The 1,153,433-nt window shown below is 43.0% G+C and overlaps 2 protein-coding genes across 10 annotated transcripts; both read left to right on the top strand.

Moving 5' to 3' along the window:
* Positions 1-224,975: 224,975 nt before the first annotated feature.
* Positions 224,976-965,362, top strand: PTPRT (protein tyrosine phosphatase receptor type T). 9 transcript variants are annotated; one of them, XM_048819787.2, is made up of 34 exons: positions 224,976-225,189; positions 413,887-414,012; positions 502,072-502,343; positions 510,803-510,884; positions 514,985-515,100; positions 517,926-518,100; positions 597,767-598,060; positions 722,197-722,493; positions 730,677-730,786; positions 798,964-799,165; positions 801,860-801,962; positions 822,139-822,412; positions 833,921-833,957; positions 838,054-838,110; positions 855,822-855,957; positions 878,910-878,939; positions 891,658-891,806; positions 900,419-900,496; positions 900,711-900,746; positions 913,146-913,333; positions 923,835-923,922; positions 936,421-936,497; positions 937,196-937,232; positions 938,588-938,685; positions 940,395-940,511; positions 941,992-942,146; positions 945,208-945,343; positions 948,707-948,856; positions 952,178-952,351; positions 956,589-956,720; positions 960,473-960,598; positions 961,976-962,139; positions 962,968-963,103; positions 963,528-965,362. In XM_048819787.2, the coding sequence occupies exons 1-34, from the start codon at positions 225,120-225,122 to the stop codon at positions 963,579-963,581; spliced, it is 4,476 nt and encodes a 1,491-aa protein (XP_048675744.1). In that variant the 5' UTR covers positions 224,976-225,119; the 3' UTR covers positions 963,582-965,362. The 9 variants fall into 9 exon arrangements, with proteins under 9 accessions (XP_048675744.1, XP_074974913.1, XP_074974915.1 ...); XM_075118812.1 differs by having other exon boundaries at positions 878,913-878,939; XM_075118814.1 differs by lacking the exon at positions 900,419-900,496.
* Positions 653,760-688,198, top strand: LOC142068870 (uncharacterized). Its single transcript, XM_075118994.1, has 3 exons — positions 653,760-653,792; positions 686,578-686,986; positions 687,565-688,198. The coding sequence occupies exons 1-3, from the start codon at positions 653,760-653,762 to the stop codon at positions 688,083-688,085; spliced, it is 963 nt and encodes a 320-aa protein (XP_074975095.1). The 3' UTR covers positions 688,086-688,198.
* Positions 965,363-1,153,433: the final 188,071 nt, after the last annotated feature.

Below are 1,153,433 nucleotides of genomic sequence, written 5' to 3' on the forward strand. Positions count from 1 at the left end.
AGTAAGGTTTTCGGATTAAGATCCTAAACTGGCCCAGCAGAGATGCAAACATGCTGTTACAATATAAAACAGCCCTCTGCCTTGTGCTGCCTTTCCCTCCCTCCGCGAATACATGCCATTATCACTCATTAAAGAACAGGATTTTTATATGCTAATTTCTGTTATCATTAAAGTATACTCACTGGTCCTTGATCATCCAGCTTGTTCTTTTGCAAGGTTCAACTTGTCTGACCTAATCATGCACTTTATCCAGCAGCCTCTTGAGGCCAATGAATCAGGGTAGTATGAAGACAAGAAGATAGTCAGTATTAACCAACCACTAGCCACACAGGGTGATAGCATCCATGCCCACAACAAAAGGAATCTTGTTATACAATGATGCAGACTAAGACTTGAAAATGGCTTAAAAGGACAGTGTCAAGCAGCGAAGTTTCTGGCCCTAATTCTGATCTCATTTATGCCACTTTTACTTCAGTGTCTCTCCGCTGACTTCGGTGGAGTGGCACCTGATTTACACCAGCATAGGTGAACTCAGAATCAGGCCCTCTAGGTTTTTTCCTCCATTGTTTGAGATGACCATTCAGAACTTCAGAAGATAATGAGCTAAATTCTGCTCTCAGTGACACAGGTGTAAAGGCAGAATAATTCCATCAATGTTGATGGAGTTAGTCCTGGGATTTAAAAGCATAGTCATGATGGAGTGGTCAAAAATGGGTTTGAGTGCCAGGAAAACTGAGACATATTACTGACTCAGTCACCAACTTATTATGTAATATTTGGCAAGTTATTTACAGACACTGATTTGGAATGCCTGACCTAAAATAGTTTGGACCTGATTTGCAGAAGTGCTGAGTAAGTGCCGCTCTCCAATATTTCAGTTGGCGCTATGGGTGCTCAGCTGGCCACCCAAAACCAGAGGCATCCTCTCCGAGGCGTCACCAATGGCTGTGCAGGGTGCTACACCGAGTTTGACTCAGTTTCTCCCCTTCATGACATCAGTCATTTAGCTGTGTGTGTCTGAATTTCTTGTTATGACTCTGGCCCCCTTGCCAGGCCCTTATTAGTCTCTGCCCTTTGAAACTAGATTGGCAGACAATACCGAAAATGCAAGTTTCAAGTATCTGGATTTCAGAATCCAGGAAAGTGTGGAAATGGAGGACAGAACTATGTGGTTAAGAGAGTCCAACAGATCAGTATTGAAGGAAAAAGACACAAGGTGCATTTACACAGCCAGCGGCCGTGACCCTGTGAGCGTGGGTCAACAGACATGGGCTTGTGCCATGGCGCTAAACCTAGCTAAGTAGATGGTGCTTTTCAGTAGTGGCTCAGGCTGGAACTCAGGCTCTGTAGCCCACCTCCTTCCCTAGGCTTCAGAGCCTGGGCTCCAGCCTGAGCCGCAATGTCCACACAGCTGCACCATAGGATGAGCCCCAGTCTGTCAATCTGGCCTCAGGGACCTACTGCCAGGGGTTGTGTAGATATACCAAGAGAGCGCAACCCAAGAGGAAGTAGTGGAATGTCATGTTAGCATGTGGTGTGATAGAGGACAGGGCATTGAAAAAAACACTTTGGAGGGAGAGGATTTGTAGAGTGGACCCCATTTGATGGGATTAATACAAAGATGAATTAAAACCGGTCGGGAATTTTCCAGTGAAACATTTTTTCCCTCAAACCCAAAACTGTTCACAGGAAAGGGTCAGTTTTGATGAATGTCTCAACTCAAAAAATTCTGGAAAAAAATTCAAAATTGTTGAAACATTTTGTTTCAAAATTTTCCAAGTGAAAATGTCCAGTTTTCCAGTTCAAAATGACTTTTTGTTTAGTAATTGAAACTAATTATAGTAAAAATATAGTAAAAATTTATTTTACAATCAGTAATGGTCAAAATCAAAACCCAATGTCCCAGAATTATTGAAATGAAACATTTTGATTGAATGAAATCTTCACATACTTTTGGATTTTTGGTTCACACAAATTTTCAATCTCAAAAATTTTCACAGCTCAGGAAAATCATTTCCTGCCCAGTTTTATCTCTAGTTTAGTCATATGGCAAGCTCCCAATCATTTCCCCAATTTACCTGTAGGAAGGTCATAAGCTTAAATTATTTTGGGTACTGCTGGTTGCAGCCAGCATTCAGTTAACTGAATCAAAGAATGAGCTCTGACTGTATCATACAGTAGCACAAAAATGATTTATGCATCTTGTTAAATCCATCCATTTTTGGCCAGACGTCTCACTGAGATCAAGTGCAGCGGACATGCAGGTCTACATAGCCACGCTTCTTGGGGGATGACAAAATGCTAGTGGATTAACAGTTAAGCACAGATGCCGCTGTCAGCTCTTTAGGCGCTTACACTTCTCCAAGGTTTGGAGATGTGCATGTCAGACCTGAAGGCAGAATTTGGTCCTCTGACATAAAGACACTTTTACAGAGTCACAAAGATGCACACATAAGCTCACATCATCCCTTCTTCTGGGTGGCGTGGAGATGACGAAAGGATCAGAGATCCCTTTCAAAGGGACAGGAGTCAAGGCAGCAGTATCTTCCTTTCCTCTAAACCCAAGGATGCTCCTCCCTAGGGGCGCTGCACGGTCAGATCTCCAGGGAACGTGGCTGCACCTTACAGCAACATTCCACAGGAGAATTATGAGGAAATTCCTTTGGGAATAACTTCCAGAGAGTCCTGTGATTTTTGCATTCTTTGAAGTGAACAGGATGAGATTAGAGATGGCATTAGGTAGAAGGCTATAGCTTCCTGCTTCCTAAGGGAGCTATGTTGCTAAAGGCTACAGGACATCAGCAGTAGTACAGAAGGGCTGTCCATTTATCTGGATGCATGGTCCATGCTCTGAGATCTACAGGATCTCACCACAATTCTAGATAAATTGGTGGACCAAGTCTCTTACCCCTTTCTCTAGTCCTTCTAGTCCCCTTCCCCTCTAGGGTGAAGATGCCTTAAAGATGGCTTGCATTGCAACTTCCACAATGGCTGGTGTAACCCTACCTCTCCTGCAGGATTTTCTTCTGGGATGGGATGATCTTGCCCAGAATTCCCAGGCGAAATAACATTATTGAGAATGTAGCCCTTAAGGTTCTGTATAAATAATGGCTGCTTAGATTTCTTTCTTTATATCTCCTTTTAGACCCTAAAACAAAAAAAAATTCAAATTCAGAAGTTATTTGTGCAAATGACAGCCATGTCTTAAAGCAAATCAAAATTGAGACCTAAACTGTCTTGCAGAGTGTGTGAGTGAAAGGGAGAATGTTGTACTTGCTTATTTCTCCTAATTCTAAAGATGTTCCATTCATGGCCTCCAGTCACATGTACACACACCATAAAACCACATCCACATCCAATGGAACCAAGATCAATCAATAAAAACAAAGAATCTGGCCCCTCAGGCCCTCCAAGCACCATCTCAGGCAGTGCTGAGAAGATAGGCTTTGCAATGTTCACTGAAGGTCATAAACCCAAGTCTGTCAGACCAAGGGGAGAAGTGAATTCCAGAATCAAGGACTGACCTGCTACCCGCCTTGCAAAGTTTATATCTGAAGACTGTCAAGTGAGAATATGCCATCTGATCTCATCTAGCAGATTGGACCATTGGAAACCATAAGGACAGAGGTTGTCTCTAAGGTATCTATCCCCAACCAGACTGACTCGGGCCAGTCTTGTCACGCTGTGTGTGTATACAGTGCTTAACACAATATGTCCTTGATCCCAGATTGGGGCATTTAGGCACTAGTACAATACAAATAAATAATAACAGGACTTTGTTAGTCAAACTACCTTTAGTTGCCCCTTGAACCTAATTAGAAGTCAGTGTAGTTTTTGAAGCAGAGCTGTAATGTGCTCCATGCATGAAATATCATTAAGCAAATATGTGGCCAATTTCTACTCTAGCTAAAATGTCTGAGTGGTCTTCAAAAGGTAACCCAGTGCAATGACCACTGAGGTAATCCAGTCTGGAAGCGAAAAAGAGCTGGATAATATTAAATGTGCTTTTCTACAATGCACCAGAAAATAGCTATTTTCTCATTTCACAACAATACAGAACACCAAAGATAAAGCCATGGGAAAAGGCACTTTAAACATTCAAGGAGTAATCTTTCTCAATTTACTATTTATATAGTTGATCTTTTTGATTGAAAATTTCTCCTCCAAAAAACCTGCATGCTCCATCAGAACATTGCTTTCACTTACCTTTCAGGTTGTTTGAACACTGTCATCTATTTTAGTAACAACAAGCAATACATCGGGTGGATTGTTTTTTGTCATTTTTCATTTAAAATCAGCATAAATCTTCACTGTTTACCGAAGTTCCTTCCTTCCCTCCCTCTGCTGCATATGCTTACCATGTGGCTGCTAACCAAAACCATTTTTTGGCTACTGTCTACAAATAACACCATTCCAAAAATAAAATACACTGTTCCTCAAAAATAAATAAATATATAAATAAAATAAAATAAATGAGATTCTAATGAAGTGGAAGATTTCCTGTGAAAATGAACATATCTGTCAGATAGCCGTGACTCAACTGAAGAAAAGAGAAATCCATAGAGGAAATATATACTATTGTTGTTACATGATATAGTGTGCAAAGTATGGTAGGCAATAGATTTGAATCAATTATGAATGGAGTGATTTTTAATGACTGCAAAACACCAGGGATCATAACCTCAACTACTACACCAGTACTCAGTACAGCTCAGGAATGAGGTGTAAAGGTCAGTTTCTGATCTTTGTGCTGTTCTGAGTGTTCTTAAGTGTTGAAGGCCGGAATGTCATTGCGTTGGTAATGCTGTACAGGCTGCTCAATGTTTCTGTCCTTGGAGCTCCAGTGTTATCAGTATTAGCAGATAGTGCTGTCTGCTAATTCAGCACATCTCGATGTTACTCATAAAGAAAGACCACAGGCACAATTTGGTGACAAAGGCACTCAGCCAGGTTTATTGCCCTCAAGGCAGTTTTAGTGCCCTGGCTCCGTGATTACAGGTACATTAACACATGAATGCCCCGTGGCAAGGAGTGGCTCAGCCAGCAGCAGGAATTTCTGCTGTCCCCTCGACCATAGAAAGGATCAAGGTGAGGTACCCCAACATTTATAGACTGAGACAAACAACTTACGTACCACCTTACGTGTTTCATGACATCTGTTTGTTACCTCCCCTTGTTCCTGATATCTCGGACAAAACATCCCTATTCATTATTCTGTCAAACCATCTTATCTTGTACTAGATTGGGGTGTATCTGTACAACCTTCTGAAAGGTATTTATGTAAATATTTAGTGTGTTATTTTGCCAAGGCCAGGCCTACTCTCATTTACAGCCTTTGGTTCAGGCCTCAGGTCTTGTAGCAGGCCCAGTGCTCCAGGCACTCTCCACTATACTGAGCTAGTCCCAATTGTTTGCATAATGTAGAGCAGCCTCTTGACTGCTCTGTGTTATGCCAACTACCCCAGGAACTATTCCAGATTAGAGGGCAAGGAGCCTTTAATGACATCCCAGTTTACTAGTCTCATGCCCTTCATTGAGACAGGGGATGCCCTAGTGTGGCCATTTAAGCCAGGTCAACAACTGCTTTGTGCCACCATCATGGTCTTAGATTCCATTTATTTAGGTCAGCCCACAATTTGTGGCTGTGAGCATTATCTAGCAGTTAGAGTATGGGACTTTTTTGGGGGAGGGGACAGGGGGGGTGCGTGTGTAGAGAGATCTGGCCACTGTATATCACCTTTTTGCCACCAGAGCAGCACAAAGAGGGTATAAGAATCTGGACTGACATCGACACAACTGGGCTAGAAACGGAGAAAGAACAAGTCTCCTCTCTTGAGATCTACAATAACATCTTGCTTGAAATTGGACCAGAAACCCTAGAGAAAAGCTTTCTGGTGTTTGGCAAATAGAGAAGGTGACACTCTGCAAGATAAGAAATGTTATTTTCAAGCTTATAACAAGGTATTATAAAGAATTACGAACTAGAGCTATATATTTATGTAGCTTAGTATTATTTTAACTCACTTTGATCAATGCCTGGCTCCTATCTAATGTATTAAAAATTCTATCAAAGATAATGCTTATTCAGTGTGAATCTCACTTAGAAATAGATCCTCAGGTGATACATCCATGATGAGCTCTTTTAAAGAGGGCACAATATATCTCTCAAAGATTTTTTGGGGAAGATGCTTTGAGATGATACCATGCTATATCAATAGCTGAATATCATGAGTTTAATCTCATATTACAGTACAAGTCAAGCATTGTGTTGGTTTTATAAAATGCCAACATTTTAGATGAAATGACAAAAAGATCTCAATGAAATTTGGGATAGGTCCAACCATGGCAGATAAAAATAAGAGAAAAATTCACAGGAAATTGGATTGAAACCTGAACTGAACTTTTCTTGTGTTTCTATAAAATGTTGATCACTTCTCTCCATAACTTTTATTGTTTGTACAGCTCTGTACTTGTAGATTCCAGCTGGAACTGGTAGCAGAAGTATTTACATACAGCAAAAAGTCTATTCTTGTAGTGTCTCCAGAGTCATTTTGCAGACCTAAGAGTTTGGGATAATCCAGAGAAACATCTACCATTTTGAGTGCTTAGTTAAACTGGACCTCCAAACATCTGAGCTATTTGTAACCAAGACAGTAAGACTGAAAGATGCAATTTTTACTCTCTCTTCAAAACCAGCCAAGGCAAAGCACACACACAGGATTGGTCTGTTTTTTTAAAAAAAGGCAGTGCTATTTGTACAATGTCATGCTTCTCTGCGGGTCATCAGCGGTAGGCTCAAACCTGCAGTCACTGGATATTAATGCATGAGCCTCTACCGCATGAGCTAAAAGACCCATCTGTGTTAGCCACACCTGTAGCAAGATCATGAATTTCTATACGATCTAGCAGAGGGGGACAGAGAGCTATACCAAGCTGACGAGGGGCTTACATGCATAGAATACAAGGATATTTTTGATATATGTTATAGATCAGGGGTCGGCAATCTGTGGCACGCGTGCCAAAGGCGGCACGTGAGCTGATTTTTTACTGGCACGCTGCTGCCAGCCAGGGTCCCGGTCGCCAGCCCCGCTCAGCCCGCTACCTGTCTGGGTGAATGGAACCCCAGGCCAGCAGCAGGCTGAGCGGGTCCAGCAGTTGGAACCCCGGCTGGCAGGAGCCGGCGGACAGAACCCCAGACCGGCGGTGGGCTGAGCTGCTCAGCCTGCCGCCGGTCTGGGGTTCCGTCCGCCGGCCCCGCTCAGCCTGCCGCCAGTCTGGAGTTCTGCCCACCGGCCCTGCTCAGTGAACGGAACCCCCGGCCGGCAGCGGGCTGAGCGGGTCCAGCAGCCGGGACCCCAGCTGGCAGGAGCCGGCGGACAGAACCCCAGACCGGCAGCAGGCTGACCCCAGACCGGCGGTGGGCTGAGCTGCTCCGTTCCAGCCACTGGCCCTGCTTAGTGAACGGAACCCCTGGCCTGCAGCGGGCTGAGCGGGTCTGGCGGCTGGGACCCCGGCTGGCAGGAGCTGGCGGAACCCCAGACCAGCAGCGGGCAAGCTGCTGCTGGTCTGGGGTTCTGTCCACCACCCCGCTCAGCCCACTGATGGTCTGGGGTTCCAGCCACCGGGCCCTTGCCAGCCAGGGTCCCAGCTATCAGCCCCGCTCAGCCTGTTGCTGGCCTGGGATACCAGCTGCTGCCCGCTCACCTCGCTGCTAATCTGGGGTTCCAGCTGCCCAGCCCCCTGCCAGCCAGGGTCCTGGCCGCCGGCCCCACTCAGCCGCTGCCAGTCTGGGGTTCTGTTGCGGGGCTCCTGTAAATGTAAAATTTATTACTGGCACATAAAACCTTAAATTAATGAAGACTTGGCATGCCACTTCTCAAAGGTTGCCGACCCCTGTTATAGATAATCACGTAACCAAATGCATATCTGTTGGAAGTGTTTGGAGAAGAAATAATCCAGCATTTGGAGAACGAATGGTTAAAACTCTGCAGTCACTGAATGATAATGAAAGAAGATGCCAAATCTGGGATAGAGCTGTATCTAGAAGCACAGTCTAGGAGTAACTCTGGGTGCCATTGTGCCTGATAGAAAATTCTCAGAGGAACAATCCCTCCTCTGCTCCCTTCTTGTTCTGGGGTAGAATAGCTGAGAGGAAATAAGTTACCTGAAAAGATACAGCTTATTTCTTGTGCCTGGCTAGCTACTCTGGCTAGCAAGCTGGGAGGATCGAACTAAGGCGATCCTTCCTCACCCACTGGTTTACCTAGGTGGTTTCTAGACAGCAAGGGCTGCTTAGGGTTGCCAGTTATGGTACATCTTCCTGGATGTTTCGTCACATAACATAATCTTTAATTAAAGATCACTCTATAATTCCTGGAGACTCCAGGACAATCCCGGAGGGTTGGCAACCCTAGCTTCACACCAGACGTGTATGCAAGATTCAGGTAGGATTTATTCAGCCAAATAGTGGGAGATTTAGCCCCTTGCTCAACCAAGGAAAACAAAGGCACAATCTAGCTCTCTGCATGCAAGACTCTTTGCATACCTGCATCCTACTGTCGTTCTGTTGCCCTCTGTGCCTTTCATTGAAACCCACCACAGAGTGAGGCAAAGAAGTAGTTTTGCAAGAAAAAAACATCTCCCATCCAAAGCATCCTGCATACCACTAAATGTGCACATTGTACACACAGTGGTAATTAACTACAGGACCTGTCAAGCTGGATCGGACCTTTCTAGTTCAATTAGATTGGAACGAAAGAATTATTTTCTCAATACCTTGCATTGTTAAAGTATTTAATGACCAATAGTGGGTAAAAAGAGCAACGGTGTAATTAATAACACATTAATCAGTCCTGCTGGGAATTGTTTTCAAGGAACAAATAGAAAGAAAAATGATTGCTTTTAAAATGTTCAACCACATTTCAGGTATAGGGCACGGACCAAGTGAGGCTGATGATCCCAGGCCAGTCCCTTGTGGACATTCCTCCCCAAACCAGTGTTGCTGTGCAGCTCAGGAGAAACCCAGGATGAGGATGGTGGAGGGGTTCTTTGCGAAACACATCAGAGAAGTGCGGGGGAAGCTCACGCAATGCCAGGCTCTTGTCAGCACTTAAAAACCACTCTCTGGAGCACCAAAATGTACTCCATTTGAAAAAAAAAATGAACAAAAAACAGAGAATAAATAAAAAAAAATTGTTGCCTGAGTTTGCAGTTTGGCATCCCCCTTCGTTGTGACAGCAGCCATCAAAAACAGATTTATGACGGGGTGGGCAGAGCCCCACTCTGGATCTGGCAAGGAACTGGTTAAAACCCTGCCGTTAGCAATCAGTGGCACAAGTCACTGCTCACTTACACCTGGTCCGCCATTATCCTCTCATGCACAGGCGCTGATATTTTGCTTTTGCTGGTGGGTGCTTTTCACTTTCACTGTGCACCATGCACGTGCTCCTGCCACCTACTGGTGGCTCGTGGGTGCTAAGCACCCTCGATTTTTTCTCAGTAGGTGCTTGAACCCCAGAGCACCCATGGAGTCAGTGCCTATGCTCTCATGCTTAATGTTGAAAATTGTTTACATTAAAAATGCCGTCATGAAGAGAGAGAGAGAGAGTCATTCACTTAGGGAAATAATCCTGCTGCACTTCTTCTGCAATAATTGCCTCTGGATAAAAAGAACAGGAGTACTTGTGGCACCTTAAAATTGGTTAGTCTCTAAGGTGCCACAAGTACTCCTGTTCTTTTTGCAGATACAGACTAACACGGCTGCTAGTCTGAAACCTGCCTTGTGGGTGTTTGTCCACCCATGGCACCCTGCATTGGGGCAAGGGCAGGTTGAGAGGTATTAGTGTAAATGACCATGCATGCCAGAGATGCAGTGGAATGAGAAACATTGGGGTGGGGTGGAAAGCTTATAGGGTTATGAATCTCAACATGTCCAAGCTCAAAGAATGACTTTATGCCTTTGATCATAATGTTATGACATGGCCCTGATGCATTGTGATGCAACATAATGATTTTTCACAGACCCCAAAAGAATTTCAGGCCCTTTATAAGATTAGCACCACCCTGGCAAAAAATCTGGGAAAGGGGGCAAGCTAGACTATGACAAGTGAGCCACATCTATGTCCAATTTATGAGGACTCTGCCTGATGGAGACGTTACTGTAATTCTGGGCTGTGGCTGAACAAAATCTTTACACTTGGGAGGTTTGGACTTGAACTGGACAAAATTTTTAGTCAAAACTTTTTCAGCTAAAAATGCAGATTTGGCAACACGGAGACATTTAATGAATTCATCTTAGTTTTGCCAGATTGGTTGTGTAAACAATTCCAAAAGAATCAGAAAAATGTTTAGTTTCAACATTGTTTTGACAATGTTACTATTTTTTATTAGAAATAACTGTTTGTTTTGAAATCTCCTTCAATTTTATTTCTAAAAATTAAAAAATGTAAAAAATTGCTTGAAATTGTAACAAAATATTTCCTCTTGGGTGGAATAAAATGTTTCATTTAACCCCAATTTTTTATTAACCAAAAATATGAAAAAAATAGTTTTTGGGTCAACCCACAATGAATTTTTAAAAATAATCTTCAGAATTGCTAGCAAACCAAAAAGTCAGTTATTCACAGTGCTCTAGTTTGGACTAGAAAGCCTTAAAGGGCCAAGACACATTATACACTGTTTTCATTCAAGTCTTTTTGACCTGAGCCAGGAGTCAATAAAATGTCCTTTAAACTGGCATAGTCCTCTAACAATTAATTATTCTTGCAAGAGGAGATTTTGTTTTCTGAATCTTTTAAACAGACCCATTTGTTCCCTGGGGTCCATGTTGCATATTATTCCAGCTTGCAGATTTATTTTATTGTTGTATTCTGCGATGATAAATTAAAAAGGCTTCATTGTATTTCTATAAATGTCAAGTTTAGCATGCAGCACAGGTACTGAATAGAAAAATCTGTTCCTGCAGTGAGGTTTTCTGATTAGGAAACTCTAATAAGCTATTGAATAATGTTTAGTACAGCAGTCAAGAAACCTTTTGCAATATAATAACTACAACTTTATTGAACATCCAAGCATATCAATATTAGACAACCATGCCATGCATGCCACTAGATGGTGCTATTGTTTTATTTTATCTGTCCACAGACATAGCACAGGTATAGCTTTACAATTCATAAATTCTTTACTTGTGAGAAAGCCTTCCAAAAGGCAGTGATACATATGTATTTTATTACCCATTACAGGTGTCTGCATGCTGGTATCCTAGTAATCCTTGTGAACCTTGTCAGTCCAGTGCATTGTGATATCATCTGGAAGATACTAATGCTCCAAGTCTTTACAGAGTAGACGCATCAACTTTTCCACAGCTGTTATTACATTAATAGAAAGCACCACCTCCTGGCAGTGATACTCTAGGAAACTACAGAGCAGAGCACACACACAAAAAGAGTGTACAACTAAATTACAGCTATAAAACACTGCATTTAGCTCTGTATGAGAGATAGCATTACCCCTAGCCAGGGGTGAAGGTGCCTGCTATCAGAGCATTTGCAATCCCCTTGGATCAGTAGACAAGATGTGTTACAACAGCCTTGCACAATTCTGCTCAAGTCAAACAACTTAATACTTCAACAGGCAGGTAAAATAGCATTCAATTTGATGTTATTATCATCATTGTGATAAATGGCAAGCAGGTAAATTGTGAAACAGAGCGAGCAAATTTCCATGACAATTTTGCAAGGCTGCTGCAAAATGACTGATCAGTCAGCAATCTTTATTCAACGGCTTCTTATACACTTTCACCACTAGATGGCACCTTTGCAATACACACATGCCCATACTTGCCTGCTCTGTCTCTGTCTCTGTCTCTCTTACACACACAGTACAGTAATTTTGTGTCCAGCTAAGTATGGGCATTCCATCTTTGCAGGAGAAGGGATGACTACACTGCTAAGCACTGATGCCTTCATTCATCTACTAATTGGGTCTATCAACATATTTTAGGTTACACCAATTAATTTGTTAGTCTCTAAGGTGCCACAAGTACTCCTTTTCTTTTTGCGAATACAGACTAACACGGCTGCTACTTTGAAACCTGTCAATTACAGTTTGTGGCTTTGGGGCTCAATCTTGAGAGGTGCTAGGAGCCTTCCATTCTGACCTCACAGGAGACCTCAGCACCTTGCAGGATCGAGCTGTGAAACAACTACCATTCCTAAGGGTCAAATGTATAGGTGAACTCTGCTCAAGGGGCCCAATCCAGCTCCCACTGGCTGAGAATTAGATAGGGCCTTACACAATAGCATGTACTGACAAAGGTCCAAGTGAATGAATGATTCTTGTTGAATTAAGAAACAGGCATTTAGAATCCAATTATATTCTGTGATAAAGTCCTGGTTTAATGTGTGTGTATATATATAAAATATATGAGCAAAACTGGTATCGTAATGTGCCTGCCTGCCTGAGCATTAAAAGGAATAAAGAAAGGAAAAAAGAAAAGAAAGAAAGCTTCTTCATTTTCCCCTGCACTAATTGAATTTCTGTCCATAACATTTACAGACTTAAAGAAGTGACTGCATAATTACCATATTTCCTGGATTTTTTTCTTCTCTCTATTTAAAACTCATTGTATTGTGTCATTTTATAGGAGCTGGGAATAAATCTTTTGTCAACTCCATCGCATTAATATGCAAAGTACACAAAAAGCATTGGAATAAAACAATCCAAGAGAAACTGAATGCTGTTTCTTTCAGTGGCTTCCTAGTCTACCTCATTAGAAAGCCTCCAAGTTTGCTAACGTGCACCCTTTTTCAGAGACACTTCCTCATCCTCTACCATTGATCTCAAAGATTCTACTGTAGGATACTAGTGTCTGCTGGCGGGATGTGTATTTCCTTAGAGAAGAGAGAAGAGAGAGTTGATGTCATACCCATTAATTATCATTTTAGAACTGAGCATGAAGGAGTTGCTGAGCACTGTCAAGATTACTTGGCACAAAGAGAGAGGTCAATTTCAAATAAACACTCCTCAGTGTAAGTTGTAATGGTTCCAAGAAAGATAATTTGGTAAAAATACATGTACCGAAATATCTGTACAGAACAAAGCTTTATAGGTATCCAGGAACCATTTAGCTCCTTCAGAAATCTAGGCATTGACATAGGTGGAACTAATTTGATTGGCTCTGAATGAAAGCTGAGGTGTGGAAGGCAGGGCCTGCTCTACACCTAAAACTTAGGTCACCCTAGCTACCGTACTCAGAGGTGTAAAAAACTCACACCCCTGAGAGACATAGTGAAGCCAATCTAAGCCCCAGTATAGACACTGCTAGGTGGAAGGAAGAATTATTCTGATGACCTATCTACTGTTTCGCAAGGGGGTGGATTAACTATGGTGAGGGAAAATCCCCTTTTGTCTCTGTAGCAAATATCTGTAGCTACTGTAGCACTTCCATGAAGATGCTCCTATATTGATGGGACAGCTTCTCCCATTGGCCTAGTTAATCCACCTCTCCAAGAGGCAGTAGCTTTGTCAACCAGAGAAGCTCTCCGGTCAACATAGAACTGTCTACACAGTGGGTTAGGTCAGTATAATTATGTTGCTCAGGGATGTGGATTTTTCACACACCTGAGTGATGTAGTTATACTGATACAGGTCTGTAGTGTAGACCTGGCCTAAGCATAGCTGTGCCACTGTAGTGTAGACAAGCCTTTAAGTATTAACCCTGAGCTAACCCTAACTCATAGTGGTCTGTACTGAAGAAGCAAAACCAAGAATTTTTAAACTGAACGTGAAGACCAAAGTAAGAGCTTATGTAAATACATTAGGATGTGAATTTACTCATAACAGAAGCTTGTTAACATTGTTGGAATAGGGCATCGTGCTGCCAATGCATCAGCGGGATGGAGTTAACCAACTTAATTAGGTTGTGCAAAGCACAAAGAGAGGTTTTCAGAGAGAGTGAGACTGCTTGGCAGACCTTCTGCAAGATGACGTAAGGCAGCTGGTAGAAAAACCAAGCCACTCACTGGAAGATTGATGGAAAGTTCTTTGTTTTTTGTTTGCTTGCTGTCAGGCGCTGCAATGGGCTAGCCAACTTGCAAGAAAGTGCTGGAGCTCAGGTGGACCCACCACCAACACTGTTTTCACTTTCTGGGTTTTGTTCCTTTTGTGAAAAATTTCCCTTTGCGGAAAAAATTCTCAGCTATACTTTAAAAAAGTAAAGCTCAAAAGGCAAGAGATCTGGGGATATGAGGAGAGCTCCAAGGGCCGTGGGGGGGGGGTAGTTCTCTACCTGTGGGTCACTCATGAATGCTATCTCCAAGAGGTCACCAGCATCTGAACAGTCCTGTTCTAGCTCCCATTTTCTATCCCATAGATTTGCAACCTGAGTGATCATAAAAAGGTGCCAGGGAATTGCAACTAACCTGTCCTTCCTATATTGCTAACAGGGAGAGAGATCCTGGTATGGAAGAGGTTGAGAACCATTGCTCTATTCCTCACTGCGCCTGTTTTTAAACAGATTTGCTCAGTCCCTTAAAACCAAGTCCTCTCCAAACACCATTGGCACCCCATAAACCACTGCAGGACTGGTGCTCAACATCTCCTCTGATGCAGCATGGATACAGAATGAAAAGGATTCTCATTGTCTGGGGATCGGTGGTTGGAAGTGGGTTCATTACAGTCTAGGGTGTTTGTTATTAGCTTTATTATTGATGGTGATGGCTGTGCTTCTGTGCCATGTTTTGGTGCTGAAGCACTGTAGGGTATGTAGGGAAGCAAACAGCCAAGAGAATAATATTTTCAGACGGCCAGCAATAGCACCCTGGTTTGGGGCAAGGACAGGTAATGAATAAGATCACAGAAGGGAAAGGGGAAAGGAACTTGGCTCTGTCATATGGGTAAGGAGTAAAATAGGAGAAATGGGAGACAGTCCCTGAGTTTCCATCCCACATACCAATATGGGAACATTGCGTATGATTTTCATGATTATCTGAAAACACATTAAAAACAATATTGGACCCCATCCAACAACCTATCCGTACAGCCAGCGCAAACACACAACAAACAAGACAGTGGCTGCTGATACTGTATGTGCCATGATGGGTTCAGTTCTGGGGGCCTACACAAGGCAGAACTTTCTAATTTTTTAACTAAAACATTTTGTGTATTAAAGTAATTGGGTTCTCAGTGACTCATTAGTACCACAAGCACTGACATGTCTTTTACATCTAGACGGCCCTGAGTCAACCAGCATGAGCTTCAAGGAAGTTCTGACCCCAGTTGGAGCCCATCTCTACACAGACTAGTATGTTTACTAAATCAAAAATCCTGCCACCCCATTGTCTTGGAGGAAGATCAGAGGGATGGACATTCTATTAATATGGACAGGAAGACATTCTTATTCTAGATGATTTTTCAGCCTCTTGCTTCCTTGGGAAAATTTGCACCCATATTTTTGAACCCACACAATGACTTCTGGGCACACATCTGAGTGTTTGCACCTCTAACTATCCAAACTGAACTCCAAAGCAGGGAGTAATAAAGGGCCAGACGGTGAGGGACAGTGCATGCGTGACTCATCCAGGAGGAATCTGTGGAAGTGCTGCACCTGAGACAAGTCTAATGCTTCTGATAGCTCAGGGGAAGCGTTTCTCCTTGGGCAACACAGTACCACTGCTGGTATTAGCCGCGTGGAGTCCTTGCGCTGCACACTCAGACTGCAAGAACTGGGATTATACCCAATCACTGTGCAGCAACACAAAGTGGGAAGGGGTTATGGCACATTTTCCATCCCCTCTCCCTGTGAGCACCATTCTGTGATCCAGATGTATTCTTACCCAATACATGCACACATTGGATAATCATGACTCCATCCACAGAGATGTGGCAGAGCCAAACCATGAGGTGGACTTCACCAAGATGCACTGATGGCGGCTGCTGATACTGGTGTATAGTCCTAGCTGGAGATGTGTGTAGGAAGCAGAGATACTGGTACCATTGTTTCTACGGGGATTTGATAGCTTCTTTCAACTACCTGAAAGGGGGTTCCAAAGAGGATGGCTCTAGACTGTTCTCAGTGGCAGCGGATGACAGAACAAGGAGTAATGGTCTCAAGTTGCAGTGGGGGAGGTTTAGGTTGGATATTAGGAAAAGCTTTTTCACTAGGAGGGTGGTGAAACACTGGAATGCGTTACCTAGGGAGGTGGTAGAATCTCCTTCCTTTGAGGTTTTTAAGGTCAGGCTTGACAAAGCCCTGGCTGGGATGATTTAGTTGGGGATTGGTCCTGCTTTGAGTAGGAGGTTGGACTAGATGACCGCCTGAGGTCCCTTCCAACTCTGATATTCTATGATATGGCTCTGACTCGCCGTACTCGGCTCTGTACTATCTTCTGTTCTTAAACCATGGAACCCTAGTTATACATAGAATCGGTCCCTGCCTGTGTGATGCTGCTTCTTCCATTACTCAAGGAAACTCAGAAGGACCTTGAAACCTGAAGAGTTTGTTGCCTTTTTTCTAAATACTACCTTTGCCGCTTAGCCCAGTCTTTCTAGTTAGACCCCAACTCGGCCGCTCATCCAAAGCCACGCCTCCCCTGCCTTCATTCATACCCTTAATAAATAATACTTTACAACTTCTATAGCACGTTTGGTTCAGGGTCCTCAGATTAGATTAATTAAACACCAAGATTAAGCCTCACATCATTATAATAACACTTGGCACTTCTAGTCTATAAAGCCTTCCATCTGAGGATCTCATACCGACATTGGAGACATTATTTTAGCCTCCCAATGTCCCTGTGAGGTGGGTAATTATTATTTACCCCATGTTACCTGCAGAGAACTGAGGCACAGAGACATTAAGTGACTTGCACAAGGTCACAAGTTATTTGATGCTGAGCTAGGAATAAAGGGACAGATTCTCAGCTGATGTAAATGGAGTCATCAATTTGTACCAGCTGAGGATCTAGCCCAGAGCCCAAGTCTCCCAAGTCCAAGTCCTGGGTTTTAACCACAATATCATATTTCCTACATCCTGTAAAACAGTGGCTTTCAACCTGTGGTCCAGGGACCCCTGGGGGTCTGCAGACTATGTCTAAGATTTCCAAAGGGGTCCACACCTCCATATGAAAATTTTAAGGGGTCTGCAAATGAAAAAAAGTTGAAAACCACTGCTGTAAAACATTAATGAATTACACCTGATTGCCCACTCCTGTGTGTTAGGGGAAAAACACTCCAATGTTTGTTGCTATTTATTATGCTACTGTGATACAGGAGGACCAGAAAGCAGTGGTAGAGTGCTACAGGGGAAATATATAAGCCCAAGGCTAATTAAGGCATGGTTCCCTGTAAACTAGGGAGGGTGGCTACAGGTTAATTGGAGCACCTGCAGTCAATTAAGGCCCTGTCAGGAACCTAATAAAACCCCCTGCTTCAGGCAGTCAGGGAGAAGAGAGGACTGGAGCTTGGAGGTGTGCTGTGAGACTTGAAAAATCAAAGAACTGAAGTAAGGGAGACTCCTTCCCTGCGTGTCTAAGGATTTATGGTTCCCTACCTGAGGGGGAAGAGGGTAAGAACCTGCTGGGGCTCAGAGTGAGGAGCAAACACAGACCCCTCCCCTGCTTCCCTCCTTTACCACCTTCCTGGGCCACCAGTGGGGCCATTGGTGCTGCAGGGGCAAGGGGTGGTATTTTTGCTCCTGCCAAGGAAAGCACAGGACCCACCATACTAACATTGGCTATCTTGTCACAGTTGCCCACTGGTACAGCTGTGGGGGGAGAAGGAGGGTATACAAATCCTGCAAATATTAGGAATGGGTTACTGGGCTGCTCAAGGCTCAGTCAGCCCCACCCTGTGCACCTGAAGTTGGTATCTGACTGTGAGGGGAGAAGCTAAAAAGGGACAGCTCAGTTGGTGCTTGGCTGGGAGGCAGAACAGCTCCCATTGTGGGAGTGCTGGTTGGCTGGGAGCAGCATCTGAGGAAGATTACTGCTGAGCAGAACCTCCCTGAGGCAGGGGAGTTGGCTGAAGACTGAGCCTGGGAGGGGTGAAAGAATTGTTTGTTTTGGACTTTAGGGTGCCTGGAAAGGGTAGAAATCTTGTGATCTTGATGGAGGGCTAAGTCACACTGAGCCAGAAGATATTGGAAGCTGGGTGGATCAGCTGAAGACCAGCAAGGGAAAGAGGCAGAATCTCTGCTACCAAAAGGGAGAGCCTAGGAAAGGTGAGTGGCCACTGAATGGTTGTAAACATCTGTTCAGATTCCAAAGGGCTGTTTGGTTTGACTGTGTTCATACTCCTTTCATTCACTATTTCAAACAGTTTTGTTTGTCACATGAATGGCAGTAGGTGCAGGAGACAAAAGTGTATTTGTTACTGACAGTTGTTTTTGTGGTTTTTCCCCCACTATTATTCTCCTGTTAACACTGTTTCAATCATTTGATCCAGGAGCAGAAATAATACCAAGTTACATCAGTGACAACTTGCACATTCCACACAATGACTAGCGAATAATCAAAATGAACAACTCCTGGACAACCCGTAGGCAGAGAAGTTACTTATCACAACCGTTCAGTGAATAGTACAGCTGGTTGGAAAGAGTTAGTTCAATTCTGTGGAAAATTTCAAGTTCAAAAAGCTTCAAAATCTTGGCTTTCCTTCCCATTTGGAATTAAACTTTTTTCATTGAATGAAAATTTCAAATTTTTTTGTTTGGAACAATTTAAAGGTTTTGTTTTGCAAATATTAAATAATAAAGTCAAAATGAAATAAATTGAAACAGTAAAAGTTGAAATGGAACATTTTTACATGCTCAAAATGAGCAAGTTGAAAGGATTCATTTTCACTTTTTCTCATGGAAAACTGTTGAAATGGACATGTTCCTGTTTGGTTTTTGACAACTGCATTTTCCAACTGAAAACTGTTCCATTAAAAAATTGTTGACCAGATTTAGTGAAGACTTACAAGTTCTGGGCCCAATCCTGATATCAGTTACATCAGTTTTGTACCAGCAGAACCCCATTGATATAACTGGAGTTACTCCTCATCTACACCAGTATGAATTCATAATCAGGCCCAGCATCTTGAAGAAATTCAGGTTTGTTTCCTGAGCAGGAAAGCCATACATTCATTGGATAATTTATTCATCATGAATTATTCAACCTGCTTTTTGTTGTTGTTGCTTTGCCATATGTGTTTGTGTTATACAGTATATTTGGTTTATCATAGAGTCCTTGAAATTAGGTAGGGAAAATACCTAGCTCATCCCCACCATCCAGTGTGAGATTATTTTTGGTGCTATACAGACTATAGAGTGCCAAATTCTCAAATGGTGTAAATCAGCACAACTCCATTGATACTAGTATTGTAATTTAAGGTCTGTATCTTACAAATTTCCCCCTGAAAGCAAGGAGGCAAAGCCTAGGATATTGATGGCCATAACTTTGTTGGTTCTGCATATTTGTGTATTTTTGTATTGAGGATTTTTGCTTTGACAGAAGTTATTTTAAGTGTAGATAAAAAGACTCTTATTTATCTTACAGAATAAGTAAGAAAGGCAGACCAATTTTGGGATCTCTGTGCATCTGAGGTGTGAGATGACACTGCAGAGTTTATTTTTACCTAATAAAAATTAATGGCCAGACCCTTAGCTTGTGTAAGTCAGTTTCAGTGGAACTGTGCTGATGTGTCTAAGTGTTTTCCATAATGAGCTCCTTTGGAGCCCAGGCTTGCTAATGGGGGTGGAAATCACATACCAGTGTATATGAATGCTCACAATCAAATGTGGCTACAAGGAAGGCAACCTTTTGTGTTTAATAAATACAATATTTATTGCAATTAGAGCATGTCTTCCAAGTTGTTGCTAATTAGCTGTGGTGCTTAGTGTGCTGCTGATTGAGGAAGTATCAGTGAAGGCTGCAGAAGGGGAGCAAAGCAGAGGCTTCATTAGCTAAGTTTCTCTCATTCTTACCTGGTAGTAACAGGACAGTGACAGCAGCTAGGAAGGTGAAGGCTATGCTCCAGGGAAAGAGGGGGAAAAAATGTCCCCATCAAAGGGAAATGAAATGAGACTATAGAAACACAGGCCAAATCCTGAAGTCTAGCTTTAGGCCAAACTCCTGTTGACTGAGTAAAGACCAAAGGATTTGTAAATCCCAATAAGTAAATACTTTCCTTTAAACCTGCCTTTTGGACTAAATGAATTGTTTAACATTATGGAAACCCAAGAATGTAGCTTCAGAAATACTGTTTATACAAAACAGGTGGGTTAAGTGAGGCCTAACCTGAACCAAACCCGAGGGTTTTGTTTTTTGTTTTAAATCCTAGTTTAGCTTTTTGCAGCTGCTTCTGCCACTAAAAAGCCATTTTCGTGGTATTCTGGAGTCCACTAGAAGCAGGAAGGATGTTCTCCTAGGATGTTCTATGCATTTCTAGCCTAGTTTGCAGATTCAAGAGCTTGTGTCATGCAGGCTTTTGTGCATAAGTTGAAAAGCATTGAGTTAGCATAAGAAATATATGTAGGATAAGAAGGAAGAGGGGAGGTCTTCCACCACTGCCCAGAATAGGAAGACAATTGCCGCTTTCTCAGCTGTTACAGACTGACAATGTACTATCACTGCTACAAATGATGGTAGTTGTCCATAGATTTGGTTAAGTGCAGCTTCTACACAATGTAGAAACTGTAATGGAAGGTCAGTATCTTTACTAGGTGGCAGGAAGATTCCCTTAGCTAGTGACCTTTCATGAATATACAGCTAAGCACTATGCTGTCAGGTCTTGATAGCTTCTGGGGTTTACACTTCCTCTTGGATTTCATCAGGGGCCTTAAGATTCAGGAGCTATCCAGTAAGCAAAGAAATTCAAGCTGTCACCATCACTCAAAGCCAAACCAGTCTGCTTTATTCACTTGCATCCCATATATGTTTGTTATTTGAATTGCATAAATAATCCTAACATCTTGGTGAATCCTTTCTTCCAGCTCGTTTTTTAAACTAATGAGATTTCTTCATTCCTTCAGTTTCAAAGAGCAAGGAAGATTCACTGAACTCAGGCAGATTCTGGAAATTTACTAATGAAGATCTTTACATAGGGTATTTCAGAGGAGCGGACAGCTGCCAGTTTAAAAACCAGGCCATAGGATGTGAAGGAAACAGCTGCCCTTGATCTCTTTATTCTGGCTTTGTTTAACTTTTGTCTGTAATGAGGGACAGTCTCTTCATAAAACTGATCTAATGGGAACTTTGATCTCCGTTAGGAATTCGTGCTCAGTGAAGATGGAATCGGTATCAATAACACACCATGTTAATTTCACATTAGCGATGTAAAAATGATTTACCATTCGCCTCCACCCCATTTAGGCAGTTTTTCAGCAAACTCACTAGTTCATATGAATTAGTGTCTAGTGCCTGTCACCAATGTTCTCTTAATAAATTGCATGTCTGTTGGTATTTAAGATAAAATACAGAGACTGGCATCTGGTTTCTTGAGTCTTGGTAGCAATCCATTGCAATGTCTTATGTCAGAAGGATGCCAAGAACTACCTGTTCCTCCAGGCAGAAGAGATGGGGACCACCACTAGCATGGTGTCCATGAGCAGTTTACCCTGCAGGATGCCTAAACAGGTGTGGCTCAGGGGGCTTGAGCCGTATCTAGAAATGATTATTCTGAAATTCCAGTTCAGGAGAGGAATGAAGAGGTGTGGGGGAGGGGTAGGAAATGTGGAAAGACTGGAGAAGAGCAAGAAGAGAAAATGCAGACTCCTATGAAGATCACCTGTCATACTTGTAGTGAGCATCTCATCTCTTATCTCATTTGGTGTCATCTCAGTACCTCCCCTTTTTTATTACCAGGATGGGGAAGATGCTGCACTTCCCCCATATTCAGAAAGCTGCTAGCTTCAACTTGCTGGAAATAATTCTCCCACTTGTATGGTCCCCTTCTCATTTGCTTATCTAATAGATATAACTTTTCTTAAAAAAAAAAAAAATTCTATAGACCTTGCAGGACAAGATTTTTTTCATCAGCCTCAAGCTGGATGATACTTTTGTGTTCAAAACTGTCCTCAAAAGTGAGCAGGCACCATTTTGTGAGTGCAAAATCTGCATTTGTCTAGCCAAATGGCAAAGAGGAGAAAATGAACCTTAAATCTTGATCCCCACTAGCTATTAAAACATGCTTGAAACTTCATCACAATGGGCAAGCATTAGAGCATTACCCTATGACTAAATTAAATTGTTCCTGGGCAATAGATCTGCCCCATGTGAGAGATCAGGCACATATTTGCTGATGTTACTGACAAAGTGAAACTTTAACTTTTTTTTTAAATTACCCTTATTCCCAATACAGCTATGGGTGAGTGAGCTGAATTCTATTCTAGTGTTTGCTTCATCCACAGAACTGTCACAACTGAAGTTCTGATCTCAGAGCTTTCATTACTGAGTCAGAAATAATACAGCTTGATTTTCAGCTCCTAGGGTGAGTTTGCAGCCGTGAAAAGTAGAGGAAAAATCCCTATTTTTTGGATGTGCAAACTGAGCAAATGTGATAAGACTGAGCTTCAAGCAATAAACACAGAACCTCCCTCATCCCCCCAATCCATTTTTACAGTCACTTTTCAGAGTAGAACTGCACTTTCAGTGACTTTTATAGTTTTGAATCATTTCATTATTTTTCGTAGCTTCCTGAGTAAATGTATACAAGTAATGTGAGTGTTTAATGTTTGGAAGCTGTTGCCAGGTGTACGCTTTTACAGTCTATTGCAGTGGAAATTGGAAGACTGTTTATTTTTGCCCCTAGGTGAAAAACAACACAGTGAATCTGGCCCAAACTGTAATATACAGGAGGGAGGAAATCCTTTCTTTAAGGAAAGAGGAAAGTAGCACATAAAAACAGGTGTTTCAAAACACAACATTGCAGCGGCAGATCTTATTCTTTGTTGTATTTCCTGCTGATCTGTTGGCCCTGATAAATTATTGAGACAGAAGAGAGATGTTCCCCTCCCACTTGCTCAGGCGAATCATTAAGTGCATCAAAGCCTCTCTATTATATCTGAATCTGAAATCATCTTTAAAAAAAACAAAAGTGGCAGGTCTGCTTTTAACACAGATTTTGTAGGATTTGCATTCTTTCTGGTCCTCTCTTGGGTTTGGGGAATTTTTCCCTTGTTCATAGAGGCTTTTTTGGTTGGTCTTAGTGTGTTGAATTATTGAAAAAACAATCAAATATTTATTATATAATCAATATTACATTTGGGTACATTGCTGCTTATTTTGGATATTGACAGAACTCCAGTCTGCAGTATACTGAGATGAGGCTGATGGTGATGTAATCAGCAGGGAATGGATGGTGAGATGGTCACAGGCTGGACAACAATTATCCTTTCAGGTTTGAGAGTATTCAGCCTGATTGGGAAGGGCTGGCTCCTTTGCTTCTGAGTGAACAGACTTAAAGTAAAGGATGCAGATGTGCTGGCCTCAAGGCATACCTTGCAGCTTAAATGGCCTTTTGCCAGGCTAAACTATGTTACCACGAGAAGAGATGTAAGGAATGTCTTCTGACAAGATGTACTTAGCACTGTTCCCACTAGCTGAGACAGATGAGATTGCATCACAGAAGGTATTTCTTATGTTGTCATCTCACTGCTGCACAAAAATATGCATTCACACAGGTGAACTACATGTGCCCATGCTGACATACTACACAACATGTGACAAGCAGTGGGGTGTATTATTGAAATAGAACCAAATTCCTTTTCTAAATCTGTCTTTAAACAAGAACTGTGGGGGGGGGGGGGGGAGAAGAGGCCTAGAGACTTAGGAAGTAACAGAATTAAAATCAAGTAAGGGACTCCTTGGGAAATTTAAAATGCATACAAAATCAGATAATCCAGATTATATGCATTTTAGGATGTTAAGGGAATTAACATGAGAATTCACTGACTAGACTCATTTCTGAGGGGGGAAAAACCATACATATCTAGGGAGATTCCAGAAGAATGGAAAAGATTGGCACCAGTCTTCAGAAAAACAGAATAAGAATGATCTTGTCAATTACCATCCCATAAATGTAACTTCTAAGATTGAAACCAATATTAAGAGATAAAAATCTCTTTAAACTGCATGGCTTTGTAATCCAATTTTAATAAGTATTGGGGTTTGTCTGGAAGATTCTTTTGTACAAAGTTAGTAGTTGAAGGGAATGTGATGGGTGTAGTCTTTTATTTGCAGTTTAGAAAAGCATTTAATGCAGTATCTCATGAAATCTTCATCTCAAAATGAATTAAATCTGCCTTTTTGATATAAGCACTGTTACATGGACTGAAAATTGGCTCAAGACCCCTAAAAATAATGATACATGGCAACATGTTGAACTGGGGAAAGTGGTGGGACAACATGGGGTGAGTAATTTCAGCCTTGCCATTTTTATTAGTGATGTAGAAGGAGTGAACAGCATGTGAATGACCCAGCATTGGGAGATGCCAGGAACTCCAGTGGTGGGAGAGATTTGGAGACATTAGATTGGGCTGAAAATTACTGAGTGAGATTCAGCTGTGGAAAAACAAGAGCTGACCCAACTGGGGCCTCAGTCAACTCCCACCATGTCAACAATAACTGAGTGGCAATATGCACTGTCAAGTAGTGGATTACATCAAATCAGGAGACTGGGGTCGCCTCCTGGCTGGGCCATGAACTTGCTGTATAACCCACAGGGAAGTCACTTTGCCTGTCCCAAGGAGCTTGTAGTCTATCTAGACAAAGGTGGAAAGGGGAACAGGAGAAGCAGTCTCCCTTACTCTGTATACATGCAGTGCCTAGTACAATGGAGCCCTGAACTCAGAGTAGCACAAGATTGATGAAGGTTGGGCCTGGTGCACCACACAATCTAGCACTCTGAGGCATATGTAATGCAGCCCTCATTTCTGTCAATCATTTTAGGTTCAAATTGAGTGAGTACAACTAGATTTAAGTCAGTGGAGCAACACCTGTTTAAACCAAGATTGAATTTAGCCCTTATATTTTAAGCACACATAGGCATGAAGAAGTATGAACTAGTAATAGTTCATGCATGAGAATATACTTGATGCTTTTTATCAAATTTTTTAGATATGCTCCCTGTTTAGTTGTTACAGTATGTGAGAGTGAGCTTACTTGTGTGACTCACTAATAGATCCTGAGGGGAATGATGTCCCTATTTATGCCTTGGAGTCAGATTGGCACTTACTGGTTTGCCTTTTGGAAAAAACCAAGCTATCCTCCTCTTTTGCAGACTCCAAACCAGATGGGAATAGAATCAACAGTAACTTGCTGCATAAATATAAAGTATGGACCAAAGTGTGAAAAGGTACCAGTGAGTTATATTATAATGCAGTGCTGTTTTGGGATTTGGAGCTTTTTTATAAGCCCACTGCACTAATAAATCTGAGAGCATCGTTTCAGGGTGAGAACAAATATTTCAGGGAGTTCTGGGGAGAACAAATAGTACAGGTCAGTACAAATAAGACAGAGGTGAGCATCAATTATGCTCAAAGGAGACTGACTTGAAAGATGTTCATTATACAGTTCCATCCCTCCCCCACTGGCCAGCAGGTTCATGTATGTTGAAAAGTCTGTCTGCGCATAGGTGCTTATTTGTCCACACAACGTGGCATCTATTGACAAACACTGACCTTTCATGGGCAGCTACTACTGTGAGACCATGATCTGGGTCATATACCAGAAAATGACAGACACTGTCATGCTTGTCAGAGCTTCTCACTGCTCCATTTCCACCAGATGGGAGGAGGAACCAAATTAACAGTGCACTATACAGGGCAAGGCCTCAGCTCATGCCACCCATCCTTCCCTCAGAGTATTGTCAGCTGCCACAGCCTCAAGTCCCACATAACACTGACTGGCGTTGGAACTCCTTGGCACAGTCCTCACAACAAGGCTTTGATAGGGCAGAGAATGCAAGGCTCCAGGCAATGGAAGAGCTGAGGTTTACTTGCTTTCCTTCACATAGAAAATAGCCACATGTTGAAGATCCCTTGGAATTTGTCCGTAGCCCAAAAAAGGTTCATCTCCATGCCAAGAGGAACCATGTGTAGAGGTTGCTGGAATGACTATCCCCAACAAGCAGCACGAGATTCATAGCTTGGCTAGAAGGGGCCACCTAAATGGCATTCCACAATTAGAACCACATCTTAAGCACTAAGGCTATTATTTCTAATATTCCTGGTCTGAGCTCCCCAGAAGACAGGGGGTTGACTGTGGGAAGGGAGAGCTCCATCTCATACTTCACCACATGGAGTACTAGGCCACTTGCCTGGTGCTGAACCTGCTTTGTCTTACTGCCTCATAAACCATGGCTGGACACAGCTGAAGTTTCCTGCTCCAGCAACCTTTATGGAATCTCTCATTTTGATGCCTTGTTCCAAGTTGTAAATGGCTGTGTCTCCCCCACTGCTTGTTAGCAGGCTGAGGAACAGCTTTTATAGACCCATGTATTAAACAAATAAAAGATGTCAAGGAAACTTGAACACATCCAGCAAATTTACAGTGTAAACATTAAACATACTTTTATAAAGTGAAGCTTTATTTTTTTTGGATCCACATTCCTGTGACAGCAGGAAGTAGGGTTATCAAAATATACTGGCTAAATGAGAACACTTAACAGTGTCAGGTTTATTGGCCACATGTCAATGACAATGCAAAGCACACTGGGTATTTTTGAAGACTGTCATGCAGTTTCCAGTTTCTCTCTCTAACAGGGAGTTTATGAAGCAAATAAACATTTTCTTTTGCTTGGCCTGTGAAGACTAGATAGCTTCATTTTGATTTATTACACTCTCTTAGAAAGGGAAGCTGCTAGCTAAAGATTCCAGAGCTGGGAGCAAGGGGTTGTCAAGGTGAAGTGTTTGAACATCATGGAAAGATCCCCTCTGTATTTCACGTCAGAACTTCAAAGCAACTGAAAAAGCTGCATTCTACAGTATCCCATTCCCAATTTTCACAGGACTAAGTATATGGCTCTGGAACTGGTGGAAACTGACCTGACCTCTGTCATGTGATATATCACCAGAAAACCTGACCCTTGTTATACAACAAGGGAATGGAAATAAACAAGTCTTGTATCAGTATTCCTGCATGTCCTGTCTTTGTTACACACAAGACTAAGGACATGTGGGGAGCCAACACTGTAGGAATGTTTACTCAGTTCTTGACCAAACAGGACTGTGAAGGGGCAGAGAGGCCCTACACCAGCAATGAGGGGGTTAAGGAGCCATGCAGGCTTTCACTGGCAATGGAAGGGTGAGAGAGAGCCTGGGGACCCTGTTGGCCCCACCCACTACACCTGCAGCCAATGTCAGGCTTACAGTGGGCCTAGCCCAGTTCAGGGGTAACCAGGAAGGATTTCAGAGCACAGCTTCTCTTGGTTGCAGCCCTGAGATGAGTAGGATTGAAGGGCACTTTGGCCAGAGGGCCAAAGCATGACTAAACTGGACCTTGTTGGAACAGAGACATACCAGCAGAGAGCGGCCACTCTCTGACTTGTTCCCAGAAGGGCCACAAGGGGGCACCACCACAGTAACCCGGGTACATGATTAATTTAGAAAAGCTGCTCATTCTTTAATATAGTGCCGGCTCTACTGCATCACCTACAGGGGGACTTCAAGTATGGACCTCCCTAAACAGCATCTAACAAGGTTTGGTTGCTCACTGTGGGCAGGGCCAGCTTGTGCTAGAACTAGAGCTGTGTGGAAATTTTTCTTCTTTGAAACTTTTTTCAGGCAAAAAATGCACATTTGGGAGCAACTGAAACATTTCACAAATTTGTGTTCATTTGGGTGAATTGTTTTGGTTAAAAAATTCTGAAGAAATCTATGTTTTGATTTTTTTTCAATTCTAAATGACTTCTCGTTTAGAAATTTGTTTTTTTTTTTTTTTTAAAAATGCTTGAAATTACACCAAAATGTGTTTTGTTCATCCCCAAACTATTTTTCCAACTTTTCAATTTGCCCCTATATTTTGTTTTCAGGTGAATCCAAAATGAAAGTTTTTGATTTTTTTGCAGACTTGTCAGGGAATTTAAAATATCCATTATTCTCACCCCACTAGCGAGAACCACCCTGTTTACAAACCCAAGGCTTTTTATGTAGCAGTGAGAACTGCAGTTCAAGCATCCTTCTTTCCCCCCCCCCACCATACCCCACTTTCAGATCTCAGCTTTGACCACACCATGCCTACTCTTTCATCCCTTTCAGCTCAGTTATTGGTCAGTCTATTGATATTGCCAAAAAGGGAGCAAACCTGGTTGGTTGGTTTTATGTTTTGAAGACTTATTTGCTAGCAGAATAAGATTTTTTTTTTTCCTCTCTGTATACAGAGCTGGAAACCTGATTTTCCTGGGGGGAAATGGCTATGCTTTCAGGGTCATGTTTTTCTAATTAGTGTGTAAGCAATTGCCTGGCAGTCCAGGGCACTACCCAGCAATTCAACTTCAAAACTCAGGATCAGATCTGGTAAGGCCTATCACCTCCTTCCTTTGACCCACCCAACTCAGCCCCTAAACCCTCTCTCTCCCCAATCTCCTCCATCTGCCAGGGTCGTCTCCTCGCAAACAGCTTGATCCCACTTCACATCCCCAGCCCTAATTCCCACCTTCCACCCTCCTTGTGGTCCCCCGTGGTCCCCCACCAGCCCACAATTCTAGTCATGCTCCTGCCCCACAAAACAGAGGACCCCAGTGGGCTGCAGCTTTGCTGTTCCAGTTAGCTCACAAGGCTGATACTATTTGGTAAAATTTTGGGAAACTGTTCTATAAATTCTTTAGATTCTCCCTCTTCCCCTGCCACTTGAGATGCCATGTGGCACCCCTGCTGACAGTTACTATGACTGCATAATCAAATTGGGTAATGGCATGTGCAATTGGCCATGAAACGCATAATTGTCCCTATCTTCCCATGCAATCACAACTGCATGTGAAAACTAGGCACAAGTGTGCCTATGCATTAGCAATTGTGCATAACCAGCAGTTTAAAACACCATGACCTAATTTCTTTAAGGGTCTAGCACTGGTCTAGAGGCCATGAATGTATGGAACAGCACCACTAGGTTTGTGGTTATAAAGATAGTGAGTTTTAAATGGAAGAAAATATTTTAGGCAGAAGGACTGCAGGGCTGGAAAAAATCTTGATGACCTGGAACCAGGTACTCATACAATGATGATGAGTTAGGTATAAAGGTCCAGATCGGGAAGAAGATACAGGATGTATCTTTACGTATCAAGACTTCTGAGAAATGGTAAGACCACCTCAGCCATGTAAGCATGCAGGATTCCATGACATTTAATATTTTCTTAGACCAAACAGAAGGCCATACTCCCTGATGCAGAGCCCTTGATTAGTTTCCCCGAACAATGCTTAATGTCTTTTCAATGAGGATTAAATTTGGACAGTGAACACAAACAGGCAAGCCTAGTTATTCAGCCATAACACAGGCCCTGATTCCACAAAGGGTTTAAGCACATGCTTACTTTGCATTCAAGTCAATGCGTTTACTCATGTACATAACTGCTGTGCAAAGCAGGTCCATAGGCAGGAGGGCTACAAGAATGGCAGAAGCAGGGGAAGTTTGCCTTTCTTGAAACTCTAGATGTGGGGTTTCACAAAACTTTAACATTTTACAAGAGGCTTTTCCCCCTCCAACAATTATTTTTCTAAAGTACTTTTTTTTTTTTTTTTTTTTTAAAGGGCCCATCTCTGGCAGGCTTTGTTTTGCAGATATAACCCTTCTTCAGAGACTATATGATCATACCAAACTTTCAAACATCACCTCTACAAAATCTGTGCTTTTGACTGTATGTATCTTGATCTCCTTTTGTCTCTCTAGAGCTGTAAAGAGCTAATACAGCCACTTAAAACGCTGAATAGTTTAACTGCAGAAAACATCAAATATGTCTGCTTCATGCATAAAAAGAATAGGCACCATTTTCTTTGCAAGAAAGAACATGTTATGGCAAACAAAATAAAACCGATAGATGCTCTGGATTCAGTCCATAAAGTGGCAGGTTGTAGCCTTGTGCTATTGAAAATGCATCACCCACATTCACACCAACACTTTGCTGCTAGGGCAAGAAGGAAAGATTTGGCTGCTGGCATTATCTGAGGATGAAGCACTGGGTGGAACTGTGTCTCTGGAAAGCACACCCCCTCTCACACAGGTGCAAAGCCAACTCTGAAGTGTAATATAATCAGAGTGCTCTGCGGTTTCCATTTTTATTTGTTAAAAATAAATAATCAAATCTGGGTGTTTCTCTGTTTATTTTCCAAATATTAAAACCCTGGATGAAATTAGGTTAAAAAAAAAAACAAGGAAAAAATCGAGGAAAACAGAAAAACAAAAAACCTTTCATAATATACACATTTTACTACAGTATACTTGAAAGTACAAAGGTATTTTTTTGTCTCTTTCCGAGCTAGCAGTTTGCGTAGCACTCGCATAATTTTCTTCAAAGTATCCTCACTCATGTTGAGCCTATTGCCATTGTGGAGGTAGTCCAACTTTGGAAATAAGCACTGTGCATAGATCCAGGGGTACACTCAAAGCTCGCTGTGCCACTTTGCTGAACTTGGGAACTGTGTTTTGATGACTGTTCCAAAAAGTCAGCACATTCAGTTTCACATTGTTACAGTTAGGCATGTTCATGTAAGTAATAAATTCCCCTTTCAGATCTGAAATTTCATCTTTAATGGCAATGGTTGAAATACTGTGGTATAGTGGTCACAGTCTGCTGCAAAATTCACCTTGCAGAAGGGGTGCAATGTGTGGGTGACATTCCAAAAAGAATCTTTGGCACCAAATGCTCGGGGTTCAGATTATGGGTCATGGTCATCTCCCATTTCTTGCTGAGTGTTGTGTTGAAGGTTTTAATGCTTTTTTGCTTCCCTCGTGTGGCAGGCTTGGAAGAATTTCCACAAACAACTGTGTTTGCTTGATGTATGTTTCTCCTGCAGCTTTTGTGCTCCATTCAGCTGAGATTTTGGTTGTCGGGATCCGGTAAACATCTGTGTTGGCAGTAGCTGGAGAAAACTCCAGTGTTTTCTGTGTGTCACACAGTGATTCCAAGTTTTCAGCAATGAATGTTACCTTGGTGCACAGAATCTGGCAGTCATTTTGGTTATTTGCCAGTCTCTTCAGAGTTTCTGCTTTAGAACCGACAAACTCAGGATGATCTAGGAGACGCATTAGCATAGTCCACCCATTATTTACATGACAGAAAGTGAAGTACAAGCTCATTCACCGATGTGGCACAACAGGGGTAGGTAATCGACAGTCAGCTCTGCACTCATCTCACACTGTGTAAAACAAAGGCTTCAACTTGTTTGCATGCTTGAAAATGGCCCCAAATCCAATAATGCAAGATTTCACGTCTTTCATTGCTTCTGTAGCAGTAGCTGCTGACAGCGCAACGTTAATCAGATGAGCAAGACAAGTAATACGTAGCAGTTCCAGTTTCTGATTGAGTTTAATCTCCTTGCAAGTTTAGCCATGTAGGAAGCAACATCTGTGTTAGTTGTGGCCACATTTTCCCAAGTTCATTGGTACATCTCAAACATGTCAGTTATTGCTGTGTCAACAAAACGTGTGGCAGTAGAGGAGATGAATATTACATCAGCGCAAAACAATGCAGGTTTACTCCAAAAATGAAAACAAAAGGCCAAGAATCAGACAGTCCAAAGCATCAGGAGACTGGTCAAAAAATCAGAGTAGACACCACATTTCCATAACATCATTCCATCTGTTTAGATCAGGGATTGGCAACCTTTGGCACGCAGCCCGTCAAGGAAATCTGTTGGCAGGCCGGGATGGTTTGTTTACCTGAAGGGTCTGCAGGTTCAGCCGATCGCAGCTCCCACTGGCCACGGTTCACCGTTACAGGCCAATGGGGGCTGCGGGAAGCAGCGGCCAGCAGATCCCTCGGCCCGCGCCACTTCCTGCAGCCCCCATTGGCCTGGAATGCCGAACCTGCGGACGCTGCAGGAAAACAAACCATCCCAGCCTGCCAGCGGATTTCCCTGATGGGCCGCGTGCCAAAGGTTGCCAATCCCTGGCAACTAATGACTTATCATTTTCTCGCAGATACTTACAAGTGAAGTTGTCTGCAGTAGGAAGCATTTTTGTTACTGAACAGTATTGCCGCATAAAGTCACCAGTAGGTCCCTCTGCAATTAACAGTGGTTGCCCGATAAAACAGAGAACGCACAAATTCATTGACACAATTGTGCGGTGTCTGTTTTTTCATTAAAGTCCCAGTGAAAGTTCCTGATAGTGACCATTTATCCCAAAGCTCACTTTTTTCTTTAAGGGCTTGTCTACCCTGGCAATTAACAGTGCTGCGACTTTCTCGCTCAGGGGTGTGAAAAAACATCCCCCCCCCCGAGCGCAGCAAGTTGCAGCACTGTAAAACGCCAGTGTAAACGGTGCCCCAGCGCTGGGAGCCACACCCCTCGTGGAGGTGGGTTTTTTAGCATTGCACCGTGACCACACAAGGCACGTTAAAGCGCTGCTGTGGCTAGCCCTCTGCTTCTTGTGTCGCTTGCTTTCGACATGCTTCTTTGTTCTGTCAACATGAGGACTGACCTCAATGCTGCAGTACTTGTAGCACAATGAATCCTCTTCACTCCTGTCTTTACTTTTCTCGACCATTTCTAAGCACTGATTTCCTTGTTGGTATTCAGGCCTAGATTTTCATTTTTACCCCATGTTACCTTTTTACCTTATCTTTATCTGTGTTGGATTGATTGTTTAAATTCAGCACTGCACTAAATGGAGGCAAAGAAATAGGCGGGCAGCATCTCCTTGTGAGCCAGTCACAGCACAATGTTAACAGTGTTTGATTTTCCAGCCTCCACTGTGTTTGTGTTCTGTGTTTTACACTGCATCAATCTCAGAGCTGCAGGACACAACAATTGCATAAAGAGTTAGTGTTTAACAAAATTAAGTACCCAAAAAATATTGAGTGGCTTGTTAAATGGGTAAACCCCTGGAAATTTATCAGTGAAAATTGGTAAAAACTGAAAACACTCAATGTATGTATCAGACCAGGAAGCAGAGGCACAGACTTCCCCAGTTCCTGGGGTGTGCTCGAGCCCCACTCTGCCCCAGGCCTCGCCCTCACGCCTCCCCCTCCCCCCAGCGCCTCCTGAGTGCAGCTGAACAGCTGAGCGCAGCAGGTGAGACATGCTGGGAGGAAGGGGGAGGAGCTCAGGGGCGGGGCCCGTCGGTGGGCGGGAGGTGCTGGAGGCTAGGGGGACGAGCTGATCAGTGCGGCTGCCAGTGGGTGCTGAGCACCCACTAATTTTTTTCCATGGGTGCCCCAGCCCCAGAGCACCCACAGAGTCGGCGCCTATGCCAGGAAGAAGGGCATGTAGTCCTTCTATCGTTTGTTGCAATCACTCACCTCACATCTACAATTAGAATTTAGCTCTTTGAAGCAATGGCCAGGCCTATGTTATTAGTCTATAAAGTAGCTAGTTTGTGTTCAGTACTGTGTTAATTTCCCTGTGTAAATAAAAAAGAGTCATATAATGAAGAGTTTTATTCACATAAATGTTTGGAAAATGGTTGCTTTTCAAACAGATATACATCTTTGCATGCGAACAAGGGGATTCATGTATGAACAAAAATATTCACTATTCATCATTCATTTTACTCCTGTTTAAAAAAATTGAGTCATCTAGTTAGGAGCAAAAACTAAACCATGTGACACAGCTGAGCAATCACGGACCATCACCAGCAAATAACCAAACAGAACAGCCTGCAAACAGCCTATAAGTGAAAAATTGTTCACGGTATGCAGGTAATACTTACAAATAACAAATGTATTTGCCAGAATTGGGATCAGTTCATGTATGATTCATGAACAAAAACCAAGGCTACATTCATCTGATAATGAATATGCAAACAAGTAGTTCAACTGGCTACAGAAATAAACCCAAATACCAGTAGGTCAGGGCCCTAATGAGCCAAAGTGGCATTGAGAACCAGGTTCCTGCACTTATGCACAATGATAGCTTCATTTTGGTCCATCTCCAGACCCCCTGACTAACAGCTCTGTGCATTCCATGTGCTGGAGACCATCACTCTGGTGAACAAATATAGATTCCTTGTGGTCAGTGATTGATGCATGGATCTTTCCTTACCTTTTCGCTGTCAGTTTCAGGGCCGCAGCTAAACCAGAAGTGGGAGTGCCCATTTAGTGCCATGTGCCTTTGTTTAAGCCACAGGGTAAATTCTTACAGTAGACATAATGCTTTTATCTGTCACACATGCAGTAATTGAATTGCACTGGGTAGACAGGGGTGTCTGAGCCATGCTCACCAAACATACATCTATTGCAATTTGCAAGAGCAGAAAGAGGCTTGGAACACTTCCATGTCAGAAAACCTACAATATGACAGAGATCAAGCAAACTGGCACCCACACGTGCTGCGAATGTGAAAGCATTTTGTTTTCATCACAGAAATGTTGCAATCTTAAGAAAAACAGAATAGAGCTAGGGCCAGCTTGAGGCTTTCAGCTATGGCCTGTGTTTTGGGAGGTGCCAAGTAATTGTGCAGCCTAGAGAGTTGTAGCTTCAATAGTCACATTAGTCCTGCAATAGCTACATACACACTATGCATGTGGTCACTGTAGTGTCACCTCACAAGCTTCTCAAGTAATTCACATCGCTACTTGAATGGTTAATTGATTTTGTACATGGAAAAACACATAGTGCTTGTGACTGGAAGGTGACTGTTGAACTGCACAGTGGTGTTTTTGCTTTGTCCTAAGCCTAGGTCAACCCTAACCTTGTATACAAAGGGGATAAGTAGAGCCCTACATGGGACTATTTTTTAAATCCTGCATCATCAGTATAAGGCAATATAAGAATGGCCATACTGGGTCAGACCAATGATCCATGTACTCACTGTCAACAATGAGCCTCCTGTCAGGGCTTGCCCACCCCAGAGGACTATTATACTTCCTGTGGGATCCTTTCAGGTTGCAAACCTTTTCCAGAGAGAACTGTTCTCTCCCACTTCCTTTTATGCTATTCTAGCGCTCTTTCTAGCTCAGCTGCCCATTACTAATTAGCTCAAGGGAAGCTGCCTGGAGCACCTGATTGCTCCGATGTGTAATTCAGAGGTTCAGCATGGGCCATGATCCTTCTTGAAGCGCAAGTTGCCCCATGACATAACCATAGACTGCAGTCAATCACTTCTGAATATCTGCAGCTTTCTACCTATAGGCTGTGTGGCCATCCCTCCCTGTCAATCTCTGAGGGAGGCCATGCCTCCTCACTGTCACCTGTAAAGTGAGCTCAAAAGCGGGGAATTAGTTGCACCTAGTGCATCAGCCCTCCTGCTGGGCAGAGCAATACATCAGTCTATGAGCCCTGGCAACCTCAGTCAGGGTGGGCAATCAAACAGTTAGTAAGCTCTGGTCCGCAATCAGGGCAGAACAGTTAAGCAATCTGTTAGCCTCGGTCAGGGCAGGGCAGCAAACAATAAGCCTTAGAAAGGGTGAGCACACATACACTCCAAGAGCTCACGTCGGGGTGAGCCCCAGCAGAGTCCAGGGGCTCAGGTAGGATACCACAGGCCTCCTGGCCTAAGATGGGGGGTGCTGCCAGCCCAAGGGTGGGGTGGCAGGGAGTAGGGGGACACGGGCCACCCAACTTCACTGCATCTCAGCCCAGGGCCCTAACAGTGGCGGAGTGGCCCACTACTGCATTAGCAGGGATCTGCCAGCAACATGCTGACCGAGAATCAGGCCAGCTCTTAACCAGACAGTTGTTTATTTAGTCTGGGCTGCTTCCTACATCCCTGGGTTTTGGTACCTCTATAATGTGGGGATCCTGTCTTCTTGGGGAGATCTGACCAGTCCTCAGCATGGTGGGGTTCCTCTGCAAGTTCCAGCAGCCAGTAGGATGCATCTGACTCCCTTGGCGGTTCCAGCCCAACTGAGCTGCAGGGCCCGCCTTTTGTACTTCTGATTCCTGTCCCGCCCTTCCACTTCTGGCTGGGCAGGCATGATTTTCCTGGTTCTACTCACCAAGGAGTGTGTTGTGGTTCCTTCCTGTCAACCTCTGAGGGAGGCCACACCTCCTCGCTACACTGCCCCTTCCTCAGTTCATGCATAAAATATACCTTGGTAGTAACCTTACAATTCTCATTGTTGTTTGCATATGCAAAAACTTGCTCTTCAGCTGATCAAGTAGCAGAAAAAAAGTTGTGTTTGAATAGCTTTTGTTTAACGTATTGTTTGATTAATACTAGTGAAATTTACCAAACAGTATAGTCACTGAGTAGTATTCAATCAGTTGTAGAGCTGGAGACATAAAATATGATTAGCTTTCAAATAATGATTCAACAAAGACCTATGAAATTCAGCTGATAGTGTTCACCAACTGTGACTCCAGCGGTTAGTTGTTCAGCCACTCGTTTAAATTTTGTCCCCCTGCGTCCTCAAGACTCAAAGCTGCCCAATCCCCAGGCTGGAAGATGCATAGTTTGGAGATCCAGGCATAGTTTTGCTCACTGTGTCGCATTAATTTTTTAAATATGTTCTACAAGTATGATGGTCATACCTCAAAGTTCCAAAACTCAATTTACAACTTATATAGTTTTCTATCTCTATGCTCCCCTGTAACCCAATCATAACTCTTAAGCACATCACATTCAGGGACACAGACTCATTTTAGTCCCACAGTTACCTACATGCTACGCAAATTGGATGTCCCTTCACTTAGTGCTGAAAACTATTTACATCAGAAACCATCCTGAAGCTGAGTTTATAGAAAATTCATACTGATTCCACAGCATTACAAGTTTCCTGCATGACTATTTTTGACTCACAAAAGTGACTCTGCCCCCTTGTTCCTCCTCCAAGATTCTCCAGCTCTGCTACAGGAGAGATTGTGGGCAATTGTATTAGGTGCACTGAAAGACTGTACAGGAACCTAGCACCCATAATATATTCGTTCCTCGAATGGATGATTTCACAAGGGAGACAACAAGACTCAAGGGGAAAAGCAGAAAATGTTTGGTTCAGCTCTGCCTGTAGATCAGCCACCTGGACTCTGCGATAAAACCATTACAGGCATCACTGATGGCTGTGGAACAGGGATGTGATCTAATATTGTGCATCCCAACGTTTCCTTGACCTTGACAAAAAAGTCATGGGAGAGCTATTCTACATGCTGCAGGATCTGGGATTTGCCCTGCAGCCAGCACAATAATCCTGAATGTTTTGTCTGTCTCATCTTCCTGGGAGAGAGCCAGAATGAAGCTCAAGTTCTGATCCACTCACTCACTTCTAACGGTCACTGGTATAACTTCCAGATTGCTATGCATATAAAAATACACTTGGCTTTGTGTTACATTTCCACTACACAGTCTATATCCTGCCATATGGGTCCAAACAGAACACTACTGCTTCCTCAGGTGTTCTTTAAGTCCCTATGCTGCAAACTCCTTGATGTGCATTTACTCTGCAGTACATTTTGTTCCTATTTTTTTTGTCCTGTTTCTTTTGCATTTGCATACAGACAACTTTGAAACTTCTCAACTGACCTATTTTCTACTCAGTTTTTTCCGAGCCTTATTTCCTGAGTTATTTCCCTGATCATTTTTTCCCTCCTTAGGCCTTTTGTTCTCAGTTTATTCTTTCCTCTCTGTCCATCCATATGCTTATTTCATGCACTGTTTCCTTCCCCTCTTGTTGCTTCTAGAAAGACTCCCCCCTAATCTGTTTGCTCTTCCTTCCCATCCATTTATTTTTAAACTCTCCCTGTCAGCTCTGTTTGACAGCCACTGCATGGCATGTCTTCTGGCAGGCCCTACCAACAATTCCAAAGAGACATCCTTTGACGAACATACCTTTCCTCATTCCCAGCCCTTATAAAGCAGCATCCTATGATGCTCAGGATATACAGCTAATCCAAATCTATCTATTTGCAAAGCTTGGAAACATACAGACCCTAACTTTCATCAGAGCAGGTGCAAAATGTGAGCTCAAGTATGCATCCAATTTGCTCATGCAATTACAAAAATTGTGCATACAAAATGTGGACTATTTTTTTGTATACCATTAACCCACAGGAAGATGGCCAAGTGTTCAGACAAACATTGTAAGGTGGAGGGCTCAAAATCCCATTACTGCTGAGCAAGACTGAGGCTGCCTCTTACTAAAAGCTGAGTCCTTAAGGAGTGAGGTTTTGTTGCAGCAGATCATCTAGATTGAGGCATTCCACTGTGGTCCACACTATCCACTGGATTAGAGATGAGCCAAATACCAGGTTCATATCAGGGATGAAGAAGCAGAGCTATAAAGCAAAGAAGTGAAGAATGGCACCAGGAATCTTGCCCCTCTATGTACTGACATCACTGTACATGTAAGACTCATAATATATTTTTAGTGATAAGATATTTTTAATGCATTTGGCTTCAATACGCACCTAAATGTCCAGATATTTCTCTGAACCTCTTCAGCCAGAGGGAAGGTTTGTTTTGAGCATGAGGTGATGATCTAGGTCTGGCCTTACAATTTTATCTGATACTGTTTGTCCATCCCCCATTGTCTTCCAAATCCGATGACTAAAGATATACTTGGACATTTACTCTTCACTGAGAATCCAGAGAACAATTAACAGTTATGGACCAGACCACAATGACTATGAATCTCAGGACCTTCAGGAAGGAGTATAAAAGATATCTCACTTATCTTATCTCTCTAATATCCTGGGACCAACACAATGACAAGAACACTGCATAGAATGAGACAGTGGCAGAGATACTGATAAATAAATCTAATGCAATTTGTAAAGCCTAAATAATATGATGATGGGAATCATAGAAGAACACGAAATGATTATGATTATTGTAGTAGCACCCAGGTGTCCCAGTCAATCACAGACCAGGGCCCCACTGTACAAATACATAACAAAAAGCCTGTTCCTCCCTTCCTGGGGAGCCGATCTAATCAAGTGGAAAGAAATGAAGGAACATAAGAATGGCCACACTGGGTCAGACCAAAGGTCCATCCAGCCCAGTATCCTGTCTGCTGACAGTGGCCAATGCCAGGTGCCCCAGAGGGAGTGAACCTAACAGGTAATGATCAAGTGATCTCTCTCCTGACATCCATCTCCACCCTCTGACAAACAGAGGCTAGGGACACCATTCCTTACCCATCCTGGCTAATAGCCATTAATGGACTTAACCTCCATGAATTTATCTAGTTCTCTTTTAAACCCTGTTATAGTCCTAGCCTTCACAAGCTCCTCACGCAAGGAGTTCCACAGGTTGACTCTGTGCTGTGTGAACTTCCTTTTATTTGTTTTAAACCTGCTGCCCATTAATTTCATTTGGTGGCCCCTAGTTCTTATATTATGGGAACAAGTAAATAACTTTTCCTTATTCACTTTCTCCACACCACTCATGATTTTATATACCTCTATCATATCCCCCCCCCTTAGTCTCCTCTTTTCCAAGCTGAAAAGTCCTAGCCTCTTTAATTTCTCCTCACATGGGACCCATTCCAAACCCCTAATCATTTTAGTTGCCCTTCTCTGAACCTTTTCTAATGCCAGTATATCTTTTTTGAGATGAGGAGACCACATCTGTACTCAGTATTCAAGATATGGGCGTACCATGGATTTATATAAGGGCAATAAGATATTCTCTGTCTTATTCTCTATCCCTTTTTTAATGATTCCTAACATCCTGTTTGCTTTTTTGACTGTCGCTGCACACTGCATGGATGTCTTCAGAGAACTATCCACGATGACTCCAAGAGCTCTTTCCTGATTAGTTGTAGCTAAATTAGCCCCCATCATATTGTATGTATAGTTGGGGCTATTTTTTCCAATGTGCATTACTTTACATTTATCTACATTAAATTTCATTTGCCATTTTGTTGCCCAATCACTTAGTTTTGTGAGATCTTTTCGAAGTTCTTCACAGTCTGCTTTGGTTTTAACTATCTTGAGCAGTTTAGTATCATCTGCAAACTTTGCCACCTCACTGTTTACCCCTTTTTCCAGATCATTTATGAAAAAGTTGAATAGGATTGGTCCTAGGACTGATCCTTGGGGAACACCACTACTTACTCATTCTGAAAATTTACCATTTATTCCTACACTTTGTTCCCAGTCTTTTAACCAGTTCTCGATGAAAGGATCTTCCCTCTTATCCCATGACAACTTCATTTACATAAGAGCCTTTGGTGAGGGACCTTGTCAAAGGCTTTCTGGAAATCTAAGTACACTATGTCCACTGGATCCCCCCTGTCCACATGTTTGTTGACCCCTTCAGAGAACTGTAATAGATTAGTAAGACATGATTTCCCTTTACAGAAACCATGTTGAGTTTTGCCCAACAATTTGTTCTTCTATGTGTCTGACAATTTTATTCTTTACTATTGTTTCAGCTAATTTGCCCAGTACTGACGTTAGACTTACTGGTCTGTAATTGCCGGGATCACCTCTAGAGCGCTTTTTAAATATTGGTGTTACATTAGCTGTCTTCCAATCATTGGGTACAGAAGCTGAATTAAAGGACAGGTTACAAACCGCAGTTAATAGTTCCGCAATTTCACATTTGAGTTCTTTCAGAACTCTTGGGTGAATGCCATCTGGTCCTGGTGACTTGTTACTGTTAAGTTTATCAATTAATTCCAAAACCTCCTCTATTGGAGGAAGGAAAGATAGAGGGAAGACATAAGGAAGAGAAGGAGAAAGAAAAAGGTAGTAAAATAGCAAGCAGCATGGCTACAACTCCTAGATTTCATGGGATGTGACATAGAGGCCTATTGGTGGTTCACTGCTCTGTGTCAGCAACTCTTGCCAGGCCTGACATACTCACTACACCTAACACACTGTTGTCATGACATGTACCCCAAAGGTGTCCTGTAATATTGTCATTGGAAAACTAATAACTCACTGATCATTAATATTCTTGTGTGACATATGTACAGGGTGCATGCAAAGGGCTAGAATGTTCTATGCTGATAAAGTATGTTCTTAAAAATGTGTTTGCCAAGCAATCCATAAGCCCAGTCTGCCCTAGACAAAGGAACATGTATTTGCTTGTTTGACCAGCCTGGTCATCAGGCAGAGACAATGAAGGCACATTTACGTGCCAGATAAACAATGCCATCAGGAGAGCTAGTGGGGAAAGATGACCGCCTAACAATTTCGATGGGGGATGGAAACTGCACCCTCAGGAAGGCTTCCTGCCTCTTGAAGCAGGGTCAATGAACTTTGGGAAGACATAAGTGAGAGGAAAAAGCCATTTTGGCATCCATCACTTGAGAAATTCAAAGAGTCAGAACTCTTGATATAACAGAACACTGGTTCCTTCAACCAAGGGGGCTGACGTCTCTGGGAACTGGGTTTAGGTGAGAAACCTGCTTAGGCAAAGATTGTAATTAGAGTAAATTATTTTTTCATTTTAGAAGCATATTTTTACTTTTGTTTGCTTGTAACCCTTTTTATCTTTATTCCTTATTACTTAGTATCACTTAATCCTATGTCCTTTTGTTAAATAAACTTGTTTTACTTTTACTATAAACCATTTCAATGCTGTGATTGAAATAGGAGGTGTTGTCAAACTCCAGTTAAATTATTAAGCTGTGGTGTATTGTCTCTTTAAAGGAGCAACAAACTTCTGTGAGTGTGACATCTCTGGGGAACTCGGGTTCGCTGTTTGATCCCTGCAAGGCAAGGTTTGGATTGGCAGAGTCTTGAGGAGTTTGCTGGCAGGGCAGACAAGCTGGTGTGTCAGGTTTTTGTCACATGGCTTAGCAATAGCAAAACTCTCAATTGCTGTGGCTGAGGGGGTAACACAGTAACACACAATTCTGGGGCCCCCAACAGATTGTCACAGAGGGCCACTAAAAATAAATATAGAAGTGAATAGGCAATGCAGTGGGGGAAGAGATATGAATCCCACATGTGTGTCACATCCGTATCCCTTTAAGAGATGCACTTCTCTGGTGGATGATTACCTCCAGCACAGTTTATTTTTAAACTGAACCACCCTTTTTAATTGCCTTAGTCTTTATTTACTTGGCGCACAAATCTGAATCATTATTGTGCATCAGACATCATTAGGGCATAAACAAGGCCTCGCTAGCTCATGGCTAGTCTGCCCTAGTATGTTGCTCAGAGCTCACCCATGTTGGCTATATTAATGTGCACTAGGGAACTTTCAGTGGTACCAGTAGGGGTCCACACATGCCAGTTAGTGTGCAACATGCTAGTGAGGACTAAAATTTACACCCCTGTGATGCAGATTAAAGTATCATGTAGACAAGCTCTTAGTCTAGGCAAGGCTGCTCTTTGCATGTCCTCTATGCTGTTAAACTCCCTAAGATTTCCCTCTCTGAGTTCCATTTGGAGGGACTTCTTGGATTGGCTCCTTTTGCATGTTCCTTCAACTGCCCAGTGGCACCCCTGCTATAGCAGACAGACATTTTGCCTTCATTTTTAATAGAAATATTTGGGACTTACATCTTCTTTTCTGGATAACTTTGGAGGTAAGGGATTGCTGTTGAATCTTGGCATTTGTTACAGATTGTTTCCACTTAATATCTAATATTTGTCTAAGGAATTTGCTTTCTAAGGCATTTAGATGTTAGTCTGTAAATCTAGTGGACTTCCAGCTTTCACATCAGTATGTCAAGGTGGAAATAATATCCGAGTTGAAGATTTGTAGTTTAGTCTTTGAGTTGGAGACTTTCAGTTACACAGTCGCATTTAAGCTAGTAAATGCAGCTGCTGCCTTGCAAATTCATGACATTATTTCTTGCTAGATATCCCCATTGGCTTGCACGTTACTGCCAAAGTATGTATTTGGCTCACTTCCTGTATTCCTTTGCCTTCCAGAGTTGTGACTTGCTGGGGTTTCCATTAGATTTGTTTTTTCATTACTGATTATTAACCCCATCTTTCTGAATCTTTAACTTTTTTATAGCCTCCTTCACTTCTTTGTTTGTGATGTGAGGTGTTATGATGGTTAGTTCTGGGTGTTTAGTTTCTTTGCCAAAATCAATAGTTCCTTGTGGCGTAGCTCTGTTTAGCACCTCTTGGAAGTGTTCAACCCATCACTCTTTGTTATTTCTGTTAGTCTTTCGTTGTTTATCCTTGACAGACCTCTTGCTGGTATAAATGTGCAAAGACCTTCTTGAGCCGATTAAGTGTTTTACTATCACCACTTTCAGCAGCCACTTAGGCTTCATTGGTGATCTTATCCCATATTTCTTCATCACTTCACATGCTGCTTGTTTACTGTTTTGTTCTTTGTTTTATACAGATTGTTTGCTGCTATTTTGTTTGTTTGTTTCTGAGGAGTTAATGTATGCTTTGTTGTTTGCTGTCTTTCACACAGATCTATATATCCTTTAGATATATAGACTTTAAGTTTGCTTTTCTGGAAACCAGGTACAGTTGTTCTGGTGCCTATGATATTGTCATGCAGCTAATACCATGATGTATCAGTGTTGACTTCTTGTGGTGTATCTAAGTCTTGCAGTACCTGAAATCTGTTCTTCAGTTCCTTTTGAAATTGCCTCTGTAATGTCTTTTGGCAGTTTTGCTTTTCTTGAGTTTAATTTGCCACACAAATTATGGTTGCTTCCAATATCTGCTCCACTTTATGCTCTGACATCCTGAGAAGCTGATATAAATTTCCATCCAAGTGGTCAATCTGGTTCCTGGTGAGTCCATTGGGAGAAGCTGTAACTTCATGAATATCTTCGTGTGGGAATAGTGTTCCACCAATTATGAGCCCTGACACCAGCCACAGTTCTACCAGCCTTTCACTGTTCTGAGCTTGGAAATCAAGGTGGTGCTTACCCGTTGTTTTCTTTATTCCATTCCCAGTCTTGGCACTGAAATTCCTCATCACTCAGCAGGATTTGTGCTTGGGAATAGCCTCAGAGTTTGTAGGCAGCTGTAGAATTTATCTATGATCTCATCATCGTAGTGTCTCTTGGTGTGTAACTTGGTATAATTGTCATTATTGTCGTGTATCATCTTTGAAACCTAGCTCAGAGCTATGGCTGTTAATTGGGTCCTAGTCTGTGAGCTATTTTTCTGAAATATTGAAGAGTTATCATACTAGAATATTGAGGTGATAGCAAATTAATCCATACAACAACAAAACGGATTTCAGACTCAGTACAAACTTTGGGGTAAATATTTGTCCTATGAGTGGAGTCTCTCTGGCAAGGAGAGAGATAAGTGCACCCCCGGAGCAGCAGTATCAGGAGACATCATGCCTTTGTATGTCTCCTGTGCACCAGGGGAGTAACATAAGCAGTAGATCACAAGTACTCCTTTTCTTTTTGCGAATACAGACTAACACGGCTGTTACTCTGAAAGTAGATCTTGTGATACTTGTGAAAAGGCATAGCCAGTGCTGTGACATTGGGGTAGCAGGGCCACTGCCTCCACCTAAACACATCTGAGCTCAAAGCAGAGCTGACATCCTTCCTGATTGTGCTCCCCTGTCCCTGGTGATGCACTGCGGCCAGTCCGAATCTAGCACAATGGTGTAGGCATAATTTGACCCTTCAATGTTTACCCAGCCTTAGCAGTTGAATGATTGATACACAGCCCAGTTTCATAAGCCTGTGAAAGTGTTTGCAATAAAATACTTTGTTATAATTTACAGATTGTTGGTGACCTGTTTACTGCCTAAAATAATCTAGTCCCATCCAATCACAATCAAACACTCTGAATCAAATCCCATTGGCTCAAAGTCTTTGTAGTAAAAAGAAACATGTGCATGGAGAAGCAGTGTGCTAAATTCATTGTAAAACACATTAATAAGAAACTGGGCAGGGTAAATGTATTGGTAACAACATATGAGCCTTTTCAACTTTAAGGATAAAATTCAGCTTGGAGAGAGGGACAGTACAAGGGTTTAAATTGGCCTTGTGCTGGCCCTCCACACTAGGATGAATCTCACTCTACATCACTAGTTCAAATCAAACTCACAGTAGTAGCCAAAGAAAGCAGCTACTCAGCTAACAATTGTTTGTTGGCCTATGTGTAGCAAGTTGTTTGCCTCCATCCAGTTCCAAAGCAGAGATCCTCACTGCATAGCACACTAGTTTGCAGTCTTAGGAGAAGGCCAGATAGCGAACCATCCACTGACCCTTAAAGATAGCTGCTCCAAATTATAAATTGGTACATTTGGTTGGGCAGCAGGGAAAGGATGTGCATAGTAGGTTCCTGTGCTGCACCTATTCTGCTGATAGAGGATTTCCATTTCTAGTATGGTGAATCTAGCACTTTTCCCCATCCCTGAATTATCATTAAAGGAATACACATCAGCTGAAGCTGCTTATGCAGAGTCTGCCCTTACTTGGATATTTCCATCCGCATCACATCCACAAAACCTATTTCTAGTGTACAAGGGATAAATTTTATTCCTGTGCATCAGACAGCACAGTGCAAAGCAGAACAGAACAAGAAGCCATCCTACAAGAAGTGCTGATTTAATTCAATTTTTCTGCACAGAGGAGTGGCCGGGGGGAACCACAGAGATGTACTCCAAGAACACAACGTTGATTTGAACAATGCATATTAACGGTTGTCCAGTGCTGAAGCACTTTGTGGAAGCCACCATGCCATGGTAATGAGCTCCTCTGAATTTAGCCAAGTGTATTTAGTTTTTAGAAGAGTAGCATAAGTCATCTTTATTGAATATAATTTAGTTTTAACATATTGCTCTGTGCTTGAGTTATTATCTTCAGTGTGCTTGGAGAAATAAATTACACGGAAGCCTTTATATTTGACCTGTGACATCAATAACACACCATGAACAGATTCCAAAATCTTATCTTTGGCAGGGCTATTAAATTATAATAGTGAACAAACCTCTTGAGAAATGAAAAATGCTTTTGGAGCTTTGACCTTTACATTTCAATTCACAAAGAGTCCAGTGAAAATGGGAAATGCTGATCAAAATCCAGTTACTTTTAATCTGCCGGGGTGTCCTTTCTGCAAAAGAAAAGAACAAAATGTATCTTCTTGCCTATGAGCCCTTTGAATCTCAACAGGAGGTTTTCCCTGGGACAGTGAGATTTGGGGTTGGAAAGGGTCTGCTGCTTTCTTTAAAGGGAGGCCGTGTGAAATGAGCAAGAATTACAGAATTTGTAAAAAAATCTTGGAAATAAGTGCATAACTTAAAATTGGACAAATCCAAATATCTGTTGTTGTTTTTTGCAAGTGTTCTGTGTTAACAGATATGTAGAGACACATGCACAAGTGTTAAAATGCTGCAGAAAAACATCTATCCCAGCTCTTTCTTCAAAATGAATTGAGGCACTTTCTGTGTGAGTTGGATTTAGCTGAAATTGGCATTTCATACATGTTTAAGCCAGTTCAGCTGCGTGTGATCTGGATTGTTTTCTCACTTCTCCCACCACAGCTTCTGTCTTCACATAATCATTTTTCCTTTTCAAAAAATTGCACATCATCCTCTGTGCAACACGTTGCAATGTTCTGAAGCCTGTGAAGTCACAATGGGAATTAGATGAGGAACAGAGGACAGAGTGTGGAAACTAGATCTCGAGGTTATATATCAGCTGGAGTGGAGGGCATAACGAAAGAGCTATCTAGGAAAATACGCCAGTGTACTGAAAATGGTTTTTGGCACCCAATGATTCTGCATCTATTTTTCTACCCCCCTGCAAACAGGTGTTAAAATGTTTAGCTGCTTGTGCACTAGTAGAAGGGACAAAGCCATTTTCACTCCTTTACAGAAAGCATAACAGACATCACACTCCATGCTGTCTCTATAACACTTTCTGGAATAGGGCTGGAAATGATTTTATCTCATCAACAGTACCAGTTAAGCTTGTTGTCAACATCATTTTCAAACAAAGCAAGACTCTATTGCTGACAATTATGTTCAGCATTAGACAATTTTCCTAGTGTAGATAGACCTAAAAAGCGGAAGTTAAACTTAAGTTCATAAGTGCAACTGGGCGGAGTCACACTCTAACTTCTTCATCCCCTCTTAAGTCTTAGTTATATAGTAACTCCTACAGCAGTTTCCCAAACTTTATACTGTGCCTCCTCTTCCCCTTCAGGGATTCATGTTCCATGCGTGCCCCCTTTTTTTCTAAGAAACAGTATCTCTGCAGATGCCTGGGAGCCCACCCTGGCCATACCCCACTGCTCTCCAGCTCACAAGTGTGCCCTGCCCGGGACATGTTCTGGTTGGGCAGCCCCAGAAGACTTCTCAGTGCCAGGTTGTGCCCCTCTCCTTGGGCTCCTATCCCAGGACTCCCCAGAATCACTCACAGGCTGCAGGCTCCTCAGGTCCTGGCATGATCCCCAGCATGCATCTCCTGGAGCCTGTGCAGGCAGTGAGGTACTACCTCTCCAAAGGGGCACACGCACATCAGCCTCTGGAGAGGCAAGTAAGCTAGACATCTGCACCTCCGGTGGAGGAAGAGGTCACACTCCCTAGTTCTTTGGCTCTCCCTGCTCATTCTTTCAGCCTAGCTACAGTGGCAGGAGCTGGAGCCAGCACCTCAGCTAGTGAGAGGAATTTTTATTTTTTCAACACTATTTTGAAGAAACAAAAAATTCTTAACCAGTCTGGTCATTGCACCTCTTAATAACCTTGTCACTCCTGCCCCCAGGATGAACGCCACCGTTTGAAAACCAATGACCTGGAGAATGCAGAGGAGTTTCTGGGTAGTGTAAGATGCTTTGGGAGAGTAATGGGAGTGGGGGACACTGAACAACAATGTCCTCCTGTAGCCTAACCTAATCCCATGTTACTTTTTAGTCAGAGGAAGTCCTGACATTTAAAGAAAGGAAATACAATTTAGGTGTTTGCCATTAAAAGCCAAGTTTTCAGCAAACTTCCCTCACTGCAGCACAAAAACTTGGGGTCACAAATATTTTGGATGTGCAAGAGCCCCCATATTTGCATGTGCAGAACAAGTAATTGCATGCATTGATGCTTTGACTGGAACTCAGTATGTATAATAGGTAATCATGGGCATACATACTGACGTAAGAGCTTGTGTTTATACATTAATGTGTCCTCATATACCACAGATACAATTGAGGAGGCTTCGTATAAATATTTGCCCATAAAATATGGGCAGCAAATGGTTAACCGGTGTGCAAGCCTTGTCTTTGAGCCAGACAGTCAAAATAAAGCACCCCTGCTGCATGAAAAGTCTAATGTATGTTAATTGAATGCCAATTGATTAAATATATTCATTGAGGTTTCGCAGCTAGGTCATAAGTAATGTATCTATCACATACTTGTTAAACCTCATTAAATAATTGCCAAGTAGTATTTAACATGCAACAAGTATCCCCTGAAATCCAACTAAAATGTATTCTTACATCCATTTTGGACAGTTCATGTTCTTCAGTTGATTCACTTAGCCTAAGAAATAAAAAGTCAATGAAAATATTAAATGTGAATTTTTTAACAGCAGCTGCATGGAACAGAATAATTCTGTTGCACTGAGTACGAGATACTCCACTAAGTCTGCTCACCAATATATATATAATATCTTCACATTTATCCACCTGACACTATGCTGAGAAAAGGGATTAATCATTAAGAAGCCATGCTCAGAAACATGGGGTCAGAGTTCTAGAGGACTGGAGGGGGAAAATTAGTGCTTGGCCAGAGGGAATAACTAGAAGATTTTTAGAAGAGGCAGGTTACTGGAGTCTGAAACTTTCCTTTTATTTTCAGAGGTGCAAAATGTTTGCTAACCATCTGATCTTGTGCCAACAGGTAGAGAACTCCTTCCCTCTGCTTGTCCATTTTGAATAATTAATAATACTTTGCACTCACAGGGTCTTGAGTGAAAAATGGCAAGGCATCCTATCAACATTAAATAAAGGCTGAGAGCACCCCTGGGAGGCAGCTACTTGACGATATTTATATTTTTCCCATATAAGGAGGAGTGAGTAAAACTGAGGCACAAATAGTTTAAGGGTATGGCTACATGGAAAAAACCCATACACACACCCTGTGGTGAGTTTCAGAGCCTGGCTCAACTGATTTCGGAGTAGCAGCCATGTTAGTCCGTATTTGCAAAAAGAAAAGGAGTACTTGTGGCACCTTAGAGACTAACAAATTTATTTGAGCATAAGCTTTCGTGAGCTACATTTCACTTCATCGGATGACTCAGTCTTGCACTATGGGGCTAAAAATAGTAATGTAGACATTCCCAATCAGGTAGGATCCCAGGGTCTGAGACCCCTCCTCCCCGGGTTTCTCTGCTGAGGAGACTGGGGAGTGCTCAGCAGTGAATGAACTATACTAATTGACTTTAAGGACATTGTGGGGCTAGACCTCTCCGCCCCAGCCCAGAGGAACCTGAGGCTACTGCAAAAAGTCCACAAGTGGGCAGTACTGCAGGTGAGCCACTGCAGACTGTTTGGCCTGTAGGGGCCATGCTGCAAACTGAAGGGTCATAGATAGGAAGTAGCCCAGGGCAGTAAACTTAAACTTTCTGCTGGGAGGACCCTTCCACTGCTAATTCCCACAGGGCCCTGGGCTGGGACCTGGTGGAGAGGGAGGGTCTGGGTCTCCCTATCCCCTTTAGATGCAGGTGGAGGCCAGAAGATTCCTGGTCTGATGTAAAGAACCAAGCACCTCTGCCACCCGGTCAGGTGGCTGGAAGTCAGGTGTGCTAACCTCTAGATAGCTGGCTCTCGGAGCACCCTCTCACAGGCTCATTACAACAGCCATTAACTCTCCTTTGTCCTACGACTGTAGAAGTGTTAACTGACCACTCCCCCTTGAATGGTCTTTTACAATATGTGTTAACTCCTTATGCTAAACCATCTGTTCCACCTTGCAGCTAGCTGTGAGACTGAATACCTTTCCCAGATCTGGTCTACACTACAGAGTTAAGTTGATGTAAGGTAGCTTACATTCACCTCCATGAGTGGCATAGAGTCAAGGTCAATATAGTTAGGTCGATGCAGTGTCAGCATAGACACTGCATTGCTTATGTCAACTGTTACTGCCCACACTGACAGTACAATCGATACAAGCACTCCTGGTGAGGACACATTCTGTTGACACAAGGAGCAACGCCTAGGCACGCACAAGCCATGTAATTACTGCGGTGGCTGTATACCAATGTAAGTTAGGTTGACCTAATTTGGTAGTGTAAACATGGCCCCAGACCTGCAGAAGAGCTTTGTGTAAGCTCAAAAGCTTCTCAGAAGTTGGTCGATAAAATATATTACCTTATACACCTGGTCTCTCTAATATCCTGGACCAACTCAGCAAAAAAACACTGCAAGGAATAATTATTGTATGTCTACAATAGTAATTATTATATGTCCACTCTCCATAAAAAAAGCTGCAGTGAATCCTTAATTCACAGACGTTAGGAACCATCAATTCTGGGATAATGTATCTATTCCTCTGTTAATCCAAGTCACATTTTTACCTGCTGCTTTCAGCATTTCTCTTTTGGTAGTCATTTGCCGTATACCACACAGCTGAGTTTGGGCAGCAAATGCCTTTGCTACAAAGACAGGGGGAGCAGCTCTCTTGTTCTCTTCAGACTTGTCCACAGAAGTTATTGCAGTTTCTCTGCCTCATTTAATAAAGCTCGAGAGGGAGGGTGAAAAACAATACAACTTCTTATGAAATAGTAAATAAAACAGGATGGAAATTTGTCTCTGTCACTTTACTGACACAAGAAATCAGAGATAAATGAAGTTACAGGGATGGGAACAGGGAGCATGAGTGAGGGAAGGCAAGAATTTCTCTTCTAGACTGAAGAGTGAGTATGGGACATTTTAAAAAATATGTTAAAATGGTAGCTTCAGTAACACTCCAGAGACGGGCTAAGCAGGTACAGCCTAGGTCAAGCAATTTCAGACACCTGGAGCTTTTTGGTGCTCCCTTGTCTTCCCAAGCATTAAGCACTATGGCTCCTAGCCTGCAAGCTGCAACCCATGGGCAGAACCCTGCAATGACACAGAGCCCCACTGACCTCAGGGTGGAGGTGGTACAAAGGCAAAGGAAGCACCCGTTCTTAGCACTCAAATGATGAGGAGTCTATTTAGAGGAATAATGATTGTTATCAAAATGATCAGCAGTTATCCCTATTGGCAGGCTAAAATGAATGGGTGGCTAGCGCTAGAGCTGGGCAAATATGACAAAAGAAGATTTTACAAACATTCCTTCAGAAGAGGGAGGAGTGGAAATTGTCCGTGAGCTATTCACCATGGCTACCAATAGGCTGAACTATGTTCACCTAAGCCATTACTTAGTGTTGAACAATAGACCCCATTCTCCTCTCACCTCAGAGGGACTCCACTGTAGTCATAGCTCAGAGAGTGGTTAAGTGACAAAACAAAGAGTAGGAAAAAGGTCAATAGTGGGATGCCCACAGGATCGATACTAGAACCAGTGCATTGCTAACCCACTTTTCTAGATTATTAATACATTTTCAAGTGGCCAAGGTAACAATTATTTAGATTGTTACTGGTAGATTAACACAGTGAAGAACTTAAGTAGCTGTAGAAAATGCTTTTGAAAGGGACAGTATAATGACAGAACAAATCCAATGTAGATAAAGTCAAGGTGATGCACAATGAGAGGATCAAACAAATGATTTGAAAAACTCGTACAGATTGTTAGTTTCTAAATTAACTGTAACCACTCAGGAAAAAATCTAGGCATCATCGCCAGCGTGTGTATTCAGTGTGCAGTGGTGGTCAAGAAAAAGAGCAAACAAGATGTTAAGTTTTATTAAGAAGGGGTTAGACGTAATTCAGAAAATATTACATCTTATCATGTACATTGTGTTCAGTTCTGATCACCCCCATTTTAAAAACAGCTATAGCAGAAATTAAATAAAGGTCTAGGGAAGGTCAATGAAAATTATTAGAGGCATGAAAAACTGCTGTATAAAGAGAAATTAAAAAGATTAGAACTAGATATCACTGAACGAGAGGAATAAGAGGTGACAATAGAGAGGTATATAAAATAAGGAACAGTTTAAAGATCATAAATCAACAGCTGCTATTACTAGATCAAGGGACATAACATGAAATTAAAAAGCAACTAGTTTGGAACTGATCTATGGAAATTCTTCTACAACACAACTAACCTGTGGAACTCACTGCACCTCCTTGTCATGAGGTCACCAGCATAGCAGTATTCAACAAAAGACTGTACTTTTAGATAGTTGTTGCTAACTCTCAGGATTTTATCCCAAGCGTGGCAATTTTCGGTGCATTTCTTAAAGCCCAACTCCTGGAATCAAGATATTACATCGCAATCTCAGCCTTCATTTAAAAAAAAAAGTTCATAACCTTCCTGGTTGCAATTAAAACCTTGAAAATGTGAAGCAAATGCAACCTAAAGGCTCGTAGACCAAAAGGCAAATAAAAAAACCCAAAATTATTTTTAAAAAACTTTTTTTGCAAAAAGAAAAGGAGTACTTGTGGCACCTGAGAGACTAACCAATTTATTTGAGCATAAGCTTTCCTGAGCTACAGCTCACTTCATCGGATGCATATAGTGGAAAATACAGTGAGGATGTTTTTATACACACAGACCATGAAAAAAAGTAACCTGTTTCCCCTTGTTTATTTCTTTCCCTGCCGCACTGTTCCTCAGATGTTCTTGTTAAACCCTGGATTTGTGCTGGAAATGGCCCACCTTGATTATCATACACATTGAAAGGAGAGTGATCACTTTAGATAAGCTATTACCAGCAGGAGAGTGGGGTGGGGGGAGAGAAAACCTTTTGTAGTGATAAACACCCATTTTTTCATGGTCTGCGTGTATAAAATCATCCTCACTTTTTTTCATGGTCTGTGTGTATAAAAACATCCTCACTGTATTTTCCACTTTATGCATCCGATGAAGTGAGCTGTAGCTCACGAAAGCTTATGCTCAAATAAATTGGTTAGTCTCTAAGGTGCCATAAGTACTCCTTTTCTTTTTGCGAATACAGACTAACACGGCTGTTACTCTGAAACCTAACATTGTTTTGGAGTCTGCCTCGGGATCTTTGAATACTAGAGGGTGACAATACTGTTTTTATATAAATAACATCCAGAGTTACATTGGGTGTGGTAAAAAAAAATGGAGACAGGATATAAATCCTCAGTGCTTCATGGCCTGAGCCAATCACTAACTGGCCAAGGTTAGGAAGAGACTTCCTATAAGAGCACATGAGTATTAATAGGTTTATTGTCATTTCTTTTGAAGCTGTGGGTACTGGGTACTTTCAGAGACAAGATGACACAAAATGGACTCCAGGTCTGACAAAGTGTTTGTTTCTAAGGTGAGGTTGCATTTTCCTCTTTTTCCTTTTCTTTCTTCCAACCAAAGGACCAGTGTAGGCTGCTGGCTGCCCCCTCAGCCCAGGAAGGAGAGCAGGCTGTGGTGAGTGACATCACATTCCAAGTCTGCTTCATGACCCTTTTTCTCAGAGCTTCAGCTTTTATTTCTTCCAAATAATACAAATTTAGCACACCAGTCATCCTGTCCTCAACGTCCCCTGCAGCTCTTTCCCCAGTCTTCCTACAGGTTATCTTCCTGGGACTCACCCTGCTCCAGAGCCAGTCAGTTTTTTGTAGTTCTGCAGCCCAGCTGAGCTGCTTGATAGCTTTCATAAGGACTTGATCCATCAGTGATCAGTCTCAGCTGAGAAGTAGCTAATCCATCACAGGTGAGGCTGGGTCCACCTCCCCTTAAAGGGCCAGCCACCCTGTGACAACCAGAGCCTTTTCCCAAGAAATGAACAGGAGCAGGATCTGGTTCTATTTTTATTTCAAAATACTAGTATTGGATATAACTGCAGTTCTTGCCCTTCTGAGTTTGACTTAAAAAAAAACCCAGTGCCCGACAGTGGCATTTTCATCTGTGCTTGGCTTGTTGCCCAAATTCCCCTAAGCCATCCATCCATCGTTGCGCACAAAGGAAAGGATCACTGTCTGGAAGTTACAGTACATGGGCCAAATTCAGAGGGAACATAAGCATGGTTTAAGTTATGTATCTGTAAACCTTTTCTATTCAGTTTCTTATATTGTGCCAAGCAGGTGGAAGAGCAAGAGCTGAGGCAGGAAAAAAAATCAAGAGGAGGGTGAAGGATATGATAGGCCGGTCTTCCATCTGTTTAATCCTGTTCTTTGCCTGCACTTTGCCGGTGCAAACATCTGTGATTGACCCCTATCATTTGCATATACATAGAATTGATACATGCAAAGCCAAAGGAGCCAATATACTCTGAGGCTGCAAGTTCTAACTCCTGAATACACTAGGGAGACCAGATGTCCTGATTTTAGAGGGACAGTCCCGATATTTGGGTTTTGTCTTAGATAGGCACCTATTATCACCCAGCTGTCCCCATTTTTCACACTTGCTATCTGGTCACCATAGCATGCACACATGTATAGCAATTTCTACAGCAGACTGCAAAGTTCATGAGACAGCATAGGTCTCTCAAATTGTGAGTGCTCACTTAGGGAGAGCAGGTAGAAATACACAGGTCAGCTTTCTGCTGGATCTTAGTCCTCACCCCACAGTGACTTTTTCTGTTCCACTCAGTCATTTCTTCTTATTATTTAACATGCAAATTAGACTTATTGATGCATAACTTTGGTGCTGATACCACAACCAGTGTGGGATAAACAGAATGATGGTGACCTTATAGAAAGCTAAATATATAGATTACATCTGAGTTTGTCTTCATGTTCCCATTATTCCCAGTATTATAGATGTACAGACCTGTCCCTGTCCCTATATTTATCAAGTAACTTCTATTGCATTGTAGCAGCAACACTCCAGGCTGTGCATTTCCAGGGAATTGTTGTGCTTGGATGGGTAATCACTTGGCCTTTGGCCTCCTGCCTTACAACTCCATTTGACATGTCTTATAATTACTACTTGGAGCACTTTATTACTTAACTATGCTACCAGGGACTGTAATTTAACATGCCAGCAGTCACTCCTGACCACACCCACTCCATACACTCACAACCAAATTCTTCCTTTCAATCAAGTTCTTCAGCAAGTTTACACAGTAAAGCAAAGAACTGCAGAAATTTGTGTTTTGATCAATGTTATAACTGTTGACTGTTTTCAAAAATCATTCCCCTCCCCTCCATCCCATAGTCTTCTCCAATATTCCACTATCAGAGAGTGTAATTTCAGACTTTTCTAAACTACAGAGTCACATTTCCCAGTGCTGGCACAAAGCATCCTGCTCGCCTCATCCTTTTTAATGTGTCACCTAAAAACAATTTAGGAGGCAACCAGACAAGCTGCTGGCTTGTTTGAACATCTGCCTGATACTTCTCGGGCTGCTTACAGAACACTCTGAGCGGCTGAACTGTTTCCTCTGATCGACCAGCCCCCAGCCCTCTTTAACCAATGAACATTTGCTCACCCCTTGGAAAGCAATGGGAACATCCCAAAGCTCTTTAAAGAGCAAGGTTTTACGTCACTTTGTCACACAATCTGGATGAAGAAAACATTACAGTGACATTTGGCAGACTCTGTGCTTGGGGTAGCTCTCAGCTGTCCCCTATTACTTACAGTATGTCTCTTGGTCTAGGCAAAGTGCAAGGTTCAGACTGAGGGCAAAGCACCAGAGGCACAGCCTAACGGGAAGAGGCAGGTTAAAAGAACTTCAAACCATGCTGGTGCACTCAGGATCCTGAGCTACTCCAGGGTCTGTAACTGCCTCTGGTGTAAGTGAGAGCAGCCCCGAGGGTGCACTGATTTATGGCACCTTCCCAAGAGCTCCATAATGCAGAGAAACCCAGAATCTCAGCCATATGAAGCCCCTGTCTACCTCCAACATGGGGCTTGAAAAAATCAACATAAGGCAACTATGCTTCCCCCAATGGAATTGTCCCCTTGGCCCTTTGCAGTATTAGGGACTGAGGCAGGAGACAGAATTAGTTCCCTGATGTTCAGTATTGAGCTCTGTTTGCTGTGTACTCTTTGGGTCTGATTTCCTCCTCAGTTTCATTGGTGTAAATCAGAAGTGACACCACCGACATCAGTGTAAGACTAGCATAAGAGGGAATCAGACCTTCTATCCTTTATCTCAGCAGCTATCTAAAGGTTTCTACAGTGCTGTAAGACCTAGCATCCATATTGAGGATCAGCTCTTTCAAGGGCAGGATTAAAAGTGACCAGACTCTTTGGTCTGCTAACTTTAGCTGCCTCGTCCAACTGTCGCCTTGAATTTCGGCAGGACATCCTGTCTTTGAATTCTGGCCTTTCCCCTTGAACTGTCCAGTAGCAAGTAATCTTTCTCCCCCTGAGTGTCATCTGGTGTTTTAATTAAGTTTTCCTTGTAGACCATTGAAGGGATTTTACTTGTGGGGAGGCGGAAGAGTCCTCTGGAAATTTGGTTATGCAGAGTGTTTCTGAGGAGTGACCGTTTTGCACAGAGCCATGCTGACAAGGACATAAAAGCACGAGATCTGAGTTTTCATGCCCCATTCACCTTGAAATTTTCTTCCCACTGACTTCATTGGCATTGTATATCTGTACTGTAAGGACTGATTTATCCTCAAGATGCTTCCAAGGAACATCAGGGCATCTCTTTTAGTTAGATAGCTCCTTGGGTTCCCCAAAATATCCCTTCATTTCTCCTAAACCCCCTCACTTATGTACTGAACAAATGCTGACTAATGAAAAAAGTAGAAGTGGTCTTTGTGCATTATTTCTCTTCATCAGGGCATCTACACTGAAAGTTTGTTGGTCTGGAGGGATCAAGTTCTATTCTTACAGGGTGGAAGTCCACTCAACTTAATAGAATTAGTGTGAAAAATTTATAAAGGAGAAAGCTTCTGTGCAGTCCCATGGTGATTCTCTGCAGCAATCTGTAGATACTCCTGTGACTGCTGGAAAAAGTAAATGTGTCTAACAAAGGCCATGAGTTGAAAAAGTGCTTTGTAGACAAAGTGGGGATCCTTTAATTACTTCTTGTGAATTTTAGCATCTCCGAGAGGCAAGACTGAATGGTAGCCAGATCCAGGGAGAATGCACGCAGACGGCACACCACTTCTCTTCCCCCATCTGTTCCTAACCCGCACTTCTCTGAGCACTATTCAACAGGATGTGGAAATAGTTTTCAGTGAGACCAGTAGGGGGAGAGAAATCTAATGTCTTTAAAAATCAGCTTCAGGTAATTGTGAAACCAGAAACACAAATATGCATTAACCCTAATTATATGGTTATCCCATTGGTCTCACTATAGCATAGAGTTAAGGCTGTTTGGGTGCTTAACTGTGCATTTCTGTACCTTAATGTGTTTGTGTTTCTTTGAAGTTTTATTTTAACTCTAAATTGCCTAGGGTTGTAATGCTTATTTTGGGAATAATTACATCCCTGTAATGTCTTTTACCTTAAATTACTGATATGTACTCAACCTTAACATTGCATAGACTCCCAGATAACTAAGGAATGCAGTGGAAGACATGTATTTGCATGACAGTATATGAGAGAAATATGCCTACCAGTTAGATTATTTTGAAGTTTTGGCTTATTTCATTTGTTTAAAATAAGATAAGAGACAGCTGTGTTGTGGGATAGAAACACAGCTTGGGTGAAGGCTCACAAATCACAAGACTGACTCAGGGAAGCTGGCAACACATCAGGAATGGTGTACATGAGCTACACAAGATGGTTTTACAACAAAATATTTTAATCATCCTCGCTCTGTCTAGCAAAAGGTTAGCAGTTAAATCAATGCCTATCCAATTATTCCTGGACACATCACCAGCTCTTTTCTATATCACTATAATCAGTTAATGACAAAAACCCCCACAAGAGATTGGCTTCTCTCATATGTGTACCGATGCACTTTGTGTGAGCAGCCCATTATGCACACTGCTTTGTGCATCTTACTTGAAAGCACAGGAATGTGTAGTTCCTGTGTTCCATTTCTTAGGGTAAATAACAAGCATGTTTGGTGGAATTCCAAAGAGCTTCTTCAAATTAGTTATAGTCTCTGCTGAGAAACCAATTACTCCAAGGTTTGGAATGCTCTGTTAGATTCCGACACTTGCTAGATTGGGATCATAGTGCACTGCCTGGACAAAAAGGTGTATGTTTTTATTATGCCGTAGTGGAGCAATAGAGTGTATTCAAACAGAAAAGGAAGGATCAAATGGAACAGAAAGAAATACAAGAAAAGGAGACTTGAAGATGAGGTTTGCTCATCACCACAGGATATAGGATAGAAACAGGAATGGCTTCCACTTTGATTTAATGTATTCCCAAGGTCACAAATGCAATGGTAACAGTCAATACCAATCAGAACAGTGTAATGCAGTGGTGAGCTGGAGCCGGTTCGCGCGAACCGGTTGTTAAGTTTTGAAGCAGTTTTAGAACCGGTTGTTAACCCACTTCCCTGCAGGGGGCGCTGAGGCTTTGATGGGCTCCGGCCGGGAAGTGATGTAATTCCTCCTCCGGCCGCCGGGGGTGCTGCGCTGCGGGAGCCACGTGGGCTGCCGCCTGGCCCTGGGCACGAGCCCTGGTGCTGCTGCTGCTCCCCTGGCCCTGGGGCTCCCGCTGCTGCCTGGTGGGTCCCTGGCTGCTCTGCTGGGCCTGGGCTGCGTCCTGCTGCTCTCCCTGTGAGTACCCACCACCCTGCCCGCAGCCAGCCCCTGCCTCCAGCCACCCCCGTACCCCCTGCCCTGTCTCCAGGCACCCCCTGCCTGCAGCCACCCCCTACCCTGCCCGCACCAGCCCCTGCCGCACGCCCTGCCCGCACCAGCCCCTGCCTCTAGCCATCCCCTGCCTCCAGACACCCCCGCACCCCCTGCCCTGTCTCCAGGCACCCCCTGCCTCCAGCCACCCCCTGCCCTGCCCGCACCAGCCCCTGCCGCACGCCCTGCCCTGCCTCCAGCCAGCCACCCCCTGCCTGCAGCCACCCTCTACCCTGCCCGCACCAGCCCCTGCCGCACACCCTGCCCTGCCTCCAGCCAGCCCCGCACCCCCTGCCCTGTCTCCAGCCACCCCCTGCCCTGCCCGCACCAGCCCCTGCCTCACGCCCTGCCCTGCCCACAGCCAGCCCCTGTCTCCAGCCACCCTCTGCCCTGCCTGAAGCCACCCCCGCACCCCCTGCCTGCAGCCAGCCCCCGTCTCCAGCCACCCCCTGCCCTGTCTCCAGCCACCCCCGCACCCCCTGCCTGCAGCCAGCCCCTGCCCTGTCTCCAGCCACCCCCGCACCCCATGCCCTGTCTCCAGGAACCCCCTGCCTCCAGCCACCCCCTGCCCTGCCCACACCAGCCCCTGCCTCACGCCCTGCCCTGCCCACAGCCAGCCCCTGTCTCCAGCCACCCTCTGCCCTGCCTGAAGCCACCCCCGCACCCCCTGCCTGCAGCCAGCCCCCGTCTCCAGCCACCCCCTGCCCTGTCTCCAGCCACCCCCGCACCCCCTGTCTCCAGCCACCCCCGTGCCCTGTCTCCAGCCACCCCCGTGCCCTGTCTCCAGGCACCCCCTGCCTGCAGCCACCCCCTGCCCTGCCCGCACCAGCCCCTGCCGCACGCCCTGCCCTGCCCACAGCCAGCCCCTGCCTCCAGCCATCCGCTGCCTCCAGCCACCCCCGCACCCCGTGCCCTGTCTCCAGGCACCCCCTGCCTCCAGCCACCCCCTGCCCTGCTCGCACCAGCCCCTGCCGCACGCCCTGCCCTGCCCACAGCCAGCCCCGTCTCCAGCCACCCCCTGCCCTGTCTCCAGCCACCCCCGCACCCCCTGCCTGCAGCCAGCCCCTGCCCTGTCTCCAGCCACCCCCGCACCCGCTGCCTGCCGCCACCCCCTGCCCTGTCTCCAGCCACCCCCACACCCTCTGCCTGCAGCCACCCCTGGACTCCCTGCCTGCAGCCAGCCCCCGTCTCCAGCCACCCCCTGCCCTGCCTGCAGCCACCCATGCACCCCCTGCCCGCAGCCAGCCCCTGCTGCACCCCCTGCCCTGCCCGCAGCCAGCCCCGTCTCCAGCCACCCCCGCACCCCCTGCCCACAGCCAGCCCCTGCCGCACCCCCTTCCCTGCCCGCACCAGCCCCTGCCGCACGCCCTGCCCTGCCCGCAGCCAGCCCCTTTCTCCAGCCAGCCCTGCACCCCCCTGCCCTGCCTGCAGCCAGCCCCTACCTCCAGTCAGCCCCTACCCTGTCTCCAGCCAGCCCCACACCCCCCTTGCCTCCAGCCAACCCCGCATCCTCCTGTCTCCAGCCAGCTCCGCACCCCCTGCCCTGTCTCCAGCCAGCCCCGCACCCCCATGCCTCCAGCCAACCCCACACCCTCCTGTCTCCAGCCAGCTCCGCACCTCCTGCCCTGCCTGCAGCCAGCCCTGCACCCCCTGCCTCCACCTAGCCCTGCCCCACGTCCCTGTCCGCAGCTGGCCCCACGTCCACTGGTGCCCTGCAGTTCCCAGGGCAGTAACCCTGCACACCTGCTTCAATGAGGGGGGCAGGGAGCAGCTGGGACCCACACATGTGCATACCCTAGGGTGACCAGACAGCAAGTGTGAAAAATCAGGACAGGGGGTGGGGGTTAATGAGAGCCTATATAAGAAAAAGACCCCAAAATAAACCCCCCTATAAAATTGGGACATCTGGTCACCCTAGCACACCCCCAGGGAGTGGCAGGGACCCACATGTGAAACGGAGCTCATTTCTCGTTCAGACCCATCTTTTTAAAAAAGAACTTTAGGCAGGGTTAACATACATCCGTATTTTCCCGGACAGGTCAGGCTTTTTGGTTCTTATATCGCCGTCCAGGAGGAATTTTTAAATACGGATGTATGGTAACCCTGTTGGTACAAAAAATACATACAGGGGCACATCCCTTAAATCAGAACTTTTTATAGGGAACCGGTTGTTAAGATTTTGGCAGCTCATCACTGGTGTAATGTATTATTCAGTGGTTATGATGGTGAATTTGTATATCAACTCTGAAGCAGCTGTGATCCTCCTGAAATATTCAAACTGCTACTTGGGGTTGACACGCAGCTGAGGCAGTTGTACAAAAGCTCTAGCTAACACTTCCCATGTCACCTATGTATAATTACATCTTTTTATTCTGTGTACATGGACCCATACTTGAATATAATTTTTCTGCAACTGAATAATCATTCTGGTTGTTTATGCCAAAGCATTTTAAATGGTGATAATAAAAGGTAATGCTTTTTATTTGATGATCCCAAATGCTTTCCAATACTACCTAATTTGGTCTCACTGCAGAATAGCTCATGCCAACGTATAGGTATCACTTTGCCCACTGATGGAAATGGAGCTGTCTGCAGGATGCAACATAGCAGCTGTGTAATGGGTAAAAAAATGCAGAGTTAATATTTTCTTCAATTAACAGCCTTCCCTCTCCTTCAGATAGGGTCCATGACTCCCTTCCATTTCCCCTCACATTTTTTTCATTTTTCAGCGTTATTCAAGAAATTATTGGGTATTCCGTATTTTTTCCCTTGGGATTTTAGGAAATAAATGGAGGGCTGTAGATATTTAAGTATATATGGACAGTCCTTTTAAATAAGCAGTACAATATAGCAGAATGTCTATGGAATAGAAGCCTAGAGATGGGTGCCTGTCAGTAGGGTTGCCAACCTTCGCGGTTTTGCTGGGAGTCTCCTGGAATCGGGCTCGATCTCCTGGAGACTACCGAACCCAAACCGGGAGATTTTAGCCCGCTAGAAGTCCGGCGGTGCAGCGGAGCTAAGGGAGGCTGCCTACCTGCCCTGGCACCATGCCACTCCCGGAAGAGGCCAGCATGTCCTTGCGGCCCCTGGGGGGGACGACACAGGGGTCTCTGCGCGCTGCCCCTGCCCCAAGTGCCATCTCCGCAGCTCCCATGGGCTGGCAACTGTGGCTAATGAGAGCTGCGGGCGTGACGCCTGCAGGCAGGGGGAGTGCGCGGAGCCTCCTGCCCCTCCCCACCTCCGGGGCCTCACGGATGTGTTGCCTGCTTCCAGGAGCGGCGCACAGAGGGGGCAGCGCACGGAGCCCCTGGGCCCGGTTTACATCGGGTGGGTCCCAGTTGGAAGTCCCAGTGGGGCTAAGGCAGGCTCCGCCCCCGCAGCTTCAATTGGCCAAAGTTCCCGGCCAATGGGAGCTGCAGAGTTGGTTCTCAGGGAATGGGCAGTGAGTAGAGATCCCTTGACCGACAGGGGTTGCAGAGAGCAGCATGAAGCCAGGACAGGCAGGCAGCCTGCACCCACACTCGCTCCCAGAGCCCACACCCCTTCCTGCCCCAGCCTGGAGCCCCCTCCCACACCCCAATCCCCTGTCCCAGTCCTGAGCCCTCTCCAGCACCCAAACTCCCTCCCAGAGCTTGAACCCCACACCCCCTCCTTTACCCCTGCCCCAGGCTCAGCCTGGAGCCTCCACCCGCAAGCTGAACACCTCGGCCACAGTCCAGAGCCCACACCCCCTCCTGCACTCCAACCCCCTGCTCCAGCCCGGTGAAAGTGAGTGAGGGTGGGGGAGAGTGAGCAATGGAGGGAGCGGGGATGGTGTGAGCAGGGCCTCGGGGCAGGGCGGGGAAAGGGTGATTTCTGTGATTAGACAGTTGGCAACCCTCCTGCCTGTACAAGGTCTAGCCAACTCCTGAGTGCCCCCTTGTGGCCAGAATTCACTCCATAGTGACCTCCTACCAATTTCCCCCCTTTTCTGGGCTCCTTAAGAACTCACAGTCCACAGGTAAAGATATTTTCCTCATGGGGTCCCACTGATTGAGTCATTATATATTGGCCCTTCAGCCCCAAAGCACAGTTCAGTCATCCTTTCCCATTAGTGATGGAGTCCCCAGTCCTCTTTCCCTGAGGTAGGTCCCAATCCAGAGTTTCTCTGGCTTTACTGGATGGGAACTCAGCCCTCTGGCTTCCAGGCCCCCAAATCCTTTTCCCAGTCAGGGTCTCTAACAGGAGCTGGGCCTGATACTCCCAGGCTTTAGCTGGCTGAAGCTCAGCATTCTTCAGCTCTCTGGTTCTGGCTTCCAAGCCCAAACCCTTCTGTCAGTCAGGGGTACTTGAAGGAACCGCCTGCTCTCTGCCAAGTCTTCTCTATCACAGCTTCCTTGGTCTCAGAGTCTTCCTACTAGGAGCCTTTCAAACCCTCTGCAACCTCCCCTAATTCTTGTACCTCCACCCACTTTCTGGCAGCTTCTTGCGGCTCTTTATAAGGCAATCACCCTAATCTCTCCCAAGTGTAGCTCATTCTGTAATCAGGGTTGGGTAGTCCCAGTCCTCCCATCTTTAAGGGGTGAGCCACCCTGTTACAGTGCCTATCAATATATTTTTTAATGAAATATATACATTGTTAATGGGCAGCTACTGAGTATTCCACATCCAAGCTTCAACCTGTGTGTTTTAGTTTTTATTGGACATATAGGTCACATGATATTGTTTCCATTTCCTGATTGGATGTCTGTGAGCTCAAAATTAACCTTTTATGAATATTGCTGCCAGTAAAATTTGCTAGATTATTCAGAGAAAGTGGACACATGAGGGGTGTGAGGATGGCAAAGCAAATTCAACACATTTTGGTGGACTTTTGTCTTAATTATTTACCCATACTATAGTTTGAGGCCAATGTATAATAGCCTAATCGTAATGCCCTGCAATACCACTTTGGAGGCCTGTATTTAATTATTGATTCTCCAGTTTGTCCGAGGGCTAATGGGACATTAGAATGTTGTAAAAGGAGCAACATGCATTCTGGAGCAGGAGGTAATGCTTTGAATCCCTCAGTGACCTATTCGTGAACATTAAAGACCAGCATTGATCAGCTCTGAAGGGGAGTTCCATCCATCCCTGTTCAGACAAAAGCATGGTGGCTTCAACACAGGGCTTGGGGAAGAGAGGGAATGTGATAAGAGGATCCACAGGGCTCTAAAAAGACACAAAGTACTTGAAGATTCTAAGGTGGAATTTAATGTACAACTGACTAACACGTGACATGTATGAATAGATGAGCTGATCTATACAATCTGATGTGGAAGGGTATTATGGTAATGCACATAGAGTGGATGAGAGTTGGGAGCGGGATTAGTCTTATTAAAAGGAACTTGCTAGGTTATTGGTTTTATTACATTGAAAAGAGCAGACACATCAAATCTTTATAGCTTCTGGTCCGAGTTTTCTCCATAGTAAATCATTTTATACAGTGACTCACAAAACCTTTCTTGAAACTAACTCAGTTTAACTGGCTTGGATATAAGCTGTCTCTTATGGATTGAAAAGTGCCAGAAAGGCCATAAATATTGGATCATAACAGACATCAATGTACCATATCTTGTTAAGGGAAGCTGTCCACAGGGGTGTTTCTGGGCCTTTTCGGGTCCAGTCTTATTTAACAGCATCATTAATGATCTGGAAAAGAAGGTAAACTGCACATTAGTATCATCTGTGAATGTAATTAAATTGGAAAGTGTTGCAAACATCAATGAGGACAAAGAAATAACTGAACTTGAGTGGTTGAGTGGAACTTGAGTGGTTAGAAGTATGGCAAAAATAGCTAAATGAGATTCACCTGGAAAAATATGCATGATGATATATATAAAATCCAGGACAGATACTTAGTGGGAACAGCTGATGCTGAAAGAGCAATCTGATTGATATTGAAAACTCAATCATTTTGCAAGGCAGCATGGCATCAAGCCAATGTGCTTTAGGTTGGAATGTGCAGACAGATTGCCATGGACAGAAGAAGCAAGTCTAGACCAGAAGATACTGGTGGGGTTCTGCCTAGAATACGGCATTCAGCTCTGAGCATCTCAATACCAGGAATATATAGACAAATTGAAGGGAATTCAGAGAGCAGCAACAGAAATTAAGAGCTTTTCTCATAAACACGGCTAGAAACTACATTGGAATAATTTTGCTATGTCGCAAATGAAGTGGGGGAGTGAAAAATATGGTAACTGTCAACTAGTATTTGGACAGTGTAAACATGAAGGCGGGACAGGAATTGTTTGGGGGGAAATCTACAGAATGCTAACTAGCAGTAATGGGAAAACACTGGTTGAACATCAGGATCAGTTTTCCAACAATCAGATCCATTAGTTCTGTGGAATGGGCTCTCAGGAAAAGTGGTGAGTACTTTTAAAAATGCATAGACAAAGAACTGGAGAATATATTACACTGTAGGGAACACTGCAGAGGATAAAATTCCTCTAGCTACACTTGTTTGTAAGGGCAGAGGTTTTCCCCAGGAATTTAAATGGTGGGGGGACATTCAAAAATACAGGGGGGGAGGACCAATGAGGGGTGAGACTGTTAGGGTGAAGGTGGGCTGTGTGGCACCATAGTAAAAACTGAAAAATGTTTCACAACCATTTTATTAGATTTAACTCATGTTTTTAAATCATCATACAAATTAAAGTTGGCTACACAAGCCTACTATGAAGCACTATAGCTATATCCTTCTTGGTTTCTTGTTGTAATTTTGCACAACTCTGTTAATGAGCATTCGTTTTTGGTGGCTTCTCATGTGTCCGGTACTTCCAGTCCTTCATGATATGCTCATGGTCAAGCAGAAGGCGACTTCTTTCAGAACACAAAATTCTATTCAATGAGGAAAAAGAATGCTCAACTGTAGCAGTTGTGACTGGGAGTAGAAAGAGATGAATTCCTACTTCTTTCATCCCAGGAAACGGCACAAAAATTGAATCAAACCACTAGTGATGATAAAGAAGTTGAAGTCAAATCTTCTTTCGTTCATCACATGATATTCCACTCTGTGTTCAAATTCTCTATTCTGTCCTGATCACATGGCAGCCCCATTGCTGGTAGTGCCTCACTCCACTCAATAATCAGTGTTTTATAAGACAGGCATCTGTAAAAGCTACGTAGAGGTGGAGTAGAATCCAAAAGTTGCTGTTGTAGAGATGAAAGAATCAAGTTTGTCTATTTTACTTTTTCAGCTGGCTTAACAAACACTTCTTGTCCTCATCATTTAAGGAGTTAATAAAGTACCCTAATTAGTCAACTTCTGAACTGAAGTGTTTGCTTCTTCCAGTATGTTTTCAATGGATATCTCTCTGATTGATCCAAGTGTAGCTTCCATTGCTGGACAGAAATCTACTGCTGTTGCAGCAGATGCCAGGATAGCATTGTGTAATGACCCAAGTGGTTTCAACAGTAGATTTACAAGAGAGATTGGCGATTGTCTTCTCTGAACTTAGTTGCAAAATTATTCCACCAGCCTCACTACTTTGATCTGTCCCATCTCGGTAGATACTTTCCAGAGCCAATAATAATGCTTGCAGTAATTTTAACACAACAGTCGAGGATCGCTCATGAGAAAGCCAGCGGGTTTTCCCAGGTTGGACTAATTTGAACTTCAGTCCCAGTGTATCTTCTATATTTTTCAAGACGTTCAGTCCTTTTGGACACTTTCTGAAAAAAAGAGTATAATGAAGACATTAAATCTATAGCTTTTTAAATGCTCTCTGAAGATTCTGCAGCTTGTACTAGTGTTAGTTGGAGTAGATAGCCCCTGTAGTGTGTATTGGAGAGATTAGAGTTACACTTTCTCTGAGTGAAGCTTGCACTCCACTATGTCTTCCAGAGTGGTTTGCAGCTCCATCAAATGCACAAGCAGCCATCTCTTTAGGGTTCAGTTTATAAGCATTTAACTCTTCTAAGATGTGGGTTGTTAGAGATGCAGCCGATGTGTCTTTTATAACCTGACCATCTAGAAATTCATCTACTGGCCTACCACCGATATCAAGATAATGTATGCAATGACTTAATACTTGACACCCAGTTGCATCGGTGCATTCATCAGCCACGTATACACATTTTCTGAATGTGGTGAGAGAGGTCTTTACTTTTTCAACTGCTGAGTCTTTCACTGTTGCACTGTATGCTTCTAACCAGTCAGTTGAGTTTCTTGCAGAAAGACAGTGAGCATTTGCTGGTCTTGGTTGGAAAAAAATGTCCAACTTCAGGATCAACAAATGACAGTGCACTTAACATTGGCCTCCAGTCTGTAGTGTATGGTATCTCTTTCTTAAAGAGAAAGTATGATGTGAGAGCCATGTTTATTTGAATCAACTGTGTTGTGTCTCCAGCATTTTTAACAGCCTCATTAAGTACTTCTAAAATTGGCTTTGACAATGATTGGCTTATAAGGCTTTCTGCACGTCAATGCAGTCCAGAGGATTGGTGTTTTGCAGTCTGTTCACATAGTTTGTCAGCATTGGCTTTGCTGATCTGTCTGGCAAACCAAGCTCTTCCACATTTACTATATAAATCCATGGTATGCTCAAATCTTAATTATTGCATGCAATTCTAGTCACTCCATCTCAAAAAAAAGATATATTGGAGTTGGAAAAGGTACAGAGAAGGGCAACTAAAATGATTAGGGGTATGGAACAGCTTCCATATGAGGAGAGATTAAAAAGACTGGGACTTTTCAGCTTGGAAAAGAGACAGCTAAGAGGGGATATGATAGAGCTCTATAAAATCTTGACTGGTGTGGAGAAAATGAATACACTCCTTCACATAAAACAAGGACTAGGGGTCACCCAATGAAATTAATAGGCAGCACGTTTAAAACAAACAAAAGGAAGTACTTCTTCACACAAAACACAGTCAACCTCTGGAGCTTTTTGCCAGGGGATGTTGTGAAGGCCAAAACCAGAACAGGCTTCAAAAAAGAACTACATAAGTTCATGGAGGATATGTCCAACATGGCTATTGGCCAGGATGGGCAGGGATGCAACACTATGCTCTTTGAGCCTCTGTTTGCCAGAATCTGGGAGTAGACGACAGGGGATGGATCACTCAATAATTGCCATGTTTAGTTAATTCCTTTTGAAGCACCTGGCATTGGCCACTGTTGGAAGACAGAGTACTGGGTTAGATGGCCCATTGGTCTGATCCAATATGGCTGTTCTTACGTAAAAATTAATTATAATAAAAATGTTTAGTACAGAAACTCCCAACACCAGCCAAAATTAATCACTTGGGTAACACAGCTCTGTCTGCTAGATACCTAGGCTAAGTTCATGTAAATACAGTCTGGTCCTCACCCTCTGGCTCATTACCAGCTGTAAAGGGAGAGCTCATTCAGACCTTGCTTACAAATCATAATTTGAAACTATTAGGTTGGCCAACATTGCCAAAACAATGTGCCAACATTTTCAGAAAAAACAACACCTGTGTGAAGAAGTTAGTCTTTGTTCATACTTTTTAAACCTATTATACTTTTTCAGGTACAAGTATTTTATCATACACGGTAAATGCTTTTAAACTGTGTATTAATGTTTCCATTTCAATTCAAATTGCCAACCAATGACTAAATTGGCAACACTGCATGTAACTAGTTGATCACTGGGGGATATTGGGGAAATTCAAGGGAGTTGGGGGTGTAGGGAATCCTTATGCAGGGGTGACAGTGAAATTGTCCTGGAATAAAATGCCTTGACTGTGTGATGGAGTGTGCTCCCCACACTCACGTGAAGGGATTAATGTAGGCCAGATGGACCAATTAACCTATTAGGCTGCAAGCTGGGGGATATTTAGGCTGAGAGAAGAGCCCTAGTTAAGGGGAGCTCAGGAACAGGTGGGGCTTCTATAAAATCTGGGAGCTGATAGCAGAAAGGCCACTGCAGTGAGTTTTCTGGGGATAAGGGAGAGAACGGGAGTAAGATCCAAGAGGAGGGGTTTGTCTAGCAGACCTGGGAGATAAGGGTTTAACTGGAAGGGTGGAGAATGTGCATTGGTAGGAAGCACTCCAGGGGAGTGACAGGAAGGTTTGTGCTAGTACATACCTTGACTGCTAGAGATAAGTCTCCTAGATTGTATCCCAGAGTAGAGGATGGGCCTATGTTCCCAGCCAGCCACTGAGTGAGAGCTGCTATCTGAGCAGTGAACTTGGAGGCTGGCCAGGGCTAGGTGTTCTAGTCACTGAGGGAGTGCCCCAGCCAGGGTAGTGGACTAAAGGACTGCCTGGGACAGTGAGGAAGACACTGATAGTACCCCAGAAGGGGAGGACTCTTCTGACTTGGCCAGAGAGCTAAGCCACGAAGATGAGGCAAAGCAATTCCTGTGGAGCAAATGAGGGCTGCAGACAGAGAGTGAAATGATGGGCTGAGGAACTCCATGAAGAAGGTGTCTGTGTGAAAGAGCTAATCCCTAGAGCGTCCAGGAGGAGACCCCCTCTAGCAGTGAGTAGAGGTCCGTGTGATAGACGGTAAGAAAGCTTCACTATATACTGTTTTTTTACTTTGTACAAACCAGGGCAGCATCTAATCTTCTAGCCCTGCTCCCCTTCCCTCCCCATCCCACTTATGCCTCACCCCATTAGAGTGGGATGCAGGGTGTGCATTGTCCCCAGATATCAATCCCTGTTTGCTTGTCCAGAGAGACTGCACTGGTTCCCCTGACTGTAGGCTGGACTTGCAGTTCTATCATACAGAAGTGGGCTGGCAGCAGGTAAAATTGCACACACACAATGATATGGCTTACACAATTCTTGCATTATGCTGGAGGAGCCTAATAAAAAGGTTCATTAATATCATGTACAGGAGCCAGATTCAATCCCTATTGTATCTCCCCATTCACTTTATTAAGTTTACTTTATTCCTGCTCTGTTGCTGTACCTTTGTGCCCTCTGCTGTATGTACCAAATCTTATTGACATTTTAATATTAAATTATTATGACAAGAAGATATTCCATTTGCTAAGTAACTTGTTTTATTTGGAGGAAAACTGGAAGCTGCAGAAAAACCATTATAAAAGATTAAGATAGTGGAGTAATACTGACTGATACAATATAAATTATTATTTTGTCGGCAGCACACCCAGCTCTGCTACTGAAATTTTAAGTGATAAAGCCAACAAGTTAGAAAATTAAATCTTTGCGACCAAAAAGACTATTAACCACAAAAAATAAGACTCAGGCACAGTTAGAATTTGTGGGGAAAACTTGTCCCTGGGAAAACATGTACCAGAGAAACCTGAACAAAGCTCATGTGGGGAATGGCAAAAAATTACAGTGGCCAAATTGTGGTTTCAATTAAACTAGTGTAAGTTCAGAATGATTCCAGTCAAGAGAAGTCATTGGAGTTATTTCTGATTCCCACCTATGTAACTAACAGCTACAGTTGACCTATAGAATCTATAATTTCATGGGCAGAAATTTTGCTGGATTGGTAGTGACCAGCAGTTACTGTCCTATAGTGACCTATGACATTACTATTTAATATTTGCAGTGCTGTAGTGCCGAGGAGCCCTAGTCATAAAATTGTTTTATTGGTTCAACAGAGCAAATGTCCACAGAGCAGCACCACAGGATCACACCAGTGATCCATTTAGTACCAAATCTGGACTAACAGTAGCTAGTACTAGAAGTACTTACCAGGAATGGGTAAGTAACCCTTCAATTAACAGTCTGTAACACTGAACCCAATGGAACAATTTATTCTCCTTAGTCCCCATTAGAAGTTGGCTTATGCCCTGAGATATTGTCTATCAGTGCCACAACTGATATTGACTTGCCCACCTTAGTTATCAGTCTAAGTAGTGAGACCAACAACAGACTAGATCATGCAGACGAACCCACGCTCCCTTTCTCCCCAGTGGTCCCTTAAAAAAAAAAAAGTTCAGCCCCCCTGGCAATGTAGCGTGGAGAAACCGATGCTGTCATTAGAGTGTAAGCTCTTTGGGCAAGGGGCCATCTTTTCGTGCACTGTTTGTACAGCACCTAGCACAATGAGATCCTGGTCCGTGACTGAGGCTGCTAGGTGCTACTGCAATACAAATAATAAATTGCCCATGATGTTCATCAGCACAGACTTCTCATTAGTAGGGATAAACTGGCTATTGCATTTGTTAAGGGATAAAAGCTATCCCTTAGTTATCACACATTCCACTAATTAAAGGGGAATAGAAATGACAGACATGAATAACTCTGCAAATGGCTGGTCATCTATGAATTCAGGGCCAAATTTTGAGGTCCTTACTCAAAATTCCCACTGGCTTGGGCACTTTACCCAGATTAAAGTGTAAAATTTGACTTCATTTCAAGTTTCAATTTTGATCTCTTGCAACTAGTGACTCAAGTAAGGGCAAACATACCTTTTTAACCAAAAAAGACCTGAAATCATATATTTTGCAGGACAGATGTTGCAAAAGATGTTGTATAATGAACAATTCATAACATAAACAGGTTTTATCCAAAAGTTACCCTTCATTATACCAAAATGGAATTGCCTTAGTCTAGTGATACTGTATAGTTAATCACGCTTAAATACAGTTCCTTCCACACACACGCACCCTCAGTTATTTAATCCCCTTCATGCTGATTGGTTCTAAGGATCTGCAGTGTATGCAATTATGAAAATGGGATCCCTCTCCAGTGTACTTCAAGTGATCACTTCAATGTAGAGGTTCTCTACCACCTTATATCTTTTGCAATCACACATAGTTGTAAAACTTCCATTCTGCTTTGAACACCTGTCCGTCTGGTGGTGATTCCAACCACTCTGCATCTGTGTAGAGACAGCTGCCATTTTTGTACTCCATTGCTGCAGCTGGGAAGACTTTCACACACTGTGCACAGTCTGATAAAGACTTGACTTTTGCTCTTGTGTGGGGTTTTTTTCTTACATGTAATCTGAATGATTTGTTTCTGAGGACTCCTAATCTTCAGTAACTTCAAAGGAAGTTTGAGGGAGCTCAGCACTAGAGCTGGTTGGGAATTGGTCTCCCCCCCTCCCCCCCCCAACAGAAAATGTTAGTCATCAAAACCAGAATTTTGAAGAAACGTCTCTTTCCTTGGGAAGGTTGCTCAGGCTCAGGATGGAATTTTGGGAGAGAAGGAGACACCAGAATAGCCAACATGCAGAGATGGGACTTGAATCTTTCTCCCCCACCTGAGCATTCTAACCACTGGGCTATTGGCTATTTTGGGAGAAGATAAACTCTCTGCATTTCGTGGGTGGTTTTTGTTTTTTTTTCCCCCATGCTTTTTTAGAAATCTCTTGTTGTTCATGCCAGTGTGAGGCTTGAAATTTTGTTTTAATTCCAATTTTTAATAGAACAGAATTCTTGTTTTCTGGCTAGCCCTATTCTAAGCAAAACAGCTTTGCTTTTAAGTACACAAATACGAGTTTAGTTGCTTAACTCTTGATAGTCAAGTTTGAATCTTTTACCAAAACAAAAATATGGGCCAATATTTTTAAAGTGTTGATTTGTTTGTAGCCACTACACCCTGCTTATGGGGTGGACATGTAGATGAAGTTTTGAAGTTCCACTCAAACATGTTGAAGGCAGTAAAAAGAATCATTTGTGTATAGTACTTGCATCTGAGGATCCCAAAACATTTCACAAACATACACTAAGTCTCTGTGCCACCCTGTAAGATGGGTGTTATGGTCCCCATTTCACAACTAGGGAAACTAGGTGCAAACCAGAGAAGTGACTTACCCATGCAGTCAGCAAAAGCAGAACCAGGGAAACAACCCAACATCCCTGCCATTGACCCACATTCCCTCCTCCAGCAAAGAAGCATCTGTTAAAGATTATGCTCTAGCAGTAAGTAAAGCTCTTGCTTTTGGTAATGTTTTGCCTGTTTCTAGAGCAAATACAAGCTCATAGCTATTTGAGGAATAAAGAGCTAGTGAACGTGGTTGTTAGAGAATGGATTACTTTACATTAAGCTTATGATCCTGCAGTAACTCTGCCAATACCTGGAGCTACGGTTTCCTTTAAAATATACTAATTTTTGTATAAAGAACAATTAGCAAAATATTTCCTTCTGGCACATTAACCTAAAAAAGCTATAAGAATTGCAATTTAAACACATGTAACTCTTTTGCCACAGTGTCTCTTAAGAGACAGGTTTGCTATTGGCTTTCTGGAGTGATGCAAGCAGCAGAATCACTCTTGATTTCACAGCACATTTGTAAGCTTATCTTAGACACAGAATTCTTTGTTCAAAGGGACTTGAGGGTGCAGAAGAGAAGGGGCTATTTTATACTTCTTTTTTTAAACTGGCAGAGGGGTTGCCTTTACAGAGTTCTGATTGGCATGCAAGGCTGGAAATGGAATACTGGAAGTTTTCCATCTCTATCAATGGTGTGAATCCAGGAGAAATTGGCAGAGGCTGAGGGCCAGGTTCTCAGCTGGTGTAATCATCATGGAAATCAATGCTACAACAGCTGAGGATATGGCTCTGAGGTTAGCCATCATTTGATGATTGTTAGCTGGCTCCAATACAGTGAGTTGGTGGTCTGAGCTCAGCTTCTGTTCCCATTTTCTTTTTTTTTTTTTTTAAAAAGGCACCCTCGTGACGGATACTCTTATTAGCCGTCTCAGTAAAGTGGCCAAGGACTGAATGAGTCATAGAGGCAAACTAACCTTTCATCTCTGAAGGTAGTTCTACATGGCAGAATTGATGAAGGCAAGGCAGCAAGAGGAAAGCTTGCACTCTGCTGCTTGTCTCCTGGGCTAGCTGGCCATCATAAGCATTAAAAATGTGTAAATATAAAAGCAGATGTTAACTCTCCAGTGTTCGTCTCCTACACCTCTTGGCATCAGGAACTGGTGCACTAATTCACATGAACGGGATACCATTCACAGAGCTGCATACAAAAAGCTTTCTGAAGTGCACACGTGAGAATACATTGGCTTTGCTTCTAGATGTATGTAACTGATAATTAAACAGCTTACATCTTGTCCTAGTAAATAACTATTTTAAAGCATGCAACTTAACACTTACATTGCAGTAGCACCTAGACCTGAACCAGGTAAAGGTTTGATAATGCTGGGCATCTACAAACCTATAGTGGATAAGTACCTTAGCTCCACAGAGCCTACAGTCTAGAAGACAAGACATAGTAAGTGGATGAAACAAACAGGTGGGTGGAGGGTAAGGCTATTTTTGTCATAGAGTGTGCACAACTCATAGCTAATCAGTGGCAGTAATCACAACTTGTCACCTGCTTAGCAGTTATCATATGGCAGTTTTATGTATGCATCATGGTAGGAGAACTTTAAGGGAGGACGTGGTGGTAGCTTTGCAGGTCTTGTGGAGGCCTTTGCAGGGCTTGGTAGAGCTTTTCACCACCTGTAGGCTGACATATTTTTCTTCTAGTCCTTTTAATACACACTTGCAGAAGCCACCACCATCTTTCTTCCTGAACATGTGGTATAAAGTATGAGACTATTGCATTGTTGCTGCTTGTACTCTGAGCAGTTTGGTTATATGTGATGTGTTGCTTTGTCAAAACCTTTTTTGCAATGTCTACATTTGAACTGGGAGATGCGATTCCCAGCTCATGTAGATGACTATGTGCTAGCTCTATTCAAGCTAGCATGCTAAAAATAGCAATGTAGCCAGAGTAGCCTGGGTAAGCCAGCCATGTACATATTCAAGGGGTCTGGGCGGCAGCTGCCACCTGTCCTATCCCAGCTACACTCCTATTTTTAGTGCACTAGCTTGCATAGACATACCCATGCTAGCTCTGCTCAAGCTAGTGCACTAAAAATAGGAGTGTAGCCGGGATAGGACAGGTGGCAGCTGCCGCCCAGACCCCTTGAATATGTACATGGCTGGCTTACCCAGGCTACTCTGGCTACATTGCTATTTTTAGCATGCTAGCTTGAATAGAGCTAGCACATAGTCATCTACATGAGCTGGGAATCGCATCTCCCAGTTCAAATGTAGACATACCCTTTGTTGCTTTGTCATGAGATTGTAAAGCCTATGTAGCCAATCCATAATGAAGTGAATGTTTTAGCTGATCTGACCCATGTGAAAGATAGATTGTATACTAGAAATTAGCATGAGCTGCAAAGTTCAGAGTTCATGAACTTTTCTAAAATGAGATGGCGTTCAGGATCTGGAGGCTTGTTAACGATGAGCGCTGTTCTGGATCTGAAAGAATAGGAGTCATTGGGTTGGGCCTAGCTCAGCTAAAACCTTAAAGAAAGTGCTTAAATACAAAGCACAAGCTCCACAAGTACAGGAAACAGACTAGCTCAATAACCTACAATGATGAGATGGGTATATTTCCTACAAGGAGTGAGATCTTGCATGGGCCCCAGGAACCTGGTCTTCATCCCACTGAAATCATTCACAAAGCTTCCATTACTTTAATAAGCACAAGTGGCTAATTATGTGCTTCTTAGTTATCACTTCTGTGTGGCTCTTGATTAGTGACCCTTAATGTATGGCTGTAACAAAACTCATTTCAGAGACTCATGGTGGGTTAGAAATGAATGCTCATCTGTGGCAGTGTGTGTCTGCTAAGGATATTTTGTTCAAGACTTGGGTGGAAATGTTTCCACCCCAGTCAACATGAGTCATGCTTGGCTATCTCCAGAATTTATTCTCTCAGGGCTATGAATGGGGCCAGAATGTCTGAACAGCTGAAGTCAGGTTCCAGGCATATGTTAATGTGCTGAAGAATTTTCCGTTTTCTGATTTGTCAGCAAGTAAAAAGTGGCTTCTGTTAAGAGTAACTAAATGTTTATCTAGGAAATATGAAGTGGTGATAATGACCATTTTGATAGGTTGCCCTTCCTTCCATGGTGCCACTTGATGTACTGGGATACCACTGAGCCACCTGTTTCACCAGCCTGGGTTCCCTTACACTGTCCTGCTGAGCCAGGCCCTCAAGCCTGCTCCAGCACACACACACGTAGGGACACACCCAGCTGCAGAAAGACACAGACGTTGACATCAGCTCTCCATGGGAAGACTCAGCTAGGGAATTGCCTAACACTCAAGTACACATCCCTTCTGGGGTGTAAACCCAAAATTGTATTGTTTTATATTATACAGAAAACTATACATTAAGCTTATGATACTGCTCATGACATTTGCTCCCTCCCTCAATGTGGAGGAAAATATGCACAACTTTTGCTCCCCTGCCCCCAGTTATAAATTCCACAAACTGGGCTTAGAGAAAACAAAAACAACTTAGATTTTAAGTGATTGATTATAAGGGGTAGCAAACAGATCAAAGCAGATTACTCAACGAATAAAACAAACACGCAAACTAAGCTTAATACATGAAAGAAACTGGTAGTAATTTCTCACCCTAAATGTTGTTGTTGGTTGTTTTTAGGCATTTCTTTCACAGGCCAGACAACTTTTCCAGCCTGGCCTCATTCCTTCTCCCGCCCTTTCTCTTTGTTTCTTAGATGTTTCCAGCAGTCATCCTCAGTGGGGATTCAGTGAAGAATGAACCCTGATTAACTCACTTCCCTGCTTTAAATAGGATTTACATAAGGCGGGAATCCCTAGTTTGATCCCCACCTCCTATTAGTGGAAAAATACGAGTAGTCCAAGATGAAGTCCAGTACCAGGTGACATGATCACATGTCCCTGCAATGTCAAAGCAGCCAGGAATCAAAGGTTGTTTGCAGCATCCAAGGAAGCTTCTCAGGAAGGTGGGAGATTAGCATCTTCAAAGTCCTATTGTTCTCCCTAATGGCCCATCCAGGCTGATTGCATTCTGTCTGGTGAGCATTCCCCAGGTGTACACCCATTTGTAATTGTTACATAGTTAATATTCCTGCCTTTAGATACCAAAATGATACATATTCAGTAAATCATAACCTTTCCAATGATACCTCAGATAACTCATCTTATATAAAACACATCTTAGTTATGCCATATTCATATAACACTATTTCTATGAAGAATATGGGGCATGGTGTCACAACCATAAATTCATTTTTTAAGTGGCCTATGGGCAGTGCTTCATGCCACACTTTGAGAGAGCTTAGATTTTGGAGAGAAAAAGGAGCACTGCAGAAGTGATGCACTAGGGCCCAGATCCTCAAAGATATTGAGGAAGTTAGAGCCTAAATACTTTTGAGGATCTGGATCTGTGCTTAGAGCACTTGTCACTCACCAACGGTCCCATCCCTCATGGTCAGACTGAGGACTAGATTCCAGAAGTTATACCCTTAGATGTTAGCTTTTGATCATGGCAGAGGTGCCAGATTCAAACAGATGACCTAGAAAGGCTTTTTTCCCCTTAACAGTAGCCTAAGCCATCATACCCTTTCTACTACACTAGGTTTCCTACTCCTCCCACATCCAATTGCCTAATCAAATGCAACCAAATTACAGTGGAAAAACATAGGGAACATAAACATATGAAAGCTGGGACGAATAAATACTGAAGGATTCTCATTAAAGGGCCAGATTCTGAATGGTCCTTGCACAATCACAAGAATGCTGTACAAGAATCATACCCATCACTTGCCTGGCAGCACAAGAGTCGCCCACAATAGCAGTCCTTTGGCTCAAGTATGCAAGGATGGTTTGCTCCTTTTACACTCAGAGACCAAGGTACCAGAAAGGGGATGGGGTCCTGGCCCCGGACACCTTTGTAGTGGATGGAACAACCAAGTTGGTGGCAGGAGAAGATTGTGCATCCCTGCTTGTACTGTGGGAAGCCCTGTGAGGTATTGTGCCTCAGTCAGGCACAATCTCCACATGCCCTTCTAGGGGTCATGGGGCTGCACCTCATCCCTTACAGAGGGCTGGCACACACCTGTCTGACCCTGACTGAGTCAGCAAGAATGGTGTTCATGTGGAATAAACAAATCCTTACATCTGACAAGTTAATGAGAAGTTACATAGGGTGAAAGGGATTCAACAAGTGACCCAATTTGGCTGGCAGCAGTGGGGCCCAAGTGCTGAGTGATGGACACATTTAATATGATTGTGAGGTTTGGGACATTATGTGCTGTATTGATAGTTGCTTCATTTCTATGGATATCTAAAGCCTCATCCCTGGCAAAAAAATAAGTCTACGGCAGAGTGAACAATATCCTACCAGCCTTATCTTAATTGAACACTAGGGGATGTTCATGCAGCCAGCTCAGGGCTTTGGCTAGTTCAGCATTTTGGATAGTGTAAATCCACACATTATTGTGATTAGCACTATCCTTAGGGTGGATGTTTTATAATTAGCTCTTTATTTCTTTAACTGTATTTCTCTCTCTATAATTGAGACACATCAATGATATTTTCATCTTCTGGACAAACGAGCTAAACTGCCTCAGATTTCTACCTCACCTTCAACAACCACCACCCTGAAACTCTCGTTAGAATACTTCCATACAAGTATCAACTTTATGGGCATCAGTATTAGCAAAGGAACCCTACTGCCAGATATATTAAAAAATGCCTTGGATCCCCACACCTACACAGATCCAGTAACTACCCCAAACACACCAAGAAAGCTGTTATCTACAGCTAGGATCTCATACCACAGAATATGCTGCAAGGAGAAAGTTGGGAACATACACCTTCAATCACTTCAAACTGCCTTCATCAAACAAGAATGCTACATCAGAGAAGTAGATTGCGTCATGGAACAGGTCACCCAAATACCCTAAAAAATAGCACTACTAACATTTTCATAAGCAACCTTCTGTAGCATTACAGTCACACAGTATATTTATACTTTGGTTTGTATGACAGAACCTGCTTCAAGACAGAAATAACACACACCCTACTTTTCACCTACCTCCCCACCCACACAGGAACCCATATACAGTATCCTTAAACAATTGCAACTCACACTGAAAGAAATCTTTTCTGACCTTCCTCTTGTGGCCTTCAAAGAACATCGCCCCCAACCCCGAAACTCATCATCCAAAGCAAGCGCCTCACACACCGGGACCCACCATCTCAAAGTGGCACCAGCCCCTGCCAGGACAATAGTTATAAAACCTGTAGACGTATCTCCACTCCTATGATGTTCAACACACATTTCAAGATCCATGGGTCCCACACATGCCTATCACAGCATATATAGTGTACCTCATCCAGTGAACTAAATGCCCCAGTAACAACTCTGTGGGTGAAACAAGACAATCTCTACACTCTCTTAAATGAACTCACACAGAAAAATGATTAAAGACAACACCACCCTATCACCTGTGAGTGAACACTTTTCACAAAGCGATCACTCTGTATCTGATCTCTCGGTCCTCATCCTCTAGGGAAACCTGTATAACACCTTCAAAAGCTGAGCCTGGGAGCTTAAATTAATACCTGTTAGACACTAAAAATCATGGACTGAACAAAGACCCTGGATTTATGGCTTATTACAACAATCTGTAACACACTTAATTGCACCCCTTCCCCAGCTTTTTTTCTCCTTTCCCCCTATGGCTAGAGAGAGTGTGTAACTGGCCACTTCACTTTAAATGGTGTCTTGAAATATGTGCTAACTACTTATGCTAAACAAGGTGTTTCATCTTATATTTAGCTGTGACACCAAGTACATGTCCCAGACCTGAAGAAGAGTTGTGTGCAGCTCGAAAGCTTTTCTCTGTCACCAGGAGAAGTTGGTCCAATAGAAGATATTGCCTCACTCACTTTCCTTATAAACATACTCTCTCATTTCTTATGTGGGTTCTAAACACTTGAAACTGTCATGGACACTACGTTACAGCGCTATGGACACCCGCACCACATTCTAATACACTCCCACGTTGCTGCCGCGGTGACTTTCTGTCAGCCACTTCTCGATGCCAGTTACTTAGGCGTAGCAGCTTCCTGGTTTATTAATCTTCCCCTTTCCTCTTGCCAGATCCATTCAGACATCAGAAATCCAGTTTGTCATGCCATAGGTGTCTCTATGGCAGTGATTTGTGACTTGAGCTTCACACAGATGTATCGTGACAGCAGCATTACTGGAAAAGTCTTTTCTTTTCGTCCTGCATGTTTGCCCAAGGGCAATTTATAGAGCTGTGTTTTGTCCACTTCCTCCCTCCCACACTTGGTGGAAATAGTCTGTCACCTTAGATTGTGCCATTTATAGGTCCAGACCCAAAGAAAACGAAGGAATCTTGGAAGTTACATTCCCTTCTGGTTCTTTGGGCCATTCTACAGAGGAGCTACACCAAGAATCTTTTCAGGATGTAGGTTGACCAGGATGAAGTTAAAGCCCAATATAATACTCTCCCTGTTGCCATAGATGTTGACTAGCCTCATACTTTTTTAGTGTTTTATCAAAGCACTGGAGGTCATATTTTTCCCAACTTTGTGCTGAAACTGTGCACAATAAATCTTGTATGTTCTTGCACAGGCAACTATATATACAAAATGCATGCGTGCACACAGAACAGGTAGTAACACAATACACAGGGTTGCAGAATTGGACTCTAATTATGCAGATGTGGATTTGACATACACTGTTGCCTGTGTGCATGTGAATGGGCATAAGTTGTAGGCACAACTTAGATTGCAAAGGGGGTATTGTGCTCCCAGGATCTGTGCATGAAGAACACCCGCTGCTGCAAAAGGGGGTCGGCAGGGCCAGCTACCCCTTCCTGTAGACTGCATGGAGGCCTCCGCTAGTCTGCGGAGCAATATAAGTATATGGACTTGTGGGGACTGGGAGTGCACTGACTAGGAAAAGGGAGGGAGCTATGGAGGATGAAAATAGTTTCTCCTGCTATGCCCAGCAAAGGCTATTCATTCTGATGCCTATCATCGTAGATATCTCTGCCTCTACTCCAGGGGTGGGGATTCCTCTTTCAGGGACTTCCAGAGACACCTGGAGCCAGAAGAGGCTTTGGTCTCCTGGCTCCATCCAAGCTGCACTGCACAGAGCCTCTGTGTGGATGGCTCTGGCCTTCCAGGGATCCTCCAGATATGAGAGCAGGCTCATTCATTCTGCATAAGGCAAACTCTACCCCATATCCACTTACCCAATCCACATCCATTACACTCCCGTACTCTTCTTGCATTTCCTTTCCTGTCATTATTGCTAAACACAATAATCTTTCTTTTATCTAATGTCTTTTAAAGCACTTTACATACTATTACACAGAGGAATTGCTGGCAGTTTCCCTCTCCAGCAGTGTAGGAAGTTCTGTCTAAGAACATAGTGAGAAAGCCCTTTTCTTTTTATATCCAGGCAGAGCACGTGAGATTTTTTTTTTAAAAAGTGAAATTTAGCATTGGTGAATTTCATAATGCCAAAAGGTACAAACCCTTTGAAGTAGGTTATAAATAGAGAGAACTGGTATACTGCAGGCAGCAATGCCCCAAGCGTCCTCATACTGTTCCAACCCACCCAGTTCTGAAGAGACCATCTTTAGAGTACAAAGGCTAGCTCATTATCCATGTCCATTTAATCCTTCTTTACCAACTGTGGACGCCAATGCATGCAGAATTTTAACAGTGGGTTGTGTATTCACAAGAGATCATTGCACATTAGTAAGATGTCCTTGCACACACACATCAGACAAGAGTTTATTCTTCACCTTGGGTGAGCACTAAGTACTCCTATATGGCAGAGCTTTATTAGGATGCCCCATGCCATGATTTGTCATTGTATTTTCATTTGGAAAGATGGGGTGGATGAGGGAGGATTGTTTAATTTTTCCTGCATTAAAGCCAGTAAAGGGGGGAAAAAAAGGCAGTGGAAACCTCTGAGAAAATTGCACTACTAATCATATTTTCATAAGCAACCTTCTGTAGCATTACAGTCACACAGTATATTTATAATTTGGTTTATATGAGCAACAGTTTAAGTTGAAGAAAATTGGTTTCCTTTTCAAAATGTCATGTTTCTCATTTCCTCTCAAATCTCAGGCTGTTTCAAGCTCCTATCAGCCTTTAAATCACTGGAAAACATACTCCATAATTAAAATGCTGTAAATCCTCATGAATCAATTTAAGTTTTTTGATTTGTTCTCAGATGCATTTAAATAAAGCTGAATGCTTGCTAAAATATGAGACGATAAACACAAGTGCAGAGCAAGATGGGGAGGTGGTGCAGATACTGCAGATCTGAGAACCAGGAATTCCTCTAAGTGACATTGTTCTATGCACCCCCACATATGAAGGGTTATTTTCCCTTCTGGTTGGGGATCCCCTGAATCTGAAGGCTTCACTATTATCCTACTGCTTTTAGATCCTTCCTTCTGGGAATCATGCGTGGCAGCTTTCTGATTAGAGAAAATTAGATGAGGACTGTTTAGGTATGTCCTCAGAACCAGTTCATGCTTCTCCTCACTTGGCTAAAAGTCATCTGACGACATTATGGCACAGGGGCATGTGGAGTTGTCCATCTACAAGAGGGCTGTGCCTTAGAAAGAGTGTCCATCCTGGAGCTACATGTCCTGGGATGAGGTGGACATAGTGCTCAACCTTCTTGCCTCCCCTCTTGATCCCTTCGGAACAGCTAGGGTTGCAGGGGCTTCCTTCCTGGCATTCAGTGGCGTTCATGTGTTCCTGGTATCTTTCACCCTTCCTCTTCTGCACTCACATGAAGGACAGATACTAACCTCAAGTGTCCAAGGGTCCCAACTGAGGGGAAAGGCCTGTTTTAGAAGATTGTAAAGCTCCTATTCAGAGGCACAATGTTGTAACCATTACACATTTCTACAGCAGAGGGCTAGGACTTTATGCAATAACCAGTGCACTACTGAGAGGTACCATATAATTTCTTCAGTGACAATCTGATCAGGAAGATAATAGGACTAATGAAATTTTTCAGATACTGAACTGGGAGAAATTGCCGACACCACTGAGTCCAGGAAATTACAAAGTTTGAGAGCAGCCGCGTTGCCCAGAAAATACTTGCCAGATCTACAGCATTTTTCATCCATACACCCGAAAATCCTTTAAAAAGGTGGTGGTGCATCATTTTGCCTATTACATTTATGGGATAGCTTCTGTGTATGACAAGAAGTCAGCAGCAGTGCCACAAATACAATTAATTTCTCCTTGACTCCCAGTCTGGCGTCCTATCCACTGGGCCATGCTGCTTCAAAAGAAATCTGTTTAGAAAATCACCCTCTCAAAACTGGGCAGATTGCAGAAAAGTTAGGGCAGGGTGGCAAAAGTTTCCAACGTGCAACATGGCAGCTAAGTGAGTTTCTACAGTGAATGAAGGTAGTGGTGGGTTCTGCAAGGATCCCTGCAGCAAAAGAAAATGGGTCACCACTTTAGAGGGGGAACCGAAAGGGAGAATACTGAGCGCTAGGCTCTAAGGATCTTCTTTCATCAATCCTGAGTGACCTGATTGGAACTTGGCTCTCTGGACCAACCTGTCAAGCACTGATCAGGAGGCTTATTGCAAAGACACGGTTGCAGTAGTCAGTGAGCCTTCTCATGGCCACATGGGGAGCAAGGGGAAGGCATAATGGAGGTACCCCTTTCCCACAGAAATAGGAGGGAGAGATAGGAAAGACTGCCATTTGGAGGGGAGAGAGGGCCCCTATAAAACAAGAATGAGAGAGAATGGATAGATTCACCCTCTTGGTAACCTGGGCAGAATAGGACATGAGGGTGGCCCATGCAGTACACCTCTTCCCCACCCCCGCCCCCTAGGCTGACACATGGCAGCACCTATGAGAAGGCCTTGGGGACAGAGCTGTAGCAAACGTTTGTAAGATTTGGGTAGTGCTAGAGAAACTCATCTGAGGAGACGAGAGATGAGTCAGTGTTAGTCTGAGCACTCAGAGGTTGAGGTAGTGTGACCAGATGTCCCAATTTTATAGGGACAATCCCGATATTCAGGGCTTTGTCTTATATAGGTGCCTATTACCTCCCACCCCTGTCCTGATTTTTCACACTTGCTATCTAGTCACTCTAGGTTGAGGGGTCCTTTAAAATCTGACAGAGCTGGGGTCCCTACTCAATCTTAATCCACCCTTGATGTTTGTGGGAGCTGTTACAGGTCTCTTGACTAAGGAAGGTACATGCTGTACAAGCAAAAGTTTCATGAAACTTTGCTGCTGTAATGGGGTGGAGGATGATCCAGTGGTTGGGGCCATGGATTTAGGAGAGCTGGGTTCAGGTCCAAGCTCTGCTACAGTTTACTGGTGTGACGTTGGGCAAATCACTTAACCTCTCTGTGCCCAGGTTTCCTGACTTTAAAATGGAGGTAAAAGAACTTCTGAACCTCCCTAGGCTGTAGGGAAAATAAATACACTAGGAATTGTGAGGTGCTCAGACCCAGATACTCAAAGGTATTAAGTTAGGACTCTAAATACCTTTGAGGATCTGGGCCCCAGAGACTGTGCTAATGGGTGCCATAAGTACCTAACAATTCTCAGATTAAAAAGCTGTGTATTTATAAACTCTTATCACCCTGAGAGATGGACCCATGGTGTGCAGGTTCTAAACTTCTCCAAAGCTCGGTGGTGTTTGGTCTGGGGTCTGGGTTTGGTCCCATCCGTAAATTATAAGGATAGGATGATGATTTCATAGCTTTTGAAAACCATTGCAGACAAATACTGATACTAAGGAGCTCCTCTATGCTGTATTGGTCTACAATCTACCTCCCTTAATCTACAATATGTAACATGAAACAAAGATGATTTTAGAGGTGTTATAGAAGTCCATCACGCTGCTTATCCAATTATTGGTAATGATATTTAGATTTATTCATCCTGCGTAACTGCTTTCAGACCTACACATGATGGAATAAGCGAAAATAAATTAAAATTAAGCCAAAGAAAAATAAAATCGAAAGCAACTCAGCCCTGATCCCCAGAAAAAGATTTATTCCATATAATCATAGATGTAGAGAGCTGCCTATGAGGCAGGTATAGTAACAGGAAGGATATGAGGGTCATGCAAGATGCAACAAAAATATAAAGATGCTACCCTAGAGAGAAATGAAACAATATTTCAAAAAGGGTCTCTCCATGAAAAGACACAGGGCTTTTCACTTATCCCTAGGTCAGCTCTCTCAAATTTTCTGGGTAGGCAGAACCAGAGCCCAAAATAAAAGCCCATGGAGATTTTAGTCCTTCTTGGAGGTAGATTTCCTAAAAAACCCAAAACAAAACAAAAAGCCCACACCTGTAAAAGGCAAATGCAGGATAATGAGGATAAGGGAATATGAAAGCTAAACTTCATATGAGAGAAATGGAACTTTCCTGGAAAGGAATGGAGACCAGGATCCTTTAATGTTTCTATTAAACTGCAATAAAGTCCTGTCCTCCCAGGTTACAGGAAGTTGACAGACTCTCTGCATATGAATTTCTCTTCTCCTGCCAGCACTAGATTGGATGAAAGCCCAACAGTGCATTCCGTTAAGGAGCTTATTCGTACAATTAGGTTTAATTGTCAGCAGTTTGGATACTTCAAATGAAAACAAAACCCGGCTCCATTTCAGACCCTTAGATACACCTGCAGCCCGGGAAGTTTCGGATGAGTTTTAAAATTAGAATCTTGGTGGTGTTAAAATGCAACAATAGCTTGCAAAGACGCAACTGCTACAGAAGCACTGAGCGCTTTACAACTAGGTCTAGCAGCCACTCTGTATAGCCTGTTGAATCTCTTAGATAGTAGAAGGTTCCCAGATATGAGAGTTCAGGAAATGCACCTAATTCCATCTCCCCAGCTGAGAGTAGCAAGATGGTCCTTTTCCAGCTCACCTGAAAATATGCATCTTTGATACTGCATATTGATTGTAGGCTTCATAAAACTTCCTTGGGATACATACATGTACTATATACATATGGATAAACATTTTAGACTGAAATATATTAAATTTTGCAAAGATCAACAGATTGTTATGTAGATAAGGTGCAATGCAATGCTCATTTCAGTGGTAGTACAGAGAATACTAGAAGTACTGAGCTCCGTAGCAGTTAGCGAAGACAAAACTAAAAGGTATTTAAAGGGAAATATGTACATGTGTATATATTACATACACAGAGGTTTGGACGGATTAGATTTTCATCAGTAAAAGTTGATAAACATCAATTTCACTGTACACACGCAAACCAAGAAACAAACATTTCCAGTGGTGATGATTGGCATTTACAGATAGCCAGAGTAAGAAAAAAGCTGCTTGAGAACTCATTAGAGTATAGAATCCAGCGATTAAGGGTTTTGAATTAGGTTTATTACAAGTGGACTAGTGAATGAACAGAAAAACAAGTAAGATCTGTTGATTTAAGGCTATTTACTTTGTATATTTTGAAATGTGATGTTGACAATTTTTATATATTATATATAACATTATATGTTAATGACTTATAAAGCTTTAGATTTTTTGAATCTCAACCTCTAGAGTCATTAAATAATTGTCTGGTCCCCCTATAATTTCCCTCAGCTGTGAAAATTTAAATTGATACACATTGGAAAAATGCCTTAAATAAACATTGATGTTATCTGTCAAAGCTGTTTTTTAAAAATTGAATTCTGCCACACCTAAATAGACAAGAGAGAGCGTGCCCTGGCTGTGATGTGATATAAAGGTGTTTTTGAAATACATTTGAGATGACTGGATTACTCAAGTGGTTTCTCCATTAGTAATTTAATACACATTTCAGACAATCCTGAGTTTTACTGTTGCTTCCTCTGGCACACATAGTTCTCACACTCAAGTGACTGAACACTTTAGAAGTTCAATCCAACATCCCTCAATTCACCTTAGAAAGGCACCAACACAATTCAATGTTTTCAGTTCTTTTGAAACCATTTTCTCCCCAGGATTTCTAGTGCCTTTGGAAGGTGTTTGACTGACAGCACTGATTACTTAAATCTTTTATCAACAGAGGAGGAACAGCATGGACAATAACAGTGTCAGCTTCCACCACACGCGAACAGCCTTACTTCAAGGTGTCTCAACTCTGATGATAGCATCTCTATAAAAGGAAAGGCAAGTTCATTCTCCACGTTGATCTATTTGTTTAGGGCTAGATTGTGACCCCCTTGCTCAGAATTGGTGAGCGTTTACTCACGATCAGTACCACTCACGTCAGTGAAACTACTCATGTAAGCAAGAACCTCAGAGCCTGAGCCTTACCCTTCTATCCTGGGTGCCAAATCGTGGTTTTATGATGTGGTCACCTGTGGGACTGAGACTGCTAAATTCATTGCATCTAATAGGAAATGTAGTGTTTAAACATGTGCTGTAACAATCACTGAATAGGTTTCAGAGTAGCAGCTGTGTTAGTCTATATCCATAAAAAGAAAAGGAGGACTTGTGGCACCTAAGAGACTAACCAATTTATTTGAGCATGAGCTTTCGTGAGTTACAGCTCACTTCATCTCACGAAAGCTCATGCTCTAATAAATTTGTTAGTCTCTAAGGTGCCACAAGTACTCCTTTTCTAATCACTGAATAGATTCAGCCCCCTTTTAGAAACAAAATTTCAAGAATAAGAAAAAATTTCATCTGAGCTTTACCTGCCCATGACTGTACTGCCAGCTCATCGGTAGAGTAATTACTATCAAGCAGAAGTAATTATAATAATTATGGGACATTTGAGATTCCTCTTCATTTGCCTTCATGAAATATGGGTTACATAAATAAATTCCTTTCGCAAGGAAGAGGGCACAGAGTAGTTAGAAAATAGGAAATTCTAGCCATGTTTCTATGAACAGTAATTTTAGTCTGATCACAGAAGTAGTCAGCATAGGGAAATACTACCATATTTCCGATGCCACTGTGTGATAAGGTTACTGCTGGAAAAAGGTTGTATTCTGATGGCAACCACTCTTAATTGTAGTGGCATGATACCTAGGTATAAATGGATTTTGGTTTCTTGTTTCCTTCCTCACCATATTCTGACAGCTCAGCAACCTTCCTATTCCTCTAAGACTGTCAGTTCTTCCTCCAGAATAGCCTCCCTGTTTCTTTGTGGGTGCCATGTGTTTGTTCTCTGATACATTACAAGCACCACTGAAGCCATGGCAAAGATTCTGGAAAGAAACGTTGTCTAAGCAGATACAAATCCAAACAGCTGTGTGCAGACCACTTACAAATCTGCACTGAGGGCATGATCCTACTCCCACTGAAGTCACTGGGGGTTGCAGAAAGGCTTACATCTAAATATATGGAAAATAACAAGAGGTACTGATGATTCTCTGTACTAGTATACTTCTCTGCTGATAATTATAAGATTGCTTTTTTATCACATGCATTAGAAACATCTAGAAGCTGTCTAGAGGATTTATTAAGCTTAATATGCAAATTTAGTCTTACCCCATACCTGTAGTTGCTTCAGTAGAAAAGATGATAAATGTGCACTACATGGTAGTCTTGGTCACAGACGCTTGCAGTGGAATACTGCTATGAAAGCAGAGGGGGTTATGGGTTGCTTTCAGAAGCTTTGTGAATTAGTGTAAGGGAGGAGTGTGTGTGTGTGTGTGTGTGTGTGTGTGTGTGTGTGCGGGGGTGGGGGGGGAGATGGAGGGGGGAGGAGATTAACAAATCCTGTAAACAGCAATGACAAGAGCAAACAACTTTATTATGTTCATTAGTGAACTCCTCCAGACCAGGAAGATGTCAAACCAGAGGGGATTCAAAGAAAAGCAGTAGAAGTAATTGAGACTGGCGGGACTGATTTATGTGAAAAGTTTTAAAATAAGTAAATTCAATCATGATGAAGGCCCCAAATTCAGCAGATCGCTTAAGCATTTATGTAAATCCCATTGGCTTCAATGGAACCCCGTGTGCTTGAAGTTAAGCATGCATGTAAGCGCTTGCAGGATTGGAGTTTTAGAAAAGAAATACAACTTTCTGTGAATATTTGGAGAAGGTGAGGTGGATCAGGAAAACAGGCCTTTGACTGTGCTTCAAAGACATTGCCAGGAGTTGTAATGGAAAGAAGCAAAAAGTATAATATAAAGGTATAATGGAACAAAGGAAAAGTTTGATCAGGAAGAGCTTCTTGACGTTGAAATCTACTAGATGGTAGAACAATGCTCCAAGAGTTAAAAATGAAAACTTATTCATGTGAGTCAGTACAAACTGGACAGAACCAAGCACTGGAACAATTCTGAGCTGGGTGGATGAGTATAGAGAGGAGAGCTAAGGTTACCCCACAGGTAACCTTTTTCTCTTGATCCATGATTCTGTATCATATATGATATAGTTTGCTGTGACATAAGCCGACCTGAATCTTCCCTTTCTGGCCATCCCCAGTCACTGCTCAGATTGGCCACGCTACTGACAGCTTCAGCTATGACTTGCACCATGTGCCCTTTCCACTGGAAAGAAGCAAGTATTTCATGCTTCTTGGAGTATTGCATCCTCAAAGCAGAAAACGTGGGCACAGAAGTCTAAACAAGTTGCAAGTCAAGTTGAAACATAGAATCCTAGAATATCAGGGTTGGAAGGGACCTCAGGTGGTCATCTAGTCCAACCCCCTGCTCAAAGCAGGATCAAGCTCCAGCTAAATCATCCCAGCCAGGGCTTTGTCAAGCCTGACCTTAAAAACCTCAAAGGAAGGAGATTCCACCACCTCCCTAGGTAACGCATTCCAGTGTTTCACCACCCTCCTAGTGAAAAAGTTTTTCCTAACATCCAACCTAAACCTCCCCCACTGCAACTTGAGACCATTACTCCTTGTTCTGTCATCTGCTACCACTGAGAACAGTCTAGATCCATCCTCTTTGGAACCCCCTTTCAGGTAGTTGAAAGCAGCTATCAAATCCCCCCTCATTCTTCTGTTCTGCAGACTAAACAATCCCAGTTCCCTCAGCCTCTCCTCGTAAGTCATGTGTTCTAGTCCCCTAATCATTTTTGTTGCCCTCTGCTGGACATTTTCCAATTTTTCCACATCCTTCTTGTAGTGTGGGCCCCCAAACTGGACACAGTACTCCAGATGAGGCCTCACCAACGTCGAATAGAGGGGAACGATCACATCCCTCGATCTGCTGGCAATGCCCCTACTTATACATCCCAAAATGCCATTGGCATTCTTGGCAACAGCGGCACACTGTTGACTCGTATCCAGCTTCTCGTTCACTGCAACCCCTAGGTCCTTTTCTGCAGAACTGCTGCCTAGCCATTCGGTCCCTAGTCTGTAGTGGTGCATGGGATTCTTCCGTCCTAAGTGCAGGACTCTGCATTTGTCCTTGTTGAACCTCATCAGATTTCTTTTGGCCCAATCCTCTAATTTGTCTAGGTCCCTCTGTATCCTATCCCTACCCTCCAGCATATCTACCTCTCTCCTCCCAGTTTAGTGTCATCTGCAAACTTGCTGAGGGTGCAATCCACACCATCCTCCAGATCATTAATGAAGATATTGAACGAAACCGGGCCGAGGACCGACCCTTGGGGCACTCCACTTGATACCGGCTGCCAACTAGACATGGAGCCATTGAGCCCAATTCCAAGAGAACAACCTAATAAAGAAAAGTGAATAATACCTACCAAGAGGCCAGGACTTGTGTTAATTCACTGACTTGTTTACTTTGCTCCAAGAGAAGCTCCTGGATCCATTATTATGCAAGGGAGGCTCAGGTGGCCTTTTATTTGTTTATTCCCAATAGCCGCCATTATACTGAGGCCTGGTGGTTTTCTGCATATGTCAGGCTAACAGCGCTGCCATTATTCCCTTGAATGTCGGAGTTTATTGAATCCTCCATGGGATTCAGGCAGTGGAGGAGATAACAAAAAGATCCATCTCCTAAAGGTAGAATAATAAATGCATTAAAAATGAGTCTAGCATCACCACAAAAGTATTAACTCTGGCAGAATTTATCCCTGCACCAAATGGAATGAAAAAGGAATTAGAAAACATCAATGAGAAAGCAAATTAAAGCAACCAGCTACAGTTAATATACAAGCTCAGCTGCCCTATTTTTAATGCTTTTTCTCCTATTCAATTTCAAATGCACATAATTAATTATTGCATTTAATCTGTGTTTTCCCTCCAGTCTGCTGCAAGCAGACCAGCATTTAATGGTGCCAGAACTCATGCCAGGAGAGGGGGAAAAAGTATATGGGTTCCTGTCACACAGAATCTCTAGGTTCATGTGCCATAAGATAGTTAGTAATTAAGATGTAATTGGAAAGAAATTAATTGCTATAAGTATGTAATTAGCACTGCCATTGATTAGGTATAGTCAAAATCACTGTCTATACATGAGATATTGATTGCTACTCTTTTTTTTTGTAAATGTAATTGTAATTATAACTTTTTATTGCCTGTGCATTGCTAGGTCTTTTATTTGCTGTAAATTTCCAGTTGAAGCACGAGATTAAACCCTTGTACAAATTTTAAAACGCCTGAAATAAGGAGAAGTGTGACACCATTGCTTTCATTTGTTGCTGTGAAGGTTTTAAATAGAATACTAAGTAATGTCACACTGTTTCCTTGATCAGATCACAACTGCTGTGCTGTAATCCCCAAATCACAATCATAGGAGTATAGCACTTATTGGACTTGAGGAAAATTTTTCCAAAGGACCTCCAGAAACAAGCGTGTATATTAATACAGTGCAGCCCCAATATTGAGACAGCTGTGCTTCTGCAAAGCAAAAATCCTGCTAGTGAACGATTGTGCCCATTCAAACAAGTGCACATGCAGGTACATTTTTAAAAATCCTTTTGAAAATCTGGCCACGTACGGCTGTAATTTCAGCAGGGGTGCTTGTGGCATCAGAAAGGGTGACTTACTCCATTTAAGGAAATACTAAGAATTATAGTGTGCGTACAACGCGTGCGCGCACACCCACCCACGGGTTGCATCATGCTTAATTAAAACAATTTCCCTGTCTGACTCTTCCTCCCCTCTTTTTCCCCCTCGGCCCTTTCCTATTTAGTGCGCACAGTTTTGGTCCTCCTATTACCTTCCACCCTTTATAACAAACTTAAACACTAAACAATAAGAGCAGTTGGTAATTCGGTGGCTTGGTAATGCGCTATGGAGTCTCACAAGAGGTAACGTGACTTGTCCAAGGTCACATCAAGTCAGTGGTAGGGCTGAGAATAAAATCAAAGGGCCCCATTCTCCAACTGCAGGATAAACCGCAATGGGAGTTACATGGACCCTGCAGTATGAGGAGCAGTCCCTGTGAGTCCTGGGTCCAGTGGTCAGCTGGAGCCGGTTCGCACTGGTTTGCGAGAACCGGTTGTTAAATTTAGAAGCCCTTTTAGAACCGGTTGTCGGGACAACCGGTTCTAAAAGGGCTTCTAAATTTAACAACCGGTCAAAAGTGGTGCCTTCGGCACCGACTCTGCGGGTGCTCTGGGGCTGGAGCACCCATGGGGAAAATTTGATGGGTGCAGAGCACCCACTGGTAGCTCCCCGCCCTGCCCCAAGCCCGGCCCTAGCTCACCTCCGCTCCGCCTCTGCCTCTTCCCCTGAACGCGCCGCCCTGCTCTGCTTCTCCCCCCCACCCACCCGGCTTCCTGCGAATCAGCTGTTCGCGCGGGAAGCCAGGGGGCTGAGAAGCAAGGGGTGGCTTCGTGCTCAGGCCCAGGGAGGTGGAGGTGAGCTGGGGTGGGTGTGCTCAGGCCCAGGGCTGCTCGCACCGCAGCAGATAACCCGGGGGAGGGGGCACGCAGGGGAACTGCTCCCCGCCCCAGCTCACCTCCACTGCCCTGGTCCTGAGCGCGAAGCTGCCGCTTGCTTCACAGCCCTCCCCGGCTTCCTGTGCGAACAGCTGATTTGCGGGAAGCCGGGGGGCAGGGGGAGAAGCAGAGCAGGGCGGTGTGTTCGGGGCAGAGGCGGAGTGGAGGTGAGCTGGAGCTGGGCTTGGGGCAGGGCGGGACCGGGCGGGGAGCTTCCTGCGGGGGCATGGAGAAGCAGAGCAGGGCAGTGCATTCAGGAGTGGAGGTGGAGCGGAGGTGAGGTGAGCTGGGGCTGGGCGTGGGGCGGGGAGCTGCCGGTGGGTGCTCTGCACCCGCCAAATTTTCCCCATGGGTGCTCCAGCCCTGGAGCATCCGCGGAGTCAGCGCCTAAGGCGCCACTTTTGATGTGATCAGTGAGGGGAGCGGCCACTCCCTCTGTTCCTCCACAGCTATGCTCCCCTGCCCCTAGGAGGCAGAGGGACCTGCCAGATGCTTCCTGGGAGCTGCCCCAGGTAAGCACCACTGGGTCTCCCCACCTCGCCCCCCAGCAGGTCCCTCTGACTCTTAGGGGTGGGATGGGCACCCACTACGGTGGTCCACGAGACCCTCCTGCCCAGTTCTGGGGGCAGTCAGGGGACAGGGGAGGGGGGTGGCTGGGACAGGAGTCTGGGGGGGGGGCATCAAGGAATGCGGGGGGTTGGATGGGGCAGGAGTCCCCGGGGGGCGGGGGTGGGCCATGAACCCCTCGTGGTGTGAGGAGGGAACCGGTTGTTAAGATTTTGGCAGCTCATCACTGCCTGGGTCACAGACCCTTGCTCTGAACATTAGCTTGGACTTTCTCTCTTGTCACCAGTTATAGCACGAAGGATGAACTTCAAGAACCCTCTTGTCCCTACAGGCCATCTCTCCAGGTCAGAGATGAAGCATATCAGTGGGGCTAGGTGGGGAAGTTTGCACTGACGCTATGTGTGCTGTATCTATTCTGTGGAAAAACAGATTTCAGTCTCCAGGGCTGCTAATCTACAGCTCAATTCCGTTTTACCAAAAACTGAAACAGAAAGAATGTCAAAACTTATTTTCTAGAAGCATGTTGCAGCTGCCCAGCCATTATAATGGACATCAGTAATTAAACTGGGTAGGTGCTTCTTTCCATCTCCTCCCGCGTAGGACCATGTTTCCATCAACCCAAGCTGGACTGAACTCCAGATACAAATAGGATGGGAGTTAGAGAGATAAGGTGGGTGGCATAATATCTTTTATTGGCCCAGCTTTTGCTGGTGAGAGAGCTAAGCCTTCAAGCTTACACTGAGGCTCCTCTTCAGGTCACCAATGAGCTCCCCTGCAGGCTACAACAACACTGCATAGAACGAATAGGAAGGATGGAGGGTTTCTGGAGCCGTTTCTTCACCCCTCATCAGCAAATTTAGAACAAAGTTTGAACTCCTCGCATTCAGCTCTGTGAGTTGCCATGGTTGCAGCAAAGACATTCTAAATGTGGGCGATTATATAATCAGTCAGAATGACTATTTATACAAAAAGTTTAATTTAAACAAAAAAAAAATCAGCGGTACGGTACTGTACCTGATACTTTGTCACTTTCCATTCCAGCACAGGGAAGCTGCTGTACCACAGCTGGTATTATATCACAGCACCGGCATATCTGCTCTTCAGATCATATTTACAATACATCCAAAGCCTTAACAAAGGTAACTGACCTATGCATGCCCATAAGATAGAGGTGTAATCCTTTTTTAATTGATGACAATTTTATTTTACCTGGGTGAGCAATGTATATGCTAGAACATCGGTATCTCTCTTATGAGCAGCCACGAGACCTTTTCTATACCTTCACCATGCTTTAGACTTTAAAAACTCTACAAAAATGAGTCTCTATCTCTGTACAGATCATCCTATGAATTATATAGAAGGGACTAATTTATCTTCTATACAGTTTAGGAGGAATTAAATTATTTATAGGTGGTGATGCTGTAGTATCTAGTAGACGAGATTATCTATAGGTGATAACTTAATTTTTTCTATAGGATTTCATAGGAGAGTTGAAAAACCCTACAGAAAAGCTCTCATTCTCTGTCTGAGTATAGATCAGAGTCTGTGTTGTGCCTGCAGGAGAACAGCACAGGGCTGGAGTGTAGAAGAAAAGTGGCTTTAAGCCATCTTTGCACCTTCCTGCTTCTGGGCTGCTCGAAGGTGTTCCCAGGACTGTCTATGGCTAGCAATACAAGCCAGAATGTCTCTAGCAGCATGTGCCACAGGCCTGCCTCTCAGGGTATGTCTATCCTGCAGTTAAACACCTGCGGCTGACCTGGGCTAACAGGGTCAGGCTAAGGGGCTGTTTAACTGCAGTGTAGCCATTTGCTGCAGCCCAAGCCCGAGTGGCAACACTTCAATTAAATAGCCCCTTAGCCTGAGTCCTGTGAGCCCCAGTCAGCTAGCAGAGGATAGCCACGGGTGTCCAATTGCAGTGTAGACATACCTTATGACACCCTGTTCTCACTATGGTACTGCCCCAGCCACAACCCCTCCTCCTATGCCAGGTCTTGAAGGTAACATAGGGCTGACAATGGCAGTTTAATACAGTGAATACCTTGGTAGAATTCTCTGCTACCCCTTATACTCATCACAGCAACATCGGGGCTGGTGTGAGAAGCCCTCCCTGTAGGTTTTCCCTAGTAATTTGTACAAAATCCTTTTGCTTTCACCCTTATTCCAAGTTCTATAGGGTTTTCCTCCATAAGGGTTAGCTGTTAACCAGTTCCTTGCCAGGGAGCCATAAAAAGTTTTACCTTTGAGCAGTGCAGAGTGCCTAGGTCTTTGCACAAGTGTAATGGTGCTTGTTTTCCTGTAGCTTGTTCCCTCACATGGCCTTATCAGTAACCATCACAGGCGAGAGAGCCCCAAACAAATTGCTTTCATGCTTCTCCAGTATAGAGCTGGAGTTCCCACATTAACCCCTTAATGCCTATAGTTTGGAGAGCGGGAAGAGTATTCTTCTTGTAAGCATTAGTACGGAATCTTGGGACTTTCTGCCCGGTGGCAACAAGCATTTGGAGCAACTCAACCAAGTTGACATTAATTCTTGGCATCAATCAATGGAATCATTAGTTTGAACAGTGGGGTGTTTTTCTCTCCCCTGCCTTCCAGTTTCTGTAATGATAAACCTTCAGCAGAGCTACCGTTCTGCACTAAGTGACAAAGAGAAATGGGCTGCATAACTGCAGGTAGCAAGGACAGAGGAAAATGTCTATTGCAGGCACAAAAACTATATTAAAAAATGTTAAGGTTGTGCAAGGAAATTCAGTTAGAGGAGAGAGATGTGCAGCACAATACCTCTCTACCCAACAGGCCATGGAGGAGAGAGCGCCTCGTTTCACCCTTTACTGAATTGCCAGTCTTTTATTACCTCATATCACATCCTGACTGCTCGGAGATTGAAGTTAGAGTGTGAATGTTTTTTTCTTTTTGTGGAGTTGGGCTAAAAAGCTGGCATTTGGACTCTGGTTCCAGTATTCAGAGCAAACGGTGCTGAGATTCAGATGAAGCATTAATGGCAGCACACTTCTCATATGTGATTTCTGCTATCTTGTACAGCTTTTGAAATTTATCTGGGGAACAGACCCTGAGGCTCTTGGATGATGGAAGGACGGTCAGATTTGCAATTCCAGTTCAGGCCCATTTCTGTTAGGCCCATTCAGGCCCAAACCCGTAATGTCTAGGTTAGTTTTGTAAGCAGCCAGGACAAAATTCTCTGAAGAGAATTAGTACAGCCAATCCTGGATGCTTAAAAATGGAAATTTTGGGTGTGATCAAGATTCAGGTGCATGTCATGACTTTCTTTAACAAGATTGTGATGGGGTGCATAGGCCCCTTAATTGGTTGGCAGGGAGAGGGTTAATTTTCTCCCAGGGCATGGAAAACATCACAGCTGCCTGGCATTACTGCAGGGATTGCTGGGGACCCCAGCTACGGGGAATTACTGAATCTCAAGGGGAAAGAGGAGTGAGTGTTGGGTGTGGGCTGTTCTAAGGGTTAGGTCCTCCTCATAGACACTGGATACCTGGGGCACAAGGAAACTCCACATAAACAACTCCAAGGACTGTGAAAGCCTGTTGAATTTCATGTTAGAGTTTTGTCCGTGGAATGCTCTGTTCCCTTATTTGCACTTAAATCCTGGATGTTTGTCCCTTAGCTGGGCATAGCTCACCTTATCTGCCGTGTGAATCGAAAGAGGCCTGCAATTTTTTTTTCTTTTTTAAATGAAGTCCATTTTGCCTTTTGTGAACACAAAGGGGAGAAGAGGGTTATATTTAGAATTCTGAAGCCAACTGGGCAGATTCTGTACCAGTTTTCTAAAATAAAAATCCCTTCTGAGCAGAAGCCTTGTTTCTTCCCAACGCAAGTTTCCACAGCTCTGTTATAAATCTCAGAAAATAGGGAAGATGGCCCCACAGCTATAGTTTCATGTAGGCTATTGGCACTATAATGCAAAAGGGTTTTTTTTAAAGGTGATTAATGATATGTTTTCCCATATACAGAGCAGCCACATGCTTACTGTCTGAAACAGTGGTTTTCAAACTAGGGGCGCCGCTTGTTCAGGGAAAGCCCCTGGCGGGCTGAGCCGGTTTGTTTACCTGCCGCGTCGTAGCTCCTACTGGCCGTGGTTCACCACTCCAGGCCAATGGGGGCTGCGGGAAGCAGCGCGGGCCGAGGGATGTGCTGGTCGCCCTTCCCGCAACCCCCATTTGCCTGAAGTGGAGATCCGCGGCCAGTAGGAGCTGCAATGGGCCGAACCTGCGGACGCAGCAGGTAAACAAACCAGCTCGGCCCGCCAGGGGCTTTCCCTGAACAAGCGGCGCCCCTTGTTTGAGAACCACTGGTCTGAAAGGCTTGTTTTAAAGCAAGGGACATGCAATAGCACAAAATGAGAATCTCTCTAGGAGAGCACAATATGTGCATCTCTGATCTCCTCTGTAGCAGGCTGCAAGCAACACAGAGGTCAAAATGGCTGTGGTGTGCAGACAGGCAGAGATGTTGGAAGTTTAAAGGAGCGGTACACAGAAAACAAAATGATCAGTTTCAAACTACGGGGACATGTGACTTTGTTAAATATTTGGCTATTTCTGTTTCCTATTGAGACAAATAGCTTTTAATGCTAGTATCACAGTCCCATCAGCTGTTCCCCAAACAGCCATAACCTTCTTGCTCGACTAAAGACAGGAATCAGTTGTAATTAATATGAAAAGGACTCCTAAGTGAGGTTACTGGACATGGGAAGGCCTTTCTCTGGCAACCTCTCTAGCTTTGAGTCTTCCTAAATCTTGGCCTGGACTAAGTGAAAGAAGGGACTGCTGACTGCATTACACCCTCAAATCCAGGTTTTTATATGGGGATTGTCCTCCCCTACACCAGCAGCCTCTGCTCTCCACATCCAGGAGTTTGTAGCGGGGGTTCCACCCCTGCACCTCTCAAACAACTCCTGTTTCCCTACCATCCTGATTTATGTATTGGGAATGTATTCACTGCACAACAGATGCATTCCTAACTCAGGTTAGCTAACTTGGGTTAAAATAGCAGTGAAGACACAGCAATTTGGCTTTTAACTCAGGTTAGCATCAACCCCTGGCTCCCCATAGGCTTTAACTCAAGCTGCTGACCTGAGTTAAAGGCCAAGTTGCCATGTCTTCCCAGCTATTTTAACCCAAGTTGGCTAACCTGAGTTCATTAAGAACACACTTTGTCTTCCAGTGGAGACATACCCCTAGAGATATTTCTCGTCATTTGCCCTGCCCCAGGCATAGTTTCCATTGCTGCCCCTCTAAGCCATCATCCACTATTTAAAATAGCAGCTGCAGACCTAGGAAGGGGAAAAAACTTTAAAAACCTAGGTTTAAAAAAACAAGGAGGGGAGGGAACTGCCTGCTTTCTAAGAAGCATTACACACATTATCTAACCTTCTCCCAGCTGTACTCCGGCCTCCAGCACAGAGAGGCAGAAAAACTAGTTGCCAGATGACTGACAGGTCCGCTGCAAATGAGAGCTGGTAGCTGGGTCATACCATGATTTTAGTTAACACAATAAGGAACTATGCACTGGTCCTGTACATGTTAAATTAATCTAGTCTAGATCATTCCTTCCCATGCAGAAGCTCTCGTGTATTCACTTCTGTGCCTAGGTGTTAATTACTCTCTGCAAACCATCATAATTTAAGCACATTCCCTTCCTGCGGCTCTGCCTGTTTGAGGTATGATGCTTTGGCTCTTTCACATGGCACTCTAAAGCTTACAGTTGTGCTTGGTGGAGCTGCAGCCACACTCTCCCTCTGTGAACAGCACAGCCAGTGCAAGCTCAGTCCAGGATCAAAGTAAGATTTTTTTTTTTTTTTCCTGACTGACAAGGGCTTGCAAATGTCCCAGCATCTGAAAAATCAAGCTGTGCTTGTTCTGCTTAATACATCATCATTAACCTTCACCAACAATAAAACACGGGCTCCATTTTTGGCTGACATGGTGTCAATTTAGTTGCTGTAATGGATGTGAGCGTCTATGTCCATCCACCAAAAGGTGCCTTCTGTCAACTGAAAAAAAAAAAATGGAATTCGGGGAGCAGAACCCAGCTGACAGCTAAGCCGGTGATGTATGAGAGAGAAGAGAATGCAGCTTGCTCCTGCGCAGCTCTATTGATTCTACAGCTTTGACTAGGCAGGCAGTAAAACCAACCAGAAAGGACTTAGAGGGGCTCAGGGGTGCAGCTGTGATTTAAAGCCACAGTCCATACCTAGGGAGTGCTCTAGGGCAGCTAGTAGCCGAGCTCGTGTAGATCAGTCCTTGAGCTCAGAGGACTGCGATACTCCTACAGTGCCCCTCCACAGCACCAGGGTTCAAGGGGGGGAGGGCTCCTTGCATTTTCTCTCCCATGCATACCCATGTAGGGCCAGGCCTGAGCAAATCCCTAGGGAATCAATAGCTGCAGTTGCTATTGTTATAGCCTCCCTTCACTGGGCATATGAAAGACTTGATCTGGCTCTAGGAACGTGTTGTCCATTATCCTCCCCGGACCGTTTAATTCAGACTTTTCTCTAACTGAGGAATCGGAGGTTTCAGGAATAAAGTTATCTATCAGGAGTGCTCTCCGAAGTACTGGCCCCATGCTCAGGAATATAATATGCATCCTATAGTTGTTTCCTTTTGCTTTACAGTATTTCTACAATGATGTACAATTAAATCAGTATAAAAACAGTCATTTAGAGTGCCAGATTCTCACTGGCACCTGGAGTAGTCAATGCTATCAGTCCTCCAACAAGCACATGACATGCTGCAGCCTGAATCTGTCCAAACTATCGCAGAGACTAAGATACCACATAGTCTAGCCCAATAATGTCCCTTTCATAGTCTATTTCTACGTGGAGCAGGGATGGTTGTCAAGGTGAGTACATAAAGGCCATTGACTGGTCAGGGCAACCCTCTATATCTCTGATATTCAGACTCAGGCTCACGAGCCAAAAGTGGCTCTTTAATGTGTCTCCTGCAGCACTTTACAGCACATATTAAAACACTGTGTTATTTAATTATTAAAAATGTAATTATAATAATAATTAATTTAATTATTAACTAATCAGGATGCTTTACTATGTTATTAACCAATTGTAGTTGATAAAATAACAATAATTGGTTAATCATTTTGCTGTGAGAATAATATATAATATATATAAATAGTAAATGAATCCGTGAATTCACACTACTGTGGCTCTTTTGGGTAATGTTGATCACTAATTTGGCTGCTGAACCACGGAGGTCTGAGTATCACTGTTTTATATAATATTTAGCTTTAGTATAGCATGCTCAGCCAGAGATCTCAGTGTTTTTTAAAATAGGGAAAGGGTCTTTATCCTCCAAGAGTGGGGAAATGAAGGCATGGGACTTACTCAAGATCACATAGCAGACCAAAGCAAGTGTTGGAGACTGCACCTGCATCCTGGTCTGTTGGCCCTATCTGCCAGACCATGTTGCCAAACAGTTTGAAATAGGCTGAAATGTGTTGTTATAGACTAGCTATTGAAAGGTGAAGAAATGCTGTCTGTTTGGGAACAAATTGCAAAGAGAAAAAGTGAGATTAATGTAATAGACGGTTTGCTACAAATTCTACACCACGTTCCAGTATTTAATGTGTTCACACTGCAGTGGTCATTACCGCAATCTTAACTGACTAGAAAGCAAATACTTCCAAGAGTAACATTTCAGACCTGTACCAGCACATTTTGTTTTTCGCAGAATAATGATTCATTTAATAACTGCTTCCACAGCGGTCTTCTCCAGAATGATGTTACAAGAAGATATTGGATTCTTGGGTAGATGAGAAACACTTGATGTATTTTCCGCCCCCCCCCCCACCAAAGACACACATGTTTTGGGGGAAAAGGAAAAAACTAATTAGTGAAAAGATTTTTGTTTCAAATCTGTCTTGTTGTTTGGGGCCAAGTTTTCAGACCTTAACTCTGATTTTGCATGATGTTCTTTGCCAGTGCAATCAGCTACATTTGCAAAAAATGTGGGCATTTGGTTTTGGATATGGTATTCATCAACCGTGGCCAACTATCTGATCTGTGAGAACAGAACAGATGTAGCACCTGCATGTGCCAGTCACAAAGGTGATCCACAAAAAGTGGGGCCTGGCTTTAAATGTGGCCCATGGTATCATGGAAGATTTCTTGACCACATGCATCCCTTTTGTTGCTTTTTGGTCTCAGGCAGAGTGCCTTCCTCTCTTTTGCAGTGGGAACTACGGAGCTAAGGGAAAGAGATGCCTGTATTACATACTTCAGACAGGAAGCTGTTTGCAGTGCATAACAACAACTTTATTGAAGTTACTAACAGACAAAGCTACATATTCTTACATGCCAGTAGATGGCACTCTTATCTATGACAGGTTTCAGAGTAACAGCTGTGTTAGTCTGTATTCGCAAAAAGAAAAGGAGTACTTGTGGCACCTTAGAGACTAACCAATTTATTTGAGCATAAGCTTTCGTGAGCTACAGCTCACTTCATCGGATGCATACTGTGGAAAGTATAGAAGATCTTTTTATACACACAAAGCATGAAAAAATGGGTGTTTACCACTGTAAAAGGTTTTCTCCATCAGGAGAGTGGGGTGGGGGGAGAGAAAACCTTTTGTAGTGGTAAACACCCATTTTTTCATGCTTTGTGTGTATAAAAAGATCTTCTATACTTTCCACAGTATGCATCCGATTAAGTGAGCTGTAGCTCACGAAAGCTTATGCTCAAATACATTGGTTAGTCTCTAAGGTGCCACAAGTACTCCTTTTCTTTTTACCCTTATCTATACAGTAGAATCTCAGAGTTACGAACACCTCAGGAATGGAGGTTGCGCGGAACTCTGAAACGTTTGTAACTGAACAAAACGTTATAGTTGTTCTTTCAAAAGTTTACAATTGAACGTTGACTTAATACAGCTTTCAAACTTTACTATGCAGAAGACAAATGCTGCTTTTAACCATCTTAATCTAAATGAAACAAGCACAGAAACAGTTTCCTTACTTTGACGTTTTTTCAAAACTTTCCTGCTATTTTTTAGTAGTTTACATTTAACATGATACTGTACTGTATTTGCTTTTTGTGTGGATGTCTCTGCTGCTGTCTGATGTGTACTTCCGGTTCTAAATGGGGTGTGTGGTTGACCGGTCAGTTCGTAACTCTGGTGTTCGTAACTCTGAGATTCTACTAATATATATATATATATATAATAATATATAATATAGGTTTCAGAGTAACAGCCGTGTTAGTCTGTATTTGCAAAAAAAAAAGGAGTACCTGTGGCACCTAGTCTCTAAGGTGCCAAAAGTACTCCTTTTCTTTTTATACATATACAGACATCTTTCACAGAGCACTTTTTAACACCCTGAACTGTTTACACAGACGGACTCACATTTTATTTTCTTCACCTTTTCTACTGTTCTTTGGTAGCCAAATTTCCTCTTCCATCCCCCTCAAGTTCTTCCTTCTGGTGCAAAAAGCACTTCTGTTGCATGGTACTCTAGTATCTGACTGCTGTATTTAAAGTCCCAACCTGGCCCGAGTTGCAGGGATTTCACAACATGAAGTAACTGGGGCAAAGATCCTTTTGCAGCCTTGAGGGATTTGGGTGTTTTTTTAAAACCTTTGTTTGTCCACTTTAACATAGATTTCAGGCCGCTTCCTTTAAAAGCCCTCTCAGAAGCTTAAAAGAATTGGATCATATAATAGAAATAATCTTCATTTATTTATAGACCCATTGCTCCTGGGGGAAAAAAAGCTCAAAGAAAGTCCAGTTCGCATGAGTCTCATAGATATTAAGGTCAGAAGGGACTATTATGATCATCTAGTCTGACCTCCTGCACAATGCAGGCCACCGAATCTCACCCACCCACTCCTGCAATAAACCTCTCACCTATGTCTGAGCTATTGAAGTCCTCAAATCATGGTTTAAAGACTTCAAGGTGCAGAGAATCCTCCAGCAAGTGACCCATGCCCCATGCTACAGAGGAAGGCGAAAAACCTCCAGGGCCTCTTCCAATCTGCCCAGCATACACACAAAGCATACACACAAAGCATGAAAAAATGGGTGTTTACCACTACAAAAGGTTTTCTCTCCCCCACCCCACTCTCCTGCTGGTAATAACTTATCTAAAGTGATCACTCTCCTTACAATGTGTATGATAATCAAGTTGGGCCATTTCCAGCACAAATCCAGGTGAAGGTGAGCTGTAGCTCATGAAAGCTTATGCTCAAATAAATTGGTTAGTTTCTAAGGTGCCACAAGTACTCCTTTTCTTTTTGCGAATACAGACTAACATGGCTGCTACTCTGAAACCTGTCAATTATTTATGTGGATCTAGGCAATAAACTACAACCAAGTCAGGAAATTAATCTGATCACCACTGGTTCTCTACAGCCTTTGTGTGGCTTCAGAATGCCATATTTCAAGTACAAGTTCCTAGAGAGACAAGGTGGGTGAGGTATCATCTTTTATTGGACCAACTTCAGTTGGTGAGAGAGACCAGCTTTTGAGCTTGAAGAGAGCTCTTCTTCAGGTCTCGAAAGCTGCAAGTTTAAAAGCTGGTCTCTCTTACCCTCAGAAGCTGGTCCAATAAAAGATATTACCTCACCCACCTTGTCTCTCTAATATCCTGGGACTAGCACGGCTACATCAACACTGCATATCAGGACAAGTACTGACATCCTACTGGAATGTCAGACTCTCAAAGGTGAAGTCCCAGGTTTCTGGGGCAGCCTTTTCCCCCATACGTGCCAGGTACAATGAGCAGCACAGAAGCTGTTCAGTTGTGTTTCTCAAAGACTATAAGCTAATTTCCAATCCAGAATTGCATCCACTTCCCCACTGATTGAATTTGGATCCATATTTATTTTGACTTCCCACCACAGACCCTAGATGAACAAAGAGACAACAAAATCACTCACTCCTTTTGGGCACCACCCCTTGTTCAATAGCTGACCCTGATGTCTATTCACATCTGAAGAACCACCTTTTCTAAGGGTATGTCTCCACTGTCAGAGTTACATCACCAACAGCTACAGCACCGCTCAGAGAGTGCTGAAGGGAAACCGCTGTTGTGTGTTCACACTGTCAGCTGCCTGCGCAATCGCGTGTTCACACTTGCGGCACTTGCAGCGCTACTCGGAGTGGTGCACTCTGGGTAGCTATCCCACCGAGCACCTCTTCCGCCACTAAGAGTTATGGGAAGGCGGTGGGGATCGCGGGGCATCCTGGGTCCTGTCCCAATGCCCCGTGATGCATTTCTTCGCATCCCAGCAATCCCTGTGCTTCCGTCCACATTTGGCGCCATCTTTCAACAGTTTGTGTACTCTGCAGTCCGCCTCTTCGATCTGCAGGAATGCATCCTGCACTGTTGACCAATATGCTGCTTGCTCTGACCAACACGTCATGATTGGCAGTAGAGTTATTCCTTAAACTACAAAGGCAAGAGGAGTTCGACATTGATCTCGCCACGCGTAGTAGCTATGATATGAGATTGTTTGTGGCATTCACAGAGGTGCTGACCACAGTGGAACGCTGCTTTTGGGCTCAGGAAACAAGCACTGAGTGGTGGGATCACATCGTCATGCACATCTGGGATGATGAGCAGTGGCTGCAGAACTTTCGGATGTGGAAAGCCAATTTCATGGGACTGTGTGATGAGCTCGCCCCAGCCCTGCGGCACAAGGACACAAAAATGAAAGCTGCTCTGTCGTTGGAGAAGCGCGGTGTTTGCACTGTGGAAGCTGGCTACTCCAGACTGCTACCAATCGGTCACTAACCAGTTTGGAGTGGGAAAGTCGACCATTGGATGCATGTTGACAGAAGTGTGCAGGGCCATTAATCACATCCTGCTCCGAAAGACTGTGATTCTGGGCAACATGCGTGACATTGTGGATGGCTTTGCACAAATGGGCTTCCCTAACTGCGGAGAGACAATAGATGGCATGCATATTCCAATTCTGGCACCAGACCACCTAGCACATTAATCAGAAGGAGTATTTCTCTATGGTTCTCCAGGCGCTTGTGGATCACCGTGGGCATTTCACGGATATTAACGCAGGCTGGTCCGGAAAGGTGCATGACTCACGCATGTTTTGGAACACTGGTCTGTTCAGGAACTTGCAAGCAGGGACTTCTTCCTGGACCAGACGATCACCGTAAGGGGAAGTCAAAATGCCCATTGTGGTCCTGGGAGACCCTATCTACCCCTTAAGGTCATCACTTCTGAAGCCATACGCGGTGAACCTTGACAGCAGCAAGGAGCGGTTCAACAACAGGCTGAGCAAGTACAGAATGACTGTTGAGTGTGCTTTTGGCCGTTTACAGGCCTGCTGGCGCTGCCTATATGGGAGGCTGGACCTGGCCGATGACAATATTCCTATGCTTATAGCCGCATGCTGTACACTCCATAATAGTTGTGAAGGGAAGGGTGAAAGCTTCACTCAGGGCTGGACCACTGAGGCTCAGCACCTGGAGGCTGAATTTAAACAGCCAAAGACCAGGGGTATTAGAGGGTTGCAGCGTGGGGCCATAAGGATCAGACATGCCTTGAGGCAGCAATTTGCAGCTGAAATCCACTAATATTTGTTGCTATGCTCGGGAGTGCAGTGCTTGTAATGCTAGGAGGTGATTGTGATTGGGGCAGATGATGCACTATGAAGGTTTAAGAAAGTTGCCTGTTGCTTTGCAGGGCTCTGTTTGCTTTCACAATTAATGGAATAAAGATCGCTTTCAAATCAAAACAATTCTTTTATTAAAAAACAACAACTGGAGAAGAGAGACCATCAAAAAAACACATTAGCACTGTGAGGAATGGGGAAAGGGAGGGTCCCTGGAGGAGGTGGGGTCCCGGGACCGTTAATGATTTGTATATGTCCAGGTATCATATTTCAGAGTAGCAGCCGTGTTAGTCTGTATCCGCAAAAAGAACAGGAGTACTTGTGGCACCTGAGAGACTAACAAATTTATTTGAGCATAAGCTTTCGTGGGCTACAGCCCACTTCATTGGATGCATAGAATGGAACATATAGTAAGAAGAGATATCTATCTATCTATATCTATCTATCTATCTATCTTACTCCACCTTTTCATGTTCTCTGTATGTATATACATACACACATACAGAGAACATGAAAAGGTGGAGTAAGAGGCTAATTAATTAAGATGAGCTATTATCAGCAGGAGAAAAAAACTGGAGGAAAAAAAAACTTTTGTAGTGATAATCAAGATAGCCCATTTAGACAGTCGACAAGAAGGTGTGAGGATGCTTAACATCAGGAAATAGATTCAATATGTGTGATGACCCAGCCACTCCCAGTCTCTATTCAAAACTCCCCAAGTTAATGGTATCTGCTTTGCATATTAATTCAAGCTCAGCAGTTTCCCATTGGAGTCTGTTTTTGAAGCTTTTCTGTTGCAAAATTGCCACCTTTAAATCTGTTACTGAGTGACCAGAGAGGTTGAAGTGTTCTCCAACCGGTTTTTAAATGTTATGATTCCTGATGTCCGATTTGTGTCCATTTATTCTTTTGCATAGAGACTGTCCTGTTTGCCCAATGTACATGGCAGAGGGGCATTGCTGGCACATGATGGCACGTTGGTAGATGTGCAGGTGAATGAGCCCCTGATGGTGTGGCTGATGTGATTAGGTCCTATGATGGTGTTGCTTGAATAAATACGTGGACAGAGTTGGCATCGGGCTTTGTTGCAAGGATAGGTTCCTGGGTTAGTGTTTTTGTTGTGTGGTTGCTGGAGAGTATTTGCTTCAGGTTGGGGAGCTGTCTGTAAGCGAGGACTGGTCTGTCTCCCAAGATCTGTGAGAGTGGGGGATCATTTTTCAGGATAGGTTGTAGATCTTTGATGATGTGCTGGAGAGGTTTTAGTTGGGGGCTGAAGGTGACAGATAGTGGCATTCTGTTATTACCTTTTCCTTTGGAGTACAGTGCAGCAGGTACTGTACTTCAGCAGGGCTAAACTGCAGAGGGATGGGTGTTGAATGCAGTGGATACTGGGAGTCCGTAGGGCTGGACTGTGATGGGCAGGAGTGGAATGCAGCGGGTACAGACTGGAGCCGGAGGTTGATAAGAGTGTGTGTTGGCGATGTCTGGGGGGGGGTGCATGGGAAAGAGTTTTGCAACAGTGGCTGCGGAGGAAGGCGGGTGCGGAGCTGCTCGGTTTGCAGTGCTATTAGTGCCTGGAGCGTGTCCACTTGGCGCATCATAACATTTAAGAGCCGCTCAGTGGCTTTGTTCTGGCATGTCACGTTCTCCTTTCGATCCCTCTTCTCACTGTCCCACCACTCCATCAATTCTTGTTTTTCAGCCATGGGGTGCATCATGACATCATGCAGAAAGTTCTCTCTGGTTCTCTGTGGCGGCTTTCTAATTCTGCGCAGCCGTTCAGCTGGCGATAACAAAGAGGGAGGCTGGGCTCCCAAGGTCATATCTGTGATGCCAAAATGCAGCATTTTACAGAAGTAGTATTGTTTGCAACACACAGACCACTGATTCGTGATTTAAAACACAGCCACTATTCACATACCTGTCACTAACTGGCTGACCCCAGGCAAGCACACATGAGCCACAAGACCCCCAAAATGGTGAGTAGCTGCAGGAGAAATCAGTGTTCCATGACCGTACTGTACACTGGGCATGTGGCTCTTGGGGAGAGCCAGCACTGTAGGGGGGGCCTTATAATCATTACTGTCCCCACATTTTCCACAGGCTGTGTTCATTATGGAAGATATCGCGCTGCTGAGAGTGAGCAGGAGATCAAGGGAGGGTCTTCTCCAAGACTGTGGCTTTCACCCTGGCCCTTATGCGGCTCATCTGTTTGCAGCAATGGTCCTCCCGCCAGTGTCGGCCGAGTGGCGCAGGAAAGTTACCCTTAATGGGGAAAGAAACAAAGCAGCTCTGCCAAAGAGCCTGCAGCAGTGGATTGCCCAATATCTCCATGAGAGTTTCATGAAGATCTCTGAGGCAGGTTCCTGTGAAGTGAGGGAGTCAATCAATATCCTGTTCCACTGCTCAGACTAGGCATATGGTGGTACGCGCATCATACAGACACAAGCCTGCTTTCTGCAACCCTTCTGCCCCCAACAACTCACTTCAGCGATTCCCAAAATCAAAGCCACTTACCAGGAGCCTTCTCTCCTGTTTGTGCTTAGCCAGGCTCTGACAGCTGTGATTGGCTAGCCTCCTCCAGGGTAGAGAAGAGCTCCTAGCTGCATGCATCTCTGACCGCCGAGTCATCCTCTGCCTCTGGGTCTCCCTCCCGCTCCACATCCTCATCCAAGATTTCCTCCTCCTGGCTTGGTCCACTCTCGACTGGCACGCAAGCCACCGAAGTATACACAGTGGCCTTCACAATGAAGGTGGGGTCACCACCGAGTATCGCGTCCAGCTCTTTTTAGAACTGGCAGCTCATGGGCGCAGCACCAGAGCGGTGGTTTGCCTCCCACGCCTTGTGGTAGACATTCCACAGCTCCTTCACTTTGACCCTGCACTGCAGTGTGTCCTGGTCTTGGCCCCTTTCTGTCATGCAATGTGAAATCTGTCCATAGGTATCATAATTCCTATGTCTGCAGCGCAGCTGGGTCTGCACAGCCTCCTCTCCCCAAATGCCGATGAGGTCCCGCTGCTCGGCATTGCTCCAATCAGGGAATCGCCTGGTGCATGGAGCAGGTATGGTCACCTGGAAAGATGCACTGAGACCACTGCATGCATCACTGAGCAAACAGGAAGGGGACTTTCAAAATTCCCAAAGAATTTAAGGGGTGGGGCTCACGGTTGGTCACCTGAGGGCAGAGCAGTAGAGTTCAAACCGATGGCCACAGAGGCGAGAACAGGCATTGTGGGACACCTCCCGGAGGCCAATCGCAGCGCTGTAATTTACCAGGGTGTCTACACTGGCACCATGGCGCTGTAGCCCCAGCGCAGAAAGCTGTATGCCTCTCGGGGTGGATTTTTTTACAGCACTGCAACTGTGCAGTTTCTGTGCACTAAGTGGCTTGGCAGTGTGTACACCTTGGGAGTTACACTGCAGAAGGATGCTTTACTGCGCAGAATCTTGCCAGTGTAGACAAGGCCTAAGTGTATAAAGAGGCCCCTGCACTCTGTATTTGTGCACAAGTAGTAGGTGCTGCCATCTCTTGTGATCATGTAACAGGACTTCCAATGTTTCTTAAAGCTCCAACTCTTGGAGTCACTGGATTAGGTGAGAATCTTGACTTTCATTTTAAAAAGTTTCTAGTCTGCAGAGTTGCAGGGAAAGGCTTGTAAATATGACACTTAAAGGCTCAAAAGCCAGGAACAAGGAACCCCCTCCCCCGCCGCAACAATGTAGTCGTTTTAAAAGTTATGATTTTTAGGACAATCTCATTGCTTTTGGAGCCTGACATGATTTTGGAAGCTGGGGGGTTGGCTATACTGCCATGGCACTGTATGTATGCAACCAGGTTATGTTCGCAACTGCGAAATTTTTACTTGCAGATTCCTTGCATCCACACACATTGAACACATGAAAAAGGGCCTCTCAAGTTGTTTACTCTGCACAAAACCCATTGACAGTTTGCAATGGTACATTCTTGGGCTCAGGGTGCTTAAGTTACAGGAGGGAAAGGAAATCAATAGACCAATTCTCAGCCTCTGAGAACTTGCTAACAAAGTTATCACCTGATGACAACAGATGTAATTAGGCCGTATAACTACATGACCCTATTGACCCACCTGCAGGTTGGACTAATTAAATGAAGGGGAAGTGGGGAAAAAAAGGGTAGAAGGCAAGTGATCATTTCAGGCATATGTAGTATCTCGAATGTAATATTTAATACCTGGTGCTTCTATAGCGCCTTTCATTCGAGGGAAACAATGTACTTGCAAACATTGCTGAAAAACGCCTCTCAACACCCTGTGAAGTATTTAAATTGTGACAAAATGTCCCCCTGCTGGCTTAACTATGCATCAGAGGCTCGATGCTGCCAACAGGTAATGCGGCATCTCCTCTAGCTCCAGTAGGACCAGAGGATCCACATTCTGGTCCCACTGGCCCTTTTGAATTCCCACGGCATGCAGCATTAATCTCACATCCATGTGGTCTGAAGTAGCCATGTCATACTTCAAGGGTTAACTGCACCTTTATCCACCCCTCTGTGGTCCGCTCCAAGAATGCCCAGTCAGGTCTTGAGACGCCTGTTGTCACCTGTCTCTGTGTAGGGACCCTTTTCCCATTCTCTTCTGACTGGGGGTTTTATGGCTGCCTAGCTCCCTGCCTTACACTGTGATATCTCCAGCAAGCCAGTCTGCTGTAAGGCGAGCAGCTGTGCTTTTCCTTCTCTCCAAGGGCTTTGAACAGTGTATTGCTAGCAGTTACAAGTTACCACACAGCTCTTTCTAAGCAAGTACATTTATTCTTAAGGTAAAAGCATTCCAGAGGAAACATATAAAAACAATAAACAGATTTAAACACATAGTAAATGTACCAGGAGTCACCCATTAATCTTACAGGTTGCTAGTAGGCCAAAGTCTTTCCAACCCTTCCATAAGAGTAATGCCCCCCCCCCCCCACCACCACCTTGGACAGAAGGTCCTGTTGAGGTGCTGGATCAGAAAGAAGGCCCTGATTCAGTTTAAAACAAGCTTTTTTATACCAAATCTCCTTCCATTATCTGCTTGTCTTTGGAAAATCTGATTTGAACCAATATATGCAAGCTTCTTCAGGGGGTGGTACCTCTCTGGAAGTGTCTACAAACTGTACACCATGTTCTAGTATTTAATGTGTTCACACACACACAGTTTTTGTTTTCTGGAGGAGTTGTGGTAATTCTCCCCTCTAGAGGTGCATACAATCCCTGGTACACAGTGATACATAAACTTAATATAATATGGTCCTCAAAGCTGTTGAATGGGTTTGCAGTAGCTGTTATAAGCCACAGATTCATTGTAATATTACCCCTGGTTTGCTAGTTTGTTAACTAGCAAAAGATATGCTAGTACTTAAAATTTGAACCCCTAATTCTTAGTACTCTAATGTAACTACTGTTCTCTTACTGTGGGCTATTAAATATTTTGAAGTCCTCAGTACTCCATTGGCAAAGGGTTAAGCCAATATCAGCCCTGTTGTGATAACTGAGCCTATAAATTTATCCTAATTTTCAGCTCATTTGTAGAAAGTATACAAAAGTTCATAAAATGTTACTTTCCATTAACATTTGCTGCTATTGGATATTGTAAGTCAAACCGCTTTCAATAATGAATGTTATAAGCAAGTGGAAAAAAAACTAGACAAAGATACTAAATTACTCCAAACAAAGAGACTATGATTATATGTTTCAAGGACTACGTTGAAATCAAGCTTGGTAAAAACAGATATAGAACTGGAAATTAATGAACCAAAATTGATGTGTCGGTGTGTCGTTATCTGATTAAAATATGACCATGTAGATCGTTGTTGGTACCACAGTGATATAATTGCAACAAATCTTGTGCAAAGTATGTGAAGTAAGGTGTCTCTGGAAAGGTTATGATTTGCTGAATATGATTATTCTATTTTTATGCAAGCATCATTTTAGTATTTGAAGTTGTGAGTATTGGCTCTATACTCGTATTTCAAATGTGTTCGCTTCTGGGTAACACCCACAAGGTATTTAGCCTGCACATCTTGAAGAAACTATTCAGGTTGAATGGCCCATCAAGGAACACTTAACTCACAACGGACAATGGAAGACACCCATCCACACCTGATGGACTTTCATGTGAATGTTCTAACTAGGGTATGAGTGATGGCCCCTGCTATGACGCAACTGAGCATGTAAGGGCATGTGACGAGACCATGTGACACTAAACTGCATTTTTTCCACAAGCCGTGTGGAGGGTTTTGTTTTAAACCCTGAATTTCCCTTCACTTGATAGAAGCTATAAAAGGCCCTGGAAACATCTCCATTTTGCCTCTTTCCTGCTCAAACCTCTGGACTATGAACTTATACCAATGGGAGGATTCTAACCAAGGGACTGAGGACCTCTGAATGATTTGGGAGCAACCAGATACTTAACAAGCCAGCAGTTTATTCCATCACGGCTACAAGCCTGATCCAAGAAGCTTGCAATTACTGTATGTATTTGATTCCTTTAACACGTTTTAACTCTCATCTTTCTTTCTTTTTATAAATAAAAATTTAGAGTTTAGATACAAAAGGCCTGGCAACAGCGTGATTAATGGGTAAGATCTGAGTTGCATATTGACCTGGGTATGTGGCTGGTCCTTTGGGATCAGAAGAACCCTTTGGTTGATTAAATTGGTTTTAAATAACCACTTATCATTAAGTTTAGTGTTTTTGGTGGTGATACAAGGACTGGAATACTTAAGGAGGCTGCATTTCTGACTTCTTTTTAGCCAGTGTGGTGAGACAGAAGTTTACTTTTGTTGCTGGATTGGTATATCTTATGGGAGAATAGCCACCAGCTTTGTGGTGTGTCTGCCCTATTTCTCAGCAGTTTGTCCTGAATTTGGTATTCTCAGTTGTGACCCACTGAGGCATGGTGACAGTCAGCTATTAGGTCTGATTGTAGGACAAAATAATGAGCGATGGGCTACTCTACTCATCACTCCCTTTTTGGATCCTTAAAGAAACTTGGTGGTGGGAAATATAGAAAGAACAGATAGAGGCTACTGAAGCAAGCTTCACCATCGTGGCTGCACCCCCACTATTTCTTGGGAGTCCAGACTTTTGTCACCCTGATCCCAAGAGATGTCCTAACCAGATGGGGCCAGAAAGAGGGACCCAAATGGCATCACCATCTCTGCTGGCTCCATCTAAATCCCAAACACCAGCTGGGATGAAATGAGATTGGACTCTAACAGCAGCAGCAAAAGTGACAGCTCCAGCCCATTTCAACCAACTTTTTTCTTTCCCCCCCAAAGAACAGTTTTTACCATTTTTGATACCGTCTAAAAGACTGTCAAACAAAGGGTGCTCCTTCTCAAAGTCTCTCCCTCCCCAGGAAAGGGAACACGAAATGTTGTTAAAATTATAGCCTTACTTAGTACTTTACATTTCAAAAGCTTTGACAGCTTTTCCTTCTGTTCTGTATCTTTAATAAAAGATTTAAAGGATTTTTAATGGTGTGTTTGCCATGGTACTAGGGAGGCTGGGGTCTCCATATACCAAACCCTGGACTTCGTTTAACACTGTTTAATATTGGACAGTGACTAGGTTATGTTAACAAATTTGGCCCATATATTCCATGTAAATTAATATGACAGCCCCCTCCTATGATGCATTGGTTCCATTTTCTTATGCCCCATCTATTACTGAAGCACCAAGTCTGTTACCTTTCTGTTGTCAGCTTCATAAATGACGTATTCCAGAGAAGCACCTTTTTCTTCATCACTGTCAACTTCTGTCCATTCATGTCTCGACGACCGAGTTTCATAATTCTTAACTCCTTTCTCTCATGCCTAGAGTGCTTTCCCTCAAACTTATCTTACGCATTTTGCTGCAGTGTTTTGATTTATTAACATTTCGTGCTTCTAGTGTTTTACCAATTAAAAGCATTTTACAGACACGAGCTAACTGATCCTCACACCACAGTTGTGACTGGCATGACCATCCCCATCTTACAAAGAAGATGCAGTAGTAGTACTAAATTTGTACTAAAATTTGCAGTAGTAGGCTGTAATTTTGGGTGTTTCAATTTCTGGGTTTATAACTTGGAACACCTACAGTCTGATTTTTCAGAGGTGCTAAGTACAGACAACTCTATTCAGATCTAGGGTATTTTGTACCTTCTGGAAAAAAGAGATTTCAAGTTGGGCACCCAGAACTGAGGCACCCAAAATTAATGTATTCTTAAGATTTGACCAAGGCCATAGTTTGTGCCAGAGCCAGAATTTGAACTCAGGTACTCCAAAACACTACCCTCTTTTAATATAACAGTTATTTTGCCATTATAGAATAACTTTATGCAAAAATCTCATTAATTATCACACTTTACTATCTGACTTTCATTTATATTTTCTTCTTACTGTCACGAGTTCTCCATAGAAACTCACTAACACTTCAGCTGGGGTATGCACATGTGCCCTGAAAAGTTAGATTTTGCTTCTTGGTATTGTCTGTATTGGATTATGGGATCCGGTAGTTCAATTTATAACATCTCATATTTTCCTTCACTACTTTTTCCCAAAAACTCTAAGATAAATTCTACTTCTGATTCATTTTATTAGTAGGTTTATTTCAGTGCAAAATAAGGCTCAGTGTCCTCAGTGAAAAAAAATCCTTTGCTTGTAGAGGAACAAGATAGTCCAGATACCTATTAGCCAGGAGACATTAGAAAGGTTGTAAAAGTTTCTTTTTCAGGAGGAAAAATCCTCAAACTTGTTTGTAAAAAAACCCAAACAAAATCTCAGCCATTGTACAGCTCACAATGACACTAGTATTTTGGGCTATTATCGTAGAATGTTATTTTAATGAGGGAATAGTTGCGAGGAGAATCAGGGAGTTCTGGGTGAAGGGGTAGTGAGCAGTAGTGGCTTGAGAATTTGAGGAAAAGGGAAATATTAGTGAAAGCAGAGAAGCAATGGTAATATTGTGGCATTATCTTGTCAGAAAGGAATTCTGTACCAAATGGAGCCTTGCCCTTCACAATGCCCTCTGCCTTAACTTGGGACTGCTTTCCCTATTGATTTCTTCCACTTGCCTTTCAAGTGTCTGGTGTGACTGACCATCTTAGATACAACCTCTGCAGCTGTCTGTATTTTTCCTGAGACAGCTGAGCTCTTTTGCACAACTGCAGAGCATGCTCTTCATGTAGCACATTCTCATTCTTACTTCCTGTTCTCACCATTGAGCCCCGCTAGCTCCTCTTCTGAGTCCTGTGTGTTGTCTCTCCACATCAGCTGTGGTTTGACAACTATATTTTGCTTAAATTCAATGCAGTTCTTTACAAGCCCACATCTTTGTAAAGCATTCATTGAGCAAACCATGGAAGTTCGAAAGCAACGTGCCCAATCGCTCTCTTCATTTGAGTTAAAGTTGTGATGTTATAGAGTAGATCTCCTTTACAGAGAACTGAATGTAACTTTTGTCTCTGCCTTGGCTCCCAAGAGCTCTTAATACAGTGCAATTTCCTTTCATTCAAAAGCTTTCTCCGAGATGGTGCATGCTTTACCCAGAGTGAGCTTCTGTGCATTCTTCTTCCTCAATACCTCATTAATCACATGGGGGTGGTCTGTTGTGGAGAATCCTGATTGAAAGACTCTGCCTGTTTCTATTCTCGTGTTTGATTCAAAATGGGAGTTAATGGCTTAGTACCTTTTTGGGGGTGGGGGGGGATCTACTAAATGTAGTAGAGTTTCAGCTCAGATTGCAATTGTTGACTCTGCAGATTCAGTAGACTAAGAGCTTTAGCTTCTATTTTTCAACTGTTTTATTAATAGTTTTTCATTATCTGCTTCGGGCATCCTTTGCTCTAACTTAAAGAAGTGGCTTAAAGATTTTAAACTTTTGACACTTGAACAGTCACTTATTTTATAAACTTCAGGCCCGGATTTTCAAGGTTACAGGTGAGCAATTGCGCATACACAGGCCCTGATCCTGCTGACAGCTACATATGCTTAACTTTATTCTTGTGAGTAGTTCCACATGAGCAAAATTAAGCATATGCATAACTGTTTGAAGGATTAGGGCCATACTTATAATTAAATGCACAACTGCTGTGATGAGAAAATGGCTAAATAGCTACTTGGAACATCTAATTATCCATATTTTTTAATTGCAGGTACAAATGGTGTACACACAATTGTGTGCATGAGGTTATGTACTTCTGAGGGGGTTTTTTTTGTATTTTTCTGCACTGACAACGATTGACACAAAAATATTAGAAAGCCAACCAAGGGCTCAAATTCAAACCAGATTTGCTTTGTGTGAAACGTAGAGACCATATATAAAGATTTACATCTTTCATTTCCAAGTATCCAAAAGCAAATTACAAGCCAAATACATCACCTATGAGATGTTTACATTTTCATCCTTGCTTTGGTAGTTTCCTTTTCATGCCACTGAAGATGTTACATCCCAAAGTCGGTTGCACTTTACCACATGTAAGATTTGAATGGAGTAGCACTGTAGCATTTAGTTGTCAGAGATATGGGCCTTCTCCCATTGATGGAAGTGTCATATGTCAGGGCAGCGAGAAAGAGAGAATCTGAAGACTCAGGCTGAGGGGAGTTGCATTAAACAGAATAGGGAACAATGTGGAGAGGCAGCCATAGATTAAGAAAGGAATGGGGGCATCAGCTGGAAGAAGGGGACTGGGAGTAAGCCTGAGTGTAGGCCTTGACCCCAAAGCAAGAGATTGTGAACATTCCTACTAGTTAGTCCTGTGCCTACTAGTTATCCCTGTGCCTTCGCCTAATTGATGAGGTAGAGAAATATTAATGCCAACCCCAAGTGTTCAAAAAATCTTGAGTAAGGCCTCAAAAAATAATGAGCTTGATTTAGTCAGGAGACATTTAAAAATACATTTTGTTTTCTTTTTGGTTTTTGAGTTCATAGAGTTCATGTTTTCAAGTTTTTCTCCACAACCTGAGGGCTACAAATTTTACATGAAACCTGAGATTCTCATGTAATCGCATGATTCCAAGAGCTTGGCAATAAAAACCAAACAACCCCTTTCCACCTCCCCCCAACCAAATATTATGACATGGGATCAGATAATAAAAATTGACCAATTCTAGAAAGATGGCCATGGGGTGGGTGCATCACCAATTCTAACGGGGATAACCTACTAGGATTACCATGTTAGTTGGGTACGTTTCCTCCGTTGATCTGTTTTTATAGTGTGTCCATAATATCTGCAGCAGAAGAAGGGCCCTCCCTCCTGAAATCTTATTTACAGATCTGACACCTTTACTTCCAATGAGGTTGAGTGTTTTTCACATTCTCGGAAGAAGATAAGTTTTGGATACACAGATAGAAGATCTCACACTGGGACCTGGCAGAAAGTCTTAAATACTGCAATAGAACATATGTACACTTTCATTCCTGCTGAGAGAGAAAGAAAAACTGGTTTCTGAACCCAGTCCTCAGAACAACTTAATTTTCTAGCAGCATCCAGTGGTCATAAGCAAAACTGGGGCCACACTACACTAGGTCCTGTGCAAATACCTAATAAAACAGTCCCTGTTCTGAACAGGTTACAGTCTAATTTCTTGCAAACAAACAAAAAAGCGCACAACCTACCAAGCAAGAAAGAGCTGTGCACTGGTTGGGGATGCTAACAGAAAGATTGGTTAGTTCTGTACAGATCTTGTACAACATGGAGCAAATCATAATCTGTGTACCAAAGCTCCCCATCTATGACATGGGGATAATATTTTCCCTGCCGCACAGGGCTGTTGGTTAGGGCTGGGTGGGAAACACTGTTCCCACCCTGCGAATGTTTTCAGGAGTTTGGACAGTTTTCCTGTTCTGTAGCTAGAGGAAGCTAGAGGAATTCAGACTGGAAATGAGGTGTACATTTTGAACAGTGAGGGTAATTAACCATTGAAACAATTTACCAAGGGCCATGGTGGATTCTCCATCACTTGAAATTTTTAAATCAAGTTTGAGTGTTTTTCTAAAAGATTTTCTCTAAGAATTGTTTTGGTGAAGTTCTCTGGTCTGTGTTGTACAGGAAGTCAGACTAGATGGTCAGAATGGTCCCCTTCTGGCTTTGGAATCTATGAGGAACTGTGGAGTCCTTTTGAAGTAAATTCAGAGCCCGCACTGTAAAAATAGCCAACTGACTGGTGGTTAGGGCTCTCCTGTAGGATGTAACTGGCTTGGGTTCAAGTCCCTCCTCTGTCTGATTTAATGCCTATAACCTTGACCTATAGAATCAGTCTCTCTAGCTCAATGACCATTTAATTATTTATACAAAGTGAAACCCCTCCAACAGGAGCTCTTTCTTCCCCAATCCTGGACCTAAGAAGTCTTGACAAAACTTGGGGTGAACAAGGAACGTTCCCACACAGTTTCAGGTTTGATGCATCAGCATTTTCTGACAAAAAGTTCATTGAAAAAATTCCCTACTAGCTCTAGTGTTGGGGAGAATTAGTATTTGAGAATGAGTATTTGCTCATATTAAGGAGATAAGGGTCACAGAGGCATATGACCAGTCTCATGTCAATTATAGAATGCTCCCATCCAGTGCTTGCTATTTTATCTTGCCACCTTATAACCACAAGTGACTAAAGCAGTCTCATTTGGAAATTATCTACTTATTTTATAAGGCACTGGCAGCAACAATAAGGTGGAGAACACTGCACCATAAAGGCTTTCCCTCAAATTATAGAGACAAACTATGCAAAGCCACTTAGTATCTGCATCTGTGAAGCAATTGCCAGTGAGCACCCTTCGACTTTGATACATATGGTCACTGTGGTGCCATTGATCCTGATGTAGGGTGGCCAGGTGCCCACTTTTCGACTGGAAAATCCGGTCAAAAACGGGACCTGACAGTGTCTGGTCAGATCTACTGACCGGACACCTAAAGTCTGGTTACTGTGGGCAGGGAAGGCGAGGAGGTTCTGTGTCATCACCCGCACCTGCGCCTACTCAGCCAGGGCCGCCTCCAATTGGGCAGCTGCAGCTCCTAATGCTGGCAAAGCAGCTGAGTCCCTTCTAACTTGGGGAGAGTGGCATGGGGGAGAGGGGAAGAGCAGTGAGTGATGGTGAGATGGAAGGAAGAGAAGTGAACAGTGGATGGAGCCTTGGGGGGAAGAGAGAGGGTGTAGGAGATAATGGCATTCCTGCTGGAGTGTCCAGTTTTTAAAATATTACAAAGTGGTCAACCCTAGCCTGAAGTCTGATTCAACACAACTTACTTGACCTTGGCTGGTGCATAGTTACCTCACTCTTTGAAATGCTCATTGTCAGACCAAAATTTCCAAAACAAAAGTATCTTTGTCTGAAACCCTGTGCTGAGTGGTTTATAAGTGCAACAGTACTCAGCTCGCACCTGCTATTACCAGGGCTGTGCACACACGCCAGTCAAGGATAAGGATGCACAAACAAAGACGTTTTGGAATGATAGGGCATTTGTACACATTGTGACTTGTTTAAGCAAAAAGAACCTTGTCCATTTTGTCTTTGTTCAAAAGGGCAGGGAGAGAACAACTGTTTGCCAAGAGGCAAAAGACAGAATTAGCATAGTGGGAGAAAATATTCTTGCGTCTGAGCGTTAAACACAATAGCAATTTCATCCTTGCTTTCATCAGTGGATACAGAGAGAACAATGAAGTGCCACTGAAACAATTAAAGGGCTGAGAAATTTATGAGGAAAGATTGAAAGAGTCAAATATGTACAGTATAGCTGGTTGAAGTGATAACTAAGGGCCTGATCCAATGCCCTTTCAAGACAATGGAAATCTTCCCTTTGACTGAGGCACAGGGTCAAACCTTAAGGGGGGGAAAATGTGATAGCACTGTCCAAGCTTTTCAAGGGAGTAAATGCCATGGAGAGGAGTTGTTTAGCATAGTACAAGGGGATATATCTAGGAATAGTAATATTACATTAAAATAGGATTTTTCCCTTACATAAGCCATAAGAGGATATCAGACAGATAAGAGGCTGTAGCAGACACAGTATTAGTTATACATGCTACAAATAAAAGAATTGTATTTTGTTAAATAATTTGTAAATGTTGTCAGTGTATTAGCAACAATTCTGTTTACATATATGCTGGGTTTTTTTAAACTAAAGCAGCACAAATTATCTCTGAACTAGAAGAGAAGGGGTTGAAGTATGTAGGGAATTTAAAAAGTGCTGAAGTCAATCGTGTCTGGAAGTTTTCAGCTGCATATCAAATTTCAACACCAGCACGTTTTTCCTATTGGGCTGCAGATTAGCCTCCAGGGAAGCCTCGTCACTTGGAATATTTAAGATTGGACAGGTCAAAGAATTAGATGGTAGTGTGGAGAATAACTGTATACAAGGGTATGGATTATTAGATGACCTAATCGAGTTTTCATTGAGGTTGGGGGATTAACTCAGGACCTGTGACAACTTCTGGCAAAGGGTTCCTTGCAGCAGAAAGCCAGAGATACAGAGACGTTAAGTGATTTGTCCAGTGTCACAGGCCCTCAGCACTAGGGTGAATTTAACCCTCTGCAACAAGGCATATACGCCACATAAACCCAGTGAAGAAGTGGCAGAACTGGAAAATAACCCCTCTCTTCTTACCACAGTCCAGTGCTCTAGCTACGAAAGATCTCTGGGTGGCAGGGTCTGTCTAAATATTTAATATCCTTTTAACTGTTAGCAACATGTAAGTTGAATAGCCTGACAATCAGTTTTGGAAGCAGTTATTTGCAAGATCGGAGATAAACTAGTGCCGCTCCTGTCTACTCAGCAGGAAGTGTTTACGATGTTCCATCCCAGGTCATCAATTTAGTATCCTGCACTTAGCTACCCTGCAGATAAAGAGACATGCAAATTTGATTTAGCTTCTGGGTGTGGGATACATGTAAGTGTCAAACCTTCTAATAAAATTCAAAGGTGGTTTGTTTATTTTTGGTAAATGCATTCAACCTCCAGCCTTTGAGATCATGGAATAAGGAAGACGAAGTGGTAAAGCCAGGGAGATGCATATTGGCAAATGCACGAGAAATTTGAAAACTCCATCAATGTAGGTTACTAGTGTTAAATCAGGTTTGATACATCAAAAGAGATATTAGCAAAACAGAACTGCAGAGCTTATTGATTTTAAACTCTGCACAGAACTATTTACCCCAAACATCTATCTCAACATGCAAGATAGAGACTGAAGCACTGTCACTCTTTCAGCTTTCATTTCTCAATGACACATGTCACTAAATTAGTTAATAAACATAAGCCAAATTCACCCCTGACTCCAATGGCATTATGCTAGAGATTAATTTAACCCATGGCTCATACTAAAGAAATTCTGCTGTGGAGGTAGAATACCCCTCTCACTAGCCTCATCCAAGCAAAGTGTATTACAGGTACAGTTAAAAACACGAGGGATGCAAAAGCAGCATTATTATGACTCTCTGTTTTTAGCCTCCTGCACAGCTCTCTGTATCCCCACTAAGATTATTTTGGCTGAAGGAGGAAGTGTGACTTAGTGCCTGGTTGTGATGTATAATATATTAACCGGCAAGAACTTTCAGACAGTCATACAGATGACAACAAAGGGGAACCACAAGCCCAGTCCTTCATCTCCAGGAACACAGGCCTCTACCACAGAGGGTTAAAGGGAAATTCTTGTGGCTCCCAGTAGATTGTATTTTGTCCGTGCACTCACCATTAGAGGGCAAGATCTTAGCCGTTCATGCACAAGTCAGTAACACCCTTACCAACCTTCCTCCCCCTGCTCCAGTTCTGTCCTGCAATGATCCCCTTACAGAACAGCTTCTTCCATGCATTTGGAGCAGTCAGAATCAAGGATGAACACTTATTTCCTGTGTTCTCTTTTTTTGGCTACAGCTGCTGGAGTGCACACTTGAGCTCTGAATTTACTCTGAGCTTTATTAGTATTTGTGTCGGGATTGCGGTGTTAATTTAGATGGAATAAATGGCCCAAAGGTATGAGCATAAACCAGTCGCTGTCCAACATCGAACAGTGTTATACATGGTTTGAGGTTTGATATACAGGGACCTCCACCTGCTTGGTACACTATGGCAAACACACCTTTAAAAATCCTTTTTATTAAAGATACAGAAAAGAAGGAAAACCAGTTGAAGTATTTGCAGTGTAACATACTTAATAGGGCATTTATTTTAACTTTCCTTGTTCGCTTTCTTTTTAGCTAGGGAATGTTTTAGAAGGAAAAACCCCTTGTGTGACAGGGTCTTAGATGGTATCAAAGACAGTAATAACTGTCCTGTTGTGAGGGTGGAGGGGAAGGAGAAGAAGTGAGTTGAGATGGATAGGAGCTGTTGTTGTTGCTGATGTTGTTAAAGTCTGATCCTGTTTCATGTCAGGTGGTAGTAGGGATTTAGCTGGAGCTGGTTCAGTGGTGATGTCATCTGGATCCTCTCTGGTCTGGTCTGATCATCTCTCAGGATTAGGATGATGAAGGCCCAGGGACCAGGAGGCTAGGGGTAGTAGCCGTAATGGTGAAGCTTGCTCCAGTACTTTCCATCTGTTCTTTGTTCTGTTTTTCTGTCTGTTCTTTAAGAACCCACAAAGGGAATGTGTGTGGAATAGCCCATTCCCTCATTATTTTATCTACCAGTTAAGCCTAATATCTGACACACCAATTTTATTTAATTAATTTCCAGTTTCACATCTTCTGTTTTTACCAAGCATGATTTCAATATAGGCCTTGAATCATATCAACGTGGCCTTTTCTGTTTGCACTAATTTAGTCTCTCTGCCTGGCTCTTTTGCACCTGATTATAACATTCATTCTTGAAAACAACTTGACCTACTTTCCATCAGCAGTTGTTATTCTAGGTTATTGTAGTGTCTTATGAACTTTCATACACTTTGCACAACTGATCTTAAAATTAGGGTAAATTTGTAGGCCCCGTTATCACAACAGTGTACAGACAGTGTGCTCTCACTACAGAAATATCAATATATGTCCAACACAATATATCACAAAAGGACTTTGCCACAGGGAACTTAGCCAGCATGCTAAGAAACTTGTTCAGCACACACATTGTTTACTGTATATAAGATATTACATAGATACACACGTGTTTATTCTACTTTGCAGGGAAGGAGAGCTAATAACTGATGACATCATGAAAGCTGAGATATTTAATGCCTATTTTGCTTCAGTCTTCATTAAAGAGGTTAAGGGTGGCCAGAAGACTTGACCTATGAGGAAAAGTTAAAAAAATAGGCATATTTAGTCTTGAGAAAAGGAGACTGAGGGGGCATCTGATAACTGTCTTCAAATATGTTAAAGGCAATTACAAAGAGGATGGGGTCTACAGGGATTAATTGTTCTCCATGTCCACTGAAGGTATGACCAGAAGTAATGGGCTTCATCTACAGCAAGGGAGAGTTAGGTCAGATATTAGGAAAAACTTTCTAACTATAAGAGTAGTTAAGCTCTGGAACAGGCTTCCAATGGAGGTTATGGAATCCCAATCATTGGAGGTTTTTAAGAACAGGTTGGAGTGACATCTCTCAGGGATGGTCTAGGAGTAACTGGTCCCGTTTGAGTGCTGGGAGCTGGACTAGATGACCTCTTGAGTTCCCTTCCAGCCCTATATTTCTATGACTCTATATAGAGCCTCGAGGTTTCCCTTGTGTTTGGCATGCTGTGGTCAGACCTCAGAGCAGTGGGGAATGGATCTTTGTCTCTGTCTTTTGTAAGAGTTCATTAAAATAAGATGCTTTCCATAAATCAGTCTTTACTTTCTGTAAGCCCAGCACCTTTACCACTGTGTAGGGAGAAAGCAGGCATTTTAGAATTTAGAGCCTGGCTCAGGAAAAAGTAAAATCCATTTTCTGGGGTGTCATTCTACTAATTCCTACCTTTTTAATTCCTCGTGAACTAGGGTAATACCTAAAGGTGTCCTTCAGCAATTCATCTGCCTAGGAATAACTAAAATGGGATTGTGGAGTGCAATAGATCACAGTACCCAACCACAGTTATTAATCAGGCTGCAGCACTGGGGAGCAGTAGCGCCCTGCACTACTGAGCTCTATTCGGGACATGTCTGACAGGCCACCAGCCGAAATCATGCCATGGAACACTCTAGACACTTTTTTGAGTCGGTTGGATATCACTATGACAATGGAAGTGAGGGTCTCCAGAGATGTTAAGTTATTTTCTTCCTTGGGTAGTGATTCCACCATAGAGAGGATATTCCTCTTGTCAACAGTAAGGACCATGTTTATTCCAAGAAACAAAACAAGAATTCTCACCTGCAGAATTTCTGATGACATACAAGAGTTGTTTGTTAAGTCCGGCTATGATCCACGCCTTGACACTTGCAAACAGTCATTTTTGCAGACTATTGAGATAGTTTTCACACTAATCAGAAGCCCACAGCCTGTTAGCTTTAGCTCAGTTCCCTTGCATATATATTAATAACATTACTATGTAACAAGATGCACTATCTGGTGCCTGAAGAAGAAAAGGATCATTTCAGATCCACTTCCTCTTCCTCATATATCAGAGAAGGGCTGTTAAAGCATCTGCTGGAGATAGAGGAGTGGAGAATGACTTTGGGAAGGACAGCCTTCACTGAGGGTCATTGGCCTGGGTAGAATGCCAAGCTGGAAAAATGTGTCTGCTCCTCATGATCATTTTTCATTTTTGTTATGAACACGATTTCTTTAGGAAGGGGCTTTCCTGATGGCAGCTCTTCTCTGCTGACACTTCATCACCTTAGTCCCATATGATCCCGCAGGTGCCTAATTTTTGCGTGCAAATATTATGATTACTGACAGCGGTTGTATGCAAATGAGGTTTGTGCACTTGTAAAGACACTAATTATGCAGTTTTGAAAGTTAGCACATGAACAGAAAAAGGTTTGTATTATCATAGACCGATATACTTGTGTAGTACTGGATATAATTGGGCAGTAGGGCTGAAAGGGCATGCCAAAGGATTCTAAATAAAACTTGGGAAAGGAAAAAGGGAACTTTGTGTGATTGGAAATGCATCCATGGTTTTGAAAACTGGGACCTAGGCATGTAGCAATATGTAACTGTGATGAGCCCATTTAAATGAAAACTAATCATAAATATCACCAATCCACCTTTTTGCAAATGAAATTATTGCACTCCCTGATCCATAGATCTGACATTTATACATATTTATACTATTGCTTAATGAATACCTGATTAAGGAATACAGCTGCCAAGTGAATGCATTTGTTGCTAATCAAATGGTACTATTAAGACAGATAATCAGACCTATTAGAATTTATTCATTCAGCAGATAAACTTTATACCACAGTCTGTTAATACAATGTATAGTACAAATAAAATTAATCTGAAAAAGCCAAGTCCTGAGTTTGTCAGAGCTTTGCCAGGGTAAATACTTTGCCCAGGGGTAGATTTCACCTCTGGGCAAAATCCTACAGTTCTTACTGAAGATCAGTAAACACTGTCCACTACTTAAGCCCTAGCTTAAAGGTGAATTTCACTCTAAAAGAATTCTCAAGACAAGAATGTATAAGGCTTTGCAGTGGAGATTTCACTGGGGTATATAATAATTGCCTATATCATTTGCTAGTGTACTTAATTCAGCTTTATATATTACAATGTTAAGTAGGTTGTGGGGGGGGGGAGGGGTTGTACATTTTATGATGGATTAATTCTAGAACTTCTATTTGGAAGAATTAACAACAGGAATTTACTGTTTATAGGTCACTTTGCCAAAAGAAAATCTAACAGCAAAATTGGTATAATTGGTTTATTAAAGGATTACAGCAGGCTGGAAATGAAAAAGTAGCCTTCTGAGTAACTGCAAAATTGTGGCAGGGTTTTCGAGAGACTGACAAAATATTCACAATAACATTGAAGAGCCTTGAAATGTTATGAGGCTCACTTTGATTTTAATGTTGCAAAAATTTACTTTTTTTCTCTCAAGAACAGGACCATTTGCATGCAAGCCTTAACGTGTAGCATTTTGAAATTCACAGTTGAAATATTGTTCTGATGAAGATTTATTTTCACATAAAGACATGAAGCATTTATGACTTTTGCGTGTCTCAGGCTGCAAACCGTCTTTTATGAAAGTTTTACACAGAGCAAATATGGGGGCCGTTAAATGGTCTATAATGAAATGGGAAGATTTTTTCTCCAAAAGGCCCTGATTCAGTAAAGTCCATAAGCATGTGCGTAACTAATTGCTTCAGTTGGATTATTCCCATGCTTAAATACCTTGCTGAATCAGGGTAATTTGGTGAAAAATTCAGCATTTGCACACAGCCAAGTGTTAAGAGTTTAAAACTCAACATGTATCTCTTTATGCAACAATCCCTGTTCTCTTGCATAAACTATTGAGTAAGGCAGAGGGGCCACTTTGCCTCCTACTCATCTGTACTCTCTTTCACCTGATATGTATTTGCTGATGGGAATAAAGGGAAATATTTTTGCTTCAGAGTGTATTCACTGAACATGTCAGAGTAAAGCAGCCCCCTGCTGGGTTTATTTGCATCTGTCAAGCAGGACGAAAAACAGAAGGAGAGCAAAAAAGAAAAAAAAAGGGGGGGGGGATATCTGCTTTTGAGAGTTTCAAGTTTGTGACTGATCAGTACAAGATCTCAGTTGACAGCGGGGTTTGAGTGGCTCTGCTCTTTGCTTTGCATCCACTTGGCCAGTACTCATTCCACCAACCGAGTGGGTGACTAGTGGGTGGAGAAGGGCTAGAGTGGATGGAGCCTTGACTTCTCTGCCCTCCACCCGCAAGCCTGTGGAGCTCAGCTGGTGAAAGGGAGGGCAGGAAAATTAAGATGCATCCAGTGAATGCTGCAGTGAATTGCTTACCCCCGGTGTAAATAAGGGAAGGAACCATGACTATCAGTTCTTTCCCATGGCTGCTCCAGGCACTCAACAGCAGGGCCCCACCTGTTCCACACAACAGAATATGAAGGCTTACTCAAGCTCAATATGAACTGCATTTTATCATGCACTTTGACCCCCTCACCTGCAGTCTGCCCATTAATCCATCTCTGCTGGATTACTTCTAAGAAACCTTGGAGCAGCTTCACAGACCATTTTTTTAAACAAACCAACCTGCAAGGGAAATTTCTTCTCCCTGTGCCCTCCCCCGGTCGGAATATTTCCCTGAAATTATACTGAGTCTGAAGCGCAGGATGAACGGGTTTTAGACCTAGAACAATGATAGGTTTAATGTCCAACACCACACATCCCAGAAGGGGTGGAAGTGGGAGCTTTATCCCACTAGCAAGTTGAGATTCCAAGGTTCCCAATGGGCCACATTAGTAATTGCCCTGGTATGTCATGATGTATCAGACCTTAAAAATCACAACATGATTCTGTAATGAAAAACTATTTGGGAGGGTTTTTAAAGTGGGATCAAGTTATTTTCCCTCCCCCCAACTGATCTGTACTATTGGACTCTCAGTAACTAAAGGAATCTGGATTTTCAGGTAGAGGGATAGGAAATATACTATAACCCCCAGATGAATATCCAGCCAGCAGAAGGCTCCATAATGCTGAGAGAACAGGAAAAAGGAAGTAATGTCCTGCAGTCATACAGGACCATGCTCAGGAGAGAGCCAGAGGCTGTCTGAGCAACAGGCCAGAAACAGCCACCTGGGAGCTGGTTGCAGAGGGAGGGCTGGAGTGCAGGCAGCCGGGACTGAAAGCCAAATGGGGAAGCAGCCTTTTTCTGGCAGAAAACAAAGCAGTAGGACACAGAATAGCAGACCAAGGAGGCCCCGCAGGATGCTCTTACCCTTATACTTTGTACTGGGCTGTCCTTAGGGCTGGATTGGTTATAAATCCTTGGCTTGCTCTTATCTGTAATTATTGAAGCAACTGTGCCTAGGGCATTTGCACCTTTTATCTCCTGGCCACCCTACTACAGCAATCATGTGTTACTGTAATGTAATGGAATTGTTATCATGAGATTGCCCATCCTGGCCTTCTGTGGGATTGAATCAGAACTGCTCACTTGTGTGTCATAAGTGCTACCGGGGCAAGCTAATATGTGGCGTGGTCCTCTTGCCTCACTTAGCTGACAGCCTCGAAAGGAAGAAAATGCAAGTTGTTGCCTGGAGAATGTTCAGATTACGCTGTGTTGGCTCCAGCTCCAAGTACAGATGCTCATGTGCTCAGCAGGGGGCTGTGCAGACGGTATGCAGTATTGGTGCCTTGCACACAACAGGAGCACTATGGCAGCAACACTGAGGGCAGGTCAGCCATCTCTCCTGCACTCTGGATCTTCTCCGTCCTAGCACCCACCAATGTGAAGCTGCCAAGGAGAGGAGGAGGTGATTGCAGCCAGTGACTTCAGGGCCTTGCCAGCTGAGAGGAGAAACAGAATGGGACTCAATGAGGCAGGAGTACAGGCCGGGGGTAGGCTGGCTGGCCTTGATCTTTTACCCCTCAGCCTTCTCACTCTTGAGTGCACATGTGCTCCATACACACACATATTCACTCTCTGATCCCCCTGGAACTGCTGGGGATATTCAGTGATCACTCCCCTGTTGCAGTTTAGCTCAGTCATTCTATTCCTGGGTAAGCTCTGTGCACAGAAACAAGACACTTTGCAATAAGACAAATGGACAAGATAAGTCTTTAACATTCTAGCTGTTCGTTAATCCCTGTGCCTGTTTCCTGTAGCACACATGAAGGAGGTGCCTACAACAGGTCAGGTCACTCTTCCCCATTAGCAGTAGAAGGCTTATGACATACAAGTGAGCAGTTCGGATTCAATCCTGTAGAAGGCAGGGGTGGGCACTATCATGAGAACAATTCCATTACATAACGGTAACACATTATTGCTTCCCCCTGGTGAAATATTTCATTTTTCAGGTTTCCACTGAAAACCAAAATGTTGTATCCAGTTGCTGAAAACCAGAGTGTCTGTCCTGACAAACTCCCAGAAGTTTAACAAATATGGATTCCTCTGCCCCCACCCCCACATTTCATTTTTTTGTCAAAAAGCCATTTTTCATTTTAAAAAAAATGGACCAGTTCTGTTTGGTTTGAGCACAGTGTGGCCTAGTGGGAAGAAGTTTGGGAACCAATGCTTTAGCTCAAGTGTCAGTTGTGAAGCAGGAGGACCTGCCTTCTGAAGGTGTAGGAGTAGGGAGAGGGGCAGAGGTTTTGTTGTTGTTTTTTTAAGAGAAGCTGGCAGAGGTTGAAAGAGAAAACACACAGGAACCAGGAGTGAAAAACAGCACTAAAGAGGTTACAAACAGTTTTTAAATGTCTGAGCAAGCAAGCTGTACTTATACTGTTAGGTTATGTAACACCAAGATATCATTACCCTCAGCCTCTCTCCTTCCCTTTGGTTATGTCCAGGTGTGCTGTCTTAAACTAAATGCAAGGTCTTTGGGTCAGAGACTGCCTCTTGCCCCAGGTTTGTACAATATGTACTATGATGAGGTTCAGATCCCAAATAGAGTCTCTGGCTGCTACTGTAATACAATTTCAGGCTCCACGTTCCAGTATGCTAGAGTCAATTTTCATATAGATTAGTGTTCTAGTTTTTCACAAGAGTATATGCAATTAGAGAAGGTTAATAGTTTCAGTTCAATTTTCAGTTTCATTTTAGCTCAATCATTTGTTATCAGCAGGTCCCATTGTGCAGGATCATTACAACTGTCAGGTTACTAGATGAGAACAGATTTGTAATAACTCTCACGGGGCTGGTCTGAGCAAATAGGTGCAGTTTTGCCTCCCTGGAGGCTACAGAGTGTATTTCGATTGGCTGTCTCCCATGGAGGAGAAACATGCAAGACAGGACCTACAACACTGCATCAGTGGCAACTTTGTGGAAGTTATGATGATCAGCACAGCTTTAGCAAAGTGACTGAAATGAATGCACCGTCTAAACAGTCCTCTCTGCTCTGCATTGATGCCCCTAATTTGAAGCGAATCTCTCTAGACCTGAAGACTATTTAGAAACAGCTGATGGTGCCTATAATGAGGCTTCCAATCTTAAAAGTCTCCAAACTGAAATTAGAGATATGTTTTGACATGTTGGCATTAATTTGAACTGTTGTAGCTGCTGAAAGGGTTTATTTTTCAAGCATTTTGAATAGACTTTCATGGGAGATGGTTGAGGAGAGCTAAAGAGGGGCTGCTGAGCAGCCATAATTGCAAAGGTTAATTTGAACTTGCTTGTCTTGTCAGAACTTTTCCTGCATTGCATTGCTACTTGCAGACCAGATACTGCAATAGCTGATAGCACACTTAGAGGTCAGGGGCTGGCTAATGCACTAGCTTTTCATTTCTGTTCAGCTCAAAAGCAAAGGAATGTAATGCTTTCATCCTAGTCCCCACGTTACACATTTAGGTTTGTTACAAAAGCCATTGCATAAAGTGCAGTTTCTGCTACAGACATCTTTAAACTCAAGCTAGAATAAAAGTGTTTGGAGTATTAATACAACTGCCCACATTTGTAGTGATTTGTTCTAGCCAGTCCCTGACATAAATGATTGCAAAATTCATCAGTATAAAGTAACTAGAACACAGTGCTGGATGCAGCCGCAAGCTCAATACAGTAGCTGCAAACTAAGTCTCTAGCTTGCTAACAGCACTACGTACTTGGTTCTACAGTGTATGCCAGTGGGGAAGATCCTGGATCCAGGGGAACTGAGTAGTAGTAAATCCTCCCGTGTTATCTGAAATTCCACTTTGTGGAATATTTTCCAACCCAATCTCTGCCAGAGTGTTATGACCAGGGGATGGGCACCCCTTCACAGAGCGGACGCCAGCCTCACAGAGGATCCCTGTTTGGCAGCATGAAGAGGGTGGGTGCAGCTAGGTCACGAGACGGGGTCAGCAGATGCTCTGCTGCATAGGTCCTCTGTATCCTCCTCCTGCAGCAGGGCTGCCAAGGGTTATTTCAATCAGGGGGCTAGAGTAACCTCAGTGAAGTGGCTCCACAGCCACTCCATACTCTGGGGAGTTTGCCTCCGCACCCTCAAAAGATGCCCAGCCCACTGCTTGGGGTGGAAGAACTAACCAGCACTGTTAGTTAAGCAGTTGCTTGAGAAAGATAGGTTTGTCTTATAATCTTTCTTAGGGTTCCTTTAATTTTGATTGCTTAATGAAAGAAACGGGCTCAAGATTTGAAATTAGTTTTATATCAAGCAGCAGAGACCAAAAAAAAAAAAAAAGGCAAATACACTACAGTACTGTGTTAAATGTAAATTACTTTAAAAAAAAAAAGACAGCAGCATTTTTCTTGAGCACAGTGAAGTTTCAAAGATGTTCAAACTTTTGAAAGACCATAACATTTTGTTCAGAGTTACAAGCATTTCAGAGTTATGAACAATCTCCATTCCTGAGATCTTTGACCCTGCTCTTACCCTTGGTCCTGACAGCCTGTTTTGGGATCCTGACACTTGTTGAGTTTTAAAGCTACTTTTCAACCATCTTGATTGGAGCCTGTTCCAAAACAGACACTCACAGTAACTCTGTGACAAACTTTATAGTCCATACACAAGAACGTACACTTCCCAATTAGGTTCTCAGTTTCAGGAAGTGTCAGTGTGAGTTTGCACTCCATATGTTTTATGGAAATACACTTATGAGTGTGAATATGATGTAACTGGAATATGCTTTATGCAAAAGGTCTCTTGTAAGGTATCATAACAAAGGTTATAAACTACTGAATATATTCCTCCTGTTAGTATGCATGTATCATTCTTGTATCTGAAGCTAGAAATATGAAGTATAACTCTGAGGCCCTATTGTAATTATGTAAAGTGTGGGCCATTAATTGTGGTTTAGAATCTTGATGGCTCCCGTTGACTAGGGCAATTGGTTGTAAATGGTTTATTTACCTGCAAGCCTTCCTGTGTACATGTGGGCCAACCCAGGAATAATGGAGACTAGGGGACCTTACAGTGACATGTGACCATGTCACATGATACTGGAATCCATCTTAATCCTTGTACTTTTCCACTGATGAGGTGGGGGTGTGGACAAGCCCAGACAAAAGATTCCCACCTTGTGCAAAAGCTATAAAAGGGGGTCAAGCAGGACAAAAGGCGCGGCCAGTCACGAGAAAATCCCTGCTTACCACCTGAGATATCTGCTGGATCTAACAAAGACTGTACCAGGGGAAGGATTGGGCCCAGAGTAGGAAGGAGTCTAGTCTGTGAAAGAAGTTTATTGGAACATCTTTGAGGGTGAGATATTACCTGTAATCAGTTTCTCAATGTATTAGGCATATACTTGCGTGTTTTGTTTTATTTTGCTTTGTTTCTTACTTCGTCCTGGCTGTTATTACTTGAAACTACTTAAATCCTACTTTTGATGCCTAATAAAATCACTTTTATTTATTAATAAACCCAGAGTAAGTGATTAATACCTAGGGGAGCAAACAGCTGTGCATATCTCTCTATCAGTGATATAGAAGGCAAACAATTTACAAATTTACCCTGTATAAGCTTTATACAGAGTAAAAGGGATTTATTTGGGGTTTGGATCCCACTGGGAGCTGGGTGTCTGGGTGCTGGAGTCAGGTAACCTGCTTTGCTGGTTTTCAATTAAGCCTGCAGCTTTGGGGGCATGGCCCAGACCCTAGGCCTGTGTTGCAGAAGACTAGCATGTCTGGCTCAACAAGGCAGGGTTCTGGAGTCCCAAGCTGGCAGAGAAAACAGTCTCAGAGGTAATTTCAGACATCAGGTGACAGTGCCAAGGGGATCTCTGTGACTGAACCCATCACAGTCAGTTGATTCATTTGGGTCCTCACTGAAGAAAAAGTCTGTATGCCACTTGTCACCAGATGTTTGCTCAGCTATTGTTCACAGCAGGAGCTGATATTGCAAACACAGGTGGAGCCAATGACAGGTATGACTATAGTCTTTTCCTGGTGCATTATTGGGAACCCAACTTGCTGGTAAATAGAAAGAGACAGTTATCTCAGGCAGACACCTTTAAGTTCTTGATGTCACCAGGAGGATTCTCAAGGGGCCAGCCCAGAACCTCAGTCTTCTACCTTCCAGATCTCTTTGGTTTCCAGAAGTGATGTGTTGAGGAAGACAGGCTGCTTCATCCTATTCCTGCTGTGTGGTCCGACTTGGTTCCTCTTCTTGGAGGTGCTGTCGTGGACCAATCAAATGGTGACTCATACCTTTGAAGTATCCAATCAAAATGGATGGTGAGAGAGGCTAACTCTCAGTCATGGAACAAGACGGAATTTTCCAGTCTCTGCAAAACACACCTTGTCACACCAGTTTGTGTAAAACAAGTTAGGCCATAACTGTTGGGATAACCGTCTTAGGACATACCTTGAACACCATCTGGGTTGGTCTAGTTAGTGACTTACCTCTGCAAGGTGCTTTCCATTGGCCCCTTTGTGGCACATACCTTAGCCATCTTTGAAGTGATGCCTGCTTAAGTTGAAGTTTCTCCATCAACACTCAGTCAGTTGCTGAAATTTTCATATAATTTATACAAAGTGTCTCTGTGAGTGAGTAGCCTAAGGTTGACTCACCACTCTGTGCACTTGGCAAGTGTCCCCACATGGGCCAAATTGAGGAGATAATTGCTTAAGGACTGGATGATTAACCAGGTAAAAAGGTGATTCAGCTAGTCAGCTGAGGACAGTTAAAAGAGAAAGGAAGAGGAAAAAGAGGGAGGGGGAAGCCAGAGAAGACCAGGATCTTAGGGAAGCAAGATCTTGCATCTTATGCCTATGGAGAAGGTAAAAGCTTTATATGGTAGGATAGATGAGGTGTTTTCTAGCACACTGTATATAAAGCACTTGGTGTATGTGTGGACTGTTTGCAAAGAGGAATGCAGGATGAGGGAGGCTGCTCTGTGCACCCTCCATATTCTTTGATGCTCTTGAAGCTTATTTTAACAGTCCATTAATAAAATGCAAAGTTGCTTCAAGAACTGTTTTCTCCAGCAGGCCAGAACAGCTGTAAAAATCTTCAGTTTCTGTTCTTGCTTTAACAACAATCGTGCAACCTTGGTGTGTATGGCTGAGTTGAGTCTGTGTGTTAACCAAACACTGATCCTCTTTCCACTCTGTTGTCAAGTGTTCTTAGAAACATGTATTTGGTTTCAGTTCCTTTTATTTACTGCTGCTTTCAGACCAAGTGCATTTTGCTAACTTGATATGATAATAAGCCTGTTTGATTGCAAACATTGACTTTACTACTTCACTTTAGCACTTAAAATAAAAGAAATCAATATGAACAGACCACCTTTCCTTCCTAACAAGATTTCCCATGAGGTCATTAAAGCTGGCGATATTTTGCCCAATGCTGTATCACTGATAGTTTAGTTCCCTTTTATACACATTTTAATTATAATATTGGATTCCATCAATTTATCCATACTACTGAATCTGGAGCATCATATAATACCAATATTTGACATGAAATTAATGATTTTTAATTTGTTTACTTATTCACAGATGGGGTGGGGGGGAGAGAAGTCTCTTTAGGTGAACCAGCAGTACATTCTTGCAAAAGGCTGCAACAGCTGAGTTTCCTCAGACTATTGAAAAAATCTAGTCATTATGGTTTGGGGTTTTTATTCTCTTAGACCTCTGTTTTAGCTCTTCTAAAAGGCCTTGATGACTGGGCAATTCTCAAACACTAACAGTTCATAATTATAGGGCATTAGTTACTACAACTACGTGAATTCCAAATACCATAGTAAAATCTGCAGTTCAGCTTTGCTTCCAGCAATCAAGCATTTGCAGTTAAAACTCACTTTTCATGAGTATTTGTGCCAGTACATGTCAGTGGGAAGCAAAAATGGTTGCATATGTGGCTGAATTAAATATCTGTTTTAAACTCTGAATATTTGTGGAACGTTGGTTCAACTATTCTCATGGGTCTAATAATGTCAGATTATTGGGGTGTCTTTTTTTTTATTAGCAGTGCGTAGCACCAAAGTTAAAGGGACTGAAAAGGAAGAGCACGACCCTAGACCTGCCATCTTACACCCACACGGAGCGCCATTGATTTCAGTCTGAACCTACCCGTGTGCAGGCATCTGTTTATGCAGATCAGATTGCAGATTTGGGGCAAATACTATTTGCCGGGTGAAAACACATGGATTGAAATTTCAGACATGTGGCTCAAAATTCTCCAGCTGGAGTCATGCAGGATGCTGCTCTGACAGCTCTTAACACAATATAAGAATGGATTTATGTGAATGGGATTTGGCCCTTATTTCTGAAGTGTAAATTTCATCATGTGAGGATTTTTGATCATATACAGTTCAGCACATGTTCAATAGCTTAACTATTCAGTTCTTTTGATTTTTATAGGTTAGATCACTAGGCACTCTGCACAGGCTAAGCAATATCCCATGCATCAAGTAAAACCAATCACTTATTTATAGGAGTCCCAATACTCCCACAAAACAAGCACGCCAGGTGAAAATAAAACCTTGTATCAAATCCCCTGTGTCTCCATCCCATCAACCTAGCTGATACACCAGAATTTACACCATAATCTGATAATTCTGAAAAAGAAAAACATTTGTCTTGACCAAAGCATAGATGGATGAGCTTTGATCCGCTCCATAGTTGGATGTGATTCACGCCTATACATAATATTGTAAAACCTAATCCTGATGAACAAGGTTCCCCAAGAAGCCATCTCTCTTCATGAGGGAGGGACAGGTCAAACAGACAGCATTTAAGTAATCTGCTGATGCTCCAAAGGGCCAATTCTGTAGCAAGGTAAGAAGTATGTCAGGAGATCAAAGCCCACATAGCATTTTTCCTTGATGCTTTCACCAGACCCATCCCCATTAAGGCTGCTAGGGTTTTCTGGGAGTACTTGTAGCCAGTAGTCCTATTCCCTTCTGTATAGAGGCAAATGCTTGGGAGGGACTGTTCCTACATAGGCAGGTTGGGTGCTATCTTGTGGGGGAAGGGGTGCCTGGGGCTCCAATCATTCCCTGTAGAATACCCTTGAGAGAAGAGGGTGCCAAGTCTGTATACTTAATACAGAACTCTGGGATGGGGTGCCTGTCCCCCGTTCTGGCAGTAGGGATCCTCCTGTTCTACTCTCCTTTGCCCCATAGCTTCCACATAGCTGTAGCCTCCTCCTCACACCGTTATTGACTTTGCTTACCTCCTCTTAACAGCAATGCTAGTGCAATTTAGCTCTGTTGGTGCACCATGTTCCTTTTGGGATTGAAGGCTTTCAGATGGCAGATCAATGTGGAGTTCTGTAGCTAGGTGCCAGGTCTGATACTAGCTCTGTTGAAGGGAGACTGCCTCAAACCCCTTCCCTTCTAACCGTTGCCTTTCCCTCTCCATCAGCCCCAAGACACCCTGAGAGTTTAACTTCGGGCTAGTAATACAAAGAATGATTCAGATAATATCCTGCATTTCTAGCAGTACTCATTATCCCCAAACACTTTACAAACATCACATACTCCTCTACAGCTATATGCTGGGATCACTTAACCAACTCGTGTACACAGCCACCTCCACATGGAATGGAACAGCTGGTCATTAGTGCACGACAATACTATAAAAGGCCAGAAGGGACCATTATGATCCTCTCATCTGGCCTCCTGCATAACAGGCCGTAGGTTTCACCAAGTGAGAGGATGCCAAGAATGCTCTGTCCAATTATCCCTAAACAGGAATTTGTGGAGAGGGAACGTGATTGGCCAAGAGACAGTTTAGGCAGGATTTCAGGGTTTATGCCTCTGCTTTGGCAGCAAAAATGGTTCCAGCGTCGCTGCTCTTTCATTAAATGCCGCAAGCAACTGAATTGTTTAGCTGTGCTCAGGACAACAGGTCATGCAGCCGCTACCACTTCCTCAGTACTGCTTGGCTCCGGGCTCAGAGCAGCAGCACCTACTGAAACACGTGCACCGCTTGTGAGTTTTATGCCAAGTCTCTCAAACTTTAATGTTTTACTAAGTACCGAGCCTGGTGCTGAGGTTCTGATTCCCCTCAGTTTTCATGAGACCTGCTGGGATGGTCCCGGGCAGCTAGACTGTGAATTGTTCTGCCACACAAGCTGGGTTGTGGCCTTTTCACATGGCATATGTTTCTCTGCCCTTCCCTTTGTTCCCTGCATAACGTTAATACGCTGGGCAGAGGAGAATGCATTACCGCTCGGTGTCCAGCGGTTAGGTCAAACCTGCAACACTAGCAGCAGCGAGGTGGGGGAGAAATAACCACCCTTCTTCTGGTTAGGAAATTGAATAAACATGCCTGGGAAGTGATAGGGGGAGAAATGAAAATAGATGCAACACAAATTGTCATTTTGCAAAATGACTTTTCACCAGGGGACTTCTCTGAATACATCATGACACTGTGCAGATGATTCTTGGCCTGTTAAATAACAGTTTTCTTTATATTTATTGCTCTTGAGTTGAGCATGCCAGTTTTATTGCGTGCAAACTGGCACATTATGAAAAGTAAGTAAATAGGTCTGTGGAATCATGGCCGTTGTCCTCCTACTTAGGGGGAAAACAGCCTTTCGGTTTTGCCACGTGTCTGAAAAGAAAAGACAGTTCTCACTCAGTGTTTTACGGCCCCTCCCCTCTCCTCCTTAAACAGTCTGGGTTTGTTCTGCTTGTACAGTTAGGCAATAGCAGCTGATCAGGTTTGCATCAACTGCATTATATCTTCTAAAAGCTAGCTCAATTGATGGACAAGGGAAGGAACAGACTGTTTATTTGTAGAAGCTGTAAAATATTTTGCCTATGCCATACACACTGAAAAAGGACAGTAGCTTCAGCTTTTTCTTATAATTTTTTGGGAGTAGATATATGGCTAAGGCACTTGAACTCGATTATGATGTCAAGCTTCTGCTAGTTTCTATTGTCCTTGGGACAAAAGCAAACCAAATCCCTTATGGCCGCATGAAAGAATGTATTCCTCCGAAGTAATTGTATGCATTTCTTTTATGTACCCCTCCCGCCCCCGAACCTATACAAATTAGAAGAACAATTGCCAAGGTTTGTACGACCTTTATTTAGACCAAGCCATTTCTTTCTTGACAAATACAGGTAAATGCAATTATGGTCACAGCAGCATTGCAGAGGACCCATGTTATTTACTTCTTATTTACTTTGTTACAAATCCCTCAAGAATAGATAACACTATCTCCTTTTGTGGTTTGTTGTGATTTGGATTTAATGAGTTGGATTTCCCCCCACTTCCTGTTAGTCAGTTAAGAGCAGAAGCGATTTTTTCCCCCTGATATATATTTGCCCTCAATTTTTTCTTTAATCTCCAGCTGTGAACTTCTTACAGCCAGTATTTCTTGGTAGGCCAGTGAGTGCAAACAATATCTCTGTGATGGGAGTAGCCAGTAATGCTGCCAATCCAAAGAAGCGGAATCCCACAAAGCCAATACTTATCCATCATTTTACCAGTGGCTGAGTGGCACAGCTAGTTTGTGGACTAAAAAGCCATTTCTAGTTCTAACGTGCCCTTTCCAACAACATAGTACTTTGAGTCAGTCGTCTGAAAGTCCTATAGAACTAAGATGGAATTACCTGCATGAAATACAGCAGCCAAGAGTATGGGGGACTTGCTAAGTAATAATAACAAGACTGTTTTTCCATCTGTGCTACTAATATTCAACAAATTTAACTGATGAAAATCCTATCCTAGCTTTTAAAGCTAGGTGATAGTCTGTAAGAGGTGAGGGCTTTCTCAGTAGCTATCCAGTTATGCAGATATTTGAACATATCCCCTATTCTACACATCTGTATGTTTAAAAACAATTTCTCCTTTTTTCACAGATCATTGCACATGTATACACAGACCACATAACTAGAACTGGTGGGCAGAATGAAGCATGTCTTTGAAAGCAAGCTTCTGTGGGCCAGGTAGCACCATGGGTCGTCATTCTTCTTGTTTTATCTCTGGAGTCCTAGGTTCAAATGCTGCTCCGGTTTCAATTAAAAATGAGTTTGTGGATCTTATCCTCTTCTCTAGTTAGATACATCCTCATGTCTCTAAATAAGCTGGTACAACTGGCAAGCCCTGCAGACCTCTTCCAAGTACAGCCTAACTGGCAGGTGTGTGTCTCAGATCACTGACAAAGTGCACTAGGCGAGAGAGAAATGCAGGAAGGCTACATTTCTACAGGTTACATTACCAGCTACACACTGCCCAGTTTGAATGGGGCTCTTGGTCTCATTTTTGTAGATACCAGATCTATTGTGACACTACAGCAAGTATTTGTCTTGTGTGTCAGAAGAGGAAAAACCAACCCAAATAGGAAAAACCAAGCAGTCAGCTCAGGGGTCTCTTTCCAGTAGCTTGTGAAAAGGCCATGTTGCCACACTTGTAAATATGAGTGAGAATATTATTTATTTGTATTATGGAAGCCCCTGTCCCGGACCTGGATCCCATTGTTCTAGGTGCTGTACAAACACAGAACAAAAAGACAGTCCCTGCTGCAAATAGCCTATGATCTAAGTATAAAAGACGGGAGGCGACAGATGGATACGGAGAGTGCAATGAGACAGTTGTGATAAAATGAAAGGGGGGGGGGTATCTCCCTTTTATGGACACCCAGCCAGCCAATACCATAAAATCCCTCTTAGTAGTTGCTCTCTAATTGCTCTACCTGTAAAGGATTAAAAAGTCTCACTGCCATGCATAAGTAAAAGGAAGTGAGTAGGCACCTGGGCAAAAGAGCCAATGGGAAGGCTAGAACTTTTTAAAATTGAAAGACTCCCTTTTTGTTTGCCTGTTTGTTGCTCTCCCGGGGAGAGGCGGACAGGGCAGCAGCTATACTGTAAGAATCTTGGGCCAGGTATGAAAAAATCACCCGTATCATACCTAGAAACTACTCATTTAAACCCCCAGATATATAAGTAGATCAGGGAATGTCTACGAAGGTGCAGTTAGCTTTATCCCTTTTATTTCGTTATGGCTTGTGGATTCCTCTGTGCTAACCCCAGGTGCTTTTGTTTTGCTTGTAACCTTTAAGCTGCATCTCAAGAAAGCTATTCATGGTGCTTACTCCTTGTAGTTGCTCTTTTAAAATCTAGCAATAGCCTGAGTTCCCAGATGTATTTCTTTTTTTTGATCAATATTTACCTTTTTTAAGAACAGTATTGGATTTTTTGTGTCTTAAGAGGCTTGCGCACATATGGTTTAATTAGCAGGTGGCAACAGCTGATTTTTTTTCCTCTCCGCTCTTTCCTGAAAGGTGGGTAGGTGGGTGGAGGGGGAGAGATGAAAGGGTTTAATGGTAACCCACAGGAAGGAATTCCCAAGTGCCCCTTCCTGGGCTCTCCAAGACGTTCTGCTCTTGGGTGCTGGCAGCATCTACCCATCCAAGGTCAGAGAAAAGCTGTAACCTTGGGAGTTTAATACAAGCCTGGAGTGGCCAGTATTTAATTTTTAGAATCCTTGCGGGCCCCCACCTTCTACACTCGAAGTCCCAGAGTGGGGAATTAGCCTTGATGACAGTATTGATCAGTAATGGTCTCAGCACACCAGCAGCCCAACCAGGGTCAAATTTTCTGTAGACATCATGGGAGAGGAGAGTTTTAAGGAGGACAATGAGTTAGTTTTGAGGCAAGGGGCAGTATATGGTGCTCACCAGCCTGTATCAAAGTTTTGGTGCCTCTCAGTTTGCTGTCTTTCAATAACATTTTAGTTTATTTTCAGTCAAGAAGGAAAGGGAGCTCATTTTCCTTCTCTCCTGACACATTACTTTCAATTATTTAAAACACTGGGCTTGCTTAAAGGATGATGCTGTAGCCAAAGGTATTACCGGTACTTGAATAAGGATTTCTTCCTTTGTCTCACTGCATTAGTTGATTTTAAGGAGTACAGGAAATTTCACCTTGATCTTTGCAGGGGCTAATGCAGGCTCATTTTGTTGCTTTTATGCTATGACTTTTCTAACCTCTATTGCTATTTCTTGGCTTTTAAAAAAATTACAGTATTACCAACCCCAAACACTCAAAAGTCAAGAAACGCCCCCCCCCCCCCAAATAATGAGATTGATGGGATATTTTAGGAAATTTTTTTTGGCTTTTATATGCCTCCTGGCTTGAGCCTTTGAATGCACTTGGGATACATTTCCAAGTGCTCCTCAACAATCATGAGGGTTAGAATCTTTTAAAATGAAAGCTAAGATTCTCATGCAGCCTGTCTCCAGGAACTGGGGATTTAAATCAAATACCCATTATCATGGGGCTCAATAAAATCGAGATGGTTGGTACCACAAAATTATTTCCAGCTAGGGGTGAGATTCAGAATAGGTTTACACCAGTGTGGGGCTCCATGAAGAATAGACCATCCATAAAGGGGAGAAGTAAAGCAATTGCAATTCCTTTCTGATGGTGGGGAGATTTTAAGAGTCCAGGGATGCCCAAAGAGTAGGGGTCCTAACCAGTAAGGGCAAGGCCATGCCAGTTGGGGATGTGCCAATTCAGGACATCCTTTCATCAGCCTCTGCTGTGGGCTTCTATGGAGCGGCAGGTGAAAACTAAAGTTTGTACCACATCTGGCAGTAATAGCTTACTGTGACTCTACTCTAGGTCATTATGGACCTTGCTGCTGCGGAGAGGTGCAATTTACATCTCCCTGAGCGATGACTAGAGAATCTGTTCCCAGATCTGAAGCTGTGTGGTATCAAAATTAGTTAGTCTGTTCCCTTTTATTGTTATCTGTGCAAGCACTTATTGGGGAAAGCACTTCTGTCCCCAGAGAACGAATCGTCCTGCTCTGCATAGGTAAGGCTGGGCAGGAGCAATTTAGAATTTCAGTCACATTGATGGAATCACAAGAGATCAAATCCAACAGCTTGCTGAGGGGATGCATGGAAAATGCAAAAGCAACAGAAGAAGGCCTGCTTCAGAATCCTAATCTATTTTCAGACCTACTAGACAGGAAACATTCCAGGATAGAATTCTTCTCCCCTACATACTAGAGCTGCCATGGATTCATGGAGAGAAATTGCAGGTGTGAGAAGAAGCCCAAAGAACAGAGCCCTAAAAACCCATCATACTTTCCTGCTGCTAGCTAGTGAATATGTTCTACAGTCTTCTAGATGCTAGCTATCCCTGTTTCAGCATGAGACTCCTTTTTCAGATCTTTTTCAGCCACCTGTGTTGCTGGATCTTTTTTGTTGTTGATTCAGTGCAATAGTAAGGCTGATATTCTATAAATATTACTTATGGGTAGAGTTGGACCCTGAGCATTCTGACATTTATTTGGAATATTTTACAAAAAAGAAAAGCTGATTAAAGCTGTTGGGTGGGAATTTTGCAGGCCTGTACCTCCACAAAGAGTTAATCTGAAGGGCAGGAAAAGGGAGTGTTGCAATTATACCCTTTGTCCTCCTTACCCATTGCACATCCTGGTTTTGATACAAATGCCTCACAGTGTTGCCAACTTACAACTTTCAAAAAAGACACCACGTTATTGTGAGACTTGCCATAAAGAGCCAATCCCCAGAGTTTTGTGACAGTGAGAATTTCAGCTTGTATTTGAAGAAATAAGTTTGTATCCTCTTAGTAATGGAGGAAAAACGGGAAAACATGACTTATGTACCTCCTAAAGTTTCAAAAACCTGAAGGTAAATAAACTCAGTGTTAATTTTGTGTGTGTGAGTGGTTTTTTTTTTTTTTTTTTTAAAGTTCTCACGATTTTTGTGAAATCTGACTCCTGATTTTTTTAATGCTTGCAGTTGGCAGAACAGTTGATCTAACGTACGCCAGTAAAAACAAATAACACAATTTGTCTCAATTTTATCATTACACTTATTCCAAAACAAGTGTGTAACCCACATGTTTGTATTGCAGCAATTGTCTTGAGGTTTTTAGTCTAACAAGGGGAGAGAAACAGTGGGGAGGAGATGTAGATTTTTGTTGAATCCTGTGCCTCTCCAGGTGTGCAGAGAGTGGGGCAGGACACTTAAAAAGGTCCTGAGACATAGAATGGAGTGGCGGGAAGGAGGAGGGTGATAACTACTGGGCATGCTCAGTTGCTGTTTCTGAAACTGTGTGCAGAGGGTTTCCAGTAAGGGTAAGCAGTCTAGCAGGGATATAAATATAGGAGAAGTTGGAGATCGACCTGTGGATTCAGCAGCTGAACAACTCAAGATGAACGTGTGTCTGCGGCGAGAGCTGTGTCCCAGAGCCTGTGCTAATTTGGATACAGATTACACGCTCCTTATTTTACAGGATGCTGAGGAGATGGCCAAGTATTGACTCTGGGACCAGCACTGATGCTGTCTGTAAGGATCTTCAAACTGCTTTTGCTGAGGAGGTTTTAAGGAGTTTGGAGGGGAAACTGCTAAACTGCCATTCTCTTCTGCATCTGAGCAGTCCAGCTGACACACACGCACTTTTGATGCCATGCGGCAGAGACTGAAGTCCTATCTGTGAAGATCAGAGAGGGGTGTGAATGTATGGGTGCTAAGATGTACCTTGCATTGAAACCTACGTAACAGCAACCAATTGAGAAAAGCTGTATGGGAAAACGCACAGTGTTACCACATGAGAGTTTACAAGAGCTTTTCCCAAGTATTCCAACTTCTGGCTGCAGATGTTTGTGTAATTATAAGATGTTGTTCCATAAAAAATTACATGGTACCTCTCTTGGTGGCTTAACTTTGCATAATACTATTTTTCAAGTCTGGAAAGGAATGAGCCCTGGGCTTCTCCAATTCAAGCCTGTGCTTCAACAGAGAGTAGGCTGAGGTGCATTAAAAAGGGGAGTGTATTAGTTGTACATCATTTACATTACTTTTTCACCCTGCAAACTCATTGTGTGCCAGCTCAGACTTGCGTCAAATTATAATGACAGCCAATTTAGTTACTTGTCTACATGGAAACTGGAAGCAAAGGCCATACTGAAGTGAGAAGTATATTGCTGAGATGTGTAGTATTGGAGCCTATAGCAGTTCTACACCAGCATAACTAAACTAATGTTACTGCTGACTTATGCCAGTGTAAAAGGAAGGAGAATCAGGCTTCCAGTTTACCCAGTAGGATCTGGACAATAAGTTTTCTGTCTGAGCATTGAGTATAGGAATTTATATCCTGACCCTACGAGGAGATGGACTTAGTGATGCAGTAGATGTTCTCCATGTCTGCTATAATTTTATATTCCAAGCTAAGAGCCAAATGCTCCTCCCATGTAGGTAATTGGTATTCCTCCTAAGACCATGATGTTGCTGTAATTGCATGATTTCAGTACTGCATATAGTGGAGTCTAGAGTGAAAGCTTGGAGAATCACCAGCTAATAGCTATTGCAGATCTGCTATAGATACTGACTTACACCTGCCTGAGAGTGGATTTGTCTTCTGCAGGGCAGTAGATCTGTGGTAAGAATACTGAACCTAAAGGAGGTAAAATTCTCTTGGAACTCACTTTCTGCAAGCAGAGTGTTTCTTCATGGCCAGCTCTGTGATCCAGGAAAGAGGGAAGATATCTCCACAACCCCTATCCCTTGCAATAGCCTATGGGATATCTGTGCCCTAGGGAGCACAGTAAAACACAGACCTAGTTGTGCCCTACTGTTATGCAGCAGGAAAAGGGAGTCTCCTTACACATGCTCTCTTATGCACCTGTGAAGCAGCCTGATACTATCAAATCTTAAATGAAGAGTTTCAGAATGGACAGTGCAGTGCCATTTCCAACTATAAAGGTGGCTAGAGGGAAATGTGTGGCAGCTTGTCATTGTGGGCAACTGTTTGAGAGATTTTAACTTTAACAACTATTAAGACTGCAACAACAACTCAGCCAGTCAGTGGCAGGTGCTCAGCACTTCTGAAAATCAGGCCATTTAAAGCTCTTGAAGCTCAGAGGACCTGATCCAAAGCTCACTGAAGTCTGAGTGTTTCCACTGATTTCAATGACCTTTGGCTCAGACCCAGAATCTGTAGCAAGAAAGGTACAGAACTTTACAGAAAAGAAGCGCCAATCAGATAACTGTGAGCAAATAAAGATGCAAAGGAAAAAGGTAAACAAAAACCCAATAGACTTGAGGATGCAGCAAATGCCCAGGAGTGTCCAAAACAGACTAAGAAGCTTTTGACGGGTTTTGGATGTGCTTGCTAGTGAGAGACCTAAAAACAAGTCATGTTATTGCTACAGTGTGGGTGAGGTGGTAAGTGACATTGAGGATTCATTGACCAACCAAATTCTGGCAGACGTGGTCCCTCTGAGAAAGTCCTTAGTGTTTTGGCTGACCACTTCTCTCTCAAAAGCAATATATGGAATTTGGATCATTTATCTTCATGCAAGCAAGACAGGCCCCAGATGAGAGACTAAATGATTTTTATGCCAAATTAGGCCAAGTAGCGCTTGTGCGCAATTTTTCTGACTTGGAGCTTGAAAGCAAAACACAAATTGTGCAGTATTAATCAAATTAGCTCTGCAGAAGAGCTTTTAACAAGCCACATTGGGCAGACTTTTCAGTATTAGGTGGGCGTTGGAGTCTCTGGTTTGCTACGGCCATGCTACACCAGTGGCAGAAGTTAGAGCAGCAGAAGGCCTATTTTGACATCCAATGGGGAGGGGCTGCCAAAGATCACCAAGCCACAGCCAGCTCCTTGCAGCCATCATGAGCCACTATGTCTGAGTGAAGAAGCATGTCCTGAAAGTGACAGAGCCACAGGCCCGACGAGTGGAGAGCCGCATACAGTCTGTGTACTCTAATTGGCACACAAACTTCCAGTCAGAGGCAATTTTAGGAGAGAGTCAAGTGTTCTGAGGAAAACCACAACATGGCACAATGCCTAATCTAGAGGACAGAATTCAAACCAAGACAGGAAAACTAACATCCATTCATCAGGAATTAACCAGATGCACAGACAAGGTGCTTGAACTCCAGGTTGGTTAACTGTAATAGATGGTGATACTCACTCTGAGGAAGCTTTTTGCACCTACAGATTTGGAGGAGCTAGCCTGCAATCAGAACAGTACAGGCAGCAGAAGAGACTTCTATTTCTCTAAGATTACCAGCAGCATTTTAAAAAAATGGTCATGTCAAAGAATGAATGAGTAGGGCTGGCTGGGAAACAAGATTTCTGTCCTAGATTTTTTTTTGAAACAGATCTTTTGGAAGGTGTGTGTGTGTGTGTTTTTTTTTTTTTTTTTTAAGAGAGTGAATTCCTCCCCCCCCCCCCCCCAAAAAAAATTCCAATAACCCAAGGATTATGGCACTCTGTTGGGAAGTGGGAGACCCAGGTTCAAGTTCTTTACCCTAAATCAAGCAGAATAGGGAGTTGGACCTGGATTTCCCACATCAAATGAGTGCTCTCTTCAAAAACAGATACATTTCTGCTAAAAGCTTTGATTTTGATGGATCAACATTTTCTGACAATTTTGTCCAAAAAATTCACAGGCTGTCTAGTAGTAAGAAACTGCTGGGGTTGAGGAGAAAGCATACGCAAGACTTCAAGCAGCTGCAAAGAACTGAAAAAATATAAAGATGCACAAAAGAGCAGAGTAAGAAGATGTTAAAATGTTCACGTATGCAGTGTTGTTTGTAGCCATGTCAGTCCCAGGATATTAGACAGTGAATTTCCCAGGGTTAACGAAGAGCTCTGTGTAAGCTCAAAAGCTTGCCTCTCTCGCCAACAGAAATTGGCCCAATAGAAGACCTTGTGGCAAACAAAAATGAATCATCTGCAGGAAGAACTCCGGATGTGCATTATCAAGCACAGCAGAGAAGAAAGAGGACCAGAAAGATAATATCCAGTCACAAACATTCAAGGACAGAGGTAAACAAAACCAAGTTTTTTTTAATAAGAAAAGGTTGCGTACAATGACTGAAAGCCCTGCACATCTGCTGATGTTAGAGCATAGCAAATGATAGCAGTCCACAGGAAACCTTTTTAAGCGATCTTCTTCATAAGCTGATGAGAAGAATGGCTAGTCCTATGGAGACTACACCAAATATGAGCCCCAGTAGGATACAGGATGGGTTGAAGAGGATTACAAGGGAGAATGGGAATGGAAAGAACTTGCAGCCAGAGGGAACAGGGGATAGACTGGAGAATCACACCGTCACCAGGAAAAAGCAGGTCTATGTGATCGAGGACTCCTTACTGAGAAGAATGGACAGGCCTGTAACCAGAGCTGATCCAGAGAATAGAAGGGTGTGCTGTCTTCCAGATGCTAAGATACGGGATGTGGACCTGAGGTTGAAGAGGATCCTAAAGGGAGCGGGAAAGAATCCACTGATTGCCCTTCATGTGGGAACAAATGATACCGGTAGAGTCTCGCTGGAACGTATCAAGGGAGACTATGCCAGGCTGGGGAAGACGCTTAAGGAAATCAAGGCTGAGGTGATCTTCAGTGGGATTCTGCCTGTTCCTAGAGAAGGGCAACAAAGGTGTGACAAGATTATGACTATCAACAGATGGCTAAGGCAGTGGTGCTATAAGGAGGTCTTCGGGATGTATGGCCACTGGGAGGCATTCATGGACCGAGGACAGTTCTCTCGGGATGGACTTCATCTGAGTAGGGAAGGAAATAGACTTCTAGGATGGAGGCTGGCACAACTGATTAAGAGAGCTTTAAACTAGGAATTTGGGGGAGATGGTTGGGAGATGTCCAGGTAATCTCCATGCCGAATTTTAACATTGAGAGGGAAGAAAACAAAGTAAGAAAGGATACAGCCATGGGTAGGAGAATGGACATAAGGAGGAAGGGCAGTGTGGATACCAGCCTAATAGGTCATACTGACTGTAGAATGTCCATGCCTAATTGGGTAAAGAATGTGAGGGAGGCCAAACAGCAAAAATTAAGATGTTAGTATACCAATGCGAGGAGCCTAGGTAACAAAATGGAGGAACTAGAGCTACTGGTGCAGGAAGTGAAACCAGATATTATAGGGATAACAGAAACCTGGTGGAATAGTAGTCATGACTGGACTAAAGGTATTGAAGGGTATGTGCTGTTTAGGAAAGACCGAAGTAAAGGTAAAGGTGGTGGAGTAGCATTGTATATCAATGATGAGGTAGAATGTAAAGAAATAAGAAGCGATGGAATGGATAAGACAGGGTGCGTCTGGGCAGAAATCACATTGGGGAAGAAAACTACTAGAGCCTCCTCTGTGATAGTGCTTGGGGTGTGCTATAGACCGTCGGGTTCTACTTTGAATATGGATAGACCCCTCTTTAATGTTTTTAATGAAGTAAATACTAATGGAAACTGCGTGATCATGGGAGACTTTAACTTTCCAGATATAGACTGGAGGACAAGTGCTAGTAATAATAAAAGGGCTTAGATTTTCCTAGATGCGATAGCTGATGGATTCCTTCATCAAGTAGTTGCTGAATTGACAAGAGGGGATGCCATTTTAGGTTTGGCTTTGGTGAGTAGTGAGGACCTCCCTAGAAGAAATGGTTGTAGGGGATAACCTTGTTTCAAGTGATCATGAGCTAATTCAGTTCAAACTGAACGGAAGGATAAACAAAAATAAATCTGCGACTAGGATTTTTGACTTCAAAAGGGCTGGCTTTCAAAAATTAAGGAAATTTAGTTAGGGAAGTGGATTGGACTGAAGAATTTATGGATCTAAAGGCGGAGGAGGCTTGGGATTACTTCAAGTCAAAGCTCCCGAATCTATCGGAAGCCTGCATCACAAGAAAGGGGAAACAATTCATAGGCAGGAGTTGTAGACCAAGCTGGATGAGCAAGCATCTCAGAGAGTTGATTAAGAAAAAGCAGAAAGCATACAGGGAGTGGAAGATGGGAGGGATCAGCAAGGAAAGCTACTGTATTGAGGTCAGAACATGTAGGGATAAAGTGAGACAGGCTAAAAGTCAAGTAGAGTTGGACCTTGCAAAGGGAATTAAAACCAATAGTAAAAGGTTCTATAGCCATATAAATAAGAAGAAAACCAAGAAAGAAGTGGGACCGCTAAACACTGAGGATGGAGTGGAGGTCAAGGGTAATCTAGGCATGGCCCAATATCTAAACAAATACTTTGCCTCAGTTTTTAATGAGGCTAATGAGGATCTTAGGGATAATGGTAGCATGAGATGAGAATGAGGATATGGAGGCAGATATCATATCTGAGATAGAAGCAAAACTCGAACAGCTTAATGGGACTAAATCGGGGGGGCCCAGATAATCTTCATCCAAGAATATTAAAGGAATTGGCAAATGAAATTGCAAGCCCATTAGCAAGAATTTTTAATGAATCTGTAAACTCAGGGGTTGTACCATATGACTGGAGAATTGCTAACATAGTTCCTATTTTTAAGAAAGGAAGGAAAGGGGAAAAAACGTGATCTGGGTAACTACAGGCCTGTTAGTTTGACATCTGTAGTATGCAAGATCTTGGGAGAAAGTAGTTAAGGACATTGAGGTCAATGGTAAATGGGACAAAATACAACATGGTTTTACAAAAGGTAGATCATGCCAAACCAACCTGATCTCCTTCTTTGAGAAAGTAACAGATTTTTTTTTAGACAAAGGAAACACAGTGGATCTAATTTACCTAGATTTCAGTAAGGCGTTTGATACGGTGCCACATGGGGAATTATTAGTTAAATTGAAAAAGATGGGGATCAATATGATAATTGAAAGGTGGATAAGGAATTGGTTAAAGGGGAGCCTACAGCGGGTCATACTGAAAGGTGAACTGTCAGGCTGGAGGGAGGTTACCGGTGGAGTTCCTCAGGGATCGGTTTTGGGACCAACCTTATTTAATCCTTTTATTACTGACCTCAGCACAAAAAGTGGGAGTGTGCTAATAAAGTTTGCGGATGATACAAAGCTGGGAGGTATTGCCAATTTAGAGAAGGACCGGGATATCATACAGGAGAATCTGGATGACCTTGTAAACTGGAGTAATAGTAATAGGATGAAATTTAATAGTGAGAAGTGTAAGATCATGCATTTAGGGATTAATAACAAGAATTTTAGTTATAAGGTGGGGACGCATCAATTAGAAGTAACGGAGGAGGAGAAGGACCTTGGAGTATTGGTTGACCACAGGATGACTATGAGCCACCAATGTGATATGGACGTGAAAAAAGCTAATGTGGTCTTGGGGTGCATCAGGCGAGGTATTTTCAGTAGAGATAAGGAGGTGTTAGTACCTTTTTTCAAGGCACTGGTGAGACCTCCTCTGGAATACTGAGTGCAGTTCTGGTCTCCCATGTTTAAGAAGGATGAATTCAAACTGGAACAGGTACAGAGAAGGGTTACTAGGATGATCCGAGGAATGGAAAACCCGTCTTATGAAAGGAGACTCAAGGAGCTTGGCTTGTTTAGCCTAACCAAAAGAAGGTTGAGGGGAGATATGATTGCTCTCTATAAATGTATCAGAGGGATAAATACCAGAGAGGGAGAGGAATTATTTAAGCTCAGTACCAATGTGAACACAAGAACAAATGGATATAAACTGGCCATCGGGAAGTTTAGACTTGAAATTAGACGAAGGTTTCTAACCATCAGAGGAGTGAAGTTCTGGAACAGCCTTCCAAGGGAAGCAGTAGGGGCAAAAGACTTATCTGGCTTCAAGATTAAACTCAATAAGTTTATGGAGGAGATGGTATGATGGGATAACATGATTTTGGCAATTAATTGATCTTTAACTATTCATGGTAAATAGGCCCAATGGCCTGTGATGGGATGTTAGATGGGGTGGGATCTGAGTTACTACAGAGAATTCTTTCCTGGGTATCTGGCTGGTGAATCTTGCCCACATGCTCAGGGTTCAGCTGATCGCCATATTTGGGGTTGGGAAGGAATTTTCCTCCAGGGCAGATTGGCAGAGGCTCTGGGGGTTTTTCGCCTTCCTCTGCAGCATGGGGCACGGGTCACATGCTGGAGGATTCTCTGCACCTTGAAGTCTTTAAACCATGATTTTGAGGACTTCAATAGCTCAGACGTAGGTGAGAGGTTTATTGCAGGAGTGGGTGGGTGAGATTTGGTGACCTGCGTTGTGCAGGAGGTCAGACTAGATGATCATAACGGTCCCTTCTCACCTTAATATCTATGAAAATAATGTGCCAAAAAAAAAGCTCATTATACTTTTTCAATTTTCAAAAAAACCCTAGTGCCTCCCTCTGCTTTATGGGCAAAGTTTTGGGCCAGTTCCTAGTGGGATTTGAACCTGAATGTATCTGAGATTAGAGTTTAGCACATAAGGAGGAAAATTGTTAGAAAGAAATTTAGAGGGGACTCATTGAGTCCAATTCAATCAAGCTGTACTGGAATAATTGAGAGGAAAAAATAGCCTAAGGAGTAAAACAAGGACCAATAGGCCTAAAGTGAAGATATGTTATCTTCCATAAAAATAGCACCATATTGCTGACCTGATTTGCTTCCTAAATTCAAATCTCCTCCCATTCTGTGATGTAAGCAACTCCTGTTGATCTGAGTAAATATTATTTGCAGCCTGTCTAGCTGTGAGGGTAAGGAAGAGAGAATTGGGCACCTGGTATGCTCTCCAGATGACACCTACTCACTACAGTGACAAAACTAAGCTGTTCCTCAGTAAAGCTAATACAGTTAGCATGTGGGAACCTTTCAAATAATGGATGCTTATTACCTCACTCTGTTTACTTTTGCAGTATTAGGCATAGATTAATAAAACCCACGAATACAGAGACAAATGCAACTATTAAAAGTGGTAAACGGCTGTTCATTCAAGTCCTCCAAATAGGGTGGCCTTAACAAATAAATGGAGACATTCAGTCAGAGATCATGAAATGTATAGAAACTTCCCTACTTTCTACAGAGTTGATGCTCTGACTCATGAGGCCACTTCCAAGACCAGCTCAACAAATAATTTTCAGTGCATTTCATTCTCCCCTTCTCCCTCCCCACAAGTTGTCTCTCAGAATGCAAGTTATTTATTATTATGGTCTCACAGTAGCAAGATCATAAATTGTTAGAATTTTCTGTTTTTACAGAGTCGGTGCCTTTTTTTTCAGAACCCTGTTTTGTAAACGTGATGAATTTGAATGAAATTTCAGCTACTAATTATTGCATGGAGAGAGAACCCCAGTGTGGTTTTATGTGAAGAAATTTAGGAAAATTAAAATGCTGGAAAAGCCCAATATTTTTTTCCCCAGTGCAATGCACATTTACTGCTACCTGAGCAGTCGCATAGGAACATCCCAGACAATCATCCACTCCCTCCAGCTCATTTGCATATTTGAGGAAAGTCCCTATTGCCTGGTTGTCATGGCGCTGCCTGCTTTTGATAACCGATTTCCCTCAGACTACCATAACATTAAAACAAAGATTGGGTCATGGGAGGCAATGCAATGAAAACAGACAGAGTTTGGATAAGCTCCTGCTGTACTCCTTTGGGTTTGTCCTGTGGTAAATTACACTGTTTTCCCCCCAAAGGATAATTGTTTTACTTTCCTCAAAACAAGATTACATTAAATTAAGATACAAAATTCCAGCTCCTTTTCATGTATAGTTTATATGCTATGGACGGATCAAGGATTATGGCTTTCTGAATATTTACCTTTATAATAATTTTAATTTCCTGCTTATATATTAAGTCCCTACTCAGTTTTCTGTTTCAAAATTTTTAAAAAAGTCATTTAGAACTTGCAGTAAAAGTGAAGTTATATTTTGAAATGTTTTTGTTTTGAATACAGTTTACTTTAGTACTTGCAATACATTGTTCAACATGACACAGAGTGGTGAAATATGGAGATTCTGCTTCACAAAGATGATAATGGCACTAAAATGTACTTTGAAAATAACAATAGCACATATATAAAATTTTTTGTATTAAAAAATCCAAAGGAAATTCACAATAAACTTGGTTTAATGTTAGCTAAGTTTGCTCTCATCTATAAACTAAACAATAAGAAACTAGGAAATACAAAATTAGGGATTAAAATGTTGCAAAATCAAGCACTCTCAAGTTAGAAAATGCCAGGATGAACTGAAACCATTCCATCTGAAGCATCTGGCACTGGCGAGTCAGGAGACAGGATATAGGGCTAGATGTACCATTGGTCTGACCTAATATGGCCATTCTTATGTTAAATTTAAGTCAGACCCCTTCTGTATTATGATACAGTCTTTAATTATATGATCCCATATTCTTTTTTTACTGCAAGACCCTTACCTCATTCAGTGCACAGGGCTGATCTGCTCTTGGGATGAATCAGAGTTGTATACTGAAGGAATTGGTTTGTATGCCTCGTTTATTGCACAAGTTGGATGGCTTGTAGTGGACGAGGCAGGGGATAGTAGGAAGAGAAAGGATGGGTCTTGTAGTCAGGGCATTTGAATGCTGCCCTGGAGCCTTGGATTCAGTCCCTCCCTCTATTATCAAGTTGCTGCTGGGCAAATCATTTTCACCAAACTTTTCACAGGTAGTCCCTCCATCATAATACATGCACACAAGGGGGCTGAATTAGGTCTGTGAATGGGCAACATTTATTCTGGTATTTCCTAACTTGCGAGTGCTTGGTTGGTTTGTTTTTGTTTTGTTTTTTTTTTGCAACTTTTTAATTCTTCAGAATCACTAAATTTGTATTTTCTAATTTATATATAAAAGGTTTCAAGTAGTGTTTTTAGTAGAGCTGTGAGTTATCAGACACGTGGTGGTAGGTAGCTTATTTATTCTTGTGGATTGGGAGTGCTGCTTTTTTGGGGCTCGTTTATTGAAGTAGTTTAAATGTAACAATAAATCAGCTGTTTGGCAGGGTTATCAAATTATTCATTTCTTGATCTGATATTTGCTAAATATTGATCTTTGTTGATGTGATGGTGGCAGTAGTTTACATTATCTGCTATGGAAACAGAAACAATATCAGGTAATTTTATATAATAGAATACAACAATATGAATAGTGACTTTTAAAATCCAATTCACTTTTTGGTGAATAGCTCAGTAGACTTATGTCTTCTCTCATTCATGCATACTGAAAGTAATCAAAGTTGCCTTTGCACTCACTTTCTTTTTATGTTGAAGTTTAAAAGAGTTTTGGAATGTAATTTACAGCACAGCTCCTATGCTCTATTCCAGTCTGACATAATTAAGAGATTATTATGGTCAATATGACTGTACTATGATTGAATGCATTTCACTGGCCAGTTGCATTAGTGATTCTTTAAGGATTAGAAGCCTAATGAAATACATAGATCAGGGCTATGATTTAATCTTTTTCTTATAAAAAAAACTTAACAAGGTAATAAACCTCAGAAACAAAATCATTTTGACAATCCTGTCTAGCTCTCCATATTGTGTGTAGTTTGAGACAATTATCTATGGGCCACTGCTGTGATACTGGGGATAGTTGAAACAGCACCTTTATAGCTGAGAATTTAAGGCTTGGAACTGAGAGAGAAACTTTCCCTCTTTGAGTGCATCACATATGTACTAATTTCATTAAATCTAGTGACATCATCAGAGGACCCAACCACATCAGCCACACCATCAGGGCTCATCCACCTGCACTAATGTTATATATGTCATCCATGTGCCAGCAATGCCCCTCTGCCATGTACATTGGCCAGACTGGACAGTACCTACGTAAAAGAATAAATGGACACAAATCGGACATCAGGAATGGTAACATGCAAAAGCCAGGAGGAGAACACTTCAATCTTCCTGGACATTCTATAACAGATTTAAAAGTAGCTATACTTGAACAAAAAAACTTCAGAAACAGACTTCAAAGAGAAACCGCAGAATTAAAATTCATTTGCAAATTTAACACCATTAATTTGGGCTTGAATAGAGACTGGAGTGGCTGGCTCATTACAAAAGCAGCTTTGCCTCTCCCGAAATTGACACCTCCTCATCAATTATTGGGAGTGGATTACATCCACCCTGATCAAATTGGCCCTGTCAACACTAGTTCTCCACTTGTCAGGAAACACCCTTCTCTTCATGTGTCAGTGTATATATAATGCCTGAATCTGTAATTTTTACTCCATGCATCTGAAGAAGTGGTTTTTTTACCCACGGAAGCTTATGCCCAAATAAATCTGTTAGTCTTTAAGGTGCCACTGGGCTTCTTGTTGTTTTAGTAAATCTATTTGTTAACAAGTCAATTGAATCATCTGAGAACCTCTTTTATGGAGTCAAGGTACATCTGTCTCAGCCACTGTGCCAAAATGGATTACGTTTGTGACTGTCTTCCAGCTCTCACAATGGAATTACAGTATGCATTGGCACTCTTTTTCAAAAGAAACCAAAAAGTGGTATTAGCAATAAAACTGAATTTGGGGTGAGGTGTGGGCAGTAGAATCTTATGTCAGTGACTGAGAAAGATCTTTGAAGCCAGTCGTTAACTAGGTCAGAAAAAAAATAGCCTTATCATTTCCAGGTCTCCGTCTTGAATCTGTCCAAGACTGGTAGCAATTGAAAGTTCTTATCTGATTAGCTTTTTCAGTGGCCTGTGTGAATAAGTTGATGGTGTCAGTCCAATTCCTAATGGATAGGTAGCAGCTACCTACTGATAAAGTCTTATGACCTCCCCTGGTGGCTTGGGAGATAATCAACTCCTAACAGTTATCCTTCTAGCTCAGGAGTTAGGGGGTCTGAGCCATGGTGCTGCAAGTTCAGGTTATCTACCTTGATAATGAGCCATTAAAGCAGTCATTAAATCAGTGTTACAATCCTGCTGTAATGTTTGTTACTAATTCACACTCTTATTGGTAGCCTCTTCTGAGGCTAAGGTAAGGAAATGAAACTGACTTTTCCTACCCAAGAGGATTCTTCTGAGGTATGATGAGGACGCTGGCAATGAGTGGTAGGGAACCTCTTGTAACTCTGCTTATGGTGTCTGCCCACTGGATACTGGGGTTCATTTTCAAGAGCTGTCTTGCAACTTTCATCAGTATTTAACTCGCCAACACTATTAGTCAGGGGAAACTTGCTACCAAAAGAAAAAGGAAGCAGTATCTGTCCCAAAGAACTGAATTTCTAAAAACTCCAAGACCACTTTCTCATGATGGCTTTGATGGTTTGTCTGGGGCTGGAGCCAGACTTACACTTAGTTAAGGAAACTCCTGCCCTCTTGGGAATTTCAGATGTGTCTGTGGGGAAACCCTCCCTGAATGGCTGCCTTCCTCACTGCCCTGGCTTCTGGGGAAGAGAGCCCATATATCAGAGCTGCTGCAGGAAACAGGAAGAGATCTCTCCCCATTCCTCACCCCTCAGGAACAGATACCATTGTCACAGGAGGACAGGAAGTAGCAGAAGGAGGCCTGGCAAGGGGCAGAGAGTGGTGAAGAGGCCCTGGAGATGCGCCCCCCCCCCCGCCCCAACCGTATCACCAGCTGAAAGGGGAAGAAGGTAACCCTCCTGTAGCCCTCTCCTCCTGCTTACTAGGTCTGGGAGAGGAGGGTGAAGAAACATAGGAGAAACGGAGTGAATCTAGGGGCACAAAATTGATGTGCAGTCAGAATTAATTGCTGAGCAGGGGGACAGTCAGCTGTGGGAATGAGAGTGTCTGCAGCAAGGGCCAAAATCACTTTAATACATTTGGGAGCACTGGAAAAATGAATTGTCCCACATACTGGGGGTGGGCCAAAAATCAAGACAAACCAAATATACAATTTTTAAAATCATGATCGGTATGGGGGGCAATCATGATTTTTGAGGTCCATTTCCTGATATTTGAACCTTTGAGATTGGCAATGCTGCAGACATGTCATTGTACTTATCCATATTGCTAAAGATAGAGTAGGGTTTCACTGAGGAGCTACCTCAAGCCTTGAATATGGAATAGTGCATGGCGGGCCTGCCCCAGAGCAAAGCAAGGGCATTGTGTCTCAGTCACCATTTGTTCCCTGGTTCCCCTCTTGCTCGAAAGAAAAAAATAATCTTCACATGCCCTTTACCTGGCACAGTTTACTTTTCCTTTGTGTTGGTAGTCACAGCTCTGCCCACTCCATATCTTTGCTCCTCCACCTGTGTATGTGTGGTGAGTGAGCATAGCAGCCTCACAGGCCTGCCTCTTTCCCAGGTTGTAATCCATGCTATGGGCACATACAGTAAGCCATGATCTTACCTCATAATAAGGAACACTTATGGAAAAGAAAATAGACATTAGACCCTAATCCAGGGATCGGCAACCTTTGGCATGCAGCCCATCAGGGAAATCCACTGGCAGGCTAGGATGGTTTGTTTACCTGCAGCGTTCGCAGGTTCAACCGATTGCACCTCCCACTGGCCGCAGTTTGCCGTTCCAGGTCAATGGGGGCTGTAGGAAGTAGCGCAGGCCAAGGGATGTGCTGGCCACCACTTCCTGCAGCCCCCATTGGCCTAGAACGGTGAACTGTGGCCAGTGGGAGCTGCGATCGGCTGAACCTGCGAACGCTGCAGGTAAACAAACCATCCCAGCCTGCCAGTGGATTTCCCTGATGGGCTGCGTGCCAAAGTCTGGGGAAAAAATTGTTTGAGGCTGAATGAACCATTCCATTCAGCCTGAAACAAAATGTTACTTTCAGAATTCATTTCTAACAAAAAAGCAATTTTTTTTTCCAAAATATCACTACAAAGCTTATTTAAAAAAAAAACAAAAACCATGGGGTGGATGTGGGGTGGCTTTTTTTTTTTTTTTTTTTTTTTCTTTTCTTATCTGGAACTAGTCAACAAAAGGCACACATTCCTGACATGTTCTGGTGTAAGCCAAATCAGCATTTATTTATTTATTTATTTATTTATTTGCCAAAAGGTATTCTATGAAAACTTTTTGCCCAGCTCTAGCCAGAATTCATGAATAAAAAATTGTCCAGTCTGCAGAACCTCTATTGAGCCAAAACACAATCAAACATTTAAAACACACACTCACACCAGAGAGAACACACCAAACAATTGCTGGATGGTATGATATATCCATGCAGGAAAGCAAATATTGCACTGTGCACAACATAGTGCAACATTAGGAGCTTGCAAGTCTTCTATTTCCAAGAAGCAGAGATACAGTTAAATTTTACAAACAGATGTAAAAGAAAAATAAGAGGTGGAATTAGTTTCTCATCAAATCTTCTTCTGAGCCATGCACAGCATTCTTCTTTCGTCTCTGCCTTTGACTCTCTCCTATTGGCACCAATCCATTGCTTTGAATGGTTGTAAAAAGAGAAGACAGAAGATCTAATCTTGCCAAAGATAATATGGACACACAATTTAAGGGGAACATAATTAGTTTTTACAGTTAAGTCTCTTCCTCCGGGTTTTTGTAGCTCTAGAAATATCGGGAAAGATCGGTAGCAGGAGTGTAGGGGAAGGGAGGGAACCTACTCTTTCACTACCTCATTTTCTCATAGTGGCTACTTTTAAAGGGATCTGGACTCTTAGGAGGTAGGTGAGAAGATTGAATACATCTTCAAGGCAGCTGAAATTTATTTCCTAATGGCAGTAATAAGACTTTTCAGACTTTCCTATGGTGAGACCTGGAAGCTGGTAGCTGTTCTCACGTTTCTGTCTTCACCTTTTATCACTTCACATTTTAAGACTGTGGAGCTACCAAACATAGTCTGTAACATTTGAGTGTCCCTGGGGAATTTCAAATGGTCTTATTCACTATGCATGTCAGAAGTGTGCTTTAAATAAGGCATACAAGGAGCATATGAATCAATTTTTACCACCAGCATCTGGATGGCTTGTAGAACAGACCCCAGTTAGATATCAGTGTCCTCAGGGAGCTCTGAAGTTGACTACCCCTTCCAGGGAACTGTGGGAGTATTTGACTATGCCACCATATTATGAACTTGCTGTTGCTACTTTGGCTCTACAGGAGGCTGCTAATGCAGTCTCATTGTATGTTTCTCCTAAGGGTTCAGGCTAATGTGGATATTATGGTAATGAAGTCCATTGAAGTACCTGGACCAGTAGATGACGGGATCAGCTTCTAACAGCTGGCTTTCATAGAGGTACTCCTTTGGAAAGAATAGCACCAGGTGTCAGACATCCGCCTCAGCAACTCAGAGCTTTATTAATAAATGAAGACAAATCCATTTGTTAAGAAAGCACATAGAAGGGGCAACACACAAGAGTGGTAAGCAAACACCAGGTGAGTTGATATAGATAGAGAGATTTAAATAGCATCAACCTAAGCAAAAGGAAAAAGAAGCTTGTTTACACAGAGTGGGAGCCTAGCAGTAAAATCAAACAAAGGCCAGCTTCCACTAAGCACTGAGGGGCAGATCCTTGGCTCCTCATAAGTCCCCTCTGTGCCATTGCAGTGGTGCAAAGGGGATTTGAAACTGCTTTACAACAGATTCCCCAAGCAGGGCACAGGGCTGATGTTAACTGCACTCGGGCTGCCCTGACTAGCCGCCCTTCTCCCTGATGTAGGGGCATTCCTGTGTGGACTGGAGGGTGGGGGAAATTGTGTTGAGGTGAGAGGGTGCATGGCCAGAGTGCAAGGGTGGGTAGCAGGGCAGCTCGTCCAAGTCAGGCCAGTATTCCAGCTAAGCTGCTTGATGCACTGATCCCAGAAAAAATACTTCCAGGGAAGTAATTCCTATTTCGTTGCCATCCACTGTGGCACCACCTGCTGGTCTGAAATGCAGATCTGGTAGTAAGTCACATCATAACTGTGGAAAGTGGAGATGTCATAGGGTGGCCCCACCTAGAGCATCCTCCTACAGCAGACTGCAGCATGACCGCTACATCTGCCTCAGTTTCCCCTTGAAGAGTCCCCAATAATTCTACCACACGCTTTCTTCCCTCTATAATACCCCTCGTTGGGGTTCATTTATTACCAAAACATAATGTAAAGAGCTCAAAACATCATCCCCACCGTAAAGTCTATTTATCACCCCTCTGCATATAGTTCTTTAAAATCCCAAGATATCAAGTTACTCCGTGCCCCATGCTCCATTGTCTTCCACTAGCCCTGGCTTTTCACTGGTCCTCTGCCAGGACAGCCTCCCTAGTGTTACCAGCTGGATTACAATCCTGGCGGGAAACCCCTGGTCTCTCTGTTGAGAGATCATTCTCACCAAGGGAGCATCCACCCCTCTACGTGCCCTCTAACTGTTCCCCTGGGTCCAGCTCTCTAGGGTGGAGATGACAGCAGATAAATCCCTCTGCTGTTCCTCTGCCTTCAGCCCTTTCCAGTCCTTGGCTATACCTCAGAAGTCAGACAACCCCCTTTGCTGCTCTCCTGCCTTCCCCAGGAACTTCCTACAGCTTTCTTCAGGAAATTCTGCAGTCTCCTGGCCTCTGGCAGCTCTGACCTGCCAATCTCCTGACTTTCTACCCTGCCTCTCCTGACTGACCAGACAGCTCTCACCTCCCTTTTTCCTGACCGATGCTGGCAACCCAGAACTGGGTCTCCCTTCCCTCTTGAGCCCAGCCGGAGTGAGCAACTGGCCCTGCTCCCTCTTAAAGGACCAGTGTCACTTTGTGACAGGAGGGTTATCTTTGCCAGCTGTTTTGAGTCTGTTGTAAGTGTGGTGCATAGTGGCTTCAGTGCACAGTTCAGAGAGGAAAATTGAAGGCATGTGCTGGTGGTATTTTTTTTCCCTTCTCCAGTGATTGAAAAAGTTTTCTGCATTGATTTATGTCTTTTCTGAAATATTGACTGGATGTGTTTAAAACAGTCAAATAAAATGAAGTAGCATTGGGTTTGGTGAGAATTGAAAAAATAGTCTCTGTGATCGGATCACACTGCATTTTCTTTACTGTTTTGGTTCGACCTGGCATTAAAAACCCCTTAAATTTCTTGGCTAAAAGGCCAGAGCAAATAGGCCAGTTGTGTTCCTGAAAGTCTTTAAACAAACTGTCACACATGGCAGGAAATAGGCACCACAGATACCCTTCCATGATTAGAGGTGAAGCTGTCAGTGGAGAAAGGGATGCTACTTCAAGAAAGTTGGGATCAAATGTTCCTGGAGAATAAAAATGACCATTTCCTGAGAAATGTTTCCTGTTTACAGAGCTCTTAATCTTTACTTTCACACACACTCCTGAAATAATTTGTATAACTTAAAGAAGGTGCCATTCCTAACGAAAGGGTCCTGGGGAGTTGGGAAAACAATAGTAACACTCCACCATATACTAATACCAGGGCTGTGATGTAAAAGCATTTTATAAATATGAGAGAAGTAGGCTTCATAACACCCCTGAGAGAGGTATTATTCTTGCTCTACAGATGGGCAAATGGAAGCATAAGAAGGTTAAAAGACTTGTCCAAGCTGGACTGCTAATGAACAGGTGCCTCATAAATCGTGTTACCACCTTTGAAATGCAACCTGCCTCCAAAAAAACCCAACACCCCATCCCTGCACAAGGCAAGCCCACTGTAATCCAACCACAAAGCAACTCCACAACTGCCCCACCCCACCCCTTCAACAGCCATTTATAGCATGTGGAGAGAGAACTCCTATAGATAAGATTGATAACAAATGGGCATTTGTTTTATCAGCACATTTTGCAGCAAGTCTTTGTAGCCTGTTTCATTTAGCCTGTTGTCATCGAATGTGCAGTTTCTGAGTTGAGGTTTTTTAGGGGGTTTTCCATAGTGTAGTAGGGCACTTGCACCATCGCCCTGGTTTTCCATTATTTAGTATGCCTCACACATCTCTTCACTCTTGAATGACTCAAACCCTCTCTCACACACACGTGATGCACTTGCATGTTGGTGGGCAGACAGCTGCTGTATTTTCAACAGTTTTGATCTGTTATTGGTTAAAGTGCAGAAGTGGGAACACTGCAGCCTCTTTAGTGGTACACAGAAACTTTTAATATTAGATATCACAAAAAGTGTATTGTGATAATAATGCAAATCTTTTGACCCACATAAAAAAAACCCTGTCAGATTAAATTATTTGTCTGGCAACTGGCAAATCCATAAAAAAACCCAGCCAGGTGGTAACCCTACTCAAAGTCCTGGCCCATGAAGGCAAGGAATTTCTGGGAGATGTGGTCCGCAGGTGGGACCGGATGTGGTTTAGATTACATGACCAGGAAGGAACCATGTGACTGGAGTTCAGGACTACATTTATGGCTAGTAAGAATTATCTAGGAATTGGAGGTGAAGCCTAAGGAAGAGAAGTACTGCAGGAAAGGCTTGGATGGAGGAGAGAGGTTGTAGAATGACCCAAGAGAGGAGTGAAGCAGGAAAAAGAACCTGGGGCAATACCCCCCGGGTGTAGATTGGAGGTGTACTGTTTGTTTAGTGGCTTCAAGATGGGGCTTGCAGCAAGGTATCCTCCCTTTAGTCCCCATATCAACAAGACTGGGGCAGACCCATATGCTGGTGGGCACCAAAGGACTATCAGATGACCCTGCTTGGCCCATTGAAAAAGCTCTCTAGCTTAGGGAGAGCAAATTGTTTCCCCAGTTGACATGGGGCTGCTCAAACTGTTGCGCTGGGGTGCTGCTGAGAGAGGTAGTGTGTGGACACCTCTGCTTCAAGAGGTTCAGAGATACTTCTGAAATCCAAAGAGAGGAAAGACTGTTAAGCTTCAGACCTCACTGGCTGGCTTTGTTTTTTGTCAAAGGTTTGGATCTGTGCTTGCATTCTGTTGTCCTTGAAAGGGAAGGACACTTACTGAGGTTTGGCTGCAGGGCTAAACCCCAATCACCAAGTCATTGAAAGATACTTCAGACCACTAACCAAAGAAGGGGAAAGTGAGGCAGCAATGCCCGAAAGGTAAGAATCTGATGCAGTCAATCACTGGTATAGAACAATGGAGAACTGATTCCCACTTCATGGCTGTTAATATTTAACCAATGGAAACCTTCTGTGCTAGTGAGGCACTAGATACAGAAATAAGGATCATATAGCAAATTGTCCTCAAGGGACCCTACTTTCTTGATTCAGCTGCTGTTACTTAGTGGGTTGGAACGCATGTTTTTCTTTCTTTTATTCTGGCACACCAGACCACACCCTCTGTAGAAGGCTCACCCTCAGAAGCCCATGTTGATACCCTTTGGTCCTGTGCTAGAAAGAAACAGAAATAAAAATGTGCTTCTTTTTTTTTTTTTTTTTAAATCATGGCGCCTGAACTCTCTGCTTCAATAGCCTCTCTAGTTTAATCAGGCTTGAAACATATAGGCACGGTGGAAAGGCAGGAGCCTGCACTGCTCCTATTCCTCTGCTGTAGCTCAGAGGACTTCTCCAGGGCTGCCAGTCTGGCACCGTCTACCATTATTACTAACTCCACTCTGAAAACTCAATGAAATATTTTTGACAAACATTTCATGTGAACACCAACAGTTGCTAACAGTTACGAATTTTGATAAGGGAGGAATCCAGGGCAGAGGAGTGGGGTGCAGGAATCTGTCTATGCATACATGTAACAAACGGAAAGGTAAAAACTTGTTGATGGAGCACTGCAAATCATGATTCATGCCCAGTGTTTTTTATACTAGATGGGATAGGTACTAGACAGCTAGATGGCTGGACTGCTGACCTCCATACCCCTCATTTGAGAAATGAGCACAATAGCAGAAATGGTCCAAGGACGCTGAGCTTCTCCTGCTGCATAAATGCTGAGGCAAAGCCATGATTTACTTACAAAAAGAGTAACTGATCCTGTGCCAGTGCAAAATGATTGTATTGTGTACAGATTTAACTATAGTGGGGAATTGCAGGTAGGTGAAAAATACGTCAGCTGATCATGGTTAACACTACTACTCTTGCAAATAGTCCCCTGGAATCTCTTATGGCCAGTGACATGATCTCTCATTTGAAAGACCACCAGTGGCACATTGCCTCTTCATGGAATGCTTGTTGACCTGAATTTGATGGGTTAGTTGTTATGGCTCGCCACTGATTGCATCCGACCAGAAGATTTATAGGTTCTTATCCAATTCAGACTACAGAGCTCAAGAACTCAGAGTTCTATATCAGGAGAGGACTCTCGGGGTGCTTGGCAAGAACAGGTACACTGAGGACAATACCAAACAGATAAAAACTTTGAAATTAACATAAGAATAATAAATGCTATGAAATGTATAATTGCAAAACATTAGAAGAATTCCAAAACTTCTGGTGGTAACATTCCTATTATAAGTGCCTTAACCTAACATACTCACACCCTTCCTTGAGGACCCGATAATAGGAGGTGAAGGACAAGCCTGACTCCTGGCATGCCCGACAACACAATGGTGCTGGCTTCCCCAATAGTTAGGAATGTTGAGTAGTTATCAGCTCAGCTTGTGCAGTATAGTATAGCGTGATAGAAGATAGTCTCTAGAATATAGGAAAACTGGAAAAAGCACTCCAAGAAACCAAAGCTTCAGGAGCTAGCAGAGCCTCCTGACTCTTTCTTACAAGGTATTTTATAGAATCTTGAGACTATGTAATTCAGGCCCAACTTACTATACCCAAATCTTATTTCCATACCCTAAGAAATTTATGGGTACCCTTCTCCTATAGGTTAGTGGATTATGACACTTATTTTCTAAATATATTAATAAGGATTATCTCACTCCAAAACGGCCAACCTAGACTCTCTTGGTGACCTCCAGGTTGTGGTGTACCCTGCGGTTACCAACTGGTTGTAGATGCTGGATAAACCTGTTGAGTGATGTGGATAGTTCCTCCCTTTGGTTTCCCAAAGTTCAGGGACCATTCTTATCTGTGCCAAAGGTTGCCAGTTTTTATGCTGACATATTCTTAACTGATTATACTTTTTGCTATATAGCAGATCTTACCGGATCTTACAGACCAGTAGGTTTCTTCCATTTCAGCAAAACCTATTGTTAGGAAACACATGCCTCAACACATCCTAAATTCCAAGGAAGTAATACTGATAAAATATAAGAATGAAATAGGTTAATTTCAGGAAAAGAAACATGTTGTTTGATTCAGCTGGCTGGATTAGTAGGATATAATAGCTAGCAAAATAATCCTATGGGTTACACGCTAGGCTATCACTTCAGTACTGACTCAAAAGGAAGAATATCCAACGCTATGGTAATTCTGAGAGCACCTAGGAGTTCCTTTGAGATCTCATCCTAGCCTTGACCTGCCTACCTGTCATTAACCTGTAAATTGAGGGATCACAACATGTGGTGGCATGGCTGCAATTTATGTTAAAGAACAGAATTACTCTTCTCTAGTTACCTAGCGTGTCCTGTAGCTTGACTAATCTTTCTATGGCAGCCAATTCAGTAAATACAGAATTCCATTCTTCAGTGTGTGAAATAAATGAAGATTTGCCTTTAAGATTAGTTTCTTTGCTACAACAACATGTAACATTTTTCTTTCTAATGGCCAAGATCCTTGGCATGGATCTTCTAGAATAAACAAGGATCTGAAATTAATCAGCTGAAAAAAGTAAGATCTCCTTCAAACCTTTTAAAAGGAGCAGTCCATCAGTCCAGCTTTGGGGTGGATTTGTAAGGACAGCAGAGGTTACTATCTGCAATAAGGACATCCATATGTGCAACAGTCCATTATATTCAAAGATAACTTGAAATATGTCTGATGAATGTTGACACAATAGTGACGATTCCTGATGATAGTTGAATCTATCCCATTCCAGAGCATGCACTAGGGTCTAAGCTCTCCTTGAGCCCAACCTAAGGGCTTTGAATAGGACAATGATCTCAGGCTTAACACAGCTGTATTTACAGAATGTTCCTGGAAACCATCAGTGGTCAGAACCTTGATTTTATACCACCTGCTAATTACAGATAAAAAAATAAATGATCAAATACAGCTTCATTTAATCAGCAACTTGGTTGTTCCTAATAGGTAAGTATAGTCAGCAGGCAGCAGTGAGTGCTGTCCCTCTTCTGCGTTGACAGTCGAATGACTGGCTCTACACTGCTTGTTTGCTCTAACATATTGTTACTGTAATAGGATGTTGTCACTAAAAACTCCTTTAACACAAATAGTTTGCCTTCACTGCAGCATTAACTTTTGACAACTTTGCACTTAAATAGTTGCAATTTTTTTATCCAAGGCCCTCAATGCAATTTATAGATACTAAAAATAGTCCTTCAGCATCTGATGGGAGAGTAGTATAAGCATTTGACAGGAGGGTAAACTGAGGCAGGTATTAGCTTCTATTACTTGTCCTGTCTCTGGCTCCCTGTGACTTTAAACAAGTTAAGCATCCTGGCCGACACCTTGACCTCTGTTCACTCCATTTTCCCAGGCTAAATAACAAGGTGGCCCTGTTCTTGACAGTGGGTTGGATTTAATAAAAAAAAACATCCATAGGAATGAGAAGCACCTGAATGGGCTGCGTGCCTTGAAACTTCCCCCAAAGCCCTTGTGACAATGTTTCATGCATATGATCCCTTAAATATGGTGCATTTAATACACCTACATGGAGAAATTAATAAATATGGATGAGGACTAAAGACTCATAGAAAATTTGCAGAAGTGACTGATCCAGGGACAATGGATTTTCTCAATGCAGTACACACAATACTTTTTCAGTGGTAAGACCAAAGTTCACTGTCTCGGAGTTAACCTTAAACAATGCAGCTATCACTCTATTATTAAGGAGCCTATTTTTATTCAGCGGTATTGTGTAAATACTTGAGCTCCCATGGGCAAAGGGGTGGGGTGGGGAAAGCAGCATAATCCAGATCAAGAGCTTTCTTGTTAAGTGCATTCCTTTACTTTTGTCATAATGAGAGGCAAACTGGCACATGCAGGTATCTTGAGTCCTTTCAGTTATTCTTCAGCTTCAAGTTGCCTGGAAAGAGAGAAGTTATTATGGCAGACAGAAATGTTCATCATCAATAACTTTCTGTAGTGTGCAAATCCCCTGTTGGACAATTTGGTTGCGTGGAGTGAAAAGTGTTTAGTTTTCCCCTCAGTCATCTGCATCAAGTCACACAGGGGCATATGGCTCTATGCTCAGATCAGATGGATGTTATTCCTACTTCTACAGAGTTAGGCTTTGTCTACGCAAGAAAGTCAAGATGACCCAGCTCCATCACTCAGGAGTGTGAAAAATCTGATTTACCCATACCAAAACGTTGGAGGGGAGCACCCGCAAACACCAGGGAAAATGAGTTATGGGTCCACAGTATAGAACAGGCTGCTACCTCTGCAATAGGCTAAACTGACGCTTTGATCAACCCCCACCCCAAACATTTGGTGTACTTAGTTCTGGATCTAAGTTTTACAGCTTGGGTTCATTTTAAAAAAAGTCCTTTTTACTTCCTTTGGGGGTTTATGTATGTTCTGTGTGTTGCAATCATTGAGATTGCACATTTGGTAGCAATTCCCGATAGCGGTAGATAGAGCTGTGCAAAATGGTCACAATGACATTTAAAATCAGGTGAAATTGACCCCACTTCCTCCTTACAGTTAGACCAGGGTCCCACTGTTGAAAACAATAAGCACGTGCTTAACTTTATTTACATTAGTGGTTCTGATCTCAGGGGCACTACTTGGCTCACGTATACAGGAACAGGAATTAGGTGATAAACTTGTGTCAGAGACTGGAACATGGGTAGTCATGCCTAGTGGTAGTGGTTGGAGCAGGAGTCAGCCAGAATTAGGAGCCCAGGGTCAGAAATGGAGTCAGACCAGAGGTCAAAGTCAGAAATCTGAGCTAAGAATCAGAAGCAGGTAATCTGGAGTGAGCCAAGGCAGGAGCAGAGCAAGAAACAAGCAAACCTAGAAAGTAATACAACCATGGGCAAATACTTTGAGCAGCCAGCCCCCTGCTGCTGGTCTTAAGAGCAGGTCTGCGGATCTCCCTCAGCCAGTTGGGTGGTCTGACCAATCAGGTGATACTGCGGGAAGCCAGCTGTGATTCAGGTGCAAGTCTTCAGTTGTGCACTAGGGAGGTGGAGGTGGCTGGTCCCAGGCTTAGCTGTAAACCGTAATTCCTGACCCATGGATGTTCTCAATCTTGTGTGCAGTTTAACTTTGTTTACTCTTGATGTAATAATCAATTAGATGATTTAGGTTGAAGCACCCATAGTGTGCTATGCCAGACAGACGTTGTTCCCTGCCTCAAGGAACACACAGAATCTGAATAAGATCCTACAGGATTTGAAAGAACTCCTCTTGTCCTGGTTGTCAGCTAGCAGCACTGTGTCACACCTCAGACAGACTAGATACACATTCTTCATATGTAGTAATAATGATCTTGTAGTAAGGAGCCCTGTGACAAATTGTATTTATCATGCACTGTTGACTGCCTCACTAGTATTCCACTGCCTAATAATCCATTTCCACCCAAGCCATCTGTAACATTCCAGAATATGTAGTTAGGTCTGTATCGTTAGACACCTACAAATTCTGTCAGTGCAAAAATTGCCTATGTCAATTGCTCCCATGAAACGGAGCTTGGTTTCTGAAAATGTAAGCCTGGGAGCATAAAATAAATAATCTGAACACCCCCAAACTTTTTGAGGGTGGGTTGAAATTCACATGTACCGAGAGTCCAGGTCTTCTCATTCTAGGGTTCATCTAGGTGGCACTACAATTACACCACGGGTTTGCATATACTGTAAGTTCCTAAATTTAAAACTAGAGCAATAGTCAGTGCCACGTCTCAGAGATACCCTGTAATTACATTGTGAGTACTTAAGATGGGAATTTTGTTTGCTGGTCGGCAACTTGTCACTCAAAGACTTTTGAAGTTAACGCATAGTTGGGATGAATGGAGGAAAGTTATAGCTGTGGTGGTGCTATTGGTTCAGCCTGTCTACTGCCTTACCTCAGGGCAAAGACTTACAGAGAACTATTCTGTGCATCCAGAAGGGGAAACACTATTTAAAAACCAATTGGTAAACAAAAGTGTTGAATCTTGAGCACGAAGACAGCTGGCTGTTGGAAGCTGAAGCACGTCATTGGGCCATGTTCTCGTGTAATGATCTCCTTGCCTTTATTTCCCTGTGGTTATTCGTTTAATTGCAGAGCCTGATCCTATACTCTATCTTGTGTGTATCTACTACAGCTGGCTGAAACCTGGATTTCTTGTTCACTGGTGATTTCCATATTTCACTGAATTTGGCTTCATTCCAATTGAAACTAAATCAAATGTTTTGAAATTTCCCACAAATCAGAAATTCCTAAAATATTTTGTTTCAGAAACACAGACACAGGGTGTTTCTGAAACAAACTATGCTCCTTGGGGCTCCTAGTAGCTGACCAAAATTGACATGAGTTTTGTCCACTTCATTAGGCAGCTGTGAAATGGACAAGAATCATGTCAATTTCATTCAGCAGCTCCTAAGGGCCTGTGGCTCCAGAGTAGCCCTGCCAGTGGATTATCCTGGAGCTAGGGCTTTCAGGCTCCCGGCTCCATAGCAAGGAGCCTAGACACATTGGCATGGCACAGCTGCCCCAGAACCGTGTACTCTGGAAGCCTTGGGGTTCCAGGCTCCGCAGCAGTCTGCCAGAAAACCAGACAGGTTTCCAAAGGAACCCTGCCTGCGATCTGATAGCAGTTCAAATCTGAGATGTTGCTGGGAAACATTTTGGGTTAGACAAATCTGCATTTTCCAACAAAACAGGGTTTCAGCAGAAAGTCCCTGACCACCTCTAGGATCTACAGCCTTAGTGTGCTCTGCTTACCCTCCCCTCATCTATGGGCCTCCTCTTTTGTACTGAGCTGTTGCTCTTTCTCAGACGTTCCCAAGCTCTAAGTTATGGACTACTGGTGGTCCACGAATGTTTGCTGATGGGATGTGGAGAGTTGGGTGACCATATGATACTGATTTCTTTCTTCCAGGGGTGATCGGTACCATTGGGAGTGAGAGGGAATGTGACCCCATGAATCTCTATGTTAAATGTCCTCCGCTCTATCCAAAGTTTGGGAACCTCAATCGAGCTGTCTTTTGTACAGTAATTGGAACTAAATAACTGAGAGGGTTGTGGGAACTGTGCGTGAGTCTTGTGGGCACTGGGGAATTCTCCAGAATGAAAAATACTTTGACCTGTTGGTGCTTTCTAAAAGGCAAAAAATCTTTTCAGAAGTACATTTATAAGTCAGATACTAATTCTTCTTGGAGGGGAAGTTTCAATTGTACGAAAGAGGGACACATGCTCTAAATTTTGCAGAGATAAATGCATTACAAATGGGACTAAATGGTTGGTAAGATTATTCTCCCATCCCCCTTCAGTCTGAACTCTGTTAAGTACAAGTCTACTTTTTCACACCAGTTTGTTAGTATGCTGCCTCCTTCTGACTGCTCAGAGTGCAAGGGAACCTGCCATGATTTCTAATGATATCTTGCATGATTAGAAAAAAATTACTTAATTGGGGTACATATGTTAAACGGGAAAATAACACATTAGTGTTTCTAAAGATGTGAAATCACCAGGAAAGATCCAGTGATCAGTCTATCCCTCTCAATCTTTTGTATAGTATATTTTTACATAAAGGGCACTGTAAAGAAATATTAGTACCTCAGTCAGGTTTTACACTGGAGCAAGCAATTGGAAACTCTTATACATTCCATTGCCATTTTCAATGAAAGGTAAGTTTCTTTCTGACTACCTCTGTCCATGGGGGAAAAGAGATTTACTATAACAAGATACTAGGAATCTTGTTTAATCTAATTATACTCCCTTAAAAAAAAAACAGCAAGAAAATGTCTTTCAGTAGCATTAAAAAGAATTAAAAATGAAACTAGAACTATAGACCAAATTCAGCGTTGGTGTAATGACATGTCACTTCACTGATGTCAAAGGAATTTCACCAAGGCTAAATTAGTCCCCGTCTTGTATACAGCAGTATCTCCAATTAATTATTGAGGAAGCAGTCGCAATTTCCCTACACTACACGAGGCTGCTAAATGTCTAGATCACCAGGCTACCAAAGCTGAGATGAAAGTAGAGGGATTAGAATTGGATTGTCTGGAGCAGGACTGAGTGCCTCCATTAGTGCTGTATTATAGCAGCATCTAATTCAGGCCCTAATCAGGAGTGGGGTCCTGTAATCCTGGACACTGTACAAGCAAAGACACTCCTTGATAAGCAGATGTATCTCAGTTTGATTTATTTCTGCATAGGTGTATGGTATTTGAATCTATATTGAATGACTTTATACAATGTTATGTCTCTTTCTGCTAAGTCTCATCAGTAGTGTAATAGAATGCTAAACTGTATTATACTGTTCAGCCACTAGGTTATGCTGTGCATAACATACCTTATTTAAGCTAACCTTAGCCTTGCCTGGCAGTACGTTAAAAGATCTTATACTGAACATACATGGTGTATACTTCCCAGGGAATGTAGCTCTGTAATCAGTCCATATCTAGTACAGAAGCCTGACGTGCCAGTAACAGTCCTTCAATTTATCACGTACAAGGTGTACATGGCATGGTGTCAGGAGTAAACTAGTGCCAGAGAAGAACAGAAACTGAAGGAACAAAGCAATAAAGGTTGCAGGGTCTCATCAATATGCCACTCTTCAATGCCCCTATGAAAGTCAGCTTTGACAAACCTTCATAAGCAACAGATTGGAAGCAGTACTTTGCAAGATTTCAAATGGCCACAAAGCTCCATAAGGAAATTGAGATGTTAGATGGGGTGGGATCTGAGTTACTTCAGAGAATTCTTTCCTGCGTATCTGGCTGGTGAATCTTGCCCACATGCTCAGGGTTCAGTTGATTGCCATATTTGGGGTCGGGAAGAATTTTCCTCCAGGGCAGATTGGAAGGAAAACCTGGGGTTTTTTCACCTTCCTCTGCAGCATGGGACACGGGTCACTTGCTGGAGGATTATCTGCACCTTGAAGTCTTTAAACCATGATTTTGAGGACTTCAATAGCTCAGACATAGGTGAGAGGTTTATTGCAGGAGTGGGTGGGTGAGTTTCTGTGACCTGCGTTGTGCAGAAGGTCAGACTAGATGATCATAATGGTCCCTTCAGACCTTAATATCTATAAGTCTATGTATAGGTATGCGCCTTAATTTATGCTATGGGGAACCAGACAGAGCATATCTTTAAATCCTTTGACTTTACTGAAGTCAGTCCCAAAGATGACCATGAAGGGGTTCTGGCTACTTTATATCTCCGAGTAATGTTGTTTTTGAAAATGTGTGTTTTCACCGGAGAATTCCAATGTGAAATATTTCTAAGAGGGAAATGGGAAATATTTCTAAGAGCACTGCATGCATTGCTTAAAACAGATGATTTTTTTTTTGAACTGCAAAGCATGAAGATATTAGAGACAGGTTGGTTATTGGGTAATCAGATAAAAATCTTTGACAGCAGCTACAATTAAAAACCAATTTACTCCTATACCCAGCTATTCAAGTAGCACCGCAGTCTGATCGGGTGAGACAGCAAAACCAGGAGCAACTTGCCAAACTTGAAAAACAAGCAACTAACGTAGAAGCTGTTAACAGACACAGCATGAATGCTACTAGCCATTGCCATAAAACCCCTGAAGCCAGAAGAGAGAACTCCCAGGCTAAAAGGGACAAATTCCAATCAAATACCAAAGTCTTTCAGTCTAAATTCACAAGGTGTGGAAAAGCTCATACTGCAAGACATGTGTGTCCAGTCAAAGGTACAAGGTGTAATAAATGCACAAAATATGCACATTGTTTGCATCTGTTTGCCACACCAAAGCAGTCGTGGAATTGACTCATATTACTGATAATCAAGAGCCATTGATTCTGAGATCATCACGTGTGATGAGACAGAGCCAGCCTGGAGAGAGAAACTGACTATTTATGGAAAGACACATAAACAACTGAGAAAAACAGAAGCTATGTATTTCAGGTGACTGAATCAAAGACCAACAACCTTCTCAGCTGCAGCAGTGCATACAGTGTACAAACATCTCTACCAGACAGAACTTGGATGTGATTAGTTACAGATTTATGCAAACTCAGAAGACATCATTACCTGATCATAATGTACTATTTTTCTAGGAAAATTTTCTAGGAACTTGAAAGACATAACATCTCTGACGAAGTGGGAATATTTTGTAATTTTATTTAGTCCTGGTGGCTCTTGGGGTAGACTAAAAGACAGAGGCGTGGGTGTCACCTAGCTGTCTGGACCTTAATCCCCATGTCAATGGAGCATCTGAGAAGACAATGGCAAAGCGAATTTCCCAGATGTTGACACCTAGAAACCAACAACCCAGAGAGATATGGAATTCACCACCTCTCCTTAGGGAGTCTGAACAGCATTTCCCCAGCTTGAGAACAAAGGACTGGAAAGGTATGGGGTGGGTGAAATAAGAGTTGGCTGCTGCAAGGAGTCGGGGCTCTCACCTGAAGTCAGATGGAGGGATAGACAGAACTTGAACCAAAGGGTTCGCTACAGCTTGGCTGGGCTCTTAAATCAGTGGTTTTCAAACGGAGGTATGTGTACCCCTAGGGGGTATGCAAGAAAAATTCTGTAATGGCGAACACACTTTATTTAGTAAGACTTGGCAATCTAATTATAGCTATATTAGATGGGGGTATGTGGTAGACTACATTATTTGGAAAGGGGTACACAGCCTAAAAAGTTTGAAAACCACTGCTCTATACTACCCTAAGAAATTCCTATGCTGTGTTCCAGTTAACTAATAAACCTACTGTTTTGACAACACTGTCGGAGTGTCACTGCAAATGCTTGGAAAGATACATTAATCCCAGAAGGGTAGACAAGTCTCCATTAGGAGTCTGTCTCAGATGGACTTACTGAACAGAGCTCAAGGTGTGAAGCAGGAGTGCTGCAGGCCTAGAGGTCCAGCCTAAGGAGGCGATGAAGCCCTGGAGGCAGAGTGAGACCCTTAGGGCATCTGGCACACTGATGAGGTTTCTCCTAGGGACTGTTTCAAAGCTAGGGCCATAGCACTGATCCTGTGGATCTGTGTTAACATGCTGCAGTGTTATCAAGAAACTGAAGCTCACTTCGGTATTCCAAAACAACTAGTGTTGGACAATGGACCACAATTCATTGCAGCAGAATTTGGCATTCTGAATGAAAAATGATTTTGATCATATTACTAGCATCCCATGTTACGAACAGGTGAATGGAGAGGGTCATAGAGCTGTGCAGGCAGCTAAGAAAATCTTAAAACAGGAAGATCCATTCCTTTCTCTTCTGAGTTACAGATCAACACCAATAGTAGCTACTGGATATGTCCAGCACAACTCCTGATGGGAAGACCATTAAAAATTACTGTTCTGACTCAGGTTCTTTTCCCATCTCCAAGCGGTCAGACATGAAGAAAGTAGCCAAATTGGCACAAATAAGGCACAAAGAGCTTATGAGCACTTTTACAACAGATGACACTCGGAGAACTGCTGTGTCTAGAACCTGGTAACAGTGTTTGTGTCAAAATGGATTGAGAAAAAGGATGAACAACTCCATCTGTTATAAAGAAGAAGAATTAACCACCCAGATCATATGTGAGCAAGTCATACAGTGGAGAGTTCAACATAAACCATCTACATCTACAGTTTTTTCCTCAGAAAGAACAATCAACAGAGCAAACTCTACAGACGGCAGATGAGGAACAGGAAGAAGACTCAAGGATTCCAGCCACAGCCAGTTGTTGCAACTAATAGTACAATTCAGAGACACTTAAGAGACTGAACTGTACTGAACTTCAAAAATAGCATGATTAGTGTACATTTGTAAATGGTAGGAATGTAGAACTTAAGGGGGGAGATGTAATGAAGTGCTAAATTGTATTATGCTGTTTTGCCATTAGGTGGCACTGTGGGTATCATAACTTATTTAAGCTAACCTCAGCCATACCTGCCAGTACATTAAAGGATCTTATACTGACCACATCGGGTGTGTGTGTATATCTCTCTGAGAAAGAAAGTCTGTATTGAGTCTGTGACTGCTAGTAGCCGTCCTCCACCTACCATGTACAAGGTGCACATGACAGTGTGTGTGGGGAAAATACTTTTAGTATATTGACAGGTTTCAGAGTAACAGCCATGTTAGTCTGTATTCGCAAAAAGAAAAAGAGTACTTGTGGCACCTTAGAGACTAACCAATTTATTTGAGCATAAGCTTTCGTGAGCTACATCCGATGAAGTGAGCTGTAGCTCACGAAAGCTTATGCTCAAATAAATTGGTTAGTCTCTAAGGTGCCACAAGTACTCCTTTTCTTTTTAGTATATTAACACTGTAAAGATTAAAAAAATGATCACTTACCTGGGGCTGACCTAAAGCTCTTTTGAAGTCAATAGGAGACTTTCAGCTGATTTTAATGGGATCAGCATCTAGCCCAATATCACAAACTTGGCTGTGAGCTAAAAACTGAGCGACTACCCACATTGCGTTTCCAATGTTAATACACTAAAATAGTAGGAGGCTCTCCTATTTCCGTGTTTGGTCTCTAGAGGGATAATGCTCATGTGATCATCAACGTTTTAATCATAAATGATAAAGTATCGTGTTTCTCGAGTCACGGAATCAGGCTATAATGCCAGTGGTGGAATACATACTCTGAATTATATGGATTGTATTTCAGCATCTCTTGTTTGTAATTATTAGGGCAGCTCAGTGGTGGAGTACACCAATCCCCTAAGGTATCAGTAGTGTGTCAGCTGTGCCACAATATGGAGACAAGAACTGTAGCTGCTTCAGCAGCTAGGCCTTTTAGGTGCTAATCCTGGTGGGTCCCCTCAGACACATGGCTAAGTGAAAGGGTATTTTATTAGGGCTGGCAGGAAAGGGAAAGATTGGGGTTGGTAAGGAATTTTCCCCCACGTCAGCCTGGCAGAGATCTGGGGCAGGGACGGGTGTTGCCTTTCTCTGCACCATGTGAGTGCGGGTCACTTGCCAGGTTTATCTGCATATATCTCACTTAATCATTTCCCTGCCATAGCAGAGGCCTTAGGTGCTGGTGTACTGCATCCCCTCCTACTCTCTCTTCCTGTGGCACATGACGAGTTTTCTGTGGGCTGTAATACTTCAGTCTAATTTTGGTTGTTGGATTTAGTGTGCAGGTGCTGGGTAGTGTTGGTGGCCTGTGATACAGGAGGACAGACTGGATGATCTGGTGAGTCCTTCTGGCCTTCAACTCTCTGATAAATACCATAAGTACAGAGGTTCAAACTATTACAGTGAGAAATAGCGGTTCTTGGACCCCTGGATCAGTCAAGTCGAGGTTTAGGGCTCTTCAGGCCTTGTGCATGAGGTTCCTTCTCCAGCTCAGTCTCTATTCAAGCTAATAGGAGCGTGTGAGTTTCCAGGCCAGGCTCAGTTTGGCTTTCTGTATTTGACTTCTTAGGCTACATCTACACTTGGAGTGTGGTTCCCAGCTTGCACAGACATACTTACACTAGGTCTCATCGCGCTAGCTCTCTAACTATAGCAGTGTAGCTATGATAGCATGGGCAGTGGCGACATGGGCAAGCTGCCCTGAGTATGTACCCACAAGACCAGGCAGGTTTGTACTCAGGGTGGCTAGCTTGTGTCACCGTTAGCCACTGCTCATGCTACTGTAGCTCACGAAAACTTATGCTCAAATAAATTTGTTAGGCTCTAAAGTGCCACAAGTACTCCTTTTCTTTTTGCGGATACAGACTAACACGGCTGCTACTCTGAAACTACTCTGTTTAGCATTCAAGCTCAATGAGAGCTAGCATGAGTGTGTCTGCTGATGCTCTAAGTGCAGACCTAGCCTTAGTTCCTGGCAAGGTGGAGTGTAAATCTACCCCACACTAGAATCATAGAATATCAGGGTTGGAAGGGACCTCAGGAGATCATCTAGTCCAACCGCCTGCTCAAAGCAGGACCAATCCCCAGATTTTTTCCCCTTATCCCTAAATGGCCCCCTCAGGGATTGAGCTCACAACCATGGGTTTAGCAGGTCACTGCTCAAACCACTGAGCTATCCCTCCCCCCTGCACCAACACACTTTGAAACTGGAATAGATAAAAGTGCACTAGGGAACTTCTAGTGCATGGCAGCAGGGTCCACACAGACATTTAGTGTAAGGCAGGCTACTGTGGAGAAGACTTATACCTCAACTTGCGACAAACTAAGTGTTTGTATAGATAAGTACTTATTGTCTCTCATTGATGCCCCTCTGCACTGGCTCCTGGCCCTGTTGCTGCTGGTACCCCATAAACCACACACAAAGCTGCACCCAGCTGTAACGTCCATCAGTCGCAGCCTGTTCCACATGTGGCCGTGTATGCAGTTTCTTGGGGTTCCTCTCTGCATCTGGCTTCTCTGCAGTTCCTGGCTAGCTATGCGGCTGCTGCTTTTCCAGAAGTGCTCTAGTCATGCCCTGGTTCAGGACCCTTTTTCCTACTTGGCCAGGGGCAAAGGGAAGAGCAGTGGGGCCTGGCTGACAGGAAAGTTAGTCCCTGCTTAGCAGGCCCATCCCACTCTGATGGACACAAAAGCTCACTCATGGGCAGCAGCAAAGGCTCTTCCAATTTTAACTGCTCAGAGTGGTGGACTGTTTGGGGAATCTGACCTCATTAACTGCTCCAGAGCTGTGTCTTTCTCTGTGGCATTGTCTGTCTTTTCAATTAGAATTCAGGCTGATATGCCCAGTGAAGTTTTTGCATGGTTTTCTGCTAGTTAAGATGGTATAGTTACCTACGCTTGAGGATTAAGGTGATGGACATAAGGAAAATGCACTTATGGCTAGACTATTTTCAGAAGGCTTTATTGCTCTTGCCTATTATTTTGATGTGTGTGTTTCTTACTCTTAGAATTCCAAGAGGTGTGACTGGCTCTTAGCTATTTACTTGAGGAGCAATGACATTCTGCTTGGCACCATAGAGTAGACCGATAGTTCTTGTGCTGAAGATTTTAAGGTCAAAGCAGACCCAGAAGATGGAACACCCTGGGGAACTAAAGAGGGAGATGATGGGCACTGTGGCTGATCTGTCTTTGAATTAACAATAGACTTTTTTGTGGGCATTGCAAAAGAGATGAGATTTTAAGGACTTAATCAGAGGTTGCTAGTAGAGCTGGGGTAGTTTAAATAGTCTATTCTCTCAAAAATTGTGTTTCAGCTCAACCAAAACTAGTCACAAATGCTGGTCAAATTCAGCAAAAATATGAACAAATATGATTTTTTTTTTAAATCTACAGGCTTAATTTTGACATTTTCATAACAAAATGTTTTGACTGTTCATCTTGAAATAATGTTTCATTTTGAAACTTGGCTAGGTTTATTTAAAAACACCAAAAAGCTACAAAAACACCTGGAAACTAAACAGACGGTTATGTGTGCGTTCAAGCTGGAGGTGTAATTTCCAACTCTGGTAGATGTCCATGTGTTAGCTTTATTCAAGTTAGTGTGCTAAAAATAGAAGTATAGCTGCCCCAAGTACAATCCCACTTGGGAGTCTAGGAAGTTACTTGGGCAGATAGCCTATCCTGCCATCTGCACTGCTGCAGCTACCATGCAAAGGTAGTGCACATATACCTACCCAAGTTGGAAAGTATACTCGCAGCTTGAATGTAGATGGACCCTAAACCAAAAATTCACTTAGGGTCCAAAATTCTCTCAGGATTAACCAAAACATTTTGTTTGCCCCTAAATGAAAATTTGGGAGGTTTTTGTTTCAGCCACCGAAATGTTGAGTAAACTGTTCACTCAGTTCTAATTGGTAGCTTAATTCATCTGGATGGGGAGTAAATTTTTACTCTTCCATGCTTACAAAGGGGTTTTAATGTTGTTTTAACCTGCTCCTGTCTGTGGCTGAGGCAGGTAGTTAGATGCTCAAGACTTCAGTGTCAGTATGGTGGTGACATGTTGTTCCTTTTATGGAACGTGGGTCACAGATAGAGGAGGGTGGATTCATTTAGACTCTACACATATCAGACAGAAGTGATGCTGATGGATAGGAATAAAAATCTAAAGCAACAAATGAGGGTTGTGTGCTGCCTCTGTTGTGGCATCTTAGCCTTGATCTTCCTTCCTAATTTTGCATTTGTGAATTTGTGTGAGTGTTGGGGGGGTTGCTGATATCCTGGGGCAGCTTGTGTATGGGTGTTAGGTAGGCAGCTGAGTGGTGTGGGGTAGGCAGGTCAGGTGTGCATGTGTTTTTGTGTGACTGAGAAGAAGAGTAAGATATTGAAGACTGAGACAGAAAGAAGGAGAATTTGAGGGAGGAAAGAGAGTTTAAGAGAACATAAGGGAAGAGACAAATGGGCAAATGGAGGTGTGATGCTAAAGGGATTCACCCAGCCCAGTAAGGGGCTGTATCTCCACGTGCTCTGTAATCCTGGGTGCTTCTGTGCTGTGCAGCTTTGGCTCTCTGGTCCACTTCCCATATTTGGTGTTCACACTCTATCTCACTTTTTGGCTTCCTATTTTTGGTGTTCCTGTGCTGCTTTTGCATCTTCCCATTCTTTATCTTTCTGATCACCCTCCAGTCTGGCCAGTTCTAACTTTGAAGTTGCTTTGCTGTTGCCCATTTTAAAATTCCTTCTGTTCAATTTCCTTGTCCGAAATAAACAAATAGAAAATAATCATACTGTGGCCTTTCTTTGACTGTTCTCAGCCTTCTCCCTTAAAAAGCACTTTAAAAGCTAGTATATCAATGGTTGGAGTCCAAACCCTGGTTAACTAAAAGTGGTGTGTAAATCTTGCCGACTATGCTAATGTGAGGCTTTGGAGGTTCATCCAGACCAGTGAGGGGTTCTGTCACTGCCTGTCCTGTAATCCTGAGCGCTTGTGCGCTGTGCGCCATTGGCTCAGAGCCCCGAGACCAGCTGCCTGCTCATAGCACAATGGCCTCACCCTGGCTTTCACCAGCCTGGTTACACCTTGCCGGGTGACAGCAACAGCCCCTCCAGTTCAGTCTCCCAAAACCATCCCCCTTGCAGTGTCCTGTCCTCTCACTGAATACTCACAGAAGTTATTAAATTCACTGCCTGCAAAAAGACAGAGCACACACCAACCTGGTAGCTTAGCTGAGGACTCACCCTTCAGTTTAAAATACAACATTGAGACAGTTTTGTGGTAAAACAAGAATAAGTTGTGTTTACAATAGTATTTAAGACTAGAAGGCATAGATATGGTTACAAGTAAAAAAAAAAGTACACTTTCTAGTGACTAAACTTTTACTTCAGCAGCTTACAGTCCTTATATAAGCCAGTTTCTCTTCTATAGTCAGTTACAGCTATTCTTGGTTTTCAGATCAAGTGGATCCACTTTTCATGAGCTTGTAGGGTGCTGCTCAGTCTTTGTCCTCTAGGTGATGGACCCCAAAATGACTTTGTTTTTGCTTGTATTTCCCAAAGTCAATTGTTTCTGTTTCAAGAGTAAGGAAGGCTTCCTGGGGGAGAGGGGGCAGCCTGCATCTCCCATCGTGATCATTAAGCTGTCTTCCCCCTTGTTCATCTAGCTTGATGGCTTTGCTTGCCTTCTATGTAGATGTACTTTTCATTGTCCTCTGACATGTTACCTGGCTCAATTTACATTGGAAACACAGGTAAACAAGTGAAACAACATTCCTTTGTCTAGGACAGGCTGGCCTTATGCCAAGCAAAAATAATACAATCGTTTTTTTTAGTTTGTTATAGAATTTAATCACACCTGTAATACTTCCATTAGAGAGTTAAGAATATGAGCGGTCCCAATTGGATGCTTTTTCTGAGGGACCCTAAATTCCAACCCTCAGAAATATGCATTCTTCTAAAGATATTGGTTCCAATTCTCTCCTGTGTTAAGGCTGCTGCGTGCCACCCTGTCAGGGTAAATACAGCCCTAAAGCTCGGGAAGCCAGCCACAGTGGAGGGGATCCTTTGATATTGATTGTGGAAAGTCTCCCTCCCTGAAACTAGAGAAGATGGTGTGGCTGTGGCCAGACTGAGCCCAGGCTAAACTTGGCTGTCATGATGGTCGTTTGGATCTTAGGGTCTAATTTAAAAAGGCCTTCAGGCTGTGCTAAATTATGCCAGGGGACTAGATCATTTTGCAGCTGGCCTACGATAAAGGTCGTGCAGTAGTGGAATCCTTACACCTTTTTGCTGAGTTGAGCAGTGTGTGTCTCTGTGATAGCTGAAGATCTGGGCCATTGCTTGGTTGGCTTACTCCCATTACCCCAGCCCTGTTTCCTGTATCCATGGATGTGAGTACTGAATGCTTCTTTAAAGTGACTCCACCAACCTTTGTTGTACGCTGAAGACAGACACCGGGTGTTATCTGAATGGATCTCTATACTTGGTTTGCACTTGGCCTAGCGCTGTTCCTACATCCTGCCAGAGGGCAGTACATGGCCACTGAGATCTTTCTAGTACCCTTGAAACCAGACATGAATGAGATCTCCATTGCTAATATTTATTAGTGTGCTCTATTCCAGAGTACTTTATAGCCTTTCCATCAGATATGTTTCAAATGATTCTGCTTCAGCCAAACAAATTGTCCTGGCTTAATTTCCGAGAAATCATTGTCAAAATTGCTGAACCAGTTTAATTCTAAAGCATATATTTATACTGAGCTGCACAAATCACATCACCAAGTAAGATTACAAATGGGAGGGAGAAAAAATTTAATCAGAAATGAGATTAGATTTGAAAATGTAGTGTTAGTGATTGCTGCTGAGGCTCAGAGAGGCTGTAAAGTCATATATTTTGTTAGCAGGTCTCTGAATAGTTAGCTTGAGGAAGCTCCAAAGAGCACATATGCCCTTGTGCCGAGGGCGGGAGAATGAGGAGGTGGCTGAATACTGAGAAGTTGTTATTTCTAGCAAGATGCTGATAAAATTGTATCGCGGAGTGAAGCAGAGGCAAGAGTAAGGGAATGACTCAAGGTGTGTGCTGGGGACAAGTGGGAACGTAGGATGGGATGGAGGGGGAGGAGTTGATTCATTTTAAGTTATGTGCCTGCGTCTGGTGCTTTGGGGTGAAGATGGACTCTCCCCTCTTTTTACTAGTGAGTAGACTTCTGGTAAACGTGCCTCAAGGGTGACCAGCAGCAGGCCCTGCTTTCTGCACTGATGACTCTCCTCTGAGGGACAGGCGGCCTGCAGTAATAGAAGGAAAAGGGAGGTCTTAGCAAAAGGGTGTTCCACCCTGCCTTTTTCAAGAAGAGCAGGGATACGTTAGTCCTGGCTAAATTCCAATAATAAATCTGATCTAACTACCTAAAAGTCCCCAGGCAGTTTCAGTTGGACAGAGACTTCTCCTTGACTTCCTGCTCTCAGCTGTTAATAACTTACATTGTGACAGCAGCCTCAGTTGTGTTTTGGAACCCTGCGTGGCTGGGTGTTGTACAAATGCATAGGATCCCAAGGTCTCCTGCACGCTGACCAGCCTGTATGGAGGAGGATGGTCGGCCTGATGCAGGAAGTGGGAGGGGACCTGCTCCTACTCTGATGTCAGGTGCTGTGGAGCAGCTAGGAATTAAGGAATTCATGTAAATGTGCTGCCCACTCTCACATCCTCCAAGCTTTATGATGCATCATGGAAAGATACAGAAACAGCTCATAATGGACAACCGAGCAGACTCTTTTCCTATATACTTTAAAGCCAATGTCTAATCGATGTAAGCAGCACCGGGGGAAGCAAGGCAAAGTAGCATGTCCTCTTACTATGGACAATTTGTGTGTGCTTGAAATGCACCCAGCCCCAGATCTGGCAGCCCTCTTTTAGAATTACAGGATGGCTAAAAGCACAATCCAGGTGCAGAGCTGCCATCACCTCAACGTCTAACAGAGGTTTCGCCAGCCATTACCAAACCAGGACTGTAGTCCAGATTGCGATGTGGATCAGGTGGTCAACTCTGAAGCCCTGAGTCTCCTCTTCTTCTACACCAACTTGATTCCACTTAAGCGAATGGAATCACTCCTGCTTTAGCCCTCTCGCATATTCCTGGGTGCCCTAGTGTATTAGCCCTGTTGGGCTTACTTTTTCCTCCTTCTCTTCTATTTTGACGCTCTTTGTTTTTACCTCTCCTCTTGTCCTGAGTCCTTCAAGCTGCTCAGTCATTCTCTCCAATGACTGTTTCCCCCTACAAAATGGACTGTGCAGAGAGAGAGAGGTCTGCACTAAAAAGTCTATGGGCCTAATTTAAGGGGAATCCCGCGGTGGCATAGAGCTGCTACAGAGCCAATGTAGGGAGCATTCTTTGGAGAAAGGTCCCTGGGTAGGGCATCTTTATTGCTTGTTGATCCCTGCCTGCTGCAATGCCTTTGGGGCCTATGAGCAGCTGGGTGCTAGTTAGGAACATGAGAATATGAGTAAGACCTGTGGTCCAACTAGTCAGTATCTTTTTTAAGGTTGTGGCCAGCAGCAGATGACTGGTGGAAAGAGCCAAGACCCTTGTGTAGGTAAGATGTGGGATAATCTGACCCCATGAACTTCTCATCCTAATACTTAATAGTTATTTTGTCTTAAATCCTGAAGCATGAGGCTTTAATCCTCCAAAGAGCAGCCCTGAGATAGCCCACACTGTGGGACTGGACTCGCTCCGGGATCAGGGAAATGCAAAAGCGGAGACACCTTTGCCTTATCTTCTCAGTTGAAGCTTGATGATTTAGCGCAAGCCTAGATTTCAGCTCCCCCAAAATGTAGGGGTTCATCTTGGGCTAATCTCTAGATAGCATAGGGCTTGATTTAAAAAAAAAAAGTGTTAGCCATGCCAAATGTCTGCAATTGTGCACACAACCTGCTGATGCAGTTGCTGTGATTGTGCATTAAAATAGGTAATCTGCCACGCAGATGATCAGAGTGCATACCAAGGTAACTGCATGCTCAAATGAAGCATGCAATGGCATACTTAATATCTCTGAAAAATCAGGGTCACACTGTACATGATATGACTGTGACAATTTGGGGACTCTGTGTACGGCTTATGAATTCTATTTAATCCACTGAGTCTCTGTGTCAGACTCTAAACTCCATTTTGAATGTGGGGCTTGTTTGCCTTGTCTGCCACGGGCCTCAAAGCTCCCTCTTACGGACACATGTCATCAGGCTGCTGTATCTGGGCCAATGTGTCCTTTAAGCTTCTTTGCTCTGAGTAGGCTGAAGCACTGTCTCTTTCCCTGGCTTTTCTGGCACATTTCATGGGAACAAGCTCTCTGTTACCAGTTCACAGAAATGGGTTCTTTGGGTCCAGTGACCTCCTTCACCAATGTTGACTGCTACCCCAGACTTCCCAGTAGCTTAAGCATGCCCTTTCCCAGAACTCCAACCTTGTAAGTGCTCCTCTTCAGGGACATGTGATGATGCAAGCAAACAGACACACAGGCTTTGCAAGGGGTTCAAAAACCAATCATTCATTACTGTAGTTAGCATGAGAAATATACTGATTTGGAGAAAACAATAAAACACCAGCATGCATTTCCCTGCCTCAGTTTCCTCATCGCTCTTAAGTATTCTTTGGGCTTAGGTCAAAGCCCTGTAAGGAGGCCAGGGTTCCCCCATCCTGCTTCTCCTCTCAATCATGGAGTGCCTCTTTCTCTGTCCTCTGCAACCAGCTTCCTTCTTCCTCAGCTGGACCTGCAGTTAAACATGACCCCTCTGCTACAAAAATGTGTCCTCCTTTCCCCCTTTTCTGCCCTCCTGCACATGACCTCTCCTTTGGAAGGTGGAGCCTCACTGGTCTCTTCTCCCTGTCTTTCTACCTAAAATAGCTGGGGAGAGAGAGTTTCCTTTATAACAGGGGTGACCAAACTTACTGACCCTCTGAAGTTTGAGAACTGGGTAATGTCTGCCGAGGCTCAGGCCTTCAAACCTGTGGGAAGTGCCTGCCGGGGCTCAGGGCTTCAGCCCCACTCTTGCTGAAGCCCTGAGACTCCCACTCCCTGCTGGGCAAAAACCCCTACCCCACCACTCCACTGCAAGGCAGAGATCCCAAGACATCCACTCCCCCCAAGTCTGGTACGTGGAGAATGGGTGAGATGCGGGGGCAAGGGGCCTCCGGGAGCCACACTTTAATGGTAAAAGAGCCGCATGTGGCTTGAGTCACAGTTTGGCCCCCCTGCTTTATAATCTCCAGTCCCTTTTGCAGACAACCCTCTGATTAATCTCCTGAGATTATCAGTCCTGCACAAAGTGATCTGTTGCTTAGTTACCACCTTCCCCCACCTACAGAGTTCAGATTTGGAAAAACTGGTTTGGCCTGGCCAGTAGCTAGGGTTGCCAGGTGTCTGGTTTTCGACTGGGATGCCCAGGCAAAAAGGGACCCTGGCAGCTCTGGTCGGCACTGCCGACCAGGCCATTAAAAGTCTAGTCACAGCGTAGCAGGGGCCCAGGGCTAAGACAGGCTCCCTGCCTGCCCTAGCTCCATGCAGCTCCCAGAAGTGGCTCCCAGCTCCCTGTGTCCCCTAGGTGCATGGGTGGCCAGGGAGGCTCCGTGCACTGCCCCCGCCACGAGGGCTGGCTCCACAGCTCCCATTGGCAGGAACCGCGACCAATGGGAGCTGCGAGAGCGGTGCCTGCAGGCGCAAGGGCTGTGCGCGGAGCTGCTGTGGGCACCCATGTGCCTAGGAGACACAGGAACCTGGTGGCGAGCTTCTTGGGAGCCACAGTAAGCACCGCCAAGACCCCGAACCCCAGCCTGGAGTCCCCTCCCACACCCAAACTCCCCCCCCCCCCGGAGCCCACATGCCGCATCCCCCAAAACCCCAACCCCCTGCCCCAGCCCTGAGCCCCCTCCTACACCCCAAACCCCTCATCTCTGGCCCCACTCTAGAGCCCTCACCCCCAGCTGGAGCCCTCAGCCCCCCTGCACCCCAACTCCCTGCCCCAGCTCGGAGCACTCTCCTGCCCTGAACCCCTCATTTTTGGCCCCACCCAGAGCCCACACACCCAGTTGGAGCCCATACCCCCTCCCATGCCTCAGCCCCCTGCCCCAGCCTGTTGAAAGTGAGTGAGGGTCGGGGAGAGTGAGTGAAGGGGGAAGGAGGGGGTGGAACAAGCCGGGGGACAGGGCCTCTGAGAAAAGGTGGGGTCTTGGAAGGGGTGGGCGGTTTGTACGATTAGAAAGTTGGCAACCTTAGCAGTAGCCATCATTAGAATAGACAATCATCAACGTTTAACAACTCTCCTTTGTGAGCACTCTGCCTGGTACAAGAATTTCTCCCATTACCTCCTGTGAGTCTTAGGTCAATATGGAGATGAGACTGCAGAGAAGGCAAACAAGCCCCATATTCAAAGTGGAGTTTGCAGGCTGGCACGGATATGGAGCCCCCAATATCAAACAGAATTCAGCTGTACACAAACAAATTCCCCAGACCGTCACAACAATAAATTCAGTTCTTCCTTTGCATCTAACTAACCTTTGCCCTTTTTAAGAAGGCTTTCCCTCTGCTGTAAGCATTTAGTGGGGTGGTATTCCCATTAAAAATGTTCCCCTATTTGCAAACACTTGTGTCTATGTTTTGGTAGGAGGTAGATAAACCAGCTAGTTTGCTGAGCTGCCGTTAGGAATAAGCATGTTGCAGTGGGTCTTAGAAAATCCAAACAGGTTTTTAAAAATTATATTTACTGACTTTCAATGTAATAAAGTTAAAATCAATCCAAGGATTATATTGTCACTTGTACTTAACATGGAGTTATTTAGGCATTTAAGGACCAATACATCATGCAATAGACTTTGTGTTCGGCCACCAAAAGAGCGATGCACATGAAGGTCTGGGTAGATTGGTTACAAGTAAACAAACCCAACTCTCAGCTGCAAAAATCAACACTAACAATGAACAATAGCTTCCAATTAACGAGGGCTACAGCTCTTTTTTTGAAGCAGAAGGAAACCGGCCAGCAGTAGCAGAGCACAAGCTGTGGGAAGCAAGGAGTATGGTCCAGCAGATAGGAACTTGGAGATGGGGGTAGAGCTACATTCATCCCAAAGAGACCTATTAGGCTATAAACACTATTATACAGATGTCTTGCATTGGAAAAGTTGTGTGAGAGAAAATATGAGGTACTCCTCTCCTTGACAGTGCAACTTTAAAGGCAATTATTGCTAAAGTTTTAAGGTAGGGTGCATAACACTGGTTCTGATGTACAGTATATAATTTCTCTGCAGCCGTAAAGAAGCTGTACTGTCCGCACACACAGAGGAAGAATTAAAATGTTAAGGAAAATCTGAAGAGCTATTGCTTCTTAGTAAAATGATGAGCTGTATGTTGATTGAAAGGGGAGATTTCTTCCACTGCATGAGAATGGAACCTTTCCCAGCTGTTGCCTTTGGCTCCCAAAAATAAGACCACAGAAAGGTAGAACCAAATTCATCCCTATTTTCCATAGAGTTATAGCAGGTAGGAATTTGATTTCTAAGTATGCAATATTGTGATGGGGTGTCGACCCCACACAGGACTGAGCAGGGTTAAGGTGCAAGGTAGGCCAGTTAATGCCACAGGCTGCATCTGGAGCAGGAGCCAGGGAGCAGGAGATTGATTAGGAACAGGTTCACCTGTACAGAAACTGGCAGGGCCTATAAAGCCAGGTAGCAAGCTAGAGACTGGGCTGCTGGTGAGAAAAGGGCAGTCACTCCTTGGGAAGATGGAGGAGCTTTGTGGGGGCTGCTGGGGAAGGCTGAATGAAGGCAGGCAGACAGGCAGCAGTTGCTCCCTGGGAGGAGGGTTTTGGAGCTAGTGTACCCAGAGGGAGAAGGGGAACCAGGTGTGGTAAGGTAGGGTGAGGGCTAAGACAGTAAAGCCCAGAACTGCTGAGCTGAGGGTCCCTAGACTGGAACCTGGAATAGAAGGTAGGTCTGGGTTCCCCCGCTAGCCATTGAGAGAGTGGTACGAAGGGCCAGTGGAAGGAAGATTGCCTAGGACTGCAAGGGTGAGGGACTTTTGCTACTTTGGAAGGAGGAACACTGAGTGACCTGGATGGAGGGCTGAGTCACAAAGAGGACACTGTAGTTCCTGGGATGAGAGAGGAGCTGCAGATGAGTCAGAGTGATGGTGTGCAAACCATGGGTGGAGGTGTTGGCTGCGAGAGCTAATCCCCACAGTGACTCGGAGGAGGTGCCAGACTGGTGGGGAGTGGAGCACCCCATGACAAATACAATTAAAGATCAGGCGGGAGTGAAATACCTGGCCTACTGGCATTGGACATGTATACTAACTGGTCATCCAAGCCATTAAAAACTATGGCTTTGTGTCATGCTGCTAATGACTTAATATGAAGGACATTTATCCAGCTGCCTTCTTCCATTCCTCTGTCCCCAGGAATATAGTGATGAAAAGAGGAGGAGTGAGACCAATCTTGTTAAGATGTGCTGGGGCTCTCGCTTTCCTGGATCCTCTGCCTGTTCTGTCTAAACATTTTACCTTTAACAACTACTTTTACCCCAGATCACTTTTTCAATTACGAACAAACAGCACCACTGAGGTGCATCCACCTCTGGGGTAGAGCATGGTAACCCACCAACCAGTACTCAGCCGGCTCTGCAGAGGGAAAGGAAATTTTGGCCAAGGATACCAAGATAAACCCTTACTTTTACAAAAATAAAACTAATACTTGGACCTCAAAGAGTTCTACCAAGCAGGGTAAGGATAATTATCCCTATATTACAGGTAGTCAAACTAAGGCACAGGGAGATGGAAATGACTTGCCAAAGGTCACACCGAAAATCACTGGTAGTCTGGTCAGGGCTCTTGATTTCCAGATCAGTTCACTGGATCAAGTATCAGGGATCTTCAAAATGCACACAGAACAGATAAGCACTCTTTTAAAACCTCATTAGGCAGATTCCAGCATGTGAAAGTATATGGAGCTCTGCTAATCTACTTTACAAGGAAGAAGTGCTGAATTGACCCTGATGGGAATTGAATTTGTGGTTCCCCAGAGACTAGCTATTTGAAAGCTAGATGGCGAGGCCACGCAGCTAACATGACATAGTCTGTTCTGCAGATGAGTCACCACCAGCATCCTGCAAAGAGATGTGCTCTTGTGGCACAGAGTTCCCACTTGTTTTTGTCAGGCAGCCAGAATGAGATTATTTTAAAGGACCAAGAGACTGGGTTCTGGCTTTTGTCATCAGTATCGCTGTTTCTCTGTTTGGCAGCCAGGCACTAGCACTCAAACGACTCTGTTCCTCAGCTGGTGTTCTTCAGATGAATTAAACAGCAGGTGAGGATAGAAAAAGTAGAAGCAGCAGTATCAGGTAGGTACCCCTACAGAGCCGTATGACAGTGGAAGTAGCTATGACCAGCTCTGTTGAGACACTGTTTCTCTGCCCCTCCTTTCCCCCTACAACACCGCTGCCCATTATGCTTGAGATGGGAACTGGGCTGTGTTCCAGACCTCTAGCCTGTGGCAATGGGCTGAGGAGATAAGAATTCAGTGAAATATAAACACAACAAAGTGTGTAGGAAAAATTGAAATGACAAACTTCTTAAAGTGGAACTTTCATAATTGGAAACACTTCACAGTGCATTGTCTTCTCAGATAAATCCAGTTACTTTCCACGCTCCTTTCCTATCTTCTCTTGGCATGTCTGCACTTATCAAAGATGTTTGTTTGAAAGCAAACGTTTTCTTCCTCTGCAGCTCGTCCTCTCATTTTACTTGATTTTTTTCAGGAAAGTCTTAGAGTCAAACTTACAAACACAGTCCATAAGTATCCAGACTTCTGCATGCTGATGGCACCTGAGTTAGTTACTTAGAGATCCCTTCTAAAATGTTTGCACATCATATAAGCTGTTTCCATTCCTATTGCACCATACATCTGCATGATGTTTTACAGACAAATGCCTTACTGTCCGTATGTATGGTAACTGTATATGCATACATTAAATATGCAATTGTTCTCATTTAACAAATTGTTTGCAGTGTGGTAGCCATGTTGGTCCCAGCCTGTAAGAGAGACAAGGTGGATGAGGTAATCTTTTATTGGACGAACGTCTGCTGGTGAAAAAGACAAGCTTTCAAGCTCCACAGAGGTCCCCAAAGTAGAGCTCTGTTTAAGCTTGACAGTTTGTTTCTTTCATCAACAGAAGTTGGTCGAATAAAAGATACTACCTCACCAATCTTGCATTAAAAATTTGGCATTTAGATACCTCACTTGCACGTGCAATTACTATTTGCGACTGCAGATCTGGGATTTTGCACATGCCAATTATTTTGCATCTACAACAATATGTTTAAGGTTCAATTGGTTGACCTTCGAAAATTTCAGTGCTGAAAATGTGGTGTCACAACTACTAGGCCAACACTTTCAGATCTATGATGAACAGAGAATTGGCTAGGTAAATGGTGAGCTGAGATCTCTGCTTATTTTATAATAACTTGCTTGCTTTGTGTCTCCCTCCTTCCCCATCCCTCCAATTTGTTTTTCTTCCAGCTGTTTTGTCATAACCTAGATTGTGGGCTCTATGGGACAGAGATTGTCTGCTGCATTGTGTGCAGCACCTCGCACAATGAGGCTCTGATTTTTGACGAGTACTTCCAGCCATGTAATAGCAAAAGCAATGGTGACTTCATTGCTAGGTACTGTACTTTGTATTATAGGTATTTCTATGGTGTTCTATAGTGCTCATCAACACAATGAGGTAGGGAAATATTATGCCCATTTTACGGATGGGGAAACTGTGTTAAAGGTAAGACTATACCTGAACATGTGCTTGAAACTAGAACCCCATGTGTTAGAGATTTTAAAAGACTCTTCTCCTTCCAGCTGGGACCAGAACTAGATGAGTTGACACGTCACAAGGCACTAGCCATGGGATAGATCTGGCCAGAACAAAACTGTCTAAAAATCTCACAGGTTCTTCTCCTGAGACTTCCAGCCCAAGTTATATAATTTAAATAAGCTTCAGGTAACACCCCCTACTCTTACAGGCCATGTTGTCCAGTGACTTATGTAGGGGAACTGGAATTCAAGATATGTGTTCTTCTACTGACCCTGACATTCACTTGTCATGTGGCTATGAGCAAGCCACTTAGGACTAGATTCACAAAGAAACTTCAGTATGGTGACACTTGGCCTACCTTTTGGGAGCCTAGGAAATGAGTGTGATACACAAAGCCTGAGTCTGATGTCTAGGCTTCCTATACAATGAATGGGGAGAGAAAGGCGCTGCAGAATGGGAATAACAACCACCAGCACGCTAGGTGGTTCACTGCCTAAGCTAGCCAATGGGAGGTGCCAACTTGCAGAGATAAATGCTAAGTCCCACCCCTCTCGGAGATAGATTCCTAAGTTTGGGCTACATGGAAGGAGATGAGAAGAGCAGATCCCTGTTCAAATCCCTTCTCCCCCTCAGATGGCGGGGAGGACTTGAGCTGGAGGTCTCCCACATCCACTACACTAAAAGTTATGAGGGAGGTAGTCCTCTCCCTCTTGCAACCTTTTATGTAAGATCATCTATAGGGGCCCGAACTGGTAGGCGAGTCTGAACATGCTTACCAGATCCGGTGAGTTAGGCAGAGGAACACCTATCTTTCCCCAATTCATGAATCAATCTGGGGCTTAGAGGTCTGGGCGTAGGGCTGCAGCACACATGTAGAGGCAGAAACATCAACACCTTGGGAACTTTTACTGCAAATATGGAAGTGCAAAGTGAGTTTTGGAACTTACTGCGTTCAGTGGCACCTGAGCAGGGCTTTTGTGAATCCCAGAGGGGCCTGATTCAGGTGCCTAAAGTGGCAGTGAGGCACCCTAAGCTCTTTTGTGAATCTAGCCCTTAACCTCTCCATGCCTCAGATTTGCAATTATCAAATGGGGTGGGTGGGTGATAATTTATCCACCTTTAACTGGTGGTCTGGTCAGGGCTCTTGATTTCCAGATCAGTTCACTGGATCAAGTATCAGGGATCAATTGAATTCCAAATGCTTTGCAGCTTATCTATACCTACTAAATGCCCCTTTTATCCAGGTGGCCTGTACTGGAGAGAGCAAGCTTGTTCATACCGCAGTACCTCTTAAATATATTTTTAAAGTCTGGGAGTAGTTCATGTAGAATCGTAGAATATAAGGGTTGGAAGAGACCTCAGGAGGCCATCTAGTCCGATCCCCTGCTCAAAGCAGGAACAACACGAACTAAATCATCCTAGCCAGGACTTTGTCAAGCTGGGCCTTAAAAAGCTCTAAGGATGGAGATTCCACAACCTCCCTAGGTAACCCATTCCAGTGCTTCACCACCCTCCTAGTGAAATAGTGTTTCCTAATATCCAACCTAGACCTCCCCCACTGCAACTTGAGACCATTACTTCGTGTTCTGTCATCTGCCACTACTGAGAACAGCCTAGCTCCATCCTCTTTGGAACCCCCCTTCATGTAGTTGAAGGCTGCTATCAAATCCCCTCTCACACTTCTCTTCTGCAGAATAAATAACCCCAGTTCCCTCAGCCTTTCCTGGTAAATCATGTGCCCCACCCCCTAATCATTTTTGTTGCCTCTCCAATTTGTCCAAGTCTCTTCTGTAGTGGGGGGACCAAAACTGGATGCAGTACTCCAGGTGTGGCCTCACCAGTGCCGAATAGAGGGGAATAATCACTTCCCTCAATCTGCTAGCAATGCTCCTACTAATACAGCCCAATATGCCGTTGGCCTTCTTGGCAACAAGGGCACACTGCTGACTCCTATCCAGCTTCTCGTCCACTGTAATCCCTAGGTCTTTTTTTGCAGAACTGCTGCTTAGCCAGTCGGTCCCCAGCCTGTAGCGGTGCATTGGATTCTTCCTTCCTAAGTGCAGGAATAATAAATATTCTTTTGTCCCCCTCATATGCTTGTCCTTCAGGACTGGTTCAGGTGAGCATCTCAGAAAACTACAGAACTCCATTAGGGTGGTGGGTGCAGCAGGACACAGATAACGGAGTACTTGCCCTAGTCAAACATTGGAGATCCCTACCCCTTAACTGGGATGTAGTCACACTTCAGTAATCTCATTGTTATTCCCTTGCATACCAGCACATAGTGTTCAGTGGGATCAGAGGTGGCTGAGGTGATTCACTTGTTCAAGAACATGTATAATACACACCAGCCAATGTTCTATTGCTGGTGGGGGTGAGAAGGGAAGAGGTGTGTGTGTGTGTGTGTTTGCTTGATCATGATGATTTGATGGAACACCATCAGCCTGACCGAGTTCTTTATGACAAGTCAATAGCTGGAATAGATTCAGCACATGTTCCAAGCCCCGTTGCTGAGAACGGATTGTATACTCATCTATTGTTAGACTCCTAGGGTTGTAAGTATTGCCAATTGTGTAAAGCAGGTGGCCCTGTGTAGTTCTATAATGTCATTCCATGCTGCTGCAATTTACATATACCAGGTGTAAGTGGTAATATCTGTTAGACATCAAATGCAATTTTTGCTTTTATATCAGAAGAAGAATAAATCTGACATCCATTAAAGGCTCTGTTACATATATACCTTGCCACCGTAGAGCAGGAAGACACCTTATTTAAATTGTACAGAAATCGTACAGCCTAGGTTCAGTAGACATGGCCACATTTTTGTTGGGAGAGAAATGAGAGGGTGAAATAACATTGACATTTTATGAGCAAATAGATGGTAATAAATGTATGTTATAACAAGAGCACACTGATACTCTTCTCCTCTTGCTGACATTCAGTGATGCTTTGAAGACAACAGAAAGCTTTGCTTTGAATCACAAGCATATCAAAATTAGATAATTTTTTTTTAAAAAGCTTCCAAATATACCTTATCCTCAAGCAGTTTTTATTAAGGATGCTAATTGCCCAGACCTTGACTAATTTGGACTGTGCTCTGCTGCTAGCTTATTCTCCTTTGCATCTTCTGAAATCAGGCAAAGCAAAAATTAAAGTGGAAGATGTAAGTACTCCTTTAGCGCTTTATATTCAAATGCCATTGGAAATCTGATATAGCCCCAAGTCACGGCATAGATGGACATTTACATGCAATAGTGTTTGTAACTGTATGCTCATATTTGTACCTATGTATGTTTGAGTCCATAGACACAATACAAATATTTTATATAAAACATAGATGCATACTGTGATGTTGCACTCCATATGATTCTATGAAAATATGCTAATGAGCGTGAATATAATGTAACTGAAATATGCTTCATGCAAAAGGTCTCTTGTAAGGTATCATTACAAAGCTTATAATCTACGGAGTGTGGTCATCCAATTTGTATAAATGTATCATTCTTGGATCTGAAACTAGAAACTTGGAACTGAAATATAACTCTGAGGTCCTATTGTAATTATGTAAAGTGTGGGCCGTTAATGATGGTTTAGAATCTTGATGGCTCCCGTCAACTAGGACAATTGACTGTAAATGGCTCTGTTTACTTGCAAGCCTTCTTGTGAGTCAGGCTGGGAAGAATGAAGGCTTGGGGTCTCACAGGACATGTGACCATGTCACCTGGTACTGGAATCCATCTTAAACCTAGGACTCCTCCATTTAGAAGAAGAGGTGTGGACCCAGAGAGACAAAAGATTCCCACCTTATGCCAAAGCTATATAAGGAGGTGGAACAGAACAAAGGGGGCTGCAGTCATGAGAAATCCCCTAGCTACTGCCTGAGCTGTAACAAGGACTATACCAGGAGAAAGGATTGGGCCCAGACTAGAAAGGAATCTAGTCTGTGAAAGAAGCTTATTGGAACATCTCTGAGGGTGTATTCAGTTTCCTATTGTATTAGGCTTAGACTTGCGTGTTTTATTTTATTTTGCTTGGTAATTTACTTTGTTCTGTCTGTTATTACTTGGAACCACTTAAATCCTACTTTTTATATTTAATAAAATCATGTTTTGCTTATTAATTAACCCAGAACAAGTAATTAATTCCTGGAGGAGCAAACAGCTATGCATATCTCTCTATCAGTGTTATAGAGGGCAGACAATTTGAGTTTACTATGTATAAGCTTTATACAGAGTAAAACTGATTTATTTGGGGTTTGGACCCCATTGGGAACTGAGTATCTCAGTGCTTGAGACAGGAGCATTTCTTAAGCTGTTTTCAGTTAAGCCTGCAGCTTTTGGGGGACGTGGTTCAGACCTTGGTCTGTGTTTGCAGCAGGCTAATGTGTCTGGCTCAACAAGACAGGGCACTGAAGTCCCAAGCTGCCAGGGGAAATGGGCTCTGAGGTAGATTCAGCACATCAGATGGCAGTCCCAAGCGGGTCTCTGTGACCCAACCCATCACATATACAATTTTCTTTTATGCCGTATTGCAGTTTTGTATATCTCTTACATACAGATATCCATTATTCATACGTTTATATAAAGTACATAGTTAACATAGGCATCACTGTACCTATCAGTCTTACTACACTATATACATCTATGTGTATAAGTAAACCAACATAACCATTCTCTGATATATGAATATGCAACATCATCAATATGTACATGATATGTATATACTGACAATTCTAGAGTACAGAAACTGCTTACTTGTGTGTCAAGTATATGTTTGTGAACGTCAGATAAAAGGCACTCTTTGTATATGACTCTTTGCCAGATGTTTTTCTTGCTTTATATCCTTACGGTAGCCTTCAGCCTCTACTTTTAACATCTTTGATTAGTGTCTTGCATTTCTATATCTAATATTTTAATATAGAAGATTCATTTTCAGTTGATATTTCTCAGCCGCAAACCAAACCTAGTCACCATATAACCTTTCATGGAATCCTACATCTTCAATTTTGGATAATTTATTAAATGTTTCTTTGGAGAATAACCCTGACTACCAGACCCTTTTCAATTGCATTAGCCTTTAATGGAGGAGGAAATAGCCTAGAAATCTTCAGCTGAAAACAGTCTCTGATTACCTCATGCAAACAATCCAAACCTGGATTCTGGAAAACCTTACAATCACTGTAATTATAGAGATTATAGGCACTACTAACATATTGTTGTCCATGAGTTTTACCCAGGTTTAGCTCTTCCTTGTTTTTTAAATGCTTATTTAAGTAGATAGTTTTTGGAAGATGACACGATTCCAGAGAATGTACTATATATTTTAAAGTTTTGTAATTTATATTTCAATTTTAATTCTGCTCTAAGCTTTATCAATTTAACTGGTGGCATATCTTGCTACTTTTTTTTTTTAATGGAGAAGAAACTAATTAAAGATACAGCACAAATTCAATTCATTGTCCACTGATCTGCGCTAACTCTGCTGGGCACCCACAGCATCTAATCTGGATTCCACAGGCAATTTTGTCTCCTCACTGCTTGGATCGATGCCAGCCGTGGCACCTTTTATTTTCTGCAATCCTCAAAGGCATGTTTCTCTTCTCTGACACTAAGGTCTCTCACCCAATTTAGGATCCTGGTGGCTTTGGGGAAGGATCTGCAGGGGAGGGAATTCTACTGTGCGATACGTAATGCTGGGTATAACAGAGGGTAGAGCTGATATGAAGGTGAAGATGTGAAAGGTCCTTCATATCCTTCCCTTGCAGGAGGATGGATTTGTAGCCCCCCTTAAGATGAAACTATATATGTCCTCTAATCTAAAAGCTCAGGCATCCACACAAGTTAGGACGCAGGTGAATTATCGAAGAATAATTATCCTTCTCCTCCAATTCAGCAGCATCCAGGAGAGTGTCTTACAAGCTTCAAGACATGAAAGGCTGTTTAAAGGAAATATGAGCTCCTTATATTGCTTACTCAGACATAGTGAGAGCACAATAGGTTGATTTATTTTGAAGGGAGTTTGAGGAAGATAAAAACATTAATGTCATGCTTATTTGTACTGCCTCTGTGCATGTGTGCGGAGTGAGTGACTCATGGGAAAGGAGAGATGTCAATCTGACATACTATATTAAGTCCAATGGGACACATTTTCAGCCCAGCCCTAACAGCTCACCCATTTATGCAGGTGCAAATTTGCTCCTGCAGCTTGTGTCACTTTAGTCCCTGATTTGCTGATAGACATAAATGACTGAGAGGATATAGAGTATAGAGGGGTCTCAAAGCCATGATGCACCCTGCCTCTAGGGTGCCTATAGAAGGAGGCTCTGGCAAGCCAGAATGGTGACGTTTTGGGTGGAGCTTTTGAGTGAGTTCAGGATCACCACCTCTGCTGGGATGGACTTTTGTGTATAGTTGAGCTCAGTTAGGTTCATATCCATAAGAGGCCGGGTTCCTGTGAGGAGACTTCTGCTCTGTATATACTCAGTAATTATACTGTAGTTGGTTCTGTTTGGTATTGCTAGACAATCTCCATGGAGGAATTGTGCTTCAGGACTTTGGTATTTTTGTTTTATGGCTGCAGAAGAACCCTATAGAAATAAACCTTGAATCAAAGCGGCCTCCCTTACTGTTTGTTTCTGCAGCTGTGCATACCCTGGTTCTATCACAGTGACCTAGAGGGTATGAAAATACAGACCGGTCTCATTTTTTAGTCAAATAATTTATTTTTATGCGTGCAAATGGTACAGTGTCACCTAGTTCATCTTCAGCTGGAGAGGCAGGTCGTGGCTTGTAATATGTATGTAACCAAAACCATTTTTTCAAGGAATACCCACCTGCTTTAATTACCAAAACACACTTCTAAAAAATACCAATCTTAGATCAAACTTACTTCTGCTGCTAAAGAACCATGCATGAAAAGGCCCCATCTTGGAAAAGGCCTCACAGTTCTTGAGCTTGAACATGTGTGCACAAGCGACGGCTTTCTCATCTGCAAACACCATTGATTCATGTAAGCTGACCAGCACACAAACGACAAAATCCATATGTGTGAACACCCAATGTCATAGGTGCACAAAGGCCACATTTTTATCAATGCTCGTATTTTATCAGCTTCACAAAAAAGATGAAAAGTGATAATTTATCAGCAGCACTGTCTTTTGATGGCAAAAGATTGAAACAACTGTTTGTGTACAAGCTGAGAACATACCTTGTGTAGTATCACAGCTGAGGGATGAAGGGTGAGAGGAGAAGTTGTAGATCTGAGGCAAAATTCCATTAAGAGCACTTTTTTACCTACTGAAATCTACTCCTGTTATAATGATCCTCTTCCTTGATCCTGCTTGGAAAGGGTAAGTGTTGAGGGAACATGAATGGCCATCTCTGAAATAATCCTTTGAGAAATTAATTAGTCAGTGTTTGTAATTCACTTGAGCCACTCTCAGATGAAAGGTGCCATGGAAGAGTAAAATATTATTTTAGGAAATACCCTGCATGGAAAGTATTGTGCATATAAATGACTGATTTACATTCATTTACATATGATTTGTTCCTTGTTTGTTTAGTTTTAAAGGCTGTTTAAACCAAGATTTAAAAATCACTTTACATAATGTATAAATTAGAACTGACCAAACGATACACTGAGAATAATTTATCCAATTAATTGAGTCCTTCCACCCTCCCCCGTTCATGGGTTATCTGTGAACAGACGTTGACCTTTACAAATTTATCCATTCTTCATAATTAGTTGAACACTTTGGGATAGATCCTCAGTCAGTATAAATGTGTGTGTGATATCAACAGAGCAACACAATTAATACCAGCTCAGGATCGGTCCCTTTGTGCAAATAAATTTCAGCCTCTTGGTTTGAAAACTCTAACCTTCATTTCTTTGCCACTGGTTATTTACAAAGTATGATTAGTTATCTAAGTCACTTGGTATTCTTCTGCCTCATCGAGATTAGCCAATAACTAGAGCTGTTTTCTGGGATGGCTGAGGGTGTCAGATGAGAAGGCCCGTGGAAAGGCCGAGGTCCAGAGTCAGGTACTTCCTGGATTGATCCTCAAGATGGGGAGTGAGCTTTTGAGTTTGGATCCCTGATTACTGCCCTTTTACTTCTGAGAGTCACCCCCCAGTTTACCGAGGATTAGTTATCTACTTGTGGTAGGTTTCAGAATAGCAGCCGTGTTAGTCTGTATCCGCAAAAAGAAAAGGAGGACTTGTGGCACCTTAAAGACTAACAAATTTATTTGAGCATAAGCTTTCGTGAGCTACAGCTCACTTCATCGGATGCATTCAGTGGAAAATACAGTGGGGAGATTTATATACACAGAGAACATGAAACAATGGGTGTTACCATACACACTGTAACGAAAGTGATCAGGTAAGGTGAGCTATTACCAGCAGGAGAGTGGGGCGGGGGGGACCTTTTGTAGTGATAATCAAGGTGGGCCATTTCCAACAGTTGACAAGAACATCTGAGGAACAGCTTGGGGGGGGGGAAATAAAAATGGGGGAAATAGTTTTACTTTGTGTAATGACCCATCCACTCCCAGTCTTTATTCAAGCCTAAGTTAATTGTATCCAGTTTGCAAATGAATTCCAATTCAGCAGTCTCTCCTTGGAGTCTGTTTTTTTGAAGTTTTTTTGTGGAAGAATTGCCACTTTTAAGTCTGTAACTGAGTGACCAAAGACACTGAAGTGTTCTCCGACTGGTTTTTGAATGTTATAATTCTTGACATCTGATTTGTGTCCATTTATTCTTTTACATAGAGACTGTCCAGTTTGGCCAATGTACATGGCAGAGGGGCATTGCTGGCACATGATGGCATATATCACGTTGGTAGATGTGCAGGTAAACGAGCCTCTGATAGCGTGGCTGATGTGATTAGGCCCTATGATGGTGTCCCCTGAATAGATATGTGGACACAGTTGGCAACGGGCTTTGTTGCAAGGATAGGTTCCTAGGTTAGTGGTTCTGTTGTGTGGTGTGTGGTTGCTGGTGAGTATTTGCTTCAGGTTGGGGGGCTGTCTGTAAGCAAGGACTGGCCTATCTCCCAAGATCTGTGAGAGTGATGGATTGTTCTTCAGAATAGGTTGTAAATCCTTGATGATGTGTTGGAGAGGTTTTAGTTGGGGGCTGAAGGTGATGGCTAGTGGCGTTCTGTTATTTTCTTTGTTGGGCCTGTCCTGTAGTAGGTGACTTCTGGGTACTCTTCTGGCTCTGTCAGTCTGTTTCTTCACTTCAGCAGGTGGGTATTGTAGTTGTAAGAACGCTTGATAGAGATCTTGTAGGTGTTTGTCTCTGTCTGAGGGGTTGGAGTAAATGCGGTTGTATCGTAGAGCTTGGCTGTAGACAATGGATCATGTGGTGTGGTCTGGATGAAAGCTGGAGGCATGTAGGTAGGCACAGTGGTCAGCAGGTTTCTGGTATAAGGTGGTGTTTATGTGACCATCGCTTATTAGCACTGTAGTGTCCAGGAAGTGGATCTCTTGTGTGGACTGGTCCAGTCTGAGGTTGATGGTGGGATGGAAATTGTTGAAATCATGGTGGAATTCCTCAAGGGCTTCTTTTCCATGGGTCCAGATGATGAAGATGTCATCAATGTAGCACAAGTAGAGTAGGGGCATTAGGGGACAAGAGCTGAGGAAGCGTTGTTCTAAGTCAGTCATAAAAATGTTGGCGTACCATGGGGCCATGCGGGTACCCATAGCAGTGCTGCTGATTTGAAGGTATACATTGTCCCCAAATGTGAAATAGTTATGGGTGAGGACAAAGTCACAAAGTTCAGGCACCAGGTTTGCTGTGACATTATCAGCGATAGTGTTCCTGACGGCTTGTAGTCCATCTTTGTGTGGAATGTTGGCGTAGAGGGCTTCTACATCCATAGTGGCCAGGATGGTGTTTTCAGGAAGATCACCGATGGACTATAGTTTCCTCAGGAAGTCACTGGTGTCTCGAAGATAGCTGGGAGTGCTGGTAACATAGGGCCTGAGGAAGGAGTCTACATAGCCATTGTAGTCTTGATAGGAAGGTCTCTGTGGGTTAGTATGTTGTTCAGAGGTCTGTTGGAAATATTCCTTGAGTCAGAGACGTTGAAAATAGGATTCTAGGTCACCACAGAACTGTATCATGTTTGTGGGGGTGAAGGGGCAGAAGGATTCTTTTACCCTTTACCCTTTTACCCTTTTACCCTTTTCAAATGTGCAGACCAGACATGGATGCAGTATTCCTGTCTCTGTCTCACCAACGCTGTATACAGAGATGAAATCCTCTCCCTGCTTTACTCACTCCTCCCCGTCTATGTCCAACAATTCCATTAGTTCTTTTTGGCACGGCATTGGTGTGTATTCACATTCAGTTGCTTGTCCACTATGACCCCTAGATCTTTTGCCATAATTGCTTTCCAGGACACAGTCCCCCATTTTGGAGGTATGGCCTGCATTTCTTCTACCTCATTGTATAACTTTGCATTTGACTGCATTTGGTTGCATTTAGTTGGAGTGCGCCCAGCTTACCAAGTGATCCCTCTGATGACTGCCCTGTCCTCATCATGATTTATCACTCCACCAGTCTTTGTGCCACCCATGAATTTTCTCAGCAGTGTATTTAAATTTACTTCCAAATCACTAATGAAAATGTTGAATAGCATTGGACCTAATATCCATCCCTGTAGAACCCCACCATGAAAAAAAAAACCCTTTGATGATGATTCCCAATTAATGATTACTTTTTTATGATCTGTCAGTTAGTCACTTCTTAATCCACTTAATGTCTGATTTACTGATACTGTGTAGTGCCATTTTTTAAATCAATGTTGTGCAATACTAAGTCAAATGCCTTACAAAATTCTAAGTATATTACATCTACCCAATTACCTTTATCAACCAAACTTGTAATCTCCTCAAAGAATGAAATCAGGTTTGTTTGACAAGACCTATTTTTCATAAAGCCACATTAACTGACATTAATTATATTCTTATCCTTTAAATTCTGTTTTCAGTTGAATCCCATACCAGCTTTTCCATTATCTTGCTTAGGATTGACGTCAGTCTGACCAGCCTGTAGTTACCTGGATCATCTTGCTTGCCCTTTTTGAATATTGGCACAACATTAACACTGTTTCAGTCTTCTGGAATTTCCCTGTGTCGTGGCTACAGGGAAACCTGCACCATAGACCCCTTATAATCCCTCTTGAGTGCACCCCTTAGATGATCAGACTGGCTTCCTGCACCTCATTCTGCGTGGAATCATGTAATCTTAGACTGAATCTCTGACCTCATTCTGGGTGGAATCATGTGGTCCAACCACTCTTAGACTGGATCTCCGAGCACCTGCCACACCGTTTCCCAACCATGTTATCACAACAGGTCCAAATTTGTTGCATACCTGCAAGCCCTTTCGCTCCAGGGTTCTGTGACCAAAGTGACTCCAAAAACCAGCATCTTCAAAACAACACATTATTTATTCATTTCCCCAAAGGTGCAAAGCCCATATAGCAAAGGGTAAAAACAATAAAGGCCTAGATGCATAGATCTAACTCTTTCTTGCCAGCTCTTGTAAGTTCCCCTTAGCAGGCCAACCCCCATCTCTGTTTGGGATAAGTAGAGTGTCATGTTCAGAGCATGCTCTGTCTGTCTCTGTGTATCGCTGCATGCCCCATGTTCATAAAAATAAGATAGATATTTCCCAGTTTGTCACATTCTGGTATTATAAGGTTTATTGATTCAGATCAACAGACGAGATATCTCCTCTGCCAACTGATTATCTCTAGTCGATGTTTAGCATTCTGGCAGGGTGGATGAAGTCTGGAAGTCCCCTGCTGGAGGCCTCATGGCCCTGCATCACCCTGCCCCAGAATAGAGTAGAGAGAAGTCCTCCAGGCAGCCTAGAGTGGCTGCAGAGAGGCAGCCAATCAGTGGGGTTGCTGGAACCATCCATAAGGAGCCAGAAGTGCCAAATAAAAGGTAAGCAGCAGAGCAGAGCCTTCAGTCGATGTGTGGAGCTTAAGACGCGAAGACTGGGTGACTGACTGGCTGGAAGAGCAGCAGTACCACATGCAGCTCATTGCAGGCAGGACTGAAGCCCAGGCAAAGCTGCTGAAGACCCACGGAAGGGGAGGCAGAGGCCAAAGGAGGGCCAGAGCCAGCAGTTGGGGGTGGAGAGGCGCTCACAACAGGTGGGGCTGACCCCATTACAAGCATCCTATTCGGGTATTAATGGACTGGAAAGGACTTCATCATCCTCCTGTGATAAGAGTACATCATCCTGCTTCTTTCTAAATACAAAAAACAAATATTCATTGAACACTGCTGCCTCTTTTACATCATCATTAAAAATTTTACCATTTCTATCTCATAATGGGCCTGTACCACTGCTAGGATTTATTTTGTTCCTAATATACTTTTTAAAAAGTCCTTATTCCTGCCAGCCATGTCTTTTTTGCTTCCCTTACCAATTTTTTATACTTAAGCAATATAAAGTAGATGTTATTATCAGTTTTTTTATAATTTTTTTCACTTCTTCCTTTGCTTTTTTAGTTCTAATTTCTGTCTCCTCTGAAGCAAGATGGACTTGTATGCAAAGTTCTCCTCTTTCTTGATTAATTTATGGTATAACCATGTGAAGGAAGCTAATGAAGTCACTCGTATGGGAGGGCAAGCAGGTTATGACCCAGTATCTATAAAGTATCTCGTATGCTTAGGATCTAAATACTGATAGGCACCATTGAAAATTTTACCCAAGAGTAATTTAAGTGACTTAGTATCAGAGGGGTAGCCGTCTTAGTCTGGATCTGTAAAAGCGGCAAAGAGTCCTGTGGCACCTTACAGACGAACAGACGTATTGGAGCATAAGCTTTGGTGGGTGAAGTGGCTTATGCTCCAATACGTCTGTTCGTCTGTAAGGTGCCACAGGACTCTTTGCCCCTTTAAGTGACTTAGGAACTTAAGGCTGGGATTTTGAAAGGAGACTAAGGGAGTTACATGCTCAACTCCCATTGGAATTCTTAACTCCTTTGAAAATCTTGTCCTAAGTCCTATTTCTCAAAAAGCCTTGGCTACTTGAGCCAAAGTCCTATCGTCTTTCAGTGAGACTTTGGCTCATAAGTCACTTTGGTAGTTTTGAAAATTGCATCTCTCTACTTTTGCAAGTAGACATGACATTGCAAGTGTATGACAGGCATGCTGCCCTGAAGTTTAGAGAGAGGGTTGTCTAGTGGTCAGGGTGGACTAGGAGTCAGGAGTTCTGGGTTCTATTTTCAGTTCTGCCGCTGACTCCTAGTGTGATCTGGGACAAGAAACTTAATCTCTGACTGTCTCAGTTGTAGAGGAAGTACAATATACCTGCCCTACAAGGAGGTTGTGCAGCTTATTTCATTAATATTCCTAAAGTGCTTTGAGATCCTTGAATTTGAGATGCTACACAAGTACAAAGTATTGCCCTAGATAACTGGGATTTTTGCCCTCCATAGGAAGCAGCTCTATAAATGGACTAGCAGGAAGGAATCTCTCCCACTGGCTGAGGTAGTGGGAACTGTGTGAAATATTCCTCAGCTGGAAGCCACTCTTTACACCTATTACTGTAAGTTTGCAATGTTCCCAGCTGGGAGAGCCCTGATTATTCAGCTTTTGGATGTTGTGCTTTTACAACTTCACTTGCCGAGCTATCGATTTTTACCACAGAGACATAACAACAAGTTTATTTTTGGCTTTAACTAAAAACAATTACTGCAGCTACCAAAACACTGTGCACTGAATTCAAACATTCTGTTTCAGCATTTGTGGGCCAAATTCATCCCCGGTGTAGCTGAAGTCAGTAGAGTTACACCATGAGTGAGTTTGACTATGTATGATGGATGCCCGGTACCTACGTTTGTGAGAGAAGGGATGGAATCTTCTGCCTCAGGTGTGCACTGTAGCTCATGCTTATTGCTTAGGAAATTCCAGTGACTGCAGGTTTCTCTCATCCAGGGTGTCACAGTTACAGGGCTAGCTGCATCTTTGTCCCCCTCCTGCTCTCTCCGAATGTACCTACTCAGATGCTGGTCTTTGTACCTTTACCTATCCTGAGATGGAATTCTGCCAATCTCCCACTCTTGAACCAGGCCCCGGGTTACAGTACCTTGCGTACCAACCCTGCTTACCCAGCAGGTCCAGCTGAGTTCTGGCACTTGTGGTTCTTCCCTTTGGGAGTCTGTGAGCAGTGGCACACAGTGACAAAGCAGTCTTCCTAACCAGTGTATCGTTTCCTTTAACAGTAGGAACAAAACATTTAGAAAGAGAAGGATTTTAAAACAGTCCCCATGCACGTTTATCTTGCCTAAAGGGTTATCGTCACCTGATGGTCATTTAGGTAGGCCTAACTTCTTCAGAGCCCTCCAGTGGGGTGTGATGTGTATAAGAGTGTTTCCTGAACAACAAGAGAGAGAAACACCTTTTTTACCCCTGATGTAGTGCTTTTGATCTTGCGTTCCCAGGCCTTTTCCTGTCCTTTCTCTGCTCTTAACAACTTATCTCTTTACAGAGAAGTAACTTATCTGGAGCCATTCTCTTTCCTTCCTGCTTGTTTTTCCTTACAGCCCCCTCTTAAACTATCCCAATATATTCATACAGCAAACTATCTCAATAATGAGGTCAATGTCCAGTATTAATAAATGATAACTGAGCAGCTCCAATTCCCAAGGATTCTTAAACATCTTCATAATGTGGGCCACCTCTTCAAAGAGAAATTGAACACTTATGGACACTTCTCCTCCCATTAGCAATCACACGGACAAATTATTCATAGTACTCTATGATTTCTGTAGCAACTACAGCAGTCACTTACATGGAAAACTGTTGCTACATATTTTTATCTGTCTTAATTAAATTTAGCCAGCACCCTGTGACCAGCTGTCCCTCCGTGGAAAGCCAACAAGTGCTGTGGGCCTCAGGTACTAAAATTATCTTCTGTAGGTCTCACACTGCACCTGTCACTATAGCATCTGCATTCTTCTCTGGTGCACTACGGACAGTTTGCTCATGAAGTAAACGCCTGAGAAGATAAGTATACCCAACATGCATTTGTGCCCCTTCCTTTTTCCTTCGGCATCCAGTATGCAAGCATGCACTTGCTCTGCTAGCACTGTGTAGGCAGATCCATGTATTTTCCACAGGGAGTTTTACTTCTCAAATGACCACCCAGGATATTTGTGGTATAAACTTCCTTTAATTGCAGGGTTCCCCATGCGCACACACTTTGTTTAATCCCATCCTTTCTGATCTTAAAGCAGCTGTGGGTGCTGCACTTACCTTGCAGCCTTGAAGGAGGCTATTCCAGATTCATCTAAGCGAGCAGCCTTCTGCACAAGTTATGGTCTCTTCTGGTATCTCTGTTACACTAGCTACTGTCTCCAACTTTCCCAGCCCTCTTGAATCCAAAACGTACGAACTCGGAGGTCTCCCTTATCAAGATGGCATCATGTGAGGCAGACCCTGATTCTTTCTCCCCTCCCCATCTCACTGTTGGTATATCTGAGGTGGGAGTGCTTCTAGAAAATACAGCAAGTAAAAGGCATTACCCCTACTCCCCACCTTCTGTTGCTGCTCTTATGCTTGCCTGGATGTTCACAGGCAATACTTGCATCGTTTTGTAAAGGAGATGAAAATGTGACCTAGGCAGTTCCTGATTTTTTTGATGATGGCACTGGTTTATGGTACCCCATTGGCAATTCTCATGACTTTATTGTGACTCTTTGCACTCTTTGGTATCTTGGTTAAAGCTCCAGCTCCTGGAATCATATCATGACACCCGGATCTGAGCTTGTGTGCTTGCTTTCTATACGCTTCTAGCTCAATCCAGAAGAAATCAAATTGATCTTAAAATCATTTTAATAATAATCTCATGATTTGGAGGCCTGCCATGATTTCTGAAGGCTTGGAATTGGAAATACTGAGGGTATGTGTTTTTTGGCGTGTGTGTGTGTGTGTGTGTGTGTATGTAAATGTCTGATACACTAATAGAAAAGGAGGACTTGTGGCACCTTAGAGACTAACAAATTTATTTGAGCATGAGCTTTTGTGAGCTACAGCTCACTTCATCGGATGCATTCAGTGGAAAATACAGTGGGGAGATTTATATACATAGAGAACATGAAACAATGGATGTTACTATACACACTGTAACCAGAGTGATCACTTAGGTGAGCTATTACCAGCAGGAGAGTGGGGCGGGGGGGGGACCTTTTGTAGTGATAATCAAGGTGGGCCATTTCCAGCAGTTGACAAGAACGTCTGAGGAACAGTGGGGGGGGGGGGAAGGGAACGACACATGTATGGTAACACCCATTGTTTCATGTTCTCTATGTATATAAATCTCCCCACTGTATTTTCCACTGAATGCATCCGATGAAGTGAGCTGTAGTTCACGAAAGCTTATGCTCACATAAATTGGTTAGTCTCTAAGGTGTCACAAGTCCTCCTTTTCTTTTTGCGAATACAGACTGCTGTAACACGGCTGCTACTATGAAACCTGATACACTAATGTGTAGTGTTCTTGCCCACTATGGCAGGAAGCCTGAAAGGATGTATCATTTTTTCTATTTCTGATGGCTACTTCTGGAGTTTCAATGATAGCACCGTCACTTTTTGGATCAAAGTATCAGTGGTCAAATCCAAGGTGGGGACACATTCTGTATCCTGGAGTCCCATTAGGACTCCATTCCATACTCATTGGTATCAATGGCAACACTCCCATTAACTTGTCTAGTGCAGGCTCAAGCCCTTTGTGGTTTGAAGAGCAGAGTAGCCTGAGGCTACACACAGGAATATACATATTGCTAACGTTTATTGGAAGTCTTGAGAATTCATCCAACTTTATTTGCTGACATTTTTAAACAAACTGATTAAAGACTGCAATTGTGGTGTGACTGTTCTAGCTTATTGTTTCGTTAAATATTCTAGGTTGCTGGCAGTTGTCTGAGAAATAGCAAATTTTAAGCAATTGTTTATTTGCAAGAACCAAATTTTGAACTTGGCAGCAAGTATTCATACCTGTTGTGTGATTCAAATTATGTCCATCCGATCCAGGAACAAACACACTCTGTGACCTATATGCAATTAAAACTAACCAACGGAGTTGAACTTCAGATATCCAAGACTCACAACAAGCTGCTCTCAAACAACCTGCAGAACTGTTATTGATAGGAATCACTCACTGAATAATTTAAAAGAACAAAATCCTGAAAATCGTCAGTTGCTTGTGGACAATTCAAACCGAGGCAAAATATTTCAAATTAGCTTGGATCTGCTGGTCTTTATGTCTTTAGAAGAAGGGAGAACTATAAGTGTGGTCAGTGGTTTGTGTGGGATTGGGGAAGAATTAATAGCACTGTAATAACTGCAGTTGTCATGCTTTCATTATAACCACAATCTCATGGAATGGGACACTGAGAGATCTTGGGAATATTTTCAGCTCTGCCACATACTTCATTGGTGACCATGGACAAGTCACTTAACCTCTTTCTCTCTGTTTCCCCATCTTTGAGAAGGAGATAACAGTACTTATAGTCTCCCAGGCAGGGTTATTGTGAGCATAAGGGCATTAATGTATGTCAATGGCTTTAAGTTTAGAGGGAAGGTGCTATATTAGTGCAAAGGACAGGTAGGTGGATATGCAAAGTAGAGTGCTGAAAGAGAATGTGAGTGCTTCGTTTAAAAAGGGGAAAGTATGATGATCACACCATCAAGTGGCTGGAGGCCTGAGAGACTTCCAACTGCTTAATTTCATTTTTTAAAAATGACCCTATGCAAATGATACAGAAATTTCACCAGTAGCTGATGAAGTGAGCTGTAGCTCACGAAAGCTCATGCTCAAATAAATTGGTTAGTCTCTAAGGTGCCACAAGTCCTCCTTTTCTTTTTACCAGTAGCTGTGATTCACATCAAATTCCTGAGGCTAATTACATAGGCTTTTTGCTAAAAGTACTGATTAGGAATCATTCATATGTCCTTAGAGGTCTCAGAAACATTTAGTATTCATGGTAAATATATTAGTGTGCATCATGAAAGAATCATTTTAAAACAAAGCCTGATCAGCTGTTTAATAATTTACTGATAGTGATAGCAAGGAGAATAGCTAATAACAAGTGAGTCTGGCTTTCAAATAGAAAATGAATTCAGGTAAGAGGAGTTTGGGTTTTTTAAATGAATCACAACTAAAATTAGAGAAACATTTGATTATTACGGCAGTTCTGGATTGTTTTACAAGTAATTCCAAAGCCGAAAACCTGTTGTGTGATTATTTAGGAAACTGTATAGCCCAACTCACTTGTTACACAGCTCAGACCTAATATGAGCAATTCTCTATCAATATTTTTATGGAATGAGCCCTAAACCAAGTATGTTTTATAACCATTTCTTGGCCAAGTGAAGTGAGGTCTAACATGAAACTCTGTGGCATTTATCTGTGTGTCTCTAATGAAATAACTTTTGAAAACTGTCTGATCAATTCCAAATTTCAGGGCATGTTCCATGCATTGGTGGGAAGAACCCAATTGATTAGGGTAAAACTCGGGAAAACTGAAGAGGCTGGATTTCCACACAGTTACTATTTGCTGCTGCAGGAACATTGTGATGTCAGAGGTAATTCAGCCAGTCATCACTCCCTCCCTCCGCGTCATTTGCATACTTCAATTCCATTGGTTGAAATGAGTCAGCAAATGAAACTGCAGGTCAGGACTGAGGTGCTTTGACAGAATTGGTGGAGAGACCCGCAGGCGTTCAGTGCTGGAATAGCAGTGGTCGCCTTAGATCAGGCGCTATATTGGCTGAGTGGGGGTGAGAAGGAAGAAGATTTGCTCTGTGGCTCCCTCCTTACTATGTCTGGCTGAGGCAATATCACTTTACCTTTGCCCAGTCAAAACCATCAACTCATCTAAACAGCGCCCCTTTGGCGCTGCAGGTAGAAAGATTCATCTGCAGCACAAATGGATACTATTGGTCTGGGAGATGACCAAGTGTAAGAGGGCGACTGCCCCTTTAAGGGGTGTAGAGGTCTGTCAACCCCGTTCCATGGTGTGTCTCTTTAAGGCTCCCCGGACGTTTAGAGCGGACAAAGGTCTAGGGAAGGTATTTGCCCTTTTGATCCAAGCGGCTAACCAAAAATTCCAATCTAGTAAGTTGTTCCCATTAAGAAGAGAAATTGGTGACAGGCATTTCTTTGTTTTGTTTATTTACAAAGAATATACAAAGTTCTGTGTCTCTGAACACAGAAGTACTCAAATAGTGGGAAACAGCTTCTTTTGCTGACAGGCCCAAGCTGCTTGTCAGCCAGCATCCTTAACTCAAAAACCTCTCCCTGGGTTCTTCCAGGATCATACACTGTGCTTTCAGCTGCTCCTTCAAGCTGTCTGTGTGGCTTTCTTGCTGTGCCCCTGAGTGTCTGTCTGTCTCTCTGTTTCTGTGTGTTTTCCCTACATGCATACCCCTCAGCAAACCCTTCCCCCCACCCACTCGGTCCAAAACTTCTGGGTGGGTTCACAACCCCTTTTGTCTTAGCTGTGGGTCTTAGAATGAACTTATCCTGACAGTTGTTATGGTAACTGAAGGGCGTGTTCGCATCCAGTGTCAGAAGTTTGTGGACCCATGCAGTCACCAGTTCCTCTTGGCATAACACAAGGGTAGAGTCAGGTGTTAGAGTGGCTCAGGAGCGCGAGTATCAACGACTGGGCAGACTGCTACAAACCAGGGCAAAAAACCCAAACTGGTTGTGAGTTCTGTATTGAGACTTCACCAACCAAGTAGCAAGTGTGAACTCCTCAAGCTCTATTACAACCTTTACATGGAGTCACAGACAGTCCTCTTGGGCATTCTGGACTATCTTGCCACCCAGGCTAGCCTGTCTTTGTGATAGATGGTCCCTGACCTCCAAAATCACAATATTCAGGTTACTTCCAGACCTAAAGGGCCAATCACTTACCCAAAGCCAATTGCACCTTAGATCCTATACCAAAGACAATGCTTGTATAATAAATTAACTGAAGATTTATTAACTAAGAAAAAGAAATATGAGTTGTTTACAAGGTTAAGCAGGTAAACACACACTCATCTTTATAACATGAGTTATAATCTTAGGTTCCAAAAGGCAATAGAGGCTGATATATTGAGCTTGTTTATTACATCCTGTAGGGATAAGCCAGTTTAAGCAGCTGGGGATCCCTTGCTTATGCTTAGAAATCCTGCCCTCCTAAAGTCCAAGCAGGACAGAGATACAGTTTCTTCCTGTCCTGGATTTTTATTCCCGTCCTCCAGAGTTCAGGCTGATGGGATGAATCCACATGCACTCCTCTTCATGGGTATGGGGGGAACAATTAACAAACTCTTTGTTCTTTGATGTTTCACAATGGTTCGTTTGGTTTCAGTGGGCCTTCTTGGTGGGCAGGACCTAACCCCTTCTGTAGGAGGCCAGCATTTTACATCAGTTAATACTCCTTTCTTGTTTGTTTGACTTAAACATTTACAGAGGTTTATAATGCAAACACTCAATATAACCTTATATCATGGGTTACAGATGTTATAAGTGAGATTACTACATGCAGCATCCTACATGCATTTCATAAAGTCTGAATATATTCTTATAAACCTAACGTCTATTTTAACAATGCTTACGCACAGGTGAGCCAGGCTGGTTTCCAGCTATGAATTTTTCAGTGTTAGTTGAGGTCTAGGGGCGTTGGCATGAGCTGGCACCTGGTCTGCTAGCATCACACCCACAAAACGGGGAATTTTATTTTTAGTATTCTGGTATGAGAGTAAGCCATTGCAACGAAGTCAGAAGGAACAGAGAGCAAACTGCCTGCAGAGCTACCTCAAGCCACAGGGAAGAAGTCAGAGTTGCTCTGGGACAGCACCCATTGACACTAAGGCAGGCAGAAGGCTTAGGGCTTAAGGTTAGGGTTGTTGGAGGGAGTAAATGATGACTGGCTGAGGGGCTTCTGGTGTCAAAATGCTACTACTCAAGCTCCTCTGTCTGTAGCACCAAGTGAGCACTGTCGAAGGGAAGTTTTTGATAAGAAACTGATAAAACAACAAAGAGAAGAAGAAAAGTGGGTTAGATGACTTGACAGTAATGTAGTAGGAAGAGGGCCTGAAACACAAGCACACAAATCGGAGGCCTGGTATGAGGCCTGGGCTAAACTAGTCAAAAATTTGCTGATATAAAGCAAAGTTAAGTTGTGAGGAAGAGGCAGGCCCTGGTCACAGAATTTGGCAAGCATAGGGCTGATACTGCAAAAACACATATTCCTAAGAGGTGCTAGGCATAAAGCACTCATGCAAGCACATTTCGGAAGGGTGGTACCAGAACACCCCGATAAACACATTCCCCAAAGATAGCAGGAACATTCTGACCCATCTTAAGGATAAGGTCAGGATGACCGCATGATGAATAAAGATGTTTTGATTGAACCTATAGGTACAAGGCAATGGGTGGCGCCCTGATACGTTAGAGGGTGGCACCCTGATACGTCAAGGGTGATACGTAACTTGTTTGTATTGGTGTATAAAGATGTATCTGAGAGGGTGTGTCTTTGTCCAGCTGAGGGGGCAGTGGAGAGGCCCACCACTGACTGAGCTGCATCCATTGTCACGGGCATACATGTGTTAGTGTATCTGTAACCATTGAGCCAGGGCATTAGCACTGTGCTTCGTCAGCAATAAACCTGGCTGGGTGCCTTCACGACTAAACCAAGTCTGGTGGTCTTATTGGGCAGTTTGATCAGAGCCTGCTGTACAGGCTGTCTGACCAGAGCCAGTGCAGCACGCAGAGACAACACACGCCCGCAGCCGACCACCTAACCACAAGTAACAATGCCAGTATCCTGCAAAATTGCTGCAGGTTTTGCTACGGGGGACTGACTTACTGCCCCTCCCACCACCTGCCAACTCTGCCTGCATAAGCAATAAAATGTCTGATTCTCTAGCCTTCATAGGAAAATATGTCCCTGTTGGAATTTAAGAACACTGCTGTATCTTGTGAGCATATCGCTAAATAATTCTTAAAAGGGCTGGGGAAGAGGGTGCATATGGTACTCTACAATTGCAAAGTGCTATATAAGTACCAGGCTCACCTGAGGTCCTGTACTAATATATAATAAGAAAAACAAATATTTCATACCATGATGTCCACTTACAATAGAGTCTATAGAGAAATTTATATCAGCTTCAGGAGTCTTCCATGAAAAATGGATCTCCTGGGATCCGGCAAGTCCCTTACAAGCATTCCCATATGCTCCTGCACTTTCTTGAATGTGTGTATAATGTATGTGATACATTAGTCATAATTAAGTGGCAAACCATCATTCTGGGGTTGGTATTTAGCATGCTGTATAGTGGAGAAGTCTTGAATCTCCTGTGAAGAGTCAACTATGCCTGCCTTATGTAAATCCAAAAAGACAAGTATAAGGGCTGTTTTAGAAATAGGTAAATCACCTAGAATAAAATAAAAGCTGACATGGGCCTTCACAATAAATTTGAACAAGAATGTTTTAGGTTTAAAAGGGTTGTTTTTTTTTCCCATTTCACTAAAGTCCTGGGGCTTGCACTTTCCCACTGCATTTCTTTTTTCCAGGCAAACCTAAAAAGCAGTAGCACAAAAATATTGAGAATCTTGTTTACATGGTATTTTCAGATTGTCTGGAAACTGGAAGAGAGCCTGCTCTTGTGTCCGAAAAATTGATTTCAAAAACTTGCAAGAGGATTGGACACTTTAAGGTACGATTCAGGAGAGCATCCAAAATCTGTCTGGTGCTTCTCTGAAACATTCCAGTAAACCTTGATTTTGTGAATTTGGTAACTTGTGAATGTTAACACAATTTTTTGTGACCTGCAATGTGCAGGTATTACAATTTATCTTGAATACCATCTACTGGTAGTTTTAATTCTTATCAGAACAGGAAATGTGTGAACTATGCCACACAGATGCCTTATCTGGAAGTTAGATATGTGTGCTCACAGAGTGAAAAATAAACCGTTGTTCATAGTTAGCTGAAAACCTCAAGGCTTTTGTCTTTCTTGTCCTTATATGAATGAAAATATCATCTTCAACTACACTAGCTAGGACTAAAATTACCAGGATTCTTAATTCTCTTGCCTCAAAGCATAAAAAGGGGGGTAAGGAGGAAAATCCCCAGTGACATAGAGTTGACAATGAGATTCCCTACAGGGGTCTGGTTGACAATCCCTAGGTCCTTGTGATCCTATATTTCTCCTGCTTCCTAGTAAGCATCTACCATACACAAACATGTTCTGATGTTGTCCTCCTAGTACTTGGCTTGTAGGAATGAGGACTTTGAGGAAACTTTGCTGGTGCAATGGAGTGCAAGTTGTAAGCACTGAACTAATGTGCAGCTGGCACCAGGCAGGAAGGATTCATCCTAGAAAAGGTTGGTGCTCCTGGTTCTACTGTCTTACAGTGTTCTGCCAGATCCTGCAGGTTTGAGCAGCTCTTTCCTATTTTGGATCCTTATTGCCCCCTTCACCATAGTATCTGAGTGCATCACATTGTTTAATGTACTTGTCCTCACAGCCAGTCTTTGTGATAGGGGAGCACCATTCCCATTTTACAGATGGGGAAACCGAGGCAGAGAGATTAATGTGATGCTACACCCCATATTCTCCATAGAAATATTGTTATGATATGAATATGGCATAATTAAGATATATTTTATGCAAGATGGGTCATGTAAGGTATCATTGGAAAGGTTATGATTTGCTGAATGTGATTATCCAATTTGTATACATATATCATTTCTGTATCTGCAGTTGGGAATATTGACTATGTAACAATTACAACTATGTGTGTACTTGCAGGAATGCCCACCAGACAGTAGGCAATCAGCCTAAATGAGCCATTTAAGGAGGACAAGAGAACTTTGAAGATGCTAATCTCCCACCTTCCTGAGAAGCTTCCTGGGTTGTTGCTGTGACAATGTAGGGTCATCTGATGATGTTACCTGTTACGGAGTACCACCTTGGACACTGCTGGTATTTTTCCACTGGAAACAAAGGATTCCTGTTTTATGTAAATCCTACTTAAGGCTGGGAAATGAGTCAATCAGGGCTCTTCTCCATTGCCTCCCTGCCCAAGAATGAAGACTGCTGAAAGCACCTGAAGAGATAAAGGAACTAATCTGGGGAAAGGCAAGGGCTGAGTCCAGGCTGAGACAGAGATCTAGTCTGTAAAGAGAAATAACTGGAACTCTAAACTGCAGAAACTCTGCAACCTGCCTAAAACAACATTTAGGGTGAGAAATTACACGTTGTAACCTGTTTCTTTTGTGAATTAAGTTGAGTGTTTTGTTTTATTGTCTCAAATCTGCTTTGTTCTGTTTGCTATCCTTTATAATCACTTAAAATTTACCTTTTGTAGTTAATAAACATTTCTTATTTATATCAAAACTCAGTTTGTGCAATTCATATGGGGGGCAAAAAGCTGTGTATATCTCTCTCCACATTGAGGGATTGAGGGGCAATTTTTATGAGCTTACACTGTACATATATCTCTGTATTCATTGTGAGACCATATAATTTGGGGTTTACACCCCAAAGGAGGTGTGCACATGAGTGCTGGCTAAAGTCCCAAGATGAATCCTCCCACACAGAATTGATTTCAGTCTGTTTCTGCAGCTGGGTGTGGCCTTACCTCTGTGTGCACTAGAGAAGGCTTGAGGGCCTGGCACAGCAAGGACAGGGTGAGGAAGCCCAGGCTGGTGGAACGGATGGGCTCAGTGGAACCCCAGACCAAATGATGGCACCCCAAAAGGCCAACCCATCACAACTAAGACCCAGATCAGAAAGTTAGGAGCCTAAATATCTTTGAGGATATGGGCCTCAATGACTTGCTAAAGGTCAGTCTGTGGTACAGCAGACAACCTAAACTTGGTCTTTCAAGTCCCTGGTTAGCATCCTAAATGCTGTATCATCCTTATGTGGATGACCTCTGCCTATGGGCATGTCCTTTGGCTGCACACCTGGGGTCACCACAAACCCTGTGTCGAAGGTGGCATAACCCTGTACTAAACCAACCCATTCTGAGTTCCTGATGTTTGCTTGACATTGCTATGGCGTAGATTGATATCAGTTCAGTCTGTGCTCTACATAAAGCATTCAGATCAATAATTTTGGGCAGACAGAATTACTCTGAACTTTTTGGGCTCACAAAATTATTTTGAGCGGCTGCAGTCTAGTACAATTTTGAGAACAGCTATTTCTCCCAATTATTCCACTGCCTGCAGAATGTTGTGATGGTTCATGTCCAGAAATTTCAAGCATGGCTTACAAGGAAATGCATCTTTCTAAGAGTTTGTGACTGATAGAGAAGCTGCTAAAAGCCCATGCTGTCTTGGGATTGTGTCTTGGCTGTACTAAGCCTTTGGCAGCAGTTGATCAGGCTGAAGCATGGAGATGTATTTCTCCTTAGGATTCCTGATGCAACAATTGACTGAGGAGGAACCAGATCCTATCATGTTTGCTGAGCATTCCCCTGAGCAAATAGCATTGTGCTGCCCATCTATCGCCTCACAGGTGCAATGGCAGGAAGACCAGAGAGGGGACAGCATGAATTATTCCTATATGAAGAACACAGGCAGAAAGGAGTGCTTGGGCTGATGAGGAAGATAAAATATTCAAGAGAGAGTCTCATCTACAGATATGAAAACTGTTCTACTCCTAAACAGGTGACTTCGGCGTCCTGAGCTGCCACTGAATGTAAAAGGCCATCACCTGTTTTAGTGAAAGCCATTTGACGATGAGTTGAAACGAAAAAATGAATGGCTGACATATTCAGTACCATATGGTGTGATAAAGCTGGATAATTTTATCACTGCCAATAACATTTGTAGTTACATGAGGTGAGATAAGGATAATCAAATCACGTGTAAGGGCATAAACTGATCACCTGAGAGGCTTGGAGAATTTATTCCCTTTCCCCATCTACAGCATAGCACATTAGGTGTTGTAGGTGCATTATGGAGAGTTTCTACCTTCCTCTAAAGCAATGCTGAGCGGTTGCCAAGGGTAGATACTGAACTAGATGGGACAAATGGTCTGATCCAGTCATGCTAATCCTATTGCCCTAGTATGGGCCTAAGCTTTCTAATAGTAGAGTAAGCCTGGGCCTTAGATGGAACACAGGTGCCAAGACACAAATGTTGAATCTGAACAATAGACTCTTTTAATGATGGAAAAATGAGACTAAAGTATCTCATCCATATACATCTAGAAGTGTGCATTAACCGATATACCTACCAATAGGGACCCGCACAGGAATTCTGCTTTAGCTCCTATGTAGCTAGGTCAGAATTCCCAGGTTTAGGATTGCCATTCATACATGTGATGAAATCCATGTATGAAGGATTAGAAGCATGCCTTATAGTGACAGACTCAAGGAGCTCAATCTAGATAGTTTAACAAAGAGAAGGTTTAGTGACTTGGTTACAGTCTATATGTATCTACATGGGGAAAAAATATTTAATAATGGGCTCTTCAATCTATCAGAGAAAGGTATAACACAATCCAGTGACTGGAAGTTGAAGTTGACAAATTCAGACTGGAAATAAGGCATAAAATTTTAACAGTGAGAATAATTAACCAGGGTGGATTTTCCATCACTGATCATTTTAAAATCAAGAGTGGATGTTCTTCTAAAAGATCTGGTCTAGGAATTATGTTGGAGAAGTTCTATGGCCTGTGTTTACAGGTCAGCCTAGTTGATAACCATTGGTCTTCTGGCCTTGGAACCTATGAATATTTCCTTAGCTACCTGTTCTATTACATTAATATCAATACAGGTAAAGTTATTGTCAAACTTCTCTCTGTGGTCTCAGTGATTCAATTTTGGGGGCAGTAGTGGTGTGAGGCAGACAATGAGCAAACCAGCTGCATTACCTACGGCTCCCCATTCCTTTTGGTTAAGGTCAAAGTTACCAAACATCCCAGTTTAACCCAGATAGTCCCTATTTTACATATGGTGACCCAGAAGCTTCTTTCAGAACATCTGAAATGTCCTGAACTTACATTCTATTAATCTACATTTTTTTATAACTACAAAATATGTTCAGAAACTGCTATATTGAGCAGAACTTGCTCAGCGGTCACCAGAAACCTAGAGTCCAGTGGGATGAAGTTCAGTGATGAACAGTGCTTGGAGTAAAACATCAGACGAGAAGAAGTTGCTGACTTTCTCAACTCTTGCTCGGTGTTTTGTAAGGAATGCAATCTGAACTGTAAGAATGTCTCCATGGCAAATGAAGGTGAGATTGTAGCATGGATAGGCATACCCACATTAGTTTACTCTAGCTAGCATGGGTAACAATAGTAATGAAGAGGTGGTGATATGGATTTTAGTGCAGGCTAGCAACTTGAGTACATACCTGGTATCCCTAGCAGGCTTGAATTGAACCAGCTAGCTCATGCTGTCATGAGTAGTCTTCACAACTATTTTTACCTGCCCAACTAAATTAAATCTAGCGTGGGTGTGCCTACCACACTATGATCTCACCTTTAGATATGTACCCTAAGTTCCTGGGAAAAAATCCTCCATGCAAAGAAATATGCACGCGGTGGTGGTGGTGAGTCAGAAGATGGTAGCAATGATACCAACACGCATTTTTTAGAAGTGTTTTTAAATGAATACTTTATGTCATGGCTTTTAGTTTGAAAATATGCTCTTCTGAGTTAATTTTCTGATCTTAGCTTAAGTGGAACACTTATGGAGTGGTGCATTTTTTCCCTTTGCTTTTGCTAGTGTCACAGAAGCACAAAGCTATGCAAGAGTAGATTGTTTTGTGCATCATCAAAAACATTAACCAAATTCCAGATGCAGAATCTTTATTATTTGTTAAGATGCAGGTACAATAATGAACCTAATCTAACATTCTGATCCCAGGATAAGTTTGTATGTGTCTGTGTATGGGATACCTGAACAATATTTCTCTACTTAGATCAAATTTTATCTGGAAATACTTGAGGGGCAATCATAGAACCCCACAATGCTGTATTCACAGAACCAGTATGCAAGACCCTCTTTAAAGTCTTGAATTCACCACTAGAAGAGAAGTTAGATTCTGACACTTTGATTACAGCCACTGAATATTTTGCAACTAGCTAACTTAATTCTGGCTTGCCATACATTCCTATTTATCTGTCCCTGCATACAGTATTAATCTATTGCTATTTCTGCTACACAGCATTGTCCAAGACTAATTACTAGTTCTGAGATATTTGGCATTCCAGGTAAAGAGGCACTGTGTTACTCTAAAGGTGAACTTGTATTTCTGAATTATTGATGGTTGATTATTAACTCCACCCTCCACAAAAAGAAGGAACTTATTAATGAAAATGATACATAAAAGACCAATGCAATATATCTGACATCTATTAATGATTTCATCTCAGATTAAAAGAGACAGCTGGTATCTGTATTTATGCATATAGCTGCAAATATGCTGACAACTGTGTGGGAGTGGAAGACAGAGAAGCAACGACTAGAAGGGTGGCGGGTGCAGGCAGCTGGTCAGAGGTCTTCTCCCTGTTGATAGTCACACTGTTGGCTTCCTATCAACTGTGTAATAGTTAAGATGCCAAGCAGCTCTGAGCTTTTCCTTTATATGGTGTGCGTATGCATGCATATGAACAGCTTAGCCTTTGTGATGCCTTAGAAAGTCTGAAGCCAATACTACATAGGGACCAGGATTTTCTGAATTTATTTTTAAGTTTTTTTTTAAAAAATGGGAAAATAACTGTAAGGAAAGCAAGTAGGAGTTTGGAATGTTACAACTGATGCAGGGAATATGGTGCCGGGTTTAAACTCCCCAAAGAATCTGCACAGGTAACATGCTAAACATAAGTGTGAACAGAATCAACTTACAATTTATAGAAGGGGCCCATGTCAGAAATTTTAGAGTGCTCTGACCTCTTGTAGTGTGAGGGGAAGTCTGCCTACAACTCCTCCCCCCCCCCACCCCCAAAATCTAGTGATCTAGTTAAAAAAGAGACATTGGATGCAATACAATGCAAAAATGAAAAATAAAAGCTGTATATATCTCTTTCAGTGTAAATAGGATGATACAGAGAATTCGACATCCTGAATCAGACAATGGTTAGAGGTCCAGTACACTGCCTTTGAATGAATGCCAAGTACATCAGTGGAAAATGAAAACCTCTCTTCAAATGCCTAATCCGTTTTGCATTATAAAGGTGGGACAGGATTCCTTTTTGGCATCTGGAGTTTTGCCATGAGATCTGATTATCCTCTTACTAGGCAAAACCCAACCCTGTGATGTACTAGTTAAGGAACAGATAGGGAAGTCTTTCCCCCTTCTCTAAGCTATATAAAGTAATTAGCAGTGTATCTCTCTAATGCTGAACATTTATTAGGAAAAGGAACCATGTCCTGTAGTGGCTGGGCAACAAATGTTCAGTCCCCTCCGCCAGTCAGTTTGCACACATGTTGGTGCTGCACATCTGTTTGTAACAAACAATATTTTGGATGAGATGAATCTAATAACGTTTGAACAGACTTAGATTTTTGCAGACTTTTAAAAAAAATATTAAATGTTTCATGCAAACACGTTTCGGGTAATAGGTTGCTTGCTGTCGTATCTGCCATGGATATTTTCTGTTACTGCCACTGTGTAATAGTCCCTTCAGTCACCTGGCATTGTTTCTGTTCCCTAAGTATGTGCATAGTGTGAGTGAGTAAGTTTTAAAAAGAAGAGTGCCATCACATCACAGGGACATAGCTTCGCATGGAAAAGGCAGGAGCCATTTGTGGACTCAAGGGGGGTTAAGTCAACAGGATCAGGAATATTTTAAGGACTTATTTTTAATCTTTTCCTTTCGGAGCTACTTGAACAATCTCTTGCCTGAGCCGTTGCTGCTAGAAAAGTTAGGCCAATGTAATACATTATGGCATGATAGGGTCAGATTTAAAACTACTATTTTGGGGGTCATAGTCACAAAATAATTGCATTTGGCATGTGTGATCTCAGCTGTGAAGGGTGAAGCCAGAGCATCGCCTGGCTTATTTAATTTTCTGTATGGTAAGTCATGACCCTAACTGCAAAGGATATCCTTGTCTGTCTCAATATTTTAGTCAGCATTAGGGGCAGGACTCTGCCCTGGGGCTTGGTAACGTGACCTTTCACCTTGTGCTTTAGTGGTAAGCACTGAGGTAGATCATCAGGTGGTGTAAACTGCTGCGGCTCCATTAACTCTAATGGAGCTATGCCACTTTGCACTAGCTTTTGATCAGCCCTTATGTTCCATTACATGGTACATGTCGGTATGCAAATACGTTTACTTACCTCCAATTTCCTTTCACATGTTACTGTGGAACATAACTTCCAGAATATTTGCCCCCAAAAAAGAGGGAAGTGATACAACCTACCAGTAGTGTGGCAGTCGGGTAAATTCGATAATGTGAAGCCAAATTTTCTAAAGAGTTCAGGGATGCATTTTCAAATGCTCAGCACTGATAGACACTTGAAGAAGAGCTTCATGTAAGCTTGGAAGCTTTTGTCTCTCACCAACAGAAATCGGTCCAAAAAATGATATTACCTCACCCACCTTGTCCCCTGCACTGACACAGACACCTGAACTAAGAGTCAGTTTTTCCAAAAGCATTGAGCACGCAGCAGCTCCCCGTTTGAGCTCCTCTGAAAATTTGGCCCTACCTGTGCATGCTGAACTCTACTGAAAATTGGCTCTGTAGTCATCTGTAGATAATGGTGGTTATTGACTTCCATCTTGTGCAAACACTATGCCAGTCCTTCCCCAGGGGAAGGAGGCAGGAGCATGACAGAAGCATGGGTGTCGTGATGGGGAAGAAAAGGACTTGAAAGCGGAGGATAACATGGAAGGGCTCCTTGAATTAATATATAAACCCCATAACATGCTCTCTGTGTGGTTTTCCCAGTGCGACAGCTACCCTGAATCAGCGAGAAGGCTACTTCTGCTGCTGTCGGAGTTCATAAATATTAATTTATGGACCTTAATTTGTGTATGAAGACTTGGTCATATAAAATTCAATCATTACCCAGGTGCAGGGCAGATGTCAATCAATTGTACTTTGTATTGCTATAGAACAGATACAAAGGGGCCCTGTGGAGCAGATTGGAGAAAGGATGGGGAATGTGTCCTCACCATTTTAATGTGGGGAGAGGAAATAAAGACATTTCGAGTGATTTCTTCTCATTCATCTCTTTTCAAGTTGCATGGATCAAGACACTCAAAGGAAAAGCGAATGAGAGGAAGAAAGGTCTTCTACCGACCTGGAACTTGTGAAAGTTGAGTTCCAATACTCATTCTCCCCCAAACTTCCTCTGTGACTTGGAACAAACTATTTATGCACCATTCAAGGACTTCAATGGCACTAACCACATGGTTAGTTACACACTTGTTCATGGAATTGGGGCCTTAATTTCTCTCTGGGTCTCAGTGCCCCATCTGGAAAATGGAGATAATGCTTCCTTTGTTTTGTCATGTTAGACTGTAAGATCTCTGGGACAGGAACGGTCTCTTACTGGGCATATCTACAGCACCTATGACAATAGGAACCTGATCTTGGTTTCAGCCTTTGGCTGCTACTACAATACAAACAATTTGGATCTGTCAATAAACTGCCTATTTCTTCAGCCTATCAGCCTTCTTTAACTTTTAAAACAATTCTCTGAAAAGGTGGCATTACTAAAATGTAGTAAACAATGTTTTTAACCATAAAGTCTGGATGTCTTTAATGAAACACTGTCAAGTTTAGCAAAATGAAGGGTTTTTTTTTTCCTTTTCAATTCTAAACCATGAGACCAATAAAAATGTAACCTATTAAAAAATTCCAATGAGCATAATGAACAAATGTTCCCTTGCAGCACTAATGAACCAAACAGTTAAACTGACATCATGGAGTGGTTTCTTCAAAATGAGGAAAATGCAGAAAGTACACAAGCTCATGCTCAAATAAATTGGTTAGTCTCTAAGGTGCCACAAGTACTCCTTTTCTTTTTGCGAATACAGACTAACACGGCTGTTCCTCTGAAACAAGAAAATTGGAGTTTTAAAATTTTCCTACTTAATCTAAAGCTGTATTAGTGCTGGACAAATATGCCTGACAATATCTGACATGGTCTCTGTAAAAACATTTTCTAAATTATGTGGACGTTTTGCATTTATTCAGCTATAACTGTACATAGACATTCACTACAACTATTTCACCATCAACTTTACTTGCTTCATGTAGGGGTTTTGCAGCCTCAGAATAGTGGCATGTAGAATCACAGTGCTTCTTTAGCAGGTCTTTACTAAGGAAAATAGCTGTAGCTATAGGCAAACAGGTTTCCACACAACTTGACTTCCAGCTTTGTCTTCCTTGCTTACGAAGCACCACACTCTGTTTTGAGCTCTATGCAGCTGATAGTGGCCGAATAATATATGGCAAGTAAACAATCATTACAAGGAGGAAGAGTTGGAGGTGAAGTTTGAGCTAGAGGGGGCTGGCTGCATCTCTTATTATGCAAAGAGGTATAGTAATAGGAGACGAGAGGGCCTGGGAGAGGAAGAAAGTTACTGTCTATGTCCCAGGGAACTCCCCATGTCTCTTCCTCATTTAAAGCCAGGCTCTGGGCCAAGAAGCAGTGTTTAAGTGACTGGTTCCTCTTCACCTGATGCTGCTGCTCTGGCTCTTCTTGATGCTTTCCATCCTCCCATTACTGCTCTTAGGGCAGATGCTGCTTCCTCTCAGACTGGGAGGCTTTCCCCATCAGCCTCTTCAGTTTGTGTGGTGCTGAGGTGTCCACTCTATCCTCATCAGGAAGGTGGCTCACCTGCCTCTCACAGTAGTTCTGGCCCCTACCCTTCAGCATCTATCTGTCTGTTAAAGCCATGAGTTTGGAAACTAAATGATGGAGTGTTTTAGTTAGCACATACATATGCATGCACTTCACTTACATAAAGCATGCTAGCAAATCCTTTAGTTCCTTGCTCCTCCTCCTTCCCAAAACCCCACTACTCCTCCCCTTGAATCTAGCCCCCCTCCTGCTCCCAGTACTCTTTGAACTGGCTCCCCGAGGGACCATCCCCCACAACCACCTCCCCTATCTCTGTTCCCCATGTTCTCCGTTCAGATTCTCCCCTTTGCTTTATGTACACCTTTGAGTTCCAAGTCAAGGGCAGCGTACCATTCTCCTGGATCCAGGGAAGGGATAATCATAGCCTGGTGTGCCATGCAGAACTTCATCTCCTTGAGCTATTTGTTGAGGGTCTGAAGGTGGAGGATGGTTCTGAGACTTGTCCTGGCTTTGGTATCTGAAAGTATCAGGAATAAAACGTGCACCAACTAGTGGAGGGGGAATAGGGGAGGATTCTGCCAATGAGTTACATTTGCAAATGTTCCCTGCCTGTCTGCCTGCCATCTTGCTTTGCAGCAGTGGAGGGCTCTCTACTTCACTCCCACTGCGAAGCCTTCTTCAATGAGGGCAGGATTTTCCCCTTCCTGTGCACACAGCTTCCGGTATGAGTCCTCATGTAATTGTGCAGAAGCCGTTTAAACCCCAGAGCCAGTATGTGACTCTCTCAGCCACCTGCCCTGAGTTCCTTACTATACCCTGTGGCAGGTATGTCCTTTGAGTTGTTTAAAAGTTCACTGGTATCAATTTAATTATGCGCTCCCTTTGTTCTCTTTTGGGATGGGACAAAAAAGGACCGATCAGTGCTAGCTGTGCTCACCTGGGAAGATCCTAAAGCTTTTGTGCCCTCTGTGCATTAATGTTTGCTGTTAATCCAGGTCCCTGGCTAAAGGTCTGCAACCCACCCAGAGAGGTGGCATGCAAGTGAATGGGGGTGAGGAGGGAGGCCATATAGAAATGTCACTACTGATGCAATTCTACCCCCTACTGGTTATCCATGGAGTGATACAGCCTCTTGGCTGCTTGCCTGGGTATTTGATGAAAAGAGCTGTGTAAGAATAAAGAGAAAACAGGTTGTTCAGTAGGGGGGAAAAAACGGAGAGGGGGATAAAGGACATGGGGAGGGGGTAAGGCTGAGCAATTAACAGCATTATTAGAATCAGCTTGGAAGCGGAGCTCTATTGAACCTGGAGCGTCTTGACGAAGCGCGCACACACAGGCCCCCGCAAAGCAAAACACTTTGGAGTTTCTTTTGAAAGTTCAGTGACCGTCAAAAAGAATCTCCTGTCGCGTTCGTGATAAAACAGTCACTTCATGCCGGTGGGGGGAGACGGTCACCGCTTTCCTTTGCTTTGCCAATCCGGCATCAGATGGAGGATCTATAGCCCCATGTCTTTACGGCCCCCACTCCCGCCGATGCAGGGTATCGAGAAGGGGGGGACGGGGACCTCCTACTTATTTCATTTAACAAAATGAAAGCAGACGCGGGGGGGGGTGTAATTTGCAGAGTCATGTGGAAGCAGAGTCACCGTTTTAATTGCGTGCGTGTGTGTTTGTGTAAAGCTCGTGCGTGCAGCAGTACGTGGTGTGATTAGGGATTTAGCAGCCAAGTCTACCCCAAGTTAAGTGAATAACGATGAAAATTACTGTTTTCAGCTGAAAATGCCTGTGAGCCATTCATAAGAGCTGATCGAATAATGGACCCCCTGAAACCTGCAGTTTTGCTCACTCTTCTCGTCCTAGCAGGGGGTCTCTTCTTCACTTCCCATCTCAGTGCTGGCTTCACGTGAGCCACAGTCCCAGTTCTTTTGCTCATAGGAGATATTTTGCATTGACGCCCACGCCCCCCGAAACAATGCACGAGCAGGAAATCTAATTTGCTTGCAACATGTTGTCCCCAAGTCCCTGCAAATAGGACACAGCTGAGCAGTAAAATGGATCAAACAGTTGGATTCAAGAAAATACCCTCCGATGTCTCCTGCTCTGTATTTATTTTTGTAAATTCCCAACCCCGGTTTGGTGCAGGAGTTTTGCTGCTTCTTCAGTGCAGAAGGTTCTTAATTACACTGATTCCCCTGTGGGCAACCCTCTGTCAGAACAAAAGCCAGAAGTGCAGAATGGGGGTCGGTAGCCGAGGTCCGTTGAAGTCTGGTTAGTGACGGTGTGGAGCTGTCTGAGAAAAGGGGAGGAAAAGGCAGGCTTTAGGACTCAGGGGAAATCTCTCGTCTCTGTCTCTCTCCCCCTCCCCTTGCTTTCCCTCCCCCTTCTTCAATCAGTTTGTGCTACTCATCAGATCAGGATAGCAGCTCCAGCTCGGAGATACATCTCCAACTCTCTGATGTACCAATGCAGGGGATATTTGCCAGGCACACAGAGAGACACCTGCACTGCTATAGCGGGGAGGGAATGTGAACTCCAATAAAGAATGAATCGGATTGCCACTATTGTCTTTCTGGTGCAGCTGTTGCAAAAAGCAGAGGGGCAGGTCTTCCCAGGTGAGTTCATCCATTCTTCACTTGTTCTATAGGCAGCCCTCGCGAAGGCTTCCAACTTAACCGGGGGCAGAGAGTGAGCCAGCGATAAGGGGGTGGCAATACACCGCAACGTGTCTGTTTGGGGCTGGATTGTGTGGACGTTCTGCGCAGGGTTAAGTTTGCCTTTTTGCAGTGATTTGCTTGCTTTGCTCTTCGCGTGCATCTCTTCGGCGTGGTGGGTTAAATACAAAAGCCAGGAGAGAGATGGATGCAATGTATTGAATTATATGGGATCTGCCCTACTCTTTCTTCTACCCTTTTCTACCTCGAGCTTTTTCTGAAGGATCATGGGCTGGAAAGAATAGATTTGTCTCATCAAAGCCCAGCGGATGGCAAGGAAAAGAGCAATCCTATTAAAAGTCCTTTAGAATGATGTTTGTCTTCAAAGTCATAATAGTGCCTCAACACTAACTCCCTTTTCAATGGGTTTGTTTTGTTTGCTTGCCTTCACAGGAGATATGGGTTTTATATACATACATATTTTCTCTCTCTGAGGAGGGGTATGTCTCTTTAAAAGTTGTGGCTTGTGTGAAATGAAAGCATCCCTTTCATTCTTGGGGTCAAGACAGTTGGGTCCTTTTTATAGTAAACAGTTGTTCTGAATCAAAGGCAGGGGTGAGCCTTGGGGAAAACGTGCCACCGCGCTGCAAGTCACTAGACGGTACCTTTAAACCAAAGTTAGGCAACACTTTTTAGAAGTTCAGTGGCAGCTTTTGCTCCCTACCCTCCGGGGATCCCAGAGTTTGATTAACTTTCTCTGGATGGCTGAGATACTTGGACTTGTCAGGATCTCGGTTATTTTAATCTGTAAGGAGACTGTTTTAGAGCAGAGAGAGACTGTATGTAACCTAATAGTAGCCGTCTCTCTCTCTCCCCCCCCCCCCAAGTTCCTTAAGTATAGCTGGAATTCCTTCAAGATGATAGGTGTCCATTGAGCTAGTTTTCTGCCTCTTTCCCCATTTTTCAGGTGGATCAAAAGTGGGGGAGTGATTTCTGCTTTCCCTGGTGGTGTGGAATCAATTTTCTTGTGCTTCAGTTAGCAAATCTTTAAAACACACACACACTGCCCCCACCCTGTATTTCCCCCTTTCCCAGCTTTCTTTTGCCTGAATGTTTAAGATGAGTAAAGGCGACTTCCCTGCTCCTAACTGCGTTTGTGGACTGGAGATGATAAATCTCACCCACTGAGGCTCGGCTATTTACATTCCATACCTTCAGCGGGGGTGCCCAGCACGCCGGGGTTTAGTGCTCCTGACATGGTGAGAAATGAAGATGCTAAGAGAGATCAAATGACTTTTATCCGGCTTCTTTAAGATATAGATGTTGGGCAGCTCAGCAAATGGGGACCAGGCAATCAGACCCATGTGTAAACCCGAAAGACATTTTTTTTCCCATTGCGAAATCGTTTTAAAGAAAGTTTGGCGTGAGGCTGGCTGAGTCGGTAGAAGAGCTCCCATTCAGCTCTGTGAGGTACAAGCGCAAATCAGTCCAATGCTGTTTAATAACAAATTTATATTTAGATTGCTAGGCAACGGAACATGTTATCAGATTTATTAAAAACCACTGGGAAATGTAACCTTGCTAAATAGTTTTACTCATGAAAGGAGCTATCTATGGAGCTTATGGTATTTTTTTTTAAAAAAATACCCCTTTTTAATGACTGTTCTGAATGTGATTTCAGGATATATAGGACTGGGGTTGACCTAAACTGGGGCTAGACCCTAGGCTCGTGTTCCCCTTTGATGAATCACTTAACTCGCATGCTTAGAAAAAAAATCCATCTTTAAGTAAAATGGAAAACTTTTTCGTGGAAGGGGGACGTAGGTGTGGGAGAGAATAAACGGTACCATAAAAGGCGCAGAGCAAATGCAGGTGCACTGGAAGCAAATGGCTAATCCTTTCCAAACCAGGATGGAAATATTCCATTATCATCCTTAGCTAAGTGGGAAAGCTAGTGTTTGATCTGCCTGATTGTGAATGTCAACTTTCACCTCCCACTAATGCCTGCCTTGTTGTTCAGAATGATGAAATGATCTTATTTATACATATAAATATGACTGCCGAGCCACTTCCACGAATGAGGTTATATGGAAAGTGTTGCCTCTTTTTAGATTACATTTAAAGGCTGAGTTCTTAATGCCCTGTAACCAATTCGCCCAGCTAAGATTCTGACAATAAAAGCAAATGGGCAGAATGTCCACGCACCCTCCCCCTCGGTTGGATTTCAATTAAGGATCAAGTTGTGGGATAGATTCCGTCCGTTGTATCCCATGCACTTTTGCTGTCTTCCATCAGATGGTGCTATCTTCATAACTATTCGGATGCAAATACCTCTTGACTACATGCGGATGGAACGATTTTTTTAATGCTTAATGTGTTTATTCAGCAGCCTTTTGTTAAACATTCTGAAAAGTCATTGTGCAAGAAATGGGTTGCTTTTATTTGTTTGTTCTGTATGGTAACGCATGTAAAAAGGGGGAAGCCAAGAGTTCAGTGTTCAAGGCAGAACAACACTGAATCCCTTCCTGTCATGCCCACTTACTTTCCAGGGCTGCACCATAAAACTCAGTATCAGAAATACTGGTGGAAATGTACAAGGGAAACCAGTATCCATTTGTTACTACTTGTTTAATACCCGGGGACCTTTTAAATCCCTTTGTTGGCCCTTCTCCTTAATACAACTGTTGCCTTGCGCTATTTGTAACATTTTTCCTCCTCTTCTCTCACCAATTACGTTTAGTTGCACACAATTTCGAACACCTCTTTTTATTTATAACACTGCAGATCTGCTCTTGAGGTTTTAAACTCTTCTTGCTGTAGGTTCCAAATCTAATTAATTCTAACTACTTTTCACTAGAATACACAGAAGTAAAATCTCAAGTGCATCTAGCAACGGCTGATCCTCATTTCAGAAGATAAGGGACTTTCCTTATGGGGAAATACTTTCTCTTAAAATACCTGTGTGTGTACGGCAATTTTCTTCTTCCTTTTGACATATGGAGTTATCCCTACAACTGTCTTGTGCTCTTTGATATGCTCTTCTTGTTGCGTGTGGAAATCCTGCAGATTTACAACCTTGAAATAACATTCAGGGGAAAACTGGGACAGTAGGTTGCATGGGGATTGTTCCCCTGAACACAGTGGCCACATTAGTTTGACACTATTGTTTCTCTTGATGGCAGTGTTGATTATATCACAGATGCCCTTCTTTTTACCTTGCTTTGCTATAGTGGAGCTCTTGAGCATTTGGGCATGTATGTTTTCAAAGATTGATGTCTGACCATAAAACCAAAACCACAAATGATGTGTTAGAACATGGTGTATGTGGGAAAGTGAAAAGCGGGGAGGCTGGAGAGAGATTTAGGGGTGATTAATTCATTTACTAGCAGATATGTAAACAGATTAGCAAATTGGCAGCGAAAAATGGATTTTACAGCATAAGCTACTCTATGTGGCAATTGTTAACAATGTAGCCATTTAACTCACTAATCACTTCCCACTCCCTCTGGGGAACTGTTAGCAGCACAGTTCAACTTTATTTTTCTTCCTGGCTGGCTTGATTCCCTTCCTCCCCCCCCCCCAATAAATGAACAATTAATATTAAACAAGGTGCTTTTTCCACAGCCACAATAAAAAGTCTTTGTGTGGTAAAGCCCAGCTAGTTCTCAACCTCCAGGTCAGAACCCATTGTTTCTTTTGCAAAATGCCCAACCTCATGTATGCCCCATTCCAGCCTGTTTCTTTCATTTTAAATTTTAATTGTGGAATCCTGTAGTGTCCTCCCTGTATAGTCCCAAATCCCTACACTTTACAGTAATGTTATGGGAATGGTTTTGGATGATTACTATAGAATACTGTAGTATCTTCTTTAAATAAGGCATCACGATCTGCTACTCTCAAAACAATGGTGGTGCCAGAGATGTAGATATGAGGCTTTGTGGAATTTATAGAATGGGGTTAGGACAAGAATTGTTTCTTACGGGAACAAGTATTCATGTTGTATATAAAACCTGTTAACCAAAGAGAAGAAAATAAAATAAATTGATATGTTCAGTCTACTGAGCCTTGAAGGATTAATCCCTACATCAGTGTCTCTTCATAATTTCCCCTGTATTGTCTTTCAATGCTCATCATTATTATTTATGATAATTATTAGGAGTGTAATGAGCTGATCTGACTGGTATCTGCTTTGCTGCTGTGGTTATTTTATTATCTCATTAACAAAGAGATAATAGAACAATTGGTAAGTGTTGCTTTTGGGCTGAATGGGATGCACCGAATATAGGGAAGAATGTTGTCTTATATGGCTTTGGATACTGATATTTGAACATTTTAAGTCTATGGGCTAAGTAAACACCTTTAACTCCATTTGAAGTCAACATAACTTGGCATTTCTGAATATCGGGCGAGAGGCGTCTAAAATCAAGCACCCAACATTTGAGGTGATTTGAATTAATTATCTCTGGGCTTATTCACTCATCTGAAAGAATAAGAATAATACTTGCCTATGGTACTTGTTCTGAGATCTGATCAATATTTGCAATGCTTTCTGTGATCTGTGGCTAAAAGGAGGTTAGGGAGTGTGTATGCTTATGCAAAGTATTTGTATTATCTATAACAGGAAGCAAGGTGATGTATTTCCTTGTAATTCTTTGGATGCAAGCGGCTCCAAACCTGCTGCCTCCGTTTTCTGTAATCAGGTGGTTTGAAATCTTGCATGTCAGTGTAACTGCAGATGAGGACTTTTTTACTGAAACTCCAAAGAAGAGGTTCTCAGCCCTTGGAAATCAGCACCCAACTGAAGGTTTGATCTGGATTGTCCAATGTGAGATTCCTTTCATACTTTTCATGCTGGCTTGGAAGTTGTGAATTTCACTTCCGTGACGTGTGCAGCTCTTATATTGAATATGTTTGGCATTAGCCAGCCTTCGGTTGTAATTCCGGAGTTGACTGCAGTGTGTCCTAATTTTACTGTACACCATAACATTGATGCTGGGCAGCACAGATTGGCTCATTTCATAGAATATCAGGGTTGGAAGGGACCTCAGGAGGTCATCTAGTCCAACCTTCTGCTCAAAGCAGGACCAATCCCCAAGTAAATCACCCCAGCCAGGGCTTTGTCAAGCCTGATCTTAAAACCTCACAGGAAGGAGATTCCACCAGCTCCCTAGGTAATGCATTCCAGTGCTTCACCACCCTCCTAGTGAAAATTTTTTTCCTAACATCCAACCTAAACCTCCCCCAATGCAACTTGAGACCATTACTCCTTGTTCTGTCATCTGGTACCACTGAGAACAGTCTAGATCCATCTTCTTTGGAACCCCCTTTCAGGTAGTTGAAAGCAGCTATCAAATGCCCCCTCATTCTTCTCTTCTGCAGACTAAACAGTCCCAGTTCCTTCAGCCTCTCCTCATAAGTCATGTGTTCCAGTCCCCTAATCATTTTTGTTGCCCTCTGCTGGACATTTTCCAATTTTTCCACATCCTTCTTGCAGTGTGGGGCCCCAAACTGGACACAGTACTCCAGGTGAGGCCTCACCAGTGTCGAATAGATGGGAACAATCACGTCCCTCAATCTGCTGGCAATGCCCCTACTTATACATCCCAAAATGCCATTGGCCTTCTTGGCAACAAGGGCGCACTGTTGACTCATATCCAGCTTCTCATCCACTGTAACCCCTAGGTCCTTTCCTTCAGAACTGCTGCCTGGCCATTCGGTCCCTAGTCTGTAGTGGTGCATGTCCTTGTTGAACCTCATCAGATTTCTTTTGGCCCAATCCTCTAATTTGTCTAGGTCCCTCTGTATCCTAGCCCTACCCTCCAGCATATCTACCACTCCTCCCAGTTTAATGTCCTCTGCAAACTTGCTGAGGGTGCAGTCCACGTCATCCTCCAGATCATTAATGAAGATATTGAAGAAAACCAGCCCCAGGACCAACCTTTGGGGCATTCCGCTTGATACCGGCTGCCAACTAGACATGGAGCCATTTATCACTACCCATGGAGCCCAATGATTTAGCCAGCTTTCTATCCACCTTATAGTCCATTCACCCAGCCCATACTACTGTAACTTGCTGGCAAGAATGCTGTGGGAGACTGTATCAAAAGCTTTGCTAAAGTCAAGGAATAACACATACACTGCTTTCCCCTCATCCACAGAGCCAGTTATCTCATCATAAAAGGCAATTAGGTTAGTCAGGCATGACTTGCCCTTGATGAATCCATGCTGACTGTTCCTGGTCACTTTCCTCTCCTCTAAGTGCTTCAGAACTGATTCCCTGAGGACCTGCTCCGTGATTTTTCCAGGGACTGAGGTGAGGCTGACTGGCCTGTAGTTCCCTGGATCTTACTCCTTCCCTTTTTAAAAGATGGGCACTACATTAGCCTTTTTCCAGTCTTCCAGGACCTCCCCGATCGCCATGAGTTTTCAAAGATAATGGCCAATGGCTCTGCAATCACATCAGCCAACTCCTTTAGCAGTCTCGGATGCAATGCATCCGGCCCCATGGACTTGTGCTTGTCCAACTTTTCTAAATAGTCCTGAACTACTACTTTCTCCACAGAGGGCTGGTCACCTCCTTCCCATGCTGTGCTGCCCAGTGCAGTAGTCTGGGAGCTGACCTTGTTCGTGAAGACAGAGGCAAAAAAGGCATTGAGTACATTAGCTTTTTCCACATCCTCTGTCCCTAGATTGTGGGCCCCTTACTGAATGAGGGAAGCACTTTCCTTGACTTTCTTCTTGTTGCTAACATACCTGAAGAAACCCTTCTTGTTACTCTTAACATCTCTTGCTAGCTGCAACTCCAAGTGTGATTTGGCCTTCGTGATTTCACTCCTGCATGCCTGCGCAATATTTTTATACTCATCCCTGGTCATTTGTCCAGTCTATCACTTCTTGTAAGCTTCTTTTTTTGTGTTTAAGATCAGCAAGGATTTCACTGTTAAGCCAAGCTGGTCGTCTGCCATATTTACTATTCTTTCTACACATCCGAATGGTTTGTCCCTGTAACCTCAATAAGGATTCTTTAAAATACAGCCATTTAAACTGGAGGACTTGAACCACAGAATTGTTTTTCCCACTGAAGCATTCTTCTCCTCCAGTTCTATAGCTTTTGCTAAACTTTTCCTGTGGTAGCTTCTGACAGCACATCCCATCACCATGTAAATGCTACTTGGGTAGAATTTCACCTGGTTGGCACCTGCTCCTTTCAAGAAGGCATTACTTTTCTGTTTATGCATCCTCGGCCTTTCTGGATATAGGCCTTGCATCGCCATAACTAGCCTCCATTTTCTAAATGCCATTCACGCTCCACCTTCTTGGTCACTCCTTTGAAACATTGTAGAGCCCATACTCTCACTGGTGAAGACTTACCTAAGTGGTGAATGGGTCTGTGCCCATGAGTAAGGGCATCACAATCTGTCCCTGTGTTAGGGTGTAATTATATCATAAGCTGCTGCTGCTCATTATTGCAAAATCTCAAGATTGTTTCTTCATGGTAGTGAGACAATTCCTCTGTCTTAATCAGACCCTACATCTTTTAATCAGCCCCGCTTGTTTTTTAATGTCTGATCAAATGCATGCCGTCTATCATATTGTCATTCTGAAATATTGGATAGACTGCGGTCTGGCTCTCGGGGCATTTATACATTTTAGAAGAGAGATTATGATGAATCAGTTAAGGTATTTAAAGTCCTTTTGAAGATCTGAGGCACTAAATAAGTAAAGTGTTATTTATTATCTAGCATAGCACTGGGGAAACAGAAAAGGGAGGGCAGCATGGACCTTATGCACCTGTGAGGAAGGCTTAGCAAGCAGAGAAGAAGAAAACCCCAATAAGAACGAGCCTGTTCGACACTCAGTCTCCTGCGTTTCTCTTTCTTTTTTAATTAGTCCCTATAAATTAATTCAGGGCCAGCCACTTGATTTCTTGTTTCCTGCTGGGACTGTGGGCTTGGGACTTCAAGCAGAATCCAAATGAATTCCGTCTCACAGTTCAGAGTGGTGCAGCGGTTATAAAATGATTGAGCTTCTGAAGCAGTGCATGGATTTTAAGGAGGTGGAACCTGGCTCTATCCCTTGGTATTTTGAGTTCCATCTTCCCGAAAGGCTGTGGAATTTGATGGCTGATGATGTGTGTGGTATACGCTGTCCAATGAGGCTGCTTGAACAGCCTACAGCTCCTGGCTGAGAAAAGATGTTAGCAGAAGTTACTTTGAGCCTTCTCTTTACGAAAAGTATCCCATGCTTTGTACTTTGCTGTCAGATGAAATTTCTTCAGATCTGACCTCTCAAAGGAAAGAGTGAGTTCACCATGGCTGCTTCTCATTCACAGCCTTGTCATGATCCTGAATTCAAGCCAAGATAGTGACAGTATGTAAAATCTCGGAAGAGCTCCTGGCTGCAAGTGAGTTGGCTACAACCTAGGCTTTTAAAGGTGTACATGGAACAAAGACGAATTGCTAGCCTGTCTGCTCTCCATAACGTTGTAAAGCAACACTTACTGTAGTGTTATCTTGGGCTCTGATCCTTCTCTCTCCTCTCCTTGAAGTCGGTGGCGGGAGAAAAGGTCCATTGATTTCAAGGGGAGCAGGCTTCTGCCTGGTACTTTGGATATCTTTGCTGGGATTTCATGCTTTTGACTCTTGCAATCCCACAGGATTAGGATTTGTTGTTATTTAATTGCCCCATGTCCCAATCCACTAGAATTAAAGCCAGGCACTCTGGTAATGCCGGCAGAAGACCCACAGATGTGCAAACAGGGTGACTATATTTTGCACATTCATGTTCAGGGTTTTCCCTTATTAGTCAAAGCAGTGGGGCTGGGAGTGGCAGTACTAACATTTTTTTTCTTAATTAAAGGGAAAGATGAAAGGGGTGAATTCTCACAGGGAGCGTGTGAATGGTAAGAACCAACTAGGGGAGGCAGGAGGAGAGGGGATGGAAAAACTGACATCCCGTAGACATATGTTAGATTGGAATCACAGCAGCATTCAGTATGTGAGCAAAGAGAACGTTCCCATCAGCCAGATGGGAAACTGTTCTCCATGACACTTCATTTCTTCAGGACACGGATTTTCTGTTAACATTCACCCACTTACATGGTAACAGCATAGAGTTTATTTTGTGTTTCCAATATCATTTGAGGTGAGTTAAATGCTTTGATGGGAGTAATTATTACTTTCAAAGTTGTTTTGGAGGCCCTGTGACAGAGAGTCTTGTACACCTGACACATCTGTGATTTTAAAAAAAAATCACTTCTTACTTTGAATTAAGGTATACAACGATCACTAAAGCCTAAAATATGTTCTGTAGTTAATCCATTCACATACCATCTAATCTAGCAAGTGGAGTTGCTACCCTCCTCTCAACACAGCATTGTACATGCATATCCCCACCCCATCCACAATAAGTTAGTGTCCAAAAGTTTCCTTGCTGTGGGTTTTATTTTGTTCCTTAAGAACAATGGAGCACAAACATTACCTTCAACTGGCTATTTTTAGGTTTTGTATGAAAGACTTCCTGTCTTGTATCCTGTATCCAGTATTCTGTCTTCTGACAGTGGCCGATGCCAGGTGCCCCAGAGAGAATGAACAGAACAGGTCATCATCAAGTGATCCATCCCCTATCGCCCATTCCCAGCTTCTGGCAAACAGAGGCTACACTTCAGAGCAGGGTTTTGCATCCCTGCCCATCTTGGCTAATAGCCATTGATGGACCTATCCTCCATGAACTTATCAAGTTCTTTTTTGAACCCTGCTATAGTCTTGGCCTTCAAGGGGAGTCAACAGACAGAAAATAATGTCCAGGGTTCAAACTGCAAAAAACAAATGGGATACTGTTCCTGGGGTCCAAGGATTTTGAGACCCTATGCCCCAGCTTCTGATTTCTTCCAGCTTATCTGCTATCCAAAATTACTTGAAAAATGACATCTTTGAATAATTTTTTGACCTTTAGGCTGAAAGCCAAGATGTGGTGATAACTTTGAATATACCAGTAACATCGTAGAATTTCTGTTCTCTAACTGGATGAGTTTATCTCCTGGAATCAGGTCTTCACTATAAATATTCATGTTTACAGATTCATAATTCACTTTGCATGAATGGCCTTCATTATTTGCTGAATAGAGGCTGCCAGCGAACTTGTTTTCTAGAATATCCATGACAAGCAAAGAAAAGAGCATCTCAAGCACAACCAGAGTGAATTCGCTTTCTGTTTTTGTTTTGGTGTTTACTCAGCTCTGTTAATATTCCTATATTTACTCTGTAGTTGCGTGATATTTATTTTCCCGTAATGATTAAGCATGAACACGTAAACAGCAAGGAGTTGATTCAGTATTTTCACTCTTTTGAAATTTGGTATTATCCAGTGCCTTTCTGTACCCTAGTAGGTCATTGTAATAGTAGCAGAATTGAAAACCTCAGTGGATCCTTCTGCTCTATTCTCTGAGGTCAATGCCAGGCAGCCCAGGTGTGAGCATATAGCATCAGATGGCAGCCCAATAAAATTAAGCATCTAGAAGGCAATCTGTCTGTCAGCGAGCTGAAGGGGACGGTTTTTTTCCTCCTCCCTAACCCCAGCCCCCACAAAAAAGCAAAATATTAAGTTTGAGAGAGATACTTTTGTTCCCTCCAGGCCTTGGCTAAACAAGGCATAACATTCTGATCAGAAACACCCCTTGGTCAGTGGCTTCTAGTTTTCTGCCCTCTGCCTCTATGTCCTGACTGCTTGTTGCCAGCACTGACTCATTCCCTTTAGGGAAATGGATGTTGCTGAAGCAGTGCTAAGCCCATTGCTTGGGTCCAGCTTGTGAAAGCATGGAAGGTAAACAGGCAGCCATGGTTGTTTTGCTTGCCAGAAATCCAGACATATTGCATATGACACACACAGAGTTATTGCCAGAGATGCTGCCTACTTGGACGCTTCCTAGTTAAAATGGACCCAATGTTAAACTTTTGTGAAAACAAGCTTTTATAAAACCTAAGACGAATAGAAATGTTTCCAGAAATGAAACAGTTTTCTTTTCACTGACATTTTCCCTGCAATGACTAAAATCAAAACATTACAGCACTAAGAATCTGACCCTTATGGAAAACCCCCCTGTAGAATCTAGTAGGAAAACCCCCTTGTAGAATCCTATAGGTTTTATTTTAAGCTAGCCTATAGCGAGTCTTGGAAGAATTTGATTCGTATTTTTTATAATTTTGATGGATAATATCAATGTTTATTGTTAAGTATTTTTTTATTTTTATCTATTTACATTTTCACAGTTGTGGGAAATTATGGGGATCAGATAATTATTTAATGACAGTATATGTTGAGATTAAAAAAGTGAAGCCTTCATACTTGTTAAGACACAAATTGTCAATATCACATGTCAAAGTCTACAAGGTAAATATCCTTAAATCAAACTCTAATAAATTCTCAAGCAGCATTTTTTCTTACTTTGCTTAGCTGTAAATTTTGATGATGATCACAAAAAATATTTTTCTTGAGGTTGTGCGTGAATGGTGAAATCATCATTTACCAACAAAAATCTAATCCTTAGAATTTATTAAGCAATTTCATCCTGCTATGAAACTCTGTGTTGGCTCAAAAACTTACACAAATGACATTTCTCTTCATGTTGTTTCTACAACAGAAACTTATTAATTTTCTATAGAACCTTCTTGGGGTCACCACTTCTAAACTCTGCAGGATTTAGTCCCATAAAAGGAACTTGAAACTGATTATAAATGGTGCCATTACTATTTAACATTTTTATATGCAACTATGTTGAAGCCCTATAGGGCTAGGCACTGTCCTAGAAAATGACAATCCGAGTCTTAGAGTCCAAGCTGAAAGAGATGCTAAGAGTAATCAAAGAGCATAAATGTTGACAATTAGATTGGATCTTAGATTATTTAGAAAATAAGGTCTTTCAAGTAACATAAGCTTTGTGTTTTACAACACCTGATTTTAAGCTGAAAATGTCTCTTTAAAGCAAATGTACCGTTTTATTAATTTTTTTTTTCCTGGTCAGTTCGATTCCTTAACGCAACTCCGTCAGCTCGTTGACAGGATTTTTCCTTGTTACTGGTTCAGGTTTTGAACACTCTGGTTTGGATTCTGTGATTGCTGTGTCTATTAACAACTGTCTCTCCTAAACTCCTTGCAAGGACTCAGATGGCATTTGTATCTGAGGGTCACTGTGCATATTAGCAGAGGTCAGCACATGGTAGAAATCAGCAAAGGGGTGGCAAGCTCACAAATAAGGAAACATGCTGTCCCTACTGGCACAGATTAACCCTAGAGCCTGAGAAAATCAGACATTATGGAGAAGAGAGGGAAATAGACTCTGCATAATTAATTGCCCCTAAATGAACTTACAAAGCAAAAAATATCCCTCCTAGAAGAATGTGTTGGGTTTTTTTTAATATAACATATCTACATATGTTGTTTTATGTGTGAAGTAATATACCTAGTCTGGAATTACATGGACATTTAGTAGAACTACAAGTGTGAACAATGGGTACTGGGCTAGATGGACAATTGGTCTGACCCAGCATGGCCCTGGTTATGTACTTGTTCGTTGATACAGTTCTAGGAAATATACAAAATGTTTAGATGCATGCTTACAAACAATACTATGGGACACAGTATTGATGCTGTTTGGAGGTTTGTCCGCATCTAAACAAGATCTCCCACATTTTTTTGAGGTCTACATAACTCAGAGGCTGTCTGTGCTGATGAGTCACTGAAAGACTAGAGAAAAGCAAACATGGTGCCAATTTTCAAAAATGAAAGAAGATAGCTTTATGGGATGTTAATTCCCAGCATCAAACTTCTATCTCTAGCAGAATAAGTACTGAAGGAAAAAAACATTCAGTGCTTTATTGTGCAAGGTACCAAGTTCTGCTGTGAAACGCTGACTGTATCCTCAGCTCTCACTGACTTCAATATACGTCTGGGGTACCTGACACTTTGCAAGATTGAGCCCCTTGAGAGTATTAGCAATAAGTAGTGTGGGTTTTGAATAAATCTTGCAAGGCAAGCCTGATTGTACAAAAAAAAAAAAGTGGACAAAGGGAGTGCAGTAGGTGTATTTAGATTTTAGTGAAGAATTTGATTCTTTTCCCCATAACAATATTTTCAGTTGAGTGAGGCTGTCTGTTTGGATGCTGCAAGCAATACACATAGATCCCGGTCCTATTTATCATCTTCCTTAATGTTCTGGAGAAGTAAACAGCATATTTCATAAATTTTGCCAGATACCTAATTGGGAGGATTGCAAATACTGATGAGGATGGAGAAATAATAACAAGGTGCCTAGAGAGGTTACAATCATAGGCAGAAAAAACTAAAGTAGCTGCAGCTGGGGAAAATGAAAGCTTCTGTAATATATCCATGGGAAATAAACACACACTTATATTCGGTGGGTGGGTGGGAACCTGAAAGGTGTTAATGCTGGGACTTAGATGTGAGAGTGCACAGCAATTTAGACATGACTATGGAATTAAATCTAGCTGCAAAAAGCAGCCTATACAGTGTTAAGCTGCATACCCAAGAGGGAAAAATAGCCCTTCTCTACATGGTGGTTGTATCACTGCACCTGAAAACATTGCTTTCAGCACTGGGAACTATATTACCATAATTGACAGATTAGAAGCTCAGAGTATGTCAAAATGATCAAGGGGCTAGACTTGTGAGGAAAGATTAAAAGAGCTAACTATGTTTAGCCTGGCTAAGTAATGGCTGAGGGTGGAATGGACGGGGGATGACTTGACAAATATTTGAAAGATCTGAACACTAAAGAGAGAGAGAGGAATTATTTAGTAGGCATGTAGAGTGATGGGATAATGTTAAACAAGTGAAATTTTAGGTGAAGCATCAGGAAAATCTTGACACTGAGGTGGGTAAGGCTGTGGAATAGTCTCCCAGGGATGTGGTGGAAACCCCATTGCTTGGGCCATTTAACTTTAGACTGCTTGAAAGAGTAGAATATGCAATACAGGGAACAATTCTGCACTTACTGGGGAATTGGACTGAAATATCTAATGAGTCTTTGTTTCTAAGCTTATGCCTCTCTAATAATACTAGCAGGCCCCAATGCTAACATGTCTTTTAGTCATATGTTTGCATGATCTATTGATGTTGTTTTGGGGGGCCAGCATTTGAAGAATGACAACCACTCACCCTTCTTATTAAAAAAACAAAATATAAATATAAAGGCACTCCTGCCTTCTTAATAATAACCCTGCAATAACAAACTAGCATGGTTGAATCATGAATAGAGAAGACAAATTTAGCGAAGAACTCTTCAGTGTCATTCTTATGATTAAGGGGGATTAGGAGCAGCAATAAAACAAAATTGTCATATAACAAATATGACGATGAACAACACCTTACTGGTGTCATTTCAACTGTTTTAATTCATCTCAACTGAAGTCCACAGAGGACAGTGGGAGTATTTCCTTTGACATCAGTAGACTTTGCATCAGACCAACAATTTCCTCTGTTTATCCACTCATGCAATATGTATCCTACATAGACAGACTATGTTAAGAGAACATGTACACCCTTAATTCAGCCCCCTTGTGCATATGCATTATTACGATATCCTCTTAATTACATGAGTACATTGTATTTTCCCCCACTAGCTCCCTGCCTCATTCAGTGCATTGGATGGACCTGCTGTAGAGATGAATCAGGGTTGTATATTGGAGGAGGCTATTGTCTGTAAGACCCCCTATTTCATTTGTTGCAAAACTTGGAAGCTGTGTAGTGAATGCAGCAATGATGGCAGGAAGAGAATGGAAAGTTCTTGTGTGTTGACTGGCAAGTCACTTAAACTAAACTTTCTATGGGTGGTCACTAATTGTGTGTTCCTCATTTTCTGGGTGCTTGGTTTGATACCTTTGGAGCTGATTTGCAGAAGTGATGAGCGATCACAGCTGAAACTGAAGTCAATGGGAGCTGGGCTTTGTACACTCAAATGCTGTATATGCAAAGTACTCTGAGGAAACCTAGGTGCCTCAAATTGGGGATCCAAAATTAGTGGACAGTTTTGACTTCCATCTCTTTGTGCCTCAGTTCCCAGTCTGTAAAATGGGGATGGTAATGCCCCTCTCCTCAGAGGAGTGTCATGCAAATATATTAGTTAATGCTTGTGAAGCAAGCACCCAAGATAAACCCAGGAGGAAACTAATTATTCTGTCCTCAGAGCAGGGTTTGAAATGGTTTGCGGTATATAAGGCATAGAACCACATGTTAAATGATGAGGATAAAACAGGATATTGAATAGCTGCTCTTTCAATGAGAACAGTCCATCCTGTATCGTGAATGAGCAGGGCTTCTGTGGAAAAACTAGCAAGTGAGCATGTAATTAAGTACTGTATTAAGCACCTGGTGGGGGTGTGGCTGGTGGTTTAATTAAAATTACATATGTAATCTTAATTCTGGCATTTCCTAATTTTTGAGTGCTCAGCTCTGCAGCCTTAGCTTTCTTTTAACATAGTGTTTTTATTTATTTATACATATAAGTATTTATAATATGATACAGAAAGATCCTGTTTGTTCTTTAACTAAGAATTTTCTACATGACACCTCATGGTGTGACCGTTTTATACCCTTTGCCAACATCTTGCATGCAATTAATGTCATCCTGTGTTTTGTTCACCTTCGCTGCAATTGTAGAAAGCTGTAGGGAGAAACCAAGGCTATTACAATTAAATTGAGTAATTGATTATTCAAATCCCATTTAAAGAACAAAAAAGAGGCAAGAAAACGGATTGTGTTGTTTCATCAACTAATTCAAGGGGACTCAGGTCTTCAGAAAATTAACTTGAATTTCATTCCTTATCTGTTATTGTTTTGAGCATTTAAATTATTGCCACAGTAAGAAGTACAAATAATGAGTTCTTTCCAAACTTGTTCTTTTTTTTTAAATTATTATTTATATCCTCAGGCTTCCAATTTATTTCCTTTGTTCTCTTATTCCCTTTTATGACCAATATGTAATATCCATCCCTTCCTCCCGCGTCCAGTGTGTTTCGTGTAATGCCCGTTGATTGCTACCATGTTATATTCTAGAAATGAGCTGTGTTTATAGCAGCAGTGGGATGTGCCTGGTACTCTTATAAAATGTACCTACTAACTATGCAAATCAGTCCATGTCCTAGGGCCATAAAGGTGGTTGAATTTATTTAGTATCCCTTCAAATTCTCCTATTTGCTGCAACAATAGTATGTGGGGGAGGAGGGCGCATTGGGGGAGGGAAGAGGAGAACGGATCTGAATTCAACATTTAAAGCATTTGTCTGTAACTTTTTTTTTTTCAAGCAAGATCTACTGCTTATAGGAAAGAGAATTTCTAGTGACTCCTTCACTAAAATCGTATTTGTTCAGATGCTGGGCTGTGCTGCACCTCCTTTGTGCCACACTGTCAGTTCAAAGTTGCATTAAAGCTGGCATGACTAGCTCTGGGAGGATCATTCCAGTGTAGGGGGAACCTCTGATGTCGTAGAATTGCTGTAGCAGCTCTTACACTGCTTCACTCCTCCTGGCTGGACCTTAGCTGCCACAGTTGCTTCTTGGGGTTTCGGGAAGTTTTGTTACAAGTTAGAGAACTCTTGTGAAGATGTGGGTCAGTCATTTTGGTAGCTTGTCTCATGATTGCAATAGAGTAGATCACTAACGGTATGTCTACACTGCACTAAAACACCTGCAGTTGGCCTGTGTCAGCTGACTCAGGCTGTGATGCTTTAAAATTGCAGTGTAGATGTTCAGGTGTGGGTAGAAGCCTGGGCTCTGGGACCCTGACAGGCAGTGGTGCAAGTAGATTTTAACTCTTACCTGTATGGTACTGCTCGTGCCCCCCGTGTCCCCCCAACCTCCCTTCACAAAAAAATGTTCCCTGTCCTCTGACGGGGCCGTACAGACTCCAGACACAGGGCTGTACAGACTCCAGACACAGGGCCGGCTCCAGTCACCAGCGAAGGAAGCAGGTGCCTGGGGTGGCCAATGGAAAGGGGCGGCACGTCCAGGTCTTCGGCAGAAATTCAGCGGCGAGGCCTTTATTCCCTCCCTTCCACTTTGGCGGCAGCTCAATCGTTTTTTTTTTCTTTTCTTTTTGCTGCTTGGGGCACCAAAAAAGCTGGAGCCAGCCCTGTCCGGAGATGCAGCTGCGTGGAAGGTCTGGGGGCAGTGCAGCTGTGTCAGAGGAGCTGCCGGCACGGGGCGCTGGTTCCTGGGAGCAGCGGCCCAACGCTCTGCTCCTTTCGCCACTGTGGTTCCCAGGAGAGCCCTGCGGTTCAGTGGATACCGATTTCTTTCCGTGGATATCCGCATCTGCATGTATAAATTTGTATCTGTGCAGGGCTCTACAACTAATTCTTGAAAATGTGTCTTTCCAGTATGGTGTACTGGCAATAAATGTCTTAATTGTGCAGAGTACCTGACAGTACCAGCTTACTTGCACCACTACTGCAGGTGGGAGTGTCCCAGAGCCCAGGCTCCAGCTCGAGTCTGAATGTTTATGCTGCAACTGTATAGCCTTGTCGACTGAGTGCCCATGAGCCTGGGTCAGCTAGCACAGGCCAGCTGCCAGGTGTGTTGTGATGCAGACATCCTAAGGGACTGAAGGAATTGCAGTGGGTTAATGCAGTCTCACCTCTGCAGATCTGGATTCAACCGAGATTTAGGTCACAACAGAAATAAAGGTTGTGGTGTTCTGGAGAACTGTCCACATCAGAAAAATGACAATGCAACAACATCCATTCCTATGTGCTTGATTGTCTTTCCCTTCTGGAGGCTCACGATTGGAACAGAGAATGGTGGTGACTGAGAGGTACTAGTAGTCTGTGCCCTTGAGAGACAAAGGAATGGAATAGCATGGGGAAATGCAAGTTAGGATAGGTGAAATTTGAGGCATTTATATGGTGCTTGACCCTGACCACCCCCCCCCTTTAGTCTCATTATTAATACCTTTACTTTAAATTTTAACAGAGAATAAATATTGAATTGCTTCTGCTGTATTAAAATATTGTGCACCATGAACACATCCCTCTTTTAGACAAATTGCCTTAATTCCAAAGAGATCCTGGGGGAAGAAGGTAGTGTTTACACCAATATTATATATCACAACTAATCAAGTTCAAGCACATTATCTATAATACATGTAATTACATGGGGGACAACAATTTAAGAGTAATACATTCCAGATGAACATGAATCAAGATTTTCCACCCCCCCACCTTGCTTTTCCCAAGTCTCACTTTATCATACTTCACCATTAATTAGTCTTTCAGAATTAAGTCCATTACATCCCTCTCTGTGTTCCCAGTTTACCTAGGAGGATCAAAGGTTTCTCTGATTTATAGTGCTTCGGTTTTGCAATCTCACAGGTGCAAATGAAACCTTGTGTTTTTTAGCTGACCTTTTTAGGTTTTGAAAAAGCAGTCTATTGAACATAGCATATACAAACTGGGTGAGAAGCATGCTTCTTCATAAGACTTCCTGTTTACAAGAATTTACACAGTGTGAAGCAAACTCCAGTTGCATATAGGTAAGCAATGTTTAGATCAGGGCACTGGGAATTGGAAGCCCAGGTTTCTGACAGTCTCATTACCTTCAGCAAGTAAATCTTATGGCGCCTTGGTTTAGCCTTTTGTAAATAGTCTATACATTGCTTTTCTATCTCCCAGCGCTATTGGGAGGCTTAATTAGCTAGCATTGATAAAGCACTTCGAGATCTCCTGATGGAAGGCACTACAGGAGTGTGAAGTATTTTCAGAGTCTGCGACTTGTTTTTATTCTCCAACAGTGGTAAATGCTGGTACTTCAGAAGGAGGGTCTCTGCTGATGTCAGTGGGCACAGATCCAATGAAATCAACGGCGCTGAATCCATTGATACTAGAAAATAATTTGGCTCATGAAGCCCAAGTAATGCACCTAATTGTGCCATATTTTGTGGTGATGTGGATTTTTTCCCCTCATCTCAGGTGGTGATCAGCTTATACGTTGAAGCATGAAGGTCGTGTAATTCTGTGTTGGTACTAGCATGGGCTGGAAGTTGTCTGCCCCAAATATGGTACCTGTAAACCTACAGAGAACTGGGAGGGATGTTTGGGGCTGGTCCTGGAATTTGAGGGTGGTCTGTGTGTTTACAGAGCTTACTTTAGGAACATACCAATAGTGCATGCACACATGGCTCTTCCTTGTCTCTGTGGCCCTCAGAAGGCCAAAGCATCTGAGGTCAGAGAGGCAATAATGTCTGTCAGCTCTTGCCTTTCAGACAAGTGGAACATGGAAGGGAGGAGAACCGCAATAACCACATTGGGAGCCACTGGGGGAGTAGTGGCAACTTCACAAAGACCCTCATGGAGTGGAGCACAGTGGAAACCTGTTAAAGAGGGGGTGAGCACAGGAGGTTCACTGAGGGAACTTTATGGGATGGGGGCATTGAGCACAAGAGTGTTTTGGTTGGGAAAGTGGAGGAGGGGGACTGAAGGAAATGAAGCTCTCCCATCCCCAAGAGGGGATTCTTGCACTTTCTCTAACAATGTTAGACTGAGCGGTCTTATGCGTAGGACCTTGAACTGAATGTGTTGCCTAGATGCATTCCCTCCCTCCCTTGGTGCAGACCTGTAATTCGCTCTGTAGGTCTGGGCTGTGTATGTCAACTGCTGCCTGCAGGAACAGATTGAGTACAGGCTCATGCTGCTTTTGCAACATAGATATATGCCCATGCTGGGGACACAGTTCCAGTGAGCCAGAATGTGTTTGGGTGGGTGCTGGAGCCCACCTCATCCCAAGGATGATGTATAGCAGGCAGCAGATGTGTGTAGGCAGGGCAGATTTTGACTTTCAATAGGTTGGCAAGATGTCCTTTTAAGAAGGACGCTGTGATTGCAAGCACACAAATGCTGGTAAATGGAAGTTTTGAAAGGCTGTTGAGGATGGATTGTGAGGTGAGACCATGCTTTTAATTTGTGCCTAACATACTTCTACACTGCAGCCGAGAAAAAGGTTAATGCATTTCTTCCAGACATTGGGGGCACTTCCAATGGACCAAGGTTATTCTTCTCTATTTTGTCACAAAATAAACAGAAATTTATGTGCTTCACCGTCTACCACTTTATTCAGAGACACTCCCTTCAACTTGATGTATAAATGAAGTGTTAGTCTGACATCTGAGCTGCCTCCTTTCCCCTCCTCCTGCAAATGACTAGGTGGCTCCTGTTATCTCTATATTTCCATCATCTATATTTTATATGGAGCTATAGAGATGCCTGTAATTAAAGTTGGCTAGTACTTTCCACTTTCTATAAGTACAGATAGCTATTTCTCTCATGGTTATTGGTAATAGAATATTTATATTTTATCTACACACACATACACACACAGCACATTTTTTTCCTGTAGATCGACTGATCATGTATATTTAGTCGATATAAAATACAATTTTTTTCTCCTGGATTGTAGTTGGAGACAGTCGATGTGCAGGCCACTAATTCCCAGATGTTTCTTGTCTTGCTAGATTTCAGTGTGTTTTGTCAAATATTTGGCTTTGCTGAGCAAGTTGGCATATTCTATTAGCTCAAGCTGATTTACTGTCTCAGTGCCGTCCGCTTGGCACAGAAAGGTAATATTCAGTGTGTCTGTGGGGATTATGTTAAAATCTTAGGAAAAACATGTTCAGGTTTTTGGTGGTGGTGGAAATAAAGAGGAGGGGAAAAACATTTTATTACTGAAATTTCTAGTCAATGTTAGTTCAGAGACCACAGGACAGATTTTCAAGAGAGCTGGGCACACCCAGTCTGGGTGAGATTTTTCAAAAGAATTGAGTTATGGATCATCAGTTATGGATGTGCAACTCTCTTACCAGTCTAGAGCTTAGTGTCCAGGTGGCTTTTGTTGGTGGAATCACATTGCGGATACGTACGTGGAAATTCTTCAAACAGAAAAATGTAATCAGTGATCTCTGCTGGTTTATGGAATGGTGAATTACTGAGTGCTGGCTGCCGTTCAGCTTCTTCGCCACACTCTTTTATTGCAAGTGCTACTACGAGGCAGGGGAGGTTATTTGCTACATACAAGGGGAAAATTGTAGAGAGAAAGTTTTGCTACAATATTGCTGGGTTTGCCTTTTTATTTTTTATTTTATTTGCTCATGACCTAGAAACAGTGGAGGATCTTTTTAAAGGGGAAGAGGAGCATGTTCTTTCAGTCCCAGATTTAGAATTAATGAGGGGAAAACTTAGAAAGTGTAAATTACTTCATATTACCTATTGGCTGTCAATCCAGAACTATCTCTCCTCATCCCAGATCCAGCTTCCATATAGCTGCATTTGACTGCACCTTTTTCTATACACGCGTGGCTTTGTTTGTACTTTTGGTTCCCAGTACTTTGTTTCTATGACATATTGTCTTTAATAGAAACCAGCTTTATTCTCTGAAACATCTATGGTATCTTCTGTCTCTTGGCTGCTTCCCCTGCTTGATGATACTATTTTATTAAATTGTGATTTGCTAAACTACAATCCTGTGACTGCTTGCGAGCAGTGGTCTGCACAGGACACATTTAGTAATACTTTTGCTATGCACATTGAACAATGGGAAGGGAATCTATTTGAAGACTGGCAGGCATCGGGCTAACTTCGCTGCTGCTACTGTGGCAAGCATTTGGATCTGTACCGGTGATTCTTCTCTTTTGTTGAAGAGTGGGTTTGGGTGCCTCTGTGCAGGTCTGAATTTATAGGAGCTGTCATATAATATCACATCAGTGGTCCATCCAGTCCAGAATCCTTCCTGTGAGAGTGGCTAGTATCAGATGCTTCAGAGCAGTGTTTCTCAACCTTTTTTGATACCCGGGACCGGCTTGCTGCCTTCCTAAACTGTGTCAGGGAAATCTCGGGGACATGGACCAGTCATTGAGAAACACTGCTTTAGAGGAAGGTGCAAGAATACTGGAGTCTACAGAATATTCTAGCTACGGTGCTACTCCTTCACCTCTGTAGCCTACCACACATTTTATGAGTGTTCTTGAGGGTTTGCATTGCCACTTTTTCCTATATGTGATCAAGGACACTGGCTAACCTCCTTCCAGTACTCTGTGTATTTAGCACAATATCACAAGCTTTGTTCCTCACCCAAGTTTGAAGCATTGTCAAACCAGAGCTAAGCAAACTAGTCACTGTCAATAATTTATGCAATGAGCTTTGCCCTTTTTTCTGTTCCCTATTCATCCCCAAGCAGACTTTTAATATTTTTTACAAAATAATTTCTATTTGTAATTGTTCGCCAAAGAGTTTATGCAAACAAATTTCCATCTGTGGGTTGTTTCCAAGCAGTTAACTCTGATCCTTTGGGGTACTGTAGTCACCTTAGCCACATGCTATTTTTTCTGCTCTCTAATAGGATGACTAAGAACTATTAAACAAAGCTCTTACTTGTGGCAAATACCCTTGTTCACCTGTGAATATGGATACTTGTAGAAATAATAGCCATTCTGAAAAAACTTGCTGTAGGCCAGCAAGTGGAAATAGGTCTGGACATGGACAAAACCAACTGCAGTTTGAAATTTGAATGAATGTTTGTGATCACCATGTCACAGCTTGCACCCAGCTCTAGCCCAGACGTTGTATACTATCCATTTGTAATGCTCTCCCCTTTCTACCACTCACAGAAAAGGAAAACCTTATCTGTATTTCCCAAACTTGGGGAGCTCCAGATTAGTCTAGGGAAAGCACAAAGCAGAAGAGAACATTGCATGGCCCTGGGTCTGCCCCTCTTCAGTGCAAGTATATGATCTTGGACCGGGGTAAAGCAGGAGGTGACTCTCTAAACACCATCCACCTGATGTCCCTGATCGCATTGGAGCCCCTAATGAAGCTGGCCACAGAAGTATTTCATGTGTTCAAGGCCGCAGGATGAGGTAGCAACCCTCAGGCCCAAGCTGCTTTAGTTTTCTTTCACTGCTCTCTGCTCACCTGGAAGAGCATTTGTTTGCTTCTCCAGGCAGCCACCAATGGTGAGTGGCTTGCAGCTTCTTCCTGCATCGGCAAAATGGACAGGGCAATCAGAAAACAATGGAATAAATATTAGGAAGAGAGAGGAAATTGAGAAAAGAAGGGCAAAAATGAGCAGAGGTAGAAAAGCACAGGAGAGAGTAAATGGACAGGAAAATAATGATGGCAGCAGCTGAGGTGGGGCATAAGACGGGGAGATACTGACCCACTAGTCCGTCCCAAAGGTTGGAAACCACTGCCTTACACTCTGGGCTGTGTGTTTTCATAAAGGGCCATGTTCCAATCAACAAGGGTTTAGGAAAGGAAGGGACTTTATATCCCTAAGAAATTGGAAGAGGGCTGGGACCAGCATTACTTAACTGTGCTGCTTGGTGACTTGCTGCTCCATAGCTAATTTAAGACCTCCTCTTTCAAAGATTTCAAAGCAGCGCTTGTACAGACTTTAAAGGAAATGCTTTTCCTCAGTTGAAGACTGCTCTGTTGAGCATCTCACTTTTCCCTAAATGAGCTTTGAAAGCTTCCCCGGTTTTGCACCTCTTGTCCGAGCGGCGCGTCTGGGTGGGAGGCAGACCTCTTCCTTGTTGATAAATGGACTGAGACTGAATTTATCTGTCAAGCCACTGCAGCGAATCCTTAAATCTGGTGGTTGGTGGAGAGGGAGGAGGTAGCAGGGAAACAGGAAAGGTTGCAAAAATGAGAGCGAGAGAAGGGAAAGAGCCAGAGGGAAACTAAACGTATCGGATGCCATGGATTGGATAACTGAGAACTGGAGAGCTACTAATTTGCGTTCTTCCCATTTTACTATGTGGTTCTGGTTGTTACTAGGAAGGGACATGAGTTGTGATTACCATTATATTACGAGGAGGATAGTGCATGTCTTGCATCCAATCCAAACATAAATTTGAGGTGTCTCCAGATTTTAAGAAAATAGAGGTAGCGCGTCAGTGCAAAGAATACACCTGGGGTAAAATTTTGACCCCATTGTGGTCAATAGGAGTTTTGGCATAGACTTCAATAGGGACAGGATTTCACCCCAATGGGGGTTGGTTCTCTCTCTGAGTGCTTTATACAGCACCACCTCCAAGGGATATCTTTCCAAAGTGTGGTGGTAGCTAATTCACCAGCTTTTTAAAAGAGAGCTGTACCACAGACTTTTTGTCTTTTCCTCTTTCTGTTAGGTTTATTTCCTGTGGATTTTGCATAAGGTACAGGAAAGTCTGTCTTGTGTTTTATCCACACAAGGTGTTGCAGTCTTAATATGGCAACATTCTTGAAAGCCAAATTCTGTAAGAATTCTGTAGCAGTGTGATACCAGGTGATTATAATGGGCTATAACTTATTTGCTTATAGGTCAGTGTGTCTGAGATTCCAGTTGCAAAGTCCCTTTTAAATTCTTTTTGTCATTTTTTAATAAGAAGCCCAGAGATGCAGAACTTTGTTTAATGACCCCTGATCTTTGGTAATGCCCCTTTCCTGATGTTAATTAGGGGCTCGTGTACGTTCCCTGCAGTTCAGACTATGGGGGTATGAATAGAAATGCGCACCAAAGTACTGTGCTGTAACTCCTCCCTCTGGATGCTGCGGGTGCAAACTAAAAGATTCCTAGTTTGCATTAGCATAGTCCTTTTCTAACAGGGTAGTCCTGTTCAGACAGTAGCCTGAACTCAGGGGCAGTGTAGACATACAGCAACTCCCCACTTAACGTCCTGTCGCTTAACGTTGTTTCGATCTTACGTCCCTGCTTCATTACAGAACATGCTCGTTTAAAGTTGTGCAGTGCTCTCCTATAATGTCATTTGGCTGCCTGCTTTGTCCAAATTTCCCTGGAAACCTAACTCCCCCTATTTACATTAATTCTTATGGGGAAATTGGATTCGCTTAACATCGTTTTGCTTAAAGTCGCATTTTTTAGGCACATAACTACAACATTAAGTGAGGAGTTACTGTACCCTAAATTGATATAAATTGCTGCAACAACCTTGTGTGCACATGATTATTTTAGTTGGAGTGACTTACATCTAGGGCCAGTTGAAGAAATGTTGTCTGAACCATATTCTTTCAACTGCAAAGCTTAGTGAAATCAAATTTGATTTAGCTGGAATTTCATTTTGGAAGAAAACAAGAGGAGGGACGAAGGAGGGGCATTCCAGTGATGTTGAAGCATCTCATTGAAATGTCTTGTTTAAAAAAAAATGAGCTTTTTAACTTTGAAATGGCTTTTGTATTATTTTGTCAAAATGAAATGACTTGATTGACCCAAAACAATTTTTCTTTGCACAGAGTTTTGAAATTTTGGTGTATTGTTCTGATTTGGAACAAAGCCAGATTTTGAAATCTCAAAATCCTTTGCAAAGGGGAACTTATGTCCTCTGCACAGCTCTACTTATCTCAGGTTACCGTAACCTGATAAGGAATTCAAAACAGAATGCCCACAGAAGGGCTTGCACTGATTTAATTATATCAGTGTCTACACCAATTGAGTTAAATTGGTACAATTTTCACATGCAGCTCAGGCATTAGATTTCTAGGGCTAACTTTTCAAAAGGACTGCTTAATTTTGTCCCCGATATTTTCAAGTGCATCTACTGCATGTCCAAAGCCTGAGAATGGGTAACTGGGCATCCAGATCGTAAAGCTGGGTGGTGTCACAGGTAACCGCTTTATGTGTGCGAAATAGCTGTATTTGCGTAAGCAAACAGACATGTTTGTAAGTATGGCAGGTGCAGATAAAAGGACCCTTTGAAAGTGCACCCTTGGAAGGGGGGAGGTACCCCACAATAATAATAACAATAAAGAGCAGCACCTGATTTTGCAGATTCCTTAGTGGGTTTGGGGGCAGGGAGATTGAACTGGACACAAACTGGGCTTTAAAAGCAACCTGGTTGGTAATTTTGGGTTGTTCCCTGAGACCTCTCTCATCCCCCTCATGCATTCTCATCTCTTACCCAAAAAGGGAAAAATTTCAAATTCTGTGTAGAAAATCAAAAGTAGCAACTTTTAGTTTCTTTTCGTTGCTTGAGAATAGTCGTCCACGCTAATGAGCTCCTTCATAAAAATGATCAATCCCCTTGTTCAGAAAACAAGGCCACAATTTAAAAGAAACACCCTGTAGCCAGTTCTGCACTTCATCTCTCTCATTCCCCTCCTTTCCCAAAAGCCAGAAGTGATTTGAACCAAATTTTCATTTTATTTTAATGTAATGAAATTTAAAATGCTTGAGCTGTTCAGGATCCCCAGAATCATCTGTATTTACTTTATTTGGCTTTTTAATTTAAAAAAAATCCCCTTGTCTTTGTTAATTTAGGAAAGAGAAAGCAAAGCTGTGATTTTTGTGTGTACATAGTATAATGCAGAACTGATTGTTGTGTTGAATGGGGGTGAAAGGGAGGGAAGGAGTTGAAGCCCCTGGGAGGCTCTTAAGAGGTCATTTTAGTTCTAATGGAGTTTTTTAATTGATTAAAGACCTCTTAAGTAAGCTCAATGACTGCATTTTGAATTCCTTTATTATTAATTATTAAAGGTAAATTACAGTGCTTAAAAGAGAGGCTGTGGAGAGATGGTAATTTTAATGAAATAGACCAGAGAGTCATTTTGGGCAAGGTAATTATTTAAGGAGGCTGGGATGCTTGGTCGGAGTGTTCATTTAAAGTGGATTAATTAGACTGAACTCTGCCTTGGCCTATCTTGCCCTTTTGGTATTGCTTGAAAACAAAACACAAGTGGAATTTTGGGTAGGGTCAGCTAGTCGCAAGTCGGTGCTGGCCTGTCTCAGTCTGACTCATTTAAAGGTCTTACCTTTTTAGTGGCTGGCATGTTCAAGGGTTTGATCCAAAGCTCCTTTTGACTTGCATGAGCACAATCCATGAGGATGCTACGACACCATTTGCAGCTTTGGTTAACATAGTTGAGTCCTAGCAGATTTTTTTACCAATCACTCTTTCAGGGGCTTCTATCATGAGCCTGATGTCTTTGTTTACAGACAGCAGCTGGAATTGTTATTAACAGCTCAACAGGTAGCCCACCTGCTTCTCAATGTAAAGGTCCCCAGTTCAACTCCCAGCCAAAGATGCCTTGTAGTGTGTTGATTGTGATTCCTCATGCTCTGTCAATATTTGGTTTTTGTTTTTCATTTGTTGGATTATCGGCTTTCTAAAAAAAATAAAGATTTGTTCTTCCGCATGTGTGTTTTGAGAGAGGCTGTGATTGTTTTTTCAACCAAGCACCCTAAATGCATCCAACTGTGCTTTTCAATTCAATTTATGAAACTTTTTGTATATTAAATACCAACTTCTTACTAAGTGTTTTGATTTTGACAAGAGGGTATGGATTAAAGTGTGGGTGTTTCTGCAATGTGTCTGTAATATATACTGATTTAGGCCCTGATTCTGCAAAGATTTAAGCACATGCTTAAGTCTAACCATAAGAGCAGTTTCATGGGTGTCAGTGTGTCTTCTGCTGGTTGTAAAGTTGTGCATGTGCTTAAGTATTTGAAGGCCCTGAGGTTTATTTGGCACCCACGATAGTCCTATTTAGGCTATATTGGTATTCATTGCAAAAATGAAAAACTGTCAATATCTCTTTCTAACTAACTACTATGGCAAAGAACTGATTATCCTGCACTGCTTCCATCTCCACATGTGTGCAACAACAAACACCCACTTAGCTATGACCCTGTTCAACTCAAACCTAGATGAAACAGATGTGTCCTAAAGGCTGCCAGACTTGGACTGTAGTGGGCCTCATGATGACTTTGTTTATTTGGCTCTGTTAAAGTGCCTATCCAAGGCTGTAGGCATTTTACCACATTTAAAATATATGATACACTGCGTGAATTGTTCTGACTGCCCAAACCTTAACATGTTGTTTACTCACTTCATAAATAAGCCCTAAATTGACCACTGTAATAATCCTTAACCCTTTCTCTCCCCAAATTGCTGGGTGTTGGTGGTGATGACAGAGACTGAATTGGCAAAATCACAGACCCCATGGGCTGCTGAGCACATGGACTACTCTATTCTAGTGCCTCCTTGAGTGTAAGTCACCACAAAGCAGTTGTGGACATGGAGAAGAGAGCCAATACTACCAAAGGGATGGCGGTGCATGAACACTCCTCTTGTCTGCCTGGGAGCTCCGTGATGGATTCTTGCCCCTCTGAGGCACAACCCTTCTCATGGCTTCCCTAGGGGTATTCTATTTTTGCTCGGCCCCAAATACAGGCCACTGTCTGTCTCCAAGGCCCAGTCAGGCTCTCGGTGTCTATTAACTGATGAAGTTTTCAATAGAATGATCAGAACATGTCCCCTGTGTCATTTGAATACCCTAGGCCATGCTGTATAGAATATTGCTGTATATTGGCTATTGGGGCTTGTCTTCACTACTGCGCTACATGTAGTGTGTCTGATGAAGACGGGCTATGTCGTCAGGAGACCGCTTTCCCATCAACATAATCGCTCCAGCCTGAACGAGAGGCGAAAGCTATGTCAGCGACAGAGCGCAGTGTAAAGAGCACTTTAAGTCGATGTAACTTGCATCGCTCGGGGGTGGGGGTTTTTTCACAGCCCTGAGCATCGTAAGTTACATCGACCTAGGCGGTAGTGTAGACAAGCTCTTAGGTACACAGATTCAGCAGTTGGTTAGTGTGGGTATGTTTGTGTGGGCGTTTGTATATATCAAATTTAAATAAAGAATTAATGTCGGGTAATAACTTATCTTACCGATTCTGAGGATGCTAGATCTACTTTATGTGGAGCCCATCATCATGTCTCTGGACACTTTACAAATGACAATGATGTCAATTATGCTGGGCCCAAAGGCCCAAAAGGGAGCAGCTGCTCCAGTAACAGAAAGGAAAAGAGAGAATCGAACATGGAAGATTTGTCAGGACAAGCGTAGTGACAATGAACTAACACAGACTGAGAGGCCATATCTTGGCAGCTACAAACAGTCTTCTCCCAATGTTAAGCAGAATTTCCCTGGAATGAATATGAGAAATTGGGGGTTGCTCTGGGGCTTTGGGTCATGTGTGTCCTGAGGAATGCTGGGTGATCTTAATATAAATATCACAAAAGGGAATGGGAACTAAGCAGCCAGGACCCAAGCAGGCACTGTCTCCCTCAACAGGTTGCCCCTTACCTGCAGTTGTCTTCTTTTGGGTTTAGGGGGCAGTGGAGGTATACATAGGTACACTTCATGTTTTGGAAGGGCATGCTGTGTCATAAGTCATTGAGAGTTTGAATCAATTGTGCAGCTGTACAAAATCAGAACTTGAATCAAGTAACTCTTTTTCTCCTATTTGCTAGAGGGTATATTACCAATACTTCTGCTTGCAGATTATCAGTCTTCCCCTTTAGAAAATAGGGCCAAGATTAAAAGAAGCATGCAGTAGCCAGCGGAAAATATCTTTTAGTAGTCAATGGATACAAGTGAGCTCTAGGACTACTTGTTTTTTAAATGGTGCAAGTGCTCAAGATGCTTCTACTATCCCACAGCTATTTTGCCCACAGTGGACTTCTCAGTTTGTACCTTTGGAGTAGCCACTACTGTGTAGTTCTTGAGGATGATGTTCACCAAGTGGAGAGTTGCTTTTCAGTCCAGGACAAGACCATGGCCTGGAGGGACACAATTGTTCTCCAGAATTGGGATGAACAGTTGTGGCTACATAACTTTAGAATGGAGAAAGCATTTCTGTATGTCTGCCTTGGAGTACAGCACAAGAATAGATGTAGTGAAAATTACAGCCCAAACACCGTGGCATAGTGGGAGACACAGCACTGTTGGTACTTTCACTGCTGCTAATCCTAGCGTTTCCATTCTCTAGTGTAAACATAGCTTTAAATCCAGTAGTATGAGGGTACCACACGTCATCCCCTTCTGGGCATCGGTTATTTGCTCCGTGCCTCCGTGGATCGCAACTGAGAATACCAAATTCAGGACAAATTGCTAAGAAATAGGGCAGGCACACCTCACAGCTGGTGGTTATTCTTCCATGAGATATACCAATCCAGCAAAAGTAAACTTCTGTCTCACCACACTGGCCAACAAGAAGTCAGAAATGCAGCCTCCTTAGGTATTCCAGTCCTGGATTCCACACCCAGACACTAGACTTAATGATAAGTGGTTATTTAAAACCAATTTCATCAAACAAAAGGTTCTTCTGATCCCACAGGACCAGCCACATACCCAGGTCAATATATAACTTGGATCTTACGCAATAATCACACTGTTGCCAATCCTTTAGTATCTAAAAGCTAACAGTTTATTTAAAAAAGAAAAAAAGATGAGAGTTAAAATTGGTTAGGGAATCAAATACATACAATAAATGCAAAGTTCTTGGATCAGGCTTGTAGCAGTGATGGAATACACTGCTGGCTTGTTAAGTCTCTGGGTACTTCCAAATCACTGGAAGGTCCTCAGTCCTTTGGTTAGAATGTTTCTGTTAGTATAAATTCATAGTCCAGAGGTTTGAGCAGGAAAGAGGCAAAACGGAGATGTTTCCAGGGTCTTTTATAGTTTTTGCGAAGTGAAGGAAAACCCATTGTTCTCACTGTGGAAAATTACAGGTAACAAGATGGTGTTTGAAGTCACATGTCCATGCATGCTTCGCTTAGTCGTAGTAACGACAGGTTTCAGAGTAACAGCCGTGTTAGTCTGTATTCGCAAAAAGAAAAGGAGTACTTGTGGCACCTTAGAGACTAACCAATTTATTTGAGCATGAGCTTTCGTGAGCTACAGCTCACTTCATCGGATGCATACCGTGGAAACTGCAGAAGACATTATATACACACAGAGACCATGAAACAATACCTCCTCCTTTTTGTTTTTTTTTTTAAACTTTGTTTTGTTTTAAACAAAAAAAACTTCAAATCCAGACTCCAGCGAGAAACTGCTGAATTGGAATTCATTTGCAAATTGGATACTATTAATTTAGGCTTAAATAGAGACTGGGAGTGGCTAAGTCATTATGCAAGGTAGTCTATTTCCCCTTGTTTTTTCCTCCCCCCCGACGTTCTGGTTAAACTCGGAGAGTGGTCAGTTTGGATGGGAGTGGCTAAGTCATTATGCAAGGTAGCCTATTTCCCCTTGTTTTTTCCTACCCCCCCCCCCCCCGACGTTCTGGTTAAACTTGGAGAGTGGTCAATTTGGATGAGCTATTGCCAGCAGGAGAGTGAGTTTGTCTGTGTGTCCCCGGGAGAGAGGGGAAAAAAAAAAAAAGCCTGGATTTGTGCTGGAAATGGCCCACCTTGATTATCATACACATTGTGAAGAGAGTGGTCACTTTGGATGGGCTATTACCAGCAGGAGAGTGAGTTTGTGTGTGGGGGGGCGGAGGGTGAGAATACCTGGATTTGTGCTGGAAATGGCCCAACTTGATGATCACTTTAGATAAGCTATTACCAGCAGGACAGTGGGGTGGGAGGAGGTATTGTTTCATGGTCTCTGTGTGTATATAATGTCTTCTGCAGTTTCCACGGTATGCATCCGATGAAGTGAGCTGTAGCTCACGAAAGCTCATGCTCAAATAAATTGGTTAGTCTCTAAGGTGCCACAAGTACTCCTTTTCTTTAGTCGTAGTAGAAGCCATCCCCCGTACTCTAGGTAGAACATTCACAGGAAAGTCCGTTAAGTGTAGATAGCCGTCTTCCACTGTAAATTAAGTGTCTGTTGATGGGCCATTCAACTTAAATAGTTCCTTTACAATATGCTGGCTAAACACCTTGATGGTGTTACCACGAGAACAAACATTTGAAAGACAGGTACAGGGTTAATATTCATAACTTCAGATATAAAACTGTTGTATGCATACAAATAGCATAATACTATTCAGCAAATCATAACCTCTCCATAAACCGCTTACTTGAAATACTTTGCACAAGAGTTGTTGCACAGTGGTAGCAACAATGATGTACATGGTCATATTTTAATCCGATAACATCACAGCAGTCAAGAACAGGCATGCCCTTGTTTTGTATTTAGCATGTATAGATGTTAAAAGGGAGTGGTGCAGGAGTCTCTGCTGGAATAGGAAAGTGAGGACTTGGAAGCAGAAAAGGCAGCTTCCCAGAGGCAAAGTTGGAGATGTTAAGACAGATGATGGCCTCCAGTTTTACCCATGTGAATTTGGGCTGCTGCTGAGATGGAGGGGTTTTAATTCACTCCCCAATACAGAGAATCCATTACTACAGAAAACAGAATTTGTTTAGAGAACATAGCAAATCTTGTTAGACACATTTTGCTTCAAGTAGCAGATGAGAGAACTTTCTTTTTGTAGTTTTGGATGAAACTTTAGTGCTTCTAAAAGACTGAGAGCTTTCAATAGAGCCAAGGAAAAGGTGAAAAAGGGCAGTACAGTGCTGTTGCCGGCACCCAGTGCCAGAGGCGAACAGCAGGGGTTCGTTATCCGGTGTGCGTCACTCAATAATCACAACGGGGTGGAGAAGCAGAAAAGTTTATTTGCAGCTGCAAACAAGGTACAGGGAGAATAGAATCTCAAATCCTGCACACCAGAGCAGGTCTTTACACACACTTTTATATTCCTTAATGCTACTGCACTACACATCAGCCAATTAAAACTTTGCACAAATACTCTGCCTTCCTTATATGGGTTACAACAATGTTTATTTTCTGCAACCTCTAACAAGCATTCCTAGCAACTTAAACAACCAGCACATTCTGTTTGGCCTTGTAGCTGTCTCTCCTATTATCTTTAACTTGGCGTCAGCAAACCTTACACTATGAGGCATTATCTGCGGCTGCAACATTGTTTTAAGAGCAAAAGAGCTTACTCAAACCAGCCAGGCCTGAATTCTATTAAGGGGGGTTGAGAAGAAGCCCTTAGGCCTTCAGCAGGGTGACTTCCTCAACCCTTATGGCCTTCCATCCCCTCAGCTTAACTAGTGGCCATGCCCTGGGGTCTCTAACAGTGCTCTATTTATTCACCCTAATGCAGCCCTGTGTTTCATGAAGAGCTGGGTTCAAATCTATGTCTCTTGGCCTGCATTAGTTAGTTAATGAATATGTAAAAACTCCACAGGCTAACCTGAGGCTGGTGATCCTCCTCCAAACAATATCACCAGCCTTATTTTAGCATGTGGGGTAGTTTTTACACATCCGTTAGGCAAGTGGTGCAGGGCAAGAGAAGCATTTCACTTAAAAATTAATGTAGATTTTAACCTCAGCTCTCCACAGAAGAAAAAAATAGTGGTTTAACAATCTGACTCCAGTAGGCACATATATCCTTGGCATCCCAGCCGAAATCTAGTTTGTATAACCACATTCTGCCTGCATGCATTCTGGTTCTTGATCAGGTATGGTATTCCTCCTCAATCATGGCCCTACATTGTTGCTGTGTACTGTTAACTGCTGCTTTCCTCCCTAGATGTAGCTGCATTTTAGTAGAGGCTGAAGTGACTCTATTGTGGTATATGTTTTGTAAAATGCTTTGAGAGATTTTGAGATGAAGGGCAATTTTAAAAATAGGTATCACCTTTGCGTTTAATAACATCACTGGGCTATTCAACCGCATAACTGCAGCGCCAAAGCTCCAGAACCTTGGATCAATTTGACACGTTTGTTTCAAGACATGTAGTGAAGGCCCAACATTTTTATTTATATATCCATTTAAGGTTTTGTAAAAACCCCAAACTGATAAAAATGGTTTCCATGATTTTAAAAATACAGTCGATGGTAATATTTCTCCCCATCCCCCAATTTAAGCGTTAGCCCAAACACTGCACCTTTTTTGTGAGCATTTGAAAGATGACTTACTTCAGGTTTGTAGTAAGGGCTTATATTTGACTTAATATCTTGACTTCATGATGATTTGGCTGTTGTGGGATTAGCCTGCTCTTGCTTCCATTGGACTCAATAAGCCTTTTGCCACTGACTTTAATGGGAACTAGGCCAGTGCATAAATACAGAATACCTGTTCCCTGATGAGTATCTAGACTTATGAGAATATCGGTTTCTTAAGGACTGCCTTCCTTTTGCTCCCCACTCTCCTCATTATCATGAACAGAAGGCACAGTAATAACTAAAATTAGCAAGATTTAGTGAAAGGATTTTATCCTTTCATGAAAAGATTTGCAGCCCCCTGGTGATACCCAGCAATCTCACAAAGATCTGTCTTATTAGGGAAAAAGCAAAATGTTCTCTCTGTCCCAGCTGGACTCTTACAAAACAATGAAAGAGGTGAGGATATGCCCCCAACTCTCTCTGCTTCTCAAATCTACTTCTTTTAAAGGTTCACTCTCTCTTGTATTGTACCTTCTGGGGCACTGTAGGTATATTTCACAACTTCGATTGTAAGGTCCTTGGGCTGGGGCAAAGTCTGGCTCTGTGCTTATCTTCAATGTGCCATGCTCGCCAGGGTGCAGAAATATCAGGAAGTATTGTAAGTGTTGATTGCTTTCTTTAAGTTTTCAGAGCAACAGTGTGACGAGTGCTCTTGGTTTGTGATGTGGTTACCTAATTTCATTTCAGTTTGGTAGGAAGTAGTGGCCACCTCCTTTTGTATAAAATGTTACCGTGTTTATTTCTTTATCAGGTGGCCTTTTTAAAAAAGCTTTTAAATTGTACTACTTCCCTGAAGGCCCCATCCTTCAGGGTGCCATGTACCCTCAAATTCTACTGACTTCTACCCTTGGATTGACTTCCATGAGACTTTTGGAAGTACCCAAGATTTCCCAGGGGGTGCTCAGCACCTAATGGAATCAGGCTGCAGTTAAATCCAGTAAAAACATATTGCTTTAAAAGGGAAGATTTTCTCAGGCTGCAGTGTGAAAATTGATAAGGCTGAGAGTACTTGTCACTATTTTTTTTTTAAGTGAGATCTTGATATAGTCAGAGAAGTCAGTCTGTCCTCAAGAACCTTGGTACCTAGAGGTCGGTGTTCCAATCTCACTTGCTGTCTTCCTTCTTGAAGGAGCAGGGCAGCATTTCTGGGTAAAGCTGATCTGTGCAGGGACGAAGATTTCTCATGGGTAGATAGGGGAGGGGTGGTGCTGGCCAGAGGACTGGGGAACAAACTCCCACAGGAACTGAGGAACATCACAAACCTCACTATCTTCTGCGACAAGTGGAAGGCTGGCTTCTTCAATCTACCTTCTCTAATATAAACATCCTTAAAAAAATCCCCCCAAATGAAACCCTACCAAAACAGAGCACTCTGCTGCACGCACAATCCTCTCCCTGGGGAGAAGCTGAGAGAGAACAAATCTTGCAGAAGCCATTAGTCACATCACTTAATGCACTACTGGAGGGTACTCAGACACTACAGTGTTGCAGGCAGGGCATTATAAGAACCTATATAGAATAGAATTGCTCGGGGGGACGGACATACAGTGATTAAATATTTATATTTATAAACCTGTTGAGAGATCTCTTCTAGCCTGTGGGGAATGGCCTTATTTGGGCTCCGAAAGGAGCTTTGCTCAAGTGTCCCGGCTTTGCGAGGTTTGTGGATGAAGATGGTTCGTAAGACATTGGGAGGTGGACAGAGGTTTATGAAAGAAGGGGGGAAGCATCCCTCCTCCCTACATGTGCTGCTTAGGATCCTGGATTTTACAGTCTAACTAGTCTTGCGGGGTATAGGATAGAGCTGAAAGGAAACTATACAAAGTCTGGTGACATCTTTTAACCTCCAGTACGCTGACCAAAAATAAGGCAGGGATGGCTGCGCTAGGAGTGGTTCAGCTATATGCATGTATGTATACAGCTGAGCACAAAAGGGATTTAGATAGGTGAGCTCTGATTGTTCTGACTGTTTATATTGTAGTCTCTTTGTTAAACACTGTAAACTAACATAATCTGCACATCTTTTGCACTGATAGACACTTTATGGCACCACAGACACCTTGGTCAACAGAACAAGAAATGTGAAGAGATCAATAACTGTAGATGATTCTTCTGATCCAGGCAGAGGCAAAGCATTGATTGTTTGTTTAAGAAGAAAAATATGGACACAGCAGTCGAGATATGCTCTGCTTATGCACATTACTTTATTATCTAATGTGAAATGTCCTCAGCCTCAATCAAAGGCAAACAGTAAATCAAAAAACTGTAGCATGAATCCCCTCTGAAAGAGGAGGCTGTGAAGCATACAAATGAATACCGGAGACATGCAAAATAGGCTGTCTGCACAGGACAGAATAAAACCAGTGATCTTAATCAATCAAAAAAAAATGTCCCCTCAATCTCCATTGTGTACTTGGTTTGCAAGAGATCACATAGGAACCAGGAATGCCAGAGTATGACAGTGAGACAGGGAAAAAAAATGTCTCAGCTAGTGCTGGGGCCATCTCAGAAGCATTGGCAGTTGAATGCAGACAAGCACCTTACATTTTGGATGTTTATCAGGGCTATTTGGGCCTCTGATGTCTGCAAAATTCCATAAGAAGAGGCTTTCTCCTGATGTTTGTGGTACATGGTGCTTCTTGTCAGGCTAGAGATACAAGAAAGAGGCTATATTCATAGGCTATCACCCTGCCACTAAGTCTGAGAATTTTGTAGTTGACTTAAGCAGAAGCAAGATCAAGTCCAATATTGTGACATTTCCATTTCCAGCCGGAAGTGGAGCAGGATGGAAGAGGACAGGAAGTTGACAGGGCAAATACAGCTAACTGAAATAGTATGTGCACATCTTAAAAATGTTGGGGGGTGTTGGTTTAGTTTTGCAGTTTGTTCTAGTCCTCTTTTATATCAAAATTAGCTTGCCGGTCGCTGGTCTCAGTTCTCAGAAAGGTGGCAGTGGGTACAGGAGTGGTAACCACACAGAGCACAAATGCTTTGCCCCAGCCAAACCAACATGTCAAAGTCTACTCTCACTGGGGATGTGAAGCAGAGGGACTCTCAAAACAGACAGATATTACAGGATCCAAACACCTGCCTTTAAAAATAAAGCAGGCAAGGACAATATGGATCAAGTTGATACTTATGAAAGAAGTAACACTGAGTAAGAGCAGGTGATGCGAAGGCACCACCTATGCCAGAGCTGCCAGTCCTGTGCTCTCATGCCCGTGCAACTAAATTCTGACCTGCTGCATCCTCTGGGCCTCTACTCAGTTAAACCTGCATGGCACATTTTGTGCTGTGGACTGACATCCAGGAGGGGTTAGAATAAGCCCAACCTACTTATTTCCCTTTTTTGGGAAACAGAATTTGAACCCAGGTCTCTGGGCATCAGTGTTGATCACTGTTGGATCTTGGCCATAACTTTATCCGACTGCACCCATTCTAGTTAGATGTTGATGGTTAACGGTCAAGTTCCATGTATAAATTTGTGACTTTTAATGCTAATATTCTGGTTTAGTTTAATTTGGAGGGCGTTTTGGAGGCGGGGTCTGGTAATCCCATCATGCCTACCTAAATTCCCCCTGCAGCTTGAGTTGAATATGGTATTTTTACTTCCATATCTGTATAGTCATCGGTAGCGTTGCCGGGCACTAAAACTAGCAGGTTTCCACTCCAGAGGCAGCTGTGCTTCTGTGATGGACAAAGTGATTCTTATGTATGTGGCATATTTCTAGAGCTCTTCATTATCCTCTGAAATGAAAAACACTATTCAAATATATTACTGTACTGTTATGTAGGTAAGTTACACAGGCACTGTGTGTGTCTAATAGTATGACGGTATGACCCACCCAACCATGTACTGCAGATTTGGGGGAAAAAAATTCTAATTGCCCATTTGCCCAGAGGCTAATGCGTTATTTTAAATAAATCAAGAAAATCAGTATTTTCACTATCATTAACACCTATGGAAAAGACAGTTGAGTAGATTTTGTTTCTGTGTTGACAATTTTTTTGACATTTTTGCATGGCTGATAGATGGCCCACTCCTGAAATCTTTACTTAACAAAACTTGAATAAGTAGAAGGCTTGTCTGAGTAGAAGTCTGTACAGACTTGAGTATTTGGTCCACAATATATAAGCATGTGCAGTTTTGTGTATTTACAGACATGAATGTGAATACTAGTGTGCAGAAAAAAACAGTTCCCAGATAGGGAAGTTTTAGAGCTATATGATCTCACTCCTCGTCTCACTCACTAGCTGTCAAAATTGATGATGTTGGGACAGGCTGCAGTGTAATAAAAATGTTGTTGAATTAAAACACAAGCAGGATTCAGTATGAGTCATTCTATAAATAACTTATTATGAAAGGTGCAAAGATGTTTCTCTTAGCAAATTTAAAATAATCATTAGAATCCTCCAACAGATTGCTGTTAATTGGATTGAGAATTAAACAGCTTTGTATGAGTGCAAAGTTAATTAATAGCTCATTACTTTTTTAATAAGGCAAATTCATTTGGAAATAAAGGAGATGCCATGGTGTTTATCACAGATTAGATGTTAGATTGGGAATATTACTTGTTTTGTCATGGGGTGAAAGTAGCGTTTAATTAAGTCATAAGGAGTGGTCAGTGTCAAGGGAAACTAAAATAACCCCCTCCCATCCAAATCCTCAAGGACACAGAAATCCTAACTCCCTTCACTGGCCTTGCTTGGTGATGGGGGAGCTCAAGCTCCTTAACGCCATCTTTTGTTGGTGGTGAATTTAGCATTTATGAAAGTGAGACGCTGAAGAAGGCTGTGTGCATCTCAGAAAGCCGGAAGTTTTGTGGCAGGTAAACTCCTGAAAAAACAGATGCTTTCTCAAAACCCTCTCCTGTTTGTTCAGTGCAAGTTCTTCTTTTTCCTTCCTTGACCAGTTGTTGTGCTCCTTCCCTATATTTCAAATACAGAAAATTCATTGTTGTCCCAACTCTCCTACCAAACAGGTCCTCTTATTGCCTACTCCCTCTCCCCATTCCCAGGCAGACACTTTGCACTTAATTCCTCCCTGGACCTAAATTGCTGGTTCCTTTAGCAGTATGTCTTCTGGTAGTTAGAGGTGCTGGGTCTTAAGTCTGGGATTGTCTCTCTGCTGATCTACTTATGGTTGGTTTGCTTGTGTTTGTGAGATGCACCCAAGAATGTATTGCATCCCCAGAACCTGAAGACTGCTCAAAGCTTGCTAGGTCTGAAAACAGTAGGCATCTTAGCACTCATTCTCAAATTTGTTGAGACTCTGAGATGGACATAAGCAAAGGTTGGGGGTGCCTGATGGGAGATTTGGGAAGAGAGAAATGGGGATGTAGTTTGGTTTGAGATTTGGACTAAGCTTCAGATCTTGGTTGGCATTTTTGCTCAGTTGACCCACTCCTAAAGCTTCTGGCATCAGTTGATATCAAGCAGGCTGCAAGGGGAGGCTCTGTGCAAGCGTATCCAATGCAACTTTTTAAATGAACTTCTGTCCTAACCTGTGCAGTTCCTACTAATCCAGTTCTGGATTTCTCTAGAGAGGAATTGATCAAATTGTGAAGTGGGAAGCAGTCTTGTGACATAGAGAGAAGCCACCAATGGCCTAGGTATCCAAAAGTGAATGATTGTTGTGTTAACTGATTGCACTTCCTACCTACTATAGATCAGACTTACGCTCAGTATTGTATGGGCTATGAGTTTTATTCAAGACACACAACCAACCCACACTTCCTAAAAGATGGGCATTTGCTTTTTGATGCAGAGATCTTAGTTTGCATGTAATGTCTATTAACTGGAAATGAGTGTCACGGTTACAGGGAACTTCACGTTTTTCCCCTCTCCATGGTCCACTCCAGAATGGTTCAGTGAGGTCTCCAGCTCTCCCCGTCTCTGGGTAAGGACCATTGTTCCTCTCCCTTCTGACCAGGGTTTAAGGCTGCATGGCTCCGTGCCTTACACTGGGATATCCCCAGCAAGGCCGTCTATTGAAAGGCAAGCGCCTGTCCTTTGCTTTCTCTCCAAGAAAAAGTGTATTGCCAGCAGTTACATGTTACCACACAGCTCTTAGTATCATCAGTGATCCCTCGAGGTTCAGAGTGATCTCTTTCACAGGTTTTATTTTTCATGGGTCCTTTGACTGAGGAGTCCAATCCTTGACACAGGCTGGTTGATCGACATTGCAGGTGGTGTTGGAAGACAGGGTTGGGCCACAATTGCTGCATGACCATTATCTTTCCTGTCTTTTCTGGCATTTTTTTGTGACCAAGGCAAGGTGATTTTCCTCAAAAGTGGATGTTCCCTCTCTGACAAGTCTTTGCCAGTTACCCCTATCCTGGGCTGCTGTCTCCCTGTGTGTGTTGTCAATGCCACATCTCTTAATGTTTATCTTGAGCGTGTCTTTAAAGCGTTTCTTTTGGCCTCCCCGTTTCCCTTCTCCTTTGGTGAGTTGGGCATACAGCAATTGTTTTGGTAAGCATACATCAGGCATGCGCATACAGTGCCTGCCCCACCTCAGCTGGTGCTGGATAATCAGGGCCTCAACACTGAAGATGTTGGGCTCTGTGAGGACACTGATATAGTGCGATGATCCTCCCTCTTTATGTTGAGGCTATTCCGAAGAAAGTGCTGGTGCTGGTGTTTTCTATAGGTCCCCCAAGTCTCACAGGTATAGAGGAGAGTTGGGATTACCACTGCTTTATAAACGAAAAGTCTAGTATGTGTTCTGATGTTGTGATTGTTGAACTCCCGGTGAGACATTCTGCCAAGGGCTCAGCCTTTTCATACCAATAGACTTTTCTTTGTTTGAGCCTTTGGAAAATCCAGTTTGGGAATATTGTATGCAAATACCTGCAGCGGATGGTACCTCTCTAGAATTTAGTCTGTTACCTTAATGTTCCCCTCCATCCTACTCCATCACACTTTGTTTTTAGTTCCTGGAGAAGCTGTAGTAACCCTTCCCCATGGAGTACAAAACAGTTGTACCTAAACCGTTCATAAATGTAGTACAATGGCCCTCAAAGATACTACATGGGGTTACAATATTTTTCAATGACTCCATCCCAGAATCCTGGATCTGACCAACTCCAAACTGTGGGTTGTTTTGCACCATCTAGTTTTTAAGGCAACTAATAATAACTAGTGCATTTTAACTACTTTTTTAATTCTGCCATAGCAGAGATGAGTATATACTATCTAGCCTGGTGCCAAACGTTTTTCCATATGGGCAAAGTATTTGGGGGTGGGGGAGAAGGTTTTAGATATACACCAGATCCAGAAACATTGCACCTGGATATTTCATTTCATGAGTCTCTTTGTTTTCTTCTCTGGTTGTAGTTAGCAAAGCCTTTTTCCAGTCATGTTGAAAGATGAGTAGTGTTTTGTATAATTTATTAATATTGTTTGTTTTTAAAATCTATTTAAATCTCTTTTTTCCCTAGTGAGGTGACCAGATACAATTACCATCTGCTTTCTTCTTCCTATTTTTTGCAGATTCTAAGAAATACAATAAACACAAAACCTGACCAAGTGAAAACTCCATTATGATGGTCATAAAGAAACTTCTATTACCTCATGTCATCCTTGAGAGAAAGGAAATCCCCTTATGTCATCTTAACATAGACTGCCCTACTGTCTCTTACTTCATGGGTTCCATCTACATAGCAGGAGCAACCAGTCAGTTATAAAATTGCTCTTCGCAAATAATAAGTAGAAGTGGGCCAAGAGAGAGTGGCTATGGGTGCCCTGTTGGAGGATAGCACATATTTGGGTTCCAGGTTGATTGGGGTGGGAGAAGGGTTCTTGATTGTTGCATTTTGAGCATTCCTTTTGATGGCCAGTATACAGAATGGCACTGGAATCTGCCTTTGAGAGCACCATCCCCGGCTTTCCAGGATAAAGCAAGGCCACGGGCTATGGTTTTTGGAAGGAGTGAGGAGATTCAGTGGTAGTGAATTAGAAATGTTGGTGAAGGGTTGCAGGGCTAACATCTTTAAAAAGCACTAGGAGTTCAGGTGATGAATAAGAAGCAGTGGCCAAAGAAACAAATATCCTATTTTCATGCAAAAGTCACTAATAAAAACAAGAAAAGACACACACAAACAGAAAGAGATTCAGCTTTGTCCCTGTATCGAATCACGCCTCATTGAAATCTCTAGAAAGACCATGGACCGTTCATTCTTGGAGTCCTATCAGGTGATAAACATGACATGCTATATGTTTAAAATGCTTCTGTCATCTGTACCGCCATGGATTTACTGCCTCACAGAGTGAACAAATTTGTCTCGTGTCTTCATAGCTCCCTAGTGACCAGGAGTTTGAAATTCAAACCTTGGCACTCAAAAACCCCTCAGACAGAACATTTTCAAAGGAAACATACAAATAAGACTTTATTTCCCTCAGTGTTGATAATTTTTAGAGGATCTTTTAAAGAATAGTTTGGCTACTGTTCAAATAGAAATACCACCTGAAATCTGGAGTTTTGTAGGTTAAAAATGCTTAAAACTCCCCAAGACTTTTTCTTATTAAAAAAATGCCTGAAGCAAGGGTCAGCCACATGGAATATAGTTTTAAGTACTTTTCTTTCCCAAGGAGAATGTCCATGCCTTTGGACTTTCCTACACTGATCTGAAGCCTGTAGCACAAACCAGTCACTATTAGAGGTAACCCTGATTGGGACTCTGAGCGTAGCCCTGCGTCAGAAATCTTAGCTGGATTTGCATCCCAGTTTGATCCAGTATCATCACAGGCTACTAACCAACATTGATTTCAATGGCAGAAGGGTCAGGGTTCTAGGGAGGGTGATATGGCTTGAAGATCCAGATCCCTCCAGACTGGTGTTCAATCCCTCATAGTTTAAACCACCCCTGCAAGCACGGATTGTCCTTAACGTCTTTCACTCTCTATGGAACCCTGTGTGACTCATCACCCACCACACAGTGGCCTGAGGAGCTGTGTTCTATCCTGATATGATAATCCACAGGACTAATTTACACTCTAATGTGGCCCCATTTATTTGTTGTTTTACTCCACGGGTAGAGAAATAAAATAGTTCAAAGATTTGAGATGCACCTTCAGGTATGACTGTCCAATTAGAGCAGGAAAGAGCAGAGAGGATTGCAGCTTGGAATTAAAAGTGAATGTATCCCTGATTGGTGCTGGAGGCAATGGCAAAGCAAGCACCAAGAAGCTGGGTAGTGCATTTCTTACCGCTTTGAGAGAGACAGTAAGGGGATCGAGATCATTTGCAGGTTCTCTGAAGATTCAGCTCTGGGCTTCAGTTAAACAATTTGCTTATTTCCATGAGACTTACAAACAAAACAGAATAAATCCTTTTGATTGGATGGTCCCATTCCAAGGTGCAGGGGTGGGATTTAAAGGAGTTTAAGCTGAAAGTATTGGTTTGTGTTAATGATGTGAATGAAATCATTTGGGGGTGGAGTCTTTGGTCTGGGAAAAAGGTGGCCTTAAAATGGCTGGGGATAGCCACTGGAGAATTTGCCTTGTGTGGGGAAACTCTACTGGTAGAAAGCTGGTGAAGGAAGGTCTACCATTTCCTATGCCAGCTGTACTCCCTGCCCTAGTGCCAGGAGTGGGTAGCGATTTGTCAGGTGTTCTGGAGGTGGGCCATACATGGTGGTATGGAGTTCTACTATGCCTGAGCCTCCATTGGCATAAGATCAATGGACTATACACCAGTGATGGAATTAGATTAGGCCTCTGCTGCTGTGATGTCTGCCAGGGCCAGGTGGCTAAGGAAATGCAACAGGAAATTTCTGGTCCATTGGCTCCCAGCTGGCATAGCACTCAAGAGCATGCAGCATCCTCTCAGGGCATGCTCGGCGTGCCACGGGAACCACCCTTTTCCTCCTAGGAAACCACTGGCTGCTTTAAGCAGAAATGAAAGTGATCTTTGTCCTGTTTCACTTTCTGATCTGAGGCCTTGAAGGGAAGAAGGAAGCTAGACTCTGCCTAGGAAAGCCAAAGGGTAAAGTAACTCTCATTGGCAGGAAAGTTGGAAAATACCTATACAGGGGTGAGCAGTCTGCTTCTGTGAAGTCTCCCATTATTGACTCATCATTGGAGAAGCAGCCTGAAATGAAAATCTGAGTTGCAATCCAAGTAGCCTGTCAATTTAGGGTCCAAGAGAGAGATTCCCTCATGGCATCTTAAAGGGCAAGATGATTACCTAAATAAGCAAAATATCATGACATCAACTCTCATGAATGAAATATTTGCAGTAAGAATAGCACATTTTAGTAAGGGTTTTTTTGTTTCTCTTGCATTTTGTAATTAAGAGGTAAAACTGTGTTCTAAGAGCAATATATTGGGTTCAATCATCAATCCCTACATATGCAAAACTCCCATGGGTTTCAAAAGGGCTAGCGACTGAAAAAATTAATGTGTGAAAATGTCATCCTGTAAATGTAAATCACTTTAGTTGCATGCGCTGTTTTTAAATGGGAAAATTGATGTATCCTATTTGAAAGTAGCATCTAGTGTTTCCATTCTATGCCGGCTGTACCCCATGTAAACTGTTGGAAGGGAGCAGATCTAAGCTGGGAGCATGTGTGTGTGTTTTTTGAAAAGCCGCTTTAATTTATTTATTTATTGCACACCAACTATATGATGTGTGTGCAGGCTCATGCTCATAATACACATTTTGTGTTGGTGGAGATATTGCAATATCTATTTCATTCCTTTTTATTTGGGAGAATTTCATTTTCCAAATGTTGTTGCAACTTTTCAAGAGAAATTGGTAAAGAATTTGTAAGGTGTCTCTCTGTGCCCGAAGCAAGCATCTTTTAAGATGATGAATAACTGGGAAGATGAAATTTGCACCCTCTGCAGACGCTTCCGCCCACGTATCTCCAACTGCACATAAATCTAAGCATATCTTCTCCCCCTCCAGCCTTGCTTCAAGACTTGGTCGTTTAGCTGGCATCTTTACCCTTTTTTAGAAATGCTTTAAAGCAATCCTATTTTATATCCATGAAAGTACACAAAACATGGTTTGGTCATTAGGTAAAAGTTTTGCCCTCTCTGTCTCTCTGAATAGTTTTTTCACACACCATCAAGGTTCATTCACAACTCCAGGGATTTATAATCTACCATTGAGAAAGAAAATCGTTCTTTTTTGAGCTGCACAGACCTAAAACTGTTGCTACAGTTGTCACATACACAGACAAAATCTCAGTGAATTTAAACTAGGACACTGTCCTTACTTCAGATCACAGGGAGAGGTACAGGGGATGGGATCAAGTGTCGCTTTAACTTTGATTTCTCTAGTTTGTTATTTTGTGTCACACAGCGAATGCTATTTAAATGTACATTTTATTTATAGCAATTTTCTGTTTTTTTTTAAAAAAGCAATAGTTTACAAAAAAAGTAAATAATAATAATTAGTGACGGATAATAATAGTGATCAGAGTTTCAATTGGATAAGCAACCAAAAGTTCAAAGTTTAGATGCTTTTCTGAAGGTTACCCCAATCTCTCAGGACTGCAAAATAGGTCTGAATCAGTAGGAGTAGGTAACATTGGAAGTTGCCCCATGGCCCTTTTACAGACAGTATTACAAATTCTAGCGAATGGACTATATAGGCCATTAAATGTTGGAAATGTTTATCATCGGTTATGATACTGTTTTAGAAGAGGAATATACTGCCAGTAAAGATGCCCTCTGTCTGAGCTGCCATCTTCTTCAGGTTATCACTGTGCAAGCAACCTAAAATGATACATAGTATCCAAACATTCCAGGGTAGACATGATAGTCAGCAGTATGTCTGCTTGCAGGATTGAGCCATAAGGTGACAATGGAGGGTGAAGGTTGTAGAATGGTACGCAAGCAAAAGTAAACAGTCAATTCCATAATATGTGTTTTAAGATCTATTTTGGTCACACTTGGTTGTGAGGAGGGTGAGGGTTGATAGGCCTCATGGAAGATTAAAACAAGTAGTATTTTCAAAGGGAATTAAAATGGCTTAGAAGAGGGAGAGAGGCACTTTGCCTCAAGTAAATACTTCTTTAGGTTTGGTTAGATATCGGCGTAAACATTTTTAAAAGATAAATGTTTCATCTGCTTAGCATACATACTTTGGTATGTTTCAGATGCACATTTTAGTCTATATATTATTTACCTGATAAGTTGCAACAATTTAATAAGCATTTCAAAACCATGTGCTATGGCTCCTTGTCCTGCACACACGAGACTGTTTATGCTCCTTGAAAACCCTTCTGTTTTTGTCTAATGCATATTTATTAGTTAGGCTCTTTTTTAAAGTGTGGATTTTTTTAAAAAGGGAAAACATTCCATTGGTACCATGCGCATAGTCTGGACAGCGAAGTCTTTGATTGACATTTATGGCCTGGGCACTTCTCGCTGCCTTGCCAATATTTCTCCGACATGAACTGGAGAAACCATTTATATGGCTGAGTGGGGAGTTAAGTCTATCATATCCTTGGCCTCCCTTCTGAGGCCTGCCAGCAAGTGTGGTGGATTTTGTGCTGTGGACCCTTGTCCACTAGAAACTCAATTGAGACCATCAACATTTCTCATATAGGTCACCCATGAGCCCTTGGATGGCAGTAACTAATGACCTGAGTTGGATTTGAGCCTGAGATGAAAGGCTACAAAACCATTGCTAATCTTCAGATCATATCTACCTATTTATGGTACTTACATGGCACCATCCCTGTAGTAGTTGAGCAACTCACAATCTTTTCAGTGTATTTATCCTCACAGCACCCTGTGACATGAGAATTACTATCCCTAACCACAGAGAAACTAAGTGACTTGCCCAAGCTCTCACAGGAAGCCTGATGCAGAGCAGGGACTTGAACCCAGGTCTCTCAAGCCCAAGGCTAATGCCCTAACCACTGGACCATCCTTCCTCAAGCTGTCTAAATCATGCATCTTTGATCTGAGAAACCTCTGTATAAAGACTTCCTTGTTTATGGAGTATTTGCCATTGTCGGGCTTCCACTTTCTGTCCGCATAGAACAGCAGACCTGCATGTGTGAGAGCCCTCACAATTCTTGTGGGGGAAGCAGAGGGGCCTTCTATTTGTACTTTTTGTAAGTCACATTTTACAATGAAATACTCCAGTCATTTTCACTTCTATTTTGCGGGGGAAGGAGGAATATGGCAGTTCAGCTGTTTCTCCTCCTAAACACCTGCAAGCAAATTTCTAGTTTGCGTTTACATTCTTTTAGCTGAAAGGTAAATGTCTCTTTCCACCTCCTAGGTGTATTACCACTTGATCTGTTTCTCAGCTATAACCATCTACTGGAAAGTCAGCTTCGAAATGAGGCTTCTTCCAGGAAGCAGAGTAACAGCCATGTTAGTCTGTATTCGCAAAAAGAAAAGGAGTACTTGTGGCACCTTAGAGACTAACTAATTTATTTGAGCATAAGCTTTCGTGAGCTACAGCTCACTTCATCGGATGCATCCGATGAAAGCTCATGCTCAAATAAATTGGTTAGTCTTTAAGGTGCCACAAGTACTCCTTTTCTTTCTTCCAGGAAGGTTTCCCTGTGCCCAAGGCACAGAATGAATACAGGCACAAATGACACAAAGCGTTTGCACCACCCAAGACTGCAAGCCATGGTGTAAGTAGGACAGTAGTGATGCACAGGTTGGGAGCTGGTCCTTTGCATAGGGTGAATTTCATGCTACTAGAAGAATTGTTCATGATATTATTCATGTTTGGCATTAGCACATCTTCAGTATCAAAAAGGCATTATGGTTTCCATTATGGACAGTGGCAGCTCTTGGTGAAAACTGTAGGTGGACACTGTAACTTTGCAAATGCTCGTTAGCTTGTGCACTTTCAGAAGCGCCCCTTGGTGCTTGCAGTTGCTGTCAGGCCTTTCAATTAAGTGCTGCTACTGTTGCTACTTCAGAGTTGCTTATTGAACGTGAACATTTTACACTGTGCAATGAGGGCCACTGGACTAGCTGCTGTACATGGATGCTTAATAAGGAAGAGCTGTTGTGTTCAGTTCTTATTTTTCTGAATGGGGCAGTGCCCAAGTGATGACAGAGCCTTAATGATAGTGGGCCAAACCCTGGACACAGTGGAATTTAATATAATGGTAAGACAATTGTTTGATACATGTTTTATTTTGCTCCCTTAGTAGGGGGAAAAATGCTTCTCCTCCTTAAGAAAGTCACTCTGGAGGAAAACCGAGCCAAGCTCTTGCATGATAGGGTACAGCAAATTTGCATAACTGAGTTATAAAACTTCTGTAAAATAGGGGGCTTTATTGGAAAAGCTGGCACAAAGTTGGCCATAGCAAAGCAAGTGGTCTTGTCCAGGCATTGAGGGTGCTTTTAAATAATTACTAATCCTTTCACAGGCTTTCCCTTTTCAATTTATTCTCAAAAATGTTTGCCATTTGGTGTATCATGCCCTTATGCCTTCAGTCGTACAACCCTTCTCCTGTGTGATTTTTTTTTTTTTAAATGCATTTGGGCGTTCAAAGCTGAGAACAAAACAGATGCTAATTTATCCCGTCTGGAAGGGGAACTGCCTGCCTCCCTCCCTCTTCTCCCACATTGAATTCCCTACACTGCTGTCTATGCCTGAGTGAATGTGTGCATTTATACCTATTTAGTGCCACTGACAAGATGGCTATCCTGTGTTTGATGAATCTTTGACATTCTTTCTGCCCTCCGCAGGCATCTGTTTCCTTCTGGAGCATCGGATGATTTAGGGATTTGAGCTACCTTGTCTCTGCATCTGGAGTAGCTCCATTGCAATTCAGGGCAGGTGCAGCCAAGGCTCCCTGCATTTTTGCAAATGGGAACTATACAGCTGAGTGGCACAAACAGGCCAATTGATATAAGGCAGCGCACAGCAGGGCCGTGGTGGTGAGGAGTGCTTAATGGTGTCGTCTTATGGAAACACCATTTATTTCTGCACAGAGCAGGTGTGATCACTTCGTTATAGGAGAGCTGATTTATTTATTTATTTTTTCACATGGACTTTCTCAGGGTGGCTGCTGCAAACCTTCTTTCAGCTTTGTGTCTAGTTTCCGAAGGTAATCTCTTGCAGCAACTTGACCACCCGCTGTGATCTTGTTCTGGAAAACACCAGCTCGCTTTATATGTTACTGAACAGTGATGGTATCCTAAGAAAGCTTGCAGCCCTCGCTGTTCCAATAATTGGAGCAGTAAAAGGGAAATGTGTGTGTGCAGAGTCAGGGTTCCTGGGGGAGGTTCGGTTCTATGGAGTGTGTGTCTGAGGCAGGCATACAGGCGCTAAGTGGATCCTGAATCCAGAGCTGCATTTCTGAGAAAACCCAGCTCCCCTCTGACTAGGCCCAGACCCCTTGGTTCTCTCCTGTAACCTTTGAGGAGGCAGGAACTAACTAACTCCAGAAGCAAATGCTGTGCTCAGCAGTGAAACAAAACTTTGATCCGATCAGAGACAAACCTTTCAATCAGTAACCGGGGTGATTCAGGGGGGCCCTATGGGGAGTCACTCCTACCTGCCCCTGGCAATAGTACAATGCATCCAGCGCCAGACATATAAACATATAGGTGAATATTCTCTAAACCAGTCGGAGTCCCAAACAAGGCAGCTTCTGCCCCTTGTACCAGATGCCTGGTGCTTGAGTGTGGTGCAAGCTCAGTGGGGGAAAAAGTTTCTGCTGCATTATTTGGCAACTGTCACTGGGCTCGTGATAGCTCCTCTGCTCCATCAAGGATGCTCCTGTAGCCTGGCTGAGGCTGTGCCCCTGGATTGCTCCACTAACCCCAGATTCCTGCTGCCCTTGGGCCTGCTCCTTCCAGCCATAGCAATATTCAGGCTTTACCATGTGTGTCCTTTGCCTCGCCTTGCCCCAGTCAGTGAGGGCCAGCTTCCATTTCTGCACCATTCCTTCATCAGTCATGGCTCCTGTGGGGTGAGCCGATCCTTCCACACTGTGGCTACTCCACATATGTAAGGAGGATATTTTTTCAGGAAAATGCTAGACCTTTTTAAACAGAAGTCTCATCAAGATGGACTGGTGTGCTTTGGCCATCTTGATCAGCTTGGCTCACGTTTCATTGTGCAGGGGAGGAAGGGATGGTTTTGTAATTCAGGCTCAGGGCAGAGAGACAGAAGGTTTAGATTCTACAACTGGTTCTGACACTGACTTGCCATGTGCCTTTTGGGTAAGTCACGCGTGCCCTAATTTTCAGCTGTGGCCTCTAATGTTAGTGTGTCTCTTCTCAATGCTCAGCTTAAGTCACAGGTAGCCTGATTCAGAGGCTTATCTAGAACTAATGTAAGAAAACAACTGGCTTTTTTTTGTGTTCTATCTGCTGTTAAAATTCAGAGTTTTTTATACATTTTCAGACAGGCTTTAGGGTTTTCTGCTGACTTAACCTGATGCTGTAGGGGCTCAGCACCTCTGAAGCTCAGGCTCTAAGGCCAACATTTTTGGATTTGCTTTTGCTTCTGCATTTGGATGCCCAAGTGGAAACTCCCTGTTTTAATAGGGAAAAGAAGAAACATTCCTGAAGCCAAACGTTACATACTGGGGGGCAGTGACCAAACATGGACAATTTTAGCCCAAAGTATGAATATTTAGGACAGTTCAAGCACATAGAAATGGGTTTCCAACTAAATTCTTTTGCAACCTGAACTATAGCAGATGTTCAGAAGCCTACTCAGTAGATCAACCTGTAGTGTGATGTTTGCTGTAGTAGTAATAAGAAATATTAGTAATGCCATCTTCTACAATTATGGAGTGAATACACATTCTCAATGAGAGAAGCCAATCTGATGAAAAATCTCTATTTAAAAAAGGCCTCAGTAAAGTGCAATTCTCTTCTATATGGATTTATTTCACATAGGCCCCAATCCTGCAAATACTTGTGTACTTTAGTACTGAGAGTGGTCCCATGACATTAACGGGGCTGCTCATGATAGCAAAATTAAGTGTCATAAGTGTTTATAGGACATTGGACATCCCCAGGTCCTAAGACCAATCAACCACAGCTTTTGTCCTTCAGCAGAATTTGTAGAGTAGTAAATAGACTAAAGTCTGGGACGTTAGAGAGACTAATTGAGTCAGTTGCTGGGGATGCTGTGTCTTCTCTCTTGCACGGGAGTGTGTTCCTGCTTTCTTTTGTTTGCCTTTTTTTTTTTTTGGCTTCCAAAATATAAATAAATTAAAGATTATACTTGTTTTAACAATGCTACTTATCTTTCTCCATCTATTGCTGTCTTAGAGTTAACTAAATTTATGAGGTTTATGGCCTTGCAGTTATAAAGCATCAATAATAATTCCTTTGCCAGACAAAAGTAGGGCAGAGCTTACCATGTGTGGGGGTGTATGTGTATGTGTGCGCGCGTGCATGTGCCTCGTGGATAGAGGGAAATGTAATCTTCACATTTTCAAACTGTTCTGTTGTGTTCTTCTGAACTGAGAAAAATCCAAGGGAATATTTATGCCCCTCCAACACCTTATTACTGCAAAATTATATGTATATTTTGTAGCTGAGGAAATAAGTTGTACTTTCTGTGTAATAAACAAAATAGAAATGTGACAACTTATAATGGCTTTTTCATTAAGTACTTTTGGGCTTGCTTCATCTGTATAGTTCTTTGACGTGCTTTCCCCTCTTTTGCCATGTTCCTGACACTGGTACTGCTTAAACATTTCTTTAGGTCAATCTCTTTGTTTTTCTTCAGCGGCAGCATTGTGTAATTTGGATGCACCTGTTCAGTTCCTTTGCGACCTCCTCAGAGCTGTTGCTACAGCTGTGGAAGTGTGTGAAAATAGATAGACCCTTAAAGGAAATATGTGGGTTAAGATAAAAAGAGAGCCAAGTGCACTTTAATTTAATTAACAAATTTGGGGCCTGATTCGACAAAGTACCGATCACCTTCAAATCCCATAGACTTCACTGGGAATTGAAAGTCTCACAATATCCTAGAGTCAAGCCCGTAAACATCCAATGCCTTGCATTCTTTTTTGCCAGGCTTTTCCTTCCTAAATCTCTATATTTTCTCTTTGTGTGTGGGTTTGTGTCTGTCTGTATATGGAAGGATGACCTAATAAGTAGGTTGCTAGCCTTGGACTTACGGGAGCTGGGATCAGTTCCCTGTTCTGTCATAGATTCCTTGTGTGATCTTGAGCAAGTCACTTAATGTTTCTGTGCCTCAATTTGCCCACCTAAAAATCACTTCCCTACCTTAGCAGGAGTGTGGTGAGGATAAGTATAGTAAAGATTATGAAGCACTCCGACACTACAGTAATGTAGGACCATGCAAGTTAGATGCTTTATTCCATGTGCAGGGCACTGGCTAGCACCATGAGGGACAGGACTCGGAGGGACTGAGTATGTTATCTTTCACTTGTGATGTACACCAGAGTAAGTGAGATCAGGACCATGCTCTTTGAGACTGGGATGTTGCCAGCCTAAAAGCTTCAGCTCAGCGTCAGCTCCACAAGTCTGTGCCTGAAATGGGCAACTCTATGCCAGTGGAAAGCTGATAGAGGTGTATAAATACACAGGCTCCCCTCTTCTTATTGGAGTGTTACTGTGTTTTGAAGTTAAGTGTGTTATAAAATGAGAGAGTGCAATGGCAGGGAAAAGCTATTTATTTATTAAGGCAGACCCCAGTGTTTACTTTCCCAGGTTTTATAAAATATTCCTGCACCCAAAGGCACAGTCATGGTTAATTGCATTTTTGTACCTGTGTGGGCGAGAGAAAATAAACACACTCTACACTACAAAGTGAATGCAAGAGCCCTTCCCTTTGTGACAAGCCCTCAGCCATACTGACAGCCAGATCCGAGTGGTGTTCCGCTGGGAAGTGCCTTTTTCCAGGGTCCTGGAAAACTGATACAATAGGGGTCTCTAGCACTTCGGACTATTTCTTCCTTCATTGAGAGAACAGCAAGACACGGAACTGAGGCTGACTGTAAGTTTCACAGGGCCTCATGCAAAATAACAGAAGGTATTTATTCCCCACCTATGACTGGGTTCCCCCAACTTGTGTGAATGCATCACATTGCCGCTTACCAACAACACTCTTACTTGCCTCTGCCTCTACTCAGGCTGTTGTGATTGCCCAGCAATGCCTGTCTGAGGTGAGGGGCACGTGGCAGAACTGAATTATAACTTCCAAATTGGGGAAGTCACTTTCTGCACTGGCCGGCTGGCGCTGGAGTCTAGACACTATACCTGGATATTACAGTGATTGGTACTCTGGAAACATTTGGTAGGTCCTCAGCTGTGGCCCAGATGAGCACCTGAGAGAGTGGGCAAGGTGGTTTTAAATTACCTTTGTGAGCTCTTGATCTAGGGGGCTTGTGAGCCAACTGCCTAGCAACTGGTGTAAAGTAGAGCAGCTCTAAATTATGCCCAACTCTCTATGGCCCTCATGAGTTGCTCTAGCAGTGAGAGATTACCTCCATTTTCCCCCAGGAACACGCACCACCCACTTGCTAAGACTCTTTACAAACCTTATTTTAAGCACCTTTTATCCAAAAGAATCCCGAATCATTTTATAAACTGCTGCATATATTTGTGAAGCTCACTTCTCTGAGCATCACTGAGCCACCTCTGGGTGAAACATAGCTCCTGTTTTGACTGCCTAGAGTAGCACTACCCAACTAACTAGGACAAGCAGATATGAACAAGATAGCATAACTGAAACCACGGGGGAAAGGAGGAGGAGAGAGGCGGGGGGGATTTGAGGCGGTTGCATATAGCGTTGTCACTGTCTGGATTTAACCCGGACAGGCCGACTTTTGGCTTTTGTGTCAGGGTGCTATTTAGGGTGGCCAGGGGCCAAGTTTTCAACTGGAAAGCCCAGTAAAAAAGGGGACCTGGCAACCCTAATGAACCAAAAGTCTAGTTACCTCAGGGCAGGAGGAGGCATCAGGTCATTAACTTGTGCCAACGCCTGCTCAGTCAAGGCCACTTCCTACCTGCAGGCAGGCTCCTTGAGATGATCCAGCGAGTGACAGGGGAGAGAAGAAGAGAAGCGATTAACAGGGGTGGGGCCTTCGGGGCAGGGAAAGGTGAGGCAGGGCCTTGGGGCAAAGATGCAGGGCAAGGGGCGGGGCCTCAAGAGTCTGGTTACTAGCAGTTAGAAAGGTGGCATCCCTAGTTGTATGTAACTATTCAAACTGGGATTCAGCAAGGACTGACGCTGTGGCTAACATCACTACTTTCCTAAAAAGTGAAATAGAAGATCTTTTAATGCCATCAAGTGATTAGGACCCCTGCCTTGCCTCTCATCCGAAGCATGATGGTTTGGTCGTTTTAATTATGTGTTCCCTTCCGATTGCCTTTTGCAATCTGCTTTCAAACTGCCTGCCCCAGCCATTGTATTGGCTAAACATATCCTTCCATATTCCCTTCTGTCCCGGGGCCTTCATTCCCACAGGCTGCATGTCTATGCAGTTGTGTTAGCTGGGTAGCCTACGCTTACTGCGAAGTGTGGGTGAGGGTGGATGCGAGTTCCAGAATTAAGTACTAATTAAGTTCCTGGACACGAATCACTTCACAAACTCCACGTAGAGGATTTGTCTAATTGACTGAGGAAATAGTTTGAAACGGAAGAACATTTCTTTTCATTAGTGTTCAAATGAAGTGCAAATTATAGAACTTTGAAGAGTCCATATTTGCTAATGATAAAAGCTTTTTTTAAAAAAAATTGGGAGCTGAACTTTGTTTTAAATCGGAAACAAATGCATTTTTATGTGAGGAAAAAAGTTTGGGTAATTTTCTGCATGGTTAATTTGAAAGCGGCCAGCAACTGGTTTAGTGAAGCCGGGCTTTCACAATTCAAAGTCTCAGCCTGGGAGTTTTTTTCTTTTTTCTTATTTTCTTTATAGAGATGGGCCTGACTGGGGAATGGGGAAAAGAAATTCCCTGGACTCAGTAGATGTCTTGGGAACTGAGCTGAGATTTGCAGCCCTCGGACTCTGCCAGCTCTGGTCTCCTCTCCGTGGTTGTGGGAGGGCCCCTTTGCAGGGGATCTGTTTTGATACCAGTGTGGTGGTGGGTTTAGTGTGCAGGGCCACTGGTGATGGTCCAGTATAAGAACTAAAGAGAATAGATGATGGGTGTGTACCCTGTGTGTGGCAACATGTCATACATGCTGAAGAGTGGCAGGATATGGGTGGCTGCAGAAAGGATGTTCCTGCCTCCCCATTATCTTTCCCTCTCAGACATTGGAGAAGCATAGAAGACCCTCCAAAAGCTACTCATGTCATGGGGTTAAAGTAGTCTCCTTAGAGTTGCCTTTTAGCCACTCTGCTACCTGGAATATGGGTGGTTTTCCCCCCCCCTTTCATGCGTCTTACGTGTCTTCCCAGTCCCCCATCCTAGTTATGTGGCTTGGGGTACTGGGTTCTGGACTTGAACCCTTATATAAATTCAGGGTTGCCCTGGGCAGCTCTGTTGCATAGTGCTATCTGCCCTGTGCTTTGTGGCAAGTGTGTGCACGCTTTTCCTTCCATGTGGGAAACTTGCCAAGAATCAGAGAACCATATCTAAATTTCATATATGTTCACTTAGAATTCTAGTCAGAGGGAAAGTGTTTATCTGTGTGCTTTTATATTATTCGAGCACCATCAGTGTGCTCTACAAGTATCTTGCCTCATATATCTTGCAATGTACATGTTCCATAATGCAGTGGACATCAGGTAAGAAAAAGACACCACACGCAATGGGTTGTCTTGTTAAGTTGTGTAATGTACTGTCTTGTACACTATTCAAATGGTAATTGACCTTGTGCTAATATATTCAGTACTATACCTGTTAATAATAAAGCACTTTCGATTAAAGGCACTATACAAACAAATGGAACGCGTCATAAAGCACTACAGAACCACCATACTGAGGTTTATAAATGAATCCTATTTGTATGAAACGAATGAGAAACGGGTGCATTTTTAAGCTTCCTACAGTATTTACCTTTTGTCTCACATTTTGGCCATTGGACATTGAAGGATCTCATGAAACTGTTCGACCACAGAAGTATAATCAAGATAAGCTGTGTGCAGGACTGAGCCTTTTTCCATGACGCTGTTTCTTAGCCCCAGGGATGAGATTAACGGTCCTGATCACAGGAGTAAAACCATAAAGCCTTTAAATGAAAACCTGAGACTGAGGAGTGTGGTGAGGGAAGATACAGAGACCTTCTCTTGGAAGAATGAACTTTTGAAGAGGAGTGAGTACCCTAAAAACTATTTATCCTTCTGATGAAAGAGATCCAATAATCTATATAAAGACATTTTGGGTCAAAGTATCAGTCGGTGTAACTCAGCTGATTTTAGTGGAGTGACTTCAGGGCTTAATTTGGCTGTATACCTCTATCTCCCCACCATGTGCACTGTAATAGGGTGGCTTGCCTGTGAGCTGGAGAGGCTGGGGCTAAGCCATCCCTGATCACAGGATGACCCCCACCTGAGTGGGATCAGGTGATGCCCATATGAAAAGAGCAGAAAGTTCCAGTGAAAGGGGGAAGCCCAGGAGAGTACAGCTATTTCTGTAGATACTTCAGGGAGCAAGAAGGCTCCTGAGTCAGCAGGGAAAAGGCTGAAGAAGCAGGGGAGATTGGAAGAAAGCTCCCAAAGCAGGGAGACCTGGGAGAGACTGTAAAGGCTGGCTGGGACAAAGATTGTGTGAGTTTGTGTTTTATGCTTTGGGTTAATCAGGAGAGAGACACTGATCTGGGCTTGAGGCACAGAGTGCCTGAGTGTACCAGAGGATTCAATAAAGTAGACCCCAAGAAGGGATTTGTTTGAACTACCTGTGGAAAATGAGTTCTTAAAGGGTAGGGGGTGGGGGGAGGGAAACTGAGCCAGGGTACCACAGAGTGACCTCTGGCCATGAGGGGGCACTGAGGTGGATGGCCAGCTGTATTACATGCACACACAGATCTAGTACATACCTTAATAACAGGTTTCAGAGTAACAGCCGTGTTAGTCTGTATTTGCAAAAAGAAAAGGAGTACTTGTGGCACCTTAGAGACTAACCAATTTATTTGAGTATAAGCTTTTGTGAGCTACAGCTCACTTCATCGGATGCATACTGTGGAAAGTATAGAAGATCTTTTTATACACACAAACCATGAAAAAATGGGTGTTTACCACTACAAAAGATTTTCTCTCCCCCCACCCCAGCAGCATTTTTTCATGGTTTGTGTGTATAAAAAGATCTTCTGTACTTTCCATGGTATGCATTCGATGAAGTGAGCTGTAGCTCACGAAAGCTTATGCTCAAATAAATTGGTTAGTCTCTAAGGTGCCACAAGTACTCCTTTTCTTTTTGCAAATACCTTAATTTATTTTGAAAATACCATTCTTTGTGGTAACCTCTCTTTCCCCCCGTGCCCTCCCCCTTGTGGTATGCTCACAAAGAGGGAACTCAAACAAGAGAAGTCTGACATATAAGCTTTGATCCATACAACAGGAGATGATCTGTGCTGGTGGGCGGGGGTATATGCTTTCCCTTTCCAACACCTTACTGCACAAGTGACTGAGTGAAGCTTGGAGAGCACTGTGAAAATAACAAGCATTTCGCCTCCTTCTGACTATCCCATTCCTTTTAAGCCAGGCTTGAGATGCCATGTGCAAAGCATCCCAGGTACAAACATTGTTTTTTCACCTAAAGTGGGTACGTTACTTGGAAAAAAAGAACGAGGTGTACTTGTGGCACCTTAGAGACTAACACATTTATTTGGGCATAAGCTTTTGTGGGCTAAAACCCACTTCATCAGATGCATGCAGTGGAAAATATAGTAGGAAGATTTTTTATATATATATATGTGTGTGTGTGGGTTACTCACACTTATTTGTCAGCTGTTTGAAATGGGCCATCCTGATTATCACTATAAGTTTTTTTTCCCTCCTGCTGCTAACAGCTCACCTTAATTGATTAGTCTAATTAGCATTGGTATGGCAACCCCCATTTTTCATGTTCTCTGTGTATGTGTGTGTATATATATATCCCTACTGTATTTTCCACTGCATGCATCTGATGAAGTGGGTTTTAGCCCACGAAAGCATATGCTCAAATACATTTGTTAGTCTCTAAAGTGCTACAAGTACTCCTCATTCTTTTTGTTGATACAGACTAACATTGCTACCTCTCTGAAGTATGCTATTTGTGTAACTATAAAGATAATGATTTTTTGCACTTTTAAATTTCTACAAGGAACAGTATGTTTGTTTGATTAAATCCCCCAGACTCTGGAAAATCTGGATCCAACCTTGGTAAAAGCCAGAATGGTTACGTATTTATGCATCCATTCCACACAAGTTATATTTATGTCCAGTGCCATAGTATGGTGCTGCATATGGAGTAGTTTTGTAACCTACAGCTAAACCTCTTGGGGGGTGGAGGGCACTGTTCCCTCTAAGCTGGTGCGTGTGTGCATGTGCACACAGATCCTAAACCCCGTGCACATGGCAAAACACCATGTGCACAAAAATTTGCACAGAAGTACAATTAGCACAGAAGAAATTCTTTGCACACATGGCCTGTCAAAAATTAGAGGGAACATTGGTGGAGGGGTGGGAGAAGGGGGCAGGGGAGAGGAGGGAATATAAGTCCTGTGGGTTTTTCTCCAGAAATTATCAATTGGCACACTAATTATCTTTAACTTGCTACTTTCAGCAGCTGGAAACCTTAGCTGGTCTGACTTCAGTGAACAATGCCAATATGACAAGCACAGGTGACAGGGGAAGCTTTCTGAGTGTCACTGGTATTTTATGGAGGGAGGATCCCTTTGAAGTAGACTTGAACTTGGGGCTGGGAGGCGAGTCTGGTTATGGGCTTACAGAACCCCCCAGGGCCTCCTAACAAGTAAGTGCAGAAGCTGAAGGTGGAGTATCATACTGCTCTTTCCAGCAACATTTGTTATCCTCTGAAGAGTATAGAGCCCTCCTCCTGACTCTGGGCCCCATAATGTAAAATGTTCGTGGGCACCCAGCATTGCACCAGCTCTCATGTACTGCCTTAAAACAAAGATGACAGGTACATCCCACAGAGAACAGGGTTGCTAATATTTGACTTGGCACAGATAAAAGGGAACACTTTTTGTTCTTTCCCCACACTGTATGGTGCTGCTTTTTCTTGAAGAAATGGTCAAGGAACCTAGCTGTTCAAACAAGATCTTGGTAAAGGAAAAGCAATGGGGACTGGCTCACACTGCGTTTATATTGGTTTCACACCATTGCTACTCCTTTGATTTCAATGGAGTTGCTGCTTCTGATTTACACTAGTAGCAATGGAGATCAGAATTAGGCCAATATGTTGTAAATCTAAAGTACATACTCAGTATGCGTATCGGGATTTATTGTAAATTCAGTTGAGACCAAACATGATTTCAGTACTTTGATTCTAGGACTTCTCTTTTGTGATAATGACTTGCATTTATTTACTGCCTTGTATCCAAGAACTGGGTATGCCCATTCACAACCTGTGGTGAACTTCATTTCTGGTGTCGGCTGGTGCAACTCTTTCGGTTCAGTGGAGTTAATCTGTTTGCATCAGCGCTGATTTAGTGCATGTGTGAGTATAAAAATATACACCATATCTATGCAGGTGATATCCATGTGCTACATTTAACACATGCCTGTGCAATGTGGCACATAGCTTGTGATGAATTGCGCTGCTATGTGACCTACTCCCTGGGACATATTCTAATATTCCAAATCCCTGAGCAGCTCCAGGCAGCTGCCATTTAACAGCAACAAAATTCCTCCTCCTTCAGTCCCCCCGCAGAATGGAATCTCCCTTGAATTACACCTAGCCCAGGACAGGTAAGATTCAATCCTGGGCCAATGACAGCTTTGGTAGAGATAATGTTACCCAGATTTGATATCCACATTTTAGGATGCTGTAGAAGCAGGACAAGGGAGAGTCCTAGCTTCCTAACAGAAGACAGCACTCCATTCTAGCTCTGAAAGGGTCTGAGATACTGGATTTGAAAGTTTGGTCACCACTTCACCCGTCAGTGAAATGAAGTCACCCTGGGATGTAACATGGCAGCTATTCATCGGTGTCTAGTAATACTAGTGCTAGAAGCTTTGTCATATGTTTTACAAGTCCCTTTGAACCCATTCCAAAATGGGAAAGAGGACCTCCAACTTTTCACTTCTAGAGACTTTAGATTATGATCTGGTCTGGGTCGCAAGTGAGGCCTTGGATTAATGTTACCACATTTCTCTAGCTGCATTGCTGGGTTACTCCTCAGACTAGGTGTGACATAGCTGCTATAGGAGATTGTGGGTGCTCTGTAGGGAGAGGCAAAGGAGTAGCCTTTTGGTGTGCACATCTCAAATTGCAAGTAACATGTCTGGTCTGGAACAGGTTGCATATTGCATGTTGAGATGAAGATCTGTGGGCAGTTTTGTGCTTATAACAAGAAAATATGACAGGCTAACAATCTGAAAACCAACAGGGGAAAAAGTCCATAGCTTGGGGATCAGCTTAATGCTATGACCCTGCGCATTGTCCTTCCTCTGTCTCCTATCCAGCTACTCATGTAGTCCTTCCCCATAGCAGCTGAGGACAAAGTTGTGTTGGACTTGACTTAACTCATTCACCAGGAACCAGATAGTGCCCCTGCATCCTGTCCTAGGGGTTTAATTAGGTATAGTGAAATAAAATGGGGAAAAGGAACATTAAGGCTGAATATCAAGGGAAGATCTGTCTGTGTTGAGACCTAGAGATGGTGGACTAGTCTTCCAAGGGAAGTCTTAATTATAGCCTGAGTCATTTAACACTGAAGAAGTCAAAACACTACAATATATTCTGTAGGGGAAACCCTGAGTGTGTACAGAGATTGATTCTCAATCTCCTGCATGTATAATGTCTTGGTTCATCCATCTCTCAAAGTGAAATGGATACCCCAGATCCCAAATATGTTTAAGAGTCTTTGCTTAGTCCCTGCACAAGTACAAAACCCCCTGCTGTTACAGCAGGGCTGTGGAAGAGAAGCCCAAATTATAAACCTGTGAAGAGAGACTGATTGTCTTTTGGAGCTGTAACTTTTTATTTAAACAGTTGATGTTCAGGTTGAATTTTTATTTATTTTTTATGTGAATTTAACTGGCTCCAAACTCTTGTGTTCCTGAGAAGTAACAGATGATATGAAATGCCTGGGTCTTTCAATTCTATCCAATAAATATGCTATGGGTGTCTTAGGGCCTTTTTCCAGCCTTGTGAGAGCAGCTGTTAGTCCTCTCTAGTGCCATGAAAATGTAACATGGTATATGAGTGCTAAGTGTTTGTTTATTTTATTCACAATTGGGCAAAAATTAGTAAGTTTTCATTCTGTGGTGATGCTATTCAGAGAGGGGAAACTACTCTCAGAGGAACTCTTAAAGAAATAACTACTCCATGCATTTTTGTTTCTCCTCTCATCTTGCAGTCTTTAAAATATATGATCATATAACTCCGGGTAATGTGACATTTCACTGAACCACTAACATACTGTAATAAGGGAAAGTAAGTACCATTTTTAAATCCTTGGATGCCTATATGCAATATTGTATACGTATGTTGTGAGACTTTGAATGAAAAATCTTAACAGAGTGTGAATGCAGAGGAGGTACAGAGTGAAGTTGGGGCATCTGGAGAATTTCTTCTTGATCCAAAGTGTATATTTCAGCATTGTGACATTACCCAGGGTACAATCTTGACTGATGAACAGCTGTGTCCCCTCAATTCTCCAACCCAGGGTGCCTCTAACACTGCTTCCTTGTCAGAGCTACCACTCTGGTCTGCTTACACTCAGCCTCCATCAGGCAAGTTACTCCTAGTTATATTCCATGAGTACTATAGCCAGCCACCCTTGAATTACACTGCAGAGCAACACCAACAAAATCTCAGTTCCTGACTTTCCCCCAGAAATATACATCTTGTACTGCACAGCTCTCTCCTAGACAGTACAAGCTCATACAAAGACTGTCATTTTATTAATAGAAAATGATATGCGCAAATCCTGTGATCCCTAATGGAGTTTCCCAAACACTTCAATCCAAACACACTGATATAGATAAAACAATAAAACAAGTTTATTAATGTCAAAAGATAGATTTTAAGTGACTACAAGTAATGAGGCATAAAAGTCAGAACTGGTTACAAGAAAAAAAAAAGTAAAATGCAACTAATACCTAACTTAACAAGATAAGTGAAGTCAAAGCAAAGGTCTCTCTCACCACATGTTTCAGCAATCTTACTGACTGAACTTCTTTCAGTCAGGATCCCTCCCCGCATCCAAAGCTGGGTTTTTTTTTTGTTTTTTTTTTTTGTTTTTTTTTTTGGTGGTTCTGTTGTTGTGGATGCCCTGGGTAGAGAGAAGGGAGGAATAATTTGGGGTATCTCCCCTCTCCTCTTCTCTTGAGAATCCTCTCCAGCTGAGCTTCAGGAGACAAAGTTTTGTGCATGGGAAACCTCAGATGTTTTTGTCAAGATGTAGATTTTCACCCACATCCTCCCTCCTGCCGAAGAATGGCCACCATCACCAGGTGATGGTCCATTTGATTTTGTTGACTGCTGGCTGAGGCAATGGCTAGCCTTTTGTCTCTGGGGAAATAGTTTGTGGCTGCTTCCCCCCACCCCCCAGAGTTGGAACACATCTTAGTAATAACATATACAGAGGAATCTCGTAACTGTACATGCAATTTTGGCGCACACATTTTACCAGGAAATTAATGATCAGCAAATTGAGTTTTCAAATGAAACCTCACAACGCATACTTTGAACAAATTGATCATAGTCCTGTAAGAAGAGATGAATATAGGAGTACAGACTGTCACAAGCATACAAAAGGCCCACAGTGGTGCCAGCTCATGTGACTTTATTGTAGGTTGCATGATATTTTGTAGTTTTTTCTTTGTCATATGACTCCAAGAGCCATGGTTTTATTTGAGAATATCAGCTTTCATAGTGGTGTTTTTTTTAATATGCAAGTTTCTAGACCCCATGGTTGTGGAGAACAAAGCTTGAAAACATTACTCCCAAAGGTTTTCAAAACAGAAGACATATAGATATTTAAAAATAAAATACAGTCTAAAAGATTTTTTTATTTTAAGTTCTTTGGGGGCAGGAATTATTATGCTCTCTGGACAGTGCTCAGCCCCATGGGGCCTGACCAGGTGGAGTCCTCTAGGTTCTACCATGGTATAACTGTTAACAACACATTTTAAAATTTAATGCTTGTTTAAGAGAATCTCATTATTTGGAGTGGGCTGGCTCATGCTGTTTGAACACCTGAGGTTGGGAATATAGGGGTCTGTCTCAGCATAATAGATAATAGGTGCCTTAAATTCAGTGACCTTTGCTGATTCAGTTGTAGGCAATGTGGAAAAATTAGGCCTTTAGACTGATTGTGATAGGAGTTCTGGAATCCTCTAGTGCTCATCTCTCCCTCACTCTCCTTGCATCTAGGGTTGCCAACTGTCTAATTGCACAAACCCAAACACCCTTGCCCTGTCCCCTCTCCTGCTCTGCCCCTTCTTCAAGGCCCTGCCCCTGCTTACTCCAGCCCCCCTCCCTCCATTGCTCACTCTCCCCCACCCTCACTCACTTTCACTGGGCAGGGGGTTCGGGAGCAGGCTCTGGGAGGGAGTTTGTATGTGGGAGGGGGCTCCGGGCTGAGCCTGGGGCAGAGGGTGAGGGGTGCAGGCTCTGGGAGGGAGTTTCGGTCCAGGAGGGGGCTCTGGGATGAGCCTGGGGCAGGGGATTGGGGTGTGGGGGTGTGTGATGGTTACAGGCTCTAGGAGGGAGTTTGGATGCGGGAGGGGGCTCAGGGCTGGGGCAATGGGTTGGGGTGCAGGAGGGGATGCAGGCTCTGCGAGGGAGTTTAGGTGCATGAGGGGGCTCAGGGATGGGGCAGGGAGTTGGGGTGTGGGGTGCAGGCTCTGGGAGGGAGTTTGGGTGCAGGAGGGGGCTGGGGCAAGGGGTTAGGGCGCAGGAGGGGGTTTGGGATGCAGGCTCCAGCTAGGTGGCACTTACCTTGGGTGGCTCCCGGAAGTGGCAGCATGTCTGGCAACAGCTCCTAGACTCGGGGCAGCCAGGTGCCTCTGCAGGGTGGGGGCAGCCAGGTGCCTCTGCAGGGTGGGGGCAGCCAGGTGCCTCTGCAGGGTGGGTGCTGCCCCCGCCTGCAGGCGCTGCCCCCGCAGTTCCCATTGGCCATGGTTCCCCGTTCCCGGCTGTCAAGGTTCCTTCCCCACTCTGAACTCTAGGGTACAGATGTGGGGACCTGCATGAAAACCCCCTAAGCTTATTTTTACCAGCTTAGGTTAAAACTTCCCCAAAGTACAAACTATTTTACCTTTTGCCCTTGGACTTTATTGCTGCCACAAATATATAACAGGGAAAGAGCCCATTTGGAAATGTATTTCACCTCAAAATCCTCCCCAAACCCTACACCACCTTTCCTGGGGAAGGCTTGATAAAAATCCTCACCAATTTGCATAGGTGAATAGAGACCCAAACCCTTGGATTGTCAGAACAATATGAAAGCAATCAGGTTCTTAAAAGAAGAATTTTAATAAAAGAAAAGGTAAAAGAATCACCTCTGTAAAAGCAGGATGGTAAATACCTTGCAGAGTAATCAGATTCAAAACATACAGAATCCCTCTAGGCAAAACCTTAAGTCACAAAAAAGACACACAGACAGGCATAGTCATTATATTCAGCACAGCTTATTTTCTCAGCCATTTAAACAAAACAGAATCTAACGCATATCGAGCTTGATTACTTACTAAGTTCTAAGACTCCATTCCTTTTCTGTTCCCGGCAAAAGCATCACACAGACAGAGAGAGCCTTCGTTTTCCCCCCCCCTCCTGCTTTGAAAGTATCTTGTCTCCTCATTGGTCATTTTGGTCAGGTGCCAGCGAGGTTATCCTAGCTTCTTAACCCTTTACAGGTGAAAGGGTTTTTCCTCTGGCCAGGTGGGATTTTTAAAGGTGTTTACCCTTCCCTTTATATTTATGACACCGGCCAATAGGCGCTATGGGGGCAGTGCGCAGAGACCCCACGTGGTCACGCCTCTGCCTAGGAGCCACTGCCGTGGGAGCAGCTTGTGGGAGCAGCACAGAGCCAGGGAAGGTAGGGAGCCTGCCTTAGCCCTGCTGCACTGCCGGACTTTTAGCATCCTAAAATATCCCAGATTGGCTTCAGTAGTCACCAGGAGATTGAGCCTGATTCTGGGAGACTCCTGGCCAAAACAAGAGGGTTGGCAAACCTACTTGCGTCGGCTTCAATGGGAGTTAATGTATTTTGTAAGTGGGAAGAATTAGGCACCAGAAGTGCAAATAATCATAAAAATTAGATTGTAGGGGTGTGTGTGTGTGTGTGTGTGCACCTATAATTATATAATATTCAAAGACAAAATGCATAAAGATGGAGTTCAGGTTGAATGCATGTATCAGTAACTTAGGGGTAAAAACCCCATAAGGATGTAATTACCCTGACAGCATGTATTATAAACCCAGGAAATTTAGAGATAAGGTTGCACTTGAAAGAAATCCAGAAACGTTAAGGTGAAGAAATGCACAATTGCTGCACTGTAATGTTAAGTCCCTGTTGCAGTGTGTCTCATCAGTACAAGGCGAGATGAGAGGGACACCCATGTTCCTTCACTGAAATGCTCAACAGTTACTCTGTGTTCCAGCTTCTTCCCACTGAATGGCTAGATGGTTGCAAACAAACACTGTTTGTCTCCAAGTCATATTTTAAAGGGTAGTGCTGGAAGCTCTCCTGACTTCTTGTAGCTGTGAGGAAATTGCAGTGAATTGCCTTTACTTCCATTCGGACAGAAGTAGGTTCCATCGGTGGTGCTTCATGCTCTGCCCTGAGGGCTCTGTGTATGCAATTGCAGCAGGGTATGAATGGCCTTTGTTGATGTTAAAATCTGCTTACATGGAGTCTGTCCTGTTAACAAGACATAATTACACACTTTGTTCTTGTATGGCTTTGTGGCAGAAACGCCGTCTTTATTCAACACATGTCCTTTTTGTTTCCTTGGAAGCTCAAATCTTGTTTTTTCTTATTTCTTGTAATACAAAGAATCTCTCCCTTTCTTTGGATCTACAACCAGAATGAAGCAACTATAATGCAAAAACTCTTGTGGGGTTGGAAATGGGTATGTTGATGCAAGGATTGGGTGAATTACAAGGAAAAAAAAATCCTTTAAAAATATTTGTACTTACAGTATGCACGACAGCACTTACATTTTGCAGTAGCATAAAAATGTGACCATAATCATTCCCACAGAGAAGCTGTGATGTTTACTGTACATACAGTCAGAACATACAATGTATGGGGCCGTATACCTACACAGATGCAACCGTTAATCAGCTAACCCACATACGGGAACATAACATGAGACCTTCTGCTTTAGAAACACAGGCCTCTGCAATGTGGACTAAAGGAGACTCTCCATTAGTTGCGAGTAGTTTTAAAGTTTATGATGCTGTCTTTGTATGCCTATAGCCACTGACAATCTCATTGATCAGACCTGATTCAGTGTGTGGAGTTAACACCATAAAGTTTGTGGCCCTCTGTAGGAATTGGAGGACCAATAAGTGTAGCAAGATGCACTTAATTAAAGTTCCAAGTTTAGAGGCTCTTTCTAGAAGTTTGGAGCCTGTCTATTGTTCTCTGCCTCCCAGCATAACATCAGAAGTGCTTCAGATCCCTTTCTGCAACATGTGAGTACAGAAAAAAAATTAAAAAACAAACAAAACCCACTCCACCATACTGTTAAGAGAGGTAAGTTAGTGGGAGTTTTGAAAATAAAGAGAGATTTCACTGATGGTAAAAACAAACAAAATATGAAAGGTGAATCCAAGAAGCTTCCCAGGATTCGGAAGTTTATAGGGGAGTTACAAAATAAGACTGACATCCACAACTCCCTTTGCACTCCTAGCTCCATGATGTATCCTGATACTCTTGATGGGGAAAGTCAAAGAAGAATAGAAGATGAGGGGATTATTTCTGACTGGTATGCAGTAATGATTGTGATACCCAAGCCAGTAGCAAAATCCTCATTGGTATGAACTACACACAACTTAATTTAAAAAAAACATGTGGCGAAAGACACATGCTTCCTGTAGTCGACAAGATGTTAGTTTTACGATTTGGAGGCCAGAATATTCTCAAAGTTAGATGCCAAAGCAGGTTTCCAGCTGACTTCACCCTGAATGAGAGGAAAAAATTTGCAAAGGAACTGATAATAGTTGTAAGGAATAGACTTAGCAACAGCGAATTCAGGCTGATCCAGATGAACTGAAGGGGCTGCTTGCTGTACTTGGGCACCAGGACATTTCCAGTTGAACACCATTCATTTAACAAACTTAAAAGCATTGAGAGATCTTTTAAATGGTCATAATAAGTGCACCCCGTGGAGTCCACAACAGAAAATCTTTAAGAAGAAAGAACTGGTGTCTCCACCTGTTTTGACTCAGCATTCAGTACACTTTCCAACAACAGTGGCAACTGTTGGATCTTCATTTTGGCTTAGGAGCATTGTTTGTTTGTACAGAAGCAACCAGTAGGAAACCAGACGCCTGTTGCTTTTATATCAAGAAGACTTACAGAACAGAGTGTTGTAGCAACCAGGCAAGGTACTAACAAACTTCAACAGAACTTTATTTTTAAAGTGGCAACCTCTTTACCAAGCTGCTGCTGCACCCTCGGTAGCTCTCACTCAGCCTCCTCAACTACCCCCCCTTCCTGTTTCCTGTCCTTTCAGACCCCCAACAGCCAGTGCTCTCAGTTCTAATAATTACAAGCAGCATCTAAACACCACATGCTCTTAAGAAACTCTCCAAATTAAAATAAACAGTGTTGTTCTAACCACAGGAACAAATATGAAACAAGACACTATACTGTTGGCAGAAATATTACACTGAAAACACTGTAGATACTACATAATAGTGTCTAGTCCAGACAGGTGGCCGTCTGGGTCTGACAGGGCGTCTCTCAAGGCCCGGTTCCAGTGCAATGTCTTGTTGTGTTGATACTATGGTGAAGTCATCCAATGCAGCCTGAGTGTTGGCAAAATCTCCTCTTGGTGCATAGGCAGGTGCAAGATAAGAAGCATTCCATATCCGCCCATCAGAAAGTCGATAGGTGTAAGGTCCCTTCTTCTTTATGATTTTAAGAGGAGCTGTGAATTTATGGTCCCTTTTGTGTAAAATTCCAGGTTTTCATATCCTAATGAAGGAACCACAGTCAGATTTTGGTTCCTTAGCACCCCACCTCTTGTCTATGAAAGCCTTATACTTCGCTTGGTTCTGTTCAGCTGTTTTTCTCACATCATCCTTGGTTGGGGCATCAGGTCGTGCCTTTAACAATCCAGCAATGTTCAGTTTAGTATTCATCTGTTACCCATGCAGTAACTCTGCGGGTGATCTTTGCGTTGTGGCATGTCGTGTAGCCTGGTATGCTTGCAAGAAATCAGTAGTGAAGATTATCCACAATCGCCCTTCCAGTTTAGCCATTTGCAAATTCTCTTTCAAACTTCTGTTAAACCGTTCGATTTCCCCATTGGCTTGAGGGTAATATAGGGATGACCTTCTGTGTAAAATGTTCCTCTCTGCTAGAAAAGTTTCAACTCCAGGGAAGTAAACTGACTACCATTATCTGAAACCAGTTCTTTTGGGTTATCTTTCCTGCTAAAAACTGAAGAGAGGAACTTAATTACTGTAGCAGAAGAGATTTGTGATGTAAACGCTACCTCAGGGCATTTACTGAAATAGTCTATTAAAGTGATGGCATAACGGCAGTCACTTGGAGCAGTATCAAAGGGTCCTACAATGTCAATTGCCACTTTTTCCCATGCAGATTCAAGAAGAGAAACAGGCTGTAATGGAGGGGTTCATGTCACTGCTGTCTTATGCATTTGGCAAGTGACACAGGATTTTATGAGTGCTTCAGTTTGAGAGTCCATCCCTGGCCACCAATACAGATCTCGTAGTCGTTGTTTGGTTCTGACAATTCCTTGATGAGTATCGTGTCAGGTGTATGAGTTTGAACTGTAATTCTTCTGGCACAAGTACCCAGTACCTCAGTACAAGTACCCAGTACCAGTACCTCGTAGCACACAGCCATTAAGCAAAGAAAGTTCATCCCAAACTCTAAAATAAGGCAGCAAAACTGGGTCAAGGTTTTTAGGGTTAGTGGCCCATCTCTTTGTCAGAAATTCCCATAGTTTTTGTTGAATTGGACACACTGAACAAGCAGCTTGAAATAGTTCTTTTGTAACTGCAGTAAGAGTGATTGTAATAAGCACAACTACTACATCTTCATCCTCCGGTGGGCCATCTGGTGAAGGCAAAGGCAGGCAAGAAAGGCAATCAGCTACCACATTTTGGTTTCCAGGCTTATATTCCAGTTCATAATCAAAAGAGTAGTCTTGCAGACCATCTAGCAATACGATATCCTGCTCTTCCTAGTCCTTTCGTGGTGAGCAAAATCGTCAAAGGGCTGTGGTCTGTGCGCAACTTGAACATGAGGTCCCACAGGTAAGTTCTCCATTTTTCAGTAGCCCAGACACAAGCAAGTGCTTCTTTTTCAACTGTAGAATATTTTCTCTCAGCATTACTTAGTGTCCTTGAAGCAAATGCAACAGTCCTCTCTTTGTTGTGCTCATAAAGTTGTGTGAGGACAGCCCCAAGTCCATAATCAGGAGCATTAGTAGTTACAATTGTGGGATATGCAGGACTGAATAGTGCAAGTAGTGGACTATGTACAATCAAGCCTTTCACTGTTTCAAAACTAGCTTGTGCATCCGTTGTTCACACTAAGGTTGAACTTCTCCATAGTAATTCTCGTAACGGTTCAATGACAGAAGCGTAATTGGGAATGAATTTTGCATACCAGGAGGTAAGACCCAAGAAGGAACGTAAAGTTTGCAAATCTGTTGGAGGAGCAGCATTTGAAATTGTCAGGTTATGATCTGGATCAGGTTTCAGTCCAGCCTGTGAAATTGTATGCCCCAGAAAGGAGAGTTCAGTTTGTCTAAATTTGCATTTGGACCTATTGAGCTTGAGGCCTGCTTTGCTGATGCAGTTTAGTACAGACCTCAGGTTATTGTCATGCTTCTCAGAAGTATTTCCAAACATGATGATATCATCCAGATAGCACTGAACTCCATGTTGATTCTTCATAATCAATGACATCATTTTTTGAAAGACACTTGGGGCAGATGTGAGATGGTATGGAACATGTTTAAAACGAAACAGTCCCTCATGTAATAAATGCTGTGAGGTCTCTGCTATCTTCATGCAATATAACCTGGTAGCATGCACTCTGCAAATCAAGAGTAGAAAAGATCTTTGCTCCACGGAGTTCTGCAAATACTACTTCTATGTGAGGAAGAGGATGGCTGTCAATCACAATAGCTCTATTTGGCTCCCTTAAATCCACACAAAGGCGAATGCCTCCATCCTTCTTCTGCGTCACTACTATAGGTGAAACCCATTCCGAGGAGTCAGTCTCTTCAATAATGTCCTTTTGAACAAGTTTTCTAAAACAAGCCTCTGAAACAGCTTCCCTGATTGAAAATGGTAAGTGCCATAACTTCTGTCATACATGCATCACATTATTCCACATTTTAACTTTATGCAGAAACCCATAAGCACAGCCAAGTTTCTCCTCAACCTAGTGTTGGTTCCCAGCTGAAACTGGTGTGTGTAGCGCAAGAGTGCTTTGCTGAGGAAGGTCAATTCGTCCATTAACTACCCTGAGATTTAAAGCAGCCAATAAATCTCTGCCAAGGATAGGAGTGCCTTTGTGGACAATGTAGAACTCTGCAGCTACATAGCAGTCACCAAAAGTAACTATTGCTGGCAGGCAGCCATGTACTGGAATATGGTGTTTCAAATAGCACACCAAGTGAAGTTTGGGTTCAGTAAGAGGCACATCTTTAAAGTAATGCAAATAGATGGAATCGGGTAGTATAGCTGCTGCTGAGCCAGTGTCCAACATTAGCTGAATAGAGTGTGATTTGCCTGAGGGTATGGCAGAAATGTTAACAGTGCATTTTATTTGTTCTGGAATATGTGCAGTAGTGATTTTGTCCACGCTCGGCACAGTAACATCTGGTATTGTAACTGCATGCGCCTGTTGATTGAACTGGCTACTGCCACATACTTTAGCAAAATGCCCAATCTTTTTGCAATGATAGCACTGAGCTACTTTTGCCAGACATCCTGTGTAGCTTGCAAGGTGTTGTGGGGATCCACAGCGAAAGCATGCTTTTACTGTATTTTGAATTTGCTGGTTCGGTGGTTTTTCATTAGTTTTCCTCTTGTAATTGTTTGTCTGCAGCGATAGTGAACTTTTCTGCAAAGGAGTCACAGCCTGGACTGTGCCTCCTGTATCCATGCTCATTATTTTGGCTTCAGCTGTAGCTGACTCAACCTGAGTAGCAAAGGTTATTGCTTTTTCTAGTGTAAGTAGTGGTTCTAGAAGTAAGCATTCTCTTACATGAAGCATGGTTGTTTTCTCAATGAGCTGGTCTCTAATCATCTCATCTGCCATATTCCCAAAGTCACAATCAGACTCTTAGGGAAGCAATATTCTGCATTATAGTCTCCCCTGTTTTCTGCTCACGCTGGTGAAATCTGTAGCAATTAGCGACTACATTCACTTTTGGCACAAAAAAGTTCTTTAATGCAGTGAGTGCAGTCTCATATTTATCATCTGCACGGGGAAAAGTGTAAAATATACACTGCCCTTCTGTTCCAAGGCAGTGGATTAGCAGAGCATGCTTTCTTACTTCAGAAACCTCTGTAGCACTGATTGCAAGCAGATAAGTCTCAAACATATGGATCCAGGCAGTAAAAGCAATTGGAGGCTCACCTGGGCTTTGCAGAAAGAGTGCAGGTGGGTTCAGAGGCAGAAGATCCATCCTCGTCGCCAAAATGTTGTAGCAACCAGGCAAGGTACTAAGAAAATTCAACAGGACTTTATTTGTAAAGTGGAAACCTCTTTACCAAGCTGCTGCTGCACTCTCGGTAGCTCTCACTCATCCTCCTCAACTCCCCCCCCCCTCCTGTTTCCTGTCCTTTCAGATTCCCAACAGCCAGTGCTCCCAGTTCTAATAATTGCAAGCAGCATCTAAACACCCCGCAGAGCTATGGCAAAGAAGAAGTTATAGCAATGAGTTGGGCCTGTGAATGGCTAAGGGCTTTTAGTTTAGGCTTCTTTAAAATAGAAACAGATCATAAGCATATAGTGAATGGCCCTCTTGGGTTCATATCCAGCAAATGGTGGCCTTTCCCCCTGCCACTCCCTCCTGAGAGACAAAGGTTCTAATTGTCTGTTGCAATTTTCTTTCAAACACATCCCAGGAAAGGCACTTATAGCAGCAGCAGGCATTGGATACAGAGCCCTGAATAAACTGTTCATTATCCTATCTCTATCTCTATATCGAGAGAGAGAGAGAGTGTGTATCAAGGTTTACAATGACTTTGTGTAGACAGCAATTTCAGTATCAGCCAGACAACTTCAGCAAATTAGAGATGCACAACTAAAGAGCCTTGCCTGAAATCTGCCTGACTCTGCCAAACCGGATAGAGTCAAAAGAAGAAACCTCCAATGTGTCTGCTACGTGGTGACAAGACCACAGTGACCTTCCTATGGCTGATGGCCTGCTTATGAAAGTACAGCAGATTGTTATGCGTATGTTACTTTGGAAAGAGATGCTTTCCAAAACTCTCAGAGGACATGTGGCTAGGACCGAACAGATAAATTCATGCCATAGGAGAAGACTGAGCTTGTATGCAACATGGAAAAAAACAACCACCGGAACCATTGCTCTCTGCAGAGTTACCTGACTGACATTGGTAATGAGTAACAACAGATTTGTTTCTCTGGAATGGAGACACAGGCATTATCATAGAGGACTTTCTTCAGATGTAGTGAGTTAGCAAAGCTTGCAGAGATCTCCTCTGCACAAGTCATACAGAAACTAAAATCCATTTTTGCAAGATATTGCATTCCTGAAGTCCTCAGTTTATACCATCAACATTTCATAGCATTTGCACAGGATTTTTAATTTTGGATATCACCCTAGTAGCCCACTTTAAAAAGGCAGCAAGGGGCTCATACCAAACACACCTTTTTGGAGGTGGAAGGGTGTGCATTTTGATATTTCCTCTGGCAGAATTTCTGCTGAGATGATGAGTTAGGACACCTCTCTTCCTGGTACTGATTCAGCTTTAATCTAAGAGGTCCAATGTGGAGGGACTCCAAAGGAAAAGTGCTGCAATAAAGACTTAGCCGACTTCAGTGTTCACACAGTACAAAATATCACCAGAGCTCAGCTCAGGATGGAAGATATGGCTCAAGATGTAGGAAACACTTCTGAAATCAAAGGCAATTCCCATGTCTCAGAGTAGTGATTTCAAAAGGATTTCTCCTCCATAATCAGATATATTCCCACACAGCAAAGGGGCTCTTGAGCCTTGCAAGTACCATGATAGAAAGTGAGGCCATTGTACAGGAAACTCTCTGCAAGGAAGCTCTTCAGAAGTGAAGGTAACCCACAGATCTGTGTGTGTTCCGTATCCCCCTCTCTGCCTGATCCATAGAGGATGTGAATCTGTTAGAGCTCTTGGCTGTAGTATTTAGTTTTCATATACAGCTGAAATTGCTGTTCAAACCTTTTCCAGGCATATTCAGCATGTCACCTAATTCTTGGGGTGCAGTTGTACAGACTCTGTAGCAGCCATTGCAATATGACCACCCACTGGGTTTTCTTGCATGTTATGCCTTCTGCTCCTGGTACCATATAGTATTCTGGTGGTGATCAGATCAGTGTCATGACAAACACTCCTATTATGAACTGGAACTATGTTCAGAAATATAGTAACAACACTTCCTACTGCTCCATATAGCTGCAGCCTGTGACTGCTTTGTCCTGGGCTTCCTTGTTTTTTTTCCCCCCAGCAGTAAGTGTGTCCCAGGAAACCGAAGATTGCATTTAGAGTGCACAGGAAGTGTCATCTCTACACATCCTAACTTATTCTGTAGAATGGCAACTACAGAGCCTGTCAGTTGAGCTCAAGCTGTAGAGACTTATGCTTCTATCAGTTTGATCACTTTGTCAGCCAAGATACAGCCGTCACAAGAATGCCACATGGAAGACTGGTAATTCCAATTAAAATACTTAATATTTAGAAAAGGGCTATCTATATTCAAGCATCGAAGATATATCAGTTTAAATAGTTTTGAGAGTAAGACTTCACTGAAGCTGAAAATATCCATAAAGCCTTCGATCCTCCACCTGCTAGAGAAATTCAGGAAGCATTGTAATGAGGACTTGAACAAAGTCTAGAGGGGAATGCCGGATTCAGGAGGGTTCTTTCCTAGGAGCTTGGTGCTGAGCCCACCAAGGGAAGGCATAGCAATAGTACACAGACCAGCAGATCTGGGCTGAACTGTATGAGATGAGGGCTTGGATGTGTGCAGTCTCATCTCTCTTACTACTAGGGTGAAGCAGCTTGCCAAGCTGATCCTTGTGACTTTCATAAGACAGGACGTTAACCCTGAGGCCTCACATTATTGTTAACAAAGACAAGGAGCCAATGTAATTGAAATACATTCCCAAGAGCACAGTGTGTTCAAATAAATGGCATCTAATAACGTGTAATGCACTTCAGCATAGCATGACCTTTATCTTCACTCCAAGCAAGCTTGCCTGCCCTAGTGTTGTTCACTGTATTCGTTATTAACCTCTCTTTCAGTCTCTCTTCCTATTGGCTTTCTTTTTGATATCCTGTCTAATTAGCATACAGAATAACATTCTCATTATAGTGCTGTAGCTGTGCATAGCACCTTATACACGGAAGAAGACCTGCTGCTACCCAGAGCAGCTTACAATCCAAGTGACCATTAACAATGAACACTTGGACACATTTTTTTGCACAAGATGACCTACAGAGTATTTGTCATCAGCAGTCAATGGAAAAATGACATTGCTCAGAATAGATTAACGGAGAGAGCACGGTAGGATCAGCCTTTACATGGGGCTAAGTTGAGCAAAAGAGCCCATATAGTATACCTGCATCAGGTTGATTGCGAATTATTGTACTAAAGTAAGTGTGTGTGTGTGTGTGTGTGTGTGTGTCACATACCCACCCATGCAATCAAATCTGCCAAAATGAATCCATTCTTCCAAAGTGATCTCTTGTATTGCCTTGATTAGGGCTGTGAGATTTTGTAGTTGACTGGGAGCTCGTTGGTTTTTTAAAAGGGAACTGAAAAAATATTTTACCCAAGCAGACATGACAGCCAGGCAGTGCGTTATTGAAGCATTTAGACAGCCACAGCAAAAAAGATGTGATCTTCCTGTCTGACACAGAGAAATGGCACGGCATGATTTGAAAGCAACTTGGCAATGTATAAAGACTTAAACCCCTTGGTGTCAATGATCTCAGTTTAGAGAACTAGTGCTGGCATTTCCAGATCTTGGAAATCACTAGTAGAAGCAGTTTTTCAGAAGGCCTCTGTCAGGGGACTATAAAGCAGTAATCTGTTTTAAATAAGCAGTTTTTGGATGGTCTCATAACGACTGCACACCTGGGAAATGTTCTCTTTCTGCATATTGGAAGCTGGTCTGCCAATGCTTTTTACAGCAAATGATTCAACAATGTTAGGAACTATCAGGAAAGGGATAGAAAATAAGAAGTTTAATGCCATTCTCTAAATCCCTGGTGCACCCACATGTTGAATACTGTGTCCAGTTCTGGTTGCCCCTCTCAAAAAGGGTATATTGGCATTGCAAAAGCTTCAGAGAAGGGCAACAAAGATGATCAAGTGTATGGAATGAGGAGAGACTCTACGACGAGAGACTAAAATGACTAGGGCTGATCAGCTTAGAAAAGAGACGACCAAGGGATGGATGAGATAAAGTCTCTATAAAATCGTGAATGGTGTGGAAAAGATGAATAGAGCACTGTTACTTGGCTTTCCCCACAATACAAAAACCAGGGATCTCCCAATGAAATTAATTGGCAGCAGATTTAATACAAACAAGAGCAAGTACTTTTTCCTCACAGTTGCACAATTAACTGGTGTAACTTATTTACATGGGATTTGGTGATGGCCAAAAGTGTAACTAGGTTCAAAAAAGAACTGGATAAATTCATGGAGGATAGGTCCATCAATGGTTATTAGCCAGGATGGTCAGGGATATAACACCGTGCTTGAGGTGATCCTAAATGCCTGGCTACCAGAAGCTGTGTGCGAAGACCAAGGTGGATCACTCCAAGTGCCCTGTTGTGTACCCTCTCCCTGAAGCTCTAGTATTGGCCACTGTAGGAGACAGGTTGCTGGGGTAGATGGACTATTGGTCTGGTTTAGTATGGCAGTTCGTATGCGCTCTCTTTGGAGGTGATTGTGGAAAAGGGGGAAATCTCATTTTAAGAATAGCTTTATGATCTTTTAGTATTCTGGGCCAAGGGGCTGTAGGCCTGGCAAACGGGACTTTAAAGTCTATCAGCTCTAGAACAGTATCTACAGAAATAAAGGTATATTAAGTTTCCTTTCCTATAACTGTGTATGTATCATGGGAAATAATCCTTCGTGGTCAGGTGAATGGATTAAATCACCTAATAATACCTTCCCATCTCTAATAGTTATCATCCCACAATGTTTTATAAACACGTTTTGTTTACAGTGGTTACCATTTTAAAAAAAATCAACAATTAGCACATTATATTGTAAGCTCTTCAGGACAAAGACAGTTTCTTAATATGTTTTTGTACATTGCCTAGCATAATGTGCTCCAATCTTGGTTGGGGTTTTAGATGCTACCGTAATGCAAATAAATAATAATGATAGTCACACACTTCTCTACACTCAAGTGGGTAATAATTAGGGGTATCTCATGAACTTTGTTGCAGAACAATATTTTTTTTAAAAAATAAGACCACTGTACAGCACGTTCTTTAAGATAACTTGCATACTGTAGAAACTTAGCACTGAAGATTATCAGTTAATTTATTTCTTCTTCCTACTTAAATATGCAAAGCTGCTAAAGACTATCTTTGCCTTAAATATCCCTGGGCTTCTTTTGTCCTAATTTATTCCATATTTCCAATTAGGCTGCAGGTTGTCAGAAGAGAAAGTTACATCTCTCTTTCTGCTCTGTTTAGGAGTAAAACAGACTCCTTCCCCAGATCAGATACAATCCCCTATGGTGGCATGGCAAATCCCTTGGAAGCCACACACACTTCTTATAGGTTCTCATCTCACAGCTCTTACTGAGGCAAAACTTCCACTGACTTTAGCAGGATCAGCCTCTCAGTAATGAGATGCATGATGGGGCCCAGAGGGGTTAGCCGCAGATGATTATGGGTATTTGGAATCCTGGGTTGTGTTTAGATTTTTCAAGCAACAGAAAATACAATACCGAATCTGAAGGGGCAAAATGAAAGAAGGAAGAGAAGAATAGAATACTGGGGCTTGATTCCACTTGCTCATGCCAGTAACTCCACTGGAATCGATGCAGTTAAATTGGGATAAGTAAGCACAGAATCAGGCCCTTGCTATTGAGAGATCCCTTCAGCTCCCAGAAAGCCTGCTAAGAAACTCCAGTGCAAGGAAACTGTTTTACATTTTGGGAACTGAAGAAAGGATCAGTTTAAGGCACTAAGCCTGTCTTGGCCTTCAGATGTAACCCTACTGTGCATTATTTCAGGTTAACAACTCATTTGTTATTGCTTAGTCTTCTGTTTGTGTTGTAACTCTGGGAGATGAGGATTCATTCGGATTCTTGAAAAATCCTCATGGCTGATTCACCGTCACCCACACCAGCTATTGATGAATTAATTATAAGCTGAGATAATGGATAAGAACAGTGTGACATGCAGGGATAGAGTCCCTGAGGGGAGGGGGGAAGGGAAGAAATAGGACAGGAAGTAAATGAAGAATGATGTAAGATCTAGTCAGAAGTACAGGCCTATGTTCATTCCTGGATAGATATATTATTTCTTAAATTGAGTAGACCCCTAGTTCCTGATCCTACATGGTGCTAAGTGCTCCCTTCAAGGCGTGGAATGTCCTCAGTTCTCAGTGACTTCCAGGTGATGCTCAGCCCTTAGCTGTTGATAAATGTCCAGTCATATGTCCATTGGAGAGCCAAGAAACTGCCTCTTCATAAGAGGCTGAATTTTTTTTTCACTCTGCAGGCTGACTCTCCTGAGGTCTCTCCTGATCTCTCTGTGCAGTTGCAGATATTCCCTAATTTATATAGGTAAAGCATTCCTTTGAGATGGTAAGCCGCCTGAACTCTCAATGAGATGAGCAGGATTTGAGGGTACTCAGCACTGCACAGAAGTACTCGGCATCTTGCAGAAGCAGGCCTGTAGGGAGCACAGAACAGACACTAAGGCCAACATTTTCCAGCAGGGCCAGCCACTGATTCCAAATGCCTCACTTTTCGGGCACCCAACTTGAGACTTTTTTAGAAAGGCTGAGTGCTTTCTACTCCAGCTGAAGTTGGAGGGAGCATCAGGTCCTTGGAAAATCAGGTATGCAGTCTAAAAACTGGGCACTTGAAATTAGCTGCTGCTTTTTGGAAAATTTGTTCATAAGAGATCTGTGGAGAGGAGAATTTAGCCTTAAATTTAGTAGGCTTAACATTTTTGTGCTTTTTGTGTTCTTTTGTTTTTTGTTTCGTCTTGTTCAAGAGTCACTGTGAATGTCTTTTGTTTATATAGGCAGTGAGTGGGGTTTCAGATCCTGGTGGTTCATGTGTTATAACAAACTACCAAACATCTATATTCAGCCTTTAAAAATTAATTACCGCACATAGTATTTGCCATGTGAAGGAAGGGTACTTGCATGGTAATCACAATATCATTGCAGAGAAATAGATTGGTCTTTGGTGTGCAGTAAATTAATAAACCTGTTGAGCTAGCTGCCTCCTGTACTGAGTTATTGTTGCAGAGACTGATGTATTTAGAGGTGCTAGCAGCAGGATATCCCGTGACTGCAGCTGGAGTTGTGGGCACTCAACACCTCTGAAAATTAGGCCTGCAGTATCTAGAATTTAATACACTGTATATATTTTCCCTCCTCACTGAGGAGGTATTGAATTCAGGAAGTTGGGATTGGAGCAAACTCCCTTTTGCAACCGCCTGCTCCATCAGACGAGGAAAGAAGCAGAGAACACAAATCTCCAGCTTGGGCTTTTGGTGCCAGGTTTTTTGACAGTTTAGTCATGACTCATAAATTCAATCATTCTGATAAATAATTTAACTTTGAGGACTCAGAGTATAGCCTTGGTGCTCTGAAAGGGCGTGCTGGTTGGATTAAATTCTGAACATGTCAGCGGAGGAACAAATAATCTCTCCCCTCTCTTCCTCCCTCCTGCCATCCTATTTTGAATGCTGCAGACATCCATTTTTCCAGATACCAGAGCATGAACCTTTACCATCTCTGTCCAGTCAGTGGTCACACTACATCTTTGTCTGTCAAAGTGCCAGCAAGAGGCAGCTAGTGTGAGACGCTTGCTGATTGCTACTGTTCTTAGATCTTGAGAAGAGGAGGAAAAAACCTTGCTTCTGTCTTTTCAGCAGTTTATATTTCTCTGTGCTGTTGCCTTCACTGACAGGGCCTGCAAGAGGATTGGACAAACTACTATGGTCCACAACCAAGGACCTGTATTTCCTTTATTTTGCAATTTCTTTTTCCCCTCCAACCATTTCCTCCCCCTCCCCTGGTCCCACACTTCTGCTCCTAAATATCGACAGTGGTGCTGTTGAGAATGCCTTTAATGCTTTGCTGGCCAGGCTTGCATAGGACTGTGAAACTTTAATGGTATTAATTAATATCATTAAGATGATATTGCCTCATTACTTTTAATGTTAAGCCTAAGGTAATAGTTAATGGTGCTGCACTGTATTTTCATAAAATTACTTGTAGTAATTAAGGAAGAAATGTGGGGTGTGTGGGGAGTTCAGATGTGGAAAGCTACAAAGAAATCCAAACCTAGCTTGAGTGCAATGACTCTGGTTTTTTTTTTATTATCCTCGGTCATGTGGTTTGATAAGTCTGTGCGTTCGTGTTCTCTAGCTCTTACACCTTAGCCCAAGAGACCAATTCTGCACTTTAAGTACACAGGTGTCGCTCTCATCAACTCTGAGGCAGTAGCATTGATGTAACTGAGCACAGGATGGGGCTGTAGGTGTTAAAGAAGAACAGAATGAGTCTGATTCCCCCTTCTCAAAGGAGAATTAATCTAACTTGTTTGCAGTATTTTGTTGTGGTGGTGAACAACATAAAGATCTGAGGATTGGTTTTCCATTCCCATCCCTCTTTTCCAGGAACTTTATTTGCATACAGATGCTAATACAAGTGTGTGTGTGTGTGTGTGTGGGGGGGGGGGGGATGTCCCTCAGACTTGCCAGAGATATTCCTTTTTGGATCCATAATGAGAATGGAAACTCACATATGAGCTGTGGCATGGGATGGGAAGGAGGGGGCAAATGTTTGGTCTTAAGCATATTTGAAATTATTTATGGAGCTATTTGGTTCCGGTCTTCCTCTCACTATTCCTGTGATTCAAAATTGGGTCATTAGGGTTTCTGCTGACCTTGTAAAGATTGGATCATCCCTTACTCTTTGTCACACTGATCCCCATTCCTTCTAGCAGGCATTTGCTGAGATTTTTGCAGACTCCTAGACTGATCAGAGGGTGAATGGCTTTGTGACACTCTACACATTGGCCAGCAGGCAGCATATTTTCCTTTCCATATCCTTTTCCTTCCAACAAGGCCAAGGCATCCATGTTAGCAGCCATGCACACATCACTGCCTTATCTATCTAGGTCGGATGTTACTATGCCCATGATTTCTTGTGCCACCTGCTCTGCATGGTGAATATTGGCTTCACTTTAGGCAGCATTGTACTAGAAAACCAGAAAGCATTTTTCTGAAGCCCTTGTTTATCCTGGGTCTGATCCTTCTCTTGCTTAAGATGGGGTAAATCAGGAATAACTCAAGTCAGTGGCATTAAACTGGTATACCTGCATATCTGACTCATGTATTTCTCTGCTGTGAAGCCTCTTTTTTTGCACTGGAAAGATCTGTATGAAGTGGAGGAAGATGGGTAGAAAAAAGAAGATTCTCCAGTTTGAATCAGGATAGTTAACACCAAGCAACAAGGTCAGTGGAGATGGAAAGAGTCGTATTCCCCTTCATTTCTGTCCACACCCTAAATATTAATGCAAGTACCACCACCTACTCCTTATCCCAAAGCTGGAGCGCTAACCCTCCTGCTTCATTTCAGTGCTGGTATCTCATTACAGAAGATGCACCTCTCTCCCAAAGTGATCTCTGTTCATTTGTGGGCACGTAAGTTTAGAAAAGGAACATAAGGTCTCCCATGCCAAATCAAACCATTGCTTTCTCCAGTCCAATATCTTGACAGAGTGTGGCTAATCTTTGAGGACATGAAGACAGGGAAACAAACGTTAGTAAAAATTAATCAGTTGTATAATATTGTATGTGCTTGGTATATGTTGTCCTGACTCCTCTTATAATCACCATGCCCTAAATGATGTCTCTGTTAGTATTTAATTGGAGGATATGGCACAGTCTCCATTGGTAGACACCACTCAGAGTTGCTCAGGCGTTTAGCTTAATTTGGGAAGGGTGAGATACTACTGGGTAAGGAAGGGGTAGTTGTGCCTTTGGATCTCTCCTCTTTTTAAAGTAGGATGTCTGCTTCAGAAAAACAAACTCTGAGAGCTAGTAGATAAGGTCCTTGGGAAGAAAAATCTAAGGGAAAAATATTTTCAGGAGAACTTGCAGTTTCTCAAGGACACCATATTAAAGGTGCAACTGCAAACTATTCTGATGCAAAAGAAAGATAAGAATAGTAAGAGGGCAATATGGTTCCATAACGAGGTCTTTAATGACCTGAAAATCAAAAATTAATCCTACAAAAGCATAAATGTGGATGAATTGCTAATCATGAGTACAAACAAATAGTACATGCATGTGTGGGGACAAAATCAGAAAGGCTAAGGCACAAAATGAGTTACGCATAGCAAGGGACATGAAAGGTAATAAGACAAGGGTCTATAAGTATAATAAAAGCTTTTATTAGTTGGCATGTTGGGGGAATGGAGGCTGCCAGTAAGTGAAAAATTCTGGTTAACTAAGAGGGAGGACGTTTGGGTGTGGGAGGGGTGCAGGGTCGGGGCACAGGAGGATATGTGGGGAGCAAGCTCTGGGAGGGAGTTTTGTGGGTGGGAGGGGGCTTGAGGCAGGGGCTTGGGGTGTGGGAGGAGTTTTGGAGTGCCGGATCCAGGGTGCACTCACCTCACGGGGTTCCCCTCAAGTGGTGACCTGTCCCTGCTGCTCCTATGCGGAGGTGCAGCAGGCAGCTCTGCATGCTGCCTCCACCTGCAGGCGCTGCCCCCGCAGCTCCCATTGGACGTGGTTCCCGGCCAATGGGAGCTGTGGAGCCAGGGCTCGGGGTGGGGGCAGCGTGCAGAGTTGCTTGCTGCACGTCCACCTAGGAGCAGCGGGGACAGGTTGCCATTTGTGGAGGAGCTGCCTGAGATGAGTGCCCCCTAGGTCTGGCACCCCGAACCCACTCCTGCACCCAAACTCCCTCCCAGAGACTGTGCCCTGCACCCCCTCCCGTCCCTCAGCTGCCAGCCCCGTGTTTCCTCCTGCCCTCCAAACCCCTAATGGCTGTTCCTCCGCCTAGGAGCAGCAGGGACATGTTGCCACCTAGGGAGCCATGCGGAGCCACGTAGGGAACCTGTCGGCCCCACACCAACCAGACTATAAACTGGACTCCTATGAAGATTAGAAATGCTGGTTTATAGAGCTTTCTGGTTGGTACAGGGCTGGATAACACAGCTTTTACTGTATATTAGGACTAACAGGAAGATGAAGGAAAGTGTAGAGGCTCTTTATTTAGTGAGGAAGAAGAGACCATAACAGATGTCTAGAAGGCTGACATGCGTAATGCCTATTTTGCTTCAGTCTTCACTAAAAAAGATCAATTGTGACCACATACTTACCCCAATTAAGGTTAACAACAAGGAAGAAGGCCAAAGGCAAGCCAAAATAGGGGAAACAGGTAAAAGAATATTTTGATAAGTTAAATGTATTCAAGTTGGCAAGGTCTGATAAAATTCATTGAAAGGTGTGGGCGCAATCTTGAAAGCATTATCAATTATCTTTGAGAATTTATGAAGGATTTGTGAGGTTCCAGAAGACTGGAAAAGGGCCAACATAGTTCCTATCTTTAAAAAAGGGGAAGGAAGAGGACCCGGGGAGTTGTAAACTAGTCTGTTTAACTTCAATTCTGGAAAGATAGCGGAGCAAATGATTAAACAATCAGTTTTTAAGCACCTCAAGGATAATAGAGTGGTAAGTAATGCCAACATGGATTTGTCAAGAGCAAGTCATGTCACATCAACTTAATTTTCTTCTTTGACAGGGTTACTGGCCTAAGGGATTGGCGGAAGCTGTAGAAGTAATATATCTTGATTTTTATAAGGCTAGTGACATTCTCATAAGCAACCATGGGAAATGTGGTCTGGGTGAAATTACTGTAAGGTAGGTGCAAAACTACACTTAAGAAGGAAAAATCAAATGCACAACTACAAAATGGGGAATAACTGGCGAGGCAGTCGTACTGCTGGAAAGGAGTTGAAGGTTAAAGTGGATCACAACTTGAATGTGTCAACAATGTGATGCTGTTATGAAAAAGGCTAATGTTTTATGAGTGTTGTGTGTAAGACATAGGAGGTAATTGTCCCACTCTACTCGGCACTAGTGAGGCCTCAGCTGGAGTATTGTGTCCAATTTGGGGCACCAGACATTAAGAAACATGTGGACAAATTTGAGAGAGTCCAGAGGAGAGTAACAAAAATGATACAAGGTTTGGGAAACCTGACCTATGGGGAAAGGTTAAAAAAACAAAACCCAACACTGGGCAAGTTTACTCATGAGAAAAGATGATTGAAGAGGGACCTGATAATATTAAAATATGCTAAGAGCTGTTATAAAGAGGATGGTAATCAATTGTGCTCCATATCCACTGAAGGTAGGACAAGAAATAATAGGTTTAATCTTTAGCAAAAGAGATTCATATTAGAGATTAGGCAAAAATTGTCTAATTATAAGGATAGTTGAGCACTGGAATAGACTTCCAAGCGATGTTGTGGAATCCATCTCTTTGGAAGTTTTAAGAACAGGTTACACAAACACCTGTCAGGAATGATCTAAATATATTTGGTCCTGCCTCAGTGGAGGGGGCTAGACTAGCTCCCTTACAGCCGTAAATTTTTATGATCCTGTGCCCTGGATTCAATGGGAATTATAAGCCTGCAATGTTGTATATCTCCTGTCCTCATTTTCCTTTCAGCTTCCATTGTTCTCCATAATACATCACTGTGTACAGTAATAACTTTGAAAACTGCAACTGTTAAACAATATATTTTACTCCTGCAAGTTTCTGGGTCAAGAATTTTCAATGCTCTGGAATGAGATTGATTGATCTTTATCCTTCTGTAACAGGAAGGGAAACAGGATGCACCTGCCCAACCTTGAGAGAAACCGCACTTGCTGAATATTCAAACCTTGTCTCTCTGTTTTGGAATCACTTATTGGTATTTACAAATTCATCAGATGTTCTCACTGGCTGCTTCAGCACTGACAGTTTTTTGGAAGAGAGGGCAAAGAAGACAATGAAAGGCTTCATGTTGTCCTGTTTGGTACACATCAACCAAAACTTGAACCAATATAATCACCAGAAAGGACATGGTCATTCAAAAGCAGTTTCCCAAATACAAGTTGTGACTGAATGCTGGGGATAGACCATACTGATAATGCCACACTCAAGGCAGACCACAAGAAATTGAGCAGACAATCCCCAGATCTGGTGTTTTACTCTATAATTAGATTCACCAAACCAGTAACAAAAGAGCCTCTACTGTACCACACTGGGTGAACCACAAGCCAGACACAGTCCCCTTTAGGTGTTCCAGCCGTTGGCTCCCATCCAGGCTACCCAGTCTAATATAGCAAGAGGTTATTGAAAATATATTTAACCATATAGGAGGTTTTTTCTAATCCTAAAGGATTAGACACGTATCCCCAGGTCACTATGAATCTCAGATATTACCCAAATATTACACTGTCAGCCAATCCTTAATAACTGACTAAAGCTTTCTTAATGAAAGAAAAGAAGAGTTATAAATGGTTAATAGATCATATACCTACAAATGATTGTAAAGTCATTGTATCAGGTTTGTGGCAGTGATGGAATAGACTGCTGGCTTGTAAAGTCTCTCTGGTAATGTCCAAAAGATTGGAAGGTCTTCAGTCCATAGTTCAAGATGCTCCTTTTAGCTGTAAATCCACAGTCCAGAGCAGGAAAAGAGGCAAAATGGAGATGTTTCAGGTGTCACTTTACATCCTCTGCCACGTGCATAGAAATTTATGGTCCCAAACAAAGCCCGCAGCCCCTGTCTGTGGAAAGTTACAGGCCAAGAGAGAGTCCAGGGTCACATGAGTATATCACATGCCCCAACATGTTTTGCTGAATCACAGGGGATGGCCATTGGTTCCTTGCTGGCTGAGGCATCTGCAGGAAGACATACTGGGTGGGATGAGTTTCTTCAATTGTCCATTGATAGGCTGTCAGCACATAGCTGTCTAGCCCTAATGTAAATTCTCTCTGGTGGGTGTCACTCAGGGATAAAACACAGGTTTAAGATACAAGTACATAGCTAATATTCATAACTTCAGATACAAAAATGATCCATAGATTTAACCAGGATAATGATATTTGATAGATTGTAACTTTTCCATTGACACCTTATATGATACACTTTGTACAAGATTTACAGTAATTTTATAACAGTGGTGTCATTTTTAATCAAATAGCATCACACAAGTTACTTTACAATTGTTATAATTAGAGCTGGTCAGGGATTTTCTGTTAGAATGTTTTCTGGTGGAAAATGCAGTTTTTTGCTAAATCAAATTGTTGGGGAAAATCTTAATTTTGCTAAAATCTTAAAATTAAATTTAGGTTCGTTAAACTCATATTGGAATATTTCATTGTGTTGAACTGACATGAAACATTTAGTTCTGAATCAGTTAAATAAGACAATTAAATTGTATTTATCTAACAGCTTGCTGCATTATGGGAATTGTAATTCAGGCCTTCATTACATCTTCCATAATGCAATGCATATTTCCCTGTGATCAAGCTCTTCATAGTGCATCATAGAAGTCACACGAGTGTCGGTCATTATGGGAGATGTCCGACCAGAGAGCCTAACCAATAGAGGAGAATGGGGCATCAAGCTCCAAAACTACAAGTCCCATGGGGTCATGTGCCACAATGGGAAAATGCAGTTTTAATGTTGAATTGACGTGAAACAAGGCATTCTGAGTCAGTTTAACAAACCAAAATCAAGCATTTTGATTTTGGGAATGTTGAAATGTTTCCTTTTCAAAATATCAAATGTCAACACATTTTGATTTTTGGAAATTCAGTTTTTCATCCTGGCTTGGGATGAAAACAAAATTTGAAATATTTTAATTTCCCATGGGATGGAAATTTCAAATTTTGATCAGTCCTAGTTATAACCTGGCAGAAAATGCTCTCATCTGTGTCTGTTATAAATAAACCCACATGGTTAGTGAGAAAAGTAAACTAGAGCTGAAAGTGGCCCCTTATCAAATGTTGGTCCCAAATAAATAATTAGGTGACAAACTCCTGCTTTGAATTTTTTTTTTTAAAGAGCCTCTTCCTTTTCAAATAGAAACCAAGTCTGAACATTTATCTGCATTTTTTTCAGCGCTCACTAACTTCCCCTTTGTTATCAGGAGTAATATGAGGAGCACTGTGGTCCAACAGAGAAGGCACCAGATTGAGAGGCACAAGAAGTGGGCTCTGTTACTAGCTCTGCTAGTGTGTGCGGTTTGACCTTGGTCATGCTACTACTTCATTTCCCTCTTCTATGAAATAGGATGATAGTACTTACCTCAGAGGAGTGCTAATTTGTTAATCTTTCTAAAGTGCTTTGAAATCTTGAAAAGGAGATGCCGTTGAAGTAGAAGGGATGCTAGTGCAGTGTATCAGTTTAGAGTGGGATTTTCAAAAAGATTTAGCAGTGGCTTATTTCTGTTTCACTTTAAGAAGACAGAAAAACTCCCATTGACTTTAATGGGACTGAAATTGGATGTATTTTGAGCATTAAAAAAAAAATCCCACCCCTAATGTCTATTAGATACACAATAAAATGTAATCTTTAACAAATAAGACAAGTTGAAGGAAAAAGCATTTTCATCTCAAGTTTCTAAGAGTATTTCACACAGTAGAGGGTAAGGAATAAATGACAGTGTCCCTTTAGTTATTGAGTTGGCATAGACATCAACAACACAGATGGGTCAGACTGGGTCAGGAAAATGCTGTCTAGGCATATTGGGAACGGTTTTAACATTCCTTGCACTGATCGCAAAGTCACATCTCCTGAAATTAACATAAAGGGAGAAAGCTGTCCCAGACAGCCTCTCCTCACAGTCAGTGAGTCAATAGGTGAGTCAATAGCAATGTGTCTGACACACAACCTCTGGCAGGTTTAAGCATGGCGATGGGATCTGTGAAGAGACAGATATGGCTAATAATGCCATACTCCCTGCTCCACATCTTGTCACACCCCCAGTTGCCTGGCATAATAAGGGAATGGCCAAAGCCTTTGCCACAAGGCCAGGAAAAGTTCTGATTATTTCCCCCCCCCCCCACGAAATGAATGATGCAGCTGGCATAGGATGTAAATTAAGAGAACATTGCTATCTTCCTGATTATTGCAGTTGGGAATGAGATATGGAGACTTGTGTCTTTAAATTCAAAGTCTCTGTCTTGAATCTAGACTAGCTTGGTAACATCTGAAAGTCATTACAATCTGACAGCTCTCTGGTGGCCCATGCAAGGATTATTTATCGACTCATTTATTTTGATTTTAAAAAATGCATCTGTTCAATGCTCTGTTCTTCTGGCCTGCATTCTGTTCATAGTGACCTGTGGTGCGTTTAGCCATGTAACTGTGAATTCTTTGCTTGCGTGCACATTGTGTGCTAAGAACTCTGCTGTGTGTGGAAACAGGCAACTGTTTTGAGAGGCAGAGTATCTGCCTCATATTACAGGGGGAAAGAGAAGTACTGGTGCTCTTGTAACCCGCTGGACAATGTGCATTGCAGGTCTCCTGCTGGGCCCATTCAGCAGAGGATGCGAGTCTGTTACAGCCCTAATTAGGGAGCTGTGGTTCTTTAGCTCCCGTTGTAGCAGTCCATGCTCTTAGCTCTGGAGGTCTCCAATTCAAATCCTGGTGTTTCATCCACGCTGGTGACCCTTTTATGGAGAATTTACTTCATTTATTTTTGTTGCTTCTCCTTTCATCTGAAATGTGTTATTTTATATTGAAAGTAAGCTTTGTTCCTTGCGTGTGTTAACCTAACACAGACAAGTGGCCATATCATATCCGCTGGCACTAATTGGCAGTGTCAAGCGAGATGTCATAGACTGAATAGGCCAGGGAGACTGAACGACAATGTACATTTAGCCCTAGCTGCAGGTCACAATTGAGACACATTGGTGAAGCACCCTAGGACAGCTTGTACGGCCTTTACAGTCTGTGCCTTTTCAGAACGTAAGTAGAGGACGTTAGTGTTTAGATTTGCAGTGTCACCACAGCACCTTCCATCAGCACTAATTCACCTTGAGCAAAAATAACCTGATATAGTTTTGTGTGTTTGCCTGTTGGAAACATCATAAGTATGGGTCATGTATAGTGAATAAGTTTGGACAGGCCAGGATGATACTTACGCTAAACTGGCTGGCTTTGCTCATCATGGGTGTTGCCTTGCTGACTTCTCCTTATGTGAACACGCTTAATATCGTTTACAGCTGTTGTGTAGGACCAAGGAGAAGAATTGCTCATGGAATGTAGTGAGTTGAAGGCTATTACATAGATAACTTCCTTTTATCATTACAGTGGGGACACACAAGATATTGCCAAAAAGTCTCTCTGGGGGAAAAACAGGAAAGCCCCTGCATTGAGTAAGGGATGAAAGGCCTGCTCAATCATTATAAACAATTTATGAAAAAGATGGGATGTGCAAATAGAGTGGGCAGCAAAAGTTAAGTAAACTGAAGCATGTGCATGCATACTGTATGGATTAGGGACAACTTAATGCTTAATGTTGATTGGATGGTTATATAATGTGGAAAGTGTGTGTATGTCAGAGTGTAAGGGGATAGTTGGACCCTTGTAGGAGAAATCTGTTGTGACCTGCCTATGCATCAGAAGAAGGTAGCTGATCACTATGTCTGCATATATCATTCATTCATTGCTTTTGTAGTAATATTAACTGCAAGGCCATGTTTTTAGTTCAAATAAAGGTTTAAATTAATAACCTAAATATCTCACCCCCGAGCGTATGGTAAACCTCACTCAACATGCCTGAGTGGCCTGAAGTACACAGTGCTCATTTCATTGGTAGCACATCACAGAATGCCATGATGAATTCCTTAGTACAAAATAAAGATGATGGGCCAAATCCTGGGGTGATTGTATAAGATGGGTTTAAAAGTAATACAATGGTAAGTGGGGGCAAGGGAATCTAAACTGCTGCAATGGACACACTAAGTTGTTAAATGAATGTATCTCAAGGTCATGGTCATGTTAAAAGTTAGCATGGATGTCCATTCCATAGACAGCTAGCTCAAGATTTTCATCTAATACTATAGGAGATCAGTGTCATTCATTTACTCCACGTTTTTGTTTTTGGAAGGAGGGTAGGGGGAGGAGCTCTACAGAACTAGTGAAAAACCGTCTTCCAAGTTCAGGAAAGTCTTCCCCAGAAGCTTTGTAAGGAATTCTATAAATAGATTAAATATGTTTAAAATATTCAAAACAAAAGTAAAAGCTCTTTCTCTTCTCTAAAAGTACTGTATAAATAAACCCAGAGTGTTGCAGAGCTGTGACATTGCTAAGAGATTTTAATGTATTATCTTCGTAACCTTTATGAGCTGTCATCAACTGAGGAGCACATATTCCCAAGACATTATCTGTACAGTTCTTGAGGGCAAAAAAAGAAAAAAAAAATGAGGGGAAAAATACCAAAAAAAAAAAGCAAAGAAAAAAAAAAAGCCTAATCAGAATGAAGAGGAATATGTTTAGATGAGTTATTGAATAACAGTGCTAGAGCTGCCAGAAGTTTACTATTAAGGGGAAAAAACCCAAATGTAATTCATGTTTATTTTTAAGGAACCCTGCAACCTGTTTTCTTCTACAGTGCTGTACATACGCAGCATCTTGCTCTTCATCAAAAGTAGTCCATAACAGAACCTCCTTTTAAAACTTTGACTTTTTTCATATTAATTTCTCATATGGTCCTAAAGTTGAAATTTCCCCTCTGCTGAGGTGTCAGTTTTTCAAATGAATTCAGTGCTCATTAAATGTGGTAGACTGAAGCCCTAGAGACAGAAAGACTGAAGGCTCTGTTTGTCTGCATAACAGGGACAGAAGCAGTGTTCTTCCCCACCAGACCTGTGAGACATCCACCCTCACCTGGGTCACCCAATGCTGACCTGCTGCAATTGTGTTTAGTTGATTGTGCTATCTAGTGATTCGCATGATGGCACAGAACAGGCGAAGTGTTTGTAACCTTCCGAACTGAACGAGGAACATTCTAAGAGCTTCTCTTTTTGTTTGCATGTACACCTTGCAGGCTCAAAGCTAGCATTTGGGTGTGGAAATGGACAGTTGCATGTGCAGTTAGGTAACACCGGAGTATCCAGTTTACTCGAACAAATGCTGCTTGTCATGCACAAATGTCAGTTATTCCCACTGGATAAATGCAGCCATATTTGGTGCTTGCAAAAAATAGAGGCCCTTTAAACTATGTCCATGTATGTTATGCCACTTCACGGATCAACAGGTTACTGTTTTATTTATTTCTCAGTGTCTTGTCAATTGTATCTTAACCCAAGGGTTCCCAAACTGTGGGCCACAGCCCAAAGGTGGGCTGTGACACAGTCCCGGGTGGTCCGCCAGCACAGTCATGGGTGGAGTTTTGGGGGGAAGATAAAGGGGAGATATTGCAAAGCATACAGCAATGGAGTGTCAGCTGGGCAGTGGCTCTGCCCAGGGCTGGAGGAGCCCAGCACCCCTGGCAGGTGCCAGAGGGTGAAGCAGAGCCACTGGGTAGGTGGAGGGTGAGGAGAAGGTGGTGCCTCCCAGGGTGGCTGGAAGGTTCACAACTGTTCCTGCTACAAGCTGCTGTACCCCACAATCCATGGCTGTCGGGCTCTGTGACACCCCCCCCCCACTCCCCCAGGTGCTGCTCTGTTTCCGCCTGGACAATGCCGTGATCAGGACCATCATAGGTAATGGCCGGGCCCAGACCAAGCGCCTGCCTCTGCCCAGCATTGGGTGGCCCCTGAGCCCTTCCCTTATTACTGGCAGTGTGTGCTTGGGTGATTGGGACAGGGCTGCCAGGTGATGAGCTCAAGGCACTCAGTGGGCTGCTGAGGTGGAGAGGGTGAGCAGGGACTGGCTGTAGCACCTGCCTGGTCCCTTCACCCTCTTGCTGTCCCTGATCCCTGCTGAGGTGAGGGGCCATGCATGCCCGAATACACTGACAGATGTTTTGCAGCCTGCAGAGGCCAGGCTGCATGCTTGGTAGCAACTTGCCTGATTTCCCATTTGATCAGCCTGAGGGGACAATAGCTCACCTGCCTGGTGGGCAAGGTGGGAGGGGGCATTATGAAACTGTATATATTTTAGGGGTTTGGCTGCCTCCCAAACAACTCAAGTGATGCCCCCCTTCACCCCCCCCCAGGCAGACCCCTCTCTCTTACCCTCAGTCTCCCCTCCCGGAAAGTAATGGAAAGTGTTAATAGTGGGCTGGAGTGCCTCGTGCAGCTGCACAGGTGGGCCTCAGGGGAAAAAATTTGGGAACCCTTGTATTAACCTCTAAGTTCCAGGAGCCAAGAACAGCAACATCAGTAGCATCTAGCTGTGGGAAAAATAGACCCAAAGCAGAAACATAATATTTGCCACAATGGGTCATAGCATTGCTTTGTCATCTCTTCCATCCGGTTTCCAACAGAGTCCGACACCTGATTCTTCAGAGAAAGATGAAAATACTTCTAATATACTAGAGGTCAGTTGTGCAAAATAAGTCTCCCCTAACCCTTCAGTGATCACTTTCTTCCCAAAATCATGAATACACTTTTCTGAGTATATAGAACTATAAAATTTGATGGCCATAAAATTATCCAACCCAGCCAAGGTATTAGACACAACCAATTATTTCACTTGATGGATTCACTTATTCTCTAGAAGGTACAGCTACTACTTTGATATCTTATAAAAGTACTTAGCACTCACAGCACTTTACATCTTCAAAGCACTGTATAAACGTTAATATGAAAGCCACTAAGGATGGAAAATAAATGAAGTACATACAAACTTTTACTTACAAGGGTAAAAAGCCTTTCATGGGCTGATGGAAAGTTAGGCTTATTTACTCAGTGCATTTTTTATGACAGCACAAGTTTGTCCCATACAGACAATTTGTAAGAAAGTCTTTTTGAATAAGCAGAGATCCATGGATCAAACCTCTTCTCTCCCCCGCCCCCACCCCCGGCAGTATTTACAGGCTCTCTTTTCTGATTGATCATACTATACATGCTAACTCATTGTCCGTACCACCAAAATTTAATCTGAAGGGGCAGGTGCCTATTTTGGAGAGAGCCAGCTGTAACTAACAGAAACCAGAACTCAAGTCTCATCAAAGGCCTTTGTTACTGAAGAAGAAAGGATAAGAATTGTGAGGCTGCTTGCTTTTCTAGTGTTGAATGTCAGAGGAGGAGGCAGATGATATTTCTCAATTACTCACAGATTATCCATCACAGTGGCCTGGCAGAGAGTTACATAATCTCCTTCTGGAGCACTCTGTCATGCATCAGTTACTTCAGAGACCTTTGCCTTGGCATCATCCCAGAAAGTGAAAGAGACTGAGCTAGAGACCTCAGAATAAGTCTGGAACTTCACTTCATTCCAGTGAACTACAAGTGCTGAGCCAGTATCCTCACAAAGGTCCTCCTTGAAGAGGAAAACACCTCACAGAAGTCTTGGACTTTGCAAGCACCTAACAGGTCATAAATGCTGATCCAGTGAAGTCCTGGTGGCCTGTACCTTGACATATGACAAGAAAGTCCTCTCGCAAAGACACATGCCATGACATAAGCCTAGTCAGCAAGCTAGAGGTGCTGATCCAGTGAATTCACAAAGGACTGTCCATTGACATTGGCCAAGCAAGCTAGAGATGCTGATGTCATTCCCTTAAATGACCTCTTAGGTGCATTGCACTAGGTGTGATTTGTGAAGTAAGCAATTTTGAACTGAGAGAAAGCTAAGCTCATATTGGTCTGCCAAAAAGAGGCTACCCTTTGCCACCATTGAGAGATCTGCTTACTGCACATTATCAAGGCTCTTGTTTGAGTCTTGATGAATGTGGCATTTAGCAGGTTGGGTGAACTGTGCATACAGCTGCAGGATCCAAGAAGACATCACTAGCCAGCTAAATCTAGGGGTGGTACTTGTAGCAGTCTCCATGACCAGTAGTCTCCATCAGCTAGTTTATTTGCTTCTCGCCTGTTTGCAGGTCTCCCCATTGTCTTATGGAATGGCAGTTCTATAAATTCTTCACAGCACTAAAGGCTAATCTACCCATCTAGGTGTTTTTTACCTTGCACACCAGATAGATCATAAGTTCTCTGCCTTGACCATGAATCGTACGTGGGCCAGTTTTCTAATTCTTGTGGGTACAGGGTTTAGTTTGGAAGACGGAGGCTAAGTTCATGTGTGGTACTAGGTTCCATTTCTATTGCAGCTTAACCAGCACTATAGGCAGATAGTCCCTGCCCCATCAACCTTCTCTACCTATCTTCCATGGAGTTTTGAGCCATACCAAGTGTGACTTGGTTGCCTTGTGAGGGATACATCTGAGAATGCCAAACTCAGAATAGACTGATAAAGACAGGGCAGATACACCCCAAACCGGTGATTATTTTGACATTAGATTCACCAAAGCAGTAACAAAAGTGAGCTCTTGTGTCACCACACTGGTAAAAAAGCAGTCACAACATAGTCCCCCTTCGGCAATCCAGCCCTTCTGACCACCCGGACACCTGGTCTTTATGATGAGAGGTTACTGAAAATCAGAGTAGTCCTATGTAAAGTTCTTCCAATCCCAAAGGATCAGCCACTTCCCTAAGTCAATGTATAACTCAGATCTTACCCCAAAATCATGCTTGTAACTAAAAACTAAAGTTCTAATTATATATATGTGTGTGTGTGTGTGTGTATATGAATATATAAAAGAAGATAGTTATTAAATGGTTAAGGAATCCTATACATTGCAACTGATTTTTAGTTTTTTCAGGTCAGGAGCATAGCAGTGATGTTAAATCTGCTAGCTTTCAAAAAGTCTCTCTGGAAACTTCCCAAGATTGGAAGGTCCACAGTCCATTGTTCAAAATACTCCGTTAAGTTAGAAATCCACAGTACAGAGAATTGAAGCAGTAATGAGGCAAAGCAGTGATATCGCAGCTTGCAATTTATAGCTCAACTCATGTGTGTGGAAAGTTACTGGCCAAGATGGAATTTTAGGTTGCATGTCATCGTCATATATCCTTACATGTTTTGCTGAATTACAGGGGTAGCCATTGGCTGCATGTTGTCTGAGGCATCTGTAGGAAGAGCTCACTCTGTGTGTGTGTAGGACAGTGTTTGAGGTACAAATACATAGCTAATATTCATAAATTTAGATTCAAAGGTGATATAAAGGCTAATGTAGTGCCAATCTTTAAAAAAGGGAAGAAGGAGGATCCTGGGAACTACAGGCCAGTCAGCCTCACCTCAGTCCCCGGAAAAATCATGGAGCAGGTCCTCAAGGAATCAATCCTGAAACACTTACATGAGAGGAAAGTGATCAGGAACAGTCAGCATGGATTCACCAAGGGAAGGTCATGCCTGACTAATCTAATTGCTTTCTATGATGAGATTACTGGTTCTGTGGATGAAGGGAAAGCAGTGGATGTATTGTTTCTTGACTTTAGCAAAGCTTTTGACACGGTCTCCCACGGTATTCTTGTCAGCAAGTTAAAGAAGTACGGGCTGGATGAATTCACTTTAAGGTGGGTAGAAAGTTGGCTAGATTGTCGAGCTCAACGGGTGGTGATCAATGGCTCCATGTCTAGTTGGCAGCCGGTGTCAAGTGGAGTGCCCCAGGGGTCAGTCCTGGGGCCGGTTTTGTTCAATATCTTCATAAATGATCTGGAGGATGGTGTGGATTGCACTCTCAGCAAATTTGCGCATGATACTAAACTGGGAGGAGTGGTAGATACGCTGGAGGGCAGGGATAGGATACAGAGGGACCTAGACAAATTGGAGGATTGGGCCAAAAGAAATCTGATGAGGTTCAATAAGGATAAGTGCAGGGTCCTGCACTTAGGACGGAAGAACCCAATGCACAGCTACAGACTAGGGACCGAATGGCTAGGCAGCAGTTCTGCGGAAAAGGACCTAGAGGTGACAGTGGACGAGAAGCTGGATATGAGTCAGCAGTGTGCCCTTGTTGCCAAGAAGGCCAATGGCATTTTGGGATGTATAAGTAGGGGCATAGCGAGCAGATCGAGGGACGTGATCGTTCCCCTGTATTCGACATTGGTGAGGCCTCATCTGGAGTACTGTGTCCAGTTTTGGGCCCCACACTACAAGAAGGATGTGGATAAATTGGAGAGAGTCCAGCGAAGGGCAACAAAAATGATTAGGGGTCTGGAACACATGACTTATGAGGAGAGGCTGAGGGAACTGGGATTGTTTAGTCTGCAGAAGAGAAGAATGAGAGGGGATTTGATAGCTGCTTTCAACTACGTGAGAGGGGGTTCCAAAGAGGATGGATCTAGACTGTTCTCAGTGGTACCAGATGACCGAATGAGGAGTAATGGTCTCAAGTTGCAGTGGGGTAGGTTTAGGTTGGATATTAGGAAAAACTTTTTCACTAGGAGGGTGGTGAAGCACTGGAATGCGTTACCTAGGGAGGTGGTAGAATCTCCTTCCTTTGAAGTTTTTAAGGTCAGGCTTGACAAAGCCCTGGCTGGGATGATTTAGTTGGGGATTGGTCCTGCTGTGAGCAGGGGGTTGGACTAGATGACCTCCTGAGTCCCTTCCAACCCTGATATTCTATGATTCTATGATATGCATGTAAACAGGATTATCATACTTAGCAGGGTACAACTTTTCCATTGATATCTTATATGACATACTTTTGTATCTGATTTAGTAAAACTTTGTAACATTGGTGATACATTAATATATATCTGGTTATGATTCCTTCTATACAGGGTCACACCAAGTGCACTGTCAACACTTTAACTAATAGGCCTTATTTAGTAAGAAACATAAGCTTTTCCCTAACAGCAGTCATAAGTTAATCATCGCAGACTAAATGTGGTTGTCCCTTCATCCTTCCACACACGCTCTCGTTCACAGAAATAGCTTCTGGCACTGTCTTGGGAATTCTAGAATGGCCAGAGCTATCCAATGCAGTGCTACGTAAAGAGACAAAGGGGGTAGAGAGGATGTGGAGAGAGACCCAGGCTGTGCAAAGCCCATAAGGTGGGGCTCTGTAAACTCTGTCCATCTCTGGCCACACCACTTTTGTTAACAGCAAGTCACAGAGAATGAAAGTGTTACACCAACTAGATTAATTTAACTTACATCAATGGGATCTCACCACCTGTGCAAACTTTTAGGGGAGGGACCCTGTATTTTTAGCCAATTCCTTATCACATTTTACCTTGTCCATCCAAAGATGTTACCTAATCCAAAGCATTTTGAAAGGAGTTAAAGGAATGCCAACAAATCCTCCTGTGGATGACCCCTGTTCATGAATGTTGTCAGTCATTTTGTTTCACACCAACTGATTTCCTGAGCCATTTTACACTGCTAAAGGTCATGGTGTTCAAAAGTGAATCAAGGAGGTCAAGACATGCAGTTTTGAATCCATGGCCTGTGAACCTGATGGCACCAACACTTCACACTTTTACCACCAATACACCCTGCTTTGCCGCCTTTGACTATGAGGGGCCATTCTTCCTATGCTACTTAAGGTGTTGAGATGCTCTTGGCCCAGAAAGGAATGAAAATGTCTCTCTTCCCTTTCCAAATGCTACATATGCTGAATTCTTCAGAGGTTTGTTAGTTTAAAACAAACAAAATACAAATTAATTTATTAATCTTTCTTTAGTAAATACCGCTGTAAAAGAAACCAATTTCATATTCACACATAGTTTCATTATTATGGTAATGACTTTCAATGTATAACTAATTAATGCTGCTCAGTACCTAACTTACCCTTTATTAGCAGTAGCAAGAGGGGAATTGCTGAGTGTATGATTGGTTGTTGCTGGGCATGGTATTGACAGATGAACTACTTGGCAGCAGCTGCTTTGGTGGTGGGGGAAATGGAGGGTATTGTCACATTTAGGGCTCTTCTAAGCTGTGATGGATATAGCAAGTCTCATGTTGCTGTGATTTGTAGGGATGAATGTGGGTAGCACTAATGTCTGGTAGTAATTAAGAGTAACAATATCTAACAGAGTGATCTGAAATGGAAACGGGGATTGTGGAATGAAGAGGTTGAAAGGAAGGTGGGTGGGAGGGAGGAGAAAATATGATAATACCATGAATAGATGCTCTTTGATCTTGGGTATAATTCAAAGCAGCCTAGTCCCACTGCAGGTGGCATTAGATAAGAGCATTATATTCCCAGGGTGGATTTTACTGGCACTACAAAGTAATTAGCTTTTGCCTGTTTGTAATGTGAACATAAACAGGTACCCATAAATTAATTAATTAAATAAAAGATCCCTGTCTTCCTCCTGGATTAATTAGGGATTCATCTCCCTCCTGGATCAATTATAGACTCATCTGCCACTAGATTAGCTGTGGGGGAGGGGTTCTTTTCTTCTTTTTTCATCATTGAGATGTGCTTGAACTGAAATGTCTGGCATTGGGTGTAGCTCAAAAGGCTTTGAGGCCCACTTTCATTCAAATAAGAATCAGATATTTGGAAGATTATTGTTTAAGGGCCGGATGGTTCCTTTGAGGCACCAGCTGGTGTTGAAGGGCCTTCACGCTGCCCTACGGAGAGATGTAGGAGACATTTGCATCAGGGACATGCAGTCGCTCCCCAGAGAGCAGAAAGTGGACATGCTTTGTCCTCACTTGGAGGGTGAATGCCCATCTCTACTGGCTGGTGTAGAATGGGAATCCAGACTGTAGCCACATTGGCATGGCTTGTGTCTCTGCAAGGCCCCAAGCAGGGATCAGTCAGTGCTCTCAGGAGAGCACAGGGACTGTAATTGTACCTGTGTGCTGGGTGACAGGACAGGAAGACTTCATAAACTCGTTTTTCCACCCTGCACACCTGGACAAAGGTTGGGCAAACTTGGCTCTAAAGGTCCCTGGGCCCCACTAAACTGGGTCAGAAATCTCCCATGAACAGACTTGTTTCTGAGATATTTTTCACTACTTGCTAATCATTTTTCAGCTGGGCAATCAAGGCTGTACATGCTTCTGCAGATATGACTTGTCGAGAAGCATCATGATTTCATTTGATTTGACACACTTTGCTTTATTTACTTGCCAACACCTTCTTGGCTGTCTTCGCTGTAGCCAATTGCTGCACTTCTAACATTCTTTACTGATACATTTTGTTAGAGTTCCTAACTGTGACTGTCCCTGGACAGTTTTGTGGCTGGAAAAACAATTTTAATCTTACACTAGTGGATCGTGTCATCTTGAAGGTTTTCAAATCTCAGTTGTTGTTACTAATTTGGGGAGGTGGCTGGGAGGGGATTTGTCCCAGACAGCGAGGGGGAATAAAAAGATGAGGGAAGAGGAGGCGAGGTGGATTAAATGATCCACTAAAGGCCTTTCTGGATAGAACATAGGTCTTAACCCCCTGTGACTGCTTTTGATAAGTGGAGACAAAGGAGGAAACATTGGGGGCAAAGCAGAGGAGAGAGAGTTAGAAAATGCATCAAATCATTGTTCTGCAGCAAAATGGCTATTTGTGCACATGGTGTGTTGAGAACCATTTGCTGTTGGCCACCTCTTGGGGTAAATGGAAATTCATCTGGGGGAACTGATTGCTGTATTGATGTGCCTTGGCCATTTGTTTGCTGGTGGCTGCTCTTGCTCTGTTATTTCAAAGGCTGTAATAATAGGCTAGAGGCCATTAAAACACACAGTGGACTACATGCTAGCTTTGTAATAATTCACTAGAAGGAGCAAGCATGGCTTGGAGAGAATTGATGGATAGGTGAGGTGCTTAGTGTGATTTCCTGGCATGTACCTTGTTTTGAACTGTCAAAGCCTGACAGTAAGACTACAGAATGGGGCTCCCCTAACGGCTTTCTGAAATGCTTCTCTCTCGCATGCACACTTTCCCAACCAGTCACAAGATGGGGGATTATGGAATTACAGGGAAGTGGTGTGATTAGAGAATCTGGCTGGAAGGACGGCTAGTGAACTGATATAATCCTTGGTGTTTGATGTGGGGGATGCATGGATTAGAGGCCTTTGGAGAAAACAGAAAGAGAATCAGAGTGGATGGCTCATTGGCCCTCTTAATCCCCCCCACTCTTGACCTCAAATGCACAGTCCTTGATTTTTAGTTGCTCCTTCAATCAAAATGATGATGCTTGATAGTGATGTGTGTTACTCTTAAATTTACAGCTTGTGTCGTGTAACACTCATATGAAGTATATGTTGTGCTCCCCTCTAGAGGCTGGTCTACACAGAGAATTACAGCCTATTAATAGATTTACTCTTTTAGCACAAATAGTAGAAGTCTGTGCTGTGATGCTGAAGGTCCTGTATTCATATTAGAGCTGTCAATGAATCGCAGTTAACTTAAGTGATTAACACAAAATGAATTAACTAGATTAAAAAAATAGTCACAATTAATCACAGTTTTAATCCCACTGTTAATAACAGAAAACCAATTTAAATTTATTATAAACATTTTGGGATATTTTTTTCTATGTTTTCAAATATATTGATTTTAATTACAACACAGCATACGAAGTGTACAGTGCTCCCTTTACATTACATGCCATGCGAACACCTGTTCTCACTTTCAAGTGACATTTTAAGTAAGAAGTGGGCAGCATTATCTCCCGCAAATGTAAACAAGCATATTTGTTTGTCTTATCGATTTTGGCTGAAATAGAAGTAGGACTGAGTGGACTTTTTGACTCTAAAGTTTTACATTGTTTTATTTTTGAGTGCAGTTCTGTAAAAGTAAATAAATAAATTCTACATTTGTAAGTTCACTTTCACAATAAAAACATTTCACTACAGTACTTGTATGAGTTGAATTGAAAAATACTATTTCTTTTCTTTTTTAGAGTGCAAATATTTATAATAAAAATAATATAAAGTAAGCACTGTACACTTTGTATTCTGTGTTGTAATTGAAATCAATATATTTGAAAAAACAGAAAAACATCCAAAAATTAATAATGTTTCATCTATTATTGTTTTACAGTTTTAATTGCACTGTTATCCCAACTATTTTTTATTTCACAATTTATTGTGATTATTTTTTTTAATCATCAGACACGCCTAATTCAAATCCTGCTGATGACCTCTAGCGGAGGGAGATTTAAATTTGAACTGAAAAAGGTACATCCATGCAACACTTCCTAAACTCCCATAGTGCTGTCCCAGCAAGCCCCTAGGCTGACGGCAAAACCTGGTGAATCAGAGAAATATGGGACTGGAAGGGACCTTGAGAAGTCAGCAACTCCAGCCCCCTGTGCTGAGGCAGGACCAAATAAACCTAGACTATCCTTGACATGTGTTGGTCCAACCGGTTTTTAAAAAAACAAAAAAACTTCAAGTGACTGGGATTCAGAATCTTCCTTGGAAGCCTATTCCAGAGGTTAACTATCTTTATAACTCAGTTTTTCCTAATATGTAACCTAAATCTATCTTGTTGCAGATTAAGCTCATTACTACTTGTCCTACCTTCAGTGGACATGGAGAACAATCAATCAGCATCCTCTTTTGTAATAGCCCTTATCATAGGCTCATAGAAGTGTAGGACTGGAAGAGACCTCAGTAGGTCATCTAGTCCAGTTCCCTGCACTGAGGCAAGACTAAGTAGTAACTAGACCATTCCTCAGGTGTTTGTCTAATCTGTTATTAAAAACCTCCAATGACTGAGATTCCACAGCCTCCCTAGGCAATTTGTTCCAGAGCTTAACTACGGTGACAGGAAGTTTTTCCTAATGTCCAGCCTAAACCTCCCTTGCTGCAATTTAAGCCCATTGCTTCTCGTCCTATTCTCAGAGGTTAATGAGAACAATTTTTCACCTTCCTCCTTGTAACAACCTTTTATATACTTGAAAACTGTTATCAGGTCCACCCCTTAGTCAATTTTTCTCAAGAATAAATATGCCCGGTTTATAACCTTTCTTCCTAGCTCAGGGTTCTGGCAGCCAGGAAGCCAGAGTTGTAATCTCAGATCTGGCAGGTGACTCTGGACAAGTCTTTTTACCCTCTCTGCCTGAACTTCGAGAGTTTGACTTTGATTTGATTCAAGATGGGGGTGCATCCATCAGATTGCTCCCCCTCTTTCATCTTTGGGTTTGATTTGGGCTTGATAATTTTGGGCTAGATTCACAAAAGATCTGATGCCTGGTGACGCTCAGTATCACTGTGCCTCACTTTTAGGCATCTAGAAAATCACAGTGGTTCACAAAGCCTGAGTTTGGTGCTTAGGCTTCCTATCCAACGAAGGGGGAGAGAGACAGGTGCCCCAGAATGGGAATCCCAAAAGCCAGCATGTGACCCAGCTCTTTGCCTAAGCTAGACAATGGGATGCCAAGATGCAATGTCTGCCCAAGGTGCCTATCCTAAGTAGAGGCTCCAGGGAGGTACCTCCCTTTGCTTGGGATACCCAGCTCTAAATCCTCTCTTGGGGTTAGGCACTATGCTATTCTAGCAGCAGCAGCTCTTGTTCCCTCATAGCTTTTAGCCCAGTTGCTAGAGTGCACACGTGGGATGTAGGAACCCTCTGGTTCAAGTCCTTTCTGCACCTCAGTGGGAGAAGGCATTTAGACAGGGATATGCTCCATGTCAGTTGAATGTCCTAACCACTGGGCTATGGCATATTCTGACCTGGGGTTCCCTTGGCCTCTCCTTTCGAAGCAAATCCACTGAGAAATAAATAATCACAACAACAAGGAGTCCAGTGGCACCTTTAAAGACTAAAAGATTTATTTGGGCCTAAGCTTTCATGGGTAAAAAACCCACTTCTTCAGATGGATTTTTTTACCCATGAAAGCTTATGCCCAAATAAATCTTAGTCTTTAAGGTGTCACCGGACTCCTTGTTGTTTTTGTGGATACAGACTAACACGGCTACCCCGTGATAAATAATGAAAGAATCAATGGGCCGGAGCAAATGAGTTCGAGAATCTCTCTGTAGCCTGGTGGTTGGAGCACTCACCTGGGAAGCGGGAGACCCAGGAGCCAGCCCCCCTCCTCCCATGATTTTTGAAAAATATTTATCCACAGGGCAACAGCTTCAACAGGAGAGACTGCAGAAACCCACATTGGAATAGCCCAGTGGTTAGATCACTCCCCTGAGAGGTGGCAAATCCCTGTTCCAATCCCTTCTCCCCCTCAGGTGGAGGGGGGACAGGAATCAGGCACCTCCCACATCCCAGGGGCATACCCTGTCTTCCTGGCTAAATGCTGAGGGAGCTCCTCTCCCCACCCCCACACAGCCATTTTGTGTTAGTTTGTCTCTAGGGGATTGATCTGATAGGCAAGTTCTGAGCATGCTTAATTGGATCAGATCCCGTGGGTGAGTTAGATGGAGGGACATCTACCTTTCCTGGTTTGTGCAACACTTTGGGGCTTGGGCATCTGGACCCCTGGCCTGGGTCTGCAGTGAGCATGCATGGAGACACAAACATAGGCACCAAGGGAACTCTTTCTGCCAAAATTTAGGCACCAAGTGAGTTTTGGCTCCTACACGTTTTGGTGCCAGCTGAAGCCTAGTGCGGCCTGATTTGGGGATTTAGGCATTTAAAGTGAGAGTGAACATAGCCCATTGTCACTATTTTTCACTTGTTATTGAGGAGGGGGGGGAAGGGGTAATGACTCTAAGCTGCAGGCTGAAAACTTTTCACAGACTGTCCTAAAGGAAGGCCAGATTCCAGGACTACTGACCTTGGATATGGTGTGTCTCTTTAAGGCACTGTGTTTTAACTGAAAGAGGTTTCTTTTTCACACAATAAGATACAGAATTGGATGCCTTGAAGTGGACACAATTAACATGGCTCCCTGGATGAAAGGGCTGCCTCCTGAGCCAATCTGAGAAATCTGTTCTTACTGCAGTGGTAGATCCAACTATCTGCTCCTTTATGCTCTCTTCTGATGGAAAATCACAACGCCTGGACTTGTGCACGTCAGAGATTCTGGAACAAGTTCAGTTGTTGAAATGAAAGTGCTAATTGAGTGAACTTACTGGAAGCCATCTCTGAAGAGTCTGTAATTATACTCGGCAAAGGAATCCTACTTAGAAAGGACACGGCCAAACTTGGGTAGGCCAGAAATTTGACTTATTTTACAGGGAGAGTGGTCCCATTATAATCTTTTTTTTTTTCCTTAACCTTGAAGAGAGTTTCACTAGTTACATCTTAAAAATAGATTTCTGAATGACAGTTGTGTATTAGGATAAATGTCAGTGCAGCTGAAGTGTTCGTGTAGTCTGGGTGCTGGTGTTCTTATCAATGTGTCATTTAACCCAGCTTAGAGGCAGTCTTGACTGTATTGCGATAGAAATGAATGTGTCCTCTCTGTGGGACTGCTACCACTAGTATAACAGCAAGAATGGGAGAATTTTACAAAAGCTGGGTATGAGCCAGGCTCAAGATTGTGGGGCCAGGCACAACCTTGCAGTAAGGAAATGAGAAGTCAGTGAGGTGGCTGCTGCTTCTCTTTTGTTGAGAAACCCCAAATGTTCATTTTTTACTTGTGACCTGCTGTAATGAAGACGTGAACCTAGGTATCCCAAGGTATAATGGCTATTGGGTTTAGGCCACTGTGTCACCCAGTCCTGCTGTGACTGTATCTTGCAACATTTTTATCTTCTTTGTCACAAGGTATGTGAACAGGACCTTCTAGATCCCTGCGCACGTACAAAGTGGTACTGTCCTGGATTGACCTCTGGGAGTTTGAGTTCACATTTGGAGTCATATTTGGAGCCTGGCCAAGTTCTTATCTCCACGAATTAGTCTAACAAATCAGTTTTTGCAGGCTCCTTAGCCATTTGCTGCCTCACAGTGTAATTGTGCATGACTCTCCCTCATTAGACAGCAATATTTACCTCTGGGAAATGGGGCTTTGAAGCACAAGATGAATTAAATTGAAACTTTGGCAAATGTCACTGCGTTTAGCAGCTCTGAAATAAGAGCTCTTTTCTCCGCAACTAGGAGTGCATGTAAGTAATGGGCAACATCTGGGCTTTGTGTCATAGGCTTGATGCTGTGAATTACATCAGGAGGAAATGGCAGATTTGGTTGCAAGGATTCGAGGGAGGAAAGAGTTTGTTTCAATAAGAATTAAATAGCGTTTAATAATTGAGTTGCAGTGTACCATGCAGGAGCTGCATAGCCCTGGCTGAGTGCTTTTGAGATGAAAAGAAGGTACTTTGGTAGAAAGATATAATAATGCCTGTTTGCAGGTCCAGGCAGGCACCTGAGGTTGTGTTTTAGGGTGTACACATCTGTGATTCTGACTCGTACGTGACCAATTTGCTCATCTATGCATGAACCCAGGAAGAAATCTTCAATTTTAAACCTTCAGGACATGGTTATAGTCCTTTTCTCTACCCCAGCATTGGAATAATAAAACCTTAGTATTTGGAGGGGAAGGAAGGGAATTCCCTTTCTAAAGTTTTGGAAAAGTCCTTGCTCTGCTCACCTCATGGCCTATACATTTTTTTTGCTGTCTCTGTATATTTCTCCTGCTCGACATGCTGGGTTCCCATCTCCAGAATCCAAGCCTGACAAGTTAATGAACCGTTTGAGCTCCAGTAACCAACTATCTCCGTTTAAGCTGAATAATGCAGGCCACAGCTGTCTGTGTTCCTATAATCAGCACAGATTGGGTGGGGGACTAGAGAAGTTAAATTTATAGAAATGAACAGGCCTAGCTTGTCAGCAGAAGGCTTGTAAGACTGATAGGTTTATGTACAAGAGTGTGACTGACAGTTCTTATATTACAGTCTCTTAATACCTCTCTTCACCCTGAGCTGTTGCTTGTAACAGTGATGGGGCTGGGGGCACCAGGTGCAGGAGGGAGAATGGGACATGGAAAGAAGAAATTTCTTCTGCAAGTCTAACAGCTGCTCTATGTCAGTGCTTCATATGCAGCTCTTGTGATGTTGGTTTTTATTTTATTTTTCCAACCCTGATATTTTTTTTCTTGTCATCACATTTATCTAGGTGGGGAGAAATAAAAGCAGATGGGCCATGGGTGTGCTCCTTCACAACTTGCAAAAGAACTTACTGCTATAGGGGTGGGTGGATGTGGGGGGAAATACACTTTAAAAAAGCAAGGATACATGGAGAAAGGAGGTTTGAAGTGCAGCCTCCAAATTGGGGAGGTGCGAATATTCCATTTTGACTATCAGCAGTGTGGTGTCTGTTCTCTGCCTCAAAACTGTGTGTTGTGGGACAGGTGCATGGGGATGTCCTGTCTAGTGGAAGCTGAACTTCACTACAAGTTTAATACTGTTTATTAGCAGAGTTAGAGTACCAAATATGGGCATCCAGCATACCATACTGTACTCTCATTGCTGGGAATCTCAACATGGTTGTGGTCATAGAGTGGCACCCCATTACAGAGGACTGGCCTTAAGGACCTATGAATAATGCCTAACTGGTGCAAAAGTCTTCCTGATGGACGATGCATTCATTGATATGCAAGTCTTCTGTCCACTTGGAGTGCTCTTTTTTTTAAGCCACTGGTACTAAATCTTTCAATTTGATCAAGGCAAAGATTTAGCTTCTGATTCCTATGGCTGGATGTTTAATCACATGAATACTTCCCAGTTGGAGAACTGCAACAGGATGTACAGGCCACTGTCTCTGATGACCCTATCCCCAAAGGTGGGGAGGGGGAAAGAAGCCACCAGCAGAGGTTAACTGGACTCAGCTGCTTCCCTCCCTCTGCTCTGATTATGTGAGAAGGGAAGGCAATTGGGCTTGTGGCTTTCTTGAGAAGGAGTATTGGGGAGAGAGACTGAGGAAGAAGACAGGTTTGTGTAGCTAGGTAACTTAATACTGGGGCAAATAATTCTGGTTCCTTGTGTCTTATTCTTTATTTAGAGTAGAGGAAAATTGGGAATAGATTCTGAGCCTTGCTCCAGTATCTGTGGGACCTTGTTTTGTTTGCAAAGTTGAGGTTGCTGTAAAGTATCTAAATAAAACCCAACCATGGAAAGGGATGTTTTACCTCTTATTCATGGTAACATTCATCTCATTGATCCATTCTCCATCTTTACTCTGATCAGAACACTTCTAATTTGGGCAGACAAAGAACTGCAAGCTGCACTAACGAAACTTTCAGCTTTAGGTGCAATAGCTTGTCTGTCGGCCTAGAGATAAGTTATCTCAAGTCTTGTCATCTCACCTTTGCTTTCATGTATAGTACATAAAATTAATCAGGCAAATACTGTATTATGATGACCGCTTTAGTCACTGAACTGCCCTTGTGGGTCAACAGACATCTCCATTTTGTTTTCAGTCTCTCCAAAACTCACTCTGTCGGTATCAGCCACTCTCATTACCCTGCTAAGTTGAAGCCTAAGTGTGGTGCAAGGAGGTACTGTATAGTGGAAGAGGTTGGATTTTGGATGGATATAAAACCAAGGCTCTGACGACAACGTCTACCAATTGACATGGTTTCACTGACTTCAATGAAACCATGTTGGTTTATAACAGCTGGTCTTTAAAGAACAATGACAGTTTTCCTGGTGACTGAGTTGATGGATCCAATGCTTTGGCCAAATTTCAGTGTGGGTAAATAGATTTGATACCGTAGGGTCCTAATCCCTGAAATGCCTGATTCCAAATTGCCCTCAATTCTCACTGAAGTCAATGGGATTCAAAGCACTCACCTTTTTGCAGGGACTGCTCAGCACTTCACAGGATCAAGCTTGAAATCCCCACTGTGGATATGACAGTCTTCTTCACTTCTTATTCTAATTTGCTGCAGACTGTTAACAGATCATTTTATAAAGCACTCTGGGATCCTTTCAGGTTGTCAGGGTTCCCTCGCAACTCTGAACGCTGTGGTACAGATGTGGAGACCCACATGAAAGACCCCCTCAGCTTAGTTCTACCAGCTTAGGTTAAAAACTTCCCCAAGGCACAAATTCTTCCTTGTCCTTGAACAGTATGCTGCAACCACCAAGTGAGTTAGACAAAGATTCAGGAAAAGGACCACTTGGAGTTCCTGTTTCCCCAAAATATCCCCCCAAACCCCTTCACTCCTTTTCCCGGGAAGGCTTGAGAATAATATATCAACCAAATAGATAAACAAGGTGAGCACAGACCAGACCCTTGGGTTTTTAGGACACTAAAAACCAATCAGGTTCTTAAAGGCAGAACTTTATTATAAAGAAAAAAGTAAAAGAAGCACCTCTGCAAAATCAGGATGGAAGGTAATTCTACAGGGTAATAAGATTTAAAGCACAGAGGATTCCCCTCTAGGCAAAACTTTAAGGTTACAAAAACAGGACTAAACCTCTCTCTTAGCATAGGGAAAATTCACAAGCTAATACAAAAGATAATGACAGGTTTCAGAGGAACAGCCGTGTTAGTCTGTATTCGCAAAAAGAAAAGGAGTACTTGTGGCACCTTAGAGACTAACCAATTTATTTGAGCATGAGCTTTCGTGAGCTACAGCTCACTTCATCAGATAATCTAACACATTTCCTTGTTTTACTTACTTTTTTTATAATCTTAGATGCTTATTTCAGGTATGGTTTTAGGAGAGGGTTTTTTCCTGCCTGGTCCCTCTCTCTGTCTCAAGAGAGCACAAACAGAGAGCACAAGCAAAACCTCCCCCCCACAGATTTGAAAGTATCTTCTTCCCTTATTAGTCCTTTTGGTCAGGTGCCAACCAGGTTATTTGAGCTTCTTAATCCCTTACAGGTAAAGGAGGGATTTTATGCTACCCTTAGCTGTATGTTTATGACACAGGTGAAAAGCATTATCAGTGTGTTCCACAATTGTAATGTAATATTTTACTGACGCAAGATGGAAGCATGACTTTAAATTGAGATTTGAAATGAGCCAGTGTCCATGCGGGATCCAGAATGCTTCAGTAAATCAGCTTAAATATCTGAATATACTCGCAAATTTCTGAAGCTCTCACTTTGTTTGTTACACTCATTTTAATGCTCTTCCAGGGCAATGTGTATTATTCTGTTTCTTGCATTTCAGATGCAGAGCATCCTGTTTAAATACAAATTTATTGTATTTAAATACAAACACAATCCTCTTTTACCCTTTTTAAAATTTTTAAAGCCCGGATTTGGAATTTAGGCTCATTAATATTCACAAACACTGCTTAGTTAAGCCTGCTTTAATTTCTCTGTGTGCTTTGTAAACAGGGATTACAGTGATGTTTGAATTTGCATGCCAGATTTTTGAGTATTGTGTAAATTTTGGTCATAAGCATTTTTTAGTTATTTATTTTTCCATGATAAATACCTATCTCACTCCCCCCAGCCTTTGCCCAAGCTCCTAGGCTTGGTTAGGGCATTATGGGAATGTTTAATCCCATTTTAGCAGGTGGGATTTCTGATTTCACTGTGCAGCTATATTTACTGATCTTGGAATCCCAAAGGAGGAGGAGGCCTTTTGGTCTCCAGCTATGCCTCTGGCTGGTTTTAATGATGGAGGAATGAAATCTTTTCAATTTTGAAAGTGAAGCCAGCCTTGGAAAAGTCCTACAGTTGTTGAATCTTCCACTAAACTGTGACACTTCTAGGTGTTCGTCACCAACCTCAGTTACCCTGGCCAAAAGCGTAGCAGCCTTTTTGAATTACATTCTGGTACCAGAAGTAGTCTTTCAGCAAAACACCTTTAGTCACCACCAGTATCTGGATGCAGACTCAGGTAAGCGTTACAGATGGATAATCCGTAGTTCTTTTTCTGTTTAATTTTCAGTGAGTTGAGTGTTCCTGACAACTGGCAGATTAAACAGTCCTGGAGACTGCAGTCCACTATTTATCCTTGGAAAATGAACAGCTTGGGCAGCTGAAACACTAAGTCTGGGAGCTGCCCTGATGATGTGCCTCAGACCAGGCCTGCTAAGCAAGTCACCATGAAATAACTCTTCGGTCTTTGATTTCTCTTATGCTGCCAGCTGTGAAGTTGGGCACTTGCCTGCTAGGAGAGGGACTGAGACTACTGGCTCATTTCAGATAGGCACCACCTCCAGATAGTGACCAAAAGCCATTACTATTGATAAGGTGACCATACATCCCATTTTGGCTGGAAGAGTCCCTTTTTTTTTAAAGCCCTGTCCTGGCCATAATAACTTTTGGCAAAGGTGGGCATTTGTCCTGTTTGCTGTTGCCCACATGATCAGTAGGGAAGCACAAATGGGACAAATGCCCACTTTTATTCAAAAAAAAAAAAGAAAGAAAAAAGAGGGGGTGAGGAGGAACATGTGGGGGATGAGCAGAGATGCCAGCCCTAAACAGGGAGGGAGACAGAGCTTTGGGGTGTGGGGCCTCAGGCCAGCCCCGCACGGTGTGCAGTTTTCCCTTTGGGAAATATGGTCACCCTAACTATTGATCTAGGCTGATTTGAACACCTGATTGAAAGGTGTGAGGCTCTGAATCCATTTTTTACTCCATATAACCATCTGGGCTCCCAAGCCATAGCTTCAAGGAAGAACCATTTGTTTTTGACACTGGCTCACACATTGACCTGCAGAATTTCTCCCAAGTCAGATGTGTGTATGGCTTTAGTAATTCTGGCTTTTAGGCTTATGTTTAGTTTCCCATGCTCTGTCTCCTCTTTGCTAAAGATATGGAGGCCCTAATATTGTGCTTTTATTCTTGGCCGGAAAGACAGTCCATGCCATTGGTAGTTTCTACAGGACTGGTCAGGAGACAGCTCTGTAAGGTTGAGCCACTCAGTAAACAGCCTTGCATCTTCTGGCATAGCCAATATTTGTGATATACTCCCAAGATACAGAAGTCTAGCATCTAGGAGACTCCCATAACCTGGTCAGCTGATAATGTTGAATAAACAGCAGAATTGGAACAGTTAATTTGGCTGGGACCAGTCCAGATTGGTACCTTCTTGAGTCCTTCATCCCTATGCATGTCTTCCAGCATGATGGTTGTTCCATTCAATAGTTCCCCAGCTGCATCGCCACCCATGACCTACAAATAGACTCTCTACCCTCTCTGTGACCTTCTAACAAACTTGTAGCACTCTCTGCTGCTGACTCTTCAGTAGGTACCATCTCTCTCTCGCCTCTTCATGACCTACCTGACTGTAAAAGTCAAATCATGGGGTATATCCAAAGAACATCATAAATGTTAGTCCCTCTCTTGGGTACTACCACTGTAGAATTATCGGCACTGCTTGCCCTTGAAATGAGATCTTCATGGAGAATTTGGGAGGACAGTGACAGGAGAGCCATGGCATCATGAAGAGTGAGCAGCAGGGAACTACTTATACTCCAGCTCGAGAGAGGTTTGGATAAGCCCTTAGGGCCACAACCTGGCATGGCATAAGCTGATGTACCTCCATTAATGTCATTGGAGCTGTGTGGATTTGCAGCAGAGGAGAAATCTGGCTTTGAAATTTCTGGATGCTTATGTAAACCTCTGTGCCCTTTAGAATTCACTTCTATGAGTCGTCAAAAACACTAAGCCAGCTACTGGACAGAATGCTGTACATTAAAAAATAACTTTCAGCCAGTCCTAGGAGAGGATTCTTGGTCCTTCTCACTGGATGTCTCAGAAGTATAAAATTGCACATTCCCCTACAGCTTTGACAAGGCAGCTCCTGTATCCCATAATTTCATCAGGAATCATTTCCTGATTTATCTCTCAGCTGCATTTCAATTTAGCTAGCAGGGGTAAGGAACAAACCTATAAAAGAAGCCTACCATCTTCACTGACAATATTATTATGCCAGCATAATATTAAGCATCCATGTTTATTTTGTAATATGCTGTCAGAAAATAGTTGTCCATAGATATCTATATATAGATATATGTGCACAGGTAATGTGTGATTTTTCTAGCAATCAAGTATGGCAGTTGGTGCATTTAGACAATAGAAAATGATTCATAAGAACATATGAATTTCAGACCAGTAGTTCTAGTGCAGTATCCTGTCACTGAGATTGACCAGTGTCAGATTCATCAGAGGAACATGTCAGAACCCTGAAGTGGGCAGTTATCAAATTAATCTGCCCTTAGGGGAGGTTTCTGCCTGACCCTTGTAAGTTAGAGATTGGTTAATGACTGTACTGAGGCATGAGTGTGTATATATCTTTGAAACTTTTTTTAAAATCCTATCTAATGGAACTATGGATTTTCTCATTATCCATGTAAGTATCTAATCCTGTTTGGAATCAATGGCAGGATTCAGTCTTTGTTCATATTCTGATTTAATAAATCATTGGGAAGGGGAAAAAAGCAATACAAGTTTATTTGAAGTGTATCTGCTCCGCATTAAGGCTTCCACATTTTTGCTCTCTCTGAAGGTTCGTAAACCAAAAATTTGGCCTACTTTGAAAGTGAGGATAACTCGCATGCAGAGCTCTGATCATAACTTCATTGTTTTAAAGCCAAAGAATGAATACAAATAATCGACATGTTTGTAAAATAAGTCATGCACCCATTAAACCCTAAGTGTCATGAAGTTTGTTTCTCCAGTTGCAGGTATCCTGCCATCCAGGAAATGGTTGGGTTTTTTTGCTCAGCCTGTCCACTCTGTTACCCTGAACAAATACATTTACAATGAATCCTGCTCCCTGGGGATTCTTGAAATACTTAAGTTCTTGTAAATTTCAATGCAGTGTCCGTTCATATGAATGAAGAATGTGAGCACAAGTGGTGCACCTTGAGACCAATATTTCTGATTATGTCCCTTAACAGATTTCTTTTTAAAATGATTTGTTTTTTGCTACTGGAAAATAATTGCCAATTCCCTCACTGGAGTCACCACAGATCCTAATCCTGCAAGCCGCTCTGCAGAGGCAGACCTCCTATACTTGCATCAAGACCCACTGACTGCAATGTGGGCTACCCACATGGTGCAGCTTTAGGATGGGGGCCTAAATATGGAAAACAAAATACAACATAGGAAGGTTTCAGAGTAGCAGCCGTGTTAGTCTGTATCCGCAAAAAGAAAAGGAGTACTTGTGGCACCTTAGAGACGAATGCTCAAATAAATTTGTTAGTCTCTAAGGTGCCACAAGTACTCCTTTTCTTTTAACCTAGGAAGGCAAATTTCCCATCTCTGATTATACAAAAACTCCGCCTCTCGAAGCTAGGCCCTGAGGAGTGAGCAGGGCCGGCTCTAGGTTTTTTGCCACCCCAAGCAAAACGTTTTTGGCCACGCCCCCCCCCCCCTTTTTTTGGCTTTTACATATGTTTGCACTTTGCAATTTTTTTTGTGTTTTGGGGGGAGGGGGTGGTTGACTGTTTAAAATTAAAAAAAAAAACAGAGAATATGTAGTTAGTGAAATGAAACAATTTCCTACTAGTGTACTCATTTAATTTTAACAAAATCACAATTACAAACTATTTGTGTTCAACTATATATTGTAATGAAAAACGTTAGTGTCTTCCGGTGCAGCAAAAACAAAAAAGTACAGCTTTGGTCTGTGAATACACTAACCATGATCTATTAAATTGTTCCCCATTTTTCAATTTTTTCTTCATACTGGATGGCATAAATAAACAATTTGACTCATTAAATGGATATTCAAATGTAGGATCTAGTTTTGAAGGACCTTTTTTCACAATAATCATTAGCATTGAATCAGTAATTATTGTTGGCCATGTATTTGGATCCGATCCTATATCAGTCTCTCCACCTTCCAATAATTGTTCTTCAGTTTTAGATTTGGATAACAGTTCTTCGTTTCTGGACTCTTCAGCTGAAGAAGTAAATCTTTGGATGGATTGTGATTGTTCATCTTTATCAGATAGCGAAGATAATCGTTGGTCGGATTGTTGTTCATCTTTATCAGTTGATAAAGATAAACTTTGGTTCAATTGGTCTTCATCAGTTGATTAATAATCACTTTCAATGCATTGCTTAGAGTTTCTCCTTGATTGTCGACTATTTAAAAATACTTATTTGAAGTATGAGAGAGTTTTTTCTAATTCTTTTTGCTGTTTCTCTCTTTTTTGCCAGTAGGCAGCACTGGAAAGTCATTTTTGTTTTTGTCCCGGCATTTTAGGCCTCTAATCACTGGCACCAATGCGACACTGAAATTGGCGCGAATGGCGCCGATAGGGCGGCACAGTACACACAAGTAATCGTGATTCCTGATTTAATCAATAACCGTTAACGTTTACACATTTACACACGTTCACATTGAGTGACCGTGTCATGATGTGACACAATATTTTTCACGTCACGCTCCTATTGCACTACTGGAGATTTTTTTGATCTTCATGGGTTTTTTTTTTTTTTTTGGTACATTGGTGGATTTTTCTGGAAAAAAAAAAAGGATATCCAGAATGCTGCCCCTGGAAATGTGCCGCCCCAAGCACATGCTTGCTTTGCTGGTGCCTAGAGCCAGTCCTGGGGGTGAACCATTGTGTGTTGATCACCCATTACATGAGGTCAAGACCAATGACTCGAGGTGTATAAAGGAAAGACTGAACTATTCATGGTGGTTCTGGTTCTTCATCTTAGTCAGTTATGAACTTATAACCATGGGGAAAACCCAGTAATGGGTTTTGTAGGGTTGACACCTACCAGAGCCTGAGGGTAGAGTTGGGGTGACCTTGGGCCAGCTTTTTAGTATGTGTGCAGGTTCTTTTATTGGTTTTTAATTAGATTTTCCCTATAATGCTTTCACTGAAAGATAAATGTGCTTGCTCATAAAAAGCTATGTGGTAACTTGTAACTGCAGGCCATTATAGGTTTGTAACCTCCGGAGTGAAAGCAAAGGGCAGGTGCAGTCTGGCTTGCTGGCGATATCATAGTGTAGGCAGAGCTGTGCAGCCTGAAAAATCCCTGATCAGGAGGGAGAGATCTGTGGGTCTCTGCCTAAGAAAGGTGATGGCTGGGGAGCCAGGACTGTAGAGTGGCTGTCCTTGTGGGACCACAGAAGGAGAATTCAGGTGCAGTTTCAATGAACTGCAACAGTTACAATCTAAGGTCCCAGTCCTACAAACATGTATGCATATGCTTAACTTTAAACATGTGAGTAACCCCATTGCCTTTGTGATGGGTTGGATCACAAAAACCCCCTTGGGAGCTGCCACGCAATGTGTCAAGACTACTTCTGCCCCTGCTTTCCTGCCCTGGCAGCTTAGGACTTCAGCACCCTGCCTGGTTTGAGCCAGATCTGCTAGTCTGCTGCAAACCCAGACCCAGGTCTGAACCACGTCCCCTAACAGCTGTAGGCTTAACTGAAAGCAGCTTACAGAAGCTTGCCTATCTTTAACACTCAGATGCCCAACTTCCAGTGGGGTCCAAACCCTAAATAAATCCGTTTTACCCTTTATAAAGCTTATACAAGGTAAACTCATAAATTGTTTGCCCTCTATAACACTGATAGAGAGAGATACACAGCTGTTTGCCCCCCCCCCCCATCAAGTATTAATACATACTCTGGGTTAATTAATAAAAATCACTTTTTTTACTTATTAAATACAGAAAGTAGGATTTAAGTGGTTCCAAGTAATAACAGACAGAACAAAGTGAATTACCAAGCAAAATAAAATAAAACAAGCAAGTCTTTGTCTAATCAAACTGAATACAAATAAAAACCTCACCAGTTCCAGTGAGCTCTCTTTTACAGACTAGCCTCCTTCCAATCTGTGTCCAGCAAGCACTCACACCCCCTGTAGTTACTGTCCTTTGTTCCAGTTTCTTTTAGGTATCCATGAGGATGGAGAGGCTATCGCCTTAGTTAGCTGAAGACAAAATGGATGGGTCTCCCACAGGCTTAAATAGACTTTCTCTTGTGGGTGGAGACCTCCCTCCTCTCTCCTATGCAAAGTCCAGCTCCAAGATGGAGTTCTGGAGTCACCTGGGCCAGTCACATGTCCATGCATGACTCACAGTCTTTACAGGCAGCAGCCATTGCCCACGTGGTATCTTGAATGTCTGCAGGAAGACTTCTTGTGTGGATTGGAGCATTCCAAGATGCATTGTTCCTTAAGTGCTTCTTGATTGGGCACTTAACTTTGCGAATTCCTTTCTCTAGGAACTGACCAAATGCTCGACTAAGGTTATTTAGAAATCAAGCCAATACATGGCCAATATTCATAACTTCGAACAGAAAAATGATACATGCATACAGATAGGATTAATAGATTCAGTAGATCATCACCTTTACATAGATATGTTACATGGCATATGTAGCATAGAACATATTCCAGTTGTCATATATATTCATAAGCATATTTCCATAAAGCATTATGGGGGGCACCGTCACAGCCTTCAATAAGCTTACTTACATGCTTAAACTTGAGTGTGAATAAGTGTTTGCATGCCAGGGGTGCACTCCTGCCCCTGCTTGTTGAACTCTTCAGCTTTGAGGTTTTAATGCTGCATTCTCACGTGAGTGATTTCTGACGATATATTAATTGAATATTGTGAAAGAGAAAATAAAGTTCAAGGAAAATGATTCCTATGGTTCTTATGGGATCATTGGCCATTCAGTTGCTCAGATGAGTAGGCTTTAATGCTGAACACAGTTTGCTTTTGAAACAACAATAGATCCTCCATATCCTCCCTCAGCTAAAGAAGATAAGAACTGCTCCATGAAGAAACGCTTTTAACAGCGTTCTGCCAGGGCTTTTCTGGCAAAGTAGGACAGTAATTTCAGAACCAGCCATTTGAAAGAATCCATTTTATTGATGACAAACCCTCCTGTGAGCTTAAGAACCTCTCTTTGCTTTGGACCTACTCGTATGTATGTATGTAAACCTCTTATTCTGAAAGTTTTAGTCCCCAGCCATCCTGATCCAGTCTGCTTGATTCATATCTTGCAGCTTTAAACTAATGATGTCCCTTAAGGTGGTCAGACTTCCTAAATGCTGTCATCGGAGCAGTATTTCTGCTCATGAATTAGCCTTATCGAGGACTATCAAACCCTGACCAGGCCTCATTGGAGATGAGAATGTTGCCTGGATGGAGGGGAAGCTGGGAGGTGGGAGACTGAAGTGATTAATTTTTTAATGAACCAGTCACAGAATCGAAGACTGGAAGGGCCCTTGAGAGGTCATCTAGTCCACGCCCCTGCACTCAGGGCAGGACTAAGTATTATCTAAACCATCCCTGACAGGTGTTTGTCTAACCTGCTCTTAAAAATCTTCAATAATGGAGATTCCACAATCTCCCTAGGCAATTTATTCCAATGCTTAACCACCCTGACAAGAAGTTTTTCCTAATGTCCAACCTTAACTGCCCTGCTGCAATTTAAGCCCATTGCTTCTTATCCTATCCTCAGAAATTAACAAGAATAATTTTCCTCCTTCCTCTTTGTAGCAACCTTTTATGTACTTGAAAACTGTTATGTCCCCTCTCAATCTTCTTGTCTCCAGACTAAACAAACCCCGCTTTTTCAATCTTCCCTTATAGGTCACATTTTCTAGACCTTTAATCATTTTTTTTTATCTCCTCTGGACTTTCTCCATTTTGTCCACATCTTTCCTGAAATGTGGCACCCAGAACTGGACACAATACTCCAACTGCGACCATATGAGTGCAGAGTAAAGTGGAAGAATTACTTCTCGTGTCTTGCTTACAATTGCTTCTCGTGTCTGTGAATACATCCCAGAATGATGTTTTTGTTCTGGGGGTTTTTTGGCAACAGTGTTACACTGTTGACTCATATTTAGCTTGTGATCCATTATGACCCCCAGATCCTTTTCTGCAGTACTCCTTCCTAGGAAGTCATTTCCCATTTTGTAAGTGTGCAACTGATTGTTCCTTCCTAAGTGGAGTATTTTGCATTTGTCCGTATTGAATTTCATCCTATTTACTTCAGACCATTTCTCCAACTTCAACAGAAGTTGGTCCAATAAAAGATATTACCTCACTCACCGTGTCTCTCTAATATCCTGTTACCAACATGTATACAACACGATTAGTAGAGTTATTCCTAGTCAATATTTTCCTAGTTATCAGTGTCATTCTAGTCGGTCAGTTGAGCCCAGTTATTGCTTCATTAACGTTCCCTTTTCAAATGAGTCTTTCTCCTCCCAAGTTTTCTCACTAATACTCAACTCCCAAGGAATCACTTATTTCTTTTTCTTTTCCTCTTCCCTCTACCCTTCTACTTACCCATCATTTCTGTTAGCTATGAACCTTTTTCTCAGGCTTTTAAAACTCCCCCTGCCCTTCTCTCTACCTATCCAAGACTCCAACAAATTTCTTATTTTCTAGGTTTTACCATACTCTGAGTATTTGCACTGGTGGTCATTGAAACAGTCTTTCCAAGTCCCTATGGTTTTCCTAATATTTCTATCAAGATAATGGATTTATGACTTTCCCCCAGCTTTTTGTTTTTAAACCTCAATATTTTGTTTTACGATTTCATGTTGATTCACACAAGGCATTGTGCTCAGCGGATTGTCCTTTTTTTTTTTCTTTTTAATGCACAGAAAGTTCATAAACTGACAAATGGATTTGGGCACCAGAATAGTCACTATGAATTCACAGTTTAAGGCAAGAAGGGATGATTAGATCTATCCAGACCTCCTGCATATCACAGACCTTGGTCCTACTTACATGTACTTCACAGACATCTTGTTTTCACCCAGTTTACCCCTCCGTTGAGCCCAATAACTTGTTTGACTAAAACATAATCTGTGTTTGGCTAAAGCCTATCTTTCAGAAAGGCATCCAGTTTTGATCTGAAGTTATCGAAAAATGGAGAATCTGACGCTTCCCTTGGTAGTTTGTTCCAGTAATCACCCTCACGGTTTAAAAAAAAAAAAATTGTGCTTTATTTCTAATTTGAAATTGTCTTTCATTCCAGTGAGCAGCAGCTGTGGACTTGACAGAATAGTGTTTCATGAGGTTTCCCTGAGGTGTTGTAATAGCATTTAACATCTGTGGACCACTCCAGGTTGCCAAGATCTTACATGCACACAATGAGAGAGTGTGCATGTAACGCATTCGCCATTTTTGTACCAGAGTTGCATGATGATGGGTTTTTTTAATGACATGGAAGTTTTGGTGTCCCAGTAGTCTTAGAAAATAAGAATGAACACTTATTATGTTCCCCCTTCTCTGATCTTTCTTTGCCCAGGCATCCAGTTGTGTATGCGTGTAACCATACTGATGTTGTTTGTTGCACCTTTTGCTACCTTTTCCATTCTGACTGACTGAAGCAGCATCAGGCCACCATTATGTGCTTTGGCCTGGAAAAAGCAACTTGGAGAAGTAGGCACTAGCCTCAGGTAAATGCTATGTGCACCTGTGGGTCCGAGAATGGAGGGACGTAATTGAGCACTGATGGAATGTTAATTTAAAAGCTTGTTACAGAATTATTGACTTAATAAATGCAAAATCTGCAGTCGAGTGGCTTTGGGGGATTCTTTGGATTGTGCATTCATTGTGTTGGAAACTAAAGCTGGTAAAATACTGGAAAAACTTCTGTGATCACAAAGCTGTTCATTTCAAACATGTTTGTGCTACTTTTTAAAGTCATACACAGTTTGTTTTTTCTTGTGCTGTTTGAGGGAAGGGTTGCTATTCCTACAACTGCCAAAATTTGGAGGCAGTCAAGGGGATTTTTTCAAGATTATTCACCTATCCTTTTTCCGTATGGTGGGGCTGGGAAATGCCCAGCAGAGCTACTGAGGAAAGTCTGTTAGTGCTGAAGGAAGGCAGCGAAGTGTTCACAACGCCTGAATTTTTTTTTGTAAGCGGCATCAGAAGTTGCAGGGGACCCAGCAAGCTGGAGAAAAGAGCACCCTGAGCCGAGTCCTGGGGGAGATGAGTCAGCAGGCCAGATGAGTGAAAAATGGTGCAAAAAAAAATTAATCCAAAAATGTTTTTAATTGAAATATTGGGGAAAATATTTCAATTAGTTCAGACAGCAGTGCCGGGGAGAAAGACAGGTCTGAACAGAGTGAGGGGGTGTATGTGTAATTATATGTCACAGAGTGATGTTTTGTTTTTACTTTCACAAAGTACAATAAGCACCTTATTCATGGGTGGCAGAACAGATTGATTCATATCATCATGATTATTGAAGAGCATGTCTACACTGCAGTCAGGAGGTGTGATTGCAGCAGGTATGGCCAGACCCAAGCTAGATTTGATCAGGCTAGCTTGGGTAGTAGGGAAGCTGCAGCATCATGGATATCAGCACAAACTAGCCACCTGAGTAAATTCCCAAGGTCCTGGGTGCGGCTGTACAGCCCGATCTGAGGCCTGTGCTGCCGTGGCTTCAATGCTGTTAGTACTCATGCTTGTTTGTTTAACACTAGCTCAGGTATGCTATCCCATGCTACCCATACATGCCTTTGCAGCGTAGATCTACCCTAAGAGGAAAAGGCAAGTCCTATGCCTACCTGTGTGGTTGAACACTGACTAAGGTATTGGGGCCACAGCCCTGATTGGGGCATTTGCATGCTGCTGCAATACAAATAATATCCAGAGATAGGAGAGGGTAATGTTGCCCAAAACCTTTGACAGCTGAGCCCACACTTCATGAAAGCAAAACTACGGGGTTGTCTTCACAGTGAGTGTTTGCTCGAGTTACCTACGTCCTTCTAGAGAGAGCCTACCTCAAGTGAGAGCGGCCACACTGCACAACAGTATTTGAGCTGCAGAGCATTTGTATTAGTCGCCCAGAGTAGTCGCGCCTCCCCTGCATTACCAGCTTCCGTTTCAGCAGCATTCAAGCTTCACCTTCTACCCCCTGACATGCCAGGAAACTTGAGTTTAAAGCATTACTTAATTTGACTTGTGTGTGAATGGAGGTCAGGTTAGGGGCAACACACGTTCTACCTTGAGCAAACACTGCAGTGAAGACAAACCTGATGGTGCCCCTCCACAATTCTGCCATGTGCTACTAGGGTATACCTACAATGCCTTGTAAACCTGGGTCTGCAGGGCATGGGCTTGTGGACTGTGTTTCCAAGCCGGCCCTTGAGTGTCCACATTGCATTGTAATCCTGGGCTCACAGTTGCGTAACCCAGGTCTCACAGCTGTGTTAACGAGTCCCATACTGCACTACATAGATCTTCTGACTCAGATCTATGGCTTGACGTGCATCTACACTGCAAAATGACAGCACTTTGGTTCAGGATCATAGCGGAATTCAGGCTTTGACCCACTCCCCTAGCAGGGTTGTAGGATCTGGACCCTGAGTGCTTGCTGACTTGAGTCAGACTCATTTGTGTGTGAATGGAAGAGGGGCTTTGGCTCAAACCTGATTTAGAGCCCAGGATTTATGTGCAGTGTAGACATACCCTGAAAGGCTAAACTGAAGTGAGTAGTCTCTCAGATTTCAGAGTGGTAGCCGTGTTAGTCTGAATCAGCAAAAAGAATGAGGAGTATTTGTGGCACCTTAGAGACTAACAAATTTATCTGAGCATAAGCTTTCGTGGGCTAAAACCCACTTCATCAGATGCATGCAGTGGAAAATACAGTAGTAGATCGAATAGAGGTTCACAGAATTTAAGGCCAGAAAGGGCCACTGATTTCAATGAGAGTTAGGCACCTAGGTTCTTTTGAAAATCCCACTAGGTGCCTATCTGTATCTTTAGACAACTAGTTCCCTGTAAAAATCTGACCCTTAAGCCTTTCTGTGCTTCAGTTCCTCATTTGTAAATAGGGATAATGGCACTTCCTTACCTCACAGAGGTGTTGGTAGGATAAATAAATCATGAGATGGTCAGATACTACTGTAATGGGGGGGTGGGACACTTGTTAATGTTGATGGAGAAGTTTACAATTCAGAGCTATTGTTTCAGGCTCTCTGTAGACTTAAGCAGTCATCACTGCATTGGTCATACTTGGGCCATATTTTCAAGATTTTTTTTCTGCAACCATCACAGCTAGAATCTTATTCATTTTTTAAAATGAGAGTTGAGATTCTGGAGAGAAATTGAGAGGTCTGTTTTCACCACTCCTTCTGGGGGGTGGGCATGCCTCCCATTTTGTGAAACACTGATGTAGAGAATGTTTCTGAGGGATGGAGCTGGCATAGGAAAATACCCACAGGGCATAGAACAGTTGGTCTTATTTTGTCTCACGGGAATATATCTGTCACCATACCCTGCCCCACTGAAGTCACTGAGGGTCACAGACCAATCCTGTCCCCAGTAAAGTCATAGACTTTACTGGGGACAGGATTGGAGGAATAGTAAGTAAAATCACCCTGTCCATTGAATAGTTGCACGTCTGTATATACTCCGTATATGTCAACATTGTATTGTGCTAGTATCTGGCTGTATCTGTCATATCCTGAGATGGGCTTCTTACTGTCCCACTAAAATAATAGGGAGCCACAGAGAGATTCCCTCAATATCACAGACAAACTCAGTAATGGTCATTAGTTGCCTCTGTCTGTCATTTTGTTTGTGCAGGAGACAGAATCTCTCTGTATTTTGTGTATGGGTGACTGCTGTATTTCTTATGTTACTGGCCTTCTCAAGAAATATTCTGGTCCATTCCTACTTTATATCCTGCTTGGTATTACCTGCAGCAGAAGTATATTTTTCAGACATTTGAAAGCACTTCTTTTTGTTGGATATCAGCCCATAATGTGTTTAAGCTGAAGTTATGTTGAAGCTATCATCTCTATTTATATTTCACCTGTCAGTCAAATCAACATCCTTAATCTACTTGCCCATAGGAGGCAAAAAAAAGAATCAAATTGCTTGTGCGTAGGTGTTACTGACTTGATTGGCACGTATAATGGAAACAGACAGGTGGTGTTCTTTTTCTGATAAAGAACTTTGCCAGTATGATCCCAGGTAGTTCACAGAACGATGTAATTTCCTCTTTCAGAGGCACACACCTCATCAGATTGTATTTATTTTGTCGTTGTTGTTGTCAGAAACCAGAAGAAGGTTGGCTCTTTTTAAAATACTTCAGGAGCAGATGCTGCTGTTGCTATTTCAGTTGTCAGTCTTCCCAGTACTATCATTGTAATGACACAGTTGACGTCTCTGGGAACTAAAATGATGAGGTCTTTTCCGGAAAAGAAAATGTTTGTGTGGCCTAGTGGTTAGATCATATTACAGATATGAAAGAACGAATGCTTGTTTGTTAGTAATCTTAAGAAACAAAATTAAACTTCTTTTTTAAATCTTTATCTCCCTGTTGACTCAGTTTAAGACTTAAATGTGACAGTGATGCGTGCTATTGAAAACACTAAAATAGAGTGGAAACTAGGAAAAGACAACAGAGTGAAAATTGAAAGTCTGGAGAATATAGTTATGGTATGCCTTTCAACAGCCCTTCTTGCGCACCGAATGGAAACAGTAACCGGGGTAGGATTTTCAAAGCCACCTGACGCTGCTCCTACTGAAATCAGGGTGGGACTCACCCCTGCAGCGCCTCCTGCTCCTCTCTCAAGGAATTAGCTCTTCCAGCCTCTGGAGCATTCCCTGCAGGCCGGTGTCCTGCTTACTGCTGGCCCCGTGTCCCTCTCTGATCCCGGTGCCCCTTTTACCCAGGGTGCTGCCCCCTGGCAGCACCCCCACAGTCTCTGGGTCTCCCCTTCCCGGGGAACCCCCACCCACTATCCCCACCTCGCCTCAGTCTTTGGCTACTTCCCAGTCACCATCTAGCTCCTATTCACTAGGGCGGACTGCAGTGTATAAGCCACTCATCACAGGCAAGGGGGGTTTGGACCTGCTGCCTCTGCCTACCCGTGGGCTGCCCCCTGCAACCCCAGTACCCTTTTTGGCCTTACACTAGGCCTGCAGCCTGGGGGGGGGGTTTCCAGGCCTGAGCTCCGCAGCTCCTCCTGCCTTCCCCCAGCCCTGCTCCACCTTAGGTACCCAGGTACACTCCCCAGCAGCCAGGCCCTTCTCCCTCTAAAGGCAGAGAGAGAGTCTCTGCTCCTGGCCCACTGCCCTCTTATAAGGGCCAGCTGAGCCCTGATTGGGGCATGGCCACAGCTGAGGCTGCTTCCCCCAGTCAGCCTGGGAGCTGCTTGCCCCTAGCCACAGCCCTCTCCTGGGCTGTTTTAAGTCCTTTAAGGCTGGAGTGGGTGACCACCCCGCTACACAGGGATAAAACTCCCATTGATTTACTGAGAGTAGAGTCAGGCCAGTGATGAGCACTTGGAAAATCCCAGCCTAAAGGTCTCTGGGTATGTGGAGAAAGGAGACTTAAGCCCCTCATTTTTATAGTGGTTCACTTTATTTAAAGGCATAGCATCCGTTTCTCAATCCATCATATAGGCAACCAATTCTACAGCGTTCTTCCTCTCTCTGAAATCAATACCTGGCACAGATTCCTTATGCAAAAGGTTCATTCTGAACTTCATTATTCTTATTATTACATTTTTAAAAGGTCACTGTTATTCCTTATGTATCCAATATTATACCATAGGATAGGCACACAAATACATAGAGTTGATCAGAAAACAGAACTTTTTTGAGTAGTGAAATCTAGGCTGCCAGTTCTCAAAGTGTGGTCAATGGAGAGCAGTCTGTTCACATGGCATGATCTCTCTCCTTGTTTTCATCTGCTAAACTACATTAACCAATAGGTGAGTATTCAGTGGATTTTTCACTAACACTGCCTTTCTGGTCCAGTGGTTAAGGTACTAGCATTGGACTGGCTGACTGGGGTTCAGTTCCTGGTTTCCTGTGTAGTCTTGGGGGAGTCAGGCCCAGATTTTGAAAGGTATGTAAGCTTTGCTGCACTCAGTGTTGCAATGCCTAGCAGATTTAGGAGCCTAAATCTAATTTTCAAAAGGGATTTAAGCACTTGAGTCTAAATTCTATCCACAGCTGAAGTGCTGTCTTAGGGGAGTTAGGTGCCTAGGTGCTTCTGAAAATCCCACTAGATGCTTATCTGCATCTTTAGACACCTAAATACCTTTAAAATCTGGCCCTTATTCTCTCTTTGCCCCAGTCCCCCATCTGTAAAATGAGGATAATAGCACTTCCTCTGCCCCTCAAGGGGCGTTGTGACGATAAATATATAGTGTAAGGCACCCAGGTACTAAGGCGATGGGGGCCATATAAATACCTACATATCATCGATCGATTCTGTGTATGCAATTGCTGCAAGCTGCGGGAAGAATGTGACTGGGTCATGAATGAGAAGAGGTGGTCTTCACAATCAGGAATGGGAGGGGAAGTGTCCATGAGACAAGCTGTCATTAGAATATGGTCCATGCGATGGAAAAAATTGACAATCCTCTGCTCTAGGCAATCTTGGGTCTGTCCAGCTTCTGCTGCCTCCACTGTCTTGAGTAGAAAGAGTTAAGGCCCTGATCCTGCACTGAGAACTGCATGTGGCTAGTGTGCTTGTGTGGATCCAATTTGAGGATCTGTTCTTATAGTAACAGAGGTAGAGGTAGATATGACTCCGATCATATCCTTTATGAAGCTGCAGTCCTTTCAGTGATGTCCGGTGGTGTAAGCTGACCTGTTAAGATGCAGTTTCTAACTTTACATTCCCCCCAAAAAAATCCTTTACAAAATTGTTGTTTCTATGATGAAGTTGCAGAATGTTAAAAATATCAGCAACACAATAAACATGAATGTCCTCTTCCACAGGCCTCCAGTCAGTCAATCTCCATAAGTGCTTTGAAAGTAGGAAGAGGTTGACTTATTCATACTGTGAAAATGGAGAACAAGAATTAGGAGACAGAAGCTGGGGAACGAAGATTGTGTAGTTGGGGCCCAATCCAATTCCCATTGAAGTCGGTGGGAATCTTCATGCTGACTTGAGTGGAATTTTTGAATCAAGTCTTCACACAAGCGGTTATTTTCAACAAGATCCTATAAAATTCCAGTTAACATAGGGTCAGATTTACTGTTCAACTTGCTCCGAGCGAGCAGTTCCATGTGCATTCCTGGGGCTACTTGTGTAGGCGAGATGAGCAGAATGAGTCTTCTTCTAATCTTTTGAGCGTATTCCCACTCCTAGGCTGTTTTAATACACTAGGATGATTCCCATAAATGTGAAGCTGGAAAAAAGATATCCGTCTTTGATGTCTTGGGCTGTTTGTGGACCCCACCTAATTATACTTCTCCATCCGCTTATTTTAAGTTTTTAAGGGCTTGGTTTTGTTTCCACAAATTTTACATGAATGTCTTAGAAGGTAAACCACAAAATTGTTTCATAATTTTATGGAATTTTTTACAAGTTAGAGGATGTGTATCAGAAATCAAAGATGACCATGAGCACAATTATTGCAGGGATAATTCCCAAGAGACTATTTAAACGTTGGGTTGAGAGGATTTATATATGTACTTAACGTATATCCGTTCAATCAGATATGACTAACTTCGATAACTGTTTCCTAGCAATGAGTGATTTTTGAATGAAAACTTCCTAATGATTTTCTTCCTTCTCCACATTTGAAACACACCAGTATTTGTTAGCAGTTTATTAGTATGGGTATGTACAGTGCCTAGAACAATAGGGCCATGATCTCAGTTTGGCCATCTAGGTGCTCCGTGATACACAATGTATTTGACAAAAGTGAAAATGTAGTAAAAACTGGAGTAACTAGACTATAATCAGCCCTTTTACAATCTTTCTATGTTGGTAAATTTTTTCTATCAATCCACAATGCCTTTACTATAGTGTGTCCTCTAGTATGTTCTTAATATAAAACCACACTTTAGATTTCTTCCATTATTCCTGCATTTTCATTTTTACAGGCTTCCTGATCATCACAAATCCCTCTTATCCTAGTGAATTGTGAATATAGAAAACTTTTTTTCATGCTTCTGGATCAGTATGAACATAATTGTGTTTATCTATTTCAAGCAAAACCAGCTTTAACACCGCATTAAATAGGAGAAATCAAACATTTAGAAAATGCAATATTAAGGCAGAACAGTTAATCCAAACTCTGCCCTTAGTGATACTCCAGTAGTCACCTACTGCTGACAGTCCCTCCCCCACCCTCCCTTGTTATCTGATCAGCTCAGCCCAAGTGACTTTTCTTTGAACACTGCTACAAGCAGTTCTACTTTATTTCCTTCCCATATTACTGTTCTGACTATGAGTCTGACCCTGTAGTGAACTCTGCATCAGCAGATCCCTGCGCCTGAGTGGGGTCTCATTGCTGTGAATAGGGATTCATTCATTGTGGGATCACGGCCTCTGCTGGGAACTTTCTTTGCTGGGACACTCTCTCATACTCCAGGTTCAAGGAGACTTTGGAAATACAAGCAATCTATCGGCACAGATTGGATTCACCTACCATATCCAATCAGAAATGGAAAAAATTAACCTTACACAACACTTTCCCTTCTTTTTGAATAAACTCTCAGATAAAACCAGACACACCAGCTGCTGCTCAGCAATGAACTTTTCAGTGGATTTTTTTAAGAGAAACTGACTTAAGATGACTGTTGCCATCCCATAAATTTTAATCTAGACCAGCATTTCTCAAACTGGGGTCTGCGAAGGTACTTCAGGGGGTCCATGGGCACTGCTGATCAACTCCTCCTCCCGCTCCCTCCCAGCGTCTGGCACTGGGAGGGAGAGGGAGGAGCGGGGATGGGGTGCGCTCAGGGGAGGGGGCAGAATCATGTCTGGAGCTGCCGGCCTCGCTGATCAACTCTTCCCCCACCCTCCCAGTTCCTCCTGCCTGCCAGAAAATAGTTGTTCAGCGGCATGCAGGAGGTGCTGGGAGGGAGGGGAGGAGGAGGGATGGGGCAAACTTGGGGGAGAGGGTAGGAAGAGGAGGGGTAGGGGTGTGGCGGGGGTGGGAAGAGGTGGAGTGGGGTTGGGGCCTTGGGGGAAGTGGTGGAGTGGGGGTGGGGCCTGGGGTTGAGCGGGGGGCTTTGAGATGTGAAAACATTTAAATCAAAATGGGGCTCCTCAGCTTGCTCAAATTTGAGAATGGCTGATCTAGATCGTTAAGTGGATCATTTTATACTCTGAAAAGCCAAATAGAATCCCAATACTTAACAGGGTTGAAGTGAATATATAGCTCTCATATTGGCTTTAGAAAGTTGGTGAATACCCAAACAGAGTTAAAAAATAATTGCCAAAATAATAGACAGATATTTTGCAGACAGACTCACAAAATCCTAACCAGCCACTGCTGATCCATAAATGCAGGTGTTCTCAAGGGTTGAGTTGAATGTTTGGTACAGCTGTGTATATGTATATAGTCTAAAATATGTGTCAAGGAGCAGAGAGGTCTTACCATATGTTACTGGGAACTTGTGTTCCAGATTTTGGTTATAAAATTTCCTCAGCTATTCTGGGAATGTGAAAAGGGAGACTGCCAGGAAGAAGACTATTGTCCAACCTCAGGGCTGTGCATATGGGTGAGAAACTCTGCATGGTAGAATATTTTGGTGGTGGTGGTGAGTTTGTGTTGCAGTACTGCCCAGGACTCCATTATGCAAGGCGCTGTACAAAGACAAAACAAAAAGAGGGCCCTTGCCCCAAGGAGCTTACAATCTAAGTAGAAGACAACCGGTAGATGCAGACAGATGGATGACACAAGGAAACAATAAGAAATATTGGTCAATATTACATCTTAATGTTTTTTTTCTGTGACTGAGATAACAAGTTCTCCCTATTCCAGAGGATCTTGCAGGAGTCTGTCCTTATCCTTTTTTCTGCTGAACTGCTTAAGCAATTTATAATACATATGTGTGAATGAGTTTAAGATGCAGTGAGTGATGGGAAAAGTGCATGAAATTCTGTAGATGTTCCCTGTGAAATTCCTATTTCATTTATCTGACTTGTGTGTGTGTGTCTCTCTCTCTCTCTCTCTCTCCCATGAATTTTATCTTTCCCGAAAACCATGTGTTTCTGTACAGGTTTCAGGAAAACAATAGACTGTACCTGACCCATAGTGTTTGTCTGGAAAGCTGTTCCTTTAACTGCAGATGCTTGTCTCTTCAGGCTTACAGTCAAGGTTAAGCAGCTACTGAAAATTCCAGGGCTTCCCTGGCCATGAATGAATGTGTCAGTACTTTCTGCATGGGGTATATATTTTCCCTTGCTGTCACAGGCATGTCATTTCCTGCTTGACATATAGCAAAGCTGCGTGTGCTTATAGTGGGAGAAGGAAAGCATAGGGAGGACAGAAAACCAGAAGCAGCTAGAGTGTTCCTATTTCACAGACCCGTTCTTTTCTTTGGGGAGACCAGCTCATTTTAAAATGTGCAATATGATGATCTTCTTCTAACCATGTGAGCAGAATGCCATGCCATTGGGTCAGTTGCCATTTGACTGGTCTCACCCCATCCTCAAAATGGAATTCTATTTTGTTGTCACAATTAACAAGGTATTAGTTAGAGATGGATGAAGTGGCTTTGAGGGGTAAAATAATCCTTTTCCCTCTACATATATAGTCACTCTACCCTGGATCTGCTCTGCATTGTTTAAACAAACCTTTATGAAGTGAATAAGCTGTTTTGGTATCTGCTGTGACCTATTTCCCTCCTGCAATTATTTAAATTTTCTTGGCTCTGCCTTTGCCCACTTCTGTGCCCCAAGGCCAAAATGCTTCAAGGCAAATTCACAAATAATACAAAAATGTGGTGAAGCTGTTTCCTGGACATGGGAGAACCTATTTTATAAAATTACCAGCTAAACTTTTGACTCAATAAATAGGTTTGCCAGATTCAGACACTTAACGAATGGCAGTCCCCTCAGGGATGCTGGACTCAATTGTGTTTATTTCCAGAAGGTCACCTCAGTTTGACATCCTACCCTCTTGTTTTTGTTTCAGTAGCTTTACAAGATGGGGGTACTTCTGTCTTGTGGGTCTTGTGAAGACAAATGCATTAGACATTGTGAGGCATTTAAATACTATGGGAACAGGGCCAGATAAGTACTTCAGATGAAGAGCGACACAAAGGGGTGTCTCCAGCTTGTGGAGCAGTTGTCTCAGCAGAAAATCCTCCTTTCCATATATTACAGGTGATGGACGATTGCTCTTAACAGTGTCTTGGAGCCAAATTCTGCTCTTCAGGTACACTGGGTGCAAGATCCAGAGTTACTCTAGAAAAATGGAGTTATTCTGGAGTTATTCTGCTGTAACAAAGAGCAAGGTTGATCCCTCCCCATGCAACTTCCACGTGTACAAGAAACTTACACATTTTAGACTTATTGTTGAAGTTTTATGATTTTGTTTTAAAGCATCCATTTAACATAAGCCAACCATGAGGAAATGAGAGAGTGGCTGCTGTTTTTTTTTGTTCCTAGGGAAAGAGTCCATTGACATGCAGGGAGAGCACTCAATATCTCACCTAGAGACTTAGGAGCTCTCTAGCGCAGCATGTCTATAAAACCCCGAACGACTATCGCACAGCTATCAAAAACGACTTTCCCTCTTCTGGCTGCATTTTTGTCACTCATACTCTTTGAATCAAAGGCCTAGGGACTGAGAGCTGTCTGTGCTGCTGCGATCTCTATGTTTCGGTTTGATCTGATGCACTTACACGGATTTCACATCTGCTAGGGGCATGTGGGTAAGTGGAATAGAGTTTGCACAATATTGTGTTCTGATTCTTTGTGGTAAAGTTTGGATGTATTAGTGTTTAGAATAATAAATTGTGTATTAAAATAACAATGATAAATGTTAATACAGCAGCTCCCCTTTTAATTTCTTGTGCTTTTCTAGCAACTGTCATGTCAAAGAATGCTCTTCCCCTTCGCCACACTGGTTCTTGACCTGAAGACAATTCCCAATTACATTCTCTGCACCCTGGATGTTAATTGTTTCCCCCTCGGCATTCCACACACACTGACAATGTTTCTTTCCAGTTTTCAACCTCGTTGCATTCTCCCACCTTGGCTAGGGTGTGTACTGATGTACTCCCAGGAGCACGATCCCAGGCTTGCTTTGAGATTCAGCTAGCAAGAGGCTCTAACAAAGTGAATGCCTTCCATTTGCACACTCAGTGTAGATGTCCATAGATCCTATGCAAAGCAGGCTGAATTAAAATATTCCTCTGCAATATGAGAAGAGCCTTCCTTTCTCTAATCCCCTGGCTCATTTATTCTCTTCTGTGGAGGTGTCCTAGTTCTCAGTGAGACTCTCTCTAGAACTCCTGTACGTTGTGCCTCAAGGGTCAGGGACAGCTAGGATTATGTTAGAACTGAAGTTGGCAAGTTCTGTTGCTTTGGAGAGCATGGTCCCTTCCTTTACCTCTTCAGAACTCGTGTCTTCTATAATATGTCCAGAATGTTCTGTTGCTCTGAGGAAGTCTTGAGGAGCAACCAGTCCTGGGATTTTCTTTATTTCATCTCATATAAACAAAAAAGTACAGCAGAAGACCACTGGAGACACAGGTAGCTAATGAAACTGTGACAATTCTCCACCAACATCACTCTGTGTCTCTGGGACTCAAACCCACTGCCAAATGGATCATGTGTGCTGTTCGTGCCTGGAATTCAGGCCACAAATAATTAATAAACAAAAATGGATGACCTTTCTGAAATTTTGGAACTGCCAATTCTTTTTATATTGTAACTCCATAGCTGTGGGCTAGAGTGGAAACTAATGTCGCTGAGGACTAGTTACTTTAAACAGCTGCTCAGCAGATTGTTCAAAACTAACTTTCCTCATGACCGGAATCACTTTTTTTTACATCGGAATGACCAGACATTTACATCCTGTGTCCAGTGTATTATCTCATAATGTCAAACAGCTGGTGAGACAGTAGCTTCGTGCATTTAATTATGTGCCTTTGACATGTGATGGTATCTTTGACACTTTCCAAGCTCTAAGTGTCCCTCAAGTGATGTAACTAGTGTTGCTATTGTCCTTAACCATGTCCTTCCATTTAATTCTGAATGCCCAGAAATACTGGTTTCCTTTTTATTTTCCCTCTACCCATCCTTTTTTCGGGTGTGATATAGGGTCTTGAAAAAATGAGGGCTCGATAATAGCAGACTAGAGCAAAGTATAATACAGGCTGAGGGGCCACATACGCAGATCTGTCAGTACATCTCGGTCACCACCTGCAACACACCAGTTTCTACTCTCATTCTGGGCTTGATTTTCAAAAATGCTAAGCTCTGATTAAAGTCAATAAGAGCTTCAGGAGCTGATTTCCTTAGGAAATGAAGCTACCTGTGGCTGTAGACTGTCCATGGTGCTGAATTGTCTTGGAGTTTTAGACTGCAGACACACACGCATATCCAGCAAAACTGGGAACATCCTACTTGTTCTATCTGTGACTTATCTCAGACCTGTAGGTGAGAGATTAATCCGTTAATAATTTTCTTAGCCTTTTAGCCCTCAGTAAATATGGTTATTTATGCGACTTATGTAAACTGACTGGAGAAATTTTGCTTAAAGAAGATGCAGCAGGCTTTTTGATTTCTGCTATTTTAAATCCTCCTTTGAGATGAAGCAGCTTAATGTATTGTGCCCTGGAACATAGCAAATACTATGAAGTAGCCATTGGGACATATTTGGGTGAAGACTTTCTGGCTTCAGTAACTGTGTAAGGTTTTTTTCTTTTCTATTCTCGTCTATTTCAAGGCTTATTGAGTTTTTTCAGTCAGTTTTGCCTAAAGCAGAAAATCTATTAATTTAAATTACTCAGTTTGGAAATAGAAGCTTGAATAATAATGTTACCATTTAGAATTGCTTTGATTAACTACATCACCATTTTGCAGTCTGGGATATAAAAAAAAAAGTAACTTCTTTTGTGATGAGAATTTTAATTATTTTCTATCTCCTTTGGGGGAAAATGCCATAAGTATTGGAGATTTCCAGTTACATGTACCTGGAAATACCCTGACAAAAGGCATAAGAGGGAATTAAATATGTTTTATGGGGGAACATTTGTTTACACATAACCCATAAACAACTTCTCAACCCTGAAAAAAAATCCAGTTTGAGGTTTCTTTTGGACTGTAGGACAGTAGGGTTTAAATATTTTGTTCTTTAGATTGTTGTATATTTTATATCAAACCATCCTTCCCAAAGTGTCCTACAAAAATGTATTACATATAAAAGTTCTTTCACCCCTTACTGTGCTGCAGGCACCCCTAGTTTGGAAAGCCGTATCTGAACAACAACTAGCAAGTGAGCTAGGGTTAAAGTTGGCCAGGGACACTGGAACAAAGCTGTACTCTTTCAAGATATACAATGCCGACATGCAAGGACAAACTTGAGTCCTTGGCTCAAACTTTTTCATAACCAATATAAAAAGATGGGCATAAAGAAAATCTATGTGCAGTTGAATGCATGTACATCTTTTTATTTGGAAATCAGGTGGTAGGATGCCCGATTCCCTGATGGCTGCACAGATGAAGATATCACATGTAAAAATGGGCACATGGCCATTTCTGCATGCATAGAATCTAATGCAGGCTAAAAACAATATGTTAATATCAATGTAGAACAAGCAGGATGGCTTTTAAGGTCTGAACTGGAAGTCGCCCATGTAGTGAACGTGGGGACTCTCTTTATCTATTTCAGAAGGTTCAGCACTTAAGCTGAATTAGACAAAACTTAAACTTCCAGTTTCTGGAATCTTAGTCATTTCTTATTTGATGCTTAGACTCTAAAGCCATTCCCTCCAGTTTAATGAGATCTTTGATAATTAAAAGTAAAGAACTCATTCACTAAGTGGATTTAATCTTCTTGTATGAATTGGTGGCATTACACTAAGCTAAGACAGAAATTTTGCTATGTGCATCTGATGCCCAGTGTGTTACATTTTGGTCCTCATTTCCATGAGGTCACTTCCTGTCATTTATATGCAGTTTCTGAAGTCGGGGACCAGACTATTCTTTTTTGCCAAGTTTTTTTTCTTTTCAATTTTTCTTTTGCTCCCTGTATTGACATTTACAAACTGATGTCACTATCATGATTTTTTTTTTCAATTTGTCAGTATATGTGACTCTGGTAATAATTCAACAAAGCTGTAAATTTTCAATATCTTTAAACATTTGGAGCAGACTTTTTCTCTGTCTTTCTGTGTTGTCCATTTCCTCTATTTACGTGTGTCAATGTGTTTGATCTTTTTCCTTACCTCTCAGTTCCCCTGTGTTACGCCTTTTTATTTAGGTAACTACATTGGCTACCTGTTTTCATCTGAAGATGATATTTAAACTCTAATCACATGTTGAAATATTCCTTATTCTTCACCTCCCTCTTACCCATGCAGTTTGAGCTCACTCATACCTGACTTTGGATCAGACTCTCTTCAGTCTATGCCTTCTGTGTTCTGTGGTATTTCCAGAAGAGGGCCTTTTTGCATCTGGCACTAAGCTGGTTGAACTGGATCTTCATATACTCTTGTATTTTTAGGGTCAGATCTCTAACTTTTCAGGAATCCATGTTAGGTTGTTGTCGAACAAGCCGAACAGCAAGTCTGTTACATGTATAAGTCCCTGGTCTTGCAAGGACTTGAGCATGTGCATAAATTAACTTCAGTGGGAATATACACATGAATAAAGTCACATAAAAGATGGTGTTTGCAGGATCAGGCCTACTGCCAATGAATAATTTCCATTGGTAATAGTTTTTGTGTATGATGGGTCAGGTTATTTTTATTTGGATTACTGCAGCACCTGTAATGAATGCCCCAACCAAGATCAAGGCCCCAGTGTGCTCCCTCTCAACAAACATATAATGAGAAACAGTCCGTCTCCTGAAGAGCTTCCAGTCTAAGTAGACAAGACAGATAAAGGGTCAGAGGGGAAACAGAGGTGAAACAGAGGTAAAATGCCTTGCCAAAGGACACAGAGAAGGTCTGGGAATAGAACCCAAGTCTCCTTTGACCCAGTTGAGTCCCCTATCCCCTGGACCACGCTGCCTTCTGTGAGAGCTCATTCCCAGGTGAAACTAGAACTGGATTGGTTATGTTTCTCTCAAACAGTTCAGGTAATGGTCCTGGACTCCTGTGGGGACACTGGCAGGAATAACCATTTGTGACATGCCGTTGTTCTGAGGTGACCAACATAATGAAAGGTAGAAAGGATTTCCCCATTTCTGTGGATTGTGGAGCCTGGAGTAAGGCAGCAGGATTGGAGAAGGGGAATCATTTTGGACTAAGTGTTACTTCTGGAGTCTACCTAGCACTTGGAGAAAATCTAAAAGAAATCTTAAGTGGCAGTCATAGCATCTGCCAGAAAATAACACTTTTCATGAGGCACTTGAGGAAATGAAAATATACTCCATGCTGCATTGTGTTGGTGTGGAGTGAAAAGAACGGCAGGAGACTTGTGGCTGTATCTTTCTGTAGAGTGAATAAGGATCTTTGATAAAAGGAAGGGGTGTGTGTGTGTGTGTGTGTGTATAGAAATGTTACAAAATAAAATATCACCTCTGGAAGAGAACTTCTCCATTCTTTTTACAAAGGATTGCAACTTGGGAGATGGATAGCAGCTCAGGCACTGAGGCATGGTTTGGAAGGCTTTAGATACAGCTTTATTTGCCTCCAGCTGTATAACAGCCTGCTGACCAAAGAAGAGTTCAGGGTTACCTTCCACTGAGGGTAGCATACGTGCCGGTTATACAAGTCAGCTGGCTCTTACTATAATAATGAGCATTCTTCTCTTTAGACTCGTAATGATCTCCAGCTTACACAAACCTTGATTTTATCCTACTTTCATTGCCATAACTTATTTATGAGAGAAATGCTGAGACATTAAATTAAATTCTTGGAAAGTGCTATATATTCCAAAGAGAAATTCATCCCACCTTTGTTTTTAGTGTTGAGCACTGTTATTGCTTTTCCTTGTTTTGGGTCATAGGTAGTAAAGAGAGAGTGCCCCTGTTGCTGTGGGTGATCATCTCCATCCTATGGCCAATACAGGATTGCTCTTTATGTATTCTTCAGTGCTTTATCCAGTCTAGTTTTGAACAACTTGAGCAATGGGGCTTCTACTACTTTCCTTTGGCAATCATCTGCAAGGTGCTGAGTCATCTCTTAACTAGAGCCTGATTAAGCCACGTGTGTTGATGAGCCACTCCTGTGCTAGACTCCAGCCAATCCAGAAGCCAGGATCTGGTCTGGTGACTCTGAGAGCAGGTATGTAAGCCTCACAGGAGACTCAGCAGCTCAGTCTGCTCAATGTCACTTTGTGGCTTGGAACTCTCCCCTGCTTGATAGTGGTATCAGATGCCACAAGCCTTAGCCTGCTTCAGCCATGTTCCTAGTCCTTGTTCCAACTCCACTCTGAACTCTTGATTCTGGCTCTAGCAGCTGGCTCCGACCACTACATCTGACCATCCCCATCACGGTTTCTGACACTATTCCACAATCTAACAGAACACTCCTTTCCCTCCATAGGGTTCACACCTTTCCACACTTGTGTTGCAAACCAAAACTGTGCTGCGGGAGAGGATGACAGAAAGAGCAAAGCTCACGTGGCAGATGTCAGTCACATCACTTAAGACACTACTGGGAGGTGCTCACGTACTATGGTGACAAGAACAGTATAAGGACCTGTATAGAACAGAACATACTCTCCTCTGTGGACATCAGTGTGATTCATTGATCTCAGTGGGGTGATTCCTGATTTACACTGATGTAACCAAGTAGAAAATCACACCCATTGTCACATTTAAAGCTTGGCAGGTTGAAAACCCCAATGTGACTATAACAGGGTTCAAAAAAGACCTAGATAGGTTTATGGAGGATAGGTCCATCAATGGCTATTAGCGAGGATGGGCAAGGATAGTGTCCCAAACCTCTGTTTGCCAGAAGCTGAGAATGGGTGACAAGGAATGGATCACTGGATGATGAACTGTTCTGTTCATTCCCTCTGGGGCATCTGGCATAGGCTACTGTCAGAAGACAGGATACTGGGCTAGATGGACCTTTGGTCTGACCCTCTATGGCCGTTCTTATGTCTCACTGTAATCAGCAGCTACAGCACCAAAGGGGAATCCTGAAGCTTCATTGCCACTTCTTTGTCTCCTCCCCCTCCCTTTTGAATGCACAGGAGTCTGTGAGGGGCCCTTTTATCCTCTACTTGAAGCAAGAAAGCACTTTTTTGTTCTGAATTATCTATCTTTGCTGTCTTAGTCTTCTGCTCCGGGCAAAAGTCTGTGTTATGCTCCATTAACGACAAGCAAAATTTCCTTCCTCCCTCCTTTCCCCCTCCCCCCACCCACATTCAGGAGAAATCAGCAAAAAACTTAGATTAGCCTGTTTTGCAAAGCTTTACAAGTGGCGCCCAAACTCCGTTAGGTTCTGTAGAAAATCTCCCCCTTTGGTTGTTGAAGTTTAGCTACGTGACAGGAGGATACAGACTGTACTCTATGGCCTCGCCAGGATAAATTGTCTTCTGCTATAAGCTTGTCTGCCTTGTAAAATGTTACCATATCTGAACATGTCTGTTAGCTGATATGATGCTGACCACAACTTACTGATCAGTGCAGATCAGGACAAATTGTGTTTAGTATCGTCTCGGTCAATAAGGGTTAGACCCAGTTTAAACATGGAAATGTTTTGTAATGTAGACCAGGCCTAAAACATCACAAATGAAAAGGGCTCTCCATGGTTTTTGCATGGGGGGGGGAAGGGAGGGAGAAATAAATTATTTAAAGGACCAGTGGAGGTTGGTGTCCACCCCCATGGATAGCAACAGACTCAAAGTGATCTCATCATGCTCACACTGATAGGGTTGGGCTGGTTGCATCAGACCCTTCTTTAAGGGAAATTTCATGACTCTCAGCCGTCAGAGCTGTGAAGTTCTGCCAGATCTAAAAACCACCACTCGCATGTAATTCAGCTGGGAGGAAAGCAGTCCTGTTTTGGCTGAGTGCTGAGAAGGCTTAATTAGTGCAATTTCTTTGTCAAGGCCGTTACTGCTTTCTGCAGTAATATGCTCTATGCTCTCACAAATCAGATTTGCAACAGCAGCATTTGCAGAGCTGGAATTCTACTTCTGATGTCACATAGCAGAAAATTCTCCCAAGACGGGTTTCTTCTGCCAAACCTGTAAATAACCACAGTACAGGAGGACCAGATTTTCAGGCCCTGCTCCTTCCTTTCACCGAGGTCCAGGAGGCAGTGATGGGCAATCACTAGTCCTTCCCAAGAGTCATCATATGCAGTATCCTGCATGGTTCTTTCTGGGAGGAGAGTAGGGGTAGTAAGCAGAAAATACCAGTAGAACTATGTCTACACCAGGGGAATATACCACTTTAATCATATGGTATAGCTAAAGTGGTATAACTTGTATATTTAGACAAAGCCTAATTATAGCGCTCTGTTCAAGCAAACATGGCTTTAAGAGCCTACCTTTAGGGATCCTAGCCAGGTTTGAAAATGTTTTGCTATGATTTGTGTGCCATATATAGCCCAGTGTCTAGTTCCAGTGATCGTTTCATTTGCGGGCATGTATGTGATGTTTTTGGCACCCTCATACTATGCATCCATCTCAACCTCTAGGCACAGATGCAATTTGAAAACCACAACCAATCCTGAAATATGAACCCTAATTAAAGGCTCCCTCCTCACCTGTCCACACACGTAAGCTTCACAAAAGCAAACCCTCCCTCCTCAGTCCTGCCCACCCAGGAAAAGGTGCAGCAAATGGATAGGCCTTGCAGTCTTGAAGGCAAGCCACTTCAGGGGCAGCTGAACCACAGGTAATGTGAGATTCTCGGGAGAATGCTCGGCCCTGTGCCCCGATGTATGCATCCATGGATTGTCAGTTTGATCACCTAAGGAAAAAGGCACCCCAGGCGAACTTGTATTTTGTCGCCTCTGGTCCCCATGGGTACAGCACCTCCCCCGCCCCATTGCCCCTGGCACTTGTGGGTGCCCCTCATTGCCCCTGGCCCCTGTGAGGTCATAGAATCTCAGGGTTGGAAGGGACCTCAGGAGGTCATCTAGTCCAACCCGCTGCTCAAAGCAGGACCAATCACCAATTTTTGCCCCAGATCCCTAAATGGCCCCCTCAAGGATTGAACTCACAACCCTGGGTTTAGGAGGCCAATGATCAAATCACTGAGCTATCCCTCCCCCGGGTCCCCACCCCTTTTGCCCCAGTTCTGCACTGGGCCCCCTTTGCCCCTAACCCCTGCACCGCCCCTTCTGTACCCTTGTGGGGAAACTGACCTGGATGCATGGAGCAGCTGGCATTGTTGCTTGCTCCCTCCTTGAAAGCTGCTCCTTTGTTCATGCATAGTGGGCTGTGGGATGGGGAGCAAGGAGTGATGTCAGGGCTCCCTACATCTAGGTCACTTTCCCCTCCTGGGCTGCATGAGGGGAGGACAGGAGAGCAGCAGCCCAGGTAGGGAAAGTGACCTGAATGCATGGAGTGCTTCATATAGCTCCTCGCTCTCCCCACTCACAGCCCTCCTTGTAACAACCTTTTATGTACTTTAAAACTGTTATCATGTTCCTCCTCAGTCATCAGTGGGCTTCAAATCAGGCCTCAGTTGCCATGTGTGGTATCAAGTTGAATTTTCGTTGTTTGTTTTTCTGTTTGTTTTACCCCCCTTTAATTCTTAAGAATCACTGGAATGGTGCAGTATACATATGGCTTTGAAAGGTTCAGAAATGACTCGGTTGCCTGGCTTTCTGTGAGCATTGAGAGAGGTTTTCTTTGTCCTAACTGGTGGTGGTGAGGAGTGGAGACTTGTTTTGCTTAGCTGGTTTGTGAGAAGCTCTGGTGTTTCAGCTAGCAGTTATAAACTCCCTGCAGACACAGAAACACTATTTATAAAGGAGGGAAACGGACATAAAATAAGACAATAGTATCATACTCCAGGATTGGGGGAAGCAAGGAATGAAAAATGTATGTAGTTAAGCCAAGTGCCATCATTCACCTGTTCCATGATATCTGCCTTTGCCTGTGAAATACTAATGAGTGACCTTTTCTAATTTATAAACTTTTACTATTTTAATAATAAAAAACCCATAAATGGAGAGCTATCTATCCCATGAGTGTACTGAATTGTTCTGTACTATCTCAGTGGCATGGATCCTGGCAGACAGGCACCCCATCTCTGCCTTACAGAAGAGGAACATGGTATTATTGAGAAATGAAGTGAGTTTTTATTAGTGTGAGGAATTCAGACTACTCCATAAGGATTCTTCAGTAGTGCAGTTGGCCCTTTGTCTTTGCTAGCAGGACACTTTCCTGAAGGTGATGGTTCTAGTCCTGTCCCAAATGTATCCCTGTAAATTAGATGGATACTGTCAGGGCTTTTATTTATAGCTTTAATTTTCAATAAAATCCCTCTCTCCTGACCAATTTAGCCTATTTCCATTTGGATGGTATTAATTTACCCCCCCCCCCTTCCCGCTCTTATTATGTGACTTACGGAGCACAAGAAAATGTGTCTGAGTTGTTTACTTTACCTTTGTGTACCAGCTTCCTCAAGGAGAGAGCCTTACCCAGGAATGAGTGTACCAGTACCCCTCTAGCAGTATTTTTGAGGGATATTTATAATGTATAGAATTGAGAGGATAGCAGCTCTATGATGAGCAGTGTGTGTCTTTTTTGGGCTCCTGTAGTCATGCCCCTTCTCCATTGCGCTGATATAATGAAATAGCATCAAATTAAACAGTGGGACAGAAGGGGCACCAGGGTCCAAGAAAATTGAGAGAAGGTAGAAGGATCCCACTGGAACTTGATTTGCTGATGGGAACTGCACTTAGTAGCTAATGAAAGAGTCCATAGAAAGATGGCAGCCTGTGAGAGGAGAGGGTGCTAGGGAAACTGTTCTCCCTTTCTCCTGAAATTTGGGGTGGCAGGGGAGTTCTCCTTGAGCAGTCTGTGGAAATCAGATCTCAGACATTGTTGTCTGTTTGGCTACTGTTTGGTTTACATTGGGTAGCCAGCACTGGGTTTGAATTCTGATAACTGGGTTTTAGTTTGCTTTGTGGATTTCCTGCACAATAAAAGGGGATTTTCATTTTGGCTCATTGGAACCTCTGCTGACCTGTGGGAGGGAACTGGAACCAGGAACTGGAACCTCCTGCATGTCTTCCCTATAACCTCTTCCTCTATGGCCTTCCTGGCTCTCTCCTCAGTCCCCATCCAGTCTATTCAGATTGCTACCACAAACGATGACATCATCTCCCACTATTCTGACCAGATCAGACCTCTCTTCAAAATCCTTCTTATATATCTCAATTGCCTCCTGCTTCAAACACAAATTGCCAGGCCTATACCCCAGCTGATATCTTTGCATTAATTTCTCTTCCTTTCTTGTTACCTATACTATTCCCAAGCTTCCTGCCAACCCCTTAGTCCTTTTCCTGCTTCTAGCATCACACTTTTTCTGTATTACCCCATTTGCTTACAACTCTCTCCCTAGCCCTGTTAACCAAGCATCGTCCCTTGCCTCATTCATGTCCCTTCTTCAAACTCCTTTCTTCTGTGCACTCTCGTTACTGATTACACATTGATAAACCAATCCAGTATGAAAAAGCAAGGAACTGATCTTCTATTCTTTGTTCTACATATCTGAGTTGGAATACACAATGCAACATTGGAAATGGAATGCACCATCTGTGCACTGTTTAGTTCTTCATGAGCTGCTATTTACCACTACTCACTACAAGAACAAAGAGACAGCCACAAAAATTAGAAGGCAATGCATTTAGCACTGATGAAAGAAACAGAACATACAATTAGCTTGTGCAGTGTCACAAGATATATTTGGGAAAGAGTTTACTAGGACTGAACGGATTCGACATTTATATGAATATACACAGTTAAAATATCTAGGATGAAATTCTATATGGAATATAAACCCTTTGTTCTTTAGGACATCAGCCAATCATTTTCTGCTTGGGGTTAGGAACAGACTTCTTCCCCATGGACCTGTTATTGCATAATATTCATTTGTAAGGTTTCCTACACCCTCCTCTGAAGCTGATTCCTGCTGGAGGCAGGATAGTGGACTAACTGGTTCACTGGTCTGACACCCTCATTTTAGTTTACTTAAGTACATTACATTAATTGGTCATAAAATTACCCTTTCATCACTCGGGAAACATGAGTGATTTATAACCCATTGGAATAATACATCAGATGTACTATGGAATTTGATCTAGTTTCTTGCTTTCTGAATGACTCTCTCTATGGTTACGTCACTTGCATAGCAAAGAGCCCCCAGGGTAGCCTTTGCTATTCAGGGAGCACTATCCAAAGGGAATTTTTTAAACTAATTAGGACATGTTTTCCTCTTTGGTCAGCAGCTGGGCCTCTTCCTGATTTTGATGAGGACACGTGCCATATATATATATATATATATATATATAAACCCATTCTCACCTCACTCTCGCTCATTGTCATGGCAGCAAAGGGAGGCTGCTGCTAAGAAGGGGTGAAGGTTACTAGATCACAGTGCTTATAAATATCAGATGAGACCAGAAGGGTAGGAATTGAAGCCGAGACTAAATAACACAAAGCCCTGCGTGTGCGCTACGTGCACACAAACCCCAAACATCAATCTTCGTACGCTGACAGAATTTAATTTTTTTTCCGCTTTTTACTACAGTATTTCTGTTTCTATAGAAACCAGGGATTATGCAGGCCAATAAACTACTCTGGAGGGAATTGGAGACAGAACGAAGCTGGCACAGACGGCACCATACAACAAATTTGCATATGATTCTCTAGGTCTGCACTCTAAACTAGGATATTAGGCCTCAGTTCTACAGGTTACTCCATGCGGGTGGTTCCCTGCGATTGAGTAGGATGTTTTTAAGGTGTGGTTATTTCACTGTCTGGCTAACAAGTTCCATTGACTGATAACTCTGTGGCTTGGGATCTAAAGTAAGGTAATTGGTGCTTCTGCCTCAGAGTAAGCTGAGTACATGGAGGGGGCCAAGAAGAAATGTCCTGTTAACCCATACAATATTGCACAAATGGTTAGATCATTGGGGGGAAAGAGCGTGGGTGATATCTCCTGAAGCATTAGCTATTACATACTATGGATGCAGACTTCGTCACGATTGTCTGATCACTTATAGTAAATCTTATGTTCTTCAGACTGATCCTTTGATCAAAATCTAACAAATTATGTAAGGGCTTCCGTTCCCTGCTAATGTTGCATATTAACATTGTCCTCAGGCCTTAACAAGAGTAGAAACAGGCTAAACCTAAAAATTTGTGGTCCCCGTTCCACCACTACAGTCAGCAGGATCCATGCCATGGATGTCAGAGCTTCACCCTCCCAGATCAATGGATTCTTGTGTTATCTGTTGAGCTAGGGGAAGGGAAATGGCCACACACTTTTCCTTCTGATGATCACTGTAGACAGCCAATGAGGTGCTTTGCTGCTGATGTTGTTGAGGGGAAAACTTTCCATGGGAATGACTTTCAGCATTCAGACTGGGTATCACAACTGCCCCAGCAGATCTGGGCTGTCAGCATTGAGATATATTGTCAGATTGTTTTACTCTCTCTCTCTCTCTTTTTTTTTTTTTGTTCTTCATTGCATGTCTCCCTAACGGTCTTAGCATTTCTTTCCAGAATCTCATCATCTTCCTGACAGTTCCTTTCAACAAGAGACTGGAAGAAAGGGAGAGGAATTTTAGAATATGAAATCTACAAATTTTACTCTTGGCTCTCAAATATTATCCTGGAAAGAACGTACAGCTCTGCTGTTTGTTTATAGAGTGAAGGAGTGGCTGGGATTTTGCAAGTGGTGTGTTTGTTTACAGATTGTAGTTTCCCCATGCGATTGGACATGGCATCAAATGTGGGCTTTTCTTGTTTGGCTTGTGTTTTTATTGTCTGTGCATTGTGAATGCAGTGCCTGGCAGATTAGTCTGTCTGTAGAAAGGAGATTGTGGTTGTGGTAGAAAATGAAAAACATGTCACGTGGCCAGGCTTTCCTGCTGGGGAAAGGAGGAAAAGAACCCCCTTAGAGAGTGAGATGCAAAGATATGCTCCCAGAAGCAAGATTCAGTACAAGGTCTGAGTAGATGAGCTCACAGCTTCATTAGAACACAGCTGGCTACATAGCAGCACAGTCTCGCCATGCCTCTGTATGTTATGTAGCCCTAATCTTTCATTTTTAGTGATAGGTGAACCTTATAAAGTTTTATTTTTGCTAAGCACCTGAAGCATCAGTGTAGTACCTGAACCTCTTCAAAGCTGGGGTACAAATTTCATGAGATCAGACTTCTTGGCTCTGGTGGAGCTGCAGATATCTTGAGAACCAAATTCAGCAGGTAGAATCAGTTTGTCCATTTCCAGTGCCCGACAGATTTTGAAGGCACAGAAGCCAGTATGAAATGTCTCTAAGTAACACTACCAAATGAATAGAGATGGAGTGGTCGTGGGCAGTGGGGACCAGGGCAAACATCTCCTTACCCAACACTTGTGCAGACTTCATGTGTGAACACTTCTCTGCTACTGTTTCATTGTCCTGGCCCAGACTAGATTTTTGGGTTCCTTCCAAAACCAGCTGGAGCAGTAGCCGCTAGCCTTCTGCCCATTTCTCCCTCGCAGGTGTGGGGGGCGGGGAAACCTTATTAGACTCCATGTTCTGGCCTAGGAACATGTTCTTCTAAGGCTACAGCTGCACTACAAGCTATGGGTAAGATTCCCAGCTTGCGTACGTGTATTATCACTAGCTCCATGAGAACTAGCGCAAGTATAAATAATAGCGTCGCCACGGTAGCACAGGCAGCAAAGGTACGGCTTACCTGTGCTGAGTACAAACCCTCCTGAACACTGGGGGTACACACTCAGCCCTGCTGCTGCCCACGCCGTTGTGGCTGCCCTGCTGTAATACTTGCACTAGCTGTTATTGAGGTAGTGCATATCTGTGCGTGCAAGCAGGGAATCGCACCTTCAGTTTATGCTGCTTCCTTACATAATCTTAGTATAACGTGGTGATTGACTTGAGCAAATGGCGTCAAACTTTGTGGTGAAGAAAAAAATGGGAACCTGATACTTTTCTAATTAGTGCCGGATCAGTTGATCAGATAACCCAGATGTGGGCAAACTACGGCCCGTGGGCCACATCCGGCCCGCGGGACCCTCCTGCCTGGCCCCTGAGCTCCTGGCCTGGGAGGCTAGCCCCCGGCCCCTCCGCCGCTGCCCTTGCCCCCGCAGCCTCAGTTCACTGCACTGCCAGCGCAATGCTCTGGGCGGCGCGGCTGCGAGCTCTTGCCAGGCAGCGCAGCTGCAGAGCTGTGGCGTGACCCAGTGCTCTGAGCTGCACGGTAGGTGGCTGGCTCCAGCCGGGCGACATGGCTGCCTGTCCTGTCCTGGTGCAGCCACGCCGCCAGCCACCAGTGCTCCAGGCAGCACGGTAAGGGGCCAGGGAGCTGGGGAGGCGGGGGAGGGTTGTTGGATAGAAGGCAGGGGAGTTCGGGGTGATGGTCAAGGTGTGCGGGTGTGGATGGGGTCAGGGTAGTCAGAGGGCGGGGAACAGGGGGGTTGAATGGGGGCAGAGGTCCCGGGGGGCAATCAGGAAGGAGGGGGAGGTTGGGGGGCAGCGGGGGGCAGTTAGGGGTGGGGGATCTGGGGCTTGTCAGGGGACAGAGAGCAGGGGGTTTGGATGGGGCAGGGGTCCCAGGGGGAGGCGTCAGGGGGTGAGAAGCGGGGGGTGGGTCAGATAGGGGGCAGGGACCATGCCACGCCTGGCTGTTTGGGGAGGCACAGCCTCCCCTAACCGGCCCTCCGTATCATTTTGGAAACTCGATGCGGCTCTCAGGCCAAAAAATTTGCCCGCCCCTGAAATAACCCCTTTCACTGCCCCCTATGCATGCCAAAGATGCTGTTCAGGCCTTGTGTATGGGTAAAGCTGACTATCATTGCTCTCAAGAGCCAGAGGTCACTGATCCAACAGAAGAGAGACATGCAGAGAAGTTACAGTTAAGTGAGTAAAAGGTGAAACAGTGTCTTAAATATTCACCTACATCTCCACTCTGACTTTACATGACAGTTCTCATGTGCTCTTTGACCCGTACTCAACCAGGAAGCCCCCTTTGCTGCCGGTTGAAAGTGACATGATGTTGAAATGACTAGAATGCCTTTGCAAGCATTAGCTGTCTATGTGAATCATGAACTGCAAGTTTGGGAAAACTTGTCTAATAAAAGGTCTTAAGCTGTGCAGATTTTTTCAAGGTGCGGTATGTACCTTCAATCTCTTGCAAGTTACACGGTGACAGTGACAGGCTAGGAGTGAACCAGATTGTTAAAATAGTGTGCTGAGATGAAATGCTAAATGTCTTCTTTATCACTAGCCTCTCGAAAAGCCTTCTCTTTAAGTTGCTGGGAGATAAGTGCAGGTTGTACCTGGGAAGCTATGATAAACGCTAATTAGGCTTTTTTAAAATTTCCTGCTCTATTTCTAATGAAAGAAGAGGAAAGCAGATTTGTGCTTGTTTTATAGAGGAGACTACTTTGCATGGCAATGGAGCCAGTCAGCAAAATGCAATATTAGTCTGCCTACAAGAGGGGGAGAAGTCTTTCCTTGCTCCTTAAAGGAACCGTCTAAAATGTGCATCTCTCATTAACACAAAAAAGTTCTGTGTAGCCACAGTTAAGGTTGCATCAGGATGCACTTTGCCCACCCACCTTCCATAAGGCATGGAAATAACATGGAAAAGTCTCCGGCATTTTTTGCCACCTCCATGTTGCCTCCAACACTAAATTAACTCACCCTAGGAGGTGCATTCACCTCTGTCTCCAGCACATACCAAAAAGCAGCGACTGACACCAACTTCATCCAATTCACTTCTCTATGCAAATCCTTGGTGACCTCTGTCACAGTTCAGGATGGGCTGTGCCAATGCCCTCTGTCTGGGTCTCTGCATTCCCACAATGGACAAGTACCCAAGCGTTTGACTTCTTTTGGAGCAAAATCCTGTGATTCTCTGACTCTTAGACCAGGCCTTGGATTACAGACCCCTGTGTACCTCAGCCAGCCCAATTTAGGTTCAGTACAGTACAGTGCAGGTTTGCCCTCCGAGAGCTGTGACCGGCGGCATATACAGAGTGACCAAGCATCCTTTTCAAAACAGTATTATTTGCTCATAACAGTAGAAACACTGTATAGCATTAGGGAATAAGGATTTTAAAATAAATCCACATGCAGGCCTATCTACCTAGAGCTTCCAGCCCAGCTTCTTCAGACTCCTCCTGCAGTTTCTCTCTCTCTCTCTGTATTCACCTGTTCTGCTGAATTAACCTTGACAACTGATCCCTCTTTCTCTCCAAAGAGAGACTTTAACTGTTATGTCCTTTGATTTTAGACTCCCAGCCCTGGCAGAATAAGCCTTTCAGTGTTGACATGGCAGGTGGGCCCAACACTACCTGCCATGGGTTGGGCCTAACCCAATTAACAGTGCTGACATCTTGGGCGGTTCTCCTCCCCTTCCTCGCCGTCCCCCCCCGGGGAAGCATCTTATCTCCCGTCATCGTTTCATTTCCTGCTGGTTTTTCTTAACAGTCACTTTTGGCTTAATGCCATAGTCAGGAAATATCCCTTACAGCAATCAATCATATAGGAATCCTAAATTAATACAGAGCAGGCCCATATCCTCCACATCTCCACCCTTCCGGATGTAATTAATCCTTTTTTGTGGTCTAGTGGCTTCAGTGGGGCAAACAGCACCACTGTTTTAATGTTGATTACAATTGTGTCTTCTGAAATCCTGTCTTGCAGCCTTAAGTAGTGTCTGATACATTGTCAAGATAATTCCATCACTACCCTTAGTTTGTATTCAGCAACATTATGTTGACCTAACTCTTAGGCAACATTATACGTTGTGATCAGTAACAATATCAACCTTCTCAGGAACAGTGCAACAATATTATTCAAAACTAACATCTTAAATCTCAAATAACTGTTTTTGCAAGCAGAGTTGCAACTTTTAACAAAAAAATCTTTGCAAGGAGTAGACTGGAAGAATCACATATTTAATTTCATGCCTCAGACTGTCACGATGCTTTATGAAGGGATCCAAAGAAAAAGCATGAGACAATAGAAAAATTCTAGTCAAAAGGCATGTTGAAATAGTCAAAACTGACTCATTTTATCATCACGAACTGCCATAGAAAACCACAGTAGGCATTTGCAGTTGATCCTCTAAATCTAATTCAAAATACCTTTTATGGACCTTTTACACCCCATTAAAATGGAAATCCTGCTCAGCATCAATTATGGCAGTGCTACCACCCACTATCATAAGGGAAGATTTTGTACAAACTGTCCCAGCAAATGGTTTACGTTATTGGAAAGTTTGCCCTTGATGGCAAGAGAACTGGATCAGGGCACAAGCTAACAGAGGAGTATTTGGAAAATCTTCACTGTGTTGTAATTGACAAAATTGAAACTTTGGAATCTCCCTCGCACACACCCCAGCTAAAAATGGGAACAGGAATGACTCATAAGAATTTTATATTGCTGTAGAATTCTAGGATGGTGCACACGTTCTGTTGCTCAGAAAACAAATTGAGATGGTTTTAAAAGCAGCCCCAGGAGCTGACACATAACACCAACTATTGTTAATTATTATTATAGCAGATGCTGAATACTTTTAATTTTTTTTTCACACAAAATTGAGATATGAACATAGTTCTATAGCTTGGTTCCCAAAATCCAAATTACCCACTAATTTCACACTTTTCAATTCTACACACTCAAAATCTCATGCAAAAAGACAAGGAGTCGTCTTCATATAGTATGCTTTTAGAGAACATATTGGTACTCCAACATGCATTTATAAGGTAGTCTATGCACCTCAGGTTAGGCACCGAGAAGCCAGGGATAATATGCGCTCTGAGTCCACCTAGTGAAGGTCAACGGAGAACGACACCAGCTCCTGCGCTCAAATTTGCCTCCATGTGGTGCAATCAGGGTGCATGCAATCAGGCCAGCTAAAGGTGTCAAAGCAGTGACAGCTGCAGTTGTTTAGCCTCCAGGAAGAACTGCCATATCTTTATTAGAGCAGTAGTTGCTCTCCTTAAGCATAAGTGGATATCGGGAGGAGGGAAGCGTGAGCTGGCCCATGATGACTGGGCTCTGGCTGCTCATTGGGAGACAGGTTCATCTAGCTGGCGTCCTGCACGCGGCTGGGCTGCCTGTAGGCACAGAGGAAGCTAATGTTGGAACTTCTGCTGCTCCATAACAAGTGAGCACCCACTCTGGCTTTACTGTTGATCTTCTCACTGTGAGCTCCTCTTGCCAGGTTCTAGCATAACATTTCTGTGCAATTTCACATGTAAACTAGCTTAGATATAGCAAACTGCAACAGGCTCTGTAGCCGGATATTTAGGTGACCTACTGGAGATTAGAGACCGCCTCTATTCCATGCAGCCTTCAGGCCCCATACACTCAGCCACGCAACAATCACCTCATAGAGGTACCTCATGTTGTCTACTTATGGACAAGAGACTGTTAGATTGCTCCCTCCCTACAGTAAATGGTAGTGCTCGGTCTATGCTGGCATTTCCGCCATTGCTACTGCTGATGGAGCATGACTGGTACTGCTGATGGAGCATGAGCTGTGGAGGTTCACCCAGACCGGTAAGGGGTTGTCACCATCTGCCCTGTAACCCTGGGTGCCTCTGTGCTGATCAGCGTTGTCTCAGAGGCCTGACACCAGTTGCACACTTTCACAGCACAACAGCCTCTCCCTGGCTTTCACCAGCCTAGTCACTCCCAGCAGGGTGTCACCAACAGTCTCTTGTAGTGCCTAGTGCCACTCACTGGAACCTCACAGAAGTTATCTAGTTTGCTGCTTCCAAGGAGACAATACACACCAGCCTGCTAGATTAGGTGAGGATTTTACCCTTTAATATACAGCACTGAGCTGGTTTTATAAAAGTAAAACATATTTAATAACCATAGAACCTCAATTTAAGTGATAGGGAGTCTTTTATTCAAAGTAGTTTTCTCAACACAGTCATTACTCCAGCATGGCTGGTCAGGCTTTAGCTAGGATCCAACTCAGAGCCCAGAGTTTGGTTTCTTGTCTCCTCAGGTGAAGGAAGACAAAATTGGCTTTTTCCCCCCCTCCACTTATATTTTCCCAAAGTTCATTGGCCCCATTTCAAGAGGCAGGAAGGCTTTCTGGGGGTGCAGTTTCCACCCTCTCCCCCCGGAGATTAAGTGGTCATCTTCCCCCACTTGCTTGCCTGATGACTTTGTTTACCTTGAATGTAAATGTGCTTGTTATTGTCTTAGATCCACCATACTTAATTTACACTGGAGAGATAGTCAAGCCTGCAAAACAATAGTCCTTTGTCTAGGACAGGCTGTGCTTCGACACTGGCTGCCAAACACATTTGAGGAACATATTTCCAGCACAAAGCTATACTTCTTTATACACCACCTGTACATACCCCACACTGGTCATGAGGAGTATTGCATGTTACCAGTTTGCATGAGAGACACCTTACACAACACCTGTTGGATACAGATTATGATGGCAGCAAGTTGTGGCAAATGAATGTGTTAGGCCTGATGAGAGTTATGGTATGGTGCGCCCTCTGCCCGTTGGCATTCAGGGGCTCCCTGGATCGCAACTAGTAATGTAGGGAATCTTTTACTAGTGACTGCTGGCCTAAAGGTGCTGTAAATTTGTTAGGCTGGAGCTAAGTGCTCTGCTGTCCGTAAGCTACAGCACCCTTTTCATTTCACTTGTGCTCCTTGAGTTTGAGAAACCATCTCCTGCTTCCACAGCTGAGATTGTTGCTTCTTGCAATCCTTTTTAGCTGCGTGGTTGTCCCTCTACACAGGTGCAATGTATCCTAATGTTTTCCAATGTACATCCTCCCTCTCACATTTTTATATGGTTGTGAGTTTGCTTTTAAAACCATTTTTTTCTCTCAAGTTTAACTGCATATTTACATGCTGAGCTTGTTTCAAAATTCAGCTGTTTGGGGGAGGAAGAAAAGGCTTTTAAGAACACCCTCCAATTGGATGGATTTTTGTACAAACTTTCCAACAGAGTTCACCTTTTGCTAGAACACAACTAGTAATAAGTTTAAGTTAAAAAGTGACTGTTTTGAGTGCATGAAACTGTCATTTCAGAACTGAAAATGTTTTGAAATCTTAGTATTTAAAAACCAGTGTGACCTCCAATATACTTGTGTTACTGGTAAAGCACTTCTCTTTAAGGGCCTGATCCAAAATGCACTGAAGGCAATGGCAAATCAATGGAATTTAAATCAGATTCTTGAATAAGATGTCTAACCTCTAATACATCATTGTTTTTTCCCCTTGAATTACATGATCCACAACCCACTGAAATCAGTGGCAGTCCGACAGATGCTGTCTTTCCACTGACATCAACATCAATAGATTTGTTGTTTAGTCCTTAAAACTGATTGAGGAGGGTTTCTGTAGCTCTGCTTTTCCTCTGCTGCATCTGCTGTTCCCTGGTGCTTCTGCTTTTCTGTTCTCCTTTCTTAGCGTGCTGGGCAGCTGCTGCTTTTGTTTTTGGTATATGGCTAAGACAATCTCTTGCATTCGTGCTATGATCTATATCTAGGCTTTGTGCATACAATAGTACCATGGATATGAATAATTTTCTGTAAAAATCTCAACAAATTCAAACAATAAAAATGCAGAGAATATCCGCTTTGTCAGAATGTTATTGTTTGCAAGAGAGTGACCTTGATAGTCTTCGCTCATACAACTCCTGAATGATGCCAGTGATTGGGGAGAGAGAGAGAGACTTTTAAAATTACAAGAAAAGTACTCGATTGACGACCTTGGAATAGGTCTGAGCATATGCTTTGCAACAAAAGGAGTTGGTGAATTTTGACTTTTTCTCTGAGTTGTCTGCAAAGAGATCACAACATTCTCAGTGTTTTTGCTTGAGAATTGGCGTCTTTGTTCAGCTAAAAATGGTTGCCTGGCCTATATTTCACAAAAGAAGTTTGTATTTGCAATCTTAAATTTTCACCAAGTTGATTAGTGACATGGTGGTATTTCCCTGACTGAATGAAAACCAATAATGCCAGTATTGTAAATTGAATTCTTATTTCAACTGAAAATACATTCTGAAAAATCCTTTCAGCAAATATTTGTGAATTAGAACTTAACATTTTCTTTTAATGAACAAAGTGTGCCAGTGATAAAGTATGAGGAAAGTATGCCATCGCATGCATCTGATGAAGTGAGCTGTAGCTCACGAAAGCTTATGCTCAAATAAATTTGTTAGTCTCTAAGGTGCCACAAGTCCTTCTTTTCTTTTTTCAATGATAATAGGGTTAGACAATACCATGCCTAGTATCAGTGAAATTGGAATCAATATTGCTGCCAAGATTTTACATGGTATATGACACTGTTTGCTTACTTGTTATAGTGGAGAACTCGGAAATATTTTATTTATTTTAAATAACATATGCCCCTCATTATATCTGTGGGATATTACCGTGCCTGAATGCACAGAGCTAGACCAAAATGGGTTGTTAAAGGAGCCAGGAAAGGCAAAACTATTGCCTAGATAAGGAAGTCAAACAAGAGCCAGGTTTATAACCATGAAAAGGGATTCCTCAGCCCTGACTCTGGGGACAATGCTATTTGCAAAGGCTGAGACTCTGGAGATCAAAAAGACATTGATCTGTTAAAGGTGCCCCTGGCGGAACAGGAGGGGGGAAGTTGTCAGCTCAGGTGGAAGCTGACAGAGATATGCACAGAGAGTAGGCTTCAGTCTGACCCAGAGACTGAGAAACATGGTCTGCAAGAATCAGTTTACAACTTGGTTCAAGAGAGAACAGGGGCAGACATCAAGGCTAAGCCATGTCTACTTTGCATTTGAGAGGAATGCCAGGCATAGGCAAGACAATATGTGTGTAGGACTGTTACTTTTAACTGGAGTTGGACTGTGGGGCCCTGTGCCAAAGAGAAGTGGGGACACAGGTCTGCCACTTGAAAGGAATACACTTGGGGTTCTGGAAAATGGATGTCAGAAGGGGCAGCCTACCCAGAGACCATGACAGTTACCATGGTGGTAACAGTTTTGCTTTATTAAATTTAAGTTTTAGTCTTAGTCCCTAGAAGTTCTGATGAGCTGCTCTGGGAGGGTGCAGATTTGCCTGGGTTCTCATTTCTCAATCGGGCAAGTCTAAATGTGCTGTTGAAATAATTAGCAGACAAATATAGAACATGCTGGTTTAACAACAAAAATTGTTCAAACAGTCCTCAGAGAATTCCCGGAATGAAGTCCACAACCATAACATAAGCTCATAGTCAGCCCTGGTCCTTCTGCCACACACGGAGCTCTCCTTCTGCCCCCGTCTGTCCATCCAAAGCCACCAGACCCAGCCCTTTCTGGCTGGAGCTCGGAACCGGTCTTTTTTCTCCTATCACTGACAACAGTTTCCTGCAGCTCTTTAAAAGGAATCTCCTGATCCAACACAGGTTCCAGAGTTCGGGGCAGCTTTCCTTACCTTGATTATTCCTTACCTTGGTTATTGGCTCCAAGTCCTGTACTCCTTTCCATCTCCCCAATCCCTGTAGAGATGAATGTAGATGGTTGCAACTGCAGATTCTCATCCTCTCCTAGCAGAGGGGATGTGGAGAGTTGGTTGGTGTATGCTCTCTTTTCACTCCCAAAGATGTAGTATGCATTAAAGTCTTTATTCCCATCCATCCTCATTCCATCAGGAGCTGGCCCATTGGACTGAGTGATAGCATCCGTTTGCAGATAGTAACTCTGCTAGTTTTTGCTACTCAGAACTGATGTCGGGCACCTCTCCGAACACGTTATGGTGGAGCATTCAGAAAGTATATTTTGGAGGGAATAAAGCAAAACTGAGTCATGGTAGCACTGACCAAACCTACCAGTGTCACTAGAAATATTTCAAGGGTTGCCATTAGCAGTGAAACTCATCTCAGTGGCTTTATGCAAACACTTAAAAAAAATGTGTTGATTTAATTTCATTTGGGATGCATCAACCGTAGCAATGCATGTCAATTTTTACCTCAGTGAGGTACCAAGTTGTGATGCTTACTACTAGGATTTGCTCCAGATTTCTGTGGATAATAGTAAAGTGGGACCAAAGATCATTTTGGGTTGCTTATATTTCCTGCACTACTGGAAAGAGATTTCCCCTGTAAGCTACCCACAGACCATGCTCAGCCTTGCCTCTGGTTCTGTTTATGCTTAATGAGCTTGAAGCTTTTGCAAAACAGATGAGAGAAAAGTTGTTTTCAAAACAGATGAGAGAAAAGCTGCTGATGTGTTCAGTTTTTCTTTCTTTTATGGAGACTGGGAAGGTTTCTAGTAGCATTTGGGTATTTGTAAAGAGCCCTCTGCTGCTGTGGAGGATTGCCAGAAATAATGCAATTCAGCTGAAAAACAAATTGGAGAATTTCCCCTTAACTTGTGTTTTTCTTTTGCATACAGGCAGAATACACCTGTGCAAACTGCTAAATCCTGAGCAGCACTTTACGATTCTCACAAAGCCAGAAATGAGTGTACTTGGCGCTTTCAGAGATCCTCAGAGCATTTTTCAAACTCTCATGTATTAAGTCTCAAAGTACCCCTTTTACAGGTGGGAAACAGAGGCAGAGAGGTCTTAAGTGATTTAACTGCAAGATTATCCTTCTTCTCAATAACTTGCAATTTAATCTCTGGTATTAGCAAGTCTATGTGGGTAGTCCTGAAATCTAAAGCCAAACCAAACCATGCTAGAGATGTTGGGTTGCTAGTTGAGGTGGTCTTTAGAATGCACAGACTATTTTAGTGAGAGTCTTCCCATACCAAGTATTGTAGGAATCATCAATTCTCTTTCAAGACTTACTCGTAGTCACTCAGCAATGGACCCAGTCGTGCAAACCTTTGCTGACTTGAGCATTTGCTACTCATGTGCATAAAGATTTGTGGATTGAGAAAACGCAGTCTCCAGCCATACTGCAGCTTGGGACACTTTTTCCGTTGCAACTTTTTGCAAAAAGATTGTGTGAAGAAAAAAAACTTTGGGGCATGCAGTGGTGCTTGTTTTCTATTTGGCAGTAGCTTGTTGACTTGTATTCCTTGCATAACATAGCAGATGAAACCCCACATATTCTACCTTTCACAAACAAATTAGCTTCTCAACCGTACCCTGGGGTAGGTAAGTATCCTATTTTACACATGGATAACCTAACGGCCCAGAAAGGTTAAGTGACTTGATCAGCGTTGTACAGCAAGTCAGTGGCAGAACCACTGTCTCCATTCTGGAGGCAGACCATGGCATGGTATTGTTTGCACATGCAGTGTTGTGACATTTTGTTTTCTGGGGGAGGAGGGGAAGAAATGTGTACTTTTTACTCTTTGCATTAACCCTGCATCGTACTTCCTGTGCCTTGGGCCTGAGAGACATTGGCTGTACAATAATTCTCTGTAACACTCTGGATCAATTTCTTTCAGCTCGCTGGGGAAAACTGATGCTATTTAATTTGGAAGACGGTAGTTTAAGGTCACTTGTTTTCCTTCAGAACAATAAAGTTCCTCCTCAGAGAAATTAATGAATTACAGGATCAACTCCTCGCTTGAGTGCCTCAAGCGTAAGGGAAGATTTCTATAGATGCAAAGGCTTTATGTAGCCCAGGAATATAGGGAGGAGGAGGACTAACTTGTTTCCATATTGTAGCGGGAGTAACTGGGGGGAGATGATATGATATTCCTGAGAACTGCAGCTTTCTTAATTTCATGCTGGGGCTGGGAACGGTGCACCGGGTGTGAATGGATGGTGATTATTTCTCAGCATCTCTCTCTCCCCCCTCTTTTTTTTCCAACTGACGCTAAGAGTTGTAGGTGCCAGTGGCATGAAGTGAGCTCCCCTAGAAACTGCAACAATCCAGATCAATGTTTTATACTCATTCTGTGTCTTCCCATCCCAGTTCCACATGATGGCTGTCTCCAGTGGGGTACTCACTGACAGCAGCTGTTGGTTGAAATTTTTATTGGGCCTTTGGTAATTAAAACTCAAGTATCTTCAGATATTTAAGATCCATTAAAATGAAGTAACAGATGTTTAGGTTGGCGCAAGGCAGGGATAAGGGAGTGTGAGAACTGTAAGTGAGCCAGTTTTGCAATAGGCACAGAGGATGGTTCTGTTTGAGACAGTGGTATGAATTACCTTCATGAGATTCACACTTGCATAGGATCTTCTCATTAGAGCCTCAAATCTGGCCACAGTCAGTCCTCCTCAGATGCACTACAAGAACCCTTTGTGCTGGGTCCCACAGCACTTCCAAAGAGGTGCCAGTGGAATTGGTACAGTGGTATTCTGGGCACTCTTGCAACCAGTTCCTCTGCATATGCCAAGTCATTGGGCAAATCCACTTCAGAAGAACAGAGTTCATTCTCCAGCAGCTATCTTCCAAGGGCGGCTCTACGTTTCAAGTTTTACTGGCATAACTACATGTATTGGGGTGTGAGTTTTTGCCAACAAGTTATGCCCCTAAAAGCTGAATGTAGTCACAGTTAGCAGTATAGCTTATTTCAGTTTCTGAAGTCAATTAAGCTACGCTGGTATAATTGCCTACACAAGAGGATGTTGCTATTTTAACTAAAGTAGCAAAATGTCCAAGTGTTTATAAGACCTAAGTGTTTTTAGTGTATGTAACACGGTGAGGACCAGATTCAGACTGGTGCTTCTGGACTCTTAAGTTACTAAGATAAACTAAGTTACCGTAGAAGCTAGCACTGCATTGTCCTAGCGACCAAGTGTTGGAAACTCCCTTAATACTTTGCTAGCATTTATCTGATGTGCCTAAAGTACTTTACCAATATCTTTAAGCATCATTAGCCCCATTTTATGGGCAGGGATACTAAGGATATGCAGGAAGTCTTAAGCAGAGCTGGAATAGAACCCAAGTCACCTGAGTCTCAGTTCAGTGCCCTGTATCCTCTGTACGGTGCTTGAAGCTGGAACGCTTCCTCTACAACTTCATGTAGAAATAGCTGATATTTCTGATTATTTTGCACCCCTCTAGTAGGAATATCCAAAAGTCTTGCTGTTCAGCACTGAAATACAGTGGGGGAATGGGGGGCAGAAGGGGTGGCATACAGACAGCATGTGTGGTTGAAGGTTAGGATTCATGTCCATTGACTAAGCTGTGTGGTCCAGGACTGGAATAGGGGGTTGGTGCTGCAGTTGAAGCTCTGAGGTGCTTAGACAGCTCTGTGTGGGAAACTCACAACACAGTGTGTGCCTGGCTTTCTACTACTAAACCACACTTTCCCAGGTATTGAAAAATCAAATTGAAACACCCCATCCCTGATTTTAAAGCAATAGCTCACAGAGTAGAAAAAATGCAATTAAACACCAATTTTTAGTAGGGCATGTGCACAACGGGAACATTTGTTCATTTACAGCAGTGACAAAGCCACTGGCCTCAAACTCACTGCAATCTAATTTCTTCCACTATTAACTGTTTCTACAGTTGACTCTTTAGCCAGGGGTGAAAGTAAGTTAGAGGACTTTCTGGTACGCTGGAGTCCTGAGCAGGGGGCGTGGCCTCAACCGGAAGAGGCAGGGCCTTAAATCCCCAGGCCCTTTAAAGGGCAAGGGCTCCAGCTGTGGTAGTGGCGGCTGGGAGCCCGGGGCCCTTTAAATCACCCCCGAGCTACCCGCTGCAGAGGCGGCTGGGAGCCCCGGGGCTCGGGGGCGATTTAAAGGGCCCAGGGCTCAGGCTGCCACTACCGCAGCGGAGCCCTGGGGGCTCCTGGCTGCCACCGCTACCCCGGTGCTCTGGCAGAGCTTTAAAGGGCCTGGGGCTCCGCTGTGGTAGCAGCTGCCGGAGCCACGAGCCCTTTAAATCCCAGCCTGAGCGCTGCTGCCCTAGCCCTGGGGTAGCGGTGCCCGGGCTCCATTGGGATTTAAAGGGCCCCGGGGCTCCAGCCACCACTACCGCCCCAGCCCTTTAAATGCCCGTCGGAGCCCCACCGCCACTACCCCAGGGCTTTGGCAGCAGGGCTCCAGCGGGGATTTAAAGGGCCGGGGCAGTAGAGGTGGCTGGAGCTCTGGGGCTCTTTAAATCCCCGCCAGAGCCCCCCGCCCCCCCACCCCAGGGCTCGGGCAGCAGGGCTCAGATGGGGATTTAAAGGGTTTGGGGATCCAGCCGCTGCTACCGCCCCAGCCCTTTAAATCCCCTCCGGAGCCCCGCCGCTGCTACCCCAGGGCTTCGGCAGCAGAGCTCAGACGGGGATTTAAAGGGCCCCAGGGTTGGGGGGGGGTAGCAGCAGCTGGAGCTCCGGGACCCTTTAAATCCCCGCCACAGCCCCGCTGCCACTACCCCAGGGCTTTAAATTGCCCTCTCTGAAAGCCGGTCCTGGTATGGCGCAGCGGCTCTTACCGGTACACTGTACCGGGGCATCCCAACTTACTTTCACCTCTGTCTTTAGCTGAACTTTTCAGCTCCTTTCAATTAAATTAAATTCATGGTTGTGATTTTGCAGCTGAGAAATGCCTGATGGAAAATTGCAGCACATCCAAATATGGCAGTTCGCTGAAGCCCCACAGCTTGGCTTCTGCACTGCATAGGGGTATTTGAGACAGACCAGATGGCGCGTGGAAAGCCAGGCCTTGGAGAGTGAGGAGTGGTGCACTGCCCCAAGAGCTCCCTGTCAGTGTAGATGTAGCAGGGGAGATAGTGGTTGTATGCTCTTGGGACTAACAAAGAGAATAAAGGATGATGAAATCATTGTCACTTTAAATTTCAGCTGTAAGGGATCCCATCAAAAGTACATTAATTTAACTCAAAGTTCCAACAAGTTATGTTAGTCACCCCTTCAGAAAATCCACCTAAAGAGTAAAAAGTCATCTGGCTGAAACCCTGGGGTTGAGATCTAAACAAACCACTCAGTTATGAATGGGACTGACCACTATAGCTGTCCTTCAGTTCTGTGATCATTGCGTTACCCCTCTTCCTGCCAGATTTAAACAAAAGGAGGAAGACTACTCTTTCCACTTCACTTCCTCTGGCCAGTAGCAAGTGAGAAGCCACCAAAAAACCCCATATTAAAAACCAACCAGTATTTCGTGGTTTCCCATGCGTTAATGGAAAGCTCCCTTGCAGCCTGTGTTGCAGTAGTATGTTCCTGATGCCAGATAATACTATATGAATGTATAAAAAACCCATGCTTATATAAGCTCCTTTCATGTGACCTAAAATGGAGCCTGATAACTGCCAGGGAGATCCTGGGACACTTCTGATTTCAGAGAAAGTTCTTCCAGAAAACCTGACCTGAGTTTAGAATAACCAACCTTCCACTCTGAAACCAGGGAAACTGAAAGGGGGGAAGTAAGAAGTTAATTCTTCAGTGTGCAGTCTGTGGCTGGGTGTTTGTTTCTTTTGAGGTTTTGTATTAAAATACCGTATTCATTTACATGTAAGGATGCAATTAAGTTTGCCTTCAAACATGTCTATGTAACATTACATATGTTCAAACATACTTCTTGGGTTCCCACATTGTGGTAGCTTGCCCCATTCTTCCTGTCTCTACCCCCTTCCTTTGAGGAATTTAACGTAAGACACTAATCAGAGTTTTGTAGGTGCAAGCTCTAAAAGCTTGCTCACCTAGACAGACATTGGACTTTGAAGTGTGTGCATTTGTTTGCATCTGTATAATGCAGGTGCATGTATGTACATCTGAAACTTTGTTTGCGGCCAGGCTGGATGCTGCACATGTACTCCTGTACACATTAGATGTGTGCAAATAGCTGCACATTATGCAGAAGCAAAGTTAGACCCTATATCTCACTCAGGTGAGAATGACAGAAGCAGTAAGACAGCTTTACTATTTTGGCACCTATTGGTGGGGTGCTTTGGAGTAGTCTGAAGAAACCAGTGGTATATTCATAAAAATGCACAGTTGAGCCTCATGAAGACAGAAATTGATACATCTTTCTACAAGACAGGTGATGTTTCCTAAGAAAGAACTGGGAAGCCAACCAATGTTGTATGTATGAACATGGGGTTAGAGTTCCTTTGACAGAAGGTGGATGTTTGCTACTTGGAAGAGGGGAAACAACATCTATGACCTCTGAGGTGTCCCCATTTCCCCCCCCCCCCGCTCCTGCTGGAATGTCTGTTCAGTGCAGCACATTAAACATTTGGGACATAAAGGGAAGGCAGTTTATCCATTAGCTCCTGATTTTTCTTCAATAAAACAAGACCCCCCTATTACTGCTGTTCTAGCTCACGTTTAGTGGCATTATGGACCTTATGGTCAGCCTACTATTCAACAAGCCTTTTTAAAATCAAGTTTGGGTTGTAACAATTATTTGCTTAGTTATTAGGGGGCACAATGTCATTCTGACATCTGGATGCCTATTTTGAAGAGGTATTAAAATTCTTAGAGGCTTAAATGACATGTATTTTACCCAGTACTCTGTTCGGGGGAAAAGAGACGCCAGTCCGAAGGCCCTGTAGCAAAGCTGCCACTCCAGCACGCCCTCTTGTGTCCAGATGTAGTGCTGCAACAACTTTTCCTTCAGTTTTCCCCACTGTCCTTTGGCCTTCTCTGGTCATAGTAGTGACTTGGGCCCTCTGGCTGGGCCACTTCAGAAAGTCCAGCCTCTTTCCAGGGCCATAGAGCCATTCACCAAAGTCTAACAAACATGTATAAAAAAAATCCCCAATCTTCAACCTGGGTAGGCTCAGCTGACAGCCACTTTGTGGCAAGCCTGCCTCCACTGCTCTCGGCTGCCCTCCTGTCTAACCCCAGACTGCCATGCCTCGATCAATCCCACAGTGCAGGACTAGCATACTCCTTGCCTCGCTCAGCGGTCCAGGCAGGCTCCTGTACATCAGGACTCCTGTCTCCGATCAGGCTTCCAACTCACCACTGTGGAGAAGCAGCTCTCCTCTGCTTTGTTCTCCTTCCTCCTTCTCAGCCTTCTTTCAAGCTTCTTCTCGGAGAGAGGGAACTACTCGGCTCCTCTCTTCTGGTGTGCCCTCTCCAGGTGGGTTCGCCCTCCTCTTTATGGAACACCCAGCTCCTCCCCAGCAGGGCTTTGTCTATAATAAGGCCTGGCCCACATTCCAGATGCCATCAGGCAGATTAATTGACCTCTTAACCTCATATTAACCCTTTCATGAAGTGTGTAGGATAAGCACCCCATCTCAGGTCCCTTAGTAGCTTATTTATCTGGGAAGGGTAATACTGCCCTTTAGTGCATCCATGTGCTATGCAATGGACAGAGTGCAAGGAACTGGGGACAGCAGTTAGATCCATGGATTCAAGATTGCTGTGACATTATTGGGTATCTGGGTGTGACACAGCTGATGGACAGTAAGTTAAGAATGGGTGCACACTTGACAGCAATTTTCTATGTATTTAGGAAACTGGCTTGGTTTGCAGCTAATTCTAACTTGGTTGTTCAACATTCTAAAATGATGGAGCTAATGTACCCGTCATGGACTTCACTGTAAAAATGACATTTCATCTTAGATTTTCCTTTAAGTGGATTCCATCAACGTGCTACATAACTTTAATAAGGCAGCCGCAGGGGGCTATTGTTGGGAATGTAGTTGCAGAGCAGCTTTCAGAGTAGCAGCCGTGTTAGTCTGTATTCGCAAAAAGAAAAGGAGGTCTTGTGGCACCTTAGAGACTAACCAATTTATTTGAGCATAAGCTCAGGAAAGCTCATGCTCAAATAAATTGGTTAGTCTCTAAGGTGCCACAAGTCCTCCTTTTCTTTTTGCAGAGCAGAGGCACTCTCGTATTTGTGCATAACCTCTGGCGGGTTATCAGTGGGCTCATGCCCTGTGGTGTACTATTGCTTTACATAGAGCTGGCACAGAAACCTAACACATTGACATGGGTAGATTTGCTTCTCTGTATTTTGGCCTGTATAAGTCATTCAAGTATAGCTTCAAACACTTAGGCATATGAAGCCATTTGATGCACGAAGACAGATATTTTGCCTTTCTTTGCTCCTTTTGAAAGGGGGTTTATTTCCATTTCACAGGGAGTGCCATGAGTAATGTTCCAAAATGTGTGGGGCAAGGGTGGTTGTTCTGAAAAGTTGATAAATCCATAGCAATTCTCATAATTTCTCCTCTCCTTTTTGTCTAGCTGGTCCAAAGACTGTCTATGTGAAATGCTAAGAAAATATGTGCTATAAGGAACAATCCTAGATAAATCCTGATAAACAAGAAGGGGGCTAGATTAGATGATCTTCCAGGGCTAATTTCCAAGGTTCAGATTTTCAAAAGGGCAGAAGGCCAGAGTAATGTATTGAAACTGAAGTTTTTGCACAAGACGTGTCTAGGTGTCTCTCTGGCCATTTGTGCTTATAAATATCCCATTTGCAAATGGTTTCAGTATTTATGCAGGTGCTCCCAGGGAGACCTAGGATAAGATTGCTCTGTTTCCCACAGATGTAGGTGCAAACTTGGGGGAAGGCAAAGGTGGCTTTAAGTAACTTTTGTGTGCTCTCTCTCCTGGATGGGTGCAGATCCAAGGATAATTTACAACTGATACTGATCTGTAGCCCTGAAGGCTTTCCCCATCCCAGTCTCAGCACTCCCCCACACCAGGGCTTGCGAGCATGGGCATCTGGACAGCAAATGTGCAATTCTTCCTCTGCTGACTCCAAGGGCTTGTATAATTTCCATACGCTGCACCTGTTCACCTTTATATAGTGCTCTTTATCTCAGTCAGTCTATAGCTCTCAGCCCTAGCAATAGCTTTTCATTTGTGCAGAGTAGTATGTAGTTGTGTAAATATGGGAGGAATTTGGAGGTACTCCTCTGAAAATCATAAAGTCAGCCTTTGAGGGAGTTCCATGGGGAATTGCCCATCCTAGGGTTCCCTTAAGAAACCAATTATCTTAAGTACACTTCAGAGAACTTTTCATGAGAAGTGAAGCCTGCCTTTGTTTATTTAGGGATAAATTTTACAGCCACACCTTCTCACACACTTAACTTCAGAGGATTCCTTCTGTCTCAGAAGGATGAAGGGCTAAGTCAACATTGTTGGCATGTAAAGGTGTAGGTCCAAGGAGCATAGTCTGGGAGAGAAAAGAGAGTTTTCAGTGCAAAGTGGATTTTATCCTGAAAATTTCTAAACACATTTGGGAAAATACAGAACGTCTTAACCCTTTTGTAAAAAGAGAAATCAATCTTAGATTAGCAACAAAATTCAGTTTAAAGGCTCTTTAAACTGGGATGCAGTCAATCTGCTGACAAGTTACTAAGATGGAAGGAACATAGTCTAATCCTCAGTATAGTCACTAATGCTACACTGGTATCTTTCATTATGAATTTTGCATTTCAAGGAAATGCACGTTTTAAGCACAACAACATAAACTGTTTAAGGAATGCTCCCTATTTTGGGGCTTCCCTTGCAGGTGTCTGTGCTACTCTCAGTTTTTCTGTCTGTTACCATAGCTCTGGGCTTCTCTCAGCCAGAGAGACCTGTCTCCTCTGCTGTCTCTCCACAACTGAGTTCCTTCATTCCACTTATTGTGGCTAAGCTTTGACCCCTTTCACCAGGTGACAGTTAGCTACTCACCTCACAACGTGCAGCGCATGACTAACTAGGTGCATTTGCTACTCTTGCATGTGATAGGGCTTAAGCTTCATTGCAATCAGATATAGGATTTTTGCTAAAGGTTTGTAAATCCTGTTCAGTCTATCATAGATACCTCTGTCCATTTCTACATGGGTTATGTGACTCTAGCTAGTTTCTAGGAAATTCACTAACTATATAATGATTGATTCTAAAAAGGTCCAAGCAAGCTTATTTTCTCTGTGAAGATCTCTGCTTTCAAATAAAGCCATAATTAAATTAAAGGTAGTAGTAGAAATCTTTCAAATTTACTAATGGAAAATCTGTAATAGTTAGAAACAAGATAGGTTACTTATACAGAAATGTAGTCCTGGAATGCCAGAGTATCACAGTTGGGAAGGTGTTATCTGAAGCACCAACAATGTTAAACATTGTGCCTGTCAAAAGAGATTTCCTACAAATTTAAATAGCTTTCCCTTTTTTGAAAACAGCAAGCCCAAGCATGTGAGCCAGCATGATCTTGAGCTTAATGTACATAAACAGGATTGTAAAAATCTCTCAAGATTCAGTGGAGGTAAAGGCAAGCTTGTATTAACCCATCATTAATTAGTTTTATTAGTAACTCATGTCTTCATCATGAGGTTTCATGTCCACAATAAGTTATTTTAAATCTGATCAAGTCAGTAGGAAACTTGCCTAAGGAAAGACTTTAGAGCCAGTCAGGTTATCCTGACTATATTTTTCTCATCCTTTCTTCTCTCTCTGTAAACACCATTTCTGTCTGCAAACACATTGGAGATCAAATCCAGTTTAATGATTGCTTGGTTTAATTAAACAGTCCTGATCTTAAACATTATCAGTGTCATACTGCAGTGATTGGTGCCCTTGTCTGGAAATTAATATCAAAGTGCACTTTCTAGGAGATAGATTTGTTTAAAAAAAAAACCACACACCAGGAAGGGAAAATTGATGCCTATTTCAAATACACCCCCTTTTTAATTACCCTAACCTTGAAGTCCAGGACCAAGAGCTATAGCTGGTTTTCAGAAGAGTCCCTGCTATGTGGCACTGTGTGCTAGATAGGAGGGGATGAGCTCTAGAGCCAAGTTACTGTAGAATTTTTGCATCCACACTATGGAGTAAAGTAGGATTAGTAGTTGGGGCTAAAGAAGGGATTAGAAAGGCTATAGAAGGGATTAGATACAGATGGTTTTAATACATACAGAAGTGAGCCCTGAGGGGAAGGGCCTCTGAGAGAACAATGAATTTAGATGTGTTGTCAAATACATGTAAATTACTGGAAAACAAGTTGAGTGATTAAGGGATAGAAGGCTCGGAATATGTTTTCACCTGGGCCAAAGCCCAAACTCTTAATTTGGCCAACAGATTCCTGATAATCAGCCTCACCTAACATGAGCTGTGTAGAATCCTAGAGTTAGAAGGTACCGCAAGGGTCATCTAGTCTAACCCTCTGCCCACTTTCAGATTCTTATAGCTTTTGGTGTAGAGCTAGGGAATAGTAGGGAGGGGAAGAACTGGAGCAGTGAGGGGAAGTTGCAGCAGGGCAGGAGTTGGCAGAATACTCTGCACCCTATGCCAACCTTTGCCCCTTAGGGCTGTATTCCTGGTGGGGAGGGTCTGGGCAGGGACGACTAGGCTGTGCTGGACAGACTGGGAGAGGATGCAGGGGTAGGGAAGGGACTAACATGCAGCCAGCGCTGCCTCTGGCTGGTTAAATGATTGTCAAGGAGCCAGAGGCGGTGGAAGGAGGTGGGGGAGAGCTGGGCTGTAGAACCTGGGTACTGTGAGAAATTATTTTAAGAGAGGAAATAAACTGCATCAAAACTTCCTCAATGCAGAGTTCAGGTTGCTCAGTGGTGTCTCGTGCCTTTCCAGAATGCAGAGTTCAGCTACACTCAAACCTCTGAAAACCAGGAAATGAAGAATTAAGGTACACACTAGCCCTGCAATGCCACCTTAACATTGTCCTCTTGGAGCAATGGCCCAACTTGGCAATAACATGCCTGCTACCGCTGTGCCCTTACAGATGCTACAAACCAGTCTGGGAACAGATCACATGAGCATGGTAGGACGAAGTCTGTTCTCCTCTTAGCTATGGCTAAACTAAGGTTTAGGTCCAGGTATAGAAAACAGGAGATGCCCTACACCCCAACCCTGAGCGTGCTCCACACAAATCACCTAAGACTTGTAAAATGCTACCACCCCTATTAGCCTTGCCCGGACGCTTCTTCCTGAGACATTGCCTTCTCTACCTCACCGACTCCAGACACGTCGCTGACAATTTCATGACAAGATGATCCCTGTATGCTGCTACTGACACAACTCACTTGCCACTGACACAATCTACTTGCCACTGAAGCGAAGCCTTGATGGTACGAGTGTATCCTTTGTCATATGAGGGTCCCATGTCTGCCAAGCTGCTCCAACTGGTCCCTCCCCCATTCAGTACAGCTACACTAACACAGCAAATGCAGCTGGAGTTCATGCAGATAAATGCTGCAGCTCACATCTGTGGGGCAACACAAACAATGGCATCTTCTCATAGTCCATCGTGTCTTTTATGAAACCAGCAGAACTGGTTTCCCAGTGGCTATTGCCAACTCCAGGGGAAGAGTTGAGCTTGTGTTACTGGGGTGGCATATACCTTTATTTTCATTTTCTAGCGTTCAGAGGTTTCAGTGTAGCAGAAGTAAATAGGCTTCTAACCTCAGAACTAAATGGGCTTTAATGACTTTGTTAACCTAGAAAGGGGACCATTCCAAAAGAATGATTACTGAGATATATTTGGCCTGGTTTTTGTTCTAGAGGTTAGAATAACTAATGTATTCACTAAATCAATGTGCATACTTTTCGTGCATTTGAGTACAGATGAGTTGCTGTCTGCATATATTTTCTTCTTTCTCCTCCCTATCCTGAGAACAACTGAAATGGAAAGGAAAAATGTACCACCGAAGCAAAACCCAGGCTGCACAGCCATCTCCGGGCTAAACATAACAAAGTACAACTCCCTTACAGTTTTCTAGGTCTCTGTGTTTATTCTCTTTACTCCGTACGCTAACAGGATCAGAATTCCCAGTTAAGTATAGCTTTTCCTTAGTCCATATTAGTCTTATTCACAATTCTGAGAAATATGAATTCTTGTCACAGAGGAGTGTTTCCACAGGCAATTAAATTAAAATTGTAACCCAACTGGGACCTGATCTTCAGGTTTCTGTTCAATTATCCTACTTATCTAATCTTGATATAATCCTAAATGACTCTAATATCATCATGTGTACCACACTTATCTCTTTGGTATCAGATAAAAGAATGCTCATGTCTCCCACCCCCCTCAAATGAAATCCTAAAGAGCGTGGGGTTTCCTCACTAACATTAGGCCATTCAGCATTCTTGGATGTGGTATTTCAGTCATTTAGCTTTTAGATTCTTCCCCCATTTCCCTTCAAACCTACCACAGACACTAATGCCTTGCCTACACTAGAGGGCTAAGCAAATGTAAGTTACGCAATTTACATAACTAAAGTCAAAGTAGTTTACATCGACTTAATGCTGTGTCTACACGACGCTATGTCAGCGGGAGATGCTGTCCCGTCAACATAGCTTCTGCCTCTCATTGAGGTGGAGCACTGAAGTCAATGGGAGAGTGTTCTCCCATTGACTTATCGCATCTTCACCAGACCCACTAAATCAGTGCCGCTGTGTTGATCACAGCAGTGCCGATTTAGCCCGTAGTGAAGACAAACCCTGAGGCCCAGCTCCTCAAAGGTATTGAGGCTCCTAACTTCCATGAATTTCAGTTAGGCCTGCAGATTTCAATGAAAGTTAGGAGCCTCAGTACCTTTGAGGAGCTGGACCTAATTCTACCAGTATGGATAATTTACATGCAAAGTTTCAAAGCTGACATTTTAAATTAGGATTAAAAATGGTGATTTGGAAAATGTATTAAAAATTGTAGCATCCTAAAATCTTCCTTCAAAAGTCACTTTATGGACTGAAATTTAGCATTGGAAGTTTGAGGGCCAAAGGAAAAAAATGCCCTAAATTTAGGAAGCATCTAAAACTAGGGAACTTCAAAATGGGAAACTTTTTGCAAGCTCAGCTATAGGTTTCCCTGTCTAGTGTGTGTTGTAATACACATGCAGCATAGACAGAACTATCATGATCAGCTTCTAAGTGAGGTCTGTGCTGAACATGAATTGTAAACAAACAAATATGTTTAAAAATGTGAATGACTTACTGTAAATTAAAAACCTGAGCAAATAGTGTCAAGTTGTGCAAAACACACCCATTGATGGTTGCTTCTTGTCCGCATAAGTGGATGCAGGCAAACAATTTCAAACGTCTTAATGAACTGAATGAACAGCAGGATTACAGCTGTGAAACAGCTGGAATTAGCCTGATGGTCATGGTTGTAGATTACCTGTGATTTGTCACTGGACAGAGTCAGCTGAGGGCATTTCAAATAGATGGATGGAAGGGATAGGGGAACAGAGGAAGCATTATCAAGACTATCTGGGTTTAAGCATGTTTCAGCAAACTGGGCAGAGGTGTAAATTGTTGCATCTTGCTCTGTCCATTGACAATACAAATGTTCCCTCTTCGGGTATTGGATTTTTTTTCTCCCCATTGTAAATTTTGAGGTGTCTCTATAGAGGTAATTGAATTTTTCTTAATGTTATGGTATGCTTTTTTTTCTTTTTTCCTCCCAGCTGCTGCCATGCTTTAATATAAAATTTAGGGGAAAATAGCAGCCGGGTCTCTTCTGAACACGTGCCATGGATCAATCATACATTTTAGTGGGAGCTCCATGGTTGGTTGTACTTAAACACACTCTGTTGCCTATGTGAGCTCACTTGCATACTGCAGCCAGGGAAGTTTGTTCAACAGGAAAGAAGCTCTCTCTATTTTGAAGAGTTCATATCTACTGTTAGACAAGGATCTTTTCGTTTGCTCTTGGCATATACTGTAGTTTTTGCTAGTTTGTTTTGCTACTTTGCCCCGAGAATTTACAAACACTCACAACATACAAGTCTGGAGGCCAAAAGTGAGCAGAGCTTTCTATTATTCCCATGTTCATGCCATGCTGTGGAAGAGACCTGGGCTCTCAGCTCACCCTTCTTCTGCTGGGATTCCCAAAAAGCATTCAGCGTAGTGCCATGCAACTGTATGTTATGGGTGGGGGAGGCACCAATAATGCAAATATGATGGAACAAATGAGGTAAAAAAATCAGACTTCCAAGATAGCAGAACTTGTCTCTGGCTTCTTTTTGGCTCCTCACTGTCTGACCTGCTGTAACCAGGTGGCATTCTAACTCCCGTAAGCTTTGCAACGTTTGCTGCAAAGCCTAGCCCTTGACCTACTGCCAGTCCAAATTAGCCAGTGCATGCCCAGAGTCCCTGAAAACAAAACAGCTGGTAAACCATAATCATTTCAGAGTCAACTTGTTCTTTGCATATTGAATAAGGATCCTAGCTTACTTGAAAACACTTAAAAATGTGTCTTTAAATACCCTTCAGGCTGAACTTAATGTAAATTCAATAGCAAATGTTAGATAAGTACCAGCAATGAGTACAGGAATATTTACAGAGGTTTAACAGCCCTGTAATAAATAAATGTACAAACCTGTAGCTATAACAGTTGTTAAACGTCAATAAATATATTTTATACAGCCACCCACTAGGATTAGCTTGCAATAACCACTATATTAAATTGAACAAGATGCAATAAACATCACAACTCAGTGTGTATTATTAAAAACTAATTGACTAATAAAATCATATTGTTGATATTCAACAATGGATGCTGGTTATATTTTTAAACAGGCTTCAGACATTCGACTGGTACGTAGCTAATATTTGATATTTGCATTACAGCTAAAACTCAGTCTGTTGAGACTCATACAGTGCTGGAGCCCTAATTACACCTGCTCTTCTGAATTCAATTATTTATTTTTTAAACCATCAATATTATTCAGTGGAGTTCAATTTGCGGCATGGAAGTCTTCATCAGGAAGAATTTAAGGCATTAGGATCTCAGGTTAAGTGTGGTCGAGTTGTTGGCTGTGTTGCAAGCTGCCATTCACCCAGAGCAATTCAGTCAAGTTCGAGAGAGACTAGGTGGATTTCAACCTTTCATTGAAAACTACAAGAGAATCCAAACATGAGCTACAGTACAGCAAGTAAATAAACTCAGTCCCGTCTCACTCCATGCTGGGTGGTCCAGCAAGACATACCAGTTGCAGGCAGACAAACCTTTCTTCCTCTTCAGTCTGTCTCCACTCCACCACACAGAGAGTTCTTAACACCCTCTTATATATGCTAGGCTATTCATGCATCCTGTGACATGCATGTACACAGCATGTCCAGACAGACCGAAACAATGGCTCCACCTATTGCCAGAAAATATGAAACACATGCTAAAAAGATAAAGAATGAAAACAAGATGCCTCACCCTGGGGACATAGGAACATCTAAGGCTGTTGGCGTCTATCGGGGCTCTCCAGTAGGAGCCGGTGACAAGGATCATCTACCATCTTACGTTTTTACTTCCCTTCTGCAAACCTCTGGATCTTTTTGTGAGCAAAAGTACAGAATTGTGTCACTAGCATGGGGAACAGCCATGTTAGTATGGATTTAACTATGCTAATACCATTGTTTAATCTTCAGGGAATGCCCAGTCTAAGCTAGAGGTTTCCAAAAACCTGAGCAGACAAAGGTTGAGTGGAAACCTGAAATAAATGGGTGGCTTTTTCTAAAAGCCTCATCGTGTTGGACTCACTCTGCTCATATTGACATTACTGGGAGCAGAGTTAAGCCCACACTGCGCACTGCTGCTACTCTGAAACAGAGCACTGTGCTTCTGTGCTAAGAAACCTAACTAGATCCCTTGTGAAGCTTGCATGTCAAAAGATAAGACCTCAAAAGAGGAGAATTTGTTTCCACCATGTCTACTGGATTTCTGGAAATGCCCCTATTTTAAGCAACCATCTACATACTCTTCTCTGAAGCCCCCATGGTAAAGCACCATTAATACAAGAAAGACTGTTTTCCATGTGGCAGCCCTGGCTGCATTGCAAGAATATTGCTTTTAAAGGTGAGGAGAAAGAAGCTAGAGATGTGACAGGTTTATGCATATGTTTTGGAATCACTGAAAGTGTTCCTTATGGGAGAATTTATTTTATTAATAATCAAGGGTAATATGAATAAATCAACACCAGCGTGGCTTGCTTAAAGTTCAACCAGGTAACTCCTGTTTTGCTCCTAACTTAAAAAAAAGATATTATGTATAGAAACCTCAGAGAGGTACATATAGCTATGGGAAGTTGGTTTAACAGCAACCCAACTCAAGGAAATTAGCAAGATTTGGAGTTGGGATTTAAATGACAGTGCAGAATGGGCAGCTAGTTCATGTAGCATCATTACAAAAAGGAAAAATGAAGAATTACTATAGGAAACATTGGCAAAGATCCCGGATGCTGTCAAAAAGTCCTTCTGCATTTGGTCGAAAACACAAGTGTAATGTGGCAAAATAATCCTTTCTAGAGTATGTTGCACAGTTAAACTCAAGAGTTTCCACATGTTTAGAGAAGAGCAAAGCTTGGATGCAGACCTTGTAGTTACAGTGACTGTGCAGCAAACTGCTTTGCCAATACAGTCAAATATTAATTGGCAACTATATCTAAACATGAATACTATAAACTGGATACTGGAGCACAATAAGCAAGAAAAATATGTAATATTATAACTAAGGAAAGGATACAGAAATGTAAAGAAAGCAAGAACTCTTCTCAGAGTTAGGCCATAAGAATAGTAGTAAGCAACTGGTGTAAAGTTTTTAAAAACCACCATCATTTGACTATCCAGTTAGTAAATGCAGAAGTACCACCTCTTTTAGAGAACAAGTTTGTTAGCTGTAAAATGTTACAGAATCGAATGGAGACTGTTAGGAGACTTCTTGGATGTTTTCCAAGACCCAGGGTGGCTGGATGGAGGCCACCAGATTGGGATAGACAAGCCAGTAACTTTAGTTGTCCATCTACCAACAAAATTCCATTTGCTTTAACAGTTAAAGTGAAAACTGAACTTAATATGAAAACATAGGATTACTGAAAAGGTAGAACCTACACACTGGGTTATATTGAAAAAGCAATGCAATCGTGGATGTGATTTAAATAAAGTAATAAGATGTTACCATTGAACCACTAAGGTAGTGACAGCTAAGCTGTCAGAAGCAAAGACATTCTTAGTATTAGAAGCAGGACGTGCATTCTGGCAAGTGAAGTTAGATGAGTCGTGCTCTAAGTTTGTCACTTGGACATTATACATTTAAACAAATGACATTTAGCATTATGCTCCTGAGGTATTTGAAAGTAATTTGATAGATTCTTGATGGATTACTAGGTACTGAAGTTGTAATGGATGATAATTCAATTTGAACTAGGACTCTCAAAGAATACAATGAAAGACTTAGGGAAGCTTTGCAGAGAAAGAGAGTGAGACCCCCTAACGGTGAATTTAAGAATTAAAAATTGGTCTAACCAGACATAAATGGAGTATAGCTTAATTGCTTGTTCAAATATAACAATAATAGCTATAAAGTGGATCTACATAGGTTTGAGGACAATCAACATTTTGGCAAAATCCATTCCAAATCTGTGGTCAATAAGCTCTCAAGGGAACTGCTGGAATATGACCTTGCCTGGCATTGGGAAGACAAAAACCAGGCATTTGAGCAGGTCAAACATTGTTTGAAAATCCACTAGTTTTAAAATAAGATTTAACTAAGCCAGGCACCATGTCAGTAGATGCATCATTCACTAGGTACATGACTTCTTCAGAATGGCAATTTAGGCAAGGATATACATACAGCTGTGTTGGTGGTTGCATGTTGTGTGTGTGTGTGTGAATGAAGAAGCATGTAGACAAGCTACTTCAAAGCCTATATGGAAATGGATGTATAGTGCAAAAGCTGAAAGACACACATTTCATGTTGAATATGAATCTGAAATGAAAATAATACAGATGTGTATGAAGTTCATCTAATGAATCATGTGCCTATTTCTACTTCATGACTTCCAGAGTTTCATATTGAAATAGATACCATTTTACATAAGCTGAAATGATCAGTTTTGCAAGGATGAGCCAGATAAAAGAGCAAATTTATGTCCCCAGCTGAAGCCATTGTTGTCATTTTCAGTTTAAAAAAAAAAAAGTGAACATTTTGCCCCTAGGAGAGACTGTTCCCCACCTCCCACCCCCTAGTTTTGCTTAAATATAAGCACCTTCTATGGATTTAGGTACTGAAAACAAATGGGAAGCCACAACAACTTGTTCTTGATGGCATAAATTCCTCTAATATGGCAGCTCAGTGGATGGAAAGTCCAAACAGAAGAGTTGATTCAGGGTCATGAAATCCTATAGATAGAGGATGTGTCTCAAACTAGGAGGGATTTGTTTGAATTTGACTAGGGGACATGAATATTAGAAACTTCACCCAAAGCTGAGGCTTTCAAAGGGGCTTAAGGGAGATGGGTGCTTAAGTCCCCTAGTTCCCTTCTGAAAATTTCAGCCTAAATTTATGGATGGCTTCTGTCATAAATATAAAGGGAAGGCTAACCACCTTTAAATCTCTCCTGGCCAGAGGAAAAACCTTTTCTCCTATAAAGGGTTAAGAAGCTAAAGATAACCTTGCTGGCACCTGACCAAAATGACCAATGAGGAGACAAGATACTTTCAAAGCTGGAGGGGGGAGAAACAAAGGGTTCTCTCGGTTTTTGTGTGTCTTTTGCTGGGACCAGAGCAGGAATGCAGGTCCGAACTCCTGTAAAGGGTTAAATAAGCAATCTAGTTAGATATGCGTTAGATTCTGTTTTGTTTAAATGGCTGATAAAATAAGTTGTGCTGAATGGAATGTATATTCCTGTTTTTGTGTCTTTTTGTAACTTAAGGTTTTGCCTAGAGGGATTCTCTCTATGTTTTGAATCTGATTACCCTGTAAGGTATTTACCATCCTGATTTTACAGAGGTGATTCTTTTACTTTTTCTTCAATTAAAATTCTTCTTTTAAGAACCTGATTGCGTTTCATTGTTCTTAAGATCCAAGGGTTTGGGTCTGTGTTCACCTATGCAAATTGGTGAGGATTTTTATCAAGCCTTCCCTAGGAAAGGGGGTGTAGGGCTTGGGGGGATTTTGCGGGGAAAGACGTTTCCAAGTGGGCTCTTTCCCGGTTATATTTGTTAGATGCTTGGTGGTGGCAGCAATAAAGTCCAGGGACAAAAGGTAAAATAGTTTGTACCTTGGGGAAGTTTTAACCTAAGCTGGTAAAAATAAGCTTAGGGGGGTTTTCATGCAGGTCCTCTCATCTGTACCCTAGAGCTCAGAGTGGGGAAGGAACCTTGACAGCTTCCTATTAATAAACCATGCAATAAATGGGTGATTATGACCAATATCAAATTGCTGGGCGTGGAAGACCAGATTTCTGATTGTTGACATTAAACCCTTGTTTGTAAGTGTGGAATGTCATGAATATGCCAATACCTGCGGTATGAGTTTGAGCACATCATTTCCTCATCAAAATAGTCTGAGCAATGTAATGGCCAAAAGAGCTCTTCAGACAGAGAAAAAAAACCCAAACCTATTAAATTAAGCTAACTATGAAAATAAAATACATATCTAGCCTGGTGGTAGTTCTAGAAACACACCAGGAGGACTGCCTTATCACTGACTCTGGACAGTTGAAGAGTTTTATTTCTTACACTCCCTCAGTCACACAAATCTACACTAAATGTTTTGTTTACCTCTCTTTCATTTGTTTTTTTAAGCCAGACAAAGTTTACTAAGGCAGAAAGGCAAACCCTGACCAGACTGACAGCTGGGCAACCAGTCCCCCTGAGAACTGGTGATCACAGCCAGGAGCCAGCAAGAGTCATCACTGCCAAAGAAGAGCCATGATCAGACTTTATCATAAGTGGATGGTCAAAGGTCAAGTAGTGAGGGAGGCAACAGGTATCTGTTTCATTGGGACGATTGCAGACTCCAGGATTGTTGAGATCACCAAGTGCAGAGAGATTGGAGACTCCAGCAATACTTAATTTGTCAAGCTCACATATCCCAGCCAAAGCTTCCGTATAATTAGCCTAAAATGAGCCATGAATGTGGCCAGAAAACCAGCTAGATACCTACAGCACTTAAATAGACTGATCTTGAAACAGAGTTCAAAGTACATCCGAGGATGTAAGAATACATTTCTGATTACTACAAGGGAATTGATTGCTGATATCTATGTTAAGCCTGTGAGCATGCATCTGAACAGACTCTCATCTGAGTGCTTTTTGCAGCCCACCTCCAGCCCATGTGCTTTCTGAATAGTTGTGCCTGGAATTTTCAGAACAGATTAAGAGCGGTTAGGTGCCCGGCTCTCATTACATCTCAATGGGAATTGGATATCTAACTGCTTTAGGTCCCCTTGAAAATCCCAGCCCCTGGTGTCAAGCTGAAGAGGGCTGAATAGAACACATCAGTTCTGTATTTAGAGCACTATTTGAGAATGACAAGCTCTGTTTCCCCCTACCTAGGTGCTCAGTGTATTCACTGTAGTACCATGGTCATCAAGAGCTGAGCCTAAACCTATATGAACTGGTCCAGCAACAACAACAACAAAAACAAGTTAGAACCATTTTGAACCAACCTTTGGAAATTTGCATTGCTTTTGAAATTCTTTTTGCAGAAGTTACTGTATAAAATACATGGTTTCCTGAAGCTGCTTTGATACCATACAAAAACACGAAGTGCTCCTACTTAGGGTATCTTTCTAGTGCCAATTTAAAAACAAAACTGCCATTATTAATGGCCTTAATATTAACCTATTGCTACCTGGATTGTTCTCCCATTTGATATATCTTGAGTTGCATTTCCCTTATAAAACTTTTGATTTTTGGGAAATCACTGCTACTACAAATGGCTGCTGCTTCTCTAGCTTGTCTAGCTACCTTTTATCCTCTCCCGGAAGTTGGCAGACCTTGTCCCTACCTTGTCCCTGCCTCTACTGAAACTATTGATGTCTCAGTAACTTCTCATCTTGATTAGGGTTCCCATTTTAAAATGAAGAGTAGAGACCATGGAACTAGAAAGAAAAGAATAAAATGCAGTCAGATTATTATGACAGGTTTCAGAGGAACAGCCGTGTTAGTCTGTATTCGCAAAAAGAAAAGGAGTACTTGTGGCACCTTAGAGACTAACCAATTTATTGTGGATCTAATTTACTTAGATTTTAGTAAGGCGTTTGATACTGTGCCACATGGGGAATTATTAGTTAAATTGGATAAGATGGGCATCAATAGGAAAATTGAAAGGTGGATAGGAAATTGGTTAAAGGGGAGACTACAACGGGTCCTACTGAAAGGTGAACTGTCAAGTTGGAGGGAGGTTACCAGTGGAGTTCCTCAAGGATCGGTTTTGGGACCAATCTTATTTAATCTTTTTATTACTGACCTGGGCACAAAAAGTGGGAATGTGCTAATAAAGTTTGCAGATGATACAAAGCTGGGAGGTATTGCTAATTTAGAGAAGGACAGGGATACCCTACAGGAGGATCTGGATGACCTTGTAAACTGGAGTAATAGGAATAGGATGAAATTTAATAGTGAGAAGTGTAAGGTCATGCATTTAGGGATTAATAACAAGAATTTTAGTTATAAGCTAGGGACGCATCAACTAGAAGTAACGGAGGAGGAAAAGGACCTTGGAGTATTGGTTGATCATAGGATGACTATGAGCTGCCAATGTGATATGGCTGTGAAAAAAGCTAATGTCATCTTGGGATGCATCAGGAGAGGTATTTCCAGTAGGGATAAGGAGGTTTTAGTACCATTATATAAGGCACTGGTGAGACCTCACCTGGAATACTGTGTGCAGTTCTGGTCTCCCATGTTTAAGAAGGATGAATTCAAACTGGAACAGGTACAGAGAAGGGCTACTAGGATGATCCGAGGAATGGAAAACTTGTCTTATGAAAGGAGACTCAGGGAGCTTGGCTTGTTTAGCCTAACTAAAAGAAGGTTGAGGGGAGATATGTTTGCTCTCTATAAATATATCAGAGGGATAAATACCAGAGAGGGAGAGGAATTATTTAAACTCAGTACCAATGTGGACACAAGAACAAATGGATATAAACTGGCCACTAGGAAATTTAGATTAGAAATTAGACGAAGGTTTCTAACCATCAGAGGAGTGAAGTTTTGGAATAGCCTTCCGAGGGAAGTAGTGGGGACAAAAGATCTATCTTGCTTTAAGATTAAACTCGATAAGTTTATGGAGGAGATGGTATGATGGGATAACATGGTTTTGGTAATTAAATATTCATGGTAAATAGGCCCAATGGCCTGTGATGGGTTTTTAGATGGGGTAAGATCCAAGTTACCCGGGAAGGAATTTTCTGTAGTATCTGGCTGATGAATCTTGCCCATATGCTCAGGGTTTAGCTGATCGCCATATTTGGGGTCGGGAAGGAATTTTCCTCCAGGGCAGATTGGAAGGCCCTGGAGGTTTTTCGCCTTCCTCTGTAGCATGGGGCACGGGTCACTTGCTGGAGGATTCTCTGCTCCTTGAGGTCTTCAAACTACAATTTGGGGACTTCAATAGCACAGATATAGATGTGAGGTCTTTTTTAGGAGTGGTGGGTGAAATTCTGTGGCCTGCATTGTGCAGGAGGTCAGACTAGATGATCATAATGGTCCCTTCTGGCCTAAATATCTATGAATCTATGAATCTATTTGAGCATGAGATGAAGTGAGCTGTGGCTCACGAAAGCTCATGCTCAAATAAATTGGTTAGTCTCTAAGGTGCCACAAGTACTCCTTTTCTTTTTTCAGATTATTATGTTGCTTTGAGAACTGGGACCACTTAAGACCCATCCTCTCATAACTGCTGGCTTCTATAGCTAGTCAAACTTTTACAACCAAAAATATTGTCAAAAATGCTGGTTTGACGAAATTGCAATGTTTTTGCAAAGCAGTTTTGAAGTTGTACTTCGAAATGTTTACACAAAATTGGGAAAAAGTGATACCAGAATTTTTGTTTCTGAGGGAAAATTCCCACATACTCCTCCTTATGCCCTTCAAAATAGGAGGCAAGAGAAAATGTTTCACTAAAACAAAATGTTCCTGTTCCATCTCTACAGAACTCCTCATGCCCTATTCTCAGACAGTTGCTCATTCATTTCTTTAAACTTCTTCCCTTAAAAGCTTTGCTGTTTGTTTTAAGCTAAGACTGATGTTACTTTGAATCCAACTCCCCCACTATTGCCAACTTTCGTTCTCCTTTGAAGACTTCCTTTCGGCATCAGCTCAGTACGTGTTTGGCAATCGGTGCATGAAGATAAACTTACTAACAATACTTTATTTACCTGCCCCAAAAAAGTCCCTCAGCTGTGATAGGTAAACAAGTAGAATTATGCAAGAATGAGTTGCCAGCCTATTTTAAAATCTTAGCACTGTTTGCAGGAACAAAGTCCTCTCTGACTTTGGTCACTGGTCCATCAAATCTCATATTTTGTCCTTGCAGTGGCCATGATGTGATCTTTTAGAATGAGATGAATGCCCCTGCTCCTGCCCTATAACACACTTGAGGCCTGAACCAAACCCTTTTAAATTCAGTGGAAATCTTTCTATTGACTTCAATGGGCTTTGCATCTAGCACTTAGCCTATCAGTCTGACTCTGTACATCAAAGGGAGAAAAAACATTCATCCGCGCCAGCAGTCATAGGTACACTCTGGTTTTCTTTTTCTCCCTGAATGGTAAGAGAGGATAAAAAGGTCAATTTTCCCATCCCTGGTGGAATCCATCCCCCTTTCTGGATATGGTAAGTCATCTGTGCTCTAGAAAGATATTACCAGAAAGAATACTTTGTTTGGGAACTGGAGATGCAAGTCAGATCTACATTCTGAACATGCCCAAACTTTAGGTATGTTTAGATGTAGGTTTCTGGTTCAGGTCCATCTCTTTGTGGAGTGCCCTAGAATGCATATGCAGTATTCATTACTCTTCCTAGGGGAGGATACACTGGGCTCCCCTCCAGGGATTAGTCCTGTATACACTCTAAGTGACTTAGGTCAACACTGCATGCATAGTTCCAAATTCAGCTCTTCAAAGCCTCTTCTTTATTCTACAGCCCTATGGCTGTCTATTTTGCATGAATGATGCTGTATCAAATATAAGTTGTGTAAAGCCTCTGAAGTGAGTCATGGAATAAATTTGTATATATTAAAAACAACAAAAATCTCTTCCAATAGACCTTATTGCTCTAATAGCCCAAGTGCATCTCTTCTGGCTCTGTGATCATGAGTGTGCTGAGAGGAGAAAAGAATTCATGGTCAAAGAGAACAATCCTGTTCTTGTTCTAAGAGTCCCACGGGACATCCCTGCTGCAGGATTCGCCCCTTTCTCTAGCCTCATCCTCTACGCTCTTGCAAAGCTGTGGAGAGCCAAAATCCCATTTTCCTCTAGAGAAAGCTTAACAACTTGTGCTCCTGGTAAATTTTTCCCTTCTAGATCTGCTCTGTGCATTCATATACTCAATATTTTTTTAAAAGGGGGAAAAATAAAGTAAATAAGTGTTTATCCCCAAGAGGAAAGACCTGAAGCAGGAAGAATGAGACTGCTGATGCTCTTTCTTTCTTTCTCTTCTGGGGATGCTACAAGCCCTTGATGAAGAGATGCCTGAGTGCATGTTGTTCCTGTGGGCGTTAAGATACGCTGTAAATCCAATGAGCCTTCCCATCAATTTTTAAAATCTCTTTTATAGGTATTGTTTCTATCTGGTGAGTCCATGACTGACATTGGATGACTTTATAAAACATTCCACTAATTGGATTTGTTAAAATAAATAAATCAAACACTAATTGGAATGTGCCCTGCCATTATTTTTGCTTACTGAATTAGATATAATGGCGTGAAGTCCTTTTTTATCGTATTTGTGCACTTATTTAAACACCCCCCTGGCACACACTTCTGCAAATTCAATTATATATTCAAAGAAAGCATTCAATTTGTGCAAGGCTGGTTTACATTTAATCTGGGGGAGAGACTCAGTAACTGATGATAGGTCTGCTCAAAATTAATTAGCATCACTCAGATGAGCAGTGGCATTGTTACACGCCTGCAGTGTAAAACAAGGGGTTATTTTATCCTTCCTGTATGTGCCATTATTTGCTTCAGTATGACCCCTTTTGAATCAAGGAAGGCTGTTTCATTGCTTGTTTGGGTTTCTATTTATGCTAGCAAGAGGTCACTCATTGCACATGTTGCATCTGGCCAAATTGAAATCATCTCAGTTTCCTTTTCTCCGATCCCACTTTTCAGCCACAACCTCCAGTGTTTCTTTTTAGCTGATTGGAAGAAGGGACAGGTAGAACCAAAAGCTGCTTTTGCTCTTCCTGAAAGCCTCACCTTTTTTAACACTTGACATGAGCTTTCTGGCCGCATGTGGATATTTTCACCTTGCATGAAATTACTTTGTGGGGTTTAGCCCTGTATCATAGTTAAATTCTAACTTGGGTAAGTCTGACTTTCTAAATTCCTCTTTCAGTGTGGTGAATCTAATATTCTTCACTTCTGCTCTTCACTTGTGTGATTAATTTCACTGTGACTGTTAGGGAGATGCTATGTTTCACCTCTGAGCTAATTACACTGCAGTGAAGGGTGAACAGTGTGTCTATAGAGGCATTATGCCTGTATGTGGTCTTATAGACCAATGTATTTAGACATGGCCAGGGCCAGTGGAAGGATATTTTGCGCCCTAGGCGAAACTTCCACCTTGCGCCCTCCTCCCCCCGGAGCATCGCTTATTATAAACTTTCAAAAATGAATACTGCATAATGTGGCATTGTTCATTAGAATTGTGAACTTGAAAATTCGGCTTGAAAATTTATTAATTTCATTATTTAGTCTACATATTTAATGAAACTAAATGGCCTTGGGTCTCCTGCACGTGGCTAGAGTCCCTCCCCACCCTCCCCCCAATGGATCTGGAAAGGGCTGTTTGGGGATCAGAGCACAGAGCTGGGAGTTGGACTCTTGACTTCTATTCTCCACCCTGGCACCAACTCACTAGATGACTTCAGGCAAGTTACTTCCCTGTTCGAGGCTTCAGCTCCCCCCAGTGCTAAGGTGTGAAATGGTTCCTTGCTCCTGGGCTGGAAAGTGCAATGCAGGCGGGAGGGGGTGTCTGAAGGCCTGTCTTCCCACAGGTGTGAGGCGAGGACAGAGTTCTAGCCTCCGTTATGACCGTCCTGGTTGCTTTACTCTGCCCCCCACCAATCGCTGCTGAAGCCCCTTACTCAGAGCGTCTGGCCCAGGGCAGTGTCATTCTGGGCCTGATTTTCAGAGATGCTGAGCACCTGCGTTTCCCCCGATGTCTGTGGGAACTCCAGGGTTCTCGGTACTTCTGAAGCTCAGGGCAATTTATTTCGAATGCTGGGCCAGGACTGAGCCTGCAAAGGCAGGTCCATATACACCCCTCAATCCACAGCAGATCTCCCATCAATAACAATACAAGCAATCAGGAGAATGATGAGGGGTGGTTGGCCCAATTTTGGGAGTGGGGAGGATGTGGCCCTAATGTGGTCACTAAACTTCTACCTAGTAAAGTTACTGGTGCATCTGCTGTCATTCAGTGGGAGAACAAAGATCTCTTGGGTGCTGCAGCCTGCCCAGGGTTCAGTTGCACTTAACCTGAGTTGCTCGCACATTTGCAGTGGTTGTGCACCACGCAACTGGTCACCCATGTTACATGAAAATCTGGCTCTGATGGCGTCATAATTAGACTTAACCGTTACTGCCACATTTCCTAGAGCTGTTGTCCCAGGCTGGCTGCAGACTCAGGCAGACAGAACTGTGTCAGCTAGATGCCCATCACCTTTGGAAGATTTTCCTTGTAGCCATAAGGGCTCGAGACAGCCATGTTTCTTCACTGAAAACTTGCAGTGTGCTGCCCCTGAATCCCAGATTAATACCCTGTGTGGGCAGGTGCAGAGCTCAGGGCTTGAAGGCCTCTGGTCTAATGGTCCAAGCCAGCACAGAACTAGGAGCCTCGATCTCCTGTGTTCAAAGCAGGACTCCGACAATGACTCCCCGGGTGACCTTGGGCAAGTCACGTCCCTGTTCTCTGCCTCAGTTTTCCCCTAATAGGGGCTCTATTTACCTGATCCACAGGACTGCAGGGATGGATGGGGATGAAGCCTTGGAAGGTGGCATGTGCTGAGGACAGTTACACTTTTGCAGCTCTTTAACCCTGTATCCTCTGGCAGGGCCTTGATCCACACCTGCAGGTCTCCTCTTCCTTTTCCCCCCAGGAGGCAGGTTTGTTTGTTGCCAAGTGATTTAACCTGCAGATAGTGGGTTGGCGTATGCTGTGGCAACTCCATGAACCACTCATGTCAGCACCATGTCTGTCATGCTCATCTCCCAGACTTTTAAAAAAATTGTCTTATTCTCAATTATTTTAAATAATGGAAACGTACTGTATAACAGGTTTATTTCCTTTGCTTACACACACATATTCACGACCACTTGCATCTATTGGGGAAGTAAACAAAATCTCACAACATAATAATAAGAATAAAATGCTTTTACATAGCACTTTTCACCAGTAAACTCAAAGTGTTTTAACAATGGAAGTAAGCATCATTATCCCTGTTTTACAGGTGTGTTAATTGAGGCAAAGAAACAGGAAGTGACTCACCCAAGGTCACCCAGCAGGCCAATGGCTAAGCCAGGAATAGATCCCGGTCAACTGTTCTTTCCACTAGGCCACCTGCCTCCACTCTCCCAGTGCATTATTCCAAGCCTCCCTCCTTCCCCACGACCCAAGAGGTCTTTCCCCTTTAGGACAGGTATTTTGAGGGTCTGATTCTATTCTGAGGTTTGACCACATGAAAATTCTTACTCAGAGCTGCTTCCTGCCTGTAATATCCACCACTGTAGTTACAAAAGTTAGTTTACTGATCGTTGGGACTGTAAAGCCAACACCAGTAGGAGAGTGTGAGCTGGACTGTTTTGTCAAATGCAGTGCAGTTACAGAGCTGTCACCGGGGGCATAAATTGAATGCTCGGAGGCTGTATTGGCATAATTGAGGATATCATTCAGCGTGTGGAATTTTTATTTCAAGTGATTGCATGGGAAATGAAAGCCAGTTAGATTCCAATCCCAGGTTGAATGTGCAGGGCTGGCAGTTAGAAAAAGACATTTGTACTTGTAAAGAACATATTGAATCTGGAATTACTGAGCTGCAATAAACATCATACCACTTTCCAGTCATGGTTCAGAGACCTGAGTTGCATGTAGTGCCACATCTCTCTTTCAAAGAAGTGAGCCCAACCTCCTCCCCCACCCCGCCCACCTCTAACTTGCAGATCTAAACTAGGCCGGCTACAACTATTAAATACTGCAGTGTTCTATGGCGACTGGTCATTCTAGCACCCATGTCCTCATTCTCTGGCTGCTGGATTGCTCCCTCACCCTTTCATTCAATGAAGTCTCCTTTCCTCCCTTTGTTTCAGTGGGGGTACCAGAAGGCTCTGTCTTTGCTTTCCTCCTCTTCTCCCTTTACAAGCCATATCTGCGTAGTTTAGTCACAGAAACAGTTCTATCAACTTTGTGCTGATCACTCAAAGCTTCTTTTTTTTACCTGAAATCTGCCTTCCTCCTTCCAAACCAAAACCACAACCTGTTTTTCTGACTTCTCTTGGATGTTTAACTGAAATTTAAACTTAAATGGCCAAAGTGGAACCTTGTGATCTCTTGCCCGACAGCCCTCTACTCTCTCTTCTCTAACATACTGGACACCACCAACCTCCGTTACTCAGATTCATAGTCTTTGCTCTATCTTTGACCTTGCCCTGTTTTGTCCCACACATTCAGGCTGTCTCTGTCTTGCCGTTTCTTCTTGTGGAAGTTCTCCAAGATCCAATCTATCTTCTCTACCCATACTGCCAATCTCTTGTCCAAGCCCTGATCTTGTACATTGATTACCGTAATATCTCCTCTGGCTTCATTGCCTGGAAATTCACCCTGTGAAGTCCATTCAAGATGCTGCTACTGCTAAATTAATCTTCCTAGCTCATTGCTTTAACTATATTATCCCATCTTTTCGAATCCCTGCAGGAGCATCCACCTCTTCAAACACAAATGTCTTATCACCCTTACCTATTCAACAAGCACTTTCAAGCTTCCTCTCACACTGCTGTTTGAGTGGAAAAGTTCCCAGGTAATTTCTGAGAAGTCATCACCTTATCCTCCTTGGAGTTCCTCCTCAAAATTCACCTCTTCCACAGTGCATACAGTCAGATACAACCTGGTCATGACAAGGCAGGTAGGCAAGTTGGAACTATTGCTCCTGTTGAGTAAAACTTGCACGCATCCTGTTTTGCACCTTCTCCCATCCTCCTTCCCTCACCTCTCTCATTTGTCTCATCTCCATGCCGTCTTTTTGGATTTTGGGAGAGCCACTGTCTTCTTTTTTTTGGTATATATTTGTACAGCACCTGATAAAATAGGGTCTATGCTGATTGAGGGATCTAGGCAAAATTGAAATAACAGTCTAGCAACACCACTGCTCTTTTAACATTTCACTCAGCTTGGACAGTGAAATGAGACTGGTAAGTTTCTCCTTGTGCTCTTCTTTCGCTAGCCTGGTGCTGCTGTGTTTGAGGTGTCCTATGTTATAGAAGAATTTTAATTACTCCCCCTCCCCCATAAAAAAAAAGTAATTGGTTCATGTTAGATTTTGTAGATTGTTTTTTTATTTACAAAACATTTTCCCCCTTAAAACACTTTTGTCCTTAAACAGGATAATGAAATAATAAAAAATAATGGATTGATGCTTGTTTTAGTCTGTCGTCAAGATCAACAAAGATGAAAATCAACAAGATGAAATGCAGGAAAGACAAGTGCAAAGTACTATGCTTAGGAAGGAAAAATCAAGGAAGGAAGGAGTCAGGGAACATCTCTATGCAACTAATTCTCCCAGATGAGGTAGGGTACAACTGGCAGGTTGTCTTGCAGAACAAGTGAATATGGTTCTGAATAGCACTGGGTTGCTCTACACATCCTCTGAACTACAGAGGTGTCAGAGGAGCACAGCTGACTGGAAGATCAAAGTTAGCATAGCAACAGAGCTAGCTTGGCTTGCCTGTGTGATAGAGAGAGCCAAACAGTGCAGAGTCAATGTTACCATGGGTAAGGCCTAGAATCCATGGGGCGTTCTAATGGATTCATTGCTGATGCATATTTGGCAGGCCAAGTAGGGCATGGGTTCCGAGAAGGGGATGTATGTGGGGGCAATGTAACTGAGACAAGTTAAGTATCCTCACACCTTCTTGTCAACTGTCTAAGTGGGCCATCTTGATTATCACTACAAAAGTTTTTTTTTTCTCCTGCTGATAATAGCTCATCTTAACTAATTAGCCTCTCACAATTTGTATGGCAACTTCCAACTTATCTGTATGTGTGTGTGTATATATATGAGCATAAGCTTTTGTGGGCTACAGCCCACTTCATCGGATACATAGCATGGAACATATAGTAAGAAGATTTATATATATAAAAATCTTCTTACTGTATGTTCCATTCTGTGCATCCGATGAAGTGGGCTGTAGCCCATGAAAGCTTATGCTCTAATAAATTTGTTAGTCTCTAAGGTGCCACAAGTCCTCCTGTTCTTCTTGAGACAAAATAGTGATTCTCTAATAAAGTGGGAATTCTCCATCAGGACCTCATCAGGGCTGGCCTCTGCTTGACCCTTCTGCAGCTGACAGCTGTCAGGTAGATGCTGCACAACTGTAGCCTTTCCTAAAATTGAAATCTGTTCCTCTTGCATACCTATATGCAGATGGGAAATATGGCTCTGTGTTTACTCATCATTAAATGGTTAATTTTGCAGCTACATCTAAGTTATTTTTTCCATTATTCTTTCTTGTTGAAGGGTTCACATGTTTTCCTATTTTCATGTTATCTTTTCAGTGGAAGAATAGTTGGTTTCTATAATGCCTGCCCACCTCTTCTGGTATATAGAAAGAGAAGAAGTTCAATTGAGGGAGATCTGGGAATTGCTGTAATGAACCAGAACAGATATAGCATTCCCAGAGAGAGAACCTTGATGAGTAGAAAGATAATATTCTGTTGAATGTGGAGTCCTTGTATGAACAAATTGCCTATTTGTTCATAGAAATCTAAGGAATGAATACACTTTTTGCCTAAATAGAATATAATATATATAAAAATAGAATATATGCTTTATTATGAGTCATGATCTGTAGGCCAGCTAGAAGCCTCCTCTTCATAAATTCATTCCCAGCATTTCATTTTGCAATGCTGGCTAGTGCTGGTTAAATACCACACACGTTATTTGTGTTCAGGCATGGCAAGGTCATTCCCTTATTCATGGGGGTCTCTTTATTCACAAGTGTTCAGACAGCTGCCCATTTATTTATGGCAGTTAGCCAATTCCAAGAATTTTATAGATTGCATTATAAATGATCATTCAGCCAAATGTTTGCACTGGATCATCTGCTATTTGCTTTTTGTTTTTATTTACTATTTCCTGTTTGTTGTTCTCTCATTTTTAAAAAGTTTCAGTCCATCAGGAAGCAGAAATACTTGTGACTTAAATGATGAGTAACAATATGCCACAAACAACAGAATGCAAATAATCCAAGTGAACAGTTTGGAACTGTTCAAAGAGGAAGGCTGGACTTGTGTACATGACACCAGACTGAGGTTTTGGAGATCTGGGTTCTGTTCCTGGCACTGCTACCTAGGGGTGAGCATTAAGAGAAGCCAGTTTGCTGGAGCTGTGAGCATGCCATGTGCCAACAGCTTCATAAGTGAATGGAGAGATCAAGGACGGCATAAAGACACAATATGATAAGAAAACTATATTCTCTATAAAAGGTAGAGAAACCGGAAATCTATAACTTACATTATTTTTTATTGACAGGTTTCAGAGTAGCAGCCATGTTAGTCTGTATCCATAAAAAGAAAAGGAGTAATTGTGGCACCTTAGAGACTAACAAATGTATTAGAGCATAAGTTTTCGTGAGCTACAGCTTACTTCATCGGATGCATACAGTGGAAAATATAGTGGGGAGTTTTTATAAACACAGAGAACATGAAACAATGGGTGTTAACATACAGACTGTTACAAGAGTGATCAGGAAAGGTGAGCTATTACCAGCAGGAGAGCGGGGGTGAGGGGGAACCTTTTGTAGTGATAATCAAGGTGGGCCATTTCCAGCACTTTACGAGAACAATAGGAGGGGAAATAAACAAGGGGAAATAGTTTTACTTTGTGTAATGACACATCCACTCCCAGTCTTTATTCAAGCCTACATTAATTGTATCCAGTTTACAAATGAATTCCAATTCAGCAGTCTCTCCTTGGAGTCTGTTTCTGAAGTTTTTTTTGTTGAAGAATTGCCACTTTTAGGTCTGTAATCGAGTGACCAGAGAGATTGAAGTGTTCTCCAACTGGTTTTTGAATGTTATAATTCTTGACGTCTGATTTGTGTCCATTTATTCTTTTACGTAGAGACTGTCCAGTTTGGCCAATGTACATGGCAGAGGGGCATTGCTGGCACACGATGGCATATATCACATTGGTAGATGTGCAGGTGAACGAGCCTCTGATAGTGTGGCTGATGTGATTAGGCCCTATGATGGTGTCCCCTGAATAGATATGTGGACACAGTTGGCATTGGGCTTTGTTGCAAGGATAGGTTCCTGGATTAGTGTTTTTGCTGTGTGGTGTATGGCTGCTGGTGAGTATTTGCTTCAGGTTGGGGGGCTGTCTGTAAGCAAGGACTGGCCTGTCTCCCAAGATCTGTGAGAGTGATGGATTGTTTGGGTTACCCCCAAAGAAAAGTTAATTCATGCTGTGAGGATGGTGACATGGAGTTTTCTGGTGAAGGAAGTTTCATGCTAGTTTATTCCCCTGCTGGTGTTTGTTTAAATGCAAATTGATCTGTTTCCTGTAATCTCTTCCCCTTGCCATGATGCTGAGTAATTATCTCCTCCCCTTATACTCCTATTTACCGTCTCTGTAAATTGCATTCCCATTGTCTCTTAATGTACCTCCAAAATACCTTCCAGAAACCACATTCCTTTGTCTTGGGTGGGGTAACTTTAGCCCTGCGTGGCAGACACACTTTGATAACATAATGTTGAATATGTTTGTAATTTTGAATTTGTCCTCTATACATGATGCAATAATTAAGGCTGCGACTTTGTCACAGAAGTCACAGATTCTGGATTCCTGCGCACAGGCCGCTGCTGGGGCGGTCTTGGGCTCCCGCACAACCACTGCATGACCCCACTGAGCAGCAGAGTTTGGTGTGGGAAGGGGTTGGGGCACGGGATGGGGTGAGGCGGGCTTTGGGCAGCGCTTACCTGGGGGGCTCCCCAGAAGCAGCAACATCTCCCTTGCTCAGCAGCTAGGTAGAGGTTTGGCCAGGCACCTCTGTGTGCTGCCTCAACCCAGAGCACTTGTTTTGCAGCTCCCATTGGCCAGGAACCACGGAGCCTGCAGGCTGAGGCTGGCCATGCCTCCGCCTAGCACCTGAGCGAGGGGGATGTTGCCGCTTCTGAGGAGCGCCCCCCCCCAGGTAAGTGCCACCCAGAGCCCGCCTCACCCCGTCCTGTGCCCTAACCCCCTGCCCCTCCCACACCCAAACTCTGCTGCTGCTGTGGGGGGAGGCGCGGAGCCAGGTAGGGAGCCTGCTGGTCACTGCCCACCCCTCCCCCAGCACCAGCGGGGGTCCTGGGCCGCCCGCCGCTGTCCTCCTCGAGCACCTGAGACGCCCTCCCCCAGCACCCGCAGGGCCCCCGGGCAGCCCCCGCCCCACCCCCAAGTTTTATTCACTGGTATTTTAGTAAAAGTCATGGACAGGTCACAGGCCGTGAATTTTTGTTTACTGCCTGTGACCTGTCCATGACTTTTACTAAAAATATCCATGACTAAAATGTAGCCTTAATAATAATATCAATGATCAGTATGTTGTTCACTTTCTACTGATGTCTTACATGACACCTTCTAGATACAGGTTATGACAGTAGTGAGCTGGGATACATTGAATGGGTCAGACCAGCTGAAACTCACTACCAGATAACAGTGAGTCCCTTGCTCTCTTGCACTGGGATGCTGTTAAGGTCACAGTATGCTGCAACAACTGTCCCCTCTATGCTGCAGCAAGGTATTATACTGTGCCATGGTAAGGGTTGACTTTAATGGGCCCCACTATACGAATTGTCACTTCTTGGTATTGGGTTAAACAGTTGGCTCATCACATCCTTACCTATGGCACTAGAAAGTTAAAAGGTAAGTAAATGTGAGAGATGTGGTCTTGAAATCATCTATTAACCTTGTACTACTGAATGTTTAAAATTGTAAATGAAGGGAGGGCATGACAGTTTGCACAATGAAGCCAAGGTTAACATTTGCCATATGAATTTCTACTCTTCCCTCCTATCTGAACATCTGGTTTTCAAGCTCTGTAGCTAGGAAACAGTTATTGTGGTTCAGACCTGAGTCCTCATGCTCATGCCTGAAATGCCAGACTGCTGTTTAAATTCTTAAGTCATGAGGCTGAATCTAAGGTAACAGGCCTAACTAACAGCAGCACAATCAGAAAGAGAGAGAGAAAATAAGATTTACCACCCCCCCACACCAAAAAAAAAAAAAGAGTGGGTGTTTGATATCCAGAAGTCATTCCTGGATACCCTAAAGCAAATACAGAAATCTAATGTGCCAGACATTCATTTTGTTTTTTGTTTTTCTTTCCAGAGTTTATATAAAAAGCACTGATGTAAATGAAATAACATAATAAGACAGAAGTATTTATTCGGCTCTCTTGCCCTCAGGTGGTTGTTCCTTTGATGAACACTACAGTAACTGTGGTTATAGCGTGGCACTGGGGACCAATGGATTTACCTGGGAGCAGCTCAACACGTGGGAAAAGCCAACTATGGATCCAGCTGTCCCGACTGGTAAGTATGGAGCATTGACTGAAAAGGCCATTGACTGAATGTTTGTATTTGGATGGGATTCCCTGTGAGAATTTTTCTACATGTGAGCTCTGTGCTGACTTGTATGGGTTGGAATTCATCGATTTATATGCATCTGGCTTTTGTGTTAAAAATAACCAAGTAGAGGAATGCATAACAATTAGAAATGGGGAAAAAACTGGGGCAATTTGGCACAACAGAGACATTTGGCATTTTTTTGTCAGACCATAAATAAAGTGTGTTGGATCCATTTTATTTCAACCCTCAGTTGTGGAGAGAGGTGAGTTTCAGAAAAAAATGGTCCAGGGTTTGGTCAGTCTTTGGACCTGATCCGGAGAGAAGCAAAGTGCTTTTTTCCCCAATTGAAGCCAGAGGAGATGAAAGTGCTGAGCATGTCACTGGAGGTGCTCAACACCTTGTAGGATCAGTCTCTTTGGGAAGTTCAGGGATGTCAGACTTTCTAACAGCTCATTACACTTTAACTTCAGTGCTGTGAATTAGCAATCCGTGGTGTTTGGGTATACAGTATAAAGGTGACAAATGCTGGGTCCCTGTGAAGGATGAGAGTATTCTAATGGGATAAACTGGACCTGGACCCACCTGACTAGTCTTGGGTTCCAGGAGACAAATTATGTTCCAGTGTTTGAGAATGTCAGCAGAGATAGAGACTAATAACATAAGTTAATGATTTATCAATGGGTACAGGCATCCAAGTCCTCTGTTTTCGAGGACATCTAAACTGGAAGTTCTTCTCTGGAAAGTGATCTGATGCTTCAGCATCACTCCCAGAAGTACTGCTTCCTCTTGGCAGTTAGAATTTGGTAAGCTGGGCTGTCAAATAAGTTATTTCCCAGGGAATAGTGATTTTTGGGTGTTCAAGTTGACACTTTAAAAGTACCTGATTTTCAGGGAGTGTTCTGCAGCCACCTTCTGAAAATCAGCCATGTTAGATGTGTAACATTTGACACCCAAAATCACTGATCACTTTTGATGATTTTGGTCTCTGATCCATTTCGCCAACACGAGAAGTCATTGTTTCCACTTAGCATTGTATTTGGACAAGGTAAGCATGAGAAAAATGGGAAAACTAATCCAGAATGTTGTCCAATTGAGGGATTTTTATCCCTGCAGTGATTAGAATGAGGGGGACCACAGCTCCCACTCCTCTGCTAGAGGAAGAGTAAGGTCCCCAACAGCTCCTTCTTTGGCTGGTACAGTCATAGCTCCTCATTGTGTTTTAGTCTACTTCAGTCACTGGTGTTGAGGCCAATTCTCATCTCTGTACACAGTTGTTGCCATTAGAAAGTAAAAATGCCACAGCAACCACAATGACTGAGCAACTCCTCCATTGCTTCCAGTTTTCAGTTATGCCCTGGTTGTGCCTTGTTTTCAGTTTAGATTGGAAGCTGTCTTTTAGTGTCTGTACAGCACTCACCACACCTGATCTTGGCATGCTACTGTAGTACAAATAAATTGTGATAACAGATACAGCAGTTTTCCCATTCCAAATGCAAGTAAATATTGCTTTATTTTGGATATAACTGTGCATAATTGTTAGTAAAAGTAGTTAGTAACTTTCTCCTGGTAAGCATGCTATGCAATCATGCAAGACCTATTTTCAATCTCAGACACTTAGGCTTTGGCACCCTAAGTGGGACATCTTGTTCTGTACTCATGCTGGAAAAGTTGGGCCAAGTATCTCTCTACGTATAGACTTACACACACTGGGGACCTGTATCAGTCCATTTATAGATAACATAACCCTGAATGGTGCGTGCATGTCCATGTACACAAACAAACTAACCTGTACTACACCATGGTATTTTGAATAGCAGAAGAAAAATTAGTACTATACCCTTGTATTTTTTGTTACCATGATGGTATTTTGGGCCATGTCCTAGCTTTACAGCAGGAGGTGCCACATTGTGTAATCTTTGGAGGCATCCAGAGTCCATGGAAAGAGTGACTTTTACCAGATGGGTACAAGATTTGTTCATCAATAGCACTTTTTATGTCTGCTCTCATGCGGTGGCAAGGTGTAGCGCCACTCTAGTTGAGCCTGCAGCAACATTGCCGTGATTAATACTGTTTTTATGTACATTCTGTGTCTGGTTTCCCGACCACCAGCAGGCCTCACTGATTTCAGCGGGAGCTGTGAGTGCTCTTCTGAAACAGATGCTTAATCTATTGTGCTTTTTATTTCCATGCTGACACTCTGCTACCAGGGTCTCCATCCAAAGACAACTTTCTGCTCTTTATTCTTTGAATCAAAATGCCCCAAAAGATTCAAATGCTCCATCATCAACGTTAAAGATTTTTGACATTTTATTTTTGATCATTACTAGCAAATAATATTGTTGGCCATGAATTCTGTGATAAATTGCCCAAGACTGGAAACAAAGGGTTAAGTTAATTTGAGAATTAAGACCCCAGATGTTGGTTGTTTTATTAAGTAAATAAATGTTATCTTTTAAAAATCTGACTGAGATAAGTCATGGGCTACCCATCCTCAGATTTAGGTAGGACTTCTAGTCCACCTCCTTGTATTGTAGCAGGAGAGATTATAACAAAATCTTCCTTAACTGATGGATGTCTAATCAAGCCTTAATATCCCCAGTGAGGGGGATTTTGCTGCCTTTTTGCAACTTGTTCCACTGACTATCTGAGTTATAAAATTTTTCCTACTACTTACCCTGAATTTTCAATTTTGTGGCTCCATCACATTATTTGTTGTTCTGTTCTTGTTGACTAGTGCGAACAATCACTTTACAACCTCCCTTTATGTTCTATAGACAGTTAAGCCTCCATTTCTCAGGACTCAATGTGACCCAGTCCTTTTAATCTTTCCTCACACAGTATGTCTTATTTCCCTCCCTACGCCCCCAAGCCTGTTTCCATTGCTCTTGCTTTCCTCTCCGCTCTCTCCAGTGTATGCAATGTCTTTTTGGAATTGTTGCCCAAAACTGAACCTTGTTTACCATGCATTTATTCAATACTCCGTAGGGGAGCACTGGCAGGACAATGGTTTCAACTCTATTCTACATGCACTGGCCACAGAAAACAAGCCTATTCTATTGCTTCTCCTTCTCTTCCAGTGCAGGGTGACATGCAGTCTCTGTCCCCTCCAACCTCCCTCTCCCTCTTGAGTACTAGTATTAGATGGTGCTGGAGGAATACAGTCCTTGAGCTTATGAGATGCATGCGTACACCTCTCTCTGTATGTTTCTTAGAGTCAAACATTTCTGTAAAAAAAAGTGTCCTGCATTATGGTCAGCCAGGCAAAAATAAAAGCCTTTTACCAGACTGCGACACTTGCAGCATTCCCAGCACCTTGGACATGTCTGGCCCAGTAGCTGCTGAATCATAATAATAATGAAAGTATTTAACATTTTGTGGGTTCAAAGCGCTTTACAAGCATTAACTAATTAACTCCAGTGAAAACCTAACCAGGGCTTATTAGAGTGCGGTAATTACTTTAATTGTATTACGTACGATTCCACCAAGAATACAGAATCAATATGGCATGCACTTCTTGCAGCAGTGTCACATTGTTGACACTGATTAAGTGTTAGATTTGCTATTACCCCCGGTTCATTCTGTGGAGCTTTTACGTTCTCCTTTGAGTGATTATGCACATATACATTCCAGTACTGGTGTGTGTGCATCCAATACCCATGAGTCAGAGACTTTTGCCAGTAGTACCACTAGGCGGCAAGTGCCCCATATCTCTTTGTGTGCCCATCTGAGGGCATAAATGGGACAAGTCTGTCACTTTCCCCTCAGTTCCTTCTCACTGCCTGTTACAAAAGCTGGAGTTCCGCATGGTGTTTCCTTCAATTAGCCAGCGTTTCAAAATTTCCCCACCAGGACTAAAAATCAGAGGGATTTATGCCTGAAAGTTCGCCTTCTGAAAGAGGCGTTGCATCCCATGTCAGAACTGAGTCCCGACCATGATGTAGCGGATTCTGAATCCATGACAAGCACCCCTCCAGCTCCCCACAATTCAAAGTGAAGGTTTGATGCTGACAAGCACTTAAAGCCTTGGTTTTCTCCTAAAAGGACTTTCAGTAAGTCCTCTGGTACCTTTTCAAGGCACCAAAGACAGCATTCACCGGGCCCATCTGAGGTTTCACTGTAAACTCATGCTCCTTCGGGGCTATCGAGACCAGTGTCTTCACCTTTACCAGATCCTTCTTCAACATTCCAGTCAATCCAGTCTATTTCAGCAACGCCAGATGAACACTTACCTTTTTTGGTGTTCTCCACTCTGTGGGCTTTCTTGCTTGCAAAAGATCTTTTTTGTCTCCTCCTACCAGACTCTCCATTGCTACAATCAACTCTGGTTAGGGGAACTTCAGTGTCTGCAGCCCCGCCTGCATGAGCAGCACCTTTGGCATCGTCAGCAGACAGCAACATGTCTCTGCACCAGCATGCCAGCAGCGCTCACCTCATTGGCATGCTGACTGCTTCGGCCTTTGCTTTTTTTGTATCCCTGGGTGTCTCCCCTACCCAGATCACCTCAAAACAATAAGGGACCTCTCCTCTCTTTTCTGAAGAAACTTATATTTCTTCTTTGGACTCTGAAATGGAGGAATCTGCATCACCTTCATGATCTTTTAAATCCTCTTATAGATCTTGTACTAAGGTTACAGGTCCTAAGGATGAGGAGTGGTTTTCTAATAAAGACGCACCAGTATGGTGTCCCTCACTATGGGTGTCTCAGACATTGCAGTATCCCCCATGGCCTTATTGGTCTTGGGTTGCTCTGAGGCTATCTAGAACGCCATCACAACCACTGTCTAGGAGGTCTCCCCCTCAGGTTCAGGATTCTGTCATCATTCCTCCACCCACTGAATTGGACCCTGTGGAGGAAGGAGAAATAATGGAGGAACCCTTAGACGTTGCCCCCTGTAATTTCATCATCTTGGCCAAGTGAAGACATCACCTCAGAATTGACATCTGCCCTCCAGGGGACTTCAGTGTCTTTCAGGACCTGATTAGGAGAATGGCCACTTCTCAGCCTGCACAGCTTCTGTGTTGTTGTACAGATCCCTGGCCTGGGAAGGGTTGTCCACCCCATTAATGAAGCTTTGCTAGAGCTGGTGAAAAGTCTTTGACCTACCCCGACCTCTGTACCACCTATGGCCAAGTTATCAAGTCCCTCAGCAGCACTTTGATTTTTAACCAACAGTTTCTGATATCTTGGTGGTTACGGCCGCTAATGAGCAATCTGAACAGTTCTATCCTAAAGCTGCTCCCAAAGACCAGGCTTACAACAGACTGGATTTACATGGCCAAAAGGCGTATTCCACCACTGCTTTTCAAAGAAGAGTGGCCAACATCAAGTAGTCCTGTCGAAATATACCTTTATTAATTTCTTTGCAATTTCTCAACATGCTGAAACATTGCCAGAAGAATGAAGGGAACAATTCCTGGCTCTGGTTTCAGAAGGGCACCTGACAGCCTGAACATCCCTTCAGGCAGCTATTGACACCACTGATATGGCTTTGGATTCAAAGGCCACCACCATCTCCATGAGTTGCTCTTCCTAGCTGCAGGCTTCTAGCATTCTGAAGGAGCTCCAAAAATGATTAAAGATATTTGCCCTTCGCAGAGTCTGAACTATTTTTTTCAAAAAAAGACAATGTATTCACCCTGAAAGATTATGCCATCACTCAAACCTCTCATGATGATACCAACTGCAGCATGTTGGCATTACAGTTTCTCTTCAGATGATCCAAAGTCCCTCCACCTTTTAAGGGAACTGCTAAGTCATCACCTGCAGTGGAATGTATGTGAACACAGTCAGGCAAGGGAGAAAAAATCGTTACTTACTTGTACAGTAACTGTTCTGATTTTTCCACCTTCCCTGCTGCTTTAGACCTAAGCTACACAGCAGTGCGAAGGAATGAAGAGTGGAGAGGCTCATGCTCCGCCTAGTGGTTCTGCTGGCAAAAGTCTCTGACTCGAGTGCATTGGGCACAAACAAACCTGCAGTTGAATGTGTATGTGCACAACACACCTCGAAAAACTAGTGTTACAGTACAAGTAAATAACTCAAACAGATTCCCCCATGGGTGTCAATCAGCATCACTCCATTAAGTCCAGTGGACACTATCTGAGGATCTGCTCCTGTGTTCCTAATTATCCACTTCCTGTAAGTAAGTTGGCCCAGAAGAATGGATCTCCTTTTGTCTCTACATGCATGCTAATTTCCTATAAATATAAATATTTGCCCATTATCACAACTATTGCTGGTTGATCTGCTTTTGGATTTTAAGAAGTAGGAATCCTATTTGTCTAGGAAATAGAAGTCTAGTTTTATTTTCTAAAGAAGTTAGGTGAAATATTTGCACCAAAATTTAAGTGCTCAGAGTTGAAGCATTTTCACGTTTTGTTGCAATGTCAAAATTGGTCTGAGTATTTTTTCACAATAAATAGCCTATTGTCTCTGAAAATGGGACTCATTGTTGAGCAACATTGTCTTCATAGTGAAAATGGGCATTTTGTTTTCTTTCTTTAAGCCCAATTTCTGCTTGTAATTTGACCAAAAAAAACAACACCACATTTTGGAATGTGCAGAAAAGAAGGAAGCAAAATTGCAGGAACCAGTACTGTTCTGCATTTTTCTATAGTTTTTGTTGTTGTTTGGCAAAACCTTAATATTGGGCCGTATTTTAAAAGTTTGGTTTTGGAGCTGCACCTGCAAAAAACGTTTTCATTTCTTTTTGTCACACTGCAAAAATAGTGAGCTGTTTTGTTGTCTGTTGCTTTTCCTCCAAACTGGGCTTCATTCATCACACTAGTGCAGTTTGTGTCCCCCTACAGCAATGGCAGCTGCTTCACCCAAGGGGCAGATTCATCCCCATAGAAAGGCACACAGCGTTTGCTGTACCACCTTCCCCTTTGGATCCTGATGCAAAAGGTAGCTTTAACGTGAGACTAGGTCTCTGCAGAAATACTATTATTGGGAGCTGCCTGGAGGATACTCTGATTCGCTGCAGGGCTAGCTTAAAGCAAGCTAGGGTATGGCTACACTGCGATAAAAAACCTGCCGCACTGAGTCTCAGAGCCCAGGTCAGCTGTCTCAAGTTTATGGAGTTTGGGCAACAGGGCTAAAACTTGCAGTGAAGATGTTGCAAGGTGTCAGAGCCAGGGCTTCAGCCCAAGCCTGAACGTCTACACTGCCATTTTAGAGCCCTGCAGCCTGAGCCCTGAGAGCCAGAGTCAGCTGACTTGGGCCAGCTACAGCCATGCCGCAAGTCTCTTATTGCCGTGTAGATGTATCCCTCGGTACATCCTCACATGAGTCCCCTGTGCCTCACCCCTCATTTGGAGTGGCAGAGGCCTCCCAAACAAGCTGCTATGTGGCACAGCCTGCCACTGCTCCTCTTTGTTCCGATTGGGCCTCTCTTCTTCTGTGAGAGGAAGAGACTGGAGAAAAAGCTTCCTCCCCTCAGGTGTGGCAAAGGTGGGGCAGGGGTACCTCTCTCCTCCCAGAAGGGCAATTCTCCTGTTTGAGTGACAGTACATGACTTTCTGGGCTTCTACAGGGAAAGCACACATCAAGGCAATCGTCCATCAAGGCTGCTCGAGTAATCACCCAGTTGGAACACTCAAATGTGCAGTTCACACATGTGATTACATACCATCACATGCACGATTTAGAGCCAGCAGAGAAAATTTTCCTTTGATTTAAACCCCACTGGCTTCATTAGCATTGAGTGAGGTTTAATTTAGGAGAGCGTTTGGTCCATTAAGTCGTCTTGCCTATCCCCATATAGAGAGTCCATTCCATTGGATTCTAGTGGGATATACCATATCTTTTGAAAGCTCCCACCCAGCCCTTCCTGCTGGGGTTATCACTTCACACTGGTGTCCACTGGCAGATGAGGAGGAGGTTCTTCACTGGATGGGAAACTGGTGCTAGGCAAACTACATACATAGTACATCTAAGCACAGTTCATTCATTTGTTTTTGCCTTTTTTCTTCATGCTGGATTGATTGGATGCCAACAGGAGTTCAACACAACATTTGTACTTTTCAAAAGTAATGCAATATAAATTAACATTTTCTCATGTCTGAGTATTAATTCTTGCTTACAAGGAATTCCACAAACAAACTTGTTAAAAGAAAAAAATTAGAATCCTACTGTGTATATGATGAATCATGATGCAATTTCTCATCTGCGACGGGGAAAGAAATCTGCCTCGGCTGTCTGTATGTGGTGTGGTTTTTATTATTATTTATCTTTTTCAAGGGAAATTACTCAGGATGAATCAATTTTTCCCCTACCAAGTAAATACATTAGTTCACAATTTTGATATTGAAATAAAAATTCTCAGCCTTGAATTCCAAGCTGAATTGGATTTCTCTGGAAGCACACAGCATTCACTAATACAGGGACAAATTCTCTGCTGAAGTAATTTGGCACAGCTCCATCTAAATGGATGGAATTGTGACAATTTACTCCAACAGATAATTTGCATTTTACTCTCTGTTACTAGAGTCCCATCACTCTCCCTGTAAACCTTGTTTGTTTTCTCTTAGTGCCCCACCTCCCTTTACTTCCAGCTGGGAATAAAGACAAGTGGCATTTAATTCACAGACATCTTCATTAGCTAACATTAATGGGCTGACTTAAAATTTCAGAAGAAAAATCCTCTTGTCTCTTCATCCTGTTGTGTTTAAGTATTACAGGCATTCCCAATGAATGCCTGCTGAGCCCTTTGCCTTCCATACTGTGTGCTGCAATCGGTACAAAGGGCCAAATTCACAGCTGGCATTTAAGTCATTGGCAGTGTGCATGTTCTTGCCAGCAGTGAGTTTAGTTCAGTGGGTATCTGAGAGAATGAGCAAACATGATTGTGTGCAGTGTTAAAGGCTTTACTGGCATGGATTTCAGATGACCAAAGGAGTTTCAATAAAAAATTGTGTGCCAGTTTACCATGTATTCTACAGAAAAGATATCTTCTCTGGTGTTTTTAGGTCTCTCCCCCTAAATACTGGTACTTTATGTATTCTTCACCCTCTAAAGCCAGGTTCTTCTAATACATAGAGTTCAGTGGTGCAGATCCTAGAGGAAAGGGGGAAAAAAGTACAATATATTGTAGAAACAATATTGTTTGATTAACCCTCAACCACATTAATGGGATAATATCATACCCAGTGAGCATATATGTTACCATAACTCATGAATGAGTGGCCTTCCAACTATGCTGTTTTAGGACATTGTCACTGAAGCACGTGTACTCAATTCAGAGAAAAAAATTTGCACGAAAGACATTTCTATATCAAAAAAACGTATGTGGGGTACATTTGTACAAATGTGTTGTACTGTTATCTAATATATTTAGTAGTTCTGTATACACATTTGCTTCTAGTGAGAGTATCTTGTACAAGAATTGTGGTAACTATGTCTCCTTCCCTAAGCAAAAGCTGTTTTTTTATGTAAATGTAATTTGCATATGCTAATGTATTTGTGGGGGTAATCCTCAGGAGCATATATGTTACAATAAATCATGGATTAATGGCCATCCAACTCGCTGTCTTAGGACATTGCATATACTAATTGATAATGCATTGCAGTGACAGCGGTTGCTGCATACAGTCACCCTAAGGTACAAGGTACTCCAGAGAGCTTGGTATCTTAAAATCCAGGCTTTTTAGGTCTCCTCAACACAGAGTGGACAAATGCTGCATCTCTTGCCTAATATCCTTGAAGGGATTTTCTATCTAGATATTGTGCTCAAACACTGCAGATGCAGGAGACTCTTGAGGGGATTTGCAGTGTTGCACAATTCAAGATGACGAACAAACAGACACAATATTCTGCTTCTGACCTTATAAAAATGATTTGAAGTTCTGAAAGTGAGTCATGCTGTAATGACAACGTATTGGATGATCGTGACTTTGTGCTAGATCATGTTGAGAGTTGCTCTGAGAAGTAAGACCACGTTTCCATTGATTGTTCATCAAGTTCATCCCCGATAATGAGGAGCTCCATGTTACCAACACAGCAGCTACCTGGAGTAAATCCTGCAGCCTTCATAGAGTAGGGAGGCATGTGTAGGCAGGAAGTGCAGCACTGTGGTATTGGGTGAACCAAGCCAACTTGCCACTGTCCCCAGCATGGACTGTGTTTCCATGAGAGGCAAGAATGGTAGAATGTGGTGTTTGTCTCTGCGAGTGGTTCATTGCAGACCATGCCAGGACATTATCCATGAACAGTCAGGAGCAAGAGGTGATGCTCAAAAAGATACATTGGTAAAAAACATTGGCACTTTTCCTCACAGAAGACATTTTCCACATTGTGATAAGAGATAAATTTAAAGAGGCAGATTGCATATGCTGAGAATGGAATGACAGCAATTCAGACAAAAACAAGGAATGGAAACTGCTCGACCAAACCAAGGTGAAAGCATACTCTGACCTCCTAATTCTGGCTGATGTGTATCAGGGAATCATAAAGGCCTGGAGGGATTATGGAATCCACACTCAGGACGTCACTTTTTTTCTGGGCAACAATGAGCTTGTAGCGATTCAGACTTTCACTTGGCACCTGCAATTTGACAACAAAAACTTGAGAGAAGAATGGAGAGCATCAGACAATCTGGCTACATTTTGTGATGTATAGAGAGTGTCTGTACAGCAATTGTTAAAAGTTTTATTCTCCTGGAGCAGACATAACTGTTGATGAGCACCTGGTGCCAAAAAAGGACATTGATGTCTAAAACACAGTATATTCCAAAATACGGCAAAATATGGTATCAAGATCTGGTGGTGGTGTGATACTGTGACATCGTATCCTCTGAATGGAGAGGTATACCTTGGATCCACAAACCCGGAAATCCTGGATGCCCCATCATCTTGGGCATTGGCACTCTCACTGAAGGACTGTCCGGATATGTGGACTCTCTACTCAGACCCTATGCCACCAGCACTCCCAGCTATCTCCAAGACACCACTGATTTCCTGAGAAAACTACAATGCATTGGTGATCTTCCAGAAAACACCATCCTAGCCACCATGGATGTAGAGGCTCTCTACACAAACATCCCACACACAGATGGAATACAAGCTGTCAGGAACAGTATCCCTGATGATGCCACAGCACAACTGGTCGCTGAGCTCTGTGACTTTATGCTCACGCACAATTATTTCAAATTTGGTGACAATATTTACCTCCAGACCAGTGGCACCGCTATGGGCACCCACATGGCCCCACAATATGCCAACAATGCTTCCTCAGCTCTCGTCCACTCACGCCCCTTCTCTACCTATGCTACATTGATGACATCTTCATCATCTGGACCTATGGGAAGGAAACCCTAGAAGAATTCCACCATGATTTCAATAGCTGCCACCCCACCATCAACCTCCGCCTGGACCAATCTACACGGGAGGTCCGCTTCCTAGACACCACGGTGCAAATAAGTGATGGTCACAACACCACCCTATACCAAAAACCCACCGACTGCTATGCCTACCTTCATGCCTCCAGCTTCCATCCCGGACACGCCACACGATCCATTGTCTACAGCCAAGCGCTGAGGTACAACCGCATTTGTTCCAACCACTCAGACAGAGACCAACACCTACAAGATCTTCACCAAGCATTCTCAAAACTACGATACCCACACAAGGAAATAAGGAAACAGATCAACAGAGCCAGATGTGTACCCAGAAGCCTCCTGCTGCAAGACAAGCCCAAGAAAGAAACCAACAGAACTCCACTGGCCATCACATACAGTCTTCAGCTAAAACCTCTCCAATGCATCATCAGTGATCTACAATCCATCCTGGATAATGATCCCTCACGTTCACAGGCCTTGGGAAGCAGGCCAGTCCTCGCCCATAGACAACCCACCAACCTGAAGCATATTCTTACTAGCAACTACACACCGCACCATAGTAACTCTAACTCAGGAACCAATCCATGCAACAAACCTCGATGCCAACTCTGCCCACATATCTACACCAGCAACACCATCACAGGACCTAACCAGATCAACCACACCATCACCGGTTCATTCACCTGCATGTCCACCAATGTAATCTACGCCATCATGTGCCAGCAATGCCCCTCTGCTATGTACATCGGCCAAACTGGACAGTCCCTACGTAAAAGGATAAATGGACACAAATCAGATATTAGGAACGGCAATATACAAAAACCTCTAGGAGAACACTTCAACCTCCCTGGACACACAATAGCAGATTTAAAGGTAGCCATCCTGCGGCAAAAAAACTTCAGGACCAGACTTCAAAGAGAAACTGCTGAGCTTCAGTTCATTTGCAAATTTGACACCATCAGCTCAGGATTAAATGAAGACTGTGAATGGCTAGCCAACTACAAAGGCAGTGTCTCCTCCCTTGGTGTTCACACCTCAACTGCTAGAAGAGGGCCTCATTCTCCCTGATTGAACTAACCTCCTTATCCCTAGCCTGATTCTTGCTTGCATATTAATACCTGCCTCTGGAAATTTCCACTACATGTATCCGACGAAGTGGGTATTCACCCACGAAAGGTTATGCTCTAAAATGGGGAAGAGATGGCCAGCCCTCTGTGGAGATAGAGGTGGTTAGGGACTATTTAGAAAAGCTGGACGTGCACAAGTCCATGGGGCCGGATGAGTTGCATCTGAGAGTGCTGAAGGAATTGGCGGCTGTGATTGCAGAGCCATTGGCCATTATCTTTGAAAACTCGTGGCGAACGGGGGAAGTCCCGGATGACTGGAAAAAGGCTAATGTAGTGCCAATCTTTAAAAAAGGGAAGAAGGAGGATCCTGGGAACTACAGGCCAGTCAGCCTCACCTCAGTCCCCGGAAAAATCATGGAGCAGGTCCTCAAAGAATCAATCCTGAAGCACTTGCATGAGAGGAAAGTGATCAGGAACAGCCAGCATGGATTCACCAAGGGAAGGTCATGCCTGACTAATCTAATCGCCTTCTATGATGAGATTACTGGTTCTGTGGATGAAGGGAAAGCAGTGGATGTATTGTTTCTTGACTTTAGCAAAGCTTTTGACACGGTCTCCCACAGTATTCTTGTCAGCAAGTTAAGGAAGTATGGGCTGGATGAATGCACTATAAGGTGGGTAGAAAGCTGGCTAGATTGTCGGGCTCAACGGGTAGTGATCAATGGCTCCATGTCTAGTTGGCAGCCGGTATCAAGTGGAGTGCCCCAAGGGTCGGTCCTGGGGCCGGTTTTGTTCAATATCTTCATAAATGATCTGGAGGATGGTGTGGATTGCACTCTCAGCAAATTTGTGGATGATACTAAACTGGGAGGAGTGGTAGATACGCTGGAGGGGAGGGATAGGATACAGAAGGACCTAGACAAATTGGAGGATTGGGCCAAAAGAAATCTGATGAGGTTCAATAAGGATAAGTGCAGGGTCCTGCACTTAGGATGGAAGAATCCAATGCACCGCTACAGACTAGGGACCGAATGGCTAGGCAGCAGTTCTGCGGAAAAGGACCTAGGGGTGACAGTGGACGAGAAGCTGGATATGAGTCAGCAGTGTGCCCTTGTTGCCAAGAAGGCCAATGGCATTTTGGGATGTATAAGTAGGGGCATAGTGAGCAGATCGAGGGATGTGATAGTTCCCCTCTATTCGACATTGGTGAGGCCTCATCTGGAGTACTGTGTCCAGTTTTGGGCCCCACACTTCAAGAAGGATGTGGATAAATTGGAGAGGGTCCAGCGAAGGGCAACAAAAATGATTAGGGGTCTGGAACACATGAGTTATGAGGAGAGGCTGAGGGAGCTGGGATTGTTTAGCCTGCAGAAGAGAAGAATGAGGGGGGATTTGCTCGCTGCTTTCAACTACCTGAAAGGGGGTTCCAAAGAGGATGGCTCTAGACTGTTCTCAATGGTAGCAGATGACAGAACGAGGAGTAATGGTCTCAAGTTGCAGTGGGGGAGGTTTAGATTGGATATTAGGAAAAACTTTTTCACTAAGAGGGTGGTGAAACACTGGAATGCGTTACCTAGGGAGGTGGTAGAATCTCCTTCCTTTGCAGTTTTTAAGGTCAGGCTTGACAAAGCCCTGGCTGGGATGATTTAACTGGGAATTGGTCCTGCTTCGAGCAGGGGGTTGGACTAGATGACCTCCTGAGGTCCCTTCCAACCCTGATATTCTATGATTCTAATACGTCTGTTAGTCTATAAGGTGCCACAGGACTCTTTGCCGTTTGGAAACAACCTACATCACAAAGAGAAATTACCAAGGTGACTGCATTGTGAAGGAGATTGTTTAGCCCTGGTTTAAGACTGGAAGAAACATGGTTTGGGATACCTTCTTCACCGCTATTTAGCTTGCAAAAGATCTACTCAGCAAAAAATGTGATCAATGCTGGAATACTGTGATGAAAGAAGCCAGTGTACTCAGTGAGATGCAGCCACATGGAAGCTGAGAAAAAATGTCATCAGTGTTTGGGTATGGTGGGCCATTCACCTGGTTTCCTATGTTCCAAAGAAGGGGAAGTCAGTGGTAATGCTATTGATGATGCATCATGACAAGATTGTAGAAGGATATAAAAAGAAAACCCACGTAATCCTCCCTATAGTTACACTAAAAGTGGTGTCAATAAATGTACCATCTTGCAAGAATGTACTCCTGCAGGGCAAAATGAGTAGATGCCCAATGGCTCTTTCCTTCAACATATTTAATGTTGCTGGCATTGCAAGTTGTATTGTTTGAGTCAGCAACAATCCTGCTTGGCACCATGTTGACCAAGACAAACAAGGCTCTTGTTCCTTGTCAATCTAGGAGAAAGACTTTTATAGATGCACATAATACGAGAAGAATCCTTGATACCCATCATCTCACCAAGCCATCAAAGCAGCACTCAAATCCTTCGGCTACCATCGAAAACCAGCTACCATGGGACCATGTAGCCAATTTGACAGTGGATATTGCTACATTTGCCCAAGGTCAGCTGACTGGAAGGAGCCACAAGCAATGTGGAGAAAGTAATGAATCAGTATGCACTGACCATTTCACACTGATACTGGTGTACAAAAATTGAATATAGGCTCTCATTGAATTATACTTCTGCTAGTTCTTTCAATTTGCTAGTCAGTGCTTTTTTTTCCATCTAAAAACATGAAATAATTTTTCTTGGTTTCTTAATGAATTTGGGATACAAACTTCCCTCACAACACAGTTAACCTTCATCCAGTGTCAAGAAAAAAATTGCATTAAGGTATTTTATCTCATATATGTGTTAAAAAGCCTTATACCAATGGAAGAGACAATTCCTCATTTTGTTTCTCGAGTGTTAGTTTGAGAAATTAGATCCTATATTTTTTACTGGCCAGGATTGAATATTTTTTCTGGGACTTGGGCCAGTGTAACTTTAGAGTGAAATTCCATAGTTTGGGAAAGGTGAGAAGTAGTAAATAATTCACTGGTAGTTTGCAGCTGCCAGGCACTTTCTTATCTGTATTACCTTCACTCTGCTCAGTGAGCAGTCTCATTAGGACTGTTCCAAAACTCTGTGCAGATCTCAGCAACCTGTTGTTTTTTTTTTAAAATGTCACCTAGCACATGGACATCCCCCTCTACTTATGTGATGTGAGCTGGTCTTTCTGTAGACAGTCCAGTGTCCTCTACCCCACACAAGTGAAGGTCTTTTCTGCTCTAGTCATAACCCTCCCCTTTGATTTTTGTGTATAATTAAAAATGTTTCAGTTTAGTGTTTGTTTTTAACTTTACAGATTCATGAGTGAGTGTAGTGCTACACAGGGAACATGAGAGGTTTTTTAGTGTTATGTCAGGCATTACCAGGTGGCACTCTTACACACACACTTTCAAGCTTTTCTTAATGTGTGAGCAAGTTTTGACTGTTGGGAAGACAAGCTGTGTTAGTTTTGGATTATGCAGTGTTGTGTGTCAAAGCAGCTTTGGGAGAGAGGCTGCTTTGTGAGCCGCAGGAGAGTTTGCTGTCTTCCGTAGGCTCTGATTGCCTCAGCTGACTCGAGTTGCTCATGGGAAACCCAGCTTTAGTGTTAGGCTGATATTCTTTGAAGAATAGATTGTCCTGCATGCTGTTTGAACATCTCTTGTGAGAACTGGTGTATCCATCAATAAAACAAATTACATGCTGAGCATTCCCAGACTCTGTCACTGGTTTCCCTTGAACTAAAAAGCCAACATGCAAATCCCCAAACCTCTACTAGTGCCCTGAAGAGCAACACTGGTGTCAGAACTGAACAATGGTGTTAGAGGAAGGGAAACATCTTCATATGGACCACGCTTAGATTTATATAGGAGCTAACTTTGCCGAGCCGCCTCACTCCCACCGAGTAATACCTTATTCTGCAAATAAGCCAGTTGATATTAAAGGAACTACCCACAGAGTAACATAATACTTGACATGAGTGAGGGTGTTAGACTCAGACCCTTTAGGGTACATCAACACTGAGTCACAGAGCTTGGGTCAGCTGACTCAGGCTCACGGGACTCTGGCTGTGGGGCTAAAAGTTGCAGTGTAGACATTTTGGGCTCGGACTGGCGCCTAGGCTCTGAGACCCTCCTCCCTCAAGGGTCTTACAGCCTGGGCTCCAGCCGAGCCCGAACATCTACACTACAACTTTTAGCCCCATGTGCCCACTCAGCTTTCCCAGGCCAGCCACAGGTCTTCTATTGTAGTGTAGACATATCCTTAGATTTTTTTTGAGAGTGTCTCATAGGAGCTTCCAGTATTAAAGGCAACCATTCCTTACAGAAGATGAGGTATCAGAAGAGCTGACCATTAATATTTCAGTGCATTTAAGATGCACTCTAGTGAAGAAGGGGAACTACATTTGAATTTTCACTAGTTTGCAGTTCTCACACTGATTGTAAAATTAAAATGTCCTCTTACGCTCCCTGAAGAGAGGTCAAGGTCAATACATGTCCTGTGTATACTTCAATGGCACTTTTGTAATTAAGTCACACTTCACCCACAGCACTGTGCAGACTCTCAATCAGTCTGCCCACTGATAATCTCCCAGAATGTGTGGGAGATGTATTGTCAAAGGAGTCTGAAAGAGAGATTTCTGGGGAGGTTTTAATGGCCCAGAATGAATTGCTGTCCTCAGAGGTCCATACAAGCACCATACCCTCGCTGTGCTAAATGGTGCATTTGAACTATTGCCAGTCTGTTTCTTCCCTCTTCCTCTGTGAATGCTATCATTAACCCAGCATCCCTGGCTGTGAACATTAGCACCTTACCTTTATCACTATTAGCCAGACCCTAGCACTCTCAGGGGGCACTGCTGTACTGACATGACAGGGCTGGGAAAGAAGACATGAAAGCCACCCGCCTCCCCCTGTATATTCTTCCTTATGGGCCCAGTCCTGAAAGGTGCCAGTTTCCCTCAGTGTCCATTGTCTCCAGTGGGAGCTGAGGGCTTTCAGCACCTCACAGACTACCCTCTGTACCTCTTTGAAGCAAGCTCCATGAATCTAATAGCAGCTATTTCACTGTCCCAATCCCAATGGTCCTTTGAAACTGCTTGAGTTTGGTGTATATATAGAGCCAAGAAATGGTGTCATTCAGCCATATAGAGATGTGTGAACACTCTGGGTTTCTAATTAAATTCTCCATAAATGATTTGGGGGTAGGATGGGGCTGGAATGGGAGAAGCCAGGAAGCAACGAAGGCCAGGGAGAGGAGATGGTTATAGTAGTTCATGCAAGTAATGACAAAGAGAAGGATAAGGTTTTAGCAATGAGGAACAGGCCGATTCTGGTGATATTGAAGAGGAGGAGTCAACAAGAAGAAAGAGAGAGGGTCAAAGGTAACCAGAGGCTGTAACCTCAGAGAATAGAGAAGAAGTGGATTTGGATAGAGCATACAAGTAGGAGGAGAGAGCAGCTGAATTTTGGAGTAGATGTCAACATTGAAGATACATACCTGACAGAAGGCATGGCTGAAAATAGGGGTCTGAGGGATATCTGTACAGTGGTGGTTGCTAAAAGAAAGGCAGCAGATCAGGTTTTTGATAAAGTAAAGTGAAGAGAGAATCCTGGGGGACACTACCAGATAAAGGGGGAAAGGAGGAGGAGGAGCCGTTAAAGGAGATGCTGAAGAAACAGTCAGCAGGGTGAGAACCCCCAGGAACAGTTGTGGAATGCCAGGGAAGAGAGCATCTGAGGAGGATAGAGTATTGAACAGCATTGAAAGCAGTGGTTGGACAGAAGTGCAAGGTCAGCAAAATGCCCCTTGGCTATAGCTAGGAACCCCATTAATTTCATTAGCTAATGACAACACTTGAAGTATCAGCATTAGCCACTTCATTACTTATCATTTTAGGAGTTAGGCTGTGGAACGGAATGAGTATGGAAACAACAGGGATGAGTTGGGAGTTGCTGTGGGGAATGAAATGTAAAAGGGGGAAAGTGGAGAGAAAAAAATCAACAGGACAGGGAGAGTAACAGGCCAGGAATGACATTTTCAAAAAAAGAGGAGCACATTTTGCCCACTGAGAGATGCTGAACGTGACAATAGGTACGTGCATAGCTACGTTTAGTTACTGCATAAAGACCTTATTCTATCCTGGGCCTCATAAAAGGTTCACATTGACATGTGGGAGATGAGTTTTGGATTACATAATCTTCAGTCAGAATTATTTGCTGTAGACTACATGCAAAAGTGGAATTTAGGCCTCTCAAAAAAGAGTTTGACACCCCCGTACAAGTGTCTGACATTGCGGACCAGAAGACAATGCAAGTATCTGTTTCGTATCATACATGATCTTGAGAAGTTACTAAGTATGCTTTAACACATCATATGAAGCTATAAATGGCACATTACTATAAAGGAAGGTAATGTTTTCATGTAGTCTGTATGAGATCTTCTCTGCTTTGAATCTCCAGTCCATTGGAGAAAAACTTAGCTGCAAGAGAGAGCCCTGTGCTCAGGATATGCTGCGTTTTTTTTTTACTTTTCCACTGATGCCTTGTGGTTGTCGGTAGTCTCTGCAACACAAGCTTCATGATGTGAGGCTTACATGGCATCTTAATGGGGTTTCATGAGAGCTATCCAGGAGCAGGGCTTATAGGAAGGAGCGAGGAAGACCACTGCTTTGCAAATTGCCACCCATGTGACTTTGGGGCCAGTGTGTTGTGGTTTAGATTCATATTTCTCTTGGCAGTGGAGAAAGTGTGCTGCTGCTTGACTGGCCGTGACAGGATTATTGGCTTCCCAAAGACTTCCCAAAGACCCAAAGTTTGTGGGAGGAACTGGGATTCTTTCAGTGTCCACAATACTAAATTCATTGCAGTACCTCAAGTCTGTTTGTATCTGTAATGTTTACAGCATAACTTGCACCGATTAAGTAAATACACCTCACCAGATAAGAGTAAAATCTTCCTAGTATGTAGGGGCAAATTTCAACACCCTTAACAGATAGCGTTTATATTTAGGAAGTCCATGAAAGTCACTGGAAGCTGACAGAAATCCTTTGACTTCAGTGGGAGCTGGATCTGGCCTCCAACACAAACTCTTTCCTGCAGTGGATTGGTTTTGTTAATACTGTAGATCTTTTCCCCTCCGGAGATGAGAGATCATCCTATGACCTGCATCAAAACCACCACTCAATTTGGCAGCATGATGCCAATTAGGACTGGTGTAGCAGCAAGTGCCTTAGGGTACCTAACTGAGATGCAAGCTTTACACAATATTTATCCTGGCACTATAACTTCCTCATTGTAGAATTGATTCAATGACAACTGAAGTCAATGGGAGTCTTCGTTGACTTCAAAATGCATTGGATTGGGGTCTGTAACAAGCACTAGATGCAGTCCAAACTTTTCAAACACTCCATTATTTATATAGAAGGATTCATTTTGGCCTGATTTCAATGGTACTGAGCACTCTCAGCTCTTTGATTCCACCAGGAAACTGCTCAGAACCTCTAAAAAATCAGGTCAGTTGCGAATAGCAAACTAAAATATTTCTTATGCTAGATACTTAGTTTACAAGTCTTCATTGTATTTGTGCATGTTTCTTTTGGGCATATGGAAGATGCATTGTTTTAACAAGACTGTTTTCCAGGAGTTATTGGTATGTGTAGAAAAAAGAGCTGATAGCAACAATGCTCCTATTTCCTCAAGGGAAAAAAATTGTATGAGTTTCCTGAAGTAGGCAACCCACCCACTCCTTAACTGTGCACCCCTTTCATGAGTGTACTGGAACTGTTGTGGCTATAATTCTCGGAGCTGGAGGTTGTAATATAGTAAATTATCACTTATTTTGCAGTCTTGACTCGAAAAATAAATGCAGTTATGTTTATGAATGTTGAAAAATGAAGCCAAGTAAAGCAATTCTGTATATTTGAGGGGAGTTTTCAAAAGAAAAGCTGTATTCAATGAATTCTAATGGACTCTTTCTCTAGCATATGTTTCATTATGTGATCTTTCTGAATTAAGTGAACAGCTGTAGCAAATGGCACTAGCCAAATGAGAGATGGAATTTAAAGGCAAGGCACATTTTCAGGCTGTGAGCATAGTCACAAGCGGAGCTGCTGGCTGTGTTTAATTTTCACTGGTTGAGTGTTCTGGAGTCTTGTAGCAGTTTGTGTAGAATGTGACTCATGCAGAGGGGTGATGTCACAGACCACCGTTATTAATTATTTATTTGTATTAGTGAAGCACCTAGATGCCCTAATTATGGCCTCTGACCCCATTGTGCTAGGCACTGTACAAACACAGAACAAAAAGACTGTCCCTTCCCCAGAGCGGTTACAGTTTAAATCCATGGAAGCAGCATTTTCTCCAGGTCACTTCAACATTACTTGCAGCTTTGGTATAGATCTGGTGTAGTCTCTCATATATTCATTTTGCAAGGGATGCTGTGATTAAATGCTTTACATCCTGCCTGAGTTAGACTAAACAAAACAAACTATTCAACATCTTTTAAAAGCCAACTTTATATTTTTGTGAAGTTTGCTCAGAAAAATTATGAACTTCTACTCCTGAAACAACACCTGGTGACAGTTTATTAGTATTTTCCTTGCCTTTTGCATGCAGGGGATTAAATCATTTTAGCAGAACCAAAATATGAGCCAGGTAAGCAGTGTTTTATCCCTGTCTGAACCATTTGAAACTAGCATAAGTTTAACACTTTATGCAATGTAATCTTAAAACTGTTTGATTCAGTTTCTGTTGACACAGTTTAATCCCCAATGTAGACAATTCAGGATTCTGGGTATTACATGTAAAAGTTTCATATAAAGTTTTGTCTCATATTTCTTATGTGCTATTACTATTTGTTCACTCTATGCATTTTTGTAATCATTATAGAGAATGTTTTTTAATTAATTATATCTGATAGGGCTGCTTTGAAATGTTTGTACATATGCAGTGTGGAGAAAGCTTGGTGTGAAGATGAGAGTTCTGGTAAAAGCTTACTTGCAGCTTTGTATTTTTTATGTTTCCTCGTCCTCTACTTCACAGCTGTGACTGTGGAGAAACTCATCCACCACTCTGCCTGAAATCACCCTTCATCCTCCACAACACGTGGTGTACCTGTTTTGGGAGTCAGTGGTTTCTGCATTCAGAGCTGCTGGAAATACCCCTTCCCCCCACTTCTCCCCCGGGGCCCACAGGAATCCCCACACACTCTTCCTCACTTGTCAAAATGTGCAGGTCACTCTGAGTGTAACTGGTCTGTGCCAGCACAATCAGAAGGTTAGCATGGAGTTACTGGAGTAAATGCCAGCATTGTCCTTAATCTGCAGCATATACCATGAAGAATATACAATGGAGAGAAAGGACCTCCTGGTTCATCCAGGTCTTCTTGCTGTAATGCAGGATTATCCTTGCACTGACAGCCTAACTCTTGGATCACTGAAATTCCCCTTGGATCACTGAAAAGACTCTCATTGACTTCAATTGGTGTAGGTTTGGGCCCTGAGCCCATGTGGTGTTTTATCTAGTCTGCTCTTAAACACCTGTAGTATGGACACAGCAATGAAAAAAACATTCTGGCAGAGCCTATCGAGGGGAACAAAATGAAAGGCAGCTTGAGCAGGTGCCCCTTCTGGAAAGTCTGGATTTAACAGATGTAATTCTTGCACTTCAGTGTATTTTAAGATGTAGCAGAACAAGTGCTTTATACATTGAACATTAGTGTGTTTGGAATTCTTCTACACTGTCCTATATGTGTTCTTTTACCACGTTTCAGAGTGGTAGCTGGGTTAATCTGTATCAGCAAAAACAATGAGGAGTCCTTATGGCACCTTAGCCCTGGTCTACACTAGGACTTTAGGTCGAATTTAGCAGTGTTCAATTGATGTAAACCTGCACCCGTCCACATGATGAAACCCTTTATTTCGACTTAAAGGGCTCTTAAAATCGATTTCCTTACTCCACCCCTGACAAGTGGATTAGCACTTAAATCGGCCTTGCCGGGTCGAATTTGGGGTACTGTGGACACAATTCGAAGGTATTGGCCTCCGGGAGCTATCCCAGAGTGCTCCATTGTGACCGCTCTGGACAGCACTCTCAACTCAGATGCACTTGCCAGGTAGACAGGAAAAGAACTGTGAACTTTTGAATCTCATTTCCTGTTTGGCCAGCGTGGCAAGCTGCAGGTGACCATGCAGAGCTCATCAGCAGAGGTGACCATGATGGAGTCCCAGAATCGCAAAAGAGCTCCAGCATGGACCGAACGGGAGGTACGGGATCTGATCGCTGTATGGGGAGAGGAATCCGTGCTATCAGAACTCCGTTCCAGTTTTCGAAATGCCAAAACCTTTGTGAAAATCTCCCAAGGCATGAAGGACAGAGGCCATAACAGGGACCCGAAGCAGTGCCGTGTGAAACTGAAGGAGCTGAGGCAAGCCTACCAGAAAACCAGAGAGGCGAACGGCCGCTCCAGGTCAGATCCCCAAACATGCCGTTTCTATGATGAGCTGCATGCCATTTTAGGGTGTTCAGCCACCACTACCCCAGCCGTGTTGTTTGACTCCTTCAATGGAGATGGAGGCAACACGGAAGCAGGTTTTGGGGACGAAGAAGATGATGATGATGAGGTTGTAGATAGCTCACAGCAAGCAAGCGGAGAAACGGCTTTGCCCGACAGCCAGGAACTGTTTCTCACCCTGGACCTGGAGCCAGTACCCCCCGAACCCACCCAAGGCTGCCTCCTGGACCCGGCAGGCGGAGAAGGGACCTCCGATGAGTGTACCTTTTAAAATACTATACATGGTTTAAAAGCAAGCATGTGAATGGATTACTTTGCCCTGGCATTCGCGGCTTTCCTGGATGTACTCCCAAAGCCTTTGCAAAAGGTTTCTGGGGAGGGCAGCCTTATTGCGTCCTTCATGGTAGGACACTTTACCACTCCAGGCCAGTAACACGTACTCGGGAATCATTGTACAACAAAGCATTGCAGTGTATGTTTGCTGGCGTTCAAACAACATCCGTTCTTTATCTCTCTGTGTTATCCTCAGGAGAGTGAGATATCATGCATGGTCACCTGGTTGAAATAGGGTGCTTTTCTTCAGGGGACACTCAGAGGAGCCCGTTCCTGCTGGGCTGTTTGCCTGTGGCTGAACAGAAATGTTCCCTGCTGTTAGCCACGGGGAGGGGGGAGGATTGAGGGGGTAGCCACGCGGTGGGGGGAGGCAAAATGTGACCTTGTAACGAAAGCGCATGTGCTATGTATGTAATGTTAACAGCAAGGTTTACCCTGAAAGAGTGTAGCCACTGTTTTATAAAATGTGTCTTTTTAAATACCGCTGTCCCTTTTTTTTTTCTCCACCAGCTGCATGTGTTTCAATGATCACAGGATCTTCTCCTTCCCAGAGGCTAGTGAAGATTAGAAAGAAAAAAAAACGCACTCGTGATGAAATGTTCTCTGAGCTCATGCTGTCCTCCCACACTGACAGAGCACAGACGAATGCATGGAGGCAAATAATGTCGGAGTGCAGGAAAGCACAAAATGACCGGGAGGAGAGGTGGCGGGCTGAAGACAGGGCTGAAGCTCAAATGTGGCAGCAGCATGATGAGAGGAGGCAGGATTCAATGCTGAGGCTGCTGGAGGATCAGACCAGTATGCTCCAGTGTATGGTTGAGCTGCAGCAAAGGCAGATGGAGCACAGACTGCCACTACAGCCCCTGTGTAACCAACCGCCCTCCTCCCCAAGTTCCATAGCCTCCACACCCAGACGCCCAAGAACAAGGTGGGGGGGCCTCCGGCCAACCAGCCACTCCACCACAGAGGATTGCCCAAAAAACAGAAGGCTGGCATTCAATAAATTTTAAAGTTGTAAACTTTTAAAGTGCTGTGTGGCATTTTCCTTCCCTCCTCCACCACCCCTCCTGGGCTACCTTAGTAGTCATCCCCCTATTTGTGTGATGAATGAATAAAGAATGCATGAATGTGAAGCAATAATGACTTTATTGCCTCTGCAAGCGGTGATCGAAGGGAGGAGGGGAGGGTGGTTAGCTTACAGGGAAGTAGAGTGAACCAAGGGGCGGGGGGTTTCATCAAGGAGAAACAAAGAGAACTTTCACACTGTAGCCTGGCCAGTCATGAAACTGGTTTTCAAAGCTTCTCTGATGCGTACCGCGCCCTCCTGTGCTCTTCTAACTGCCCTGGTGTCTGGCTGTGCGTAACCAGCAGCCAGGCAATATGCCTCAACCTCCCACCCCACCATAAATGTCTCCCCCTTACTCTCACAGATATTGTGGAGCACACAGCAAGCAGTAATAACAGTGGGAATTTGGTTTCGCTGAGGTCTAAGCGAGTCAGTAAACTGCGCCAGCGCGCCTTTAAACGTCCAAATGCACATTCTACCACCATTCTGCACTTGCTCAGCCTGTAGTTGAACAGCTCCTGACTACTGTCCAGGCTGCCTGTGTACGGCTTCATGAGCCATGGCATTAAGGGGTAGGCTGGGTCCCCAAGGATAACTACGGGCATTTCAACATCCCCAACAGTTATCTTCTGGTCTGGGAATAAAGTCCCTTCCTGCAGCTTTTGAAACAGACCAGAGTTCCTGAAGATGCAAGCATCATGTACCTTTCCCGGCCATCCCACATTGATGTTGGTGAAACGTCTCTTGTGATCCACCAGTGCTTGCAGCACTATTGAAAAGTACCCCTTGCGGTTTATGTACTTGCAGGCTTGGTGCTCCAGTGCCAAGATAGGGATATGAGTTCTGTCTATGGCCCCCCCACAGTTAGGGAATCCCATTGCAGCAAAGCCATCCACTATGACCTGCACATTTCCCAGGGTCACTACCCTTGATATCAGCAAATCTTTGATTGCGTGGGCTACTTGCATCACAGCAGCCCCCACAGTAGATTTGCCCACTCCAAATTGATTCCCAACTGACCGGTAGCTGTCTGGCGTTGCAAGCTTCTGCAGGGCTATCGCCACTCGCTTCTCAACTGTGAGGGCTGCTCTCATCTCGGTATTCATGCGCTTCAGGGCAGGGGAAAGCAAGTCACAAAGTTCCATGAACATGCCCTTACGCATGCGAAATTTTTGCAGCCAGTGGGAATCGTCCCAGACCTGCAACACTATGCAGTCCCACCAGTCTGTGCTTGTTTCCCTAGCCCAGAATCGGCGTTCCACAGCATGAACCTTTCCCATTAGCACCATGATGCATGCATTGGCAGGGCCCGTGGTTTCAGAGAAATCTGTGTCCATGTCCTGATCACTCACGTGACCGCGCTGATGTCGCCTACTCGCCCGGTATCGCTCTGCCAGGTTCCGGTGCTGCATATACTGCTGGATAATGCGTGTGGTGTTTAATGTGCTCCTAATTGCCAAAGTGAGCTGAGCGGCCTCCGTGCTTGCTTTGGTATGGCGTCCGCACAGAAAAAAGGCGCGGAACAATTGTCTGCCGTTGCTCTGACGGAGGGAGGGGCGACTGACGACACGGCTTACAGGGTTGGCTTCAGGGAGCTAAAATCAACAAAGGGGGTGGCTTTACATCAAGGAGTATTTCAGGCAGGACTTCGCGGAGGTTTCCAATAAGAAATGGTGCACCTAAGTTATTTTTCTTATTGGAACAAGGAGGTTAGCCTGGCCTCTGATTGATACATGGCTAGATTTACCTCACTGCACCTTCTCTGTGAGTGACTGCAGTGTGACCTAGAGGAATGAGTCCCCTAGACAGGCATGGGGGAAAGCAAATGAGTACAAAACAAATTTGGTCTATTTCTTGTTTTGAACCACTCCATCTATCTTTTACATCTTTGGCTGGCAGCAGACGGTGCAGAAGGACTGCATGCCATCCACATTTCATGGCTGCTCGGCAGAAGATGGTACAGTAGGACTGCTTGCAATCCATATCGCCTGCCTGCTCACCATAAGATGGTTCAATAGGACTGACTGCAGGACTAAAGAGAATGACCTGGTCAAGTCACTCCACATTTCGTCCCTGCGCCCATGTCTCCCCAGGCACTCCTGGCCGACGTGGCCAGGAGCACCTTGGACATGATGATGTCGGCTACCAGTCACATTGTACCATCTGCTGCTACAAGGCAGTGGGTTGCTGCTACTGTGTAGCAATGCAGTACCGCGTCTGCCAGCACCCAGGAGACATATGGTGACGGTTACTTGAGCGGGCTCCATGCTTGCCGTGGTATGGCGTCTGCACAGGTAACTCAGGAAAAAAGGCGCGAAACGATTGTCTGCCCTTGCTTTCATGGAGGGAGGGAGGGAGGGAATGGGGGCCTGACGATATGTACCCAGAACCACCCGTGACAATGTTTTAGCCCCATCAGAGTGCTCCAAAGTGACTGCTCTGGACAGCACTCTCAACTCAGATGCACGATTGTTTGCCATTGCTCTGATGCAGGGAGGGGCGACTGACGACACAGCTTACAGGGTTGGCTTCAGGGAGCTAAAATCAACAAAGGGGGTGGGTTTACATCAAGGAGTATTTCAGGCAGGACTTCACGGAGGGTTCCAATAAGAAATGGTGTACCTAAGTTATTGTTCTTATTGGAACAAGGAGGTTAGCCTGGCCTCTGATTGATACATGGCTAGATTTACCTCGCTGCACCTTCTCTGTGAGTGACTGCAGTGTGACCTAGAGGAATGAGTCCCCTAGACAGGGAGAGGGGGAAGCAAATGAGTACAAAACAAATCTGGTCTATTTCTTGTTTTGATCCACTCCATCTATCTTTTACATCTTCGGCTGGCAGCAGACGGTGCAGAAGGACTGCATGCCATCCACATCTCAGGGCTGCTCGGCAGAAGATGGTACAATACGACTGCTAGCCATCCTCATCTCTTGCCTGCCTGGCAGAAGATGGTACAATACGACTGCTAGCAATCCATATCGCCTGCCTGCTCACCATAAGATGGTTCAATAGGACTGACTGCAGGACTAAAGAGAATGACTTGATCAAGTCACTCCAGATTTAATCCCTGCGCCCATGTCTGCCCAGGAGCACCTCGGACATGACGATGACTGCTACCAGTCCTATTGCACCGTCTGCTGCTACAAGGCAATGGGTTGCTGCTACTGTGTAGCAATGCAGTACCGCGTCTGCCAGCACCCAGGAGACATACTGTGACAGTGAGCTGAGTGGGCTCCATGCTTGCCGTGGTATGGCGTCTGCACAGGTAACTCAGGAAAAAAGGCGCGAAACGATTGTCTGCTCTTGCTTTCACGGAGGGAGGGAGGGAACGGGGGCCTGATGATATGTACCCAGAACCACCCGCGACAATGTTTTAGCCCCATCAGGCATTGGGATCTCAACCCAGAATTCCAATGGGCAGTGGAGACTATGGGAACTGTGTGATAGCTACCCTCAGTGCAACGCTCCGGAAGTCGACTCTAGCCTCAGTACTGTGGAAGCACTCCTCCGAGTTAATGCATTTAATGCACTTAGAGCATTTTCTGTGGGGACACACACACTCAAATATATAAAACCGATTTCTAAAAAACCGACTTCTATAAATTTGACCTAATTTTGTAGTGTAGACATACCCTTAGAGACTAACAACTTTATTTGGGCATAAGCTTTCGTGGACTAAAACCCACTTCATCAGATGCATGGAACATACAGTAGGGAGGTATAAATACACAGCATATGAAAAGATGGGAGTTGCCTTACCAAGTGGGGGGGTTAGTGCTAACAAGCCAATTCAATTAAGGTGGAAGTGGGCTATTCTCAACAGTTGACAAGAAGGGGTGGAAATCACTTTTGTAAGGCTAATAAGGCCAATATAAACAAGGTGGCCCATTTCAAACAGTTGACAAGAAGATGTGAGTATCAGCAGGGGGAAATTAGTTTTTGTAGTGACCCATCCACTCCCAGTCTTTATTCAGGCCTAATTTAATGGTGTCCAGTTTGCAAATTAATTCCAGTTCTGCAGTGTCTCATTGGAGTCTTTTTTTGAAGTTTTTTTGTTGAAGAATTGTCACTTTTAAATCTGTTACTGAGTGTCCAGGGAAATTGAAGTGTTCTCCTACTGGTTTTTGAATGTTATAATTCCTGATGTCAGATTTGTGTCCTTTTATTCTTTTACATAGAGACTGTCTGGTTTGGCCAATGTACATGGCAGAGGGGCATTGCTGGCACATGATGGCATATATCACGTTGGTAGATGTGCAGGTGAACAAGCCCCTGATGGTGTGGCTGTTGTGGTTAGGTCCTATGATGGTGTCCCTTGAATAGATATGTGGACAGAGCTGGCACCGGGAATTGTTCCAGGGTTTGGTTCCTGGGTGAATGTTTTTATTGTGTGGAGTGTAGGTGCTGGTAAGTATTTGCTTCAGGTTGAGGGGCTGTCTGTAAGCGAGGACTGGCCTGTCTTCCAAGGTCTGTGAGAGTGAGGGATCATCCTTCAGGATAGGTTGTAGATCCTTGATGATGCGCTGGAGAGGTTTTAGTTGGGGGCTGTAGGTGACGTCTAGTGGCATTCTGTTACTTTCTTTGTTGGGCCTGTCTTGTAGTAGGTGACTTCTGGGTACCCTTCTGTCTCTGTCAATCTGTTTCTTCACTTCACCAGGTGGGTATTGTAGTTTTAAGAATGCTTGATACCACGTTCATCACCATGGTATCTGAGGCCCAGATCCTCAAAGGTAGAGTCACACAACTCTCTGATTTCCATGGGATTTAGGTGCCTAAATACTGTTTAGGGTCTGGGCCTGAGTGCCTTCCAGAGCTGCATTAAGCAAAGTGACTAATATTTCCACTGAGATAGTTGCTAATGGCAAGTTGCCTCCCCTTAAAGTAAACAAGTGTCTCCCATAACCGAAAGGACTTGCACATGTTTGTAGATTCCCTCTTCCGTCACATGTGAAAACTGTGACATTGTTTCTATTTTTCTGTTTCCAATGTCCTGCTCACCCTTTTCTCCTTTCTTTCTAAAGTATATCTTGATATCTTGTGAGCTGTAGCTCACGAAAGCTCATGCTCAAATAAATTGGTTAGTCTCTAAGGTGCCACAAGTACTCCTTTTCTTTTTGCGAATACAGACTAACACGGCTGTTCCTCTGAAACCTTTCATTCTTATGTTTTCCATCCCTCTAGTTTTTGTCTCTTAATCTGTGCCAGTGATCTGTGCCAGTAACCAGGCCTCAGACTATAAGCGTTGAGAGTCTACACCTAAACCTTAAATCAACTTACCTACACTTTTCAGAGGTGTGAAAAATTCACGCACCCCCCCCACTAAGAGGCATAGTTAAGCCAACCTAAGTCCTAGTGTAGACACTGCTGGGTCCACAGAAGAACCCATTCGTTTGCAGTAATAGAGTGTCTATACTACAGCAACGCAGCTGCACCTGTGCCACTATAATGTTTCTAGTGTAGACATAACCTGATAAATGAAACTTGATTGCCCCACTAGCCAGATTGGAGTGTGGGCAGCAGACGTTAGTTTACAATAGTTTTAAAAAGTGACTGTTTCCACTAAATCCCTTTGTGGATTCTAGGATTGTTGGCGACTCAGAATTCAGATCATAGAATCATAGGACTGGAAGGGACCTCAAGAGGTCATCTAGTCCAGTGCCCCGCAGTCATGGCAGGACTAAGTATTATCTATACCATCCCTGACAGGTGTTTGTCTAACCTGCTCTTAAAATTCTTCAATGATGGAGAGTCCACAACCTCCCTGGGCAATTTATCTCAGTGCTTAACCATCCTGACAGTTAGGAAGTTTTTCCTAATGTCCAATCTGAACCGCCCTGGGTGCGATTTAAACCCATTGCTTCTTGTACTATCCTCAGAGGTTAATGACAACGCTTTTTCTCCCTCCTCCTTGTAATAACTTTTTATGTACTTGTAAACTGTTATCATGTCCCCTCTGTCTTTTCTTCTTCAGACTAAACAAACCCAGTTTTTTCAATCTTCCCTCATAGGTCATGTTTTCTAGATCTTTAATCATTTTTGTTGCTCTTTTCTAGACTTTTACTCCAATTTTTCCACATCTGAAATGTGGCACCCAGAACTGGACACAATACTCAAGTTGAGGCCTAAGCAGCGCGGAGTAGAGCAGAAAAATTACTCCTCATGTCTTGCTTACAACATTCCTCCTAATACATCCCACAATTATGTTTGCTTTTTTTGTAACAGTGTCACACTGTTCATTCTTATTTAGCTTGTGATCCACTATAACTCCCAGATCTCTTTCTGCAGTACTCCTTCCCAGGCAGTTATTTCCTATTTCTATGTGTGAAACTGATCGCTCCTTCCTAAAAGTGGAGTACTCTGTATTTGTTCTTATTGAATTTCATCTTATTTTCTTCAGACCATTTCTCCAGTTTGTCCAGATCATTTTGAATTTAATCCTATCCTCCAAAACAGTTGCAACCCCTCCCAGCCTGGTATTATCCACAAACTTTATAAGCATACCCTCTATGCCATTATCTAAATCATTGATGAAGACCATTGAACAGAACTGGACCCAGAACCTATCCCTGTGGGACCCCACTCAATATGCCCTTCCAGCTTGACTCTGAACCACTGATAATTACTCTCTGGGAACAGTTTTCCAACTAGTTATGCACCCACCTTATAGTAGCTCCGACTAGGTTGTATTTCCCTAGTTTGTTTATAAGAAGCTCATGTGAGGCAGTATCAAAAGCCTTACTAAAGACAAGATATACCACATCTACTGCTTCCCCCCATCCACAAAGCTTGTTACCCTGTCAATGATTTGTTCTGGACAAATCCATGCTGATGGTTACTTATAGTCTTGTTATCTTCCAGGTGTTTGCAAACTGATTGTTTAATTATTTGCTCCATTATCTTTCCAGGTACTGAAGTTAAGCTGACTGGTCTGTAATTCCCCATGTTGTCCTTATTTCCTTTTATATAGGCGGGCACTATATTTGCCCTTTTCCAATCCTGTGGAATCTCTCCCGTCTTCCGTGACTTTTTGAAGATAATCGCTAATGGCTCAAATATCTCCTCAGTCTGCTCCTTGAGTATTCTAGGATGTATTTCATCAGGCCCTGGTGACTTGAAGATATTTAACTTGTCTAAGTAATTTTTAACTAGTTAGATGTCTAACTGCAATATTGAAATCCATATCAGACATTCCTGACTTTCCCCACTGCCACGTCTATTTTGTTGGTTTAAATTTGTTCTTGTTTAAATGTATAACCTTATGGGATATTTGAAAAAGGCACCACCATCAGAAAAAATGTTCTATGTAAGCCCTTATGAATCAGAATGCCTCATTTTGGAGAACATATAGTTACCCCAGCAAGGAGACTGATGGGGGACAGATTTTTTTATAAGGGTGTTTAAATTAATCTGTGCTGACTGACTACACAGGCTGGTGAGTGGGGCTTGAGCTCTTACGCCCGCAGTCCTCAGTTTCTAAGGGCATGGCTACACTTGCAGATGTAGAGCGCTTTGAGTTAAACCAGCCTTCGGAGAGCGCAGTAGGGAAAGTGCTGCAATCTGTCCACACTGACAGCTTCAAGCGCACTGGTGTGGCCACATTTGCTGCACTTGCAGTGGCATTGGGAGCAGTGCATTATGGGCAGCTATCCCAGCGTGCAAGTCACTGCAACGTGCTTTTCAGATGGCGGGGGTGGAGTGTGACAGGTAGTGTGTTGTGTGTATGTGGGGGGAGAGAGAGTGGGTTTTTGGGGGGCTGAAATCATGTCAGCGTGCTGTCTTGTAAGTTCACACAACAGCAGACCTCCCCCTCATCCCCACCTCTCTCTCTCTCACACACAGCATTCCACAGTAACGGCTTTCTTTGTCTCGGAGCCGGCTGTCAGAAACGGAGCTTTCAAAGGGCATATCCGCATTCCTAGGCGAGTTCAAAACAATGACAAGAGTGGCCACTTGACTTAAGGGGATTATAGGATGTTTCTGGAGGCAGATCAGAGCACAGTAATGCAACACCTCATTCACACTGATACCTGGGCACTTCAGCCAAGGCTCAACAAGTGTTAATCTTCTCGCCGAGGTGGAGTACCAGGAGCGCTCTACATGCCTTGCCAGTGTGGACGGGGAGTGAGCTAGGGTGCCTGGGGCTGCTTTAATGCGCTGTAACTTTCAAGTGTAGCCAAGCCCTAAGTCACCTTTTAAGTGTCTCGTGCTGCTCTTAGTCCATTTTATGATTTTATATGGCAGCTGCTATCATTGTGGTATCTAAGCCTAGCACCCTTCCCACTCTCCCGTTCATGTCTGTGTGTTCTCCTTCAGTCAGCTTTTCCTTTCCTATTCAGCCCTGTTCGCTCCCTCCTGCCCTTTTCCCTGTGCCCTCTCCTTCTCATTCCACTCTCCTTGTCACCTTTTGCCTCAGCTGCTGCCTCTCATTTACTGTGCACATCTTTTTTCCTACTTCTTCTGTACATCAGGAACGCAGTTTCTTCCCCTAGTCCACAGGAACCAACAGCTAGCAACCAATGGCCAGATTTTCAAGAGCGCTCAGAACCTGTAAGCCCCATCAGCTCCCATTGTGAAGCCCCATCTCTCCTTCCTTCCTCAGACCTCAAGATCCTTTCTGCCTCCATTTCCTCTAACCCCTCACTCCCCTCACCTTCACTAGTTCCATCCCTCATGAATCTCTTTCCCACTCATTTTCAAGTCTTTGCTCCCCAGTCTCAGGAGAGACATTAAGGGGCGGGTAATCATATTTATCTCAAGTTTCCAAGAAATCATAATCATTCCATTATAGTGCAGCTGCATTGGTGCGGAAGGCATCCTTTACATGAATAATAGAACCAGGATTTCAAAAGTCAGATTGCTTGTTTTCATAACACGATCTTAATTCTACAAGGGGGAAGAAAAGATGATTTAATCTAATTTAATTTTGCTCTTTGAGAGAAAAAAAGAGAGATCACTTGGCCAGCTGCTGCTCTGAGCAAACATTGGAACGTGCAGGCTACAAGATAAGCTTTGAACTTTATCAAATCTCTTGGCGGTGTATGCTAATGAGTGCTGCTGGGAGACTTCTGAAACTTTTGCCTCTAATTGTATTAATTAGTGTGTGGCTTCCCAACTAGCAAAGCCATTTGACTGAGCTGTACCTTCAAAATTAAATAGGTATAATTACACAGAGGGCCTCCTGCAACCTCACTGCTATTGTTGTATTATAGAGCAATGTAGACTCCTAGGTTATGAGTCTGGCGTAGCTGAGGTTTTGTGCAAATGGAAGTAGTTCCAAAGTTTTCTAAAAATCTTGTAGCAGTGGGTAATCTCTTCTGTTCAGTCTGCTTTTTTGTAATAGGAGGAGAAAGCTCACACTCCAGTATGTTCTGCCTTTGAAAAGAGGGCTTCTACTCAGTATACTGAAGTCTCTCTCATGAAAGAGAGGTTGTCCAGTCTTGGGGATTCCCTCAGAGCATCAGTCTTCATGAGACTTCCTCTTGTCGCAATTTATTTTTGTTTTACAGAGGTTCTGCCAAAACCTGGCCCAATGCCCCTCTTGGGGAAAAAGAGAGCAGTATGTTGTCATTGAATCCCACTGGATGCCAGAGGCTCTTAAGCCAACCACATCTAGGCAGAGGTAGGTCACTTGGGCACATTCCCAGGCCCAGGTACAGGCCCTCCCTACATCTGACACCCTTTGGGGGCAGTGGAACCCTGCAGTCTGGCCATCTCTACCCTGGTATCAGTGCCTCAGCCCTCCTGAGCCCTCAGTTTTTTAGTCATCAGAATCTACCTGCCTGTGGGAGCTCTGGTTTCTAGTTAACTCCTTCAGGGACAATGGCAGGAAAGCAATGAGCACAGGCTTAGCAAAAGAATTTATTAATAAGGCACACTGAAGTGTCTGATTCAGAGTAGCATTACAAATCTATGGAAAACAACCAACTCTTGAATGCAACCCTCTGAGTCTGATCTCACCCCCTCTGGGAGTCCTGGGTTTGGTCAGCATCCTTAGACTAGGCCCTTCCTGCCTTCTCTCTCCTTAGCCTGGAGTTCTGGCACGTGAAGGTGATCTAGCCCATTTCTCAGACAAGCACCCACCTTTTAAACTAGTGTGTTCCTTTTGTGCCTATTTGCTTCAGCTGGGAATTCCAGACTCTAACCCATACTGACAGGCTTCAAGAGGGTCATTCAGAGTCAATGATCCTATCAGTAGAAAACCCATTGGTCAGCAGGGAAGAGTCATTCTACCTTGATGCCTTCCATTGTTTGCCCTCTTCAAGCTGTCTCATACCGCAGCATGAGCAGGACAGTGTCCAGAATAGATTGGCCTTGTCATGGCCAGCCTAGTTTACACACAAACTCATTGTCTTAATCCAATTTGGAGGTTACAATACATAGTCAAGGTTGCAATGAAAGTTACAACCAAAATGGCATTCACAATTTGGCATGGACATACCCTCAATATGTTACACTTCCCAGACTTACTCTATTCAGTCTTTACAGCCAGTTTCCCAGCTTTCTATTTGATATTTGTTGGGGCAACAGCCCTGCAAGGATCAATACAATCACAAAGGGCATGTGACACACAAGATTTAGACTAAACGTTTTATCTGTTCTACTGCGGTCTTTGGGCTTATGGTATTTTTGTCCAGTTACAATCCAGTTTGGTCTCAGTAATACTACATATTTAAAAAACTGACTTGTAAGTGTTTTATGACAAAGTAAAAGTACATATAGGGCCAAACTAGAATCTCAAATCTGACCTGTCTCATACTGGAACTTGAGATAGGTGAAGTTATGGAGAGAGATCACTTTTTTGGAAGCATATCAGATTTGATTTAAAAAAATATCCAGTTGCTTTGGATTAAAAAGTCAAGCTTGTTGTTATGGGTTAAATGGAAATCAATAGAGAGAGAAGTTTAAACTCTGCTTTTTTTTTTTTTTTTTTTTTTGGCTTTGGGAACTAGAGAGAAAACTACCTACTTTCATGTAACCTGGGAAAACCGAGATCTTGTGTTCTTTGAACAAAATATCAGATTGTTAGGGTTGGTATTTAAAATTCCACTTTTAATCATTTGGAAAAGACCTTCCCAATAAGGTTCCCTAACAGTTGCCTTCTGGACATTGGGAATAGACTCTTTTTTATTCTGATACAGAATTTGAACCAGAGAAAAGGAGAAAAACCTTCCTATCAAGGTGAAAAAATACCATCTTTGTTGGACATTTCATGCAAATTCATTTGTAGATTCCAGGGCTCGAAGGGGCCATTGTGATCATCTAGTCTGACCTCCTGTATAACACAGGCCATAGAACTTTCCCCAAATAACTCCTAGAGCAGATCTTGAATAAAAATCAATCTTGATATAAAACTTGCCAGTGATGGGGAACCACCATGATCCTTGGTAAATTGTTGTAATAATTAATTACTCTCACTGTTAAAAATATACACCTTATTTCCAGTCTGAATTTGTCTAGCTTCTGCTTCTAGCCACTGGATCATGTTATACCATTTTCTATTACATTGAAGAGCCAATTATTAAATATGTGTTCTGCATGTCGGAGATACTTAGACTGTAATCATGTCACCCCTTAAACTTTTCTTAAGCTAAATAGATTGTGTCTATCACTATAAGGAATGGGGTTTTTTTGAATCCTTTAATCATTCTCATGCCTTTTCTCTGAACCCTCTCTAATTTATCAACATCCTTCTTGAATTGTGGACACCAGAACTGGACACGCTAGTCCAGCGGTGGTTGCACCAGTGCCAAATATAGGTAAAATAACCTCTCTACTCCTACTTGAGATTCCCCATTTTATGCATCCAAGGGCATTAGCCCTTTTGGCCATAGCATCACACTGGGAACCTGTGTTCAGCTGATTATTCAACACAACCCCCAAATCTTTTTTCAACATCACAGCTTCACAGGAGAGAGTCCTCCATCATGTAAGTATGCTCTACATTCTTTGTTCCTAGAGGTATACATTTACATTTAGCCATATTAAAATGCATATTGATTGGTTGCACTGAGTTTGAGCGCAATCTAGATTGCTTGGTAATCCGTGACCTGTGCTCTCCCTTATTTACCAATCCCTGGATTTTGTGTCATTTGCAAACTTCAGTGATTATTTTATGATTTCTTCCAAGTCATTAATAAAAGTGTTCTATAGCAAAGGGCCAAGAACCGATCATTGCTGGACCGCACTACAAATACACCCAGTCCGTGATGATTCCTCATTTACAATTGCATTTAAACCTGTCAGTTAGTCATCTTTTAATCCATTTAATGTGTGCCACACTAATTTTATATCTTTCTAGGTTTTTTAATCAAAATGACATGTGGTACTAAGTCAAACGACTTACAGAAGTCTAAGTATATTACATCAATATTATTACCTTGCTCAACCAAACTTGTAATTTCAGCAAAAGAAATACTGTTAATTTGACAGGATCTATTTTGCATAAACTCAGGTTGACTGGCATTAATTATATTACCCTCTTTTTAATTCTTTATTAATCGAGTCCCACATCAGCTGCTGCATTATCTCATCTGAGATTGATGTCAAACTGACAGGCCTATAATTGTCCAAGTCACCCTGCTTGTCCTTTTAAATATTGGCACAACATTAGCTTTCTTCCAATCTTCTGGAACTTCCCCAGGGTTCCAAGACTTCTTGAAAATCAAAAGTAATGGTCCCACAAGTTCCTCTGTCAACTTTTAAAACTCTTGGATGCAAGTTATCTGGACCTGCTGATTTTAAAATGTCTAACTTTGCTGTTTCTTCTACGAGTGTGTGCTCATGTGTATTCCATTCTAGGTGTGTGCACGCTGATGTGCGTGGCCGTCAGAGATTTTTGCCTGAGCAGTATCCGTGGGGTCAGCTGTGGTGCCCTCTTGAGTGCCGCGCTCATGCGACGGTATATTAGGCTCCGCCAGCTTTACACCCTATCAATTCCTTCATACCACCTGTCATAAATATAAAGGGAAGGGTAACCACCTTTCTGTATACAGAACTATAAAATCTCTCCTGGCCAGAGGCAAAACCCTTTCACCTGTAAAGGGTTAAGAAGCTAAGATAACCTCGCTGGCACCTGACCAAAATGACCAATGAGGAGACAAGTTACTTTCAAAGCTGGATAGGGGGGAACAAAGGTTCTGTCTGTGTGTGTGATGCTTTTTCCGGGACCAGAGCAGGAATGCAGGTCAGAACCCCTGTAAAGAGTTAGTAAGCAATCTAGCTAGATATGCGTTAGATTCTTTTTTGTTTAAATGGCTGATAAAATAAGTTGTGCTGAATGGGATGTATATTCCTGTTTTTGTGTCTTTTTGTAACTTAAGGTTTTGCCTAGAGGGATTCTCTATGTTTTGAATCTGATTACCCTGTAAGGTATTTCCCTTCCTGATTTACAGAGGTTTTTCTTTTACTTTTTCTTTAATTAAAATTCTCTTTTAAGAACCTGATTGCTTTTTCATTGTTCTTAAGATCCAAGGGTTTGGGTCTGTGTTCACCTATGCAAATTGGTGAGGATTTTTATCAAGCCTTCCCCAGGAAAGGGGGTGTAGGGGTTGGGGGGATATTTTGGGGGGAAGAAGTCTCCAAGTGGGCTCTTTCCCTGTTCTTTGTTTAACATGCTTGGTGGTAGCAGCATAATGTCCAAGGACAAAAGGTAAAAGTTTGTACCTTAGGGAAGTTTTAACCTAAGCTGGTAAGAATAAGCTTAGGGGGTCTTTCATGCAGGTCCCCACATCTGTACTCTAGAGTTCAGAGTTGGGAAGGAACCTTGACACCACCCATGGTGGTTATTCGGAGTGCTTTTCCCTTGCGTTGTAAGGGATAGCAGCTCTTCTACTTTGGTCTTCGTTTGAGAGCCCTGCTCATGGAGGCTGCTTGCCACCCAGCGTCCAAGCCTTCCCAGCCAGACTCTACCCCAGTACCTCGGTGGTCAGTGCACCCCCGGCACCGGGCTCCACCCGGCACCCTTTGCTGGTGCCTAAGAAGAGGTCAAAGAAGAGTGACTCCCCGGCGCCGAGCAAGAAAGGCAAAGGACCCAGTTTGGGCTGACCGCCCACACCAGAGCCACAGGGGAACGCCCCCACCATGGGGCCCTGTAGCCCCCCAAGGGTCTGCCACCGATTCCAGGAAGTGGTAGGGGTCCCAGACTGGTGGCAGTGCTGATGCCTTCCTAGGCTCTCCTGGTGCCCAGAGAGCAGAGGCCTCTGCTGGCACCATTTGTGTTGCAGGTCATAGCAAAGGTTCCCGGTGAGGGCAAGCCAGCCATGAAGTCATCATTACTGTAGTATGATCCTACTGTACTTCTGTCAGGAACATGGATGAGAATAAAACACCTTTTTCCTTTTAAAAGTTCCAGCTCATTTAATTCATTGAATTAATCTTCAAGGTACTGTCTTGATCCATTTCAGGAATAAGCAATGGGAGAGGAAAAAAATAAAATCTGTAAATTTCATCAGCAGTCACAAGAGATAGTGGCTTACTAATTGCCCTTTGCTGTTTCCTGACAGTTTGCATCACTTATTAGCAACACAATCTGTCTCAAGACACTAACGCTGTTTGTATGTAGAGAGGTTGGAATAAGAATGCAATGACAGCAAATAAATTGTCAATAATAAAGTTGTTTCCTATGACACCTGGAACTTCTGAATATCTTTTTGTCATCAAGCAGACCTTGTGTTCCTGCCTCCCTTCCTCACTACATTTTGGGTTAAAATGTGTACTGAGAAAGGAGATTTTAAGTACTAATCCATTAGAATAAAATGCAATGTGGAAAAAAGTCTGTCGTGCTGCTGGATGGAACAGAATACAATAGTGCCACAGGGTAGCTAGTGCCTGAAGATACACTAGGCCCAGTGCTCCTGGGCCTGAGCAGGTGAGTCCAGTCCAGGCATTTGACAAGGGCTTGGCTACATCTGGACCTACAAAGGTCTGCTGGGGTTAGTTGGAAGGTGGGATTGATTGAGACAGGTCGTGCTTGGGGAAATAAAGCAACAGTGGAGTGGAGGTTACTCATGGGGCGTCTCCCTTGTAGCCAGGTGATAGCCCTGAGGCTGCTACAGAGCTGGCCAGAACTGGGAACCTGGCAGAAGCCCCTGTTGTGGGGTGGAGATGAAACCTGAAAGTAAGGACTGAGTTAAAAGACTGGGGCTCTTTGTTTGTTTTCTGGCTTCTGTCAAGAAAATAAATCTCCTTGAAAGACTGGCTATGGTAGCTTCTATTTTGGAGCTGCAGAGAAGCTAGGCCCGGTGACCAGTAGTGTTGGGTTTTCTTTCTGTCACGTTTCTAGCTCCAGAATATTGTTGTTACATGCACGCAGGCAGGCAGGCAGACGTAAAGGCCAGTCATGCTGTGAGTTTGTAGGCAGCAGCTGCAGGCTCAGTATTTATTTATACAGTTCAAGATATTAGAACTTGTGTGGTTGCCTTTAGTTAGGGTTTCTGCTCCTAGCATAGCCTGTGTAAAGGTTGATTGTAATTGCTGCAGCCCTTGTGCTTGGGGGAGAACAAGGGTTGCTTCTAACTTGCAGCCCATAGGATATATTCACTCCAAACAGGAAGGGAAGAGGGTATGAAACCTGGAAAGATACTGGAACAGATTATTTAATAATCAGTTTGTAAGCATCTAGAGGATAATAAGGTTAAACAGAATAGCTAGCATGGATTTCTCAAAAATAAATCATGCTAAACCAGCGGTTCTCAAACTGTGGGTCAGCGACCCCAAAGTGGGTCGTGACTCTGTTTTAATGGACTCACCAGGGCTGGCGTTAGACTTGCTGGGGCCCAGCATCCAAGCTGAAGCCCAAGTCCCACCGTCCAGGGCCGAAGCTGGTGGTATGATACAATCATGATTCCCTGGTGTTCCAGGGTGGCAAGACTCAGGCGGGGTCAGGCTTCGGTCCCCCCTCTTGGCATCGTGTAATAATTTTTGTGGTCAGAAAAGGGTCGTGGTGCAATGAAATTTGAGAACCCTTTTGCTAAACCAAGCTAATGAGAGGGTTACTGGTTAGTGGGTTGGGGAAAAGAGTGGATATGATAAGAGATTTCAGTAAGACTATTGACAGTCCCACATGACATTCTCATAAGCAAATGAGGGAAATGAGGTCTAGATGAAATTACTGGAAGGTGGGTGCACAACTGGGTGAAAGACGGTATTCAAAGAGTAGTTATCAATGGTTTGCTGTCAAACTAGGAGGCCAAACCTAGTGGGGTGCTGCAGAGGTCAGTCCTGGCACTGGTACTGTTCCATATTTCCATTAATGATTTGGATAATGGAGTGGAGAGTATGCTTATAAAAATTGTGGATGACACCAACCTGGGAGGGGTTGCACGGACTTTGGAGGGTGGGATTAGAATTCCAAACTATCTTGACAAATTGGAAAATTGCTCTGAATTCAACAAGATGAAATTCAATAAAGACAAGTGCAAAATACCACAGTTATGAAGGAAAAATCGAATTCACAACTACAAAATGGGGAATGGCAGGCTAGGTGACAGTATTGCTGAAGATCTTATCAGTTTATTTTCCATTAAAAACCACTGAACGAATTGATTGCAAGCAAGTGCAGAAAGTTCTGCCTGTCCTGGTTGTTAATGGCTGAAAGGTGTTACCATAGGGTTGTTTGACTATGTGTTGGTTGTCATACTCTAATTCCTAGGAGGTAAGTGTTGTCCTCGTATTTTCGCATGTAAGCAGTTGTAACTTGATCCAGAGTTGAGATGTATCTCTGGGATAATGAGGGAGAAACTTTGCCCTACGGCTGACTGTGCTATGATTAAGCAGAGAACTTTAGTCTTCCAGGCTATCAGTTCAGCAGCTTTCACTAGTTCATAAGAGACCACTAAAATATAGATGGCAAAGGGATGCCATTTAGTTTTCCAGGTTTCTTTACCATGATATCCATTTGTTGTTGCCTGTGATTGTCCACTATCAGTTGTTTTTTACAGAAGGATTGGGTTATTCATTTTATTTTTTTACAGGCTAAAAAAGTTTTTAGATCTTCCACTGAAACAGCAAGTAGAAGTGACCTTTTCTTTTCTTTTCTTTTCTTTTCTTTTCTTTTCTTTTCTTTTCTTTTCTTTTCTTTTCAAAACTGGTCGCAGCTGTAAATAACCTTAGCTGCCAACCAACATTCAATAAATGCTGGAGGAGGCGATACCCTACACGGAGACTTTAATCCAATCTAAGCTTTTACAGTCTGTGTGGATGCCTTATTTAAGCGACACTCACTGCCTGAACTTAAGGTCATAAAAGCAAGTTATAAAAATCCAAATCTGCAGAGACCGATTTTATTACGGCTAACCTTGTATTTTTGAAAAGTTCCACCTCTGAGTTTATAAGGTTTTCAAAAGCACCTTTAGCAACCAGAGAAATTCTGAGAGCTCATCTTATAGCAAGATTTTTGACATGTTCACTTTTCTGTATCTTAATACAACCAGGCTGGCCCAGCTACGAAAGGGGACCTGGAACATAACTGACAGTTCCCCACTTCCTTGCACCTCTCTGTATCCACTTGCACTTGTGCAAAGTCAGTGTAAAACACCAACATCGTAGTCCTGTGCATACATTTTGCACAGGGATAAATGACAACACAAAATGCGAGGCAGGGGGGAATTTGGGTCTATATGTACAACACGAGATCCTCCTTTTGGAAATGATCCTGAGCTATTACAGGCAATAGGAGTTTTGTTATCAATTCCATTGAGCATAGGATCAGGCACCTAAAGAGTAGCCATTGTGATTAAGCTGCATGAGGTGTAAGGACATAATGCTCAGATCCTCGAAAGTAGTTAGGTTCTTAACTTTCATTGATTTCAGTGGAAGTTAGGAGCCTATATGCCTATGAGGATTGGGGTCTATAGTCTCTTGCCAGTAAAGTTCTATTCTGTGGCCATTTTAATTTTAACATAGTTTAAATATATATATATATATATATATATATATTTGATGTTTAACCTTTGCAAAGAAACACGTTAAGAATTAGTAATAGTGCTTTGCAATTCTATGTTTCCCATCAAAGGAATAGAAAGGAATTTACATACAAGAATTTTGCAACAGAAGAATTTCATTTTACATAGTCCCCTTCCATCAAAGCACTCAGGTGGCCATGCAAGAAAATGACAGGAAATCCATTATAATAAAATACATCCCTGTTCAGTAGAATTACACAAACCAGGGAGGGCATCGAGTTGTTAAAAAGGTAAAGGAACTGAATAGAAAGAGAAGCTAGTAAACATAGGGTCAGCAATGGCTGAGAAAGGAATAAATGGTGAATAAAGGAGTTTAAAAATAATTAAATGATTTAGATTTTAAGGGGCAGGCGTAGTTCCATGCTTAAAAATCACAAACAAAATACTTATAGTTCCTGTTAGTATGCAAGCTTTTTGGGACAGGGCCAGTCTTTTTGTTCTGTGCTTGTTCAGTGCCTAGCACAATATGGTCCTGATCTGTGACTAGCGCTCCTAGCTGCTACAATAATACAAATAATAAATAACTGGTTTCACATATGCAAGTAATAACAGTATTGTTCCTATTACAGATGAAGAGACTGAGGAAGGGGAGGTTAAATAACTTGCCTAAGACCCTCACATCTCCTAACTCCTATTACTGTGGCTAAACATGAAGACCATCCTTCCTAGCATTTCCTAGCATTTATTTTACTGAAAATAAAAGATTAAGATCTTTCTCATTATTTATTGATGGGAAATTAATAAGGTCATAGAGAGACTGACCATAGCATCAGAGTGCCAATCGGGGAACTCAAATGATACAAAAATTAAAGACAGGAAAAAGCTATGCGGTGAGGATAATTTTACTTAGCACGTGTATTTCGGGTTAAGGATTAGCCGACCGTGTGTGTCTAATTTTCCAGGTTAAGCTGTTGGAGTAACAGCAGGTTTTAGTTTGGGGAAGAACTAAATTTGAGTTTGGAATGAGATGAGCTGAGTAACTAAGGGACAGCTGAGATGTACGAGTGAGTCTCCAACTTCAATGCCCTCTGGCGACTCTAAGTTTCACACGCACATGGAAAACGTGTGGTTGGCCTAGCGACCTGAATGCATTGGCAGCTTTGGATCTGTGATCTGATGGAGTCACTGAGGCAGAGACACCCTGCTAGTGTCAGCAGCAACCCAATTCCAGGGCGCTTGACAGAGCACAACAGGTGCCTCTAGGAAACATCCGTAGATAAACAGAATATATCAAATACAGAATTGAGAACGAGGGGATGGACAGTGTGAGGGAAAAGATCACAAGCTGCACTAGTCGGCCTACTGAGGCTTAAATCATTCCCTCAATCTGACCCCGCTCCGGGCTCTCGGAGACAATACTGCATACTGCAGGACTGGTTATTTCTGCAGTAAAAAACCCATTCTCTCTGTTTGTTCCTTAAAGATTTTTTAAACTAAGATCAATACAAACAGGCAAACAAGCATAGCAGTAACAGCCATTAAATGAGGGAGCATTGGGTAACAGTAAAAAGATCTGTGCAGATGTCAAATCTGTATACCTAGAATAATGGTAATAACACACTACATTTCTATAGTGACTTTCATCTCAAATTATCCCACAATGCTTTGGAAATGGTACAGTAATAAATACTGAGGATTTCTAAACATCAGAGTGTTTTCACAACAATCCTTATAGCAACCTTGTAGCTTACCTAAGTATTTTCATTCCCATTTAGAGAAGGGAAACTGAGGCAGGAGAGGCTAAAGGATTTGCCCAAGGATATAGTGTGAGATGGGTGGTAATATACTTAGATAAGCTTGGTTTCAGAGTAGCAGCCATGTTAGTCTGTATTCGCAAAAAGAAAAGGAGTACTTGTGGCACCTTAGAGACTAACCAATTTATTTGAGCATAAGCTTTCGTGAGGTCACGAAAGCTTATGCTCAAATAAATTGGTTAGTCTCTAAGGTGCCACAAGTACTCCTTTTCTTTTTAGATAAGTTTGACTCCTCCACTTGCTCTTCATGTGCCAGTGATTGCTCCTAGCATTCCAATCTTCTAAATGCAGTGGCTATTAAACTAAGACACCAAACAACCAGCCTCCAAAATAAAGTATATCCACTGAAATTAACACTAATCTGAGCTGTAGGATGCGCAGGACTCAAATGTTAAAATAGGTGGCCATTATCCTGAATTAGTCCCTTCTTTGCTTCTATCCTTTATATTTTCAGAAATGTGTGGCTAGGCACGTAGTCTCATTTAGTTGTATCTGGTACCATGAGTCACATATTTCTTCTACCCGACAGAGGGGGAAAATTAGGTCGTCCTTTTTAGTGTATTTGAGTGACTTGGGGGTCAATGGGATGTATGTATAGAGTGGACATGGTTCGTTTCTGGTCTGTATGTGGGGCATGGAGGGGTCTCTTACCAAGGGTGAATGGGAGTATTCAGCTCATAGTGGGCATGGCCATTGTGCTGCCTTCCGCCACCCCTCCTCCTCTGCCCCCCCGCCCCCCCCGTTCAAACAACAATCCACATTGGCATTTCAACTCAAGTGCACATTGGTTATATACAATACCCCATTGCTTTTCAAACTCTTTTCTGTTTGGATTTTAGTTTCCAGAGCCATAAAACAGAGTGTTTATGTGAGGGGCAGGGAAGTTCTCTGTTAGCCTTTTTAATTCCAAATTGACGGGGCCTAGAGATGGAGTGTGGAGCCTGCGGGCTCTGAAGTTGTCTTCTTTGGAATCTTTGACCCTCCTCCTCCTCCCCACACCTTCAAACAGGAGAGAGAATGCCCCCCCAGTAAATCTGAAGATACTGAGTTTGTTTTATTTTCATGTTTACAGTCAGTGCACCTCAAACTAGAGAAATTGGAGGAAAAAATGGATTATTTTGATGGGAATATAAATTCCAGGAAGCAGAGGATAGGGGTCCTGAATATTAAAATCCAAGGGACTGTATAGCCACCTTCCTCTGTGGGCAAAGGGGAAAGGAATCTAGTGGGATCTGGATTAGGAGATCAGGGAAAGAAGTGAGACCCAGAGCCTCAAAAGTATTTATGCATCTCACTCCCGTTGGGAATTACTTCCTGCCTCTGCAATATCGTTTCCCCACTTACCAGCTCCTTCATGTTGACTCTGTGGGATTTGAAATGCACAGAGAGGGTGGGGAGGAGAATAGTTACACTCTATGACATCTATCAGAGTTTCTCCAGCTTGTGGGACTTTGGTAGGTAAATTAATGATGACGCCTGTAGTATTAACTTACCCATTTCACCACCCATTCCCTGGACTCCCCCTTGGGTGGCTGTCCCAAGGGCAGCATTTCCTAGGGGATCTTTTCTGTAAAGGGGTAAGGCAAGCTAGGAGCTATTGCAGAGGTCTGGGGCCTCTGTACAGATGACTCTGTGCTTTCACAGATACCTAGGGAAAGCTCCTTGCTCTCAGAGCTGATAACCCTATTAATTCTTCATGTGGTCAGATTTGCGGTGCTTCCTGTCCTCTCCGTGTGAATGGCCTGTGCCAGTGCTGGGACACATGGCACACAATTGGGACGCATGCCCTCAATTAATTCAAGCAAATATGAGACCTTATTCTGTAAGGTTCTGAACACCTTCCAGTTCCATTCAAGTCAATAGCAGCAAAGGGCCCTCTACATCCCCGAAGAGAGGTAGTCCCGTATTGAGCACTAGTACTGTGCACTTTAAATGGGAGTTTCTGAGAAATGAGTATAGCAGCAGTGTGAGTGCTCTGGACTATCGAGCTACAGCTGAAGGGGTTATTTTGCCACTGACTTGTTGAGAGAAACCTTGGGAAAGAGCTCTGCAATAACCGTGCTTTGCATTCACTACTAAAAGGGAGACTGGCAAGCAAGGGAAAAGGTATAGATGCTAAAGCATGAAAATTGGCTGCATTCATGGGGTTGTTTCTGCTCCCTTGAAACACGAAGGCAAAACTTTCATTGACTTAAGTGGGTGAAAGTTTAAGCCCATAATCTCTCCAGCTATCACTTCATAGAGATTTTGCTAACTCCGAGGTAGAGCAGATTTTGAAAAAAAAGTGATTTATCAAGGGTATAGAAGACATTAATTCCTTGATCTAGTTCAGATCACTCAATTGTGTCAAAGATTTATGCATTTGAAAAAGGAATTCAAAGGATGAAAGTGGTGTTGCTTCTACTCTTCACCCCGCTTAATTGTGGCTTCAGATTTTTCTTGTCCTGATTGTGATGAGGCAGAGGTCAGGGAGCTATCTGCTCCAGTTCACAGAGAATGAGACTGATCATGAATCCCTTTCAGTTGATCTGGATGCAGTAAAGTCTGTCTAATCCTCTGGCAGTTGTTTAGACTCTGGGTTAGAATTTTTTTCTCCCCAGTCTTGTTCTCCACATAAAACTCAAGGACTTCACAAGAAGTCTGTTTATAATCTGATATCAATTGAGTCTTCATTTTTGAATGGCTGTATTGTAACATTGAATTTGTCAGTAGCTTTGCTTTATCACCTTTGGGGAAGTTTCAAAGGAGGTCAAAATTAGACTTGCCTGTTAAAATTTCCAACAGTGCTTAAGTGATGTGGGCTCTTAAATCCCATTTTCAAAGGTCACTTAGGTCCTTAAGAATGTAAGGCTCTTTTGACTATCAGTCTGCCTTAGGAGCCAAAATCATTTAGGTACTCTTGAAAAATCTTACCCATAAAGTAGAGATTTACAACCCTATGGAATCTGTGTTGAGGGGCTGAGCACATCCAGCGAGGTGTGGGCATTACAGCAAGAGGACACTAAAGGTGTTTACCATGTCACAGGACTAGGCTAACAGACAGCGACCCTGGGACTGAGCTCTGCAAGTTGATTTCAGTAGTTTGATGTAGAAGAGAACAGTAGATACAAAAGCAAAATATTTGTGTGTAACAATAATGAGTAGATATTTTCCCCGTCATTAAGTGGATGAGTAAATCAAGCATAAAGTTTGGCTTTAAATCTAGATGGATTCATTAGGTAACAGAAAATAGAGAAGGAAAATAGCATGATTGAGTAACAGAGTATGTGATGGAACACGAAGACGTTAGCGAGCAACTAAGCTATTGCATAGCGGTGACCACAATCTAACTAGGTGCAGCCTTTTTATTTAAATTGAATTTAGTGATTTTATATTAAACTACAATGGGTTCAGCTCCTGTTGCTACAGTTTCAAGCTCGATAGAGTGAAAATCACATCTATTGCTTTTCTCAAATTTGGAGACTCCAGGAACACAGGAAGACCAAGGATAGAGACCACAGACACAATCTCAAGTACAAAGTCTTATCTGTACTACATATTTTATTGTAAGTAAAATAAGTAAAGTTACAATCACCCATACATATATAAATCCTACAATAAACGATGCAATGACTAATCCTGTAGTCATAGTCACATTCTCAAAGATATTCTAGGATATAGAAGGGTGGTTCCTGCTGGGGTTTCCTGTGGGTCTTCCCTTGGGGCAATGGTCCCCAAGCTTTTCAAGGTTGCATCCTCCCTTACCCTTGGGCTAGGAGTGGGGCCATGGCTGGGGGTGGGTTTGGAGCCAGGAATGGGGCCATGGCCGGGGGTTGAGGTTGGGACCGGGGCTGGGAGTGTAGCTGCAGCCAGGCTGTGGTCAGGGGCCGGGGCTGAGGGCAGGGACAGAGCAGACTTGGGAGTGGAGCAGGGCTAGTTGGTGCTCTCTCCCTGCCCCCTGTGGGAACTGGCCCAGGCCTTGCTGTGCCTCCCACAATGTTCCTCTGTGCCCAGCTAGGGAGGTGCACCCCACAGTTTGGAGATCTCTGCCTTGGGGTCTTCTCACTTTATCCAAACAGGGAACCTCTTTTATATTGTTGTTCTGACCACACCTAATGCCTTGTGCAAATACATGAGGGATTCAACCCTCTTTTCCTTATCTGTACTTCCGTGCCCCATGGGGTGCCCCATTTTTTTCATAAGTTGTTTTCTTAGTTCCCCTTCTCATTAGCATGAGTGCACAACATGTGTCCATGGTAACTTGCGGTCAAAGCAGAACTTTCCATGAGGTTACAATCAGGTGCTTTATGGTCCATTGCAGTCCATTTTTCCATAACATCACCTACTGGCACATTCTTTCCAGTAGTATTCCAACCTTAATGGCATAGAGTTATTCCTAGGTCACCCATTCCTGTCACACATTTTTAAGCCTATGGCCTAACATGGCTAAAAGCTAAAATCTTATAGGCCTCAGACGGTAGGCCTATATTGTATTACATTCTGTGCTTTACTTATATGCCTAATAAACACTCATCAGTCCTACATATTTGTCAGTCTTATGCTGCTATATATAAAATAGCATGTGAGTTGACCATAAAACTAAATAACACAATGATAAATGGATGATAAAATGAACTAATTGGCTACATAGGAGAACCAAGGATACTACCCCCTGAGAACAGAGGTGGTATCTGCATTGCTATGAAGAGCTATTTTAACATCTACATTTATGAAGGGATCCATATGAAGTCTTTAAAATACAGACCTGTAAAACAAATCTGCAGGGTACAGAGATGATTGTTAGGTGAATTAGTAAAGAACTGACTTTAATATCGAAGATAGTGTCTAAATATACATAGAAACAGTTTGGGATGAAAGGAGGTGATTACTGTGGTGCCACAAGGAACATTCTGAGGACTGATTGTCCGATTTTTTGTAAAGCAGTGACTCAGATGAGAAAAAATCTGTAGCTAGATGATGCAAATACAAAATTCAGATTTCAGAGGGGAGGCAGTAAAATCAAAGGAGGAAAAACAAACAAAATAACTTGTGTAGATGAGCAAATGACTTGGACAATTCTAGAGAAAAAAATGTAAGAGAATAAGGCTCTAACAAACAAAAAAGCAAACAAGAGGATACAATCTTAGCTGTACAGTTAAAAAAATTAATGGAAGGGAGTTTATGGAACACAAAGCTGAGGCCTTCAGTGCATTGTTTGGCACTATTAAAACACAATACAAAGCAAACCTTCTGGAATGAATAAGCAGATGTAGTGAAAATAAGCTGAAGGATATTATTCTAGGTCTGTCTACAGGGCTGTTGAGGTCACTGTGCTCACTCAAATGCAGAAGTGGGGACAGAATGGAATCATTTAGGGCCTTGAGGATCTAAGGTTCGAGAACTTCTTCATAGTGGCTTAGGTGGAAGGCTAGAGGACAACCAAAAACATAGGGAAAATATTCTAAAGAGAGAGTAGAAGTGGTAGCATTTGCACTAGAAAACAAGAACTTGCAATGGAAGAATCCCAGTGACCAAGGACTAATTGTGAGCCCCTGCTCCAAGGTGTGAAGATTTGTTTGGGAGACAGGTGAGATTCTCTCTCAGCTCCACCACTTCTGTGCAGGGTAAGAGGGCAACAGGCTCTAAAATCCCCGGATCCAGCAGGGGGAAGGAGGAGGGGGGGAGCATCTTCCCAGCTCAGGCATTAAGGAAGACATGAGGACCCCTTGCAAGCCCTGGTGTGATGGTGCTGCTACCCACAGGTGGGTGGGGAGAGACTGCTGTGATTTACACAGCCCTGAGGGGTTATCCAAGGCTGTGTCTGCACTTTGAGCTGAGATTGCAATTCCCAGATTGAGGAAACATACTCATGGAGTCAGCGCTTGGGGTGGGGGCAACATGCAAAGACCCCCTGGCCGCACCTCCTCCTGGGAGCCGCTGCCGGACATGTTGGTGCTTCCGGGAGCGGCATGGGGCCAGGACAGGTAGGGAGTCTGCCTTTGCCCCACTATGCCGCTGGACTTTTAGTGGCCCAAAATCTTCTGTAGCTTCCGGGAGATAGAGCCTGATTCTGGGAGACTCCCAGCCAAACTGGGAGGGTTGGCAACCCTACTCTGCAGCCAAGGGGGTGGACTTAATCCAGGGTGGGGTATGAACTGGTAGCAACCCCTGTGGTACTGGGAAACTTGGGGAGGGTTGAAGATTCTTGTTTGAGACTCTTGTTTACCCTAGAAGGCCCAGGAGAGACCGTCTTTTAGGGTAACAAAGGCAGTGATTACATCCTGGTTGCGGATCAGTTAAATGTCGGTTAGACCATGCAGACTTATTTCTTGTTATAAGTGATAGGCCAGATCTTCAGCTGGTGTTAATTGGTATAGCTCCACTGACTCTTTTAGATCCATGCCAGCTTACATAAACTGAGGATTCGATCTGTTGTTCTTTAAGGGCATGATTTTGCTGACTGCAACTGTATTTTAAACCCTAGGGAAGCTGTTTCCCCAGCTTTGCACCCCTTTGTCCATCTTGCTTGTTCAGAGGCCATCACTTTTTAAAATACAAGCAAATAACTTAAATAATGATACCACTTCAACATATAGTACATAACAAACAAGTGTTCTAAACATATAAACAACTGTAAACCAACTGTGTGACATGGTCATGCCAAAAAGTAAATAAGGAAAAATAGTTTATTTAAAAAGTGGAGTTAGTGAAATAGTAAGATGAGGAAAGCAAATGCAGTTTAAATATTTGTATCAAGTGATTTGACTGTTTCCATTGCCCAAGAGAAATTAATGACTTTAGTGGTCAGCATATGTCCCAGATTTATTTAGCTTTGTGTAATCTGCTGGTTTGTTATGTTTGTTCATGTTTAATATCCACTTATACTATATGTAACATACAGTGATTGGAACTGATCTTTCTATAATTAATTAAAATGAATTTGGTAGCACTATGTGGGCATTCGGAAGACAACCCATGACTCAGTTGTTTGTGGTCAAAGAACCTTTCTAGACAGAGGGGGAAAGAGAGTTTCCTTTCCTTTACCCAGAATACTTTTACCCTAAACAGAAGGGATTATTCATTAAGCACTCAAACATAAGAGTGAATTACTTGGGGTTAGTTTGTGCAACTTATTCTCTTCAGTGGGGCTATTTTTGTTAGAATGTCTAATCCTTACTCAGTTTGGTAAGCAGTATTTAGCCCTTACGTTGTTGTCATTTATTAAATAAATGAAAAAAAATCTTTACAATTTCTACTTTTATTATGATTTGAGGGGCCAATATTTCAAATTACCTTCCTGAACTGTGTCCTGAGAATTTGACTGCAAAAATCCACATGGCACAAATGCTCCCTGGAATGTGCCACAGAGACCTGGGATTTGTGAGCACAACTGAGGTCTCTTGCACATTTGTCATGGATAGTTTAAGAGGTTGCTATGGACATTTATCCCAGGTGTGAAAAAGTCTCAAAGGAGTACTGGGACTGTGTTTAAGCAACCTGTGGAGATGAAGAAGTATGTTATAGGGTGAGACCACCACATTCCCTTTTTCTTGCAATTCACTGCAGGTGTGTGGAGTTAAATAAGCCTCTGACTTTATATTTTCAATGGAAAATATTTCATTATTTGGAGCTTTTTGTCCTCCAAATCTGTGTTGCACCAGAAAGTGCACAATAATATGTCCAAGATAATGGCTTGGATGTGTGCTGTACTGGATTTGTATATTCAGCTGAATGTACTTTTACTTAACTTGTGACTTTTTATTGCTCCAATCAGAGCAGTATTCACTTGCTTGCAATTCTGCACAAAAGGTAGAAATGTGGTGTGTAGTTCCTCTTAATCATCTCATCCGTTCAGCCTGTTGAAGCAAGCTATCAAAGGCTGAATTCCATTTCCAACAGCAGGAATTAAGTCTCTTTAGGGGTTACGGTTTACCGCACACAAGTATGCTATATTGCTTCATTCAGATTAGATTTACATAGATTTAATTGAACTATGTTTCTCTTGGGGTTTTCCTGTGCTGCTTGGTATCACATGTTATTGGGAACCCAAGCTACAATAAAAAATACCCTCCAAACTTTGAGGGGAAAAACAGTTGCATCAGAAAAACAAAATGTTACTTATGAGATGATACATTCTATGAGTTTTTCCAAAAGAGGGATTGGAATTTACTAATTAACCCTTTAGAGCCAGGCATGGAGGCATTGGTTGTATCTCTACCAATGGAAATAAGGTGGAAACTTAACAGTGATTACAATTTACCATTGGAACAACTTACCAAGGGTTGTGGTGAATTCTCCACCACTGGCGATTTTTAAATCAAGGTTGGATGTTTTTCTAAAACATATTCTCGAGGAATTATTTTTGGGATGTCCTGTGTTATCCAGGAGATCAGACTAGATGATCATAGTAGTCCCTTCTGACCTTGGAATCTCTGATCTATAGCTAAAGTTGAATTCAGTTTTCCACTTAAAATAGACATGAAATCAAAATTATGCCATTGTCTCTAAGGGATTTAGGCCTAGACTGAGCCATGTGGCTTAGAATTGAAGTAGCATGTACAGTACCTGTGCTATCCTAGGAAAGAATTGTCACCAAGAAGTAAAGCCCTGCTGCAGCAGATAGTGTTCAAAGTTAACAGAAAATAATCTCCCCTGCAGCATATCTCCTAAAATGAGCAGGAGAGGAGCTAATGCAGGATCAAAGAGACACTGAACTGTTAATCACCCTAGGCTGGAGAGGAAGAGGGTGAGCAGACAGCCGTGACTGGACACTGTGAATGCTTCAAGGGCTGTCTGTTTTTTCGAGGCCAGGAGCAGGGATGTCTGGGTTGAGCAGAATTTACAAGGACTTGCAAGGAAATAACAAAGTTTAGGTAAGACCTAGGTGAATAGGTCTGTTGTGGGGCGCTGCCCCAAAGCATGTCCTCTTGTGTCCCAGCAGGTGCATTTTGCTCAGCATCCACTCAGGTTCTTTCAATCAATTACCCATACCAGATTAGTTCAAAACACATATGTCCTTTGTTGGGGGCCTGGTTCATGAACTCTTTCCACAGAGTGTAAACTAACCTCTTTAGCTGCTCAAGTTTATGTCCACTGTGGGTCAGTATTAAGACTCTTGGTAGGCTTTCCTTGCACCAGCCCTCCTCCCAGAGCTGAGTTTTACTTCAGAGAATCCCTGTCTCTTAAAACAAGAATCTTCAGTTTTCTTCCTTGGAACTAGAGTTGTAACTTAGGCTAGCTGTAGAGCCTCAGCCAGCTCTTCCTACAGATGTCTCTCTTCCTCAATTAGGGCTTTTACCCTCCATCTAGGAGAATGCAGCAAACAGACCTTCTGCAGCCATTTCTCCCTAGTATGAATGAGGAAGCAACATATATGCTAGTCTCCTTCTCAAAGCTCATTCCAGTTGGCTGGGAGAGAGACGAACATTGTCCCAACCACTCTGTAAGGATCCTGATCATGAGCCTTTAAAGAAACCATACTGGGTTTTCCTTTCAAGCACTACATATTCCTGGGACCGCTTCCGCTCTACCAATGTCTCCTATTTCCTAGGTCCTTCCTTACTCCCAAACGCTTGAAAGGGCCACATTAAGGACAGTAAAGGACTGACCCATGGGCTGCAGTATCCTAAAGGGAACAGACTACACTGTAACTAGGCCTTCTGTTGTTTCATACCTCTACTCTGCTTGTTTTGGGTGAAAAAATAACTTGTGTTTTGAAGAGGCTGTTTGTGAATCACTTTAATCAGCTACTGGTCATAGGCTCCTGGAGGGAAAATTGTTTATGAGTGCCAGGCAGAGTTGGGCCTATCATGTTATTGAGGTTGGTAAATGGGGGGACTGCAGCCCAAAGATCCGGTCAGAGTGGTCGGACCACCTGGTTCCATGCAGAGAGGGGTGAGGTAGCAAAATTGGTCACCAGAGGGGTGTACTTAGAGAGATTAAAAGGAGTCTAAAGCTTTTGAGCTTACACAGAGCTCTTCTACAGGTGACCTGAAGCTTGTCTCTCTCACCGGCAGAAGTTGATCAGAAGAATAAAAGAAATGACCTCACCTACCTTGTCTCTCTAAGTCATGTTAGTGGCAGATAGTACGATTTCAACTATGCTATGGGCCAAACTCTCAAAAGGGACCCAACATGCTCTCCAGTTTTACAGGTACAGTGACTTGCAGGTATGAATGTTAGTTTTCAAAACATTAGCTGCCTGCTTCAATGACTTGCAAATGCACTTGTAGTAGGTCATGTTTTGAATTTAAGCTGTTAAACATAGTTTCAGTGATACCAAGTAACATTTTTATTTACTTCTGCAGGCACCATTGCCATATACTATCAGCTTCCAGGCATTCCAGTGAGTAATATGAACAGGTCTTCTGGCAAGAAGTCCTTAGCAGCTCATTGGCCTCTCAGATACCTCCAAGTGCTATGTAGGGTGCACCAGTGCAAAGAGGACAGTATGGAAAGGTTTAAAGGGGTTCCGCAAAGTAGGTTTGAGACTCAACATGTTAACCTATGTTAAGGTAGTGGGGAATATTCTCCAAATATGACATTTTTAAAAAGCCAGTCAAAGCACCAGTCTGATCCAGAATGTTTAGTTTAAAAAAAAATCCTTAAAGGCAACTTTGTATGTGATGTCCAGGAGATATATTTGATGCACCTTTCTTTTCTGTGCAACAGCCGTTAACTACCTGTACATATTAGTTCTAGAGCAGGGCCAGTATCTATGGTGGTGCAGATATACAGTCCAAGAAAGAAAGAAAGCCGTGTCTACTTCACACATGGATGCATACTCCTAACTCCAGTGAGCATCTGTTGCAGTTATGGTACACATGTATAGAAAGAAAAATATATCTAGAGTGTCCACTGTCCAAATATTTGTGTGGTCACTCTGGTGTCAGTAACCCTGCATTTGACCTGTCTACAGTTTCTGTAATGTTAATCACTTTTCGTGTATATGGGACATCATCAAATTGGGGTGCTCTCAAAGTGTAAATATCAGAACCAGAGATGGGTAGATAGTGGGAATTTATTCACAACCATTTTTCTTGAGTACGAATAGCTTTTTTTTTATTTGGCCCTGATCAAGCAAATAAGGTGCATATCCGTGGATATTTGCAACCCTGAGTTTATCTTTGCCTGAAGGCTGTATAATGGCTTTTTTTTTTTTAAAAGAATGTCTATACTTGTATGTGAATATCAGTATTTGCTATTCATCCTGGAAGTAATGGTCCCTTGCTCATAAAGGTTGCATCATCCAATCAGAGCAGGAACTCTATTTTGTTACTTAGGTAACCAGACTCTCACCACCATGACTAGCAGAAATAAAGAGTTAGCAAGCAACCCCTGGGCTGAAACATGTACACATACAGGATTCAAACTACTACAAACGCCAAATAAATTCACAAACATCAGTCTGTCATAGCGGATAATTCACAAATGGGGAAAGCCTGCATTTGTTGGATAAATGGTTGGCTATGAGGAGCTTGACCAGTTCTAGTCACAACACTGACTCACAATCTTGAATTATTATTTCTTTTTTAAATTTTAAAACAAATGACCTTTTTTGTTTTAATTTAATTGAACAGACAAGTCAGGAATTCAGCTGGCAGTGGCATTTCTCTGCCAGTATTTCACAAGGAATTGAAACATTGACCCCTGCTCTGTTTTGTTCAACAGATGGTGTAACATCAACAACAAAAAAGGAGATAGTTAATGTCACTGTAGCCATTTACATTGGTTCACCAAGATCCTGCCTCCATATGTGCAGATGAAAAGGAATGCAAAGCATTTGCAAACCAATTCATTACAAGAGCCTGTGGAGCAATATGGCATGGAAAGCCAATCTGGCATGGATAACCGGGGGAGACTGCAGACTTTTTAATGCTTTTCTGTGCAAATTGTTTCTCTCAGCAGAGATCAATACAGACTGTTCCGCCCAGGAAAGATACACATAATTTATTCATCTTTCCAGGTGTGGGCGCCTTCTAGCCAAGGACATCAATGCCTCTCTAAAATCTGAAGTGGCTAAGAGCATGTTTGTTCTTTGCACTCATTGTGATAAGCAGAAGGATGGAAGCCTGGAGGAAGAAGAAAAGCAGCTGTCAGCAGAGAGCATAGAACTAGCAGGAGTATTCAGGTGGCTGAAGCATTTCTAAGGCCTTACCACCTGCTTTATGTTACTATATCAGAGTGTTCATCAAGACAGGAGGGCCCAGTTTCTTTTATCTAAGTCCCCTTTGAGCTGCATCTGTGGTGCACACCAGACTTGCATTCTATACCAGCAGAGGGTGCATGAAGGCACAGAGCTGGAGGACAGTGTGTTCAGAAGTCTCTGGGGTATGGCTCCAGGCAGTGTAAATTAGAACAGCCACACACCTGTTCTAATTTACAACAGGGGCCAGTTTGAGCCCAGAATCAAGCATGGTGGAAAAGCAGTTTTTGGAAATGTCTTTACCTCTCCACATTCACCAAGGCTGAACACAGTGCAAGTGAAGATGTAGCCCTATTGGGATCCGGGAAGTGGGTGGGCAAAGCCCATCCACTGCTAAAGGATCCCCCCCCCAGCCTAAGAGGGGGATCCTCAGGACCTGGATACCAAATAAATCCGGGGCACAACTAATGAAATAACAGGGACAGGAGTGTGGTCAAAGGGTCAAACGAAGGGAACCGGATGGGGACACCAAGCAGAGAACCCCGGACAGCGCCCACTGCTCCTCAAAGGCGTCAAGGGAGTCAGTGGATGCCGCCCAGAGGAACTCTGCCCGGATACATGAACGGACCAAGGATCTGAAATAGGCCCCACAGTCACAGGAGACTCCATCGGCCAACCTCCTCACTCTGGTTTTATAGATGGCCACTTTAGCTAGGGCCAGGAAGAGGTTGACCAGGAGATCCCGTGACTTTGTGGGGCCACGGATAGGGAGTGCATAAATAAGAAGGTGAGGGGAGAAGTGCAACCAAAAACATAATAAAATATTGGCGAGGAGCCGGAAAAGGGGCTGCAGCCTGGCACACTCCAGATATACATGTGCCAGGGTTTCCCTCATGCCGCAAAAGGGGCAGGTGTCTGGGATAGAGGTGAACCGTGCCAAGAACACGCCCATGCTCACGGCTCCGTGAAGGAGCCGCCAACTGATATCCCTGGCGGGCCTCGGGACCAAGGTGGAATATAGGCTGGCCCACCGGGGCTCCTCACCCTCCAAAGGTGGCAGGAGGTCCTGCCATTTTGTATCAGGGTGGGATACGAGGGTGAGGGCATGAAGAGTGTGGAGCACGAGCGTGTATAGATGTTTCCTTGGTGCAGTTTGGAAGCAGACCAGCTGCATCTCGTGCAGCCTGCTCACGGTGAAGGGCTGAGGGGGGCAGTTGGGTCCACGGGGCAGGGGCCCAATTAAAAGGTCCGGCGGGCCTGGGGTAGAGGGTGGGCAGGGCGCGCCCTCATGCAGGATTATTCCTGGTCGAGATAAACCCGAGCAGCAGGCGGCAAAGCGGCCTTCACCTCCTGGAGTACGCGTCGGGGAGTACGAGGTCTGGAGAGCCCCATGCGCTGAGCGAGCGTCAGGGGATCCAGCCAGTCTCCCCAGTCGTAGTTCAGGAGGTCTCCGACTCTTGTGACTTCTGCCAGGACCAACCTCTGATGCACCAAGGGGGACTCCGCCACCTGCATGCGAAGCTGGGGGTTGTGTACCGAGGCTCCGTGAGGAGATCTGCCCCCTCGGTGGCCGCCACAGACCTGGTCATTGAAAACAGTTTCCAGGTCCGGAGGAGGTCCTGGTTGAAGACCGGCAGCCCAGAGAGGTCTCGCGGAAGACCCCTCGGATGGAGATAAAGGAGCTGCCAGTCATATCGGAGCCCTCGGAAACGGCGCAGGAAGGCGTGCACCAGTATGCTCCACGTCAGGCTACCTGCACCACAAAGGAGCCTCTGCAGGGCCTGGAGGCAGAAGACATGGACCTGAGTACGCAGACATTTCAGGCCCTGCCCTCCCTCCTCCAGGGGTAGATGGAGAACCCCTGCAGGGACCCCGTGCAGTCCTGACCAAAAGAACTCCAGAATCGATGTCCGGAGGGTGGTCAGGAAACCTGGGGCTGGGACCAGGGTGTTGAGCCGGTACCAGAACATGGACAGGACTAGTTGATTAAGCACCAGCGCTCTCCCTCAAAGGGAGAGGCACCAGAGTAGTCCTGTCCATTTCCGGAGCTGCTCTATCACCCCGCCCTCTAAATTTTGCCAGTTCTCTGGCGGAGAGGGATGCGTGGCAGAAAGGTAAACGCCAAGATAGAGCAACGGACCTGCGCTCCACCGGATGGCCTGAAGCACGGGTGGGAGGGAGCTCGCCTGTGAGCCGTCCCCAACCACCAGGCCAGAGCTCTTGACCCAGTTGACCCGGGCGGAGGAGGCTGCCTAATAGAGGGCCTGGCAAGCCTCCACCTGCGCCAAGTCGCTCGGGTCCTGGACCAGGAGGAGCATGTCATCAGCGTACGCCGACAGGACCAGCCGCAGCTCCGGCTTCCGCAGCACCAATCCTGTCAACCTCCTAAGGAGGAGACAGAGGAAGGGCTCGTACAGCTGGCCCGAGAGGGCTCGTACACCCCTGCCGTACTCCTCGCCCGAAGCTGACCGGTTTGGTCAGGGTCCGGTTGAGCCTGACCAGACACTCTGTGGAGGCATATGGCGCCCGGAGAAAAACCACAAACTGGGGTCCGAAGCCAAACGCCTGCAGAGTGTTCAGGAGATACCCGTGATCCACCCTGTCGAACGCCTTCTCCTGATCCAAGGACAGGAGGGTGAACGACAGACCATCCTTACACCCGAGTTCCAAAAGGTCCCAGACCAGACATAGGTTGTCAAAAATACTGCAGCCCAGGACGGTGTAGGTCTGGTCTGGGTGGACCACGTCTGCCAGCACGGACCCTAGCCGCAGCGAGATTGCTTTTGCCACAATGTTGTAGTCCGTGCTGAGGAGCGAGACGGGACGCCAATTTTGTAAATCGCGGAGGTCCCCCTTCTTCGGCAATAAGGCGAGCACAGCTAGCCTGCATGAAAGAGGGAGGACCCCACTCTGCAGAGACTTGGCTCAGACGGTGACTAGGTCTGGGCCGAGGATGTCCCAGAACACGCGGTAGAACTCCACAGTCAGCCTGTCCATGCCCGGAGATTTATTGGTGGGCCTGCAACGGAGGGCTTCCAAGAACTCAGCCAGAGTGAGAGGCAGCTCTAGCCGGTTCCGGTCGCCTGCGCTGACCATAGGGAGCTCCTCCCAGAGCACTCTGCAAGCATTAGGATCGGTCAGATCCGGGGAGAAAAGGCTTGCGTAGAAGGCTCTTGCCCTCCTGCACATCTCCACCGGATCTGTGAGGGGGGTGCCGTCTTCTGCCAGAGGGCAGGTGACGTGTTTCTTGGCCCCTCTCCTTTTCTCCAGGGCATAGAAGAAGCGGGAGCCGCGATCCATCTCCCGAAGGAGGCAGATGCGGGATCGAACAAAGGCACCCCGGGCCTGATGGTCCTCGAGTGACCGGAGCTTCTCCCGCTTCTCCCGGCACGCTCCACAGAGGGGCGGATTCTCGGAGCTGGCGGCCAGACGCCTCTCCAGCTCTAAGACCTCCAGTTCCAACTGCTCTTTCGCCGCATCCCTCCATTGGCTGGCGCCCCAGGTGTAGTCACAGCAGAAGAGCCGGGCGCGCACCTTCCCTGGGTCCCACCACCGTCGCGCCGAGGGAAAGACACGCTGCTGCTGCCCTCGCCAAGCCAGCCAGAACTCCCGGAAGGACGTCACGAAGCCCACATCCTCCAACAGGCTGTTGTTAAAATGCCAATAGGCCGGCTCCGGCCTCTCCACGCAGAGGGAGTGAAGATGTAGCCCTAGGTATTGGAGAGGGACCACATTAACTTATCACTTTTGTGTGGGGCAAAATGCTGAGGAACAATTTGGTGTATTAAAGTGGTTGGAATCAATGGGCCCAAAGAGCCAAAGGTGTTAACATGACCCTATCACTGTACAGGACTACACAGTTCAACATGGTTGGGATTTTGAGTACAGAGACCTTGACCAGCTTAGCCCCACAATAATTGCCATTAATTTTTTTTAATAAAGATACACCAAAGAAGAAAACCTGTTAGAGCATTTAAAAGGTAAAGTATTAAGTAAGTTTTTTTCTTTTAACAATATTCCTTATTCCCTTTAGCTGTAGAATTATGAGAAGGGGAAATCCTCCGTTTGACCGTCTTTTAGATGGTATTAACTGAAATTTTTGGCAAAAAAAGAATGTAAGTTGAGATGGTCAGGAGCTATTATAGATTTGTCTTCAAGAAAATGGGATTGGACTTTAACAACAAGAAGACAAACACATACAAAGGGACAAAAAGTTAGCAAAGAGAGAAAATGTAGATTCTGTGTTTGGTGCTGACCCTTACTTGTAGCTTGCTGCTGGAGAAACTTTGCGACCTGGCAAACTTGTACCAACATCAGGTTGTTTAGGGTATTGCTTTTAGTAGCCTTTTTGGTCAAGGACTCATAGCAGTGTTGCAAAATATGCAGTCTTGGATGGCTAAGCCAGACCGTTTATTGAACAAGGGAAAAAGAAGAGAGCAGGTGGGGTGGGGGAGGGGGTGACCGCATGAACCCAAGTCTCACATTCTGAGTGCTGTGTGAGACCTAGCCTGAGCCAGTGAAAGTGGTGGTTTCACTGGTTTCCTCTTCTGATCCAGTGTGGTCTGGATGCCTTTCAATATCAGAATGGATGAAGGATGGATGGTGTTATGGTGGATCCTGAAGTATCAGAAGATGGTGGCAGACATGATGGTGAAGCTCACTCCTCCCACTCAACTCATCTCTACCACTTTGACCCTCCCGCCCCCAGCAACTTTTTTAAAGACCCCAGAAGGGGCCTTCCCTTCATTGCTCACTCTAATTTCTGACCCACCAATTTTAATCCTTTAATTTTTGTTTCTGTTCTCCTTTTATTTACTAGACATGATTTTAGTACAGTCCTTGGGATGTATCAATTAACCTTTTAGTTTGGACTAATTCTGGTTTTTTGTCTGTAACTTTTGGTGTATTGATATTACAGTGGCATCCTTGACCAGGATATTCTATTGCTAATCTAAAGCAGCTTTGTTACCACTATTCCTAACAGCCCTGTTCCCCAAATATGTAAAACTCCACATAAACACAGCAGGACCAACACTTCTTCCTACACAAACCTTAACTGCAGCACATACTTGAAAAAAACCCAATACCAATACTTACACTAATTATACCTGTAAATTCAATCCTGGGGTAATATGCTTGGGCAATTCTGTTTCTTGAACACTGGTCCTGCCACACAGTCTCCGTTATTTAGGGCACCAGAAATGTATACTGGGTGTAAATGTACATTTAGGGTGACTGTACACTCCGTCACCTAGCTTACAGTCAGTGAAGTTCCTGTGTAATTGTTGGATGATTTTAGGTGGACAAGACAGTGTTTTGTGGTGAACGCGTTCTCTATTTGCTTGTTGTTTTTAGGGCATGTACTGAGAGGGGAAAGTGTATCCCCCTAAATGATATACCAGCACAATAAACCACCAGGGAAACATCTCTAACTGCATATCAGAGGAAAGGAAATGCTGAAGTTTATGGGGATCCAGGTGGCCTTCAGACTCTCAGCTCATTTAAAACATGTTGCAGCAACAAATTGTCCAGTGCTGCATCTTCAAAAAGGTGGCAAATCTATGCTGAATACTCAGTAACTACTCAGTTTCTCTCTCTTAGGAATACCACTCTCTAATTACACATAAGGGATATAAATCCTCATGTTTCAGATGGTACCATTAACCACCTGGCTTCAGGAAGAAACATCTTCTTAAGAGCAGTTTATTCTATGTTTGTTATGAAGTTTCTTGTACTTTCTTTGGAAGTCTCGGGGATTGGTCATTTCCATTGGTCTAATCTGGTATGCCAATTCCTGTGTTACCGTAGGTAGAATGTGACTTTAGCAGCTTTAAATGGAGTAAAAATAATTTCTCCTAGTCTTAATACTCACCCAGTCTTTCTCTCAGATACATTGCATTTAAACCTTTGCAGCTTACAGAAGAATAAAGTTATCAGGCGACTTCCATGAATGGACACCAATGGTGTGTCCTTCAGCTTTGTAATTTATACATTGTAATCTGTGGGACTTGCACTGCTAAAATGACAAGCTTTGTTCCTAATGCAGAAAATAGGTTTAGCATTTCAGGTAACTAAAAGCTCTGTATCTCAGCTTTCCATGTTGGGAGAAGCCCACATCCCCCCAGATGGAGGTACACACTACTACCACGTTTACGAGGTAAGAGTGGAGATTAGGAAGAGAACAGTAGGCTCTATTTTTTTCTGCATGAAAACCTGAACACAGTTCAGTTTCCCCCTAGAAACAGACAGACGTTTAGTTCACTAGAATGCATTGAATCAGAAATATACATTGCGGAATGCACTCTTTCAGAGTGTCTTTGTGCAATTTATGTCATACATAGTGTCTATCTTTCAACGTCTTTATTACCTTCTTTTTTGAATATTTTGTGGTCCAATTCTGTTTCAGATAGTTAAGTTAAGAAACTGGATATTTTTAGGTGTGTGAGCCCTGTAGCTAGAATTTTATAAATCCTTTTTGATTCCCTCTACATTGTATCCTTACTTGCCTATAGAGCACCAGGAATATCAGTGGTATTAAATATTAATAACAGCACAGTTGGGTGTAGATTTAGGATTTGATTTTGAAAAATGCCCTCTGATTTTCCAAGTGCAAATATGCACTTACAAGTAATTGTGCCATTTTTGCACATAATTTTGAGCACAATTGGTGGGATTTTTGGCCATCTAATTATCTGATTCTGTGTACTAATTGGGCACATGGCTGAACCCTATCCTGCTCTATGTGTCCCCCGATTAGCTGAAGGAGCAGAAATGTGGAGACAACTGACCACAGCCTCTTTTTTTTTGTGCTTCCAAAACGAGAGATGGGTTGAAGACCTCTACATAATTTCAATAGAATAGAAGCCATATTTAAAGATCATTCTTATCCTGCTCTAAATAGCATTTATCAAAGGCTTTAGGTCAATGTTGCTAGTATCACAGGAAGTACACCCCTGCAATCAGTTCTGAGTTCCTTCCCAGCATCAGTGCATATGCATTGTCTGTCTGGCACAGCAGCATCGTTATCCAGGAAAATAACTACCAGGGCTATTATATTGATAGCCTACCTGACTGCCTCAATATTTGTTCTACCTCTTTGTGAAATGTAGTGGAGCTTTCCAATTAGTGGTACCTGTGTTTTTCAGGCTTCTTGAATGTTTGATCTCTAACGTTGATATATTTATGAAGCGGACCTGTCATCTTTTTGGGTTCCTAAAGCAGATAAACAGCAGTTGGGTTGAGGAAATGCATTTTACATGGAACAAACACTAAGTGGAAGTATGTAGGAGAAACTAAATACTCTAATGACCCAGATAATTCAGATAAGATTGAGGATATACCACTTGGTAGAAACCTGGGTCTTGCATAGTAATTTGATGGGCAAACTACTGCATTCTGCAGACAATATATCTGAACTCTGCTGTTCCTCCAAATTAGTCCCCCCTGATATTAGCTGTGAGACTGGAGAATAAAAACAGTTTAAAAGGGGGGAAATTACCTCCGTCTTTGTTCAGTTCCTGTACATTGTGCTGAATGTTCCCAGCTAAAAAGTCTGCGTGGCTGCTTAAAATAAAATTGTTCGAATGCTGGATCTGAAATTCGTAGGAAGAGATTAGAATATCATAGAAAGTCTGGAGAGATCTGGGGAAATCTTTTTTGGTGTTTTATTTAGTGTACAACACTGTAAGACCAAGTCTAATAAGGAAGTCCATGTTGAAAATACAACCCCAGTAAATGTTACCAGCTCTTTTAGTGGAATGGTCTGAGCCTTTGCCATACCAAGAAGAAGTCGCAATATTACAACAAAAAGACTTCAAAAACAGACTCCAACGAGAGACTGCTGAATTGGAATTAATTTGCAAACTGGATGCAATTAACTTAGGCTTGAATAGAGACTGGGAGTGGATGGGTCATTACAGAAAGTAAAACTATTTCCCCATGTGTATTCCCTCCCACCCCCACTGTTCCTCAGACATTCCTGTTAACTGCTGGAAATGGCCCACCTTGATTATCACTATGAAAGGTTTTCTCCCCCTCCCCGTTCTCCTGCTGGTAATAGCTCATCTTAAGTGATCACTCTCCTTACAGTGTGTATGATACCACCCATTTTTTCATGTTCTGTGTGTATATAAATCTCCTCACTGTATTTTCCACTGAATGCATCCGATGAAGTGAGCTGTAGCTCACGAAAGCTTATGCTCAAATAAATTTGTTAGTCTCTAAGGTGCCACGAGTCCTCCTTTTCTTTTTGCAAATACAGACTAACACGGCTGCTACTCTGAAACCCATAACTGGATGTGCTCTAAGCACAAGCCACAAGCAGCGAGTGTTTAAAATGGAACGATACATTTTAAATGGACTGTCTGTAGGTTTGGAAATTGGATTCTTCCTCACAGTAAAAGGAGGCAAATTTACAAAGTAAATTGTGAAAAGAAGCCTGCTCAAATTTCATCCCTCCAGTGGCTTGTATCATGATGCCCCATATGGCAAAAGTAATAAACGAAATGAAGGGAGAAAAGCTTTGGTATTTCAGATGTAAAAATTACATTTATATCTACAACCAACAGTGATCCACCCTGGGTAAATCCCCTACCCAACCACTGATAATGTTGTGTTTTTATAAAGCCATTCAGGGGTTATGTTTTAGAACATTAATATTTCAGTTATACTGGACAAAGCATCTCTCAACATGTTGTGTATAATATTTCTGAGTGTATTCTTAACAGTGTAGCTGATTGCTCACAGGAAGGGAATTGTTCATTCATATACAGAACATCATTGCATGCTTAGCTATGGGCATTATATTTGGTTTATTTTATCCACCTTCCTGTGAAGGTCAAAGGATCAGTGACCTGGTTCAGGGTGCAGGTTTCTTGTTCCTATGTACGGCAGTGCAGCCTCCCACTTCATAAAATAACTTTATTCATTGAAGATAGCATATGTTGTCTTTGTAGGAAGCATTTGAATCATCCCAAACGCTGGATTGTGTCACCACTGAATCTGACAGGCTGATTGTTAAGGTGAATGTGATACAGCATCCTATTATTATTATCCACTGACATTCATTTAGGGACTGTGTGATGGTTGAGGTGGAATAAAGGCATTCTCACAATCAATCTGGAATGATTGCATTCCTCAAGGGCCATAGCCATGAATGAGCTATGCAGGATAGTCCAAACAGTGCCTATAAAGCTTCTAAGGGAATGGCTACACTTGCAGATGTAGAGCGCTTTGAATTAAACCAGCCCTCGGAAAGCACAGTAGGGAAAGTGCTGCAATCTGTCCACACTGACAGCTTCAAGCGCACTGGTGTGGCCACATTTGCGGCACTTGCAGTGGCATTGGGAGCTGTGCATAATGGGCAGCTATCCCAGCATGCAAGTGACTGCAACATGCTTTTCAAATGGTGGGGGTGGAGTGTGACAGGGAGTGTGTTGTGTGTATGTGGGGGGAGAGAGAGTGGGTTTTTGGGGGGCTGAAAGCATGTCAGGGTGCTGTCTTTTAAGTTCAGACAGCAGCAGACCCTCCCTCCTCCCCACCTCTCTCTCTCTCTCACACACACACACACACACACACACACACACACACAGCATTCCACACTAATGGCTTGATTTGTCTCGGAGCAGCTAAGCAGCTGGCTGTCAGAAACAGAGCTTTCAAAGGGCATATCCGCATTCCTGCAGCGACTCAAAAACAATGACAAGAGTGGCCACTTGATTTAAGGGGATTATGGGACGTTTCTGGAGGCTGATCAGAGTGCAGTGATGCAACACCTCGTTCACACTGGCGCTGCGGTGCTCCAGCAGGGGCTCAGCAAACGTTATTCCACTCATCAAGATGGAGTACCAGCAGCGCTGTAGCCGCAGAGTGAGAGCGCTCTACGTGCCTTGCGAGTGTGGACGGGTAGTGAGCTCATGCACCTGGGGCTCCTTTATTGCGCTGTAACTCGCAAGGGTAGCCAAGCCCTAAGAAACAACACTTTTCCATATTCTCAGTGTGCCATAGATGCTGCAAGGAGGTGGGGGGAACAACGAAACAAAACAAAACATCACCTTTAGGAATTGTTTCAGTTTAAGTTTTCTAATTTGCGGTTTATTATGCATTCCTCCACCTGTTAAACCAGGTTCCTTATTCCCCCCAGCGATTCTGGTGCTGACAGCAAGGATCTTGGCCCTAATGTGATGATGTAGCTGGAGCTTTGTTATTAGCAATTAACAAATATGATAAAGTGGCCATCATTTAAAAGGTCAACACCAGTCTTTTTAGAGTCCTCAGTTAGTTCTCTAAATTGTGTGGATAACAGGAAACACTTGGGTGGACAATCTATGGTTATACAATGGCTAACTCTTTACTGGTGACCAATCTATATGTTTCTCTAACCAATTGCTGGTCAATAAAATGATTTGAAATGAATGTATTTAATTGACAGACACTAGCTACATCATGAAATCTAATTGTCTCAAATATGCATTCAATTGTCATCATTTCCTCTGACTTCTTGTCTCCAAGGCTGCCTTGTTGCATGTGATCAGAAAATGAAAGCGGTGCTCAGTCTGGCTTATGATATGGATGTGGGACATTCTGAGCTTCTTTCCCTAGGCAAAGGTGGTTCAGGTTAGGTAACACTAGCATCAGCAGGTTACTGTATCTTCTGTGGAGAGCAGGAAATATTGCTGAACAGAGATATTTGACAAATGCTTTAAAGATTTTGGGTTTTTTTAATCTGAATTTTGCTGGATCGCTTTTGCATGAAGTCTCAAGGCTATAATTACTCTGGGGAAATACCAGCAAATCCATCTGTACGATTTACATTTTTTAATAAAAAAGCTATATTTGTGCTACATTATACTCGCAAGTTGGGTATCTTTTTGTTTAATATTTGGTGTGAAATGGAGAGGACAACTTCGAAATGGTAAAGGAACTAATGTCAGCAATTTATAGAGTCCATCAGCAACAGTAGAGGTAGGATATTAAAGAAACCCAGCCTCCCTTCACATATAGAGAGAATGTGATCTCAGTGTAAATCTGGAGTAACTCCACTGAGGTCCAGTGATTCCAGAACTCTGGCATCTCCAGAACTGGACTGGAAATCTTGTAAACAGAATACCCAATTTTCTTCTTCCACTTCTAGCTGGGACCCAAAATGAAAAGCCAAACAAAATCTTTCCCAACTTGTCAGAGCCCCGATCAGTTGTTTGAATAGTGTTCCAGAAGTGGACACATATTCAAGACTGGGGAGGTGGGACTTAATTGGGACTAATGATAGATCATTTGTTCCCCTGATGTCAAATTTACAATAATATGTTACACGAGGGCCTAACTCCAAAATCTGGGTGAGAATATCTCTGACCATGGGAGCTGTCTACAATGCAGATGTGGATTTCACAGGTAGCTTCTGCTTTTTTTATAACAGGATAACAAAGCCCTAGATTTAAAAACTTTAAGGGGAGTTGAAATCTGAATTCCAGCCTAGACTTTACCAGTAAGGCTTATCTGTAACACACATGTATGCGTAAATGGGAAGATTGCTGCCAGAGATTCAGAAAGTTAGTCATGGTCTACATTAATTATTAATGTTTTCTAATTAATCAGAAACAAAACACCTGTAACAGGAACACTAGTTTATATGAAGAATGTAAAGGATGTGTTTTACTCAAATATAGTTAATCCTGGTGGGGAACACTTGCATTTCTCTCATTTGGTACCGTACTGATCACGCTGGAACTAATGGGAGCTTTATCAGTTGATTTCAATAAGAGCAGGAGCAGGCTTCAAGAAAGCCATTCCCTGTAAGTATTTTAGTTTGAGCTCATTCTACTCAAACTGTTTATGAACTTGTCTCAAATGCAGCATCTCATAAAATAGTAGGGAGAAGTCTGACTAAATGATTGCTTCCCTTGGGAAACCCCCCTGCCCATTCCTTTTTGAATCTATAGTCATTCTGATTCGAAAAACACGACTGAAGTTCTTGAGTTTACCCATTAGACATCTTTCATTCTTATCTTTAATTACCTCAAAACCCCACTCAAGTATTCTGTAGTTTAAATTGTTACTAAACATCATAGTTGGGATTATAATGTTTATGCCTGAGCATACAAGAAATATGCATCATTAAATATTCCTTATCTGATTGTGATTAAAATGTATAACCTTCAAAAGATGTCTAATAACTTTGTTTGTTAAACTACCATGGATTTTAATGCAGATAATGAGCGGATTAAAAATGTGGTAAGGGTCCAGACAGGGCGTTTCTTATCACTGGCTTCAGTGGAAGTGGAATTAGGCCTGTACAATAACTGTGACGAGAGTTCGAGGGGGTCCACACTGAGATTGTTCAATTAGGACAAACTGCAAAGAATGGGGCAGACAATCCCCAGAGCTGGTGGTTATTCTAATCGTTAGATCCACCAAGTTAGTGACAAAATAGCTTCTACAATACCTTACTGGTTACACAGAAGCCAAAACACAGTTCCCTTAAAGCAACCCAGCCTATGGGCTCCCACTCAGACAGCCAAGTCAAATATAATGAGGATTATTGAAAATCTTGTTCATCATATAAAAGATACTACCAACCCCAGAAGATTGGACACATTACCCACCAAGTTAATGAATATTCCAGATTTTACCCAAATACACGCTTTCAGCCAATCCTTTAGTATCTAATATCTAAAGGTTTATTTATAAAAAAGAAAGAGGTGAGAGTTAAAATTCGTTGAAGGAATCAACTACATACAATAATTGCAAAGTTCTTGGATCTGGTTTGAAGCTGTGATGGCATAAATTGCTAACTGGTTACGTGTCTGGTTGCTCCCAATTAGTTGGAAGGTCCTAAGTCACTTGGTTAGAATGCTCCCATTAGTATAAGTCCATAGTACAGAGATCAGAGCAGGAAAGAGACAAAGTAGAGATGTTTCCAGGGCCATTTATAGCTTCTGCCATGTGGAGGAAAACTTATTGTCCCAAACAAAGCCCTTAGCATAGTTTGTGGACAAGTACAGGCACATAAGATGGAGTTTAGTGTCACATGGTCTAATTACATGCCCTTACATGCTTTGAGGAGTCAGGGCAGCCATTACCCATACTCTGTCTAGAACATCATCAGGAAAGTCCATCAGGTGTGGATAGGCTTCTTTCATGTTCCATTGTGAGTTAGGTGTTCTTTGATGGGCCATTCAACTTGAACAGTCCCTTCACAATGTGCTGGCTAGACTAGAAGCAAGGTGCCTTGTGGGTGTGACCGCGAGCAAACACATTTGAAATACAGGTACGTAGCCAATATTCATAACTCCAAATACAAAAATGATACATGCATACAAATAGGGTAATCATATTCAGCAAATCATAACTTTTCCAAAGACACCTTACATGACATACTTTGTACAAGATTTGTTGCAATTATATAACCGTGGTAGCAACAGTGACTTACATGGTCCTATTTTAACTAGGTAATGTGATGGCAATAACAAGGAAATCTACTCTATGATATGAGATTGAGGCCAGGATTAGATGCCTTGTGTGGCTGATCTAGGCAGCACAAGCTTTTTATCCATCTGTGCGCTGGAGAGCCAGAGCTGCATTAGCTGCTTATGTCCTGAAGTGTCATTGAAGGCTGTAGAGAGATCTGCCCCAGAAGAGGGACCTCTTGGGAGAGATTTCATGGCCCATAAAGGGTGACTAATGGGAGTACATTTTGGGGAGAGAGAACTCTATTCTAGCCAAATAAGTGTCATTTGAAATATGGAAATTCAGTCCAAGTGAAGCGGATACAAGGGGATGTAAGGTGAGCTTGAAACTGGGGCTAAGAGGTAATATGAGACCCAAACATTAGGCACTCCTAAGTATATCGGAAACATAAAACCCTCAAGAGAATTGGTGGGTGTGACGATCTGAACCTTGGAGGAACATCCTACACCCCCATGTTCATCTTTGTAAAATGATTGTGTGGTATCCAATGCAAAGTTTGTCATGTTGGGTGTCTTTGGAAGGCTCACAATGCACTGAGCGTTGTTGTTATAGTAATGTTATAGTAATTGTTACAGTAATGTTATAGTAAGGTTATAGGTTATAATTTCGTGTATACAGTTACAAGGCTGAAAATGTATCCTCATGGCTTAAAGCAAGCCCATGCAAAAACTCTCCAAGAACAGAGAGGCAATTCACACCTTGTCAGGACATGGGTGGGACAAGTCCAGCCCAGCCTCACAAGAACAATGGATACTGGCTTAGGCAGTAACAAAAGAATCTGTTAGACCCTTGAGGGAGTCGCCCCCTTCCTTTGGGCAGTTTGGGACTGCAATGAGGTAATGCTCACCTGACTCTGAAGGTAGGGGAGGGCAAAGCCAAGAGGAAAGAAAGGACATGATAAAAGGGAGAGACATTTTGCCATGCTCTCTCTTCCGCCTACATCTACAGACACCACCATCACCAAACAACTGAACCACTGATCAAAGGGGAGAGCCTGGCTGAAGAGCCAGCCTGTGGTGAGAAGCATCTAAGTTTGTAAGGACATTGAAAGTGTTAAGATCAGCTTAGAATGCATTTTGCTTTTATTTCATTTGACCAAATCTGACTTGTTATGCTTTGACTTATAATCACGTAAATCTACCTTTATAATTAATAAATCTGTTTATTCTGCCTGAAGCAGTGCATTTGATTTGCAGTGTGACTCCCCTTGGGAGAACAAACCTGGTACACATAAATTTCTTTGTTAAATTGATGAACTTATATAAGCTTGCAGCATCTAGCGGGCATAACTGAACACTGCAAGATGGAGGTTCCCAGGGTTGTGTCTGGGACCAGAGATATTGGCTAGTGTCATTTGCTTGCAAGTAGCTAGGAACAGCTTACATGCCAGAAGCTGTGCATGATCAGCCCAGGAGTGGGGGTTCTCATAGCAGAGTTGGGGGGAGGGATAGCTCAGTGGTTTGAGCATTGGCCTGCTAAACCCAGGGTTGTGAGTTCAATCCTTGAGGGGTCCATTTAGGGATCTGGGGCAAAAATTGGGATTGGTTCTGCTTTGAGCAGGGGGTTGGACTAGATGAGCTCCTGAGGTCCCTTCCAACCCTCATATTCTATGAAGGCTGGCTCCCAGAGTCAAGGACTGGGGTGACCTAGCAGATCACCGGTCCAGATAACATGAGAGGGGAACGTCACAGTGGGTCAACAGGATCATTAGGGAGTAAGGATCCGTGGGCGAGAATATGGATACTAAAGGAAAGTGAAATGATTTATTTACATGGTTATTCATCCTCGAGAGTGTTAGTCCTATCCTGGACCTACTCTTTTAAGGCTGTCGGGGGAGGCACTGTCAGTCTGAGGTCTCAGGATGTTCTTTAATACAATGGTAAAGAACAACAAGTCACTGGAACCAGATGTTGCATATGCATGAGTTCTGAAAGAACTTTAAAAGAAGTGGCTGAGCTGCTAACTGAGATAAATCATTAATCTGCTGCTAATGAGAAGATTCGTTGGTAGTAAATGTTGGCCCTAAATTAAAAAAAAGAAAAAAAAAGTGTGGTCCTGGGAGTTGTAAATCTTACTTCAGGAGCAGGTAAACTGGGTGAAACACTGTAGTGCCATTCAATGATATGAAAGACTAACCAGCACAGCTTCTGTAAAAGGAAAATCATGCTTCACTAATCTACTAAAATTACTTGTATGTCAGTAACATAGTGGATAGAGAACTGCTAGATTTATTTGGACTTCTAGAAAGGCTTAGAAGTCCTTCGCAAGAAGCTATTAAACAAAGTAGTCATGGGGTGATAGGTAAAATTCTGTTCAGGATGAGAAACTGGTTAAGAGACAGAAAACAGTAAGACGGCAAATAGTCAAATGTTAACCTGGCAAAAGATTAACAGTTCGTGCCAGGAAACACCAGCTCCGTACTAGAGCTGATGTTTTATATGTTAAACAATGATGTGGAAAAGATAATGAGTGGTGAGGTGGCAAATTTTGCAGCTGATGCCAAATTACTTAAGAGTTTCTCTCAAGTTCCTTAAAGACTAACATCTAGTGCAATAAACAGCATCAAGGTGTTGATATTGGAAGGAATATGTTGAGCTGCTCATACACACTGCTAGATTCTAAATTAACTGCAGCCATTCAGGAAAAAAAGATTTATGTGGACAGCTGAGTGAACACCTCTGTTCAATGCCCAGTGATTTTCAAAAAACAAACAAAATATTAGGATTTCTTATAGAGATTGAAAAAAATTGGAGCTACTTAATTTGAAAAAGTCTGAGGGAACATGATAAAAATAGGCAAAATTAACAGTATAGAGAAGGCAAATTGGGTACACCTGTTTAGGTATCATACCAAAACAAGGGGATAGACCATGGATCTGAAAGGCTACAAATTTAAAACTAGCTAAAGAAAATACTTTTTCATGGCACATGAATTTTGGATTTTATTGCTCCCAGTTTTCACTGACTAAATGTAGGTAGCAGGATTCAAGAAAGTAATAGACATGTATGTAGATAGCAATTGGATATATGAATGATGATGGATTCATATGATCACTTACAACTGAATAGATTTTAAAAAATGATTAAAAAATTAAGGGATATAAATCCGTATTTTTAAGGGCTTAAGCCTATTGCTAAATGACTGGTTAACGGGGAAAAAACAAACACGACGGCAACATTGGCTTAGTCTCTTATTTTTAAAAAAGTGATTTTCCTTATCGGGATGAGGAATTGTTAGCACTGATCAGGGCTGGTAAATATGTGAGCAGGTACAATGGAAGCTTATTCTCTCATGATTTTTCAATGCAAGTAGCCATGGCCTGCTTCAGCCTCTGCTTTTGCAACCCTGGGTTGCTCCTCAGAAGAAATTGCTGGTCATGTCATGTTGTGAGGTGGCTTGTTCCGCAGACTACTAAAGGTGATGGATGAGAGCTCTATCTTCCTAGAGCCAAATGCTGTTCTCTGTTATGCTGTTGTAAATCCAGAAAAAACCATTGACTTCAAGGGTGACTGAGATAATGCTTTGGCCCATTTTCACTTTAACGAAGCTCGGCAGAGTTGAGACCCTGGTTCGGACACTTCGACATACAGCCCTCTCTTCATTTTGAATTTTGGGCTTTTGTGCTGTTCTGTTAAATGTGGTAAAATATCAGTGACCCATAGCTGTAAAATCTGAATCAGATTTAAGAGGTAAAACCTGTTTCCTTTTATGAGACTTGGCCTGCTATAGTTTCCTTTTGATATGTTTAATATGCTTTCCTGTCACAAACATAAAAGGTAAGAATCCATTGAGTATTTTGTATAAAGCATATAAAGTGCTCCAGTATAAGACAGATTTGAGCATTTTGCAAGAGTAAGTGGACTCATAAAGGTAACTCCTCAAAATAGCATTGTGCCAACAAGTGTGTAAAAATACCTGAGAAGTGTGCAATTTTATCATTGAATTACTCATTCCATTGTAGTTTGACTTTCTAAAGTCAAGCAAACCAAGGAGGTCCAATATATTGACAAAAACTTGGGAACTGAAAAAATTGCAGTCTGGCTGTTGAGTTTTCCACTGTCACAGGATCTTAAACAAATATAAGGTAAAATTTGCACCACTATCCACCACTGGTAGGCATCCCCCTATTGCTAATGGCTACTTCTGAGGTATTCCTGTACTTCAGAGTACAAATTAGTTCAACCTTTAGGGACAATGTCAGGTTTAATCTAGCTGCACAACTTCAGTTTTGAATTTGTTTTTATTAAATGTAAGGTCAGTAATAAGGCAACCATGTTTTCCTGGAACTTTGGGAGGAGTGAGAAATTCCAAGAAACACAGTTTGCTCAACAGCTAAACATTCCAGTGCACTATTTGACCCAAGCATAATAGAATTCTACCAGTGAACAAGAACCTAAAACTGAATTTGAGTACGAATTGCCTATAAACAGTGAATCTTAATAGCCTTATTTTTATTAAGTTGGGGAAAACGAGAAAGGGAAGCTCAACAAAACAGTGAGCATAGATTTTTAAAATCAACTTTAACATCAAGAGGTATTAAAATAGGTCAAGTAATTTGTTTCTGAAACAAAATTAACAGTGCCTTTAAAGGCCACTTCTTATAAACTAATTTTTTATAGTTAATGACTGGTCATATAAACTGGGTGTTACTATAGCATCTTGTCTTTTATATTGCGCTCACCACAGCACTATTTGAGTATTTTGATCCCAAATGTCCTAAAATTTTCACAATCTGTATTCTGCTGGGTATATACACAAAGCAATCACTTCACCAACCATTGAAATGCTGCCACTTCTGCTGTCAGCTGGTGTTTTACACCATGGCACTACACAACAGGTTAGGGCAGGTAATACAGATAACCAAAGGAAATAAGTCAATCTTTTGAATCATCTTTCCAATTAAACATCAAAAAAATTACACATAATTATTATGTAGCTATGGATTGTCAGAAACTGTGAAAGGAGACTAAGGGCTTGGCTGCACTTGCAAGTTAGAGCGCATTAAAGCAGCCCCGGCACCCTAACTCCCGATGTGTCCACACTGGCAAGGCACGCAGAAACAGCTGTTTTGCGCAGCAAGTGCTGGGAGGGAGCTGGGAGGAGGGGAAATGCGGCGTTCTCAGGGGAGGAGGCGGGGTCGGGGCAGGGATTTGGGGAGGGGTCCAATAGGGGCAGGGAGGGGGCGGAGTTGGGGCGGGGACTTTGGAGGAAGGGGTTGGAATGGGGGTGGGGCCAGGGGGCGCAAGCTCCCACCAGGGCCATGAGAAGTTGGCGCCTATGCTCCATCCACCCCCAATTTGAAAAGCATTTTGCAGCCACTTGCACACTGGAATAGCTACCACAATGCACTGCTCTTTGTGGCGTTGCAACAGCTGCTAATGCGGCCACGCCAGTGCGCTTGCAGCTGACAGTGTAAACACACGGCAGCATTTTCCCTGCTACGGTCTCCGAAGGCTGGTTTAAGTCCCAGCTCTCTACATCTGCAAGTGTAACCATGCCCTGAGTCAATACTTATCCATCTCACTTGTGTCAGCCTTCCCTTTATGGCCCAGGTTCAGCAAAGCACTTTAATGTGCTAAGCATGTGAGTAGCCCATTGACTTTAATGGGACTTGTAATGTCTCTAAAGTTAAGTGTGTGCTTATACATGTAAGTTCTTCCCAGGATGAGGGCCACAGTTCCAATATTTTGTTTGCTTGATGGTTTCATCACCTGAACAATACTTAAATGTAGTTTTTGTTGTGTGAATTAAAATAAAACCCTATTTAGGCAGCATAAAATATTAAAAAAGTGATTGATAGGGCAAATAACTGTTTATCTACTGGAATCAAATAGCAACAGAACTGTTCAGGACTTTCATGGTTCAGTATGCACTTTATCCTTTTTTAAAGCACCAGTAAGCTATAATTAAAGCAACAGAGCCTTTCTGGTCTATTGGGTAGAAATAAACTATGTTGTTTTATACTAAGGATACTTTACCTGATAGATTGAAATAGGTCCTTGGCTAATGAAGTCATTAGTCTATTATGCAAGCCTCTCCTTAGCACTGTATTAATCAGTCTGAAGTAAGGACAGTCAAAGTACAGTTCCTTCGTGACCAGGGTGTCATTAACTGCACTTAGTGAGTGCAGCAGAGCTTTATTTAAAAGTTCTTTGTTGCTGAGATTGGTAGAATTATTGGTCACTACAGCGAGTCATTAGAGCTCTTTCAGTGAAACCCATTCTTATTGCTGTGGTATAGAGGAGAGACCTGCAGTGAAGAGAGAGGGAGAGAGTAAGGTCTAGCTGTATCTGGTGTCGATGGAAACCTTAGCATATGCTGAGTGGTAGCCAGCACTATTAGCTATTTGAATATTGGAAGCTATTCAGAGAATCAGAGAATCGTAGGACTGGAAGGGGCCTCAAGAGGTCTTCTGATTCAGTCCCCTGCACTCAAGGCAGGACTAAAGTATTATTGAGCCCTCTTCTGAGACTTGTTGGGCTGTAAACTTTGTTTTGCAAATCAAGGAATGCGTGTGAGGTGGTGAGTGGGAGGAAGTGGAGGGGGGACTGGCCATTAGTATTGTCCAAACAAATATTATTCTCAGAAATGCTCAGATGCATTAGATCATTTATATGGACATATGTACATGGGCATGCATTCCTATCATTGGACAGGGTGGTATGTGTTGATCAGTGACTCACATTGGGTCTGAACTTGCACTGCTGAAGTCAGGGTGGAATTTTTTCATTGACTTTGAATCAGATATTGCTCAGATTGAAGTCTGGCATTCTTGCAGAAACTGAGTACCTGTCAGAATTTTGTGTGGTGTGAGTGACATTCACCCCTCGAGAGAGGGCCATCACAAGCCATTTTGGGGATTTAAGTGAGTTATGGATAGTTGTGGGCTGGCCCGCTCTTCAGCGGTGAACTAAACCTTATATGAATAGATCATCTGCACAAACCCTAATGGAAGCTACACCTGTACATTGAGATGAGGCCATTGGTGACATCCTAGGGTATTCACTGAATGGTAGCACACATCTGAGGGCAAGCTCTTCCTGTAGTGAACATCCTAGCTACTTTGCTTCTCTCATCCGTAACTGGACACCAGACCTTGCCCTAGTGCTTCCTGTTGATATTTCTGTAGGGGATCTGCCTTTAAACTTCACTTTTATTTTCGTTAGACCTATCCTTCAATGTCATTGATAAAATTATTACTAAGTTAGACCTTGATACTACACATTTGCCTTACACTGCGAATGTCAACCAATAGTGCTGTCTATCCTAGGTAAACACTACTGGAAACACAACCTCTAGCATTGCCTGGATGTTGTAACAACAAAAGATAAATACTTTTCACTTGAGGATTTCAACACAACTTACATTTTATTTTAGTAAGGCTCAGAGCTCTCTCCGTGTGAGGTAGAGCCACACCTCCATTGTATAGATAAGAAAACTAGGCTATAGAAATGCAGGGGCTGATCAGACAGACCCACGTGTGTGCCTGTTTTGCGGGCCCTCACGTTGTCATGTGTTACATCTGTGTGTGTGTGTGTGTGTGTGAGAGAGAGAGAGAGAGAAAGCGAGCAAGCAAGCAGGGAAATGTTTTGGGTCACACATCGCAAAAAATCTGTCAATCAAAAATTGAGCCCAAGTCTCCAGGCTGCAAGTCCTGTGCCACAACCAGACCATTCTGTCATTAAGAATGCCCATGATTTTGCTCTTTTGGAATGGATAATATCTACCTTGTACTGTCAATAACAATGCTTGGCATTCCCTTTGGTCACAGTAAGTCATTCCCATCTGTGGAAAGCCTCTGAGAACAGCCACGTGCTGGATCACAGGAAATCTGTCAAACTGGCTCATCTGAATACACATCCTCTTTTGTGTCCCATTGTACACTTCTAGCCAGTGACTTTAATGCTTGTTCTTTCTGTTTGGTTATTCTTGCCCATGGTGCAGACAGACCCCCTGCACTAGACATTATTTAGTTCAAGACTTAGTGAAGAGAAACTATCAGTTGCGTGGAAACCATTGAAAGATGCTGATAATCTAACAGTATCTGTGGGCCACCATTATCCAAACCTCGGAAACCATTCAAAAAAGGAGTATAGCTTAATAATACCTGTGATTTACCACTGTCTAGTCCGGGATGCCGAAAATTTCTGCAGTCAGCTATTGCACAAGCAGCAGAATCTACTGAAAAAGTCTATGGCTCACAATTAGGAAACTGTGCGGAAATCTTCATTCCCAGTTCTAGGTATTACATCCCATAATTCTTTGGGTTTATATAACGCAAGAGAGCTGCAGACATTTTTTTCCCCCAAAGGGCACTGCCAAGTATACTAACTGGAACTGGTACAAGTAGTTGTTACAAATTTTGTCTTTTTTTATTTTTTGGCTAACAAATTAATGAAATAATCCTTACATTTTTCAAACACTTAATTCAAATATCTGGTATTTGTATCATGGGGTTGGTAACTTAAGTAATATGGTATCAATTCCTGCTTCCTGATAGAATTTCTGGAGCAGGAGAAAAATGAATAACACTCTTCATGGTATAAATTTACACAAGAATAATTGTTTTCTAAAATTATGATACTCCTTAAATTTCTCGTGTGAATACCTGGCACTCATCCAAATGAATGAATATGACCCCATGAATCCAAATGAACTGAAGTTGCTGTTTATATGCATGGAAATGTTAATGACTCTAGCTTTTTTACAATTTGACTAGTTCCATAAAATGCATGCTTGTCAAATAAAACACATTGGCCTGTTTTTGCCCTAACAATTGACAAGGGAATAGTAACTGTAAGAAATGTCTCAAATAACTGATGGGTCATTACACAAAGTAAAACTATTTCCCTATGTTTATTCCCCCTCCCGCCCCCCACTGTTCCTCAGACGTTCTTGTCAACTGCTGGAAATGGCCCACCTTGATTATTACTACAAAAGGTTTCCCCCGCCCCCGCTCTCTTGCTGGTAATAGCTTACCTTACCTGATCACTCTCCTTACAGTGTGTATGGTAACACCCATTGTTTCATGTTCTCTGTGTATATAAATCTCCCCATTGTGTTTTCCACTGAATGCATCCGATGAAGTGAGCTGTAGCTCACGAAAGCTTATGCTCAAATAAATTGGTTAGTCTCTAAGGTGCCACAAGTACTCCTTTTCTTTTTGTGGATACAGACTAACACGGCTGCTGCTCTGAAACCTGTCAAATAACTTTGAATTTCTATATGCACACCTGTCTTCAGTCCCCTCAGCCAGAGGTACGCAAGTTCTAAGCTGCTTTTTTACTACACCGTATGGATTATTTTCATTATCCAATACCATGTGTCATCATGCTCACCATAGACTGTTTCTTAAATGATGATATTGTAACTGTGTGCCCTACTAAGATATGTGCAAACAATATGGCATTTGGGGCATGTACCTAAAAAGGTACGAGTATTTGCCTCAATAACCAGGGCAGGTTAAAATACCTGTTTGGTTTGCTCTACTTTGGTGTAGAAGAAATTTACTGCAGTTCATACTTTCCATCATTAGTGTTGACCTCCAGCTCATGTCACAAGGTCAATTTGTTCTTCCTGTCTTTTGTTAGAGGGAAAGAGTGGCTTGGTTTTGATGGTGGGAGGCACAGGTGAAATTTGAGTCCATACTGTTTATCAGGTGTATTGAGAGAATTTCGGGGCCCTACTCCTCCTATTTCACTTTATTTACACAGATGTGACAGATGTTTTGAGCTCAGGGCCCCAGTACAATTGTTCCCCTTTCTCCTCCCCTCTCGTCGTGGATATTGGCCCAAGTTGTTGCTGTTCAATATTTTTGCATATGCCCACACGTTGGGACTAATGTTTTTTCAAATAACAACCTATAACCCTATTCCCCTTAATCTTACTCTATTTTTCACATTACCCTCAGCCCCTACACTACAAGCCTGCCCCACTTTCTTGTGCAAAATTACCATCAAACTTTAGAACACCCTTTCTCCTATACATATTCACTTGCAAACCTCACATATGCATATTCATTCTCATCTGTTGATTGTGTTGTAATTCCCTATTAGAATATTTAAAATAACGATCTTTCCAAAAATATTTAACTTCCCTATCCAGTTGGACAAACAGAGCTTTCCCACCGTACTTTCTGATCAGATTTGAAATGAGCATAGTTCTTTTTATACCCTACTTGCACATCATTGATGCTAGTGCTGCGGACCTGTTGGCTACTGATGCAGGACAAAACTTTGTACATGTGTAGGATCTATTTCAAGTGTTTTGTCTTTTAATTTCACATTGTGATGTGCTTTTTATTTTCTCTTTGAAATGGTTTGGGGCAAAATTCTGCCCAGGAACGTGTGCATAGAGCTTCTGCTGGTGCTACTGGAAGGTACATTCATGTGTTCAGGATCTGAACTTGGTCTTAAGAAGAACATTACGCATTGGATTAAAACAACTTTAAGGTCAGACTTTGCTGTCAAGCAGTTTGACAGTGTTCTGTTTATTTTGCACTCATATTTTAATGACGGCAATATTTTTCACTTCTAAACGGCGTGATTGTACAAAGCCAGCAGTGAAATGGCATTAATGGAGGTCTTACTCTGGTGATCACGAGGGGCTGTCAGTGGCTCATTTCTTCAGCTGTCATTTGTCGGAACACACTCATGTAATCTTAATGAACAGTGTGCAAAGCCATTAAAAACTCAATTACTGCTTTCTTTTTACTGCAGACGTGAGAAAATGCAATCATAAAGTGCTGATATATAAACACAATAGCCACCATCTGCTACATAGTAGCATTTCAGCTTTGCAAAGAGGATATACGTTGCAGATGCATCGATAATAGGAGTCTTATCAAGGCATCATTATGCACCAAGGGGGGAATTTTTTTAAATTTTATGGCCAGCTAGAGAGCACTTCATTGTTTAATTCACCAATTTTCAGTGGTATAGTTAATAACTATGAAATAGTGTTCAGTGTTTATGTTCACTGTCACTCTAGTGGATTTTTTAAAAATCATTTCATTTACCACCTTCCCTTCCTACTTGTTCCTGACTGATCTGAACATAACAGGTTCATTTTGTGATTTTTCAGGACATTAGCAATAATAAGATATTGTGTAAACTAATCTGTTGATCAAAGCATACTAAATTAAGTTCAAGCTGGTTTAACAAACACTCTTGTGTCCGATAAGTATGAAGACGTTCTTTTACACCACACAGAAAACTTTTTCTTGATCTCTTGGTGTACAGTTCACTACATGTTTTTTTCAGAGTAGCAGCCATGTTAGTCTGTATTCGCAAAAAGAAAAGGAGTACTAGTGGCACTGTAAAGACTAACCAATTTATTTGAGCATAAGCTTTCATGAGCTACAGCTCACTTCATTGGATGCATTCAGTGGAAAATACAGTGAGGAGATTTATATACACTCAGAACATGAAAAAATGGGTGTTATCATACACACTGTAAGGAGAGTGATCACTTAAGATGAGCTATTACCAGCAGGAGAGTGGGGGGGTAGGGGGGGCAGCAAAACTCCTAAACTGTAGAGTGACTTAACTGACTGTGGGTGTGTCAATTTGCCATGGGGATGGTACAGTGGTACTGTGCAAGCTCTTCTATGTTTTCATCAGTTAACAAGCATAAACTGTCTTGCTAGGCTTTAACTTCAGCCAGTTAATCTTAATTTCTACAGTATTCCTTTGTACATCCCTGTGTTTACTGTAGGGCATACCTTGTATATGGCAAATAAGAGATTATCTAGCTGCAAATTGTCCCATAAAACCTGCCTGTTGTCTTCAGTAACTAAATATCTAAGACTGTAACTGTGTAGTTTGGGATGGATAAAAGGTTTTGCTTTTCCACTGATGATATGGCACTCCCTGTACATATACTTGTGAATTAGTTCTAGAATTCTCAGCACAACAGTCCATTGCCATTCTGTTGAATAACAATGTTTTGTGTGTGGTGAAATGGATTTGAACTTTGTTTGAAAAACAACAACCAAGCAAAACAATCAAACCAACCCCCGAAAGGCATTCATGTTCAGCAGAAAACTCTTATTTTAACATGGGAATCTGTAATGTTGAAATAAATCTTAATTAGTATTATAGGAGCACCTAGACATCCCAGTATAGATCACAGCCTCTGGAGCAGGGATCATCTTACCATCTAAGCAGACATGTCAGATAAAGGGTGGGAGGGGCATAGAGAAGTGAAGTGAATTTCTCAAGGTCACAAAAGGTCAGTGGTTGAGCAGAAGTAGAACCCAGGAGTCCAGAGTCCCAACCCAGTGCCCTAACTGCTAGACCACACAGCCTGGCCTTCTACAGAAGCTCTGTTTTGTCTCTATTGAAGTATTTTTATTGGCTGTTTGCTCGATCATACCCAAGTCTGACACCTGGCAAATGAAGTCATTCGGATGTGAACTATCTCCAATTCAACAGGTTAATCATTAATATTTGGAGGATTTTCTTGCCATGCTGTATTTGGAGGAGAACATCACCAGACAGACATTTAAATTGTTTTATTTAACTAAAACAACAATGTTAGTATTCTGGATTTTTTTTCTTCAACAGCAAATATCTAATATTTGAACAAAACAAGTGTATTAATTTTTGAATTTAGTTAAACATTCAAGTTTTTAAAATCAGATTTGTCTTTGTTAAAATTGTTTTTAACTAAAATAGTTAAATGAAATATTAAAAAAATAAATCAACTATGTCAGGCAGGTTAACATGGGAAACTTAAAATATCGGCTTCTGCAGCTGAGTCGTCTTCACCTTCATTTTCCTGTTTGTTCATAATCTGGAAAAGAAAAACAAGCTTTCCTGCTTTTTCAGATCCCAAGCGATTTCTCAATTTGGAATGAATTAATCCAAAGGAAGAAAATATTCTTTCTACACCGGCAGAAGAAGCTACTGCTGTTAAAAGTGAGATAATCACTTCAACAATCTCTGAATCCAAGTGCTTAAGTGACTTCCACCAGTTCACTGGTGTGACTTTCTTTAAAACATCATCAGCAAACATATATTTCTTGAATGGTTCACCCTTAGCTCTGAAGTTTATTATAGTTGGCATTATGGAGGGATGATTGCTGGATGTCCGTGTCATAGCCAACTCCTCTTCTTCAGCAGTTAAGGTTTGACCCTGATACTGAGTATTGAGAATATTTGCAAGAAAATGAGCTGGAGATAGTGCTTGTCCCATTCATTTTTTTTAATGCTTGTAATTTAACTCTGTCATTGCATATTTCTCTATTTAAGATCTCCCTGAGTTCCTTCCAAATTTCAACAGTGTCAGCAATAAAACAGCAATTTCCCTGCATTTTGTTCAAGGCTACGGAAATAGGCTTCAGGGTACTCAGCATTGTTCAATGTTTCTCTTAAGCCCAATGTTGAGAGCTTTGGCTGTGACAGCGCCATCTATTTTTTCATGATTTTATTCACAAACTGTCATCCGATTAGGCCAGTTCTTGATACAGTGCTCAAAACAGTCCACTGCTGAGTTCCATTGCACTTCTTGTGGGACAGTTAGCTTGGTTCCTCCCACTTTTTTCAGAGCAGCTGCTGCAAAGCGGTTGTTATGGAAGTATTTTGCAATTTCAACAATATTAGCCTTTATTTCTGGAACACTGAAGTCTTTGGCTAGGAGGTGCATCAAATGAGCACTGCAACTGTATGTTATTAGCTTGGGACTCTCTGCACTCTCTTCTAAATTTCTTCTCACCTTGGATACATTTGCAGCATTGTCTGTGACCAAGCTGCGTACTAGACATTTGAATTCTTTTTCAGTTTGTTATAGCTTTTACTGCATGCACAGCGGAATACTTACAAGAAGTAGCATTTCCTGATTTATCAATAGTTTCTGTAAGGAAGACATTCCCTTCTTCGGTTGTCAAACAAGCACGTACAACGGGATCATTGTGAATATTGCTCTACCCATCAAGACTCAGGTTAACAATTTTACCCTCTAGATCTTTTGCACACTGTTAAATTTCTCTTTCATACACTTCATCCAGGAATTTGCCTGCGACATCTGCTCTGTTGGGTGGACTGTATCCTGGTCTTAATGACTGAACCATGTTAATGAAGCATGAGTTCTCAATCATACGGAAAGGAAAGTTTGTTGCATAAACAAACCAGACAATTTTTTCATCAATTACCTCTTTTTATAATCTGATGGTTCTTATCACAAACTTATCTATGGTTGTTTCTGAATGATGGAGATTTTTTTTTCTTTTTGCTACTGTGGCTATGTGACATACATGATGTGACTGAAACACTATAATTGGCAGGTAACTCTGAAACTATAGAAAATAATGGTGATCGTGAAGGTGGAAAGTCTTCAGAATCCTGTATGTTGAAGATGGATTCTCCTAAACAAAATAAGTCAATGCAGTTATTTAATTATTATTTCCATACTGTTCATTTAGTATTACTCATTGCATTCACTGACACTCAGTACTACTTTATAGGTGAAATTGTAAAAGGAAGATCTGCCTATTGCAGCTATTTATTTTTTATCACAACTGCATCTAAAATGATAGTACCATAGAGTAACAACTATGTTTTTTGCTCAAATATGAGAATTCAAGAATAGTCCAGAAGGAAGACGGGCAGCCCTTAAGAAAGAAGTATGAAATAAAAAAGTTTACCATCCTGAAGATCCTGCATGTTCAGACATGTTCCTTTGATCATCTTCAACGCAGCTTCCTCCTGAGAAGGAACACTTCTCATGATGTTGTTTCATTTGGGCAACCAGGCCTTGCATTTCTTTGTTGCACTGTTTGCATTTTGCATGCATGCCTCTCTTACCCACAGGTAGAGAAATTTCATTAAAATATTCCCAATATAGGTCTCTTTTACGGCTTCCTGCCATTATAGGTTTTCCCTTCTAGTGAGAGAATGGTATGGTAGATCTCAAATCAATCTTACACGCAGAAAGACCTCAAGACTTCCAGAATGTGCTGCTCAAACAGTTTCACTTTTGTTTCTACTGCCTGTCCTTCCTGTCTCACATTTATCTCCAGACTTCTTTTTCTTGTTAACATCTATTCCATCCCCAACAATCTTCTATTCTTTGAACTTTTTGAAACTTTGCACTTTTAGAGAGAGGTAAGGGATTCACTCTGTGTACACAAATTTGCAGAGGGACAATAGGGTTGAGGTCTGTTATTTCTCACCTCTCTATATTATTTATTTATTTATTTTCTTTTAAAACATTTTTGCTGTTAACAAGCATGTTATCTCTGGAGACACAAATCCACAGTTTGAGAACAGCAAAACTAAGCATCTCTGATGGTATCTTCTAGACCAGTGGTTCCCAAACTAGGGGCGCCGCTTGTTCAGGGAAAGCCCCTGGCGGGCCGGGCTGGTTTGTTTACCTGCTGCATCCACAGGTTCGGCCGATCGCTCCCACTGGCAGCTCCAGGCCAATGGGGGCTGCGGGAAGGGCGGCCAGCATGTCCCTCAGCCCGCGCCGCTTCCTGCAACCTCTATTGGCCTGAGCTACAATGTATCTTAATTAAAACTATCTTTAGCATTTTATCAAAAAAATCTGATTTAAATTAAAAAAATCTGATTTTTTGAAATTTTTTTTTAAAATCATTGATTTCTATCCAGCCTGTTTACTATTATATTTGGTGGGAGCAGAACTGGATCAACAATGAATGCTTTTTAAAATCCCAGCATTTGACCTTGTGCTGTGCTTTGGCATGGTCTTCCTATTACAGAGAGGAATCAGCTGCAAAGTTTGGATTCAGATCTAAGGTTTCTGAAAGTCCAAGGGTACTTGAATTTCAAGTTTCTTGGGTAACATCCATGCCTATTTCTACCACCTTGAGATGTAGGTTAGAATGGCCCAGAAAGGCTCTGCCTGTCACTTTTCTTGTTGCTCAGTGCAATTGTTTTCTCATCTTTACTTACATTGTGGTTGAATTTCATAAAGTCCTAAGAGATGTTTTTTCCCCTTTAGTATAAAAGACTTACTGCCTTCTGCATCCTTGCCTCTCTTGATTCTTTACTGAGAGAGAGAGAGAGAGACACTGAGTATGAACATGGTGGGAGGAAAGGATTTCGTGGGGGAAAGCTGCCGGTGTCCGTTGATATAAATTTATAGCATATGGCTGTTCACTGAACAGACTTGATCAAAATGTTTATCTGGCTCTTCTGGGTGTCTGTCACACTGCTGCAGCGTGGATTAGAAAGGAAAGGGGAACTTCTATAGGTTAGAACTGAAGTGAGCCTTTCCAAACTCAATCTTCTGTGAACTGCAAGAGGCCAGCGGAGAAACACATTTGTGGCATGACTTGGCAGCAGTATCGGAACTGAGAATGTCAAGAGGGTTGCGTTTGATTAAAAATGATCATGCCTGGCTGCTGAAACACAGAGATTTTTTCCCCTCCTCTCAATACTTTTTTTCCCAGTTTTCCTGAATGTGCCCACACCAAAAGCCAATTCTTTGAATAGAATCAAACCAAATAACTCCGTTAACGGCTTTCTCATTGCTAATGTGTTTTGTCACCTTGATGCGTCTGTGAAGAGACAAGTTTAAAACCGTGTCTCAAAATAAAATGCTTGGTGTAGCAAGCTGTGTGTTCCTCAACACCCACTGCTGTGGTTTATATAAGGTAAGCTCCAGGGTAAACAAACTCATGAATCCCTTCTAATCTTATACCACCTCCCACTCCAGCGTTTTCACTCTGAATGCCACTTGTGTCCAGTTCTTCCTACCAGTGGTTTAACTGTCCTTGTTGCATTGTTTCTAGCTGGCATGTCACTGTGACACTCATGCGTTTAATTCTTCTGGACTTTGGCAACTAGGGATGCTGTTAATGCAGGGCAGTGTTCGGAGGTTTACTATGCAGAGATGTTGGGTTGGATCTTGTGCTGATGTAAGCTGGCACAGCTCTGCAATGGTGCTACGCTGACTTATGGCAACTGGGGGCCTCACCCACTGCATCCTTTTCTGTTGGGTATGCCATCGGGGGAGCCAGGTATGCAAGGGTGTACACACATTGTGGAGGGCTGGTTACTACATGAATATGGCATTACCAAATTCATGGTCCATTTCATGTTCATAGGATTTAAAAAATCTTAAATTTCACAGTTTCAAATATTTAAATCTGAAATTTCACAGTTATGTAACAGTGGGGGTCCCGACCCAAAAGGAGGTTGTGGGGGGTTCTCAGGGCTGTTGTAGGAGGGTTGCAGTATTGCTACCCTTACTTCTTCTCTGCTGCTGGTGGTGACCTAGGGGTGACAGTGGGCGAGAAGCTGAATATGAGTCAGCAGTGTGCCCTTGTTGCCAAGAAGGCCAATGGCATTTTGGGATGTATAAGTAGGGCATAGCGAGCAGATCGAGGGACGTGATTGTTCCCCTCTATTCGACATTGGTGAGGCCTCATCTGGAGTACTGTGTCCAGTTTTGGGCCCCACACTAGAAGAAGGATGTGGATAAATTGGAGAGGGTCCAGCGAAGGGCAACAAAAATGATTAGGGGTCTAGAACACATGACTTATGAGGAGAGGCTGAGGGAGCTGGGATTGTTTAGCCTGCAGAAGAGAAGAATGAGGGGGGATTTGATAGCTGCTTTCAACTACCTGAAAGGGGGTTCCAAAGAGGATGGCTGTAGACTGTTCTCAATGGTAGCAGATGACAGAACGAGGAGTAATGGTCTCAAGTTGCAGTGGGGGAGGTTTAGATTGGATATTAGGAAAAACTTTTTCACTAAGAGGGTGGTGAAACACTGGAATGCGTTACCTAGGGAGGTGGTAGAATCTCCTTCCTTAGAGGTTTTTAAGGTCAGGCTTGACAAAGCCCTGGCTGGGATGATTTAACTGGGAATTGGTCCTGCTTTGAGCAGGGGGTTGGACTAGATGACCTTCAGGGGTCCCTTCCAACCCTGATATTCTATGATTCTATGACGCTGCTTTCAGAGCTGGGTGCCCAGCCTGCAGCGGCCACTCTCCAGCTCTGAAGACAGCACAGAAGTAAGGCTGGCAATACCGTGACCTGCCCAGATTTCTTGGGGGAGTCCATATTTCCCCGTCCATGATGAGTTTTTCTTGGCCATGAATTTGGTAAGTCCCTATATATGAAACCTGGACCAAAAAGATGTATGTTAATTTTAAATCAGAAGGAATATTTTCCTGCCCCATTATATAAAATGAGATTGACAGAAGAAAATTCAAAACTAGAACTCTTATAATACTTTGGTGTTAGCAGGCCCAACATCTGCTTGTATCTCTACCTGGTAAGTTTTATATCCATACAATAGGAGGCTTCAGCTCCGTGAAATGAAAATTCTTTGTTTTCTGACTGCTGCAGATCAGGTAGAATCATTTACTTTTCTGATACAATTGCTCTGAAAAAACAAAATCAAACCCCCTCTTCTCTTCCCTTCCCCTTTTCCCTTCTTTCTCTCTAGGTTCCTTCATGATGGTGAATAGCTCTGGACGGGCATCTGGGCAGAAGGCTCACTTGCTGTTGCCCACCTTGAAGGAAAATGACACTCACTGCATCGACTTTCATTACTACCTGTCTAGCAGAGACCGCTCCAGCCCTGGCTCGTTGAATGTCTACGTGAAGGTTAATGGTGGACCACAGGGTAACCCCATCTGGAATGTGTCAGGGATTGTTACTGAAGGTTGGGTGAAGGCTGAGCTTGCCATCAGTACATTCTGGCCACACTTTTATCAGGTATGCGTTTGTAATATTTCCTCCGCCAAAGATTTGCTCTGAGTTTGGGGCTGGGCTATTGTTAGCCAAGGAGGTTATGAATGTTAGCTCTGAAATAACAATACTTACGTTTTTTTTCCCTGTACAATATTGGAGCAATTGTTACAATATGTCATGAGCTCATACCCCATCACAGGCAAGAAAGGGTTAAAGTTCCAGTTAGTCATTCACTTCACCTGGGTGGTAGTAATGAGGTAGTTCCTTGTCAGCCAGGGGAGGTGGGACTAGGGAAGGATCAGGTAATAACAGGCAGCTGGGCCTTACAAATAGGTTGAGAGTCAAGCTGCTGGCTGACTGTCTTGCTCGCTCCCATGAAGGGGTAAGATGCTAGAGGCCTCAGGAAGACTTGAGCTGGGCAGAACAATACTCAGTAGCAGAGCTGGAGAAAGGCAAGGGGATGATCACAGGAGCCAGAGGATAGTTACTGTGTCTTTGGGACTACACCTGGACATTTTGTCACCTTGGAAAGGGAGCTGAAATAACCACATTTCAGCCAGAGAGCTGACTGGCATGTAAAGGCAGATGGCCTAAAGGGGGCACTAGAGGAGAAGAAACTCTGCAACATTGCATGCAGACATGAGGGGAGGGATTGATGGACCTGCTGACAAGAAGCAGTTTATTCTAGCTGTCTGACTGAGCAGCAGGATTCCTGATTTCTGGTCCTGCCTCTGCTCCTTGGTCTCTTTGTGAATCTCTTCGGGGCAACCTCCCTGCCTCAGTTTCCCCATCTGTAAAATGGCGTGAACGCTTACCTACCCAATTAGTGCTGTGAGGCTTCCTTTGCTGATGGCTGACATGCTTTGATATCCTCTTACGAGTGATGTTTATACAAGTAAAGAGTCTTAGTTTTAGAACTGGACTTGTGTATGGTGATTCTGTATGGTGGGAGCCTCCAGGCATCTTGAAGCATGCTGCTTTCTTAAGAACATAAGAATGGTCCTACTGGGTCAGACCAAAGGTCCATCTAGCCCAGTATCCTGTCTGCTGACAGTGGCCAGTGCCAGGTGCTCCAGAGGGAATGAACAGAACAGGTCATCATCAAGTGATCCATTCCCTGTTGCTCATTCCCAGCTTCTGGCAAACAGAGGCTAGAGACACCATCCCTGCCCATCTTAGCTAATAGCTATTGATGGACCTATCCTCCATGAATTTCAACACACTTGCTTCTGGAAGGCTTTCAGCTCCTGGAGGGAGGGCTTTATTGAGCCAGTTATTGGTCAGCACTGATGTGTTCTGAGAATAAGGATGTGTAAATCCTTCCACCTGCATTTACCATGGCTCTGCATAAAATTGGATAAATATATATGCAAATTTAACTAGACATTTAACTATCTGCACATACTTAACCCAGTTTGTGCATGCACCCCAGCTGATTGCATGAGCAAGAGTGCTTGACATTTGTTCACTCACCTTTGCATTTGGGCGGTTGCTGTTTTTGAAAGCTTGGCCCAGATTCTGAATCTGAGTGGGCTCTTTGTCTGTTTCCTTTTTCTCCTGAATCCTCCCTTCCCCTCTTGGAGTTTCTGAGTTGAACTTAACACCAGCAGCCTGGCATCTAATAGGGCATCTTTGGATCAATTTTTGCCATCTTGTAAACTTGCTAAATAAAGTGGAATACGTTTAGAATAAGGGCTGCTTGTGGCACAGTTTTGCCTCTGCTGCCTAGCTGACTCCTTCCCTGAGTCTTAGAGTAACTTCCTCTCTGGTGTCTCAAGCTCTTCTTCCTGTCCCCAAGAGCAGGAGGTAGGTCAGAACTACATCTGCTGGAACTGTGCCAGCTCCCACCAAGATTGATAGTCCTGCTAGTTTAAAAACCCAGGCCCCTTTCAGATTGGAGGGCATGCTGAATGAAAGTTAGCCCATCTGAACTCCAGTGAGTGCCGATGATGGTGATTTCTGTGGTATGGACACAGAACTGTGATATGTCCGCTGGGAACAGGACTAAGAGCAGCAAACCCATTGCATCCTATCCCAGTCCTGGTTTCTGAAAAGAGTAAGAACAGACCCTTCCCAGAAGTCAGCCTCAAATGGGCAGGGAATTAGAGTTAGAGAAGAATAGACAAGTTTCGTAAACCTTAGACTGTGAGGTGCTTTATATACCAATCCTGAACTGAAACTACATGCTTTGACCTTCCAGCATTCCATGCAGATTGTGGACAGTGTGGACATAACAGTGGGCACTCCTAGCACAAGGAGCAAGTGGACAGTCTCATTCTGCTGCTGCGCAAGTTCCTGCATCAATTTCAGTCAAGTAGGAGCACATGACAGTTGTCTAATCTGGGCTATGGCCCTTTCATATAGGGCTGTGCACTCATTCAAAAGCATCCCCACCAGAAGCTACTGTCTTGTTGCCAACACCTGAGTGTATCCAGGGCTACTGGGAGATTTAATGCAGTCCGCCATGATTTTTTGTTTGCTGCCAGCAAGACATCATCAGTTGTTAATCAGGGGTTTTTCAGTGGCATCAGAGAGTTGCCTGGGTGAAAGATGTTAGAAATGCTGATCAAGTCCAGATGTGGCTGGAATTTCATAGTTGCTGTCTCATTATTAGTCTTCCCCAAACAGAGACTGGGCTTCAGTTAGCTAAGCCGGTTTTCACACCAGCAGCTCTATTTGTAAGCAGCAGATAAATTCTGTATACTCAAGTGCAGGTAGCACTCTACTCTTCTGGAATGGTTCCCTAGAGGAAGAAGGGAGGTCGGTGGTTCAGGACTATTTAGCCTAAAGAAACTGTTCGCCCAAAGAAGGGAGGCAGATGTAGAGAGCAGCTGCAGTGCTGTCTGGTGGGGATTTGGGAGTCAGCTGGCTTTGTGAGATCAGGGACTAGCTGTGCTGTGCAAAGGGACCACTGCAATTTTATTTACACAGAAGCACTAATATGCCATTTTATGGGCTAAGTGAAGTGAAACTTTATTAGGAATGTGCAAGCCACGCTTTGGGCTCTTGCTGACTTTTCCAGGAGAAACTCATTATAGTGGAAGGTTTCAATTATATTTTACTACATTAATTTTGCAGCCACCTGTTTACTGCACCATCATGTGGCCTGTTCCAAACTCCTTTCTATGCACGTTCTTGGTCTTAAATCAGCACTTTCTTTTCGTGCAGGATACTTTTACTGTTCTATCAGAGACAAAAAGGAATGGCAAGGAACTGCCCACCTATACATTGTAGGAGAGGTACATAAATTGCTGATCAGAGGTACAAATGGGTAGGAATTACTGTAGATGAGATTATGCAAAAGGCAGATAACATTCCACAGCTGAGTGGACTGACAACAGCAGATGGTACTTTCTTTTCCCCTTGCTTTTAGTAATTGGATGTGATGTTGTTTTTTAAATCTGAGCCATGGTGGCTTCTTCCCTTCCAGCCAGAAAGCACTTTGGTTCTTGTCCTTTTTTTTTTTTTTTTTTTGTGGTTGGTCCTTCCAGTCATTCCCACTCCGCTCAAACTTCCAGTCTTCTCAGGGTGGCTGTTAAACCTCACAGATTCACCAGTCTCTAACTGTACAAACTGTCTCTATCTGATGGCCTATAAACCAATGGTCATCCCAGGTCTTGCTACATTCAACCAAGACAATGGAGAATAGACTGAGGGAAATTTGTTTACTTAAAAGGAGGAAGCGAGAAACTTTGTCCCCATTCACTCTTGTTGGTGACCTCATGCAATACCTGAGGCTATCGGCAGACTGAGCTCAAAGATGGCTGTAATCTGGGTACCTAGCTGCCTGGTGGGTTCCTCATCTCCCAGTTGTCAGGAAGTGGCACATCTTGATCCTGAGCCTTAGAAATATTCCTTGTTTTAAAAGCCTTTCCACCCTACTGTCAGTTTTAATCTAGTAGTGCATGCCCAGAAAATTCAGATTGATTCACTGAGGCTTGAAAGCATGTCCAGTGTTTCACAATGAACTCTTAAGATAGTGTTTCAAAAGCAACGGACAACCAGGAAAATTTGTCTCCACATCAAAACACGGAATTTATGTCAGACAAAATATGGAGGATGCTCTTGATGCACAGATGCGCCTCTGGAGTCATCAGCAGGAACAGTGTTGTGTTAGTAGGCTGGGAATTAGGCATCTAACTCCTCTAGGTGCTTTTCAAAATCCCACCATTAAGAAATAAATTTCCAAAAACATCTGCCTTGTGCCTGACCCTCCCAGGAAGCTTCAGCTACTACTCAAAGCTATAGAGAGTCTGGCTATCTGAATACTGGTAATCAAGCCAATTTCCTGAGGTCACATTTTCAGTGCTGGCAATCCTGCACAAGATTTACACGAGTTATCCAGTTATAAAGGCATTCTGTTGAGACATATATATATGAGGATGGTGGAGATTTATAATGGCTACCCCAGATTTTGTCACACTTGGATTCACAGCCTGAATAGGTGTTTAGCATAGTGAGGAAAAGCCATAAAAGGACTGGGAGAGAGTTTATACGTGTAATCACTGAATTATTGTGTGCCATAAAGATGGGCTAAGCTCCAGAATGCACCGAGTGCAGTACTGGAGTCTGCCAGTAAAAGCTAGTGAGATGTACAGCAAAGAACATTATTGATCTGTGCCTTAAGAAAGCAGTTGTTGTACAACAGATGAACCAGGCTACTTTGCTAACACAGGCACTGTTTGTATAAAGTAGCAGTGACATGTAAGGGTTGTTTATTGGGAAAGAAACACGAAATGGCTTGGATTTTACTATCCTCAAAGGCATTTAAGAAGGTTCCAAAAGTGTAAAGCTTTGCATTTTGTCTGTTTCTATTATTGAGCTTTGAGAGGTTTGTTAAAATACAAAATACTGTTAAGGGCCAAAATCTGCAACTTTTAGAATGAGTAAGGAATCCCATTGGACTAAGAAATAAAAGTGTCACATATAGAATTGGGCCTTTAAATTACCATGCATCTCAGCTTCCTCCAGGCCCCCTGGGCCCCAATTCTCTGCCTCCCATAAAATCTGGTCTGCTGTCATGGTGCTGGGGTCTAGGTTGGTGTAATGCAAAGGGAGAAGGAAGTTCTTTGAGCTTGGATTGATGGAAGAAATTAGAGCATGAAGAGTTCACGATGGCAGGCAGGCAGAGAGTGAGACATCTTCTGAAGCAGGCTTGCCTACTATTGTTCTGCAGATTCAGATCATTGAGAGGGGTGGAAAACATGGGGCTGAGGACAGAATGTGTGGGGCTGATTCTCATCTACTAACTCAGTAAGCAGTGGTTGCCCTGAGCCATCTGTCTCAGTCCAGTGTCAGTCCAGTATGCCATAAAGGACATTACACACTGGCTAGTCAACAGTAGTGAACAGAAGCTTCTGTGGTCTAGCATTTGCTTTTGTCAGCTACTGATAGCGAAGGGCAATGCCTAACCCTTCTCAGAAGAGTTCTCTTGAAGGTGAGCTGTCTGGGCTCTGAAGAAATTTCCTTGTGTGGAAGGTAGGGAAGCTGATAAAATGGTTTAAGGTGCTTTTTGAGCAGACCATTTTCCAAATGAACCTTCCTTCCTCATGTATTCAAAAATTAAAACAATATTAAGGTTACAGTTTGCAACCTAAGTTTGAAAGGAGCTGCAGCAGTAATTTCTCAAGTCATCTTCCTGATCACTGCAATATGTTTCTTCAACAGCGTGCTCATTTTAAAGAGCTTAAGCAAGAGGTCCCATATTGTGGGTTTACATGACACCATAGCACTAGAATGCAAGTAGGTGGCTCATCAAGAACCCTTTCCTTTTTCAAAGCTGCATGTGTAACCCCAACATGTGGTTTTCTCTCTCAGGTATTTGCCTAACTCTTCAATAACTGGTGTTACCAATTTATCCTGTTGCTGCTGTACCTTGGGTAATGTGTTCCTTAACTACTCTCCTATGTATTTAAATTCCATTCCTGACTTTATTCAGTACTTGACCTTTCCTTATCTTAAATCCTTTGCCCCCTTTGTTCTTATATTTCATACAATTTCTAATGCTTTTGCTGAATCTGTCTTTTCAGGACTTTTATTTCAAAAGGTCTAATTTTTGTGTGTTCTTGGTATACTAGGAGTAGTACAATCTTAGTGTTTTCTTCCATAAAAAAAGGGAGATAGGCAAACTTGAGAAGAAATAAAGTTTTGGAAGCCCAGATGCAAAACAAACCAACCCTATTTGATTACAGAAAGCCCATTGACTATTTGCTTTCATTGACTATCTTGGGTGTTGCCAGTGCAAAGAGACCAAGTATTGACCAAATGGGGCAGTTTATCTTTCTATCAATAAAAATGTTCTCTGTGGGTGAAATTTAGCTCTGTGCAGAGAGCCAGCTGAACGGCCACTGATATTCAGCCTGCACTTTCCTTTATCTTTATTCCAGTCATACCATGCTAAATTTCTCCTTACCTTTGTTGTTTACACCATCCAAATATTTGCAAGCAGTTCTGATCTGCCCACCCCCATCCTTTAGCTTTTTATTACACAAATTGCACATATTCAGTTCTTCTTCCTAAAACATTGCATTGGCTTGTTTTTCTTTTCTTGAGCTTTTCTCTGAGCTTCTAGGCTGTCTATCCTTGTCTGATAAGGAGGTGCCCAAAACTGAGAACAATATTGCAGGAGCATTCTCCGGGTTACAGCAAAAGACCATTTTGCTCTGCTGTGTGACTTGATGTCTTTGTGTGTGCAGCCCCAAATGTTTGGGCATGTTCACTGCCATACGGTATGGTACTCTTAAACAGCTCTTCTGAATACATTCTCTCCTCCAGGAGGATAGATTTTTTTAAAAAAAATTAACATACAGCATGTGTAGAGATACTACATATCATATTTTTAGAACAATATTTCATTCTCCATTTCTGTTGGTTTGATTCAGGAAGGGTAGAAACTACCCTGTATAGAAGACTCTTCTTGCAATCCAGCTACTGGAAACCCCAGTTAACATTGCTGTGATTTTACAGCTGTTTTGCTTGCACAGGAATTGTATGTAAGCCAAATCAATTTCTTCCTCCAAAACAATCCATGCAGGGCTTGTGGTTACATGGGGATCTGGCTCCTGAGAAACTCCTGAATTCCCCAGCTATGGGGCATCTGAAAGACAAGGTGTTAACTGTGTCCTGTGTCTTAACTGGGACTCTTACAATTTATGAATTCTGGTTGAAATGGTGATATTATATTTTGGAAAAAAATGCTGTATCATGAATGCCTCTGTGTTGGTGGCTCTACCATTGCAGACGGGTCCCATAGCAGGTAGATATCAGACAGAGACAATGTGGGTGCTTAGGACTCAGTGACCCTTATCAGATGCAAACACCTGGGAACACTGGGTGACCTGAAGCCTTGGAAATCCAGTCCAGTTGATCCCTCAGAAGGGAGCAGGGAAACTTGCCAGGACAAAAGAGGCCCAGTGACCAGGAAGGGTTTAAATAGAGAAACACACAGGACCAGGGAAGCCAGACAGGAAGAGGAAGCATGGGACAGGAGAGAGCAAGGTCCTGCAAGCTGGTGATGGAATCCATGAGGGAGAGAGGCCAGTCAGAATGGAACAGCCTGAATAAGGCATGGGATGCTCTGTCTATCTGCCTTCCTGGACCCAGATGGTCCCCCAAGGGCTTACAAGGGAAGGGTAAGCTAGTGAGGGACCATGTGGTTTAAGAGGCTTGTTGTCGTGTATGATCTGTGCTCTTGTGCTTTACAGGATGAAGTATAAAAGAGCAAATTTGTTAGACTCTGTACAAGGAGTAAGAGTGTTGACTGCTTCACAACTGCTGCATACCCACATAATCCAGAAGTTTCACAGCTTTGGGGTGGAGTTCTGGGAGAGGGTGTGTTTTAAGTATGGGGGAGTCTGAGAGGTCACTTCTGTTTCCAGGTGAGCTAGGCAGCTGGACAACAGGTTCCAGTTCTCAGGGTGGGCTTCTAGACAGCAGATCTGTGCCCTGAGAGAATGTCTAGGGACCCGGAGATTGGGGAAGTGGCTGGACTCTGTTCAGGATCCAGGGGCTTAAAACACCCCTTGGAATCCAGACCACAGAGGGCTGGATTCCCCTCACATCAGTCCTAGTGAGTAGTCACGAGGGGCCACTTGCTAGGATCTATAACAGGTACACCTTCCACGTCTACTGACTTCCCAGAGTGGGCCTCAGATTGGCACAGAATCTCAGCTCAGGTGGGTCTTTATTCCAAATAAAAGACTGGCCAAAGGGTTCTCTGTTCCTGGTAATGAGGTAAATTAGGTTATCACAAATCTCTAGAAATTTCTGTATACCAAATGGAGTTGAAATTCAATGCAAAACCTAGTTGAGAGTACATCTTGATATGCGTGCACACACTGAACAGGTCTTTATTCCCCACCAAGAATGACAGAATCTGAGAATCCTAGATGATTCAGGCACTTGGGTTGGGTGGGAGGAGGCAAAAGTTAAAATGACTATTGCAGTTAGTGTTTATAAGAAAGGCTTTTCTCACTGTGTTTCAGGTGATATTTGAATCCGTGTCTTTGAAGGGACATCCGGGGTACATAGCTGTGGATGAAGTCAGAGTCCTTGCCCATCCATGCAGTAAGCACTCTTTCTTTCTCTAGCCATGTTAATGTGTTCTACCAGGCTTTGCAGCCTGAAGGAGCAATTCACCCAATTCAATCAGCTCTAAAACATCATCTTTTATCCTTCCAAAATGCTCAGAGAGTGAAGGCAATCAGCCTGGAATAAATACATAATTTTGCAAGTTGTGCAACAGGCAGCAAAGCTCTGAATCTACAGCCAGTGCCAAAATGTCTGTTTAAATCTTTCTCTATTATTAAAGCAGTATAAAGCTCTGATTGTTTATTAGCTCATATTTAGACCATTCAAGGAGGAAGAATGAAAGGTTTTTTGATAGTACAGTTAACTTTAAAAAGTGCATTTGCACACATTAGTGCAACATTCCCAAATACCCCAAAGCTATCTTCTTTAATGGAGTGTAAACCCACTCAGCAGTTCCATTAAGGTATTTAAATAATATGTATCATTTTTCAAAGCGTTCAACTTACTGTGGACTGGAAACAAGGTGGGTGAGGTAATATCTTTTATTGGACCAGCTTCTGTTGGTGAGAGAGACCAGCTTACACAGAGAGTTTAATACAAGTCCATTTCGCTGTGCAAGCTGGTTAGTGCTGTATTTGCCCCCCTAATTTTATCTATATGTGATGTGTCCTATTTGGGTTTTTTGACTGGATCTGAACTTTTGCCATGTTTGTTTAGGTCTGGGGTTTTGGTTTGGCCATTTAAGTGAAATGCAATTTTTAAAAATCCCTTTTTTAAACATTGTAAGAGACTTCATGCCCTTTAATGAGTCTAGCCATGCCTCATGTGCTCTTCCTCTTCAAACAACTTAGTTAACTGAGCTGAGACTCATGCTCTCCTGAGCAGTCCTCAACTGCTCCCAGGTCCTTTAGAGTTTCAATAAATGAAGAGTATGGGATTGAATTGCACCATTGGGTGACACCTCAGTTCTGTTAGTCATGATCTAATGTTGCATATACAGCTCCTACAATAGTGTCTTCTATCTGCCTGGTGATACTTGGAAAGGCAGCAAACCATCCGTTCCATTTACTGTGCTTTACATCTCTCCTCTCACCAATTCACAGCTCTAGGTATATTAGTACAGCTGCTACACTTCCTGAAATCACATTGATCATGTATCTATTTACTGTAACCTCAGTGAGCTGCATACAACAGGGATTAATTACAATTTACAAACAGTAGCTTCCTACAGTTAACATTTAATGTGATAGACGTCAGGGGACATGATCCAGTTTAATATAATAGGGCAGTTCTGATAACTGAGGTATGGATAATCGCCATTATTACTTTATTATATGTATATTTATGACATGTTCCCATTGTCTATGCCTTTGGGTGCATTTACCTCATTAAGATATAATTACAATCAATATTAACCACATGCTGCAGCTGATTGGCAGCATCCAAACAAATCCCCCAAATGGTGTGCTTACATGGAGTGACATGTTGGCTGGTACCTTTCAGTAGCAAGGAATGTGCTTACCCAGTCATGAGCCAGCGACTGGGCAAGAAAGTTATTGGCCATAAAAAGGAAAAAAGAGGACACCGGCTCTGGCCCAAATTCAGGAAAGCATTTAAAGTGGTGCCTAATCCCATTTATTGAGTATGTGTGCAAGTCCCAATTCAGTTCAGCACATGCCTAAGTATTTTACTGAATAGGGATGATTTCCTGATTTGACACCATTGTGTATGAAATCTGTGTAGAGAAGCAGCAATGCTGCTAATATCACACTTCACTGATCTGATTCGTGTATTAAGCATCAGATCTTTGAAAACGCACAGCTCCTATTCTCCGTGGAATTGCTGCCTGCTGAGCAGCTTGGAGAATCTGGCCCTAAAAGCGTAATCACTTTCTGAGCCTTCTGTTTCCCTCGTATTCTGGAAGCTTATTTATTGTCCACAACTGACTGCTAAACCATTTTATGGCTTGAGAAATGCCGAAGGAAAAAAAAATTCCTTGTAAATATTCAAAAAGAATTGGACTTGAGCTGCCCCCTTAATTTTAACTTTAAACAGAGCAGTGTAGTTAACAAGCATCACAAGTTGGCCAGTATCGGTTGACAAATCCTGGGTTCTTAGCTGGAGAACTCCCATTCCTTTCAGTGACCGCAGGCTCTGACTGCTAGAATTGTATCGATGGAGTTGAGTTTGTGTGGCAACCCCCTTCTCTGGGTTTCCCTAAACCTCCCACGGCAAAAAGCTGGGACGAGATGATGTGGGGATGGATCACTCGGAATCGCCCTGCTCTGTTCATTTTCACTGAAACATCTTGTACTGTCGAAGGTCAGAAAACAAGGTACTGGACTAGATGGACCATTGGTCTGACCCAGTATGGCTGTCCTTGTGTTTTTAAGTTTTCCACACCTCAAGCTTAAAAAGGAGACTGATAACAGTATAAAGTGGCCCAAACCATGCACATCAGACCCTGTTTTGGGGGGACTTTTTCAACCTGTGTGATATAGTGTTCCATATAAACCATAAATCCCCTGCAGTCTTTCCTAATGCTTCACCCCTCTACTGATCAGGGTCACATGCAGAGGTCCAGGAATGAAAGCCACCTTGGAATATGAGTGACACATTCTGTGAACGTTGATGACTTTTGCCCCTCACATTCATTTTACAATAGTTATTACTCAGAACACTGCTGGGAAACTCGTGCTGAGGAGGAGTTTGACATTATTAGCCCTTATTTTCACCCAATTTTTGCTTTTTTCATAGTTTGTGTGGCAGACACAAGTTTAAACATCAGCAGACATGCAAAGAAGTGGCCCCTACTGATGCACTAAAGGGGAAAACTAGATGTCTCAGTTCTCCAGCCACTTCACCTGTTATAACTTCTGCTGCAGCACATTGTTCACTTGTGCTAAGGCCTCTGTTTCAGGTAACAGGGCTGCATAACCCACTTTCAGCCAAAGGCTGGTCTCTCAATAGACTTTGCTACAACTACTGACCAGCTATAAAGATCATAGTATAGGGATACTTTAGGTCACCTGGTTGGGCTATTTGCAATCCAAGTGAATGGCAAACGCTATACTATATAGTACAGACATGTATATACAATGCATCAACTTTTCAACTGGCCTCTGTTAATGTCTGCCAAACTTGTTTGCACCAGCATATGTGCTTGTAAATAGGTGTCTAGATGCTGTTACCTGGTCTGCATATATAAAGGCTTATAGACGCCCACACCCTTTTCCAGGTACTTAATGGAGGTTGTCTGGGAATATAGTTGGATATAGTCTCTGAAATGACATAGCCCATTGAAGGTCTAGTCGTAATAATGTGCACTGATGTATCAGGTTTTTTTAAATGATCCTAAATCTAGTAATAAACTCAGAATAAAATTCAGAACAGCACAAGGCCTAGGTATAGAAGTAGTATATACACCTTGTGCTGGTGACATGCACAGGTGAATTTCATTTAAAAATGGTCAGCTGGAATATTATAAAATTCATAGCCTTGTATGCTCATCTTGTAATGCTTTATTTTCCTCTCAGTTAATTCTCGGACATGAAACTGCCTGGCTTTGTTGCTTAGTTCTAAAAGTCAATGGTCTGTTGTGGTATGTGTGTGTATGGTTTGTTTTTGGTGAATAAGGGAATGGACATTTAAAATCTAACAGCGAAATGATATAGATCTGAAACTCCAGGGTTTTGCTTCACAATCAGTGAACCTGAAAAAGCCTTAGGAAAACTTGCTTGTGTCTATCGCTCACTGCAAATTCACTATTTGAATGTTTGACCCTTTAAATTGTGACATTTTCCCATTTCACAGAAGAACAAACAGTATATAGCAAACAGTAATGAAACTGGCTGGTTAGAAATAATTGTGAACTTCTATTGTAGAGCTGATACTTAGTGCACTTTCTTATTGTGCCAAAGGGGTACATGAGCCATCTGGCCTTACCGCATAAGATCAGTCTCCCCACGTTAAATAATTAAACAGTAGTGCTAGGCTTTGCTTTTTGAAGACACTGTGCCAATGGGGAAACCCGGCATTCCCCTCTGATCTGCTGAGCCTGGATCTTCCCGTGGCTGCATGACACCGTCAATTACTGTCATGCTCTACTGGGTAATACTTTGAATTTTTTTTGTTAGGAAAAGCGCCTCACTTCTTGCGGCTGCAGAATGTGGAGGTTAACGTGGGACAGAATGCAACATTCCAGTGCATCGCCGGGGGAAAGTGGTCTCAGCACGACAAACTCTGGCTCCAGGTAAAGTGCCATGAAGCTTGGGCTGGTGGTCTTTCCTTCTAACCATCCATAGTCAAAATGAGTAGAGGCGGGGAAGAACTGAGGGGTAGGGGCAAAATTCCAAACTACTTTGTTGAAGAAGCTGTTTAAAGTTGCAATTCAGAGTTCAAGGTAATGCTGTGTGGGGCCACCACAGAAAATGTAACAAATCTGAGTCATGCATAGAAAACCTATAGCCTGATCCTGCAACCTTTATTCGTATAAGTAGTACTTATTCACATTAGTAAAAGATTGCATGACTGAGCCCTAATACTAACCTTATTGCTGCCTCTAGGCATTGCCACAAGGCTAAGAATAAATAATAATCATGCACCTCTGATCATCTCACTCGCCCTTTGCCCCCTAGCAGGCTCCCCTGAGAGTTATCCTACCAGATCAAATGCCCAAGCAGCTTCAAACACCTGCCATTATAATAAATCAATTTTAAAAATCAAGACTGTGTCCACCTTGTGTGGAATCATCTCTTCCCTCCCAATCCCCCAAAGCACATTGATCCCAGGCTCAGGACCAGCAGACAAAGCAGTTGGAAAAATGCCCTAAAGGGGCAGCTAGGGATTTCCCTTAGGTTGAATACCCAGGTGGTACAAAGATGGCTATTCCTTTTGCTCCAACCCCTCCCCCAACCTGGATTGCTCTGTGTTACTTTGGGGTTGAGCCAGCCCACAACTGGCTCCAGGATCAGAGGAGCAAAAGGTCTTATCCCTCCATATGTCCTGTACCATAGCACAGCTTGGCCGCACCAGAAGTTTGGGTACAGTAACAGACTTAAGATCTGAGCTTCACAGTCTTATAGGGTTCGAAATGGAAGCTTTAGCGAACTGGAAAAGGGAGACTCCCAGCTTCTCAGTGGAGGACACTAATTATTTCTAGCTCTCAAAGTGCTCCAGATATTAAAATTACAACTTTTTTGTACATAGAGGCTTTAAATACTATAATTCTTCTCTTTCTCTAAAGTTTGTACTGTTAAACTAGGAAGATCCCAGTGAAGTCAATAAGACTTTCTTTTGCTCTATGTACTTCAAATGCAGACAGGGTCAAAATCTGCTCTTGTACTTACGTTAAGTCTGAGCAAGGCAACGGTACTTAAAAATAAGTTGTACACTGGTGCAACTGAGGTCTGGATTCAGCAAAGCACATGTGTAAGGTCCATCAATGGCTATTAGACAGAATGGGCAGGGATGGTGTCCCTAGCCTCTGTTTGCCAGAAGCTGGGAAAGGATGAGGGGATGGATCACTTGATGATTACCTGTTCTGTTCATTCCCTCTGAAGCATCTGGCATTGTCCACTGTTGGAAGACAGGGTACTGGGCTAGACGGGCCTTTGGTCTGACCCAGTATGTCCGTTTTTGTGTTCTTATGCAAGGCTCATTTAAGACAATTGAACATAAGCTTTCCTGAATTAGGGTTTTAAGAGCAAAATTTAGTCCCTTTTCTTTATTATGATGATGATTATTATAGAGCCTACAGAGAACAATATTTCTAGAACCTTCTGCTTCTGCAGACATATACGCACCATTGCCAGAACTGCTGTGATATTCCTGATTTATTAACAAAGGGGTTTTGGTAGCCTAAGGAATTAAGTTAAAACTTTTAAAACAAATTTAAGTACTAATTTCATTCTAAACATGAGAAAGAGATAGGGGTAGAAATTAGTTTATCTAGTGCTGAAAAGATGAAAATCAGTATGGGAGAAACATTTGAGTCAGTAAGAAATGTAATCTGTTTTATACAAAATAACGTACGTCTCTTTAATTGTGCTGCCGTCACACACCTTCATATCCTAGCAGTTCCATTTTATCTGCATTCCTGTTAAGGTGTAATCTTGCCACCCTCTGAGATGTGTAATTGCTTAAGCGTTAGCTTGCTTGGATTCTTGCTGCCCAATGCATCTGCCATTATGATTAGAGGTGTAGAAAAATGTTTCTAACCTAAAGTAATGTGAAAACATGTCTACTCACCCCAGATTCAGGGGTTTCGGGGGCGGGGGATGCATTTTTGTTGCTAGCAAGAAATTGTTTACCACTCTTCAAACTTGGAGCATTTCATGAAAGTGACATCACCCAGAATGACTGATTGCTGGAAATTGGCAAAATGACACTACATTTTCACAGCCTTACTCACATATCTGCCTAGTTCTTTCCCCTACCTCAGTTCCAGTTGTTGTGGAGAATAGGTAATCCAGATTAGCCAAAATGAATGTGAACCAAAATCCTGGAAGGTCTGAACATCTTCAAAAATTGGGAATGTTCGAAAGCTAAACGTGGATCTCAATCCAAATTTTGCAAATGGTCTGTCTTCAAATTAGTCTGAAACCAATTGCCACATCTGAACATCCACAAAGAAAAAGCGGTACAAAATCTGCTCGGTTGTGGTAGTTGCACATGCTATTTAAGCTTGCACATGCATTGCATATGAACATCTCTGGAAGTCTGAATCATCTTCCTACCTAGACTTTGCTGTATGTATAATGAGTCAAACTTAAATGCAATCCAAAAATACACCCGCAAAACTTGAAAGCATATGCAAACCCCCACATCAGTATGCAAGGGTTCTCGTTCATGTGAGTGCATACAAACAGGTATCCAGTACATTTTGTGGGTGCACATTTGGAGATCTTTTAGAAACTTGCACCCATGTAAATTCTAACATGGTAGATTCAGGTAAATAAAAAAGTGTAACTGAGCTACTATAAAATATAATAGCAAAAATGGGTCAGTAGGTTTAAAAAACCCCATGTGTTACAGCCACATCCTCATCACTTGTTTTATTCTTGGTTTCCCTGGCAGCAGTGGAACGGAAGGGACACCGCGTTAATGGTCACCAGGGTGGTCAACCACAGACGGTTTTCTGCTACAGTCAGCGTAGCAGACACGTCTCAGCGCAGCATCAGCAAATATCGGTGTGTCATTCGCTCGGATGGTGGCTCTGGCGTTTCAAACTATGCAGAATTAATTGTGAAAGGTAGGTGACAAGAACCCAACACACATATATCATGCATATTGTGTGTGTGTGTGTGTGTGTATAACACTTTTTTTCTCCCAAATGGCAGCTGTTCTGTGTGTAATATTTACAGCCCTGAAGATCTGCCTCCTTCATTAATTTATAGCACTTGAAGCAAAATATAGGGTGTAAGCTACAGAAGAGTTTCAGTCCTCTTTTTAAAAACTGAATGAAGAAGGGGAACTTTCTCTTGCTACCACCCCATTTATCATCCCTTTAATTATGTCCATTATACACATTTATAAGCATTTTTAACAATACTTTATTTTTTTCCACGAAACAGTTTGACCACCTCTAGATTTCAGCTTTGTTCCCTCACAGTATTTTATAAGGCACAAATAATCCTGTAAAGATGCCATAGTGTGTCCTACGCTGCTATGTAAATGGTGTCAGGATGGGCTCATCTGCTGCCCTGAAGTGCACAGCGACGATACTAATGGAGGAGGACTGCAGCCATGTCTTTGTTCCAGTGCTATCTAGTATCACTGCTGTGCCCATGTGCCTGAAACTGCCCAAGAATTTTTTTTGCAGCTACCAAAATAATACAGTCAGACGTTGCTCAAAGAGCTAGGAACAGGGCAGGTTCAGAGCGCACAGGATGCACTGGGTGAACTGTCATTTATCATACAGACTTATTTTTTTAACAAAATCCCAAAACATTAATTGTATATTTGATTTTAACGTGCCTCGATGAGGGAAAGGGGGTTTCTACTCGGGCGCAGATCTTGAGCTGCACCTGAGGAGAGATCAGGTGGGGGGAGTTCAAAGGTGTCTTTAAGTCACCTTTATTGTCCCCTGAATCTGGGTTGATTGTACTGTTCTGGCCACAGCTACAATATACTACAGTCTTGGAATCCCTTAAAAGGGCGGTGCTCAAGAATGATTCACAACCACAGTTATTCCTGAAAGAAATTTGGGTAACTGCCAGGAGGCTAGGAGCCAAATGTGAATGTTTTAAGACTACTTGATTTTACATTTTTAATAAAAAGAGGGAATATTTAAATACATTCAATAAAGGTAGCTGTTGTCTGAACAAAAAATATTCTAGTTGCTAGGGTTGGACTTCTTTGAGATGCAGTCCTCTGTGGAAAACTGTCGTGGCTAATATATATCAAAGGGTATTGGGACTGAATTTGCTTACCATGAGACTTGCCCATATGTTGATACACGTCCTTTGTTCCATGGAGTATTTGTGGGGAAGCATCCCAGAGATCGACACGTGTCTTCAGTCTTTGGCAGTGTGATGTGTAGGAATGAGCATAAGGCTGGGAGTCTGGAGAGCCTGAGTTCCAGTCTTGGTTCTGCTGCTGGATTCTCAAACTACAAGTGACGAAGGAACTGATCCCGCAAAGTGCTGAGTTCTTACAGTTCCCCTGAGGTCAATGGGAGTGGGTGCTTGACACATTGCAGGATCAAACTTGTAAAATAAGAAGTCATTCTTGTCTGAAATGGACATAGAAAGCAGTAGGCAGGTGTATCGAGAAGCACACTGTATTCACAAAGCAGTAAGGCAAGCCTCCAGAGGGGAAAAAAAATATTAGGTGCAACCTTAGTTAGGGAGGTGCCTGACAGTCTCCTGATCAAAAACCATTGAAGGCAAGATGATTGGAAAAGCAAGTTGTAAATACCGATGGATGAAGTATCCAGCAGTAGAGCTGTTGATACATCTGTTGCTGGGGTTACACCGGTACCAGACACCTAGATCAAGAGGTGGTAGAAGAACTGAAAAGGAGAGATAATTAAGGGTTGATAAAGTATTATTTTGCCAAGTCTTGCTCCTTTTTTCTAAGCAGGTACATTTTTCCGTGGTTGATTTGAGGTTAGTCCCATGCACCAGTGGTGTCACTTTGGGATTGCATGGATCAGTGCTTCTGAAAGAATCTGACTAATTTTGGTGTGGATAATAACAAATTCTAAATGCATGCACACAGCTGAAATGAAAGCAAATTGGAATCGCTTAATTCTAAAGAGATGTTTATTGAATTGCAATAATGTACTTGGGTCTACATTAAATTAGTCTGTAATTGAAGTTTTGCTCAATTGACCGTCATGTCCCTAAACTCGCTAGATTTGGGCTAATGCTCTGTCTCTCGTTCTTTCTCTTTCACACACAATCATGTGGTGTTGCTTGAACAAAGAGCAAGATTTAAAAGTTGTTTTTTCTTCTGGCAGGACTCAGTTTACCTCCCTATGAATAAGATTTGTTAGAGTGTTTTGGAAAGGAAAAGAAGAACTCACGTTTCTCTGCACCATATTCATGTAGTCTGATAAATACAGAAGGACAGATTCTGTTTTTGAATACATTTACTAATCACATTGATTTAAATGGGAATGGCAGGCTTTCATCTAAGGAAGCAAGTTGGCCAATGACATTAAATAAAACACAGTCTGTGTGATATAAGAACTCCTGCAACCCCAGGTGTCTAACAAAATTAAAGCAACAGTAAAACAGTGGCAATCCTGAGTGATAATCTTATGAAACAAATGTCTGAGTTTAAGATTATGGTAATAATTTTATACACAGATGATACCTTGCTTTTACTCATAAAAAACCCTTTCTGCAATCCCATCACTGATTATGCTAATACTTGTAGAGATATCCTAGGCGTCTGTATCAGTTGTCATAAGTCTTGGGTAATCGATAAAACACATACTTGCTCTCTTCACACACTCCAGAAACAAAACAATTGAAGAAGGCTAACATATATCATTCCATTATACACCTTTTATGGAGTTTTGGCATTTCCATGGGATTAGGGTGCTCTTCTCGTTCTTAACTCTCATTACACATGTAATAAACTGCTAGAGTTTAATTGCCTTGTATATTTACTTTGAATGAAATAGAAGCAAAACTACAGAAAGGAGAATGACTGGTGACACTGTTTCAGAGTAGCAGCTGTGTTAGTCTGTATCCGCAAAAAGAAAAGGAGTACGTGTTGACAGTAGGTGAAATCCTGAAGTCAGTGGGAGTTTTGCTTGAGTGAGGCAAATTTGGTGGTGATGTGATTATTTTTCCTTGAGTCTTGTACATCATGATATGAATAATTTTATAACACACAAAACACACATGACAGAACAGTTAGATACAGATTTATCCTAAAATCTAAGAATCTACAAAATTTTGCATAAACTGGTAGCTATGTTCAAAAGACGCTTAAACTACATTGTTACCACTTACCTTAAATACTGTTTCACAGTGATAGCCGTGTTAGTCTGTATTAGCAAAAACAACGAGGAGTCCTTGTGGCACCTTAGAGACTAACAAATTTATTTGGACATAAGCTTTCATGGGCTAAAACCCACTTCATCAGATGCATGGAGTGAAAAATTCAGTAAGCAGAATATATATTATAGCACATGAAAAGACGGGGTCAATGCTAATGGGCCAATTCAATCAAGGTGGAAGTGACCTATTCTCAACAGTTGACAAGAAGGGGTGAATATCAACAGAGGGAAAATTACTTTTTTTAGTGACTCATCCACTCCCAGTCTTTATTCAGGCCTAATTTGATTGTGTCCAGTTTGCAAATTAATTCCAGTTCTGCAGTTTCTCATTGGAGTCTGCTTTTGAATTTTTTTTGTTTAAGAATTGCCACTTTTAAGTCTGTTATTGAGTGTCCAGGGAGATTGAAGTGTTCTCTTACTGGTTTTTGAATGTTACAATTCTTGATGTCTGATTTGTGTCAATTTATTCTTTTGCGTAGAGACTGTCCGGTTTGGCCAATGTACATGGCAGAGGGGCATTGCTGACATATGATGGAATATATCATGTTGGTAGATGTGCAAGTGAACGAGGCCCTAATGGTGTGGCTGATGTGGTTAGCTCCTATGATGGTGTCCCTTGAATAGATTCATAGGTCAGAAGAGACCATTATGATCATGTAGAGTGACCTCCTGCACAACGCAGGCCACAGAATCTCACCCACCCACTCCTATGAAAAACCTCTCACCATGTTTGAGCTATTGAAGTTCTCAAATTGTGGTTTAAAGACTTCAAGAAGCAGAGAATCCTCCAGCAAGTGACCCGTGCCCCATGCTACAGAGGAAGGCGAAAAACTTCCAGGGCCTCTTCCAATCTGCCCTGGAGGAAAATTCCTTCCCAACCCCAAATATAGCAATCAGCTAAACCCTGAGCATATGGACAAGATTCACCAGCCAGATATGAACACAGAGTTGGCAACAGGGTTTGTTGCAGGGATTGGTTCCTGGGTTAGTGTTTTTGTTGTGTGGTGTGTAGTTGCTGGTGAGTATTTGCTTCAGGGGATGAGAGAACAGCTCTTCCTCAGCTCTTGTCCCCAAGCACGCCTACTCTACTTGCGCTACATTGATGACATCTGTGATGGGTTGCATTACAGAAACCCCCTGGGAGCTGCCACCTGATGTGCCAAGACTACTTTTGCTTTTTTGCTGAGTCAGCTGAGGACTTCAGTGCCCTGCCTGGTCTGAGCCAGACCCGCTAACCTGCTGCAAACCCAGACCCAGGATTGAACCATGTCCCCTAACAGCTGTAGGCTTAACTGAAAGCAGCTTACAGAAGTGTTCCTGTCCTTGACACTAAGATGACCAACTCCCAATTGGGCCCAAACACACTTGTTTTACCCTGTATAAAGTTTATACAGTGTAAAATCATAAATTGTTTGCCCTCTATAACACTGATAGAGAGAGATGCACAGCTGTTTGCCCTGCCCCCCCGCCCCCCCCCCCCACAAGCATTAATACATACTTTGGGTTAATTAATAAGTAAAAAGTGATTTTATTAAATACAGAAAGTAGGATTTCAGTGGTTCCAAGTAGTAACAGACAGAACAAAATGAATTACCAAGCAAAACAAAATAAAACTCGCAAATCTATGCTAATACAATAAGAAGCTGAATACAGATAAAATCTCACCCTTAGAGATGTTTCAATAAGTTTATTTTACAGACTGGATGCCTTCCGAGTCTGGGCACAATCCTTTCTCCTGGTACAGCTCTTGTTCCAGCTTAGGTGGTAGTTAGGGAATTTCTCATGATGGTGGTAGTTAGGGAATTCCTTGTTCTGTTCCACCTTGTTCTGTTCCACCACATTTTCTCCAAACCCTCAGACAGAGACAAACACCTACAGGATCTCTATCAAGCATTTTTAAAACTACAATACCCACCTGGTGAAGTGAAGAAACATGCTGACAGAGCCAGAAGGGTACCCAGAAGTCGTCTACTATAGGACAGGCCCAACAAAGAAAGTAACAGAACGCCACTTGCCATCACCTACAGTCCCCAACTAAAACCTCTCCAGTGCATCATCAAGGAGCTACAATCTATCCTGAAGGATGACCCCTCACTCTCACAGACCTTGGGAGACAGGCCAGTCCTCGCTTACAGACAGCCCCCTAACCTGAAGCAAATACTCACCAGAAACTACACACCACACAACAAAAACACTAACCCAGGAACCAAGCCCTGTCCAGGACCAGGAAGACAACCTTCACTCTTTGAACTTGATCCTGTTTTAAGCACTAAGCAGACGCATGGAGCACTAAGCAGAGGTATCACACATGTTCTTAAAGTTAGGCATGTGCTTAGGTGTTTTGCTGAGCTGGGCACTTTAGTTCCACAGATCTATACTTAAGGAGCTAAAGAAGCAGCTCTTTTGATAAAGGGAGCCTCTGCACGTGAACAAACCAAGACTATTCCATCCAGTAGAGGATGTTAATACATAACATAACGCATTTTATAAACAGCTGTCACCGCTATATGGAAAATACATTGCTTTTTTCTTTGGTTGACTGATTGCTATCTGAATGCTATTGAGTGTGTGCAGTCTAGAAATGACTTGAGAGGTTCAGGATAAGTATCTTGTTGTTTTGGTTTTTCTTCAGATTGGTAACGTTTGTTAGAACAAGGAATGAGAAATCAGCACTTGTGGTTCTATTTTCAGCTCTGTCTGACAAGCGGCGTTGCCTTGTTAACCACCCCATTAATTTTACTTAGCCTCTCTGTGCCTCAGCTTTAGAGCTGTGTGAAAGCTGGAAGTCTTACTTTGCGTGGATTTAGACAAGCATATTTTTCAGGTTTGGTCTACCTGGGTTTGCAGACTTGCTATTAATTGTGTCAGTACCACATTTTAAGGAATTCTGCTGCAAAACCAGAGATCACTATAGGTTTGCTCAAGTCACGATCTACATGGAAGATTATTGTGAAAAAACTTGACAAACCTACAGTCAAACCTCTCCAAAAAGTCAGATTAGGGGTTATTGGTTACTGTATAAAGCACCTTTCAGATCCATTCCAGACTCCTGTATGCAGCTGCAAGTCACTGTACCAAAAGATAGCTTTTACTGCTTTGGTTAGGGTACAGTGTAGAGTAAATAAGAGTCCCTGGGGAGAAATCTCTAAGCTTTGAGGAGAAGTTGATGGAATCGGGCTTATTCTCAGTTCAAAAATCAGTGTTTCTGAGTTGTTACACCCTCCCCTCCTGCACTCCCACAAAGTCCCATGACTACTTCTCTGGCTATGGTTCATCTGCTGATCCCATTTGTGAAACAGCCTGTCTAAGAAGAAGACTGGAATAACTTGGTAAGAGGGGCTCAGAAATCTGATAACGGATAATCAGGAAATATTGCAGTGAATATAGATTAGCTTGCTCTAGCCAATTCTCCTTTCAGTGTTGCTCTCCATAAAGTTCCCTCATTATATTGCCTCTGTTTGATGTTAATTGTCTCAATTCACAGGGCGTTAATTTCTCCTAAGATCTCTATTCCACATCTACTAGAACATGCGTAGAGAGGTTTGACAAAGCCCTTTACATCCATGCGTAGAGAGGTTTGACAAAGCCCTTTACATACATTTCTGATTCTCCTCCTACTTCCTTTAGTTGCTTTTCCAAGGGTTTAGTTATATCCAACACAGATATAAAGTCTGTAATCTCTGATGTGATATTTGGGACAGCTCTACATTTATCATTCAGTTATATTTTGAATTCTTCAGGCACTCAAGGCTGATGTCTTCAGTATAGCAAGAAGCTGAGGTGGTTTCTTTTAAGGAGCTTTGCTTGCTGTTTCCTCTCATGCCCTCGTCAGTGGTGCTGCTTGTTGGAGTCTTTAATTCATCCCATCTTTATTAACTCATCATCAACATGTCAGAGAAGACTGTACTGGTGACCAGAACCAGTAAGTCTTCTCCGTACAGTACGTGCAGGGGAAAAAAAATAGAGGCAGAATCAAGAGCTTCTATTGTGAAAAGCATGGCACTTATTTAAACACTTTAAAAGAAACCTGTTCTTTTATGAAGAGCTGGTTATAGACCTGAAATGCACACACAGGGCCACATGACAAGAGGAAACTGTCACTGGGGAAAAAAGCAAGGGAAAACCCAAAATAGTTAAGAAGCTAGATTTACCAAGAAGTAGCTGTACAAAGTTTGATTACTCCAGGAAATAGAACTAGGGTGTGTCCAGATGGCTCCAATTAACTACTGATCCTTAGCTAAGCCTGCCTGGGGGTGGGAGGGATCTAGGGTGCTGATATAATACAGGCCCAGCTTATTCCAGATGCTGCAGGAGGAGAGGGAACTCCAAAGTAGGGTGCACTCCTGGAGGAAGAGAAACTGCTCCAGAGAACAGACCCAGTTTCAGAATATGGGCAGAGAGGAAAAGCAGGTGCTGAATTTGGGAGAGTTTGGGCATAGGCTGGGGTCTGTCTCCTATAAGTACTTTGATCACACTTGAGGGACATTGAGAACTTTTAGGAAAGTGGGACTTTTACTCATAAAGTAAATCAGTGTAGATGCTGGTCAAATAATGATGCACCTTTTTAAAAGAACTGACCAATCTCTAGGCTTCCTTCCCACCTCCCATTTCTGTGGTGGTCGAGTCATCCTGGCCATCAGGGAGTAACTGGTAACAGGCCAGATCCTCAGGTGTGGTTGAGCTGTATTTGGAACAGGAACTGAATTGGGGTGGTAGTGGGAAATGGCTGTACATCACCTTTGCACTGCCCTGATTCATGGAGCTGTCCAGTTAGAGCATTCTAAGCATCCAGGAGCTTGGAATTGGTGTAGCACAAGGATGCTGTCCATTCTCCATACCTAACCCTGCCCTGCTAAGCCTCTGATACTGGGGCAGAGAGGGTGGTATTCATTTGTCAGCTGTATGCCAGCCAGGGAATTCCTAGGAAGGTGGATTAAGCTGCCTTTTTATGATCCCCTTGCACTGCCACAGCTGTTCAAAGTCACCATACCGGGAGCCATAAGTATGATTTCTTTTTAAAGAATGTCACTCCTCTCTGTTATAGAGATCTTATTTGTCCTATACCTGAACCTACAAATGTATCATATATAATCTTCCTCAAAGATCTTCTTGAGATATGCAGACAAACTCTAAGCACAACATGCAAGGGTATATGGTGTAGAACAATGCACACACATGACAGCAGGGCATGCATGTCCTGGAGGCCAACATGGGTAAATTGTGTAGCACAAAGAAGAAGGCTTAGTGTCCTTGATAAATACAGCAAGTGCCATCATCTAAGATGCCCACAAATTTCCAATCATTTTATATGTAATAAAAGGCTTAGGTGGAGATAATGGAATTGAAAATAACTCTTCCAAGCACCTATGTTTTCATTTCTTTGGTGAAAGGATAGTTCTGTACCCTGGATATTCAGGTTTAAGATATTCATTACAACGGGCTTCCTATCCCCATGTTTGCACAATAGTACAACAGATTAAGAACTGCAAGTGCACCAAGAAAATGAGATTGGAATCCTTGTATCTCAGCGATGACTATGGGAGTGAATTGATGTATTGAAACATTTTATAGCAACGTATTGCACCACTTCTATAGTCCTGAAAACCCAAACCAATCATTATAAACCATTCAGGTGATGAGGTCAGCCCTGCTCAGGAATACATGCATTTTAAGTTTTAATATTATTCCTCAAATATTTTTTTCAATGAGGCATAATAAAGTTCAGTTAAGTAATGGAAATACAAGAAAATTCCTATCTGAGCCACCCAGACTGCAAAAGCTGCTGGATAGATTTGGATTCATCTGCCTGCGTAAAGCATATTAATCAAGATCTTAAAAATTACCACCTTGGGAAAAGGAAAAAGTCTCTTGTGCTAGCACTAGCTGCAGTATCAGTTGAGCTGTGATAATGAGGGTTCCCCCTAGGGTTGGCTGCTATCTCGCTGGGTATATTTTCCTGTATGTGAAATTAGATTCAGTCTTAGAATTTGCATGCTCGGCACCATGAGAAGTGTAGATTTGTTACGGTTTGTAATGAGATTGCTTCATCTAACCTCCTCGCGCAGACACAGGTAACGTGTTTTGTGTGAACGGTCTGTGAAGGTTTTGTTGTGTCAGAAATTACTCTCACAAGTGAGAAGAGCTCTGCTTCTGCTGACTGGCTGAAGAAAGCCACTTCAGCCCATTTATCAGCTTCCTCAACGGATTTGGGGAAATACAGCGCTCACTTCCTTGAGGTCTGGGTCTGACTGCTAATTGCTTAGATTCCTCATTTCCCAGACTGTTTTAATGGCCTAGTTAATGGAGTGCACAATTTTACTCATTAGGTGGGTGTGCGATGGTGTGAAGGGGGAGAAGAGATTTCAGCCTCTCACCAGTCTGCTACACCTGAACTTTCTTACACATGGTTTTTCCTTTTTCATTCCAGCTAATGATTCTACAAACGGGCCTGGGAGGAGAGAATTCACCATTCAAAATACCTTAGCAGTTCGTGTGATGTGAAGGAATGGGGAGAATGATGTAGATTAGTACAAGGAACCCTTTTTTTTTTTTTTTTACTTCCTTCCATTTAGCCCTCCAGATGCTAGGACAAGAAATCATTTTCTTTAAGGTGTGGCTGAGGCATCCTTTACACACACAGCCAAATTGTCACGTGTACATGCAACACTAAGTGGACTTGTGCTCACATATCTGTGTGTGTGCTTATTAGGCATTGTGGGTGTCTGAGTTGTGCATGTGCAAATTTGAACTGCAATATGCAAGATTAGTATATGCGGTTTGCAAAGGGGGCTCATAGCCGGCAGTGTACAGACAGCTTCTCTTTCAATATTGCCCAACCTCTCTTTCTTTTTTTTTTATGCTTTCTTAATGCGACCTCTATCTTCTATGCAGAAGCAGGGAATATTTTCTAGTGACTGGTGCTCAGTTTAGCTGCCTGTGAAATGAGTTTACTACTACTACTTTCTGTAGCACGCGTAGGTGTTGAGTGTTAATCTTTACTGTGAATTCCTCAGTTGAAAAGTGCTACGTAAATGCAAAGTGGTGTTCTCCATTCCTGAGGCAAGCCTGAGTCAAGAAGTTTGGATCTGGATTCAAATGTCATCATCTAAATTCAGGGTGGGATGATTTGGGCTCCTTTTTAAGGTATATATTACTATTGCCTATTACTGTGTCTAAAATATTGGACCAAGTGGGAGGAATAAATGTCAGTTAATTTAATACAATAGGGCAGGAAGATCTGAAACTATGGAGAATGGGGTCACGGAAACTCCAGGAGATCCCCAACAGCTTCTTCGTGCCCAGGTGAAGAGATTCATCCCCTTATCCCCAGGCAACCCCTTGCTAAGCCTGGCTACTCAGGCTTGGGACAAAGCAGGAATCATGGCATTTCTGATCTGATGCGAAGTAGAAATGTCATGAGCCCGTTCTTGGGAGATCTTGTGCCCAACTCCATTGTTCCAAATAGTGCATGTTGCTCAAAGAAAGCTCAGATGAGTGCCTGCAATTCAGGGTGCTTTACCATACAGAACCACAACTTTTTCTATCTACCTTTTACAGCCCTCGTCATCATAGGATGAGCTGCCTTTAAGTATTTAAAATTAACAATCTGTGTCTTCCTTCACAGCCTTTAGTAGAAATAACATGATTACTTAATATGGCTGTTTGTGCATGTGTAATTTGAGGGAAAGCTAAATCAAATGAATTTTGTGTTTAGTTATGAATGCAGCGACGTCTCTGGTCGGTGTCTCTTGCAGGAATGAGTTCCATAGTCTATTTCTAGCTCTTGAGAGCTATTTCCCACACATCTGAGCTATCCCTTATTGGGTGAGTTTTGTTATTTGTGTGGAAATCATGGCAGCTGTTTGGGAAATCATGGTCATGGAGGGAGGGGTGTTTTCATGTAGCTGGGGCCATCCTTGTGCAGGGTTTTGAATATCAGCGTGTCCTTGGTGTGATGTGTTCACAATGTCCTGTGCCACTACGAAAACAAGTGGTGTGTTTTGTACCCACTGGCACTCTTTCAAGGTGTGGCTTCATTCCTAGGTAGGAGTTGCAATAAAGTCTAGAGGTGATGGATTTGTGGGATTATTGTGGCAAGGTCTGTCTAATGGGGTGGGGCTCAATCTTTTGCCAAGTCAGACATGGAAGTGAGATTCTTGGCCACTGTGGCTATTTGGACATCTGATAGCACTGAGTACAAAAGGGCTCCAAAGATACAGACTTAATAAACCTCTTTATGCCTCCAATAGCAGGGGTTGTTATAGAGAGGCAAGTTCTTCCATGCGTTTCCTTTGTCCTATCAGCATCACCTTCATCTTGTCCGTACTGAGCTAGGCAGCTGATTTCGATTAGACATTGAGAAAGCTGGGAGAGGATGCGGGTCATATGATATAAATCCCTAGTTTATGCATTCATGGAAATAGCTGCTAAACTTTGAGCAAAATAAATGGTAAAAAGTCATAAACCTTTTGCTCTGACTAAACTGAGCAAAGATGCCAGTAGGCATGGCAGGACAAGAGAACTTCTGTCAGTCTGGCAAGGCAATTGGTATTTCCAGTCCTCACCCCGGGTTTTTGTTTTTTTGTTTTTTCAATTAAAGCTTTGCATTTTAAGGATAACTTGAGTAGAGCTCAAACAAGATCAGTGGAAACCAGACTCTGTCATGTGGAAGATTTCATATTTCCAGATTTTTTCTGTTACAAAATGTGACTTTATCTGTAGAATGGAACTGTTTGGAAAATACTCTGCTTGGTTTCCATCGAAACTTTGCTCGGACACTGACATATTCCTATGAAAATTTAGATTCTGTTGAATCAGCATTTTTTGCAGAAAATTGTTCCTTTGGAAAAATTTTGATCAACTTTAAAGTAGAGTCTCTCTGACAACTGAAAACCTTCCTGGAGTGTGTTGCTCAGAAATGAATTTCAGCAGTATTGTCATTCTTTAAAATAAGTCAGGCAGCTTGTTTAATTGCACCTTTCTAATTATTTTGCATTATTTCATGTGGTGGCTTGTTTGCTTCTGATACTGGCAGGGGTGTTGAAAAGACACTAATTGTGGTGTTTTTGTCTTTGGGCTTTAACTAAAAGGAAGAAGACACAGCATGAAAATTAAAATTGCATACATTATTAAATCATTTAGTCTCATTCTTGTCTGCCTCACTAGTGCTTTTCTAGTCTTGTGAAAATATACCAAAGTATATGACAGCATCTTCCAGGCAGGTATAGAATAGGTGACAGGTATAGAATAGACCCTGTTCTCAAGATTGCCAGCACAGGGCTGCAGTCCTGTGAAGTTTAGATAATTAGGGACAGATTCTTTGAGTTTTGTCTGTCACTAATATTGGTATCATTGAAAGTTCTGCTCTGATTTATGCCAACTTTGCAACAGTTGTGAGATGTAACTGCTGGGTGATAGCCTAACCCATGTGTACTGTTCCTGTAAAGGAAAGGGTGCCTCAGGTGCTTCAGTGGTGTATTACTGCTATGAAAAACTACAAAATGGCATGTCAGCTGATGTTAGACTCTGAGACTTAAAAGATCCCTGCTCTCTGAATGCTGCATTCTGTAGCTGCCTGCTCGCAAAAACAGATCAAGCAGACAAAGCAGGACAAAAGTGCTAGAGCTGGTGTGTGTGTGTGTGTACATACTCCTAGGGGAAATCACAGCGGACAGCTCAGAATTTTTGGGCAGCCCTCCGTGTTGGTGTTCCTCCCACGTCAGCACAACTTCTTGCTCTTGAATATTTTGGTTCGATCCCTGGTTTATCCTGAATTACAGAGCGGGAGCAGCAGGTTTCTAAAGTGTACATAAGAAAAATCAATAATAAGAGAGACTGGCATAAGAATAAACCAGCTAAGCTAAGAATGAATTGACTGTGTAGTGAGCTCTGCAGATCTCCTCCGTATGGAGAAAACAAATGACATTCCAATCAAATGAATACATCTGTTTTTATGAATACAAATCCCACAGACCTATATGATTATTGCGGCTTTTAAGAATCCTGCCATGCTAGACAAAGTGGGTAAAGAGACAATTACTTATACCTCTCAGAAGTACACAAGCCACTTCAGCTAGTGGACTTTCTCCAAAGGCATGTAATTGATTTCAGGAGAACTGAAGTTAGGAGTTTAAAAATAGCTCCTGAAAGGTGGACAGCCTGTTGACTTGAGGAAGGTGCTAATGAGTTCCCTAGATATCTTAGATCTGACCTAAGTGTTTTGAGCTAAAAGACCTAAGCTTCCCTCTCTGCTGGCAGTGTGTGTGTGTGGAATGGAGCTGATGAATGCACATTTGCAGTTCTTTAGGGGAATAAGCTATTTACCCAACTCTATTTTCCCTTAGGTGCGTAAACCACAATACAGGATGGCCAAGAGCCATGTGCTAGTTCTTGGAAAGCAATGGGTCCATGGGTCATTCAATTGTTGCCTTTTCTAATGCATCTTGGCCCACCTAGGATACTCTGGTAGCCTTCTGTTTAAATGCTGATTTAGGCAACCCACCCTCCTTTGTATGCCCAGCCTTGCATAGTGAATTTTGCATCTATCAAGGCAACTAACTGGATTCGGCTGGATTTGTGCAGATAACTTTGATTTTTTTTAAAGATAACCCTAGGGATGACTACTTCATAGTTGCTGTAATTCCATTGCAATAGGTGTCTATCTGCCAGATATTCAGATAATGTAAAACATATATCAATCCATTGACTTCAGTAGAGCTATGTTGATGCACACAGCTGAGAATATAGCTCATAGAATTGCACCTTTTAAAATGAGCTTAAAAAGACAATGGGAGGGACTGATCCATCTCTGACCCTTTGATAAATCCAGTCCTTGTCAGGAGAAATTCTACAGTGATACAAAGATTTGAAAAGATGTTTTGCTTCCTGGCACCTTTGAAAGAGGTTGTCTTATGTTCTCCTTCTCTTCCTATCCTGCAGCATTGTGGTTTGAAAGATGACATCCGTTTAGTGATGGCTGGAACTCAAGACATTTAGTTTAAAAAATGCTCAGAAGTTTGGATGTTTCTATGTTATCCAACCTATTTTATACTGCAAAACTGAACTGGCAATTGGATGAGAACAGACATCTGTAAGATGTAAGATTTTCTGTTCTTGTTCCAGATGGATTCAAAATATCACAGGGTGAGCCTTTCCCTTGATACTTGAGCCTGTCTTTGGAACAGATTTTTTTATAAAGACTTTGCAGTTTAACAAGAAGCTGTCAAAGACTTTCAGAAATGATGGTTTTCTAGAAATGTGGAGATGCTGCTTACCTGACTCAGAATTAGACCTGGGAAAAGATGGAGTTGTGTGACCATTTCTTGTAATAAAATAAACTGCATTCTATAGTACCTTTCAGCCAACCATCTCAAAGTGCTTTCAGATAGGTAAGCATTACAGAGGTTAAGGCCAACATTTTTTAAAATGGACTCTGACTTTGATGCTTCAATTTCTAAATGCCCAATTTGAGACAACTTTGGCCTGATTTTCTGAGGTACAGAGTACGTACAGCTTTCATTGGCTTAACTGAAGGTAGTGTTCTGAGTGTGAGACACTCACATGAGAGCTAGTTGGAGAAATTTTGGGGGGAAATTCTCTCCTGTTTTTTTTTTTTACGTCAGTTTTTTTAAAACCCCTTTTTGATGCACTGCGACCTAAAATTGGGGGCCGTGCTTGCCAAAGTCATACAAGTAGGGTGACCAGATAGAAAGTGTGAAAGTCGGGACGGGGATGGGGGGTAATAGGTGCCTATATAAGAAAAAAGCCCTGGATATCGGGACTTTCCCTATAAAATTGGGACATCTGGTCACCCTACATACAGTTTAGGTATCTGGAGCAAAAATTGGGGATTGGTCCTGCTTTGAGCAAGGGGGTTGGACTAGATGACCTGCTAAGGTCCCTTCCAACCCTGATATTCTATGATTCTAAGTTAGTGACAGAATTTGGGATTAGCACCCAGATGTCCCCTCTGCTAGGTCCCTTGTTCTAACTTCTAGAAAATGTATATCCCTTCATACCACCTGGGACTCTGTGTGTGTTTAATAGTAATAATATTACTATGGTTAATGTGGCTATAGTTTGTTTTGATGGAAGAGAGTGACTTCCAGTTGTTGAACAGAGTTATTACACTTGAGCAAGTTGTGGTTTTGTGGCTGTTCATTAGTCCTTATGAACTCTGCTACAGTATATTTGGCAACATGTAGTGAGTCTCAAAAGAAACTTAGGTTGCAGCTGCTTGGCATGAGAAATTCCCAGTGTCTTTAATTAACACTTTCTTATGCACTGACTGCAGTAACCTGCCTAAATGCATAGTGAATACTCTGCTGACTCCTTTTTCTTCTGGCATCCTACAATTCAGTTTCCCTGTTGCTTTGTGTTTAAGAGTTTGCACACAGCCCATAAAAGAAGAACTTTCACGACAAGTAGATCTCTCCATAACCTCTACTTAGCTGAATGATGTGCTGTAGACGGCTCAAATAAAATTAGGCACAATTAAACTCCATTGAAAAGAATGGTGGTCGGGCCTGACAGTGACATGTCAGGCCTACTTGCTGTTATGCACTCTGTGAAATGGAGATTTGAAGTGAAACGCAGTGTATGTGAACACTTTCCAAAAGTGCCAGTAGGAGGCACTTGCTTTTTCTTTACTGGTTAGAAGCAACATATGGCCATTTGAAAGTAAATTTTGGCCACCAAAAGATTTAATTTTTGATAGGAATTGGAAACGAGAGTTGTTTGAGTTTTGGGGTGTGTATGAACAGACATCTTACATTGACCCACTGATATATGAGAAGTTATTAAACTGAACTGTTGTTTGGTTACAGGAACTTAAACGCTGAGGCTACACTTCTAAGCTCAAGAGCTGGCAAGCTTTGGTCAAACGATGGTGTAGCTTGTTAACTTCACAAACTAGTCACTGTGCTCAGAACTAAGGAGATGAACACTGGAAGCTCCAGAATCCCATTAGTTTCAAAGTAAGGAATTGAGAAGATCTCTTGGAGCCTGTCACATGTGCCACCTAATAGCTGAACAAGAAACTATTGTTAGATGCAGATCAAAGTCAGAAGACAGGAATTGGAGCTGAGGGTCAGAGATGGATTACATGGCGTGAGGGAAGGAGGGAGCAGGGCTGGGTCCAAGGCTGGACACCAGGTGGGGGCCAGGCTGGGAACAAGCAGGTGCAGGATCTATCGCACTCATGGACAAATGCTTTGAGCAACTGCCAAACTGGTGATGGTGCTGCAGCTGGGCTTAAGAGCTGGTTTGCTGACTCTTCACGCCAGATAGCCAGCCAGGTAGCTTACTACAAGTCAACTGTGCTCATAAGGTTTCCCGGAGACTGGCTCTGTTGCAAGCCCTGACTCCTGGCAGAATTTAATTTTTAAATAATTTCTATGGATATTATCCTGGTTTATTTTTAAGCTTTTGTTCTCTTTATCAATTTACATGTTCATAATTGCAGGAAATTGGTGGTGGTGGTGGTGGGGTATCAGACAATAACTATTTCATGATTCCAAAAAGTTAGAGCTTTTTAACCATTAAAACACAAATTGTCAACTTCGCATGTCAAAATATGCAAAATAAATATCCTTAAATCAATCTCTAAGTTCTCAAGCAATGTTTTTCTTATTTTGCCAAGCTGTAAATTTATATTATTAACAGCAATCTTATTTTTGCTGGTGTGTGTATGTACAATGAATTTGATTTTTACTGATAAAAATCTAGTACTGCCAAGTCTGAGTATAGAATCATACAAATGTTGGGGCTGGAAAGGACGCTGAGAGGTCATCAAGCCCAGACCCCCCATTCTGAGGCAAGACCAAGTAAACCTAGACCATCTGTGATAGGTGTTTGTCCAACCTGCTCTTAACAACCTCCAATGACTGGGGATTCCGCAGCCTCCCTTGGTAACCTATTCCATTGCTTAACTGTACTTATAGTTAGAAAGATTTTCCAAATATCTAAACTAATTCTTCCTTGCTGCAGGTTAAGCCCATTGATCACCATCTTCTTTGAAACAGCTCTTAGCATATTTGAAGACTCTCCCTATGTTCATTTGTTCATTGATTTCCCTCCCTTTATTATGATTCTGTGGTTTTCCACCTGTGGTCCGTGCATACCTGCGGCTCTGCAGATTATGTCTAAGATTTCCAAAGAGGTCTGCACCTCCGTTCGCAATTTTGTAGGGGTCCATAAATGAAAAAAGGTTGAAAACCGCTGTTATGAATAATGACTATAGCAGTAGCACCCGGGGACCCCAATCCTAATCCAGTACCCCACTATGCTAGGCAACAAACACAGCAGTCCCTGCCTCAAGTAGCTGTACCAATCCACCCACTCCTCTTTCTCTCCTCTCCTTTTTACCTTTTCTCAAGACTTCCTCCCACCCAGCTCTTACCTCTCTTTTCTGTTTCCCTGGCACAGCAAGTTCACAGCAGGAACCTTTCCATCAGATGGGATTGTGTATGTGAGGGAGATGCAAATTGCTGCAGGATCTTAGGTACTCTCTTTTTGGATCCCATAACTCGGTGTTAGCATGTGCTTTACCATCCTATTTGCTGGCCTGTAGCTAATATTGAGTCCCATGACAGAACACAATTTGCGAATTGTTTGTTGCTCAGTAAGAAGGTCCACAAGTTCAGCCCACCCTCCATGAAATGGGTTTAAACAGGATCTGAATTTTCACTAGATTTCAGCAGAGATACACTTATAAGCAAGTTAGCACGTTGCTTTACATATGTCTACTCCGATTAAAAGATTTTTTTAAGGCCAGAAATGACAGTTGTGATCAGCTAATGTGACCATCTGCATAATACAGACCACAGAATTTCAACCAGTCTTTCCTGCACTAAGATCAATAACTTGTGAATGCAATGGTGGAGAACCCACTGCACCCTGAGGCAAGTTGTTCCAATGGTTAATTACCCTCAATTAAATATATGTACCTTATTTCCAGTCCAAATGTTTCTAACTTCTACATCCAACCATTGGATCTTGTTATATCTCTGACTGCTAGATTAAACTACCTTCTAGTACTTGATGTCTTCTCCTTGTGTAGGGACTTATATAGACCATGATCTTAATTTTCTCTTTTTTTCTCAGACTGTGAACTCTTTGGGGCAGATGTATAGAGATTGATTGTGGAGTACAAAGAAACAGTGAGACAACATTGCTTATATAAATAGACAGGTGGGTGAAGGGGTAGGATGCATAAGCAGAGCAAACAATGTAATGGCAGGAAATGTCATGTTAGTGCAATAAGGTGGTTTTTTTGTTTGTTTGTTTTTGTTTTTGAGGGGATCTGCTAAATGGAAAGGGAAAGAAAAGGGATGGGGGAGGACAGGGTAGATGAGCCAGGTGTGGAGAGACTGTGCGGGAGAGGGAGGGCTGGAGCAGAGCCAAGCATCACAGGTCTCTTAGCAAACATTCTGCAGTTTTGACTGGAATTGCCAGAGGTCCCTGCTTAGGCTGCTTCTGCTCCAACCTGCCGAAGTCTGGCTGGCTGCTCTCTGCCGTTCTCCCCCAAGAGCACATGGCAGGAGGGAGGGGAGGCACCACCTAGGTGCCCCCAAAATGTAGATAGGGGTTCTGTCCTACACAGTTCTGGGTCTGGGGGTAAGCTGGGGGATGGGTAGACTTGACGGGGCCCCATTTTACCTCCTCCCCCAGTGCAGGAATCCTTGCCTTGGCTATTTCTGATCCTACTGGCTGGTTTGACTAACTAGGGAGCTCCTTTTAAGATTCTGATGTTGAAACACTGTTGCCTGTCCTGTGGAAAGTATCTCAGACTGAACTCTCCAGGGCTCTGTGACACTCTTCTGTCTATGATTGCCAGGTCTGGTTTTGCCATCCAAGTTATAAGGAGGCTGAAGATACTTTGTCAGGTTCTGTTCCTCTTCCTATTAGAAGAAAGGAATTTTGTAGGCAAGCATGGATACATTTTCCAGGTTTCACCTTTCAGCAGTGACTAATGCACAAAGGAAGGAAAGAAAGGGCATGCAGCATATATCCAAAAGAAACAGCTTTGTTGCCAAACAGAACCTTTCTGACTTTTTCGTGCAGCACTAACTCCATCTTACTTTATGGCACTTTTCTGCAGAGAGACTTTCTTTGCCTGTGTGACAGCTTATCTGGAGTCAATACAGTGTCAGCACACATGTCTTAAAAGTTTTTACTGTTCAATAAAAAAGTGTTTAGGCTGCAGGTTGAGGAGCCTTTCTCTGTTAGCTTTCTGGTTTACATTCAGCCACAGCAGTAGTAAGTGAACGTGTATGTCAGATAGCTGTTCGGGGTCCCGTGCAAAATTAGTTGGTCTCTCTAGTCCATAAAAGGAGAACCTCATCACAATTCACATGAGACATCAGGAATTAATTGGCCATGGAGACTGAACCCTCTTTACACTGCTAGAGGGTGGTCCCCCACCAGGTCAGATTGGAAACATCTTTACAATGTGTGGAAGCTTGTGCAACCGCTGCCCCTGCTAAACCTGAGAATAAATGGGAGTCTTCTTCTGGAGCCATCTAACGCCTTTCACCAGCATTAAGCTCTCTAACGAATGTAAATGAAACAACATGAATGGAGTGCTGCAGCTTGGGTTTAGCTAAATTCCCAACAAAGTCAGAACTTCTGCCACTCTCATAGTTGTTCCCTAGAACTGCAGCTTGTAGCTCAGCATCTCATCCGATAGCCTCCGCAGTACCTGTATGCCAGGGAAGAAAATTAGTAGTGGCATACAGGTTTAACTTATTGCTCAGAATGTCTTGAGTTTACATAGGTTTAAAATTAGGCCTGGAGGTGGCAGGGAGGGGGTGTTGCTTCATTTGCAGTTCTCTGTGCTGGGATTTAGCTGCAGCAGTTCAAAATTCCTTGAAATGTTATTCCCTCCAGACCTGCACACATCAAACTCTGCAGAAATACAGGCACTGAGGGGATTTTATTTTATTTTTTAACATTGGCAACAGCTTAGTCACCAGCAACCGGCAGAATTGATAGGTTGGGCTTAATGTAAAGCAAAGAAATACTGTATGCTTTCAGAATAAATATAACCAGGATGTAACTTGGTGCCAGCTCTCCCCACTCCTTTCTTGTTCTTGGCCATAGTGTGTGTGGTAAATTCCCCTTCCCCTCCAAATCTCTAGAATCCCATTTGTGAAATACCAAGACCTATCACTTACCATTACAGCAATCATTACAAACATGCACACCATAAAGGATATTTGCCTTTCGAGCATTTATGACTGCTTCAGTATGCATTCCAAGAGGAAACTCAAAAAAAATTGATCTTTTGCTATAGTGCTTTGGATTCTCTTGTGGCTGGGGCACAGTGTAAATTAAGAAGCATGTTTTAAGGCTTAGTTTTAAACTGAAAATAAGCACTTGTACAACCCAGCCAAGGAGGGAGATGGAGAAAGGGCTTTGTGCTCTGAAACGATCTGCAGCACATTCTGAAATACTGTGTATGTATTTTAAAAAAATCCACCTAGGTTTCAGATACTTTCATAGATTCATAGATATTAAGGCCAGAAGGGACCATTATGATCATCTAGTCTGACCTCCTGCACAATGCAGGCCACAGAATTTCACCCACCACTCCTAAAAAAGACCTCACACCTATATCTGTGCTATTGAAGTCCTCAAATTGTAGTTTGAAGACCTCAAGGAGCAGAGAATCCTCCAGCAAGTGACCTGTGCCCCATGCTACAGAGGAAGGCGAAAAACCTCCAGGGCCTTCCAATCTGCCCTGGAGGAAAATTCCTTCCCGACCCCAAATATGGCGATCAGCTAAACCCTGAGCATATGGGCAAGATTCATCAGCCAGATACTACAGAAAATTCTTTCCCGGGTAACTTGGATCTTACCCCATCTAAAAACCCATCACAGGCCATTGGGCCTATTTACCATGAATATTTAATTACCAAAACCATGTTATCCCATCATACCATCTCCTCCATAAACTTATCGAGTTTAGTCTTAAAGCAAGATAGATCTTTTGCCCCCACTACTTCCCTTGGAAGGCTATTCCAAAACTTCACTCCTCTGATGGTTAGAAACCTTCGTCTAATTTCTAATCTAAATTTCCTAGTGGCCAGTTTATATCCATTTGTTCTTGTGTCCACATTGGTACTGAGTTTAAATAATTCCTCTCCCTCTCTGGTATTTATCCCTCTGATATATTTATAGAGAGCAATCATATCTCCCCTCAACCTTGTTTTAGTTAGGCTAAACAAGCCAAGCTCCCTGAGTCTCCTTTCATAAGACAAGTTTTCCATTCCTCGGATCATCCCAGTAGCCCTTCTCTGTACCTGTTCCAGTTTGAATTCATCCTTCTTAAACATGGGAGACCAGAACTGCACACAGTATTCCAGGTGAGGTCTCACCAGTGCCTTATATAACGGTACTAAAACCTCCTTATCCCTACTGGAAATACCTCTCCTGATGCATCCCAAGATGACATTAGCTTTTTTCACAGCCATATCACATTGGCAGCTCATAGTCATCCTATGATCAACCAATACTCCAAGGTCCTTTTCCTCCTCCGTTACTTCTAGTTGATGCGTCCCTAGCTTATAACTAAAATTCTTGTTATTAATCCCTAAATGCATGACCTTACACTTCTCACTATTAAATTTCATCCTATTCCTATTACTCCAGTTTACAAGGTCATCCAGATCCTCCTGTAGGGTATCCCTGTCCTTCTCTAAATTAGCAATACCTCCCAGCTTTGTATCATCTGCAAACTTTATTAGCACACTCCCACTTTTTGTGCCCAGGTCAGTAATAAAAAGATTAAATAAGATTGGTCCCAAAACTGATCCTTGAGGAACTCCACTGGTAACCTCCCTCCAACTTGACAGTTCACCTTTCAGTAGGACCCGTTGTAGTCTCCCCTTTAACCAATTCCCTATCCACCTTTCAATTTTCCTATTGATGCCCATCTTATCCAATTTAACTAATAATTCCCCATGTGGCACAGTATCAAACGCTTTACTAAAATCTAAGTAAATTAGATCCACTGCGTTTCCTTTATCTAAAAAATCTGTTACTCTCTCAAAGAAGGAGATCAGGTTGGTTTGGCACGATCTACCTTTTGTAAAACCATGTTGTATTTTGTCCCATTTACCATTGACTTCAATGTCCTTAACTACCTTCTCCTTCAAAATTATTTCCAAGACCTTGCATACTACAGATGTCAAACTAACAGGCCTATAATTACTTGGATCACTTTTTTTCCCTTTCTTAAAAATAGGAACTATGTTAGCAATTCTCCAATCATACGGTACAACCCCTGAGTTTACAGATTCATTAAAAATTCTTGCTAATGGGCTTGCAATTTCTTGTGCCAATTCTTTTAATATTCTTGGATGAAGATTATCTGGGCCCCCCGATTTAGTCCCATTAAGCTGTTTGAGTTTCGCTTCTACCTCAGATATGGTGATGTCTACCTCCATATCCTCATTCCCATTTATCATGCTACCATTATCCCTAAGATCCTCTTTAGTCTTATTAAAGACTGAGGCAAAGTATTTGTTTAGATATTGGGCCATGCCTAGATTATCCTTGACCTCCACTCCATCCTCAGTTTTTAGCGGTCCCACTTCTTCTTTCTTTGTTTTCTTCCTATTTATATGACTATAGAACCTTTTACTATTGGTTTTAATTCCCTTTGCAAGGTCCAACTCTACTTGACTTTTAGCCTGTCTCACTTTATCCCTACATATTCTGACCTCAATAAGGTAGCTTTCCTTACTGATCCCTCCCTTCTTCCACTCCCTATATGCTTTCTGCTTTTTCTTAATTACCTCTCTAAGATGCTTGCTCATCCAGCTTGGTCTACAACTCCTGCCTATGAATTTTTTCCCCTTTCTTGGGATGCAGGCTTCCGATAGCTTCTGCAGCTTTAATTTAAAATAATCCCAGGCCTCCTCTACCTTTAAACCCATAAATTCTTCAGTCCAATCCACTTCCCTAACTAATTTCCTTAATTTTTGAAAGTCAGCCCTTTTGAAATCAAAAACCCTAGTTGCAGATTTATTTTTGTTAATCCTTCCATTCAGTTTGAACTGAATTAGCTCATGATCACTTGAGCCAAGATTATCCCCTACGACCATTTCCTCTATGAGGTCCTCATTACTCACCAAGACCAAATCTAAAATGGCATCCCCTCTAGTCGGTTCAGCAACTACTTGCTGAAGGAATCCATCAGCTATCGCATCTAGGAAAATCTGAGCCCTATTATTATTACTAGCACTCGTCCTCCAGTCTATATCTGGGAAGTTAAAGTCTCCCATGATCACACAGTTTCCATTAGTATTTACTTTATTAAAAACATTAAAAAGGGCTCTATCCATATCCAAATTAGATCCCGGCGGTCTATAGCACACCCCAAGCACTATCCCAGGGGAGGCTCTAATAGTTTTCTTCCCCAATTTAATTGTTGCCCAGACAGACTCAGTCATATCCATTTCATCGCTTCTTATTTCTTTACATTCTATCTACTTCAAGTAGGTTAGAAACCCTTTTGGTAACAATTTCACCACGCTGAGCTCATTGTTACATTAGTTTAACTGCTATTTTATCAGCAGGCTGTTGAGTCTAAGAAAATAGCAGTATCTTTTGGGGCATTTTGCAGAGCTGCAACCTGCAGTATGCTCCTCAGCCATCATTTATCAGTGGCAGACTGACAGAAATTAGGAGTTCCGTAGACATCACAGGTTTCAGAGTAGCAGCCATGTTAGTCTGTATCTGCAAAAAGAACAGGAGCATAAGCTTTCGTGGGCTACAGCCCACTTCATCAGGTGCATAGAATGGAACATATGGTTATCACTACAAACATTTTTTTTCTCCTGCTGGTAATAGCTCATCTTAATTAATTAGCCTCTTAGAGTTGGTATGGCAACTTCCACCTTTTCATGTTCTCTGTATGTACATATATCGTCTTACTATCTGTTCCATTCTGTGCATCTGATGAAGTGGACTGTAGCCCACGAAAGCTTATGCTCAAATAAATTTGTTAGTCTCTAAGGTGCCACAAGTACTCCTGTTCTTGTAGACATCACAGAGGACCTTAGTGTCTGCTTCAGTTTATAAAAAGCTGTTTGCTTACAGCCAGGCAAGCTTTAAAAGATATGGTTTACCCAAATTCTACTGCTGTCAGACTCTTACTGCATTCCTTGTCCTACTACTAATCACCAAAGCATCAATGTGTGCTGTTAACTGAAACATTTGGCTTTATGATTAATATGTTTATGATGTTGTTGTCCAGTATTTCATAGAGTCATAGAAATGAAGGACTGGAAAAGGCCTTGAGAGGTCATATAGATCAGTGTTTCTCAACCTTTTTGATGCCTGGGACCGGCTTGCTGCCTTCCTAAACAGTGTCAGGGAAATCTCAGGGACCAGTGCCAGTCCACAGATGGGTCGTTGGGAAACACTGATACAAACCAGCCCCCTGTGCTGAGGCAGGACGAAGGATACTTAGACCATCTGTGATCAGTGCTGTCTAACCTGTTATTTTAAACCTCCCTTGGAAGCTCACTCCAGTACTTAACTATCCTTATAGTTAGAAAGATTTTCCTAATACCTAACCTAAATCTCCCTTCTTGCGGATTAAGCTGATTACTTCTTATCCTACCTTCATTGGACATGAAGAACAGTTGATCACCATCCTCTTTGTAACAGCCCTTAACGTATTTGAAGATTGTTTTCAGGGCCCCTGGCAGAATCAGGTGCTGAGTATTTCTAAACCACTTTAAAGAGGTTAGCAGAATATTTAAGAGACTCCTTACCATCTAAATGGTGGTTATTGGTTGAGGTTTTGGTATCTAATGTTTGTCAGGGCATAGCAGGCATTCTGATTTTAATTTTTGCCTCATGGAAGCAAACTTAAATAGGTTAGCCAACCTTTCAGTTACTTCAACTGTCTCCCCTCCTTCCCCCCCCCCCCCCAACTTTGTTTACAAATTTCAGATAACTCAGATTTGAAAAATTGGCCTGAAATCTTGAGAGAACAGGCTCTCTCACAGGATTTATAGTATTTACTAATGTTAGTTGAGTTAGAAATACTGCCTTTCATAGCGGTTCTCCCCACACACCTCATCCAGAACCTGGAAATGAGAAAGTGCTCAAAACTGAACAAAATGGGGAAAAGCCATTAGCCAGTATTTATCCTCACTTCTGAAACTGGGCTAAAGAATAAAAGGTTTGTTTTGGTGCATACTGTCTGAACTGGTTTGCCTAGCAAATGCCTTGGATTTCCTATGGAAACTACACATGCAAAACACTGTGGTGGAATGGTGTTTTGCATGACCTTTGAAATGTGGACATACAAAGTATTATCCAGAGCATGGTTTCCCACTATATACTACTTGCTCAGATCTACAATGTGCGAAGGACCCTCAGCACCCATTGAGCTCAATCAGAATTCAGTCCTTTGTTTTCTGTAGGATCCTAGTCCTTTATGAGCACTCCCTGGAAGGGAGGAGGGAGGGGCCCTTCTGAGGTATAGTATGTGGGGAATATCAGTGTCACTGAACAAATGTTTTCAGTTCATGAAAATGCATTAACATCTTCAGCACTGGGTCATGGCTTCAAAAGCAGTTTAGCAATAAGATGTGGTTATGATGGCGCGGATGTCTCTAAGGTACCAGCATGACAAATAACAGATATTATTGAGGCAAGTAGCTTAGCAATGGATTAGGCACTTGTATGCATAAGAATAGCTTCTGCAGTAACACTACCAGCAGCTAACAAAAAAAGAGAATGGCTTACAATCCTCCCACTTCTGGGCATAAACTGAATATCACCTGAGACCATGAAAAATATCCCTCTAAGGTATAACATTACACAATTGGTGAGGTACATTATAATTAAATTCTTTTTGGCCTACTTCTAGAGTATCATGTGTAGGCTGCTCTTTACTGGTCTTATTCCTCAACCATGGTCTTAAACAGTATAGAATACACTAGTGTGATGTTGGTTGGATCAATGTTGCCCATTTTAATAAGGGAGGTATGACCATTCTGGGGTACAACCCAGACTAGTGAGGGGTTGGGTCACCACCTGCCCTGAACCTGGGGTGCCTCTCAATGCTTTGCTGCTGTAGCTCTCAACTTGGGCCCCTCACAAACAGCATGCACGTACACCCTGAGTGTCTGTGTATAGCTGCGGTCTGCCAGCACGCTCCAGACACACTCTGGTTTCCACCAGCCTGGGTTACCACTTGCAGGGTGACCCCAACACATTCCAGTCCAAAATTTTCCTCCAAAACATGTGTTTGGCACTGCCCAGTCCTCTCTTGGACAGTTCAGATATTTTAGGCCCATTGCTCCTCTAAAGGGACAAATATTCAGCAGTTTTGTTACTTTAAATGGAATTATCCACACAATTCCATTTAAGCACAACACTGGATAAGTTTTGATTCAAGAATAAAACAAGTTTATTTAAATACAAAGAGAGAAGTTTAAGTGAGTACAAGTATAAGGCATTTAAGTCAGAAATGATTACAAGGGAAATAAAGATAAAACACTTTCTAGTAACTAAAACTTAACAAACTAGACTTGGTTCAAGGTAAAATCCTTTACCATATGTTCCCAGTAACATTGACGACCAAATTCTCAGGCCAGGATCTGTTCCCAAAGGCTGTTTCTTGTGTCTTCTTAGATGAAAGACAGAGAGATTGATAGGGAGGGAGAACTTGGAGTGTTTTTGCCCCTGACTTTTTATAGTCCATTCTCTCTTTAAAATGCATTTTCTTGAGGGTTACTTCTAGGTAAATGTATTCTCGCAGTGAGGATGGTGACAAGGAGTCTTGTGGTAAAAGAAGCTTCATACTGTTTGTCAAAGTTCCTTCCCCACTCTGAACTCTTGGATATAGATGTGGGGACCTGCATGAAAGACCCCCTAAGCTTATTCCACCAGCTTAGGTTAAACGCTGCCATCACCAAAGTGTCTAATAATAACAACAGGGGAAGTGCCCACTTGGAAATGTCCCCCCCTCCAAAATCCCCCCAAATACTACACCCCCTTTCCTGGGGAAGACTTGATAAAAATCCTCACCAATTTGCATAGGTGAACACAGACCCAAACCCTTGGATCTTAAGAACAATGAGAAGCAATCAGGTTCTTAAAAGAAGAATTTTAATTAAAGAAAAAGTAAAAGAATCACCTCTGTAAAATCAGGATGGTAAATACCTTACAGGGTAATCAGATTTAAAACACAGAGAATCCCTCTTGGCAAAACGTTAAGTTACAAAGACACAAAAGACACAAAAACAGGAATATACATTCCATTCAGCACAACTTATTTTATCAGCCATTTAAACAAAACAGAATCTAACGCATATCTAACTAGATTGCTTACTGACTTTTTACAGGAGTTTTGACCTGCATTCCTGCTCTGTTCCCAGCAAAAGCATCACACAGACAGAGAGAACCTTTGTTTCTCCTCCGCTCTACCCCCCCCAGCTTTGAAAGTATCTTGTCTCCTCATTGGTCATTTTGGTCAGGTGCCAGCGAGGTTATCTTAGCTTCTTAACCCTTTACAGGTGAAAGGGTTTTTCCTCTGGCCAGGAGGTATTTAAAGGTGTTTACCCTTCCCTTTATATTTATGACACTGTTGTTTGCTATGATGCAGATCTGTTTGTTCCTGCCCCTCTTTCTTGCCAAAGAATGGCCTCCTGATGGGTGATGGCCCATCAACTTTGATTACACCTACTAGAGGCATCAGCTTGTCCTTTGTCTTTGAGAAACTGGTTTATTCAGACTTGTCTGGTAAACACATTTCAGACCTAGTTTCAGCTTAAGTTTATAACTTTACAAATAATATTGCTACACACATTTTGTCATGATATTAGTGAGTTGTTATTTTTCAGATCATACCTCACAAGGCACATTTTGTACAAAAATTATTACAACAGTATGTGGGGTGTGAATATAGAGGTGCATTTAGGCACAAGTGGACACTGCTTTAGTTGAATCCCTGATACATCTCTGTTGTATAGAAATTTAGGAACTGCTACATGTCTGCTCATTCTCTTCCCCATCAGCTGCTCTTTAGAGCAGCCACTTGATGACAGGCCATAATGTTATCCACTCCTCAGCAGGTCTGTCCACATCTAAGTGTTTTGCCACAGTTAAGGTGATAATTTTCCTTGCTTCTCTTAAGACGTTGTGGCTCTTTGGTTTCTGCAAGGCACACTTGATCTTCTTTCCAGTTTAAACAAACAAAAATGCTGTGCACCTTCCTTGTAGAGCTGGAAAATAACCCTATTTGGATAAAGGAAAGATGGAGAGGCTAGTATCACTCAGAATAGCAGTAGTTTATTTTCAAATATGACCATGCTGATGCTTCCATGGGACTGCATTGCTGACAGCTGTTGCTTTTGGTTTGTGTATGCGTATGTGAACCTTTCAAAGAAGTAAAGCAGGAGAGCCAATTTATTTAAAGGGACTAAAGGAGGCTATAAAACTAAATTCTGCTCTTACACCCTGTGCACTTTTATGGAGGTGCAGTTGCATAGGTATAAGAGAGAAGAATTTGACATAAACTCTGTACCAAATCTATTTCTTTGGTATGATCTACCCTGAAGTTAGGTCAACATAGCTGTAGCACGTACGGATGTGAAATGTCCATGCCTCATGGGTACCGAAGCTATACTGAACTAACCCATAGTGTGAATACAGCTGGGTTGACAGAGGAATGTTTTTGTTCACTTAGTTATCAATGCTCAGGGAGGTGGAGTTTCTAAAGTGACAGGAAAACCCCTTCCGGCATCCACCACTGTGGCACTACAAGGCCGTAGTTGTGCTGCTGCAGTGGCTGTATTGTAAGCACGGTCGTATCTCTTCCTCCTCTGGCCTCCTGTCTGCTGAACATGCGAGTATCCTGGGCAGCTCTTTCTGTTATCAAGTTAGGATGAAAGTTTGACTTGTTACTGTATGTGTGTTGCTGGGGTAGGGGGAAGGCTGGATGTCCATTTGTGCCCAAAGGAGCTTTGCATCAGTGTTACTTTTGAGAAGATACAAAAGAACCCAGGAAGCAATGAGTGAATTAGTCTCTCTGATGTAATAATCACCCATACTGGATGCATTTCTCTCATCCTCTTCCACCTTTATGGACATAAATGAATCAGTGGCCATTCAGCCTGGAAATTGCTCCAGTAAATTTTCTTATCACATGATGTACATGGAGACAGTCTGGTCTTATACAGCTTCTGTCCGAAAGCAGAGTTCAACTTGTCCCCTTTCCTACCATCACCTGTAGCTACTGGGCAGTGGGTACCAGATTTATATATCTTTTGTCCTTGTTTGGAGATGTCTCTGGCCTAACTATTCCTTTTTTTAAAACGGGATCTGTCCATAGTATTTCACATGAGTTAAGTCCAGAGGCAAATTGGAAAGTTATTAAACCTTGTAATGAATACAATTAATTCAACTCAGTTGACGCTGCATGGGGAGATAAGAATTCCAAGTTTGAGTCCACAGAAATCTCACTTCTAATGTATTAAAACTTTCAGCAACTTGTCAAGATGTAGGCATGGTGTCATTAGAACTAACTTCCACTGACCCTATTTTAATGAAAACATGACACAGTTACTATCTGTTTGATTGGTGTCCCATTAGGTCACATCCAGTCACTACTCTGAGCCAAATCTAGCAGTCTTTAATCAGCAGTCAGCCCTTAGTCTTGTAGATCTCCCACAGTAGAGTGACCATGCATCCCATTTATAAGCTCTGTCCCAGCCATCCCAACTCCCTCCCCCGCCACACACACAAAATGGGCATTTGTCCCATTTGCTCTTTCCAACTGATCAGTTGACAAGAACAAACAAACAAATGTTCAGTTTATGAAAAAAGCCGGGTGCACCCCCCCCCCAGGGAGGGCACAGAGGAATGTTGGGGGGCCGGCAGCATGAGGCGCCAGGCAGCAGGGTTCAGGGACAGCCCCAGCCCCAGGTGGCACAGATCTTGGGGGGTGAGCCCCAGCCATGGGGGTGGGGGGTGGATCAGCCCCAGCTTTGGGTGCCATTGAGGTTGGGGTTGGGGGGTCAGCCAGAGGTGGCATGGGGCATGGAGCTCAAGGAGCCACCCCCAGCCGCGGGAGGCACAGGACTCGGGTGGTCAGCTCCAGCTTCAGGCGGCACAGGGTTCAGGTGCTCAGCCCCAGCTGTGGTTGGTGGGGGAGGGGAGTGGTTCTGGTGAGCCCTGCAGGCAGAGGGCAGGGCGCAGCTCTGGCGAGCCCCAGCCATCCTGTTTTTACTTTAGGAAATCATAGAATCATAGAATATCAGGGTTGGAAGGGACCTCAGGAGGTCATCTAGTCCAACCCCCTGCTCAAAAGCAGGACCCATACCCAATTAAATCATCCCAGCCAGGGCTTTGTCAAGCCTGACCTTAAAAACTTCTAAGGAAGGAGATTCCACCACCTCCCTAGGCAACGCATTCCAGTGTTTCACCACCCTCCTAGTGAAAAAGTTTTTCCTAAACCTAAACCTCCCCCACTGCAACTTGAGACCATTACTCCTTGTCCTGTCCTCTTCCACCACTGAGAATAGTCTAGAACCATCCTCTCTGAACTACCTCTCAGGTAGTTGAAAGCAGCTATCAAATCCCCCCTCATTCTTCTCTTCTGCAGACTAAACAATCCCAGTTCCCTCAGTCTCTCCTCATAAGTCATGTGTTCCAGACCCCTAATCATTTTTGTTGCCTTTCGCTGGACTCTCTCCAATTTATCCACATCCTTCTCGTAGTGTGGGGCCCAAAACTGGACACAGTACTCCAGATGAGGCCTCACCAATGTTGAATAGAGGGGGATGATCACGTCCCTCGATCTGCTCGCTATGCCCCTACTTATACATCCCAAAATGCCATTGGCCTTCTTGGCAACAAGGGCACACTGCTGGCTCATATCCAGCTTCTCGTCCACTGTCACCCCTAGGTCCTTTTCCGCAGAACTGCTGCCTAGCCATTCGGTCCCTCGTCTGTAGCTGTGCATTGGGTTCTTCCGTCCTAAGTGCAGGACCCTGCACTTATCCTTATTGAACCTTATCAGATTTCTTTTGGCCCAATCCTCCAATTTGTCTAGGTCCCTCTGTATCCTATCCCTGCCCTCCAGCGTATCTACCACTCCTCCCAGTTTTGGTCACCCTATCCCACAGAAAGGTGGAACTGTCTCTGAAATACTTGAGAAATGTTGAGTTGTGTCTGAGGAAGGACTACAGATGAACTACATAAGGGCTTCAGATCATGGCCTTACATATTTTGAAAAATAAAACTAGCATGGACAAAATCCATTTGATTTATGCTGGTGTTTTAATTACTCAGTCCAAAAATTGAGGCTGTTCTTTGTATTCAGGTCCCAATCTGGATTAGTAATGGTTTGGAATTTTGGATTGGTTCAGCTAGGCGTACTGAAGTTTGCATGCTGATATGAACATCTTGTATTTGCAGATTGGAAATGGGGTGTGTGTGTTGGGAGTGGGAGGGGGAGCGGCGTGGGAGTTCTTATAGTAGTTTGGCAATTCTGCTTCCAATCCTGGCTGGACCAAGGAAATGTAGACATGTAAAAATGAGGAGGGGGCTTAATGACAGTTGGCATTTTCGGCGCACCTTCGAAGTGATTGTTCTTTTGCAACGGTTTCACAGAGCCCTAATGTGACCACACACAAACATTTCCAGCAGGGATTTCTAAAATAGCTGTTGGGTCTGATCCACATCCATATCCAGATGAGATTCAAATTAGACTGTAGAAATGGAAGATTTGTTGTTGTGAAAGAATTTCTTTTTGCCTGACCAAAAAAAGTACCCACGCCTGGTAAATCTAGGAAGAGGCCGGCATGTGAAACTTCCATAGGAGCAGTGTGCCCTTTTGCACACCTTGCTTAGTCTAGTGATAGATGTTCATCTGCTAATGGCTACTTAGGAAGGAGCTCAGTACAGTGCCCAGGCAGCCATGTTATTTTAAGAAATAGACTGAGGTTTTTTTCCCTCTAATCCCTTGAGATTATTTTTTTTAAGGTTCTCCTCATCAAAGGAGAAACGAACTATACATGGGAAATGACGACATTGACTGCAGTAGGCATTTGACAGTCCTGTGTATAAACAGACTGGGGGAAGGAGGGAATTTGGTGGGATTAATCCTGGATTACTTGTAACTATACCAGGCCCTCAATTTTCATACAAAAAATAACCAGTTGATAACGTCTTTTTCAAGAGCCTACACAGCATTACGCTCAGGGGGCTAGAATACTCCACACCCTACCTCCATAGTACTAGTAAATCCTGCCATCCAAGGGTTAAAGCATAGACCATATAATTGCATTTGTATGTATCCCATGTGTAAAACAAAACATTTATTCCGTTATGCCACCCTCTAAGCTGATACTTGTTAATTTTCATGAAAAAGTGAACCCAGGGGCCTTTTATACATTGTCTAATGAAATGATTGTATTTGGGACCCTGAGGCTCATGGTATAAAAGGCTGAGTTGCATTAGGAATGCTCACCTGACATAGATTTCAAACAACTGATATGTAAAATGAATTTTCGTGTATTTAGCTCATTTCTGCAGAAATGAAGCCTGGTTTTCATTATATAAATTATTAGACTCCTGTTTGAAATCATCAGTAAACTAAGCAGCAGCAAAAACCCTGCAGGGTTCAATTTTCAGGAAAATTAACAAATGTAAACTTCATTAGAGTACTAAAATTGGGGAAGGGCTGGGGGAGTTAATATTGCAGGAAATATTCATCCAAGAAGGAAAGCAAAAATATTTTTTAGATAGGGGTCTGATAATATATTGCAAAGTTATGTCAGGTATGTTTTCTGGTCCTTAGACTGCCAGGATGTATTGTAGAGCAGTTACAATCTAGTCTTCCTTGTCTAACTCTTTCCTTTCTTTGTGTGACTCTGACTGCTGATGTAAGTCCCCATATTAATGAACCATACTAATATGAGCTGGGATAGTGCAAACACTTTATTCAGATTTTACCCTTGTGCTGTCCTACCAGTGCACCGCAGTCCATTTGATCTGGGTGTCTGAAGGAGAAGATGCTAATTTTATGAATTAAAGCTGCTTTTGGGTAAGATTTGGACAAATGTCAAAGGACTAAGACAACCTGCCTGACTTTCACATGTGATCTGGGTGAGGATCTGAACCACCACCCTTCAATCTTTAGAGGTGAAAGACAAGCAAATCATTAACACACTGCTACTGAGATCTGTTGTGTGTGCATCACTTTTGACCAATTAGCATTTCATTTCCTGACTGCAGAAGGAGTTGCAGATTCAATTAGTCAACAAATGCCTCTTCTGTTCTTTCAAGGGAGCCTTAGTGGGGAGCTGTTTTCACTTCAGTTAAAATTAGATTAATTTCTTTAATAAGGTCAGCTTGATTGTTGAAGCAAGGTTTATTTTAATGGAAGACATTATTCTGAATGGTTTAAAAAAGGTAACTCATTGAAATTATAGCTTTTCATTGCTAGATTTTGGAGGGGCGGGGGCAGGGAGATTTAAAAGTTACAGTAAACACCATCACCATCTGTTCTCTATTTCGGAAACTTTGGGTTGAGAGTATCTTTAGGAAAACTCAAATACCCATCAAGGGTTTTTTAGTAATTAAAAATCATGAAACGTGTGGAGTTTTTCTCTAATTTTTGGATGATTTGATTGCAGTTAACCAGATGTTTAAAAAACAATGACTCACAACGCCTGTAACAAATTATATTATAATATACAGTTTGACAAAATATCGGGCTAGAGCTGGTGAATATACATGAGCTGGAGGCATGACAGCACAGAAAGACAGATCTTAGCACTTTGAAGACATGCAGACTTTCTATAGTACCTAAAATGAATGAACGTATTCATCAGACAGGTTTTATATTGACATTTCAGGCAATTTGTGCATCCATCCCCTATCTTACTCAATGTATTCATTATGTATGTACACATAGCAACAGCCTTGATCCCACAAGTCCTTGCACACTGTGCACTAGCGTGTTCAGGATTTTTGTGCTCCAGCATGAGTGGGATTGAAGCATAGTCCTCAGTGCTGAATGGAAGTTGCAGATCTAATCACAAATGATTTTACACAGGTGGAAATTGGGTGGTCTCTAAAAGCTTGCTTACATTACCTTAAGGAGGTAACTTGAGCATCAGAGGTATTCTCTGCACTTCTCCTGCACCGCTGTAGGAAACACTGCCTTTTCAGTAATCAAGGCATCCAACTGCAAATACTTACTTGGTTATCTAAAGCAATTGCTATACCGGTAAGGAGCACCACGGTCTGCTGAATGGCACTCCAAGGCATATTAGTGTGGGAATACACCAATAATCATCTGTCATGGAGTCTTTACACCCCATGCTGGTTCAGCAGCCAAAGGGTTAAAGAACCAACTGCCTGTCTGCTCAGCCAGAGCTGATGGGCAGGCCCCACAGCAGCTGTGAGGATAAAAAGGCTACAAGACTGAAGGCAGAGGGACTGCAGAGAGAGGACCTCACCAGCAGACTAGTGAGAAGCTTCTGGACAAACCAAAGTTCCAAAGAGGGAGAAGCAGGATGGGAAAGCCCATAGTGGCAGAGAGATGGGAAGTTGCTCAGGGACTGAATGAGAAGGATGGGATCTGACTTTTCCAAACAAGGGCCTCGAGCTGGACCCCAGTGGTGTGGGCAGCCCTGGTTTTCCTTAGCTACTCTGGTCATGGGCTTTTGGAGAAGAAAGTCTTAAACCTAGGAGACCTAGATCTGATTAGCTCACACTAGAGCCACAGAATGTCTCACTCCACACCATCCTGAAGGGAACAGAGACTACCGAGGACCAGCCAGGAGGGCTCAGGTCATCATAATGCAGAATTGGGTGTGGCAACGTAAGAGGATGGAGCCAGGTTGGTAAAGCTCCCCATCTTGCTAATGGGGTGCTAACAGCCAAAGGGTTCCCATATTACCACATCTTTTATGTATTTTATAGTAGGCTGATGCAGTCATCCACTATGACTCCATAATCTGCCTAGTTCACAGGCAAAGCACATCATCTTTCGTGATTCCATTACAAAATATAAATGGAAAATAATAATAAAATTAAGGTTTTGAAAAAAAAATTAAAATTGTACCTAAGCAGTAGCCTAACTCTTGGGGGGAGGAAATAAAATACATGCTGACAGCTCTTTTCTTAATGATGTGCGTGCTTCTATCAAAACATCACCAGACACCCCATCACTTCCATTGGCATTGGCAAATCTCTCTGAAGCAATGCAAGGACAGGTAGAAAATTTTTTTTTCAAGTCAGCCTCCCTCTAGTTATCCACCGTTCCACTTGAAAAGAGTCAGTTCAGCAATCCCTGCTAGGAGCAGCCAGTGAGTCAGGCCTGGCCTACGTTGAAAACGTAGGTTGGCCTAGCTATGTCATGCAGGGTATGAAAAATTTAAACTGATGAAGGCGTGGTGTAGACACCACTAGGTCAACAGGAGAATTCTTCTATTGACCTAGCTACCACATCTTGGGACATGGGGGTGGGGAGAGGAAGGTGTGAATTTACTACAGTGGCAGAAAACCCCCTTCCATTGCTGTAGCAAATATCTACACTATGGTACTATGGCAGCATATGTGTTTTACCACAGCTATGCCACTGTAGCGTGTAGTGTAGCTGTATCCTTAGTAAGAAGAAAAATATGGGAGCAAGAGGGTATGAAAGGTAACAGATATAAAATGTATAAAAGGAAACATTTAAATGTAGCATAATTAACGTGGAAATCACTGCTGCAGGATATTATCGAAGCACACAGCTATGTAGCAGTAAACATTACATTTTTAAAAACAGAGGCGGACTGGTCCAGGGGACCTGGGATGATACATGCATCTCAGACAATCACATAAATGACTTGCAGTTTTGCTTGCCATTTAGTACTTACTCATTACCAAGCAATGCCCTTCAGCTCCATTGAAGAATAGGTGTCTACTTGGTGTCAGCACAGAGGCAAAGTAGTGGGAAGAGGGTATATGGGACCAGTTTTCATTAAACTGTCTCCTCCTTCCCAGCCTCTGGGCCAGTCCTAGCTCCTCCAATTCTAGCACTCCTTGCAAGCACCACCATCCCCACTTTAGCACGGGCACTGTCTCCTTCCAATACCCATAACCACCATACCCATCTCCCTCAACAGACCAGAAACAGCATCTCCCCTCACTGCTCACATCATGAAACCATTACCACCAGCACATAGCACCATCCAGGGCCAGTGCTTATGATTTATTAACTGTGATTCCACAGCACCCAAAGTGTGCATGACATTTACAAGCAAACGGAAGATTAGGTTCTTGCCCTCAAAGAACTTAGATCTAAATTCCAACCATGTGCAAACAAAGGCATGACCATGAAAGCACCTCAAGGCCAGAGGGCAAGGGGCTTCCCAGTACCTAGCAGTGAGCCTCAGCTGGCCTGACCAGCTGAGCATACCCCAACTCACTGTTGTCGTAATCTGTATCTAAAATATATCATGTGAGGTAATGTATGTGAACTGGTAACATGCTGGCCATTAATATAATTGCATGGTGTCTGTGTGACTGATATATGAAGAAATATAAATATGTGCTGGAAATGTGTCTTTAAAATATATTGGGCAAGTAAGTTTGCCTTAGACCAAAAATGTGGTTCCCCCACCTTGAATGTGTCTCCAGGGTAAACTGAGCAAGGAGGGACAATGAAAGTACATTTACATAAAAGGTCAAGGTAAACAAAGCCATCAGATTAGCAAATGGGGGAGATAGTTGAGGCCACCTCGACGGTGGGAGGAGGCTGCAAAAATTCATATGATGTCAGCTCCCTTGGGGGACGCAGCAAGCTGAGCCCCCAGGAGGCCTTCCTGAGTTTGAAAACAAAGATAAAATTCTGAGGACCCTAAGCACAGAGAGAGAGCCATTTTGTCATCCTTCACCAGAGGAGTCAAAGAAACTAAGCGCTTTGAGCACCATTGGGTCCTGGCTAAAGAACAGACCAGACGAGCTGGAAGAATGACTGTGGTGAGAAAAACTTCTTTGAACAAAAATTCTAGTTTGTTACATTGAGTTTTAGTCTTAGAAGCATATTTTTACTTTTCTTTGCTTGTAACCATTTCTATCCTTATTCCCTCTACTTGGTATCACTTAATGTCCTTTAATAAATTAGACTGCTTTACGTTTACCATAAACCAGCTCAGTGCTTTGACTAAAGCAGAGGGTTTGTCAACACCAGTTAAGTATATAAACTGCAGTATGCTGTCTCTTGAAAGGAGCAGTAAACTTGATACGGTTTTGTGGGTGCAGAGAAAGATATTTTGCGGGGAGAGCTCAGGGCTGGAATGGGTGTTGAGGTCCCCCTGCAAAGAGTAACAGGGCAGTGGAAGCCAGGGTGTGAGAGCTGCAAGTTTGTATGTTGGCTGTTGGTGTTCTGGCTGTGAGCCACAGCAACATAGCATTTAAGGCACCCAGAGTTGCAAGGCAGGTGTTGACCAAACCCCTCACTGGCCTAGGTGAACCCCAAAGCATCACACAAGGAGACTGAGATTGATTAATAAGGTGAGGGCAGTAAGAGAAGTGTCCACCTGCACAGTGGCAAAAGGAGGAGGAGGTTGACTGTCTGCTCTGGGGGAGTAGATGGGGGGCCGGAGGGCTGAGAAAGAAGGTGGTTGGGGATCAGGGACCTGATCTCATACCACTGAAGTCAATGGAAAGGTTGTCATTGACTTAAATAGGTTTGGATTCAGTGTTGCCAGTTCTCATGATTTTATTGTGAGTCTCACAGTATTTGGTTTCAGAGTAACAGCTGTGTTAGTCTGTATTCGCAAAAAGAAAAGGAGTACTTGTGGCACCTTAGAGACTAACCAATTTATCTGAGCATGAGATGCTTTCCTGGAATACACAGGGCTTTGAGGCACCTCACTACCACCTTCCCTTTGCATGAGGAAGCCTGGTCTGTGTCTGCCATGGATCAGCTCCCCAACTTGAAAGCCACAGACAGCACAAGCCATCCCCTGTAGGCCTTGCAGGCCCCGCTGTCACTCTGCAGGTTAGTGATTGGCACACCCCAACTCTTCAGCCCTCCAAGCATTCCCTGGTCCATCCTCTCTGGTTCACTCGTCACTTGCAGCATTCACTCATTTCCTACTTCCAAAGAAACATCCCAGCTTATCAGCTACACCTCAGTTCACCACTCCGCTTAACACAACAGAAATATGTTTATAGTGAAGTCAGATATAAGTGTATTTAACAAAGCAAAGAGATTCAAGTAGTAGCAAATAGAAGGATTGCAAACAAGTGGTTATTTTACATGTATTCTATAGCCTAGACTTTATTAACAAGATACTCTCATGTCTTTTATACAAAGTCTTGCTCACACAAAATCTGTGCAGTACTTTTCAGGCAGGCTGTCTGTGACTCTCCTTTCATGAGAAAAGCACACTGTCTATTTGCCTTTTAGGGGAAGGATTCAGTGTGTCTCTTTGCATTCCCCGGTATGCCAGACTAACCCCCTGTAATTCATAAACAAGACACTCCCCTGACTATTTCTCCTTGTAGATTTCCTCTCTTGTAGATTTTGCAGTCTCTTAATTTGCATCTGACTCAGCATGAAACTAGGCCTGTGTTTTGAGACATTTAGTACACAATGGCCCAAAGAGGGAGGTAGGTGTCAGTTACCTCCTGATGAACTGCCTTGAGAAAATAAGTTTCAGTATAGATATGTAACTCCTTAAATATTATCCATACATACATTTCACAATGATTATGATAACCAGTGGGCTGCTGGCTCTCTTTAGAGACCTCAGATGCCATCCTCTGATTGACTTTTCTGCTGACATCCAGCCCAGGAGATCCCAGTGAACCCCTGTGCCCTCTGTCAGTTGGCACCATAGGATTCCTGGGTTACAGAGTTTTCTTTTTTAAAGTTCCAGCTGCTGGAAACAAGAGATTACATGAGAATCTCAGCTTTCATTTTGTAAAAAGGTAGATTTCTGTCTCTCATGGTTTGAGATTAGTGTTCACTCACTTCACTTTTTCAAGCTTAAGACTCAACCCAGAAGGGTAAAGAAACCCTCAAATGTATTTTAAACCAATTGCCTGTATGTTGGGGAGTCTGACTCATGATTTTTGAACACTTAGGAAGTTGGCAATACTGTGGCTCAGTGCCCTGGAGGGGGATATCTGCAACTGGGAGGAGGCTTGTCTGCTCGGGCATATCCTTGTCAAGTCCTAGCCAGGGCACCACTTTTGAAGCCTTCTCTAGGGCCCACCTCCAATAGGAAAAAACATCCCCTGCAGTTACCAGCATGTTTCATGCAACATTTATTTTAAATGCCCCTCTACTAGGCTTCTATACTTGCTTGGTAGAGGGGTTAACTTGATGGGCTTCATTGTGTATGAATAGCAACAATATCTGCAGTTACAAGAACATGATATCAAATAAAATAAAAAAGACCATCTATCCTCCTGCTGAAGGAGTGAGTTGCTCAAATAGGGTCAGGTAAAATCGCCTCCCCTGCTCACCCCATATCACACTGTGGTCGCACAACTAGGAAGGGGACTATGTTGTCTTCATATGCATCTAGCCACCTGCCAAAGTTGGAGGCAGAATCCCAGAATGGATATGCAGCTGGACAATTCCTATTTTACTATATGCTGAGTATTGGCTGGAAGAAAAGTAGAGTATGTATGAAGAGCAATATGTTTCACTTCATACACACTGTCAGTAGCGAGTTCCGAGGATACTGGTCCTTTTTGTCCATGTCTACTTACAAAGGAGACAGAGATGCAAACAGAGAGAAATAGACATCATCAGAACCTCAGCAATGAAGATAGGAAAGTGATTCCCTGTCCAATTACCCTTTATCCAGACAGTTGTATTTGTTTCCTACCTCTCCACCTGGCAGTGACATGCCGACTGGCAGGGAGATGCAGACAATATAAAAATGAAATTGTCGGTAATGCACATCATTTTCTCTCGTAGTGTCCACTGAACAGTGAAGACCTTTGCTTCTTCCAAAGCCCAGTCAACCTGTTCCCACCTGCTCTTTCCTTCAACAACCACTGACCTGAGCTGGTATTTACTTTTGTAGAGTTTACCTCTCTGCCTGTAACTGTCCCTTCCTAATCTCCTGAAAGAATGCTTCAGCTACCTGAATCTTTTTGAACAGATGCATAGGCAGGAACACATATGAGATTTTTATCCTACACAGAAGGGGAATTCTGATTTTTCTGAATGCCCTCCACTGTTTGTGCTGCCCTCCTACATGTAGTGCCCCTGAAGCTCATTCTTGAGTTTTTTCTCCCTTAAGGCACTCTGGACCTTGCCTTGTGAAATGCTAAGCCCTTACAAAGCTAAGAAGTCAATGGGACTGAAAGGAGCTCAGTTCCTGGGAGGATTGGGCCATGGCTGTAGGAATAGTAATTTCCCTAGCTGCCAGGTATCTAGTCATAAGTTACAGATCACAAGATTAGTACAGATATGCAGAAAATGGTGTTGATATTTAAAGTAGTTTGTGCTTTCATCATATATGACATACGGTATGATATAAGGGGCAGTGACTTTGGTTCATTGTATTATTTTTTTTAAATAAGATCTTAAAAGGGGGCATTTCTGATGCTTCAGCTCTTTGGTCTTTTCTCCCACTTCATTCCTTTAGCCTATTTTCCTGATTGATTGCACAGGAGGTGAGCTCCTGCAGGGAGCTTAGAGGGAGTATTACCTCATGGGAAGTTTGTGGCTGTAATCTGCACTGCCCAGCTCAGACTTGGAAATGCATTGTTATAAAGGTTGTGTGGTTTGCTCTGTGTTCTCCTTCCCCAGAAGCTTTGCTCCCCATTTCACAACTCCACAGGGCAGGAATCATCTCTCCTTCCGTCATTCTACTTGAAGAATTGATACTGTGGGGGGGTTAAAAATTCACAGGTTTGTGAAATGAGCCCTCCAAGTCACCTTGTCTGCTCATAGACAAAAATGTCTAAAACAAATTTTGAATAAAGTCATGGGTGAAAGTAGGCCGGCATGGGCCGGGATGGCATACTGATAAGAAGTGGCTGCCGGGACCGGCCAGGACGCTGACCTCCCAGCCCCACCTCCTTCCGCCCAAGGCCCTGCCGCTTCCAGGGGCCCAGAGCTGAGCGCCCATACAGGTAAGTTTTCTATGTTACTTTCACCCCTGAATAAAGGGGAAACAAAAAGGTTTCTAACCCTCAGAGGATGGAGGTTATGGAACAGCTTCCCAATAGCAGTAGTGGGAGCAAACAACCTAACTGATTTTAAGTTGGAGCTTGATAAATTTGTGAACAGGATTATATGATGGGGTTGCCTGCTATAGCAGGGGACTGGACTCAATGATCCAGAAAGACCCTTCCAGTCCTATATCGGTATATACTTTTACAGAATTTCTCACCACCCCAAAGTATTTCAGACAGTTACCCCACTTAGGCAAAAGCTTAAGGGAATAACAGGACCTCATACCGAGTCTTGAAGGTTAAAGGGCAAGGGCGCCTCAGACTACTCTTCGTATGAATATCTGTATAGTGCATTTCTATAGTGTCCATCGCTATAGAGTCTGGGTCCTTCATATTAAATTGAACAGAGCAGCTATTTCCAGTACCTGTTATTGTTGTTGTCCAATGGCTATATCTAATGGGTGCTTGCATTCACTGCCATTCTGGGAATTCAACTGAAAGCCTTCCTAAACCATGTTTTTTCCACTGTGGTATGAAGATCATAAAACTCTGGATAACCACCACAGGAAGTAACTTTATTGAATAATGACAGGTTTCAGAATAGCAGCCGTGTTAGTCTGTATCCGCAAAAAGAAAAGGAGTACTTGTGGCACCTTCGAGACTAACAAATTTATTTGAGCATAAGCTTTTGTGAGCTACAGCTCACTTCATTGGATGCATCCAATGAAGTGAACTGTAGCTCATGAAAGCTTATGCTGAAATAAATTTGTTCGTCTCTAAGGTGCCACAAGCACTCCTTTTCTTTTTAATGAATAAGGATCTAACAATCCCGCTGTATTGCTGGTCCTAGGAAATACTATCCAAGGCACAGACAGCAGAGTGCCCCAACCAGTCTTAACTTCCACATAAGGACAGAAAGGGAGAAGGACACAGATCATTCAGGATGGCCTTAAATATATCACAGTTGGTAGCATTCTATTCTGAAGTAGAATATGGAGGTATTGTTAATGAGACATTTTCAGTCTGCAGCTCTCTGCTGATCCATGCCTGCCTCTTGAGCCATCATATATGGAAAAAGCAACTATGGACATTTCCCAGGGTCACTACCCTTGATATCAGCAGATCTTTGATTGTGTTAGCTACTTGCATCACAGCAGCCCCCACAGTAGATTTGCCCACTCCAAATTGATTCCCGACTGACCGGTAGCTGTCTGGCATTGCAAGCTTCCGCAGAGCTATTGCCACTCGCTTCTCAGCTGTGAGGGCTGCTCTCATCTTGGTATTCTTGTGCCTCAGGGCAGGGGAAAGCAAGTCACAAAGTTCCATGAAAGTGCCCTTATGCATGAGAAAGTTTTGCAGCCACTGGGAATCGTCCCAGACCTGCAACACTATGCGGTCCCACCAGTCTGTGCTTGTTTCCCGAGCCCAGAATTGGCATTCCACCGCATGAACCTTCCCCATTAGCACCATGATGCCCGCATTGCCAGGGCCCGTGCTTTCAGAGAAGTCTGTGTCCATATCCTCATCACTCTCATCACCGCGCTGTCGTCGCCTACTCGCCCGGTATCGCTTTGCCAGGTTCTGGTGCTGCATATACTGCTGGGTAATGCGCCTGGTGTTTAATGTGCTCCTAATTGCCAAAGTGATCTGAGCAGGCTCCATGCTTGCCGTGGTATGGCATCTGCACAGAAAAAAGGTGCGGAATGATTGTCTGCCATTGCTCTGACGGAGGGAGGGGCGACTGACGACATGGCTTTCAGGGAATTAAAATCAACAAGGGGGGTGGCTTTACATCAAGGAGAAACAAAAACAACTGTCACACAGAATGGCCCCCTCAAAGATTGAACTCAGAACCTTGGGTTTAGCAGGCCAATGCTCAACCCACTAAGTTATCCCTCCCTCTGGTACTTCAGGTAGGACTGAATCTCCATTAAAGTTTTCAAGGCGCCCCTGACAGACCTCACCAAAATGATTGTCAGCCATTGATTTCATGGAGGGAGGGAGGGGGGAGCAAATGAATACAAAACAAATCTGGTCTATTTCTTGTTTTTATCCACTCCATCTATCTTTTACATCTTTGGCTGGCAGCAGACGGTGCAGTAGGACTGCAAGCTATCCACATCTCCTGGCTCTCGGCAGAAGATGGTGCAATAGGACTGCTAGCCATCCTCATCTCCTGCCTGCTCACCATAAGATGGTACAATAGGACTGCCTGCAGGACTAAAGAGAATGACCTGGTCGAGTCACTCCTAATTTAGTTCCTGCGCCCATGTCTGCTCAGGCTCTCCTGACCGACTTTACTGAGGCAGCCAGGAGCACCTTGGACACGATGAGGAAGGTTTTCAGGCCTATTGCACTGTCTGTTGCCACAAGGCAATGGGTTGCTGCTGCTGTGTCGCAATGCAGTACCGCGTCTGCCAGCACCCAGGAGACATACGGTGACAGTGAGCTGAGCGGGCTCCATGCTTGCTGTGGTATGGCGTCTGCACAGGTAACTCAGGAAAAAAGGCACAAAACGATTGCCTGCCGTTGCTTTCGCAGAGGGAGCGAGGGCGGGCCTGATGACATGTACCAAGAACCACCCGCGACAATGTTTTTTGCCCCATCAGGCATTGGGATCTCAACTCAGAATTCCAATGGGCAGCAGAGACTGCAGGAACTGTGGGATAGCTACCCACAGTGCAACACTCCGGAAGTCGACACTAGCCTTGGTACTGTGGAAGCACTCCGCCGAGTTAATGCACTTAATGCACTTAGAGCATTTTGTGTGAGGCACACACAATCGACTATATAAAAGCAATTTCTAAAAAAGCGACTTCTATAAATTTGACCTAATTTCGTAGTGTAGACATACCCATAGGAACGTTCTGAAAGGTAGTTAATGTAACAGAGCGCATAGGGATGTCAGTGGGCAGAGGATCACCAACTGATTTCCACCCTGTACACGGCTACTAAATACCCCAGTTCATATTTTAATCAAAGTAACAGTGCAAATGGAAATCATTCACTATTGCATGCAGGATGCACATACTGTTACTGTCTGTATAAATCACTGGCTAACTGATCAGTCTCAAAATGTAACTGTAAATGGGGGATTGTCATTGAGCCAGTCCTGCATGGATCAATTCTTGTCCTGATGCTGTTTAACATCTTTATCAGAGACCTGGAAGAAAATACTATAATATCACTGAAAAAGTTTGAAGATGATAGAAAGATTGGGGGTGTGATAAATAATGAAGTGGATGGGTCAACTGCATGCAAGCAAATAATGCATTTTAATACAGCTAAGTATACAACTGGAAACAAAGAATGTTGGCCATACTTACTGTATGTGGGACTCTATCCTGGGAAGCAGGGACTCTGAAAAAAGATTTGGGGGTCATGATGGATTATCAACTCAACATGAGCTCCCAGTGTGATGCTGTGGCCAAAAGAGCTCATATGATTCTGGGATCCATAAAAGGGGGATTCTTGAATAGGAGTAGAGAGATTATTTTACCTCTGAATTTGGCACTGGTACAATCACTACAGGAATTCCCTGTCCAGTTCTGGTGCCCACAGTTCAAGAAAAATGTTGATACATTGGAGAAGATTCAGAGAAGAGCCATGGGTATGATTAAAGGATTAGAAAACATGCCTTCTAATGATAGACTCAATCTAGCTCAGGCAGGGCAAACTTTTTGGCCTGAGGGCCACATCTGAGTATGGAAACTGTATGGCGGGCCATGAATGCTCACAAAATTAACAATTCAGAGCTATTCAGAGGGGGGCTTTATAAGGGATGTTACTGAGGTGGGGGGAGAGGGACTCATGGGGTGTGGCGTGTTTAGGGGAGGCTCTACAGCGGCAGTACTAGGGTCTCCTAGGAGTCCTGCCAGCAGTGAGACCAAGGCAGCCATACCAGGCACTGCCATGGGCGGGGGCACCCTAGCTGCGTCAGCTGCGCCCCCTGGGTGGTTTCAAGAGTCTCGAGGGCGGTATCCTGCGATGCTGCTGGCCTTGCTCATTGGCTAGCGTGGGCAGAGGCTGGCATGAGGAAGCTGATGCTTCGGGGATTGGGCGCACTGCTGCGTAGGGGTGGGGTTCCGATCCCAGAAACAGTGTGTTGAAGTCTGGGGAAGCTGTGCCGGTCACGCCTGCGCAGTGTGGCTCTGCCTGTGGGAAGATGGTGCTCATCAAGGAAGTGTGAGTCGGGGGCTAGGGAGCGTCAGACCAGCAAAGCGGGGCAAGCCCCCGACCCTGCTCCCCGGCGGGAGTTTGAGGGCCAAATTAAAAGGTCTGACAGGCTGGATGTTGCCCACAGGCCGTAGTTTTCCCACCACTGATTTAGCTTAAGAAAGAGAAGGTTAATGGGTGACTCAATTATAGTTTGTAAGTACATACATGGGGAATAAATATTCTGTTTGATCTAGCAGATACAGGTATAACATGATCCAATGGTTCAAAGTTGAAGATAGACAAATTGAAATTGGAAGTAAGGCATAATTTTTTTTACGGTGAGAGTAATTAATCATTGAAAAAAATTACCAAGTGTTGTGGTGGATTCTCAATCACTGACCATTTTTAAATCAAGATTGTAAGTTTCCCTAAAAGATCTGCTCTTAGGAATTATTTTGGGGAAGTTCTCTGGCCAGTGCTACACAGGAGGAGAGACTAGGTGATCACAGTGGTCATAAGAACATAAGAATGGCCATACTCGCTCTGACCAAAGGTCCATCCAGCCCAGTATTCTGTCTACCGACAGTGGCCAATGCCAGGTGCCCCAGAGGGAGTGAACCTAACAAGTAATGATCTAGTGATCTCTCTCCTGCCATCCATCTCCACCCTCTGACAAACAGAGGCTAGGGACACCATTCCTTACCCATCCTGGCTAATAGCCATTAATGGACTTAACCTCTATGAATTTATCCAGTTCTCTTTTAAACCCTGTTATAGTCCTAGCCTTCACAACCTCCTCTGGCAAGGAGTTCCACAGGTTGACTGTGCGCTGAGTGAAGAAGAACTTCCTTTTATTTGTTTTAAACCTGCTGCCCATTAATTTCAATTGGTGGCCCCTAGTTCTTATATTATGGGAACAAGTAAATAACTTTTCCTTATTCACTGTCTCCACACCACTCATGATTTTATAATGACTCATGGTCCCTTCTGGCCTTCGAATCTATGAACAACTGAGTCTCAGTTCACAGGCACCTTAAGATGGACTACGAAAGCTGATAAATTTGCTTGGAGATAATGCCTCACTGAGACCACTCTCTCTTAGTCCTGATGAATTTGAAAGCAATATATGCTTCCCAGAGACAAGTGAAACTTGCTCTGAGCAGATAGAGCTGCTGCTGTTTTACCTTAGCCCAATTAAAGGAGTTCTTTTTTTAATAAGGTATTAGGTGTATAGATTTTTATTACTCTATGCCTTTGATGTCCAGTTAATACTTTTCATCTGGATGATGCTGATGCACCAGCTTAGCATCATAGCTCTGTGTGCTATGATTTCAGAGGGAAAGAACTGTTTGCAATTCAGTGATGAATTAATCTAGCCAAGTAATTAACTTTCTCAGATGGAATTTCATAAAACTGATGTTTTCATGAAGCTATTTCCCTTTCATGTGGCTACTGTAGGTCTCTTGAGGTTGTGTTGATTGAAGAGCTAGATGCTGCTGCTGTTAAATGTCTAGAGGTGGCATTGAACTTCACAAATCAAACAGAAATGTATAGGTTCGTAACTTGGAATTCAAGTAAAAACACTTCAAAGACACTTGCAAAGGCCATTTGGGTCAAGTTGGCTAATTATAAATGTTAGCTGATGGAGTGTTTTCTGACCAATGAACAAAGGTATTGACTTGGATATCTGTGGGGGTGTGCCACACCAACCTTCTGCTCTCTTCATTCCATGGTGTATTCTGTCAGCAGTCGGATTGTCTCTTTGTTTCAAGGCTGGCAAAAACCTTTCTGCGGACTAGAGTGGGAAAATGAACTTTGTGTGCCGAGACATGTTAAATTCCATCAGAACACTTGTTGCTTGGATTTCAAGAGGTTGAACTAGGAAACCTAATCGGTCTTTTTGTCCTGATTGTTCAGGCAACCTGGAGCCCAAATTTACGTTTTGTCAAGTTCAGACTTCTTCCATAGAGTGAATTGCAGGCACAAATCCAAGTCCTGACAACTCAAGATTCCTGGTTTGTGCCTCTGATTAAAATAGAGGAAGCTGTAAAATTTGGAGGTACGAATTACACTTGCAAAAACAAGGCTATCCTTCTGAAAAGTGTGGCCTTTGAGTCCAAATCTCAGTGATCCTTTTCCTGTGAGCAAACTGAAAGCAGAGAACTGTGTTTTCTGCTGGAACTAAAGATGAATAGTTACAATTAAATTGACTCCATTGAGACCACTCTTAGACATGCTAGAATTGTATTTTGCCTACCTAATTCCCTGACGTTTCAACGGGCCATATTCTTTGCTTGTCATGTAATACAGTATACTGTTGGGGTATATTCTGTCATTGACCTAGTATGTATATTGCACATATGACTGGGGTATCTAAGCATGCACTAATAGTATTATAATATACAGTAGCCTGAGGACTGTAATCCCCCCCCTTTGCCTACTGGTGTGTCAAAACTGTTCTTCCATTTTCAGAAGGTATTGGGGGAAGGCTAATGTTATAAGAAGGATCTTGCTTCTGGCAGTAAGATCCATGGTTATTCTAATATCTAGTGGAAGGCAGGTCCATAGCTGTGAGCCTGCTGTTCAGAAAATGGAATCTGGGTTCACTTTATAACTCACGTGTCCACAGTGGGTGAATTGAATTGTGTATATTGATCTCCATATTATGCCCTCAGAAGAAAGTGTGCAAAAGTCCAAAGCCATGATGAAGTCTTCAGTTTGGAAACCATTGTGGAAGTTTTGGGGAGGCAAGATTGAAAGTGGTGCATGAATGTGAGAGCATTAAACACATTTCACACAGCTAATACTTTGGCCTGCCTCAACTGCTGTCCCCAGAATATGTTGAAAAATAGCGACACTCTAATTGCTTTACCACCCAGACTGCAACTGAGAGTCTAGGTAGGGCAGAAACCCTCCTTTGTGATGGAATAGTGCCTATTTGCTACTGTTTGTGTGTTCTCTGTGTCATCCATCATGCTGACATTATAAAATACCAGGCATTCTTCCATTGTGAATACACATTTACTTACAAGATAGTGTGAAGAATTAATGCTGTGGTTGCTACATGGTCACCAAATGGCCTTTGTATGTGTTATCTTGGACTGTAAGGACTGTGAACGAAAATGATGAACTGGTGCCACAGGCAGTCATGAGTGATAAGCTAACCTTGCAAATAATAGTATAATGTGTCTTTAGTTAAAATTCTACATGCAGTTTCTTGGAGTTTACATGCACAATAAATTTCAAAGCAGTTAGTACGCACCCCTTAAAAAGAGGGAAAATGTGTGTGCACCTGTTGTTGCTACGTCTGTCCTTTCTAGTCATGTGTATAACCTCTATTTATATTAATAGGGGATATTTTAATGCGCATAAAGAGGTGAGACTCCAGGGTGAATTACAGGCATTTTAGTCAGGACATCAGATTAGATGGACCACTGGTGTGTTCTGGTATTGTAGCTTCTAAGTTCCTATGTACAGTATATGCACCTGTTGCTGATTTGTACCGGATGGAAGGCAACCCATGTCATTTACTCATTTACATGGAAATATAGTGATACTTTGTGTTAAAAATAAAGCAAGAGCATGATAATTCCATGGCAGATCATGTTCCAACTAGTAGTTTATCACAAATGTGTATGTAATGGTTTTAAATCATGTGGGTTCACTGTACTCTGTGTTTTACTCAAACAACTTTCAATAAAAGTTATACAGTGGTCAGAGGCCAAAATCATCAGAGGAGGAAATTCCGATACAGAAACATGACATGTTAAACAGCTGCTGATGCCTCTTGGAAAACTTTGGTTTTCAAATGGAATGAATATATTTCAGTCTGCTGCTTTCTTCCGTGTTATGTATTTCTCTTCACTTGTTAATTATCAAGAACCCTTGTAATCAAGCTGAGTCTTGGCTTCTGAAGAGTTCTGTTATAGTTACAGGGCTAGCTTTCACCTCTATTCCCTTTCTGGTCCCTCTGAGGGTACCCCTTCAGGTGTTGAGTCTCATGACTTTGTCTCGGGGGGGGGGAGGGGGGTGGAGAGGGGACACGGAATCATGCAATTCTTCCACTCTTAGACCAGCCCTAGGCTATAGTATGTTGTGGATCAACCACGCTTACCCAACAAGTCTGGCACCCGCAGTTCAGCCCTTCAGCAGTCTTTGACCAGTGGTGAATAAAGTGACCAGACACCCTTTGTGAAACCAAAGTATTGTTTAATCTTAATGGTAGAAATAAAACAATTAGAGAAAAGAATTTTAAAACAGTCTGCTGGCATGTCTGTCTTGCGTAAAGCCCTATCGTCCTGGGATGGTGATCCAGGCAGGCCTACCTTCTTCAGACATCCCCAGGGGTGCCTGTGTCAATCTGACCAACTCCACAGCAACCCATCCCCTCCTAGAGACAGTGATTTTCTATCCAGCTCTTTGGTGTCTGATCTCAGCCGTTAGACCTGCTTACCCAAACCAGTTTGGTGGGCTCAGCGAGCAGTCATGCCAGATCTCTTTGAGACATGGCTTTCCCATTGTCCTGTCACAACACTCAAGAATTTGCTGAGGGGTATCTTATTTTGAGCCATTATTTTGTCTTCCTGTTTGTTTCTCAGGATTTGCCTGAATATAGTCACATTATTCATAAATGTATTACATAGAAGCTCCATGTCCCTCACCTGTTCATGCCCCACCTGCACTCCTGGTCATTGCGATATTGCCACAGCAACAATTTACAGTAACGCTCATGACTGGGCTGCATGGAATCTGTTCACACTAGAGTCCAGAGAACCATGCTTTCTGTAGAAGTTTAAACATGGCTTTTGCTAGCAGGTTTCTAGCACAACTACCTGGTAGACAGGGAATGATTTTCCTCTTGAGAACACTGATAGCTAAGTTATTCTGTAGCCTAAATTCTTCAAGTTTCTTTTTAATCCTATCTGGTAGACTGGTAGACTGGGGAGCTCTGCTAGGGTCTTACTCAGCAGGAAATGCTTTCAAAGCAAGCATAATTCACTGTCTGTGAATTATTTCCATCTCGAGTTGGTTCCTATCAATTAGTTCATGTGGGATAAGAAGTTATTGCTATTTCAGGTTACTCGAGAATTGAGGAATAGACTCATTTGCCTTACTGTATTATCTTCATTTACTCTGCTGGAATTGACCTGGATTTTGAGCAGTATTTGGTAGAGCAGAAGAAGGCACAGAGTTAACTGTTCTTTGGGTGTTCATGAATAAACAAATCACCAGGGCCACAATGAATCAGTCAGCATTGTCTGAAATGTCGAGATCCATTTGAAATCTGAGTGCTTCAGTAGGAATATATCAAGGTTAGAGGTGAGTTTTGACCTCCATATCTGATACATTATGTGGCAATGAAGCAACTAACTCATTTTTTGCATAAAGTATATGTGACAGTAAAATAGAAAAAAAAAATGTTTTGTGGACTCTGTTTTCAAATCTCTACCAGTCTGTAGCGGTGGGAGTTCCACATATACACAACAGTGGGAAAATAGACCCTTATGTGTTTTAATATCTCCAGAGTATGTGCTAAATGTAAAGCTAATACATGTTGCTTTTGGTATTTGTTTTAGTGGATTCAAAAGGCACAAATGTTCAGGGTTCCAAGCCAGATCTTCAGTTTAGTAACCCAGCCACTGCTGGTTCTGTCACTACTGACCTTCTTCACCCAGAGGCTCCCCAGACACAAGCACAGGAAAATGGAATCTAAGGGAATAGCTGCTACATTGAGTTGGGAAGCTGAATCCTCACACATCGTGATAATCCTTCTTGCAGGGCATGATTCGAAACTTCTATGCAACCTGATTCAGGGAGACAGTTTGTTCATCTTGTCATTTTTGACGTGTCCCTAACCACCAATACGAACAACATGTGCTGGATCTCTGGTAGATGCTCAACATATAACACAAAGGGACCCAAACTACTTAGGGAACTTTCAGTCCATTAAGTCAGCACATTAACTGCAATCTGAACACGCATTAAAAAGCCATGGGCAAGAGTCACACCTCTAGATGGAGTAATAACACGCTCAACGTTAACCTGTAGGGTGGGCAGAGAGGAATGCTTTGGCAGAGAAACTGCAGGTACCAGGTCAAAAGTATGCATGTTGACTGGACGTCTGCACATTCATCTTTCAAAATAAGAGTGTTCAAAGCTGTAGTTCCTTTTCCCCTTCTCAATAGTCTACTTTTCTCTTTCCACTCAGCTCATACCTCTGCATTTCCCTCCCAAACTGGTCTCCCTGTGGGCTGTTTCCATGTGTAAGGGTCAATAGACACGTTCCTTTTAAAGATGAAGGAGAGGAAAAGCTTCCTCTAAGACAAGCTTGTCCACCAGTCAAACTTCCTGTGATTCCTTACCCCACTTCTGTGGTGGAGAAACGATCATATATCAAAACTAGTTTCTCCAAGTTTGGGATGGTGTATTCCCTCTGCACACTTTTTTAAAATTGCACATTTGTTCTTTGCTTTTACAACATTATTGTTTAATCTTAAAATGCTGTTAGTGGATGGGTTCCAGATGCAGGGCTATCACCTCACTGAAAGCTCTACGGGTGTTTATTAAAAGGGATCTGACTTGTATAGGGATGAAGGAGATGACCATCTATCAAGCTCTGGTCTCACAAATAATTCTCCCTCCTGCAGAATCCTCTTCGGAATAAGAAACAGTTCACAAAGCAGTGACATGATTTGGTCTTAACTACTTTGAGCCACTTTCATATTTGATGTAATGCCATGGAATTAGTTATATCAAAGTGCAATCTGGGCCCCTGGTGTTGAATTTGGACCCCAAGTTAGGCTAAGGTTTGGGAACATGTTTGGCAAAGTGTGCCATCCATTGGCTGCTCTGCTAGAAGAGACTAGTCTGCTATTGTTACCAGTTGATGTAATTACTCTTTCAGCTCCAGTGGTAGCTGTCTGTTCTGTGGTACTGAAGATTCTGGGTTCTAATCCTGCAGCTTACTATGCAGGAGGCTTATTACCCATGATAGATATTAGTAAGCATTAACTGACCAAGCCAGTCTATCTCACGCACTATTGTAACCAGTCTGTCTCACACACTATCTTATCTACCCAGTTGCATGATTTCAGTGTGATTGTGTGGAACTGGATGTAGTTCCATGTTTAGACTAAAACATGATGGAAGAAATGGGCTGTTGTTTTTATATGAATGTGCTTAGTGTGAACAGAGAAAAAGGAGTGGGACATTACAGAAAACAGCTGATATATAAGATGAGTTGTTAAAGCAGGCAGACTTTTGCAGCTATCTGGGCAGTGTTAGATGTTTTTAAAGCAATACTTTAGTGTGAGGAAATTCAGGGACTGCAGGCCTATTCAAGGTATGTCTACATAAACCAAAATGGACAGAAAAAGCATTTTTTGAAAAATGCCTCCTGGACCTGGAGCATGGTGAGGGCTAACAGGGCTGATGCTCAGATATTCTCCAAATGGCACTTGGAAGCAGAAGTTGTGGAAAGTTTTTGTTTTTGTCAGGGGGTGGGGGTAAGTTGGGGAATTCATGATCATCAGTGTAAAAATGCAAGTTAAAGAATAGTCTGGTGTCCTGGCACATTATGGAGCATATTCTCCCATTTTTTTCCGTACACAGAGCTCTCATTTACATTATATTGGAAGAGCATGCATGTCATGAGGGGAAACTAGACCCCTGTATATTGGTAAAGTCACCATGTAATTTCAAGTATCAGAGGGGTAGCCAAGTTAGTCTGCATCTGTAAAAGCCAAGTAATTTCAAGACACTCAGCTAGAAAATGTGATTCCATTTGCAGAAGTAACAATCCTAACATTCACTATGCTCTGCTCTTATCAGCTTGCTGATTGTTTACACTGACGTATAAATTATTGGCTAAAGAATAGGCATCTGGAATGATTCAGCTACATTTCTGGCTGTGCCGCTTATTTGCTGTCTGCATAATGGGGAAACATAATTAACTGCTGTAAAACTGCTGCTTTGAGATTCCTGGATGAAAGGCACTCCATAGATGTAAATTATAATGCAAGTAATGTCATTCTGAGAGTGAATGGGGATGTTCTGGTACATAAGGAATATTAAATGCCCTGGATATTGTACTACTCAGAAACTTTCTTGAAAACTGCTAGCATTTGGGTCCATCTCCACATCCAAGCTTGCTGCAAACTTCAGAGGTTTTCCCCAGGCCTCTGTCATTTCCCCCTCCCATAATATCCTACCTCTAAGAGAAGTTCATTAAGAAGGTCCTTCCGTTTCTCAGGGTCTGGAAGTGGTCAGCCTCTCTTATGTATGTCTGCTCCTGGAGCTTCCCACTTGGTGTGCAGTGCCCTTTGGTGACGCGCCAAATAAAACATGATAGGAATAGCCTTCAGTGCTGACCCGATGTTCTAGGTACATCATGCTGTCATGTTGTTACTTCTGTGGGCAACCAGAACATCAAAAGATGTTTGCTATGCATCACTATGGCATTAGCACCAAACACCATTACTACTGCTCTTCTCTGTCCTTCAGTGGCTAAATGTGACAAAAAGGGTCTTCTGCAAAAGGCGTCTCCCTCCTTGCAGGGGAAAAGTCCCATTGGCTGAAACTTGAGTTTCATCCTTTTACAGACTAAAAAATCCCTAAACCTGTAACACCATCCCCATGACCCCCTTTTGGTAAGGTGGCAGTACAGTCTAGTAGGGGAGGCTGGATTCTACTCCCAGCTCTGCCACTGGCCTGGTTGGGTGACCTTGTGCAAGTCACATCACTGCTCTGTGCTTCAGTTTCCCCATCTGTAAAATGGGGATAATGATACCAACCCCCTTTGTAAAGCGTTTTGCAATTTAATTTTGAAAAGTGCCATATAAGAGTTAAGTGGTGGCATTATAATTTATTATTACTTTATTAGTGATGAGAGCAGGGGGCCAGAGTCCTCCTTTGTGACCCTAAGGCCATCCCTTAATTTCTATCTGTTTTCACATCTCTCAGATGGGATTATAATACTTGCCTCACCACGGTGTTGGGAGCATGGGCGGCAGGTATAATAGCACAGAGAAGGCTAAGCCTTCCTGGGCAGAGCCATTGCTGAGGGACACCCAGGTTGTGGGTTTTTGCTTATTATTATGCGCTATGCAGGTTCCGGGGCAGCTGAGGAGGCAGTATCTGCTATTCAGCTTTCTGGGTTCATCAGTCCTCTCCCTGGACTCCAGAGAGATGACTGATGAACCCGGAAAGCTGAGCAGCAGATAATGCTTCCTCAGCCACCCCCGGAACCTGCATGGCGCATATCAAAAGCACAGCGTTCTTCTGCTGGGCATCTGTGGGTCTTGGGAGGTGAGGTGCATTGCCTTTCCCATTCTCTGGCCTGGGGCTAGGACCGGCCTGGGGCTTGGGTCGGCCAGCCCCAGGCTCAGGTTGGTAGACCAGCCAGCCAGAGCTCCGGGGGTGGCTAGGGCTGGCCTGGGGCTGGGGTCAGTTAGCCAGCACAGCTGGGGCCAGCCCAGGGCTCCTCCAGTGGCGGGGTGGGGGCAGCTTGGGGTTCAGCCAACCCGGGACTTCTCCAGCCATGGGAGTGGGGGGGGGGGCCCAGGGCTCCTGCTGTGGGGGGGCGAGGCCTCGTCTGGAAGGGGTGGGGCTGTGGGGCTAGCCTCCCCAAAGGGGGGGTCCTCCCGCCGCCCATGGTTGTGAGGATTAACTAGTCAGTGCACACAGAGTGCATTGAAAACACTGCATGTGTGTATGGTAGTCCTGTGGACTGGTACTGTGATACCAGGGTGATGGGTATGTTAGAAAATACTGAGGTTAGAGGTGAGAGCAGAACCAGCAGTGAAATGGTAGGCCTGACACCGTTGTGTCTGGAATTTCTTCTGCATTGTTGGCCTTTCATTTTCAAACCCCGTTCTAATCGTTATGTCTGTCCCACTGATTTCTCTGCATCTGTTCCCTGTACCTTAGATGGCTGGTTGTGGGGAGGCGGATGGTAGTGGATGTTTAATTCTGCATTTTTCCTTAAATGAAATGAAGAATCTTGCCTTAGGCTCTCACTGCAAACCTAGCAAGTTGCTATGGATTAAGTTACTTAATCAATCCAGACAAACCATTCCACACTGCTCATAGTAGTTGGTACTTCCAGTCGCTTGCCATTTCAGCAGTTTACAGACTAGCAATCCTTTTTTCTGCAGATAGGGATGTGCCACAAAGCAAAAGTTGCTAAATAGCCTCTATAGGCGAAGCTATAAAACCTCGTTGCCTTCATCCTTTCCCAATTCATAAACTGGTAGCATAGCAACTGATGAAGCTGCTTGAACTTGAGTTGACCCAAAATTACATGTTTCACAGCTTCTGCGTTTCCTTTCCTTTCCTTTTTTTTTTTTTACCCCCCTTTTCTTTTTTCCGGTGCTTGTTGAGTTTAAGTCGTCCATCCCTGTGGGAGATTAGCAGCTTGCTCATGCAGAAATCTGAAATGGATTTAATAACACATGATAGATGAGCCCGAGCGGTTCATGGAGTTAAGAACATGAGCCATAACTAAAGCTGGGGCAGACTACTTTTAGGAGGACCTGCCTTTTTGATGGACAGCAAGTGTAGTTGGCATTATAAATGTGCACTATTATGTACCAGGTACAGCCTCACAGAATAACAGGCTTCCCTAGCCTTAGTCTGATGTAAAGTCTTAGTTGGATATTGCAGACTGATATAATAGATCATTAAAGGAGAAAAATGTATAGTGTAGAAGATCATAAACTACAGTAATCTCCAGTATTCTGAAAGGAGAGAACCAATTTAGAATTCCAAGGGACCAGTTCTAAAGCAGGCAACTTAGGGTATGTCTACACTACGAAATTAAGTCGAATTTATAGAAGTCGGTTTTTTAGAAATCGGTTTTATATATTCGAGTGTGTGTGTCCCCACAGAAAATGCTCTAAGTGCATTAAGTGCATTAACTCGGCGGAGCGCTTCCACAGTACCGAGGCAAGCGTCGACTTCCGGAGCGTTGCACTGTGGGTAGCTATCCCACAGTTCCCGCAGTCTCCGCTGCCCATTGGAATTCTGGGTTGAGATCCCAATGCCTGATGGGGCTAAAACATTGTCGCGGGTGGTTCTGGGTACATATCGTCAGCCCCCCGTTCCCTCCCTCCCCCCCCCGTGAAAGCAAGGGCAGACAATCATTTCGCGCCTTTTTTCCTGAGTTACCTGTGCAGACGCCATACCACGGCAAGCATGGAGCCTGCTCAGCTCACTTTGGCAATTAGGAGCACATTAACCACCACACGCATTATTCAGCAGTATATGCAGCACCAGAACATGGCAACGCAATACCGGGCGAGGAGGCGACGTCAGCGCGGTCCCGTGAGTGATCATGACATGGACACAGATTTCTCTGAAAGCATGGGCCCTGACAATGCATGCATCATGGTGCTAATGGGGCAGGTTCATGCTGTGGAACGCCGATTCTGGGCTCGGGAAACAAGCACAGACTGGTGGGACCGCATAGTGTTGCAGGTCTGGGACGATTCCCAGTGGCTGCGACACTTTCGCATGCGTAGGGGCACTTTCATGGAACTTTGTGACTTGCTTTCCCCTGCCCTGAAGCGCATGAATACCAAGATGAGAGCAGCCCTCACAGTTGAGAAGCGAGTGGCGATAGCCCTGTGGAAGCTTGCAACGCCAGACAGCTACCGGTCAGTTGGGAATCAATTTGGAGTGGGCAAATCTACTGTGGGGGCTGCTGTGATGCAAGTAGCCCACGCAATCAAAGATCTGCTGATATCAAGGGTAGTGACCCTGGGAAATGTGCAGGTCATAGTGGATGGCTTTGCTGCAATGGGATTCCCTAACTGTGGTGGGGCTATAGACGGAACTCATATCCCTATATTGGCACCGGAGCACCAAGCCGCCGAGTACATAAACCGCAAGGGGTACTTTTCGATAGTGCTGCAAGCTCTGGTGGATCACAAGGGACGTTTCACCAACATCAACGTGGGATGGCCGGGAAAGGTGCATGATGCTCGCATCTTCAGGAACTCTGGTCTGTTTCAAAAGCTGCAGGAAGGGACTTTATTCCCAGACCAGAAAATAACTGTTGGGGATGTTGAAATGCCTATATGTATCCTTGGGGACCCAGCCTACCCCTTAATGCCAAGGCTCATGAAGCCATACCCAGGCAGCCTGGACAGTGGTCAGGAGCTGTTCAACTACAGGCTGAGCAAGTGCAGAATGGTGGTAGAATGTGCATTTGGACGTTTAAAGGCGCGCTGGCGCAGTTTACTGACTCGCTTAGACCTCAGCGAAACCAATATTCCCACTGTTATTACTGCTTGCTGTGTGCTCCACAATATCTGTGAGAGTAAGGGGGAGACGTTTATGGCGGGGTGGGAGGTTGAGGCAAATCGCCTAGCTGCTGGTTACGCGCAGCCAGACACCAGGGCGGTTAGAAGAGCACAGGAGGGCGCGGTACGCATCAGAGAAGCTTTGAAAACCAGTTTCATGACTGGCCAGGCTACGGTGTGAAAGTTCTGTTTGTTTCTCCTTGATGAACCCCCCCGCCCCTTGGTTCACTCTACTTCCCTGTAAGCTAACCACCCTCCCCTCCTCCCTTTAATCATTGCTTGCAGAGCCAATAAAGTCATTGCTGCTTCACAGTCATGCATTCGTTATTCATTCATCACACAAATAGGGGGATGACTACCAAGGTATCCCAGGAGGGGTGGTGGAGGAGGGAAGGAAAATGCCACACAGCACTTTAAGCACAGCACTTTAAAAGTTTACAACTTTAAAATTTATTGAATGACAGCCTTCTTTTTTTTGGGCAATCCTCTGTGGTGGAGTGGCTGGTTGGCCGGAGGCCCCCCCACCACGTTCTTGGGCGTCTGGGTGTGGAGGCTATGGAACTTGGGGAGGAGGGCGGTTGGTTACAGAGGGGCTGCAGTGGCAGTCTGTGCTCCAGCTGCCTTTGCTGCAGCTCAACCATACACTGGAGCATACTGGTTTGGTCCTGCAGCAGCCTCAGCATTGAATCCTGCCTCCTCTCATCACGCTGCCGCCACCTTTGAGCTTCAGCCCTGTCTTCAGCCCGCCACTTACTCTCTTCAGCCCTCCACCTCTCCTCCCGGTCATTTCGTGCTTTCCTGCACTCTGACATTATTTGCCTCCACGCATTCGTCTGTGCTCTGTCAGTGTGGGAGGACAGCATGAGCTCGGAGAACATTTCATCGCGAGTGCGTTTTTTTTTCTTTCTAAGCTTCACTAGCCTCTGGGAAGGAGAAGATCCTGTGATCATTGAAACACATGCAGCTGGTGGAGAAAAAAAAAGGGACAGAGGTATTTAAAAAGACACATTTTATAAAACAGTCGCTACACTCTTTCAGGGTAAACCTTGCTGTTAACATTACATACATAGCACATGTGCTTTCGTTACAAGGTTGCATTTTGCCTCCTCCCACCGCGTGAACGGATTTTGGTTGAATGCCAGCAAACATACACTGCAATGCTTTGTTCTACAGTGATTCCCGAGTACGTGTTACTGGCCTGGAGTGGTAAAGTGTCCTACCATGAAGGACGAAATAAGGCTGCCCTCCCCAGAAACCTTTTGCAAAGGCAGAACCGCAAATGCCAGGGCAAAGTAATCCTTTCACATGCTTGCTTTTAAACCATGTATAGCATTTTAAAAGATACACTCACCAGAGGTCCCTTCTCCGCCTGCTGAGTCCAGGAGGCAGCCTTGGGTGGGTTCGGGGGGTACTGGCTCCAGGTCTAGGGTGAGAAACAGTTCCTGGCTGTCAGGAAAACCGGTTTCTCCGCTTGCTTGCTGTGAGCTATCTACAACCTCCTCATCATCATCTTCTTCGTCCCCAAAACCTACTTCCGTATTGCCTCCATCTCCATTGAAGGAGTCAAACAACACGGCTGGGGTAGTGGTGGCTGAACCCCCTAAAATGGCATGCAGCTCATCATAGAAGCGGCATGTTTGGGGCTCTGACCCAGAGCGGCTGTTCGCCTCTCTGGTTTTCTGGTAGGCTTGCCTCAGCTCCTTCAGTTTCACGCGGCACTGCTTCGGGTCCCTGTTATGGCCTCTGTCCTTCATGCCCTGGGAGATTTTCAGAAAGGTTTTGGCATTTCGAAAACTGGAACGGAGTTCTGATAGCACGGATTCCTCTCCCCAAACAGCGATCAGATCCCGTACCTCCCGTTCAGTCCATGCTGGAGCTCTTTTGCGATTCTGGGACTCCATCATGGTCACCTGTGCTGATGAGCTCTGCATGGTCACCTGCAGCTTGCCACGCTGGCCAAACAGGAAATGAGATTCAAAAGTTTGCGGTTCTTTTCCTGTCTACCTGGCCAGTGCATCTGAGTTGAGAGTGCTGTCCAGAGCGGTCATAATGGAGCACTCTGGGATAGCTCCCGGAGGCCAATACCATCGAATTGTGTCCACAGTACCCCAAATTCGAGCCGGCAACGTCGATTTAAGCGCTAATCCACTTGTCAGGGGTGGAGTAAGGAAATCGATTTTAAGAGCCCTTTAAGTCGAAATAAAGGGCTTCATTGTGTGGACGGGTGCAGGTTTAAATCGATTTAACGCTGCTAAATTCGACCTAAAGTCCTAGTGTAGACCAGGGCTTAGAGTAAAGGGGAAACTTCTGGTTTGTGTACACTGTTGCAATATTTTCCAGTGAAAAGACAGCATTTGCTCACTGTGGCATATGGGACACTGCCATTATGTGTATGTTCTTAGATGAAGAAAAAACTGGGCTTTCTATGTTTTCTCCCAGTTGGGCTTTTGTAGCAATTATCTCAAGTCTAATAAGGAGTTTAAACTGACAATATGCCTTGTTTGACATATCAGAAAGCATCAGTGTCATCACTAAGGATGAAACACAAAATAATGAAAAATTGAAACACAAAATAATGAAAAATGACCGTCCAGTTCAGGGAAGAAAAGGAAGGAAAAAAAGCATAAGGATTTAGGTTGCCCTGCAGAAGTGCAAATCTTTTGCCAAGTGCAATGGGCCTGGTTGGTTTAGCCAGCTTCGCTGAATGTAGCCCAGTGTTGTGAAATTTTAAGATCCCATAAGGCATGGGGCTCACAAGTAGTTTGGTCAGTGAGACAGTAGATGGCACATTCATTACCCCATTATTTTACGGATGAAAACTTCTTTCCTGCCACTATGCTCCTTTGAAAAGGCCAGGTTCAATTACATTAAGTTAGGCAGCGTGGGCTCTATTCACAAAGGTACTTAGGCAGCTCAGGTCCAAGTTTTAGCCTTCACTGACATCCACAAAGCTCCTACTTAAGTCTGTAGGTGCCCAAACTCATTCTGGGCTTAAACTTTCAGGGTAGAAGTACCCCCAGACTCTATATTTCTGCCTGTAGTCATGTGCATTGCTGCCTCACTCTAGGTATCCAGACACCTCTTTCTCCCTTAGGGCCCCAGACTAATGAACTGGGGAAGATAGGTGGTCGCCCGTTTATTTTGTGCAGGGCCCAATCCAATAGGCAAGCTCAAAGGCCACCTATCGGATTGGGTTGCATTCAAAAACCATGAGGAGATGGCGGTGGTGCCAATCTTAGAACTTTTTACCCAGTGGTTAGAGCACTCACCTGGGACGTGGAAATCCACGTTCAACTCCCCCTTCTGTTGGAGTGGGCGAAGGGACCTCTGTTCAAATCCTACCTTGCAGATGTGTGCTCAGACTACAGAACTATGGGATACTCTGTTGTGGAGCTCTATTTCTCCAGTTGAAGCTATTCTATTGTTGATAAATACTTAGTCATTGGGCCAGAGACAGAATGGCTCTGTAGCCTGGTGCTTAGGGCATCCACATGGGAGGTGGGAGACCCAAAGTTCAATCTCCCTGGTCCCATGACTCTTTAATATTTATATACAGTGGAACAGCTTCAAGAGGAGAGATTGAGGGAGACCCACATCAGAATATCCCATAACCCAGTGGTTATGTCTTGTTCAAGTCTTTTCTCTCCCTACAGCAGAGGAGGAAATTGAATCTGGGTCCATGCATCCCGGCTGAGTTTTCTAACCACTTGGCTAAAAAGTTGTATAAGGTGGACACCATCACCTCTCTCCTCCTTCCCGACTCTCCCCCACGTTTTGTGTGTTGTTAGGTGCCTGCCTAAGTCATTCTTACAAAAAGCATATTAGTTGCCTAAGCAGCCTGACTCCAGAAGAGGGGTTCCTGTCTGTGGATCTCTAAACAGAGGTAGACTGCTCCCTGCTGCCTGGATTTAGGCACCTATCTCCATGAGAGTGGTGGGGATCAGAACACCCACCTCCTGTCAGCATCTCCCATTGACTAGCTTAGGCATCTCCTCCCCTAGTTTGCTGGCTTTTGTGAATTGCATTCTTGGGCATGTATCTCTTCCTGTGTGTTGTACAGGGATCCTTGGGGTCTAACCCGGACTTTGTGACTCAGTGTTGTTCCTGTGCTTTTTGAAGGCACCTAAAAGTTAGGCACTGCAAGACTGAGGCTATGGCTACACAACAGCACTTACAGTGGTGCACCAATGCAGCTGCGCTGCTGTACCACTTCTGGTGAAAATGCTCTTAGCTGACGGGAGAGAGCTCTCCCATTGGCTGAATAACTTCTACATCTGTGAGAAGCTCTCCCGCCGACATAGTGCTGTCCACACCAGCACTTAGGTTGGTATAACTTATGTCACTCTGGGGGTGGATTATTCACACCCTGAGTAACATAAATTATACCAAAGTAATTTGTTGTGTAGACGCAGGCTCAGTGTCACAGCAAATGAGGTTATGTTGCTCCCATTTGCAGTGTGTTGTGCAGTCAAAGGTGTTTGTGCCTGCATTTTTGTGCATATATATTAATGTGTCTGCTTTTACCCAATATGTACATCTGGTTATCATTTGCACTCACGGACTGTACATGCATTGCATAGGCCAGCCCTCCCTCACAGGCAAAGAATGGTCATTGTGCAGTGCGTCCAGGCTCAGAGTCCAAGGAATGAGATTTCTTCAGGATTAGAGGCTCCTGTGTGGTAACATTTCACGCCAACAGTGAGCAATTGGGAGACTCTGCAATTTTCTTCTTTTAAAGTACAAATCAAGACTCAAAGAAGAGCATTCAGTTCTAATCTGTGTGAGCTCTTGTAATAAGCTTCACAATTAGAGCACAGAATCTTCCATCTAATTCACTTAATTTACACTGGGAAATGAGATACAATTCTACTAATCCAATTCTATTTCATTCTTTATTAAAGAATGAAAGCATCCTCTGACGCTCTGGTGGGATTCATACTAAAGCTTCTGAGCACAAATAGTATGAAAAGCTAATGAAATAGAATGCCACGGTAATTCCCTCTTTTGCTGTTTGATGCCCTTAGATTTTAACCTATAAGACAATTAAAGCAAGAGTTGGCAGGAGCTAATGGGTTTGTATTGACTCTTTTTGGTGTCAGGGTGGCTTTGTCAATTTTTGTTTGATAAAATGTTATGAATATAGATGAACTTTCTGCACTTGGTAGTTGTTTCTTCTATATAACATGGGGACTGCATGTGCTTCCAGAACTCGGTCAAGAAGTGTTCTGCTTTGTTGCAGCTTTTGAAAGCATTGCTGTATTGTCTACTTTCAGCATGACCTGACTGGTGCCTAAATGAAACCATGCTCCCTGGTGATTGGGAATAGGCACTCCATCTCAGAGGGGAAATACAGAGTGGAATGAATGTATTGTTCATTTTACTCCAATAGCGGACGTACACAGATTTCTCATCGGGCCATGCTGAGAGTTTGACCTCTGCAGCGTTGACATTCACTAGATTTACAGTTAGGGCTAAAGTTTCAAACTACTCTACATGCTGGAGGTGTAATTCCCAGATTGAGGAGACAAATCCGCACTAGCTCTGATCCAATAGCATGTTTAATAGAGCGTAGCAGCTGTGGTAGAAGCGGAGGGAGGGGCTAGCTGCTCCTAATATGTACCCATCGGAGATGGTAGGCACATGCTTGGGGAGGCTAGCTCCTCCCACCAGTGTTGCCACTGCTCACACCACTGCGGCTGCCTTCTATTTTTAGGGTGCTCACGCGATCAGAGCTCGTGCAGGTGCTTCTCCTCGAGATGTGAATTACTACACCAGCTTGAAGGATAGTCATATTCTCGGGGTAAGGTGGGTCAACACAATTCCTTTGTGCTCTCAATCCCTTGTTTATAAGCACAGAAGGTAACTGCAAGTGAGATCAAGTGGTATGTGTGTATGTACGTGACACACAAGTACAGGATTCTGGAGTGCAAAGGGGATGCCCAGATTCAACATGCACAGTGGACCCTGAATTTTTGAAATTTGAGGCTTTAGACATGAATAGCTGAATAAAGGTTACATGTTATATATAGGGGCCTTGCTCCATCCTTACTGACCTCTGGACTTCCTATGAGAAAGATGATCAGTCTTCCTTGAAATCTTCTCCTTCTTTGCTTTTCACAACTGTCTTCTACTGGCTCTTGTCCTACCTCCCTAATTGTTCCTTATGCATCTATTTGGCTGGGTCATTTTCTCTGTCCCACTTCCTGTGGGAGTTCCACTGGGCTTTCGTTGAACCATTCTTCACCCTCTGTCCCTTTTCTCTAGGTGATCTCATTTGCTAGTGCCACCTCAGCCACCCTTTCTATCCCAATGACTCACAAATCTACCTCTCCTCAGCTGTCTCCCTCCATTCAATTCTGCACCTCGATCTAACAAATCCTCTTTGGAGGTCTTGCAGCAAACTAAAACTGAACATGACCAAAACTCAAACCACTTGTCTTCCCTCTCTCTCCCCCACTTTTCCATCATTAGAGACCCCAACACTCCCTGCCATGCCTGGGGTCATCTTTGACTGTATCCTCTCAAGACCCCTCTCATCCAGCCCATGTTCAGTTACTGATTTTTTTTTACTCCATAACATCTCTAAGTCCAGCCTTTTTTCTGGAAGTACTGCTAAAACTCTCATCTAGATCCTCGTTAGTTCCAATCTTACCTCCTTCAGCTCCTTCATTTGTCACATACCCTAATGCAAGGACCTTCATCCTGGTCAGTCGTTTAGCCTGCTCCCCCTTTTTCCCACTGCATCAAATACAGTCTTCTACTCCTTAAATTTTAAAGGCCTTTCTCAACTTAGCCTACAATCTGCTCTTTTGTCTTATCACCTTTCCCGCTGTCTTCTCCATTCCACCAGTACAAGTTTCCATTGCCTGTACTTTAAACCATTATTGCACAGCTGAATCAATTAAAACTTCTATTTTCAAAACCATTGGGAAGAAAATCCTATCCCTATAAAGCATCAGAACTAGCGATATTATGCAATTTCTTTTTGTTTTGCTTTTAAAATGTTACGGGAGGGTTGGTAAAATTAGACATCTGGCAAGCTTCTAGTAGAGGCAGGTGTAAGCTATGAAGGAAAGATTGAGAAGAAAAAGCAAACAAGACAGGATGGCAGATTTTGAATCTTGTATATCAGCAAGTCACCTGCGCTTCAGAGCACTGTTCTAGTCAGTTTAGTGCGGGTGAAGAATGTCAGACTCAGAATGTTGGAGGGTCACATTGTTCATTCATAGAGCAGGCACAGCGTGGGGGCCTTTAGCACAAGTTTTCTCACACTGCTCATATGTCACAGCTCTGATCTGTGGCAACCATGTCTAAGGGCAGAAAAGGCATTTTAGTCTCCTTGCCCTTTGAATCTTTGGCCCCTCTGCTGAGACTGCTATTGAGGCTCAGCGGGGCAATTCTGGTGGCTTGTGCAGTGGTGATACTTCTCCAGTAAGACCAGCGCATTTCACGTAGGTCACTAAAACCATCCTATGTTACTGGCTTTGCAGCCCTACCTATGAACAGGGCATCTTCCCTATCCATTCTCCAAATGCAGTCCATTCGCTAGGTAAAGTCCAGCCCTTCCTCATTGTCCCTTCCTGGGGGTTGGCTTTAACCAAGAAATCAACAATAAAAAAGCTTAGTTCAAAATTTCGTCCTCAGCACAGCTGTTCCCCAGGTTCCTTCCTTGGGATTGTTCAGCAGACACCCTAGATTTTCTCCCAGAGGCATTCCCCATTACTCGCATGGCCAGATGGGTTGAGGAGACACTTGCAGTAGTGAGTTGGCAGAACCCTCTTAAATTTTTCCCAGAATAATCAACGCTCTCCTTCTGGGTAGGACATTTCAGGCAAATGCTGTCAGATTTACAAATATACTCTTCGGCCAGATTTGAACTCCTGATTTTGAGGCAAAAGATCCTATAGCACTCTATTGCTACCTTAGTGACCCAGCCCTTTACTGGATGTTGTAAAATTCTTATACCATTTTTTGGGAGACTAAAAGAATTGTAGGCTCAGGCAATCATCCACTAACAAACCTCCTCATATTTATAATGCACACTGCAGAATAGTCTTGTAAGCAATGTCAGTACAGTATAAATACTATGATTCAGAATTCAGGCTGCTCTTTGCTGAGGTGTAAAACTGGGAGCAATAACTTATGTGAATACAGTTCAGACAGCAGTGTGAAACATTAACAGCAGGTTATAGTCATAAACAGAATGAATAAAATAGTAAGTGAAATGGTGACAAACTGTTTAAATGGGCGGAAAAATCAGAACACAGGAGCTTTTACATGTTCTCATTCTTCTTTGAAAAGCAGTTGGCTTCTAAAATCCAAATTAAAATACATGTGTTCATTGCAGTTCTTAGTTTGTAATACACCCTGCAGCTATTGGGCAGGAGGCAATGCAAACATGCTTTGTTCTTTATTATTTATAATACCCTCTGAGAAGCCTGAAATTAAGTTTCCTTACCTCCCAACTCCATCCTTATCCATTTGGCAAACACTGATCAGTTCTACGGTCTTAAACTAGATGTCACAAGCAGAGACTTGCGATTCCCATTAGCTGGGGAATGCACACCAGTGGGTGACGTCTTTGGAAACACAGATCTTGTTTTTCATGTAAATACCATTGATTGTAAAGAAAACAGGGAAGATTCCTTCTGACTTTATTGGTGGAAACTATGCTGTATACTGTGTGCATGAGGCAGAGCAGTGTTGGCTGTGTGCCTGTTGTAGGTGTAGAATTTGCTGACTGGCCATGCATGGGGCATGCAGAGCTGATGCTTTTATAAATGTAGAGCCTCGAAGCTAGTTCAGGGATGTGAGCTAGTAACTTAGCTGGGAGCAATCTGGTGTTCTCAAGTGCTAGGTTGCTTTCTTGTCTTGCTGCTGCAAAGAGATGTTGAGAAGCTTCTCTTGCTTGCATGGTTGCACAGCACAGAATGAGGGCGTGATCCCGCTCTTTGGTGGCAGATTTGTATAATCTGGAGTATTTTCCAAAGTTTTCCATTCGGCATCGGTGGCTCTTTATGGGTGGACATCTTCAACTAAAAAATTTCAAGGCAGCAAGAGATCATCTCTTTGTGCATTATCTGAGATGGACCCGTTATGAACTAGTAATGAACATTGAAAAGATTCAGAAGCTTAATTCAAATAAGCACCTGTCATTCAGAATGCTTATCCAGAGATCTTGGGCTAGAAATCTCATGAGTAGCTTTTTCTCCTGGACTCTCTGGCAGGATATTTCCTCCTGATGATCAGGCAAGAAACACACCGAGAACAGATTTTTTTAATATTCCGGGGCTTCTGGTCATAGATGAAAATGCAGAAGCAAAAAAACTCCTGAAAAATGCTGGTGGTGGCAGGATGTGGGGGAAGTTATGTGAACTTCTGGTCTCAGGTGTTGGAGTTCATGTTATTTTTGAAGGTTCAAGTGGATTCTTTTATCTGCACCAGTCCATCCATTTCGAAGGATGGGGCAAGCTGAGAAATTGCCGTGCATATTAGTTGTCCCCAGAAGACTGAACAAGCTTCTCTTTTCTTTTGGAGGGGACATTTTCTCTCCCCACTGATAGTAGAATTTCATTTTTCATATTTTCTGATCTTGTTGCTTTAATCTTTTTTTTTTTTTTTTATAAAAGACAGTCACACAAACCACAGACCAGCTGTTCTCCCCCTGCCTTTTGCCACCCTTGGGGCATTTCATGAAAGCTTAAAAAACAAACAAAAACCCTCTATAAAAACGGTTTGACAGGTATCATTTTTCACCATATTGTGAGAGTGTCAGAAGTATTGAGAGCAGGAAGCTATTGCTGCCAAGACTAATTTTCAAGAGCTGAGTAGTGCACTGACCATTAACGTCACTTCCCTCCATTCCCATGCAGCCGTCTTAACCAGTTAGTGCTCACGAGAGTTTGACAGGTTGAGTGCCAGAATATTGATTACTGAACTGGGACAAAGGCGCTCTTGGATGGTAGCATGGTGCAATACTCTCAGGGCCCTGTACTGAAAGTCAAGAGATCTGGATTATCTTCTCAGCTCTGCCTTCGTGACCTTGGGAAAGTCATTTAACCTATTTACGCCTTAGTTTCTCGATCTATAGAATGATAATGGATCTACTCAACTTTGTATAGCACTTTGAGATCTATCAGTGAGGGGGAAGTTGGAGCGAAGGGCCTGTTCTGATGATTCACCTTCCCAAAGGAAACCAGAGTGCCTCCAGAGACATCTCAAGGACAAACTTGTGTTCTGACAGACCACTCTGACCCATCCACTCTGTGGATGGATTGTCGGACTTCACAATCTTTTTCACAATTGATATGGTGACCTCCCAGTTGTCTCCTTCCACCGCTTTGTCCTCACATGTCACCTTGGTTTACTGATGATGAGCAACAGATGAAGTGAGAGGGGAGATAGCTAGAGTGCCAGGTTTGGGGCTCCAGGTTGCAGATGGTTGACAAAGGTTTCTTTAGATCTGACACCATGGGGCTACCAAAGGTATTTGAAGCAGGTGAGATCAACATACTCCTTTAGTATGTAAGAGAATGAAGCTGGCAGAGTTCTCCATGAGGGCGCCTTAGTTTTGAAATTCAGTGCCCAGCATCTCCTGTTGCTCTGTGTAAATGGGCCAGCCACCTCCTGATCATCCACTTGTGGCCTGGGGTCATTCTGCAGGTACCCTGCCACAGATTCCCTCTTCTTCAGCTCAGGGCCCCTTAAATCAAACTATCAAAACAACTCTGTTTTGGTGCAGCATGCCCCTCCTTTGGGGCTGGATTTGTTAATATTAAAGTCAGTTCCAAACTAAAGTCTCAAAAAGCCCTATCAAGTCCATATTCCCAGTTTCTTTCTCACTTGGGGTCTCTCAGGCCTTCCTTGCATGGAGCCCTGTTCCTTGAAGACTCAGAGTTCACTGCTGGAGCCTATTCACTCCTAGTGGACTTGTCTGTCCCTCCCCCTAAGCATCCACCCTTTCCTGGAGCTTCCTGTTGCTTTTTGTAGAAGAATCGGATCCTCTATCCCATACCCAGCTGGGCTAATTGTATGGGACTGACTGCTCCAGACCACTGACCCTTAATGGTGCAGGTCATCCCATTAGAGTTTGCAATAGTCCATTTTTTGTTTGTTTACTTATACTTTGTCATGCTGCAAACCCCATCTATTTGAAACACACCTTTGGGGAAAATGTAGTGGTGTGGATTTTCAGGAATCTATAATGGGGAAAGTTCCAGTTTTCTGCCTTGATTCTTTTGAGAAGAAAAAATGTTTGCATTTTTAATTTTGTCATATGTGCCCAGTCTCTTGAATTAGGTGTTCTTTCATGTTTCATACTTTGAAATAAATATAAACATCAGAGCAATCACTGTTGCATCTAATTGGACATGTTAGTCTCTGTCGGTGTAGACATGCGATAGCGACTGCAAAAAATGATTTTGTCTAATGCAAAAAATGCATGGGAGAGAGAATGGTGGATCATTGAACACTTTATGGTGAGCATAACAAAAACTGAGGTAAGAACTGTTAACCAGATCTAACATACAATGCTTTCCTGTAGTAACTGATTGCTGCATCTTATCATTGTACAAATATGAAGGGAAACAACTGACATTACTTTCGGTGTCACAGTAGTACTTCAAGACGTCATTGTGACGGGCATTGTTCATAGATAGAGTATCTGCAGCAAAGAGTTTAATGTAAATTGGCAAGACAGAGAGAGGGAAGTATTATCCCCATTCCACAGATGAGGAACCAGGGACACAGAGTGAGTTATCCAAGGTCATATAAGAAGACTATAGTAGAGCTGGGGCTTCAAACCAGATCTGAGTTACAGTCAGTACTTCAACCATAATGCCATCCTTCATCATCCATTGGAAAGAAATGGTCTCTAATGTGCGAACATTATGTACAAATGTTCATTAAAACTGAAGGGCCTTTTCTCACTTGGCTCCCCTTCTGTCCTAGGTTTCCCCAGCCATTTTCAACTTCAGATGAAAGCTGCTAATATAGTGGCTGCTCTTAAAAATTCACTGGCTTGGAAGATTCAACCATTTCTATTAAATTACCTATTTTAAAGATTTGAGATATTTCTGAAACTGATAGTCTTTTAATCCGGTGAAATTTTAAAGTAGGCATGCTCAAAAAGTTAATGTAGGGTCAAATTAATGCAAGTGATATCATCTGAGGCATTTCAGTACCAAGTTAGTTCTTCCAGTGAAAAGAGTTTTGATGTCCTAGTCTCTCAAACAGCTACTGATCTCAAGCAACGGACTCTGTTTGTATAGTCAATAATCTAAGAATAAAAATTCACAGCTAACTTTCCAGTTAAATTAGGGTTGAAATAGATTTGATGTCTACCACCAGGCTGTGTCCATAGCCCATTATATGACTGTAGACGCTAACATGCAAGTATTTTTCACCTTGGTTGATCCTTCACTGTATTACCAGCTGCCTACAGGGAAATTCATCGCAATCCCATGACTCTGTAATTTTTTGAGCAATCATAGTCCATTGTAATCACATTTTAGCGTTCGCAGCACTGACAGGAGCTCCAGATACGGGCAGGTATGTTGGATTAAAGCTGCAAAAACATAAGGTCCCTGTAGAGAATTGGTACCTGCTAGGATGATATTGTTATAGCTATGTATTTCTAGTATGAAACCTATTGCTCATGGGACTAGTATTAGGGAAAATGTACCATATAGATTATCTCAGTTTGGGAAGTAGTTTAGTCTAATCCATTTTCGCAATTTTATAAATGCTTAGGGTTTACTGATCTATTCACAGGATTACCCAGAACTTCTTTAAAAGACAATCGCATTTGCTATTTTCAAGCCTTCCCACACAGTTTTAAAGTGAAATTGTGTGTTTATCAGGAGCTTGGCTATTTGATTTTAAAATTCCTTTGGAACTCTGGTGTGAATACCATCTGGTCGTAGGGACTTAAACTGACTAGTTAAACAGAATAATCCCAAACTATCTCTCTCTCTCTCTCTCTCTCTCTTTTTTTTTTTTGACACCTCAATTTCTGAAAGTGCATCATCCTTTCCTACCCTGAACCTGTTCTCTTCCAGATATCTCCCCAGCAATGTTGTAATGAAGACTGATGCAAAGAAAAAATTTAGCCTCTGCAATGCACTTATCCTCTTCAGAACTTCTTTACTCTGGAGTCAGCAGATCTGCTGATTTCTCACAAGCTTCCTGCTTTTGATATATGTAATATCTTGTTTTGTTTGTCTCTTTGGCTACTTCTCTTCAGAAGCTCTCAATTCCATTCTTCTCTTGGCTTCACTTAGGTGGGATTTCCATTTTCTTAATACATTTTTGGGTCCCTCCTTCACGTTTCTTCCTTCTTTGCCTGCCTTTCTCAATCGATTGGTTAGATTGTGGCTGATTCCCTTACTGGCAGGTTTGATGGCCCTCAGGGGTTTGTCACTGCGCTTCCCCCGTGCTGTATTGCCCCATACATGAATGCTTTTTCAGGCTATGTGGTTTTGTTTGGTTTCTATTTGAAAGTATTTGGTTTTAAAAAATCCTGTATAGAGAGCTGGGTCTGAATCCCTCACTGTGGGAGAGTTGAGATTCTGATACAAATTAGGTTTAATTCTAGAATAGATTTAGATCTAATGGGTCTGGGCCTGATGCCCATTAAAATAGATGGATGGACAAAGGGTTAAAGTACCAGACTGAGAATTAAGAGATCTGGATGGTATTCACAGCTTGGCCATAAGAATCCTCTGATTTTGGATGAGTTAGTTAAATGTTCTGTGCCTCAGTTTCCCCATCGGTGTAAAATGGGCATACTGATATCTGTTTGTATAAAATACTTTGACATCTTTGTCTGAAAAGCTCTCTGGAAGTGCAGCGTTATCTTCAAGCCTGCACTTTTGAATTGTACAACCCTTAGATGCTTTGTGATAGTCTCCCTACACAAAGGTTAAATGTTCCTTTTATTTTCTATGCCCTTTGTTTAGTGTCCTTCCATTTCTCTTTTTAAAGTCTATTAGTCGCTATGGAAACGATGTCACTGGTATAGGTGGGGCCTAAATTGCATTCTCCAGAGCAGTATACAGGCAGTTAACATAATAGCATGAAATTCATACAATGCTGTGTGAGTTAAAGGAGTTGGATGGATTTTTTTTTGATGACCTGGTCAAATTAGCTGTCACATTGCTGGGGGGTAACATCTGTCGCAACTTGACCCAGTCCCCATCTCCAAACAGGTGCCCATCTGTTGTGAATGGACCCAACCTTTGGATCCCACTTGCTTCTAAGTAATCTGGGCCTGGGTGTAACTGGACACTGTTCCTAGCTCTGGGGGGGTCTCATGCACATTCCCAGGTGCAGACCTCATGTCTGACACTCTTCTTGAGCAGAAGGATCTTGCAGTCTGGCTGACTTACACTCTAGAGCCCCAAGCCTTTCTGAACCCCTGGTTGCTTCTGCATGTTCGCTCAGTTCCACCTTTCTGTGAACATGCTGAGCTTCTGATTAACCCATTGAAGGACAACATGGCAGGCAAATAAGGAACACAGGCTTAGCAAAGTAATTTTGTAGACATAGATGCTATGGCCCAGATTTTGAAGGTACAGTAACTCCTCGCTTAACATTGTAGTTATGTTCCTGAAAAATGTGACTCTAAGTGAAACAATGTTAAGCAAATCCAATTTCCCCATAAGAATTAATGGAAATGGGGGGGGTTAGGTTCCAGGGAAATGTTTTTCACCAGACGAAAGAATATATATATATGCACACACACACAGTATAAGTTTTAAACAAACAATTTAATACTGGTGCACAGCAATGATGATTGTGAAGCTTGGTTGAGCTGGTGAAGTCAGAGGGTGGGATATTTTCCAGAGAATGCCTTACTGGTAAATGATGAAGTAGCAATCAGCTGAGCCCTCAAGGATTAACCCATTGTTGTTAATGTAGCCTCGCACACCACAAGGCAGCATGAATGGAGGGAGGGGAGACAGCATGTCAGTCAGAGACAGAGACACATGCCGTGTGTGTGTGTGTGTGAGAGAGAGAGATGTGCATTGCCCCTTTAAGTACGCTGACCCCACTCTAAATACACTGCCTTTTTAAGTGGATCAGCAAGTTGAGACAGAAGCTGCTGCCAGGAAGCTCCCTCCATCCTGAGCCCTGTCGTGTGTCCCCCTGCTCTATGGAAATGGGGTAAGCGGGGTTCAGGAGCAGGGGGGAGGGGGACACCATGACATTAGCCCCTGTCAGGGTTCCTTCCCCACTCTGAACTCTAGGGTACAGATTCGGGCCCCCCCCAAGATTTGAAAGTATCTTCCCCTTTTATTGGTCCTTTGGGTCAGGTGCCAGCCAGGTTAGCTGAGCTTCTTAACCCTTTACAGGTAACAGGATGTTGCCTCTGGCCAGGAGGGATTTTGTAGCACTGTATATAGAAAGGTAGTTACCCTTCCCTTTATATTTATGACAGCCCCCCTCTTCTCTCCACCCCCCTTCTCCCCCCCCTCGAACAGCAAGCAGGAGGCTTCGGGGAGCATCTCTAAGGCAGAGGGCAGGAGCAGAACACGGCAGTGGGGGGAGGGACAGCTGAACTGTCCAGCAATTGAAAGCCTGCTGGGCGGCTGCTGCACAGGGAACTTAGGGGAGCAGGGAGCTGATGGGGGGCTGCCCGTCCACCCTGGCTCCAAGCCCCAACCAACTCGCTCCAACGGGCTGCTCTTCCTGCAAGCAGTGGACAAAGCAGGCAGCTGCCAAAAGATGTTTAAGGGAGCATTGCGCAACTTTAAATGAGCATGTTCTCTAATTGATCAGCACCGTAACAACGAAACAATGTTAACCGTGATGACTTTAAGTGAGGAGTTACTGTATGTAGGCGTTGCGGCACTCAGCATCTCAACACCCAACTTATTTGGGAGCTTAAATCTAATTTTCTACAGAGATTTAGGCACTTAAGTGTCTAAATCCCATTGGCTGCCAATGGACTTTAGATTCCGAAGTCAATAAATTCCTTTTGAACATGAGATTTAGGCTCCCAAATCAGTTAGCATTGAGACGCTGAGCACAGCAACACCTAAATACCTTTAAAAATCTGGGTTCTTATCAAAGCACACTAGATTTTCTTATCTTTGAAAAACAAGTTCATGAATAGCACTCCTCCAGTCGAGTCTGATCTCATGCCTTCTATGAGTCCTGGGTTTGTTCAGTGTCCTAGACAGCCCTTCCTGCCTTCTCTTTCTCCTTACACTGCTCGGTGGTCACCCCTCCTCCTCCTAACTCAGAGAAACACCTCATCCCCTATTGGCTTCTGTGTAGTCCTTCAAAGTCGATGGCCTACCAGAAGAAAACTCATTGTTCTAGCAGGAGAGTCATTCAACATTGATGACCCTTGATTGCTCTGTCACAGCTTCTCAGACATAATCTTTCCACTGGGTGTCAAGCTCCTACTATAAAATGGATGTTCTAATCCACTAAGGAGGTTTGTAATGCAACATGAAGGTCACACACCCAAACCAAGGTTTTATTATACGGCAGGGTCCCTGGAATAAAATAGCGTTCATAAAAACAAAATGGAGTTAACAATTTGACACTGATATATCCTCACTCTGTCACCACTCCATTTAATAAGCATTTAAAATCAACAATAAGATCACATAAACATCAATTAGAATCGCCAGCTCATAACAGCATCAGGCAGGCAATTTGTAATGATTACAAGTGCCGTTTATTTGCATAGGTCACAACAAATATACTGCTCCTGCTGCAGGTACTTGCTGTGATAAACAGTGGCTTAATTCTTTAAGGTGAAATATTTTCAATATTTAGGGGCCAGAATGGGGTTAAGGTCTTGTTCCTAGTCCTATTTAAGTTGATGGAAAAACTCATGTTGCCTTCAGTGGTGCAGGATTGAGGCCAAAATAATTAGTTCAACTAATGTTCATTCAAGTTCCTTGAATCTTTAGAATTGGGTTTGACAGTCTTAGGCAGTTTTCATCATGTGATGTTTCGGCACTTTTGCTCCTAGTCAGAACCTGAAAGGGCAGAAATACACAGAAACAAGAAAACATTGGACAGCCCTTCAGAAAGGTTTGTGTTGAGCCAGGGTTGAGGTGAAAAGCAATGGAAGAGAGCGCTGTGGATTTCTTATTTTGAACTGGTTTGCTAATCCTTAGAGTATCTAAACTTGCTTTGAATGTGTAGAAAAGATGGAGCTCTACTAATTTAACTGTTTGACCAGTAAATCTTTTTTCTAATCCTCAACCAAATACCAAAGTAATTTACATAATGTTGTTATTATACTATGTGATATCCAGGAGTTTGGGACTTAATATTTCATTTGTCTCCTAACTTGGGATGTAACTTAACTTGTAAGATGCCGTCTTCTTTCTTTTTTCTTTCTTTCTTTTTTTTTTTTTTTGGCATGAAAAAATAAATCTGTAAGATCTTCTTTTAATTATGTGCAGAGGGGAAAAATCAATTTTAAGCAGTTTGTAATGCTCATATTTTTAATGAAGTTCTAGTTACCCATGCTTGAATTTTTTGAAAATAGATTTGTTGGGGACATCCCTAATGTAAACCACTAGCTTTTTGACACTAAAAAGTTTCTGCCTGGAGTTTGGAGAAAGGGGCAAAAACTAAGTTTGCAAACATTTGTTTGAATTTTAAACAAACTGTATTTCTCGCACTGTTTTGTTTGCTTATGGGAGATATCTATTACTCCAATTATATTTGTGATGATAAGAGTTGCTCATTCTTCCAGGGAACAAATAGCATAATTTCTGTGGTTGATCCCAATGAAGCAACTCAGCTCAGATTTTGAATAGAAAGCCACCGAGTAAATAACATTCACCATAAATTTTGAGTAACTTTGAATAATAGATTAATCAGAGAAAATTATCTTACACTAATAAACTACAAATAGGGCTGGAATTTACTGAATTACTTATTCATTAGATTATTTGTTCAGCTCTTTATTACTTATTTATGTATCACCATGCTAGTTCTATTTGCTTTACAGACAAGGGCCTGGATGCACAAAAGGAGTTAAATACCTAGAAAATCACTGTGCTTCACAAAGCCAAAGTTAGGTGCCTAGGTTCCTCTACAATGAATGGGGAGAGACAGGTGCCTTAGTCTGCAAATCACAAAAGCCAGTATGCTTCTAGGGGGCTTATTCCTTCACCCGCTTACTTCCCTGGTCCTTCTCGCATGAACAGAAAGCAACAATACCCGAAGTCCAAAGGTGCAAACAATTCAATGTTTATTGGGGTGAACTTCCAGCAACCATGATTCCAGTTTCCTTCTTTAGTGTCCCCCTTCCGAGCTCTGACACCACAGAGACTTACCTGTGTCCCTGTTCCCATTCTCCTTCTTAGCAAAACATGATTCCAATTCCCCACCCCTATTCCCTGTTCCCATTCCCCCCCTCACTTCCTGATTGACTGCAGACTACATAGTAAAACTTGAGTTCTGCTTAGCTATACCTTAACCAATCATTTTACTGAAATGTAACTAACCAATCCTAACATATTGTAACATGATTATGTAACCAATTATATCCCACCACCTTAATTAGTTTACACCCAGCAAAATTAATTATATAGCAGACAGAAACAATCACAGAACCAGACAGAGATTATACAGACAAACAATAGGGAAATGGGGACTACAGTGATAGAACAACAAAAAAATGAGGATTTCACATCCCAGCTATTGATAAGTGAGTTCTTGTCAGACAGGATGCTATCAAACTAAGTTTCCTTTTACATCTTCTAGGCACTTCCCTTTCTCTGGAGGCGTTAGGCATTATCAGAACAGGATTGTATTCCTAACAGCCCAATAGCACCTTATTTCAATGTGTCTAGTTTGGAATGTGAAGATGTGACCATTCGCTTCCCAGCTTATGGCTGCCTCTGCTGCTTAGCCAAAGGCTTTAGCCTTAGAACAGGGCCTCAGACTGTCACAGTAAGAGAAGGCCCTTACACCGGCAGACAGTGATTTTGATTCTTTCTTTTATACCTCTATAATTAGCTAAATGATAAGAATACACCTAAATTAGAGTATAGGCCTTTACAGACAGGCCTGAATATCTATATCCTAACACACGCTAGGCAGGGAGCCTGCCTAGGTTAGCTAACGGGAGCTGCTGACCAGAAGGGAGAATGCTAAGCCTATCTCTGCAATGCTGTTAGCGATTCTCAGCTGTGACTGTTCTCCTGCTGTCAGGTGCCTACACCAGTGGTTTTCAATCTGGGACCACAGACTACGTCTAAGGGGTCTGTGAAAGGTTGTTGTTACCATAGAACAGTTGTTTTCTATCTGTGGTCCACGGACACCTGGGGGGTCCACAGACTATGTCTAAGATTTTCAAAGGGTCTGCCCCTTCATTTGAAATTTTTAGTGGTCCCCAAATGAAAAAAGGTTGAAAACCACTGATCTACACCATTTTAACAAGAAGCCAGGAGGAAGGAGAGGGACCTCCCTCATAACTTTCAGCCCAGTGGTCAGGGTGCCCATATGTGCTAAACGTTTCGAGGGATGTCCTCCTTCTCCCTTCCCTCAGCTGTTTTGTGTGAACTCACCTGAAGGGCCCTACCCGGTAGCCGTGCCCAGAGGGCACCTACAGGATTGGGCCCTGCACATGACTTAGGTGGTCAAATGCCTGTCTTCTACTGGTTTGTGAATCACTTTGTGGCTTAAGTGGGAGATAAGTGTCTGGGTGCCTAGAGGGAGGCAGCAGCATGCATGTCCAGAGGCAGAAACATAGGCGCCGAGGGAACTTATACCCTGAAAAGCTAGGCGTTGAGTGAGTCTAGGTGCCAGCAGAATTCACCAGGAGTTTTGTGCAGTACAGTGGTCCCCAAACTGGGATTTAGGGTATGTCTACACTGCAGTAAAACACCCATGGCTGGCCTGTGTCAGCTCCTTCAGGCTTGCGGGGCTGTAGAAAATTACAGTGTTGATGTTTGGGCTCGGGCTGGAGCCCAGAATCTGGGCCCTTCCTCCTTCATGATGTAGACATACCCTTAGGTGCCTAAAACAGAGACGTAAGCACCTAACTCCTCTTGTGCATCCAGGCCCTGGTGTCTTGCTAGAGGGCTTTTAATCTAAGGCCCTGATGCTCTACAGAATTTAAGCTCAGAGTAAAACCTCCTTGGCTAGGAAGGCTTGTCAATGGAGTTGGGTTTTTTTCTCCATCAAAATTTGCAAGTGGCGAACTGCGGGATCTCCTGTGACTTTGGGTAACCTCCATGCCCCTACAATGAACCGTGTAAGTTATGGAATGGGGGACTAAGGCGCTTCCTAAGGTTCAGTGGGGCATTTCCACACTTTCAGGAATGTTCTGCACATATAAATGCATATCTCTTGAGCTCCTCTGTGGTTTGCAGCCAAGGCATTCATTCCTTTAACTAATCACAGGAGGAAAGCTTATCATTCTATTCAATTCAAAAGGGTTTTTAGAGTAACTCTTGCAGAAATCTATTTCTAAAACTTAAAAGGCTCTGTGTCATTAACTTCTGTAGGACTTCTTTCCTTAAGAAAAAGGGTGTCTGCTGTGTCTGTCTCCTTCGTTTCACAAGCAAAGAGAATTTCTGTGTCCTCTGGGCTGAGGGCAAACCAAATTAGAGGGGTGGAAAACAGACCAGATGTGATTAAAGAAATCGCTCAGAATCTTGCACATTTCAGTTCAGGTTTTCAAAACCACAAGGCATATGGTATTCATGTGGCTTCCAATATGCCAGTGTTATGTGTACAGGGATAATACCAAAAAATGAGGCAGGATGCCAGGCCCCTGTAGACTTTTTGAGGATTTCATCAGAGGGTGCTGGAGAGCCGTCTTGCTGACTTGCTCTCCTTTTTATCACAGAGGTATCTGCACCCGTCTGGTTCCTGCCTCCTGATAATGCTTCTCAGACTTCTTCGAGGCAGTCTTCAAGTCTCACGCAGACTTGGCTGTAGTGCCATCACTCATGAAGTTAAACATATTTTGCTCTTGAACACCATGGAGTCTGTTAATTCACTGTCTTAGTTTCTCTTTTAGCCCCACCATAGCTGTAATGTAGTTACATTGAACTTCATCAGCATTCTGTTTGTGTTACTATTAAACAAGCAAAGACCCTTCAGGCATTTAAATACATTTTCAATTGTATTTTTAGAGACACTGTCAACTAATTTGGTCTAAAAATGTATCCTATTTTAAAACTACAGCCTTTTATTAAAATGGCATTTTGAATTCCCTAAATATAGTGGTCACCGATAAAAACATGGTCTTTGCTCACAGCTATACAGTGCCCTTTGCTACACTGCATTTCCTCCTCTTAGAGTAGGAAGTAACTGTGGGAACAACGTTCACCTTTTCAAGTTACTGTATTTTATTTTAATAATCACTTTATGGTAAATTACTCAGGAGATGGGTGAGGATAAAGTTATCTATTTTGTGATGAGTACGTGGGATGGGCTAAGGTCAGGAGCTTATTTCGTGACGGTATTTCTAAATAGATAAAACTTATTTTTCTTTCATATTATGTGGCTCCTCATTTTCCATAAAGAATCAGACTTTCTACCTCCTGGAGTCTGTTATAGCACCCAGTTAGAAATAAATATATTAAGCCAAATTATCCTCAATTCCATGGAATTCAGTCTCATGTAAGGTACTGTCCGGTACATATCCAGGAGAAGTGCACCTGTGTAACAGAGCAGAGTTTGGACCAGCCTTTCTGCTGAACATGCTGTTGTTACCAATCAAGTTAAGCACTATTAACACATTTCACAAGCATCTTCTAACTTTTTGTTGCTTGCAGAACCTCCGACGCCCATTGCGCCCCCTGAACTGCTGGCTGTCGGCGCCACCTATCTGTGGATCAAACCCAACGCCAATTCTATCATTGGAGATGGGCCTATAATACTGAAGGAGGTGGAGTACCGGACAACCACTGGGAACTGGGCAGAAACACACATCGTAGACTCCCCAAATTACAAACTGTGGCACCTGGACCCCGATGTGGAGTATGAGATCAGAGTGCTCCTCACCCGCCCTGGTGAAGGGGGCACAGGGCCACCTGGGCCTCCACTCACAACAAGAACAAAATGTGCAGGTAGGGGTATATTATGCTTTATAAACAGCACCGGGGTTTTGGTTTAAATGTTTTGTGATTGGAAGCTGAAGAAGGCTGCATTACAGTGCAAGCAGTATCTAGCTCTATTTTTATTTCTATGCACCAATGAGTTACTGACCCAATAACAGCCAGTACTCCCACCCCTCTTTTGATGTAGCTGTATTGTATGGAGCGCTCTTTGAATTCAGGATATGGATTGTGGTATGTTTGTTTTCTTTCATTCATTCTTCTGTTCAGGTGGCATGCTTTTAAAAGGCATAGGCAGCTGTTTAGACATCTACAATGCATTCCCACTCACTACAGAAGTGGGAAACCCAAGAAGATAAGAAGACGACAAGCCAATGATAATCTTTCAGACTAGTTCTCTGATGGTCACATTGACCCTAACACAAGCCCTTTATCAATATTTCCTTCTCTTAAGCGCATAGTAAATACGTACTTTTCCTCTTAGGTAACTTTTGCAGTCAGCCACAAAACAGAAAGCTTTGTACAAACTTCAGAAATATTTTTGCAATATATAATTCTGTGATTCTTTCAAAATGTCTTTGTTTTGTTTTGTTTCAATTTCCTCCCCAGACTCATTTTTTCTTCAAAACAGTGCAAGTATTCACCCACTGATACCCATATGGCTAGTTTTGCTCTGCCTGAAATTTTATGCACAGCTGAATTTATCAACAAGGGCTTTTGACTTACAGAATGAAATCAGACCTTAAATTCATGGGGACTCCATCGTAAAACTTCCTGATGTGCACAGATCTGAATGAACATACAACTAATTTATTTGTTTATAGTTAGCAGCTAGACTTTATATTGCACATTATTGGAAAAATCTGACCTTTCCTCGTATGGAATTGTGCTATCAGAAAATATGGACTGTCCATGTAATTGAAAAGCTTTCTCACCAACTACCCAGCCAACAAGTCAGAATCTTTAGCCAGGTTCTTTGACTATTAACCTGATCCTGAATAAACAGTGTACGATGAAGTATGTTATAATGTTTTGTTGTAACTTTGCCTTAATAAAAAGTTCCAACAAATCAATAGCATGAATGGTAAGTGTTAGAAAGTGTGGGACAGGTATGTTTTTGTCCTCCATTCAAGGAGGCTGAATAACTCTTCTCTTTACCTGCTGCAGCATTTATTGCTCGCTGAATGTTGCAGGATATCTTGTTTTGTTCCTTCATATTTGCATGGAGGAATTTTGAAGAAAGGGGTGGAGAAGACCAGTTCTGCTATCATTTTAACTTTCCTGGTGAAAGATGAACCTGTTCTTGGTGTTCTGACTATGTTGTGTATTTGTCACCTGCCAAGGGAAATCAGGCTTCTTGCCCAACAATGGAGTGGGTTAGGCATCCCACTGTAAGATCCTTCCTTCCATACTGCTTTCTTCTCAAGGTTTAGATCACATTTCATCTGCAGATTTCTAGATGTCACTTGCCATAGTTAAAACAAAGGAAATAAGTTGATTAGAGGATGTATCTCTCTTCCTTTCACTAGGATAATATAGCAAGTAGACTTTAGTGAGTTCGTGCAAAATATCTGATTCCAAATATCCATGTTTATGAATTAAACCAACCAACCTGATGTCTGCAAGGGGGTTTAAAGTATTTTCAGCAGTAACTACGTTTGGCCAAATGTTTTCCTATAGTTGGATTAAGTCTTGATGCATTAGTATTCATCACACACTGCCACAGCATGAGAACCCACATCAACCCTCCTTCCTTCTCCAAATGGGGAAGAGTAGGGAGTTGCGTGCAGCATGAAGAAAAAGGAAGCTTCCTAACTACATTCTGTTCTCTTTGAAATGGGCAAGGAAAGCACTTGGCATGCAGTGTTTTCTTGAGACAAATCAGCAGTGACATTCATACAAACTGTGCAGATTTGGCATACAGGTGTTTGATGTTGCCTGATATCTGTCAGATAGGCAGGAGCTGGCAGATGGTTGGAGGGTTTTCCACATTTGTTGCACACAGAGGGAAAGAACAAGGATACTGATGCCAGCATGCCAACACACTCAGTATTTCAGCAAGTGCCACTGTGCTCATCCTCTTGCCTTCCTGTAACTCTCCGAACACTAGAATCACTGTCAGATTCTCTAGCCTTCAGCACAAATCACTGTCTGATTGATTGTCTTAAGGGGCTAAGATGGGAACTAGTGTTAAACCGGTAATGGTGAAGGTCAAAGTTTGAGATTTGGAGCCTGATTGGGACCTGGTGAACCCAGATTTCTGCATACAGATAACTGTACACTCAGGGCTCAGTTCTTGTTTTCAGTCACAGCCCTGAAAATTACTGTGGAACTGCAATACTCCCAAGGAGGCATAATTCCTCAAGCTCCTGAGCCTCACAGAGGGAGTGCACATACTACACCAGTCCTTACAAGGTACAGCATGAGCCCCTGTGTCCAGCCAACTCCACATGATGGTGGAGAGAGGGAAATGGACAACTCAGTCCTGCTTCCTCACTGCTCCCTTTTGCAGTAGTTTATGCCTTCCAGGGGCTACTGAAGGAAACATTCTCTATAAGTCTCCAATGCAGGAACTGCAATTGTGCCATGGCAGGGCTTGGTTTGCCCTGTAATTTCCTGATTTGTATTTGCAAATAAAAACTTGCACAAATTAGGTGTCTTAAACAACAGGTGCAATCACACTTTTGCAGGAGCAACAAAAACCAGAATCTGCAAACTTGTGCATGTCATCTCTGTAAAGAACACTTGCTTTAAATTAAAGCTTACTTCACTGGAGGAGCAGGAAGGGGCACTAGTGCTGCTCCTAATGATCTCTTGTACTGTGCCCCAGATAACTTGGTTTTCCTTTACTTCATATGGCATTGACTAAAATCATGAATGATGATGTAGGTAATCATTTGGCTAACCAATGTTGCTCTATTTTTTTTTCAGTTGTAATTTACTAATGAAATCTACCGGTGGAGAAGGTCACTGCGTTAATGTTAATTGTCATACAGAGGTTGTTGAGATTGATAGTGATGACATTTATAGTTTGTTGAAAGCACCAGGTTGGAGAGATTCTAATGAACTAAATGTTGCCTCTAAGGAGGGAGGAAAGATGCTTAGCCAATATCTGCAGATTTTATATAATATCCTCATAATGGTAACTTAGATAATAGACTGGAAAATTTAAATCGTTATCCCGATTTTCATACAGGGTGGTGCAGCCTCTTCAAATATCTTATGACGAGGATAATCACATCTGACTTACACAGTAATAATCCTTCAAGACTGTTCTGAACAAAGAAGAAAGTGACGCCATAAATCTGATTTCTTTTTTTAAACTGGCTAATGAAAGATGGTGCATCTTTTTAGTCAATACTGATTTGTGCGAGTGTGTGTTCTGCTCCCCTGTTTGCAAGGCTATTTCAACAACGGAAAAACAGCACGCGTTTACACATGTATGTGGCTTTGTTCCTGTAAATAGCTCTTTTGTGGTCAGGTCCTAAATGACTATACAGCACAAACAGCAAAACTGACGACAGAACTGGTTTCCAAGCGCACCATACAAACCGAAAAACGATCACTAATATATTTGTTGCAGAAACCACAGGTGGTGGTTGTAAGTATAGTCGATTCACAATTTTCAGAAAGGTGACTTGGTTCGATGGTATCCTGTGAAATAATCTCCAGTACCCCTTTGATATATTTCAGAGGAACAGCCGTGTTAGTCTGTATTCGCAAAAAGAAAAGGAGTACTTGTGGCACCTTAGAGACTAACCAATTTATTTGAGCATGAGCTTTCGTGAGCTACAGCTCACTTCATCAGATGTTTACCGTGGAAACTGCAGCAGACTTTATATACACACAGAGAATATGAAACAATACCTCCTCCCACCCCACTGTTCTGCTGGTAATAGCTTATCTAAAGTGATCAACAGGTGGGCCATTTCCAGCACAAATCCAGGTTTTCTCACCCTCCACCCCCCCACACAAATTCACTCTCCTGCTGGTGCTAGCCCATCCAAAGTGACAACACTTTACATAATCAAGTCGGGCTATTTCCTGCATAGATCCAGGTTTTCTCACATCCCCCCCACCCCCATACACACACAAACTCACTCTCCTGCTGGTAATAGCTCATCTAAACTGACCACTCTCCAAGTTTAAATCCAAGTTAAACCAGAACATCGGGGGGGGGGGTAGGAAAAAACAAGAGGAAACAGGCTACCTTGCATAATGACTTAGCCACTCCCAGTCTCTATTTAAGCCTAAATTAATAGTATCCAATTTGCAAATGAATTCCAATTCAGCAGTTTCTCGCTGGAGTCTGGATTTGAAGTTTTTTTGTTTTAAGATAACGACCTTCATGTCTGTGATTGCGTGACCAGAGAGATTGAAGTGTTCTCCGACTGGTTTATGAATGTTAGAATTCTTGACATCTGATTTGTGTCCATTTATTCTTTTACGTAGAGACTGTCCAGTTTGACCAATGTACATGGCAGAGGGGCATTGCTGGCACATGATGGCATATATCACATTGGTGGATGTGCAGGTGAACGAGCCTCTGATAGTGTGGCTGATGTTATTAGGCCCTGTGATGGTGTCCCCTGAATAGATATGTGGGCACAATTGGCAACGTGCAACAAAGCCCGTTGCCAATTGTGCCCACATATCTATTCAGGGGACACCATCACAGGGCCTAATAACATCAGCCACACTATCAGAGGCTCGTTCACCTGCACATCCACCAATGTGATATATGCCATCATGTGCCAGCAATGCCCCTCTGCCATGTACATTGGTCAAACTGGACAGTCTCTACGTAAAAGAATAAATGGACACAAATCAGATGTCAAGAATTCTAACATTCATAAACCAGTCGGTGAACACTTCAATCTCTCTGGTCACGCAATCACAGACATGAAGGTCGCTATCTTAAAACAAAAAAACTTCAAATCCAGACTCCAGCGAGAAACTGCTGAATTGGAATTCATTTGCAAATTGGATACTATTAATTTAGGCTTAAATAGAGACTGGGAGTGGCTAAGTCATTATGCAAGGTAGCCTGTTTCCTCTTGTTTTTTCCTACCCCCCCCCCCAGATGTTCTGGTTTAACTTGGATTTAAACTTGGAGAGTGGTCAGTTTAGATGAGCTATTACCAGCAGGAGAGTGAGTTTGTGTGTGTATGGGGGTGGGGGGGATGTGAGAAAACCTGGATCTATGCAGGAAATAGCCCGACTTGATTATGTAAAGTGTTGTCACTTTGGATGGGCTAGCACCAGCAGGAGAGTGAATTTGTGTGGGGGGGTGGAGGGTGAGAAAACCTGGATTTGTGCTGGAAATGGCCCACCTGTTGATCACTTTAGATAAGCTATTACCAGCAGAACAGTGGGGTGGGAGGAGGTATTGTTTCATATTCTCTGTGTGTATATAAAGTCTGCTGCAGTTTCCACGGTAAACATCTGATGAAGTGAGCTGTAGCTCACGAAAGCTCATGCTCAAATAAATTGGTTAGTCTCTAAGGTGCCACAAGTACTCCTTTTCCCTTTGATATAGGCATTCTTCTACAAAGATAGGGAAACTGAGACACAAGATTTTTCAGAGTTACCCAGAAGTCCTGCCGAAGCCAACAGAAAGTGGCTTCAGGTGCTTATTGCCTCTGGTTTGGGCAATATAGCCTGATTTTCAGTGTCCTGCTCAGAGCCAGCTTTAGAACTCAGGCTCCCAGTCTTGTATCTAGACCACTGAATCACTCTTCCCTCCCTCTTCATGTGCAGCTATGGAAAATAACTTTCAAAGTTACAATTATCTAACTTTCTTTACCGCAGGCCTTGCATCCAACTGAAGCGTGACCGAGACTATCTTAGCACGAGTTTAGAAAGTTACTGCACCATAAAACAATTCTTATCAAAATCATCTATGGTTTGTCACATTATTGATCAGAATGAGGGAAAGCTGTTTTCATGGACTTCAGAAAGGTTTTTGATTAAATAAATCCCCTATCAAAAACTGATTATGAAATGTCCTGCTTTAAATAACCATAAAGGGATTTTATTAAAGTGGATAATATCTTATCTAAACTTTCCCAATCAGTATGTACCCATACCAAAAGGTTTCTTATACCACTGATATGATGGCTGGTTTTCTGCAGGGCACCATTCTTAGGCCTGCAGCTGCATTTGATCAGTCTAAATTATATTCAAAATAAATTAAGTCCCTGTATGGTTTTTTACTGACTCTTTACAGGCTGGAAAAAGCCATATGCCTCAAACTCTTCTATGCTTCTTTTAAATTTTACTGGGGGATGGGGTGGGGGAATGGAAACTTATGCCTGTTTAGTTTTCCAGCCAAGAGAGCTATTACAGATGGAGTGGATTTTAAATTCAGATTAATATGAAGACAACGCTAAATTTATAAGACCAAGTGAGATTCAGATGCTAAAATCAAGAGAGGGAAGAAAAAAAAAGCCCCAAGCCCCAAAATGAGTAGGGCCCTACCAAATTCACGGTCCATTTTGGTCAATTTCACGGTCGTAGGATTTAAAAAATCATAAATTTCATGATTTCAGCTTTTTAAATCTGAAATTTCATGGTGTTGTAATTGTAGGGGTCTTGACCCAAAAAGGAGTCGTGGGGATGGGGAGACTGCAAGATTATTATAGAGGTGGGGTGCGGTACTGCTACCCTTACTTCTGCGCTGCTGCCGGCAACGGTGCTGCCTCCAGAGCTGGGCAGGTAGAGAGCAGTGGCTGCTGGCCGGGATCCCAGCTCCGAAGGCAGAGCGGCTGCCAGCAGCTGTGCAGAAGTAAAGGTAGCATGGTACGGTATTGCCACCCTTACTTTTGTGCTGCTACCTGCAGAGCTGGGCCCTCAGTCAGTAGCCGCCACACTCCAGCTGCCCATCTCTGAAGGCAGACGCACAGAAGTAAGGGTGGCATGGTATGGCATTGCCACTCTTACCTCTGCACTGCTGCTGGCAAGGCACTGCCTTCAGAGCTGGGCACCCGGCCAACAGCTGCCGCCCTCCGGCCACCCAGCTCTGAAGGCAGCACAGAAGTAAGGGTGGCAATACTGCAACCCCTCCTGAAACTGCTTGTGGGGACAGGACCCCCAGTTTGAAAAAATTCTGGTCTCTCCTGTGAAATCTGTATAGTATAGGGTAAAAGTACACAAAAAAACAGATTTCATGTGGGGAGACGAGATTTCACAGTCCGTGATGCATTTTTCATGGCCATGAATGTGGTAGGGCCCTCAAAATGAGACACTCTGCTGTCGTGATCCTTCACAGGGTCAGTCTGTGAAACAGGATATAGGGGCTTTCAATTCTTTTGATAAGATAAATTAATAAAAGAAATGTTAAAGGGGTCACATCCAAATTCCTCTGTATTCAGCAGATACGGAGACTGGGTATATCCAGCTGGAGGATGTGAGGGGTTAGCTCCTGGAGACTGAAACAATGGCATAGATCAAGAGTCTAAGGAAATGGCAGTTAGTCTTGACCTATTATTGTTGAAATAGTATTTCAAAAAAAGTGGTCAAGTTTGGTATGTGTGTGTATTGAATACAGAGGGAAGGGGCAGGGAGATACTTCACCTGTGTGTATGGGCAGGTGGAATTTAGAGGCAAACTATTGCCGTGAAATAGCGATGTTCAAAAGTTAGAAGTAGTGTCAGATACTGCTCATGCCTTTGAATCTCAGAAATTAAAGCCAGAAGGGACCATCACATCACCTAGTCTGATCTCTTGTGTATCCCAGGCCACCAACACCACGCAACGCCTGCAAACTAAACCCAGCAACTTATATTAGACCAACATGTTACAGCCTTCAGGAGACTAAACTATTGTGATTCCACAGGCAGAGAATAAGAGGGACTGAGGTGCACCAGTGCCTGAGGCCACTGTAATGGCAGTGAAGTGATTAAGACCCAGATGATTCTGGAAAGTGACCCTGCACCCCTTGCCCCAGAGAAAGGTGAAACCTGCCCCCCAAGGTCACTGTCAATCTGATATGGGGTAAAATTCCTTCCTGACCCCACATGTGGTGATAAAGTGGAGCCTGAGCATGTGAGCATATACCAGCCAGCCAGCACTGGGAGACAGAATGCTCAGGAACACCTCAGAGCCCTGGCCAGTGTCCCATCCAGTGTCCCATCTCCAGCTATGGACATCTCTGATGCTTCAGAAGGAGGGAGGAAAAAAAACCCACCAGAATACACTGGGGTCCCTTGCTGACTCTTACAGAGTCACTTTGCCAACTTTTGAGAGTTTGGAACTACATTTTCATATTTTATAAAAATATTTTTCTTTTCCATGATTGCTGTCACACACAAGTAAAAATGACTGTAATGAATTCATGGAACTGGCTGTAGAGAGAACTAACAAGTGCACAAAAAAGGAACAAACTGGGAAAACAGAATTATTTTTCTCTAAACTCTGTTACTCATTAGGCATGAATTGTAACAATAATGGGTTTAAAAAGAGCTTCGGATAGGAGAATTATCTTTCAAGTGGATGGTGTATCTTTAAAATTTAATGGAAAAAACATTTGATATGTAGAGTTGGTGCTAAAATATAAGATTTAGGATCCCTATATTGATATAATTAATATTTGATTTTTCACACATGCACATAAAAGCCTGAAGTATTTGCTGTAAATAACCACTAGTCAAAAGAGATTATAAGTATCATATTAAATGATTTTAGATGGAACTCTCTGCAGCTGAGACATAAGTGTATTAGCCTAAAATCTCCTTTTGAACATTATACTGTAATCAGAATTAATGGGGCTACTTACTGCAGTTACCTGTTCCCCATCTTGCTTGCTCGCTCTCTCACTATATACACACCCTTAAGAGTAGATAATTGTAAAATAGGCTCCTATTCAACAGAATCTGATTTTTTTTCAAGCCTCATTTTTTTTAATGCATGCTAGTGAGTGGAACTTATTATCTGGGTTTCTTTTTCTTTCCGATTTGTTGATAAATTTTGGGGTAAGGGAGCGTTATTTCTTTAATTTACATAAGATTAGGGGCCTCCGAACATCTTTTGTTTGTGCTTAGGCTTGCTCTCTTGCTGAAACACTTGAAGTAGAAGACTGCACAGTATAATGACACAAAACTGTTCTTTGCCGGTATTCTTTTGACAGCAAGAGGCCCCCAGAGAGAGCGGGCATAGCAGGTGACCTGTTATGTATGGCAGGATGTTGTCTGAGCATTATCTGATGCCTTGGATTGTGCTAAGCCTGTGGGGATGGCAACCACTCTAGTGACTGTCCATTAACTTCTGCATTTTGTTGGTGCTTGAGACTCTGCTTTTGTTCCAGCCCAGTAGCTTCTGGCAAGTGAACTGGAGAGATAAGGCTAAGTTACAGAAATGCTATGCTCCTCATTTTGGTCTTTTATCCTTGAATTTTGTCTGGGAATTGACAGCTACACTTACCAAAGCAAGGGGCTTCAACCATAACATATCCTTGGGGCTTAGTCCCTTTAAATATCAGAGGATGCTTTTCCCCATCAGTGACAAAATTGACCAAACAGGTAATAAACTTTTCCTGATCCTCATATCTTCTCTTTGCCTTGTTACAAGTGGGAAGCAGCGTGCATTCTATTACCAAACAGGTGACACATCCTCTGGAAGTAAAGTGGCAGCTTTTATGATCAGATATGCTATGTGCCCTGGAGCATGTTCTGATGGAATCTTGAGAATGGTGCATTTGATCTGGTGCTCTCTTCTTCTCTCTTTCCCTCTATCTTTTCACCTCTCTCAGCTCATAAAATTCACATATCCAAACTACTATGAAAAAATACAAGACCCTGCTGCAATTTATGGCCAGTTAAACTTTTCAGTTTAATAGTTCGATTCTGATTTTTAAAAGGACACTGCCAAATATCTGTCCAGTTTCTCTGCAAGGGAACAAGTGGTAGTCAGTTGCCACATCTAGCTGCATTTCAGGGGAAAAGCTACCTCTTTCAGTAACTATTTATTGTGAATTAGATAGTGCTGTAAGTGTTTGCTACAGAAGTCTGCTTGGTGCCAAGTGGAGAAATCTAGCAGAGAGAACAAATGGTGTATTATGTGCAACTGTGAACTCCAAGGAGAATGAAAAGGGAGTGAACAAAGAAGTTAATTTGCCAGTGGGCTGGTTCAGTCACAAGAAGTGGTGATATATGGAACAGAATGAGTTTAGGAGCAGAGAGGGACACAAGTGAAAGATGGAAATGCAAGCTGAAAGTTCTGTGTAGGATCTGTCTGAGACCAGAACATGTTAAAGAGCCATCCAATCCTGCAAATTGTGACTCCCTTCAATTCAAGGGAAGTTGAAAGAGCACAGCACATCTTAGGATCAGTCCCTAATTGTGGTGCCATGGAAAGGCCTTCACTCTTTTGTGTATAGAATAAAACCATAGAATTTGCTATACTGAAGCAGATCATTGCTCCACTGTTTCCAACAGTGGTCAGTACCAGCTAACTCCAGAGTAAGGCATAGCATGACCAGAATGCCTCTAACCAATTGAGCAGTGAGATGCATATGGCAAGAAAATTCCTTTATCCTGACCCCAGCAGGAGATGAGCTCATGCCCTGAAGCATGAGATTTGATCTCTTATCTTAGCCTGCATAAATACAGTTATTTTTAATGTTAGAGTGAGGCTGTCATGATAGCTTTTTGGTCTGCTTGTTTTCTCGAGGAATTTTGTTAACAGTGAATTTAAGTCCTAGGAATTTTTCTACCAGGATAAGCAGTTTCTAGTTTTCCTCACACCCAGGGTTTGATTTTTATTTATTAGCATGAGATCTATTTATTCATTTCCACATCAAGCTGTTTCTATTTATTTTGTTAAAATGTTTAATTATATGGTTTTCTGTAGCATGGTTCGAATTTAGCATTATGTGCTGAGCAGCAAGCTGGTAAGTAATTAGCAGGACACCTTTCATGAAGGCACTGGGGGCTCTCACTGTGGAAATAAACAATGTGTTCCTAACTATTGGTTTTGTGAACTCCTTTGGGAGAGGAGAACCTGCCTAGTCTCTGCTTTTATACTGTCTGGACAGAAGATGATTGTCGTTTTTGATCTTTCTTTACATGCCTTGGCTATTAGCTCCCGAGTGCTGTCTTCAATTTGCATTCCAGAAAGCTGAACATATGGGTGACCTTTTCTGTGCCTATTCAAGGCTGTTAGCCCTGTATTCTTATGGCTTGTCTACACTACCCGCCGGATCAGTGGGCAGCGATAGATCCAGCGGGGGTCAATCTATCGCGTCTAGTATAGAAGCGATAAATTGACCGCTGAGCGCTCTCCCGTCAACTCTGGTACTCCACCAGAGCGAGGAGTGCGAGAGGAGTCGACAGGAGAGCGTCAGCTGTCGACTTACCACAGTGAAGACACCGCGGTAAGTAGATCTAAGTACATCGACTTCAGCTAGGCTGTTCACGTAGCGGAAGTTGCGCATCTTAGATCAACCCTGTGCAGTAGTGTAGACAAGCCCTCAGTGTGAGGAAAACTAGCTGGAATGTAGTATCTGAGGATGTGCGCCTTCCTTCCACACCTCCCCCAACACTCCTTTTTGATATTTCATAAACTAGTAAAAGAAAATCCTGCAGTCTGGCTCTAGTTGCTCAGCTTGTGCAAATTAGCATCGTTCCATTCACTTCCGTGACGTTACGCAGATTTACACCAGCTGAGAATTGGGCCAATGAACTGTAATTCTTAAATTAGGAAGGGGTTTGTACCAAAGCCACAGATACAAATACTGCAAAAAATTTGAATCCATATCTGGATCTAAGGGCTTGTCTACACTGGCACTTTACAGCGCTGCAACTTTCTTGCTCGGGGTGTGAAAAAACACCCCCTGCACGCAGCAAGTTTCAGCGCTGTAACGCGCCAGTGCAGACAGTGCCCCAGCGCTGGGAGCCGTGCTCCTCATGGAGGTGGGTTTTTAGAGCACTGGACGAGCTCTCTCCCAGCACTGTGCCGTGACTACATAAGCCACGTTAAAGTTGCCAGTGGAGACTAGCCCTAAAAAGGGCCTGATTCTCCTCTTCCTTCCACTAGCTGTCATGCCCTTGACTCCAAGGGAGTGTGTTTACTCCTTGTTTACATGGATGCCAGTGATAAGAGAATCAGGCCCAAGTTTCTGCAATGGGCTCAATTCTAACTTGAAACTGTGACTTAATGGGGAAATTTTGCATATGTGGCACTTTAAATTATATAGGTTGTTCCATGTGTAAACAGACAGGAATTCTAATTAGGGATCTGATTTCCCTTTCTCGTTACCTAGTGAAATATGCATCATGATTGTTATCTGGAGTTTCTTGCACACATCCAGGTGGTAATCAGACAAACTCTTTGTGTTTTGTGGCTCTCATGCAAAAACCTTTTTTGGGGGGCGGGGAAGAGGGGGAGAAGGGGGCATTGAACAGGCAATGGCACCAGTTTGAAGGCAGAATTTCTCACTTTGTATATGCAGCACTCTTTTGTAGTTCTCAACCTAGTATATGTTCTCATTAATGTGGCCCTGAAAATAAAATGTATATAGGACCGGATCCTCAGCTGTTGAAAATTGGCACAACTGAAGTCATCAGTTTATGCTGGCTGAAGATATGGCTCATGATTTATAGAATAGTATTTTTATTTATTTATTTTTAAACAGAAGGAGCCCAGATGCTTCTTCTCAATTGTCACGCAGTCCCCTGCTAAAAGCAATTTACTCAAATTGCATGGTGTCTGTTTAGTCTTCAGTTAAGTGGCATCTTTTGTAAAACTTCATCCTTTATTACCATATTATTATTATTGCTTCTGTTATTTTTTTGGGAGTGTCAGATGAGTTGTCAGATGAGATGATCTTCCAAGATGATGTTGCTTTATGCTACCATGAAAAGCTTAACTACCAGTAGGAGACTGGAGAGGATAATGCTAGGTATGTGTTTTGCTAAGCATGAGTTAAGCATTGAACTTTCACCCGGGAGCAACTCAAGGAAGAGTTTCTTTCTCTATTTTCTATAAATTACAAGGCACAAACATACTTATGGACCCAATCCTTTAGGATTTACACAGGAAAAGCTCTCACTGAGCTCAATGGATCTGCATAAACAGGATCTTGTCTCTCCCAGGGCCATCACTTCATTCCCCTGCCCCTAATGCCCTCTCCCTTTGTTCCCTATGTTCTGCCTCCTTCCCCAATGTAATAGAACTACACAGGCTAAGGAAACAGTATCTCTTGTTTGCCGACCAATCATAAATACCTAACTCAGTAGTTCTTAAAATGGGAGTTCTACCTAAGGAGTTGACATGGAAATAATTACTACAGATTATTTGAAAATTACACTTCAGTCCAAGTATGCCTAAAATACTATGCACTTCAGCTTGAAGGATAGAGACAATCAAGTCTTTTCCTCCTTTACTTACAGTGGTCCTGCCCTTATGGAAAAGCCCTATAGAATTTAATATAGCAAAATAGCCTGATGGGCTTTATATTAGGAGGCTCAGGTGTATTTTGAGGCACATGGCTTGGGGGGATTTATTCCACACATCCTTCCAGTACAAGAGGTAGTTTTTACTAAGAGGATAAAAGAAAATGTAGAGAAGTTAATAAAAAAATGGCATATTCTGTGGCTTCTGACCTTGAATGTCCAATGGATCTTTACTAACTATCTAGGTTTTCTGTTGTTTTTTGGTGCTTTTTGGATTAGTTTCTTTCAGGTACTAATTTAAAAGGACTTTGTATTGTAGATGTCTTGGTTTTGTTCATGGGCAAAAATAATTCCAAGTGGTCTGCTCTGCTAGCTGTCTCTATGGTATAACCTGTTTCAAAGAGTAAGTATGAAAGGGCTTTCCTGTGTTTAGTTCTCCTTGGCCCAACCTCAGCTGGTGTAAATCGATGTAGTTCTATTGTCAGAATGAGAACTACACCAGTTTACACCAGCTGAGACTCTCCCCCTGTGTGTGCTCAGCATTAACGATAAATACGTTACTATGAATAAATCGGAAGGATACATAAATTTGAAATGAGACATGTGCCCCTAGGAGTACTTGAGAACCTCTGAACATATGGTGCCCCTGATCCATAAGCATGGGGAGAGAACATCCCTATCATGGCAAGAAAAAGCGGTGTGGCTAACTTAATGTTTGACTTGTGCTTTGAGATCCTTGGATGGAAGGCACAATGCAAAGTATTATTTAGGAAGTGATATTTCAGAAATGACATTTACTTCAGTGACAGGTAAGTTGATTTGCTGCTGATGAAAGACTTTCCTGTATGTCTGTGTTTGGAAGTAATGAGTGATGTATCCAAGTCCTTTGTATCAGTGCAGACGATGGATAGGAGGTTAGGGATTGAAAGGAGAGGGCCACGTAGAAGTTTCTAGCTCTGCTTTTTCATGGATACATTTGTCATTTATAATTAAAGAAAAAATGAGTAAGAAAGTCAACTTTTACTGGTTATCATACTACACGGGAAAGCAAATCCACGAATATTAGACATCACAGTCTCCTTTACACACTGTGCTGACCATGTCTGTCTCATCAGAATTTTCACTTTGGTCACCTTTATTTAAAAACAAAAACGAACAAACCAAGAACCCCAGGACCCAACCCCCCCTCAAAAAAACAAACAAACCAACAAACAAACCCTGTAGGATTGTCCAACAAATGTCAGAATTTTTAAGCAAAATCATTAACTTTTTTTCAAAGTGTCACTCCTGAGTTGATAAAGAATATGCCAGTGCTACCACTGCCTCAAAGTTTCATTAAAGATCAATTGCTCTAATCCAGAGGTGGGCAAACTACGGCCCATGGGCCGCATCCGGCCCACGGAACCGTTCTGCCTGGCTCCTGAGCTCCTGGTCCAGGAGGCTAGCCCCTGGCCCCGCCCCTGCTGTTTCCCCTCCCCCACGGCCTCCACTCACTGCGCCTCCAGCACAGTGCTCCGGGCGGCGGGGCTGTGAGCTCCTGGGGCGGCGCAGCTGCAGAGCCCGACCTGCCCTGGTGCCCTGAGCTGTGCGGTGCATGGCTGCTCCAGCTGGGCGGCATGGCTGCCGTGCCGTGCCGTGCCGCTAGCCACCAGTGCTCCAGGCAGCGCGGTAAGGGGGCAGGGAGCAGGAGAAGGGGGTTGGCTAGAGGGCAGAGGAGTTTGGGGGGTGGTCAGAGGCCAGGGGTGTGGATAGAGGTTGGGGCGGTCAGAGGGTGGGGAACAGGATTGAATGGGGCAGGGGTTCCTGGGGCGGTCAGGGAGAAGGGGTGGTTGGATGGGGCAGGGGTCCCGGGGGGGGCAATCAGGAAGGAGAGGAGGGGTTGGATGGGGCGGCGGGAGGCAGTTAGGGGCGGGGGTTCTGGGATTGGTCAGGGACCGGGGGGGGTGGATGGGGCAGGGGTCCCGGGGGGCAGTTGGGAAGCAGAGGGGGGGTTGGATGGGGCGATGGGGGGCAGTTAGGGGTGGGGGGGCAGTTAGGGGCAGGAGGTCCGGGCGCGGTCAGGGAGAAGGGGTGGTTGGACGGGGCAGGGGTTCCCAGGGGGGCAGTCAGGAAGGAGGGGGGGTTGGATGGGGTGGTGAGGGGCAGTTAGGGGCGGGAGGTCCGGGGGGCGGTCAGGGGACAGAGGGTAGGGGGTGGGGGCTGGGCCACTGGCTGTTTGGGTAGCCTCCAGCCTCCCCTAACCGGCCCTCCATACAATTTCTGAAACCCGATGCAGCCCTCAGGCCAAAAAGTATGCCCGCCCCTGATCTAATCTAACTGGGTAGGCATCATTATAATGTTAAAACCTGAGATACTGTTTGAATTGGTTTGTCATCACTTTCTCAGTAACATTTCCCAGGAATGGAAGTCTGGCGGATAAATAGCAAGAAATACTTCAAGTCCCTGCCTTGTCTGATAGATGAGTTGACCTGGCCATAAGGAGTGTATCTTCAACACAAGGGGATGCGGTCTGACTCGCATGCGGCAGTAGGTTTTCATGTCCTTTTCCTGCATGACAGCTGCAGTGTTGGGCGTAGGTGCTTCTGTCTCTTCTGTTACACTGCCGCTGTAGTGAGGCCATTCCAAATTGAGTTATTGGGGAAGGAGGGGCCATGAAGTATGATGATGATTATTCAAAGTGAGTGGTGTCTGAGTTTGGTCATCGATTATCTGGACTCACTACCCAAGGCAGTTTAACGGTGGATTTGCTGTGGATGAAGGGGAAGAAGTTTTTCATGGCAGCTTTCTCCTGCTGCCCCTCCCCACTCCACACTGTTGCAGGTTTTTATGAACTCAAAGGAATACACAGGATAATTCCTGTTGCCCTGCTCTTCATGTGTCCGTATATTTATGCCTGCATCTGTAATTTTCACTCCAGGCATCTGAAGAAGTCAAGTTTTTTACCCACGAAAGCTTATACCCGAATAAATCTGCTAGTCTTTAAGGTGCCACCGGACTCCTCATTGCTTTTGTAGTTACAGATTAACACGGCAATCCCTCTGATACTTGGCCCCTACTTTAGTCACCTGCCCTCATGTTTTATCTGGCAAAGAACCCAGTGAGCCCTGAGTATCTCTTTACATGGTGTTCTGGAAGGAGTGTTTCTGAACTACTGGCTGTGTTTATACTAGGTGAAGGATGTAACCCTGGTGAACAAATTACCACTTTAGGGGTGAAATTAATCCCAGGGGTGCAGCCGAGGAGCCGTGACTTCAGAGGTGGGGGAGTAGAGAGGGGAGTGATGTGATGTGAAAGAGACATTCTGTAGACATCCTCCCCTCACCCCCACATCCTGAAGAGTTGGAATTGGTGGAGGTGGAGTGTGCCAGGAAAGTCGTGGTGGTAGTGTGATGGGGTCCGTGAACTGTATGGATCGTTGATGCTAATCTCTGCATACAGAAGATACTATGCACTTTGGTTGCCTCTGCTTACAGGCTGTAGTAGAGGAGTGGAATGGCTGCACAGATGATCCGCACTACAGTGTGTTCCAGTTTTCTCAGGCAATGTATGGTGGGCTAGGAATTCAGGTGTAGCCTTTGGGAAGCTTCTGAATTTTTTTAAACTAATTTATCTGCAAGATGGTTCAAAATAAAACCGCCTTTAATGATGAATTTGAGGATGAATTAAAGGGATTCTGTCTGGTCATTTAAAACACAAATTTAAATTTACTTTAACTGATTCCTGTATACTGATTACACTTTGTTTTTTTTCTGTGTGTAAAAATACCTCCTGTTAATAATGAATAAATAAGTTAGAATGAAATAGAAGTTTAATAAAATAAGTTAGAAATTAAAGATTGCTCTTAAAGTCCTACTTCTAGGAATTTTTTCAACTATTTAAAAAAAAAAGGGTGAAGGGGAAAATCACATGATTTTTAAAACGCGGATTTTGTGAATTTGTTTTTCAGGCAACACACTTACCTGGAGGAAAGTGACAAACCCTGCTGTCCAATTTCCTGCTTATGTGTTTGTTTCTTTCATTTTTCCAAAGACAGCTGAAATCTAAAAGCCTCTTTCATTTTCAAATGTATTTTTAATGTGCACAACTCTGCATTAAAAAGCACTCAAATAATAAGAGGCATTTAGGGTTTACACACTTAAAGTGCCCAATTTTAAACATTATAAAGAATAAAGTACACTTTAATTGGCTTTTTGGAAGCTCTAACATGTAATACAGAAGGCAAGGCAAGAGCCAAATTTAAAGGGACATTGTTAAATGCATTTTTTATCGCTTTATGTTTTAACCCTCCAATGTTCGTAAGACATTTAGGACCAATTTCTTCTCTTAAGACTTGCGTTGTTTTACATTTTGTCAAATGAATACTTCCCCCCATCCTCCCTTTAGATACTGAAATGAACATGGCCTTTTGTTTAATGCCTTTCCCCCAAACTCTGAGACACTCACTGCTTGGGGAACACTATGGTGTTGATTTTAAAATGCTGCCACAGAAACAGCAGATGGAGCATGAGAACACAAAACACCAAATACTATTTTTTGTGGTGGCCTTAAATAAATAGTGTCTGTTTCTTTAATTTTACAGCAACAGGGAGAGCTTTTTTCTTTTTTGTAATATCGTCCCTATTTCGTCTCCAGCCAGTTAGCAGTCCACTAGAGTCCATAAGTTCCTGACGCACTTGGATTTTTTGAGTACCATCTTGCAAAGCTCTCCATATACTGTAGTGGCTTTTCTGTGTGCATGGTGTTGCCCTCCAGTGGCTGGGCCACAGAGAAGACTAGAAACCTAGCAGCGCTAGTTCTCCTTTAATGTGAGTGTTGTACTTCTTAGGCCTGGTCAATGCTTAAAATTTAGATCGACCTAGCTACAGCATTTAGGGTGTGAAAAAATTACACCCCTGAGTGCTATAGTTAAGCTCATTTAACCCCCAGTGTAGATGCAGCTAGGTCAGTGGATTACCTACAGGACAGAAAACCCCCTTCTGTTTATATGGGAAGTGTCTATGCTATGATCTACAGCAACATGGCTGCAGAGTTGCAGATTCCCCTCGTCCCTCTTCAATGAGCTAACGAGCTAATAACATCTTGCTCTTCATTATTACAGAAAGAGTTTTGCATCCCTGTGTGTGTTCTGCCTTCTTGTCTGTACAGCTCTTTATTCAAAAAAATCTTATTTGTAGAAAGGAGTTTTTCACAATGGGGTAATTTGAAAATGGAGAAAGTTTTACGAAAGGCAATCTACTAGTTCTTTCTGTATTCCTCAAGCTGGTTGTAAGCATCTCTGTGGCCCACATCTCTGTCATATCCAAAAACTTCATAATATTGATGAATTAAGCCTCATAATCCCTCTTTGAGGAATCCCAACTCCCATTTCATAGATGGAGAAATTGAGGCACAGAGATTAAGGGCTTGAGCTACCACGGTCGATTGGCTTCAATGGGCCTTCAATCAGGCCCCAAGTAGCTCAGAGTGATCACAAAGTTAATGCCAGAGCTGGGAAAATAAACTTGATCACACTCTTTCTTACACTGGTGTAAATCAGTAGTTATCCCACTGAAGTCAATGGAGTTCCATTGATATAAATGAAAGGAGAGTCACACTCCAGGAATCTTTGACTTTCCTTCCCTATGCGCTACTATTGAAGGGATTTGCCTCTGGATGATTTCTCCCTTGCACTCTGCAGTTGTCCCTTCCTGCGTCATTTGAACTCCCAAGCTGGTGTTTGTGGCCTCCCCAGCCTGTTGCCACAGAACGGATTACAATGTCACTGACAAATCATCCTGATGTCCCTGAAGGATCAAGGTGGAAGAAAAGATGAGATCTAGATGACATTCATCTAAATGTAGTTGCCTGAGACAGAGTGTTGGTGGAATAGTTATTTAATAATGTATCTGCAAACAATGTTTCAAACGTGTCTAGAGATGGTCAAAAATGAAATTTATTATTCACAAATTATTATCATTATTCACAAGGAAATATACCTGATTTCGATAGAAGAGCTATTTATGAAGTATTTCCACATCTATTAGGAAGTGTGCTGAGCAGACTTGTTTATAAACAAGGTTTTTAGCATTTTCTGAAATTCATTGTTATTCCAGTGGTAAGATGTATATTTCATTGTTTTATTATCTAATAAAAACAATAATAATTTCTAAAACCTTTTAGTCTAAATTTTAGTTCTTGCCAGAATAACACACAAAAAGCTATGCAATACAAGACTGCATTTTCAGCTCGTTGGATCTGTAGATGTACAGTATTATTTAACGTTCTGAGCAGATGAAGATGCACTTGGCTCATGTGAATAGCTCCACTGACATAAGGTTAGGTACATAGGCAAGTCTTCGCAGAATCAGGGCCTAACTTCTCATAACTATTTTGGTGATGTCCAACAGAAGTTGTAAAAACAACAAATGAAATTTCAAGATAGCTAAATACTCCTCATTTTTAAAAGAAGGAAACAGTGAAAATGACAGTGTGTATTTTTTTTAACGTGTTACAATCTTAAAGTGGAAATCCTAATTAAACCAGCTGTTCTCATTGTGAAATCTCCTGTAACTATTTCTGCATGCTGAGGCATATTTAGGTTTCATTAGTCAGTATATTGTTGGAAAGGGCAGCGCAAGTCATTTATGGTGGACCTTTTCAAGATGGGAGGAGAGTTATGGTCTGCCTTATGGAACTAACATAGTAGTTAACTAGACTCCAGCTCTTATCATATCAAAGTACTTTAAATATTACAGAGCACTGGGGAGAAGTTTACAGTAAGCCCATCCCCCCAAGTTAATGTAAGCCTCTGAAAGTCCTGACTTCCCTGTTTTCTGTCTGTGGTTCCCACAAAGATTTCCCAGGTTTTAATGGAGAACAAGGTGGGGGCAAGAGGGCAGAAGTGTGTCTCAACTATATCCCCATCTAATTAAAAATCAGTGAGCATCATTAAAATGTTCCACTTGTTTGAAAGATTTTATCATTGTCCAAGTGAGTACCTCATTTGAAAAATTAAAAAGTCTGAAATTGGTAGAATTTTCTATTTGGAATTTTTAAAATGCACTCACTCTGATTACCTTTAAAAATGAAGATAGCTTAACTAATTTTATCTTCTTACATAACCAGGGGAAAGATGTCAAATTCAAGAGAAGGAAATACAGCAGAAGTGTCATTTATGGGCTGGAATGTATGTATAAGGTTATATCAGTTTATTTTTAACCAGTTCATCCCACTAGTAATTTAGGAAGATGTTAAACAGTGATTACTAAAGTTAGACATTTTTAAGTCAGTGGGTCCAAATAACTTGCATCCAAGCCTTTAAAAAAGCTGGACAAGGAGCTTTCTAGACTCTTAGTGTTTTGATTTTTAATAACTCTTGGAACATTAGGGAAGTTTGAGAAGACTGGAAGATAGTGAATGTTGTGCTAGTATTTTAAAAGCGTAAACAAGATGATCGGGTTAGTAATAGGCCTGCCAGCCTGACGTTGATTCAGGGCTAAATAATGGAACACACGATAAAGAACTTGATCAATGAAGAATTAAACGAGGGTAATATAATTAATGCCAGTAAATGTGATTTATGAAAAATAGATCCTATCAAACTAACTTGATATCTTTTTTTTAATGAGATTACAAGTTTGGCTGATAAAGGTAATAGTGTTGATGCAATATACTTAGACTTCTGTAAGGCATTTGATATGGTACCACATGACATTTTGATTAAAAAGAACCGGACCAATATAAAGTTCACATGACACACATTAAATGGATTAAAAACTGGCTAACCGACTGGCCTTAAAATGTAATTGTAAATGGAGGATCATCATCGAGATGGTGTTTTTTCTAGTAGGGTTACACCGAGATCCGTTCGTGGTCTGTGCTATTTAACATTTTTATCAACCACCTGGCAGAAAATATAAAATCGTCGCTGATAAATTTTTCAGTTGACACAAAGGTTGGAGGAGTGGAAAATAATGAAGAGGACAAGTCACTGTTACAGAGCGATCAGGGTCTCTGAGTAAACTGGGTGGAAGCAAATAGTATGTGTTTCAGTATAGTCAAATGTAAGGTTATGCATCTAGGAATAAAGAACGCAGGCCATACTTTCAGGATGGGAGCCTCTAGCATGGAATGCAGGGACTCTGGAAAATGATTTGGGTTTCATGTGGGATAATCAGCTGAACATGAGCTTCCAGTTCAATGCTGTGACCAAGAGGGCTAATGTGATCCTGGGGTGTATAAACAGGGAAATCGTGAGGAGGTTCTATTACCTCTGTATTTGGCACTTGTGTGACCAGTACTGGAATACAGTGTCCAATTCTGGTGTCCACAATTGAAGATGTTGATAAATTGGAGAGGATTCAGAGAAGAACCACGAGAATGATTAAAGGACTGGAAAACTTGCCCTTACAATGTCAGACTCAAGGAGCACAATCTGTTTAGTTTAACAAAGAGAAAGTGAAGGGGAAACTTGATCACAGTTTATAAGTATCTACTTGAGTAATGAAAAATTGATAATTGAGGGCTCTTTAATCTACCAGAAAAAGATATACCAAGATCCAGTAGCTGGAAGTTGAAGCTAGACAAATTCAAACTGGAAATAAGGTGCTAATTCTTAACAGGCAGGGTAATTAACCATTGGAACAATTAGTGAGGATTGTGGTGGATTCTCCTTCAGTGGCAATTTTTAAATCAAGATTGGATGTTTTTAGAAAAGATATGCTGTAGTTCAAACAGAAATTATTTCAGGGAAGTCCTATGTGCTGCGTTATACAGGTCAGACTAGGTGATCACAGTGGTCCCTTCTGGTTTTATAATCTATGAAACATTTGGTTCACTTTTCTTCAGACTGATCATTTGTTAACCTAGTACATGCAGTAGGTCTTTCCAGTTCTGTTATGTTGTTCTTACTGGTCTCATTTCTATAGTGCATGTTGATTTTTGCACTTATAACATGCTCTCCTGCAAAAGAATCCACAAGCATGGATTCTTGTTCCTGGGCAAAATCCATCCCATGGCAGCTCATAGAACTCTGCCTGGGAGTAAGAGTCTAGGTTTATGGATTTTTTTTTTTTTTGGGTGGGATTGAAGCCATCGTATGGCAGTTCAGATAATACTGCTGACCCTCTGTCATTAGGGCCCTACCCAATGTGGGATATATTGAAATGCTGGTATATATTTCTGAACATGCTCCAGAGTTGCATGTAGTGATTTACTTTGTGTTGATTGAGAGTTTCACACTTACACACACACACGGCCCTGGCTGAGATTCCATCCATTATTCTAATTCACTCCGCAAACATTCTCTCACATTATGTCTGCATGCAAGACCTTTTCCTTCCTTCATGTTTCCCCCTACCCCTGTACACTCACTCATTTTCTCTCCCCTGCTACTGAACAAACAGTGGTTCCCTTTCTCCACCTCCAAATAAATCAGGAATGGGGGAGTTAAATATGTGAACTTTGCAACACCTGCTTCAAATCACATATGGTAAAAGATGGTTTTGCATCTAGTGTATGCTGTATTCTTATTTCTGTCCTGATGCTGTTTCCAAGTAGGTGTTGGTTCTAATTAGTGCTGTGCATTTGAACCCCTGATATGCACCTTCTGCCAGTCTTCTCAGTTGTTGTCTATGTAAGGCTCATCCAGGCAATTTGTAGCTTTCTCCTGATCCAGCTGGCAATACAGAGCAAATATTTACTTATTGTCACAGAGGAGCAAATTTCTCACTGTAGAAGAGTTGGAATGACATTTTATGCAAACAGGTGTTTCCTATATTATCAGTACTTTAAGCTGTAGTTAGTCAGGGACTCATCCGAACCCTCTATACTCATTACACTCATTAGTCTCAGGTTTACAATTCCAGCATGGCAGCCTGTCCTATGTGACTAGAGATGGTTCTTTAGTATAAACAACTGTCCATCTTTGTTCATCTGTGTGTGTATGTGTCTAAACTCAACAGATATGTTCAATCATATCAAAATAGTCTCCAAATCAGATCATGGAGACCCATGCTGAAAGGAATATCATCTTGGTAAATTACACTTTAGCTTGTGCACATACACCTGCATGCTGAAGACATAATCAATAGCTATTTTTTTCTGCTTTCCTTCCACAGCAAAGATGTCCCCTTGCCACTAAAACACTTCAGAATCTTGCTGTAAATTCTGCTGATAAGAAGGAAATACAGCATTGCCTGTTTAATAAAGCTGACAGTGCATGCTAAAGGCAGAGTCTGACACAAGAATTTAGTCTCAATGGCCCAGATTCACAAAGGTATTTAAGAGCCTAAACACCAGATTTAGGCACTTCAATCCCAGTTTTAGGCTACACTGCAGTTTACAAAACTCCCGCCAAATCCTGTAGGTGCCTAAACATGTTTAGTACCTAAATTTTCAGGATAAAAGTTCCCTCATTGCTTATGTTTCTGCCTCTGGGTATGCGCACTGCTGCCTTACTCTTGGGGTCCAGATGATTAGCTCCAATCTAAGCCCCAGAGCTATTCATGAACCAGAGGAGGATATGTGTTCCTCTGCCTAAGTCACACCAAGACCTGATGTGGTCAGTGTGCTCAGAGGTTGTCTCCCAGATAGGTTCCATTCAAAATCTGGCTGTCAGAGGAGGCCGTCACCTTAAAACCTGGATGGTGCTGCCCAGTCTCTAGCTTTTAGCCCAGTGGTTGGAGCACTTGTGGGATGTGGGTGACTCAAGTTCAATTCTCCCCTCAGGAAGAGCGGGGGAGAGGATTGATCAGGGGTCTCCAACCTCTCAGGAGAGGGCTCTGACCACAGAGCTATAGGATGTTCTGATGTAGGCTTCCCTTTGTCTCTCCTATTGAAGCTGGGCCACTTTGGGTACACAATTTAAGAATGATTGGAGAACAGAGACTGGGCCCTGGATCTCCCAGTTTTCAATTGGCTGCCCTAACCACTTGGCAGAGAGCGGGGGAATGGAACCATGGTCTCATGTATCTCAGTTAAGTGCTGTAACCACTACAAATTATGACATGGGCATCATCACTAACATCTCCTACTCCTATTTTGTGGTGTTAGGAGCTTGCCTAACTCTCTCTCACAAGACCCACCTGATCTCTGGAGGAGGGGTCCTGGTCTTGAATCATTAGCAGAGATAGAATCATAGAAGTGTAGGACTGGATGGGACCTCAAGAAGTCTTCTAGTCTAGTCCCCTGCACTCAAGGCACTAGACCATTCCTTACAAGTGTTTGTCTAACCTGATCTTAAAAATCTCCAATGACAGAGATGCCACAATCTCCCTGGGGCAATTTATTCCAGTGTTAATCACCCTGGCAGTTAGGAAGTTTCCCCTACTTTAAGCCATTGCTTCTTGTCCTATCCTCAGAGTTAACAAGAACAATTTTTCTCCCTCCTCCTTGTAACAACCTGCTATGTACTTGAAAACTGTTATCATGTCCCACCTCAGTCTTCTCTTCTCCAGACTAAACAAACGCAGTTGTTTCAGTCTTTCCTCACAGGTTATGTTTTTTAGACCTTTAATTATTTTTGTTGCTCTCTTCTGGAAATTCTCCAATTTGTCAACAACATCTTTCCTGAAATGTGGCACACAAAACTGGAAACAATACTCCAGTTGAGGCCATATCAGCACGAAGTAGAGCAAAAGAATTACGTCTTGTGTCTTGCATCCCAGAATGATGTTTGTTTTTTTTGCAACAGTGTTACACTATTGACTCATATTTAGGTTGTGATCCACTATGACCCCCAGATCCCTTTCTGCAGTACTCCCCTTTAGGCAGTCATTTCCCATTTTGTATGTGTGCAACTGATTGTTCCTTCCTAAATGGAGTACTTGGCATTTGTCCATATTGAATTTCATTTTGTTTATTTCAGACCATTTCTCCAGTTTGTCCAGATCAGTTTGAATTTTAATCCTGTCCTCCAAAGCAGTTGTAACCTCTCCCAGCTTGGTATCGTCCACAAACTTTATAAGTGTACTCTCTATGCCATTATCTAAATATCTGATGAAGATATTGAACAGAACTGGACCCAGAACCAATACCTGCGGGACCCCACTCAATATGCCCTTCCAGCTTGACTCTGAACCACTGATAACTACTCTCTGGGAATGATTTCCCAACTAGTTATGCACCCTCCTTATAGTAGCTCCATCTAGGTTGTATTTCCTTAGTTTGTTTATGAGACAGTCAGGTGAGACAGTATCAAAAGCCTTGCTAAAGTCAAGATATACCACATCTACTGCTTTCCCCCATCCACAACACTTGTTACCCTGTCAAAAAAAGCTATTAAGTTGGTTTGACATGATTTGCTCCTGAGAAATCCATGCTGACTGTTACTTATCACCTTATTATCTTCTAGGTGTTTGCAGATTATTTGGTCCATTCTTTCCAGGTACTGAAGTTAAGATGACTGGTCTGTAATTCCTCAGGTTGTCTTTTCCCCCCTTTTTATAGATTGATACTATATTTGCCTTTTTCCAGTCCTTTGGAATCTCTCCTGTCTTCCATGAGAGGGGTATGAAGATAACTGCTAATGGCTCAGATATCTCTTCAGATAGGTGCCTATTCCTGTGACAGGGATAGTGTAGTGCAGTGGTTCTCAAACTAGGGGCACCACTTGTTCAGGGAAAGCGGCGCGGGCCAAGGGACGTGCTGGCCGCCCTTCCCGCAGCCCCCATTGGCCTGGAGCAGCGAACCGCGGCCAGTGGGAGCCACGATCGGCCGAACTTGCGGACGCGGCAGGTAAACAAACTGGCCGGGCCCACCAGGGGCTTTCCCTGAACAAGCAGCGCCCCTAGTTTAAGAACCACTGGTGTAGCACATATTTCTCTGGTCTACATCTCCCATTGGCTAGCTTAGGTGGCTCCCTGCCTCGTATGCTAGTTTTTGTGAATCCCATTCTGTGCCTTCCCATTCACTATATAGGGAGCTTAGGCTACTAACTTAGGGTTTGGAATGACTGTGTGTTCCTGTGATTTTTCTAGGTGCCTAAAAGTCAGGCATTGCGATGCTCAGCATCATGACGCCCAAGTATCTTTGTGAATCCAGGCCAATGAACCTACCTTACCCCAAAATTCTCTCAAGGTCTTCTAAATAAAATCCTGTTTTATTTGGGGAATGTTTTTGCCACTCTGAAGTGGTTTGGAGCTGTGTACTTTCTTTGCACGTGAGAAAGCTGTGTTTCCTAAGATAATTTCTTATGCAAAAAGAGTCATTGACTTAAAGCTAAGGCCATTCCAGTACATTTACCTTTTGTAGTCATTTAAAATGAAGGAAAGTCTGATAACATGCTCACTAATATCAGTTCACGTGTTGTAATATTCCTGTGTGCTCAGACTCCACCCCGTCATTTCCAACAGACAGCTATACAGAAAGAGGTTTATAAGTCACAACTCTCTCTCCCTTTGTCTCTGCATATTGCCTAGTCAAATTGGTCCCTGATTTTCATTTCGGACATTTAGGTGCTACCGTAATATAAATAACCAACCACAGAGTTCCTGAGAGTTGCCCTCAAAAACACAGCCTGAATTTTGAGCTTATGCTTTTTTAATCTACAAATAGGCAAACATTTTCAGTGGATGGTGCCTAGAGTTCAGCATCTAAATCCATATTCTGGCATCCATTTCCCTCCTTGATGCTGATCCAGGAAGATACCGGGCACCCCTTTCAGGACACCAAGTGTATCCTCCCACGTGCAGAATGCCCTCAAATCCCTTTGAAATCAGTGGGGGTTGAGTGCACTCCCCACCTGTCTGGATCTGACCTCTACTACTCTCCAAAGGTGATGACGTAATCCATTAACAGAGAAATGATTGGTTTCAGAGAGGTAGCTGTGTTAGTCTGTATCAGCAAGAAGAACGAGGAGTACTTGTGGCACCTTAGAGAAACTATTGTGATGCATGCTGTAAAATGTCGTGTTCATTTCAAAGTTAGCTCTGCACAATATCTGATCTTGTGCACAATAACCAGTTTGCAAGCTCATAAAATAGGTGCACACAGCTGCATGTGCCAGACTGAAAATCTGTCCAGGAGTCTTTTGCATTTAAAAGGAGCAACAGCTAATAGACTGAATAAAGAATAATCTTAATTGTAAATATCATACAGAACTACGTAGCTATTTTCATCATTGAAATCTACTCAAATCTGCAAATATTTTACAAAGTCACTAGTGATTTTGAGCGTGCAAGGTTTTTTCCTGCATGCCATAGTTGAGGCCCCTTGAAGGACCTTGATTGTAAGAAAATATTGAGTACTTGCTCTCTGAAATTTAGGCCTCTTAAAGGTGTCTTAAGCTGGGCAACCCCAGACTGAGTTGCACAAAATCACTAATCAGTTCTGAAAATCTTGTCCATTAGCTAATTCATCCACACAGCACCCCTCTCTGGCAGATTCAGCTCCATTTTACAAAGATGGGGAACCTCTGGCTTGATATTGCTGTCATCCTTGGCAGAGCAGAAATTGGTACCTTGTCCTACACTAAAACGATTTTACTATGCCTGATCTCCAGTAGCACTGTAACTGTGCCTGACTCATTAATTAGAACTATAAGACTGGTTCATTAACTTCTCGTTTGACTTTTGAAAGAGTCCTTTCCTCATCCTTACTTTAAAAGCCCTATTTTACCCAAAGTCCACGGACTCTGCCGTCTAAGTCTGTATCTTCTTTCCTTTAATTGCCACTGTTTGTTGAAAGCAAAAGACACCTCCATCATTAGCTGACTCCAACTCTGACCCAACTGCTTCATTGCCATTCCCAAGCAAGTGCATGTGAAGCCGCAGCCCAAAGCACCAGCATGGGAAGTATCAGGTCCCATGCTCTGAGTTATATGGAAGGAAACTACTACTTACTTGCAGATGTGTTGGTCAAGAACAGCGATGGAGAAGGAAGGACAAAACTTCACATTGTATATGATGCTTAAATAGGAGTAGTCAAATATGATCGCTTCAGACGATGGCTTTGAATGTATTGAAAGGAGAAAGGGATGCTTTTTAAATACCAAATACAAGCAGCTTCTAAGAGTTTATGAAACAAATCTTACTTTGTCAGAGCCGTGTGATACTCTCCCAGGGTAAAGACACAGGTTACTGGTGGCATATCACTGGCTTTATCCCCTTTAAATGTTGTCTTCCTGAAAGGAATCAGAACTGAAATAGCAACATGTTGCCTGCAGCACTCCATCTGTTCCCATCTGAGAGTGTGAGGACAAGTGTGAGATGTGCAGTGTGCCCCTTCCAACACTCCCCTTCGGGTTGCCTAATTAATTGTGTATTCAGAGCACCCAGGCTCTGCCCCTGAAGAATGCATGGGGCAAACCCTGTCCTGCAGGCAGCTGCTACAGTCGCTGCCTGCTGCACAAGCAACACTGTAGCATCTCGTGGGCAAAATAGGTAACTGCAGGTGGCTCAGACAAAACTGCTGAGCTGCTGGTTGTTTTTGCAAGAGATCTCCAAAAAAAATTGCACCACTTCCAGGAAGGTCCTTAATGTGCGCAGCATTGCAAATAGCACAGACTACCTAGAGAGCCTGCCTTTGTAAATGACTGTGTGCGGGGGGGATGGGCATTTGGATAGATTTGTTATCTTAGTTCTGAAACTTTTAGTTTTCCTTCATTAATTTGTCCACAAAACATTCAAGAGTATCTGCATGATCAAAAATCTGTTTCCCCGTGTGCAAACAGACAGTTGCAGACATCTGGGTATTTGCAAACTCACCTACCTGTTAGGTATGCACAAATGCAGATGTTTGGGTACTGCAAATTGATCTTTAGATCAATAGCCATATTTAATGGTTTCCTTTCTATTTTGATCTTTTCCAGCACATAACTTGGTTTCAAAGTTGTGATACCTTAAGATGCATTGAAATGTGGCAAGGGTTTATGTGACATTTTGTGGCATCCCAGAAGCAAAGCCACATGAATCATGCCAGTCAATGTGGTTTGAAAAAGCCATATATTTCACGGTAGCTGACACGGATATGGGTGCCAAGATGTACCATACTAAGGAGACATTTATAAGTGGAGATTTGACATGATGTTTCAGAAAAGCACAGCTCTTTGGCAGCCTTCATGCTATAGTGTATCATCCATCTTGTACGAAGGCATTATGATATTAATATGCAGCACTAAATGTAGGAGTTAAAAAAGAGGAATCTTCTGTAATGCTATTGAACTCATTGTGGATATGGTGAAGCTGGAACGAGTGCTGTTGAGAACATGTGGGTCACACCTTCAAATTGATTGCTCTCATTCCTGTTTTCTTTCATAATGTATATTTTTAAACTTGTATTATTTATTTTTGTTGTCCTATTTTATTTCTTGTTCAAGTGAAAAAGAAACCTTTGAATTCCAGAGCCATGCTGTTACTTAATTCCTGCTGGAATAATGTGTGCTCAGCTCCTGCTCCATCTAAGCACAGTTTCAAATCTCAGCTCCCTTTAAGTTCTGTTCCCGAATTCTGCTATGGAGTGTCAGGTCAGTTTGACTGGTATAAGATGGGTGTTTAAGCCTTAAAATTCTCCCCATCATTCTAGCAGTGTTAGTACCTGTTAGTAAATAGTAATACCTTTAGTTCTTTCTTTCAGTATATTTCATTTTTATATATTAACTATTCTTTAGAATCCTTATCTTCAACAAAGAGTATGTCTGAATTCTAAGGCCTAGAACACTGGTCTTGACCAAGAATAAATTCCTAAATAGGGTTTGTTAATTATGCTGTATTTAATAACTCTAGGGTGTCTACTTGTCTATAAAACTCTAGATATTCTTGGAAACTATCTCCTTATATAAAATGCTGACATAAGCGTATCTAGACTTGGGAAATTAATAAGAGATTATTGTTATAGCAGATATTTTCTGTTGGGGAAATCAACATGGAAGAATGATTGTGGGGTAAGAAAGACACACAGAGATATTAACTTAAAGAATTGTTAGTCCTCTCAGCTGTAAATAATCATGCCTTCTCACATGAGTCAGGTATACTGAGACTGTACAGAAATGATATCACAACATACGTTTCTGGGATAATATTCTTGGCAACTAGGTTTCCTTTGTCTGAAACCCTATATAATGATAGTGATATGAAAACTTAGGTTGGGGGAATGAAAACTATACACGTTCCTTCCAGATGCAGGAAAGACACATATCTAGATCTTAGCCCTGGTCTACATTGGGGGGCGGCGGATCCGTGGTGTCTTACCACTGCGGTGTCTCCACTGCGTGGTGAGTTGACTGCTGCCGCTTTCCCATCGACTCTGCCTGTGCCTATCACGGCGCAGGAGTACAGGAGTCAATGGGAAAGCGCTCGGGGGTCAATTTATCGCATCTAGACTAGACGCAATAAATTGATCCCTGCTGGATTGATCGCTGCCCGCCGATCTGGCGGGTAGTGAAGACATACCCTTAGTCTGACAACAAAGGATGGTAATGTATCTGTTTATTTCTGTATTCTATATAGTGCTGTACTAATCTCTGATTAATAATCTTAGTTTAAATAGTTTCAATTGAGCCTGTTATTTTGACAATCTCAAGTAATTAACTCAGACACGCAACAGCAGGGTGTGTCATCATTAAACGTTATTCAGTGTCCATCATTTGCTAAGATGGGATTGTGGGGCTCCTGGGTTGTAATTACATTTCCTTTTAAAAACCTCTATGATGTGGTGTTTGCAACTGTCTTCAAATATTAATTGAGAAACTTCAGAGGAGGGGGAGAAATGCTACCTGGGATTTAATGCCAAAAGGAAAAAATGTCTGCAAAACTTGAACTTTAAACAAATGTAACATCCTCTTAGTTAAAAGTTTCTGAGCTAAATGTCTGATTAGTGTCACCTGCTTAGAAGCAGGCGGGGAGAAAATCCTCTCCAGCATCTTGACACTCTGATACCACAATAGTGGTTGCAGTATAAAAGCCTAAATTGCAGACAAGTCGTACCTCCAGTTTATCACTTGGAAATCCCCTCCACATGGGGTGGGGATGGGGATAGGGATAGGGTGTGTATACAGTGTAAGCACTTTGGGCCAGGAACAGTCTTTTTATATATATTTATACAGTACCTAGCACAATGGGGAGCTGATTCCTGATTGAGGCCCATAGGCACTATCTGTGATGAAGTGGGAATTTGTTTGTAATTGTGTTATGAATATTTTGTGTGCCTCAGTTTCCCCCTGTACTTTGGACTGCTGCCCTGAGGGGGAAACAGGATTAAGTCTGCTCTCATGGCAGACTGAGAGACATAGGTGTGTTTTTGTCACCTGGCTCTCAGCGGACCGAATGGGTCGTTAAAAGGATTGGCTGAGGTCCACCTATATCAGTGGAAAACCTGAGAAAACAGTGGAAAGCCTGGATCACCAGAACATTGGCAGCTAGCAATCAACAACCCAGAGGTAGGAGCTTTTCCTGCCTTTCAGCAGGGGTTGTGAATTCAGCATGGTACTGCCTAGAGAACAAAGGACTGGGAGGTGATCAGCAGAAAGTAAAGAATTGGTTTCTCGCAGAGGCAAGCCGCTCTCTACTGGGATGAACTAAGGAAGTCAGAAATAGAACCTGAAAATAGAGTTCACTGCAGCTTGGCTGGTGAATTGCTCTGGCTTGACGGGAATGGACAATGTTTTAACCTTTAACCAATGTGTTCCTGTTGACTAATAGATCCTACTCTGGTTTGAAAACACTGTTCGGGCATCACTGCAAATACTTGCTGAGGTGCATTAGTCCCTAAAGAATGTACATGTCTCCACTAGGAGTCTCTCTCAATTGGAGTCACTGGGTAGAGCTCACAGGGTGAAGCAGGAGTGCTGGAGACCAGACACTCAGTCTAGGAGGCAATGAGGCTGTGTGGGTTACCCTAAAGCACAAGTGGGACCCTATAGGGGTCTGCCACACTAGAGGGGTCCTGCAGGAGGCTGTTTAAAAATTGGGGTGTAGCACAGATTCTGTGGATCTGTGACACTATCACAATGCAAATAATAAATCCACAAACACAGGGAAATAAACACCAAGAATTAAGGGCCTGATCATGCCCCTACACAGTAACACCAGCATAGTGGCCAGGACAGTTATTGAGCCTCCCTTCCTGGAGTTTGCTTAAATCCTTTCTTCCATTGGGGTGTGCACACCCAGACCCAAGGAAGAAAGCAAGGGTCTGCCCCCCAAATGTCATGGCTCTCCAAAGCTGCTGGCATCTCTCCATTGCCCACTGCCTATTATCAAGGCAAAAGTAGTCTTATCCACCACAAAGTTAGTATTCACTTACACTAAATGAGAAGGCAGGGTGAGATTTTCAAAGGTCTTGGTGCTGGCTTAACTCTGCTCAGGGCCGGCTCCTGAGCTCCTCAGCGTTCCAAGCAGGTGCTTGGGGCGGCGGTTAGAAAGGGGCGGCAGTGTTTCCGCTCTGGCGGCAATTTGGCAGCAGCTTCTCCCTTTTGCCATCCGCAGCAGCAGGGTTTTTCACTGAAGCCGGTATTATCACTCCAATTCAGCCTAAACATTGGTCCTTTGTAGTATTGTTAAACAAAAATGTTGTTGGAGGTATGATTCTGACTACAGTTGGTGACATTAAATAGTGGGGAAATCTGTTACTGGCATATTGATGATGTTACCCAGGGAGCTGTTGGTGGAATGGTTGAAATAGAAAATAGCTTGTGAAGAACGGAAGTTGCCGTTAAACTCTGTAGAAATGTTGTTTAAATTTGTAGATGCATTATGGGGAAAAAATGAATAAAGACAGTACGGATTGCTTGTGCAGCATGTTTTAGTGGACTGTAATATCGGCAATCAATATTGAGCTGCAAACTTCTATTTGGACTATACTTACCAACTTCTTTGTGATATTGACATGCATATTGCTTTGAATCAAATTAGAGGGGAAAGCTAAAATTAGGCTGAGTGGGGTGAGAACTAATGGTGAATGAAGGATATTGTAGCAGTGAGGAATATGATGGATACGTGACTTTTCATTGCCACACTGCTTGAAGTGTAGTTCAGATTTTGGGGGTTTTTTTTGTTTTTTTTTTAAATTTGGGTTTTGGTTTTTGGGTGCATGTTTTTTTTATATAAGTGGCTGTGAAAAGGTTTAAAACTACTTGTCTCTGGTATTAGCAACATTGACACTGTCTATTTTTTTCCACCTTAGGTTTCCTAGCACAGGATTTTATGTGAGTTAGGTAGCTAGTAGTTTCATTTTAAAAGTAGAAGAACCAATTATTACAGAGCTAATATAAAAAGAAAAGGAGGACTTGTGGCACCTTAGAGACTAACAAATTAGTTAGTCTCTAAGTTGGAATGCATTAGATGCATCCGATGAAGTGAGCTGTAGCTCACGAAAGCTTATGCTCAAATAAATTTGTTAGTCTCTAAAGTGCCACAAGTCCTCCTTTTTGCGGATACAGACTAACACGGCTGCTACTCCAGAGCTAATATATTTAACAGTTGTCCCTTAGCTGAGGCTTCTTGTGCAATTTTATGATGCAGGTAATGTTCGTGTCTGGGTAATATCCTTCTGTCCATTAAGATAACATGGAAATGTGACTGGTGTATTGTCTGTAGTGTTCACACTGTAACGAGTGCTCTGCATTCTGGGTCATTCTAGTCACTGTGGTGGTTCAGATCTATTGCTGTGGGGGCTAAAGCAATGTTGGCAGCAGCAGGCTGCAGTGGCTTGTCCCTAAAGTGGATGAGCTAAGAATGGATAGGTCAGGTTCTTCTGTCTCATTAGGTGGGGACATGGGTTTAGAGCAATGATTAGCAACCTATTTTCATTTGCGGACCCCTAACAAAATTCCAAACAGAGGTGTGGACCTGTTTGGGAATTTTAGATGTAGTCTGCAGCCCCACAGTGGTCTGCATACCACAGGTTAAAAACCACTCTTCTATGGTCACAACAACCTTTTGTTGACTCCTTAGACATAGTCTGCAGACCCCCGGGGGTCCCTGGACCACAGGTTGAAAAGCACTGGTTTAGAGAGATGGTAATGACAGAAAGGGTGGGAAGGGAATCCCTTTCATCTAATCTAATCCACTTCAGCCAGGTAAATCCTTCTCCTGAGATGTATCGATTTTCATAGCACCCCAGTGAGGCAGGTACAATGAGGTCTGGCGTTTACAGATATTTGTTGTGGATTTACACTAGTGTAAATGAGCTCAGAATCTGGCCCCAAAGCTGAAAAACAGAGTCTTCCTGGTTAGAGATCAAATGTAGCCCTGAAAACATTGGTGGTGCTTCTGGGCCAGGCTTGGGCTCAGCAAGGGTGTCTTGAACACTTAGCCAGAGTGAGCAACAGCTTGTTGAAACTGCCCGTAGTACACACAGATAGCAGTAGGTGGCACCAGAGAGTGACCTGCTTGCATCCTTGCCAGATGACTTGTGTGTCTCCTTCCCTAGGCTCCTTTCCTCTTGCCAGCACATGGAGGTCCGCTGACTGTATGTAGCCTAAGATAGAGGCTGAAGCTGCCATCCAGTTCCTGTCACTTGAGCTGAGATGTGAACCCCAGACTCCAGTGTCTGACTAGTAGTAAAAGGGTTTATTATCTTGTAGCACTGAAATGTCAACAGTCATCCTGGAAGGAAGATCCATTTGTACAGAATGTCTGTGCCCCACCTGGAGGAGAATATCATGGAGTGGTGGAAGCTACAGCTCTGCCATACTCCCTGAGGAGGAGGAGGGTGCACATGAAGAGAGACTGAAAGAGGAGGAGGGTTGGGGAGGAGAGAAAGGGAGCAGGAGGCAGTGTGGATGGAAATAGAAAGAGATTGTCTATGATATGGTTGTAGGGGGGAGATGTGTGAAAGAAGAGGAGTGGGGACAGGTTGGAGGGGAAACCCAATTTAACACTCTCGCAAGCCCCTTAATTCCAGAGTCTGTCGCTGGGGTGGATGGATTATCTCTTCCAGATCCTTTGGCCTCTCTAATCCATGCAATGGACCTTACTAGTTGTATAGTACTGAGCTACTGGCCACTGGAATCACTCTGGATTTCAGACGCTTTCCTCCTCTTTTGGACAGAGAAGGAAGTTCTGGGACATGCTGAGCACAGGCACCCAGTGCCAGGGCAGGGTTCAGCCCAGAGAGGACAGGGGAAAGTACCATGCAGCCCCACTCCTTGCTGCTGCCCTACCCAGGGAAGGGGGTTCAGGCGAGTACCGCTGACGACAGCTCACTCAGTGTTGAATGGAGGGAATGCAGAATGGAGGGTTATTAAGTGCACTGTATTTCATTTGTGTTTAAAGCCAGATGCTAATAGAGAAGGTTAAATGAATTGAAGGAACCTCTTTTTTTATTTCCTCCTCGATTGTGCCTATAATTGTATATTGCTTATTAAGTAGCCAAAGGCCTTTGAAAACTCTCTTCATTTGAGAAAGATGTTAGGCAGCGCTCTTCCTGAAATAATTATAGAAAATGAGTGTTGTTGCATGTTTTGACTTTGCTGCAAAAGTAATTCTGTCTCTTTTAGTTGAAGTAATTACATTTGTTTCTAAATAGAGCAAAAGAAACGGTAATTGTAAAAAAATAAAAAAACCCGCATAGATCTGACTTGTACATTTACATAGTGGCAGATAGATGGGAAGCGAAAACTAATTATTATATTAGTATAGTCATTATGGCATGTTGTACATTCATTCAAGGGAAATCAGACTGTTAAACACATTATGAATCATGAAAGATTTGCAGGGTTTACAGAACAGTTTGCCTGCTACATACTTTCTTAAGCATTGTGATGAACGTGGATATTGCAGCATGTCTTGTTTATATTGGGTTTGATGAAGGAGGTTAATGTGTGAATTCACCAGCCTTTTGTTACTTTTACTTTTTTAATTCAGTGTTTATGGAAGGAGACATTTTTACCAGTGGAAACTAACCTCATCTCACTTTTTTTTTCTTTTTTAGTCCTTATTTGAGATGACCAAGAAGGGTAAACCTGTGCTGACAGTAATTTGGTGGTATAGGTACTGGTTGACTGTGAAGAGGACTGAAACCACTATGTCATTTGACCTGGGTTCATTGGGTAGCCTTCACATAGCAATAACTTTCAACCACCACCATCCAGGGCTGAATTTGGGAAGGCAAGCTAGATCTGAAAGACCTCAGAACCCCGTCCACTCAGCCATTAATTTCCCCAAGTGACAATGATTTTATTGAAACAACGAGGAATCTGGTGGCACCTTAAAGACTAACAGATTTATTCGGGCATAAGCTTTCGTGGATAAAAAAACCCACTTCTTCAGATGCATTGAGTGAAAATTAGAGATGCAGGCATTATTATGCCATCAGACTCCTCATTGTTTTGGGGGATACAGACTAACACAGCTACCCCCGATAAATGATTTTATTGATCTGCCTAGGGTTTAGTTGCGCCGTGTCACATATTTGGGCACAATTTGATTCTAGTGGCCACCTTACAAGACAAGGACACTATGTTGTTGACTGTGCTCTGTGTGGGGAAACTTACTATGTGCCTTACTGCTCAAACTTGCTCTTGTCAGTATTATTAGTTCCTCTGTATCATGATATTCACATGGTCATACGAGATGATCTGGAGGTCCCTTCTGGCCTTAAACTTTGGCTGTGAGCATTGGAAATCCACAGATTCACCTGTATTCTAGTCTTTAAAATATGCTGAGACTCCATATGTTCCCTGGGAATGTATGTGAAGCTACAGTGAACTTGCCAGCTATATTCTTCTCCAGCTAGCAGAGTTGCTATCTGTTCACTAAGAGAGAAAAACATGTCTATCAAAATGCAGTGGTCACATAAATTATTTTGTGCAGTCATGCATGCCTGAATTAGTAGATCACAGCACTTTAGGAGATCCATGTGTCCTCCCAATAATCTGCTGGAACTACCTGTAAAGCAATGATGGCTAACGTCATGTGTTCAGCACTGGCTCCCTCATTCCAAAATACTTCTGCCAACCATGGTGTTTAGCAAAGCCTTGATGAGCACAGTGCTGATGGCTCTCTGATGTGCTGGCTACTGAATTTTCCCTTCCTTGCTTCACTGTAGTACCTATTCGTTCTGATTTTACCTAGTATCTTGCAATAATGTAGAGACATAGGACAGAAGTCTGCCCTCTGCTACATTCCGTGCAATTCCAGTGACTTCACTGTGGTTGCATTAGGATGCGAGTGAGGGCAAAATTTGGGCTCTAGCATTTTTGATTCCCCTGTGACTAATTAACAATTATCTGGTCTTGCATTATCTAGGGCCAGTCTCCGGAGAAGAAAAAATATCTTGAACCCTATGTAAGCTTGTGGCAAGTATTGTCCAGCTCAAAGGAGAAGTAAACAAATAAATGGGCAGTTCCCTTGACACTAAAGCAATGATTCTACCATCTTCTGGTTCATCTCTTTTCCTTTTGGAAAGTCTTTGAGGCCTATATTTAATAGTTTTGAAGTCTTTCCCAAAGCATAGGCTTTTAGGGTCAAATTTTTGAAGAGTGGAAAAATGGTTACACTCACAAAAATGTGGATGTACCTGTGAGATCCAAAGCTGGCCCTCAAATAGGGGAAGCAAAAGGTGGGGTGAAGCCATATTTGCCCCATCTTATTGGGTGCTCTGTCAAGTGGTGCTTAAATACAGAAATTGGACCCATGAAATCTGCACATGTAGATTGTTCACCTGCTATTGTGTGTGCAGTTATTGCAAATGTGTGTACAAACTGGGTAACTTTAGGGGTATGTACCTGATTTGTGCACATAACTGTAGTAACTAGGGATGTGCTTCTGCAGGAGGATGTTCCTTTGGAAATGTGGTGGTTATTGTTTAGCTCATCCTCCTGACCTTATAAAATTCGGTGATTCCTGCTAGAGAGCTTTGAGAAACATTCTTGATAGAAACAATCGTGCTGATGCATCATGTTGTCTTGCCTTACTTTCTATTGCCTCTGCTACGTAAATGACAACAGAAGCTTTGTATGATCAAAGTTAATCCTCTTCTGTTCTTTAGTCCCTCCATGAAGTGATCCACTGTTAATGGGTATGTCAACACAGCAAAGAAAAACTCGCGGCTGGCCTGTGCCAACTGATTCGGGCTTGGGGTGCAGGGCTGTTTCATTTCTGTGTAGACTTCTGGGCTCTGGCTGCTGCCCAGGCTCTAGGACCCTAATTTGCTGCATAGACATACCCAGGGACTCCAAACATCAGTCATTTCCATATCAACCAGCTGTGGTGCTACAAATGGAGAGTTAAACTTGGCTGCTGGTGGGAATAAACAATGGGATTAGTTAGTTTCTTTGGGCCAAATTCTACCTTGGGATAAACATATACAGCTCACATCAATACAAGACAGATAGCAGAGTTGCCCTCTAAAACACAGATTTTATGTTCCTGAGAACGTTGTTACAAATGTAGACATTAGAGGGAAAGAAAAATACACAACAGAATATTGTCCTAAATTCATCATGATACAGCTTGGCTTTTTTTCTAATCTTAGCTAACTTTCCAATTTTCTACAAAGGTCACTTAATTTCCTTGTCTTTCTACTGTGTTTTATTCAATCACCAGGAACTGAGGGGTGACAATAGGAAAAACTTCCTAACTGTCAGGGTGGTTAAGCACTGGAACAAATTGCCAAGGGAGTTTGTGGAATCTCCATTATTGGAGATTTTTAAGAGCAGGTTAGACAAACATCTGTCAGGAATGGTCTAGATAATACTTAGTCCTGCCGTGAGTGCAGGGGAGTGGACTAGATGACCTCTCAAGGTCCCTTCCAGTCCTATGATTCTATGATTCTTAACTGGTGTAAACCAATGTGACTCCATTGACTTCAATAGATCTATCCAGTGATGAGCTGCCAAAATCTTAACAACGGGTTCCCTCCTCACCCCACAAGGGGGTCGTTGCCCAACCCGGCCCCCGGGACTCCTGCCCCATCCACCACCCTCCCCTGTCCCCTGACTGCCCCCAGAATGGGGCAGGAGGGTCTCGTGGGCCACCGTAGTGGGTGCCCACACCACCCCTAAGAGCCAGAGGGACCTGCGAGGGGGCGAGGTGGGGAGTCCCAGTGGTGCTTACCTGGGGCAGCTCCCAGGAAGCATCCAGCAGGTCCCTCTGGCTCCTAGGGGCAGGGGAGTGTAGCTAGGGAGGGAGCAGGGGGAGCGGCTGCTCCCCCCACTGATCACATCAAAAGTGGTGCCTTAGGCGCCAACTCCGTGGGTACTCTGCCTCCGCCCGTGAACGCACCGCCCCGCTCTGCTTCTCTGTGCCCCCACCCCCGGCTTCCCGCAAATCAGCTGTTCGGTTGGAAACCTGGGAGGGCTGAGAAGCAGGCAGCAGCTTCCCGCTCAGGCCGAGGGTGGCGGAGGCGAGCTGCGGTGGGAAGTAGTTCTCCTGCGCGCCCACCCCCCCGGGTTACCTGCTGCGGCGCAGGCCGCCCTTCTCGCACCCCCTCCGCCCCAGCTCACCTCTGTCTCCATGGGCCTGAGTGTGAAGCCGCCGCCTGCTTCTCAGCCCGCCCTGGCTTCCCGTGCAAACAGCTGATTCACGGGAAGACTGTGGGGGGCGGAGAAGCAGAGTGGGGCGGCGCGTTCAGGGGAGGAGGCCCAGCGGAGGTGAGCTGGGGCTGGGGGTGGGGCGGGGAGCTGCCGGTCGGTGCTCTGTACCCACCAAATTTTCCCCCTTGGGTGCTCCAGGGCTGGAGCACCCATGGAGTTGGCGCCTAAGTCGCCACTTTTGGCCAATTAAATTTAGAAGCCCTTTTAGAACTGGTGGTCCCTCATGGAACAACCGGTTCTAAAAGGGCTTCTAAATTTAACAACCGGTTCTAGCGAACCAGTGCGAACCAGCTCCAGCTCACCACTGGATCTATCCAGACTTATGGCTGTTGTGCATCTGGGTCTTTCACCCTCTAGTTTCTGACAGAACTGTGATGTTTGGAAGCCACTGCAGCAGCCAGGCCCTCTCAGAGGTCCAGAGAGGCCCAAGCCACTTCCAGCTTTTGAGGCCCCTAGACATAATAAAAATAAAAAAAAACCAACACATGAAAACAAAATAAGGCACCAAAAAAAGAGTGAGACATGATCTGAATATTTTATTATTTAACAAATGCTTTTCTAGCCTTTTTCTGTGCAAATGAACTAATTATTGAGGAAAAATCTAGCTTTCATGCAATGTCACAGTTGATATTAAGTATGGCGAGCCCATTCAAATGCTGTCGTCCCATCGCTGAACGGTGATAGTTCTTTACCTGCTTCAGCACACTGAAGGTGCATTCACCTGAAACCACTGATGCAGGCAAACTGACAAAAATATGCAATGCAATTGTGATATTAGGAAACACCCCAGAGAGTCCAAGTTCGAATATTTCTTGAAGCAGATTCCTTTGGCTTGCAATCCAATTTAAAGTTTGTGGAATATATTCGTTTGAGGAAGATGACCTCATCACTGAGAACTTTTGACATTTCTTTGTTGTCCTGCTGCTGAAATTGTTCAGCTGCAGAAAGTAGATCTTCATTACTCAGTCTGTTGAACTGCCAAAGAAACTCCAAAAGGGTACAAATTAGTTGCGGTGACTCAAATCGACGTGTAAGACCTGATTGAATAGAATCAATGATGACAAGGAAGTCATTGACCCTATAATGCTGCTTGGCCTCAGATTCAGTAGGTAAGTTGCAATTGGTGGAGAACTCAGATGAAATGCCAATATTCTGTGCTACTAATTTGGACTCAGTCAGGATCGCGTCCCATTGTTCACAAATCTGTTGAATGTCATTGATAAGACTTTCAATGTTATCTCTCTCAACATCAAGTGTAGCATTGCATGCTTCAATTACCAGATTAGTTTGGTGGATCATTGTAAGTAGCTTCATCCACAAAGATGACATTAGAATGCATTCAGATTTGGACATATGCTTCTGAATAGACTGAAATTCAGTTCAAGCTTGTGCAGTGAGATTGAGAGATTCAAGCTCATTTAAAGCTTTTCTCACTGAATTCAAAAGCTGTGCAACCAGTTGAACACCATCAATCCATGCAGACCATCTAGTTTTGGGTATCCCATTCAGTGAAACAGGAAGATATTGCTTCAGAATTTCCCACCTTTGTGGACTGCTACTGAAGAGATTGTACATTTGCTGAACAGTTCCAAAGTAAATAATTGCCTCCTTGCATGATTTAGCGCAGTCAACACCTACAAGGTTTAGTGTGTGGTTTCCACAGCTGGAGAAAATATAGTTTGAATTATGCTCAAGCAGAACTGCTTGTACGCCTTTGTGCTTCCCAGCCATATTAGATCCATTTTCGTAGGCTTGGCCAATGCAGACTTGAAAATCTAACCTAAAATCTTCTAGAATTGCTAGTACTCGACAGCAATTTGTTTTACAGTTTTTCTCATCAAGTTATCAAACAAAATAAACCTTTCTTTAATTGAAAATTTCGAGCTGTCTACAATCTTAACATATCGAATAACCATAGTAGTCTGTTCCTTGTGAGAACAATCTGGAGTGGCATCAACAATGATTGAAAAATACTTGGCATTTTGAATCTCATCAAGAATTGTTGTTTGTACAAATGACTCACATAACTCAATAAACGAGTTTTGTATGCATGTGGAGAGATAATGGACTTGCATGCACTTTTGATTCTCTTGCAATTCTCGAAAATGTTTAACATGCTCTGGTAAAAGTGGGTCATATTTGCTGAGGAGCTCAACTATGCCTAGAAAGTTTCCATTTGCATGATCACCAATACATTGACTGGAACCAAGCAAAGCCAATCCCCGCTCAGAAAGAAAAAGGATGACATTCAGGATGCGCTCAAGAAGTTTTTTCTAGTGATCAGTTTCTGTAGAAAGTTCAGTCAAGAGTAAATTCTCAACTGAACTTTCAGCTGATGCTGCCCTACTGGCTGATTTCTATGCAACATAGTTTTCTTTGTGTGACATTGAACTCTCATGCGATGGTATTCGGTCTTTCAACTTCCTGCAACTTCTATTGATGCTCCATCCTGATTGATCAGAGAGAACTGCTGCATTTGCAGCACTTTTATTCAAAATGAAGCAGGGTTCACAGTACAGAGATTGTTTTTCTGTACTCCAGCATAACCAGTCTCTTGTGCAGGTTTCACCATTTGGAAGAGTTTTTTTCAGCAGATGAGTAGGGAAAGCATGATTATCAGCATCTCATGGAATGTTACTTGGAATTTCAAAACAACTAATTTGAAGAAAAGATTGCATTTGGGCAGCATTGCTCTTGTCAATAATTCCAATGGCAGTCACAGTCAAACCTGTAGTACTTATGAATTGCTCTTGCTGCGTAAGATCTACATCTTCCTGTTGCTGTTGAATTTTTTGATCGTACACAGGATCTTTGGCTACATCTGTTACTGTTGGTACATCTCCTTCTTGACTACTGTCATGTTCAGATATTGGCATTGAAATATCACCTGTTGCAGTTGTGGAGTTTTCATTATCTGAAGCATTGTTTGTTGGGTAAGGTGTGTTTTCCAGTGGTTTGAGAAATGAAGTTATTGACTTTGAGCTCTTAGCTGCTGCTTCACTCAGTTGTTTTTGCCGTCTCTTGCTTGCACCACTTTCAAATCTCCTCTACGTAGTGATCTATCTGGTCAATATGTAGCCTATCCACACTTGAAATATTCTGTTGTAAATAAGTAGCTTGTCTACACTTGAAATCTTCTACTGTAAACATGTACACAAATGCTGAATGGTACACAAATGCTGAAAAGACTTAAAACAAAGAAATACTAATTAAGAACACAAAATGAAACAGTCAGACAGGTTATTATCCTTATCGCTGAATCAAAACTCAAGGTACAATATAATGGGCTGAGCTTTGAAGACAAAGGGATGACATATATATAGTAAACACAGACATGGATACAGAGAGAGGGATAATGTCCAAAAATTTCAAACGTGTGTCCTCACAAAACTCACTATACAAGAATGTTCTCACACATTGTCACCTTGAATCTGGGCCTGTAGACTACGAAAGCCTATGATGATGGCCAAGCTACCAAGCTTGGGCTCAACCAACCAACCGGTCACCTCTTTTAGCTACCATATGAAGATGATAATGAGGAATTCTCACACACAAATAATTCCTTAGTCAACTAGATGTAAAACTATAAAGACAGTAAATCGTAACAATTCTCTACCTTTCAACACGCACTTGATTCAGCACCAGCCACTAGTAGTGGTTTGTTTATATAATCAACTGATCTGAGAGCACACGTTCATCACAGTCTAATCTTGTGCCATCAGAACTGATATATTTTTATTAATATTTATGAACATTTTAAACTCTTTAATATGACAAAATCTACATCAGTTAACCAAAAAATTCTGTCTTTTACCAAATCACATCTCTTATTTGCTTAAATTTTCAGCTCAAATCTGAGAGATTGTGTCACATTTTGGTCCGATAGGGATGCGCATAAAAACAAGTTGTGAAACTTATCAAATGCTAAAAAATTAACAAGTGTCTATATTTGAGGCCCCCTTTGAGCTTGAGGCCCAGGCCAAATGGCCCTCCTGGGCCCCCCTCTGATTGGCTCTGACACCAGCCTGTTGTCACAGATCATATAGCCACCAGCGTGGTCATATAAAATTACTCAGATTAGTCCCAGGTTCAATGTTGTGAGGTAGCTTTGTGATTTAATATGCTCTGCAAAGGGCACCGTGTTTGTTTCCTGGCTGTTCTTCACATGAACTGAGCATCCAAGTAGCCAACAAATCTCTCTACTCCAGAATACCTCCTGCCACCCTTGGGTGGGCTTTTAAACAGACATCTTTGTTCATTTCCAGTGGCATTTTATCCCTCTCAAAGGATTGATCTGTTTTATAAGGAGGACACTATGGAGTTTTCCTCCCTTTGTTTTTTGAGAGGTAGAACTATGCTTAAAAAGACACAAGCAACCTTCCTACTGTGGGAGAGAGCAAAAGGACAGAGGGGAATTAGTCATTATGGTTTTGGTTCAGCATCACTTTTTCATGAATTAACCAAACATTGTGCAGATTTGCACACAGATTGTCCCTCAGTGATTCATGAGGATACTCAATTTCCTTTTTCTTCTTGCTTGTGCTGAGGGCTTTAGAAGCCACTTCATGTTGTAGTTGGCTCCAAGTCATGGTGACCCCACTTAGCTAGGGCCTGGCTGAAATCCCAGTGAGAAATGTACTAGTAATGCTTCAATGGGGTGTCATACTGGCTTAGAGCGATAACTTTAGCCCCCTGGAAAAATAGGATGTTTCATCCTCCCTTGTCATTACCGACACTGGGGCATGTCACAGATTCCCCCCACCCCCCACCTTTCTCATTTTAACAATACATCCTGGCTCTGGACAGTTGTCTTCTCCCATAACTCCTTGGGACTGTTACCCTCATTCATCCATGCCAGCTGAGATGGTAGAGGTGAGAAGTTGTTGTGCGAAGAGAAAATTGCAATCTGATTCTAGCCTTTACAGACAATATGGCTCAATCAAATGGCTTGAGGGGGGACCTCAAATATACTCCGCCTAGGGCTATTGGCCCCTTTGCCTCTCCTCCACCCCTGAGCTCCAGACACACCGATCGCTCACTCCCCTGTGGGTGCTAGAAAAGGGAAGGGGCTTTGTGATGCCAATACACTGTTGCAAAGGTGACCATTAAATAGTTTCTCCATGCTGTTCTTCTTTAATATTTCTCCATAAAGCTTTGTGTTGTGCTTTTAACTCTGAGAGAGTGGCGCTTCATCTTAACGCCATAAACTCCATTAAGGCACCTTTATAAATCACCTGAGCCATTGCATGGGTCCTGTAATGCAGAGTTGTTGCCCAAAAGCAGCCGTATGAGCAGGAGTGCAGTGATTTTGCTCAGAGGGTAGTTGCTTACACCAGACTTTTTTTTTTTTAAAAAAAAAAACTCCATTTAGGTGAAAAAGGGATCTTCAAAGCTGGCATTTTTCAAGTAAATAACTCTTTAGCTTTGATATGCCTGTTTCATGTTGCCTTGTCAGGCTTGAGGGAAGACGAATCTTAAATCAAAGTGGACAACTGAGAATAAAAGCACATAAAAGATTACAATAAAAGAAAGGAATCATTGTCATAAAAAACCCAGAAGACATGGTTTTATATCCGTCACAGCAAGCACCCTTAGGAGTGAATTTCTAACGTACAGTCTAGACTCAGACGCTTTTGTGAACTTTTATCATTGTTTATTTAAAACTCTGCAGGGCAACATGAAAAAATCCCCAACCACAGGGTTTCTGTCCCCCTGAGTATCAGGCTTTAGAATGTGGCCATTATGAAAGGAGGAATCTAATTGGTTGCTGATAGTTCTGCCGACTGCATAAACACATGGGACAGGATTTCTTAGCCAAATGCTTTAACCGTGAAATCGATGAGATTAATGTCGAAGCAGCACAATAGGTCATTTGAACTAATTCAGTTCTGGAGGCAGCATGAAGGGGTCGATCATGCAAGGGGCTGGTCAAGTTCAATTTCCAGTGACTTAATTGGGAGTTGAGGGCATTCAGCACCTTGCAGAAGAGGAGCTTAGATCAGCCCCTTAGGCACTTGGCTTCCAGACCACAACTAGAAATAAGTAAAACCAGGACTATCTTTGTAGATCATCTGTTTATCAAAACCCATAGCAAATGTGGTTTGGAGCCTGGTCCCATTTAATATTCAGAGTCGATAGGTGTGTTTGGATAAATGTTTCTAGAATTGGCCCATCTCTAGGATAGTCACTGTCTCAGTGGTGTGTTTGAGGCAATTGTTTTGACCTGTTATATGCAGATGCTGCTGCATTGGGCAGCAATGGTGCGAAACAATGTTTGATCAGCCCCAAAACCATCATTGCTTAGTAGTTGTTCTCTGCTGGAATCTCTGCGTGGGGAGAATCTCAGAGACTTCTCCGAGGCAGCTTTCCGTGCACCCAAGGCAGCAGAGGAGTTGTGTGTTTTGCCTAACATGCCTGGGTATAGTGAGAACAACTGTGTGTCAATTTCATAACTGAAGAATGTGTGTGTGGCAAGGGGGGTGATGGGAGCTAACAGAGCTGGGTGAGCGCAGAGATCTGTAAACTAAATAGAGAAACCTTGGAATGACTTCCCCGTGCACCAGTCTTTCTAGTGCATGTGCTGGAACTACTAGGGTATGCTGTTTCTCCCTCATGAATAGAGCAAGGGGCAGTATATATGTCCCTTCCCATTTTTTTTTTTGGCTTTGTTTCTTTTGCTACTGAGTTATTCTGAAAACGGCAGGTCTGCACCAAACCATAATGCCCATTGCCCGGTGCAGGGCAATTTGCACTCTAGTGCAGTAGTAACTGTGTGTGTATGAGAGAGAGTGTGGGGTTGGAGGGAGAGCTGCTAGCTATTGCAGAGGAAGGATGGTCTGGTCTGGTCTGGTGGTTAGGGACTAACCTAGAACTTGGGAGACCGTGGTTCAATTCCCACCTCCATGACAGAGTTTCTGTGTGACCTTGGCCCCTCTGGGCCTTAGTTCCCTCCCTGTCTGTAATGTGGGGAGAATACCATTGCCCTGCTGTGGAGTGGTATTGCACTAAAGACTGTGAGGTGCCAGATTCTGTAGTGATGGGGGAGAAAGGGCTGTATAAGTACCTGGGCTGAGTAATTAGCTTTTATCCTGTGCTCTTTATCCAGGGGTCTAGAGCAATTTCCAAAGGTGGGCAAGTATCCTCATCTCCATTTTACAGCTAGGGCAACAGTGACGGAGGGAATAAGTGACGCACAGAGATCACACTGAGTCTGTGGCAGACCTGTGGATAGACCCTCAGGGATCTCTGTCAGCTGCTTCCCCAGGCTGGCCCAGGGGCTAGGGATAGACATCGCTGAGGCTTTTTCTTCCTCACTCATCCAAGTCCCTGGGGCTAGGACTGGAGCTCTAGATCGTAACCCTTCACAGCAGACACCGAACAATAATAATGTGGTACACACAATATGCCATAATGTCTCATACCATGTTACCCAGTTCCATGTGCTGATTCTGGCAGTGACCAATACCTTATGCTTCAGAAGAAGTAGAACTCCCATGCTCTACCCTACGCACTTGTGTATGGTTGGTTGTTAGAAGGAGAGGGGAGGAGGAATTCATTACTGACACCTTTTCTGTTACAGGAATCCCTGTTAATCTGATATCCAGGTACAGTGGTAACAGCGGTTAGATATGTCCTCATCAGGAAATAGTGGCAAAATCCCCTGCATTATCTTTTGGGAGCAATTGTTTGTGGTAATGCAGCCTATTGCAAGGTCTCATAGAAATCACATGGGATAACTTGTCACTGACATTGTCTCCAGCATACACTAACAATTGAATCTGGGTTTGCAATGCATGAAATGTTTCTTCTGAGACTTGGGATAATTTTGGTGGCATTTTAGATGTGTAACATGTATTTAAAATATAATTTCCTCAGCCTGTAACAATCTTTAAATTGAAATATATACACTGTCCTGCAGCATACAGTGCACTAAAGATTGCCTGGGCTAGGGAGCCTTTAAACAGTTGGTCAATTTTAGAAGTAACATTAAGAACCAAAACAGACATAAGGGAGAGGTAGACTAACAATACAATAACTTTAAATAAAAAGTTTGCATTTTTTAATGTCTTGGCAATAGCACTTATTAATTCCTGATGCTCAGTTAGTGCTTTTTTACTGGAAGGATCCTGAAATGTTTTACATACTGTAAATACAGTATACGGTTAAACCAGGTATCACCGAAATGCAGCCACCACTGAAGTTGGCACAGCAGCCATATTACACCATTATAAGATATACCAACATCATACAAGAAAAACAAAAAACCAAAAAACCTCCAGCTGAAACTACAGATGAAAATTAGTTTTAGGTAATTTAGTCCTGACTTCAGTACCCTCACTCACGTGAAAGATACTATAGCTTCTTTAATGTCTTCAGGTGGTTAGGAATTTGGTTTTAAGTCTCTTCCAGAAGGCTGATATGTGTATATATCAATTATATATTGAATGTGCAATTGAATTTTATGAATCACAATATATTTTGCCAAAACAGAACTATTCAGAACTTTAGTCAGGTAGCCTGGATGATATATTTTAATCCTGGAAAAACCAGTGGCTCATGTGATGCTGGGGCATCTCACTTGACCTCTTTGTACCATAGCCAGCGTGCCAAAAAACTACATACAATATGCCTCTTCCCCACCCAAACGGTAGCTGCTGTGTTGGAACTGAATTTTCCTGGATAGATAGATTACAAAGGAATATAAATGCTTCACTGCCCAGGGCCCTATGGCATGTGCTCAGAGTAGGAGAGTTTGTCAGCAAACAATGCAGCATATTCCAAGAGAGCAGTAAAAGCAATTATCTTCCTTGGCACCCTCACCTTGAAAAACAGCAGTGTTGTGGGGCAGGGAGCTAATTGCTCCATCTGTTGCTTTGGGTCTCGCTGAGGAAGAAAAGTGCTTTCTGCCACATTGTGTAACACATGATATGCCCAACATGGAGGGATCTATTTAGGCAGGCTTTGGCTTTGAAGCAGGCAAGACTGGATGCAAAGTATAAGGTTGGGGAAAGCTAGCTGGATTCTCTAGGTGCATTTACTATTATTTCATTGGAACTTTAATATTCTTAATGGTTTTTGGAAATTGTGCCTGTAGTCAAAATTGCATCTACAAGTAAAGAGTGTCTGTTACATTGAAGGCAGTGATGGCTAGTGGTACCTCAAGTATATGTCCTTATGAGTGCTCCACCGTAGGAGGTACATGCATGCCTGTGTGTGCTCGGTCAGAGATTTTAACTAGCAGTGTCCACTGGTCTGGGCGTGCACACTATACAACTTTGTGTTTTAGTGTGAGGGTACTTAGAGAGGCGACAACTGACTACCACCCCAGTTCCTTCTCAACTGATCTCAGCTCAAGACCATTCAGAGTAGTGCCTGTTGCTTTTATAGCTCTGTTGTTGTTTTTCTTACTTATTTCTATTTTTTTTTTCATATTCTCTGTTTCATTTGCTTATTTTTTTCTTTGTTAAGCACATTTGCAGTTCTGGGGGGTTTCCCCTATTGAATTTCTCCTTTTTCTGCAGCCAGGGACTCCTGCCCTATACCATTTTCTCTGGAATTTTCCTACTCAGGGTATACAAGGACTCTGGGCTTCAAGGCTTGTCAGACCTGCTGCAGGACTTTCCCCCGCAGTGACAGGCATTCCAGCTGCCTCTGCTTCCTTCAAGAGTCCCACATCCCATCTAAGTGCAAGAGCTGCACCAGGTTTAAAAGCTGATCTTGCAAGCTGAAGAAGGAAAGGCTGAAGCGTCTTCTCATAGGGCACTTTTGGAATCAAAGCTCTCCTAGAGAAAGAGACCTCATACTCTGGAGAAAGAATCCAAGAAGAATGGGAAGTCACCTTCAAGGTGACTTAGGGAGACTTAGGGAGAGCTCGCCTGCCTGGCACAGGTGCTCTTGAGGCTTCTGTGGGCCTTGGTACCGATGCACTGGCTTCCAATTAAGAAAACTCCCAGCTCATGCACTGAAGAGTCATCTAGCAAGCACTGACTGGCTCTGAAGTTGGTACTGGAATATGAGCCCTCCACAGGTAAAAGGACGCTAGAGCTTGGGACTCCTCTAAAATGTCCACATCAACCTCAGTATCACATCAACCTCTTCAGGTTGCAGCTGCGAGGATCACGTTGATCATACACTGGAACTGTCGTCCTCAGCCTGCATCCCCACAGGCCACATGGACTGCACCTCTGTACTGTGCCAAGGCTATGATGGAGCATCCCCCAAAGCTCTCTTGTACCAACTATGTTCTTCTCCCTTGAGGACCTTTTCATCTCTTCTAAGGGACACTGAGAGGAATCCTTCCCTGGTACCATCCCACTGGTCAGAGCTGAAGCCTCCAGCTGTTGTGTTACACCCCAGCACAAAATCTTGTCCATCATCTGCCTCTCCTCAGGCTCCAGGACCATATATGAGTTCCAATACTGATGCCAGGGACGACTCCTCTGGATATGGGGGAGGATACGTCCTTGGATTTGGATATCTCTGTCCAGGACTTTGCCTCTTTGACCCTCCCTACATTCTCTGTATGTATCTGGATGACAAGACCTGTTCTATAACCAGCAAATGTTCTGACTGTCCCTGGCCAGGAACAACTGTGGAGTCCTGTGCCTTTCCCTTGTGCACCACCACAGTGGTCAAGTAGAGTAGGACCTTGCAAAGAGAATTAAAACCAATAGTAAAAGGTTCTATAGCCATATAAATAAGAAGAAAACCAAGAAAGAAGTGGGACCGCTAAACACTGAGGATGGAGTGGAGGTCAAGGATAATCTAGGCATGGCCCAATATCTAAACAAATACTTTGCCTCAGTCTTTAATAAGGTTAAAGAGGATCTTAGGGATAATGGTAGCATGACAAATGTGAATGAGGATATGGAGGTAGATATTACCATATCTGAGGTAGAAGCGAAACTCGAACAGCTTAATGGGACTAAATCGGGGGGCCCAGATAATCTTCATCCAAGAATATTAAAGGAATTGGTACATGAAATTGCAAGCCCATTAGCAAGAATGTTTAATGAATCTGTAAACTCAGGTGTTGTACCGTATGATTGGAGAATGCTAACATAGTTCCTATTTTTAAGAAAGGAAAAAAAAGTGATCCGGATAACTACAGGCTTGTTAGTTTGACATCTGTAGTATGCAAGGTCTTGGAAAAAATTTTGAAGGAGAAAGTAGTTAAGGACATTGAGGTCAATGGTAAATAGGACAAAATACAACATGGTTTTACAAAAGGTAGATCGTGCCAACTCAACCTGATCTCCTTCTTTGAGAAAGTAACAGATTTTTTTTAGACAAAGGAAACACAGTGGATCTAATTTACCTAGATTTCAGTAAGGTGTTTGATACCGTACCACATGGGGAATTATTAGTTAAATTGGAAAAGATGGGGATCAATATGAAAATTGAAAGGTGGATAAGGAATTGGTTAACAGGGAGACTACAGCAGGTCCTACTGAAAGGCAAACTGTCAGGTTGGAGGGAGGTTACCAGTCAAGTTCCTCAGGGATCAGTTTTGGGACCAATCTTATTTAATCTTTTTCTTACTGATCTCGGCACAAAAAGTGGGAGTGTGCTAATAAAGTTTGCAGATGATACAAAGCTGGGAGGTATTGCCAATTTAGAGAAGGACCGGGAAATCATACAGGAAGATTTGGATGACCTTGTAAACTGGAGTAATAGTAATAGGATGACAGGTTTCAGAGTAGCAGCCATGTTAGTCTGTATTCACAAAAAGAAAAGGAGTACTTGTGGCACCTTAGAGACTAACAAATTTATTTGAGCATAAGCTTTCGTGAGCTACAGCTCACTTCATCGGATGCATTCAGTGGAAAATACAGTGGGGAGATTTATATACATAGAGAACATGAAACAATGGGTGTTACCATACACACTGTAACCAGAGTGATCACTTAAGGTGAGCTATTACCAGCAGGACAGTGGGGGGGAAAGGTTACCCTTTTGTAGTGATAATCAAGGTGGGCCATTTCCAGCAGTTGACAAGAACGTCTGAGGAACATGAGGGGTGGGCGGGGGGATAAACATGGGGAAATAGAAACAACTCTGACATCATAATCAAAAAGGCTGACAAAGAAGGTGCTGTCGTCATCATGAATAGGTCGGAATATGAACAAGAGGCTGCTAGGCAGCTCTCCAACACCACTTTCTACAAGCCATTACCCTCTGATCCCACTTGAGGGTTACCAAAAGAAACTACAGCATTTGCTCAAGAAACTCCCTGAAAAAGCACAAGAACAAATCCGCAGAGACACACCCCTGGAACTCCGACCTGGGGTATTCTATCTGCTACCCAAGATCCATAAACCTGGAAATCCTGGACGCCCCATCATCTCGGGCATTGGCACCCTGACAGCAGGATTGTCTGGCTATATAGACTCCCTCCTCAGGCCCTACGCTACCAGCACTCGCAGCTATCTTCGAGACACCACTGACTTCCTGAGGAAACTACAATCCATCAGTGATCTTCCTGAAAACACCATCCTGGCCACTATGGATGTAGAAGCCCTCTACACCAACATTCCACACAAAGATGGACTACAAACCGTCAGGAACAGTATCCCCGATAATGTCACGGCAAACCTGGTGGCTGAACTTTGTGACTTTGTCCTCACCCATAACTATTTCACATTTGGGGACAATGTATACCTTCAAATCAGCGGCACTGCTATAGGTACCCGCATGACCCCACAGTACACCAACATTTTTATGGCTGACTTAGAACAACGCTTTCTCAGCTCTCATCCCCTAATGCCCCTACTCTACTTGTGCTACATTGATGACATCTTCATCATCTGGACCCATGGAAAAGAAGCCCTTAAGGAATTCCACCATGATTTCAACAATCTCCATCCCACCATCAACCTCAGCCTGGACCAGTCCACACAAGAGATCCACTTCCTGGACAGTACGGTGCTAATAAGTGATGGTCACATAAACACCACCCTATACCGGAAACCTGCTGACTGCTATGCCTACCTACATGCCTCCAGCTTTCATCCAGACCACACCACAAGATCCATTGTCTACAGCCAAGCTCTACGACACAACCACATTTGCTCCAACCCCTCAGACAGAGACAAACACCTACAAGATCTCTATCAAGCATTCTTACAACTACAATATCCACCTGCTGAAGTGAAGGAACAGATTGACAGAGCCGGAAGAGTATCCAGAAGTCACCTACTACAGGACAGGCCCAACAAAGAAAATAACAGAACGCCACTAGCCATCACCTTCAGCCCCCAACTAAAACCTCTCCAACGCATCATCAAGAATCTACAACCTATCCTGAAGGATGACCCATCACTCTCACAGATCTTGGGAGACAGGCCAGTCCTTGCTTACAGACAGCCCCCCAACCTTACTCACCAACAACCACACAACAGAACCACTAACCCAGGAACCTATCCTTGCAACAAAGCCCGTTGCCAACTGTGTCCACATATCTATTCAGGGGACACCATCATAGGGCCTAATCACATCAACCACACCATCAGAGGCTCATTCACCTGCACATCTACCAATGTGATATATGCCATCGTGTGCCAGCAATGCCCCTCTGACATGTACATTGGTCAAACTGAACAGTCTCTACATAAAAGAATAAATGAACGCAAATCAAGAATTTTAACATTCAAAAACTAGTTGGAGAACACTTCAATCTCTCTGGTCACTCGATTACAGACCTAAAAGTGGCAATACTTCAACAAAAAAAACTTCAAAAACAGACTCCAACGAGAGACTGCTGAATTGGAATTAATTTGCAAACTGGTTACAATTAACTTAGGCTTGAATAGAGACTGGGAGTGGATGGATCATTACACAAAGTAAAACTATTTCCCCATGTTTATCCCCCTACCCACCCCCCACTGTTCCTCAGACATTCTTGTCAACTGCTGGAAATGGCCCACCTTGATTATCACTACAAAAGGTTCTTTCTCTCCCCCCCCCACCCCCCCGCTCTCCTGCTGGTAATAGCTCACCTTAAGTGATCACTCTGGTTACAGTGTGTATGGTAACACCCATTGTTTCATGTTCTCTATGTATATAAATCTCCCCACTGTATTTTCCACTGAATGCGTCCGATGAAGTGAGCTGTAGCTCATGAAAGCTTATGCTCAAATAAATTTGTTAGTCTCTAAGGTGCCACAGGTACTCCTAGTAATAGGATGAAATTTAATAGTGAGAAGTGTAAGGTTATGCATTTAGGGATTAATAACAAGAATTTTAGTTATAAGCTGGGGACGCATCAATTAGAAGTAACGGAGGAGGAGAAGGACCTCGGAGTATTGGTTGATCATAGGATGACTATGAGCCGCCAATGTGATATGGCCGTGAAAAAAGCTGTTGTGGTCTTGGGATGCATCAGGCGAGGTATTTCCAGTAGAGATAAGGAGGTTTTAGTGCCCTTATACAAGGCACTGATGAGACCTCACCTGGAATACTGTGTGCAGTTCTGGTCTCCTATGTTTAAGAAGCATGAATTCAAACTGGAACAGGTACAGAGAAGGGTTACTAGGATGATCCGAGGAATGGAAAACCTGCCTTATGAAAGGAGACTCAAGGAGCTTGGCTTGTTTAGCCTGACTAAAAGAAGGTTGAGGGGAGATATGATTGATCTCTATAAATATATCAGAGGGATAAATACTGGAGAGGGAGAGGAATGATTTAAGCTCAGTACCAATGGGGATACAAGATCAAATGGATATAAACTGGTCATTGGGAAGTTTAGACTTGAAATTAGACGAAGGTTTCTAACCATCAGAGGAGTGAAGTTTTGGAATAGCCTTCCAAGGAAAGCAGTGGGGGCAAAAGACCTATCTGGCTTTAAGATTAAACTTGGTAAGTTTATGAAGGAGATGGTATGATGGGATAACATGATTTTGGTAATTAATTGATCTTTAACTATTCATGGTAAATAGGCCAGATGGCCTGTGATGGGATGTTAGATGGGATGGGATCTGAGTTACTACAGAAAATTCTTTCCTGGGTATCTGGCTGGTGAATCTTGCCCATATGCTCAGGGTTTAGCTGATCGCCATATTTGGGAGTCGGGAAGGAATTTTCCTCCAGGGCAGATTCAAGTAGGCCTTGGAGGTTTTTCGCCTTCCTCTATAGCATGGGGCACGGGTCACTTGCTGGAGGATCCTCTGCTCCTTGAAGTCTTTAAACTACAGTTTGAGGACTTCAATAGCTCAGACATTGGTGAGAGGCTTTTCGCAGGAGTGGGTGGGTGAGATTCTGTGGCCTGCATTGTGCGGGAGGTCGGACTAGATGATCATAATGGTCCCTTCTGACCTTAGTATCTATGAAAAATCACAGTGGGCTTATTGGAACCCTTGGGCCCTAGAAAATGATTACTACAGACTGCCGCCCACAAAAAACATGTACCAAAAATCACCTCCAGTACTGCAGGAGCTGTCAGTATGTCAATAACTTCTGATACAGCGGGACCCACCACCTCAGGAGGAGACTCCTGGGGACCAAGAGCAGGTCGCTGAGGAGAAGATGCTGCCATCTTCCTCCTCTCCCAAGGAGGCCATCCTATCTCCCCTGACAGCTTATGCCAACAACTTCTGATCCTTTCAAGAACTGATAAAGAGAATTACAGAGTCACCCCAGATTCCCATAAAATAAAACCAGGAAATTCAGCATTCTCTAGCCGACACTTTACACTTTCCCCCGGGTAAAATTGCTCTGTGTATCAGTGAGACACTGCTGTCTCCATACTGTATGGTAGATGCCTGCCTCCATCTTGCCAACCTGCAACAGGGCAGACAAACCTAGTATGTACCAGCTAAGGGCCTAGAGTACTATTTTTCCCTCCCTCATTTCCTTAACTCTTTGGTGGGCGATGCCCTCAATGAAAGATTGTGACAAATCCATGGTAAATTGACCTCTCCCCCGACCAGGGTGAAAGAGCTACTTTTCCATTGCTCTATGGTTTAGGCTTGCTAACTCTCCAGCCCTGACCGCTAAATACGGCTTTATAAATTATGCCAAATTCACATGCTTTATTGTCCCGTCCCCTATTCCCTCTTTGGTAGTGATGCTGACACTTCTCTCTGCAGCCTGGAGGACTCTAGGGCGACTCTGTGATCCCTCAGGATACACATGCCTGCAATGAAAAGGCAGTTTAGTAAATTTTTGATAGCTCCGCGTTCCAGGCCTAGTCAGTGTCATGCTTACACAAGGCCTTCAGAACCCCCTTAAAGAGGACCAGACCTCACAAGAAAGGGCCCTCCTTGGCTGTCACATCGCAGTTAGCAAATTCAAGCAGACAGCAGTTTTGATGGCCTAGTTGAGGGTCAAGAACCAATCCCCTCCCTGCTCAGGAAAGGATGCAGGTCTGGGATGGGTTGTGTACCCCACACCAGCCCTGACAGGCTTAATGTGGGCCTGAGATGCCAGTTAGGTTACCTGGTATCACCTGTGAGAGGGAAGGCCAAGGTTAATTGTGAGTCAAGTCCAGCTGGGCCAGCTCTACAAAGCCAGGAAACTGAGAATTGTGGGGTGCTGCAGGGGAAGGAGACTGCAGTTACCCCCTGAAATGAGGGAGGTCAGCAGGGACTTGGAGCACATCCAGGGGGAAAGTAAGCCCTGAGAACCTTCGAGGAGTAAGGCGCCTGGCAAGGGACTAGGAAGGGTGAAGTAGATATGGGGAGTAGAATAAGTTCAAGTGGTAAATGCAGAAAATAGAGGGGCTGAGTAGAAAGGAGCCCAAGGAACAACAGGGGCTGGGGCTGAGCACACCTGGATTGTTGGTTGTAGGGTCTGTGGGCTGGAGTCTGGTATAATGAGCAGCCACTCTGCCAGCCACTAGTGCTAGTGGTGAGTGGGAACCCTATTGCAAGGTCATATTCCCATTCAGACCCCTTTCCATCAGCTTCCATGTGTGTGTTATTGCAGGCATTAAGTGACTGCTTTAGCTGTCTGTTGTGGAGAATAAACAGTGCCGAGAGTGCATGGGGAATAAGTGTTAAATTGTGAGTTTTGTCATCAATCAAAGAACAATAGAGGAAGTGTTAAACTGATAACCAATTTTCATATGGCATTTATCTTTAGTTATCTTGTGAGATGGGACAACTCAGAAAGATAAATGACATAACAGAGATCTGTCCCAATATACTTTATTTGTCAACAAAAGAATAAGCAAACATCTAATAAAACAAGGCTGCTCTGTATGCCAAAGGAAGGAATGAAATACGTGTTAATTTTATTAGACTTTCTATAAATAACCTTTTTTAGAAAAAAGATGTCATATAACTATCTGAGGTTTGTTCTATGTAAAATCATTTAAAATATTTCAGCTGTGCATATCAATTTTAAAGCTACAGAGCCATCTAGAAATCAGCCCAACTCCCCAGCATCCAAATATCTGTAAAAGTTGGGTAAGTGAAACACTAACGTTACCCATGGCCCTTATCATTGTGCTAGACTGACAAATCAAAGTCTGTATTGGAATATTCGTGGTCTTCACAAAGTTCAGATTTGGACTTAGAGTTTGCATCTCTCACCCTTCTCTAACACCATTAACCTGAAAACATTATATATGGAGTTTATAACCAGAATCTGGAGATAATTTTATCCTCTATCTGTTGGTGTAAACTTGTGCAGCTTCGTTGACTTTAGTGGAGTGGTGCCAATTTACACCAGCAGAAAATTGGGCCCATCATCGTCACATGTTTCATTACTGAAGTTAATTGCAACTCCAGTGAAATTCACCTGGTTTGGATTTCAAGTTTGGATAGAATGCCAAATCCTGGGCCGGTTCTGTGGATTAGCTCATCAAATGTATATATTTGTCAGGAATTCTGGACCAATTTTCAAGTGACCCTTGCTGACTTACCCAGACAAGACTTCACTCAGATTCATATAGAGATTCTGAGGAACCTGAAACTCTGATTAAAACCTAAGTGGGCATCTTCACCCCACCCCAAAAGGTTCCCATGAGCCCCAGGTTCTATTTATGATTATATTTACTTTCTAATATGCTGAAGGGTTGAATATTTCTATTTGAAACATTGCCTGTTTATATTATTTATTCCAACCAAACTTACATTAATATCAAATGGAGCTGAAGTAGGGGGTGGGGGTGGTTTGATTGGGAATCTATGCCCAAACCTTAACCCATCACACTTGCACTAAAGGGACCTTTGTGAGGTTCAAAAAGTTTGTATTAAAGACATTCCCAACATAGTTTCTGTGGCTCTCTTCTGTCTCTCCCATATGATGGGATGTCTGCTCCTGGGTGGAGAATTCATTGGTTTGCTGTTCTCCTCCAGCATCAGGATCTCATCTCACTGGGGACAGTTTGGTCCCTGTGTCAGTCTCTACAGAGAAAAATCCAGATTCTGTAATTACTCATGCAACTACTGCTATTGAAGTCAGTGGGAATGCTTGGCCAAGTAGGGTAACCTCTAATGAAAAATACTATGTGATTGTACTTTCAGGATGAAAGCAACAGGGCTTTACAGAAATTTGTTCTCTTATATTCTGTAGATTTTAAGAACAGAGTTTCCATCGATTGTGTTTTTAACTGTCCTATAAAGTTTAAATGCAAGGATATAGTTTTCTTTTAAATTCTGTAGCACATAATGGAATATACCCTAATGTGTTAACTGTTAACAATTCTTTGTTGATTTGATCTATGAGAATTGCCTGACATGACAAGCTGGTGACATTGTGCATGTCTGTAAACTGAACATGCACATAGAGAGAAATCAAAACCCAATATAGGTAAACTCCAGTTATCTGGAATTCTACATTTTATCCAAGTTTCATATAGAAACTGAAATTTATTTTTATGAAACTTTCTTTATCCCTAGGATGTCCCCTGAGACATTTGGACCACCAGGGTTTATCTGTACTGTCAAATGGACTGCATCCCAAAAGCTTTCAGTAGCATCATTTTAAACAAATTCCTAAAAACAAAAAATCGACTCACAATATTTGCTGTAAAGTCAAACTTGCTGCATGTAATCACTATCTGAATAGATGTAAAATGTACACTTAGAAATTCTAATGCATGTGAATACCCACAGAAGCCTATGTGATTTTTGTGAACCTTTGTCTCCCTATCTTAGATCATTGCTTAGCCATATCTTACATAACCTAACTTACCCAATCTCACAAACTGCCTTAAAGAGTAAAAACAAAAAGAACAACAAGAAAACCCCCATCATAATTACAAACTCCTAGGCTTCCAAGAGAAGGAGAGGGCTACCTCAGATCTGTGCTTCTCAAGTGCATGTTTGTGGAAAATCAAAGATTATATTTTTATTGTATTTGATTGTTGTCTCCTACCTTTTTGTGGGGTGACATAGGTATGTCTGAAGGAATATAATGCCAATACCAGATTGTCAGCCCCATAAACCAATGTCCTTAATTTAGCCACAGAATAAGAACCTCATGAGCAATGGTAGGGCAAGTTCTTCCCCCTCCCTCTTGTTAATGTTCTTTGGCTTTGCTCTGGGAGGCATCTTTGCTTGAGGTTACAGGGGAGTTTGGTCTCCAGGATCTATTCCTCTTTGGACTCCCTGTGATATTGTCAGTAAGAATGCCAAAATAGGCATGGTGGTAGTGTGGGATTTTAATTGTTGTTGTTCTATGTCTGTTTTGTTTTGTTTTTGTTTGTTTCTAGCAGGGCCTAGTGGAAACCACCAAATTCACATTATGTAGGGAAAAACCACTAGATGGTAACAACTTTCAGTCCCTACTGACTTGGACTAGACTTGAAATGGAGACTCCAGGTAAATGGTACTTTATCCAAACCCTTGAGCCATCAAATACCAATATTGACTGGCTTCGAGAGGAGGGACAGCAAAGTATTGCGCAAGAGTTAAATCCACTCCTGATATTGAAAGGCAATTATTTTGTGGATGAGAGAACACCCTGGCATTGAACTCTGTGTGGTTTGGCTGTGCAAAGCAGTGGGTACACTAGATCCACAGTTCTTTTCATCCTGTGGAGGTGGCAAATTGGGACTGGTGGGGAGACCAGGGATGGGGTTATTACATCCTCAGGACTTTTCTGGCTGGGGAAGGGGATTCTTTCCTTCTTGTCGAGTCCCCATGAAAGTACCCAGCATGCAACCAGATATTTGGGCTTTGTATTGGGGAAGAGAATTTGCACCCACAGTTTCACAAAGCTTGAAGGATTAGGCCATTCTTGTACCACTGAGGTCATTGTATGCAAGCCAAGGGGAACACGTTACCATTTTACAGGCAAACCTACGGCACAGTAATATGAATACAGTGCAGTGATGGAGCCGTCAATAACTAGAATGCACAGGGGAACATGACTAGGAAACAGAAAAGTATTTTTCCCTATTACACCTATAAACCTTTAAACTATTGCAGGTTAAGGTTAGAATATAAAACATTCTCAGATGTTGCATTTTGTGGCAGTGATAATGGCAATATAGTGAAACTGTGGGCTGAGTTTTATAGGGGCATATGGGAGTGTGTAAAATACGCTGGTAAAGGTTGAAAATTCTAGGGCTTACCCTCAGACCACCAGTTAATGCTGGGGCTACCTGTTCCCCACCCCACCCCCACCCCCGCCGCAATCCCTCTTACCTTTCCTTTTCCTGTGTACTTGATCTCATGGCAGTCCTCCCTCCAAATCTCCAATGTAGAGAACCAAAGTGTCAGCTGTGGAGAGTTTGTTGCAATGTGGATATATGTTCACTAGGTACTGGATGGTGACCATCACACTTTTCACTAACTGAAGGGCACTACTAATGTGTGATACAGAAACATATTTTGGTAACTACTGATTGTGGGTAATGTTGAACATACTAGTTTGGTGGCAAAAAGCCCATTACCAATCATCTTCAGCCATCCTGTTTCCCAGAAAAGGGAACAAAAAACAATAATTCATTTTTGGTGTTGTTGAAATAGCCAGTATACCAACTGTCCCTACAGGTTAGCATTAGAGGTTTATTTACTTTCCCATCCATTCCTTACAGATCTGCAGTTTTAAGCAAAGGTTGTTGCTTTTTTCCAGTGTTACACAGTAAATTACCAATTACAGTTAGGTTAGAGATTTTTTTCTATAAAGCTTCTCCTAGCAGTCACATTTCAAACTGAATTCTGATGAGAAAAGGCACATCTCTCAATTTCAGAAGAATTACTGACAGGTGGGAAGAGGAAATGAGAATTGGAGAAGGCTGAATTATTCAAAGTGACTAAATTGTCTAATGAATTTAGCCCTTTTTTTCTGTTGGTAAACTGTCTGCCAACAAACCCTGACTCCTGCAAATCCTGTTGTTTATAAATATTCACTGAAAAGTTTGGATGGACTATTTTCAGTTAATGTGTATCTCAATTCCTAAGCAAATATCAAGCCTCTGCTATGTTTGGCGTTTTGATAATCCTATGATAAAGGCACTAGGAAGAAATAGAAATCATGTTTCTTTGAGGGATGGTGCCTGCAGTTCAATCCGTGCAAATTACCACACACTTTTCTTGAGTGGTAGTGATTGTTTTAATCTGTCTTTCACCATGATGGATAACTCATTTTAACCAAATCTTAGTACATCAAAAAGCGCAACACATAAAACAGAAATAGCTGTTCTTAATGCAATAAAAATAAATAACATTCAGTATGCTATACATCAAAATAATGTGAAATGAAAGCATTACTGAAATGCTTGTGAACTCCCATCCTTAGAAACATTTTCTGGTTGGTGTAGGGGACACTCAGCCTCTCATTTGAGTCATTAGATTGTATTCAGTGCACATCAGCTGTGAGTGAATGATTTAACCATGCGATTTCTGTTCAGTTTCCAGCATGACATAAGTTGGTGGTTTCGCTGCTTTTCCTGGTGGATGGGAAGTCACTTCAGAGATAACACTAATTGGGTTCTTTTGATAGCCTCAGCAGACAGGCCCGGAACTGAATGAGCATGGATATATAAAGTGGACACCTGTAAAGGCTGCCCTTCTACTTCAGAGTTGTGGCACACTGGAGAGCTCCTACCTGTACTGTAACTAGTCTGTGGATCTTTGTGGAATAGGCCTATATAATTCAGTAGGGATACAACCAGTAATGCTATACAGGAATTAATGTAAAAATCTGTAGAATTTAAGAAAGATTTATGCCCATCGTAAAGGATTTTTAAGACCATCCAAAAATGTTCTACAGCAGGAATAAAAATTCTCCATTAAATTCTATAGGATAATATAAAAATCCTACAGAAAGCATTTAATTTTCAATAGGACTTTCCCCATAAAGGGATAAGTGGAGAAATTTCTGATTATCTGGACCTTTAATCAATACTAAACTTGGTTTTAGAGAGAATAGCCGTTAACAGATGTTCTGCAGAGAGAAAATGGCAATATACAAAGCATACATCACAGTCCAGGAAGCATTCACAGTTTGAAAGTGTAGAAGAAAATAAATGTGTCAGTAGCAGAAAACTGTAGGGAAAAACACTCACTAAAATTGCGTTTGGGCACAAGAAAAGAACTGTAGACAGGGTACTGAAGTTTTTGACGGAGATGGTGAAGACATCAAGCATTTGGAATGTGAAATGAAGGAAGGCCAGCCTCTATTATTTCTAGCATCAAATAATATGTGACTTCATTTTTTTTCTACATGGCCTCAATAAGTTTTACTGGTGTTCCTTATTCAGCAGCAATACAATGACTAGCATTCCACATGGCTGCACTCAGACAGATCTAGAATGGGGAATAATTCAAAGCATCAGTAACACAATCAGAGACTGCAAAGAGGTAAAGGACAGTTTAAATGCCATCATTGTTCTTTTATGGAAGAGAAAATCTTGTCATTATATTCCAAAGACTGCTGATCACATTCCCTACTTATTAGGGGGTGGGGGGGGGAGGTCTGAGATCTGAGCTATTTTTATCTCTTTCTCCCCCACCGTAAAAGATCTCACCTTAAAAATAAAAACCTGAAACTGCAATATAAGCTATACTCAAATATGAGTCCTATACATGTGTATGTGGTTAGGTGAAAATGTCACTGTTGGGGAAACACCAACCCTGTGTCTAATTATATCCCAGTGATCTCTATATTGTGACAGTACAGTACCTTGCATGCTAAGAATTTAAACAATGATAGCAGATAATTTCAGGTTTCAGAGGAACAGCCGTGTTAGTCTGTATTCGCAAAAAGAAAAGGAGTACTTGTGGCACCTTAGAGACTAACCAATTTATTTGAGCATGAGCTTTTGTGAGCTACAGCTCACTTCATCAGATGTTTACCGTGGAAACTGCAGCAGACTTTATATACACACAGAGAATATGAAACAATACCTCCTCCCACCCCACTGTCCTGCTGGTAATAAATGGCCCACCTGTTGATCATTTTAGATAAGCTATTACCAGCAGGACAGTGGGGTGGGAGGAGGTATTGTTTCATATTCTCTGTGTGTATATAAAGTCTGCTGCAGTTTCCACGGTAAACATCTGATGAAGTGAGCTGTAGCTCACGAAAGCTCATGCTCAAATAAATTGGTTAGTCTCTAAGGTGCCACAAGTACTCCTTTTCTTTTTGCAGATAATTTCAGTTTGTTATATTTTAGTTGTTCAGTGTATGGCATCAGAACATTTCTACCTGTCTGAAAGTTTTACTGATTGTAGCAGTATTCCCCACTAATGTAAAAAAAAAAAATTGTCAAACAATGAAAACTCTTTCAATTGTGCTCAATGAAAATGCAATTAAAAATAGTCAAGATTCCTTCCAGCTTCAAAATGAAGACATCTTCACTTATGACCTGCAACAAGTTTCTCTGATTGATAAAGTGTGATCCTAAAAGGCCCATATGTGGATGGAAGATACATGGGTAAACAGTACTGTATGTGGGTGGAGCTGTGGAAAACTGATGTCTAGATGTCTGAAGACTGGAACAGATGGACCTCCAAAAAATGCACTTATGCCCGTAGCAACATGTCTTTGCATGTCTAAAAGGACATTTATGCCACACAACAGGTAATCGTATGAGCAAGTGGGTACTTTCCACACAATTATCCCTTTGTAGAATAGACATGACATTTTAGCATACTTGAACGTGGGGTTTTGGATGTGCTATGATGTGCATGTACACTATTGCAGATGCCGTGGATGAGCATGTATTTTGGCCTAGAAGTTATCCTTATTTGAAAACTAGGTTCTAAAGTTTGCCTGCTCTTGCTAAAATTCATAACCAGGGATGGATTAACACAGGGGTTCTCAGATTTTTTTTCATAGTGAGGTCCACATCATAATAATATTGTATAGAAACCTCACGTCCCATTCATGATCACATAGACCATTTCTGCCCCCTGCTCCTCTTCTGTATTCACAATCTGACATTCCTGTGGCAACTGCTGTAATTGCTTCCATAGCAATACAACAGGACAGCATTCAATAGCCAAGATTTTCAGAAGGGACAAATGATTTTGTTGGCCCCTCACTTTTAAGCTACCCAGCTTGAGACATCTTCAAATGGGGTCTGATTTTCCTCTCAAGGGCCCAGGGATCTGATTTTCAGCTCAAGTTGGGCACCCAGAATGGCTGAACGCTTTTGAAAATCTTGACTGTATAGTTTTTTAGCTGCTTCTTTCAGTTTGAGCTTAGCAAGGCTGTTTTTGAGCAAAACTCGGACTTTGATTTTAGCTGTAAACCTTTCAATATTTCCTGTAAATATTTCACACAACTGTCGTTAGCCCATCAGATACTCATGCTGTCCATTGCTGCTGTTTAGCAGATAAGCTGAGCTTTATACAGACATGCTAAGGCCATAGCTATCTTCAAACATAGATGGCCAGCAAAGTAGTAAGGAAATACTCCTTATTGTCACACAATGTTTATATCTCTGCATTTGTGCTGCACTGTAGAAGGACTATGCAGGTTGGCTGTTTTCTCAAGCAGAAATCTAATTGAAGTTTCGGATCCAATGCTAGATGGACTGACATTGTAAAAGTTTTTCTTCATCCTAATATAAGTTTAAAAATAAATTAACCAAACAATACTGAAGAAACAGAGGGGGAAAATCTATCTATTTTATAGCTGTAGCCTTTGGCAAGAACAATGTCTGCTTCTATAAATTATGTTTGAAACTGTGGAACCTTTCATGTGGTAGCAGTGTTTTAAATTAAACAGTATTATGCCAGAGAATCCAAGCACAAATATCATGTTCAACATCCCAGAGAAGTGGAGTGCAATGGGAAGGAGATAGGAAGGTAGCCAGAAGATGGGAAAGCAAGCTTCGTACATCCTCCCCACGCCTGCACTCCACTCCCTACTAGCATCCTGGGAGAGATAAATATAGCAGGCTGCCCAGGATTACCATGTAATTTGGACATTTGTGTAGCCTTCATTGTGTTTTTGTCTTCTTTCGTTTTCTTTTTTTTCCTCCAAACTGCAAGGGGAAAACCAGGCAGGAGAAGCTGTGTTTTTAGATATCTTTGAAGAAATAACAATAGACAATGGAACCTGTAGTGGTATAAACATCAGAAAACAAGCCAAGAAAATCAAGAGATTTTTTTGCTAAGCATATCATACAAGTACTGTAGACTCTCACTATAACTTTGATGTTATCCAAACATTAAAGACTCTGCAGTACAAAACTACTGTTTTCCAGTAGAGTTCTATGCCCCAATCCCACAATACAGTCCTGGCAATCCTGGTCATTTTTTTTCTTTTTTTTCTTTTTTTAATCCCCATTTTGTGAGATTTAGTGCTGCAGCCAGCAAACTCTCTGGCTCCAAAGGACTGAAACAAGTTGAGGGAGTCATTGCTGTACCTGAATTGCACAATAGATGTCGTTCCCAAGCAATGAGTCTCTACTGGCAGGTTAACTGGATAGTTCTGTAGGTCTCCCAGGTCAAGCTAGACTGGACAGTGGGGGGCGAAGGGGGAAGTATGAAGATTCAGGCCTTGTCTTCACTTAAGGGAAAAGTTGATCTAAGCTATGCAATTTGAGTTACGTGTCTAGCGTAACTCAAATCGACGTAGCTTAGATCTACTTACCGTGGGGTCCACACTACGCGACTTTGATGGGAGATGTTGTCTCATTGACTCCCCTTACTCTTCTCGATCAGGTGGAGTACAGGAGTCGACGGAAGAGCGATCAGCAGTTGATTTAGTGGGTCTAGTGAAGACCCGCTAAATCGACCGCTGATGCATCGATTGCCACCTTTTTGATTCTCCGGTAAGTGTAGACAAACCTTCAGTGCTGGAATAGCAGCAGCTGCTTCAGATCAGGAGCTGTACTGGTTGAGGAGAAGTCAGGCTGGAGATTTACACTGCAGTTCCCTTCATACTACGACTGGCTCAGGGAAGATAATTTACCTTTGCCCAGTCAAAATAGTTTCAGTTTATCTAAAAAATGCCCATTTAGTGCTGCAGGTAGAGAAGTTCTTCTGTCCATGGCACTAAATTGGCACTTTTAAGAGGAAGTTGTGGTTGATACAAAACAGCAAAGGGAAGAAGGACAGCTTAGAAGATGTAACAATAACATTTAGGTTTAACGTCTACAAGTTCAGTGATGGAGACTATGTTTCTGCCCCTCCTACCACCGCAGACTGCTTAAGCAATGAACGGTGGGAGCAGCTATTTCTAGTTCTTTTATAAATTAGACCTCATTTTTTTCCCCTACACCTCACCCTGAAGTCACTCAATCCACTGAATACCTCTGAAATGGCATTAATGGAGTCAGGAAGGTGTGATAAACAGAAAGCATAAATTTGTTAATTTCCTTTCTATTCTTGCAGTCACCCAGGAATGGCCTGTTACTGTGGTTTCTTTTGTCTAGCAGCAGCCATGTGAGTGCTAGCAGATTTGTTAGGCCCTTGATCTAGCTATGTTTCTCATTGTCTGAACTGGAAAAATCCCATTTCCTCATTCTCCCCAGAAGCTTTTCTCTGTTCCTCGAAAGATTTCATCCCTTCCAGCCAAGGCAGAGAAGTAATAGCCTTTTCCATGGGGTCAAAAGTAGTGGAGAGTATTTAAAAGTGGTTGATTTGGGGAAAGAGAATAGATTGCTCAAGATTGGCTGCCTCTGGCCAGGCAGAATAGTTGGAAATATCTTTCCAAATGAGTGGGCGCAGGCTGTGGGATTACTTCACTGGGCTCCCACTGCACCTTGCGGTGCTTGTGCTGTTTTACAAGTTTTTTGATGCTTTTCCTTGCCTGTCTTAAGAGAGTTAGTGAGGCGTAGCCTCATACCAACAGGTGGTATGGCGGGTATGTCATTTAAGATAGTGCCATCCGCAGATGAGAATGGCCAAGCAAACCAACCTGCACTGAATCTTAATAAGAAGTGCTCATATTACCCATGGAGCAAACTAGGACAGTGGCTCTCAACCTTTCCAGACTGCTGTACTCCTTTCCGGAGTCTGATTTGTCTTGTGTACCCCAAGTTTCACTTCACTTAAAAACAACTTGCTTACAAAACCAGACATAAAAATATAAAAGTTTCACCGCACACCGTTACAGAAAAATGGCTGACTTTCTCATTTGTACCAAATTATTATAAAATAAATCAACTGGAATATAAATATTGTACTTACATTTCAGTGTATAGTCTATAGAACAGTACAAACAAGTCATTACATGAAATTTTAGTTTGTACTGACTTCACTAGTGCTGTTTATGTAGCCTGTTGTAAAACTATGCAAATATCTGGATGAGCTGATGTACCCCCGGAAGAGTGCTGTGTACCAACAGGGGTACATGTACCCTTCATTGAGAACCACTGGATAAGGGCACCAAGGTGTGAGAGGTGTAAAATGTTCTCAAGTACTCTATTCAGTCCTGTGTAGTCTTGTCAGACTGCCTCCAAATCCTTTAGTCTAAGAATCCCCAGTCTCTCTTCATGCTGCCCAGTATCCCCACTCCTGAAGTTCCTTTCAAGCCATCCCAGTGAAGATCTTAAACTCCTCCAATGAACCTCCATGATATTCCTTTCTCCCAGAACTCAATTCACTTTCTATGGTAATAACCCCACATGGGTATATCTTCCCACAGTGCTGAAACTCGCTACAGCTAGCTCTGCTGTAACCTACTCTTGCTCCCCTCTGACCATCTGTGTGTCAAATCAGGGGTGGCCATTTGTAAAGCTGGAGGTGAGGAATAAAACACTTAATGTTTCTAAGTTGAAATGTGAATCTGCCATTGATCAAAGGTGCCATATAAAGAAGCACCTGGCTGAGGAATCACTTTGGCTTTTCAGAGTATGTCAATCATGTCCTTTCCTTGATAAGACCAGTGGGTATATTTAAAAGAAAATAGATATTAAAGGTGTGTGACAAACGTAAGGAACTCCTTGGTGTGATGTGTGACATAGGAGGCAGTTGCCTCATGATCTCAATAAACGTACACTTAGATGCAAGTTTGCCTACCATTCCATTTCCAAAGTCTTTGCAGTCAGTCATTGTTTGCTGATGTCACCCACCTTGCTGAAAACACTCATTCCATCATACTAAAACCTGCGCTGTGGCCCTTTACTAACATGCTGACCTATTATGTAGTTAAAACGATATTTGATTATGATGATTACATTGTGTATAGCAGCATAAACATGCTTGGTGCTAAAAGGTGTGTAGAGAAAAGGGCATGCTCTGAATGCAGGCATGATATGAAGATCATGGTAAAATCTGAGATCATGCAAATCGAAGGCAAATTGCTTTGCTTTTCTTTTTTATGGTATGAGACATGAACTGAAACACCTAATAATTGAATTCAAATCCATCTGTATGCACTCACTGAGAATCTCCAAATTTATAGCTGTATTAGTCTGTAACACACTCTTCTTTCTAAACGTACACACCGATGGCGTGTGTGTGTGTATGTATGTATATAAAGGGAGGAGCAGGCAGGATATATGAATGTTGAACTAAAACCAAATCTTTCCAAACTTATAATTTACACACTATTACTTGGTGAGTTTGGGGGATGTGTATTCATTTTACAAACAAAACAATTTTTGCTGACTGTCATTCATGATATATGCAGTGTTCGTGATATAGTCAGCAATCACCCCTCAGGAGAGAATTCAGTGATGGATAGCAGCGGGGCTGCTTTTGAGATGGAAAAAAGTCACAGGACCCAGAAGAAACTTATTTCTTTTGGAATATTTGTGTGTTTTATCTCTGCCCTGGAGGAGATTCTATTTACTTTTTCTATTGCCAAGTCCCTGTGAGCATTGTTCTTTCAGCAAGCAGCCAGAAAGGACAATTTTGCAAGTTAAATTGTGCTGCACAAAATTAGAAGAGCAAATTCCCACTAACAGTCATGAACATGATGCATCTATTTCAGGCACTTCTTGTTAAAAATATACAGTGCATCCATGAGACCATCTAAGGAGTGCTTTAACGGATGCCTGCTGGGTCATAAACAATGGAGCATGCATCCTAAAGCAATGCAAGAATTACATGTGTAATTGTTGAAAGATCAAACTCTGTGTTGTTCATGTCTAACTGCAATAATTTGAGCCATTCCAAGAATGAAGTTTTCTTTACACTTACTGCAGTTCATTTAATGAAAACCTTTTAAAAAAAGTTTTTAAAAATTCCTTGGCCAAAATCTTATAATACCTTTTCATTGCTTGAGATAAAATTAAAAATATATAAGTTAAAAAGACATTTTAAATTTTTGACTCCTAGGTCTTAATTTACTCCAGTTTGAATACAGTAATTTTCTGCACTCTCTTATGCAGTACATCTAAAGGTGCTTTATAGCCCAGAAAGCAAACCCCTTTGGACCAAACAAGGCAGAGTTGCAAATTCAAGAGTTTCTACAGCTAAAACTCATGAGCCAGAGATCTTGAGCTTGTCTCTGACACTCTGCACGGCTAGTCTTTGGAGACCTGACGGATGTATAAAAATGTCAAGAGGTCACTGAGATTCACAGGGCCAGAATGATGAAGAGCCGTAAATATCAACAATGCCCTTTTGTTAAGAGATGACATATTTATGGGGTGAGTGCAAAAAACTGCAATTCTAGAAAACTCTGAGTAATCCAAGTGTGTAAAAGAATCTTGATGATAGAATGCGCTAAAAATTAGCGTGTTGCATCTCCTGTTGCATGAAACAGTCCGCAGTAATCAATCTTTGCCATTAGTTTGCATTACAGGAAGTTAAAAAATACACAAAATAGCAACTCTACTTAAGGCAGAGATAACATGGGCTAAAGACTACTCCTGTGAAAACTCCCTTCTGGTAGAAGTTGTGGCCTATTCGAATTAAAGTAGCACATTATGTTTATTTTTAGTAGGTAAGGATCTACTTAACAAAAAATAACCCCTGTTTTTTCCCTATATATATTTGATACCGTGTTGTGCAATTGTTATGGGTAAAAGACACAAAGCGACAAACTTCAAACATACTCCACAATTCCACAGCCCAAATACGATCATTCAAGATGAGAGCTGTTGCCTCCAAAATAAAATAACAGCATCCCCATACTGAACACTGCAATTCAATGTATCAAAAGCCTTGAGGGGCAAATAGCTTTGCCTCATGGATAATCAGTTTGGGCTATGGCACACCGGGCATGAGGGGCAGGGGTAGATGAGTTCAGCTGAGGATGTTTCAAGTAGCCTACCCCTCTTAAAGCTGGAAGAATGAAAGGGGAGTTCAGAGCATGTGTTTTTACTAATTGCAACCAACTGCAGCACCATGGCATGGGGAGAGGTTGCCTAGATCCAAACCAGGCAGAGCCTTAATTGGCACCTGTGACGATTTGGGGAACCTGTTTATGTACAGGTTATGAATTCTGTTGGGAATTGTTGGGAGTCCTTTACGTGTATCTGTATCGGATTGCATGGTGTTTTTTTAATATGGGGTTTGGTTGCCTTCACGGTTGTCCCTTTACCTCCAGGTTGGATTGGAATTCCAAGGGGTGGTTGTACAGGGCTAACAAAGGGTCTTTAATGTCAGTGCCCTTCCGTTAAAATGTCAGTGCCCTTCCCACCCTAGACAACTGGCTTGCTCCTATCTAGAAGAACAGGCTTATCAGGGGAGTGGTCAGTTTGGATGAGCTATTACCAGCAGGAGAGTGAGTTTGTGTGTGTATGGGGGTTGGGGGTGTGTGTGAGAAAACCTGGATTTGTGCTGGAAATGGCCCACCTTGATTATCATGCACATTGTAGGGAGAGTGGTCACTTTGGATGAGCTATTACCAGCAGGATAGTGAGTTTGTGTGTGTGGTTTTTGGGAGGGGGGTGAGGGGGTGAGAGAACCTGGATTTGTGCAGGAAATGGCCCAACTTGATTATCATGCACATTGTGTAAAGAGTTGTCACTTTGGATGGGCTATCACCAGCAGGAGAGTGAATTTGTGTGGGGGGGTGGAGGGTGAGAAAACCTGGATTTGTGCTGGAAATGGCCCAACCTGATGATCATTTTAGATAAGCTATTACCAGCAGGACAGTGGGGTGGGAGGAGGTATTGTTTCATATTCTCTGTGTGTATATAAAGTCTGCTGCAGTTTCCACGGTATGCATCCGATGAAGTGAGCTGTAGCTCACGAAAGCTCATGCTCAAATAAATTGGTTAGTCTCTAAGGTGCCACAAGTACTCCTTTTCTTTTTCCCCCCAAAAAAGTGAGCTAGAGCAAAGGGCATTGTTCTCATGGACTGTGTTGTTTCCTAAATGATCTGTGCTCTTGTGTGCTTATTTCCTGAGTAATTGAGTTAAAGCATTTGCTACACCTATGGCTGTTTGCTTTTGCTGCCTGTCCTGGACAGGGATGTGGGCACTCAGGCCTACTGGTCAGAGCTGGAGTCAGAGACTCTAGCAGGGCTGGAGCAAGGCTGGGAACAAGGCAGGCACAGCAGTGATCGCAGTTGCAGCTAAGGATTGAGCAGCTCTTGTCTTGATGATGATGCTGGGTTTAAGAGCATGTCTGCTTATTCCTCCAGACAACTGGATGGTCTGGCCAATTAGGTGATTCTGTTGCAAGCCACTAGTGATTCATCTGTGAGTCCTCTGTAGCTCACCAGGGAGGTGGAACAAGCTGGTCCCAGGTGCAGTTTAACTCTTGTTGCTGCCATGTGCCCCTGAAGAGGTAAATGGTAAAACTAGAAGGCTCACAACTTTGTTGGGATTCTGGGCAATGTGCCAGAGCTTCTAATAAGGCTTAGCGGAAACAGCACGTGTGTCAGGGCCTAGGTCATTGGATTGTTGGACCCCTACTGTCAAGGGGGAGTGTCAGGCATGAGGTGTACACATGGAGTCATGCCTGGAATCCCAAAGCCAAAGATAGTGACTCAACTCTGCCCAGCCCCAGCAAGCTAAGGCCACATGGGATTCAGTGATTGGATCTCTCACAGCAGCCTGAGTGTCTAGTAGGGGGAGCTCTGCCAGATCTGTGGCAGCAACCTTGTTAGGAGTTTCAATAGATAGGTGAAGGATAGAACAGCATGGAGACAGAACTTCCTTCTCTCCCCTAGAGGTTCACATTGGCAAAGACCCATTCACTTCAGTGGGCATTTCAGTGCTCCTCTGACGTGTACATTGGCCCAACTGGACAGTCTCTACGCAAAAGAATAAATGGACACAAATCTGACATCAGGAGTCCTAACATTCAAAAACCAGTAGGAGAACACTTCAACCTCTCTGGCCACTAAGTAAAAGATTTAAGGGTGGCAATTTTGCAACAGAAAAGCTTCAGAAACAGACTCCAACGAGAAACTGCTGAGCTTGAATTAACATGCAAACTAATTACCATTAACTTGGGTTTGAATAGAGACTGGGAGTGGCTGGGTCATTACACATATTGAATCTATTTCCTGAAGTTAAGTATCCTCACACCTTCTTGTCAACTGTCTAAATGGGCCATCTTGATTATCACTGCAAATGTTTTTTTCTCCTGCTGATAATAGTGCATCTTAACTAATTAGCCTCTCACAGTTTGTATGGCAACTTCCAAATATATGTTCCATTCTATGCGTCCGATGAAGTGAGTTGTAGCTGATGAAAGCTTATGCTCAAATAAATTGGTTAGTCTCTAAGGTGCCACAAGTCCTCCTGTTCTTTTTGTGGATACAGACTAACACGGCTGCTACCCTGAAACCTGATCTCAGAATTTGGCATAGTAGAAACAGATGGAAACATAACATGACTTTTTTTTTTCTCCTCTATGAGATCCATGAAGCAAGGTTAACTACAGTACACTGAAGTATAATTTAATAGCATGAAGAACAAAGTAATAAAAAAGACAAAGGATATTATTTAGCTAAATAAACTTTTTTGTAGTAATGCTTAGAGATGTGTGTGTTTATGATTAAACACCTAATTAAATATGAGCATCTCACCTTGATAATTAAGCAATAAGGACACATCAGGCAATGAATTTCTGGGTGATTATAGCCTGCCTTAGGTGTTACTATAAGGCATGGGGCCAAAGATTAAATGGTTTAAACCATGTGAGAAATTCATAATTGCCCTGAAATTTGCTTCCTGGAGGGTTTAAGAAATAGAACTCATATATAAAGAAACAAGAAAAACAGTCAGACCCTGTTAATAGGCATTTTGGTAACATCGCTAGAACAGCACTGGAAGCTCCAGCTTGTGCTCCAATTTGTAAAGGCTTGTATATACAGAAGATTATGCCAAGCTCTGGGCTCCTCATATCATATCACTCGGATGGGGAGACATCCCAAGGGAACTGTGTTGTTTCTCAGGGTGATTAAGGAAGGTGACTGGCTCAGCAGATGGCACAAGATAGAGTAGCGCAAATGGTCTTAGATTGCAAGCTGTGAGGGTCTGGGTTTTTTTTAACCCTTTTCCTATGGATTCACACTCCCTGGATTTCCTTTGGAGATTTTTGGAAACTCAGCTGAAACCAATGAGTTATGTTGGGGTTCCACCAAAAGTATCGCTCTCCTTGTATAGACTATGAAAATGTATGTACAAATTATATATGTATTTATTGCATCCCTGTCTCTAACTCTTCCTATCTCTCTCATCTTCATATATTGTAAGCTTTTGGGCAGGAACCATATCTTCCAATGGGTTTAATCCCTATTGAGGTCTCTGGATGCTACCACAACATAAATATTAAACAACAATAAAATACTGCAGTTGCTGTTAAATAGTGGGAAAAAAATGTGTTTTTAATAGCTCCCTCTGTAATTTTATGCATTTTCATCTCAGAAAATATCTTATGCCTGATTCTCTTCTGTCTCACTCCAATGCACTGGTATGAAACTGGATGCCCATGGAGTTACTTTGGATATATAGCCATACAAGTGACAGGAGAATTTGGGCCATTTAATATAATTTGCTTTTGAGTTTTTCCTTGTGGTCACGTTTCAAGGTGTTTGCTTTCCTGATTCTTTTTCGTATGGAATGAGCTACTTTAGAAGTCTGAATTCTGATTATTCCTCCGTAACACCTTTCTTTTCCTCTCTCAAGTACAGATGCCCATGCACAATCCCACCTCAATGGGGACTTAATGAGAACTGATGTATCAACACAGAAGATAGTTTTGCCTGTCATCTAAGATATGATGCCTGTCATCTGTTTCTTTTTGGTTGGATGAAATATAATTGCTCCTGTAGTTGACATTGATAAATGGTGTTGACTGGAGTGTGCTACTCTGGATTGCTTTGATGAATGACACGCATCCCATGTTGATTTCTGACTGATGTTAAAGAAATTCATTCCTTAGAAGCAAGCAGACGATTAACCTCTAAACAATGGTGTAACAATGCTGGTTCTGGCGGGACCCAACTGAGAGTGCCAATTCAGGACAAATTGCTTAAAGCATGGCAGTTACAGCCCAAGGCTGGGGTTTCTATGCACACCAAGGCAAACCAAACCAGCCAGACAGAGAGGACTTTGGTTTTACCCCACTGGCTAGCCACAAGTCACACAGGCAATTCCCTTAGACACTCCAGTTTCCCAGTATCACCACCAGTGCCACTCGTTATGGGGACAAATGGTTATGAAAACCAATATCCCCATAAAAGAAAAAAGGTTTTCTCGATCCCAAAGGACCAAGCCCCAGACCCAGGTCAATATACAAATCAGATCTTACCCACAAATACGCTGTTGCCAATCCTTTAGAATCTAAAATCTAAAGCTTTATTCATAAAAGGAAAAAGATATAGATGAGAGCTAGAATTGGTTAAATGGAATCAATTACATACAGTAATGACAAAGTTCTTGGTTCAGGCTTATAGCAGTGATAGAATAAACTGCAGGTTCAAATCAAGTCTCTGGAGTACATCCACAGCTGGGATGGATCATCAGTCTTTTGTTCAAAGCTTCAGTGTAGCAAAGTTCCTCCAGAGGTAAGAAGCGGGATTGAAGACAAGATGGAGATGAGACATCAGCCTTTTATAGTCTTTTCCATGTGTAAGAACACCTCTTTGTTCTAACTATGGAAAATTACAGAAAAGCGGAGTTTGGAGTCACAAAGGGGAAGTCCCTCCATACTTTGCTGAGTCACAAGGCGTATCTGCCTTCTCTCAATGGGTCAGTTGTATAGCTGATGGTCCTTCATGGGCCATCAAGCAGGCTAGGCAGTGCTGACACCAACTTGTCTGGGGTGTCACCCAGAAGCATAGCATAAGTTTGAAATACAGACAGTATAGAGCCAATATTCATAACTTTAACTACAAAAATTATACATATAGATAGCATAATCATAATTAGCAAACCATAACCTTGTCTTAGACACCTCATTTGACCCCCTTTATATAAGATTTGATGCCACTACAGGACCTTGGTTGCAACAATGATCTATACAGTCCCAGCTTATGTCAGTAACATCACAAACGTTAATTAGGCTATTGGAAGTGTAGGGGTTCTCTGGAATGTACTTGTGTCCACAGTTCTGATGTCCCTTGGTTTAGCAGGGGTAAAGCTTCATGAATTCTTAGGTTCTTATTAGCTGGGTATGGGCACAATACAGACCCATCACCCTGGATGATACTCACGAAAACTTTATGGGACAAAGAACAGTGGGCAAAGATATTAGACATGAGCCAAAACTAGACTCGTTTATGCAAAACTGGCTGAACTTTGGTGGGTCAGATAAGATGGAACCTGAATCCACGCAGAGTTTTGATTTTGTAAAAACAAAACTTGAACAATGAAGTTTTGCAAAACCAAAGCCGTGCTACCTCAGCCCACATGTACTTCTTAGAATCATAGAAATTTAGGGCTGGGAGGGAACTTAAGGTGTCATCTAGTCCATCATCCTGAGCTATTGCAGGATTAAGTATATGTAGACCATCCCTGGCAGGTATTTGTCTAACCTTCTTGATGTAACTTGTTTTGGTGCTTAACTATCCTTATAGTTAGAAAGTTTTCCCAACTATCTAACCTGAACTTCCTTTCTGCAAATTAGGCTGAATACTCCTTGTCCTACCCTCAGTGGACATGAAGAACAACTGATCACTGATAACTGCCTTTTATATATTTGAAGCCTGCTATTATGTCCTCCATCAGCCTTCTCTTCTGTAGATTAAACATGCCCAATTTTTTCAACCTTTCTGCATAGGGTGTATTTTCTAACTCTTATAATTTTTGTTGCTTTGCTCTGGACTTCGTCCACAACCTTCTCACAGTGTGGTACTCGTACGTCTACACTACAATTAAACAGCCCACAGCTCGAGCCTCACGAGCCTGAGTCAGCAGGCACGGGCCTGCTGCAAGTGTCTAATTGCAGTGTAGACATACCCTAAGTGTCCTTTGTGTCTTTGAAAAAGCTCCCTCTCACGGATGCATCCTCACCCATATGTGCCTACTCCATAGGTGTTCTGGGGCTGGAGCACACAGGGACAAAAAATAGCGGGTGCTCAGCACCCACCAGCAGCCCTGCTATCAGCTCCTTCTACTCGCTGTCCCGCCCACTGGCTGGCCCTTCTAAACAGCTCCTCCCCCTCCCTCCCAGCGCCTCCCACCTGCCGCGATCAGCTGTTCAGCAGTATTCAGGTGGTGCTGGAAGGGGAGGGGGAAGAGCAGGGGGGCGGGAAAGGGTGGGGGTAGGAAGGGGCAGGGTGGGAACTTGGGGGAAGAGGTGGAGTAGGGGCGGGGTCTGGGGCGGAGTCTGGGTTGAGCACCCCCTGGGAACCTGGGAAGAAGCAAGTCTTCTACTGTGAATCCCATTTAAATAGCTTTCCAGTTTTGCTTCAATGGCATTGCTTCATTTGGAATGTTCTCTTTATTAGCATGGAGAGTACCCTGGGGATATTGACATAGCATGTTACTTATGTGTTGGTGCTCAACAAATGATCATTTATTTTTTAGGATTGTATTTGTTGCTCATTTTCACATTACACTCTTGGTATGTTTCTTTCATTTTGAATTTTTCTTCATGTCTGCTCATGAGGCATGCGAGGTACAATTTCTGGCCCTCTCAAAGCCCCGGTGTGAGAGGCTGAGTCTGCAGAAATGTCTAAGATTCTGGTTCAAGGTTGATTCAGGAAGTAGATATATGTTCTCCACCTCACTATGTTGAATCAGTACCTCTCTTTCTTCAAGATACTGACAAACTGGGGGGAATTTGGAGGCAAAAAATAGATTGAGTCTAAATGACCTCACTTCCAGGATGTTTGTCTGCCACGTTTTCTGGGACACTTAAATCTAGATCGTTTGCTACTATGTATTTTTCAGTCTGTCAAAGACAGAAAGGATGGTCTTCATGCCTTAATACTGTAGATTATTTGATATCAAACTTCTAGGAACGTACGGTTAACAGGGCCTTTTTATATCTCAATAAAGGCATATTCTGCAATACTACTTACTTGATGCCCAGCAGTAAATTTTGAAATCAGGTTTTGTGCTTGCAGATGAGGTGGTTGAAAGACCAAATCCTGCAGCTACCAATTTAGTGGCAAAGCTCCTATTGACATCAGTGGTTGCAGGATTGAACCCAGGATGCACTAGCATACTAAGTAAGGAGAACAATCTGAGGAGCATGGTGGTAGGTGACTAAGTTTATTGTCAGGTTTCAGAGTAGCAGCCGTGTTAGTCTGTATTTGCAAAAAGAAAAGGAGTGACTAGTGGTACCTTAGAGACTAACCAATTTATTTGAGCATAAGCTTTCATGAGCTACAGCTCACTTCATCGGATGCATTCGATGAAGTGAGCTGTAGCTCACGAAAGCTTATGCTCAAATAAATTGGTTAGTCTCTAAGGTGCCACTAGTACTCCTTTTCTTTTTAAGTTTATTGTATGGGAGACCCTGCAGGTTCACCAGTACAGTTCTGTGTGGTTGTCGTTGGATTAAAAGGTTAAGGGAAATGGGTGGCCAAAAAGGGAAAGAAAAGCAAGCTTTAAAGAGATGGAAGTTTTACAGCAGACTGAGGTTTGGGGGCTACTGATCATGATGTGTGATTGATTTCATTGGTAACTTCAGTGGCATTCAGAACATTTCTGCTTGAACTATTTGACAGTGCCTGGAAAGACTTTTGAAATTTCCCTTTATCTCTCCTGCCAAGAATTTACCATCTTAATTCTCTGGTACTATCTACTCTGTCATTGATCACTAAGTGAAGGCCAATCACAGGTCAGCAGTTACTAATTTACAAATCCCATTTCTGTCTCTAGATCTGTTCAAATTCTTTTGGATGAATTAGACAATGATCAAAGATCAATGCCTATACTTGGATTAAAATAGGGAGATCACCAGAATGTGTGCACCAGGATCATCTAAATGGACACATCCACATGCTGTAAGGGAAGAGGCTATGTGAGAGATCATGCTTTACATTAACCGCTTTTCTTATATTACAATGGTGAGCTGCTTGTATAGGATGTGTTTTTAAATTTCAGGCCCGTTCAGAGAATAAATAGACTGAATGTCTTATTTCCCAATACATAGTTTTCTGGTATGTCTGTTTAGTCTTACACTCATTTCCAGTGCAAACATCTCCGCACTATCTGTGTAGTATATATCTGGCCGTGGAACTTTTTATACACCTAAAGAGAGAGAGAGCTGTCGCCAACCTATTTCTTGATTTAGACATCATATGATATATTCAAGCATACACTTCATTTGCATTGTTTAGTCTTTAGCATAATATGTCTACAAGTTTCTGTTATTTGAATACAAAATAACTCATGAAAGTAGATGGACATAATTGTATTCAGTTTGTATTCAAATACAAAAAAAAACCTATTCAAAGACAAACTCTGTACCACAAATTTCATACAAACAAACCAAACATATTCTTGCCTGGTTAGGAAGATTTCAGTGTTTGTGTAACTCTGCCTACCATAGCATGGCAATTACACAGCAGCTAACAACCCAGCCTTGAGTTTTTGTTCTGATCCTAAGCATGTAATTGAAAAAGCCACAAGTATACCTAAGAGCCAGCTGTTTCCTCCTGGGCTTATGTAAGGATGTAAATATCTCATCACTAGCAATCATAAGGACACAGGTAAGTGTTTGCTTATTCAAGAATGGTTCATCTCCAAGGTTACCTACCCCAGAAAAAATGTAGCACTAACACTAAAATACAGTTTGAAATATTGTGTAGGCAGACTGGATCCCTCAGAAAATTGATCATGGCAAATGCTCCCATTTCTGCCTCCTGTGCCCCCTTCAGTCCCCTGCACTCACTTGTGTGCATGTGTACTCTCCATCCATCCCCTGACTCCCCCTTTAACCCGCCCCCCCCAAAAAAATCCTTCCTTCTCATCCTCCCTGCTCCCATGCAGTGAATCTTTGTCTCCTGTTTCCATATGGACAGCCATCTTCCCTGCGGGTAGCTTGGTTTCACTCCAGCTGGGAAAAATGGGAGAGGCTGGCCATTGTTGCTAAGGTCATCCTAAACTTCCTCTTGCACAGGCCGAAGGAAAATGACAGCCATCTTAACTGGGGACGGCCAATGTCCTCATTCCTACTGAGAAAAGTGGAAGAGTGCAGACGTTTTGAAAGAAGGCAATTTTCCTGGAGTTTCTCTGAAAAAGCTTTCATAAGAATAAATTTGTTTATGAAGAATGGGGTAAAAATGGCCCTTATTGTCTTTCAGAATGACCCACTGAACCAGAGCTACTCTAGATTATTCACCTCTCTGCCAATTTTTATATAGACAGACAATGCTGTTTTAAAGTTATCAAGTTGACAGAAATCTGCCCCGGACAAACTCCAGCCACAGCCTAATTTCAGATTCTTCCTATTAAAAATTATAAAGAGAAACCATAGAAAAAGTGTGTAGAAAATTCAGAGGCCATAAAAGTGATGTGAAATGTCACACTAAAAGGCCACCTCCATGGCCCCAGGAATTTATGCTCTATTTAAAGCCTGTTTCAGAGTACAGCAGTAACTATGGAGCACCGCCATATTGAGGGAAAATTTGACTAATTAAGAATAAAATACCTTCTCAGCTTTAGAGTTGGTACCTTCCAGGATGTGGTTGAGGCAAAACACTGCCTTTCTCTTTACGGTACATGCCTTTGTGTGAGTAGAGGTGTTCACTTACCTGCTCAGTAATTCAGTCACTTTCCATCAGCCTGATACTCACATAAAAGGAAACCTCTTTTATTCCCATTTGATTAATAATCGAATTCTGCACTTCCAGTTTCAGAAGAAAAGAATATTGCTGATGGATGAGTTTTCATCCCTTCATTTTGGTTGACTGTCAGTGATGATCTCCTTGAGCCCTGGTGCTTTAGTGGTGGACTTTACTTGTTTACTGGACCTCTTCTGCCTCGTGCCCCTAGATGGGCTCCCAGAGTACAGGTTATTTTATAGTAGCTTCTTCCCAGTGCCAGCCACAACTTTCCTGTCATCAGTTTTAATGACCTCTTTCTTTTGCTCATCTTTGTGACCTGAAGCCAGAACCTTCATTGATACAACCGTGAATTACTACTCCATCAGCTGGTAGCTGAGGCAGAATCTTTGCCTGTCATGTGGACCAGCCACTAGAAGGGGGAAATACCCACAACTGGTCACTGTAGTTTATATAGGATTCTGGATGGGCTCTAAGAGAACAGGTCTCTGTGTAGTAGCTGCTTTCCCATACTGGCTAACCTTACTGTCATCCGTACTTCTACTTGGGCCCATGCACTCTAGGTTGTTCTGAGTTGCCATAAGATAATTTTGGTCACAGTGTCATTAACTTGAAACAGATGTCATCAAATTGCAACACTGCTCATGGCTAGGTTGAGTTAGGGGCAGCTTAACTGTGACTAGAATGATTATCATCTCTAGAAGGTATTTGGATTCTCTCAACCCTACATTTATCATACTGAGAGAGTACAACCTGTTCCCATTACTTTTTAAAAATACTTTTTTTTTTTTACTGTTCTTCTCTTGGGTGACATTTTAAACCATTTGTATTATCCTTCTTTGCATTCCATGCTCACACTGTTCTGTTATCTTAGGTCCACTAGTAAATGGTGGGCTTCTGTTATTTGTTATTGTACTTCAATGTATTGCATTTTAAAACTGATTTTAAAAAGATAACTTCTGGGAAAAAGTATCAAATTTCATGCATCAGAGCATCAGACACTGGCCCAATGAGACCTGGCATTTACCTCCCCCATATACGATATCTCACAACTAGCCCAAGATACTGAATTTTTCACCTTTCTTTCAAATATTAAACAAATGCCACTCCCAGAAAGAAGTTATTGGAAAAATCCAATCTAGTGTGTTGGATGTTACATCCTGTTGTTCAGATTCCAAGCCTACGAAATTTGATAGTCCCTTTTATTATAGGTGCTTGATTTTAAGCAGAGTCTTAATGAATTCAAGGCACACACATGTGGGTAGTGTTTTTCAGGGCATAATTATTATTTAACCCCAAATTTCTTCCCTGGGAAACTCTATTTGTCTACTAATGTATTATATAGTATGCATCACTGTAGTACTTAGATCCTGATCGTGCAGCCACTTATACACATGTAAAAGTTTAGTCATCTGAGTAGTTCCATTGAAAGCATGTTCATGGGATCAGGCCCTAAGCGCTAAGCAGGTAAATCAGCTCTGCCTCGGGATTGTCCATAGCTGACTTCCTATAGGATGGGGCTCTTTATCTTTCCCGGGTTCTGGGACAGTGACAAATATACACATACATTTAAAGTAGAACTCTTTCCCAAAGTGTTGTTTCTAAAATGTGAACAGTTGGATGCAAGCCCCCACTTCTCGAATTCCCATCTATCCCCAATTAGCAAACCTGGATTAACCTGCAGGGCTGGCTTTATATCATAACAAAGTATAAGCTTGGAAATGCCAAAAATGTGTTCTATAAAGGCTGGTATTTCAGCTGATGGGCTAAGTAAGACTGACTTGTGGTTATTTCTATGTTGGTATTAATTTCCATTTATAATATAAGCACCAGACGTGTTCTGTCCACTGCTGTCAAATGCAGCTTTATTTCACTTCTCAAAGCCATTTCCTAGGAAGCTGGCTTTGTCACATCTTGGGTAGGAGGATTAGCTTCAGGAGAATATTAACCCTGTAGCTAATGATTTCTCATGCTGCTCTGTTACTAGGATTTTTTCCTTCCCTGTGTACTGAAAAAGTACTGCTTACAATACAATATTCACATTGTTGGACTCTGTCCATATAAGACATGCATACTGTTTCATCCCCTTACTCCTGAAGATCAAAACCTTTTCCCTTTGAGAGAGGAGGGGAAGACTCAGTCCTCTTCATGAGCGTGCCATCAGATTTGCATATTTTGATAATATCTTTGTACTGACAATGTGGCCACTATACAAGAGGAGGGTCTTCCCTGCTTTGTAGTTTTTCCCAGGGATTCTGACAGGAGGCTGTTGCAGTGTAGCAATACTTCCCTTTTATGCCACATTGGTTTTGGTATAAATTAAACGATAACATGAATTGAAATGTTCTACTCAGAGAATGTTATGCAGTCAGAGAAATATTTGTGAATCTCTGGTAGCATAATTACCCCTTATGCCTGTGATGCAGTAGGTTTGACTCTTGGACAAACTTGCTCTGGTACTGGTAACAGACTGGTTTATTTAACATGAAGGAGGAGTTTTCTGCAGACCATACCATTTTTAAGGAGTCCAGCTAGCGAGAATACTCTTCTAAGTAAAGAGGTTATGTTTGCACTGCAGTTTCCATCTGGAAGGAGTACTAGATGGATGGGTTCCCACTGTAATGTGCTATTATTGAGAGTGACTCTTAAGAATGTACTTCTAACAACCATAGCCTTGTTGCAATATTTGACACAAGCTTGAGATGTAAATTTGAAGGAATGTTATATATTGGCTTTGGAAATGTGGACAAAATAGTGCTGTTACGTGATTTTTCTAAATACCGTATCTTTAACAATACTTAACCATTTTGTTGCTTGGATACACTTAGATGAAAGGAATTACAGAAGTATAGAAAGACTTAAGTCTTATCTACATGGTGTGTTTGAACAGGACTACGTTAATGTGCGCCAGCAGGGCGTGTGTTAAGGGAACCTTTAGTGTGCGCCAGCAGGGTCCACTTAATGGGAAACAGGCTAGTGCATGCTAGAATTTACTCCCCTCTAATGTGGACTAGTACACCATGTAGATAAGCCCTAATATATCACATAGGAAATCGTAACTATTGACATTTTTTAAGTGTGTATATACTATGGGCTGTATACTTGCCACAGTCAGATGGTACCTACTTTTTTGGTTTAGAGCATAATATTAGAATGAGAATCCTTTATATTAGACAGTCAAGGTGGTTGAGGTAATATCTTGTGTCTCAAACCAGAAGAAGTTGGTCCAATAAAAGATATTACCTCTCCCACCTTCTCTCTAATGGGACCAACACGGCTGCAACAATACTGCATACAATCCTTTATGTAGCATTCATTAAAATTGGGAATGTTGTGCACCAAGTACTTTTGAGTTTTAGATGTACACTAGACCTCCGTTTGAGGACAATTGCACCAGACTATGCTTCTATAAATTGCAATACATGTTTCCTTTATCTTTATGTATATTTTCTTAAATTCATAGTTTTATAATGGTAATCTGATGGCCAAGATATCACAGTTCCATGCAAATTCATTTCATTTCCCTGGTATTTAATTACGTGAAAACTGAGTCTCTGGTGTGGCAACATAAAGACACTTGGCTTATTTTGAGCAACACTTATTAATCCCATTTCCAGTTACCAGTAGAGCCAATAGTTTAACTTAGGGGTCTGTGTGAATGTTTTCGTAGTTGATCTATGTGGCACTTGTAGCTCCTAAATTTCACTTTGTTTTTAGGGTTTTGCAGCAGAACTACTGAGTTTCCTCTGGTATTGGATAAAAATCATTATTACATAAAATTATGTAGCATTCAAACTTGAAACCACAGTGAGAACAGGTTATCTTGAAATTTGGCTCAGACTCCCACCTCAAAAATCTTATCAAGGCCTTGGTTTGAACTTTGAGTTTGCAACAAAACCCCAAACCAGATGTGTGATGTGGTTTTCATAGCTTTAGTTAACAATCTTGGTGTGATTCCATATGCATAACTCCTCATTTACTACACTGTGTCCTAGTAGTAGTAGTTTCAGTTGCCATTTCCATTAGCACATTAAATGTTTATATTATTTGATGTGTTTGGCATTAAAACTGGATCTGATCATATATATACAATTTGTTTAAAATAAAAGGAGGGGACATCATTTTATCCCATATATCAATCATATAAATCTCCCTAGGATGAATTTTCTGAAATGTATGGACAAGCCATTTTGCTTTTTCATTATGTATATGTGAAAAGAGTAATTTATCTTCCAGAGTGGTTATAAAACCTGTGCAGTGGATCACAAAGAAAACTTTACTAGATACCAGTGTGTGTTTGCCTACACATTTCTGCATGGACTTGGAAGAATATAGTATTCTTTTTGCATGGGAGAATGTAGTTGTATGTGGGGGAATGTGTTGATCAGAACTGGTTCTTCATGTTCAAGAGAAAATGTTTTGGGTCGATATCTCTGGCCACGAGACTGTTTCAGCTCCTTCCTATGTAAACAAGAAAAACATCATTGCTTCACAGAGCTTCAGCCACCAATGGATGATGTTGGTTAGTGGACACAACATGTGACGACCCAGATCACAGCCCTTGGACCAGTTCAAGTTGGGGTGGGAAAGAAATCACAATATATGAATTTGCCCTTTCTGTCTGATCTTATATGTTCACTGTCTGAGGATTTGCGAGTCTGTCTGTTTATATTTTATGAATTCTGTCTGAGATTGTGAACTTTCAGTATGTGTGTTTACCAAGCTGCAAACTCAGTTTTGAATGTGAGGGGTCAGTTATTTTCTCTGTGGTCTCTCTTAGCCTCTACATTGGACTGAAATTCCAACCTGTAGTGATATAGGGCTGACAATAGCCAATTATTAAGGACTATTAGTGCCTGAATAGGCCTCACCTGGGAAGAACAAGAGAGTAAATGCATCCTACTTCTCTCCAATATCCCTCAACAGGAGTCTGGGGACTTGGAGCATGGAAGTTCCCCAAGCAGGACAGAGAGGTGACTAAGCAGGAGGTTATAAAAGGAATCAGAGGAGTCAGACAGAGAGAGAGACATGCAGGAAGTTTGGGAAGGTGATGAACCCAGCCAAGGATCAGAATAGCCAAGCTGGGGGAAGAAGGCATCATGTTTCAGCACATAAGCCATGCACTGCAATAGAAAGATCCCAGAAGGCCCCAGATGACCCTGATTCAGCCCAAACAATGCTCTGGAGTGGTGAGGAAATGGAGGGAGGGAGATATAGGTGGGGTTTATTATTCCATAAGTCTGTGTGTTCCTTGTGTGATTAAGAGCAATGGTGCACATGAGTCCTGTGTAAAGTCTGTGTGTCTTGTGTGCCACATCTTATGTGCCCCTGAGAGAGCTCATTTGTAACCCTTCGGTGGGATTCTGAGAGGGCGTGTTTGAGCTACGGGGGAATCTGAGGGTTCAGCACTCACTGTAGGGGCTAGCAGAGGACTGAACTGAAGGTTTCAGGAGGTGGTGCAACATGGAGGATCTGCTGCCCAAGTGTGCGCCCAGTGGCCCCAAGACAGTGGCAGTCCCTGGACTCTGTTCAGACTCTAGAGGCTTAAAAGACACAGGATCCAGTGATTGGCTCCCCTTGCGGCAGTCTGGTCAGTGGCCGAGAGGGGGCACTTGACTGGACCTGTGACAGGAAGTTGTTAGCGGGTTGGTTACATTTCTTGGTATGGGGAAAAACTTTTCCTTGCCCTGAATGAGGTGGGTGCGGAGGGGGGGGACACACAGAGTGCTAGCTGCATGAATAGTGCATACTCCATATTTGCCTGCCCATAGTACATAGTTAGCTTTCAGATACCCAATACTGGGTTTGTACAATCCAAGGTTTCATAGTTGTGTTTTATTTGTTTCTTTTTGTGGGGGCAGATCAGACACCAGTATTCCCAGTTTCCCCCTCTGTAGGAGAATAAATTGTCTGTAATTGTATCAGCCTATGAAGAAAATGTGGTAATATATAGGCTTATTTCGAAAGTTAAGTTCACTGGAAAGCAGTTTTTTACATTTTTCTGTATCCTCTTTTCAGCTAGTTTCTCTTCACATAATTTCTAAGTAAAATAATTCCCTTTGGGTGATTGACTCTAGGAAGTTGGCTGTCATATCCAAAGCATGACATTTGAAATCACATAAAAATGGACTTTAAATGTGCTGTTGCAAGTTTTAAAGTGGTTTTTTGATGTTGTGGTGGGGCACTAATATTTCTATGAGTAAATTCTATTGTCCCTAGACCCAATATTCTAAAGTTCAAGAATATTCATGACTGAATTTCTATTATAATTACATAGCTAAAAGAAAACCAACATAGTTTATAGGGTTCAGCGTGGTAGCCATGTTCGTCTGTATCAGCAGAAACAACGAGAAGACCTTGTGGCACCTTAGATACTAACAAATTTATTTGGGCATAAGGTTTCGTGGGCTAAAACCCACTTCATCAGATGTGTGGAGTGAAAAATACAGTAAGCAGTATGTATATTACAGCACATGAAAAGATGGGAGTTGCCTTACCAAGTTGGGGGTCAGTGCTAATGAGGCCAATTCAATCAAGGTGGATGTCGTCCATTCCCAACAGTTGACACGAAGGTGTGAGTATCAACAGATGCTCGCCTTAAGATCATGATTTTATGTAAGCCTGTTGCTAATGGGAACAAGTGATACCATGTAAATAGTGCAATTTCAGGAGAAGACTAGCTGCTGTGGGTTTGATTTTTTTCCATACCACCTTAAAGTCCCAGGATTGTTTTTTTGTCAAACCAATAGGTAAATATCCTTCTTCTGTGTCATCCAAAAGGAGTTTCTATTCCTATATACACAAGTTGTTTATTCAGCCCTAAGAGGTGGCATATTGAAACATAAGTAGTGGGTCATGTGGTCTGAACACTTTGTGTTATAACAGGTTACTTTGTCTATATAGATGAGGAAATTCCTATTAATCAAATATGCATACTAGGACAATCATTTATTTGGCTACAGTGACAGATTTCTGGGTGGTCACCCTTAACAGATCTATACCACGATGGTGCCAGTTGGCACTGTGCCCTCGTGTTGAGGCTGTACTCAAACAGAGGTAATCACATTCTACTGATATACATTCCCCCATATCAGAGTTCTAATTGTGTATAGATGACTGAAGTTTTGTGGAGATTTGCTATACCCTGTTAAACAGTTGCTGCATTTCTCCCCACCAGTGGCTGGAGTTCAGTAGTGGACTAAACAATTTTCAGTTTTGTTGATAATCATTTAATACACAATCTGTTACTAAAACTTAAGATCCTTTGGATAGGAAGGCACATGATTACATATAAGGTCCGTTTTGAACTTGGAGAATTTAGCCCTACATATTTTTGTAATTGAATCCATTTTAATTTGCTGACCAAAAAAAAAACACTAAGACAGCTGTCAGTCCTGCAAAGGCAAATACCTATGGAAGCGGAAACTGCATTTAGTCTCACCTTGTGCATTCTTAACAAACTAGATAACTGCATTCTGATTGCAGATGCTGGTGGTCATGATGCATGGAACAGAAAGAAAACAGCTTGATTTTATCTAGTAGGTGGAGCTAGCAGGACTGGCAGTTGGCCAAAAACAAATGTTTGTTTTGACTTGTAAGCAATGTGCAGAAGGCTTTTAGTGGAGACTAAATACTGAACAAGAAAATATAATTTCCATAGTCTCTTTCCTGACCACAACCACACTTTAGCCCTGGTCTACATGAGGAGTTGAGGTCGAATTTAGCAGCGTTAAATCGATTTAACCCTGCACCCGTCCACATGATGAAGCCCTTTTTTTTTACTTAAAGGGCTCTTAAAATCGATTTCCTTACTCCACCCCCGACAAGGGAATTAGCACTGAAATCGGCCTTGCTGGGTCGAATTTGGGGTACTGTGGATGCAATTAGATGGTATTGGCCTCCGGGAGCTATCCCAGAGTACTCCATTGTGACCACTCAGGACAGCGCTCTCAACTCAGATGCACTGGCCAGGTAGACAGGAAAAGGCTTGCAAACTTTTGAATTTCAATTTCCTGTTTGGCCAGCGTGGCAAGCTGCAGGTGACCATGCAGAGTTCATCAGCAGAGGTGACCATGCAGAGCTCATCGGCAGAGGTGACCATGATGGAGTCCCAGAATTGCAAAAGAGCTCCAGCATAGACCGAACGGGAGGTACGGGATCTGATCGCTGTATGGGGAGAGGAATCCATGCTATCAGAACTACATTCCAGTTTTCGAAATGCCAAAACATTTGTCAAAATCTCCCAGGGCGTGAAGGACAGAGGCCATAACAGGGACCCGAAGCAGTGCCGCGTGAAACTTAAGGAACTGAGGCAAGTCTACCAGAAAACCAGAGAGGCGAACGGCCACTCCGGGTCACAGCCCCAAACATGCCGCTTCTATGATGAGCTGCATGCCATTTTAGGGGGTTCAGCCACCACTACCCCAGCTGTGTTGTTTGACTCCTTCAATGGAGATGGAGGCAACACGGAAGCAGGTTTTGGGGACGAGGAAGATGATGATGATGATGAGGTTGTAGATAGTTCACAGCAAGCAAGCGGAGAAACCGGTTTTCCCGACAGCCAGGAACTGTTTCTCACCCTGGACCTGGAGCCAGTACCCCCCGAACCTACCCAAGGCTGCCTCCCGGACCCACCAGGTGGAGAAGGGACCTCCGGTGAGTGTACCTTTTAAAATACTATACATGGTTTAAAAGCAAGCATATTTAATGATTAATTTGCCCTGGCATTCGTGGCTCTCCTGTATATACTCCCAAAGCCTTTGCAAAAGGTTTCTGGGGAGGGCAGCCTTATTCCATCCACCATGGTAGGACACTTTACCACACCAGGCCAGTAACACGTACTCAGGAATCATTGTACAACAAAGCATTGCAGTGTATGTTTGCTGGTGTTCAAACAACATCCGTTCTTTATCTCTCTGTGTTATCCTCAGGAGAGTGATATCATTCGTGGCCACCGGGTTGAAATAGGGTGCTTTTCTTAAGGGGACATTCAGAGGTGCCCATTCCTGCTGGGCTGTTTGCCTGTGGCTGAACAGAAATGTTCCCCGCTGTTAGCTATGGGGAGGGGTAGGGGCTAGCCATGTGCTGGGAGGAGGCAAAATGCGACCTTGGAATGAAAGCACGTGTGCTATGTATGTAATGTTAACAGCAAGGTTTACCCTGAAAGAGTGTATCCATTGTTCTATAAAATGTGTCTTTTTAAATACCACTGTCCCTTTTTTTTTCTCCACCAGCTGCATGTGTCTCAAGGATCACAGGATCTTCTCCTTCCCAGAGGCTAGCGAAGATTAGAAGACGAAAAAAATGCACTCGCGATGAAATGTTCTCTGAGCTCATGCTGTCCTCCCACACTGACAGAGCACAGACGAATGCGTGGAGGCAGACAATGTCAGAGTGCAGGAAAGCACAAAATGACTGGGAGGAGAGGTGGCGGGCTGAAGAGAGTAAGTGGCGGGCTGAAGACAGGGCTGAAGCTGAAAGGTGGCGGCAACATGATGAGAGGAGGCAGGATACAATGCTGAGGCTGCTGGAGGATCAAACTAATATGCTCCAGCGTATGGTTGAGCTGCAGGAAAGGCAGCAGGAGCACAGACAGCCGCTACAGCCCCTGTATTACCAACCGCCCTCCTCCCCAAGTTCCATAGCTTCCTCACTCAGACTCCAAGGAACGCAGTGGGGGGGCCTCTGGCCACCCAGCCACTCCACCCCAGAGGATTGCCCAAAAAACAGAAGGCTGGCATTCAATAAGTTTTAAAGATTTAAACTTTTAAAGTGCTGTGTGGCCTTGTCCTTCCCTCCTCCACCACCCCTCCTGGTGCTTCTCTCCTCCACCATCCCTCCTGGGCTACCTTGGTAGTTATCCCCCTATTTGTGTGATGAATTAATAAAGAATGCATGAATGTAAAGGAACAATGACTTTATAACCTCTGCAAGCGGTGATCGAAGGGAGGAGAGAAGGGTGGTTAGCTTACAGGGAAGTAGAGTGAACCAGGGGGTGGGGGTTTCATCAAGGAGAAACAAACAGAATTTTCACACCGTAGCCTGGCCAGTCATGAAACTGGTTTTCAAAGCTTCTCTGATGCACACTGCACCCTCCTGTGCTCTTCTAACCGCCCTGGTATCTGGCTGTGCGTAACCAGCAGCCAGGCGATTTGCCTCAACCTCCCACCCCACCATAAACGTCTCCCCCTTACTCTCACAGATATTGTGGAGTGCACAGCAAGCAGTAATAACAGTGGGAATATTGGTTTCGCTGAGGTCTAAGCGAGTCAGTAAACTGCGCCAGCGCGCCTTTAAACGTCCAAATGCACATTCTACCACCATTCTGCACTTGCTCAGCCTGTAGTTGAACAGCTCCTGACCACTGTCTAGGCTGCCTGTGTACGGCTTCATGAGCCATGGCATTAAGGGGTAGGCTGGGTCCCCAAGGAAAACTATAGGCATTTCAACATCCCCAATGGTTATTTTCTGGTCTGGGAATAAAGTCCCTTCCTGCAGCTTTTGAAACAGACCAGACTTCCTGAAGATGCGAGCATCATGTACCTTTCCCGGCCATCCCACGTTGATATTGGTGAAACGTCCCTTATGATCCACCAGTGCTTGCAGCACTATTGAAAAGTACCCCTCGCGGTTTTTGTACTCGCCGGCTTGGTGCTCCGGTGCCAAGATAGGGATATGGGTTCCGTCTGTGGCTCCCCCACAGTTAGGGAATCCCATTGTAGCAAAGCCATCCACTATGACCTGCATATTTCCCAGAGTCACTACCCTTGATATCAGCAGATCTTTGATTGCATTGGCTACTTGCATCACAGCAGCCCCCACAGTAGATTTGCCCACTCCAAATTGATTCGCGACTGACCAGTAGCTGTCTGGCGTTGCAAGCTTCCACAGGGCTATTGCCACTCGCTTCTCAACTGTGAGGGCTGCTCTCATCTTGGTATTCTTGCGCCTCAGGGCTGGGGAAAGCAAGTCACAAAGTTCCATGAAAGTGCCCTTACGCATGCGAAAGTTTTGCAGCCACTGGGAGTCGTCCCAGACGTGCAACACTATGTGGTCCCACCAGTCTGTGCTTGTTTCCCGGACTCAGAATCAGGTTTCCACTGCATGAGCCTGCCCCATTAGCACCATGATGCCCACATTGCCAGGGCCCGTGCTTTGAGAGAAGTCTGTGTCCATGTCCTCATCACTCTCGTCACCGCGCTGACATCGCCTACTCGCCTGGTATCACTTTGCCAGGTTCTGGTGCTGCATATACTGCTGGATAATGCATGTGGTGTTTAATGTGCTCCTAATTGCCAAGTGATCTGAGCGGGCTCCATGCTTGCCGTGGTATGGCGTCTGCACAGAAAAAAGGCGCGGAACGATTGTCTGCCGTTGCCCTGATGGAGGGAGGGGCAACTGACGACATGGCTTTCAGGGTTGGCTTACAGGGAATTAAAATCAACAATGGGGGTGGCTTTGCGAGAAACTGAATGGCCCCCTCAAGGATAGAACTCAAAACTGGGTTTAGCAGGCCGTTGATTTCACAGAGGGAGGGAGGGAGGAAAAAATGAATACAAAACAAATCTGGTCTATTTCTTGTTTTGAGCCACTTCATCTATCTTTATACCTAACCCAGACTGTGCAGTACAACTGCTAGCCATCGTCATCTCCTGGGTGCTCAGCAGAAGATGGTGCAGTATGACTACTGGCCATCGTCTTCCGCTAGCTGCAGATTAAAAGACAGTGCAGTGCCGGTAGGACTCAATCGCCATGAGACGAAACAAGGGAAATGACCTGGCTTAGTCACTCTCATGTTTGCCCCGGCGCCTGTTTAAAAGAGCACCCAGGACTACGTCGACGACGGCTACCAGTCATACTGCACTGTCTGCTGCCAAAAGGCAATAAACTGCTGCTGTGTAGCAATGTAGTACCACGTCTGCCAGCACCCAGGAGACATACAGTGACAGTTAGCTGAGCGGGCTCTATGCTTGCCTTGGCATGGCGTCTGCACAGGTAACTCAAGAAAAAAGGCGCAAAACGATTGTTTGCCCTTGCTTTCACGGAGGGAGGGAGGGAACGGGGGCCTGACGACATGTACCCAGAATCACCCGCGACAATGTTTTAGCCCCATCAGGCACTGGGATTTCTACCCAGAATTCAAATGGGCGGCAGAGACTGCAGGAACTGTGGGATAGCCACCCACAGTGCAATGCTCTGGAAGTCGATGGTTGCCTCGGTACTGTGGACACACTCCGACGACTACATGCACTTAGAACATTTGTGTGGGGACACACGCAATCGACTGTATAAGAACACTTTCCACAAAACCAACTTCTATAACTTCAACCTAATTTCGTAGTGTAGACATACCCTTATACCCATACCTAATGGGGCTGTAGGCAAGTACTGTGAACGATACACTATGTAAAATGTTATCAAGTGGTGTATTAATTGACTAATTGAATCAACAATTAGCAAGTGCTCACCTGATTAAAGAGGCTGTGGTCGAGTGGTTCTTGCACATTGTCAATTGCTCAGGAATAAATCTATGCTTTATTGAGAAGATGTTAATTTGAGCAAGAAGATGTTAATCTGAGTAGGAGAGAGGTAGATTAGCAATGTGGCTGATGAAGTTTACCCTCTGCTGTTGCTCTCATGCTGCTCTCTTGAAAATCGGATCTGTAAAGGATATTACGCAGATTTGAAAGAAAAATTGAAACATGCAACTGTTTATCTGCTTGTGATGTCACATTCAGCTACTTTCATCTCAGAGGATAAAAGTAATTGAACAATAATCCTAAAGAGAGTGAAATATACAAATCAATAAACTGCTCTCACAGGAGAATTTTATTTTGATATGACTACTGGTACCTAACTCTTCCCAAAGCTTTTGGGATTTCCTTAGATGCTCTTGTGCTATTTCACATGGCTGGTGACATCTAGGTGAGAGAAAAGGCTATTATACCCTCTGAATGTCTCAAAACAAGAACAGCTCTTTCCCACTTTGATCGACATCCTACATTCTGGTTGGGTACTGAAAGTCAGTCAGTGGTGTGGGTGTGTATAATATATATATAAGTTCCTGTATGTGTGAATGTGACGTATATAAAAATGAAGGGTTAGTACTCCCATTGGAACTAGGGACAATGTAATCCATTATTATGCAAGCTTTGCCATATAGCTTCATTATACCACAGTTCTGACATGCAGTGGCACTTGTGTCTCTTACAATGCTGGGCACGGGGACTGGGGTGAGACGCCGGGGTGGGGAAGAGATAGGACTGGAACAGGGACAGCTTGGAGTGGATGTGGTAGACTTTGGCACCCTTGGGTAGGGAATGGGCAGAAAAGTCTGTGGCCGCTAGAGTACACTACCCTTCACAGCCTAGAATGGACCGTAAGGTTCACGAGTCTCTCTCTTTCTCTGCTGTCAGCAAATGTCTATGAAACCACTGGCAGTATCTGATCTCTCTCTAGTGCTGCTCTGCACAGAGGATGACAACCGACTACCGCTATCTTGTATTCCATTAATTTAAGTGGCAGTCTCCTTCACTATACATATCTTATTCTATCCAAGAGCAGGTCCATCTTGAACATTGTATGAGAAAGAGGACCTGTTGAAACAGTGACATTTGATCACTCTGCCAGCATTTGAAACTTCCAGCTGTAGAGAGTCCCCACATTTCAAAGCTTATTCTACTGCTTGAGAGAAATTGCAGCCATCTATGGAACAAACGCTGAAGCATTTGTGGGATATTGTTATTTTAATCCGCTAAGCCTTTTCTCTGCCCTCCTTCTCCATCACAGTCTGCTCTGAACACAATGAAATCACAAGCAGCTGGAGGACAACCAGCCTTCAAATTGACCCTTTGCTCTTTTTCCAAGTGAATAATTGGGAGGAAAAAGAAGTAACTAGGGCCAGATTATTCTTTGTATTAATTAATTGATATTTGGAATCATAACAAAAAAAGGAAGAAGTATAAGTCTCTCGGCGCAGGCTGCTTGGACTGCAAGTGAAGGAAGTAAGCTGTGGGGGTAGTCGCTGAAGCACTGGGTCATCATATCATTTCTCAGAGACCATAAGCTTTCCTCACACCTGTTGAGCAAAGGGGTTCCTAATCAGAATCTGCTCCTTCCTTCTCTCCCTACAACTTTCAAGACACAGTCATCCATTGATGCATCTGTGTGAAAATGGCCTTCTTGAGAAATGTAAAGGCAATATTTGGATCAGTTCCCTGCACAAGCTTTGCAATATCCCTGGAAATTGTCACAATCTGGACTTGGAGCCCAGAACATCGCTTAAGCCACTAAGGGGAAAACTAATTTCTTATGCTTTCATTGGTAGGCCTGTCTCATTGACTGATCCTAATGAGGTGGAAATGAGCTCAGTTGCCTAATTCTATTAAAAACATTTGCTGTTTTTGTACATGGATGCTCATCTGCTTCCTTGTAGCCTCATTGCTAAAGTCATGGTAGAACAGAAGCAGGCCACAGTTGCCCAAAACAAACCATGCTACTTTTCTCCAGATTTAATTTCCTTTTTATCCAGTAAGAAATGGCCCAGCACCAGAGGCAGTGTTCATCCAGAAAAGCTACACAGACTATAAAGCCCTTGATGTGGAGGAATGGAATCTCCATAGCTTACAACTCAGAAGTAACTGTCTAACTGCTCTCAGGTCGCATGATAATATGCTAGCTACTGCACTCAAATGTAATGGGTCAGGCTCTCTTCTATGGTTAAGATCAATTCAGTGCTGGGTTGTGTGTGTGTGTGTGTGTGTGTGTGCGCGCGCGCACGTAGCAGTTATGGCTCCCTAATTCTCTGCCCAGCTTTGTCCCAATTTCAGCCAGTGGTTCCAAAGAGACCTTCTGCCAGCTGGAGATAGCCAGTGTGTGGTCCATTTAAGCTATGTCCTTCCTGCTTCTCCCTGGCCCCTGGGCAAGGTCGCTGGGTGGTTAGTAGCTTAGGAACTGGCTCTCTGGCTGCTGGGGAATGAATCCCTAGATGGGGAGGTAAGCGCATTCTCCAATTCTTTTGTCCCGCTCGTATAGGTTGCAGGGAGTGGAGCAGGGCTGCAAATCTGCCTCTGTAATGGCATGTGTCTGTGAATAAGGACAGCTCTATTTCCCGATGGCTCAGCTGGTTAAGCATTAGGTTGGAAACCCCAAGAACCATTAGAACCACAGGCTAAAATCCTAGCAGTTAGTTCCAAGGTACATAAAATATCTTGTGATTTTCTCTCTGTCACATTGGCTGCCCCTTTAAGAGCTGTCAGGAGCCAGCCTACCTGTGACAACCTTCCGGTTGGTAGAAGGAGACAACTCAGGCCCACCTAGAAGTAATTAAATCTCTAGGTGACTGGTTGGCAGCCAATTAGCTAATGAGCCTGATAAAGGGCTACCAGACTCAGCTGGAGGCCTTCCTAGAGACAGGAATTTCCAGAGGAGAGGAGTTTCTGGGGGAAGCTGAGCAGGGAACACTTGAGAGCACAGGGCCTGGAAGATGTGCTCCACGGGATGGGAAACTCCCAAACAGTGGCAGGAAGCCCAGCCTGTGAGGAGCTACTGCTGCCCTGGAGAAGAGCTGCAGCTGAGACAGCTCTATAGACCCCTGGCTCCATGGAAAGATTTTTCCCAGTGGTAAGAGGCTTTTGACTCCAGGGAAGGGACCCAAGCCGAGAGAGCACTGCTGAAGGGGAGCGTTGAACCCAGGTGGGAATAAACTGAGACTAACTCTGTCTCCCAGCTACGATGCTAGGGTGAAGGCTTGCTTGTATTTTCATTGGGTCTTTGCTTAATAAACTAGACCCCTCAGAAGGGTCATTGTTCCCTATATAAAGCCTCATTAAACTGATTGATGATATTAGGGGAAACTAAGGCAGGGTGCACCACACTTTGCCAAAAGAGGGTACTATAGTTGAGGTACACAGCCTGTGATGCTCTCTGTAGGACTTTTGTATAAGAACATAAAAACTGAGCTCCAGTCTACTTTATACAGACAATAAACCTCCTATGACTCTTCCCTCATCCTCCTCCCAAAAAAAATCTATAGAGGTTTTCCTTATGGTTGTCTCAATTTTCTTTCTCTGCAACATGCTGACAACTGACTGGTTGCTATACTCCTCCACAAAAGTGGTTGCATTTCAGTTGTGTGCAAGTAAGTGTGTGTGTGTGTACAGGTGTGTAAATGTCTCCCATTTGGTGTCCTTCACTTGTCATCACTGCTTTTGTGGCCACCAGGTAAAATGTTACATGCCTTTAGTAAGTCAGAGGATACTGCTGGTGTCTACTTTGCCAACCAAATGAGCAGCATAACACATCTGGAGGATGGCCACAGGCATGACACAGCAGACAGAGGGTTAAGAAATGATAAACAGTTACAGCTCCCTATTGTAACAGAGAAGCAGTTGAAATCAGGCAAAAGAAAACAGTTTGATGGAATAATCCTGTTTAGATGGAATAATCCTGTTTAAAAACAAACAAAAAAAACCCACCTCTGAGTTTGTGAAGCAGGCAATGCAGAATTCATCTGCTCGCTTGCCTGAGGTGAAATCAACTCGACAGTGAGCCTGGTGGAGACTTCATCAGTTTTTCAGCCTTCCTTTAGGAGCAGCACCTGATGCATTCAGCATGAATCATGCACAAATTTGTGCCTCCTACGATGCTGAATGTTACATTGTGAACGAACCCAGAGCATGCCCTGATAATAGAAACCTTCAATAATACATGTGGTGCCACGTGACACTGGAAAGATTACAGGTATTAAAGGCAATTTAGAATAATTTAGAATCAAGCCATTTTCTGAGCAGGCAATTAATCCTGTTGCATTTTTTTAAAAAAGCTGCTGCATTTGAACAAAATATACTTGGGTTAAAAGAAAGACTTGGAATTAAGTGAGACTTTTAAAAAAATAGAGGATTTTAGCAAGGCTGTTGTAATCCTGCCACTCTTGCCTGCATATTCAGATTATATTATGAATATTATGTGCTGGAAGCTGTGCTTTTTTCCCCACTCAGGGGGCTCAATATACTTGAAGGAAGACAAATTAAAAATCTGTATTCTTTCTCTTACAAAATCACTGTAACTTGTGTTTAGTACCCGATAAGTGAGTATTTTTTAAGGGGGGAGGGTTAATGGGGTAAAAGAAGGATGGTTAGACACAAGGTGCTGTCTGGTGGTACCTGTTACAGCAGGATGACTGGAGTGTCAGAACTCCTGGGTTTATTCCCATTTCTGCTGGTGATTTGTTTTGAAACTTTGGCCAATTCACTTAATCTCCTCGTTCCTCAATTTACCCATTTGTAAAATGAGTAGAAACAAGGCTCACCTATTTCCAAGGGATTTTGTTCATCTTAACTGCTGAACATTCATTGATTTGTTTTAAAGTACTTTGAGACCCTTGGATAAAAGGAGCTGCTTAAGTAGTATGTTTGGACATGAAGTATGGTATATCAGCAAGCTGCTTGCTCAGATATACCAAGAGATAAATCTGTTACAAGTAGCTAAGAATTTATACACCAATGTTAGCCAAGTAGGAGACTTTCAAGTTGGTTGGAATACAATCTTTGGCTCTGATTTTGACAATAGTCTGGCAAAAATTGGCTCTTTCAGAGGTACAAGAACATGTATACAATGCATATCATAGCCACATGTTCCAAAGGCTGTACAGGTATCTGAGCTGTGCACACAGATGCCGTGATTTGGGTAAGTGCAGTGGGTGATTTTTATGCTCACATCTGGGTCTACAGACACACATTGGCTTTGCTTGTATGCAGGGTGAGCTGGCTCAAAAGTATGTATTTAGTTCTTTGCTCAGTTTTCTGCAGACTGCCTATTCAAATAAATGCAGCACTAGGAGCACAGTATGATGTAAATGGTCTCAAAAAAGTGCCAAGTCTGGCATTACAACACTCTCCCAGCATTTTCATTCTCTGTCATTCTTTTACATTTTCTTTCCTTTCCAGTCACTGATCTATTGTTCCCCCTCCCTGATATTAGAGACAGGACTGACTGCTGTGCTCACTGTATTGAGTAACAGTCATGGCACATTCAGCAACAGTTATGGCCTCCCCAATTACTGGCCTAGCTATGAGGTCTTAAGAGTGAGTGAGAGGGAGAGAGTGAGCGTGCGTGCGCACATGCTTGGCCTGGTCTAAGGCACAGTGCCAACTGTCCTGTTCTAAGTTTATACTCTATCAGCTGCACAATCAGATCTGCTATGCTGTCAGAAATTGGATAGTGAAGATACATATTGATGTTGGAGACTGATGATATTTCAAAGCAAGGAGGCAAAGCTGACCGATGAAGGTGCTTACAGCCAATCTACAGTAACGGGGAAATGTCACAATAGCTTCTGACTCAACACTGGCTAAACAGCATCTACAGTAACAGGTTAGCAGGGCTCTTCTGTTGTCCCACCCTGTTAGCAAGTGTTGAAAGGCTTCAGGGGAGATGATGCTGGATTCTTGCTGACTTTCTGTAGCAAATGTGGTTCATTAACCCAGCCAGAGAAAAAGGGGGGTGGCAGTGGCTCTTTAGTCATGGACAGACAGGTCTCTGCGGGGAAACCCGAGGAGCAGCCAAGCTTAGGGAGAAAACTTAATCTGAGGTTTACGTTTTTGTTTGTTACCCACTTCCTGGGACTTTGCTGTATTGGTAAGTAGGGGACTTACTGCACTGTGTGTAGACTCTGTTCAGAGTAGAAACTCCACTTGCCTTATACATATTCTGAGGAGTGTCCATGGCATATTGAAATTCATACTCATTGAAATATATGCACACTCATTAAATAATATATTCCTTTCCAATGAAGTATTATGTTTCAGTGTTCTGTTACACAATAAGCTTTTCTTTAAAATGATGCATTATTTTCTATCACTGCTAACTGAAAATAACTGACAATAACTGACTTCATTTTTTTCCTGTAGAAGTGTTTATATTTGTGATGAAGGAGCCACATAAGTAATTCATGCAAGAATCTTTGTATATTTGTAAAGAGTTGAAATGAAAATCATTTAAAAACAATTCCATATCCTATTACTAATAACACTGCTATGAAAATTGAAATGATGTAATATAAAACCAGAAATTCCAAACAGCATGTGAAAATGTGCATTCTGATTTGCACAACTAATTTATGAACATAATTGTAACCATGTGCAATTGCAGCAATTCTGAATGCAAATGTTCTTTTCTGTGTCCAACTGGTCACTTATGTGCGCATTTATAATTTGTGCAAGTTATTGTGTCTTGACATTAAGAAAAATCTGGGCTATACTTTTGGTTACTGTGTCTGCTTTCTTTATATTCTTTTCATTGCTTTTTGTTTACATGATGAAACGAGATTGGCAGTAACACTTCAAATCTAATCTTACTCATCTCTGTTAACCTGAACTCAAGATAAAATCATTGGTCTTTAGGACTCTGTATGTCCCCCTCGGTAGCAAAACCAAATATAAATTTATCATCCACTCGCCATCCTTCCCAGCTCACTTCTTCAAAGGGTAATAAGATGGAAATGATAAACATTTAAGTAAATTGAATGGTCACACAGTAGAGCTAATTCTCCCTTCACATTACACCAATGTGAATATGGAATAAATCTACCAAACATGGTGACTTAAAACTTGTGTAAGTGAGATCAGAATCCAGTCCAATAAGTGCATGCTGTACTAAGGCGGATTTTAATCTAAACAAAGAAATAGCAGTGGGTTTTTTCCTAGGGATTTGAGGAAAAAATCCTTTATTTTCTAAAATTTGTTCTTATTGAGTTTCAGAGTAACAGCCGTGTTAGTCTGTATTCGCAAAAAGAAAAGGAGTACTTGTGACACCTTAGAGACTAACCAAATGGCCCACCTTGATTATCATACACATTGTGAGGAGAGTGATCACTTTAGATAAGCTATTACCAACAGGAGAGTGGGTTTGTGTTGGGGGGGTGGGGAGAAAACCTGGATTTGTGCTGGAAATGGCCCAACTTGATTATCATACACATTGTAAGGAGTGTGATCACTTTAGATAAGCTATTACCAGCAGGAGAGTGGGGTGGGGGGAGAGAAAACCTTTTGTAGTGGTAAACACCCATTTTTTCATGGTTTGTATGTATAAGAACATCTTCCGTATTTTCCACAGTATGCATCTGATGAAGTGAGCTGTAGCTCACGAAAGCTTATGCTCAAATAAATTGGTTAGTCTCTAAGGTGCCACAAGTACTCCTTTTCTTCTTATTGAGTGTTAGACTTATAGAAGAACGAGTGTTTTCTCCTTGCAGATTTCACAACTTCAAAGAACAAAGCCATAGCAATAACAGAGAGATCCTACCTTTAAAAAAAAGCTTTTCTTTGTTTTTCCAGAGTAATTAACCAGAACAATGATTACGGGGAAGAAATTCCACCACTTACACTGTTTTCACAGCTACCATTTTGATACCTCATTTATTTTTATACATGTAGAATGTCTTTAACAAAATCTGCCGGTTTTTTATGTCTGAATCCAATCTTGTCCACCCAGTCCATTAGAAGGAGATGGACTAACCTGTCCCCAAACAATGATACATCCAGGGAGAGATTGTAAAGATAAAATATGTTGTAAACAAACACATTCTGCCTTTGCTTGCTAGAAATCTACAGGTTTTCCTGCAATGTAGTTCCACTTTCATTAACCTCTTTAATCATGTACTTGTAGTTAATCATCAAAATGCTTAATAAAGTACATTCTGTTCTCAGCCCTGGAATAACACCCAGTTATACGAATCCATGATAGATGATTTTAATAAAATCAGTAATTACCTTTTATTGTTTTAAATTATGATCTTGACATTTGTTGAGTAACAATAGTGTCTTAGGTATAGCAGGACTAAAGCTCTTTTTATCATTACATAATATAACATAAAGTGGATTTAGCAAATGCTAATGCATATGCTTTTTTTTTAAATATAGTGCTTAATTATCTTGAAGCTTGTTTATGAGTTAAGATTCAGCAGCTTGGCTAAAAATATAAGTGAGAGTAGGGATGCTCTTGTGTGCAAGCCCAGGCCTGGCAGTCTGTACACGCTGGATTCTTCTCCTGCCTCACCTGTAGGCTTTGCTTGCTGTGTGAGTTTGGTAGGGCGAGCACTTACATGTGGCTTTTCAGCCAGTGCTTGTGGTAGATGGCGGCAGATGCCCACTGCCTCAGTGGGAGATCTCTGCTGCTGGGAGCTGACTCAAGCACAATGGCTTCAGGAACACTGTCCCTGCTACTCCCTATGAAAGGGGCTGAGGGAGCTCTCCCTGTGCAAGTGCTGTTCTACTTGTTGGTCATGACCCTGCCTTCATCCTCCTCACCTATTAAAGGTTAGCCCAGCTATCAGATCTGGCTTCATCCAGCTTTTGTACTTGGGCAGGGTGAGGGCTGGGGTTGAGACTACCTGGGGAGGGATGCTGAAAGTGGATGTTCATTGCACACCTCCATCCTGCAGAGGAGTCAAAATTCAGGTCCTAATCAGTCTGTCCACCTCCCTGTGATGTATTTTTGTTCACAGGCTTAAACCATTGTAAAGCTTTTGCGATCCCAGGATGGAAGACACCAGAGTATTGATAGCAGGGTACATGTGGGCTCCCTTTCAGTTGAACATTGAAATCCATTTGAGGTGTTAACTAGCATAAAAGGGAAGGAAATGTGTAGAGCTTCTTAAAATGTTTGACAGAGCCTAAATCCACAGAAAGTTCATCTGGTTCCAGGGTTTGTTATAAATTCATTTAATTAAAACACTTGCTGAGGTTCACAAAAGTCTAACAAATCTGGGCCAGGTTTCAAACGAATTTGCATTGATTTTTGGTTTTGCTTCCAGATAGTGCAAGAGTTGGGGTTTAACATGCTTTTGGCAAGGAATCAGGGGATGCTTGATGGCTTCCACAGAGTTTTGGTTTGGGTTGTGTTTTGAATGCAGAAATCAAAGTAAAACTTGAGGAATGGGAATAAACCCAGAGAAACAAAATTTAAGGAATGTGTTTATGAACTGTCAAGTTAACAATCCAAGGAGCTCAATCCCTTGCTGACCCAAATGCACACTTGTTAACTCACATATTTCAGCTGTAGGTATTCATAGTGGAAATCACATGGCAGGATTCTTCCCTAAAAATACCCTAATAAAGGTCCTATTTTAGTTTTGAGACCTATTCAGACATTATCATAATACAGAGGTGGGCAAACTATGGCCTGCAGGCCACCTCTGGCCCGCGGGACCATCTTGCCCGGCCCCTGAGCTCCTGGCCCAGGAGGCTAGCCCCTGGCCCCTCCCCTACTGTCCCCTCTCCCCCGCAGCCACGCCACCATGCAGGCAGCGCTCTGGGCAGTGGGGCTGCATGCTCATGAAGGGTAGTGCGGCAGCATGTTAGGCTGTGGCTGGGTGGCGCGGCAGCCAGACATGCTGCTCTGAGCGCCATGGTAAGGGGGCCCGGGCCGGGCAGTTGGACGGGGCAGAGGTTGAGGGGGGCAGTCAGGGGACGGGAGGTGGGAGGTTAGATAGGGGGTGGAGTCCTGGGGGGCGGTTAGCGGTGGGGGTCCTGGGAGGGGGTGATCAGGGAACAAGGAGCGGGGGGGGCGGTTAGATGGGTGGGAGGTTCTGAGGGGGGCAGTCGGGGGTGGATGGGGGCAGGGGCCAGGCTGTTTTGGGAGGCACAGCCTTCCCGGGCCTCCATACAGTTTTGCATCCCAATGTGGCCCTCGGGCCAAAAAGTTTGCCCACCCACCTCATAATGGCTAACTTCTTTTGTATTTGGTGAGAGGTCTAGCTAAGTATAGAGGGCTCATTCTCAGTAACAAATTGTTTGATCAGTAATCAGTTGCCTATCTTTTGGTCTTCTTTGTAAAATCTGCTTTCCACTCTACTCTCCTTCCTTCAGCCTTTTCCATGATCTAGGTTAAGAGCAGCGACAGCCAAACTGGCTTAAAATACTTTTTAAACACAAAATAGTGCTGTGATATATTGTATCTTGGGGGAGCATCCTGTAACCGCCATATCCTCATCTGTATATAATTGTGATATTGCACATAAAGCATGCCATGTGAGGTATCAGGGAAAAGATTGATTGGCTGAAAATCATTGTTCTATCTAAATATGTATATCTTTAGTGCATATGAAGTTATGAGATGGTGTTGTATGGTCGTCACTAAAACATGCTGTAAGTTGAAGAATCAGCCAGATATTAGCTCCCCAGAGACAACATCAAGGAAAGTAACCAATGCCCGGGTGGGGTGTCAAACAACCCATCAACACCCATTGTCCAGCAAGGAAGCTACAATTTGATGACTCACCTTCATAAGGCCACACCAGGGGAATTGTTCAACCTTGCCTGGGGACTCAGCAATGCCCACCAGACATGTTTGGACTTGTGTTCTCTGAGCACATGGGACTGAGAGTTTAAAATAGAACATAAGGGCCCCATGCTTGGCCTTTCTCCTGCCCCACTTATGCTGCAGGCAACAAGGACACTTAGGACTCCCAACAGAGGAGACTGGCCCAGGTTTCAAGGGTGAAATCTGTGTACTTTGAACTGCAATATCCAGCGGGGTGAGAAAAACTGCTTAATCTAGATGTTGCGCAGTATAATAGTCTAACATTCCTAGGCTGCAGTCTCATAGCGTTGAGAGTTTAGACTGCCAGCTTATATTTTATTTTATTTTGGAAACTAACTCTGACTTTTTTGCCTATCACTTATAATCACTTAAAATCTATCTTTTGTAGTCAATACATCTGTTTAACTGTTTTTCTTTACCAGTGAGTTTGCCAGATGTGTTTGTTAAAGCTGCTTGCTCTGGTTTGCAAAGGCTGGCATATATGCACTTTCTATTAATGAAGTGGTGAAACAATAAATTTGCACTTCTTCTTCAAGTGTTCTCCCTGTGGGTGCTCCACTTTAGGTGTTTGTGCAACCCGGCGCTCGTTGTTGGACACTTTTAGTAGCAGAGCCTGGTTGGGTCACACATGCGTGGTCCCTGCCGCGTGGTCCCTGCCTCGTGCTGCTGCAGGCCATTAACAGATGCTGTGAGACCAACCCCCCCTCCATTCCTTCTCTACAGCCCTTGGCTACGAGTCGGAGCAATCAGCAGTGCCTCTCTACTGTGTAGTTAATTAATTACAGTCAGTTACTTAGTTTTCTTTTTAGCAGCTACTTAGCTTGTTTCCCTTTTCTTTTCTCCTTGGTTTAAAAAACAAAAACAAACAAACAAAAAAACCTGTCACGGCCAGGAATTGCAGAAAAACAGCCATTCTGAGGGTGAAAGCCTCCCCCCCGGCAATGGGAATGTCTGGTTTCCCGGGCTCTCAGCGCCTTGCCTCCAGGCTCGGACTGCCTGTCCCTGACAGCCACGCTCAGTGTGTTTGCTGCCTGTGTGTTACTGCCTCCAACGCAGGCACTAACAAAGTGCTGCATTGCCTCAGGCTCACAGAAAGGCAGGGAGTGGAGAGGTCTCTCGGACCTGCCTCGGGGCATGAGGCTTGGGACCCCCCACACACTTTGCCAGCCACAGCTTCAGACAGGAGTGCTTTCTCCAACCACACATCAGAATGCCCGGCCGGGCATCACTCAAGGAAGCACCTGTGTCCCCACTGCAGGAATAAAACAAAAACAAACCACAGCTGTCCTGCGGATAACAATAGCACCGGCTGTGCTGTCAGTGCCGGGAGCTCAGGTGGCTGAGAGCTCTGGCACCGCTGCAGACAGAGACTTCGGGGAACGGCTCCGGTGAAGGCACTGAGGGGAGATTGGAGCCCTGTGCCTCCACAGCCATTCCGTGGGCAGGCATCCAGTGCCGGCACCACCTGTGCTCTCAGCACCGGGAGCCAAAGTGGTGGAAAACCCCAGTACCGCTAGAGTCAGAGACTCTACAGGAGCAGGCTCTGACGCAGGCACTATGGGGAAATCAAAACCCTGGGCCTCCGCACTGCATTTTATATTCATTCCGCGGGCAGGCATCCAGTACCGGCACCGGCTGTGCTGTCAGCACCGGGAGCCAAAGTAGTGGAAAATCCCGGCACCGCCGGCACCACTAGAGCCAGAGACTCTACCAGAGCCGGCTCTGACCCAGGCAGTAAGGGGAAACCAAAACCCCCATGCCTCCGCACCGCGATCTACAAACGGCGCAGCTACAAAAGGCGACTTCTTCAGAGGTGCACCCAACACGCACAGAGGCGCAGCCAGCAGCGCCACCTTCCCCTCTGCAGCCCTGGCACTGACCAGGAGGTAGCCCCAGGAGCCAATCAAACCAGCATATCAGCAGTTCCTCAGAGAGAGGGTTCTGGTATTCAGCTCTGCACTGATCCCCCTAGTTGTGGTACCGATATGAGAGTGATACCCTCGGCACCAAGTCTCCCTGCGTCCCCAACATCACTCACTGTCTCACTCCTTATTTGAAAGAGGAAGATGAGGAAGAACAGGGAGCTATTCCCCCATCGGCTCCTATCCATCAGGAATCAGTCAACCCAGGAGTCTCTCCTGGGGCATATTATGCTGTCCCCAGGTACTTACAGTGGTATGGGGACTCTTTATGCTGCTCCCATCCCAGTGGGCATACTGGACTCCATGGGTCATATGTCCCACACAAGGGGGCACTGCCCGCCACAGCCAGACCCAGCACACAGTAATTCCCCACAGCTTCAGTACCAGCTCCCTCTGTGGTATCAGGGGAAGAGGAGGAAGAACCTCTGCCCCTGCAGGGGACATCACCTACCCACTTGCCATCATTGTCCACAGGGACACCTTTATACCTCCTCCCCCTAATATAGGGGATGATTTCAAACTATTCCATTGCTTATTTGAGAGGGTGGCCCTTTCTGGACATCTCCCTTGAGGAGGTCCCTGTGATACAGCGTGGGCTAGTGGATTTTATGCATACATCCGCTTCGTTTATAAAAATAAATAAATAAATAAATTTGCCCTTCACGTGAATGAGGCACTGATAGACCCTGAAAGGGTCATTCTGTGGACCCGTGAGACTGCGTCTCCAGCCGGCGGAAGGTCCAACAGGAGGAGTGTACCAACAAAGGGCGTGGACTTCGCATCCAGCGCCTAATTTCTTAGTGATAGATGCAGTCCAGTGACGTGGCATGCAACAATAGCCCTGAAACACGACTCATGATAAGGACTGGAAAAGACTTGATCAGTGTTGGCAATAAGGCTTACTTCTTGGTTACCCCTCACCTCCGCATGGCCAACTATGCAACATTACTAACAAAATACAACTATAGAAACTACACAAAAATGTCCGAATTGATTAATTTTATTGCCAAGGACAAGGGAGAACAATTCACAGCACTTGATTCTGAGGACAGGGCGGCAACATGTGTGTCGATGGTGGTTGTAATGAGAAGGGCCTCATGGCTCTATCTTTCTGGCTTCCCCAAAGAGGTGCAATTCATGGTGGAAGATTTGCCAGCCCAAATTATTTGCCAAAAAGTCAGATGACTCACTCCACTCACTCACGGACTCACGAGCGACTTTCTGATCTTTGGGAACCTATAACCCCAAACCAAAGAGGAAACAGAGGAATTACTTTACATCCCAATGATACCACTGGCCAGTGTATTCACAACAACAGTGGTGACTTGATTCACAGGGTTGCAGACACAGGCCCTGAGGGGACAACAATCTACTTCTCAAGTTGCTGCATCCCAACCATCAACTTCCCCTGAGAAGAACTCTGGTGGATGGAGACCAATGCTCGACCTCTGATAATTCAACAAGTTCGTCAGAAACACAACGATTCAAGATGGTCACACTATACACTATAAGCGACTGCCCGCTAAAAGCGCCAACCCAGCCGACAGCATTGTAAGCCACCGAAGAGGTGCTAACTCTCTTCACGAATCTGGGCTTCCTAATAAATACTGACCAGCCCACTCTCACAACAGTGCAAGAGTTGGACTTCATTGGGGCCCACCTCAACTCTATTGAGGCTATAGCCTCACTACCGAGACAACATTCTTTCACTCTCACCAGCCTCATACCCATTGTGTGAAATAGCCCACAGGTATCTGCCAGGACTTGCCCCCAACTCCTTGACCACATGGCAGCCACAACATTTGCTGTCAGACACACCAGATTAAACATCTGTTGCCTACAAGGAAGGCTATGTATCAACTTTGTTCCACACAGGCACAGCATAAACAAGCACCCCACAATATTGGGCAAAATAAAGGACCCCCTTCTCTGGTGGGCAAAACCGACCATTGTATGCACGGGGGCATCCTTCATTCAGACCACAAATGCCTCATTCCTGGGATGCAGCGCACACCTGCACGCACATTTTATCTAGGGCCGCTGGTCCCCTGCAGAATCTCTTTCACATATAAACCTATTGGGACTTCAAACTGCAATGCTTGCTCCCAATTCCTACCACTCATCAAGGACAAGGCTATTAGAAGCCTTAGCTTGTATGTATTATGTATACAGACAAGAGGGAGCACACTCACAGTACCTCTGTGTGCAAGCCATAAAACCAGGACGATGGTGCATCAGACAGAATATCCACACCACAACAGCAGATACCCTCAGCAGAAAAATTTCTCAGGAACATGAAGGGATCTTGACAACACAGTACTCCTGGATGTATTTCAACAATTGGGGTTCCCCACAGTAGACCTTTTATTAACTGCACCAAATACCAAACACCCTCATTTTTGTTCCGGTGCAGGTTAGGCAATGCATTCCTCCTTGAGTGGATGCCTTCTATATGCCTTCCCTCCTATTCCTCTCTTGAACCGAGTGATCTACAAGATCAGGCCGGGTGGGCCACAGTAATTCTACTATCATGGTCTCGCCAAACCATGGTATCCTTACCCTCTCAGCATGTCCGTGCATCCATGAATCGCACTCCCACTTCTGTCTCACCTGCTGTCCCAGGACTCAGGCCGTGTTCTGCATCCACAGAAACTCAATTTCAGAGCATGGCTCCTCCATGGCTCACAGAACCTGAGCTGACCTGTTCAGAGAAGGTACAAAATATAGTTACACAGTTGAACAGAAATGAACTGTTGCCCATACACCCTGAAGGGGAGACGAGTTAAGGCCTGGTGCCAACTAAAACGGATGACTTCCATCCCAGGGACATTACCCTCTATACTGCATTACCTATTAGAACTCAAATGGTCAGACCTATCCATGAGCTCAATAAAAGTCCACCTACCTACCATCACAACATTCTACCCCAAGGTGGATTGCCATTCCATCTTTACCCATCTACTGACCCAGGGTTTCCTCAGGGGACTCAATAATGCCTACCCTGAACTATGTGAGCGTACTACACCATGGGACCTGAACCTGGTCCTTCGGATGATCACCTCTTCCCCATGTGAACCCAGGATGACATGATCACCGCTACACTGTACTATGAAAGTAACATTTCTTGTGGCAATAACATCTGTCAGACATGTGGGAGCAATGTGGGCTTTCATGGTGTTACCCCCATACATGATCTTCTTTGAGGATAAAGCCTCCCTCAGACCACACCCCTAAACCCCACACAGATAGAACACATTACACGCTTCATAATTTTGATGTTCGGAGGGCATTGGCTTCCTACATAGACAGGACTAAACCATCCTATAAATCACCCAGACTGTTTCTATCCATCACTGAATGCTTCAAAAGGAGCACCATCTCTAAGCAAAGACTTTCCACATAGATCCCACTCGAGCCTTATCAGCCTCCACAGCTTCCCTGCATAATGTACCTATCACGGACATTTGTAGAGTTGCTGCCTGGGCCTCGGCCCATACCTTTAGACAGCACTATGCCTTAGAGCAACAGGCAACATCTGATACCTCCTTCGGATGGTCTCTACTATCAGAGGTCACGACTTCAACTCCGAAGCCCCTCCTCCCATCGGAGGGCACTGCTCTGAAGTCACCTAAAGTGGAGCACCCACAGGGGCAGCACTCGAAGAAGAGAAGATTACTCACCTTGTGCAGTAACTGAGGTTCTTCGAGATGTGTGTCCCTGTGGGTGTTCCACTACTCTCCCTCCTCCCCTCTACTTTGGAGTCTCCTTATTAGTCTCTGCAGTAGAGAAGGAACTGAGTGGGGGTTGGTCACACAGTGTCGGTTAACTGCCTGCAGCAGCGCGAGGCAGGGACCACGCATGTGTGACCCAACCAGGCTCTGCTACTAAAAGTCTCCGACTATGAGCGCAGGGTGCACAAACACCTAAAGTGGAGCACCCACAGGGACACACATCTCGAAGAACCTCAGTTACTGCACAAGGTGAGTAACCTTCTCTTCTCATCTTGAGCAGTGCATACAGTGTATTCCTGAGGTACAGTGCTGGGAGCTGGGCGGCATTCGGCTGGTACCTTTCTCTGTGTGATTCATGAGTGGCTCTGGGAGCATTCGTGCAATTTAGCTGGCTGTGGGGCTCCACATGTGGTTGTGCTGAGTGATAACAGCACCTGGAGAGGTTTGCTGCTTGTCACGAGCAAAGCATTGTCCCACAGTCCCAGGCTGCACCCCGGGGATCCCATCACAAGGGCTAAATCCTATTCCAGTCAAATTCTCTTCCTATGCCTTTGTACTCTCAGAAAAGGACAGAGCCAAGAGACTACAGTACTATTTAAATGTTATCTATCTCCTTCTGTTTAATATCAGTTTTGTCCATCTAATTTATCAAGGCATTTATATTTCACTTTTGCTGTCTAGGCATTAAAATGTGATGGGCAGAGCTCATAGGCATCACATTGTTTCTTGGGTGAGTCAGCAATGGTGCTTTGTCACAGACAGACATACTGAGCTTCAGGGATGAACACAGTTGTCTGTCAGACTGACACGTCCACATTGTTAGAGAGAGAGAGACCGCTGTCAGTTAGAACAAGCTGTCTATGATGATTTGTGTTATTGGCTAAGAGATGAAATGTGGAGTTGAATGAACAACCCCACCAAATTGTACATATAGGCCATGTTACTTAAATGCTCTTGCTCTTTGTTTCTTCAGTAGTTTTCTGCGTAGTGGTTGGGGTCCCTCTTCCATCAGCCCAGGAATGTGCCAAGATGGGTTTTCACTGTCTTAAGGACGTTTGATCTGTTGGAATAGGAATAATTGAAGACAGTGTGGTCTAGTGCATAGGCATGACGTCCCGGAGACCTTTCCTCAGGCACTAGCTCACTGTGACCTTGGGCAAATCACTTTACCTCTGTCAGTTTTCCCATCTGTAAAACAAGAATAATGATACCTTCCTTTGTAAAACATTTTGAGATCTACAAATGAAAAGCTTTTTACAAGTTAACTCTTCCATTGTTCACCTTGAAATGTTGTACTATCTCTATTTGGTAACAGAGATATATATTTCATGCAGTTCTCAAGTGTATGAGGTTTTGCAAAGTGTTCTATGTTTAGGGGTGAATGAGATTGGTCACGGTATAGTGCCACCAAATCAGTGTTTGGCAGGTGGGAAAACAAAACCAGATATCTGTAGTATAGTGGAAGTGGATCTCCTGATTTCCAACTTGAGTTCTTCTCTTACCACTGACTGCTATTTTATGTCTGTGCACCTCCTAGTTCTTATTACTGATCAAGCCCTCATACAGAATCGTAGAAGGCAGTTAATTATTAGTGCCACCAGTCAAGGAGCTGCTTAGCTTATGTATGGGACCACTGCAGTCCCCACTTGCTTTCAGAATCTGAGTGATGCAAACCGCCCAACATTCATTTCTTTTGACCTCTGGTAAGGGGCTATAGAGCCCTACTGATTTCATCCCTTTCACATTTTGTAGGACATCTCTGTAAGGGATATCCACCAAGAAGGTAAAACTACACTGTTCATTAGATTGCTTAATATAAGTTGATGACTCTGAAGTTCAGACTTGCAGTGTGTCTGCAAGTGAAATCCAGGAAACTTAACAGCTAGCACTCAATTTTGTAGTAAGAACTCATTCTTCCTAATACAAAACAGACCCTGAGGTTAACTGACTCACGCAAGGCCACATTTAAGTTTATGTCAGTATCCAAGATACTGGATGTAAAATCAGCTCCGCCATATAGACTGAAGAGTCGAGCTGCTTATGACAGCAAAAATGTTTTCTGATCATCAACCTTGGGGTCACCGCCAGGCTGGGAAGGGTAGACGTTTTCCAATTTGCTAAGTCAGCAACAGTATTTAGACTGGCATCATTCTGATGCTTATCTGAAGCGACTTAAATTTCCAGCCTCTAAAGGTTTGGAGGTGAGGTTTGCTTTGGGTTGGCTGAACACAGTAAAGCCTCCTTGATGCTTGCACAGAGCTCATCTGAACTCTCTTAACTGGACAATGAAAAATATACTGCTCTTGAACACTTGGGGCTCAACAATGCCAATACAGCTTCTCTCTTGCTTTGGTTTCAATCTAGCTGACTAACAAGCTATTTTCCGTGAGCCCTGTGTAACACTACCCATCCACCTCTGGGGAGCTGTATTAAGTTACTGACTACACAGGTGAATTTAGTGGCCTACCTGTAGAATTGTAACAGGGTACTGGTCCTGGGCCCCGTGTTCTTGAGTCATTCCTGCATCCTACTCCCATGCTTGCCCCTTTAAGACTGAGAAACATGAGTGAAGGAGCAAGTTGACAAGCATCCTGTGATTGCAAGCTGCACGTAGTGTCTCATACATGGAAACTGCTTGCTCTAAAGGAAGCTGCCTACCCTTAACAGGAAGAGATCTGGCCTCCAAGGGGCTCTCTATAGTAGCAAGGAAGGGCTACCTAGTGGGGGAAGGAGGTGACCTCTCAATTTCCCAGCTGACAGGAGACAGGCATTTTGTATTATTTTACACCATTTATACCATCTATTATTTATTATAAACTACCCAGAAGACAGGGATATGGAATCTGATTTAAGTGCTTTGATGTTATCTGGGCTTCTTTGGCTTACATGAATCTATCCAGAGCAGAAAGCCAGTGACATGCTGTGGGCACAAGTCAGTGTGCTTGGGCTGTTCAGCCTAGTCTGGAATAACAGGGAATGTGAAAGAAGCAAGGCCATTAATCTCCATCCCTCTCTAACACATGTGCACATAAGTTTTCCTTACTCTTTTTGTTTTTTGGAGAACTTAAACAAAACTCTTGGAAAGCTGCTGCACCTCTCACACTAATTTTTCTTCCCTTTGTTCTCTGTGTCTGTGTAACCTTCCGCTGGGAAACAGAATTTAATCAGTGGACATCAGCACTGTTAATAAACTCTGCTTCACGTCCTTTGTCGGGTCAGGAGACATAGGCAACGGTGCCTCAGAGCAATACGGACACCTTCTGCTTGATGCAGCTTCATTACTGACAGCACCAATTTCTTGCAATTAGGCTCCTGTAGCAGGTAGTTAACCTGAAGGGCAAAAACTGATTGTCTCAATTTAGCTTTGCTGCTCAGCTCTAGCTTCATATTCAGAACATAGTGTTTTATTTTAAGCTTCTCCTCCCCCTCTTCTTCCTGGGGAGGAGATTAAAGCAGACATCTGCTATTAACAACCTACATCAACCTTCCTATTCCTATGGCTCACCTTGAGCCACTGAAGAGTGAAAGAAATCATAATATCTGCACCACTCAAGAAGGAATGACAAACCAGCCACCAAAATGGACCATCTATTCATGGTGGCAGCATGAGATACGTACTGTGAACGTGTCAGATGACACTTACGAGTAGAGAGTAGCTTGCTGCCTCTTCCTGGGACCAAGACCACATCTGAAGATTTGTGGACAAAGCTGTTTTCTTTTCTGGCCACTTGTCCAGCACTAGTTCTTAGAAAAGGTTACTAGTCTGGAAAGCATTCACAGCAGTCTACCAAAGCATAGGTGACACCTAACTTATTAAAATATTTTTTCAATCCTTTGTTATTGAATGAATCATTCATTAGCATTTAATAGTTCCACAGAACGTAAATAAAAGTTAGCATTCATAACTCTGCTGTGGTTCCCCCTCCTAGTGAATCCCAAAGACTGGATTCCTTTGCTTGGGTTTAAGAGCAGTTACAATAGCCCGATTGTACTTGTTTCTTTGGTATTTTCTCCCTTAAATTTCACAAAGCCATTTGAAGTCCATGTGAGCATAAAAGCTTCAGTTCATGGAGGTTGTAGAAATATATTAATAAATTAGGTAACACCCAGATAGTCATATTAGATTATTCTGATTACTATCTTTCTGTATTTGTTTTTTTTTTTCCCCTCTGCTCCAATTCAAACATACGGTTAGCAGCCTCTCTTTCAAACACCAAGTGCTAGGTTAATGCTTTATAGGCTTGACATGCTTCATTTGAAAGCTAAGATTTAGGCTTTTAGATGGCATGAATCGTTTTGCTTTGAGCTGTGGTGGTTTTTGTGATAGCGGCCACTCAAGCAATGTTGAAAAATTAAAGCAAGATATAATCAGTGTGGCATCATTTTAAGGACTGATATCTTGCAAACACTATGCTAGAAACAAGTGCCCTATGCCAATGAAATGCAAAGGTTTCTCAAAGGAATTGAAGAGAAGCAAGGAGAGAAATCTCAGCCTCCCAGTAGTTCAAAGCACATGCACTAGCTCAGGTGGCTTGCGAGATCAGACATTAAAACCGTCTCTAGTCCCTAGGATCAGGAGGGATTTTTAGCACTGGCCCAGAACACAATATATAGCAGGTCTCAGACCTTGAACTGCTGTACTTCTCTCTGCCATGAAAGGGCTCACAAAAGATTTGGCATTCCTTTCAGTAGCAAGACGGAGAAGTACAACAGTATGGAGCCATCTCATTTCAAATTTTGCATTAACATCACTTTGTTCTTCTATGGCCCTTTTCATCTGAGGATTAAGTCACCTCACATACAAACATTAACTAATTAAAACTTGAACATCCCTGTGAGGTAGGTACTTTGTCTTGAAAAGGGCCAGTTTTTTAAAAAGTGACACTGCACCTCATGTTCTTCACAGTGATATTATGATAGGATTATGGCACAATTATGATGCATTTTGCACAAGGTAAGTCATGTGAGATGTTATTGTAAAAGTCATGATTTGCTGAATCTGATTATTCTATCTGTATGCAGGTATAATTTTTGTATCTGAAGTTATGAATATTGACAATGTATCTGTATTTCACATGTAGTTACACCTAGGTAACACCCATTAGACAAGATGCTTTCAGTCTAGATAGCTGGTTGGGAAGGGCCTATTCAGGATAATGGGCCATTAGGAAAAAAATAGTCCTTAGGAGAAACTTATCTCCCAGCTGGTGAGCCTTTCTGAGAACACTACAGACAGCCTGTGAGTGATGGCTGTTATGACTCTTCAAGGACATGTGACCAGGCCACATGATGCTGGACTCCATCTTGGGATGTCAGTATTTTTCCACAAACTGGTCTGGGAACAAGCTTTGAAACAAAGTGTTCCTGCTGTGATACTACGCCTCATAGTCTTCATAGAGATAGTGTTATGATATGAATATGGCATAACTAAGATATGTTTTATGCAAGATGGGTCATGTGAGACATCATTGGAAAGGTTATGCTTTACTGAATGATAAGTGCAGGGTCCTGCACTTAGGACGGAAGAACCCAATGCACAGCTACAGACTAGGGACCGAATGGCTAGGCAGCAGTTCTGCGGAAAAGGACCTAGGGGTGACAGTGGACGAGAAGCTGGATATGAGTCAGCAGTGTGCCCTTGTTGTCAAGAAGGCCAATGGCATTTTGGGATGTATAAGTAGGGGCATAGCGAGCAGATCGAGGGACGTGATCGTCCCCCTCTATTCGACATTGGTGAGGCCTCATCTGGAGTACTGTGTCCAGTTTTGCGCCCCACACTACAAGAAGGATGTGGATAAATTGGAGAGAGTCCTGCGAAGGGCAACAAAAATGATTAGGAGTCTGGAACACATGACTTATGAGGAGAGGCTGAGGGAACTGGGATTGTTTAGTCTGCAGAAGAGAAGAATGAGGGGGGATTTGATAGCTGCTTTCAACTACCTGAGAGGTGGTTCCAGAGAGGATGGTTCTAGACTATTCTCAGTGGTAGAAGAGGACAGGACAAGGAGTAATGGTCTCAAGTTGCAGTGGGGGAGGTTTAGGTTGGATATTAGGAAAAACTTTTTCACTAGGAGGGTGGTGAAACACTGGAATGCGTTACCTAGGGAGGTGGTAGAATCTCCTTCCTTAGAAGTTTTTAAGGTCAGGCTTGACAAAGCCCTGGCTGGGATGATTTAATTGGGGATTGGTCCTGCTTTGAGCAGGGGGTTGGACTAGATGACCTCCTGAGGTCCCTTCCAACCCTGATATTCTATGATTCTATGATTATCCTATTTGTATGCATATATCATTTCTGTATCTGAAGTTAGGAATATTGACTATGTATCAATTGCAAAAGCGTTTGCACCTGGGGAACACCCACCAGCAACACCAACAACCAGTCCAGCTGGTTAGTCAATAAACCACTAGGGAGAAGAATAGGTCTTTGAAGATGCTAATCTCCCACCAACCTGAGAAGCTTCCTGGGGTACTGCTTTGACACTGCAGGGTCATGTGATCATGTCACCTGGTACTGGACACCATCTTGGACTGCTGGTATTTTTCCACTGGTAGGGGGTGGGGATCAAACTGGGAAACAAAGGATTCCCGCTGTATGTAAATCCTATTTAAGGCTGGGGAGTGAGTTAATCAGGTTGGTTCTTCACTGAATCCCTGCCCAAGATGATGGCTAAAAACACCTAAGACTGAACTAGGTAAGAACTGGACCTAGGATAGAAGGTGTCTGGCCTGTGAAAAAAATATCTGGAATTCTAAGCTGCGGGCAAAATAATTTTGTCTCTGCAACCTGCTTAAAACAACATTTAGGTTAAGAAATTACTACTTGTAGCCAGTTTCTTTAGTGTATTAAGTTTAGTTTGCGTGTTTGCTTTATTTGCTCAGTAATCTACCTTGATCTGTTTGCTATCCCTTATAATCACTTAAATATATCCTTTGTAGTTAATAAATTTGTTTTGTTTTCTAAAACGCAGTTTGTGCAATTCATAACTGGGGTGGGGTGGGAGGGCGGGGAGCTGTGCATATCTTCCTCCACATTGAGGGCAATTTTCATGAGCTTAACACTGTACAGATTTCTGTGCAGTGCAAGACAATACAATTTTGGGTTTATGCTCCAGAGGGGGTGTGCACTTGAGCACTGGGCAATCCCCAAATGGAGTCTTCCCACAAAGGGCTGATTTCAGTGTCTGTCTTTTTGTGGAGCTGGGTGTGGCCGTGTGTGTGTGTGTGTGTGTGTGCTGGAGGAGACTTGAGGGCCTGGCTCAGCAGGATAGGGTGAGAGCCCAGGCTGGTGGAACCAGTGGGCTCAGTGGGACCCCAGTATATCCGTTGGCATCCCAGAGTGGGGGGTAACCCATCACATCTGCCATATGCAACAGCTATATAAGGCAAGGAGTGACATCATCTGTGGTTCTTCATTCCCCACACAAGAGGACTCCTGGAAACACCTGAGGAACAAAGCCTGAAGTGGGGGAAGTGCTGGACCCAGGCCCAAGGGATTTCTATCCTGTGTATGAAACACCTAGGGTTCCAAGCTGTAAAGCAAGTGCAGCTTGCTCCTTAAGGATCTGCAGCCTGCTTGTATCATTTCTCAGGGTGAGAATCTAATTCATATCCAATCTATCTAGTATACTAAGCTTAGTTTGCATTTTTGTTTATTTGCTAGGTAATCTGCTTTGATCTGTTTGCTGTCCTTTATAATCACTTAAAATCTATCTTTTGTAGTTAATAAACTTCGTTTTGTTTTTAATCTAAACCAGTGAGCCTTGACTGGAGTGGTTGGGGAAAATCTGCTTGGTTATCCACAAGTGTGCATTGTTCTCTTCACATTGAGGGAGAGGCAGACCAGGTAGTAAACCCATATACTGGCCAGAATTGACCAGGGCAGGACAGTCCTGCTCTGGGATCCCAGGCTGGGAAGCTGGTGGTTAGAGAGCCTTTGTATAACTGCAGCTGGGTGTGTCCCTTCCTGTGTGAATGCTGGTGAAAGTGAAGGCTGGAGGGGTTTGCTGCTTGTCATAGCAGTACAGTGTGAGAGGGAGCCCAGGCCATTACAATGGGTCAGGGTGCTCAGTGGTACCCCATTCCAGGTGGCATACTGGGGGGAATCCATCACCAGTACTTTGTTTTAAAAAGGGTCAGCTTTTTAAAACTGAGCAGAAGCTCAGGGCTGTACACAAAAATGCTTGTGTAGTCAAACGCTTAATTTGTGTGCAATAACCATGCGCTGATCCAGGTTGTGGCCATCTGCCCTTTTGGAAATCAGGACTTAATAGACTCGACTAAGGTCATACAGGAAATTCATAGGTGAGCTTGGAATGAACTCAGATTTCCCAACTTCTTGTCACATGACTTCACTGCCAGACCACTCTTCCGCTATGTTACAAACCACCCCCAGGTCAAGTCGGTGAGGGAAGTCTATGAGTGGTAGCACTGCAAGAGACCTGGTGATGTCCTTCACTCCAAGCCTTCCAGAATTGATGGGCAGGGAACATTTGGGAGGCTACTCACTGTTGCGAAGATGGACAAAGACGAAGCAGGTGCTTGCTGTCAGCTAGTAGGGACCATGTCAACTAAATATGTAGCAGAATTATTGGGTCAGAGCCCAAATCCACCACCTCTGCTTCCTCCCCTCTTCTTTCTTCCTTAAATGCTGGGAGGGTGAACAGCATGAATATGAAGCCACCCAGAACACGCCAATATCGTTGATGGCTTATGGGCAATTGTATCATGCATTATCTAATAGACTGTGGGTCACGGGATGTATTAGGATTTGATATCTCCATTCCAATACTCTAGAAATTAAACTGATTGACTTATCCTCGGAAGTTTACTGGTGGTAAATCGACTACCGATGGATTAGAAACACTATCATTTTTCTCTTTGTTCTCAGCTTGTTCTTGGGTGGGAGGGGGGGAAATAATTCATTACCACATTACAAAAAGTGAATGGAGGTGATGCAATAGATTCCGCTGTGCATGGATACCACTGAACATCTGGTAATAAGACTGCAGAATCGAGAAGTATATTTAAGAAACCGAAACTGCTGAAGGAATAAATAGACAAGAGAGTGGGATCACTGTCCTTTGAGAACAGCTAACCATTCCTGGCTTTAAAATGTGTAAAAAAAATGGTTTGTGCTGCAGAGGAAATGAGATTGGAAACAGAGGAGCATTTTCTAAATTATATGGTTTTGGTTCTCAGAGAAATTGAGATTGAAAGTGAGAGAAGAGGGTGAGAGAGAATATAAAACCTTCAGTGTTTACTTCAATTCACTGACTTAATTCCAGGCAGGTTTCCTGTTCTCCAAACCTAGAGCTTGAATAGTTGTATTTGTTTTCCCTTCCCCAAGAAACTAAAAGGCCATTTGATGGCCATTACCTGCCCCCTAGCCAGGCTGCAGATAAATCTGAAAGCTGCAGCCTATTCCCAAGTTTTCACCGTCACTACAGTATCCTCATTTCCTCTTGCTGGACTCCAAAAGTAGTAGACAGATCAACTGGAGATTGGGTACCCTAAAAATAGTTGTTAGAAGGACACTCTATCATGTAGTGCAGATTGTTAGTAGAGAGAGGTCTTTAAATTTGGGTTACAGATTTAGCCTAAACACTTTATTTTGTGACTCGGACCCATATCTGTAGTTAATAGGCAGATTACCCTCATGAAAGATTAAGGAAAGACCTCAAGGCTGCATCTCAGAGAATCTACAGAAAATTGTTAAGTATCTGTTGGAAACTGGGATGAAGATCTCACAGAAGTGGGTTTCTGACATTTCTGGTCCTGGTAGAACTACAAAGTGCAGAGGTGAGCAAGGAAATTAGGGGAAAGTTAAAGTCAAACTTCAGAATATTTTATTTAACTCAGGTTTGGGGTGAAAGTCTGGATGAGGTTACATTAAAATCAGAACCAGTCCTTACCCATGGCACCGATGCATTGGCCAAATCTGACACCGATATACCAGGCACCCCCAAATTAATTATTCATTCCATAACCTGAATAATGTAAAGACAATAACTATAATTAAATGACCATTTTAAATTTTCTCGTGTTTTTAGTTGCCATCTGCAGCTTCCTGGGTGTCTCCTAGCATGAATGTTTTTGCTTTCGCCTTGCTATGTTCTGAGGCCTCGAGTCTCCTAGTGATTATGTGGGGTTTGACTAAAGGGGGACGCTGAAGGAAGAACCTTCTTTATCTTTTGTTATTTCAATATTCTTTCCCTTTGATGCAGCCTGAAAGACGTGTGCCTGTCTTTGCACTTCAAGAGGCTGATGGTTTTCACAGGTGCATTCTTTTGGTTCCTTTAATTGCCTACAGTGGTGGTCCGCTGTAGAAAAATTCATTGTTCATATTCTGTAAACCCCTGTTGACAAAACATCTGTGATAAAAGTAGGGGTAGGGAGCTATCACTAATGCTGACTAGGAAGGAAGATAGATTTTTTTTTCTCCTTACATCTTTTCTATTCCAGAAATTTCAGATTAATTGTTGTGTCCCAAATACAGTTTGATTGTTTTATATGCTGCATCCATTTCTGCCTGTGGCAATGTATCCCATCTAAAAATCAGTATTACGATGTTGGAAATAAAAAAGTTTGGTTAACATCATACCAATATCAACTAGGAATAGAATTAGTTGGCTCTGTGTTCCCATCTCTAAACACTGGAGCACCCTTCCTCACATCAAAAGGGGAAGGCAATTGCCTGTCCTGATTTTTTTTTTTAACTTCTGTCTTAAATATTCCCAATGTTTCGCCATTACAAAGCCACACAGTAGTGAGATATTCCAGTGATGGAAGTTCTGTATATAGATATCCTAGCCTGTTAGGAGTCCATCATTATCTTCAGAACCCCATAACATTTGAACTATATAGTTATGGCAGGACCATACACACACAGTCCATTCTCCGCTGCCTGCCCCTGTGTCAAAACACTAATATCACTGATGTAAAGGGAAACATTTTCTCATGAACAAAAATAACCCAGAAACTTGAGTGAGGATGCTGTTTTTAGACATAACTCCTAAAATCCTGGCTGCTAGACAATATCCTTCAGTTAATGAGGTAGCATATTCTAAATGATTATGCATGGAATCTGGAGTTGGGAACATTTGATTCTAATCTTGTCACTAACGCTTGCCATATGGCCTTAGGCAGGTCAAGAATATCTACATTTTCCCAAGTTTTCTCTGACTTTTAGGGTGCTTCAGTTTTTTGGTGCTCCACTGGTGTCCCTAACAGCCTGGTTTTTCAGAGGTACTAAAGGAGAAAAGGGGCACATAGAAAGAGATGAATTACTACAGGGTGGCAAGTGGCAAAGACCCGCAGAAGGACTGGTAATAAGGAGGCTAAGCTGTGAAGAGCTGGAACTAGAAATAAGTCTCTCTAAATGTAGAAGCATAGATGCTGGAACTAAAGGTGCTGGGGGTGCTGCTACACCCCCTGGTTTGAAGTGGTTGCCATTATATACAGGATTTACAGTTTGGTTCAATGACTCTCAGCACCCCCACTATACAAATTGTTCCAGCGCCCCTCCATAGAAGCCTTCATTTAAAACTAACTGCAGTGGCAGGGGCAGCAAATGTATTCATTCACTTTTCTTATGCAAATCAGTGATTGGCTACTAGTAGGCACAAAGCGTGAACGTTCAGGTGAGATTTCTCCACACAGTGCTCAGCTAGTATGCCCAAACCCTTCCTGCTCCTTCTGAGAGTAAAAATAGTCTCTCTTCCTGCACATGCTCACTTTTTCTACCTCTCGCCCCCCCCCCCCCGCCCGCCCTTTAAATGTAAAAGAGAGGAGGTATGGTTGTATCCCATGTGGCTCTTCAGAAGTAAAGATGCTCCATTTACCAGAATCATTTAGAGTAATCTCAGCTTTTTAGGGATCCATCTCAGGAGAAATGTGTGGCGTTCTCAGCTCACTACTAATGGCTTTCAAGCTCCTGTGGTTTCATATCCAGTTTAGTAAAGCACTTGGGTGAGTGGTGAGACTTCCATCTCCCATGTCTCAACATCCTCTTCACTTTCCTGACAGGTCTCCATGAACATGAGACTGCTTGGTTACACAGCAGAATTGTCTACCTCCCCATTTCCCAGTCTATCCACCTGGAGAGGCCAGCAGCACTTGTTAACTTAAAAAATAGGAATTGTACCAAATGCCTTGGTAAATAGTAACTAAATAGAATAGAGATCACAGATTGGAGGGAAGGGTGGAGGAGATTTGGTGCAAAGACAGTTCAGGATGAGACCACACTGAACCTAAATCCCATCAGTGTGACAGGTGGTGCTGTGCTGGGAAAGGCATCATCTTTTGAGTGAGAAATTCTGTTGAGGGCCTGGCAATTTGTCATTTTAAAATTTTGTACTCCCTTTTGCGTAGTGGCTTTTAGATCCCAGTGGCCTCACTACATTCCAATCTAGGTAATTGTTTTGCCTGCCTGTATCTCCCATGATAGTTTCAGCTGGGTATAAGATTTTTTCACACACACACCCCATCGCACTCTCTGTTGTGTTGCCATATCCTGGTGACTAGTTACCAGCTTTCAGCTCAGAAATAGCTGTTGTTATTCAACGTAAAGTGTTAAATGTGTATTTCTAGGGAAAGTGTTATCTAATGGCTGGAGCAGGAAACTAGGTGTTAGTTCTAAAGTTCTGCGGTGGGCTGTGTGTTCCTGCACAAGCCACCTCTCTGTGCCTCCATTTATCCCTCTTTAAAATGAGGATAAAGCCTTCGTCACAATGTGGGGATTGAGGCTTCAATGTTTGTAAAGAGCTCTGCAACCAGTCATTGAATATGCTATGGAAGTGCCAAGAATGATTATAAAAAACGGAACACAATAGCAATTACTGTATGAGAGATTTGAAATTCTAAACCATAGTTTTCAGAGCAGCAGCCGTGTTAGTCTGTATCCGCAGAAAGAAAAGGAGTACTTGTGGCGCAAGTACTCCTTTTCTTTAAACCATAGTTGCATGCTTTAAATCACCTCGTTTTACTGTCCTATTTTTAAAGTGCACACGTGTGTTTTAATATATATGAAATGTTCATTTCTGAAGTAGTTATTGCCCCATTGTTAATTGTTACAGATTTTGCAGAGAGACGTGTCTCACCGACCATTAGTGTGTTCTCTGCTCATACATTAGCAGAAGAGGAGATGCTTTGTTTGTTGTTCTTCACTTCATAACAAATTCTAGAGGGCATTTCCCCCCTTTTATTTCTCTCTCTCTTTCTAAAACTATTTTGTTTTCCTTATGACCGTTTTTGTTTGTTTGTTTTTTAAAAGAAGTAGTAGTCTTTCTGTGGTTTGAAAATGAGAGAGGGCAGAATTTGTGGGTAAAACATTTTAAATAATGCTCTAATATTAAGAAGCTGCAGATGAAAATTATATGTATTTCACGAATTTTCTGTCCTGCATTCGTACATGTGCACTCTTGAAGCACTGATTGAGGGATGATTAATTAAAACTTTAAAATACCATACAATTTTGAGAAATACCCGCTCAAAAATGTGTGTGTGTGTGTATACGTAGTATACTTACCACCTAATGCATCTCAATCATTCACTCAATCATCCCTCAATCTTTGTGTAAAATACAACTTTACACTCTTACACTCACTTTTTAAAGAGCAGGTTTAGTGGTCAAAGCTATGCTGTAAACATAAATAGGCAACACCTGGTGAAAATTATTCTTACACCTGCATCTTTACCTCAAGCTGAGTGTGTAAAAAGAATAATGAACTCATTAGGACTTTAGATTACTTCTGTCGTTGTGGTATTCATCTCATAAGTGGTACTTATATGACCACTTCTCCTGCCCTTCAACCAATAATTAACCTCTGCTGCAGCTTCTATTAATGTTTGAGGTACATGGGCCCTTTCAAATAGCCACCATTTAAAAAGAAAAAAATTGCCAGAGGAATGTTTCCTATATTCACGCCAAACTTGCACTGGCCTAAGGTACAGAAATATACAGTTCTATACCCATGACATGTTTAAGGTGTGATAACATGTGACCCATTAGGGTTAGAAATGTGTGAAAGGGAGATTCCTAACTGTCCAGTGTGGATACACAGCAGTTCATTTATTGTATGGTATCTATCATAATTTTATAGCATGTATCCTTAGCATTAGGTGCTAGTTCTGGTTCTGGAAGGTCCTGTTATATTGGACATTAAAATAATGATATTAATGTGTATTTGAAAAAAAAAGTATGAGATTCTAAAACATTACTTTCAATATTTATCCTCTTTCTCTGAGAAATTTCCCAGTAGTGTGGGATTTAGGAATTAAAGTAGCCTGGTTTTACAGATGGATGAACACAAAAAAATTGTCTCACTCAGTCAAGCTGTATTTCTAAAATAGCTGTTCTTATAAACATGTAGTGCATGAAGAATGTGTGGTGGTATGGTGAGATGTTACCCTAATAACTCATTCAAGGCTTTGACAATAGGGCGTAGGAGTAGACTAGACCAAGTGTCTGAGTGCCTCCCAAGCATTTAAAAAGAGAGAACAGTAGCACTGGTGAAGTGCAGTGGTGTTTCCAAACTCATTCTCATAAACCTCCATACTGTACCCTCATGTTCTCATTCCCTGTGCAGGGAGGATGTGCACTGGTTAGGGCATTAGCTTAGGACGTGAGAGAACTGGGTTCAGTTACTGCCCCACCTCAGATCTCTTGGGCAGGACATTTAGTCTCTCTGTGCCTCAGTTCCCCGTCTGCAGAACAGCAAGAATAGCACTTTTTCCTACCTCACGGGGGTGTTGTGAGGACAAATTCATTAAAGATAGCCAGGTGCTCAGCTACTATAGCAAGTTGGGCCACAAGTACTATAGATAATGCACACTGAGAGATCCACAGTTGCCTGCCTCCTTTAAAGCCCTTTCATTTCTTTCATTTGTTGCACAGATCCAGTCCATGGACCGCAGAGTGTGGAAGTTGTTGACATTCGCTCCCGGCAGCTGACCTTGCAATGGGAGCCCTTTGGTTACGCGGTGACCCGTTGCCACAGCTACAACCTAACAGTCCAGTACCAGTATGTGTTTAACCAGCAGAAGTACGAGGCAGAGGAACTCATCCAGACATCCTCACATTATACCTTGCGAGGCCTTCGGCCCTTCATGACCATCCGGTTGAGGCTAGCACTTTCTAATCCAGAGGGCAAAATGGAAAGCGAGGAGCTGGTGGTACAGACTGAAGAGGATGGTAAGAAAAAAAAAATTTCCCCCCATGGTTCAAAGTTCTAAGTAACTGTTCGGGGGTGTGAGGGGGAAATGACTTTGTAAAAATGGCATTGTGGGCTTGGAGGTGGTGTCTCACGAACTCCGTATCGTATTTCCTTGGGCTGCAATTAAAATAGGGATTATATATACTTACCTATTTTTCGCGGCATGGATAATGTCTGTAAAGCACTGTGAAGCCGCAAGTAATATTCATGTCTGTCAGTCAACAGCAAAGGACCCAGTTCTGGGGAGTGTTGGGTGCTAAACTCCCAGTGCTGCACCCCCCCCCCCATTTCCCCTCAACCCCCTGAGACAAACTTCTCCAGTCCCATAGCTTATTTTATTTATTGTAGGGGAAGCTGGTTAATCTAATAGCTCCAATTAGAAATGTGTGCTGCAATGCCAAAGACTCAGTGTTCAAACCCTGCTGATACCTGTTCTTGTTATGAGTTTACGTAACAGAATTTTACTGTCTTCCCTTAAACAAACAAACAAACAAAAAAACACCCTAGGAAATTACATACCAAATGTGATAAAGAACGTTATTTAGGTTGTAGAGTCAGGAACTCAAGGTAGCAAATTTGATATTTATGGTTGCATGTCCAACCTTAATTCTGCCACTTTGTGGATATGCATTATAATGCAGCCGTTAATTAGAGGAGCACATGCTGTCTTTTCGACAGGGGTCTGCCCTCATTCAGTGCACAGCTGGAGGCGTAGGGGACCAGAATGAAGTTTGCATAGGCAACTGCAATTCTGACACTTGCAAACTTTTGGGTGTTTAACTTTCCAACCTAAATAACATTTTAATAAGGATTTTTGTACATAAATTAATTTCCAGAATGAACCTTTTCCCATAATTCTGGACATTCCAGGTCACAGAGTGTCCTAACATATCATGTACACATATTATGCTAAATTAATGAGGCCAGATTCTGCCACTCTTGTTCCATTAGAAGTGCTTTGAGGATGTATTATTATTTATTAATATTTGTATTATTGTGTTGCTTAGGTAGAATGACCAGATGTCCCTATTTTATAGGGACAGTCGAGATATTCGGGACCTTTACTTATATAGGTGCCTATTACCCCTCCCCCCGTCCCGATTTTTCACACTTGCTATCTGGTCACCCTACGCTTAGGTGTCCAGGACCCTAATGTGTGAGGCTCTCTACAAACACAGAACAAAAAAGACAAGAAGCAAGCTACAAGAAAACAATGAGACAGTGTTGGTCGGCATGGGAAGCAGTGTTCTCAGCACACCAGCAACCAGTCATTGTCTATCCTTTTTGTAGGCCTCAGAGCAAAAGAGAATTTGAAAGTGGATAATGTTGTAGTGTTGTGGTTGTTTACAGGGAGCTTCTTCCAAGCATGAGGGGCAGCATGGGAGAAAACACAAAGGTGCTTGTTTTGAACATTTAATGTGGGCAACGGAGACTGACATCATGGGCCAATCAGAGGCAGGAGTAGGGTTGCCAGGTGACCGGTTTTTGACTGGAACACCTGATTGAAAAGGGACCCTCATGACTCCCGTCAGCACCGCTGACCGGGCCATTAAAAGTCCAGTCGATGGCACAGCAGGGCTAAGGCAGTTTTCCTACCTCTCATGGCTCCACGCAGCTCCTGGAAGCAGCAGCATGTCCCCCCTTCTGCTCGTAAACATAGGGGAAGCCAGGGGGCTCTGCATGCTGCCCTCACCCCAAGCGCCAGCTCCGCTGCTCCCAATGGCCAGGAACCACAGCCAATGGGAGTTGCGGGGGTGGCACATGCAGACGGGGAAGTGTGCAGAGCCACTTGGCCATGCCTCCACGTAGAGCCAGAGTGGGGACATGCTGCTGCTTCCAGGAGCTGCTTGAGGTAAGCGCCACCCAGAGCCTGCACTGCTGACCCCCTCCTGTGCCCCAACCCCCTGACACAGCCCTGATCCCCCTCCTACCCTCTAAACCCTTCGATCCCAGTCCAGAGCACCCTCCTACACCCCAAATCCCTCATCCCAGGCCCCACGCCACAGCTCAACCCCATGCCGGGGCACTCACTCCCCTGCACTCTAAGCCCCTGCCCCCAGCCCAGAGCCCCCTCCTGCACCCTGAACCCCTCATTTCTGGCCCCATCCCGGAACCTGTATCCCCAGCCCAGAGCCCATACCCTCTGCCTCAGCCCGGAACCCTCTCCCATACTTCGAACTCCTTGGCTCCACCCCACAGCCCACAGACCCCTCCTGTACCTCAAACCCATCATTTACTCTTAGGTTAAAAGTGTCACAGAGAAAACAATAAAGTAACCTACCCACATGCTAATAAGCTTATCAGGGATCATCCTCAAATCTACTATGGGGTCTGGCAGGTGATTAGTCCTTTCAAACCCTACAGAGGGGTCTCCGTTGTGGTACAACTTCAGAAGAGCCTGAGTTCAGAACTCGCATACTCATGAAAAGTTTAGTCTCTCCTTTGTACAGTGGTAGATGTTCTTTGATCTGGAATTTCCAGGAACAGGTGATCAATAGGCAATGGGTTTTCCGGGCATCTCTTCAAAAGGCCTTCCAAGGACCTCCTAGAAAACCCACTTAACACATTGTCCCAAACAGTTCTTTAAAGTTCCTAGCATTTCCCCAAGCTTTCCATTAATCAGTCTCCTTGAAAAGTTATACACAATTCTACAGTACCATGTAAACAATTGTATTTTTACTACAGTGGATCCCAAAGATATTAAACAATTCAATAAGGTTTAACTTAATTCAGTAAGGTTTGTCCGGGATATTGCAGAAAATTGCTCTCTGTCACAAAGCCACCTTAGCTGAGACTCAAACTAAGAGTCCTTATGGGCTGCAGGCATCCACTCTGTGTAATGGGCTATAAGGAGGCATCTTTCCCTTGCCTGAGCCATTAGGCACCGCTGAGCTAAATTTCTCTCTGATGAAAGTGGCTCTGGCATTACAGTATATCACAAAGGGAAGTCCAGGAGATGGCGGATCTTTCTATTCATTCAGGGAAATGATCAGAGTTTTTATCAGACAGGGCTGGGAGTGCATTTGGTTAGTTATCTTTCACAGCATTAGAGTTTTGCTTGAGTAGGTGGATTTTTTAGTGGCTTTGTAATCGCAATGAAAGATAAATCTTAAATTGTTACTCTGCTGGGGAAATCAGCCTTTCATATTGATAAAGGTGAACAGCCCTGGAGCAGTTCTATGCCAGGGTGCAGTCTAGCTATCTGTGTAGATAGAGTTTTAATGTTGTGTGCGGGAAAAAGGAGGGTACATTGAATTCTCCACTGGATTTTATTATTCGTTGATGTTATAACCAGAATGTTAGAGCACTGGTGCTATTTAACTCGTTCCTCTCCTCCTTTTCCTTGTAGGGTTCTATATAGGGTACATTTCCCTGCACACACTTGTTAATTCACCATATTTGATGGCACAGTGGTAAATGCACAAGACCTACACTAAAGGAAAATATAAACACCCTGTACGGCAGGGTAACCTTAGGGAGAGAATATAGCGGGCCCCTAAAAATGAGGGTCTGGTGTCTCTGCCATTGTTTTCTGCAGTGTCTGTGCTAGCCACTTCACGTAGCACCCTAGGATATTGTTCATTCCATCTCTATTGCTCCTGGACAGAGATTATGGGCTGTGGGGTTGGTCAGTAGGTCTGGGAGATCAGTGGATCTTTGAAAAGGTATTGGGAGAAGGGAAGGTTACATGTTGAAAACAATTTCTGATGAAGACCATGCACGTGTTCTATCTTCTCTAATTCTTCCAGGCCCCCTTCCCCGGGTGAAATAGTTTTTTTTTCCTAAAAGGGAAAACCCTGCTCCCTCCTCTGAATGTGGCACTCATCAAATGCATTGGAACCAGCGTTGTTCTGCTGCACAGGCAGGAAGAGTTATTGAAACCAGACAGGGGTATATACCTCCTGGATGGAGCACAATTCTGTGAGTCTGATCTCTGTCCTGTCCTACAAGGATTTTGAGGTATGGGGCAGAAGCAGGGGAAGCATTGGAGCAGGTGTGATAGATCCATCACTGTGCAACTGCACTAGTCATTGCCTCGTACGATAAAGAGGTATAGCTACTGTGGAAGCTATCACAACCTCAGAGCTTCAGTGGGAACTGTGGAGTGGTTTGGCATAGCTGGTCTATGATACCAAAGAGTGTTTCTTGGGCTGTGCGCTGATCTCCAGGAATTTAACGAAAGTGCACAAATGAAGAATCCAAGGGGCTACGCGTGTGTCTTATTGGTGTCTGAGCCATAATCCTATCTAATACGTGGTAAACTCTGGACGTAGAATCATAGAATCATAGAATATAAGGGTTGGAAGGGACCCCAGAAGGTCATCTAGTCCAACCCCCTGCTCAAAGCAGGACCAATTCCCAGTTAAATCATCCCAGCCAGGGCTTTGTCAAGCCTGACCTTAAAAACCTCTAAGGAAGGAGATTCTACCACCTCCCTAGGTAACGCATTCCAGTGTTTCACCACCCTCTTAGTGAAAAAGTTTTTCCTAATATCCAATCTAAACCTCCCCCACTGCAGCTTGAGACCATTACTCCTCGTTCTGTCATCTGCTACCATTGAGAACAGTCTAGAGCCATCCTCTTTGGAACCCCCTTTCAGGTAGTTGAAAGCAGCGAGCAAATCCCCCCTCATTCTTCTCTTCTGCAGGCTAAACAATCCCAGCTCCCTCAGCCTCTCCTCATAACTCATGTGTTCCAGACCCCTAATCATTTTTGTTGCCCTTCGCTGGACTCTCTCCAATTTATCCACATCCTTCTTGAAGTGTGGGGCCCAAAACTGGACACAGTACTCCAGATGAGGCCTCACCAATGTCGAATAGAGGGGAACGATCACGTCCCTCGATCTGCTCGCTATGCCCCTACTTATACATCCCAAAATGCCATTGGCCTTCTTGGCAACAAGGGCACACTGCTGACTCATATCCAGCTTCTTGTCCACTGTCACCCCTAGGTCCTTTTCCGCAGAACTGCTGCCTAGCCATTCGGTCCCTAGTCTGTAGCTGTATGTATATGTAGTCTCATGCTGCATACTCTCACAGCTGTATGTCAGAACAGAACTTGGCCCTAAATGTCTTCAGTTTACCACCTCATTTCTGGAGACCAATTCTCCTCAATCTCCTGACCATTTGTGCCCACTGAACACTTTGTAATCTTGAGGAGACAATCCTTTCTCCTATAAGTCCTGTATTTTTGCCTATCTACTGTTTATGCAAGATACTAACACTGTTTTGTGTCTGTTAGCCTCAAGCATGCTGAACCAACTTGTCCAGAGATGGCAAACTTATTTCAAAGTTCCTTGTTCGAGGTTTTCAGGAGAACTTGCAATATTCCTTCACACTTTCTTCCATTTAGTAAAATGGAGCTCTTGTGAGGTTCTTTCCATCAGTCAATGTTGACTCAGACAGTACTTTTTAAAAAAATGTTCATGTCCCCTGCTCTCCCTTCACTGAGTGTTAGTAAAACATCTGGTCTAGGGGAGTCTAATCTCTCAAACACATGCCAAACCCCCTCCACCAATCTGCCCACTTAAATGAGCCAAAATGTGATAAAACCAAACTGGAGGTGTCATAGCCTTTCATGTGATACTGCCTAGAGAGAAGTGTGGTGTGAGCAACCTTGTGGCCAGATACAAGAGTGGATTTCCTCAGTTGTCCGTCTCCTACCAGTTGGTTGGACAAACTGTACAGCTTTTCAACCTGAGCAGCTTAATAGAAAGTTACTTCTCACATTTGGATGCTGTTATTGCTACTTCGGTGTGTAATGCAGGAACTCATGTGCTTGCATACCTAGTTGAGTCTCCAGGTTTGGGATTTGGACATACTACTGAAGTGGCCACGGCTGCCATTTGGCCTTACTTTGTTTACCCTCTTTAGCAGGGTCATGATTTAAGTATAAGATGTCATAATCAATAGGTTGCAGCTTTGCAATGTGAGCCGAATGGGAATCTCTCTCCTGGCAAATCTTACTCTTGAATATGGCAAATCTTAATCTTCCTTCTGGGGAATCTTCACCACAGAAGAAAAGAGTGACTCTTGAATGTGTTCTGCATTGCCTGGCTGTCATTGGTAGATGCATTACTTATGCACTGAAGACAGTTTAATTTTTCTGAAGCCAGAGCTGATCCTTAAATACTGACTATAGCAAAAAATAAAACAAAATGAAAACACTTCCTGTTGCTGATACACAAACAAAGATGTCCATCAGTTAAAGAAGAGAAAGATACAGCTGCGCAATACCAGTCCTTCATACTGGGAATTTCCTTCCATCATAGCTTCACTCAGTGATTGGAAAGTGCCTAGTTTAATTATACGTCAATGTCCAAAAGACAAGGAAGATTGTAATAGTTAGCAGTCTGCCTGTAAATACATTTTAAGAATAAAATTATGAAGCGAATAACTTTATTCCTAGAACTCAACCAGAAAGTGCACACAGAGCAAAAGGGGAAGAAAATGAACCCATTAAAGAATTGTTTGTGACAATGATGGAAGATTACCTAAGACGGGAAACAGGAGATAAGATAGGGAATAAAATTATCCAAAAGGCTGGGAAGAAAAGAAAAATATTTGGCTTAGCTCATTTACATACATCTTAAAGGAGGTTTTCATGGATCAATCTCTAGTTATTTTATGTTGGTTTTGCTTGTACACAAAACAGAACTCGTATGCTATTTTAAACTCAGTGTCATACCAAAACAAAGCATGAATCCTGTTATACCTGATGCTTTAAACACAAATCCATTACATTTTTGAGACAAATAACTTAGGCAAATCTTACATAAAAAAATATTTACTGACACTGTCATCTAAGGTTTAAGACAATGTGCTGTTGAAGTAAAGCTTACAAGGTTAGATCAGTATGTGTTGACCCAGCAACAACAGTAGATGTGTTTATTGGTGTGCCTCCTGAATTATGGGTCACCTAGTCCAGTAATTAGAGTACCAGACTGTGTTTTGTTCTCAGTTCCATCACTGATTTTCCATGTGACTCAAAGCAAGTCATTCAGCTTCCAATTCTGCAATGGACCCATGTGAGCAGTATTGAGATCTAAGCATATTCGTTTCTCAGTTACCACTTTTGTGAAGTGGGGATAATACTTTTTAATCACTTCTGTAGAGAGGGGTTTGGTGAAAGTTCTTTGTAAGAGCAAAATATTACTACAATAGAACCTCAGAGTTACAAACACCAGTTACAAACTGACAAGTCAACCACATACCTCATTGGAACCAGAAGTACTACACAATCAGGAAGCAGCAGAGACAAACAAAAAAACAAACACAGCACAGTACTGTGTTAGAAGTAAACTACTACAAAAATAAAGGGAAAGCAGCATTTTTATTCCACATAGTAAAGTTTCAAAGCTATATTAAATCAATGTTCAGTTGTAAACTTTTGAAAGAACCATAACATTTTGTTGAGAGTTATGAACATTTCAGAGTTTCGAACAACCTCTGAGGTATTTGTAACTCCGAGGTTCTATGTATTTTGCTGTATGACACAAGTTGCTATATTTGAGGCTATGTTAAATCATGCACACTTGTTCAATTTCTTTTTATTTAAGGAATGTATTTTTATTATCTTAATATGTAAAAGGAATGTGATAAGTTGGAAAATAAAAAATACACATTTTATAACAAAAGGAAATATCTATAGATACCTGAATATGTGATAAATGGTAAAATTATAAATGCATAATTGCTTGGTAATAGAAGTAGGCAATTTCTTGCATGATCATGTTGGGGATGGGGAAATCTGGGTGTGTGCAGATATACAAACAGAGCACTAGCTGGTAATACATTAAGTAGCTTTTTGTATCTTCTATAATCTCTGATTCTGTAATAAATACTCTCAATAAGTTGCCTTTGTCATGTGGATGGAGCTAGGTATGGTGGATCACTGAAACATTGGAAGATAGCAGCGTCTTTACATGAGTGTGTGTTTGTTGTTAATATTCAGTACTTGAGTTTTCGTGTTTGGACCCCCAGGTCAAGAATGGACCAATAGTAATGGGTACTAATACCTTTTTAAATTTTGCCGTTTGGCCCAGAGTGTATGTTTTCTCAGCTCTAGAGCACCAGCCATTGCTGGAAGACTTCAGCCTCTCTGGCGGTACACATGTGACTGTTGTGGAGAGTTACTGACTTTCCACTCTTTTCCTTTACAGTTCCTGGGCCTGTTCCCCTAGAATCTATCCAAGGAGGACCCTTTGAAGAAAAAATCTATGTTCAGTGGAAGCCTCCAAATGAGACCAATGGTATCATTACACTCTATGAGGTAAGGAGAACAGATTGCTGTGAAAGAGTATCTATCAGACGACCTGTTCCATATGTGTGCAAGTGTAGTGGTCAGCATAGCCATGATGTTTGAGAGATTTCAGTAGGTGTTTAAAGGAGGCCTAAATAAAATAGGTGAGAATCTTCATGGTACCTTGCTGCTGCCACTGAAATCTCGTAAATAGCTCCATTTTAAATCACATCCAAATGTGACCCTTAACTATCTCCATTGCCCCACATCCAGGTCATCACAAATTCTGCCATTTATTGCTCTACACCATTTCCAAGATATACTTTCCTTCCTTTCTGTCCCTAGAGCTATAATGCTTTCAGGCTTTCGTTATCTCCCATCTTGAATACTGCAGCCACTTCCTTTCTCTGCCATATGTTTCCTTCCGGTTTTCACAAAAGGCAGCCAATAAGCACCTTCCTTATTAAGTACTCTCACCCTGTCAGCCCCCTCATGGAATTTGGTTTAATCCATATGTCTAAAAAAATGTGTTATCCAAAGCTTTAGCTTTGTCTTCATAAGACAATCTTCACCCTGATAGCTTCACTTGTGTGGTATACCTCTACCCTTTGTCTTCAGGAGGTAAACCTGTTGGGGGAGGGGATATGCGTCTTTTGTTTGTGCTGTGCCTAGCATAATGGGTGGGAACAAATAATCTGAGGACAGAACCTATTGAAGGATGTATGCCATTAGTCTGAAATATGGTGCCTCATCTGTTAAGTAGTGGGACAACCTATGACAGAAATAACAATATTCTTCAATATCTTGGACAAACCTTACTGAAATCTTACTGAATTGATTTAGACCTTACTGAAATGAGTTTCATGCCTTTGGGACTCATTTTATTAAAAATTCAGTTGTTTATTATGGTGAGATTGTATGTAACTTCTCTAGGAGGAGTAGGTATGCTAATGTAATTCCTCTGGTTATCAGCCTTTTGAAACCACCTCTGGAGAGTTTTGCATATACTAGTTCAAACTGGATTCTCCAAGGACCAACAGACAAAGAGAGGATTTTTTGATAAATAGCCTGGTTTTCAATAGGCTCAGGGCTTTTTTTTTTTCCTGATCCAGCAAATCATCAGGAGGTCCACAGAGGACCCCAATCCTTAAGGAAGGGTTAGAAGGACCTTTACTGACCTTGTGGAGATTGGGTAGCAGGTGGGGATTACTCTCTGGTAAGATTATTAGCATAATTGTAGGTTCCTTTTATTGTTTTAAATATGTTTTTTCCCTGTAGTTTGTTTACCTTAAGAATAAAATATGCTTCCTGAGAGAGAACTGTGCACTAAGTTATAACTGAGGGAAGTTATACTATTATTAGAGTCTTTTGCTGGGAATAACATGATGAAGGCAGGGAACTGTTCAACCTGGAAATATCTCAGTCAGAAGGGGGAGAGACATGATTTTCCACCCAAGAGAGATGATGACGTAGGGTGGGGTGGATCCTGAGAATGGGTGCCCTTGGTGACGTGAAGGGGAAATCTAGGTGCAGTTTACTTGGACAGTGACATCTTTTCTGGAAGTTCTGGGAAAGATGCACTTAGAGTATGGATTTTAAAAGTTAGGCACACAGATGGAGTAAATGTGCAAATGATCAGAATTGTCCATTTGTACATGCAATTGCTCAGTTTGTGCATTCATTCCTATTAATCACATGTGCAAATTAAGGGACAAATTCCTGAATCTTGTTGAGCTTCAGTAGGCCATCTTTCCATTTTACCAGTCCTGGAACCAGCCAGGGACTGTTGCAGCCTTTAGCATTATTTAGAGCTGCATATAAACTGCTCTGTGTTATAAAGGCCGGACTGAACCCTTTGTGACTATACTGCACTGTTGCTATACCACTTCCTATCCAGGAATGCCCTGTTAGAGCAGATCTCTATGACCTTTGCACTGCCTGAGAGAGCAGGCTTTGATCTTCTTTGGTATGAGGTTGTGCACCTAACCTATTTGAAAGGAGGCAACTGTGTAACAGACTCTGAACTGACAATCTCATGACTTAAAAGGCTAACCTGTGAGCAGATGCTGCACTGGAATGTATGAATGTACTGACTGTCACCTTTTGGAGCCCACAAGGCAAGAGACAGAAACAATTTCCAAAATAGTCTCAGTAAATCAATTCAGTACTCAGTAAAAAGGAGGTACTAATAGCATTTGGCTTGTTAAGGCACAATCCAGAGCTGACTTGCAAGCCCTGTGACATCCCCTGCTGCAATCCCAGCTGCTTTTGGGAAACTAGAAATGTAGGGTGGTGTCCTAGCTCTCACTTTAAAAAAGAGCGTAAAGCCTCTTTCCTTGCAAAGGTAGCTTTTGAAGGCCTAAATGGATGTAAAACCATTGGTAGGGTTGCAAAGAACAACGGTGGTCTCCATTTCTGAGGCAGGATGCTGAGTGAGCTAAAGGTTGAGCACATAGTTTATATAAATAAATCTGTTATGTTGGGGTGTATCACAAAGAACTATCCTGCTTATTACTCTAAAATCTTGCTGGCTCTCTTCAGAGTGGAGTGAGATGGAGGGACGGGAACCATTTACAGTTTGGTTTCTTTTTTTGCAGTGGAAGCGCGCACACAGTTATTTTGGGGGCAAGCATGCAGGTGGTAAACTCTGACACAGCCCAACGGAGTCTATGCAGATTTCCCTTCCATAACATTCCCACTTCCCCTCAGTTCTGACCAGCAGACCACCTGCTCTCTCGTCCTAATGGACCCCTTGGGAGGCAGTGCCAGTGATGGCAAACAGGATGTTTTTAGAGTGAACAAATGAAGACTAGTTTGAGACCACCGAACTCTTCTACATTGCAGCCAAAGCAAGTTCTGTAGTCTGCTGTCCAGAGGTTAAATGTGGTTTCATAAACTATTATGTCATCTTGCCTCGCATCTATTAAAAATGTAGGTTGAGTTGATACGGTAAAAAGGCTGCATATGAAAGAAGTTCCTCTTGATAAATGTGTGCCATTTCAGCCAGGTCCACAATATATCAATGCTATAGCAATGCTACCAGATGCCTCTATAATAAAAGCAGATTTCAGACGTCTGGGTGTTACAGTGAGGTTAATGCACTAAGCCTTTCACATCTGGAAACCTGATTTTTAGAAGTAACTTGGGTCAAAAAAATAAATTGAGTTTGGTGGCTTTAGCCTAATCTCTGTCGGGGGGTTGTGTATATTGCCAAACTCCTTCACAATTCTCTATGACTAACAATCTCCATTCAGGGAAAGTTATGGACTAAAATAAGCAATAGGGTTGTAGATCACAACTGAGACACATTGGCCAAACTGTAGGGGCTGGGCAAGATTTCACCTCACCTGTCTAGACTGTAGCTCTATGCACCTCACCTGTGTAGACTCTAGCCAGTACTATTATCCCCTTTTTATGAGCTCCAAATGCACATGTTTTGAAAGGTCTTACATGCACACAGATAACATATTATATAACAGCCCTTGTTTATGCTGCTTAGGAACTGGCCTGGATGGTATAAATTGCAAATTAATTATTTTCTGAGAACACAAATGACCTATAGGAAAGTGAATATAAAAATAAATTGGGGAGTGTAAATGATTTAAAAAAAAAAACTCCTCCTTTTAATTCTTAGAGACTTGCTGCTAAACATTGCCTGTGGGCACAGCTCATTGAAAGGACCTTATTAATCTGGGGTGCTTTTCTGACTGAGCGACTGCGTAGAGAGCAGTGATACATCATAACAGTGACTTTGCCTCTTAAGTCAGATCATTTCTTGAATCTCATTGGAGGTGTGCATACACAAATTTCCCTTCCTGATTATGACTCAGTGCACATTTGATGGCTGCACCAGTAGGGGGGTCAGGGTGAATTCCAACTGTTCCCGTTCCTCTATTCTCTTCAATAAAGAGGAAACTTCAGCACTAAAACATCCAGAGAATTAAAATGGAACACACAAACATCTCTCTCAGCCGAGATGCTTCCTACTGGGTATGGGGGAATTTGCAAACTGACATGGAGGTATTACCTCAGATAGCCTCATCCTACACAGCCCTCCAAGACAAGTAATCTCAGCATGAATGATGCAGTTGGAGCCAGCGTGGTATAGATATTTGTTTAGTGAGGCGGTCAGAGTATTTTCAATGGTAGATTTCAAGTTGTGGAATTCCATAACACAAGAGATCAATCTAAACCCAGGGCTCTCTGTGTTTAGAGTGAAAGTGGAGATGCATCCTTTTGATAATGCCCATTTAAATAAAGCACAGTTCTTTGCACATATGGATATATGCCTCACCTTGCTGCCTGAGGAAATTGGATAGCAATTGAACTCTATGTTCCCTAATTGTTTAGTGCCTTTGTGCAAAGGTACCTCTCACCTATGCATTATCTAAAATGGATAGATCTGCTTAATCTCAAATTCAGCTATATGGGTAGTTATTACCCATCAGTTTTGTCTATGCTGGTATTTATTCTTCAAATTTCACATCATGACTGTAGCACTAGTGTAGTTCCATCAATAGTAGCAACAGATGAAGTTTTATCTTAGGCAGAGTTCAGGCATCTTTACCAAAACATTGTCTTGACCTGTTCTCAGTGGATTCTGCTGACGCCTTGGTTAAAATGTCAGTGGCTGGTCTGTGATGCTACTTCTATTGTTTCCTGTCACCAGTGGCCTGCACTAGCAGTATTGCAGTGGTGGGAGGTTTTAAAGAAATACTGCCAATAAAGAAAACACCCCTAATCTATGAACCAGAGGGGTAGTGTTTTTAAGAACAAGAAGCACCTTTCCTAAAAATTGCATCTTCGGAAGTGATGTTACTGTATCAGCTGATGTGGATTTGAGATTCAATAACGATCTAACCTATTTGCAGCAGTCTAGCAACTTCACATTTGTTACTTCGTTTGTCAATGGGATACAACTACTCCTAAAGCAGAGGCATCTACCAGTTTTGTTAAAAGAAAACTCCTGCAGAGTTAGGGTCCAGGAAATGCATTTTATGAATGAGTCAATGAAGTCAAAGTCAGCTTCACTTCTGGAAATAACGGACCAAATACACAGGTATTGTGTAAGGTATTGTAACTTAGATTCTCTTATGCTTAGTTAGAGCCTGCCTGACACACCATTAAAGTTACTTTTGCCTACTCTGCTTACCCATTATCTGTGGTTTTGGCCTATTGTGTTTACATCTTGCATTAAATTTGCTGTTCCTAGGTGCCCAAAATACCTCTACATAAATAAGCTGGGTAGCCCACTAACATTCCATTTACTTTACCTCCAGGCAGATTTTTCACATTAAGCCTCTCTATTATTCTCACAATTATCTGGCAGACAGGAGTCCACATCTCACAAATTGCCATCGCAATTTGCACATGCAGATTTCACATGAAGAATTGGGTTAAAATTCAGCAGCGAAATCTTCAGTAAGCAATTTGTTAGCAGTCAAAAATCACAAAGTTTGTAATGATTATGTATAACTCGAAAGAGCTTAAAAAGAATGAAAGGACCATAATGAGCCTCTTTGACTATTCAAGTCGCAACTGATTGACATTTATCCTTCATATTGCTCTTGGGGTCTGGCATTGAATGTTAAATAACACACAGCTACAGCCTTGCTTTTAAGACTGACTTTAGAAAAAAATACAATAGGTTTGAGAATTCTTTCACTGGATACAGACACAGCCGGATTTTAAAGAAAGAACCCTACAGATCTACAAATCAGAATGCAACTAGATTCTATTCTCAGGGAGCAGAAAGCTCCTATCCAAGACAGTAGGGATAGCTCAGGATTGAAATTATGATCAACAGGATGTTGAAAATATTAAGACACCAGTTATGTGGAGAGAGAGGCAGAGACATTATAGTATATCTTACACAAGTTAGTGAAGGGTGGTAATGGGTGAATGGGTGAGCGGGTAGGCAGTTAATATAATGAGCATGTGAATAATGGTAGGTGCTGATATATGATAAACCATAGGGGAGATGCACAGATTGATATAAAAGTAAATAACAGAATGGAGATTAAGATCAACAGCTCTATAGCTGGGTTAACAGGTAGCTAGGTATACAGGTGCACATAACAGACAGGCAGATGGATAGGTTTTCAAGCAAGTGTTTAGGCAAACAAGAAGAATCATGGATTCTGCTGGTATATTGGTTAGGTAAGAACAACTTTATAGAGAGGTGTGTGAATGTGACATTAATAAAAGAGGTCGCATTACAGCTGTCTCTCTTAACTTCTTGTGATGGGCAAGATCTAATACAATTGCTTTAAGGACTCCTTCCCTCCCTCCCTCCCTCCCCCTGTTTAAAAGCAGCACAGCTGTTCAGTAATTTTACCAGTCCCATGAAAGCTGCTTTACTATATATTGGAAGCTTAAAATGCATGTTAAGAATCAAACTCATTGTGATTAAGCCAATAATATAATAGTTTCTATACAGCGTGGAAGCATCACTGCAAAGATTGTGTAGGAATTTGTATATAAACATCACTGTTGCCCTAAATAAGTGACACCATCCATCCAGCATGACACAATACAAAGGCTTATGCTGTTGTGGATCACAGAGACATAAGATCTGAATCAAGTTCACTGATCAGTTTTGTGCTAGAGTTTTTTTTTTTTTTTTTCTTTAGGCTATACCTTTATCTCAGCCACTTGTTAGACAGTCCAAGTTGTAATAAATAGTGCACACACACGGACCCAAGTATTTTTTACAGGCTTGAGTCCAATTTCTGAACTTTGGTACCCTAAAATCAAGCACCTATGCATCCAGTTATTCTTTTTAGGCTATCTAAATGCCTATTGAAACTTCCAAGTACAGCAATTTTGGCACCCAACTTTGAAAAGTGTTCCCTTTGTGTATAATGGTCTTCTGGGAATTGTTGATTTTAGAGGTTCACAGTACTTCCTAGGTGGTCAAGGAGGGAAAGAAGAAGAAACACCCAGCAATCCTCTGTGTGAAATACTCCTTGTGTTACTTGACTGAAGATGGAAGGCATTTTTATGAGGCATTTAAATCCTAGAAGCATTTAAACAGTATCTACAGTATATTCATCTGCTCAGCTAAAAAAAAATCAAAAAAATTCTCATATTGGAAAGGTCCATCCACTGAGCCATACCTAGACACATTGTCTAAGTAACAAACTGTCTCTTAAAACACTACAAGGTGTATTCTTTTCATGACATATGTTCTTAATTTATTATCAAGTCCTCTATAGGTAGTGTATCTTAGGGAAAAAATGAATTTGTAGCTTCTAACTATTCAGCTTTCTTAGTCACAGTTTTCAAATGCATCAAATCTTTTGTATTAGAATGCCTGGAATAAAAGTGTAAGGGGCTTTCAGACTATTTGAAACGCTTTAATGGGATGTGTGGAGTCTAGTTTCTCTAATCCCAGTGGATTTGAGTTCAAATTGCACTTCAGAGGTTACAGATCTTTTTGTTTGTCTTGTAAAATTGTGATCTGCCTTCCATCATCTCTTAAATTGTCAATGCTCCATTTCTCCTCAGTCACTTTGCTCAGTTTTTCTCTGCAGGAGAGGTAGTTACATGAAAAAAGCCACTGAATTAGAAGGTCATATATCAGGCCAATGGTTGTGGGATGTATTTCCTGGATTTAAAATAGGGTAGGACTAAATTCCTCCCAAGTTGAGCCCTTGAAACCACAACGCATTATAATACAAAGCATGAGAGCAGTAGAATAAGAACAGTGGAATTTTAAAAAGCAGACTTTACCTACCCATTCTTTGAGTTTGTTAAAGTCCCATAGAAAGAAAATTTAGGGGAAAAGGGAATGCAGGAGGTCTGGCAATTTCTCAAGGAGACAATATTAAAGGCACAACTGGAAACTATCCTGATGTGAAGGAAAGATAGGAAGAATAGTAAGAGGTCAATAGGGCTCTGTCAGGAGCTCTTTAATGACCTGAAAATCAAAAAGGAATCCTACAAAAAGGGGGAAATATGGATGAATTGCTAATGAGGAATACAAAAGAATAACCTAAGCTTGTAGGGACAAAAAGGCTAAGGCACAAAATGAGTTCCACCTTACAAGGTACATAAAAGGCAATAAGAAAGAGGTTCTTTAATTACATTATGAGCAAGAGAAAGATGAAGGAAAGTATAGGTTCTCTACTTAACAGGGAAGGAGAACTAATAACAGACAATATCAAGAAGATTGGGGCAATTAATGCCTATTTTTGAAGGTTAATGGTGTCCAGATACTCAACACAATTAATATTAACAAGGGGGAAAGAACTCAAACTAAAACAAGGAAGCAACAGTTAAAGACTATTTAGATAAGTTAGATGTATTCAAGTTGGCAGGGCCTAATGAAATTCATCCTTAAGAAACTAGCTGAAGCAATCTTGGAACTATTAGCAATTATCTTCAACAGCTCATGGAGGATCGATGAGGTCCCAGAGGATTGGAGAAGGGCAAACATAGTATCTGTCTTTAAAAAGGAGAAGAAAGAGGACCCAGGGTATTATACACAGGTCAGCCTAATTTCAAGACCTGGAAAGATAATGGAACAAATTTATTAAACAATCAGTTTGTAAGCATCTATAGGATACTTGGGCTATAAGAAATAGCCAGCAGGGATTTGTCAAGAACAAATCATACCAAACCAACCTAATTTCCTTTTTTGACAGAGTTATTGGCCTAGTGGATGCGGGGAAGCAGTAGACATATATCTTGATTTTTTGGTAAGGCTTTTGACACAGTCCCATGTGATATTCTCATAAGCAAATGAGGGAAATGTGATCTAGATAAAATTACTATAGGGTCAGTGCACAACTGGTTGAAAGACCATTCTCAAAGATTAGTTATCACACATTGTCAAATTGGGAGAAAGTACTTAGTGAGGTCCAGCAGGGGTCAGTCCTGGGTCCAACACTCTTCAATATTTTCATTAATTACTTGGGTAATGGAGTAGAGAGTATGTTTATAAAATTTGTGGATGACACCAAGCTGGGTGGGGTGGTGCAAGCAGTTTGGAGGACAGGATTCTAATTCAAAATGACCTTGATGAATTGGAGAATTGGTCTGAATTCAACAAGATGAAATTCAATAAAGATAAAGGTAAAATACTTCACTTAGGAAGGAAAAATCAAATGCACAATCTAAATTGGAGAATAACTGGCTAGGTGGTAGTACTGTAGAAAAAGATCTGGGGGTTATAGTGAATCACAAATTGAATAAGAGTCAGCAATGTGATGCAGTTGCAAAATAGGCTAATGTCATCCTGGGGTGTATTAACAGAAGTGTTGTATATAAGATGGGGGAACTAATTTTCCCACTCTACTTGGCACTGGTGAGGCCTCAGTAGGTGTACTGTATCCAGTTCTGGGGGCCACACTTTAGGACACACAGACAAATTGGATTCCAGAGGAGAGCAACAAAAATGATGAGAGGTTTAGAAAACCTGATCTGTGAAGAAAGGTTAAAAAATACTCTGGGTATGTTTAATCTTGAGAAAAGAAGACTGAGGGGGTACCTGATAACAGTCTTCAAATAAGTTGATGTCTGTTAATAAAAGAGGACCGTGGTCAACTGTTCTCCATGTCTACTAAAGGTAGGGCAACAAATCCTGGAACACTTGTTTTTCCCTGGAAAACTTGAGGGGGAAAATAGTTTCATAATTTTTGGTTGAGGAAAGCAATTATTTCTCATTCCCCTCATAAAATAAAATCAAATAATAAATAAAAAATAGCAATCATTTTGTGTGCTGCTCTATAGTTGAAATTGTAGAAAGATTAAAGTTGTCAGAAATAGAACCTCAGTGGGGAAGTGTTTTTGGATGTTCCCATGAAAATCTGCAGCAAGAGAGATTTAGGTTAAATATTAGGAAAAACTTTCTAACTTTAATGGTAGTTAAGCACTTCGGGTTCGAAGATGACCATGACATCACTTGATGTCATGACTAGCACATGAATTGTATTGAAGTGAGGGAAAGTTATGCAGAGTTACCTTCAGTCAGTCGTCCAGGCCTGTCTAAATCCAGTGGCATGACAATGTTGAGATGCCTGGAGACAAGTCTGGATGCAATGGATGGGCCATCAGGTCCTACTGCACCCAAACTGATTTCCTAGGCTATTCACACAGCTCTTACCATCCATCTTCACAGCCGGGGAGATGAGCATATCTGCTTGGTCACCTGGTCTGCCACAGAGGACTTTCCGGTGGGAGCCAGGTGTAGCTATCCACTCTCGTCAAGAATCGCAGGTAGCGTCGTCTACTGTTACTTATGATAGCCTGTCTTGTAAAATTTGGACCGTGCTTCGTCTGGAACCTCACCTCAGACCTTTTCGCCAAAGGTGGTCCTACCAAGAGTACAAGACTCCAGACGACATGGTTCTGAGTGTCAGTGGGACATACAATCCTCTCCACCACAAGGTAAATGGTCCAAGGAGAGGAAGCACTGGAATAGATTGTCAAGGGGGGTTGTGGAATCCCCATCTTTAGAGGTTTTTAAGAACAGGTTGGACAAACACCTGCCAGGGATGGTCTAGGTTTACTTGATCCTGCCTCAGTGCAGGAGGGCTTGACTTGATGACTTCTCAAGGTCCCTTCCAGCCCTACATTTCTGTTATTAGCTGGTGTTTTAGCCACAACCAGGGGATCAAATTCATGATTATGCATGCATTTATGTTTCCTGATTTTCAACCATTCATCACTTTTTGGAACGTCATCATTTTAGGCTGACATTTTTCCAGGCCAAGTTTTGTAAGACGTTTTTTCCCTGGAAAATTTGAGGGGGAAATTAGTTTAATCATTTTTGGTTGAGGAAAGCAATTAATGTTCATTCCCCTCATAAAATAAAATAAAACTTTGCAACTATTTTGTGTGCTGCTCTACAGTCGAAATTATAGAAAGATAAAAATGGTCAGAAATAAAACCTCAGTAGGGAAGTGGTTTTGGATGTTCCCGTGAAAATCTCTTTTAATTTGATCAAGTTATGGTCGCTGTTATATTCTGTGCATGTGAGATACACTTTGTATGAAACTTTCTCACTGAACATACTGAGTGTTCATTGAAGGAAGTTTATGCTGTACGTACCTGGGTGGCTAACTTAGCTTAGCAGCAAGAGAATGAAAGATATATAGTTCAGCATCGGAAATCCACAGGAAATCAGTTAAACATGGTATGTACAACCTTAAATCTAACCACTTGTATTTATGTATTACAATGCAGTCTTCGTATGCCAACATACTATTCTTCTAATACATACAATGTTTTGCTTTGACATTAGATATGTATGTGTCGCATCTTGGACTGTGATATATTATTCTGTTTGAGTCCATCAAATTCAGTTATATGAAGAGTATGTTATACTTAATCTTGCTATGAAGGCCTTAATAATGCAGACTGGCTGTGAATATTTGCAGACGTGTAGTCTACTTACATTTGCAGCTATGTCAGCTCCAAAGATGACTGCTTTATCCTCTGAATTGCACTTAAGATAAGCTTTGTGAATATGTGCACGTAAATTTGCCTTGTAGTTAACTGTTTCACCTGCAGAATTGCATCAAGGAAGGGCTGGGCTGTTGAAAATAAATTATTTACTGTCTGGCTGCTGAATGTAATGGTTAGTGAGCTCTCAGGAATCAGATTGGTTAGACACTGCCAATATCCTGGACCCCTCCTAGTCAGGCTTCAGGCCAGAACTTGGAAAATAGATGGTGCTGGTGGCACTGATGAATGATCTTTTCTTGGCAATCGACAAGGGCAATAAATCCACACAAATTTCTGGACCTCTCTACAGCATGTGTTGCTATTGGCCATAGAATCCTACTGTCCTGTCCCCAAGATATGGCAGGGGTTAATGAGATTGCTTTCTGGGTGCAGCCTGAGAGCAACACTTAGACATGATAAACATCTGCTCTTGCAATTTAATGTCCCTTTCCAGCAGAATCCCACAGGGGTCCCAACTCTCGCCCATTATGTTCATTATGTTATCTCGATGAAGCTCATATAATTCCTAGAAATGCCAGTGCCTAAATGAAAAAGACTCTTTTGTCACACAGTGGGGACCTTGATCAGTTTCTCTGCTGCTGCAAAAAGAAGGCTAATGAGTGTGGGCATGTGTTTTGTTATTTCTTTCCTCTGAAGCAGGGACACAGGGCTCTGAGGCGACACCAAGCAGTCTCTCTCTCAGGTGCTTGGGCTCGCTGGTTCTTGCTCACATCTTGTGGGTCTAACTGATTGCCATATGTGGGATGGGAAAGAACTTTCCCATGGGCAAGATTGGCAATAGGGGGTGGGGGGAAGTTCGCCTTCCTCTGAAACATGGGGTGCAGGTCACCTGCTAGGCTTACCTTAATCATTACCCTGCCATTGCCTGGTTCAGGAAAGCATTTAAGCACATACTTAATGCTGAGGGTGTACTTGCTTTCCTGAGAGGCGGTGTAGACCTTTAGGGACTCAGGGCATGTGTGTAAATCCAACTGACTTCAGTGGGGTTTAGCACATGCTTAAAATTAAGCCAGTGTTTAATGATGCCCTAATTAGGGGGTGGTTTCCTGAATAGGAGCTTTAAAAAACTTCTGAGCAAACTTCACTGCAGTGTATAGAATTCTTAATCACGCTCCCCTCATTGCTACTTGAAGATGTTCATAACTCGGAAGCAGAGAAATGCAGTTATGCTCACCTCATCAATCATTTGTTAATTATGCTCTTTTAAATCTGAAATGCCCAACTGATTGATTTGAAAAACTAACTTAAATCAGTGCAATTGTTTAAAATATGACAACCCGGTAAACTGCACAGACTGGCTATAAATGGCGTGTAGTGTTTAAAAACAAAATTAAAAAGTTTAAAATTATTAAACTTAAAAAAAAAGTTCAACATGAGCCACTGAGCCCAAGCATCTTTCTGAATTTCTCTTGCTATTATTCTGTAGAAGCCAGTGGATTTACAGTGATGTACATTCAGTGTAAGAGCAAAGATTTAGCCCAGGGTCTGCAACGGAAAAGAATATTTTTAGTGAAATGATTTTGGGAGCTTAATTTTATATTGTGCTCATATGTTTCTTTCTGAGCCAAAGAGAATTTTAAGACGATGTTTGAAAGCTCTATATTCTTCATTTATGTGCTAGTGTGCAGTTTTAAAAATATCTTTGGCAGCATCTAATCTATTCATTCATAAACTGATGTACTTCTGCCTGCCAGTGATTTATTCCCTATGGTGGATAGAATATAGTTTTGGTCAGTTCTTGTTCTTCTTTGTGTATCTGTTTCTCTCTTCCTGATTCTTAATCCCATTTCTTCTATCTAATCTTTTTTAAGCACCAGTCTGCTCGTGCAGCTGTGGTAATATTGATAAACCTGCTGAGCAGCTTCATATTTGGGCCTTGCTCTATGACATCATCATCAAAAATAAAGCAGTTGAGTAACTTGAAAATAAGCTACACACACACACACACACACACACATATATATATATATCTCCTTTCCAGATTGTTATTTTCACTCCAAGTAGACTTCAAAGGAAAGCAAAGGAATGATTAAAAAGTGAAAGAAAGGTAGCTACTCCGAGCCAAATATAAAAATGGTAAGCATCTACTTTTGAGGACCATGTTCTACAGCTGTGTCAGGGTCAGTGGAAGTGCAGTCAGAGGGCCCATGTTCTGGAGCGGTGGTTATTAACAAGACATCAAAGGAACAGGGTGGAGTTGGGCTGGAAGGAACTCAGCCAGATGGCCAGAGCAGTGCATAGGGTTTAATGAAGTTCCACTTGTTCAACTCAGCCGGCATTCAGTTTCACTCAGAGGTGTGAGTTCTCTGAATGACAGCAGCTAGCAGAGGGAGCCATAGAACTCTGTGTGAAGCCTCTCCCCCACCAAGCCCTGGATTTTACAGTCACATACCTAGCTCCTCAGTGGACTCAGTGGAAGGAGGAGTTTGAGCTGTTCACGGACCTGTCCATGCAGGAGGAGAAGGAAAATGACAACAAGCGGAAAAGTAAAACTGTTCTTTTACTTGAGAGCTCTATAGTACTCTGAATCTCACCACTGCCTCACACCTCACAGAAGTCCTAGGAGCCCTGGGAACCTATTGCTTCCCAAAGCAAATGGAACTGTGGAGTGACACTGGCTTTTCACTAGAGACCAATCCAAAGGGAAGGGGATTGATCCATATATTACAGCAATGGGCAGTGGGTGAACCATCCCCTCCGGGGAGGCTAGCCCACCGGCCCCGCCCCTTCCACCTGAGGCACTTGCCATCTGCAACCAGAGGAGTCCCAAGATCCTCACTCCCCATGGCTGGAGGAGCCCCAGCCTGCCCACCGCAGCTGCACTGGCTGGTTCCCTCAAGTGCTGGGCTGGCCCCAGCACTGGGCCAAGCCGCTGGCTCCCACTTGTGGCCAGAGTAGCCCCAGCCGGCTTCAGGATAGAGGGAAAGGGAGGGAGAGGCCACCTGGGGGAACGTAGGTGCGACCACGGCCTTGGTCAGGGGAGGCTTAGCCTGCCCTGGCTTTTAGTACTTGCCCTCCATGGGTTTTGCCTTCTACGCACAGGGACTACATGCTGGGGACTACATGCAGCAGAAGCTCAAGAGAGAGGATGAAAGCCTTAGGAAGCACAGCACCCCAGAAGTATGTGCTATGAGACAACAGCAAAGAAGAGCAGGTGGCCCCGGTTCCATACCCACAGTGAGATGGATTTACTGCGAAGATAGCATGAGTGGGTAAGGGAGAGGTGCCCCTCACTAGCAGAGCATTGCAAGGAAAGTGGCAAGGTTCACTATTTTAGAAAAGTGTGCAAAAGCAGAGGAAGTTTCCAGAAAGATTCATCCAGACTTTTACAAGAGGGGGATGACACATCAGACAGCAGCGATGACATCATAACTCTCACCTTGAGCCTGAGAACAATCAGGTTCAGGCTGTTGGAACAGAAAATTAATGAAGGACAATACCAACCTTCAGCCATGCAACAATGTAAATAAGGAAACATCCTCTGCAATTTCAGCTGGATAGTGGGGTCTCCTGCAGTGTGATTCCTGGGGGTGAATTGGGCTTGTGCATACCCATTACAAAAGCAGGCGCACTCTAATAATGTACAATAAGATCATAATGTAGCCCATAGGAAAATGTGACCTCATAGTAATGAACCCAAAAATTAACAAGACAGTACCAGCTAAAGTTGGTGGTGATGGATGGTAGCTCCACAGATCCCGTTTGGGGAATACAGCCATACAAGCCAGGGATCTGTGAAAGATGCAGCATCAGGATGTTATAGCTGCAGTGCAAGAAGCATAAGAGGGAGTTTCATGGACAATGAAGAAAATCTTAAAAGCATATGGGGGTGTTTTCAAAGGCGATGGGTGACTCAAACGAAGTTGTGGCTGCGAGTAGACCCTACCATGGATCCTGTGTGCTTACCAGGAAGGAAAATTCCAGTTGCACTATACAATCAGCACACAAGGAGCCTGAAAGTTTGCAGAACTGGGATATCATAGCACTTGTAGAGCCCAGTACATCCTGGGTAAGTAGCATAGTGGTGGTACAGAAGTCATCCAGCATATTATACATCTGCATAGACCCAAAGCCACAGAACTGGGCATTGATAAGATGTCATCAAATGCAGGCAGTACATAGTGGAACCTTGCCAGAAGTTTTCAGATCAAGAATTGTTACAAGAATTGGGAGGAATGGGTTTTGGCACACAAACTTGGATAAGGAGTCCAGCATACTGACAATTTTTGCAACACCGTTTGGTTGCTACCGATGGCCGCACATGCCAATGGACATAAACCCAGCACCAGATGTGTTCCAGAGAAGACTAAAAGTGCTGCCTGGGATGACAATAACTGTAGATGATATCCTCATTGTAGGGAAAGGGAGCAATGATACAGAAGCTGAAGGAGACCATGAAGCTTTTCTGACAGAAAGCTGCAAGCTTTTCTACAGCAATGCTGGGACCAGTACATAAAGCCGAATCTAGGAAAAATGCAACTCAAACAGCAGTGAAATACATTGGACATCTACTCTCAGTAGAGGGAATGAAAGCAGATCCCAACAGATCAAGGCAGTCAGAGGCATGCTAGCTCCCATGGATTGATAAATTTTCTGTCAACTTCTGTCCACACCTGCCTGCAGTAGTGGAATCCACACATCAGCTCACAAGGCAAGATGTTGAGTGAGACTGGGCAGGTCCCCAACGGCAAACATTTGACATGCTGAAATAAATGATAATGAATGTCCCTGTCCTGAAGTACTACCAGCCAGGAGAACCACTGACACTCCAGTGTGAGGCATCAGAGAAGTATTGGGTGCTGCTTTTCTGCAGGAACAGCTGGTTGCTTATGCCAGCAGAGCCCTGTCAGAGACTGAACAAGGGTATACCCAAATAGAAAAAGAGTTTCTGTCTGTGGTATTTGGAAAGGAGTGACTCCATCAAGTACACCTATGGCCACTCAATAACAGATCAAGCAGCCCACAAACCCCTAGAAACAATCATGGCTACCAGGAAGAGATCAGATATTGTCCAAGATTATTTCTGGTGTTAGCTGACACCATGAGCAAGGCATATAGACCCATCATCACTGAGTTCATGGAAGGGGATCAGTACAAAGTGCAGCATGTTAATAGATTCAATCTCCCAGTTTCAATAGCAAAGCTAATGGAAATCAGAAAGGCTACAAAAAAGGACACTCAACTGCAGGCAGCCAACAGAGCAATACCACTGCAGGGTGGTCAGAAGACAAAACCGGTAGGAGCAGAATGATGTTTTCAAATTAAAGATGAGCTAAGTGTGCAGGATGGAATAACATTTCAAGGACAGAGAGCTGTGGTTCTTGCCTTATTAGGTAAGAATGTCATGCAAAAAATACATGCCTCATTGACAGCTGTCTTAGGCTCAAGAGTGTGTTTACTGGCTGGGAATAAATACACAACTCCACTCCCTGATAGAAGGGTGTGACATCTGCCAGTTGTGTGATAACCACCACCAGCAGGAGACTCAGCTATCAAGCGAACTGCTCACCCAATCATAGGAAAAGGTGGGAATAGACTTATTTACCTTCAAGGAAAAGTAGTACTTGATTACAGTAGACTACTGTTCAAACTTTTGGGAGGTCACTGCCCTGCCTAATACAAGAAGCAAGTCACTGCAAACTCACTTTGTGAGATAAGGCATTCCAGGCACAGTATTTACACACAATGAACCCCAGTTTGTCTTGGAAGAATTCAAAGAATGTGTATGCAAATGGCAGTTTGACCACTACACTTCCTCCCCAGCATACCCACAAAGTAATAGTCAGGTGGAGTCAGCTGTGAAAACAGCCAAGAGAGTGATACACAAGGCTGTTTCTTCTGATTTCAGAACTCTTGTTAACATAGCTCATCACAGGGGTGCCAAAACCTTCCACTATAGGCACTGATGGGACAAAGGACCAAAACTCTACTACCAGTGAGGGGAAGGCCTGTTGCATCCAGGTTTCAGAGTAACAGCCGTGTTAGTCTGTATTCGCAAAAAGAAAAGGAGTGCTTGTGGCACCTTAGAGACTAACCAATTTATTTGAGCATGAGCTTTCGTGAGCTACAGCTCACTTGGGGACACTGGGAAGAGGAGAGAGAGGCAGCAATCAGAAAAAGCAGGCAGGTCCACCAAGGAACTACCAGCTCTGAAGGCAGACATCCCTGTGAGGGTTCAGCCATTAAAGAAACACTAGAAAGAACAGACTAATGGAGTCGCATCATACAACACTACTGCATTAAAAGAACATTATTATGGTTGCAAAGTAAAAACTCAGTTCAGGAACTGCCAGAATTGAGTTTCCTTAATTTTATTGATCCTCTTATATGCGTATATTATGGTACATGCAGTGTATCCATGTCAGTCCCAAGATATTAGACACACGGGGTGGATGAAGTAATATCTTTTATTGGACCAATTTCACTGATATGAGAGAGAAGCTTTCAAGCACACAGAGCTCTTCTTCAGGTCTGTGTGGCTCGAAAGCTTGTCTCTCTCACCAACAGAAGTTCGTCCTATAAAGATATTGCCTCAGCCACCATGTGTCTCCACATTGTGGCACAGTCTTTAATTACATAACATACTATTTTTTCCCATGGGACTCCTGCCTCATTCAGTGCATGAGACTGACATGCTTGAAGTCCCAGTTTCCTCAACCCCCGCCTTCCATTTCCAGTCTCTTTGCCCAGCTGTTCCCAGTCTGCAGCCCCCATCTCCCTTAGGGTATGTCTACACTACGAAATTAGGTCGAATTTATAGAAGTCAGTTTTTTAGAAATCATTTTTATATATTCGAGTGTGTGTGTCCCCACAGAAAATGTTCTAAGTGCAGTAAGTGCATTAACTTGACGGAGCGCTTCCACAGTACCGAGGCAAGCGTTGACTTCCGGAGTGTTGCACTGTGGGTAGCTATCCCACAGTTCCCGCAGTCTCCGCTGCCCATTGGAATTCTGGGTTGAGATCCCAATGCCTAATGGGGCAAAAACATTGTCGCGGGTGGTTCTGGGTACATATCATCAGGCCCCCGTTCCCTCCCTCCCTCCGTGAAAGCAGCAGCAGACAATCGCGTTCCTTTTTTCTTGAGTTACCTGTGCAGACGCCATACCACGGCATGCATGGAGCCCTCTCAGGTAACTGTCACCATATGTCTCCTGGGTGCTGGCAGACGTGGTACTGCATTGCTACACAGCAGCAGCAACCCATTGCCTTGTGGCAGCAGACAGTACAGTGGGACTTGTAGCCATCATCATCACGTCCGAGGTGCTCCTGGCCACGTCGGCCAGGAGCGCCTGGGCAGACATGGGTGCAGGGACTACATTAGAAGTGACTTGACCAGGTCATTCTCTTTAGTCCTTCAGTCAGTCCTATTTAACCATCTTATGGTGAGCAGGCAGGCGATACGGATTGCTAGCAGTCCTATTGTACCATCTTCTGCCGGGCAGGCAAGAGATGAGGATGGCTAGCAGTCCTATTGTACCATCTTCTGACGAGCAGCCACTGCAGTCACTCACAGAGAAGGTGCAGCGAGATAAATCTAGCCATGTATCAATCAGAGGCCAGACCAACCTGCTTGTTCCAATAAGAACAATTACTTAGGTGCACCATTTCTTATTGGAACCCTCCGTGAAGTCCTGCCTGAAATGCTCCTTGATGTAAAGCCACCCCCTTTGTTGATTTCAATTCCCTGTAAGCCATGTCATCAGTCGCCCCTTCCTCCGTCAGAGCAACGGCAGACAATCGTTCCGCGCCTTTTTTCTGTGTGGACGCCATATCAACGCAAGCACGGAGGCCGCTCAGCTCACTTTGGCAATTAGGAGCACATTAAACACCACACGCATTATCCAGCAGTATATGCAGCACCAGAACCTGGCAGAGCGATACCGGGAGAGGAGGCGACGTCAGCGTGGTCACGTGAGTGATCAGAACATGGACACAGATTTCTCTGAAAGCATGGGCCCTGCCAATGCATGCATCATGGTGCTAATGGGGCAGGTTCATGCTGTGGAATGCCGATTCTGGGCTCGGGAAACAAGCACAGACTGGTGGGACCACATAGTGTTGCACGTCTGGGACGACTCCCAGTGACTGCAAAACTTTCGCATGCGTAAGGGCACTTTCATGGAACTTTGTGACTTGCTTTCCCCTGCCCTGAAGGGCATGAATACCAAGATGAGAGCAGCCCTCACAGTTGAGAAGCAAGTGGCGATAGCCCTGTGGAAGCTTGCAATGCCAGACAGCTACCGGTCAGTCGGGAATCATATTTGGAGTGGGCAAATCTACTGTGGGGGCTGCTGTGATGCAAGTAGCCCACACAATCAAAGATCTGCTGATATCAAGGGTAGTGACCCTGGAAAATGTGCAGGTCATAGTGGATGGCTTTGCTGCAATGGGATTCCCTAACTGTGGTGGGGCCATAGACGGAACCCATATCCCTATCTTAGCACCGAAGCACCAAGCCGGCAAGTACATAAACCTCAAGGGGTACTTTTCAATAGTGCTGCAAGCTCTGGTGGATCACAAGGGATGTTTCACCAACATCAACGTGGGATGGCCAGGCAAGGTACATGACTCTCGCATCTTCAGGAACTCTGGTCTGTTTCAAAAGCTGCAGGAAGGGACTTTATTCCCAGACCAGAAAATAACTGTTGGGGATGTTGAAATGCCTATATGTATCCTTGGGGACCCAGCCTACCCCTTAATGCCATGGCTCATGAAGCCATACACAGGCAGCCTAGACAGTGGTCAGGAGCTGTTCAACTACAGGCTGAGCAAGTGCAGAATGGTGGTAGAATGTGCATTTGGACGTTTAAAGGCGCGCTGGCGCAGTTTACTGACTCGCTTAGACCTCAGCGAAACCAATATTCCCACTGTTATTACTGCTTGCTGTGCGCTCCACAATATCTGTGAAAGTAAGGGGGAGGTGTTTATGGTGGGGTGGGAGGTTGAGGCATATCGCCTGGCTGCTGGTTATGCACAGCCAGACACCAGGGCGGTTAGAAGAGCACAGGAGGGCGCGGTACGCATCAGAGAAGCTTTGAAAACCAGTTTCATGACTGGCCAGGCTACGGTGTGAAAGTTCTGTTTGTTTCTCCTTGATGAAACCCCCCGCCCCTTGGTTCACTCTACTTCCCTGTAAGCTAACCACCCTCCCCTCCTCCCTTCGATCACCGCTTGCAGAGGCAATAAAGTCATTATTGCTTCACATTCATGCATTCTTTATTCATTCATCACACAAATAGGGGGATGACTACTAAGGTAGCCCAGGAGGGGTGGTGGAGGAGGGAAGGAAAATGCCACACAGCACTTTAAAAGTTTACAACTTTAAAATTTATTGAATGCCAGCCTTCTGTTTTTTGGGCAATCCTCTGTGGTGGAGTGGCTGGTTGGCTGGAGGTCCCCCCAACCGCGTTCTTGGACATCTGAGTGAGGAGGCTATGGAACTTGGGGAGGAGAGTGGTTGGTTACACAGGGGCTGTAGTGGCAGTCTGTGCTCCATCTGCCTTTGCTGCAGCTCAACCATACACTGGAGCATACTGGTTTGATCCTCCAGCAGCCTCGGCATTGAATCCTGCCTCCTCTCATTACACTGCCGCCACATTTGAGCTTCAGCCCTGTCTTCAGCCCGCCACTTACTCTCTTCAGCCCGCCACCTCTCCTCCCAGTCATTTTGTGCTTTCCTGCACTCTGACATTGTTTGCCTCCAGTCATTCATCTGTGCTCTGTCAGTGTGGGAGGATAGCATGAGCTCAGAGAACATTTCATCACGAGTGTGTTTTTTTTTCTTTCTAATCTTCACTAGCCTCTGGGAAGGAGAAGATCCTGTGATCATTGAAACACATGCAGCTGGTGAAGAAAAAAAAAGGGACAGCGGTATTTAAAAAGACACATTTTATAAAACAATGGCTACACTCTTTCAGGGTAAACCTTGCTGTTAACATTACATACATAGCACATGTGCTTTCGTTCCAAGGTCGCATTTTGCCTCCCCCCTGCACGTGGCTAGCCCCTCCCCCCACCCCCTTTCCCATAGCTAACAGCAGGGAACATTTCTGTTCAGCCACAGGCAAACAGCCCAGCAGGAACAGGCACCTCTGAATGTCCCCTTAAGAAAAGCACCCTATTTCAACCAGATGACCATGAATGATATCACTCTCCTGAGGATAACACAGAGAGATAAAGAACGGACGTTGTTTGAATGCCAGCAAACATACACTGCAATGCTTTGTTTTACAATGATTCCCGAGTATGCGCTACTGGCCTGGTGTGGTAAAGTGTCCTACCATGGTGGATGGAATAAGGCTGCCCTCCCCAGAAACCTTTTGCAAAGGCTTTGGGAGTATATACAGGAGAACCATGAATGCCAGGGCAAATTAATCATGAAATATGCTTGCTTTTAAACCATGTATAGTATTTTAAAAGGTACACGCACCAGAGGTCCCTTCTCCATCTGGCTGGTCTGGGAGGCAGCCTTTGGTGGGTTTGGGGGGTACTGGCTCCAGGTCCAGGGTGAGAAACAGTTCCTGGCTGTCGGGAAAACCGGTTTCTCCGCTTGCTTGCTGTGAACTATCTACAACCTAATCATCATCATCATCTTCCTCATCCCCAAAACCTGCTTCCGTGTTGCCTCCATCTCCATTGAAGGAGTCAAACAACACAGCTGGGGTAGTGGTGGCTGAACCCCCTAAAATGGCATGCAGCTCATCATAGAAGCGACATGTTTGGGGCTGTGACCCGGAGCGGCCATTCGCCTCTCTGGTTTTCTGGTAGGCTTGCCTCAGCTCCTTAAGTTTCACACGGCACAGCTTTGGGTCCCTGTTATTGCTTCTGTCCTTCATGCCCTGGAAGATTTTGACAAATGTTTGGCATTTCGAAAACTGGAATGTAGTTCTGATAGCACGGATTCCTCTCCCCATACAGCGATCAGATCCCGTACCTCCCGTTCAGTCCATGCTGGAGCTCTTTTGCGATTCTGGGGCTCCATCATAGTCACCTCTGCTGATGAGCTGTGCATGGTCACCTGCAGCTTGCCATGCTGGCCAAACAGGAAATTGAAATTCAAAAGTTTGCGAGCCTTTTCCTGTCTACCTGGCCAGTGCATCTGAGTTGAGAGTTGAGAGTGCTGTCCAGAGCGGTCACAATGGAGCACTCTGGGATAGCTCCCGGAGGCCAATACCATCGAATTGTGTCCACAGTACCCCAAATTCGACCCGGCAAGGCCGATTTAAGCGCTAATCCACTTGTCAGGGTAAGGAAATCGATTTTAAGAGCCCTTTAAGTAAAAAAAAAAAGGCTTCATCCTGTGGACAGGTGCAGGTTTACATCGATTTAACGCTGCTAAATTCGACCTAAAGTCCTAGTGTAGACCAGGGCTTAGACTTTTTGTCCAATTCTAATGTCCATGTCCCTCCTGCCTCAACCCCAGGTCTGGCATTTGTTTCCTCTGTATTCAATTTAGGCAGCTTCCTCCACCACACTGCCTGCACCAGCAAGGGGACTCATTGTGAGCACAGGAGAGAGAAGTTCCCTGCTCTTAGTTCTGATGCCCATCCCTGGCACAGTCTGGAGAAGCTGGGAATTGCAGTTTTAGGGAACCTCCTGTTCAGCACCAGGCTTGAGCATACTCCATGTGGAAGGACTCTTCAGGGAATTAAGCTGAGAAGCTCTAGAAAGTCTCTGATCACGTGTGAACTGCATTTTCTTTTTAGGGTTGATAATTTGGCCAAATTTGCATAGATGTTTATACAGACAGCAAAAGGCACATCCCTGACACAAAGCCTAAAAGGCCACCCCTTCCAAAATTTCCTGATCCAAAACTTAGGGGCACTAAAGCTTCTGAAAACAGAGTCGTATAATAGGAAGTGTCAAACTCCCTTAATACATGTGGATGAAACTATACCTATAAATGTGACACATACATATTATATATACTCATAAGCCATATTTCTCCATTTGTTTTGTGGATCATAGCAGAGAGCAGTTTACATTCTTAGGGTACAACTACTCTGCAGCTGGGAGCGTGGTTCCCAGCTCAGGTAGACAGACACTCACTAGCTTTGCTTGAGTTAGCAGTGTAGTCAGAGGTAGCTGAGTACATATTCAGAGGGTCCAGGCAGGTTTGTACTCAGCCAATTAGTCAGAGCTGCACCCCCTTGTTCTCCTGACTACATTGCTATTTTTAACATGCTAGCTTGAACAGTGCTAGTTCATCTGACTACCTGAGATGAGAAGCACTCTCCCAGCTGCAGTGAGTGTAGTCCCTTATGTGGACACAGCTAGTGCCCCTTTGGTTTTGTTTTTTTAATCCTAACAACTATTGCTACTTCCAAGGATGAAATGACAAGGCAGCTACTCTGTATACTGAGGAGTATTCTCAGCATCAAGGACTGACTAGGGTACAGTACTGGAGACTGAGTAACCCACTCAGTGCTTGTGTCTTATCAAAGCAATTTCTATAGTTGTCATTTTATTGCTATTAAACTGAACAATGCTGCTCTCCAATAAAATCATTTGAAATAACAGCTCATTAAAAGCACTCTTTAATATATGGCATGCTATTTAATGTCAATGTAGGTGCAGAGCTTGCTTAGCAGAATTGACTATAATGTTTGGAAAGTAGATAAAATGAAAAAAGAATATTTTATCATTAACAACCTATTAGTAAACCTAATGAAATCCTTAATGGCCTGAATACATTACAGAGGAACTCTCAATTGTTTTACCTGCTTTATTTCCCTTCCCCCGCTTATCTTACATGTTACATTTAGTGTCATGTACAGGAAATGAAAAGAGTAAAATTCCCAGGGAAGCATCAATGGGAAAATTATGACCAAGAATTGAGAAAAAAGAGACTGCTGGTGGTTCTTATTGGTCTAGGGTCCCTATTCCTGAGCATTGGAAATACTGGGCATAGGACCATGTAGTACTTTTAGTCTCTAGGGGTAGCTCTCCACAGCAAAAATAAAACCTATGGCAACAAGTCTCAGAGCATGAGTCAGCTGAACTGAAATTGCTGGGCTTGTGCTGTGGGGCTAAAAATAACTGTGTTAACGTGCAGGCTTGGGCTGGAGCCCAGGCTCTGAGACCCTGCCCACCCCCACCAGTTTCAGAGCCCGGGCTACAGCCCGAGTCCAAATGTCTACACTGCTGTTTCTAACCCTGCAGCATGAGCCAGAGTAGGTTGACCCAGGCTCTGAGATTTGCTGCCACTGGCCACCTCTCCTACCCCCCGTGTTATGTCAGGTATTAAGTGTTAATGAGTTCTGTATTTATTATTCTCAGTAGATAGGTCAGGAAGTGAATGGAGCTCCCTAGTCTTGAAGTGGTTTCAGAAGGTTAATCTTGAGATGCATTTTTGGGGAGGCAGGGGAGAGAGCATGAAGGCAGGTTGCAGTTGCCCATGCTGTACCAGTTCTGTAGCTTAAATAAAGGAATTCATTCTCCAGCGCTGTTAATCTGGCACCTGTTCTTAGCATTAAATATATTTGCAACAAATTCAGTTAAGAAAAAAATATGATGGTGAGAACGCCAGATAAAAATCTCTTGTCTCCCTGCCCTCTGGATATCAGTTATTGGCCGGAGAAAATGTAGGAATAGCCATAACTCTAGCCCAGACTGATCTCCCAGGCCACAAATGCTCTCACTTTTCAGACCATAAAACATTCTTTTTAGCTCTGAACTCAGGTCCAGTGCTGGCGGGAGGGGATTCACTGTCCCGCCATGTCCTGTTCATTAGAAGATAACTCTTTCAAACAACTCTCTTTGTGTAACACTTGGTGCAATTAACTTCTGTCTTGTACCCAAAAATGTCTGAAACTCTCTGATAAGATTGAAAGTTACATCCATCCCAGCTCCACTTTGAATTCACCTATAGTAGCAATTGTTCCTGGGAAACTCAGGCAGCCAGCAAGCCTTAGAAAAAAGATCCCTTGGCTTGCTGTGTAATCATGTTTCAATCAGCTTTATAGAATTGTGAAATTGATTGTCCCCCTGACATTCTGTACACTTTGGAGCAGATACAGTGCTAGACTGGTTAATTCCCTATTTGGCTCCAAGCACACACAATAAAAGAGCTTTCTGCTTTCCCTCCCACTGTCAAGAACCAAGGAGGAAGGGAGCTCAAATCACCTTGAAATCACAATTTGGGAGCCTAGCAGCATCAGCCGGCTGTATGCTGTCTTCCTAATCATCCAGCGAAAGTCAGAATGATTGAGAAGAGGATGTCCAGTCAGCTGGCTGTGCGCTAGGGAGTGTAGATGAATGACAAAACCACTGGAGATGATGACCAGCTAATCAAGGGCCATAGAAAATTGTAAGGTCTGGCAAGAGGGAGAAGCAGCCCAAATGTCTTGGTGATAGTGACCTGTCCTTTGAAACCACCTGTCACGGAGTCCCTGGGCGATGCTCTGGAACTGCTCCCCATGAAGCCAGTCAGGACTCTGGGGCAGTCGCCTTTCTGTGAGCAGCCTGTCTTCAGGACACACAGCTCACACAGCTTCCACCTTCCTGGGTCTGACCTCAGAGCATTCAGCATCCTCTGCCCCTCCGTGCGCTTCCCCCCAGCGAGTCCGCTCAGGCGGGGCTCCTGGGGAAGCCAGAGGGTCCTGCACCCCCACTTCGCAGTCAGACGTGACTCTCACCCAGCCAGTAAAACAAAAGGTTTATTAGACGACAGGAACATGGTCTAACACAGAGCTTGCAGGTGCAGAGAACGGGACCCCTCAGCTGGGTCCATTTTGGGGGGCAGTGAGCCAGACAACCACGTCTGCACTTCACTCCATGTCCCAGCCAGCCCCAAACTGAAAACCCCTCCAGCCCCTCCTCCTCTGGGCTTTGTTCCTTTCCCGGGCCAGGAGGTCACCTGATTCCTTTGTTCTCCAACCCTTCAGCTCTCACCTTGCAGGGGGGGAAGGGCCCAGGCCATCAGTTGCCAGGAAACAGGGTGTCGGCCATTCTCTGTGTCCAGACTCCTGCACACACATGCCCTCTAGGGCACTGCAATGATCATACACCCTTACCCCACCACCTAGATACTTAAGAACTGCCTAGGGGAAACTGAGGCACCCCCACACTATTCAGAGGAAACATTAAGAACAGTCCCACTTCGTCACACCACCTAAGTTTGATTCCCATATTTTTTCTCCTAAGCTGGAAACAGTTGGCAGTTCTGTGGAAACAGTGTATGTAGACAGAGGGATATTACTCAACAAGGATATCTGAAGAGGAGCTTATCTTGTCCGCATGGAACTGCCTAAGTTCCCTGAATTTTCTAAGTAGTTTAGCCTTCCAGCAAACCAAAAACTCCACCCCCATGTGAGATAAACAAAAGTCCAAAATAAATTTGCCAACAGTCATTCCAACAGCTGTTTGTTTTCGCCATCTGCTCAGGTCTTGTATCAAACTCGTCCACCCACTGCATCCAAATGCTTCTGTTCTGGGTCACAGATTAATCTGAAGCCTTTCTTCTTTGCTACAAGTTCCATCCACCTTTCTACTGTTTCTTAGGACCACAGCCTTCTTTCATGGGTTAGTTCTTGTCCTTTTTTCAAAGTCTGACATCAGTGCCCCTCAATGGTCCCCTAAAGTCATTGGTGAGTTCAGTTGTCCCCTCTTTCATGAGTTCTAGCCCAGGGACCCTAAGCATGACAACTGTCTGTTCCAACCACTGATGATCCTTGCTTCACTTCCCCTGGGATATTTCCTGCCTTCTGCCTTCTCTTTGAAAAGGTCCAGGAAGCACTCCTCTCAGCAGCCATTCAGGTATCTCTTTCAGGTTTTGTCAACAGGAAAAATCACCACAGTTCTTGCCATCTGTCTGGTCAACACAGATTAATGGGCTCAAGGTTTGGACAGTTGCCTTTAGAGGTTGTCTATACCCTCAGGTTTTCATGAAGCCCAGATTCTCCTCAGATTAAGGTGTACCACAGAATTAGTTGGATTCTGTAGAACACTTACGATGACCCCCGCCTTATTTTCCTATCATTAATAAGCAGATAAAGCCCTGACCAGAACCACGCATGGTATTCTCCAAGGCATATAGGAATGCACACTTTGGCAGGGTATTAACTCCCCATTTTTTGATTGTGTAGGAGTGTGTGCATTATATCACCTCATATGTTTCAAGCTACCTGCTTTTTTCCTCCCTCCATAGTTCTGGATGGCATCAAGTACAATGAATGCCCATAAAATACGAATGTTCTCTAATTTTCATTACTGCCCAAATGGCATGTTCCTTAGACCTCGGAGAAAAAAATTTCACAAGTGGTGGTCATTTTCCAGCGGGAGGTTATGGTCTGCCAGCCACTGACCAGACAGTCTGAGCAGGGTTAGTGAATTCCCTTCTTCCATAGATATCACACAAGCTGTGAGCCATAAACACCGCTCATTATGGCTCGAATGATACTGGACACAGGCAGCAGAGCATTTTAATATAGTTCTTCCTTTGGGGAAATCCCACAGAATTATGTGGTTCCAGAATGAGTTAGATTTTAGGGGAAGAGAGTGATATGAATACAGCTAATGTTTCGTGCCTTTCTCCCCAATTTTACCTTCTATGCTCAGGTGGTTAATTCTCTACTAGTTTAATTAAAAAGGAAACCTTTCTTTGTCCAGGCAGTTTAACCTAGATGCTACTCTAAATCTGACGTCCATTTTAGGAGACTCCCACTTTTCAAATTGTCACAGTCTCGTACAAAGTCCTTCACATTTCTGAAAATATATGGCTACCATTATTAACCCAATAAACTTTTACAAAAGCCACCATGATGATGTGTAGGTACCGTACAAATTACCCAAGCAGCATTTTGCATCCTAGCCCATCTCATTCATGCTTTGCATGACCTTGCTGAGGCTCACTATGCCCTAACTAAGCAAATAGTGTTGCTTGCTACATCCAAGATGATCATTTTCCTTGATAATGTAATCAACAGATATATGTCTGCTTTTTACCACTTCACTTTGCTCTTTCCCAATCTCCATGGACAGTAAACCGGATTTTCAGCTAAATAAAACTTCTGGCTACTGCACCAGAGCAACAGAGGCAAGAGGCAAGTCCGTCACCCAGCTAATGTGCAATGTTCTATCAGCCTTGGCTTGGTCAGGAATAATAAGACATAGCCCTGGGCTATAAATCACACTGACTTGGGAACTGTGGGAACTCATTCTGCTTCGCCTGAGGCAAAGGTCTGCTCTGCTGTCAGCCAAGTTTCTTAGACTCCTGGCTTCCTCTGTGATGGTAATCAAGCACCAAGAAAGCTGCTTATGAAAGAGTTTTGAGGAAGTCCCTGGTTGCCTGCTACTAGTTTAACTCCTATAATCCCAGCAGCAACATGCTTGCAGCAGCAGGGAAGGTGAATCTATTCTTAGCTGCTTTATTGAGAGATTTATACCAAGAAAGGAAGGCATTATAAACCTTTGCAAAAGCCTGCCTCAACTAGGAGAAATCCCCTACAGGTAGAGTGGGTTGCTAATAGTCTTCAAATGAAGAAGTTGTATTGATGAACTGCAGTCTCTCCTTGTAAATGGATAGCTCAGTGTTTGCTTTGGTTACTCTGCATTCTTTGGTGGAATAGGAGGGATAATGAGATAATGATGTAAAGACATTTGAAACATCTAATAGGGAAAGCATGGTATTGATACTTTCTTAAAATATAAAGTCTGAGATAAAAGGAATCCTCGGAGAAGTCTCTTTCCCTAAGAAGCAGCAGAGAGATATGTAATTGTCGCCACTACTCTTCTATGTCGTTCACATCTGTGTATTAGAAGCTGTGCTCCACACTGAAGGGACCTCTGCAGATCTCCAAGACCAGACTATTTGCTGAGGCTTAATCTGCAATTCTATCAAAATCAAGTATCCGCGAATGCATTCCTTGATAACATACTTGGGGTACCTAGTCCTCTGCCTGTGATCAGCCATCCGCCTGTGTGATAAGGACAAAAGTATTTTTCATTTCAGTGGGTGATTCACACTATATTTTGCACTCTATGCATCCGATGAACTGAGCTGTAGCTCACGAAAGCTTATGCTCTAATAAATTTGTTAGTCTCTAAGGTGCCACAAGTACTCCTTTTCTTTTTATGGATACAGACTAACACGGCTGCTACTCTGAAACCAAACATATATCTGTAGTTGCATGTGTCACAGTCCCTGAAAAACCATTCTTTTCCCCTCACCTCGGGAATTTTGCATTTCAGCCAATGTAATAGATGGCTGCTTTTTCTCCTCTATATTTAACAATGTACCATCCTCTGAATTTACTGCTTATAAATATTTCTGCTTATAAATAGTACTGCTTATAAATATTACTAACAGCTAAACACATTGCAATCTGCTGCAGCCCATTCTGCCTCTGCTGCCCCTCACAGAGCTGTCATTTTGTTGCGGAAGGTAACAGCTGATGTAGCAGAGCTCTTCTCTAAGGTGGCAATTGTTTTCTCCACCCCTTGCCACCAAAGCAGACATGCCCCCAGATTGATGTGTAGATGAAGACATGTTGCCTTCTGTTCAATAGCATTTCCTCTCCACACTCAAGTCCCTGGAGTGCACTGTGCTTTTACTATGTGGGATGGCATTAATATGTAATAACAATCTTCTGCTTTGAAATGGAGCTTAGCATTTCTGCTGAGAAGACTTAACATTAACAAACCATTCTCCTAGTGGAGAGAGAAAGAGAAGACCCGTGAGATGACTAGCTAACCCCAAAAGATTTGGAGGGTCAGTTGGATTCAGATTTTTATGCAAACGTCTTCAATCTCTGTGGATTTTAAATTATGCTCTTTCTGAGATTTCTGGGGCTGTCAGGCTCCATTCAGATTAGATGTACTCTAGGAACACTGTTTGCCGTGGTAGTTTTGTTACATCCTGTTTTTGAGCTAAAGAGAAATATATGGGGCATTGGCAAAAACAGCAGTTTACCCAAATGTTTTCAGTAATGGTGCAGAGGGGAAGGATGGTCTAGTAGTTAGGGTGCTAACCTGGAATTCGGGTTCCATTCCATGCTCTGCTGCAAACGTCCTGTGTGACTCTGAGCAACTCCATTAATCTTTCTGTGCTTCACTTCCCTATCTGTAAAATGGGGCTAAAAGCACTTTTCTACTTCACAGGGATGTTGTGAGGATAAATTCATTAAAGACTGTGAGGCACTCAGATACTATGATAATAGGGCTATGTAAGTACCCAAGAGAGACTTGGTTATAGGTTTTGATTGGCTTTTAATTTAAATGAGAAACCTGTTTTCCTCACTTAACTCCTTCATTACTAATTTCCTACTATGGCCACTGTACAGTATTTATCCCTTTTGAGCATTAACACTCCATTACAGAGACAAGGTGGGCGAGGTGGGCAATATCTTTTATTGGACCAACTTCTGCTGGTGACAGAGCTTATACAGAGCTGCTCTTTAGGTGTAGGAAATGTACTGAGAGAGAGAAAGAGGAGAAAGTCTGGGATATGCACATTAACACACTTAAAACCACCTTCACCACACAAGGACATGTTACCAGCCAAGTAAATCACATCATGGAGTGAGCCACCCAAATACCCCAAGAGGACCTGCTTCAATACAGAAATAAAACCCCCTCTGACTGCACGCCCCTAGTTATCACTATCACCCCATGCTGGAACCCATACTCAATGGGGATCACATACTGAAAAAAATAAACTTTCCTGAACCCCCTCTTCTGGCCTTCAAACAATCCCCCAGCTGTCCAAGCTGTCCATCAGAAACAAAGTCCCCCACAGACCAGGACACACCAACTCAAAGCGACACCAGACCGTGCCAGAACAATATGTGCAAAACCTGTAGACATAACTCTGCTGCTACAAACACCTCACCCGCAACAAAACACCTACACAGGCCTATCACAGCATGTGGTGTACCACACCAGAACATTTTTAAAGAAAATACCCCAATAACAACTATGTGGGTGAAACTCACACAGAAAAATGATAAAAGATGACATCACCTTATCACCTGTGGGTGAACACTTTTCACAAAGTGATCATGCTATATCTGAACTCTCTGTCCTCATCCTCAAGAAAACCTGTACAACACCTTCAAAAGATGAGCCTAGGGGCTTAAATTCATAACTTTCCTTGACAGTAAAATTATAGACAGAATAGAGACATTGGATTTATGGCTTATTACAGCAGTCTATAACACACTAACCCACCCCAGCTTTTTTTATGCTCTTTCCCTCTATGACAGGTGAGGTGTTAACTGGCCACTTCAAGTTGAATGATTCCTTGAAATATGTGTATTCTAAACAATCTATTCCACCTTTCGCTGTCAGAGGGGTAGCCATGTGAGTCTGTATCAGTAAAAATAACGAGGAGTCCTTGTGGCACCTTAGATAAATTTGTTAGTCTCTAAGGTGCCACAAGGGCTCCTCGTTATTTTTACCTTTAGCTGTGACACTCTGAGTGCATGCTCCAGACCTAAAGAAGAGCCCTGTGTACGCTCAAAAGTTTTTTTCTCTCCAACAGAATTTGGCTCAATATAAGATTTTACCTTACCCATTTTGTCTTTCTAGTATCCTGGCACCAGCCTGGCTACAACAACACTGCATATAACATTCCACTGGAACTTTTTAGTGCTGTAGTAAATACAGAAGGCAGCATCTGCCGTTCATCTTATCTCAAGCTCCAAATACAGTCAACAGCTGTCAGGTCATTGATCTGTGTTGATATTTGTAGCACAGTCAGTAAGTGATTGGGAATGGGGAAAAAAGGATAAAAGCAAAACGGAGACAAAGCAAAGCAGGCTAGAGAGACCTAAACTAAGCAGTAGAGATAAGTGATTTTTTTTTTTTTAATGAATAGTAATTTGCCCAAAGATTGCATTTTTCAGGACACCAAAACTATTTGTGAATTCAGGTCAAATTTAATAAACAGTTTTGGCAAAAATAAATAAATAAATAAATTCAGAAATAAATTCAGAAATATCTGAATGGATTGTTTAGAAAATGTTGAAATGAACCAATCTGGCATTTCATTTCAAATCAACTTTTTGTGTCAGAAATGTCATTTTGATGTGACCGCACCAAAGAATCAATTATTCACTCCGCTCTACTAAGCAATTTATTCTTGTAAGAGCACTCTCTCTCCAGACTTCTCTGCTACCCGCCCCGCCCCCCCTTTTTTTTGAGTAGTAATGATTTCATTGCAGATTGTTGTTTTATGCTTTGGCACTCAGATTCCCCTCCTTCAACATACAGAGTACTCTTTGTACCATACTCCTAATAACGAAATGAACATCCTCATAATGGGAACATTTAGCTACATGTTATGTTAGCCTAATTACAGGTACTCAGTCTCTTATTTTGGGAAGCTTGAGGATATGATGACACAGTGAATTAATGTAAAAAATCCTTTACCTTTAAAGCGTTGGGTTAAAATTCTAATGTAGGTCATAATTGTCAATGATTTGGTTTCATTGTAGTTCCATCATGGGCACTTTTCCACATCACACTAACCATCATGTAATCTGGTACACCTGGCTCAGGGCAGGAAATAGCACAGGAATGTAGCCCATCAGGATTCAGGTCCATAGGTAGGGTTGTGAAACAATGTGAATAGCTTCTACCTGCCCAATGTCTGACTTTGTTGAGTGCATTCTTTCTCCTACTTCCAAAAGCATAGGGAAATCTCCAGATTTGGAAAGGAGGAGAAGAAAAAACTTACTCTGATTGTGAGGGCTTGGTACAACTTGGTTTCAAAAAAGAATTAGATACGTTCCTGGAGGAGATATCCATCAACAGTTATTAGCCAAGATGGTCAGTGCCGAAACTCCATATTTTGGGGGTCCCTAAACTTCCAACTGCCAGAAGTTGGGACTGGACAACAGGGGATGGATCGCTTGATAATTGCTATGTTCTGTTCATTCCCTCTGAAGCATCTGGCACCAGCCACTGTTGCAAGAATGGATACTGGTTTAGATGGACTATTTGTCTGACCCAGTATGGCCATTTCTATGTTCTTATATTTTTACTAATGAAAAATGAGAGTGAAGCTTAAAATATCAGGTATCCAAATACTCCTGTGGATATCATCTATCAAGTTTTATGTTCTCATGACTTGAAACCTTGAAAAGCAAGTTAACAAGCTTTTGCTCTATTGGCTGCTCTTCCTTTTGCTTTACACTGCATATACTTCTGTCCTAGATGTGACTATTTGTTCTGCTTCATTCATATCCTACACTAAGGAAAGTTGGACTGATTATGAATATGTGCCATAGCCAGAATGATGATATAGGAAGCTGGGAATAAGATTCCAGTTGTGTGCGATTCCCGGGCAAGTGTTTACACAAGGATTTTATAGCAACCCAAGTGTGTTGCAGTTGAAAGTCATTTCAAAGCAGATTGTGGTTGAGATCAGGAGAATAGAGAATTGACTCCACTTTCTGACTCTAAAAGGCTCTGAATACCTAGTTCTGCAAAGCACTGGGCATAGATGATAGATGGCTTCAGGTAGGCCACACTTGGCAGCATTGTGTGACTAAACCCATGTATAATGAATGGACATGAACTGAAAAGTCTGGTGTGACTCTGGAAAAATGACTGTGTAAAAATAGCACCGTCACAGAGAGCAGATCAACTCCCAAAGTAGAAGTGTCTCATCTACTTCCTATAGATATAAGGAGCAAAAACTTATCTTCTTAGCCCTGCAGAGTCAACAAAAGTAGAATTCAGCTCATTTTCTCCTTGATCTCTTGTGCTTCCTCAACTATTTGCTACATATCAATCACTTCTGTCTGGGAAACGTAATTGAAGGCAATGGTACCTGCACAAGAGCACTTGGGCAGAATTTAGCCTGCAGAACAATTATTGACATATGAGAAGAGAGAGACCCATCTTGGACCCAGGATGAGTTTGTAAGGCTGGCAGTTTGGAGGGAAAAACAAAACACAAGCATTTAGCAGATAATCATCTGGAATAAATGGCATCGCTCCTCTGACTTCCATGGTGCTGTGTCCATTTACATCAACTCAGTGGCTGGCCCATCTTGTATTTATCAGCTGTAAAATGATATTATGGAAATTTCATATGGAAATTCTGAAGCCACTAAATATGGAATCACACAATGCCATTTTTTTTTTTTTACAATTGCTTATTGGAGTAGAATCATGCTCCAATCAGCAGGAGGCAAAAGTGCTTTGAATTTGTTAAAAATAGTAAGAATGAATAGAAAGTTGATGCAGTGATTGAACTGCACAGCAGGTCTGTTTAGCCATGCCACTCCTCATGAGAAATGTCCTCCTGGCTGACATTGCCTTCTGGTTGCTTACATTATTCCCCTAGAGCTTTCAGTTTAAAACGTTACAGCTACAATACAACACAATGTCGGGGCGGGGGGAGCAATATAAATGTTTATTCCAATTCTGGGTTCTTTGTACAGTGAATTGTATCCTTCATCAAGACCAAGGGAATACATTTTCTTCCTGCCATTTGATCCAGGGGATTATCATTTACTAACAAAAATTTTGGATTTTATTCTCTATTCTGGAGCCTGTTGCCCCATATTATTAAATTGACCTCCCCCCACACACATTTCAGTTCTTCATTATATTTTACATCTTCTCTATCCCTATTGATCACAGTTTCCTTGCAAATTGGGAATACAAATTACTACCTAGTTTTATGTAATCTGTTGTACTATTTTGCTATTTGTGAGATTCTTAATCTCTGGCATTTCAGGCTATTTTCCTAATCTTCTCAGAGTAGTTGTATTATAGGTTTATTTAATTAATTATAAATTATATGCAGTCATGCATTCTCATAAGGTATCCATAAAAGGAATTTTTAAAAAAAAAAATACAGCAATTTTTCAAAAAGTGGCCTCACATTTGTGCTTGGTTGCTCTTCTAGCATTAATAGTAGTGCACACAGATGATAGATGATGTATACATGCAAGCCCCTTGAATTGCTTTTTTTTTTTTTTAGTAGGAGACAGAATTTTATGAACCACATGAATGTTCAAAACGTGTGTGGGCAATGAAGTCCAGCTTGAGGCTCCTTTTAAAAGTTTGGCCCATGGAGAGTAATAATTTATTTGGAGATGCTTTTCCCATGTTACATGAGAAGCAATTGGTGTCTGAATGCTAATAGAAGTTCAATCTCAGATGTAATTTTGCTGGATGAGGAGAGCTACAAAAATATCTCATTGCCATTCACTTTATCATTATTACTTAGGTACTCATTCTGTTTGGATCAAATCTTCTGATAAGCCAAAAACCCACATAGATCTCCCGGTGATAAGTAATTGAAGAAATTGTATCAGTCGGAAGGCTAAGGGAATGCCAACCTCTGCAATAGGTTGGTCAGCAAAACAATAGTGCCAGATTTGAATGAATGAGAGTAGGAACAAATTGTGAAGCTCCTCTCTTGGAATGGCTGAATGCCAGAGCAGAATGGAGGCAGTGCTCTTGTTCTCCATACCTAGGGTTGGCTTGCATTACTTGTACAGGAAGTAACTCTTAGTAACTGCAGCCTGATGCCATATTCCAAAGACTACAGCTGTAGTGGACACAGAATGGAAAGGAGGACAGGGAATTTTAGGTTAGAAAACGTTGGCGTCCCAGAATGATGGAGTATATGAGTGCCTTAAAACCTTTCTGAAGGTAATCTGTCTCTGGGGTAGTGAGAATTGTCTAGTTCTATTGCCTGGGTCCATGTGTAGTAGTCAGCAAGAGAACGCCCAGCCTGAAAGACCTATAACAGTCAAGAAAAGGCTCTTATCAATCCATGCATATATCAGTCATTGGTAGTGTTTTATATGGGGAAATACCATTTTAGGGCTCAGATGCATACCAGAACCCTTTCAGTGGTAGCCATGCCACTTCAGTCATTCCATTAACCAGTGCTAAGAATTCTGAGACAAGGACCCACTAACTAGTTCATGGAACTTCCCATTAGGCACGGGGGCAGCTGACCAGGAAAATTCCATGACACAGTGAATCCCCAAACGCACTTGCTTTCATTGCCCAAGAAGTGTGCAATAGCTGAGAAGTAGGGTCAGCTTTTGCCCCTAATTTTAAAATGCTAGAAGAGAATGACACTTCTTGGGTTATGTTTATACTACAAGTGAGCAGCGTGATTCCCGGGCTCGTGGGCGTATCCTCGTGCTAGCTCTCATCAAGCTAGCGTGAGTACAAATAGCAGTGCAGCTGTTGTAGCACGGTGAGTGGCAACGGAGGCACAGCTGAGCTGTGCCAGGTACAAATGAGCTCGCGTTAGTATGTGCATGTGAGCAGGGGAATCACAGCCCAGCTCGTACTGTAGACATAGCCGGAGCGAGTAACAGTTCGGCTGCCTGCAAGTGAGGTCCTGTGACTCTCTTTAGATTATTGTGCCGGTCAGTAATCATATAAAGAAACGACTGCAGGGCAATAACGCTAAATTATTTAAAGTCAATCAACTGGATTGCATCTGACAGCATAAGAGTGTCTGTATATATAAAAAAATATATCAAAGCTTGTTTCTACTGCTATGTCTTTAGGCAATGTCTTTCATGCGACTCATGATTTTTTCAATAAATTACCCTTAATTTGAATCAATAAAATTCTGCCTTTTCCATTACTGTGTGATTACTCTTTTCAGTTCCTCTGTGAATTCATAAATCTGTTTCGCTTTCAAAGCCTCCAAATTATTTTAATAAGAGATAAGGAGAAGATGTACAAATCAAGTTCCCAGCATGACTTTTCAGCACCTGGGCAAGTGATTTATTATTACCATCTGGCCACCCCTGAATGGTTTGCTATGGACCAATAGCAATTTGGCATGTGAAAATCCTGGGGCCATTGTCATGCATGGTCTGAGACCCTGGAAAAGGAAATGTTGCACTGGGTGATAAAGCTTGCTAATGTTCAGAAGGTTATTGTGAATTTGCATGCATGGGATTTCCAAATTGTATTGGGCCCCATGTGCCTGTGATTCACACCCTCCCCAAAAGGGCTCAGAATTTATAAACAAAACAGGGTATTTCTCCATTCTGCTCCAAGGGCTTGTTGACCACTGGGATACAGATTTACAGACATAAATGCAGACTGTTCTGGGAGGGCCTACAATGCTAGGGTCTTTCAGAACTCAGCTTTATTTAATTTAGTGGAAAATGGACTGTTTGCCCAGAAGCACTGTGAACAACAATGGTACGGACATTGCTTTGGTTATCCTGGGACACTCATCTTACTCTCTGCTTTTCTCGCTAAAGAAGCCATTCACAGCTGTTGGACAGAAGGAAGGAATCGTTTAACTACCCTGTAGTGGTTGCAGAGTGACAGTGGAGTGTGTGTGGCCATTCAAAAGGGAGGTGGAACTGTTTGTGAATTAAGTTGGAAGCAGAGGGAAAAAAGTCCTGAACATTATAGCAACATGTTGTGTTCTGCACAATATTTGTGAGAGTTAAGGGATAAAACCTTTGTGATGGGTGGGAGGCTGAGTCATTTGAGCAGGCAGAAAGGAATCCAATACAAAATACAAATAACCAGGGCAAAATTGTTAGAGATGCTTTGTGACACTGGCAGACCAGGTGCCAGCTCATGCCAAGGTCACTGTGCCTCAAAGGAGCCCTGACAAATGCATAGCTGGAATCAGTCTGGCTCACTTGTGCTGGAATTGTTAAAATTGGTATTTGATTATAAGAATTTAAATGGGTTTAGTGTTTAGATGTTGTTAAATGCTTGTGAGTTACTGCATGCATTAATCTCACTTATAATATCTGAGCGGTTGTATTGTAAGCCTCTCTGAGTGTGTAAGTCACCAGATAGAAAAGAGACTTTAACTAGTGTGAAGTTTTGTCTCCAACAAAAGGTGTTACGTCCCGCCCAACAGGAAAAGGTCCATCAATACCAAACGGACTATTGTGGAAATATAAAGAGGACAAAAGATGTTTGTTGTCTACCCCCCACCCCGTGAAGCTAAATCATGCAAATGGATTCTTCCCAACCACTGAGTTTGCAGCTCTGAGCACAAGGGAGGAGGGGGATAAAATCCCCTAACAAGAAGGATCCGTATCCCTGTGCTGCTTAGACTCTGGGAAGCAAGGTTTCCTGGCATAAGCAAGAGGTCCCCAGCCTCGGTTAATCCTAAAGGACATATAAAGCTTGCTTATTAGAGAAGCTTTGATTACCTTTTGACACTTAAGATTGCAACTCGTTTGTGTATCTATGTTTTCTTGCTTTAATCTCATGAATAACTCATTTCCTTTTCCTGTTTAATACATCTTTGTATAGTTTATTATGGTATTAGCTATAAGCATTGCCTTTAGTGTGAGATCTAAGGTGCAATTGGCCTAGGGTAAGTGACTGGTCCTTTGGGACTGGGAGCAACCTGAATATTGCTGTGATTCTTGATGAAAGAGACCATCTATCACAAAGGTATGCTTGCCTGGGTGGCGAGATAGATCGGAGTACCCAAGGGAACGCTCTGCGACTCCATGTTTAGGCTGTTATAGTTAATGAGGAGTTTACATTTGATAATTGGTTGGTGAAATCTAAGTCTAGAACTCAGCCAATTTGAGGGTTTTGCCCTGTTTCCTAACAATCTGCCCGGAGGTTGGTACTCTCACTTTTGAGTCACTGTAGGCAGCTTTACCATGCCAACTCTCTAATTTTGAGTCTCAGGCATGAAATTGTGCAGCTGTACATCCAGCTGCTAGCCTGTGGGTGGGGAGGGGGTGTGGAATTATTTTTGCAGTTGGGTGTTGTTTGTGGGCAGTAGAAGTGGAATGTTATGGCAAGCCCCATGACACTGTGTGTCTTTGCCTGCATGTGTTTGTAAAACCTCATCAATTAGTGCAAACACAATTATTTTCTGTGTAAAGTGCACCTTTGACTCCTCATGAATGATGTTTTAAAAGTTTTTGTTATTAAATAATCTATTGTGTAACAAACAGAAGTGAACGTTCAACTAAAATGAAACAATGGCTTTTAATTATGACACAGTATATTTTAAAAATCAATCTGTTCTCTAATTACAAAGAACTTTTTCATTGAACCAGCAGAGAAGTGCACCAGTGTAGCTCAGGGCACAACACAAGGGGTGGGAGGCTTAAAGTCATAGGTGAGTGTACCTCTGCCTCTTCTGATTTGTGGGTCTTCTGTTGTGGAGTGCCAAAGCTTGAAGTTACCAGAGACAATAGAGGGCTCAAAAGAGTGGGTTTCCAGGGGCTGCAATTCTCTGAGCTGGGGTCTGGGAAGGGTGCAGCCTCTGGGATCAGTACTTCATTTCCTGATGCCCTAGTAGTAATATGCTCTGCAGCAGGGCATTTTGGCTTTGTATTTCCTCCAAAAGTTGCTTCTGCATCACCCTGCCTCTTTGCATATTCTGGCCATGGCAATGCTTTCCCTGGCAACTGCCACACTGTCCTTTGCCACTGAAACGATCCCCCTGGAAAATTCTTTGTCAGCTTCCCTCTAAGTGCTCAGATGCTGCCGCCAGCTCTCTGCATTTTTCAGATAGTTTGGGGGGCACTTTGTGATGATGTCCACCAACATTTCTTCAGGAGTTTTCTAGGTTCGCCCCCTCAGGTTTGTCATCCATTCTGCTGTTGCTAAGAGCCCCATCCTTGAGGGTCTGTCCAGTGCAGGTGCCATAGCTGTTGGGTTATTTTAAAAAAAATTACAAGTGATTATTGTTCATATTCTAGGGAGGCTGTGATAGTTTTTTTTTTAACATACATTTCTGCTTTTACCTCCCCAAGTGTCTTCCCAGTCTTGGGGAACCTGGGAAATGGAAAGTGGTGTTTGCATTTGGATTTTTGTCTAGTGCAACTTTGCCGTGGTGACTTGGAGGTTAGGAGTGGGGATGTGGTTGTGAATTATGTTCTGGGTCTGGCTTTGTAGTTTTTCTGTGGCTTGGAGGTGGTTATGTGGTGTCAGAGGGGTTAGCAGGGTGAATATGGGGAGTGAGCTGGAAGGTAAATCCCCTTTACATCCCTCTTAGTTGTCCTGACTTTGAATGACGTTACATTGAGGTGAGTGATAGGAAGCAGAAAATGGCCTTATTCAAAAAAACAAAGGGCAGATAAGTGAGATACCCTGTGAAGTTATTCACAAAGATGGTGACCCCCTTTCCCTCCCCCCCTCCAAAAAAAAAAGTTTTGCAGGAGTGGAAGGGAGCTGTGAACTGGGTTTATGTGTGTGGCAGAAAAGAATATTTTCCTTATTTGACTGGCACATGAGGGGGTGTGGTACAGGTGGATGTGCCACACTGCTGGCCATCATCTCGTGGTGGCGAGCAATGTTTTGATGGGTAGGGGGAGGCAGTGACAGTGTTCACCAGGCAGGACAGCTGAGGAAAGGGGAAAGGAAAGTAGGTAGATGGGCACATGCTTTCCTTGGTGTGGGCCTAAAAATGGGGTCAGTATTCATGGCTTTAGCATGAGACACAGGCTGATTTCCCAGCCAAAGTAGCTGCCATGTTGGAAAGGTGTACAGGGCAGGAGGGCAAACAGGCAGGGTGGGTGTCACATTCCAGGGTGCAGTCCAGACCAGTGAGGGGTTGTTTCATGCCTGCTCTGTAACCCTGGGTGCCTCACAATGCTTCGGTGTTGTAGCTCACAATCTGGGCTGCTCGCAATGAGCCCACCAACATACGGGCGACACCCTGAGTATCTGTGTGCTAGACAGCCCTGGTTGAGCAGCTCTGACTCCGGCAGACTGTCTGCAGCCCCATTCTGGCTTCCACCAACCTTAGTTACTATTTGTAGGGTGACCCTAACATGCTCCCTGTCCAAAATTCTCCCCAAACTGTGTGCTCTGCAATGTCCAGCCCTCTCCTGGACAATTCCCAGAAATAATATGGGTCATTTGTTCCTCTAAAGATGCAAAAATACATCACAGCTTATTAACTGAACCGTGGGTAAATACACCCTTCCCTTTAAATACAGAACTAAGTTGGTTTATGGTAAAAAAATTAATAAATTTATCAACAAAAGTATATGTAGCATTAAGTGAGTTCAAGTGTAAGGAATGAAGATAAAAAGAATTACAAGTAAAATACAACAGAATACGTTTCTGAAAGTCTAAAACTTAATCTAGCAAGTTTTGGTTCAAGACTTTTGTGCAAGATAGCCTTACTCACCCATTACCTTCTAGCAACATAGTGACTGACCCTTTCCTCAGTCAGGATCTCTCCCTTGGGCCCAAAGGTGGTGGTGCCTTTGTCTTCATAAGTGCAAGAGATCTTTGCCTAAGCAGGCTTCTCACCTGTATTCAGTTCCAGAGACTGCAATCCCCGCACCCCCACCTTTGGTTGAAGGACCCATCTTTCTCAGCTTCCAACATGTCTGGCTTCTTGTCGTCTAGTGATTGATGCCAAAGATAGCTTCTGTTCTTGCTTATATCTCCCAAAGTTCAGTGACCTTGCTTCAGGAGGCAGGAAGCCCTCCTGTGTGCTCACCTTGCTGTGCCCACCAGGAAGCTAAGCTAATGCTGTTCTTCCGTTCCTGTGGACTTCCCATCCCCCTGTATGTAAATTGGACTTCCATTGTTTTGATTCTGCCATGCTTAATTTACATAGGAAACAGGTAAATGGCTGACCCCCTCCTGTCTGAGTGGGAATTATTCCTTCCTTTGTTTGCTCACTCACTTTAAAACACAATATCAACAAGTATTCATAATTCCTCCTATAACATTAATACAGACATTTCACAGTGAAATTAATCACCAGTGTGTCATTTAGCTTTCAGAAACAACCTCATTCTGTACACTTTTATAATACAGTAATATTGTATACAAGCAGTTGATTCAGTTTCTTATCACTTGAGGTTCAGCCTCCCTGTCTGTGTAGACGAGGAAGCCTTTGAAATGCATTCTTCTGAAAAGTAAAACCCAGCCTAAGCCTCTCTCTCCTGCTGGGTGTAGATGTCATGCGGTTTTCTCCCCCAGTTCTTAGAGCGAGGTTTGCCTCCACCCCTTGTTAACTTGATGGGTCTGTTTACTGCTTATATGTAAATTGAGGTAAATACACATTCGTTTGTTTAGGATAGGCCCGTTAAACAAGTCTCCCTGACACACCTGGTTTACAGACCCTTTAGTTACAAGTCCAGCATATATTCACAACGCTTAATACCCACTGTGTACATACGTCACACAAGAATGCTAATGGTCAGTGAGTTATTAGTTTTCAAATGATACCTCTCAAGGCATATTTTGTACAAAGATTATTACAATAGTGTGTAGAGTGTGAATACAGCTTTGCTTAGTGTCACAGTGGGTCAATGGAGGGAGGCAAGGACCCCAGCCTTGGAAAGGCTTCTAGCTTACATCTGCCCACAATGGCTGCAGCCATGGGGCACCCGGAACAATGCATATTAAAGGGTAAACTATTTTTAAAAGTACTTACTGAGGTGCCCTCCTTAGGATAAGCCTCAGATCCAGTCTGGGTTTTTGCTGGAGATTTGGGGTTGGTTGCGGTGGGGCAGGAAATAGGCTTGCCTTCTACCTGTCTGGCTTCAGAATCCTGAGTCCTGAACAGATCCTGGCTTTCTGGGGAGATGTCTTCATCAGTCTTCTTGAACTCATCCCCAGTGAATCTTGCAGGTCATCCTTGGTGAATAGAGGGGAGAAGGCGTCCAGCCAGCTCCACAAGTGTCTTGGACTGGGTTGTATAGTTATGTGCAATCCTGTCGAGCTCCTCAAAAAAAAGGAACAGGTGACATGTGCCCTGCTGGATTTCTTTCCTGTTGTCCCTCCTTTTAATGTAGGTACTCCTGAGCTGTTTGCTCTTTATCCAGCACTGTGCAGCATCCCAGTCATAGCCCTTCACATACATCTGCCTAGATTTGTCTACAAAAAGATCTTTATTAAGGGGGCTGGCCACAAGAGTGTCCTGAACAGATGCTTCTCCTCAGATGATGATGAGAGCTCAGGTCTTGGTGCAGCTCCAAGTGGCTGTTCGAAGTATGTTGTAGGACTTCTGGGACATCATCACAGGTATTTGCTATAAAGTTAATTCGCTTTGAAACAGGACTCCAGAGTTTGCGATAAATGTGGAGTCAGTGTGCTACAATGAATTGTGTTGTGTGTATGCAAGCATTTTCAAAGTGGATTAACTCAAAAGCTGTGGCTTAGTATCCACAACCCAGGATAGACAAGTCCTTAGTAGAATCCAAAAATGTCTACCATTTATTAGCTATTGAATGGTCAATTTGAATGGAGTCATTCATATAACAAAAGCTAACACAAAAGTTGGGGCTAATTGGAAACCTCTGAGCAGGGGGTAACTGGGTCCTGGAAACTGAACTACCTTATTTCCAGTAGAGTTTGGTCTCTTCAGGTTGTGGCTGATGCACGTTGTTGGGGCAGAGTGAGGGAGTGTTTGCAGTACTGCTGCCTTAATTCTATCAGAAATGTGGATAAATATGAGGACTCTACTCTATAGACCTGTGTAATTCAATAGGACAAAAGGCATGACACCATCCCAGAGTAGATTCCAGGTTTGAACACAATCCTAATTTGAACTGTGAGAAATTTTGGTTTCCAGAGGTACCTATCTATCTTATTTATTTAAGGTCAAATGGATTTATATCCCCTGAGTTTCACATTGAATGAAACCAAAAATTTAAAGCAAAACTCAAATGAAACTCCCATTTTTTGATCTAGTTTAGGGTTGAGCCTCCATATGCTTTCAGGTTTAAGATATAATCAAGGCAGGTTCGCTGAAGATTCAGCTTATGCTTGCTGAAAGTTTTCCAAAATCTTAGAGAACTTTGCAGCGAAGCCACTATAGCTCAAGTTCTGGGTCTGAATGTGACATTGAACTTATTTTAGGCCTGATGAGACTGGGTCCTTGACACCGAGGACATAAGAACAACAGTACTGGATCGGACCAATGGTCCATCTAGCCCAATAGCCTGTCTTACCATAGTGGCCAGTGCCAGGTGCTTCGGAGAGAATGAACACGACAGGCAATCACTGAGTGATCAGTCCTCTGTCGTCCACTCCCAGCTTCTGGCAATCAGAAGCTAGGGACCCTGCGCCCCGACCGTCTTGGATAATAGCCATTGTCATAGGACCTTTGTCATTACTCCCAGAAGCACCTTCCATTGGACCATGGCAGCCATTCTGCACCAGCGTGGGGTAGTTTAGAATTGGGATCAAGCTTTTGGAAGACACGCTTTAGTATGGGGGACAAAAAGAACCAGAAACAAATCCTGACCCAACAAGAGAGGGAGAGAACAAATTCCTCAAAGAAAGAGAAACTATTTTTTCCTTTAGGGAAGGAAACACACCAGTGCTTCCTTCTCTTGGCGCTCCTATTTTGCTTTGCCATTGAATCCTAATGAGGTAGAACTTTCAAAGAACTGCCTAAGCCTTTCAAAATGAGTATAATTCTGCAATTCCCAGCACGGAAAGCTTAAGCCTCAGCAATTAACTTTGTTCACCTCTTTGCCACTCGAAGTTCAAAACAGGTTCCTCTGGGTTACTCATCATGGTGGTTCTGCTGCTGCTATGACTCTGCCACCCACTTCAGACTGTGTCCAGGCCTCTGTTGCTGTGAACAGCATCATATAAGTGCCCCTCGGAAGCCAATTTGTTTTCTCCCCCTTTATTTCTTCTCCTCCCTCTTCCCCACTTCCCACCCCCCACCAAAAAAGGTACGGGATATGGTGGAGAAGAGTTAATTTCAGATATCAGTTTAGTGGAACTTCTCTCTGGTGTTAATGGAGGCCGGAAAATATGCTTGACAGCGTGGGTAGCTGCTACATGTTGTGAGACTGAAGCATCAAAGGGCAATTTATTAAGATTTTGCTTTTCGTTTGTAGGGAAGGAGAGAGCTGATTGGGCATTCGATTTTCCTGCCCGTTAAAGAAGGGGCTGAGGGAAAGATTCACAATGGGGAGTTAAAAGCATAAAGCATAAGATTATTTTTAACTTTGTTTACGTTTGTGCATCCCAATCAGTGTGATGTCTTTTTAATACATTTAAACCGACCTGAAGATCCATAGGAGGAGCATATCAGGAGAATTCAGCTAAAAGGAGGAGGGATAAGGGTCCTCCACTGAAGATTCCCTGCAATATTCTGAGTTACGTGGAGAAAGATAAAGCAAGGGAAATCTGCAGTGTGTGTTGGTGCGTATTGAACTCACTGAATGTGAGTTAAGGATCTTGGTTGGTAGGAAGTCTTGCCACTAGAGATGAGATTAAATAAACCAGTAATTAATTAAAAATGAAATAGAAAACTTATCTTTTCCTTTTCTTTCTTTTTGATTTGAAGTACCAATGTTAACAGATAGAATGGGAGTGCAGTAGTTGTACTATACCTGGAATTTAGCAAAACTTTTGAAGTAGTTGGGAAAATTAATTGTAATTGATCTGGTTGTAAGCACTCTTATGTGGGCTAAAAATTGTCTGAAGAATCATAAAGAATCATAAAGATAAAATGTGAATTGAGAGAGGTGTCTTGTGAGGCACTACACAGAATAGTTATAGGTCTGTGCTAGGAAGACAAGATGATACAGCCTCAAAAAGCATACTGTGTAAGATATACAACATATGTTGGGTAGGCGAGAGGCATACAATCAAAATGTCATTTTTAATGTATGTGACATATGCTTTAGATCTTTTCAGTAAAAATAAAATAAAAAAAAATACAAAGACTATACCCAGTTGCTTCTCTCCATGTAGCATCCTTGCTTAATATTTTGATTGAAAGAGAGGGTAAAAAGCAAATGAACTGAATTTTGTAAATGATATTCAGGTCAGATTCCCCCACTGATACTGCTGTTTAATAGTCTCTTGCTCCATGACTAGTCTCAGTGGCTTCAGCGGGGCTATTGCTAAAGTGAAGTACTGCTCAGTATTGGTAAGTGTGACAGAACTCATCCCTCAGCTGGGAGATAGTATAGAATGTAGTGAAGGCAAAGACTGTTAATACAAAGATCAGAAGTGTTCGGAAGTGAAATTAAAGCTTGAGAAATAGACCTGGCTTCCATGGCACACTGCATTGTCTAGTGTGTGTATATGTGTATAGAATGAAGACAACTTGCTCTTCATGTATGGGTGAACAAATCAAGAAAGACTCTATATGCAAAACTCAGGAAATATTGCAGATGAAAGGTATAGATAATCTTTTCTGCATGACTCAATAATGCTTACAACATAATACAGTCATCTCTATTCAAATTACAGACAAACTCTTGTATATTCATACCTTGGGATAGTAAATAGAGCACATTATGGGAAAAATATCCCAGCCTGGCTTCAGAGTTTGTCCACCCATTGTGACACATGCAGCTGCTTGCATGAGCAAAAGTAAGCAAACATCCATTTTGAGTGTTTCGCACTGGGCTGTTGGTCACCCAGCTGCCTGACTTCCCTACCCAAATGTTGGTTGTACACCTGAAAAATGGTGACCTTCCACTGTGGGAGGATACAGGCTGTTGTACTTGAAGAAAACAGTACAGGACCATTGAACCATAGGTGAAAATGACATTGATTGTGTTCCCACCTCCTGCAGGCTCATTAGAACCATGTGTTTGTACAACAGCGAATCCATTGCATGAGGCCCCTCTTGATTCAAAATTGCCATGGTCCTAACTCTGATAACTGAGCAATCTTCCCAGTAGGAAGAAGGATGGTCCAGACTTCCTGTATGACCCTGGGCAAATCACTTCATGTCTCTGTGCCTCAGTTCCCTATCTGTAAAATGGAAATAATAGCACTACCCTGCCTCACAGGCGTGTTGAGGATAAATACATTAAAGGTTGTGAGGTGCTTAGTTACTATGGTGATGGGGTGGCATACAAATACCCAAAATAGATAGAAAGTGGGCAGCTCTCTAAAATATAAAATGTAGGAGACTATCAGGGAATCTAAAACCAAAACAAGGCTACAAGACAGAATCTAAGTATTTCTGCAAGATTTTCCCCTCTACATGAAGTATTTAGCTCTCTGAAGGAATATATCTCATTTTCAGACAATAAATATCTAGACAATTTCTCAGTGCAGGAAATCTTGAAAAAAAGTGTTTGAAACATTGATTTTTTCAGGAAAGAAGGAATTTAAAATTCACTTTATACTCAGTGCATTTTTCAGCCTGGAGTCTGAATGAAAATGAAGTTTGGGGAAGTAATCCAGAAGTTTTTTTTTTTACTGCAGCTAATCAGATTGGGGCAGACCACCTCCGTAATAGTAATAGGATTTTATGTATATATCACCTACTATAGCTATAGAAATATCTTACTATTTACACTAAAACAATTAATGTGCAACAGAGCCTGATCTTCACAGGTGTTGAGCATCTCCAGCTGCCTTTGATGTCAAATGGAGTTTGGGGTTCTCAGCAACTTTGAAAATTAGGCCCAAAATACATTCAAGAGGAAACCAATCACAGTAACTTTCAATCTTCTTCTTTGCCTTCACCTTGTCCTGTTAGTCATGGTCGGTGGCTCTTGTTTTGAGTCTCCAAGAATGCCTGTCAAGTGTGCCTTCGAAGCTGACTCTGACCCTCTTTATGTCTTCCTTCAGCATCTTGAATCACAGTTTTTCTGGGTCTTCCTCATAGTCTTTGTCCCATGACTACTAGGTCTTTTACTCTCTGGCCAACGTATCCCACATCACATCATCTCAAATGATCCAACCATCTCAATTGATACTCCCTCATCTTTTCCATGATGGGGGCTACCTGCATCATGGCTTATACGGTTTCATTGGCTAGCCTATAAACTCTTGTCTTACCCAGCGTTCACCTGAGCATTCTGATTTTGGCAGCATGAAGTATTAGTTGTTCTCTCTTCCTCATTGGCTTGCATTCTAAACTGTATATCATGGCTGACCTAATCATGGTCTTACACACTTTATTCTTTAGTTTACTTGGAATATTCTTATTGCAAAGAATTCCATCAATTCCATCCGTTTGCACCAAGTTTTCTTCATGCAATTCCTAACATCTGCATGCACATTCATGGCCTAGCACCAAACTGAGGTGTTTGAATTGTTGCACAGACTTTAACTCTAACCATCTAGTTTTACTGGCTTCTCATTGTCCTGGTCAATAAAGCATTGCATGTATTCCATTTGTTATTGGCTCATTCATAAACCAATTTCTTCTAATGCAACCTTCTGTCATTCTAGATCCCTTTCCAGTTCGTATTTGTCTTCACAACACAGAATAATATTGTTGGTAGGAAAATGTTCCATGGAGACTCTCCCCTGATTCCCTTTGTCAAAGTATCCATTACAACCACAAATAGGAATGGGTTTACGACTGAAGTAGATCTACCCTCACAGTCAATGGCTCACTGAAGTTGCAGCTGCTTCTTAGTACTGTTGTACTAGCCTCCATGTGTGTCCATGATAGTTGAAACATGTGTCTCTGGCTGATTGCATGACTGAAGACAGCATCATATCAGTTCTCTAGGTATTCTGTCATGAGCCTTCTCTAAGTCCACAAATACTAAATGTAATAACTGATGTTTCTCCCTTTATTTCTGTCATAAATATAAAGGGAAGGGTAAACCCCTTTAAAATCCCTCCTGGCCAGAGGAAAAATCCTCTCACCTGTAAAGGGTTAAGAAGCTAAAGGTAACCTCGCTGGCACCTGACCAAAATGACCAATGAGGAGACAAGATACTTTCAAAAGCTGGGAGGAGGGAGAGAAACAAAGGGTCTGTGTCTGTCAGTATGCTGCTTTTGCCGGGGATAGAACAGGAATGGAGTCTTAGAACTTTTAGTAAGTAATCTAGCTAGGTATGCGTTAGATTATGATTTCTTTAAATGGCTGAGAAAAGAACTGTGCTGAATAGAATTATTATTTCTGTCTGTGTGTCTTTTTTGTAACTTAAGGTTTTGCCTAGAGGGATTCTCTATGTTTTAATTACCCTGTAAGGTATCTACCATCCTGATTTTACAGGGGTGATTCCTTTACTTCTATTTACTTCTATTTCTATTAAAAGTCTTCTTGTAAGAAAACTGAATGCTTTTTTCATTGTTCTCAGATCCAAGGGTTTGGGTCTGTGGTCACCTATGCAAATTGGTGAGGATTTTTACCAAACCTTTCCCAGAAAGTGGGGTGCAAGGGTTGGGAGGATTTTGGGGGGAAAGACGTGTCCAAACTACGTTTCCCAGTAAACCCAGTTAGAGTTTGGTGGTGGCAGTGGATATTCCAAGGACAAAGGATAAAATTAATTTGTACCTTGGGGAAGTTTTAACCTAAGCTGGTAAAAAGTAAGCTTAGGAGGTTTTCATGCAGGTCCCCACATCTGTACCCTAGAGTTCAGAGTGGGGGAGGAACCTTGACAACTTCTTCAATATTCAGGCTGCAAAAGCTGCATGCATTGTTGACCTTCCTGGCATAAAACCAAACTGGTCGTTGCCTACTTGGCACTTAAGTTCCTCAGAAAGTCTTTACTTGATAATTCTTTCCTGCTGTTTCATCATGTGACTCATTAATTTGATGGGTCAGTAATGATTATGTTCTTGCACTTCCCCTTTATCCTGGAAGATCATTCAAGTCAGTCATTTTTCCAATTCAGAGGATTAATTCGAAGAAGTTTGTCATCATCATCAGTCCTTCAGTTGGAACACCATAGGGTTCTACTGCCTTCCCATTTTTCATCATCTCTAATGCTGTCTGAGTCTCCACCATAGGGATAGGTCTTTTGATGTTGTTGCTTGAACATACTACTCTCAGTGGTTTCCCAGGATTTTCTTCATTGAGCAGTTTTTTAAAAGAACACTGGCATCTCTTAATGATTTATCCACCTTCCACAAATACTCTCCATTTTCATTTCTGACCCAAGTCCTCAGTGCTTCTTTGCCTGATCTTGGCTAATCTGTGTATTTCTTTTTTCCTCTTCCTTCATAAATAATTCTGCACATAAGACTTCAAGTGCCTGACACTTGGCTTCCACAACTGTTCTTTTTGCCTTTTTCTTTACCAGCTTGTACTCCTCATAACTTTCCACCATTCTGACTTTCTGCCATTGTTTAAGCATTTCCTCCTCATTCTCTTTTATTGTTGGACCACCACCATGACTTCTTGCCATGGAATTTTCCTCCTTTCATTTCGCCAAAGGCAGCTCTTGTGCTTTCTGTAACATGTTTGGCTATTTTCCCCCAAGCCTCATTGGTGGTGTCATCATGGTTGGTTTTGTCATTGTCCGACCTCCACAGAACCTCACCCTTAAATCTCAGAATAATGTCCCTATCTGCCAACCTCCTTCACTTTATCCTTTGTTCCTCTATTAATCTTTTCACACAAGTCCATTACTAGCAATCTGAGTTGCTCTGCAGTCTGCTCTCCCGGAATCACTTTACTGTCTCTTATGTTTTTTAGATTTCGTCATGTTAGGTAGTAGTCAGTCTGGGACCTGTTGGCACTGCTGTTGTATGTAATTAAATGCTCCCCCTCTTTCCAAAGTATGAACTGTCAACAATCAGGGCACAGGCTCTGTCTAACTCGAAGGTATCCTTACCAGCTTCATTTCTGGTTCCAAAGCTTCATCCTCCATGACAATTGTCAAAGCCCTTACTATGTTATCCAACATGTCTAGTGAGATCTGCTCTGATTATCAGTACTCAGCTTGTGATACTTCACGTATCACTTTGTCTATGGCTATCTGAAATTCCTCTTTCTTCTCTGTCTTACAGACAGCCTCTGGTGTCTATCCACATATAATAGTAAATATTTAGTCTCTGTTCAGTGCTATTCTAACTTTCATCAGCCAGTCACACTTCCTCTTGATAACCACTATCTTATCAAGTAATATTTCTGCTATGATTATTTCTATCTAGTTCATCTTTGCTACTGAGCCATGGCACATCATCTTATAGACCTCCCCAAAGTTCATAGATTTCGACCCCTTCCAATTTGTCTCTTGTATTCAGGCAGCTCTTTCCTTCTCTTCAGCGTCTCAGCTATGCTATTGTTCTTTGTTTCCCATTGTCCCCGCCCTAAAGGAAGCCAGACATAGTTCTTGCACTTGCTGCTTTAGCTGCATGTGCCCAGAATGCAGTAGTCTTTGTCCATTTTCTACAGCTGTGCGGTGGAGCAGTTACACGTTGCTTCTGGGAGATGCCCCAGTATTGTGCTGATACACTCCCTGAAGACAAAGACCCATACAGTGTGTGTGACTGGCGTAACTTTTACAAGCCAGCTGGCCAGGCCTGACGTTCTTGGTCAGTTGTTGGCCTTTCTGTAACAATCATAAATAGTCTATGAGTTGGGATGAAAGCCTTCTGGAGAAAAACACCACTTTTAAAAGAGGGTCTCTGAAATATGATGCACAAAAATCATTTCTTTCTGCTGAAATATTTCTATTATATTAGTGTAGAAGGGGGAAGACTAAGTGGAAAAAGTATGTCCTTGACTGAGGAGAAAACAGCAGTCTCGTAGCAGAGGGTGAGAGGTTGTCCTGGGGTTAGGGTCTGAGGGGAGTAGGGTGAACAGATTTTCAACTGAAAAACCAGACCACACATCTCAGGGCTTGGAGGATGTGAGAGTATGTGGAGAAGGTTTAGACAGAGAGTCAGGGACAGTTTGGGTAGGGTAAAGAGTTGTTGGCACATCCCCTTCCACAGCAGCACAGCTCTGAACCAGGTTTGTGGGGGAAAAGGTTTGTTTAATAAGACGGGGAAGCTGGAATGGCTCTCAGAGTGGGATTCCTGTTTTTCCAGAGTATCTAGTCAACCTGCTAATGGCTGGGGAAATTGGAAGTGTGTTACAGGCCTGCCTAGGGATTGTCCCTGTGGTACACCTACACCCAGTTTACTATGTTTCCTTTGCTCAGTTGATTGGCAGCTCCTGTAGGTATCCACTCTGACAGTTACAAATTGTTTCTTAAACATCCTTAAAAGGGGTGTCACTTCCAGTTTTCCGGGGCACCCCAGCAGGGACTCCTAGCTCCACTGTTGTGGATTTCAGATAATCCACACAGACTATCCTTTTCTCAAGCTTCTAGGAGTTCCCCTTTCCAGTCAGCATAACCAACTGACTGGTTGTGGTGCCATGGGTCCCCTGACCTATGCGTTGGTCTCCAGTTTCTGCTGAGTTCTCCACTAGTTTCTGAGGGAGCACAGACTGCCTGGATGAGCCAGGGCCTATATATTTTCATGACGGTTTTGCATGGCTGATATAAAGTGTTTTTCCCCCCTCCTAGTTTCTCCTACAGTGAAGCTGTTGTACCAAGACGGGGCCAGCAGGAGTATTCTTATTCAAATTAAAACCATGTGAACAGCTAAATAATATTCATGGCTACAGCCTTGTCTCCCTTCATGTAACTACTCAGGAAAATGTGTTCCATCTTGCTATAAATACCAATATGTGAGACAGCTCTTAACCACTAAGTCCCAAAAATTTACATATAAAGATTTATTTTCTTCACTCCACATTATCTAGTTGCCAAGGCTGACCATTTCTCTGCTAGAGTTGAGCAGAAACAAACCTGGCTTGCTTGCTGGGAGAGGCAGGTTGGGAGGATTTATTGCTATTCATAGAACAATAAAATAGGGATTTTTACTGTGGCATGAGAAGGAATTTCTTGTCCTCCTATTTATGACAAGGGTGCATTTGTGGGTTTTGTTTTGTTTTCTTTGTCTTCCCTTCTCTTACTTAAAGCTGAATTTGAATGGATTGGCTTGCAGCAGTTTTCAAACCCTTTGCAACCAGCAAGCCTATATTTCAGGGAATTACCCTTAGATGGGAAGTATGTGGGTATACATTTTTTTAAAATTGAAAAATGGGGTTGGGAAATTACATAGTCTATTTCAATCCTTCACTTGCTCTGAACAGCTTCTTTTCAATCTTTTTTATGGCAAGGAGAACCCAAATATGGAACAGCTTGATGGTATAACTTGAGAGACAGCTGTACAAACAGCAAACAGAGTTATTGTTTTTGAGCAGACAGTGCCAGGAAATGATCACTTTTATGCACTTGACCACTCCATCATCCTGGGACAAACTCAGTCAGCATCAGAACATAATTGTACATGAAGCATGTGTATATGTTCAACCAGTCAGATTACTTGACGATTAGCAAAATATGCCTAATCTTGCATATTTCAGTCATGGATGCTAGAGATGCCAGTGTTTCATTTTCAGCCTGTGCGTCTGGAAAGGGAAATCTCATTGATCTGAAAGAAATTAGAGCAGGACAAAAGGTTAATGTGAAAATGAGGTTTGGGATAACAGACATCAGCATGGCAGGCAGTATATGGTCCAAAGGATGGAGTTCCAGACTGAGTCAGGAAAACTGGGCTCTATTTCTAGCTCTACCATGGACTTGCTGTGTGAATTTTGGATGAAGGTTGGCTTTTTACATCAGTTTCCACACATGCAAAATGGGGATAGTGGTGTTTATCAACCTCAGCAAAGTCCTTTGTCTACGGATGAAAGATGCTATATGGCCCTGATTCAGTCATCTGTCCCTGTTGAGCAAAGTACTTAATCATGAGCTTAAAATCTCTTGGCTTCAATGAGGCTTAAATAGATATGTTTAAATGCTTTTCTGGATAACAATGGACGTATGCTTAAATGCTTTGTTTAGTTGGGGTCTCCTGCAGATTATATTTATTGCTAGCAGGGGGAGTTGTGATACATTTAATCAGATGAGGTATGACCAAACTCCACACAATTTGTGTTCATTAAAGATCTCCATAGCACTTTTTGGGGAAAAATAAGGGATTAACCTGTGACCTGGCCAAATTCTAATGAGGGATAGTTGTGTTCTTCCTTTTGAAAAATCCACTGTAGTTGTAACTTGTATGTGATATACCGCTTCTGAACAAATCTGTTGTGTGGTCTTGCTGTACTGTGCTGGGCTTGATTCTGTGAGGTACTGAGTGGTGATGAAGGTGCTCTGTACCTTGCAGAGTTGTGCTGTTAAACAAATTCCACTTTCTGCCTCATGAGGGGTCTGCATTTCAGTGATGGGTAGAGGAATTCCTATGTCATTTTTAAACCAGTTTGTAAAGTTCACTGGGATCCCTCTAGGAATGAGATTTTTTTTTCTGACTCAACATTTGTCACTCTCGGGGATTGTCTGTTAGAGGCCATGAGTGGGACATGGGGATTGCCTCACTTGACCATTTTGTATGACAGCCTGTTTCAGTACAAGTAAGGGGAACTCTGGCAACATGGGCTGATATTTTAATCCATTTTATAAACTATGCACTATGGACTGGATGGACTGTGGTTTTACCAGCCACTGCTGTATCATGGGACGTCTAGAGGGACACCTGCCTAGGGGCAATAGCTGAAGTGAGGCTGCCTACTGTGATCGGCTCTAAGCAGAATGTGTCCAGGGACTATGGGGGAATGGAGGCAGGAGGCCTCTGCCCACTTTAAAGAGTCACAGTCTATGTGTCAGCCCCCTGCTTTTGCAGGGAAAGGGTGGGGTGTCTCTGCTTCAGCCCTTTTGGAGTGACTAGCGTTTCTCACAGAGCACAAGAGAAGGGGGAAGGGCTCTCTTCCACTTCTTCCCATGCTGTGAACCCATATAAAAGAGGTCAGAATATAACTCTATGAATGGAGGTAAAGGAAATAAGGGCTTGTCTACATGAACATTGAGTGCATGGCAAGCTGGGGTGTGAGTCTACCCTGCACTAGCCTTCCAGGGACTAACTGTCCAAGTTCACCCTGCTGACGCTCGTTATCAGTTTGTTAATGCGCCTTGAGCCAGTCCTTTTTGAAATGGCACTAGATCAGTGGTTCTGAACCCACGGCCCAATCAGCAAACAGCAGCGGCCCATGTGACATCCATGGACTAGATCAAAGACCACAGATAACTGTTGATGCATGTCAGTAGGGTGCACATGAACAGTTAGGGCATGGCAGGCTAGAGTGGGGTAGATTCACACCCCACCTTGCTGTGGACTAATTGTTCATGTAGACAAGCACTCGATATTTGTCTGCCTTAGAAGAAAATAGGGCTGAGCCTTACCCCTACCATTCCAGGAATGATACCTGTGGTGACAGGAACTTGATGTTTGTTAAATCTGATGTGTCGTCCACACCCATACCCTTTTGATAACTTATTGGTTATTTATAATCACCTCCCTCCCTCAGTGGGTACACTTCACTCATTATGATACTAGCCATGAGTGTTAAATGTTAGGAGGTGGTGTTATGGTGAAGAGAGTGATGCTACGGGGAGCACAGGGGCAGAAGTTATATATAGGAAGAGGTGAGAGCCCAACAAAGAAAATGACACTTATAGCAAAGTGGTGTCAAAATACAATATGTATGAAGTGTGTTTGCATGAGTGTGTACTCGATAGAAAGTGAGGAGGAGAGCTATAATTATCTGCTGAAACTATTACTTTGCCAAGACGAGATGTGGAATTTATAGCCAAAAGATGTAAAATTCATACAACAAATCAGTATAATAAAAGTTGTGGATCTGTCTCATTAGTTTGTAATCGTTCTTTACTGTTGAGTTGCAGATGGCAATTACATTACTTTGTATGCCTAAATCTACTTGATTTTCCTCTCTGTATTACTTTAATCTCCTCCAAAGAGTTTAATCGTCTGTGCCCTGGTGTTTCACCAAGAAAGTGAAGTTTGGAGAAAAGCCATGAGTGAGAATCTGTCTAGTAGATGTGGGTGGGTTTTCATTTCTTAATTAAATGTCAGACTGATGAAGGGTGTTGGAAACAGAAGCTTTCTCTTTTAATCTGGAGAATAGGTAGTGCACAGGCATTGCTGGGTAAATTTTCCTCATTCTACTGTGTTAATGTGCTTCGATCCTGGCCTTTAGGGGGGTATCACTAGGGAAGGAAGGGTAAGTCAGACTCCAGGGCCTAGTCCATTCTCCTGAGATCAGCTAGGGACCAGCTAATGTTAATTGTGGTGGTGGTCTTTGGGGTGTGGATACCTGTGGATTTTGATCTAAATCTCCTGGGGTGTGTTCAGTTTTATCTAGCATCTTGTGATAGCACCCCTCCCAAGCCTGCTGCTATCCACTGTGCTGAGGGTCCAGCCTGTAAGAGGAAAGGGAAGGCAGTCCTTTGGGAAATAACTAGTGCTTTTGCCATGAAACCTGAAGTTCATTTTGTTCTTAGGAATGCTTTTCAGTGTTGCAAACTCATCTCAGGTTCTCCAAAAGTGTTGCTAAGGTTCTTGAGGCTTGTGAGGGGACCCAGCCTGGTTCATATGTCAGTGTTAACTCTATGGCAAAACATATGGATTCATCTGGTTTCACTGGGAAACTAGGTGAAGCTCTGAAGTTTTGCCCGCCTCCCACACTTGAGTTTATGGGTTCATTGGAACCTGAAGCTTGGGTTGAGGGGGGATGTTCAGACAAACTGAATTCACAGGAAATTCCCCACAAAAGTGATGCCACAGAGTTTCACTCAGCTGTAGAAGAGTCACTTACATTAGAGCCACACGTTAGAGTCCGCCCAGGAAATGCTGCATTCCCAATGCAGTGACATGTCCAACTTCATGCAAAACAAAGGAACTATATTTTGTCACCTTCAAGTTCAAGGATTTTTCTCTGAGGCTTCCAAAACTCAATTTATTTTTATTAATTTATATTTGGGAGGATGTCACGTAGGGATTGTTTTATAGGATTTATTACAGCATGGAGTGGAATATGTGAAGCAAGATTAAAAATTAGTCGCCTTATTGTTGCCTAAGGTCTTCTCAGTTAAGAAGTTCTGCAGAACTTAGGTGAGTTGGCAAGGTACAGGTTGTCCTATGTAGAGGGCTGGGTTAGTTTTGCAGTTCCAGTGCAACATAGCACATGAGGATCCATGCAGTTTTCCACCACTGATATCCAGCTCCCCAAATCTACATGCCTATGACATATGTACCCTAAAGAGTCTCCTACCTACATGAACCCAGGCTTAGGCTGTGAAAACCTTCCTGCTCACCTGCTTCTAAAACTTTGTGGACTCTGACCCCATTGCATGGAGTGAGAAGCCATGGAGAGGCACTGAGGCATGTAGCGTAGGAAAGGGCTTGGGGAAATTATTGATGGTTGTAGTCTGTGGACACGAGTCAGGTGGGACCACAAGCTTGGAAGTGAGGGGAGTGCTCTGCCTGGCAGAGTATAGGTGTGTTGGTGCTGGGCCCCTGGAGGGCCCTGCACCTTCATAGTTCATATAGCTAAGGTCGCCAGTTATCCTTCTGGCTAGATAGAGTTGATTCCAATAGGGAAAGAATTGCACCTGCAGTTAGAAGCAGCAGCAACATGCAGTTCTCTGGTCAGCAGGGTCTCATACTGAGAGACACCTTTATTTTAAAAAAAAGAGAATGAGAGAGAGAGAAGCTATCACTGATGTGGAGTTCACTTTGGGCTTGTCTACACTGTGGTTTTAAACTGGATCAGAATTTGAAAACACTTGCATACACATGACGCAATCCATCACTGTCTGCCAACTCCATGTTAATTATGAACTCTGGAATCCTCTTCCAAAGTGGACTACATATGCTCGGCATTGAATTAGTTTGATCTATTGTTTATGTGGACACAATTGCTGCACACCCCTTTTTGCATGCTTCCAATTGCTATCCCACAGTCCTTGCAGCTTGACCTGTTGCTGGCCTGTCTGTTTACCTGTGGGCCCTCTCAGCTCTGGTGTTGAGTTCCCAGGATGACCCTTCTGCTTTAAAAGCTGGCACGGAGCCAGATTTTGTCTATTTGCTTCTGGATCCCAGTGTATTGGCATTCTTGAAATACAAGCACAACCCCATAACATGTTTTGCATAGATGCTTGGAGGAGTGCTGAAACCCTGGATCTCATCGCTATATAGAGAGAAGCATTGGTTCAGGAAGCTTCTGTGGCCAGCCACTGAAATAAAGACCTCTTTGTGGACATTGCAAAGCAGATATCTGCAAGGTATCATGACTGGGACGCCGACCAATGCCCAATAAAGAGCAAGCAGCTCAGGGGAAAGTACATTGAAATAAGGGACAAAAGAAGACAATCTGGCTGAGGACGTGTGGCCTGTCTATTTTTTGATAAACTGGACAAGATTCTACACAATTATAGCACTCTCCAGCCGAGACACGAGTCAGAGCCTGCACACAACAAAGCAAAGTATTCTGGGATACCCCCCGAGAATTCTGTGCCCGCAGTTCTCAGCAAACTGCTGCCATGTGTTCACACAATGCAAACTGAAAATAGAGCAGGTGTTCCGTGCACATCCTTTTGGGATAAGTTGTGTACGGCAAGTTACCCAGCACATATCAAAAAGCTTTGGATTACCTGCCCCCCCCTCATGAAGATTGTACTCTTCATATGATGTCATTAGTGATTTCCTTCGTCTCATCTTCATGCTTCCATCAGCTAATGGCAGGCTACATGCAGGTGTGTCATTTTCTATGTGTGTTGGAGGTATCCGATTTCCGGGGGGGGGACGGGGGGGGGGGACGGGACTGTGGAGGTGAGTCCAGTATGTGAATGTGTGAGCTAACAAACTGTTCCATCTGAATTAAAAGGTTGCCTTCTTCCTGTCTGATGCTAGCAGTGTATGAGAGTGAAAGAACTGACACCCATGACAGTCATCAGGGGATCCTTATACCCTATGCCCCTTTTATAGGGAGTCCATCACCACAACTATTCCACCAGTGACTCTGCACATACAATGTTATGAAAAAAACAATGTATAAACTAGTCCTGTTTCTAGTGTCTTGACTCTAGGTACACATGAGAGGAGTGTTTTCAAAAACAGCTACAAGTCAGGAATTGGTTTATTTCCCCCACAACGCAGTAAAGTGAAAGGCAGTCCCTGGAGATTTGAGTTCAGATCCTGTCAAGGTCATGAATAGTAGTCTCCCTAGTCCCAACCCCTCAATGTCCATATCACAAGATAATGTCAGTCTTGGGGCATTAAAAAAAATTTGCTCCTTACTTTCAGCTCAGAGGTGTTCTCAGAAGTCAAGGAGTCTGTTGTTTTAGTGGGGAACAGGATGGTTGGCTGGGCTGTATTTAAAAAAAAGATGCACATAAAACTTTCAGGAGACATGGGGCATAGTCAATGGATTTACATGGTTCAGATGTGCTACAGCTTCTCAGAATTTGTTACACTGGGTGACAGTTAAACAACAGAACGATTTTAAAATTGTACTATGGATCTACAAAGCAATGTTTCATTTAAAGCAATGATATTTAACAGCTCTGCTATCTGGTTTGCATTTCTGTGTTCAGAAACTGCACTTTGGGGGTGGGAGTTTTAGATCCTAATATTTGATATTTAATATGTTTTGAGAGAATATGTGCCTTGTAAAATTCTGTTTTCTGGGTTTGTTTAATGTTGTTTAACAAAGGAGTTGAAATATAGCACTGGTAATTTTTAGTAAAGGATAGGTGAGTAGAATTTGTGACTGGGCAGGTAAATTTTCATGATAGTTTTTGTAGAGCTTGTTTGAAAGAGTTTGCTGTGTTTTGGTTTTTAGGTAAACTACTCTCATTTTTACATACAGGTTAGAAATGCATTTTGTTTAAGTTTACCTTAGCATGTTATGGTCAAATATATTAATCAACACTGTTGATTTGAACCAGATTATTTATTAAATATATTATTGTTATTTATTTATACAGTACAAACAAGCACAAGTCCAAGGCTCTCAAATTATTTTGATTACTAGATTTTAAGGGCAAAAGGCACCACTATGATCATCTAGATATTGCAACAGCCACTTCGTGTATATTGCATGTTGATACCAACCATTATTTCCAATGCAAGTAATTTGTGCCACCCATGATCTGCTGTGATATATCTTGCTGAGTATGTGAAACTCATTTCACAACTACCATTGTGAAAGAGTGAATGTTAACCCCTTGCATGCTATGTCTCAGTTGGTATGTCTGCACTGCAATGTAAGCACAGGGTTAGCAGATCCTTGGTTTCTTAACCTAGGGTTTGAGTATCTACACTCATTTGCAACCCCAGGTTAGGAATTGTTGAACCCTGGGTCCCAACCTGGGGCTCCAGCATCTATGCTGCATGATGTGGGCCCAAGTCCAACCACCCATATTAAAGACTTCCTGGTGCCCTTCCAAAATGTGGCCACTCCATCCCTTTGTTCGTGGTTCAGCGTGGGGGGAAGTTAACTGTTCACCAATCCTGACTGTACAGAGGACAAAGAAAGCTGGCTTGTGAAATTCTTTTGGCATACAACCAGAGCACGAATCTAGTGGGGCTGTGTCTGCGCTTCAGACCAATAGGGCTTGAACCTTGTGTGACGAGTTCTGTCACAGAGACCCCCTTGGGACTGTCACCTGATGTGCTGAAATTATCTCTAAGCCCATTTTCCCTGCCAGCCTGGAATTCAGAACCCTGCCTTGTTGGGCCAGACATGCTAGCCTGCTGCAACACAGACCCAGGTCTGGTCCATGCCCCCAAAGCTGCAGATCTTAACCAAAAACTGCTCAGCAGGTTACCTATCTCCAGCACCCAGACACCCAGTTCCCAGTGGGATCCAAACCCCAAATAAATCCGTTTTACTCTGTATAAATCTTATACAGGGTAAACTCATAAATTTTCCGCCCTCTATAACACTGATAGAGAGATATGCACAACTGTTTGCTCCCCCAGTTATTAATCACTTACTCTGGGTTTACTAATAAACAAAAGTGATTTTATTAAGTATAAAAAGTAGAATTTAAGTGGTTTCATGTAATAACAGACAGAACAAAATAAGTTACCAAGCAAAATAGAATAAAACACGCAAGTCTAAGCCTAATACATTTAAGAAACTGAATATAGGTAAATCTCACCCTCAGAGATGTTCCAAAAAGCTTCTTTCACAGACTAGATTTCTTCCTAGTCTGGGCCCAATCCTTTCCCTGGTACAGTCCTTGTTAGTTCCAGCAGACATCTTAGGTGGAAAGCAGGGGTGTTCTCATGACTGGCAGCCCCTTTGTCTGTTCCACCTCCTTGTATAGCTTTGGCACAAGATGGGAATCTTTTGTCTCTCTGGGTCCCCACCCCTCCTTCTAAATGGAAAAGCATCACGTTTAAGATGGATTCCAGTATCAGGTGACATGTTCACATGTCCTGTGAGACCCCAGCCTCCATTCTTCCAGGGCTGGCCTGCACGTACCCAGGAAGGTTTGCAAGTAAACAGAGCCATTTTACAGGTCACTGATTCTGAAGCACCGTTAATGGCTTCCACTTAATATGTTTACATCAGTAATACAAGTTTGTACCTTATTCTCCTGTCTCCGGCCATAGACATAATGCATGCAAACAAATGGGATGAACGCACTCAGTAGGTCATAAGCTTTGTAATGATACGTTACAAGAGACCTTTTGCATAAAGCATATTCCAGTTACATCATATTCACACTCATTAGCATATTTCCATAAAACATTATGGAGTGCAGTGGCACACCTTGGGTCATGGCTTAACTCTGGCTTGTACCTTCCATCCCTGGGGGTTCCTGGATCTGAGCCCCAGGTTACTAAGATTTGTGTATAGACAGGTGGGGGTTTGAACCCTGGGCTTGCATTGCAGTGTAGACATACACAGTGTGTGTTCTAAGATTGGTATGTGATAAAATGGATTTGTTTGTTTAGATAAATAGAAGTGTACATGTACAGGGAGCTACTTCCTGGTTCAAAGGGATAGCACTAAGGTTCTAAGGCAATGGGGAGATGGATTATAAGGAATAACGCACAATAGTATCGAATTTGATTGTACTATACAGACAAAAACCTTGAACTTTAATTGAAAGCCTACAGATATAAAGAAAGCACACCACTCATGGGGTCACTGATGGTGAAGTCGGATTGCAAGAAAGCATCAAATGTTCCATCATAAGTCAGCATGTTATGTTTTAAAGCTAGGAATAATAATACTAGCTGGTTTTGTAGCACTTAGTGTTAGAAGGATGGTGCAGACTTTAACTAATCTTCACAAAAGTTGTGTGTGCTAAGTGGAATAAAAGTGCAAATGCCTTGTAATGCTAAGACTTTAATAAGCTATTGTCTAAGTGTTGGGTAAGATTCTTACCACACACTTCTTCCAGCAGGATGGCTGACCACCCCTCTGGTTAAAGTCTCTCCCCAAAGACAAAGGCTCGGTTTCTTTGTCATCTTAAGTGGGGTTCTTTGCCCCTCTCTTTATAGTGCAGTGAGCCTTTGAAATAGATTCCTCCAAACATTCCCACCCCGTCCTTCCCCAAATAAAATAAAGTTCATTCAAGTGTGAAGAACGGGACATGGAGTCTGGTGGTGAAGGATGTTCCATGGTGGTTTCTTCCCTGCTGGTGTTTGCTATACTGTAAATTGATCTCTTTCTGTCGTCTCTGATGGGAATGAATGGCCACTTGACATGAGATGGCCAATTGAATGATTACACCTGGCTGGAGGTGTCAACTTACCCACTCCCCAGACTTGTCTGGTAAACACATTTTAGCCCAATATTTCCTTCATATTTGTATGGTCCCTTGGGTGTTTATTAAACATGTGTCCTGCAAGAATATTAATGATCAGTGTGGTGTTATTTTTCCAAGGCTTACCTTACATGACACATATCAAATCTAATTTATCTGAAACTCTCTACCAGATATCATGGAGCCACTTGCCCTCTGGCATTGGGATGTTCTTTGGTCACATACATTGTGCACAGTGTAGCCCTACGCTAAATTCAACAGAGCCTTGACACTCCTCAGCACACACCCAGAATAAATAATTTTTGGCCAGTCAGTTGAGTACCTGATTCAGTATTCCATTCCTCATATTGTGGTGGGAACATGACTGTTACTTATCTGTGTGTCTTCTCTTATTCCATCTTATTCCACCTTCTCATTGATACACTTCTAAACTATTAGGGTTGGTTCAACATATAAACATAATTATTAGCTCAGTGAAAGGGAACCCAAGAATTACTTAGGTTTCCTTTGTACGTTGCCCTTGGCTATACTGTGTTTCAGCTGAATTGATGGGAACTGCGGTTAGAACCACAGCAGTCAGGGCCATGGAATTCTTCACCCAAGACCACAAGTGGCAGCAGAGTCACTCCACAGCCTAGGGCTGCCACCACAACCCCAAATGTTCTCTTGTTGAGGTGAGGAAAGAACTTCTCGAAATCACAGCTTTCGGGTGTGCAGAGGGTGCGGAGCCCCTGCAAAGATTCCCTATGTAGTAGCCTCTCCCCACACGTGCTGTAGGTAGAGTAAGATGACACTTGTTCTGCTGCTTCTGATCCTTTCCTTGTTTGCAGAGGAATGAGAGGAGATGGATTTGACCCCACAGTTATTAGAGATTGGACAGAGCTATCCAGTCCATCCCTGGACCAGCGCAGGGTTGTTACCTATAGTGTGATCTCCAGTCATGTGTCAGTTTGTCTGTAAATGATTCATGGGCGGAGCAACCCCCACTTCCCTTAAGAAACTACTCCATAGTCTAACTCAATGGTGCCCAGACTTTTCCTGTTGCGTTCTTCCCTCTCCCTCCCCCCCATCTCCATTACTGCACAGTTGGTTCAGCAGAGTAGCTTGGGCAGAAGGTAGATCTGGAGGCTGAACTGGGGATGGAGGAGGAGCTGGGGTTAGAGGTGGAGCTGACTTGTGAGTGGAGAGGGAATGAGGGCAGAGCTGGGCTTGGGGTGAAGGAGGGGCTGGATGGGAGCTGTAGCTGGGGCCAGAGCTGGGCTGGGTTGGGCTCCCTCTCCACTCCTCCCCACTCCCTGCCCCCCATGGGGGCTGACCTGGGCCCTGCCATATGCTCTCCCAAACATTCCTCTGCAACCCCCACCCACCACTGGGGGGCATGCTCCACAGTTTAGGGACCACTGATCTAACTGGTCACACTGTTAGGCAGTTTTCTTATTCAGACTACATTTTTCTATTTCTTGATTCCATGTGATTATTCCCAGTTCGGCACTTCCAAATTGCACACAAGTGCTGTCTCTTTTGTCAACCTGATTTGGCATGGTCTAAAATCCAGTAACCCAGCTTCTGGTACATCAGTGGCATTGCAAACAGTCTAGATTCAGCATGGAAATAAACATGTGTTGTTCCCTTCCTACCTGTGAAGGGGAATCCTAAGGAGAAAGGGATGTGAGGAATGTAGTCAGTCACTGCAGGAGCCTTTCACATTATGAAGCTTTGCCCAGAAATGAAGTCATTTTGGTGGTCTGCATTCAGTAATGGGTTCATGTAGATTCTAAGCGGCTTGTACAGTTTGTAAAGAGATTTGGGGTTGTTTGCATGAAACGCTCTATAGAAAAGTAAGATGACATTATAGACTATCTTCTGTTTGCAACATGAACCCATTTGAAGTCACACACTTCGAAGTCTCCGATCAGGAAACACCCATGACTGCAATCGCAGGAAGCTGCATGTCATCAATGAGGTATGCTTCTGAGTTGTATGTGGATAGCCTAGTTCTGGAGTAGAAGGGTAGGCTGCTGGTCAGGAGTGAGGTATGCTGGCAGAGCAGTGTAGACCAGGACTGGAACAGAAACTACAGGCAAGATGGAAGCTGCTTTGGCACAGCAGTGTAGAGAGCTGAGACTCCAGTTGCAGATTTGAGGTGCAGTAGGAGAGCCATGTGGGAAGGTGTTGTGCAGTGCCTTCCAGCATTATGTCGGGCTCTGCCTTAGTGCTAGCATTCTGTCACTTACTTTAAAAGGCAGAAGTCGCATTTCCAAGGAATGAAAACGTTGCTGATCTGCCTGAGCTGGGAGAGGAGTTGTGTCTCATTCAAATCAAACAGAGCCTTGTTTTCAGTGTTACATTTGCCTCACTGCTCACCGTTGAGTTTGCTGATTAAATATCAATATTTAGCCATGAAATAATCCTATTCATTCATCAATCTCAAACATTTTAAAAGGTGTGGATATCATAACTCCCATTTTACAGATGACAAAATTGAGGTCTAGAGAGAAGTGACTTGCTCAGGGTCCCACAATAAGTCTGTGGCAGAACTGTGAGTAGAAACTGGGCCCTCTGGTTCTCAGTTTGGTGCCCTATATGCATTCCTAACCCACTCCCATAGTTCAAGGTTTTTAGTGTAGACAGCAGAAAAGGGTTTAAACCTAAACCAACTGACAATAGGTAGGCAGATGTCGAGCCATATCTACTGATGCTATTATATTTACTTAACATTAAAATAATGCTACCTATAAATTGTGCCCACAGCTCACCTGTGCAGAAACATATATGCATTACTATTACCCTGTACTCCCTCTCTGTCTTCAGTTTGTTGGGCAGGGATTGGTTCTTCTGTATGTTTGTACAGTGCTTTGTACAGTGTGACCTTTATCCTTTAGGTCCTTTGGGTCCTACAGTAATACCAAAAATAATCCCCTTTCCCCACCCCACCCCAGAAAGCCCACACCTCTGGGAAACCTCAGATTCTGATCTGGATCAAAACTTTTGTTTGTAGGGCTTCTCTTTCTAATTTGCCTAAACTGCAACCCTGAATCTGAAACAGGCCCTCCCTCTTGAATGCTGCTTACTCCCTACCAAAACTGTGGTGAATCTTGGATTCAACTCTGAATCAGGTTCCAGGCTTCACAAGTTGAGTTCCTCTGTAGTTTGTGTGCCCCCCATGGAAGTCTTCTGTGCAGACTCTAATGAGCAGAATCTGACTTGTAAAGCTCCATCACTTATGTTTTATTGAAAATATTGCTGGAGTTTCATTTGCCTTAAGTATTTGATTTCTTTTTTGTTTTCTTTGTTTGTTAATTGTAAAAAATGAAGATCGATGGATTATTGATGAGTAGCCACTTCTATTTATCCACAGATGAAGGACAGGTGTAGTGCAAGATTCCTCCACTTCTCCTCTGTGGTCTCCCTGCTAATGTTATCAAAAGTCAATACCATCTGATGGAAATGTGATGGTCTGTGTGAATTGAATTGTTGCACTCAGGCAGTCTGCTAAGACCTGTACTGAGCCCACTAACTGAATTCACAGAGGATGCTGGCCATCATATGGGCATGATTTTCAGTGACCTACAGCTGGAAATTTCCTTATCCTATTCCCAATTTCCTGATCCCCGAACTCCTACTCAGCCCTTGAAGACCATTCTAAAAATGCTGTTTCTACATTTTATTAGTGTAAACACAGCATGCAGGTTCCAAGAGGTTAACAGTCTCTCCTGCTTGTGACTCAAAACTAAACACTGAATTAATACATTTTATTTTTTAAATTTGCCACTTCTGTAGCAGAGCCAGGGCTATGATCTTTTCCTCAGAACCTAACAGTGTTTTACTTAACGAACGTTCTCTTCCTCTCCCTCTTTGAAAATGTTTTGTTAAGGCAGCTGCAATTGTTCCCTCTGCACCACCCCCAAAGGTGAATAAAGTGTTCTGCTTCCAGTGTTTGTTTTCTTTTAAATGACCTTTGTCCTGAGACCTGACTCTGTATAGCCAACTGCTGGTAAGTAGCCAGAAATTAAATGGCAATGTATAGCTCCTTGGGAAAATAGTGAATTTAAATTGAAAATACTGACAAGCTGATTTAATAGAGCTGCTTTTGTGGGTGCCACTCTCCTCAGTTCTTGCTGCTCTGTACCATTATGGACCCTGGTGGAATTCACTCTTCTTCCCTGTAATCCAACCTAGTCTTTGGGTGTCAGCTCTCCCTTTTGTGATCTGCCTCTGTCTAAATAACAGTGTTATTTGCTGCTTCTGCGTGGTGCTGATAAGAATCAGCCTGTCTGCTTTCCAGCCCGTTATGAGATACTCCTTTTTTTAACATTATATATTTGTTTTTTCTTCAGAATACAACATTTTCCTCCTGTCATAGTACAAGGGACTTAGAATTTTCAAAGCCTAATTTCTAATTCTGGCAAAGACAGGAATTAGATTCTCATGAAGGCCTTTATAAAAAATTGAAGACTTGCTATATTAACATACATTGATTTATTCATAGTGTTTCATTACAAATAAGCGAGGATCTTGTAATATCAGGAAAGGTTAGGGGAGCAGTAGAGTACAGTATATTATATTGACAGCTCAGTTGAAACTGAGCCACTGTTGGATTGAATTTGAAACATAAGGAAGGAATCGGCTGGTAAATAAGTCATGAGTTTTACCTCCAATGTCTGTATATCCACAGAGTTGCCACTGGTAGGCATAATGGAACTCAGACAGAATTTCAAAGGTGTGCTTTGGGCTTGTATTTCTCTAAAGATGCGTTATCACTAGCAATATATGTATCCATGAATATCTGTCTGGATCCATACCTTGCTGCCAACACTCTGAAGTGGAAATCAGGGACAGCACTCATACACAAACCATGAAAACCAAGGACAAAGCCAGTAAAAAAAATCAGCCTGAAACAGTCTCAAAAACACAGGCAAGGAGGGGGGGAATTTGTGTAATGCCTTCACGGTATTTCATGTTCTTAAAAGAATGTTCTCTCTGGGTCAGGAATTCTTTCTGTTTTAGAACCGGATCCAAAGCCAACTGAAGTCAATAGAAGGACTCCCATTACCTTTAACTGGCTTTCGATCAGGCCACCAGCTGGCAGGAAAAATACTTGATGGGAAATTTGCCCACACATTATTTCACATCACAGGGGGAAGGGGGAGGGGAGGGAATTACACTAGAAATATTAGTAAAATTCCTGAGGTCGACTAATCTGGCTGAAGAAATTAAGAGATTTCTTTTTAAAAAAATTGTTCTTAAATCAGTTTATGCCGCACTCTGAGCCTCTTGGTAATGGAAGTGAAAAATCAGGCCCTCTATTAAGTGAGTCTTTGATGAAACGTCATGCTTGGATCTCCAGCGTCCAAGTAAAAACCGATTCACGGAAGATAATGAAACTGCGTCTGTTTTTTTGCCTGACAATCCTCATGTCAACACAATCACCATGACTCTATCTGTTCTTTATTTGCAGATTACATACAAGGCTGTTGGGTCCTTGGATCCCAGTGCTGACTTGTCCAGCCAGAGGGGAAAGATCTTCAAACTAAGGAATGAAACTCACCACCTCTTTGTAGGGTTATATCCAGGGACTACCTATTCGTTCACCATCAAAGCCAGCACAGTGAAGGGCTTCGGACCTCCCATCACAACACGGATCGCAACTAAGATTTCAGGTATGGCACTGGGGGAGAAGGGAAGAGGCCTGGCCTTGGTTCGTCCTTTGTAGATCCAAAGTGAGCAAACTAATAAAGCAAGAAAAAATGACTTGGCATAGTATCTCTGTCTGCAGGATAAGATAGGTCCATAAAGGGTTAAGTTAGCTTGGCTGAAGAATATATATGATCTGAAGTCTGTGTAAATACAGGACAGAAATCCTTGAAGAAAAGCCCCAGTGATCAAAGGTGGTTCTAACGAGTTTCAGCAAAGACAGGAATTCGAGAAGCAGTGACTATAGTCACACAGGTTCCGATAGATAAATTATAAAAGGGTGGACTCTTTAAGGGTTCTTTGCTGCTTACTTGCCTATCCAGCTGCACCCAGGCAACATGGCTTTGGGCATTCTAGGGCTCGTCCTGTTGTAAGTGCCTGATCAATGCCTATAACTGCATATTACTGTACGGGTGTGTTGAGTGCTTAGGCATTTTAAAGCAAGTTTGGAGCAACTGTGTAAATACCATTTGTCTTTTGGATTTAATAAGGGAATCTATAATTGTATCCAATATCAATAATGACAATGATAATTTCAACACCATACAAACTCTGTGGGGCAAATTTTAAAAGTGGGCTCCCCCCCAGCATCCACATTTGATGGGGGTGTGAAAATAGTACCTAATAATAAATACCTGATTTGTGGATGCAGATAATGTGTTAGATGACATCATTCATTTTTCCAGCAACTGGCTATGAGTGTACATTTACACTGGGTGCCTAGTTTTAGAGAATCCTTTGAAAATGTGATCTTATATCTTCAAAACACTTCACAGAGAGTGATAATAGAGCTAGTTAAGTAATATCAGAAGGAGAGAGTAATGGAGAGGTATGAACAAGGAGAAAGGTAATTTTTTTTCTAAATGGGACTGGAGAAAAGATGGAGAGTCCGAGGCAGGTGTGCCCAGGAAGGCTGTTAAAGACAGCAGGAGCTTCAGAGGAGAAGGCTCTTGGTAACTATTAAGGGCCCAATTCTGCTCCTGCTGAAGTCAGTGACAAAACTCCTATTGACTTCAATGGTCCCTAAAGTAGTCAACACCAAGCAGTTGTGTAGTAATTATGTTACTATTCAGTGGTGGCCAAAAAAACAACATTTGCTGAGCTATTTCATATTTTACGTGTAAGGGAAAACTGGTATGTCCCATACATATGCATGGTAACTAATGCAAATACTGATCACTGAATTACACTCCCTGTTATTGTTACCCAGTCCTTCCACAGTGTGTGTTTTGTTCACCAATTTTTTATTGTCTTAAAATATGATTGTAAACTCTCTGAGGCCAGCACAGGTTTTTACTATGCCTGTAAAGCATCTGGCACAATAGGCTGTGCATCTCTAGAAAATATTGAAATACAAATAATACTTCATAGTTAAGGCAATTGTTCTATAACAAGCTTTTTATTTAAATGCTTCCTTAATATAGAGTTTCTTATATAAAAATTTCAGAGATTCATTTCCCCCATAAAATCATCATCATTTTATAGATGGGAGAAAGTCAAAGGAGTAGGGAAGTTAGTGACTTGTACAAGGCCTCAAAATAAGTCAGTGGCAGAACTACTAATAGAAACCAGGATCTTGACAGTTTTCAGTTTCTGAGACATCATCACCTTGTAAGCACACTGATTTGACCTGGAGGTCACTGTAGAGAAATATAGGAGGACCTCCCACAATGCAGTTTTACCAAGTCACTTTTCTGAGTTATAGCAGCACTGAGTGGAACTAGGCTATTCATAGAACATATTTTCTGCATTTAATCCCTCCATGTTCTTTTTAGCTAGAGGCACTTGCATGAACCCTGGATCTTTGTGCCTTATGGGATTCCTCTGCTGCTGCTGCTTGTTCCCCACCCGAAAACCTAATGCTGTTTGTGGTATCTACACTTCTTCCACAGCAAAAAATGGTGTTGTCCCAAACAGGGTCTGATTTCAAGTGGGGAAGTAAGAAGGAGAGATAAGTAGCAGAAAAACTAACTCATAAGAAAGCTAATATCTTGTTTTCCTGAAAATGTCCCCAGTGCGAATTAATGGGATAGACTTAATACCACAAATACAGACTATGTAGTTTTGTGTGTGTGTGTGTGACAGTACTATGGAGCTGAGTGTGAGAGAACCTGGCTAATTCCCTCACCTCCCTAAGCATCTTCTCCTGGTCCAAAATTTATCTCACAATTTTACAGCTCACAAAGGCTCATCTTAGCTCAAGCCTAAACAGTGAAAGTTGCATCTCAGGTGTAGGAGGTGTAATCAAGTGATAAATGCTGGAGAATAGGAGTTGGGACTCCTGGTTTCTATCTCAGCTCTGGTGTTGACACACTATGTGACCTTAAGCCAAGTCACTTAACCTCTGTGTGGCTCTCCATGTGAAAATGTATAAAACTATGCCATTTTCACAGGAGTGCTGAGGCTTAACTAATTAGAGAGAGATTTTCAAAGCCATCTAGGAGATTTTGAGTCCAATTCCCATTGTTTTTTTAAAGGGAAGTGGGTGTCCAAATCTTTTAAATAGCTGTGAAAATGCCATCCTTAATGCTTGTAAAGTATTTCAGCATCTCAGATGAAAAATGCTACCCAGGCTCCGAGTGTGATTTGTGTTTTTTGCCATAGCTCCTGAAAACAAAAACTAGTGGATAATTTACACTTTGGTCTCTGTTCCACCACAGCACCATCTATGCCTGAATACGACACGGACTCCCCCTTGAATGAAACTGACACAACCATCACAGTCATGTTGAAGCCTGCTCAGTCCCGTGGAGCACCTGTCAGGTAAAAGGTTCCCTCTTCTCATTTCTCTCTGCTTTTTCTTTCCATGCCCCAAGCCACATGCATAGCTGTCATTCATGTCTGATAATGTGGCTGCTCTGGATGTATGCTCAATAAAAGGCAGCTGTGCTGTAGATTCTACCTCTTAGAACTCTTTACAAATACCCTCACCTATTTGCATTCTGAAGTTAACCTTAGGAAGAGATTGATGATACAGTGGCACTGGTTATTGACCTTACCATATCCCCTCCAGGTGTATTTGCAGAGTTGGAGTAACCATACATAGAATCATGTACTGGGAAGCTGGGTCTTTAGCATTGCCTCGCCAAGGTTAGCAGGGCTTCAGGCCTTCCATAACTAGTAAAAGTGTAGTTGTAGAAAAGGTCTTTCTATATATTATGATTTGTAAATAATGCTAGAAATACCGCAAGGACCCTGTGACAAAGCTCTGTCCTTGCCTCCGTGGGTCCCACGTTTCCTGGTGGATTTTGCTAGCCTCAGAGGCTCACTGTGACCCTCCACATAACCCTTCTCTCTCTAGAGACAAGGGTCACAGTCTACTGAGCCATTTTCATCATAAGCCAGCAAGGGAGATGAGGAGAAGTTATCCTTCTGCACAGTCTCTGTTGTCTCCCAGTCTCAGTAATTAATCAGGGGGCAAAGGTGGGGGGGAAGCCCGGGCCCACCCTCTACTCCAGGCTCCAGCCCAGGGACCCTAATAGTATCAGCTATGGTAGCTGACCTTTTAGAAACATGACATGTACAATTCCCTGGGCTACTTCCCCCACAGCAGCGCTCACTTCCTCAAGCTCCACTTCACCCTTACCTCAGGGCCTCCTTCCTTGTGCCTGATATGGTGTGTATTACTCAGTCTCTCCAACAGCACAACTTCCTCCCACAGCTCCTGAAATTCACACCCACCTGACTAACTGGGAGGCTTTTAACTAGTTTCAGCCAGCTCCTGATTGGCTTCAGGTGTCCCAATCAACCTAGCATTCTCCCTGCCTTCTGGAAAGTTCTTAATTGGCCCCAGGTGTCTTAATTGACCTGGAGCAGCTGCCATTTCACTTATCCTGGTACCAGGGATTTGTTTAGCCTGGAGCTAATATATCTATCTCCCACTACTTTTCTATAGCCATCTGGCCTTGCCCCGTCACAACCCTTAAAACTTGTCTATGTCCTTCTTCAGCATCTGGACCCAACTAGATTCCTCATGCCTTTATGTTATAATCTCAGCCACTGCTCCCAATCCACCAGCTGAGGTGAGCACAGATTCTGACCCCAACAGCAGAGTGAGGTCAGACTGCAGTGAGGCTCGGCTTATACTCCTGGTCTGCTGTTTTAGGCAAACTGGATTCTGCTCACAAAGGTATTTGTAGGCAGGGAACCACACTCATGCCCTTGTACTGGAGCTGTGGCTTTGCAGACTATGTTTCCAGGAGTCCCTGAGAAGGAGGAAACGTGCATTGGTGAGATGGGCATTGTTGGAATGGGGTGTGAGTGTGTGTGCGTGCGTGAGTGCGTGCATGCAGATGGCATATTGCCTTTTAAAAAGTGTGGTCTTTAAATGAATTTCATGCTGATGAAAGGTGTCAGCACAGAAGTCTAAAGTTTTCTATTTAGCCTTTACTGACGGCAGTAAGACAAGCTTCTCTAATTCCCCCACTGCATCATATTCTGGAGAAATTCCATTTAGCTCATTCTCCATGTCTACTTAGTCCTTGCCACGGTTGCCTAAGATGTGAGTTAGTGCTGCGTGTGATGGTGGCTTTTGTGATATTTGTCCACAAAGAACTGAGCTAAACCTACCAAAGCACTTATCTAAGCCACCCTACATCCATTAGCTTCCCCTCTCCTCTTGTAACTGCCTTTGATCTGGAGCTCTCATATGCCTGTCATTATACTACTGAAAATAGACTCTGGGATTAAAATTTCAAAAATGCCAAAGTCCCATTTTCTCAAGTGAAAAAGATTTGAGTTATGACAGCGAGTCCCTCCCAGGGGTGAAAGTAAGTTAAAGGACTTACCAGTATGCTGGAGTCCTGAGCAGGGGCGTGGCCTCAACCGGAAGAGGCAGGGCCTTAAATCCCCGAGTCCTTTAAATCCCCGCCTGAGCCCTGCTGCCCGAGCCCTGGGGTAGCAGCGGCCAGGCTCCGTCGAGAATTTAAAGGGACCCGGGACTCCAGCTGCCGCTACTGCCCCGGCCCTTTAAATCCCCTCCGGAGCCCCGCCACCACTACCCTCGGGCTTTGGCAGCAGGGCTCCGGCGGGGATTTAAAGGGCCGGGGCGGTAGCAGCGGCTGGAGCTCCGGGGCCCTTTAAATCCCCGCCGGAGCCCCACCGCCGCTACCCCAGGGCTTTAAATTCCCGTCTGGGAAAGCCAATCCAGGTACGGTGCACCGGCTCTTGCCGGTACACCGTAACGGGGCATACCGGCTTACTTTCACCTCTGGTCCTTTCTGAGCTGGGAAACAGGCCAGCAGACTACACTACCCCTAGGAGTTGGAGGGTCCTTCCACCTTTATTCTTATTTGAACCTCTGCTGAGTAAAGCTGAGTCAATAACTCTTACTGAATAATCTAGCTTACATATTTAGAATTTCTACTGGTGAATTTTCCAGGAGCAGCCTATGAATATCTGGATTTCATTCTCTCCTTGTAATTATTCTTAGGAACAATTCTACGTCTTTGAAATGTCCAAAAGAAGTTTCTTACGAGAGTTGGATGTTTGAAAGTCAAGCGGGGTTGTTAACTTTTGGCTGGAGGCATAGATCACTTAATGGTATTTCCCTTCCATGACTGGGGAACTTGAAATCCTCTCTCAGGCCATATTCCTCTTTGCCTCCATGCTACTCTGTCTTTTCTTTGATTTTTGGAGGACCATAACTCCCCATCACTACTTTTCTAATACTGTCTCTTTCCAACCATTATTTTCTCTCCTTTTCTCAATCCACTCTCTTCTCTCTATCTCACAGGCTCTTGAGAACAGAGGTCTTCAGGTGCTGGTTGGCAAGTGTTGGTGTTATGATCTTGTTCTGGTAGCTGCTCCCTTTCTCTGTTGTTTTTGTCACTGGCATTCTTTTTCATATACCTGTGTTTCTAACGCACCGTATGTATTTCTGTTTTCATGGAACACTGTTTGCAAGCCTGATCAGCTTGATTCTGGCATGGAGGAAGAATGAAATGAATAAACCACGAGGTATAAAGCTATGAGCTTTACTGGGGTTCTTTTTTTTGTCCCAGTTGGTGGTTTTGGTGCATACAACATGGCAGCTGCACAGCGAACTGTGCTATTCAGCTCACTGCCTTGAGACTTCTTAATGGATTTTTATTGGCTACAGGTGAACTTGTCTGTCCTTTATGTTGATAATGAATTCATTAATTTCATGCAAAAGGTTACAATTTATTGTTCTTAAAATGACAGAGCGCTTGCATGGCATAAACACATTACACCTCTTGTAAATGCTTGAAAATAAATAAGAGAATCAAAGATAATTGACACAGCAAAAAGGATCTGATGTTTAAATCATGCTCCTAGTAGTCGTGATGGCTCAGTTGTGGTACAGCAATAGGCACAGTATAAATGCCTGGTCTTACGGAGTTCTGGTTGGCTTTTTGTAAGTTATTATTTAAACGCAGAGTGTATGCATCACATGACTTGGGGATGGGATGGAGGGGAAACAGTTATCATACTAGATCTATTAGCTTTATATTATCTAATAATGAATAAACATTATCAATTTTGTCTGTATTAATTAACATCTTCCATAATGCACCTTAGGGCATGTATTCTGAACTCACCTGAGCTGGGATTCTCCTACATGATGTTCTGTTTAATTTAGGAAGAGTTTGAGGGTAAACTAACAGGAGGTGTTTTCTGCTAAACACAGGCAAGATTTGTTTGTTTGCTTTTTCTTTAATATTTTTGTGAAGTTGAGCACTGGGGAAAAGTGTCAGCTGCAGAGACTGATGTCATCTTTGTAACACCAGAAAAGATACAGCACAGGCGGAAGCATTGCAAGCTTCCCTGAGCCATCCCATTAATGTGCCTTAAACCTGACGAGTAGAGCTGCAAGCCTTGGTCATATGCTCCTATCTCTGCCATTGTCATAATGGGGCTGTTTTTTAAAATAATACCGGATGATTTTATCACCAGTAATAAGATATGTAATTATCAGAATAATTAAATGCCATGCTTCAGGGCACAAGGCGATCACTGTAAGGGTCAGGAAGAAATATTTAATCCTTTGTGTATATATAGGCTTGGCAGAACTTGATTTTTATTTTATATCAGTTGGATGGATAATACTGATGTTTATTTTTAATCAGTTTAATTATTTTTCTATTCAATTTTTCACAGTTGTGCAAAATTATGGATTGTAACCATTTTTTCTTGAGTCAAACGTTCACAATGGTGGGGAATTTTGGGGGACAGACAATGATTTATTTAATGACAATAGACATGATTCAAAAAGGTAAGGATAGATAATAATGAAAACACAAATTGTCAACATCACATGTCAAAATGTACAAAGTAAATATCCTTAAATCAAATTCTGATAAGTTCACAAGCAGCATTTTTCTTAATTTGCCTATCTGTAAATTGTGATTGTTATCAATAGAAATATTTCTCATTGGCTTGTGTGAGAATAGTGAAATCAACATTTAGCAAATAAATCTAATGATCCCAAGTCTACACGTACAGTATTGCATAATTTAGTAGGTTCATTGTGGGGTGTTTAACTTCCTCGGAAGCATTACATTTTGGCAACAGAAAGGCTGGATACTGGGTGTGATGGATCAAAACTCTGATCTGGTACAACAAATAATTTTTTTCTTACAGCATTTGCATACTCTTCATCTGAGTACATTGTCCCTTAACAAGTCATATAACTGCCTTAGCCTATTTACTAGTCTTCATAAATATAACTGCTTTGACACTGCATGACCTGCTGTACCATACCATCTCTTCCATAGGGAGCTTTGAATGTGGTTAGAAAATCAGAGGGGGAAGTAAAGAATTTTTACATATGTATATGTAGAAAGATAGATAGATATTACAATATTTTAACAATTAAATCAGTGGTTCTCAACCAGGAGTACATGAGGCTATGCGGAAGTCTTCCAGGGGGTACATCAACTCATCTAGATATTTGCCTAGTTTTACAACAGGCTACATAAAAACAACAAATGAAGTCAGTATAAATTAAAATTTCATACAGACAATGCTGTATATACTGCTGTATATACTATACGCTGAAATGTAAGTACAATATTTATATTCCAATTGTAAGCTAGTAGTTTTTGAGTGAGATGTAACTTGGGGGTATGCAGGACAAATCACTCCCAGTATTCTGGGAAGGTTGAGAGCCACTGAATTAAATCACACAGAAGTGATCTTATATGTCAAAATCTGTTTTATTAACTGCACATTGAAGCTTTGTTAGCCTAGGGTTTTGTAGTATCTTTTATAAAGGCTGGAGAATGATATGAGGTGAGTTTTTGGCATAAATCTTTCATGTTGCCCAGGTGAGCTGTCAGGTTAAATTCCAGCAATCAAAAGGTTAATGGAGTCTGAACTTTAAGATGAGAATCACAGATTGGTGGTCATTTTCTCATGTTCAGTTGTCAATTGGTTAAAACAAGGAGGGTATAGTAAAAAGAACTACAACTGCCAATTTGAGAAGCTTCTCTTTAAAAGCAGTTTCTACAGTTGTTTCATGATTCCTAGCTCAAACAAACTCTCCATTATCCCAAACCGGGCTAATTGTGAGCTGCACAACCTGGGTTAAAATTTCACATCAATGACAAGTGAAATAATTGTGATGCTCTCAAGCCTGGAGGCAAAGCTCATTGCAAACAGTGGAAGGATCCCATTGTCTATTGTGGTCCTTTAGCCCTTAACGGATGTTTCCATCTCAGAAATGGTACATAGGTTTGGTGCAGCTGGCAGATTCTGCTTTGGATCAAGAGACAGGGCTACAACTAGGGATGGGGTGTGGGCTTTATTCTGAGCTACCTTGAATTCCTCTGACCCCAGGGAGGTGGAAGTAGACACTGTGATAACAGCAGGTGCCCCCTTGATATTTGTTAATAGCACACAAATGCAAATGAAAGGGAAGATGAGTAAGCTCTGCTCTGCTCTGTTGTAGATTTTAAAATTTCAGGACTTAATTATGCCACAGGTCTATAAATTACAGAAACACGTTAATGCTCCCCTGATTAAAATTATAGAGGGCCTAATTGAAAAAGCATAAACACAATTGAAGAATTCCTAATTCTAGATTGCTTTGAGATGTTAATTTCCTCCACAATGAATGTGTAATTTTTTGGAACCAGAAGAAGGGGGCTGTTCTACCGGAATATGGCTGGAGGTAGAATGAGGGGATTATCATAAACACACTCAAACAATACAAAAGGAAGCCTCGGCAGCCATGACACCATTTCAGATGCCTGTCCTCCCACTGCAGCACATCTTGAGAGCAAAGGGGAGGGTTGGCAGAAAGATGACGAAGGAGAAAGGGCTGATTTAATTAAAAGGAGATATGGTACCAGTGAGAAAGTAAGGAGGGGAGAAGAGAGGGCAATGCGCAGAGGGTGCAAGCACAGAAGGCAATATCATGAGTGCTGACGAAAGAGAACAAAAGGTAATGGATGGTTGGGGAGGGCCACTGGATCAGCCAGGAATGAAGCTGCGTGTGACTTCCCACAGTGTCAGCCAGCACACATTGCTGAGCAGCTGGAAAAGTTGATATTGGTGCAAGAGGCTGTTTCCTTCAAAAGGGTGAATATTATATCCTGAGTCCTCTCCCTTGTTCCAAAATATGCTGGGCATGAAGGAGCCACGATTGAGCACTGGGAGCCTAGTACGGCTTCCTGATTTTGATGTTCCCCTAGCCTTGGTGCATGTTAGACCAGACCACAAATGCCTACGTGCCAGTTAAGAATTGACAGAGTGCAGGCATGCACTCTCCTGCCTCCAGCACTCCTTCTCTGACCCCTGACACACCCACTCCTGCCAGACTGGGGAATAGTTGTTGTGTAGGAGCCAACTACATCAACTGAGAGCTCCCCTACTGCAGGGGAATTCATAGCTGGCCAGCTGGAGCGGGACGGCGTGGTAATTTTGCACTGTCTGGACAGTGCAAAGTGGCTCGATTGGGGTAGGTAATCTATAGCTTGTTGTTCTCAGCACTCCTAGCCCCCGCACATCCTGGGAGAAAGTGACTGGGATCAGGAAGCCTATAGGATATTTTATCATGGCCTGCCAGGGGATTATGCAATTACAGGGCTTTGACGTCATCTGCCCGCTCCTGGTCCAGTTACCAAATGGTGAGAGTCCATATCTCCTTTATACCTTTGTCCTTTTCAGTAACGTGGCTTATGCTGAGCGGTGTCGATAGAGGGGCCTGGAATTCAGTGGACTGTGGAGACAGAACTTCTGCCCCTCCCACAGGTGGTCCCTGCAGCTCAGTTTTGAATCATGTTGATGGGACAGTTGTGGACAGTAGCTTACAATATATCTGGCCATGATGTACCTGTTCTGAGGGTAGAAACCTTCATTGTATTATGTTATCAATCTCATGCTCTTCTCGGGCATTAAGTTAATTAAACTCTTGTAAAATAGTAAATGCTTTTTCATGCAGCTCCAACTCTGTACAGTGAAGAGGGGAAGGAGGAGTGGGAGTTCTTAAATACAGGCCAGACTCTCTGCTGGTATAAACCTGCATAGCTTAACTGAAGCCAACAGAGCTACTCCAGTTTACGCTGGCTGAGGATACGGCCATATGTATCCATACCCCTGCCAATCCCACTGCTTTTATGAAGAGGATTGAAGAGCTTAGGTGGAGCAGTCCCCGAATGGTGTCCCCTCTCTCAGAATACAACCAGAGCCCCTTCTTCTCCTGTGCCTTGCTTAAAGAACAACATGGCTCCTCTTGTCCTTGAAACTTACTTCTTGTCTTGAAAGAAACCACTGAACATGCCAACGAGACCACAGTCAGTGACACCTGCCTAATGCTAAGTGACATTAACAATTTTTCTTTGCTTTTGTTTTTTATTTGTTTTTGCAGATTAAACAGATGGCAGGTGGTTCAGGAGGGAAAACACACCTCTGAAGCCACTAACATTAGCTCCTGTCACAGTGAAAGCCATATCTGTCTGCAGTCATTATCTTTAATCTGCCATCTTAGAACAACATTGAACTGGAGAGAGAGGGACCAAACTATTCCACTGGGGAATATCAGCTATTATATCTAATTTGTGTTGCAAGCCAGGTCAGGCTTATGAATATGGCTAAGACAAGGGAGTGTACAATTTTGAAATGCCCTCTGTTGGTTTTCTTTCCAGGCAGATTAGATACAGATGAGTAAGCAATTTAAATAACAATGCATATATAATCCAAGTAACATAAATATGTTCATAGCTTCCTGCTCAGTCTTCCACCCAGGTTCCTTTCTGGAACCAGCTGATGTTTTCTGGATTTAGATTTTTCTTTGCAGTCCACAGATATTACCCTAGTTACCAGGTCTTCCAAATGCTATTTGCAAATGTTCCAGTTGTAAAGTTCTGGCTATAACTATCCACCCTGGTGAGAGCTCAATCACCAGCTATTGTAAAAATTAGTGATGAGTAAAACACAAGAGATTTGGAGGATTGGTTTAAGAACCCAAATACATGAATGTTTGTTCAGACCCTCAGAGTCTGCCAAACGACACAGGGAATGCCATGAAGAGGGGGATGCTTTCCTTGTGAGGTTTCCCATGCTTTTTGCTTCCATTTGGGATGGGGATGCAGCCTTTCCCACGTTGGGTCACTAGTTCCACTGCCTGTCCTCACTGGAACCTGAGGGTGCCAATTTGTTGTAGCTCTCACAAGAGAAAGAAAAAAGGGAGAATCTGAACTTCCTTAAATCACAAAAAATGTTCAGGGTTTGGGATTTAGCTTTAGCTTCGTATCCCTTTTTTTTTTTTTTTTTTTAATCTGAACTCATCTCTGAAAACAGTGGAACAATAAAATAGCCCTTAAAAGCAACAAACCATGTCAGGAAGTGAAGCTCGATCAAATGCACACACTTCGTGGAACAATTTTGAAGGTCATTGACCCTGCTGCTCATGATGCACATGAGGCATCTATCTGCTACATTTATGTATGATTACTCACATAATGCAGTTAATGGAGTTTGGAGGAAAATACCAGTTGGCTGTTGCTTGTGTAGAGAGACAATTTAAGAAAGAGACCAAGCCCTGGCATGTTTTAACTGTGATATTGGGCAAATTCTGCCATAAGTAGCTACTGCTAGTTATTTTGCCAGGGTTCTAAGGAGGGTTGTCTTCATAGCGGTGTGGTGGATGAGCAACACATAGGAAGATGGTTCCAGGTGGATTTTGTGGAAGTCACCGTTGTGCTCTGGAACGTCTCCAGAACGCTTGTCTCCCCCTACCCGTGAAAGACCATGCAGTCATCATCTGCCCTCCCTTCATCTCCTTGTGGAATATACCATTGGATAATGTCAAGAAGAAGTTGCACAGTCCCACTATATCCCAGCATTTACTTGCTGGTTTTATTGTTAGTGAGTATTGCTCGGTGTACTCAGTATAGAAGACTCTCAGCTGCATTAGATAGGCAGTGTTCTCTGGTAGTTGGTGCCGAGGATACTGGGTTCCTTTTTCAAGTTCCATCAGTGATATACTGTATGATCTTAGGTAAATCACTCATTGTAACTTTCCTGTGCCTGACTTTACCCATCCATAAAATGGGGATAATACCTACTGTGCCTGACAGGGGTGCGAGGATTAATTAATGTGTGTTCTCTTCTATTTGGTTCTCATACTGTACTCATGACCCTGGTATGCGAACACCTTGAGATCACTGATGAAGGGTAAATTATCATTTTTATTGTAAACAAAGAACAGCTAGTTTTTAACAACTTTCTGCATTTTAGAGATACAAGGTGGGTGAGATAATATCTTTTATTGGAGCAACTTGTGTTGGTGAAAGAGACAAGGTTTCAAGCTTACACAGAGCTCTTCTTTAGGTCTGGGAAAGGTACTCTGAGTGTCACCACTAAATACAAGGGTGGAACAGATAAGGAGTTAACACAATGATACTCAGACCTCAGTGGTTCAGGAGCCAAATTAGTGATCAACATTATCCAAAAAAGCCACAGTCATGTGAATTCATTGTTTCATTTACTCTAATCTAACCTAAATTATTCTTACAGCAGAATGACTGACCAAATATTCTGCAATTGGTTAATATACTAAATGCATCCCAACTGGTTAATAATTTAGATTGATTAATAATTAAATCACACAGTGTTTTAATATAATGTGCTGCAAAGAGCTGCAAGAGACACAATGAACAGTTACTTGGGGCTCCGAGTATCACTGAGTTTATATGTTGCAAGAGACCATTCAAGATGAAGTGGACAGTTAACACCTAGTTGTAGGAAAAAGGTGGGTCAGTGGCTTACAAATTGTAGTAATGAGCCATAAATCCAGTGTCTTTATTAAGTCAGTGGTTTTTGATGTCTAGCAAAGTTATGAATTTAAGTTCCCAAGCTTGTCTTTTCAAAGTGTTGTGGAGGTTTCCATTAAGGATGGGGACTGAAAGGTCAGATATCTAAGTCTTCTGCTTGGGCAAAATGTTTCCTTTTACACCCCCTGGCCCTACACCACCCCCTGTAATAACCTGCTGCCACAGTCTGTACTTTGGTGCCAAAGGCAAATTAATGCTGCTGTATTTTTCACATGGAAATATTTTCTGAGGGTAAACTTTACTAGAACACAATATATACTCTATGGCTTTATCCAAAACCCATCATGTAATCTATAGGAGTCTTTCCATTGATTTTAATGGGCTGAAAATCAGGTCTTAAATCACCAAAGATATCATCAGGGCAGGATGCTAGCACCCAGCATCCACCTCCCAGGAGGGTTGTGAAGTTTAATTTATTAATATATGTACATCTATCTGAGATCCTTGCATTAAAGGTACTCTAGAAGGGCAACATATTATGGGTCAAATTTTAAAATATATGAAACTACTACCCTTTAGAAAAAAGAAAAGGAGTACTTGTGGCACCTTAGAGACTAACAAGGTGCCACAAGTACTCCTTTTCTTTTTGCGGATACAGACTAACACGGCTGCTACTCTGAATACTACCCTTTAGAGATATAAATGACACCTCCACAATGTGCAGGCATATTTTGTATCCATAAACTGACTGCAAGTGGAAATCTGAATGCTTGAGCCTCTAGCTATCGGATTATAGATATAGCTAGAGAAGCAAGTACTTGGGAGTTGCACCCACAGTTTCATTGTAGGTTTACATTTTGCAGATGCGATTTATGCTCAGAAAATTGAGTTCTTGCTTCCGGCTTTTTGACTCTTATGCATTTAATTCATGTAGGTTTTTAACTGAAAAATGCTAACCTTTCTATAGGTTTATTAGCCATCCTATAAAATGTATTATTATTCTGTTAAGTTGGATGGGATGGTTAAAAAGCACACTGTAGGATGGATTTAATTTGTTATTGAAATCTGTAGGATTTTAGAATAATTTCTATAAACCCCTGCCACATTCTTACAGAATCCAGTTGGTTTCATCACCATTACATTCCATCAGACTTTCCATACGGGGAAAATTAACACCTATGTATTAAGTTGTTAATGGCTATGCGATGAAATTTCCATTGCCTGGATTCCATTGCATGTCCCTAACCTTTGTTTTAGTACAAGGCTGCCACAAGGTTTGCTTTTTGCGGGCTCAGTTATTTATTTTCCCCCCTCCCCTGTGCCAGAACCCAGGATTTTGGGTGTGCTTTAGAAAACCAAAATAAATATTCAGGGCAGAATTTTCAAATGCTGGGGCCTTAATCTCCTGTCCAAATCAATATTTAATCAGAAAATAGGCATGTATATGTTCAAATGCCAGGCTAAGTATTTACATGCGAGTTTGGACATCACATAAAAGCCACCATATTTTGAAAGTTGGGCCACAGTGTCAGAGTAAAAAAGGCTCAACCAAATTTAATGTCAGGAGTTAAATGGAAAACAAAGCATCAGTAATAAGATTTGTGCAAGCTAATACATAAATAGCTGCTGCCTACACACCTTGATTTCTCTGTCAGACTGCAGCAGGGGCTTTTTTTTTTTGGCTACTGTAGCTACTGCAGAGTTTGGAATCTGAGCTGACATATTTAAGCAGTAGCAGAGCAAAATGATCTGAAGGTACAGTTATCTGGTGGGCAGGCTTGTTATTGATGACCTATGTTCCATGTCTTTCTATGGCCACTTTAACTACACTTTACCATGTGAAACCAACAGTAGATGTTGAATCATTTCACCGTGTTTCCTGTAGATACCTATGAGCAAAGCATAAGTTCTAAGCATACCACAAACAAAATGCCTTTTCAGTTCCCTTAACCTTAAGAAGAAAAGGAGGACTTGTGGCACCTGAGAGACTAACCAATTTATTTGAGCATAAGCTTTCGTGAGCTACAGCTCACTTCATCGGATGCATTCAGTCATCCGATGAAGTGAGCTGTAGCTCACGAAAGCTTATACTCAAATAAATTGGTTAGTCTCTCAGGTGCCACAAGTCCTCCTTTTATAGAATCATAGAATATCAGGGTTGGAAGGGACCTCAGGAGGTCATCTAGTCCAACCCCCTGCTCAAAGCAGGACCAACCCCCAATTAAATCATCCCAGCCAGGGCTTTGTCAAGCCTGACCTTAAAAACTTCTAAGGAAGGAGGTTCTACCACCTCCCTAGGTAACGCATTCCAGTGTTTCACCACCCTCCTAGTGAAAAAGTTTTTCCTAATATCCAACCTAAACCTCCCCCACTGCAACTTGAGACCATTACTCCTTGTCCTGTCCTCTTCTACCACTGAGAATAGTCTAGAACCATCCTCTCTGGAACCACCTCTCAGGTAGTTGAAAGCAGCTATCAAATCCCCCCTCATTCTTCTCTTCTGCAGACTAAACAATCCCAGTTCCCTCAGCCTCTCCTCATAAGTCATGTGTTCCAGACCCCTAATCATTTTTGTTGCCCTTCGCTGGACTCTCTCCAATTTATCCACATCCTTCTTGTAGTGTGGGGCCCAAAACTGGACACAGTACTCCAGATGAGGCCTCACCAATGTCGAATAGAGGGGAACGATCACGTCCCTCGATCTGCTCGCTATGCCCCTACTTATACATCCCAAAATGCCATTGGCCTTCTTGGCAACAAGGGCACACTGCTGACTCATATCCAGCTTCTCGTCCACTGTCACCCTTAGATCCTTTTCCGCAGAATTGCTGCTTAGCCATTCGGTCCCTAGTCTGTAGCTGTGCATTGGGTTCTCCCGTCCTATGTGCAGAACCCTGCACTTATCCTTATTGAACCTCATCAGATTTCTTTTGGCCCAATCCTCCAATTTGTCTAGGTCCCTCTGTATCCTATCCCTGCCCTCCAGCGTATCTACCACTCCTCCCAGTTTAGTATCATCCGCAAATTTGCTGAGAATGCAATCCACACCATCCTCCAGATCATTTATGAAGATATTGAACAAAACCGGCCCCAGGATCGACCGCTGGGGCACTCCACTTGGCACCGGCTGCCAACTAGACATGGAGCCATTGATCACTACCCGTTGAGCCCGACAATCTAGCCAACTTTCTACCCACCTTATAGTGCATTCATCCAGCCCATACTTCTTTAACTTGCTGACAAGAATACTGTGGGAGACCGTGTCAAAAGCTTTGCTAAAGTCAAGAAACAATACATCCACTGCTTTCCCTTCATCCACAGAACCAGTAATCTCATCATAGAAGGCGATTAGATTAGTCAGGCATGACCTTCCCTTGGTGAATCCATGCTGACTGTTCCTGATCACTTTCCTCTCATGTAAGTGCTTCAGGATTGATTCTTTGAGGACCTGCTCCATGATTTTTCCGGGGACTGAGGTGAGGCTGACTGGCCTGTAGTTCCCAGGATCCTCCTTCTTCCCTTTTTTAAAGATTGGCACTACATTAGCCTTTTTCCAGTCATCCGGGACTTCCCCTGTTCGCCACGAGTTTTCAAAGATAATGGCCAATGGCTCTGCAATCACAGCCGCCAATTCCAGGTTTAGGTTGGATATTCCAATTTTTGCAAATAGAGACTAACATGGCTGCTACTCTGAAACTAAACCTTAAGGAAACCTTAAGAGTAAGGTTCACAAAAAGTTTGTATATTTCAAACAAAAGGACAGAGTTTAGTTCCTGGCCCTTTGTGTGCAATCTCATGAATATTTGATGCCTTCCCCACAAAGGCAGCTCTTCTGTGAGTGCTACTGCTGCTTCAGTGCTACCAGCTGGATGAGTCTTTCATTTCTGATAGCATTCCCAGGAGTACCATACTTGTGATGTCCACAGAATGGATACAGCAAGGATGAAGGCAATGCAAGCTTCCCACATGGGCATTTTCAGTTGGCCCTAATGATGCCACTGTCCATTAGTACCTGATGAAATTTGGGGATGGGGAGAAGGAGTGTAGTGATGTGGTGATCTGTCTACTGTGAGATGACTGACACTATCATCCTCTTTCTCCTAGCCCACTAAACAGCTGTTTGGATGGTAATGACTTCTGCATACTGGTAATTTGGACCACAGCTAGAGGTGAAAGTTTCCAGATTCTCTTGCCAATTCTGGGTTCATTCTATCCATCCCAGAATAATAATAATAATAATAATTAATAATAAAAAACCCAAGTGAAGTCAGGACTGCAGAATCGGCTATGTCTACGGCAAGCTTTCTTGTCGTGTCCCCTATGGGGAAAAATGTTGTTAGGGATAAAATAGAATAGAATACCAGGGTTGGAAGGGACCTCAGGAGGTCATCTAGTCCAACCCCCTGCTCAAAGCAGGTAATAAACACATTTGTATTATTTAAGGAAAAGTAGATACTAAAATGTTGCTTGTTCTAAACATTAGTAAGTCAGGCAAGGGCATCAGTGTAGGGTCAGGAAGGAATAACTCTCTGTGATGGGTATACAAACCCTAAGATGGAGAGCAAGGTGTTAAGGAGCAGCCCTGGGCCCAGGTGGCCCCATCCTGTTGCATCTGCAAGGCTTGCTCATGCTGGAGATGGAGTTTAAAAAGAGAAGCAGACATGCTCATAGGAGGCAGTCAGTGGAAGGGAGCAACCTCGGCTCTGAGCTCTGGGGAAGTGCTGCCTAGGAGTTCTCGCTGCCTGAGACCTGATGAAGCCTGCGAAGGAGAGACTGGTGACTGATTGTGAAGGTCAGAAACTTTATTTGTGATTCTTTAATTTATCCCGTGGGAGAAAAGGCGACTTAGGTAGGAAGTGATCCAGAGAAGCAGCTGCTTAGCGCCCTAAGGTGCAGAATTTAGCTGCCCAGCATCAGGCCAGGGATAGGAGCCTGCTGGAGAGGGTGGCCTGGGCTCCCCTATTAGCTCCAAAAGACGTGACAGCAATATGCGGCTTTACCTTGGTGGAGAGTCCAGCTGGGGAAGACTGTGATTGTTAAGGGGCCCAGACCTGAAACTTGCTGCCCCCTGGCGTTGGCCACTTGATGGTTACCAGGTGCATTCTGAGGATTTTTACCTTTCAGGGAAGCAATAAGAGCCAGGATATCGGAGTGGATGGCCGAATGGTCTGATGCAGTATGGCAGGTGTTCTGTGACAGCTATTTCCCTTCACCCGATGCCCATCAAAATCTATCAAAGCCAGACTCAAGCCCATGCAAATGGCTATCTTTCTGGACAGCTGCTTCCCCAGCTCATCTCCCCAGTTGTTCTGCATACAGTGTGAAAGGAAAGCTAGAGCAGGGAAAGAAGCTTGCCAGAGTCCAGAGATCTCACTGTAGTGGGGAAACAAGGCTGTGATTTGGAATGATGATCATCCATTCTCATGCTTGCACATCGACTGGAGAACACATTGTTTAAAAGATTACCTTGTAGATGATGATAAGAGCACATTTTCTCCCTCTGCACACAGTGTTTATATTGTGGCGACCATAATGGCTGGTGCTTTTATCGGTGATTTAGAACAGAGCTGTCAAAAACTTTAAATCGCTTCTATTAAAGTAAAGTAATGTGATTTTATCTGTATAAAACCTGTAAAATTTATCAAGGAATCCAATTTTGCCCCCCCCCCTTTTTTTTAAATGAAAGACCTTGCAGTGACACAGCAGAGCAGTTTCTCCGCTGAAAAAGTCAGACCCTTGACTAATGTGCCATATCTGACAAGCCTCAGAGAGCTCGTTTTGGAGAGCAGAGCTTTTTCGGTATTTGGAAGACCATGTTTTCTCATTGCTTGTTGGGCTCATGAAGCTGCCTGGTGGGTGAGAATTGGTTGCTATATGGACAGTGTTGGTTGATACTGACAGAGAGCAAAAACTATGGTGTGTGTTACTGTCCACCTGGTAACCTGACTAAGAGCCAGTAAATTACCTGGGAGAGATTTCCTTATGGACTCCTCACCTTCCTTCCCTGTAGTCTGCTTTCTAAGAGAAACACTCCTTCCTTCCTTAGCCTGTAGTCTTCATACAGTATGTGAACTTGTGAGATCTGACAAGCTGCAAACGGTTGGCCCTGCTCAGTCCTTGGACGGGGGGACCTCCAAGGAATAATCTGATGCTGCAATGTTTTTTGTGAGTCAGCAGGGGCAGCTCTTTCCATGAGTCAGTTCTGCAATAGTGCCCTAAGTAAAGGGCATGGCTACACGAGAAACTTCAAAGCGCTGTCACAGGAGTGCTCCCATGGCAGCGCTTTGAAGTGCGAGTGTGGTCGCGCACGAGCGCTGGGAGAGAGCTCTCCCAGTGCTCCTGGTCATCCACCTCCATGAGGGGATTAGCTCCGAGCACTGGGAGCCTGGCTCCCTGCGCGTGGAGCCTGTTTACACGAGCTCTTTAAAGCGCTCAGGCTTGCTGCACTCGGGGGGGAGGGGTGATTTTTCACACCCCTGAGCCAGCAAGTTAGAGCGCTATAAAAAGTAAGTGTAGCCAAGCCCTTAGTTCTTGTACAACACTTTCTGTCAGTAGACCTCCAAGCCCTTCACAAAGCAAGTCAGGTTTATCACCTGCATTTTACAGGTGGGTAAACTGAGGCAAGAGAGAAGCAATGTTACTTTCCCAAGGTCACCCAGGAGGCCAGTGGCAGAGCCAGGAATAGAATCCAAGAAATAAGTCTCCCAAGTGCCAGTCCTTTGCTTTCTCGGCTAGGCCACACTACTTGCTGTGGACCAGTGCCTCGCCACAGAGCTGGCAGGGCACTGTGCAGCTTGGAGGTGTCATCTACATCTCCTGAGTGAAGCGAAGTGGCATAATTGTGTGCTTGAATTGTGGTATAAATCTGGATGTGCTGACCAGATTCCAGTGTGGGTGGTTACATAGTCAACCTAAAATTCTTACAGCAGTTTCATTTGGATACAGGATACCTATTTACGCCCTCTCATTCTGTACCAGCAGTGATTGCATTTGAGTGGTAGTTGAAGTGATTTGCAAAGTGCCTTTGAATCATTGGGGATTAAAGGTGCTGCGGTGAACCTACTGGCTCCTTACCTTCCACTCACTCCAAAAGGTAGGGAGAGGACTGAGCCAGTAGATAGAGCTAGCTAGTGCTCTAGAAATAGCTGTGTAGACAGCTCTTTGAAGTGGCAGCTCAGGCCCTGAAGTCTAGGGTGGGGGGTTGGCTTCAGAGCCTGAGCCGCGACTTCAAAACATTTTCTACACAACTATTTTTAGATAGGTAGCACAAGCCCTGCCGGCCTGGGTGTCTCGAGATGGGCTAAGAGGCTTGCTGCCGTGGGCTGTGTAGATGCATTCTCAGAGGCTAGAGGGAATCGAGCTCTGTGGAAAGCCAGAGGCTATGTATGAGCAGGAGCAGCAGGCTGGGAGCTGGCTGTGGAAGGAAGACCAGGCAACACACAGTCTGATAGCGAGGCAAGGCAGGAGCCTGCTTCTGACAGGGGATCAGCAGGCATGAGGCACAGGACAACGGCACGGGGCATAAGGACAACGCAGAGGAGCTCCACCATGGTCTTGGATAAAATAAATAGGGGGTGGCTGGGACAGAAGTTTGGTCTGCAGGCTGGGACATGCTTTGCCTCCAGGATGGGGTGGACTGAAGGGAGTTTAAGACACTAACCCGTGGAGCCCCGTAGCACACAGGTACCTTTATATCCCACTACTGGACTCTGCCACCATGGTCTGGTTAGGAACTATTGAGTCGATCTCTTATTGTAAATGTTCAAACTATTGTGCATCCTTTATGTGTCACCCTTTATTTCTGCTCTTTGTAGGGGAATTATCCTGTATTGCTCATTCAGAATGGGAGTGTGTTGATGGGTTCTTGGAGTATGTCTGGCATGTGGCTCTGAGCAGAGATGACAGCACCTGCCAATACTGGGGGAGGGAGGCAGAGTGAGGGCAGCGGCTTCAGCAGATGTTACTGAGCATGCTCAGTTGTTTGAACATGCTCAGTACAAGTCAAGCAGCAAAGCTGACCCTTTGTGACCCCTTCCCCCCCCACACACACACACGTTGCCTCTGAGTTGTTGTGCACCTGGAGTGCTACTGAACACTGGGTTGGTGTACCACAGCATTCACACTGATAACTGCAGTGCTATATACATGTATCATTCATATTGTCTGTGATCATCTCCTACCAAGTCCATCATTCTGAGCCTTTTCCATAGCTTGTCAGCATTTGTCTGACTGCTTTCTTTCCCGTGGGAGTGTGCTAGATAGCCCCAGAAATTAGCTGGTGATTAATCCAAATGTGCAGGTTAGCTGTTTGGTCTCTCTGGCCTGCTTTAGTTGCCCGCCCATGTGTCCTGTGGAAGTGCTGATGAGATGTTGGTGTGTTAAAAGTTTTTCAGACCAATCTTTCTGCGACAATAAGCCTCTGAAAGCCACTAGAACGATGCACTCCTGGCTGTTTCCAATCTTTGCATCGATCTCTCCTAACTAGACAAAGAACTAGCCTCATGTAGACAGGTGAGGACAGCATATGTGAATACCCTGAAAAAAAGTGAAATGACTGCACTGGTATCTCTTTCTTTGTCAAATGGGTGAGTAGTGTTAAGCAGTCAGGATGCCTGTCACAATTGTAGCAGTGCTGAACTTAAGACTTTGTTAACTGTTTGTGACAGAAAACAAAGCCAAGCGTATCTGGATGCTGTGCAACCCTACTTGGGTTTACAAAATTGTGCTAGAAGCATCAGGAATTGCTACAAGGTATCACTGAGATCAAGAGCTTAATGGGATACAAATTGGGATTAAACTTTTATATAGATAGAAAGAATATCCAGAATTGCTTTAATTTTCAAACAAAGTGTTGGAAGGGACAGAAACCCACGTGCTTCAAAGCGGATGCCAATTTTAGCTATGGGGTGGTTAGGACGAGACTCTCCATGGAGGAATTAATGTGAGAGCCTTTCTCCTATTGTTTCAGTAGTTCTGCTCCAGGAGAGAACCCGAAAGAGCAGAGGTAGCAGCAAGTATATAATACGCACAAGTACATATTATGCCAAACTATGAATCTGTTATTTTATTCAAACTAGTTCATACAGCCTTAGCATAAATTGTTTCAAAAGACATTCATCATCACCACTTTCAACCACCATTTCATTTGGTGCATGGTGGGATGAAAGCCATGGGTACCTCCTTACAGTACAATTCTATCTTGTGAATTCCCTTAATGCATCTCTCTACCTTCATTACTGGAGCCTGTTTCTGTAATTACTGCAATTCATTGTTCATAGTAATTTCGCCATATACATGTAACATTTTGTGAGATAATGTTACACATTTGTGGCACTTCTTGTCCTAAAAGAATCCCAGAGTGCTTTACGAACAGCATACGTAAAACTGAAATCTGTTCTCATTTTCACCAGGCCATATCTGGAGTAAATCCACTAAATTCAGTGGAATTACTGCAGACTAAATGATCAGAATCTGGTCCACAGAGAACCAATGGAATGCAGCCATTAGTGAGGAGAAGGGCCTATATACTGCATAACTGTGAAGGGGGCCCCAGTGAATGGTATTTGTTTTCAGTGCTAAATTTTCCTGTCTCACTATTTCTTTAGCTTTGCCTTTTTTCTTTTCTTGTTGGTGAGCTTCTTGTTATTCTAACCTTGTCTTATCTCTCTCTTTCTCCCTCTCCACCTTCGTCTCCCTCCTAGTGTCTATCAGCTTGTTGTCAAGGAAGAGAGGCTGCAGAAAGCACGGAGGGCTGCAGACATCATTGAGTGCTTCTCTGTTCCAGTGAGCTACAAAAATGCTTCCAGCCTTGACTCACCCCATTACTTTGCGGCCGAGCTGAAGCCCGTCAATCTGCCCGTCACGCAGCCCTTTACGGTGGGCGACAACAAGACCTACAATGGCTATTGGAATGCTCCACTCTCACCACTGAAAAGCTACAGCATCTACTTCCAGGCTCTCAGCAAAGCGAACGGAGTAAGTGCAGTAAGAACTGAGACTGGATTTGTGCACATATGGCCACCTCCATCCCTCCACCTCCTAAAAATGCACACTTTTTTTTCTTAGAAAGCCTGAGGAAAATTAAACAGTTCACTACTAGTCCTCTGCTTTGGCCTCTGGTGCATTGTTCCTTTGAAAACTGCAGGAGAACATTATGTTGTACATGGTGCGTCTGGCGTTACCAGAGATGTGTTTTACTGAAATACCCCGAACAAAGGGGGCTGGTTATATTTTACTGCAATTTGCTCCTTTCCCTGATTCATTCTTTTCCTTTTAGTTGCACTAACTCCAGGGAAGGGGCTTATAGGACAGACCTACTACTTCCAGATAATCTTCACTTCCAAATTTGTCATTACTGGGGGAGAAATTATGAAACAAGAGAAATGCAAAAAGCGATGAAGGAGGATTAGCCTCTAGTCTTGAATCTGGCTATATCCTAGTTCAGCAGTTACAGCTGGGATTTTCAGCTGAAGCGAAATTTAAGAGGTGCCTCTCTCTTTCAATGGGAAATGTGTGTCTTACTCCCCTGCAGCCTTTTGAAAAGCCCATCCTATATGGCTAGAACTATTTATCCTGTGTTGGGGAAAGAGGTTGAGAATGGAGACAACACAGGTACAAAACATTCCTTGCTATTTCCAGCTGCCAAGTACTACCCTTGCCATGCTGAAATATTATTCATATCATAGGAACACGAGATGGAAAAGGCCATCTAGTTTATCTTCCAGCTTATTAGCATTTTTACTGCATTCAGCCATTGTCCAATGTATTCTTAGTACTTTTACCAGTGCTCTCTGTTCAGTCCTCTTTTCCATTAATAAATTCATGCAAGTTTTTCCTCTGAAAGAGCAAGACAATACTGTATCCCAAACCGTATTGCAAAGGTAAACTACCTACTTAGGCTTTAGGCGTCACTTTAAGTATCCATACAGTGTCTGCCCCATGACACGGAAAACACACCCACAGTCACACAAAGTGTTGGGCTTGATTTAATAGACTAGCAAGGCTAATGAGCATTTATAACGTTCCAGTTTTACTGCCAGCATTTATCACCATTCCTGTTGCAAGGTATCTGCAGCATCACTTATGAGCAGCAAAATTCTTTAATGTGATGTTTCCTCACCTTGGCTTTCTCACCAGCTGATATCTTCTCCTTCCAGCATTATTCATGTAATTCAGCATTAGATTTGCCTTTATAAAGAAAAGAGTAAAATATATGTACATGTTTGTCTGTGTCTAGTTAGTTACCCCTTGCATGATAGTTGATTGCTTGTGAATGGGTCCCCAGGGAAGGAAAAGCTTTATTTGCTCAAGTACAAACTAATACGCCATAAATAGATAATATGAATGTAAATGTAGGCTTCACCTGGCGTGCTGGATTAATACAGCAGTGTATGGTTTGTGTTTTTTTCTGAAACGCTGCAGCTGGAAGGCTTCATATGGTCCGTGTACTCTGAGTTTACAAGCTAGTGCAGGGACATGAGGGGTCTGACTTGACTGTACAGTATTAATGCATGTCACTGTGTCACCAGTATTATTCTGCACCTTTTAGTTACAGGCAGAAATATATGGGCTGCAGGTGGTACTTACTCACTTAATGAATCTGGACTTTTAGGTCCAAATATTCAAAAGGTCTTTCTTCAAATACATGTAGGACCATTCTGCATGTGTAAAATACATTTGCATGCACAACAAGTAATTTTGATACAAATTCCCCTTGGAGCATGCAGTTAGTTGCCTCTTGCATGCATACATTTTATTGGCACAGCAGGTGTGTGTGTGTTTTCAGGGTGCAACTTAAGGGCTGAGCGTAGAAAAAAGTGCCCAATAAGTATAAAGTGTAATAGGCTGCCCTCTGCTGTGTGCAGCTCCAAAAGCAGAATTTGGATTTTCAGGTGAATATGCATATTCTTCCTTGTTTCAGGACAAAGTAATTTGGGCCAGTTTTTCAAACATTTGGCCTGTGTTTTGCAGACACCATTTTTCAAACACCAGTAATTACAGGTTCACTGTTGTTCCCTGAACTGTTTGCAGGCATGATTTGTTGTTTACAGTTTTTAGTACCCAAATGCATCCACAAATCAAGCAGTTCTTTGACTAAGATGTTAACAGAGCCTGCAAATAATTGTGGGTGAAAAATTACAGCCTCAGTTATTTAGGCCTGCAAAATTTCAGATGCAATAACAAAAATGTCCCATTTAAGGCAGGGCAAAAATTTGGCCATATGTCACACCTGGATGTATAAACCTCCCAGTGGGGTATTTGCCACTCATGTTAAACCAAGGTGTTCTATAACCCCATTAATCACTCACAATTTTGAAATGACAAAACATCTTTCCGTACCTGGAACCTTGAATGAGAAATCACCTTTGCTTACTGAACCATACCATCTCCCTCTGGAAACTCAGTAGGAGTTTAATTTGAAGAAACTTTCTGAATAGAGTCAAAAAGCAGCTTTAGCACAGGGGGGTGGCAATAGAATGGCATTGTTTCAGCTTCTCACTACGTGGCGAGCTGTGCTCAGTCAAAGTTCTTGTCTGCTCTGTTACTATTAGCCATGATTGTTATGTTGAAAAGAACATAATTAACAGCTGGATACAAAACAAGTGTGGCAAATTGCAGCAAAATCAGATCATGAGTTTTCCTGCCTTCTGTTGTGTAATGCTGTATTTGTTTTTATAGAGTTTGAATAAGATCGCCGTTGTTCATTGAATTCCTTTCTCTGGACTGTCACAGGAGATTTGGTCTATGTGATGCTGCTACCAGACAAGGGTGTCAATAGAACACGTGTGAAACAGAATAGACTTTGGCTTTGTTGTACCAAACACCTGCTTCCAAACTGTGTGAATTTCCCTCTAAGTGATTGTCAAAAGCAAGATGTTGAACTGAAATGTGTTGAAGAGCTTTAAGTTTAAAAAAAAAAAAACAAGCTAGGCTTTTGTGTTTATGGGAGTGTGAGCGCGAGAAGTTCAATTAACGACTGTTTGTTCCACGGAAATGGTAGCATACATGATATGACACAAGGAGCTGTGGGCAATAAAAAGGAAACTCACGTGGTTGGATCAAGCAGAGCGGCTTCTTTAACACATCGTGTAGAGCCTTCCTCTGAAGGATCAGAGTTTTATTTTCACCTCTGGCTTCAGTGTGTCATTCAGGTAGTTAATTGTTACGTACTGCGTAACATTGTGCCACTGGCTTCGAAGCATGTTCCTTTTTCTCTGTGACGCATGAGGGAATTTGCCACATGAAGCCGTTCTTTATCTAGCCAGATCATCTGTTCTCACCCTTGAGAAGACACAGGACCTTTCAGTGTTACCTCTGTCAAAAGGCGAGGCCAGTGCAAGTGGGCAATATTGTGCTATTGTGACTCTGGTCTGTCTCCCCACTAACTCTTTCACAGAAGGGAACTGCTTTGTCGGAGTTGTTGCTGACTGTCTCCAGCATCCAAAGGTAGAGACTTTCCTGGTTGCAATCAATCCTGCCTGACAAGTTTTTATCCAGCATAGAAACTAGGTCTTCTTAGAATGATTTCATGCAGTCGCTGGTTTTACATAGAGTTCAATATTCTGGGCCATTCTTCCTGTGAATAGGAGGCTTCATAACTCAATCACAGATAATACAGGAGACAATGTTGGCTTGTTACTGCAACCTGGTGGTCCAACAAGTGAGTGATGTTTTTAGGTCATGAGTGTGAAAAGTAGCACCTCAGCAATCAATGGGAATATTATTTTTGAAGGAATGATGGACTCCGCAGAGTTTCTTATTGATTTTTTTTTTTTTTGCCTCTAATGATTTGTACTACATGCATGTTCATGCAATTCTTAATGCTGGATTTCCAGCTACTGACAGTTCTGATCACAGTATAACATGTTTTTTACTCCTCTTGGAAGATTTTGGGGGTGCAGGCAGAGCTGCCAGCGCTTAATGTGAGAGTAAATCCATAAAAGGCTAATGAACTACTTAAGTCCGATTTTGAGAACTGAAGTGGTATCTAGGCCTGAAGTGACTCCTCTTCTCAGGGGTTAATTTCAACTTTAAAAAGCTCTACATGCCGTAAATAAATAATTCCGTTGGCAATATTACTGTATAAAAGGCTTTTCACAACTTGGAATAGTTGTGTGAAAAATGACACGACCCTACTCCAACATATGCCTGTGGGATTTTCAGGACATATTTGTGTCTAATCATGTTTGCTGCTTGCAAACGTTGTGCCAACCTTGCCCTGGAATATTAGGGTGAGTGCTGGTCAGCCCTGCAGTACAGAGACTGTTTTGCAGCCTTGGTAGTCCCTTGTTTTCACACATGGATAACGTTCTGAAACATTTGGGGCTGAATCTTTCCTTGGTAGCTTTTTGCCTGAGGATTTTTTTATTTATTTATTTAGGTTGAGCAAGATGCCTTAATCTGTGTTCGAGTTATGGGAGAGTGGGAGAAAATACATTTTTCCAATTGTAAATAACAATAGTAAAATAAAATTCCAAGTACTCTTTTATTTACGTTACACCAAAATAGCTGAAGTTAGAAAGCTGCAATCTGGGGTGGACCTAATCCTCCTTGAGGACTAGAACTTTGCCTGGGTTGGTGAGGGGAATTAAAAATCAATGCTCTGACCTTCCAAAGACTTGTGCACATGGTTAATTTTACACACAAGTGGTTCAGTTGGCTTCAATTACAGGTTAAAGTTAAGCACATGTGTAAATCTTTCCAAGATCAGGGCATAAACTGTAAGGATTTGAAAGTCAATTCTCAACCTGCTCAGTTTGTACCTACTAGTGTTTTAGTAGTCTAAGGAAGCTCCACCCATTTCCCCCTCTACCTTACTTGGCAGGCCCAAGGGCAGCTGCTCTCAGGCTGCTGATAGGGCATTCTACATGAGAGAGATGGTAAATGCCTTATAGATCCAGAGCAAAAACTCATAATATTAAAAGGATGGAAAATATGAGGTTGTCGGGGGGGGGGGGGGGTACCCTAGTCAAAGCTGTTTGAAGAGGTCTCCTTATTTTTTACTGCATCTGTAGTCTGTCAATTCTCAGGTGTTAGTTTTTCCTTTTTAAATAAGTTTTTGTCTCTTACTGTTGCAGATAAAACTGCCAAATTAAATATATATGTTGTGTCCTGGTGCCCTTTTCTGCAGAATTGTCCCCATCCAAACAGGAGCAGCCAATGGAGGCAGAACTTGCCTCTTCATCACCCAGTGCACTTCAGTGAGGCGTGAACTTGAAAACCTAAATGGAATCATTTAAAAGTGCATAGTATTAAGCCAAGCCAATTCTCTTTATCTTTAAAGGGGGGGTGGGGGGAGGAGAGACAGAAAAAGAAAATGATAAAGCCAAGAAGTTCAGAACAATGTAAACTTAATCCAGTTGCACATATGTGCTATAGTATTTTCTTCTTCTTGGTTTTCTGGTTAAAATATGTGTACCTTAATACATCACTGCTTGCATTATAAAATGTCTAAAGTAAAATAAACAGCCAAATTAATCCTGCTGTTGGAACCTCAGTTTTGGCACCTCCTGAGTTTATGACTAATTTTCCAATCATAATCTTTTCACATTTAAAATAATAAAACTGTACTCTACATATAATATATAGGGTCTTGCATGTGGAGATCACTAAGATCTTTACAAGCATTGATTAAGTTTCACAGCACTTCTGTGAGTCTGGAAAGTAGAACTTAACTCCAGTTATCTCAGCAGCTCAAAGAATTGTATCCAGAATCAGAAAACTGAAATTTTAGAAGATGGTTGTCATTTTTCTGAAATGCTTAAATTTTTTCTGATGTTTCTATTTTGTGATTTTGTGTGTGTGTGTATGCCTATGTCCCCTGGGCTTTCTGGATAACTGGGGTTTACCTCTATCTATTCCCATTTTACTGGTGTGTAAACTGAGGGACAGAGTTCTAGAACTATCTGTGGTCACATACATAATTTGGCTGACTAAGTTATAGAGCTGATCAGAATTTCTTTTATTAAACAAGGAAAAAATAACTTTTTGTTGGAAAAAACATTTTGGGGGTTTTGGCAGGAAAGTTTTTGACAAACTCTCAATTCTTGATGGGTAACAGACACTTTTCAGAAAGAAATAGTTTTCTTGAAAATCCAATTTTCTGTCAGAAAGCAACCTGGATGGAAATTTTTTGACCTGTCCTAATCAGGAATACAACCAGACCTTCCACTTCGACCATTAAATCCCTGAGACTGTCTGTGGGTTGTCCTCCCTGGCTGCAGATGCACTTGGTTCCTTGAATGAAGTATTTTGGAGTGTAGTTCCGAAGTCCAGATGTCTTATTTCTGTAGTGATTGCCCTTGCTTTTGGCACTACCAAAGCGTTGTCTTTTAATAAGTGCAATTTGTCTGTATTAAATATAGCAATTAGCAGATGTAAATGCAAACAGAATACACTGTATCCTGTCTTCTTAAATTACGCTGTGCAAGGGATATGCACATGCTCAGATGAAATCAGTTTCGGCATCATTAACAAGTTTTCCTTTTTGGTTTCTCACCTATTCTTTTTCTTAACGTTGATTAATTTTTCCAGCTGGCTGTTGTACTTGATAGCAAACAAGGAGCTACAGAAACATACGAAAACATTTTCCAAGACCAAATTTGGGACTTTGTATATTAAAGTGTCTTGCTAATTGTGGACTGCCACACTGCTACTTTGATATCCATGTCTACCCTCCGTCAATGACTTTTCCAGTCCCATTTGCTCAACTTATAAGTCACAACAAGATTTCATTTTTTATTGTGCCCATTGTTGCAGGCTGAGGCTAGTCTCTGAAAATAAAGCTGTGTTCATTCTACTTCATATTTCATCGCTGACCATAAAGATTCTGGAATTGCTCAGTAGTTTGTCATTCTAGGTGATGATGAATGAGGCATAAATGAATACCAGTCTCCTTTTTGCAGCTCTATTGGTTCTGCAGTGCTGACAGTTGTACTGTTTTTTGTGGGGTCAGTGAACCAAGCAGATATGACTCAGGGATAAACTCGGGCACAAGCTTGCATGGCGGGGTGGAGGTAGGGGTAGGTGCAGTGTGTATCCACAATGGGAGTTTTGGTGAGGGTTATCCCTCAGAAACCACGTTTCCCGCGCAGGTCAACAAGCTGCACCACCCCACAAGGCTGTTTCATGGGGAGGTGCTATGGCTACGAGTGAATCATCACCTTCCTTGCTCTTTGCAGAACACAAGAACTGTGGTTGTCCCTTGTCTTTGTGCAAAGTATGTACAGAGGCAAAGGCACTTTTGCCCCCTTTCCACTCTAAGGCCATGCACCTATGCTAGGGCCAAGGATGGTCTATCCCATGCTTTTCTGTAAGAAAGTTCCATTTGAACAAAGTTACTCTTTGCAAATGTATGTATTGTTGCTGTAGGAAGGAGCAAGATACATACTGGCACTTCCAGAACACACATGGCATACATATTAATGCAGCATTGTTGCATACGATAATTTATGCAATATTCATTACACTTGAGACATGCACAAGATTGTTTAAAGACATAGGTGCTAAGAAAACCCGGCAGCAGATTACTGCCTCACAAAATCACTCTTCTGACCAGAGCAACATGTTAAGATATGAAAGGCAGTCGTGGGTACAAGCATAATCTGCCAGTAATGACTGTAGCGTAGAGTGAGGTATTTGGAATGCTGGTGATGGTCTGTTTTCAGTGGACATGGGTTAAAAAGGTGGCTTGGTTTGGGTTTTAGAAAAAACAAACACAGAACTAGGGTTAGTTCAGATCTGGACTCCCCCTCCCCTATCCCCCCACCAACCAACCTTTAGAATCCAAGAAGAATCAGATAAAAGGTGTGGGTGTTGTCCCAGCTCTGTACTGAGTGACCTTGGATGGTTTAGATTGTGGGTCAACCTGGTTAGTAGAGCTGATCATTTAGGATGCCATTTGTTTCACACACACATCGGATATTTGCATGTGCAACTAGCTAGTTAGGTGTCTCTGTAGCCATGTGTGTATGTAAATGCCCAATTTGCGGGAATTGTAGCAATTATTATTATTACATCTTTTTCATGCCAATGTTGATGCATTAGCACTATCATTTCATTACCTGCTTCTTCCATCTGCTCTGTGGTGTTGAGTTTGGCTGTTCCACCCTCCCTTCCAAAGGTTCTTCAGGTTTTCCTTGGGCTCCCTCATTTCCTCACTCCTGTTGGTTTTCACTTGACAGCTACATGTGAGAGTGAATCTGTGTGTTGGCATCCAGAGCCCATGTCTCATACGTCAAGCACTTCCTTCTGAGTCTAGTGGAAACAAGCTGCTGGTTGGTGTTTTTTCAGATCTCTTTTTTTGGTGATGAAGTCTCTGTCCAATGCCCAGAATCTTTCATAGGCATTTATTTTCAAAGGCATCTAGTTTTCTATCTAATGTTTAAATAACTCTCCAGTTCTTGCGGCCACATGCTACCACTGAGGTTACATTGGAGTTGAAAATTCTCCGTTTTGTTTTGTTACTGTATATCTTTGATTTCCATGAATGAGTTTAGTGAATGCTAGGATGCCTTTCCTATCCTTGAGGTCTCTGTTGACTAATATGGTGCTACCCGGGTAAATGAACAGTTCTACTTTTTTGATATCTTTACCTTCTAGTATCACGCTATCCTTGACGTATAGGTTTCAGGGATGTTTGTTTTGGCATAACTGATTTGGGGCTCTTTTTGGCCAGCTGTTTTTGCCAAGGTGTCTGTTTTGTTTGTAGTTTTTTGCTCAACAGCACGATATCATAGCAAAGACTAGGTCTTCTATGCATTTGCCAGCTACCCATACTGTGCCAGTATTTGTGTTGCTAATACACTTCTTCATTATCCGGTCGATGGCAGTGTCAAACAACTGTAGAGATAGAATGCAGCCTTGATTCATTCCCGTGTTCACACTGAATCACTTCAATGTCTTGTTCACTCTTACAGCTCACATTACATTGCTGTATATAGGCTTGATGATGATGATGAAGACTTCAGCTGGAATTCCATAAGATGGAGTATTCCACAATGTATGCTTATGCAGGCTGTCAAATGGGTTTTGAAAATCCATGAAATGGATAATAAGGGAAGCCTGGCATGCTACACATTCTTCTATGATGATCCTTGTGTGAATATCTGATCTTCGCAGGATCTCTTGGGCCTGAATCCAGCCTGTTTTTCCCTGGGCGTTGCATCCCCTGCCTCTCTCATCCTGTGTAGTATCACACTGCAGGTGACTTTCACTGCAACCAAAAATAGTGTGACACCTCTCCAGTTGCTGCAGTTAGTAAGATCACCCTTTTGGGGTGTTCTGACGTAGGTGTCCAGGGGTTACAATGGGTTCTCTCTTTCCCAGACTTCATTGAACAGCTCTGCCAGTTTCATTAGGATGGTAGTGTCAAGAGCTTTTAGCATTTCTGCTCTGATTTGATCATCTCTTGCCATTTTGTTTTTTTCAGCTTCTTGACTGCAGCCTGTACTTCTGACATCTCTGTTCGAGCGATGTTGATATCAAGTTGGTCAGGTTCGCGTATTTCATCAAACTCTGGTGCTGAGGTAGGGCTGGGTCTGTTGAGGACTTCTTTCAAATGCTCTGCCCATCTGTTGTTCTGTTCTACCTCAGTTGTAAGCATTTTTCCATCTTTACTTTTTATTGACCCATTTCCTGTTTTGAAGTTTCCACATGGGATTTTAGTCACATGGTAAACAGCTCTGTGATTTCCTATCATAGCAGCAGCTTCAGCTGCTGAGTCTTCAACATATCTCTGTATATCTTTCCTTGCTTTTCACGGCTTTGTCTGCTTTCTTGTACTCTTCCTTTGCATTTTTCAAAATTTCATTGGTCTTAGCATTCAGGAGTTTTCCGTTCAACGCTTGTCTTTTCTCAATAAGACACCACATCTCTTGGCTTATCTAATTCTTGCTCTGTTTACGTTAATATCCAACTATGACTGCTGCAGCTTGAATCTCATTGTCTCTGAGCACTGCCCATTTTTCTTCAGGTCCAGTCAGTGTCACACGTTCTTCTGCCTCTGGCAGTACCTCAGCTCTGTCCTTAGTTCAAGGTGGAATTTCTCACGGTACTCTTTTGTTTTCAGCTCTGTGCTGTTGATTTTCTTGGCTGCTTTCTGTTTAAAGTTGATCTGTCTCCCTTTGAATTTCATTTTCGCAATGCAAAGATTCTAGTCGCTGCTGACATCTGCTTCTCGATAAGCCTTTGCCTCTTGGACAGATGACCTGTCTCTTGAGCTGATGCGGATGTGATCAGTCGGTTTTTTGTTTTGCTATCTGGTGAATTCCATGTTTCTTTATGTATGCCTTTATGAGAGAACAGGGCGCTTGCAAGAGCTAGGTCGGACACCAAATACAATTCAATGAGACTCTTGCCATTTTGGTTAATGATCTCTAACGAGGGCTTCCCCACTGCTCTTTCCCTTTTGTGGTTATCGCATTCTACATTAGCATGAAAATCACCTATCACAAGGAGTAAATCCTGTTTTGGTATTCTATCAATCATACTTTGTAGGCAGGTATAGAACCTACCTTTTTCCTCTGTCAGCACATATCACCATATGATTCACATCATTACGACTCTGGTTTGGAATGTGGCACATATAGTGGTTAGCTGATAGGTGTTTTTTCCACAGAATATGTCATGGTGAGCATTACTCCCTTTGAGTGTGTGTTGTCATTGTGACTTGAATAAAATGAGATCTTTCAAGTGCTTCTTATTCTCGTCTGTCAGTCTGCTGTCACTGATCCCCAGGATTTCAAGTCCATAGTTGTCTATCTGCCTCATGACCTGCAAGATCTTTGCTGTTTGAAACATTGTTCTCACATTCCTGTACCAACTTTGAAATGTTTTCTTGCTCCTGACATTAAATTTTTTGGGGTCTTGGCTTCCAGAGACTGATTTTTACTAGGAACCTTCATGTGACATGTGGAGTTGGCAGTACTCTGCTGAGCAGCCATTTTTACCAGAATGGTAGCCTGGTTCCATTTTTATAATGAAAATGAGAGAGGGTTTTTGTGTTTTATAAGGCTACATAGTTAGCCTTGTGCTCCATCCTCCCCACTTTACCTGGCTTGGGACCAGCAGCCACATCAAAGTGCAGCAGGTGGGGTTAATTGTAGCAATGGTGCATGAAAATTAGGTGTATAATTGCATGCTTTTTTGTGTGTGACTGTAGGGCTTCTCTGCCTGTTGTCAAATTAGGTTGTTACACCGGTAAATGCCATTAGTCAATCAACCTGCTATGTTCCCTCACACATGCAGCAGAAGAAAAATTGCAAATGTGTTGTCCCTGTAACTTCCTAACAGTTACTTAGTGGAGCAACTGTCTACAAGTTGATTAGTAAGAAGTGTTTAATAGAAAAGGAAGAAGGTGCAAAATTTTCAGAGGTGACATGTAAGGAAAAAGTGACTTTATTTTATTATTTTATTTTAAAAATTTGTTCTAAATGGACAAATAACAAAACACCCTGACGATCTCCTGTATTTTATTATTTTCAGGAGACCAAAATCAACTGTGTCCGACTGGCGACAAAAGGTATGTGAGACTCTTCCTCCCGGTTGCACGCTTATGCCGATATGGTGAAAGCTACAATGGTGACACCACTTAATTACTGTCATCACTCAAACGGTGGGCCTCATTTTAAACAGGTGTGGATTGCTCAGGCCAAAAGCCAGTTTCCAAACCCACTCTCCTGTCGGATCGAGTTAGCCTCCTCAAGTAGGAGTCTAGCTGCAGTAGCACGGGCAGTGGCTTGGGCTAGCTGCCTGAGTGCGAAGGTCCATTGGTAGGTACTGAGGTGGTTCGCCCCAGCTGCCCCTGTGATGCTGCGACCACACTGCTATTTTTAGTGCGCTAACTTTATCAGAGCTAGCACATGTAGGTCTACCCAAGCTGGGATGTAATCCTCCCGCCTGTTTGTTAGACGTACCCACAGAGTCACTTTGGGGGGGGGTGTTTCTCTGCCAATATCTGGTGTGGTAAACAGCTTGTGTCACCATTGTACACCCAAAGAGGATGAGCCATTTTCCCCTCCTTTGCTTGTGGCTCTGCTGTTGTGTAATGTCCCCTACCCCTTCCTGTTGCTTTCCTCTGTAGAGCTTCCTCATCAAACCATCATCTTAATTCCTATCTCTGGGTTCCAAACATTCTGTGTGTCTCAAAATCTCCCTCCTCCCTACCCCGTCACTTTATCTAAACCTTGAGTTAGACGTCCATTTCAGATCATTCTCTTGGCTTTCTGGTGGTAGAAGGAGGTTCGGATGAGAGAGGGAGATAGGGACAGGTGAAAGAAGTTTGGATAGAACAAGAAACTACACGTATGTTTTGCCCAAAAAGTGACTGGGGTGTCTTCTGAGGTTTAGAAAAGTCTAGATAACTTCATTTTCAAAAGCCATAATTACATTCTTTCATCTCTGTAGTTCCTAGTTCTGGACTGGATGTGGAAGTGCTGAATTACTGTGTTTATGGTCTAGCCAAAAGCAGAGAGTAGCACATACCTGGCAAGGAAGCAAGTATTCCTGTTCTTATAACTTCTCCTGGTTAGGATGGTCTGATTAGGTTTGGATAGTTTGCAGTAGGTTTAAATAAGCATTTTAACATTGAGATAATTTTCCAAATGGATCGTGTTTTATTAACCCTTGGGCTATCAAAAGAACCACCAGCTTATTTATTCTTGAGCATCCATACCCTTTTTGGTCGAGAACTCTCGGATCATCTACATTAGTGATCGATATAATAGGGATGGATAAAGCCTAAGACTCTAAGAGTCATTGTCTCATGGTAATCACTGTCCCCAGCACTGTTCTTGGTTAGCATGAATGGATAAGAGCAGGAATTTATGAAAGTAATGTAAAAGGCAGTTGCTCATTTTCTCACTCGTATGCGCGCATGCTCATTCACTCTCAGTGGGCATTACTTTTGATTTACAGGAAAGTGTCTTGTATCGTCATATCTTGAGGGTTGGGTTTTTTTGGGGGGAGGGTTGGTGTTTTTCTTTTTTTTCTTTTTTGTTACATGTACTTTTCCATATGTGCTTCTTTCTTTCCTTTTTTTTTTCTTTTTCTTTTGGCATGAAATGCAACTGTACATGTTTGAATGTCTGATCATGAGCTAGGGCACTGGAATAAATATACCTAAGGGGTAACTTTATGCCATACTACTTTGGCATATCCAAAGATACAATGTTGACTAGAACACTCAGGGATTATGTTGCAGCATCATTAGTATTCCCAATGATACAACATTTGTTCATGTCAAGAAATGGCACCTCTGCAAATAGCAGGAGAAAAGGGGGATGCTCAATGTGGGGGAGTTGAGCATACAGCAAAATATTCCCTGTCTGTGATTTTGAATCTCTCTTGTTTTAAGGTACCCAAATGTCATGAGGCTGTTTCTCCTCCTGATAGTAACTTTTTACAAGTCAATAGAACCATGCCACTGTACAACCAGGTGTAAAAAAGGAGTCACGCCCCATGTCTGTAAACAGATTGCACATCTCTACTATTAGAGCAATAGCCAGGTGTATTTCCATAAATATAATTACATTGTGATTATGGTCAAAAAATTATGCTCTTAGAATGGCGTCATCTTACCCAACGTATCCCATCTTATCTTGAGCATCATCAGCAAAGCTATCTGCTAATGTGTGACTACAGTGTCTTTATAAGAAGTGCTGTCAGAGGCAGAAAGAGTAAAACTTTCAGATTCCTGCCTGGTCTGGCAGCATTGGCAATTAGAAAGTCCACTTTTGACTTGTGTCATAGAATGACCACACTTTGTTTGGGCCCTGGTGAGAGACAATAAATGTGGGACTCTTTAATGTCCTTTTATAGACTCCCTTTTTAGTTTACGGGCCTGATCTTACTTACATATGTTTTACCCCAGAGTAATCCCATTGGCTTCAGTTCAGTTACTCCTGATTTACACTGGTGAAAGTGAGGTTAGAATCAAGACCATTAACTGTGCTTAAGTCTGGCAGATATTCTCTTAAACTGTCATTAACATGGGCAGTAAACTTGAATGTCAAAATAATTAAGCAATATGACTTGACAGGTAGTGTGTTACTGGGAGATTATAGCATATTATAGCTGTGAGGCACCAGACAAAAAGCTGAGTAACTTTAATTACTTGAGAAGTTCAACAAACCATTCCATTGTCACTGTTCCAGCCGGATGGGAAGGGCATTTGCCTTTAAATTCAATTCTCTCAGAAAATTAGACAACCCCTATTAAATGGCTTTAGTTTAATAAATAAATAAATAAATAAATAGAGGCAGTCAAGATGCTTCACAGCAGACTAGTTTTGCCTAATTCTATTATGGTGTCATTGAAATCTCTTGTTTAGCATAAAGGTGTTCAGATTGGCCCTTCATTTTCATTTCAGCTAAGCTCTGTTCATGGATTCTTTACTCGGAAAGAAGGAATTCTCTAGAGCACTAGCTACTAAAGGGCAAAGGCAGCTTGCAAATGGGGGGGTCCACCCCCTCAACGTCTCACTCACATGCTGTGTTCTGCAGTATGCTCTTCCTGAGTGCTCCTTGTTGGGTGAAATTGACCCCAAACAGAGGTCCAATACAAGGCCTGTGCACCCATAATGTCCCAAATGGCTTAAGTGGGACTTAAGTGGTACAAAGGTTTCATGCAAATGCACTGCATAGGGATCAGTTTCACCAGTTAGTGCAATCAGCAGCACATTCTCCAAGATACAACCAGTGGAATTCTACTGTGGAAGGCACAATTTCTAGAATGCATCTGCCACTATCCCGTCTCTTACTTACAGCACCGTCCGGGGCAAGATTTGGCCCATCAGAATACATAGTGGGACGGGGAGGTTAGACTCTCAATGGACATTACTGTCAGCTTTTGCCATGATATTGATGATCCATCAGAAAGCTTGGTGCATCTGTCTCATCTCCTGTAGCCATTTCATAATTCACTAATATGTTTTAGCTCACTAATTAACACCATTACCCTTATATATGCATTTATTTGCTTTCAGTGGCATTGGCCTCAAATCTCTTACCTCAACCATCCATAAACGTCTCTCCACAGACAGGCTACTCCTCTTTTTTAATTGCTGTGCAAAAAAAAAAAAAGAGAGAGAGAGAGAAAATTATAAAAGTGTTAGTCACCTTGGATGATTATTATTAGCATTTAAAAATAAGCTTGAAATTAAACCCCAATTTACCAGCTCTCTGCCAAACAGTTTTAATTCACAGTTTATTTATTTATTATTTATTGCCAGTTAGTTTCCTTGATGGCATTCATTTTATTTTATTTATTTTAATTTGATCCATTCTTTTGGAATTAACTGATCTCCCTCCTCCCCAGCACCCAGTGCATATTTATATTGGCACTTTCTTTGAGAAAACGGCCACCTCTTCCTGAGAGGAAATGATTACCTCTTTTACTCTCAGAATGCAATAAATACATTTCAACACCTAATTGAAACCAAGGCAAAGGGCTTGTTAATGGCTCCTTATCTCTTGATATTAATTTCTTATTTCTTTTAAATGTGAGTTCTTGCAAATTAAAAAAAATGCAATTTTAATCATTAAGTGGTACATTTTTATTTTTTTTTCCTTTTTTTTTTCTTGTGCATGCTGCCTGGGAACTGTTTTCCTTGTTCTTAGCAGTACTAGGTAGGCAACAGGTGACCACACGAAACCCGCCCAGCCTCTTGAGCACAGGTGATTATCAGTTCAGGACAAGGAAGGTCATTAAAAACTTCAAGGAGTTGAGCAGTTTCTTGATCTGTTGTTTTGTATTTTCCATGCATGGGGAGCCAATTTTGAAGTTACTCTCTCATTTAAAGGAGGGTTTTCTCTTACATGCCACTCTTTTACACAAAGCGTGAAATTCACCACTGTGCAGAGGGCCAGCAGAAGGCCAAAGCAACACTTGTCCTCAAAATAACGCTCAAGTAGCATGTAAGTGGCGCATTGACTTCATGTTGGCCCTCTCCAGCTGGTGAATGTCACCCTGAGTGCACCTGGAGATGTTCTCACGCTGCTGCCTGCAATGCACTCAAAGTGACTGTGGCACTTCCTGGTGCTGGGTTAATGCACTCACTTTTTACTTTGGTGACCTGAGTTCCATTACTAGGTAGTGGGCAAGAAAAAACCAAAGACCAGATCGTACAAGCAGTGTGCCAAACTTCCATTGAAATCAGTGGGAGTTTCAGAGCATAGAGCTTTGCAGAATCAAACCCTCAATCTGGTGGTCTTAAACTAGTTCATGTCACAAAAATCACCACAGACAGCCACAGGTGAAGCTCAGAACTTGTCATGTGTTTGGCAGCCTGATTCTGAATGCATTTTCAGAGCTGCATGTAATAAACTTGTACCCTCATGCCAGTGCTGTGTCCAGTGCTATCAGTGTTTTTTTTTTTTTTTCACCCAGCAACATTTAATTTTATCCAGAAAGTTTAAATGTGTGTGTGTGCGGGGCGGGGGGGAGGGGGGGGAGTTTCCTTCAACTTAACTTAAAAGATGTGGGATGCAATATACTGGGGTGTGACACGAAGTTGTTTGAGTTGAATGAAATCATTGTAGGGATGTGTTCCACTTTCAATGCTGTAAGATCATTCCTAAATTGGCTTCATTCCCTTTCCCAAATTAATATTGATTGCAAGATGGCAGCTCTGAAAAGATTGAACAGGCAGGGTACCAGACTTGGTACCTGAATACCACCCAGGCTCAGAAGCATCAAGTCCAGAGTGAGGCTCTTCAGTCCTTTTCTAGTGTATCATCAAGCAAAAGGTATTTCGTCATTCAACAGAAGGAGCTGCCTGGGAGAGTTGAGTGCATATCAATCGTGAGAGCTCAGAAATGAACCCAAGTCTTAAACGTGACCAATGGAATATTGTGGAAGAAAAATATTTATGTTACAAAAATAATGCCAGTAAAAATGGCAATAGAAAGTCAGGGGAAATAAATCCTTCTACCCACATAATCTTGTTTCATGAGAAAACTGTTCCTCTAATAGGTCTTGTTCCTTCAACTTCATTTCAGAGAGTCCCATTGTTTTCTTAAATATATTCTGGTTTGGTAGACAGATAATGTATTCTTTAAACAAATCTAATCCCAGATCAAGTCTGTTTGTTATTGCATTTTGTCTTCTGATGCACTTGAATGTTATTCTTTTGACAGGTTTATTCCATTCTGTGCTATTTATTTGAAAAAGCTTCATTGCATTTCTTAGGTTAGATACACGAAAATGTTTTTCCTTAACATGTCTCTCCCTTCCAAAAGTTATTTTAAGTACAGGTTCCTGTAGCACCATAATTAAATGTTAATAACAGCAACACTTAAGTCACTCTTTATGAAAAATATTCCCCACTGGGAAAACAAATCAAGCCTTCTAATATTCAGATGTCCATCTGGCTGGTGAGCATTCTTATTTTCCTCAAATTTGGTAGCTTGATATAACTAAATGGATTTAAAATGTGTATTGTGGAGGGTTCCTGACTCAGTGAGATAATGCACCAGCCTTTATTTGTTGGAGAACTCAGTTCAAATGTGGATCAGGCTAGAAATGAAATGAATTAGTGACCTCAGCCCAGTTCTTAGAGGACATCGGTCTGCCCCCTGGCACTCCTACACTGCTTGGTATTATTGTTGGTCTCTAATCAACAAAGGCCCCAAGCTGAAACTGTAGGAACGATGTTGATGGTCAGGACTGAGATGAATTGGTAGAGTTCTGTTAAGGAACCTAACTTCCAGCAACATGACAGAATCCCACTCACAGCCAGTGCTGTGACTCTGTGGCAGACATTTCTTGCACCACTGGCTAAAGGCCACCACTTGGCCCCAAGTATGGGAGTCACTCCACAGAAGAACAGAGAAGGAAGCTGAGAGGCAGTAGGGTATGACTGATTATCATCATGGAAGCTGAAGTCTCCTAAAAGGAAAGTTAGCAGGATGAGTAAGGAAAAAGGTGTGACAGTCAGGCATCAAAGCCAGAGAGGAAGATGCAAGCAGAACCAGGGAAGAGTATGCAGGAGGAAGTGGATGCCAGCTACCTGGAGAAAACCAGATTGCTGGTTTTTCAAAGGTAGGATAGGAAGAAAGGGATTGGAAGAGAGACGAGCAGTCTAATGCCACTCAGCAGCCTCCTGGTTTCGGCAGAGGAGATGTAATGCAAGCCAAAGGCAGAGCAGCTGCAGATGAAGAGCAGCAGGAAGATAATTTGTGAATAGAGGTCATAGCGATGTCCCGTGTTCATAATTTACATATTGTGCCATCAATACATGGGGTTATCAATATTCCTTGGCCTTTTCACTATAGATGAAGATTCTTCAGTGGATGTTCATGAATTACCATTGCTCCTCTACCGTGGATTGCTTAAAAAGGTTATCATGAATATATTATCATTGTCAATGTCCTGAATTAGAGCTTCCAAAGGCATGACAAACCCAAAGCTACTATTAATACATTATGCCTCTGTTTCCTTAAATAGGTTTCTCAACTAGCCCACAGTCAGAAACAGATTATTATTAATGCATTAAGGTTCTCAGTTTCCCTCAGGGACACTGTCTTAAAAAAACCCATAATGGCAGTAGAATGTTTAAGACAGTTACAAGAGAGCCAGATGTGGAGTGGGCCATTGCGTAATACCACAGCACATGTGAATTAAAAGCCTTCAGTTCAGTAGTGTCTGAAAGTGTGACTTGAAAGGCCTGAAATCTTTCACACTATCATGAACCCCATTCTGCCCGAGTAATACAGCCTGTACAGTGTGAGTAGATAGACTCCCTAAAGCAGTTTGTACTGTGGACTATATGTGTCCCCCTCATGTTGCCCATGCTGTAGGGTGGTCTGCATCCTGCCTTCTGATGCTCCTCTTTCAGTGGGTTATGACGAAGAAGAATTCTTATTGGTTCATTGTGTCTCTACTCTCACATGTAACCTGTAAACCCTTTGAATGGTCAGATTGAAAGTTAGCCTTGTTTCACTGTTGTACCAGCCTCTGGCCTTTGCTGAATATTTTGTAGTTTCCTCTGCTAAGCCAGTCAATGGGAGTTTTGACAGTAATTGTGATGAGAGTAAAAGCAAGTGCTTACAAAGGACTAATCTTCATTAAGACATCAATCTTTCAGCTCTGAAACCACAGCTCCTGCACATAGGGTATCAGATCCTGAAAAAGGAAAAAAAGAGAACTGTTGCTGAGTCAAAAGCTCCATTGAGCCTAATATGATGGTTAGTGTACCCCAAAAGCTGTGATTTTAAGGTTAGACTTAAATGTCCAGTGATGCATGCAATGAGTATACTAACAAAAGCCCACATTAGTGCAATATAGCATTTTGCTGCATGCACAAATATGGACTTTTACAGACTTAAGGTATGTATGGACATTTTTATGAGCGCATGCATTGAGTCTCATATATATATCAAATGTGAGTGCTACTCAATAGTGTACATTCCCGGCTCCAGCTATCGTAGCTTTATACTTAAACATACAAAATGTATTTTTTCAGAAAATTCCATGTAGGTCTAGGTTGTGTGTGGTGAAGGCGAGCTGCAGTAACAAATGGGAGAGCCACGGTGAATTTTGTGAATTAGCAAACATGTGCTGGATTCTGATGCCTTACTCATGTTCAGCACCAGCTTAGGGGAAATTGATGGGAATGCTCAAAGCATAAGGCATTGCTGAGTGGCTGAAATTCAACTCTGTGCAGTGGGCCAACACAAGGCCTGTGTTAAGTCCCACTTAAGAACTATTGTGAAGGCTTCATTGGACTTAAACAGTGCATAGGATTGTGCTGCCCTCTCTACAGGGGTGAATTCCATGCAGTATGTATAAGGATATCAAAATCTGTCCCTTACAGGTGAACAAAGAAAGAGCAGAAAGCCAAGTATGAGACATCCCAAATAGGCTGGCTGTTAGACAGTCCTAATTAGCGCTTGAGCAGGTGAGTTTTGGTGGATTGTTCCACTTTAAAAAAGCCTCCCTGAAAAGTGTGCTCCATTTTCTCCAATAATACAGAGAGAGGGGATGGGGAAATAAAAAACATATATCTTACCTTTTACTTTGGTTATATACTCCCGGTTTCTGCCATTACCTTGAACACAGCTGCTCTTCTTCAGTTCTCATTTGCAAAATAAGGATATTATTTACTTGCCTCATGGGTTGTCATGAAGGTTAATTAGTTGCTATTTGTATAACATATGATGTGTTTATTTTATTATGATAAGTGTATAATGTTTTCTCATTCATGCTACAAGTACGAGTGGTTCTCACATCCACACCACTCGAAAGCTTGATGCTCTTTATAATATACAAAAAGGAATATAGAAAAGGTTAGTATAAGTTTCTACATAAGAGCCCTGATCTGGGCTGTGCTATTTTGGATCTATGATATCAAAGGCGTAGATAAAAACCCTTGAGAGAGATGGAGCTCAAGCAAGCCTGGACACTTGAAAATTCACCTCCTTGTATTAACCTGCATGCTCACACAAATTAAGACCTCTTTGTAAATTTGGCCTTGTGACTGTGCGGCCTCCTTCTTATAATTTACAAGTAACCTATTAATCCCTCCACATAAGCAAGGAATTATAATGGGGAAATGTTGTCACCATCTTAACTGCAGCATCGCTTGCACTCATCCCCATAGGACCCTTTAATAATATCACTATTACCTGTGATTCGTCTGTCCAAGTGAACACAATAACCTTTTCGATCCTTGGGCCAAAAGATCTGCTGCTAGCAGAAATTAAATGATTCTGTTTTGATGGAAGGGGTGAGAACAAAGTGAAGAGAAGAAAAGCTTCCCTGGTAGATTTGGCTGGAATCTCAAGAATCATTGATTCTCTTATTGCTTTCTTTCATTATTCTTGCTCAGTTTAGTAACACTAATCATACCTCCTCACTGTGTGTTTATCTCATCCACCCACTGATTCCATATGCATCCCTGATCATTCTTTTTACAGAGGCCCGTCTTTCTCCCCTGCCTCCCCCTCCAGACACTACCACACCTACAATGTGCTGCTACTTTCTCTGCATTTATCGTTTGGCTGAAAGTTGTTGGCTCCTGGCAACTGGTTGCTCTCCTTGTCCCTTTTAAACCTTTTGTTTAGATGAAATTGTACCATTGAGTCCCCATTTATGAGGCATTAGGCCTCTGGTATTTACGTTCTTCAATAACTGTGGACAGAAAAGACACTATATTTTTACCTCAAGGAAAGGGTGGGGTTTTTTTTGTTTGTTTGTTTGTTTTTAATGAGTAGTTCCAGTTCTGGAAATGACCTCTGTGACATCTCTCTTTCTGGTTTTAATATATTGTTTTATTTGGTTTCTACTGTAGATAAATCTCTGCATTAAGCATCTTCACATAACTTTCATATGACTTTGTATTATGCCTCTATTTTCATACAACTTTGTATCAGATCCTTATATTGAAAATTTTGTACTGAGCCTTGGTATAATATTAAAAAAATGTAGTTTTGCTCTGAGCAAAATAACCAATTGCCCTGTTGAATGAATGAAAGGCCTGAATAAGTAAGGTGTGGAAGGCAAGCACCTCCAGACAGCTGCAACAGTTGGAGAGGGGATGGAAGCCACACCCAAGAACAATAAAACTTGTCAAGTGGGCTCACTAAAGAACAGCAGACATACTGACGGCCTTGGGGATTAGAAGCAAGCACCTTCTTTTGGGAACACCCTCTTTGCAGCATTGGGACAACACCCAGAGGGAAACAGCACAAAGGACCAACAGACACAGATTTTGAATCTGGTATAGATTTGCATGAGAGGGAAGCTGCTATAAAAGTGAGGTGTCTTGCAGAGGACCCCGGGTCTCGTCTTGTCAACATCGGAGCATTGATCCGGATTGGCAGAAGCCCAGCTCCACCCCTCCCCAATCTAACTCACCTGGCCAGTGAAGTTAAGGGGAGCAACTAGTTGGTAACAACAAGACGGAGTGTGCTTGTGTGTGTGAGTGCATGAGTGTAATATATATCATATGCATATGATACAGTGTTGGTTGATACATGTGTTACCAGTAAATGTGGTGCTTTGCATTATTCCCCCGATAAGATCCTGTGCAATACTTTACGTACAATACTACTTCGTGGAAGGAAAGATCAGCATTTTATGTGCCTTGCTGAAGTCCTCATACTCTGGTACATTGTTGAGGATTATATTTTTATATTTGCAAACCAGTCTTCTCTAACACAACAAGTAAATTCAAACCTACTAAAACAATGCTTGTGTGTGCTTTCTTATTGATAAACAAATAGGTCTTTGGTCTAACATGGTTGTTGACAGTCTGTTTCAAGGTAGCCAGAGAAGCTATTCTTTGCAGGATCTTACTGTTATCATCTTCATTTATAACTAACTGTAGATACCTTCTGAGTAAATTGCATGGCCAAATTTTCAGAGGTGCTAAGCAGGTGCACCTCCATTAGAGCTTTAAACTTCAGGATATTAATCCATAGGATAACTTTGGAAACTCTCTTCCTAATCCTCAGAGGCCTTACTCACTTGTTGGCCAGTAGCATAACAAACAGTACATAAACTTATTAAGTTAAGGGTAAAATGTTCAAGTGATTCGAGAGCCTATGTCTCTTTTGAAAGTGGGTCTTATGTACTTTTGGAAGTGTCATACTCTGTGTATGGTCTATCCATTACTTGCAGCAAATAAAAATATAGCTTTACTTAACAGACTACAGGCTTGTCTACACTGGCAAGTTTTGTCTCCCAAAAATGCCTTTTGGCAACAAAACAGTGATAGCATACACACTGCAACGGAACTTTCGTCGGAAAAAACACCCAGTTTTGGTGACAAAAAACTTCCACCCCTGCGAGAGACGTTTGTCTTTTCTCCTCCCTTTATTGTTGACAAACAGCCAGGGTAGACACCACACCTTATTTTTTCAATTTTATTGGCCTCCAGAAAGTGTCCCACAATTCCCATGCTGCTGCTCTGGTCAGTGGTTTGAACTCCGCTGCCCTGCAGCCAACTCCCCCCACCCCACAAGCCCCAGGAATTTTAAATTCCATTTCCTGCTTGCTGGCTTCCCAGGTGAGCCTGGAGAGCTATCGCACCAAACGCGCTACTGCTTGGACCACCGCTGAGCTCTTGGATTTGATCAGTATATGGGGAGAGGAGTCTGTTCAGTTGCAGCTGCAATTGACCCTAGGAATCGGGACACATATGGGCAAGTTTCTCAAGGCTTGTGCAAAAAGGGCTATGATCGAGATACGCAGCAGTGCAGAGTGAAGACAAAGGAGCTGAGGCAGGTGTACCATAAGGCGCGGGAGGCAAACCATCACTCCGGTGGTGCACCTAAGACCTGCCACTTCTATAGGGAGCTGAATGCTATCCTCAGTGGTGACCCCACCTCGTCGCCGATGGCCCTGTGGATACTTCAGAGGCAGCAGAAAGAGGGGGTAACCTGGAGGCTGAAATTCTGGATGAAGAAGTGGAGCTGGAAGAGGATGTGGAGCTCTCAGTGGGACAGGCAGCCAGGAACTTTTCTCCACTCAAGAAGTGCTCTATGGGGAGCAGGAGGCAGATGAGATGCCGAGTAAGTTGCTGTGGCTTGTGTAGGGAATTGAAAAGTGGGAGGCAGGTAGTATTTTATGTGAGTGGGACATTGCCCTGTGTAGCTAATCTGCATAGCCAAGCAGGGTGTCGATGGACATCAAGATATGTAGGGAATCCTCCAGAGAGAGGCTCTGGAAACTTTCCAAGAGGTACTTGTTAATCCTCTGCAGCAGATTCCAAGGGATTGCAGCCTTGTTAGTTCCCCCATTGTAGGAAACTGTACCATATCATTTAGCAATCACTGGAGTTGGGACCAGAGCGTCACATAGCTGAGCTGCATATAGACCGGGGTGAAAGCTGCAAGCATTCAGTAGTTGTGCTCTGGTTTCCGTGCTTACCCACAGCAGTGAGATGTCAGCCAGCAGATTGGTTGCCTGTGAAAAAGTGTATGATAATTTTAGAATGAGTTCCCTGCAAATCTGCCCTGCAAGCCATGACCGTTTTGTCCGTATGCACAACCACCTTCTTCCCACTCTCGACACTCACCATGATTGGGGTGCTCGCAGAGCTGCGTGCCTGCCTAGAGTCAGTGAGAAAGTGATTGCTGCTAGTTGCAAAAGGCCTTTGTTACTGAAATATTTCAATCGTTTTCTGGAATGTACCAATCCCTCTTCTGTGCATTGTCCACAGCAGCCTAGTCCTTGAAGAACACGGAGTGATGATGACAGATCCTCCATATGCTATATTCCATGAGGATAAGATTTCTTTATGTGTACTCTGCAAATTCACCCTTAAAGAAGTTTTGGAATTTCACCTTAACCGATGAATTTGCTTACCTGTGTTGTTCCCAAAACCGCACGCTTCTGCAGAGGAACAAAGACTCCACTCGCTCGACGTTCAGCTGTCCATGGCTTTCTACCTACAGAGAACAAAACCAATCAGGAAATCCCTGATCTCTGGCTGCATTCTACTCTGCTCTCAGCTTTCAAACCTCTCCCTGTTCCATGGGGTAAGAGCTTATTCCACCAGAGTGCAAGTAGCAACTATGGCATCACTTCAGGCAGTACCCCTTCAGGACACCTGTAAAGCGGACATGTGGGGCTCCTTTCACACATTTACAAGACACTATGCCCTGGTGCAGTACTCTTCTGCTGATTCCTTCTTTGGAATGGCAGTACTCTGCTCAGTCATACCATCTACATCCTTGCACCCTCCTCCTGCTTAGGTACTGCTTGTCAGTCACCCACAGTGGAATACAATAGGGACCATCACTTGAAGAAGAAAAGGAGGATACTTACCTGTAGCTGGAGGTTCTTTGAGATGTACGGTCCCTATCAATTCCACTACTCACCCTCCTTCCCCTTTGCTTCAGATCTTATCTGATTCACAGTAGAGAAGGAACTGGAGAGACGGTCAGTCTACCCCGACCTTTATCCCCTCTGTCAGAGGCAAGAGACGAGCCAGGGAGCATGCATGAACCAGTGGATGCTGATTTCAAATTCTCCACCTCTGGCTGCATGATTCGCATGCATAACCCACAGTGGAATACAGAAATACTGGAATGGCCCACCTTGATTATCACTACAAAAGGTTTTTCCCCCCCGCTTTCCTGCTGGTAATAGCTCACCTTACCTGATCACTCTTGTTACAGTGTGTATGATAACACCCATTGTTTCATGTTCTCTGTGTATATAAATCTCCCCACTGTATTTTCCACTGAATGCATCCGATGAAGTGAGCTGTAGCTCACGAAAGCTTATGCTCAGATAAATTTGTTAGTCTCTAAGGTGCCACAAGTCCTCCTTTTCTTTTTGAAGAACTTTCAGTTACAGGTAAGTAAACCTCCTTTTCTCTTTTGTCTATGGCTCTTCATATCTTTCCCTCCAATTTTACTTTTTAGTTCAACTTCATAACCAATATTTTAAATATGGAGCATTTAAATGGGGAGCACGGTTTTTGTGACAGGCCCTACAAAGAGCAAACTTGTATTTTAAATTATATCGACACGCCTTTTCAGGTCCATCCCTTCAATCACCTATCTTTTAAGAGTGTTTTTCTTGTCAACCATCACCTCACTTTTTTTTTACTGGCTGGCTTCTCATTCTCAATTTTTATTGCTGCCCTTAAATTTTCCAAGTGAAAATTTTACGTAGTGTTGTCTTGTCATGTGACCAGGATGTGGGTGGTAGTTCTTAGAGATCAGGAGTCAGGCCTAATGGTCCGATCAGGAATCAAACATAGTAGTTGCAACAGGAGTCAGTAGCCAGGAATCTTAGCCCAGTGTCATAGCTAGAGGGGTCAGAGCCCAGGATTAGAAGTGAAGTCAGAGGTCAGAAATGGGAGCAGAGGGTCAGAACCAGGTTACCTGGAGTGGGGCAAGACTGGGTCCAAAACAGTAGCAAGACTGCGAACAAGCAAGATGCTACTTTCAATTCAGGTCTTTCAGCCTCTAGCAAGTTGGTGACCCATCTGCAGTTCCTCTACCTAGCTTACCACTCCTTCCTTTCTGCGAACTGCTCAAGTTTTTACTAGCATTCCTTGAAAGGACTCAGGAAATCTGGAGTTTAGGTCCTCGTGTCAAATAGTTGTGTGGTCCTGGGCAAGTCTCTGAATGCCTGTGAACCCTGTTTTCTGACCTGTAAAATGAGGATAAGAATAATTAACTACCTATCTTGCATGGGTGTTATGATAATTTAATCAATGTATGAACTGTACTTTGAACTGATAAAGTACTAAGTATTAATGATTAGAAGGATTTGGGGTATCTCAGGGGTACCATTTAAGTTCATACTATTCTGATTCAGTAGCATAGATAAAAATCAGTGTTTTAAGACAGCAGTTCAGATTGGAGCCATCTGCATTGTATAACAAGAGGTCCATTAAATCTTTTCTGATGCAACTTCCTGTTCTATGAATCCAAGCAGTCCAATTACTGTTCCTTGTGGACAGAAACCCCTTCAACTCAGAGGCCCAAGAGAAATCTTCTGAAAGATTTGGTTTATTGGAATAAACAATGCAACTCAGATACAGTAAAACTCATTTTGGATTTTAAAGTTCCTTTTCCCAAAGAATGGATTGTTAATTTACCAGTCGCCACAGTGCCAGCTTTGTTCATGTTATGAAGCAGGGGAGGATTGAATTAGAAAGGTCGGATGCTCCAGTGAGCCTTAGGAAAGTAACATTCTGTCACAATTTAGGACCAGTTTTCCAATAGTTGCACATTACAGAAAAGCAGAGTCTGATGGGACATAGCTCTTTATGAATTGCAGTCACAATCAAGGATAGATGGATTAGAACCTGCAGCACCTGTGGGTACATTAATAAAGACAGCACTGATTGATGACTCACAAACCTGACTTTTGTGGGTTGGTCAGGTTCATGGCTTTGGAGAAGAACTCATTCCCCCACTCTGCGTTCTTTACATCTCTGCAGTGTGACGTAAGTTGTATCTTCTCCTGTTAAAGAGCTCCAGGGACCATGCATTTTCTGCACTGCAGATTGTTTCTGCAGATTGCCTATACGCACACCAGTGAGAGGTGGGGTCATCTCATGGGGATAATGCATGAGACTGGGAGTCAGGAGACCTGGTTTCTATTTTTGACTCTGCCACTGATCTATAAGAGCTTGGGAAAGGCCCTTCACTTTGTGCCTCTGTTTCCTCCTCTCCTTTGTCTTGTCTATTTAGAAAATAAACTCAGGGCAGACAACTATCTTACCAATATTTGTACACTGCCCTTCAAGATGTGTACTTGATCTCAGCTGTGGCCTTTCAAGACTATTGTAATATAAAAAATAAAATGGTAACCCCCTTGTGCTCCCCAAACACACACCTTACTATTCCAAGTATCAGGTTTTATTTAAGGGAAATAAATTTCTTCTACCAAACATGGTGGAAATCTCCACTAGGAGTTAGAAGGATAGTAACTACTAAACTCATTCTTTCTTGTGATCACCACGCAATGCAGCTCTCCAGAAGGGAAAATGTGGTCATTAAATAGAGTTGTACAAAGTCTTTCAGCTGTGTTTGGTGATATTTCTGTGAAACATCCCATTTGAACTATTTTACAAGCTTCCAAACCCATTGATCTTGAAAGGAGAGAAACAAAACCTAACTCAGAAAAAGGGTGGAGTAGAATGCTGAAGTCAAGGAGATGCATGCACCCATGGCTGAAAGGCACATGTGACAGCAGCAACAGTTGTCTTATGCGTATACAATATTATTTGCCTTATGGATCCCATGCTGCTAGAATAAAGATGTCGCCAGGCACTAAGAGCTGGTTGAATTCCAGCTGGCAGTACTAGTGATCATGAAGAATGCCGCCAACAGGAAAACACACACGACTTCTGATGCAGTAAGAGAACTCTGATCTGTTTCAAGTGATTGTTCTCTTTCAACGTTATAACAATGTGAGGCTTAGGAATTATTAATACTGTAAAATTATCAATTCCAAGACAGTTAGCTGAGGCAGATTGACTCTCTTAAGATGGCTTGGAGAATTTGCGAAATGCAGCCTCTTCTTCTGAAAACCCAAGTGAAAAACAGCTTTTGCTGTATCTCCTGGGCGCTTGGAGTAAACTCAACCAATCAGGTAACTAAAATAAATAGTATGAGACTCAAACTGTGTAATCTCCATCATGCGACCTGTCTCAGCCAAGTGCTGAAATTTGGTGAGTGAAATTTGTAATACCAGTGTCAGAAACTGTCTCAAAATATTTGAGGACATCGGATGGGGCAAAAACTGTTGTGTCCAATTTCAAACATGTGGCAGATGTTCTAACACCGTTTTCGAACACCACTATGTGTTCATGGATACAGTTTGCACTTAAATGAAAACTGATTAGGAGTACTTTTGAGTTTCCAGTCAAACACTTTGGACAGCTCAAGTATTAACTCGCCACAGCAAGAAAGCTGCACTATTAGCATACATTCTGCTCTGTCAGTGAGTCAGGATTGTCCAGCTGATGGGATGTTCTGTAACTCTTAAACAACCTCACTCAAGTCCTGAAGAGACAAAATGCAAATGGATATTATGTAAATCCTACTATGCATGTTTTATTTTCAATTCCTTGTATTTCTAGGTTACTTTTCATACTGAAGGATCCCAAAATGTTTTTCAACTGCATGTACACAGGAATTATTTCTTACACACTAATCAACTCTGCTGGAAAGCGCTATAGGGTGGTGAGGCCCTTAGATTTAATTGTCATCTGAAATATGGACACTTCTAAGTACAGTATTCCCTGACAATATGCCAGACTGAAAGTGAAGAATGCCATCTCCTGAGTATGCTGCACGGCTTCCTGTAATGGCATAGGTTTTCCTTTAGATAACTGCTGTTAAGCCTGTTAGAGAAGATGTGGTTACAGCCTCAAAGGTGTATTATAGCATATAACTGATTGATTGATTTATACAGATATATAGATGGATCTATGATGACTACAAAGACTGTCAAAAGACTTCAAAGCAGCCTCATAATCTCACCTTGAATCTTCAGCACTTCTCTTGCAGATGGCACTATATTTGGCAATTTGATATGGCAATACATAAGCTATGTTCAAAATATTACTATTGTAAATGGATAGCTATTATAAATGTTTGTTTTCAGACATCAAAGGATTTTGAACTCCTGACATAATATCAGGTGTTTTAAATAAAAAGAAATAGTATGAGACTCCAACTTTGTAACGTCCATCATGCAACCAGTCTCAGCCAAGTGCTGAAATTTGATTAATGAAATTTGAAATACCAGCACCCAAAACTGTCTCATAATATTTGAGGACACCCAAATGAGGCAAAAAGATGAGAAGTAATTCTTCCACTCTACTCCGCACTGGCAAGGCCTCAGCTGAACTATTGTGTCCAGTTCTGGGTGCCACGTTTCAGGAAGGATGTTGACAAACTGGAGAAAGTCCGGAGGAGAACAACAAAAATTATTAAAGATCTGGAAAATATGACTTATGAGGAAAGATTGAAAAAAAATGGGTTTGTTGAGTATGGAGAAGAGAAGACTGAGGGGGGGATATGATGACCGTTTCCAAGTACATAAAAGGTTGTTACAAGAAGGAGGGTGAAAAATTGTTCTCATCAACCTCTGAGGATAGGACAAAAAGCAACGGCCTTAAATTGCAGCAAGGAAGGTTTAGGTTGGACAGTAGGAAAACCTTCCTAACTGTCAGGGTAGTTAAGCATTGGAACAAATTGCCTAGAGAGCTTGTGGACTCTCCACCATTGGAGGTTTTTAAGTACAGGTTAAACAAACACCTGTCAGGAATGCTCTAGTTATTACATAGTCCTGCCTTGAATACAGGGGACTGGACTAGACCAGGTCCCTTCCAGTCCTACGCATCTATCATTCTATGAAAGTCAACATCACCCATTGTAATTAGGAAGAGCCTGCAGGGGAAAAGACACCTGTTTCTATAAGTGATTCACAGAAACATTCTCAACCTCACCTGGTAGGATGTGTGTGATGGGGTGTATCAATGTGACACTACAACTAAAAGGGTTAATTAAGGAGCAACTCTGGGACAAGGTGACTCCACCCAGCTGCACCTGCTTAATAGTGAGCCAGACAGCTCTGAGTGGGCCTGACAAGCCAGGGAGAAGGACCTACCCTGAGAGCTCCAGAGAAAGGGCAATGCAGAAACCTCCTCCTGGAGAGGAAGAACCTGTTGGTTGAGCCCAGTCGGTCTGAAGGTTCAGCTAGTATCTCGTCTCTCACTACTGTGAGACAGACTGCAAGACTTTGACAAGAGAGTGGATGGTAGGAAGGAGCCCAGGGAGGCAACTGTAAGGCACTCCAGTGTACTGGACATTTGGTAACCCTTACAGGGTCCTTCGAGGAGATAAGACTGAGTAATAACCTGACCAGAGAGTCAAGTTAATCCCCAATAAAAGACAGACCTCCACCAGGTGTGAAAGTGTCCCAGTGGAAAGACTAGAGGCATGGCAAACAGAGGTCTAAGCCCCAACCACCAGGCAGTACCACCAGCAAACTCCATCCATCACAATATGTCACTTGTCATGTGGACTGTCTCTAGTGAGTGGCCAGTTCACATTATTAAGGCAGTGTGGGGATGAATTTTAAAGGAGAACTTTCAAACTTAAAAGAAAAAAAAGCCCCTCCAGTCTACCATGGTGTGGAGTAAAGAGAGTTTCACATCAGAACTCTGGTTCTAAGCACCCTTGATCTTTGAGGACCAGTCTGGCTCTCTCTAGCCTCTCATCAAATTTTAGACTATTCGCCCATTAGTGTGGAATTTCCATGTTTGTCTGAAAACAAAATGTCTGGAAATTAGTTTTTTCCTTTATTTACTTGTCATTGGTCCATGTTTGTCCTTCAACAGCTAACGAGAACAAAACACCCTCTTGAAACAGCATCCCCTGTTTGTTTTAGGGACAGATCCTCGTCCCATTGAAGTCCATCAGTTTGGACAGGTTTGGGCAGTAGGAACTTATCTACATCCTGTGTATTCTTTACTTGTTTTGTTTATGCAGATGTATTGTGATTCATATTGGCCAGTACAATCTTTTAAATCACATGACAAAATAATGACAAAAATTAATCAGTGAGACTCCTGACTGTGTCTCAGAAAGTTGACTCAAACACTAACTAGTCTTGGTGAACAGAGAATCCATACAACTTTCCTTAAAGATCAGCACACTTGGGCTTTGTCAGACTAATCAGAGAAGCAAACTTCAGAGCCTTCTAATGAGAACAGTTTGCTTTCCACCCTTGGTCCCCCTTCCCAACCTATAAGTGTTCAACTTTGAGGGCTGCAAGTATGAGGACCCAGCTGACTTCAACAGACAAGGTGGCTCATGCAGTCAGGTTCTGATCTTGGTTGTAAATTCAAGTAATCACAAGGAAGTCAGATATTGTATCAGTAGCTAAATAAATAATAGCAACAATGCAATTGACATCAGCATTTGTCCCATAGTCTCTAAGGCAACCACAATTCAAAATGTGACATTACCCAGGGTACAATCTGGACTGCTGAACAGCAGTGTCCTTAATTCTCTAGCCTGGGGTGTCTTTTATGCTGCTATGCTGTCAGAACACCCACTCCTGGCCTGTTCACACAGCCATCAGCATGCAAATTCACTCCCAGAGCACTCTGACCAGTCACTCATTAATTATGTACAGGGCAATACTTGCAAGCTCTTAGTCCCAACCTTGTTCCCCCGTAATACTGTCCAGCAAACCATTGAACAATGCAAGCTCATAGAAAGTCCGTCATTTCATCAAAGGAAAATGATATATGCACCAGCATTGTTATCCCAAATGGAGTTTCCTTCACACTGATTAATCCAAACACACTGGTTAAGATAAAACAATAAGATATGTTTATTAACTGCAGAAAGATAGATTTTAAATTATTACAAGTGTTGATGCATAAAAGTCAGGATTGGTTACAAAAGAAAATAAAAGAGTAATATGTAAGCTAATACCTAACTTAACAAGCTAAGTGAATGTAAAAGCAAAGGTTTTGTCTCACCATACACTGTTGTAAATTTTGCAGGCTGGATCTCATTTCAGCCTGGGACCACTCTGTCTTAGTTTAGTTCTTTGAGAGTTGATGCCATGAGCAGAGAGATGGGAGTAGGACAGGTGAAGTCAAATGTTTCCTCCCTCTTTATAAGTCAGTCTCATGTGCTAGAAACATCTGTGCTGAGTCATGGTGACGTGCAGTCCATTGTGGATGTGAAGTTTGAATAGTCCCTGTGATGAAGTATAAATTTCTTGTTTACACCTCCCATCAGCTGAAGGATGGCTGCTTAAGTAGGTGATGGCCGTTTAACACGTGTCTGGGATGCTAGCGTATCTTTGTCTCTGAAAAATTGGTTTGTAGGACCCAGAATTACTATGTATTTCAGTTACAATCATACAGTAGAATCTTATACCCTCACATATAGTGTTGCTACACATATTTTAACAGAATAATGATATTCAGCAAATTATGACTTTTCAAATGATACCTCACAAGGCATACTTTGTACAAAATGAATCATAGTCTTGTAAAAGTGGTAACCATAATAGTATAGACTGTCACACAAAACCTTTAGGCTTTCTGAATCAAACTCAACCCATTTAAATTGTATCTGGAAGGAAATCAATGCAGGAGCTAGTGAAGTCTACATGGCATAGGTGTAATAGGCTTCCCATGAGTAGCACCGCTAAATAATTGGGCAGCCACATTCTACAAAGTGATCAACTATTGAAGGGGAAACAGAACCTTGAAGTCAGACCTTGGCAAGTAAGTGAAAGAGGAAATGCTTTTCAAAGAGTAAGTTTATAAATATATTTGATATTTAAATGCACATGGTGTACATTTTCTGTTGAGGTGAAAATTGCGTTGCCTTGCCAAAAACAGAAGAACTCATACGTGGAACAAAGGAAATGATTTGAGGGGCAGGAGGGTTGGTTTGTGTGTTTGGATTAATGTTTGTTGATGTGTAATCAGTGTAGTGGCAAATACATATTTTTTCCTACTGCAGAAGAAAAAATGTTGCTACAAAACTATTATGGGGCTGCTTCACTGTAAACTTTGTGCTGTTTGCTATTTCTGTCCCTAAGATTAGCACCTGCAGCTAAACTTAAATTAAATTTATAACTGCTATTAATTCTCCTGTTTCTGGGTATAAGCTGATTACTATCTGAAGAAGACATTTTCCCCGATAGTATAATATTGTAAAATTAATCAGGTGTATTATATTGGGGCTTTACACCTCCCTCTGAAATATCTGGTACTAGCCACTGCTGAAAGCAGTAGATCAGGCTAGATGGACAATTTGTTTGCTGCAATTTGTTGATATGTGTATCATTAGGTTTTAACTATTCAAATCTGATCACTATGGGATATTTTCTACAGTTTCTAATTTTTATTTCCTTCCTCCCTCCACCTTTTAAGGAGCTTCCACCCAGAATTCCAATGCAGTGGAGCCTGAAAAGCAAGCTGACAACACAGTGAAAATGGCTGGGGTTATAGCTGGCCTTCTGATGTTTGTTATAATCCTCTTAGGAGCAATGCTCACCATCAAAAGGAGGTAAGTCTCTGCTTTGCTTCCATTGTAGAGCTACTGGCTGGGACTCCTTGTATTTTATTGAAGCTGTTACCTCAGTTGAGGTAAAATGTTTCACTTGTGTTCATGTGGTGGAAAGGATTTGGGTGGTGGTGGTGGTGGTGATTTATTTGTATCAACGTAGCACCTACAAGCCAGGGCCCCGTTGTGCTGGGCACTATACAAACCCAGAACAAAAAGACAGTCCATGTCCCAAAAAGCTTACAATCAAAGACAAGGGACAACAGATGGAGACAGACATTTGGAAGAATACAAGGAAACAATGATACATTATTGGCCAGCCTGACGGACAGTGGTTTCAGCCCATCAGCAGCTTAAACATTCTCAAGTGTTTTGGAGGCATCATGGGAAAAGAGTTTTGAGGAGGGTGTTGAAGGAGGATAGTGTGTCAGTTTTGTGGATATTTACTGGGAGCTCCTCCCAAATGAGGGGCAGCATGGGAGAAAGCACAAAGGGCCTTGTTTGAAAAATTAACAACTGGGCAATAGAAGCTGGCATCATGAGGCAGGAATCAAGATCTCCAAAGTGACTGAGAGATGATAGGTGGGGCAGGAGTAGGCCATGAAAGGCCTTGAAAGTGAATACAAGTAGCTTATGTTTGATGTGATAGAAAATGGGAAGCCAGTGGAAGGATATAAAGGATATAAAGAGAGGAGTGACGTGGTCAAAGTGACAAGCTAGGAAAATCTTTGCAGCACCATACTGAATGGATACCAGTGGGGCAAGGTTGCATTTATCAAAGCCACAGAGAAGAATGCTGCAATAATAAAAATGCAAGATGATGAGAGCATGGACAAAGAATTTTAGCTGTGTGTGTGGATAGGAAAGGCCCTATCATAGAGATGTTATGCAGAAAGAATGAGCAAGATGTAGACATAGTCTAGATGTGTGGACCTAGAGAGAGGGCCAAGCTGAAGAAGGCAGGTAGAATGGGGATACTGTCCACAGGGATTGAGAAAGGAGGTAGCAGGGAGGGGCAGCAGGGAGATTAGAAGGAAACAGGTCTGGAGGGGGAGATCTGTGAGTTGTCAAAATGGATGTGGTAGTTGAATTTGCATTTGTGGATGACATTATCCAGAGATAAGGCATGGAGAAAAAAGAGAAGGGGACCAAGGACAAAGTCCTGTGGAATCCCCCACAGAAAACTGGTGGGAGGATGAGGACCCTCCAGAGGACACACTGGAGCGATTATAGAGGTAGGGGAGACGACTGAGTTCTGGAAACCAGTGGAGGACAGGATTTCAAGAAGAGGAGCATGGGCAAGTGTGTTGAAGGTGGCTGACAGGTAAAGGAGTATGGGGACGTAGTATTGATTCTAAGTTTTGGCAAAGAAGATGTCATTAGAAACTGGTGAGAGTGGTTTCAGTGGAGTGCTAGGGGTGGAGGCTGGATGGGAAGGTCTGGGACAGAACTGAAGGTGATTATTGACAGCATGTTCAATGATCTTAGAGATGAAAAGAGAGATGGGGCAAGTGGGGGTCAATGGTGGGTTTTTGTAAGATGGGAGAGAGTAAAGCTTGTTTGTAGTGTGAGCTAGAGAGAGTGAGAAGTTAAAAAGAAGAGTAAGAGCTGAAACGAGAATGGGCCCGGGGCAGTGGGACAAGTAGCGAAGTTAGAGAAGGAGAGTAGAGAAGAAATGTTCTATCTTTGAGATTTTTTCCAGGGGAATTAGAGGACTATGTGACTCAATAGTAAATCTGGTTGAATTGTCTGGTTTTGACTTGTATGTATGAAGAAGGCACTTGTGGTTAGAGCATGGACCTAAAACCTGGAGTGCTGGGTTCTAGACTAGATTCTGCAAGTCACTGCATAACCTTGGGAAAGTCACTTTGCCTGTCTGAAAAAAGGGTAACAATACCTCAAAGATGTGTTGAGAGCTTATTTTGTAAAGCATTTTCAGATCCTCAGATGAATGATGCTATATATGTGCAAAGTAGTGTTATTAAAATGAAATTTGAGCTGTTTTGCAGTTTGGAATTTTACTCTGTTTTGCACATTTCTTAAACTTGTCATTATTTTACAATTATCCTTCATTGTGCCTTTGGAGAGAGAGAAGATGCAATTTTGCAGATGCATGCAGCATTCCCATGTGATTTCTAAATGACTGGCTGTGAAATATGGCAAAGATTTCAGCAGAAAATTGCTTTATTTTATTATTTTTTTAATTTATTTTTTTTTTTTATGTGAGAGGGTGAGGATGCTGGAGTGGCTTATTCTAGGGTGATTATTACCCTGCCAAGCGTGGTGTGTTTGTGCTTGCTTAGAGACAGCCATTTCCTTTGGAATATGAGTTCAGCTGGACAGAGCATTAAAATCTTTCAGTGGGGATAAGTGATTTCTGAGAGTTTGGTTTTGTTCATGTTTGGTTGAAACTGTCTGAAATTGTTGCTGCTCTGGATAGAAGCAAAGTTTTCAAGCAGTTCGTCTTTGTGTGACGGTGTGCTACTCTGAAATCTGTGCTTTCTTTGTGAACCATTAGTTCTCAAACTTTGAAATAGAGCATAACTTGTAGCTGGCTTTTCTGTTATCATTGTAAGAGCTGCTACCATGTAACATACAGATATGATTCAGAAAACAGATAGGACACAGATATGTTTCGTACCAAGGAGGGATTTTCTGTGTGTTGGGGGTTTTTTGTGAGTTACTTTTCTGATGCTCTCTCTACTTTTCAACATGATTGTTGTGGTCAGTTGTTGGCTGCGTATGTGTTTATTCAGTGTGTGCTGTCCCAGCTCTGCGCAGATGGCGGAGATATCAGACCTTAAATAAGCTGCCCAATAAATTTACAGACTTGGTTTTTAGCAAAGGCACCCAGCTAGGTTTATTGTTAATGAAGCATGGTAACAGCACCTGGCAGACTATACGAGGATACGAAGACATGTATGCTCGTGACAATGGACGCAGCTTAGTTAGTACTGGGACTTTCCACTGCTCCCTAGGCTGGCCAAAGATACTCCCTTTGAGATACATTTTTGTACCCCAATACAAACAAGTTAGTACTGCCCCTTTGACATAGTTAGTTACTGCCCCCTGACGTCACTAGTTATTACCCATTATTTTGTACATGTTGGTTTAGTTCAGGGGTCGGCAACCTTTCAGAAGTGGCGTCCCGAGTCTTCATTTATTCACTCTAATTTAAGGTTTTGTGTGCCAATAATACATTTGAAAGTCTTTAGAAGGTCTCTTTCTCTAAGTCTATAATATATAACTCAACTCTTGTTGTATTTAAAGTAAACTAGGTTTTTAAAATGTTTAAGAAGCTTCATTTAAAATTAAATTAAAATGCAGAGTCCCCCGGACCGGTGGCCAGGACCCAGGCAGTGTGAGTGCCACTGAAAATCAGCTCGTGTGCCATAGGTTGCCTACCCTTAGTTTAGTTAAAACATCTTTATTACGTACTGTCATCCTAACCTTATCTTTAAAAGGGGTCAGTGTGTTCCTGTTATCCTTAGGAAATATTTTTGTACCCTCCTTAATATCAAAATGTTCTGGAACCTTAATATTGGGATGTGTTTGCGTAAGCGCTCTGTAACTAGCACTTCTTAGGAATGTGTATTTCTGTAATATCAGCCCTGTTCTTGCCAAATTCTGTAAGCAGGCCCTGTCTCATACCAGGCCTCTAATACAAGGGCTTATGTCTCAGGCTCTCTTCCTACTACATTTCTGATCCTAGATGAAACCTGAGCTGCCTGATCGCACACCGCCTTAGTTAGACAGCTACTACTGTTTACACATGTGAGTAGCCCCATTGACTTTGGTGGGTCTACTAGCATAAGTACGAACTACTCATGTGACTGAGGGGTTGCAGGGTAAGGCACTCGTTCCTAGACAGTATTAAAACTTTCCTTCAGCTTATTTGCCCCTGCTCGTAGTGCACGCTGCTGACATTTCAAAGAAGGGCACACAAGATATGCCCACAAAAATGCATGTTTATTCATTGCGCCCATTGACATATGCAAATAAAATAATACTTGAGGATGTAAATTGTCCGTTAATTACATCGCTACTGAGTGCCTTAAAAACCAATTAGAGAGACAAAGTGGATGAGGTAATATTTTTATTGGACCAACTTCTGTTGGGGAGAGAGACAAGCTTTTGAGCCACACAGAGCTCTTCTTCAGGTCTGGGAAAGATGCTCCCAGCATCACAGCAAAATGCAAGGTGGGGCATATTGCTTAACATAAGTAATTAGCACATATTCAAAGGGACCATTTAAGGTAAAGTGGCCTGTTAACACCTCTGTAGTCATAGGACAAAGAGGGGGTCGGTGGGTTATAGATTATTGTAAGAAGCCATAAATCCAGTGTGTCTGTTCAGTCCATACTTTTTAATGTCCAGCAGAGTAATGAATGTAAGCTCCCAGGCTCATCTTTTGAAAGTGTTGTGCCGGTTTCCTTTGAAGATGAGGACTGATAAGTCAGATATAGCATGATCGCTTTATGAACAGCATTCACCCACCGGTGATAGGGTTGAGGGGGAGAAGGGATTTGAACAGGGATCTGCCACAACTCAAGTGAGTGCCCTAACTACTGGGCTATGGGATATTCTGATGTGAGGCTCCCTCAGTCTCTTCTATTGAAGGTGTTGCGCTTTTGATAAATAATTAGAGTCATTGGAACAGGGTGACTGGATCCCGGGTCTCCCCATCTTGGGTGAGTGCTCTAACCACCAGGCTACAGAGTCATGCTCATGCTTGTGTGCGCACATGTGCTCTCTCTCACCCTGAGTCATTCACCCCACCCCATACCTTCTTGCTAAAACAGGATAAGGCACATAAGTATAAAGAGGATTCCTAGCTCTGAATCACAACAGGACATAGACACCTTGCTGCAGCCCACGCTTAGGTGTCAATATTTGTGAGAGGGGTGGGACTTAGCACACCCCCTCTAGATGGCATCTTCCACTGGTTAGCTTAGACAACTCCCCGCCTAGCACACTAGCTTATGTTAATTGTGGTATAAGGTGCTTATCTCTCCCCATTCGTTGTACAGGAGGTTAGGTGCCTAACTTAGACTTTGTGTATCGCCATGATTTTACCAAACGCATAAAAGTTAGGCAGTATGACATAGTAGCGTCACAATGCCTAATTCTTTTTGTGCATCCCGGCCCTGGTTCCTTTCAGCATTGATAGCCTCTCTCATAATTCTGTTGGCCTGTGGTGTCTTGTTATAAATTATATATATTGCTGTGAAGAAAACAAACAGCACCTTTCTGATGGTGATCAGAAATCCAGTATTAAGGGATACAGTTTTTCTTTAGCTTAGCTTAGTCCAGTCAGAGACTTAAGGATACTCTTATGAAGTAATATACTGTAAATACTTGGGAAAAAATACTCATTTTCTGTAAGTATCTTTTCCTAATTTGGGGTTAAAAGCACAAATGAGCAAAGTTTGCATAAGCAGACATGTTTTGCTTGGACCTGTATAGTAGTTCTGTAAATGTTTCAGTAACAGTATCTGGAGATGATAAAATGCATCGAGTTCGTCTTAGTATGTGGGGTGTTTGTAATAAATTCTGATCAGAAAAGAAGTCTGAGTTCCAAATTTTGCAATAGACCATGTTCTAATTTTCAGGATTTGCAGTACATGGAAGTGAACTCCTGCACAGATTCATAGAAATGTAGGACTGAAAGGGACCTCAATGGTCATTTAGTCCAGTACCTTTAATTAAGGAAGGACTAAGTACCTGAGAGGTGTTAACCTCTTCTTAAACACCTCCAGTGGTGGGGATTCCACAACCTCCCTTGATAATTTGTTCCAGTCCTTAACTACCCTTACAGATAGGAATTTTTTCCTAATGTCTAACCTAAATCTCGGGTGCCTCAGTTTAAGCCCATTACTTTTTGTTCTGTCCTCAGTGGTTAAGGAGAACAATTTATCATCTTCCTTTTTATAACAGCCTTTTACATACTTGAATACTTTTATCATGTCCCCCTTTAGTCTTTTCCAGACTAAACAAACTCAGTTTTTTCAATCTTTCCTTGTAAGTCATATTTTCTAGACTAGACCTTTTGCTGCTCTCCTTAGGACTTTCTCCAATTTGTCCACATCTTTCCCAAAGTGTGGTGCCCAGAACTGGACATGATACTCCAAATGAGGTCTCATCCGTGCTAAGTAGAGTGGAAGAATTAATTCTTGTGTTTTGCTTACCATGTTTGTGCTAATACATCCCAGAATGACATTTGCTTTTTTAGCAACAGTATTCCATTATTAACTCTTATTTAGTTTGTGATTCACTATAAACCCCAGATTCTCTTCTGCAGTATTCCATCCTAGGCAATCATTTCCCATTCTGAATACTTGCAATTGATTATTCCTTCCTAAGAGTAGTACTTTGCATTTGTCCTTATTGAATTTCATCCTATTATTTCAGATCATTTCTCCAGTTTGTCAAGATCATATTGAATTCTAATACTTTCCTTCAAAGTGCTTGCCATCCCCCTCAGCTTGATATTGTCCACAAACTTTATAAGTGTGCTCCCTATGCCATTATCCAAATAATTTATGAAGATATTGAATAGAACTGGACCCAGGTCTGATCCTTCCAGGACCCCATCCAATATGCCCTTCCAGCTTGACTGTGAACCATTGATAACTACTCTCTGAGTATGGTTTTCCAACCAGTTGTGCACCCACCTTGTCATAGGATCATCTAGGCTAGTGGTTCTTAACCTTTACTGCAGCCTGCACCCCTTTGGTTCTCAAAATACAGTATGTTATTGCACCCCTTATCAAAAATCGTTGAAGTAGGTCAGTTCTTTAAACCTAGATATACCATAACTATAGAACAAAGGAGAGAGAATTATATATTTATTTTAATTTCGCAGTAAAATTAAGAATACATGAAAAATTACACACTTTTTTTTAAGTTTACCGCGTCAGTGACTCTTCTGCTGTTGCTTTTGTTCAACGATGTTCAAGAAACGAGGAACTTTTTTTGAAATAGCCACACGTATGTCATCACTCGCATTTAGGCGGTTTCTGGCCTTTGTTTTGATGTGAAAGAGTGATCAAAATCCTCTCTCATACCAGTATTTAGTCACAAATGGCACAAGGATCTCCAGCGCTTTCTTCGCCAGTTGGGGAAACAGTGCTAGTTGAGCACACCAGAAATTCTCAAGCTTCATTGTCTCAAACTCCATTTGTCCAAAGTAGTCGTACTTACGTGCCTGTGCTTAATTTGTTTTTCGATGATTTGCCTTGTAAAAAAATTTGGCGCGTCTCACACCCCCAGAAAGGGCATCTCGCACCCTCAGAGGGCACGTCCACCCCAAGTTAGGCTATATTTCCCTAGTTTACTTATGAGAAGGTCATGCGATCCAATCTCAGAAGCCTTACTAAAGTCAAGATATATCACATCTACTGCTCCCCCCATCCACAAGACTTGTTACCTTGTCAAAGAAGGATATTAGGTTGGTGTGACATGATTTGTTCTTGACAAATCCATGTTGACTGTTCCTTTTATCAGCTTATTATCTTCTAGGTGCTTACAAATTGACTGTTTGATTATTTGTTCCATGTTAGATGGTGTGGGATCTGAGTTACTACAGAGAATTCTTTCCTGGGTATCTGGCTGGTGAATCTTGCCCACACGCTCAGGGTTCAGCTGATCGCCATATTTGGGGTCAGGAAGGAATTTTCCTCCAGGGCAGATTGGAAGAGGCCCTGGGGGTTTTTTGCCTTCCTCTGCAGCATGGGGCATGGGTCACTTGCTGGAGGATTCTCCGCTTGTTGAACCCTCTAAACCACGATTTGAGGACTTCAATAGCTCAGACATAGGTGAGAGGTTTTTCGCAGGAGTGGGTGTGTGAGATTCTGTGGCCTGCGTTGTGCAGGAGGTCAGACTAGATGATCATAATGGTCCCTTCTGACCTTAATATCTATGAATCTTCCCAGGGACTGAAGTTAAGATGACTGGTCTATAATTCCCTGGGTTGTCTTTGTTCCCTTTGTTATAGATAGGTGCTATATCTGACCTTTTCCAGTCCTCTGGGATCTCGTCCATCCTCCACGAGTTCTCAAAGATAATCGTTAATGGCTCAGAGATTTCTTCAGTCTGTTCCTTAAGGATTCTAGGATTTATTTCATCAGGCCTGCATGCATGCTCACAAATAGGTTCCACAGATTAGGATCTCTCCATCATTAACCCTTCAGTCTTTTCCCTGGTTCCTTTCTTGGTCCCAACTTTGTGCCATTTCTTATGCTGTTCCCTGTGATTGGTAGAGACTCACATATCTTTGTTTTCCAACCCCCCCCCCCTTCTGTCAACTTCCTCTATAAAATCCACTCGTTCCATGAAGCTTTCCTGCTTTGGTCCACTCCTTGGTCTGCATATCTTTAAAAATATCTGCTGGATTCTTACTCACTGCTAATCTGGCCCGTCACTGTTTCTCCAGCTCCCAACACAAGAGTTTGAAAATATCATCATAGAGGAGTCTCGGAAGTGGAATTGCAGGGAGGTAATTTTATTTCTTCAAAGATGGTGAGCCAGATCCCTCAGCTGGTGTAAATCAGATTGCGTCCATTGACATCACTGATCGCAGTGGAGCTGTGCTGATCTACGCCATCTGAGGATTTGGTCCATCATCACTGCATAATCCTTACTCTTGCATTGTAAGCTGGAGAGCCAGCAAAAGGCTAGGTGACCAATGAGTAAGAATCCTAAGAAGCAGCGGTAAGTAACTGGTTGTGTCCAAGTTGGATTTTAAGCTTTTTCAAAGCAGAAATTGTCATCAACTTTGTTTGGTAAAGTGCTTATGCGTGGTTATTGCACCATATAGTCATTCTTTAGTGACCAGGAGGAAACTCAGAGGCTACTTTATAGAGTTAACGGGTTGTTTATGTTGTATGTATATACAATCACTAGATTATTGTACTTTTTCACATCCTTTTGGTTGAGGTGGGAAGAGTAGACAATGTTTGGACCCATACCTGTGTGACAGGTTGGACCCTTTGGGAAGCCACCTGAGGCGCTGAAGATACCACTGAGTCTACCTGTTCTGCCAGCATGGGCCCCCTTTACTCTCTTGCTGAGCCAGGCTCTTAAAACCTCCTCAAAAACACACACACACAGACAGGGCCACACCCAGCTGCAGATCAGCTCTGGGAAGATTCAGTTTAAGGGACTTGCTCCAGCACTCAGATGTCCACCTCCCTTGGATTACAGACCCAAAGATATATTATGAAATTTGCTTCTTCCCTCAATGTGGAAGAGAGATGTGCACACTTCTTGCCCCCACCCCCCCAGTTAGAAATTGTATAAACTAGGTTATATTGTAAACCAGCAATAAATTTATTAACTATAATAGGTGTATTTTAAGTGGTTACGGAGGAAGCAGACAGAACAAGGCAGGTTCCTAAGAAAATGAAACAGAGAATGCAAACTAAGCTTAATACACTAAAGAAACTGGTTACATGCAAGTTCTCACCCTAAATTTGGTTCTAATAATCTTCTTCACAGGCCTGATGCCCTTCCAGCCTGGGCCCAGTTCTTTTCCTCAGTTCAGTCTTAGTTGTTTCCAGCAGTCATCTTTGGTGGGGTAGCAAGGGGGAGCTAACAAACAGGATTACCTCACTCTCCACCCTTAAATAGGATTTGCATATGGCAGGAGTCCCTTGTTTCCTAGTTTGACCTCCCCCCATCCGCCTGCCAGCTTCTCCTGGAAAAGTACAGAATTCATGATGGGGTCCAGTATCAGGTGACATGGTTACATGCCTCTGAAGGGCACTTGTAGCCATTCTTCACAGGATGACCCACACGTTCACAGGAAGACTAAGCTCTTTTACAGACCATTGTCCTTGCTGATGGGCCATCCGCCCCACCCTGTCTGGCTTTTCCATTGTTGTACCTGAAGTGTTAGCAGTGGGCGTCACCCAAAGTAGCATGGTTGAAATACAAATAAGTAGTTAATATTCCTAATTTCAGATACAGAAATGGCACAGGCATACAAATAGGATAATCACATTCAGTAAATCATAACCTTTCTAATGATATCTCACATGAGCCATCTTGCATAAAGGATATCTCAGTTATGTCATATTCCTATCATAAGCATATTTTCATAAGGAATATGGAATGACATATCACAACCTGGTCCATACCTAGAGCCCAGTGCAGATACAAAATTTGTATCTGAATCCAATCTGCAAAAATGGTCTGAGGATGCAGATAGCCACGGATATAAAGCGGATAGCCACAGATTTTCAGGGCTCTATCTATACCCTGCTGAGATCCGATTTGGTGATATTTCAGCTATCATGAATGGTGAAATTCTTGCAAGGTGAGCAGTTCTTGTGAGATTTCCACCATTTCATGCTGAAACTTTGCAAGAACCGTGACCATATTCAAATTAGATGCAGAGACAAAAAACTACCCATGATATAGGAACAGACAGGGGATTAGAATCTGGACCTTCTGGAAACTTAAAGGGAGTTGCAATTGAAGTTTCACTTTCGGGTCAGCTCTACTTCCTAGAGCTTGGAAATGAAACTTCTTTCTCTACTCATTCCCCCCCTTTTGTCTGCATGCAAGTGAAATCATTGTGTTCTGTTTTCCTCTGTGTACCTCTTTGGCTGTGCACCATCAACAATGTTGTGAGCCAGCCAGGGTGGGCATAATTCTCTGAGAACAATTGGCTAGTTTATAGATGACTCTTTTCCCCCTTTAGAGGCAAGAAGAGTGTACAAACGTGTTCTGATGCTTGCTTTACCTCAATCTGCTAGAGTACTTTGATCTTCCTTCAGACACACCTATTGTATTAGTTCTGGACTTCTTTTGAATGGACACAGCCAGTCATGTCAAATTGAGGTTGAGGGTGGGAGTTCATGTGGACAAGTGTCCATTAGAGATGGGATTGAGCCTACCAAACAAATTTCACTTGTAAACTAAGGCAGATTGGGACCAGATCTTGTTATGGGAAACACCATCCAGGGCCACAGATTGATATGAATATCCTGTGATGTGTGGCTTAAAAAAACAACAGCAGCATACCACACACGCACCACTGGCTGCATAAATCATTTCGCAAAAAGAAATGGAGGACTTGTGGCGCCTTAGAGACTAACCAATTTATTTGAGCATAAGCTTTTGTGAGCTACAGCTCACTTCATCAGCTCACGAAAGCTTATGCTCAGATAAATTGGTTAGTCTCTAAGGTGCCACAAGTACTCCTTTTCTTTTTGCGAATACAGACTAACACGGCTGCTACTCTGAAATAAATCATTTCGTAACAGATTTGTTCTCTCATTGTACAAACAAAAACACAAGCAGCTTAACCTCTTTGAATTCAAACCTACTTAAAGCAATCATCTCTCAGCCTGCAGAGGCACTTGTGCAAGATAGTCTTGTCTTTCTAGGCAATGATGCAGAAAATATGTTATTTAATTAGACAAACTTGAGGCACTGCCTTCATGTGGAGCTGGAAGATACCACAGTGACATCTGTTCATGGCTTAGGGCATTATAGCTAATCAGTAATAGACACAATCGATTTGATTTTTTCTCAGTGCAGTGTTTTGTTAACCAGCGTACAGAATTGAAGGATGGAGAGAGATTGAGAACCTCGTACTGCCAAAACAAGGACACATGAGTGAAATTAGGAAAGGCTGAATTGTCAAAAGTTACTCCTGGTTCTTATAAACACCCCCAAATTAGGATGCTTCTCTGAACCTTATCTACATAGACTTAGACAAACACCCTGGCCTTCAGTTTGGTTTGGATGTGTTCGAACCCTTTTAGTTCAGCAAATGTGTGAAGCTACCAAACTTGTCTGCATGACTCGGTCAAATACCCGTAACCCTACCAGACCAGCTTGAGTTTTTTTCTATCGGGGAAAAGTGAATGGTGGGCTTACATGGGTCAATTCTGAAGTCACCAGGACCAGCTAACTTGTTTTTAAATAGGTCTTTTTTATCTTACACTAGATACTAAGGGCTTATCTATACAAACATTTAATTTGCAGCAAGTTGGGGTGTGGGGTGCGGGCCGAGGGACGTACTGGCGCTGCTTCCAGCAGCTCCCATTGGCCTGGAGCAGTGAACTGCAGCCACTGGGAGCCGCAATTGGCCGAACCTGCAGATGCGGCAGGTAAACAAACTGGCCCGGTCCGCCAGGGGCTTTCCCTGCACAAACGGTGGAACAAGTTTGGGAACCATTTTCTAGGGCTTTGCGGTTTAAAAATTCCATCCACACTGAGCATACTCCAGTCTGGATGAGCATAACTGGCCTTGCAATTACTGCTGTGAGCTACTGAATGGCTTGCTGGGTCTGGGTTCAGGCACCAGAACTGAAAGCAGAGCTACTATCTCTCCTGAGCTCTAAATGACCCCCCCACTGCACCCCCCTTCCCCCCCACACACACACTTATCTCAGGCAGCATGGAGGAGAAATTTCTGTGATTTGGATGCAGATGGGTCAGGAAATGGACCACTCAGGGTGGGGAGTAGATTGAAACAAGAAGCCTGGGTAGTGGGTTGTGGGGAAGGAGACTGGGAATGCTAGCTGCCACTAGGAGGAAAACGGACTGCGAATTGTGGTGGGGGAGATTGGAAGTGTCTGGCCAAGAAGACTGAGACTAGGAGACAGAGACAGGAGGCACCATTCACTCTATGAATATATATCTCTTTCTCTGTGATACTACTTATATAGAGATGGTAGATATGGCTATATCTAGTCCCAAAGAAACACAGAGAAAGGTATATGCTCAGTTTCAGCTGTCTGACTTTCACTATCAAATGGTTAGGCCAGTCAAACAGCATAACTAGACGTCTGACCTGACTCCTACCACTTCCATCTCTGGAGCCAGATGTTCTGCAGTAGGAAGCAGAGATTTAGTATTGCAAAGAGCCCCGAAACCCCATTCAAGTTAGTCACCATTATTTCAATGACTGGATTTATGTAGTTAACAGATCAGCTATATTGGATGTTTAAAAGGAAATCCTTGACTGCATTAGATTGGGCTTTACAGAAAATTATTCTGGTTACATCCTCGGTAGGTAAGAAGAAGAGACTGAGCAAATTACAAATGGAGAATCTTCTGCACATGAATAAAAATGAAAGGCACCTCCTTGGATTCCAGCGCTTTTTTTTTTTTTTTTGGTAATCTTTGGGAACTTTAAGTTATTCTCCACCTTTCCTAGACCTTGGCTTTTCGAGATTCACTATGGTGATATTAAAAGAAAAGAGAGTTTGGGAGTCCTAGAGCTGTGTGTAACATAGCCAGCCCCAGGCATGCAAAATAATGAATCAGGCCCTCAAAAAATATTAGGTTGACTTAAAACTAATGAGCCTTTTAAAAAAAAAATTTGCCTTCCGGTTCTCCCTGCAACCTTGAGGGATGGAAACTTTTTTTTTTTTAATGAAAGATGAAATTCTCATGAAATCACACAACTTCAGAAGCTGGGACTTCAAGAAAAACATAAAATATGGTGAGAGTCACAATTAAAATCACTAGAGTTAGCAACACTATGAGAATCCAAAGAGGATGGATCTATACTGTTCTCAATGGTAGCAGATGACAGAACAAGGAGTAATGGTCTCAAGTTGCAGTGGGGGAGGTTTAGGTTGGATTTTAGGAAAAACCTTTTCACTAGGAGGGTGGTGAAGCACTGGAACGGGTTACCAAGGGATGTGGTGGAATCTCCTTCCCTAGCGGTTTTTAAGGTCAGGCTTGATAAAGCCCTGGCTGGGATAATTTAGTTGGGGATTGGTCCTGCTTTGAGCAGGGGGTTGTACTTGATGACCTCCTGAGGTCCCTTCCAACACTGATATTCTATGATTCTAATTGTAGTACTTGCACTTCACTTTTTGGAATATTGCTTTTGGCTTTCGTCTACATGGGCTCTCACTTCCCAAATCCCTTCTCATAAGGACATAATGTCCATACTGGGTCAGACTCTAATGATCCATCTTGCCCAGTATCCTGTCTCTGACAGTAGCCCAGAGCTTTAAGGGGAGTTTACAGAACAGGGAAATTATGGAGTGATCCATCCCTGTCTTCCCTCCTGGCTTCTGGCAGTCAGAGGTTTGGAGTTGCCCTGAGCAGGGGTTGCATCCCTGACCAACTTGGTGAACCTATCCTCCATGAACTTAAATAGTTCTTTCTTGAACCCAGTTATACTTTTAGCCATTACAACATCTCATGGCAATGAGTTCCACAGGTTAGTTGTGCATTATGTGAAAAAGTATTTCCTCTTGTTTGTATTAAACCTGTTGCCTATTCATTTCATTGGGTAACACCTGGGTTTTGCAATGTGGTAAAGGGTAAATAAACCTTCTTTATTCACTTTTTCCACATTATTCATGATTTTATAGACTTCTAACATATCACCTTTTGTCATCTCTCTTCTAAACTGAACAACCCTAATCTTTTTACTCCTTTTTTTTAGCCGTTCCATACTCTTGATTATCTTTGTTGCCCTCCTCTGAACTTTTTCCAGTTCACTATATCCTTTCAGAGATGGGTAGGGCCCTACCAAATTAATGGTGCATTTTGGTCAATTTCACAGGCAGAGGGTTTTAAAATTGGCCAATTTCACATTTTCAGCTGTTTACACCTGAAATTTTACAGTGTTCTAACCATGGGGGTCCCAACCCAAAATGTACCTGGAAGTGGGTCTGATCTCACCACCCCCGACCAGCTGCCATCGAAGGACAGGACAAGTCCTGTCCTTTCCCAGCCCAGCAGGGGCCTCCCTAGCTGGGACACTCCCAGGAGCAGGGGGATATCAGACCCACCTCCACAAATCTCCTCCAGCTGCAGAAACCTTGGGGGCTGGAGTTTTCTGCAGCCGGAAGAGGCACTGTGAGGTGGGTCTGATCTCTTGCTAAGAGTGAGAGCGAGGGTGCAGTGGAAGGACAAGTCCTCTCCCTCCCCAGCTCAGCTGGGACTTTCAGCTAGGAGCCCCCTGACTGGGGCACTCCCAGCCCATGGGGGAGATCAGATTTCATAGGGAAGGGCTTATTTCATGGTCTGTGACACATTTTTCACAGCCATGAAATTGGTACGGTCCTAGAGTTGGGGCAACCAGAACAGGACACAGTATTCAAGGTGAGGGCACACCATGGATTAATGTAGTGGTATTGTGATATTTTCAGTCCTATTTTCTTCCCTTTCCTAATAGTTCCTAACATTCTGGTAGCATTTTTGACTTCTGCTTCCCACTGAGCTGAAGTTTTCAGAGAACTATCCACAGTGACTCCAAGAACTCTTTCTTGTGTGGTAACAACTAATTTAGATCCCTTCATTATATATGTGTAGTTGGGATTATTTTTTCCAGTGTGCATTATTTTGCATTTATCAATCTTGAATTTCATCTGACATTTTGTTGTCCAGTCACCTACTTTTGGGAGATCTCCTGTAACTCTCCTTAGTTAGCTTTGGATTTAACTATCTTGAATAATTTTGTATCATCTGCAAAGTTTCCTACTTCACTGTATCTTTTAAACAGGACCTTCCCTGTTATCCCATGTCTTCTTAGTTTCTTCAAGAGCCCTTGCTAAGGGATCTTCTCAAAGGCTTTCTAAAAATCCAAGTACACTATAACACCTAGTCAACAACCTCAAAGAATTCTAATAGCTTGGTGAGGCATGACTTCCCTTTACAATAGCCATGCTGACTTTTCCCCAACAAATCATGTTTGTGTCTCTCAAGTTTCTCTCTGATGTTAGGTTCAAGTAAATTCAGAATCTCATAATGAAACTCAGTGAAAATGGCTACATTTAATTTGATTTATTGTCAAAATCATGTGGAACCCTGAATTTCATGTGATTTCATTATGAAACCATAAATGAGGCCAGATGCGCTTAGCTATGCATTCTAGAGTCACTCAAAAGCTTTGGAAAACTTTGGGATTTTGGCCTGCATTTCAAGTTTTTAACGAGACCTGTTATGAGGCAAAACAGGTAGTTTCAATGTAATCATTTTGCACATCTGTAATCAGCTGTACTTCCCCTGAGGAAATCTCTTTGTAGGCAGCAAATTGTACATGAGTGAGAAAATGAAGCAGGTCATATTTGCAACAAGAAAAGGAATACTGTCAAGGTTCCTCCCCCACTCTGAACACTAGGGTACAGATGTGGGGACCTGCATGAAAACCTCCTAAGCTTATCTTTACCAGCTTAGGTCAAAACTTCCCCAAGGTACAAAATATTCCACCCTTTGTCCTTGGATTGGCCGCTACCACCACCAGACAAATACTGGTTACTGGGGAAGAGCTGTTTGGAAACGTCTTTCCCCCCAAATACTTTCCAAAACCTTGCACCCCACTTCCTGGACAAGGTTTGGTAAAAAGTCTCACCAATTTGCCTAGGTGACTACAGACCCAGACCCTTGGATCTTAAGAACAATGAACAATCTTCCCAACACTTGCACCCCCCCTTTCCTGGGAAATGTTGGATAAAAAGCCTCACCAATTTGCAGAGGTGACCACAGACCCAAACCCTTGGATCTGAGAACAATGAAAAAGCATTCAGTTTTCTTACAAGGAGACTTTTAATAGAAATAGGAGTAAATAGAAATAAAGAAATCCCCTCTGTAAAATCAGGATGGTAGATACCTTACAGGGTAATTAGATTCAAAACATAGAGAATCCCTCTAGGCAAAACCTTAAGTTACAAAAAAGATACACAGACAGAAATAGTTATTCTATTCAGCACAATTCTTTTCTCAGCCTTTTAAAGGGTATGTCTACACTACGGAATAAGGTCGAATTTATAGAAGTCGGTTTTTTAGAAATCGGTTTTATAAATTCGAGTGTGTGTGTCCCCACAGAAAATGCTCTAAGTGCATTAAGTGCATTAACTCGGCGGAGCGCTTCCACAGTACCGAGGCAAGCGTCGACTTCCGGAGCGTTGCACTGTGGGTAGCTATCCCACAGTTCCCGCAGTCTCCGCTGCCCATTGGAATTCTGGGTTGAGATCCCAATGCCTGATGGGGCTAAAACATTGTCGCGGGTGGTTCTGGGTACATATCGTCAGCCTCCCGTTCCCTCCCTCCCCCCGTGAAAGCAAGGGCAGACAATCATTTCGCGCCTTTTTTCCTGAGTTACCTGTGCAGACGCCATACCACAGCAAGCATGGAGCCCGCTCAGGTAACCGTCACCCTATGTCTCCTGGGTGCTGGCAGACGCGGTACGGCTTTGCTGCACAGTAGCAGCAACCCCTTGCCTTCTGGCAGCAGACGGTGCAATACGACTGGTAGTCGTCCTCATCGTGTCCGAGGTGCTCCTGGCCGCGTCGGCTGGGAGCGCCTGGGCAGACATGGGCGCAGGGACTAAATTTGGAGTGACTTGACCAGGTCATTCTCTTTAGTCCTGCAGTCAGTCCTATTGAACCGTCTTATGGTGAGCAGGCAGGCGATACGGACTGCTAGCAGTCGTACTGTACCATCTTCTGCCAGGCAGGCAAGAGATGAGGATTGCTAGCAGTCGTATTGCACCATCTTCTGCCAGGCAGGCAAGAGATGGGGATGGCTAGCAGTCGTACTGTACCATCTTCTGCCGAGCAGCCATGAGATGTGGATGGCATGCAGTCCTTCTGCACCGTCTGCTGCCAGCCAAAGATGTAAAAGATAGATGGAGTGGGTCAAAACAAGAAATAGACCAGATTTGTTTTGTACTCATTTGCCTCCTCCCCTGTCTAGGGGACTCATTCCTCTAGGTCACACTGCAGTCACTCACAGAGAAGGTGCAGCGAGGTAAATCTAGCCATGTATCAATCAGAGGCCAGGCTAACCTCCTTGTTCCAATAACAACGATAACTTAGGTGCACCATTTCTTATTGGAACCCTCCGTGCAGTCCTACCTGAAATACTCCTTGATGTACAGGCACCCCCTTTGTTGATTTTAGCTCCCTGAAGCCAACCCTGTAAGCCGTGTCGTCAGTCGCCCCTCCCTCCGTCAGAGCAACGGCAGACAATCGTTCCGCGCCTTTTTTCTGTGCGGAGGCCATACCAAAGCAAGCACGGAGGCCGCTCAGCTCACTTTGGCAATTAGGAGCACATTAAACACCACACGCATTATCCAGCAGTATATGCAGCACCGGAACCTGGCAGAGCGATACCGGGCGAGGAGGCGACGTCAGCGCGGTCCCGTGAGTGATCAGGACATGGACACAGATTTCTCTGAAAGCATGGGCCCTGACAATGCATGCATCATGGTGCTAATGGGGCAGGTTCATGCTGTGGAACGCCGATTCTGGGCTCGGGAAACAAGCACAGACTGGTGGGACCGCATAGTGTTGCAGGTCTGGGACGATTCCCAGTGGCTACGAAACTTTCGCATGCGTAAGGGCACTTTCATGGAACTTTGTGACTTGCTTTCCCCTGTCCTGAAGCGCATGAATACCAAGATGAGAGCAGCCCTCACAGTTGAGAAGCGAGTGGCGATAGCCCTGTGGAAGCTTGCAACGCCAGACAGCTACCGGTCAGTTGGGAATCAATTTGGAGTGGGCAAATCTACTGTGGGGGCTGCTGTGATGCAAGTAGCCCACGCAATCAAAGATCTGCTGATATCAAGGGTAGTGACCCTGGGAAATGTGCAGGTCATAGTGGATGGCTTTGCTGCAATGGGATTCCCTAACTGTGGTGGGGCTATAGATGAAACCCATATCCCTATCTTGGCACCGGAGCACCAAGCCGCCGAGTACATAAACCGCAAGGGGTACTTTTCGATAGTGCTGCAAGCTCTGGTGGATCACAAGGGACGTTTCACCAACATCAACGTGGGATGGCCGGGAAAGGTGCATGATGCTCGCATCTTCAGGAACTCTGGTCTGTTTCAAAAGCTGCAGGAAGGGACTTTATTCCCAGACCAGAAAATAACTGTTGGGGATGTTGAAATGCCTATATGTATCCTTGGGGACCCAGCCTACCCCTTAATGCCATGGCTCATGAAGCCGTACACAGGCAGCCTGGACAGTGGTCAGGAGCTGTTCAACTACAGGCTGAGCAAGTGCAGAATGGTGGTAGAATGTGCATTTGGACGTTTAAAGGCGCGCTGGCGCAGTTTATTGACTCGCTTAGACCTCAGCGAAACCAATATTCCCACTGTTATTACTGCTTGCTGTGTGCTCCACAATATCTGTGAGAGTAAGGGGGAGACGTTTATGGCGGGGTGGGAGGTTGAGGCAAATCGCCTGGCTGCTGGTTACGCGCAGCCAGACACCAGGGCGGTTAGAAGAGCACAGGAGGGCGCGGTACGCATCAGAGAAGCTTTGAAAAACAGTTTCATGACTGGCCAGGCTACGGTGTGAAAGTTCTGTTTGTTTCTCCTTGATGAAACCCCCCGCCCCTTGGTTCACTCTACTTCCCTGTAAGCTAACCACCCTCCCCTCCTCCCTTTAATCATTGCAGAGCCAATAAAGTCATTGCTGCTTCACAGTCATGCATTCGTTATTCATTCATCACACAAATAGGGGGATGACTACCAAGGTATCCCAGGAGGGGTGGTGGAGGAGGGAAGGAAAATGCCACACAGCACTTTAAGCACAGCACTTTAAAAGTTTACAACTTTAAAATTTATTGAATGACAGCCTTCTTTTTTTTGGGCAATCCTCTGTGGGGGAGTGGCTGGTTGGCCGGAGGCCTCCCCACCGCGTTCTTGGGCGTCTGGGTGTGGAGGCTATGGAACTTGGGGAGGAGGGCGGTTGGTTACAGAGGGGCTGCAGTGGCAGTCTGTGCTCCAGCTGCCTTTGCTGCAGCTCAACCATACACTGGAGCATACTGGTTTGGTCCTGCAGCAGCCTCAGCATTGAATCCTGCCTCCTCTCATCACGCTGCCGCCACCTTTGAGCTTCAGCCCTGTCTTCAGCCCGCCACTTACTCTCTTCAGCCCGCCACTTACTCTCTTCAGCCCTCCACCTCTCCTCCCGGTCATTTTGTGCTTTCCTGCACTCTGACATTATTTGCCTCCACGCATTCGTCTGTGCTCTGTCAGTGTGGGAGGACAGCATGAGCTCGGAGAACATTTCATCGCGAGTGCGTTTTTTTTTCTTTCTAAGCTTCACTAGCCTCTGGGAAGGAGAAGATCCTGTGATCATTGAAACACATGCAGCTGGTGGAGAAAAAAAAAGGGACAGCGGTATTTAAAAAGACACATTTTATAAAACAGTGGCTACACTCTTTCAGGGTAAACCTTGCTGTTAACATTACATACATAGCACATGTGCTTTCGTTACAAGGTCGCATTTTGCCTCCTCCCACCGCGTGATTTTGGTTGAATGCCAGCAAACATACACTGCAATGCTTTGTTCTACAGTGATTCCCCAGTACGTGTTGCTGTTAACATTACATACATAGCACATGTGCTTTCGTTACAAGGTCGCATTTTGCCTCCTCCCACCGCGTGATTTTGGTTGAATGCCAGCAAACATACACTGCAATGCTTTGTTCTACAGTGATTCCCCAGTACGTGTTGCTGGCCTGGAGTGGTAAAGTGTCCTACCATGAAGGACGAAATAAGGCTGCCCTCCCCAGAAACCTTTTGCAAAGGCAGAACCGCAAATGCCAGGGCAAAGTAATCCTTTCACATGCTTGCTTTTAAACCATGTATAGCATTTTAAAAGGTACACTCACCAGAGGTCCCTTCTCCGCCTGCTGAGTCCAGGAGGCAGCCTTGGGTGGGTTCGGGGGGTACTGGCTCCAGGTCTAGGGTGAGAAACAGTTCCTGGCTGTCGGGAAAACCGGTTTCTCCGCTTGCTTGCTGTGAGCTATCTACAACCTCCTCATCATCATCTTCTTCGTCCCCAAAACCTACTTCTGTATTGCCTCCATCTCCATTGAAGGAGTCAAACAACACGGCTGGGGTAGTGGTGGCTGAACCCCCTAAAATGGCATGCAGCTCATCATAGAAGCGGCATGTTTGGGGCTCTGACCCAGAGCGGCTGTTCGCCTCTCTGGTTTTCTGGTAGGCTTGCCTCAGCTCCTTCAGTTTCACGCGGCACTGCTTCGGGTCCCTGTTATGGCCTCTGTCCTTCATGCCCTGGGAGATTTTCAGAAAGGTTTTGGCATTTCGAAAACTGGAACGGAGTTGTGATAGCACGGATTCCTCTCCCCAAACAGCGATCAGATCCCGTACCTCCCGTTCAGTCCATGCTGGAGCTCTTTTGCGATTCTGGGACTCCATCATGGTCACCTCTGCTGATGAGCTCTGCATGGTCACCTGCAGCTTGCCACGCTGGCCAAACAGGAAATGAGATTCAAAAGTTCACGGTTCTTTTCTTGTCTACCTGGCCAGTGCATCTGAGTTGAGAGCGCTGTCCAGAGCGGTCAGAATGGAGCACTCTGGGATAGCTCCCGGAGGCCAATACCATCGAATTGTGTCCACAGTACCCCAAATTCGAGCCGGCAACGTCGATTTAAGCGCTAATCCACTTGTCAGGGGTGGAGTAAGGAAATCGATTTTAAGAGCCCTTTAAGTCGAAATAAAGGGCTTCATTGTGTGGACGGGTGCAGGTTTAAATCGATTTAACGCTGCTAAATTCGACCTAAAGTCCTAGTGTAGACCAGGGCAAAGAAATCATAATCTAACACATACCTAGCTAGATTACTTACTAAAAGTTCTAAGACTCCATTCCTGGTCTATCCCCAACAAAAGCAGCATATAGACAGACCCACAGACCCTTTGTTTCTCTCCCTCCTCCCAGCTTTTGAAAGTATCTTGTCTCCTCATTGGTCATTTTGGTCAGGTGCCAGCGAGGTTACCTTTAGCTTCTTAACCCTTTACAGGTGAGAGGAATTTTCCTCTGGCCAGGAGGGATTTTAAAGGGGTTTACCCTTCCCTTTATATTTATGACAAATACCAGATGCATGTGTGGTGGTATGCACAATCTCTGAGCACCAATTACTGTGACTGCATACACAAAATGGGTAATTGTGTATGCAAATTTGACTAATTAACCATGTATATGCCCAGCTACTAGGTTTCCATGTGAAGTCATGGCAATTGTATGTGCAGATTAAACATACAATTGTACTTTAATGTCACATGTCTACATTTGGAAACCTGTCCCAGTATTTGTAGTGGCCGAAACAGCAAAGGTAAAGTTGTATAGTAAGTTGAAGTTTGTGTTCTTTCATCATTCCTTTTCTGTTGTGACTCAGCTTGTCACCTGTGATGATCAACGTTTTGTGTTTGTCAAGATGCAGTACAGTACTTTGTGTTGCAGCACATTGTGCCATATCTTATGGCGTAACCTATGATAAGAAGCTCTCTGCTTCTTCAGTGGGGAAAACCCCTTGTGCTATGCTATACATGTTTGCCATAACATATTTCCTTGTGATACAATGTATCAAAGTCTTCTGAAGCCTGTCACAGAGAATTCGTAATAGGAAATCCTTAACAATTATCCATGGTTAATTAGTGACATAGAACATGAATGAGCAACCATCTACCCACCATCCTTTTGTGCTACCTGAATCAAACAATTTAGAGTTTCATGAGACTTGATTATTCAGTGCTTTGTTTATTCAGACATGTAGATATTCAAAAGATGCACGATATTTACTCATCATCCCATTCTGTTTCATATAATAATATTTAGCTTTTATAAAATGGCTTTCATCCAAAGATCTAAAAGTACTTTACAGAGAGAGGTAAGTATCTTCATCCACATTTTTCAGATGGGGAAATTGAGTTACAGAAAGGTGAACTGAGTTGTCCAAGGGGACATAGCAAGTCAGGGGCAGAACTGGGAACAGAGTCCAAATCTCCTAACCCCAAATCCAACATGCTATCCAGTGGGCCATGCTGTTTCTCAGGAAAAACTTGGGAAAAGAAGCAAGTAACTCAGTATGAGTGATGGCACTGAAATACTGTGTACATTTCAAATAAAGAAGATCTCATATAAGTCTAATTATGGTTTTTTTCTTCTTCTTCCCCTCTTTTGGACATTTTCTTCATCTGACTGCCCATCAATGTTTAGAAGAAATGCATATTCCTACTCCTATTACTTGTAAGTACCTAGCTGGAGATGACTTTTCTTGAGCATGCTCATTATAGTGGTACTGAGGGGGTGGGGTGTTGTATGTGGTTTTCTCCTTTATCAGTTGCTTTTTTTTTTACCATTTCACTGATCTTTATTCTGCAAACTGCCTGCATTTTTATTTCTTCATTTTCATACTATTTTTTTCATTGTTTCACGCATTGTACCCACACACGTCTCTTCAGAACAAGTAAGTATTCACAGAAGTGTCAGTGTACAATTACAACTCTCCACATGCAGGAGTGCAAGTGGAGAAGATCTACATTGTCTCCTTTTTGATAGTTCAGTCCTCTGTATCCAGATTCTTGGAAATTCACATCTAAGAACTATTGGTTGGATTTGCTTTGTCTTGGGCACAAACTACTTTAAAATATAATCAATTTCCCACCTGGCCTACCCTGGTCTTTGTATACATTTCTGATTTAGGGTACCAGGGCCAGACTTTAACCCAGAAAATATTCCAATCTTAAGCCAGACCTGTAACATGCTGGGTTTCAATCGAGATCATTTGATGTTTACATGGTTCAGAGTTTTAATCCAAACTTGCTGCCCAGCCCCAGCAACTACAGTACACATTGAAGTCAGTTGTTAATGCTAGTGAAAATGGTTCACAGGTACCACACATCCAGGGCATGCCTGTGTGGCAGTTATTGCGTATGCCAAAGGAGTCTCACTTACACAAACTATTTACCTTCTTTGACTTCAGGGAGAGTTAGTCTCTTTGATACATGAGCTGAATTTGACCCCCCAAGGGCTATATTCTACTCTTGGATATTTAGGTGTAAATCCAGAGTAACAACATAGATTTTAGAGCTAATTCAGATGCACACAGGTATAACTGAGAATAGAATTTGATCCAAAGCACTGAGAATTATGGACATAAATTAAAGTGGGATGGAGGCTGCTTTATCTTACAACTTCCAGCTAGTTTTAGTCCTCGCTACAGCCCCTCCTCCTCACCAGGTAAGTTACTCACTTAGCACACCTTTGGAATGTCAGAAAAGCTCAGGTTGCCTTATTTTGCTTATTTTATTTATTTTCACCTATTTATACCAAATTTATGATCAACAGTCTATGAATTTGGCCCATGGTCTTCTATGAAAACTGTACCCTCTTACTCCAGACTACATATGACAGAAATTTGTCCATTTCATAACTTGAGTTTTACATATTCAGAAATCTGTGGGCCTAACTCTGGGCTCTCCTATGACTGTTTTCATGGCTGATCCATAATGTTGGTTTAAACAGCCAATGGAAGATTACTTCACCACAGGAACAGCGTGGGGGTGACAACACAATCCCTTTGCCATCCTTTCATAATCTCTGAAAAAGGGACATGTCAGGGGTGTTTTCAGAAACAGGGGACGTTTCAAGAACAGCTTCTGGAATAGCCCCTTGGGCCCATGGTAGCTGGCACAATTTAGAGCAAGGTTGCCCTAACTTGCAGCAAAGGCAGAAACAGGCATCAGGAAGCTGCAAAGGTGGCTTAGTCCTTGCACCTCCACCCCCAATTTTCAGCTCCACTAAACAGAGCTTGATGACATCTGAGGATTAAACCTCACATATTAATGTATGGTTGACAGTGTGGCACACAGGAAGTGGGGAGAGAAGTTAGGCTTCTCTCATCCACAGCTCAAATCTGAGAACAGTAGGAATGTCTTGAAGCATCATAGACTATCAAGTCAGCATAGACAGCTGTGTATAGCCTCCTTTTGGGGGGCTTCAACTCCCCTGAATTTCACTTTTGGTTCAAAATGAAACTTGGCCAAAACAAGGTCTTGTTGTTGTTAGTCACCATCATTATTTGAACAGTGCAAAGGGCATGGAGGATACTTTATAGAAAAAGGAAAAAGGCGAGTCTTTCTGTGCCTCAAGGCTCATACAGTTAAGTTTTACCTGGTTTCAGATTTCAAGTTAAAGCCACATGAAAGGGTGAGCTTTGCATGGGTACAGAATAGGATCAAAAATCAACCAAGTTTTGCTCAATACTGAGCTCAGCCTCATACAAATCACAACATGTTTTGACAAATTTAGTATGAATTTCGTATCCGGATCCCAAACTGACCCAGTTTCACCTGTTGTGGGGTTTCATTGCCAATATCCTGCACAGCTCTAGTGAGTTGTGCGGGTTCCAAATAATGGTCTTGTTTTGTGAATTTGAAAAAAAGGGTAGCCCCGCTACTGGATAATCCCTAAACTCACTTCCCTGGATATAGAAGCTGTTGTACTGATAGCACTTTCCAGACTCCAGTAAACCAGAGTTAAGCCCTGGGGATCTTCTTTCTTCCAGTAAAATTCTGCAGAATATCTTGGTGCCACAAACATGCACATTTCTCATGGAAATCCATAGCTCCTTTTTAAAGTGAATACAATTGTTACAGTACATTTTAATTTTTCTTTTTGGCAAATTATCCAGAAGCATGAAAGCAAGTCTTCGGAGGAATAGGTATGGGCTCCAGGTGGACAAGGACTGCCTGAAAGGACTGCACTTAATTTGACTGACTATTTTACCTCTTGGACAGCTTACAAAGAAAATAGTTTATTTTCAAGTTTAGAGAAAACAAACAAACAACAGCCATAATTTTTTAAAAATGAAACTGGTTCCTAGTCAAGACCTTGTGTGCCAAGTTTTAAACCTGAAGCAAATGTGAACGGGATGAGTTATCACTCCTGAAAAACAGGTTTTCAAATAAATCTGCTGACAGATCCTTAAACACAACTGCATTGACTGGGCTTCTGAAACATACATTATTTGTGGTTTCCATTTCTCAAATTCACCTCTGTACTTCTTGGAATAATTCTTTTCTTTTTCTTTTAAATCGTTGTTTTAACCCTTCCTCAGCTACTTGCCTGAAGTTTCTTTTCGTTAAGGGCCCAAATCCACAGCTAACCTCATGCTGGGTAGTACTTCCTCACCAGTATAGTCTCATTGAAGTCACTGAATAACTGCAACTTACTGTGAACTTTTGCAGAATTGGGCCATAAGTGTTGCAATAGCTCTTAAAGTCCAGTCTCTGGCCTTGGATTCTAACAGATCTTATTGCAAACAGCTAAAGCACCTGATTCTGCAAGATGGCCAAATACCTTCTCAATTCCCATTGAAGCCAATGATAGTTGCAGGTACTCATTCCTTTGCAGGAGGAGCTTTACATGTCATGGAATAGGGTCGTAGTGAGCTGGGGGGAAAGAGTAACAATAAGGAGAATCATAGAATCATAGAATCATAGAATATAAGGGTTGGAAGGGACCCCAGAAGGTCATCTAGTCCAACCCCCTGCTCAAAGCAGGACCAATTCCCAGTTAAATCATCCCAGCCAGGGCTTTGTCAAGCCTGACCTTAAAAACCTCTAAGGAAGGAGATTCTACCACCTCCCTAGGTAACGCATTCCAGTGTTTCACCACCCTCATAGTGAAAAAGTTTTTCCTAATATCCAATCTAAACCTCCCCCACTGCAGCTTGAGACCATTACTCCTCGTTCTGTCATCTGATACCATTGAGAACAGTCTAGAGCCATCCTCTTTGGAACCCCCTTTCAGGTAGTTGAAAACAGCTATCAAATCCCCCCTCATTCTTCTCTTCTGCAGGCTAAACAATCCCAGCTCCCTCAGCCTCTCCTCATAACTCATGTGTTCCAGACCCCTAATCATTTTTGTTGCCCTTCGCTGGACTCTCTCCAATTTATCCACATCCTTCTTGAAGTGTGGGGCCCAAAACTGGACACAGTACTCCAGATGAGGCCTCACCAATGTCGAATAGAGGGGAACGATCACGTCCCTCGATCTGCTCGCTATGCCCCTACTTATACATCCCAAAATGCCATTGGCCTTCTTGGCAACAAGGGCACACTGCTGACTCATATCCAGCTTCTCGTCCACTGTCACCCCTAGGTCCTTTTCCGCAGACCTGCTGCCTAGCCATTCGGTCCCTAGTCTGTAGCTGTGCATTGGGTTCTTCCGTCCTAAGTGCAGGACCCTGCACTTATCCTTATTGAACCTCATCAGATTTCTTTTGGCCCAATCCTCCAATTTGTCTAGGTCCCTCTGTATCCTATCCCTCCCCTCCAGCGTATCTACCACTCCTCAGAAACGACACATTTTTTAGGTGTCCTCTTTATGCATCTGAACATTATTACTCGTTATCTGTTGAGTGCTGACTCAGTGCTCAAATGGGCACCCTGTGGTAAATTGGGATTTTTGTATGGCAACTCCTCATTGAAAGATCAGACAGAGAAAGTTGAGTCGGATACTGTATTGTTCTGAAGGGGAGCCCACCTGAACTAGTGGTTAAACAGAGGTCTCAAAGCAGGAGACCGAGGTCTGTTCTACATTCTGCTACTCTGGGTGATCTTGGAAGATTCACTTAATTTCTCTGTATCTCAATTTTCCCTTCTGTCAAATAGTTAGTTATTGCAGATGCTTTGAGGTCATTGGACACATTGTGCTCTACGAATGGAAAGTAGTTTTAATATGATAGGGGAAGGGAAAGATAAAGGGTTGTGAACCCCTGCCTCTTGATGATTGAACCACTGAATACATCATTGCTACCCACATGATCCAGGCAGTATTTCAAAGGAGTTACTCTGGATTTATATTCGTATAAATTAGAAGAAGTTGTCTCAAGTTTCTTATAGCATTGCTAGCTCTGTCACACTGCATATATGTAGTATTTTTTCTGGTCTTGTTAAATACATAATGTACTGTTGTGCTGTTTGTTTTTGAATATATACCATAACATACCTGAGGGGTGTCATGTGGCTTAGTTAACATTGCAGTAGAAGCCCTACATTTTTCATTTCTTTACTTTCTACCGTTTTAGCTAAACAGTCTTAATATTGCATTAATGTCAGTTTTGCATTTAATACCAGGCACTTGCTTTAATCATTTATTCATCATTCAGTAGTTTTCATTGCACAAACATTCATAAAGGTTTTATTTATACCCAAACTAGTGAAAAGAATAAAGGTGTTGATTTTGTTGTGTCTCCTTTCCAGTGATTGTATGTAGTGTGTTACCTAGGTAAGAGCTGCAGGGTGAAATTTGATGGGCAGTGATGTCAGACTTGATGGGAAGTATTTCTTGTGACAGATGCATGCATGTGATAATATCACCCAGATAGTGTACTTTGTTGTTTTCTGCAGTTAAAGAGAAACTCAGCAGCAGATAAGTAGCTTTCATTTACTCCTGGTTCAGAAAAAGTCCTGAGCACCTTCTGCTGGGGGCTGAGCCCTTTAAACTCCCATTGTAATTTGATATGTAGGGTAATAGTTGCAGTAATTGAGCTAGGAGTGTGGGGGTTTATTTAAAGTCGTGATTCCACTGAAGGTGTTAGGATAAATTTTTACCAACAATTTTGAAAATAGCAGTGTTTATGTGCTGAATTTATTTCCAACTTCTGTGGGGCATGTGGAAAGAATTAAAACAGCAATTGCATTTTTGCATGTATTTGTCTATAACACATGCTCCCACACGCATGTATCTCCATGGATTCAGGGATCTGCCTGCACAGGCCAAACTGCAGGATCAGAGTCTTCAGAGAGTAAACCGATTTCCCATTAGTTGCAGGAAGACTGGGGTCATGATTATGCCATCCTAATGAGGGTAAATAAAATGTTTTCCCAGTCAACAGGTGCCCTATTTTATTTATTATTTATTTATTGTGGGATGTTGGTTTTACACCAGCATTTTGTTCTTTCCAATGTTGCTCATGCACTTGACTGTTTTATAAAGTGGATGCCATTCTGTTTGTAAATACTTTCAGGGAGCCCAGTGACTAAAGAAGTCACTAGGAAATTTGGGCAAGAATCTGATGCAGCATTTGCAAATGACTAAAGAATATATTTTTTAAAAAGAGCTAAACCCTGAGATTGTTCTGACTTAGGGCTACATTCTGCCGCCCTTCCTCATGTTGAGTAGTTGAGTAACACTTTATTGTAAGAGTAAAGGTGGCAGAATTGGGCCTGCAGTTTTTATGCAGTCTTTACTCAGGAAAATTCCCAGTAGTATTATTTCACATTTATATTGTGGTAGCACCTAAAGCCAGCATTGGGGTTGAGGCCCACTGTGGTAAGCACTATGCTGTGTGGACTCTGTGCAAACACACAATAATGACAGTCCCTTCTCTGGGGAACTTATGAGCAAGTGAGAGTTTTGCCTGAGTAAGGACTAAGTGAGCTTTGAGTAATGTAGGGCCCCCAAAAGTGCATAATAGAAGAATACTGCATATACAAGAACAACTTCTATATATGCTCTAGGGCAAGTATTATCTCTATTCTGTTTGTACAGCACCTTATACAGTAGAGTTCTAGACTCGATTTAGGCCCTGGGTCAATACCGTAATATTATTTTTTGTAAATATTTATAATTTAATAACTGCATTTGTGTAAGTACTGCAATAAATGATGTATGTCCTGCTTATAGTGTAGTGCACACACATATCTATGTTTAATTCACATTATGTGACCTGTTGATGTGTTATCTATTAGACATCGGGACTTTTACATTTCTAATATCCAATGTTTTGCACTTAGGCATTTGGGAGGCAATTTGTTTTTTAGAACGTGTTTTTTTTTCCGGTGGCGAGAGGGTTGAGTGTCCTAGATTTACGTTCACAGATTGAGTAGTTAGATGTCGAGTGCAAATCATGTAAACGAGGCATCTATCTACATGTGAAAGTTCTGTTCTTATATGAAGACTCCACCTTTAAGGTGCATAAATAATCCTCCATGCAAAATTGCAGCAAAAACTTAGAGAAGAGTTTGAGGCTTGTAGTAGGTGGTGACCCCTTGAGACCACCTTTTGGGTTGCTTCCCTTCTCTGATTCTTGCAAAGTCCTACCCCTGCTCAGGGTATATCTGAGTCTCTCCAAACAAAACAAAACAAATTCTTTCGCCTCCTCGAGGTCAGGGAGGATCAAAGGAAAAAGAAGGCACTCAGACTTCTGGGCATTCTCTTGGTCACCCCTTTGGGGCCTGTCTTGTCTGTAGGCCTTTTAGGGTCCTGATCAGGGTTGGAGTCCATCTTTAGACCTCCACCACCCCTATTTTTTAACCTCCATTCTGTGCCTGGTTCGGCAGTCTCTGGGACAGCAGAGTCCATGACTGACTCTCTCTTCATTGATCCCACCTTGCAAACAGTTGTCTTGTGGCAGGCTCTCTTTTTTAAAGCTTCTTTCCTCCAGGCAGAGCAAGCCCTGCAGTTCTGTCTGGTGTGTGTTAGCTGAGCCCAAAAGAGCTCATTAGCTTCCTCCTTAAGAGGGTGAGGGCATGCCTCCTCAAAAAGCTCTGCAAAATTGGGATTTGATCCCACAAACACTGATCACTGGGCATGGTGCTTGACTTCAGTGGGGTTACTCATGGTAATAAGCAGAGCGTACCCCTACTTCCATGATCTGGCTTTTAAGCTGGAAATCCTGTGACAAAAATTTTCCTGAAAAACCTGTGGTATTTCAGCATTTACACTTCTAATCTCCACTAGAAGCTCAAAACGATGGTGAAACCAAACTAACCCCACTTTTCAAATTTCAAAGTTCAGTTTGAGTCTGGATCAAGACTAACAGGGAGGTTCTCGGTTTACTATAACCATGTTATACCGTTATATATAACCATGTTATATATACTATAACCGTTATACCAAATTGGACCATCCCCAGTGTCCATCCATTTTGTTCAGGGCAGATAATTTCATTCTGCCTGGTTGTTCCACCTTTGAGTGTTATTCCTGTCTCACCTCCCCACCATGTAGAGTGCCCACGCACAAGTTTTGTCCCATATTTTTTAAACAAATCCTCTCTCCTGAACCTGAAAGAGCAGCCTGATAAACTGCCTCTGTGGATTTTTGTTTTCTTCTTGGCACATTTTCCTTGCACTTAGAAGTAAAGCAGCCATTAATTCCTCCTTATTGACACTTTGACATTTCAATCACTTCATCACATGTTGATTGTATCAGTCTTTTCCTCCAAGTATCTGTCCAGTTTTTTTTTTTTTTTCCTTTTTCAGCTGCATAATGCATGAGACAAAAAGCTTCTTCTCAATGCCTAGTGACAGACTGTGCAGTTTGATGCTGGTTACACATTCTCGACAGCCCGCGGTCCAACCATGATTGACACGAATGCGCTGATAGAATTTCATCTGGATGTTCCAGCGGTCGTGCGGATGGGAAGCTGGTCAGTGAGGAGAGCAGGCGCTTTGCCACTGATAGGACCTGTCAGTGGTTCAGGGAGATCATTTCAAGAGCTCTGTATTTAGAATCAGAGCATTTTCAGATAAACACTTTTACAGTTGCAAAGACATCTTGACATATTGGCAGATAAATCACTGCCCAGCTGTTAGTTAAGTTACATCCCTCACACTTTAGCGTGTGCTAAAATCATTTGATGTTTTGTAATTCTTGTATTCATTGACTTTGGAGGGTAGAGCTAACACTCAAAAGGAGCTTGAGAAATTGGAGAACTGGGCTATAGACAATAAAATGAAATCCAACAGAGACAAATGTAAGGTGCTACACTTCGGGAAGGCAAACCAAATGAACAAATACAGAATGGGAGATAACTGGCTTGGCGGCAGCACTCCTGAGAAGGATCTTGGAGTTGTGGTGGATCACATCCTCCACATGAGTCAACAATGCGATGCTGTTGCAAAAAAAGCAAATGCAATTTTGGGATGCATTAATAGAGGCATAACGTGTAAGTCACGGGAGGCTCTGGGTAGTCCTCAGCCAGAGAACTGTGTCCAATTTTGGTCACCAACGTATAAAAAGAATGTAGAAAAACTGTAAAGGATCCAGAGGTGAGCGACAAAGATGATCAGAGGGATGCAATGCCAGGTCTATGAGCAAAGGCTGAAGGAACAGGGTATCTTTAATTTGGAAAAGAGGAGATTAATGGGGGACATGACAGTAGTCCTCAAATACTTGAAAGGCTGCCATAAAAAAAGGAGAAAAATTGTTTTCTCTTGCCACAGAGGGCAGGACAAGAGGCAATGGGTTCAAGCTACAGCAGAGCAAATTTAGATTAAATCTCAGGAAAAACTTCCTAACTGTAAGAACAGTAGGACAATGGAACAAATTGCCTCAGGAAGTCATGGAAGCTCTTTCACTGGAGGTTTTCAAAAGGAGGTTGGGTAGGCATCTTGTCTTGGATGCTTTAGACACAACAAATCCTGCATCTTGGCAGAGGGTTAGACTAGGTGACCCTTGTGGGCCCCTCTAACCCTATATGATTCTCTTGTTCTAATTGCAGTGATAGTGAGGACTGACTAGGTCTATTCCCGAGCTGCTATTCTGTCCAGACACACAACTGAGAAAGAAGGGGAGGTGGCAACAAGGAGCTCCAAAATCCTCAAAAGAGAACATCTCTCTCTCCTTCCCCTCTCTTCATTTGTTCTGTGAATTTTGTGCTCTTGATTGGGGGGGGAGGCTATGATCCCCTTGTAAGAGCAATACCCCGCAATATGATGTAATATGCAATGGGCTTCCTACGAGGAGAGGCTGCCATTTCCTTGTTCTGCTTCTGTGACTTAAGCTAGGTTGGGAACACTAAATATATACCATCCTTTTCTTTCAACTGCTCAAGCCATTGTTTTAGGGCTTTCTGTGTCTCCTACATGACAATGTAGAATTGCTTTACATAGGGCTTCCATCAGCATTCCTTGGGGACCCTAGTTTCCTTTCTGCACAGACCATTCAGAAACACTATTGTTCATTCACTGAAAAGGAAAACAAGTTTGCCAGTTCCAACTCTTTGTAGCTTATTGGCCTGTCTCAAAAGACATCTAGCAGTGGGACTTCTAGGCAATTATTGCCAGGAATAATTTAATCTGGAATTAATAAGGAATTCTTGCCCTTGTTGACTCACCATTTTTAAGCTTCAATAATGGGAATCGGTAATGGTTCACCCCAGAAGTCCAGAGTGCTTGTTATTAAAGACTTATGTATTTGGGATTAGTGTTTCCCACTGAGAAATCATAGTTCCTGTTGCCAAACAACTCTCATAGCCACACACTATAATTAGCAAATCCAAAGGATTAACATAACTCCATACTAGGGTTAATAAATCATAAGGTTAATGTTGCTACAGATAAGGTATAGCAGAGTATAGGGTAACATGGTAAATAAAAACAGAGGGTTCACATGCCCACATACTACAATTAGTAAATCCAGCTGTGTGTTAGCATTGACCTATATCACAATAGGCCCAGCTTTTAATTTCATTAATTATCAAGATATGAGCTTCCTCATAACAGAGCACTGTATTACTATTTTTCAAGTTACTGTAGAGTGCTTACTGTAAGTGAGAGACTTTATTGAAAGAGTTTGATAGAGCTGGGAAGATAGGCAACCTGGGTTGTTCTGGTTCTGCCACAGGCTTGTTGAGTGATGTTGGGCAAGTCATGCAACCTCTGTGCCTCAGTTTCTCACGTCTATAAAATGAAGATCTATGCATCACACAGGTGCTGTGAGGCTTTATTGCAGTAAGTGCTTTGCCACTGTGCAGATGACCCAACCAGGCATATCATTAAAGTTTGAACCCAGGACCTCTAAATGTAAAAGGCTGATTCTCTACTGCCTGAGCTAAAGGAGGAAGTATTAGCTTGTAGCCATAGTAGCAAAGTCTTTGATGTGGTCCAACCACTGGAGGAAGACAGACACAGTTTTCCCTTGTGTAATCTAAGAACATACTAAATTGCATTAGTCTATGATTGAGCAAAAGTGAAACAAATGATTATGTGATGTACACATTTAAAGAATGAAAAATATATTTTTTTCTCGCTAAGAGGGAGCGATGCTCTTTGTCTAAAACTAGACCTCAACTGGGGAAAAAAATCTGTAAATAAACCCCCCCACATCTTGATTATTTTATTGTATTGAAAGAGTTACCGGGGTCAGATTGAAGTTTTTCACTACAACCAACTTTGCCAATGGTTTGTTGTTTTGATTGTACACCACGTGAATAATTACAAAAAAAATCCAAGGAGCTGGCATGAATTTCACAATCCAAAATGTATTCAAAAGTTTGCATTGACGTTTTTCACATAAATGAAGCTATCCTGGATTGGGCTGCATAGATGTCTTGAGGGTTATAGTTTCACAGATCTAGGTTTTAGTGTCACTCCCATCCTCTCCCTGCACATGAGTTTATTAACTGGTCAGCACAGCATAGACTCACGTGAGAGTCTTGAGCATTTGTGATCTCTTAGTGCAGTAAATGCCACTCAAACTTTATTCCCTGTGAAATAAACACAGCTAATTGAAACATGTAGCAGAAGATATGGTTCTAGGAGTCAAATGAATGCCCACATCTTGAATACTGTGTGCAGATGTGGTTGCCCCATCTCAAAAAAGATATATTGGAATTGGAAAAGGTTCAGAAAAGGGCAACAAAAATTATTAGGGATATGGAACGGCTTCCATATGAGGGGAGATTAATAAGACCGGGACTTTTCAGCTTGGAAAATAGATGGCTAAGGGGAGATATGATTGAGGTCTATAAAATCATGACTGGTGTGGAGAAAGTAGATAAGGAAGTGTTGTTTACTCCTTCTCATATCACAAGAACTAGGGGTCACCAAATGAAATTAATAAGCAGCAGGTGTAAAAACAAATAAAAGGAAGTATTTCTTCACACAACGCACAGTCAACCTGTGGAACTCCTTGCCAGAGGATGTTGTGAAGGCCAAGATCATAACAGGGTTCAAAAAAGAACTAGATAAATTCATGGAGGATAGGTCCATCAGTGGCTATTAGCCAGGATGGGCAGGAATGGTTTCTGTAGCCTCTGTTTGCCAGAAGCTGGGAATGAGCGACAGGGGATGGATCACTAGATGATTACCTGTTCTGTTCATTGCCTCTGGGGCACCTGGCACTGGCCATTGTCAGAAGACAGTATACTGAGCTAGATGGACCTTTGGTCTGATCCAGTAGGGCCATTCTTATATTCTTATGGGTTTGTCACTGAGTGTTCAGAGCTGGCGCTTGTTCACTTTATGCCAGTAGCTTGGTCATCTCCTTGGTCTTAGAAAAGATACAGACACTATGGTACCATAGACGTCGCTGGAGACAGTGATTTTTAAAATGTCTTCTACCTCTCACAGGTCACATTATTTAATGTCTGTCTTGTCCTGAGCCCATTTCAGGTGGGTACTTAAGTCCAGTTCAGGTTCCTTTCCTCACTATTCTACCTGCACAAAGAAACTCCTCCTCTGCCTTTCGGGCACTAATGTGGACTTCATGTTAAGTCCCACTTTTCAGTGGGGACAGTCAAAGGGAAATTCCAGACTGGATTTAGGTGCCCACCTAATATGGATTCTGGCAACCCCCTGTCCCCATATGGAACTGCACAAACCATTGCCCCATTTTGATGCCTTTTGTTCTTCCTTGAAAGACTGACATCAGTTCCAGAGGTGGTATTAGATTGCCCTTGTAACTATATTGTTGGTTTGAGTAAGATCAGTCTCTCCTTTGCTAATGTTTACTATGGGATGTGTTGTATGTAGTTTCAAAGGCTTAGGTCTCTGCATTTATCACACTCCCTTCAGCTATTTTAAAGCTGAATCTTTCACTTTCTTGCCCTTTGCAATGAGTCCTGTATGTCAGTCCAAGAAGAAAAGTTAAAAAGGATATTTTTTTCTCTTTTGCTTTGATGTTAATGAAAGAAACTGACCATGATTTCTCCCCTCTTCAAAACACCTTAAAGGAAACTAGCGAAGAAGCAGAAGGAGACTCAAAGCAGCACTCAGAGAGAGATGGGTCCCGTTGCTACTTCAGACAAGAACACCACCAAACTCAGTGCAGTTCACAACGAAGAAGCTTTTTCTTCCAGCTGTCAAGATGTTAATGGATTCAGTAAGTTTAACTTGCTTGCAATGGATACCTCCCTTTTTGAGAGCTGTAGATACTTAAAAGGATCTATTTCCATGGGCACAAGATGTAAGTATTAGAAATGAAAAGGGTACAGTTAATGGCAGGAGTGCTTCTAGAAAGAGGTCTGACACTCCAATCTGAGATTTCTTTTGTGACTGCCCCAAGTTAAATGTCAGACAGGTGGAGAGGATTCCCTCCAACTCTAAATCTACTTGGAAGAATTTACAAGAGATGTTTAAATAATTATATCGCATGATGGATAAGGGGAATGGCTGTTTGGTCTAGTGGAATAATTCTTGCTCATGTTGGGATATTGAGATCAAATCCCCAAGTAGACCTCTGAGAGTGAAACAGTTTTTGCTGCACTAAATTGTTATTGGAGAAAGGCTGATCTTGAAGTTAAGAAAAAGAGTTGGGACTAAGGAGGTCTGGGTTTTGCTCTCTTTTCCTCATTCCATTCCTCATAAGTGTGCAGTAAACTTTAGTTAGTTGATGTTAGTAAACCGTGCTGAGCCATTTAGATGGAAAGCTCTATATAGATGCAAAGCATGATAAGCAAACACTTTTCAGAAGCAATGGTTGCAGATGAAACCATAGCATGTCCAAAACCTCTTGTTCTTAAATTCGTTTTCAAGTTTTGTGTTAGGAATGTCATTTAAAATCTTTGACCTTTGGCCTATTAGTTTGAATAGGGTCCAGTTTGGGTACCAACCAGCCACTGAAACTGTCTGATAATTCTTCAGTAACCTTAGTGGAATGTTTTAGTGGTCTCCCTCTAGTTCTTACAGAACAAGTGACCACATTACCAACAACAACAAAAAGTCTATGTTTGACACTCTTTTTTGCAGTCTCAGACTGAACAGGCTGGAGAGACAATTACTCTTTCACCCACAACTGTGGTCTCTCCAGGTCAGGTCATATTTGCCTGCATTACCACTGTCTGCAATATACCTGCAATAAATAGAGGACTTCAGACTCCAAAGCTGGCAATGCAGTGCTTCTCCAATACTAATATTCACTTGAGTGTATGACCTGATTTCTCAAAGAAGATGACTACCTCTATCTTACACTGAAGTCAAAGGGTCCTGATGGAGCTGAGCATCTTCGTAAATCAGGCAAGGAGAGGATATCTTGGTGATAGCCATCTTAGTAAGATGGATAGTAGGGCTGTCAATTGCAGTTAACTCACATGATTAACTCAAAAATTAATCATGATTTAAAAAATTATTTGTAATTAATTGCAGTTTTAATCACTCTGTTAAACAATAGAATACCCATTGAAATTTATTAAATATTACGGATGTTTTTCTACGTTAAATATATATTGTATTCTATGTTGTAGTTGAAATAAAAGTGTATATTTTTATGACAAATATTTGCACTGTAAAAATGATAAACAAAAGAAATAGCATTTTTCAATTCACCTCATACAAGTACCGTAGTGCATTCTCTTTGTTGTGAAAGTGAAACTTACAAATGTAGATTTTTTTTTACATAACTGCACTCTAAAACAAAACAATGTAAAATTTTAGAATCTACAAGTCCACCCAGTCCTAATTCTTGTTCGGCCAATCGCTAAGACAAACAAGTTTATTTACATTTACAGGAGATAATGCTACCCTCTTCTTATTTACAATGTCACCAGAAAGTGAGAACAGGCATTTGCACTTTTGTACACTGGCATTGAAAGGTATTCAAGTGCCAGATATGCTAAACATTTGTATGCCCCTTCATGCTTCAGCCATCATTCCAGAGGACATGTTTCCATGCTGATGACACTCGTGAAAAAATAATGTGTTATTTAAGTTTGTGACTGAACTCCTTGGAGGAGAATTGTATGTCCCCTACTCTGTTTTACCGGCATTCTGCCATACAGTTCATGTTATAGCAGTCTCGGATGATGACCCAGCACATGTTCATTTTAAGAACACATTCACTGTATGTCTGACAAAATGTAAAGAAGGTATCAATGTAAGATTTCTAAACATAGCTACAGCACTTGACCCAAGATTTAAGAATCTGAAGTGCCTCCCAAAATCTGAGAGGGATGAGGGGTGGAGCACGCTTTCAGAAGTCTTAAAAGAGTAACACTCCAATGCGGAAACTACAGAACCCGAACAACCAAAAAAGAAAATCAACTTTGTGCTGGTGGCATCTGACTCAGATGATGAAAATGAACATGCATTGGTCCGCATTTGCTTTGGATTGTTATTGAGCAGAACCCGTAATCAGCATGGACGCATGTCCCCTGGAATGATGGTTGAAGCATGAAGGCTACAACATTGCCATGAGAACGCCTGTTCTCACATTCAGGTGACATTGTAAATAAGAAGCGGGCAGCATTATCTCCTGTAAATGTAAATAAATTTGTTTGTCTGAGTGATTGGCTGAACAAGAAATAGGACTGAGTGGACTTGCAGTCTCTAAATTTTACATTGTTTTATTTTTGAATGCAGTTTTTTTGGTACATAATTCTACATTTGTAAGTTAAACTTTCATGGTAAAGAGATTGCACTACAGGACATGTATTAGGTGAATTGGAAAATACAGTTTCTTTTGTTTTTTTACAGTGCAAAACTTGTAATAAAAATAACTGTAAACTATAAAGTATATTTTGTATTCTGTATTATAATTGAAATCAATATATTTGAAAATATAGAAAACATCCACAAATATTTAAATAAATGGTATTCTGTTATTATTTAACCGTGCGATTAATCATGATCAGTTTTTTAAATAGTGTGATTAATCATGATTAATTTTTTAATTGCTTGACAACCCTAATGGATAGTATACAAATATTGGAAATTTACCAGTTTTTAGTGCTTTCCCCTCAGTTGTGAATCTTAAAACCTATTTCTGGCCAGTAAATGAAATATGGTAAGAATTGAGTCTGTAATATGGTCTCATCACTTTTGGGTATTTTGAAAAAAACAATTAAAACTGCAGAATCATTCATCTGTAGAAGTGGCTATAGAGAATGCACTGTGATTAATTTTGCAAAGAGCGTTCTTAAAGATTTTTATCACTTACAATCACTGAGTCCTCGACTTGTCTGACATCATTGCAAGTTTAGCCAATACCTATTCTTTGGCACAGTTCCATGTAAATATTGAGCTGGATTTTTTCAGAACCATCAGAAATAATTATCAGTAAGGGTTCATAATCTCTCAACACTCTTTTTCGCCAAGTTCAGGATGCTGAGGCATCCTGGCTGGTTGATACAGACGTAATTTGTGTCCTGTGTAGTTGAGTACCCATGCTAAAATAGGTAATTTATGGTTCTGGCTCAGATAACATGGATGAGAAAAAAAATCCTCCTTTCAAAAATTGGCGTAGTAGAAGTTAATACTTAAAGACACCTGTAGAGGCCTGTACTAAATCATGCTATTTTGAAGCAGCACAAATAGGATTACGTTGCCACCTTTCCAATAACTAATAGGTTTCAAAACATTGCATGTCTGAAATTTGAGAGCTTCAGTCTTTTGTACCCACTCTCTCATGCCCCCAAAGACATTTTCCCCCTCTTTTGCCTAACACAAAAAGGAGCGGCTACTAATACTCTATGGTAGGTAGCCACCCAGCTTGTTTGGGTCAGCCCTGCACAACAGTGTATGTTCAAAATGAAAGGTAGGGGACTTGATTTGCCGAAGAGGACACAAAAGCTTCCACCCCATAGACTGTGAAGCCAGGGGGCCCCCCAGGGCCCTGGCCCAACATTTTTTGGCCTGCCACAGCCCAGATGGAGGCAGGTGATCTGGCAGCAACAGGAAGGGGTGGGACAGGGCAAGGCATTGTTGGGGAAGGGCCTCACCTGCACACTGAAGCAACAGCTGACAGGTCAGAGAGAGAAGACAGGCCAGCTCCACAGAACAGGAGCTGCTGCAGGGGGAGTACAGGGCGGGCTTGCTATCCAACCCCCTGTGAGGCAACACCTGACCCCTTCTCGGGGATGGGGCCTCCCAACCCATGGAGACAGCACCCAACCAACCCCGAGGGCAAGAGCTGGCACCCCCCATATCAGAGCCTTGGGGGGCAGGACCCTTTCCCATGTGGCCCTCCCACTTTAAATAGCACTCCCTTGGTTCACCCACCAATATGTTCCTTCACCTTTTGCCTTGGGAGGAAGAACATTTCTATGCACAGTTCCACTAATGGAGCATGTAAATGGGTAGTTAGGTTTGCAATTGTCCCATCTGTGCCTGCAAATGTGGGGTTTTGTAGATTTGGGGAATGGTGGAGACAGCTGGGCGAGCGTTTCTGCTCTTTTCTCCTCCTACCTTTAGCCCCAAGTGTCCACCTGAACTTTGCTTTTGCTTTTGTCAGTTTAAACCTGGTCCTTAATATTCTTTTGATGATCATAGAGAAAAAAAAGTCTTATTAGATTAAATCCATCCCTACCCAACAGCAGGATAGCAACCCACTGGACGTGTCCAATATTAAACTGATCCAACTCTGTAACTTAGCCAGCTGCGCCTCCACTCCAGCATCCGTGCCGCCACACTCTTTTGCCATTACATAGACGTCACAGTGGATTGTCACAACGTATCCTGATGCATTTTCCTTAGCAACCCTGGCATTTCACACAGCAGCAAAGCAGCGACTTGCTTTTTGAATGCAAGTTTGTATTTGAGGGGGTGCCACCTGATTCAGCCGAACATAGCCGTGCTCCTCAGCAAAGGTACATTTGGCGTAACTTCATTTCTTGGGCTCATCTTCCATCATTCTGTAGAAATGCACATCTCCCAACACCAAGTCTCAGTGCTCTAGATACAAGTGTTTTTAAAGCTCCCAGATGATACATAGGAAAGTGGGTTCTACCTTTAAAGTATCAGCTTCATACATGAGCGAGAAAGTGGATTTCCTTAAGTTTATATCTTCTTGGGGTGAAACTTAGCCCTGTGCAAGAGGCCAACATAAGCCCTATGCACTGGTTAGTAGCACATGGTCCCCAAGCGAGGAGACAGGTCAGCTCCACAGGACAGGTGCTAGCCGTCTGGACAGGGCTGAATTTTGCCTTGGACAGGGATGTTTTATGTACCCTTGTTATCAAGAATATTTATGTTTCAGTAAGGGCTGTCTCTGGTGGGCTGGAAGAGACAGTGCAGGATCTGCTGAAAGAGCAGCAGAAGATGGGCTATTATTAGATTGCTTACTCCTTTTATTGTTGTTGTTTAACCATACAGCCCTTATGCGGGTGTAACCCCTGTTGAAATTAATGGGATGTTTAACTAGGTAAGGGCTTAGAGAATTGACCTGTTTACTCAGCCCCATAGGAGAGCATTAATAAACCTTTGTTGAAAGAAAAAACACAACAGGCTGGGCTGACTGTAGTATTATTCCACCTGTTCCAGGTTTATATTGGAATAATACAGAGTTGATTCAGGCCATTCATCTTCTATTTATTGTCCAAATGTGTAAAGGAAAGTTTTATGCTAATCCCAGGGAAAGTAACTGATTGAATCTGTTTATTTTGAGACTGCTCCTTAGTATGAAAGATCATCTTGAAAGTGCCATTTCCCTCTGTGAGACACAGCACAAGGTATCAGCTCAGTGCAGGAGTCCTGCTGAAAAGAAGTGACAAGGAAGAACAGACATGGTGGGAGCTAAAATTATCCCCTAGCATCTGTGAAGTGTCCAAGAAGGTGCACGCTGGGTTATACTGAGGGGGTATCTCATATAGTCTGGCAGTCCCATCAACGTGACAGGGCAGGCAGCACATCATCTGAACAATGAGACACTAATAATATGTCCTTCACAAAGGCACCACTTTTCTGACACCACAATGAAGGAATGTCACAGTAGCATAGATAATGCAGGGCTGGTCCAGAGGTGAGTGCTGCATTACCAGGGCAACCAGCTGGGCCTAGACATAGAAGGATTAGATGACTAAAAAATGAGGTATTTGTGTAAAGGCTAACAGTTTAAGGTTTGTTTAACTATTCAAGCATCTAATTTAGGGAGCAAAGTGGCATTCAGTTGAATATCCAGGTTTTGAAACCTATACATCACCCACAAGGAGCATGTAGAAGTACAAAGTGAGAAGCAAAGAGCAGGATGGGAAGCACAGTGGAACCCTGTCTTGCGTTAATGAGCTCTGGTGCGGTCATAAAATTATCCTGTCTAATAGCAAGAGCAAGGCCGTGAAAGGAGCGTATAGGTAAGTGCCTCAGAGGATGTAAAGGGTTGTCTTTCATCCCATGTCTAGTCAGACATGCTTATTCTCTGCTCACACCTCACTTATGTTTTTCCTTTGTGCACTTATAAGGAAGCACACCCAAGGGGACTTGAGACTTACTGGCACTTGAAGTAGATCTAATTCTTATTTGTGCCCATGTGCAACTTCTACTTCCGGTTGGGTGCATCCTGCTGCACATAACACAATGACTTATAGGATAATGGAAATTATTTAAAATAAATAAATAAAGCTCTGTGTCATCAAAACCATCAAGTAAACAGAGAAGAATATCCAGAATGAAGGGGTGCTGGCAAGTTTGAGTAAGCCACAATATCAGCTGCCTTTGAATTATTCCTAAACATTCTCTGCAAAATTCATGTCATATTTTGGGACAAGATTAACAAAGATCTCTAAAGTGGATGTGAAACTGACCCCTGTCTAATGACCCAGTACAAGGTACATGCACCACGTTAGAGGGCTTAAACAGGATGTAGGTGGTGCATATGCTTTGTGCTGACCCTCTGCATTGGGTTGAAATTCATCTGGATGAGCTTCATGCAATACGTACATATCAGTTGTGCCTGTAAAACCCTGTTTCACTGAACATAAATGAGTAAAAGTATTTGTTAAATTTACTTAAAATATTTATACGGCTTCTATCTGTAGGTATCTAAGTACCTTATGCTGAACTAATGCAAAGGCAGTGTGATCCAGTGATTTCATGTAGGCTCCTGGATCTTAGAAAACTTGCATTCTACGCCCCAGTTTGCTACTGACTTGCTGTGTGGTCTTAAGAAAATCACATAACCTTTCTACACCTCAGTTTCCCTTCTGTAGAAGTGAATGCTTCCCAGTTAACACAACACATGAGGATGAATAGGGGTAGCAAAATACAACAGCCAGACAGCAGGGAAGGAGTCCCAAAAAAGAGGCATGCATTATATCCTAAAGGCGGCTGGTGAAGAACTTCAGGAGACCAATCTGTGAGACAGTTCACTTACTCCCCATTATGTCAGCTGGTATGTTATAAGCTGCAGATGTTGATGAACAACACAGCAACAGAAAAGTGTTATGCTGAGAGAACTGCAGGTGCTTTCACGGGTGATGTAATCTGTTTAGTAGGCAATTCTGCAGACTTCATGAAATTCCACTTGAAATTCTCTAGACTAGTGAATACTTATATTCACCCCATGGAAAAATTTTGATCAGTGTTCATAAATTTGTCAGTAATGTTTACTCTAGAGATGTAGAAATTGCATCTGAAATTTACTTTGATGCATATTGAATTATATCTACTTTTATTGTATTATGGAATAGTTATTTCTGTTTAATCTATTGGCATCTTTTTGATGTACTGAGATTTTGTATTTGTTTGTTTCCCTTCACAGCGAAAATGAGGTCATTATTTGTCACTATAGGAATAAATGACAAAGGATTACAAAAAAATGCCCTTAGAAATGATTTGTTGCCATAAATATTCACATTAAAGATGACCCATTTATAAGCCAGCACCATAAATTGACTATCTAAAAAGTGAGTGCCCCACATGAATGCTGATCCCTGCCCCTTTCCTTGATCAGTTTTGATTAGCCAGGAAATGATTTGTTGATTCTTGCCCAGAGAAACTCGTCCCTTGAGTGGGAGAAGATAGGCGCCCCTTGTCGTATCCAAGGAGCCCATCCTCCAGCTGCAGCTAACACCATTTGTGTGCTATTAAATCTACAGCAGGCATGTGTGATACAGTTACCATGCTTGCTGGGCTTATTAGTCCCAAAAGCACATACTCTGTAAGATGCACACTTAGGATAGCTGCCTCTTTTGTCACCAATCTGAGGTGCCACTTTAGGGATCTGATGCTAAACCAGCAGCCCCTAGCTTTCCTGTCCTGTTCTACTCCTGGAGAGAGTTCATCTCCTTCCAAAATGTCTCATGTAAAAACTACCCATCCCTCCATTCTTCTACAGAAAGATTGCCTTCAAATTGTGTCTTCCTGTCTTAGTTGATAAGTGAATGTATATATCACATTTAGTGAGCAGGCTTATTTTACTACTGGTAGTCCACTCAGCTTTGAGTGGCTTGTATTTCTGGGAGTTGTTTTTAGGAATCCATCTCTTTGAGACAAAAACACAAATTTAGTTCTTGTGTAACAACAAATACAACTCCTATTCAAAAAATAGAATAGTACTCTACAGTGTTCCCAAATATTATGTTACAATAGCAGTACTTCAATGTTTGGGGCCTATAGTAGTATAGTAGTGAAATAAAGTTAATATGCATGCTCAGATAGACAATTTATTTAATTTTGATAAGCCCTGTGTATTCAATATTGCCATGTTCTTTGAGGAACTTTCTCCCTGTTCTCTCTCTCTAAATATATATGTTTCTAAAGTCTTTTCCTTGTGTCTTTCCTACCTAGCATCATCCTCTCCTTGTTCATTTTCTGTCCAAAGCAAAACCCTTCAGAGCAAATCTTTGTTGAATTCCTACTACTCAGGTACTACTGCCAGATTTTTTTTTTTTTTTTTTTTAGTTTTCTTTGTTTTGTTTTGTTTTGTTTTATATTTCCTGATATGACATATAGACTGAGCCTTCTGAATGTTGGATACGGCTAACCTTGTTTTCATTTTTTTAAATTTGTTTTCCTCGTTGATCTTCTGTTGATTTCCATTGATCCGTGTCGTGTGGGTGACCGGAATTCCATCTCAAAGTATCATCAGACACTGTTCCATCGGCTGCACTGCTAGGTAAGAAGACAGGTATAGTGCACTGTATTCCAGTGGAGGGAAAACATTTATTGCATCTGAAAGTGACTCTAAGGGACACAGTCAAATGGTTTAAGCTTCAATATTACAACCTTCCTTTGGATTGACCACCACTTTGTTATTGAGGAAACTGAAGCAGCTCTAAGGTTAAGTGTAGTCCTACAACGAAATCAGAAATGTGACTTCCCCTTAGAGCTGCTGTTTGCTGTTATGCTGGAATAACGTGTTGTGGATTCTTAAATAAAAAGTAGGCCAAAATAATTATGTATTTCAGTTCCATTCAAAATGCACACAAAAATAAAAATTAGTGAAATCTTGGAAAGTGGACAAAATAGATCAGGAAAAAAAATTACACTATCTTCCTTATTAAAAGGAAAATAAGGCAAAATTTGAGAACCTGAGGGGTGTCAGGTTCCTCTTTCATGTGTACTGTGTGACGTGATGGGCCAAATTTCCACCCATTCTCCAATTTTGGAAACCATTTTAACTCATGTAAGTGATTGTGCCTACAAAGCTGACACACACATGCTTTGTATGTGAAGATCAGATCTGAGATCCCCAGCTCATGTGCGTAAATGTGTGTTTGCATATTCAGAATTGGTTGGAGCCTGCTTCTTTGGATGCAATCAGTTATGAGAGCAACAAGTTCCATGCAGAAATCAGAGGCTGAGCTTGGGAAAGGGAGACTTTCATACTGAGTACATTGAGAACTGTAAAAGCAAAGAAAAAAATGTCTCCACTTGTAGTACATAGCCCTACTCTATCTGTCATGCACAAAACTCCCATTGATCAGCACTTGGATACCATGGTGCTAGGTGCTATACATAAACCTGAAGAAGACAGAGATTAATGTCAATGGGAATTTGGTACAGAGTGAGTACTGAATATGCAGTAGAAAGTGCAGATCACAGAGGAGAATTTTGCCTGAGTTAAGAGAGTTTGCACTGAGTTAAAGCCAAGGGAAAATGCATAATGGTAACTTTATTTTATGAAAGGAGACTCTCTAGGCCAACTTTTTCAAAATTGGATGTTAGATATTACCCTTCAAATCCCTGTTTCAGCACCCGAATGAAAGTGACCTTGTAAATGTCAGAGTAGTTGAGTGTGCCATGACTCCCTTTGACTTTAATAGAAATCATCAGTGCTCAGCGCCTGTGAAAATCAAGCCACTTTTATTTGGGTACCTAAATACCAATCTAAGTAGTCTAGCTTCAGGTATCCAACTGTGAAACTTTTATTCTTTAGAGTTTTAAAAAGAATATGCTGCTCCATCAAATTAACAAAGAGACAGCAGAATGGGCAGAAGAAACTTTTAAGCTGGCGAAAGGAGAAAGAGCTATTCAGAAACATATTACAGGTGTACCCTTGAATACAAGAGTAATAATAGCTTACCAGTTTTGGATCTCCCTTGAGGACGCCTGTGCTTACCGTCTGTGGAATTTGAAAAAAGGCAATTCCCCTGCTATGAATCAGAAAACAGATATGGGGAAGATCAGAATCTACCCAGTGGTATTTATCAGACCTGTCATTTTGGATTATCTGCAGTAACTTTTCCCTTCCAGACACAGTAATCTACTTCAGCTGCCTTAAACATTACCCTGAGCAGGTAGCAGCCCAGTAATTAGACCAGGAAAAAACTACATGCAAGTACATGAGTGCACTGTATTACAAAGTAACAGCAAAGGAACAGAGTGAGGCTGGAAGAGACTGTCGCAGAACGTAAATTTATCATGCTATCTGTTGCAATACTGACTTTGGGAAGAGAGGGTTCTTTTTTCAGGGGGAGAATGTGTCCATTTTCCAGTTGGGTTGTATTTCATAGTTTCCCAAAGACAAAATGTTGTCTAAGAGAAATCTAAATGTAGATTCATATCACAGACGTGGTCCCTACACAATGCAATTACTGCGGTATATTGGGCAGGTGCTGTCCACCCTCAGCTCTGCACTTAGTATCTGTCAAAACAGAGGCCCCTATTTTGCTGGAGCTTTTTTCACACCTGTATTCTGGGTAGTGAGCACAGTGGTCTTGTTAGGACAGCTAAATCGCTGTGCAAACTGCACACTTCTTGATCCAAGCTTCCTACAGTGGAAAAAAAAGGCTTTAAAAATCCCAACGTTTAGAGAAAAGCAGTAATAATTATTAAGAATCAAATTGTTCTTGTATTTTACATCTTCAACCCACTTTAACTAGCTAATGTTTACAGCCCACCGACATGGTGGATATGGATTACCATTTCCATTTTACAGATGGGAAACTGAGGCACAAAGGTTAAAGCCATGATTTTCAGAGATGCTGTGGACCCACAGTTCCATCTAAAATTAAGAGCCACAGGTACTTAACCCCTCTGAAAAGAAGGCCTTTAGCAACTTGCTCAAGGCTGCCTGGTGAGTTGCGGACAAAACCAGAATCACAACTCAGGAGTAGTTCTTCAAGTATGTGTCAGTGTGTATGTGCCCCAGCCACATGAGACCAGATATTTTTGAATAGCAGTGTCAGGTCTATGCATGCACCCAGTGCTTCCTCATGCTCCTCTATGAGGGCACAAAGGGTGGGGTGACCATGACCCTCTCACAGTTCCCTTTTACTGCCCATGGCAGCAAGAAGGAAGCTAGTGAGTATCCAGTTTGTTGTATGATTACTTTGGCTAAATTTCCCAAAAGCTTATTCCACTCCTCTGAGATACCTCTGAACTATCTTCATTCATTTATTCTTCCTACCCAGGTCTGTTCTAATGTTTGTCAAACTAAAAACTGCTTGCAAACCGCCCTTATAGCTCCCCCTGTACAGGTTGTTAGAATGGTACACTCAAACCCTACAGACTTTAAGCCTTCGCCATCCTGTGATGAGCTAACTGCACTGAAAGAGAGGCACAGCAGATGCCTATTCGTCTTGGGAGAATCTCACATTCCAAGCAGTTGTTCGATCTGCCTCTTCTTGTCTGCAAGAACCTGCAACTTGAGGGATGCGAGGCTGTACCTACATCTTCTGAAGCAGTGTGTGCAAATGGCATTGGAGCCAGGAGATTTGAGCTCAAAGACACGTCTAACAATCAAGCCCACACGTTGCAGCATTCTATCTAGCAGGCAGGTGACTCCGAAGACATCTGTAGAGAAAGAAGCACAGAAGTCATCATCACCCCCCAATTTGACATCTCACATGTTGGATGCAGTAGACTGAAAAGGGCTACCCAGAGGAGTGGGGGAGGGGCTCGAAAAGGAACTTGGTCTCCTCTCGTAAAGAAAGACTCTGGGAGACAAGCCAAATAAGTCTCACCGCATCAAAGATGAGCAGAAGGGAGCAGACTGCACCACAGAAGACTTCACCGGTGACAGCATCAATGCCAGCATCATCTCTTGGCACTGACATATGCATTAGAAACAACACAGTCCTTGGCACTGATAGCACCTTACCAGACCACACCACCTATGGAAGAGGTGTATTCCTTATACCCATCCCCAGGACACACCTTTTTCCATCCTGAAGGAGAAAACTATTGCCACTGAGGTCTACGAGTTGTGCCACTGAGAGACCAGGGGATCTCTACAAACCTCAACAGCCAGCGCACCAAGTTTGGCTCTGGTTCGGCCAGCAACCCACCAGCCCTACATATGCATACAGAATGCCACCATGCCCCTAGTGATAGGGCTCACTCTCTCAGAGATAATCCCTGCCTTCACAAAAGAGGAGTAGGGGTTCCCCTCTCCTGAGGTTTCTGTAGTTGTCAGAGGCCACAGAGGAACAAGATCCGGACACTGAATGACTCCGCTCACTGCCTAAACACCTCTCATTATCATCACTGCAGGATGAAGCAATAGCCTCGGTAATGATAGTGGCACTGGACAATTTCAAGGCTTTTCAGAAGTTTCTGGTGCAGATCACGGACACGTTGGAGACAGAGATTTTGATCATCTCTGAGAAGCCTCATAAAGTATTTGACATTTTGTTGGCTGCTGGTCGTGCCAGAATTGCCCTCCTTATAAATGAGTCATCCTAGACCCAGCAAGAACCTCTTGAGAAACGCCAGATGCTATTCCAGCAATAGCTAAATGTGCCAGAAACTGGTACCAGGAACCCCCCCAGTTGTGATTACTTTGACTTCCACCCCAACCCTGACACCCTGGTGGTCTCAGCTGCTCAGCAGAAGTCAAGATCTACCAAAAACATGCTGAAGGACAAAGATCCCAAATGCTACAATCCATCTGGAAGAAAGGCCTACTCATCAGCCTTGCTCCAATTGAGAGTGGCCAGCTGTCAGTCATTGCTGGCCAAATATGACTTTTTGACATGGGATAGGGTGACACCCTTCTTGGCCAAACACCTTCACAAAAACAGAGAAGCTGAAACACAATATAAAAGAAGACCAGCTCAGAGCCATCTACAGGAAGTGATGGAGGCCTCTGACACTGAGACCAAGTCTGTGACCACTGTAGTAGCCATTTGTAGAGTGTCATGGTGCCAAGCTTCAGGTATCCCTCATAAGGTAGGAGCCAGGATTAAAAACTTGCCCTTTGAGGGGTCAGAGCAGTTAAATGAATGCACTGGTAGGGCCCTACATGCATGGAAATATTCCAAAGCATCCCAGTGCTTTCTGGGGATCTACATTCCTCCACCCTATCAAAGGGCATACCATCCTCAGACATTGTGTCATCAGAGACCACACACCACAGGGTACCATGGACAAATGGAGGTACATGGCCAGGAAATGCCCTGGGTAAAATAAAGGGCATCAAGCCTCCTCCACCTTCTGGGATGACCTGTCAGCAAATTTGATGGGATAGTGGAAAGCTGTATAGAAACCTTTCCACAGAGCATGACCTTGGGAAGCCGCCTCATGCCATACCACCGGGCATTGTTTGTTATAACATTAGAATGATGGCTTCCCACTGAATGTAATGAAAGGGGTCTCAATCTCTTCCCCAACTATGACACTGGTCACAGACACATCAGGGGCAGGGTGGAGCCGCTTCCAAATGCAAGGTTTGTGATCTCAGGACAATCTATAATTGCATATGAAAATCTCAGTACTGAGAGCCATCAAACTGGCTTGCATGGCATTCCTACCCATCTTTTAAAATGCCACAATGCAGATCCTGATGGTCAACGCATCAGCAAAACACTGTGTAGGCAAGCAGGGAGGCACTCAATCATCTCTCTGCCTGGAGGCAATCAATTTCTGGGAATGGCGCCATCAGCATGGAGTCATTCCAATAACTCTGCACCTACCAGAGGCCAGCAATTACCCGATAGACTTCCTAAGCAGGAATGCGATAACCAGCCACAAGTGGTCACTGTGGAAATCCATTCTAGAACTGATATTCTGCTGGAGGGGAACTCCCACCGTAGATCTGTTCTCCAGATTGGACAATGCCAGTGCAAGGACTTCTGTTCCAGGGAAGGTGTGAATCCCACCTCCCTTCTGGACACCTTTGTGCTTTGTTGGTCTTGAGGACTACTCTGTGCCTTCTAAGCAATCCCCCTGAGCCCCATGATCATATCCAACATTAGACAGGACAAAGCTATAGTCAGTACGATAGCCTCTTAATAGCAGAGGCAATTTTGGCTGTTGGATCTCCTACAGGTATCCCGCCTGTTCTTGATATACCTTCCCACCTGTCCAGGCATGCTCTCACAAAACCAGGGTCAAATATTGCACCAGGACCCTCAGTTGTTGCATCTAACAGCCCGGATATTTACTATGCACAAGCCCAACAGAGATTGATCCCTACAAGTCTATTAGATCGTTCAATAGGATTGGAAACCCTCCACCAGGAAGACTTACTCCTTGAAGTGGAAAAAAAAATCCATATGGGAAATAAAAAATATTGTGAACCCAGTTGAGATCGCAATACCAAAGATACTGGATAACATGCTGCTCCTGAAGCAGGGGGGTTAGCCTTAAGGTCCATCTGGCAGTAATATCTGCATGCCATGCTCCAATGTGGTCACATACGGCCTTTTTACACCTCGCAGTATCAAGATTATTCAAGGGCTTTCTGCGTACTTCCCCTTCAGCCAGAGACCCTACTCCCATATGGGACCTTAATGTCGTTCTCCTGTTGCTTAAGGAGCCTTCATTGAAAGCGTTGGTGGAATGCTTGTGTTATAATCTCACCATCAAGATGGTCTTTCCCATAGCCATCATGAAGAGTCAAGAAAACTACAAGCTCGCATGGTTGGATCATCAGATACATCCTTCCACAGGGACAAAGTGGTGATGAAACCACACGCTAAATTCATCCCTAAAGTGGTCTCAGAATTCCACCTGAACCAGTCTGTCACCTTAGTAGTCTTCTTTCTGAAGGCCCATATGTTACCAAAAGAAACAAAACTTTGTACTATGAATGTTGTCCAGGGCCCTGGTTTATTACATCAACAGGACCAAACCTTTCAGATTTTCTCCCTACCTCTTCATGGCCATTTCTGACATCAAAAGGCCAATCTTTCTCATCCCAGAGAATCTCAGTGGGTTACACAATTCATTTCCGCCTGCTATAAATTGGCTGGCAAACCTCCAAATATTAAGGCACGCTCTAATAGGCTTCAGGAAATGTCTTTGGACTGCTTCGGATTTATACCCATCTCTAAGATTGGTAAGGCAGCCACATGGAGCAATCCACTGAGCTTTGTGAATCTCTGTGCACTTGACATGGATGCCAAGTTTGGAAGAGCAGTACTTCAATCTCCATTTGACTGATATAGCTGAATCTCCTCACTCCCACCTTCTGGGGACGATACTGTTTGGCAGTCACCTAGAGTGGGATCCATACTCAAAGTATGGTTACTTATCCTACAGTAACTTTGGTTCTTTGGGAAGTTATAGTCAGTGAGGATCCCACAACCTGCCCTCCATCCCCACTGTTTGGGCTTTGAGTTTCAAGGGAACTGAAGGAGAGTCATGCCTGTCCTACCCTTCATGCCCTTGTCTGGGAGCTAAAAGAGGACAGGACACATGTGTGGCCCGAATGGACACTGTTACTCAAAAAAAAAAAAAAATGAACAACAACAGTGATGCATGCCTACCTGGAGTGAGATCCACACTGATGACACCATCTCAAAGAACTACACTTATTGTAGGATAAGTAATCGTATTTTCCTGACTTCCCAATCCTATTCTCCAGACACTGGACAAAGCTGCATCTGCAAAATAGTTTGATGGTAAAACTGGTTTATGTAAAAATATGGGAGAAACAGCATCAGCCACCCCAGAAACCAATATCCATCACACGGTGCTACCTGCAGCTTGGCATATTTGTTCCCATCTGTTATGCCTTCTGCTAATAAAAGTGCAGTGTTTGTAATACTAGATGACTCACCAGACTCAGCTGTGACATGATCTGTTGATAGAAAGACACAGGGGATGCTTTTTTTTTTTTTTTTTGGCTTCCATCCCACCCTTTGCTTGATTAATACTTTTGTAATGCATTTCTTTAGCTGCTTAACTTTCTGGTATGAAACATCCCTGGATTCAGACACTATGCTTGCAAGTGTCTGTGCTGGGAAAATTAATACTTAGTTGAAAGCAAGAGAGGTGGGAGAGGTCTGCGTCCTGGCAGTTTCGTTGTGGCCCAGCTTGGACCATGAAGGTGCAGCCCTGATCAAGGCTGGTTTAGAACTGTATTGCTTCAGGGACTATTTTGAGAGGCATTATGCATTGCTGCTATCTTCCAGCCTTCCGCAGTGGATGGAAGTGGAGGGGACTCTTCAAAGGGTGCAGCATGTTGTTCCCGTTGCACCTAGCTAGCTGCCATTCCTACTATGTAGAATGAACATTGGCCATGGCTCCAATTCCCCCCACTCTTGTCCACACTGCACCCACCCAAGAGGGCGCTAGCCCGAAGCAAGCGCAGCCCTCAGGGGAACACAGGAACTTTAACTCTGTCTCAGCCCTGCACAGGAGGAACAAGACAGTGGAAGGTTCCTTGCACCCTTCCTTTCTTCTGTGCACTTATGCAGAAACCACACACAATCTGTCCTGTATTTACACACCTAGAGAAATTTGCCTTAGATTTATCCATTTTTTAGTTGGTGCTGTGCAATTACACACATGCAGTGCATCTGCCCTGGGTTTATCTACAGTATATCTCTGAGCATTTTAAAGGTGAAGATTATGATATTGTTTCATTAGTGAGCTGCATCGTCATTGACTTCTTAATATGAAGCAGTTAGAGGTTTAAAAATTGGTGGCTCACATACTCTTTGTGGCCTCCCAGGGCATGCCAGCCCCAAGGCAATGGTGGGTGCTGCCTCTGCAGCTGCCCAATTTGCTCAATGTCACTTGCCATGGAATAAGCAGCTGTGAAATAACCTGAATTAGGCAGATGAAGGTTGTTGTTTGATGAATCTCTCTAATGACATTCCTGGGAGACTGACTGACTCGATGGCCGCATGCAGTCAATGCAGAAGATTTCCTGCTTCAGTCTTCCATGGCTGATGAGGCATTTCAAGGCGGGGGCAAAGTTGTCCTTGGAAATATCAGACAGTTGGGCATGGGGAGATGCAGGTGTGTATGGTATTCTGAGGTTCTCAGTGCAATCTACTAACTAGCTGAACTAATTAATTAAACTGCTTAACACCCTAAGCTAGGTGTGTTTAGCCTCGTTTTACACATGAGGCACAGAAAGACTGACTTGGTCAGGGCCATGCAGTTAATCAGTGGCAGAGCTGGGGCGTGAACTGAAGAGTCCCAGGTCCAAGTCCACTGTAGCAGTACATTCTCCCTCCTTATTTAAGCATGTATCCCATTTGTTAGTGAAGCTGGGAAAGGAAATACACACAAACTTCTGTCAAGGTTAGTATATGCAGTATTAAATGTTTGCCAGAATGTGGCAGTGGTGTTTTTAAGACTAAGGGGAATTGATTTTCTCCAGCCTTGTTTTTTACCCGTCATGAGCCAGCATGGCTAACACATGAGCTGCTGCTTATTGTCTTTCTCACAAAAGAAAGAAGAATGAAGGATGCACTCTCCACACTGCCTCTAACATGGCTAGGAAATCAAACCATGCTTCCAGTTGGCTTGTCTCTAATTAACGTGCCCAGTTTGGCTAAATCAATATCATCAGTCAAATGATAATTTTTACTTATGTTTGTCATAGCACCATGCATATAGCATATCACCTTTGAGTTGGGTATTTTTCATATAATAAACCCTATGCACATAAAAAAGTGAGCTAATTTTACTAAGTGCCACTGTATCACTAGCATAATGGAGAGAGATATTAGCCATGTCACACCCGTCCTTAAGAGATGTCAAGTAATTGACAACCCTAACTCTAGTAGACAGAGATTGGATATGTGTGTAATTAAATCCATCACAAACACCACTCAAAATATAATTTATTTTGTGCAAAGGAAGTCTTATCGTGTTACACACTTGCCAACATTAAGAGAAAAAATATAAACAGAGATGATTACATTTATGTAGCCTGTCATTTCAGAAGCAGAAAGAGCTGGTGGATATTAAAGGAAAAGATTCTAAACAAACTTCTCTGTGTATTCAGGACACACATCAGTGCAGTAGGGCTGGAGTCATTTGAAGCTTGGTTAGGTTTTCTTGTCTGCAGACACCATCAGTGTGTATGTTCTTCCTGTGTGTGTTATCTCACAGTAACAAAACTAAGTTTGTGAACCAAGATAACATTAAAAAAAAGAGGAATCTGAGGTTTCTATGGTATAAACTGTTCTGGGTGGACAGGGCTTCTGCCTGTAGCCCTACTGGAATACTTGTCCAGGGATTTGCTCATGGTGAGCAGCTTGTAGGACTGGGGAGCTAATTTTTCAGGTGCTTCCTATAACGTACGTGACATTTGCCAAAGAATTTACCAGTTGTCATGAGGATGACAATTATTTATGTATTTTATTTGTTTAGTTATATAGCAACAAAAGTATGCTACAGTAAGTGTTTTAGTAGCAATCAGGCAATTATTTCCTGCCTTTGGGATTACTCATCAGACACTGGAAGATACTTTTATCTTGTGTTTCATTGGTAGAGGGATTTTCATCACATAATATCCTGTTGCAATAACTTTGGTTTGAACCACATGGAGCTGGAACTCACTGATACTCCAGCTCACATAGGGAAGTTATACTATGTTACTCCCAGTGCAATACGTTTTATTTCTGCAACCTGCAGGAAAAGGAAAGCCTGTCTATAGTGCGCTTCAAAGACCCTTTTCGTTGATTGCCCTCGTTAGAGATGAGAGTTTGCTGCTACCTCTCCTCCATTCCAGGGCATATTGAATTGTTCATAAAATTGCTGCAAACAGCGCATCTTGAGAGATGGTGTAGTGCCTTGCTTGAGTGCTTCATTAACTGTGCTTAGGCTCAGATTCAAGGGGTGATGAGACAGAGTGGGAACAATATGTTTCATAAGGCATTATTAGCAGAACATCTGAACATTCGGCTCACCTCATACACAGCAATTCATGTACGTGAAGAAGATTCAAGTTCTTTTTTTTCCCCCTTGGTACAAAACAAAATGTCTGTGGATGTAGCCATGGACCATTCTGAGTTCACACAAATAACCAGGTCGGCTTCTCCTCCCAGTGGTGGACATGGAATCCACTCAAAGTACTGCAGGCACAGAAAATCCAAGTTAGTCCGTCGTTACCTCAGTTAGTTCCCACAGCTTGTTCTGAGTGAGCATGGAAAGCTCATCATTGCCTGATGCTAGGAGTATATTGAAGTGCACTAGGGAACTTTCTGTGTCCAGTAGCAGGATCCCCATGGCTAGTTAGTGCATGGTGCTCTGGTATGCTGTAGATTTACAGCCCTACTTGTTGCCCACTAACTCTCCAGCTAGACAAGCCCTTAGGAAATGCATTTCAGTTGGGACAAACACATAAAAACCTTGTAATGTAGTTGTCCACATCACAGAAACCTCTAGTTTAAGATTTCAGCACATTGGTGGCCCAGTGTGGAGGAGGTGATTTAAAAGAGAAGTGGGTAAAAATTATTAATAGAACTGCACATTAGTTTTAAGACTGCCTCTCAAAGAGGGACATCATAATGTTTTCTAATTGGGGCTGATAAAAATGTAGCATTACTTGTTGGTTCCTCAGAGAAGCCAGTTGTGAAATTGGGTTTGTATTAAACCTCATAATGAAAAATTAAGCATAGTATGTCTGTTGGAAATGGCCTGACATAAAAATAGTCTCCTCTCCATTATGGGAGGTTAATAGGGAATAGGTAAGGAAAGCTGCATTGAGGAAACAAAGCCAACTAGGAGAATTAATAAGCCTTGAAATTCCCTCTGTTCAGAGTTCTCACATTGTAATTAGTAACAGTATTAGAATTATTATACAAATGCTTAGATGTTACTCTTCCTTAAATTCCACATTTATTAATGTTATATGTGTTGGTGGTTTTGCTAAAGCCAAATTCATATTTATTTTTGTGTGTCGCATGCATGTTGCTTTATTGAAGAGCCCGAGGAGATCCCTAACGAAGTGCCAAGACAAAGACTCACTTGAGCAAATGCCTGAATTCAGTTGGCTCATTTGGAAAGATACAAGACCTAGCAACTAAATGTTGCATCTAAGCAGAGCTTCCGTGGTTAAATAGAAGAATTCTGGTTGGTGACCATGTGTTGATAGAAGTGCTTTCTGTTGTATTGTCTATTAGGAGTATTGTGCCATACAGTTAGGGTTCTGCCTGAATATATGAAGCTACAGTCTTCATTCGCCTAGTGCTGGAGATGTTTTCTCAATCCATTTCTTTTGAAAAGGTACATTTTTTCTGATACTTAGTTTTCTGAAATATAAGTGCAAGGTACCCATATTTCTGTGCAGTTTTGTTGTTCCTTCAGATGACATTACATTTCTTAAACTGAAATATATATGTTAGGCCTAAACTTTACATCATAAGTGACTAACAATTTGGGGTTCCCAAATTTCTGGGTGCCCCACTTGAGATGCTGAGTACTCAGTCTCTGAAAATCAGGCCTCTTTAAGCTATCTAAGATTGAGAACCCAAAAATCACTAGTCACTTTTGAAAACCTTGTTCTTTCCTATGTGCAGGGCAGTCATGCTTTGTGAACAGAAGTATATCATTCCAGTGGAGTTGCCATGCAGATTTCATGATTTTGTAAGAGGGATTATTTCTTGAGATATGCCATTTACTTCTGTCACTCTTGTGCCTGTTTGGCTATCCACCTCTGTTCCTGTCTCCTTCTGATTGCCTCACTGACTGATTATACTACAAATATTTGAGTGTGTCTTAGTCTTTCTGGATGGCTTTGGGCATGTGTGGTTTTCCACTTGCTTCTGTTCTTTATTTCACCTGTGCTGATCTATGTGGGGTCGGGGGGAACAAACAGCACAGGAATGAGACCGGAAATAATGACTAGGTAAAAGCTTGTTTTGCCTCCCTGTCTTTAAAACAGAGAGCAGCCATGTGGAGATGACCCAGCCAACTCTGACCATCCAGACCCATCCGTACAGGAGCTGTGAGCCAGTGGAAATGTCCTATCCCAGGGGGCAGTTCCAGCCAGCCATCCGAGTGGCCGACTTGCTACAGCATATCACCCAGATGAAACGAGGACAGGGCTATGGATTTAAAGAGGAGTATGAGGTGAGAGGAACATTTGTTCACATAAGTAAATAGAGAAGTTGCAGCAACTCTCAAGTCAGGATGGAGGCTCAGGAGTAGAGAATTATCATTTTAAGAGGCTTTTTTTGTTAGTTGAATTAACTGTAATCATTTTCCCCTTCTTGTGTTTCTGTGGCTAGGATTATAACCATATTCCTTTACCTTCTGTAGTGGCTCCAAGCCCACTTCTCCTGTAGTGACAGTGATTATTGGGGGCTATCTGCTTCCTAGGTCCATATAACAGGATTATAGCATTGTAAGAAGAGATGGAGACCATTTACAAGACCATTGGGTCCATTCCTTTGCGAGTGTGGATTATAATTTAGAGTCCAAGGCTACCCTTTCCCCAAAAAAGCGTGTATAGCAGAGACTGAACAGGTGAAACAGTGAAAGAATCAGAGCTCCCTTCTCCTGTTACCACTGGTGGAGTATAACTAAAGTAATGCAAGCCAAGACTGCATAAGCAAAGTAAGCTTTTTCTTTTGATTTCTACTCCGTTGCAGTCCCAAATGCTTTGTAGCAATTGATCAAATTAAAGTACAAATTCACGGGCTGCATGTGGAACAGTAAACTCAAAGCAAGAGATATCCTTAAAGAATTACTGGCTTTTCCATTGTGCTAGAACCTCTGGCTCAGAATATGTCATGGCTGATCTACTGTTCCTACTGTATATGAAGTGAGAGGTAAGAAGCTAGTTATTAAAAAAGAGGGCAAAAAACCCCAAGAGGTAGTGAGAATTAGAGAACATCAGAGAAAAGGATGGTAGAAAGAAAGATAACAAGAGACCAAGGAGGATATGAAAGAGAACGATGCAGTACCTATATGGTGAGGGGTAGGAATGAGGAAGAGAAGGAACCAGCACAATCAATCAATGAAATTCAGTTCTGGCAAGCTGTAATGGTAATGAGTGAAATAAACTTTGTGGGGTGGCCATAAGGTGATATGTTACAGCTTCTTTAAAATGATTCATAAATAGCAGCAGCTGTGAGAAATGTGCAACTTAATGAAAGCAGTTTATTTTTAAATACTGAGAGTTAGAGTCCATTGGGCATGTCGCACTTGTGCTGGCTTATATTGTTATAAAAAAGAGTATGGGAATTACCTTTCTGGGCAAGCCAAGTAGCTCTGTTTTGGTCTGACGACATTATAGACTCATAAGGGTGAACAGAACAGGAGGACTTGTGGCACCTTAGAAACTAGCAAATTTATTTGAACATAAACTCCTGTTCTTTTTGCAGATACAGACTAATGCAGCTGCTACTCTGAAACTGGTCATAAGGGTGAATGTTTCTAGTTACTATAGGACAGCAGAGAGAAGATAGGGCCCAATAACTAGCATCTCCACTATCCTGCATGCTAGGTTGACCATTAATTGATGGGCTTTGCTTAATATTGAAACAATGGGGTCCATTTTCTTATAGGTCCAAAGGGGATTTACTCAAGTAACCCCTTGCCCCCAGGAACAGTAATAAACAGTTTCTAGAGTGCACGTGACTCTTCGCACCAGGGTTGGTAATTCTCAAAATAACCTATTAGCATAAAATACATTAATGCAACTCCAGCTCCATGAGATAGGCCTCTCCCCAGAAAGTGCCAGCCCTGTGTATATGTAATGATAACGATATCCTGTAGATTTATATAACCCATTTCACTCCAAGAGATACCACTAGGTTTTCTGCAGGTTCACAAATCACATGCAGAATCCTGCCCTTGATTGAAGGGGCACAACTGCTCTGAAGTCATTTAGATTTGCTTGATCGGATATGAGAGAATAGAACTTGGCTTTCAGTACACAGCACGTAGGAAACGCTTCACCCACTGCCAAAATGCAGCCACAGCCACCACCACCACTACTACAAAGTTAGGGAGGGTGACCATATCCTGTTGAAACTACTAAGGGTAATTTCAGATTGACAGAATATATTGTCCTGAATTGGAATTTGGCTGAACAGAAGACTAACAATTTTATTTTGAAAAAAGCACTACAGGATCTTTCATCACAAATGGGCTAGACCTCTGTTTTATGCCTCTTCCACAATATGTTGTGTTTTTATATATTGTATAGTTTAGTACCTGTGTCACCTACATATACATTTGTCCTTTAAAGAGCTGATTTTTTACCTTACTTTGCCAGCGGGTCTCATAAATTACAATCTATTTAGTGATGTGATATCAAATAATTTTACGCTAATGAAACACCTATTTGAGCCAGGATCATCTCTCATCCATGGCAGTCTCTTATCTCTGCAAATTTTCTCCCCATGCTACTGCTGGGAAATTGAATCACAGATTTATCTCAAAAGTACCTCTCTCCCCCGTAAGTTTATAATAATGGCAAAGTTTTAAGCCAAGTGCGCAAGCTGAAACGTACATGCCTGTTAGGTGTGCAGAACTCTGCATTGGTGTGTACAAAGCAGGATCTGTGTGTGCCTTTGGTGTTGTGTGAGCACTCGGTTTACACTTTGAATGCAGGGATTTGTCAGCAAACAAGGAGCAGGTGCATTTTTTTGCGCATCTGATATACCTATGGCTCAGTGTTTGACCTGGTCCTTCACGAGTGCTGTTGTTATTTAATAAATCTGTATACATATGAATAAAATGTGACACTAACAACAGGGATTGATAACATTGGTAAAAAAAAAGACATAATGTGGGCATGGCTTCTTTAAATGTTACTCTTTCAACCTTCAGTACACTTTAGTTCTGACTTGCAGCACCCCAATTGTAGTCTAGGCTTCCTATGAGCAAAGACTGCCAGTGTGGAAGGTGAGGTAGACAGATGCCCAAATTCATTTTCACTTCTGATTGAGGACAGGATTGGTACAGCTCCCCAGAAATGAATAACTTACTGTATACCCCTGCTGCACTACTGGGGTATTTTATTTATTTTGGACTTTGTGGCTGGTACCTAAGGCATTTCAGGATGGACTTCTTGCTGCCTATTATTGAGTGTGAAGTCTGGCTTTTATCCCATTCATAAAATCATAGAAGATTAGGGTTGGAAGAGACTTCAGGAGGTCATCTAGTCCAAACCCCTGTGCAAAGCAGGACCAACCCCAACTAAATCATCCCAGCCAGGGCTTTGTCAAGCCAGGCCTCAACAACCTCTAAGGATTCCACCACCTCCCTAGGTAACACATTCCAGTGTTTCACCACCCACCTAGTGAAATAGTTTTTCCTAATATCCAACCTAGACCTCCCCCACTGCAACTTGAGACCATTGCTCCTTGTTCTGTCATCTGCAACCACTGAGAACAGCCTAGCTCCATCCTCTTTGGAAGCCTCTCCCATTCAGGAAGATGAAGACTGCTATCAAATCCCCCCTCACTCTTCTCTTCTGCAGACTAAATAAGCCCAGTTCCCTCAGCCTCTCCTCATAAGTCATGTGCCCCAGCCCCCTAATCATTTTCATTGCCCTCTACTGGACTCTCTCCAATTTGTTCACAGCCTTTCTGTAGTGGGGGCCCAAAACTGGACGCAGTACTCCAGATGAGGCCTCACCTGTGCCAAATAGAGGGGAATAATCACTTCCCTCGATCTGCTGGCAATGCTCCTACTAATACAGCCCAATATGCCATTAGCCTTCTTGGCAACCAGGGCACACTGTTGACTCATATCCAGTTTCTCATCCACTGTAATCCCCAGGTCCTTTTCTGCAGAACTGCCGCTTAGCCAGTCGGTCCCCAGCCTGTAGCAGTGCATGGAATTTTTCCGTCCTAAGTGCAGGACTCTTCACTTGTCCTTGTTGAACCTCATCAGATTTCTTTTGGCCCGATCCTCCAATTTGTCTAGGTCACTCTGCACCCTATCCCTACCCTCCAGCATATCTACCACTCCCCCCAGTTTAGTGTCATCCATGAACTTGCTGAGGGTTTAATTAATCCCATCATCCAGATCACTGATAAAGATGTTGAACAAAACCGGCCCCAGGACCGACCCCTGGGGCACTCCACTTGATACCAGATGCCAACTAGACATCGAGCCATTGATCACTACCTGTTGAGCCTGACAATCTAGCCAGCTTTCTATCCACCTTATAGTCCATTCATCCAATCCATACTTTAACTTGCTGGCAAAAATACTGTGGGAGACCTTATCAAAAGCTCTGCTAAAGTCAAGGTATATCACGTCCACCACTTTCCCCATATCCACAGAACCAGTCATCTCATCATAGAAAGCAATCAGATGAATCCATGTTGACTGTTTCTAATCACCTTCCTGTCCTCCAAGTGCTTCAAAATGGATTCCTTTAGGACCTGCTCCATGATTTTTCCAGGGACTGAGGTGATGCTGACTGGTCTGTAGTTCCCCAGATTCTCCTTCTTCCCTTTTTAAAAGATGGGCACTATATTTGCCTTTTTCCAGTAGTCTGGGACCTCCCCCGATCACCACAAGTTTTCAAAGATAATGGCTCTGCAATCACATTAGCCAACTGCCTCAGCACCCTCGGATGCATTGCATCTGGCCTCTTGGACTTGTGTATGTCCAGCTTTTCTAAATAGTCCTTAACCTGTTCTTTCACCGCTGAGAGCTGCTCACCTCCTCCCCATACTGTGCTGCCCAGTGCAGCAGTCTGGGACCTGACCTTCTCTGTGAAGACCGAGGAAAAAAGCATTGAGTACTTCAGCTTTTTCCACATCATCTGTCACTAGGTTCCCTCCCCCATTCAGTGAGGGTCCCACATTTTCCCTGACCTTCTTTTTGTTGCTAACGTACCTGTAGAAACCCTTTTTATTACCCTTCACATGCCTTGCTAGCCACAGCTCCAGTTGTGCTTTGGCCTTCCTGATTACACCCCTGCATGCTCGAGCAATATTTTTATATGCCTCCCTACTCATCTGTCCAAGCTTCCACTTCTTGGAAGCTTCCTTTTTGTGTTTAAGCTCACTGAAGATTTCTCTGTTAAGCCAAGCTGGTCGCCTGCCATATTTGCTATTCTTTTTGCACATCAGGATAGTTTGTTCCTGCTCCTTCAATAAGGCTTCTTTAAAATACAGCCAGCTCTCTTGGACTCCTTTCCCCCCCATATTAGCCTCCCAGTGGATTCTGCCCATCAGTTCCTTGAGGGAGTCAAAGTCTGCTTTTCTGAAGTCCAGGATCCATATTCTGCTGCTCTCCTTTCTTCCTTTTGTCAGGATCCTGAATTCAACCATTTCATGGTCACTGCTGCCCAGGTTGCCATCCCTTACCAATTCTTCCTTGCTTGTGAGCAGCAAGTCGAAAGGAGCATGGCCCCTAGTTGGTTCCTCCAGCACTTGCACCAGGAAGTTGTCCTCAACACTCTCCAAAAACTTCCTGGATTGTCTGTGCACTGCTGTATTGCTGTCCCAGCAGATGTCAGGGTGATTGAAGTCCCCCATTAGAACCAGGGCATGTGATATGGAAACTTCAGTTAGGTGTCCGAAGAATGCCTTGTCTACCTCATCCTCCTGGTCTGGTGATCTATAGCAGACGCCCACTACAACATCACCCTTGTTGCTCTCACCTCTAAACTTAACCCAAAGACACTCAACAGGCTTTTCTACAGTTTCATACTGGAACTCTGAGCAATCATACTGCTCTCTTACATATGGTGTAACTCCTCCACCTTTTCTCCCCCGCCTGTGCTTCCTGAACAGTTTATACCCATCCATGACAGTGCTCCAGTCATGTAAGTTACCCAAACAAGTCTCTGTTATTCCAATCACATCATAGTTCCTTGACTGTGCCAGGACTTCCAATTCTTCCTGCTTGTTTCCCAGGCTTCTTGCATTTGTGTACAGGCACCTAAGATAACTAGCCGATGGCCCTACTTTCTCAGTATAAATCAGGAGGCGTCCCCTGTTGCACCCTTCTCTTTGTGTTTCCTCCTGGTATCCCACTTCCCCACTTACCTCCAGGCTTAGGTCTCCATCCCCTGGAGAACCTAGTTTAAAGCCCTCCTCACTAGGTTAGCAAGCCTGACTGCGAAGATGCTTTTCCCTCTCTTCGTTAGGTGGATCCCATCTCTTCCTAGCAATCCTTCTTCCCGGAGCAGCATCCCATGGTCGAAGAATCCAAAGCCTTCTTTCCAACACCACCTGCGCATCCACGCATTTTCCTCCACAATCTGATGGTCCCTACCTGGGCCTTTTCCTTCAACAGGGAGGATGGATGAGAACATGACTTGCACCTCAAACTCCTTCATCCTTCTTCCCAGAGCCAAGTAGTCTGCAGTGACCCGCTCAAGGTCATTCTTGGCACTCACATGAAGTATCACTGGTGCCCACCTAGAGAAGTAGGAAGGGGTAGCCGTCCAAGGGCTTGATCAGTCTCAGCAGACACTCCATCACATCCTGAATTCTAGCTCCAGGCAAGCAGCACACTTCATGAGTTTCCAGGTCTGGATGGCAGATGGATGACTCTGTGCCCCTTACGAGGGAGTCCCCGACCACCACTACCCATCTGCTCCTCTTGGGAGTGGTGGTCATGGAACCCCCATCCCCAGGACAATGCATCCCATGCCTTCTGGTCGATGGGGTCTCCTTCTTATCCCTTCCCTCAGATGACTCTTCCAAACCATTCTCCACCCTAGTACTTGTGCAGAGAGCCTGATAACTGTTTCTTACCTCTATCTGCATTGGGGTACATGAGTTCTCCTCTTTCTTCTTCTGGAGGTCACATGCCGCAAATTTTCTTCCCCGTTCTGCACTGCCCTCTCTGGTTTTTCAGCATGCTGTGCCTGCAGTACCAAACACTGACTTCTATCCAGAAAGTCTTAATTCTCTCTGATGCAGCGCAGGGTTGATACTTGGGTCTCTAGCCCTTAAACTTCTCTTCCGATATGGAGACCGGCTTGCACTTCATACAGACGAAGTTGCTTCTATCCTCTGGGAGAAAAACAAACATGGCACATCCTGTGCAGCTCACAACAGCTGATCGCTCACTGTTCATATTGTCTTCCTTCTAAGAGCCAAGGCAAACTCTTAGGCAAACTACCTCTGTTGGTGTCCCCTCTGTTTGCCGCTCACTCAGTTTGCATTCCTTACTTCCAGCTACAAATTCCAGGTACATCTGAGGGAATAGAATCCTTTTGTTATCTATAAATTATATAATAAATTACAAATACTGTTTGTCTTCTGGTAGGGATCTTATTTACATTTTACAAAAACTGCTGTATAAAAAGAGCATAGAAAATTAAAGTCCAGATCTTCTGAACACTGAAATTCTACAAATGACTAGAAAAGAGCTTACTAAATAAACAAGTGCAGAATATTCACTGTTGAGCATAAAATGAGAAAAAAGTAAAGAACTAGCAACACATAAATAAAACATCTGATTTAAATTTGAACAATTGTTTTGATTTTTTTTAAAACCATGACTTTTATCCACCCTGCTTTAAATAATAATAAAATTATTTTGATTTTCAAACTAGCAGAATGAAAACTAGTTACAAGTTTTTTATATTGCATCGGTAAGAGAAATCCTGTCCCATCTCAGTTTGGTGCAGAAATGCTTGTTATATAAAGAAAACTTCCAGGGTAGAATTTCAGATGTGGTCTCCCTTTTGTGGATGCAGTTTAATTTGTGCCCAGTGTTTTTCAGCTTCCATTTCAGCTGTCCACACCTCTACCTGCCTTATTGCTGAACACAAATCCGGTGGTTAGTGATGCAGTTACTCCAATTAGTTCATCTTGCTAATGGAAAAGCATTTGCACAAATGGTACCCTCAAACATGGAATCTGTTCCCCAGGAAAGCTGGAAATATACCCCTTCCATTCAAACCGAGATTGATATCTTAGTATAGTGTAAAATGTCTCAGTGTTCAGTGAGAAGAACAATCATTAGCTTCCTCCTGAATCTTCTGAGGTCGTATCAGTCCTGTGGTTTGTTTCAGTAGAAATCCTCATCAATTTCAATGGGAAGTTTCATGCTCAAATCAATGGCAGGATTGGGTTATTTTAACATAAGAACAGTCATGACGGGTCAGACCCATGGTCCATCTAGCCCAGTATCCTATCTTCCGACAGTGGCCACTGTCGGTGCTTCAGTGGGAATGAACAGAACAGGTAATCATCAAGTGATCCATCCCCCGTCACCCATTCCCACCTTCTGGCAAACAGAAGCTAGGGACACTTCAGAGCATGGTTTTGCATCCTTGCCCATCCTGGCCACTGGTGGACCTATCCTCCATGAACTTATCCAATTCTTTTTTGAACCCTGTTATAGTCTTGGCCTTCACAACATCTTCTAGCAAAGAGTTCCACAGGTTGACTATGCATTGTATGAAGAAATACTTCCTTCTGTTTGTTTTAAACCTGCTGCCTATTAATTTCATTTGGTGACCCATAGTCCTTGTGTGATATGAATAAGTAAATAACACTTCCTTATTTACTTTTTTCACACTCGTCATGATTTTATAGACCTCTATCATATCCTCCCTTAGTTGTCTCTTTTCCAAGCTGAAAAGTCCCAATCTTATTAATCTCTCCTTATATGGAAGCTGTTCCATACCCCTAATCATTTGTGTTGCCCTTTTCTGTACCTTTTCCAATTCCAATATATCTTTTTTGAGATGGGGCAACTAGAACTGCACACAGTATTCAAGATGTGGGAGTACCATGAATTCATATAAAATTTTCTTTCTTATTATCAATCCCTTTCCAATGATATGGGATATATTGGATCTGACTGCATCCCCTTTTGTTGGACAAGACAGCATCCCTTGGTATAAATATGATGAGGTGGGATATTTTTTCTTCTCAAAAGCTTATGATTAGATTGCTAATGATTGTTGCCATGCTCTGGTCAATCTACTGTGACTAGATCCTAATGTAAAAATAAGGCACCTTTCCCCCTTCTCTTTGAAGATGAAAATGAGCCTCCCACACCCTCTTAGTTATGCTTATTTTTTTGCCCAGGAAATTAGCTGCTATTATGTAGCAGCTGTCCATAAAAGGAAATAGAAGTGTGATCAAAGCCCTCACCAGTTACTGTTATCACCTCTTGCTCCTGGGCATTCAAACTGGGTCTTGCATTCCCTGTTCTCAACAGCACTCACAGATGTGCCTGACATCATCTGTCCTGGAACTCTGTGAGAGGAAATTCAAGATCTGCCAGGGAGTCGTTCATATCACGGTTTATTGCAATGTTAGGTTTGTCGAGCCTAGTTATTATGTCTCTCTTCCAGCCCAAATCAGACGCAATAATAGACCTGGATGGCTTGTGAAGATGCATGTGAGTTCATTTTCAAATTTGGGCTATTGCAAACCACCTGCTGCTAGTGAAGGCAAAATAAAGTCTCCAAGGATTAAATTAAAAGAACATTATTTCCTAAGAATCCTAAATAATAGTTTGTAACACTGCTATTATTCTCTTGGAACACTGCATTTGCTTACAAGTAGTGCTTGGGAATGGCAAAGTGACAGAAAATCTCAGGGGAAGATACGTAGGAGCTGCCATTTACATTCTCAACACTGAGCACGGCCAGGATGGAGCTACAGTTGAGAATTCATGATTTTGGTTTTCTGTCTCAGCGGCAAGAAGCTATGTGCAAGTGGCACTAACAGAAGGTTAGTGCCATCTGTGGCCCAAAAGAGAACGCTGCTTCTGCTTCTCTGAACTGCCCATGCTGAAGTTTCCCTGGCTATGTCCTGAGTGATCATCCCAATTTACAGACACTTCAAGCCCTGTTGCAAAGGGGGGAAAGTCTGCCTCCCTGGCTATGTCTCATGAGATGTGCCTTTTTCCTGGCTATTTCCATAAGAACCTTCATTTTGGAAAATGGTCCATATGATCATATCTAAAGGGAGTCATGTGACCAAGTCAGAGGGTGGTTGAAATGCTAGCACTGGGATGTGGAACCTCCCGCTCCAAGAAACAAATCCCAGGTTTATAACTGTGGCCATGTCCTTTAGCTGTGTGTCTGTGTGTACATTTTATGCAGCATCTGATGCTCAGTCCCTGTGTAGTACAAAGGCAATGGCTATAATATCGTTCTGTGTGGGTGATGTGGTAAAGCCTTGCAGGAATTCCTTTAAGAAAACCACCAGAAGGTTTGTATGATGTAGTTACTGAAGACTGGTATCACACTGTTATTAATCCAGCAGTAGGAGAAACCACCCTATATACTTTCTATTTAAATATCCTACAAGACTGAGTTCTGCATTTCAACCATCTGGTCTTTCTCAAGGGCATGTGTGTGTGAAATCCTCACTGCAGGGGAACATCGCTTTCCCTATAAATATGCCGCCAGAAGCCAATGCACTTCCCCACCCCTTTTAGGTCCATACTTGCACAAGGAAAATGATTCTTAGCCAGCATAAACCAAAGAGTGCTAATGGTCTCTGCAGAGCTGTGCCTTTTACATAATCCGATCTGCCTTTTCCTCCTTGAGAACAGCTGTTTGGTTGGTTGAGTACTGAATTATGCATCGCCTTTATTTTTGCCCAGCTTTGTCATGTTAAACCACCTGAAGGCATTGGCCACTCTTTTTATAAACACTCTACCACTGTTTATTTTTCAGGCTCTACCCGAGGGGCAGACGGCATCTTGGGATACGGCCAAGGAAGATGAAAACCGCAATAAGAATAGATATGGGAACATCATTTCCTGTAGGTCCAAATTCAAATTAAACTGAGCATACTGTGTGTGTTTGTAAGCATCTGGGTGGATGTTCGAGAGCCTAAATAAAGGAAAATGGCTGAAAATGCCCAGCCTTTGAACAGTTTGATTAGTTAGTTGCAGGCTAAGCTTCTTGTTGTGATATCTCTCCGTTCCCCCCGCCCCAGCGTGTTTCAGATTTTGTACTTAAGGGCAAAATCCTGCTGTCAGATTTTCATGATGGACTATGATGCCAATAGCCTGTTCTATCTCTACATACACAGAGCTTTCAATACCACGAATGGGAGTTCAGTGGGAGACCAGGAATATTAGAGCTGAGATGTGGATTAGAGAACAGAATTTTTCCCTTAGAATAGAGGTTGATAGACTGTAGTCTGTAGAGCACTCACTGGTGGTCTCCAGAGACCTGGTTGCTCACATGAGGTGAGCTCTATTCCTGTTTCCTCCTGAATCACATTGACAGCTAAAATGATGTTAAACACTTCCCGATCTTACCTGCTCAAGTAAGCAATTGGTGTAGTTGCTACAGGGATGTTATGGGATTGTAAATGAGATGGGAGGTGTCTGAGACCCTCTCTCTCTCTCTTAAGATGTGTTCAGCAGCATGGAAGCTATTTTAGAACCCCTGTATTCGATTATTGATATAATAAACCAATCCAGGAACAGAAACGGACACTTTTTGACTGTCCCATTGAAATCAGTTGAGTCATGCTAGCATAAATAAGGGCAAAATTAGGCCCCGTGCATTCATACATTCTGCATTGACCAGGGGAAAAATATCTTTCTTGCAAATATAAATAATGGCCTTATAGTTAAGCCACTTGACTCTGACTCATCAGATTTAGAACTCGTTCTTGATCTGGCACAGATTTCTGGGTGACCTGGGAGAAGTCACTGTCTGTCTGTCTGGCTGCCTTAGATCTCCGTTCATAAAATGGGGCTAATAATACTGCTTATTTCACATCTTTTCTCTGTTTTGACAGTTTAGATTGAGTTCCTACTCTGGAGAATTTACAGTATTTTACTGTGTGTTCATAGGGTGCCTAGCACAATGTGATGTATATAATAATAATAATATTAATTAATTAATTAGTCAGGATGGGCAAACTGTGCTGGATAAAATAAGCTCTTCCTCTGCCCCAGACACTTGGTCAATACCCAAACCAAATATTTTAATTTATTTTTAGTTTCAAAAACTTTGACACATTTTGGTTGGTTTGGTTGGAATTTTTTGCTTTTGTTTTTTTGTTTGGTTTGTCTGTGTTCCAGCTGGACATGGTTTAACCTGCATAATCTGATGCAGCAACAGAATTAAACAATGGGTCTGAGCCAAAATCCTGGAACTAGATAGTTTCCATCTGCCTGTAGGGAAGATCTAGATTTGGATCCTAAGTTTATGGCTCAGGCTCATGTCTCAACAGAATGAAATCACTATAACAAACAGAAGAAATGAAAACAGAAACTGAACTAATACTGTAGCATTAGGAGCCTACCTAATTGTGAACTGAGATTCACTAATACATTTTGAATATACAGTAACTCCTCGGTTAATGTTTTAGTTATGTTCCTGAAAAATGTGATGTTAAATGAATCCAATTTTCCCATAAGAATTAATGTAAATGGGGGAGGAGGGGTTGGTTCCAGGGAAATTTTTTTTCACCAGATAAAAAACTACATTATATATATATATATATATATATACACACACACACACACACAGTATAAGTTTTAAACAAACAATTTAATACTGTACACAGCAATGAAGATTGTGAAGCTCGGTTGAGGTGGTGGAGTCAGAGGGTGGGATATTTCCCAGGGAATGCCTTACTACTAAATAATGAACTAGCATTCGTCTGAGCCCTCAAGGGCTAACACACTGTTGTTAATGTAGCCTCAGATTCTACAAGACAGCATGAATGGAGGGAGGGGAGACAGCATGGCAGACAGAGACACACACCCTGTGTGTGGGAGGGAGAGAGAGAGATTTGCATTGCCCCTTTAAGTACACTGACCCCATTCTAGTGCATTGCCTTTAAAAAAATCAGGAAGGTGAGACAGCAGCTGTGCCCGCAAGCTCTCTCCATCCTGAGCCTTGTCGTGTCCCCCCCCCGCTCTATGGAGAAGGGGTAAGCCGGGTGCAGGAGCAGGGGGAGGGGGACACCTTGACAGCCCCCTCTCCTCCCCCCTTTTCCCCCGCACAGCAAGCAGGAGGCTCACAGGAGCAGCCCCAAGGCAGGGGGCAGGAGCAACACACGGCAGTGGGGGGAGGTACAGCTGAACTGCCACCAATTGGTAGCCTGCTGGGCGGCTGCCGCAGAGGGAACTTAGGGGAGCGGGGAGCTGATGGGGGGCTGCCCGTCGACCCTGGTTCCAAGCCCACCCCCCCCCCGCCAGCTCACTCCAACAGGCTGCTCTTCCTGCAAGCAGTGGACAAAGCAGGCGGCTGCCAAACGACGTTCTAAGGGAGCATTGCGCAACTTGAAACGAGCGTGTTCCCTAATTGATCAGCACCGTAACAATGAAACAACGTTAAGTGGGACGACTTTAAGTGAGGGGTTACTGTAATTTATTTTCCAGCTTCCATATCTGTAGCACCAATGATATAAAAACAACAACTCAAGCCACAGGCTGTTGGGCATGGTGTAGAATGGTTTAGAAACTTTTTGATCTAGAGGAATAATTATGGGATTGAAAGTAAATCAGGAATTCCTTATTTAAAATCCCAGTTTTGCAACTGATTTACTCTGTGGCATTGGGCAGGTCACTTAACCTCCTTGCTTCTGTTTCTCCATGTGTAAAATGGAGATGGTAGTACTAGAATAAATACTTGTCCAGTGTTTTTGAAGAAGAAAGTGCCACTGTATTTATGAGTGATGTATGTAATGAGGAAAATATGTAAGGCAATTTTTTCAGGTAGTTTTGAGTAAGCAGAGGACATGACTGAAGATGGAAGACAGAGGCTGTAGTTACTGTCCAATTTAGGACTCGAGAGATCAGCAACAAGTGCAGCACATGGGAAAAAAACACATAGTGAAATCAAACAAGGTGAATGGGAAATGACACAGTGGGGAAATGTTCATAATGCTGCATGCTTGAAGTTAATTACTTGAGATTGTTAAATACATTCAAATGGAATTAGTTAATCAAAGATTAACTATCCGAGATTAGTAGAGCACTATACAGAATACAGAAATAATAGATACATTCTGACCCTTTGATATACGGTAAAAACCTGGCCTCTGTGTCTCTCTCCTCTGTAAATGATGAGACTCAAGCAGTTAGCACTCGCCGAGCTAACTTTCAAATCCCTTGTCTTTTATGGAGCGTGAGACAGAGAAACGCCTTTTTGTAAGGGAAAATTGCTTTCCCGCAATTAATTTCACTGTGTGTCTTGTTTTGACATTTTTGTTTTACCTAATTACTTATGGAATTTCTTTTATGGAATTTTTAGATTAGATGATCAATAAACTAAATGGAATTCTAATCTGATCATTATTACTGACAGCTGTTACAACCAGAAGTTTTACTGAGTTAAAAACATTTTTCAATAGGTCATTGTTTCATCCATTACAGAACCCATCTGTAATAACAATTATTCCTTATCAATCACACAGTCCATTACAGAAAACATCTGCCATAAGATGAATCCCTTATCAGACACACTGTTTTGTTTATAACTTACTTCTGTAGATACTTTTTTAACAGTTTGATGGGTCCTGTCCCTAGACATGTATAATCCCACAGATTTGGAGGCACCAACCATAATGAAGTACAGCTCAATACTTGATCACATAAAGTTCCTGAATCCAGGTCTTTTACAGGTCAAGAACCAACACTCTGGCCTTAGAATTCAAACACACTCTTTTCTAATATCATAAAGAGTCTGGAAGAATAGTTAACATGTGAAAGAGTTTAATCTGCAATAAAAAGAGGATTTAAGGGGTTAATATTTATTAACAGGTACTAACAACTAGGATGAATTGTTGTCTGACAAAGTGTTATGCTGCCTTTTGGCTACAAATATAAATACAATAGGAATCAAGAGAGAGGAGCTGATGTTCTTGAATATGGAAATGCAAAATGTAATCAAAGCTAAGAAAGAGGTGTTTGCAAGGTCTAAAACACCGTAATACAAGTTCAGGTCCAGAGGCAGATAGGAAAGATGAGGCAGAGAGGGTGAAAAGGTATAGATAAGAAAAGTGGAGGTAGAGAAGGAGAGGAAGGATGCACACGAGCTTAAGATAAATAACAAGATTGAGTTTTTTCCCCTCAAATACATATTGAATCAAGAGTGCAGAGGAGGAGACAATAGACCTTCTAAGAGACAGGAAGGAGAGTTTAGTAATGGAAGGGATAGGAACAGATAAATGGAATGAAATTCTTTGCCTCATAATTTCCTAGGTGTCTCAGGATGGATACCATTAAAGGGAAAGAAAGTGCCCAGGGAAGAAAGGAGATATCTGAAGAGCCTATGGGCCTGTTCCAACATCCATTGAAATCAGTGGAAGTCTTTGCAGTGACTTGAAGGACTGAACATTGGATCAGGCCTTATACTTGTCCCTCCTTTGCAAAAATGCCTGGAGAGGAACCAAAAAAAAAAATCAAAATTTTGACTCCAGTGGTGTCTACATAATTTCCCATCAGGGACATGGGACCAGGAGAGTATGCACTAGCCAGGAGGCCATACCAGAAATAAAGCAGAATTCAGGTATCAAAAGGTATCTTTTCTCCCAGACTCAGGGGTCCTGGACAGCAGTATAGGATCCCCTTCCTTTCTATTCTTGAGCCCACACCAGGAGTCCTGGTGCTATTAGCTGGACTCTGTGATCTCTCTGAGTGGGACTCTCAAAGCACATAGCAGGAGTTAATGATGCTTCCAACAGTTCCAACTCCAGTATTTGCTGGGGCTTTATTCTCCAGCCACAGAAAATGAGTAGTTCTCATTGATGTCAGTGGGACTTATCCATATGCTGGTTTGGGAGAATCAGGCCCCTGGGAGAGAAGGAAAGGGATGTTCACCACATAGTGCGGCTTCTCTGTTGGTCTTGTCAGCCTGACTGATGATTGATTTCATTGGGAATTATGCCTAAGTGAAGGCAAGAGGATCAGGCTCAGAGAAATGACAGCAGACCTGGAAATAGAACCCAGGAGTCCAAGGGTCAGTCCTAGGACCAATTCTATTCAACTTATTCATAAATTATCTGGAGAAAGGGGTAAACAGTGAAGTGGCAAAGTTTGCAGATGATACTAAACTCCTCAAGATAGTTAAGACCAAAGCAGACTGTGAAGAACTTCAAAAAGATCTCACAAAACTAAGTGATTGGGGATCAAAATGGCAAATGAAATGTAATGTGGATAAATGTAAAGTAATGCACATTGGAAAAAATAACCCTAACTATACATACAATATGATGGGGGCTAATTTAGCTACAACTAATCAGGAGAAAGATCTTGGAGTCATCATGGATAGTTCTCTGAAGACGTTCACGCAGTGTGCAGCGGCAGTCAAAAAAGAATACGGGATGTTAGGGATAAAAAAGGGATAAAGAATAAGATGGAGAATATCTTATTGCCCTTATATAAATCCATGGTACACCCACATCTTGAATACTGTGTACAGATGTGGTCCCCTCATCTCAAAAAAGATATACTGGTATTAGAAAAGGTTCAGAAAAGGGCAACTAAAATGATTAGGGGTTTGGAACAGGTCCCATATGAGGAGAGATTAAAGAGGCTAGGACTTTTCAGCTTGGAAAAGAGGAGACTAAGGGGGGATATGATAGAGGTATATAAAATCATGAGTGGTGTGGAGAAAGTGAATAAAGAAAAGTTATTTACTTGTTCCCATAATATAAGAACTAGGGGCCACCAAATGAAAATAGTGGGCAGCAGGTTTAAAACAAATAAAAGGAAGTGCTTCTTCACTCAGTGCACAGTCAACCTGTGGAACTCCTTGCCTGAGGAAGTTGTGAAGACTAGGACTATAACAGGGTTTAACAGAGAACTGGATAAATTCATGGAGGTTAAGTCCATTAATGGCTATTAGCCAGGCTGGGTAAGGAATGGTGTCCCTAGCCTCTGTTTGTCAGAGGGTGGAGATGGATGGCTGGAGAGAGATCACTAGATCATTACCTGTTCGGTTCACTGCCACTGGGGCACCTGGCATTGGCCATTGTCGGTAGACAGGATACTGGGCTGGATGGTCCTTTGGTCTGACCCAGTATTGTCATTCTTATGTTCTTATGACTCCCTAAAGGCCAATCATGAGAAGGAGATATGTCCTTATTGGGTACATGCCACAAAATTCTGAGCAGGCAAGATATCTTGGGAAATGGTGAATAAAACCACTGCACCTTTAACAAACTGCGTAATTGTGGTTCAAATGCAATTGCTGGCAAGAGCCAGAGTCTGCACTGATTAGTTTTACCATTTTATTTATTAAAAGGCTACAGCTGCCAATTAACATGCTTTGCTAAATATTTCTATTACTGTTTCACCGCTCCTGAAACAGGAACCACAAGTCCCCATGGGAAGGGCATTGAAGGGCTTTCTGATTTTGCTGTAATTTCTGTAAGTGCCTCTCTTGTAACCTCTCGCAGTAGCACCGCTCCATGAATCACAGAACATCTTATCCTTATGCCCCTTTGGGTAACGATACAGTACAAGAAGAAAAGGAGAACTTGTGGCACCTTAGAGACGAACCAATTTATTTGAGCATAAGCTTTCGTGAGCTACAGCTCACTGCATCCGATGAAGTGAGCTATAGCTCACGAAAGCTTACGCTCAAATAAATTGGTTAGTCTCTAAGGTGCCACAAGTCCTCCTTTTCTTTTTGTGAATACAGACTAACACGGCTGTTACTCTGATACAGTACAAGGATTATCTTTCCCAGCTCACTCCTCCTTCTCAGTATTGTGTTAAAACAGGGCACTAACCTCTCTGTGCAGATACCAGTAGGTCTTTCTCCCAATCCCAACTCTTGCAGCTGCAAACAGCCCAAACTGCAGTGGTAGAGGTCAAGTTCCACCGCACATGGGGGAAGGATACAGGGATTCAGCACAGTGGGTCCTAATTCCCTTGAGTGTTGTGAAGCTCTGCTTTGTGGGGCTCCCTGCAACCCAGTACACAGAGGTGTTTTGTGGGGAGCTGCGGGAGTTGAGTGGAGTTGGGGTCATGTCTTCAAAACCACACAGATCCTTCAGTTTTCCTGCTGGGGAGGTGGTATGTGTCGTCTGTGTGGGAATGACTTCAGCCTTGAGGTTTCCCGGTGCTGGGGGAGGTATCCTAGCAGAACTCAGTACAGTGCCAAGATACGTGGGCTGTGTGTCTGGGTTTAGGATTTAGCCTTTAATGTAAAGATCTGAAAAATAAAGCAAAGATCGGGGGACAAAAGAAGAGTCCTCTTTGTAGACCAGGGACCAGTGAGGAAGGAGGAATCTGTTTGCCTGAATATGGACAAATAAAAATGTGCTTTGGGTGAAACTATTTGGAATCATTTTGAGACCTGGATTTTTAGTCCTCCAAAATGTTTGGGGGTGTCTGGTGTTGAGGTTTTGGTTTATCCCATTATATAGATAAAAAAATCACAGCAACTGTTATTGGACTTTTGGTCCAGATTTTCACTGCATCTCCCCCCAGCCATTCAAAGTCAGGGATGCTGAGATCTGAGACCACCCCTGGGTGGTGGGGATAGTCTGACGAGACTGCCTACAATGGCATGTAGCCAATCTGCCACTGCTAGCAGCAACTATCTCCAACGCTTGGTGATGGGATCCGAGATGGGGAGGGCTCTGAATTACTACAGCAAATTTTCTCCAATGTTTCTGTCTGGTGTGTCTTGCCCACATGCTCAGGGTCAATTGATTGTCATATTTGGGGTTGTGAAGGAATTTCCCCCTGGGTCAGATTGGCAGAGAGACTCTGGCTTTTTTTTTTTTTTTTTTTGCCTTTCTGTGCAGCCTGGGGCATAGGTCACTTGCAGGTTTAAACTACTGTACAGGTGGATTCTCTGTAACTTGAAATCTTTAAACCATGATCTGAGGACTTCGGTAACTCAGCCAGAGATTAGGAGTCTATTACAGGAGTGGGAGGGTGAGGTTCTGTGGCCTGCAAGTGCAGGAGGTCAGACTAGATGATCATGATGGTGCCTTCTGGCCTGATAGTCTACGACAGCACAACAAGTCTTTCCCTCTCCTTTTCCCCTGGGCTGAACACTGTCCCCACTTGATATAACCCAGCATGGAGTGGGATGCCTTCTGTCAAAGGGAAGTGCTGTTCCTGGTACCCAGGGAGTAATTACAGCTGAGTCAGCCAGAATTCTCCCAGGGCTCCTACTGCAGTGCAGTCCCTCCAGCCTCCAAAACAGACCAGGACTTCAAAGTCACAATTTGGTCCATAGAAATAGAAAATACAGAACAGAAGGCAAAGAGAATCCTACAGGGAAACTAATTTTAAAAAAAAGAGATGTCTTGAAATATCCTTTGGGACGGAGAAGATTGTGAGGGAACATCATTGAAATATATAAAATTATGGAAAGTGCAGAAGGGACAGCTTCTGCAAAGGCATTTGAGCTACTGTCAAAGAGCACAAATGAAGCATAAATAATTCAGTCAGAATTTTCTTACGTGGAGAAAAATATAGACTTGAGTCGGTACCATGGAGAGCAACACAGCTCATAAAAATAAAAAGTATGTGTCAGGGATGGGTACAGAATAAAAACCCTTTTAAATCCAAGAAGGGATGAGCTTAGTTTATGTTCCTGACTTCCTCACTGAACAATATTCTGTTCCTGGCTGCTGTCTTCACCTCATTGAAAATATTGCCCCATGCCTCTGTACAGCTTCCACTTCATGGGATAACTCTAGTGTCAAAACGAGATGTGGAAATAATCACACCGACAGTCACAATTATTCAAAAATGGGAATTTTGACACAAGTGTGAAATGATGAATTTGGTGTTCCAGAATGGAACTATTTTCTGTGAAATCCTTCTCAGTTTGGACTTGGTAGTAAAACTGGTTTACAGCCAATTTTTTGTAATTTTTTCTAGTTATGTTAATTCACAAGGGTAGAAGATGATATGGCAAAATCAAATGATAAAAAATGTCATTACAATGTTTCAGCAGTTTCTCACAGCCCTGGATTTTGTAGGCATGAGCTTGCTCTTAAGCAGATGCTCCCACTCATGCTAAAATGTGTGGTGATTTTGTGATGTGAAATGAATTCACCCACACTCTGATTTGAACTTGAGCTTAGCTTGCCAGAGATTAGAGGCTTCTGAGATAGTGTGGTCCAGTAATGGAAAGTTCTAAGAATCAGGAGACCCAGGTTCTAACCTCATCTCTAGTACAGACCTGTTGTGTGATCTTGGGCAGGTTACCTCATCTCTGTGTGTCTGAGTTTCCCCATTTAAAAGAAAAGATATTTGCCTTCCTTTGTAATGCATTTTAAAATCTATAGATGCTTTATGAGAACACTAGTATTACTCTTAGTGCATTAATGTACTGTGTACCTTCCCCCATAAGGTACATTCCTAACAGCTTTGCAAAGCATTGGGAAAATGTGATTTAAAAGATAAGTTATTTCATTAACTTTTTATCTAGCCAGTTCCCCTAAAAATATGAACTAGATTAAAGGCCCCACTCCCTCCTGAAAGGTAAGACATCATTAATACCATTCACCCTATGAGCAAAATATTTCTCCCATGAGAAATAAAATCTCATTTCTATAAAAAGTGCAATGAGATATTATGCCTCCGATCCCACAGAAGAAAAACTGAGCTCCCAGCATATTTCAGTTGGTCCAAAAACAGAATTGGACCTCAGCCTAAATGCCTCCTCTGTTTTTAAGTTTTCTTTATTTCATTTCAAATGATTGTTTCTTCATAGCTTATTTTGCATTACAGATAAAGCCACAATTTTTTCCTTTAAAGATAAAATTTTATTCTTTATGTCAACAAAAGTGCTGCCTTCCTCATGTATAAATGTCTACAAGTGATATTCTTCTCCTGCCGCCACCTTCTTAGACATATTTTTAGGATAGTCCCTTAGAGGTTCAAATTGTGATTCTTTATAGTGTGGCAGGAACATTTGTTGTTTCTTTTCAATTACATTGTTGCGATAAACTAGACATTCTTAAGGTTCTGATCTCCTTGTGACATCACTATAGAGGAATGTTAACTTTTCCCCCGTTATGTCTAAGATCGTTTTAATTTCTGTTCTGTATGATTCTCACTAGCTTGGCTCCATGCCTTGTGAGCAATTGTCTGCAGTACATTTTGTGTGTTGCTTCCATACATACAATCTAATCAGCTCTCTAGCTGTCTTTGTAAATTACTCTTAGCATAAATTCTTTTGCCTGTCTGACCATGTGGTTAAGTAAAATTCAAAATGTACTGGTTTAAGTACAGCTAACTTTCTAAAAGTGGGAGCAATGTGTGCATCTGCAGAAATACACATGTACTCACTACATCCACAAAACCCATATTTGTGAACCCAAATCATATAACAGAACTCCAGTCTGCCTGACCTGCATAACCATTTTTAGCACAATTATGGGGTTTTGCAGCCATGATAGTGTGTCTGTATTTGTAGGTTTATCCATTGCATTTGTGTTAAAACACCTGACCCATAAAGTCAAGACACTATTGGGTTTTGTACCTCTCCCATAAGAAAATTAATTGCAATACATGTCCATATGCATCTGGGCCCTGGTTTCCAGAACTGATGCACATAAATCTGGCCACTTATAACCTGATCCTGTTTCCATTAAATTCAGTGGCAAAGCATCTCTTGACTTCAGTGGTATGGGATCAGGCCTCTAGTTTGCATGTGCAATTACTATGATTGTATGTTTAATCATGATGATAGTGTTTAAATGACCGGTTAGATGTTTGGGGCCAAATTTTCATAAGTGCCTCTAAATTCTCAGTGCCTTAGTCCTTGGGTGCTAATTTCTAGATAGTTAGTTCATAGGAATTAAAGTCAATGGAAACTCTGGATCCTTAGCACCTCTTCAAAAAATCAGACCCAAGGTGTCTAGTGTTGAGCACCCAAAATAGAAGCTATTTTTCAGCAGTTGATCCTTACCTAGGCATTTCTGTACATAAACATTGGAGATGCCAGACCGGATCAGATCAGTGGTCCAGCTAGCCCAGTATCTTGTCTCTGACAGCGGCCAGCACCAGTTGCTCCAGAGAAAGGTGGAAGAATCCTCAAGTGCAAAATTCGGGAATAATCTGCCCATGGAGAAGTTTGTTTGTAACTTCAGGCAGAGATTGGTTTATGCAGTTTTTTACCCTATCTAAAGTAACTGAATACTGCTAAACTCTTGGCCTCAGTGTGGTCTTGTTGCAATGAGTTATATAGATTCATTGTGCTGTGTACATTCCCATGTAAACAGAATGTTCCTTGGTATCAGTTTTAAATTTTGTATTCTTCAGTTCTATTGAAAACTGAAAAATTTGTTTCTTGAGAGAGACAAGGTGGGTGAGGTAAAAAAGTGGTTTCTTGAGAGAGACAAGGTGGGTGAAGTAAGATCAACTTCTCCTGGTGGAAGGGACAAGCTTTCAAGCTTCACAGAGCTCTTCTCCATATGATGAGAGAGGTAAATAGGAGTGACTGTTTTACCATCTTTATATTCAGTATTTTGAATACCTCTGTTGTGACCTCATTTATTTTTCTCTTCTGTAACAATCCTAATCTCAACTCTCACCTCAGTTTCCCTAGTCCTGTCAATCCTTGGCCCCTCTTCTGAGCAGACCAGGAAAGCTACCATTTAGTTCTAAGCGTGGTGTTGGCTTTTGTGATCTGGACACTTCCCTATGGCCTGGGCTATGCTGGTGCGGGGGGGAGGGGAGTGTTCGAACAAAGATACGCAACTTCCGCTATGCTATTCGCATAGCTGAAATCAAAGTATCTTAGTTCAAGTTACCTGGCCATCCTCACAGCAGTGAGTTGACCGCGGCGGCTCCCCCGTCAACTCCACTTACTCCTTCTGCCAAGGTGGAGTACAGGCATTGATTCGGGGATCAATTTATCACATCTAGATGAGACGCAATAAATCGATCCCCGATAGATCAATCACTACCTGGCAAGTAGTGAAGACATACCCTAAGAGGATGAAGGCTGAGATCCAGAAAATGAAGAATGTTCATGTTATGTGTAAATCTCATAACAGATTATATTAACTTCAGTGAATAATAAATGCCTACTATAAATAAAAGGTAACCACAGGATGTAAAGGTAACACCTTAAATACCAAAAGGAAATCATGGACAAATTTATGGATAGCACCATGATGGTCTTTGATACAGCTGTATGTGTTCAATTAACCAAAAAGCAGCAAATGGAAAGCTCAGTTATAGTACATCTGCCCACTTGTGTTTTCCACTGCCTTAGGACAGCCATATTCTTCTCCACTTAACCACACACGAAACACTTAGTACTTTTATTCATCTTTGACTTGACTCTTTTTCTTTTCATCTTTCAGATGATCATTCAAGAGTGAGACTGCAGCTGTTGGATGGAGACCCTCACTCAGACTACATAAACGCCAACTACATAGATGTAAGGGCTGGGTACATACCTTGCGTGACAGAGAACCATATCAGCATATCTGCGTGTGGGTGTGGTACCTCTTTAGGCTATCTCTACACGAGTAGCTGGGGGGAGATTCACATCCTGAGGAGACATACTGACACTAGCTCTCAGTGCGCTAGTGTGCTAAAAGGACAATGAAGCCATGCCGGTGTGAGCAGCGGGATGGGCTAACTGCCCTGAGCGCACGTCTGGGGTCTCTGGCGGGCATGTACCTGGGGCAGCTAGCCCCTCCCATCACTCGCACTGCCATGACTGTGTTCTATTTTTAGTGCACCAACTTGATGAGAGCTAGTGGGGGTATGTCTCCTTGGGCTGGGGGGTCACACCTCTCAGCTCCAAGTGTAGAGAGACCCTTAGAGAGAGATTAACTGCCTCATTCTTGTTTTCTCTCTGGTACCATCAAATCCATGCTATGAAAACTCCAAACATTTCATGGTAGTTGAATTATTAAAGAGGACTAAAGCAGTTCCTGCCATTTGTAATTCCTCAAAGGGACCATGTGACTCATGTAGGGTTTCTATGTACCCATTAGTGCTCGTGCCTCATTCACAGCACAACAGCTGATTCTAGCCAGAAGAAGTAAAATTCATGCCAGTTTGCTCACTCTGACGTGTGATTTTTATGGACCTTCCTGATTTGTTTTCCCTTCTCTTATATTTTCCCAGGGATACCACCGGCCTCGTCACTACGTTGCAACTCAAGGCAAGTGGCAGTCTCCTGCATCTAACTATTTCTCTAAAGACAATGATGTGCTAAGCTAATCCAAGAGCCATTCCCAGAGTAAATCTCCTGTGTTTTAATATCTGTAAGCTTAGAGTGGTATTCAAGCACAGAAAATAAAATCAGACACATTCCAGTACACTGCTTGTGAGGATATTTGAAACATACTCAAATGCACAACCAGAGCTAGATTAACATAAAGAACATCTAAACCTATGGGTAGTAGTTAAGTCAATAATGAGTCATTTGTCCAGGAAGAATGAGGTCAGAGTAAGTTGTGCACTGGAATGTGATTGAGGAATTGGCTGTGTATTAAGGTGGGTCAGAATTGAAAGGGAGTTTGTTATGGAGCTGAAGAATCTGAGAGTGTGTTTGTTTGCATGGTCAGGCCTGTGGGAGGAGGTTGGTGTGTTTATGACTACATCCATAACTGGTGTCTTCCTGGATTTGCAGTGGACTAAGTAGATAGAAAATGTAATTGAGCAGCCTCACCTGTAAGTTGGTGAAGATTTTGTGGGGGACTTTCCCACCACTTAAAAATACCAGCAACGTGAAGATTCATGTTGCTAGCTATGAACATTGATATCTATTTCTCCATGCTTCCCCTCTACACAGCCCTGATGTCCCTACTGCCCTCCCATTCCCTGCTACACCATTACCAGCCATACCCCTTTGCCAGGACCCCTTCCCTCACCACCAGTTATGCCCACTCCCTCCTACCTTGCACCTATGCCACCCCTTGAACTGGCCTGCTCCCAGGCCCCTTCCATGTCTATGCAATGGTAGATTTTAATACATACAAGCAGACTAGAGATGAGGACTGAGGTCACACGGGTACAGGGAGTAGAGCTGTACAGGGAATCTGGAGGGTGGAGCATAGAGACAGTGATAGTAGACACAGGTTTGGGGTAGGAAACAGGCTTTCATCTGCAATGTACGGGAGGAGGGAGAAGCAAGCTCAGAGAAGCTCTGCCCTAATAAACTTCCTGTGGTGACTTAACCCCAGAGCCACAGGGGCACATCCATAATGTATTGGATTGATCATATGTATCTGTTTGCGTACTGTATCTCTCTCTAGTACGTATAATGCTTCCATCACCACAGTTTCTGCAGTCCTGGAGCCTTAAAATCTCACCCGCCCTGCTGGAGAGAGTATCTGTTTTATTAAACAAGTCAGTATTGTTCAGTGGATGTCACCTTGAAGATCAAGGAAATACCCTGTAAGAAGGGTGAGATTTAAGGTGAACAGGGCTGTAGGCAGAGAACAGCTGAAAAGGATTGCTGGCATTAAACCTACCCTTTTAAGATGTCCTTTTTTCTCCCTTCTCCTGCCCCAGGTCCCATGCAAGAGACGGTTAAGGATTTCTGGAGAATGATTTGGCAGGAGAATTCTGCAAGTGTTGTCATGGTCACCAACCTGGTGGAAGTTGGCAGGGTAAGGAGGCTGTATTCCCAGTGCTCTCCACCACTTCCTCACCAGATGCAGCCAAAATAGTAGCAGACGTAGTAACTTTCTACTGTTCTGAGTATCTTGTAAATGCCTTTCAGTGACTACACTTTGAAGAACAAGATAATAGATTAAACCACTCAGGTTTCTTCTTTAAAACTGCACTCTAATTTTCTTATTTCCTAGCTGCTTCCCCTCATCTCTGGTAAGCACCTTTCCCCATTGTGTTTTTATTTCCTCTAGATGGAAATATATTGGGCCAGATCCTCAGCTGGTATAAATCAGTTTAACTCTTGAATTCAGTGGAGTTACACCAATTTGTACCAGCTGAGAAACTGACCCTTTTACTACAGAAACAAAGTAGAGTTCTGTGTAATTTATGTGACTTATTCTTTATCCGCAAAGTTCACATGAGCAAGAATATGGGATATTTCTTTAATCTGGTCTCAGTGACTGTTGAAGGATCAGTGTATCAATGGTGAATAGCAGAGGTGCTAGGTTTTGAAGGTTTGGATCTGCGACCCCACCTCCGCCAGTTAGGCGCCATGTACAAAGAGAATGGTGGAAACAAGGGCCAGGGGTATAAAGAGTCAGGATAGGAGAACTTATCATGGCAAATCTATGCTTTTAAAGATAACCAAGATGCTTGTGGCTCCAGGGAATGGGTTTGGAAGGGGCCAAGTAGCTGTGCCAGTCAGGTAGGCCTAATTGTTTCTGAGGATCCTAGCAAGCCTAACTAAGGCTAGGGTTTGCTCTTCCCCAGCAATTCAAAGGGAATAATCCCTATTCAAATTGCATGGCCTTGAAATGGCCTTTACTTCCTCCTTTTCTTAACCCATTACAATGTCTTCTATCCCATATTTCCCCATCTCTTTTATCCCACCCTTGTTTCCTACCCTGCTCCCCTATGTTCCCCACTTCCTAGCTCCTCTCGCCTCAATGTCCAGTTCTCTCTCCCCACCCCCCTTTTTAAATAATTTTACTTGTTTGAGGTTTCAGAAATCCTTCCTTCAAAAATTTATTTGGGCCACAATGTTGAGAGAATTATCCCCATATCCCACTTACTCTGGATACTGGTTCCTTGCATGCTGAAGTAATCTCTTCAGAAATGCCAATTAGTACATGGGGAGCTCCTTTCTAGAAACTGCTCGTTTACTGACACTGAGGGGCAGACGGCTGACACAGGAGGGGTTGACCAGATTGAGGTTACCACAGGCATAAGGGTGGTATTTGAGCTGTTAGTTTCTCCACTGTACTATAGATGCTTTGTGATTAGGACACACAACAGATGTAGCCATGTGAGTCAGAGCAGCTGCTGTCAGCCTTGTTCAGTGTTTCTGTTTCAAGTAGCCACCAGGCTACTGAAATGTGTTGGTACCGATGGGCAAAACTGAAAAGGTTGGGTCCTTTTTCTGATGAGTACTCAGAAATGTGGATGCTGCTCTGAATTGGTCAAAACAATTACGTCTGCAAAACTGGGCTGAGAAATTTGTGAGAACAGACTCACTTACAGTATGTCAGGGCTCCAGATTTCAGTCCCAGTCACAATGTTAGAAATAATTACAAATGTAAAAACATTTTTATGCAGTTAAGTGAACTTCTTTGAACATTAACTAAAGATCCAGTTTTTGGATTGGACTTGAATTACACAATCCATTACCCCACCCATCCCTACAGTCTATTTTTTCTTCTTGTAGGTGAAATGTGTTAGATACTGGCCAGATGACACAGAGGTCTATGGAGATATTAAAGTCACATTAATTGAGACAGAGCCATTGGCAGAGTACGTCATACGCACATTTACTGTACAAAAGGTAAGGAAGTCCCCAGTCAATTTTACTTCAGACATAACACCTCACTTAGGATCTGAAGCATGGTTCCACACAGACATAACCAGGAAGCTTGTGGATATGGGAGGGTTAAATTTTGACTTGTTTTCTACCTTAGTAATCCGATTTTTATGAAGCATCTTCCAAGTTCATATCAGCAATTAGATGAAAGCATAAATAACTGTGGATACAATTCATAGCACTCAAGTGTCTAAATGCATCTATGAATCCAGTAGGTAGATGTCTACATGTCATGAATAGTGACTATAGTTATTCACACTGGCAAATTGCGGGTGGGGGGTGGGAAAGCACCAGTAAAATTAGATCCCAGGCAGAGGCTCTTTTAAAAACAAATAAAAAATAACATTCAGGGTCTAAATATGTATATTCTTCCGAAATCTGCAGTTTAGTGGAAGGTTTTTGTGAAGCACCGGTGGAAATTGGAAGCCTAAATAACAGACCATTGCAGGTCTGCCCAAATCACACCTCACACCCTTGATAAGCAATTTTAAAGCTTTCTAAGAAAACTCACACCATTCATTAAACTTCATCACAGCTACACTGGAATATGTTCCAGTTGCTAGTGCCCTGATTTCATATTTTGTTGAACCACTGAACTGTTTGGCAAGAAATAACCAAAGACAGGTCTGGCAGATCAAAGGGCTTGGTAATCGAATATGGAACCCTGCAATCTCTGTGCCATAGCCCAAAATGTCAGCGACAAAATGGTGTAACTAAGTGGAAGCTCTTTGGCAGCATGTGTGTGGAGTAAACTGGTGGTGATGGTCCAGTTCCTAGAGAACAGGTACCTGTATCAGAACAGACAGTGACTGATGTCCTTGTCTGTAGCCTCACCAGAGGCCAAGGATGGGTATGGAAACAACATACCTACCCTCTCAGCACTAGATGCAATCTCTCCTTCTCAGGGTTGAAATGCATTGATGGGTGATTTTTGGGAAGCTTTCTCTTTTGCAGCCTGTGCCTTAACTGCTCTATGGCCTTCAGTCTCCAGGCCTGTCCGTCATTAGCACTACGTTCACTTCATCGGAAAAAAAATGAATGGAACAGACTGGATACTAGAGTGGAAATGAGCTGGGAATTTGTACCACTAGTAGTTTCTCTTTGCAGGTGTGGTTGAGCAAAGGTACCCTGGCACTGAAGTTACCCCATAATGTTACTGATTAGCTAATTTTAAATTGCATTTAAGACAATACACTGTGAATGGGTAGCGGATAACCACTTTCATAATCCTCAGGCTTATGTGATACACTTCAGTTGTAGTGGAAGGTGAAATCTCTTGATCTTTCACCTTGAAATCTCCAGAAGTGAGAAGTGGTATATGAAATGTGGCTTTATATAATTATGTTTAAATGGTAGTTCAGCCCTCTGAATGAGTAAAGAATGCAGTGAAATACGGTGATTGTGACATGAAGGAAGAAAAATAGAGGTTGCATTGTCTCCTCAGAAAGGCTACCATGAGATCCGAGAGATTCGGCAGTTCCACTTTACCAGCTGGCCAGACCACGGGGTTCCTTGCTATGCCACAGGCCTCTTGGGCTTTGTTCGGCAGGTGAAGTTCCTCAATCCGCCTGAGGCGGGGCCTATAGTTGTGCACTGCAGGTATGCAATCTGTCTGTCTATTTGTCTGTCATTGCTCATTTCTGTCCCAGTCCCCTTAAGTTTTTCCTGTTTCTTTCAACCTAGTGATCACCTCTCTACTTTTTGCTGTTAATGATACAGCTTGCTGGCCTTAGAGGTGAACTTGTGCACAGTGGAACAGGTTCTCCATTGTGCAGTGGCTGCTTTATGCTTCATTGCTGGTGTAAACTGGCCGTGGAACTGGCATCATTGGCCCAGGGAGGATCACTCCAATGAAGAGGATCCTCTGGTGCCATAGGGGCTCTTAGCCCAGTGCCCTCCATGCTGCTGGTGTAGCAGAGGGAAATGGTGCATGGCTGGGATACCCATCCTTGGCTGCAATTTCACCCTTCTGTGACAATTGGCATAACTTAGAGCAGCATCAAGTGAAGGAACTTTCAACCACCTTTGCATGTACACACTTGTACCCCAGCTTCTACTTTTGCTCTTCAGCCACTGGCAAGATCGAGTCCAGGATATCGGTCTTCCTGCTCCCCTGCCTAGTGGGAGATGCCAAATATTGTATATAGTTTTTAGCCTTCACTTAGCCCAGAGCCTGGGAGTTTAATTTCATTCTGGAAATCTGCCATGTAGCTTCCTAAGAGCAACTTAGACCAAAGTGTACCAGGAAGACCTGCTTGTTTAAGAAGAAGGAAGGCTCAAAATATTGGACTACATGCTCACTAACTCTGAGCATTATACAGGTTATTGTTATAATTATGATAAGTATTACAGTAGCCACTAGAGTCCCCAGCTGAGACTGGAGCACCCTAGAGCTAGGCGCTGTACAAACATTTGAGAAAACAGTCCCTGACTGGAAGAGTGAACAAGCTAAAATGTGTGAGACAGACAAAGGGCAGGGGTAACAGAGAGGTAATGCGAGTTGGGCAAGGTCATACAGCCGGTCAGTGGCAAAGCCAGATTCCAGATCTCCTGACTGACTCCAGTTCCCTATCCACTCACCCATGCTGCCTTTCAGGTACAGCCTCCTGCTGACAGACTTGTCAGTCCTTACCCTTGCCAATGTTAGAAAATGACTCCAGGTAAGTATTTGTGTTGGGGAACATAGTGAAATCCTTGCAGCATAGGAACGCTGTTTTTGTTAGTTTGGATCAGACTAGTGGGCCATCAAATCCAGTATGAGGCCAGTGCCAGATGCATTAAAGAGAGTCACCAGACCTCCAGAATTCACATAACCAGTTATGTAATGTCTGATGGGGTGAAAAGTCCCTTCTTCAACCGTGTGACGATGAGCTGATGTCTTGGTAACCCCGCATAGTGAGGACAGAAACAAGTGGTAGTCACAAAATTATCCATTCTTTTTTTTTTTAAATTGAGCTGCATTTGATTTTGTATTTGCATTAATATATGCATATAATAGCACTGTGGCCTCCAACCAGTGAACAAGAGTTGCCAATATCCCATTGCAAGAAAGACATTACCAGAACAGAGAAATAGTATATACCAGCTGTTTCCCCAATGCTTCCACCCCAACAAAACACGCAAACATATCTGTTTATGGAAGAGGAATAGGTGGAACTTCAAGCTAGCAAGGTCCGAGGACACAATTGCTATTCCGTGCTTTCCCCTCCAAACCAAATCAACCATAAGCCAGTTACAAACTGTTGTCCCATACCTCTTAGGGAGTGCGTGTATGAGGCGAGGGGGAAGAGAGAATGAATTCCAAGACCACCCCAAAAAGGGAAATAAATGAATCCCTCTGTTTTTAGCAGGCAGACAGATTTATAGTAAAATACAAATGAAACCCCAGGAGCTGGCAGGTGGTAGCTCTGGGTTTCTATCTGCTCTTTCAGAGCTGTGACCCAGGCCTGGCCTTTGAAAGAGACTGGTCCTGATTCAGCAATGCTGAGAAAGAGGGGAGAGATTTTTCATCCTTCACATTTTAATGAATAAATGCCATTCGCTCTCTGTTATTTATCTGCTTTTGAATTTTAATGACTAGCTCTAAGTGATAATTACCAAATTCTCCCTACCAATGCCTTGCTGGATAATGTCACCGCTTGATATTTATGGACTGCCAGTGACCTCTAAATATAGAAATGTTATAACTATTTGTTAAAATTTTGAAAAGTAGAGAGATAAAGAGAGAGGAAATGCCACTTATTCATTAAAATTCTGCAAATGAAAAATATCTTCCCCTGTTCAGCTCTTGATTAATCTGGCACATTAATTCATGTTCATTCATATCTCCCTGCTTTACAGCACTGTTTGGAGTTTCATACATCAAAAGTTTTCTTGGCTCTAGCTGAGTTTGCCCCTTTCCTCTAGGATAATGGGGAGAAACTTCCTCCTCTCTTTATCTGACACACCTAGACAACTCAGATGACTTCCCCAGTGGGAGAGGGGGCTCATTGACAACACCATTCATGTGAGATGTTTCAAGTCTCACAAGCAGTGGGGGTTCTAAATTTAAGCACTTGAGTAACCCAAAGCTCCCTTCTCTACAGTCTCACAACTCCCACCCTGGACTCTCCCCACCCCAGGTCCAGTTGTCCATGTACCGAATGTAACTCCTACCAGCTAAAATGGGAGAAGGATCTTGCAAGTAGAGAACTGGCCCCTCCTTTCCAACATGTGCACCTGAGTATGGCAGAGTGCTTTTAAAAGTCACATGGGAGAACCCCTTCCAAAATATATTTTCTGAAGCTGCCTCTAATTACAAGAGCATGAGTTTCCTCTCTGTCTCAGTTCACAACAGAGTCAGATGTTCTGTAGCTCGGGTGCTTATGGAAGTATTGCTGGACAGGGCTAGAATATTGTTTTTCATTGATCTTCCTATTAGTGTCCGAGAAACAATTTTTCTTCTTACCCCTCTCTCTTTTCCCCTTCCCAAGAAAACCACCTAGCCTTGCTCTCCCTATGTCTCATGCTATTTCAGCAACACAGAAGACCAGTCCTTCAGTACAGAGGGGCAGCTAATGAAGGAAGACACCTGTGCCTGTAACACACAGATTTTTTTTTCTCCTCTTGACAGCCCTGCCTCTTCATGGTCTATTGATCAGGGCTTCATTCTTTTTTGCAGCGCTGGTGCTGGAAGGACAGGGTGCTTTATTGCCATTGACATCATGCTTGACATGGCAGAGAATGAAGGTGTCGTAGACATATTTAACTGCGTGCGAGAGCTACGATCCCAGAGGGTCAATTTGGTACAGACAGAGGTAGGTGCCAGCAGCTATTTTCTCTTGTTTTACAGCCCTCCTGTCAGCCTCTGCTCAAGAGGAGCCCATCAGTGAGTTAAATCAATGCCTGTTTCCGCCACCAGGTTGTTACATGGAATTCTTTGTAGCTAAACTTGAGTAGGCATGTATTAAATGTTCCCATGTAAAGGCACATATTGAGTGTACCCAAGGCATGAGGATAAATTGTGCACCTTGTTACCCATCTGTTGGTGCCTTGTTCAGTTTTTGTCTTGCATTGTATCAAACTATCTCATGAGTCCTGCTGAGTGTCATTGTACCAGGTTTCCACATGTTGCAGCATGCATTGACCCATCAGAATCCCCATGCCTTATGCTCTTCTATTATACTGCATTTATCATGGTAATATCTGAACCCTTAGCCCTGGTCTACACTACGAGTTTAGGTCGAATTTAGCAGCGTTAGGTCGATTTAACCCTGCACCTCTCGACACGACGAAGCCATTTTGGTCGATTTAAAGGGCTCTTAAAATTTATTTTTGTACTCCTCCCTGACGGGGGGATTAGCCCTAAAATCTACATCGCTGGGTCGAATTTGGGGTATTGTGGATGCAATTCAACAGTATTGGCCTCCTGGAGCTATCCCAGAATGCTCCACTGTGACCACTCTGGACAGCACTTTCAACTCAGATGCACTAGTCAGGTACACAGGAAAAGCCACGGGAGCTTTTGAATTTCATTTCCTGCTTGGCCAACATGGCAAGCTCATCAGCGCAGGGGACCATGCAGTCCCAGAATCGCAAAAGAGCTCCAGCATGGATCGAAAGGGAGGAACTGGATCTGATCGCTGTATGGGGAGATGAATTTGTGCTATCAGAACTACATTCCAAAAGATGTAATGCCAATATATATGCCAAAATCTCCAAGCGTAAATGAGAGGTGTTTACAATGCTCACAACTGCAGCGATGATCAGGGTGGGCTCCCGCTTGCAGTGCTATGGCATATGTGCAGGCAATCCAGGAAAAAGGGCAAGAAATGATTGTCTGCCATTGCTTTCATGGAGGGAAGGAGGGAGGGAGGGAGGGGTCACTGACGACAAGTACCCAAAACCACCAGCAGCTACCTTGTCCATTATCTCAATTTTTTTAAATTAATTAAAAAAAAGAATGCATGGTTTCAAAACAATAGTTACTTTATTTCAAAGGGGGGAGGGTGGTTGGCTTACAGGGAATTAAAATCAACAAAGGGAGCAGGTTTGCATCAAGTAGAAACACACAACTGTCACTCCGTAGCCTGGCCAGTCATGAAACTGGTTTTCAGAGTCTCTGTGATGTGCAGTGCGCCTTGCTGTGCTCTTCTAATCGCCCTGGTGTCTGGCTGCTCAAAATCGGATGCCAGGCGATTTGCCTCAACCTCCCACCCCGCCATAAACGTCTCCCCCTTACTCTCACAGATATTGTGGAGCACACAGCAAGCAGCAATAACAATGACCAACAGCGCCAGCGAGCTTTTAAATGTCCAAAGGCACATTATACCACCATTTTGCACTTGCTCAGCCTATAGTTGAATGGCTCCTTACTACTGTCCAGGCTTCATGAACCATGGGAGCAAGGGGTAGGTGCGACCACGCAGTGCTGCCAGCTGGGAGAGCAGCCTGAGGCAGAAGCCTCCAGTTTGCAGGGTTGCAGCAGAAGCGGTAGAGCGAGCAAAACACCATTGATGAGGACGGCTAGCAGTGCTATGGCATCTGCGTGGTTAATCCAGGAAAAAAGCCACGAAACAATTGTCTGCCATTTCACGGAGGGATGGAGGGGTGACTGACGATATGTACCCAAAACCACCGGCAACAATGTTTTTGCCCCATTAGGTATTGGGAGCTCAACCCAGAATTCCAATGGGCAGCGAAGACTGCGGGAACTAGCTACCCACAGTCCACCGTTCCGAAAGTCAACGCTAGCCACTGTACTGTGGACGCACTCTGCCGACTTAATGTGCTTAGTGGGGATACGCACAATCGACTGTATAAAATAGCTTCTGAAAAATCGACTTCTATAAAATTGACCTAATTTGTAGTGTAGACATACCCTTACATAATGCTCATTTGATATCAATTAATTACATGTAGCTAAACAAATAAGTGAAATATGCCACAAAATACATTTCCCTAATCAATCCAAAGTATTAAAGAGTCTGATTCAGCCAGCTACCTAAGTACATGCACATACTTGAAGCACGTACATGGACCTATTGACTTCAGTGAAACTAGTCACTTGATTGAAGCTGGATATGTACTTAATTACCTTGCTGAATCAGGACAATAGAGCATAGAAAAGAGGGGAACAGTTATAATTCTGCCGGACTCCATTCCCAGGATATAGTCTCTGTAAAGAACACTCTATTTACCATGTGGAAAACCATGCATCTTTCAAATGACCAGTAATCCGAAGTCCATTACAGAACAGAGAGATGGAATAGAGCCGTTGGTGCATCTATTGTTGTTTTTACTGCAATAGCACCACCAGGGTATAATTGCTCCTAACCTATTTGTGGGATCCTTGTCCTAGACTAAATGTTTACACTGATTTTTTCCCTCCATTATGTCTCTGGGGTCCAGAGGCTTCGCATTTTATGTTTAAATTTGAAAGGGTTTGTACAAGCCACATTTTTAATGGTGGGCAAAACAAGTTCCCTCACAAAATGCTGTTGTGCTTGCAAAAACCTGTAACTGCGCATCTTGTGACCCATCTGCAAGCAGAATTTCTCCGTTTGAATCAACAAACTGCCCATTTACATGCACAAATGTAGAATTTTCTGGGCATAATGAGTGCACTTGAATTTTGTCCTGCTTGAACATTTGTGCTGATGAGACACATTCTGCACAAATCTATGGCACAGGGAATGTATATATGGATCTCGGGCTTTTGTTGCTCACTGGAAACATTGCTGGAGTAGTGTCATCTACTCCTGTGTTGCAGGTTATTATAACTGAATTAAGGGATGCAGTCACCCCTGAGGAGTAGAGAACTGGTTCCAACTATAAGATCCAAGTTTTCCTTTTTAAATTATCTGGTAAAATTATTTTGTACAAAGAACAATACTAACCAGGCCATCTTGGCAGAAGGAATTCAGGGCTAAGACCAGCCTCTCATCAGCAGTAGCTATGCACTCAGCAACTGGTGGAGGGAGCTCATCAAGTTGTATCTTCCACAACATGCATGCATGTGCGTGCACACACACACACTCACATTTAAAAATCTGTAGTGAGCACAATTTAAACAGAATCAGCATTTACAATTCCATGGTATTTAAGTTTACTGTGAAATTTTGTGATATTTATTTAGAATGGGGTTAATTTGCAACATCTTGTCCCTGTGCTCTGTGCAGGAGCAGTATGTCTTTGTACATGATGCCATTCTAGAGGCATGTCTTTGTGGCAACACAGCAATTCCGGTTTGTGAGTTCCGATCCATATATTACAATATCAGCCGACTGGATCCACAGACAAATTCCAGCCAGATAAAAGATGAATTTCAGGTAAGAGCACCTGGCCCTTTTCATGTCTGCACCAATAGCAGTTGGTGTTTTGCGTATGTGTTTTATCAGTTGTTTTATCTTATTTCATGATTACCAGTAGTCCAAAAGTGGGTATAATGTTCACTGCTAATATTGCACTTTGCTCCATTCGTGGCCCAATCCTAATTTCAACAAATATTTTTGTTCTTACTTTCACTTCATAGTTTATGTGAAAAAATGTCAGTTTGTGGGTCATTTATTAACGGTTGACTTTGACTGTGCTGTTGATGAGTGATTGTCCAAGTTGCATGGGATTCTTTCTCCACCCTGATTGGATGACTGAAATTTTGTATAAAGGAGAATCACAAGCCAGGAGTAATGCACTTTCCAGTGCAGATTTTCAGGTGCAGAATCATTTGTGCTAAAATGGAATAAACTTTGAGGCTGCACAAACATTTTCACAAATACCTGGTGGCTGCTCAGCAACAATGAACAATGACCCCACAAATAATGGTGGGCTGAACACGCTGCACTTATTCCCTGGAATATTTCTGAATCACTTTTTGTGTTTTCAGCCAACTCTAGTTCATGGGAAAGGCAAGTCTTTGAAAGAAAAGAGGAAGGGAGGGACTTTGGCATTCATTAATTCAGAAGTTATCCAGACTAGCCATTAACAGCAAAGTGCAGAACTCTCTACCTGCAGCAAATCTCCACTGCAATGTAGTGCCTCGACCAGCACCAACCTACAGTAATAATATTCTGCAGTTTTAAGTGATGGCTACTGTGGTGCCACATTGGAATTAGATGGTTTTCTCCCTTCCCAGCTCTCAACCCTCCATACACAAAGTGAGATCGTATCCTTTCTGTTAATACATGGCATATATTTACCAAGATTTGGGTACAGCAAAAGTGTAATTTGAATCCCAATGACTGGCAATGCCATTAATGCATCTGCTTTTCACAAGTGGCCCGTGTTTTGTACAGGATTTCTGGTTCTGGACACCTTACCTGTCAAATGAACCAAAGCCCAGTTTCCTGAAATATAGTGCTTTTAAACAATGACACCGCTGTTTATGCTTATTTTGCCAGGATCTGAGCGAGACAGATTTGTGTCCTGCTCACTTGCTTTACAAGCCGTGGGAGACTGGCAGCTCTTGTGGGAAGGGAATTCTTTAGTTTGCTTAAGAGCGTCCTTCTCCATCTATTTGTAGAAAGCTGTGTTTACAGGACATCACTTACACACACCATTCTTCTCAGCCCTAATCGTGTGTACTTAGTAAGAACAGGGAGGGATGCAAAAAAAATATAAGTCGCTGCCATCTTTATGAACCAGTTGAGATAGCTATAGATTTATTATTAATTATTATTATTATTATATCATAATAATTGTTGTTTCAATAGCACCAAGAGTTTTCTGGATGGGTGGAACCCCATTGTCTGAGCATTGCAGAAACATCAGGCCGTGCCTCAAGTAGCTTTTATTATCTGAATGGGAGTAAGATGTAGTGGGCGGGGGGGGAGAGGGCTCGAACACAACGGTGGGGGGACAGCAGGAGAAGACCATACTATTAACAGGAATACAGGGTTGCAGATATCCTTAGCTGAGTGTACAGTTTGGGGGCTTAAACATGTATATTTGTTTATTGGACAAGTGGAAAAGATACTGATGAATTGCTAACCGGGCTCCTGCGTTGGCATTTTCATTACTCAGCTTACCATGGGCATCCTGGCAGAGGTGTGTTTTCATAAGAGATTTGAGATACATTGTTCTTTCTGCCAGACCGTCTAGAAATGGAACTCCATCGTGGACAGGCCTGAGTGAACTTTTGAATTTAGGGACAAACAGTAACATTTTATCTAAGGTACTGATGGAATCACAGATTCAGACATCCCTGCATTTTCAGATGGTTTGAAGTTCATGGTCTAGATCCTAAGTTTGCTGCAGTAATGTCCCACTGTGGCATTCGTGCAGCTCCTCTGCAATAATTTACCAATTCTATGTCTTCTGGAAGTTTGTTTGATAGTCAGAAGGGAGTTTAACTGTGTGAATCAGGCTAATTCAAGAAAAGGTTGTCTGCATGTAAGCAGGAAAAAGAACTATAGCTTCACATAGCCATCCACCTCAACACTTAAGAAAATAGTGCAAGAGGCATCCACTTTGGTGTTCTCCCTTCAACCCCCTACTGAGCTCACGGGACTAGTTTGACAGCAGAGGGGAAGGTTGTGAACACCGGAGAATAAAGACGTTGTCTAGGTTTAAAAGGAGATACTCCCTCCAGCAGGGTGAGAGACAGCTAAGAGGAAAACACTGACCCCCAGACCCAGATATTGGGGTGCCTAGGAAAGAGAGACCTGCTTCGGGTCTCTACCAGAGGATGGCCAGACCCTAGCTAATATCAACACGCATGTAGACTTTTTGTTGCTTTATAATCCTTGTTCACTTATGTTACACTTTATTGCTACTGTTATGATAAAACAATATTCTGATTTAAGAAGGCTGTCTACTCACTATATTCACCACTGGTCATTGACTGCCCAGGCAAAGAACCACGGTTCCAAACCCATTTGGACCTGCAGGGAAGACTTGCAGGTTCTGAACCTAGCTGGACCTGTTGGGTAAGCACTAACAGAATACCATAGTCCAGGATGACAGATAGGTGTGAGAATCACGATTCCAGCCCCAGGGAAGGTAAAGGCACAAGGCCTGACACCAGTGGGGGTACACTCAGGCAGTGGGTCAGAAGTGTGTCCAGCCCTGTGACCATGACAGCAACTGTAATCTAAATGAGAGAACAGAAAAGTGCCATTAAACCTGATCTGGTGTCTTAGAATTGGATGGTTAATTGTGAAGATGAACATCAGAAGCAAGAAACCTGCCAAACACACAGTGGAGCCACTAGATGACAAAGGTGTTAAAAGGACACTCAAGGAAGACAAAGCCATTGCAGAGAATTCTTTGTATCAGTCCTCACTGCAGGGGATGTTGGGGAGATACCCATGTCAGAACTAGTTTTTTTTTTTGCGGGGGGGATGGGGAGGGGAATCTGAAGTACTGCCCCAAATTGATGTGTCAGTGGAGGAGATTTTAGAACAAATTGATCAATTAAAAAGTAATAAGTCACCAGGACCAGATGGTATTCACCCAAGGGTGAATCTAAAGTCCTGCATCCAAACAGCTCCATACTCGGGGAAGCTTCACATCCGGATCTCAGCTTTGTGAGTCTTTTCAAAATTGAAAGTAAAGGCTACAGAGCATGTTGAGTATCTGTACTCGATGTTTAAAGGCGTCCCTTTTGGAACTCTAAGAGGCTTTGCCTGTACCTCTCTGTCCTCCAATTACAGACCCTCAACATTGTGACGCCGCGTGTTCGGCCAGAAGACTGCAGCATTGGCCTCTTGCCAAGAAACCATGACAAAAATCGCTGCATGGATGTGCTGCCCTTGGACCGGTGCCTCCCTTTCCTTATCTCTGTGGATGGCGAATCAAGCAACTACATCAACGCTGCACTCATGGATGTAAGCACAACCTACAGGCACTGTTAGCAATGGCACCAGTCTCAATTTGTGTCAGGTTTGTTAGGCATCAGTTCATTTCCATGCTTGTGAGAAATCGGTCATACACAAGCTATGCTTGTTTTTCGGGGTTCCTTTTGCTGATATCTTGCAACTAGAGCAGCACCATGCTGATTGTCCCATGGAAAAAAAATTATTGGGTGCTGAGCACCCACCGGCAGCCTGCTTCTCCCCTCCCACCCAGTGCCTCCTCTCTGCTGCTGGCCTCACCAATCAACTCCTCCCCCTCCCTCTCAGTGCCTCCCGCCCACTCCAGTGCCTCCCGGCATGCAGGAGGTGCTGGGAGGGAGGCACTGAAGAGGGGATGGGATGCGCTTGGGGGAGGGGGCCAAACTGGGCGGGAAGAGGTGGGGCAGTAAAAGGCGGGGCAAGGGTGGGGGCTTGGGAGAAGGAGTGGGATGGGATGGGGGGAAGAGGCAGGGTGGGGGTGGAGGCTTGAGGGAAGGCATTGGGTGGGGGCGGGGCCTGGGGCGGAGCAGGGGATTGAGCACCCCCGGGGCCCGGAGGAAGCCAGCGCCTCTGCACGTTCATACACGTGCAGGAATGCATCAGTGGTGTTCTGAGGACATTTTTGATGCCTTCACGTTTCCTTGGCAGAGATCTTTCTTGACCGATGGGCTCAGGGGAGAAAAGCCTGGGGTGCTCTCATGAAGGGGTAGCAGGCGGGTGGAGAAGCTGCATAGGCAACAGTATTTTAAAAAAAAAAAGTTGCAATGCGCTGGGAACCCAACAACCCTTTGATCTGAGCATATAGAGGGAAGAGGGTTGGCAGAGGAATCAGATGTGCCTCACATGTCAGAGCCTAAGGGCCTGCGTGAGGATGTTGTAAACCTGTGTCTGGGGCTGTTTTCTCTCTCCCCCTCACTTTCTTTGCCCGGTAGAATCTAGTTGGGCAGGTCACTTCTTTATTGTAAATAATAGTGATGGTTTCCATTTGCTAAGTTACCCAGAGACCTTTGGGCAGGGGTGCCTGGAAACGACATTGCTATCGGAGTATTTGTAAATCTGACACAAGGTGTCATTTCTTCCAACAAACATAGGGAGTTGGTTTGGGGTTTTGTTTTTGTTTTGGATAGTGATGTTCCTGTCTTTTAAGGGGTTAAGTTGAGAATTTGGCAAATCTGCAGAACCACAATGGGTTTTGCTCTGGTTTTGCAGTTGTCTGATGTCAAGGGCCCCCCATGCCAACACCTAAAACATAACAACATCTTGCATTTCTGTGGCACCTTTTGTGCCAATGTACTATTTCATGTAAACAAATTGTTTCATCTGCCATTGAAATCAATCCATTCAGCTGATGTTTTTTCCCTTTCTTTATTTACCACTTTTCAGAGAGAGCAAGTCAGTGCTCTTGGGATAAACGCAGCCTGAAACATCCAGAATCCCTTATCACTAATGTTTTTCCTGGGGGAGATGGAACCTTGGGGTGGAATTCCTTCCTTTCTTCACTAGCCTATTGTGTGCAGTCTTAAACACATCATGGATCCTAGTGTCACTGTCTGGAGTGGTTCTGTCAGGATCCAAACAGCAAAAAAGAAATGAAAAATGTTCTTGTTCGCCAGCCTTTATTTCCTTCTTCTAGAATTCAGGCTGATGGGATGAGCCTTTTTGCATGAAGAGGATGTCATCCATGAAGAGGATGTCAAGGGGCAATTAACAGTCTTTGTGATGTCTCACAATGGCCCATTTAGTTGATAGCCTTCTTAATGAGCAGGAGATGATCCCTTCTGACAGTTGACAGTTTCAGGGCAAACATTTTTTTGATAGTTGTAAGGCAAAAAACTTAAATATTACCTTATAGCATGTGATAAAGATTTATAGATGAGATTTACAATTTACAGCATTTCATAAAGTCTAAACACATTATTATAAATCCAATCCCCATCTTAACCATACCAACACACAGGGGAAACAGACTGGTTTCCAGCAATGAGTTTGTCAGTGCTGAGCTGAGGCCTAAAGCCTTGGCAGAAGCTGGCTCCTGGTTTGTCAATGTCGCACCTAGAATAGCCAGTCCATCCCATCTTGCCTTTATATGAGTCACTAGTTCTTTCCATGTGTTGTGAAGCCTGGCAGGCTACCTTCCTTGCTCTAAGAGAGGTCATATGATCTCAGTGCTGCTCATTTTTACTTCTCCCATCAGTCATTTCCCATGGGTATCTGTTGCAAGTGCCTCCATTATTATTTTCCCTCTCATCTGAGTTTCAGCATGCTCTGTGTATTATCACAAGGTGGCAGCAACTTTCCTCCAACTGGGGGAGAAAAAAAATCCAGTCGCTGGGGTAATGTTGAATGTTTATCTTGGTAGAAGGGGTGACGTTATCCTTGGAATGGATTGCTGATTGAGTTCTGGAGGCACGAACCTCCAACTTCTTTGAAAATAAGGATCTATCAGACATGCCACTGTGTTAGAGAAAGGGCCCAAATCTGGCCTAGTACAGAAGCAAGGGACCATGCCCAAGTCTCAAACTCAGACCTTTAAGAAGTTGTCACAGTCTTGTGGTTCAGGCAGAGGACTTGGAATCAATAGACCTTCGTCCTACTCCCTGCTCTGCCCCAAACTTCCTGAATAACTACTTAATGTCTCTGTGCTTTGGTTTCCTCAACTGTGAAATGGGGCTAACACTGACTCCCCATCTCTACCCAGGATGGGTGGGGGGGTTGCAATTTATTAATTTGCCCCACCAGCACCACAGTTTCCCATCTTCAAACCTCCATCAAATGGACCTGTCTTCTAACAGCTGTTAAATTGAATGGATTGTACAACCGGTGGTACAATCTATGGGCTTGCTCTGGCACAAAACAAGCCTAGAAATGGGATCAGACACAATACCAGTTTTGTCCAAGTGAATTGGAGACACTGTCATCGAAGGCACATCTCCATTATCTAATAGCAGAGAGTGAGAGAATGAGGGGCTTGCTTCTTCACTAAGCAGAAGCTGTTTTGTGTCCAGCATGCAGTTCTAGCAGCAACCTCCACAAAAGAGAGAATGGAAGGGATCTGTGCTATTTAGGATAGCAGAATGTGAAACTGTTGCATCATTTTTAGACTTAGTTAGCATACAAATAAATTCCCACACTCTATCCCCTGCTTTTTTGACTGCTCTTGCCTCTGGTGGTCTGGTCTCTCCAATACCATAAGCTGCAAACTGGCTTTACAACCCCTACCCAAATCAACAAGGCATAGGCTTGCCCCTGCCCATGTTCCTGGGTCATGAAATGTGGACACCGAGAAAGAAGAGGATCCATTCCATGTCTGTAACTTCAGGAAAGCTCTCTCTTCTTTTACTCTTCTCTCTACCTCCTCCCCTGCCCTCTCCCCCCCCCCACACACACACACTTGGTGGAACGATGGCTCATCCAGCCCCCACAAGAGACTGAGGGCTTGTCTACACTTACACCGCAGCTGTGCCACTATAGCACTTAGTGAAGACGCTGCCTACTCCAAGGGGAGACCATCTCTCCATCTCCCTGAGAGGCAGTAGGCAAAATCCTATAGTTTATGGATTCACCTAAGCACTGTCTGCGGCGCCCAAAGAGGAATAGTAGTTTGCATTTGTAATCGCCTTTCATCCTGTGATCTCAAAGTACTTAACGAACATCCATTAAGCCTCTCAACACTCTTCAGAGGGAGGGAAGTATCATTCTAACCATTTTACACATGCTGAGGTCAAGTGACTTGCACAAAAGTCCCAGAACAGAGTCAGGAAGAGCGCTCCAGAGCCTAGTGCTCAGAACAGTCCCCACATTCCGTCCCTGAGTGGATGCTCTCAAATCTGAATGTGCAAACTCTAGTTTTCCGCTCCCAGGAAACAAAATCAGTGAGGATCTGACTGGTCCTTAGAGTCTACTGCCGCAAAAAGAAGAAACATTCTGCTTCCAGCAGTTATCTTTCTTCATTTTAATTAATATTATTGTTACTTGCTGACTCCCAAAACGTAAATAATTTATTTGCACAATTCCTGTTCTTGTGCCACTTCTCTAATGAAATGTGTTTGTTGGGAGCAAAAGGATCCCATTATGAGGGCTTCATTCATGGCACAGTGTTAACAAGGAGAGGGTGTCTGATTTGTATAATCTAGTTAAATAGCTCAGATTGCATAGCCTTAGCCTCCCAGGTTTAATAATCAGCTGAATAAAAGTGGATTGATTTTTTTAACTAATCTTCTTCTTTTGTTAGAGCCACAAGCAACCTGCTGCCTTTATTGTTACCCAGCACCCTTTACCCAACACTGTACCAGATTTCTGGAGGCTGGTGTTTGATTACAACTGCTCCTCCATAGTGATGCTGAACGAGATGGATGCTGCACAGGTAGGTGGATTTCTAATAGCTCAGTCAAGCAGCCTTATTCACAGATCAAAGGAGCTTTGGATACCCCCAGTTGCTATTCAAAACAGGCAGAAAAGTTGTGAGGAAAAAGGGAAACTGCATAGGAATGGGTGAACAACTGTAAGTACAATCCAGAGTGAATCTTCACCCAAAACCAGGAATGCCAGAACAGGAAGGGGAGGGTGAGAGGGAGGTCATGCCGCCCTCACCCCACACACACTTTTTAAAGTGGGAGGGCACGTTTTACCAGCCATAAGGATGAACAACAGAGGGAGGGGGTAGAGAAGAGCAAACGGGGGCAGGGTCTTTGGGGGAAGAGGCAACGTGGGAGCAGGGCCTCAGGGGCAGAGGGGGCAGGGGCTCGGGGAGACAGAGCAGTGAGAAGGGAGCCTCAGGGGGCGGCACGGCACTGGGGGGCAGGGCCACGGTTCGGGCATTTGTGGGTCCCCCCGCCACTCCTGCCAAAACTCAAGCTAAACTTTGTGGTTCAGAAGAGCCTAGTTCAATACTTGTACACATTGTTCTTCATCTTTGCCCATTGCTTTCCACCCGCGACCAGACCTGTAAATGCTAAAACGCTCTTAACAAGCCTGTTCTTGTGGTATTGCCAGGTGACTGGCAGTAGGACATTTGTGAAATCATATGACAGATCCTTTTTTCTTGAGATCTCCAGTCCAGTTTTGCAGAGTTGGGAAGTTTGGATAATTTTCATGAGATTGTGGAGAAGCACCTGATGTTTTGGGTGCTTTAATCAAAGTGAAACACCAAAGCTTTTGAACGATGACTCATTATGAGAAACTGATTTACGGTCAGCAAAAAGGGAGGAGGGAAGTGGATACTTACTGCACAATTTATTTTTTTTTCCTTTTTTATAAATTGTTTAGTTGGTTGGCAGGCCGAAAATAATTTTCAGTACTAGAGCTTGCAAGGTGAAGAGTGGTTACTCTTGCTACTGCACTGGCATTTGCAGTCAGTCTCATGATGGGTAGTATCAGAAAGGGATGAGAGATCATACATTGTGCACGAAATTTGCTGTATGACATTGCTACTTCACCCATTGTAGTTCTTGTTAAACAGCAGAAGTGGCCTCGGGCACTTTGCACTTTATAACTTAATTCTTCATCTGCTCCTCACTCTTTGCAAAATATTTCCCCCTTGAAGGCAGCAGTTATGATGCTGCCTTTATTAGTGCTAATGGAAAAACCAATCACATGCTCATCAGGGGGATTCTCCAGGCAGAATGAATGATGTGGGATCTGATTCACTTCTGCTCCTCTCTGCATTAAAGTGCCCCCAGTTCAGCCTTTCTAAAGACCAAGCTGTTGGTTTGACCAGTTTTCGGAGTCCTAAGTGTCTGAAATCTCAAATACGATTTTTCTAGGATCCCTAGTCCCTCAGGACTCATTATGTTCTATCTGACTCATCAAACATGCTTTTATGTCCTGGGAATGAATCCATAGTAGTTTTTAATCTTGTTGGTTGCCCAACAAACTGGAAAGAAACAGTCCTGCACATTCTCTGGAAATACGAAACCTCTGTTCATGGTTATTTTACATTTAGAGTCTGAAAAAATGAAATCCTCCAGCATTAGAACTCCAGTATTTTTGCTGACCACCTTTCACCAGCAATGCTATATCATGCTTTGCTTTTCCTTGAAGTACTTTAAGGGAAGGGGGGGGGGGAGATTTGGTGATTAATTATAAACTGAAAATTACACTGTCCTGAGGTCTGGTGTCTGCCAAACTAAGGCCTGGACCAGTGCCAAAAGAACACTGCTAGACCAAGGAAACAATGATGGTTTTAAAGTTACATATCTTGTAAGCCATCAGCACAAGGAATTAGTTTTATATCACTTAAGAGAGTGAGATTTCTGCAAGGAAAAATCAATTGTATCAGGATGTTGCGCTCACCACACTATCTTTGTAAATCATTGTACTTATCTATCTGTGCATAGTTATCTAATCTAAGCATTTATGCTACAATCATCACCATTTTATCAGAGAGACTAGTACTTTTAAAATGTAATTATGAAGACCAGCATGTGGTGTGATGATGACATTACAACATCCCAGAACCATTCTGCAGAAGCTTCAACAATTCTATGGCCATCCTGGCAAGACAGCAACGCTCTTCGCTGGTTGGGTTGATAATGCAGGATCCCAGATGGGTGGCAACTCTCACAGCTCCTATATGTTGAAATGAGGACGTCCAATAGTCAATCATTATATATTAATAATTTATATATTGACATAGTGCAAAACTATACAGTTGTGATCTTCAAAAAGTGAAAGCTGTAATTCCATCCATAGTTTTGTCCATGCATTTATATGCCTACCTTTGCTTGTGCAGTTGCACACAGATCCAGTATTGGTGTGTATGAATGGGGTATCATACCCAATGTGGATGTAAATGGCTAGTCTGAGAACACAAATGCAAAAAGTGCACAAATGTGAATGTATTGACTTCTGAGGCCTTGCTTTATGGAAACCAAGTTTGTAACATAGCGGTAGGGGAGTACTTTTTCACTTCATCTTCTGTTGAGCCCTGAGTTTTGCTCCCTGAACCATTTGTTCAGCCCAAATCTGACTGTCTTACTAGAACAAATGCTTTGGGAGAAGAACTCAGAACCCATTTGAAAGTATGGAGATAGAGTAAAGCCAGCCTTCAGATAATGAATGGCTTATCAAAATCCTGGCTTGCTTTTTCCTCTCACAGAAAACAGCAAGCCATGTAAAGGTGGCCCCACCAGTTTCAGGTCCCTATGCATGAAGATACAGAGAGAGCTCAACTCTGATGCAACAGGCATGCACTCACGCCAGGGTGGCTGGTAGTGATGATTGATCCTGAAGAGGTTGAGTTCCATTTCAGATGAGCCTCCAGAAGTTCTAATACTTATCACAGATTTTCAAACTTTCCTAGTTTAAACCCGTAGCTAAATATCTTCACAATAAAGGCTTTCTAATGAGATTTCTCACAAGATTTTTGGAACTACCTAGTTCCAGCCAGGTTGCAGATATCCTGATCGTAGTCTGTCTTGCAGTATTTTGAGACTTCTGAATTCAGCCAAAACCATCAAGTACAAAGGTGTACGATTTTTTAAAGATATCCTAGCTTTAAAAAGAAAACAAAAACACAACACATAAAAAGTTCAGCTGTGATTTAATTTGAGGTGTGAGATGTGTGAGATTTTAAACCAATCTGGTTTGCCCCCTCCCTAGTTACTAGTAAACTCAAAATATAAAAAAGTTGGCTGCACAGAGAAATAAAAGTTCCACTTGGGTTGAGGTGGTGGAATCTCCTTCTTTTGAGGTTTTTAAGGTCAGGCTTGACAAAGCCCTGGCTGGGATGATTTAGTTGGGGATTGGTCCTGCTTTGAGCAGGGGGTTGGACGAGATGACCTCCTGAGGTCCCTTCCAACTCTGATATTCTGTGATTCTATAACTAAGATTAATCTTCTTGGTATTGAGTGTTTTCTCATTAACTCACAATATAAAACCTCTGTGCTTCATATTAAATTCACTCACAGACACTACTCTCTTAACACTTCTTTTAAATCTATACTCCTGTAGAAACTTTATCTGCCAGCCACTTTAAAGGCCAGGGCTTCCATATCTTCTGAAATGCTGTGTTTAGAGTACAGTTCCTGAACTGGGTGTGGGGTTAGAAGAAGAGAGGATTGATAGTTTCCTAGCCTGTACGTGATCTGCTTTCTATTTCTCTTGCACCTTGACTAGCTCTGCATGCAGTACTGGCCAGAGAAAACGTCCTGTTGTTATGGTCCAATCCAGGTGGAGTTTGTTTCAGCAGACATTGATGAGGATATCATCAATAGGATATTCCGTATCTGCAACATGGCCAGGGTAAGATCAGTGACATTCCAGATGATCCATTTATTCATTCATTGGTCATGTTCTGTCAAATACTTGCTCAAAGAGACAAGGAGCAGGGATGCCACCAAATCCCGAGGCCGGGTAGAAATTCCATTGCAGGGTTTTCTTGCTGCCACAGGTGGAATATTATAGCTGCACCCCTCTCCAGGAGGTAGATGACTTCTCAGTAAAATCACAAGGTGAATAATGTGAACTGGATTTCTGTCCTTAACTGGAAAGTGTTCTCTGTATGTCCTGGAGGGCACGTTACCTGCACATTACCTTAATCAACTAGCAGTCAATGTAAAATCATCATTAATTCTGTTAGCTAAACTAGGATATTGTTATCTCCACTCCTTCTCTGCCAACCATTTATGCTGAAGGGTATAGTTGCTCCTATCTCTGAAGTTAGATGCAGTGCTGCTTGGCTAAACTTTTGGGGTTCCCAGTTGCCAATGTGCCCCTATTAATAAGGAACTGTCATCTTTGTAAAATCTTTTCAGTCAGCGTCCATTAGCCCCAACCCTACAGGTGGGGGAAAACATCCCCAACAGTGCTCACAAACCAGGGTTATTTGTACAATGGACTGAAGCACGGTTATTCACTGCTACAGTGGATAACCTTGGTATTTGTTTTGTTGTTTCAGAACAGATTTCCCACTCAGTTAGGTACTATCCCCATATTTCCTGTTCCTCTCGCTGTTAGAAATGGAGATGCCAGCTGGCCTCTGTAAATGATCCCTGTGCCCCATGTATCCGCCTCTGAGTCTGAGCTTAAGGAACAACTTGGTTATGCTATTAAAGAGGCAGTTGTGGGCTGGTCTGTGCTACTGGTAAAATCACCATGAGGATCTTATACCAGCTCTTTTCCCCCATTGGTTTTTTTGAATGACTGCTTTGTCTCCTCTCTGTATGGTATCACCAACCTCTGACACAGGCGGGAGGGAAAGAGACTAGATATGTTATTCATTCTTCCACCATGAGATGACTGTATTCCTGAATAAAAACAGTTATTTTCAGAGCCTCATTCCCTCCTGGGCCTTTTAGTAGTCTCAACTAAAGCCTCTCCACAAAAATCTTCCTTTTCCTCAAAACCTGAAACCACCCTAATTCTTTGGATATATTTTTCTTTCTTTGGAAAGAGATGAAGGCCTTGCACCTAGCTGCAATGTGCTTCCTTCTGGCCTGTAGCTTAGTTGCACTCATGTTGTTGTTATTAACTTATATACTGATTAGTAGGAATAATTATATATTTTGGTGATGTTAAACAATGCATACGTAACCTGTGACCACTACCCCCTCGCATACCCCTGCTCTTCCTCGTGACCTTTCTGATTGTATAATGGAAGTGGATAATGATTTGTTTTAGCCCCAGGATGGATATCGTATAGTACAGCATTTGCAGTACATTGGCTGGCCAGCATATCGGGACACCCCTCCGTCCAAACGCTCGCTCCTGAAGGTGGTCAGACGGCTAGAGAAATGGCAGGAGCAGTACGATGGGAGAGATGGACGCACTGTTGTCCACTGCCTGTAAGTATGGCTGGGAATACTTCCTATCCTATGATGCAGGGCAAAAAGAATTACTTACAGATGTGGAAATCAAATGGCCAGCCCATACCTGAGCTGGGAAAATTAGGTTAAATTGCAATCAAGACACAAGTGAAGTTAAGTACTGTGATGAATTGTGGTACCATGTGCCACTATTTCCACCATAAATAGGGAGTGGTCACAAAACCACTGCTGCTTGTAGCATTGGGATTTCCACTTGAAGCCCTCTATTGATCCTTTGAACAGGGACTGTGTACTTTTGTCTGTTCAGGGGCCCGAATCCTGATTGGGGTCTCGATGCACTATTGTAATACTAATAATGATTGGTTACAATGAATTGATTAGATACTGAATAGTTTTGAGCATACATCATAAAGGTGGCAAGACTGGTCCATGATGGTCAGTGCAATGTTTATTAGTTAATTCTTGTATAACCCTTTCCATTCGAGTGTCTAAAAAACCCATGTAGAGACTTTAATGAATAAAGCCTCACAAGATTACAAGTGACTTCTGTATTATTATGGTTTTATACATGAGAAAACTGAGGCACAGGGAGGTGAAGTGATTTGCCCACGGTCACTAAGTTTGACAGTGTCTTTCAAGTCACATTCCTATATTCTAATCTCTAGACTGTTGTCTTGCTCATCTTAAAACCCTCTGAAGCTTCCTGCCTGCAGGGGGCCTGCACGTGGTACCTCCAGCGATGCATGCTTTTGCATCTGGAAAAGCACTGCTCTTTGCAGGGTGCTTGCCTCCATGCGCCAGTCCCCTGCATCCCTTTATAAACTGCCTCTTTTCTTCCATGCCTAGGAATGGCGGTGGCCGCAGTGGCACCTTCTGTGCCATCTGCAGCGTGTGCGAAATGATTCAGCAGCAAAATATCATTGACGTGTTCCACATAGTGAAGACATTACGGAATAACAAATCCAATATGGTGGAGTCACTGGTAAGTGTCCCTCCCTTACACACCTCTGTAGGGTGCAGTGAGTAAAGAATTAGTTTTTTTTTTTTAAAAAGTACTTTTCGGTACTGCCCAATATGAATTAAATTAGATCAGTCAATTAGAGTGAATGATTTCCCTCAGGTGTGTGTGAGAGTTGCAGTAAGGACAAGCATGAAATGATGAATATTCAGTGTCGTGACTGTATGGGTGTGTCTTTTTCTTCCAGTGACTTTGCACCCTTTTTCTGCTCTTACCAGTGCTAGAGATGTGCACTTGGGTCTACAAGTTATTAAACGTTTAACTCTTGGAGCCCGATCATGCCAAGTGGAGTGGAAATGGGAATGAAAGATTCTCGGCACCTTGCAGAATCAGGCTGTTAAGAGCTCATTGCTACCATTTTACCACTGGCTTTTTCTTTCTCTTTCAGGAACAATATAAATTTGTATACGAGGTTGCACTGGAATACTTGTGTTCGTTTTAGCCTAGCAGAGAGGGGGGCCTACTGGATTCCAGACCCCCAAGTCTGAAGAACACTTTTTTTCCCGCACTAAAAGGCAGTAATGGGTGTGGGGAGGGCCAGACTCTCCACATTGAAGCAAGGGACAGAGTGTACTGACCTCAATGCCATTGGGAGGACGAGGTGATCCGTGTGTTTGCTGCTGCCTGCTTTCTTTCGGAGCATCTACCGCTTCTTAAATAACCTAGCATACAAATTGGCTAAACAGGAGACGGGCTGGAAGACTCTGCTTTCTAATCCCCTCCAACCTCTTCTCTACCACTTTGGATGTGTATTTTTGCTCTCCTTGATACAAAGGAAAAAAATACTGGATGTTCTGTCTTTTAAACAGCTCCTTTTTCTGTTCTCAAATCCCACCCTTTAATTTTTGAATTTCATGCATCAGCCATTTGGAAAAATGAGAGAACCACAGGGAACATGTGAGACTTTGGGTTACAATTAATCCACCTGACCTATTTTTTGCCAGCGAAAATGCTATCAACAAGAAGTTGACATTCTCTTCCCCTGCCTCCTGTTCTCCCTAGACATAAGACTAGGTCGTGGAACTGGGAAGCTGTTCATGGATTCGCTGCACCAACTACTGCTACACAAGCTTTTCCTTCCAGATCCTGCTTGACGTCCAAGACTGTGCGTGAACTGGTTCCATCTCTCTGATTCATGTTAGTGTCCCGGCTGGTGAAGAAAATCATTTTAAAAAAAAACAGGGTTTCACAGCCATTTGATCAAACAAACCCTCCACCAAACCAGTTGCATTTGGTTTGTAAGTCCGGTGATTTTTTACCACATTTTTCAAGCATTTGCTGGGGTGCAGTGTCTCTTTACAAAGAAGAGCATAGAGTAGATATGTTGATGATGATGATATACTCTAGATAATTATTATTTATATTTCTGTAGGACCTAGGAGACCTAGTCATGGACCAGGCTCTCATTGTGCCAGGTACAGACACAGAACAGAAAGATAATCCCTTCCTCCGAGTTTACAATCTAAGCGTATGTCTCTAATGCAGCATTATTCTGGGTTTTTACCTGAGTTTTAGCCCAGCCCCTCTCCCCACCATCCACACAGGAAAACCTCTGACCTGATTATGGAAAGGCTTTAAATCCAGGCTAGCTGACCCAGCTGGGGATGTGGATTAGAGTGCAGGGTCCTCTTTAACTCTATCCAGAACCTGATCACTTTGCAGTGAGGATGGAGGTTAAATCACTTATGTGCTGATAGCCCTCCAATGCCCTGCCCACAATTCCTCCCCAAGGACAGAAAGTTCTTCCGCAGTTGACTTGGAAGGAATCTTAGAGCATCTCAAAACAAATAACATGGGATATGCCTCCAGGCACACATGGGCGAGTGCAGAAGCAGCGAGGACACACTAGCATGGGTAGATCTTTGTAGTGGGGATGCTCGCACCTGGGTTAACTGTGCATTGTAGACATAGCCATCATATGATTTTAATTTGGGGATTGACTAAGGTTTCTATGCTGTCTGTTCCCAAACTGTTGTACAATCAGACCTAACTGCGTGATTATTCAACTCTCCAGGCCATGAGATTTCTAAATGGTAGTTCATTCAGGCTGTATGAAAGGTAATGCACATTAAACACAAAACTAGTTTGTTGTTTGCTGGGTTTGTGAAAAGGTAAGAAAAAATGTTTCAGCAGCACAGGAAACTTTACATCACGAGCAAAAAGGTATTTGCTTTGCTCTGCAAAAATTTCTGCATTAAAATTTCCATTAATTCTTTGAAACAAGCCCTGGGTATGTGTTGCCTTATCCTGTAGCCCAGTCTTATCTCTTTGTAGCTATAGAAAAGTGTGTTAACTGGTTAATCAGAAAAAGGTTGGATTTTAATCTCAGAGTGTAAATTGATTTTGATGAACCAGATCTTTCAGTATTCAGGATTTTTATTTATTTAGCTATCTATCTTAAGACAGCAGAGATAAGGTGGCTGCATTTGGCTAGATTCTGGGAAATGCAGACTTTTTAAAATCTAGACTTTCCATCAAAGCTTGACTGAAGAAAAGAGTTTAACAAAACTGTAACTCGTCATCCTTCAACATAGTTTTCCCACCCTTTTGTCAGTACCCAGATCCTTCAACCCCAGAGCCTGTGGTTTGACCCTCTGTCACATTGATTTTCCACATGTGGAAAGCAGTGTAACTATGTCTAACTTCAGCTTTCAGTCACTGGATTGCATTATACCTTTGACAATCAAGCAGACAAAGATATAACACAGTCCAATGGCTGGAAGGTGATGTTATACAAATTCAGACTGGAAATAAAGTGTAAATTTTTAACAGTGAAGGTAATTAACCATTAGAACGATTTACCCAAGGTATGGTGGGTTTTCCATCACTGGCCATTTTTAAATCATGATTGGATTTGCTGTAGTTCAAAGAGAATTATTTTGGGGAAAGTTCTGTGGCCAGACTCGATGATCACCAGGGCTCTTTCTGGCCTTAGAATCTATGAATCAGTATTATTTTTCTTTAAAAATATATTATCATGTATCTTAGTTCAGAAGGCACCCTTGCGTAGTTGCCACTCTTTAGATCTCCCACGTTATCAAGAGACTTTGGATTTTAGGCTTGTCTTTACAAGTGAGTGTCCTGAAATAAGGTAGCAAGTAAGTCCAATTTTGTCCCTGATGTATCCTGCATGCTGTACAATACCTGTGTCCACCCACACCCATTCCCTTGTGCCCTTTTTGGGCTGGTTCCTTCTATTGTTTGCAACAAAAACCCAAGATGATGTCGTGTAACTGTAGAGGAGTGTTTCGTGCGTGCGTGCCATTTGATGAAAACAGAACTTCTCTTTTTGCCACCCTCCATGCACAGAATCCTGAAAGACACTAAGAAGAGTGGAGAAACTGTTGGGCAGGGACTGAACAGGCAGGTATGAAAATGAGTGGTTAGGTGACAGGTAGCGCATGTTGTAACTATGTGGTGCAACAAGTGTGCTGCTAACTTCTACGTGCACGGAGGAGGAAAGGAAGCACCACACAGCAGGCCAGGATTTTTCTCCAACTGCCAAAATGAAGCTGGGCTTTGTCTAAATTGGCACCTTCACCGCTAAAACTTTTGTCGCTCGGGGGGCGTGAAAAAACACCCCTCTGAACGACCAAAGTTTTAGCGACGAAAAGCTCCAGTGTGGCCAGCGCTTCGTCAGCGGGCGACGTGCTCCTGTCCACGACGTACGGCCCCTCGTTGGGGGTGGTTTTATTTTGTCTCCAGGAGAGCTCTCGCCTGGCAATAAAGAGCGGCAACACAGCACGCCTTACGGTGGCATGGCTGCAGCACCACAGCCGCACCGTTGTAAGAGTCGCAGTGTGGACGTTGCCTCGGTGTCGGTTCATTCAGTCCAGAAAGTTAAAGGGAATCAGATCCCTTGCAAAGAAAAAGTGCTGTGTGTTTGAACACAGTTCACTCATCTTCAGCCAGGCTGTTTAAAAAGAATTGCTTTCTCTTCCTTGAATTATTCCTGTTCGGGGGCCTTGGTTGTGTGTTTGTTGGTTTGGTTTTATTATTATTATTATTTTGTTAGCCCTTTCATAACGTAAGTTTTCTTAAGACCCCATCACTGCTTACAATGAAGTTATGATCTTGAAAACGTCACCTAGTGTTCAGTGCGTGTGCTATAGTTGTACGTGGAAATTCACAAGAACATACTAGCAATTAAGGTCTCTGTCTGAATCAGAAATAGGACACACTGGATAACAGTTCAAACAAAAAGGGGCAGAAAGGTGGGCAATAAGATCTGTCAGTGGCAGAAAGGAAGATAAACAGGAATGTGAGAAGTGGGGGCAGCTCCAGGCTTAGGGGTAGCATGAAAGAAAGTGGATAAATAGACAAAAATAGCAGCTACAAAGGAGGCTTGGGTGGAGAGAAGTAGGTGTCAGACTTGAGAACAGAGCATAGGTGGGAGCAGAGTTGTGTAAGGCCTCAAAGGTACAGGTTTGAGTTCATTGACTTGGCACTCAACACATGACTCAATCTAAATAGATAAAAGAGGTGACGGGAATTGTATAGAGGGACAGGGGGATGAAACACTACCAGCCAAGGTAGAGCATAAAGTTGCTTATTAAATCCTATTTGAAATACTGTATGCAGTCCTGGTCACCATACCAAAGGAAGCTATTGCTGCCTTAGAGAGTGCAGCACACAGCAAAAAAGATACCACCAGGTTAGAAGAATGTAAATATGAGTTAAGGTTATCGGAGTTGGGTTTATTCTTCTTGGAGAAAAACAGAAGCTTTGAACTGAGCTAACAGAGGCTTTATCAATCCTGAAAAGGATTGCCTTTAGTAAGGCTTTTGATATAGTCCCCAATGACATTCTCATAAGCAAGCTAGGGAAATATGGACTAAATATAACTACTATAGGATGGGTGCATAACTGGTTGAAAGACCGTTCTCAAGGAGTAGTCCTCAGTGGTTCACTGTGAAACTCTAGTGGGGTGCTGCAAGGATCTGTCCTGGGTACAGTACTTTTCAGTACTTTCACTGATGACTTGGATGATGGAGTGGAAGGTAGCCTTATAAAATTTGCAGATGTCACCTACCTTGGAGGGGTTACTAGCACTTTGGAGACAAGGATAAGAATTCAAAATTATTTTGATAAATTGGAGAATTGGGCTGAAATCAGCAAGATAAAATTCAATAAAGACAAGTGCAAAGTACTGTAATTAGCAAGGAAAAATCAAATGCACACATACAAAACTGGGAAATAACTAGGCAAGGCAAGGCAACAGTAGCACAGAACAGGATCTGGGGGGTGTAGTGGACTGTGTGACAATAGTGTGATGCTGTTGTGAAAAAGGCAAATCCTATTCTGGGATGTATTAGTGTAATATATAAGATACAGGTGGTAATTCTGCTCTGTGTGGCACTGGCGAAGCCCCAGCAGGAGTACTGTTCACGTTTTGGGCACCATATTCAAGAAAAATGTGGAGAAAGGGGAGATAGTCCAAAGTAGAGCAACAAACTGATAGGACATTTAGAAAGCATGACTTAAACGGTTGAAAGAATTGGGCATGTTCACTTTAGAGAATAGAAGGTTGGGGGGGCATCATAAGTCTTCAAATGTGTAAAAGAAGGATGGTGATCGACTGGTTTCCATGTTCACTGAGGGTAGGACAAGAAGTAATTGGCTTTGCAGCAAGGGAGATTCAGGTTAGAGATCAGGAAAATCTTTTTAACTCTAGGGACAGTTAAGCACTGGAACACATTACTAGGGAGGCTGTGGAATCTCCATCACTGGAGATTTTAAGAACCGGTTAGACACATACCTGTCAAGGATGGTGTAGGCATACTTAATCCTGCCTCCATGCAGGGGTATGGACCAGATGGCCTCCTGAGGTCCATTCCAGTCCTACATTTCTATGATTCTTTGAAAAACACTAGAGGAATTTATTTGAGGAATCCATTTTTTCATTTGAAAAATAGGAAAATTTAGTATTGACAATATTTGACCAATTCTAATTACGAGTCTTTATCCTAGTTTACAACCGCTCCTCAATGTCCATAGCGTGCTGCTTATGGATGGCACAATACTGCCCTGGTGATAATCTAAACTTCAAGAAACTAGGAGCAATTAAGGATATAGGAAGAACTCATGCAAAGGCTAATTAATATGTGGGATAAATTGCTCAGAAGATAACTGAAGCAAAGAATCCAAGGGATAACTAGATGAGTTGCTGTAGATGAAAGAGACTAAGGGTTTATTTAGATGAGCAGTTAGTGCACAGCAAGCTGAGGTTTGAATCTACTGTGTAACAGCATGCTGTGTGCTAGGTGCGTGTGGCGACCCTGCTACCACACACTAAAAGTTCCCTAGTGCACTTTGATCTACCCTGCTTTGAAACAGGAGGAGATGAAAGTACAGTAGGGAACATTTAGTGTGAGGTAGCAGGGTCCACATGGACAGTTAATGCATGACACGCTCGTAAGCTGTAGCTTTAGGTCTTAGCTTGCCATGCATTAACTGTTCGTATAGACAAACCCAGAGCGGTTCGATCTAATTGCCTTCTGTGACGAGATAACTGGCTCTGTGGATGAAGGGAAAGCAGTGGACGTGTTGTTCCTTGACTTTAGCAAAGCTTTTGACACGGTCTCCCACAGTATTCTTGCCAGCAAGTTAAAGAAGTATGGGCTGGATGAATGGACTATAAGGTGGATAGAAAGCTGGCTAGATTGTCAGGCTCAACGGGTAGTGATCAATGGCTCCATGTCTAGTTGGCAGCCAGTATCAAGTGGAGTGCCCCAAAGGTCGGTCCTGGGGCCAGTTTTGTTCAATATCTTCATAAATGATCTGGAGGATGGTGTGGTTTGCACCCTCAGCAAGTTTGCAGATGACACTAAACCGGGAGGAGAGGTAGATACGCTGGAGGGTAGGGATAGGATACAGAGGGACCTAGACAAATTGGAGGATTGGGCCAAAAGAAATCTGATGAGGTTCAACAAGGACAAGTGCAGAGTCCTGCACTTAGGATGGAAGAATCCAATGCACCGCTACAGACTAGGGACCAAATGGCTAGGCAGCAGTTCTGCAGAAAAGGACCTAGGGGTTACAGTGGACGAGAAGCTGGATATGAGTCAACAGTGTGCCCTTGTTGCCAAGAAGGCCAATGGCATTTTGGGATGTATACGTAGGGGCATTGCCAGCAGATCGAGGGACGTGATCGTTCCCCTCTATTCGACATTGGTGAGGCCTCATCTGGAGTACTGTGTCCAGTTTTGGGCCCCACACTACAAGAAGGATGTGGAAAAATTGGAAAGAGTCCAGCGGAGGGCAACAAAAATGATTAGGGGACTGGAACACATGTGTTATGAGGAGAGGCTGAGGGAACTGGGGATGTTTAGTCTGTGGAAGAGAAGAATGAGGGGGCATTTGATAGCTGCTTTCAACTACCTGAAAGGGGGTTCCAAAGAGGATGGCTCTAGACTGTTCTCAGTGGTAGCAGATGACAGAACAAAGAGTAATGGTCTCAAGTTGCAGTGAGGGAGATTTAGGTTGGATATTAGGAAAAACTTTTTCATTAGGAGGGTGGTGAAACACTGGAATGCGTTACCTAAGGAGGTGGTGGAATCTCCTTCCTTAGAAGTTTTTAAGGTCAGGCTTGACAAAGCTCTGGCTGGGATGATTTAATTGGGGATTGGTCCTGCTTTGAGCAGGGGGTTGGACTAGATGACCTCCTGAGGTCCCTTCCAACCCTGATATTCTATGATTCTATGGGGATTGGGGCGGGGGGGGGGGGGGGGGGCCTTAAAAAAAGAAGCAGGTATATTAGAGCAGCAGGTCTTCTCATAATTTTTTTTACCTTCACATAATACCTTCAAAATTAGATCATGGGCCAATTATTTATTATTTTCAAATTTCTTTTGGTGTGGAACAGCGCACGTTATATAGTGTATATGGACCTGCAGCACTAAATGCATGGCAAATCATGAACAGTTTCTCCATTCGTGGGTGCGTTGTCACATCCATGTCATTTGTGGGATTCAGCCAAATAACGAGTGTCATCAGGCTGCCACCGCAATGAGTAGACACAAGTAGTCCCATTGAACTCACTTTGGAGACCCCTAGACAAATTCTGCCTTCAGGTACACTAATGCAAGCCCAGTGGAGTGTAAATGAGGCCAAAATATGGCCCTTGGCGTCTAATTCTAACTTAAGGCCCAACTCCTCCACCTTCACTCACATTCAATGCTACCTCTCACAGGTGAGTAGTCCTGTCGAAGTCTGCGGGACTACTTACAGGAGTAACATATGTAAATAAGCATGACAGAACTGAGTCCTTGGGTAGCAAATAAAGGTGATTTTGGTGATCTCGTTCTTGTCCACAATTTGACATTACCAGTTTTCCCTGCTCAAGAGAAACTTTGGACTGGAATAACAAGAAGTGCTTTAGTTCATGACTGAAGTGCTTGACAGAGTTGTATAGAACAACTATATGGAACATAGTGTCTCCTTGCACCATGCCTTGTTCCAGCCAGTTTTCAGTGCTCTGCTGGGTATCACTCTAATCAAGTTTTAAGCATTTAAGTTTGTAATATTTACCCCTTGTCCTGTGTGCATGAGCCATTCGGCCAAATAAAAGATTTTCACATCTATAGAAAAGCTGTAGTCTCTGGCTGTTCCCAGTACTCTAAGCCATTCTTACATATCCCATAACATCAGCACTCAACGTATCTTAGTTCTTTGAGCCATGTATTGTGTGTACATTTGTACACACACAAATGTACACCCATATCGATACAGGGAGATGTGATTTACAGACCAACGTCTAATATCTAATGACAACTAGAAGTGATAATTTATATCTTCAAAGATATAACTGAACCGAAAATAGCAAATGCTGTCACTGTTCCTCACACACAAATACTCAAAGAGAATGACCAAATGAAACACAAAATGTTACATAGAAATTTTGGGGACCACCCAGGCTCCTATAAATATGGTATTTTGAACCCTTCCCAAACATTGATGTTTCATGCTTTTGGAACAGAAGGGGTGGCCTATTATTATTTCTGTTCCAGGAGGTTGGGTGGGAGAAACAGACAACACTGGAAAGAGATGTTTAACTGGAAACTCTCACTGTGTTCTTTCTCTGTGTTATTCTCCTACACAACCCTTTACATTATGTGCTGCTCTGTTCATGCTAAAATCAGAAGAATGCAGGTTATACCAAATCCCAATGTTTGAAGCCCCACCCCCACCCCCACCCCCACCCCAGGGCCCAAATGGAGAGGTCATGGCATAGCAGAAGGAGGAGAAGGTTTGGGAGATAGTACACCGTGAAACAAACAAAAGAAGGGGTGCTCAAGCTGAGGTCTTTGAAATTTGAAGTATCCTTGTTTGTAAAACTGAGAACATGATCAAGTGCTCTCCCAGGCATGCATGTTACTACTGTATTCATATATGGGATGCGGGTGTGGGAGGGTGGAGACAAGTGAGTTGTCTCCCAGGAAAATTTAATTGCCTTGCAATTAATTTAAAGAGGTCAGCATTATCCGGTGGTAAAATTCCTGTGGTACAATTACTATTGATATGTCCCTGTGCTGTATCCACAGACAGTAGTTCAAACACTGCCAGGGTCATCTCAGAAGCCTGCTGAGGGCCTGCTGTACTTCCAAGGGTTCTTTCAGTCTCTTTAGTTTGGAACAGATGTGCTGTGTGTGAGGGTGTGTGGATGGGGATGACAAGGAGGCAGATGGGCCATCTGATGAATGGTACTTTGCATAGATGCAAATCTCAGAATGGCTATTGGCTGTGCATTAGCCCACTAACGGCTGCCAGAGGGCTTTGGATATTGTGTCTCCTAGAAGATCCCGGAGCATGTGGTAGAATAAAATGCTGTCAGCCTCTCTTCTCCTCCCCCTCGCCCCCGCAATTCATTAGCCAAGGTTGGGTGCTCAGCTCATCAAAAGGTAAACTTTAGGCATTCAATACCTCAGTGACAGTGATCCTGTTAATTCCCATGTGTGTTATTATTTAGATGTTGGTCTTCTACAAATTCCTGACATACATTTAACAAGACAAAAGTATCACCTGTTCCTTGAAGTTTTATCTCCAAAAGAACCTGGTACTTCTTTCTCCAGGTACAGGGCCAGGTTTATAAGCCAGCAGCATCAATGGTGGGCTGCTTCAGTTATTGGGGGTGCCACTGGAAACAACCACCATGCTCTATTTATTAACCTAGCATATCAAAATTTGCCCTGCTGTTCCAGGGTTTTACCAGTTTATACATATATACTAGAAGAATGTAACATTTTCCATGATTTAAAACAGGAATGTGGGTAGGTCTATGTTAGATCACAGCACGTTTCAACAGAGGAGCTGCTCTTATATGTCAGAATTTGGACCTCTCAAATGTGAAAACCCATTGAGGCCAGAAAGCAAGTTAAGCAAAATAATGTTCTTACCATAAGGTCAAATGTTGCTGCCATTGAAGTTAATGACAAAACCCTTGCTGACATCAAAGGGCCCCTAGTCTTGAGACTTTCTTTGCTGAGTTAGAAGATTTGCCTCTCTCTGTAAAAAACGTCCATTGTACTGTGTAAACTACAAAGATTACCCCACAATTTCACATCAAGCTGACACTTTTGGCAGCACCTTCAGTTTGTAAAAGCCTTGCAGTTCTCAGTACCCCCTCCTCTGCATCATCTCAAAGCATCTAGCAGATTCTCTGATTCACATTACCCTTAATGATCCTCTGGAAACAGAAAACTATGCACTAGAATGAAAGACCTGGATTTACCATTAGGCACAGGGAATTCCAGATGGCTGCATTTGTAATGTAAACTATTAATGTGAGAGGGAATAGGAAGATTCTGCACTAAAATGAATGATAAATGCTGGTGATTGTAGGGGCTTTCCTGACAGAACAAATGGTTGATATGGAGAAAAGAATCAAATGCACCAAAATGGGAACCACATGGCCTCTATAAATCTGGTATTTATAACTATTACCCAACCCCAGCTGTATCATGCTTTTGGAACAGAAGGGGAGGTCCAAATAGAAGTGTGTACTCGCTAGGACCAATTCTGATCTCATGTACACTGGATTTCCATCAGCGTAGTGGTTAATGGAAGTTACCAGTGTGAGATCAGAATCAGGGCCTAAGACTATACCAAATATTTGTTTATACTATAGCAGATATACCTCTAATGTGTAGCACTATGGAGGACTATTTACTGGTTATATCCATCAGCCAGTGTTTTCTGACTGGAGGCCTCATGTTTTTCATGTGTAGTTGCTGAAGGGGCTGTGTTTGCAGAATGGAGAATTGAGCATATGGGAGCCCTGCCATCACTCAGCATACTTTTATGAGTTTAGCTACTCTAAAAATCATCCCAAGGCAAATGGTGACGTTAAAAGCTTTGAACAATATCAAGTGATATCTGTAGTGTATGCAAAACAGAACTGGCATTACCCTCTCATCTTTCTCCGCCATTCTTACTTCTCCAGCACTGCTGCTCTCCTTTATGCCAAAAGATTTAGCTGCAATCTCACTGTGTTCAACTCTTGCAAACTATATCCACCTCCCCATTGACCTGTTCACCGTCCTGCTGAAACTGAAATGTATGGGCCTCACTCAAAGGTTCTTTACCAGAGTTGTTGCCACTTGACCCAGTTTCAATGCCCCGGATGCAACTAGTTTGCTGGCTGGGAATAGTGTTGCATGAGAGCTAAAATCTCTTTGCTGTTGCGGTTTCCCCCAGTCCTCATGATTACCAGTAAAGCTCACTTGTACAGTTTGGATGTTTGATAGATAAAGCACAGTACAATAAAAATGAAAAAAAAATACTAAAAAACTCAGCACTGTGCATTCAGTGTTTTTTTCCTTTCTGGCTTAAAAGAAGGAAGGTAAATAATGTCAAGTCAATGAATATCAGACATATTTTTTGACTGTACATTATAGTGAAGTGTAATTTTTTTTTATGACTGCGAGTCCATCTTATTTATTCTTGTAAATGTTCCCAGACAATGTTTGTAATATGGGCTGTGTTGCAAATCCATACAATAAATCTGTGATCCAAGATGAATGGTTTACTAAGAGACTCTTGCCTGGGTGCCTTTTTTTGGGGGGGGGGGGGGGAGGCCTGGAGTTCCTCCAGAGTATGTGGTAGAAAGATTGTGAAGAAAAGCTAGGAAGGGTGTTGAGAGACCTGCTTGTTGTCGTGCTGATGGGCACATGACTTTACATGATTGTTAAGGCTCACAACAGAAGCAAAGAGAAGGGTTAACATACCAGCCACCCTATTCTGGTTAAGATGTTTACGGCTGCTGTTTGTTTTGGATATTGCTTTATAGAAGAACTAAGTATTTATGAAAGTTAGGGATTTGATAAACACCTCCTGAAGCCAACCAAAGTTTTCCAAAGCTTTCCCATCATTAGCTTACTATTTGCTATACCTCCCTGCTACTCAAGTTTTGGATCTCTCCTGAATAGCAACTGCTAATACTGTGGTGGATTTTTTTTTCCTGGCATCTGCTATGGAATAGCAAGACACCACAAGAGAACTTTTGAAACAAATAAGACAATGCTTTCAACCATTCACCAACCAGGTGCAAGCTTATTGTTTTCCCTGCCTGTAAACCAACAAAACTTAGGGGCTTGCACCTCACTGTATGATTCAGTTAGTCAAAATGGAGGGCGCAGACTATCACTCCCAGACTAGGAAGGACCCACTGTTCTCCAGAATACAAACAAAACAGTGCACCATGCACAGAGTTTTTGTATTTCATGCTGCAACACTATAGATTGTCAATATCTTGACCTATATAAACTCGCTACAATTATACAGGGAGGGTTCATGTTAAAATGACTATCACAATAGACTGGAAGAAGGAAGCCAAAGAAATCCATTTGCCACAACTCTGGCTTGAGTTTGTGGGAGGAAGCCTTGCTGAAACAGGCCACTCTGTGCTTGGTGAAGACATCTATATGATCATAATGACTGACATTTCATTTAACTCATCCTGTATCTAAGGATCTCAAAATATTTTACAAGCACTGATTACTAACAAATCTTTGTATTTACATTTAATTAGCCAATAAGGCTATTGAAGGTTCTAGGCGTTCTAACATGCTGTTAGTAATAGAACAAATATCCCATGAGTATTAAAGAAAATTATTCAGACACTCAGCCAGTCATCTCCCAAAAAAACACACCTCCTTTCCACCCCTGCATTGTCTACCTACCACCTTTCACCTGGAGTTATTGGTGCTTTTAAATGATGATCTCATTGTACAGATGCGGAAACCGACACACACAAAGGTGCAGCAATTTCCCCCGTATACTGGAGGTATTCCTGAGATTAGAACCCACGAATCCTAGCTCCCAGTCAAATGCTCTAAACATTAAGCATGCTGCTGCTTCACATCTGTGTCTGTAGCAGGTGGTGAGATGTCTAACACAAGAGCTAAAAGGTTACAATGACTTTCCAGATTGCTCATTGTCTTCCCATTCAGCCATCAGCTGTAGACCTTCCCCCCAGTAGTAGTGCGTATGATAACCTATATGTTTATATGGTAACATTTAAAGGTCTGTTACATATGGCAGGTACTTGATTCTGAGTTGGGGCTATCAAAAACTGTTTGAGTTTTTTTCTAATACTAGACAACTTGACATTGTGTGTGTACATACAAGGTCAATGGTCTCAGTATTCTACTTACCAGTTGTTACATGCAGCAGCTGCTGCTCATGAATTCTTGGGAGTTCCCCATTTGAAGAATCTAATTCTGACAGTTTCAAATGATAAATGCCAAACTCTAGATTGCAATACATTTTTCATGCACACCAACTTTCTATAGGACATATTAGGTAAAAGGTACGCTATGAGGTATTGGGTAATATGGTGTTAACACCCAGGTGGCTTGTGCCCAACTCTTTTGGGAAAGCCCCTTGTGCACTTTTTCAGCCTTCAGGGTATTGATAGCTTCCTGTGTGTTTGGGCATTGTGGGTGTTGCATTTCATATTAAAAGTATATTTATAAATAGCTTACATATTTAATTATTAATAGGTGCTTTAATATATGGTGAATTAATTGTTGTAAATCATTTGTGCCACAGTTCAATAGGTTGCTGACCAGTCTCAAACACCTACTGATGTGCTTATAAGCATCTATAACATGTTCCATGTCTGAAACATGCTTAACACCTAGTAATCCTTTATTAACCTGTTGTAAATGTACCCTTAATATAACATGTAACATTGTGGTGCTTTCCTTCAAATAGTGAAAGAGCCTCTCCAATATAGATCTCAGGGTTCTCTAAAATGGTGGTGAGAGAAGGCCCAGGGTGTAAAGAAGACTGACTAACCACACAGAATATTGGTTTGAAACCGGACCAACATAGGAGCTTCTGTTGCCCCAAGAGAAACTCATTGACTTCAGTGTGCTCACACCAGGGATGGATTCCGTCCATGGTATTTTATGTGGAGTCAGAATAGCATCAGAGTTTGCACTAAATGGCCCCTCTGTTTTGACTCTCAAGTTTACATGAGTAGTTCTTCAATCCAGATTCAGGCTCCGATCAAGTCTCTATATGCCCTCTCAAAGAAATCTCAGCTCGGGTCTCCATTCCCCCACTAGACCCACAGCTGGCTCACATAGAATCACCACCTGTGAAATTAATGAGGATAGTCCTGGGGTAAGGTAGCACTCAACATGAGTAAAAATGGAAGAATTGGGCCCTTAGAAAATGAAACAATTAACCATGGCACTCTTCAAAAGCTGGCAACTAGACTTTCAGTAGCATTATGGTTTTAATTACATCACAAGCCACAGGGACCATAACCTAGCACTGTTGAACAATAAGAGTAAGTACGATAATGATCTACCCACATCTCTGTATAATGAGACAGCATAATTTCTCTGGTTCAGCTAAAGTATTAACAGCCTTATGTTGAGGAGGATACATCCATTGCACATGACTGCACCAACCAAGTTTGTTTTGTTTTGCCAAATCCTCCTCCTAACAACTGCAGACATGACAAAATGTCCTTTAAAGAACCAAGCTACTGGATGGTTTTGTCTGTCAAGGTTTATACAACCCATGGCACTGACAATGAAAAAAAGGGGCTGTCTAGCAAAACGCTGCTGACATGCAAAGAACTGAAATTATTGTTTATTTTGGTGCTATGGAGCTATCTAGTGAGAAAAAATAGGCTTTGACAGAGGAGGTAATGAACCACCTTAGGTTTGTGTGCGTGTGTCATAAATATCAAGGGAAGGGTAACCACCTTTCTGTATACAGTGCTATAAAATCCCTCCTGGCCAGAGGCAAAACCCTTTCACCTGTAAAAGGTTCAGAAGCTAAGATAACCCCCCTGGCACCTGACCCAAAATGGCCAATGAGGGGACAAGATTCTTTAAAATCTGGAGGGCGGGGAACAAAGGATTTGGTCTGTCTGTGTGATGCTTTTGTTGGGAACAGATCAGAAATGCAAGCCTTCCAACTCCTGTTAAGTTAGTAAGTAATCTAGCTAGAAAATGCGTTAGATTTTCTTTTGTTTAATGGCTGGTAAAATAAGCTGTGCTGGAGGGAATGTATATTCCTGTTTTTGTGTCTTTTTGTAACTAAAGGTTTTGCCTAGAGGGATTCTCTATGTTTTGAATCTGATTACCCTGTAAGGTATTTACCATCCTGATTTTACAGAGGTGATTCTTTTACTTTTTCTTCTATTAAAATTCTTTTTTTAAGAACCTGATTGATTTTCCATTGTTCTTAAGATCCAATGGTTTGGGTTTGTGTTCACCTGTACCAATTGGTGAGGATTATTAACAAGCCTTCCCCAGGAAAGGGGGTGTAGGGCTTGGGGGGGGATATTTTGGGGGAAGACGTCTCCAAGTGGGCTCTTTCCCTGTTCTTTGTTTAAAACGCTTGGTGGTGGCAGCATACTGTTCAAGGACAAGGCAAAGTTTGTACCTTGGGGAAGTTTTTAACCTAACCTGGTAAGAATAAGCTTAGGGGGTCTACCCTAGAGTTCAGAATGGGGAAGAAACCTTGTCAGTGTGCGTCCCTGTATATAATTATCCTGCTCTGATAAAAATGCTAATATACCTATTATAATACATAAACAGCCGAGTTTACACATGTTTGTATGACATATGTACTATCATAATAAGCAGCACAAATTCCTATCTTCCTCGTGGTATAAATTTCAGACTAGAGATAGGCCCCCATCAAAACTAATAACACAAAAAACCCAAACAACTTTGGTTCTAGATCTAACTGATGTGGCTCATTCTCACTTGCTTTTATCCTTTCCAGACATGACTAAGCTTGTTCCAAACCAATGGTGATAATATTTGCATAGTAATTAATACATTTCAAAGCAGAGACAAATTGTTTTAAACTCATATACTTAAAAAAAAATTCTTTCATGGTTTATTTTTGACCCCAGCTCTCTGTGGGTCTCTCCCTATGCACCTTCCACTGCAATCTGCTGTCTATGAAAAGAAGCTATGGGTCTGATTCACCACTGCCTCATGCTACTTGTAGTCATTTGTACCAGAGCAAAAATCAGTATAAACTACATCCTTCCTGGTTTGATAGCACTTTGCACCAAGGCTCTGCACCTGCAAGCATTTGCACACTTGCTTGGCTTTGAGCACGTGAGTAATCTTAGCCATGTCGATGGGACCTGCTCATGCTTAAAGTTAAGTATTTGCTTCAGAATTTGCAGGACTGGGACCTAACTTTGCACACGTTCAAATGACTAAGCAAGGTGCAACAGAGTGGAGAATCAGGCTGCATGTGACTATGCTAGTACATGCAAGCTACTAATTTAATACCTACAAATGACACACTAATCATACCAGACAGAACAACTTTTGGACAGAATGTTTCACACAGAAGTGTGTTTAGTAGTAGGTCAGAATTTTACTCTCTCAGGTCTGGGGAAGGCAGTGTTAACTTTTTTTCCCCAGTGCTATGTTTATTTTGTTGCTTTGGCTGCTGCTAATTCTTGCTTTTAAAATAACAATCCCATTGTGGAGCCAAACTGGGACCCTGAATGCAACATGGTGAGTAGTGGCTTGGGATGTAATTTTCTCTACTAACTGGGGAGCACAACTTCATCTGAGAGCAGCATGTATTCCTAGGAATCTAATCATATTTTCATGGTGATAACTCCATCACCGCAGGATGCAATTATTTTCAATTTGCTTCTCCTTCCCTCTCTCACATAGCCTGTAGTAAGAGGAGGCCCTGAAACATAAATTCTTGTATCAGAAGCCCGGCCTGAAGCCTGAACCAAAGTAAAGCCTGAACCAAAGTACTTCCAGGCAGAGTTAAGCAAAGCTGGGCTGTGAGCCAGAGGCAGGTCCCACTCACAGAAGTTGGCAAGAAAAGGTTAGAAGCACATGCACACACACACATAAGTGCTAATGAGAGGAACCTGCGCCAAGACAGCATCAGAACTCTCCACAGACATAACAAGGAACAGGCAGGTTCATAGAATCATAGAATCATAGAATATCAGGGTTGGAAGGGACCCCAGAAGGTCATCTAGTCCAACCCCCTGCTCGAAGCAGGACCAATTCCCAGTTAAATCATCCCAGCCAGGGCTTTGTCAAGCCTGACCTTAAAAACTTCTAAGGAAGGAGATTCTACCACCTCCCTAGGTAACGCATTCCAGTGTTTCACCACCCTCTTAGTGAAAAAGTTTTTCCTAATATCCAATCTAAACCTCCCCCACTGCAACTTGAGACCATTACTCCTCGTTCTGTCATCTGCTACCATTGAGAACAGTCTAGAGCCATCCTCTTTGGAACCCCCTTTCAGGTAGTTGAAAGCAGCTATCAAATCCCCCCTCATTCTTCTCTTCTGCAGGCTAAACAATCCCAGCTCCCTCAGCCTCTCCTCATAAGTCATGTGTTCTAGACCCCAATCATTTTTGTTGCCCTTCGCTGGACTCTCTCCAATTTATCCACATCCTTCTTGTAGTGTGGGGCCCAAAACTGGACACAGTACTCCAGATGAGGCCTCATCAATGTCGAATAGAGGGGAATGATCACGACCCTCGATCTGCTCGCTATGCCCCTACTTATACATCCCAAAATGCCATTAGCCTTCTTGGCAACAAGGGCACACTGCTGACTCATATCCAGCTTCTCGTCCACTGTCACCCCTAGGTCCTTTTCCGCAGAACTGCTGCCTAGCCATTTGGTCCCTAGTCTGTAGCGGTGAATTGGATTCTTCCATCCTAAGTGCAGGACCCTGCACTTATCCTTATTGAACCTCATCAGATTTCTTTTGGCCCAATCCTCCAATTTGTCTAGGTCCTTCTGTATCCTATCCCTTCCCTCCAGCGTATCTACCACTCCTCCCAGTTTAGTATCATCCGCAAATTTGCTGAGAGTGCAATCCACACCATCCTCCAGATCATTTATGAAGATATTGAACAAAACCGGCCCCAGGACCGACCCTTGGGGCACTCCACTTGATACCGGCTGCCAACTAGACATGGAGCTATTGATAACTACCCGTTGAGCCCGACAATCTAGCCAGCTTTCTACCCACCTTACAGTGCATTCATCCAGCCCATACTTCCTTAACTTGCTGACAAGAATACTGTGGGAGACCGTGTCAAAAGCTTTGCTAAAGTCAAGAAACAATACATCCACTGCTTTTCCTTCATCCACAGAACCAGTAATCTCATCATAAAAGGCAATTAGATTAGTCAGGCATGACCTTCCCTTGGTGAATCCATGCTGGCTGTTCCTGATCACCTTCCTCTCATGCAAGTGCTTCAGGATTGATTCTTTGAGGACCTGCTCCATGATTTTTCCAGGGACTGAGGTGAGGCTGACTGGCCTGTAGTTCCCAGGATCCTCCTTCTTCCCTTTTTTAAAGATTGGCACTACATTAGCCTTTTTCCAGTCATCCGGGACTTCCCCGGTTCGCCACGAGTTTTCAAAGATAATGGCCAATGGCTCTGCAATCACAGCCGCCAATTCCTTCAGCACTCTCGGATGCAACTCGTCCGGCCCCATGGACTTGTGCACGTCCAGCTTTTCTAAATAGTCCCTAACCACCTCTATCTCCACAGAGGGCTGGCCATCTCTTCCCCATTTTGTGATGCCCAGCGCAGCAGTCTGGGAGCTGACCTTGTTAGTGGAAACAGAGGCAAAAAAAGCATTGAGTACATTAGCTTTTTCCACATCCTCTGTCACTAGGTTGCCAGAAAGCAGACTTCGACTCCCTCAGGGAACGGATGGCCAGGATCCCCTGGGGGACTAACTTGAAGGGGAAAGGAGTCCAGGAGAGCTGGCTGTATTTCAAGGAATCCCTGTTGAGGTTACAGGGACAAACCATCCCAATGAGTCGAAAGAATAGTAAATATGGCAGGCGACCAGCTTGGCTTAATGGTGAAATCCTAGCGGATCTTAAACATAAAAAAGAAGCTTACAAGAAGTGGAAGGTTGGACATATGACCAGGGAAGAGTATAAAAATATTGCTCGGGCATGTAGGAATCATATCAGGAGGGCCAAATCGCACCTGGAGCTGCAGCTAGCAAGAGATGTCAAGAGTAACAAGAAGGGTTTCTTCGGGTATGTTAGCAACAAGAAGAAAGCCAAGGAAAGTGTGGGCCCCTTAATGAATGAGGGAGGCAACCTAGTGACAGAGGATGTGGAAAAAGCTAATGTACTCAATGCTTTTTTTGCCTCTGTTTTCACTAACAAGGTGCATCTTAAAGACAGGGTCAAAAAGACAACATGATGGATAGATTTGTTTGAACTATGATAAGTAATCTGTCCTGCAAGTGTGTAAAAGCAGGTCCAGGAGCGCACATCTTTGTCCAGCCTAGGGGGCAGTGAATTGTCCCGCCACTGACTGAACTGTGTCCATTGTCAGGGAGCACAAATTCGTAGTATGCCCAGTAGAGTCTATAGGGAACTGTCAAGGTTCCTTCCCCACTCTGAACTCTAGGGTACAGATGTGGGGACCTGCATGAAAACCCCCTAAGCTTATTTTTACCAGCTTAGGTTAAAACTTCCCCAAGGTACAAACTATTTTCCTTTTTCCCTTGGACTTTATTGCTGCCACCACCAAGCGTCTAACAGATATATAACCGGAAAAGAGCCCGCTTGGAAATGTCTTTCCCCCCCAAAATCCTCCCCAAACCCTACACCCACTTTCCTGGGGAAGGCTTGATAAAAATCCTCACCAATTTGCATAGGTGAACACAGACCCAAACCCTTGGATCTTAAAAACAATATGAAAGCAATCAGGTTCTTAAAAGAAGAATTTTAATAGAAGAAAAAGTAAAAGAATCACCTCTGTAAAATCAGGATGGTAAATACCTTACAGGGTAATCAGATTCAAAACATAGAGAATCCCTCTAGGCAAAACCTTAAGTTACAAATAGACACAAAAAGAGGAATCTACATTCCATTCAGCACAGCTTATTTTCTCAGCCATTTAAAGAAATCAGAATCTAATGCATATCTAGCTAGATTACTTACTAAGTTCTAAGACTCCATTCCTGTTCTGTTCCCGGCAAAAGCATCACACAGACTGAGAGAACCTTTTTTTCTCCCCCCCCCCCCTCCAGCTTTGAAAGTATCTTGTCTCCTCATTGGTCATTTTGGTCAGGTGCCAGCGAGGTTATCCTAGCTTCTTAACCCTTTACAGGTGAAAGGGTTTTTCCTCTGGCCAGGAGGGATTTTAAAGGTGTTTACCCTTACCTTTCTATTTATGACAGGAACTATTACTGTGCTTCATTTGACAATAAACCTGGCTTGGGTTCCTTCGTACCTTACTAGAGTCTGTGGTCTTTGGGGGTTCTCTCGGGGTCTGTTGTGTTAGCGATCTGCACAGAGCTGAGGCAGCACACAGAGGGAACAGGCACTCAGCCAACTGTTATCATCATCGAACAAGAGCAGAGCACCATACCGGTAGCTACTGACAACATTGGTGACCCCAACTGCTGCTCTGGTGAGTAAGCGAGCTGTCCGCTATAGGAATCATGATCTAACATGGCGCACACAGAGGGAACACACACGCAGTCGACTGTTATCATCGTAGAACAAGGGCAGAGCAGCACACCGGTACCTACCGACAACATAGCCTTGTGAAACAGGGTAGCTTGAAGAGTTATCAGTCCCAAAACTCTGAGGGACTGAGAAGAGCATGCTCTGCCATCTGAACTAAGAGAGAACATTAAACATTTTTTTAAATGAAGACACACAGCATGGAGAGATCATAATTAAGCATTTGGGTAAAACATTCCATCCAGTCGTACAAAACATGGACTAAAACAACTTTTTTCAGCAGTTTTGCTGTAATATTGAGTGATCTTTGTTTAAAGATTTCCTCTTTTGGTCACCTATACCAGGGCACTCCTAGCCTACACAGCCCGCTCCCTGATTCCTTAACTTACAATCTCTGCATATTGGTATCCACCAATCTGTTGCTCTGGCAAAGGGGGCTCAACTGGATTACACTCAACTGGATTACAGTCCTCTTCAGTCTTGCTAGCAGTTGTGCTCACCCCTTTGTGGATGGCAAATTTAAATATTTCTTAGGAAATTTGCTTTGATTTGTGTGTCTATGACGGGACGCACATTTGTGTAGTGTGTCTAGTTTGTTCTGCGGTGTAAGCGATGTTGGTGGAGCTGAGGAGCCTGTATGTTGGTGCCAGGGAAGGAGCATTTATGATGGGTTTAGGAACATTGAAATGGGTACGGGGGTGGGATCTGAACAGGGGTGTGTGTGGTAGTACACAGTTAGTAAAGCATGAACAGCTTTAATTTCTCAGGAATAACTTTATTCTTTGTAACTCAACCGAAAACTTGCTCTTTATTTTAACACAATTATGGGCGAATGCGATGTGTCTCTTCCCCAGGCTCTGTTAGGACACAACAGCTCCAGCTGCCAACCCCTCCCCTTCATTTTCTCACTTCATTTACTCACAGTTTAACTTTTGTGCTCAACACAGGAAGTTACAGAGGCCTAAAACCATTTCTTAATCCTATTAGATTAATCTATTTGAAGAAGAGAAGTTCTGAAATCAGCTAATGCATCAGCCAAACCCGCACCATTTCCTTGGTTAACACTCTTCTCCTTAATTTAGCTGGCTGAGTTCAACCTTAGAGTCTATCTCAACCAGCTAAATTGCAGTAGACAGCGTGGACCTGAAGCTACACTAGGAAAAGGTCATGTTAATCACAACCTCATCTCAACCTCTCTTCCTAATCTAGACAAACCCTCAGTGACATTTCATCATGTCTAATAGGCAAAAGAGATTACCCTTGGCTTTGTTTGCACTGGTTGACCACAGCAATGTCCAGCTGGACACATTTTATCAATACATGTGCAAGTGCAAAGAAGACATCTCACTATGGAATGATTATCGGGAACTCAGCCCCCTGCAGCAAAGCACTCCCTGCTCACCACAGCTGTACTTACCAGGTTGGAACAAGAGTGTTTTACCCACTGTTCTATAAATAGGGTTGTAAGGATTTGATTTTTATTGGTAAAAGTTGATAAATGTCAGTTTCACCGTAGGTACTCAAACCTATGAAAAAATATGTCCATTGATGCTCATTGAAATTTACATGTAGACAAAGTTAGAAAAATACTGCTTGAGAACTTATTAAAGTTTGCTTGAAGGCTAAAATGTTGATGATATGTTGACAGTTTGTGTTTTAACAGTTATAAAGTTTAACTGTTATAAAGCTTTAACTTTTTGAATCTCAGCATCTACTATCATCTACTGTCTGACCCTCCATAATTTCCCACAACTGTGAAAATTTAAATTGATAATAATCTAAATAAGTGCTTAAATCCCATAATTTTGCACAACTGTGAAAATTTAAATCAATAAAAATAACAAATACTTCCACATAAAAATTGACATCCATTGAAACTGTAAAAAATAAAATAAAAATTGAATTCTGCCAAGCCTGTCTATCTCTAACAAATATCTATCAAAAGGCTGCATGGAAGCTGAAATATTGCAGTGCTATAGTGCTATACTTTCACTCCAATTCTTCTTTCTCCTAACTCTGAATTGCTTATTTTTTTTCCTTTGCTTTAAATATCCTGCCTTCATTTATAATTTCAATTTAAAGAGACAGTCCCATCTCTGGAGTGAACCAGGTTACATTTACATCCAGTTAATGAAACTCATTAAGTTCAATCATTTTAAATGTTTGTATTTTGTAGTAGTTTGTATTTTCCCAGAGCAATCCACTGGGTTGTGAAACAGGAGCATTAGAGTAGGAGTGTGATGGGAGTGAGGTGTGTTTGTGAATGTTGAGGGGAGTCTGTGTGTGGTGAGGAGAGGGTGTGCGTTGGGGTAACATGTATGTCAGATTACATAGAACATGTCGGGAAAGGATGTTAAATAAAGAAGTCCACTTTTGAATTTCTGTAAGCCTTTTTAAACCCCTTCAAATCTCTGTGCTGTGTAGATAAGCAGTGCTGTTGCATGAGCTGCCATTCTAGGAGCAAACTTTTGGCATGCACACAGCGGTGGAGCATTAGAATTGTAAAGCTCTGTTTCTTCATCAAGGTGGGATGAAAACTGAAAGGACGAGCTGTGTTGTGTGAGTTTTTAGTTACTTATGGAAAAAGTCAAGAGGCAGTAGAGAGCAAGCAAAGAGACTAAGCTAACAGGGCCAGCCTTCTCTAAGCAACCTGGTTAGGCTACCTAAGATGTCATCATTAGTTTCCCTCAAATACCCCTCCATTTCAGGACATTGCAATTTTTTAGTGCCCTTAAGATGTGTAAGGTTACTCTTTGAGTGGTCAGTTTAGATGAGCTATTACCAGCAGGAGAGTGAGTTTGTGTGTGTATGGGGGTGGGGGGGGATGTGAGAAAACCTGGATCTATGCAGGAAATAGCCCGACTTGATTATGTAAAGAGTTGTCACTTTGGATGGGCTAGCACCAGCAGGAGAGTGAATTTGTGTGGGGGGGTGGAGGGTGAGAAAACCTGGATTTGTGCTGGAAATGGCCCACCTGTTGATCACTTTAGATAAGCTATTACCAGCAGGACAGTGGGGTGGGAGGAGGTATTGTTTCATATTCTCTGTGTGTATATAAAGTCTGCTGCAGTTTCCACGGTATACATCTGATGAAGTGAGCTGTAGCTCACGAAAGCTCATGCTCAAATAAATTGGTTAGTCTCTCAGGTGCCACAAGTACTCCTTTTCTTTGACAGAATGCTTTCTTCTAGGAAGTGTTAACCTAAACTCTGGGACTAAAATGACCTTTTCCAACCAACTTGGGGATAAGAATTTACAATAAGCACAAGCTTGGTGGATTTGTCCTTCTGTTTAGAGGGTTTTTTGTTCCCCTTATTGGCTTGAGCAAGTGACAAGAAGTAATTGGCTTAATCTGTAGCAAGGAAGATTTTGGTTAGGTATTAGGAAAACTTTCTAACTTTAGGGGCAATTAAGCATTGGACTAGGCTTCCAAGGGAGGTTGTGGAATCCCCATGATAGAGGTTTTTAAGAACAGGTTGGACAAACACCTGTCAGGGATGATCTTAGTCCCGCTTCAGCATAGATGGCTGGACTTGGTGACTTCTCAGTGTTCCTTCCAATCCTACATGTCAATGACCCTCTGATAGAATACTGGGAAATAAATAGGTAGCAAGAATGACTTTCCAACTAAATTCTTTGTTTGTACTGCAAGTTTCCAATGCATTTGAAATGACTGTTTTGTTTTGAAATTACATTTCCCCTGGAAAAAATACTAGCCTAATCTATAGGGGACGAGGAGAGGGGAATGGAATGTTTTTGCAGAATTCAGTTTTGACTATCAAGCAAAAAAAAAGTCCTAGGTGTGTCACAAAACCCCAAACAAAGGACATTTCCCTTCCATTGACTCCTCTTGGAGCACATAGCAAGCTCTCATTCTGGATGCATGGAACTGGTACACTTCTGCAAACCTTTGTCCTTGCCAAATTCACATCCCTACAGTCTGTGCATTTTGCAAAATATTCTCACACTGCTCCTCTCAAAAAGCTTACTTCTACTCTGAATATGCAAGGACAACTGGTGCTCACAAAGAAATAATTAGTAACAATAAGCAAGACTCCTCAATTGTTCTTCCTCCACATCTTCCCTGACCTGATAGAAGGTGGGAGCGACCACAAATAGGTTATAAAATAATTTTGCTCCATGTCCCTCTGGGTAGTACTTAGTCCCATTTTCAATAGCCCTCCCTCTTTGAGCTTTCAGCTGCTGAGCAAGAGCCTTGAGTGAAAACTACAAACCATTTGGCACCGGGACACAGTTGGCAGGAGTGTTCACAGAAGCAGTTCACGCACATGGCATGGTCTGCAGCCTGCAGGAATGAAAAATCCCAGATGGCAAGTAGCAAACCTGGATCTCTTCTTTGTGCTCAGGTGGACTGGAGCCATTCTCTGCTGTAGCCAAAAGATTTTGTTTGTTTTAAATCCCTTTTGTGTAATCTTCTCAAGAGTGGCACATGCATCCAGGCACCAGGGAGCTCTGTATCATAGTATAAACCAGAAATGATGAGACAGAAAATAGGCTGTAAACTTTATCCTTAAACAAAGCACCATGCACGAATAAATTAGGGATCTGGTTTAAACCAAAACACAAGCAAACTTAGAGCAGTAAGTGAAAGTCCATCACTAAGTAGGCCAAATTCAAGGATGAGACGGTGTAAGTTAGACTCCCTTATGTTCACTTATTGCCCATGCTTCCACCGCTCAGTTTACACTGAGGAGCTCAAAGAAGTGAGAATCTGTAAATAAAGTAGGGTAAGGTCTGCTCTAACTTGCACATTCTTGCACCACTTCCTGCTGCTGTTCCTGCTTTTCTCTTCCAGCCCTGCAGCAAGCAAGTTTCCCAGTAAACAGACAAATGAGAGAGCATAAGTAGATCTATAGGAAACTAAAGGTTTGGCTACACAATGACTTAGAGTGTGGCAAGCCAGAGTGTGAATGTACAGCACCTTAGCCCGCTGTGCACTAAGTCACCTTGTGGACCACGCTGTCACGCACTAGAGGTTCTGCAGGGTGCTTTGATGTACTCTCACTTTTAGTGCACAGTAGCAGAGTCCCCAAGACACTCTGGGAAGTGGCAAGTGAGGGCGCTGTCGATTAACACCCTGGCTTGCCGCATGCTAAATCACCATGTAGACAAGCCCTAAATGAATGTAAGGGAATCTAACTTATGTTACCTTTCACATCACCACTGAATTTGGTTTGTTTTCTCTCTTCCACACCCTTGCCCAAACCAGAAGCAGTAATGTCCAGGGCACCCTCAGCTGCCCTAACACTAGGGGCAGTCTCTTCTCCATCCCACCCCAAAGATGCCATGGTTTGTCCAGATTTACTTTGAGGGGGCCCAAGTCTTTGTCTGTCTCGCTGCTTGATGCAGGCAATCTGCTCCTTGTGGGAATCCAAGATCACAGTGAGAGCAACAGTGATGCCATCCTATGACTCTGGAGCTTGGAGCCCTAGGTGTGAGATCATGGATTGCAGTGGAGCCACAACTGGAACTTAGGTGCCTAAGCTTGACTCTTCGGTGTCTAAGCACTTTTATGAATCTGGGCATAAGCTCTTAGGAGCTGGGATCCTGTCATCTTGCTGTTCTGAAAGTGTTTAGCACACCTTTGGATGCTGATTGAAATAATAAATGACTATTATTCAGGTGTTCAGAGTGATATATATTTATATGGTAGGAACATAGTCCTCTTTACAATCTTATCTTTTATTGGCAATGGTGCTATCTTGTTTTTAATTGCAGTCATTAAGATGTTTGTCTCTTAAGCATCAATGTGTCAATACTATGTTGGCTTTGTCTTTTCTGAGCAATGTTTTGTGTCATACTTTGCTCAGTTGTGTTTAGCTGCAGGGCATTGATTTCATCCCTTTGTTAAAAAAAGTCCTTTTTCTTTGCACTTATTTTGGAATGCTTTTACCTGAATTACAGTAGAACCTCAGAGTTACAAACACCTCTGGAATTGAGGTTGTTCGTAACTCTGAAATGTTTGTAACTCTAAACAAAATGCTATTGTGGGTGTTTCAAAAATTTACAACTTAACACTGGCTTAATATAGCTTTGAAACTTTACTATGCAGAAGAAAAACGCTGCTTTTACCCATCTTAATTTAAGCGAAACATCAGAGAAACAGTTTCCTTACCTTGCCAAATCCTTTTTTAAACTTTTTTTAGTAGTTTAACACAGAACTGTACTGTATTTGCCTTTTTTTAAAATTTGTATTTATTTTTTGTCTCTGCTGCTGCCTGATTGCATACATCCAGTTCCAAGTGAAGCGTGTGGTTTACCGGGTCAGTTCATAACTCTGGTGCTCGTAACTCTGATGTTTGACTGTATGTTTGTCTCCTACTCGTTTTAAATAGATGCTACTTTTGCTTGTGGCAGAAAACAATTAAGGTGATCTTGGTTCCAAAAGTAGCCTCACCTGTATCCAGACAGTTTTGCAAAAAGATGATTTGCTAATAGCTAGTTTTACTCACTATATCAATTATGTTGATTTAATTTATTACTTCCTCATTCTTCAAGAGCAGTCTGCTGAGTACTGTATTAGATTATACTTATTCGATCTATTTAAACTAATAAAAAAGGGTGACTTATGTATGATCTGTTATAGTAACATGTCCTATGCCACACTTAATAATATTTTCCACCTGACACTTATTATTTGCCTTGATCCTACAATAGGATTTACATGGATAGAATCTTGTTTCTGCACAGAGAGCACTTGTCGTCAACAAGGCTTTGCAAAGGAAAAAGGCTTTGCTCATATAGATCAAATTGCAAGATCGGAGCATAGATCTATCCTGGAATGTGTCCAGTGATAGAATGAAAAAAGAAATATATTGTCCATTGGTGAGTTTTCTTACATTTCCAGACATCTACCAGAGTCACAATGACTGTATATAGCCTAGCACAATGGGATTCTGGTCTATGATTGCATGTACAGCAGTATAAATAATACATAAGAGATTTTTGAACATTTATAAAATTATACTAGGGGCTCCAAATGATCTCCAAGAGCACTACACCATTAAGATCCCCTGCTACTATACAATTTTGTCTTTAGGCATTTAAAGTATCTCCACAAATATTTTCTTTACGTGTACAAGCCCTGACTAGACTGAAATAACCCTCTTTATCTTTTTAGTTTTTACATATTTAACTCTGCTCTTATGGTAATAACGATTCATTTCTTTGAATTACAGAAGGAATAGACAATATTATAATGAGCTTCCCTCCCCACCCCTGACTGAACTGCACATGGATGTGGTTTGAGATAGGATGGAGCAGGGGAAAATGAGGTGTTTCAGTTGTAGGAGAAACAGACACAACTGTGTGAGGGCTTGAGCTGCATTAAAGAATTGTCAGATTTTATGACAATGAGGTCTTGCAATTGCAGCCTACATTTTAGATACACCTGATGTTCTCATATCATCGATCCAGCCTCTTTTTTATGTCTGCCTTCACCTTTGTCAAATATGACTAGCTCCTTTCCCCTTTATTGCATGATTCATTCAGCACTTTTATCTTTAATTTGATCATTTTAAGTATTTCATAGTCATGTTCAAACATTATTTTGTACAGCACAATCCAGATTAACATAAAAGCCCATAATTTGAGATTTAATATTCACTGTAATAGCATATTATGTAACTTGTGACAATAATGGTCCTAGACATGATATTAGAGGAGACAGAGCTGGTGTCTAACTTTTGTAAAAAGAAAAGATACCCATAAATTTCACATCCAGTTGGGGGATTACTCAGTATCATTACTGGAAAAATTAACCCAATGAAAAGACATTTAACCTTTGCTGAAAAGTCTTAGGAAATCAAGTAAAAATAAAAAATACAAATTAGGAGAATGTAAACACAAGTTTTGTGCAAATCACATTCAACTTTTAGGCTCCAAAATTGTTTGTCCAATGCAGTAGGACCCCAATCTTGATTGGGGTCTCTGGACAATACTGTAATAAAAATATACATTTTTTTTAGAAAGTGACAATATATATTTTAATAATGGCCAATTAAACTCAACTATTATTATTTTAAAATATTCCTGCTTAAAATTTTAATGTCACAATATGACAACCTCAAAGTTTTCTCAAGCATGTTCTGAAAGAAGAAGCACTTGAGAGCCAGGGATAAAGCTTTTCAGTTGAGGGGATCTGTCAAGGAAAAAAAGTCCAGAGCAGAATGGAAAAATCCAGAGTTGTACCACTTTTTAAAACCACTGCAAGATCTTCCTCTCTGATAAAGCTCATCCACCATAACAAGAATGAACTTCACAACATCCGCTAGGCCTGCTTTTGCACCTTCACCAAACCCTCTAATCCCCGAAAAAGGTTCCCCAAGCAGAACTTTCTATAAACCAAAAATGGAGAAGAGCCTGAAATTCCATAGGGACTTTGCTTTTGTCAATCTATTTTACATGGAAGGTGGTCAGATTGATACCATGGTGGTGGGCAGCAGTATAAAACCCTAATACTACAAGTGGTTTCAACCGTTTTATCCCTCATCAAGGGCATGTCATAATAATATTAGAAACTCCTTGATTTGTCTCTCTCTCCCACACCCCTTCAAATATAAATTGTCTAGTACTTAAAAGGTCAGTTTGGAGAACTTTGTCCGTAAATTACTGGATCTTGTGAAAACACTCAATATAAGTGACAAGTTCTTGTCTGCCTATATTTAGCTCTTTATTTTTAGTCTCCTAAAAGAAAGCCTTTTTCCAGTTTCTAAAATGGTGGGATGGGGAAACATGCTGCTGTAGAAAATAATTTTCCCCTTTTTATATTTTTCATATTGAAGAAGAAAAGAATTATTTAAAATTATCTATATAAGACAATAAAGGAGACTGAGAAAAGATTTATCTGCTGGGGAAAAAATCCCAAAGTTTTCTCCCTGGAATCTCAAGATGGTGATATAAGCTGATTCCAATCTATTGTGAATCATAGAATCATAGAATATCAGGGTTGGAAGGGACCTCAGGAGGTCATCTAGAATGATGTTTTTCAATAGACATTTTCAGATTTTCTGGAGCTATGAACAAATCTTTTATTGCTCCATAGATAGAGGTGAATTTTGTCTGGGTTTTGCTCAGTGACATCAAGTAAGTTATATGGGGGGAAGGCAAATTCCAGTCCTCACTCCCCACCAGCAGGGACTCAATTCTGGTACCCACTCATGCCCCCACGCACAGAGACCCTGGGTCTCCCTCAGCCAGAAAGTCTCCCCTCTTTTTTACAAACACAGTGCCCGTGCACAGGCCACCAGCAGTTGAGTTCTGGGCGCCTCCCGGGCATTCTTCCATACAGTAAGAAACCCCCTGTGCACAGGTCACAATACCATTTGGTCCAGCTGTCCCCGCATCTGGATGGAAGGGCAGCCTGGCCAAATTTGAGTGGTGTAACGATTCCATGCACCAGCCACCCTTCCATTTGAATGGGGGAATGGCTCGGTCAAATGTCAATGGTGTTGAGAACATATGGGTATAGCAACTCTCCGGACCACTCCAGCAGTAGCTGTCCTGATTTAGTATGGGACTACTGCTTAAAAGCGTAACTGTAAGTAAGTGCCAAAACCCTGATCCTGCAAAGTCTCACACATGTTTAACTTCAGGCACATGAGCAGTCTCTTTAAAGGCAAAGGGATTATTCCTATGTATAAAGTTAAGGATGTGGGTAAATCTTTGCAAGATTAGGTTTTATGGAAGTATTTTACAGATTTTTAACCCCTCACAGCACAGCATTTCCTGTTTGGTTAAACACATAGACAACAATTCTACATTATTTGACCTATTAACATGAATTAAGTTATAAGGGGAACATTTCACAAATAACATCTAAATGTCTTCATCATTATTCAAATTACTATTTATAGCAGATAATACTTAGACAAGATCAGAGTATATGGCCTTGAGATTTAGTCTAAAACTGCTACACTCTAAAGCTTCATTTCTAAATAAATATGCCTCTTCACATTTGCTTTGTACACTAATTACTTTTCAAGGGGTGCTAAATCCATCAGAACTTTTCCCTCCTTGCAACCATCTCTTTCCTTCGTCTCAACTGGCTTTGACCCTTGGTACCTGTTCTCAGCCACCACACCTGACTGTCTAGAACCCAGAGCTGATACCTGTCTCCTAAACAGATTTTTCCTACATAGGGAACAATCTGACCCCTTGTCTGTCTTCCTTTCTGACACAGACAGCAGACACATGGATGAAACATTTTTTTAAAAAACAGTGATGATAAACACTTGCAAACAAACATTCCCAGTTCCCAAAACAATATTTTATGAGCATTACCCAGTGGTTGCCATTTAAACTTTGTAATGCTAGGTGCTGGGTGAAACCTTATACTGGGTCAAGTAAAACTTTATTCAAACTGATGTGTGAACAAGTTCTTCATTTAGGATAGTTAGAATAGACAGTTAAGTGACCACACCTAAAACAAAGTTTCACTGAACCTGACCAGAAACTGACACGATGCAGGTGGAGGTGGGTATTGTGATCGGGAGTGAGGGGGAGACACTGAAACTGGGGACAGACAAGAACAGAGAGAGAAGCAGAGACAAAAAGCAAGAAAACCTAGCACTAGCATGCGAGTTGGAACAAACAAGAGATGGGATCTGCTGACTAAAGAGGCACTGACTCCGTGAGTGCTCCGGGACTGGAGCACCCACGGGGGAAAAATGGTGGGTGCGGCAGGTCCTCCCTCTCTCCCCCAGCGCCTCCCACTCGCCACTGGGCCTCGCTGATCAGCGCCTGGGATATCTGGGATGATTCTGCCTGTCCACCACATGGCTTCTCCCTCTTTGCTGTGCTCTATATCTCCTCCCCCTTGTCCCCCTGCCCTCCTCTGGGAGGGGAGCAGAATTTGCTGCCCCCATCAGCACTGCTCCTTCGTGTCCCAGCTGAGTTCCTGAACACTCTGAGACCTAGCAAAGGAAGGGGCCAGGCATGGCACGAGCAGTGCCAGCTGCTGGTTGGTACCACAGGTACATGCTCCTTGACCACTTTGCAAGGGTCATAGCAGACCCTGCTATCAGGAGATTACAGCTGCAGTTTCTACTGCCTATTGAGCCTACAAGCGAAACAGTTGACTGAGGAGTAGCAGTTAGTTGGAGGAGTGGGGAGAACCTGATCAGCGCTTGTCATAAATATAAAGGGAAGGGTAAACACCTTTAAATCCCTCCTGGCCAGAGGACAAACCCTTTCACCTGTAAAGGGTTAAGAAGCTAAAATAACTTTGCTGGCACCTGACCAAAATGACCAATGAGGAGACAAGATACTTTCAAAGCTGGGGGGGGGGGGGAGAAACAAAGGTTCTCTCTGTCTGTGTGATGCTTTTGCCGGGACCAGAGCAGGAATGCAGGTCAGAACTCCTGTAAAGGCTTCTCTGGTCTTGAGCTCTTCCGTTTTGTCAGTAAAAATCCCATCATTGTACCAAAAACTGAGACTTCATTGGGCAGATCCACTTCTCAGCATTATTGATTCTTCTTATTAGATATGCGTTACATTCTGTTTTCTTTAAATGGGGGTGTTCCTACAATCATAGGGGCTAAAAATTTCCCTTTTTTTCTTTCTTTTCTTGACGTGCATGTTTCCCTCCAGCCCCCACTTAAACGGTTGCTTCCAGCAGCTGGGTTTAAGAAAAATGCCAAATGTTGTGAGACTTGCCATCCAAATGTGAGAGTGGAAAAGGCTGGATTCTCCTTGTCTTCCCTTCTCTGCTGCCTTCCCTGCCAGCCAGTTTAGGTGTCATTCCCCGTTCCTAAACTAATCCCCACCATCTCTCCCTGTCCCTCTGTAATTATGCCTGTGCATTGAACATTCTTTTAAAGGCAGTATTTAAACTCAAAGCATGTTGGTGTCATTGCGTGCAAAAGCAACATTCTGCAGTCCACTGGTGGACTCAGCCTCTTGCAGGATCAGGTCTTTAACCTACAAATCATAATGCTTTTACTCCCAGTATTCTAGATGCTTCACCTTATTTTGATCCTGCTTTAATGCCCAGTGAGCCTACTCTCTGGCAATATTTAGGTGCCTCCTGGTCATAGTTTAAAGTTGATTTAATATTTTCTGTACAAAAGTGGTTTTCCGCTATTCCAGTAATTCTAACGGTCCCTCTTCATTTTCTGGTCTTGAGCTCTTCCGTTTTGTCAGTAAAAATCCCATCATTGTACCAAAAACTGAGACTTCATTGGGCAGATCCACTTCTCAGCATTATTGATTCTTCTGCAGAAAATGCTTTTTTGCATAACTCAGTGGTTCTCAAACTGTGGCCCCCTTTCAGTCTTCAGCAGACTTGCTGACAATCTTCAGAGAGCCAGCTGGTGGCATGGGGCTGGTTCCTTCTCCTCGCTCTTCCAGCTGCTAAATGCCAATAGATGACAGATAAAACGACACTGAATACTTTTCTATGAAAGTTGCCAAAGGGATTTTATGAGATCACAAATTGGTGGGAGGAGAGCAAAAGGAAGAGGAGGTGTCCATGGAACAAATCCTCTATTAAGATCTAGTCCATACTGGGTTGGGGGGGGGGGGGAAATGGAGAGTTGCTGGATTCATTTATAATTAACTTCTGCCAAATCAGGCTTTGTTTTTCAGTTCTCCCACTGAAGACAGGGACAGCATTATGGGAGCGCATAATGTCTTGGGGTATCATTGCTGCCTTGCTTTGAGATTCCTTCATTTCTGATGTTGCTGAGGATGAGGGTAAGTTGTCTTCAAAGGAACTCAGACTCACTCAACGTGCTGAAAGAATATTTTCCACCTCATAATAGTCTTTGATTGTCCTCCAGGGTTTTCATAACTCTCATCTACAGCTCATCCTTCATCATAATGCTGCAGAAAAAGTAGTGGGGCTTCAAGGGCCTCAACCAAAGCCCATTGGACTCTTCCTACTGCTTTGACTGGACTTTGGATCAGGCCCTACTGTGGTGCAATTTGTGGGTTTGGGACAGACTCTCTAGGGGCAGAGATTTTCATGTGGTTCTCGCCCATTCATTCTCGCCTCTCAAATATAAAAAAGCTTTATTTTAACAGTTAAAAGAACAAAATAAACCTGGTTTTAATGGACTCTGAAATAAAATGAAGTAGAAAAATAGGAAGAAAACTAGCATGTAAAGTTAAGGCTAAATCCAGCAGATCATAAAGGAGTTTGAGCTGAGTGATGACTGAGTAATTACTGAGGCACTTAATATATTCTCACTCCTGCTTTGGCTAGATTAAGCCAGAAAGCACCATATAAGGGCTGGGTTCTGCAATCCCCATTTATGTGGGGAGGAGAACCACCTTACTCCTTGAATCATCCCATTGATTTTAGTAAGATTGTTTGCAGATTCAGTTGCTGTTTGCTGTGAATAAGGGTAGCGCAACCTCACTCCAAGCTGTGGTTGCTGTCCATCCCTCCATCAGTTTACTCCTTTCAGCTCAGGCAGCATTAAATTTGAGCATCAGTAGTCTGAAATCACTGATTGCTGCATTGCGAAGGAAGAGGACTCTCCTCCTTCCTTCTAGTTCTCTGATGTTGCTTGCAGCTAGCATTGAGACACAGCAGAAAGAAGAAAAGCAATGCAGCAGGCTAGTGTTTGGCCACAGAAGAAAGAAAAAAAAACAATTGAACACACAATTCCCCACCCCTCCTTTCCTGCTCCTTCTTCCTCAGGGCTGGAAATCTTTCTGGCAGTATATTTCACAAGATGACATTTGTAATCGATTAATTCTGCACTGGAAGCACACCCATCATTCCTGGCAACATATGGCAATTAATCTGTCCTTAAGCGGTTAATTAGGCACCAATTGTACGCACGCATCAGATTTTACTCACCGAATCAGATGCAATTTCTGTAGGAAGCTGTTTGTGTTGGTTCTTATCTCCCTTTCCTTTGTTTGGAAAAGTAAATGATCTCTTACAAAGTCTACATATTTATTTATTTATTTAGTTCCCTTTAAAGAATAATTATTCTTAAAATAGCAAGGTGAAGAGCTTGTCTGTTGATGATATGAGAACAAAGCCGGCGAGGAAGGGTGCTTTTGTGGCTAAGGCATTAGACTGGGATTTAGAAGACTTAGGTTCAGTTCTTGACTCTGCTACATACTGAGTATGTAACCTTGGGCAAGTCTCTTAATCTCTCTGTGCTGTAGTTCCTCTTCTGTTAATTGATGTTAATGATACTTCCCTATCTCATGGGGTTTTGTAAGGATAAATCCATTAATGTTTGTACGGTGCTCATTTGCCAACCATGGTTATGGGGGACACATAAGTACTTAGGTAGATGTATATATGTGTGACAAAGTAATGTATATAGTATAACTCAGATGGTTTTCTATAGTCAGTACCATGGAGCAAAGATCTAAAGGATGACATTGTTGCTAAAAGGTCTAAAGTCCACTATGAGAGAGACAAAGTGGGTGAGGTAATATCTTTTATTGGACCAACTTCTGTTGGTGTAAGGTACATAGAACTTTTCTTTGGGTCTTCATAAATCTCATTATGAAATGCATGAAGTAAAAATAACCTTGTCTGCTTGTGGGGATAGAGGTAAACCCCACTAACCAAACCCCTGAATCCAAACACTGGGAATTTTCAAATGTGAAACCCACATCCAGATCCAAATTTTACAATGACCCTTATTTTTATAATGGGCCAAAATCCTGAATTCCAACATGCCTTCACTTTGGGTTATTCAAAACCTAGATCTAGACTCTGGCTTTTGTCCATGTGTCTTTAAGTGAAAATCACTTCCGTGATCTTAATGAATAATCTCATAAATATTTATCTATAGCATTCAATTTAACTTGAATGGCCATCTCTGCTCGGGGCATTAAAGTATAGTAGGGATCTTACAGAGTGAGGAATGAAGTGTGCTTTGACAGAGCTGAGCAGGGACATTTGGTGAACAACAGCTTACATCATAAATACAGCTGCCAGTGCTATTGATTTCTAACTTTCATCAGCACCAATTCACTCAACTTATGATTTAAAAGATTTCAGTGACTAGGAATTGGAAAAAAATGCACTATACTAGCCACATGTATTCTACTCTCCCTTGCAGCCCTCACTTATCCGCTCATAGATCACAGAGCTGATCCTGGATCCAATGCACTGTGTGAGTCCATTTCAGAGAGAGAGAAACACATACAGTTATTGTCACAGATGAAAAGTGCCTCAAACATTTTTTTAAGAACTACAGATCCTGCTGAGACAGGGAGGTGGACTGGATGACACAGAAATTGCCACGCCAGCAGTTCATCTCTGATCATTTGTCTTAGAGTTGTGCCTAAAGGCCCCAACTGAGATCAAGGTTCTCTTATGTCAAGCACTTGACTAACATTACACCAGCATGGGCCCTGCCATGGAGAGCTTGAAATCTAAATAGATAAGGCGGACAGAGTGTGGGAGATAGGAAGTATTATCCTCATTTTGTGCACGGGGAGCTGAAACACAGTGAGGTTTAAGTGGTGTGAACAATGTCTACCAGATAGCTTGTGCTACAGCTGGAAACTGGACCCGTATCTCTGGTCTCAGTCCAATGCCTTAACCATAAGACTACCCTTCCTCCTTCACTGGCGTTTAGTAACCTATCTGTCATAGTGGCCAGTACCTAATGCTTCAGAATGCCCCATAATGGACAATCAGTAAATAGGTTTCAGAGCGGCAGCCGTGTTAGTCTGTATGCACAAAAAGAACAGAAGTACTTGTGGCACCTTAGAGACTAACAAATTTATTAGAGCATAAGTTTTTGTGGGCTACAGCCCACTTCACTGGATGCATAGAATGGAACATATAGTAAGAAGATAGATATATACATACAGATAAGTTGGAAGTTGCCATACAAACTGTGAGAGGCTAATTAGTTAAGATGAGCTATTATCAGCAGGAGAAAAACACTTTTGTAGTGATAATCAAGATGGCCCATTTATACAGTTAACAAGAAGGTGTGAAGATACTTAAATTTGGGAAATAGATTCAATATGTGTAATGACCCAGCTATGCCCAGTTTCTATTCAAACCCAAGTTAATGGTATCTAGTTTGCATATTAATTCAAGCTCAGCAGTTTCTCTTTAGAGTCTGTTTTTGAAGCTTTTCTGTTGCAAAATTGCCACCTTTAAATCTATTACTGAGTGGCCAGAGAGGTTGAAGTGTTCTCCTACCGGTTTTTGAATGTTATGATTCCTGATGTCAGATTTGATTATCACTGCAAAAGTTTTTTTCTCCTCCTGATAATAGCTCATCTTAACTCTCACAGTTTGTATGGCAACTTCCAACTTAACTGTATGTATATATCTATCTTCTTACTATATGTTCCATTCTATGCATCCGATGAAGTGGGCTGTAGCCCATAAAAGCTTATGCTCTAATAAATTTGTTAGTCTCTAAGGTACCTTCTTTAATCAGTTAATACCCTACTGCAGAAGCTTCCTCCTAACAGAATTCTGGAGATCAGAGACAGACAAGACCTGTGAAGAGATTTCACTGTGTTTAGTCTCCCCCCAGTGGAAATGGAGAATCCCATTGATCCGATTGCCGCAGTGTGCTTGCTGTCTGGGTTGGTTCGAAGAGTCAAGACACAAAAGTGCATGTTGTTCTATCGCCTCCAACTTTGGTAAACTACTTGTAAGCCTGTGATAAATGACTAAGCATGCTGCAATTTTTCATACCTGTCTTGTCTCTGTTTTGTTGTGCTCTGGTAGGATTACTGCATATTCCATCTCTCAGCATCTTGTAAATGATATATCAAGCTTATTGCACACAGTGTTACCTCATGTATTTTAAGAGCTAAATCCAGTGTCAGATAGTCATATGCAACTCTCAGTGGAGTCAATGGGAGTTGCATGCATGTATTTGAGGGCTGAATTCATCCCATTAACTGTACAGCTAGAGACAAAAAGCTGAGCTTTCTCTTATAGCTGCTGGCACCAGCTGTGCTGCCTTACACATTGTTTCAGGCATTTTTCAGCTCTTACCTTTTGACTGTGTCCTATTAGATTTAATACCTTTCCTTCGAGGTCAGTAATGTATTAACTGGGATAGGGTTGATTTGCTTAATATGTCTTCTGAATGCCAATGGAAGGAAAAATTCCTCTCTCTCCCCTACCCCTCTGAATCCCATTAACCCACCTAAACTTGGTCTCCCTCCCACCAGGATCCCCTCATTGTGGTGTAAAACTGTTTGCTTTCAGCGTACTGCACCTTTTACACTTCTGAGAATTCTACCAGTGTAAAAAATATTCCTCAGCCTACACTGAGGAAAAGGCCTGTGACAGGGATGCTCCCTGGGCAAGGATGTCCCAGCTGAGAGGCTATGGGGTGTTCCTTTTGGGAAGAGCAGAATGGCACATGGGTTAGAAGGGCTGGGGTGGCTGGCCTAGGCCAGAGGAACAAAAGAGGATTGGCAGAGGGTCCAGGCCTGGCTGAAGGTGCTCATCTGTGGTATGTGGGGCATCAAGGGGAGATGTCTTGAGTTTGCCCTGGGTTTGGGACATGGACTGTGTTTGGGACTTTTGTTGGGGACTATTTTAAACCAAGGTGATGGACAAAAGGATAAGGTTGCATAGAGTTACTAGGGACTCTGACGGGGGGGGGGGGGAAACTGATGTAGGTGTGTCTGTCATGCCACGGTCTGCTGCAGGAGGGTGGTCTGGGTGGGCCCACCCCACCCTATGACATCCGGTGTGCCCACCCCACCCTATGACATCCCCAAAGTGGATAATTGTAAATGCTTGTGGTTTGTAAGATGATCTCACGAACGGGGGAAACCTCATTCACGATTTCTGAACATTTGGCATTTACAATATGGCACGTCCTCTGCCCAGACTGAGTGTTGCACAGGAATGGTCTGTGATCGCACCTTACGCCCCCAGAAGCCATCGTGCTGTCTGCTGAGCAGGCAGCCAAATGACCTCTGTCTTGCTGTTCCCCCTGCTGGGTCTGAGGTGGGGAAAAGCTGCTGCGAGGGGGCAGGCAACCAGTGGCAAAAGATGAGAGGAGCCCAGGCTCCCACATCCAGCAACCAGCTAGCTCCCTCTCCCCAGCTACTCCTTTTCACCCAGCCCTTGGTCACCCTTCCAGCTCCTCCACCTACTCCTGGTACCCCCACCTTCCTCCAGTCACCCTTCACAAACTCAGGTGCAATACTGCCAACCCCAAAGGTTTCAAAATCATGTCAAACCCCCCCAGCAATCATGCGATTGGCCCCCAGAATGGTCTGGCTTTTTTTGGTCTCGTTTGCCTTTAGCACCCCCCACCCCCAGCGTGTGTGACACTTACCCAGATTTATTGAATGAGGTGATTTTGGGCCTGGCAGCAGGAGCGCTTATCCCCACTTCTGTCCTCCCGCCCAGCCTTCAAATCAGTCCTGCCCCGCATCAGTTCTGCTCTCACAACAGTTCTGTCCATCCCCCACCCTGGATCTGTTCTACTCCCCACTAAATTCCGCTCCCCCCCGCAGGCCTGGGAACAGAGGCCTTCTCCCTCGTCCCCTTCCCAGGCCTTGTGTTGCAGGGATGGAGAGGGTTGGGGCAGGTGGGAGCAGAGGGGTCCTGAGCTTGCTGGGTTCTCATGCTCTGTCTCCCTCCCCCTTGGTAAGGATGGAGTCGGGTTGCTGAGGGGCAGGGGAGAGAGAGCTCTGCCTGCTTTCTGCTGCAGCCCTGATTGGCTGCTCTATCCCAGGAGGTGAGGCAGTGGGCCAGCAGATAATCTAGGGGTGGGTTTCCCTTGGCGGGGCTGAAATTCGCTAGAGGGCAGGAGCTTCTCGCAACGTGGCCAGCCCCAGTCAAAATCTTGTCGTTCCTTGAGAAATCATGGGAGTTGGCAACAGTGCAGTTGTCTCAAGCTACCCACCTGGATGCCCCCGTGGGTCTTGCTACTCTCCAGCTTCACCCTGCCTTTGAGCTTGCTCCCATCGTCCACTTCCCTCCCATCTACACACCCCACAAACCCAGCTCTCTTAGTTACTGCCCAGCCACCTCCACCAACCACCATCTTCTGCCCTGACACACCAACAAATCCAGCTGCCGTGGCCTCACCCACCTGGGAGTCACCTATTCCCCAGATACCCTCCAGCAACACTCAGCTGCCAGGTTTTATTCAGCTCCGCTGCTTGGGGCATGATCTATTTATTGTTTCTCCGCTGAAGTTCAGGATCACATACAACGATTTGCAAACAGACATGTTACTAAATCAGTTAACTTGGGGATTTGCAAATAAATGTCACAGATGGAGCTGCACAAAACTTTGCAGTCTTAATGTTCTACACGTTAATCTAAAATAAGTATTTTACCGATCTAAGGCTCCCGTTAAAGGCCCTTGTAAAGGGCCACCCCCCCCCCACCCTGTAGCACCCCAGTGTGGCCCTGCCTCCATTTCCCCTTCTAGAGTCTCTTTAAATGAACTCCACACAGGCTTTTTTTGGTTCAGGAATACCCCTTCACCTCGGGTGTAATTTATTGGCAACAATGCTCAAGCCTGGAGCTTCTCTTCTCCCCGAGTCCACTATCCCTGCTCCTCAACATTCTCCAGCCCTCTCCAGCTGGAGTTGCTTCTGCTCTGATGCAGTCTGTGCTCCCTGGTCCCCAGCCTCCCGATACTGAGGCAGTTATCATAGAATCATAGAATATCAGGGTTGGAAGGGACCTCAGGAGGTCATCCAGTCCAACCCCCTGCTCAAAGCAGGACCAATCCCCAATTTTTGCCCTGATCCCTAAATGGCTCCCTCAAGGATTGAACTCACAACCCTGGGTTTAGAAGGCCAATGCTCAAACCACTGAGCTATCCCTCCCCCCCCACTGAGCTATCCCTCCCCCCAAGGCCCAAGCCCTTCCCTCTGGTCAAGGGACTTGCAGGAGACATGTATAACTCCTGCTCACAGCAGGTCTTGCAAAGTCTCTGCCACCGCTTCCTTTGGTTTTTTTCCCCTGAACACCCCAACCTTTCTCTGTAGCTTCCTGCTGATCTCACGAGGAACTCACCCGATCCCTACTTAGGTGTGCCTACACAATAATTAGGCGTGGCTGGCCCCAGGTCTCTAGTGCTTAATGGTACAAGCCACCCTATTACAGCCCTCGTTTGCCATAGCATCTGAGCACCTCCCCATCTTTAATGTGTTTATCCTCACACCCTCCCTGGTGAGGGCAGGGCTATTATCACCATTGAACAGAAGGGGAACTGAGGCAAAGAGAGACTAAGTGACTTGCCTAAGGTCACAAAGGAAGGCTGTGGCAACGAAAGGAATTGAACCTAGGTCTCCCAGGGGCCCATATTAGTAAGAACTTCCCCATCCCTTCCTCGCTGCTCAGAGCATGAGTATATGGTTACTTGTCATGTATGGCAAAACTTAACATTAAGTGATGGACCAATTTGAAAAGGTTTGCAGATTATATGTGGACAAACACCCAAAAACATCTGATCCTTTGTGTTGGCAAAATTTAGTGGGAAATCTCACAAGAATGAGAATTTTTTAAATTGAAATTTCCAGTGCTAATTGCTCCTGGTCCAGCCACAGAGATTGTCACTTCCTTATGGTGATTCAGCAATACCGCTTCTGGGCCTGGATAATAAAACTAAAAATAAGGAGAAGAACAATTTCCACCCCTGCAAAGAAGTTGGAACTTTACTAAAGGTTCGGTCTATGTTTCTGTAGGTTTCTCGACTAGAAAACCACACCCTGGTTCTTCAGCTACCCTACAATCATTCCTTGATCACTTTCATAAAGATGTTTTTCTTCTATTGTCTCTTCGGTTGACCTAGACTCCAGTTCAGATTTTCATACTGTCTAAATTTTATTCATTTATTTATTTTTCCTAAATAATTCTGAGTTTCTCCTTTTACCTCAGTCCTTAGCTATGGCCACTGATAATCCCACTTTATAGTTAAGTATGTATTTAACTACTGTGGAAGGAGAGATGGGGACAAGTTGCCTCCATACATATGCAGATGATCATGAGCTAATAAAGTTACCTGATTCGAGATCCAGCAGGATGAGATGGGGAGGAATCTCAACCCCCGTTCCATTGAAGCTAGTATGTAGATGTCACCTTTCCCTTCTAGTGCATAGAATATTAGACTCCCTCAAGTATGTGTGATTCCAATGTGCTCTGTAGCCTGGCCCGCAGCAGATGTAATCTTTAATAACAATAGAGCTAATAGAGATTCTCTTTAAGCTCAATGACTTGGAGCTACCATTCTGGAAAAAGTCCTAAATTCTGTCGCCATTTACAACCTAATGACTGTGAAGTTCCATGTACCCACGGAATTGTTACAACTTCCTGCCCATCCCTCACGAGCAAAGACAGACTTTCTTTATATACTCCAATTTGCCTTCACCCCACACAGACTTGTTAATTATTTACAATCAGAAATGCTCGATCATGGAGAACTGAGATTATATTAGGAAATGCTGTTTATGTAAAAAAAAATTGATCTTACATAATTTAAAGCCCTTCTGCACTACTAGTCATCTCACACCTCTTATTTCAGGTCTTTGTCGCAAATATGGGCCTTAGCAGGTTGAGAGCCGTGTATCTGTCAGAACATTAAAGCTACCTCATTCCTCATTTTTGGCTTCCTTGACCTTGCTTGCTGCATGTCTTATTTTGTTAGAACAGCTCTTCAAAACTTCTGACAAAGTGATGTATGCCCCCTCCTCGCTGCCCTTCTTCACTTAATCTACCAGTACTTCAAATGTCTCTTTCAAGTTGTAGCAACCCCTTCACTCTTCTCTGTTTTTTTTTCTGTTTGTTCCCCCCTCCCAACCTCTCTTTGGCTGACACTCAAACTCTCTGCCTTGCTTAAGCTTCTGGTCTGTCAGTTTCGTCCCAGTGTCACTTTAGTTTCTCAGGTAAAGCATTATTATGTTAATCCTGTCTGACTCTTTTTTCAGCTTGGCGCTGGTCCGCTTCCAAAATCCTCCCTCTGACTCTTCATCCTTGCAATACTGTGGCAAGTTAGAGTTATTTCAATGCTCTGACTGCAGGTGCTGTTGCACAGTATCCATAGCTGAGGACTTCGTTTATTTACCAGTGCTCCTTTCTGGAACTTGCATTACCCTCATTTTGCCCATTTGTCCTAATTTGGAGTAGGGCAGTATTTTGGATGCCCATTCTCGGGTACAATAAGCTACTGCTCAGCCTGTGGCCTTTTTTTGCCAAGTGAAATTGTTTCACACTTTTATGTTCTGTGTCTCTGCTTTCAGTGGTATTGTCTCTTCACAGATGACCCTGGAAGGAAGTCACCAAAGCTATGCTGTTTTTGGCTGGTTGGTTTTTTGCACTTCCTGGTCATTGTACATCACTTAGCATTAGGTGTGTGGCTTATATGGGGCTTCTTTGGCTCCAGAATGGCATATCAGCACCCAGCATGGAAAGTCCTTAAAGGAGGACAGCCTTGGAATGTATCACTGAAATGCACCAAACCTGTCCCATTCTCTGGAACTTTGCTAGTTGGTATAGCAAACCAGAAACTCCCCCCACAGCAAGGAGATGCTCCAAAGGTGAGATGTACAAAATGATTTCTACCTCATTTATCTGTCTCTAGTGCATGAAGGAGCCTTGTAAAAGTGGTTTGTAGCTAGCTGTTTTTTTCTCTTTTCCATCATTTGTAACTCACTACCTTAGAAACTTCAAAATAATTGGCCCTGACAAGTATCCCTTTCCATTTGTTTCTTTCCCGCTCTTTGTCTGGCTTGTCAATTCCAACTGTAAGTACTTTGAAGAAATGGCCAGGCCTCCCTATGGGTGTATAGTGCCTAATGAAATGGGGCCCTGATCCAGACTGGGTTCTGTGAGTGCTTCTGCGGCAAGATAACAATGGAAAACTCCATTACTTCACCACCACCTTCATCACAGCTTATGTATCTGATGGAGCAGAAGCTAATACAAAATGCACCCCTGTGTTTATTTTTCTGCCCGTGCATCAACATCATTGATAATGTCTTCTTGAACATGTCCAGCTCAGGCAGTATTGTTTACTAATTAATGGCATGCTGCTGATCAGTGGGAAGGAACATATGTAGAGGGGTGAATGGGCCATGCAGGTCTTGGTTGGGTGGGCTAGACAAACCATGTGTGGTCTGTTTGAATGCCAAGCGGGCTGGCAGCTGCAGAGCTCAAACCCTCCCCTTGTGCTCCCTCACCCTAGCTGTGCTTTTCCTGAGATCCTCTCCTCCCCAACAATAGCTTTATCTTCCACATGTGAAGTGGTGGTCTGAACCCACTCCTTCCCCACATGCTTTCCGCCCCTTGGTCTACAGTGGGTATAGGGCCAGATTAAGATTATGAAGGGCCTAAATATGAATTACGTATTGCAAAAAAAATTATGAAATCATCAAACATTTCTCTACATACATATTTAGTTATGTAAAATTAACAAGTTTATTCTACTCTCACTACACTCCATTCTCAAACAGATGCTTCTGAGTAAGAGGGACCAGGAGGGATGCTACGCTGTCCTTCCTCCTAGGTAGTCGAGGGTTCATCTGTATGAGGATGAACTCTGCAACATCCCCCATCCTGCTCACCTCTTTCAACCTTGTGCTTCTACCCTCAGCTCTCCACATGGCATGGTTCAAAGCAAGCCCTGCAGGTGTTTCCCCCAAGGTATGGACTCTACCCACATACCAACAGGTTTCAGAGTAACAGCGGTGTTAGTTTGTATTCGCAAAAAGAAAAGGAGTACTTTTGGCACCTTAGAGACGAACCAATTTATTTGAGCATAAGCATCCAATGAAGTGAGCTGTAGCTCACGAAAGCTTATGCTCAAATAAATTGGTTCGTCCCTAAGGTGCCACAAGTACTCCTTTTCTTTTTACCCACATACCCTATCTCACTCTGATTGCAGTCTGGGAGGCAGCCAGCTTTTATTATGAAAAAGAAAACCACTCAGGTGTGAAATCCACTGAAGCAGAGGAAGTAGTAGTGGGAAAATTACATAGGGTGGCATTGTATTTTAGGCTGTTTTGCTCTGAAAGCTGCCTCCCAGTGTTGCACTGGCTGAGGACAATTAATTTCTGTTTTCACATTGAACCCAAATATTATTTGTGGGATGATACCCAGTTTGTGAAGTTAATCTCCAGTGATTCACCACATCAGGCCATTCTGTCACCACGCTCTTCCACAATTAGAATAATAAAATGGAATCATAGGACTGGAAGGGACCTTGAGAGGTCATCTAGTCCAGTCCCTTGCACTCATGGCAGGACTAAGTATTATCTGTTCTAGAATGTGTGATCAGCAGCTCTGACCTGAGGTTTTCTAAGCATGAGTTCTATGTGCACCAGCCCCCTATGGTTTGCATGTGTTTGTTTTAATCGTTCTGTAAGAAAAAGGTAACAGCTAGAAGTGACACAGATCTTTAGATGGTTGCCCAGCCCAGTCATAATATTTAGCACTTCTGTACTATGTTAGCTCTTCAAAATCACTGTACAAACTTAATCTAACACCTTTTAGCTTTTGAATGAATAGGAGTTGACAAATCAGAGCTATTCCCTGTTGTGTTCTCTGCCCCCCTAAACAAAAAGACTTCATTGAAAATCAGCGTCTTAAAAGAACTGTTAAGGATCTTTTTTTCCTTAAAGTGCGCAGAGTTTAGGGGAGGAAAGTGAACGAGGTTCTGCTTATACCAGGTGTGAAAAAGCAGAAGGGACCAAAATCTATTCTTGTGCAAAAATCTGTTCTCCCTGAAGTCAATAATGCTACTCAGGTGTAACTGTCAGCAGGAATTGGCCTGTGTTCTTTTTCCCTTCTTGAATCACATTATATGCTTTTTCAATATTTTCCACTTCGGAAAGAAGTTAGTTTGACAGGTTTCAGAGTAGCAGCCGTGTTAGTCTGTATCCGTAAAAAGAAAAGGAGTACTTGTGGCATCTTAGAGACTAACAAATTTATTTGTTTGAGTTGAGGCAGAAAAATGAGGACTAACTTCAGGTTTATTTAGCTTTAAGTTTTGGGAATGAAACTCAAAAGAAATCAAATGTGAGGTACTTTTATGATGGATTGAACTGTTAGAGAACCAGCAAATGGACAGAACCTGCCTTTAGCCTATTCAGCCAGTCTTTCTATCATAGCCTGCTAAGAAGTGGATTTAAAATCCTTGAGGGAGAGGGGAGGGAGAAACCTACAACGTTGAGCTTCCTCCAGTGCTTTTTCAACCCTTTAAAAGTACGAAGATGCGTTGGCTTGTGGAAACTAGGCTGAGCATAAGGAAAGAACTTGATTTCCTGTGCATCCCAGTACAGAAAAATACATCAAAGAAAAAAATTGGATTGCTGTGATTTTTAGTACAGTTCAATACGGTATTGAACACAGTGCATCATAAATCTGAAGCCCCTCGATGGAAGGTACTGTAAAACTTAAAGTACTGGTATCTGGAATGGGATGTTTTGTTTTGTTTTTCCTACAAATGTGTGGGAATTCATTCCTTATACATGGGAGGGGCAATAGTTCTGGCTGGAGCTGGATAGAGTGTGTGCAGGTTCTGTGCAAGCTTCCCACCCTACCACTCTGGTATTGCCTCTTCCCCCGCGCCCCCCCAGGCACTCACCAGTTGTCCAGAAATGGGACCCATCACACATAGAAGATGCCGGTGATAAGCACTAGGACCCAGGAGGCAGCATCCTGGAGCTGCCTGCCAGCCTCACCCCAGGAGAGGAACAGAGGGAGCTTCTTCCCTCCCTGACAGCTAAGCAGAGCTCTGGAGAAATTGGGGTGAGGGGAGCTGGGGGGACAGACGGACAATAATGCCTGCTCAAAGTACACCCACGGCTGGCACGGGTTCCCAGTTACCAGATTTTTAGTGCCCGGTCACCAGTGTTAACCAGATCTCTGGCAGTGTGTTCCTGCAGCGCGGGGAGATGCAGCAGGCTGCCGGCTGAGCTCCTTCCAAGCCACGGGGGGCTGCTTTGCCTTTACTGCTGGCAGGAGCGCTCCAGCAGGGCTGCGTGAGCAAGCTTGCTCCCCCTCACCCGGCCCTGGCTGCACCCCCTGCCTGACCAGTAGGGCCTATTGAAAAATAGGAGGGCCTAAGGCTATAGCCTTATCGGCCTATGGGTTAATCCTGGCCTGAGTGGGCATCAGGCAGCCACACTATCTTATAGCTCTGTTGGGTTACCAAGTAAAGAACATGAAGGCCCTCATGGATTCTGGTGCTCCAGGGAAGCAGGGAGCATTTGATGCTCCCCTTTCCCTACAGGGACCCCAATATTCAAAGGAGGAACTTAGAAATAGTCTCACTACAGGCCTATTGCTCTGCTGGCTACCAGGGCATAAACACTGCACAATTCTGAGCATAGTTGCGTGGAACCTTCAGTATTTATTGTATCTAATCAAGACCTTGCTGAGGTTTGGATCTGAGCAAGGTTGTGTGAGGTATGAACTGGTGATTATTTGCATCCTGGCCCTTTCCAGAATGGAATCCGCTTCCCTCAGTTCTGCTACTGAATTCAATGGATAGCACATTCAAGGGAATTGTGAAGGGGTGTACTCTCCACCCCAGCCCTGAAAGAATTGGTCTCAATCAGCCAATTAAGCTGCAAAGGAGGGAGATATAGGCTGAGTACAGGGCACTAATTAGAAGGAAGCTTACTTGTGAGGGTACAGGTGGGGCTTCTATAAAGCCAGGAGGCCAGCAACAGTGTGAGAGGTGGCAGGGAAGAAGGCTTCAGTCTCTCTACCTGAGATAATGGAGAAAGAACCCTTGAGAAAAGGGATAGGAACCCATGAGGAAGGGTTTACCTAGAAGACCTAAGAGATAGGGGTTTGACTGGGAAGGCTGAAGGAGAAGCTTAAAGAAGCATGGTAGGAAGTAGTCCAAGGAAGAGACCAATTAAGGTTGGTGAAGACCCAGACCTTAACTGCTTACTCTACGGCTCTGGACTGGAACCCAGAGTAGTGGGCTGGCCTGGGTTTCCTTGCCATCCACCGCAGAGTGGTATTGCTTGGGACAGTGAAAGGGAAGACTGCATGAGTCACTGTGAGAATGATGTAGTCAGGGCAGCAAGTGTGAGCCTGCCTGACACTGTTGGTGGGAGAGACTTGGAAAGACACACACCACCATCCTCCTTACCCCCCCGGCCCCGCCCCACCCCACCCCAGAAGGGGAAATCACAGAGTGACCTGGCCTGAGGGCTCAATCATGAAGCAACTGTACTGCAACTCCGTGCGTGGGAGGAGAGCCGTAATGATGGAAGAGAAGAACTGAACCCGACAAAGCTAATCCCCAGAACTGCCAGTAGGAGGCACCAGCCAGCAGTGAGTAGAGTGCACCATGACAGGGATACTTGCTGAAACACATACAGTCGCTGACATGTGAGCCTCCAGTTACATCTCTGTTCAGAAGCCTCCAGCCTTGCTCAAAGTGCCTTAGACTCACCTAAGCAGTCCCAAAGTGTGTCCCTGCAACAATTAATACTATTTACACTTATCCAGAAAGGCAACACATTATTGTTTACACTGCTTCAAAGAGAGAGAGAGAGAGATTTAGAAGCCTTGAGAAACCAAATCTCTCTACCTGCCTGAAAAGCCCAGGAAGGTTGGCTGATTCAGAGAAATATATTCAAGTTGCTCCTATACCCCAATGTTGTTTTGACCGGGAGCACCATAGGATCAGGAAACCACACAAGAGCTGATGCGGCTCACGGGGACGGCCACGCACATAGCACCCAGGGGTGTGTCTGAGGTCGGAAGTCACAGCTGCTTTCCCACAAGTTGGGTTCAGAATGCTGGCGTGTCCGAGGCACTGCTTGTAGGCAGATGACCCCCTCAGAGGAGGTGAGAGAAGGATGAGAACTAGAAAGGATAAGATTTTTCTGTCATGGCTTATCATGTACAGCCACAAAAAACAAAGGGGAAAACAATCACCCACTGCTCTTTAATGCTGCAATGAGACCCAAATAATTTTATTTTTTTTCATTTTACAGCATTAGCTCTAAGTTTCTTTAATGAGTCTTTTTTATGAAACCTTATTTCAGCATGGGGGGAAGTTGTTAATTCTCCTACAAAGGGATTTTATTATTTTAATTATAAACAGGTAATGGAGTCTATGTAAAAAGTACATTTTTGCTTTTCAGTAAAAGCCCATTTCCCCTCCAGGTAAGAGCTCCATAAAAAGAAAGAGAGGAGTGTGGCAAAGTGATGGCGAAGGCAGCTGTGAAATCAATGGAAGACCTACATATTAACAGTACCAGGTTTACAATGGTGCAACTGGTGCCATGGCGCCGGGCCCAGCTCCAAAGGGGTCTTGGCCTGGCCCCCTCTGCTTGGACTGCAATCCAAGGCCCCACCAGCTCTTCTCCGCCCACCGCCTCTGTCCCACAGCCAAGCTCCCCCTCCCCGCCTCTTCTCCACCTCCTCCCCCAGCGTGCCACATTCCCACTCCTCCCCCTTCCTCCCCCCCAGAGCTTCTCCCGCCGCCAAACAGCTGTTTGCCAGTGCTCTGGGAGGGAGGGGGAGGAGGCAGAGAAGGGGCAGGGGATGGAATTGGAGCAGGGTGGAGCAAAGGCGGGACCCCCGCACTCCCCCTACACATACCCCCCCGACAGTGAGCCACTCTGCCCTGATTCCTGCACCGCCTCACACACTCCCAGTCCTGACTCCTGCAACCCCCCACACCTCCAGCCCCCTCCCCTCCCTGACTCCTGCACCCCCCACATCCCCACCTGCACCCCTCGCACCAAATGAGAGCTGTCCCAGATAAGCGCTCCAAACCCCAAGCTCCTGCCCCAACCCTGAGCCCCCTCCCTCACCCTAACTCCCAGCCAGACCCCACACCCCAAAGTTTTTTAATATATTTTTTATAAAGTGCTCTTATCCAAAGCGCTTTACAATAGTTAGCTAATGGTGCAAACAGTATTTGGAAAGATCAATTAAGTGGTCCGCCGAGACCCTCAGCGATTTTCAAGTGGTCTGTGGAAAAATAAGTTAAGACTACAAAAACAATCAAAGTATGTCACTTTATTTTCATTTACTTCCTATTACTTGTAGGAGGAGGATGAAGAAAAAAAGAATGAAAAACAGGGGCAGGAGAGGGATAAGAGAGAATGTTCTTTTTATTGTCTGGGACCCAAGGAGGGGCCCCAAAAATGAAGCTGAGCACAGGGCCCCACTAACTCTAAATCCGCCACGGGGGCTGACCCCTCCACCACAGCTCCCCACGCCGCAGCCAGGGGCTGACCCCCCACTCCCTGAGCTCCACATGCCACTGCCAGGACAGGGGCTGACCCCTCCCTTGCCCCAGCTCCCCGCACCACAGCCAGGAGCTGGAGCTGGCCCCTAACCCGCCCACCCCAAGCTCCATTCTGCCTGGGGCTGACCCCCCAAGCCCTGCTGCCTGACACCTCGTGTCAGCCCCCCGCACACACACACATTCTGCCACGCCCCGCTAGGGGGGCACACCGGACTTTTTTGGTAAACTGGGCATTTGTTCATTTCCTCTTGCCAACTGATTGGACAGGATAAATGCTCATTTTTCTCAAAAAAAGTAAGGATGGCCGGGACAGAGCTTAAAAAGGGAACTGTCCTGGCCAAACAGGGACATATGGTCATCCTATCGCCAGGCAAGTGGGTCCTGAGGGAGTCCAGCCAGGGCTGGGGCAGACCCTGACCTGGCTAATCGCGCCACTCCCGAGAGGCCGGAGTGATTCCCCACCCTGGCACTGGACAGGCCCCGGCCACGCTGCCAGCTCAGCCTGGCAGATGCTGTCACTTTCCAGCAGGGCCACTGAGCATGGTCAGGGTGTGAGGGAGCAGGTCTCTGGAGGTGTCAGGGGGGATCTGCTGGCCAGTGGGGGGTCTCTTGGGGAGCGGTGGGGGAGGTCTGTGTGTTGGGATGCTGGGCGGTGTGGGGATCTGAGTGGGGTGCTGTGTAGTTGTGGTGGTGGGCTGTGGGGAAGTGCATTGGGCAGTAGTGGTGCGGCTGTGTGTGGGGGTGCTGGGCGCAGGGGTGGTGGTGTGCAGGCCCCTGTGCATTTGTTGTGTAGGGTCTGTGTGGGGGGCTGCTGGGCCCAGGGAGTCGGGGGCTGTGTGGCACGGCATGGGCCCACCCCGGAGGGGAAGGGGCACGGTGGCAGCACAGGGCTGGGCGGGCCAGTGTGCGTCTAGCAACTGCCAGTTTGTATACAGTGCCCTTGCACTGGGCTGGGAGGAGCGGGGCCGGCCCTACCATACTATGCCCCATTGCCCCTGGCTGGCCCCTTGCTCTGGGGACCGACCTCCCCACGCCATGCTCCTTTGCCCCCATGGGGGCCCACAGATATGTTTGGCACTGGGCCCACAAAAGGTTAATCCGGCCCTGCATATCAGCATTTTCTGAGGAGCGTTAGAAAAGCACTAGGCTGGGCTCATGGTATCAGTCTGTCTCAGTGTTTTGATTTTTGTTGAATCAGGCAGAACTGCTCACGTTACAGGCCTGACTTGCTGCAGAGGTGGTATAAAACTCTCAGGTTATGTAGGCTGCAGAACCAATCATTATGTGTTAAGTTAGAGCAGTATCAGGAGAGAAATTCCCACATCAGGCTATGGAGCCAGATCTAGATTCAAGTCACTGCTTTGCCTAATTCAAAGCAGGGATTTGAACTTGGGTCTTCTGCATCCCAGAAGAGTAGCCAGGGTATGACTCTCTTTCCCTTTTGACCAGCAATTACATCCTGGACCCCTGAGCAACCATGCCAATTAAAGGTTCGATGAGACTGATACACTTCTATGTAAAGTTTTGTTTTTGATCTATTGAGATTTTTTGGTTCAAAAAACATTTTAAAAAATCCGCTAGTTCTAATTGCTACAGCATGGCCCTTTGCACTGCGCTGATCTTCCCAAGGCTGTGTATGCTGGGTGTAGAGGAGAATTGGGACTACCACCGCTTTATAAATATGACCCTACCAAATTCACTGCCATGAAAAACACATCACAGACCATGAAATCTGGTCTTTTGTGTGCTTTTATCCTATACTATACAGATTTCACAGGGAAGACTAGCATATCTCAAATTGGGGGTCCTGACCCAAAATGGGAGTTGCAGGGGGTGAGGTCACAGTATTGCCACCCTTATTTTTGTGCTGACTTCAGCGGCTGTTGGCTAGGCACCCAGCTCTGAAGGCAGCAGGGCAGAAGGAAGGGTGGCAATGCCATACCAGGCCATCCTTCCTTCTGTCCTGCTGCTGGCAGCGGCTCTGCCTTCAGAGCTGGGCTCCCGGCCTGCAGCTGCTGCTCTCCAGCGGCCCAGCTCTGAAGGCAGCAGGGCAGAAGGAAGGGTGGCAATGCCATACCAGGCCATCCTTCCTTCTGTCCTGCTGCTGGCAGCGGCTCTGCCTTCAGAGCTGGGCTCCCGGCCTGCAGCTGCTGCTCTCCAGCGGCCCAGCTCTGAAGGCAGTGCCGCCACAAGTAGCAGCGTAGAAGTAAGGGTAGCAGTACCGCAACCCCCCCTACAATAACTTGCGACTCCCCCACAACTCCTTTTGGGGTCAGGACCCCTACAATTACAACACTGTGAAATTTCAGATTTAAACAGCAGAAATCATGAAATTTTTTATTTTTAAAATCCTATGACCATGAAATTGACCAAAACGGACCGTGAATTTGGTAGGCCCCTATTTATAAACTAAAAGGCTAGCGTGTGTTCTGATGTGATCGTTGAACAGCCAGCAAGACACTCGGCCAAAGGCAAGGCTGGCCCAGCAGATGCTGTGCTAAATCTCGACATCTGTGTCTGCCCTCTGTGAGAGATGGCTGCCAAGATAGGCAAAGTATTCTACATTTTCCAGATAAAGGGCTCAGAGGTAGAGCCACTGCACAGAATGGAGGCAGCCATTTGGTTATGGCGGAGTCTTACAATGGTGATAAATTTGCGTGGGCAGCCAGATTTTGACACCATTTTCCACAGAGCCTCATGGTTGACAGAGTCGAAGGCTTTGGTCAGATCGATAAAGGCCATATACAGCTCCTGGTGTTATTATTAATATTTTTCCTGGGTCTGGCTGGCTGCGAAAATCATGTCGGTGGTGTCTCATGATGGTCTGAAGCTGCACTGGGACTCTGGGAGTACTTCCTCTGCAAGAGGGAGCAGGCAATTCAGTAAGAGTCTAGCAAGAATCTTCCCAGTGATCGAGAGAAGGGCAATGCCTTGATAGTTGCCACAGTTGGCCTGTCTCCCTTTTTGAAAATGGTGCCGATGTTAGCATTACGTAAGTCAGCAGGGATTTCTTTGGTGTGCCAGATTTTGAGGAGCAGCAAATGAAGCTTGTTATCAGACTCCTCAGTCATCAAAGGACCCATGTCAAGGTTCCTCCCCCACTCTGAACTCTAGGGTACAGATGTGGGGACCTGCATGAAAAACCTCCTAAGCTTATCTTTACCAGCTTAGGTCAAAACTTCCCCAAGGTACAAAATATTCCACCCGTTGTCCTTGGACTGGCCGCTACCACCACCAAACTAATACTGGTTACTGGGGAAGAGCTGTTTGGACGCGTCCTTCCCCCCAAAATACTTCCCAAAACCTTGCACCCCACTTCCTGGACAAGGTTTGGTAAAAAGCCTCACCAATTTGCCTAGGTGACTACAGACCCAGACCCTTGGATCTTAAGAACAATGAACAATCCTCCCAACACTTGCACCCCCCCTTTCCTGGGAAATGTTGGATAAAAAGCCTCACCAATTTGCATAGGTGACCACAGACCCAAACCCTTGGATCTGAGAACAATGAAAAAGCATTCAGTTTTTTACAAGAAGACTTTTAATAAAAAATAGAAGTAAATAGAAATAAAGAAATCCCCCCTGTAAAATCAGGATGGTAGATATCTTACAGGGTAATTAGATTCAAAAACATAGAGAACCCCTCTAGGCAAAACCTTAAGTTACAAAAAAGATACACAGACAGAAATAGTTATTCTATTCAGCACAATTCTTTTCTCAGCCATTTAAAGAAATCATAATCTAACACATACCTAGCTAGATTACTTACTAAAAGTTCTAAGACTCCATTCCTGGTCTATCCCCGGCAAAGACCCAGCATACAGACAGACACAGACCCTTTGTTTCTCTCCCTCCTCCCAGCTTTTGAAAGTATCTTGTCTCCTCATTGGTCATTTTGGTCAGGTGCCAGCGAGGTTACCTTTAGCTTCTTAACCCTTTACAGGTGAGAGGAGCTTTCCCCTGGCCAGGAGGGATTTCAAAGGGGTTTACCCTTCCCTTTATATTTATGACAACCCATAAAAAATAAACACCTATGAAAGAGATCATCCTCGACCTTGAGGGATCGCCGACACACACACATGCTGGGTGTACAGCCAGATTCCATCCACTCTGCAGCTCAGAGTTGCTGCCCCTCAGCCATGAATTGGAACCGCTGTGTTGAAAATCTGTCTTCTCACGGCCCTTGTCTACACTAATGGGAAAAGTCGATCTAAGTTATGCAATTTGAGTTACGTGAATAGCAAAACTCAAGTCGAAGTAGCTTAGATCTACTTACCGTGGGGTTCACACTACACGACGTCAACCGCCGATTGCTCTCCCGTCGACTCCCCTTACTCTTCTCGATCAGGTGGAGTACAGGAGTCGACGGGAGAGCGGTTGGCGGTTGATTTAGTAGATCTTCACTAGACCCGCTAAATTGACTGCTGATGCATCGATCACAACAGCGTCGATTTTCTAATAAGTGTAGACAAGCCCTGTCTATTTTTCTCTTTAGAGGAGCTGTAGGCTACATACCAAGCCATCCTTCTCAGCACCACAACTGTGAAACCCCTGCATGAGCTGACAAAGAACAGCTAATGCATTTTTCACACCTCATGATATCTTCTGTCTTCTTGTCACCACTCTGCTGTGTGCTGGCCTGGCACTATGCACCTCCCATGTGCCGGAAGTATAATTTACATCCGATGCTCTGCATGTGTGCCTGTGTGCTAAGAATGAATTATGTCAGAGGGTAGAGGAAGGGTTCACACTTGAGAACCTCAGTTTTCAAATAAAGTGGGAAAGGAGGAAGAACAAAGACACTGCAATGCAAAATTATCTTTACAGCATAGAAATCTCTTCTACAACAGCAGAGTCCATTTTAGGAAGCGTAGGAGTCCAATTCATACTCCCTTCCCCCTTTAAGCTAAGTGCAGTGGTAGAGTGATTGAATCCTCTGACTGTCTTGCACTTAGGCTCCTGTTTCAATCTCAGATAAATCCTACCCTGGATTTTTATAACCAGCTGTCCACCTTGAAATTAAATGTTTCCTGTCTTATGCCCCCTATTACCACCTCCCTATAACTCGCCCTCCCCAACAAGGTTCAGATTTGCATGATCCTAAGCAAGAACTGGCCATGTGAGGAACTGGTCTCCCCCTATAGTCTCCCCCTTCTCCAGTCCTATTGCTGAAGGCCAATGTCACTGTCAGAGAGCAACTATCCTCTTTCCATTGTACCACTGCTGGAGAAAAAGATTAGGCTTTGAGCTGCCAGGTAAGTGCGAGGCCAGGAGCCTGCTCACCCTTCAAAACATGACCCTGTCCGTTTCTATTGTGCTCATTTGTGTGGCTTGTGTGAAGAAGGCTAGCCTTGTCTCCTCATGTGAAATTAGTCCCTTTGATTTTTAGAGAGGAAGGATCTTCTTGTGGTTAAGGCTCTGACTTGGGACTCAGATCTGAATTTGACTTCTGGTTCTGCCACAGACTTCCTATGTGACCTTGAGCACCTCACTTAATTGCTCCTTTTCTCTATTCCCTCTCTTGTCTCATGGGGTGATAATAATTCCTTTGTCTGTCTTGTCCATTTAGGGTGTAAGCTCTTTGGGGCATGGTCTCTGTCTTAGCACATGTATGTACAGCACCTAGCACAATGAGGCCCTGATTTCAAGGAGGGCCTCCAGACAACACCACAATATACATGATGATAATTTGATCCAAGACAGGAATCCACTCAGGCTACAAAGTGGCTGAATATAGTTTTTGTTAAGATAGAAGAAGCCTTTCTTGATGTAGCAAAGTTAATTTATAGGTGGTCAATATGCATTCTAACTACATGCTTTTTGCTGGAGGATTGATAGCAAGAGATGAACTGAGTGAAAGGAGTTTGCAGTGGGAGAGTATAATTAGTTTCCACTTCGTTCCCACTGTAAATCATTTATAAACATATACCAACTGCTATAGCTTGTCAATATAACTTCTAATAGCAAATGAGATGTCTTTTCATGCCCTGGAGTTAATGTGATAAGAGCAAGTGTGTTTTCTACTCTATGTGGGTCTTTTTTCATTCTTTGTACAAAAGCTCTGCCCCCATATTCTTTTGTAATGCATTTGCTATAAATCTCGACAGTATTATTTTGTTTCTTGACCCTAATGCAGCACTGAGTGAGAATGGCCATTTCCCTACATTGGATGTTATCTATCTCTATTTTTAAAGGTTTCAGAGTAGCAGCCGTGTTAGTCTGTATCCGCAAAAAGAAAAGGAGGACTTGTGGCACCTTAGAGACTAACCAATTTATTTGAGCATGAGCTTTTGTGAGCTACAGCTCACTTCATCAGATAAATGCATCCGATGAAGTGCGCTGTAGCTCACGAAAGCTTATGCTCAAATAAATTGGTTAGTCTCTAAGGTGCCACAAGTCCCCCTTTTCTATTTTTAAAGTGAATCTATTGTCTGAGCGTGGTGCTGGATTGACAGCCCTAGAGATGGAATCCTTTTTGCCCACAGCAGGGGCTGCAGCAAGCCAAACTTCCTCTTCCATTGCTCCAACAGCGTGTGCTTGAACTGAATGGAGAGAACTAGCCCTTAAGTAGGGATAGAAGGTCAGTATGCCCATTCAGACCTTGGGCTGCCCGCTGATAATGTCAACACGGGCACCAAGTGCAATGGCAGTTCTTGTGATTTTGGAGAAGTGCTTGGAGACCACAGACGTATTTTATATAGACCATTTACCGGCTAGAATCACGTTCCTGTGATACATTTCTTGGTTTCCTCTCATTTGTCTTTCCTGAACGTATTTTTTGTGAGCTGAATCTTTTTTTGGTTTCTTTATCTATTTGAACAGAACCAACTAGTTAAAGTGCTACTCAGAATTTGTTTGAAGACTTATTCCAAACATTATTGGTTTAACTAGATGCATCTAGTTTTTGTTAAGATAGAAGCATGTGTATCCAATAGGATGATTTCAGATGTCACCGCATACTTCTGTTTACACTCAAAGGGTGTTTACACACCCAAGGACCTGAAAGTAATTTACAGTGTTAAAAGGGGATTGTGCAAGTATTCCTTGAGAGCTGCAGGTCTTAGGGTCCTTGGAGGGGGAAAATGAAGCCAAAAAAGGCTAGCTCATCAGTTCTGGGTTGAAGTTCTGTTGTCCTAACTACTTTGCTTTGCTTTGAAAAGGGCATGGGTGGTGGGAGCGCCCCTCACCTTTGGGGAGGCTAGCCCACAACCTCACCCCTTCTGCCCGAGGCACTGCCCCCACGGCCAGAGGAGCCCCGGCCCGCCTGCCCCAGCCACAATGGCTCAATCCCTGGGCCGGCCTGGCCGCCAGCCCGTCCCTGCACTGGGCAGAGCACTGGACTGCTGGCTGGAGCAGAGCCCACACTGGCTTCAGGGGAGAGAGGGAGCAAGGGCGGGACCATGGCTTCAGTTAGGGGAGACTTAGCCTCCCCTGGCCTTTAATATGCGCCACCCAGGGACATTAGCAGGGCCATAGCCTCAGTCAGGAGATGTAGGGTAGTGTCATTGTCCTAGTAATTTCTTCCCTGGAGCACTTGAAAACAAAACAAAGCAGAGTTGAATGCAGAGCTGTTACCTCCCTCAACAAATTTCCTTCCTTTTTGAGAAGGCTTCCCTTGACCTGTCAGCCTTGGTTAGACTGAAAAAAGTTCATAGAGTGATGCTGCCTTGTGCCCTTGCAGCTGTTACAGGTGATAATGGAGTGGGATAGTTGGTAGCTTAGTGGGCTACCATAGTGGGAAGTTCATTAAGAAAACCTAGGAGGTTGTATAGGGAGTGTCTGAGCTGCGTGAAATGCAGCTGCTCTTTATAATTGATATTTCTTCACCACAGCCTTTATTTTCTGGTGAAAAATGGAATCAGCTACCCAAATACATACATAAATCACCTGTGGCAGAGAGGGGGAAATCAACTAAAAGAAAATGGAGCTTAGAGCGTGCTTTTTGAATTAATGTTTTTCTCCCCTTCTAAAAGCTGTGACTCTCAAAGACAGGAATGTTTAGCTCAGCCCTACTCCATCTTTATGGAAATATAAGGAAATATATTTCCTTAGGGTTATATAAAGAAATATAACCCTGACTGTCCAGGATGCCTTTTCCAAACAGTTTGTGGTTGTCTATTTAGATGGAGTTGATATGTAATCTCTCTCACTGGCACACAACTTCTTCTTTCATGATGCTTTTTTATTTTTAAGCAAAGATCTAACATAAAGACTTTTAGGGTCTGATCCAAAATCCATTGAAGTCAATGGGAGTCTTTCCATTGGGGCCAATGAGCTTTGGATCTGACTCTTATTCCTTATTTTAGAGCAGATTGATTTCCTCCTTAAGGATTTCATCTGAAGATCTCAAAGCACGTTTACAAACATAAATGGATCACAACACTGCCTGTGAAGTAAGATGCTATTATTAGTATTAGCCCCATAGTACAGAGGGGTAAACTGAGTCAGAGAGCGGTGAAGTGACTTAACAGATCTTGTAACAAAGTCTCTGAGTCAACAAAGCACTTAAGCACCTGCACAAGTCCTGTGACTTCAACAGAAATTATGGACATGCTTATTAAGCATATTGATGAATCAGGGCCAAAATGGAGATCTCAGTACTCCCATTTAAACCATGAGCAAAGAATTTCTCTGCTTTCAATACAGTCTCCTAAAGTTTTTAAAAGTTGGTCACTGAGTTGTATGTATGTAAATTCCTGTGTATTGGTGTAAGGGACTCACATAGTTGGAACCCTATTTTGGAAAGTACTTATGTATAATATTAAATATAAATGGATACAGTATATGCCTTATACCCACCTACCCTCCTCCCCCTTTTACTTTTACTTTGCTTCCCAAGTCTGCAAAAGCATTAGGCTGCTGATCCTCTTTGCAGCTACTTCTCTGGTTCAAAGAAATGTAGATTGGATTGTTCCTTTACTTCAAAGGCTCAAGCAGGCATACAGGAGGAAAGGTACTTCAAGTTATTCCCGGGGAATTGTGTTACCAGGAAAATGCTTCAATGTTTCAGAAAACATTTTGTACTGCAAATCTTTCTACCTGCAAAATGTATTTATCCATTTTGATCTTGGCAATTAAGCACCACAACGGATTTTTATGTTTGAACCAAGTTAAAAATACAACAGCAAAATGTCTTTTGTAGAATAAAGCATTCAAAGATAGATGCTGTTCCTCATTTCCCCCTCCCTCCAATGACAACCACAAAAGCTATTCAAGAACTGCACCTCTTACAGAACATGAGACCCCCAGAAACCCTATCCATATATTCTATTCAGAAGCAAATCTGCTTATCCAGCATCCACATTCTCTTTTCCTTTTGCCCTCTTCATTATGAAGGGACTTAAGTACATGCATAGAAACAAAATTATTGGTTCTCTTGAATTCATCTGTTTCTGCCGCTTCCCACCCACCACCAAAAGTATTTCTAAAACCCCATAATTTCATAAATATAGAATCTTGCTAGTAACAGTGTGCAGGTTTCTATTCATGTGTAAACTCTGTCATTTTCTTAGAGATGTAACAATGTTGTGCAGGGAACAAAATCATCTCTGGGGGTGGTGTGAGACTATCTTATGAACTCCTGCAGGAACTGAAGGCCATCCCAGAGCTCATGCCTTTCCACTCCAAGTGCAGGGTACACATCTTTGACCTTGCCTTCTCTATCACCAACACATAACAGGCACACTGTACATTAAAAACAAAAGACACACCCTACTAAAAGAGGATGCTCCACTGCACAAGCTTCTCCTGCTGGGGAGAGGGAGAGAGAACAAACAATGCGTGGCAGTTCTGTAGTCACATTACATAATGCACCACTGGAAGGCACTCAGATGCAACGGTGATGAGTGTGGTATAGGAACCTATATAAAATAAAACAGAATTTTCACAGGAGCTGCTCAAAATGTTGCCACTTTATCAGCATGCAGCAGTCAGTAATGTCACTCATTAATATTTTAAAATATAAAGACAGTCTAAATCTGTGATCTATGGGATGAATCTGGTGCAATGCTCTGGCACTGGAGTGGTGATAACAATATTGCATTTATATATTCTTTACATTCTTTGGATTTATAAAACAGCATTGAGACACAACAAATCCTGCATCTTGTCACGGGGGTTAGACTAGATGACCCTTGCGGTCCTTTCTAAGCCTATGATTAACAAGAGGCACCTTTCTAAATGACCTAGATGCCTCTGAAAAATACTTAAAAAATAATAAACCATCATTGTATATGATATTTTGCATCTTAGTGGATCCCAAAGCATGTTACAAACCCTAACTGACTACACTCTTTGAAGATGGGTCACTACAAAAACTAATTCCCCCCTGCTGATACTCACACCTTCTTAAAAAGAAAAGGAGTACTTGTGGCACCTTAGAGACTAACAAATTTATTTGAGCATAAGTTTTCGTGAGCTACAGCGCACTTCATCCGATGCATGCAGTGGAAAATACAGTGGGGAGATTTATATACACAGAGAACATGAAACAATGGGTGTTACCATACACACTGTAACAAGAGTGATCAGGTAAGGTGAGCTATTACCCGCAGGAGAGCGGGGGGGGGAGGGGGAGGGGGAACCTTTTGTAGTGATAATCAAGGTGGGCCATTTCCAGCAGTTGACAAGAACCTGTGAGGAACAGTAGCAGGGGGAGGGGTGGGAGAAATAAATATGGGGAAATAGTTTTACTTTGTGTAATGATCCATCCACTCCCAGTCTCTATTCAAGCCTAAGTTAATTGTATCCAGTTTGCAAATTAATTCCAATTCAGCAGTCTCTCCTTGGAGTCTGTTTTTGAAGTTTTTTTGTTGAAGAATTGCCACTTTTAGGTCTGTAATCGAGTGACCAAAGAGATTGAAGTGTTCTCCGACTGGTTTTTGAATGTTATAATTCTTGACGTCTGATTTGTGTCCATTTATTCTTTTACGTAGAGACTGTCCAGTTTGGCCAATGTACATGCAGAGGGCCATTGCTGGCACATGATGGCATATATCACACTGGTAGATGTGCAGGTGAACGAGCCTCTGATAGTGTGGCTGATGTGATTAGGCCCTATGATGGTGTCCCCGGAATAGATATGTGGACACAGCTGGCAACGGGCTTTGTTGCAAGGATAGGTTCCTGGGTTAGTGTTTTTGTTGTGTGGTGTGTGGTTGCTGGTGAGTATTTGTTTCAGTTTGGGAGGCTGTCTGTAAGCAAGGACTGGCCTGTCTCCCAAGAACTGTGAGAGTGATGGGTTGTCCTTCAGGATAGGTTGTAGATCCTTGATGATGCGTTGGAGAGGTTTTAGTTGGGGGCGGAGGGTGATGGCTAGTGGCGTTCTGTTATTTTCTTTGTTGGGCCTGTCCTGTAGTAGGTAACTTCTGGATACTCTTCTGGCTCTGTCAATCTGTTTCTTCACTTCAGCAGGTGAGTATTGTAGTTGTAAGAATGCTTGATAGAGATCTTTTAGGTGTTTGTCTCTGTCTGAGGGGTTGGAGAAAATGTGGTTGTATCGTAGAGCTTGGCTGTAGACAATGGATTGTGTGATGTAGTCTGGATGAAAGCTGGTAGGTAAGTATAGCGGTCAGTAGGTTTCCAGGATAGGGTGGTGTTTATGCGACCATAGTTAGCACCGTAGTGTCCAGGAAGTGGATCTCTTGTGTGGACTGGTCCAGGCTGAGGTTGATGGTGGGATGGAAATTGTTGAAATCATGGTGGAATTCCTCAAGGGCCTCTTCTACATGGGTCCAGATGATGAAGATGTCATCAGTGTAGCGCAAGTAGAGTAGGGGCATTAGGGGACAAGAGCTGAGGAAGCATTGTTCTAAGTCAGCCATAAAAATGTTGTTGTTCTAAGTCAGTTGGCATACTGTGGGGCCATGTGGGTACCCATAGCAGTGCCGCTGATACATTGTCCCCAAATGTGAAACAGTTATGGGTGAGGACAAAGTCACAAAGTTCAGCCACCAGGTTTGCTGTGACATTATCGGGGATACTGTTCCTGACAGCCTGTAGTCCATCTTTGTGTGGAATGATGGTGTAGAGGACTTCTACATCCATAGTGGCTAGGATGATGTTTTCAGACTGGACTTCTACATAAAGTGCTTCCGGCAATATGCACGGGCTGAAATTGTGGAAAAGCAGTATCACTTGCCCCATAACCTCAGCCATGCAGAACACAATGCCATCCACAGCTTCAGAAACAACTCTGACATCATAATAAAAAAGGCTGACAAAGGAGGTGCTGTTGTCATCATGAATAGGTCAGAATATGAACAAGAGGCTGCTAGGCAGCTCTCCAACACCACTTTCTACAAGCCATTACCCTCTGATCCCACTGAGGTTTACCAAAAGAAACTACACCATCTGCTCAAGAAACTCCTTGAAAAAGCACAAGAACAAATCCACACAGACACACCCCTAGAACCCCAGCCAGGAGTATTCTATCTGCTACCCAAGATCCATAAACCTGGAAATCCTGGACGCCCCATCATCTCAGGCTTTGGCAGGATTGTCTGACAGCAGGATTGTCTGCTTATGTAGACTCCCTCCTCCGGCTCTACGCTACCAGCACTCCCAGCTATCTTCGAGACACCACTGACTTCCTGAGGAAACTACAATCCATTGGTGATCTTCCTGAAAACACCTGCTACTCTGAAACCTGTCACACCTTCTTGTTAACTGTTTGAAATGGGCCACCTTGATTACATTGGCCTCATTAGCACTACAAAAGTGATTTCCACCCCTTCTTGTCAACTGTTGAGAATAGCCCACTTCCACCTTAATTGAATTGGCTCTTTAGCACTGACCCCCCCACCCCCATTTAGTAAGGCAACTCCCATCTTTTCATATGCTGTGTATTTATACCTCTCTACTGTATTTTCTACTCCATGCATCTGATGAAGTGGGTTTTAGCCCGTGAAAGCTCATGCCCAAACAAATTTGTTAGTCTCTAAGGTGCCACAAGGACTCCTCGTTGTTTTTGCTAATACAGACTAACGCGGCAACCACTCTGAAACCTGTCACTCTTTGAACTGTTGTCCAATGATTAGATCAAGGGACTGGCAGTCTAGTTTTTAGGTTCTTTTTTGTTGATCTTGTCACTGGTCTCTGGCAACTCACCTAATCATTATGATTCCATTTATCCATGAGAAAAATGGGTATTTTCCTATCGTGTCTGGTCACCATTTTAAAAGTCTGTATTTGCCCACATGTATCACTTAGTGGTACCAAAGGTAATTGCAATTCTTTCCTGTTCTAAGTAAAGCATGGTAGACATTGGCACATACTGACTTAATGGTGATAGCTATACTTCAGTGTTGTGATGCTTTAGACCAGGGGTGGTCAATAATTTTCACGGGGGGCCACTCCACGATCTTTGGTAAGTTGTCACAGGCTGCACATTTTTTCCATATTAATGGACAGGGTGCGAGGTCTGGGAAGTAGTTTGGGTGCAGGAGAGGGTGAGGGGTGTATGCTCTGGGAGAGAGTTTGGTGCAGGAGGCGGCTCCGGGCTGGGGCAGGTGATTGGGGTGCAGGAGGAGTTGCAGAGTATGGGAGGGAGTTTGGGTGCAAGAGAGGGTTTTGACCTGGGGCAGGGGGTTGGGATGCTGGAGGGGGTGCAAGGTGCAGGCTCTGGCCAGGAGGCGCTTACCATAGGTGGCTCCCAGCCCGCGGCGCAACAGCCCTGCCTGCCATAACCCCATGCCGCTCCTGGAAGCGGCTGCGGCCAGCTGCTGCTGGTACATCTCTGTGCGCCCCTTGGAGGGAGGGGGCAGCTTGTGTCTGTGCATCCACAAACACTGCCCCTGCAGCTCCCATTGGCCTAAGGCCAGTCCTGTGGTGATGCACACCAGCCTAACACTCTAGGGGACACAGTGCTTGCTTTATGAAAGTGAAGAATGAAGTCATGGCCTTGGGACAATACATGACTATTTGTACTCTAAGGGAACTCACATTCCTTTTCTTTTCTTTTCCTGACTTTTTTTTTTTTTTTTTAAGTTTAGGAGCATCTAAAGTAACCTCTTTCCCATCAGCTCAGTATATGTTCTCTGTGACATGCTGTGGCTGAACTGAATTCAAAATGGAAGCCACCTCCAGAAAGCAGCAACCTCCGACAAATGCAAAGCTGCAGGGCACAGAAAACAAAATCAACAGTTAGATAGCTATATACACTGTGCATGGTACTAAACTCTAAATATTAATGATAGAATCCAGATTCTTTCATACTATGTACGACTGGGTGACTACCCCCACACTCACCATGCAGGGTTTAATGCAGGCCCGATGGTCTAATTAACCCAATAGGCAGCGGATTAAGGAGGCTAAGCTGGGCAGGAATCGGTGGGGCCTATAAAGCCCAGGAACTGAAAGGAGAAGGGGCTACTGGGAAAAGGCAGACACTCCCAGGAGACAGGAAAGAGCGAGTGGAGACTGCGGATGGCGGTCACTCCCTAGGAAGAGGGAGGAGGCTTTCAGAACCAGTAGGCTCAGGAAGAAGAGGGGAACCAGTGGTAGGAAGAAGCCCAGGGATGGAGTAGTGAGGCCAGAGGGAGAAGGCCCAGACTGCTGAGCTGCGGGTCCCTGGGCTGGAACCCAGAGTAGAGGGTGGGCCTAGGTTCCCCTACCAGCCACTGGGTGAATGGCACTGAGGCAGTGACCGAGAGGACTGCCTAGGACTATTGAGGGCTCATCTGGAAGGGGGGAATGTGGACAGTGACACGACCTGGAGGGCCGAGCCATGAAGGGGACACTGCAGTTCCTGAGGATGAGGGAGGACTGACAGGTGCACAGAGTGATGGAGGCGGATGCGGGGGCATTGGCCTCGAACTAATCCGTAGAGTACCACGAGGAGGCGCCAGTCCGGTGGTGAGTAGTGCACCCCATGACGCTATATGGGACACTCTGACCCCAGTCTCTTGGGAGTGATTCCTTTACATTTGTTGGAGCTTGCAGTTTTCAAACTTTGTTATTTCATAGTTTTGTGTTCAATGACTAGTGCTTCTGCAAAGTTTGGCGGCCTGTAAGATGAAAGTCTTCCATTTAACCATTGAACAGATTAACAACAGACATTTACAGTGCCACCTTTTTCTGTGCCACTCGGCTAATATAGCTCAACCTTGACTTGGAGGGAACACTTCTTGAACTGAAACAGCACTTCAGTCTCCTTGCCCCTTCAGTCTCCTTGCCCTTTCAGCCCTCAGTCTCTTCACTGAGACTGACAGCAAAGGGGCCATCAATGGTTGCGATTTGTTGATATGGACACTTGTTCATTAGAAACCAGAGGGAGATCACTAGCTCACACTTATGTCGAACACTGAACCACCATCAAAACCACAACGTGTGTGTGTGTGTGGGGGGGGAAGAGTGGCAGAAATCTAAGGGAGAAAGGAGTTCAGGTGAGAGGACAGTTTCTCAAAGAGAAACTATAAAAGGCACAGCTACAATCTATCCTGATGTGAAGGAAAGGTAGTAATAGACCAATATATCTCCATCAGGAGCTCTTTAATTACCTGAAAATCAGGAAGGAATCCTACAAAAAGGAAACATGGATGAATCACTAAGGAGGCATACAAACGAATAACACAAGCATATAGGGACGAAATCAGAAAGGCTAAGGCATAAAATGAGTTACACTAGCAAGGGACATAAAAGGCAATAAGAAGAGCGATTTTTAAATACATTAAGACCAAGAGAGAGAACAAGAGTTATGTAGGTCACCTACTTAGCAGGGAAGAAAAGCTAATGACTTATGACATCAAGAAGGCTGAGGTATTTAATACCTGTTTTGCTTCAGTCTTCACTAAAAACATTATTGGTGACCAGATACTCAACACAATATTAACAACAAGGGGGAAGGAATATAAGCCAATATAGGGAAAGAACAGGTTAAAGAATCCTTAGAGAAGTTAGATGTATTCAGGTTGACAAGATCTGATGTAATGTAAGCGGGGGAATAGTCCCGCTATTGTGGGGAACTTTCCTGGCTTCTGCACTACCCCGGTGAAGTGGACTAGCGAAAGGAGTCCTCGCTCCCACTTCCTTTACCCAGTGGCCTCCCTGCCCGTGAGGACTCCCTTTCCACTCTCCTGTCTGGCAGTCCTCGTAACCTCAACAAGGCTGGGCCCAGGATTGCTGGGGGGCTGAACCCCCAACCCTGCTGTGGTCACCTAGGACAGGAGCTAGGGTGTCCCTACTCCGGGGTACTCTCTCTGCACTGTGCACTTCTCTGACCCACTGACCATTACATACAAATTAAAGCAAATACAAGTTATTTAATCAACAATTAATTTTAAAAAGAATAAGGAAAAATGGGAAAGGTTAAAGGAAACACATTAACCCACTCTGTGGCAGGGAACATCACAAACAGTGTCTCTGGAATGTCCGGGCAGTTCACAGTCTGTTCCTTGTAAGTCCCAGGCCTTCTTCTCAGGCCCTGGCTGTGCTGCAGGGATGCTGTGGGTTGGACACTTGCTCTGGTGGTGGCCACACACGCTCAGGCTCTAAGTGGTAGGACCCTTCTTCCCAGTGTCGCCCCTGCCCTGTCGGGGTTACGATCCAAGCCTGGCCTGCAGAGCCTCTTGACTGAAGTGTCTCCCTGTGCTGGGCCCACTGCCCAGGGTCCCTCTTGCTCTCCCCAGCTGCTCACCGCACCCAGCTCTGGATTGCTGCAGCCCCAGCTCCACAACTCTGCCTCAGCTTCAGCTCCACTCTGTCTCAGCACTGCTGCTGCTCTGCCTCCAGCTCCCTGGGCTGCTTCATAGAATCGTAGAATATCAGGGTTGGAAGGGACCTCAGGAGGTCATCTAGTCCAACCCCCTGCTCAAAGCAGGACCGATCCCCAATTAAATCATCCCAGCCAGGGCTTTGTTAAGCCTGACCTTAAAACCTTCTAAGAAAGGAGATTCCACCACCTCCCTAGGTAACGCATTCCAGTGTTTCACCACCCTCCTAGTGAAAAAGTTTTTCCTAATATCCAACCTAAATCTCCCCCACTGCAACTTGAGACCATTACTCCTTGTTCTGTCATCTGCTACCACTGAGAACAGTCTAGAGCCATCCTCTTTGGAACCCCCTTTCAGGTAGTTGAAAGCAGCTATCAAATCCCCCCTCATTCTTCTCTTCCGTAGACTAAACATCCCCAGTTCCCTCAGCCTCTCCTCATAACTTCTGTGTTCCAGTCCCCTAATCATTTTTGTTGCCCTCCGCTGGACTTTTTCCAATTTTTCCACATCCTTCTTGTAGTATGTGGCCCAAAACTGGACACAGTACTCCAGATGAGGCCTTACCAATGTCGAAGAGAGGGGAATGATCACGTCCCTCGATTTGCTGGCAATGCCCCTATGCCATTGGCCTTCTTGGCAACGAGGGCACACTGTTGACTCATATCCAGCTTCTCGTCCACTGTAACCCCTAGGTCCTTTTCTGCAGAACTGCTGCCGAGCCATTCGGTCCCTAGTCTGTAGCGGTGCATGGGATTCTTCTATCCTAAGTGCAGGACTCTGCACTTGTCCTTGTTGAACCTCATCAGATTTCTTTTGGCCCAATCCTCCAATTTGTCTAGTCCCTCTGTATCCTAGCCCTACCCTTCAGCGTATCTACCTCTCCTCCCAGTTTAGTGTCATCTTCAAACTTGCTGAGGGTGCAATCCACACCATCCTCCAGATCATTTATGAAGATATTGAACAAAACTGGCCCCAGGACCGACCCTTGGGGCACTCCACTTGATACCAGCTGCCAACTAGACATGGAGCCATTGATCACTACCCGTTGAGATCGACAATCTAGCCAGCTTTCTATCCACCTTATAGTCCATTCATCCAGCCCATACTTCTTTAACTTGCTGTCAAGAATACTGTGGGCCCCCTTTGGCCCCCCTGCCTCTGGTTGCTACAGCTCTGCTCCCAGGACAGGTCTGCTCTGCAGGCTCCTTCTGTGACTCTACTCCCAGCACTTACCTGCTTCGTGGGCTGCTTTTTTGGCCCCTCTGGCTCTGGTTGCTGCAGATCTCCTCCCAGGGCAAGTCTGCTCTCTCTGGGCTGTGCCTCTGGCTTTGCGGCTGCAGCTCTGCTCCCCAGCTCAGCTCAGGCCCCTGCTTTCTCCTTAGCTTGGCCCCACTCTGTCTGACCCAGGCAAATCCAGCTCACATGGAGGATGGGACCTCCCTGGCCTCCTGACTCCCTGATTAGCCTGCCCGCCCAGTCATTCAGGCTGACCTGGAGCATTGGCCTCTCCCCATTGTTCCTGGGGGCTGTCAGTCTCAGGGTCCTGATTCCCCATCGACCCTTCCCCCTTTTTAGTACTGGGAGCTAGCAACTAAAACACCCCCACTGAATGTTAGTAAGGGGGCAACAGTCCCCTTACACTAAGGTACTTAAGGAACAAGCTGAAGCAATCTTGGAACAGTCAGCAATTATCTTCAAGAACTCATGGAGGACGGGTGAAATCCCACAAGACTGGAGAAGGGAAAACATAGTACCTATCTTTAAAAAGGGGAACACAATCACCCAGAGAAGCAGTCAATTTAACTTTGGTACCTGGAAAGATTAATCAAATTAATCAATACCTAGGGGATAATAGGGTTATAAGGAATAGCCAGTATGGATTTATCAAGTACAAGTCATGCCAAACCAACCTAATTTCCTTCTTTGACAGGGTTACTGGCCTACTGCATAGGGAGAAAGCAGCAGACATGATATATCTTGATTTTAGAAAGGCTTTTGGCACAGTCCCCCATGGTATCCTCACAAGCAAACTAGGGAAATGTGGTCTAGATTATGTCACTATAAAGTGAGGGCCCTACTATTTGAAAGACCATACTCTAAGAGTAGTTATCGATGGCTTGCTGCCAAAGTGGGTGGTCTTAGTTGTGAGGCCCCACAGGGGTCAGTCATGGGTTTGGTACTAATCAATATTTTCCTTAATAACTTTTAAAATGGAATGGAGCATGTGCTTAGGGTGTCCACATGACATCAGCCTGAGAGGGGTTGCAAGCACTGTGGAGGATAGGATTAGAATTCAAAATGACCAGACAAATTGGAAAATTGGTCTTGCCAACAAGAGGAAATTCAATAAAGATAAGTGAAAAGTACTGTAATTAGGAAGAAAAAATTGTGCTAGGTGCTGTACCAACACAGAACCAAAAAGATGGTCTCTGAACCCTAAAGCTTAAGCTGTCAGTCATTATCAACTTCAGGGGGGCCTAGAGGTGGAAGGCTTCATACCTAACACCCTGCTTCCTGTAGTGTCCACCCCAATTTTTTGTTGTTTCTTTTAGTGGGCCCCGTAGTCACTGTGTGAAGCAGCTCTTGTGTAAAGGACATAGGGTCTAGCTATAGAGTCACTCTCTGTATTGGAAAACAGGACTCTGCACTGCAGGGATAGTGAGCTGCCTGCAGTGAATAGCAGAATCTAGTCTCAGTTGTATTTGGAGTTATGTAGTCTTTAAATAAAACAGAATTGAGTTGTTAAATACAAGCTCTCTTTGCTTTAACACAACAAATAACCTTGCTACTGGCACTGAAAGTAAGCCGTGGATAATGGCAATAAGAAAGAATTGCAAAAGAAGAGTGAGACTATGTTATTTCCAGTGAAATTCTATGGGGAAAATCTATTTATGTTAAGATTATGAAATTACATATTTTTTCAAAAACTGGCTTTCAGCAGAAGAGGATAAATGGAGATGAGTGGCTGATTCAGGTATTGAGAAATTAGCACTGAGGTTTTCCGTTGCACCTTGTTATATCCCTATAGACTTACTGCAACAGGAAAATTTGAAAGCAATTAAGTGAAGTTGTTGCAGTTAAGTTAAGCAATTAAGTGAAGTTGTTGGAATGAAGTGTTCTGTTGTAAGGGCTAAAGAACAGCTTTTTTTTGTTGGCCCCTTATTTTGCTGTTCACCTCTTGTTGTGCATGGCAGGGAAAGAGAAAAACAGGCATACGGAAAACCCACCAACTTGTGCCTGCCGCTGATTCTTGCGCTACTATGGTACAAGGATTTAATATACAGCAATAAATGGTATATGAATATCTTGCATTTATATTGCACCTTTTTATTTCCAAAGATTCCCAAACGCTTTGAAAACGATGGGACTTGATTGTTCTCTCACATTGGTTTTACACTCCATTGATTTCACTGGAGTTATTCCTGATTTACACTGGTGGAGTGAAATCACAATTAGGCCTTTGATATGTACAAATGACTTATCTTGCCCACTGAAGCACAGCTTAGAAGAAGCGTGTCAGTGGAACAGCAGTCCGTAGGATTGCAAAACTGTTTAGGACAGGAAGTGAAATGAAATTCTATGTCTCATAGAAAATGCCGGGTGCTTTTAGAAAGGTAGAATGCAATAAGTCACAACTATAATTTTACTAGGATACCTGGTTTAAACACCCCCCCATCCCAGTTCAATGTGTCCCTTGGAATCTCAGGCATCAGACCCTTGGGTTAACATCTCATATGAAAGAGGACACTTCTATCACAGTGCTGGAACTGACAGCCACTTATAAAAGCATCATCCTGCAGCCACCCGGTCTTCTTTGGAATTCAGCTATGCAAGTAGTGATGACCCTGCATGTTCTTTGTGAGGTTAGATTCTGAACTCTTATGGTTCCTCTTTGACAAAAGTAGAACACCCTACAAAACAGAGGCTAGGTAATATTTTCCTTTTATTTATTTATGAAAGATACATTAACTATGAATTATGTCTACTAATAATACTATGATAAGTGGCTTCAGTTAAGCTATGTGGACATTTTGCTGTTCTAGTTCAATTTCTGCTACTCACAGCCAATCAGGAACCAGTTCCTCCTCTTCCTGCTTCAGGTAAACATCACAGGGCTTATTTAGAAGCAGGGAAAGAGGAGGTGTTGGTTCCTGAGGGACTGTTTTGCTAGAAGCGTCAATCAACTAACCATCTGTGGCTTAACAGCTGCATCTCTTTCTTGTGAATCATAAACGGTTCTTTAAAGGTAGACTTGTAATGGGGACAGTGAGCGAATGGGGAGGCAATTTTGAACTTGAAAGTTGGTCTCAGAGTTTCAGAGTAACAGCCGTGTTAGTCTGTATTCGCAAAAAGAAAAGAAGTACTCGTGGCACCTTAGAGACTAACCAATTTATTTGAGCATGAGCTTTCGTGAGCTACAGCTCACTTCATCGGATGCATACCGTGGAAACTGCAGCAGACTTTATATACACACAGAGAATATGAAACAATACCTCCTCCCACCCCACTGTCCTGCTGGTAATAGCTTATCTAAAGTGATCATCAGGTTGGGCCATTTCCAGCACAAATCCAGGTTTTCTCACCGTCCACCCCCCCACACAAATTCACTCTCCTGCTGGTGATAGCCCATCCAAAGTGACAACTCTTTACACAATGTGCATGATAATCAAGTTGGGCCATTTCCTGCACAAATCCAGGTTCTCTCACCCCCTCACCCCCCTCCCAAAAACCACACACACAAACTCACTATCCTGCTGGTAATAGCTCATCCAAAGTGACCACTCTCCCTACAATGTGCATGATAATCAAGGTGGGCCATTTCCAGCACAAATCCAGGTTTTCTCACACACACCCCCCCCACCCCCATACACACACAAACTCACTTTCCTGCTGGTAATAGCTCATCCAAACTGACCACTCTCCAAGTTTAAATCCAAGTTAAACCAGAACATCTGGGGGGAGGGGAGGTTAGGAAAAAACAAGGGGAAATAGGCTACCTTGCAAAATGACTTAGCCACTCCCAGTCTCTATTTAAGCCTAAATTAATAGTATCCAATTTGCAAATGAATTCCAATTCAGCAGTTTCTCGCTGGAGTCTGGATTTGAAGTTTTTTTGTTTTAAGATAGCGACCTTCATGTCTGTGATTGCGTGACCAGAGAGATTGAAGTGTTCTCCGACTGGTTTATGAATGTTATAATTCTTGACATCTGATTTGTGTCCATTTATTTGATTTGTGTCCATTTATTCTTTTACGTAGAGACTGTCCAGTTTGACCAATGTAAATGGCAGAGGGGCATTGCTGGCACATGATGGCATATATCACATTGGTGGATGTGATATATGCCATCCACCAATGTGATATATGCCATCATGTGCCAGCAATGTCCCTCTGCCATTTACATTGGTCAAACTGGACAGTCTCTACGTAAAAGAATAAATGGACACAAATCAGATGTCAAGAATTATAACATTCATAAACCAGTCGGAGAACACTTCAATCTCTCTGGTCACGCAATCACAGACATGAAGGTCGCTATCTTAAAACAAAAAAACTTCAAATCCAGACTCCAGCGAGAAACTGCTGAATTGGAATTCATTTGCAAATTGGATACTATTAATTTAGGCTTAAATAGAGACTGGGAGTGGCTAAGTCATTATGCAAGGTAGCCTATTTCCCCTTGTTTTTTCCTAACCTCCCCTCCCCCCAGATGTTCTGGTTTAACTTGGATTTAAACTTGGAGAGTGGTCAGTTTGGATGAGCTATTACCAGCAGGAAAGTGAGTTTGTGTGTGTATGGGGGTGGGGGGGGTGTGTGTGAGAAAACCTGGATTTGTGCTGGAAATGGCTCACCTTGATTATCATGCACATTGTAGGGAGAGTGGTCACTTTGGATGAGCTATTACCAGCAGGATAGTGAGTTTGTGTGTGTGGTTTTTGGGAGGGGGGTGAGGGGGTGAGAGAACCTGGATTTGTGCAGGAAATGGCCCAACTTGATTATCATGCACATTGTGTAAAGAGTTGTCACTTTGGATGGGCTATCACCAGCAGGAGAGTGAATTTGTGTGGGGGGGTGGACGGTGAGAAAACCTGGATTTGTGCTGGAAATGGCCCAACCTGATGATCACTTTAGATAAGCTATTACCAGCAGGACAGTGGGGTGGGAGGAGGTATTGTTTCATATTCTCTGTGTGTATATAAAGTCTGCTGCAGTTTCCACAGTATGCATCCGATGAAGTGAGCTGTAGCTCACGAAAGCTCATGCTCAAATAAATTGGTTAGTCTCTAAGGTGCCACAAGTACTCCTTTTCTTTTTGGTCTCAGTGTTGTCTTTCCAGGATCTTCAGTTTTGTTTAGGTTAAAACAGGGACATTCAAACAATACAAAAAGCTTTGTTAAAAATGGTGATGGATGCTAAGGGAAAATGGGGTGACAATTGGCTTATGGGACGATTCTTCATTTCCTAGTCTGTGTGCAATGGAACCTCCATTGCACACCCTGAAGCTCCGCCACACATCCCCCAAAGCTGCAAGAAGCTCCTGGTAAATGTTTTGTTTCAAAAATGTCAAATCAAAGCATTTAGTTTTGTGGGAGGGGAGGGTGGTTTTAGTATTGTATGGTTATGTGAGTTTTTTTACAAAAATTCACAAATTTTTCAGTTGACCTGAATCAGCATTTTTTGGCACACACAAAAAAAAAATTAATGAAAAATTTTCACCCCTGAGTCCCAGCCCTGCCTCCTTCCTCTCTACAGTGTTTGGGACTATTACTGCAGAATACTACAGTGCTGACAATAAAATTTAGGAAGGCCTGAGAATACTTCTCCAGCCCTCCCTCCTAGGAACAGCCTTTTTTAAAGGTCCTTTGGCTATAGCTTCAGGCCAATGTTTTCAATAATGGCTAATGATTTTTTTTATTTTATTTTAATGTTTTGGGTGCTTCAGATTTTGTTAGGCCAACATGAGAAACCCTGGGCCTGATTTTTAGCAAGTGCTGAGCACACCCAGCTCCAACAAAAGATCTCTAATGGCCAGAGCACATCTTGCTCCTTTGCCTTCTGCATTGGAGCTGAACAGAATGCCTACCTGACAGGTTTCAGAGTAACAGCCGTGTTAGTCTGTATTCGCAAAAAGAAAAGGAGGACTTGTGGCACCTTAGAGACTAACCAATTTATTTGAGCATGAGCTTTCGTGAGCTACAGCTCAAAGCTCATGCTCAAATAAATTGGTTAGTCTCTAAGGTGCCACAAGTACTCCTTTTCTTTTTGAGAATGCCTACCTGTGTTTAATGTTTGAGCCTACAGAGAATTCTTAAATAAATATGATCCATTCCTGTTATTTGACTGTAGTAATAATGCTCTTCCTAAAAGAATACTGAAAGCACAGTAAAAACACCTCAAAGAAGGGAAAGTGGCTAGTTTAGATGACTTTATAAGCCTTGTGCAAACTGGAATCTGAAGTGGCAGGACAGAGAGTTTTAAAGGTTTGATTATTTTGTTCTCCTCTATAATGCTTTATTTTAAAAAGGAATCCTGTTAAATGTTGCCCTTCTACACAGGTACCAAGTAACAATACTTTTTTTTAAAAGTTGTGTTTAGGAGAAGATAAAGGGCAAGGTTGTCCCCAGGGCACAGTCCATGGTAACGGGAGCATGTAGCTACAGTGTCCAAGCAGCATCCTAGGAAAGTAATGATGGCACAGGGAGAAACAACCCTCTCCTTCTTTCTCCCATGCTCCTGTGGAAGGATGGTAGTCATTCGTTGCTGGTCCATACCTACAGCAAATTAATATCCTCACTTCTGTGCTGCCCATCATGTTGGGGGAGGAGCCAAGGCTCAGCCAATTCCCTGCCCCCTCCACATGCTCCTGGGAAGACATACCTGCTTATTCCTGTACCCAATTCATCCATGCAGGGTTGTAAAGAGTGTTCTCTTGTGTCTCAAATGTGGAAACACTTTAAGCATACTGAGTACAAATATAAAGATAGTGGAACTGCTTATATGAATAGCTGCTACTCAACTTGAGTAAGCGTTGCAGATTTGGGCCTTGGCCATGAAAAAAACTTCTTACTGGCCTTTCATGCTATGTAATTTGAGGACATATTTTCCTTAATAAAAATACTTCAGAAAGGTTTGTAAATGAATTTAAAAGGTGTCAAAAGGTGCCAGATTGAGAGCCTCAAGGGGTACTTCCTCCACAGGCCCTGGAAGCAGCAGGGCAAGCTTCACCACTCTGTGTACCAATCTGTGTCAAGCCTCATATAGAGAGACCATTTCTCAGTTTAAAACAACAGTAGAGGCTCCTACAGCCATTGATTCCTTGGGCCCTCTGCTGAGACTTCCAGCAAAGGTGCCATATGTGATGGTGCTTTTTATGCCTGGGCATTTGGTCTGAGATCTCCAACTGGTTTCATGTAAACCCTCCCACAGCCATCAGCTTGACAAAAGAGGTCGATTTTCAAAGGGGCACATGGGGATTTAACCTTGTGATTCCCACCACTATCGCTGCAAACCACTCTGCTCAGTCCACATTTACCACTGAAGGAATGCAGCGGGAAAGCAATATAGCTTAATAGCTTCGCGCATTTGTGCATCTGAGATCTTGCTGGTGCCCTGCAGTGAATCTGCATTCCCATATCCCATTGTACTATTTTTTTTTCTCCTCAAAGTCCTCATTGCGCACAATTCTCTTTGGGCCATAGGGTACTAATCCTTGATGTCCCGGTTGTTTTCACTGGCAAAGAGCACCATCCATCCCATTTTAAAATCATTTGTGATTTAGCTGTTTCCACCTTTGTGCTCCTTGTTCCATAGTTTTTACTGCTGGGTATTTATTCACTCATCCCACCCATTGATCATGTCAATAATAGCTTCATCTTTGCCATGGCAGAGAGTCTCTAGGCACTCATGGTGCTATTGCTTCATGTACCAAACACAGCAGGCATTCCTTCTGCCTCTGACTTTTTGTCCTTTCTGCTTGAGCATTTTGTGTGAAAAGCACTGAGCAGCAAAGAAAGACTCCAGGTCACCTATTTGCCATGTAGCAACACTAACATCCTTGAACGGCACAATGAGATGATGGCATTTGTTCCTGAGCAAACTGACTTAGATCAGCTACAGTCCTCCCTCTTTTCCCCCTGTGACTTTCTCAGTGTGGAATTTGGCATGCCCAGGGCATGAAGGAAGACTGATGTATCCTCAAAGACTATTGGGAAGGAATTACAGTGAGAATGGTCTGATAGCAGCTGGTATTAATAGCCAGGGGAGTAAACCAAGGTTTGGTTTAAAATACGTTGTTGTTTTTGTTTGGAAGGGGCTGTTGGTATTTATCATACCTCTTCTGCCATCCGTCGACTGAGAATTCACTGTGGTATTAAAAGTGAAGAAGCATAAGTTCACTCCTGTTGCACTCAGTCAAAGTCAGTGGAATTACACCACAGAGGACTTTGGCCCAGCAAGCCTGACTGTCAAACTTTATTTGCTGTTTCTGAATTTAGGAGCCCAAAACAGATACTTGAGTATCGAAGTGCCACTCTGAGTTCCCCTCTCCAGAAATTATGTTGGTGCAGGTGGGCCTCTAGATAGATAAATGCAGCAATGGGGATCCTGAGTTAGGCACCCAACTGTGAAAACTGGGCCCACAGACTGCTTTGAAACAAGGTCTGGGTATTTTTAGTTTGTGCAAGCTGAGATATGGATAATCAAATCTCCTAGTTCAGGATGCCTTTGTCAGATTTTTACTTTAGTGAATGGAAGCCATGCGATCATCCAGTTTTTCTCATCTGTCCTTTGGTGGTGGGACAGGCCATTTACTGAGACGGACCTGAACTGCTGGAACATAGAGATACTGAATTTAAACAGTAAAGGCCAAGAAAGCCACTTGTTGATTCCACTGAAACCATATTATAAACTACTTATAAACATATTGTAATCATCTCCCAAACACATCCATGGTTTGGGATAGAGATAAGTACATTTTAATGCAAAAATCAGTAATGCTATGTAAATGGCTTTAAGGGCAATGAGTCTGCCTTTTTAAAAGCACTGGCAATGCCAAAAAATACAGACTAACATAATTACCCAGTATGCAGCATCATGATTTTACTTTCAAAACTAGACACAAAGAAAGGCAGGCATACACAATGCATGAAAAGGAAAAGTGCACAACAGAGAGGAAAATAAAATTAAAAAGAAAGGAGAGAGGAAGGCAAAAAGGCAGAAGATACAGTAATCAACAACAGAAAAGAATGGGTACCAAAGGGAGAAGAGAAGAGATTATCAGAAACAGGCTGGAGACAATAATATAAAAGAGAGGAGTGGGAGAGGAAATGGTTTTGCATTTGTGATGGCTTAAAACCAAATTCTCAGGGCCTGATCCTGTATTTCTTGCTTATCCAGAGCCTGATCCAATATCTATTGAAGTCAATGGGAGTCTTTCTTCAGTGCTTAGGGAAGGCAAGATCTGGTGCCAGGGCTGAACATTCTGAACTGTGAGGTCATGTGGATCCTGATCTGAACTTTGCACTTCAGTCTCCATCTTTGGTTTGGGTGCTAATACCAAGTCAGATTAAAATAAATATCTGGTCGCCTCCATCCCCCATGCACACTCAGAAGGATCTGTTAAAACTGATTAAAAATGAACACAGTTAAAACACAAATGAACAAATCCCCATGACCCATCCTAATTTGTTAAGAAAAGAACCAGGATCTTTACATGAGATATAGGATAAGTCTGGCACTGTAGATGCTGATAAACATTTTGAACATGGACACATTGCTCATACAGTCAGATAGGGTTGTGAGGTTTCTTTGCTCGTTGTCAGCTTCTAAGAAAGTGCTTAATAAAGATGTCAGACCCTTTTCAGTTTCTGTATGGAAACAAATAGCTAGACAAGGCTGACCCGTTGTGGGGCTGGAGTGGGACAGGAAGGCTGTATCTTTTATAGACGCATGTAGAAAGCTTGAAAATACTTGATTCGTCCAAAATTCCAAGAACCCATTAGCTTCCCAGGAGGTTCTTGCAGCTTTGGGGGATGTGTAGCGGAGCATCAGGGTGTATGTTGGAGTTTACAAACCCCATACTGAGCACAGGGAGGGGAGAGGAGAGTCTCCCCCCCCAGGAAATGAGGCTAACCACACCCCAGCACAGCTGCCAAAGTTGCCAATAATGGAGGCAGGCACCCACAGCTGGTGTCAATAAGGAAAACAAGCCTAGTTATAAACCCAGTAGAACTGCATGAGATGAGCCCTATGCCAGGCTACTTCTTAGAAGGTGAGAGGGAGTCAGAGGAAGAGTGCAAGCCCTGGAGGTTTAAGGCTGTTTGACTTATTTTGGGTTAAGTTGATAGACTAGGCTGACTTGAGGTGAGTAGTGAGACCAATTTAGGAGAAAGCTGGGACCTCTAGAGAGACTTTCCCAGGAGCAACTGACAGGGTGTCTGTAAATTCACTGTGATTCAGTGACACTGTGATTCAGCCACCAGGCCAACCCTGCATAAGAGATTCTTGGGTTGCTCAGGTAAATGAGCTACAACAGGAGTTTCTAGTCTATTTGCATCTTGGGACTGCATGTTGTTAACCAAGGTAAGTGCTGTGCACGGAGTCTAACATTTATACTCTGTATTGATGTACAGTGCTGCTGTATCCTGGCTTATTGGGAGTTCCTTATAGCACAGCACTGAAACTTTATGGCAAGGAGCATAAGATAACCATGGGCTTTACAGATCATGTCTACCCTGTGTATGCAAATAGCACTGACATAAAAACCCTGGAGGCCTGACCCAGTACATAGTGTGGCCTCAGTATAAAACTAGGGATGGGCTCTCAGAGGGTGAGGCAGTCCTACTGTTGTTGTTCCAAAGTCCTAATGGAGAATTTGGTCTTGCTTTCAACAAAGTACTTAAGCACATATGTAGTCCTTTTGACTTAGTGGCACTACTTGCATGCTTAATGTTAAGCACATGTTGAAGTACCTTGCTAGATCAGGACCCAGTTTCCTAACCCAGCCTAATAAACACATTGAGTTTAATGAAACTATACATACTGGAAGGTAACACACCTGGGTGGAAGAGTGCTCTCCAGGACATTACAGCTGCCAGTTAAACATAGTTTATGAAAGATATTAACATTAACATCTATGACTTCTTCCTCCCATCACCCAGCACAAATCTAAGGCTAGTAAGCTTCCAGCTTTAGCTGGGCTCTGGTTGCACCTCTCTACACCATGCACACACATATACAAATGTTGTTTATTAGGATGCTTTTCATCATAGACAAAACAGACCCCAGGCTTGCCTGTGCCTTTGAATTTTAAATGCTACTTGCTGAAAGCAGAGGGGGAATGCAGCGTACAGCACATTGGAAGCAAACAAGCCAGCCACATATACATGAGAGGTGCTCTTTGACTCCTCCTTAAGCAGGTGTGTTGACTCCTGTTTAAGCAGGTTTTGTTGTTTCCTCCTCCTGTTTGATCTCTGTTCTTTTTAGGCACCAGGAGTTAATCTTTTATACCAAAAGTAAGACAAATGAGTGGTAACTGTTCCCAATATTTTCTGTACAACCCCAGGGAAACAAAGCACCAAGGAGACCTAAAGAAAGAGCTCCACTGACATGTGTGCATTGTATCAGTGGTGATATTTTGATTTATTGATACTTGGGTTACATCTCTTTGAGCAAAAGGGCCTGTCTCTGCCAGGTGGGACGGAAAGGCAGAGGCAATTACAAGATGTGCGAGGTGCATTGTGTGGAGTGACATTTTGCTTTATAGCTACATGGCATTGTATCACGGGGAACAAAAGGTTAGAATGCGGCAGGACTGACTCAGGGAACAATTGGACATGACTGAGAAGGCAAGGAGCTGCCCTTTCACTAAGGAGATGCTAATGTGTGGAGATACTGAGATTTCTTTCAATCTCATGCAACATGGGCATTACTTATCCAGTCCCTGTGTAAGCAGAGTCAGTGGAGATACAGCTTATTCTGATACTGAGGTACTCAGACCATGTCTATATGGGGACACTCAGAAAAGTTAAGACAAATCAACTGATAGTGTGAAGTTTATTGCACATAAATTGAAGTCTGTTAAATCCACTGTGTGGATGGTTTCATTTAAGGAGGAAAGTGGCCTTTATTCACTGTAGCTTACTGATGAGCACGGTACAAATGTTTAGACTCGGAGATTTTTCAATTCTCTCCTCTTCCTTGATTACTAATCCCCAAACTCCAAGTTTCCTAGTATTTAACAAGAGGGCTGGATCAGGGCTTTACCAGCCACTGCCATAGAAGGTGGGAGCAGAGCAGCCTTGAGAGGAAGGAGGGTTTTGTGGCTAACACATTGGGACACAAATTGAACTGGCTTCAGTTCCTTGCTTGATCATGGACTTCCTGGTGCCCAGAACTGGACATAATACTCCAGCTGAGGCCTGAGTAGAGTAGAAGAATTACTTCTTATGTCTTGCTTACAACACTCTGGCTAATACAGTTGCGTTTGTTTTTTTATTTTTTTGCTTGCAACAGTGTTCCACTGTTGACTCATATTTAGCTTGTGAGCCAAAATGACCCGCAGATCCCTTTCAGCAGTACTCCATCCTAGGCAGTCATTTCCCATTTTGTATGTGTGCAATTGATTCTTCCTTCCGAAGAGGAGTACTTTGCCCTTATTGAATTTCATCCTATTTACTTCAGACCATTTCTCCAGTTTGTCCAGGTCATTTTGAATTTTAATCCTATCCTCCAAAGCACTTGCAACCTCTCCCAGCTTATCATCCACAAACTTTGAGTGTACTCTCTATGCCATTATCTAAATCATTGATGAAGATATTGACCAGAACTGATCCCTGTGGGACCCCATTCAATATGTCCTTCCAGCTTGACTGTGAAACACTGATAACTACTTTCTGGGAATGGTTTTCCAGCAACTTATGCAACCATTTTGTAGTAGCTCCATCTAGGTTGTATTTCTCTAGGTTTTTTTAATAAGAAGGACATGCTAGACTGTATCAAAAACCTTACTAAAGTCAAGATATACCACATCTACCACTTTCCCCCATCCACAAGGCTTGTTACCCTGCCAAAGAAAGCTATTAGGTTGGTTTGACATGATTTTGTTTTTTGACAAATCCATGCTGACTATTACTTAACACCTTAATATCTTCTAGGTGTCTGCAAATTGATTGCTTAATTATTTGCTCCACTATCTTTCTGGTTACTGAAGTTAAGCTGACTGGTCAGTAATTCTCTTGGTTGTCCTTATTCCCCCTTTTATAGATTGGCACCATATTTGCCCTTTTTCCAGTCTTCTGGAATCTCAACCATTTTCCATGACTTTTCGAAGACGATCGCTAATAGCTCAGATATCTCCTCAGTCAGCTCCTTGAGTATTCTAGAATGTATTCCATCAGGCCCTGGTGACTTGAAAACATCTAACTTATCTAAGCAATTTTTGTCAGATGGGAAGAGGAAATCCTCATCTCCTAGCCTTCACCTACATTTGGAATTGTAGCACAGGCATTGCCATTAGCAGCATGGACTCGCTGTCCTAAGTATCAACCCACTGGGTCTGGGCAGGTTTGTACTCAGGGCAGCTAACCTGTGCCACCGTTGGTGCTGCCTTTGCTACTGCAGCTACGCTACTGTCCTTAGTGTGCTGGCTTGATGAGAGCTGGCCAGAGTACGTCTAGTCAAGCCGGGACTCGCACTGCTAGCTCCAAGTGTAGACATATGGCGAATGTGCTTCCTGTGACTTGATTTATGAGCACACCTGTGAAGTGACACTGTGGTGGTGATGCTAGACTGGTATTTAAAATTAGATGGCCTCTTAGACAGGAATGTCCAGCAAGTCCAAACTGAATAGATGTGTGATTCTTTGTACCATGTACTGACTGGACTGGGCTTCCAGGGATTAAAATGGCAGTGTTAATACCAACAGCCTACTTTGGGTTCTCTTTGAACCTTTCAGCTTCCCTGGCAATATATTTTCAAGGACATTTTGCTTCTGTGTCTGTGAACAGCTGTATCTCTGCGCAAATACACAAATGTATGTCTTCCTTTGTTGGCACAGTCTGAGTAGTCGTCTGAAGCAAGAGGAGGAAGATGTGGGGAGGAAAGAACATTCTCAGAAAAGTCCTGTTATATGCTGGTCAAAATTCCAGAGTGCAAATACTTGAGTAACCTGCTGACTAAGCGTGTTGTGTCCTCCTCTAAGGGTTAGACCAGACAGAGGACAAGGACTTGCTACAGCTGCCAGCTGGCAGAGTTATTCCTTTAGTGCGTGTGGTAGGGGCTTGTGATCGTTCCAAATTGGCACCCTGCTGACAACCTATGGTGGAGGTCACTACATTGGGATAGAAAGCAATTTAAACAACACATTGTACTAATTAAAACTTAGCTCCTTCCATGAAGCCTTTCCCATAATCCTCTGAAAAGATGTCACTTACATATAAATAAATGAATGCAACACAGCCTGCACTGCAACAGCATTTACTCCTCTGACCCTGGGTCCTATGCGCCTGATTATAAGATAGACTGCAGCTACCCCTTGCAGCTGCTCAGTGGTGATAGGAGGCAAAAGGAAGCCCTGGTGCCTCCTGGGAGGCTAGATACAGTCTCGGTCCTGGTGCTCTCTGTGCAAGGCTAGTGCTAAAAGTGATGCTAGTGTAATATACAGGCTTAAAAAATAGGATCATGTTTCCCTCTACGGGAAGCCTTGGGTTGCCAACTCTGCAGGATTGTCCTGGAGTCTCCAGGAATTAAAGATAGTGTCATGGGATGAAACCTCCAGGAATTCATCCAACCAACGTTGGCAACCCAAGGCAGGCCCCAGGGAGGATAAGATTTGATTACTGATGTTACTTCTTTAGCTCAAACGATAGCAGCTTTTGCTGCTGGAGGTCATGTGTTTGATCCCTCTTGATGACTCTGTATTTGTAGCAGTGGCTTGTTATCCTGGCTTCCACAAGTGGGGTGGGAAAGGTGCCTTATCAGCCACCAGAGCAGTAGATATCCTGGAAGCAGACACCATGGCTCCTGGTCCCAGGGACTCCGTGGATCACTCCGCAGTATATCTTCATAAGTAGTGGCTAAGTCCACAATGTCATCCTTAGAATGCAAATTCCTTGGAGCAGGGAGTGTCTTGTGTAGAACCCTGAGCCCATGGGTCAGTAGCACTCAGTGAGCCATGTGTATAGCAGCTTAGTTCAAAGGCCTGATAGAACTTTTGAGAGGGGTGTAATTAGAGTGAATTAGTGGCAGTTTGGGGAATAGAACCCTGATCTCTAGACTCCCAGACTCCTGCTCTAGGACATGCTGCCTCTTCCATGAATGAACGTGGTAGCCTCCTCTGGAACTACACACAAACTACTTGAATAAAGTAAATCATTTCCCAGATCTTTCCGTTCCCATGGGTTCCAAACTAAAATGCTGACATGTCTGGCAGTAAACTGTGCTTAGATTTTTGCTGATTTTTTTCCAGGCTGTTACCTGCCATTGTATTGCTCTGGCTTCCCCATGTGTGGGTATGGAGAGCACAGATGGAATACTTAGGGATTTGGAACAAGGTCTCCAAATGGTAACATGGACTAATATCTGCAGAGAGTCAATCCAGGTGAACACAGAGGCTCCAGCACCAAGCTCCGCTCTGTTGTAACAGATCATACTGTACTGTCTGATCCTGCTAACAGCAGTAGGATTCTTGGGCTTACAGATAAAGCTGTCTCAATCCTTAAAGCCGAGTTCACAATTTTCATTTGAAAATCACCTTGAGTAGGTTCAGAGAGTCTGGAGTATAAAACGGTTCAGGTTAACCTGATTTTCCTCATGGTTGATTCTCATTGTGAATCCATTAGCAAGGACTCAGTTGGTGGTTTCCTAGATGAGGCTTGCCTTGAAGCAGAGTCCCTCACATGCACCAAGTTACTCCAGTCCTATTATCGGAGGAGGGGGGCTTTATTTTTGAGAGTCTCTCTTACCCTTCCCACTCTCTGGATGTCCCAAAGACCTTATGAAAGGAGAAAAAAATGATTTCTTCCCCCTCTTCCATTTCGTTGCTGTCAATTAAATTGAATTTATGGCATTTTCTCTGTTCTGTAATTATCCCTTGAGATTTATTTCAGATTGTTCAAGAAGCCAATTTGCCTCCAGAAGTTGCTGGCTGCTCAGTGGAGTTATTGCTGCAGATTCTGATTTCCTAGGAAAAACAACACATTTCATTTTCTTTTTTTGTGTATATTTATTGAGCCAGGTGAGGGATCCAGGGAAATTACAACCTCTCTTTCAAAGATATATGTGACCAAATTTGTCCTGGACCTGCCAAGTGCAGTGGTCCATTAGGACAAACTTCATCATAGATCACTTACAGCCTTAATTAGCCCATGTGCATGTCACATTTTGAGAACTCTCCGGTGGGGCTAGACTGTATAACAACTAGTTTGCATCAAACTGAAACCAGCAATGGTCAATAGGTGTCTACTGTTATGAATATGCATGAGGAGTTCAAGTACCTTATCTGAGTGCTGTTTTCAAATAAGTCAGACCAGAGAAAGATCAAAGAGAACACACTGAAGTTCGGCATTGATATATTAGGTGGTGAGAGTGGGGTTACAAACTAAATGGGATCCTGGTTCTAAACCTGGACTTAGTAACATGCTCAAAGGGGATGATATTGTCCCATAAAAGGACTCAAGCATATTTTCGCTCTATTATTTTTAATGACCTTGTTAAGGTGAGGGACTAATAGAACCAGCCAGTAGTAGGAAAAATGAACCATATCCATATCCCTTTGAGATCACAGGCATCTTCAAAGGGAGTGGAAATAGGAGTAGGCTCAATGTCAACAGACTTCTGAAAGCTCCCACATACAGCTTGGCAAATACACTGCATTGTGGATTTGCAGTGAGCTCTATTGTTCCAGTGTGCCCCCCTCTCCCACTCCTTACAGCTCTGCCAGTGCACCTCCTTCCTGCCTTCGTACAGAGATCTGTGCAGACGGCAAAATTTGGATCAGTATCCAATGTTTGTACTACCCCCAAATTTGCTGATCCAGGAATGTGGGGTTTTGGCCACTGTAAAGACCAGGACCACTTGCAAGATTTAGATTCAATTTTGGGTTGGGATTTTGAACAATCCAATAGTTTGTCTCTTATGTAATTTCCAGAGCTGAGACCAATTTAACTCCTTCCCTTATTTCTATGCGTTTTTCTTATGTGGAACTAGCGTAAAGCCCAGGACCCTTAACATTCCACTAGTCCTGTGAAAAATGAGTCTTGGAATGGGAGATCATTGTTGTTCCATCCACTAAACGGGGATTGTCTATTCCATAGTCTGTCTGATTTTGCTCATCAATGCAGAAGTTCCCATGGTCTCTGTGGAGACTGCAGGCTGGAGCTCTGATTCAGATGTCTCTGTTGAGCAACGAGGACAGAGTCCTGCAGCCTTGCCGTTCCATGGTTGCAGCGGTAATGGGAGGTTTGTTTGTTAATACAGAACACAGTGTTACTCAATGAAGTTCATGCTGCAAATCAGAACATCCCATATGCAATACATGGTCTTCACTATAAGAGACCAGTTTAGTTTCTCTCATCATCATTTGCACTTTTTCTTTGCAGAATGAGGCTTGTGTATTTTTCGTCACACTGGGAAAAACCTAGACTTTTTGATTTACAGAGATCAGGTGCCAGTGCTTGCCTAGGCCTCACTGAAAACTGACAAATGCATAGCCAGAAACCAGTTTGGCTCACCTGTGTTCACATTGTTAAAATAGATCTTAGGTTTATAAGAATGTGTTCAGTGTTTGGACTTTAATGCAATGCAGCCACTCACAAGCATTTCATAATCTCACTTATACCATCATATCCCATGTTACAAGGTACAATTTAAGAGTTTGCTTTGTAACTATAAAAGTGTTTGCTATGAAACTGGAAACCTCCACAGTCAGGAGAGAAGCATTACCAAGTGTGAAATACTAGTTTACTATGAGAGGTGTCATCTCCTGCCCAACAAAAGAAGTCCTGTAGATGTCAGACGAACCATTGTGGAACACTGGTAGACAAAAGACTTTGTTGATTGCTCCCTCAACACGCATGAAGAACGGACATGCACAAATGCTCATCGCATCACAGAGTTTGAACTCTGGGGAAAGGGAATAAAAATACTTGACCAGAAGGCACTGTATCCCTATGCTGGTTGGACTTCAGGGAGAGGGCAAGACTTCTAAGCATAAGCAAGGGATCCCCAGATGTTTAGCTTGGGTTAGCCCTACAGGACATGAGGCTCTTGCATGTTACTTCTATTATTTTTTGGAATCTAAGACTATAACTAATTTGTGTCTGTGTTTACCTGCTTTAACTTTGTAAATAACTCTTGTTTATTTTTCTTAGTTAATAAATCTTTAGTTTATTACAGGACTGACTATAAGTGTTGTCTTTGGGATGTGATCTAAGGTGCAATTCACCTGGAGTAAGTGACTGGTCCTTTGGGACTTGGAGTAAACTGAATATTATTGAGAATTTGGTGTAAGAGGCCATCTGTCACAAAGGCAGTCTTTCCTGGGTAGCAAGATAGACCGGAGTGCCCAAGGGGACTGTTTATGACTCTCTGTTAAGACTATTACAGTGCTTGAGGAGTTCACACTTGAGACTTTGTTGGTGAAATCTAATTATAGAACACAAAACCAGTTCGGGGTTTGTGCCCTGGTTTGTAACAGTCTGCTCTGAGGTTGGCACCACGTTCATGAGCCACTCTAGACAGCTTGATGGGGTTTTGCAAATAGTTCTGCCGCTTTTACTCTGAGCTTCAGATTTGATGGAACCACAAACTCAAAATGAAACATATCTGAAACCATAATGCTTAAGTGGCTTTGGTGTGAAACCATGGACTGGCCTAATTCAGCCCAAAATGTGGCCCTGTCTCATGCAGAACTCAGCCCTGGTTTATGATCCACCAAGAAGCTCTCAGCAAATCTAACTGGATTTTTAGACTTGTTAGAAGTTATGAAAGTTTAACACCTGTTTAATGTTAGTGGTTTATATACTGTGGGTGTGTTAATTCTCCCCACCTTCAAGTCACAAATGGGAGTTCCAGTCCCATAAACAAAACTGGGACACCTTTAATTGGCATTGACACTGCAGTACAACACTCATGGATACTATGCTGTTAGGCACACCAATGAAAGAAGTGGCAAACCAAAGTCCCTTGTACTTGTTTCTGGTGGCGATAACCTCATTATCCCAGCCAAAGTACTTGTGTTTGGTAAAACAGGTTGTGTTGTCCAAGGCAGAGTGTGAAGTATTATGGAACACATAATGGCTTCTCTGTTTGCCTGCAGTTAACTGCAGTCATAAGTTATAATATATATCTTATTTCTCAAGGCACTTTCTATACCTTGGGTATGAAAGGCACTAAATAAAACCAAACAGTCTTCTTTATATAAGTAATTACAATACAGTGGTCAGTTAATATGCAGAGACTAAACTCTAGGCTCAAATGTTCAAGAGGTTCATCTATCGGCACTTTTTTAGATTAAGCGTGAGTTCTTCAAGGTGATGTTGAACAGCCCCATGGTTAACACCACTCTTCCCATTTTCATGCTTCCTCTCTCTTCTCCTTCTGTATCTGTTGCATGCTCACTTCTTTCTACCTCTCTCCTTTGTTCTCTTCCTCTTCCACATTTCTGAAAGTCACTACCATTGTCTTTGAAGTGGAGAAGAAAGAAGAATGTGGAGTGGCAGCAGAACAAGGAATCTGACTCTAGGCAGACTACAAAGGAAACAAGGGTCTCTCTTTCTGTCTCAAGGTGCTTCATATGAGCTCTGGGGGGAATTCCTCCCTGTCATTTATGGCCATTTGTTGCCTGCTGCTACCGCTGCTTGCTTCCACCAGACATGTAGCTTCATGAGGAGTTAGCAAGCATACAGGCTCTGTCATCCTCCAGTGCTCCAGAGGTTATTCTCGCCATTCAAAAATGCTATGCTTGGAGACTTAGTCATCAGGCCAGTCTTTGCTTAACTTTCCTATCTGTTAATCACAATTCCACATAAGGAAACAACAAGATGCCCACATCAGTTTGAGATCATGGGTGTGGCTCAGACCATAGCCTCTTGCTATCAGAGTACTTTTTATTTATTTAAATAACTTAGTGCTCCCAGTGGCACATGGGCCCATCACAGAGAGAAACCAGAATCAATTTGTCGCTTGGAAAGGTTTTTTAAAAGGTATAAATTAGGGCAGCATGTTTTCTTTTAGTTAAAGTCTTCCCCATAACAATGAGCTCTGCATCACAATCCACATTACAGCTGCCTCTACAAGGAGCTCCATCTTTTGTCATAGACACAATACTTGTACTTAGTGTCTGCTTATGGAAAATGCCTGAGCCTCTTCAGTGAAAGCATCGTACTCCACAGTTATTCCTGACACTGTCAACAAGATAATTAGTTTTTCTTACATTTCATCTTTTTCTATGTACTTGCAAATAACTACCAACCATCCTGGAATAGTACCACCTTTGAAATCAGTCAGCACCATACTGGCAGTCTTCAAGCCATTTTTAAGCTGCTCACTTTTATCTTCATTCATATGTTAGACTATGAGCCCAATTCCTTGGAGTCCTGCACTTTGCACAATCACTTACACGAGTGCAAAGTGGATATAATCAGAACGGTAGTGTCTGATACCCACTTTGCAGTCACTGCAGATATATAATGAACTGGTCCTCTGAAAAAAGAACAGGAGTACTTGTGGCACCTTAGACTAACAAATTTATTTGAGCATAAGCTTTCGTGGGCTACAGCCCACTTCATTGGATGCATAGAATGGAACATATAGTAAGAAGATATAGATAGATACACATACACAGAACATGAGAAGGTGGAAGTAGCCATACCAACTGTAAGAGGCTAATTAATTAAGATGAGCTATTATCAGCAGGAGAAAACTTTTGTAGTGATAATCAAGATGGCCCATTTAGATAGTTGACGAGAAGGTGTGAGGATACTTAAATTGGGGAAATAGATTCAATATGTATAATGACCCAGCCACTCCCAGTCTCTATTCAAACCCAAGTTATGGTATCTAGTTTGCATATTAATTCAAGCTCAGCAGTTTCTCGTTGGAGTCTGTTTTTGAAGCTTTTCTGTGGCAAAATTGCCACTTTTAAGTCTGTTACTGAGTGGCCAGAGAAGTTGAAGTGTTCTCCTACCGGTTTTTGAATGTTATGATTCCTGATGTCAGATTTGTGTCCATTTATTCTTTTGCATAGAGACTGTCCGATTTGGCCAATGCACATGGCAGCGGGGCATTGCTGGCACATGATGGCATATATCACATTGGTAGATGTGCAGGTGAATGAGCCCCTGATGGCGTGGCTAATATGATTAGGTCCTATGATGGTGTCACTTGAATAAATTACGTGGACAGAGTTTGCATCGGGCTTTGTTACAAGGATAGGTTCCTGGATTAGTGTTTTTGTTGTGTGGTGTGTGGTTTCTGGAGAGTATTTGCTTCAGGTTGAGGGGCTGTCTGTAAGCGAGGCCTGGTCTGTCTCCCAAGATCTCTGAGAGTGAGGGATCATTTTTCAGGATAGGTTGTAGACCTTTGATGCGCTGGAGAGGTTTTAGTTGGGCGCTGAAGGTGAAGGCTAGTGGCGTTCTGTTATTTTCTTTGTCAGGCCTGTCCTGTAGTACGTGACTTCTGGGTACTCTTCTGGCTCTGTCAAGCTGTTTGTTCACTTCAGCAGGTGGGTGGTGTTGTAGTTTTAAGAACGCTTGATAGAGATCTTGTAGGTGTTTGCCTCTGTCTGAGGGATTGGAGCAAATGCGGTTGTATCTTAGAGCTTGGCTGTAGACAATGGATCATGTGGTGTGTCCTGGATGGAATCTGGAGGCATGTAGGTAAGTACAGCAGTCAGTAGGTTTCCGGTATAGGGTGGTGTTTATGTGACCATTGCTTATTAGCACAGTAGTGTCCAGGAAATGGACCGCTTGTGTGGATTGGTCTAGGCTGAGGCTGATGGTGGGATGGAAATTGTTAAAATCATGGTGGAATTCCTCAAGGGCTTCTTTTCCATGGGTCCAGATGATGAAGATGTCATCAATGGTCCTCTGAGTTAACCACAGGTTTCAGAGTAGCAGCTGTGTTAGTCTGTATCTGTAAAAAGAAAAGGAGTACTTGTGGCACCTTAGAGACTAATAAATGTATCAGAGCATAAGCTTTCGTGAGCTACAGCTCCACTGTATGCATCCGATGAAGTGAGCTGTAGCTCACGAAAGCTTATGCTCTAATAAATTTGTTAGTCTCTAAGGTGCCACAAGTACTCCTTGAGTTAACCACGTGTCTGGTCTACAGAAACTTTTTAATGAATTGTGCGATTGTTCTTTTTCCTTAGAAAATTTTAAAACAAATATGGACACAAGACAGCATTGCTTCCTTAAAATAATCAGCAGCAGAGAGTGGCTTCCCATGCTGTGTTGTGCAACATGACACTCGAAAACTCACAGAAACAAGATTGCTTGGTGTGTGAACAAACTGAAAAGGCACTTGACTGGTTCTGGAACTTCTGCAGCTCTCTTGTCAAATGTTCCTTTTGTTGATCGGAGCAAGGGTTCCTAGGTTTTGTTTGAAGTTGACTCTTAACACTGAGTGGTTGGGAATCCAGGCATGCTGAACAAAAAAACACATTTAAGGGTCTACCAGTTGTGGAAGTCTCTTTCACAGCCTTGAGCTTTACCTTGTTAAGTAAACAGGAATCAAATATTCATGGACCAATTCTGGCTTCACTCCAGTAGTATATAGGGGCTCTAAATGAATCCTAAGGGGTAGGAGAGAATTTCCCTGGTGCCAAAGCAACATGGGGCTGATGTGAGCAGACCTAAACTCTTTCCCTCATATGCCCTCGTGTAGGTGGTATGCTGTTTGTGAAACTGTACATGGAAGGAGACGTATCAGGGACACTCAGTACTGTGGAGATTCTGGGCCATAACATACACCAGAGTAAGCCCAGGCAAGGCTGCTGTATGGCCATCTGTGATGGGATATCTACCCCACCCAGGTGGTGAAAAGGTGGTTGCAGTTGGGGAGGGGAAGGCATAATTCAAGATGAAGCCCAGCTGGGGAGGAGCTGTGGGGTGTTATAAAGAGAGGAAGTTTTGGAGCAGAAGGGGCTGCAGAGATAGAGGTAAGAACTGTGCAGTTACTTTCTTGCCACTGAAGAGTGGAGAGACCTGTCGGGAACAGGAAGGATCTTGCAGGGTGAAGAGGAAGCCCAGGGAGGGAAGATACCTAGAAGAGACAGGATTGGAACAAGCTCCTGTGACTGACCCTGTGTCAGGGTTCCCTCCCCACTCTGAACTCTAGGATACAGATGTGGGGACCCGCATGAAAGCCCCCTAAGCTTATTTCTACCCTCTTAGGTTAAAAACTTCCCTAAGGCACAAATCCTTTGTCCTTGGATGGTGCGCTGCCACCACCAAGTGAGTTAGACAAAGAATCAGGGAAAGGACCACTTGGAATTCCTATTCCCCCAAAATATCCCCCCAAGCCCTACACCACCTTCCTGGGAAGGCTTGAGAATAATATACCAACCAAATAGGTAAACCAGATTCTTAAAAAACAGAACTTTATTATAAAGAGAAAAAAGAAGCACCTCTGTAAAATCAGGATGGAAGGTAACCTTACAGAGTAACTTTAAAGTTACAAAAAACAGGGATACACCTCCCTCTTAGCACAGGGAAAATTCACAAGTTGAAAACAAAAGATAATCTAGCGCGCCCTGCCTTATTTACTTACTCTTTTTGCAATATTGAGACTAACTTTAGGATGGTTTATAGGAGAAGGGGTTTTCTGACCTGGTGCTTCTCTGCTTCCCAAGAGAACACCAAAACAAAGAGAACAAACAGAGCCTTCCCCCCGTCCCCACACCCTGCCAGATTTGAAAGTATCTTCTTTCCCCATTAGTCCTTTTGGTCAAGTGCCAACCAGGTTATTTGAGATTTGAAACCCATTACAGGTAAGGAGGAATTCTAGGCTACCCTTAACTGTATGGTTATGACACCCTGACACAAGGGTAAGAACCAGATCCCCAGGGGAAAAGCCCTGGGAAATGTTACTTGTTATAAAGAGCCAAGGAAGGGACTGGGGCAAAGGCCTGAAGCAAAAAAAGTAGGAAAGAGTCTGGGGATGCAGCAGCAAAATGTCTGGCAGAACCTTTGGAACAGGTGCAGAGAAGGGCTACCAGCATGAGCAGCAGGTATCCTAGGTCAAGGCAGGTTAAACCTCCCCTGACCCAGGCTGTGACCCCGCCTATGTTGCGCCCTAAGGGCCCCCACACACACCTGAAGCTAGCCGGGGATCAGCTCCTGAGCTCAGGCCCACCAACAGCCAGGGACAGCTCGGGGGAGCGCTGGATCCAGGTGTGGGGGGTTGGGCCAGTGGATCAGCTTGGTGCCCAAGGGGGCCAACAGCTTGGCCCGGTGCTGGGGCCAGCCAGGTGATTGTGGGAGAGGTCGGGCAGAGTGGGTCTCTTGCCACAAGGGAGGAGCGCTCGGGGCTCCAGAAGGGGGTGGGGCCTCAGGCAGAAGTGGGGGGGGGCTTGCTTCCCCGAAGGGGGGGTTCACCTGCCACCCATAGCCACCAAGATGATCTGAGGAATGGAATACCTACCTTATGAAAGAAGACTCAGAGTTTGCTTTGTTTAGCCTAACCCAAAGAAGGCTGAGTGGAGATATGATTGCTTTCTATAAATATATCAGAGGGGGAAATACCAGGGAGGGAGATGAGCTATTTAAGTTATGTGCCAATGTGGACACAAGAACAATTGGATATAAGCTGGCCATCAACAAGTTTAGGCTTGAAATTAGACCAAGGTTTGTAACCATCAAGGAGTGACGTTCTGGAACAGCCTTCCAAGGGGAGCAGTGGAGAAAAAAAAACTGGCTTCAAGACTGAGCTTCATAAGTTTATGGAGGGGAGGGTATGATGAGACTGCCTACAATGGCATGTAGCCGATCTGTGACTGCTAGCAACAAATATCACTAGCTGTTGGAGATATTTGTTGGGACACTAGATGGAGAGGGCTCTGAATTACTACAGAGAATTCTTTTGCAGGTGTCTGGCTGGTGGGTCTTGCCCACATACTCAGGATCTAACTGATCACCATATTTGGGATCAGGAAGGAATTTCCTCTGAGTCAGATTGGTAGAGACACTGGGAGGTTTTCATCTTCCTCTGAATCATGGAGCACGGGTCACTTGCACATTTAAACTAGTGTAAATGGTGGATTTTCAGTAACTTGAAGTCTTTAAACCATAATTTGAGGACTTCAGTTACTCAGCCAGAGGTTAGGGGTCTATTACTGCAGTGCGTGGGTGAGGTTCTGTGGCCTGCAATGTGCAGGAGGCCAGACTAGATGATCATGATGGTCCCTTCTGATTTTAAGTCTATGAGGCTGCTAATCCTAGGGTCCCTGGACTGGAACCCCATGTCGAGGGTAGGCCTGGGTTCACCTGTCAGGTATGGGGGAAGGTGGTGTGAAGCCCTCCTGACATAAGGGGATAAGAATGATTTAAAACCCTGAAACAAAGATGTAGGGGCCTCTGGGCCCAGAGTCAGAGGGTGGAGACCTGACACAAGGTCTTGGAATTATTTGTTGGACTCTTGTTCATTGGACTTTGTTATCCCGGAAGGAGTGGGTCTAAAATGTGTGAACTGGCTGGAAGGCCAAAGAGGCAAGAGCAGAATGACTCATCCTGGGGTGCTAGGGTTCTGTCCCCTCTATCGTGTGAACAGCTGGTCATCTTCAGCACTTCATTTAGCTGGGAAGCCCCCTTGGAGTCCAAACAGGGAAAACCAGTTTCCTTCAGCCTGGCCACTCTGTAGCAAACCCATTGTTCTGAGGGTGGACCTCTTTGACTGGGAAGACCATCCTAGTTGATGACTCTTGTGTTAGCCCTGCAGGGAGTTCTCAGGCATTGCAATACTCTGTCCTTGGTCTGTCACTGACATCTCTAGGTAGGTACAATTACATACTCAAAACATAGGTCAGATTCTTCACAATGGTGGTTACAACATCAGTGGAAGATCAGTTTGACAGGTATATACAGCAGGAGAGACCATGTAGAGGGCTTACAGCCAGAGGCTTATAGCAAAGAGGGCCCTAAAGGGTACTCTGGAGGACACAGAGCCAGTGGTTAGCTCAGGCCCTTTCACTGAACAAGAGTTTGAAGAAGACTACCGCAGACAGAGTGCCCTAGACATTAGGGATTTGTCTTTTGTGCTCTGATGAGGTGTTGGACCATTGAGAAGGGACTAATGTCTGCAGAAAACAACTATGTACAGCTCAGTTGGGGAAGGCATGGGGCCTTGTAGACTAGCTAACACAGCCTGCTCCTTCAGACATAATCAGGAGCTGGGCAGGAAGTGCTGCTGCAACAGCAGGATGACACCACAAAGGGCCCTCAGTGAGACTCACCACAGCCTCCAGCTCTCCCACAATCTCCCCATCCCTCTTTCACAGTGTCTGCAGCTCCTCACAATCCCTGTATCCTGTCTGAACCATAGAGTGGCAGCCATTTTGCTTGTTGGCTTAGGTTCAGTCTCATTGAAAACAATGAGAGGTGGCAGCCAACTTTTAAGGAAGCCTCAGTTCCACATGCAGATAGACCGTGGGGAAATTGGGCCGTCTTGCTTCCTTTTGACTCAGGGAAAATGGATGAGTTGATGCCTTTCATTGTTTTTTCATGAGGCAGGTAAAAAAACACCCCAGAATTGCTTGAGAAGCCCTATGACAGGGCACCATCTGCTCCTGTCCTCTTTGCTTCACATGGACAACAAGATACATTCCCTTGTGTATATACCTCCAGGCAGTTTATTTACAGTGTTTCACACCACCATCTTCTACATACTAGGGCAGTCACAGTATTTACAATGTCTTCCAGATTTACTACCCCTTCTCCAGTGTTGGGGGGAGAAACGGTGTCTCGTCCCAGAGAACTCCTTTTTGTAAAGCCCTACTGGCCTTTCTCTCTCTTCTGCTTCTTCCCCCACCCCGTCTTGCACTTCCTTCCTGTGCTCTTCCATCCAGTCTCCTTGTTACATGGCTAATTAGCTCATTAGCTACTCAGCCCCAATCCACTGGTAATCAGGAGTTCCTTTCTTTAATAGACCCTTCCTGGGACGGCCTAGTTGGTTAAACAGTGACCAGAGTGCTGCTTGTATTGCTGATTCTCAGCCCTCTGTCACAAGCTCTAACTCTCCATTGGACTGTGCCCTGGGGCTAACCTAGGAACTGCTGTTTTACCTTAACTCTAGCTGCTTAAACCACTGTACCTATGGCATTTTCAACCTTTCCTTTTTCTGTCAGCTCCAGTGAAGTGCCCATTCACGTCACTCATGTGTCTGAGTGCTCATGGGGACCCAGCAGAGCAATGGCCTATAGGCCTAATGGCTGCAAAGCCTCCAGTGCTTGCCCCTCTCATGATATACCAGACGTGATACTAAAACTGTTACGAGGTTTGATGTATCAAAGTGCTGAGCAGCTGTAATAGTTACAATAGTGAACGATAAGTCAGGGAGTCTGTGGTGGATTGAAGAAAAAAGTGCACAAATAATTCTGAATAATGAAGAAATCTGAGAATTAAGTGATCTGTTCACAGACAATTCATGAACAGGATGAAAGATGAAATTAATCATACAAATTATTCATTGCAAATTACTCATTCAATTCTACACCCCTCTCCTTTGGTAAAATTGTGGTCTTTAATCACCACAAGTGGTCAGGACATCAGCGGGAATATTGCCCCTCTGCTGAAGGAAGGGTGCCACCTACTGGATTGCCATCATCATGCATCAGCATGGCTCCACTGTTTAGATCTAAGATGATGATGATAGCTCAAGGTGTTATGGCCCAAAGACAAGTGATGGCCTCTCCCAGATTGCAGTACAGATCCATATTGGGGCAGAGACCCTTGCTTTCTAAATTCCTGGTAGAGAAGGTTGTCGTCATGGCAGGAATGTGATGTTAGTTGCTGCTGCTTACATCTCTGGTTTCTCTGCTACTTCTTAATCTGATGGGTGCATGCAGAATCGATTCATATCTCAACCCTGGGACCATTAGGTTAGCCCACCTCTGCAGCAAGGAAAGACGGGATTAGTTCAAAGACAAGGGTGAAATATTAACACAATTTGCAGGAGGCAACCTCACTGAATCACTCATGCAGCTGATTCTCTTAGACAGGATGTAGGACTGTAACTGTGGCAAGATAAATGCAGAGCATCCATCATTCCCATTAATAGATGGCAGTGCTGTGTAGATACATCGTGTAGTCTGGCTTTAATTACTTTTTAAGGAGGTCCCTGTATGTTTCTTTTCAGCAAAGGGTGAAACGGAGAATTGAGATTAGAGGTCTAAACTGACTCATTGAAACTGCCCATGGCAACTTTTGTTTACAGATTTTTCCAACAAACACTTATAGTCCAAGAAATAATTGGGAAGATTCATTGGAATGGCTTCTACCTACAAAACTCTGAGATCTTGCATAGACTCTTTTTAGTCTTGGGGACGAGCAGTTTTTTGTCTCCCTAAAGGGGCCTTGAGAATGCCCAATATTCTCTTGAGACCCTAAACCACAGGTGCACTCAAGAAGGAATGCACAGCCATAACTACCAGCCCTGAAGTGGCCTGAAGTAGTCACTGCTGAGCAATGTAAAAAAACAAACAAATGTATAATATTATTCACCCTTATAGAGCTCTTTATATTTTTAAAGTGCTGTACACTAAATGATTTTTTTTTTTAGTACAAAGACCTTGAATCTCTTCTTACTCTGTTTTATGCTGGCATATCCCAAATGACCGTGATGGGTTTAGTTTCTGGTATAACTGAATGGGGAATCAGGCCTTGGATTCTTTTGCCGCTGTAAGGCTTCACACTAATCTTGACTTGCCTGACTGCCCCACACATAACCCGTTTCTGCCTTCATATATCAGTACAATTCCCATTGAGAGGTAATTGTTTGTGGAGGATTGGCCCCAATCAAGTGTTATATGTAACAACAAAACTAATTAGTCAAACGAGAGTGAATTTATGCAGATACTACCTAAGAAAACGTTCTGGATAGGACAAGGAATGTGAGTAGATGAATAAAAAACTATGCACACATAGGGCAAGGCCCCTGGCATATAAGGAAAAGAATACAGGAATTCCTGCAAGGCCTACTCTGCTCTCAAGTCTAAAGAGAAGATTGAGGTCAAATCTAAGTTTCTATCTGTAGTACTTACACAGTCACTATTAGTACAGTATCTGATGGCCTCAGAGTCTTTAATATATTTGTCTTCCTATCCCCTGCATGAAGTAAGGAAGCACTGTCATCTGCATTTTCAGATAAGGAACTGAGGCACAGAGAGACCAAAGGCCAGGTTCACAAAGAGCGTTTTGGCCTTGCAATGCCTAACTCCTCGGTGTCCTGCTGCCCAGTGGAATTAACAGCTCTGAGTTAGGCACCCAGGCTACCCATGTATTGTGCGGAGAGAATTATAGATGTACACACTACAGCTGGAGCCCAGGTTCTGAAACACGGCGAGGGGGATGGGTCTCAAAGCCTGGGCTCCAGCCTGAGCTGGAACATCTACATGTTACTTCTAGCCCCACAGTATGAGTCCCACAAGTCCAAGTCAGTTGACCTGGGCTCTGAGACTCGCAGTCACTTTTTCTTTATTTTGCAGGGTAGATGTACCCTTTAGCACCTAAGAAGTCAGATTCTCAGAATCTAGAAAGCTGAGTGCCAATGCTAGCCAGGAATGAAATGCAGAGGAAAAGGGTAGGAATTAGGGCCCAGATCCATAAAGGTGCTTAGGAACCTAACTGCCACTGATCCGGGTGTTAGGTGACGGGCTAGAGGTGGTGCTTACCGCAGATTGGGATTCTCACCCGCAAACCCTTTCCTGGAGTTAGGTGCCAAAGCCAGGTCAGGCCTTTCTTTCAGAGAGAGAGTGAGTGAGTGGGCGCCCTACCACGCCCCATGACAATCAATTGGTTTGGGCACTCATGTATCCAAAAGAAGACCTGTTTTCAAGTCCCTGCTTTGCCTGACTTGGAGCAGAGACTTGAACCCAGATTGCCAGTATTCCAGGTGAGTGCCCTAACTAGAGCTGGCCAAAAATTTAAAATGCACTTTCTGGGACACTGAGACTATCCACAAATTCAGGTTGGATTTGGCGAGAAAACACCTGAAAACAAACATTTTGGAAATGTCGAAAAGGTTTGTTCTGAAAACGTTGAAACACATAATTTTGTTTCAAATCAACATCTTCTAAATTAAATATCAGCTTCAAATTGACATTCAAAGTGTTTCATTTGAGCTGAACAAAATAGCGTCAGTATTTTATTTTGACAAGGGCAACCAGAAAAAAAACAGCTTTACTTCAAAACTAACCACATTTTTGTTCTGATGGGGGGGCGGGGAGGGGTTCAGCTGCTGAACCAAAAAACGATTATTTGCTCAGCTTTAGCCCGAATCACCAGACTATTGTATTCTGGGTCACTCCTTCCTCAATCACTCCTGCTTGAAGCTGTTCTACTTCCTATAATAATATTCATTTGGGGGGGAGAGAAAATGAATGCAATTTTATAACCTGGTGGTTATGGAGCTCACCTGGGATATGGCATAGTGAGATTCATTTCCTTGCTCCAATGAACAGTTCATTCTTTATACAAAGTGGAACACACTATTCTGAGCTCCACCCACCCCATAATGTAAAGGGCTTTGTGTTAAAGGTTTCCATCTTGCCACATCTCTTAGTGTAACACCAAAGGTTATGAAAAGTGAAAAATAAAATTGGAAGTCACCTTTATTGTTTTACTCTTCATGGTGTCTATTTGCTTTTCATTCAGTTTGTTCATTGGAAATAGGTTTCTTCTGGTCAGTTTTACTTTCTGGTTCTTATGCGTTAGCCCAGTATTCTAAAATTGGGTTCCAAATCACAATGGAGAATTTTTACATCCAAACATACACAAATAAATATGAAAACTTTTCTATTGCTCTTAGGCTCTGGAAAATCATTTACAAACTGTATATTTGTGGGCTAAATAAAGTAGCCAGTAGCTCCATTTATATTTTCTTTTCTCCTTGAATATCTAGGTGTGAGACAGTTGGCACGGTGTGCAGTCACGGGGCTAATTTCTGGTCTCACTTAAATCAATGGGAGTTTTGGCATAGATTTTAGTGGAGCCGGGATTTGGCCTACTTTCATTCTGTAAACTTCAGGCTTTCTGTGATGTTTGTTCAGTGCAGCTTTGGTGTATGGTCAGGGCTGCTCAGCACTACTGTAATACAAGTATTAACAATAAGAATAATGTCCATAGTATAAATGAACAAGTGGGACCAATTTGTTCCCTGATTTGCACTCTATGGGATACTGTAGGCTTTAGCTGTATTTAAATTTGCACTGGAAAGTGTAAATACTCAGGTTTGTATCTGCAGTTCAATCATGGGCACAAACTGCCTCTGACATTCATTGTAGAGCGATGAGAATATGATGTTTGAGAGTATGTTCCAGACTGTTGCCTCTGTATATCAAGGGTGAAATGCTTGCTCTTTTGGAGCCAATGGCAAAACTCTAATTGACTTCAGTGGGGCCAGGATTTCAGCAGTCTCCAATCCCAATTAAGTTGCAAATTATACGATTTGTTGAGGTAATATAAGCTGCTGGGAGGCATGTAGCATCAGGTGCTGTGATGCGTATGTGAGTGCATGACACACAAGCTGTGATCTCTGATCTTTAAGAAGGCAGAAAACTATCTAAGTCTTTATGAATGGAAGTATAGTTTGTTCTGCCATGTTCCGGCCTACTTTAACTGCTGGGCATTGCAAGTTAGGAGTATCCTGCCACGTGGAGGAAGCTTGCATAGCACCTGTCAACTTCAGTGCTCTAACCAGCACAACTCATCATGCATTTGCATGAACACTGAAATCCAACCCAAAAAGAGCATGATAATTACAAAGGGGTCATTAAAATTCCTTTCTTCTCCCAATCATTAAACAAATGCTAAGAGAAGCAGACTTCATACCTGGAAAAAGTGGCATGTTAATGGAGATGCACCCAGCATAATTACTGTCATCCATCATCTTCTGCCCCTCCGATGTTGACAATGTGCAGCTCAATATTTAAATAAGCCATTTCTCTTCAGAAGCTGAGGGATTAGATGCAGTCAAATTTCTCAGTCTAGCCAACAAATGATACAAATCCACAGATTAAAAAGGATTTGCTGGAGTGAATTAGATCTGCTGCTGCATTGTGCCTTATAAAAAATTCTTTGCTCCCAAGACCATTGCTTGGGGCTATTAGACAGAGAATTCTTTCTTGCTGGAGGGAAGCAAAATAAAATGAGTTCCCCTTTTACTCAATATTGTTGATTTACTTTAAAGGTGTAGTTGATGGGAAATATGTGGCTTTCCCAAGCCCCATTAGATACCTACTGTATGTTCCTCTGCAAACAATAGATTTGAAATGAAGCTGACAAAGTTATAAGGCTGAGCACAGTTACCTCTGTTTTGCTTCAGCATTAGCTTTTCAGAAGACTGGCCAGGTTATGTTAAGTGGAAGGAAAACATTCACTGAAGTAGTTTTTAATCTGGATTCACATTTGTATACAGCTCTTTCCCCATTTTAGCTTTTTCTGGGTTCTCAGTGAACCATAGGAGGCACTTCCAGAGTAAATAGAAAAGATTGCAGACACATCAAGAAATGATCACGTCAGTGCTACTTCGGCAGCTGTACGAAAGCTTTGGTTGATTTGTTTTGTCCTGCACTGTGACCGATGAAAGGTACATGAACGCGAGCACTGGAGGCTGAAGTTCTCTGAACACAGAACAGGTTCAAAATTGGCAATAACAGTGCAAGCGGTGCCCCACCAGTATGGACACAGGGAGGAGTTGGATCCGCTCAGCATTTTTAATGTGTGGGCCTAATGCTATTAATATGACTAGGCTGGAGCCTGAGCAGAAGTTCTGTTCATGGCCTTTCCCAAGGCATGATTCTGCAAAAGAGCATCCAGAATTAAAGTACGTGATTTGGCCAGAATTATTCAGCTTATCTATATTGTCCACAGAGTCTATTTCCACCAGTGCTCTGCTTTCTTGTGAATATTCATAATGCTTCCTGTAGAACAGGGGTGGGCAAACTTTTTGGGCCGAGGGTCACATCTGGGTGGGGAAATTGTATACAGGGTCGGGTCAGGGGGTTGAGGTATGGAAGGGAGTGCGGGGTGCGGGAGGGGGTACAAGAACGGGCTCAGGGCAAGGGATTGGAACAGAGGAGGGGTGCAGGGTGTATGAGGGAGCTCAGAGAAGGGGGTTGGGGTACAGCAGGGGGTTAGGGTGCACAGGGGTGTGGCAGGGGGCTGGAGTGCACGGGGTGTGGGGTGCAGCAGGGGGCTCAGGGCAGGGGGTTGGGGTGCAGGAGGGGTGCGAGGTGCAGGCAGGGAGTTGGGGTGTAGGAGGGGTTCAGGCTCCGGCCTGGCGGCATTCACTTAAAGCAGCTCCGGGGTGGCAGCGGCGTGCACTGGGGCCACTCCCTGCATGCCTGCCCTGGCCCCATGCCACACTGCTCCAGGAAGCGGCCGGAACCATGTCCCTGCGTGGCCCCTGGAGGAGGGGGGGCACAGGGCTCCACATGTTGCCCTTGCCATGCCTCCAGGTACCTCCCCTGAAGCTCCCATTGACTGCGGTTCCCCATTCCCGGCCAATGGGAGATGTGGGGGGCGGTGCCTGGAGCCATGGGCAACGCACGGAGCCCTCTGCCCCCCACAACCCCAGGGCCCCAGGGACGTGGTGCCGGCCGCTTCTGAGAGCGGCGCAGGGCCTGCGGCACCACGGGGGGCAATCCCTGGGGCTGGATCCAGCCCGCGGGCTGTAGTTTGCCCACCCCGGCTGTAGAATCTGCACTTGGGGACTTCTTAAAAGAACACTGTTCATGGTCACTATGTCCAAAACGTGTCCTGTTTTAGTTCTCTTTAGTACCTTACATGCCTAATTAAATGATTGAGAAATATAAGTACTCGATAATAATGCAATAAGAACTTAGCAAATTTATATTGGGCCCAATTCTGGTCTCAATTATCCTCCGTGTACTTCCAATGACTTTAGTGGAGTCGTTTCACCTGCATGCTGGTGTACCTTAGACTTGATTTTGACCCATTATATGCACTGTTTTATATAATAGAATTAGAGCTGAAGGAGAGTAAAACTAGGAGATAGGGAATGGAGAAAAGTTAGATTTTCTTTTTCCAGCTGAAGTCTGTAAAAAAGACAGTCAATGAGGCATGCACACACAGAGAGGCTGTTCCAGATGGCAGGTGCTGAAGACGGTTTCTCACACCAACACTGGCTACAGTACAGAAAGGGAGGAGGCAAATGCTAATTCCAAGGGTTACAGCCTGGAATCTGAGTGCAAAGTCTCTTTTAAATATCCCCTCCTGGAACGTATGCTTCTCTCTGATATGCTGACATATTCCCTTGAGAAGCAGTCGTTGCTTCTTCAAACCAGGACTGCCTATGCAGCCTCACGCAGGAGCCAGATATTCTAATGTTTATTTGTTGAAGATTCAACACTGCTTTAAAGCTTTAAATTGCAAGAAAGCCTGCCTGCTTCCCCACATCCCTGTTTGGCTTAGCACAGCCTCCTAAAGCACATCCCACTGTGTATAAACAGCAAACTACAGCTGAGACTAAAGATATTAACCCCTCTGCCCAGCGATGGCAGCCATCTTGCTAAAAAGAGACCTCCAGCAATATAGAAAAAGCTGGTAGTCAGAGGTTGTAAATTACTTCTCCTTGTGGTTTGTTCATAAACACAAAGTTGTGAACAAGTGAAATCAATCAATGCAACTAAATCCTTTAATCGTTCTGAAAATATCTAATAGAAATTTATCTGTTCTGTGACTGTTTTGCTGTGATTGGTATAAACCCTCATGTTTCGTGGCATGAGGCAACCTCTAATTAATGAGGAATAGGAAAACTTTCCCTGTGGGCAGGTTATACCATAACTGCCTACTATCATTTCGTGCACCTTTTCCTGCGGCAACTGTCACAGGCGGGATCCGGGACTAAATCACCCACTGGTCTGATAACATTATAGCACTTCTCGTGTTCTTGTATGTAGGTACACCATTATATTCTACTGGACACTCTGGCAGGCCTGCTTCTATGTATATATTTGCTTCTCTTGGTAGAACAAGTGGCACTGATCCTTGCCAGGTAAATGCCTGCGTGTTTGGAGCTACTGGTCAAGTGTCTTATTCCTGAAGCTACTGGTACATGGTTAGCTACCAGTATTGCCTATGTGACCACTGAAGTATTGCCAAACCCCCGAGCATTCAAAAATCATGAGATTGGCTTGAAAAATGAGGAGTTTTTTTAAAAAAAAATAATTAATGCTGGGTTCTTTGCTTTCTGAGCCTTTGGAGTACATTTGCTTCACATTTTTACCCTTTTTTCTGCAACAATGAGAGTCAGTTACTTTTATTTTAACATGAAAGTGAGATTCTTATGCAATCCTTTGATTCCAGGATCTGGGTCTTTAAGAAAAACACCAACTGCTGTAAGATTTGCAACAAAATTGTGAGTTGGTAACTCTGTCACTAAATTATCAGTTCTTCAGTGAGTCAGCCACTTTTCCAGTGGAATTAAGCCTCGATCATTTAGAGATGCATTGTAGTTGGCATATGTTTGAGTATGACAAGCTGTGGGGAGAATGCAAGCAACTATTTTTGTGTCCCCCTGCCCTTCCATGGCAGATTGCTCACTGTTAATGCTTCCATAGGCACCAGCCACCCAAAAGGAGGTGAGGAGGAAGTGGATAGTGAAATCATAGCTCCACCCAAACCTCCTGTTCCTGGCTAGGAGAACAGGTCAACCACAGAGGAGAGTGTATGGTGCAGCTGGTGGGCACCCTCACGAGGCAGCCCTGGGAACTCTGGGAAGCATTTTGTCTCCTTGAGGCACAGTGCCTTTTGGAGCTCCCTCTAAAGTGAGGCAACTCCATGCCATCCTCAATGCAGGCCGGTGCCTAACGACAACAATGTTCATTTGTGGCTATGCCAGTCAAATGCCAGAAGAGTAATGTGATTAGACAGTAAACATTTTGTCACAGCATTAAATGTTAACATTCATCTTCTGCTATTATTAAATCAAGCTGGAGACCAGTTTTCCATCCCTGGCACTGTGCTCCCCCACAACTGTTAGGAGTCATGTGTTACTATTATTGTTTTATTTTGCAAGATGGCCGCCACCAGCAGTAGGCTTCAGGAGGCCAATGAGGATGAATTTCCACCTTAATGCATGTCAGAGAATGTAGGGGTCGCTGTGCACACTTTGAGGATTCTTTGCTTACGAAAATGGCAGCTTTTTCATTTTCAATAACGGGGAATGGTAACGAATGTGCACACAGAAATAAATAAATCATTTCCATATGCTCTGTGCCCTACAGCCTCAGTCTTTAATATTATTATTTCAAAGCCTCACGTGACAAGCTGAACAGGATCATGCTATAAGGTATGCAAAAAGCTGTTTGTTTAAAGGCCATATAATTATTGCTATTGATGAACAGTTCTTTCAGCAGCAGTTCTGGTTCTTGCAGGTTAAAGAAGGCTTTGCAAATAGACCATCAGCCATTCACAATTAACTCAGTTATTGATGGCACTCCATAAATGTTTAAAAACACTGAAGGAGAAGTAATAAGTAGTTGATTTGTTTTCTTGACTGCAGCTGCTGCAGGCTTGTGCTTGTTTGTGTACAATTCTTTATTCCACTTAGAACCAGTGGATATATCTGTTTTTATTTTTTCCTAAACTAGACTAATTAGATATCATCTGTGTTTACTTGGGGTGAAGGGGAAGGGATTGCAGCTCGTCACTGATAAAAAGCCAGCATGTCAGCACTGAATATCAATTCTTAGCTTCTGCATGGACTTCAGTCCCAAGTCAAGTTCCATCCCCGGAAAGTTGGGGTTACTGTTCAACAACAGCATGCCCCAGCATATGATTTTTTTAAAAGCACTTTAGCACAGAAGTTTATAATGTCTCCTTGAAATCTGTCTGCAGGATCGTTCCTACCCGCTGTGCTTAATTTCAGCATCTAGAATAATAATTAAGAGAAACTGTTTGCTCTTTCATTTGTGGGCTACACAGCACCAATTCTAATTAAATAGCACAGATGTATTATCCTCCCTTAATATAAGATCTCTTGGCCCTTTCTATGTGTCTGTCTTATATGCGCATTTATCTCTCTCGTCCCTATGGTATCTGAGTGCAATAGCTTTCACAAACTGATCCAAGTTTCCAGACCTTAAAGGTGAGTGCACTGACCCACTGCTCACATCTAGCTTTCTTTTTCGGTGCCCATTGCAAATGTTTCACAGGACATACATTACAACTTTGACCATGGATTTGGAAAGATGCAAAAATAACTGCGTGGTCAACAAGAAATATAATTTTGGTGCTGTAGGAGCAGCAGGCAAAACCACTACATCACTCACAATTTAAAAATAGCCGTCCTTGCACCTGGTCCTTTTTCCCTTGCGGCAATAGTTTTCAGACTCTTCTAATCACTTGGTTTTCTTGAGTGTTGTCTGGCAGGGGCATCAGCTACCATAACAAATAGGCCTTTCAGTGAAATATATCTCCTCCAACTGACAGGATTTGTCAGAAATAATAAGAAAAAATGTTTGCTAGATTTCTCCTCAAAGTTACAGGATGTTGATTGTAGTCATGTTGTTTTATACCTAGCCTCTCCTTCCCCTGTGCCCCAAGGAATTGAAGACCCTGCACACCTTTTATCAGAAGCAAAGAAAATGAATAAAATGCAAGTAATAAATGCTATATAGTTTTGTAATAAACATATTCACATGCATATATGAAGAACTGTCAAGGTGGTTAAGAACTGGAATAAATTGCCTAGGGAGGTTGTGGAGTCTCCATCACTGAAGATTTTTAAGAGCAGGTTAGAAAAACACTTGCCAGGGATGGTCTAGATAATACTTAGTCCTGCCATGACTGCAGGGGACTGGACTAGGTGACCTCTCAAGGTCCCTTCCAGTCCTATGATTCTATTTGGCTAAATTCTCCTTTGACTTACCTGTTGTACAAGCCCACTGAAAACAAGGTGACTGCATGAGATGTGTACCAGCACACAGTTTGGTCCATGCATTGTGTACGCCCACAGTCTCTCACACACACACACACATTAGAGATGGGCCTAAAAAAATTCCAAGATCCAAACACCCTAAACTTTGGGGAAGTTTTGGACCAGAAACCGAATCCTGAGCAGAACGAGGCCACTGGTGATTGAAGGAGGTTTTGTTGGCAAAGGTTGCTGCAGTGGACAGTAATTTTTTTTTCCATGGAAGAAATCAACAATTATTTGTATTTGTGGGGAAAAGGGAGATGGGTGAGCATGGAAGGGGGATTGGGGAAGGGGAGACTCTCTTAAAAACTGCTTATTAATTTTTTTTTCTCACAAATACTACGTGTTTAGACATTTGTCTATGAAAACCCGTAGTGGGAATCAAGGGCATCTCCACTGAAGTCCATAGAGCTACAATGATGTAAAACAGGTGTGAGTGAGATGAGAATCCTATCGCCTATGTGCCAGTCACTGTGCCCCACATCTTGCCGCAAGACTAGCATGCTACATTCCCATCCTATCTTGGATAGCATTTATCAGAATACCACAATTATCTATTTAATGTAAAAGGATAAAAAAAACCTTTAGCTTTCCTCTCTGTGAGAAGTAGAGGCATTCCCAAAGAAGGTATGTGATCCTATAAATTACAATAACAAAGCTGATCTCAGATATGAATGTCTGTCATGTGTAAACTGAATCTTGAAGTCAACACCAAGCTACTATATAATTTTTCTGGTATATACTGACATGTAATTTTCCTGCCCAAGGAGCCTGTTGTCTTTGTTAGTATAAATGTTGAAAATGCTCAATAAAAAGGAGAATTTCAAAAGTGCCCGGCAGGTTTCAAAGCACAAATCCCCACTCATTTTTCAATGGAGTTTTTGTTCCATAGGGCCTTTTGAAAGTCTCTCCCTAAAAACAATTTAAAAACCCTCCATCTATAAAGACATAATTTCAACAATGATAAACACAGTGCTTCCCTCAGACAGCTCCTCATTCTGGGTTTCCCGTGACTGTATCCCATTCCAAGCCCTCTCTCCGAAATGTTTTTTCTTTCCTCAGTGGTGCTTGGCACTCTTTTGGGGGCAGATAAGTCTAATATGGTTGGGCTTACGCCATGAGGAGTACTATAAGCAATGGAGTTAAGGGCAAAATACTCTCTGAAAGAACTTGGTCTGCTGTTGCTACAGGATCTGAGTGCCTCGCAATCATTAGTGGGCTTTATCCCCCACGACTGCTGAAAAGTATCATTCCCATATTACAGATGGGGAGCTGAAGCACATGATAAATTAGATGACTTTTCTAAGTCACAGAAGTTTATGGCTGGGCTGGGAATTGAACTTGTGTCCATCCAGTGCCTGGTCTATTTATACAATCCATCCTTTCCCCTAGTGACGAAACAGCAAAGATGGGAATATTCCCAAATGTGCTCCGGGACCTGAGGCTCCAAACAACCTTCTTACCTTCTTTCACATTGGGGGGGAGGATAGCTCAGTTGTTTGAGCATTGGCCTGCTGAAGCCAGGGTTTTGAGTTCAATCCTTGAGGGGGCCATTTAGGGATCGGGGCAAAAATTGGGGATTGGCCCTGCTTTGAGCAGGGGGTTGGACTAGATGACCTCCGAGGTTCCTTCCAATCCTGATATTCTATGATTCTGCATCATGTAAACTGTAATTCATCTGATGAAGTGACATCTGATGAAGTGAGCTGTAGCTCACGAAAGCTCATGCTCAAATAAATTGGTTAGTCTCTAAGGTGCCACAAGTACTCCTTTTCTTTTTGCGAATACAGACTAACACGGCTGTTCCTCTGAAACCTGTAATTCATGTGTAATCCAAACAACTGTAAGTCATTTCTCTGTGGTAGCACTAAGCCAAGCCAGGTAAAAGAAACAGAATAAATAAAGCATATTGCCTAAATAGCAAAACACCTTGAGCCAAATACTTCAATTTAGCCCCTTGCTTGAGCTAGTGGTAATGGGTAGAGATATAGTAGAGGTATCTACTATAACTTAAATCATTTCACTTCAAAGCAGAAAAATCTTATACTTCTCCTTTAGGGGGAAAATGCAGCTTCTTTTCTTTTCTTTTTTAGTTTTAATCTGTGTTTTCTTTCTTTTCTGCCACTTCTTGACTTTCCTAGCCACTTAGCTACGTTAAATATTCTGTATCAATGCCTTCAATTGAATTCCCCTGGGATGCATTTGGCCCATTATTTTAAATACCCTCTTTCTTTCTTGGTATCTGCTGTAGTGTGTGGGCTATTTAAAAAAAAAAAAAAAAAAAAAAGCCTTCATTAGAGTAAAAGGTGGCTGATCTAGTCAGCACAGGCCTTTGTATGTGACCGTGGAAAGGAACATGGTGAGAGTTAATGGTGGACTCCAGGGGACTTCACTGTACCAATGATAATTGAAATAAGCAGGCCTCAGTGGCCTGAACTAATTTGGTGGAGCTATATTCCTCCTCCTTTTGTATTATACTTTCGCTAGTTTAGCACTCCCCGCTTCCCCACTGTCAGGAAGAGGCACTTACAGCTGCTCTCATCTCCCTAATAACAGCACTTCATAGAGTTAATGTTGGACTCTATGGGACTGAAGAAGTAATGTAGCACTGAGCATGTCAGCCACAGAACTTGCCATCTGCCTGGGGAATTTCACCTCTGTTTAGAGTCAATTCAGCGGAATCTCCCAAGGTGAAATTCCATTTAGGTTAGTGCAGTTCCACTCTAACAATTATAGTTATGTGTTGAGCACTTTCTTTTATTTCTGTTGGTTCAGTTTCTGTTGTATATAACAAGACACATTCCACTTTTCACCCCTGCCGCGGTGACCGCAATTGCAGAATGAGGAAGGAAATTGAGATTTAAATTGGGAAACTTTGGTTATAATAAAGTCCTCTAAAACTTTAGCACTGCCTACATCTCTTAAAACTCTGGCTAGAAGTCTCAGAAAATGCTGACGAGACAATTAGAGTGTCATATTCTGCGGGCACTTACACTGGTGTAACTCTAGAATAACCCCATTAATGACAATAGATTTATTCTGTTTTTGTAGTATTGAAACTGACAGCAGAATCTGGTCCAGTCTTGGTAAATTTAGTACTGGCGTCAATGGCCAAATGAATAAGAAAGTATCAGCAGAAGGGGAAATAGTGACCTCTAAGTACCAAGTAAAATACAGCTAATCAGAGAATCCATGCATGAAACAGTCCTATTGTCCTCACTGGTTTAACTATTGACTTCTATGGAGCTACTCCTAATTTACATGGATATGAGATCAGAATTGGGCACACTGGGTCTACCAGGAGAACAAGTCAGATTCCGTGGCTGATTCAAACCTCAGCTTGCTGGAGAGGATGATCAAAAAAGGTGCCAATTGTCTTAGAGTTTTTCTGATGCTGACACTTGCTTGTGAGGAACAGGATGGAGACCACTGCTATATTGGGGTACAGATAGGATCACTGAGAGGCATGTTGGGTTCCCAGATAGGTCGCTGCTTTGTTAAAGATAATCGGGAATAGACATGGAGTCAGCACTACTTTCACCTGGAGTACGGCAATATGGAGCCCTACAAAATGAGGCCTCCATGACTCCATCCCCATGCCATGATCCTGCTCCTCACCTGAAGTAGCTGAATTGTGAATGCTCCTCACTTCCCAGTGCGGTGAGACAATGGCCTGGGGCCTACTTCTTCCTTCCCCTCAGGAGTGGAAGCTAGACCTCTCTCTCTGCTTAAGGACAGCATAAAAAGCAGGGAGAACTTCCCATATTTATTCCAGGAGCCAGAATGTATCTGGACCCGCTGCACTCTTCTGCTACACACACAGACACCTCTTGGGGTTGTACTGGTGGGGTACCTGGAGCAGTTCGTCTTGGAGTTAACCCCCTGTGGAGCTGAATATTGCTCTACACTGAATCTCGTTGCTGTTGATCCTTCATTCCATCTGCAGGGCTGCCACCTCCTTTTGCCATTCAGTTGGGATCAAAGGAATAGCAAAGGTGATAACTTAAGCAATGGGAGGAAGGAAGGTAGGTACAAAAAGCCCTTAGTAATTCACCATACTCTAGATAGTTCCCAGCCATACTTGAGGTGCACTAGGGAACAAAATAAAACTTGTGGGTGTGCCTGTGACCTTCCCCGCCTGCTGTAAAATGTAGTCCACACAATGTGTAGAGTAAAAATTTATCCCTTCCTGGGGTTTCATTTGATTAACAAAGACATTAACAATATACCATGACGTTCAGCTCAAAACCTGTCTCTCGGTTTGGCTTCTCATGAAGTTCCTCCCTCAGGACTGCTCAGTCCATGCTCTAGATCCTGTTTATCTAGCCACTCCTACCTAGGCACAGAAGGATTAGATTTTTATGGATAAATGTTGGGAAACATTGATGTCACCATACACAGACGAACAAAATCAAAACAATTGAAAGTATAGATAAGCAAAGTATGAAAAACACAGCTTGAGAACTTAGAGTGAACTTTTATTTAAGGATAATTACTTTGTATTCTTCTTCACACGGTGCACAGTCAACCTGTGGAACTCCTTGCCTGAGGAGACTGTGAAGGCTAGGACTATAACAAGGTTTAAAAGAGAACTAGATAAATTCATGGAGGTTAAGTCCATTAATGGCTATTAGCAAGGATGGGTAAGGAATGGTGTCCCTAGCCTCTGTTTGTCAGAGGGTGGAGACGGATGACAGGAGAGAGATCGCTTGATCATTACCTGTTAGGTTCACTCCCTCCGGGGCACCTGGCGTTGGCCACTGTCAGTAGACAGGATACTGGGCTGGATGGACCTTTGGTCTGACCCAGTATGGCCGTTCTTATGTTCTTATATTGTGACATGTGGTGATGACAATTTATGTTATAAAGCTTCAACTTTTTGAATCTCTACATCTACTGCCATTAAATAATTGTTGTCTTATTCCCCTCCCACCATTATCTGACTCCACATAATTTCCCACAATTGTGAACATTTAAATAGATAAAAATAAAAAAGCTTAAAAATAAATATCAATATTATCAATTGAAATTATATTAAACATCTAATTCTGCCAAGCCTATTTATATTCAGGAGAGCTAATAAATCACTTTACTCAACAAGTCAGCCACACACATTTAACTCTGGATTTTTTTCAGGCAAACACTGACAGCCTGGTACAGAGTGCAAGAAGTAAACCCATTTGCTTTGGCCCTGCTAAGGGACTGGCATGATCTCAGACCTTGCACTCCTCACTTGCAAGAATCCCAGGTCTCTAGTGCTGAAGATAACATTAGAAACTCCATATAGAAGCTCAGCTCTCATAAATCTCTGACCCAGTTGTGGGTGCTGAGCATTTGAAAATCTGGCCCTCAGTGCTTGAAAAGCTGAGCCTTTAAGTGTGTAATTTCCATCATTTGAGTCTGAAATTAATTGCTGCTGCATTCATGTGACCCGGTTAATTGTGGCTGCAAAACTGCACTCACAAAATAGAAAAGCCTTTTTAAATAACATGCCCTATAAATCTAAAATGTATCACACAGAGTATTACTTAATGTGAAAGATAAAGGACCAAATTTCCAGCAGACTTTTTAATTGCATTTGAAAAGTTTGCAAGCTTATCTTGCATGTGAAAAACTAGTGGTTGTGTGTGAAAATACTGATGCGTCGACATTTATACATGTACATTCCTACTTTGCATGCCCAAATGCACAAAACGGGTGGTTTGCAGTTTTTGCAAAAGCAGGTTAGGAAGGGCTGCTGAAAATGTGGTGCAATAGGCGTGTTTATTGCTTCCATCTATATTTCTGTTGCACAGAGGGGGCAGGTATTGATCAAATAGTTGCTGCTGAGCTGCTGCACATATGCAATTACCTTCCCCTACAGCTTCAAGTTCAATGTAGGTTTGGACCACGGGTCGGGACTTTTAAATATAATTGCTTTCTTCTCTGGTGTGTTTTGTAAAGGTTCATCGAGAAAGGTGCAGTTCCTAATCTAAGCCAGTTTCTAAGTCCCTGGTTCAGCAGTTCATCCTTATTCATCAAAACAAGTTGACTGGAGCAGGGTTTCAGCATCTACCCAACTGCTTTGCTAAACAGGCAGGTTCCCCCTGCCAAATGAAACTTTATTTATGGGAACAGAAAAGATTTACTGATTTAAAAATGACATCCACTATAAATAAAAAAAGAGTACATTCTTCCCTTTCTGAGGTCTGGCAAAGCCTTTCTTGAAAGAAAGAGCTCCAGGAAAATGCAGTCATTGTCTAGGGATGCAGAGTGATGTTTTCAATTTCTGTACTTGGTGTTTCCCTGGGGTGTAGTGTAAGTGATACTGTTGCTGTCCATGGCCCCAGCAAAGTGGTGTAAAAGCTGAAAGAAGGCTGAGTTATACTGAAGATTTCATAGTATAATAATTGTTAAAGAGGGAACATACCAGATATAAAAATGATTCCGCATTTGATCTCAAGTAGCAACTGCTCAGTAATTGATAGACTTAATTTGATGTGTAGATGCTTTGCTACATATAGAAATATGTTGTCTGATTCTTCTTTCACTTTTGCTGGTGTAAATCAGTAGTAAACTCTTGAAACCAATGGAGATGTAAGTGTGAGGAGAATCAGGCCCATGGTGTATTAGCCAGTAGTTGTGAATATTTCCATTGTCTTAACTAATCTGTATTTTTAAGTAACTAAAATGATCAGCTGTACTTCTGCTTTAAAAATTCCCCTCTCAGCAGCAACAGTATGGCCCGTTAGCCATTCCATTAGCCCATATCGCCTTTCCAAAAAGATGTGTTAGAATGTTCACACAATCAAGCTATCATGTTGTCTGAGCATCCTTCAGAGTTAATATACAATAATATGACTATCGCTTTGTGCCTAATGTTTCATAAAAATGCTGTATATAATGCTATCTTCGTGGCTTCCTATTTCCTTTAATGAAAGTTTGCAGGATTTTTGTTTCTAAATGGTTACTCTACCAATCATGAAAAAAATTATCCGGAAAGCTATTGCAAATGCTCAATTATATATAGGGAGGAGGGAAGTGAGCTTTCCTTTGCCTATAGTACTCAAAAGCTCTAACATAATGAATGTGTTATCAACTGCAGTAATCATCAGGTCTCTTTTTGTAATTACATATTATCTCAGTGTTTATGTTCAGCATTTCTGCTACCCCTGCCTCCAGCATGTGAATGTGCAGGGGAGGCCAGGCTTTGGGCAGCCATAGTAAACCCATTGAGCCATTGACTTCATTGGAATTGCCCCAGGATGAATTTGCACAGACTTCTTTTTTTTAAATCCAGTGCCTGTATTTTCCTAGTGAAATATAGCCACACATGGAAAGTGACATGTACAAATTTCTCGTGCCAACAGACAAAGACCATATGTGTGCATTGAAGTACCTCTGTGCACATGCCATTATTTTTTGTACATTCAAATGTTTTGCAGACACGAGCTTTATGTGCGATGTGTATTGCAAGGGCAAGTTAGGTACCATTTTCTGAAAATTAGGCTCAAGCAGGGCTTTAGTTTCAACCATTTCTAGACCTGGCCTCCCTTTTTGCCTTTGCAGTTTTGTGGGCTTGAATAATTGAGGCTTTGCAATTATTTATACCCACCACTTTTCTGATTTGGACATCTAGCCACCTGGCTTTGCCCATAGATAGCAAGTAGGTAGACATGTAAGTGATTGCTCAGAATTTTCTGGGTGCATGAAGGAGGGGTTTGAAAATCCATGCCATTATGTTTAGCCTTTTGTTTTTAGGCAATACAATAATTTTCAAGACTAGCATGGCCCTTTGTTTATGTTCCTTTAGGGGGACACATGGATCCTGTGTAATCCCCTCTGTATCACTCACAGAGCAAAGCAAACTAAAGATTTTTCCTCCCTCTTATATTTCACGTATCATTAGGTATTCTGTTACGATATTATTTAAAGTCTGATGGAAACCTATGCTTAACATGTCACATGAATCATATGACAGGAGGGGGGTTGTGTTCATAGGTACATATGGTACCCAATTCTTTTTTCTCACTCAGTTTACATCAATGTAACTCCACTGGGAATATTCCTGTTTTACACCATTGTAATTGGACGCCATTTGGCAAAGCATGGAAGCATGTGCTTAACATGAAGCATGGGCATCAAACCATCGTTATCCAGGAAAGAAAGTAAGCACATGCTTAATTTTACGTGCACGTGCTTTAATCCTATGCAGAATAAGGATGGAGTTTGGCAAATGCTTAAGTGCTTTTCTGAATCGGGGCCAAAATGAGAGTAGAATCAGGAATAGGGTGTCCTGGAGCATTCCCTCTCAGTGGCAAGACAAGACAACAGTGTCATATCTGCACTTCCCCTGGAAATTCTCCAACCACATCTCATTTCAATCAGTGGAGAAAGGAGCATCAGAGTTATGGGTTGGGGGTGGGGGTTATTAAATCCCCGTCATTGTCTTTTTGAAAACACCCTACCTTTGATCACCTTTCCAAAATGGCGTGGCCTCCAAACTCCAAGTGTATAATTACTTGTCTTTGCTGAAGAGTTCTGTCTTTTCGTGCTTTTTGGGGAGTTGGAGATGGACTTGCAACGATATAAAGACTTCGTGATAAGATGTACATACCCCACATAAGGCTAAGGGCAGGTCTACACTTAAAATTGCAGCGGTACATTGCTTTAGCGCTTCAGTGAAGATGCTATGACGCCAGCAGGAGAGCTTGTCCCATCAGCATAGTTAACCCACCTCCACAAGAGGCGGTAGCTATGTCCATGGGAGAAGCGCTCCTGTTGACATAGCCCCGTCTATGCTGGGGGTTAGGTCAGTATAACTGCATTGCTCAAAGGTGTGCATTTTTCACACCCCTGTGCGACGTCATTATACCAATGTAAGTTTATAGTGTAGATCTGGCCTAAGAAAGGAAGGGGCTATAAATAGAAGGCTGATTTTAAAAAAACAAAGGACATTCTCTTTTATTCTGCAAAGAGAAATTGGGAAACTGTCTTAATTACATAGAGCAGGAAACTCCCTAGTTCTCACATCTGTCAATGCACTTTGAGACCAATAGCATCCCTGGTTTTCTAGTCCCAAGCTTCCATGCAGCTTGGTCAAGTCACCTCAATTCTGCACTGCATCACCTGCAATGATTCTAATCCTGAGTTCACTCAGCTCTGTCAAAGCACCTCACTGCTGACAAGCCACACCCATTGCTCTTTCAACAGGAGGTGCAGAACTTTTCTCAGCTACAGAAAAGCTTAAGGTCCCGATTCTTCTCTCAGACCTGCAATCAAATACGTACCCTCAGCCTCGCCTAATATAATCTGGAAGGGTAAGTGCAGCAACAGATCCTATTGTTGTAATTGATATATGCCAGAGAGAAGACTCCAGTCTGTTTTATGTGCAATTTCCAGTGTGCAAAATTCAGTTGTTCGCCCTGGCTACTATGTGCTGCTCCAGTGAACCAACGCAGCTGGAGGGCACCCGTGAATCTGGCCCTCTGTTTTTAAATGCAACATATACTCCATGAAATTGAACTTGCTTCTCTGAACCCTCTGCCTCATTTATCTTAAACTGGATACTTAAACATTGCAGACATTCAGTGGCTTTCTCTCTTTCTCTTTCTCTTTCGCTAGGGGTCGTGCCCTTGTTTCAGATCATCAGGGTAATCACTTAAGCAAGTTTGTGCTATATTTAAAAATGGGGAACAAAACCTGAGAAGTGCTAAACCCATGCAACTCCTGTTAATTTGTGGATTGTTTATAAGAGACGCAGATGAGAAGGTGTATGGGGGCAGAGAGCAGCACTGTCATTGGGGGAGTCCAGGTACCTTATGTAGGATTAGGAAAAACTGAGTATTCAGTAGGGTGAGGTTCCTGATATCTAATGTAATGAGGAGTCAGGGTGGGAATGCCTTGGCTTGATCATATCTGAGGATAAACATCCTTGCTGATCCTTTCTTAGCCTTGAAAGCAGTCTCTGATATGTCAGATTTATGCTACACATGATTAGGTCTGAAATGGACAGGAAGCTTTATTGCGAAGCACTGGCATGGTCTTGAAAAGTAAATTGATAAAGACGAGTTGTTCATTGTCAAGTCGGGTGTTCTTAATTTATAGAAACATTGAGAGCTCCATTACTCAGGTCCGCCCACCCCTACTCTGCACATATCCCCCTGCCAATTTATACTTTATTTATGGCAGTACAAAGGATTTACTGGCTCAAAAAATGAGATCCACTTATATATATATATATAATATAAAATTCCTCCACTTCTGAGGTCTGGCAAAGCTTCTCTTTAAAGGGCAATCTCCACGAAAATGCAGACCATTGTCTGGAGATGCAGAGCGATGTTTTCAATTTTGGTATGAGGTGCCTCTCTTGGGTGTACTGAAATTGATGCTCTTGCTGCCAACAGGCGCCATGTGAAAGCTGAAAGAAGGATTCATTACATTTAAGATTTCATAGGCCTCTGGTTCTTAAAATGGGGACATACTGGGTATTAAAATGATTCCACCCTTGATCTCAGCTAGCACCTGCTTGCTACTGGATAACATGTTCGACTGAGGGCCTGATTCTAATCTTCCACACTGCACCTTGGTGCAGTTCCTACTTTGAGTACAAAGAGACTGCCCAGCTCCCCTTGGTATGGAGCACACAAACTTCAGCACAAAGCTGGGTCTTCCAGCTCTGCAAAACCCCCGCAGACTCATAGGCAGTATTCTGTGGTGGGCTGGAGGTGAGGATGGGGTGGGCTGAACGAGGGGTTGGTCATAGGGATTGTGTCAGGGCTAGGAGTAGGCTGGGGTGGACCTGTGCCTTGATGATTCTTTGCTACTGCAAGCCCGAGAGTAGCTATTGGCAGGATAAGGCACAAGTCAGAGCAGCCTCAGACCTTGCCTGCACCTTGGACCCCAGCAGCAGGTCAGGAAGAGCGCAAATAGCCTCTTCTCTGTCTTTGTGCTGCTGCAAAGATAAACGTGACCCACTAAATTTAATGAAGTTAATCTAGATTTATAGCAGTGGAGTTGAGAGCAGAATATAGCCCATGTGCCTAAGCTGCAGCCACAAAATGTGTGTTACCATGCAGTCAAATAATTGGAGGTGTCAAATACACACGATACAAATGGTTAAGCCAGGTATACTTGACCGTTCTACCAACACTGCATGTACAGAGCAGCTGTCTTCCAAAGATCTCAGTCTGCCAGAGTCCAGATTTGATGGATGTTAGGACATTCTGCAGAATGCCCTCTTTTCCTGGCTTTTTGGGGAGGGAGTTGAGTGGGGAGTGGGTTCTAAGGGTTGATAGGCTGGGGTGGCGGCTTTATTGGCACTGAACCATCCTGCAACAATTTTTGTCAATGGTTGTTTCAAATTTTGTACATGAGCTAACATTCTTGTGATTAACTCATGGTCAAAATCTAAATAACATGCTTAACAAAGGAGGGAGGGCAAGTAGGATTATTCTCATTTTAAACCCATGGGGTAAAATCCTACCCTCTTGGAAGTCAATGGGAGAATTCCGGTTGACCTCCACAGAGCCAGGATTTTACTTAGAAAAACTCAGGCAATGAAGGCCTAAATTCTGATACCCTTATCCTGAGCAGTGCCTTACGCTGTGTGAAGTCCTGTTTGGAATCAGGTGCTAGTCAGCATGAACAAGGGTATTAAAATCTGTCCCTAAAGTTCCCTGGGAGTCAGCTTTACTGTTTGGAACAGAACTCTGGCCTCTCGCTTCCCAGTCCCTTTCTCAAGGAATGGGCAATTCTGCTTCCCAAGTAGTCCTTGACACACACACATTTAGTGGGGGAGTTTATTTTAAAAAGGAGCCCCAAATATCTCCCCTCTTCCTTTCCCTAGCCTCGTTCACTCTAAGGTAGACACTTCAGAGGCACTTACAAGAAGAGACTGTCCATGGTTGCTTTGTTTTTCATTATTAAGGGTTACGTTTAATTGGTCATGATGATTTTTCCTGCTCACATGTCAGTTTCCATTAATCCTGGACTGGAACACCCTGCCTGACACCCTGTATCTGCTCCCTTTCTGCTTCATGTCGCAGAGCATGCTTCATCAAAATGCAGTGCAAATGCTTTCTTGGTTATTTTGTTGTTGCACTAAATTTAATCAGATTCTTTTTTTTTTTAAACTACCCAGAAGTGTTTGCTTATAAGGCATTAAGAGCCAAATTGTGCCTCTTTGGCTTACAAGAGTAGTCCAATTGAAGAAGAGGGGCTTTAGCAGGATTTAGCACTAGGTACCTGCATATTAAAACTAGCTGAACAGTTCTAATAATAACCTTCTGGTTCTGGCTGGATGCGGTGAGATTGCTCAGTGCTGACCAGATGCATAGAAGGAAGATATATGATTGCTGTGCTGTTGAGAAGCAGTGTTATCTAGTGTTTAATACAGAGAAATGAATTCAGCACTCATAGGTTCTGGCCTTGGCTCTGCCCCTCACTTACTATGTGACCTTGGACAAACTACTTAACCTTTCTGTGCCTTGGTTTCTCCTGTATAAATAAATGTATTCATGTGCTGGGAGGGTTAATTAGCCAGTATGTGCAAAGTGCTTTGAAATGCTCAAGTGAAAAGCATTAGAGCAATGTATCCTATTGTATCACTGGTCATGCCATGTGTGCCATGGAGTTTCTTTAGCTAAAGGGGATGAGCCACTGCTTTTGAATGCTGCGGTCCTTGATGCAAGTCCCGGTACAAGGCTGGATTCCTTGCGTGAACATGTCAGGTTCTGGATTACAATGACGGTTCGGATTGAGAACCCTGACCTCTTTGTGCATGGGTGCTTCTCTAATTCATTCCCCAGGGCTTCTCTTTAAACAAAGATATTCCTTACATGTCCCCAAAAGCCACATCTTCTGGAAAGCGCGTGTTGTGTGCCTTCAGATACAATCGTAAGCCTGGGATAACATCATGACCGTTTGGGAAGATACTGTTGTTTGAACTCCGCTGCCAAGCTCTCTTCACAGCTCTAGGGCTGACTTGTTCTGCTTTGCTGTAGCTTTCATATTTCAAAGGAGGACTCATTCCACTCTCTGTATTGTGGACAAACAAGTGCCATTCTCCTAATGCTCTGATTTCACAGACCACATAGCAAATACCTCAGGCTGCTGACTTTTATTTTCTCCGGCAGGTGCTCCACCCCTAGGCCCAACCCCTGGGCCAACCCTTCCCCAAGGTTCCACCCTCAATCCTCCTCTTCCCATCCTTGCTCCACCCCCTTCACCAAGGCCCCCACCACCTGCCGCTCGCTGCCCTCTGCCTCCCCCCAGTGCCTCCCACCAGTCACTGAACAGCTAAGCTGTGGCTGGTGGGTACTGAGGAGCCACTATTTTTTTTGCTGCGGGGGCTTGGGCCCCAGAGCACCCATAGAGTCGGTGCCTATGCCCTCATGAACTTTCTCCCTTCCTCCCCAACCTGTAGACTTCTGATAGAGTTCAACCGCTGTCTCTACCTGGAAGGCTGTGCAGTGAAATAAGATGAAATCTGACTTCTGGTGGGGGAGCAGGATATGCTGTCTGGTTCCCTGTGATACAGAGACAGAACCAGTCACCCTCTGATGTGCAGAAACAACAGAGAAGAAAAACCATTCCATGCTTTGAAGTGTTTTAGTGGGGGATTTTTGGCAGCGGAACTAAAACACTGATATCTCTGCAATGGGAACTCAGGCTTAGGACTATTCTAAAGCCCAGCAACTGGAACGGAAATTTACAGGGGTTTGGAGTGTGGGCTGTACATGCTTCTAGGTGCTCAAATGAGTGAACTTGGTGGCAGTGGAGTTGGAGATAAGCAGCACCTTGCTTTCACGCTGGCCAGGGAACACGAAATGGAGAGTCAGCAGCTGCTAAACGCACTGCCTCTCCATTCCCAGAGCATTTCATGTAAAAATTAAACATCAGCAGCTGTTTGGGAGTGAATAGCTAGCAATTCCTCATCTGACAGAACAGCCCTGGAGGACTAGTAAACCCGAATCTGCTCCATGTGGTGACATTATCAGGCTGACACGGAGCCGAGTGGGGCAGAAGAGGCAGGGACAGGAAACATTATAATTAGGGATTTATTGATTGCATTTTTTTAAAAAAAAAGATAAATGAAAGGTTTTGCTCAGTGGAAATATGGCCTTCTAGGCAACCATTAGATTAGTCAGCCTGACAAAGGGTTGTGTTCCTCCTCCTGAGTGGAAGAAACCCGACGCTGCATCAGGGGATAGAAAAGCAGGAGGTGGCAGAAGCACAATTATGTGTATGAAGCTCAGAATTACTTAGCACTGCCTGCCTCAGTCCTCCCTCCCTTCACTGCTTCAACCCCTTCCAGTCCTGTTCCCCTCCCCCCAACCTCCGGTACAGTACAATCAGGTTTGGATCCCAATTTACTTACATATTTTAATAGCAAATTCAATTCACGTTACTCTGCTCCCAATATTCCATCCGATGATGAGCCCAGGCACTGATAAAAATGCATCTGCATTGCAGACACGGTGGGGGTGGTGTATAGTTGGAGGTTTTTACAGCTGGACAGAATTAGCTACAGTTTTGGACACCCAGGAAGGCCTGGGTGTCAGTTGTGGTTTTTGCAGCTAGGAGACATTCAAAGCTTTTGGTGCCAGAGAAGGGGAATGTACCCATTCTTTCCTTCCCCCTTTTGGCCAGGGACTCAGATGACTTTACATTTCAAAGAGAGGAAGGGAGTTGATTAAATTCCAAATTCCCCACCCCAGCTAACTTTGACAACAGCTATTTACATCAGTGCATCCCTCCCCCGTCCCAATATCTGCCACTCTGTCCAATGGTGATGAAGAATCTGGATGTTTTTGTTAAAATGGCCGGCAGAGAACAAATTAAAAATAGAAACATTGAAAGTGTCCTCATTGGACTTCAGAGCTAACACCCCGCTAAAGAAGAATAAGGCCATTCACACCCCTTGGAGCTCATGTTTCAGGCAGTTTGCAGACTCAGGCTGAGGTCACTGTTACACTCTGTTCACATATTGAAGTTTTTCTTTGTATCCATGACGTAGGCCAAACACTTTCCACCCTGGGTGTCCTGAACCTGTGATTAGGCACCTCAGTAAAAATGGCCTGATTGCCAGAGGTGCAGAATGCCCACAAACCCCATTGAAATCAGTGGGAGCTGCAGGATGTTGGTGGTCTGTGTTAACCACTCCAGAACATGATATGTGGTGAAAGAAGAAGCCCTTAGAGCCCATTTTCTCTTCCCTTGTATATGAGATAGCAGCAGAGTATTTTCTGGCTCAAGCTGTGTATGCCAAAAAGTTCTTTCCGGAGTCTCTGTTCACATCAGTGCATCCATGTTCTCTCCCCTGGGTGGCTCATACATTTGATAGGGATCTCCTCAGTCCCCTGGGCAGTTGTGTTGATGTGCTTCAGGTCTGCTCATGAGTGTGCCTGGCTCCTCTCTCATAGGTGGATGAGTTCATAAACCTAATCTCTCCTGTCTGTGTCTTTCCCCTCTCTCTCTCCTCTGTATCTGTATTCAGCAAGTGATCTTCCTCTTCCCCCCCTTCCTCCCTCCCCTTTGGTGACAGCGTTCAGGACACAATCTCTCTCCATCAGCGTATCCCCAGGTTGTTGTGTTCATTACTTTATCTCCCTCTCCATTATGAGTATCTCTCTCCTACTTCTAGGTGGCTATATTAGGTACCAGATGTCTCTCCAAATCCAGGCTACTGAAACAAAATAACCCCATTAAAGGATGGTATTTTTCTAACCTTTTGGTTCTGTAAGATCTGATTCCCCCTCCCCTCAGATGTTTTGATTAATAGGAGAGTAAATAATTCCTGCCAGATTTTCTGCTTTTCATATATATATGTGGGACCAGATCCTCAGCTGATGTAAATCAGCCTAACTCCACTGAAGTCAAGTTGAGGCTCTGGACCTTAGTTAAATCTGTCTTGGGACAAAGTCTCTTGGGGGAGGCAGGTTTGGTCTGTAGAGAAATCATACATATCCATGACAGACCTTGGAGGTCCCTCCACTTCCCCTTTATTATCCACCTCACTGCTTGCCAATGCACAGCCAAGAAGAGAAGGTGGTACAGAGGTAAGGTAGCTTTTGGCACCTTTCAGGAACAAAGGGTATCTTAGGAAAGCTGTAGAGCAGAAGGCCAGATGAGCAACATGCTGGGAGACAAATTCAGAGATTATGTCAATGGTGACCTAGTGGAGAGGCTGAGGATGGAACAGGAGGAGCAGCCCAAAGGAGCGGGGAAGCATGTGCAACACAAAGCAAGCCTCTCTACTGCATTTTTCATTCTCCTGTTGGTTGCTCTCCCTGCTATATCCCCACTTCCAATCTGGCACGTCACTTACATCCATTCACAACATGATGCTATCAGTCAGGAATGGATGTCACCATTTATGGGGATTCTGAGTTGGTCCCAGGTTAAAGTTGTCAAGAATTAATTCAGAGACACTTAGTTGAGATTTTTCTTTTCTCTTGAGTTAGCTGACAGAACTGAGACCTGCAAAAGTTGTGCTGGGTCAGATTTTTCCTTGCACAGGTAAGCAATGGAGAAGAGTATGCAAGTGGCCTACTTGTACCTGTTACATGGTCCCTGTGGCAGAATTGCATTCCTCCACTGACAAAGCACAGTAAAGGCACAGAATCAAAGTCCGATGGGAAAGGAATAGAATGGTGAACTAATGAAAATGTGGGTCATGGAAACTTCTTCAAAAGGACAGTGCAACAAACTAATAATTGCCAGAATGTGAGAGATCTGGTATCTCGTTCATGTGATAACAATTATCAGAAGAATAAGAAATAGCTTGCAATTAATGAACTCCTGTGCAGAAGATTAGAAGGAGGAATGGAAAGGGTAACATGGTAATTTTGGACCTATATTTAAAAGTATAGGACCTAGTAGTATCAGGGTAGAAAGAGGGTCAGAACTTCTGATGTTACACTGTCTTTTGTGGCAATGCCTTACTGGAAAATGTTCAAAGATTTGTACACGTCTCATGAAAGCATCATGCACTGAAAATGTAGGTGTGTCCTTAATGGAGCATGATCCTTGCATTAAACCTTGATTAATTGATCCTTGTATCATCCATTTAAAACCTTTGTACTTGAGTTGGTTTGGGCAGGTATGAACTGTTTCACCACTGGGGAAAAAGAAGACTTGTTCCAGGTGTACTGTTAGTGTGGGAGGCATAGGAATCTCTGTTGTAATTTTTTAAGGGGGAGTGCTGCAGTAAATCCCAAATAGTATTTCAGAAGGCATTTGCAGGCGCTCCAGTGAAGCTAGGCAAATGTTTCAATCCATTTATCAAAGAACATGCAGTTCTCATTTCAAGGCAGGTGAGGCATGATGATAACTTCTGAGTGAAGAAACTCAGTTTTTATTGAGAGCATTTTTAAGTGAAGCAGCTATCAAAGGCTGAAATTGGCACAATGTTTGTAAATTTGGTGTCGGTTCTCGGATGATTCCAGACTGGCTTTTTCTAAAGTTTATTATTGTTTCTCTCTTGACCCTTCCACCGAACAGTTTTTGTGCAAATTAATGGATGCAAGTCACTAAACTGACTTGTGACTGATTTTGCTGTTTATATATTCTTTGCAGAGCAACGGTGCGAAAACATATGCCAGAGATTATGGCCTTCACTTTACTCCCATTTGGGCTGGTTCATTGCCACATCAAGTGCTAAACTTTCTCTCTTATAGCTCAGGGGACAGTGGTGAGCATGTAATTGCATAATTTACAAGATGGGGGAAAGCGAGAGAGGGGGGAAAAAACGTTAAATGATCTCTTCCTCCCAAGCCTTAATAGAAATGAATCTAGGCTGTTAGCTAGCTGAGGAAGGCAATTACAGGGAAATAATCTAAACTGTTACTGAAGCGTTGATGAGGGGCATGCCAAACGTGATGGATGCTGGCTGCTATTTCCAGTTAATATTAATGCACTTTTTAAAAAGCTTGTGCTGCACATGTTTGTTCTTCTGTGTGTCTGTTACGCACAGCCTATGGTGTATGGCCCTGATTCCTGTTGCTGGAGTAGCTGCAACAGTTCAAGCTCCTTTAAGCAGGCAAAGTCTCCGTAAGACAGAATTTGCATTGGCAGATCTTAGCCCTGTTTCAAGCAGAGTTCAGCTGCATGAGCTGCAATAATGGTTTAGAGCAGTTTTGCCTCCTTAAACTAGGAATTGCCTTCATGCAGTGACAAGGCCACTTGGCTGGCCACTTACGGCTGAAATCCCTAGTGTAGACAAGGCCTAAAGATTCAACTTAAAAAATTCACACACTTGCAAAAGTGTAACCACTGTTTGTATCAAGCTTCTCCTTTTCTCAGCTCTCCCACTCCCTTTGCTGACCTCCCTGCTCAAGGGATGGTGCAATAAAATAAGAACTGACCCTGAGCTTTTAAAAGCAAAAGACACTAACCAAAACAACCCTGTTCCACTTTGCAGTTTGGAAAAGGTAACACTTTTTTATTTCTTCCCTACTCTGCGCTTCTTGGTTTCAGCTGAAAGCAGAAGACAGGCTGGTGCAATGTGTGAGTCTAGAGGTATACAAGTGCTGAGGAGAAGAGACGCATGGGTTTTCGTAACTAAACAGCCCCTTCACTATTATAGCTCAGTTACATGGAAAACATAGGGCTTTTATTCTCATTGACCCTATGGTCGATTCACACCATCCTGCCAATATAAAGGAGCTTCACATTGAGTACATTTTAAGTCCTTTCCCACTGACAGAGTGGCACAAAGCAGTGGTTCTCAACCTTTTTGCGACCTAGTAAATAGCTTTAGTGCAAAAACCCACTAGCTTACTAAATATTTCATAACCACAGCATATAATATACACATTACCACACTCAGTAGTAAAGAAGTATACCTTGTGTACCATAGTGGTGGCCTCTGTCCCGGGGGCTGGCTGGGCTCAGTTTCCTGCTAGGGCATTGTGACCCTGGAGTTGCAGCACGGCTCAGGTTTGTCCCAACCTCCTTTAAGGAGAGGTTGGGGGGAGGGGGTTGTCAGGCCAAATTTGTTTGAGAGGCATTACGTTCTGGTGCATGCAGCCCCAGTACCACTCAAATTTGGTCTGGTCACCTCCTCCCCCCCCCGGCCCCCATCATAATGACGGGGAGTGGCTGAGTCAAACCTGAGCAGCACTATGACTCTGTGTGTGAGGAACAGCGGGCCCAGCCAAAACAGGCCTATGGGACCAGAACCACAGGAGCCACTGTTGTGGGGTAAATGTGTGAATGCCTCTGAACCTGCCCCAGACCCTCCACCAAGGCCTCCCACCCCATCCCCAGAGGCAGGACCTGACTATGTCCCTCCCCCTGGGCCTCCCACATGACCCTTTGACACATTCTAGCAACCCAGTTTTGGATAGCAACCTGCAGGTTGAAAACACTGGTGTAAAGGAACCTTAATGTGAATGAGAATCAGGCCCAATGACTCTGCAGCACACAACTCCTACAAACTCAATCCTCCAGTTTCCTCTTTCCAACCTCGTTTCCCTGAGGGCTAGGTCCTGTCTGATTATTTCTCTTAACACCGGACCTTGTCAAACAATTGATTACAAGTAATATTCATTACTGACTCTGTTTGGTTAGCGAATCCATTACAAAGTGATCCAGACTCTTTGAGAATGTGTTAAGTTATTGGTAAGCATTTGCCAGTTCAGAAGAATAATTCTCTGCACATGGATTGTTTATGCAGTTTGTTTCAATTTGATAGTCCTCATTTGTACTATGTGGTTAATCACCTAGGTCACATGGTATTCTATCTGCTCCATGAATGAATGACTGAATGCTGTAGAACAGGCACTGATTTAAAAAAGCACGGAAGTATATGCTTAATGTTAATTATGTGCTATAGTCCCATTAAATTCAATGGGATTTAAGCATGTGCTTAGATTAAGTACATGCATAAATGTTTTCCTAAATTAGAGCCATAATAAATAGTGAGTGAAGAACTTACTGATATAAATTTGTGGACAAATAATCACTCATGTTAAAAGCCCTGAAATGTCCAGATCTGCAAACAATTTTGTGAATACCACCTGTTTGTCCTAATCCATGTGAATTACAAATGATGTCACAGTGAATCACAACAAACTGAACTCAGTGCTTTTATTTGCAAATTGATTATTTCTTTCTACTTGCACAAATCTAACATACGCAACACTGGTCCTGCAGTCATCGACCAGTGCGCTGATCTTGCGTTATGTCTGATGCAGCAAACCACAGGAAGCATTGTAAATCTTGCAAGAAAGCCTCGCCTTCCAAAATTCATAGCCAAAGATGTTTTCCAGCCCAAAAATGTTAGAATAATCTCAGACGAGCAATAAGAATAAACATTTTAAAACACGTATCTAAAAATGAACTGAACAAAACTTCCAAACACCTGTTGCAAAGGATTTGGTAATAAATCAGTCTGATGCAGGTTGACAAAACATTTTCCCCAACACATGGGTTTAGGCATATGTATTACACTAGTTATTGTATAAATGACTCCTCTTTATCTAATCACGAATAGTTACCTGGAAATTCATTCAGATGGGCGGGGGAATTAAAAGAAGAGGCCACTGAGAGCATTTCCAAAGGACTAATAGAATCGGATAGTGTGAGAAACTATTTTCAGAATGAGCAACACCAGTGGTGCATTAAAGACCATTAGAAATACATACTTTCCAGAGATTATTGCGAGTTACTGCACCAGTGGTCACAGGGGTATTACATGATTGTGAATGGGAGAAGAAGTGTCCATAAAAAACCCAATGTGTTAAAATGTGGTCCATGCTAGCCCAATTTACATTCTGGTCAGTGAGTCTATGGTAGTCTACATTGTTAAGTGGGTATGATTCTAAGATGACATGATACACGTATGGGGGCAGAGGCTAGAAGAAATTGTAAATTACACCAAATTAGACTCCATATAGAGTCCCTTTAGACTCCCCTTTAAATTTTCAGTCAGTCCCTGGAGTCACACATTCCCCATCAGCACCTGCTTCTGAAAAAGAGTAATGAGGCCTAGCATCCATGTCTTTCTCAGTGGCTATCATGCATTCTCAGCATAGATAATCATTGACTCCAGTTTTCATTTCCAAGTCATCATTGCTACAAGTGGGGTGGAATAATTGTGCCATTAATGACAGCAATTTTGATTACAGAATGCAATTGTCATTACAATGGGAAGTCAATCAATGTGTTGTGAGAGGAAACCCGCTGGTGCTTTCCAATGGTCCTTGATTAAAAAGGAAGCTCTTGGCTATCTCCAAGCAGCAGGAAAGGAGACAGAGAGGATGGAGGTAAGACACAATATGCCAGACTTGCACCATTATGTGATATCATGGCAAAAAAATTGAAGGTGTCACTGAGACCCAGGGTATAAATAGTTTTAAGCTCAAACTGGATCAGTTTTTAAAACATTGTTTTAGTCCATCAAGTCACCGTCTTAAGTGAGGGCTTAACCACAAAATATTCAGCTGCTCAATTCAGAAAGGTACCCCAAATGTGGACACTTATACAAAATATCTGAAAACTGGGCTGAAAATTTCACAGAAACAGGTGATCTCCTGATACATCAGGGCTTTTCCCTCCCATCCCAGGCAGAACCAGGAAGGAAATATTAGATAACTTGTAAGTTTAACTTAAGTCTTCTGAACAAGAAGAATAGTTTAGCTTGAGTTTAGGATGCTCATGTGGGTGCTTTTTCTTATTGAATTTGAGCCATTTCACTCAGAACTAAAATTGCTGGGGTTGGGGTTGGGTTAGTGGAGGGATTTTTCAAAAGTGCTCAATCTTCCGAAGTTGGGTACCTACAGTGAGTCACCTAAATCTATAATGAGGCATCTAACATTTGGCCTGATTTTTTTGAGGTGCCAAGCTTCCATGATCCTCTACCTTTCAACAGGCAGCACCTCTGGAAATCAGGTCGGGTATTCAGTTACCTAAATATACTAGGTGCTTCCCTGTATGCATGTATGATCAGCCACACTGGCCTGCCACGAGAAACAGAAGAGCCATAAGGAAAAAGTAAAAGACTTAGTTTCTCAACCAGTTTCATATTACATGAAACATGGCTTGATTAATGGTTATAGGTTTCAGGTACTTGCTGCTCTGTGTCCCGTATATCTTACCTCCTTAAATGGGCTCTGAATACTAATGAATTAGGCCTTCTGGGCCTTCTAGATTGAGCTCAAGGCTTTATATCGCTCACTTTATTCAAGAATATAAGGCAGGATTTACTATGTCAAATGAGACCACTGGTGTCATAAATATAAAGGGAAGGGTAAACACCTTTAAAATCCCTCCTGACCAGAGGAAAAGCCCTTTCACCTGTAAAGGGTTAAGAAGCTAGGATAACCTCACTGGCACCTGTGGCCAATGAGAAGACAAGATACTTTCAAAGCTGGAGGGGGGAGAAACAAAGGGTCTGGGTCTGTCTGGGTGATGCTTTTGCCTGGGACAGAACAGGAATGGAGTTTTAGAATTTAGTAAGTAATCTAGCTAGATATGCGTTAAATTATGCTTTCTTTAAATGGCTGAGAAAATAAGCTGTACTGAATGGAATGGATATTCCTGTCTTTGTGTCTTTTTGTAACTTAAGGTTTTGCTTAGAGGGATTTTCTATGTTTTGAATCTAATTACCCTGTAAGGTATTTACCATCCTGATTTTACAGAGGTGAGTCTTTTTACTTTTTCTTCTATTAAAATTCTTCTTGTAAGAAACTGAATGATTTTTTCATTGTTCTTAAGATCCAAGGGTTTGGGTCTGTGGTCACTTATGCAAATTGGTGAGGATTTTTATCAAACCTTCCCCAGGAAGGGGGGTGCAAGGTTTTGGTGAGGGTTTTGGGGGGAAAGACATTTCCAAACAACTCTTTCCCAATAATAAACGTGGTTAGACGTTTGGTGGTGGCAGCGGAAGTCCAAGGGCAAAAGGTAAAATAGTTTGTACCTTGGGGAAGTTTTAACTTAAGCTGGTAAAAGTAAGCTTCGGAGGTTTTCATGCAGGTCCCCACATCTGTACCCTAGAGTTCAGAGTGGGGAAGGAACCTTGACAACTGGTATATTTTGATGTACCCCTAGTGCAGTGGTTCTCAACCTATTTACCATTGTGGCTGCATAGACAGCTCTTTATGTGCTACATGGGCCACATCCATGCAATATATATACTACCTGCATGGCCCTGAGATGTCACATGGGCCACAGCAGTGTGCTGATCGGGCTGCAGGCTGAGAACCACTTCACTAGTGCATCGAAATACGTAATATTCCCTGCTTTAGAGATAGAGGACCTCTCTCCAATCCTGCAGCGTATATCCAAACAATACTGTGGAAAATGGATGCCCTCTAGAATTAGGAAAATTCTTTGTTTGGTGTGAGAGTTAGCTGCTATTTTTATTTTGGTATGGCCGGATTTAGGTGGAGATGTTGTTTGGTTTTGGTGACCGGTGCTATGGAGCAATCACTTTGTTATGTTCTTTATTAATGGGTTGAATTGGATGTGTTGCAGGATAGGTGCTATGTAAGAGAGTGGCCTGGTGCTGTATCATCTTAATTATACATACACCAGAGTCAGGGCAAACAATACAAGGGTGAAAATAAACTTAAAATGGTGAGTCAAAGTAAATGAGCTCTGTTGCATGTTTGCAGGACCCTTCACTGCTATGTGATCCCATCTGTAAGCTATTAAACCCTTCTCCCCTTTGGTAGCCCTGCTAATGCATCCACCTTTTTAGCTTGGTAAACATTGGATGAGGCTACAAGGTAAACACTCAGATACAATTGTCATAAGAACAAATAAAAAATCTTTCAGGCTCTCATGATTTCAGAAATAATTACATGCCTCTGGTAACACGTCTCCGGCTGTTTTTCTATACCCTTTCATTAACCAATGTGACAAAGCAACCCACTCATTGCTAAAATACTCTTTGAAAAAGCATTCACTCATGGGTTAGAGTTGATAGCTAGAATGCAAAGAGGTGGCATCTTTCCTTATTAATAATGCACTAGTTATAATTACATGGGGGTGTGGATTGCAGCAGATCACAGACAAATTCATTAAAGTTTGAAAACATGGGCCAGAGGTATTTCAGCTCAGCCGTACTGGGCAGTGTGATGGAGACAATGGATGTCACATGTCTGTGCTGCACCAGAATTGCCACAGGCTAAGATAATAGAGAACAGTCCTGGTACTAGGTGTCCAGGTGGCTGCATAGGATCTGAAACTAGCTGTTGAAAAGGATAGGGTTGGAATGTCTCTTGGGGCTCTCTCCCAATGTCAGGAATAAAATCACATACAGTAACTCAGAGGTCCATATGGATTCCAATGCAGAGGTACTTTACTTTGTGAAATGTACATTGGCTTAATCCATCTGGCTAATTCAGAATCATAGTGTTTGAGAGGCAGTGTTTGAGAGGTAGCTCCATGTTTGCTCCAATTTCCTTTTTTAAGTTTTTGTTATCTTTGTGGAAAAATGCTTTAAAATTTTATAAGGTTAAAACCAACAGGGTTCTAATGAAATTGTGCTAAGATTCTATAGAATTTGATAGAGGATGAGAATTTATGGTCCTAAAACTATCTAGGCACTTGTATGGCCCCCAGTACCATAGTGTCTGAGCACCTCACCATTTTTACAGTATTTATCCTCCAACACCCCTGTGAGATAAGGAAATGTTATTGCCATTTAACAGATGGGGAACCGAGGGGCTGAGAGACAAAGCGTACACCTGCACTGCATATATACACCCACAGCGGGCCCATGCCAGCTGACTCAGGCTCGTGGGGCTTGGACTAAGGGGCTGTTTAATTGCAGTGTAGACATTCAGCCTCGGGACTCTGGGGCCCTCCCACTTCTCAGAGTTCTATAGCTGCAAATGTCTAATTGCAATGTAGACATACCCTAAATGACCTACCCAAGAGGAGACACACAATTTGTGGCAGAGCAGAGAATGGACGCTGGGTCTTTGGAGTCCCAGGGTAATGCCTTGCACACTGAGAGGATGTTTTTGGAGAACTATTCACAACTCCAAAATCTCTTTCTTGAGTGGTAACAGCTAATTTAGACCTCATCATTTTGTATGTCGAATTAAGAATATGTTTTCCAATGTGCATTACTTTGCATGTATCATCATTGAATTTCATCTGCCAGTTTGTTGTCCAGTCCCCTAGTTTTGTGAGATCCCTTTGTAGATCTCCGCAGTCTGCTTTGGACTTAACTCTCTTGAGTAGTTTTATATCATCTGCAAACTTTGCCACCTCACTGTTTACCCCTTTTTTCCAGACCACTTATGAATATGTTGAACAGCACTGGTCTCAGTACAGATCCCTGAGGGACACCGCTATTTCCCATTTTCCCATTCTGAAAACTAGAGATGGTCCCTTCAAATTAGAGTTGAAATATATTGGTAGGACAATAGAGGGAAATTTGCACTGCCATGCTTAGTGCCAGCTAACCATTATGACTCATCAAATGCATGATCAGAGTCTCTCCCTCCTACACCCCTCCCTGCTTAAAAAAATCTCAAATTTTCAATATTGTAGCAGGTTCCAGGTTTCAAGACCCTGTGTAGAGATGCAAGTTTCTTTTTAAGCTGATTCATTCTGATGTCCGGTCAGGTGGACGCCTATTAGGTCTAGATCTCCCTTGAATCTTGCTAAGAATCATGCTGTCTTACATCAGCAGTGAAATGTGTTTGGCAGTCCTAATCAAATCCTACCTTTCCACTTCCCTACCCATAGCTCAGGCTTTGTCCAGACTGTCCCATAATGTGACTATGGGGGTGTAAAATGCAGAATACACCAAGGCGTTGTGCTGTAACTGTCCCAACTAAATGCTGCCGCCATGTACCCACTTTGCATTAACGTAATCCTCTTTCAAACAGGACTATGTTTACCCAAACTAGGTACCTTTTAGTTCGCACCAGCAGTGTCCCCACATGGACCAGGAGACTAGCCAGAGGTGTAGTAGTTAATGTAAAAAGAGTTCTGGAAGGGATAAAAACCTTAGGCTTCAGGGCTTAAATCAGTTTTGAACTCTTGGGGACTGGGATGAGACCTCCAAGAGCGGTAGATTGTCCCCAATCTGCCTACTATGAGATTCTTGCACCTTCCTCTGAAGCATCCAGTCCTGGCCACTGCCTGAGACAGGATACCGGGTGAGTTGGACCTTGGGTGTGATCCAGTCCGGCAATTTTTGTGTTCCTATGAGAGGTTTTTGAATCAAAATACATCACCCCATGGACCCAGCAGCCCTCCCTTCCCACAGTGACCTTCCAGCGGTATTCAGCGAAGCTGGAATACAAAGGGGTTGAGCTCCACCACCCCATCTTTTTCAGCAGAAAAGAAATCCAGCTCTTTAAAAAGTTTCTGATCTTTCCATTTGAACAGGAAAACTGATGCATAGTCTGAAAGAATAAAGCAGGAGGTTGAACAGAAACGTCAAATAGCAGTAGGAAAAGGAGAAGAGAGGACATGGCGAGTGTCTGATCTATTCTGTAGTGATGCCCACCCTGCGGTACGAAGTCTTTCCTGCGCTCCGCTCCCAGGTGCAGAGCAGTGCTACAGCATTTGGCAAATTGCCACTCCCTCCTACATTTTCCCACTGCAATCCAGCACTGTGTCCAAGGCCCTGGTTTCTTCTTTGTCATTAATTCTGCACTGATGGTTAGTCCGTTGGCTCATACCCAAACCTCTACGGTGAGAACCTTCTTCATTAATTTTATGTCTTGTGATATATCACATTTATCACATACCTCTGGCCACCTCACCTGAGTGCTGCCCACTATCACAACAGTATCACTTCTACTTCTGACAGCCAGATCTCTGAACTCCTTTTAAACAGCTGTCATTTTTCAAAAGGAGTGACCCTCTCACAAACAGGCTTCCTTCTTTCCTCTGCCAGATATGGAATTCGGCACCCCTTCTCCCAAATTAAACTGATCCAAGAAAGTATTGGCCTGCTGCCAGGCAGTAGCAGGTGTCTGGGCCTTGCAGGTCAGCTCCCCACTAGAGGGGAAATCAGTGATGCAGTGTCTGCTTTTATCCACACTATATACATCAGTTCTTGAACAGAGGCGGTCACTAACAGCATGCAGCCTCCAGTCCCCTCTTTCAGCTCAAGCACCAGTTCCTAAGAAGCAGCTTTGCTGTAAGACTTTACTCTGGTTAGAGAGAATAAGGCAGAGATCAAACTCTCTTGCTCTTTGCCACAGCTTCCTTAAAAAGAAACTATATCCCAAAACTAATAGTGCAGCCTCTCTTCAGAGACTGTACACAGTGTACAGGCTACCATAAACAGACTGTAAGCCTATGGGCTTTTTTTTATATATACGAGGGCACTCAGGAAAGTTCATCTGAATGAACTAAAGCTGTGAATTTAAAGCAGATCAGTTAAATTACAGTGAGCCCCGGTCAGGAAACTTATTCAGAATTAAGGTGTCCTTGGGTCACAGAGTTTAAGGTCATAAGGGTCCACCAGTCATCCAGTCTGACCACCTCTATAACACAGGCCACCAACAGCACCTGGCAGATACACACTCAACCCAGAATTAGACTGAAGTAGTACAGCCCACGGGAGCTTAAACAATGCTGTGCCACAGGCAGTAAATAGGAGGGACCGAGGTGCACCAACGCTTGAGGCCCCTGCAATGGCAGGGAAGTGATTAAGTGAGCTTGTAATGGGGTATACTGTCTCTTTAAGAGTAGAGGGGTCCAGAAGACCTCATTCCCAGGAGCTGGACTGAACAAAGGCCCAGGCAATGGCCTTTTAGCAGATGGGGGGGTCTCAGGGAATTAGGAGTTGAAAGGGGGGCGAACATCTTTTGTCTGATAGGAAATCCATTTATCTGCCTCTTCTATGATACAGAGTCTAAGAACATGTTTTCAATATACAAGTGCAACTCCTTACACAGTGTCTGTACATACATTTCACAATGATTGTGTGACCCTGGCTTTCATTTATGGCTTCACATGGCTTTCTTTGGTGAACCAGAACGTACATGCCAGAATCAGGATATTCTTGTAATCCCCTTGCCAGTTGACACTGAGGGGATTTCTGGGTCACAATGACCTGCACCTCCAGGCTGCCAAGAAAGGTGACTGCTCCTGCAAGTCACTGCCAATCTGACCCAGTGGAAAATTCCTTTCCAACTCCAAATATGGTGACCAGTTAGCACGTGAGCAAGTACCAGCAGAGGAGAGAGAATCCTTGGTGCCACCTCAGAGCACTGGCTCTCCCTGTCCAATAACCCATCTCCAGCTGTGGCCATCTGTGATGCTTCAAAGGAAGGAAGGAAACAAACCACAATATGCTGGGGGATTGTGGGGGGGAGGAGGGAGCGGGAAGGTGCCTTCCTGACCCCATACAGCTGACCATCTGAATCCCTGAAGCATGAGCTTTAGGAACAGAAGGCATAAACCAGCCTTAATTATGTTTAGTTTAATTCTCTTTGGAAATACACTGGCAAATGTAGCTCTGATGTGCCCTGATGAACCAAGTTATCTTTGAAGTGCCAGTGTTTGACTGTGCGGAAGTGGTGGCAGGAATTGAGGTGTGTGGGAAATGATTTTCCTGTCCTAAGAAAAAAGCTGAGATTAAAAAAGAATACTCCCATTCAAGATTGGGACAAAACCAAGATCTTTCCATGGTGGCTATTTTTTTGGGGGGGGTGAGGGGGGAAGAGTAGGGGCAGTGATGGAGAATGAAAGAGACGGAGAGATCAGATTAGCCAATAGTCTAGCGGTCAGAGTGTTCACCTGACTCTGCCTGAGCTGGAACGAGGATTTAAATAGTGTCTTCCAGGTGAGCGCGCTCACCACAAAACTATTGGCTAATCTGAGGGGTTGGTTCCTCTGTGGTTTTGACCAGAAATGCCATCCTAGACATGAGAAACCTCTTATGATGAACATTTCGTTGAATCTCATACATACCTATGACAAGTTTCAGGTGCGATGAATCAGTGTTTTCTAACGAAAAAACACCTTGTCAAAAAATTCCCAACTAGCTCTACCCAGGAACCAGCAGTGAAGGGGTTAGTCCAGGGCTAAGTTGCAAGCCCCTCTTCTGTGATATCCTCTTCTTTGTCCTAAGAGTTAATACTTTCTTTATAAAAAAAAAAAAGAAAGAGTGGATGGATAGACCCGTGTGAGTGTGTGTTTAACGGATTAAGTTAAAAACAATCTTTATCGCTTCATTTAACTAAAGCATTTTTCCAGACAAGTTCCTCTGCTCGAATGTTCCTTCTAATTACCATTTTCCCTTTACAATATGTTGTGGCATGCTGCTCAGGAGAAAGCTCATAGCGAGAGAGAGCACCGGGGTTTCGAAGGAAATATGTCCTGGCTATTAGAAAGTTCAATGAAGCGCTGACTTTTTATATCCTCAAGTAGGGATGGGTGAAACGGTCCAGAAGAAAATACCCCCAGCGGAGCACCGGTGTGGGGGCTGTGAAAACCTTAGAGTCTCAACGTTTTTTTAAGGTTTCTCCATCAGCTGCAAAATGTGGTGTGCAGGGTTAGGGGGTGAGTTGTTGGTTTGTTTTTATTTTTTCCCATTGTCATGTTTTTATTCTAACTGGACTGGCCCCAGTGGTGGAGGTTTGTTGGGATGTAAAATTATAGACACTGTCACAGACACATCCAGTCTGATGGCTTCATGCCCTGATCCAGGGTAGTTCTGCTCTGCTGTCTGGCATACGGGGCCCAACCTCACTCAGGAGAAATGAATTTGGAGTAACACCGATTTCCTTTCATCCCCAGCCATTCACAGCTGTTAATTTAACAGTTTAGTGCTTTCATCTTCCACAGACAGTGGTGACTGCTCCCATGCCTTGGACGATGTAGCATCGTTTCCAGCATAGCAGCAACAGGACCTCAAGGACTGGGATGCCTGCATGCCAGTGAACAGGAACGGGCTCAGCAGTGGATTGAGAGGCACTTTCTAAAATTACCCTAGCTACTATAAGCTCTAGTGTGACTCCACCAGCCAGAACCCTATGGGGAGGAAGGACTAGGGGGAGAACCATGCGAGCAGGGCCATCTGGATGCCAGTGCAGTGGAGGAGCAGGCATAATGCCTCAGCAGACCTGGAGGGAGCACATAGGAGAGGCAATTGTAATTAAAGATGCCCTGGAATTGTGGACTGGTCTGTATCTCTGTGTCAAGAAGAACATCACATTTTCCGTACTCGAACATACCAAAGCTGTATTTAGTCCCAGATCCTGTCCCTAATGGTGACAATAACTACATGCTTCAGAGGAAAGAGTAAAACTCCTGTAAGGTATCTAATTGTGCAGTATCATGGGAGGCAATTGATTCTCATGTTATGCCTTCCCAAGGACTGATGATCCTTATAGCCTTGAGGCCACATCCTGAAGTCCTTACCAAACAAAGACCACTCCTGAGCCAACGCCTACTGAAATCAATAGGATTCTTTTTATTTACTTCAATGGCAGATTTTTTGCCCATAGTTGATAGAAAGATGGCTATTTTTGTCTTCCTGTCTCTATAAACTTCTCAGATCTATTGTCTATGCCAGTGTGAAGCGCTCTGAAAGCTTATTATTTTTAATTACAGTATTTATTTACTTTTGGGGTCACAAGTCCTTTTATTTCACAAGAAGGAGTTCATTCTTTAACACGGATACTGTTTTCCTAACACACTGTGTTTTCCATTTCAAACACCAACGTACACGTACCACACGCTGCTCTCCCTTTCAGCACATCCATTATACTGCTCTGTCATTTTGCAATATTGTGCACCCTGCCTCCAAAAAAATAAAATGCCCTTTAACTTTATCCAGGTTTCAGTATTAGTCATGACTTTTTTAGTTTCTCCTAATTATAAGCCATTTTACAGACCTTTGGAAAAAAAATTGTGTGTGCAATGAATTGTTACTTGGTTCAGCCATCAAAAACGTATTTCAGTTTGGGGGATTGTGTAAAGGTTGTCTTGAGTATAATTCTAGGTTTTGTACTCATCTAGGATGATTATAGGATAAGTGTACTAATCTTTCTGTTGTGGACATCTGGGTCTTAATATGTGTGTGCATACACGCACATGTATACACGCACACTGTACCAAGAATGACAACACTGCAATAATAATAAAGCAGCACATTTGTGTATTTACAGGATCAGGGCTGAATGCAAGGTATTTGAGAGCTTATTGCCCACCAAAACCAGTTTTTCAATTTAACATGAAATATTTCCCCCCCCCGTAAAATGACTCGTCCAGGCAGTGGGAGTGTTGCTTGTCTATGGAATACAGTGTTTGGCCCTGTATATATCTGGCCAAATGCTGCAGTCCACACACACACACACACACACACACACAAATCATTTTTAACAATTACTGCCATATGTTGTATGTTTGTACAGGTTTGTATAGTGCCTCGCACAATGGAACCCTGACTTGGTTGTCTTTTAGTTACTACTGCAATATAAATGTTAAATAATAATTTAACAGTCTCATAGGTTATGTTCATTATATTAATCAAATATTTATAGTCATAATATTTTGGCTAAGGCACATAAGGTTGTTGGTCAAAAGAAAACTCCCAGAGTAAATTTTTTTCAGGTCCAGAACAGTGTTCTGATAGGCTATGACATAAATTTGAAATTCGGAGTTAAAAATGTATTGTGGCTTTTAAGTCACTTTATTATATTGCCTTTATCAAGTACATATTTTAGTCTTGTGGAGTGAAAGTAGAATTAAAAAAATGCCAGAGACTCTTCTGTTTACTTAATTTTAAGGTTTTTTTTCCTATGCTTAAAAGTGGTAATGATAACTAAAGAGGTAACACGTCCATTGTGGCAGCAGGGAGAGGAGCCTAAATGGATGTTGCTTGATTTTTAATGTTAACATTTAAGCAGACTTTTGTTCTGCCTTTTGGTATCTTTACAAGCAAGCTGTTTTTTGTTTTGTTATCCCTTTTTCTGCAGGAAAGATGGATTAAAAATACAGCAAAAGATTTCAGTGTTGAGATTTTAGGTTTTAATAAATAGAGTTTCATTTTGTTTGGCTTTTCTTTTATATTCACTTCTCTTCATTGCCAGGAACTGGAGGGTGACAAATGACTATGTGAAGGGATGAGAGAGAGCGCGTTTCCACAGTGACATTTAAATTGGAATCCATGTTTGATGGCATCCAGATGATTTAAATACATGTCATCAATACAAAGTTATAAAGGGAAGATTTTTAAAATACTCTAGCTTCCTTTATTGTTGCCTTAACACATACGTGGAGAACGTTTTGATCCTCGGAGTCTTTGTAAATAAGCTGCAGTAGTTGTCATTTGAGGCCTTTACTGTAAATTGTGTTCCTAAGGTGAGATGAACAATGGGTCTGCAAATCATTATTGCAATATTAACAACTGTCTGTGCAAACAGAACTGTCAGTGTTAAAATCACGCCTCATAGTAAGCACTCCTGCCCTCCCTCCCCTCCCCATGTTCAGGTTTACTTTGAAGTACAGGGTCATGGTGTGTCACAGTCACATAATGCAGAAAGCAAAAACATACTGGCAGCAAAAATGTTTATTCTTTCTCTAACCTTGTACAGGGAGCATAAGAGGATGCTACCACCCATCCAAATGAAGGTGTCCTCAACCTTACTGAAATCAAGGAAATTATCTACTGCAATCAGTTCCAGTCTCACCCTCTATCAGATTTCTCAGGAAGTTCTACTTCACCCTCTGATGTTATTTTCTAGCATCTCCATCAAAATTGAGGAGTGTTCCTTTAATAGCCTCTCTTTTCTGGTAGAGGTGAGCTTGAATCAAATCCATGGATATGAGCACACCCTGAAACTTTGGATGCAAATGTCTTGTCTTCAACTTGAATTACTGGAGAAGGAGAAAAAAAAAAATTAAGTGAGAGACACACGGTGAGTGTTTTTGCTCCATGATAGTACACCCAAAAAACCAGACCTCCAAATTGAAAATATCCAGTGCTGTTGGCAGAGAAGTGACATGACAAACCTCTAAGCTGCCTTGTGGTACATGATACGCTATGGGATGTGTGACCTTCGGTAGATTCACTGGTTCAGTTCAGAGAAGAGTGCAGAAGTGTAGATATTTCTCTGAACTTTTTTTGAACGGTTCACACCACTTGAATCTGTGAAATTAGCCAGGAAATGTCATGAGAAGAGACTTTCCCATGCAATATCTGGTACTTCCACCTTCCAGTCACGGTGGAAATACCGATAGAAGAGCGGTTTTTTTTTGGTATTTTAGCATATGTTCTGCTTCTACCCTCTCCCCCACCACAACCAAACAGTGCAGAGGTTTTGGAAAATGTGGGGTTGGGAAAAAATATTTGTGAAAATTTTTTCTAACTTCTATAAATCTTTGGTTTGGATTTGAATTTAGGGTCAAGTTTCTGTATTGGCTGTGACTAGATTACCGTTAGATGTGGCATGTTATATATTGAACACCAGAGCTGTTCCAAAAATGAGCAAACAATTTTACAAAACAAAAAACACACCTTTTCTTTTTGCCAAAAAGTGAGTTGAATTTTCAAAATGTAAAAATATTCAACAGCCAGTTCTGTTTAACATCCTAAATCCATTCTTCCCCTGTATCCCCATTACTAAAATGCTTGTCTGCACCTTGGCCATCTCCCTTCTTCATTACTTTCTGCTTTGCCTATTTCAGACTCTTGATTTTTGCTTCTCCCCTGGCTCCTAGGCAGTCACTGCTAGCCTCATCTTTGTTTACCAACCCTATCTTTGAATCTAGTCATTGATTTCTTGCCTCTTATTGTATCACACTTACATTACTCACTATTACCTGCACAATCCAGCCCTCCCTAAATTGTTGTTGTTCATTACATTTTTGTTCCCCATACTCTTTCCAGCCCTTTTGCCTTTCTAATCCCTCAATGTCTTTGTCCCATGCTCAGCTTCATACCCCCTCATGCTGCCTCACTATCCTTCGAACACATTCCTTTACTTTCCACCAGTAGCCAAAGCATTTTGTCCCCTCTCCTTCCAATTTCTCTTTAAATTCCCCACAATCCTTCCTGCCCCATCCTGCGTCTTCCCATACCTTTACTGTTACCTAGTGTCTTTTGTAGTGGTTTTGTTTGCCTTGTCTAGCTTAGATAGAAAGATCTGTGGGACATGAAGCCAATCTTATTGCAGGCTACCGACATGGTGGGGACCCCCAATGGAAATGAGGAATTTCTGGTCTCTAGGACTGTACCTCAGAAGTACAGCATCACCACTGGAATTCACTTCTTCTCATGTCTGAGACAGACCTGATATACTCCACCAGTCTTCAGTTTTCCAATTAGTAGCAATGTGTAGCATAGTTGTGGTTGTGAGATGCCTCCTTGTCTCTGTAGCAGGGTGGTCAGCCCGCTCCAGCTCTGAAAGGGTTAAAAGCCAGCCCTTGGAGAGGGCTGGGGCTGAGAGCCAATAAGAAAAGGCTGATTGGGAAGGCAGCCACAGCTGGGGCCATGCTCAATTAGGAGATGGCTGGCCCTATAAAAGGGCTGTGAATCAGCAGCTGAGTCAGTCTCTCTCTAGCTCTGGAGAGAGAAGGACCTGGCTGTCTGGGAGAGAAAAGTACCTGAGGTAGAGCGGTGCTGGGGAAACGCAAGAGGAGCTCCAGCCTGGCAACTCCCCAGGCTGAGGCTTTGGGTAAGGCCAAAGGAGGTACTGAGGCTATAGAGGTGCAGCCCAGAGATAGGCAGAGGCAGCTGGTCCAGCCCCCTTGCTGTTGATGAGTGGTTTACAGATTGTAATCTGCCCCAGCGAGTGGGGCTAGATGATGACTGGCAGTAGCCACTGAGGCAAGGTGGGGATAGAGGGTTGAGGGTTTCCCTGGGCGGGGAGACCCAGAGTCTGTGGGTACTGCTGGGGCAGAACCCCAGGGTAAAGGGGCACCGTGGTCCAGGAGGGACATGGGGGAATGAGGTCAGCAGAAGGCACTCTGGAAGCTGAAGAGCTAATTCCCAAGACGACCAGCAGGAGGCATCACGCCAGTGAGTCCTCGCTTCGCTACAGTCTCCTTTCATGGAAGGGTTCTTTTTGATGGAGATGAATTCACTGTTGCATAGCAGAGGCAACTGGAACCAGTGCAGGCCATCTAGATTAAGGTGGAAGCAAAATCTGCCTGAGTGGAATGAGGGAGGGTCCTGGAATCTTTGGATCCAAGTTCCATGGATAGAGGGTTCTGGGGTGAGGATTTGCTTCTGCCATAAGGCAAGGAGAGCAGTAGATGGTCCGGTCTAGTAGCACACAGGTAATTGGTGGAGTCTGGCAGCTGGCTGGCCTGCCTTACTTTGGAGGAAAGTTGTAATAAGCCAGCAGATAGCACCTAAGTGCAGGCAGCCAAATCCTGGATGATCAATGGCCTAGGGAGCAAGAAGCTGGAGAATGTGGGAAGGTGCTGGATGGTAGGGGCACTATCTTGGCTGCAGTGTGTGTATGGGGTAGGGGGCTTCTGTGAAAGGAAGGAAGACTGTGTTGCTCTAGGTTCAGGCATGTGTGAGCCTGGGGTAAGGACTGTGGTGGACACTGCTAGACTAGAGCTGATTGTGAGCACTGTGGATTCATACTGTCGGGTGTCCCAATGGCAGGTGATGGCAGAGGAGCAATGTACCCCCAAAGGCTAGCATATCTTGGCTCTGTGTGGGATTAGAGGCCTGGGGGGATGGCAAGGTGAAGGTTTGGGGCAACTCTGGAGGTAGGGGAAAGGATTGTGCTATTGTTTCACTGTTGCTGTTGAATTTCAGCCCGTTGGTCACTATTCATTCCCTTGTCTAATAATATTTTATATAAATGGTTGCAAAACTCCTGTGTGTGTAATTAGGTTTTATGTCTGGAGTTTCCAGATAAGCAAAGGGAACAAATGCCTGACCCACAGAGGACTATGTACATCCTCACTGCCTTAGGACATCTACCAGTACCGGTGTTCAGCATGGTGAGAGAGTGGCACAACACGATTTAATCAGGAATGGAAGGAAGACCAGAGTTAGTCTGAGAGGGTGAGTCCAAACTGGGATGAGCTGATAGGAAGAGTCTGTTTAGAGAAGGGGAGGAGCAGAGGAACCCCAAAGAGCCTTAATCTACAGTACCGGAACATATGTGAGTGCTGCTGGGAGGGAAACATAGGAAATAATTTCAGAGCAGTTGGGTGAGGGATTCATAGATTCCAAGGCCAGAAGGGACCACTGTGATCTGGTCTGACCTCCTGTATAGCGCATGCCGGCGAACCCACCTGCATCAAGCGTATAACTTCTGTTTGATCTGTAGTTTCTCTTTAGAAAGATATTTAGTCCCGAGTTAGACTCCAAGTGATAGAGAATCTGCCACATCCCTGGGCAAATTGTCTCAAAGGTTAATTACCCTTTCTGTGAAAAATTCATGCCTTATTTCTAGTCTGAAATAATTGTCCATCTTCAGCTTCCAACTGTTGTCTCTCACTGTGCCTTTTTCTGCTAGATTAAAGAGTCGCCCACTATTGGAAATCTCGTCACCATGTAGGTATCTGTAGACCCTGATCAAGTCACCTCTTATCTGTCTCTTGGATAAACAAATTAACTAACCTATTAGTCAATAGGGATTCATGCAGCTCAAACCCCCAAGCAACTTTCTTTAGTAATCAGTCCTTCAGCACAGCAGAATTTGCTTACTGTTCCAAGCTTTCCCTAGTCATGCAGATGTTGTTCTGAATGCAGCAGAGGGGGTGGTTTATGAATACAGTCGTGAGCCTGAAACTGTTACCTACTTGTCTCAGAGCTGTGGAGCCTGGTGATGGTTGTGGAACAAAACAATAGGTCACAGGTGAAATGATTCAGAATAACAGTTCAAATAAGGAAAGATTAAGCCAAATCAGAGAAAATAAGGACCAGTCTGAACACATCTGCCCAGACCTTAGACTGAACTAAAAGACTTAACCTTTGCTAAGGGTCAGGAAATCTTCCTCCTGCTCTTCACTTCTCATGCCTCTGAGCGTCTTGATTCTGGATAAGAATTATTAATTACTTTGTGGAATCTCCAGTAGCACCAACCTCAAGCATTCAAAAAGGAGTGGCTTAAAAATCATGAGATTTTTAATAAATAAATATTGGGTTCTCTTTTTATCTAGTTTCTGACCATTTAGTTTCATGTTTTCCAGCTTTTCTTTGTAGCCATGAAGGCTAGCAATTAACTGAAAGAATGAAAGAGAGAATCTCATTCAAATCTCTCAAATACAGGAGCTAAGGCTTTACTTAATATACCAACAATTGGGAGGCTTATGCTCAAATTAAGATTTCCAGATGTGCTGAGCCAAGGGGTGAAGATAGTCCAGTTAAGCATCCAAACATTGCGGTCTTTACCTGGCCTGAAACCCAGCTTCTATTTTAAATTCATCCATGTGTAGTCCAAAGGCACCAGGAGCCACAGATTTAAGAAATGCAAAGGGGAATGCATGAAAAGTTAATAGATGCTGATGTGGGAGTAACCAGCGCTGTCAGGGAGCGATTAAACTGCCGAATAATCTTCCACCTAGAGCTGTCAGGGCAGCATCTAATGTTTCATTCAAAGACACCGCGCTACGTTCCTGATGAGTAAATGACAGAGATGGTTTCAATTAGAGCTATGCTGGGACTGAAATACTGACACATCCTGATGGTTTACTCTAAGTTCTCCTGCTGTTCCCCCAGGGATGCCGACCCATTAATAACACACTTATAGGTTCAGATTAGGGGTGTGCTACTGCAGTCTATTAGCAGGTAACCATCCACAGGGAGAGAGTGTACACCCTTCTGGAGGTATGAGTTACCTTTACTATATATACCTGAATGGTGCACAGAAGGATTTTAAGGTTGTTGATATGGGGCAAGACCCAGCATTATACTATGTAACCATGGTTACATCCATGCATAGCATGGGCAGGCCCTGACTGATTACCTACACACAGTGCCATTCATCCACCTCCATCCTACCTGTAATATCCACTGCTAATCTAGACCTGAGTCCACCTATAATGCTGTCAATGCAGTGTCATCCCGACCTGCAGTTACCAAAGCAGCCTGCTGTGCCCCTTACCTGAGGTCTTGGCCATATAAAAAAGTGGTATGTAGGCACCTATTGGGTAAATCCCCATGATGCCCTCCTCTCCGTTCTGAGAGACAAGGAGAGAGTGAGGGCAAGCGCACTGAACAGAGTAGGCCAGATTTTGGTGGCTGCTAACTCCACTGACTTGTGGATTTACACCCATGCAAATGGGATCATACTCTAGGCCAGAGGATTTTCTGTGTAAGAGAAAAACATAATTAAACATGTAGGCACAAATGGAAGATAGATGACTAGTCACATTGGGATGAGCTTCAGAGCTGAATACCTGCATGGATCCCATGAACTTTTGAGTGTTTGAAATGTGGATCCCTGACTTATAAAGGGCTGAGCCAAACAACCCATATGACCCAACAAAGAAGTTTTGTGTTTTTTTGTTTTGTTTTTTGTTTTGTTTTTTTTGGGGGGGGGGGGAAGAGGGTAGGGGAGGTTTAATCTGGAAGCAAAGTTTGCATCTTGTGTCCATCTCTTCTTTCCTTGTATTTTGATTCTTAGACAGTGCCATTTAATTAGTTTCATTAGGATTCTTTTTCTTCAGCCTTAGCATTCATGTCCAGTTCTAGGTCTGGTTCTGTTCAATATTTTCATCAATGATTTAGATAATGGCATAGAGAGTACACTCAAAGTCTGGGAGGGGTTGCAGCTGCTTTGGAGGATACAATTAAAATTCAAAATGCTCTGGAGAAATGGTCTGAAGTAAATAGGATGAAATTCAATAAGGACAAATGCAAAATACTCCTCTTAGGAAGGAAGAATCAGTTGCACATATACAAAATGGGAAATGACTGACTAGGAAGGAGTACTTCAGAAAGGGATCTGGGGGTCATAGTGGCTAAATATGCATGAACAGTGTAACACTGAGAGGAAAAATAAAAAAAAGCAAACATCATTCTGGGATGTACTAGCAGGATTGTTGTAAAGAAGACATGAGAAGTCATTCTTCCACTCTACGCCACTCTTATTAGGCTTCAGCTGGAGTATTGGTGTCAAGTTCTGGGCACCACATTTTAGGAAAGATATGAAGAAATTTGACGCTGCTGGTAATAATCGCCCTGGACTTGCAGAGTCTGAGGTCAACTCCGATCCCTTCCAACCAAACCACCAGAATGTTAGGGAAAGCATGGTTGAGGGACATGGATCACAGGCTCCTTTGTTTGCAATACAAGCACTTGTAATGGAAACTTCCACCGTCTCCCCTAGGTGATATCAGTCTCCTGAGGGTAACAAAGGGAGCAGATGCTGCCAGTGTCTGGGTACGGATCTGGCCCTCGTGCTGTTATGCTGTGAACTGCAATGATGCCAGCGGAATTAAGACTGGAGTGGCGTGGGAAAGTGAGTGGAAGAAGTAAGGCAGCCCTCCCCAGAAACCTTGTGCAAAGGATTGCAGAGTACCTCCATGGAAGTTTCCTCGAGATCTCTGTGGAGGATTCCTGGACCATCCCTGTGCACATACAGTCTTTTCCAGGGGGGCAATTTTTCTTCAGTGTAAACATAAAATACAAGAGCATGTAACCCCTACCATTTGACTGGAATTTCATACTCCCCAAATGTGCCTTCCCCAGCATCATGCTCGACCACCACACTGTCTTATACATAGGGCCCTACCAAATTCACGGCTGTGAAAAATGTGTCTCAGACCATGAAATCTGATCTACCCTGTGATACCTGCCTCCTGTAGAGGAGGGGCAGGGCTGGGGGGCACCCGGGCAGGAGCTCCTACTGTGCACTGGGCTCCAGCTGCTAGTACTGGAGAGGGATGGGGACTGTCTCTTCCCCTGCAGGGGCTGCTCCTGGAGATGGGTCAGACCCACCTCCAAGAATCTCCCCTGGCTGTAGGAAGCTCCGTGGCTGCTGGCTAGGAGCCCAGCTCTGAAGTCCGGGCCAAAGTGAGGGTGTCTGTCATTTCCCAACCCAGGCGGGAGGCTACAGCTCTGGCTGTCATCCCCCTCCCCACTACTCCACCCCGCATGCAGAGAGACTGTTGCCTCAGCTGTCAACCCCCCCAAGACCCCTGTGCGGAGAGGCTGTTGCCCCATCAGCATCTTCCCCCCCCCCCCCCCCTTGTCATGGAGAGGCTACAGCTCCAGCTTTCTGCTCCCAACCCTGGCGGGAGGCTGCCGACAAAACTGGCCCTACCATGTCCCCATACCCTGCGACCCTCACTTCTTGTTTATGCTGAAATCACAGATATGGGGAAAGGAACACAAGTCAATTGTGAGCCTCAGGGATTGTTACTGTGGGAGGCATATTTCTTCGGCTGTGCTCTGTTCCACAGGCTGGGACATGGAGTTGTGGCCTTGTTCTTTTTTTTTCTAGACTGGGCTTCACTTTAATGAGTGCTCAGAGGGCAATTCAATGTTATGTTGCTGCCTAAAGGGGCACAACCTCAGTTAAGACTGCAATTCCCCTTCCCCAGGGCTCCCCCCAGCCATCACTTTAAATCTTTATACTTAGTGCCAAAACTAAGTATAAAACTCTATAAAGAAAAATGTGTTTTCTAGTCATAACACAGTACATGTAGGTGCAAAACTATTCCATGGCTCTTAAAAAGCATGTTAGGCTGGATTCATCACTAGGGCTAATGGGGAGCTTTTCCTAAAGCGGGAATGAATATAAAATGGAGGTGGGGTTGGATTTGCAAAACCTAATCAATTGCAGTTCTATAACCAGCAATGGTTTGGATCTGGTTTCCATTTGATTCAAGCCTGCAGTGGCTGGAGAGAAGAACTGAATGAGTGGGTTCGGGTTTACACATAGGTTTGGCCTATGTGTAATAACTGCCTTTTGCTTCCACTGGAATTTGAAAAGGTGCTGAACTAGTTTTAGAGGTAATTTTTGAGTTTCTGTAGTCCTAGAACGCTAGTCACAGAAGCAGAGACAGAGGTGAGAATTTCTTCCCCACGAGGTCCTCATGCCTTTATTTTATTGTAACGAGCATGTATGCTGCAAGGTTCACCTGCCCATTTCTGCTTATTTTACATCAATGCTGCCCTGAACCCCCTGGGTGGTGAGGATTTTTTCTTTGTTGGGGGGGGGGGGAAGTTGGGTTCTTTTGTATTTACAATCCATGTGATTCTGCCAATGTATCCGTGTCCTGAAATGCAGCACTTCTTGCTATTCCAGTCCTGAGTCTGGCTTGTTTTCCTCCTGTGTCTATGAATGATTCACTCTATTTTACTTAGGAGGGGAGCATCATATCAGACATAATGAAGGTTTGCTGTATCTGTTATTTCATTCTGTCACCCTGTCTCTCGTGCGCTTTGTGTCAGCAGAGGCAAAGGCAGGATTTATATTTGCTTCCTGTGCAGCGGGAGACAGGGATCTCATACTCTGTTTAACACGCAGCCTACATTTAACAGGGGATCTTACATCAGCTCTGAAAGATGAAGCTTCGCTAAATGGGGCCAATTGTTAATAAACTTGCAAATAAAGTGTGAGAGAGAAAGCAAAGGGGGGGGGGCGGGGTACAGAGACAGTAAGTGATTTCCCAGTGATGATTAACTAGTGGACTCTCTTTGACATGCAGGTCTCAGTGAATGTGCTTGTTGAAAGTCTAGTGGTGGAGATAGCACACCTAATGGGATCTCAGGGGAGGCAACCTCTTGCCCATGGCTGACGGTCTGAAAGACAAAGCTGTCAGATTGTTCTGATTTACTTCTCCTCTCGCAGCCGGGAGATAAAAGTTCAGGTACATTGTAGCAAAGCTGGCAATGCAGCACCTCGCAGCAACACTACGTTAACCCCCCTCCCCAAAAGGTACAAGTGACTTGTGCCAGGCAGAGAGAGTGTGAAAAATAAACAAAATGAAATAGCCTGATTTGCTATGCTGAGAATTTCCCAATGCATTAGATCCATTTGCTTACAGGGCCACCTGTGCTTCTGTTGCTCAACTGACTTCACGCATATATTCCGAAAAAGGATGGTTTACAGATAAAATCTGAATATGAACAAATAGTATAATATATAAATATGTGAGATAAGCTTGTAAACTGTGAGTCTATGAAATTGCTTATACTTGGGTTATATAGGGAGAACGTTTGGCCCCTGCTTGGGAAGTGTAGATTCAATTCCCACCTCCTCCTTCATGGACTTCGTGTTACCTTGAGCAAGTCACTTAGGACTTTTTAAAGGTATTTAGGTGTTGCTTTGTCAGCATTGTAAAACCTAAGTCTCATTTTCAAATGGGCATTAGGAACTGAGGAGCCAAAATTGAATTAACTATCAATGGGATTTAATCTTCTAAGCACCTAAATCCCTTTTTAAAATGAGATGTAGGCTGCTAAATCAGTAAGGCATTGCAATGTTGAATGCAGCAATGCCTAAATGCCTTTAAAAATTCAGGGCCCTAGGCCCAGAGCCTCAGTGGTATTTAGGCACCTGACTCCCATTGAAATTGAGGCCCTTGGCTTTAGTCTCACTGTTCTTCAGTTCCCCCAAAATGGGGACAATAGCATTTATCCTCACAACAGGGGTGTTGTGAGGATAAATACCTTAAAAACCTGTGACGGGCTGAGCTACTACGGTAATGGAGCCATAGAAATACTTCAGGATGAAATGTAAAATGGGATTTCTTGGCAAGGAGAGCACCAGTTTTCCTGAACTGGGCTGTAACGTTTGTGAAGTGTGGACAAATCGTTCAGTCCAGAATAGGATGAGGCCAGTAGGCTCACTTCATTTGTGACCCAAGATGTGACTACTTGGATTTTTTTATAGCTCTCTACAGGCATTAGCCAATCCTCACATAAACCGCAGAAGGGGAGGAGCCCCACATCTTTTCAACGGATGGGAAATTGAGGTGGGACATTTAAGTGATTTGTCCATGGCAACAGTGGAGTGTCTCAGAGGTGGGATTAGAACTAAGGGGGTTCCTGGTTAAAAGTCTTATGCGTCTCTTGCTAGGATATGTCTGGCTGCTCCCAGCTCTCCAGGAGTGAAAGGCTAATTCATTCAGAAAACATACAACAAAGTAATGGCTTAGTACAACTGGTTTGTCTTTATCCCTCCACCCCACCTACTAGTAAACCCACTTTATAGTCAAAACTCACAGTCTCACTTTGGCGTCCACAGCAGAGGTGAAAATGAGAAGGTTGAAGAGTCACTGAGGGAAAAACCTTGCTAACCCTGAGCCTGGCTACCCTGTGGAAGAGGTTCTCTAGGTGTTGTATGTGAAATGAAGTCACATGCTGCTGCTTCTCCAGACAGGACAGCGCTCTGGGGAGGCTAGTCTCAGCAACAGCAATGGCTGATGCAGCACAGTGTGTGATGTGACAATCCCCCCACTCTCCCATCTGCTCACTCATGACGTGATTCAGCTTCTATCAAAGATGATTAAATGATTCCCACTCGCTACAGTGGGAGTTGGATCAGACCCTCAACTTCTGGTGACAGGGCTAGCTGAGCTCCCTCCTTCCCATTCCAAAGCTGTGTCTGTGTGCAGCTTGGAGTAGCAGCATGCAGGCATGCGTGTGTGAGGGCAAAGAAGGGGGCAGAAGCCGGGAATGGAAGCAGGAGAGGTGGACGAATGGAGGGAAGAAAAGTGGTACTTGAAGAGGGTGCGTGTGCAGCTGGGCGGTTAGTTCCACATTACCATGCAGAGAGCAGAGTTAGCATCCTGGGTTTAGCCCCTGGGTTAAGGATGCTGCATGGACAGCATGCTCAGTATCCTCCACCCCAAACTAGGAGCCCCACTCGGCTGGTTTCCAAAGATTTCCCTTCTTGTCAGCAGGCCGAGGAAGGTACCACAACAACATCAGTCCTACAGGGAGGGGTGTTAGTGACAAGAACTCTCCCTCCCCCCATAATTCAGGGCCTAGCCTAATCCAATTCATTCTGGGGATTGGTCCTGCTTTGAGCAGGGGGTTGGACTAGATGACCTCCTGAGGTCCCTTCCAATCCTAATCTTCTATGATTCTAAATCTGTAATAAAATGTGCCAATGTCACCTGGTTGGTTTGTGATGTACGGTAAATTGGTAAGGGTGGGTGACAATTACCCTCATGCAGAAGGACTAGCTCAAGGCCCGAGTCTGAGGCCATAAGCAGTGTCCTAAGGCTACTGCTGGCCCTCTGCACAGAGCTCCCTTTCACCCTCTTGGGTACCATTGTTCTAGGCACATGGGCAAGCTGAGACCTAGTGTGTGCTCATGCAGCCACTTACACTAGGTTTGAGCATGACCCTTTGTCTCTAAATTTACATTTTAATTGTGTATTTCTTGAGAAAGCTCAGTCTGGACTGCAACAAAATTAGAAGGCAGCTGCTAGGAGCAGAAGCAGGAAGGCTGGGGTGGGGGTGCTAAGACACACGTGCAGCATGTCTGTTCTCCCCACATATACACACCCACCGCCTCAGGGCAAGTTCGCACTACAGCACTTCACCCAGCTTTTCATGAGGGACTTTCTGTTTCACACGGAACTGTGTGTTTCCTTCAGTTTGCAGGAAGTCAGAAGAAAGCGGTAAGGAAAAGCTGTGCCTAACCCTGGGAGTAGACAGAAATGGTGCCATGCAGCATGCCTCCAAACAGGAATGGCTGCTGCTGACATCTAAACACGGTGGATTGAACCGCAAACCCAACGTGTAGCCCTACCCTGGGTGGATCTTACCCACCCCCGACCGATAGACACTTGTGCAAGCGACACTTGTATAGCTTCTCATGCCCATGAATTGTCATTGAACAAAAGTGAATGGAATGCAGAGTCCTTCATGGGTGATTTCTCAGAAGCAGCCACCAGTATGGGGCCACCTGCAACATGATGCCGATGGAACTGAGGTGCCATGGAGATGGAGGAAGGGTGAGGAAACCCTGTTCCTTATTGGAGGCAAATCCACAAGGGAACCTGGCAGAATTTCCTCCCCATGACTCATCCTGTGAGAGAATGAAAGGACAGGTAATATCTAGCGCTGATGAAGCACTGCAGGAGTTGGCCCATCCTGTGTTGTTAATATTCACGGGGAAAGGTCACTGAAATGATACTCTGTGCAGGAGGCCCCCTCCCTGAGAGGTTGCATGGCTCTTTGCTCAGGATTGCAGTATGCTTGAGCCTGGCATAAACCAAGGCTTCTGTGATTTTTATTTTTTGGGGGGCCATTTAATTTTTTAAATGGTGGCAAGAGAGGAATCTATACAAATAGAGCCACAGTGAAATTGGCATGCAAAGACAAACGGGGATGGGGGAGATTTTTTCTCCTTAATATCTTCTTGTGTCATCCTGGAGCTTGCTATTTATCACCGGTTTCTCAGCCCATAAGATGATGGGCTCTGATCAAATGGGGGAGATAAGCTTGCACCAGAAGGAGAGCTATCAACAGACCTATTGATTTATCACCCTTCTGAGCTCAGGTGGGTTCCAGAGGAGGAGAAATCTTCCCCCCGCCCCACTCTTTTTTTTTTTTTCCCTTTTTTCTGTTGCTGTTAGGTAACCATCATCTCTCCATGGACCATGACTTTCATTTCCCATAAACACTGAATTACTCACTCTGGGGCTGAGCTGAAAGGTAATTTTAAAAGGAAAGGGAGGGAGGAAAAAACCTTTTGATAGGGACAGCTTAAATCCTCCCATTTATCAGGGCTCAAATCAAGAGATGTGTTAGAGAGGAATGCTTCCCTGTGCCAGGGCAGCTCTCAGAGCACCTGCAACATTAATATGGCCCATTATTAATGCTGACTACACAAAGGGATCAGTCCTGCAAGGTGTTGAACAAAGTGCCCTCAGCTGCCAATGGGTAAAGGTACATTTGTGAAGTCTACTGAGTAACTATAGCTCAGTTCTTCAAGGAAGTGAGCAACTCCAGAAAAACAATAGGGCTTGGAATAGGTAAACACAGAGTAACTTGCAAGACTGAATTTTTTTATATAAGACCAACACTGTGTGTAACAAACTAACAGAACGTATGGTATTTGCTATGAAATTCTACAGGAATAGTGAAACTTATCAAACTGCTCTTTTTTTCTCAGGTTGTAAGCATCATAAACCCTTATACCAAGACAGCTTTTGTGTGTGTTTTAATTCCCCTCCCACACTCCTTCTACTCCTCTCCAAAAGGATTAAATAATAAATGAAAGAAAGGAAAATAATCATGTAAAGGAAGAAAAGAGTCCATATCCATACTATCCCCTAGGAGGCGAGAAACCTCTCTCATTATTCCCATAAACTTGCTATGGGCTGTTTGGTGTTCTGGTGTAATTCCTCATGCCTGACTCTGTGACCTTCTGAGTTCTCGCAGGAACAGAGTTCAGAAATGGTCCTCAGCCCCCATAAACATAGTCAATTTCCAGTTTAATTCTTGCCGGGGCTTTTTCCTACATTAACAAACACAAAATTCTGTATCACTGTTTGATATCCTCAATGCTCTGTGCAAACTGGCATCTGTTTAATGATGAGAAATAGCCCTTGTATGGTTATCTAGTAATGGAGAGCTCCCCATCTTACAATGGGTCCCCTCTCTGGGCACTTATGAAAGTATTTTCTCAGATACAGAAAATGCCAAAAGTTGAAGACTTGTGCTGATTTAAACATCAATAAAATAAAATAAGCAAACAAAACAGTCCAAGGGCTATAGACTGCCTGATTGTCTTGTAGCAGGGGTAGATATTCCTGGCTACCGGGGCGGCTGTAGGTCAAACTTTTAGATGAGGCCTTATAATTTAATGTACCTCAACCTGTGTTCATTAACTAGTGCACTTTGGAAGTGCATTTGCAGTGGCTGATAGATTGTTCAGTGAAATTGTGTAGCTGCTGTTAGTTTGTACACACCCTTGCTTTCTTTCTTTTTCTTTTGGTCCACACTAATCAAGGACTTTGAGCACCTCAACAACAACTGTTCAAGCCCCCTCAGAGGAAGGCAGACTGGCCTCCAAATTATTACCCTGAGATACTCTCTGGTAGTTTGTCTGAAGACACTGAGCCAGACTGTGGTTTGCCAGATGCTTCCTGAAAGAAGAGAGGCCTGTAGCATGTTTGAGACTGTTTTGTTTTTCCTTTGCTTTGTGGTTTTCCTTCTGTGGAGCCCTGGAAGGGACACACTCCAGTGGAACCCAGCCAGAGGCCTGAGTTTCCATTCCTGGATCTATACTGCTCGCTGCCTGGACCCGGACAACAAAAAGTTGGATGAATATAGGACCTGTCACACCCCCAAGGGGACCCGTGGCAGAACTAAGCACATGACAGTGGGTCAGTATCCATTAGTAGAGCATCCACCATTGGCATTTTCCTAGCATACCTAGCAAATTGCTAGGAGCGGCGTAAATAAAATTCAGGAGATGCCAGGCAGGCTACAGCCAGTTTAGGTAACAAATCTGCTAAGCAGCCTTCTAGGGTAAATGTATTCTGAAGCAGAGCACTGTGTGGCTCGACAGCTGGTCTCTCTCACCAACAGAAATTGATCCAATGAAAGATATTACCTCACCCACCTTGCCTACCTAGGGTAAACAACCGTTATGAGGCCCAAGTGGATAAAACAGAACAAACCTGTAAAGAAAGCAGAGATAAATGAAGAGAGCAAATGAAACTTGGGGTGTCAAGGAAAAGAAGATGTTAACTGGTAAAAAATGGAGCTCTCGGATTCAGAAACTTGAGCTTACTAGCTAGTCTGTGAGAGGCTCTTGTTGGCTAGTCTGGGGGCCGGGGGGTTAGCTCCCCAGGAGATGGAAGTAGAAGTCACAATGAAAGTCTGTTGGTGAAATACATCCCTGTGCAGAGGGCCCATGCCACACACAAACCTCACCTAATCCCTACTTTGAAGATTTAAGCAGTGCATAGGCCTCTTGCTGGCCCTCTGCACAGGGCTGCATTCTGCCCATTGTGAATAAAAAGAGCACACAAGTCATTTACCAGGCTCTGATTTCTGATTCTTGAGGCAGGTGCCTGACACATGAAAACCTTAAACAAAGGCAAGACCAATTTGCTTTCCTCAAATGTTGAGCCTTTAAAACAGGCACGGGTGCCTATTTGAAAAGAATCTTTCCTCCAAAGAAACATGGATGCTGTGTTACTCCATTCACCTGAACTAAGGATTCGTGATAGTGGAAAGCAATATCTTTTCTGTCATGCAGCAGACTAATAACCCGACTGGATTTTATCACTGGAAATCAGCTCTCATCCACCTCAGAAACTGAGTCAGAATATGATTCAGGCATACCTGGTATAAGAAGGACTTTGGTTTGATACATATTGTGGGCATAACAAAACAGAGCTTCTGTTATCCTGGCACTCCCAGGGTTTTGCATTGTTTGAGATCATGGGCAGGCGTTAGCATGAGGCGACTAGAAGTCAGGGCTCCGCAGTTTCTCCTGAGCTAGCAAAAGGCTTATGTACCACTTAAGTCCTCAAAATAGGGTTGTGTGGGAGCCTTGCTCTGCCATTCTTATGTAACTTTAGACAAGTCACTTTATAGCTTTGATTTCCTCTTTGTATTTTCCTGCCTCGTAGCGGGCCAGGGCTTGTAAGAATTAATTACAGTGTGTAAAAATGCTTTGAGAACCTTGCATGCTTCTCTAGGTGCTACATAAGTGCCAAACAATATTATTCTGTTTTAAATATTAACTGATATTTTCCCTTGTTTCCTCCCTCCCAGTTTTAAAGGTGGCTTCAGAAATATCCTCAAAGTGTTAGGTGACGGGAATATCAGACGAGGAAGCCACTAGGGGATTTAGGCTTTATCACAACCTGGCATTCCATATGGGACTCTCTCAGGCTGCTATGATCTAATCCTGATGCAATCTGACCATTCATTTTAATTGAAGTATAATCCATCACGCCCCTGATTGCAGAAAACATTAGCGGTTGACAAATGCGGTGTTTACAGTGGTAATAACAGACTGATTGATGGCTAGGGGTGGAGAATTACAGCTGGCAATTCTCCTGCTTGTGAGGAAAAGGATATGAAGGCAAGATGTCAGTGTCTGCGGCACAGAGGCTAAAGCTTAGTATCTAATGCTGGCAGCAGGGGGAGCAAACTCATATACAATCACCTTTTACCAAGGGCGGGGTCCTGAGACAGAATCCTCTGGGCCTTTGTTTTCATGAGGCAACTTTATACCAACTTCCTGGTCTTCTAAAGCAGCAGCAGAGCTGGTGAGATGGAGGGTTTCATCTTTTGCTATTCTGGATCAAACACTCAGGCATTTCTCCCCCTTCACAAAATAAGCTAGTTACTGAAGCTTTTCAGTTATGTAAAACCACGTAAGAAAAAAGAAATGGAAGGATGCAGTGGTCCATTCTTTATCCGTGCACAGGGCCAGTTACCATGAGGATGGACACCCTTAAATAAACCTAGATCGATATACAGTAAACTGTCTTTCATTAGGATTTTTCTTTCTCTCTCTCTGTTTCTTTTCCCATATTCACTGGATTGTGCATTTATGGGCATAATGACAATATCCACAGTCACGTTAGCTAGGATTTTAAAAAATGGGGATACACATCTTCATGTTACAGGGCATAAATTAGCTACTAGTGGTCAGGAGTAGGAAGGCATTTCCCCTTTGGGTATGTTACTCTATAATTGCCATTTATGGAGTTTCTTGCAACTGCCTTTGAAGTATTTGGTCCTGGTCACTGTCAGAGAGATGGCACTGAACGAGGCTGTGTGAGCTGCTTTGGCAAGCCCCACATTCCTATGTTACTCCCAGTAACAGTGTGGAACCTTCCAACTGTGATGTTTGAATGGGTTTGAAATTAGACAGTGTCCATACATTTCAGGGGTTGCCTTCAGTAGTTGCATTGCTGGTCTTTGTCTATCCCCAGAAGAGGAGGGGAGTCCAGAATACTCTCCTTGTAGCAAAAGTTGATTGGGGGTATGAATTCCTACATTTTAGCATGTTATTAAAGCTGTCCTTCTGGGTCCACATGTAGGTTCTTTCCTTTTAACATTTCTGATGAGCTTGGGAAATAATCTGTCCCAAAGCAGAGATAAGGAAATGTCTATGTGTGGAAACAGGTAGCTTTTCCATATATCTGGTATACTGTGTAGGCCAGCTTGGGTCCAGCCCCTGCATTGGTGTGCAAGGGAGGGAGAGGGCACAAAAAGCCTCTCTCTGTAGCCACTTACATAGACCACCGAGTCAGCTGGGCTGTCACTCTACAGGGAGAGGCCATGGTTCTGACCCCTTCCTTCAGCGCCCTGTAGCACGTAAAGGATGGTGCAGCCTTCTCCCTGCACTGGGGCCAGTCCCCTTCACAGGTCAGTGAAGCGGGGGGAAAGCATCCTAAATTATGCTCATCGGGTGGCTCTGGGAGGGACTGTGGCTCCTGAAGCGCTGCAGGGGGCTGTGTGGCTCTGCACTGCCCCTATGCAGGATGCAGTGGTGCACTTAATGTTTTAAATACATCCTACATACTGTCACACATGGCCACGAAGCTGAGAGGCATTGAGCGCCTGCAACCCCTAAAGGAGTCAGTGGCAGCCTTGGTTGAGGAAGGACTACAGGGTTTGGCCATTTAGCTTTATAACACATCAGAGGAGATGCTGGGAGGGAAATAATGCTTCAATGACATTAAATAAGCCATCAGTTCCTTAGCCCTCCATCTCACGGACCCCCAAAGTGTGCTATAAACACCAGGCCATGCCCTCTTTGATACCAGGAACACAGTAGAGGATGTGAACTTAAACACTAGCCAGAAGAGGGGGACAAGGGGGAGAGTGTCTAAGAGGAGCTTAATGGAATCACATTTCCTTCTGAGTGAGCCCCTCAGCATGACCATCCCCGTGCTCAAGAGATTCCAGGGAACTAGACGCATAAAGAAACTGAAGGACTCTACAAGGCATCTTGTATGCATGGGGTTAATGCCCATAAACAATGTCCATGGGTTCCCCCCACCCCACTTTTCCAGCCCTCTGCCCTTGATTAAGAAGCCAGAACATTGGGATTAAAATTTATGAAAAAAATGATATTGGCTCTTTATGGATCTGGGACTCCATTTTATAGCTCATCCAGAGATGAGATCTCACAGTGGGACTGGTCCAGAGCCCACTGAAGTCTGTTTATTTATCTTGGGCACTTACATGTCCCCATCAACATAGTGTCTGAGCACTTCCCACTCTTTCATGTGTTTATCCTCACAACAATCCTATGAGGGAGGGGAACCATCCCATTTTACAGGTCGGGTGCTGACACATACAAAGACTTGCCCAGTGCTAGGCAGAAAGTCTTTGCAAGGGCAGGGAATTGAATCTCCTGCATCCCAGGCAAGTGCCTTGGTAGGTTGGGGTGAGGGGGTGGGGGTCATTGACTCCAGAGGGTTTTATAGCACTCTATTTTATTTATTATAAAAAACATTGTCAAGGACATATGTTAGAATTATTGGCAACTCACAAGCCTGGGCCTAATTCTCCGCCCAGACTAGTGAAAGTCCCCAGGGTTTACCAATTTTTCTTGCTTTCCAGTGGTGAGAATAAACCAGATACTGTGAGCACAGTATGAGCTGGAACATAAGCACGAATTAAACCTTGCAACTACAAAGGAACCAAAACATGAAGCTCTTGAAAAACTACCACTAAAAATGTAAATTTAAGCCCTAAAAGAATGGATTGAAAGTAGGTTAATTGCCTCAGTAAAGGGGTAACATGAGGATTATGTTGGCAGAGAAGATTAAATGCTCCTCAGAAATTTGCCTATATTGTAAACGTGGACTGAAAGAATGGCGAAAGCTAGACAAAACATGATTACAGTAATGCAATTAAGGAGACAGTGTGGTCTAGTGGTTAATAGGCATCTGGAACTGCTATGAGTGCTGTTCTTGACTGACATTGACTCACTGTGCGACCTTGGGCAAACCCAGTAAATAGTTTCAGAGTAGCAGCCGTGTTAGTCTGTATTCGCAAAAAGAAAAGGAGTACTTGTGGCGCCTTAGAGACTAACCAATTTATTTGAGCATAAGCTTTCGTGAGCTAAAGCTTATGCTGAAATAAATTGGTTAGTCTCTAAGGTGCCACAAGTACTCCTTTTCTTTTTCCAGTAAGTAGTGGTGTTGTTACTGAGAAATGACTAAAGCATGAAAATAAGTCTTGGTGGAAGGTTCCAGCTATATGATTACATATAATACTGAGCAGTTTCTGAGCATTTTTCATCTTCAATGTGCTTTAGGAGCATTAATCACAGCATCCCTGTGAGGTAGGTGGTTATTACCATCACCACTATTTCTAATGTGGTAGCATCTTGGAGCCCTAGTCCTGGACCAGGACCCCACCTGTGCTAGGTGCTGTTTACAGAGAGACCAAAAGATGGTCTCTGCCCCAAAGACTTTACAATCTATTGTTTTCATTTACAGCTCGGGAAACTGAGAAACAGAAGGCACAAAGCTATTTACTTACAGTTGTTTAAATCCAGAGTAATCCCATGAATTTCAGTGGCGCCACGTCCAATTTACACCAGTGACGTACAGAGCAGAAGTTGGCATCTGGAGTTTAGGTGACTTGCCATGGCAGTGCTGGTGACACTTTCCTATGGAGACAGGATTACTGAACCATACCTGGTTTGGCTGGTTCTCCTCCCTTCCAGCTCGGTATGGTAGGAGATCCCAGAGCACATCAGCCTATGTTCTTCTGGTGCCTCTCTATAAAAATGCCCTCTGGACTCTCCATCAGCTGCTAAGGCACCATAGGAAGCTGTCTGGATTTTCTCAGAATGTACATGAGCAACTACAGGCAAGCAGCATGGTATCTGTGGATGCAGTAACACACTTGGGGTATCAGGGCTGTGTGTGTTGTGAAAAGGCAGCTGTATGGGGGAAAAAAACCTCAATTGTGGTTGGTGCAGCTGGGTCACATGAGGGTGTCATGCCCTAATTACAAACACACTGTTGTGCTTACAGTGTAACTGAGGCCTTACTGACACAGGAAATGGCTCATTAAGCCCTTTGAAATGCTGAACTCAGAAATAAATGGGCAAACTCTTCTAGTATCACAAAGGAGGCGTACCAGGGTGAAGGCTCCAGGGCCATTATTTGGGAAGGGATGTTAGTCACCAGTGACTCTCTGAAATTAGGAAGGCCTGACAACAGCACTTAGTCAATAGTAAATGACAGAAGTTCCCAGAACTGATTAGGTGTCACTATGCGGGAAGACATAGGCAGATAAATGAATGCCTTTGAAATAAAATACAGTCACCAGATCGTTAGCAATTTTTCTGATAAGGTCACGGCCAGCAGCAGAAGCATCAGAGAAAACCTTTGATGCTCACAGAAAGTTTTTCACATTGTCTGCCAATTTCCAGAAGCTTGTCAGTGCAGCCATCAGCAATGATGCTCTGATTTGCATTGGCCCCAGGAGATCATCAGTTTAAATATCAGTTTCAGACTATGGCTGGGTGACCCTAGAAACACATGGCTATACAGTGGAGCAGGGTCATTGTAATCCATGGAGTGTAACATTCGGTACTGCTAGGCATGGAAACTAGTGGCTAGAAGAATGGGTTCTGTTCCTACCTCTGCCAAAGAGTAGCTCAGTGACCTTAGCCAAGTTACTTAATGCACTCAATTATATATATATTCGCGGATTAATCAATCAGTATTTGTGAAGCATTTGGAGACTGTCAAGATCAAAGAATGATGCCATGTAAATGGAAAAATGTTATTTTGAATAGCTTTATTATACAAATTCTCAGTGACACTATAGAACCAAAGGATCCAAAAGAAGTCAGCCTTACTGTCTGTTGGTTTCATAATCCTCACATAAAATTTTTGTCTGCGATGGGCCCATGGATTAGCAAAGGTTTGCAAAAGGGATCTGACACAAGTCAATAAAAAATGCCAGCCAGAGAGTTAAACTGTCTGCTTCGTGATCTGTGCCCAGATAAAGAAGCTCATGCGACATCTGATACATTGTCAAGTGGACTTGGGCCCCTGAGTAGACAAATGACTCTTTAGCCTTGCCCTCACCTCCCACTTTCTAGACAAGGCTCCACCTTCCTTTGACTACTTTGCTTTCGCTCTGTGGCCAATCCCATGAGGTGATGGTCCCCTCAATTCCCACTAAAGTCAATGGATTCAGGACCTTTTTGACAGAGGGTCAGATTTCAAACACTCTAAATCATGCTGAATACTACTTACTCCACGGACAGGTCCCCTGAAGCCAATGGGATTACTTGTGGAGCAGCAAGACGCTCAATATAAGGATACCAGAATCTTAACCAAACAACCCACCCAAAAAGTTTCTTCCTTTGTTGAGTTTCAAGGTAACTGCATCTGTATTCCCCCTCCGTGGTCACTCGAGGGCACACAATGAAAGGTTTCCAAATCCCAGCCAGCACCTCACCTGGTTTACCTGTGGATCTGTTCACAAGCTCTGTTGCAATAGTGCGTTCAGTCTAGATGGAGCAAGGGTGCTACCTTTGTCAGCCTCTTCCCTTCAGGGACTTGGCACGGACATGCCTCACCTACCCCCAACCTGCTGGGCTCTCTGTCACTGGGATGGATGTTCCCTGCATTTCTGGATGTACCAAGCATCATTCTTTTCTGGGCCTCTAAGTACAACCAGTTGAGTAGCTGTGCCTTTGCTCCAGAGTGCTGAGTTGCCTTTCCCTGCATAAATCAAGCAGCTTATCTTTTGTCAACTGTTCACAACTCATTTCCCCCTTTCTCTTTTTGCTATTCCTTTTCAAAAACAACAGTGAAACTTTTTCCTTTGCACTTTTTTCTTCTACAGTGCTTCGTTTCCCTGGTATTGGTACTTAAGGCAATTCACAGTGTCATAGTTCCCACGATAGGTGCGGACTCTGTGGGTGCTCCGGGGCTGGAGCACCCACAGACAAAAAAATAGTGGGTGCTCGGTGGTGCTGGTGGACCCCACTGATCAGCTCCTCCCCCTCCCCCCCCAGAACTTCCCACCCACTGTGTTCAGCTGTTCAGCGGCATTCTGGAGGTTCTGCATGGGAGGGAGAAGAGTGGAGGCAGGAAGAGGCAGAGCCGGGGTGTGAAGAGGCTGGACAGGGGTGGGGCTGGGGGAAGGGGCGGAGAGGGGCAGGGCCTGTGGTGGAGCAGGGGGTCAAGCACCCCCTGGGAACACAGAAAGTTTGCTGGTTCTCTATGCTGCCATCATATGTGTCACAGTTTTGGGGTAACTGCATCTATATTCCTCCCTCCAGGGTCCCTCAAGGACACACACACACACAAAGGTTTTCAGCTCCTTGTCCTCTCTTGGGTAGGGACCCATGTCTCACACCCTCCTGACTGGGGGTTTTAATGCGGCATAGCTCCCTGTCTTCGACTTTGATATCCCCAGAAAGCCAGTGTGCCAAAAAAGGCCAGTGGCTATGCTTTGCTTGCTTTCCAAGGGCTATGAACGGCCAGCAGTTACAAGTTACCACACAACTCTCTCTAAGCAAGCACATTTATTCTTAAGGTAAAAGCATTACGAAGAAAAGATATAAAGAAAAAAACCCAATAAACATTCCTATATGCATGCTAACAGATTACCAGAAATCACCCCACAATGTTATGGGGCCCCCCAGTAAGCCAAAGTTCTTCTGCAGGGATCTGTCCATTTGCTGGATCAGAAAGAAGGCCTGAGTCAGTTTATATGCAGGCTATTTAAGTTAAAAGTTCTTCTTTTGTCTCTTGGTCCTTGGAGAATTCAGTTTGAACCAGGATATGTGAGTGGTACCTCTCTTGGGCAATGGTTTACAATCTGGCTGAATTGCCTTAACCATCACCCACTGTTTTTAGTTCTGGAGTAGCTATGATAACCCTCCCTTGTAGAAAAGACACACACATAAAAGGTTCATTTAAAACAATGGACCCCCCCCCAAAGATACTGCATGGTGTTACAATATCTGTAGCACCTTTAACCACACAAATTGGCATGTAAACACAGACACCTGTATGCAAACGGTGAGTACATAAACCAAAGAATACATCTTGAAGACTGTCTTTTCTCTTATGCATATATCACCTACACACTTTGGGGATTTTTTTTGCCAACTCGCTTCCCCACTTATTCGTGCCATTTCTGGTTTACATAATGCCAGCATTAAATCCGCAGTTACTGTATCTGTGGGTTTCATGTGATCTTCTGCCTTTTAAAGCCAGTTGAAAAAGTTCCCTTATTTAAAAGAAGCGCAGGCAGTTATAATCTAGGAAGTTTTTAGAGCTGCTCAGGTTTTCTGCCCACTGCCATGCCTCACAACTAGAACTGATGGAATTATTCATTACAAGTAAAATATTTGATGAATGTAGTCATAGTAATTATTATTATTAACTTGGATCTGGACCTCATTGTGCCAGGCACTGTACAGCTCACACACACACACACACACACACACACAGAGTACAGTATAATCTAAAAATAGGACAAGGGGTGGATAGAAAAAAAATGGAGGGAGTACTAGGTAACTGAGATGATTGATTGGAGTAGCAAACAGTTATAACTATGCAAACACTGACTAGCAATTGTATTTTGTAGGCATCATGGTATATATCAGGGATTGGCAACATTTGGCACCCAGGCATTCTGATGCAACATTAAAGACATGTTGACAGTTTTGACATCATTTTTCCTTGACATCGGGGATTTATAGCTGAGACATAACCTTTTACCATAGGTTTTTGTTTTGTGTGCACACGTTTTCTAAACTGTAGAGTTTATTAAAGTTCAAATAGTATATATGAAGAGGTGTATATTTACAAGACCTGTGTATATTTACTATGTAGTTAAGGACCAGTGAGAAATAACTCTGACCAAAACTTGCCCTTGAAAATTGAGTGAAAATAGATAGATGAAATATAATTCTGCAGTACCTGATCTCCTGCTGACCAGCAACCACCCTAATTGAAAGTAGAGTAGTGGGCGAGAGGAAAGAGGAAGGCTATTTGGAAAGGTAGCTTACTTCAGTTCATGACTATTCTTATGGCAATCTTACAATCACAATTTCTTAATGAAAAGGAGTACTTGTGGCACCTTAGAGACTAACCAATTTATTTGAGCATGAGCTTTCGTGAGCTACAGCTCACTTCATCGGATGGAAACTGTGGAAAGCTCATGCTCAAATAAATTGGTTAGTCTCTAAGGTGCCACAAGTACTCCTTTTCTTTTTGCGAATACAGACTAACACGGCTATTACTCTGAAATTTCTTAATGGTGGTTGAGACCTTCCAAAATAAAAGATGCTGAACTTGCTGGTAAAAGATGGCTTATTATTAGGCTTGGAAGGGTTAGTTTTTTTACGGTAAATGTCAATTTCACCGTACACACACAAACTGACAAAAAATATTTCCATCAATACATTGAAATTTGCAGATAGGCAAAGAAAAATGCTGCCTGAGGACTGAGAGATTTAGTTGTATATTTTTGACATGTGGTGTTGACAATTTTTGTTTTAACATTTATAAAGCTTTAACTTTTTGATTTTCAACACCGACTGTCATTAATTATTGTCGACACCTGCATAATTTCCAGCAAATGTGAAAATTTAAATGGATAAAAATAAAAAAGTGAAAAATAAACATTGATAATAGCCATCAAAATTATAAAAAAACTTGAATTCTGTGAAGCCTACTTATTATATTTTGACTCTTGGCAATTTTCTAACATTGTTCCCGGGTGGGGGAGTGTGAGAATACTTAGCAGGGAATAGCTCAAGAATTTCATTCTGAGTGGCGAAAGCCCTTCTGTAGGGGAAGATTGGCGGGGGTGGGGGGGAGGGGAGATTAAAGGGAGGAAGCAAGATATACAAGCTTTTCGTTAATGGGAAACTGGGATGATATATTTACAAAAATACTCTAACAGTATCTAGTTACTAAGAAAAAAACAGCATGTTGAAAAGTGGCTTAAATGTAATAGAAAGGAACAATATTAAACCTTCAGGGCATAAGCCAATTGCTAACTATTACAGATCAAGTTGAGACCTATGGTGAGAGCAGATTATCCCACAACTGTCATTGCAAGATTTTACAGCTTCCTCTGAAGCGTCAGGTACTGGCCACTGTCAGAGTCAGCGTATTGGACTAGATGGACATTAGGGCTGAGTCTGGCAATTCCTTGTTCCTAATTAACAGTCATATGGGAAGCTGCTATCATGGGAGTCTTTTAATGTAGACTAGACCTTTTGGAATTGGGCTCCCCTTTGAATGCATAAGAATACTATGACACCCTGTATCCCATGTGACACCTTATACTCCATGTTCACCACTTTTATGTGGTTATATTTTGTACAAAGTATACCTTGTGAGGTAACATTTGAAAACTCATAATCTGCTGAATGTTATTATCCTGTTGAAATGTGTGTCACAACACTGCAGGTAAAATCATAAGATTTTGCTACATGACTGTTCCTGAAACACGTTGGTAACAGCCACAACCCCATTTTTCAGAGACAAAGACACACTGACAACTGTTATCAACAAAGCCAAGTGGGCTATCACTTACTTACGCAGCCATTCTTCCGTAAACAAGAAATTTACATTTCCCCCCTGCTACGGTAGGCCTCTCACGTACTCAGGGGACTGTTTGTCTACATCCATTTGAGGGGGTAATTCTCAAAGAGAGGAGTGGAGTATAAAAATAAAGGACAGTGACCTCCACAGGCCCCCATCTCTTCTCCTTCCATCTCTCCATTTATGATAACGACTCCCAAAGAACTGAACAAACGAGGAAGTAGTTGTCCCAGGCTGGAAAGGGACGCAGCCTGTGAAATGTATTGCAGCTCATGGTGAGACACACATTTTGCTTTTTAAGCCTATTTAGTTTGGTAAAGTTAGGAATTAGCTTGCGGTTTTATTTTTTAATTTCCTTTGTAACCAATTCTGACATTTATGTCTTACCACTTGTAATCACTAAAAATCTATCTTTCTCTAGTTAATAAACTTGTGTTATTGTTTTATCTAAACCAGTGTGTTTGATTGAAGTGTTTGAGAAATCTCTACTCAGGCCAACACAGCTGGTGCATATTCATTAACCACTGCTGGAATGATGGACTATTTTATGAACTTGTACTGTCCAGTGGGCGACTGAGCAGTACAAGCTGCACATTTCTGGGGGGCAAGTCTGGGACTGATGGATATGTGGGTGTCTCCCTGTATGTAATTCCTGGATGGCTGGGCACAGCATTCATATATTGAGCTTGGAGTAACCTTACATGCTAGGGGTTGTGTGTGAGCAGAGCCTGGAGGGGTTGCTGTTCTCTAGCAAAGCAATGTAAAAGGCATCCCAGGCTGGAGAGCTAAGGGGACACAGTAGTTCAAGTTGCACCCTGGGAAACGTCACAAATACAGGAAACTTTCAAAGTTGCTTTAAATTCCTCTAAAATCAATAAATAGTTTAATTGACTCATGGGAGCTATTGATCAAAACGTTGCTAAATATAGAATTCCCTTGTGACAGCTTGGAAAGCCCTTTCTATTTCATGCACTCATATGGGATCGAGTCAAACTCTGCATCATCGAACTGATCAAGTAGACAGAAGCAAACATTCTCCAACATGCCATCTGTTTACTTGATCTTCACGTAGCTCTCAGTCTAACATTTTACTCTGCATAAAACATTTTACCCTGCATTTAAAGTAAGACGGCAGGTGGATAGAGATATATGCTTTGGATCTTGGATGTAGTTGAATGTGTTCACAATGTTTTCTACCGATTCCAGATCTGTCTCCTGGCTCCTAACCAACCTGTTCAGGAGCGAAGCAAAATGCTTGCTGAAGTGCAGCATGATTCTCTGATATCTTGGATCATCATCTCAATCTGTGCAAACTGCTACCACACTGATTTGGTAGTCTTCAACACTCTGCATATGTGCCAGTGACCACAAAAGCAGTAAAGCAATGGAGAAGCAAACTCTTTGCACCTCATTGTAATATTACAAATCATTGTTATTAGGGCTGATTGAAAAGTTTCAATTCAAACTTTTTTCTCACAGCAAATTCTTCAAAAAAAGTATCTACGTTCGTGGAGAAATTATTTTCTTTAAACTGTGCTCTCCAAAGTAATGATGAAAACAAAAATACTTCGATTTGGATTATGTTGCCACAGTGTCTCATGGAAGATGTAGTTCAGTTGCCACATGTCCATGTTCTCTTCTATGGGCTGTGCTCACCAGCTGAACATCGGCTCCGATGATTCCCTGCAGACTTATGACTCCCAGGATGCATTGCCACCCTCACCAAATGGGTTGATAGTAGTGCATCATGGGAGAGGTAGTCCAACCAGGAGATCCCAGCCTAAGAAAAGAATAGGAGTACAAGGCACCTGACACACACATTCTATGTGGTGCCATAGCAACATTCCAGAATCTAAATATTTTGTCATTTGGCTGAAATATTTTGTTTTTCTATTTTATTTATTTTTGCCCAAAGTCGAAATTTTCAGTGGAAAAAAACCTGCCATTTTCCAGCCAGCCCTTGTTCTTATCCTGGATCAAGATTGCTTATGCATTGGAAGGTTGATTATGCACAGAAAGAGACTACTGTAGAGTGTGTCAGCTATAGACCTAAAGGCATTTCAGATAAGTTCAGGTCAAATGGAGCAATCAGCTTTGCCTAACACTCCAGAACTCTCAAACCAATTCATATCTCCAGCACCTGTATGCATCACCCTGCGCATCAAATCCCCTTGCTAAATTAGAAGCAGTAACAGAGCCTTGGAAGTGTTTTTACTAGCTGATCCTTGGTATGTCCTCTTACTTCCTAAATATTAGTTCAACACCTTCCTTTAGACTAAGCTATGCTTAGAAACAAAACCTACTCTAATTAGACATCATCAGGATAATGATTTCATTAAAACTTATTGGACAGATTAAGTCATGTACGAGGCAGGGTGTTATAAGACATAGTCTAACAGTTTATCACGCCAGCATAATTGGAGTTGTAGGGATTACAGTAAAAGAGCACCAAAAGGTAATTTCCAATTTGGCCAAAGCTCTTGCTGATTGCCTCTGGCTTCCAATTACCATATTTCTTCTCTGGATCGGATCTCCGCTACATTCTCAAGCCACTGTAAGCTCAAAGCTATTACAGCAAACTCTAATCCTCACACAGAGCACTGAAGTTCTCATTTGCTCTTTACACAAGCTCATCTGTCAGATATTTACTGCTGAGAACTAGGTTTGTGCTTCAGATGAGGTGATAAATAGCCATGGAAAGACTTTCCGAACAGAAACACAAATAAACATTTGAAACTGATTAATCTAAAAGACACTTCAATCAAATAATGTTATGGGGCTGATTCGAACGCACAAAGGTAAGAAACAGAGACGCTCAGGCACCAACATATGGGGTCTAGGTGTTGCATTAATGGGTGTACTCTTAGCTGGTCTGAAATCAGGCCCATGGTGCATGGTATGGCACAAGGTATTATAGAAGTAGTGTTATGCAGCATTCAGCAATAACAAACCAGGAAAAGGCATTCATTTAGAACAAGCATTTACTTTTAACTCAGGGCATCTGATTAAATATATTTCAGTGAAAGTTAATCATCATTAAGACCCCAATTCAGCAAGGCACTCAAGCATATGACTAACTTTTAACATGTGAGACTTTTCATTGAAATCAGTGAGGCTACTCACATGTTTAAAGTAAGACATGAATTAAAGTATCTGCTGAATGGGGGCCTAATTCACTTAGCTTGTCTTTTCTTCAGTTTACCTATCCGTAAAAGTGGGCTCGTGTTTCCGATATCACAGTGTTAGCCAGTAGTAGTAGTGGCCATACTTAGCAATTCTATGGAAAATGTTATGTGAGCATTTCAAAGTCCATTATAAAAAAGGGCAAGTACTGTTCTAATTTTACATACAGGGAAAATGAAGCACAGAAAGATTAAGTGACCTGATCAAGCCCATGCAGTGAGTCAATTGCAATGCTGGGTTTAGTGCCCAGAGTTTCTGACACTCAGTTCAATTCACTGGGCCCATCCTGCCACTCATGCATTCTGTCTTAAAGGGTGAAATTCTCTCCATACACAAGGCAAGCACAACGCACAAGTGGTGTGTGGGCCTTACATTGGTCCCATAGCACAGGGGGAAATTTCACCCCAAATGCCTGGCAACAAGGGGTTTTCCCCCTGTATTTTTATGGATTGTTCCATTCCAGATTATTAGTGATACATCCAAGTTAGTACATGTGTGGCTTTTTATTGCCCCCGTTTGGGGAGATAAAAATCACTCATCCTCTGTTCCCCATTCCTTCAAGTACCCCTAAGGCATACTGTAGTTGCCCAGAAATGCATTCAGTACCAGTCATGTCTGATTATGTACTTTAAAAAAACTATTCTACGTTAGTCATTTAACACATCTTCAAGGGCTTCATTGATGACTTTCCAAAAGCAACGTATAAGAAAGAACTACTGAATGTTAAGCTGTTCTGAACTGGGCGGTACTTTAGAACCCAAATCAGATCCAATATCTCAGCAGGAAAAGAAGAGCCAATAGATAAAGAATACTTTATCCACAGGAGGATGTGATATGTGTAATAAGAGCCACCTTACAAAAAAGAGCAGTTCAAAAATGCCCCTCTGTGGAAGACATGATTAGAGCTTGGTTGCTCCTCTCTTCAGCTTAAAGCTCCCATGTGTGACTTAATAAACACTAGAGGAGATGCCAAGTTAGCCTTAAATATACATTGCTTGTTTTGACAATTCATGCAACTAACCCTTTGCAAGCATATTTTTAGAGCTAGCACATTGTCATGTGGCAGCAGTATTCTTTTCTGAGTTCGGCTTTTTTTCCAAGCAAAATGTTTTGTATCAGATGTAATTTATTTTCTTTAAAAAAGAGGTCCGAATTAATCTACAATTGCCTTGATACAAAAAGCTAATAGACGCTATATTAGCCACAGGAGGGTTCCTCATTTGTTCTCTGAACAGAAGAGAAACATAATGACAATTACAAGGGAAAAATCATTAAAAAGAAATTGGAACTCACAGCCTATAAAGTTCAAACAAGATACATTTTCTACTTTATACCAACATCTGCTTGCATGCAAAATGTTGGGAAAATTACATTGTATACTGTGTATTATGCTTTGCTGCTGCTTCAAGAACTGAATACACCTTTGTTAAGGTAAAACTAATAAGGGGGCAAGGTTCTCAAAGAGTTTAGGAACTTGATTATCCCCTGCCTTACACTTTGTGGGGTTCTTTATGTTTCGTGGCCCATGTGCTCAATAACATCATAAGAGGACTGCCTATCTCTAAAATTAAACCAGCTATTTATGAAGAGAACTATTTATAGAGGTGCTACGGCTGAAGCTAGCATTCCAGCCAGGGGCACACAGACTGGCTTCCAGGTGCCTTCTCCAAACTCTTTCCTCCTGCAACCTGTGCTCCTCCCTCCAAGTTTCATGCAAGTTGCTGCATTTTAACAATTTTTGTTGTCGATGTGTCTCTAGTGTCAACATTTGCTGATGTGTTGGGGCCAGAGGTCACTGGTTCGAAGCCTACCATAGGGATATGGCCTTTACTGACAGCTCAGTGTGGCCTGTTAGGCATCATATTTCTTCAAGGGGGCTGGTCTTTGAACCAGTCTCCTTCTTCTTGTTTGTGATTGCTGTCAGTGAGGGGACTTGGTTACATGCTGTTGCTGTCTTCGTACAGTTGGGAGGCATCCTGCTGAACCTCTGTGCTCCTCATTCCCTTGTTCCTTCTGACACTGTGTCAGGCCACTTGATGGCTGAGGCTCTTTCTAAGTCCGCCTAGTCCTGGTCTTGATTCCATTTGTCTGGATGTGCTAGCTGTTGGCTGCTACTCTGCAGCTATTTTCTCCTCAGTGTCCTGAGTCTGTAGTTACCTCACACAACCTGTGCCCCTCTGCAGTTTGGATTGTTGCCTTTTGCCATTGCTTTGTGTGGTTATTTGATGCTTAGACCCAGATACACTCATCTGTGCTTAGTGGCCTCGGGCCCTTGGCTCCTTTGTTGTAGCAGGCTGCCTGCCTAGCTTGGTGTTCTCTAACTGCCTCTGTATCCTGTCTGTCATTCCTCTGCTGGGCTGCAGCAGACTATCCCTCACGGGAAGCAAAGTCTTGGGTCTCTGGCCCACCAGTTCCTGCACTAGGCTACTATCTAATCCCTGGGAGGGTGTGTTCCAGTGGTCTGCCATTGCCAGGTAGGGATCCCTTCCTGTCTGTTTTGCCTTTGCCTTCAGTCTCTTGGATGGCTTTATGGCTGCCTCTGCCTTCCCATTGCTGTGTTGTTTAGCTTGACTATTTAAACTGTGAGCCCTTAATGTGGCCATTTTCATAGATTCTTACCCCGTGAATCCTTGAACTGTTAAAATTCTAATTTAGCTTTAGCTGCTCGTCAATGAAACAGCTGTTAGCAGTTGGCTGGTCTGCAGTGGCACCATGTGAGCTGCTGTTCCAACAGCATAAGAAAGTGCAGCAGTTATGCATGGCCACCAATCACCACCCTGTCAAAGGTGTGGTTAGAGAATTCAGGAGCCACCCATTCATTCTGCATCTGAACGTCCGATGACACTTGCAGGACCCAGAGTCTTCTCAAGAGCAGTAAAATCAGCTCCCCAAGCCCTCGTATTTGTGGTGAGCAGAAAATCAAAGGAGCCTGCGTTGGATTTAGAAGAAAAATCGGAATTCTGCTAAAGCAACAGTGCCTTGACAACACTCAGGGCTGCAAACATCACTTAACTTGACAAACAACCTATAATACCTACAATGAAAATACAGGGTTTGGCAGGTAGAGAGATAAAGAACCAAAAACATGCTGAGCAAATAACTGCCTTTTGAGAATCAACATTAGCATAATTACTAAACATACATAATTGCTGGAATAATGTTTGTTGGCATCATTTTTATTTCTAAATGGAATATTTTCTCCCTCCCCCCAATAATCTTCCTCTACAACTATGAGGATTGATAACATTCAGCTTTTAGCTAAGAGGAAGATGGCGTGGAAATTGGCATGATCTGAAAGCCAAGGGCACCAAGAGGAACAAACAGGTTTAACACTTTGGAGGCCAACCATCCTTTTGAAACAAGGTTGTCACATTCAGGGCTATGTGCCCTGTTAAAACCCATGCCCTGTACCATCAGCTCAGCATCGGTCCCAGAGTCACAGTCGCTTCTTGATAAGGTTGGACATTTTCAAATCCGTTCCTATTGATTTCCTTCTGCTGCAATAGGTTAAGAATGTGACAGATACAATGAGCATTTAGTACAGTGTATCGAGCCATTCCAGCAGTAGGCAGTGAATTGGCTGTAAAACAACAGTAGCAAATGCAATAACATGCAGTGCATAAGCAGAGGCCCTGGCTACAATCGCCAGCATTTTCCAGCTCTCATTAAAAAGGCATTTGGCTATCGTGCTGATAGAAAGGTGGATGAAATCTAAAAATGAAACAAATGAGGTTACATCTGTGAAGGACATAGGGCTGAGCTGTAATAAATTATGAATACTATATGTGACCTGGTTATTGAGATAGCTACTGCTTAGCTATATTGGGAGTTTGGAAAACTTACTGTATGCATATATTGATTTAGTTTAACAACAGGGCTGTTAAGAAGCTATCAGGAAAGCAGCACAATCTCTCAAGATAATTAATCTCCTGATAAACATTGTAAAGTCATTAAGAAAGAGTGCCAGTCTATTAACGGTGAAGATCCCGATTCCTTGGTTCCAGCTCAAAGCTTTGCCAGGAGTGGTAATGGACAGATTATAATGATTTGAAATGACTAAAAAAACACCAAAAACCACTCTTCAGAGAGAGGGGGAGCACTTGCCAGGGGCTGTTTGCAAGAAACAGGGTGACAAAGACACAGGCCCTGCAGAGGTGGTCTGACACAGCTGGGCCTTCCTCATCTTCCAGCAGGATGGTAAGCCTTAGGTGAGATATACATGTGTATAGACTGTTACATTGTTTTAAAATCCTCTCTCTCTTATGTTGTGTTCCCACCATTAAGATTAAACAATTCTTTGTTTTAAGAATGCTGTCTGGTCACTCCATGACAGGTGTGATGAATGCAGGTATATTTTGAGATGATTGTATCCACTTAATAAATGTTATCTGTGTGTTTGAAGTTTCCATGCTTCTAGGGGCTGGCTCACAAAGACTATAGTGTTGAGATGTGCCAGACGATATGGGCCCATAGAATATTCATAGACTATTTCAATAAGTGTTATCATAGAATCATAGAATCATAGAATATCAGGGTTGGAAGGGACCTCAGGAGGTCATCTAGCCCAACCCCCTGCTCAAAGCAGGACCGATCCCCAACTAAATCATCCCAGCCAGGGCTTTGTCAAACCTGACCTTAAAAACTTCTAAGGAAGGAGATTATATTATATTATATATTATTATATTATATTATAAAATATATATATTTTTGTGTTCCTGGCTAACTGGGTGGATGTCCTGTGGGATGTGAAATAGCTAGGGTGAATAATGCAAAATCCCAATGCTGGTTATGTAGATACCCAGTCTTTGAAGCCTTACTCCTTGCTGGGAAGAGGATCAGTAACTGGTTTTACGCATTTCAGGAGGCCTAGGAAACAAAGAAATGCTTTTGGGTATAAAGGTCCATTTAGGCCCACAGCTGTTCACTGTGCGCAAAAGCTGAGGGCTTGAATCTCCAAGTAAATGACTGTGAACACAGACTAGAGGCACAAGTAACTTTTACTGACACATGCAATCCATTTTGGGGGTATAAAGAAAGCAACAAGCCATACACAAATTTTGTGGGTTGCAAATTGCCATCCCTCTAAAAACTGTCACCCAAACGTCAAAAGATTATTTCCCCTGAAGACACTCAAATGCACTGAGCAAAACGGGAGATCGCTGGGCAACACAAATAACTTAACACAAATATAAAAATTGTAGAAACATCAAAAAATAAGGAAAAAGCCTTGTCTTTCCTAACTGTGAAAATGACAGCTTTTAGAAAGACATTTTTTTCAGCAAGGAAATCAGTTTTTGCTGTCATTCATTAAGGATTTACCAGTCTTGAATTGATTTTTCTTGTGGCCTTCTATGTACTTTAATTGCTGCACTAGAAAAACAAGTTGCTATACATGACATTTCCTTTCCGAGAAGATGGCCACAGAATTGCAGGAACCACCGGTAGACTCACTGATTTCCCCAGTGTGTCTGTAATAAAATGATGACTGAAACAGCTTGTCCCTTTTGCTCTTCCAAAACAGCTATTTTTGCAAGAATTCTCACTTACTGTGGATTAAAAAGTCCCCTAATTATTAAATAATGTGGCCAACATTTCAATAGTTCTTCACTATTACTAGGTAGGCTGTGTGTGCATGTGTCCGCACGCCCTGATTTAGCGGATATTAGGTTATTATATGGGAAAGAAGACAGCAGGAGAGAACAGAGAAGAATGCTCCTGAGTTCCTGGAGGGGGTTAACAACCTGAGAATAACAGTGAACTTTTTGTACGAACAGCATGCGACTTTCACATTGACATGGTACCATCTCAAATCCTGCTACTGCATTTGGATCCTCAAATGGATCTGATTCCAGGATCAGGGCCTAAAAGTCTAACTCATGCAGCCCAGTTTACATACGTATTATTTAGGACAATGGCACAGGTTCATAGGCTCTGTCCTCAGAAATTCAGAACGTCTGGTCACCCACGTGATATGAGAGGCAGGGGAAAAGATGTTACATTTAGAATTGGGTGAGTAACTGATTTATTTTTTTCACTTCACTGGATGTTCTGAAAAAAAATTCATTTCAGGTCAAAGAAAATGAAAATGTTTTTCAATTTTTCCCCAAACGAAAAAGTAAAGACAATTTGTTTTGGGTCTAATGAAACATTTTGTTCAACCCAAAACAAAACATTTTTATTTCGTTTTCAAGTTGTTTTAAAATATTTGTAAATAAAATCAAAGTACATTTCAAAATAAAACACTGTTTAGAAAATGTGGCAACAACACGTTTGGTTTTGGGGATATTTTGGGCTTTTTTTCCCAACTGAAACAATTAAGCAAACAAAACATACATGTGCAAAAATGTTTTGGACAACCTGAATATGCGTTTTTTGGCAAAAAAAAATTTGCTTGAATCACACATTTTACCCAGCTCGTATACTAGGATGTGCATAGAACCCTAATCATCAGAGCTGGAAAAGACCTATTAAGCTATGTAGGCCATCTCTTTGCCAGTGCATGATTTTCTCATGCTTTGTCCAGGCTAGTTTTAACTGGGTCAAACAATGTGGTTTCCACCCTTTCCTTTGGGATTTGCAAAGCTTGGTACAGAGTTCGTCTTGAGGCTGACATATGACAGGTGCGTCCATCTTTCCCAGTGCTTCTCTGTCCCATCTTTTAATACCATTTTCTCTCCGCTTTCCTTATTTACTCATGTCTGCGTATGCCGATCTGGCTGGGATGATCTGAGGAAGCAGTTTTATTGTCATCTTTTATTTGCAAATGCTAAAGCCCTTATTCAGGTTTTGTTCACTTCTGCGTCAGGCAAAGCTCCCATTACTTTCAGTGGGAGTTTTTGCCTAAGTAAGACCTGAGAAGGGACATCAAGAACTGACCTGTTGACAGTAGTTTTAAAAAAGGGTGTGCATCCCAAGCAGAATCTCCTTTACCAGAGTAGATAGAGCAGCAGCCTCATGAAGAAGTCCACTAGGGAGCATACCAGACATATCTCATTATCCAATAATGAAGTGCTTTGCTATTATTTATTACAATAGCACCTAAAGCCTTCAACATAGTTGGGGCCCCATTGCGTTAGGCACTCTACAAATATATAGTACATGCGAGTCCTTGCCCCAATGAGCTTACAGTCTACAAGCTTAGATACAATAGTGATGGCACAATAGGAATGGAAACCATCAATAAAGGAAAGTATGCACATAATACCTTGCACTTATGTCACTCTTCATCCAAGGGTCATGAAATTCCTGTAGTGGTAGAGCTCTGGTTGGAACGACAATTGTCTAGAAGTATTTTGCCTTGTTGTTGTAGCCATGTTGGTCCCAGGATATGAGAGAGCATGGTGGGTGAGATAATATCTTTTATTGGACCAGCTTCTGTTGGTGAAAGAGAGAAGCTTTCGAGTTACCCAGAGCTCTTCTGCAGGTATAGGAAAGAAAATCAGAGTATAACAGCTAAATACAAGATGGAACGGATTGTTAAGCATTGTTAAACATGTTGCAAGAAACCATTCAAAATGAAGTGGACAATTAACACTGCTACAGTCATAAGAAAAAGGAGAGTTAGTGTATTACAGATTGTTGTAATGAGACATAAAAACAGGGTCTCTGTTGAGTCCATGAACTGAAGCAAAAAATGGAGGAAAGGAATTGTTTAGGGCAATTCAAAAGGGGGTAGAACTAGTATTAATTGCATGAAATTAAGCAAAGGAAAATGTCAGAGTGATTATCCTGAGAGAGAGAAAGAGAGAGAGACCAACGAGCACATAAAGGACTAGATTCTCTAGTGCGACCCAACTGTGCTCAGTTCAAGATCAGGGATGGGGTGAGGAACAAAAGTAGCTTTAAGTCACACTGCTGATCCTGAGGCTGTCTTGGTGTCAGTCCACTCTCAGGTTCAGATCTAGCTTGCACCACTTGCCCATGGACCTAAGGAGGTTATTCAAGCAGCTACAGATTAGTTAGTACAGAGATAGTCCAGTCACATCCCCTTTTACTCAGGCACACTCCGAGCACCAGAACCCAGGATGGCGGTAGCATGGAGCTGGAATGATGGCTCTGTGCCCCCCACAGATTCTCCTATACCAGCCTCAAATACTAGTTAAGCAAGGCTTTCAGCTGTTTTGCACCAACAGGGCCGCACATTCTAGTTAGGACATACCAGTGAATCTGTCCCAAAGTTTGTAGATGGAGAAAATCATGCTCCGAGAAAAACAGAACACAAAAAAGTCTGGGTGTATTTTTCCATCTGTGTCAAGGTACCTCATTAAAAAATGGTTTCAGAGTAACAGCCGTGTTAGTCTGTATTCGCAAAAAGAAAAGGAGTACTTGTGGCACCTTAGAGACTAACCAATTTATCTGAGCATATGCTTTCGTGAGCTACAGCTCACTTCATCGGATGCATACTGTGGAAAGTATAGAAGATCTTTTTATACACACAAAGCATGAAAAAAATGGGTGTTTACCACTACAAAAGGTTTTCTCTCCCCCCACCCAACTCTCCTGCTGGTAATAGCTTATCTAAAGTGATCACTCTCCTTACAATGTGGATGATAATCAATGGCCCAACTTGACCATCACACACATTGCAAGGAGAGGTTTCAGAGTACCAGCAGGAGAGTGTGGAGGATCTTTTTATACACACAAAGCATGAAGGGGTGGGTGTTTGCCACTATAGGGGGTTTTCTCTCCCCCTACCCCACTCTCCTGCTGGTAGTGGCTTCTCTGAGGTGATCACTCTCCTTGCAATGTGTGTGATGGTCAAGTTGGGCCATTGATTATCATACACATTGCAAGGAGAGTGATCACTTTAGATAAGCTATTACCTGCAGGAGAGTGGGGTGGGGGGAGAGAAAACCTTTTGTATTGGTAAACACCCATTTTTTCATGCTTCGTGTGTATAAAAAGATCTTCTATACTTTCCACAGTATGCATCTGATGAAGTGAGCTGTAGCTCACGAAAGCTTATGCTCAAATAAATTGGTTAGTCGCTAAGGTGCCACAAGTCCTCCTTTTCTTTTTCATTAAAAAATGTAAACAAAACCCACCTGGTGATGAGAAATATGTCAATCAATGTGCTGATGAACTTTCTGGAGTTGGTTATCATTAGATGTTTTGACTAATTGTCTGAGAGCTCATGCTATCAGGAAATTTCCCAATGGATTTTAAAAATAACCTAAGATACGCCGACTTCAGCTACGCTGTTAGTTCGACCCCCCCACCCCCACCAGTGTAGACTAGGGTTTAGAGTTAATCTCTGAGAATCCTCTTGATATATAATTGATGTAGCACTGGTTACATTGTAACCAGTTCACAGCCCTGGTTAGGTCGATTTACCTGGCCATGAGGACGGCAGCGAGTCGACCGCTGCTGCTCCCCCGTCAACTCCGCTTCTGCCTCTCACGAGCTGGAGTTCCGGAGTCAACAGGGAGCATGTTTGGGGATCGATTTATTGTTTCTAGATGAGATAAATTGATCCCCAATAGATCGATCACTACCCGCCGATCCAGCGGGTAGTGAAGTCCTGCCCTAGGCCTTTAGGGCATGCTACCAAGAGGAGAGAGAGTTGCAAAGGTGTTCTGGCAGGCTGGCTTACTGTCTATAGTCTTGTTGTGTTGATGAGCTACTGTTAGTTAGGGGCTGATTGTGGAAGCTATTAATGATAATAATTGTACATTTAAAAAATTCTTATGAGTGCCTAGAACTATGTATAGGAGTTTTGTCTTCATTCATTATCTATAATTTATTTTAATTGTTATGAAATAAGAAAACACTGAAGTTTGACTCTCTTAGGCATTCACAGACTAATCCTGTGACTTGCAATTCTAGTCAGTATATGAAAATATTCAATCATTATTAGAAGCAATTAAATGGCAGCCTGTAGGTTATTAGCCAAAACACTGTTGGTGTTTGGGCTTCAGAATTAAATCAGTCACATAACTAGGAGGCTAATTACACTCCTCTGAATCACAGAGCCCAGATTCTAAGTTTTATGTGTTCATTAATGCTAAGGCCATATGTTCAAATCAAATCAAAGCTCTAGCATTTGTGAAATATTTGTTAACACTTTTTTCTAGTAATTATCTGGCTGTGTTAATAAGCACTAAACCTATGGTAGATTCAGCTGAGTAACACAGAAATGATAAGCTCCACAGTTCTTTACTAGTGCCCTAAGAACACATCTGAGGAATTACATGAATCCTACAGCAGATATAAAGAAGGTCACATTTTAGGCCATATAAATTCAATTGGACAGTGTCCCTTTTTAAAAAAACAGTAAGAAACACAGTTCTGAGGTTCTGAGCAGACTACTTGTCCTGTGACTTCTGACATTAAAACCTCTGGGTGATAATGAGTTAGTGATGAGTTCAGGAATCAAAACAGGGGGAGTCAGAAGCCATGAAAAGTGTCATCACAGAGATTATTTGTACAGCAATAATAGCTACACATAAGGAGAGAACAGCTTGATACAGGGCGCTAAGTCATTAAAAGGTTTGGAAGATGTGGATAAATATTGATGGCTTGACAATTCTGTGCATACTATGTTACCACATGGAAGTAGGAAAGGGGCAAAGCTAATAACCAATGTTAAAGCCTGGAGCATACATCCAAGGATGTAAAGCCTGGAGCATACATCCAATGTGTGCACCTTTAGCTGAATTATACCTTGTTTACACTGAGATTTATGCTGGTGAAGTAGCTTCACCAATGTAGCTATATCAGTGCACCCCACTAGATGTATTGTACCAGTTGAAACTGTCACTTGCTCTGGGGAAGCTTATGCATACCCACACCTCCACACAGAATAATTTGAAATGGCAATGAACTAAATGTGTATGTACAGCCATATCCAGATTATTGCATAAATATACATATATACGCACACATATTAACTAATATATACACATTTACTTAATTGCCATTTGAAATGGTCATCTCCTAAAATTCTATTGGTAGTTTGAAGAAAATATGGAAAATTAATTTAGTTCTGAAATGCAGCATTCCTTCCTGAGTAACGTAGTTCCATTTTATGGAGCAGCAGTAAGTGTGTATCTTGGTTATATCATTAATATTACATTAAATTGTTCTGTTTTCCATTCTGCTGAAATATGTTCTGGCATTTTTCTACAATATAAGATGACGGAGATCAATTATGAAACAATTAAATGTCAATTAGCATCTTTGGAAACTGAATCCAAAATGAAATTGCTGAAGCTACTTTGTTATATGTCACTTGTATGTGGAAATGCTGATTAATGTTTAATGAGTAATTAAAAAGTAATTACCTATTTACTGCTTACATAATGGTAAGGTCATCCCACAGGTAGATATGTCCCTTAGACAAGTAAGCGAGAATTGGCAAACTTGGGAGTCTAAATTTAGGCTCCTACATACATATTAGCCTCCTAAATAAAAATGGCCTGATTTTAGAGGTGTTCTATACCTGCATCTTCCATTAATCCAAACACTTTTATTAAGGCCCCTAAATATAAACTTCAGACTAAAGTCAGAGTAAATATAAACATTTTGGCCTTATTAAACCTCAACCTTTTTTTTTTTTTTTTTTTGGTTCTATAGTGATGCCCATACAGCAACTATGAAGCATTGAGCATTCCTGTAAAGGTCATAATCTCAACAACAACAACAAAAGTCATGTTCAAGCAATAATTTAGGCTGAATTGTACCCAGCACAACAAGGTTAACAGGTCTATTCTTATGACAATTTAGTCATTGCGCTTGGGCTGAAACCTCTCCCCCTACAGAATATTTAAAAAGGGATCTTTGCTACAAGTAGTCAAGACTTTGGCATGTCAGCCAAAGGACATCACTGTGACAGGTTCGGTCACAGAGACCCCCTTGGGACTGTCACCTGATGTGCTGAAATTACCTCTGAGCCTGTTTTCCCTGCCAGCTTGGGACTCCAGAACCCTGCCTTGTTGAGCCACACATGCTAGCCTGCTGCAACACAGACTCAGGGTCTGGGCCACACCCCCAAAGCTGCAGACTTTACCCAAGAACAGCTCAGCGGGTTACCTCTCCAGCACCCAGACACCCAGTTGCCAATGGGATCCAAACCCCAAATAAATCTGTTTTACTCTGTATAAAGCTTATACAGGGTAAACTCATAAATTGTCTGCCCTCTATAACACTGATAGAGAGATATGCACAGCTGTTTGCTCCCCCAGGTATTAATCACTTACTCTGGGTTTATTAATAAACAGAAGTGATTTTATTAAGTATAAAAAGTAGGGTTTAAGTGGTTTCAACTAATAACGGTCAGAACAAACTAAGTTAAAAAGCAAAATAAAATAAAATAAAATACACAAGTCTAAGCCTAATACATTAAGAAATTGATTCTCAGCCTCAGAGATGGTCCAATAAACTTCTTTTACAGACTAGACTCCTTCCTAGTCTGGGCCCAATCCTTTCCCCTGGTACAGTCCTTGTTAGTTTCAGCAGACATCTCAGGTGGTAAGCAGGGGTTTTCTCATGATTGACCGCCCCCTTTGTCCTGCTCCATGCCCTTTTATAGCTTTGGCACAAGGTGGGAATCTTTTCTCCCTCTGGGTCCCCACTCCTCCTTCTAAATGGAAAAGTACCAGATTTAAGATGGATTTCATTATCAGGTGACATGGTCACATGTTACTGTATGACCCCTCGTCCATTCCCCATGGGCTGGCCCACACATACACAGAAAGGCTTTCACGTAACTAAGGCCATTTACAACTGATTTTTTTTCTGGAGCACCCTTAATGGCCTCCACTTAATATGTTCACATCAGTGATACAAGTTTATATCTTATTCTCCTAACTCCAGATGTAGAAATAATACATGCAAACAAACAGGATGAACACACTTAGTAGATTACAAGCTTGCTAATGGCACCATACAAGGGGTATTTAGCGTAAAGCATATTCCAGTTATGTCATATTCATAAACTATTTCCATAAAGCATATCTAGTGCAACGTCACAATCACCTCTAGCAACATAGCTCCTGTAACAACAGCCAGTGTATTAGTTCAGATCTGACTCAAAGGAAAACCACCTGCTGATTGACCAAAACCACATGCTATAAGCATCTCTATATTCCTTGGAAGTCTCCCATGTCAATACTGGATGTTCCCTTCCTAGACCTTGAGACCTCACAGGCTTACAGCATGAAGCAGAATGGAAGCACAAATTAATACAGCTGATGTGTTGAGATCACTGACCGATATTGTCTCATTGTGTCCTTGTACTCCCTTATCCAATGGGTATCTATTGTTGTTTCTTATCCTATATAGATTGTAGGTGTGATGGGTTTGGGCCCTTTGGGGTGTCACCTGATGTGATGGGATGCCACTGAGTCAGCCTATTCTGCCAGCCTGGGTCCCCTTTACCTGGCCTTGCTGGGCTAGGCTCACAAGCCTCTTCCAGTCAAGCACACAGGAAGGGCCATATCTCCTGTCTCAGTCTGGACTCCCCATCCTGCCCACCTTCTCTTCAGGTGGCTTTAGCAGTTTCTCTTCTTGGCCATGGAGAGGAGGAGTCCCATTTGCCTTCCTCTCCACCCTTAAATACGAATCCTTTGTTTCCCAAAGTTGACACCCCCCACCCTCCCTTCCTGTGGAAAATTACAAGAAGTCCCAGATACTGTTTAGTATCAGATGACAAGGCCACCTGACTCTGTAGTATACAGCATCCATGAATCAGTGGCAGTATGGCGTGTCCCCAGGAAAGCCAAGCCGTTTCACAGTTCGTTGTCCTCACTGATGGGCCATCAGCCCCGTCTGGCTTTTCCATCGTTGTACCTGAAGTGTTAGCAGTGGGCGTCACCCGAAGTAGCCTAGTTGAAATACAGATACATAGTCAATATCCCTAACTTCAGATACAGAAATGATACAGGCATACAAATTGAATAATCACATTCAGTAAATTATAACCTTTCCAATGATATCTTACAAGACCTATCTTGTATAAAGTATATCACGGTTATGTCATATTCATATCATAAGCATATTTTCATAAAGAATATGGAGTGAAACGTCATAATAAGGTTCTTTGTGTCAGAGACTGTCCTTTTCAGTCTGTGTTTGTACAGCACCTACCACAATGGGGTCCTGGTCCCAGACTGGGGCTCGTACGTGCTACCACAATACAAGTAATAAATAAATGTGTTTGTTTGCCATCCACATTCTGATAGGTGGGCTCTGCTTTCTTGACCCAGTTCCCTTTTTTTCTGGACCATGTTGGAGATAAACACATGGGGGGAGATTTTTTTGAAAGCCTCCTAGGGGACTTGATCAACTAATTCTCATTACAGTGAATCCACAGTGGACACCCAGCCTCCATGCTGTGGCTTTGAAAATCCCAGATTCAGTCTCTCCTTTCCTCTTTATACCAGTGACCTCCGATGGTGGCCATTAGCATGGAATTGTACTGCAAAGGGACCATCGCAAGTAACCAAAGCTTGGCCTTGGCTAGCAGATTGCTTCATCTGCAAGAGTAATAAACTCCTGCCACTGAGTAAACTGAAACCAATCTTCTGTATTAGTCTCTAGCAAAATGCAGCAGCAAACACAGGGGTGACTGCTCTTGAAAAATGGGAGAATCTGGGGAGTGAGGTTTTCATGCACTAAGGGCATTGTTAACAAGTGGGCCTCCATTCTCTTCCGTATCCCTATTCTGCATGAGTGCTAAGCCAGTAAGTTAAAAATGACAGCAAATACCTCAACGTAATTCACAGGGGAAAACACTGGGTGTTTTTCCCCCCAATTAAATGGCAATAGTAAAAAAAGGGGGTTTTGTTTGGTTGGCTGTTTTAGGAACATAATTTGGTAATTCAGTTGGTTCTCTGATAAATGTCTGCCCTCTGAACCCAGCTACAAAAGATGGAATTAAATGTAACTAGCTTTGACAGACAGAATTTGTTTGCGGAGTTTGAAGCACATTTAAGCAGCCCCAGGAAAAAAAATTACAGCAAATTATATTTTCTTATCTCCCCATTCTAGCAATGCTGCAGTAGCGCAGGGCTGTGAATGAAGCCCCGAGAAGCTTGCATTATGCAAAATAAAGTTTAAAAAATTCTATGGAAAGGCAACATGGTCTAGCAGATAGGACACTGGACTGCAAGCCAGGAGACCTGCATGCGAATAACGTGAGATATCGAGTAAGTCACTTTCCCCGTTTGTGCCCCTGTTTCTCCCACCATTTGTCTGTTGTGTATATAGACTGTAAGCTCTTTGGTAGAAGAAGTGGTAACTTACAATGTGTATGTGCAGTGCCTCGCCAATGGGACCCTGATCTCAGCTGGGACACTGGGTGCTGCTAGAATATAAAGCATTGTCGTCACCACCCTCATCGCTTTGCTTGTATGTTGTATCCTTTATTCCTACCTGTTTGTTTGTTTAGATTGCAAGCTCCTGAGGCATGACCTAGAATATGCCCAGCACATTTTGAGTACTATCACAAAGTTATAGATGCACATGAAGGTCGGCCCAATTCTGCAAATGCAATTATTGTATCTTGGACATCTCTTTAGCTGGCTGGGATTGCAAATTGGGTACTTAGACATTCAGGTAGCAATAATTATGCCTGAAAGAAGTGCAGATGCTAAATTCTGCCTCAAGTTTTTTATGCTCACAAATTTGCAGGTGCAAAAATGGAGACAAAGTTATGAAAAATCTTACTTGTTAGGACCCTTTAAATCTTGAAAATGCCAGCAAGGATGCTTGTTAGTGCCAGTGTGTTTTGGTGATGCAGACACATCTATTAGGAACTGGTTTGATGCTACCAACTTATTTTGCATCCATCAATGAACATCACTCAAACTGAAATGACTTTCAATCACCACTAGTCTGATACTGCTTTGAACAAGTGATCTAAAGGTTCTAGATCTCATTGCCAGTCTCTGGGACCAACATAATAGCATGCAAGGTCTTTCAGGGACTTAAACTCCCAAATGTGTGGCACAGCCAGCACTAAAAGCATGCAACATACAGAAGAGACCCTCAGATCAACATTATATTAGAGAAGACTTCTGGGAGCCATTTGCTAAAATTCCCTACCAAACTGAAGAGAGGCTCACAGTTATTTCTCTGCCTCTGATGGACTCATTCTCTGGATATTGCTGAATCATGTCTGACAGAGATGACTTATCCCTGGAGCTTATCAAAATACTTCAGATGGGAGGGAGGGCAAACTCAAGCACAGGGAAGTGACAGTCCAAATAGACATGGTGCACAAAGGATGGGTGATCAGAAGATGCAGCTGCACAAACCCAATTCACAGGGGCACAAACCAAGAGTCTTGCCTAAAGTCAAGCAGGGAAGCTGTGGTGGAGATAGGAATTTGACCCTGGTCTCTTGCATCCCAGTCCACAAAACCATCAGTGCTCTGAGGTCTTTTTTATCAGTGCTGTAACTGCTCTGCCTCTTCAAAGAAGGTAGAGAAAGGGAGCCATTTTTATCCATATCCAGAACCTGGATCACAGGTATGTCATCTGGCCAGACTTCTTCTGTTCCTCCTATTTTCCCACTCCCCAAACACTGACTCTAGTGTGGCTCCTCCCTTGGTCCGGAGCTGTCCTCCCTGCCTGCCTCACAGACAATCGTTACATTTTCCGCAGGCTGAGTGATGGAAAGCCGAAAGGATCTAAGTGATCCCTTTTTAAATGTGAAAAGGCAAGAGGGAGAGCAAGAAAGAGAGCGAGTCTGTCTGCCGAGCAAACAGGCTGATTACGTCAAGGAACAGGAAGAGCAGCAGTTGGAAATCAATACAGATGAGGCTTTGAAAAGGTTGACTGACTGCACTGGATTAGCTATTGATTTTTGTCATTTTCACAGCTAGTGAAAATGCTCTCCACCTGCTGAGGCCATTAAGCTTGGAGGCCTTAAACTTCTCATCCCTCACTAATAACAAACAAGACAATGGCCCTGCAAGCATAGTATCTAACAGAATGTCCAATAGTTTCAGAGCTGTATTGAGTGACCCAGTGCCTAGAAAGCAATCCAAAGCATCCCAGGGACACTAGTTACAAACAAATACAGACACAAATGGAGACATGGATCATCACACTCAAAGGCCAACTAAAAATTGAAGCTTATTGCTAAGCACCTCCAGTCTGCTTCCCTGCCATGTAGTGCTGACAGAATGTAACGTACCCATCTCACTGCAGAGACCCTTCTATCCTTGGCTTCATTAAAAGAAGGGTTTGCTTGGCTGGCTTTTTTTGGGGGAGGGATGATGGGGGGGGTAGCTGAAGTTTCATAAAACAAGGTAGATTTGCCAGGCTAGCTCAGACAATTGGTGTCTCTTTCTTCAGCTAGACGGTCACAGAGTCTAATTTGTGCCAGCTGTGCAGGGACCACCATGTTACTGGGATCCAGACTGGGATCCTGAAAACTCATGGCACATAGCTAAACAGCCATGGGGTGGCAACTTACCGTTACTATCCCCACGAGCCCACCCTCCGAGCCATCCAGGGCTTCTGCGGGCTATACAGAGCTAGGTGAGCAGGCCTGGAAAAATGCGCAGGTACTGGTACACCAAAGGTTCAGTCCCATGGCACAGAGCATGTGACAGTCACAGGACATTTCCCCTGTATTCCATAGTGTGACGTGGCCGCCGTGGCTGGCAAAGTAAGGCTGTTCACTTCCCCTCCTCTTTGGCTGAGTCTGGTCTTATAGGGGTTGATTCACCCTTGGAATCAGTGGGAGTTTTGCCATTGACTTTATTGGGCACAGGATTGGGGCGGGGCATAAAAAACCAAAGCAGCCCTCTCGTTAGAATTTCTCACTGTCTCAGCTCCATGTACAGTAAGGCCCAGATCTCCAGAAACATTTACCTGTGGAATTGCCATGTACAAACTGAGTCACTGGGAGTGCAAATGGCTGATTGTGACCACTTGTGGGTGCAAGTTAGGTAGACTGGTGCATGTGTATTTTGTACACATCCTGAGTGCCCAACGTTTCTGAGTCTGACCCTAAACATTTTATTTCTCTTGTATCTGGTATTTTCTGGAAAGTTCTTTGTGGTGGTAGGCAACTATGGAACTATTGCCAATATACAAAACAAATGGGCTCTTCCCAAATTCATCCCTTTGGCATAAGGGGAGATAATGGCTTGGGAATAGCAATCACCCCCCACCCGCCCAAGTGAATGGCAAACAAAAGCAAGAGGAATGTGCTAAGCAGCAGATATAACTTTGCTGTTCACAAATCACTTGCAAATCAAGCCAATGCCATGCTACCACGTCCCTCAAAGTTTTATTCAATATTTAAGGTGGGCCTAACCCGTGTGACATAAATACATGCCAAGTTGTGTGGTGATGACATACTCATTCCTACCCATAAAGGCAAACCGCAACGCCTGAGATTTTCTTTCTTGGCTCAACGCTCAGTCCTCCCCCTGCTGCCCCTCCCTCCCATACACATGGTTTCTGTCTTCAGTTTAAACGGGGGAGGGGGGAAAGACATTTAACAATTTCATTTTATTTGTTTTAAGTCATGAAAATAATCTTTCCCTGGTTTTGGACCAGCTCCTCAGCCAGTGTAAGTCAATGTAGCCGCCAGAGATAGTGGTGGGGGTGGGGGAGGACAAAGTGAGGGCAGTGGCTTCAGCAGATGTTACTGAGCATGCTCAGTCCATGTGAACATGCTCAGTACAAGCCAAGCAGCAGCTCTGGAGGATGGGTGGGTGGCACGTACTCCTGCATGCCCCTCCACGCATCACCTCTGGTAGCTACACTTTCAGTGGCACTGCACCAGGTTACACCAGTTGAGGAACAAGCCCCTTTTCAATGCAGCGAGGGAAGATGACACACTGAGCTAGCTTTTGTTCGCATTCATGCTGGCATACATCTGTTTACATGAAGGGGTGTCTCTGGGGGGGGTCACCCCAGTAAGACTGAGATCAAAAATCTGTCTTGGTGCCTGTGATGGGGTATACAACCCCCGCACAGGGTTAATAAGCAATTGTGAGCTCAACCAGCCCCAGCCTGCCACCCCTGTGAGAAATGTCAGACTTTCAGGAAGGAGCTTAAAAGGGAAGACCACCAAACAGCTGTGGGCAGACTGCAGAGGACAGTAGGCCTCGAGCCCTCAGCACCTGGATATGGGCAGGTGCTTCTTGAACAACTGCTCCCTGATGCTGAACCACTATTGTGGGACTATTATTATAGACTAATCTGACTGGAGCCTCTCTGAGGGAAGAGTCCGAACATGTCTGTTTCCTTTTGTGCACTGCCAACTCTGGAAGGGGTGGACTAACTTGGACACAACTGGAGGACTGAGTCTACCAACTGGAGCTGGGTAGTGATCCTCCACACTGATGTTGCAAAACAGGGGTGAGTGAGCACAAAATCCCTCATTTTGGGCCAGATCCTCAGCTGGTGTAAATCACTGGTGCCCCATTGGCCTTGGAAAAAATTCCTTTAGCAGGCTTATGTAAAAGTTGGTAACTGTAAGTGGATGTTGATGATTTCCTTGGGTAGAAAACAGGCCCATAAGTCTCTTGTTTGAACAAGCTGCCTTGCCTCATCACCTACACCTTTCATGCATGGTCTGTCATGTTGCTTTGTTAAATAACTGTGTTAATTTTTAAGTAACAATAATTGTCTGTAACAGACACAGAAACAGGGAGATGCCAGAGGCAAAAGTGACAGGAAATCATCCAGCGCCTTAGCCGTGGTAGAGGCTGCACATGCTTGGCTGAAGGTGCTATATATTCAAGTTAAATCACAGCCAGCATTGGAAATGGGTAACTTTAATAGGCACCTCACTGTTGCTGCTTTGGAGTAGATGGTTCAGCGGATAAATACATGTATGCTTCATCTCTGAAGACCGGGATTCAGATTCTGTTTGCAGTAGATGGTGCGGGGGGGGTGGGAAGAGTTTTACTTAGTCTAGTCCTTTGTGGGCATGATTGTCAAGCTACTACTCTGGGACCTGATCCAAAGCCCACGGATGTCAAGGGAGAGGCACTCACTGAGCTGAGTGGGCTTTGGCTCAAGGCACTGAATAGACCCACCACCAGAATTACAGGGGATGTTGATGTCAGGAATGAGGTGGACTGGCATAGTTGTGGGGACCCCAGGCTGGAACAAGGGAGGTGGCTGCCAGCCACAACAGAGGTGTAATGGCAGCTGTGTAAGGAGCTAAGCTGAGGAGTCTATATATGGCTACATCTACACAAGGAGCTGCCTGGGGTACTGTGGCTACACTACTATTTTTAGCACACTAGTTCAATGTGAGTTAGCATGAGGCTGTCTACACAAGCTGGGAATCTCACACCCCCAGCTCCAAGTGTAGACGTAGCCCACGTCTCCAAACTCTCATCCCTGCTCATGTGTGTTATCCCATCCCATTACCCTTGGTCTGTCTTGTCTACTTAGACGGTGAACTTTTTGGGACAAGATCTGTGTTTGCACAGCACCTAGCCCTATGGGGTCCTGATCTTGGATGGTCCTACTGTTCTAACCATACCAGACCCTACCATAATAATCATCATGTCTATCTAGATCTAAGTAGCTGGCTTTCATCTCCGTAGTATTTGAACTGCTATCTTACCACATGTCAATCTGAGACACCTGGCTGTATCTCACTTTGGTGAGCAATATATTCACATCTCTTTGGGCAGCGGGATCTCTGCAGCGTTCTATGCTTGGCTAGCTCCAATGTGCCTGTTTCCCTGCCCACCTTTCTGCAGAGCCTGTCCTCTGCCTGTGTTTGTGTGTAGAGCCCTGAGAACCACAAAGTAATGGGACTGTGCAGCTCACTCTTTATTTCACGGGAGGCAGAACACATTTTTGTTTTATCTCTTTCCAGACAGTTGGCTTGGTTTAATGGACTGTCTTTCAGCCTTGTGCATAATTCTTCTCCAAATTAAATTCTCTTAGAAGCCCAACATAATGCACACAGGGTTGTCAGCTCATTACTTTTACATCCTTTCTTGTTCTGTTTATGTGAACAGAGGTTTAATTAACTATAATCTACTGTGTAGGCAACAGGAAAAAACTGTACCTGAAGGTATGTATTAATGTCCAGTTATATTTTGGAGCTCTTTTGTGGGGAGGTAATTTTTTTTCTGCAGCCAGGCCAGCGTTCATGTCCAAGCAGATCCAAGGAAGCCTCAGGTGGCTGCTTCCTTCAACGAGTGTTCAGTGGGTTAATGTGCTAAAGTCTTAACTCTACAGTAGATCTGGGTTTAAATGTCTCCGGAGTGAAAGGAGTGGGTTGGCCTCAGCCTAGGCCTAGCTCGCCTCACCACACTGCCCTGACATTTGTCATAATTGATTGTGTCTGCCCATGGGCCCTAGTTTTAGGATTGTATGCACCAAATAACAATGCTTAGTTAACAAAATGATTTCAGAATAAGCCCTTTGAAGGACTCATTCTTCAAACTATGGAACAAAAATGTTAAAGATGTCTTTCCGATATATGCTTGCAAAATCTATAAAGTCAGCCCTTAAATTGCATAAATGTTGCATTTACCCAAGACAAGTTGCATGAACGAATGGGCACATATATGTGCAAAATAGATAACTGAAGGCATAAGTGCTCATTTATGCCAAATGCCAGTTTATATGCATAAATGTGGGGGGGCTGCATGTGCAAACTGATGCACTCATAAGTATAGTGAGTGCAAGTTTGGAGACCATTTGGCCCTAAATGTAATTCACTGAGTTTTTTAAAAGGGACAAAACTAATTGGACTGGGATTCACTCAGATGACAGCTATCTACTTAACGAAAAGGGAACCTGCCAAAACTTGATATGGGCTAACATGATTAACCGATTTACAGTGGTTGCCATTACATCTTCAGTGAGTGTCAATCAGTGCACCGCCGGGTGACCTCAAGGGATCTATTCGGTGCTGATTTATACCTGCTGAGGATGTGGCCCCCCAGCTGCCTTGCACATTCTGCAGTTATTTCCTATTGAATGCTCAGGATAACAACAACTACACTCTTTTCAGATTTCAGAGTAACAGCCGTGTTAGTCTGTATTCGCAAAAAGAAAAGGAGGACTTGTGGCACCTTAGAGACTGTAGCTCACGAAAGCTTATGCTCAAATAAATTGGTTAGTCTCTAAGGTGCCACAAGTACTCCTACTCTTTTCAGACACTGCCATGTGGTAACTGTGGCTAAAGGTTGACTATCTATTGCTTACCACTAGTTTTCCATTTGGTAAATAATAGGGCAGATTCTGAGCTGCAATCTGCCTCCATTGCACCCCCATGGTGGTGCAAAGGAGCTGGTCAACACTGCTGTCTTCCGAGCTGGGGATTCTGCAGAAGCAGAGCAGGCCCCAGCAGTCACAAACCTGATGCAGAGCCAGAAGAGTTGATTCCATCACCATATCCCAAGAAGTCCCCAGTGTGGGGGTGTGGCTAGAGCCCTGCTATATTCTGGCCTCAGCTGGCTCCTTATCGAATATCAACAGCTGGCATTTTTTAAAGTATGCCAGGCTGAGGCCAGTGTAGAACTAGCCTCAGAATTGAGGAGCGGTAACCTAGGCCTAAACGTCCTTTGTGGACATTTCTCTCAGCTGTGCCCCGTGGATCCCGAGTGATTCACTGTCACTTGTGTCTTTTGCTATTAAATCACGATGAGCAAGAAAGTAATGCCAAATATTTAGTGAATTTATCCTTTCTGCTCACCAATAGCCATGAGCAGATCGTGCTTTCCTTGTTTCTCAGATTTATTTAATCACTTTCTTCCCACCTTTGGTCTCATTTTGGTGAAT

This window comes from Caretta caretta, chromosome 13, assembly GCF_965140235.1.
Source record: "Caretta caretta isolate rCarCar2 chromosome 13, rCarCar1.hap1, whole genome shotgun sequence".
NCBI classification, from domain to species: Eukaryota; Metazoa; Chordata; order Testudines; family Cheloniidae; genus Caretta; species Caretta caretta.

Excerpts from the sequence above, each read along its gene's own strand:
- PTPRT (XM_048819787.2), top strand. The coding sequence starts at position 225,120 with ATGAATCGGATTGCCACTATTGTCTTTCTGGTGCAGCTGTTGCAAAAA. Across the intron at positions 598,061-722,196 it reads AACAAGAACAAAATGTGCAG|ATCCAGTCCATGGACCGCAG; the intron begins GTAGGGGTATAT and ends TTTGTTGCACAG. Across the intron at positions 960,599-961,975 it reads GTATCTGCAACATGGCCAGG|CCCCAGGATGGATATCGTAT; the intron begins GTAAGATCAGTG and ends GATTTGTTTTAG.
- LOC142068870 (XM_075118994.1), top strand. The coding sequence starts at position 653,760 with ATGCCCTCAATGAAAGATTGTGACAAATCCATG. Across the intron at positions 653,793-686,577 it reads AAGATTGTGACAAATCCATG|GGCGTGAAGGACAGAGGCCA; the intron begins GTAAATTGACCT and ends AAAATCTCCCAG. Across the intron at positions 686,987-687,564 it reads AGGTGGAGAAGGGACCTCCG|CTGCATGTGTCTCAAGGATC; the intron begins GTGAGTGTACCT and ends TTTCTCCACCAG.